Below are 1153433 nucleotides of genomic sequence, written 5' to 3'. Positions count from 1 at the left end.
ACTTGGCACTTCCTTAGCCTTTGTAAGCACAACACCCTCCCTTTTTCTTCACAGCCCCAGAGCCCAGTCCTTAAATATCCACGTCCGTCACCTAGCCATCTGGGAGACAGATTTGAGAGCTCTGCTTCCTGTCTCCTTGCGTGGCCGCCCTGCAATAAAGACTTTTTCTCCCTGCAAAAGACTGTTGTCTCCGTGTCTGGCATCAATGGCGGGGGGCAGGGAGGGTTGGGGGGGGCAATACAAACTCTGTTCGGTGTCCATCTTTAAGGCCCAGTACTTTCAGAATCCCAGTAGATGCCCCATTTTATAATACAAATATTTGTTTGTATATCTAGCTCTTCCTTTGTACTCTGAGATCCTTAAAAGCAGAAACTCTTGGTTGACTTTATAACTTCATATCCCTGCACAACACAGATGTTCAATATTAGTAGCGAGGATGATGATGATGATGAATAAATGAAAGGGTATACATCAATGGTAGGTAAGATGTTTGAAATCCCGCCAACCAGAAATCTACTCCGGAGCCTGGGGTGGCGCGTGCGCAAACCTCTGTCCTGTTTTCCTTCGCTGTGGATACATCTGGGTTGGCTGCTCCAACGCAGTCTGAAGCCCCGCCCTAACTGAAGTACGGGAAGACTGGAGGTTGCTTAGGGCACAGGAAAGCCTCACAGCGTCAGAAACTAGCAATCTTGGATTCTGCTTCTCAGAAGAATCCTGCCTTAAATTCTTAAGCAAAATTCTGCTTTAAATTAGCCTGTGATCTTGGGCAAGTCTCTGTAATTTTCCTGAGAAAATTCTGTTTCTTCATCCACAATGAGAATAGGAAGTCCAGTCTATTTATTTCCACGTTGTGGTGTTAAGGTGCTGGAGCCCGGGGCCTGGCCAGGAGAGGGCAGTGCGTCTGGAAACACGAAGAGCTGGAGCGAGCGCAAGGTGGCGGTAGAGGTGTCGGCGGGAGTAGACCCCAGCCGGGGATTCTGCGCAGCCTCGGGCGACAGACTGTGCTCTCTCCACCAAGCCTTCTGCAGGTCCTGCGGCCCTGAGCTTCCCCAAGCTAGGTGACAACATTTCCCGCTGCCACCATGGATTAGGTGTCTGTCGTGAAAGGTTGTTTCCACGAGCGCAGTGAATCCATCAAGACCTGGAGTGATGGCTTCTCGCTGGATGGAAGGAGTGCCGGAGCCTCCGACCAGACCCTGCCCCTCTCAACAACTTCTCTGTCGCAGAAAGTCCCTGATGAAGACCAGGAGACGGGGCCCAACACCATTGTCATACGCTGCCTGCAGTGGACCACAGTCATCCAGAGGACCATACACGTGGACTCTCCAGAGGGAGGTGAGTCTGGGCCTCCTCGAGGCCGCCCTTTGAGAGCTTCCAAGCCCAGTGTGAGAAGGGGCGCAGACGGACAGATTAGGAGTTTCCCGTCTCAGCCCTTTCGTGAGCTGGGAAGAGCAGGGCTTCTCAGTCCACTGACCCGGTTCTTCGTCCTCAGACTGGCGGGTTCGTGGGAATCCTGGGCGGAGCTTGTTGACAGTACTGAGGCGGGGCCTCAGCCTGTCTGGAGATCTGTGGAGGGTCAGGGGGGCCGCATTTTTAATGAGCATCTTCATTGATTTTGAGACAGGTTACCCAGAGAATCAGTTTTTTTAAAGATTAATATAATAATTAGAAGAGATGATGTAGAATCACTTAGGTCAAAACATATCGTATGAGGAGGTGTCTGGTGAAAGCTTTGCTCTCACTTCTGCCTCATATGCTCTCACCCCCAAGTTAACTGCTGTTCTGTGTCTGGGAAGAGCTTCTTCACACATGGACAGATCCATTCAGATCCTTTTGGGTTCTACTCTCCTTGTTTTTTCTTTTTACACAAAAGGTGGCATTATATGCAAACTGTTCTGAACTTGCTTTTTTCACTTAAGTTATCTAGAGGAATCTTTCTGCTTCCATATATAGAAAACTGCTGCTACATTTTTTTTTAATAGCTGTACATATATGTCCCTAAGTTTGTTTAGCAGTTCTTTATTAATGGTGACTGGGGTTGTTTCCAAACAATGCCACAGTGAAGTACTGGGTTGGCCAAAAAGTTCCTTTGGTTTTTAATTAAAAATTAAAGACACATTTTTCATTTTCACAAATTATTTTACTGAACAACATATTCACTGTTTTGTTCCACTACCTTCTGCCATTTTTCAGGCAACTTCATAATTCCATCTTCCCAAAATTTATCTTTTTGAGCAAAGAACTGTTCCAGGTGTCTTTTACAGTCTTCCAGGGAATTGAAATATTTTCCATTAAGAGAATTTTATAAAGAGCGAAATAAATAGAAATAGGTGTTATTTATTTATGTTAAATAGGTGTTATGTCTGGTGAATATGGTGGATGAATCAGAACTTCCCAGCCAAGCTGTAACAGTTTTTGCCTGATCATCAAAGAAACATGTGGTCTTGCGGTATCCTGATGAAAGATTATGCGTTTTCTGTTGACTCGTTCCAGACGCTTTTCTTCAAGTGCTGCTTTCAGTTGGTCTAATTGGGAGCAGTACTTGTTGGAATTAATCATTTGGTTTTCCAGAAGGAGCTCATAATAGAGGACTCCCTTTCAATCCCACCATATACATAACCACCTTCTTTGGATGAACACTGGCCTTTGGTGTGGTTGGTGGTGGTTCATTTTGCTTGCCCCATGATCTCTTCCGTTCTCACAGCTTGTTTTAAAAACAGAATGTTTTCATTACATTTCAGTAGAGAATAACGTGTGGAAATACGGTCGAGAAGGTTTTTTTCATTTAACTTATGTGGAACCCAAACATCAAAGTGATTAACATAACCAGGCTGGTGCAAATGATTTTCAGTGCCTGATTTGGATATTTTGAGTTTGTCGGCTATCTCCCGCGTGGTATGACTTTGATTGTTTTCAATTAGTGTCTCGATTTCATTGCTATCAACTTCAACTTGTCAACCCAACCTTGCTTGGAGCATCGTCCAGCAAAAAATCTCCAGTGCAAAACTTGGCAAACCACTTTTAACATGTTCTGTCAGTCACAGCACGTTCTCCATATGCTGCAAAAATCTTTTTTTGTGTTTTTACCTTTCTTGAAATAATAAAGCATGATATGCCAAAAATGTTGCTTTTTTCCTTCCATCTTCAATATTAAAATGGCCACACAAAAATTCACCAATTTTGATAAGTTTTTTTTTTTTAATGCATGCTGATGTGACAGCTGTCACAATACAATCTAACAAAATTGTTTCAAATGACATTAAAGACAACTAAGCACTACTAGAGCCATCTTATGGAAAAAACCAAATGAACTTTTTGCTCAACCCAATACCTGGTGCTTATTTCATTTGATATATGTGCAAGTAAATCTGTAAGATGAATTCTTAGATGTAGGATTTCTGGGCCACAGGGAATATGCATTTGTAATTTTGAGAAATGGCTCTATTAGGCCATGTCTAAGAGCATTCTCACAGCCTTGTTTTCAAATGTTGGATGTTTTACCAATCTGATTAGTGGGAAATGGAACCTCAGGGTAGTTTTGGCTTTTCTTTCTGTGGGTGAGTTTGAGTCTTTTCATAAGTTCAAGGGCCATGTCAGTTTCTATACTGTCTGTTCATATCCTTTGTCTATTTTTCTATTGAGTAGTTGGTCTTTTTCTTATTTATTTTTGAAAGCTCTTTATATATTAGGGAGCTTAACCCTTTGTTATGAGTGGTGAATATTTTTTCCCCATTTTGTCCCTTTGGACCTGACTTTGAGAAACACTCTTTAGCTAGTCTGTGAGATGAGGATTCAACTGACCTGCTGGAGAACCCTAAAACAGTGCCATCCAGGAGAACTTTCTACCATGATAGTAATGTTTAATATCCGTGGTGTCTAAAAGGGTAGCTACTAGTCACATGTGCTTGTGGAACATTTGAAATGTGGCCAGTATGACTGAGAAATGGAATTTTTATTTTATTTAATTAATTTACATTTAAACAGCCACATAAGGTTAGTGGCTGCCCTCTTGGACAATACATTTCTAGACCATATACAAAACAATATCACAAAATGTGTTGCCACAATCTATACTGTAATTATATTTACCTACCTTCCTAAGGTTGAAAATATACTCGCCCCACCAAGGGAAACATAATTACCATCTCAAGCCAGCTAGGTGTTACTCAGCTGAAAACTGGGGACCAAAACATGGACTGCCAGTGAAAGCAAACTGAGACCTGTAAGTGCATAGGACCTGGGTGTTGGGCTGAGTTTTGAATAGTGGGTGGGAGTTGACCACGGAGATAGGAAAGAGAAAGTGACTCCAGGAAAAGGGACCAGCATATTCAAAGCCCAAGAGTTGAGACAGCTCATCTTCCCGGGACCACAGAGGGTTCTGCATCACCAGTGAATGAAAGGGCCAGGAATATTGGAAGAGGGGAAGTGGAAGCCTTGAAACTGGAGAGCTCAGCCAGGGCCTGGACTCTAGATGGAGATCTCCACAGGGCTTGACAAACCATGAATCAACTGGGGTTCATCACAGGATTGCTAAAAGATTCAGGGGGGTAATAAACAGGAAATCCTTGATTCAGCAGTATCTGGCGCACAGCTTGCAAGCCTGGAAAAGGAGCAGTGGGGAGCCGGCAAAGCTTTTTAATTGGGACGAGACCTGCTCTGGTTTCCATTATAGTAAGATATCATGCCCTTCAGTGTGGAGAAGAATCCCTTTCCTAAGACTTGGGGGGTTAGGGGGTTAGGGCAACTCCTCTGCCACTGGAGAGAAATCTGCCCCTGGGTCTGATCTGAGACCAAACTCCAGATTTCTGACCTTTACCCAAGGGGAGGTGTGAGCCAGAAATCCAGCAAGAGAGAGGCCATTCTGCTCTCTTGGCTGTCCTCTCTGCCCTGCCCCACATAGTCCTGAGGCAGTAGGCTGCTCTTGAGCCTGGAGAGAGGTAGGGAGTCGGGGTGGGGATGGAGGACAGACAGAGGGCACACTGGTGATGGGTCCTTGCCTAGATGATGCAGCAGCCTGCTCACTGAGCTCCCAGTAGCCTCTCCTGCCTTCCCCAGATGGTGCTCCCCAGGGCAGCTAGAGAGATTCCTCCACCCCACCACCTTGTTTCAGACTACAGAAAAGTTGAAATAATAGCATAATAAATGAAGTCCAGATCCCCTGTACAGCAACTCAACATCTGCCATGTTTGCCTCATCTGGCTGTATTTTATGCTTACTCTTGAATTTCTGTTCATACTTTCAACACATTCCTCACTAACACTTCAGCAGCCATTTCCTAAGATAAGGATTTTCTCCTACAGAATCATGGTATCGTTATCACACCTGAGATGATTGTTTACACTCCAGATTTACCAATATCCTCTCCATATCCATGCCATACTTGAATGTACCCAGTTGTCCTCAAAATGTTATGTTTCAAACCAGGATTCATTCAAGATACATGCTGTCTCTTTGGCCTATTTTACTCTAACTCAGCCCTTTTGTCTTTTTTTTCCTTCCAGGACATTGATTTTTTTTTTTAATTTTTTTTTTTTTTTTTTTTAATGAGCCAGACTAGCTCTCTTAGAGAAAGTCACACACTCCTATTAGGTGCTTTTTACTTTGTTCCCATGAGCCTATATTTCCTGTAAACCCGAAATTAGGTCTGGAGCCAAGTTGGTAAACTCTGACCTGATCTCCTGTTTTTATAAATAAATTTTTATTGGAACACAGCCACGCCCATTTGTTTACAAATTGTCTGGCTGCTTTTGCCCTACTATGGCAGAGTTGAATAGTTGTGACACAGACTGTGTGGCCTGCAAGGCCTAAAATATTTACTGATTTATCCTTTACTGGAGAAGTCTGCAGACCCCTGATTTTGGCAGGTATATTTAAACAGTGCATCACATTAGTGTGATCTTTTAAATGTAAATCTTATCATGGAATTTCTCTGCTTAGAACTCTGACTAGCTTTTAATCTCACTTGGAGTAAAGTCCAAAACTTGTGTCATATCCTACAAAGTCTACATGATCTGGCCTCCTCTCCAGAATCATTTTCTACCACTAGTTCCCTCAGTTTAGCCACACTGGTCTCCTTGCTGTTCCTTAAACATGCCAAGGACACTTCTACCTCAGGACCTTTGCATTTGCTGTTACCTTTGCTTAGAACCCTCTTCCCCCAGACATCATGATGGTTCTGACCTTTACTTTGTGAGGTGTCTGCTCAAATGCCTCCTTCTCAGAGTGTCCTGCCCTGCTCCCCATGACTCTGTTACCCTTACCTCCTTTAAGTTTCTTCACAGCACCTATCTACCAGGTGTGACATTTTCTATGTATTTATTTGTGCTGGGAACATAAATAGCTGTTCAGTACATGTTTGTTGAATTAATAAAATAATAATTAAAACTAAAAAAAAAGAGAAGGTGCTGTATTTGAGAGGGCGTGTGAACAATGAAGCATGGTGCAGATTTAAAGGACTGTTATTAAATGTTGTTTCTCTTCTTATGTATGCAGTGCTGGGTTTTTCCTCTGGTCAGCTTTGTTTTGTTTTGTTTTTAACTTCAGCTGTAGCATGTCCGTCTCAGAATGCTGGGAGTTCCACAGGATGAGTTGAGGAGGAGGCACAGTGTGTTATGGAAAGAACATGGACATTTGATTCAGCAGATTTGTGTAGAAATCTCAGCTTCATTATTTACCCAACATTCTTGCTCCTCAGTTTTCTCATGGAAATGAGAAATACCAATGCCTTTCTTGTAGGTTTGATGTGAAAGTTAAATATGATAATCTAATGATATAACATATCAGCTCCTTGTACATACATAGGAGGTACTTGGTAGAGTGGAGCCCTGAATGGGGAGGAGATGTGAAAGGTTTCACACACCTAAATCCTAGTGGTGAAAACTCCAATTGCCTGAGTTAAAAAGTAATAATAATAATAGTAATAACAAATTAACCTTGACTCACTGCAGAAAATTAACTGGAATTTACTAAGAAATACAGGAAGGGTCAGTCCTACTCCTTGCATTTGAGAGCTGATTGTTTCCTAACATTCATGAATCACGTTGGTAATCTTTGCCATATCTGAGTATTGTCTGTACTGTTATTTTCTTAATTGAGTAAGTTGGTTGTTACTTAGCCTTATCATCCATGAAATCACAAGTTTGTTATGCTGGTTAAATTTACTCTAATACATATGAGTATAAATATTTTGTCTAAAACATAATAATAGAGAACGCCCCCCCCCAAAAAAAAGGTGTGTACCACCTAATGACTTAAAGAATTTTTGCATTGCAAGCTTCTTCCTGCAAATGTTTGTACCCTGAGGCCTTGCTCTCAATTCTCTCCTTAACTGCATTTAAAACAATGTAACATAACCTTACATCCTGAAGTGTATAATATCAATTTAAAAATCTCTATTATGCAAAGAGTAAGTTTTTGCGCCCTGAGAATTTCAAACTTCTTCTGTATAAGAATGTTTCTAGTTCAAACAAGGACTTGGCAGATAACTCAGATCTATAGGAATTTAATAGAGTAGATGCCTGGGGCTTAAAAATTTATCTCATGTGTATGTGCATTTAAAGCCACCAACAGGCTCTGCATGTTAATTTAATCACTAATTCATCTACTAGTTAATTAAACCGAAAGTTTCAATTCAATGTGGGAAGTGGAATAATAGAGGCTTGTGCAGAGTAGCCTGGGGCCCAAGCAAAGGTATTCTACCCATCTGACAAGGGGGGACCCTTGGTGAGAGGGAGGAACCTTATTTAATTTCCCCGTAGTCCATTTTATCTTTGTTATATCCATTTCCAGAACCTCAGTTCAGACCCTTAGTAATTAAGGAAATCAGTTTCCTAACTGGCTTCCCTACCTCTAGCTCAGTTTATTGCCTGCCAACCTCTATACAACTGCCATGTAGCCCTCCATCTATTCATTGGCTAGATATGTACTGAGCTCCGGCTACATGCAAGGCACTGTTCTAGAGCTCTGATCATGTTACTACCCCTCTTAAACTCTTCCCCATGGCCTTCCTGTTGGAGTTTACATCCCTTAGTATGGCTCTCAGGGCTCATGTTTATCTGGGCCATGCTCATCTCCTGACCAGTCCTTTTCTGGCATCTGGTACCCCAGCCCCACTGCACTGCTTGCTTTCTCCTGGGTATGCCCTGTGTTCACACTCCTCACAGCCTTTGATTGAATGCATATCTTTCTTGGCCTGGTTGTCTCCTCTTGGCCTGTTCGAAACTCACCTCTTCTGGGAAAAGGAGACTGTGGGATAGTTGGAATCTCCAAAGGGCATTGTTACTGATCCCCAAGGGGTAGGTGACCCCACAATGGGTCCTTTGCCCGAAGTTGCAAATGCCAGTCAAACAAAACTGGACTCTGTATGGCAGAGCAGAAACTTTACTCATTGAACATGGAATGGAGAACGGAAAGCTCTGCTCTAAAAACACCTTGTTCCCAAAGGGAGGGGAGAAAGGGAATTTTAAAGGGGTGGGACACAGCCTTGTCATCAGGGCTCTAGGAAAGGGGCCGAGATTTTCAGGAGCAGCCTGGGGCAGCTGGGGCAAGCGCAGTCTTCCAGCCTTCTTTGCACACAGCACGAATTGTGCCTAACAGAATATAAAAACCTACCTTGAGCGGAGATCTTAGCATGGTAGTCAGGCAAAGGTAACTTGCAGACACCTCCAGGCCTCATCTGACCAGGTGCATTCCTGTGGTCAAGCCAGAGCCAGGTCAGGGCGGTTGATCACTGCATATCTCTTAAATAACAGCTGCAAAACATCTCTGTCAAATACCAGGTGGTTTTGAAACAAACACAGAGATAAATCAAGGCAAAGATCCTTTAGCTCATAGAGGTTGATATGGGTGACAGCATCTACACTGATATTATTTAAAACATACAAACAAACAAAAAATAGTTTATATTACGTGTGTACACACACACACACACACACACACACACACACACACAAGGAAAGACACATTGCAAGCTTATCTTTAGTCATTTCTAAATAGTAAAAATGGGTATTTTTGAAATCTTTCCATATTCCCGTAATTTCAAAAATGTTCTTTGATGATTTAATTTCTTAATGGGAAAAATCAACATTTTTTTTAAATAAGGAAAAGTGGAAGACAGAGAGGAAGCAAGGAATGAAGAAGGACATAAAGGTAGATATAGAAGCATTGCATACATTTCAGAATGCTAAACAAGTTACTGAGCTTGCCTTTTTTCTTGTGTAATAAAAATTCACCCATACGTCTCCCATTTATAGACAAACTCAGTTAATTACAGCGTTGTTTGTGGTTGCTTCTGGGCAGGGTCAATATGGGTAATTAGATCTTTTACAATCTTTAGAAAGTTACTCTCATTCCTTGTAAAACATCAATATCAGAGGCAATGTGCATTAGGAAGGAGCTGTGGTGAGTAACGTGGATGAGTAACATGATCACAAGGTCAGTGGAGTGAAAAACTGAGGCATTTAGAAAGATAACTCAGTCACAGTTTCTTGTCCCTGAATAAACAGGAGCAATAATTTTTGTCAGAATTATTTAGAAAGATGTCTCAATTCTGAGGTATAACAAAGCCAGGTGCAGTAAAGAATAATACACTCTTAGAGCTCAATGGACCCTTAGGAGTTGTCAAACTTTGTTCTAGCATTGAAAGCCCTTTTTAAAATCAACTCTTAAATAGAAGCTTGATACTGTAACTTCTGGGTGGTATGCAGAAAGAGCAGGCGTTCGAAACTTAAACCGGGGCTTGAATTCCCGTTCCATCCGTGGGCCAAGGAACTTGACCTGAACTTCTGGTTGCTTGTGAATAAAATGAGGATAATTAACAGTGACTTCAAAGGCTGGACGTGAGAACAAATGAAATACAGCCTGGATATGCCAGGTGGTATTAGTCAGCGGGGGCTGTACTTTGTTAGTCCTCTCAAAACCAAATACGACAGAAACGAGTTTGCCCCTTGGAAATTAAAATTGGGGCTGACATATGCAACATCATTGAACAAGTCTGAATAATTTACAGTCCAGCAGAAGTGGTTGTGTCTGATTGAATTTATTAACATTTAAAGAAAGAACGTGAGGCTCAGAAGGGGGAGTTGAGAATCTCAGAGGCATTCCCCCTGTCAACATTTTCCAGAGGATTTTTGCATTTAGCCAGTAATCTCCACGTCCTGTTCATGAGGGGATCCCCAATGTGGAAAGGTTGGAGGGATTTTCCGCCAAGGAGTCTGAGATTCCTGTTTTCACAGGCACTGTCATCCTTACTTGCAGATGTGGGTATCAGGGTGTCTGAGACGCCTTTAGACCTTGGGTGCCTCTGGCTCACTTTGTCCTGATTCCGTGCCACTCATGCAACGTCTTATGCTTATTTGGAATCCCATATAGATCAGCCTCTGACGACAGTATGCAGTGCTCACTTGGAGGCTGAGTATTCCAGTCCCTGTGGCCATTATTTCTTAAGGTAAATTCATCAGTTGGTATTTAAGTTTTATCCCTCTGTTCTATAAGCTTACTCAACATGACCCTGCCCAAGAGATGAATCTGCTCTTTGTGCTGACAAGATCAGCAAGGCCTCAGATTGGGGAAAATTCACCAAGGCAATAAGTGTCCCCTAGTGAGAGAGGCTTTTAGAGGCTAGTTGACAGCCTTCTTTGATGGAACAACCCAACATCACTTTATGGCTAGGTTAGATATTTTTTTTTTTTTTGGTGGTACGCGGGCCTCTCACTGCTGTGGCCTCTCCCGTTGCGGAGCACAGGCTCCGGACGCGCAGGCTCAGCGGCCATGGCTCACGGGCCCAGCCGCTCCGCGGCATGTGGGATCTTCCCGGATCGGGGTACGAACCCGTGTCCCCTGCATCGGCAGGCGGATTCTCAACCACTGCGCCACCAGGGAAGCCCTAGGTTAGGTATTGAATATTTTTTAGTTTTAGTTTCCATATTAGTCACTCACGAACTATTCATTACCTCCCTTTTCTATCCCAAGGAGTTGTCTTTGGTTGGATACCCCCTGAAGTAGTCTCTGAGACAAATAATATATTGGGGAGGTGGTCCCAGGAAGCACCAGTAGAAAAGTGGGGACAGGAGCCAGGAAATGGAAGCCAGTAAAGTTTACAATATCAAGCAAGTAAATGTTGAGGGCACCTAGGGCTTAATCCCAGTGAGAACTCAGGGAGACAGTGAAGGGCATGGCACAGAGTTGTTCACCTCCCCGTCCCCATGGGCAAAGAAGAGGTACATTTATCCTCTCATTCCCATCTCTCTTTGGCTGAGGGCTATTCCCTGGTGCATTATCTCATGGCACTTCCGGCTATTAGGGTGTGGAACCTAGAGAATACTTTCAGGTGGGAATCACAAGGGTTTTCAGTAGAACTGTGTGGGCGTGTATTTGATAGGGGAGTGCCAGAGAGGGCTGAGGGTGATGAATGGGGCAACCAACTGCATTTGCTATAGGAGGTGGGTCATGAAAGAATAAAGCACAACTGATACTCTCACATGCTTATAATGACTAGACATCATTCTAAATGATAATCCAGTTCACCCAGAATGAGAAAAGCCATGCAAGACTCTTCTCTGTGGTTTTGGATCTAGCTCCCCAAAAGACACCAGAAAGAAGGAAGTAAAAGCAAATCTACTACTGATTTCCACTTCTCCGCATTGCGATATTTTTTTTTCACACCTAATGATGAAAAACTTTATTCTGTATTAGGTATCTAGAAAATGAAGCTGCATTTGGGGCACGTTACACATGAGGAATGATCCGTATGTAGTGAGTACGAAACTCAATTACGGAATTATTTCCTAGTTCTTACCAGATACTCCATTACCAATGCCTAATTGAAAGTAAAACATAATTTGCCACACTAAAAGCCTAAAAGTGAAATATGACAGAATTTAAACCAGCAGATATAAATGCAGCACCTATCTGTGAAAAACAAACATACAAAACAAAACAAAGATGGGAAAAATCAAATACTGAGGAAGAGCTCTGGCCTTAACCACATCTCACCTGAAGAGTGAAATGATGACTGTAGCAATTTATTCCCCCAAGCAATGCTAAATCACCAGCCTACAGCCTTGCTTTATATAACATTCAAGTTCAATGTCTGGCAGAAATCAAAGCATGGGGGTCTGCCAGCTGACCCCAGTATCATTCAGGCATACGTGATGGGTCTAGAAGTTTAGAAGTCCCAACTTCTCAGTATTCAAAGTGGAAGTAACATCATATTTGTTTAAATGTTTCTGTTTTATTTAAGATCTACTAAAGACTTCCCCATCTACCCAGATTCATAGGAAATCCAATATCAGTTATTTGGAGGACTGTTGGTGTGGGTCCCTTTCTCTCTTCCCTGGTATGATATAAGAACCCCGGCAGGGCAGGTGGGAGAGGGCTCGTACGGATCTGAAATGATGTCTACCAGGCATCACAATCTCGAGCAGGGAAAAGCAAGATCGCTGTATGCCTGTCTCTGCTGTCCTTGCCCCTTGCAGCTGTGTGATGCCTTGAAGGAGTACTGGACCCTCTGCTTCTTCGGATCCAGCAGTAGCCGAGTGTCCTTGTCCAGCTCTCTGCCCAGGAGGGCCACTCTTTGGGGACTCCGGGACCTCAAAGCTAAACTGAGCCCCAGTGCTTCTTCACACAATGGTCATAGGTCACAATGCCCAGAACTGACCTGCAATCCTCCAGCCCTTTTTCCAAGACCCTACTGGCTATGAGTTTCCCATCCCCACCCCCAATCCACAGACTCAAAGTCAAAAGTCCTCTTTACTCTCCTGTTTTTGGACAAGAAAGCCTAATTGCTTCACTGGAACTAGAGCAGCCTCTTCTTCCTTGGTTATTTTCAACTTTCCTTTTTTTGGCCTATCAGTAGGCATATATATCAACATAAACTCAGGAAGAGAGGCAAAGTAGGGAAAGTGAATTGGTGACAAGGGGGTTGGAAGGATAACACACAGCTCCAAAGTTACTCACCACTACTAAACAGCACCAGCAGGTATCAAAGGCATCAAGTGGGTTAAAAGCAACAAAAATAAAATTTCCATCCTAGAATTCCACAAGAAAGTTTCAGGAGTTATAATTGTTTACTCATTTGGGTTTCTGGTAAAATAGTCCTTGCCTTGATTTCACTGGCTGTCACTCTCATTTCACAGTCATCTGATTTCAGCCAGTCTTTCAGTCCTGAACTGGCCCCCTAACCACGCCTCTCATCAGCCAAGATTACTTTAGTCAGACTTTACTATTCATGTGATACTTAGAGACACAAAGAGTTCACAAAGGGTTTTCTTTTAAATGTTACTAACTTTGAAGTGTATATTGCATTCCCCCAAATCCTCTGTTGAGCTTGCTTTAATTCATCTGCAGTGCAGTGGGTGATACTTCTGTCGATGGTTCTAAAATCATTTCAAGATTCTCACTGGAGGCTTTTTGGCTCTCTGAGATAAATATATATGGCAAAAATATTTAACATTTTTTTAGTATGATTGTTTTCAAATCTCAGGAAAGAATTTCTAAAGGAGTTTGTTAAAAATGTAGATCACACCTGAGATTCTAATTCAATAGGTCTGGTATGGGCCTCAGGAATCTGTATGTATAATAATGACTTTCAGATGCAGGGAGTTACCAAAATGTACACTTCCTGTAAAACACTTATTTGATATCATCTATGTGTCAGACAATTTGCTAAAGGCTTTATAGGACTTATTTTATCAAACCATCACATCAATGCTATAACAGAAAATATTACTAGCCTCATTTTATAGATGAGTAAATGGGGCCTGAAAAAGAAATTAAAACTCAAGGTCACTAAACAAGTATGGTTAGATCAGAGATTCAAATTAAATTACACATCTATGTGGTTGCAAAACCCAAACTCTTTCAATTATATTACATTATAAAATAAATTCTAGTGTTGAGGATATTTCAGTTCTAGCAAAAATGGCGATTCCCTACAACTAATACTTCTTAAGTTAAAATTTAATCTGTTCTTTAGTCATAATTTATGAATTAATCGCCTGAGGTAGGTTATGCCATGATAGCGAACAACCCCTGGGGAGAAGTGACTTAATGCAGATTCCTGTTCACTTATGTTCCATGCTCATCTTGAGTTGTGCTGGGGGTTCTGTTCCATGTTGTCTTCACTCAGGGACACAAAGTGGCAGAGCCACTACCATGTGGAACGTCACTGCTCCCTGTGGCAGGAGAGGGAAGTAAAGCAAAAAGCCACCAGCTCTTCTCCCATTTCATTAGCCAAAGCAAGTGGCATGGGCAAGCCTAACATCAGGAGGGCAGGGAAGTCTCTTCTGCCTTGTGTTCAGAAGACAGAGAGCTGGAAATATTTGTGAACAGCACAAAGGGTCACAGGTAGACTGGTTGCAGGTAGACTTGGAGAAAGAAGATCTGAGTTGAAATTGTGACTTCAAGACGTACTAACACTGTGACTTGAACCAAGTGAATAAATTTCATCTCTTCATTTCCTAAATAGATAGACAAATACTTACACCCTATGGTTGTTGTGAAAATCAAATAAAACCAAATACGTACATTCAAACAGTTTAGTGCCTGAAGCATAATAGATGCTCTCACTAAAACTAGTAGAATTAAAAATAATCACATTGTTGACTACGGTTACATATCCACATACCAGAGATGTTTCAGATTCACGGAGTTATTTTACTTGCACATTTAAATTCAGAGATGGTGTCTAATGAAACTTGGAATTCACTGTGTACGGAGAATTGAAGGCAGTTAACTTGCTAGTGAGAGAGGCGGTCGTAGGCTGGGTTCCTCCATACACAGACTCTAGCGTAAAGACTTGTTTGTAAGAATGGCACCAGCAAAGGGATGAGGGAAGTTGGACTGGATAAGAAGAAAAGTTGACTTGTGTTGCAGCAGTAATAGAACGTCTGCCCGGGAGCTGGGGAGTTGCGATGGCTCTTCAGGGATATTCTGGATAGAGGCAAGGGAATCAGGCCTGACTTTGGGCCAGGTGGTACCCTTAGAGGGGAATTTCTGGAGAGGGACTTAAGTGAGCACCCTAACAAGGCAATACTAACTGCAGCTGGGGAAACTGGGGGACTGAGGACTTCAGGCCTGAATCGAGGGATCTAAGTAACAGACCACAGGATCCACCTTTAAAAGTAAACTGGAAGTGGAACAGGCTATAACACTGGAAAACCCCAAACTGACTTGTTATTATTGCTCATTAAATCTTGCTTCCACTTGAAAAGTAAGTTAGGTGAGGCAGTTAATGTTTAGTATTCTTGTATATAAACAATGAACTTCATAGAAAAATACATCATTGGCGTAGAACCTGAATTATTTTTCTCTTCTCTGTTGTCCTCATCCAGGAATAATTGGCCCCCCAGGGACTTTGTTCACTTTGTTCAATCTAATGCCAAAAAGGAACTTATGCTCATGACAATCACCTCAGAAATAGTTCCTAGAAGGCAAAAATTCTTATTTGGTTTATTTCTACCTTGGTTGAAATACTTTCTAAACTTGAACTTCTTAGACTGAATATCAAATTTCCCCTGAACTTCTTAGGGATGTTTCCATGAAGCATGAAGAGGCACAAGATAAAGATGACACATCTTGTGGAGCATGAATGTGATTAGATGACTTGAAAAGGTGACAGGGAGGGGAGCAGACTTAATAATTTTATGATTTTTTTTTCCATTAAAAAAGCATACATATTAAGGATGACAAAACTGTACTATTTTAAAGATAAAACAATACCCTTTAAATAAGATGTAAAGAAGCATTTAAATCTATATTAGAGCATTCAAACCACATAGAGATACAAGGTCATTCTGCCACGCCTTAAAGGGGACTTCACTGGAAAATTTTAAGAAGCCTGCTCTAAACCTCTACAGTTTTCCCATTATTGGCCAATCATTCTTTCAAATTTCACAATTTTTATACTGAAGAGACACACCTCTACCAATTGTTTCCTTGGGAAATAGAGCAAATAAAGAAGGCTTATTATTTCTGTAGAGCACTGAAAGTGAATGACAATATATCTTATCCTTCAAAGGGGCTGTGTGTTAGCAAGCCCAGTGACACTCCAAAATGATAGGAAGAACCCTCTATCTCAAAGTGTCTTCCAAAATAGGATCATGGTGGAATGTAAGTGAGAATAAGATGTGAAAAAGTATTTATCAAGCATTTTCCACAAGCCAAAAATCTTTTCACAAAGTTTATACCCTGTAATCCAGTTTTCAAGAAGTATTTATTATCCTGATCTGATGAATGAAGAAACTGAGGCTTAGAGAAGTTAAGAAAATGGGAAACAGTTTAAACTCAACTTTGCTGGTCTTCAAAGCTGCAGCTCATTTACCCATGTAAATAAGCTATTGGCCAAAATATTAAATTCTTTTGACTGATATAGAAGTCCTATAATATAGAGAAAGGTATCTGAGCTTTGGGATCAGACAGATGTTTAGATCCTTGTTCTATTGTGTACTAACTCTATGACATTTGGAAAGGACTTAATATTTTTGAACCTCAGATATTTTATCTGGAAAATTCAAAATACCAGTGCTGAGTTGTTAGGATAAGAATAAAATATAAATGCACAGCAGGAATTGAATAAGTAATAGTAATTTTGTTAAATATTGTATTTGAGATACATAAAGTAACCTTCTAGGAGATTCTAGATCTAGCTTTATATAATTCCTTCAATGATGAATTCAATGAATATGTCTAAATGAATGTGCACTCCTCCTTCCTTCCTTTCTTTCTAGGTTTCTTAGAAAGAAACCTAGTGGAGCCTTGGCAGTTACTCAGGGACCCTGGGCAGGGGAAGGAAACATTCTGACTCAGGGCCTCCTGTCTGTGTAATTCAGCCTGGCCTGAAATGACTATGCTTCTCTCAGGCAGTTGCTGAGAATCAGCTCATCAAATATCCTCCTTTAGTTGTTTTTTAAAGAAGCCTTGGTAATAATAGTCCCTGTATGCTACGACTGTTTCTTCCTTTTTTTTTTTTTTTTTTTTAAATCTTCCTCTTTTACCTGACCCATTTTTGCATGGCATATTTTCTCCACCAACTGAACTAGTTTTAATTAAAGCTGATAATTCCGGGGTGCTTTCCATGCTCCCTGATGAGTGTGATATAAATGGACACAATAAACAGACCATCTAATATTGATAGAATCTACAGCTGTATCTGCTAATTAGGGCCAATAAAGGCTTTTGGGGCAAGAGTTCCCAGGTGACATTTGTTTAATTAAAGCCTTTGTCTGCCCTACTCAGAAGGGTGAAAAATATTCCACTTAAAATGTACTGAAAACAAACATAGCCTTTAGAATGCAGAACATTCCATAATAGTCTCTCCCCGGCTCCCAGAAGGAAACTTTTAGGTCAAAATAATATTTTTTCTTGATAATACGTACAATGTTGTTGTTTTAATTAAACCAGATAATTTATTCTATTTCCCAGTCCACATGTATACATAGAAGTAGCTCTAAGGGGGGAACAGGTTCAGAGACAAGCCAGGAAGGATGGGGCAAGGATCATTGGGCCTATTGGCAAATTGGATGTCTCATGTGTTATCCTATGGATGATAAGCTGTTCTTGACCAACTGTATGAATGTCTGCTCTCAATAACAGGCTGAGTTATTTACTGTGGAGTTTTAGTCATCTATTACAGGTCAAGGAATAAGATGCACTGTGTTAGGATGACATAGGAAGTGTGAGATTAGGACATTAGGAGAGACAGGAAATGTGGATTTCAGGTCTGACTTTGCCATGAATGTAGAAAATTATTCTTGAAGTCTTAGTTGCTTTATCTTGAGAAATGGAAGTATGAATATTTAGGCAGAACTTTAACTGATTTCAAGACTTTCTTGCTTCAATTTCTTTGATTACCCTTTTTTTTTGAGGGGATTTTTCCAAATGTGGTTCTTATGAATTGTCAATTTTTAAGTAACTAAAATACAGAAGCTTATATTAACAGTAAATTGATAAATTGTTCTCTCAAGATATATCCCATAGGGTTTTTATTAGGTTGCTTTTAATTCACTATGAAGAATTTAGATGATCAGTGAATTATAGATACAGGGAATGAATAAATAGAAAGGATTGACTATTAGAACACTACGCTAAGGGGAAAAAAGTGTTTGTTTTTGCTGCATAGGCAGAAGACTCCAATCTATACAGCTGTGCCTAGTTTATAATTTAGTTCTATGTTTGGCTGAGAACAATAAATACCACAGTGTCTTGATTCTAAGATTCACCTTATTCCTTCTCCACATTTTAATGTTTCTGAAATCAAGACACTTTTCAAAATCAAAGCCAAAAGGGCTTAGCCTAAGTTGTAACATAGCTGTCCATGTCTATAGGTACACAGATCAAAATCTCCTGAAGAAACAAGATCTGAGTTGAAATTGTGACTTCTGAGTTGAAATGTGTATGACAGGAGATAACTTTTTATCTGACGCTCATTTAAGTTTAGTTACTTGCACTATACCATGGGTTAAATTTCAACTTTAAAATTTGGAACCCAATTGTTATTAAATATGCCTTCAAAAATATTACAGTAGGAAGCAGTACTGAAAAAAACAGTTATTATGAATGTTAACACTTTCCTGTCATACGCAGGTCAATAAATAAAAAGTAGTAGATTTTTCAACTCTTTCAGGGCAGGTAATGAAATAGTGAAAGCTAGGAGAGATAGATCTGATCAGGTCACATGTGTGAATGACTGTGACTTCAGGGCCAGAAACCTTTCTAAACTTTGTTTTCTTTTTCCTTTCCTTCCTTTCTTTTCTTTCCCTCCTTCCTTGCCTCCCTCTCTCCTTCCTTCCTTCTTCCTTTTTTAATAAGTGACTTTATTTTTAATATCTTCACATCATTAAAAATTTAATGCATACATAAAATTATAAAGAAGAAAGTAAAATAAAACACAACATCTTATCACTCAAAAATAATGATCAGTAATATTAGGAGTATACCATTCCAGAATTTTCTATATACATATGTACAGATAAAGGGATCAATAAAGATAAATATAAAATGCTAAGGTATGTGGGTTGAGTTATGCATATTTTCCTTAGTTTAATATATTAAATTTATTTTTACTTTAACAGAAAAAAATGAAATAAGGCAAAATGCTTAGTATACACACAAATATTTCCTTGTGCTGTCAGCTGAGAAGGCCTAGAAGCAAAGATGTTACAGTTGCAAAAAGCACACCTCATGTCCAGATCTTGGTTTCTAAAGCCATTCTCTAATAAAAGGAACCACGGCTCTTTAGAGAAATGACCAATTTTAGGTCCAGGACAGAAAATATCCAAGATGATCCAGGAGCATTTTGTAGTGCCAGAACGTAAGAAAGTGTTCCCCCCAAAAAACCCCACAATGATGGGATATATCAAAGGGATACATTAGCCAACTGAAAGAGTTCCAGTGGCCAAAGGTGAAATGATTTAAGCAACAGAATAAGTAAAGTTGTATTGGATTATAACCCAAACTGTAAAATAAATACCATTCACCATGCTGATTTACATAGAGAAATAGATGACTGATAGATAGATAGATAAGGAGAACAAACAAATCGCCTCTACAGAATTCTAAGTAATTCCAAAAGGTGAAACATAACTCCCAACTCTTATGTTTGCTCTCCCCTTTGAAGAGTAAAGTATGAGAAATGGTAAAAATAATAACTTTACAGTGGAGAAACCTGACAACCATGACCTCAGCCAGGTGATTAAAGTTAACAGTGATAAATCATGTTGACAGTATGGACCCTTGATATAATGTGATGAAAATGGAACTTTACCCTTGGGATCTTCCTCCCCAAAACCCATAACCCCAGTCCAACCATGAAAATACATTAAATAAATCCCAGCGGAGGGACATTCTATGAAATACCTGACCTGTACTCATCAAAACTGTCAAGGTCATCAAAAACAAGGGAAGTCTGAGAAACTGTCAGAGCCAAGGCGGGCCTAAGGAGACATGCTCACTAAATGTAACATGATATCCTGTAGTAAAATAAGACATTGGGTGAAAGTTAAGGAATTTTAACTCAGGAATCAAAGTATGAACTTTAGTTAATAACAATTATTAATATTGACAAATGAACCATACCAATATAAGATGATAATAATAGGGGAAATTGGCTGTGTGCGTAGATGAGAACCCTCTGCATTATCTTCACTCTTTTTCTGTAAATCTATAGCTATTCTAAAGGGAAAAGGTTATTTTTAAAAATGAAGTGCACCAAGGGAATTATTGTACTTCAAAAGTCTTTTTATATCATGAGAGATATTTCCTAAAATATATTTCTATTTATTACATGTACACTTAAAGTTGAGATGTTAGAGTCATGGTTTTTAAAGTATATTTTCAACTTCAGAATTTCTATTAATTGGCATCTGTGATAGGTGAGAAATTAGTACAATTATATATTATTCCTTCTTTCTTTCTTCTGCCCCATTTGATACCTATATCATTATATTTAAAATATTTTGTTTACAGTATATAAATTCTGTCCTATAACAATAGCTGCTACAGATGTTTAACTTTAGTTCTGTATTTAAATAATTCAGTGCTAGCCTTTTTACCCCATTTTTTTAAATTTCTGAGGTTTTTATTTAAAATACAGCTGTAGATACTCTAGATCTCATTATCAAGTAGATTCTTTTTTTTACAGTAATAACTCATAGATTTTATATTTCCTGAGATCTGAGATGCTTGAAAATATCTATGCATAGTTTTATGCATGAAGGAATTATAGCTAGGGATGAAATTGTTGTGTTGTACTTTTTATCTGTTTTTATCTATGTATTTTTAATGCAAACCATATATGTGTGTGCTGCATTAAAAAATAAGCTTACATTAAGTGTTTTCTTAACTGACTCTGTTAGCCTATTTGTATCTATATAACTAAATAACCTCACATTTTTCCATATCACAGAGTTTAAGAGTAAGACTTTTTACATTCATAATTCAAAACTCACATTGAATCAATTTTGTTTATTTGGAGTTTTATATATATATGCAAAGAAAAGAAAACTAGAAAAAGGGAAGAGATAAAATAAAACAGGTGACATGAGAGAAAAGGGAAAGGTCAAAAGAGCATGACTTCATTTTGAACCACCAACAATTATTGAAGAAACTAGTATCCAGTTTAGAGTATGACTTTCCATACAGAAGTGTAGATCTTGACTCTCGCTGACATAAAATTTGAGAATACTTTATATGGGACCAAGCAGAACAAGGGTTTATAATGGGAATTAGTGGATGAGGAATGTGAGTTTGGTAAATACGGACAGAACATTTACAGTTACAACACTCATTATCCCAGCCAACCTGGAGAATAGCCTCAGTGCCCTGGGTACCCTGGGCTTCTTCAAGCATTAGTATGATTCTCTCTGAGACCTTATCAGTTCTGTGTATTCATCTCAGCATTTATCTATCTCAACAGCATGTGGCCCACCTAATAAGCATGTGAATTAGTCATGGAGCAAAATATAACGGGGAGATAGAAATAAAACTTCATATCTAGAAATGGAGGCTACAAGTCCACTTGGAGTAAGTTTGCAATATTATGGGTAGAATTTTTTTCAGTAGCAACTGCTAGATGTGTAAATATAAAGTGATCAGACCTCTATCATCCATTGAATTAGTGATGAAAGATGAATAGGATCTATTGAGGTTCAAATAGGCTGTCCCTTTAAGTACCCTATGGTATGCAGAGCTGGCATCTTTCGCTTGTCTTCCCCACAACAAAACTAATTCCCTGTTCAAAGACCATCTGTCACACCAACTCTGAGACTTTAATCCTCTGAATTCGCCCATTCTAACTGCAGTAGCAGTTAGGACTTTGTAATTTACATGGAAAAAGTTACTTTAAACAAAGAGGGAATACATTACAAGGACACAGGGTAAATTAGGGGAAATTTTAGGGCTTCACGGCTTCCCTGGTGGCACAGTGGTTGAGAGTCCGCCTGCCGAGGCAGGGGACACGGGTTCGTGCCCTGTTCCGCGAAGATCCCACATGCCGCGCAGCAGCTGGGCCCGTGAGCCATGGCCGCTGAGCCTGCGCATCCGGAGCCTGTGCTCCGTAACGGGAGAGGCCACAACAGTGAGAGGCCTGCGTACCGCAAAAAAAAAAAAACCACCAAAGTCAGCAGAAGGAAAGAAATCATAAATATCAGATCAGAAATAAGTGAAAAAGAAATGAAGGAAACAATAGCAAAGATCAGTAAAACTAAAATCTGGTTCTTTGAGAAGATAAACAAAATTGATAAACCATTAGGCAGACTCATCAAGAAAAAAAGAGAGAAGACTCAAATCAATAGAATTAGAAATTAAAAAGAAGTAACAACTGAAACTGCAGAAATACAAAGGATCATGAGAGATTACTACAAGCAACTATATGCCAATAAAATGGGCAACCTGGAAGAAATGGACAAATTCTTAGAAAAGCACAACCCTCCTTGACTGAACCAGGAATAAATAGAAAATATAAATAGACCAATCAGAAGCACTGAAATTGACACTGTGATTAGAAATCTTCCAACAAACAAAAGTCCAGGACCAGATGGCTTCACAGGCGAATTCTTTCAAATATTTAGAGAGGAGCTAACACCTATTCTTCTCAAACTCTTCCAAAATATACCAGGGGGAGGAACACTCCACAATTCATTCTATCAGGCTACCATCACCTTGATACCAAAGCCAGACAAAGATGTCACAAAGAAAAAAAACTACAGGCCAATATCACTGATGAACATAGATGCAAAAATCCTCAACAAAATACTAGCAAACAGAATCCAACAGCACATTAAAAGGATCATACACCATGATCAAGTGGGGTTTATCCCAGGAATGCAAGGATTCTTCAATATACAGAAATCAATCAATGTGATACACCATAATAACAAATTGAAGAATAAAAACCATATGATCATCTCAATAGATGCAGAAAAAGCTTTTGACAAAATTCAACACCCATTTATGATAAAAACCCTCCAGAAAATAGTCATAGAGGGAACTTACCTCAACATAATAAAGGCCATATATGACAAATGCACAGCCAGCATCGTTCTCAATGGCGAAAAACTGAAAATATTTCCTCTAAGATCAGGAACAAGACAAGGTTGCCCACTCTCACCACTATTATTCAACATAATTTTGGAAGTTTTAGCCACAGCAAACAGAGAAGAAAAGAAATAAAAGGAATACATATCGGGAAAGAAGTAAAGCTGTCACTGTTTTTACCAATGACATGATAGAATACATAGAGAATCCAAAAGATGCTTCCAGAAAACTACTAGAGCTAATCAATGAATTTGGTAAAGTACAGGATACAAAATTAATGCACAAAATCTCTTGCATTCCTATCCACTAATGATGAAAAATATGAAAGAGAAATTAAGGAAACACTCCCATTTACCATTGCAACAAAAAGAACAAAATACCTAGAAGTAAACCTACCTCAGGAGACAAAAGACCTGTATGCAGAAAACTATAAGACACTGATGAAAGAAATTAAAGATAATACAAACAGATGGAGAGATATACCATGTTCTTGGATGGGAAGTATCAACTTTGGGAAAATGACTACACTACCCAAAGCAATCTACAGATTCAGTGCAATTCCCTATCTAACTACCAATGGCATTTTTCACAGACCTAGAGCAAAAAATTTCTCAATATGTGTGGAAACACAAAAGACCCCAAATAGCCAAAGCAATCTTGAGAAAGAAAAATGGAACTGGAGGAATCAGGCTCCCTGACTTCACACTATACTACAAAGCTACAGTAATCAAGACAGTATGGTACTGGCACAAAAAGAAATATGGATCAATGGAACAGGACAGAAAGCCCAGAGATAAACCCACGCACATATGGTCACCTTATTTTTGATAAAGGAGGCAAGAATATACAATGGAGAAAAGACAGCCTCTTCAATAAGTGGTGCTGGAAAAACGGGACAGCTACATGTAAAAGAATGAAATTAGAACACTTCCTAGCACCATGCACAAAAGTAAACTCAAAATGGATTAAAGACCTAAATATAAGGCCAGACACTATAAAACTCTTAGAGGAAATGATAGGCAGACACTCCCTGACATAAATCACAGCAAGATCCTTTTTAACCCACCTACTAGAGAAATGGAAGTAAAAACAAAAATAAACAAATGGGTCCTAACAAACATAAAATCTTTTGCACTGCAAAGGAAACCATAAACAAGATGAAAAGACAACCCTCAGAATGGGAGAAAATATTTGCAAATGAAGCAACCGACAAAGGATCAATCTCCAAAATATACAAGCAGCTCAATATCAAAAAAACAAACAACCCAATCCAAAAATGGCAGAAGACCTGAATAGACACTTTTCCAAAGAGGACATACAGATGGCCAAGAAGCACATGAAAAACTGCTCAACATCACTAATTATTAGAGAAATGCAAATAAAACTACAATGAGGTATCACCTCACACCAGTTAGAAAGGGAATCATCAGAAAATCTACAAACAATAAATGCTGAAGAGGGTGTGGAGAAAAGGGAACCCTCTTGCACTGATGGTGGGAATGTAAATTGATACATCCACTATGGAGAACAGTATGGAGGAGGTTCCTTAAAATCTAAGAATAGAACTACTATACGACCCAGCAATCCCACTCCTGGGCATATACCCTGAGAAAACCATAATTTAAAAAGTGTCACGTACCACAATGTTCATTGCAGCTCTGTTTACAATAGCCAGGATATGGAAGCAAACTAAGTGTCCATCAACAGATAAGTGGATAAAGAAGATGTGGCACGTATGTACAATGGAATATTACTCATCCATAAAAAGAAACGAAATTGAGTTCTTTGTGGTGAGGTGGATGGACCTAGAGTCTGTCATACAGAGTGAAGTAAGTCAGAAAGAGAAAAGCAAATACCATATGCTAACACATATATCTGGAATCTAAAAAAAAATGATTATGAAGAACCTAGGGTCAGGACAGGAATAAAGACGCAGATGTAGATAATGGACCTGAGGACACGGGGAGGGGGAAGGGTAAGCTGGGATGAAGTGAGAGAGTGGCATGGACTGATATATACTACCAAATGTGAAATAGGTAGCTAGGGGGAAGCAGCCGCATAGCACAGGGAGATCCGCTCCGTGCTTTGTGACCACCTATAAGGGTGGGACAGGGAGGGTGAGAGGGAGGTGTGGGAGGGAGGAGATATGGGGATATATGTATATGTATAGCTGATTCACTTTGTTATACAGCAGAAACTAACACACCATTGTAAAGCAATTATAGTCTGATAAAGATGTTTAAAAAACAAAGTAATAAATAAATAAAATGACCCAACTATATATTGTTTACAAGTAACACATAAAAACACAAACAAGTTAAATGAAAAATATATAAAATAATATATTCTTCAAACATAATGAAGTTGAATTGACTTGTGATGCAAAATGTTTGCCCACCTGATAACACGTTGCTATAAGAATCAATCAACCTTTCCCTTTTGACATATCTGTATCCCTGAATAAAACATCTTAAACCTCCTTTTCTCTGTTCATGCCATGCTTTATTTGCCACACTTTCTATTTTTCACTGAACAGTACCCATGTATTTTTCTGATTGTTTGTTATAAACGTAATGCTATGAAAATGTAAATGTAAAATGTAAATTCATCAAATACTTCACAGTTCACAACCTCATAATACAGAAACAGATAAGTGTTAGATGATTTGGTAAGGTACAGATATTTGGAAAAAGAAGACTGACAAAGATGAAAGTGAGGCAGATCATTATTTGAAGATATCCACGGCCCTCTAATTGGTCTCCTTGTTTCTAGTTTTTCCTTCCTCTCAAACTTTCCTTAACAACAGGTAAAAATATTACCAAAGTAAAGATCTAATTATATTCTTTCCCTGCTCAAAATCTTTTTCCCCACTGACCCTACCCTCACCAGCAGGTGGGTCTATTTAGTATTGTTAAGACCCAGCGTATGTGGAACGAAACCCAGGCCCAAAGCTGCAGGCTTTCTTCCTCTCCAGAACCTTGAACACTCTCCTGGGTTGTACTCCAACCCTTCCCTCCCCCACACTTCCTTCCTGGAGCTCTGGCTCATTTTCCTGGGTCCAGATATCCTGCTTATCTATTATTTTATTGGGTCCTGACACTGCGCCTATCTACTGTATCCAGGCACTAACTGGAAATCTTTTGCCAAAATTTAAACCATGTTACTGCTCCCATTTGTGCCCAGGAGGCTCCTGCCACCATGTTCCATCAACTGTTTAGGATGTCCCCTTAGATATCAATGCTGCCTAGATCACATCGCCATGTTTCATTGGAATTTATATATTGGACTCTTGCTTCCCTTCATTTCACACCAACCCACCTCTGAGGTCCTAGATTGCTTTACAAGCATAGGTTTATCACACCGTTCCCTTTGACTCTTCCCTCATTAACTTCTAATCTTCCTTCTCCAAGAAAAAGAATAGAGGGTGATAAGAAGCAATAGGCACGAGATAGAAATAAGCCAGAATTTCAATTATCAAATTGGAAGGCAGTGAATTAATGCTATTGGCTTTTTTTTTTTTTTTTTTTGCTGTACGCGGGCCTCTCACTGTTGTGGCCTCTCCCGTTGCGGAGCACAGGCTCCGGACGCGCAGGCTCAGCGGCCATGGCTCGCGGGCCTAGCCTCTCCGCAGCATGTGGGATCCTCCTGGACCGGGGCACGAACCCGTGTCTCCTGTATCGGCAGGCGGACTCCCAACCACTGCGCCACAAGGGAAGCCCTATTGGCTTTTTTTTTCTTTTCTTTTCCCAAACTCCCTAACTATCCCTTCCCTCCACCACCCTTCCCCCTCTGGTAACCATAAGCTCATTCTCTGAGTCCGTGAGTCTGTTACTGTTTTGTAAATATGTTCATTTGTATCATTTCTTTTTAGATTCCGCATATAAGAGATATCATGTGATATATCTCTTTCTCTTCTGTTGGCTTTTAATGTAGGGGAGACAGGCTATGTCCTTGTCTCATAACAAACACGCCATTTGGAGGTCTCAAAGCATTAAGTGATATGAGGCTATGGGTTAGAGGATGGTTAATTTACAGAGGCAGGGAATCCTGGTTAAAATAAATTTTCTAGGAAAAAAGAACATGGGTGATCCTAATTTTGGCAATAGGACATATTTGTTTATGGGCACGTTTGTAGACAACCAAGCCCACACTTGTTTTATAATAGTACATCAGTCACAGGTAGGATAATTACCTTCAAAAATAGCGTAAAAGTACTAACGCTAAGGAAAGCATAAATAATTCTCCGAGTCATTATTGACTAAGAGTGGTGTATAATTTTCTGTCAGGTACAGTTAAAGGAAGAATTACTAACTTAATGCCTGATACATTGCATTTCAGAAAATAAACATTGAAAAGAATGGCAAGATAGAGAGTAGGCTTAAGTCTAAAGCTATGGGCTCAAGTACTGGTTCTTACAAATACTGTGAGCCAGGCTTTTGGTATCACAGAACCTCAGTTTTATATCTGTAAAATGGACTGTTAAAACCTTTCCTACCTATCTCAGAGATTATTTGAAGAACAATGTAAACGTTTACTTCCATCCAAAAATAATTATTTTGTCTATTATTATGGCCACTTGGACAGGCACAGTGACTCATAATCAGGTCAACATGTTTCAGTTTTGACTTGTAAATGGTCATTAAGTATTTTAAACCCTTTTTAACACAGGAGAGTTGAAGATCAGCTTTTGAGACCAGAGTTTTGAGCAGAGACCAAGATAATTCAGTTGCCAGCTACAAAGTACTACAGCAAGTGCCAGAAACACTACTCATTTTTTCATGGGAAAATATTTCTGCCAAACCAAGCCTTTGGGGTTTGTATGGTTCTTTCCCATATGTCTCTATGAAAATGTTATTTTTCTTATCTCATTTTTGAATGGGGCTGTCAGGAATACAAGTATCAACTGTTTTCCAGGCCTGGGAAATTGATGCAGTTCAACTGAATTTAAGGTTGAGGAGTAATCCCATCAGTTATGTCTCGAGGATAGGGACAGCACAGATTACAATAAGCACAGGTGTTTGGCCTCCAGTTTATAGCTGGCACTTCAGGTCTGCTTCTGCATAGACAACTCCCAGGTAAACATTCCAGAACTGGCATCAGAGCCTCCTGGGGACAACAATTAGGAAAATATTTAACAACCAGTCATAACTAATTAGGAAATGCGATTTTCACTCTTAGTCATCCTAACTGCATGGCCAGAGTAGAAAAAGAGGGAGGTTTACTAAAAGCAGACAACAATATTGCTGAATTCCAACCAACTATAATTGAATATGGTCTGGGGAGGAATTAGACTTCTGATCTTGTATGTTCAGGTCCTTGCCTTTGCCAAGACTGTACAGGAACATTTTCCTGTTCTTATATTGTCATCCTGTGAGCTAGCAAAGACTCTGAGAGATTAAAATGTTGGAATAAATAGGTCTGAGTTTCTGAGAACTGTTATGAAACTTTTAATAAATGAAAATACCTGGTTGAACTTGTTGAACTTGTTCAACAAATATGGTTGAACTTTGTTATTTGATAGAAAATATCTTCAAGGAATTCTGGCTTCCAAAAAGATAACATTTTAAAGAAAAATTGATGGCAGTTACTACAGACAGATACAACTGTTTTGACCTTCCATCTCCCATATTTGATATACCACACTAAACCACTTGCATCCTACTTAGGAGTTTCAAATAGAAAACTATTTTCCTCATAATATTTGTCACTCAACTGTTGTGTATCCCTATCAGTGAAGAAGATTTTGCTGAGTTTAAATTTCTGTAATCTGCATTATGAAAACCACAGGTTTATTGAATGTCCATTTTTATGTTACTAGCCTGTCCACCTTAAAATATTCCTGAGCTATGGGAAGCCATTAAAGATTTTAAACAGAGATGTGACATCGTCAGCTTTGCTGTGGTGAGGATTGGAGAGAGCAAGGCTGGAAGTAGAAAGGTACATTAGGAGGATATACCAGTGACACAATTTACATATCATGATGGTTTACGGCAGATGTGTGGAGAGACAGATTTAACAGGTATTTAGAAATTAGAATTGGTAGGAGGTCATGACTAATTGAACATCATGGATGAGGAAGAGGAATAAATCAATGAAATACCTAGGTTTCTGATTTTGGAAACTGGGTGAATGAGGGTGCCAATAAGTAAAAGAATGGAAATGAGCTTGCTTCAGGGATGGGACAGTGATGATGTACTCAGCTTTGTGCATTTTGCACTGGCTAATGGGACTTGTAAATCTAGGTACAAGTAGGAAAGGAGATATCTGGTTTAAAGTTATGGTAGGCATCACTATCATAGCCCCAGTGATCTCCATCTCTTGGTATTCAGGCTTTCTGTAATACTCTGTCCTTGAGTAATTTGCTTCTGACCAATAGAATGTGGGAACATTGAGGAGATATCTCTTCCATGATTAGGTTACAAAGATTTGGAATCCTATCTTGTTAATACACTCCCTCTATTACTATTATAGCTTGCACAGTTAGATGAACAAGCTATCATATTGGAGAGGCCCATATGGCAAGGCATTGAGGGTAGCCTCTGGTCAGCAGCCAGCAAGAAACTGAGGCCTTTAATCCAAGAATCTGCAAGGAACTGAATACTGCCTACAATTTCTGGGTGAGCCTTCCCCAGGTGAACCTTCAGATGAGACTGAAGACCATAGGCTGACACCTTGATTGCAGCCTTGTGAGAGGCCCATGAAGCACCAGAATCGAGTGAAACTGCACCCGGATTCCAGACCCACAGCAATTATAAGATAACAAATGTGTGTTAGTTTAAACCACTGGGTCTTTGGGTATTGTGTTATGCCACAATTAGATAACTAATACATGAGCTCTGGAGATGGAGGCTACATTTGGGATTCACCAGCACATAGATAACATATACTGACCGTGAAAAAGCTCAACTTGAGATAATATATAATGATGGGGAAAGAGGATTGTATAGAAGCTGGAGGAATAGTAAAATTAGGGAATGGGTGGAGGACCAGGAGTCTGAAAAGGGAACTGCAAAGAAATAGAGATCTGAAAGCTGAGAGGTGCAAGGTTAAGGAAGGCATGACCAAATTTCAAATGCTGAGAAAAAGACTGAAAATTGCTTTTAGTAACAAGGTGTTTTTTTGCTTACCTTGATGTGAACAACTTCAGTGAAGTGACCTGGTGGAAGGCAGATTTCATGACATTAAGGAGAAAACACAAAGAGAGAAGGTAAAAAAAAGCTTCCTTGAAGAAGCTTAGCTATTGAAAGAAGGAAAATATAATGCGATATTTGCTGTAGGATGAAAAGTTGGTGGCCTTTTATGAGGGGAGAGAGGCTTGAGCATATTTATGTGATGAGGGCTTCTTGGCCATGCAAATTTTGATTACATTTTCTGTTATTTATAACATAGCTGTTATAACAAAACCAATAAAGGAAATAACTTTATCCATTCATAATCCTCCTGCCCTTTTGAAGGTGCTTACATGTCCATTTGCTTTTTATGTAACAAAACACAGTATCATTTTTCTATGTATTATAACATAAACATTTCTTAATGTTGTTATATTGGAGGCACAGTTATTTTTAATACTGTATAATATATTGTCAAGCTTGTGTACTATAAATGACATATTTCCTATTTCTTGGATCACTAGGTTGTTTCCAACTTCTTATAACTGTAAATAATGCTGTCATTAATTGTGCAAAGTTGCTACAAAACAAAAACAGAGAGGCTCCTCCTAAGAGGTGTTTTCTGGATGATTGCCAAAGCCAGCACTCTTCATGCTGAAGGACTCTGAGCTGAATTCAGTAAAATTTTATGCAAAAATTGCAGGAGCCAGTTCTTTTTTAATTTATTTTTTATTATCCCAAACTTTAAAATCCCAACAGGTAGGCAGTTCAAATATACAGAAAGAAATCCTTGAGTGCCCAGATTGACTTTAAACTTTCTGTGAACCCAGATGTGTTCTGTGAACCCATCCTGCATTGATACCTTTTCTACCAACATCCCGAGGTACATGGAATACAGCAGAGAAGGCCTCAGTCATCTTTTTTCTTTAATTAATTAATTAATTTTATATTGGAAAGAAGTTACTGTCCTTAATACCTTCCTTGCCATATCACTCCAAGTAAAAGAATCCACCCTCCCTTGGAGGGCTGGATGCACTGCCAGAAAATATCTTCCATTTGAGCTTAGAGTTATTGTTGCAAATCTGCTAAATAATAGGTTTGCCAAATCCTTCCTGAGAATAGCTATCACATTTCTGGTGAGACACTTGTTGAAAGAAAAGCTTTCCCTGCTTTTGCAGTGGTCAGCTGAAATGCAACATGTTTAAGATAGAGTATGTCATTCCTTTCTCACTGTTCCTCTCCTGACTTAACCTCTATCTCTGAGACCACCCTTCATTTATTCATCATGGTTTAAGATGAAGGCATCTCTCAGGGTTTGAGCAAGTATAATATTTACCTACAAAATGACAAAGAAGAATAAAACGGACCAGGAACCAGAAAATGAACACACCACAAGGAGAAACACAGGAAGGACATCTTGAGGGAGGACGTATAGAGTAGTTAAGAGCTATGGTTCTACAGCGTAGAGACCTGGGTTCAAATCCCAAGTAAATGCTCTTTGTAAGCAAAAATACTACAACCTCTCTTCTTTTTATCCTTATCTTGATCAAATGTTTGGTGGGTTGAGATGGTGTGTTCATCTTCTATGGCAGAATTTTCTCACACACGTGGGCCTCCAATTATGATCCTACCTTCCCATTTGCTGCTCTCCTCCTTTTTTAAAATAAGAATTCATCCAGGGCTTCCCTGGTGGTGCAGTGGTTAAGAATCTGCCTGCCAATGCAGGGGACATGGGTTTGAGTGCTGGTCCAGGAAGATCCCACATGCCACAGAGCAACTAAGCCCATGTCCCACAACTACTGAAGCCCACGTGCCTAGAGCCTGTGCTCTGCAACAAGAGAAGCCACAACAATGAGAGGCCCGCGCACCACAACAAAGAGTAGCCCCCACTCTCAGCAACTAGAGAAAACCTGCACGCAAGCAGAGACACAATGCAGCAGCAAAAAAAAAAAAAAAAAATTAAACAAAATGAATAAATAAATTTATTTTTAAAAACTTAAAAAGAATTCATCCAATTTCTGATCCATCAATGAGCCCCATTCTTATTTGGGTTAAGACTATATATTCAATAAGTTCCTATTGGAACTTATCACTGGGTTCCTATTGGGTGGGGCTACTACAGAATGGACTCAGCCTGTTGTCTTGAAACTGAGGGGCAGTGCTCTTATCTTGTCTCACAACTTCAATGTGCCCCCACTCCCTGGGCCATCCCTGCCTTTTACTACTCCTCTTGAATCTTCAAAGTTCAGCTCAAGTTCTGGAAGCTTCTGAGATACCCTCAGAATTCTCTCCCTCCTCCAAAGTCCATCACATTTATTTGGTGGTGGGGAAGAAAGCATAAAGGAGTTGGAATGTCGTAGTGCAGACTTTCTCCACCTTGGCACTGTTGACATTTGGCGCTGGATAATTCTTCATTGTGGAGTGCATCTCCTCCCCCAGTGTGACAACCCAAATGTCTACAAACGTTGCTGGATGTCCCATCAGGGACAAAAATCACTTCTGGTTCAGACCCACTGTTGAAGCATGATCCTCATGTATCAGGTAATGTGCTAGACTCTGTGCAGACTTTATTCATGGCCACATCCTATTTTTTTTACCTTTTTCTTCTTTTTGCTTCAGTTTGCTCACTTACTTCTAACTTATTTTGTACTGCACCTTTACCATTGTAAACCCTTTTTTACAAGGCAGGTTATATATAAATACTCACGGCTTCTTTGAAACTTTTTTTTTTTTTCCTTAAGGGTGAGGGAGCAGCAAGGAATGCTTAAATTCAGAGGTCACCCTCAGATGCTCAAAATCTGTAGACAGACCTCGGCCACCACTTGCCTCCCAACACGGGCACCCTGCTCTGGCCGTGTCCATGCCTCCAGCCCTGGCTTTGGCCACGCTGCCCTTGGCATCACCTTTTAACAAGTGAACACTGAAGACTAGAGATCTATGTTCAATAACTGGACTAAGGTCTAAATAACAAACACTGGAGGATCAAAAATATCTGAGTTCATGATATCTTCAGCGCTATTTTGTTTACTTTCTTTCCATAGATCCATCCTTGTTACTCCACTGAATTTTAGTCTGCAGAACTGGGATTGTGTCTCTTGGGAATACTGTGCATTTCTTATGGTGGCATAGGAGTAGTTATCTACAGGGAAAACAGGCTTTTCTTTTAGCTCTCCAGAAACCCCAAAAATGAGAGAATGGAGGGTATAAAAATCTGATACTTTAGTATTCATTTTCTATCATTTATCTTATACTTCACTTGAAACTCTTCAATACTTTAGAAGCTGCAGAAAATACATTACAAGAAAAAAACAGATCATCTCAATCATTATTTTAATGCACAGCCTTAGCTTCCTGCCATCTCCCTCATTTCCCCAGGGGAAGGCTATTTCTCCAAGTTATTTCTTTTCAATTGATTTGCTAGGATTTCAATCTCTTCAGACCTTTTGCATTAGAGGAAGAAACAAGTCTGCTTTTTTCACCTCAGCTTGGGGGGTTTGGAGTTTATCACAGTCTTTCCTTATTTAACTACCTATAGAATTGAATTTCAATTCTATAAATTGCCTTTTAGGACCAAAAGTTCAAAATCAAAGTGTATCAGCATCATATCCTCAAAATCGGAGGAGAGGTTAAATTTCTTCTGCTAGCTCTTCAAAGGCATGTGGGGAAAAGGGATCTTGATAAATGGACTTCTAAAAGGAGAAATGAAGACACCAACAAAGGCATTTGTTGCATGTTCTGTCCAAGGGCTAGTTTATCTCCTGCAATTTTGGTTTGCTCTCATCAAGAGGACATTGTGCAGGGCAGCCCTAATGTCTGCTGAGGATTCAATTATTTTACAGTCCAGGCGATTTTAGGCAAATCCACTTTCAATCAGAACTACAATTCAATGAAGTCAGTATTTTACAGCTAATGAAATTAAGGCGTAATGGCTAACTAACGCACAACCAACGTACAATTTCCAGTCCATGCACTTCCCATCAGAACTGAAGAATTGGTTATGTCTAAAGCTCTCCTGTCTTGGTCAGGAAGTTTCTACTTAACTTTAGGCCAAAAATAAATCTTTATTACAGTTAAGAAATGTAAATATTAACATTACTATATTTAGAGGAAAACTGTTAGATTAAACCTCCGAAACCACCACACATGGATATAGAGCTTAGAGCACTTGCCATCAAGAGTTCAGAATAGGATTTCTGAGAACTGGAAAGGATCTTAGAAATGATTTTACAGTACGAGGTCAGGTTGTCTCATAACATTTATATTTCTTTCTCCATTTTTCTTAATTGGGAGGCAGCAGGTACAGTAGAAAGTTCTTGATGCACTGGGGTCTAGATTTATCTTCATTAGCTGGAACCTTGGCATGTTATTTCACCTCACTGAACCCATTTTTATTTTAATGACAGAGGTGGACTAGATGACCTTCTAGCTCTATTGTTATGTGAATCTGCTATGCTTATCCTGATAGGAAAATCCTGATTAGGAAAATCAAATTGTTGCAACCTTAGCTTAACCTTTAGTCTTTTTTTCTTCAAAGTTACTTGCTCTCAGCTGGGGCTTGATTTTCATCTCTGCTGTAGCAATCTAAACCTGATCACCTCTCACACTTATTCTTTCCACACAGGCAGTAGCAGAGACAAGCAGAGGCAATGATGTGATGCGGGTTGTAAAAACCTCTGTACTAGAAGATCAAAATTATCTCCCTAATTCATAATGTTTTCGAAGATTTTTCTCCGTGGGTTTCTTTGCGCTATGTTCCTCTGTTGGTTTTTTCTCCCTTTAAAAAAAAAATCTCCAAAGCCCCTCCTGTACCTTCTCAGAGTAGAGCTTGTTTATTAATAGAATACATCTGAGCTGCTTCCTCATAGCAAAAGATTACAATTTGAATTGGGAAAAAGATGACTTGAACAGTAACTAATATTTATATACTCCTTACTACGTTCCAAGCACTGGTGTACCTACTCTTTTTATGAAGGCATTTAACTCTCAGAGCTCTGTGAAGTAGATACACATATCCCTTACTATCCAAATCTATTCCGTTCCTGAGGTCATGTTTAGAAGTCAGAGTTCAGTGAGCAAGTTTGAATGGCCAGGGAAACTTCATTATCTGAATTTACATTAGTTTACCCACTTGGGATAGGGTAAGGCCTGACCTTAAACCAAATAAATGTCATTCAAAAGTGTAAACTCTTTTGGTTCCTTTATTTGTATAGCAAGAGTTTAGGGAGAGTTCAGACAGTGATAGATATTTATCCCATTATCCCCAGTTTACAGATGAGGAAACGGAAGCACTGGTAGGTTAAGTAAACTGCCCAAGTTCTCATGGCTCGTGTGGCAGAGCAAGAAATCTTACCCAGGCACTAAGGCACCAGGGTCAGGACCATGCTTGTGCTAGATGGCCCAGCTAAACTTATTTTTTGCTTTGTGGACAATGGTGTCATCCACGCACATCACTGCTGTAGCTTTTCTGGGCATGTGTTTGGGGAGGTTAGCCAGAGTTCTCAACCCATTTTTCTCCAGAGCTCATTTGCTCAACAGACTTTGATGATACATTCTGTTAGCACCAATACAAGCAAGTTTCAGATAATGAAACTTGCTTTTTGTATAGCTTAACTGTTTAATTACATGGCTTAAGGAACCATGATGGAACCATGATTCAGTCAACGTCTTGAATGAATTCCACCACTGTGGATGAAACGGTGATCTTTCTCTTGTAGAGCAATAGGAAAAGCAGACCTCCCACAGCAGAAAATGCAAGTTGAAGGGCAGTGTAACTTGAGCTCTCTGGGCAATCCTGAGTGCACCTCTGAAAACTTAGGGCCTTTTCAAACCATTGCTTGTCCTCAACTAATCATGCTTGTGAGACCTGCTTCCCATTTTGCCAGTTAAGTTCACAACTATCATTTAGTCCTTCAATATTTCCTACAGTATTTAAAGAATGATACGAGCAACGATTTTCCTTCAGAGCTCAGCCAGGGCCTCCATGAAATTGTGCAAAAGCATGGGTGCTCTTCACCTTCAGGACTTGCTCTCACATGTGTCAACTGACTGCTGTCCAAGTAAAAACCAGAGGATGAGCTCACACTTAGTGGGTTAAAGAAACTCTTAGCTATTAAGCTGACAGGTAGTATATCTTTATAAATTTTAGTGAAAAATAAATTCCTGCTTGATTTCAAAGTCTAGTTACACTTTCATGTAGCTACAAGGCTAGGCATAAATTAGGATTATAATGATTACATTCTACCAGTAACAGTAACAAGGAAAATATATTTCCTTGGAGGCCTTCCAGATAATAAGGACTCTGCCTATGCCTGCCATTCAAAGTGTCTGCTTCTTTGTCATCATGTAGTAAAAAGGTCAAAGGTATGTGGCCATGTACCAGGAGGCCCAAGAAGCCACACTTTAAATACGAGGCAAACTCCTGGAATAACCCTTCAGTTTAAGAAGAGTAAAAATGTCATTGTAGTGAATTGCAATACAAAAAGTACATGAGGTTTAAGACAAAACTGAGACTTAACATGTCAATGTGAAATTTCCAACTATGCATCTAGTATCCCTGGTGATTTTGGATACTCTGGTGGAAAGCACAGAGATTCAGTGTCTAAGTCACTCAAGAACCAGACTTAGAAAATCTAAGTTCTAATCTAGACTCATCATTTACCAGCTGTGTGACCTTGGATGAGTCACTTGCCCTCTGTATAAGCCTCAGTGTCTTTTTCTGGTTAGAAGGAAGTTACACTGAACCATCTCCAGGGTTCCTTTCAGCTCTAAAAGCCTTGTAGTTCTATTTATGGTTTAGAGCTCTGACTAATTTGCCTAATTTTGCCTAATCTATTATTTCTAATGTTTCCTATCTGTTTACTCAGTGTGGAGATTTCATATCACTGTGAAATATCCCTTGGAGATCCCAAAGATCTGACCAAATATAAACTGTTAATATTCCACTAATTAGGCTATTACTGCTCAGCCAATGAAGGCTAACCAATACTTCCAAATGCAAGATACAGGATAAGAAGTTTTAACCAATAAACAGACTCTTATCAAAACTCCTGTATCTTTTCTTTATAATCTGTCTCATCAAATATCCAGGAGATAATTTCGGGTTCACTAGACATTAACTGAGTATACCCCCTATTGTAAATGTTCATAATTTTGTTTTTAGTTGAAATACCCAGATTTTCCTTTTTAAAGTATTTACATAAGCGAGAGAAGTAAATACAACTGAAGGAGTCAAGATTAAAAATTCTCTTAAGCACATACATAAATTTCATAATACATATCACCTGAATATTTACAAAAATTTTTAAAATAATCATTGACATATTTTCTCATGATTTATACAATTTAAAAATAAGCCTGTGCAGTCACATAGATTTTTAAAAATACAGCATCTGTTTCCATCAAAAATGATTAGCAAAATGTATTACTTCATAGTTCACCATCATCCATAAAAACCTCATTTCACTGAATACTTAGGAAAAAGCAGGCTGGTGTTCAATGGGAAAGTATATTACAGTCAAGGGCAGTTTTAATTTTAAAGGCACAAATCTTCATAGGAGTCTATTTGCAACCTTTTGACATTGCAGTAGCAATATGGTAAAAGTCTCTAGTCTGAATAAGTCAGCTTCCTTTCATGACTGATGGTGGTCAGTATGAAACGCTGAGAGGTACACCCTACAATTTAGGAATTGGTGTGGCCGCCAGTGCTATGCTTTCAATTGCACACTCATCGGTTCCTCTGCGGATCCGGAAGTAACCATCCTCACCCCAGCTAGGGCCCCAGCTGTTTTTAACAATCCAGTAATCCAGTCCAGAGGCCAAGTCAGTGCCATAGCCCACCAGCAGGACAGCATGATTGGTCAGCTCAAAGGGGTTGAAAGGGTCTCTCAGACCAGTGTGGTGGTAGATCCCCTTGTGGTAGTGGAAGAAGTCATCATAGACTTCAAAGGCAGCTGCCATGGGCCCATGATGGACCAGCTCAAGCTTCATCAGGGCTTCATTGCAGCCCCCATAGAAACCTCCCACATAGTGGTACTCGGAGGAGTAGTAATGGAAGCAGTCCTCTTTCAGTTTGCATGGAGAATCTGTGCCTGTGTAGGGGAAGCAGGCCTCTTCCACCAGCCCAAAATCTTGGGCGTACTTTCCTGCGATGAGGTATGGGAAGCCACCTTCACAGCCTGAGGATGAAGAACACACAGAGTTATTATTACCCTCTATTAGAAAGGGGTACAAAAGAAACTGTCCCATTTCATATTTTTTCTTTTCTACGCCATTAATTATTCTTTATGTCACCCCTAGAAGTTGTTTCTTAGCTTAAATACCATTTCATTCATCCATCCATCAGCCATCTATTTGACAGACATTTATTCGGCACCTGATATGGAAGGTAGCTTCGTGGTTAAGTAGGAGGCTCTGAAGCCTGACTATATAGGCTCAATCCAAAACTGGGTTAAGAATTGGTAATTTCTCTGTACCTCTGTTTACTTATCTATACAATATAGATAGCAATAGCACCTTCCTTGTAGGATTAAATTAATTACTTCATGTAAAAGCAATAAAAGTTCACTATTATTGTCATTATTAAATAGCCAGACACTTCCTCAAGGAAGTCTTCTCTGACCACCTCTTGCAGAAAAGTCGAAATTAGGTCCCCATATCCTTCCTCCAGTCCTGGCCCTATTACAAGCATATCTCAGAGACACTGCAGGTTCAGTTTCAGACTACCACAATAAAGCAAATATCACAATAAAGTCACACAAACGTTTTGGTTTCCTAGTGCATATAAAAGTTATGTTTACAGTCTACTGTAGTCTATTAAGTGTGCATATTGTCTAAAAAACAGTACACACAGCTTAATTTTAATCTTTTTTTTTTTTTTTTTTTTTTGCGGTGCGCAGGCCTCTCAATGTTGTGGCCTCTCCCGTTGTGGAGCACAGGCTCCGGACGTGCAGGCTCAGCAGCCATGGCTCACGGGCCCAGCCACCCGGTGGCATGTGGGATCTTCCCGGATGGGAGCACGAACCCGCATCCCCTGCATCGGCAGGTGGACCCTCAACCACTGCACCACCAGGGAAGCCCCACAGCTTAATTTTAAAATGCTTTATTGCTAAAAAAAAAAAAAAAAAAACTGCTAAACATCACCAGAGCATTCAATGAGTTACAATCTTTTTGCTGGGCAGAGGCTTGGAAGTATTTCAAGAATTACCAAAATGTGATAGAGACATGAAGTGAGCAAATCCTGTTGCAAAAGTGGCACTGACAGACTTGCTCGATGCAGGGTTGCCACAAACCTTCAATTTGTAAAAACAAAAAACAAAAAACAAAAAAACCATGCTGTATCTGAGAAGCACAATAAAATGAGGTATGCCTGTATACACATCCACAACCCTTTTTCTTCATTGTTCTTATAATTATTTAATTTCTATTTTCCTCACTTAACTGTAAGCTTCATGAGGGTAAGGACTCTCTTGATACTTCAGATTCCCCAGGGCCCAAAAATCACAACGTCAGAGTTTAATAAGTATTTCAGAAAGAAGGAAAGGCTCACTGACAATCATTCACCAGCAGTTTCACTGGTGAACTGAGAAACTCTCTAGTAGCCAAACCTGGGGTTGACAGCAGAAAACTTTAAAATGGGAATGTTTCTCCCTGAATCAACAGCAGCTGGGCTTTCTACACACCTTATGTATAGCCTGTTCTAGAAGCCTATGTACACAATTTTTAAATCCTTCTGGAGAGAAACCAGTTTCGTATGATTTTAATAAGAATTAGGTTTCAGAATGAGACCTTATTTGGGACTGAAATTCATGCTTAAAAGCTGAGTAGCCTTCAAAATACTGTAGAACAACTTCATGTCTGTTCCTTGTCTATAAATAGGATAGCAGCTACTCTTTCAGGGTTTGAGCACTGTTGGGTAATGCATGTAAGAGGCTCCTAAGAGCCAGTGCTTACTCAAAATATAGCAATTATTGACATCTTGCTGGATGGTGCAGTGAATTCCATAAGAAACCATTCGATAATAAGTGATAGGGCCAGAACTCACACCCAGGTTTGGTTTTTTTGAATTTTTGAATTTAATTTTATTTATTTTTGTATATAGCAGGTTCTTATTAGTCATCAATTTTATACACATCAGTGTACACATGCCAATCCCAATTGCTCAATTCATCACACTACCACCCCCACACCTCCCCCACCGCTTTCCCCGCTTGGTGTCCATACGTTTGTTCTCTACATCTGTGTCTCAATTTCTGCCCTGCAAACCAGTTCATCTGTAGCATTTTTCTAGGTTCCAAATATATGCATTAATATACAATATTTTTCTCTTTCTGACTTACTTCACTCTGTATGACAGTCTCTAGATCCACCCACGTCTCAACAAATGACCCAATTTCGTTCCTTTTTATGGCTGAGTAACATTCCATTGTATATATGTACCACAACTTCTTTATCCATTCGTCTGTCAATGAGCATTTAGGTTGCTGCCATGACCTGGCTATTGTAAATAGTGCTGCAAAGAACATTGGGGTACATGTATATTTTTGAATTACGGTTTTCTCTGGGTATATGCCCAGTAGTGGGATTGCTGATCATATGGTAGCTCTATTTTTAGTTTTTTAAGAAACCTCCATACTGTTCTCCATAGTGGCTATATCAATTTACATTCCCACCAACAGTGCAAGAGGGTTCCCTTTTCTCCACACCCTCTCCAGCATTTGTTGTTTGTAGATTTTCTGATGATGCCTATTCTAACTGGTGTGAGGTGATAGCTCATTGTAGTTTTGATTTGCACTTCTCTAATAATTAGTGAGCAGCTTTTCATGTGCCTCTTGGCCATCTACATGTCTTCTTTGGAGAAATGTCTATTTAGGTCTTCTGCCCATTTTTTGACTGGGTTATTTGGTTTTTTAATATTGAGCTACATGAGCTGTTTATATATTTTGGAGATTAATCCTTTGTCCATTGATTCATTTGCAAATATTTTCTCCCATTCTGAAGATTATCTTTTTGTCTCGTTCATGGTATCCTTTGCTGTGCAAAAGCTTTTAAGTTTCATTAGGTCCCATTTGTTTATTTTTGTTTTTATTTCTATTACTCTAGGAGGTGGATCAAAACAGATCTTGCTGTGATTTATGTCAAAGAGTGTTCTTCCTATGTTTTCCTCTAAGAGTTTTATAGTGTCCAGTCTTACATTTAGGTCCCTAATCCATATTGAGTTTATTTTTGTGTATGGTGTTAGGGAGTGTTCTAATTTCATTCTTTTACATGTAGCAGTCCACTTTTCCCAGCACCACTTATTGAAGAGACTGTATTTTCTCCCTTGTATATCCTTGCCTCCTTTGTCATAGATTAGTTAACCATAAGTGCGTGGGTTTATCTCTGGGCTTTCTATCTTGTTCCATTGATCTATATTTCTGTTTTTGTGGCAGTACCATATTGTCTTGATTACTGTAGCTTTGTAGTATAGTCTGAAGTCAGGGAGCCTGATTCCTCCAGCTCTGCTATTTTCCCTCAAGACTGCTTTGGGTATTCGGGGTCTTTTGTGTCTCCATAAAAATTTTAAGGTTTTTTGTTCTAGTTCTGTGAAAAATGCCATTGGTAATTTGATAGGGATTGCATTGAATCTGTACATTGCTTTGGGTAGTATAGTCATTTTTACAATATTGATTCTTCCAATCCAAGAACATGGTATCTCTCTCCGTCTCCTGGCATCATCTTTAATTTCTTTCATAAGTATTTTATAGTTTTCTGCTTACAGGTCTTTTCTCTCCCTAGGTAGGTTTATTCCTAGGTATTTTACTCTTTTTGTTGCAATGGTAAATGGGAGTGTTTCCTTAATTTCTCTTTCAGATTTTTCATCATTAGTATATAGGAATGCAACAGATTTCTGTGCATTAATATTGTATCCTGCAACTTTACCAAATTCATTCATTAGCTCTAGTAGTTTTCTGATGGCATCTTTAGGATTCTCTCTATATAATATCATGTCATCAGCAAACACTGACAGTTTTACTTCTTCTTTCCAGATTTGTATTCCTTTTATTTCTTTTTCTTCTCTGACTGCTGTGGCTAGGACTTCCAGAACTATGTTGAATAACAGTGGTGAGAGTGGACATCCTTGTCTTCTTCCTGATCCTAGAGGAAATGCTTTCAGTTTTTCACCATTGAGAATGATGTTTGCTGTGGGTTTGTCATATATGGCCTTTATTATGTTGAGGTAGGTTCCCTCTATGCCCACTTTTTGGAGAGTTTTTATCATAAATGGATATTGAATTTTTTCAAAAGCTTTTTCTGAATCTATTGAGATGATCATATGGTTTTTATTCTTCAATTTGTTAATATACTGTATCACATTGATTGAGTATATTGAAGAATCCTTGCATCCCTGGAATAAATCCCACTTGATCATGGTGTATGATTCTTTTAATGTTTTGTTGGATTCTGTTTGCTAGTATTTTGTTGAGGATTTTTGCATCTATATTCATCAGTGATATTGGTCAGTAATTTTCTTTTGTTGTAGCATCTTTGTCTGGTTTTGGTACTAGTGTGATGGTGGCCTCATAGAATGAGTTTGGGAGTTTTCCTTCCTGTTCAATATTTTGGAAGAGTTTGAGAAGGATAGGTGTTTGCTCTTCTCTAAAGGTTTGATAGAATTCACCTGTGAAGCCATCTAGTCCTGGACTTTTGTTTGTTGGAAGATTTTTAATCACAGTTTCAATTTCATTACTTGTGACTGGTCTGTTCATATTTTCTATTTCTTCCTGGTTCAGTCCTGGAAAGTTATACCTTTCTAAGAATTTGTCCATTTCTTCCAGTTTGTCCATTTTATTGGCATAGAGTTGCTTGTAGTAGTCTCTTAGGATGCTTTGTATTTCTACGGTGTCTGTTGCAACTTCTCCTTTTTCATTTCTAATTTTATTGATTTGAGTCCTCTCCCTCTTTTTCTTGATGAGTCTGGCTAATGGTTTATCAATATGGTTTATCTTCTCAAAGAACCAGCTTTTACTTTTATTGATCTTTGCTATTGTTATCTTTGTTTCTATTTCATTTAGTTCTGCTCTGATCTTTATGAATTTCTCTCCTTCTGCTAACTTTGGGTTTTGTTTGTTCTTTCTCTAATTCCTTTAGGTGTAAGGTAAGATTGTTTGAGATTTTACTTGTTTCTTGAGGTAGGCTTGTATAGCTATAAACTTCCCTGTTAGAACTGCTTTTGCTGCATCCCATAGGTTTTGGATAATCATTTCACTGTCATTTGTCTCTAGGTATTTTTTGATTTCCTCTTTGATTTCTTCAGTGATCTCTTTGTTATTTAGTAACGTACTGTTTAGCCTCCATGTGTTTGGTTTTTTTACTTTTTTTTCCCTGTAATTCATTTCTAATCTCATAGCATTGTGGTCAGAAAAGATGCTTGATATGATTTCAATTTTCTTAAATTTACTGAGGCTTGATTTGTGACCCAAGATGTGATCTATCCTGGAGAATGTTCCATGCGCACTTGAGAAGAAAGTGTAATCTGTTCTTTTTGGATGGAATGTTCTATAAATATCAATTAAATCTATCTGGTCTATTGTGTCATTTAAAGCTTCTGTTTCCTTATTAATTTTCTGTTTGGATGATCTGTCTATTGGTGTAAGTGAGGTGTTAAAGTCCCCTACTATTATTGTGTTACTGTCAATTTCCTCTTTTATAGCTCTTAGCAGTTGCCTATTTATTGTGGTGCTCCTATGTTGGGTGCATATATATTTATAATTGTTATATCTTCTTCTTGGATTGCTCCCTTGATCATTATGTAGTGTCCTTCCTTGTCTCTTGCAACATTCTTTAAAGTCTATTTTATCTGATATGAGTATTGCTTCTCCAGCTTTCTTTTGATTTCCATTTGTATGGAATATGTTTTTCCATCCCCTCACTTTCAGTCTGTATGTGTCCCTAGGTCTGATGTGGGTCACTTGTAGACAGAATATATATGGGTCTTGCTTCTGTATTCATTCAGCAAGCCTGTTTCTTTTGGTTGGAGCATTTAATCCATTCATGTTTAAGGTAATTATCAATATGTATGTTCCTATGACCATTCTTTTGTTTTGGGTTTGTTTTTGTAGGTCCTTATTTTCACTTGTGTTTCCCACTTAGAGAAGTTCCTTTAGCATTTGTTGTAGAGCTGGTTTGGTGGTGCTGAATTCTCATAGCTTTTGCTTGTCTGTAAAACTTTTGATTTCTCCATCGAGTCTGAATGAGATCCTTGCCACGCAGAGTAATCTTGGTTGTAGGTTCTTCCCTTTCATCACTTTAAGTATATCATGCCAATCCCTTCTGGCTTGTAGAGTTTCTGCTGAGAAATCAGCTGTTAACCTTATGGGAGTTCCCTTGTATGTTATTTGTCATTTTTCCCTTGCTGCTTTCAATAATTTTTCTTTGTCTTTAATTTTTGCCAATTTGATTACTATGTGTCTCAGTGTGTTTCTCCTTGGGTTTATCCTGTATGGGACTCTTTGTGCTTCCTGAACTTGAGTGGCTATTTCCTTTCCCACGTTTGGGAAGTTTCTGACTATAATCTCTTCAAATATTTTCTCAGGTCCTTTCTCTCTCTCTTCTCCTTCTGGGAGCCCTGTAATGCGAATGTTGTTGCATTTAATGTTGTCCCCGCAGTCTCTTAGGCTATCTTCATTTCTTTTCATTCTTTTTTCTTTATTCTATTCCTCAGCAGTGAATTCCACCATTCTGTTTTCCAGGTCACTTATCCGTTCTTCTGCCTCAGTTATTCTGCTATTGATTCCTTCTAGAGTAGTTTTCATTTCAGTTATTGTATTGTTCATCTCTGTTCATTTGTTCCTTAATTCTTCTAAGTGTTTTTTAAACATTTCTTGCATCTTCTCGATCTTTGTCTCCATTCTTTTTCCGAGGTCCTGTATCATTTTCACTCTCATTATTCTTAATTCTTTTTTCTGGAAGGTTGCCTATCTCCACTTCATTTTGTTGTTTTTCTGGGGTTTTATCTTGTTCCTTCATCTGGTACTTAGCCCCCTGCCTTTTCACGTTGTCTGTCTTTCTGTGAATCGCATCCAGGTTTTCTGACAGAAGACATTTTGATCTCTCTACTATCCCATCCTTATGGCTTTGCCAACAATGGCAAACTACACACAGGGAAACAGTGCCTGAAATACAACACATACCTTGAGCATACTGGCTGCAAGAAACAACCTCCTGAGGACTCAAGATTGGGGTCTGGGTATTGTTGGTTAGTATACGGATTCTTGCTTCCATCATCCCCATAGAAGCAAATGAGTAGCAGCTTCCACAAGACCCTGATGATAGAAAAGAAAGATATATAACCCAAGAGACCTTTGACGCACTCAAAAAGAATCATAGAAAACTCAAGTGCATGACATACATTAATATATTTATATTGAGTGTTGTGGTTTTTGTTCATAAGGATCAGCACAATAAAGAAGATTCAATCATAGAGTGCTACTGACCTTACAGGCAAACATTAAGATTTTCGTTTTTTCACCAAAAGGCAAACACTACTATACAGGGTTTTCCTTAAAAATATTTTGGGAGAAAAAAACCTCCTAACTTCTGCAAATCATTTGACAATATTCTTTTTCTTTTTTTAACCTCTTTATTGGCGTGTAATTGCTTTACAATTGTGTGTTAACAATGGTGTGTTTACAATGTGTAAATGTGTTTACAATGGTGTGCTTTAAAACAAAGTGAATCAGCTATACATATACACATATCCCCATATGTCCTCCCTCTTGCGTCTCCCTCCCACCCTCCCTATCCCACCCCTCTAGGTGGTCACAAAGCACCCAGCTGATCTCCCTGTGTTATGCCGCTGCTTCCCACCAGCTATCTATTTTACATTTGGTAGTGTATGTATGTCTGTGCCACTCTCTCACTTCGTCCCACCTTACCCTTCCCGCTCCCTGCGTTCTCAAGTCCATTCTCTACGTCAGCATCTTTATTCCTGTCCTGCCCCTAGGTTCTTCAGAACCTTTTTTAAAAATATTCTATATATATGCATTAGCATACATTATTTATTTTTCTCTTTCTGACTTACTTCACTTTGTATGACAGTCTCTAGGTCCATCCACCTCACTACAAATAACTCAATTTCGTTTCTTGTTATGGCTGAGTAATATTCCATTGTATATATGTGCCACATCTTCTTTATCCATTCATCTATCGATAGACACTTAGGTTGCTTCCATTTGGCAGTATTCTTAATAATGCAGAAATGATTTACATTTGCAAAATTCTGAGCCATCAACTTGAGAGAAAATAATGGAGGGATACATATAAGCTAAGCTTTTAAATATCTCCAGGGAGGCATTTTCTAAAGCCCTTGTTAGGTGGAATTAACCCTAATAATGGCTCAGGTATGGGTGTATTATAGTAGAGAGTTGGATTCAACCAGGGTCAAGGAGGCAAAATAGAACAAAGTCCAAGGAGGTAAGAGAGTAATTATAATGATGGATATGGTATTTAAGGTGGCCAATAAGAAAGTAAAGATATAAAGCAGATGGAGGTAGTAAAATGGAAAATAAATTGAAAAGTAGCTGTATGGAGGTAGGGGAGAAAAGAAAAGAAAACAGCTTTATTTAATATGTAAATGCTCTGGCAAGACAAAATAAATTTACTTAAGAAGCATATGCTAGGAATATAGTTGCTGCTTCAAGAGAAGAAAAAATATTGTATTATGAGGTAATTTATATAAAAAAATATTTTTATCTGTTTCTTCAATATGTGTGAGTAGAAGAAATAAATACATAGAATAAAATATGGAATGTATGTAAAAAAACTGGGATTTCCACTTGTTACAATTCTAGAAAGAAATGAGCATAACTTAATATCCCCATTATGATACAGCCTCTTTCACCTCTGCCACTGATACAAATTCTACATGGAGATAAGCTTGCACCAAACCCGAGACACTGGTATTAAATGAAGTTGACATGTTATTCAAGTTACTAATGTTAATTAGATACCATATTACTTGAATGGTAAGCACTCCCTTGTGCACGTAAAGTAAGACGAACAGACAACAGTACAATTCAAAACACTCATTCTACATAAAGAGAATGCTGCCTTTGTTCTCTTTAATAAGTCTGAATTTAGTTAGTGAATGTCTTCCTCTGAAAAGTATTAAGAAGAACACTGTCCATTAAAAATATGAGGTGCACTGTTTTTCTCTTCTCCAGGTAACTGTTCATTCGTGTCCCTCCCTGAGTACAAAGGAAAGCCAGGATACTCTATGCTCAGCCTCCAACATTCTTAAGCCTACTTGAATTACTTAATACTGTTTTCCTCAAACTAAATTGTGAATTTCTTTGAGTGTTTACAGGAAATCTGTTTTCTTCACCTTGATGCCTGATACAGTGAAGGAACTGAGTGCATCTTTGTAGAAAGAAAAGTCAAATTATGAATAAGTGGATACATATTTATATTCAGGAAACAAGGTTATTTCAGTGGAAATAGTTAATATTTACTTTTAGTCTATTAGAGCCCTATCACCCTGTAACTGCTACCGTTCTGATGGTCCCCCAAATTCTCCCTGTAAACATCTCAGATTTATCCATACTGCTTTTGCCACTGAGGGATCACCTAAATTATGAAGATTAGAAGAGAAACATCTGGAAAGGGGCCTTGGTATTCATCTAGTGTACAACCTACTCAATAATACATACACTGAGATTCAAAAAGAAGCACTGACCTGTCCAAAGTCACAAAACTAAAGGGTGGCAGGTGCTAGCATCTAAATGTCTCCTAATGCAGAGTACTGTCTTTTTCCATTTATAGATCAGTATCTACTTTAAAGAATTTTCAAATTTCCTTTCCCCGTCTTCTAGTTACTAGATAGAATGAAGTTAATGTGCACATTTTGTTTTCAAAACTATCCAAATAATACTATCCTTAGGACTCCTCTTTCAAATGGCAGAATGTCAAAGAACTAGATGAATGACAGTAAATGGCCAAGGCCAGTGTTCCTTTCTTGAGACATCAGGATCTTTCAATAAATAACATCACAAGAGTCTAGAAATGGCCCCAATTTGGCCATTTAGCATTCTTGGCCCAGGGCAGCCACAGAAATAATTTCTCTTGGTATTAACTATTAAACCCTCATCATCTGACCATCCAGCATTGTGGGAGGGACAGGCCACATGTACATTCAAGGGCTCAGAATGTGCTGTTAACAGAGAAATCACAGGAATGAGGAAAGGAGATAACCTTCCTCAAGCCCTAGATGTTCCCAGAAGGTCAGCTGCCAAGGTAATTAATGCCTCTTCAGAAGTCAGGGCCAGTGTCTAGATTCTGTAAATCAACTATACTTCAATAAACAAATAAGTAAATAAATAAATAAAAATAAATAAAAGGACCATTTTCTCTTAAGAAGACTACAGAGCAATAAAGAAGAAGAAGGGGAGCTGATCCAGACAGAGCTCTACAGTAATCATATTTCCACAATCTCAAATAGATATGTGATTGTCAGATGGTTTAACTATATTCAGCTATAATTTCTAACAGTGGAGAGAACACTGAACTGGGAGTAAGGAGCCAGGGTTCTTTTTTTGCCTTCCCTCCCACCCTGTCACTCAGCTGTGTGACTCTGGGCAAGTCACTTGACCTTTTTGGCAAGTGTGTAAAAGGAATAGGGTGGAGCAGATTAAGGCCCCTGCCTTCCAGCTTTAATTATAAACAGTAGTTAGAACAAGACTTAAACGAACTAGATTCTAAAGTTAGGAAAACCCTCTGCATTTCCTAATTAATGTGACCTGAAAGACACTCCCCTTCTCTCTTGAAGATGCAATAATAAATAAAGACAGCACAGCTGGGAGAAGAACAAAGGAAGTCCATCTCTTGCAACTTCCTAGCTCTCTTCCCTCTCACACATCAAAGTAAATCCTGGCTACATGGCTAGTGCTTAGAAATGTTAACACGTGTAAAGGTAAGAATTTGCCGCCCCTCCCCCCGCCATTTTTTTTTTTTTTCATTAAACTTGATTTGTTCTCCAAATAGAGAAAAGTTGTGAATTCCCTTAACTGTGTTTTGAATTCTAGGTTATATAGAACACTGGTGTATTTAAGTTAGTGGAAATTTCCAAGTAGCCCAGTTAGTGGGAACAAAAAATAATTTTTTCCCAACCTCAAGTACAGAAAACCAAAAAGAAATCCAAAGAGTAACAACTAAGTACATTATTTTCTCAGACACCTAACAAGATACTACAGATGAGGGATCAATTTTAAAGCAATTAATCTGTCAAAGCCCTCTGTTTTTAAATTGCCCATGTCTGTACAAACCATATTTATAACACTCAAAGAATATGGAATATTAGAGATGACAATACCTTTTACCAAGACACAAGAAAACCATTGTCAAAGGATCTAGCTTTAGAAAGTCTAATTTCCTTCCCCTGAATTATTATCTCATCAGTAGTCAATCATATATTTTGTGAAGTAACTGGAACTAAATATTTCTTTCAACCTTTTCCTAAAGAATTTTAAAAATGCCCTGTTAAAGCATTATCATATTGTATTTTAATGTTTTGCTTGCAGGTCTTGCTAAACTATAGTTTCTAGGATGAGGACCATGTCATATTGGTCTTTATATCCTCAGCCATTAAACAAAAATTCCTGGACTTCCCTGGTGGCTCAGAGGTTAAGAAGCAGGGGATACGGGTTCAATCCCTGGTCTGGGAAGATCCCACATGTGCAGAGCAACTATGCCCGTGCACCACAACTACTGAGCCCGCACGCTCTAGGGCCTGCGTGCCGCAACTACTGAGCCTGTGTGCTGCAACTACTGAAGCCCACGTGCCTAGAGCCGGTGCTTCACAACAAGACATGCCACTGCAATGAAAAGCCTGCGCACTGCAACGAAGAGTAGCCCCCGCTCATCACAACTAAAGAAAGTCCATGCACAGCAGCAAAGACCCAACACAGCCAAAAAAAAAATTCCTAACATATTAGATACTCTAAACACTGCAACACAGTAGAAACAACCATGTGCCAAGCTCTCAATAACTAACACTTGACATGCAGTATTTACTTAATCCTCTCCAATAAGGATAGGAAACCTGTTTGATGACAGAATAAATTTTAATCCTCTCTTAATATCAAACCTTTAATTGACTTTCCATTCATTTCTCAATTACCTTCAAATTTCTCTCATTTTCAATCCCTCCTTTCCAAGGAAGCTATCTCCAGAAAAGGTAGGAATGGATTTCAGGACCCACACTTTCTCTACAGCCAAAGAGTCCCAGAATAACTGGTACAAAGGAAAGACAAAAAGATGAGACCTCTGGTGTCAGATGAAGGACAGGAACAGTACTGCTGTAAGACCTGCTCAAAGCTCCATATATTCAGAACACTTTGCAAGAATTCAGTGAGGATGAACTGAAGGGTTGGTGGTGAATGTTGAGAAGTGGGAGAGGCTGATTAGCACTGATTTTTAGGAAAGGGGAAGGACAATTTATCTTTGGGTGTTATAAATTTATAGTCCTCTCTCAGGAGACACTAATCAGAATGTTTCCAGACAGTAAATACTACACCCATTTTATAGTAACAAAGCAGTCATGTGTACTGTAATTATCTTCAAAATGAGCTTAGAAGTAATAAACCTGAGTATTATATAAATGATTCTCCAATCATTGTTGGCTAAAATTTAGGATAAGATAATTTGCTTTCAAGTGCTATTAGAGGAAAAGTTATTAAATCTACTCATCCTGTATCCAATTTCCAAAAATAACTGATAAAATGCAATTACAGTGATAATTTTTGGTAAACCTGGGCTCTGCCTCCAGCCCACCATTCAGGAAACTGAGTTAATACTTAACCATTATATGTCTTATCCTGGGGTAAAGTTAATTGAAAGGTCTTTACACAGCTCAAAAAATCTACTTTACCAGAAAAAAATTTAAGGATTCATTTTCTGGGCTCCTATAGTAATTAAAGACTAAATGATGGGGGATGAAAAAGGGTAGAGTGGGCAGACAGGTAGTAAAGGATTCCAGCATAAAGAAGACGTGGTATTATATTGTACACACAATGGAATATTACTCAGCCATAAAAAAGATTGAAATAGTGCCATTTGCAGCAACATGATGGTCCTAGAGATTATCATACTACATAAATCAAAGACAAATATCATGTATCACTTACATGTAGAATCTAAAAAATGATACAAACGAACTTATTTACAAAACAGAAACAGACTCACAGACATAGAAAAAAAACTTGTGGTTACCAAAGGGGAAAGGGGGGGGATAAATTAGGAGTTTGGGATTAACAGATACACACTACTATATATAAAATAGATAAACAACAAGGACCTACTATATAGCACAGGGAACTATATTCAATGTCTTTTAATAAACTATAATGGAAAAGAATCTGAAAAGGAATATATATATATATATATATATATAAACTGAATCACTTTGCTGTACACCTGAAACTAATACAACATTGTAAATCTATTATACTGCAATTTTAAAAAAAAGGATTCCAGCAAACCACTTGCAGAAGGAAGAAAAGGAAGACCAATTTTGGCTGCATGCTATTCTTTGTTTCTACATAAGTCTCTGTGGCTAGGAGGGCAAATGAGTTTGGCTTACGTATCACTCTAATTTCATTAGCTACCTGGAACACACTGAGAAGGATACTGAAGAAATGCTGAGCTCTGCTGGAGAGATTATCTACTACCAAAGTCTGTCATGGACACAAAAAGAAGTGAGTATTCATTAGTTATATATTTTCCATTTCTTTACTAAAGTGGATCATAACCTATTCACCTCTGTATCCCCAAAATCTGAGAGCCTGGCACATAGTAAATGTTCAATAAATATTTCAGAATGAATTAATGAAAAAAATTGGACTTTTTTTTTTTACCTTGGTTTCGAACAGGACTAACAAAATTGGTACCATGAACATTTCTCCAGTCCCAGGATGCTGGCAAATGCAAAATTTTTTTCTGTATTTCAGCAGTTATTGGTGCAGGTTTGGGCCTAGGATGGAAACAGACATATGATGTCAATATATATTCTTTCCTTTGAGGATGATTCCATGATTTCAACCACCTGGCTGGCTAGAATGTAGATTCAGATCCAAAGAGCACTTGTCTATCAGTGTTTCAATGTGTCTATTATACAATGTGTCAATTGTACAACTAAGTTGTATAAATTACCCATTTCTTTTTCAGGATCTAGTAATTTTCCCCGGTGAAATAACTGGTTTCGTATATTGCCATTGCTAATTTTAGTATGCCTAAATAGCTGCATTCTCTTACTTTTAATAGATTTTGACCACGAAAGCAGATGTGAGAAATTGAAGATGGCCTACAGAGGATTTAGAGAAAAATAGAGGAATTACTGATGTTTGACTCTGGAGATGGTGGTGATGGTAGCTGTAAAAGAAGTGAAGGCATGGAAATAAAAGATCTAAGTAGAAGCAGGCAGACTAGCTCCATCAACAGATGAAAGTAAGACACAAAGATGGCCACAAATGGCTTTACCACCTACTAGCTGTGTAACATTCGTCAATGATCTTAACATCACAAAACTACGATCACCTCCTATTAACATGGGTATAATCATGCCTACCGCAAAGGATCGTTATGAAAATTCAATGTAATAATGATTAACAAGTGCTTAAAACATGGCCTTGTCTCTGATAAGTCCTTACTAAATTAAGCTATTATGATGATCACCACCACCATCGTCATCATCCATGTCATTAAGACTAAAAACGCTGCTGATACATTTAGGTGACTGTCTGGTGCAAAACAGGCAATTGTTAACTTCCTTCTTCCTAACTTCCTATAAGGCAGAGTGTTTACCCATCAACGCACACACAGATAAAACAAAAGCAATGTGACAACAAAGCTCAGTGGTGTGAAAATGAAGGCAGTGAAAGAGAAATTAGGGAGATGGAGAAGTGAGAATTACAAACGTCACAGGCACACTATACATTATTGGCTCTCAATCATTTGGGTCCAGATTCTTTGAAGAATCTGGAGAAAGCTCTGGACTCAGATGTCCACAAACAATACGTTTTTATACAAGAGTTCTTCAGAAAAATGGCACCTGACACATGGCAAAACAGTTGGGTCTGAGGCTCAATCTTCCAGACAGGAGTCCCAGTCTCCCTAGGCTCCAATGCTGACCCCACCTCCTCCGGGTGCTCCTTTAGCTTGTTACTGAACAGGTCTCAACTTCTTGTCTCACACAGATACAGGACGGCTCTTTCACTTCCGTGAATCTGAGAAGGAATACGATATGCTCCCATTCCCAATTTCGACTAACCAGAGCATCTCACAGACTAGTCATTCCTCAGAATACACTTTGAGAAACACTGCATAAGATTCTTTTCAGAGATGGGTAGAACTGTGAGAGAAACTACATAGTCTGCTAAATCCAGCTATAGTTTTGAGGGAATAAATCTACCAAATTCCTGACTATATAAATTCAAAGAATGATATCATTTTCCATAAGAAATACACCATGGGGTACATTAACTAAAGATGGGAAATGCCACTTCTGGCTGAAGGTAGCATAGGTATATTGATAAATATGGAATATTTTTTGCTGGACCTAAAAACAGAGAAAGGTGGCAAGTTTGCCAGTTTCTATAGGTAAGTTCAGGGGTATCTGAGGCAAAGGAAGTGTCATGAATGGAGGTACATGAAAGTTTTCAGTAATTTTCTGTCATATTATTTGAAAGCAGGTCAAGATAGTCAATACAGTTATGGGAAAATTTAGGTGGCTTTGATTACCAGGCTAAATTTATTCATTAGACAATAGGTAGTAACCCAATCATAGCTGGGTATAAGTAGATGTAACAGGCAGTATTTCATAGAATGGCTAAGAATGGGGACAGGGAGGGTTAGAAACCAAAGAGAGAGAAGGCAGGAAGCTGATCCATTATACAGGATAGAGATGACAAAGCCCTAAGCCAAAGTGTAGAAAATGGAAAGAGAGTAAATGTAATGGCAGATGCTGTGAAAGCAAAACCCATAAATAGGGCTTGGAGAACATCTGAGTATGTATGAATAGGAAAGGGAGATGGTCAGAGAAAAAATAACATAAAAAGTCTAAGTTAGGATGACCAATAAAATGATGAACAGCCCAGGGAGGAGGATATCAATTGATACAAATACCTTCATTAGTGATAAAGAGATGTGCTTGATTACCTTGGAATTCTCCGGCTGTGGCCACCACCTCTTCTAATCATCTCTTTCAGTGTAAGAGTCTCATATTCCATGTATGCGGTCGCAGTCCAAGACTTCTGAATGGCATTGATAGCTTTCACAAAGGTGTGGTTGTATTTGTAGAGCCTATTAGAATACCTGCCAGCAAAAGTAAGACAGCTTCAGATACACTCTTTACTGATTTAAATAGATCCCGTTAAAATGGCACTCTTATACTGTGGGCCTGAGTGGAAAAATCTTTCAGGAAGGCAACTGGATATGTCAATCTCTATATCTCTACATCTATATCTGTATCAATAGCCCAGAATTGGAATGTGCCCTATGAAAATAAAAGTTCAAGTGAACTAAGATGTATGTATAAGGATGTTCAGTGAAACATTTTTATACTAGTGATAGATTATAAACATAAATATTCTAAGATAAGGGATGGATTAAATAAATAATGGTACTTCATTTGCTATATAGTTTATTCAGTAAAAAGGTCTGGAAGATTATTTAGTGATATGGAAGACTTCACACTATATTAAACAAAAAAGCAGAATATCAAAGAAGTTTATACAACATTAATCAATTTTTGTGAAAGTGTATATTTATACCATAAATACATACAACCATGATCTCTGAGTGGTGACATAGGATCATCACCTTTCCCCCACCCTCTACAATTTCTACAATGTACCTCTTAAACTTTGTAATAATAAAAAAACAAAGGCAGGGGGGAGGACAGCAAAACTGCATACAATATATATATAGCATGGCAAGCATTATAACCACATGATGGAAAAAAAAATGGTTCCATAGGGACATTTGGTTTATATACTTGTTACTCAAATTTGGTTCTTGAGCCAGTATCAGCAGAAGCACCTGGAAGTTTGCTAGAAATGCAGACTCTAACCAACCCAGGCCAGCTGAATCAGAATCTACATTTTTAACAAGATCCCCAGGTGATTCACGGCAACATTAAAATCTGAAAGGCACTGGTTTACCTGATGCCAAATGCTTGGATACAGATGTAAACAAGTCTAACACACAAAGAGCATGTTTACAAAGCAAAAAAACGGAGGGAGTTGATTATTCATTTAACTTAAACATGTATCTCACGTATGTGCCAGGTGCTAGGAATTAACAGAATTCACCACTTATTTCTACTAAAAAAGATTCTGGCCATGGAGCAGCTAAACCCGTGAGCCACAACTACTGAGCCTGCTCTCTAGAGCCCGGGAGCCACAACTACTGAAGCCGGTGCGCCTAAGAGCCCATGCACCGCAACAAAGAGTAGCCCCCGCTCACCACAACTCGAGAAAGCCCGAGCACAGTAACAAAGACCCAATGCAGCCATAAATAAACAAACAAACAAATAAATAAATAAATAACATTCTGTAACTTAAGTGTGACTCACTACCCAAGACTTTCATTAACATTCAATTATGCAAAGCAAGATATACGTAACCTGAGTAACATGTTAGGCATATTTTGAACTTTTCTTTCTCTTTTTATTTAGATGTTCACAGAGAGAGTATTTTGATATAGTCAAAAAACCTGGGAGCACTGAAAATAATAAGAAAAATGTGCAACCACATTGATAATGTTTTAATGTTTTTATCAAAATCCTTTCCCATTTGTTGCAAAATGCGAAACCAGAGAGGTAGTACCTTTATTAAATAGATTATAAAACTGCCTGTATTGTATTTCTGACAACACTAACACACAACAAAAGCCAGTTACAGTTGTTGTTTCTTAAGACACAGGAATATATTTTAAATTGTAAATGTCTATCTTGAAATCAGACCATTAAGAGCTGAAAGAGACCTTGATGGTAATTTAGTCCTAAATGCTTACTTTACAAGTGAGGCAACATAGATTCTGAGCACTCCGGTTAGTAGCTTCTTCACTAAATGAGGCAATGTTTGAAATGTCAGAAAAGTACATAGTACACAGTATATCCTAAGTGGTAGGGTGAAAAGTGAACAGCTTCATAGGAAATGTATTGCTCAAGGATCAATCCAAAGCAATTTAAAAGCTAAGTTCAATATGGAGGTGATGAATTAGTCTAAATCTTGGGGAGTACATCCTCAGACAAGTGCAATTTGTCCTCTTTGAACTCATGTTCTCCCACCTTCTCTGCTGCAGTCATTCACTGCCAGTGTGGTCTGGCTGTGGATGATTTGTTCATGTACACTTTCAGTGGATTTCACAACCAAACAAAACAGAAACTTTGCTACTGCTAATATTTATCTTTTCCTTCCAAACTAATAAAAGTCTGAAATCTCTTGTGTGGTTCATAGTTACTTAAACTGGACCTAACTCAACAAAAACTTTAACTGAAAGTTATACACTGAATTGTGTCCTCAAATTCATGTGTTCAAGTTCCAACCTCCAGTACATCAGAATGTGACTGTATTCAGAGACAGGGCCTTTAAAGAGGACATTAAGGTTAAATGAGGTCATATAGGTGGGCCCTAATCCAATATGACTGGTGTACTTTTAAGAAATGGAGATTAGGACACAGACAGGATGACCATGTAGGACAATAGTGAGCAGCCATCTGCAAGTCAGGGACAGTGGCCTCAGAAGAAACTAAACCTGCTGACACCTTATCTTGGACTTACAGCCCCAGAATTGTGAGAAAATAAGTTTCTGTTGCTTAAACCATTCAGTCTGTGGTACTCTGTTATGGCAGCCCCAGGAAACTAATACACTACATAAATACTAAGAACTTTAATTTCAGTTATTTAGTTCCTTGTTTAAAACTTATGTTCAATTAGCATCACCTATATTTGTTGCAACATAAACATACGTATCTACAAGTATCATGCAACATATTATTACACGGCAATAATAAAATGACTTTTCTGTGTAAGTCATTGCAATTCTGTGGTCCTTTATATAAATATTCTTTAAGGCTATCATTGGTCCATTACTTTTGAAGTACTTTGAAAAACTACTTTTTTCTCTGTTATATCAATGTATTTTTCCAGGAAAGTTGTAGATAACATGGCTTATGTTTCTAAGTCAAATAAATTTTATATAATCAAATTAAATTTTCCAAGAATTAATACAGACACATACATATTATAAAAAACTAAATGTGTCTTTCATTTACGACAACTCACTTTTCCTGGAGATTCTCAAGGTGTGCTGTGTTCACGTTCACATTCTCAAAGGTATTTCCCTCCTTCTTTCCTGTGAAACAAGCCCAGTTCCTGCCCAGCACGTCATGCACCCAGCCAGTCATGGTTTCTTGGCAGTAACTAGTTACCTTGCCGCCCTCTTCTTTATACTGCAATCGAATAAGAAAAGGAAAAGCCAAGTGAATCTGTGTTCCTCTCTCAGGTCTGTTTCCTTGTCTCCCATTCACAGTAAAGATGCCCCTTTTTCGTTTCATCTTAGGGACCAGCCACTGCCAACCAAAACAAAAACTGAGAGGTTTCAGTTTGCGAACTATTCTAGAAAAGGAAGAGAAATAAACTTTTCTACGATTAGCATCACTGATTACCAAGCAAAATTTACACAACAAACACTTCTGGGGAAGGAAAGGCAGGGAAAGAAACTAACATTTTTAGAGCATCTGCCCCATTCCAGGCATTTTACAAAGTTACCTCATTAAGCCTATGAGGAGACAGGCACCAATAATCCCATTTTACCAGTGAGTAAGTGGAGGTTCAGCTCAGAGAGGGTAGGCAGCCCCTACCTAAGGTAACAGAGCTGTGAAGAGGCAGAAACAAAATTCTTCTCAGTTTGTCAGACTATACTTTTCCACTCAGAGAAGATATATTCCAGCAAAATACAAGAACATATGGTGAAAATTTTCCAAAATTTTTCTTCTGTTAACCTCCCAATTCATTAGCATATTCTAATCATGAGCGAGTTAAAGTAACGTGATTATTAAATATAATGGCCGTTGTCTTATGTCGATGTTAACACTGAAAAATAACTGCAGTTGACCCTTGAACAACGCAGGGGCACCGACCCTCCACAGTCAAAAATCCACATATTACTTTATAGTCAGCCATTCCTATCCTGGGCCCTGCTTCCAAGGAATCAACCAGCCTCGGCTCATGTAGTACTGAAGTACGTATTTAGGGGAAAAAAATCTGCATATAAGTGGACCCGTGTAGTTCAAACCCATGTTGTTCAAGGGTCAACTGTATATAGTGACAGATCTAGGATCTGAACTCAGATGCTTTGGCTCCAGAGCCTAAAAACCCTCATGTTACAACATGTCCTCATGGAGGAAGGATATATAATCCAGAATGAGAGTGGAGAGCATGGGAGGAAGAAAGGAAAACAATGCACGGCTAAATTTCTTTATGAAGGGACTTGGATACAGACAACTTCAGGCACTGACTTAATTTAATGGAACAGAAGCACAAAAGCAGTCAAAGGCAACACAAACGAATCAGCACGGCAAGCAGCTGTGTTTCAATGCTTTTCTTTACAAAAGTACACAGTTGGTTTTGGCCCTCAGGATGTAGTTTGTGGACTCAATCTAATATAGTGGATGCTACTTTACCTATGCTGAGGGGGTGGCAAACTTCTTTTTAAGGGCCAAACAGTAAATGCAGGTTATCAGTCCTCTGTCATCATCACTCAACTCTACCTCTGCAGTGTGAAAGGTACACAGGAAATGCATAAGTGAATGAACTACATTGTGTTCCAATAAAACTTCATTTACAAAAACAGACTGATAGTTTGCAAACCCCAAGTTTAACGGAATGTGTAGGCTAAACTACTCTTAAAGGTAAAACTACCTTACTGCATCTGACTCTGAATTCAAATCATATTGAGGCATAGAGTTAAAAATGTATGGCCTTAGAATTCAAAAGAGCTAGGTCTGAATCCTGGGATTCACTGCCACTAAGCTACACAAGATAACTTACTTTGGGCTATTCATATGTACATTTTGTTTCTTCCTCAGTGGTTCATAACACTGTGAAGCCAGTCTCCCTACCTCTGGCTAAGAATATCTCCACTAGCATGAGTTTGGCTCACCACTCATTTCCCTGCTAAAGCCCCAACTCGGGATACAGGAACACTGAAATAAAGGCCTAGGACATGACCAGGCTGCAACACTGGAGGGCATGTTGCATGAAAAGGTTAATAAAATTTATATTTATTATGCTGAACTATCTGTAACTACTATTTTTATAGATCAAAAACTGTTTGATATCGGCAACCTCGTATGATGCAGACAGGCCAGCCGGCGGTAGGCCACTGCTCCCCTACACCAGTGCTGTATTAGAAAGCAGTCTGACAAGGCTTTAAGAGTTTTAAAGAGCTACCTTGTAGAAATTGTCAAATACACATAAATGAAAAAAAAAAGGCTAAACACAGGAAGATGTTCATCACAGTAGAAGAGGCTAGGGAAGGCTGCTTGCTTTTATAAATACAGTGTTATTGGAACACAGCCAGACCCACTTGTTTATAGTATTGAATATCTTATCTCTGGCTGCTTTGGTGCTACAGCAGCAGGACTGAGGAGCTCCCACAGAGACCATTAGGCTCACAAAGCCTAAAACATTTACTATCTGACCCTGTTAAGAAAAAATTTGCTGACCTCTCTGTATAGAACAATAAGAAAAAAGAAAACATGGGAATTCCCTGGTGGTCCAGTCAGTGGTTAGGACTCCACGCTCTCACAGCCAAGGGCCCAAGTTTGATCCCTGTTTGGGGAACTAAAATCCCACAAGCTGTGTGGTGCAGCCAAAAAAAAAAAAAAGAAAGAAAAATAACCTATGATATATTAAGGGGAAAAAACTACAAGATAGTACTTAAGTGGAGTGCAAATAAATAAAATTTTTATGAAATATGATTTTTTAAAAATGAAAGGTGAAAATGGTCTTTGGGTGGGAAATGAAGATAGTTATATATATTTCATGAAATTCATCACTTTAAAAAATATTCCTATTTCCTAAGGATAAGAAACATAGCCTACAAAGCCCTAGAAGAGGACACCTACGAAGGATGGTCCAGATGTTGCTAGAGACTAACTCTGACCTGTCTAGGATTATGATTACACTTCCTGAAAAAAAACCATGATTTATATAACCTATTTTGTATTTTGCTAAGTTCTTTCACTTATTTATCAAATGCTTATTGGTCACATATTTCCCAGGCATCATGCTAGGTGCTAGGGCTAGGCACACATGCACATATGTATTGATGCAGCCCCAGAACTTAAGACGCTGGGAATTCAATGAAATAAACAAACATGTAAATAATGTGGTTATTTATTTGAACCCAAATCATGTGGTCCAGCAAGTTAACCATGCTTGAAAAAGCCTGGGAAATTTCCCCACCTAAGCAGAAAATTTAGATCACAGATGAAATGACTTTCCCAACGTACCAAAAGAGTCAGGGGCATTCAAGTTAGAAGAAATGGGCCCCATGTTTCTCATCAGTGTGGTTTTTGTTCACCTAGTTGGCACAACTTATCAGCTTATGATGGCTAACACCAAATGAACTTCCCCTGTGAGGGAAAGGCTGATTTGTTATTTTGATTGGAGGGGGTAAAATATCACTGAAGCATGACCGATTGTGCTAAAGATCCTTACCATTCATATTTGTTCAACAACTCTATACCCTTCACCATCAATATTACAGAACTACAGGACCTTAACATTTACCTATCACATCATACTTTATAAACATTCTACAGATTACTCAGAAATCTTAGAGGTTCAAGAGAACATAAAGATAATACAGCCTCGGGGGACAAAAAAAGAGACCTAAAAGAGATGGTTGAACTAGAATTTATAACCAAGCACTCTTCCCAAATACCATGCAGCATTTCTTCATATACTTTGTCTTCTCAAGAAGTGCTAGAGAAATAAACATACAGGTCAATTGCCAAAAACACGGGAAAGGAGATACCTAGAAACCATGCAGGAAAGGCTTAAGCAATTTGCAAAGGGTTTTCATCTATATCATGTAAGCCTCACAATGATCTTTTGGGATAATAGGCATTATGTTTTTCATGGGAAAAAAAAAGTGACTTTGCAAAGTTAGAGAAGAGAGAATTAAAATATGAGTTTAAAGTTTACAAGAATCATTGCTTTATTATTTCCTTTAAAAAAAAAAGCTGGAAATTAATTGGCTCTTATGAGTCAGATCCAAACTGTTGTCCAAGACCCTTTTTAGGGGTCATCTAAATTCTCCAGTAGCCCTAATGGTGATTTCCCACTATTCAGGTGTCTATGGCTAGTCCTGGCTAGTCCAGTCTTCTTACCCTTTCTGTCAAGGGTTTTTGATACAGGGCAGAGGTAAAGGACATGGTCTGCAGGCTCGACTACCTGGACTGGATCCAGCTCTGCCACTTACTGGCTGTGTGATCCTGAACAAGTTACTTACCCTCTCTGTACTTTCAATGTCCTCCTCTATAAAATCAGGATGATAACAGACTCAGCCTCATAGGTTGTATTTTATATATATTAACCCATTTAATTTTCCTAACAGCCTGTGAGTGTTGTTCTTTCCACATAACCACTGTGAGAAGAGGATTTTTTGTTTATTCATTAACTAGGACACTGGCACTAGAAAGCAATTAGTTATTGAATGAGTGAAAAAATAAATGAATAATAGAAAGAACAACAAATGCCACATCCTATTTAAACAATAACACAAGAAACTTAGAAAAATTTATAATTAAAAGAAGAGTGACACTTTTATAATTAAAAGAAATTTATAATTAAAAGAAGTGGGTCACAGAGACCCATGTTCTGACTTCTGGTATTACTTCAGAAATGTCAGTTTTCCTCCCCAGACCTCAGCTTCCCTACTTGTAAATTTAAGTTGACCTGAAAGTTCCAAAATATCCCTTCAAGTTTCCTAACTACACAGTCGTTACATCTGTGGATTTCTTATTTATTATTCACAAAGCCAGGTAAATAATTTAGACATACTCCTTACTTACATAGAATATTTATACATTCTAAGTAACCCTAAATAATCCTGAAACACTACAACTGTTTTTACTTAAGCAAATTACTAAGAGATGCTATCCATTTATGTACCACTTCTTATACATTAAATTGAAGGAATTATTTTCCATTAAAAATTTTTATTTTATTTTATTCTGTAGTTTCCCCAGTCTAAAATAATTTGGTCTTCTTTTAGAACCTGAAATTACCTTATGAAAGGTAGGACAGGACTGTGATACCACTGTGCAGGACAGCTACAACTTAGCAGAAAAGAGATATTTAACCCCCCCAGAAGCCAAGTACTCAGTACCTTAATTTGAGAGGACCACACACTGTGCCCCCGTTATTTTCTTGATTTGAATGTTCTCAATGTTTGTCATTTTTCCTGCTATTGTAAAATACACCTTTTGTGATTTCTGACATTATTACCGATTAAGAAGTTGAAGTTTTGGCCACACTATCCAGCTTGAAATTTAGCTTAATTTTTTTTCTAAGGGCTTTCATTTATTTTATTTATATAAACATCAGTCTCTGAATACTGCCTTGCACAGATGGCATAATTTAAGTTTCTATTCATTTATGCCAATTTCTATTACAACAAATAGATAATTGCATAAAATTTGAAGAAATTCCAAACCCTAGCACTTGAGTTTATAAAACTACTAGGATTCAGCAACTCTCCATTTGCTTCTTCAAGATTAACATTGGGTTGCCAAACATTCTTGAAACCACCTTTCTTCAATTTCCCATTCACTTTATCAATTCTCCAATTCCATCCAATTACCTACTAATGCTAACCAACTGAAAAAGAAAAGGTTGGGATATTTTAGAACTTAAGTTATTTATCCTGGATCTCTTTCTCAACTGCTTTTTGACACTAAAGGGGGAAAAATCACCTATACCTTTTGTTCCTCTGTTTTCCTGATTACATTTAGCAAATATTTGAATACTTCCTTTATGTAAAGCACTAGCTATGAGAAAAATGTACTTTAATGAAAACGGACTTTGCCCTTTAAATTCCTGTTCTGCCACTTATCATTTATGTTACATAAATGGTAACCTTGAGCAAGTCACAACTAAGGAGCCTGTTTCTTCACGCTAATAATGGGAATGATATCTACTTCACTGGATTCCTATCGAGGATAAGGATGACACTGAAGTTTGAAGAGTTTAAAAAGTTATAAAACACTAAACAAGTAACAATATAAACACTACCACCTGTTACCGCATGGGATACAAAGCCATTTAAGACTTTACTCATGCTGTCAAAGAACTTATACTCTAGCCCAAACTGTCAACTGAGCAGTTGATATGGGTTTTATCCTGTCAACCAGTGATCTTCCAAAATGAGAAGACAATCCATTAAAATATTAGAAAGAAAAATCTTATAATTTCTATTTCTATTTGTAGCATAGAAATAAAATTGAAAACCAACCTTCACTATTATTTAATATACAAAGCAACACTGATAACCCCACTCAGTTCCAATGTCAGATGTTCACCTGTTATATGCAGTATGCTGCCTAAAGATGGTTAGGACACAGCACATTCCCTTTTACATGTGCCTGCTTAAACTCACTTATGCACATCTGATGTAATTAAGCTAACTCACACAAAATGAACAAGTGGCTGAAAATAATACTTGCAAAGAAACCAGGATTTGCAAATACTAATGATGTAAATATAAGAAAACATAAGAAAATAACAAAGCTTACATTTGCCCTATTCAACATAAGAAAATAACAAAGCTTACATTTGCCCTATTCCTGGTATGAGGTTTTTTTTTTTTTTTTTTTTCCAGTACGCGGGCCTCTCACTGTTGTGGCCTCTCCCATTGCCTGTCCGGAGCACAGGCTCCGGACGCGCAGGCTCAGCAGCCATGGCTCACGGGCCCAGCCGCTGAGCAGCAGGTGGGATCCTCCCGGACCGGGGCACGAACCCGTGTCCCCTGCATTGGCAGGCGGACTCTCAACCACTGCGCCACCAGGGAATCCCCCTGGTATAAGTTTTTGAAAACATGTTTTGAAATGGTTCCTGTGTTGCGGTATTCACTTTTTAATCTGTTTTATCAATAAAGCAAACGTCTCCGTTTTAAAATTTGCCCATTAAATTGTCATCATTTAACACCAAACATCATTTAACATCATTTAAATACCAAACAGTAATTCTTCTAAACTCTACCAGTGACACTTTCATACTTTTAACAAAATGTGTCAAAATTAAAATTCTTTACTTGAAACATTTTAACTAGAAAATTGTTGCCAAATGTTGAAAATTGGAAGTAATAAAAATGATCGGAAACAGAAATCCTTACATTGCTTTTGGCAACAAAATCATGATAATGAAACATAGTTTTACATTGTTTCCAAAGAATATCATAATGAGATATATTTTGGCAGGACATATTTTTGTGACAATAAATCAAATATTTAATTATTTAATATTATTTCATGTTCGATAGCAAACATGTTAGTATAGTAGTGCATGTATATAATTTTTTAAATGTATGTATACATACTGTGGAATACCTATTAAAAATTTGGACATCTAGGTCTAATCCATCAATATCATTCAACATTTCAGAAAAGAACACCTTGCATGAAGTTAAATGGTTTGATGATACACCACACATATAGAGAGATCACATTCCAGCAATACTGAAGAACAAAGAGTGTTTATTCAATTTTTTGCCGTTTGTTTACTGTACATGTCTACGTAGGTGCAAATTAACTGCTTCCATCTGCTGTCAGGCCTGGAGTGTGAATGAAGCCATTAGATGGCAACAAAGGAGAACAAGGCATATTTTCCTAAATTGATATTTTTCCAACCCAACCAAGAGTGTCACATCTTACCTCAGAAACAAACTTCCCTGTCAGTTTCAAGGATTAGCTCTCCTTTTCTGCCCACTAACTAGACTTAACCATTTATTTAAAAAGTTGAATTTTAATGAATTGTGAAACTGCCAGGAAATTGCTGCAGTGGTTGCAACCAAATAACCTCGGGCATTTTACTGAAGTAACTGCCAATCAGATTTACATATGAAAATGGAGGATCATAAATTTATTTCCGGGGCAGAAAAGATGTTCCATTTAAACCAAAACATATGTTCCAGAACTAGTTAAGAAAACAGCAATTTGATACCCAGCAAGGTAGACAAAGTCCCTTGGCTCATTCCTCACTTACTTGCTCATAATCTCTTAAACTGTAAGGTTGGAAGAAATCTTAGAGTTCATCGACTCTAACCTTTAGCTGGTGCTTCTTAAGGGGGCAGGGGCACAGCCCACAGCACCCTAGGCTAGTTTGAGTCCTTGGTTATCCAGGCTTTGGGGAACCACAGCAGTCACAGATAAAGCTCACTATTTCCCCTGACAGCTAATTTACTTTTAAGTAATTCTGAAAGTTAGAACTTTACTATTTTTAACTCTGAGGTTTATCTTAACCTCTACAGTCTCACACAAAAATTAAAATATAATATATAAGCAGAATAAAATGTTAAAGTCTCATCTGTTTTCTACAAAGTCATTCAACAACTATGGCCTGAGGGTCCACCATAGCCTCTAAGGACACAAAGGTAAAAAATACTTTCAGAAACACAACAATAAAACAATGGAACAACACAATGGTATATTATTCAATTTTCTTTCTCTTACAAATATTTATTGAAGGCCTATTATTTATCACATATTGAACTACACATAAGGAATAAAATGGTCATTAATACAGTGTTGATCACTGCCCTCAAGGAGTTTAAAGGCCAGAGGAAAGGACAAACAGGCAATTACAACAGAGAATGCTAAACAGTAATCTATTATGGGGCCTACGAACACAAATACCTGCAGTTTTGTACCCAAGTTTTCTCTTCCATAATGAAAACAAACATTTAGATGCAAAGATACTCAAAGAAACAGGGGGAAAAAAACACGTTAGTAGGGGTGATTTTAGATGCCTTGCTAAATATATTCTTTTTTTTTTTTTTTTTTTTTTTTGCGGTACGCGGGCCTCTCCCGTTGCGGAGCACAGGCTCCGGACGCGCAGACTCAGCGGCCATGGCTCACGGGCCCAGCTGCTCCGCGGCATGTGGGATCTTCCCGGACCGGGGGCACGAACCCGTGTCCCCTGCATCGGCAGGCGGACTCTCAACCACTGCGCCACCAGGGAAGCCCGCTAAGTATATTCTTATACACACTGGTTGCTTTGTCATATTTACATCCAGACGATCAGTTTGAAAATACACAACTCTTACAGAACCCTGTAAGTATGTAACCTAATATTTTTTTTTTAGAACAGAGGACCAAAAATATAAACATAGCACCGTTCCTGATTTGGGCTTCTAGAACCCTATAGAATTAATTCTTTGTAAGCTGGCATTACTTCTGAAGTCTTTGAAAAGACAAGAGACATGTGGATAATTTTCCAAACTGAAGTTCCAAGATAAAGTTCTACATGCATTAGGTGCTGAAGATACACAGACCTTCAGTCTGGAAGAAGATGACACACTATCAAGTCATTCCATTTACAGCAGAATTAGTACTACCAGGGCAGAGATACCTGCAAAGTACAACTGGAACCAAAATAATGGCATTCCTCCCAGTAAAGGAGAAAGCTGGGGAATTTCACAGAGGTGGCATCGAGATCCTGAGTGATAAAGAATTATCAGGATAGAAGAAAGTAGCCAGGTGGCAGTTGGATGTACTCTTACTTAGTTTTTATAAGATATAACCTTCCCAGAACAGCAGACCAGTGCCTCTCAAATGATATAAATAATTATCTGAACCAATAAAGTAATGATGACAACCTACTATCTAGAGAAAGACTCCTCCACTCAAGAAGCAATTCAAGGGATGCAGAAAAGTCCTCCCAGACAATAAGAATTAGGTGTAGCCCCACATTTTGGTTTGCCAAGGCTGATATTTAATCAGCTCTAAAGAAATGAGGAGGAAACTAGTCCATTGTTTATTAGCAGGAAAGACCTGGAAGACAGCAATCAGTTTGAACAATAGTGTAATTAAAAGAAGTAAACTTAGCAAGCCTACTTAACTTGAAGTTTACAAAACTCTCCTTCAATTTGGAGAACCATAAAGAGAAGGAGAAAGTACATTTTTGTCTTGAATAAGGGACCTGGGCTTAGGAAAGAAAGTCAGTAGCCTCATTTGGTAAGGAAATCTAAGGTTCAAGACAATTCTTCTAAAATTTCAACAAGAGCCAATGCAGTGCACTGAACTAACATTTGTGATGCTTACAGACTAGGATTCACCAGAAAACCTGCCCAAATGTGACTTCAAGTACCAATACTTCTTTGTGAAACAAACTTGACAAATAGCCCATATCATTCTACAGTTAGAAGCTGTGTGAGTTTAAGCACTGTATGAGACTAATTTTCCCTATCTGAAAATTGAAGCTAGTAATATCTACTTAATGGGATTTTTGTAACATAAAGCATGTCAAGTTCTTAGCACAAGGCTGGCACCTAATTTTAAAAAACACCCCCCAAAATGTATTAATCATACCATCTTTCTGGACAGGGGTACTGCAGATATATGATCTATAAAAAGAGACCCTTCAGCAGTTTGGTTTATCTCAGAAAGCCTCCTCCCCCAAACATGTCCCCCTGGGACCATCTTCCCACCCATAATGTATCTGTGCATCTCAAGATATTCTGAAACCTAATTTTATTCTTATAACAGGTGTTGGGGCTCCTCAAGGTAAATAGAGAAAGAGAAGGCATTTGGGAAGTTCATTTAACTGTGAGTAAAATTTGCACTGTTAACAAAATAAAACAAGTAAGTCAAGTCCTAAAAGCAGTCTGAAAAAATCATTTCAACAGAACAGTTTTCAAAAGAGAAAATAAGAAAGAAATGTGTGTTGCATATTGTTCCTTTTATTCAAAGGCTGAATGGTGAAGCCACCTAAGACTTCCAGATTTTTTTTCTTTTTCCTGCTTGGTCTTTGGTTGTTCACATTCCAAAATGGCAGTTGCTGCTTTTCAAGGAAGTGTTCAGGAGGGCAGCTGCCTTGAGGTAGGTTACCAGGACTCCTCTGTATGTTACATGCACATAAAGACTCCAGAAGGGTCTGTAGCTGCTAGAGGCCTCTGCTAGCTGTTAGAGGTAGGTAGGTCCACTGCCGCATGCTGCTCTGCCTCTTGCCTCTTAGCCCCAAAGTCTGTTTTTGGCTGTGGTTTTAAAAGAGCCCCTCAACAGATGCTCTATTTAATAACTAAAAGACAATAAAAACTAGAGTTACAAGCCAACAAGGATCATAATGTCTCTTAAAAATTTAAACATAGTAATTTATTTAAGTGAAAAAAAAATACTAGTATTTAGTATTTCAGATGCTGGTATTTTTTAATGCTACTTAAGACAGTCACAAAAAGCCACCATTCTCAAAAGCTGAATGCTTAAGCAATACATATCGTGCATGCAGCCAACATGCTCAAGAAGCACATGCAGATTCATTTTAAATTAAATGCTACCAAATAAGCCTAATACAGTTTTGAAATGTAGTTAAGAAAGAGGCTAATCTAGCAACCGAGACATAATAACATATACACCTTACAAATTCTAAATGTAGACTGAATGCTACTTTGATCACTATTTCTAGGTACAAGGCTATTTATCCCATTTACTGAGCAAATACTAGGGTCAATCTCTTCTGCTGGTAAAAGCCTCTCCCTAATAAGGAGAAAGATTAAAGTTTTAAGACATAATTTTGTAAACTGCATTCCGAGAATACCTTAAATTTTTGTGAGGAAATAATGGTAAACTTATTTTAGAAAACCTTCTTATTATATCTCCCTCCTGAGCTTCCACCATACAATATATTAAAGATTCTGAGAAGTTCTGAAAGGAAACTATTTAAGGCAGTCTACACGTATTCAACTACCAGAAATAAATTCAGAAGAAAGAGCTTATTGGTTTCAGCTCTAATTTTCACTTTGATGTGTTGTTAGTGGCTGCCTAGAACAACCTTTAAAGCTTAACAAGATGAAGTGATACAACTTATGAGCAATTCCTTCCTGGCACATGGGTGGGCCACCGCTGGCCCATTAAACAGTTTGAAAAAACGCTGATACAGGATAAGGCTATGGTGCTTTCAACACTTGCCCCAGTTCCCTTTTCATATCTCACTTCCTTACTTAAGAGCTAAGTAAAAGAGGAAGGGAAAGGGAAAAACCTGTTATATGAAATGTAAGGGAGGGTAAGTCCCCATCAACGTTTTCTCTCTAACCACCCATTTTTCCATCAAAATTTTAGACATCTAAATTTATGGATTCAGAGAGAGCAATGATTAAAACATCTATTCTGAAAGTGTGAGGAGAATGTACAGAGTGAAAAAGATCCCCTTCTCCCTAGTCAATAGTCTGTTCTGAGAAGGAACCAGTTTTAAAAAAGATAGGTGATGTCTCAAAGGGATGACTGACAGGTATGTCAATTTCTCTGGAAGAGCCACCTTCTCTACTGGAAGACAACAAAAATGCCATGCTTCACATGGGTTCCTCTTGAGTGTTTTTAGAAAAGAATGAGCAACCTCAGGCAGCATAGCTACTTCAAGGATGTGAACTGAATTTGAGCCAACCTTTCCTTAACTGGGTCTTTACCTTTTTGGTTTCATGTCCACTTACGTTATGAGCATCATGCTTGAGAAAACTAATTTGATGTGTGCAGACAGAACATACTAACATGAAAATAAATAGTGCAGGCAGATAAGAAGTAGCAAATAAGCAGGCTCAAGCAGGAAATCTGTAAGAAAGCCATAATCTCTCTGTTCTCCATCTTCCTCTCCCTGATGAGTAAATCAACATTCATTTTCATAGGCCACCAAGGAGGAGGGAAGCTTGCTTTTAGTAAGAAAGTTAAAAATATTTCAATGGAGCTCACCCAGTTTGTTCCTCAGATGTGGCATATCATATATCCCCACAGTTCCCAGCTGCATGAAAAACTGACTGATAAAATCAGTGACATCCTACGAAGGGTTTACAATGGAAAACTGAGTCATTGCGTTGAGATAAAGCAACATCATAAAAGAAAACAAATAGCTAGACATGTGTTAAGTGCTTAACTTCTGATTCTTTTCCTCAATTTAAACACTTTTAAAAGTAAACATCAAGTTGTTTTTTTAAAAAAAGACAAACTCATCTTGGTGTGTTGAATCTATGTTCAAACAGGTAAATCTATCCCAATAACAAATATTCTGAAAGTTTGTTATATCTTAAAAATGAACCTAGAAGGCACAACAGAAAAATTGCACGAGACTCCCAAATCCTTTACTGTAGGAACACATGATTCACATTTCTAACTGTTGCAACAAGCTTGAAATCTGTAAGTCACTAGCACACAAAATGCGTAAATAAATCATCTGGTATGAATTTCCCAACATACTGTTCTTGTTTTGAGTACCAACCTGCTTTAGAAATACTCACGGTAGTGTTTTTTGCTTATAGTTCTACTAAGACTGGTAGGTTCCAAACAAAAACTCAATTAGAAATCAGTGAAGTCTGCTTAACTATCCCCAAATTCAGTTTTCAGCCTAATGAGTCTAGTTTCCCTTCTATGCATCTTCTTCAGCCCTTGAGTAGCTTAATGTTCAAAATAAAATCTGAGTTCATTTGCTACTGCCCCCTTTTACAGCCTCAGAGAAAGTAAAATGAGAAACAGTAAAAGGTTAGAAAGCTATTCAACTTGAGAGTATTCTTTGAAGCTGAGTTTGTTCCATACCACTTCCCTCCTTGGCACAGGTTCATGTCCCGGTCCGGGAAGATCCCACATGCCGCGGAGCAGCTGGGCTCATGAGCCATGGCCACTGAGCCTGCGTGTCCGGAGCCTGTGCTCCGCAACGGGAGAGGCCACAACAGTGAGAGGCCCGCATACCACAAAAAAAGAAAAAAAAAAATTCCACAGAAGTGTAAAGAAGAAAAAAACAATCGCTTACCCACCCATCACAAAGTCAGCCATAATCAAACATCCGTTACATTGTGTGTTTCTATATAAGAGGTTGGTTGTTTTTCATCTGCAGGTACGTTTAAAGGGTGCGAATTTTTTGGAGTGTGCCAATTATAATCAAATGGTAATGCTATTAAAATGTGATAGTCTTAGAAACTGGCTTGTGCAGATAGTCTTTTATTTTGGCCAGCGCATTATTTTAAAGGAAAACTGAATCTGAATGTCTCTAGGAAAGTTTCCATTTTGCCATAGGTTGAGTAACTCCTTATTGTTTTACAAAAGTTGTTTTAAATGCTTAGGTATTTGCCTGGGTGAGCCCTAAATTCATTTGAGTTTGTAACCCCGCCAAAGTTTTCTGATAACTGAATCTATGCTGGAAGTTGAATAGAAAAAAAGTGTCTTTCAAAAATATAAACCTAGTGCTTCCTGCCTAACTCAAACTATGTATAAATTTCCAGTGTCAAGATTTCCTTCCAAGCTTTCATCTAGCTTGAAGTCCTATGTAAAAAAAAAACAAACAAATCATCTCCACTCCACCCCCAATTTCTTAAGCAGTTAAAACCAAGGAAAAAAAGGTCGAAGAACCTCAATTCATGAAAAATTCTGCTTATTTTCCAGGTGAGGCCTGAATAAGTAGAACTTAATAAAAGCAAGTTCCTAGCAATAAAAGTGGTGTCACAACTGTTCCAAAGTTGGCATGCAGGGAGAATGATGTGGAAGCTGTCTGTTCTGTTGAGCTGCAGGCTGATCTGGGGGAACAGAAGGCGTAGAAGGAACCTAGCAGAATACCTTGCACGTAACACCCGCTCAGCAAACTAGCAGAAACAACCCTAAGAAACAACCTCATGAAAGCCTCTCTGAAGAGGGCAAAATGAAACAAGTGGTAGGGTCTGGTATGAGTTAAGGGAGACTCCTGGAAATCCAACTGATTTGTAGAGTAACAGTGGAGGGTATAAATGGCAAAAATTTGTCAGATATTTCTGTTATTGCAGTAGGTTGAGTGGATTATGGTTTAGTTTACATAAGGCACCTAAACTTGAATAGTAAAACACTGCTTATATTTTGATAATTTTTCTTTTTTAAAAATAAATTATTTTTCATTTAAAAGATACTTCTAAAATCTGTAGAAAAAAAATCTCACACGCTTTATTCATTAAATAGGTGAGCTTTCTTGAGTTACACACCCAGCATGGATTCCCCAGCACCACTGTAGGAAATACCCTGAGGCTTACGGTAAAACCCAGCAAGCCTTTTATGTTAACAAGTATCACTCCAAAAGTGTTTGACTGCCCTATTATGTAAAGTCAACTCCACTTTATCATTTTTCTTAAATTTGTTAAACTCTGCTACTCTCCATTACTTTTTCAGTTGGATTTGCTAAAAGAACATGCCATTTTATCACTGCAAAATAGGTTTATCTGGAACTACTTGATTGTGTTAAGAGAAATTTTAAAATCAAGTATCTTGTGTATGTTCTGCTCTGCTTATTGAAATTATGATCCTTATCACATGATCTAACTACTGACCAGAGTGGCTGATTTTTTAGGAGGAAAAGAAAACATGGTCCTGATAATGGTTCTGGTCAAATGGACACTCTAAAAAATACACCGAAATCAGTAGCAGAAGAACACTCTTCTACTTTTATTCCTAATAAGAGAATGCTGTCCAGAAGCATATGATCAGGTAGGGTTCTACCCTACAATGGTGTATACACTGACTCTTCCCACATATGGTTGAGAACACAACTTCATTTGGCTTTAAAAAGCCTTGGGGCTTCCCTGGTGGCGCAGTGGTTGAGAGTCCACCTGCCGATTCAGGGGACACGGGTTCGTGCCCCGGTCCAGGAGGATCCTATGTGCCGCGGAGCGGCTGGGCCCGTGAGCCATGGTTGCTGAGCCTGTGCGTCCGGAGCCTGTGCTCCACAACGGGAGAGGCCACAGCAGTGAGAGGCCGCCGTACCGCAAAAAAAAAAAAAAAAAAAAAAAAAAAAAAAAAAGCCTTTATTGATCTGCAACTAATGTTCTGAGGCTACAAAAAAATACCAGATTTGCTTATACTGTGATTTAAAGAGAAATAGAGTTGACCCTCGAACAAAGGAACAACGCAGGGTTTGGGGCACCAACCCTCCAAGTAGTTGAAAACCCACCTATAACTTATAGTCAGCCCTCAATATACGGGTTTCCACATCTAAGGAATCAACCAATCTTGGATCCCCATTTGCAGATTCAGCTAACCTCGGATTGTGTATATAAATACTATAGTATTTACTATTGAAAAAAAAATTTCTGTATAAGTGGACCTACACAGTTCAAACCTGTGTTGTTCAAGGGTCAACTGTAGAAAGAAGTGTTCCAATTCCTCATTCAGCTACCAACCATGTCCCCACCATCTCTGGACTCCTATTCAAGCCGAGAGCAGACAGACTGATGGGAAAATATTACCGGAGGGAAACTGCCCTTGCCTGTTTCTGATGTCTCAGGTAATTAATGGTGTCATTAGAAGTTCCACCACCAGTTTCTCCAATTCTACAGAAGTGAAGAATGAAAAGTCTTCTAAGCCAAATGGGTTAAAACTATTCACTCATCTATTTATATACTACACTCTATCTTGTACTTAAGTAATTTATGCAACCTATTTCTCAACTGAATTCTACTTCATTTTCATGTTTTAAATAAATATCGATTACCTATTTTGTATCAACAAAAGGCAAAGGGGAAGGGAGAGGTGGGAAAAAGGAGGGGCAAGAGGAAGAAGTGGAGGAAGGAGGAAGGTACATGGTAACAACTGTCTTGAATATTTCTTTCCTTGTGCCTCAATTCCATAGGCAATTCACTCCCCACCTGAAGGCAAAGAACTTTTGAAGGACTGTAACAGAGTACCTACAAGAGGTCTACAAAGCCCTAGGCTCATCAATATGTAGACCAAGAATTATATTCAGATGGAATCACATTTATTGCATACATACTACAATTTTTAAAACTCATACAGATACTGCTATGATTTTTAAAAATACATAGTATCTAGGGGTGATATTTAAAAATATTTAATAACTGATCAAGCATGGGCTTCAACTAATAAAGTAGACTGCTGGCCCTCAATGGCCAGCACGGATGGACTGGTTCCCACCAGCTGAATATCAGACAGTCAATCCAGGTGAGGGGAGACAACTTTTCCCATCTCTCTTTTCTTTTTTCAATTAAGAAGGGGTCCTCGTAGTTAAAAAAAAAAAAAAAAAAAAAGGTATTGGGCATTACTACTCTTAGAAATTTGGTTGGCTCAGGTGTTAACAACATATCCTAGTTAGTGATTAAGCCACAACCCACATGAGTAATCACAATAAATTTAGAAATTAGTCTTTTGCTGGTGCTTTGTCTTTCATCATCTTTAACAGAATCATTCCCTCACCTTCCCACAAATTCCTGTAATTGGCCAACTCTTTCCAGATGTTTTAAAGGCTATGGACACAACCCATGAAAAACTGTCTTTACTTATACTTTATTTAGAATAAGAAACAGCTAGTCTCAGGTTTGTGTATTCAATTTAGTTAAACCATTTAATACCCTGCTAATAGGAAATGTTCCAACTTCAGAAAGATATCTGGGATGGACTGCAATTTGTGCTCAACTATTTTACCCTAGAATGTGTCTGCAATTAGAAGCAATGTGTAAGACCATAAGAATGGACAAGAGTTCTTCCCTAGTGAGAGAAGAAAACAAGCTGGGCTGGCTAGGCTACCTTTTGCTTTAATTAGCCCAACGAGTAACTCCAAGGCTCTCCATCTCTGTCCCACTTTAGTCAAATAAATTATTCACATTAATATATGTAGTACATTATACTACTTCAATGAGTCATTTAGGTCAATTTCTCAAAGCTAACAAACGACAATAAGATGGACAGTATAATAACCTCAAGATAATAATAAAAACCCTATCTTTCCAACAGTTTCAGTACAAAGCCAAGTGACTAAGGCAACAATTAGCAATAAAGGTGTAGTAATAAAGAAAATAAAGAATTTAATCATACTTACCAAAATGTAAATTTAAATAGAGATGGATCATACATACTCAAATATAGATCATGTGTCTTTTTTTTAAACCTACTGAAGTTATAATTTTAAATAAAGTAGCAAAATTACACCATCTAATTTCTCTTCAGAAAATTGGTATCAATTCTGGTTATCTTCTTAATCTAAAATTAAAATACTAAGGGTCTCCTCATTAGAAGAAGCTTCAGTTATCAAATCATTGAAAATATGAATGTATATTCCAACAAAACTAACCTTAAAAAAGGCAAACCACTTGTAGTCATTCAACACAATCTCAAAGCCTTGATTGTAAACGATGGTGAAATGGCCAGAATTGCCAAAGTTATCATATGCCGTATCCAACTTCTTGAGGTGCACCACTACTTTTTTTTCTGGTGGTCCTAAAGAAAAGAAAATGCACAACAAAGGAAAATAATGTGGACTTCAATGGGAGGTAAAAGCTTCTCTACAATTTCCATTATTTTTAAGCTGCTTTCCTTTCATGCTACTGAATGTGGGTGGATCTGGCTTGTGAATATATTAGAGTCCCTGTTTTGTTGCCTCCCTCTCTGTATAATCCCAGAGGGGTCTCAGGCAAGAATGTGAAGCAAAGGCTCAAAAGATATGTCAAGTAGCCCAGCAGGCAGAGAGACCCCAAAAAGTACAGCCACTACCTTCCCAGAGCATCCAAACACTGAAGAAATTTTTCCACTGAAGAAAAGGAGAAATGGGGTATGTTGAAAATGACCAACAGAAATGAGAAGACAAAATGGTAATCAAAAAGTGGAAATATAAAAAGACTTGCTACCAGATCATAAGAACAAAGGAAATGATCTCTTCAGAGAAGAAATGGGATGGATATCTTTCTTCTAAATGGCTGTACAGTTCAGAACCTCGGAAACTGAATCCTTTCAAAGTATTCAGCAAACTCAAGGTTTTTATCCTATACAGCTAATTTGTGCCAAATGGAACTAAACTTTTAACCTTCAGAAAATGGGGACTCAGATCTGTGGGTGTCTTTAATTGATTAGATTAAGGTCAAAGGTATGGAACATAGGCAGAGGCTGCCTGAAAAGGGTTCTGCTGTGTCCAATCTGGAGGTTTCCACACTTTGGACAATTTTTCCATGTTTCAGATTAATGCTCAGAAATAGGAAATTCCATGTGACAGAACACTGCAAATCCTGATCTCCCTTAAGCTTTGGATCTCCAACTTCAACTTTAAAAGAGAAAATGGTTATAATGCCCAGTAAAATGCCACACAGTCATTTGGAGTTGGACAATTGAGTAAGTCTGTTTAGTGACAGATGACCTGGCAATCTCTGTTCTATTAACAAGGAAATTGCAGTTGAGAGCTTCACTCATTCTGCACAAGCCACAGTGTGGTAAAGGTTTGGGCAGAACGAGAGTGCGTCTCCTGACCCAAGATTGTGTGTTTTTTCTTCTCTCGTCACTAAATTCTTTGTCCTTGGGATAGCCATGTTATCTGAGGGCATATGGAATGTTCCAGAGTGTTCAAACACTAGATATTTATTGAGAGCCTTCCATGAGCTAGGCACTGTGCTTGGCTCTGGGCATTTCAAAATATAATTATTGGCCAAAGGTATTAAAAAAAAACAAACTTTTATATACTACTGAGACAGGCTGGGACCTGGGACCCTTTGCTGAAGTGCTGCAATGCTTGCACCTGGACAAACCTCCTCCAGCAACAAAATACAAAGAAACTATATGGGACTAAAAATAACTGCCTGAATGCACAGTTGGGCCCCATTATGGACAAAAAGATACAAAAAAGCAAAAAACTTAACTGACACTTCTGAAGAGCCCTGAGCAAAAATTGGGTGTCTGGAACAAACACTGGGTATTGCGCATGCCCCCTGTACTCAACACCCCCAGAGGGGTGGGCAAACCACCCAAGCTAGCCCTCCCCCCCACCACTGGACACACCCCCTACCCTCACCCATATAAGGAATAAGCTTGTTACTTGTTCTCACTAGCCCTGTTGCAGCAGCGGCCCAAAAAAGCCTTGCCTGAATTTCTTTTCCGGCCTGTAGTCAATTTCTGATTGGCAAAGGCCAAAAACCCTGGTGGGTATCACTACCCCCCATGCAATACATGAAACTGTGTAGTGGTACCAGAAGCTTTCTCAGGTCCACATCAAAATCTCTGGGCTTAAGGGCTCTTTCCCACAACCTAATAAAAGGAAACTTTAAAAGCTATATTCTCAAGAGTCTTTGAGCTCATTTTTCACTGGCACAATAAAATACTGCAGATGGGATGGGGAGATAAGATTGCACGGTCTCAACTCTCTTACAAACCAAACCCCAAAACAAGAAACGGAAATCAAGGGGGGAAAAAAATTCTTGCAAAAAGTGTTGGGGGCCCGGGAATAACCAAGACCGAGCGAAGTGAGACGTTCTCAGCTGCTCCACGTTGACGTCGCTGCCCTGGAGCGGGAGAGGGCACGCCCCCCATGGACCCCAAGTCCAGCCAAGACCTCCCGGCCTCCCCCCTAGCGGGGGCGCTGCGGGAAAAAGGGCTCAGGGACCGAAGGGAAGGAGCCCCGGGTAGGCACAGGGAGGAAGCGGGTCCAAGGGCGCCGGCGGCTTACCCATAACCGAGCAGTTGACCTCGCCCTGAGAACCGCTGCGGCCCACGTGGAAGACCCAAGTGCCCAGCAGGTCAGGGTAGGTGCAGTTGGCAGGAGTGTCGCAGTGCACGTTGACAGCGCGGAAGAGGAGCAGCAGGAGGGCGGCGAGCGGCGAGCCGGGCCAGGCACCCATGCTGGCAAGGCCCTTAGGAGAAGTGGGGAAGGGACGCGAGGCAAAGCACTGCAGGCGGGGACTGAAGCCACCGCTGCTGTGCTCGTGCCTTAAAATAGAGGGGCTGGAAACCGGCAACACGGCGGGGGGCGGGATCTCGGGCCGCGGGGGGCTGGGCGCCTGCCAGTGGCACCGCCCCTTAGATGGGGGCCTTTGGAGAGCGCGCCCGTCACCTGGCGGCCGTCGGACCTCAGGCTCAGAGAGCCCAGCACCAGGTTCAGTTGCCAAGGGACACCTCCAAAGAGGACTGCAGAGCCACAGCTGGTCCGTGCGCGCCCCAGACTGCGCTCCTTCGCTCCTTGAGAAATAACGGAGAGAGAGAGACTAAGAGAAAAAGAGGAAGAGAGAGACAGACAGGTGAGGGGGAGGGGAGGCTAAATGTCAGAGAGAGACCGAGAGAAGCGCGGTGAGGGAGGCGGGGGTGGGGGAAGGGGGACTGAAAGTGGGAAAAAGGCCCAGAGACAGAGCGACCTAACTAGTGGAGCTTTCTTTTACTTGCTTGTCTTTCCCACTTAGTCCTCACTCAGTTAACTTTTATCCTCAGAACTATTTCACGTGCGACCCCGAGCCATCCCAGCTGTTTGAGAACTGCTCTTCCTTCCGTTTTCTAAAACTTTCAGTTCCTTTTGTTTGCTGGGTTTTGTCGGTTTCCTGTTAATGTTGTTTGCCTGTTATCCACAGGGGAATTCAGTTGTAGTGCAAACTTGCAGTTTTTGTGTATTAGGATTTTTTTTTCCGCCCGCTAACGTTATAGGATTTAGTTGCGCGCACGCACGCACACAAACACGCACAGGCACTAAAGCCCTTGTTTTGCAGCTGGAAAGCAGGCGGCCCAGAGAGAGGAAGCAAGTCGCCCAGGGTGAGGAAGGGAGCTGGTGCGAGAATGCTGGTCTTATGCGCAGGTTCCAGGGTGCCAGTCTGCTCGCCAGTAATTATAAGGCAGCACTATTTACAGGTGCCTCGTCGTTCAGTTTAATTATCATCCTTTTCTGTGAGAGCTCCTCTGTCTTTCCTGGCTGTTGTTGGAAGCTGGGGCTCCTTTTGTGCACAGAACCTTTTAGGTGTCAGGCCCTATGCAACATCAAGGACAAGTGATGAACAAGACAGACTTTTGGGCACGTGCATTTTGCCCTCGAAACAGTGGTTACAAATAAATACTTGGATGTCCACCTTCTCCACCAGATTGTAAGCATTCGAAGGGAGCAAGTCGACATTATTCACCTTTGTCTTCCAAATTCTGGCTTGAAAATACTTAGGAAGTGTCCTGGGGTGTTAAAATAAATGTACTTAATAGCTTTATCTTGGTTTCTAGTCCCGAAAGCCAATTTTGATTTGGCAAAAGGAGTTTCCCTTGAAAGCTCATAAATGAAAATACTCTCTAATGTAGTCACAAACTGCAAAGGCAAGGGTGGAGCCAACACCCTACTTCTAGGTTTTATTCCCCGTTACTTAGGATGAAAAGCTGAAGCATGTAATTAAACTAGCACACTTACTGTTTAGAGATAAACTGACAGAGTAACATTGCCTTACTAATTTCTGGGAAAATGTGTCATTGGTTGTTAAAACTTTCACTAGATCATCAATTTTGAAGAGCTGAACAGCCAAGTTGGAAATTTCTTTGACGGCATGATCAAAGTAGCACAAACAATTGTGAAGAAAGCTGAAAACACATCTCTATTTAGTGAATAAATATAATCAAAAAGGATCTTGGAGGCCTCTTAACCTAATAGATTCATTTTACTATTGGGAAATGAAGATACAGAGATAATGTAATAACTTGATGAGCGTCACATTGCCAGTTACTGAGATTTAGGAATAAACCTCAGGTACTTTGAATTTCATTTTAGTTTATTTCCACTAATCTAATGATTCACAAACTATTACTAGCCCTCTCTCCATTAGCAGGGAGAAAAATTAGTGATTCTCAAATTGATCAGACCGAAAGTTTTATTTTTATAACATATTTTACAGAGAACTTTTGGTATTTTGAAATGAAATTCATATACAAGTTACTTGCTTAAAAATAAAAAGAAAATACCAAATAATACAAATACAAATAAAAAGATATTCAAAAAGAATAAAAACAGAAAAAAACCTCACTGATAAGATCATGAAAAGTAAGAAAAAAAGGTATTTTAGATAAAGTTCTAATACAAACACATGTATTTCATTATCTAAAATGTTTATGTATGAATGTACTGGAAAATAGAATGAGACATTCAGATACTTGCACTTTATGTCTCTATGTAAAATTGTAGAATCACAATAAAATTGACAGGTACCTTTTTTCTGAGAACAGAAATTCTTTCACTGAGTTATAACTTAAATACCCCTTAATCTAATGGATTCATTTTACTATTGGGAAATGAAGATCCAGAGATAATAATAATCTGATGGATGTCACATTTGCCTTATCAGATGGTCATTCAAATATCATACCTCCATTATTCATGCTAGAAAACTCTTGGTCAAGTTCCCAGCAGAACAAAATACCTTCCTGTTGATTTATCTAGAAGTTGCATTCCTAAAAATTTGATATATTTAAAATGATATAAAAGTCAGTTCATATGCAAACCAGATTTTGGTACTAGTCTCAGATCATTATAAGTAGGTTTATAGAGAAGCAGCATTGCTTAGCAGTCGTTCTCAGACTGTGGTCCCAGGACCAAAAGGACCAGCAACATATGCATCTCCTTGGAATTTGCTAGAAATGCAAATTCCTGACCCCCACCCCATACCTACTGAATCAGGTCCCTGCAATCTATGTTTTAACAATCCCCTTTCAGAGGATCCTGACACAGCTATAGCTTGAGAATCACTGGCTTGGAGATGAACAGCAAGGACTTGTATCACACTGCCTAAGTTTGAAGCATGGCTTTGCTACTCACCAGCTATTTGATCTGGAGGAAGTTATTTTACTTCTTTTTGTGCCTTGGTTTTCTCATCTAGAACATGTACATAATTGTTATAGACTTATGACTACCTCCTCCAGTTTTGAGAAGACTAAATGAGTTCATACAGATTCTACAGAGAACTGACTACATTTATTATTGTGTATCTTTCTACTAGAAAACTATCCTTATTAGACAGTAGATTCCAAATCCTATTCTCCTTTGTAATCCTAGCACCCTGAATAATTTCTGGCACACAGTAAGTTCTCATATATCCATTGAATGAATGAATAGTATCATGGACATAAATACTTCTGTATTTCATGGTGTTTGGCAAAGAGCATCATGATTCCCATATTCCCTGCCTTGTGAATAAGTTTGAAAGCCACTGTTCAGGAATGTATATCAAAACAAAGAAAGATAGAAGAAATAGACAAAAAATTTGACATATCAATGTAGAATGCCATTTGGTATTGTATACAACCTCTGTCATTGGTAGTCAGAATAACAACTATAATAATTTCATTTATTTAGGACTTTACGTTTTACCAAGGTAATTTACCTTGGTAATTTACGAATTACCAAGGTAATTCACATATATCATCTCATTTAATTATTACACAATTGTGGAGAGCACCACTTGTTCAGGTCTTGTGATGCCCCAAGTACTGTACTTTGTTTCTGTCTTTCTGATCTCCTAGGCAGATGTCAAAACTCTCTCTTCTGTGACCTCATGTTCCTGAGTTCACAATTCACTGTAATTATTTGATTGACTGCCTTTTCCACTAGAGTCCATGCTTCTTGACAGCAGGACTATATTATTTTTGTACCTCAAGGTTTTTGTCAGAGTTGGACAATAGCCAATATTTACTCATTCATCCTCTCAATAAAATTTATGAAAGAAAGGAAGGAAGGCGGGAAGATAAGTGGGAAGGAAGCTCATCGTCATTTGCACAGTAGATCACATATTATGTCCATTTGATAGTAATCTCCCAGATAGTATTACTCCCATTTTACAGATAAGAAAACTGGAGCTCAGAAAGGATAAGTGATTTTTCCATGGTCAAACTGCTAGTAAGTATAGATTGGATAACCAAAAAAGGCTTCTGTTTTTAAGTTAGATTGTTAGAATGGAATTAAGCAAGTGAAGCTTTGTCTGCTTCTTGATAGAGTCAGATATAAAATTAAGAGAAAGAAAAGTTCTACAGAAGATACATGTTGAGGCAGCTGTGAAACTAGGAATTACTGACATAATCTCTACTATTTGATCCCTTTCTCATTTCATTATTTCCTTCTGTTAAATGAACTATGAGGACTTCCCTGGTGGTGCAGCAGTTAAGAATCTGCCTGCCAATGCAGGGGACACGAGTTTGATCCCTGGTCTGGGAAGATCCCACATGCCACAGGGCAACTAAGCCCTTGTACCACAACTACTGAGCCTGTGCTCTGGAGCCCGTGCACCACAACTACTGAGCCTGCGTGCCACAACTACTGAAGCCTGCATGCCCTAGAGCCCACGCACTGCAACTACTATGCCCATATGCCGCAACTACTGAAGCCTGCGCGCTCTAGGGCCCACGTGCCACTACTACTGAGCCCATGTGTTGCAACTGCTGAAGCCCACGCACCTAGAGCCTGTGCTCCACAACAAGAGAAGCCCACGCACCACAACGAAGAGTAGCCCCCACTCTCCACAACTAGAGAAAGCCTGCGCGCAGTGGCGAAGACCCAGCGCAGCCAAAAATAAAAATAAATAAATAAAAGAAGAAATGTGTATTTAAAAATAAATAAAAAATAAATAAACCATGTTTTTGAAATGAAAATTTTGAGAAGCATTGCATTTAACTGATACACCAGGATTATCCTGTAGGTCACACAGAGTAAAAGCAACCCTAAAGAGCCAGTGAACTTAATGAATGTCTCTATTTTGCTCTTTTTTCACCAACAGCACGCTGGTCCAATAGGCTATCATTTCTTGCTAGTCAACCAAAATTACCTTCTAATTTCATCCACTTTTTCATGAATTCAATGTAAAAGCCAGGAACCTAAGTGTCATCCTTGACTCTTCCTTCCCCCAGGCCCCACCCCCACCCCAAGCTGATTAGCCAATGTATCATACTGAGTCTACTCTCACCATTGTTATTTTTATTTAAATGTAAACCATATCAAGGTACTTGCAATATTGACAAGTGGAATACTTCCCAATAGGTTACCTTTTGTATCATCTTTGAATAAAATTCTGCAAGACCCTGCCCAACTTATCCCTTCATCCTCCCAGTTGCCCCAGAAACCCTTGCCTTCTGTTGGTCCTCAAACCCTCTAGATTCCTTCTGTCTCCATTACCTTTGCACTTTGCTATTCTCTTTGCCTGAAATCATTTGCTGTTTTTCCCATGACTGCTCATTCTCACTGAAAAATATTTTATCTCCTCTAGCCATGCTATCTGAAGTGGACTTCTCTAGCTATTCATTTTATTAGTACTCTGTTTATTTCTATATAAAAATTATAAATGCCTATAATTATTTCACTTTGTTGTTTATTATGTATCTGCCACACTGGAGCAGAAGCTCCATGAGGTTTTGGCCTTGTCTGTCTTGTTCACCACTGTATTACCAGGACATAGTAGATGCTCAATAAATATTTATTAAACGTTGATTGAAACTCCTTACTCTCCAACTTTAGGAATCAGGTTTATTGGAAGCAAATTTTCACGGGGCAAATGTCAAGTCACTAGATAAATTTTATAATTCTCATCTCATACTGTTCACTTCAAGAAATATTCAACTAGTATAGGGACCAACTTTTCAGCCCCAGAAACATCTGGAATTTTAAGTTTATATGCCTGTGTGGATTAGTTTGTAAGTTGTAGAAGTTGACCTAAAACTACTTCGTATGCTATCAGGAAGTCAAGTTATAAACACATGTTGGACAATAGGAAAGCTAAACCATGTCTTATCATTTTAGTTTCAAAGTTTTGCAGTTCAATTTGACTTCCCTTCTTTCTCTAGGTTATTGCTGAAAGGGAAATATGAAGTCAAACAAGGTGAATTCTAAAATAGCAAACTGTAGAGAGTCTTGGCATGAAGAGAACAAAACCAGAACAGGGTGACTGATTTAAAGGTCAAGACTATCAGTTTCTCCAAGTTGAGAAAGGGCACTCCTTTTCCAAGAATCACATTACTTACCCAAGTAATGGTATGGGAATATTTAAAATATTTCATTTTAATAAGTTGAAAATAAGCTGACTTACTATTTATTATTACTTTTTACTTATTTGACAAGATCACACTGATTTATGCATTTCTCTCATTTTTTAAACAACCCTTAGAATTTAAAAATAGTTAATATATAAATAAATAACTTTAGTTCATATACAATTAAGGTAACAAACTGAGTAAAAAAGCCTTCAAATTTATCATCATTTTCATTTGTTCCTAGTTCTTTTTTTTTTTTTTTTTTTTTTTTTTTTTTTGCGGTACGCGGGCGTCTCGCTGTTGTGGCCTCTCCCGTTGCAGAGAACAGGCTCTGGGCGCGCAGGCTCAGCGGCCATGGCTCACGAACCTAGCCGCTCCGCGGCATGTGGGATCTTCCCGGACTGGGGCACGAACCCATATCCCTTGCATCGGCAGGCAGACTCTCAACCACTGCGCCACCATGGAAGCCCTCTAGTCCTTTTTTTAAAAGGACGTATTTATGTTTTTATTGTATGATGAGATAATAATATTCAAAAAATTACATTAAATATATTTTGCCATTGAGCTACAGATTTTTTCCCCTACCCCCCCCCCCTTTTTCTTTCCATCTATACTCTGCCAAGCAAGGCAACCTATGTTCCCTCCCTGGTGTGTATACTTACAAATTTTTTACTAAAATTACCCAGCCACTTAAAATATGCATAAGGAGCAGGGCACATAATGTCTAGATCTAGAATGCCATGGTTTGAATCCTGATACCACTTCTTACCGCCTGTGTGACTTTAGAAAAGCTATTTATTTTCTCTGACTCAGGTTTCTTGTTAGCAAAACTGGGATAATAATAGTACCTACCTCATAGGGTGGTAGTGAAGTTTTGACTGAGAATGTGAAATGCTTAGAACAATGCTGTCACCTAGTTTCTATTCTTTCATTCTTGTCAACCTTATTTCATTCTTAATGAAATTCATTCTTAAAAACACATAACAAAGGTTTCTTCACATCAAGAAATTGAATTCATTTTAAGGAGAATAGCTGCATGGTACTGCTAAAAAAAACCACCACAGGTCCGAAATGGCATCACATGTGCTAAAAGTCCATGGTACCAAAACCTAGATTTAATACCTAACTTAAATGCAGTTTTGATTTTCCCCCCAAATGTAATCTTAATCAACCAGTTTGGAATTTTCTGGTTAGAACCAATGAGGTAATCTCAGCCCTCTCCAGCCTACTCCTCAGAGGAGGAAGAGGCAATCTGCATGATAAAACCCTTGCCAGTCCCCGCCCTCCAAAAAAGATGTCCTGGCCCAAAAGAACCTTTTGTTTGTTTGTTTGTTTGTTTTGCTAGTGACTTTCTTGCCTCACCCTCCTTTCTATAAAAGCCTTGCATTTTGTGCCACTTCTCAGAGCTCTCTTCTATTTACTAGATGTGATGCTGCCAGATTCATGAATCCTTAAATAAAGCCAATCAGGTCTTCAAATTTACTCAGTTTATTGCAGGAAGCAGGGGGGACTGCTTCCAGAGCTCAAGAGTGGGCTCTTGTCTAACACTGGGAAATGAATTGTCCAAGGATACAAACGTGCTGACAAGGCAAGAGACTTTATTGGAAAGGGGCTCGTGGAGCAGCAGGATAAGGAAACCCAGGAGAACTGCTCTGCTACATGACGTAAAGTCAGATATTATAGTAATGGGGTTAGTTTCCGGGTTGTCTCTGGCCAGTCATCTTGCTTGGCCTATATTTGGCTTGACTCAGGGTCCTACCTTGTGGCGCGCACATCTCTCAGCCAAGACAGATTCCAGCGAGAAGGACTCTGGGAGGTCGGTCATCTCCTCCCTCTTTTGGCCCCTCCCAAATTCTCCCATTAGTTTTCAGCGGCAGCACTGTGTTCCTTATCCGGACCTCCTATCCTGAGACAGCTCAGGCAAGCAGTCCTGGCCAAGGCAGGTGGTTTCTGTCAACAGTTCCCTAACAGGTTGAATTTTGTTTTTAAGCAGTACTTAAGGCATGTAACAAATCTAAGTATTATTAAATGGGCATTTGGGTTGTTTCCAGGTATTTTAACATAATATATCCAATTTTGGAAATATTCATCCATCTGAATATCTTTATTGTTTATTGTTTAACTGATTTCATCTTTTATTTGGAAAAATTTTTTGTTCCTACTTTATCTGGTTCGTTTTATTTTTCTTTTCTTAATTTTGTTAGTATGAGTACTTAGCACCTAATTTTCAGTCCTTTAATAATAAATGTGTATTAGCCTCACAGTTTTCTTCTGAGGCAAGCTTCAACTGTATCCCACAAGTTATTACATGACATCCTTTTTTTGTCTTTGTAATTTAAAGAGTTTATAATTTAGGTTTGATTTCCAGTTGATTCCGTAGGTTATTTAGGAGTTCACTTCTTATTTTACCTAGTTATATTAGTTTGTTTTCTTCTTTTTATTAGATTACGTTTGAAGAATATGGCATGTATAGTATCAGCATTTAAACTTTTATTAATAATGTCTTTCTGGCTTAATGTATGGCTGAGTTTTATAAAAGAAACATTTAAAAATTACATTTTCTCTACTCAAAAGAACTTTGATATACACTCAAAGTGATTAAGTTGCTCTATGACCATGCTTAATTTTTTTTCTATTACATCTTTCAATTCTAAAAGATCAATTGAAATAGCTCAAGGTAACTTTATTCTAATAAATTTCTCATTTATCTCTTTTGTTCTTAATATTTTAATTGCATTGTTTTTTGGTACATTTCCATGTAAGCATTTATCTACTTTGAAACCTATGCTTTTTGTCTATTCTCAGGTGCCCCACAATAGCCCTCTCCTGTAGAAATTCTACTTAGGCCTGCAACCTCAAAAGTACCTTTTCCTACTTGCCTCTCTGGGTGTTGTCTTGTTCCAAGACCTAGTTAAGATTAAGTTTAGAGGGAGAGAATGCTTGAAATGCAAATTCACACTGCTATTAGGTGCTTTAGGCTTTTCATTTAATATGTTTTTTCCTCCCTGATTTTTATGATTTTAACAGGCCTTCTCAACAGTGTAGAATACAGAATACTGATGAGTATTAGTAGTGAACTAAGAAGAACAGATATATTGAATGAAAAATGAGGACATGGAGAGAGGCAAAATGTTCAGATGTAATTACTTATGATAACAGTTACCATTTACTGAATGTCTACTATGTGTAGACACTATGTACATGTACATACTATCTGTTCGCTACAGCTGCACATAAGGTAGGTATTATTCAATTCATTTTAGAAATGAAAAAGTATTTACTAAAGAGAGATTAAGTATCATGGTAAATGTCATACATTTTAAGTGGCTGAGCTGGAAAGCTTGGCTGATTCCCAAAGTATGTCTGACTCCCAGTACCCAGTTCTTCCCACTGTACCACACTGCCTTACTTATATGCAGACTTAAGGGGATATTCTGAATAAATGGTTGTCCATAAATAAAAACCATAATACTTCTTTAACTATAGAAACTGTATTTATTTAATAAATATATATTCAGCATGGTACTCGTGTTGTAGCCACTAAGAGGAAATGATGGTAGAGTAGGTGTTTGGGGAAGAAAGTAAAGACACATGGAGACGTGTATTTCAAGTACCTGTGGGATGTCAGAATGGAGATATCTAGTAATAAGCTGGAAATATTGCTTACTCTGAGAAGGGGTCATTCAGTCATTCAGATCAATAAAACATATTTATTGGGCATCTGCTCTATTCAGGGCATAGATGGGCAATGGGAATAGCTGCAAGGGTATTCAGACTACTTTAGGTATTGGATGAATACAGTTTTTATTAGTCCTCACCAGATAAATGAGAGTTGACGTGGGAGTAGAGGTCACCCAAAGCAAGCCCCGGTAGAACACAGGGGAAAGTGGAGGGAACAGGCTGAAGACAGCTTAACAATTAGCAAAAATGTAAGGGCTAAGCTAAAGAACAGGAGTTCATGAAAGGAAAATTAAGAGAATCAGAAGGAGGACCAAGGGCTTCCCTGGTGGTGCAGTGGTTGAGAGTCCGCCTGCCGATGCAGGGGACACGGGTTTGTGCCCCGGTCCGGGAAGATCCCACATGCCGCGGAGCGGCTGGGCCTGTGAGCCATGGCTGCTGAGCCTGCGCGTCCGGAGCCTGTGCTCCGCAACGGGAGAGGCCACAACAGTGAGAGGCCAGCATACAGCAAAAAAAAAAAAAAAAAAAGTTAAATAAAAAAGAAGGAGGACCAAGAAAGTTAATACTATGTAGAAAGTGAGGAAGAGGAAATTTTGAGTGCCTAAAATTTGACGAATGAGTTTTTGCTCCAGCCATCCCCAAGTCAGAACCAATTTTAGCTTCTGCTTCCAGGACCACTTGCCAAATTGGTGTTGTTTCTTGGGTTCAGGGCAGAGACCCCAGCTCTTTGCAAAACTGATCAGAAACCTGGAGTTGACAGTCCTGAAATCCTCTAAAGAATTGAGAGCTACCTGAGACTGCAGCATGGCCATTCCTGATGGACATTACTATAAGCATTGGCTCATATTTTGTGGTTCTAAGATATAGATTGAGTAGCATCTTGAACCTGTCCTGTTCCATTATACCAGTATACCACAATGTGGCACATGCTGAGAGTTGCCTTAAAAAATAAATTTCTCATATCATGCTATCATTTACATATCCTTATAAAAGGAAGCAGATGCATTACCACAGCTTGAACTTTCTAGTTGCTTAGAACCTGAATAAATAGGAATAAACAGGAATTATTGTACCATGTTTGAATTTCTTTATTGATTTTTCTTTGAAAAACTTAGGCTATAGACAGCAGACCTGTTGCATAATTGCGAGAGCTAATAAAAAAGAGGTCATTTGCACATGATTCACATGGCATGTCTCAAAGTCAAAAGAAAGTATAATTTCATTTCCTGTACAATGTTAAGTTCAACATTCTGGCTCCCTAGAAGACCAGGAAAACAATTGTTCCCTCTATATATAATTCCTGATTTGGTTCAGCTGAATCCATTAATAGGGAAATAATTGATTCAGAGGTATTATGATACATCTCTACAGAGACAGTAATATATTTAGAGAATCTCTATGATTATCTCTAATTAAGATCTCAACTTGCATGAGATATGTTATTTTTAATGATAAAAATATTCAAAAATTTCCTGAAGCATTGATTGTATTTCCTGTATCTGCCAGAAGCCAGGAAAGCTGGGTTATAATTATATCTGTGCCACTAACTCATGGGGTGATCTTTTTTTTTTTAAATAAATTTATTTATTTTATTTTTGGCTGCGTTGGGTCTTCGTTGCTGCATCCAGGCTTTCTCTAGTTGTGGCGAGTGGGGGCTACTCTTCGTTGCGGTGTGCAGCCTTCTCATTGTGGTGGCTTCTCTTGTTGCGGAGCACAGGCTCTAGGCACGTGGGCTTCAGTAATTGTGGCACATGGGCTCAGTAGTTGTGGCACACAGGCTCTGGAGCGCAGTCTCAGTAGTTGTGGCACACAGGCTTAGCTGCTCTGCAGCATGTGGGATCTTCCCGGACCAGGGCTCGAACCCATGTCCGCTGCATTGGCAGGCAGATTCTTAACCACTGCACCACAAGGGAAGCCCCTCACGTGGTGATCTTGAGGAGATCAATTCAAACTATCCCTGTGATTCTTCCCTTGAAACTTCACTGGGTTGTTATGAAGTTTGAAAAGATTGATTCAAGAAATATTTATTAAGTGCTTACCGTGTGTCAAGCTCTGTTCTAACACCAGGGCTTCAGTGGAGAACATGCCAAATGAGATTGCTGCTTTCCTGGAGCTTAAATTCAAGCCAAGAAAAAAAAAATTAAACAGCTACATGTGGCTACATATCACAAAGGGAAGTATCAGATGTAATGGTAGTACATGGTAGTTTGGGAATCAGGAAAGAATTCTCTGAGAAAATGACACATAAGCTGAGATATCCAGGGTAAGAGTTGTATATGTCAGCAACATTCTATGTAGTAGGGAAAACATACAGAAAGGCAGGAAGAATTTGAGGAAGTATAAAAAGTTCAGAATAGCTATCATGATGAGTGATGGGGAAGAAGTGAAAGATTAGTTATGAAAACACAGTGTAACATGGCTAGTGAGAATGTAAATTGATTCAAACATTTTGGAAAGTGTTTTGGTAACATGAAATAAGAATCTCAAAAAATGTTTCTAATGTTTGATTCAACAATTTCATATCTGGATATCTATCCTGCCAAAAATCTTACAAAACACAGAAAAAATTTAAGAGCAAAGATATTAAGGTGCATCTGTAACAGGAAAATCAGGGAAAAAAATGCCTATACAGAGATGAGCAGAAATATAGTGTGTGCTATTAGGAAATACATACAGCTAATAAAAGACTGTTTATGAAGAGTTTGTAATAATATTTTTAAAATTATTATCATTTATTTTATAGTACTAAAAGAAGCAGGGCCAGGGCAGGGGTGGGTCCAGGTAGATATTGCTCATGCCGTGGATCTGGATCACAGCTGAGGAACTCTCAGATGAAGCTATCCTGATCTTTTGTAGGGTTACTGGTAAATCAGCTTCACCTCTCCTCCAAAGAAAGATATTATCTTTATTGTCTGGAATGTCTCCAGGAAGAAGGGGGAATCATCTCATCTTTACTATCCTGGCCAGCAAACAAGTCTGTTCTTTGGCCTCTAGGGAGACAGTATTTCTAGCTTGCAAGGCTTTTTGCCAAGAGAACAATCTTGAAAAGGTAATCTATCACAAGATGTATAGAAATGCCATGGAGAATTGTCTCCTCAAAGCCGTTACTTTCATTATTTTGATCATTTTAACTGATAATAACTCTTAGTGTTGTTTCAGCAAAGATTATTATAACAAGCACATAATACTCATAGTAGTGTGAAAAATGGAAAGTTGGCTACATAGTGACCCATAAGTGTTAGCCAATCTAGGGAAGTTTCTGCCACTAATTAGTTGTAACAACTTCTCTGGGCTCCTGTTTCTATTAAATGACAGTTCAAGACTAGTCGTCTATCTAATCTCTAGTCTACTTTAAATTCTGTCATGTTATTATTCCATATGTGGGGAGGGACACCCATAACTAGTACTATACAGGCTTGGATTAGGTTTTAATAAAGGGTTATTGAATTGAACTCCCCCTGGTTAATATGCAAACATTTCTGAAAACGACAACAAAACATGCCTAAATCATAATCTCTCCACCAAAAAAATTTTTTAAATCACTTCTAATTTCACTGTTGACTAAGATTATTTTTCCTATACAACCCCTTAGTGATACTAGGAAAAGGGATGAAAAGGGGATTCAGAGTTGGGTAAAGTGCAGAGAGAGCATCATAGCAGGAGAGCCCTCAGGCGTGGTAGGTTTCCTGAGAGTAGACAGGAGGAAAGGGGAAATGGAGCAAAATAAACAACATCGACCTTCCTCATATTTCTTCCAAGAATCTGCCCTCTTTGCCTTCAACAACATGTTCTTTAAAAAAACAAAAAAACAAAAAAACAAAACTGTATTACCATAATTTCCAAATACAAATCATATGAATTTATTTGATGGGATGTAGGGAGCAAAATGCATCAATATGTATGTGAATAGGTAATATGTCACATATTCATATGCATGGCTCTTTTTCATATGTGTGTATTAATAGATCCCGTTGTAAATTAATAAGATACAAATTTGTGAGGCAATTTATAGAAATGTTTAGTCAAAATGGTTTTTTGTGTTCTTTTTTTTTTTTTTTTGGCTGCGTTGGATCTTCATTGCTGTGGGCTTTCTCTAGTTGCGGCAAGCAGGGGCTACTCTTCGTTGCGGTGCATGGGCTTTTCATTGCGGTGGCTTCTTTTGTTGCGGACCACAGGCTCTAGGTGCGTGGGCTTCAGCAGTTGCAGCATGAAGGCTCAGTAGTTGTGGCACATGGGCTTAGTTGCTTCATGGCATGTGGGATCTTCCTGGACCAGGGCTCGAACCTGCGTTCCCTGCACTGGAAGGCAGATTCTTAACCACTGCCACTGCACCACCAGAGAAGTCCCCAAATGTATGTTCTTTAGCAACTAACTCTAAAGGTACGGCTAATAAGATAGAGGTGAAATGGAGGTTGTCAGTGACGTTTTAAAAATTATTTAAAGTGGTTATTTTATATTTGAAAAGGTGGAAAGGACTATTGCATACCATCTTTGAGAAGCAGCTTTTGGTATTCTCTGCTCAGGAGCGAGGAAAACCAGATTTCAGGCCCAACTTAACTACTATCTAGCTGGCGATCTTGGCTAAGTCACCCTGCCTCACTGGGTCTGCCTTGACTTAACTGTTCTGTGTGAGTCAGATGTGGCTTAGGATAATCAGGAAAGAGTATTTTGTAATCATGAAAATCTCTGAATTAGATTTTAGGAATGATAATTCCCTGTATAAAGACTTAACAAAATTCCAGCCATTTGAAATTTTGTTATTTGAATCTCAGCACAAATAGGATAATACCTGCTAATTCAGATATTTTGTAATAATTTTTAAAAGATGCAGTCCTCATAAAAACCTGTAATAAGTGTAACAGTGTATACTTTACCACTTTACAGACAGCCCCCAGCTTGTAAATGGTGGTAAGCATTCAATCCAGGTCAGTGTCCAATTCTCATCTCTTTTCATTATACCACATGCCTTATGCACCCAAATTTTTATTGTATAAAAATGAAATTAAGCTTCCCTATTCTCCAAGACCTGAAAAAATCTAACATTATTGTGGGCTTCTATTTCCCTGTGCATATTATCCCTTGAGAATCTGTAACAGTTTAAGAAATATTTCTATTATTTAACAAGTAGCTCTTTCATAGGGAAAACTTCAAAATCAGTCTGGCAGTGCTCCCCAAACAGCAAGATCTCTCACCTTTTGGTGAGTGGAGTCATTTTTAACTTTCTTTGTTGTGAAATGAGAGCAAATACCACCCCAGTAGATCCCATAAGCTCACAGGGTTGTACTGTGGCTGTGAGAGGGGCTGAGCAGCTCTGGAAGGTGGGGTAGTGATCCAGGGGAAGAGTAAACTGACACTGGAGTGGCTTTAAGAAAAGAGGAAATGGTTTCTGTAGATGCTGACAAAGCTCTCCACATGCCCAATCAAAATATACATGCCACCCAAACCCTGTACGAATTTCCCTTTAACTTACTTGTTTTCTTTTGCTTCACCTTTCCTTGTACAAATGAAGGGTTTGAAAGAAAGAAGTAGGATGTTTTTATATGGGAAAAGATTTTAAATTTTTGTGTCTTGCTTTCTTCTCTCTAAAAGTAGAGAATTGGACTAAGTTTATTCTTTTAGTTTTGGTATGCTGAAATCACAGTTTTAAATTTAGAAATTTATCTTATGTTAGTAATTTATAAGACATTTTAAAACATTTTACATTTTTAGGGATAGACAGAAACAGGCTTATTTCTTCCAAGCATGGAAAGCACCAAGCATCTATTGTTTTTTTTCTGACAAATTAATACAACCACGTAGATTAATACTGTTTTAAGAGTTGTCTACTTCTTGAATGCAAACATCAGCATCTCTGGAATGGAGATGAGGAAAACATGGATGTTTAACCCAAAGAAAACGTAACCAGATACGAGAAAAACAATGCAGGAACTGTTTTCAGTTAACTTTGCTAAGTAATTAATAATTTAAAATAACTAGATAAAAGAACTATAGTTTAGGAACTATTTTACCATTGTTATGTTTGCTAATAACCCAGACATGTTCACCAGCTCTGCATCTTGTCTCTCCCCACTCTGACAAGTTTCCCCACATTTATCAGTCTGTATGTTTAGCCCTGTCCACCTTTGCTCTTCATTCATCCACCTGCCCTTATGCGCCAACCTCTACTGAAGAAAAGGAAAAAGGGAAAGAAGAATTCTAATTATCTTTCTCCCCAGCTTTTGAGGACTAAGTCACAGCTGTTTTGTCCTGTAGTATCCCTATTAACTAGAAATTACCTAATGAGTGGATGAACTGACGTCTCTTCAACCTGAAGTACCTGAAACATTGGTAGAAGCTTCCTTCCCCAGTAGAAAACTGAGAGCCCAGTCCAATCCTCAACTTTCTGCTTGTTTTCAAGCACAGTAGTGTTTCTCTGCTTTTAGGGAAGGAATAAGCGCAAAGCTAGCTCTTGCTATAATTGTCAAATTGAATCTCTTCTGCTCCCCTTTGGACTTTTCTTTACTCCCCAGCTGTAAATGATTTATTTCTCCCGGGAAAAGACATATTTAACAGGGCTCTTTAGTGATTTCATTTCGATCTTCCTTTTGAACAGATATATATTCTTCATTAATAATGAAAGAAAATCCAATAGAAAAATGAACCACGGATATGAATAAGCAGTTTAAGTGAAATAAAAATAGTTTAATTTTTACCAATTAATTCAAAATGCATATTAAAATGAGATATCAATTTTTGCTTATAAAGGTGATAAAATTGTAATAAAGAGACTGATCATATCCACTTCGGGTTAAGATGTTGGAAAATAGGTACCTTGCTGCATTATTGATGGGCACAACAATGGAAATAGCCTTTCTTAAGAGCAATTGACCATATTGATAAAAATTTAAAGTACATGTAGTGCTTTGACACTGCACTTCCATGGGTTATGGGTTCATTATAGCATTGCTTATGATAGTGAAATGGTGAGTAATAGAAGAGTGGTTAAGTAAATTAAGGAAAATGGGTACTATGGACATTTTTGGAGCTGTTCAAAAAAGAATAAGATAGAGCTTTACATATAGACATGGAAAGGTGGATATACTGCATGATATGAAAAGTTACCTGATAAAATAATATGTGTAATTTCAGGTTTGTATATACAAAGAAATAAATTATCTGTCTGAGATAACCAGAAAGCTCTTAACAATCGCTGCTTTAAGGTGGAGGGTAGGGGAAGCTGAGATGCATGCACCGCAATCTTCTAAATGAGGACTATCTCTAATATTCTATGAGGCAATGGGTTTTATCACCCAAATTTTTATATTGTAAGCTCAAAGAAAACATTTAAAGCAAAATTTCAACCTTAATGCATTTAAAGTAATTTTTAAAATTTCTCTATGTTTCTTTATTCCCCCCATGTATATTATTTGAATACTTTATCTATGCCATGAACTTTGCCAAACGACTACAGTATATATGCAAGTACACACATCTCTGCTTACACACACACACACACACACACACACACACACACACATCTCTGCTCTCATGGAGCTAACAGACTGTCTGTGTGCACACGTTTTTCTTCACTCTTACATAGAACTCATACCTACTATTATTTTTCCTAACATTTTATTACCTAATTTAATAATTATTATTTTGAATATTCCATCAAAAAGAAGTCCCCAAATGGACATAATTATTGCCCTATAGGTGAGCATTTAGGATATATGTACCCTTTCTCAGTGAATGGTCTACTCTAGAAGGGAATCAGTTACATGGATACCTTTTACTTCCTGTGTATCTCCTACTAACCAAGCACTTTGCATATACACCTACTTTCATTCTCACAATAACACTACAGTATTAGTATCCTTATATTACCAATGAGAAAGGTAAGTTCAGAGAGATTTTGTAAGGAGGATATGATTCACTATTACTTAAAAAAAAAACAAACTCTAAATTGCCTCTTTCAATTCAGGATCTTGATTAATGATTATATAATCATTATGTTAAAAACTCCAGCTAGATACATATCTCAAATTTATATTTGAGGAAATTCAGAGAAAATAAAGCCTTAGGGTTCACATACGGGACTCACTTGACAGGCTGTTAGTAAGGGTGGCAAGCAACACTAGTGAGTGATGCCATCTCACTGTGATAGCAGATGCATTCCCACCCAAGTACAGGAGTCAAGTGGGGATGAACTCTGTGTTGCAAGTTTTCCTTGATTGTTGTTGCCACAACCCTGGACATCCTCAGTTGGTTCTCCTTACGTAGGATCAAGTTATTCTTCTTCCCTCATATGTCCCCAAATTTCCCTTTACATTTTGGTGGAAACAAGAAGGATGTTTAAAAGAACACAGGACCAGGCACTGATGAGGTACTTGATGTGAGGGGAGCAAAGGCAAAGAGGAGGCATGAGTTTAATGGAGAGGCTGAGATCACCCCTAAATAGAAGCTTCCATTCTTTACACAAAGTGCCACACATTCTGCCTCTGAAAAACACCTAAATGAAGAACAGGTTTCTCCCCGCCAGAGGCCACAGCCTAGACTGTGTGGTCTTTCTCCTTTTCTTCTGCAGAACCCATGGGGTTTTTTTTTACGTCCACCAAAGAGGGTTCAAACTGCTTCCCAACAGCATCTGGAATCTTGGAGTTCAAACTGTGCATATTCACTTATTAAAGGACAGGCTTGTCACTCATTTCAGTTGTGCCTAAGGATATTAAGTTAATATTAAGTTATGCCAACCTACTTTACTCCTCCAGAGGCAGGAGAGTGGTGGTTATGGGCATAGAACTTCAAGTTAAAAGATTTTAATTACAATCACTGGTCTGCTCCTGATTAGATTTTGGCAGTGTATTACACCTCTGAGCTAGTTCTGTAAAATGACAAAGCTATTATATTTTTCATAAAGTTGTTGTGAATATTAAGTGTGTCTACCTAGCATAGGGGGCTGTCATCATCATCATTATCATCTTCACCATCATTATTATTTTACGGGTCTAAAAACCTTTATAGCTTCCATGTTGGGTTATACTGTCCATCCTTTCTGATCCCAGGCTTGAACTTTTCTTTTAAACTGTGACCCGTTTCTCATCTCCCCTGACTTCCTTGGGAGTGCCCCCAGTGCTTCTGGTGCTTTTCTAGCCTTCAGAACTAGAAGGCTCAGTTGCTCCTTGACATCCTGGATGGCAGTGCCTCTGTTGAGTGCTCTCAGGACCAATCAGAACAAGCCTCTGTTTCTTGCATGTTGGCCAAGATAAGATTCCAAGAAAGTCTTTTCTGTTTTCTGTAACTTAAATTTTCAACCTTCTAACTCTGCACTTTCAAGCTTTCCCCAAACTTTAATTGTTGTCTTTAGTCTGTTCTGGCTCAAGAGTGATTTATGTGAAATTCTTTGAAAATTATAAAGTGCTGTAGAAATGTTGAAATTGTTATTGTTTGTTTTCCACCCAGCTGTTAGTAACTCTTAACACAAAATTCTGATTATTAAAACTAAAGCATTGGTACCTAATGCCACAAAACTGTACATTTAAAAATGGTTAAAATAGTAAATTTTAGGGGCTTCCCTGGTGGCGCAGTGGTTGAGAATCCACCTGCCGATGCAGGGAACACGGGTTCGTGCCCCGGTCCGGGAAGATCCCATATGCCGCGGAGCAGCTGGGCCCATGAGCCATGGCCGCTGAGCCTGCGCGTCCAGGGCCTGTGCTCCGCAATGGGAGAGGCCACAACAGTGAGAGGCCAGCGTACCGAAAAAAAAAAAAGAAAAAAAGTATATGTCAAATTTGCAAATATTAACTTGACTATCCATGATAGTCTGTTGAATTAAAAAATAGTTAGATTGCTAAAAATATGCATGGTCTGGCAAACTTATTTCTCAAAGAAAATATGTGGGTATATCTGTCTATGCATAAAAAAATATGATAATACATTAAAGCAAGTGTCATGGGTACTTTTCAATGGCGAGTGGGGTAAGCAACTAACGGGTTGCTTGAATATTCTAAAAACATGTTTTCTTTTTTAAAAAGAAAAAAATCTAAGGAGAAAATATTAATTTTATGTGCTCAAATTATACAAAATTTGTATTCTATCTTTTAAGATTTTATAATTCTGTAGGGAATATAGACATGAAAACTAATACATTTATTAACAGTTGTGAACCTTGGAATACTGACTTCTTCAGTATAAGAAAGGGAGAGGATATATGACTGAATATTTACTCCTGATTTGTGGAGGTAGTATTCCTGAGGGTAGTTGTGATCTTTGTGCAGATATGTGAGTGAAAGATTAGTGTGGAATCAGCTATCTTTGAATGCCAAAATCATGTGATATTTATCCTGCATATAAACCCATGGTGGTTCCTAACCAATTCCAGCCTTTTTCTGATTGCAAGTCCATACTCTTTTTTTTTTAAATTTATTTTTACTATTTATTTATTTATTTTTGGCTGTGTTGGGTCTTCCTTGCTGTGCATGGGCTTGCTCTAGTTGCGGCGAGTGGGGGCTACTCTTCATTGTGGTGCACAGGCTTCTCATTGCGGTGGCTTCTCTTGTTGCGGAGCTGGGCCCTAGGTGCGTAGGCTCAGTAGTTGTGGCTCATGAGCTTAGTTGTTGCTCTGTGGTATGTGGGCTCTTCCCAGACCAGGGCTTGAACCTGTGTCCCCTGCATTGGCAGGCAGATTCTTAACCACTGCGCCACCAGGGAAGCCCTAAGTCCATACTCTTTAGCATCATAAGCTAAGACTTCCATAATCTGACCTCAATTTTATTTTTCCTTCTTTATCTTGTAATACTTCCCCATTCTCTTCCCTTTTGCAACAGACTACTCATTCATTCCTGAAATATGCCAACCACTCTCAAACCTTCATGCCTTTTTTCAGGCAACTTTTCTCAAAAATACCCTTAATTATACTCTGTCTTATCTACCCTCTGAACTCAAGGCCTAGCGTAATACCACCTCTTTGAATCTCTCCTTGTTCCTACCAGACAGAAGTAATCTCTCCCATGCTCTCTGTTTTCTAAAACTCACTGTAGTTAATTCTATCCTAAATTAGAGATAATGTTTACACATAAATTTAGAGATAATTATTTGCATTACCCATTACCATTTCTCCTCTCAATGATGTGTTCCTTAGGCTGGTATCATGTCTTATTCATCTCTGTATAAGGTAATGCATGGATAACCTGATAAGCAGTAAGCTCTTGATATATGGAATATTATTTTGTTTCTTATACTCTTAGTACTAGTACCTCCTCAAATGTATATTACAGATTTGGTGTTTAATTGATTTTGCTCAAATTAGTGAATTCCTTATAGCACGTAGTTTAAAGACTTATCTATCAGGTAAGCCGTGGCTGAAAACTGTACTATCACATTATATATACATATATATATATATATATATATATATATATACACACACCTATGCTTTTGTGAATCCTAAAAGTTTTTATCTTCTCTGCTTTTAGCTTATCACATTGCTTATTGTCTTTATATCTTCATTTAATTTGTTCACTTGTTACAGAACTATTTATTGAACCTCCATTAAGAACAAGACAGTTTACTAGGCCCTGGATATACAGAAATAAAACAAAAATTATTCCTGCCCTCATGAAGCTTTAGAATATAGCAGAAAAAATAAACATTAAGTAAAGATTATATAATTAAAATTTGATATCTGCTATGTAGAAGCAGGGTGTTATGACTTCTTACAAAAAGGGACTCTAACTTTATCAGATGAGCTAAGGAACATTTCCTTGAGGAAGTGATATTTAGACTGACACCCAAAGAATGGATGTGAATTAGGTAGAAAAAAATGGTCAGGGATATTGAGAGAGGTAGGCGAATAAGAATGTTGATGAAAATTTAATCAATAGCATCTAAGAAAGAAATGGAAAATTTTATTTGCACCAACCTGAGGATTATAACCTGGGAGGCAGTCTTTCATAAAGCAATGAGGACTGTTCCAAAGAGGTGAAGTGGGAGGCCAGTATATATGTGATTTTGGCAAAGGGGTACGTGCAGTCAAGCACTCATCTTGGTAGAAGGTTACCGCTATTCACGTGGAACAGATATCTTAATCAATGGTTTTAGTGCTTTTTCTAAATATGGGAAGATGCAAGAAACTGGGTTCATAAATTTTCTCCTGAAAACATCCAACTGTCTGAGGTCCAGCTCTGTCAGTTTCCCAGAGCACAAAGTGTCTCATCCTGAGTTCGCACTGAATTCCAGCGACTGCAGTGGCTAATGACTTGATTCTTGTAGAACTGGATGGTGGCAACATTCTTTATTTTATAATCCTCTCCCTTTCAGTCTTAATTTTGACCAAGATTTGGGAAGCATTTCATGACCAGTTTGTCCCCCGGTGCTAAGAATGCTCATCCCTAGGTCAGGAGGGGATTTCATTGATAGGCCACTCGACGTGCTATTATTTATTTATTTATTTTTTAAAAGAAGATGTTGAGGGAAGGAGTTTATTAATTAATTTATTTATTTTTGCTGTGTTTGTGTTCGGTCTTCATTTCTGTATGAGGGCTTTCTCTAGTTGTGGCAAGTGGGGGCCACTCTTCATCGCGGTCTCTCTCCGTCGCAGCCTCTCTTGTTGCGGAGCACAGCCTCCAGACACGCAGGCTCAGTAGTTGTGGCTCACGGGCCCAGTTGCTCCGCGGCATGTGGGATCCTCCCAGACCAGGGCTCGAACCCATGTCCCCTGAATTAGCAGGCAGATTCTCAACCACTGCGCCACCAGGGAAGCCCCTCAATGGGCTATTATTGGGCTAGGCCCTGAACAGTAATCAAAAGCCTCTGGACCGCCTGTCTAACTAGTCTGTTATGGTCCAGGAAATGGTTCCCTCTTGTTACTTCTTCCTGTATCTTAGAGTTACACTATTACAATTATTGATGTTATAGAACTATATATTTGATCAATCGTCTAAAGTACCCAATCATCTTTAATTTTATCCGAGGCTCAGTCACATATTTGGTAGTGCAAGAAACAATAATCTTATAAAATAGGCAGAGTACAAGTAATATATCTAGTAACATAAATAAGGTCATAAGTAAGTATTTAAGCTAAGATCTTTCATTAGGTGCAGCCTGGTATTTTCCCTGGTTGTCTGACCAGTCTGTTCCGCACCAGTTGCTATCTTCAAAGGAAGCAATCTATTGGCACTGTACAAAAAGTTCACCAAAGATATCTGCACATGCAAGATGAATGATGGATCATTGTGATCACTTACAGGATTGAGAAAGAAATGTTATCTTGTAAGGAATTACATGGCTGGTGCCAGGAGAAGAAAAACTGATCTTTATGGTTAAGCAGGTATTTCTGCCATTGAGGAGGTCTGGTTAATGCTTCATGCAGATGCACAATGTACCCTAGAGGAGAGGGAGGAGGTCCAGATAGGCAGATAAAACTTCATGTTTAAATTTTTCTTGTCTTACCTTAAAATATGATTTTTTATTTTATCAAAAAGATGGGGAAAATTTCAGACAAAGGGAATAAACTCAGAAAAATAGATCCTGAGTGAAAAGAAGACAGTATGTTTTATAGAGTCAAGTTGTTTTATATGAGCATAACTCCAGTTCTCACTGGTGGTGAAATTCCTGGCCTTTACTCAGTATTCTTGGACCCCAATCTTCCTTTCCAAACATGTCGCTGAATATTTTCTTTCAAATCTATGTCTCAGCCCCCAAGAACCATGCTGTTACTCATATTCTTTTCTCTATTCAGAATGTCCTATTCTCTCTCTCCATGTTCAAATCCTCCTGTCCTTCAAGAGCCAATTCAAATCCTAAGGTTCTTCCTTTTTCAGCTCCACTAGCAGCAATGATTTCTTCCTCTCCATCATTTCCTTTATCTGTATCTGTACCTGATACATATATATATACATACATGTATATATATACATATATATGTAACTTATCTCTATATTTCTCTCCCAAATGAGGTCTTGTATTAGTGCCTTGTACAAGGTACATATTTCATATATTTTTCTTGAATAAAATGACTTAATGTGATTTTTAATGAGCCATGCATGAGACTGATGAAATAATTGGAATGGGGCTTCAAAGGTCCACAGAGTTCTAAAGTGAAACTATTTAGTAAAACTTTACTTTAGTCAGGGGTTGGGTGTACATTTATCATGTTTATCACGTTTACTTGCAATCTTTCCAAACAAGGAATTGTGAAGAAATCAATATATTTCCTGTAACCACTCTTGGAGATGAAGAGAATAAACCTTATAGCCTAGTACTTCAGTATTTGCCTAACACTGTACATACATACATCATGACAGACATTTATTTCTATTAGTTTTTAAATTAAAATTCTAAAATTAGCTTTTAAGTTTTTCTCAGGTTGTGTCTTCAGAAGTCTGTTTTGTTGAAGCTATAACTCTAGTCTCTCCTTCTTGTACAAGCTTCACATAATTCTAAGTTATAAGTATGATCTTCTGCCTTTGGCTTTTAGGTCCAAGGAGGCATGGGTTATGAAACCTACCTATTTCTTCCGAGACTACTTGAAAGGAAGTCTTGAAAAAGATGATTCAATCATGGTCTTCCCCTTAAAATGTCAGTACCTTCCCTCTGACACAAAACTTTATTTTTCTTTGTGAAAATTGGGGGACTTACATCATTCCTGATTTCAAAGCTGTGGTGATAAAATAACTATGTAGTTCAGGGGTCTGGGCTAGTTAATTATGATCTTGTCCAGTAAAGACATGATGTTTTCAAGGTTTGGTGTCTGCAGAAGTTCCTTTGTTATGCAGAGAGAGAAAAACTAATCTGTGGTCACAGAATGAACTGCTAACCTTGGCTGGCCATCTCACATAAGAGTCACATAAATGTGAGTCTTTGGTCACAAGCATGCAAAATAGGGAAACCATTGATAGTGGATCAGTTGTCTCATCTTCATGAGGGAGGGATGTAGAATATTCAAAGTAAGGAAGAGCCTTCCTCCCTGACTTTTTCTGTCACCAATAGGAAATTATGTGCCAAGATATTTCCATCTCTCTTTGAGTACAGTGCAGCCAACAAACTGGGAATGAAAAGAGTGTGACTGGGTCAAGCATTATTGAAGTAATTCCACTGAATTCATTGAAATTACACTAACAGCCACTGCTTAAGGAATCCAGCTGATTGATGTCGATTCTTTAGGGATTCAGTCAGCAGAGTCATAGGAGTACCTAAAAAAAACAAAACAATAATCTCATCTCCACTAGGGAAGATACTTCATATAATCATGAGAACAGGAAATATGTTGGCTTTAGGTTCAGATTATATCAAATGGTTTATCTTGTCATCTAAACTGATTCTGAACCAGTCCGCTTTGCTCTCTCCTGCCTCCAAGTTCTGTCTCTTTTTCTGGAGGATTAGTCACATTTGCTTTTCCAGTTCTGTAGCTTTTTCCTGAAGCAGAACTAGTGCCAGATAAGAGAGAGATAATTTCACTGTAATGTCCTATTTTTTTTTAAAGGTCCAAGAAGTTTATACACTATATCAAATGTGACTGAAACATGAAGTTTGCTCATGTTTTACTGGTGGTGTTTGTTTAGAGATGGAAACGTGGAGGAAGAGGGGCCTGGAATCCATAGCACTCTGAAAGACTGTCTGTTCATTTGTCTGACTTCTCTCTAATCTGTACACTCCTCCAGATCAGGATATACACTTGCACTTGCTTCTGTATTCCCAACGCCTTTTTTAGCTCTGGTACAACAGTGAATGTTGCTAGAAAAAATAAACTGTACAGAAGAGGAAGATAGGCAATAGACTTTGAGATGTTTTGCAGGGCATAAAAGACCTAAAGGGGACAGGGATCCCATCTATTAGTTTCTTAAGAGTGGACAATTGGAATGGACTTAAGAGTGGTCTTCTCTGTATTAACCATAGATAGCAGAGTCCAGAGTCAGGACCAATAAGAGTTTGTTCATGAAAAAAGTTTTGTTTCGAGGGTCTAATGCTTTTTAAAACTATCATCAAGGCTTATATAGCAGCTCCATCTCCCAATGTGAGTGAAGCATTTTGAGAAGATTGAGAAGAAGTCAGCATTAGAATGTGATTATTATCATTCATTTCAAGTAGACAGATTAGGCCATGCATTTTCCAGCACTGCAGGCTCATTTGCCCTGTGTATCTTTCTGTAACCTTCTCCCCGGTTGGGAAGAAATAATTCCCCTGTGTTAGGATAGCCCTTTGTACATCTCTTGTCATAGCACTGCTACACTTATACATATTTCACTTGCACTAAATCAAGATCCTTGATGGAAGAGGAAATGGAAAGAAAACTAAGGGTTAATTGAGTTATTATTCTGTCAGACATAATACCAGATGTTTTAAATACTCTATTTTGTTTTAATCACTTAATTATATAGGTACTATTTCCCTATTTTTCAGATAAAAAAACTAAAGAGAGGTTAACAATGGAGAGATAGATATACCATGTTCTTGGATTGGAAGAATCAACATTGTAAAAATGACTCTACTACCCAAAGCAATCTACAGATTCAATGCAGTCCCTATCAAACTACCAGTGGCATTTTTCACAGAACTAGAACAAAAAAGTTCACAATTTGTATGGAAACACAAAAGACCCCAAATAGTCAAAGCAATCTTGAGAAAGAAAAATGGAGCTGGAGGAATCAGGCTCCCAGATTTCCAACTATACTACAAAGCTACAGTAATCAAGACAGTATGGTACTGGCACAAAACCAGATATATAGATCAATGGAACAGGATAGAAAGCCCAGAGATAAACCCATGCACATATGGTCACCGTATCTTCGATAAAGGAGGCAAGAATATACAGTGGAGAAAAGACAGCCTCTTCAATAAGTAGTGCTGGGAAAACTGGACAGCTACATGTAAAGGAATGAAATTAGAACACTCTCTAACACCATACACAAAAATAAACTCAAAATGGATTAAAGACCTAAATGTAAGGCCAGACACTCTAAAACTCTTAGAGGAAAACATAGGCAGAACACTCTCTAACATAAATCACAGCAAGATCCTTTTTGACCCACCTCCTAGAGAAATGGAAATAAAAACAAAAATAAACAAATGGGACCTAATGAAACTTAAAAGCTTTTGCACAGAAAAGGAAACCATAAACAAGATGAAAACACAACCCACAGAATGGGGGAAAATATTTGCAAATGAAGCAACTGACAAAGGATTAATCTCCAAAATTTACGAGCAGCTCATGCAGCTCAATATCAAAAAAACAACCCAATCCAAAAACGGGCAGAAGAGCTAAATAGACATTTCTCCAAAGAAGATATACAGATGGCCAACAAACACACGAAAGAATGCTCAACATCACTAATCATTAGAGAAATGCAAATCAAAACTACAATGAAGTATCACCTCACACCAGTCAGAATGGCCATCATCAAAAAATCTACAAACAATAAATGCTGGAGAGGGTGTGGAGAAAAGGAAACCCTCTTGCACTGATGGTGGGAATGTAAATTGATATAGCCACTATGGAGAACAGTATGGAGGTTCCTTAAAAAACTAAAAATAGAACTACCATACAACCCAGCAATCCCACTCCTGGGCATATACCCTGAGAAAACCATAATTCAAAAAGAGTCATGTACCACAGTGTTCACTACAGCTCCATTTACAATAGCCAGGACATGGAAGCAACCTAAGTGTCCATCGACAGACAAATGGATAAAGAAGATGTTGCACATATATACAATGGAATATTAGCCATAAAAAGAAACGAAACTGAGTTATTTGTAGTGAGGTCGATAGATTTAAAGTATGTCATACAGAGTGAAGTAAATCAGAAAGAGAAAAACAAATATCGTATGCTAACACATATATATGGAATCTAAATTTTAAAAAAAAGATAGTTCTGAAGAACCTAGGGGCAGGACAGGAATAAAGATGCCGACGTAGAGAATGGACTTGAGAACAAGGGGAGGGGGAAGGGTAAGCTGGGATGAAGTGAGAGAGTAGCATGGACATATATACACTACCAAATATAAAATAGATAGCTAGTGGGAAGCAGCCGCATAGCAAAGGGAGATCAGCTGGGTGCTTTGTGACCACCTAGAGGGGTGGGATAGGGAGGGTGGGAGGGAGACGCCAGAAGGAGGTTATATGGAGATATATGTATATGTATAGCTGATTCACTTTTGTTATAAAGCAGAAACTAACACACCATTGTAAAGCAATTATACTCCAATAAAGATGTTTTAAATTAATTAATTAATTAATTAAAGAGAGGTTAACAGAAACTGACCAGTAGTCAGTGGTGTTTCCAGGATTCCTAGATCTTACTGATAGCAGTCATTATTTTTTCTTCATAGTTCATATATCTCAGGAAACATAATGTGGGTGCCCTTCTTGTTACTCATTGACACTTGACAACCCTTTCCCTCTTGTTTTTTTCCCAAAACACAAGCTCTCAAATGTCAATTAATAAATGAGAAAGGGATGATGAAATCAGAAAATTTTGTGAACACAATAGTAGTAACAATTTCAGGCAAGAATCGTCAATTGATGCTAAAACTAGTGGATGAGGATTTCCAAGTCAGCTTAGGATGTAGAAAGTGGCAAGTAAATGTCACTACTGTCTTAATGAGAAAAAGTTAAGTAATTTATAAAATCATAAATTTTCTGGAAACCATAGGAGAGCTGAGACTACAAGATAAACCAGCTGAATTCCAATGAATGGCATACGGCTCTGAGAAGAGATGAATCTAAAGAACGATTTCATTTCTGACAGAACATTAGAGGAAGGTATTGCTGTCATCAAAGCAGGTAAAGAGGAAATCAACTACCAAATACTTAAAATCAGTGTGTAGGATAGCTTAGTTTAGAATGACTGTGAGAACCTAGACACAAGGAGAGTTCACCCTAAGTCACAAGTTCTATTCCACAGGTCTGCAGAGGTGTTCCTGTGTAAGACTGGTTGCAGGGCTGAAGGCAGCACAGAGACCCCTTGGTGAAACTAGTGTGCAGGTGTTCAATTAGTGATTGGTTGTCACTGGGGCAAAGTTGCAAATTTTGCACTCATTTCCTTGGAAACATGTCTCACATAAAACACAATTCTAACCCACCGGGGGAGGGGCAGTACCCCTTCCGACCCGTAGGGCCCAGGAAAAGGTCCTCTACTTACGTGAAAGTGATGATGTAAAAGCTCTTTGTTCTTGAGGAAAAATAGGAAATTCTCCCATCCCTGGAACCCAGGGGAAAAAAATCCTGTCCTTCTGGGAGAAGGGTATCTGCCTCTGAGAAAGGTGAAAGAAAAACTCCTGGATGCTGGTTTCTGGACTGATACAAAGCAGAGTTCAGCTACTACTGGGAGAAGGGTAGGAAACTCTTTCCTGTCCAAGAGCTGACACTGATAGAAAAAAAAAAAGAACCACGGAGGGGAGCAGGAATGCTGAAAAACTGTGGCTCCAAGGCCAGGCATGTAGGGCCTGCCTAAGACAGAGGCATGAAGTTTATTCACGATAATTATTCACAGTGATGACATTCTACGTTATGATCCTTTTCTAATCACTTAATTCACATGATGCTATATGGCCAAGGTGTAAGCCTTGATTGTGATTTTCAGAATCCATTAGGCATGCAGAAATGACATTCAGAGTCCATAATCACACTAACCCACCCTCAGTCATCTTATTTACATTCCACTCTACCCTATACAACACGAGCTCTAACAAGCCTTCTAGGTATTAAACATCACATCTTCTGTGAGGAGGTCTTTCCTTATCACTCTAGGCTGAATTAATTTTTCCCTCTATTCTAGAAAATGATAATGTTTATGACATTGCACTAGAATGACCTTAATTTTGCAAAGCTAAGGCTGATCCCAAGCCTATACATTTACAAGCTCTAGTATTCAAATGTAGTATTCAAATACTATCTCACCACAAAAACACTCAGTACCTTCTGCCTCTTGTAAAATTCTTATCCCCATTGAACTCTTCTGGAACCACAAGTAAGCTGAGAAATAAAGACAAAATAAATTTATGTTAGTGTTTTCACTTTGATTTCTTTGGGATCATAAAATAAGCTGGGCTTCCTTTTGTATCTGGTTTTCACTACTCTCGACAAACTGAAATGAAATTCCTTTGTCCAAATAAATAATGCTGCCAACTTACAAAATGAGTATATACTTTTTATACTGTTTGGATATTAATATCCCTATCCAGAAACCTGCCTACTATAGCATGACAACAAGATATATGGAAACAAAAAGTCTGAAAACAAATTGCCTGGAACAAATAGACTTGGAACAGAAGCAAAGGTTGTTGGCTCAGACTGCTGGGTATTTTATTTAGACCAATGTTTCACAAACACTGTCTGTGTTTCTCAGGCTGATAATAGGTTTCCCCTAAAATGAATAATTTCCTGGTGAAATGCATTGGGGAAATGATGCACAGTGTGATTTACAACACAAATTAACAATTTCAAAGTTTTTGAGAAGTTCTGTGGAAAAGAAATCAGTTATTCTTAAATGCCTATTTAAACATCTCTGGATCACTAACATTTTCAGATCAGTTTGGGAAATTTTGACTTCGACTATTTTCACAACTCTTCCTAGGCATGTTTTTCTTTTATAAATCAATACTGTGTCTTTTTGGTTGCATAGTACTGAATCCACTGTAGCTAATGCAAAGAGAAAGAAATTTACTAATGTGTGTTAAATGACTTACAGAAATCTGGGAATAAATTATGTAACAGACTTTAGGCTGAACTTTTAACAATGACTCCCAAAGCTTCAGCATAGAACTGTGCCTCAGGACTTCCCTGGTACTCCAGTGGTTAGGGCTCCACGCTTCCACTGCAGGGGGCATGGGTCCGATCGCTGGTTGGGGAACTAATATCCCACATGCAAAAAAACCCCAAAAAACTGTACCTCTACATGCTGCTGCTTCCATCATGATCAGGAATCTTCCTGTTGAATCAAGAAAATGCTGCTACAGCCAATTCTGTTACCTCTCTGCTCTGCTCTGAGTCACATCAGCAAAACAAATCCCTCACACCTGGCCTTTATTATATTACCCCAATTTATTTTTTACTTTTATTTTTTTAACATCTTTATTGGAGTATAATTGCTTTACAATGGTGTGTTAGTTGCTGCTGTATAACAAAGTGAATCAGCTATACGTATACATATATCCCTATATCCCCTCCCTCTTGCGTTTCCCTCCCACCCTCCCTATCCCACCCCTCTAGGTGGTCACAAAGCACCAAGCTGATCTCCCTGTGCTATGTAGCTGCTTCCCACTAGCTATCTGTATTACATTTGGTAGTGTATATATGTCCATGCCACTCTCTCACTTTGTCCCAGCTTACCCTTCCCCCTCCCTGTGTCCTCAAGTCCATTCTCTATGTCTGTGTCTTTATTCCTGTCCTGCCCCTAGGTTCTTCAGAACCAATTATTTTTTTTTTTTTTAGATTCCATATATATGTGTTTAAATGCTCCTTTCTTAAAGTTTTTTTTTCTAAGTCCCCAAAATAAATTAGACCTCACTGTTATTCTCTCTCATAGCATATGATATCTTTCTACCATAGCTCTTATTTTAGTACATAACTACTTAGGTATTTAGGTAACTATATTGTTACTATCTCTTCTACTAAAGTACTGTGGAAATAGGAACCATATCTGTTTTGCATCCCTTAAAGAAATGCCTAACTCACACTAAGTCAATGCATACTTTTGAATCATTTTGAATGCATGGAAGGATGGATGGATGGATAAGAGTGACTGAGTACCTAAAAGGGCAGATGAGCAGAGAGCCTTAAATCTTGGGACATGACCAAGAAAAACAGGGTGATAGATTTAGCTGGCCATATCTTTTCCCAAGATGACTGGTTCTAGAATTTCTTTTATGGAAGTGTCTGTGCTCTTGTGAGTGGTGGAGAGGGTGGGGTATTGCACTCTGGCCAATAGGTGTAATCGGCAAGGCAACTCTTACCATGCCTCACGTATAGTAGGTGCTTAATATATCGTTGTTATGGAAGGAATGCCAGTGCATACATGTAAAAGACTGAGCACTCTGCAGACGCATTTTGCCCTATAGGTGTTACTGTTAATTATCAGAATCTATTTTAATTTAATTAAGTTATATAAACATTTTTGATACCCTTGCATTTTGTTTAACTACAGAAGTCCCTAGAGTAGGCAGGAGACCTTGAAACCTGAAAAGGCTCTGTCTCCTCCAATCTTTATTTAATCAGAAGCAACCTAGATTCCATGTTAGTTTAACGCTGTACAGAATAAAATGACAATGATAGAAGTATTTTCAACTGGGGCCATAACATTAACTCATAAAAAAAAAAATCGCTTCAAAGCTTCAAAAAAATGAGGGCATGAAATATTTTTAGTTGTCTTTATTCTTTATTTGAGCCCCAGATTTTAATTCCATGTGCTAACTTGGTAACTTTTAGCTTCTTAGAAGCACATAAGGAGCAGCAACTTCAAAGCTGTAAATCCACTTCCTGAAAAGTGAATTTGGAAACAAGATCTATACAAAGATGAACATTACATACAATGCAAGAGTTCGGTATATTTATTTTTTTCAGCTTCATGTATGATGGAAAAAAATCTATGTATCTGAAATTCTCAAAACATGGTAAAGACCACTTATTTTGCTGTGGACCCTCAATTTCTGAATCTTTTGTCAAGTTTCTCTCCTGCTTACATGCATAATTGGTCACATGTTTTATTTGCTTAAACCAGATGCCCATGGGGCTTTCCTGCAGTATTTAGGAAAGAGGAACGCTTACAGAATTGTATTTGGCTCTATCAAGCAATTTTTTGGTGGAAAATGACCAACAAGTTTAATTTCTCTTAGCAGGGAATAATTCTGCCTCACTTCCTCGGAAGGAAAGCTATAAAAAAAAAAGAGTTATGAACTGGACTCTTAATGGTAACTGGAAAACACAGAAAATTTTAACTTCAATTTTATTCTACTTTGTAATAATAATCGTTTGTATTTGTGTAACATGATAGAGTTCATATAGTACTTCCATGTTTACTGAGATATATTTTGTGCTTGCTTATACAGGATTCTTTCTCGTTAAAAAAGAATTTCTGTGTGTTTCTACACATTAGCTTAAGTCTTTTCACCATCTCCTTTTGGGATGAGAATCTCAGAATTTTTCTGATGAGAACATATTTATTGGATCTGTGCCATGAATACATGTGCTCAGTACAATTAAGAATTCACACACACACACACACACACACATACACACACACACACACACTCTTAAGAAAAAACATCTGCTCATGATCCAGAGTTCAATACAAAGAGAGGACAAGTGCATAGACACCCACAATAAAAGGGATATGTGGTAATATGTGAAAGTATTGATAAAATAAAAATGCCAAAGAAGTCCTGAGCAGAATAGAAGTTATCATTTTAGGATTCTTGAGTATCTGTTATACATTAGATACTTTGTACTTTTATATACTAGGTTTGAATAGTTACCATTATTATGTAAAACAACTCTTATTTCCTTTTTGACAATGAATGAAAAAGGTCCTCAAAGTTCTTGAGTTCACAATCCAAGATTAAAATAAATAAATGGAAGATCTAGAATCAAAAAGCATGTCTACGGCCCAGGTATTTGGTTATTATGGAAAAACTTCCCAGAGAAGTTTCATTTGAACTAAGCTGAGCCTTGAAGAGTGAGTAGGATTTTGAATAGGCAAAGAAAAGTTCAGGGGAAACCAACTACCTGAGCACAAGTGTAAATAAGATCACAGGCAGCTAGAATGGATCTCTCTAGAGGGAGTGAACTCAGGCATAAAGGTGAGTTCTTGGCACAGAGCTGAGAGTTGATGGGGGAACCTGAACGCTAACGTACAACTGAGAATGATACCAAGAATAAGATAAAAAGGAAGACAGGACGCTAAGTGTGAAGGAAATTAAGAAGGTGGGGGCATGAACTGACTTTCAGGAGGAGAAATGAGAGATGTCATTATATGAACTGATCTTGAAAAATTCCCATGTCTCTGTTTTTATATTATATTGAAAAATATTCTGGTACCTGACTTTTGCCTTGTGTGTCAGAGACTGAAAATGGTCACCAGCAGCTTTATTATCCTCATCTCCAGGGCATACAACTTCTTTATTCGCTTCCCCTGGCAATTAGATTAAAACCAATGATAAAGTTCTGGCCAGTGAAGTTTGAGTGGAAGCGATGAGCAGTACTTCCAGGCCTGGCTCATTAAAGTCTTCCATGTCTAATCCTAGCATTTTTACTGCATCCATTGGATGAATGAAGAGAACTTCAAAGGCCTGCAGGAGAGACAAGATAAAAGGATCTTGGGGAGCAGAGAGCATCCATTGACCTACACTTCAATGTCAAGTGAGAAACAAACTCTATTTTGAGGTAAGTCACTGGAATTTGGGGATTGTTTCTTTCAGCAGTTATCCCACCCTGATATGCCGGGCTGTATAATTTGTGATGATCATTATCTCTGACTTGGATCCCGATTGTCCACTGCTATTCCCAACAGACTGAACAGTGTTGGAGAAATTGTGCAGCCTTGTTGAATAATGCCTCAACAGGTCTCCCACTGTTGCCATGGAATCCTTCTGTGTTCTACTGGTCATGAACTGTTCTCATTCCTTTCATGGCTTAATTTAAAGTTTCATCTTTCTCCTTAGGATTTTCCTGCTCCTACTCTCAGCAGATGAATTAACTGTCTCAGCTTTAGTTAAGTGCTTATTCAAGACTCATAACCATTTTTGTTTTTTTCATGTTAACTGAAGCAGTTCTTTATGTATGAGAGATATAAGACCATTATGGATATTAGGTATAAAATGGCTAAAATTTTAAAAGACCAACTAAACCAAAAGTTGGCAAAGATGTGGAAAAACTGGAACTCTCATATACTCTTCATGGGAATGTAGAATGGCACAATCACTTTGTAAAACGGTTTGGCAATGTTTTTAAAAGTCCGTCTATCATATAATCCAGACATTCTACTCCTGGGTAGTTTCCCAAAGGTCCAAGAGGAAATCTCCAGTAGTATTATGGCTAAAAAGAGGTCTTCCACTGTGGATTTTCTGTGGTTTGTGATGGGGAGTGACACGTAAACATTTTTCTCTATTTTTCCCTTGAAACCTTCAGTAAGGTCTATGTCAGTCACTAGTTATTGTGTGTAAGTTGTTTTTTTTTTTAAAAAAAGACTGCTGATAATTTGGTTAGAATAACAACATCTCTTGACTCCTTACCTTGGTTCAGGTACCACACTATGCACATTCACATATGTTATCTTTTTCAAATCTTACAGTCATCTTGAACAGTAATTATTATTCCCCTTTTAGAGATTAAAAAATATGCCCCACAGTAAAACCAAAATGAAACAGATAACAGAAAACTTGCTAAGAATAACATACTGGAAGATCCCAACACTTGCCTTCCACCCTCCAGTTAAAGGTAAAGCTGCTTATTTTTACCTCTGCTTGGAACTTTGACCATATTTTTATTTCTATTTTTGACCAGTCTCCAGTTAAGTATTAGTGAGAACTTACTGTGGGCTAGGCTTGAGGTAAGAAAAGGGGGTTGGGGGGGGAATAGACATGGTACTTACATTCAGTGCTTTAAAGAAGACAGGGACTAAAAAGATATTCGCTGGATGACTGTAGTGAAAGTCAAGACAGAGTCCAAAGAAACACAGACAAAGGGTGTTGGTGGTGTGATAGAAGCAAGTCTTTCCAGAGGAAGTGACACTTGAGCTGAGTCATAAATATATGCAGATGAAGAAGAAAGGTAAGGGAAAGGGGCATCGAGCCACTTCTACTGGAGGGACTAGATGATTCAAAGGCATTGAAATGAGGAATCACAAAATCATCAGAGAATAGTAGGTAGCTCAGAATGGCTGGAGCATGTAGCAGAGATCAATGCCTGGGGCCCAGGGATGAGCCTGGGGTGTAACAACAGAGGGTGCGACTTCCTGAGAAACTACTCTCGTGCCTAGCAACCAACTGAACCCCAAATTGGACTCAGTCTCCTGGACTCTACCCACAGGAATTTTCCAACCATTTTTTCCCCTCTATGATGTACAATTTGGAACTCAGTACTCTGTTTTTCATTTCTTTTTAATATGCTTATACTAATTTTAAACCAGAGGACAGATGATTTCATGGGACTTATGTGGAGTAATATAACTGATTTTGTCCACAATTCTGCAGGTTCTTTAATATGATTTGATCACCTTCTCCAGGGATGAGCAGGCCCTAGAGGCTCTAGAGGACAAACCTCACACGAAAAATACTTAAGTACTGAACTAACAAATTAAATGGCAGTTTATTCATTTATAGCATAGGAATGCCTCTCCGTTAGCCAGCATGCCAGATCTGGACATGCTGAGTAAAGTAAAGGAAAGTAAAATATCATTTAGTGAAGAACCACTCATTAATGGGCACTTCCTTGTATTATTTCAATTACTTGTCACTACAACTCTCTGATGTAGTTCTTACTTTATCCCAATTTTATAAATGAGGAATTTAAATGAGAAACATTAAATGATCTACCTTGATCTCAAAGCTAATAAATTTTGGAGCTTAGATTCAAATCTAATGCTTTGATTTCTACCCCATGCAGTGGGCAGGGTGTACCCACACTGCCTGGAAAAAAACATGATGATGATGATGACGATTTAACTAAAATGATTATAATTTATTGGATGTTTACTTTGTGCCGAATACTTTCACATGCATTATTTTATGTAACCTTAACAACTCTATTAAGTGAGAAACTATTTCCATTTTAGCAATGAGGAAACTGATGTTCAAAGGTTTAAATAACTTTTCTTTTTTTTTTTTTTTTTTTGCGGTACGCGGGCCTCTCACTGTTGTGGCCTCTCTCGTTGCGGAGCACAGGCTCCGGACGCGCAGGCCCAGTGGCCATGGCTCACGGGCTTAGTTGCTCCGCGGCATGTGGGATCCTCCCGGACCAGGGCACGAACCCGTGTCTCCTGCATCGGCAGGCGGACTCTTAACCACTGCGCCACCAGGGAAGCCCTTAAATAACTTTTCTAACCTTCAAACCTGGTTAATTGGTGGGGCAGATATTCAAACCAGGTCTCCCTGCCCACAAAGTCCTTTTTACTGACAGTCAAATACTGGTAAGACTATTTGGTGAATGAGAGTCAGATTGAAGAGAATTTGTTAATTAATAGAACATTCCATCTAGGGTATGGTAGATGATAGAAAACCACTGAAATTCTCCTAGTAGGGACTGATCATGTGTCTTCATAACTTGTTGCAATAGACATTGAATATTTATACTATTATTTTTTGGTTTTGCTAATAATTCTTATTAGTCACAAAAAACTTCTGTCACTATCCTTATTCATGATAGAGTATACATTATAATGTTCATTTTATATTGTCTCACGTTTTTCTGAGGATAAATTTTAGGAATTGAAAAAGAAATGAAAAGTGTCTCAAACCTGAGGAAAAACATAATTACTTTTTGATAACATACTTGAGCAATCTTTCATTACTAATTGGTAGTATGTATATCTGATTAATTCCCAGGTCAGTGAAATTAGAGGTTAGCCTACAAAAATGGACATACATATGATAGTTTTACAAATTTAAACCCTTTAAACAATCTTGGGACTAGATCAATAAACTTTTTTTAGAATTCCTTTCTAGCACCTAGACTAACAATCTCATCAAGACAGTGTTTTTGTTTTGTTTTATTTCTATCAATATAAAGATTCTCTTTGTGGAAGCAAGATTTGAACAGACTTTCTTTGAAGTTAGTACCCATGTGGCAAGTTTCAAATAAACCTAGACCTTTGCTCAAAATCAATGCATTTGAGAACTTTCCTTTAACATTCCTTTGTCTCTTGAACCTGGACTCCTTGAGGAAGGGTTTGTTTCTTTCCACTATAGCCCAGTCATCTAGTATGAGGTTAGATACAAAAGAACGTGCCATCTAAATGTCAGTTGAATAAATGAATATTTGAATGAATCTACCAACTGTGGACTTTATTTTTACATTGCTTACTTTTTTGGAAAGATATCCCAGGTGAGCTTTCCCATCCACTTATTTTTATTCCTTTGCAAAAAGTGTCCTTTGGGACCTCTTCACCAGATCTCGAAGGTGTGCCCTATCCCTTCTGACTTGGCGTTTTCTAGGCTCTGGTATTTCCTCACCAGTCTGGGACACTGTACCTCCCCCCACTGCCAACCCCACCCCCAAACAATTCACATCATTTTTGACAATAGAGTTTCCAAACCCCCTTCCACCATGCATGATTTTCTTTTCCCCTTAGACTTGAAAAGGATGGTGAAAATTTAAGCAACTTAGAGAATATTTAAAACAAAAGAGAAGAAGTGGAAGGTTGAGAAAAGGTCACTACAGTTAGCGAGAAGAGTGTGACTCATTAAAAAACAAAACTACATTAACTGACAATAAATCAGAAGAGAAATCATGAGAACATTTTGGATGGCTGACTGAGACAATACCAGAGATACAAGTAATGAGAATAGGAAATTAATCAGAAAAGACTACTTTTCAGGTAAAGAAATTTACATAGCTCCTGGAGGGAGGTCTGTGTCTCCTTTGCCCTGGCTGGCTCTGTGACTTCTGTGCACATGACCCTCATTTTTAATTTTATTTATTTATTTATTTTTGCGGTACGCGGGCCTCTCACTGTTGTGGCCTCTCCCGTTGCGGAGCACAGGCTCCGGATGCGCAGGCTCAGCGGCCATGGCTCACGGGCCCAGCCGCTCCGCTGTGGGATCTTCCCGGACAGGGGCACGAACCCGTGTCCCCTGCATCGGCAGGTGGACTCTCAACCACTGCGCCACCAGGAATGCCCTAATTTTTAAAATAAGGATATTGGAGCAAATGATATATAAGATCCTTTCCAATTATAACATTTTATTGAGGGCTAGAATTTTCTAGCAGATTAAATGGAGTCTTATGTTTTAAGTCCCCATGCATATTTAGTCTCACATAATTTGATTGTTCTTTGTATTTTCTTCCTCATTTAATCCACATTTATTGAGTGACTGCTTGATATTTGAACAGTGTTTTAGGCAGTGGGCATACAAGATGGGGAAGATAAAATTACTGCCACCTTCCACCTCATAGGCTGGGTGGCCACAGCTTTATAAACAGCAACAAGGCAATTGGAGCAGAAGCGATGGCTTGGGGAGGGAAGCCAGGATGGAGACAAAATGAAAAAGACAAGGGCAAGAGAAAAGATTTTACAATTTCCTGAGATACAAATAAGTCCACCACTTAAAAACAAAAAACAGTAAAGATCGGTTATGAGTTTTACTTTTACTCCTTCATTTTATGAGGATGGTTAGTGCTGACTGTATGACCGTGGCTACATAGAAGGTGAATGAGAGATTCACTGGACTTTCCACACCACCTATAAAGGGGATGGTTGATTTTTGTTTTATTGGTGTGGTCACTATCAAGCCCGGCCTATAGATTTGTGTTAACTGCACATTTGCTGCTTGAAAATCTTAAAGGTTGCTCAGTGATTCCTGATAGAGCTTGATGCTGACATGAGGATTAGAATTGCACATGGCAACCCTGAGAATAGAAGAGCCTAGAACTAGTTGGGGCCCTGCAAGTGGGCATAAGTGTGTGAAGCAGGTGGGCACATGCCACTAGCTAGTCATGTGATTAGCAATTAACCAGAAAGAGCATGCTTTATCCCAAAATCTTCAAATACTTCTTTCTCTTCCCACCTCCCCCCTTTGAACTGTATGCTTAAAAACAGCACAGGCAGTCTAAGTCTCCGTTTGAGACCTCTGATTGCCAAGAGACTTCTCCCCTGCACTGTGACTTTTGATCTCCTGTGCCTGGTCCAGTGCCTGGCACACTGTCGTATTTAATCAAAGAAGCCATTTTTGTTGTCATTGGTGGTGTTGCTTACTTGTGTTTATCCCTCCTTGTTGGACAAAGGCATTTAAGTTGGTCAAATGTTAAATATTATTAGGATGATTATTAGAAACAATGCTGGGGATTTAGAGCCAAATTTATGTAATTAGTCAAAGGGGTTTTTAAAGATTTTTGAATTAAAATAGTATATATAGAATACAGATATACATAAAAAATTCGTATAGAAAAATGCATGTAGCTGCACAAACTGAGCATCCTGACATCAAGAAATACAATGTCATCAGCATCATGGACTGAGAAGCTTAGAGCTCTTCTCTGAAGATGATTTTTAACACCAGTTGGCAGTGTTTGCCTTCTAGAATCATCTAGTGTATAGATATGAATTATGTTACTTATCTTCTCCATCAGACTGTGAAAAGCATTAGTCTGGGAATGGTCTCTTTCTCCTTGTATCCATGTTACTATATCAGCAGCTCATAGTAGGTTTCCATAGGAGTTTGCTGAGCTGTGAATCAACTGAAAGTACCCTGAGCCGAGACATCTAATGAGGAGCCCCAGAAAAAATCCCATTTCCAGGTCACTTCTCAGTTTCTGATTTTATTTCTCAAATTTAGCTCTTTAGATGTACTTAGAGCTCCCAGAAAAGAGGCATATTCTAAATTTAGTCTCTCTGGTTGAACATTAAAATATTGGAGTGGAAGAGTGATGGTAGCAAAAGGGGTTAGTTCACATTTTCTGTACATTACATAACACAGCTGCTTCCAGTTCAATGACCAACATCAGAAGTTCTCTAGAAATATGTTCCATGGAAATTCCCATTTCTGCTTGCTTAAGTGGGTTGTTGAGACTTAGGTAAGTAAGCAAGTTGCATCACTGGGGAAAAAAAGGAGACAAGTACCAGTGAAGAAATTACACTCAAGTGCTTGCTGTTTTGCCAAATAGCTCTGGGAAAAGCAGGGCAGGATCAGAGCTTTCTGGCAAGTAGCCCCTCTATTCATGTCCCTGTCTTCCTTTGACTGGATTATAGCACAGATTTTGGTACATAGCTGTTTCCTTTGCAGACGTCTGATAAGTGCAAATTATCCTTATGCTATAGTCCTGTGTTGAAATGCTCCTGAGCACCAACTGAAAGAGATCAGACTCTTTTACAAGATGGGGATCCAGCCAGCTGTGAAGAAAGGGTGCACTAGTCAGTCTGGAAACATCTGTAGGAGTAACCAGATATTTCAATAAGAGGAGAATCACAGGCTGAGTGAGTGACAGAAAAGGCTAAAAGAGTGGATGACTCACCTCTAAGCAGATGAGAACACAGATGCTTGTGGGTTTTCCCATTTTTTAAACACTGTGGTTGGATTAGGTGTCTGAAATCATCTCCCTCATGCCCTATATTTTTTGAAAGCTTTTTTCTGTGGGAGGGATTAAATTTCTTGATTCATGGGCCCTACTCAAGAATGACCATCTTTGCCTAGCAGATTTCTGGTGCCTGGATTGGAAGAATCAGAGCAAGGCCATCCCTCTATGTAGGCTGATGCTGTGGTGGTGTGATTTCAAGGATACCAGGAAAGCCCTCACTGACATTTCTCTCTCCCTGAAGTTCATAATCTCACCATGAAGGATTCCTTCTTTCATCAAAAATCAATCAATATCTTAAACTTGGTTTTGAAATGCAAATCCTGGTAAAGGATTAAAATTAAAATTCTGTCTGAATCTCTTAGGAAGCAAATAAAGGGCCTGGGGAAAAGCTGGAGTGATATGTGTCACTGTTTCTTGAGAATGCAGCCCACTGGGGTCTTCTCTGATCCCAGATTTTGAAATTCTAGCAGCGAGCAGAAAAAGAAAAGCATTTGAGGTAGATAGGAAGAAGTAAAAAGGACTCAGAAAGTGAAAGAGGTAAATAAAGAAGGTCAGCTTTGGATTTTGAACTGATGATTTGACCTTTTTGAGCCTCAGTTTCTTCATCTGTTAAATAGAACCAATAACATTTTTCAGAGAGTCTTGGTCAATGATCAGAACAGACTCCTTCTTTTGCCACACTAATTAGCTAACTAATTTGTTCTTTTTACAAAACAGTGTAAAATTTGGAATTTCAAGAGATGTATATCATCAAAGGAATCTTTTCAGATATCTCTTATGTTTGTTTCTTGGCCCTCCTCTGATGAGAATTCTTTATTTATTTTCAAAGGTGTATTGAAATTATATTCTTCTTATCTTAAGTTAGGGACTTGGGACTAAAGTCTGCCCAGTTGATAATTCATGGACATGATTTTCTTTCCTTGTTAATTATCTAAGTAATTTTGGGGCGATGGCTTTTTTGATACTGTACCCTAGATTACTCCCACTAATGACAATTGATCAAACCCAAATTTTTCCCCAAAAGGGAGGATGGTTTCATGTCAAGTGTCCATCAGTCTTGGCCCTACAGGCCTCTAGGAACAGCTCAGGGTCATGCACATTGCAGCTCCAGGTTGAGGAGAAGAGTGAGCATTATACTATATGTGAAGTGCCTAGCAGAGAGACTACATCCACTACATATTCAGAACAATTTATATAATAAACAATTTTGAGAGCTGCTTTCCTAGATTTTTTGGCACCGCTGTATTTTATGCTATGAAATTGATTGTCCCCCTTCACTGACTGAATAAATAAAACATGAGCTGACAGAAAATTCAAATTTCGAGACATTATATTTGCTTCTATGAGCACCCAGAAGTGCTGTTACTACTGAATTATTAGTAGTACATTGGATATTAATGTGTTAAGTCCCAGCTTAAAACAAAACAAAACTGAGTGATTCAATGACTGGGGACATTGGGATATCATAAATTTTGTCTCATTACTGGTTGGCATGGATTCAACTCCATGTACTAATTTAGACTTTTTCTGAAGCCATTTTTCAGTCTGTACCACCTCTTGAAGTAATGACTTTCAGAACCTTGCTTCCTAGTATGTGGAATACGTCTTCTCTTCTTCTTCCTCCTTCTCTTCTTCCTCTGCCCCCTCTTCCCCCTCCTTCTTTTTCTTCTTCTTATAGTAAAATTAACTCTCAAGCTTAAAGCAGCATTTCCTAGAGCTGATAGCTTAAAATTTCCAAATTATGTTTAGCCATGAATACAATCAGATTTGGGGAGAGTATCCTTTAGCATTTTGGTTGTCATCATCTCCAAGCTATTCACAAATATTTCATTGCTTGTCCTTTCTGTCATATAGAAAAATTATACTCCTAACCTACTTTAATATCGGGCATGGTCATGTGATTTACTTTTCCCAATGAAATCTGAGCGAAAGTGGCATATGGCCACTTCTGAGCAGAAATTTTAAGAGCCATGCTCAATTTTCCCCATCTTATTCCCTGCCAGAGTAATTGCTACAGATTAAACCCTCATCAGTGTGGGCCCCTGAGTAACTAGTAGGAGCAGTGCTGACAGGCACTGGAAATGTACAGTGAAAAGAGAAGTAAGTCAGCTGTTAAGCCATGGAGATTCAGAGTTCGGTTGTTACTGAAGCATAATCTAGCCGATTGTAATAAAATATAATCACATTATAGATTCCTGGTCTTCTGAAAAAGTTAGTTTCTAATGATAGTCTTCAAGTCAATGCAAACACATGCCATATGTTGATTATAAAATCTTCTTATACTCCTGGCTGGTGAAACCCTGGCGTGAATCTCTTTACTTTTTACCACCAGCATCAGAACCAGCATTACCAATGATATACTTAGCAGTAAATTACAGACTCTTAAAGTTAAGGGATAAAATGTTATCTTTCCAACAGTCTTATTTCAGAAATGAGAAAACTCAGATTTTCCAAAGGTAAGAGATTTATCTGGGAGGATCCAGGTAGGTTTCTTTTTCATTTTAACTTGGGAATATTTTTCTTGATCCTTGTACTCTGTAACTCACTCCATTCATTCAATGTTTAAAGTTAAATTTTAAAAAGTGAATATTTTCTGGTTATTGGAAGAATCAAGATTAACCTTAGTAGTTTTTGCTAGAGATCAGTACTATTTCTAAGTGTGTTACTTTTCTGGGGCTGCTATAACAAAATACCACGCAGACTGGGTGACTTAAGCAGAAATTCATTCTCTGATAGTTGTGGAAGCTGGAAGTCCTCAAGCTGTCGGCAGGATTGGTTTCTTCTGAAGCCCCTCTCCTTGGCGTGCAGATGGTTGTTTGTGTGTGTGTCCTCACATGGTCTCTCCTCTGTGCACGTGTGCCCCTGGTGTCTCTTTGGGTGTCCTGGTTTCTTTTCTTATAAGGACAACAGTCAGATGGATTATGACCCACCCTGAAAGGCTCTTTTTACCTTAATCAGTTCTTTAATGGTCCTATCTCCACATACAGTCACATTTTGAGGTACTGGGGGTAACAGCTTCAACATATCAGTTGGGGAGTGGGGACAAAGTTCAACCACTAACACTAAGATATGACAAATTGAAAGCATTTTAACAAAATAAAACTTAGGGTTAGAATCCCATTTTGGTCACCAGCAGCAGTGATGTTCATGGAGTACGATGTAGTAGAGTTTGGCATAAAATATCTACAAGACTTTGGGACTTCCCTGGCAGTCCACTGGTTAGGACTCCAAGCTTCCACGTCATGGGATGCGTGTTGGAACCCTGGTCGGGAAACTAAGATCCCACATGTCACGTGGCCAAAAAAATTTTTTTTAAATATCTACAAGACTTTAATATTATTTGCCCATCTTACAAAAGATATTTAATCCCAGTCCCTAGACTATAACCAGCTTGGGGTAGCTGACAACTGAGATCCTGGTACTAAGCCATCCACAAACTATAAGATTGACCACACCTCTGAAGGGAGATTTTCCCAGATGCCAAATCGAAGCAATTGTGTAGAATCTCCCTTCCACAAAGGATAGTCATAATAGCTTCTTTCCTCTCTCTCTCTCTCTCTTCCCTCCCCTCCCTTTTCTTCCATAAAGCTCCTGTGAGTACACTGCCAGTTTCAGTCTCCTATGCTAGGAACTGAGTTTTAGTAAAGCCTAACCCTGCCCTGCAGAGGTTCATGTCTAGGAGAGGAGACAGACAAGTAATTGCATGATTATAATATCGAGTAATATTTATAATGCTTCAGACTCTATAAAAACATTGCAGAGGATTTTCTAAGTCACAACTGGGGGTGGGGGAAGAATCTTAAACCTTCCATTTCTACAACTCTTTTTTCTTTTCAAAGGGTATTCCACCATTCTATCCGAGGAGATAGAGCGTGTATTACGAGGCACAACTGCAAAGCATGGAATTAATGTTCTAACTAATGAACTGGAAAATAGGCTACAAAAGAAGATTGTCCCTTTAAAGCCACCCCTTTGAGAGGGTTTGCACTAATTCCAAAGATGGTGCCTTTCATTAAAGCATTTTGGGATTTATATTTGGTCAGGCTGTGAACTCATCTAGAACAGAACAAAGATTAATTTAAAGTATGGTGCATGATTCAAGTTTATAGAACAAGTAAATTAATCCAGAGATAGAGGCACATTTTAAATATCATGACTGGTGGATAATACTTGTTCCTGGGTGTTTGGGGTGTTTAGAGAGTTAAGGCATCCAAATTCAACAAAATCATGATCTCACTATGTTTGGAGTTCATAGGTGAGGCATGGCTGTATGGTAACAGAACTGGATTTCTTGCAAACCAGTTCCAAAGAAAACCAGAACAAAAGTAAGAAGAAAAGAAAGCAGGGTTTGATGAATAGTAATGTCATCCTCAAATGTGAAGAGTTCTGGGTGTAATGTAGGAGGAGATTGCTATATAAAACTGTAAGTACCTTTTAAGAAAAGCAGATTGTATTTGAGGTGTAATTTCTCCTGAGAACAAAAGCACCATCCCAGGGTTACTCAGACCCTGTAGGATTTTGAATAAGCAAAAGTAACCTCGAGCTGAATTTTGGGAGTGGGACTGGAGAGTACCATATTATACTGAACAGTGTAAAAAGAATTTGCAGTTCCTAGGAGCAAGCCAGGAGGCCCACCTGGAAGGAGAAGAGAGTGGGAAAGGCGGATGGACACCACCAAGATGAAGAATAAGCAAGTGACACCACTGTGTCCTGGTGGCCAAAAGACAAAGGTGGACTGGTTCAAATGGGTCATGGGTTCTCACAGGGATTTGGTTCTTTGCTCCTTACACTGTTGTTACAAGTATGAGAACCCTACCAACATGATTTTGTTGGTGGTGCTTTTTAAGATCAAGGAAGAGATTTGAAATTCTATAACTGAGCCAAAGTGGTGTAAATCGGGGGCATTACGCAAGGAAGGGTGAAATAATGCTTAAATAGGGCTAATTTGTGAGAGCAGGAACTCAGAGCTAGAAGTGACAAGGGAAACCCAAGTCCTCCAGAGATTCATAGAACTCTTAGAAACGGCTTTGATTGTGGCATGGGAGTTCTGAGTAGTCTTAGTTCAGGGAGTAGGGTTACCCCAGTTGATGTGATGTGTGGGTATCAAGTAAAAGACAGCACTAGACAGGCTTTTTTTTTTTTTTTTTTTAAAGAAAAGGAGAATACTTGATTTGAATAAACAGAACTATATACCATCCCTTTAATTATTCTGTTTATTTTGTACAAATTTGTTTCTGAGGATTTGTGGTACAATTTGATCCTGTTCAGGACTGTGATGTCATCTGCAGAAAAAATGAGGCAAGTTAGATGTAATATCTGAGCACCTTAGTTTTTATTATAGAAAGGTGATCTTAAAGGTTTTTTTTTTCTAGAAATTTCCTCCTCTTCTTTATTTCTTTTGCTTTATTAAGAAAATTTCCCACCCAGCTACTGCCACCATTATACAGTTGATCACAGTGTTTGTTGATTGTTGGGATCCCATTGTACTGTCTAGAAATGTCCATTTTAGCACACATAAGATATTAGAGAATTTATATCTTTACACTTTTCTATCCCTTTAGGTTAAGAGCTACTTGAGGGCAGAGAATATGTCTTATTTATTTCTGTTTACTCTGAACCTATTGTTTATATCAAACATTCAGTAAATATCTATTGTATAAATGAACGAATTCATGGTTAAATGTATGTGTGTATAAATAAATAAATATCTATGTTCCTAGAATTTATAATCTAAATATAGGAAATTTTAAATAACAAAGTTCAAGTGAGGACTCATATCAAGCTGAAACTTTTCAATTGTCAAAAGGAGTTTTGCTGGACTTCTTTCTTAGAGACTGTTTCAGTTTGCTTGTTTTAAATATAATTCATTTCCATGTCTTTTTCCTAGAATTTCTGTAAGCTACCATCCATCACCTCTAACACCCATCCCCCCCAACCCCCCCAAAAAAAAACCCTTTTCTCTGAGAAACAAAAGAGGAAATATGTGAAGTTGGTTTGCATGCCTTCCTTAATGAATTTTTAGGATGAAAGAATAACCTGGAAAGACTTTCTGTTGCACTCAGCTGAACCATTTCTTTCAGTCTACATAACCCACTACCTAATTACAATCTTGAAATATGGTTAGGAATGGAACAGAATCCAAAGAACCAATTACATCCCCAGTCAGGGTTACTGGCAACTTGTTTAGCAGCTGGCGAGAATAAAGAGGAAGTTACTAAACCAGAAGATGCAATCAGTCTGTTGATCATGTGAGAGGAAGATCATAAGCTTTCTTACTGCTATTCTCACAGAGGCTCTGTATCACTCAAACAGAGACAAGGGACCTCTTTAAAGAGATCAAAGTTGATAACAGGAGTCGCTGTGTAAATCTGAACCCTGCGGAGGGATTGTTGGGAGAAAACTAGAAGCATCGATTTGTTCCTGGCTTTTTCTGAGACCTGTTTTGAAAGCTGGCCAGCAGGAGTCGAGTTATTGTTGCTTTGCGGTTGACCAGAACACAGCCTAGTACTGGAGAAAAAGCAGTACGAGTGGGAGGGAGCTCGGCACTCTTTTGTAGGCCTTGGATTGTTACCACACAACAGAGGACCCAGACAAAAGGAATCTAGCTTTTTTTTAAAAAGGAGAATGCTTGATTTGAACAAACAACTATGCAACCTCCCTTAAATCCTTCTGTTTATTTTGTACAGTTTGTTTTCAAGGATGTGTGGTAAAATTTGATCCTGGTGACAAGGTGATGTCATGTGAGCTAAAAAAAAAAAAAAAAAAAAAAGGAAAGGACATGGCTTAGTGGCAAGGAGAAAAGAAGATGTGTTAGGTGAAGGGCATGTGACGTGAAATCCTAGGAGCCAGAGGGTCTGTTTGGGGTGGGAAGGCAAGGCTGTTTGTGTGCAGAGCAAGGCCAGGAAACCACTCTGGGGGAGAGGAGAAATTACAACCCTGGGCAGGAGATGGTTGGAGCCTCTAAGATCTAAGGTCAGAACCACAGACATTGGTTTGGTTGTTTGTTTTGATAACTGGGGACGACTGTATCCATCTAAGCCTGGTGTAAGTAACATGGCACTTCTGACAAGTTCTCCATCCTGGCTATATATTGGAATTATTTTTAAATGGCCAAGGCCCTGGTATTATATAAAGCTCTCTAGGTGATTGTAATGTGCCACAGGATAGAGGAAGCACCCACCTCAATTTTGCAAAACCCCCGACAGTATTTCTCTACCTCTTTAGCTCTAATGACAGTTCGCAGCGTAGTCACCTGTTGGTACATCTGCCTCCCAAAACAGTGGTTTTCTAATTTAAGGTGCATTGGCATTTCTAGCGTATATTGTAAAAAGCATTTTAAAAAGACACATTTTGTCTTTGTAAATCTGGGGTGGGACTCGAACGTCAACGTTCTAACAGGTTCCCAGGTGCTGCCTCTTCCGGCCCTTTGAACACACTGCCAGGGGCAAGGCTTTAAACTCTACCTACTCAGAGCCTTGTTCTCGCTTCAATTTCAGTGTAGTTGTTCAGAGTCCAGGCTGTGGGTTCAGACCACATTGGCTTCTACCTTATATTAGCTGATTGAGCCTGGACAAACTTATTACCCTTCCTACCTAGTTTCTTCACCTATGACAAAAGAAATAAACACTAGGGAATTCCCTGGTGATCCAGTGGTTAGGACTCTGCAGTCTCACTGCCGAGGGCCCAGGTCCAATCCCTGGTGGGGGAACTAAGATGCCACAAGCCTCTCGATGCGGCCAAAAAAAAAAAAACCAGAGGAAAAAAACAATAAATCAAGCCATCAGCTAGTGTTTTCTGACTTCCATGGTATAAATACAACCACTATGGCCAATTTCAAGCTACCAATGTGACATCACTGAGCAGGGAGTTAGGAAGAGATTTGCACATCAATAAATAGTGTTTCCACCACAGAGACACAATGAAGATAACCTCAAGAGAAAAGATAAGAGTAAACAGGAGTACAATAAATAGGAAGTGATGAGTCTGATTATTCCCTTTTGAAAATAAAATTTATTTGATTACAAACTTTTGTTTCTTGATAATATCTACCTTTAACAGCCAGTTGCACAATGTCTGAATATTTACCGATAGGCACTTGTTAGTTGGTACAAGCTGGCTCCAACACATCACTGACTTGTGAAATAGATTGTCGCTGCCCTCATGAAGCTTACAGTCCAGAAATGAAATGGGCATGGGTCCTATAAGGACACTAAGACAAATTTGGAGTGATCAGTGGGGTAGGCAGAAATTTGACCACTATGACCTTCACCCTCTTTTGTTATGCCCGTGAATATGTTATGTTACATGGTAAAGGGACTTTGCAGATCTAATTGGGTTTATAAACGAGATGACCAGGAATTCCCTGGAGGTCCAGTTGTTAGGACTCAACACATTCACTGTTGGGGGCCCAGGTTCAGTCCCTGGTTGGGGAACTAAGATCCCACAGGCCACATGGCGCAGCCAAAATATATAAACAAAAATGAATTAGATGACCTTAAGATAGTGAGGTTAGCCTTGATTATCCAAGTGTGTGTATTGTAATCACATGAACCCTTAAAACAGAAGAGAGAGGCAGATGCAGAAACCAGAGAGGTTCAAAGCACCAGAAAGATCTGATGCACTGTTGTTGGTTTGTAGAGGAAGGGAACAAAGTAACAAGGAAATGGCAACCCCTGTTCTATAACTACCAGGAAATGAGCTCTGCCAGTAACCAGTAAGTTTGGAAGAGCAACCACAGTTGCAGAGGAGAACCCCAGCCCTGGCCAATACCTTGATTTTAGACCAGTGAGACCTTAAGAAAAGAACTCAGTCACACCATGCCACACATGTGACCCAGAGAAGCAGTGAGATTTGTATAAAGCCGCTCCCTGTGTGGTAATTTGCTACACATCAATAGAAAACTAATACAGTCAGTAAAGAAAGGATCAAAGTAATAGTTACTAACGAAGAGCAGGGGAAGAATGTGCCAGTACTTTCAGGGATTTAGAGGTGTTTGGAAAGAAGAAGAGAACAGAAGTGAGACATAAAGACAGGGATGCTGTGGGTCCAATCAGGAGGAGCCTTTTAAGCTAGGAGAATATTTTGCACATTTTCCAAGAGCAAAGGGAACCAGTAAATTTAACATAATCAGTTTGCGTTTATGGAGAATTATGAAAGTGGTGTAGACTGGAAGCAGGCATTTAGCATCTCCTGCTTTGTCAGATCAGGCAAGCCTGGTGAGGAGGAAGAAAAGTGGATTGAGAATGTCTAACCCCAGATACTGACCATCATCTGCTTGTTTGTTCTTTCTCACCCCTTCTCCTCAGTCAGTTCAAAAGTCACTTACTATTGTAAAACAGTTATACTCCAATAAAGATATTTTTAAAAAAATCACTTAGCACCAGCTAAGTGCCAGGCGCCACAACAGGTGGCAGGAACACAGCTCCCAGCTCCCAGCCCTCAGCAGGGATCTTGTTGTTCTTTCTTTTTCAGAAGTCATGTGGAGTGAGATAAATATAGTTTATGGATTCCCACAACCAGCTCTGCCACTTATTAAGAGCACAAGCTAGGGCAAGTCACTTAACCTTTCTGAATCTCCTTTTCCTGATTTGTAAATAACTATTATAGCTACTTCAGAAGGCTATTGTGGTAATCAACTATAAAGTATATAAAAACTTTAAAAGTCATAAACACCCTGCTCAAATGATTTCTGACTTTCTTCTCTTTGTCTCTCTACCTTCCATGTGGTCTAGTTCTTCTCATATTCTTTTTGCTCTCTCCTTTCATCATTTTCTTTATTAAATTAGTTCAACAAATAATCCTTGAGAGCCTATGCTATTCACTCATCTAAATGTCTCTCTGTATTTGTTTCATACACACACATTCCAATCCCTCATGGAGCTTACTCTCTGGACACTTAAGTATTTGTAACAAAGCTCATAATGTATTTTTAAGTGGAAAATAAAGGTGATTACAAAATATGTTAGATCGGCGAGTGGGTGTTTTTGTGTATATGTGTGGGCTGTGTGAGAAGGAACAAGAGAGAAGAAAATATGAATCTATGCCTAGAGCCAAAGATTGGAAAATACACCTCAAACCGTTAGTAGACTATCTCTAGATGCTTTCATTTGGCTTTCTTTTCATATTTTCCTGTATTTTCCAAATCGTCTGCAATGAATACATTTTATAAATATTGATAGTAAAGTAGCCCAACACATTTTAAGAAAAATACAGAGTGTCAAGTGCTATCACAGGATGTTATGCGAGTGGATGTTTCTGAATTAAATGATGCCTGGGTAGAATCTCTGTGCTTAGCTTAGAGGGATAAAAAGTTCTTTAGGAAAGAACTTAGGGAATGACATTCCAGGAGAAGGACCCAGGGTGTGTAGAGCATGGAGTGGTCAGGAAACAATATTATGTGTGCAGTTCCTGTCACCTGAAGTGTGCCTTGGGTTGGACCAGGAGATGGGAATTGAATGCCATGCTATGGATCTTAGCTTTTATCTTTTGGATCTTAGCTTTTATCTTTTAAGTAGGGAGGCATTTAAGCAGAGGATTCATTATAGTCAGACCTTCATTTTCTATAGATTACAGTGCTGGCAGTATGAAATGCATAGAATAAAGAGGCTAGAGACAGACAGGAAACATGGAGATTTCTCAGGATGCTAGTGTCCAAGTAAAAGATGATAAAGGTCTGGACCAGAACAACATAGTGAGAATGGAGAGAAATATTTTAGAGATAATTAAGAAATGTTTAAGGTTTATTTCCCATTCTGCCTATGTCATACTGTATTGCTAACTTAGTAACACTACAACTCATGTAAGAGAGTATACTTAGGTGTTTACATAATACACTTGCCTGATTTTCCAACTGGAAAAAAGAGTATCAAAGAGCATGGGAAGGCCAAGACCCAAAGACCTTGGAAGATTTCATAATTTGGCTTAGGCCTCACTTCTGCAAGCCCAGAGGAGGCAGTCGGGGTTAGAAAATGCTGCCCTCTGGCCCAGAATGAAGCTGCGGAGAGATGGAAAACAGCAGTGAGCCTGCGAGAGACTCCAGGGAAGGACCCACCCCGGCCTTAATGTCAGACAAGACCAGATGAGCAACTGTGGTCACATGGGTAATCAAAGAACAGGCTATGCAGAGCTGTGACTTGGAAAGGGAGAGAAGGAGTTGGGGTTTTTTGTTTTGCTTTTCTGTGGGTGTTTTTTTTGAGTCATGTTTAGTTTTTGTAACAGCAGAATCTCCAGCTGGCATAATGACAGTCAGGAATTAGAAAAGAGAAAGCAAAGAGCCTGAGTGTGTGAGAACAGGATGTCCGGACAAGTTTGCTTGGCAGTTAGAAACAGCTTGACTGTCCATGCTAAGGAGGCACATGGGTACAGGGAGGAATAAATTCCCAAACTTCGTTTGGCCCATGTTTTACCTCATCCAAGTTCTGCTTTATGTTTGCAGCAAGTGAGTAAATGCTTTCCTGGTGTGATTTTGAGGCTTTCTCTTAAACCCCTCTTTCTGATCATGTTCATGGGATGTGCCTAAAAATCCTCCAAGTAAGGGACAAATCTTCTTCCATAAACAGTGAATATTGGTATTGAAATTCAAACCAAATGGTAAGTGATCTCAGCCTTCCTGCTAGTGGGCTGGATGTGGGCAGGGTCAAGAGAAGCCCTAATACAAGGAGTCAGGAACACAGGGAGGCTTTGAGGTAGAATGCAAAGAGCCTGGGTACAGAGGTCTGAAGCACTGACATCTGCCCCCTGAAATCATGCCCAGAGAGGGTCACAGCATCTTTTCTCTGAAGGGCTTTCTGAGCTCTGCTGCTTGGGAAAATCAAACCTCTGGTTAGGTCTGAAGGGGTTGGACAACCTAAGGTAACCCCTAAGATTCTTTCCATTTGTACGTTTAGATTTCATAGACCAGGAGACCTGAAAATAACAATTATTTGGAACTTTTGCAGAAAATAGAGAAACCTACAAGAGTGAGTTTTGTGCAGTAGGGTAACAGAGGATTTAAACTGAACCAGCAGAGAAAGCCATAGGTAAAAATCAGAGGAATGCGTTTTTTTTTTTTCTGTGAGGCCTGTTCTGAATTTCAAAAGGATGTGCCACGCTCTAGCCCTACATTAAAGTATATTTGGGATTTGGGAGGGTGGTGTCTTCCTGTGTTTATTTCTTTTAACTTAAGTGAAAATTCTTTCTTAGTCAAAAAGCCCCAAAGAGGGACTTCCCTGGTGGTGCAGGGGTTAAGAATCCGCCTGCCAATGCAGAGGACACTGGTTCAAGCCCTGGTCCGGGAAGATCCCACATGCCACGGAGCAACTAAGCCCATGTGCCACAACTACTGAGCCTGAGCTCTAGAGCCCGAGGGCCACAACTCCTGAAGCCCCTGTGCCACAACTACTGAAGCCGGAGCACCTAGAGCCCATGCTCCGCAACAAGATAAGCCACTGCAATGAGAAGCCCGCGCACCACAACGAAGAGTAGCCCCCGCTCGCCGCAACTAGAGAAAGCCTGCATGCAGCAACAAAGACCCAACGCAGCCAAAAAATAAATATTTTTTTTTTTTAAAAAAGCCCCAAGCACAGGAAATATAACAAGGTGGCAGTGGGGGGGTGGAGGTGGGGTGACAGCTGTTTTTGGCCCCAGAGTCTTCAGATTGGACACCAGGAAATAACCTGTCACATGACCTCCAGGAACCTGAAGACTTAAGGGATCACTTTACTGAGAAGACTTGCCTGGCAAACACCTCGCCCACAGTTTCCTCTTGCCAGCAAGTGCTAAAGGAGTTCACTGTTAGCAAGGCAGGAGTATCTACCTTGATCTCCCTTGCCCCATCCTCCAAAGTGGCTCAGAGAAGCCAGCAATTTCCTTTACTCCTCAGCAGGCAACTCTCTCTTCTGTGAAACACTCCCTGGAGGACTTTTTTTTTCTTTCGGTTTATTACCGTTTTCCTAATCCCTTACCCTTAACAGATTTCCTTTTAAAAATAGAGTTGTTGGGCTTCCCTGGTGGCGCAGTGGTTGAGAGTCCGCCTGCTGATGCAGGGGATACGGGTTCGTGCCCCGGTACGGGAGGACTCCGCATGCCGCGGAGCGGCTGGGCCCGTGAGCCGTGGCCGCTGAGCCTGCGCGTCCGGAGCCTGTGCCCCGCAACGGGAGAGGCCACAACGGTGAGAGGCCCGCGTAACACACACACACACACACACAAAAATAGAGTTGTTGCCTATGAAATAGAATAAAGCTTACTTTAGAGTTTTAATTCTGGTTAGGTTCACAGGGATATACGATAACATTTCTCTTGCCTTTTCTTTCCTTCATTTTTTTCCAAAGTATTTGTTTGGGCTACACTTCTGTTAGCTAGGTCTTTTTCTGGGAGTAGCTGAAATTGCCTAAGGGAGGGTGGGTGGTAGAGTAAGAAAGCCAGTCAGAGTAGGATTCCTGCGCTGATGAGCAAGTAAAACTCTGTGTGGTGTGTGTGTGTGTGTGTGTGTGTGTGTGTGTGTGTGTGTGTGTGTGTGTGTGTGTGTGTGTGTGTGTGTGTGTGTGTGTGTGTGTGTGTGTGTGTATGTGTCTGTCTGTCTGTCTAACCCTGATGTAGGAAAAGTTAATTATCATATTTCCAATTGTTCAAAGCAGAGTGGGTGATTCACTGAACAATTTTGAAATTAAATTTTGATCCTCTATTTGAAATTTCCCTGGAACAAAGCCTTTGGGTCCAATTCCTACATTGCCTCTCAGGGTCCCAGTTTGTGAAATGCTAAGGGCTGGACAGACTAGAAATCCTCAGATTACCTCCCCTCCCCTCCTCCCCCCATTACCTCTTTCTTGTCATATTCTATACTGAAAGGTTAGAATATCATCCTAACTTTTTGAGAAAGACAGCTAGCTGGCAAAATGTACATCTTTACATCTCTGGGTTAGAAGCTAATTCTGGGAGATTTCTTTATGTCAGAAGATACCTATGTTTCAAAACACAGTCAACATACTTCCTTCATCATGAAGCCTACTCTAATTCTAACAAACCAAAAAATAAATTAAAAAAATATATATATTTCCCTCCCTAAACTTCCAAAGAGGATTTAAGAGTACATAGTCATGTTTCGTGAATCTATGATGAGAATTTAGTGTATGTCAGGTGCTAGGTTAAACATTTTACATGTATTAATGTTGTAGGTAAATGCAACTTTTATCCCCATTTTGTATCTGAGTAGAAATTAGGTGACCTGCCCAAGGCCTTTGGTAAATGGTAGAGCCATTTATTTGCTGTATAGATAGAGATAGTAATCCATCTTTTGCTGATGTTTTTACTATGTTTTACCTACCATTTTGCTTGCAACAATAATTAACATTTGTAAAAGGATTAACATTTTACCCATTCATCAGCTCATTAATGTCAAAAAGACTTTTGTGATGTTGTTATTACTATTTTCCTCATTTTATCAATGAGTTTGACTCCCCACATTCCATAGGAGGTATGTGGCAGAGCCAATATTGGGTCAGGTGATTTGATTATAGATTTCTCACTACCTGAGGCCACTGAATGCCCTTGCCCAATCTCATTCAAGGTCAGCTTGGGGTTTTCAGGGCCTTTGTAGGGCCAGACCTTTCCCTTCACCTCAGCTACCTAAAGGTCTAAGTTATGGCACCAGGGCAGGGGCATGGCCCATACTGGCCCAGGCTTAATCTAAGAGCTGCCTAAAGGAGAGAGTGCACAGATGTTTCTCAAGTTTTACAGGCGGCCATCTGTTTCTGCAGGTTTTACATCCACAGATACGGAGAGCTGACTGTCTTCATGGTAATACGCTATTATTTTTTTTTTACATCTTTATTGGAGTATAATTGCTTTACAATGGTATGTTAGTTTCTGCTTTATAACAAAGTGAATCAGCTATGCATATCCATATATCCCCATATCTCCTCCCTCTTGTGTCTCCCTCCCACCCTCCCTATTCCACCCCTCTGGGTGGTCACAAAGCACTGTGCTGCTCTCCATGTGCTATGTGGCTGCTTCCCACTAGCTATCTATTTTACATTTGGTAGTGTATATATGTCCATGCCACTTTCTCACTTCGTCCCAGCTTACCCTCCCCCCTCCTCATGTCCTTAAGTCCATGCTCTATATCTGTGTCTTTATTCCTGTCCTGCCCTTAGGTTCTTCAAAACCAATTTTTTTTTTTTAGATTCCATATATATGTGTTAGCATGTGGTATTTATTTTTCTATTTCTGATTTACTTCACACTGTATAACAGACTCTAGATCCATCCAGCCCACTACAAATAACTCAATTTCTTTTCCTTTTATGGCTGAGTAATATTCCATTGTATATATGTGCCACATCTTCTTTATCCATTCATCTGTCCATGGACACTTAGGTTGTTTCCATGTCCTGGCTATTGTAAATGGAGCTGCAATGAACATTGTGGTACATGACTCTTTGAATTATGATTTTCTCAGGGTATATGCCCAGTAGTGGGATTGATGGGTCGTATGGTAGTTCTATTTTTAGATTTATAAGGAACCTCCATACTATTCTCCATAGTGGCTGTATCAATTTACATTCCCACCAGCAGTGCAAGAGTGTTCCCTTTTCTCCACACCCTCTCCAGCATTTATTGTTCCTAGATTTTTTGATGATGGCCATTCTGACCGGTGTGAGATGATATCTCATTGTAGTTTTGATTTGCATTTCTCTAATGGTTAATGATGTTGAGCATTCTTTCATGTGTTTGTTGGCCATCTGTATGTCTTCTTTGGAGAGATGTCTATTTAGGTCTTCTGCCCATTTTTGGATTGGGTTGTTTGTTTTTTTGATATTGAGCTGCATGAGTTGCTTGTAAATTTTGGAGATTAATCCTTTGTCACTTGCTATGTTTGCAAATATTTTCTCCCATTCTGAAGGTTATCTTTTTGTCTTGTTTATGGTTTCCTCTGCTGTGCAAAAGCTTTTAAGTTTCATTAGGTCCTATTTGCTTATTTTTGTTTTTATTTCCATTTCTCTAGGAGGTGGGTCAAAAAGGATCTTGCTGTGATTTATGACATAGAGTGTTCTGTCTATGTTTTCCTCTAAGAGTTTTATAGTGTCTGGCCTTACATTTAGGTCTTTAATCCATTTTGAGTTTATTTTTGTGTGTGGTGTTAGGGAGTGTTCTAATTTCATTCTTTTACATATAGCCATCGAGTTTTCCCAGCACCACTTATTGAAGAGGCTGTCTTTTCCCCATTGTATATTCTTGCCTCCTTTATCAAAAATAAGGTGACCATATGTGCATGGGTTTATCTCTGGACTTTCTGTCCTGTTCCATTGATCTATATTTCTGTTTTTGTGCCAGTACCATAATGTCTTGATTACCGTTGCTTTGTAGTATAGTCTGAAGTACAGGTGCCTGATTCCTCCAGCTCTGTTTTCTTCTGCAAAATTGCTTTGGCTACTCAGGGCCCTTTGTGTTTCCATACAAATAGTGAAATTTTTTGTTCTAGTTCTGTAAAAAATGCCACTGGTAGTTTGATAGGGATTACACTGAATCTGTAGATTGCTTTGGGTAGTGTAGTCATTTTCACAATGTTGATCTTTCCAATCCAAGAACATGGTATATCTCTCCATCTGTTTATATCTTATTTAATTTCTTTCATCAGTGTCCTATAGTTTTGTGCATACAGGTCTTTTGTCTCCTTAGGTAGGTTTATTCCTAGGTATTTGATTCTTTTTGTTGCAGTGGTAAATGAGAGTGTTTCCTTAATTTCTCTGTCTGACTTTTCATCATTAGTGTATAGGAATGCAAAAGATTTCTGTGCATTAATTTTGTATCCTGCTACTTTACCAGATTCATTCATTAGTGCTAGTACTTTTCTGCTAGCATCTTTATTTTTTTGTTGCTGTTGTTGTTTTGTTTTCTGACTAACACAAGCAAGAAAGTTAAATTTATTAGATTACTAAGATAGCACACAGAAGTGCAAAACGTATTGAACCAGCATCCTGCCTTGACAAAGTCTGCAAACAAAGGCTGCCCTGGGTCTTCAGCATCAAAAACTGTTGAATCTTCTCTTGACTATTGATTTTAGCTATGGCAAACACTCGTAACCTTCATTCTCTATGTGGCCCTGTTCAAGTGTCATATTTCCAAGAAAACTGGATTTGCCCAACTTAGATCAGACATTTCCATCTTTGATAAATCAGCCAAGCAAGTGTTTGGGGGCAGAGGGTGGTGACATTGACTCAACCACAAGGTGAAAACTGAAAAATGAGCTACTGTCCCAATTTGTATCATTGCAATGGGTAATCCTCCTGGTCAGAACATGTTCTCTTGGGGTAGAAGTGGATGGTGATGCATGAAGAGTCCTCTCAGAATGTGGCTTGACCATAGCTGGGTTTGCTGTAAGACTAAACCAGGTAGATTTATATCTCTTAAATTGATTTGAATAAGCAGAATGTAGTTTGCCAAATCCTACAGCCCTGACCTATGACTCAGATTTAATATCAGCATTCCTCTCTCTTTCCGCTTCCTCCAGCTTCTGTTGATAGAAACAGTGGCCACGTTTTCTTTGTTTCATTTTTCTCAAGATTGCTTCATAAGAAATGAAAGCTGTTTTCTCATTGACTTATGCAGTTCTGTGTTAAGCTCATTAAATATGAAGGGACTACATCTTGTCAGCTCATTTCTAATGCTAGGAATTATTAGCCAATACTGTGGTATTGATTTCCTAAAAAATGCAGTATCATATCTACCTCTTTTAACCAAAAATGGTATATTTTGAACTTGAACATAGCCTAGCAGCTTATAATTCTCAATTTTTTCCTCTTTTAAGGTGAGATAGTCATAACAATATACTTATAAAACTTCCTTTAAATAGGAATATCAGAAAAGAGACATGGCCAGATGTTTTAGTTATCTATTAGTTCACAATGCATTATGCCAAAAGTTAGTAGTATAAAAAACACACATTTATTATCTCATTGTCTCTGTGGGTCAGGAATCCAAGTGCAGCTTAGTTGGGTGCCTCTGGGATCAACGATTTTCATAAGGTTGTAGTTAGGTTGGCAGCTAAGACTATGATCTCACTTGAAGGCTCAACCAGGACAGGATCTGCTTCCAAGCTCCCTCAGTATGGTCATTGACAGGATTTAGTTCCTCATGGGCCGTTGTTGGCCTCAGTTCTTTTTTTTTTTTTTAACATCTTTATTGGAGTATAACTGTTTTACAATAGTGTGTTAGTTTCGCCTTTACAACAAAGTGAATCAGTTATACACATACATATGTTCCCATATCTCTTCCCTCTTGCATCATCCTCCCTCCCACCCTCCCTATCCCACCCCTCTAGGTGGCCACAAAGCACAGAGGTGATCTCCCTGTGCTATGCGGCAGCTTCCCACTAGCTATCTAATTTACATTTGGTAGTGTGTATATGTCCCTGCCACTCTCTCACTTTGTCACAACTTCCCTTCCCCCTCCCCATATCCTCAAATCCATGCTCTAGTAGGTCTGTGTTTTATTCCCATCCTACCACTAATCTCTTCATGACAGTTTTTTTCTTAGATTCCATATATATGTGTTAGCATACGGTATTTGTTTTTCTCCTTCTGACTTACTTCACTCTGTATGACAGACTCCAGGTCTATCCACCTCATTACAAATAACTCAGTTTCACTTCTTTTTATGACTGAGTAATATACCATTGCATATATATGCCACATCTTCTTTATCCATTCATCTGTTGATGGACACTTAGGTTGCTTCCATGTCCTGGCTATCATAAATAGAGCTGCAGTGAACATTTTGGTACATGACTCTTTTTGAATTATGGTTTTCTCAGGGTATCTGCCCAGTAGTGGGGTTGTGGGGTCGTATGGTAGTTCTCTTTGTAGTTTTTTAAGGAACCTCCATACTGTTCTCCATAGTGGCTGTATCAATTTACATTCCCACCAGCAGTGCAAGAGTGTTCCCTTTTCTCCACATCCTCTCCAGCATTTATTGTTTCTAGAGTTTTTGATGATGGCCAATCTGACCAGTGTGAGATGATATCTCATTGTAGTTTTCATGTGCATTTCTCTAATGATTAATGATGTTGAGCATTCTTTCATGTGTTTGCTGGCCATCTGTATATCTTCTTTGGAGAGATGTCTATTTAGTTCTTCTGCCCATTTTTGGATTGGGTTGTTTGTTTTTTTGTTATTGAGCTATATGAGTTGCTTATATATTTTGGATATTAATCCTTTGTCAGTTGCTTCATTTGCAAATATTTTCTCCCATTCTGAGGGTTGTCTTTTGGTCTTGTTTATGGTAGCCTTTGCTATGCAAAAGCTTTTAAGTTTCATTAGGTCCCATTTGTTTATTTTTGTTTTTATTTCCATTTCTCTAGGAGATGGATCAAAAAGGATCTTGCTGTGATTTATGTCATAGAATGTTCTGCCTATGTTTTCCTCTAAGAGTTTGATAGTGTCTGACCTTACATTTAGATCTTTAACCCATTTTGAGTTTATTTTTGTGTGTGGTGTTAGGGAGTGTTCTAATTTCATACTTCTACAGGTAGCTGTCCAGTTTTCCCAGCACCACTTATTGAAGAGGCTGTCTTTTCTCCACTGTGTTTCCTTCCCTCCTTTATCAAAGATAAGGTGACCATATGTGTGTGGGTTTATCTCTGGGCTTTCTATCCTGTTCCATTGATCTATATTTCTGTTTTTGTGCCAGTACCATACTGTCTTGATTACTGTAGCCTTGTAGTATAGTTTGAAGTCAGGGAGCCTGATTCCCCCAGCTCCATTTTTCGTTCTCAAGATTGCTTTGGCTCTTCGGGGTCTTTTGTGTTTCCATACAAATTGTGAAATTTTTTGTTCTAGTTCTGTAAAAAATGCCAGTGATAATTTGATAGGGATTGCATTGAATCCGTAGACTGCTTTGGGTAGTAGAGTCATTTTCACAATGTTGATTCTTCCAATCCAAGAACATGGTATATTTCTCCACCTATTTGTATCATCTTTAATTTCTTTCATCAGTGTCTTATAGTTTTCTGCATACAAGTCTTTTGTCTCCTTAGGTAGGTTTATTCCTAGATATTTTATTCTTTTTGTTGCAAGGTAAATGGGAGTGTTTTCTTAATTTCACTCTCAGATTTTTCATCATTAGTGTGAAAGAATGCCAGAGATTTCTTTGCATTAATTTTGTATCCTGCTACTTTACCAAATCCATTGACTAGCTCCAGTAGTTTTCTGGTAGCATCCTTAGGATTCTCTGTGTATAGTATCATGTCATCTGCAAACAGTGACAGCTTTACTTCTTCTTTTCCAATTTGGATTCCTTTTATTTCTTTTTCTTCTCTCATTGCTGTGGCTAGAACTTCCAAAGCTATGTTGAATAATAATGGTGAGAATGGGCAACCTTGTCTTGTTCCTGATCTTACTGGAAATGGTTTCAGTTTTTCACCATTGAGAACAATGTTGGCTGTGGGTTTGTCAACATATGGCCTTTGTTATGTTGAGGAAAGTTCCCTCTCTGCCTACTTTCTGGAGGATTTTTATCATAAATCAGTGTTGAATTTTGTCAACAACTTTTTCTGCATCTATTGAGATGCTCATGTAGTGTTTATCCTTCAATTTCTTAATATGGTATATCACATGATTGATTTGCTTATATTGAAGAATTCTTGCATTCCTGGGATAAACGCCAGTTGATCATGGTGTATGGTCCTTTTAATGCGCAGTTGGATTCTGTTTGCTAGTATTTAGGATTTTTGCATCTATGTTCATTAGTGATATTGGCCTGTAGTTTTCTTTCTTTGTGACATCTTTGTCTGCTTTTGGTGTCAGGGTGATGGTGACCTCGTAGAATGAGTGTGGGAGTGTTCCTCCCTCTGCTGCATTTTGGAAGAGTATGAGACGGATGGGTGTTAGCTCTTCTCTAAATGTTTAATAGAATGCACCTGTGAAGCCATCTGGTTCTGAGCTTTTGTTTGTTGGAAGATTTTTAATCATAGTCTCAATTTCAGTACTTGTGATTGGTCTGTTTATATTTTCTATTTCTTCCTGGTTCAGTCTCAGAAAGTTGTGCTTTTCTAAGAATTTGTCCATTTCTTCCAAGTTGTCCATTTATTGGCATAGAGTTGCTTGTAGTAATCTCTCATGATCCTTTGTATTTCTGCAGTGTCATTTGTTACTTCTTTTTCATTTCTAATTCTGTTGATTTGAGTCTTCTCCCTTTTTTCTTGATGAGTCTGCCTAATGGTTTATCAATTTTGTTTATCTTCTCAAAGAACCAGATTTTAGTTTTATTGATCTTTGCTATTGTTTCCTTCATTTCTTTTTCATTTATTTCTGATCTGATCTTTATGATTTCTTTCCTTCTGGTAACTTCCGGTGGTTTTTTTTTTTTGTTCTTCTTTCTCTAATTGCTTTAGATGTAAGATTAGGTTGTTTATTTGAGATATTTGTTGTTTCTTGAGGTAGGATTTTATTGCTATAAACTTCCCTCTTAGAACTGCTTTTGCTGCATTCCATAGGTTTTGGGTTGTCGTGGTTTCATTGTCATTTGTTTCTAGGCATTTGTTGATTTCCTCTTTGATTTCTACAATGATCTATTGGTTATTAAGTAGTGTATTGTTCAGCCTCCATGTGTTTGTATTTTTTAAAGATTTCTCCCTGTAATTGATATCTAGTCTCATAGCATTTTGGTCAGAAAAGTTATTTGATACGATTTCAGTTTTCTTAAATTTACCAAGGCTTGATTTGTGACCCAAGATATGATGTATCCTGGAGAATGTTGCATGAGCTCTTGCGAAGAAAGTGTATTCTGTTGTTTTTGGATGGAATATCCTATAAATATCAATTAAGTCTGTCTTGTTTAATGTATCATTTAAAGCATGTGTTTCCTTATTTATTTTCATTTTGGATGATCTGTGCATTGGTGAAAGTGGGGTGTCAAAGTCCCCTACTATGATTGTGTTACTGTCTATTTCCCCTTTTATGGCTGCTAGCATCTGCCTTATGTATTGAGGTACTCCTATGTTGGGTGCAGATATATTTACAATTGTTATATCTTGTTCTTGGATTGATCCCTTGATCATTATGTAGTGTCCTTCTTTGTCTCTTGTAATAGTCTTTCTTTTAAAGTCTATTTTGTCTGATATGAGAATTGCTACTCCAGCTTTCTTTTGATTTCCATTATGCATGCAATATCCTTTTCAAGCCCCTTACTTTCCATCTTAATGTGCCCCTAGGTCTGAAGTGGGTCTCTTGTAGACAGCAAATATACAGGTCTTGTTTTTGTTTTGTATCCATTCAGCCAGTCTGTGTCTTTTGGTTGGAGCATTTAATCCATGTACATTTAAGGTAATTATCGATATGTGCCTATTACCATTTTCTTAATTGTTTTGGGTTTGTTATTGTAGGTGTTTTCCTTTTCTTGTGTTTCCTGCCTAATGAAGTTCCTTTAGCATTTGTTGTAAAGCTGGTTTGATGTTGCTGAATTCTCTTAGCTTTTGCTTGTCTGTAAAGGTTTTCATTTCTCTGTCAAATCTGAATGAGATCCTTGCTGGGTAGAGCAATCTTGTTTCTAGGTTCTACCCTTTCATCACTTTAAATATGTCCTGCCACTCCCTTCTGGCTTGCAGAGTTTCTGCTGAAAGATCAGCTGTTAACCTTATGGGGATTCCCTTGTATGTTATTTGTTGTTTTTCCCTTGCTGCTTTTATTATTTTTTCTTTGTATTTAATTTTTGATAGTTTGATTAATATGTGTCTTGGTGTGTTTTCCTTGGATTTATACTATATGGGACTCTGTACTTCCTGGACTTGATTAACTATTTCCTTTCCCATATTAGGGAAGTATTCAACTGTAATCTCTTCAAATATTTTCTCACTCCCTTTCTTTTTCTCTTCTTCTAGGACCCCTATATGTTGGTGCCTTTAATGTTGTCCCAGAGGTCTCTGAGACTGCCCTCAATTCTTTCCATTCTTTTTTCTTTATTCTGCTCTGTGGTAGTTATTTCCACTATTTTATATTCCAGGTCACTTATCCATTCTTCTGCCTTAGTTATTCTGCTACTGATTCCCTCTAGAGAATTTTAAATTTCATTTAATGCATTGTTCGTCATTGTTTGTTTACTCTTTAGTTCTTCTAGGTGCTTGTTAAACGTTTCTTTTATTGTCTCCATTGAATTTCCAAGATTTTGGAACATCTTTACTATCATTACTGTGAATTCTTTTTCAGGTGGACTGCCTATTTCCTTTTCATTTGTTTGGTCTGGTGGGGTTTGACCTTGCACCTTCATCTGCTGTGTTTTCCTCTGTGTCTCATTTTGCTTAACTTACTGTGTATGGGGTCTCCTTTTCACCACCTGCAGGTTCGTAGGTCCTGTTGGTTTTGGTGTCTGCCACCAGTGGCTAAGATTGGTTCAGTGGGATGTGTAGGCTTCCTGGTGGAGGGAACTGGTGTCTGTGTTCTGGTGAATGAATCTGGATCTTGTCTTTCTGGTGGGCAGGACCACATCCAGTGGTGTGTTTTGGGGTGTCTGGGACCTTATTATGATTTTAGGCAGGCTCTCTGCTAATGGTGGGGTTGTTTTCCTGTCTTGCTTGTTGTTTGGCATAGGGTGTCCAGCACTGTAGCTTGCTGGTTGTTGAGTAGAGCTGGGTCTTAGCTTTGAGATGGAGATCTCTGGGAGAGTTTTCGCTGTTTAATATTATATGTGGCCTGGTGGTCTCTAGTGGACCAGTGTCCCAAACTCGGCTCTCCCACCTCAGGCACAGGCCTGATACCCAATGGATCATGAAGACCCTGTCAGCCACACAGCCCAGAAGAAAAGGGAGAAAGAAAGAAAGAAAGAAAGAGAGGGAGGGAGGGAGGGAGGGAGGGAAAAAAGAAAGAAAGAAAAAATAAAATAAAGTTATTAAAATAAAATATATTTATTAAAAAAGAAAAAAAAATGAAAGAGGAGTGCAACCAAACCGAAGAACAAATCCACCAATGAAAACAAGCGCCAAAAAGTATACTAAAAAAATAAATAAATAAACAAAAAAACCGGACAGACAGAACCCTAGGACAAATGGTAAAAGCCAAGCTATACAGACAAAATCACACAAAGAAGTGGCTTCCCTGGTGGTGCAGTGGTGGAGAATCCGCCTGCTGATGCAGGGGACATGGGTTCGTGCCCCAGTCCAGGAAGATCCCACATGCCGTGGAGCGGCTAGGCCTGTGAGCCATGGCCACTGAGCCTGCACGTCCGGAGCCTGTGCTCTGCAATGCGAGAGGCCATGAGAGTGAGAGGCCCACGTACCACAAAAAAAAAACTGAAAAAACAAAAAACAACAAAAATCACACAAAGAAGCTTAAACATACACACTCACAAAAAGAGAAAAAGGAAAATAATTTATATATCATTGCTGCCAAAGTCCACCACCTCAATTCTGTGATGATCCGTTGTTGATTCAGGTATTCCACAGATGCATTGTTCATCAAGTTGATTATGGAGATTTAATCCACTGCTGCTGAGGCTGCTGGGAGGGATTTCCCTTTCTCTTCTTTGTTCGCACAGCTCCTGGGGTTCAGCTTTGGATTTGGCCCCGCCTCTGTGTGTAGGTCGCCTGAGGGCATCTGTTCTTTGCTCAGACAGGATGGGGTTAAAGTAGCAGCTGATTAGGGGCCTCTGGCTCACTCAGGCCAGGGGGAGGGAGGTGTACAGAATGCAGGGTGAGCCTGCGGTGGCAGAGACCAGCGTGACATTGCAACAGCCTGAGGCGTGCCGTGTGTACTCCCGGGGAAGTTGTCCCTGGATCTCGGGACCTTGGCAGTGGCGGGCTGCACATGTTCCCAGGAGGGGAGGTGTGGATAGTGACCTGTGCTTGCACACAGCCTTCTTGGTGGCTGCAGCAGCAGCCTTTAGCGTCTCAGGCCCGTCTCTGGTGTCTGCGCTGATAGCCATGGCTCGCACCCGTCTCTGGAGCTTGTTTAGGCAGCGCTCTGTATCCCCTCTCCTCCCGCACCCTGAAACACTTGTCTCTTTTCTCTTAGGCAAGTCCAGAGTTTTTCTCGGACTTCCTCCCAGCTAGATGTGGTTTCACTAGCCCCTTCAGGGTGTGTTCATGGAGCCAACCCCAGTCCTCTCCTTGGGATCTGATCTCTGAAGCCCAAGCCTCAGCTCCCAGTCCCTACCCGCCCCAGCAGGTGAGCAAACAAGCCTCTCAGGCTGGTGAGTGCTGGTTGGCACCGATCCTCTGTGCTGGAATCTCTCCGATTTGCCCTCTGCACACCTCTTGCTGCACTCTCCTCCCTGGCTCCAAAACTTCTCCCCACCACTCCCTGTCTCTGCCAGTCTGCAGTGAAGGGGCTTCCTAGTGTGTGGAAACTTTTCCTCCTTCACAGCTCCCTCCCAGAGGTGCAGGTCCCATCCCTATTCTTTTGTCTCTGTTTTTTTTTTTTTTCTTTTGCCCTACCCATGTACGTGGGGAGTTTCTTGCCTTTTGGGGAGTCTGAGGTCTTTTGCCAACGTTCAGTAGGTGTTCTGTAGGAGTTGTTCCACATGTGGTTGTATTTCTGATGTATTTGTGGGGAGGAAGGCAATCTCGATGTCTCACTCCTCTGCCATCTTGAGGATCTCTCTATGTTATTTTATGTAAGGCGCTGGAGCATCCATGAATTTTGGTATCAGTGGGGGTCCTGGGACCAATCCTTCCTAGGGATAATAAGGGGTGCCCTCATTACTTCCAACAAGATTGCTGGGTTTCCCTTTGTATTGGGCCATTACAGGGAGGTCACAGAATGTAAGGAGCCAGGTCAATATGACCAGTGGCTTTATATGACCAGATCAATCCATCCAGTGGCTTTTACCAGCCCACATCTTCATATTGGTTCACAGAATGGTTCCTGCTCATCTCTGAGAATGGAGTGAAGGTTCAGTTCCATTTGGACAACACATACTAAGAAAAACTATATTGGGGTAAGGAGTCACCTAACTGAATCCCTGCAGTAAAGGACATATTGTAGTTCATTAATCCTTTTAGTGAGTAAATAATAAGCACTTAGTATATACCAAATTTTATGTGCATGTTAGAGCTTTAATAGTATGACAATGAACAAGAATTTTTCCACACCTTTTAAGGATTTTGTCAATGAGAAATGAAGAGGTAAACTGGAGCAAGCTCAAATTACCAGAAATTGAGTTTATTTGAAAATAGCAGAGGAACTGCAATTCAGGAAACGTGTGCTGCAGCAACTTACAGGCGAGTCTATGAGGATTTGGAGCAGGCTGCATTTATGGGCAACAGTGTGAAGAGGGAGAAGTCCAGCCAGAGTCCAGGCAGTAAGTTCACTGGTTTGAGGGTGGGACAGATTCTTAGCAAATGATCATTGGTCAGGAGATGTCTTGGTTTTCAGTAAATCAGACATATACAGAAATGAGTCTCAGTTCTTAAGTTCCATTCTTCTGAGGGCACATGTATGAGATTCTCCATTTCATATCATCCGGCTCCATTTTGGATTGAAGTTCTTTCACAATTTCATAATCATATGAGAGATATGCAAAAAGGCATTTTTTCTGCAGTGTGCTGGTTACTCACAATGACGAAAGCAGGGGTCTGTGTGATCAGAAGAGGATCATTTATACTGTAGGGAGTTGGATAAAGAAGAAGGTCGTGATGGAAGGGAGAAACATAATGGAAGGAATGGGATACAGGGGAAAGTATTCTTGGTGAAAGGAATGGCGTGCACGTAGGACAGAGAGAAACAAGAACACAGCAGGGTTGGAGAGGTAGTGGGTGGGAGTTCAGCACTCCTGGAATGCTCTTGTACAGCAGCACTGGAATGCATTCCGCCTCTGGAATTAGTGCAACTGCTGGTCTTACACTGCTTCTCAGTGTACTCATCTAACAACATGTTAAAAATAATTTATGTTCAAAGTGCCTACCAGGTATCTTGCTTTAGAAATAAATGGATGGAGAAAAGTGTTCTGGTTACTATGCTATTTAAGAAACCGCCCCGAAGGTAGTGGCTTAAAATGACAATTATTTTATTTTGTTTAGAGATTGTGTAGGTCAAGAGCTCATACAGGAGTGATGAGGAAGCCTGTCACACATCTGTGGCCTAAGGCTATCTCCTATTGAGTGTAGATCTGTCTTGTGGTAGACCACTTGATCTGTGTAGTGTGTGGGGGGCAAGCCAGGGGCAAGAGTCTTCTTAGAGGCAGACTTCCTCCTCTCATTACCTTGGTCCAGCCCATTCAATTGGGCCTTGCATGACCTTCCAGTTGCAGAGCCCCTGTTTAGCACCAAGTGTCTCGTCTGGGCCTTTATTCTCACTCTAAACCAGATTTTATGAATGGACTTTTGTGAATGGACTGATCTCCTGAGGCCACAGTGGCCCCTCTTGACTACCTTTCTATCCTGTTTGCTCTCATCCTCTTTCCTTCAGCTCAGAACTAAGAGGGAGTTGAGATGCCCTGATATTTTCACAGGAACTAGAATCTGTATCCCTGTTAGATTCCTGAGAGTTCTCAAACTTCTCAGTTTTTTTCTTCTCTTCTACCACCCCAGCATAATTTGAAGAAGCTTCTCAAGGGTGAGAGTAGAACCATGTCTTATAGATTTCTTTTTAAATTTTTACTTAAAAGTGATTTACTTAATTTTTGAATATGCAATGCATTCACATAGATCAGAATTCTAAGATGAAAGTAGATAAATAATTAGGATACCTTCCACATTGTCATGTGCCTCATAAATCTCTCCAATTTTTCTAGTACAGGATCTCAAAATAGTCACTGAATTTTAACAGTCAAGTTCCTAGCAAAGTACACTTAGCACATGGCATGGATTTACTGTAAAGATAATGAACCTAAAATATCAGGGCCCCTCTCTTGAGCCCTGTCTTAGCCTGTTCAGGCTGCTATAACAAACTACCCTAGACTGGGTGACTTATAAACAACAGAAATGTCTAATAGTTCTAGACGCTAAAAAGTTGAGATTAAGGTGCCAGCAGGTTTGATGTCTGCTAAGATCCTGTCTCCTAGTTCACAGCTGTCTTTTCACTGTGTCCCTACATGTGGCAGGGGGAAGGGAACTCTCTGGGGTCTCTTTTATAAAGGCACTAGTCCCATTCATGCAGGCTCCACCTTAATGACCTAATTACCTTCCAAAAGCACCACCTCTTAACACAATTATATTGGGAGTTAGGATTTAAAATATGAATTTTGGGGAGACATAAACATTCAGTCTATAGCAGGCCCATTCCAGGTCATCTTCTAGGAGCAATATTAATATGTTGATATGCCTTGTAAAATTTGCAGTCATAATACATTTTAACCACATCAGTTAAGTCGATTATGTCATTTAACTCCAGAATCTGCAGGGCCAGAGTTATTGCGATATAAAAGTGCTCCATATATGACACAAGGAATTGGACATATATATGGGTTGGGGAACGATTATAGTGGTGGAAGAGACAGCCTGTTAATAAGAATATTATGTTATTTTTCTGTATTTTGTGATGGTTATAGTGTCTGTCAGCCCTTTTTTACATTGGTAATTTTCCCCATTACTTTTGCCATTTTCTAAACACTTTGTTACCCATTTTTTAATTTGTTATTTTGTGTCCTTTTTTCTTAGATGCCCCAAATTATAAGAGCTTCTGGTCCCACAAAATATTGATCCTTTCCTATATAAATAGCAGGCAGGTGTCTCACTACGTTGCTTTAGTTGTGGTTTGCCCATCTGTCCAGGATGAATGACCCAAACAACAGAGGGACAGTCTGTGTTTCTCACTGTAAAGTCTTGGCACTTTCTTGGCTCTTGTCCAACTTACCAGATCACAATCTCCATCATTACTGTTAACAGCAATAGATTAAAATGCAACCATTAAACCTCATCTTGGAGAGACCTTCAAGATGGCGGAGGAGTAACGTGGAGATCACCTTCCTCCCCACAGATACATCAGAAATACATCTACATGTGGAACAACTTCTACAGAACACCTACTGAATGCTGGGAGAAGACCTCAGACTTCCCAAAAGGCAAGAAACTCCCCACGTACATGGGTAGGGCAAGAGAAAAAAGAAAAAACAGAGACAAAAGAATAGGGACAGAACCTGCACCTCTGGAAGGGAGCTGTGAAGGAGGAAAAGTTTCCACACACTAGGAAGACCTTTCACTGGCAGAGACGGGGGGTGGTGGGGGAGAAGCCTCAGAGCCACAAGAGAAGAGCACAGCAAAAGGGGTGCAGAGGGCAAAGTAGAAAGATTTCAGCACAGAGGATCAGTGCTGACCAGTGCTCACCAGCCTGAGAGGCTTGTCTGCTTACCCTCCAGGGCAGGTGGGGGCTGGGAACTGAGGCTTGGACTTCGGAGGTCAGACCCAATGGAGAAAACTGGGGTTGGCTGTGTGAACACAGCCTGAAGCCTGAAGGGGGCTAGTGTGCCACAGCTAGCAGGGAGGGTGTCCGGGAAAAAGTCTGGACCTGCCTAAGAGGCAAGAGAAAATTGTTGCAGGGTGCGTGAGGAGAGGGGATTCAGAGCACCGCCTAAATGAGCTACAGAGATGGGCGTGAGCCACAGCTATCAGCACCAGATATCTGATAGCCACAGCTATCAGACACCAGAGATGGGCATGAAACACTAAGGCTGCTGCTGCAGCCACCAAGATGCCTATGTGCAAGCACAGGTCATTAACCACACATCCCCTCCCAGGAGCCTGTGCAGCCCACCACTGCCAGGGTCCCGTGATCCAGGGACAACTTCCCCAGGACAACACACAGTGTGCCTCAGGCTGTTGCAACGTCATGCAGGCCTCTGCAGCCGCAGGCTCGCCCCGCATCCCATACCCATCCCTCCCCCAAGCTTGAGTGAGCCAGAGCCCCCTAATCAGCTGCTACTTTAACCCCGTCCTGTCTGAGCAAAGAACAGACACCCTCAGGCAATCTACATGCAGAGGTGGGACCAAATCCAAAGCTGAACCCCAGGAGCTACGCGAACAAAGAAAAGAAAGGGAAGTCTCTCCCAGGAGCCTCAGGGGCAGTGCATTAAATCTCCACAATCAACATGATGTACCCTGCATCTGTGGAATACCTGAAAAGACAATGAATCAACCCAAAATTGAGGTGCTGGACTTTGGGAGCAACTGTAGACTTGGGGTTTGCTTTCTGTATCTAATTTGTTTCTGGTTTTATATTTACCTTAGTTTAGAGTTTATTATCATTTGTAGATTTGTTTATTGATTTGGTTGCTCTCTTCCTTTTTTTTATATATAGATATATTTTTTTTTTCCTTTTTATCTTTTTGAGAGTGTGTATGTGTATGCTTCTTTGTGTGATCTTGTCTGTATACCTTTGCTTTTACCATTTGTCCTGGGGTTCTGTCTGTCTGGTTTTTTGGTTTTTTCGGATAGTTTTTAGCACTTGTTATCATTGGTGGATGTGTTGTTTGGTTTTGTTGCTCTCTTTCTTTTATACTACTTTTTAATTTTTAATAATTTAAAAATGTTTGTTTTAATTATTTTTTTTTCCTCTCTCTTTCTTTCTTTTCTTCTCCCTTTTCTTTTGAGTCATGTGGCTGACAGGGTCTTGGTGCTCCGGCCAGGTGTCAGGCCTGTGCCTCTGAGGTGGGAGAGCACAGTTCAGGACATTGGTCCACAAGAGACCTCCCAGCTCCACGTAATATTAAATGGCGAAAGCTCTCCCGGAGATCTCCATCTCAGTGCTAAGATCCAACTCCACTCAACGACCAGCAAGCTACAGTGCTGGACACCCTATGCCAAACAACTAGCAAGACAGGAACACACCCCACCCATTAGCAGAGAGGCTGCCTAGAATCATAATAAGATCACAGACACACCAAAACACACCACCGGAAGTGGTCCTGCCCACCAGAAAGACAAGATCCAGCCTCAACCACCAGAACACAGGCACTAGTCCCCTCCACCAGGAAACCTACACAACTCGCTGAACCAACCTTAACCACTGGGGGCAGACACTAAAAACAGTTGGAACTATGAACCTGCACCTTGTGGAAAGGAGACCCCAAAGACAGTAAGTTAAACAAAATGAGAAGACAGAGAAACACACAGCAGATAAAGGAGCAAGGTAAAAACCCAGCAGACCAAAGAAATGAAGAGAAAATAGGCAGTCTACCTGAAAAAGAATTCAGAGTAATGATAGGAAAGATGATCCAAAATCTTGGAAATAGAATGGAGAAAATACAAGAAATGTTTAACAAGGACCTAGAAGAACTAAAGAGCAAAGAAACAATGAGGAACAACACAATAAATGAAATTTAAAATTCTCTTGAAGGATCAATAGCAGAATAACTGAGGCAGAAGAACGGATAAGTGACCTGGAAAATAAAATAGTGGAAATAACTACTGCAGAGCAGAATAAAGAAAAAAGAATGGAAAGAATTGAGGACAGTCTCAGAGATCTCTGGGACAATATTAAACGCACCAGCGTTCAAATTAAAGGGTTCCCAGAAGAAGAGAGAAAGGGAATGAGAAAATATTTGTAGAGCTTATACTTGAAAACTTCCCTAATATGGGAAAGGAAATTGTCAATCAAGTTAGGGAAGAGCAGAGAGTCCCATGTAGAATAAATCCAAGGAGAAACATGCCAATACACATATAATCAAAGTATCAAAAATTAAATACAAAGAAATAATATTAATAGCAGCAAGGAAAAAACAACAAATAACATACAAGGGAATCCCCATAAGGTTAACAGCTGATCTTTCAGCAGAAACTCTGCAAGCCAGAAGGGAGTGGCAGGACATATTTAAAGTGATGAAAGGGTAGAACCTAGAAACAAGATTACACAGTAAGGACCTCATGCAGATTCGACAGAAAACTTAAAACTTTGTAGACAAGCAAAAGCTAAGAGAATTCAGCACCACCAAACCAACTTTACAACAAATGCTGAAGGAACTTCTCTAAGCAGGAAACACAAGAGGAGGAAAAGACCTACAATAACAAACCCAAAACAATTAAGAAAATAAGAATAGGAACATACATATCAATAATTATCTTAAATGTAAATGGATTAAATGCTCCCACCAAAAGACACAGACTGCTGGAATGGATACTAAAGCAAGACCCATATATATGCTGTCTACAAAAGACCCACTTCAGACGTAGGGGCACATATAGACTGAAAATAAGGGGAAGGATAAAGATATTCCATGCAAATGGAAATCAAAAGAAAGCTGGAGTAGCAATTCTCATATCAGACAAAATAGACTTTAAAAGAAAGACTATTACAAGAGACAAAGAAGGACACTACATAATGATCAAGGGATCAATCCAAGAACAAGATATAACAATTGTAAATATATCTGCACCCAACATAGGAGTACCTCAATACATAAGGCAGATGCTAGCAGCCATAAAAGGGGAAATAGACAGTAACACAATCATAGTAGGGGACTTTGACACCCCACTTTCACCAATGCACAGATCATCCAAAATGAAAATAAATAAGGAAACACATGCTTTAAATGATACATTAAACAAGACAGACTTAATTGATATTTATAGGATATTCCATCCAAAAACAACAGAATACACTTTCTTCTCAAGAGCTCATGGAACATTCTCCAGGATACATCATATCTTGGGTCACAAATCAAGCCTTGGTAAATTTAAGAAAATTGAAATCATATCATATATCTTTTCTGACCACAATGCTATGAGACTAGATATCAATTACAGGGAGAAATCTTTAAAAAATACAAACACATGGAGGCTAAACAATACAGTACTTAATAACCAAGAGATCACTGAAGAAATCAAAGAGGAAATCAACAAATACCTAGAAACAAATGACAATGAAACCATGACAACCCAAAACCTATGGGATGAAGCAAAAGCAGTTCTAAGAGGGAAGTTTATTGCAATACAATCCTACCTCAAGAAACAACAAATATCTCAAATAAATAACATAACCTTACATCTAAAGCAATTAGAGAAAGAAGAACAAAAAAAAAACCTGGAAGTTTGCAGAAGGAAAGAAATCATAAAGATCAGATCAGAAATAAATGAAAAAGAAATGAAGGAAACAATAGCAAAGATCAATAAAACTAAAAGCTGGTTGTTTGAGAAGATAAACAAAACTGATAAAGCATTAGGCAGATTCATCAAGAAAAAAAGGGAGAAGACTCAAGTCAATAGAATTATAAATGAAAAAGGAGAAGTAACAACTGACACTGCAGAAATACAAAGGATCATGAGAGATTACTACAAGCAACTCTATGCCAATAAAATGGACAACCTGGAAGAAATGGACAAATTCTTAGAAAGATACAACCTTTCAAGACTGAACCAGGAAGAAATAGAAAATATAAGCAGAGCAATCACAAGCACTGAAATTGACTGTGATTAAAAATCTTCCAGCAAACAAAAGCCCAGGACAAGATGGTTTCACAGGTGAATTCTATCAAACATTTAGAGAATAGCTAACACCTATCCTTCTCAAACTCTTCCAAAATATAGCAGAGAGAGGAACACTCCCAAACTTATTCTACGAGGCCACCATCACCCAGATACCAAAAGCAGACAAAGATGTCACAAAGAAAGAAAACTACAGACCAATACCACTGATGAACATAGATGCAAAAATCCTCAACATAATAGTAGCAAAAAGAATCCAACTGCGCATTAAAAGGATCATACACCATGATCAAGTGGGATCTATCCCAGGAATGCAAGGATACTTCAATATATGCATATCAATCAGTGTGATAAACCATATTAACAAATTGAAGGATAAAAACCATATGGTCATCTCAATAGATGTAGAAAAGGCTTTAGACAAAATTCAACACACATTTATGATTAAAAAAAACCCTCCAGGGCTTCCCTGGTGGCACAGTGGTTGAGAATCCGCCTGCCGATGCAGGGGACACGGGTTCGTGCCCCGGTCCGGGAAGATCCCACATGCCGCGGAGCGGCTGGGCCCGTGAGCCATGGCCGCTGAGCCTGTGCGTCCGGAGCCTGTGCTCCGCAATGGGAGAGGCCACAACAGTGAGAGGCCTGCGTACCACAAAAAAAAAAAAAAAAAAAAAAAACCCTCCAGAAAGTAGGCATAGAGGGAACTTACCTCAACATAATAAAGGCCATATATAACAAACCCACAGCCAGCATCATTCTCAATTGGGAAAAATGAAATCATTTCCTCTAAGATCAGGAACAAGGCAAGGTTTTCCACTCTCACCACTATTATTCAACATAGTTTTGGAAGTTTTAGCCACAGCAATCAGAGAAGAGGAAGAAATAAAAGCAATCCAAATCAGAAAAGAAGAAATAAAGCTGTCACTGTTTGCATATGACATGATACTATACATAGAGAATCCTAAAGATGCTACAGAAAACTACTAGAGCTAATCAATGAATTTGATAAAGTTGCAGGATACAAAATGCACAGAAATCTCTTGCATTCCTATAGACTAATGATGAAAAATCTGAGAGAGAAAGTAGGGAAACACTCCCATTTACCACTGCAACAAAAAAAATAAAATACCTAGGAATAAAGCTATCAAAGGAGACAAAAGACCTCTATGCACATAACTGTAAGACACTGATGAAAGAAATTAAAGATGATACAAACAGATGGAGAGATATACCATGTTGTTGGATTGGAGGAATCAACATTGTGAAAATGACTATACTACCCAAAGCAATCTACAGATTCAATGCAATCCCTATCAAACTACCAATGGCATTTTTCACAGAACTAGAACAAAAAATTTTACAATTTGTATGGAAACACAAAAGACCCCGAATAGCCAAAGCAATCTTGAGAAAGAAAAACGGAGCTGGAGCAATCAGACTCCCTGACTTCAGACTATACTACAAAACTATAGTAATCAAGACATATGGTACTGGCAAAAAAACAGAAATATAGATCAATGGAACAGGATAGAAAGTCCAGAGATAAACCCACTTACATATGGTCACTTAATTTTTGATAAAGGAGGCAAGAATATATAATGGAGAAAAGACAGCCTCTTCAATAAGTGGTGCTGGGAAATCGGGACAGCTACATGTAAAAGAATGAAATTAGAACACTTCCTAGCACCATGCACAAAAGTAAACTCAAAATGGATTAAAGACCTAAATATAAGGCCAGACACTCTAAAACTCTTAGAGGAAAACATAGGCAGAACACTCTAAGACATAAATCACAGCAAGATCCTTTTTGACCCACCTCCCAGAGAAATAGAAATAAAAACAAAAATAAACAAATGGGTCCTAATTAAACTTAAAATCTTTTGCACAGTAAAGGAAACCATAAACAAGACGAAAAGACAACCCTCAGAATGGGAGAAAATATTTGCAAATGAAGCAACTGACAAAGGATTAATCTCCAAAATTTACAAGCAGCTCATGCAGCTCAATATCAAAAAAACAACCCAATCCAAAAATGGGCAGGAGACCTAAATAGACATTTCTCCAAAGAAGATACACAGACAGCCAACAAACACATGAAAGACTGCTCAACATCACTAATCATTAGACAAATGCAAATCAAAACTACAATGAGGTATCACCTCACACTGGTCAGAATGGCCCTCATCCAAAAATCTACAAACAATAAATGCTGGTTAGGCCGTGGAGAAAAGGGAATCCTCTTGCACTGATGGTGGGAATGAAAATTGATACAACCACTGTGGAGAACAGCATGGAGGTTCCTTAAAAAACTAAAAATAGAACTACCATATGACCCAGCAATCCCACTCCTGGGCATATACCCTGAGAAAACTATAAGTCAAAAAGAGTCATGTACCACAATGTTCATTACAGCTCCATTTACAATAGCCAGGACATGGAAGCAACCTAAGTTTCCATTGACAGATGAATGGATAAAGAAGATGTCGTATATATACAATGGAACATTACTCAGCCATAAAGGGAAACAAAATTGAGTTATTTTTAGTGATGTGGATGGACCTAGAATCTGTCATACAGAGTGATGTAAATCAGAAATAGAAAAATAAATACTGTATGCTAACACAAGTATATGGAATCTAAAAAAAAAACTGGTCTTGAAGAAACTAGGGGCAGGACAGAAATAAAGACACAGATGTAGAGAATGGACTTAAGGACACGAGGAGGGGGAAGGGTAAGCTGGGACGAAGTGAGAGAGTGGCATGGACATATATACACTACCAAATGTAAAATAGATAGCTAGTGGGAAGCAGCCACATAGCACAGGGAGATCAGTTTGTTGCTTTGTGACCATTAGAGGGGTGGGATAGGGAGGGTGGGAGGGAGACACAAGAGGGAGGGGATATTGGTATATATGCATGCATATAGCTGATTCACTTTGTTATTACGCAAAACTAACACACCATTGTAAAGCAATTATACTCCAATAAAGATGTTAAAAAATTTCATCTTGTCTATGCCAATGCCTGAGTTAATGAGCTGAGAGAAGGAAAGGACAAAAAGAGGAAACCTAAAGGCAATGTGAGTTGGGGGGGTGAGACAGCTTCTCCTTTTCAGCACTTTCTCTGAAAATTTCTGTAGTTTTATTTCTCATTTGCTCAGCCATGTGTGCTCACTCTCTCCTTTACCTTGAGAGGTGACTATTAGACATGAACAAGAGAAGAACATGAAGGCCTCCAGATAAAGTAGACACTGACAGGACACACAGAGTCCAAGTCATTTGTTTTCTTTGACAGGGCTTTACCAGGCTGGATGGAAGAAGAAAAGACCATCAGTAAAGCAAATGGCTCAAGTGGAGTTATAAATCAACTCTGTACTCTTCAGAGCATTTATTCAACTGAAGACATATCCAATTAAGGACCTTATAGCTTTTTCTTTCCTTTTTGCTTACATGGTGAAATAACAGTTAATATAGTTAACTATCCCAAGGCAGAAGAGTATTGTTAAAAAAGAATACAATGTTATTGATTTCTCAAGACACCATCAGATATTTTAAGATTTGGATTTAATAAAACATAATATGATTTCTTTTATGGGATTTTTATGTTTTACCAAACTTTATCACCCTTGTGTGTTTCATATTTCAAAGTGAAAGTATCCCAGTAAGATCAACTGAACAGATCCTGATCCAAGTTACAAAAACCCATGGCCTTTATAGCCACATTTTCATTTTCCCCCAGTTATCTCTTTCTGTAGGCAGATAGCGTAGGGGGGGTCCTTGGAGAAAGAGAACCAAGCATGGCTTTCTTGACATAAGAGAAGCCATTTTAGGCCTAAGCCATTTTGTGATCTAAGCCTGGCCATAATGCTTGACTTTGAACAGGTCTCAGTAATAAATGATCTTAAGGGGACAAAAGAATTCAGAAACAAAGGACTGTTATCAGGTGAGAGAAATAACAAGAGCAAAGATAATATATCAGTTGTAAAGACTCCCAGTTCTCTTTCAATGGTAAAGACTAACCTAAAGCTCTGTCTTGGCTGTTTTGCAGAATTTAAATCTCAACAACCAGATCAACTGGAATCTAAGGGATGATGACGGTGACTTTTTCTGACCCTCATGACTTCAATCAACTAAAGCTTGGACTCTATCATCCAAGCCCCTTCATGAATATGCATGTACCAATAGCTTAAACTTCCCCAGTTTCACTGTTCAGAGAGACACTTCTTTGGGAAAAATCCCTGGTATTCTCCTTACTTGCAGCCAGTTATAAGTCCTTCTCCAGCAATCTGGCTTGGTTGTGTCCTTTGGTGACACCACCAAGAGGCTAACCCAGTTTCCAGGTAACATTTCTACATGATTGAGCCTAATTTATATTTATTCATATTTTTCTATATACACAGCATTTATTATATATAAATAGTAAAATGTGATACATTGTATAAGAGGAAAGGTTGGAGTAGCAAGGATTCCTAAGCTTGTTTGGGGAGAGAGCGAAGAAAACTTAGGAATCATCTGAGCTGGACTTTAAAGCTTTTTAAAGAAGGACCATGTCTGTTCTCCACTCTCTATGCATAGGAATTATTCTGGTATGGCAAAAGGATGTGGAAGTGGAAAAAAGAAATTGTTTGGAGTAGAAATAATAGATAGACATCCTTAAAGGAGGAGGAAGGACAGATTAACATTTACTTTTCTTGAGGCCCTAAAATGTGCTAAAAATGCTCTATGAGTAGGATTGAAGATAAATTCGAGGAATGGTGGTTAGTTGGTAAGTATGTCCACACCTGGCAGCTTCACAGTTTTCAGTTACACTCAAAAAGAGGTCATTTACTTGGAAAGAACCAGGTAGCTGGCAACATAATTGGGCTACAGCTGAAGCCCTTAAACCTCTAAACTGCAATTTGTATGAGGAAATAAATTCCCTGTGTTATTTAAGCCAGTTTCTGTTATTTGCCACTGAAAGCAGCTGAGCTTTATGTCAGATAAGATACAGGTTAGAAGCAGAAGTGACAAAGTCTCCCTGTTCTGCTCTAATGTGGTCTAAAGAAAAAGGACAATAGTAGTACCACCCTGGAACTTGTTAGAAAAAGCAAATTCTTGGGCCTCATCCCAGACCTACTAAATCTCTGGGGTGCACCCAGGGATCCTTAACAAGCTTTCCAGGTGACTTTTCAGCATGCTGAAATTTGAGAACCGCTGCAGTCAGCTCCTTATTTGCATTTCTAACAAGCCACAGGTGTAGCTGATGGCCTTGGCAGGCAGACCAGCTTTTGAGTAGCACTTCTGAAATATTCTGTTCCCTGAGTGGACGTCGAGACAAACACGTCAGAGCTTTGAGGGGTGCCTACGAAGTTTTTCTCCTCATCAGAGGTAAGTTCTAACTAATTGTGAACTAATTCAAGCTGGTTTCTTTCCAAAAGAAGAGGTGAAGCAGTTGGGAGAATATTTCTTCTCCATATCAGCAGATCGGTGATAAAGAAAAGTGTATCCTATTGTTACCAAAAGGGGGGTCCGGACTGCTCGCTGCTCTAAAGCCAATGAAGAGGCAAGGGGCGGGGAGGGCGGATTCATGTCCAAAGGCCAACTCCTCCCCTGACGACCAGTGGGCAACAGCTTTTAAAGGGGAGTTTAGAGGTGTATAGGTGGACGGAAGCGGCTACATGCAGAAACAGCACGGTCAGCTCTGACAGTCATCTTGAAATTGCTCATGCGGTGGTCTGATCAGCGTTATCTTGATTGTTTTAAGTACAGTTAATCTTCAGTTCCAGGGTCAGTTTATTTCCATATTTTGAGGCCAGTTCTCGGAATTTTGGCAGCTTATGTCATGGCTACAGTCTGGCCATCATGTGGTTAACTTCTTCCACCTGGTATGGGTTTCAGTATCTACAAAACAGCTTAAGGATACAGCTCAGAATATCATCTATAACCTGTGAGGAGGAACTAAAGGTCCTTGACTTTGCTTAACGACCAAACTATTATTATTTTGTCTTGTTTGACTTCTTTCCTTTGTTTTTTGCATTTTCTCACCTCTCTGATTAAACTTATTTTTTGGCTCAAGTTTTTCTACAGACAAAAGGCAGGCTGAGGACATGGTAGGGGGTGGGGAGGACCATAGCATCCTGTTTTGTTTCACTGTAGGTTCTTTGGCTATTAGCAGCAGTGGGTCTCTAATGATTTTAAATTAGGAAAGGGTATTTAGTGGAAGGATTCTGAATAGTTCACAGATAGAGGAATCAGTTCAGCTTGTAACAGCAGCAATGTATGACACTCCTCTTTTTAGTGCTGCTACTGGATAAATCAATTACAACTATCTTGTACTCTTGTGTGTCTTCACACAAGTGTGTAAGTGTGTCATTCCCAGAAGAAAAAGACAGATTGGCCTAGCTGTGGGCCCCATGATCACCCATGTGTTCGGGAGAGCAGGGAACTACGTGAATGCCAGACTTGTAAAAATCACATAAATGAAGCAAGCGAGATACTGTTCTTCCAAAGGAAGAGTTGCTGGACATACAGAAACACAGATGTCCACAATCATTTTCTAATATAGACAGGTGAAGAAAAAGGGGCATGTATGGAATTAAGATTGTATAAGGAAGCCAAAAGCTGAGTTACAAGTGTGGACAAAAAAATGCCACCTGCCACATCAGTAAACAAAGGATGTTGAGGCCATCAAGCCATCAGCCGTGCAGCCACCCCCAGTTGTGCACCCTGAGGGGATTCAGGATGAAGAAAAACAGGATACTGGTCCCAGATGGTTAGGGTGCATATCAAAGGAATGATTTCAAGGAGCCAAGACTCTTGCATCTTCCCATACACAGAAAAGCACTAAATTCATTAACTTGAGATGTCTGGTTTTCTTAATTAGCAGTAATCTTTTGATGTTCAACTACCTGTTTTTTTTGTTTGTTTGTTTGAACTCCTGTGTATCCTGGCTCCTCCCTTACATCTTTGGAGCAGTCCCTCAATGCTGTCTGAGAGGCTGTCCTCTGGGCTTAAGTCCTCAGCAAGTTTGCTGAATAAAACAATCAGGTTGTGCATTTTGCTTCAGTTGACATGAGAATGAAATTTGAGAAGCTATAATACTGATCTAATGGGATGTATATACTTAATAAGCAACAAAAGTTGTTAAAGAGCATATGATAGTTATTGTGTATTCATGGCAGGTGTGAGGCTTCTTTTATATAGAGCAGAGTTTCTCAGTATCAGTACAATTTATATTCATTATCTGTGCATTGTAAGATGTTTACTCATGGCCTCTACTCATTAGATGCCAGTAGCATGCCTAGCTCCATTCGTGAAAATCACAGATGTCTCCAGACATTGCCAAATGTCCCCTGGTCCAAAATTGCACTTGGTTTAGAACCACTGACTTAGAGATTTCAGATCTTTTGGAAAAGACATGATCCAATAAGTATGATTTTCAGTCACTGCTGGGAGAAGGAGAGCTTGACATTGATCACAGGAGGCATGGATAAGTTGGCATGGCTGTTGGTAACTTTTTACTGACTCATTTAGATGCAGGTGAATGTAAACATCTTTATCATTTAGGAGATGTCTTGTTTTTTTCCAAAGCACATATCATATAAGGGAAGGATATGAAGGATAGCTTTAGCAAGATGGCTAACCATTTCTCACTCTTGCTGACTTATATCAGGATTAAAGACATCTGAAAATAGAATTCTTTCGGAAGTGTTGGGTAGGAAGTTAAAGGAAGTAAAGGGACTACAGATCCTAGGAGGTATTTTCAACGTATTTTTCTATCCCTAAGATTTTAGAAGAGAAAAACTGTCTTGAAGTTGAACATTTGGCTACACAGATGGTATTGGCAATCATTTGGATTTCTGGACAGTAGCTTAAGATACTGAAATAATGGCCTCTTGGAAAATGTAGGCTGTCTCACTAAAGGGGGAACATTTGTTTGTCTGGAATAGTACTTCTCAAAGGGTAGTCTGCATCAGAATTATTGCCTAGAATACCAATTCCTGGGCCCTACCATACATCTACTGAGCCCATTGGGAAAAGGGGATTGGAAGTCATTGAATTTGCAACTCTAAATTCATTCTACAGGCGGTTGTTATGTACTGTGAGCTTTGAGAATTTATGGTCTACTAGATAGTTTATCTGTCAATTAAACAGCACCAAGCCAGGAAAAGAGTGAGTGAAAATACATTGAGATAAAGTGAAGAAAGGAAAATATATCAAGTATCTGCTCATTTTAAAAAAAATGATAAACAGGATAAAACCTATATAAATTATGAAATGGAGATTATTACCTCAGATAATAAATATTAATCTTTTAAGGATTACTGAGACTTGCTGGGTTGAAACTCAAGTTTGGAATATGGTGACTTAAGTGTGAGCCTTTTATTATTTTTTTTTTTAATGCTGGGATTTGGAGTTCTGTGTATCAAGAGTGTATACACTGTGGAAATCTGCCCATTAGATTTTAGAGTCCATTTTCATGAGGATGGCAGCAGAGAAACAGAGGTGTATCACAGTGAATGCCCATTATAAGTATGAGGAACCAGCTATAGAAATGAACAACACATCTTGGCCAAGAAAGGACACAAAGCCAATGTGTGACATTTGTCAAAACACTCCTTTGGCTCGAAGAAGAGTTTCTGAAAAATTCTTTACTGTCTTTTAGATAATTTCATTCTGGAGAAGAAGATAAAGTGTCTCAGGGAACTGATATTTGGGGCCTCAACATATAGGGAAAAGAAAGAGATTGGCCTTTGGGTAGAAGCTGCCGGGTTTGTTAGTTGATCTCATAGCCAGAGAAAGGAAGACAGCAGTCTGAAGTTTGCTTCAAGAAGTAGATTTCAAGAGGTTCAGAGAAAAAAAGTCATGACACAGCATCATGAAACATCTGGAAGGGAAGTCTACTAGAAAGATTGCAAAGCTCTCCAAAGAAGCAATTCACATTGTACAGTTGCAAGTCGCCTCAGTGAAGAACAACAGGACATAATTTTAAAAATCAGTGACATTGTATAGAGTGCTGAAGTGACCAGATTTTTTTAAAGTAGTAGTGTGTGGCAGAATAATTTATCAAACTATTAATTTGTTCACTTCTTATTTTTGCATTTCCCATTTCAAATAAAATGGTCAAGCTAATTCATTTCCTCATAAATTTTTATCTAAATTGGGAAACAGCAGCTGTGGTTCTTCTTTGTTCTCATGGTCCATTGTCTCATGTCCAACTAATGACCACCCTCCAGGAAGTTCCCCAGATCACAGAGAGAATGCCTGTGTAGTGCACCTAAAGAGCATGGTTAACAACCATTGTCATTACCCAAATTAGAAAAGATGCCTATGCCCCAGGGAATCAGGAGGGTGGGATCATGGGTTTTAGGTCAAGGGGTATCTCAGAAGTCATCAGTATGGGCTGATAAAGAAAAACAAGAGGGACATTCCTAATACTGTGGTGCCCTACTTTGGAATCTTTGCACAAACTTTGATAGAAGAATAAAGAACTCCAATAAGACGTTATATTGATTTCCCAACATGTACTAGCTGTGTGACACTGGGAAACTTAATCAGCCTCTTTGTGTTCAGCTTCCTCTTCTATAAGATAAGGATAATGTATCTCGTAAGGTAGTAAAGAGGATTAAATGAGACAATGTAAATATAGTGGCAACACTGTCAGAGATGTAATAGGGACTGGGTTAATAATTGTATTCTTTTTCTTTCCCAAGTTAAAAAAAAATATTGAGATTTATGGCTGGGCTAACAACAAGAGGACTGTTTGGAAGCCTGCAAAAAAGAACTTAGTCCACCTAGGTCCCTTTCTCCACCAGTGAAGCACATTGGAGGTATATTTTCTTGAAAAATTAAAATAGAGAAGCAGTGGATTTGGGGACATTCAGCAAAGAGGTGAAGCTCTGAACTTAGAGTGATCAAGCTAAAGTCTACATACAGAAGGTAAACTTTCCCATCCTAGTCCCCTTTGTCCATCTAGCTTCAAAAGTAGCTAAGCTTATATATCCCTGATGGAAGACTGGAAGATTCTTCTCTAGAGAAAAAAAATGTTAACTGAAACAGAAAAAAGACCAACATATATTGAAATTTGGGGAAGCCAAACATAAAGGCTGGAATACTTTACAGTTAGTTTAGAGTGATATATATCAGTCAAGAAGCCCTGAATATGTACACAGTACTTCCAAAATAGGAGAAAGGAATCAAAACAAAAAATAAACAAGAGTGATGGATACTTAGAAGAAACAGACTATGAAAGGAGTAGAAGAAAATTTATAAGAGATTAAAATTAATACTTGCAGAGAGAAGGAAAGTCATTGTATCCATGAGAAGTGATCAGGCAGCTTTTTTTTTTTTTTTTTTTGCGGTATGCGGGCCTCTCACTGTTGTGGCCTCTCCCATTGCAGAGCACAGGCTCCGGACGCGCAGGCCTAGCGGCCATGGCTCACGGGCTTAGTTGCTCCGCGGCATGTGGGATCTTCCCGGACCAGGGCACGAACCCGTGTCTCCTGCATCGGCAGGCGGACTCTCAACCACTGCGCCACCAGGGAAGCCCGATCAGGCAGCTTTAAAACTGAACAATCGGAAAGTAAGAAAGAGTTCCTAGAAATTAAAATATAGTATTCAAAATAAAAGAAACATGTTTGGAAGATAAAGTTAATAAAATCACCCACAAGAAAGGCAAATAGATTAAAAATAGAATCAGTTGAACTTAAAATAGAGAGTTTATCCTGGATTTTCCAGGTGGACCCAACATAACCACATGAACCCTTAAAATGGAGCAAGGTCAGAAGACAAAGTCAGAGAGACAGGCTCTGCTTGTATGGAAGAAAGCAAACAACCATGTTGTGAATTGCCAGTGTAGAGGACTAGTCTTTAGCAGCCAAGAGTGATCTCTAGCTGATAGTCAGGAAAGAAGCGGGGATCTTAGTCCTATGGCTTCAAGGAACTGCATCTACCAACAATCTGAATGAACTTGGAAGTGGATTCTTCGCCAGGGCCTCCAGATAATACCCTGACTTACAGACACCTCAATTCTGTCTTATGGGACCCTAAACGGAGGAGTCATTCAAATTCATCCAGACTTTTGATCTACAGAACTCTAGTATAACAAATGGGTATTGTGTTAAGTCACTAAGTTTCTTATATTTTTTTATGGCAGGAAAGAAAACTAAGACATGGCGATAAAAATTCATTAAAAAAGAAACATCAATAAAATAATCACACCTCTGCAGTCCTATTACTGTACTTAACTCAGTATATTATGATTAATGTTATGTATATGTGTATTCCATCCTAGATTATGAGTTCTTTGAAAACAGGAACTTTGCTATCTTTCTTTTCCTAATGCTAAGCATAGGGTTTATGCTTAAAAAATGATCATTAATATTTGTTGAGATAATTTAATGTAAAACTGAGAGTCAATAACAAAAGACTACTGAGCCACTGAATATCTCAAAGAGTTTATAAAACATGGGATTTATAGTCCCACTATATAAACTTTTTAAAAGAGTATTAAGTTATCTAAGTGGGAATAAATTTACTATCTATAGAATAGTAAATAATATCTATTTAAATATTAGATATGTCTCATATCTCAAAATTATATAAGAATCTCTAACATTTTATCATGTATGAAAAACATATTTCTATAAGGTGAATACTTTTTTTTGCATCAAGAAGATTTGGGATACAATCATAAATTTTAAAAAGTGGAATAAAAAAAAAATCAATGTGCCTTTTCTTTTATCCTGCCCATCCATCTTGGGCAAAATAATCCAGACTTTTTCACTTCTAGCCAGTTCTATAGGCTAGAAGTCTGAAATCAAGGTAGCAAGGCCATGCTTCCTCTGAAACCTGTACAGGAATCCTTCCTAGCCTGCTCCTAACTTCTGATGATTTGTTGGCAACCTTTGGCTTTCCCTGCCTTGTAGATCATCACTCCAGTCCTTCGTCTTGACATGGTGTTCTCTCTGTGTTTGTTAACCACCTTTTCCCTCTGTGAATGTCCATCTCTGTGTCCAAATTTCCCCTTTTTATCAGGACACTAGTCATATTGTATTGGGGCCCACATTACTTTATCTCGACTACCTCTATTAAGACCCTATTTCCAAATAAGGTCACATTCTTAGGCACTGGGGAAGAGGTTTTTAGCATACCTTTTTGCAGGGACACAACCCACAACGCAACGGGACGATACGGTCCTTGTTAATGTCAATAGGTCATAGCATTAATCTTAGCACCACCTTTTCTCTTGATTTCTCTGTTGTGTGAGACGTTTTGTTACCATATGGTTTAAGCCACTTTTAGATAGGTAGTCTGTTACTTTCAGCTGGAATCACCTTAACTGATCCGCATACCTTAGTCTTTTAATTTTTCTTATAACACCAAAATATATTATACAGAATAATGGAAGACTTGACTTGTGAGCCCACATCTGTCTGGCTCCAAAGCGAAAGCATTTAATCATTCTTCTGTATTGCCTCATTCATTCATTCAAACATGACTCCATCTATCTTTTATAATTCCAACTTAGTACAGTAATTTTTATCCCAGTAGAAACCTAATAAATAGATGCAGAATTGAATTTACTTAAAGTGAATCCTTCTTGGGGCTTCCCTGGTGGTGCAGTGGTTAAGAATCCACCTGCCAATGCAGGAGACACGGGTTCGAGCCCTGGTCCGGAAAGATCCCACATGCCGCGGAGCAACTGAGCCCACAGGCCACAACTACTGTAAGCCTGCGTGCCTAGAGCCTGTGCTCCGCAACAAGAGAAGACACTGCAGTGAGAAACCTGCGCACCAACGAGGAGTGGCCCCCTCTCGCCGCAACTAGAGAAAGCCTGGGCTCAGCAAAAAGACCCAACACAGCCAAAAATAAATAAATATTTTAAAAATAATTTAAAAAGTAAAAAAAAAATTAAAATGAATCCTTCTTCACAGTGAATATTCTCCTCAACCCAGAAAGATAATAGAGCAATGAAAAAACCATCAATCTAAGATTTTTGATATTCATGTCTTTTGAGGTGCTTTCTCTCCTCAAATCCAGCTTTCTAGATATGTAGCCTCTCATCCCAAGGGAGGTATTATTGTGATATGAGCAGTACTAGATCCAACTCCAGCTCCCTTTACTATGTACTCACTCCCCACCCAAGGCAGGCTAAGTCATCTTTCTCTGTGAGGCAGTTTAAAACCATTTCTTTTTCTTTTTTTTTTTTTTGCGGTATGCTGTTGCGGAGCCGGACGCGCAGGCTCAGCGGCCATGGCTCACGGGCCCAGCCGCTCCGCGGCATGTGGGATCTTCCCAGACCGGGGCACGAACCCGTGTCCCCTGCATCGGCAGGCAGACTCTCAACCACTGCACCACCAGGGAAGCCCGATGCTAGGCATGTTTGCTAGCTTCTATGCACTTCCTTTTGTACATGACTCCTGTTCCCTCTCCCAAGAACATTTCTGAGAGTACTTCAGATAAGTACAACTCACAGTCCTTGCAGGCTTTGTGCTTAGCCCTGCCACTGGTGGCACTTCCTGGAGGCCACATCACAAAAGGCTTTGTGCAACGTGCTAAGGAGTTTGGATTTTGTTTTGAAGCTAATGGTGAACATTTTAAGATTTGCAAGCCAAAGAGTGACATGGAGAGATTTGCATTTTGGGGAATATCTCTCTGGTTATGTAACAGCCAAGAACAAACCTGACTCCATACTGGATCTATTCCTTTAGCTCTAACCCTTGTTCTCTTGCCTGTGTTTAGTCATGCTGGCTAAGAATTACTGAAAGGCTGTTGCCCGTAGCCAGAAAGGTACATGGTAGTCCATTCTCCAGGCTCTGACTTTTAAAGGTATAACACTTTTCCTTTCATATAGACATAAAAAGTTGCAGGACAGAGAGTAACATTTGTCTTGTTGGAGATTTACAGTAACATTGTGATCAGACCTCTGGTGGATAGCTGTAAGAATAAAGGACTCCTGCACCAAGAAGTTTTAAACAAACAGCCACCCCTTTCCTCCCCTTTTAGTAGAAAAGAAGCCTGAATTCTAACTCAAGTAAGATGGTTCTTTGGAACACTAGTCTGCCATCTTCTTGGTCTGCTGGCTTTCCCAATAAAGTCACTATTCCTTGCCCTAACACCTCATCTCTCAATTTATTGGCCTTTCGTGCAGCGAGCAGTATGAACTTGGACTCGGTAGCAGTTGCAGTATAGAAACAAATTGGAAGATGATAAGAATAGAGAGAGGCAGGAAAATCCATGGGGGAGTTTGTAATGGTTGAGACAATGAATAGTGATGGGTAGCTGATCAAAGGAGGCAGGGAGGCAGATTCAAGAGTCAGTCAGTAGGTACAATGTCATGTTATCACCAGCCACCATAATCAACTTAGGTCAATTTTCTCTTTTATTTCTTAAAAGGACCTCCCAATTCCTACATACTTACTCTTGTTTTATCCCTCAAATTCCTCTCCCCAACTAAAATAAACAAGCAATTATTAATCCACAGAAATAAACTTTTAGGGCTGACTTTGACATCATCTAAGGCAATTCTCTCATTAATAACAAAATGGAGGTCACATTGTGAGAGGCCACGAAAAGACTTGTTCCCGTGCTCTCTCATCCATTTTTCATGCTGGTACACATGGACTTGTGTTTTTCTTTCCACTCCTTATTTTCACTTATGTAAATTCTCAAACAGAAGTACATGTTGCTTCCATATTCTGCATTCTTCCTCCAGGGAGTAGGTAGAGTTGGAGAGGTATTGGAAGAGGGACACAAAATCCATCTACAAGCAGCAATGACACAACTTACCCACTGAGCCCCATCCCTAAGTCACTGGTCTGTAGAACTCTCTCCTGCACTGTCAGATTCTGCGCTGTAATCCTGCCTGTTTCCAGCCCAGTGGTGATGCTTCCCCTTGGAAAGCTCAAACTTTTGTCTGTTTGGGGATGGCATTAAAGGGAACGTCACCCCACTGCCACCTTTGTGGCTTTCCATCGGCATATTCCATGAAAAACAGCCAAGTGAATGTCTGAGAGACAGTGTGAAAGAGGCAGTTTCCCAATTACAAGGAACTTCAATGGTTTAACAGCCCCAAACCCTGTCATACACTTCTACTGAAGGAAGATACTGCTTTTCAGCTTGTCACAGATTGTGATTCCCTTGGTATAATAGCTTTCTGTACTTCAGTGTTTACCTTTAAAAGCCCACCTGCTACTTCCAAGTCACTGGCAGCTGTGGTTAAATTAAATTTCTAAGTAAAATAAACAATTCATCTTTGGGGGATCCAGGCCCAAAGAGTTTTGCAAATGTCAAATTACTTTTTCTGGGTTCACTCCAGGAAGCCTTCATTTCTTTTTATCCACTCTCTATAATTAATTCCAGAGTATGAAGACATCTCAAAGTTCTGGAGTTAATCTATATTGTCTACATTCCATTGTCCTTGATGCACTTTAGCATTTCTATAATCTCTCCCATAGAGAAAAAAATTCCCCCAGCCTTATTTTATTTTATTTTTTTGTGATATGCGGGCCTCTCACCGTTGTGGCCTCTCCCGTTGCGAAGCACAGGCTCCGGACGCGCAGGCTCAGCGGCCATGGCTCACAGGCCCAGCCGCTCCGCGGCGTGTGGGATCTTCCCGGACTGGGGCACAAACCCGTGTCCCCTGCATCGGCAGGCGGATTCTCAACCACTAGCGCCACCAGGGAAGCCCCCCCAGCCTTATTTTTTTCTTCCAGTGGGCTTTCTCCTTTGCCCAAAATGAAATGCACCTTCAGAACAGTCTCAGTAAATAGTATTTCTCTTTCACATCTCAATACATTTACAGTTTTTACAAAAAAGCAAAACTTGTCAGCTACCTCACATTACTAGGCTTTATGATCTGGAAGGGACTTTCAAGGATCCATTGATATTTTGCAAACCAAATCATACTGCAGACTTGGTGGTCACCATCCATCAAGTAGAATATAGAAGAGTATGTGTCAGGAAGAAGGGAAATCTGAGCCTCACTCCCACAGAGAAGAATGGTGAGAGGAATAGTCCCAAAGGGTAAACAATTTGCTGTACTGGTCAGTGGATCAGTGGGATGGAAAACAGACTTAATTTTCAGATGAGGAAAATGGGACACAGAGAGATTAACGACTTGCTCAAGGTTGCACAGCTAGCCATTGTCTATTTGTAGATGCAGCCCTAAGGCTATTGGTTATGCTTTTTGTACATTACACCATAGCTGCTATTTGGCCCATTATTTAGATCAAGTGAGACCTTGTCAGTAAAGAAAGATGGAACCTGCCTTTCTTTCCTTAAACAAAAACCAAACAAACAACTATTAGAGTCTAAGGGGGTCTCAGTTTGAATTCTTGTGTCTCCACTATGTGACTCAGGGTAATATGCTGTAGCTTTCTAAGCTTCAGTGGTAATCCTAACAGTACATATACACCATACCAGGTATACATAAATGTTAAATGATAAGTGCATGCAAACTTTTTTGCTGAAGGCTGACACCATGCTCAATAAAAGATGATTCATTATTATTAAGATTTAAAATAGTATATGTAATTTGCCTGTGACAGTGCGTCACAAATAGGTACTAAATGTCTGTGAGTCTTTTCCTCATTTTATCTGTCTTATAAGGTGGAAGACTTCCATTGCTTCTACTTCATTCTTAGGATCCTCAACAAACCCTCCTTTTCTGCTCTCACCTTGGGACTACCAAAAAAGCAATCTTAACTGCAGGCTCTTTGAAATTCCCTTGAGAGTCTCTGGTAATGAGGAGCCCCCATCATTTCCTACCAATCAACCATGGCATTTTCCTAGAATGTAATCAAACATCGTCACTCTAACAAAACATTGCCATTTGCCTACATTGTCTTCTAATAATGTAATCCATTGTCTTTATAATCACATTTCTGTCTCAGATAGAAACATAATATTTGAAATGCTTGGCAGGCATATTTTTCCTGATTTATCATCTTGAACTCATCCATCACCAAGTCTTATTGATCATGCCTTGTGTTCATTCCCTTCAGTGCCATTGTTACCGTGTTTTTTCAGTCACTGTTCATTTTTCCTTTACCCCCAATGGTTCTCCCTGGAAGGCAGGCCTTCACACTGGTACCAGAGTGGTCTTCCTTAAACACAGTTATGATCTCATCATTCCCTACTTCAAACTCTAGTGATACAGAATGGATAGTCCCACTCTCCACACCCAGTGATTCATTCACTTTAGGGTAAAAATCAAAACCCTGTATGAAGACAAACCCTTTATGTCTATAAGCTGGCCCATGGCCACCTCTACAGACAGCTTTGTTTCTTGTCACTTTTTCTGACATCCACATTCCCATCTATCCCCCCACATCTCCACACTGTTGCAAATCACATTTTATCCGTCTGAAATGCTCTTTTACAACTCTGTTTATACCTGTGCTCCCCTCCCTGTCACTTTTGTCTTCTTATTTCACTTCTTTCATTCTTCACATTTTAAAATCATCACTGTTGTAGGCACAATAATGGCCCTCCAAAGATTTTCAACTACTAATCCCTGAAACCTACTACTACGGGCATAACCTGGAGATACTGTGGATTCCATTCCAAACCAACACAGTAAAGTGAATATCCTACGAAAGTGAGTCATACAAATTTTTGGTTTCCCAGTGCATATAAAAGTTATGTTTACACTATACTGTAGTCTATTAAGTGTCTTACAGCATTACGTCTAGTAAAGGTACATACCTTAATTTAAACATTCTTTATTGCTAAAAAATGCTAAGCATCACCTGAAAAACGCAGGGTTGCCAGCCTTCATTTTGTAAGAAACACAGTGTCTGTGAAGTGCAATAAAGCAAAGTGCAATAAAATGAAGTTAGACTATATGTGTGTTGGATGCATCAACTAGGCCAGCTATTTGGTCAAATATTATTTTACATACATAAAGGTATATTTTTACATGAGATTGCCATTTAAATCGGTAGACTTTGATTATCCTCTATAATGTGAGTAGGTCTTAATAGAAAACAAAAGTGATGTTCACCAGCGAAGAAAGAAAAAAATATTTTATATATATATATATACACACACACACACACACACGCGCGCGCGTGTGTGTGTGTGTGTGTGTGTGTGTGTGTGTGTGTGTGTGTGTGTGTATCTTACTGGTTCTCTCTCTCTGGAGAACCCTCAATAATATACTATGTTACCTGAGGTGAGAAAGCAAAAGGAACTTGGTGATTAAGTTAAGGATCTTGTGATGGAAAGATTACCCTGGATCATCTAGTATGTCAGTATAATCACAAGGAAAGAAGGAGTGGCAGAGTTAGAGAGAAGTTGAAGATGCTACCTTGCTGACTTTGAAGATGGAGGAAGGGGTAATCAGCCAAGAGATTCAGGAGGCCCCTAGAATCTGTGAAAGGCAAAGATACAGATTCTCCCCTAGTCTCCAGGGGGATTCAGCCCTGCCAACACCATGATTTTAATCAAATGAAATCTATTTCAGATTTCTGACATCCAGAACTATAAGATAATAAATTTGTATTGTTTTAAGTCACTGTTTGTGACATTTTGTTATAGCAGCAATAGGAAGCTAACACAGATTTTGGTACCTGGAAGTGGGGTGCTGCTAGGTAAATACCTAAAAATGTGGAAGTAGTTTTGGAATTGGGCAGTAGGCAGCAGATGAAAGAATTTTGAGGCACATGATAGAAAAAGTCTACATTGCCTTGAATAGACTGTTAGTATAAATGTGGACATTACAACTCTTCTAGTGAGCACTCAGAATAAAGTGAAAATCATGGTAAAGGAAACCTATATTGTCTTAGTGAACACATAAATAAATACAAAGGGACTGTTGGTGGAAATATTAACATTAAAGATATTACTGATGAAGGATCAGGAGAAACTGAGGATCATGTTATTGGAAACTGGAGGAAAGAAGAGCCTTGTTATATAGTGGCAGAAAGCTTAGCTGAATTGTATCCTACAGCTATGCAGAAAGCAGAACCTGTAAACAATGAAATTGAATATTTACCCAGGTACCTTTCCAAGCAAAGGATTGATGGCATGAGCTGGTTCCTTCTTGCTGCTTAGTAAAATAAGAGAAGGAAGAACTGTTAAGCAAAAAAGGAACAAGGACTTCATGATTTGGAACATTCTCAACCTATCCAGATTGCAACCGATGCAATAATTAGAAGATTCGCTGTTAGGAATATTTAACAAAACCAAACTAAAATTTTTTTAATGAATAAAAAGAAAAACTTATGTAATGAACACAGAGTAAAATGCAGGGAATAAAACCAAGTGTATCACTTGTTACAGCAAATGTGAGATGACTCTTCTCTTATTGAAATATAGAGCAATGGGGAAAAGACATCTTTTTCAATAAATGCTTTGGATAATTGAGTATTCATAGGGAAATAAATAAAATTGGATGCTTCCCACACATGAAACAAAAATGTTTCCTTCAGATAATTTGTAGACCTAAATAAAAATGGAAAAACTATAATGCTTTCTGAAGATCACATGCAAAAATATCCCCACTTAGTATTAAGGAAAAATTGCTTCAGCAAAACAAAAAAGAAAAAAAATAACCATATGATAAAAGATTGTCATCTTAAGGAAAGTGAAAAAGAAAAAAGTTATGTGCAACACATATACCTGGCAAAGGGCTTGTCTGAGAGTATTTAAAACATCTGAAAAAACAGTATGAGTAAGACAGGAAACTCAACAGAATATTAAGCTGAAGACTTGAACTGTTATTTCCTTCTATAAGTAGGAAATCCAAATGGTCAATACACATTAAAAAAAACACAATTGTATCAGTACTCAGGAAAGAAAAATTAAACCACACCACTACACCAGAGTGGTAAACAAAAATAGAAAAGTCTGAGAATACTAAGTGTTATCAAGGATGTCAACCAAAAGATAATCTTATTCACTTATTCACAATAACATCTTATTGGTATTGTAAATTGACCCAATTGCACAAGAATGGTTTGGCATTATAATAGTAAAGGTGAAGATACACATGATCTATGATGCAGTCATTCCACTCATGGTATATATCCTAAAAGAATCCATGCTTATGTGCACCAGGATACATGTTTAAGAATATTTAGAGCAGCCTGGTTCACAATGGCCAAAACTAGAAAAAAAAAATAGAGGCCATCAACAGGAGGATGGACAAGTTGTACTGTATTCATAAAAGAAAATTCTATACAGTTAGGAAAATAAACTTGAGCTACGTGCAAGAACGTGAATGAATCTTACAAATATACTGCTGAAAAAGAAAGGAGCAATACATGAAATAATGCAGGTAGCATAATTCAAAACTAGGTATGCCATTTCCAACTTAAGGGTGGTAACAGTGCCCTGCCTTGGATAGTACACTATTCCTTGAAATTTTAGTATACCCTACTTGCACATTTGCAAATAGTCCCTTGTAAACTCTTCTCAAAATTTATAATTTATATATGCCATCTCTGCTGGATTCCTCTCTGATTCAACTCTTGAAATTATGGTGTATTTAGTTTAGAAATACTCTTGTTGCTGACTGTATTTTCCAAAATCAGCCACAAAAATCTTCCCATCATACATGCTCTTCCTACAATGTGACATTCCTCCCATAGGTAGGTGAGACTTATGTTCTCTCCTCTTGACACTGGCTGGGTTTGTGACAGCTGAGTGATGCTGTATGACCTCTGAAGCTAGGTCAAAAAACGTGACACAGCTTTTTCCTTATTCTCTTGGGACTTTCCCTCCTGGAACTCAGTCACCAGGCTGAGAAAGCCTAATCAGCCATACAGAGTGGTCACTTTAGGTGTTTGTATGTAAGTATGAGGTCCCAGCTGATAGCAAAATCCACTACCCATGTGAGTAATCATTCAGATGACTCCAGATCTCACTTGCTGAGTCAATCCTAGTCATTGAGCCTTCCCATCTGAGGCCCTAGACATATAGAGTCAAAACAACCTGTTCCTGCAGTAATATTTCTGAATTCCTGACCCACAGCATCAATGACTCTTATAAGATGGTAGCTGCTTTATGTCATTAGATTTGGGGTTGTTTTGCAGCAAAAGAGTAACTAGAAGAGATTTGGGTACCAGAAGTTGCATACTACTATAACAAAAACCTAAAACAGAGATCATTAACTTCGGAACTATGCAGTGAGTGAGAGAGGGACTCAAAAAGACTTTTAGGGCTTCCCTGGTGGCGCAGTGGTTGAGAGTCCTCCTGCCGATGCAGGGAACACGGGTTCGTGCCCCGGTTCGGGAAGATCCCACATGCCGCGGAGCGGCTGGGCCCGTGAGCCATGGCCGCTGAGCCTGCGCGTCCGGAGCCTGTGCTCCGCAATGAGAGAGGCCACAACAGTGAGAGGCCCGCGTACCACAAAAAAACAAAACAAAAAAACAAAACAAAAAAAACCTTTTAGTGAAGTCAAGAGTTTTGAGGAGGCCATCAGTGACGGCTTGAAGGAAAGTGAGTAACGTTTATTGGTAGTTGGAGGAAAGGTGACCCTTGTTACTTAGTAGTGGAGAGTTTGGCAACACTGTCACCTGCATCAATGTGGAAAATAAGATACATACCTAATGAACTCTACGATGTAGTCACAGAGGTTTCCAGGAAGAGTATTGAAAGTGCCCCCTGTTTTTCTCTCACTGCCATAATAAATGTGAGAGGAAACAGATAAGTTAAAGGAAAAAAAAAGTTAAATCTAAAGGAATCAGGACTTGCTGGGTTCAGAAATATAACTGCATCTCATTCCCAACTACTCCAGATGTTGAAAAATTCTGAATTTAAGAAATGGGTTCCAGTCAAAGATCAAAATTAGGGTAAGGCTGTGAGGTCCTTTGTTAAGACACCAAAAATATGTAAGGTGATGTTTTATAGAACCTTTCAGACAGACAAAAATTCATCTGAAAGAAGATGTTTTGAAGATTGTCTCCAATAGGGTTTGTAGACCACCTGTGGTTAAGAATTTTTCCGAAGTTTTTGTTTTTTGACTGCTTTATTATGTGAAACTGATTCATGTTCTTTTAAAGAAAATTTCCTCATTGATAATTGTACATATTCTTTATCTGAACCATAAATTTTAAACAGAACATGAGTGGCATCCTGAGAGAAATAATAAATGCTTAGCACTTTCAATTATTAATGATAAAACTTTTGAGTGTCATTTGTATCCAACCTTTATGTTACTAGCATTATAAGTCACTCATATTTTTGGTTAAAATAATAAATTAGTTTTTCTTCCCCCCAATACAAATTAATTTGTCTTTATTTTTTACTAACTTCCACATCATCAAAAGATATTCCAGGCTTTTCTAAGTTTTGCGCAATATCAGAAAAATGTCTAGACTAGTTCATTATTAATGTCATTTTTTTTCTCCTATACATTCAGAGGATTCATCTAAACTCAGAAGTATTATTCACAGCATAATACAAGGATAATGATGAGTTGGTGCTTCACTTAATGCACAAAGTGTTTCATAAATAATCTTTGGAGCAGCCTTGCAACTAATCATGATTTAGGCCAAATGGAAGGCAGTGTTGAGTATTTCACAGATTCCACTATGATGGGAATCCAATCCACAAGCAGTCTCTGGCATCCTAAGATAATCAGCATAAACCCATGAAGTCATAATGTTTATTATTAATTAACCTTGCTGTGTACCACAAGTACTATTACATTAGTTACCAAGTGATATGAACAACTTTCAATTAAAAACAAAACTAAACAGTGTGGCCATTTCAGTACTGAAATAGTAAAAGGAATTTTTGAGAACTTAAAAACAAAGACAGTATAAGGGTGGAAGTATAATAAGTGGCTATTTTAATTAAGAGTCCAGGTAAATAAGACAGGAAATACATGCTACATGAGATGACAGTAAGTGTTATAGAGAGAAAAGGAAGCAGGAGTTCTGGGAGACATTGAGTTTGGAGTTTCTTTTTCATATGGGATAGTCAGGGAAGGTTTCCAAAAAACAGTCAGTAACCATCATTCTTTTGTGATAATTTACAGAGCTATGAGCTCATAATGTATGCACTTCCCTACATGTGTTCATTATACTTTAGAAATGCTTTTAAAAATTTAGTCACCATCAACAGTATTTCATCTGTTTCACTTGTTTTAAAAATTTACTTAAAACATAAAATTCATAACTTTGAAGTGATTTTTTTTGGTTTATGTTAGTGCTGTGGACTGGAAAAGGACATATGAAATAATATATCTAATTTTATTATTTATGACAGAAAAATGAGATTATTGAGAACTTTGAAAACAGTATTAAATCTTTGTGCAGTATATGCTAAAGAGAGAGAGATGGGAGTTTCAGCCAAGATTCTGAAATTTTCCAGATGTTTTAGTTGGCACTGTCTCCAAATAAAAGTATCTCTAGATCACATAATAATTAGGTAAATCATTTCAATCATCTTTTTCAATAAACTTTATATTTATTCCTAGTCAAAACAAACATCAAGGAGGATTAAATAATATGTCTGAGGGTCTAGAAATTGGAAATTGGAAGAATATATATGTAAGCCAAATTGACAGCTACTTTTGCTGTAGCTGGAAAAGTGGTTTAGAAATGGTATCAGCCCTTGGATATTCAATTTGCTGAAAATTATGAAATGGAAGTCATTAAAATTTTGAAAAATAAATTTTAAGCTAAATTTGGCTTTTCTAAATGCTATTTTCACAAATGTGCTCGTTTTTTCTCTTTACCAAAAAGAGACATATCAGTAATAAACCTTAAAGATTAATTCAATAAACAGTTAAAATGATTGAATGTATAAATCAACACAAAGAATCCATGAAGGAGAAGTGAAATGCTAAAAATGAGGAAACATTACATATCATTTGAAACAAAGTAACGATTCCTAGAGGCTTATGTTTCTTAATATGAAAATGTGCTTATAAGATGAAATATGAAAGGCATAACAAAATTTTGTATTTCTTTTAATTTATTGAGTTCTGAAAGTTGGCTCAATGATATCTGTAAAATTCTGTATTAGTATGAAATATAATTTAATAAAATTGAGGCAACTAATTTAAATATGATATTCTAATAAATAATCCTCATCTCTTAACATAATCTACTAAATGATTTTTTTCACTTAGTCAAAAGTAAAGAGATTGAATGTATTAAAATCTCAGGTAGTCTGAAAGGTAGTAAAAAAAATTTTCTTTGAAAATGAGGATACCATATATAGAAATATTATGTGGAACTCTTTTGCCCAAAACTCAAACTTTCTAATCTAGAAGAAATATATAATTTCCAAATAATATATGTTACAAAAATGACTGCCTCATATGTCACTTGAATCAACCAGTTTCCAAGAAGAGATGTAACTAAGATGCATCATTTTAACAAACAATAGGACTAGATGGATTTGTAGCTAAGATCTAACTTTAAAATATACATAATTCCAGAGACCTTCAAGATGGCAGAAGAGTAAGAGGTGGAGATCACCTTCCTCCCCACAAATACATCAGAAACACATCTACATGTGGAACAACTCCTACAGAACACCTACTGAACACTGGCAGAAGACCTCAGACTTCCCAAAAGGCAAGATATTCCCCACATACCTGGGTAGGGCAAAACAAAAAACAGAGACAGAAAAATAGGCATTGGACCTGCACCTCTGGGAGGGAGCTGTGAAGGAGGAAAAGTTTGCACACACTAGGAAGTCTCTTCACTGGCAGAGAAGGGGGGGTGGAGGGGAGGAAGCTTCGGAGCCATGGAGGAGAGCGCAGCAACAGGGGTGCAGAGGGCAAAGTGAAGAGATTCCTGAACAGAGGAACGCTGCTGACCAGCAATCACCAGCCACAGAGGCTTGTCTGCTCACCTGCTGGGGCAGGTGGGGGCTGGGAGCTGAGGCTTGGGGTTCAAAGGTCAGATCCCAGGTAGAGGACTGGGATTGGCTGTGTGAACACAGACTGAAGGGGGCTAGTGCACCACAGCTAACTGGGTGGGAGTCCGGGAAAATGTCTGGACCTGCCTAAGAGGCAAGAGGCCATTGTTTCTGGGTGAACGAGGAGAGGGGATTCAGAGAACCGCCTCAACAAGCTCCAAAGTTGGGCACGAGCCACGGCTATCAGCGTGGATCCCAGAGATGGGAATAAAATGCTAAAGCTGCTGCTGCAGCCACCAAGAAGCCTGTGTGCAAGCACAGGTCATTATCTACACAGCTCCCCTCCCAGGAGCCTTTGCAGCCTGCCACTGCCAGGGTCCCGTGATCCAGGAACAACTTCCCCGGGTGAACACACGGGGCGCCTCAGGCTGTTGCAACATCACGTTGGCATCTGCCACTGCAGACTTGCCCTGCATTCTGTACCCCTCCTTCCCCCCAGCCTGAGACAGAGCCCCATAATCAGTTGCTCCTTTAACCCCATCCTGTCTGAGCGAAGAACAGACAACCTCAGGTGACCTACATGCAGAGCTGGGGCCAAATCCAAAGCTGAACCCTAGGAGCTGTGTGAACAAAGAAGAGAAAGGGAAATTTCTCTGAGCAGCCTCAGTAGCAATTTGATTAAATCTCCACAATCAACTTGCTGTACGCTGCATCTGTGGAATACCTGTATAGACAAGAATCATCCCAAAATTGAGGTGGTGGACTTTGGGAGCAACAATATATATATCTTTTAACTTTTTCACTTTTTGTGAGTGTGAATGCATATGCTTCTTTTTGTGATTTTGTCTGTATAGCTTTCTTTTACCATTTGTCCTATGGATCTGTCTCGCCACTTTTATTTTATTTTATTATTATTATTTTAGTATGGTTTTTAGTGCTTGTTATCATTGGTGGATTTCTTTTTTGGTTTGGTTGCTCTCTTCTTTCTTTCTTTTTTCTTCTCTTTCTTTTTTATTTTTAATTTTTAAAATTTTTAATAATTATTTATTTTTTTATTTTAATAACTATTTTATTTTTTCTTTCTTTCTTTTTCTCCCTTTTTTTCTCCCTTTTCTTCTGAGCCATATGGCTGACAGGGTTTTGGTGCTCTGGGCAGGTGTCAGGCCTGTGCCTCTGAGGTGGGAGAGCCAAGTTCAGGACATTGGTTCACCAGAGACCTTCCGATTCCACATAGTATCAAATGGCAAAAGCTCTCCCAGAGATCTCCATCTCAGCACTAAGACCCAGCTCCACTCAATGACCAGCAAGCTACAGTGCTGGACACCCTATGCCAAACAACTAGCAAAACAGGAACACAAACCCACCCATTAACACGGAGGCTGCCTAAAATCATAATAAGGTCACAGACACCCCAAAACACACCAAAGGACATGGTCCAGCCCACCAGAAAGACAAGATCCAGCTTCATCCACCAGAAGACAGGCACTAGTCCTCTCCACCAGGAGGCCGACACACCCCACTGAACCAACCTTAGCCACTGGGGACAGACACCAAAAACAATGGGAACTATGAACTTGTGGCCTGTGAAAAGGAGACCCCAAACACAGTAAGGTAAGCCAAATGAGAAGACAGAGAAACACACAGCAGATGAAGGAGCAGGGTAAAAACTCACCAGACCAAACAAATGAAGAGGAAATAGGCAATACACCTGAAAAAGAATTCAGAGTAATGATAGTAAAGGTGATCCAAAATCTTGGAAATAGAAAGGAGAATATACAACATTTAACAAGGACCTAGAAGAACTAAAGAGCAAACAAACAATGATGAACAACACAATAAATCAAATTAAAAATTCTCTAGAAGGAATCAATAGCAGAATAACTGAGGCAGAAGAACAGATAAGGGACCTGGAAGATAAAATAGTGGAAATAACTACCATAGAGTAGAAAAGAGAATGGAAAGAATTGAGGACAGTCTCAGAGACCTCTCAGACAACATTAAACGCACTGACATTCGAATTATAGGGGTCCCAGAAAAAGAAGAGAAAAAGAAAGGGACTGAGAAAATATTTGAAGACATTACAGTTGAAAACTTCCCTAATTTGGGAAAGGAAATATTTAATCAAGTCCAGGAAGGACAGAGAATCCCATACAGGATAAATCCAAGGAGAAACATGCCAAGTCACATATTAAACAAACTATCAAAAATTAAATAAAAAGAAAAAATTTAAAAGCAGTTGGGGAAAACCAACAAATAACATTCAAGGGAATCCCCATAAGGTTAACAGGTGATATTTCAGCAGAAACTCTGCAAGCCAGAAGGGAGTGGCAAGACATATTTAAAGTGATGAAAGGGAAAAACCTACAACCAAGATTAGTCTAACCAGCAAGGATCTCATTCAGTTTGACGGAGAAATTAAAATCTTTACAGACAAGCAAACCAGCTTTACAACAAATGCTAAAGGAACTTCTCTAGGAAGGAAACACAAGAGAAGGAAAAGAACTACAATAGCAAACCCAAAACAATTAAGAAAATGGTAATAGGAACATACATATCAATAATTACCTTAAATGTAAATGGATTAAATGCTCCAACCAAAAGACATAGACGGTCTGAATGGATACAAAAACAAGACCCATATATATGCTGTCTACAAGAGACCCATTTCAGACCTAGGAACACATTAAGATTGAAAGTAAGGGGCTTGAAAAGGATATTGCATGCATAATGGAAATCAAAAGAAAGCTGGAGTAGCAATTCTCATATCAGAAAAAGTAGACTTAAAAAAAAAGACTATTATGGGAGAGAAAGATGGACTCTACATAATGATCAAGGGATCAATCCAAGAATAAGATATAACAATTGTAAATATTTATGCACCCAACATAGGAGCACCTCAATACATAAGGCAAATGCTAACAGCCATAAAAGGGGAAATCGACAGTAACACAATCATAGTATGGGACTTTAACACCCCACTTTCACCAATGGGCAGATCATCCAAAATGAAAATAAACAAGGAAACACAAGCTTTAAGTGATACATTAAACAAGATGGACTTAATTTATATTTATAGGACATTCCATCCAAAAACAAGAGTGCTCATGGAACATTCTCCAGGTTACATCATATCTTGCATCACAAATCAAGCCTTGGTAAATTTAAGAAAATTGAAATCGTATCAAGTATCTTTCCAACCACAATGCTCTGAGACTAGATAACAATTACAGGGAAAAATCTGTAAAGAATACAAACACATGGAAGCTAAACAATACAGTAATTAATAGCCAACAGATCACTGAACAATCAAAGAGGAAAACAAAAAATACCTAGAAACAAATGACATTTAAAACACGATGACCCAAAACCTATGGGATGCAGCAAAAGCAGTTCTAAGAGGGAAGATTATAGCAATACAATCCTATCTCAACAAACAAGAAACATCTCAAATAAACAACCTAACCTTACACCTAAAGCAGTTAGAGAAAGAAGAACAAAAAAGCCCCAAAGTTAGCAGAAAGAAAGAAATCATAAAGATCAGATCAGAAATAAATGAAAAAGAAATGAAGGAAACAATAGCAAAGAACAAAAAAACTAAACGTTGGTTTTTTTGATACGTTAAACAAATTGATAAACCATTAGCCAGACTCATCAAGGAAAAAAAGGGAGAAGACTCAAATCAATAGAATTAGAAATGAAAAAGGAGAGGTAACAACTGACACTGAAGAAATTCAAGGGATCATGAGAGGTTATTACAAGCAACTATATGCCAATAAAATGGACAACCTGGAAGAAATGTACATATTCTTAGAAAAGCACAACCTTCTGAGACTAAACCAGGAAGAAATAGAAAATATAAATAGACCAATCAGAAGCACTGAAATTGAGACTGTGATTAAAAATCTTCCAACAAAAGCCCAGGATCAGATGACTTCACAGTTGAATTCTATCAAACATTTAGAGAAGAGCTATCACCTATACTTCTTGAACTCTTCCAAAATATAGCAGAAGGAAGAACACGCCCAAACTCCTTCATGAGGCCACCATCACCCTGATACCAAAAGCAGACAAAGATGTCACAAAGAAAGAAAACTACAGGCCAATATCACTGATGAACATAGATGAAAAATCCTCAACAAAATACTAGCAAACAGAATACAACAGCACACTAAAAGTATATACCATGATCAAGTGTGGTTTATCCCAGGAATGCAACGATTCTTCAATATATGCAAATCAATCAATGTGATACACCATATTAATAAATTGATGGATAAACACCACATGATCATCTCAATAGATGCAGAAGAAGGTTTCAAGAAAATTCAACACATATTTATGATAAAAACCCTCCAGAAAGTAGGCATATAGGGAACTTACCTCAAAATAATAAAGGCCATATATGCGAAACCCACAGCCAACATCATTCTAAATGGTGAATAATTGAAACCATTTCCACTAAGATCAGCAACAAGGCAAGGTTGCCCACTCTCACCACTCTTATTCAACAAAGTTTTGGGAAGTTTTAGCTACAGCAATCAGAGAAGAAAAAGAAAAGGAATCCAAATCGGAAAAGAAGAAGTAAAGCTGTCACTGTTTGCAGATGACATGATACTACACATAGAGAAGCCTAAAGATGCTACCAGAAAACTAATAGAGCTAATCAATGAATTTGGTAAAGTAGCAGGATACAAAATTAATGCACAGAAATCTCTTGTATTCCTATACTCTAATGATGAAAAATCTGAATGAGAAATTAAGGAATACTCCCATTTACCATTGCAACAAAAAGAATAAAATACCTAGCAATAAAACTACCTAAAGATTATGCACAAAATTATAAGACACTGATGAAATAAATGAAAGTTGATACAAACAGATGGAAAGGTATACCATGTTCTTGGATTGGAAGAATCAACGTTGTGACAACAACTCTACTACCCAAAGCAGTCTACAAATTCCATGCAATACCTATCAAACTACAAATGGCATTTTTCACAGAACTAGAACAAAAAATTTCACAATTTGTATGGAAACAGTAAAGACCCTGTATAGCCAAAGAAATCTTGAGAAAGAAAAACAGAGCTGGATGAATCAGGCTCCCTGACTTCAGACTATACTACAAAGCTACAGTAATCAAGACATTATGGTACTGGGACAAAAACAGAAATATAGATCAGTGGAACAGGATAGAAAACCCAGAGATAAACCCACGCACATATCGTCACCTTATATTTGATGAAGGAGGCAAGAATATACAGTGGAGAAAAGACGGTCTCTTCAATAAGTGGTGCTAGGAAAACTGGACAGCTACATGTAAAATAATGATATTAGAATGCTCCCTAACACCATACACAAAAATAAACTCAAAATCAATTTAAGACCTAAATGGAAAGCCAGACACTCTAAAACTCTTAGAGGAAAACATAGACAGAACACTCTATGTCATAAATCACAGCAAGATCCTTTTTGACCCACCTCCTAGAGAAATGGAAATAAAACCAAAAATAAACAAATTGGACCTAATTAAACTTAAAAGCTTTTGTACAGCAAAGGAAACCATGAACAAGACAAAAATACAGCCCTCAGAATGGGAGAAAATATTTGAATGAAGAAACTGACAAAGGATTAATCTCCAGAATTTACAAGCAATTCATGCAGCTCAATATCAAAAACACAAACAGCCCAATCTAAAAATGGGCAGAAGTCCTAAATAGATATTTCTCCAAAGAATATATAAAAATTGCCAACAAACACATGAAAGAATGGTCAACATCACAATCATTAGAGAAGTGCAAATCAAAACTATAATGAGGGATCACCTCACACCAGGCAGAATGGCCATCATCAAAAAATCTACAAACAATATATGCTAGAGAGGGTGTGGAGAAAAGGGAACTTTCTTGCACTATTGGTGGGAATGTAAATTGATACAGCCACTGTGGAGAACAGTATGGAGGTTCCTTAAAAAACTAAAAATAGAAGTACCATATGACTGAGCAATCCCACTACTGGGCATATACCCTGAGAAAACCATAATGCAAAAAAGAGTCATGTACCACAATGTTCATTGCAGCTCTGTTTACAATAGACAACACATGGAAAGTGTCCATGGACACACTAAGTGTCCATGGACAGATGAATGGATAAAGAAGATGTGGCACATATATACAATGGAATATTACTCAGCCATATGAAGAAAGGAATTTGACTTACTTGTAGTGAGGTGGATGGACCTACAATCTGTTCTACAGAGTGAAGTAAGTCAGAAAGAGTAAAACAAATACCATATGCTAACACATATACGTGGAACCTAGAAAAATGGTACAGATGAACTAGTGGTGCATGGGTTTATCTCTGGGCTTTGTATCTTGTTCCATTGATCTGTATTTCTGTTTTTGTGCCAATACCATATTGTCTTGATTACTGTAGCTTTGTAGTATAGTCTGAAGTCAGGGAGCCGGATTCCTCCAGCTCCGTTTTTTCCTCAAGACTTCTTTGGCTGTTTGGGGTCTTTTTTGTCTCCATACCAATTTTTAGAGTTTTTGTTCTAGTTCTGTAAAAAATGCCAGTGGTAATTTGATAGGGATTGCATTGAATCTGTAGATTGCTTGGGGAAGTATAGTCATTTTCACAATATTGATTCTTCCAATCCAGGAACATGGTATATCTCTCCATCTGTTTGTATCATCTTTAATTTCTTTCATCAGTGTCTTATAGTTTTCTGCGTACAGGTCTTTTGTCTCCCTAGGTAGGTTTATTCCTAGGTATTTTATTCTTTTTGTTGCAATGGTAAATGGAAGTGTTTCCTTAATTTCTCTTTCAGATTTTTCATCATTAGTGTGTAGGAATGCAAGAGATTTCTGTGCATTAATTTTGTATCCTGCTACTTTACCAACGTCATTGTTGAGCTCTACTAGTTTTCTGGTGGCACCTTTAGGCTTCTCTATGTATAGTATTATATCATCTGCAAATACTGACAGTTTTACTTCTTCTTTTCCAATTTGTATTCCTTTTATTTCTTTTTCGTCTCTACTTGCCATGGCTAGGACTTCCAAAACTATGTTGAATTATAGTGGTGAGAATGGACATCCTTGTCTTGTTCCTGACCTTAGAGGAAATGCTTTCAGTTTTTCACCATTGAGAATTATGTTTGCTGTGGGTTTGTCTTATATAGCCTCTATTATGTTGAGGTAAGTTCCCTCTATGCCCACTTTCTGGAGAGTTTTGATTATAAATGGGTATTAAATTTTGTCAACAGATTTTTCTGCATCTATTGAGATGGTCATATGGTTTTTATTCTTCAGTGTGTTAATATGGTATATCACATTGATTGATTTGCGTATATTGAAGAATCCTTGCATCCCTGGGATAAATCCCACTTGATCATGGTGTATGATCCTTTTAATGTGTTGTTGGATTCTGTTTGCTAGTATTTTGGTGAGGATTTTTGCATCTATATTCATCAGTGATATTGGTCTGTAAGTATCTTTTTTTGTAGTATCTTTGTCTGGTTCTGGCATCAGGGTGGTGGTGGCCTCATAGAATGAATTTGGGAGTGTTCCTTCCTCTGCAATTTTGTGGAGGAGTTTGAGAAGGATAGGTGTTAGCTCTTCTCTAAATTTTTGATAGAATTCACCTGTGAAGCCATCTGGTCCTGGGCTTTTGTTTGTTGGAAATTTTTAAATCACAGTTGCTATTTCATTACTTGTGATTGGTCTGTTCATATTTTCTATTTCTTCCTGGTTCAGTCTTGGAAGGTTATACCTTCCTAAGAATTTGTCCGTTTCTTCCAGGTTGTCCATTTATTGGGATAGAGTTGCTTGTAGTAGTCTCTTAGGATGCTTTGTATTTCTGCAGTGTCTGTTGTAAGTTCTCCTTTTTCATTTCTAATTTTATTGATTTGCATCCTCTCCCTCTTTTTCTTGATGAGTTTGGCTAATGGTTTATCAATTTTGTTTATCTTCTCAAAGAACCAGCTCTTAGTTTTATTGATCTTTGCTATTGTTTTCTTTGTTTCTATTTCATTTATCTCTGCTCTCATCTTTATGATTTCTTTCCTTCTGCTAACTTTGGGTTTTGTCTGTTCTTCTTTCTCTCATTCCTTTAGGTGTAAGTTTAGTTTTTTTGAGATTTTTCTTGTTTCTTGAGGTAGGCTTGTATTGCTATAGACTTCCCTGTTAGAACTGCTTTTGCCGCACCCATAGGTTTTGGATCATCGTGTTTTCGTTGTCATTTGTCTCTAGGTATTTTTCATTTCCTCTTTGATTTCTTCAGTGATCTCTTGGTTACTTAGTAATGTATTGTTTAGCCTCCATGTGTTTGTGGTTTTTTTACGTTTTTTTCCCTTGTAATTGGTTCCTAATCTCATAGCATTGTGGTCAGAAAACATGCTTGATATGATTTCAATTTTCTCAAATTTACTGAAGTTTGATTTGTGACCCAAGATGTGATCTATCGTGGAGAATGTTCTGTGTGCACTTGAGGAGAAAGTGTAATCTGCTGTTTTTGGTCAGATTGTCCTATAAATATCAATTAAATCTATCTGGTCTATTGTGTTATTTAAAGCCTGTGTTTCCTTATTAATTTTCTGTTTGGATGATCTGTCCATTGGTATCAGTGACGTGTCCCCACTATTATTGTGGGGACACAATATAGTCCCCACTATTATTGTGTTACTGTTGATTTCCTCTTTTATAGCTGTTAGCAGTTGCCTTATGTATTGAGGTGCTCCTATGTTGGGTGCATATATATTCATAATTGTTATATGTTCTTCTTGGATTGATCCCTGGATCATTATATAGTGTCCTTCCTTGTCTCTTGTAACATTATTTATTTTAAAGTCTATTTTTTCTGATATGAGTATTGCTACTCCATCTTTCTTTTGATTTCCATTTGCATGGAATATCTTTCTCCATCCCCTCACTTTCAGTCTGTATGTGTCCCTAGGTCTGAAGTGGATCTCTTTTAGACAGCATATATATGGGTCTTGTGTTTGTATCCATTCAGTGAGCCTGTGTCTTTTGTTTGGATCATTTAATCCATTCACTTTTAAGGTAATTATCGGTATGTATGTTCCTATGACCATTTTCTTAATTGTTTTGTGCTTGTTTTTGTAGGTCCTTTTCTTCTCTTGTGTTTCACACTTAGAGAAATTCCTTTAGCATTTGTTGTAGAGGTGGTTTGATGGTGCTGAATTCTCTTAGCTTTTGATTTTCTGTAAAGCTTTTGATTTCTCCATCGAGTCTGAATGAGTTCCTTGCCAGGTAGAGTAATCCTGGTTGTAGGTTCTTCTCTTTCATCACTTTAAATATGTCATGACACTCCTTTCTGGCTTGTAGAGTTTCTGCTGAGAAATCAGCTGTTAACCTTTTGGGAGTTCTCTTGTATGTTATTTGTCATTTTTCCCTGCTGCTTTCAATAATTTTTCTTTGTCTTTAATTTTTGCCATTTTGATTACTATGTGTCTTGGCATGTTTCTCCTTGGGTTTATCCTGCCTGGGACTCTCTGCATTCCCTGGACTTTGGTAGCTGTTTCCTTTCCCATGTTAGGGAAGTTTTTGATTATAATCTCTTCATATATTTTTGGCGGAAATTTCTCTCTCTCTTCTCCTTCTTGGACCCCTATAATGCAAATGTTGTTGTGCTTAATGTTGTCCCAGAGGACTCTTAGGCTGTCTTCACTTCTTTTCATTCTTTTGTCTTTATTCTTTATTCTGTTCCTATTCTGCAGCAGTGAATTCCACCATTCTGTCTTCCAGGTCACTTATCCGTTTTTCTGCCTCAGTTATTCTGCTATTGATTCCTTCTAGTGTATTTTTCGTTTCAGTTATTGTATTGTTTATCTCTGTTTGTTTATTCTTTAGTTCTTCTAGGTCTTTGTTAAACATTTCTTGCATCTTCTCGATTTTATCTTCCATTCCTTTCCTGAGGTCTTGGATCATCTTCACTATCATTATTCTGAATTATTTTTCTGGAAGGTTGCCTAGCTCCACTTCATTTAGTTGTTTTTCTGAGGTTTTATCTTGTTCCTTCATGTGGGACATATTCCTCTGCCTTTTCATTTTATATGCTTGCTGTGATTGTGGTTCTCATGATGCAGGCTGAAGGATTGTAGTACTTCTTGCTTCTGCTGTCTTTCCCCTGGTGGATGAGGCTATCTAATAAGCTTATGCAATCTTCCTGATGGGAGGAACTGGTGGTGGGTAGAGCTGGGTGTTGCTCTGGTGGGTAGAGCTCAGTAAAACTTTAATCCTCTTGTCTGCTGATGGGTGGGGCTGTGTTCCCTCCTTATTGCTTGTTTGGCCTGAAGTGACCTAACACTGGAGCCTACCCGTGCTCTTTGATGGGGATAATGGTGGACTCCAGGAGGGCTCACGCCATTGAATACTTCGCAGAACTACTGCTACCAGTGACCTTGTCCCCACAGTGAGCCACAGCCACACCCTGCCTCTGCAGGAGACCCTCCAACACTAGCAGGTAGGTGTGGTCAGTCGCCTATGAGTCATTGCTCCTTCCCCTGGGTCCCGATGAGTACAGTACTTTGTGTGTGCCCTCCGAGAGTGGTGTCTCTGTTTCCCCTAGTCCTGTTGACGTCCTGTAATCAAATCCCACTAGCCTTCATAGTCTGATTCTCTAGGAATCCTTCTCCCATTGCCAGACCCCCACGTTGGGAAGCCTAACATGGGGCTCAGGACCTTCACTCCAGTGGGTGGACTTCTGTGGTATAAGTGTTCTCCAGTTTGTGAGTCACCCACCCAGCAGTTATGGGATTTGATTTTATTGTGATTGCGCCCCTCCTACCATCTCACTGTGGCTTCTCCTTTGTCTTTGTATGTGGGGTATCTTTTTTGGTGAGTTCCAGTGTCTTCCTGTCAATTATTGTTCAGCAGTTAGCTGTGATTCCAGTGCTCTCACAAGAGGGAGTGAGAACATGTCCTTCTACTCCACCATCTTGTACCAATCTCGGCAGGCAGATTCTTATCAACTGTGCCACCAGGGAAGTTCCTGGAAATTAACTTCTAATTGATTTATCAAATTCATTTAATCATCACATTGCAGTTTTGTTTATTTTTTTCTCTGATGATAGTGCAATAGAATTCTCTGATGTGTCTATGGTTTGATTGCATTGAGGCCCATTAAGTAGAGAATTTGTTGTTGTTTTAAGCAGTCCAGTCAGAAAATCATCATTTGGAAATTACAGACTAGTCGAGTGTCATAAACACTGTATCATTCGTGTTTCTTGGAGGGTATAACAGACCATTTTAAGTTGCGTGTCAAATGGATCCTTGTTATTCAGGATCAATGTTAAAATTATATTCCAACCATGCACATCTTAGATACCTCTAATATATATTTATTGGATGTATGCATGCATTCTATCTCTTTACACATAGAACTTTGTACCGATCATATCCCAAGCTGAAAATCACTCCTAATGATACATGAAGCTTATGACTCCAAAATCTACACCTCTACTTGGTTTTCTGAGTCCCATAATCTGTTTCACGTCTCTAGCTGCATATTTCATGTGAATATCCTTTGCATACCTTAAAAATTCACCTACCGTGAATCAGGCATCATTCATGGTCTCCCTTTACAAACCTGGTTTCCCTTGTTCCTAGCGCGCTTTCTTTCTCAGTAACCTTAACTAGAAATGTTGGAGTCATCTTTACTTTCCTTATCTCATTGCATCAAAAATTTCCCCTAATGCCCCACCTACTCTATTTCTGAAATGTCTCTTTCTTTCTTCACTTATTTATGTGATTTCTGCCAAACACGTATAGTGCTTGCTATACATAAACATTTCCACATTTAATCCTCATGAGACTCTCATGAAGCTAGATGAAAGTATTATCCTTGTTTTTCAAAAGAAGCCACGCTCTTTTTTTTTTTTTTTTTTTTTTTTTTTTTTTTTGTGGTATGTGGGCCTCACTGTTGTGGCCTCTCCCATTGCGGAGAACAGGCTCCGGACGCTCAGGCTCAGCGGCCACGGCTCACGGGCCCAGCCACTCCGCGGCATGTGGGATCCTCCCAGACCGGGGCACGAACCCGCGTCCCCTGCATCGGCAGGCGGACTCTCAACCACTGCGCCACCAGGGAAGCCCCAAGCCACGCTCTTAAGGACTGACTGTGCTGTGGGGCACCTCTGCTGCCTGCCCATCCCAGCACTGTTAATACTATCAGGTTCTGCAGTCTCCCAACTGGTCTTTCTGCATCTAGTAACTCTCTTCTTCTGAACCACTTGAAAAAGATGAGGGAATGGGGGCAAGAGAAATTCTTTTGACCTTATTATTTTATCTTCCTCCCACTTAAAATCCTCAAAACTTTCATCACCTACCCCTCTCTTTCCCACTCTCACAATTCCCCGAATTTACAAATTTCCTCCATAAGATGATCCCAGCCTCCTCATTGTTACTTGCCTCTAAGTAGCCTTTACGTCAGTTTTACCAGTATGCTCTATCCTGCCTCGGTGCCCATATTTGTGCAGTTTCCTGCTTTTCAAATGCCTTTATCCACATCCTGCCACATGCTCAGTCCTACCAGTTCTCCAAAGTCATGGTATTTTTTAAAGCTCTCCATGGGAATCTCTTGCTTCCCAAATGAAGTTATCTCCCCACCTTCTCTTTCTGTCTCTTTCTCTCTGTCTCTCTCATTCTGGGAGGTGAGGGAAGATGGGGCACATAAAAGTGGAAAGAGAAATTCAAGGCATGATGTGCCAGAAGTGTGGAATATCAGCATTAGGTACGTCACTTACTTCACATTCCTTATTTTATGGGTAAAGACTTTAAAAAGGTATGAGAGAAAGGGACTTGTTATGAATTGATAGAAACTGTGGACTCTGATTTCAGCATATTTAATCAGTACTATTAATAAACCTCATCTATACATATAATGAAATGCTAAGCATACACTAAACATGATAATAAAAACTTGGAAAGATATCCATGGACACTTGCAAAGAAGGTCAATAAAATGTGTTACATGTGTTTAATTCCGTTTATATAGGATTATGTGTATATATGGCGTGTGTGTGAGAGCATGTGCGTGAGAGAGACAGAGAAGATACATGTGTGCAGAGGAATGTTCATCAAAATGCTAACAATGTTTATGTTTAGATGATGACATTTTTCTGTATAATCTTGGTATCACTTAAAATATTTACAGCAAGAATGCAGTATTGTTTATGAGCAGTATTGTTTATGAGCAGTATTGTTTATGATCAGTAAAAACACAAAAGGGCCAAAATGATATTTAGAAAAGAAAAGGAAATGACTTCCTCTAAAAGTTTGCTTGGAAGATACAACAAAGATTTTCCTAGAGAATCCCTATCATTTTGTTTCCTTTTTAAAGTTTCCATTTTATGGTATTTTCAGGAAGAACTGTTCAACCAGGTAGTATAGACAGAACTAGTAGTTTCTTTGCTCCTTTAAAATTCAACTTTAGCTAAATTAATGAAGCTACTTTGGTACCTTTACTCACAATTAAAAAAGAAAGAGTGGGCTTCCCTGGTGGCACAGTGGTTAAGAATCTGCCTGCCAATGCAGGGGACACAGGTTTGAGCCCTGGTCCAGGAAGATCCCACATGCCATGGAGCAACAAAGCTGGGGAGCTGCAACTACTGAGCTTGTGCTGTAGAGCCTGCGAGCCACAACTACTGAAGCCCGAATGACTAGAGCCTGTGCTCTGCAACAAGAGGAGTCACTGCAATGAGAAGCTGGCGTACCATAATGAAGAATAGCTCCCACTTGCCACAACTAGAGAAAGCCCACCTGCAGCAACAAAGACTCAAAGCAGCCAAAATAAATAAATAAATAAATTTTAAAATAAAAGAGTGCTATTTCCAATACAACAGCTTTTATTACTGAGTTATTCTGTGACTGTATTAGTCAGAGGGTTGAAAATCTCTTCCATGTTTCTTTTAAATAGTTGTATGACATTTTTACAGGCAATTTTAAAATGCTGGCAAAGGAGACATTAATGGACTGCACACCCACCTTGCACAGCCCATGCCAATCTTCTTACCATAATTCCACATAATTTTAATTTGGGCAGCATCTGTTATTTCACATTGCTGTAGTCGTGCCATGTGGTACAGAGAGCATGGGCCTTGGAGCCAGACAGACCTGGACTTGTGCCTTGGTCCTACTCATTGCCAAGTGGCCTTGGATAAGATGCTTAACTTCTTTGAGCCTCAATTTCTTCATGAGAAAATGGGAGAAATGCTAAATCCTGATTGTTGTGAGAATTAAGTGAATCAGTGAATGTTTTTATAAAGTTCTTAACAGCGACTGGCATACTGTAGATTCTCTATAATGTGTAGCTATTAAGAATCTAATTAAAACCACTGTGGCTTCTCCCCTAAGTATTGATGCCACAGTATTTCTCTGTAGTCTTTTCTATAGTAAAATGAATCATTTGGATTTTAAAAGCATTTTATTTTACAGAGGACCTCTGCATGCAAATATTACTACAATAAATCTGTGAGGTATATATGCAAGATATCCCCATTTAACAGATAATAATATAGAGGCTCAAAATGTTAAGCCTTAGGCAGGAAGAGGGGAAGTTAGTAATGAAACTCAGGTGTTCAGAAATGAAGACAAATTTTCTTTATAGCACATCCATATTGCCTCCCTGCTTTCAACTGGTAATTCATAATGATGGCCACAAGTGTTGAGTGAGGTTGACCAGACAAGCACAATTACCCAGTTATATTTGAAATATTGGGTTGACCAAAAAGTGCCTTCGGTTTTTAAGCAAAAATAAAAGACACATTTTTCATTTTCACCAATAACTTTATTGAACAACATGTTCACTCTTTTGTGCCACTACCTTCTGCCATTTTTCAGGCAACTTCATAATTCCATCTTCCCAAAACTTTTTATCTTTTTGAGCAAAGAACTGTTCCAGGTGCCCTTTACAGTCTTCAAGGCAATTGAAAATGTTCCCATTAAGAGCATTTTGTAAAGACCGAAATAAATGGAAATCTGAAGGTACAATGTTTGGTGAATACAGCGGATGAATCAGAACTTCCCAGCCATGCTGTAACAGTTTTTACCTGGTCATCAAAGAAACATGTGGTCTTGCATTATCCTGATGGAAGATTATGAGTTTTCTGTTGACTAATTCTGGACGATTTTCGTCGAGTGCTGCTTACAGTTGGTCTAATTGGGAGTAGTACTTGTTGGAATTAATCCTTTAGTTTTCCCAAAGGGGTTCATAATAGAGGACTCCCTTCCAATCCCACCATATACACAACATCACCTACTTTGGATGAAGACCAGCCTTTGGTGTGGTTGGTGGTGGTTCATTTCTCTTGCCTCACAATCTCTTCCATTTTAAAGTATCCACTTTTCATCACCCATCACAATTTGTTTTAAAACGGAAGTTTTTCATTACGTTTAAGTAGAGAATCGCATATACAAATACGGGCAAGAAGGCTTTTTTCACTTAACTTATGTGGAACCCAAACATCAAAGTGATAAACATAACCAAGCTGGTGCAAATGATTTTCAACTGTTGATTCAGATATTTTGAGTATGTCAGCTATCTCTCACATGGTATAACATTGATTGTTCTCAGTTAATGTCTCGATTTGATTGCTATCAACTTCAACTGGTCTACCCGACTGTGGAGCATCGTCCAGCAAGAAATTTCCAGCATGAAACTTTGCAAACCACTTTTGACATGTTTGATCAGTCACAACACCTTCTTCATACACTGAACAAATCTTGCTTTGCATTTCAGTTGTGTTTTAACCTTTCTTGAAATAAATAAATAAAGCATAATATGCCAAAAATGTTGCTTTTTTCCTTCCATCTTCAATATTAAAATGGCTACCAAAAATTCACTAATTTTGATGTCTTTTTTAAAATACATGCTGATATGACAGCTTTCACATAAAATCTAACAAAATTGTTTTGAATGAAGTTAAAGGCAGCCAAGTGCTACTAGAGCCATCTTATGGGAAAAAAAACGAATGAACATTTTGGCTAACTCAATATATATAAACTTGAGTCTCTACTATATGTCAAGCATACTACTTGGAATTTGCACAAACATCATAATTTGTAATATGGTTTGCAACTCTCTGGGATAGGAATCATCTCCACTTTATAGATAAGGTAAGTTGACTTGCCCACGGGCACACCATCACTAAGTGTTAGTTGGATGCAAAAATGTTTGAAAAATATTGGGTCCAATGGTCCATACATCCTAACAATCTCTAAACTTTTAGGCTTCTTTTCCCTTAAGATAATGTTCATGTGAGATTCTTCTAACCTTTTTCTTTTAATTTCAATATTTTTATTCACATGAAAAAATTGGAAATATTGTAAGTGTACTATATGGAAAACTGATCAAGAAATTAATTTTGTTGCAGTGGGAAATGGGCTTGTTTCCTTAATTTCTCCTTTGATCTTTCATTGTTAGTGTATAGGAATGCAAGAGATTTCTGTGTATTAAATTTGTAGCCTGCCACTTTACTAGAATCATTGATTAGCTCTAGTCATTTTCTGGTGGCACCTTTAGTATTTTCTATGTATAGTATCATGTCATCTGCAAACAGTGACAGTTTTACTTCTTTTTTAAAATTTGGATTCCTTTTATTTCTTTTTCTTTTCTGATTGCCATGGCTAGGACTTCCAAAACTATGTTGAATAATAGTGGTGAGAGTGGACATCTTTGTCTTGTTCCTGATCTTAGAGGAAATGCTTTCAGTTTTTCACCATTAAGAATGATGTTTGCTGTGGGTTTGGTGTAGATGGCCTTTATAATGTTGAGGTAGGTTCCCTCTATGCCCACTTTCTGGAGAGTTGACCATAAGTGGGTGTTGAATTTTGTCAAAAGCTTTTTCTGCATCTACTGAAATGATCATATGGTTCTTATTTTTAATTTGTTAATATGGTGTAGCACATTGGTTGATTTGCATATATTGAAGAATCCTTGCATCACTGGGATAAACCCCACTTGATCGTGTTGTATGATCCTTTAAATGTGTTCTTGGTTTCTGTATGCTAGTATTTTGTTGAGGATTTTTGCATCTATGTTCATCAGTGATATTGGTATGTAATTCTCTTTTTTTGTGACATCTTTGTCTGGTGTTGGTGTCACGGTGGTGGTGGCCTAGTTGAATGAGTTTGGGGTTGGGGTGTTCCTCCCTCAAATTTTTTGGAAGAGTTTAAGAAGGATAGGTGTTAGCTCTTCTCTAAATGTTTGATAGAATTCACCTGTGAAGCCATCTGGTCCTGAACTTCTGTTGGAAGATTTTTAATCACAGTCTCAATTTCAGTCTTGTGATTGGTCTGTTTATATTTTCTAATTCTTCCTGGTGAAAATGAGTATACTACCCAAAGCAATCTACAGATTCAGTGCAATTCCTATCAAATTACCAATGGCATTTTTCACAGAATTAGAACAAAAATTTTTACAATTTGTATGGAAACACAAAATACTCCAAATAGCCAAAACAATCTTGAGAAAAAAAAAAACGGAACTGGAGGAATCAGACTCCTGGACTTCAGACTATACTACAGAGCTACAGTAATCAAGACAGTATGGTACTGGAACAAAACCAGAAATATAGATCAATGGAACAGGATAAACCAGAGATAAACCCACACACTTTTTGGTCACCTAATCTATGACAAAGGAGGCAAGAATATACAATGGAGAAAAGACAACCTCCTCAATAAGTGGTGCTGGGAAAACTGGACAGCTACATGTGAAAGAATGAAATTAGAACACTCCCTAACACCATACACAAAAGTAAACTCAAAATCAATTAAAGACCTAAATGTAAGACTGGACACTATAAAACTCTTAGAAGAAAACATAGGCAGAACATTCTATGACATAAATCCCAGTAAGATCTTTTTTGAGCCACCTCCTAGAGTAATGAAAATTAAAACAAAAATAAACAAATGGGACGTAATTAAACTTAAAAGCTTTTGCCCAGCAAAGGAAACCATAAATAAGATGAAAACACAACGTGCAGAATGAGAGAAAATATTTGCAAACGAAGCAATGGACAAAGGATTAATCTCCAAAATATACAGATGGCACATGCAGCTCAATATCAAAAATACAAGCAACCCAATCAGAAAATGGGCAGAAGACCTAAATAGACATTTCTCCAAAGAAGACATACAGATTGCCAACAAACACATGAAAAGATGCTCAACACCACTAATTATTAGAGAAATGCAAATCAAAAGTACAATGAGTTATCACTTCACACTGGTCAGAATGTCCATCATCAAAAAATCTACAGACAATAAATGCTAGAGAGGGTGTGGAGAAAAGGGAACCCTCCTGCACTGTTAGTGGGAATGTAAACTGATACAGCCTCTGTGGAGAACAGTATGGAGGTTCCTTAAAAAACTAAAAATAGAACTACCGTATGACCCATCAATCCCACTACTGGGCATATACAGTGAGAAAACCATAATTCAAAAGCACATGTACTCCAATGTTCGTTGCAGCACTATTTACAGTAGCCAGGTCATGGAAACAACCTAAATGTCCATTGACAGATGGATGGGTAAAGAAGATGTGGTACATATATACAAAGGAATATTACTCGGCCATAAAAAGGAATGAAATTGGGTCATTCGAAGAGATGTGGATGGACCTAGAGTCTTTTATACAGAGTGAAGTAAGTCAAAAAGAGGAAAACAAATATCGTATATTAACACATATATGTGAAATCTAGAAAAATAGTACAGATGAACCTATTTTCAGGGCAGGAATAGAGACGCAGATGTAGAGAATGGACGTGTGAACACAAGGGGGGATGGAGAGGGTGGGATGAACTGGGAGATTAGTTTTGACATAAATACATTACCATGTGTAAAATATATAGCTAGTGGGAACATGCGGTATAGCACAGGGAGCTCAGCTCAGTGCTCTGTGATTACCTAGATGGGCAGGATGGGGGGGATGGGAGAGAGGTCCAATGGGGAGGGTATATATGTATACATATAGCTGATTCACTTCATTGTACAGCAGGAACTAACACAACATTGTAAAGCAATTATACTCCAATTAAAACAAATTAATTTGGGTTAATGGAATTATTAAAGTAATTTCTTATCAAGAATTTATTGGTACTTGTATAATTCTCATTTAAATGTTTGTACTCACTAACACAGAATCGAAGTGCTCTGAGGGACATAATAGGGAGGGCAAAATAACAAGATTATAATAGTGGGACAAAAATATTTACTATTTCTCCAGCACAGAGGAAGCTTTTGATTAATGATATTTGAACAAGCAAATGAATATTTAAACGTTATGATTTTATTAATCAATTTCTAACTGTATAGTCCACTAACCGAAAATGTGTGTGTGTATGTGTGTGTGTGTGTGTATGTGTGTGTATACAATGAAACATTCAGGCTTATAAAAGAAAGAAACCCTGCAACAACATTTGCAGCAACATGGATGAACCTGGAGGACATTATGCTAAGTGAGATAAGCAGACACAGAAAATTACATACTGTGCAATCTCACTTATATGTGGAATCTAAAAGAGTTGAACTCCTAAAAGGAGAAAGTAGAATGATGGTTGCCAGGGGTAGGGGTGTGAGAGATATCAGATGATGTTGATCCAAGGGCACAAAGGTTTAGTTTGAATAAGAGATGTGTAAGTTCTGGTTATCTAATGTACAGCATGATGACTATAGTTAATACCATCTTGCATACTTGAAATATGCCGAGAGATTTGATCTTAAGTGTTCTCACCACACACACACAAAATCATAACTATGTGAGGTGGTGGATATGTTAACTAGCTTGATTTTGGTAATCATTTCACAATGTTTTACGTATATCAAAACACCACATTGTATATCTTAAATATATACAGTTCTTATGTGTCAAGTATACCTCAATAAAGCTGGACCAAAAAGCAGTATAATTAAAAAATTAGAAAATCTAATTATGTATTAAATATTGCACATTTGATATATGGGATTCTTCTAACCTTTGGAAGTAAAGCATTTTCATCATTTCTAAGAGTAGAAAACTAAGCAAATCAAGAGAGTGCTAAACCAAAGAGCAATAAGAATGACCTACAAATGTTCCAACCACATGAATGAATATCACAGATACATTGTTAATTGACAGAAGCCAGACACAAATAGTATAAAGTGTATTATTCCATTTATATAAGTTACAGAAAGAGGAAATCTAGAATATGAGAAGTCAAGAGAGTGTTAACATTTAGGGGAGGCAGAGAATAAAAGGAAGCATGAAGTGGGCTTCTAGGGTGATGGTTACACATCAGTGTGTTCAGCCTACACTTCTGATATGTACTGTCTTATGTATTTATTATAAATACCTAAATATATCAGTACATAAATAATAAAAAAAATTCTAGAAACCCATGTTCTTGAAACCACAAAGCTGACACTCATTGGCTATTAATTTGTTTAAATATGGTCAGATGTGTTTTAGCTTGGGGCCTCCCTTGGGTTGGTCTTTGAAACAGCACAACCCTAGGAATCAAGTAAGGATGGACTCATTTGGGTCCTTGTGGGTACTGGTCAAAAAGAGAGAACCCTGAAACACCCACAGAGAGTGTGAATATAAAGGGGCCTTCTTCAGAGGCTCTTTGTTCCAGGAGCTGTCAGTGGGAAAGGGAATTCAGTGGTGAAGAGGATAGTGAGGATGCAGTCAGTGACTACAAGCACGGCCAGGTTAGAGAGTGAATTGGGCTGATCCCAGGCACAGGCTAATAAAAGTCAAAGAAACAGCATCAAAGAGAATGAGGGCTCAAGCTCTGGACAAATTGATTTTGAATCTTAGCTGTGATATCAGGAAAAATTACTCTAGCTCAACGAGCCTCATTTACATCTTTTCTAAAATGGGAATACTAGCATGGTGGTGTTGGGGGGATTACATGAGATAATTATATAAAGTACACAGCATAGTGTCTGACAGGTAGTTAATGACGATTCTCCCCCTTTCCCCCATCTCCACACTTTGGATTTTGAAATAAAGATTTGGTGTCAATATTTGGAATCAGACGCAAGTGTTTTCCAGGCAGCAGGAAGAACATGACAAGGAAGTGGAGAGAAGTGGTGAGACACAGCCTGTGTTGGGAAGACAGATGAAGAGTAAAGCTATGGGTTGGGCTGTGGAGGGCATCAAGTTGTAAAGTTCAGACTGTGTGTTTTGGCCTTTAGCAGCTCATCAGCTGCTAGCAGAGTTGCAGTTCATGGATGCACTCAAGATGGATTAAGATTGGGAAACACCTGAAGATGGAGAGACCGCAATGGATAGAGATACTTATCTCATTCTAAGAATGAGGTTGAATCTGAGTAAGGATTTACTGTAAAGTGAAACATACAATCATTCCCCCAGCTGCCCTGACCATATGGACTCAAAAGCTCACTTGAGAGACATGTTCCAAAAACTCGACATCAGCAGGATTGAATTGTCTCTATTTCAACCAGATTTATTTGGTGCCATCCACAGCCTAGCTGTCATGGTTTCCCAGTTCTGTTTGGGTTAAAATTATTCTGTTCAAAAACTGAAATTCTACTGACAGTGAACTTTGGGGGCTCCCAACACACAGCACTTGTTGTCCCCAGACACTGCCTCTGAGACAGAGTTTCTGGGTTAGGCTCTCTATGAAGATGCTTGACTTACTTTCTGGTGGAAAACAAGAGTTTTGCAATAGAGATCAGAAGGAACATGGCATGGCAGTCTTCTACTTTGGCCAAAGAAGGAGGCTTAAGAATTGGAAACATTTGGGGGCAAGAAAGGTCATATTTTGGCAGTTAGTAATACACTTTTAATTTTATTTTTTCTAGTAAGTTGGCTTAAATGAACTTTTCTGCTCTAATCTGGATATACATCCTTGGTGCTGTATTCTTGGAGCACACCTTACTCTGTGGGTGAGTAACAAACAAATGTTTCCTTTGAGGTGGGGTGAAGTAAGCCTGGCATTCATCCTAGGTAACTGGGCATTGTTCCCCATCCCTCTCACCTGCTCAGCCAAAGACATTAACTCAGTGTGATGGCCTCTGCTGAAATGAGCCAATGAAAGAACTGTGTGTTCTAGAGGAAACAGCCAGCTGTTCCACACCACATAGGAACACTTTTCAACTTGAGGACAGCCATCCTCTTCACAAGGACTTCTAAATGCAGTCTTGTCATTCACGAAAGATGTGAAGAAGCCTGATGTTAGACCTGTTTCTTTTCTCTGCATCCACTGGGAATCAGGTGCCAGAAATGAGTTAGGAAAAAGTAGAAAGGAACAAGAAAAGGAACACCCTGACTATGTCATTAACAGAGTTATAATTGGGGCTTTAAGTGTTTACTATTTTCTGTTAGTATTACATCACATTTAGGAAGATGCCCAAACACACCCTTCCTCCCAGTTCCTCAGTCTCTAACCTGTCTACCACCTCTAGTTATGGCAGGAAGACCTCAGAAGATCACTGATTTATCTTCTCCTGTCTTCTTCCTTTAGAATATCATTCATGTCAGTCTTTTCCTCTCTCTGTGCTCTGGACCAAGTTCTCAATAATTCATACCTAGTCTGTGGCCATATTCTTCTAGCTGGTTTCTCTACCTCCTGCGTGTACATCTAAGCTCAATTCATCTTCTTTAAGTGCCAATTTCATCCTGACATTTCTTAAGTTAGGCATCTTTAATAGGTTTCTGTTTCCTAAAAGTCCATTGCTTGGCTTTCAAGCCTCTCTATATTACTTGGCCTCATCTCAGATATGCATCTTCTACTTTCTCTAACATATCTCTCCAATTTATGCAGATTCTCCATCGATCCATTCATAAAGAATGTATGGAGCACCCTTTCACATCTGCACATCCCAGCACAGGATCTGCCTCATAAGAGAAGTTCAATGAATACCTGTTGCATAAATGAATCTACGAATCAAAGAAACCTCCCCTTTTCTACTCTTTCCTACATGGAATGGCCTTTTCATATCTCTTTCCAAACACAGCAGTCCTTCCAGGTCTAGGGCATGTCCAAGCTTCCCTAGGAAACCCTCTCCTACCACTCTGTTCATTTGGATTCATTTTCTCCAAATTTTTATGGCATCTGCTGTCTTTACTGCACCATAAAATGTTTCATAGTCATCAATTTCTCTTTGAATTCTGTTTTATTGTTTGTCTAGATACCCTGATCTTTCAAAAGAAAGCTCAAGTTTTGTGAAGAAAAATGATCTGCCTTGTGCTATCTTTCCACCTTTACATAAAGGCACGATTAGTCAGGGCTAGGGAATGGTGTTGGATAGTTTAGTGTGTTTCCCCAGCCACAACCTTTTCTACTAGAATATCCTTTGCCCACAGTTCTGGCCGAGCAAACACTGGGCACACCTTGAATATCCACTTGGGAAACAGCTGATTAGTCCAGGGTGAAAGCCTGGATCAAAGTTTGGCCATACAAACTGCTGCAAAAATATAGCTGTAGTTTAAATTTGGTTCATCCTTATTGATGAACTAAATTAGTTAAACACAGAAAAGAAAGGCAAATTGTGCCCACAATCACATTAGTGGTGGGCCTTCTGGTCAACACTCTTGCCCTTTCCTTGGAGCTCCAGCCCAGCTTCCAGGTGCCCAGTGGTCCCACAGGGCCTATACATCATTCTTTGAGCCCCCCTGTATCCTGACAACACCCTCGCCCTTTTCTCTTAATTTGGTAACTCTCCTGTAAATAAAAAGCGTCTTGATTAATCTTTTTCAAGAGAGCATGTTCCTTTGGGAAGTGGTAGAGATTCTCCTCACCTCCCTGGCTCCCTGCCATGGTCCTGCGGCTCTTTGCTCCTTGACTCAGTCACTGTTAGCATTGTTAGCATTTTTCTCATACTTTCCTTTTCTTTTGCCATGGGACCTTACTCTGTGACTAGAACTGAATGAGACGGAGGTCCCAAAACAGCAATAAATTATGCAAATTTTATGAGCCATGAAACTGAATGAACCCAAAATTTCTGATGGAGGCATCAAAATATTTATCACAAAAACCAAACACAATGTTTCCCGAAAGATTTCCATGGGATAATTTGAGCCAAAATTGAAAACATTTCTTTCCTACTACTACCAAAATAGGACAACACCAGTGTATGAAAAACTTGTATAAACAAAGATCCAAATGCTCAATCACATTTCATTTGTTTGATCCTCTGACCATAACACTGTTTTCTGGTATTAAAATGCGGTGCTTAAGAGTAACAACAATCTCTCATGTCTGAGTCGTGCTTTATATATTGCTAAGTGTTTTCATATCCATGATAGGAGTTGTTGAAACATGGCCTTAAAAGCTATATTCCATTGCTTATAACTGTATACCTGAGCAAGTTTTTCTTTTCTCTGTTTCTCAGTTTCTCCATTTTTGAAATGGGAATAAATCAGCCCCTATTTATAGGATTAATGAGAGAATTAAGTCAATAATATGTAAAGGACTTAAAATAGTGCTTATGTATGATAAGTACTTTACTTGCCTTGGCTATACTAGGAGGAGGAGGAGGAGGAGGAGTTATTCTATTTGGTCCTCACAATCACCCTGTGAGGTAGGCTGGGCAAGGATGATTATGGATACTTTATTTGTGAGGAAACGAAGACCCAGAGAGAATAAACAACTTGTTGTTAATGGCTCTTGTATAAAACAGATCTAAAATCAGACCTTTTAAATTTCAAGTCCAAGGATGTTTGATGATAGGAAATTTTAGAGCTGTCTATACAATTTACAGTGATTGTCAAGGAATAAAATGCCTCTTACACATAGAGAAGGTCCCTCAAGCAGCTGTGTTAGTAGCCCTCCCAGCCCCCAATGACTAAACCACAGTTGGGCATGTAATCATAGTTCAGTCAGAATTCTTTTGCTAGGAATTTGGAGCCTAGAAAGAGAGAGTAAAAATAAGAATAAAATTGAGAGAGAAAGAGCCAGAGACCCACTGTGGCTAAAACTCGGCCATGTAAACTTGGGAACTACGGGCAGGCATGTTCCTGCAGTATCACCATACTACACCAGGTGGCTATAAAGGATGAGTACCACTTTTTTGCCTGCAGTTTCCCATCTCTATTTTCAGCCCTTCCTGAGAGCTGGCAATATTCCTTCGGGGAAGGGGAGTATTCTGTGAGACAAAGATTAGCTGTGGCAAAGAAATGTTGACTAGTGATTAAGAGCACAGACTCTGGCCTGGGCTGTTTGGATTCAGATCTTACCTCTACGACTTACTGGCTATGTGACCTTGGTTAAAAGCTCTGGTGTCACTTTCCTCATCTGTAAAATGGGGATGAAGATCATCGCAACCCATCAATACTATTTTGGGAAGGAAATGAGATAACTAAAATGCTTTGAGAGTAGTGCCTGGCACTGTAAATGCTCTATAATTGATAGGTGTTACTCTGCTTATAATAAATTCCCCTTTGGAGCTTATGCCAGGTCAAAATGGCCAGCCACTGAAGTGGCTTCAGACATCATCATCTTCCAAACAATCCAACTTGAAAATCAGAATCATCTGCCTTCTCTTTTTCTTGGATTTTCCAAATCTAATCAGTCACTAAGTCCTACTGATTCTACCATTGTGATGCTTTGCTACTGTCCTCCTCCATATAGCCTCATTTCATCACAAGGCTTGTTAGACTGCAGATCTGTGTCTATCTGTCTTTTACACTGGTTCCAGAGCAGGTAACTGTAGGCACAGAACAGCTTTGTAGAATGGGGCTTATCTGCCATATCTGAGTAACAGGTGACCATTGCACTCTCCTATCCCCCAGAATCTCCAGGTAGAGAAGAGTGTCCAAGCTTATTAATCTAGAGTTGGAAATCCTTTATGATCAAGCCCCTATGCAGCATTCAGTTCTCATTTTCCAATGCATACTTGACATCATTGACACTCTACCTTCACTGGACTGATTATTTACTTTCCTTAAATCTGTGTCTTGATAGATCTTCTATATCTTGATAACTTGTTCCCTCTGGAATTTTTTCTGCCTGTAATAATCCTATTCATTCCCTATTTTCCAAGAAGCCTTTCAGAATGTCCCAGGCTGACTGATGATCCTTCTGCTGTGCATTCACCTCTCATAAACAAACCCTCATCATGTCCTTTCTTAATTCTGTTGGTACAGTAGTTACTTCCTTACACCTCTCTCCACCATTAAGCTATACTGTAAGTTTAATGAGATAACTAGGCCATCCTCTCCTTCAGGAATCCTTCCTTGACCCCTCACTTCTAGGTTATCTCCCCTCATCCACTCTCCCATAGTACATTGTGCATAGTTATAGCACAGGCTTTTTTGTGTGTGTTCTGGACAACATCTGTTCACATGTTCACTTCTCTAAATTATAATCTCCCTAAGGGCAGGAACTGTATTTTCACCTTAGTAAGCCTATACTTAGCTTAATACCTGGCACATAGTTACCTCTCTCTGTTTGCTGATGTAACTGAACTCGAGGGGAAAGATCCTCTCTAGGTCTACTTTGCTGCTCCCTCTCCAGCTACAATGAACATTTGTAAGGTCCTTAGAGTAGTGGTTCCCAAAATCTCCCAGTAAGCAGTATCAGTGTCACCTGATACATTACTGATTAGAGTTGTAAATTCTTAAACCTCATGCCAGACCTATTGAAACAGGAGCTCTGGGGACAAGATGTAACAATTAATGTTTTGACAAGTTCTCCAGGTGATTCTGATGCCCGCTCAAGTTTGAGAGCTACTGCTATAGTGTTTATAACAGCTGCCACAAACACTATTTCCATATATGACTTTGCCTGAGTCTAGCACCAATATCAGGTTAAGCTAACTTACCTGGGAGGGCAGAGTACAGAAATTAAGTGTCAGGGATTATTTTGATACAGGTAGTGGTTTCCAGAAAGCAATCTATACCATCACAAACCGAAGAGGGGAGAGTCAAAGTAGAATCCACAAGTACACCTTAGGTCAAAGGCTAGGAAAAATTAATCATTGAATTTAAAAAAATTAGATGGATGCAAAATCAGAAGACTCAGAAGCAAACACAGGGGAAAAAACTGAGGAAAAGGTGTGGGTAAGTAAAGTCAATTACCTAGAATGTACATAACTCGCAGGAAAAATTCTTTTTATAGCGACCCTAGTTGATCACAACTGACTGTGGGTAGATCCATGAGGTGTGCAAACTTTGTATGGTTATGACTGTTTTCCTACTTTATAGATAGTGAAACTGAGGTTCAGAGTGAATGCTAGAAGAAGGACCAAAATCACTGAGAGAGAGTGTTAAGTAGACCTAATAGGCCAAGTCTCACTATAAGACACAGATTCTTTCCTCTCTGTTCACTGCCTCTTGCTGGCCAATAAATAAATTTGGACTCAAATTGAACGACCTCCAGAAAAAAGAGCGTCCTTGTCCTCAGAGAGAGCTACTTTCTCAGAAGGCTAGACTGTGGGAAGTCTGCATTACATTCCTCAGCATGGGGTTCATCATGTGTCATCCTACCGTTTCCTATTTTTTTACGCATTTATGGCCTCATTTTCTTAACTTGCTGCAAGCTAAGTGTAATTGTACTCATCTGAATGTAAAATGTCATAAAAAGTCTTTCAATTAGGAAGTGACCTTTATTGCAGATAATATCAAAATAATCGTTCGACAAATATTTATTGTGTGCCAACTATGTGGGAGAGTCTAAAATTTCAGTGATAAAGTGACAGACAAATCAACACACAAACAACAAACTTTGACAGTGTTATAGGATGAAAGTAAGAGGATAGTAGAGGTCATGTGGTAGATTTTTAACTCCATTCTACTCTAAGTGCTTTGTCTTGAGGCAATAAGAAAATAACTATATAATCCCATTCCCATGCCAGTCAAGGTCTGAGGAACTGATATCAGAAAAATTCAAACCCATGAGCTATAAAGGAAGTCAGCTACGGGCTTTGGGAAAGGCTTATATGCTAGTAAGAGGGTGATCTAGGAAGACACATTCTCTTTCTTTCTCTGGGCATTGGCATATTTTGATGTCACACCTAGCACTGCTGAAACCATCTTACTACTTATCCAAGGATAAAATTCTCAGAGAGGAAGATGGCATCTCAGAGAGTCACAATCCTGGTACCAAGGTTCACTCTGGATATTTTGTTAAGATCATGCATTTCTTTCTAGTGTAAGCCATGTGGAGTTGACGTGCTAGTATTTGCATCTGGCAGTATCCTAATGGACAAATGGATGGAGAACTATGGCAGGGGGGTGAAGATATTGTATGGAAAGATGTGTAAGGATCTCATAGGCTTGATTAGTGTCTCACACCCATTCCTCAAGCCTTGACTGGCCTGGGAATGGGATTCCAGTCATTTCAATTATTGCCTCAAGACCAAGCATTTAGGGTAGAATGGGGTTAAACTCAGATCAACAAAAAGTCCAGTTGGGAGAGGTAAAAAGTGTGGAAGGCTGAGACCTAAGGTGACATTTTTCATATGCCAGATTCAGTAATATCTAAAGTGACAATCATTCAGAGAGAGAAAAACAGTCCCTAACACTTGTCATTCTTTTGCTGGCTTTTATATGCTCACTGATAAGCTGCAAAACTTGCAGACATTAGATTGGGTAGACTTCATCTCTCAGGTAATGTGAACCAACATGCTGCTGAAAGGCTACAACTGAGGAACTTGATATTTTTTAAATCCCAAAACAAATCACAGAAGAAGGTTGAAAAGAGATAAACACTGGACAGTTTAAACCATGTTATTTTCAACCGGATAAAAAGAGAAGGCCTTGTGCATGTGTCATCTTCAGGTCAAATGCTAGTTCTCTGGAAAGAAACCACATCCCAGACATGTTGAACAAAATAGTGATTTGAGGTGAAAATGCTTTCCCATAAGACATTAAGCATGTCATGTTTGAATGGTTATCCCTGCCCCTTTTCAAGAGTATGGGTCTCATTCCATTATTTAAGGCCAACAGACAGTTGGGAAACTGTCCTTGTTATGTCTTAGAGAGGAACTATTTTTTTATCTACCCTTTAGTTTGTGTCATGTAAACGTTATTCCTGAAATTTCAATTCTCACCACAGTCCTATGAGGAAAGTGGCCTCATTATTTCCATTTTGTAGTTGATGAAACTGAGTACTAGGGAGGTGAAGTCACCGGCCCAAGATTCCACTTTAACTAACTGTCTAACACATGGTACTACTACTAAGTGGAAGAGCAAGGATTAGAATGTAGATTTGTCTGGCTCCAAGTATGTCTCATAGAGGTCCACCAAATCATGCCCATTTTTGACATCTATAGTCTACTTATATCTAATATTTAAGTATATGTAGAGACCACATAATTATCAACTAAATTGGGATATTTTTGAGAGTGAAAGTGGATGCTGTCAAAGATATGTTGAGACAATAGGCATAAAATGGGACTGTCCCAAGGAAAAACAGGATGTGTCATCTTAATTTTGTGTCTCCTTGAGGAAACAGCATAGACTCAGGGATGAAATAGTCTTGTGATTCAATTTTTTTCTTTTTTTGGGGTATATGATTGATTGATTGATAATTGGGGTATAGCTGCTTTACAATGTTGTGCTAGTTCCTGCTGCACAGTGAAGTGAACCAGCCATATATATACACATATCCCTTTCTTTTTGGATTTCCTTCCCATTTAGGTCACCACAGAACACTGAGTAGAGTTCCCTATGCTCTAAAGCAGGTCCTCATTCGTTATCTATTTTACAACTAGTGGTGTATATATGTCAATCCCAATCTCCCAGTTCATCTCACCCCCCTTCTCCCGCCCCCCCCAGTGTCCACACATTTGTTCTCTACATCTGTGTTTATATTTCTGCTTTGCAAATAGGTTCATCTGTACCATTTTTCTAGATTCTGCATATATGTGTTAATATACAATATTTGTTTTTCTCTTTCTGACTTACTTCACTCTGTATGACAGTTTCTAGGTCCATCTACATCTCTACAAATGACCCAATTTTGTTCCTTTATATGGCTGAGTAATATTCCATTGTGTATATGTACCATATCTTCTTTACCCATTCATCTGTCAGTGGACACTTAGGTTGCTTCCATGTCCTGGCTATTGTAAATAGTGCTGCAGTGAACATTGTGGTGCATGTGTCTTTTTGAATTATAGTTTTCTCAAGGTATATGCCCAATAGTGGGATTGCTGCGTCATATGGTAGTTCTATTTTCAGTTTTCTAAGGAACCTCCATACTGTTCTCCATAGTGGCTGTATCAATTTACATTCCCACCAATAGTGCAGGAGGGTACCCTTTTCTCCACATCCTCTCCAGCATTTATTGCTTGTAAATTTTTTGATGATGGCAGTTCTGACTGGTGTGAGGTGATACCTCATTGTAGTTTTGATTTGCATTTCTCTAAAGATTAATGATGTTGAGCATTCTTTCAGGTGTTTGTTGGCTATCTGTATATCTTGTGTAGAGAAGTGTCTATTCAGGTCTTCTGCCCATTTTTGATTGGGTTGTTTGTTTTTTTGATATTGAGCTGCATGAGCTGCTTGTATATTTTGGAGGTTGATCCTTTGTCGGTTGCTTCATTTGCAAATATTTTCTCCCATTCTGAGTGTTGTCTTTTCATCTTGTTTATGGTCTCCTTTGCTGTGCAAAAGCTTTTAAGTTTCATTAGATCCCATTTGTTTATTTTTGTTTTTATTTCCATTTCTCTAAGAGGTGGGTCAAAAATGATCTTGCTGTGATTTATGTCATAGAGTGTTCTGCCTATGTTTTCCTCTAAGAGTTTGATAGTGTCTGGCCTTACATTTAGGTCTTTAATCCATTTTGAGTTTATTTTTGTGTATGGTGTTAGGGACTGTTCTAATTTCATTCTTTTACATGTAGTTGTCCAGTTTTCCCAGCACTACTTATTGAAGAGGCTATCTTTGCTCCATTGTATGTTCTAGCTTCCTTTGTCATAGGTGACCATAGGTGCGTGGGTTTATTGCTGGCTTTTCTATTCTGTTCCATTGATCTATATTTCTGTTTTTGTGCCAGTACCATACTATCTTGATTACTGTAGCTTTGTAGTATAGTCTGAAGTCCAGGAGCCTGATTCCTCCAGCTCCATTTTTCTTTCTCAAGATTGCTTTGGCTATTCGGGATCTTTTGTGTTTCCATTCAAACTTTGAAATTTTTTGTTCTAGTTCTGTGAAAAATGCCTTAGTAATTTGATAGAGATTGCATTGAACCTGTAGATTGCTTTAGGTAGTATAGTCATTTTCACAATATTGATTCTTCCCATCCAAGAACTTGGTATATCTCTCCATCTGTTTGTGTCGTCTTTGGTTTCTTTCATCAGTGTCTTATAGTTTTCTGCGTACAGGTCTTTTGCCTCCTTAGGTTTATCCCTAGGTATTTTATTCTTCTAGTTGCAGTGGTAAGTGGGATTGTTTCTATAATTTCTCTTTCTGATCTTTCATTTTTAGTGTATAGGAATGCAAGAGATTTCTGGTTATTAATTTTGTATCCTTCAACTTTACTAAATTCATTGATGAGTTCTAGTAGTTTTCTGCTAGCACCTTTAGGATTTTCTATATATAATATCATGTCATCTGCAAACAGTGACAGTTTTACTTCTTTTTTAAAATTTGGATTCCTTTTATTTCTTTTTCTTCTCTGATTGCCATGGCTAGCACTTCCAAAACTATGTTAAATAATAGTGATGAGAGTGGGCACCCTTGTCTTGTTTCTGATTTTAGAGGAAATGCTTTCAGTTTTTCACCATTGATAATGATGTTTGCTGTGGGTTTGTCATATATGGCCTTTACTATGTTGAGGTAGGTTCCCTCTATGCCCACTTTCTGGAGAGTTTTGATCATAAATGCATGTTGAATTTTGTCGAAAGTTGTTCTGTATCTTTTGAGATGATCATATGGTTTTTCTCCTTCAATTTGTTAATATGGTGTATCACATTGATTGATTTGCATGTATTGAAGAATACTTGCATCCCTGGGATAAATCCCATTTGATCATGGTGTATGATCTTTTTAATGTGTTTTTGGATTTAGTTTGCTAGTATTTTTTTGAGGATTTTAGCATCTATGTTTATCAGTGCTATTGGCCTGTAATTTTCTTTTTTTGTGATATCTCTGGTTTGGGTATCAGGGTGATGGTGGCCTTGCAGAATGAGTTTGGTTTGGGAGTGTCCCTCCCCCTGTAATTTTTTGGAAAAGTTTGAGAAGGATAGATGTTAGGTCTTCTCTAAATGTTTGATAGAATTCGTCTATGAAGCCATCTGGTCCTGGACTTTTGTTTGTTGGAAGATTTTTAATCACAATTTCAATTTCATTACTTGTGATTGGTCTGTTCATATTTTCTATTTCTTCCTGGTTCAGTCTTGAAAGGTTGTATCTTTCTAAGAATTTGTCCATTTCTTCCAGGTTGTCCATTTTATTGGCATAGAGTTGCTTGTAGTAGTCTCTTATGATCCTTTGTATTTCTGTGGTGTCAGTTGTAACTTCTCCTTTTTCATTTCTAATTCTATTGATTTGAGTCCTCTTCCTTTTCTTCTTTAAGAGTGGCTAAAGTTTTGTCAATTTTGTTTATCTTCTCAAAGAACCAGCTTTTAGTTTTATTGATCTTTGCTATTGTTTTCTTCATTTCAATTTCATTTATTTCTGCTCTGATCTTTATGATTAGTTCCTTCTGCTAACTTTGGTTTTGTTTGTTTGTTTTTCTTTCTCTAGTTGCTTTATTTGAGATTTGTCTTGTTTCTTGAGGTAGGGTTGTATTGCTATAAACTTCCCTCTTAGAACTGCTTTTGTTGCATTCCATAGGTTTTTGGTTGTTGTGTTTTGTTGTCATTTGTTTCTAGGTATTTTGGGGGGGAGGTAGGAGTTTATTAATTAATTTATTTTTGCTACACTGGATCTTCGTTTCTGTGCGAGGGATTTCCCTAGTTGTGGCAGGCAGGGGCCACTCTTCATCGCAGTTCGCAGGCCTCTCACTATCGCAGCCTCTCTTGTTGCAGAGCACAGGCTCCAGACGCGCAGGCTCAGTAGTTGTGGCTCACAGACCTAGTTGCTCTATGGCATGTGGGATCCTCCCATACCAGGACTCGAACCCGTGTCCCCTGCATTAACAGGCAGACTCTCAACCACTGCACCACTAGGGAAGCCCCTCTAGGTATTTTTAAAATTTCCTCTTTGATTTCTTCAGTGATCTCTTGGTTATTTAGTAGCATATTGTTTAGCCTCCATGTGTTTGTGTGGTTTTTTTTTTTTTTTTTTTTTTTTTGTGGTACACGGACCTCTCACTGTTGTGGCATCTCCTGTTGCAGAGCACAGACTCCGGACGCACAGGCTCAGCAGCCATGCCTCACGGGCCCAGCCACTCCGCGGCATGTGGGATCTTCACGGACCGAGGCACAAACCTGTGTCCCCTGCATCGGCAGGCAGACTCTCAACCACTGCGCCACCAGGGAAACACTCTACTTGTGTTTTTTACAGTTTTTTTTTTTCCTGTAATTGATATCTAACCTCATAGCATTGTGGTCAGAAAAGATGCTTGATACAATTTCAATTTTCTTAAATTTACGAGGCTTGATTTGTGACCCAAGGTGTGATCTATTGAAGAAGTTCCGTGTACACTTGAGAAGAAGGCATACTCTGTTGTTTTCGGATGGAATGTTCTATAAATATCAGTTAAGTCCTTCTGGTCTAATGTGTCATTTAAGGCTTTTGTTTTCTTATTAACTTTCTGTCTGGATGATCATGATCTGTCCATTGGTGTAAGTGGGGTGTAAGTCCCCATTACTATTATGTTACTGTTGATTTCTCGTTTTATTGCTGTTAACATTTGCCTTATGTATTGGGACGTTCCTATGTTGGGTGCATAAACATTTATAATCATTATATCTTCTTCTTGGATTTATCCCTTGATCATTATGTAGTGTCCTTCCGTGTCTCTTGTAACAGTCTTTATTTAAAGTCTATTTTGTCTGATATGAGTATTGCTATTCCAATTTTCTTTTGATTTCCATTTGCATGGAATATCTTTTTCCATCCCCTCACTTCAGTATGTATGTGTCCTAGGTCTGAAGTGTATCTCTTGTAGACAGCATATATATGGGTCTTGCTTTTGATTCCATTCAGCCAGTCTGTGTCCTTTGGTTGGAGCATTTAATCCATTTACATTGAAGTGATTATCAATATGTATGTCCCTATTACCATTTCCTTAATTTCTTAGGGTTTTTTTTTTTTTTTTTTTTTTAGGTCTTTTTCTTCTCTTGTGTTTCCCACCTAGAGAAGTTACTTTAGCATTTGTTGTAAAGCCAGTTTTGTGGTGCTGAATTCTCTTAGCTTCTGCTAGTCTGTAAAGCTTTTGATTTCTCTGTTGAATCTTGATGATGAATAATGATATCCTTGCTAGGTAGAGCAATCTTGGTTTTAGGTTTTTCCCTTTCATCACTTTAAATATATCCTGCCAATCCCTTCGGACCTGCTGAGTTTCTGCTGAAAAATCAGCTGATTACCTTATGGGAATTCTCTTGTATGTTATTTGTTGCTTTTTCCTTCTGCTTTTAATATTTTGTCTTTGTATTTAACTTTTGTTAGTTTGTTTAATATGTGTGTCTTGGCATGTTTCTCCTTGGGTTTATCCTGTATGGGACTCTCTGTGCTTCCTGGACTTGTGTGGCTGTTTCCTTTCCCATGTTAGGGAAATTTTCGACTATAATCTCTTCAAATATTTTCTCAGACAATTTCTTTCTCTTCTTCTTCTGGGACTGCTATAATTTGAATGTTAGTGCATTTAATATTGCTCCAGAGGTCTCTGAGACTGTCCTCATTTATTTTCATTCTTTTTTCTTTATTCTGCTCCATGACAGTTACTTCCACCATTCTATCTTCCAGCTCACTTATCTGTTCTTCTGCGTCAGTTATTCTGCTATTGATACCTTCTAGTGTAGTTTTCATTTCAGCTATTGTGTTGTTCATCACTATTTGTTTGTTCTTTAGTTCTTCTAGGTCCTTGTTAAACATTTCTTGTATTTTCTTGAGCCATGCCTCCATTCTGTTTTTGAGATCTTGGGTCATCTTTACTATCATTAATCTGAGTTGTTTTCCAGGTAGATTGCCTATTTCCTCTTCACTTGTTTGATCTGGTGGGTTTTTACCTTGCTCCTTCATGTGCAACATATTTCTCTGTCATCTCATTTTGTTTAACTTACTGTGTTTGAGATCTCCTTTCTGCAGGCTCTAGGTTTGTTGTTCCTCTTGCTTCTGGTGTCTGGCCCCTGGTGGGTGAGGTTGGCCTGGGGCTTTTGTAGGCTTCCTGGTGGGAGGGACTGGTGCCTGTGCTCTTGTATGTGGAGCTGAGTCTTGTCCCTCTGATGGGCAGGGTCGTATCAGGTGGTGTGTTTTGGGGTGTCTGCGAGCTTAGTAAAACTTTAGGCAGCCTGTCTGCTGATGGGTGGGGTTTTGTTCCTGTTTTGCTAGTTTGGAGTGAGGCTTCCAGCACTGGAGCCTGCAGTCAGTTGGGTGGAGCTGGGTCTTGGTGTCAAGATGGAGACTTCTGGGAGAGCTCTTGCCAATTAATATTTCCTGGGGCCAGGGTTTCTCTGGTGGTTCAGCATCCTGGATGTGGTGCTCCCATCCTGCAGGCTCAGGCCTGACCCTTGGCTGGGGAAGCAAGACCCCACAACCCATACAACATGGGAAAAAAATGGGGGGAATTAAACAGACAGAGAAAACCCAAGACAAAGAGCAAAGACAAAAGCAAACAAACAGCAACAACACAATTTAAAAAAGGAAAAGAAAACAAGCAGACAAGCAAAACCCAAGACAAATAGTAAAAGCAAAACCAAAAAACCAAAACCAAACAAAGAAACACACACAGAAAAAGAAAAGAAACAAAAACAGAGAAAACAAAAAACAACAGAACCAAAGCAACACAAGAACAGAAAAATAAAAACAAACAATAAAAACAAAACTAACTAAAACAAAATACCAAAACGAAAGCAGAAAGAAATTTTAAGCAGAAATGAGGACTTCTCTGGTGGTGCAGTGGTTGAGAGTCTGCCTGCTGATCCAGGGGACACGGGTTTGTGCCCCAGTCTGGGAAGATCCCACATGCCGTGGAGCGGCTGGGCCCGTGAGCCATGGCCACTGAGCCTGCGCATCCGGAGCCTGTGCTCCACAATGGGAGAGGCCACAACAGTGAGAGGCCCATGTACTGTAAAAAAAAAAAAAAAAAAATCAGAAACTACCCTGGTGGCACAGTGGTTTGGAATCCGCCTGCCAATACAGGGGACATGGGTTCGACCCCTGGTCTGGGAAGAGCTCACATGCCACAGAGCAACTAGGCCCCTTGCACCACAACTACTGAGCCTGTGCTCTAGAGCCTGTGATCTGCAACAAGAGAAGACACCACAATGAGAAGACTGTGTATCACAACAAAGAGTAGCCACCACTTGCTGCAACTAGAGAATGCCCACATGCAGCAGCAAATGAAGACCCAATGCAGCCAAAAATAAATTTGAAAAATAAAATGCATACTGGGTTTCAAAATTTAGTATTAAAATATGTAAAAAAAAATAAGAAAATAGAAAAAGGAAAGAAAACATAAAATGAACACACAAAAATGACCAAAAAGAAAAAAAAAAAAAGATACAAACAAAACAAGTGAAAAAAAAAAAAACTAAAGCCAGGAAAAAATCCCAAAACAATGAAAAAGTAAAGTAAAAATAGAAAAATTAAAAATATATTTAAAAAGATAAAAGCATAATGAAGAAGAAAAACCAAAACAAGGAAAAAACACAAAACAGTGAAAAAGTAAAGTAAAAATAGAAAGTATTTTAAAAATTAAAAAGTAAAAGAAAAAATTTTAAAAATTTAAAGAAAACAAAAAAAAACAGAACAAAATGAAACAAAAAGATAAGAGTAATAATAATATTTTCCTGGGGCCTCAGTTGTCAGTGTCCTTCTCCCCACAGTGAGCCACAGCCAACCCCCACCTCCCCAGAGGCCCTCCAATACCTCTAGGTAGGTCTCTGGACCTGCTTTGGGCACTGTGGGAGCAGATCAGACTCTGAGCTGGCCCAACTCCCATGTGTACTTGCCCCCAAAGTCCACAGCTTTTAAGGCTAGACTGGTCTCAGTTGTGGGAACATTCATGGTCCATTCAGATATTCCACAGGTGTAGTGTTTACCAGTCTGATTGCAGGGATTTAATCTGTGCCTTTAGCAGCTGCAAAGAGAGATTTCCATTCCTCTTCCTTAGTCATACTGTCCCTTGGGCTCAGCTTTGTTTTTTCCCCACCTCTGCATGTGGGCCATCCTCAGGTGTCTGTTCCCCACCCAGGCGAGAGGAGACAAAAGCAGAGGCTGATTGGGGTACATGTACTCGTTCAGGCCAGGGAGGGATAAGATGGGCACAACTGGGACATGCATGAAGTGCCTGTGGCTGCAGAGGCCAGCAGGAAGTTGCAGCAGACTGGGGTGTGCCATGTGTTCTCCCAGGGAAGTTAGCTGCGGATCGTGGGACCCTTGGATCTTGGGACCCTCAGCAGTGGCGGGCTGTGCAGGCTCCTGGGAAGGTGTGGGCAGTGACCTGAGCTTGCTCACAGGAACTTCTGTGGCAGCAGTGGCAGCAATAGTGGTCCATGCCCACCTCTGGGGTCCAAGATAGCAGCCGCAGCTCAAGTCCACCCCTGGAGGTCATGTAGGCAGTGCCCTGCTGCCTGTGACTGAACACAGACGCTCCTATGGTGAGCTCGCCCTTCTCCTTGTGTAGTCCCCAACAATGGTCCCTTTCCTCTCTTGTGGGCTCAGGCTCTTTCCGGACTCCCTCAGTTCTGCTGCACTACACCCTAGCCTCCTTAGGCTGTCTTCACACAGCCAACCCCATTCCTCTCACCAGGCTCTGGCCTCCAAAGCCCGAGCCTTAGCACCCAGACCCATCCATTCTAGCGGGCAAGCGTCTCAGGCTGGGGAGTGCTGGTCAGCACCAACCCTCTGTGTTGGTTACTCTTTGCTTTGCCCTCCACACACCTGCCACTGCCTTCTCCTTCAAGGCTCCAAGGCTCACCCCCACCCTGTCCCCACCAGTGAGGGGACTTCCCTGTGTGCAGGAAGTTTCCTCCTTCACAGCTCCCTCCCAGAGGTGCAGGTCCCATCCCAGTTTCTATCTCTCTCTCTCTTTCTTTCTTCTTTTTTCTTTTGCCCTACACAGTTATGTAGAGACTTTTCTTTTGCCCTTTTGGAAGTCAGAGGTCTTCTGCTAGCATTCAGTAGATGTTCTGTGAGAATTGTTCCACATGTAGATGTATTTTTGATATATCTGTGTGGAGAGGGTGAGTTCCATGTCCTACTCCTCCACCATCTTGATCTCAGTTCATTTTAAGAGCTCAGATTCCTCATCTCTAAAGTGATTATTATCAAATCCTTAAATGAGATATTTGTAGATTACTCAACATCATCAAAACCCAGAATTATACCTAATGCTCAAAGAATCTAAGACCTTTTCTACTGTCCCCCTTTCCCATCATATGTTATTTTCTCAGTCATGTATTTGCATAAGTATCCATATCCCTATTTAAATGCCCTCAGGATGTGCGGTACAAATATTATAAAATCAGATTTCCCACTCCCAGCATAGGCAGGTTCAGGAAACCTCATTGGCACTCAATATATACTTTATGACTTGATTATTGGGGAAATAAATGGCATGTGTAGTTTGACAATAACTATCTTTCTATTTTTGAAAAATGAGTTATATCTAGCCTTTCTTGTAGACAAATAGATTCCTTTCTATTTCTTTTTCTATACATTTCTGGCCATTCACATGGGGCACTCTTCTACCTTGTTACATCATTAGTGTCATATTTAATGGTATCCCATCAATTTCATCACAGTGCTAAGGTCAGTAAAAAAAATAAAATAAAATAAAAGGAGAGTAATACTCAGTAATCCTTAAACTCCCCAAAATGTTCCTTTACACAGCTTTCCAATGGACTGCATCAGAATCACCTAGGATCTGTAACAAATACAGACTTTTGAGTTCCATGCCTAGAGATCCTGGTTCCATATTTGTAGGAGTTAGTACACGTGGACACAGTTTCTTTTTTCTTTCTTTTTTAAGCCCACCAGCTAATTCTGACTAACAGACAGTGTTACAAGTCACTTTTTCAGAACATTCTTATGGCTCTTTTAAATCAGCCATCCCAATAGCTCATCAACAAAGAATCATGTATTACGTATATGGTAGGCACTAGGTGTAGAGGGAGGATACAGCTGTGAATAAGACAGATCCTGATTTCATGGCAATTAAAGACATTAGGTCCTTTAAAGCCTTAATTTCAAGACAACTCCAATCCTGGGAGAAATACTAGCTGTAGGATAGACCCTGTGATTCATAAGGGATGAATTCAGATATTTTCACAAATTTCCAAAGCCTTGAAGAGAGAACAGCAAAGCCACAGTGAGGAAGGCTCATTCATTAGCTAAATAACAGAGACCTTCAAGTGTGTCAGGGAATAGTTGAAATCAAGACCATCAAATTTGTGAATGTAAAGTTTCTATTACACTCATAACAAAATAAGAGTTTGTCATTGCCTCATTTCTCTAGTATCTGTTCTCTGAGTACCATGCAATTTCGTTGAAGACATGGACATCTCTACAGTTGCAGTTTTCCCATTAGTTTGTGTAATAATTTGATTAATTTATCTGTATCACTGCACTAGATGATACACAAGGGTGGCAACTGACATGTTTTCTGTTCACCATCACATCCATAGTGCCTAGCACCATACTTCATACATAGTAGATAATCAAAAACAATTAGTTGAATGGATGAGTGAATGAATGGGTGAGACTCTTGTGCTAGCCATCATACTAAAACATTCACATTCTAAAGGATTTATCCTGTAGATAAGTCCTTTCCCAAGGGGGCTACCTGGAACACTTCCAGGTAGCCCCCTTGGGAAACTTCCTGCTTCTTATGATAAATCTAGCATTACCATCATTTCTGGAAGTCTACAGAGCTTGTTGTGCATTTTGTTAGATAAATATCTTCAGTGGAAGTAAATATTTATAATTTAAGAGTGCTCTCTATTTAAAGAAAGAGTCCAAGTTCATATTTGATAAAATATTTGAAAACATGAAAATATTTATAATAGAAATTTTGGTCTGAATTCTTGGGTAAATAGTCAGTCATTGCCAAAATTCTTTTTACAGATGCTGTATATTTTATTTCCCCATCCTCAGTGGGACCTGTTTAATTATCTTTTGCCTAACATTAAGATTTATCTTTTGCCTAACATTAAGATTTATCATTTAAATGTGTTTGCTTAATGTGTTAGAAATTATTATTTATCACTGTAATATGCAATTTTTTTATTTCTCATAAAATTCAACTCTTTTTGATTTGTCATTTGTATTTCTTTTAATTTTTAAAAATAATCAAATATATTGATTTTCCCCCCTTTGTGATCTCTTCCTTGCTTCTAAGCTTAGAAAGTCCTTTTTTATCTCAAGCTTAATCATTATTTTCTTTTTTAAAATTTCACTTAATTAATTGTATTTACATTTAACACTTTAATTGTACTTAAATATAGAATTGTTTGGTTGTTTCATAATTCTCTAGTTTCAGTTTTTACTTGCTCTATTTTTATGTGGTATGTACACGTGTGTGTGTGTGTGTGTGTGTGTGTGTGTGTGTTGTGTGTGTGCATTTCTTCTTTATTTAACCTTGTAACATGAAGTTGTTGCTTTGGAGAAAGAGCCTTTCTCTTTCATTTTTCATCTCTTTTCTCTGGCAGGAGAGCTGTTTATTTCTATTATTTTTCATCCTCTTTCCACTGGGTCTTAAGGTTTTAATACCACTTCTGCAGTGTGAGAGTGACTTTGAAAGGAAAGCGAGGAAAAGAACAAGTTTGGCTTGTTTGACTCTCATGTATGAGTGTTTATCAAAGATGAAGAGATCATTTTCTCCTGTGGAGCTAGCTGCCTGACTTGGAGAAAATACTGGTTATAGATTGGCAAGTGTTCCCTGCTAGACTGTAGGAAAGGTCTTTGGTTTTGGTTCATAGAGATGAAATGAAGAGATAATTTAACTAAATCACTTAATTTTTAGATATAGAGAAAGCCAAGCTTAAAGGCAACTAAGATAATATATCTGCAATACCTAGCATAATGCCTGGTACACAAACAGTGTCAACAGATATTAGTTTGCTTCTTCTATACCAAACAAAAAAGCAAAATATCTTTTCTTTTTGGAGATCCTATAGCATAGATTCAAGAAAATTGGCCTTCGAAACATATTGCCAGATGAATAATTTCTGTTCAATACTCACTATCTGTGTAATGTCAGGTAAATTACATAACCTCTCTGTATCTGGTTTCCTAAATCTAAACTGAGAATCCAATTCCGTAGCACTTTGGATTATGTTTGGCAGCATAAAAAGAAAATCCAAAATTACAGTGGTTTATTTATTTCTTTTGTAAAAGAATTACAGAGGGAGATCATCCAGGGAATGTATAGTGTCTTCTAGTATCAGGAACTCAGGTTATTTCTGTTCTGAATCCTTAGCAAGTGGCTTCCATCCTTAAAGTCATCTTAGAGTCCAAGACAGCTGCCAGAGTTCCAGTCATTTTGTGTACATTCTATGCATCAAGAACCTGAAATCAAATTGGGGCTCTCTTTCTAAGTACAAAGGAGAGAATTGCTAAGGTGTAGGAATCTGGTGGTATATGCCACATAACTCTTTTGTAGGGTTGGTGGGATAATTAAATATCTGGGAGTTGAGTATATAAGTGGTACTTACTAGTGACCAATATTACAAAGCAAGTTGGTCACACAGAGTCAAGATCTGTATCTAGATTTCCAGATCTTTCCTATTATTCATTTCTCATGTATTAATTATATATTAATGAGTAAAGTGTGTTAGGGTACTTAGGGGTTTCCACCAGTTACTAATGTACTTTTAGCAGGTTCTTATTAGTTATCTATTTTATACAAATTAGTGTATATATGTCAATCTCAATCTCCCAATTCATCCCACCCTCCCCCACCCCTCCCAGCTTTCCCCTCTTGGTGTCAATATGTTTGTTCTCTACATCTGTGTCTCTATTTCTGCCTTGCAAACCAGTTCATCTGTACTGTTTTTCTAGATTCCACATATATGCATATATTTGCATATATATACAATATTTGTTTTTCTCTTTCTGACTTACTTCACTCTGTAGGACAGTCTCTAGGTCCATCCACATCTCTACAAATGACCCAATTTCATTCATTTTTATGGCTGAGTAATATTCCATTGTATATATGTACCACATCTTCTTTATCCATTCGTCTGTTTATGGGCATTTAGGTTGCTTCTGTTACCGGACTATTGTAAATAGTGCTGCAATGAACATTGGGGTGCATGTGTCGTTTTGAATTATGGTTTTCTCTGGGTATATGCCCAGCAGTGGGATTCCTGGGTCATATGGTAATTCTATTTTTAGTTTTTTAAGGAACCTCCATACTGTTCTCCATAGTGGCTATATTAATTTACATTCCCACCAACAGTGCAAGAGGGCTCCCTTTTCTCCACACCCTCTCCAGCATTTGTTGTTTGTAGATTTTCTGATGATTCCTATTCTAACCCGTGTGAGTTGATACCTCATTGTAGTTTTGATTTGCATTTCTCTAATAATTAGTGATGTCAAGCAGCTTTTCATGTGCCAATGTATGGGTTTTTAATGGGGTGAATCTCTGCCTGGTTCTCTTTTTCAAGGCCTGGAGGTTTGCAGATTCAGAAACCTAATTTTGTCTCTTAGAACAGACAGTAAACAATCCTACATAGACTAACCTATGGTTACTAGGTTGTCAATTTATTAATGTACACTGAGAAATATAACTTCCAAAGGAAAGAACACCATAATCTTTGGTCCACATGTTTATTCCCTGTGGTGACCTAAGCCTAAACCAAATTTTTCCGCACCTCCAAGACAAAGAAAATAAAATCAGCTTCAGTTGGAAAATTGCATCCTCTACCTAGGTCACCTTCTCTCTCGTGTCATGCTGAGTCACACTGATGACTTTCTATATTTACTTTTTCCTTTTATTTATTTTTCTTCTATCATTTATAGTCTTCCCTTTCCCTTAAAAATCTATTAAAATTCACCCCTAAATTAGTTATTGCCAAACTTTGCTGATCATTTGATGCTGAATATTATACCTAGGTCGTGGCTCAGGACCTTAATCTTAATTAACCTTAATCTTAATTTATACTTAATCTGAATTTCTAGGGACTTCTAGAGAAGTAGCTCAGGAATCCAGGTATTTAAAATTTACCCCAGATGATTCTTCTGGACAATTAACCCTGACCTGCTTTTGGAATTGCTGGTCTAGTCTACAGCCTTCAACATCCTAATCGAGTCAATAAATTGAAGAGAGACTTTTGGGGGGGAGAGGAGAGCAAAGATCTTTTTGAGAGGATATTTTACCCTGCAGGAAAGTGTGGTCTTCTCTCATCATCCTTTAATCCCCACTATGAAATTCTGAAGGAGCTTTTCCCTACTTGCCTTGAGAATTAATGTTATAATGAGCTACCGTTACTAATTTTGTCTTCAAGGAAGTGACAATCTATCAGTACTTAGCAGACTTACTCAATAGTTTAAGATGGGGAAAATTATTTATAAACTAACTGAGAAGGAGAAATTTTGATGGGGCAGAGGAAGGAACAACCACTCTTGACTGGATAGATTAGGTAAGGAACCAGGAAGGCAGTGTTATATAAGGTCAGCCTTGGCTAGTGGGTGGGATTTTGACAAGTGACGAACGAGAAATAGCAGTCCAGGCCAAGGGAACACCACACACCTAGACACAGAGGCCTGACATTGTAGTGTGATCTCTTTGGGGCTTGGACCAGAGGTCAACTCTTCTTTCCCTTGACTTGACTGTAAAGTGATTCCTCTGAGCTTTGGAGGATTCCATATGGGTGCCAGATGTTGCCTATGTTGAAAGGTTGGTTTCTAGGACTTTGAGAGCCTCCTGCAAAGCCACATCTTGTCAGTTAGCAAAGAAATAATGACAGATAGGAAACTGGTTTGAGATCTGTCCCAGCCCCATGGAAGGTTAAAGCTGGAGGTGAAAGGTTTCATTGCCTCTTAGTTAGTCTTCAGAGACCACAAATTGTGTTGACATATATGTTCTGATTCATTAGCAAGATAGCCTTAAAGGAATAAAAAGACCTTGAAGCCTATTATAGGTATTTCAGGTTCTATTCCCAGTAATATGGGAAGATCCAAGAAGGTTTTGAGCAATAGAGTGTTGTGACTTGTATTGAAAGGAATTGCTCTGGCTAGTGTACTGAAAAAATTGGGGTGGAGAGAGGGAAGGAAGGGGAGGAAGAGAGGCAAAGGTGGAAGCAGAGACCTGTCGGAATGCTACTGCTGAAATTCAGATGAGAGGTTATGGAAGTAGATTGGTGTGAAGTGTTCTGATTCTGTATGTATTTTGAATGTAGATCAAATGACAGTTATGAAGGTATGAAAAAGTTAAGAAGGAAGGAAGGAAGGAAAGAGAGGAGTCAAGAGTGCAGTTTTTGGCTGAGCAATTAGAAGAATGGAATTGACAGCAGATTGAGTAGAAACATTTTAGCATTTTAATGCCTACTATAACAACTAACGGCTAATCATTTTATAGTTCTTTATAATGACAAGGGCATTTGTATATATTATTATATTATTTTATCATCCAAGCAACCTTGAGATAGGCTTGGCGCTCTTATTTTTCCTATTTTACAGAAAATAAAACATGGCTCAGGGAAATTAAATTACTTGGCCTAAGATCTCACAGCTAGTTGGTGATGAGACTCGAAATTTAACCAAGGTTTGTTGGACCCTAATCCAGGTCACAGTGTGTCTATTTGCCTTTCAATTTGCTGTGTATCCAGTGTTTACTCCGACTAAAAGCACTTCTGCCTGCACACTGTTTTCTTATACTCCAACCTACGGAACCAAAGCAGGTGACAGCTAATGCCATTCTGGGGAGATGCAGACATAAGGGGAAAGGTGAGAGAGAGAAAGGCTTAACTGTGTGACTCTGCTTCTCTAAGAAATTGACACAGTTAGCTATGTACATCTGTGACCTGAAAGTGCAACTTCTTTTGCAAATTGCTGTGATATAGCAAGAGTTCAGTTAGAAAGAGGAGGGAATGGGTGTCACGGAGGTAGCCCTTATATCCAGACTGAAAGTTAGAAGACCTAGTTCAAGTTTTAGCATTTTAGCATATTAGCTGTCTGATCACATTCCTGTCAAAAAGCTGATACAAGTCTTATTTAGAATGGGATTGTATATTATTAAAATTAATAATAATAACTAACAACTCATGAATGACATTGATCGCAAACATTATTTTGCTTTAGCTGCCACTAATCCTGCAAAGGAGGATATCTTACTGATGAGAATTCTGAGACTGTTAGTAAACAATGTTAGTAAACAGAGCTGAGGACATGTTAAGTCCATTGCTCTTTGTAGAAATCTTGTCATACTTAGTCCTCTGAAAAACTTGGGCCAACCTTCTATTTCTGTCATTTGCAAGAATTTTGGCTACAATTCATGAACTCTTGATCTATTGAAAGCTCTAAAATAAAAATGTTAGCTAAAAACTTGCTAAGCTTTATCCTTTCCCTTTTCTTCCTCTCTTCCCATTCTTTGTCCAGACACAATTTGTCACTTCAGTCAGGGCCAAACACCTGGCAAGGTGAGTTTATATTGAGTTCTTTGCCTGGTTCAGATAGTTGCATGTTCCTCAGCACTCTGAATGTCTCTCTTGATGCTCTGCATGTCCTTCCTGAGCAGCAGTGTTGGCAAAACTGACTTAAATTAATCACAGTAGTCTTGGGAGGGCAAGATGGGGTATAATGGAATAATCTTGAAAGAGGACCATTTTCCCTTAGTGTACAGATGCTATCCCATGCAGCCTTGCCATCTGTTGGCAGAACAAATATTTAGCCTATTGTCCACAAATGGATGATGTTAACAGGTGCTACAATCCCTTGGCCAGGGCATCTGAGCCAGAAGTGTGTCAGACGCATCTCTGGAATATGCTGAGGGAAATACTGCTATACACCATGTCTCACCCCTTTGATGCTAGTGTTTTCCAAGTTAGCAATTGCATAAGCATATGATATTCTCTAGTTAAGAAAAGTAAGAAGTCATCTGGGACCATCCTAAATTATTCTCTCTAGGAAAGAACCTGGAAGAAGAAAGATTTTCAAATCTGATTCCAATATTCTAAAATCATTTGAATCTGAGTGCCTTTATGACCTTGGCCTGCCAGCTGCTCTGTTCTGCTTCTCCAGAATCCCATCCATTTATGATTTTCAAGCCACCTGTCACCATGGTAAGCAGGAGAGAGGCTGCAGTGAGAGGGCAAATTAGATGTGAATGTCTTTGTGGGCTTCTCTGTCATTGAAAATTAATGCAATTACATACTGAAAAAGTAGAGGATCCAAACCAAAGGGAATCAGCATGCTGGAGCAGAAAACCTCTGGAAAGGGAGCTAGGAAGTGGGTTCCAGTCTCATTCACAAGGGCATTTGTATGGATTAAATGCCATTAAGTGTGTTCTGTGTCCAGTTACAGTCACATAGCAGATGCTCAATCATTCCCTTTCTTGGTCTTCGTTAATGAATTAATTGTGGCATTGGACACATCAGCAACACTTTGCAACCACATTTCTAGTGGAAGAATTGCTGATAATGGAAAGAGCGCACATTTAGACACTATGTTGCCTAGCACTATGCTGGGTGTTTAACATAAATTATTTCATTTCATCCTTATACCAACACTTGTGTTTAGGTTATCATCATGAGACAAATGAGACATCCAAGGCTCTGAGAATTTTAATAATTTGCCCAAAGTCATGGAAACTTTAAATTGACAGAGTTGGATTTGTGGGCTCCAATATCAAGGCCAATGAGAAAAGTGGAAATAATGCTTCTCAAATTCTTCCTCGTGGAAGGGGAACATGAACACTTGAAATTGTTTCAAGTCTTCTCTTTTATCTTTAAAATTCATATGGATTTAGTTGCATTCTATCCTACAATGTATGTGTAATTGTTTTATTATAAAATGAATGCCTTATAGTTGTGTTTATTTTCTGGTTCTATGTATTCCCTTTACGTGTTAGTTCCTAGACAGCATGCACATCCAGAGATGTGGTAATAATAAACTTTAGCAGGTGGTCTCTATAGTCCCTTCTAATTTTAATGATTTAGAGGTTTAACTAATTGCACTGGTTATCAGGCAGTTAGGATTATATAGATGAACAGTTATCAGTGTTACTTGGAAATGTAATGCCATCTTAATGCAAGGACAATTGGTTCAAGTGTTGTTAATGGGCAGTCTACCTAGGCTGTTGCAAAGGACCAGCTATTAGAGTTGACTAACTACCCTCTCCTAAGTGTATGTCATACAGTCAACTGCCATAGTTCTAGGCAGCCCATCTGAGATGCGGGGGCAGTTTTAAATAGGGGGCATGTGGCATCGCCCAGATCCCAAAGACCACAGCGTCTTTCAGGTGAACCTCTCCTACAGCTGCAGGTCTTACCCATTCAGTAAACCCTTTCTCTGCTTACCCCCTCAGTCCTAGGGGTCATGGCCACTTCCTATTGTTACCAGTCCCTGCCAATCCCTAGTTAGTTGCCTAGCCCTGCTCATACCTTTGTAAATATTTCCTTTAGTAACACCTTTTCAATTACCTTTTTGCACTGGTCACCTGTTATTTGCTGAGATCCTAACTTTTTCTCTTTCCTGAGCTCTACCTGTATTGTACACTACTTACTGGACATGTTGACTGTAGTTTCACAGTCATCTCAACTCCCAAACAGAACTTCATCACAAACCTGCTCTTCTTGAGGTGTTGCCTGACTCAGTAATAGATGCTACTTTCTATTAATTACCACCCCAGACACCCAGGTGTCATCCTTGTCCTCTCCATCTCACTTCACCCAGCCAGTCAGTAATTTATATCAATTCTCCTTCATAAGATTTCCCACTTCTTCACCATCTGCACAGTTCCTGTTCTCATTATTTGTCAAGTAGATTGCCTCCCTATGGATCCACCTGTCTCTAGCTCTCCTTCCCCATTTATTTTCCATTGTTTTCTCTTCTCAGAATCATATATTACAAAAAAAAAAAAAAAAAACCCCACACTTGTCCATACCAACTAATCGATAAAACCTTCAATGGCTTATTATCACCTTAAAGCCTAAACTCCTTAACAAAGCATGTAAGCCCATCTTTCTTTGTCTCCCTCCCTCCCTCCCTCCCTTCTGTCCTTCCTCCCTCCTTCCCTCCCTTTCTTTATTTCTTCCTTTCTTTTTCTTTTTTTAAACCTTCTTAGCCATTTTCCTGATCCTTCCTCATGCACTCTATATTGAGTACTACCAAGTCCCTTCATGTTTATCATAGATGGTTGAACTTCACACTCATGCACTTGTATGTGCTCTTTCCTTTGCCAAGAATATCCTCTGCATAACAGTCCTTCGAGTCCTGCCTCCAGCATTACCTTCTCCAGGGAACTTTCCCAGATAACCACAACCTCTGCAACTTGTTTGGGAGTATCTTAAGGGTTCCAGTGGCTCCTACGCTTCAGGTGATGGCATATCCTAGGGCAAGGTGCACTGTTTTGTTGGATGAAATACCATCACTTTCACAGTGATATGTAATCTCACAACATCCCTTAGAATTAAAAAATCATAATTTTTAGGTGGTAAATGATTAAGAAGTAGCTTTAAGTTAGATAATTTAATCCTGATCTTTATGTATTATATAATAATTTTATATAAATAGTAGGATTTGCTCTTATCTTCATTTGCTTATTATCTTCAGTAATTAATATATGTTTTACAGCTCCAGTCTACACTTCTTCCTTGAGTTCTAAACTCTGATACCCAACTATCTTCCTTAAAAGACATCTCAGGCTCAATATGTCTTCATCCTTGCTCCAAAATCTGCTCTAACTGCATGCAGCCTTTTCTAACTCAGTTAAGGGCAACTCCATCCTGGCTGAAAAACCTTCACCATTCTCTACTTTTCTTTCTTTAAAGTCCCACATCCAGTCCATCAGCAAATCTTGATGAGTCTATCTTATACACATAGACAATTATGACCACTTCTCATGACCTTCACTGCTACCACCATGGTCTATAAGTCACTCTCATTTTGTCTGTTTATTGCAAGAGCTTCTTACCAGCCTCCCTGCCTCTAACTTTGCCTCCTAACAGTTTATTCCAGGGCTTCCAGACTGCTCCTCTGAAAATAAACCAGATGTTTTTCTTTTGCTCAAAACCTTCAGCATAAAGGCCAACTTCCTTATATTGTCTTCCAAGGCTCTGTATGAGTTGACTCTGCGCTTACTGAAATCGGCTCCTACTATCCTACTCAAGGCTCATTCTCTTTCAGCTATACTATACTCATTGCAGTTCCTAACATTTCTAGACTTACTCCTTCTTCAGGATCTTTGCATTTACTCTTTGCTCTGCCTGGCATATTCTTTCATGATATGTTCATGATTTGCTTCTGCACCTTCTTCAAGTCTTTGTTCAGATATCACTTAGAAGTAAAATCTTTCCTGATAAACATATTTAAAATTACTCCCCTTTCCTGAATTTATGTCTCCTTTATCCACCATATTTTTCTTCATAACACTTATCATTTTATAATATATACTAGAGTTTCCTTTTTAATTTTTGTGTTTTTTGTCTCTTCCACCAACACACACATATTCATGCACATAATAAAAAGTAAGGTCCATGTAAACATAATTTTTGTTTTGTTCATTGCTGGACCCCAGAATCTAGAAAAGTGCCCTGGCACATAGCAGACACCCATTAAGTATTTGTTGTTTGAATAACTTGTATATAAAGGCAAATTTCAATTCATTTCATTTATCAAAAAGCTTCTTAAAATTTACTGTAAATTATATTTGCAAGAAAAATCATGTTTTGGTGACAAAATAAGACTTGGGGTTATTTCATGTGTAGTTTAGATATTGAATGTAATTTAGAGGTAGGTTGAAATGACACTGCATATTATGGCAAAAACAACTTGCTTTCATGATCTGATGTTAGGAAGTATATTTGGAGTTTAAAAAATCAAATTGCTTATATTTATAATGTTCATGATTTGTTTCTAAATTAAGCCAGACACATTTATGTTTAAACCAATGTTAAGCTGAAAAATAGTCAAAAGCAACTCAATACCTAATAGTGTTTAGTAGCCTGAATGAAGGTGTAATGAAGCCACACATCTCATTCTTAGGTGCAAATCCCCTCCTAGCCTTTCTCTGTATCCTTGGCATTTTTGTGACTTCCCAACACTAGAGTAAGTTTTTCTGCCAAAACGAGTGAGGCTCTTGGTGCCCTCTGGACTTTCCCCACCTCCCAACATGGGAGAACTATGAAACTTTCCACAATAAAATTGCACCCCTGGTCCTTGCATCCTTCTCCTGGTGTCTGTTAATCTGGGTTTGACTCAGGCCCATGAGATGTTCTGTAAGGCCCCTGATAGGCTTACTCTATCTCCTGTCCAGCCTATTTTAGTTAGACTACATCATTGTGAGGTCACCAGCCCTTTCCTTTGAATTCTGTGACTCTCCCCCAGCCTACATTTGGGTGGAATCTAGACAGTACTGCTGCTCTCTGCATTGGTTGTTTTCTGTGAAAATGGCAGTAAACAGGTCCAGTTTTGAACTGGCCCTGAGGAAATGGGTTTGGAGTTTGCATGGGCAAGAGGGAGGGAGGAGAGCCATTTGGAGAACTGAGAATGAATTTTTTTCTTTTTTTGGTTTCAATGTTTTCTATTTTTTTTAAAAACATCTTTATTAGAGTATAATTGCTTTACAATGGTGTGTTAGTTGCAGCTTTACAACAAAGTGAATCAGTTATATATATACATGTGTTCCCATATCTCTTCCCTTTTGCGTTTCCCTCCCTCCCACCCTCCCTATCCCACCCCTCTAGGTGGTCACAAACCACCTAGCTGATCTCCCTGTGCCATGCGGCTGCTTCCCACTAGCTATCCACCCTACGTTTGGTAGTGTATATATGTCCATGCCACTCTCTCACTTCATCACAGCTTGCCCTTCCCCCTCCCCATATGCTCAAGGCCATGCTCTAGTAGGTCTGTGTTTTATTCCCGTCCTACTCCTAGTCTCTTCATGACATTGTTTTTTCTTAGATTCCATATATATGTGTTAGCATATGGTATTTGTTTTTCTCCTTCTGACTTACTTCACTCTGTATGACAGACTCCAGGTCCATCCACCTCACTACAAATAACTCAGTTTCGTTTCTTTTTATGGCTGAGTAATATTCCATTGTATATATGTGCCACATCTTCTTTATCCATTTATCTGTTGATGGACACTTAGGTTGCCTCCATGTCCTGGCTATTGTAAATAGAGCTGCAATGAACATTGTGGTACATGACTCTTTTTGAATCAATGTTTTCTTTACGTTACTAATAAATGCAGTGAAAACAAAAGAAAACAATCTTTCTGAACAACTGACGGGATGGTGGAGGTGGAGCAGAAGGAGGAGTGGACCTTCCTCAGGCTGACCTACATGGGAGGGACCTTGACCAGCTGCTGGACATGTCCTATCAGCAGCCAATGGTGGATGCTCAATGGAACCTGCAGGGGAGGTAGCACTTCCTGCCTACCGGCCTGCACAAGGCCCCCGTGGAGAAGCCAGAGGTGGTGAAGGTGTACCTGCAGGGCGTGATCATTCTGTGCAAGGCAGTGGGTGGCATGGTAGGTGTCCATAGCATGAGACATTCAACCAGCTGGAAATCAAGGCTGAGATGTTCCACTGCTACCTGAGCAAGTACTCCATCACCTACAGGCCCATGGACCACAGTTGGCTTGGCATCAGTGTCACCCACTCCTTCCCTTTCATCCCCTTCAAGTAAAGTCACAGACTTCCCTAAAAACAAACAATAAAAAAAGGTACTCTCTAGGAGGGTCTTGGGCAACATGGTTTTGAATATCTAATTCTTTTTTAGTTATTCACAATGGCCAAGATGTGGAAACAACCTACATGTCCATCAATGGATGAATGGAAAAAGAAAATGTGGTGGATAAATACAGTGGAACATTATTCAGCCTAAAAAATTAAGGAAATCCTGCCATATGCAACAAACTGGAAAACCTTGAAGACATTATGCTTAGTGAGATAAGCCAGTCACAGAAGGACAAATACTGCATGATTCCACTCATATGAGGTATCTCAAATAGTCTAGCTCATAGAAGCAGAGAGTAAAATGGTGATTGCCAGAGACAGGAGTTAGGGGTGAATGGGGAGTTGTTATTCAATGGTTATAAAGTTTCAGTTATACAACATGAATAAGTTCTAGAAACCTGTTGTACAAAGTTGTTGCCTACAGTTAACAATCTTGTATTGTACACTTAAAAGTTTTTTAAGAGGGTGGATCTGATGATACGTGTTATCACCACAGTAAAAAAAAAAAAGAGAGACAGAGAGATTAAACTGGATGATTATACTGCATGAAGGCCCTAGAATACCTTTGAAAATCTTGGAAAGATTGATCTAAGACAACTGTTTCAGCTTATAGAAGAAAAAGGAAGATCTAGAGAAGGGCATTTATCTGAGTGGACGAGGCTGCAGAACTAAAGGAGGCGCTTGACTAAAGTCATACACAATGTAGTTTATGTACTTCTAAAGTCCTTTCTTTTTTTTTCCTTTGCAGTATTAAATATCTTGATTCAAATGCCATGCCTTTGTTACATTCTCTGTATTTTTTGTTGTTATTTAGTATTATTTTTTTACTTTTATTAATTACGAAGCATAGGTGATTTACTAATTCACTTTTTCATTTCGTCTAATTTGATTGTAAATGTCGATATCAAGTTCTTTCTTACATTTAGTTCTGATATTTGCTACAGCAAACAATTGCATTGCACGTGTGTGATCATGAGAGATTAGGATCCTTCTGAGTTCTGAATGGTTGAATTTATTTGTGTTGTTAGAGGATGATGCATATATACTCAGGAATAAAAGTAGAATAACCAATTTTACATAGATGTGTGATTACATGTATTTTATATAGTATTCTATTAGATCTAAATATCTAGCACTGCCAGTACTGCTACTAAAGCAGGTATAGCATCAAAGGAACATACTTCATGTGCAAAACACTGTGCACATAATTAATGTACATTATCTTGTTTAAGCCTCCCGAAGAGCTCTAGTTATTAAACTAATGCTACTTCCCTGAACACTCCATGTACTATCTTGTGTCAGTGGATGGGCTGTTTCCTGTGCCTGAATGTTTTCCTCTCTTGTATCCATCTGGTCAGCATCTACTGACCCTTTAAAATTCTGTTCTTTGGAAATCTTTTAGAGAAGTGTTCCAAGATATTGCTCTCACCTACGTTCTTCCTCTTTGTTAAGCACACTTTACAGCATTTTTCACAATTAAAAAATTATTCTTTATATCTTTAACTTTTCCTGCTAGTTTAGCAGATTTTATGATGCTCTTGAGCAAGCCATGGCAAGAAATTGCTTGCCCAAAGTCATGTAGCGCATCTAGTTATTTTTGCCTATTCATATCATTATATTTAACATTTTATTTTTATCTTAATATTTTATTTTTTGATTGTTTTAGATTTTATAGGCTGATGAATCTGCTGATAGTAGATTTGTTTCTTCAAAATATTAATATTTACTTTCTTTTTCTTGACTTAGAGTTTTCTCTAGGACATCGAATACCATATTAAATAGTAGTGATTTAGAGTGGGCCTGTGTCCTGGTTTGCTCAGCACAGTGCAGGTATAAGCAGTTGCCCCAAGTAAATCCACTGTCTCAATACAACTGATGCTTGCACTTTATTTAACTCTCAGAAAATGTGTTGTCTGAGACAAAAATTTCATTGTCACTTTAGAATTGTGCATGTATGGAATACATCTTTCATTCCTGATGTAATAGGAACTCTTCTGATGTTTTTCTATTAGTATCATGTTGCCAATAGGTTTTTAATAGAATTTTTTTACCTTAAGAAATTTTCCTTTTATTTTTAGTTGTTAATTTGTTTTATTTTATTTTAATCAGGAATTGGTGTTTACTTTTATCCAATGTTTCTCTTATCTATTGTATAGATTACATTTTTCTTTTAATATATTAAAGTAGTAAACTACATTTTTGATTTCCTAATATTGAACAACATTTAAAATCCTATGGTAGACTTATTTAGTCATGAAGTATTATTAGTTTATTACATTCACAATTTGATGTGTGAATAGTTTATCTGGGATTTTAAAATCGAGGTTTATGGGAATAGCTTATAACTCTATTTATGTCCCTCCTTATCTGATTTGTGTACCAAAGTTATAAAAGCCTCATAAAATGAGCTATAGATATTTCCATGTACTTCCATGTTCTATACCATGATAAAATTCTCCTAAAATGTTTAGGCGTATGCCATTTAGAGTTAAATATTTTTAAATTCCCTTTCATGATATTCTATCATTATTGGTTTATCTGTGTTTTCAACTTGTATTTGTTTCAATTTGATGATTTATATTTTCCTAGAATATCATGTCATCTATATTTTCAAATTTATTAGTTCAAAGTTTTACCTAGTGCTTTCTTTTATATATCTTGTATATATGTAGCTATGACTCTTTTCTCACAATATTAATTGTGGTTTCTCTTTTACTTGACTAAGCTTGACAAACGTTTGTCAACGTGTTGGTCTTTTCAAATTAAAAGACTTTGGTTTTAATGATCACTTTAAATTTTTCAGTAGATTTTTTTTCTTGTATTAATTTTGATTTAATCAATGTTATTTATATTTTCTTTGTTTTTTATTGTTTATTTTTCAACATCTTCAACTGAAATTTTAGTTAATTTATTTTTAGTCTATTTTTTAATGTATACATTTAGAGTAAAACATTTTCTTTAGAGTACTGTATGCAGGGTTTTCACTAAGTTCATTTCTATGTAGGATATAATTTTAGTTAAGTTTTTCTCTTCAGTCCAAAAATGCTCTTAGATGAGAGATCCACAGGATTTCTTTTGGATATCATTTAAAAAAAAATTTCAAATATGACTTTAATCAGTGAATGTAGCCTGTATGATTTTTGCCTTTTGAAATGTGTTAAGGTCTCTTTCGTGGTCAAATTCAAGGTTAATGTTTATGAATGTTTCATGGATGATGAAAAGAATGTCTATTCTCTGTTTAATGTGAACAAAACTCTAAATAAATTTGATTATTCACGGTTTTGTTACTCGCTTCCTCTATTATTTTTTTGGCTTCTTGATGTATTTGCGATTTAAATATATTAAAGAGGTCTGTTGTGATTGTGGAATTTTGTTTTTTTTTTGTGTGTGTTTCTATTAATCTTTATTTTGTATGCTTTAAAGCCATATTTTAAAGCACATATTGGTTCATGACTGTTCTATCTTCTGAGTAGATGTTTATCAATTAAAAATATCCCTTTTGGCCCTTTTAATAAATTTAATTTTGAATTACTTCTTGCCAGACATTAATATTCCTATACCCACCTTTGTTTATTTTGCAGTTGCCTCTCTCAGTGTTTTGCATATACCAGGGCTGGGTTAACTGATGGTGCTGGTTCAGCAAATAACATCAAGTAACACAGTTGCATTATTCTTTTTTAGGGCCTCTCAGCTTCCTTTAATTTATTCAGACTTTTTAATCTGTTTATTAGCTTAGTCATTATTACTTGCATTTTTCTTGGGTTCCTGACCCCAACTTTGTCAGTTCGAAATGGTTGTATCTCAGGCTTCTCTTATATTTTAAAAATTGAATTGGGGCTTTTCGTTACCATGCAAAGAGCAAGAAAGCCTTCTTGCTCTCATACGGACAGAACAGAACTAGTGAGGATATTCCTCTGATTTTGTTGCTGATTTTTCCTGTATTATTAGAGTGGGTATTTGTATTCCCAGAATAAGACCTTTTCTCTCTGCATACATTTAGAGTGTTTCATGCCTCCTTGAAGAGTGGGCTAATGCACTAGGGCTAATGATGTGATTTGAGCTCTTTAGAGAGAGAAAGCATGTGACAGAGAGTACCACAACATACAGGGAGGTAAAAGGTGGAAATCATTATTTTGAACATGTAGGAGTAGAAATGCATTAGTATGGACATGTGTTAGATGTGGCCGTGTAATTTTGATTACTTAGGTAAATTAGAAAACACATGAAAAAAGTTTCTAAAATAACTTCTGGATGATACTCCAATAAACTTCTACTGCTCTTGGAATATAGTTCACTGGCTACTTAACATCTACTAATGCTACTATCTCATATATTGCTTCATCTGAGGCTGTTGGGAGTTAAGGAAACCATCCAACATGTTGATTGAAAAAAATTAAAAGAAAAAGAAAATCCTCAGCTTGACCCCTGGGAGTAAAGTTAATGTGCTGGTAGAGCTCTGAGAAATCAGAAAATAGGAGGAAAATGGATAATAAAATGTAGCAAGGCTTTCCGTGATTCAGTAGAATGGCTCTGAAATGATTGATGATATCAATCCATGTTTTCTTCTCCAAAATCCTTAGGAGATCATCATGGAAATAGCAATTAATTTTCAAGACTAAAGGAAAAAGTGTCTACAAATTATAAATTTTATACCATAGCATTTCCAAAACTCATACTATGAAGTTCTACTCTGAGGAGACTACTCATAAAAAAAAAAACAAAAAAACTTCCAGGGTTAATGCATATTAGCATATTTAAAGAAGAGTGGCAAGTTCTGAGGTGAAGGCAACCATCCAACCTGGAGTTATTATGATTTCCAAACTTTTAAAAACCTAAAACTTTTATTTTGTGAAACACTTACTACTGTTCAGCAGTTCAGAAAAGACAATTTACTATATTAAATTGCAATTTTCATGGACATATCAGTCATAAAATTTATTATATAACATTTATCCTGTTATAGAAACATGCTAGTTATGTAAGGCTTTGTTTTATGTCAATGAGTAAAAATACAAGTTATATATAAATAAGTCAAATGTGTCTGATATATATACCACATAACTAGCCTATTTGTGTAAATGTTCATACAAAAAGACTTATGTCATGACAAAACCAAATGTGTTGGGTCTGCAGTAAAAGCTAATTTAAAATATTTATTCTTGTGGAGGTTAAACTAAGTTTTCCTGTAAAACTGTTTGTTTAGGTGTCTAAACCTGGCCAGAGAAGCTGAGTCTAAAGGTTTTTTCTTAGAATTTATCTACTGAAATTATTCTTGAAAAATAATGTAGTAACTGATTCTGAATTTCAAAATACTTTGAGAAAAAAATATAATTACTATGTTTTTGTTTAAGGAGATTATTTCATTAATATAATTCTGTCTATTTACCTATCTACCTAGCTAGCTACCATAAAAAAGTAAATGTTTGAGAACTGTTTATTTTAAAAAACTGATCATTTGTGTAAAGTATAACCAAAAAACTGGCCAGCATTCAGCATAGGCTATAACAGAAGAAAAGCATTCTTTCTGTGGTGTTTAAGATCAATTTACTAACTCATCCTAGATGGACAGTTCCAAGGTTGTATGTGAGTTCAAACCTCAATAGGCTCTTCCCCCAATGATATATGCTTTAAGTTGGACAAGAATTTGTTACAGCTCCACAAGTAATATTGGACATAACATATCTAAGCTGCCTGCTGGATAGTAACTGTATAATAAATACTATGTTGCCACTAACAGCTATCACCTATTAAGCACTTACCGCATACCAGGAATGCTGGCAGTGAAATAAACTTCACAGCTTATTGTAACTCACGTCAGCATTTAAATAAAGAGGAACTGAGTTATAGAGAAGTCAAGGTAATTTATCCAAAATCATACGGGACAGGGCAATAGAGCCTGACTTTTATTTCTATTTAATGCTATTTCTATTGCATCGGCTGGTTTTATCTGGCCTCCATTGGTTCTATGGAGTCTTACAAAACTCTTTTGATCTTTAGGAGATAATGTATGTAGTCTAGATATCTTACCTCAACCTCAAGTTTATATAAACATATGCCCATTTGGATTACTTCAGAATAGAAGACACTGAATTAGAGAGTCTGATCAAAAAATGGCTTTCTTTTTTAAGTTCAAACATAGTTTGTATCAACTTATATAAGAATATATGTATATATATATATATATAAAATGTGTACAAATAATACAATGTAGGAAAGCAGAGAGAGGCTATATTTTAAAATTTACATTTTCTCTTCCATACATCGTTCATATAGTCTACATTATGCTTTAAGGTTTTAGCTAAGTTGTGTTCAGGGGGTGTAAATATGCTTAAGAATCTATGAAAGTAAAAAGTGATTTGACAAGTAATTTTTTTTTCTGGCAAAATTACATAGACACGCCCACACATACACACACAAACATACATACATACATACACATATAAACATATACAGATGGACTCAAAGTAAAATATCTATATTGATGTGTGTGTCTGTTTACATATACAGACACAGATATATATATATACACACACACATACACATATATATATACACACATGCACATAATCTATATTATTTTTGTGACGTTACATCTATCAACACAGATAATTGTGGAACTATACCTATAATTTGTATTGGTATTTCCAGACACAAGAAGAACTTATATTCCCTACTTGCTTCCTTGTTTTAATATAACTATTTATTTATGTCTTAAAAGGTATTTATAGATGCCTCTGGGGACAGCATCTCTGGTTGGTTTGTGGTTGGTTTATATTTTCATTTTAATCTATTGTCCACAGGCTGCTTTGTAAACCCCATAACTCGAATGTGTAGATCATTCAGAATTTAAGATGAATTAACAGTATGGCCCTTTGGGTCATAGAAAACGCTATTAAGACATCAATCTAAACATTTAAGGGGAAGAATCTTAAAGTCATATCATAGTTTCTTTTTTTAATATATTTCAAAAAGTAACTGACTTCACAAACACCAGCTCTAACATGATTTAGACAACTGAGAAACAGGCAAGTGTATTTTAAAATACTAAAATAAAACACATTTATACAAGTACAAAGCAAAACAATGCTGATAAAAATGTTAATCTTTATGAAAAAAATCATTTGCAATTCACATCAAAATAATTTAACATTCTCTATCATTTTAATAGCACAAGCTGCAACAACAGAAAAAAAGACAGATATGCGCACATCATTTTAAAACCAAATCAGTTAAAGTGCAGAAAAAAGTAAGTACAAGCACTTGTAGCCCACACAAATCTTTTAGGATTGGCACCATCTCTCTAAAACATCTATATTCTATATAGATTTCTAATTACAACACCACCAGCAGCTGCCATTGAATTCTAGAAATACACACAATATACATAGTATATTTGTTCACATTGCGAAGATCAGTGAAATTCAGCCAACTATTTTATACATGCCTCGTTCTTCAACAGATAGTCGAGTATCTGCCAGGCCTCAGACCCTCTTTAAAGTGAATTCCGACTTATCTTTATGCTTTTCACTGATCTGTATTTTTTCACAGTATAAAATTGTAAATGGTAACTATAGAGATTCTGACAGCTTGAGGGTTATTAATAAGCTGTGGCTAAATGTGAACTCAGGTAATACCTTTGAAGTCTCCAAAACATGTACATTTTACCGGGAGACTAGCACAGGCAATGTTTTTTTCCTTAAAAAGTGTTTAATTCCTGGTTTGGAAGTCACAGAACTGCAGCAGAGCCATTATACAATTCATGGACAGTCAGAAATAGCTCCTAGTCTTCCTGATCACATGCTGGTAACAGCAGAAACTTGGGAAGGACTGTTACTAACAAGGATTAGCACATTGGGGGGGTTTCTTTTTTTTCTTTGCTTCAATCAAATCTCATACCGTTTTCCTTTCCACACTCCCTTTCTGTTCCCCACCCCTACCCCAGACAGTTGGTTCTGGTTCTTCCCAATGCAGATACAGTCTTCTCAGGCTGCCACCACTCTTTCCCACAATAGAAGAAGGGTGGACTTCTTAGATAGTCCGTATAATTTGATCAAACCAGGTCTTCTTGTTTTCATTCTGGGACCAAACTGTCCTTTAGGGTCACTTTTCTGAAACTTAGCATTCCACTGTACTTTCCCCTTCCTTTTAGTCATGCTGGTCCTGACTGAATTATCACTGGGCACCAGGAACAGACTGTTTTCAAGGAAATTCAATGAAAATAGGTACTCAAATGAATTGTGAAGTTCATATCCTAGCCCTAGAATGAATATTCAGTTCTCTTTGTATTGTAGATTTATTACTTGGAACCTGGTATTAGAATTGGCAAAGAGACAGAGTTAGCATCATTCCAAAATAAAAGATCCCAAGAATGCATTACTACTAATATTATATATTATACAATGTATTGAATAAAGTGGCAAAGGGTTATATAAATACACAGAAAAATACATCTTGTTCTCTAATTGGATAAATTATTTTTCTTATTACAGTTGACTATTATTTCATATGGAATTATCAGATGGCAATTTATTTGCATTAAATTTTAATTTCTAGTGGATTTTCTCACAAGGTAGTGTACTTTTAAAAGAAATATGTTACTAAAAAATTAGAAAGGAATTTGATCATGGAGAAAGTTTTAAAGATGTTCTTCTATTGGTCAACACAGTGAAATTTGTACTTAAGAGTACAGTGGAAACCAACGTGTTTTATGAAACAAAATTTTAAAACTCAGATAGAGCATACTTAGGAAGGTTTCGATACCTAAGAAATCAAGACAGTAATCCCCAGGTGAATGCCACCCTTTTGATGAGAATCCAGGGATATTAATACTCAAAATATTTACATTTGTTTTTAAAGTAGAGGCAGACATTTGCTTTCAATGAAACCATAAAACTTAGCTAGATTCAGTTTCAAGAGTCATTATAATATTTGGGATCGAGAGGCTCTGATGATGCTATTTTAAAATTGTCACTGGAGGTCTGATTTAAAAAAATTTATATTTTAGTAAATTAACGTTGGCTTTTAATGTTTTATATTGGGAGATTTGATTTAATATAATTTAATATAAGAACAGTTAGTTATCAGGAAAGTAAAGTGGAGCAGTATATTTATCATAACTTTTAAAAGTGGGGAATGATAAATTATGTTAATGGATATATTTCCATTTCTCAATTCCTTTTTTTAAGTAGATGTGAGATAAAAAATACTTACCAAAATAAGGATATTGAGCTAAAGGAAAAAGGTTTGTATTTATCTTTCTCTCTGCTAAAAATATACTTCTGCCTCATAGCAAATCTTTTTCATAAGGCTATCTTTAGTATAAGGCTGGGTCAACTGAACTTTAAATTTATAGGACACCTCCTCCTTTTATTACTATCCTTATTTAAAAATCAAAAACATTTGGCACCTGAGGATAGCTGTAATGGGAGGAAGAAAGAGATGACAGTGGATGCAGGTCTTGAGCTATGAATTCTACCTGTATGAGCCTATCAAAGCACAGGTATTTCTATTATAACTTTAAATCTCTTTTCTGCAGTTTTTAAAAAGTGACAGTATGAAGTGCACAAAATTATATTAATAATTATTTTAAAAAGGAAAATATTAATAATTGCTTTGCCTCTTTTTGGAATGGCTAAGAAAGACTGTGTGGTTTATATTCGTTAAGGTTCCTCTGTTTTAGTTTTCTGTATTGCTTTGAAAAATCTACATTTGTCATAGTTCATAGCTGCCCTGTTTAAGCAGCCAAGAAAAGTTAAAATCACAGCTCACTGGCATAGCTAAATCTCTGCTACGCCGACTTGACACAGTTTAAAATTTCCAGTGTATTAAGATTGTGTTAATTTTTTGAACAGTCCCTCCAATCATGACAATGTCTTCATTGGGTCTATGGACCGTTCTTCCAGTGGTGGGACTTGAAAAGAACAGAGGAACTCTTTGTGCATCAGGTTTTCAAAAGAAAGGAATGAAGAAGCCCAAATGCGTACTTTAAATATTTTAGCTGGCAATGCATTCATAATGAGGAGTGGCCACATTTCATGAAAGAGATAGCCAAGCTGGAGCTCAAGAATTATTATTATTATAAAGAGAATTTCCAGCTACACAACGCACCCCAGTGAGGGAATTACAAAACAGTATTCCAGAAAATATTTTTTGCTACTCCAGTATTGATTGGCAACATGGTGAAATAGTCAAGAAATCTTCCACTGGTTTTCTTGGTTAATGGAGGTGAATTGAAATAACTAGGTGGAATCCAAGATGCAGGCTTTTGAAAGAGGATGTCACAACCAAATTGGAGAGGAAAGTCTGGTAAAAGCCCTACATACATCAGCGCAGCCGTCTTCATACAGTTGTGTGTTGTGTATTGGACACACTCACATCAAGGCCTCAGTAAATACCAGGCCCAAGTACTGCTTTCCAAGGTCTTTATAGGAAAGAAAAAACGAAAAAAAAAAAAAAAAAAAAGAGGAAGAGAAAAGTTGACGTTTTGGTCCCAGATTTTGAGTTTGTTAGAAAATGTACATTCATGTTTGGTGAATCAAAGAATCTTCTGGGAAAAGAATTAAAGTAAACAAAACATACTTTTTTACAGTTGCTTATTAACTATGCCTTTTCCCCTCCATTACGCTGTTTCACACTCATTGCTTCCCTAGAGCAAAGCACTTAGTATGTAACTGTTTCAACAGACTCCTTGTCAGCCCTCAAAAACAGAAGCAGTGTTTCGTAAAAGCCCATGTTTTCTAAGGCCACTAGAAGATCTGCCAAAAGATTTGTAGTTGGTGTCTTCGTCGGTTGATGTTAAATAGCACTATTAATCTCTTGTTTCCATTACAGGTGTACTTGGCGTCTTCCACCTCGGGTCTTAATCAGGCGACTGTGTCTGTCGGAACACCGGAGGTCTTGGCTCCGTTTGGGAACCCAGCGTGGTTTCCAAGGACATTCACAAGGACGAGGAGCTCTGAGTGTAATCTCTTATGATAAGTGTGTCGTATTTGGGAGACGATGGGATACAGAGGGCCGACTCGGACACTGGCGAGTTGGGAGTGGTACTCCCCGAGTCCACCGAGTCTCTGAAGGGGGACGGCGGGGTGAGAGCCACCAACTCCTCCAGGTCCGGCTTGCCGGCCGCAGCCTCGGGCCCGGCCGCCGGGGGCTCCAGGGCAGCGCCCCCAGCTGGCGGGGCCGCGGCCGCCGGCTGCGCGCCGCCGGTGATCTCAATGGCGGGCAGCGGCTGGATCTCGGCGAACGTGGTCATGGTGGCGGGCAGCTGGATCTCTTTGGGGATCAGGTAGGACGAGCAGAGCGGGGCGCCCGCGCCGGGGCCCGGAGCGGCGGTGGACAGCATCATGGAGTTGAGCTCGCTGATGTTGGCCGTGAAGCGGGTCACCACGCTGCTGATCTGCTCCATGAGCGAGCCCTGAGACGAGCTGCTGCGCGCCGCGGGCTCCGAGTGCAGCGACGGCAAGTCGTCGTCCGTGCGGCCGGCCGAGCCCGCGCGCTGGCTCAGCGTGCTGATGGGCGACGGCGAGCGCGGGCGCGCGGGCGCGGGGAAGTGCTCCTCGGCCTCCACCACGTCGTACAAAGCCTTGGGGCCGGCGTCCGGGGGCTCGGGCCCGCCGCCTCCCGCGCCTGCGCCGCCCGCGCCCGCGCCGCCGCCCGCGCCTCCCGCGCACAGGCCGCGGCTCTCCGTGCTCTTGGGGAAGGGCTTGATGACGGCTGTTTGGTTGGGGTTCTCTTTCTTGTTGATGTGGATGGACAGCCGCTGCCACAGGTGCTGCCCCCGGCTACTCTTCTCGTTCTGCGCCCACGTGACGGATTTTCCATTGGAGCTGCGGAGAGAAGGGAGACAAGAGGTGACTCCGCGAGGCCCCGGACGGGAGGGCTTCCCCGGTGGTGGTGGTGGGCGGCCGTGGGACTCGGACTGGGGAGGACTTTTCTTGTTTTCTCAGGAAATAGGGCATCAAAGGACACCAGGGAAAGAGATCTTGGACGTGGCTTTTGCTTGCTTGAGTGAAAGGCTGCTTTCTTGTATCTGGTCTTCCGTTCATCATGACCACGGAAGTGTGTTAAAGGGGATATTAGTGTGGATAAAGGGCTGTGTATGGGAATTCTGCAGTAGTTCTGAGACCGCCTGTGAGTGCAGCAGCTGGTTAGGCTGCAAACCTAGAAGCGAGGGCTTGCAGTATTGTGGTTGTGTGCAGACGTGCCGGGGACAGGGCACGGGCTTCCCAAAGTTGGCAGCCTCTGAAAGGAAACAGAACTAGGACCTCCTCTCAACCCAGTGATCAGAGGGCAGGGAAGGGGTAGGAGTCAGGGGTTACCAGGAAGTAGATAGTGGTTCCAATTCAGTTTTTATTCTGCACGCCCATGGTTGGTGCATTTAACTAGGGATTTCTGTAAGAACTCCTGGCTTTGAACATGTTTGTACTTAGTCTGGCTTATCTGGTGGAAGATACAAATTCAATGAACACATACACTAATTTGTAATTAATTAGACCATTTCTACTTGGTAGAAATCTCCTCACGCATTTATTTTAAGGCCTAAAACTTGAATAACAATTCTGTGAGGGAGCATGCAGTATTATTGCCTTTGGCACCTAGCGTATAGTTTCGAATTAGGGTCTCAATGAGTGTTGTCTGACTGACGTGGTTTCTTAGGACCTTTCTCCCTCTTCTTTTTCCCAAGTAGTCTTTTTCGTCTCCACTCTGGGAACTGAAATCTGCTGTGTGAAGAAAGCCTCTAATGAGACTGATGCCTCAGCCTCAGGCTGAGTGTGCCTTCCTTACCTGGAACTACAAACTATCGAGAGCCTCACCTATGGTCAGGTGATGTGCTCTGACCTTCAGGGATCTTATACTGAGAGATCCTGGTGTGATTTCCCACAAAGGAATATAAGATCTCTGTAACTAGGGGGTCTGCTACATCCAGACAGCTCTGTTCTAGGTGCTGTGACCAAGAGATAGCCTTGGGCAGTCTCTGAACAAAGGCTTTGACCACCCAATTGTATTATCTCAGCTGGTGGTTATTTAACTTAATTGTGCATAGGACTCACCTGGGGGTATTTGTCAAATACCTGCGTGAACCCCAGGAGATTCTGATTGTCCAGATTGGGTTCCTCGGATCTATGCATTTTACAAGCACTCTGCCCCCTGCTCCCTGAAGTGATTCTGCAGCAGGTGTTTCACAGACTGAGAAGTTCTAACAAGAAGTTATCCTTTCTCTCTGGGTTCCCATTGCTCCCTTGGCCTCCTTGCTGGAGGGCTGACCTGCCTTTATCAGACAAGGGACCGAATTGTGTTTGGAGCCCACCTGCCTTGGGACTGCCAACTGCAACTTCGAGATTCTCTTTTGCTTGAGATGTCCACTGCCTTGATAAGGGACCACTGTTTCTGCAGCCCCTATAATAACATGCTTCCTGCCTCTTTCCCACACCGCTCCCCATGTCTTCATCTGTCCCTTTCCACTTTGTGGTCTTCCTTTCTCTGCTCCTTGCACTGAAATCTCATTCCATTTAATATACCCAGTGTATTGCAACCTGGTGTCCTTCAAAATTCTTGAATGTGAAATGGCCTCCACCCTCACCCCTTTTCCTGCAGATAATGAACAAATTATTAACAGGTTTGGAGGTTGCTGTGCGTTCCCAGCACAACAGAAGGGACGCTGCCAACCTGTTAACTTCCTTTCCAGAGAGTTTCAGGGATTGTTTTTATGTTTTTGCATTAACCTGACCTGCCACCCTTTATGTTTTCAGTGCATTACTTTTCTTTTTCCCAAGTGTCCACTAACTTCTGGAACATGGCACAGAAGAAATGGGCCAGGTGATTTACGGGATTTGATTGGGAGAATGGTTGCCAGCAACCCCATTTCTCTCCTACTGGCAAGATAAGAAACAGACGTGTCCAGAGGGACAGTTAGTTTTTCAGGTAGCTGAGGCCACTTTTGACACAAAGCATGGGCTGGAAACTAGAAGTATAACTGGATTCATTCTACCAAGCTCTAGGAAAGTTTTTGCTCCCAGCACAGAGAGGTTTTGATGGAACATAACCTTAACAGTGACAGTCATTGGAATCACGTGTAGCCGGGCTCCAAAACATGATAGCAGATTGAAAAACCTTTGGGTTTTCAATGTGGGAGAAGGAAACTGTCCTAACCAAGCAATCTGTGCAAAGTACTGCCATCTTTCCTGGTGGCCATGTCTTTGCTCACAGTGTCACAGGGTCTGTGGCCGCTTGGGAGAGAGAGCACCAGACAATCTGAATAACAATGGAAATGGACACGGGATACACCAGAGACATGGAGTCCAAATCTGAGCACTTCATTTCATTTCTTGGGTCATGGAATATTTTTTTCTCCAAAGCAAATGGAGATTCTTAAGAAAAAACTGACCTACAACAGACATTAGTCTGTTTAGCAGTAGAATATAGTTTCTATGAAGACAGGGACCTTATCTACCTTGTTCACCGGCACACAGCAAGATCTTCATAAGCATTTGATGGATGAATAGGATTCTTAAGGCAACAGGGCTGTTGTGTGGTGTATGGAAAGTGCAGTGGATGAAGGATCCTAAAATCTGTATTCTAATTCTGGATCTGCCATTCTGGATGCTTGGAAAATAATAATCTCCTTAAGCCTCAGTAAAAAAAAGAAAAAAAAAAAAGCAGATAGTATATCATTTGGTGAAGATTGTTGTGAGGAGATTAAATGAGACAATTCAAAGTGAAAGGTTCTGGTAAGGAGGAGGTATCTAAGATGTTATTTTTTGCATTGTGTGTGAATACTAAGTTTCAAGAAACAAAAATAATATATTACAGTCGGTCCTCTGCGGTTTCGCATCTGCGGATGCAACTCAAAGCAGTCAGGTCTAATGTTGGTTGAATCTGCAGATGCGAAACCTGAGGATACTGAGGATCGACTGTATTCATTGTACTATGCCGTTTATGTAAGGGGTTTGAGCAGCTTGGGCTTTGGTCTCTGCTGGGGCTCCTGGAATTAATACCCAGGGGATACGAAGGGCCAACTGTACCCAATGCTGTTTTGAGCTCTGGTTGAGGAACAGAGAATTCAGTGCAAAGTAAATATTTATGGTAAGGCTATAACATACTTCTGGTTGTTCCTTCTTACCTTGACCGATTGTACCCAGCTTTGGAGTTACAGAGGGTTTTATCTGCGGCGTGTCTTTTGTCACCCTATGCTGTCACCTTGGGTGATCACCTCTCCTCCACTAAATTTAACATTATTCTGCTTCCAAAGTTTACTTCTTCCTGCTCTTTCATTGAGCTGCCTCCTCTGCCTTTTCCTTCTTTTTTACCTAAGTACTTCCTATTTTTTTTTTTTTTTTTTTTTGACTTTACCTTAATTGCTTTTTCTTGAAGGAAGCTTTCCTGACCTCGCTCCTGACTGGGTTAGATTCCCATTGTCCCTGCCATAGGCACTGAATAACTCTTTGTTGTATGTCCATCTCATCTGCTGGATGGAGTGTTTTGAAGGCAGAGACAGAAGGTTCTTCATTTCCTGTTATATCCACAATACCCAGTGCATTGCCTGCTCAATAATGTTTTTTGGCTAATAATTGAGTGGATAAATGCATTCCATTTTTAAAAATTCATACTAATTACTTTGTTAGAATTAAGTTTTAAAAATAATTCAATATTAATGAAATTTTTTTGTCTTGAGGATCCATCTACTTCTTATATAACTCAATGTAATCATTAGTACTCAGTGTGTACTGAAAAGGATGTATGAAAAGGTATTTCATAAACTAAGTACAACAAGACAGATCTTGATATCTATCATGAAAATCACAAAGGAAGTGTTGGTTTGTTTTTTGTAGTTTGTATATATCTGTTTTAGTGAAACTTCTCAGTGATGACTGTTTATTGAGGCAGTACCAGTAGGGGACCCAGAATGTGGCTCCAAGATCTGGCCTTGATTGATGTTGGGCAAGTCACTTAATACCTTTGACCCTCTTTGCTTATTGGTAAAAAATAGAAGTGAACCACCCTTCCTCACCTCACGTGATTTCTGGGAGGAACCAAAAGAGTAATATACATTAGGGTGCTTTATAAAGCATAGCACCTCTGCAAGGGGTTATCACCATCAGACTTTCCATTCAATGGAGGTAAAATGTTGTTTATTAGTATTTAGGCTGATAATTTTTCTTTTGTTTAAACATAAGGATTATACATTTGTCCTAGGGCCTGAGCTAAGAAAAAGGAACAAACTTTTCCTTACCTGTCTACAGCACTTCACCTTCCCCAGCTAATATTTTGGGCATTAGAAAAGGAGGAAGAGGAAAGAATATTGGAGGGAGAGACAGAACCAATGATCTGCTACATCTGGGAAGGAGGACAAACTGGCCAAACAAAAGAGAAGAAAACAACACAAAAACCACTGGTCTTTGCAGGCACCAATTAGCCCTTTTGCCATATATAATACTATGTATGTAGTCTAATGTTCTCATTTTTATGATGATTTGCTCTTTATTTCTGGAAAAACAAAAACAACAAAATTCAGCCTTTCAGTAAGAAAGAGGGTTATTAGAGGCTTAGGTTTTTTTGTTTGTTTGCTTTTTGTTTATATTTGGGGTTTGCCAAAATGACACCTTCTACCTTTATTCTCAGAAGTTTGTTCTCCCTCTTCTCTTCCATGTGGGACACTTAACTAACTTATTCATTTCAAGCAGGACTCCAAATATCAGCTCAATGACCTCTCCCAATTTCTCTACTCATCTGCCAAAACCTGCAGACATTAGAGCATACTACCATGGCACACCATCATTACGAAGCAAATGTTAATAAAGAGAGAGTTTGACTGTCAGAAAAGTCCAGGAATTTAGAATTTTTGTGTTCATTTTAAATGGCTGTTGAATGATCTGTGTGATTTTTTTCCCTCAGAACTCGTTTAGGGTTTTATTAATGGCATATAAGCAATTAAAATTCTCAGAATATTTCACTGAATTAAAAAAAAACTAGGCCCTTATCCTTTTTTTGTTACATTACATTGTTTATTAATACTTTCCTAAGTTGCATAGTTTCAGGGCATAAGAAAAAAAATCAGATGTGTCCTCTGAAAATCAAAAAATTATTTTTATGAAAAAATTATCTTCATTACTAAACCTCTCTTTTTTGTGATTTTGAGTTAAGGGGCAGCCAGGAGAGAGGTATAGTAAGGTTATGAGCTTCCTAATACAAAAACGTATTTAAACAATACAAAAACCTTGTAACATCATTAGCAAATATGTCTTTGGAATGACATCAGACAATATTAGGTCAATAAAATAATTTTAGGAATTAAGAATATTATAAGCAGAAAATTTACAATTGCAGTTCCATTTTCTTCACATTTTCTTAAACTTTTATTTTTTATTAAAAAATTTTTTTTTAACATCTTTATTGTAGTGTAATTGTTTTACAGGGGTGTGTTAGTTTCAGCTTTATCTTAAACTTTTATAAATCAATCTATTTTACTTTCAGTAATTTGTTTTGAACTACAAAATATGGCAATATAGTTTTAAAAAATACTGAGGAATCTGATATTGTTTATATTCAGACATTCTAAATTAGGTGGGAGAATTTCTTTCTGAGCCTTACCTAAAACCTGACATCTTGATTTTGACAATTACACTGAAAAACACACCGTAATATATAAGAAAATGGCAGAATCATCTATATAAATTTACCCAGTTATAGCATAAATGGATGTAAATAGCTATTTTGCTGTCAAAAACAATTTAAATGGCCAGGATGATGTATGCATTAGAGATGCACATGTAGAGGAAAACACTTGGGTAAATGGAAATGAAGTCAAGGACTAAATTACCTGATAGAGACATAATAATCAAAGCAATACCACCTGTTTTCATAGTGCTTTATAAAGCACTTTTAGGAGCACTGACTGTCAGAAGTTGATAGGATCAAAGTGTTTATCCTCCTTCCAAAAATGAGAAAACCGAGACTCAGAAAAGGGGATTTACCCAGGGTTACACAGAAAATGACAAAGCAGAGACTAATACCATGTTATAATTTTCCTTCCGTTTTCCATGACAGTACACTGTCCATATTTGTTTTTTGGAGTGAGCTCTCCTTATTCCATGGCAGAGAGCCTCAGATGTTACCTGTGATGGTATGTGTGTTTAAGTACATAAGTTAGTAGTAATTTGATTTATATTCTTTCTTACTCACCCTGTATTTCTTTACTTCTTAATCTTGACACGGCAGTATATTTTGCAGTCTCAAGAAAACACCCTGCATCTCTATTTGGTTGCTAACTCTAATAGCACAGGTTGATTGAGCACCTATATTTGTCAAGGATGACGATTGGATGCCTTGATGATGAAGGCACTTGAAGCTTATAGCCATATACATTAATATTATAAGGCAGTTTCAGCCTTTTTTTTCATGTTGTGATTCAACAGAAGACAGTTGTCCTGTGTATTGCACACTTATTTTCTCTCTGACTTAGTTTGGAATACCAGTAAGTGAGAGTGGTGTAATTTCAGGGATAATGTTAAATTGCACTATTTTGAAAATTTTGGTATTTCAACCAATATTGGTAGTAAGTGATTTGTGGTACCTTTGCCAATGATTTTGATTCATCAGTGCTTTTTGATATTGCTGCTGAGAGTTACTGATGTCAGAGACTTCCCTCAGAGGGTATAATTGATTTCAAGAGAAAATACTTACAGAAGAAGGCTAGCAATATGAATTACAGTATTCTGATAGAGGTTGTTTTTCTTTTACCTAGGACCTTGAAAAGAGGAAGCAGAGGGCCAGGAGGAAGGATGCTAAACATGAGGTGAGTGAGGGATGGTGGAGCATGGGAACAGGCAATCAGTTCTTAGAGGGGACAGACCACAAGGGATTCAAAACTTCACAAGAAGAAATCATTTCTAGTGGGAGGGGGTTGGCCAGGGAATGTTGCCTGCCTACAGGAGACAGATTGCACCTAGGCCTTGAATAATTCGTAGGTTATGGCAAAATCTAAAAAGAGAGTGCTAAGAATTTTTCTCCAGGAAGGATAGCAGTGACAGAAGTCCAGGAATCCACAAAGAATTTTCCAGGAAATAACCAGTAGTCCAGTTTGACTCTGTGGTTATAGAGTAAGAAGTTAAGGCATCAGAAGGTAGAGTTCAGACTTTTTTGTCTGCTGTAAAAATTCCTTCTGGCCACCCCTGACCTACAAGAATCTTCTTTCTTCTATTGGATTGGCCAAAAGTTCATTTGGGTGTTCTGTAACATCTTACAGAAAAATCCGAAAGAACTTTTGGGCCAACCCAATACTTTCTTTTGCTATTTTAATAACTCATTAGTAATCAGCCTTGGACTTCTTATTAGTGTCTGGAATTAATGGGTGGTCTAATATGTTAGACCAGAAAGATGGTCTGATTATTAGATGCATGTGTAATCTACATGCTTGATCAATCAATAAATGAATATATCAAGAAGTACCCATTGCTTTTCTGTGTTATTCTTCAACTGTAAGAATTCTCTGTTGTTATTTAATATTTTATGCATTTGATCTTCTTTCTCGAGTTCAACAAAAACACCTGAACGCAGGAACCATATATGCCATAATCTTCTTTAAACCTTCACCACAGCTTCATCCGTTGACCTTATTCCTTGTCTGGCCCCAGTCCTGGTCCTACTTCAGGAAGACGTTCAAGCCTAATTAATATTTAAGTTAATTAGTCCTCCAGGCAATGAGGAACCAAGAAGATTGACACAAGCAATAGTGGTACCCAGAGTAGATTTGAGAGCTTGTTTTAATAGTGCAGGGATACAGTGTAAGATGCTAACAATTGTGGCCAAAATTAGGATGGAAAGGAACATACTGATATGAAAACCATTGTGAAAAAAAGACATTTGTCCTTGCGCTTTGGGTTTTTCTTGTTGGTATTAGAGGAATTCAGAGAAAGGGTTGCTCACAGGGGAAAGAAGCTTCAAGGAAGGATTTGCAAATAAAGTGGAGCTTACCGAGGCCTTAAAGCCTGGGGAATATTAAAATAACATGTATAAACAAGGTCCAGTTAATATACATCTCATATATATGGCAAAGAAACTAATTCCATGTGTTTAACCTTGTGAAACCTTTCCAACAACCCCGTGGTGGACTTTCACCTCTCTTTTAAGTAGCTGGAGTGGGAGTAGTGGCTGCATGCTTCTAAGATAATTCCCTCAGAGGACATCTCTTAGTAGGCATTTAGTCCCTAATAAAATCCTAGCGGGAGGAGAACCATTCAGCCCTATTTTAACTTGTCTTTGGTCTAACAGCAGCGGAGGCCTTTTCAGAATGTTCCATGTCCAATCAGGGGGGGTTATTAAAGTGCCTGATGGTCTAGGATTGCTGCTACTTCCCCCAAGTTCTTATAAAGAGGAAGCATCTAACGAAGGGCATGCAGGAGTGTGTGCCAAGCAGAGGCAGTTTGTTGGATCATCACAGAGTTTTCTTTCTCAAATTAAGCTATTTCTTTTGATCCATAGTTCAGTAAGCCAGACTCACAGCTAAACTCCTCATACTGAGATATAAGTTCTAGGTTTAGTTGAGGTGCTTCAACTAAGATTAGAAGATTTTTTTTTCCAAAACAGGAAATGATTTTTTTCCCCCAGCAATCACTATAATGCCCAGATTGCAAGTGAGTAAAGAAAGAACAAAAGAAGACACAGCTGGGCTTCTCCGGTGGCGCAGTGGTTGAGAATCTGCCTGCCAATGCAGGGGACACTGGTTCGAGCCCTGGTCTGGGAAGATCCCACATGCTGTGGAGCAACTGGGCCCGTGAGCCACAACTACTGATCCTGCGCGTCTGGAGCCTGTGCTCCGCAACAAGAGAGGCTGCGATAGTGAGAGGCCCGCGCACCGCGATGAAGAGTGGCCCCACTTGCCACAACTAGAGAGAGCCCTCGCACAGAAACCAAGACCCAACACAGCCAAAAAAATAAAAATATACATTAAAAAAAAAAAAAGACACAGCTGTTTCGTGCATGTGGGCTGAAGCTGCCAGGAAGACTTTGTGGAAGAATCCAGCTTGATTTAAACCTTGAATAAAACATGGGATTGGGCTTGATGGCAAAGGAAAGTCTCGGAATGATAGTAGCTCCCGTTTGAATAGAACTTTCTACTTCACAAGGTGTTTTCACCTGTATTATTATATTTGACCTTCACAACAGCTGTTTGACATAGCACTTCCAATGACATATTTATAGGTCTATTCCTGCACAAAACTTGGAACACTCCAAGGGCAGCAACTACATGCATCTCCTGTGCTTAGTATGGTACCTGATGCAGAGTAGGTGGGCTGGGAGTGTCAAGCAAATGAAGTGAATTCTTTCACCTTGAGTGCTTGGTATAGACAGGTATTATTAACCTGTATTATAGATGCAAAAACTGAGGTTTATGGAACTTAACTAAGTTGTCTACCTCAAATAAAAGGCAGAACAGTGCCTCAAATATGACCCTAAATCCAGATCACTGTCACCACACAATATTGTCTCTGTGCTGAGGGCCAAGATACACACTGAACCAAAGGGCTGACAAGACATACCTTTGTGGAGCAGCAAAGGGAAATGGCAACACCCAAGTTTGTGTCCATAAAATGACCTGATAATAAATTCCAAAGCTCTGTGTCAACATTCTCCTGAACATTGCAGAGATGACTCCTGAGGGACTGTAGGATAAGAGAATGTCCCTGGAATTTTACAGTGGTTGCTGAAAAAATGATTTCTGTTTAGGCAAAATATTCCTTTTGACCTTAGTTAAAGCACCTCAGCTAATGCATGTATGTAACTTAAATCTGATGTATGAAGAGTACTCTGGTTTGGAGGCTTGAATCCTGTTTGGACATCTACCACTAGCATGCTTATTACATATTCAAAGCTCCTCATTTAAGAAAGCAATTTTTTGGATTATTTTTTCTTACTGCATAAAATGGGCGGTGCCACAGATGTGAGGCACTAAGTCAATTCCAGTTCCATTCCCTTTGGGTTGCTTCACGTGCTTCATGATGTATCTTTTCATTCCTTTCCTCCCTCCCTCCTTCCTTCCTTCCTTCCTTCCTTGTATTATGGTAAGGACACTTAAAATGAGACCTACCCTCTTAGATTTTTTAGTGTACATTACAGTATTATCACTTCATACCTGTTAGGATAACTATTAATCAAAAAAAACTCACAAAGGCTAACAAGTGTTGGTGAGGATGTGGAGAAATTGGAGCCCTTGTGCAAAATGCAAAATGTTGCAACATCTGTGGAAAACAGTATGGAAGTTCCTTAAAAAATTGAAAACAGACTGCCATGTGATCCAGCAATCCCACTGCTGGGTATATATCCAAAAAATTGAAATCAGGATCTCAAAAGAGGTATTAACACTCCCATGTTCATTGCAGCATTATTCATAGTAGCCTAACAACCTAAATGTCCATTGGTAGATAAATGGATAAAGAAAATGTGTCGCTTCTGAAGAGACATTTTTCCAAAGAAGACATACAGATGGCCATCAGGTATGTGAAAAGGTGCTCAACATCACTAATCATCAGGGAAATGTGCATCCAAACCCCAATGAGATATCACATCATACCTGTTATAATGGCTCTTATCAAAAAGAGAAGAAATAACAAGCGTTTGCAAGGATGTGGAGAAAAGGGGACCCTTGCACACTTTGGTGGGAATATAAATTGGTGCAGCCACTGTGGAAGACAGTTTGGAGGTTCCTCAGAAAGTTAAAAATCACACTGCCATATGAACCCAGCAATTCCAATGCTGGGTATTTATCCAAAGAAATTAAATCAATATCTTGAAAAGATATCTGTACCCTAATGTTCGTTGCAGCATTATTTACAATAGCCAAGATATGGAAGCAACCTGAGTCCATTGATGGACAAATGGATAAAGAAAATGTGGATAAAGAAAATATTACTCAACCTTGAAATAGAAGGAAATCTTGCTATTTCTGACAACGTGGATGAAACTTGAGGGCATTATATTAAGTTAAATAAGGTAGATAAAGACAAATACTGTATGATCTCATATATACCATGGAAAGGAAAAATATCTTGCTTGTAATGTTCTTGTGAGAACTTAATGTGTAACATTTGTGAAGGGACTACCCCAGTATCTGATGCATAGTAATTACAGTAATGGAAGCAATTGTTATTATTAGTCTTACTTGTTTTAGAACATCTCTTAATATAAGTTATAACATTAATTTGAAGTTGACTTTAGGGAGGAGTGAAGAGAAGACTACTGCAGCCATCCTAACCTATGGCTCAGCACCCAGCTGGCCTCTGCTGTGCTGCAAAGGCAGCCTCTTTCTCTTCTGTGGACTCTGAATTTTTATCATTATACAGTGTCCGTCTTTAGCTTTCTTTATGGCCTTTGTTTTAAGGTCTGTTTTGTCTGATACGAGTGTTGGGACCCTGCTTTTTTGTCATTTCTGTTTACATGAAATGTCTTTTTTCCATCCCTTTGCTTTCAATCTGTGTGTGTCCTTTGCCCTGAAGTAGGTCTCTTGTAGGCAGCATATTGTAGGCTCTTGTATTTTTATCCGATCTGCCACTCTGTATCTTTAGATTGAACATTTTATGGACTCTGAATTGTATATAACTGTGTGCCTAGCTGTTTCTGAACAGTCGATTCAGGTTTATTGTTATTTAGTTTCTATTACTCTTAATTCTGTTTACACTGGCATAGGTTATTGTTTATGATATTAAATGAGGAGTTAATATGATAAATAATTGTTCTATGGGAGAGGGGTTCCATATTGTACTGCAGTGATCTGTTTTTCTGACTCTGTTTCCCAATAGACAGTTGATTTTTCAAGGGCATTAGTCTTGACTTGGTCATCCATTTATCTCCAGTCTTGTCAGTGCTTGGCTCATAGTAGGTGCTTAGTAAATGATCATTACATGGAGGAAGAAATAATTAAAGGAATGAGAGGCAAAAACATCCTAACACAGATACCACATTTTGGGGATACTTTCAAATCTGAGTTCCTTTCTCATTTAATAATGACTGTTATTACATTGCTGTTACTAGATTCCCTAAGGTGTTACTGAACAATTATACCCACTAAAATTAGATGCTGCATCTACTAGGTGAAAATCAGTTACTCAACTGAGGAGGGGTTGATCTTTCACATAATTGATATCATGACGTAGCAATAGTAAAAATAACCCCCTACCACCCTGCTTCCTTCAAGCACTGAATGGGGGCTTTAGATCTGTATCATTTGATTAAGGGGGCCCTTTCTCAAAGAGAGACTGGGAGACTCAATGTCTGTGCCTCTCCTTCATGGGGTATAACATGAGCACATCAGAATGCAGATTCCGAGGAGCACTGGGGTGGAATCCCCCTGCTGAGACAGGCAATAGTAACGTTCATTGTTGAGGATTTAGCCAATCCCGAGAGCAGACCATCTCAGTATGAACTCCCATGAAACAGGGCTTAGAGAATTTCTGGTTCTTAGAGCACCTCCCTATTTAGGACTCTCTTTCACTTCTCCTGCAATCAGGAAGACTGTGCTCTGAAACACACTTAGACTGTCCGCTGTGAAAATATGAAAAGGTGACAAGTTATGCTATAGTCAGACGGAAAGAAAAAGAATGTTCACATAAAGGGAAAACGGCGACATAGTATTTCAGGAAGCTAGAGTGTTATGGATACATACAGTGTTCCTTTTCCTTTCCAAGTTGGGGTGGGGAGGGGGGAGATGTGAGGGGGTGTCTCTAAGGCCCTGCCAGTGTTGCAGATAAGGTCATGCTGTTCTGCTGTGCTATGACTGCATGCCTTGTAAAACTCCTTCTCTCCTGCCAGGCAATGTGGCTCTGCAAGAATCTCCCCAGGCATGACTTCATAGGGTCCGGTCCATTCTATAGTTTCATCATAGAAAACATAGGCAAATGAGATGCCGGGCGACACTCCTGGATATCTGTGGTTGTTGGAGCTTTCCTCAGCCCCTTCCTGGGACTGGTTGTTTGGTAATGGCCGCAGAATCAGCCCAGATGTTTGCAGAGTAAATAGGATGCTTGACTGTGACTCTGGGAAGCAACTGGGGGGAGGAGTGGGAATGGATAAGAAAGAGGACCTTATCAGCTGGTACTAGAAGTATCTATGAAAGTCTCATACAGTTATTCTTTTTCCAGCCCTTCCATTCTATTCCAGAGCAAGCACATTGGGATTAACTACTCTAACCCCTTATTTAGAAATAGTATACACTGCAGTTGTCTCCTCTCTGATATCTTAATATCTTTCTCTTAATATTCATTTTAAACTTAGTTCTTTTGGATAAGTATTTTGTGTGTGTATTCATATAAACAAATAGAAGAACTCCTCCCATATATGCTTTCTTTCTCTTTGTCAATTTTTACTTGACGTTAAAGAAATGGAAAGAAAAAGTAGGAAGGGAAGATCATTTGTTTCTACTTAACTATGCTTATCTGTGAGGCTGAGGTGTTTGCTCCATCAGAACTCTCTTAACTACAGCATACACTGTTCCCCTCTGCCTAGCAGTACATATCGGTGTAATAAGCCTTGCCATTACCTTGGCTATATTCAAACAAATGCTAAATGGTATCTTACTGTTGTAGGGAAACTTAGACCATTACAGTGTAGACACATTGAGTGGCTACCTTTGTAGATCTGGACCTCACCCAAGGAAGCTGGGGTCCCCTTACTGTCTTCTGTCTCCCTCCTCCCCCTCCCACCCCCATTCTCAAAGAAGACAGCCTTGAGCAAATCTAATCGCTAGGCTGATGAGATCTGAGAGTTCCAAGCACTAGCTAAACTCTCTCAATAATACTGCATGATGGAATTGAGACCTTATATTTTCCATGAATAGCTTCACGTCATCTCCTACACAAGTGGATTATTTTAGAATATCGGTAAATGGACTGACTAAATCTGAATGACCTTGGAAACTTGTTACACTACGGATTCCTAGGTGTGCTGCCCAAGATTTTGCCTTAGGATGTTTGATAGGCAGCCAAGTTTGCTACGTGTGGGAACTCCAGTCCGAGACAGTGCCTCAAATTACAAGTCACTTTGGACAGAGCCCCTGCGCTTATTTGATGCAGTCATTTTCACCTTGTCCTGTCAACTCTGATGCTGTCTGAATGATTTTCAAGTAGAGGAATTGTGCCACTTAGTCATATCTGAATGGAAGGAAACTAGGAGACCCAGTAGCAGTCTGTTGAGTTACCCGCCACAAAATGATCCACCTAGGCTTATCTTCTAGACACACTGAGATCCAAAGAAAGCCATATAAAGGGATTGTGGGCATAAGACTATCATATACACCAGTGTGCACACATATGTGCCTACACATGTGCACATGCTCTCACTGCCTTGTCTCTGGGAGCTGTGAACGAAGTCAGCCAAGCTCTTGACCAGGGCTGCTGTGAATGATGGCTCAGGCTGTACACTGAACAGTTCAGGGCATCATTTTCACAGACTGTGATGTGAACGGCCCCCAGAAGTTGTGCAGTGTCCTTGTAGAAAGTTAGACATTATTTTGAAAACCAGAAAGCACCCACTACTGCGGAATCAAACAACGTTTGGAGGTGAAAGTTCACGGGATTAGATTCTCTTCTTTCTCTGCAGTGGGATCTTAAGCTCTGCTCTCAGCACATGGGTACACATATGTACACACTGTACCTTCTGCACTTCCCCTTTCCTTCAATCCAGGCTGATTTGTGAGAGCTTCCCTCCCACACTTCAGTACCACAGATGGATTGGGAAATGCCACAACAAATTAGAGGTGGGGAGTTAGTTCACGGGGGACAATTTCCCAACTCAGGGCTCCTCCAGCCTTCCGGAACTGTTTAATGCCAATCTTGGCCGTCTTTTATCTCCAGAGCCCTTTTCTTGAAACCCAGTCCCATGCAATAAAGCACGTTTATTTCATGCAAACAAAGCTCAGTTGATGCTTATAGTTCCAGCTACCCCAGTTTCCTGGGCACAGCTTGGTTGGGAGGGCCTGGTATGACGGAACATGCACAGCGCAGCGACAGGGTGTGTGCACCACCAAACACAGAGAAGGAAGGGAGCTGCAAAGCTATGGTAGCTAGAGGAGGACTAGCTTTCCTGATTTCAGTTCACTAAAGGCCTCTGGCCTCTACAGTTCACTCATTTGGCCTGGCATTTGCCCTTGGCTGTGAGATGACATTTCATTCAAAGTAAGTCAGATGAATTCCCAGGCTTGTGGGATCAGGGCTGGAGTCTCCCCTCCATTGCAGTCCTTCCCTCAAAACCAGTCCTAGGCTTTTGCATTTGTTTTGGTTAAGCAATTGGATAGTCCTGAAATGTGAATTTCCTCCAATCTCTTCCACTTTGCAAACTCCACAGAAGCATGTAACCAGTAATTTAAAACCCACAGGGACACCAACTGTGAGCTAAGGCTTCAGACATGCAAAGCGGACAACCCTGTGGAACAGCAGCGTCCGGGACAGGAGGCTCCCATCACTTCACATGAGGGTGGCATGGGTTTTTGCAAATCAAACGCACGTAGAAACCCAGTGGTGGCCCAGGTTGGACACACTGAATGGGAGGCACAGTTGAGCGAGGACCCAGACCGGGGAGCCACCTGTTCCTGTAGCTTGCGTACATTTAGTTCACACCACCTCAGGCCACTCACAGTTTGCTTACCTGCTCATTGTTGCTCTCCCACCATTCCCCATACTCCCTTTGGGGGTGAAACACTCTATTTCCGACTTGTGCTGGGCCAGTCTCCTGTCTTTGTACCTGGTGAGCATGAACAAGGACAGGAGCAAACAGAAAGATGTGATTGTGTGCTTCGCTGGCCGGGCTGAGGAAGAGCTGGGGCTGCAAGAGGGTGGCCCCTCGCCCGAACAGGGCTGCTGCTTTCACTGCGATGGCTGACCTGTGATGCTATAGATGGTTGTGATGGTATATCTATAACACTGGGGGGAAATTTTGTTACTCCTTGGTTGAGCCACACGCGATCTACCCTTTTACATTGCCTATTGATCATATTTAATAGTCAGTGGTAAAAAGGATGTAATTCATAGCATCTAAGAAAAAGATGAATATCAGGAAATTAGAATTTATTTAGTGTTTACCATATGCCAGACCTGGTGCTGGAATTTGACCCAAAGGTAGTCCTGGCAACAACTTGTGGCAGAGCCTTTGCTATTATTATATCCATTTTACTGAAGCAGAAACCTAAGATTATAAGGATTAAGTAGATTGATCAAGGATTTTGGACACAGGAATCTAAGTTCAGAATGTACACTTTTAGCCATTATAATGTGTTTGCCTTCTAGTTTAAAAAGTCATTCTTATCATTAATGAACCTTCAATGAGTGGTACTATGTCTGAGCGTGATACTAGAGACTGGTGATGCCAAAAGAGAAAAGAGACGTTCCTTGGATGTGAAAGGTTTACATAACCATTAAGCTGAAGTGTGACAGTCAGTATTGGGCTGCTTGCATTGTGGTGAGTGGCTTAAACAGCTTTTATATCAGAGTTAGCAATTCACCACACCTGGAAGGTACTAGAAGTTTCATCTAAAATAAGTTATGAGGTTTCCAACATTTGTCTGCTACATGGTGCATCAAGATGAACCCTTATATTTGTATGATGGTTTTCAGCGCCAACATGCTTTCACAGAAATAATCTCTTTTTAAAATTCATCACTTCAAGCCTGTGGGGTAATTAAAGAGGCATTGCTATCCCCATTTGCCAAATGAGGAAACTGAGACTTACTTAACTGACTTGACCAAAATCACAAGCCTAGTGAGTAGAGAGTAATAGTCAGTAGAGCTTGCAAGTGTCCAAGGCTCTTAAGGTTTATTATCTTTATTACATTTTCCCTTCTAAATCTGGAGCCTGCTCTGGTGCCACTTCATCGACGTTCCTGGTATTCAGCAGGTAGTGATAAAGTGACTACCAGAAGACCTGTTTACCCTTGATATAGTCACTTTTTAAAAAAGTTTTCTTTTTCTGCTGTCTCAAAATTCATGTTAAATAAAACAAAAGGCAACAAAATTAAAATCATTATTTGTCCTGGGATAAAGGGCTTCCTCATAACTTTTCTCTCTTCTTAGATGTGAAAAGTATTTTGTATTTGAGTGAAAGTGAAATGGCTCATTAAATCAAGCAAAATGGATTACCTTCTTCAGTAAACATTAGTTGAGCATCTGTTAAATTCTAGGCAATGGGCTTTGTCCTAGGGATAGAGAGAGAAATAATCCTCAGGTCCTGCCTCATAGAGCTCACAGTCTCATGGGAGAAGGAAGAGGAGAAGACAGTGTGTACACAGTAACTTTAGGTCTAAGAAGAAAGGAAAAGAACTTAAAAGACTTGCTTTGAGAAGGTAAAGCATCGGACCAAACCAGATTGAGCAGCTTTTATTTCACCAAAGAAAACACCTTGGAAGAGGATCCCTTGTGAAGTACCAATCATCGAAGGACATTCCACATTTCAATAGAAAATATTTTGTATTTATTTGTGAATTGGGTTGCATAGCCAGAATGCTACTCTAGAGCTTAAATTAAAAGAATATTAATATTAATAGAATAATAGAAGTATTCATGGTTCCTTAAAAGTATTTTTGAATATCTTCTGTTAGGCTAATTTCCAGTTAATTTAAATTTTTTCATAGCTAATTTAGGACATCTACACTTTTCATGCCCCAAAGCTCTTCTTTCTGTCTCTATCTATGTCGCTCTGTCTCTCTCTCTCATGTACACACACACATACGCACACACTCTGCCAGGTGCCCCTGCTTATGAAACATCTTATTCTCTCATAGCCCACTCTCTTTTGGTAAAAGATTCTACAAAATAAAATAAAAAATACAAATCCCAACTTATTCCAATAAAGTAAGAGGTACATTAGACTTATTTAGAACTTTAAAATAGTTCTTGTATTCAAGGTGAAAATGTCATTTACAGATTGGGAATCTTAATCTTTGCTTTTGGATGGGACCCTTCTTCCTGTCTATAACTATAATTACAGCTTAACTATGTTTACCAGATACTTAAATAAGCCACATTTTCATTCATTCACTTATTCATTATTCCATTCACCATAATGTACTGTTTAAAGTAGCTAATAATGCTTTTATAGTCTCTGCTGCAGGTGTATAATTCTTTCCATTTGGGCTATTTCAGAACTATAGAACTGTCAATTAAAATAGTTAAAGCTTTTCAGAATTTATAGCTAATAAAATATCAGTGAAAATTACTTCTCTTATATAATAAATTCATATATCTTTTAGGCACTTACTAAAGCAGATATACACACAGTTATGCACACATGTACACACATACTTTTGAGGTAGTGTTTTACGTGCTTTACAAATATTAACTCAGTTTTCAAATAAAATACTCTGTGATTATATTCAAGGTCATAATAGAAATAATAATGATAACAGAATATTGAATGTTCAAGTTTCTTTTTGGTATATTATCTTCAATTCTTAAAGCTACCCTACAAAGTAGGTGCTATTTTCCTTACTCCAAAGAGGCAGGCATTGAGGATCAGGGTCCGTAAGCCCAAGCTTACAAGGTTTATGAATGGGGAACCCAGTATTAGAAAATGTGCCTCTGTGACTCCACAGTTCATCATATTTCCATTCATCTTCCATATAAGTAACAATGTCAGTAATTTTAGAAACAAAACTATGAAGACTTATTATTTACCTTTTCTCTTCTAGGCCCCATTTTGCAAATAAGTAGTAGAGTTAATAAGGATGGCCAGTGGAGGAGCTAGTGTAGGACTTTATATTGTGTTCCCTCATTTGGGTTCCTATAGATGCGCTACATATGTTTAATTTACAGCATTCAAACCATCTACTGAATACTCCATGTGCAAGGCACTGTGATAAGGAACACGTGCATAACTCAATGCCATTGATAAGTTCATAGCCTGGAGTGGGAGGATGAAATGTAAGCAGATAATTTTTAAACAACGTGAGAAGTTCTATTATAGAAACGAAGGCAAGAAGGACTCCTAACCCATACTAGAATGGCAGGAAAAACTTCAGTGAGATATGACACCAGGGTAAATCTTGAAAGATGAGTAGGAATGCAGTATGAAAAGATGGGTAGGCAGGCAGAAGAAAAATCAAGAGCAAACGGCATGGTGTACACAGGGAAACAGTGCTTGGTATTTTTTACTGTAACCTAGGGTAAATAACACAAGGTAAAATGCACAGTATGGATGGAGAGGCTAAGAAAAAAATGTGGTCAGAGTTGACATTTAGATAAAATACCATGGACTTGAGGGAATGGAACTAGAGATAGAGTGACTCATTCTATTGTAATAGTTCATGTGAGAGATGTTGAGATAATTCCTTGGGGTAGTGATAATATGGAGGAAAATTAGAGAACAGTTGCAAAAATATTTAGGAGGTAGAATGAGTAGGATTATCGATGAGTTTAAGAGAGAGAAGTGTAGAATGCTACCTCAGTTACTGCCTTGGGTGGTGTACTTAACTAAGTTAAGAAAATATAGGAGGAGTATATTTGGAGGAAGAAATAAAAAGCTTCATTTTGGAATATTGGTTTGAGATGCTGATGGAACATACAATTGGACAAATTTAGTAGGCACATGGGTTTAAGAATCCAGAAGTTAGGGGACTATTATGTACTTGGGAGCCACTAACATACAGATGACTGCAAATACCGCGAGAATGGTTGAAAGTGCCCACAGAGAGCAGGTAAACTATGGGGTGGTGGAGGGAAGGGTTACAGACTTGCTCATTCTACCTGTTCACAAACTCCTCTAACACTGTTAATGGAAGCATTCCCTCTAAATGTTTTCTGAGTACCTGCTATATTCTAGATACTGAGTTCAGGGTTCTTCAATCTGCTATTTTTTTTCCTTTAGTCTCCAGACTTGTAGATCTGTGCTCAATATAGCTTTGACACTTTGGTTTCTGGGCCATAATCTTAGTGTGAAAAACTGTCACAATAGGTTTAAGAGATTTAAGAATGATTTGTTCTGAAATTAGCTTTAGTTGCCATCTGTGAAGATTTTTTTTTTTTGGTTTCTTTTGTACCTCCTCTGTCCAGGAAGTTCTAGTTCCTCTTTACTCAGTTCTACAAGAGCCCATGTTCATCTGGTGAATTTAAAAGATATGGGAGTAATCACTCAGGATTGGATAGTAAATGTAATTTCTCCATAATGATTTGAATAAAAAATTCCATTTCTTTACTCCCTTTCCCCTGTCTCTCCCAATATCTACTAGACACTGGATTACTGAAATTTCTGTATAGGCTACATGGTCCAGAATGGATAAATGAGTCCAGAATGAGTGAAGTACCAGAATAAAATGAATAAATTCAAAGAAGAATGTGTATATTAGGTGAAATAGCAGGTATTTTGGGGATGATGCCTGAAGCTAGAAGGAAAAGAGAGAGTTTGATATTAGACATAAGGACTCCTTATGGGAGGGAGATTCAGGTAATATGTTTACCAGAGGTAGGATGGCTAAAATGATAATTCTAATTGCATTAGCATTTAATCATTACAATTGAGAAATGAGCCCATGGTGATGGTTTCCTCTTTATATAGGCACTAAAGTAACCCAGAACAGAGCTTGGGGTGGACAGAAATTCTTTACCCAGAAGTTGGTAGTAAATAGTAATTTTAAAGAAAGTTGAAAGATAGAGGGATAACTAGATGTCAAGAGCCTCAATGAAGGTGGTTTTTCGCTTTTACATTTCTGTATGACATGTGAAATATGTCTGGAAGTAGCATGGAGTTGCTGACCCGCAGCTCTGTGCCCTAAGGAATATGTGATGTGGAAGGATAAGTAACCTTCTATGAAAGGCCTACAGGGGAAGGAACGTCCTTAGGAGAGAACCAGGTTTTAAGGTAAAGAAAATACAGTAAATGGAGTGTTTAGTGAAGAGGTTGAAGTTGAAGGAGGGTCTTTATCAAGAAATAGGGATCACAGACAGAGCCTTCAAATGGTTTGGAAGGGAAAAGTCCAGTGGGTGAAACAAAGACCAATATGTGTAAATGGAATTTCCCAACACGATACTGTTTCTGAGATGCTAGGAAGGTTCCATGGTAAATTCTCTCACCTTCCCTTAATGTCAAGTGCAAAGATTTTGCATCATCCATGAGTGAGGAGGCTCATGGAGCAAGTGCTGTTGTGAGTAGATATCCCACGGCATATTTGGAGGGATGTTTTCTGATACATATTGCAGACTCTCTGAGTATTTGGTTGAGATGAGAGGGGAAAAACGGCATTGAGATCCTAGAGGTCTCAGTAGTAGAGGGGGAAAAAGGGACAGAAAAGGAGAAAGCTGAAGCTGCCAGAGGCACATTTCCCTGACTCCATAACTTAGTCAAGGCCTTGTCCTGCCCAAAGAGTTGTTCCTTCCAGTGGCTAAAATTATCTTGAGAAATAGTTTTCTTTTACCATCTTCTCTCCCACACGGACTCACACTATGCCTCATACTCCACTCTTTGAAGGAGCGTTCAGCTAATTCTTGTGAACTCTTAACAATGCCCAACTCATTTTCTGCTCCCACACTAGGTATCATTCAGTTTAGTGCAACCCACAGGGAGACATTTTCTTCTATGTGTAGAAACCACTGTACACATGTTTTACTTTATTCTATCATCCTTTAAAATATTTAGAGGAAAAAAAAAAAACCCAACAGTGGTCTCTCTTATTAGAGGTCAATGAAAGGAAGATGGAAAATGTTGGAAATTTCCTGTATGTTTTCTGTGTAAATTCAATATGGAATGGTCACCAGTAGGGCAGGAGAGAAGGATTGGGGAGTTAGTGTGTAGGAGGGTGTTTTTAAAGGAAATGTTTCATTTAAACCATTATAAATGCATCCCATTTACGCAGTAAATTTAAATCCTCTTTTTCCTCAACTGCATTCTGTTAATTCAGAATAGAAGTATGGTATGAGCAGAGGTAAATGATATGGAAGGAAAGAGTCTTTTCCTCAAAAATAAAAATTATTGAAGTAGTTATAGAACAAATCACTTTGTCACAGAAAACCCAATAAGTGATTTTCACACCAAAATTGCTGTCAAGAAGGCAGAGTTTTGAGGCTAAGGTTAAGCATAAACCTAGAAAACGAGAGAATTAAAAAAAGATGATGAGTGAATAAAACTTGTGAATGAATATGTGGATGAATAAATGAATAAAATGGAAAGGTAACTTGGGGGTTATCAAATCTCCAAAGGGCTTTGTTGTTATTGTTGTTTGTTTTGCTTGGTTTTGTTTTGTTTTTATGAAGTGGAAACTGAAGCAACTTTGTAGACTAAGGTCAAGAGACCAAGGAAGAGAGAAAAAAAATTAAAGATGTTTGGGGAAGGGGAATACCTAGTGTAGAGTTTTGAGATAAAACAATTACAGAAAAAAAGGAAAGAACACTCTTTGTTCACTTATACTTCATAATTAACCAGTTGGCATATACTGCAGGCTTCATCTTCACACCATACCCGGACCATTTCTTACCACCCCCTCTATTTACTACCCTGGTCCAAGCCGCTGTCATCTTTTCCTATGAAAATTATACTAGCTTCCCAAACTGGCCCTGCTTCTGTCCTTACGCAAACCCTCCCCACCACCCAACCCAGCCTAATCATATCCAGTCTCCAAACAGCAACCAAAATAATCCCATCAATACAAACATCTTTTTCATCACTTCTCTGCTCAACCCATCTCCCTGAGTAAATCTAAATTTCTTACAACGCTTTACAAAGTCCTGTATAATCTTCTCCCTCTATTATTTCTCTGATCCCATAACTTACTTTTTTCCCCCTTCCCCACTTTGTTCTGCTTGAAGACACCAGGCATCCTCCCACCAAAGTGCCGTTTGCTTTGGCCATTTCCTCTGCCTTCAGTGCTTCCCCACAAAATATCTTGAGCGATTACCTCCCTTAAGTCTTTTCTCAAATGTTCCCTTCTCAATATAGCCTGCCATGACCACCCTGTTTAAAAATGCAAGTGTGACCTCACTCTTCCTACCATTTCCTGCTTTTATCTTATTTACCATAATTTATATTTTACTTATTTGTTTTATTTACTGTCTTTCTTCCCAGTAGAATCTTCAAAAGAATGTGAGCTCTATGAAGCCATGATATTAGACTGCTTTCTTCACTGCCATCTTTCCAGTGCCTATGACATTGCCGAGCTTATTACAGGTGATGATATTTGTTGAATGAATATATGCATAAATGAGTGAATAAAAGGAGAACCATGTTATGGGAAAATATTCAGGTGGGGAGGAGGAAAGATGAGCAAGCTCATGATAAATGGCCTGAGATCTCTCAAAGTCGGACTAATAATCAGTGAGAGTAGAAGGGGTGGAATTTGAGGTTTGTGAAAGTATGGGTAGAAAAGTGAAATAGCCACTTTGGGCAGGAAGCTTATGGAGTAAGCAAAAAATATAAGGAAAATGATTGGCAGGTAAAACACAGAAGGTTGTACAAAAGATCCTCATTTAAAAAAAAGTATTTGCCTCTCTTTCATATAGCCCCATTCTTCATACCAAGCTGTCCCATTCTGACATTGAGGAGTTAGATGCTGATTAGACTAAGATGATAATGGCAACCCATTTTACTCATCAGTTTCAGCCAATGATCATGGGAGAGGGTATTCTGGACATTTCTAATGAATTTTTTAGTCTTACTAAGAAAACACTGGAAAACATGGTCCCTTTTTGCTGTGGACAGTTGTTTGGATGTGATACCTGACAATGTTAAAACCATGCAGCAGGCATGAGAGAAGTTAAGGCAACATTCCAAAAAATGGTGGCATGGAAGATTAAAAGAACATACGTCCTAGGCAATGTCTCTGAGCCACTGAATTAGCCTATTTAACCTCAGAACTTCTTTTTTATGTGAGATTGGTTTCTTTATAATGTAAGCCACTCTGAATTAGATTTTAGATTCTCTAATGCCAGCATCCTCCTACCTCTTACCTTGCTTCATTACTTTCTCTACCAAGGCTGAGTCCAAGAATTTCTAAGGTTGTTTATAACATTTACTTATGCTTAGGTATTTATAAGCGTGTGTGTGTGTGTGTGTGTGTGTGTGTGTGTGTGTGTGTGTTTATGAAAACCCTAAAGAAGCAAGTTACTACCATATACTTTATCTTACTTAACCATTTGTATTCTTTTAAATAGTGTTCCTTTTTTATACATATTATTGTATATAAAAAGTGTGAGAGTCTTCATAGAGTTAGATTTGTATAGAAAAAAAAGAGGGAGATAGACTGGGTAAAACAGAGTATTATGTTCTCAATAATCCACATTTAAAGAATGCCTAAACAGTTGTCCCTTATAACCATGGTACAAACACTACCGTTCACTTATCAGAAGCTATGCTAACTGTAGTCACAACTAGTGCAATATTGTGATTTATAAGATTTCAGATGACCAAAATATATTTTTCATATACATTTGGTCTTTCTCCACCGTTCCTGGCTCACAGCTCTAAAAACTCTTGAAATTTCCTAAGTATTGAAAGTGATAAATGTGTCTTCTGTGATATTAATGAGGTGACTTTTGGAACTCAGCTGGATGGGGCCTGGTTGCCAGTGGACCGAACCATGTGATTAGAGGGTTAGAACTTTCAATCCCACCCTTTTGACCTCCAGGGAAGGGAAAGGGGCTGGAGGTTGATTTCAATTGCCAATGGTCAATGATTTAATCAATCACTTATGTAAGGAAGCCTCCAAAAAAACCCAAAGGACAGGTTTGGAAACTTCCAGGTTGGTGACTTATAGAGATGTTCAGAGTGCAGTGCCCGGAGAGGGCCTGGAAGCTCTGTGTCTCTTCCTACATACTTTGCCCTATTCATCTCTTCCATCTTGTTTTGAGTTCTATCCTTTTACAAGAAATCGGTGATCTAGTAAGTACAGTGTTTCTCTGAGTTCTGCGAGCCACTATAGCAAATTTATCCAAGCTGATGAGGGGATTGTGGGAACCTCTGATTTATAGCCAGTCAGTCAGAAATACAACTTGGACTTGGGACTGGCTCTGACTTACAAGGTAGGGGTCATGGGAACCTCCAGTCTGTAGCTGGTTGGTGACAGCTGTAGGGGAGGGCAGACTTGTGGGACTGAACCCTTAACCTGTGGGATCTGATGTTATCTTCAGGTAGGTAGTGTCAGAATTGAGTTGAATTGTCAGACACCCAGTTGGTGTTCAAAGAATTGCTTGTTGGTGTGGGGAGAACCCGCCGATAATTGGAACTGAGTCCAGGAACCCCAAATAACCAGTTATTATCTGTTCAGTGTTGTGTTCTCAGTGGGAACTATCACAAGTTCAAGCACTTACAAGGACTTAGATAAAGTTTTTGGTTGCATATGTTTGCAGATTTGGTATTGGCTGGCATGGATTTACCAAATATTTCCCTCAATACCTTTCATGTCACTAGACTAGGAAAACATCCAGAAAAACAAAGAAGAGACAGATGAAGAAAACAAAGCTTAGTGTCCCTATGTACTTATCTGTTACCTAGTCAGTTATAGATCCACATAAAAGTGGTCCTAGCTTTACTCAGTGATGATTTTGCAGTTCTCTTCCAGGTGCCATCCTATTTGAGCCAATTATAGCAAATTTAGGAGCCAGTTTTTGTTTCTCAGTTCTCCCTGTCTCCTTGCCTCCCTGGCTTTGGACAGGATGTTTCTGCCTTTAGTTTTCAATCTTGACTTCGGTCCAGTCATTGTCCCCACTTTCCTTCTGTAGCAGTACAACCTTTATAACAGCTCTGGGCACATTCAACCTTGTTCCCGTGTTGGTTTACTCAAACACCAGGCTAGACCCTTGGTCTCCAGGCAAAGTTCGGATCGAACACCTACCCTAGGTGATATCTTTAGCGATCACCCAGAAACACAGTTTCTAATTTTAAGATGTATGAGGCAGAGTGCACACACTACATTTTATTTTTCAGATTTATTGACACATTACCCTTAGGATCATCCTACCTTTGGATCCTGACAGTGATAAAGTACGGAGAGAAACTATGAAATATATTTGAATAGCATTTAAAATATTGCAGAAAGCTTTTCTTATATCATTTAATTTTCTCAACAATCTAAGTAATGTAATTATTATTCAGGTAAGGAATCTATGGCTCAGAAAGCTTCCCAGTCTGGCCAAGGCCCCATAAGTGGTAAGTCACAGAAATGGGGCTAGAAACCAGATGTCTTACCTCCAGATATCATGCTCCTTATTAACGCCTCAGCTTTTTCTTCATTTTATGCTGGAAAAAACCCCTTATCTAAATAATCTGATAACCCACTTGAGAGACTGAAAAGGTCACACATGAAAGTAGCAGTGTGTACTTAGTAGAGTTAGGTTTTGAGCACAATATAAACTTATTTTTTCAAAGGTCAGATTTGACTACACAGTGGCCAAGTGGAATAAATCACCCTCCAGGCCCCCACCATTTCTCTGACAGGAGTTTGCATATACACTGGAATACACAAAAGTCTGAAGGCTGTGAAAGAGGCATCTCTGAGAAGAAGATCAGCGTTGATGTGTGGGAGACTGTGTGACAGCAGAAGACAGACAGGGTGAAGTGGCAGGGTATCTCAGCCACTCTAAGGTGTTACAAAGAGAGCTGAGGGAAAGCCCAAGTCATCCTTTCAAGTCAAACTGGTCAAAGGAGAATTCTAGATGTAAGCAGAAGGGAAATTCTCATGAGTGAGTCTTCAGAGAGGAAGGGTAAGGCCAAATCGAGTTCATTATCACAAAGTAATATTGCAAAGGAATTCCCCACTTCAGTCTCATCCTTCTACCTCTCTGTGCCCTTATACATAAGTAAACATTTCAGAGCGGTTTACTACATGTTCTGGCAGATCCTGTGGCCTCCATGTACAGAAAAACAGCATTTGCCCAGACTTGAAATGTCAATTTGATTCATTCAGAGATTTCAGATTAAAAACAAAAACTGAGCACGATCGATAGGCCCAGAAAATAATGTCGGAAATGAATATAAGTTGTAAAAGTATTTGAGAAGCTGCCAGGGAACATAGTACTCTGTCCTTTCTAAAATAAAAGGAAGGTAGAAGTCGACAGTGGGGGAAGCGATGCAGATAAGCAATTCAAATGTAAAGAATCAGCTATACTGACCCAATAATTCTATTCAGAGGAATAATTCAATAAGAAATAATTCAACAGAAGCTTGAAGGCTTCTTTGCAAATATTTTTCCCTTTGGTGATATATAAAATGGCAAAAACTATACAAAACAAGAAAAAAAAAAACCACTGGAGAATAGTTTAATAAATTATAGCATAGCAGTATTATGGAAATGTGTTAAATTTTGTATTGAGTAAAGCCTTTCATTTAGCTTCCAGAGAACTCCCAAAGGTTGTGTTTTCATCTCACTTAGGATAAGAACTTGTTTTCAGATATGAATCATCTTAAGTAATTGCCTTTTTATTGTGTACTTTCCTTCGACATAGCTATTTGTTTCACAATCAGTAGAAACTCAAGAAGATACAGATTTTAAAACTAATTCCAAGGTGCTTTACAAGCTTAAACAACATCCTCAATAGGGAAGACTTTTCAGGGGGGAGCAAAATGTTGACCAGAAGGAGGGTCTCCATGTGAGAACAGGATCAGCCGAAAGAAACATTGCAGTAGCATTAATTTAAAATTGCTGGTTGCTATCTTAGGGTTGAGGAGTTTTCAGACAAAATGATTTATCCTTCCTAAAGACTGATGAGTAGTTTTCCAGCAGGAATTTTTCCTAACATTATTGTGCATGGAAACTGGAAAAGCTTTGGAGTCAGACCAAGCTGGGTAATAATGACAGTGAGAGCCAATATTTACTGAGCCCTTGGAATAGACCAGACACATTCTATACCAAAGTTTACTGATTTAATCATTGCAACAGCCCTTTGAACTAGGTACTTCTATTATCCCTATTTATCCCTATTTTACAAATGAGGAAGAACTAGGACACAGGGAGATTAAGTAACTTGCCCAAGGTTACTGGATTGGCATATTATCACTAAAATGCTGGTTATAAACACTAACTGGGCTGTTTGTTGGGCTATTCTGTCTTTAAATTTTAAATGGCTTAAAGTACACAGGCAAGTGTGCTAGTTTTCAAATCTTTTCATCTTTTTCCTGATCTCCTGGCTTGAGCCGCTGCCTTTGCTTTTTTTTGACCCTTACTACCCTAGAAGATTGGAAGCCTGATCCCTCTTCAGTGTTGACCTCGATTACAATTTGCCCTTAGCAACTTGGTTTTCTCCTTCTGAGAGCCATTGGAGCCCACACCTCAGTGCTTCTCTATGGAAGCAGATTTGCTCTGAAGCTAATGGGGAATCAGGGCCCCTCATTCACAGCAGTCCCTTGCAAGGCCCTGTTCCCACTTTTGTATTCACATTTTTCAACCTTTCTCTTAAATAGAGCCCCCCCCCCCGCCCACCCCAACTGCATGAACTTTAAGTCTCACAAAACATTAGGAGACTTGCTGATGCTTTCTGAGTTACAATTTCCCTATCTGCAAAATGGAAATGTTGGGGTAATGAGGTAATTTATGAAAAATTCTTGATCTTAGTAGGTGCCTATTACTGTTATTTTCCTATCTGTCATTCTAATTACTTCTATGTCCTGGCAGGTTTTCCCCAGACAGTTCTGATACAAAATATTTTGTCCTGTTTTCTCTATATGTCTCCTAATACTTGTGAAACTGTGAGTCCTCCTATGGGATATGACCTGTATCTTCTCCATTAAATCTTGTGGGTTAATGAATCTTTGATTTTTAGCACCATCCAGACCTGGCTTACATGTTCCCACATGCCCTAACTTAGGCTGCTGTGATTTAGGCTGGATTTGAAAATTATCTGGAGACAGGTGATGTTCTCTTTATTTTATCTCAGCCTATCACCCCTGTTAATCTCAAATAGAACCCTATTCTCTTCCTTCATACCCTCATTTCAAATTATAACGAGATATTAGTTTGCTTACTAGTTTATGATCTGTCTTGCTCATTAGCCTGTAAACTTCATGGGAGCAGGGTCACGTCTGTTCTTTTCACAAACACCTAGCATGGGGCCTGGCACATAGTAGCAACTCAACAAATGCTTTTCTGCATGCGTGCAGCCATGAAGATGGTAAAAAGACGAACATTTATCAAAGGTGAGGCAGTAATATTTATCCAAACCTGACTCCAACTAAACCAGCTCTCCCCTTCTGTACACAGACGGTCATTCACCAGTTCTTCTTATCTCACCAGAGTTGTTTTGTTTGTCACCCTCCTCTCTTCTTCTAGTCCTCTTCCTTCACCTTGGTTGTTCCCATCTCACATCCACACACAAAACTTTTCCTTCTTTTTTCTATTCCTCTGTCTCTTAGGCTACTGAGGAACACACAAAGTGTTTCCAAATATTGCAGAAAATCTTAGCTCCCATATCTCTCAGCTTTTAAAATCACTTGATTTTGATAAGACCAAGATGAGATAGTGGTAGTCGAGGGAGGTGGGGGAGTTCCTGGTCCCTGTATGTATGGGAGGGGTTAGGGCTGGGCGAGGGCATGCTTCCTGGTACAGTTACAGTTGCCTAAGAGTGGGAATGGCACGCAAAGAGAGGGAAGCAATCTCAGCAAGTCCTAGGTCTGCCAGATTGTGCTCTTACATGAGCTTCAGGAGGACCATCTCCACTCCATTATACTGGACACAAGGTATGAATCACAGGTCTATGGCTAGGAACCGCCTGTCCACTTTCTTTCTATTCTTCATCCCATTGTTTTAATATTTCCTGGTCTTAGGATAATGTCTTGTGGTGTATTATAATCCCATATAATTACAACAGATGTATTTACTAATTTTGCCATTTCTAAGCAGATTCCTCATTGTTCAGTGTCCATCACAATAAATCTAAAGTGAGATTTAATTTCATAATGGTAGATAACCAAAGAAACATTACATAAAAATGATGCTATAAGGTCTTATCTTCAGTGTTTAGTCTGTTGTGTTTCTTAAGTACTTATTATGTACCAGATACTGAACTAGTAGTTGCATGGTGATCTAGAAATTCAGGAGTTTATAATGATAGAATGTAATAAAATAATGTATACAGTTATACAGCGTCATGTATATTACATGTATATACATATATACACATACTATACGTACACACACAAAATACCACACATATCTCTATATAATCATATACAAATACACATACAGATAGATATACAGTAATTCTCCAAGTTTTTCTAAATGTATTGGGCTTTAGTTTGCTTGAGATAGGCAGCACATCATGGTGATCGAGTGTACTGGCTTTGGAGTGAATCAACATGGGTTTGATTCCTAGCAATACCACTTACTGTGTGATTTTGGGTAACTTACATAACTTTTCTTCAATTTCATCTTTGAATAATGAGAGCAGTGCTACTTAACTCACAACGCTGATGTTTTACATGGATTTTAGCATTTATTTTCACAAAGACATTATGAGGTTGATACTGTTATCATCCCCATTTTACAGATAAAGAAACTGACTCACAGAGTGGCTAAACGACTTGCTCAAACTCACATGGTCAGAGGGGGCAAAGTCAGACACATACCTGGGCTGTTGAACTCTAACCCTTGTACTCTAGAACATTAGATTAAAGAAAATAACCGAAATTGCCAAAGGGATGACTGAAAGAGAAAATAAAATTCAATTTAAAAAAATCGAGGAGAAGCCAAAGAATAGGGAAAAGGAGAAAGAGGAAGCATATGTGCCAGGCATGGTTAGGAGTTTTTATACATTGTCTCAAAACATCGTTACAGCCCTGGGAAGGAGTAGAGATGACCTTTTTAAAACGAGATTTGTAGTTCACATAGCTGATGAACGTTGATGTTGCAGTTCAATCTCGGTCCTTCTGATTATAAATAATACACTCAGGCACATATTGTGCATCCAGATTTGTAGCATAGTGCTTGGTTCTGTAGTTGGCTTTAAGAAAAATATATTTCACAGCCTCTGAGCTCAGGGAGCTTAGAATCTAATGGGGATGACAAGCATGGGTGCTGTAAACAAGAAGAGAACACTACATTCGTGGTGAAGGTAACAACATCTATTGTGTGGGGGGCTAGAATGGAAAGATCCTAGGACTACAATGGAAAGTGTCATGGCGGACCTTGAGCCTCACCTGGCCTGCGAGACTGAAGCTTGGTACCTTGTGCACAGTTGCTATTTGTTGAATGCATAAGTGATAAGCAGAGTTAGTTAAGTGAAAAGACATAGTTCTTTTTCTGTTACCTTTCCTCCTCACACAGGACCTACTAGAACTGAAGGGCTTAGCTTTCCCTTTTTCATCCCTAGAGAGAGGGCAGGGTGCAGAGAGGGGAGGAGGGCAAAGCCAAGAGGGGCAAGCTTACTGCCTTGCCACTTAATGCCAGGTCAGAGACTACATCTGTGTCTCAATGCCCACAACAGTGACTGGAGCCTGGTAGGGCTCAATGAAGAAATGTGCTGAATGAAAGAATAACTGAATGAGAAAAAAGATGGATTATTTCAGGGAAGACCTACAGAAGAAAACATGCCAACCAGGATGCATACCATCATGTTATCCTTTCTTTGAGGCCTTTCCCTTCCCCTCTTATGTAACTATTTCCTTTTCTGTGCCCCTTCAGATCCCCCTACAAAGACTTAAACCTCCTGCAACTCTCTACTGACATTATTTCCTTACATCTCTGGCTCTACTAAAAGGAGGGGAGTTATCTAGGGGAAGGAAGGTATTGTATTCATCTTTATATCTCTAGTGCCTAAAATATCAGCTAGCTCAGCAGACAATATGATGAATAATAGATTCTCAGCTAAGAGTACCTAATTATTATTGTTGTTTGGATAATAAACATCACTGAGTAGAGAACCTTGCTTTCCTATGACTCACGTCTGCCCAACTTTCCTCTTTCTAACTTGTTTTTCTTGCCTATATACAGCTTACATCTTTCTACCTCTTGTATTACCGGACTCCCTTTCATTCACTAAGTTTAATTTTGATTCCATTCTCCATAAAAGTGTGTATTGCTCCCTTGTGTCTCCTTTAGTGAAACTGCCCCGGAACCCCTTTTTGGCATTTCTGCCCCCTCCTGCGGGTCTCTGCTGCCCTCTAGGGGGCCTTGTTCATCACATACTTCTCGGGACCCAGTTTGATCTGCATTTGGGAGCATAGACCTTGGTTGGGATTGCTGGGCTTATGGCAGGGCTGCCAACCCCCAAGGCTCCTATGCCTGCTCCTGCAGCCCCCAGTTCATAAGCTTGTGGCTGTCTAGTATAACGGGTTTAGGAATATGAACCTGGGGCATAAGCAAGCAAGGAGGCTGGCAAGAACTGAAACCCACCACAAGTGGAGGTTTTGAGGCGGTTGCCATGGGATCTCAGTGCTTTTGGTACCAAGAGGATCCTCAGTTGTGAGTATCCCACGTGCATTTTGCTAGTTTGCATATTATGTCAAAGTTTATTCTATGGAATCCAGCATCCGACTAATGAGAGTGTTCTACCTGATAAATGAATGATGATTTCCATCTTTGCTTGGGCCTCTGTGATATAACGAACTTCCTCAAAGAGTTAGGGCCTCGGACTTCTCTGGTGGCGCAGTGGTTAAGAATCTGCCTGCCAATGCAGGGGACACGGGTTCGAGCCCTGGTCTGGGAAAATCCCACATGCCACGGAGCAACTAAGCCCGTGCTCCACAACTACTGAGCCTGCGCTCTAGAGCCCGTGAGCCACAACTACTGAGCCTGTGTGCCACAACTACTGAAGCCCGCACGCCTAGAGCCTGTGCTCTGCAACAAGTGAAGGAACTGCGATGAGAAGCCCGCGCACCGCACTAAAGCATAGTCCCCGCTCGCTTCAACTAGAGAAAGCCTGTGTGCAGCAACGAAGACCCAATGCAGCCAAGTAAATAAATAAATAAATTTTTTTTAAAAAAAGAAGAGGGCTTCCCTGGTGGCGCAGTGGTTGAGAGTCCGCCTGCCGATGCAGGGGACACGGGTTCATGCCCCGGTCTGGGAAGATCCCACATGCCGTGGAGCGGCTGGGCCCGTGAGCCATGGCCGCTGAGCCTGAGCGTCCGGAGCTTGTGCTCCGCAACGGGAGAGGCCACAACAGTGAGAGGCCCGCGTACCACAAAAAAGAAAAAAAAGAAGAAGAGTTGGGGCCTCACTGTTTGTTTGTTTTTTTTTGTTAAAGCCCAAACCAGTATCTGGTTACCATGTCCAGTGGTGATGACTCTTAACTTTATCTAATTTGACTGCTCTGTAACATTGGAACTAATGATCACTCCTTCATGTATGGATCATTCTTTTTTCTTTTGTGTTATCACGTGTATCTAGGTCTCAGATGTACTTAATACTAATATTCAGGAATTCTTTGTCTGTTTATCAGACTTTCCTTTATCTAGTCCGTGGGCTCTGCCCTTTGCTCTTCCAAACTGTACCTCAACCACCAAACTGTTTTGATCTGCAGGCCAGTTTTTCTAGCAGCTTCTTGGATTTGTTCACTTAGATGTCTCTTAGGATTTTCATGTTTAACAATTCCAAAATGGAGCTCATTTTTCTTCAGACTTTCTCTCCTTTACCTTACCATCTTTGGTCCCAAATTTCAGCTCATTTAGTCTGATTATTGTCAAATGTGAATGGCTGCCCCAGCCCTTTTATTTTATTTTATTTTATATTTTTTGCGGTATGCGGGCCTCTCACTGTTGTGGCCTCTCCCGTTGCGGAGCACAGGCTCCGGACGCGCAGGCCCAGCGGCCATGGCTCACGGGCTTAGTTGCTCCGCGGCATGTGGGATCCTCCCGGACCAGGGCACGAACCCGTGTCTCCTGCATCGGCAGGCGGACTCTCAACCACTGCGCCACCAGGGAAGCCCCAGCCCTTTTATTTTAATGTCGCTCCTGGACTTCTTCACTGATTTCATGGGGCATAGTATTAACATCTCCAAAACTTCACACTTGATTTTATCCTTCAAGCTTCTCCTCCCCAAGTCTGAATTACACAGGTCCCAATTCTCCCATTTATACAGGCCAAAAACCTAGGGCTCATCTTTATCTTTAATTTTTCTCTTTCCTTCACATACAACATAACAATGGTTAAGTCCTATCGTTAAACTTTCTACTTGAAACCATCGTAATATCTTACTTAGCCCATCCCAGTGGTCTTCTAGCTGATTTCTCCCTTCTCTTCTTTCCACTCCATGTTCTATTCTATCTGTGTAAACCAGAGGGATCTCTTTAACATATTAATCTCATCATGTAACTTCTCGAAACTGCCAAAGCTTCCCATCATATTCAGGACAAAGTACAAAGTCTGTACCTCACCTCATCGGATCTCCAAGTGCCCATCTACAATTTTCTCTTACCATCCTCTCACCTTCTTATTTTATTCCATGCACAGTGGACTTCGCTTGTCCCCTAAAATGACAGTCTGATTCCCGCCTCAAAATCTTTTCACTTGCTGTTCCCTCTGCCTGGAACACTTACCCTCCACGTCTCTGCTCTTTATGTATCTTATTTTCTCTCTTCATTTTGCTCTCTGTTCAACTTCTTCAGAGAGGCTGTTATGACACCATAACTAAAAATGTCTAAAATCACTCCCTAACCAGCCCACTCTAGTTCTTCACCTTTCTTCGTTATTTTAATAGCAGTTATACCTATATGGAGTTGTATTATGCATTTGTTTACTTTTTATTGTCATTCTCTCTGACTGCAGTTGAAGTTCTGTGAGGGTTGAGATTTTGTTTTCATTACCACTTTATCCTCAAAGAGAGAACAGATCCTGGTACACAGCACATTCTCAGTGAATAATTGCTGGGTGTAGTGGTGAACAGAGTTAGGGTATTGAAATATATTCCAAGTCCTCTGTCACATAACTTTTGCTTTATCTTCAATGGGACCATATATATATATATTATATATATATTATATATATATACACATATATATATAATATGTATATATATACACACACACATATATATGAAATATATATATTATGTATTAGTACTTTTTTTATTGCAGAATAGTTAACATGATGCAGTTTGGTGGTAATTTGTCTAAATAAAACTCTCTTCCTTTTAGTAAGATGTCTGTATAAAAACTATAGCATTCAAAACGAAGACAATTTTTCTGTGTACTATGGAGAATTCATAAAGATTGAAGGTATGGAAGAAATTAAAAATTGTTATTACAGAGAGAAGAAATCACACACATTATAATAACTTAAAGGGTCTCTATCTCATATATATACACATATACACGCACAAACACATACATATCTCCATCTAAGTGAATGGTGAAGTCATTAATAATGGACTATACATGTTTAGAACTTCTGTGGACTAGATGGTGAATAATGGCTTTATAAATGGCATAAGGTGGATCAGGTAAGAAGAGTGAGGATGAATTAATTTCGTGGTCAGTAAATAATCTGTAGAAGCAGTAGTGTACAAGGAGTGTTTGGGGTCCATGCGTGAAGCAGCTTGATTTATGCAGAAGATTAAAGCTCAGGAGGAGAACGAAGTAAGGTTGAAAAGGTAAGAAAGATAACCTGAAGACATTCTGAAGAGCTTTGAATTGTCAGTAGTGTATTTTTCAGTGTGTGGGAACTGAGGAGGTGCTGACTGGTTTTGAGCTGGTCAGATGTATTGGGTTTATCACTATTGCAATAATTCAGGTGTACAGAGATAAGGTACTGGATTGTATAGCAGTCATGGAAATAAAAATGAGGATAAAAGTGTTTTAAAAAACATTTAAAATAGCTTGTAATGTCTAAATAGCGTCTAATCTCTAATTAAATATGTTCAAGTTAAGGACAAGGACAAATTCATCATGGCTAACTTTTTTTTTTTTTTTGCGGTACGCGGGCCTCTCACTGTTATGGCCTCTCCCGTTGCGGAGCACAGGCTCCGGACACACAGGCTCAGCGGCCACGGCTCACGGGCCCAGCTGCTCCGTGGCATGTGGGATCTTCCCGGACCGGGGCATGAACTCGTGTCCCCTGCCTCGGCAGGCAGACTCTCAACCACTGCGCCATGAGGGAAGCCCATGGCTAACTTTTTGTTGGTGGGAAGTAGCACTTGTTACATTTAACAGAAACACAGAAAAAACAAACCATTATAGAAGAATCTATAAAAGAGTGATTTTTGGATGTGTTGATGTTGAGATGATGCCAGGTGTGAAGATGGAACTATCCGATTGTCATTTGGATAGTCAAAACTAGAGCTCAAGGAAGAATATTTGAGACTTGAAAGTACAATGACAGCTGAGTTCCCCAAAGAAGAGAACACAAGGAGAAAGGAGCCAGAGACCATGGATTGACCTTAGTGAACACAGACAGCTAGGAGACAGGAAGTGGCCCCAAACAGCCCTGAACTCTAAACAGCCCTGAACTCTGAACCTCTGTGTCTGTTATTATCTCTTGCTGGAACTTCTTCCCCCACCTAAGCAACTCAAACACTCCTACTTATCTTTCTTTTCAATGTTACCTCCTTTGTGAGTTTCTTTAGTATATCACTGAGAGTTGAAATTCTATAAGTAATTCTCCCTTTGCAGACCGAAAGGAATTTTTTTCCAGTTAAGGAGTAATGGAGGATATAACAGGGCACAGTGCAGGGGTCATGAGGAGTCGCCTGGAGTCATGGGATCAGATCCACTCAGTCCCAAGCGAAGTATACAATCTTAGAAAAATTATTCCATCTCTCAGAATCTGTACAAATTAAATACCATATTACACGTAAGATCAAAGAGCACATTGAAGGAGCTTGTTCTTTTCTTGTGTGTGTGTATGTGTTAGGAGTTGTTGGGAGGAATGCCAGACAAATGGGGGCAGGGCAAATGACTCAGGAAAGGTAGAGAACTTATTTTAGCCAAGAAATTAGAGAAAAGGATTTTCCATCTTTACTAAGGGAAACTAGATTACTAGATTTGAGGGAGGAGAAGGAATTGTTAACTTACAGAATTATGCCTGAGCCATACTCTTTTCTGGTATGTTCTGCAAGAGATATGACTCACATGCCCCAGATATGATGTAGCTAGGCCAAGCAGGGCTAATGCAAATAAAAGGAACATTTCTGGAAACAGAACTTTGAAAAAAATGCTTAGTTTACCCCACCATCCAACAATTTCTATCAGTTAATCAAAAACAATTAAATTCAAGTAGTAACAAATGAGACCACTAACATCACATGCAAATTAAAATTCACTGTAATCGCAGCATTCAAGAATATCAATTTATTATACAAAGGGAGTGTTTTAGATGCAATTCATCAAAATCATCCAGACATAGCCTTTTATAGCTCCACAAATATACTTCAATTATTGCAGAGCCAAACCATTTAATTAATCATTTCAAAGCATTTCTCTTCCCCAAAATTAAACACCTGAAACATATCATTCACAATACTATATAACCCACCAGATCTAAATCTTCTTAGCATTTGCTTTCTACATGCTCAGTGAGAGACAGAAATACGTTTAAATGGTATATTGTTAGGCAGTGGTAGAGCAAGACTTGAAAAGTTGACTTATTCTCTTGGAGAATGATCTACCATTGAGTGCTGATTCACCATTAGGAAAGGGACTAGGTCTTCACCAGAGACTAGAGAAGTGAATTTTTGCTGCTCACGCAACACATATTTACTGGAGAGCTTGTTTAAAAAGGCACTGTGTTAGTTGCTGGTGATGGAGATATAGAAGGCAATGCCTACAAGAAACTTACAGTCTACCAGGGAGAAAGACACAAACTAACACTGTAATACAACTTGAAGAGTTCTACATGAGGAGATCCAGAAAGTCCAGGGGAAGTACGGTTTATAAAAGAGGTGTTATATTTGGGTTAGGAATTGGAGGGTAAGAAGGTGTTTTCTAGTTAAAAGGATGAGAGAGAAATGCAGATATTAAGAGAGGCAGAAAGAATAGAATATACACAGCAGGAGTATGACAAACAAAGAAATGGCTGAGGCATGGAATATTTGGGGAACTATGTGCAGGCTGGCATTGCTAGCATATGTAATATGTAATATGTGTTTAGAGGATCACTAGTCAGGGGGGAACATTGGCGGATTGGTGGAGCAGCTTGGTGGCTGGGCCTCAGGTTGAGAAGGTCAAGTCTTCAAGGGCCAGGTCTTAAAGGACTTTGTGAGCCATGTGAAAGAGTTTATGAATTTTATATTTTAAGGCATCTATAGCTACTAATTTGAAGGCTGGGTAGTGTGATCAAATTTGTACTTTAGGAAGATCACTCTGGCAGCTGTTGGGACAGGGTGTGCATCAATAATAGAGATTTAGGACATTTTGTCAGTAGTTCAGACAATAGGTGACAGGGTCCTGATCCAGGGTACTATCATTGAGAATGGAAAAGATAAGGTTAAATAAGTAGAGAAAATGGTTGAGGAAAGTGAAGAGTCAGGAATGACACAGGGTTGGGCAAGTAGGTTGAAGGTGTAGCTTTTATCCAGAGAGGAAATATCAGAGGAAGAAGAACCTTCAATGATAACTTTTTTTTTTTTTGGAGAAGTTTTCATTTTATTCAACGTTGATTTTTTTTTATGTGCAAGGTAATTCCAAACTTGCTGTTGGGGCAATAAGTATCAAGTATTAAAACTAGTACCAAGTCTTATGTTGTAGAAATATATACTCTGAGGTAGTGCAACAGACCCATTTTTAAGGCAATGAGAATTGTACATAGTTTCTGACAAGATCTTTCACTTAGCACTTCCACAAGTGATGATGAAATCATTATTTAATTTCTTGGTCAAAATAATAACTTTCCTCTGATGACTTCTGTCTCTTAGATGTTGTAATTATCCAGGATGTCAAATACATTTAATTCTAAAAATTTGACTTAAATATTTGCATAAAGTAGGTGCTTAAGACATGCCTGGTGAATTTTAACTGTATCTAATCACTTTTAAAAGAAACCTTCACCATCTCAAACAGTTTTAAATTGGCAACTTTAGAAATAGTCTTCATTTGAAGAAAGGGAATAAAAATAAATCATAACTGAGAAAAATGAACCATATACTCAATCTGAATCTGCCTTTAGGAGACATATCCCATTCCTGGAGCAGTTTACTTCAAGTCAGTGCTGTCTGCCTTATGTAGACATTTTAGCCAAGAAACTGAAATGTCCTTCTCATGTGTTCTTGCTCTGATGACCAAACCAGATTGGCTTTGAGCCATAACTGGATTATAACTCAGCGGGGTGTGCTAGACAGTGGCTCTAAGACTCACAGAAAGAGAAAGTAGTAAGGGAAGAGGTTAACAAAAGAAAATGGGGCAACGAATAATCATTTAGTTTGTCGAGGAAGTTAAACAGGAGGATATCCAGCCTAAATCAAATTACAGTGATGATGACACTTTCTCAAGTCTTTCTCAATCCTGACCTTTTGCTGATTCCTACATACAAACTTTTTACTGCCCTTTCAAACACAGTCTTAGTGCTTATAATTTCTGATAGTGAAGGCCATGGACTGCTTGGATTAGAATTCAAGGTCCAGATCGTTTCCAGGTATCTGTCCTTGGGCAATTGGCTTTGCCACACTGTCTCTCGATCCCCTCACTTATAAAATGATGCTGCTAATGTTACCTACTTTACAGCATTGTCTTAGGGATTCAATGAATGTTTATGAGGCACTGATAATAGTGCCTGAAGCATTGTAAATGTTCAATAAAAGTAAGCTGTCGTCATCAGCATCATCATTGAGGTTATCCTTTTCCTACATCCTGTATTTCACCTTCCCTTTTCTAGGTTCTGCCTGTTTAAACTTTCGGCGGGAGTGCCTACACGCTTGATTTTAAATCCAGAAGCAGTGACTGCCTGACCCCATCCTCTGTGTCCTTTCTCATCCCCCTCCCACCAGCAGACCCCAGCCCCACCTCACTTGCACTGAGCCCCAGATATAAAATGCTGCAGAATCTAACTCATTAATTTTCACTGAAGTGAAAGGCTACCTGCCCCTTTATCATGCTTTGTTCCTCTCCAGAAATGATGTGACTAAGCATGTGACAGGGCAGACTGGCTTCTGACTCCGAAGGTCAAGCTTTAGAGAAAGCCTTAAGTTTTAGTGTGTTTTAAGGCTAAAGTTCTTAACTGCAACAGTTGAGTTCAAACCCTGGGTTAGCCACTCACCACTTTGGGCAAGTGTCTTCATCTCTCTGATCTTCATCAGTATAATGGGCACAATGACACTTTTGAACTGCGTTGTTGGCAGAAATGAATTAAATAAATAGCACTCATGGACACGTGGTGCATCCTCAGTAAATGGAAGATCTTGATAGTAGTCAGTTTGATTCCTGAAGACTGAACACTGGGAACATGACCTGTCGGATTTGAAAGGCATTTCTGGTGGCAGAAGTGAGTGGTGGGAGAATATTTAGGCAAGGCTCCTCTATGATGTATGAGAATAATATGTATGTTATAAAAATCTAGCATCCATATTCTAGGGAATAATACTGCTTTTTCCCAGCTTTTATATGCCATACCATTTGTATAGGAGTGGAAATGTGATATCAACAATGACGAGAAAACCAACAAGTTTGTATTAGGAGTCTTCTTCAGTTGGTACAGCTGGGAATCAGTGCATCTCCTGTTAGCGCTGCTTCTGCAGAAGTTTACCTCCGGCTGCGTGCATCAAGTTCTGTACAAGCCCGCAGTGGCAGTTCTCTATCACTGCTACACAAGCTGAGGGCATCTAGAACCGAAACGCTGTCTACCACCGGAGATGCCTAGAGACCCCCGCCTGCCACCTGGTGGCAGGAGAGGGACCTAGTCTGCTGACTGCTGGTGGTGGTGGGGCGGCAGGGTGGGGGGGGACGAGGGTTGTGGGACAAGGAAAGGAGAAAAGAAGGGGAGAGTCTGGGCCTTCACTAGCATCACTGAGGATGGTTAGAAATGCCCTGGAGTTGAAAGGCTGTCTGCTCCTTTCAGCCCACAGGTCGCTCTCTGTCTGGCACCATTCTCCCCAGAGAAGCAGTCACAATGCAGTATCTGCACAGTGACTACAATTAAACAATAGCCTCTGGAAATATCCAAGGGGAAATTAGATAACATGTGCTTTGATGCAGGGATTTGGAGTTTGAAAGTGAAAGAGACAGGCAAGACATCAGAAGTCTGCATCTGCTGAGCTCCGGTTCGGCACATTAACATTCTGCTGATGTGTCTTTGCAAGTTCTTCACTGAAGTCAGTTTGCTCAGTTTTTCTCAAGTATCATCAGATATTTCCAACATCCTTTAGATTGAAACAAGTCCTAAAGTTAGACTCCTGTTGTGAGTGGAGGTTGAAATCGATTTTTTCTTATATTTTCATTAGTTAACTATCGAAAGAGAAAAGTGCTTGCCAGTCCATTTGGACTGGAGCATTCGGTTCTCGTTGTGCTGTGCTGGCAGCCACTAGCTCTGTGCCTGGAGGAGAAAAGCCTACTTTTGCCCTGGACCATTCATTCTTCAGCGACTGGCCGCACACTTGGCTGTACCCAGTGGCTGGATAGTCCCTGAGGGACGTGTCCGCAGTTCACTCTGATCTCAGATTCTCTCTCATTTCCCTCAGATGCAACTTCCTCCCCACCCCCGCCCCCCAACTCCCGCAGTGTCACAATGTGTCTGTCTGAGTCAGAATACGCTCTCCCGTGTGCCAGACTCTCACCAGTGAGTCAAGTGGGCCCTGCTTCCCTCAGTTTCTGACCAGGACTCTGGTGGCATCCAGAGTGAAGTCGACAGGACATAACCTAGGGAGAAGTTGAGATGGATGGTGTAGCACAGCGGGGCCCTTTTGTACTTTGAGGCGCGAAAGTAGGGCCTCAGTAGGGCTTGATCTCCTTTTTATCTCCTGTGCGACCACAGTGACAGTTTACTGAGTTCCTGCTCAGATCCAACCTTGGGATGAATAAAGAAGTGCTCTTGCCTCAGTGATCTCTGGTAGAGTGCGTGTGTGCGTGTGTGTGTGTGTGTGTGTGTGTGTGTGTGTGTGTGTGTGTGTGAGAGAGAGAGAGAGAGAGAGAGAGAGAGAGAGAGAGAGTCACATTTGACCAGAGTAAAACCTTGGAGAATGTCATGAATGTCATGGAACTTCACAGGAGTTTTGTGTGGAGAAGGCCACAATCTCCTCTCTTTCTGCCTGAGGCAAGATATCTTTTGGGGAGTGCTGTGGTCAGTATTTGTTTTCCAGATCTTACAGAGGAGGGTGTATGTTTTCCATTGCTCCTGTAATGAATGACCACAAACTTAGTGACTTAAAACAATACAAATGTATCATTTCACAGTTCTGTAGATCAGGAGTCCAAAATGGCTTTCACTGGGCTAAGATCATGGTGTTAGCAGGGCCTCATGCCTTCTGAAGCTCTAGGGGACAGTCCATTTCCTTTTCCTTTTCTAACTCCCAGCGGCTGCCTTGACCTCTAGACCCTCCCTCTATCTTCTCAGTCAGCAGAACAGCATCCTCAGATCTCTCTGACTGATATCCCTGCCTCCTTCTTATAAGGGCCCTTGTGATTGTGCTGGGCCCACTTGGATAATCCGGGATAATCTCTCCTCAAGATCCCTAACATAGGCTCATCCTCAAAGTCCCTTTGCCATGGAAGGGAACATCCTCATCGGTTCCAGCAAGTGGGATGTTACCATGCTGGGGAGTCATTATTTTGCCCACCACAGAGGACGTCCATGCTGATAATGTACTACTCCATTACCTCCTTTGTTCTATCCATGCCATCCAAGACTAAAGAAAGTGTCTTTGCTTGGTTGCTCTTGCTTTTGTTCTTATGGCAATTTTATGTGAGGACCACATACTGAAATTCTGGCCAATTCATATCCCAAGGCCTTTTCACATCTCCTGTGAGTTAACCATGTCCCCCCATTTGGCACGGATGCAGTTGTGTGTTTGGACCTGAGTGTAGAGGAATGGTGGCCGATCTCCTGATTGGATGTTGGCTTCAGGGAGGCAGATGTGCATGCCCCACAGCCAAAAGGGAAGAGGGTGGAAGAACATTTTAGAGTCATCTCCGACTCTAGATGAGCAGAGAGTGGAAAGTATGCTTAATAATCCAACCAACAGCAAGCCTCCTGTAATAGCAGTGTTATTATCTTATCCCTAGGTAAGATAATGGGCAGGCCATGCCCTAGAGTTCAATGAGTCCACAGAGCCGAAGGCCTAATATGGGGCAACCAGGAAGGAGGAACAATCACCCACTTGCTATATCCCCTTTAGAGCTTATCAGTCATGCTGTTATGGAAAAAACATGGTATTTAGACTCAGAGGACCTTGGGTTTGAATCCCACCTGTTTCCCTTAACAGCTGTGCAGTCTTGGACAAATCAGTTAACCTCTCTGTTCTTCAGTTTTCTCACTTTTGAAGCAGAGAAGAAGAATAATGTCTAATTCACATGGTTGTTGTGAGCTTAGAATATGGAAATTTGTGGTTCTCAAAGTGTGAGGCCTGTGTCGGCAGCACATTAATCAATATTACCTGTCACAGGTAGTTGGGACTGCTTAACAAATGTGGGTTGTAATTTTCCTTATCTTCCCTGGGAGCTTCATTAGGTTTACCATGCTTTGTTTTCAGTTATTGTTTGTCTCCCGGAAGAGCAAGTTCAGTGACAGATCTGTTTGTTTACCAAGTCATGGTCTCTCTTTTTCTCTCCAACTAAAAAACGCCACATGAATAACAAATTAGAGAAAATAGTGTTATTAGTTTGCATTTTCGGCTCTGCCATTTTAACTCAGCAGAGAGAGTCACGTTCTCTGGCGGCTCCCACCATCCCGGGTATCAGTTGTGTTGCCTCAGAGACAGGCGGGGCAGCAAGCTTGTGCATGTCAGGGATGTTGTGATTCTTTCCATCTATTCCTTTGGTTTTTTTTTTTGGTTAAACTTAAGTGAACAATGTGAGCACACACTTGCCTCACCAAAGAGAGCTTCATGTTATGTTATGTATAAAATATTACCACAGTGATTCGTCATCTCATTTCTATACCTTAGGTGAAATGGAGCCATATATTCTAGGTCAAGTTAACATTTCTTTTCGTGAAGAGATATAAATGCACTACCACAGCCACAAGGAGAATGAGAAAAATGGCTAAACCACAAATCACCTTTAAACTCTGAGGAAAGCCTAACCTGTTAAAAACTAGTTTAAGGGAAACTTCTTAACCCACCACCTAAGAATATGATGGAAATTTGGAAGGCAAGTGGCCCCAGGATAGAGCAGTGATTTACTAGTAATTTACTCGTAATTCAGGCCAGATTTCCAAGGTCAAATATTTCTATTTCAGTAATTTTCCTGAAGAATGATGTTATGGAACCTCCTCCTATTATGCCCCCAGAGCTGCGTATGGGGTCGACAGGAGCTGAGATGACCCCGTGATTAGGGCTCACAACTCGTGAACCTGGATTGTGGGACATACTCTGTGTTATGCTCTCAGTGACCCTGTGAGCACAATACAGAGAGTGATGTGTATTATTGTCCTCACCGGCCAGAGGCTCTGCGAGTTAAGTGCTTTGTCTAAGATCCCAGCTTGGACGTGGCAGAGCCAGGACTGGAATTCACGCCCTTGCCGCCCAGGCTCTCTTCCCCATACCGCGCTACTTCTGCTGACTTGGAACATGAGCGGCACCAACAGGCTACCTTGTTCTGTGATGTCACCTCGACTGGTCTGTCTGTGTGCCAAAAAAAAGGTCACCTTTGGGGTCATTTCCCTGGGTGTAAAATCAGAATCAAAATATGAATATTTTACGCGGCAGAAGTACATTCACAGTGACCTTATTTATGAACAGCAACTATAAAATGAGATACATGGTTGAGAAAATGAATCTGTAGGAAGGCAATATGAGAGTGAAAAAAAAGCTATGAAAACCGGTGGACGTTGGTTTGAGTCTGAAACGTACTCATTAAATATGCACTAAATTAAAGTAGCTTAACCTCTACATGTCTCACTTATTATTGTTTCTTACCTGTGGATGTGGGTAATGCTTTTTATTATACAATATTGTGTGAGGATCCAATGAGATGATCTATATCAAAGCACCTGGCACAGTCTCTGTAACAAGGTAGTTGTGCAATAAGTGTTTACTACATAAAGGATGAAGTCGGTCACTAATAATTGTTACTGTAAAAGCGCAAATGAATCTGTCTGTTCTCTAGCAGGGAGAAAGGGTTGAGGACACCTAAGTTTTGCTTGGGGATGGGTGGGGAGGCATCAAGTTGCTGTTGGGAAGTGGCTGTGAGTGTGAGGAAGTTAGATATCTAAAGTGGGTGTTAAACAAAGAGGTTATTGAAAGGGAATCGAGGGAGCTGGGAGCTAGTCAGCAGACAGCTCCTCAGGCTAAACCTCTTTCCTATCAGGTGCTCCAGCCCATTTCCTGTCGTCTGTTGACCCACATTTTACACACTCTAATTCCCTGCACACAGCAGTTGGATCACACCTCTGGGCTGTCATTCATATTCTTCCCCAGAACAGTGTACCCCTTGGTTTTTATGTGGCTCACTTATCTTCCAGCCTTTGGGATTCAACCCTGGTGTCACCCTTCCAGGAAGCCTTCCTGAAACCTCCAGATTGGACAGAGTGCCCTTTTTAGTGACCTCTGCCTCCTCTGTGCATTCTTTCCTTTATTACTTCATACACTATAAAAATTAATGATTTGTGTGTGAGTGGGTCTTCCCCACTCTTCTGTGAGCTGCTCCTAAGGGCAGGGTTTTTGTCTTATTTATCTTTCTATTCCTAGAATTCAGTAGTGCTCCCAGTGTAAAGTTATTACTTTAGAACCTCTGGTTGGAATTGAATTAAACTGGACTGGACCAAGGTGGGAAACATCAGGATTCCTTGCCTATTTCATGAGGTTGTATATGAGATTAGACAGGAAGAAGAACAAGAAGAAGGAGGAGGGAAGGAGGAGTGGGAGGAGAAGAATTATTATTATACAGGAAAGTAGTGTAAATCTTTATAATTCCCAGTTATAATAAGTAGTAAAAGTGGGTCAGTCAGATTTTTTTTTTTTCCTTACAAGCAACATCTATACAGATACTTAAATATCGCCACTCAAAGAAAAGATTTCAGGCAGCCCTTAAAGTTCAAGTTTTATCTCAGAGGCTTCTGTGTACATTATTCATATACAGTATAAAAGTAAGTCATATCAGGCTCAGCTGAAGGTAAGACCATGTCGAGAAAGTACAGTACAGTAAAGAACCAGGGAGAAGTTGTCAGGGAAACTCCTTGGAGGAGAGTCGGTCTCCACACTCATTCACTCTCAGTTTTTCTCAGTTCAGGCCACAATGTATGAGAGCTGGAATGGGGAACATCCGTTTAATGGTTACCCGCTTGGGCTCTGAAACCAGCCTGCCTTTCTTCTAACCCTGCGTCTTCTCCTTACTCTGTGTGGACTCGAGCAGAGTAAATTCTCCACTGCTTGCCTCAGTTTTCTCATCTATAAAATGAGGATTAAAAGAGTTAATACTTGTAAGGGGTTTAAGCAGTGCCTGGCCCATAGCAAGTGCTCAATAAATATAATTATTCACTATCTTTAGTCCTTCTTTGTTCATTGTCAAATGCCAGGGTATCAATTGCTCAAACGTCATTATTTGTATATCTATCCATCTGTCCATGCGTTCATTTAACAAGTATTTTTGAGTGCTGACTATGTGTCTGGTACTGTGCTGGATGCCAATGGTACAGAAAATGAGTAAGACATGGCCCTGTGCCTAGTAAATTCACGGTAGCGTGTGTGTGTATGTGTGTATACACGTGTGCGTACGTGCGTGGGTAAGGGAGACTTACAGTTAAGCAGGTAATTTTAACAAATTGATAAGTGCTCTACACGGAGAAGCACATGCTCATTTCGACCATGAAGAGAGGGACCTAATGCAGTTCCAGATGGTCAGGACAGGCTTTCCAGCAGAAGTGATATTGAAGATGGGTATGAGTTGGCCAAGTGAGAGTTGAAGGTGAGTGGGGCAGGTGTATTTTATACCAAAGTAGCCACCTTGATAGAGGCCTGAAAGCAAGAAAATTGTGAGTGGGTCAGTATGGAAGGTCAAGCAGGGAGTGACTAGATGCAAGTATAGCCAGGGAAGGAGTTGTTATACCACCAGGGGCCTTTCCTGCCAGGTAATGAGAGTTCGGCTGTATCCTGTGTTAGCCAGTAGAGAAACCTTGAAGACATCTTAGCAGAGATTAAAATGTTCAGATAGCTTCTATCATTTGAACTGGTTCCCTTGGAAAGTTTTGCTAATTCCCAGCATGTAGAATTTACTGCTGCTACTTTTAGGCCCCGCGGTTTCCCTGTAGACTCCTATCACGTTCCTGTAGCCCTTTATTGAACTTACCTGTTTTTAATTCTGTCTCAGGAGACTGAAAGCACCTCAAAGACTATGTTTTATTTATCTCTGTATCCACAGAATGTATAACAGTGCTTGGCACAGAGCAGGCACTTCACGGAAGCTTGATTAAAAAACAGGGTTTGATTTTAGGAAAATGTATTTCTTCTTATATTTCTAGAGCAGAGCATTATCACCTAAAATCTGGGCAATCAAGTCAGTGAACTGAGTGGTCTTTCTCACAGGGGCAGTGTGATCCCTAAGAGCTGATGCCCACCGGATTCATAATCCATCTATCTCTGAGCACTGTTGTGTGTCCGCACTATGCTCGGCATTGAGGGAGATGTTTTTTAAGTTGAAGTATAGTTGATTTACAATATCGTGTTAGTTTCAGGTGTACAGCACAGTGATCCAGTTGTGTGTGTTCCTTTTCATATCCTTTTCCCTTATAGGTTATTATGAAATATTGAGTAGAGTTACCTGTGCTATACAGTAGATCCTTGTTGGTTATCTATTTTATATATAGTAGTGTGTATATGTTAATCCAAATACTTTTAAGATCTCATTAGATAGTTGTGAAACTACTGCATACATACACAAAACAACCCTCACATCCCCAGGATGTGTCTGGGAATGCTCAGTTCTCAGTAAATGTTTGTGAATAAATAATAATTGAAGAATGTGAGGAATGTCTGCTAAATGTTCTGAGTCCAGTTGAGGGAAAGTCTGTGAGATAGTTTAATCTCATAGGGTTTCATTGAGGAACCTGGGCCTTGGAAGAGAAAAAAGATCTGGAGAGAGAAGAAAGAGGCAGAGGATTCTAAGGAGGGAGAAATAGCATGAACATCACTATATAAAAACTAATCACCACTTAATGAAATCTAAGCAGTTGGAAATCATGAAAGCTCTGATAATAGTTGGGTATATTGGAATTCACACAAGAGAGCCAATTCCAGGCAAATTGTAATTTGGGCAGTGTATGTGAAAGGACTAGCAGTTGCTTTAGCAAATAGCCTAAGTGGGCCTTCAGGACAAGTTAATTAAAGCCAAGTTAATTAGTTAGTTAAAACAAAAGTAGCAAATGATAGTTTCTAAAATTAAGGTGGAGACAATGCTAATGTTTTTGCCACCTGACTAGAAACCCTGGGGAGGGTTTCTGATAAAATTTATAATTTAGGGCTATAGGCCTCTGTCATTAATTTAGCCATGAAAGGCCCACTGCTTCTCAGAACCTCAGCTCCATGACCCTGGAAATTCTGAATGTTGTAGAGCCAGAACTTTAGACTCATCAAATTCAATGCTTTATTTAGGTCAGAACTGGTTTTGTGTTCATTTGTCAGTTTGCAGCTGAAGTGAAGGCCCTAAACGGAAGCATGGCATTATCTGCCTGACAGTGATTTGATGCTGCACCATGTCATGCTGGAAAATTAGTGTCTAGAACCAAAATGTTAATCACAGGGACCTCTATACATTGATGGCATAAATAGGATGTTTCTATATAAAAAAATCTATAGTGACTCACTCCCTTTTAAATAAAAATCTCCCCTTGCTATTTCGGTGAATTGAATGACTGACTCTGGGCACTTTTCTTTTTTGTGCTCTAGGGTGAGCCTACTTAACTTCTCAGAAAACTGCTCAGATCTGTTAGAATTAGCTCTATTCTTCCCTTAGGTGCTCAGAGAACAAAAGTGATTCTCTCTCTAAGATCGGAGGTGGAATTGGCTCTTTCTAGCCCCCTTCTCACTGAAGATATGAACTATTCTTCAGGCCCCCTGAAACCTTTCTTCTCTTTTGGCTATGATGATGGTTTCCAAAGAGAATCACCCTTGTAGTATCAATTCTCCAGAATGTTAAGGGAGTTACTTGAAAAAGTAGTGTTGTGTTCAGTAAGCTTGGGGAAAGATGGAAAAGAATTAACACATGAATGATTGGTTTATACACTGCAAGACTTTTCAGTGTTTATCTCCAGTAAAAGAATAGTCAAGAGTTTTTTCAAGCTTGTTTGACCAGATAACCTTTTTTCAAAACTAACAATTTTGTTTGACCAAATAACTTTTTTTCAAAAATAACAATTTTGTCAGACTAGCTTTCCAAAGAATACATTCTGGGAGATGCTCCACTCTGATGCCAAAAAGCTAAGGCCTGAGTTAAAAACTGCTCCATAACTTAATTAGTCATGAGACCATGGACAGGTGTTCTAACCATACTGGACCACAAACCCCTCATTTGAAAAATGGGAATGATTATTGCTTCTACTTTCAGTATTTTGTGACCACTAGACAATTCTGTTAATATTACTACTGCCACTAATACTACTAGGTACTTCACTTTCCATGGTAGACACTATTCACTGGTGTATCTAACAAGCACTTGACACCTTCCTCCCTTTCAGTCTCCATTTCAGAAGATGTAAAAGCTAAATGCATGCTTTTCAATACTCTCTTGCAGCTAGGGGTAGCTATATTGAGACATTTTGGGCCAATAAGACATAAAGGCAATTCGTAGGGGACTCTGAGAAGATTATTGTTTTCCCTCATAAAGGGGTACAATGCATGGAGCTCTTGTGCATTCATCAGTAAAAGGCCTAGAGAATAGCAGAGATGTTGGCTCTGGCATCACTGAGCCCTGGAGGAACGCCAGGAGCAGGCTATCTGCATATTTCTTGTGACACGAGGAAAATAAAATGCAAACAAGTCATGTAAATCTCTGAAAAGCAGGTTTACTTGCAGCTGAACACAATTCTAAAGATTTACCTACCATTTACTGAGTGCTTTCTATGTGCTGATAGAAAGCATTTAATACATATCAATTCAGTTACTCCTTACAACAGGGGTTATCATTTACCATTTCACAGGTGAGGAAACAGACTGAAGTACCTTGTTCAAATTCACACAGAGTGTACACTAACTTTTGGAAATATAGTTACTATAACCTCAGAAGTTATTATTATCTTTTTCACTCTAAATTAGGCAATTAGTGTCCTCTTTAAAATGGAGCCCTCACCGTCTGCCATGAGAGGTGGAAGGGACATATATAAACCTTTTTGGAAACAGGGCCCAAATCCAACCTGGATTTATAGCAGCCTACTTCACCATACACTAGATGGAAGAGGGCAGAACCAGGCTAGGCTGAGCAGAGCAGCTGCTTCTCCCCAAAGACCTACATCCAAAGATTTAGGTTACGTATTTAATGTCACTCTAGATCCCAACAGATAGGCTTATTGGCATATTACAGAATTCAAGCCTGAGAAGCACAACTAATGAAAGTAATTTAGACTAAAATGTGAAAATATTAGGAGCACCCAAGTTCACTTTTTCCCCATTAATTAAGCCCCAGTGTGAAAGGCAATGTGATACATACTGGCCTTTATAAAACTGTAAACTAAAAGGAGAGATAAATCCATACATAAGCAGTTATATCTACAATGTTCTGAACATCTTGATTTTGGATCACAGAGAAGGAATACTTAGTTTGAGAGCTCATGGGAGGTATAGAGGAATTTTAGTTTGGATCTAACTTTATTTCTTAGAATTATAGCTTCAAAGCAGGGAGCAGCTATGGGATGTATGTGATGCAAGGGTATTATAGCTTTCTCTGGCCTTTCTTCTTCTGTATATCAGAAGCAGGTTCCAGCGTGAATATCCTGGTTAATGGCAAAAAGAAGTCTCTACATAATCAAAGGATAGCCTGTCTCAGCTATAATCATATAGACAGGCCAGCATTTGCCAGGACCTCATACAGAAAAGCCAACAATTGTCAAAGGTCCCTCTGTATCTTCTTTCATATTCTAATTCCCAGATATACTGACTACAAAATCCAGTCATTAAGAACTACATGACCCTAGAGACGTGGATGGATCTAGAAACTGTCATACAGAGTGAAGTAAGTCAGAAAGAGAAAAACAAATATCGTATATTAACTCATATATGTGGAACCTAGAAAAATGGTACAGTTGAATTGGTTTGCAGGGCAGAAATAGAGACACAGATGTAGAGAACAAATGTATGGACACCAAGGGGGGAAAGTGGTGGCGGGGTGTGTGTGATGAATTGGGAGATTGGGATTGACATGTATACACTGATATGTATAAAATAGATGACTAATAAGAACCTGCTGTATAAAAAAAATAAATAAAGCCCTCTGTTTAAGAACTTACATTAAACAAACAAACAAAAAACAACTACATGACCCTGATGACCCTGTAGGGAAAACAAGTTAAAATAAGACCCCAGATCCTAATAATTCCTGTTTCAATTGGCATTATCAGTGAATTTTGTTGCTTATGCTGCCCTTTTATTTAATAAATTAGAAATGAAATAGTTGAAAATAGTAATCTAATGTTACTAGAGGAATGTTAGAATTATAGCAAAACATGAGATCAGTGGGTGGGAATCTTGAGCAGAAACTGATGACCACAGGAGTGCAGGGGATATTTGTAATACAGATCACAGCAGGCTTTGTTTATGGTTTCCTTTGCTGTGCAAAAGCTTGTAAGTTTAATTAGGTCCCATGTGTTTATTTTTGTTTTTATTTTCATTACTCTAGGTGGTGGATTGAAAAAGATCTTGCTGTGATTTATGTCAAAGAGTGTTCTGCCTATATTTTCCTCTAAGAGTTTTACAGTGTCCAGTCCTACATTTAGGTCTCTAATCCATTTTGAGTTTATTTTTGTGTATGGTGTTAGGGAGTGTTCTAATTTCATTCTCTTACATGTAGCTGTCCAGTTTTCCCATCACAGCTTACTGAAGAGACAGTCTTTTCTCCATTGTATATTCTTGCCTCCTTTGTCATAGATTAGGTGGCGATAGGTGTGTGGGTTTATCTCTAGACTTTCTATATGGTTCCTTTGATCTCTATTTCTGTTTTTGTGCCAGTTCCATACTGTCTTGATTACTGTAGGTTTGTAGCATCATCTGAAGTCAGGGAGCCTGATTCCTCCAGCTCTATTCTTCTTTCTCAAGATTGCTTTCGCTATTCGGGGTCTTTTGTGTTGCTATACAAAAGACAACCCTCAGGGGCTTCCCTGGTGGCGCAGTGGTTGAGAGTCTGCCTGCCGATGCAGGGGACACAGGTTCGTGCCCCGGTCTGGGAAGATCCCACATGCCGCGGAGCGGCTGGGCCCGTGAGCCATGGCCGCTGAGCCTGTGTGTCCGGAGCCTGTGCTCCACGACGGGAGAGGCCACAAAAGTGAGAGGCCCGTGTACCAAAAAAAAAAGACAACCCTCAGAATGGGAGAAAATATTTGCAGTTGAAGCAACTGACAAGGGATTAAACTCCCAGATATACAAACAGCTCATGCAGCTCAATATCATAAAAACAAACAACCCAATCAAAAAATGGGTAGAAGACCTAAATACACATTTCACCAAAGAAGACGTACATTTGGCCGACAAACACATGAAAAGATGCTCAACATCACTAATTATTAGAGACATGCAAATCAAAACTACAATGAGGTATCACCTCACATCAGTCAGATTGGCCGTTATCAAAAGATCTACAAACAATAAATGCTGAGGGTGTGGAGAAAAGGGAACCCTCCTACACTGTTGGTGGGAATGTAAATTGTTACAGCCACAGTGGAGAACAGTATGGAGGTTCCTTAAAAAACTAAAAATAGAGCTGCCATATGACCCAGCAATCCCACTCCTAGGCATATATCTGGAGAAAACCATAATTTGAAAGGATGCATGCATGCTGATGTTCATTGCAGCACTATTTATGATAGCTAGGAAACATGGAAGCAACCTAAATGTCCATCAGCAGAGGAATGGATAAAGAAGATGTGGTACATATATATATACAATGGAATATTACTCAGCCATAAAAAGGAACAAAATAGTGCCATTTGCAGAGACGAAGGTGGACCTAGAGATTGTCATACAGAGTGACGTAAGTCAGAAAGATAGAAACAAATGTTGTGTAATATCGCTTATATGTGGAATCTAGAAAAATGGTGAACTTATTTGCAAAGCAGAAATAGAGTTACCGATGTAGAGAACAAATTTATGGTTACCAAGTGGGGAAGGGGGGGTGAGATGAACTGGGATATTGGGACTAACATATATACACTACTATGTATGAAATAGATAACTAATGAGAACCTACTGTATAGCACAGGGAATTCTACTCAGTGGTCTGTGGTGACCTAAATGGGAAGGAAATCTAAAAAAGAGTGGATATATGTATACGTATAACTGATTCACTTTGCTGTACAGCAGAAAATAACACAACATTATAAAGCAACTAAACTCCACTAAACATTAATTAAAACAAAAAACAACTGATCATTGTAGGCTTAATCTTATGAAAGTTAGTAGAACCACTAGGGGGAAGTAGTGTGCACACTTGAAGACAAACAAAAAGTAGCTACCACATTACTGCATTCTCCAGTCCGTTCATTCAACAAACATACCAATGAATGATTATTGAGTGTCTTCTATGTGTCAAGCACCCTTCTCAGTACTTCTAGGCCCTGGAGGCACAGTGATGAACAAGGTAGACAAGGCCTCCACTCCCAAGCTTATCCTCCTTAGATTGGGACAAAAGGTATGTTCTACAGTCTGGCTAGAAGCTAGACAGTGTAAAAATGGAGATGTTCTAGAAAGCCCAGGCTATACAATCAATGTATGTATAGGTCTGTTCTGCCTTATATGATGCTGTCTTTGTTATGAAGATCATCCTCATTGCATACCTGACACACAGACATTCAGGTATGGACAAAGGCTGACAGCTGTTAACTTAGTTAATAATAATAACAAACACTTAAGTACTTATTGTGTGGCATACATTTACATGTATTTACTTATTTAGTCTTACAACCACTGTATGTAATATGTATTTCATTAACTCCATTCATCAGAGGAGGAAATAGAGGCATAGAGACGTTAAGTGATTTGCCTGTGGTTATACAGCTAGTAAGTGATGCTGCCCATCTAACTGGGATGTTTAATCCCAGTGCTACCCAGCTCTGCACTCTGCTACCTCTAGTAAAGTGTCTGTTGTGTGCTTGGCCTTTGCACACACTATTTCTTTCACTCTTGACAATCCTATGCGGTGGGTGATATGATCTCAATTTGGCAGATGAAGGAACCAAGGCTCAGAGACAAGAAATGGTAGTGCCAGTGTTCAAACTCAGGACAAGCTGGCTACAAGGCCAGTGCTCTTCACCATTGCTCCATGTTCTCTCCAAGGAGCCTGCCCTGGTGAGTTTTTGGGGTGTTTAGGCACAGTCTCACAATTCCGTCCCTCCAGCAACTGGTTTGTTTTATCTATCAGGATGCCCTGGAAGATTTTATTTGAAGAGAGAGTTTAAAGAAAGGCTGATAAAATAAAAGTTTGGAAAAAATAAATTTTCTTGGACAAAATAAAAGGCTTATCTTGCAGAAGTTGCAGAAAAAGAATGTTTTAGAAGTCAGGAAAGCAGATGGAAAATATGCCAGCAGTTAGATATATGGAAGGTCTTCTATGTATAGGCCATGACATACCCAGGATTTATTGAGGAAGTAGAAGAGGTTATTTTTCCCAAGGTTTACAGTTTAGTTGAATACCTTGCACAGTGTATGTGGAAAGAGATGAGAGGCATATAGGAATCAGAAAAGAACTGAGAGAGGCAAGGATACACGTTAATGCAAATGAATATGAATTGGGCCATGCGGATAAACTCCCAAGTATCCTTTGAGTCCTTTTTAGTCCTCAGCAGACACAGTACCTTTACCATCACCCATAATTCAGGCTTTGAAGAATCAGGGCTGATAGGAAAGTAGGATTTTTCAGGCAGGCTAAATGATGGTATAAGAGAATTGTTCAAGGATTAGTATTTAGCTATTTATCTTCCATTTGAAAAATGCTTATTTTCCACTTATTTGTCTATATTTTAGGAAAATTCTCAAATCTCTGGAGAGCTTGCAGACTGATGCTCTGCCTAGCTCTTTTGATGTGTTTTCTTAAATATTATTCCCAGTAACAATCTATGTAGCCTTTTTAATACCTCCAAATTTGATCTCAAGCCACTGATAAGATGATCTCATTGCCTTTTGATGTGCCTTAGGGGGCATTTATCACATAAGAAAGTCTTCCACATGGAGGGATATCATTGGCTGTTGGCTTCAGATTCTTTTCAGATGGCAATGGCTACTACTACCTGGGATGCTGGCCTTGGTGGATGGGATGGGACTATGGACAACAGAGAAAGTGGGAAACCGGCTGGTTGTTTAGGAAGGTTATATGCAAAGCCCCTTTGTTGTTTTGCCCCTTTCAGCTACTTAGACATGTCCCCAAAAGTTCAAGTTGCCCATTAAGAATGAAAGTATAAATTCTACATTTCTTGTGCCTCTGGGATGGGCAGTCAAGGGTTCTTCTGGGCTTGAGAGAGGTTCAGGCACGTGTAAGTGCAGTCAGATGTGTAAGGCTCTTGGCGCTCTGCTCTCAGCATAATCTTTGTTAACACTAATTTTCTCTGTTCTATGCGGGTGAATTAGAATTTAGTCCATGGACCCAGAGGTCCTTGCCTCCTTGCCTCTGTGATTTAGCTGTGCTCTCCCTGCCCTTCTGACCTCACTTCCCTTTTGTTGTAAGTCTTTGTTTTTTTTCCCTCTATCTCAACTTTTATGCTTCTGGCCTCAGGTTAAGTCACTAGGCCCATACCCAATTAACTCCATAAAAACCATTCAGTGCAAACGTCCAAAGCCCATTCCCAGCACCCTGCCTCCCCTAGTTTCAGTTATTCAGGTATTTTGCATCTAAAAGGCCTGCGAAACAAATGCCACTGCTTCCGCCCTAGGGGCCAGTGCTCCACGGCACCTGCAAAACTTTTACCTTAGGGTTTCCCCAGAGGAGCCCCTCCTCTTCCACAGGTTGACCAGGCTGCTGGATCTGCTGGCTGCCGAGGAGGACTTGCCATCCCCCACGTGCATGCGCACCACCGTGGACGTGGTGAAGGCGCTGCGCACGTTTCTCTCTGGTTTGGCCAGGATGATGTATACCTTCGGCACAAACATGCAGCCGAGCGCCACCGTGGCGCTGAGGCTGACTGAGAAACACATGGTGATGATTTTGTAGTTGCTGCCAAAGTAGATGGGCACAAAGGCCAGCCATATAATGCAGGTGGTGTACATTGTGAAGGCGATGTACTTGGCCTCGTTGAAGTTGGCTGGAACATTTCTGGTCTTGAAAGCATAGAAGGTACAGCTCAAAATCAGCAATCCATTGTATCCAAGAGGAGTGACAACTCCTAGGTTGGTGGTGTTACAAATCAGGTAGACTTCTCGAATGCTTGGGTAGTCGTGCATTATGTCGGGAGGCTCCATTATAAAGAGGGCGATGATGATGCCCAGCTGGATGCATATGAGAATGAAAGCAATCACTAGCTGGGCACAGGCACTCATGAATCTGGGCTTTTTGGTACAGATCTTCTTCTTGCTGCCAGCCAGGATCCTTGCAATACGATTGGTCTTGGTTACAAGGGCTGAATAGCTCATGGCTGGGGACAGACCGATGCCTATTCTCTGAAGGTAGCAGTAAATCTGTTTGGGCTTTGCAATGAGGCAGAAGGTACATAAGTAGCCCAGGCAGATGCCAGCAAGGATAATGTAGCAGAGTTCCCTGCTGGAGGACTTGACTACTGGTGTATCACGGTAAATGATGAAGACTGCGGTGACAAACAGGGTGGCTAGCAGGCCGAGGCAGGCAAACACCACAGCTGCAATGGGCTCAGGGTCACCCCAGCGAAGATACTGTACTGGGATCAAATCACAACCTGCAGAGACACAGACACATATTGAAAAAGAAGGAAGAAATATTGACTTGGGTCACTTGTGCCTAAGTTATAAGCAGGTGCCTATGATCCTTAGAGTTTGTCTCCAGTCTACCCTTCTAATCTCAGTATCCCGTACTACTCCTTTCTTCATATATTCAGTCATAAAATATTTATCTTTAGATTATCTAATACATACTCTGTGACAGGAGCTGTTCTAGGTTCTGAAAACAAAATGATGAAGAACATATTCCCTGCCCTCCAAAAAAAACACAAAAATTGGTGGGGGTTAGGGCAACTTTTATAGAATTACTTACAGGTGGGATAAGGACCATGAAGAAGTAGAGCATGGACCTTGACTCAGTCTGTGGGAGCAGTAAAATCTCCTTCAACAGGAATTAGCAAATGCAAGTGTTGTGGTTTGGCTGAATTTGTGGATTTGGTAGGTTTGGCAAATAGAAATTAATTGTAAGGAAAGAACTAGGGGGCATTGGAGGCATGAAAGGAGGTTCCGTACAGTAATGCGATGAGTGGCCTAAGATAAGTCTGGAACGTAGGCAGGAGGGGATCTTGCAGGGCAGAGAGTCTTAGATCAATGGGAAGTCATTGGAGGGATCTATGTAGAGTAAGAGGAATCCCATGGTCAGATTTGTGTGTGTGTGTTTTAAACATTATTTTGGTTGCCGTGTGGATTTTGGATGAGGTAAAGGTGTGGAGAGATTTGAGAAATATTGGAAGCAATATAGGTTGTTTAAATGCATGTGGGGATATGTGAAAGACAAAGGCATCAAGGATGACCAACATTGGTCCTTGAATCCACTGCAAAAAAACATGACAATTTGGTGTCCTTTGGGTTATGTGCCTTCTTTTTAAATTTCTTTAGGGCAGTGATTCTCAAACTTGGCTACACACTGGAATGACTTAGATATTTTTTAAAAAGTACTGTGGCCTGTGTTTCAGTGCCAGCGTTTCTGATTTCATTGGCCTGGGTTTTAAAAAGGATTTTAAAAAGGCACTCTAAGTGCTTCTAAACTTGCAGCCAGAGTTGAGAACCATTGCTCTAAAAGGATCATTCTTGTCAATTAGATTTTTAAAATAGAATTGAGATAGCTTTATTGAGTGAGTAGGAGAGGAGTTAGTAATCTGGAGCATTGGACACTTCAGCAATGTGGCAGAGATTATTAACTGCCTGCAAATATCCATTCTCCCCTTTATCCTCAGCAACAGATCTCTGTTTCATTTGGGGTGGTAAAGGATGCAGCTAAAATGCTACATTTGCCAGCAACCTTTGCAGTCAGGTGTGCCATGTGATAGGTCTTAGCCAGAAAGGTGTAAGCAGAGAACTCCTTCAAGGAAAATGACTCATCTTGGAAAGTAGCTTTTTTGCCCTTCCTGGCTTTCTCCTTCTGTTGACTGGACTATACACATGATGGCTAGAGCTCCAGCAGTTATCTTGGACTATAAGGTAACATTCACGTCAGAAAACATGTTCTGGGGTTTGGAAGAGAAAAAGGCAGGGAACCTGAGTCCCTGTTAACGGTGGAATCACTGACTAGCTCTGGACTGTGTATATCATATTTTCCTTGTTTAAACAACTTTTATTTCCCTTATATATGCAGCCAAACCAAACCCTAATTGATATAGCTGTAACTTCCTGTATCTCCTGGTCAAGGGTATTGTAGTAAGTGGCTTTGAATATCAATGGCTACTAGGAGGCAAGGGAAACAACAATAACAGTATGTCATGATGGCGTAGGGGAGCAGAATTTGCCATCCCCAAATATGTCTCTTTTTTTTTTTTTTTTTTTTTTTTTTTTTTTTTTTGCGGTATGCGGGCCTCTCACTGTTGTGGCCTCTCCCGTTGCGGAGCACAGGCTCCGGACGCGCAGGCTCAGCGGCCATGGCTCACGGGCTTAGTTGCTCCGCGGCATGTGGGATCTTTCCGGACCAGGGCACGAACCCGTGTCTCCTGCATCGGCAGGCGGATTCTCAACCACTGCGCCACCAGGGAAGCCCTAAATATGTCTCTTTTGAGATATTAATTACTTTCAGCTGGTTATTTTCTAAGAAACGGCAAACAGGGGGAAAAAACCTGAAAACCCCACTATAGGAGAGACACCCTTTTGTAAGAAACATTTGCATTCATAAGGGAAATCTCCATTTGGAAGGGTAGCACCCTCACTGTACAGAAGAGGAGGATGACCAAATCTCTAGAAATTCTTATCAGTGGAGAAGGCAAAGACTTGAATCTGCATAAAAACCTTTACCCTTATTGTGCTTTTCCTCCCCTAGCTGACTGTCCCCACCCTCAACATCCTCTATTGTCTTTAGCTGAGGATGGTACTTAAGATGAGGGCTTTGGCCATTTTGGTGAGTTAGTCATTTTTCCTGAGTTTCTCCCATGTCTGCAGGTTGTTAAACTCTTTGATTTCTCTTCTTAATGTCTCATGTCAATTTAATTCTCTTGATGTCTGCCAGAAGAACCTAGAAGGGTAGAGGGAAATTTCTTCCTCCCTGAATGACAAAGAAGCATGGGGTTCTTTCAAAATATGTCTAAGGCAGCTCTGTTGTAGAAAGAAACGAAAACATTCTTTCTTCTTTCTCTTATTTCTGCCTTGCCAGTCTTTTTCTTCAAGATCTTAGGTTTCAAATAGTACTATTAGTTTATAGTAAGATGCATTACGGGTTTTATAGGATTTGTGTGTTAGCCTAGGATCCTCAGCACACGTTACAAAATAGTTTCTGTGGGAAAATGTATGCTTAGTTTCAAAACCTGTGCTTTTAACTTTAGAAAATGTGTATGTGGATAGCCCAGACTAAATATGACAGTTATTTTATATAGTGTATAGGATTATAAATAAACACATATCTCATTCATTGCTAATGAATATACCTGTATCTATATTTTTAGGCACCTGTGTTCACATATGCTGCTTATTATGTAGGATATCAACTTCTGAGACTTTAGTATACCATAGGGTTTAGGTTCATATTTACAAATTTGTTTTTCATAGAGACTATTTTACGACAAGAAAATAGGGACTAATCATTCCTATCTTTAATCTTCCATAATAGCTTATTTATAACACTGATATGGCAAGGGAATTCATTATCTACTGTAGTTAATTCTATAGGGGTCTTTCCCCTGCTAGGTCATGAGCTACTAAATGTCCATAGTAATTTACTGATATAGGAAAGATGTTATGTAGTACATGAAGTAGGAATCCTTTCAACAGCTAAAGAGAATCACCTGAAAAAATATATAAATATTTAAGGGCTTTCACTTTACTCCTTTTTTTTTCCGCCTGATATTCTGCTAAATCTTAACTGCTTTCATCTAAACGTCATTAGCACCCTAATTACTGAATGTTTTCTCTATGATAACATTCACCACTGTTTTGTGTCATATATATTCTTGAACTCTTCACGTGCAACCTGTTAACATCATGTGTGAAACTTAAGACATCTCCATTGGATATATGTGCTGGAAGAAATGTGTATAAGAGATGCCTCTAATGTGTTGTGATTATTTTCTCAAAGTTGTCAGAATTTATATATTCAGATGAATGTTTTTTTCATTTAACGTGAACCACTGCAAAGACTTTAGTTTAATGATGCTGCCATTGCACAAAATACTTTTGAAACTATTCTCTTGGAATAGAAAATATTGGATTCTGATTTTAGTGTTATAATCATTGAATCTTATAAATTAGATAAGATCTTAGAGTTTCCAAGAACGGGTGTGCATCACAATCACTTGGAGAGTCTACAAAAATACAATTCTGGAGTCTAAACTCAGGAGATTTCGAATCAGTACACTTGGGGTGGGACAAAAGAATTTTGGTTTGAATCAGCAAGCTCAGTGACTATACAACTGGTCCTTGGTTGGCAGCCCAACCTTAGAGATTATCAGGCTGACTTCTCATCCAGTGTGTGAATGTCTTATATGATAATTACTAGATGCAATCACCCTAACCCTACCTAAGGCTTTCCATGAGCTATGTTGTCTCAAGGACAGGATTAATAGTGGGGGAAGATAGACTGGAAAGACAGGAGGTCTGGATGGCAGGTAGAGACTGGAGGTGAATAAAATGGTTAGAAGGCTATCACAATAGGACAGGCAAGGGATGTTAGGGCAATAATTAAAAGCCACTGTCCTGAGAACATTCAGCTGGTAAAGACATATCGGAGCTAGGACTGAAAGAAATGATGAGGTAGACAGACAGCAGAGTCAGGAGAGAGGCTTCTAACCAAGCTGATGGCAGTGCTGTTAACTAAGATGCAGGCTGTTGGAAGAAAAGCGCCACATTTTATAGGAATGATATCTAGTTCCAGGTTGGACATGTTGTGTTTGAAATGTTTATTACGAGTAGAGCAGATGGGAGCAGAAGCTTAGAAGAGATATCAGGGTAGAAGTCACAGCTTTAGGAATCATCTATTTATAGGTGGAAATAAGGGACATGGAAGTAAATGTAATCAATAAGGAAATTCATGGATAGATGAGAGCAGAGCCTGGAAGTCTGGTATGACACCACATTTAAGGAAGGGCAGAGGAAGAGGATATGTCAGGGAAGATATAAGCTAGATCAGCTAGAAGGAAGGAAGTGTGTCAGAAGCTAAAGGAAAGTGGTTAATTGGATGGCCCACCTTATCCTCCTCTCTCAATGTCACTTCAGTTTTTCTTTCTTTCTTTCTTTCTTGTTTTTTTAAATCCTTACCCAAAGAGCTTGCACAAAGCTTTGAGCTTCAGTTTTCCAGATATCTCTCCTTGGGGCATATCACTCTCCTATATTGCCCCCCTTTACTAGTTTTAGTTCTGTTTCCTCTGAACAGGGGGTGGTATCATGAACAAGTTCTGTCAAATCTCAGAATACTGAGATACTGCTAACCTTATTATGACATAAGTTTAGATGCTCATTAATTACTATGCCTACTTTGCATTGGTTTACAAACATTGAATACACTGTTATTCCTAAATCTCTTCCTTATTTTCTTCTGTGAATTAGGGCCTTTTCTGCATTAATGGTTTTCTTTCTTATCCCTGTTTCATTCTTAGTGTAATGGTAAGTACTCAGTATTGGAAGTACTCAGTGTACTGGTAAGTTATCACTGGAAGGGTATGTAGAAGTTAACTAAGAATCTGTAGAATATATATTTCATAGTTTTACTATAATCAGTTTAGCATATGCTTTTTATATTTTAGGTTAAAGGATCTTGATCATATCGGTGACGTTCCCTCCTAACAAGCATATTAGAGTTTCTTAGAAGATGCACAATATTATTACATTCCTTTCTAGAAATGCATATGAGGCATAAATTATAAAATCAAGACCTGTTTTCTGATGACATCTATTTAGGTGGCTATCCACTTCTCACTTTCCTCCCCTTTCATGCTTGATCCGTATTCTGTGATTCTCCAGTATAATTCATCCTTTCGTAGCTTGAGGTGACATATATTGAAAACAACAGTTTTTTTCTTTTCCATTATAGTTTATTACAAGGTATTGAATATAGTTCCCTGTGCTATATGTAGGACCTTCTTGTTTATCTATTTCATATATAGTAGTTTGTATCTGCTAATCCCAAACTCCTAATTTATCCCTCCCCCACCCCCTTCCCCCTTTGGTAGCTATAAGTTTGTCTGCGAACCTGTTTCTGTTTTGTAAATAAGTTCATTTGTATCGTTTTTTAGATTCCATATAAGTGATGTCATATGATATTTGTTTTTCTCTGTTTGACTTACTTCACTTAGTATGATAATCTCTAGGTCCATCAGTGTTGCTGCAAATGGCATTATTTTATTCTTTTTAATGGCTGAGTAATATTCCATTACACACGCACGCACATACACACACACATGTGTGTGTATATATATATCACATCTTCTTTTATCTATTTATCTGTCGATGGACATCTAGGTTACTTCCATGTCTTGGCTATTGTAAATAGTGCTGCTGTGAACACTGGGGTGCATGTATCTTTTTGAATTAGAGTTTTCTCTGGATGTATGCCCAGGAGTGGGATTGCTGCATCATATAGCAGTTCTACTTTTAGTTTTTTAAGGAACCTCCATATTGTTCTCCATAGTGGCTGCACCAGTTTATGGTCTCACCAATAATGTGGGAGGGTTCCCTTTTCTCCACACCCTCTCCTGCAGAGAATACAACAAATTTTTTTTAAGGGAAGGAGAGCTGCCAAAACTGTATTATCCACATTATCCTACAGTTCCACTACTGTGCTTCCCATACATCTAATGGGAGATGGATGGCTCACTGATTTCCTGGACACTTAAAAATGATATGACTGCTTAGCAATAACTGGTACTCATGCTTACTGTTTGGGTATTAGTCTTGCAGGAGTAATATTCCTGTAGTTAATAGTTCCTAGACTGTTGCATTCTCAAACCCTCTTCCAAGTGTCTGTTCAGGCAGAAGGAATGAGGAGTCAAAGATCCTGGGACAGTTGCCTGGTGTTCTGTAAGTTGACTAGGCAGGAACTCCTTAACAAGCTCCATATTTCCTGTATAATTTTGGAGGAGAGGAAGTTGCTGTTGAGAATCTTTGAGAGTCAGATGTATGTGTTGTCCGCTGTCGGTCATGTCATTTCAGGTATACGAAACTCATTCGGGGCTGTTGTGGAACTCTCCTCTCATACGTGAACAATAGATCTGCCCAGAGTACATGGTATTGACTGGGGACTAACAACATCATGCCTGCTTGCAATCTGTTCCATCAATAGACCATTTGTCTGCCTTTCTCCCTTCTTTACGTGTCTGGATTTGGATCGCTAGGGTGTTGGTTTGAGATAGAGTGGTGCAGACTCAGAATTCTTTCTGCCTTGTTCATAACCCTGCTCATTTAATATTTTCTCTTCACTTAGCCTAAGCTGAAGTTTTTCATTACTTCCATATTTCAGAAGAACTGGAAGTGATGTGTGTGTGTGCGTATTATATTTAGGTACCTTATTTTTCTTTGTAGCACTTACTATAATTTTAATCTATTTTGTGTGTGTATATATGCATGTGTGAGAGAGAGAGAGAGAGAGAGAGAGGTTGAGAGAGACGTCATATTGTTTAGGTCTATCCTCCCTACTTCACTAAAGCACCCTGATGTCAGCGACTTTGCCTCTTTTGCTCATGAATGGAACCATGGTACTGAGCCCGGTGCCTCACTCATATGGTTAGCACAGCAATTTACAAATTAATATATCTACTGTATAATCACAGTATAATCAAATTCTCATTCTGGTGTATGGATCAAGTCACTCTCAGCAAACCTTTTTGTTGCCTTTAGGAAGTCCAAGTTGCAGAACTGTTATGTACTGTTATAGATAGAAATCTAAATTCAGTGCATTACACCTGAATTTTAGAGTCAGGATTCTGAACCAGAGAGAGCAAAACTAAGTAAGCACCTCAAAGGCTTCCTTCTGCCTAGGGGTGTGACATGTCTCACATTAGAAATATTCCTGGTACTAACTTGGCAGTGATCAGTGTTTGTGATTGACTGATTAATCTAATTTTGAGTAATTCATTGGATCTGGGAATTATGAGTAGAAGAAAGAGGGAGGCAGTAACAGAAGTCATTCTTTAACAAGTGTCGTTTAGTACAAAGTTCAGATACACTGTTCCCAAAAAGGCTTCAGTAATTGTGGCACGCGGGCTCAGTTGCTCCACAGCATGTGGGATCTTCCCGGACCAGGCCTCAAACCCGTGTCCCCTGCATTGGCAGGCAGATTCTTAACCATTGCACCACAAGGGAAGCCTTTGTCCTTTGGTGTCCTTTGGTGGGTGCCCTCTAGGAACCAGTGGGTGGCTCTCACTCCAGTCGGCAGCACTAACTGGAAACCTCCAAAAGAGTTAGCAGCGAGGTCACTGTGAATCCCACCCATGACCTGCCAACAGTGTTGATCCAACTGGAGCTTTCTCCTTTCTGTGGCCCCCACCACTCAGCACTTACCCAGGACTTCTCACCACTTTTCCCAGACCCCTTCTCCCCAGCAGGGCCTCAGAAGGCCTGTTGCCTCCCTGCCCTTTCTCCTGGGCCATGGTGACTCTTTTCTCAGTGTGTCTTTTGCTAAATATGCCCTTTTTGTATAAATAAAAGATAATTTGGAGTTGTTATCTCTCTTGGAAAAAAAAGGCATTCCCAAAAAGGCATTTTCTAGAGTTGATTGGTCTTACCATTACCTTAGCATGAAATAAAACATAACCATGATTCCTCCCTCAAATGAAAATTTAGTCTCTCTCCAAAATGTTTGGTAGGTTTTATGGAAACTGCCTCAATGGGAAGCCACTTTATTCCTGTTTATGCCAGCATTTAAAAAAGGGCAGAAACTAACATTTATTGAATGCCTAGTAAATGTCAGGTGTTATCCTAGATATTTTAGGTAATCTTCATAATAAACAAGTGAGGTAGGTAATTCTGTTTTACAGAGGAAGGATATGAGGTTTAATCTGACGTGTTGGGGCTGAGATTAAAACTCTGTGAACATTTTGATTGATTGCTTAACTGATTGACTTATGTTACATCAGCAGAGACAAACTGATCAAAGTGTTCCTTTCAAAGGGGTCCTGAGGTTACTTAGTAGGAAGGAGAATCATGAATAATTGGCAATGACTGCCATGTGCAAGGAGGGGCTAGTGGTGGCATAAGTATTTGATATTTGACATAAATATTTGACACAGACCCATTCTCCCTTCTGAGAAATCTCATTGGTTCAAATGCTTCAGCTAGGTTCTCATCCTGGCTTATATGTCCTGAGGGTTGCTAGCCAGACATTGATTGGTAAATTTTTACTTTTGTGTTCCTGAAGTTTTCTACTGTGGAAATTTTTTTTCTGGGCACCAAGTACCCACAGCACACGAGAACAAGGATTGATTGTAGGACATTCCTAACATTGCCACGTAGAGGACTCACAGCCACCCATTAATCATTGGACCCAGCCTATTTCATACCCTTCAGGGTTTATTGCATATATATATATAATTTTTTTTTTTTTTTTTTTTGCGGTACGCGGGCCTCTCACTGTTGTGGCCTCTCCCGTTGCTGAGCACAGGCCCGGGACGCGCAGGCTCAGCGGCCATGGCTCACGGGCCCAGCCGCTCTGCGGCATGTGGGATCTTCCCGGACCGGGGCACGAACCCGTGTCCCCTGCATCGGCAGACGGACTCTCAACCACTGCGCCACCAGGGAAGCCCTATATTTTTTTATTGGTTACATTTTATAGGGGACTTTGAAATTGTATGCAAAGATTAATTTCATAATTAGGCATAAAGAATGATTTAATAGCTCTGCAGAGTGCTGAGGGGAAGGATTATCAGATGCACATTTGTAGGGACCAGCTTTGGAAAAATATGACTTCTGGTCATACTGCAGATGAATAAGAGAGTAAAAACGCAGCACATGAATTTAAATAATAAAATGTGCTGACTAGAATACTTTGCTCCATTTTTACCTTTCCCCTTTCCCCTCACTAGCTAACTCATTCTTCTTTCATTTTCCAGCTCTTCTTTGGGGATGGCTTTTCTGATTCCTGGAGTGACAGGTTCCTCCCATGTGCTCAAGCAGTTCCCTGTGCCAGTGTCTATCACAGCACTTGCACAACATTGTTTTGCACATAATAGCACAACTGTTATGCTCATAGTGAGCTTGCTTGTCTGTTTCATCTAGTAGAGAGCAAATTGAGAGCAGGGGACTGTTTGCCTTTTGCTCTGCTGTGCCAAGCCAATAGCCAGTACACAACATGCAGTTAAACAGGTTGAATGAATGAATGATTATGTTAATGGAGGAGAGAACAATTGAATCAGGAGACATGCATTTCATTTTCAGCTTGCACACAAATAATTCTGGTGAATACGAGACGCTTCCTCTATTTATTTGTTCTCCATTTGTTTTTACTTTTTTGGAATTTATTTATTAACAGTGAGCATTCAGAGATATTTTCATTGGATGGGGATCCTTCCACCTGAGTCTTTTTCCATTTTTATGAGAGAGGGCACATTTTACAACCAAGTAGCTTCTTCAGCCTGCTTTCTGCCCGTGGCTGACTGGATTACCAAGGATCTCTTTATATATGAACTGTCCTTGCATGTTTTAGTTGTGTCTCCATTTTTCTACACATAAAATGGAAATACAGAACTCCCTTCCCTACAGTGAGGGTTTTAGTCTGGAGGAACCCTTGTAGAAGAATTTGCATATGAGAAATTAAAGACCGATTACCTGAAAAATAGCAGTGAAGCAATTTTTCAGGACTGAGAAAATAAAATGCTTAAAACTATTTTTGTACTTTACTAGAATAAAACATTAAAGTCGTCACTTTAAAACCAATAGAGGATCAAGGGAATTTTACACACATGATTTGAGCTATAATGAGTGTTTTACAATTAATTTCCTGGTTTGCTAGACTGTTTTCAGGCTCCCTTTCCTCTGGTTTTAGTCAGTCATTTTTTTTTTTTTTTTGCAAATAATCTGTGTAGCAAAAAGCATTTTCCTCCTGTGGTTGGTCTTCCATCCAAATGTCCTTTCTGATTTTGTGACTCAGATATTTATTGAGTGTCTACTGTGTTCTAGGAGCTTGTTATTCCCAAGTGGACAAAACAAGCAGAAACCCCCTACCCTTTAGCTTGTGTTCCAGCTGGGGAGACTGACAGTGTATGATCAGCAAAAATAAGTTAATACATTAACAATATAATGGAATAAAAGGTTATATATGAAGTGGGGAAAGTGAGAGGTAGAAGAGAGGGTTAAGGGGGACAGTTTGTAGTACTAAACACGTTGGTCAAGGTAGACATTTGAGCAAGGACTTCAAGGAGGCAAGAATAACAGCAGTATGTGTATCTGGGGTGGAGCATTCCAGGCAGAGAGAACAGCTAGGGCAATGACCCTAGGAGAACAGCCTTCCAGATATCTTAACAGAAGAACAAAACGACCAATGTGTTGGGGGATAGAGGGAGATGTAATAAAGAGGAAAATAGTCCAGATACATAACAAAGGCCTAGGTCATATAGAACATAAATTTGACTTTGAATGAGAGGAAACTATTGTAGGTTCTTAGACAATGGAATAACATGATCTGGCTTACTTTTTAAAAAGGTATCTCTGCCTGGGCTATTGAGAAGGGGCTATAGGTAGTGGCAGGGGGAGAATCAGGAAGATTAATTAGGAGGTTATTTCACTAGTAAAGGTGATTAACAATGATTACCAGGACCAGGATCTTACAGTGGAGGTAATGGGAAGTGGTAGACTTCTGTATTTGAAGGAAGAGTCAGTGGAATTTCCTGACCAATTGACCAAAGGATATGAGAAAACAGAAGAGATGATTCCAAAGTTGTTGGCCTGAGCTACTGAAAGAATGGATTTGCCATCAGGTGAAATATAGAATGCTAAGGATAGAGCAGCCTGGGGGATCAGGAAGGTAAAGACCTGGATTTAAGTTATGGAAATGTAGAATTTGATACATCTATCGCACATTCAAATAAATATGTCAAGTAGGCAGTTGAATATTCAAGTCTGGAGATCGGATGAGAAGTCTGGGCTACATATTTAAATTCAGAAATCTTCAGTGTATAACTGAGAGCAAGAGACTGGTTAGGATCACCAATGAAGCAAATGTAGATAGAAAAGAGGATGAAGACTGAGCCCTGGGACACTCCAAAACTATTCTTACATTTATTTCAAACACAGAATTAGATATAAATGTAAAAACACTAAAAGCAATAGATGCTAGATTCCCTCTGAGAAGGTTAATTTTTTTCCTTGTCATTGAGGAAAACAGAAAAAGTGGATAATGATGCCATTATTATCCACTGAAACCAGAAAAACTTTTGATCGGGGAGAATGATTAAAAAAAAGATGGAAGGAAAAGAAAAAGAATTCAATTTCAAGCATAAGAGGAATAAAACATCAGTCTCAGTAATGGATTTCAATTTAGAATGGAAGACAAAAACAGGTGACTATTAAACTGTGTTAATTTTAGTGTTCACATAATATATTTTTAATGTACTTTGGCAAACTGGAAACAACCAACATTAACAGAAAATAACAAATGCGGTTAGTTTATGCGTCCAGTTGTTAATGTACAAGTAGTCATTATTGTACTTCTTGTCATGCATGCATTGATAACAAAATAGCAGCAAAATGTATTAATCTAAAGAAAAACAGTAAAGAGTGGGCACTGTAGTTGAATTTATCAGCACTCTAGAACCTAAAAGAAATAAATGGGAAACAAAAAAAAAAAGAAGAAAAGAAACATGCCAGATGCCCTTTTAGTATTGTTGTGGCTCATGACTATCCTTCTGGAGTTTCCAAATCACGTTAACCTTGTGTAACCCATTCATTTGGAATCAGAAACCTAAGAAGGTAATGTAAGTGACATTAAAAGAGATATTTATAATAGTAAGCTAGTTCAACAAATGCAAATTCATTGCCTATTCTGTGCCATTTACTGGGCTAGACAACCATTGACTTAGAGGATCTTACTTTCAAATGGGGAAGACTTTCAATAGAGGTTGGAACTTTCTCCAAATTTTCTCATTTATCTTTAAATCAATCAATCTATCTCTGTATTCATTTCTCATCACTATATTTTTTAAACTTAATTAACAGTAGAGTGATAATCATTAATATAACCAAACTGTTAACAGGTACCAAACTATTTGTGTGCTATTTAATCTCTCCAATAATTCTGTGGACTAGTTACTACTGTTACCTCCATTTTTATGTAAGAGGAAGTTGAAGCTCAGAGAAGGAAATTTATTTTTGCTTAAAGTCACACAGTGAGTCATTGGTGGATTGTGGATTTCAACATGGATGTGTCTAATTCCAACCCTTTTGAGATTTAAACCACTATGTTACTGGAAGATAATAAAGATGAATTGTTCTGGACATGTCTCACACGCAGCCAAAAATTTCAGCTGTATTTTTTAATACTACATTTGTCATAAATTTTACCTTCCTTAGATGGTATTGGTGAGTCTATGTAACAAATGTAAGGAAAATCTAGAAAATGCTTAGGGACCTGGGGGGGGGATTCTATTGTTAAGCAAAGTAGTCATTTCCATTTACAGCTGGTCACCATTATGATGCTTCGTCTTTAGAAAAGGATGGTTTCCATAAATAGGCTTTGATAGGAAAAGTGAATGTGAAATAGTGACTAACTTGCCTCAAAACAGCTAGGTTATGTTGGAAAAAATATTTTTGAATACACATTCCTTAGATATATTCGTTAGGGTTTTTCTTTCTCCTTGAAAATTCTTCTCCCTTTTACCTGGTTAACTTCTCATTTTCACATGCATTATTTCCATTTCCTCCCAGAAGGTAGCACTGAACTTCCAAGACCTGGTTAATTTTCTCTCCTCAGTGTAATTCGTTTTTACTCTCAGGCTAGCACTTTATTTTCTTCCACCTTCGTTCCTTCCCTTTCTTGGTCTGTTCATTCATTCATTCTTTCCCTTATTCCTTCTCTCTCTCTTATTATTTGTTGGACAAACATTAAATCAGTTTCTACTATATGCCTCGCATACTTAATGTATTGAAATTGCCCTTTGTTTGCGTGTGTGTCTGCCAGGCTCTGGGATACTCGAGGGTAGGAATTGTGGCTCCATGATCACTATGTGTCCGGTGCCCAGTGCTTTGTTTGAACCAAGTTGGAGCTATTTGCTAATGAGTACTTCTGTCTTGCATGCCACCAATGCACAATTCAGTTATCATATGTATCATATGTTATACTCTTAATGCAATTATGTAAGTCAGCCTTCTTCTGTGGATGTTTGATGGCATGAAAATGGAAGCTCAGACACCTTCCATTTGTATCTTTATCGATAGAACCTAGCACAGTGTTGAAAACAATGTAGAAACTTGATTAAAAAACAACTTCTGCTGAATGAATGAGTGATAGGGTAACCAGTCTGTAGAAAATGTTTTCCTATTCAGATTATTATGTAACCTAGATAAGCCAAGAAATTAGAGGTCGCCATTATGAAAACCTGTTCCTTTTAAAATATTAACAGGAACTATTTATTAACATTGTAATAATAAAAACCACATATTTCTCATCTAAATTCATAACAGATTTCCCCCTAAAGAATCAGAAACACATAATAAACGGAAAGGGTTTTTTTACCCTTTCCTCATCCAAATTGAATTGTAGTAATCAAATGGGCAGCACTTTTTACACACATTTGAAATGAAAAATATCATAGCAACCTGGAGATAATTAACGTGTTACCAGCTTGAAAGCTGAAGTTTTTCTCTTTCTGTAATTTCCTGGAAATATGGGGCTCCAAAACGTGATTGTGAAGAATGGCATGTGGTGTAGCAGAAAATGGTGGAATCACAGTGCCTGGGCTTGATTTTCCACTAGTTTTATGACCTTGAGCAACTTATAGAATCTTCCTGGGTCTTAATTAATTCAGCTGTAAAATAATAAAGTCTACCTCATAAGATTCAAAAGGATAATGCATAAGATAGTTAAAAATACTGGTGATGACACAACACAGGGAGATCAGCTCGGTGCTTTGTGTCCACCTAGAGGGGTGGGGTAGGGAGGATGGGACGGAGATGCAAGAGGGAGGGGATGGGGGATATATGTATATGTATAGCTGATTCACTTTGTTATAAGCAGAAACTAACACACCATTGTAAAGCAATTATATTCCAATAAAGATGTTAAAAAAATATTGGTGAGGAAAAGCACTTCTCCCCACGTTTTTATTTACTTATTTATTAAAAGGTAAAAAAAGTCTCAAGAAAAGCGGGACAAAGTGAGGAACACAAATGAAGGAAGTATTTATAGGAAGAGAGTAACTCAAGTGCTGGAGTTGTAAAACTTGTCGGTGGTTCTGCCTCCTTGGAGCTCATCCTCCACTCCCTCCCAGCTTCCCACCAACTCCCTTTTGTTTGACTCTGTTCTCTTTTGGCCCCTGAAGTGAAGATACAAAGGTTCCAACCTCCAAAGCAATTAGGTAACTTAGGGAACCAAAGGAACTTCCTGGAGAATGTTCCTATTGACATTAAAAGGTTGATAGGCACTGCCCTCCTTCCATTTTACAGCTTTGCACTTAAAATAAATAAGATACATTTCTTTGCCTGTGAGAAGCAGGAAATCATTCTAACTTTCTGTCATAAAGCTTCCCGCTGAGTTACTTTTTGAAAGCCGTGTTGTTTTTGCTTTTTCCTTTTACTTGGGTTTGTTGGAAGGTTGCCAGAGTTGGCAGACCCACCTGAAATGGTTTCCACGGCTTTAGCTTTGGACTGGGCAGCTAAAGATCTGCTACTTATAACCCATCCCAAATTCTTTGAGAGAAAATAAATTAAAGATTCTTTCTAGGACAGTTTTTGCATGTATCTGTTGGGGAATGGTGTGCAGTGAAATAGTTGTCTTGGCAGAAGCTTGTAAGGAATTCTCTGAGTGCCGAGACAAATTGTTGCCTTCCACTATTTTTTCCTCCTTCCTCTTTCAAACCAGACCACATTGCAGTTATGTTCTTCTCCCAGCAAAACAATGACTTCCTCCTGTTGATTTAAATTTCTGATCCCTTCATTGCCCTTCATTTCCACTACATCATCACAGTCCAAACCACCAACAGATTCACATTGTGACTTGCAAAATTTCCTTACTGTGGTTTTCTCTCTTCCTTCTTTTAAAGTCCCCACTTTTAGTCTTTATTTAAAAATTTTATCTTCTAGTATTCAGTATTTAAATAGCTCAAATCATATGAAGTATTTTAAATTATAAAAATTTTAAATATGCAGGGAAGTGCAGAACAAATGTAAAAATCCAGATTTAACAAATGTTGATATTTTGTCATATTTGTCTCAAATTGCATATACACACAGCTTACAGATATAATCGAAACCTCTCTTGTAAATCCTACCTGACTCCCTCCCATCTCTCTCCAGACGAAACCATCATTCTGAAATCAGTATCCTTTCTACTCATGTTTTTAAACAATATTTACACTTTGCATTTTGACAATGTGTATAATATTTATAAAGCAGTCCCTCATGATTGCATTTCCTTTCTTATTCAATTGTTGGATACTCCTGGAGATAATAATTGCCCTGTTTAAAACTGTTCTCTAGAATGTTAACATCATAAGGGCAGAGAATTTTATGTTTTGGTCAGAGAAATATTTTCAGCACTTAGAACATTGCCGGGAACAGAGGAAGTGCTAGTTATATATTTGTTGAGTGAATAACTAGATAGATAGCTGAATGAATAAATAATGTCTTTTAATTTCCCTTAGAATAAACTTTAAAATAGTTACCATGGCTTCCAAAGCCCTGCAAGAGTTGGCCTTTGCTTGGCTTGCCTGTCTCAGTCCTTCCCCCATGCCTCCATTCTCCCAGTTCCTCCTCAGTTTCTGTATTCTGTGTCCAAAACACTCTTTCATTTGAATCTGGCCAACTTCCATCTTTACTTTAATTCTTGCATGTACACAGTTCCTTGAAGAGGCAATGTTAAACCTCATCTAAGTAGCTTCCCCTGATACAGGCTCCTACACCATTCTAGTCTTCTCTGTTAACGCTCAGCATCTTATTATTACTTGTCAGTATTTAGGATGATAATCACTTTGAAGGCAGAGGTCCTGTTTATCCTATTCACTGCTAACATGGATGCCTGAAGATTGTTAGAGAAAGAATAACTACTTGCTGTACTTAATGAAAATAATGTGAATTAGAAATATTGTTAGGTTCTGCCCTCATCCTCCATTTAAAATCTTCTTTCTTTCTTTGCTTCCTGGTTTTCATGCCTGGTTTTCTTTCTTTCTCTTCTCAATTCCTGGTTCCTTGTTCCTGCCAATTTATGATGGCTATTAAAAATATGGCTAGCTTAAAATTTATTTTAGTGGATATATTGATGGAAATACATACTCTAATTCAATATTATACGCACATACGTGTGTGTGTGTATGTGTATGTGCAAAAAAGTAACCCACAATCTCATCACTCAAACATTTTTTCTTAAGGTAATGCTCATTTCAGACATCTTTCTATGAATATATAAAAGTAAGTGGCTAAATATAATAATATAGACATTAATGTCAGTTGATTGCCACTCCTAGTTGTTTTTCTAAACAATTATTCAATTCTAAAATTTCTAACTGTGCTAACAATCTTATAGAGCTGTGTTGGGATTAAATAAGTTAACATTTGTAAGATGCTTCAAAGAGTTCCTGGCACACAGGAAACATGTATGTGTTAGTTGCCATTATCACAATGGGGGCGCTGACCCAAAGTGACCTGAGCTGTCGTGTTATAGGCTGAAGTGGGGTAACTGTAAGCCGGGTGGGTAGAAGAAAGACTTACAGTATCCTCTGAAGCCAGCCCCAAGAATCTCTGTGGCAGGCTTTGGAATAGCTGAAGCCATCAGAGCAGTCTTCTGGCTTAGCTAGCAGTGCCAACTGCCAAGTTACTTTGAATCAGAGTCAATGAGATGGGCTGCAAACAGCTATAGGCTCTTTGGAAAAGTGCTGGAGATCTTAATGAAAGGTTAAATCTCACATAATATCAATGTGGAGACCTTTTCAGGTTTGGTATTTATTCTCCCTTCTCCCCTCCCACTTTCTTTCCCCTCCCACATATACACACACACACTCACATGTATGCATGTAGCCAGAGGAAAATCATTTCATTCTTCTGTTTGAAAAACTTCACTGGCCTCACACTTGTCTATAGGATAAAGTCCAAACTCCTTAGTTAAAGGCTGTCTCAGAGGATGGCCCTAATACTTACTTCCATCTTCATTTGTAACATTCCCCATCATTTACTGCAGATTGACATTCATTTACTGAGTGCCTACTCTGTGTCAGGCATTGTGTTAGATGCTAAGAATGCAAAGGTGATTGAGATATGGTTATGTCCTTGAGAAACTAATGATTCAGTAGGGGATGCAGATAAGTATATAGGCCATTAAAATCCAGTTTGAAAATGATGTAAAGAGGGAAGCAGAATTTGCTTAAGAAATAACAGAATAAAGGACTTACTAGTCTAAGTACCACAAAGAATGTATCATAGAGAAGGTGCCATCTGGGCTGAGTGAGAAAGGTGAGCAGGAGTAAACAAAGTGGAGTAAGTGCATTTCAGGCAAGGAAGGTAACACCTGTATGGACATGGAGGAGTCGAATAGCATTGTGTGTAGATGAGAATTATAAGCAGCCCTTGATACTAGAATGTAAAATGCGAATTATAAAGTGGTGGTGATTGAAATTAGAAAGATCATAGGAGGGTGAGGGAGAGAAGGAATTTTGTATGCCATGTTGAAAAACTTGGACATATCCCATAGAGATATGAAAACACTGGTCAGTGTTGAGCAATGAAATGAAAGAGACAAATCTGTGTTTTGGATACATTATCTAGTAGCAAGATGAAAAACAAACTTGGAAGCATGTGGCATAAATTTGGGAGTAGGGAAATAAACTGGGAAAGAACTGTAGTAGTCAAATGTGAGATGATAACTTAGTCAAGGGAAGAGTTGTACCAATAAATGGAGAGGAAGGAGGGAGAAAAATATTTAGCAATGCAAATAGGCAGACTTGCTAAGTGACTGGATATGGGTTGCCAAGAAGAGAGAAGAGTTCAGATGACTCACTTCTTTTTGTTTGGAGAAATTAGGAGGATGATGGTGCCATTTATAGCCTTAGTGCTGCACACTTTTCTCAATAGGATCTTATTCACTTTAAAAAAAATGAGCTTAAAGATTATGCCTCAAGACTAAACCTTCTCTAATTTCTCCAGGGTTAGGTGTGCCCGTCTCCATTTTTCCATAATACTTTGCTCATTTCTCACCTACAGCACTTGGTCTACTGCATGGTTACTTACTTATATGCTTTTCTCCCACTAGATTGTAAGTTTCTTGGAAACTTAGACTAAATTTTACATTTCCAGTTTCTGTTACATTTCTGGCACAGACTAAGGCCTTAATTTGTTAAATTAATTAATTCATACTTGAAAATCTCAAAGACATCTCAGGCTGATCTTGTCTATTGATCCTTATCAAATAATGCAAATTTTCCTCAAGGCAGAAAATTTGGTAGCCTTACTTAATATCTGTTGGCAACCAATTCATCTGTATGTCCTGTTGGTTCTACTCCAAAGTATATCTGAAATCTGCCAATGCACTGTTTAGCCCAAGATACCAAGAGCTCTTGGTACCTGCAGTGGCAACCTGCAGTAACCATCCTGCCTATCTGCCTCGTTCCACTTTCCATCCCTATCCAAATTATTCTCCCTCACAGCAACCAGAGTAATGTTTTAAAATTATACATCCAATCATGTTTTTTCTTCTACTACAGTCCCTGCAAAGGTTTCTCATTGAACTTGGTATTAAACACTCAAATCCTGAACCTGTTCTACAAGGCTATACAGTATATGATCTAACCCCTGCTACCTTTCTGATCTCTTCTGACATTGTTTTTCCATTGGCTTATCCATAAACTGACTTTTATATATGCTTTTTCCTCAGCAAGAAACGCCCTTCTCATCATGTTTTGATAGCTATTTCTGTATTTATCATTTAGGTCTCAGCTAATCTTCACTTCTTCAGAGATCTTTTATGACCCCAAATTTAAATTATATCTCCCCTAATATTTTCATTTTTTTTTTTTTTTACTCTTGTTCTTTTTTTTTTTTTTTGTAGTACGATGGCCTCTCACTGTTGTGGCCTCTCCTGTTGCGGAGCACAGGCTTTGGACGCGCAGGCTCAGCGGCCATGGCTTACGGGCCCAGCCGCTCTGCGGCATGTGGGATCTTCCCAGACCGGGAAGATCTGGGAAGACACAAACCCGTGTCCCCTGCATCGGCAGGTGGACTCTCAACCACTGCGCCACCAGGGAAGCCCTACTCTTGTTGTTTTACTTCATACTACTTAACACAATTTGTCCATGCCTGTCTGTATGTGTCTGAGTGTGTGTGTGTGTGTGTGTGTGTGTGTGTGTGTGTGTATGTGTGTGAGAGAGAGAGACAGAGAGAGAGAAAGAAATGTCTCTCTCCCAACAAGATGGTAAGTGATATAAGAACCATGTCTATTTTTAACCCCAATTTCTCCAGCATCTATTATTATAGTGCAAATAGTAATAATAAAATACTTTTCTGTTGAATGAATGAAAAAGCAGACCATGTTCATTGTGATAGTTTTACAGAACATAGGACAAAAAATTACATCTGCATATTCACGTTCAAGGTGCTTAGCCATGTGGATAGTTGAATCTGTGAAATAGTTTTCCAGTTTAATGATAATCCATATTGAAATTAGAAATTAGAAAAAAAGTAAACAAATAGTATAAAGGAAAAGATCACTAAAACTGCTCTTCATTTCCCTCACAAGAGAACCAATCATATTTTTTTCTTTCTTACATTTTTACTGTATGTGTGTGTGTACGTGCGTGTGTGTGTGTGTGTGTGCTTTAGTTTACCTGTAAACTAAATTTATTAAAGACTTTGTGTTCAGCACTGACTTGGCTCTGGGGATAGCAGGATGTATGAGTATCAGAAAGCTTATCATCTAACGGTGAAAGTAGGACACAAATGCTATCACAAGGTACTTCGGTGTTTTATTAAATCAGAATTTTTAAATTTTTTTTTTTAAGAAAAACAATGTCTTCTGCATAAATACCAATCACTGAAAACAAGTCTTAATGTGAGTTGGCTTCGAAAGGCCCAGAATCACAGGATTTTTAGAACCAGGTTTTTGGAATAAGCTAATACAACTACCATGGATAATCTCTTGTCCTATGAGGGGTCAAGTCTAACACTGATGACGTTATAATTCTCTAGCCTCTAGGAGTTTGTGCTTAATCCACCTTAACTGTAAAACCACTGGGTGACCTGACATACCACATGGTGGGCCCTCTGCCTGGAATGTCTTCTTCTCTTATTTCCCTGCAAAACTTAGTTTCACAGGTTCCCTCCTCATACTCCATGTCCACAAACCTGTGTCCTTTATTGTAATTACATTTTTACTGTTTATCTCCCTCATTAACTTCTTGACGATAGAGGGCATATCTTCATTTTTACATCTTTATATTGGTGGTAGGCAAATAGGCATCTAATATGCATTTGCTAAATGTTTATTGAAGGAATTGGAAGGAAAGATGGAAGGTATCCTGTTTTCATAATGTAAAGATTAGAAATGGCTATGAAATATCATATTGAGAACACAGGGACAATAATTCCTTCACATTTTTGGAGGAAAAAACTCATAAACCAAAACATCACAGAAACAACAAAAAAAGTAACCCCCCTCCCCAAACTCCCCCCAAACCAAGCAGAGATGAGCCTTACCCTGTGTTGACATTATTTGAAAACTCATTAGTTGGAAGTTTCTGGTTTAGATTAAGGAAAAGCAATAAGAGAAACAGTTTTAGACCAAATTCTACCTAATTCTGTGCTACCTTTTTGTTCTTGGATATGTCATGGTATAGTTTAGTCTCTTCCGGCTAATACTTCTCTCTCTACACCTCAAATCACAGTTAACTAGGGCCCTGCTTAGGAACTTCTGGGAATATCCTGAAGATGGACTGAAAATGCCCAGTAGAAAACCTAAAGATTCTGATCTAGTTTGGGGGTGAGGGCAGGAATATAGGCCGATTTCTCTGAGCGATCTAAAGATTTTCATGATTAGCCCAGGTGTTGGGAAGGCGTCTGTTCCTAAGGGAATTCTTTGTTGCATAAACAATTCCACCAAGATGAGAAATTCTTGGAGATGTTACCCCCCTCCTCCCATGTCTGTGTCCTTTTTGAGTTGATTTTGCGGGATGTACCTGTGCTGACATTGTGATACATGTACCTGTAAGGTCATCAGTGGGCCAGGACCCCAGCTGGCATGCCTTGCAGGTGTACTCATCAAAGACATACTCGTTCTCTTTACAAGGTGTGCAGGTCCAACAGCAGCTGACTTCTCCCTTCCGGATCACCTAAGGCAAATCGTTAAAATTTTGATTATTTTTTTCACATAGATAAAAATCTAGCAATCCTTTATTCAAATGTACTGCTTTACAAAGCAGAAGGAGGCTTTCATGTAAGTTATTTCAAATGTTTTTGGATAGGCAGTGTAAGTATTAATATTTTCATTTTATAATTAAAGAAACAGGCTGAGTTTAAGCAACCAGTCCAACATCATAAAATTTGTTGGTGACAGGGTCAAGAATGAAATTAAGTGCAAATCTTTGGTAATTACCTTTAGATACCTGTATTAAGCGTCCATGTTTGTGCTCACATGTAAATATATATACATTTCTGTATGTGTATATGTAACTGAATTTTTCCCAGAGTTTGTGCCTTTCTTTGCTTCAAATTAAGAACTTTTGCTCTCTGGATTTACCTTGGCTTCCCTCCACTAGTTGAATAATTGTTAGCCAAAAAACCCACATTGTATACCTGCTAAAGTTCAAAAATATATCCATATTGATAAAAAATAATTAGGAATTTATTTTGAATTAAGAGGCAGAAGATGAAGTTTTTTCTGGAGATCACCTCTTGGACTGTTTCTACTAAAAATCTGGTTCAATAATTCAGCCCATTCCTTCCTATTCTAGTAGTTTTGATTTGCTTAGGATAAAGATGGTTAAGGTCACTGAGACTATTATATACCTCTTCATGTGTTTAACTTTTTTAAGGCAATGGAAAATAATTGAAATAATTTAACAGTTGAAAGAGTCCTAGATATTATTCTTTAGAAATGGATGTCTTTTATTTTTTTTCCACCACTGGTGCATGAATAGCTTCTGTGGAATAGAGACAGCATTCATTAAACATTCCTATAAATAATTAAAACTCTGATTAATAACCAGACACAGGAGTGGTTACACTCCATATCCTTATCTTAGATGCTGACTCTATTTAATGACCTTTGATAATAATGTCTAGATATCTATAGCCAAATACAGTTGTAGGCTGGCACCCCTTCTGTTTTGTACTGTCCCTTGTACTGACTCTTGACATTGCAACAATACAAGTAGGAAATGACGACAAAAGAGGCTGAAACATCCTTTCCCTAAAATAACCAGATCAATTAGGTAAAATTGCTAATTTAGACCTGCTTAATCTATTGAAAGCATTCTTCATAAGAATGTTGACTGTTTGCTGGTGATTTAGTGCATGCCATGTTGTGTCATCTCATTGAAACATTGGAACAGCTCTGTATAAGGTGGTTGGTTTTATTTTATTCATTTTTTTAGGGACGAAAACTAAGGCGTAGTGATTTCACACAACACGTGGGTGAATGAGGGATCAAATAATGCCTGTTGGACTTCATGTTACTGCTTATAAATATTGAGCCTTATTGGCCTGTATAAATATAGAGTTCGTGATATTTTGAAAGATATGGAGGAAAGAATACTGGCTTGAGAATCAAGGGCCACCAAGGTTCTAGTCTTACTTATAGCCACTAAATAATATGCATCCTTGAGCAGTCTCCCAGCTGATCCTGTTTCATCCAACCAAGACTAATGCTTTTAAAATAATACCTGCCTTTATAGAGTTTCCTGAGGATTAAATAGAATATCACAATGATTTGGAAACTGTAGAACACTTAAAAAATATTAACTGTTTTATTAGTAATATACATATAAGTATCCATATAGAGACATGAATTTCATTTTCAGGGTGACTTCAACCACATTTGGTAAAACTATCATTGGACAGTTACTAGATTTTGTAATGCAAGGAGGCACATTTCAAATGCTGAAGGATTCTTTCTTAGTAGCCTGGCGAACAAAAGCAGTTGCATTTTTCCTCTTAGAAATGTGCTAACTTTCTGTGATTCAATTTGCATTGCTTTGTAAATTTCAGTTTTTTTACCAGAGTAAGCTCATGCCCTTTTCCAAGATTAATTCCAATATTACAGTCTTTTTTTGAATAAATAGTGACAACTTAGTGTCTTCTTCTGATCATTCAGAACTGATTTGTTTTACTTTTTTTCGTTTGTTATTTATGTCCTGTTTCACACTCATTTTGAATACAGGAGGTGGTGACAGTTCTCTTTCAGATTAATTTCCATTTTTTTCTACTGGTGGTGCAATGGTTAAGAATCTTCCTGCCAATGCAGGGGACACGGGTTTGAGCCCTGGTCTGGGAATATTCCACATGCCATGGAGCAGTAAGCCCGTGCGCCACAACTACTGAGCCTGTGCTCTAGAGCCCACGAGCCACAACTACTGAAGCCCACATGCCTACAGCCCGTGCTCTGCAACAGAGAAGCCACTGCAATGTGAAGCCTGCACACTGCAAAAAGAGTAGCCCATGTTCACTGCAGCCAGAGAAAGCCTGTGCGCAGCAACAAAGACCTAACGCAGCCAAAATTTAAAAAAAAAAAAGTGTAAAAAAGCACCCTGGAAATAGTGATGCTTTCTTTTTGAATAACAGTATGTTATATATTTGAACCTTTGAGACTAAGTGTCCTTTTGTGGGCACTGAGTTAACAAATCTGAACAATTCTATGATGTGTTGATATCACTAGTGAAGTTGTTCAGTGACCTTATTAAACCATATCAAGAAAATATAGTCAATTGTATATTTAATGGAGAGAAAATGAGATCTGGTTAGGAGAATAGAATTTGGGATTAAAAGATGACTTTATAACCATTATAATAAATTAACTAGTATTGAAAATATGATAATAGGGAGTCAGATTCTTCCACTGGGTAAGTTATTCCCAGGAGAAGGGGGTAGAAAAGTATATATAAAGAAATCTCTTGAAACAGACATTCAATATTTTGAAGTTACAGGTTCAAACTATATTGCTGTGAAGGGTAAAAACAGAGACAACTTCCATGTAGTAATTTATCAGACTAATCTTTCTCAGAGAAGAACTGGAAATTATGAACAATTGATATTCTAAGTGAGTCTAAAAAGAATTTCACATGAAGTGTTAAACACTGCAAGATGATTGGCCAAGATGCAGACCATCACTGAATATTAAGAGTCAGCAACCTTTTTCTGCAGAGGACCAGATAGGAAATATTTTAGGCTTTGTGGTTGATAGCCAGGGCTGATTGAGGCTACCTCTATAATGTTTATTTCAAATACCTCCCCTACCCCCTTTCCATTCTCACTGTTTCTTCCATAGTTCAGGGACCTTGTCACCACTATCACAGTGTCCTTCTAACTTGTCTCTTCTTTCTTTCTTTATGTTTCATAACTCTACCCATGCATCTTCACCTATTATATATCAGCATCTTGGTCAAAATTATTCTCAGACTCCTGGTTAATAAAAAATTAAGTTCAGCCTGTTTAGTATGGCATCCAAAACTCTCCGCAAATGTGGCTTCAATCTATCATTGCAACTTTCTCTTTTACAATAACCATTTAGAGTAACTCTCCCTAGATTATTCACTGTTATTCCAGAACAGTCTGACTACTTCTGTACCTTTCCTGTTATTATTCCCTGTACATAAACGATCATTTCCCTACATCTCTCTCTGAAGTAATATCCATTTTGCATGGTTCAGTGTCTGGCATTTTATTCAGAAGAAATCTGTCCCTTAAAAAAAATTTTTTTTTTATTGCACCTTTACTGCACCATGTACATGGCACTGTACTATTTGACGTATATTAACTCATTTTAAAAAATATATATTTATTTATTTAGTTGTACTGGGTCTTAGTTGCGGCAGGCAGGCTCCTTAGTTGTGACTTCTGGGCTCCTTAGTTGTGGCATGCAGGTTCCTTAGATGTGGCATGCAACTCTTAGTTGCGGCATGCATGTGGGATCTAGTTCTCTGACTAGGGATCAAACTTGGGGCCCCTGTATTGAGAGTGTGGAGTCTTATTAACCACTGCACCACCCCCTTTCTTTTGTATGAATTTATTTAGCTCCCTTTTTTTTTTTCTTAATGAAGTCATCACATTTTACATGACATTACTTATCTGTGCCCATGATATTTTTCCTCATCTATGCTATAAATCTTCTAAGAGTAAATGTGTCTGACTTATTTTTGTTCCATTAATGTAAACTATCACATTAGTAGGAGTTGGGTAAATATTTAAGTTAATTAGAAATTGATGTGGTTTCCAGCTGTGAACTATTTATTCCCAGGAAGCATGTCTTTAAAGGGTTACATGAGTAGAAAGGGTGTGGACATGACTTATCAATTGGTTCAGCCAGTCCAACTACTAAGACTATTGTGGGTTTTACTAGATATCATAAGGAATTAATGAGAAAAGAATTTAAAAAAAACTGCCTTCTAAAATTTTGAAGCTTACAGTGGAAAAGACAAAACAAATATCTAAACTTGTTAAAAACAGTCAATGCTAATGAATACTTCTGAATTTAAAACAAAAATTAAAGAAACACAGACTTCACTTTACCTTTATCTGGCCTTTCTCACATGGTTCACTGCACACAGATCTGATGATGTGGCTTTTCTTGGACCATACTTCATCATCGTCCATTTTTAATTCTCCATTGTCCCAGCTTCCAACATTGATATAATCAAAATAATCTTTTCCCATTTCCTTGAAATTCATTATTTCATACCTTAGGAACAAGAATATAATAATTATTCAGCTAAAAATATAAATATTCAGCTATGAAGAAGCAATAGATTTCTGTCCTCCAAAATGTACCTATTGTCATATTGGTGACACTGGAATTTTCCACGACAGTACACTTTAAAATAACAAAAAGCCTGTCTGTTTCACTTTCTCTTCAGAGACCTTTTTTTTAAAACTTTCAAGCTTATACCTGAAATAGAAAATAATCCCATGTGAGAAGGTGACTTGACCTCAGCATGATGAAAGACAGTTTTGGAATAACTTCAAGAAGTTTAAACAAGTACTACTTTTAGGCTTCTTAAAAAGATAGCAAGGTTTTCATCTCCACTCAAATAAAATAATAAATTTTCCTTTGCTAATAACCAAGGGAGAATTTTGATAAATCTTTAATCTTGTCTTCAGCTTTAGGGAATGAGGAGGTAATTTGGATATGACCTGATTTTTACCTTTCTCATTTTACCCTTTGTCAATGGCTAAACTCATTGTATAAAGATACTTTCAGGAATGATGTTTAAAATAATTCTGAAAATCGATAGCTTCTAAAGCACCTCATGCAATGTAAAAATGCTGGGAGACACTGGAACCTTGTGAATTCTTAGACTTTATATGGGGATAGAGATGTAAAGAGGGAAGGTTAATGTGATTATTTATAAGATTTTACACACACACACACACACACACACACACACACACACACACACACACACGCACACACATATTTCCAGAGAAGCATTTCTGAAATAATTTTCCAATCTGAGGAAACTGGGTGAGCAATACCTCGGTTCCTGTAGACATATCTGTAGGTATGTCTTAGGTATACAGTGTCTTCACATAGTACCCTGTGCTTTTATTTTCCAGGACTTTTAGGATTGGTAGACGGGCTCTTCTAAATGCTTCTTTCAACCTCCATGCTCAGCATGTTGAGCTATCTGAAAATTGATACATATGGAAGACTTTCTAGCTTTTGGGTTCAAGTGACCAGGTTACCAATGCTCAGTACAGAAATGCTAAGAGCAAAGCTGACATCAATCTGTTTGGACCTGCATTGAAAATGATGCTATTCTGTTTTCACTCCCAATCACATTTTTTTTTTTTTTTTTTTTTTTTAGTGGTACACGGGCCTCTCATTGTTGTGGTCTCTCCCGTTGCGGAGCACAGGCTCCGGACACACAGGCTCAGTGGCCATGGCTCATGGGCCCAGCCGCTCTGTGGCATGTGGGATCTTCCCGGACTGTGGCACGAACCCGTGTCGCCTGCATTGGCAGGCGGACTCTCAATCACTGCGCCACCAGGGAAGCCCTCAATCACGTTTTTTACTGTAGTGTTTTTTTCAGAATGTTAACTTATTCTTTTTTTTTTTTTTTTCGGTATGCGGGCCTCTCACTGTTGTGGCCTCTCCCGTTGCGGAGCACAGGCTCCGGACGCGCAGGCCCAGTGGCCATGGCTCACGGGCTTAGTTGCTCCGCGGCATGTGGGATCTTCCCGGACCAGGGCACGAACCCGTGTCTCCTGCATCGGCAGGCGGACTCTCAACCACTGCGCCACCAGGGAAGCCCTAACTTATTCTTAAGTTTGGTTAGCTGTTCAGTGTTATCCTATAGTGTTTTATTTGCAGTCAGTAACAATTTTGAGTAACTGTCTAAATTTCACTTCTAAAAGTACCAATCTATAGGGTACAGAGCTGAGTCTTACACATTTCCACTCTGTCACAGTTATGCAGTGGCTACTAAGCATGCAGTGAGTTGAGATATTCAAACACAGAGCACTGAGGTAAAAAGAACTCATACATTATGGCATTGGCTACTTCAAATTGGCTACATGGGCCTCTAAGGCTTCAAAAGGTGACTGGCTGCCTGTGAGCAAATGACCTTTGAACGTTCTAGGCTGGGAGAAAGAAATGTTAGTGTCAGGAAGATTTTTTTTCTTTGCTGCTACTGATTTGAAGAGATATGAAGAGAGTTTCATTGCTTACCCCCAAATGAGCCATCAGCCCATTTCTACCAGTTTTTAACTTTGACAAGGTCTAGTCCAAACTGTCAATTGTACAGATAATGGACCTGAAGCTTGGTGAGGTAATGAGTGATGCCAGATTGGAGAGAATGCAAGTCTATACTCACTCTTAATACTTCAAGTCTGCTGTTGGTTTCTTGTCTACTCCAAATAAACTCAATAGAGCTAAAAGATCAACTTCCATTGCTTAACTGTTGTAGAAATCTGTTTTATATTGGAGAAATGGTAAAAAGTCAAGGGATCCAATTTTTGAAAAATAAACATGATAACTCTATAGAATGGAAAATGTCATATTTGACAGGGAAGTGATTTTGAGATAAGTTAAACCTTAATTTTGGTTCAAAACAATCAACCTACTTTAAATTTATTACAGATACTGAATCCTCCCTCTGGAATTAGCCCTTAGATTTTTGGTAGTTATTTCTTACTTACCAGACAATCACAGAGATATTATCACTAGTGGTTGTAGCTGTGAAAATACAACATGATTGTAAAAATCTTTGGTAGCAGTACATGAAAAAAAGAAATAGCTGAGAATAATTCTCTGTAAAAGAAGACCCCTCCTCCCTTCTCTTGTCAATTAATATGAATTCTTTTAGTTTTCAGAGATAGGATATAGATTTTATTCTCCATCAAAAGTGAGAGTGAGCATTTGAAAAATACTCTTACTTAAATTTTAGATAAGAATTAAAGTACATAATGGCTTTCTACCGTTGTAACCCATTGTTTAATTCTCTCTCATTCTCACTCTTGCTCTCTCGCTCTCTCTCACTGGGCCCCTTGGTTCCTCCATCTCTGCTCCTGAACCTTCTCTCTCATCACTGAGTGTGGGTTTGTGTAATCTGTCTTCTTTAATACCTCTTCCTCCTTTCCCCTTTCTCTCTGCCTCCCCACGTCTGTCTCTTCCTTAAATGGCCACAGTTTAGTGTTGAAATATACTGAAAATCTGTTCGAATGAATTTCCTAAAGTGTTCAAAAAAAAAACCAGATAAAATGTATTGCAACCAAAAAGAAAAAAGTTCATTTAAAAGCACAAAATAATGATTAGTGATGTTGAGCATTCTTTCATGTGTTTGTTGGCTATCTGTATATCTTCTTTGGAAAAATGTCTATTTAGGTGACCACCTAGAGGGGTGGGATAGGGAGGGTGGGAGGGAGACGCAAGAGGGAGGAGATATGGGGATATATGTATATGTATAGCTGATTTCACTTTGTTATAGAGCAGAAACTAACACACCATTGTAAAGCAATTATACTCCAGTAAAGATGTTTAAAAAAAAAAAAAAGCACAAAATAGAAACTAGAGGAAGGCAGGGTTCAGTTGAACAGAAACAAAGAACTTTCTAAGTGGTAATAACCCTGAAAATTAGAGCAGGCTTCTTCAGAAGATAGCGAGGTTCTCTTTACCCAAGGGGCTGAAGCAAGGTTGTTGTCAGGGAAACTGAAACATCATTTGGGGGAAGGGACTATGGAGAGTACTAGATTTATATGACCCTTAAGGTCCTCTCAGTCCACAGTTCTGAGGCTAAGGTGATTTTTTAAGTCCTTCTGTGGACAGAGCCACATATTAAGAATCTGTGTGCAAACCAGGTCAGTATCTGCAAATTTCTAGTGTTCCAGCCTTATTTTCTACTTGTCATATCTGTTTTTGTCCATCTTTTCCTCTTTTCCGGCCTTATTTTGTATTAACCAATTTTTTAAAGTATTCTTCTCTTGGCTTTTTAGTTATTTCTCTTATATTAAAATTTTAACTGCCCAAGAGGTTTAATAGGCATTCTTTTTTTTTTTTTTTTTTTTTTTGCGGTACGCCGGCCTCTCTCTGTTGTGGCCTCTCCCGTTGCGGAGCACAGGCTCCGGACGCGCAGGCCCAGCGGCCATGGCTCACGGGCCCAGCCGCTCCGCGGCATGTGGGATCTTCCCGGACCGGGGCACGAACCCGTGTCCCCTGCATCAGCAGGCGGACTCTCCACCACTGCGCCACCAGGGAAGCCCTTAATAGGCATTCTTAATTTAACTTATTCTACTTAAAGTAATGTTGTGTCACTTAATGTAAAATATAAGAAACTTGCCCCTGTATAATTTTATACCCCATTCCGTTATGCCACATTGTCAAATGTTTTACATCCCCATACTTATAAACCCCACAATATAATGTTAACATTTTTGCCTTAAATAGTCAGTTGTACTTAGGCTGACGTTGACTCTCCATGTTTCCTCTGCCCATTTATGGTCAGTCCTAGGCAACAGCTAGGCTTGTTAAACCTTAGTTGTCAGTGGACTCTCTGTATATCTATTGGGGGTCAGAAAACTTTTGCTATAAGGGGACAGACAGTAAATATTTAAGGCCTGTGTTGAAACTACTCAACACTGTTAGTGTAGCATGAAATAGCTACAGATAGTCTCTAAATAAATGAGAAAGACTGTGTTCCTGTAAAACCTTATTTACCAAAACAGATAGCAGACCCAATTTGGCCTGTAGACCATAGCTTGCCAACCTGTGGTCTGTCCCCTTGATGGCAAACAGTAAAGGTCCATATTTCTTATCTATAATTCCTGAAATCCTTAAAGCTCTGAAAACCATAAGTTTTTTCATAACTCACTTGGCAGCAAAACATGACCCATTCTCAACTTATCTAGTGACAGAACTTGACCCACACCATCATGAGACTATTTATACTCTATTTATCACACTTCCTATGAATATTCATATGTTTTGTTGTAGAAATATTAATATGTTGTTTAAGAAATGTGCTCCACGGTATGCAGGAGGCATTATATGACTTCTGTAAGATCAAAAATTCAGAATTGCAGCTCTATTTACAATAGCCAGGACACAGAAGCCACCTAAGTGTCCATTGACAGATGAATGGATAAAGATGATGTGGCACATACATACAATGGAATATTACTCAGCCATAAAAAGAAACGAAATTGAGTTATTTGTAGTGAGGTAGATGGACCTAGAGTCTGTCATACAGAGTGAAGTAAGTCAGAAAGAGAAAAACAAATACCGTATGCTAACACTATATATATGGAATCTAAAAAAAAAAAAAAAGGTTCTGAAGAACCTAGGGGCAGGACACGAATAAAGATGCAGACGTAGAGAATGGACTTGAGGACATGGGGAGGGGGAAGGGTAAGCTGGGACAAAGTGAGAGAGTGGCATGGACATATATACACTACCAAATGTAAAATAAATAACTAGTGGGAAGCAGCTGCATAGCACAGGGTGATCAGCTTGGTGCTTTGTGACTATCTAGAGGGATGGGATAGGGAGGGTGGGGAGGGATATGCAAGAGGGAGGAGATATTGATATATATATATGCATGTAACTGATTCACTTTGTTATAAAGCAGAAACTAACACACCATTGTAAAGCAATTATACTCCAATAAAGATGTTAAAAAACAAAAAGCTCATTACAGTAAAAAAAAAAAAAAAAAAAAAAAAAAATTAAGAATTCTGTAACCCACTTGACCCAACTGTTTCGTTAAAGGTATGTGTACTGATACTAGTCTGATTATGTGAGGCTTAAAATCAGTGATTAAATTTGACTCTCTAACTGTCCATAGGTATGTGTGCCAGAGTGAGTTGTCACCTCTCCCAGCTTCCTCTGTTTAGGATCTTCCTCTTGTGACTCTGGCATTTTAAGGGATCCCTAATCACCCTAGTCTCCTCTGATTCATTGCCCAGGTTGGAATGTCTTTGATCCTGCTGAACTGCAACTTCTACTCCAGAGAAATAACAACATAGTGCCTACAAATACATTTCTAGGAGAATAGTGGTGTTTTGATTTTGATACTGTAATTGGCAGGCTGTTGTACAGGGTCAGGAATTGAAGCCCACAAGATTGAGTTAGAATCTTGACTCTTTCATGTATTAGACTGTCTTTGGACAAGTCATTTAATCTTTGTAATCCTCAGTTGTGAGCCTTTGTCTAGAAAAGAACATGATAATATTACTTACCTCATAGGATTAAAATATAGAGGATTTAGCTAAGTACTTGGCTCAGAACACATGGTAAATATTAGTTATAATTATTTTTTAACTATAACTGGATTAATTGGAAAAACAGAAAAGTTGCAAAGCACCTTTTCCTGAGTTTGGCTTATGCCCTCAGAGGCAGATTCTGATAATTTATTAGTGGGTTAATGTAATACCCAACCTTAGTTATGCATGAAAAGTCTAAACAACTATGAGTTTCCAGAAATTGTTTGCAGAATTTTATGGATATTATCCTTGAGAGAATATCTATAAATTTCATTAACTTAAAGAGATTCATGTTCCCCCAATGGCTAAGAACCAATGTCCTGAATGTACCCCATTCCAGCATATTTGGAGGATTGTGAATGAGATAGTGATGTTCTGATCTATTAAGGTTTCCCACTGGAATAGAGCTGAGTCATTTTTTCACTGTCTGGTTTGTGGAACTGACTTGGGTACATGACATGAAAACTGTTTGAACCAATGGAACTGCAGTCAACAAAGTCTATGAACAAATCCCAAGGTGATGTCAGTGATCTAGGGTGCACACAGGAATAGTAAATCCATGTGAAGATATCAGAGCCTAGGCTTTGACCTAAGCCTAAAGACTGAGCTCATTCATTGACCTGCCCTAAGAAGCCTTACAACAAATGTGAAGTTCCCTATGGCCCTGGGAAAATGCTTGCATTCCTGCCCCCATTCCCACGAATGTACTGAATAGCCAAAACGTAGAAAACAATATTTGAAAAATCTTATCTTGACAAACAGCTTGCTTGGAGCAATACTCTTCAACTCTCTAAAATAGAGAAAATATCCAGCTTTCCTCTTGGCTGCATGACTTGGAACTGCTGTCACTTAAAAAGTTTGGCTCATGAGACAGTAACAGCTGCATCAGGGACAAACTCCAGTTCACATCAGGAATATGGAAACAAACTAGACCAAGGTGGCTGATACAATGTGTGGGCACATGGCATGTGAGTCACGGAGGGACTCATGGGACCTTCTGTTGGCAGGATCAGCTGCAAAAAAGAGTGTAAACACACCCTCTCCAAGCACACCTGTCAAGCAAAAGCTGTTGCTGGAAAAATACCAGGGATTTTACAGCAGGCGACCAAAGGACCCTGATTGTCCTAATGCAGGGCAGATTAAAGACCCAGCCCTGCTACAAGTCAGAATATCATTTCAATGACATTATCCCTCATGGATTGAAAGTCTCATGTGAAGAGTCAGTTAGGAATTTAGTCTGGACTTTGATGTTGAACACATCACAGCTGTTGCCAAAGATGCAGTGACTTCCTCAGTCAAGATCCTTCCTCTCCAAAGCATCTATCTCCTTGGCCATCAAATGGGGACCAGGGCAGCACCTGCCTCAAGGATTTGTTGTGAGGATGATATGAGTTAATACTTTTAGACTAGCTGGAATAGGGTCTATCACATAAGCAATGTCAGACAAACATTAGCTCTTATTATTTGAAAGGACTGTGATAGGAAACATGTGCCGATAAAGAAACAAAGAAGGCAAAAAAAAAGAGAAGAATTTAGAGTCTGAGATAGTTTTGAATACTGGTAAGTTCTAGGTACTTAATGACTTCCCTGGAGGCTGACCTATAATTATGAGTAAGTTCATATTTCTCAGGTTCCGCTCTATAAATAATGAAAGGTAAAATTTCAGAGAGAAAGGCAATTTATTCCTGAAGAAGGGAGAAAGTGTTCCAGCTGGAGGATACTAAAATAAAATGACTTGTAACTTACTGTAGGTACAGCAAACAATATAATAACACCTCAGCCCTATTTCTGGATTACCAGAAATGGAATTGTTCCTGTTTCAGAATAGTTCTGTGGCCTAAGAAGAGATCAGAATACACGGAATAACCTGGCAAACATGTACAGGGAAACCATAGAGCTGGCTTTTAATTATCTATGATGATGTGAGGCTCCTGCCTCTAAGTTTGAGTCTCTGAAATGTGGTGATGATTCCAAGAGCACGTTTTAGACATCAGCATTAATATTTTTTCCTGGCCACAGGAAATGGGGCTTCCCCTCTCTGTCTTTACTTCGTGATGTCAGAACTAGCCAGACATGGCCAGGAAGCCTAGGTAACAACAAAGGAGAGAAACAGGCTCCTGAGGATCAAGAGATAGCTTGATCAGGCTCTATTGTCTAGAGGTGAATTGTAACAATACCTTCCTGGAGAGTCTCCATTCTCATCAAATAGGATCATGTCTCCAGAAACCCCAGTAAAATTGGTTTTCATCAGGGAGTCCAAAAGTTTCCGTCCATCGATTGGCTTCATGGCATCACAGAGGCCCGCATATCCTGGACAGAGGGACATCTGCATGTTGTGTAGCCCATAGGCCATGGAATAGATCGCATTGATCACAAATCCCATTTTGGAGTCTTGAACATGATGTGTTCTCAGAGTCAGAGAACCTGTTGGAAAACAAATTAGGGATTAACTTTGAGATTTATTTCTACTATAGCTATCTCTATGGATTCTGAATAACTTGAGAGTGCACTGGAACAATTTATCAGAGTTAAAACCATAGGAAATACTAAGAACAGGTGCCAAAATAGTATGCCTAATAATTGTCTTCTATACCCAGTTTTTTTCCCCAAGACCTAAAAGACAGAGCTGAATCCTCACCAGTACCAAGATTCACTTCCTCTATTATCACACTCTAGGGATAAATGCAGGATAGCACTCCATTTCTGTACCACAAGATTTATCTTAAGGACAGATTAATCTCCCAAGTATTCAGCTGTGATAATATACCTCCTTGGTTTAGATATCCTCCAAAAATCTCCAGTTTCCAAATTATTAAGTCTTAGTTGAGCAAAGTAGATCCTCTACCATCTTGCTTCAACTTACCTATTGGGATTTATCACCCATCATTTCCTACCTCAAAGCATATGTGCCCTATAAACTGACCTATTTGGAAATTCTGAAATATAATATTTAAGCCCTATTCATTCATTCATTAATTAAATAAAATTCATTGGAGTCTGAGTATACATAAAGCTCTGTGTATGATGATCTAGGGAAAATACAAAGATGAACTGGACATGGATTCTGCACTTAAGAGGAAACATGTTCAGTAATAGAAATTATTTAACTACATTAAAGGTTGAAGGTGATAAATCTGTAATAGATGTGGAGTTAAAATCTATAGAGGCCCAAAGAGGGAGTGATCCCTTTCAGTGGAGGCCCAAAGAGGAAGCCATTTCTTCCAATGAAGTGCTCTTGGGAATGTTTCATTAAAGAACTAACATTTGGTATGAGTTAATGATTAAACAAATATGGAATGAGTGCCTGTTAGTTCTGACTGCTCAGTACTTGCTGGAAGTGTGGGACATAATGTAGAATAAGATAGACATGACTATTGCTCTTGTTTACTTAGAGTCTAGAGGGCAGAAGAGCATCTAAGCAGGCTAAGTGCTAGGGCAGGACTAAATAGGGAAGGGCACTAGACCAGGAAACTCACTGAAGCTGAGCATTTTGGTTGAGTATCAGCTGGATGAAGAGTGGAGGAAAGCATGTTTGAAGGTTCATGGATGAGGTAGAGCACACTATGTTTGGGAAACCTTAAGAAGGTTGGAATGTTTGGAACATGGGGTAGGAGGCAGGAGAATGGGGAGAACTGAAGTCGTAGAGGAAGGCAGGATTGCATTGGCCAGATTACGATCACTGTACTTTATCATAAGCACTGGGATCCTTTGTAGTGCTTAAAATAGGAAGGAACACGATCAGATTTCTGTTTTAGGAAGATCAATCTGGGTACACTGGAGAAAGATTTAAAGGGCTATAGGAGTAGAATTATGAAGACCCATCAAGTGGTAATGCAATGATCCCAGTGATAGGTGAAAATGGCTTTGTTGAGGGTAGAGGTCAAGATTATGGACAGAAGTGTTTAGGATGTGGAATCTACTACCAACCCTAGTGATTGAGGAATGGAGAGGACTGAAACATACAGGAAGAGCATGGGTATAAGGTAAAGGTAACAGCTGAGCTAAGGACAGAGCATGCCATTTGGGGAGAAGTTTTTTAAAGAGAGATAAATAGGAACTCTCCAAAGATGACATGATTTTTATGACTTTCAATCTGTAGAGGCATAGAGGCTCCTAGGGAAACCGGCATAAGTTTAAGATGGGAAATCTTGTTTCCATCTCAGGACTAGACACTGACCCTAAGCCACTTTCCAACCAAATCTTACAATTTCCTTTTCTACACAGACTCTATTCACACTTCCACATTTCACCTCATACCACTAGAAACTCCATTCTTCCTGGTGTTAAGTCAAATACTTGGGAATCACTTTTGACATTTTTCTTTCCTTCATTCCTTGTTTACTCTTATTTGGTCTGTCTTCAGAATATCCAGAATTAAACTGTTTCACACAAATCTACTTCTACCAGGTTTAAGATATATCATCTTCTGTCTGATTACAGTGATAGTCTTTTAACTGGACTCTTTCTTTCTGCCTTAAACTATTCTCCACCCACTCCAGACAATTTTTAATTCAATAGCCATAAAAATTCTCTTAAAATAAGAGTTAGATTATGATACTCCTCTTATCAAACGTTCTAGTGGCTCCATTGTTACTGAAAGTAAAACCCAAATTCCCTGCCATGTAATTAACGGATACACAAAATTAAAAGATGTAAAATGTGACATCAGAAACATAAAATGGTGGGGGGGTAGTGGTGGTAACAACACACTAAGGTTGTTAGAATGCATTCAAACTTATGAGATCATCAACTTAAAATAGTCATCTATAAATATAGGTTGTTATATATGAACCTCATGGTAACCACAAACCAAAAACCTATAATAGATACACACCAAAAAAGAGAAAGGAATCCAAACATAACACTAACAACAGTCATCAAATTATAAGACAAGAGAGAAAAAAAGTAAAAAGGAACAAAAAAGAACTATAAAACAACTCCAAAACAAAGAACAAAAAGGCAATAAGTGAATACCTATCAATTACTTTAAATGTAAATGGACTAAATGCTCCAGTCAAAAGACATAGAGTGACTGAATGGATAGAAATCCAAGATCTATCTATACACTGCCTATAAGAGACTCACTTTAGATCTAAAGACACACATGGAGTGAAAGTGTGGGTATGGAAAAAGATATTCCATGAAAATGAAAACAAAAAGAAAGCTGGGGTAGCAATACTTATATCAGACAAAACAAAGTCTGGAACAAGAGACAAAGGAGGACATTACCTAATGATAAAGGGATCAATCCAAGAGGAAGATATAACAATTGTAAATATATATGCACATAAAATAGGAGGACCTAAATGTATGAAGCAAATACTAACAAACATAAAAGGAGAAATTGACAGTAATACAATAAATAGTAGAAGAGGGCTTTAACACTTAAATCAATGGACAGATCATCCAGACAGAAAATCTATAAGGAATTACTGGCCTTAGATGACATATTAGACCAGACGGATTTAATAGATAGATATATATGGATTATTCCACCCCAAAGCAACAGAATTCCTTTCAAGTGCACATAGAACATTCTCCAGGATAGAACACAGGCTAGGCCATAAAGTAAGCTGTAATAAATTTAATATTTATTAAATAAATAAATAAAATTCTGACTATATCAGTATGAGACTAGAAATTGACTACAAGAAAAAAACTATAAAAAATACAAACACTTGGGGCTTCCCTGGTGGCGCTGTGGTTGAGAATCCGCCTGCCAATGCAGGGGACACGAGTTCATGCCCCTGTCCGGGAAGATCCCACATGCCGCGGAGCGGCTGGGCCCGTGAGCCATGGCCACTGAGCTTGCGCGTCCGGAGCGTGTGCTCCACAACGGGAGAGGCCACAACAGTGAGAGGCCCGTGTACTGCAAAAACAAACAAACAAACAAACAAACAAACACTTGGAGACTAAAGATTATGATACTAAACAACCAATGGGTCACTGAAGAAGTCAAAAAAAATACTTGGAAATAAATGAAAATGTTAACACAATGATCCAAAATCTAAGGAACACAGTGAAAGCAGTTCTAAGAAGAAAGTTTATAGTGATACAGGCCTACCACAGGAAACAGGAAAAATATCAAATAAACAACCTAACCTTATACCTAAAGGAACTAGAAAATAAAAAGAAAAAATGAAACCCCAAATTAGTAGAAGATATTGAAGATAAGAATGAAAATAAATTAGAGACTAAAACAACAATAAGAAAGAGCAATGAAACTAAGAACTGGTTTTCGAAAAAAATAAACAAAATTGGTAAACCTTTAGCAAGACTTATCAAGAACAAAAGAGAAATGGCCCAAATAAATAAAATGTGAATGAGTAGAAGTTACGACTGACACCACAGAAATACAAAGGATCATAAGAGATTACTATGAACAATTATATGGCAATAAAATGGACAAACTAGAAGAAATGGATAAATTCCTAGAAACATACAGTCTCCCAAGACCAAATTAGAACTGAGTAGAAAATATGAACAGATCAATTACTAGTAATGAAATTAAGTCAGTCATTAAAAACAACAAAACAAAAACCTCCCAACAAACAAAAGTCCAGGATCAGATGACTTCACAGGTGAATTCTACAAAACATTTAAAGGAGAGTTAACACCTATCCTTCTCAGAGTATTCCAAAAAATTTAAGAAGGAGGAACACTTCTGAACTCATTCTACGACGCCAGCATCACCCTGATACCAAAGACAAAGACACCACACACAAAAAATTGCAGACCAATATCACTCATGAACATAGATGCAAAAATCCTCAACAAAACATTAGCAAGTTGAATTCAATAGTACATTAAAGGGATCATACACCATGATCCAGTGGGGTTTATCCTATGGATGCAAGGATGGTTCAGTATTCACAAAGCAATCAATGTGCTACACCACATTAACAAATTGAAGAATAAAAGTCATATGATCATCGCCATAGATGCAGAAAAAGCTTTTGACAAAAAACGACGTCCATTAAACCCTCCGCAAAGTGGTGTAGAGGGAATGTACCTCAACATAATAAAGGCTACATATGATAAACCCATAGCCAACATCATACTCAACAGTGAAAAGCTGAAAGCATTTCTTCTAAGATCAGGAAAAGGACAAGGATGCCCACTCTTGCCACTTTAATTCAATATCACGTTGCAAATCCTAGCCACAGCAATCAGATAAGAAAAAGAAATAAAAGGAATCCAAACTGGAAAGGGAAAAGTAAAACTTTCACTGTTTGCAGATGACATGATACTGTACATAGAAAACCCCAAAGACTCCACCAAAAAAAAAAAAATCTATTAGAAGTATTAAATGAATTCTTAAAGTTGTAGGATACAAAATTAGTATTCAAAAATCTGTTGCACTTGTATATATTAACAACAAATGATCAGAAATAGAAATTAAGAAAACAAGCCCATTTAAAATCACATCAAAAAGAATAAAATACTAGGAATAAATCTAACCAAAGTGGTAAAAGATTTGTACTCAGAAAACTATAAGACATTGATGAAAGAAACTGAAGATGACACAAACCAAAGGAAAGATATACCCTCCTCAGGGATTGGAAAAATTAATATTGTTAAAATGACCATACTACTGAAGGAAATCTACAAATTCAATGTAATCTCTATCAAAATACCAATGGTATTTTTCACACAACTAGAACAAATAATCCTAAAATTTGTATGGAACCACGAAAGATCCTAAATAGCTAAGGCAATCTCGAGAAAGAAGAACAAAGCTGGAGGTATCACACTTTCTGATTTCAAATGATCATACAAAGCTATAGTAATCAAAACAGTATGCTACTGGCACAAAAACAGACACATGGATCAATGAAACAGAATAGAGAGCTCAGAAATAAACCTACACTTACATGGGCAATCTATGACAAAGGAGGCAGGAATATACAATGGGGAAAGATACTCTCTTCAATGAATGGTGTTGAGAAAACTGGGCAGCTACTTGCAAAAAATTGAAACTGGATCACTTTCATATACAATATGCAAACATAAACTCAAAATGGATTAAGAGTTAAATGTAAGACCTGAAAATATAAAACCCCTAGAAGAAGACATAGGCAGTATGCTCTTTGACATCAGTCTTAGCAGTGTTTTTTGGATCTGTCACCTAAGACAAGGAAAACAAAAGCAAAAATAAATAAATGGGACTACATCAAACTAAAAAGCTTTTGCACAGAAAAGGAAAACTAACAAAATGAAAAAATGAATGGGAAAAGATATTTTCAAGCAATATATCTGATGAGTGGTTACTATCCAAAATATATAAAGAACTGATACAACTTAACATCAAGAAAACAAACAGTGAAATTTAAAAGTCAGTGGAGGACCTCAACAGACATTTTCCCAAAGAATACAGACAGAGTGCCAACAGACACATGAAAAAATAATCAACATCACTAATCATCAGGGAAATGTAAATCAAAACCACAATGAGATACCACCTCACACCTGTCAGAATGGCTAGCATCAAATAACAACTGGTGGCAAGGATGTGGAGAAAAGGGAACTCTTGTGCATTGTTGGTGGGCTTGTAAATTGGTGCATTCACTGTGGAAAACAGTATGGAGGGTCTTCAAAAAAGTAAAAATAAAACTATCATACATTCAGCAATTTCACTTCTGGGTTACTTACCCAAAGAAAACAAAAATGCTAACTTGAAAAGATATATGCACCCCAGTGTTCATCACAGCATTATTTATAATAGCCAAGACATGGAAGCAGCCTAAATGTCCATCAGTAGATAAATGGATAAAGAAGATGTGGTATATACATAGTGGAATATTACTGAATCATAAAAAAAAAGAAATCTTACTAATTGAGACAGCATGAATGGATGTAGAGGGTATCATGCTAAGTGAAATAAATTAGACAGAAAGACAAATGCCATATGATCTCACTTCTATGTAGAATCTAAAAACAAACAAACAAATGAACAAAACAAAACAAAATACATACAGAGAACAAATGGGTGGTTGCCAGAGGGAAGGGTAGAGGTGGGGGCATTGGGAAAAATAGGTAGAGGGGATTAAGAGGTACAGACCTCCAGTTATATAAAATAAATAAGCCACAAGGATATAATATACAGCATAAGGGATATGGCCAATAATATTGTAATAACTTTGTATAGGAATAGATGTTACTAAACTTATTGTGGTGATCATTTCCTGATGTACATAAATGTTGAATCACTAGGTAGTACACATGAAACTAACATAATATTGTATATCAGCTCTATTTTAATAAAAATGGATCATTAAATAAATAAACAAATAAATAATTCCTCTCTAGCTACACCAACCCCCTCCCTGATCCTCAAGCATTCCAGGCATGCTCCTGCCTCTGGGCCCTTGTACTTGCTGTTCCTTCTACCTGGACTATCTGCCTCAGAGATGTGCAGAGCTATTCCCTCACCAATTCAGGTCGTTCCCCTAATATCATCCTCTCTGTGAGATTTCTCTGATATCCTGTCTAAATCTCATCTCCATTCCACTCCCCCAATGCACTCCCTATTTCCTTTCCCGACATTATTTTTTTCCTTACCACCATCTAGAACAGTTCCTAGAACAATGCCTGGCACATAGTAGGTCCTCAATAAATATTTGTTGGATGAATTAAAGAACTGCCCCCTCTAATTTAGACTATCCCTTGTTTTTTTTTTCTCTCTCTAACCCTACAAACACTAATCCTATCCATGTTTCAGGGCCCCAAGAGCACTTCCTTCATGAAGTCCACCATGGTTGCAGATACTAAAATTAAGCTTTCTCTTGCAAACTCTCTATCACTTTCTCTATACAAGCATACCTTGTTTTATTGCTCTTTGTGAATATCGTGTTTTTCACACATTGAAAGTCTTTCACAACCCTGTGTTGAGCAAGTCTATAGACACCAGTTTCCCAATAGCATTCGCTCACTTCATGTCTCTGTGTCACATTTGGTAATCCTAATTAGGTAATCTTAATTTCATACTTTTTTCATTATTATTATATTTGGTATGGTGATCTGCGATCAGTGTTGTTTGCTGCTACTACTGTGACTCACTGAAAGATCAGATGATGGTTACCATGTTTTAGCAATACAGAATTTTTAAATTATGGTATGTACACCTTTTTAAAGACATAATGCTATTGTACACTTAATAAACTACAGTACTGTGTATAAACATAACCTTTATATGCACTGGGAAACCTAAAAGTTTGTGTGACTTGCTTTATTGCAGTATTTGCTTTATTGTGTTGGTCTGGAACCGAATTTGCAGTATCTCATAGGTCTGCCTGTACCTCTGTCAGGTACCCTACACACTATATTATAGAAATGTGGGCATACTTAGGGGAAGGAGAATTTGAAACATCCAGTTCCCAAGTCAGTCCATCTCTACCTTCCTCCATGAAACTCCCTAAATGGAGGCAGAGTTACTCTACCTGACTGATTCTATTTCCGGAAAACTCACTGGGCAGCAGTAGCCTTTGAGGCCATGCTTAGAGGTTTGACCTTGAGCCTAAGCCAGGTACTGCAACTCGGCCTCCCAGCCAACTATCAAGGTTCAGCAGTAGGTGCTTTCGTGGCTATTAAAAGATAGTAGATAGTTTGATTCTCATTCTTTTGTTTTTCCTCTAATGAGCAGAAGAGAGAGATCTAGGTTTAAATTCCTGCTTGATGTCTTCCTAGCTTTGTGACTTGGACAAGTTACTTAAATCTCTAAAATTCCAGTTTAATCACCTTTAAATGGTGACCCTTATCTTGCAAAGGGGATGTGAGAATGAAATGTTATAGAAAAGCCATCCATACCTTGCACAGAGCCTGGCACAAGGTAGATGCTTCATAAATAGTAAATGTACCAAAATGTGAATCATAATAACCCTTAGCCACTGTGTTTTGTGGTTAAGACTTTGGAGAATGAAAGCAAGCCAAAGGTCTCTCCTCATGTGACGCCCAGGAGAGCTCTCTGGCCGTCATCTTTCAGGCTCCCTTCCTGATTTTTCTCTATGCCTTGTGGACAGCAGACAGCAATTGGCACAAAGGCCAATTGAGCCTTATTCATTTGTAAATCAGATCACAGTGCTGGGGCCTGGTTACTGTACTGCTTGTTGAATTGGATGAGGGCAAGTCTGAAAATTTGCATTTGTATGACACTCTAAAAAATAATTTCTGCATATATCAGTTATGTGCATCAATACTCTGTCCATACTGTAGAGATAAAGAAGTGGAGTTGTAGACAGGTCAAGTATGTTTTCCAAGGTGACAGAGATAATAAAAATCAGAAGTAGACAAGAATTTCTAACACCAAGATCAATGTCCTTCTTGCTACTATATTGCTTTTTACTGGAAATATGCACTCCCTGAACAATTTAAAAAATACTCTGATTAAGACATAAAGTTAGGGAAAACAAACCAGTAACAAGATTAGATCTTTCCTGGAAAGTGCTGTGTTTTTGTTTCCTTAAATAATGCCCCCTAGCTCTGCTTAAGATCTGGGCCCAGAAGCTGACTGGGAGCAAGACCTTGAAAACCAAATGACACATGCGTTTGTGCACAGCTTTCTGAGTCCTTTGGTGTTGTTTGGGCATCTGGGAACAATTGGCCTCTTTGGGCAGCATTAGGGTCTTGAGGAAGTTCCTGGTGACTATTTTCCCTTGTCACCCAAACATTCCAAATGATTGCAAATTCAAAAACAAAAACAAAGAAAAAAGTCTGCCAGAAGAAAAGTGATGGGAGTTTAACCTTTGTAATTTCTCCTTAAGTCATTTTGATGCAGGTGGTTTTATCCCCCTTCACTGATTTTATCTATCTATCTATCTATCTATCTATTTTTATGAAGTATAGTTAATTTACAATATTATGTTAGTTTCAGGTGTGCAGCATAGTGATTCAGTATTTTTGCATGTGTTTTTAAAGAAAGGTATCTTAATCTGTTTTAGCATTCAGGATGCAACAGGGGTCAATTCAGTGAAATTCAGGTTTGAATTCTGCTTACATCATTTCATCTACTTTTCAGTCTTTTTCCTCCATTAGAAGAAGCAGCTCATGGATGGGCTGTGACCTTCAGGTAGCTAAGAGAGCTCTGTTAAAATGTGTGCTAACAAAATAAATAGCTTACGAAACACTTAAATATCATGAAACTCAATGAGATAGGAGCTATTTCCACTAAAGATGAAGAAACTAAGGAAATCAAGATGACTGTCAGTAACTGACAAGCTTATCTTTTTGTGGATGCGGGGTCTGGTACCCACATTTGAAAGCAATTTATGCAATAGACTCAATATTTGTAGCTATGCGGGAGATACTGGCTACTTAGGGAATTCTTGTGCCTCCTATCTCTTTAGACTTAGATCTCTGTCTGTCTCCACCCCCTCCCTAAATCACACATCTGAAGGGGGTGAATCTGCAAGATGCTGTCTTACTTTGTGTTAGAGGGTGCACGTCAACTACTAAGAGCAGCAGAGCAAAGAGGATAAGAGTACAGATTCTGGAACAAGGCAGCAGGTTAGAGTCACAGCTCTGCTACTTACCAGCTGTGTGACTTTGGCCAAGGTCGTTAGCCTCTCTGTGCCTGAAAAAATGGGTTTAATAATAGTAACTTACTAATAGATTTATACAAGGATTAAATGAGTTTATACCTATAAAGCATTTGATTAAATAAATTGATCTATGTTACTTGGTCCCTGACCCAAGTTCTGTTACTAATCGTATGGTTTGTTTCTTTCGGTTCAAAATATAAAGATCTGGAAGAAGTATGTTGCCAAGCAGAGACATTAACTACTGTGTTCTTTGAGGAGTAAAAGAAAGGGTGAAACAGTGAGTAAGGGGAACAGAAGCAGGATCTGAGGTAAGGCAACTAGACAGGGCTGTATGATGTAGGGCTTTGGAGTGTTTTTATCAGAGAAAGATCATGTTTTCATTTTAAAAATTTTACATTGAGGATGGAAAATAGAATGAGAGTGGGAGAACCTAGGGAATAATGAAATAGGATGCTAAGTCCAGGGTAGGAGTCTAATTATATATAGAAAGCGGGGAGAATAGGATATGTTAGTGGATTGGATGTGAGGTGTTAAGGAAAGAGAAGAATCAAGGATTAGTTCAAGTTTTCATTTTTAAGCAACTAGATAGATTAGAATGACATTGAGTGTGAGAAATAGGTTGGTGTGGGTGTGGAATCAGAAGTGCTGTTTGACATGTTAAACGGGGAGATCAGTCACCATCCAAAGCAGTTGACCAGGCAAGAGATATTGGTGGCTTATATTAGGGTGATAGCAGTCGACACTGTGAGAAGTGTTCAGATTCAGGACATGCTTGGAAAATAGAACTGACATGACCCGCTGACTGATTGGATCTATTGCAGATATCAGACTTCTTTTTGAGTTCCTGATCACTCTTTCAAAATATGTAGAGATGCTAGACTAATTTTACTGGCTGTATAGTGTTCCCTTGTATGGATATATATTTTTACTGGTTTCAGAGTGTCTCACAATTTCTTGCTTGGGTTACTACAACAGTCTCCTAACAGATCCGACTGCCTCCAATCTTGCCCTGCTCAAATCTTTGTATTTCCAGTGTAGATATACAGTGAGTGGTCTTTCTTAAGCACAGTACTGATTTAGTTAGTCTTCTATTAAAACCATTCAATTGATAACCAAATTATACCCTAAATACCTTTTCCTGACCTTCAAGACCTTTTCCTGTCTTGCCCTCCATTTGCCTCTCTGTTCTGATCCATCATACTCTATGCACCAGCTATTTGGAACTTCTGGCAGCCACGTAATAAACTCTTCTCTCCTGTATCTGGGCATCTGTGCATTTCCCGCCATACATCTGGAACATACTTTCTTGTAGATTTTCTACTTAATAATTTGTGTGTGTCTAGGACTCACCTCCACTCAGAAGTTGTTCATGACCCTCCTCCAGTTCAGAATTAAGGTTTTACTCTGTTCTCCTATAGCACTGGTGCTGATGTTTATCATAGACTAAGCACCCTATAAAGAAATTGCCTGTTTACACATCTGTCCCTAATCTAGACTTAAGGTTCTGCTATGTCCGCTTGTAGCACTGATGGCAACCCATGGCTGATTTCTAGTATACCGTGGGCTCCCTGAGGACAAAGATTCTGCCATTCACAGAGGTAGCCCTTGTGCCTTCCACAGCATCTGACACATAATTGGCACTGTTAATATATATTAGGAATATGAATGAGGGCTGACGCATGACAGGATGTCTCAAAGGGTGTCACCAAATACCAGGTCTGGTCTTCAGATTGTCAAATCAGTTTATTAGAGCAATCATTTCTTTGTAGAATGGCACTAAATAAAACTAAACAGCAATGCCAGTTTACAACAGAATCTGCCAGGTGGCCCATACAATCCCATTAAGCAATCCTCTATGCTTTCACCATCTAATCAAACTTCATGTGAAAAATTCTGGTCTAATCAAGATGAAGTAAGCACTCTCCACCATGTTTCTCCCATGGAATGCAGCTGAAAATCCCGAGTGGAATGTTTGGAACAGCTTTCTGAGGATTCTGAAAAGTAAGTGGTAACAAGTGGACTGGGGAAGGAAACCAGAATTGAAAATACCACTGAGCCATGCATGAGATTCTTGGATCTTTTCCTCCAGAGTCTCCAGGCCTAGACTCGAAGGCAGCCCAAAACTTGGAACTTGTGCACCAGACAGAAAGAGCTCTATGAGATGCTCTCCTTTCTGGTCTGAAGACTGGCAAGGGGCACCCTACAAGTCAGAGAGAGTGAGGGAAATTCCATTTTTGTTTTTTCTTTGTTCATTTTCCTATGCAAGCCCCCAGGGCAGCCCTGCAGAGTTGGTGTGGCAAAGACCATGGTGGCTGTGCAAGCACCTATAATTCAGGGTGGAAACCCTTGTCTGTGACCAAAGGAACTGTCCCAAAAGTATGGGGAAACTCCCTATTGCTTTTTTCCTCTCTCTAGCCTCCCCCCACTTGGCTCCCATGGCAGTCTAGTTGGGGAATAGGATGTGTGAGGCAGGGGTAGAAACTAAAGCCTAGATTTTTGCCCAGAGGACCAAGAAGGGATGGGAGAGGCTAGGAGCTGAAAAGTGTCAGGGAGACCATGGAGAGGGGGGAGCTCAAGAAAATGATCACACAAAATTGAGTATGAACTCCTGGGCTCCCCAGTGAGTTGTGCAGCCATGGATTTGACCCTACTTAGCACACCAGAGTTTTGAGAAGTGAACTACAGGATAGAACACTGCCTAAGTCCAAGACTTACCACTCAGTGGGGGGCACATGTGCAGTAAGCTCTGATAGAACTGCAGAGGCTTTGAAAACTACACTGACAGTGGAACCACAGCCCACAGAAGGCAGGTATGAACTTGTAGCCTAAAGCAAACCAGGCTGATTTCCCATTTTTTAAAGATCAATGCTCTCTATAAGATAACATTATATTTGAAATATCTAGAATCATAAGAGGACCCCTGGAGTAAAGGGACTGTCTTTGGTTACTTGGGGGTGCTGTAAGAGTCCCACCACCTTTTACTGATCTTCTGTCTACATTTCCAATCTGTCTGCTCTCCTTTGGTTGACACAGCCTTTCTTTAGCTGTCTTAATAGAACTCAGAATTATATTCAGTTCCTTTGTTCTTGCTGCTTAGGCCCTAGAGAGAAATTCTGGCTCATTAGGTAATTTATTTGTTGACTCATTCAGAGATTAATTAAGTTACTGATTAAACCGACATTTATTGAGTCCTTACTGTATGTTATACATTCTGCTGGATGCTGGTAATACCAACATGAGTAACATGGTATCTCTATCCTCAGAAACACTCAGCCTATAAGGGACTGGCTCAGTGATAGAAGTTTGTGATGGGCCCAAGGAGTTTCACCTTATTAGGCAAGTTTTAAAGTCCTGAGTGCACATATTGAAATGACTCATTTTATCCAGCCCTCTTTTCTCATCTACTAAGTGGTAGGAAAGAGAGGACATGTTAATCATTTGGCATGTTAATGCACAAAAGAACTAGACTTCATTTAGCAGTTATTTACTTTGTTCCAGGATTATTTTTTAGGGTCTACTAAAGGCCAGGCCCACTGTAGGCATGAGAATTTGTGCCAGGCCAAACTTGCCAGCTGCTCTCAGGCTGGATCTGCCCCACAGCAGCCTGGAGAGAGGAGATGGAAGCAGGGAAGGATGGCTGTTCCCTCTTTGTTTCTTTCCTCAAAACTGAATTCCCTGATTTAGAACACTTAACATTCAATCCTAATTTTACTATTGTTTAATCAAATCAGAAGGCTCCAAAGGGATAAGCAGAAACTGAAATCCTTCAATATGTGATTACAATTTAATTTTACAGCACTCAAAACATGTTCTTTAATTCATCTGGGGAGCTGGAACTTTGAAGTAGCTGTTAAACAAAGGGCAATCAGACTGTCTTAATGCAGAATCAGAGAATGTCTAAGATACAAGGGACTTTAGAAAGCATCTAGTTCTAGAAGCTGCAGAAAGCAATCTCTTGGCCTGAATTTGGCCTTAGTTATGTTTTGTTTGGCCTAAGTGCCATTTTATGGAAATTTCCAATAAAAATCTAGCTTTTTAGGCTCTCTTGGGAAGATCAGAAGATATCACAGTACTGGTTTCAGATTCTCACATGGCAAATGCTGACCTACTTCTGTCTTTTACATCATTTCTTTGGCTCTGTACTCATTGGAGATTGGGACCTCATAATCTGGTCCAGTAAACTCAATGGACGAAAATAAGGCCAAGAGAGGGAAAAGTACTTCCCTGAAGTCATACGTTTGGTTAGTGGCAGCTGGCCCCAGACATTTTGTGTCCAAACTCTTGGACTAGTGCTGTTTTCATATGGGAGGCAAAGGAAACCATGATTTAACATTGTTTTCAGCAAATGAACTTATGACCATAGAGCAATGAAACCAGCAACAATTTTATTAAAAGAAAAAATCCCAGGTTAGTTCTTTGTGTTAGCCCTTATACTAGATACTGAAATACTTTGGGGTTGTCTTCATTACTTCCTTTCTACCCACCAGTAGGGGAAAGATAGTAAAGGGAAGGAGGATGTAAGGGAAGAGATTCAAGGGAAGGAGATTATAAATCTACAAGAGTCCATTGGATAACATGTTGTAACATAGCAATGAAAAAAACTGCAGTGAAACAAATTCTCCCCGCTCTCATTTATTTTTCAAATCTACTCATTCCTTATGCATCTGGCAGACGGATTCCATTTATGCTCAGTGGATAAGACAATAATTTGTTTCCTGCTGTGACAGAAGGTCAGAGCATCCCCCAAGCCAGAATTAATCTTCTGCCATTACATGTGCTTATGCAGAAATGTGCTTATACCTCTGTTATGACACGTAATGCTTTCTGCCATGCATTAGAATTATCTATGTGCTTGTCTGTGCCCACCACAGAGTATGAGCACCCTAAAGACTAAAACTGTCTTGTTTATACTGTATCCTCCACAGTTCCTAACACAGTGGCACAGAGTGAGCAATCCATTCCTTCATTTAACATTGACTAAGCACCTCTTTTCTGCAAAAGCCTCTAAACATATCATGAGATTCAGGGATTAGTTCAGAATAGACCATCAGCTTCATGCAGATTGGGCCCACACTGATCTTGCATATATTGTATTTCCAGCACCCAGAACAATGGTCAATATTGTCACTAATATATTGGTGGGTCATATGAGTGATGGATGAATACGAATAGACTTACTGTATAGTGATCCAGACAGAGAAATGAATGTTATAATGAAGATGCAGATGCAGGTAGCTTCTTGGGAGCATAGGTTAAGATTAGTAAAATAAAAAACTGGTTAGGTGATGTAGGGCTTGGACAGAGACTAGTGATGTCAAGCTGGAAGGAACAGCTTACAAAAGGATTAAAGAAACTGATGACATCATATGTCATTCAACCTTTTCCCCAACACTGTATGTGGGCTTTTCTGTGTTAGGAAGCATGGCAACACTGGGAACCCAGAGCTGTAGCCATCAACCTAGAGAGACACCAGTTTGTAATATCCGTAGCTACTCCAATTTAAACTGTGCCTGAAATACAGGCAGTTGACCCCTAAATGCTCATATTGAAATGCAAATGAAGGCAGCATCTGCAGAAAGAAGACGTGTCTGCAGTCAGTTACAGCAACTCAACAGAGATTGTACACTTCTAAGTGCAGAACACCAAATTTTAAATTTAAATGATTCACCGTGAACAGCCGGTTGGCAGCCCTCTGATGGATATGTTATTTCAGATAGCATATCTCTTTCATTCACATTACAGTATTTTGAGGAACTTCCATATGGTATGTAAATGAAGGAAGAATTCCACAGGGATATGAAGGCTGGTGGTAATGATATTATTAAAAAAGAGTATATGGCAAAAATCCATAGCATTCCACTCTCCTTACTAAGACCAAACTCCTAGGCCAGACCTTTCTTATTTGGCTCTACCCATTGGTCCATCTTCACCACTATTCTTTTTCATTTTAATCGTGTTTCATAATATTTCCTGGAGACTTGGCTTTCCCATCTCTATATGATGAGCTTCCTATCATATTTTAAAACATGGTTTAATGGTCACTTTACTGTGAAGCCTTGCTAGAGTTTCTCAGGTAGAATTTAATAATTCTTTTTCCAGGGCTTTCTCATTTGGAAAATAAAGAAAATAATACCTTCTTGTGGAGTTGTGACAATTAGAGACAATACATGTAGAAGTCAAGATTCCATAACGGTACTACATAGGAAACTATTGCTGTTATTGTATACCTAGTACAATTTAATACAAGAAGTCACTAGATTAGTCTAAGATATTTGTAAAATTAGCACTTTGAAAATTTGAGAATTACTGTATGTTTTATTCACAAAATGTTCCAGAGTTTATGCTTCTGAAAATAAGTGATGCTAAAAATTTAAGTTCCATTAAAACTTTTACTTCTAATTAAAAATAACAAGTATGCTAAATGAAAACCCTATCTCATATAGTAAGCACTATAATTGAAGTGAAGTAGAAAATTGAAAAAAAGAATTACATTGTAGTATATAAACCTGCAAATAATTCAGCCACTAAATGCAGAGTTTGCAAATTGTACACATGGAAGATTAATTATCGTGTCTAATACAAGAGACTTGATTAGGGTAGAAGGATTTGTATAAAATGAGACATTGGATCATTTTAATCAAAAGGTATTTATAAGCACCTTCTTCTGACTGTGCTAGTTACTGTGCCACTTGTACTAGCTTCTTTATTATAGATGTTACTTTAGAATCACAATAATGTCACTTTCAACCATGACAATGATTATTTTCTATAAACCATTTTATTTTGAATTATTCAAAGGCAGTCATTAAAGGAGAAGAGATGGGAGAAGAAGGTATCCCACACATGCTAGATGCTATGTGCTTGACATTCATTACCTTATTTAACCCTCACAGCAAACATAAAAGCTAAGCATTAATTTCTGCCTTTGTTTAGATGAGAAAATTTGGGCTCAGAGAGTTAAAATAAAATGCCCAGTAACAGAAAGCTAAAACTGAGTAAAGCAGGATTTCAAACTCAGTTTGATCTGGCTCTACAGACTGACCTTTCTGCACCAGTATCTCCCGTTTTTATAAACACAACAAGGTTACTTTTGTAAATGTCAGTTTCCTTCCCTTGAAAATGAGAGTAATCATCCTTACTAACTTCTGAGAATAGCAGTTGAGCAAATAAATGAGAAGTTATATGTAAAAGATTCTGATTAATAGTAATGGGCAATATTTATTGAGAAATTACTGTTGTTCTAATTTAGCCATTACAAAAGCTCTGTTAAGTAGCTACTACTTGGATATGTTAACATTAGTTAACTAATGTTAACATTACTCTCTCTTTTTTTTTTTTAAGGAAACTTGAGGTTCACAGACATGAAACAATTTTTCTAAGGACTAATAGATTGAAAACACATCAAATTGTAAAGCACTGCTAGTATCTGGACTGAACATTTTTCACTTTAGCACTGTATTAACATAGAGAATCATGGAAGGGTATAATATAAGAAACCATTCTTTGAAGTATTAACTTTCTTATCTTCTAGACTCCGTCCCAACTTAACTCCATGCCTTCGTGTCACCAGACATGCCATCAGAGCACCAGACAGACACAACACACCCTAGGTCTTTTCCAGTGGATTGGAATCTAATACAGTGTGTTGAAGTCAAAACCCAAAAACATGGGAAGCACTAGACTAAATCTCCTTGAGAGTACTCAGTGAGAGACTGATTTTTCTTGTTTTCCATCATTCTGCAAAGTTCCATATTGGATTCAGTGGTGGCTCAATGTTAGCAACTGGACAACCACTTACTAATTACTATATTTGAATTCTAATTCAACTGTTCATTTTAATAATAATTAGTTGTTTGGCTCTATGTCCCATGGGTTTGTTTTGCATTTATAGAAGGCAGCACAATGTAATTAAAAGAACATAGATTCAGATTTTAGCTCTTTATTTGTCAGTTATATGTCCTTGCCTGGGCAAGCCAGGAAATCTCTTTGAGCCTTAGTTTGCTCATCTGTAAAATAACAACAACAATAATAATATCTGAGGATCAAGAGAGAGCAAGTGAATGAAAAAGCAAGAGGAAACCATGAACTGTTTTACAATTCTAATAAATTAGTATTATTATTTTATAATCTACAGATCTGAGAACAAGTTATACCAGTTCTCCAAAGAAATCTGTGAGCTGGCTCATTCTGGCCTGATAACTATCTACAGTGAAGCAGTTCAGAACTGAGACTTTATTGTCCTTTGAAAAGAAATCCTGCTTCTTAAGTCTAATTATTGCTGGAGGTCAAGGTGGGACCTGTCCTTGGATATGTTAACTGTGGCCCATCCATAGATGTCTCTGTGCAGTGTCTGAAATATTTTTCTCTGCTTAATCTCCAGGATTGATCCATTTTTAAAAAAGCAGAGTAGAAAACCATGGAGTTAAAACATTAAAGGATTCACAAAGACATTTCAACTGTACACAATCTCTTATCTAAAAAAGCCATTTTCTAAAATATTATCATGTATTAGAAGTAATAAAGATAAACAACTGCTTAAATACAGTTTACCTTACCATTATGAATATGCCTTGATTTCATTATAAGGACTTCAGTCCCTTTGGTTCATGGGATCACCAAGTCAGCACAAGGGTCAGAGCTGCATGCTGTCAGGGAACTATGGAAGGCAGGGGACACCTGTCTCTTAACACCTGGTCTTTTAGTAAACATGTAAAATACATTGCTTTATTCATTCAACAGGTATTTATTGAGCACCAGCTATATATCAGAATTGTTCTAGCTGAGTTTTCAGCAAGTATTTGTTAAGCACCTAGTGTATTTAATAATCTATAAAATTGCCTAGTGGCAGCAGGGAAGTCAATTCCATGTGTATGCACATGGTTTAGCTTATTTGAAGTTACACAGCCTAAAGTTTGAGACTGCTTTGCTACTTACTAGGTGTGTAATCTTGGGCAAGTCATTTAACCTCACTAAGTATTTTTTCTTCCATTTTCAATAAAAGGGCACTAAGCTGTCTCATAAGATTGTTGGGAGCATAAAATGAGATAGAGCCTAGCAAGCAAATAACTGCTTATTAAATGCTAATTATGATAATGATGATGGTAATGAGACCACTTATATCATTTCCTGTTATTGAATTAAGCTATAGTAATCTTCACGATTTGGCTGCCTAGAATCCAAATCCCTTCCTAATATTGATGAACTCCTCATTGTACTTAGATTCTAGAAGGCTGTATATTCCTTTCATTAGGGAAATTAAAGTAGCCTTATCCTCCTGCATTCTCCATGCCCTGGTTGCCAGGTAATAGGAATGTGACCCAGGCCTAGTGAATTGGAAGCTCCTTCCCAGGAATCTGGAGAAAGTGAAGTAAGTCAAAGGATGGCCAGTATTTATTTACAATGAAGTGAGCGGAGTGGGTCCAAGTGCAGTTATACTCTGGCCAAATTGCTAAAAGCTGAGCTTCTTGTTTCATGGCCCTTGGGAGCTGGTCCAAGTTTCCAAACAGTTCTCCAGCTACTGGTAGATCCTGGGAGGCCACAATATTCTTCCAAATAATAGTATTTTTTTATAATTATATTTATTTATTTTACTTAAGAGAGCCAAGCTAACATGGGTTTCCAGTGATTACAACCCAGATCCTGACATGAGTCAAATTCTTGTTTGGAAAGCAACCTGTTATCGGCTGGGCAGCTACTTACTAATTATTTGAATTCCCATTCTAGTGTTAATTTTTATGATAATTACTGGTTTAACTTTATCCAGTATTCTATGGGTTTATATGGGTGCCTACAGTCCAACAGAGGCAAATTATTTAATTTTATATTGAAGTAGAACCATGGACCAAAAGATTTCCAGAGCTGAATTATTTGACAAAGAGAATGCAGACATCAAATTTAATTCACAGTTCCTCACCAGGATAGCAGATGCCTTGCACTGTGGAAGCTGATTTCACAATGGAGAACGTTCTCCAGTTACCTGTGACCATTTGAACCAGCTAATTCAGTTTAGAGGAAGAATCACCAGATGAATTTTCTTCTCTCTCATCACTAATTGAGGTTTAATTAAATACTGCCTTAGAGCATAAAAGGAAACCCTGGTCCATGCCTGCTTCTTTACCTTATCCAAAGAAACCGAGAGAAATGGAAGGAAGGAAGAATAACAACAGAGAAAGTGCATTTGGAAACTGAAAATTTCAGGCATCAAGGGAACTCCTAGGAAAGAAAAAATTTGCCATGTGCTTTTGAGACAGTCAATTCAAACACCAATTTTGTTGTCCAAATCTCCCACATGGTATCCAATTACAGCTAGTTATCCAGGGTTTAAAAAACAGCCCCCCCCACCTTTGAAGCAATTTACTACATGTTAGTTAAAATGTCCTAACCATAAAGCACCCTTGAATATTGTTTTTATATTTTGCTAGAATTTCCCAGATGTAACATATGCCAATTCAAGCAGAATGTGGAAAACATTTTAACATTTGTGGAAGCAAGAGTTTGCACATGGTTTATAAATGCACAAACCTCTTGTGTTTCTCTCTACTGTGCCCTGTAGAGGTTTGTGACTTACAATTGTTTGAGTTGCATTTTTCATACAGTGTGAATTTTGGCTGAATTCTTTCTTAGAATCACATTCTTTTATTTATTCTGAAATGTTGAGATTCTTAGCTCTATAAAATTGCTAGAGAAAAATATTGTGCAGAAGAAAAATGCTAATAATGATATGATTTACTAAATTTTACTGAATGCTGGAGACTATGTGTGTTATGGACTGAATTGTGTCCCCTCAATATTTACATGTTGAAGTCCTAGCTGCCAGTGTATTGATATTTAGGATAGGGCCTTTGGGGCATATTTGGGGTAGGGCCTATGAGATGCGAGGGTGGGGCCCTCATCATGGGATTAGAGTCTTTATAAGAAGAGACACCAGAGAGCTTGCTCTCCTTCTCTCTGCCATGTGAAGAGGTGGCTGTCTGCAAGCCAGGAAGAGGTCCTCACCACAACCCAACCATACTGGCACCCTGATCTTGGTTGGGCTTAAATATCCCAATCTACTCGATTTTGTTATGGTAGCCTGAACTGACTTAAGACACTGTTAAGTGCTTCATTGGTACTAGTCAATGTTCTTCTCATAAGGCCTCTATCAAGTAGGCATTTAATATCACCCCAAACTTATATCCGAAGAAAGTGAGAAAGGAGAGTCTCAGCAACTTGTGTAGCAAAGCTATTAAGTGGCAGAGCCAGGATATAAATCTAGCCTGTCAAATGCCAAAGCTTGCCCCTCTACTGTGATGTCTTAACTTTCCATTTATGTAAATCCACCACTCAAGAGTCATTTTAAGCACATTTGTCATATTCATCAATATATAAATTTACCTCATATTTCTTTGTGAAACTTTTTTAGGTCTCTCATGGTTCCTGCTCTTCCTGCAGTTACTGTCTGAAACATAGATATTAAGGACAGTTGTCACTGGCTTCTAGCTTTGAGTTCTTCGTGCTTTCATCCAGGTTTCTAGTCTTCTACTGACTTAGTAATTTTGCTCCAGGGGTCTTCATTAGCACTGTATGTCACTAAGGTACCAGTTCCACTTCTCTTATTCGTCTTTACATATTTCTACCTGTGTAACTTCAAACTTGAAATATTTTGAGTGAAACTCATCTTCTTTACCCACTCTGTCCCCCTTTTCTATTTTCCCTATTAACGAAATTTCTCAATAACCTATAATTGAAATCTTGAAGTCACCCTTGACTTCTCTCCCTGCCCTCAACCCTGCAGAGGATCACCAAGGTTATGCCACTCTTCTGTCACCGACAGTAGATGGTGTTTCACCCTCAAATTCCCAGTAGCTTAATGCAATCAAAGTTTATTTCTTGTTCACATCCAATACTAACCTCTATTTCATCCAATAAACTCCAAATGATACTGTCAGATTAACCTTTCTAAACGTGATTTTTGATTATATAATTTTCTGGCTCAAAGTTTTTTGTAAATTACTTAATATGTAGAAGAAGATTCCCCATATCGTTGCCTAGCATATATGATCCTTAAGAAATCTTTCCTCACTTTCATTTCCAGGCTTATCTGTTGTGATATTATGACACTTCCACTCTGGTTGGACAAGTTTAACCTCCATCACTGGAACAGGCCTTGTATTTTCTTAACTCCATTCTCCAATTTTTCTAGTCTTCTAAGCTTGGAATACTCTGCCTCAAACTCTCCCTCTCACAGCCCAACCAAACTTCAGGACCCAACTCAAATGCTAACCATATCATTAAGCCCTAGTGTCCCCAGACACAAGCATTCTCTACCTTCTCTAATGCCTAGAGCTCTTAAGACCCATTTCACTCATTTTCTACTTAACATATATAACCTTATTTTAAAGGTATCCGCAGATAAATTATAATATACCTGAAGGAAGAGATCAACCACTAGCTAATCTTTGCATCCTCTCACCACCCTTGAACTAGCTCATTATCTTGCTTGATGTTCAAAAAAATGATAATTTAATAAAGAAGCTGTAATAGGAGTTTGATAAATACCCTGAATTTGTATCAATACTTTATTTCTTGAAAAGAAATCATGTGCCACTTAGGTCATATTTAATAACTGCTCTGATAGTCATGAAGCCTTGAATTAATCAGTAAATATTTTGGAAGCAACAGCTTAGTGGGAGTCACCATGGAAACAGATGCATCCTCTAATGACTCATTATTGTCCCTAAACAAGTAGAGGCCCTCTTCATAATGGACTCTTCTACTCCAGCACTGCTTTCTCGTTTGCTCAGGCTATTCTTTTGGCTTGACCCCTCCTCTCCACTTACCCATATCACATCCAAGTTGTCCCTTCCAGTTATCCTTGGATACCCTGATCTGCACTGATTTATCCTATCCATAGACTATCATGACTCTTGCTAATTGAGTCACACTTTCCCCCAATGCTTTAAACCTGAGAGGCCTTTTGGCAGAGTGAGCATAGTGTGGACTCTGGAGTCAGACTGAATTCAGTACTTGTGGTGCAAACTGTCTTGGAAAAACTAGTGAACCTCCCCAAGCTTTAGTTTCCTACTAAACAAAATAGCTATGCTACTACTACCCAAAAGGATTATATGAAGAATAAATGATAGAACTGTACTTGAATCGCCCTGCAGTTCAAGGGCCTGGCATAGAGAAGAACTCAGTAAATGGAGGTTCCCTCTGCTTGACTTTCACTAATTAAAAATACCCACTGCTTCCACTGCTACTGTGCGGATCCAAGGCATCATCTGTCATCTTATTACTGCGATAGCCTTCTTTTTTTTTTTTTAATTTATTTATTTTTGGCTGAGTTGGGTCTTCGTTGCTGTGTGCGGGCTTTCTCTAGTTGTGGCGAGTGGGGGCTACTCTTCTTTGCGGTGCGTGGGCTTCTCATTGCGGTGACTTCTCTCATTGCAGAGCACGGGCTCTAGGTTCACGGGCTTCAGTAGTTGTGGCACGTGGGCTCAGCAGTTGTGGCTTGTGGGCTCTAGAGCGCAGGCACAGTAGTTGTGGTGCATGGGCTTAGTTGCTCTGTGGCATGTGGATCTTCCCAGACCAGGGATCGAACCTGTGTTCCCTGCATTGGCAGGCGGATTCTTAATGACTATGCCACTAGAGACGTCCCAGATAGCCTTCTAATTGTCTCCTTGATTGCTTTTTTGCCCACACCTACCATCTATTCATGATAGCCAAAGTGATCTTTAAAAAAAGCCAGTACAAGTCCTTCCTTTGCCCAAATCCTCTAATGGTTTCATGTTTCACTAGAGTAAAAGCCATGGTCAATACAATGGCAATAAGACTCTACAAGATCTCACCCTCTGTTACCTCTGCCATCATCTACTAGTTTTCCCGAACTTACTCTGCTCCAGCCATACTGGCCTTCCAACTACTCTCTCAAATATGGCAGCTCATGACCCTCTCTGGACTTTGTACCTGTGGTTTCCTACTCCTGGAATCATCTTCCCCTGTGTCTACCTGTTGCCCCCATGTTACTCCCTCATCTCCTCCTGAGATTTATACAAGTCACTTTCTCAGTAAGATTGTCCCTGACGACCCTGTTTATTTATTTTTAAAATATTTATTTCTTTTTCTTTCTTTTGGCTGCGTCAGGTCTTAGTTGCGGCACGTGGGGTCTTCGTTGAGGCGTTCCGGATATTTCATTGCAGCGTGGTCTCTTCGTTGTGGCACGTGGGCTTCTCTCTAGTTGTGGTAAGTGTGTTTTCTCTCTCTAGTTATGGCGCGCAGGCTCCAGGGCGCGTGGGCTCTGTAATTTACAGCATGTGGGCTCTCTCATTGAGGCGCGCGAGCTCAGTAGTTGTGGTGCACGCGCTTAGTTGCCCCGTGGCATGTGGGATCTTAGTCCCCTGACCAGGGATCGAACCTGCCTCGCCCACATTGGAAGGCAGATTCTTTACCACTGGACCACCAGGGAAGTCCCTGACTACCCTATTTAAATTGTGCTCTCTCTAATGTTCTAAATCCTGCTTCCCTAATTTATCTTTCTCTTAGCAATTATCATCATCTAATATAGTGTAACTTACTTATTTTGTTTTACTCTATCTTCCTCTAACAGGAATGTAAGCTCCATTAAGGCAGGTATTTTTGTCTGTTTTGTTTACAGCTATAGCTCCAGCACCTAAAAAAAATAATGAGGGGCACATAATAGGCATTTAGTAAGTATTTGCTGAAGGCATAAATAAGTTATCTAGTTTTAATAGTACATCTTTTATTCTTTTATATTGATACCCTGAAGTCAAGTACCAGATCGTATGCTTCCTCTGGTTTCCACCCCAGCATGTTGTAAGGGTGCAACAGTAATTTGCTAATACACATCATCTTTTAATAGTCAAGCTCTTCACATCATTTTCTCAGTGACCATGTCTTTGACAGAAGCTCTCTTGTCACCTCAATGCCCGTCACAACTTTAGGGGACAATAGCTTCTTTATTTAGTAGCCATATGGCCTGGGTGGCAGTTGTCTACAATTTTTAAAGGTTGTGACACTGGCAAGTACTGAAATGTCAAAACTCCAGGCCAACCATGTGGGTTGTGGTGACAACCATCCCACACAGTTGCTGTGGTGATGTGGGTGAACTCTATGTAGCATCTGACACTGAGCCATAAGATTACAGTTAAGATTAGCTCTATATAGTGCCTCAGGGAATGACATTGGTTATAAGCCAGGTATACTAGACTAAAACACCTATATTAATATGAAGACTAGGGCCACCAAGAGGCAGGGAAAACATTTGTGGGTTTTATTTTATGTTATATTCTAATAATATGCTGTTAATCATCACTTCTAGCCATGAGATTATTGGAAAATATATTTACTAATACCACATAGTGCAGTTCTTTTTCACAGTAATGTAAATGCCAGTATTTTCTAAAGCACACTCTGTTGTGATAACTTTATAAGCATAAGGTACAATAGAACATTTCTAGAGATCCTTTTATAGAATCTTTACATATACCAACTTGTTTTATCTTCATAATTAATCTAAAGTATAACTATTATCTAAATTGTATAAATAAAGAAGGCAAGGCTAAGTAACTAGCCCAAGGTTACAGAGTGAGTGAGTGGTGGAGCTGAATTTAGCACAGGTCCTCACTCCAAAGCTCTTCTGTCACTCAGTACAGCTTCCTGAGTCAGCTCCAGGAGAGAATGCTGCACTGGGCAGCTCAAAAGGGATGAGCTTAGGGATTAAAAGCAAGGGGAAAAAATCCTTCTATAAAATAAATTTCTATTTCACTATGGGCATCAAAATTACAAGAGATATGAGAGGAAAAATTCAGTTATTTGCTAGAATTCTCTGAAGCCTGAGACTAAATCTATTAAAAAAATTTATATAATATATATTTTATACATATTCTAATATATATTATTATATAATTTGTATAAAATATATGATTATATCATTTATATACTATGTATATACTTAAATGCCTCTTAAAAGCTTTATTAAAATAAAATTGACATACAGTGAACTGCACATGTTGAAAGTGAGCAACTTGGTAAGTTTTCATTTATGTATCCTTTTGTGAAATCATTATGGCAAACAAGATATATCCATCACCTCCAAGATTTTCCTCATGGACTTCTTAATGCCTCCCATCCCCAGGCAACCACTGATGTGTGTTCTGTCATCATGGATTACTTTGTATTTTTATAAAGTTTCATAGAAATTGACTCATCCAGTGTTTATCTTCCTTTTCCTGGTTTCTTTCATTCAGCATAATTATTTTGAGATTTGCTACATTGCTAGGTGTATCCATGGTTTACTGCTTTCTGTTGATTTGAGTAATATTCCATTGGACTAATGGCCATCATCTCTCTGAATTGCTTGTATACCTTTGTTAAACCAGTTGTCCACATGCATGTGCGTCTTTTTCTGAATTCCCTATTCTGTTCTGTTGATCTATTTTTCTGTCTTCATGCTGGTACCACACCGTTCTGATTACTCTATTTTTAGACTGAGTCTTGAAGTCAGGTAGTGTTAATCCACCAACTTTCTTCTTTTTTTTCTGAGAGTTGTTTTCAGTATTCTAGTTCCTTTGCATTTCCATAAAATATATTTAATCAGTTTGTCAGTTAATGTTTAAAAAAGACTACTAAGAGTTTAATTGGAATTCTTCAAATCCATAGATAAATTTGGGAGAATTGACATCTTAACGTTATTGAGTCTCCTGATATGTACACACAGTGTATCTCTTTTTAAAAAAATTTATTTAAGTCATCTTCAATTTTCTGAGCGATGCTTTGTAGTATTCAGCATAAAGATTTGCATGTCTATTGCCAGATATACCCCTCAGTATTTTACATTTTTAATATTATTTTAAATAGTACTAACTTAAAAAAAATTTTATACAGCATGTTCTTATTAGTTACCTATTTTACACATATTAGTGTATACATGTCAATCCCAGTCTCCCAATTCATCACACCACCACCCACCCTGCCACCGCTTTCCCCCGATGGTGTCCATACATTTGTTCTCTACATGTGTCTCAATTTCTGCCCTGAAAACCGGTTCATCTTTACCATTTTTCTAGGTTCCACATATATGCATTAATATATGATATTTGTTTTTCTCTTTCTGACTTACTTCACTCGAAGACAGTCTCTAGATTCATCCACGTCTCTACAAATAACCCAATTTCGTTCCTTTTTATGGCTGAGTAATATTCCATTGTATATATGTGCCACATCTTCTTTATCCATTCATCTGTTGATGGACACTTGGGTTGCTTCCATGTCCTGGCTATGGTAAATAGAGCTGCAATGAACATTTTGGTGCATGACTCTTTTTGAATTATGGTTTTCTCAGGGTATATGCCCAGTAGTGGAATTGCTGGGTCGTATGGTAGTTCTATTTGTATTTTCTTTTTAAACATCTTTATTTGAGTATAACTGTTTTACAATGGTGTGTTAGTTTCTCCTTTACAACAAAGTGAATCAGTTATACATATACATATGTTCTCATATCTCTTCCCTCTTGCGTCACCCTCCCTCCCACCCTCCCTATCCCACCCCTCTAGGTGGTCACAAAGCACAGAGGTGAACTCCCTGTGCTATGCGGCAGCTTCCCATTAGCTATCTAATTTACATTGGGTAGTGTGTATATGTCCCTGCCACTCTCTCACATTATCACAGCTTACTCTTCTCCCTCCCCATATCCTCAAGTCCATGTTCTAGTAGGTCTGTGTTTTATTCCCATCCTACCACTAATCTCTTCATGACATTTTTTTTTCTTAGTTTCCATATATTTGTGTTAGCATACGGTATTTGTTTTTCTCCTTCTGACTTACTTCACTCTGTATGACAGACTCCATGTCTATCCCCCTCATTACAAATAACTCAGTTTCATTTCTTTTTATGGCTGAGTAATATTCCATTGTATGTATGTGCCACATCTTCTTTAGCCAGTCATCTGTTGATGGACACTTAGGTTGCTTCCATGTCCTGGCTATTGTAAATACAGCTGCAATAAACATTTTGGTACATGACTCTTTTTGAATTATGGTTTTCTCAGGGTATATGCCTAGTCGTGGGATTGCGGGGTCATATGGGAGTTCTATTTGTAGTTTTTTAAGGAACCTCGATACTGTTCTCCATAGTGCCTGTATCAAATTACATTCCCACCAGCAGTGCAAGAGTGTTCCCTTTTCTCCACACTCTCTCCAGCATTTATTGTTTCTAGATGTTTTGATGATGGCCATTCTGACTGGTTTGAGATGATACCTCATTGTAGTTTTGATTTGCATTTCTCTAATGATTAATGATGTTGAGCATTCTTTCATGTGTTTGTTGGCAATCTGTATATCTTCTTTGGAGAAATGTCTGTTTAGGTCTTCTGCCCATTTTTGGATTGGGTTGTTTGCTGTTTTGTTATTGAGCTGCATGAGTTACTTATAAATTTTGGATATTAATCCTTTGTCAGTTGCTTCATTTGCAAATATTTTCTCCCATTCTGAGGGTTGTCTTTTGGTCTTGTTTATGGTATCCTTTGCTGTGCAAAAGCTTTTAAGTTTCATTAGGTCCCATTTGTTTTTATTTCCATTTCTCTAGGAGGTGTGTCAAAAAGGATCTTCCTGTGATTTATGTCATAGAGTGTTCTACCTATGTTTTCCTCTAAGAGTTTGATGGTGTCTGGCCTTACATGTAGGTCTTTAACCCATTTTGAGTTTATTTTTGTGTATGGTGTTAGGGACTATTCTAATTTCATATTTTACATGTAACTGTCCAGTTTTCCCAGCACCACTTACTGAAGAGGCTGTCTATTCTCCTCTGTATATTCTTGCCTCCTTTATCAAAGATAAGGTGACCATATGTGTGTGGGTTTATGTCTGGGCTTTCTCTCCTGTTCCATTGATCTATATTTCTGTTTTTGTGCCAGTACCATACTGTCTTGATTACTGTAGGTTTGTAGTATAGTCTGAAGTCAGGAAGCCTGATTCCTCCATCTCCATTTTTCGTTCTCAAGATTGCTTTGGCTATTTGGGGTCTTCTGTGTTTCCATACAAATTGTGAAAGTTTTTGTTCTAGTTCTGTAAAAAATGCCAGTGGTAATCTGATAGGGATTGCATTGAATCTGTAGATTGCTTTGGGTAGTAGGGTCATTTTCACAACGTTGATTCTTCCAATCCAAGAACATGGTATATCTCTCCATCTGTTTCATCTTTAATTTCTTTCATCAGTGTCTTATAATTTTATGCATACAGGTCTTTTGTCTCCTTAGGTAGGTTTATTCCTAGATATTTTATTCTTTTTGTTGCAGTGGTAAATGGGAGTGTTTTCTTAATTTCCCTCTCAGATTTTTCACCATTCGTGTGTAAGAATGCCACAGATTTCTGTGCATTAATTTTGTATCCTGCTACTTTACCAAATTCATTGATTAGCTCTAGTAGTTTTCTGGTAGAATCCTTAGGATTCTCTATGTATAGTATCATATCATCTGCAAACAGTGACAGCTTTGCTTCTTCCTTTCTGATTTGGATTCCTTGTATTTCTTTTTCTTCTCTGATTGCTGTGGCTAGAACTTCCAAAACTATGTTGAATAAGAGTGGTGAGAGTGAGGAACCTTGTCTTGTTCCTGATCTTAATGGAAATGGTTTCAGTTTTTCACCATTAAGAATGATGCTGGCTGTGGGTTTGTCATATATGGCCTTTATTATGTTGAGGAAAGTTCCCTCTGTGCTTACTTTCTGCAGGGTTTTTATCATAAATGGGTGTTGAATTTTGTCAAAAGCTTTCTCTGCATCTATTGAGATGATTACATGGTTTTTCTCCTTCAGTTTGTTGATATGGTGTATCACGTTGATTGACTTGCGTATATTGAAGTATCCTTGCATTCCTGGAATAAACCCCACTTGATCATGGTGTATGATCCTTTTAATGTGCTGTTGGATTCTGTTTGCTAGTATTTTGTTGAGGATATTTGCATTTATGTTCATCAGTGATATTGGCCTGTAGTTTCTTTCTTTGTGACGTCTTTGTCTGGCTTGGTAACAGGGTTATGGTGGCCTCATAGAATGAGGTTGGGAGTGTTCCTCCCTCTGCTATCTTCTGGAAGAATTTGAGAAGGATAGGTGTTAGCTCTTCTCTAAATGTTTCGTAGAATGTGCCTGTGAAGCCATCTGGTCCTGGGCTTTTGTTTGTTGGAAGATTTTTAATCACAGTTTCAATTTCAGTGCTTGTGATTGGTCTGTTCATATTTTCTATTTCTTCCTGGTTCAGTCTCAGCACGTTGTGCATTGCTAAGAATTTGTCCATTTCTTCCAGTTTGTCCATTTTATTGACATACAGTTTCTTGTAGTAATCTCTAATAATCTTTTGTATTTCTGCAGAGTCAGTTGTTACATCTCCTTTTTCATTTCTAATTCTATTGATTTGAGTCTTCTCCCTTTTTTTCTTGATGAGTCTGGCTAATGGTTTATCAATTTTGTTTATCTTCTCAAAGAACCAGCTTTTAGTTTGATTGATCTTTGCTATCATTTCCTTCATTTCCTTTACATTTATTTCTGATCTGATCTTTATGATTTCTTTCCTTCAGCTAAATTTGGGGTTTTTTTGTTCTTCTTTCTCTAATTGCTTTAGGTGCAAAGTTAGGTTGTTTATTCGAGATGTTTCCTGTTTCTTAAGGTAAGATTGTATTGCTATAAACTTTCCTCTTAGAACTGCTTTTGCAGCATCCCAAAGGTTTTGGGTCGTCGTGTCTCCATTGTCATTTGTTTCTAAGTATTTTTTGATTTCCTCCTTGATTTCTTCAGTGACCACTTCGTTATTAAGTAGTGTATTGTTTAGCCTCCATGTGTTTGTATTTTTTACAGATCTTTTACTGTAATTGATATCTAGTCTCATAGTGTAGCAGTCAGAAAAGATACTTCATACGATTTCAATTTTCTTAAATTTACCGAGGCTTGATGTCTGACCCAAGATATGATCTATCCTGGAGAATGTTCCATGAGCACTTGAGAAAAATGTGTATTCTGTTGTTTTTGGATGGAATGTCTTATAAATATCAATTAAGTCCATCCTCTGTAATGTATCATTTAAAACTTGTGTCTCCTTATTTATTTTCATTTTGGATGATCTGTCCATTGGTGAAAGTGGGGTGTTAGAGTCCCCTACTAAGATTGTGTTACTGTCGATTTCCCCTTTTATGGCTGTTAGTATTTGCCTTATGTATTGAGGTGTTCCTAAGTTGAGTGCAGAAAGATTTACAATTGTTATATCTTGTTCATGGATCAATCCCTTGATCATTATGTAGTGTCCTTCTTTGTCTCTTGTAGTTGTTTTTATTTTAAAGTCTATTTTGTCTGATATGAGAATTGCTTCTCCAGCTTTCTTCTCATTTCCATTTGCATGGAATATCTTTTTCCATCCCCTTACTTTCAGTCTGTATGTTTCCCTAGGTCTGAAGTGGGTCTCTTGTAGACAGCATATTTATGGGTCTTGTTTTTGTATCCATCCAGCCAGTCTGTGTTTTTTGGTGGGAGCAATTAATCCATTTACATTTAAGGTAATTATCGACATGTATGTTCCTATTACCATTTACTTAATTGTTTCAGATTTGTTCTTGTAGGTCTTTTCCTTCTCTTGTGCTTCTTGCCTAGAGAAGTTCGTTTAGCATTTGTTGTAAAGCTGGTTTGGTGGTGCTGAACTCTCTCAGCTTTTGCTTGTCTGTAAAGGTTTTAATTTCTCCATCAAATCTGAATGAGATCCTTGCTGGGTAGAGTAATCTTGGTTGTAGGTTTTTCTCCTTCATCACTTTAAATATGTCCTGCCACTCCCTTCTGGCTTGCAGAGTTTCTGCTGAAAGATCAGCTGTTAACATTATGGGGATTCCCTTGTGTGTTATTTGTTGTTTTTCCCTTGCTGCTTTTAGTATGTTTTCTTTGTATTTAATTTTTGATAGTTTGATTAGTATGTGTCTTGGCGTGTTTCTCCTTGGATTTATCTTGTATGGGACTCTCTGTGCTTCCTGGACTTGATTGACTATTTCCTTTCCCATATTAGGGTAGTTTTCAACTATACTCTCTTCAAATATTTTCTTAGTCCCTTTCTTTTACTCTTCTTCTTCTGGGACCCCTATAATTTGAATGTTGGTGCGTTTAATGTTGTCCCAGAAGTCTCTGAGACTGTCCTCAGTTCTTTTCATTGTTTTTTCTTTATTCTTCTCTGCAGTAGTTATTTCCACTATTTTATCTTCCAGGTCACTTATCCGTTCTTCTGCCTCAGTTATTCTGCTATTTATCCTATCTAGAGTCTTTTTCATTTCATTTATTGTGTTGCTCATCGTTTCTTGCTTCCTCTTTATTTCTCCTAGGTCCTTGGTAAATGTTTCCTGCATTTTGTCTGTTCTATTTGCAGGATTTTGGATCATCTTTACTATCATTATTCTGAATTCTTTTTCAGGTAGACTGCCCATTTCCTCTTCATTTGTTAGGTCTGGTGGGTTTTTACCTTGCTCCTTCATCTGCTGTGTGTTTTTCTGTCTTTTTATTTTGCTTACTGTGTTTGGGGTCTCCTTTTTGCAGGCTGCAGGTTCGTTATTCCCATTGTTTTTGGTGTCTGTCCCCAGTGGCTAAGGTTGGTTCAGTGGGTTGAGTAGGTTTCCTGGTTGGGAGGACTACTGCCTGTGTTCTCGTGGATGAGTCAGGATCTTGTCTTTCTGGTGGGCAGGTCCACGTTTGGTGATGTATTCTGGGATGTCGGTAGCCTTATGATTTTAGGCAGCCTCTCTGCTAATGGATGGGGCTGTAGTCCTGTCTTGCTATTTGTTGGATATAGGGTGTCCAGCATTGTAGGTTGCTGGTCGTTGAGAGAATCTGGGTCTTGTTGTTGTGATGGAGATTTCTGGGAGATTTTTGCCGTTTGATATTGTGTGGAGCTGGGAGGTCTCTTGTGGACCAGTGTCCTGAATTTGGTTCTCCCACCTCAGAGACAGCCCTGACGCCTAGCTGGGGCACCAAGAGCCTTTAATCCAAATGGCTCAGAATAAAAGGGAGAAAAAATAGAAAGGAAATTAAGAAAGGAAGGAAGGACGAAATGAATGAAGGAAGGAAGAAAGCAAGAAAGGAAGAAAGGAAGGAAGGAAGAGAGGAAGAAAGGGAGGAAGGAAGGGAGGAAGAAAGGAAGAAAGGAAAGAAGGTAGGTAGGAAGGTAGTGAGGAAGGGAGGAAGGAAGGGAGGAAGAAAGGAAGAAAGGAAAGAAGGTAGGAAGGGAGGGAGGGAGGTAGTGAGGAAGGGAGGAAGGAAGACAGGAAGAAAGGAAGGAAGGAAGGAGGGAAGAAAGTAAGAAGGAAGAAAGAAAGAAAGAAGATAAAATTAAGTAGGATAAAATAAACGTATTAAAATAAAAGATAATTATTAAGAAGAAAAATTTTATAAAAAAAAACAACAGTTCGGTCAGAACCCTAGGGCAAATGGTAAAAGCAAAGCTATACAGACAAAATCTCAAATAGCAGTACACACATTACATACTCACAAAGAGAGAAAAAGGGGAAACTAATAATACATCTTGCTCCCAAAGTCCACCTCCTGAACTTGGGATGATTCGCTGTCTATTCAGGTATTCCATTTGTGCAGGGCACTTCAAGCTGATTGTGGAGCTTTAATCCGCTGCTTCTGAGGCTGCTGGGAGAGACTTCCCCCTCTCCTCTTTGTTTGCACAGCTCCTGGGGTTCAGCTTTGGACTTGGCCCCGCCTCTGTGCATAGGTCTTCCGAGGGCGTCTGCTCTTCGCTCAGACAGGACGGGGTTAAAGGAGCAGCTGATTTGGGGGCTCTGGCTCACTCAGGCCGCGGCAAGGGAGGGGCAGGGATGCTGGGCGGGTGAGCCCACGGCGTCAGAGGCCGGCGTGATGCTGCATCAGCCTGAGGCACGCTGCGCGTTCTCCCGGGGAAGCTGTCCCTGGATCCCGGGACCCCGGCAGTGGCGGGCTGCACAGGCTTCCGGTAGGGGCAGTGTGGAGAGTGACCTGTGCTCACACACGGGCTTCTTGGAGGCGGCAGCAGCCGCCTTAGTGTCTCATGCCCGTCTCTGGTGTCTGCGCTGATAGCCGTGGCTCGCGCCCGTTTCTGGAGCTCCTTTACGTGGCACGTTTAATCCCCTCTCCTCACGCCCCAGGAAGCAAAGAGGGAAGAAAAGGTCTCCTGCCTCTTCGGCAGCTCCAGACTTCTCCCGGACTCCCTCCCGGCTAGCGGTGGTGCAGTAACCCCTTCAGTCTGTGTTCACGCCACCAACCCCAGTCCTCTCCTGGCTTCCTACCAAAGCCCGAGCCTCAGCTCTCAGCCCCTGCCCTTCCTGGCGGGTGAGCAGACAAGCCTCTCGGGCTGGTGAGTGTTGGTCGGCACCCGTCTTCTGCGGGAATCTCTCTGCTTTGCCTTCCGCACACTGTTACTGCACTCTCCTCTGCGGCTCTGAAGCTTCCCCTGTCCACCACCCACAGTCTCCGCCCACGAAGGGGCTTCTGGTGTGTGGAAACCTTTCTTCCTTCACAGCTCCCTCCCACTGGTGCAGGTGCCGTCCCTATTCTTTTGTCTCTGTTTATTCTCTTTTCTTTTGCCCTACCCAGGTACGTGTGGTGTTTCTTGCCTTTTGGGAGGTCTGAGGTCTTCTGCCAGCGTTCAGTGGGTGTTCTATAGGAGCAGTTCTATGTGTAGATGTATTTCTGATGTATTTGTGGGGAGGAAGGTGATCTCCGCGTATTACTCTTCCATCATCTTCTCTCCGACCATGTGTCTTTTTGAATTCTGGTTTTCTCTGGGTATATGCCCTGTAGTGGGATTACTGGGTCATATGGTAATTCTATTTTTTGGTTTTTTAAGGAACCTCCATACTGTTCTCCATAGTGGCTGTATCAATTTACATTCCCACCAACAGTGCAAGAGAATTCCCTTTTCTCCACACCCTCTCTAGCATTTGTTTGTAGATTTTCTGATGATGCCCATTCTAACTGGTGTGAGGTGATACCTCATTGTAGTTTTGATTTGCATTTCTCTATTAATTAGTGATGTTGAGCAGCTTTTCATGTGCTTCTTGGCCGTCTGTATGTCTTCTTTGGAGAAATGTCTGTTTAGGTCTTCTTCCCATTTTTGAATTGGGTTGTTTGTTCTTTTAATATTGAGCTGCATGAGCTGTTTATATATTTTGGAGATTAATCCCTTGTCCACTGATTTATTGGCAAATATTTTCTCCCATTCTGAGGGTTGTCTTTTTTGTCTTGTTTGTAGTTTCCTTTGCTTTACAAAAGCAAAAAAAAGTATTTAAGTTTCATTAGGTCCCAATTGTTTATTTTTGTTTTTATTTCCATTACTCTAGGAGGTGGATCAAAAAAGATCTTGCCGTGATTTATGTTAGAGTGTTCTTCGTATGTTTTCCTCTAAGAGTTTTATAGTATCCAGTCGTACATTTAGGTCTCTAATCAATGTTGAGTTTATTTTTGTGAATGGTGTTAGGGAGTGTTCTAATTTCATTCTTTTACATGTAGCTGTCCAGTTTTCCCAGCACCACTTAATGAAGACACTGTCTTTTCTCCATTGTATATCCTTGCTTCCTTTGTCATAGATTAGTTGACCATAGGTGCATGGGTTTATCTCTGGGCTTTCTGTCTTCTTCCATTGAGCTGTGTTTCTGTTTTTGTGCCAGTACCATATTGTCTCGATTACTGTAGCTTTGTAGTATAGTCTGAAGTCAGGGAGTCTGATTCCTCCAGCTCTGTTATTTTCCCTCAAGATTGCTTTGACTATTTGGGGTTTTTGTGTCTCCATACAAATTTTAAGATTTTTTATTCTAGTTCTGTAAAAAATGCCATTGGTAATTTGATAGCAATTGCATTGAATCTGTAGATAGCTTTGGGTAATATAATCATTTTTACAATATTGATTCTTTCATTCCAAGAATATGGTATATCTCTCCATCTGTTAGTATCTTTAATTTCTTTCATCAGTGTCTTACAGTTTTCTGCATACAGGTCTTTTGTCTCCCTAGGTAGGTTAATTCCTGGGTATTTTATGCTTTTTGTTGCAATCCAAATGGGAGTGTTTCTCTACTTTTTCTTTCAGATTTTTCATCATTAGTGTATAGGAATGCAAGAGATTTCTTTGCATTAATTTTGTATCCTGCAACGTTACCAAATTCATTGATTAGCTCTAGTCATTTTCTGGTGGCATTTTTAGGATTCTCTATGTATAGTATCATGTCATCTGCAAAGAGTAACAGTTTTACTTCTTCTTTTCCAATTTGTATTCCTTTTATTTCTTTTCTTCTCTGATTGCTGTGGCTAGGACTTCCAAAACTGTGTTGAATAATAGTCGTGAGAGTGGACATCCTTCTCTCATTCCAGATCTTAGAGGAAATGCTTTCAGTTTTTCACCATTGAGAATGATGTTTGCTGTGAGTTTTCCGTATATGACCTTTATTATGTTGAGGTAGGTTCCCTTTGTGCCTGCTTTCTGGAGAGTATTGATCAGAAATGGGTGTTGAATTTTGTCAAAAGCTTTTTCTGCATCTATTGAGATGATCATATGGTTTTTATCCTTCATTGTGTTAATATGGTGTATCACATTGTTTGGTTTGCATATATTGAAGAAACATTGCATCCCTGGGATAAATCCCAATTGATTGTGGTGTATGATCCTTTTAATGTGTTGTTGGATTCTGTTTGCTAGTATTTTGTTGAGGATTTTTGCATCTATATTAATCAGTGACATTGGTCTGTATCTTTCATTTGTTATAGTATCTTTGTCTGGTTTTGTTATCAGGGTGATGGTGTCCTCATAGAATGATTTTGGGAGTGTTCCTTCCTCTGCAAGTGTTTAGAAGAGTTTGAGAAGGATGGGTGTTAGCTCTTCTCTAAATGTTAGATAGAATTCACTTGGGAAGTCATCTGGTCCTGGACCTTGGTTTGTTGGAAGATTTTTTTTTTTTGCAGTACGCGGGTCTCTCACTACCATGGCCTCTCCCTTTGCAGAGCACAGGCTCTGGACGCTCAGGCACAGCGGCCATGGCCCACAGGCCTAGCCGCTCCGTGGCACGTGGAATCTTCCCAGGTGGGGGCACGAACCCACATTCCCTGTATCGGCAGGCAGACTCTCAACCACTGTGCCACCAGGAAAGCCCTGTTGGAAGATTTTAAAGAACAGTTTCAATTTCATTACTTGTGATTGGTCTGTTCATATATATATATTTTGCAGTACGCTGCCCTCTCACTGTTGTGGCCTCTCCTGTTGCAGAGAGCAGGCTCCGGACGCGCAGGTTCAGTGGCCATGGCTCATGGGCCCAGCCGCTCCACGGCATGTGGGATCTTCCTGGAAAGGGGCATGAACCTGTGACCCTTGCATCAGCAGGCGTACTCAACCACTGCACCACCAGGGAAGCCCTGTTCATATTTTCTGTTTCTTCCTGTTTCAGTCTTGGAATGTTATACGTTTCTAAGAATTTGTCCATTTCTTCCAGGTTGTCCGTTTTATAGGCATAGATTTCTGTGTAGGAGTCTCTTAGGATGCTTTGTATTTCTGTGGTGTCTGTTGTAACGTCTCCTTTTTCATTTCTAATTTTATTGATTTGAGTCCTCTCCCTCTTTTTCTTGATGAGTTTGGCTAATGTTTTATCAATTTTGTTTACTTCTCAAAGAGCCAGCTTTTAGTTTTATTGATCTTTGCTATTGTTTTCTTTGTTTCTATTTCATTTACTTCTGCTCTGATCTTTATGATTTCTTTCCTTCTGCTAACTCTGGATTTTGTTTGTTCTTCTTTCTCTAGTTCCTTTAGGTGTAGGGTTAGATTGTATATTTGAGATTTTTCTTGTTTCTTGAGGTAGCCTTGTATAGCTATAAACTTCCCTCTTATAACTGCTTTTGCTGCATCCCATAGATTTTGAATCATTGTGTTTTCATTGTCATTTGTTTCTAGGTATTTTTTGATTTCCTCTTTGATTTCTTCAGTGATCTCTTGGTTATTTAGTAATGTATTGTTTAGCCTCCATATGTTTGTGTTTTTTTAATGGTTTTTTTCCCTGTAATTGATTTCTAATCTCATAGCATTGTGGTCAGAATAGATTCTTGATATTATTTCAGTTTTCTTAAATTTATTGAGGTTTGATATGTGACCCAAGATGTGATCTATCGTGGATAATGTTCTGTGTGCTCTTGAGAAGAAAGTGTAATCTGCTGTTTTTGGATGGAATGTCCTATAAATATCAATTAAATCTATCTGGTCTATTGTGTAATTGAAAGCTTCTGTTTCCTTATTAATTTTCTGTTTGGATGATCTGTCCATTGGTGTAAGTGAGGTGTTAAAGTCCCCCACTATTGTGTGTTACTGTCAGTTTCCTCTTTTATAGCTGTTAGCAGTTGCCTTATGTATTGAGGTTTTCCTATGTTGGGTGCATATATATTTATAATTGTTATATCTTCTTCTTGGATTGATCTCTTGAATATTACATTGTGTCCTTCCTTGTCTCTTGTAACATTCTTTATTTTAAAGTGTATTTTATCTGATATGAGTATCGCTACTCCAGCTTTCTTTTGATTTCCATTTGCATGGAATATCTTTTTCCATCCCCTCAGTTTCAGTCAGTATGTGTCCCTAGGTCTGAAGTGGGTCTCTTATAGACAGCATATATACGGGTTTTGTTTTTGTATCCATTCACTGAGCCTATTTCTTTTGGTTGGAGCATTTAATCCATTCACGTTTAAGGTAATTATCAATATATATGTTCCTGTTACCATTTTCTTAATTGTTTTGGGTTTGTTTTTGTAGGTCCTTTTCTTTTGTGTTTCCCACTTCGAGAAGTTCCTTTAACGTGTGTTGTAGAGCTGGTTTGGTGGTGTTTAATTCTCTTAGCTTTTGCTTGTCTGTAAAGCTTTTTATTTCTTCATAGAGTCTGAATGAGAAATTTGCCGGGTAGAGTAATCCTGGTTGTAGTTTCTTCCCTTTCATCACTTTAAATATGTCATGCCACTCCCTTCTGGCTTGCAGTGTGTCTGCTGAGAAATCAGCTGTTAACCTTATGGGAGTTCCCTTGTATGTTGTTTGTCGTTTTTTCCCTTGCTGCTTTCAATAATTTTTGTTTGTCTTTAATTTTTGCCAATTTGATTACTATGTGTCTCAGAGTGTTTCTCCTTACATTTATCCTGTATAGGACTTTCTGTGCTTCCTGGACTTGGGTGGCTATTTCCTTTCCCATGTTAGGGAAGTTTTCCCCTATAATCTCTTCAGATATTTTATCGGGTCCTTTCTCTCTCTCTTCTCCTTCTGGGGTCCCTGTAATGCAAATGTTACTGTGTTTAATGTCCCAGAAGTCTCTTAGGTTGTCTTCATTTCTTTTCATTCTTTTTTCTTTAATCTGTTCCATAGTAGTGAATTCCACTATTCTGTCTTCCAGGTCACTTATCCATTCTTCAGCCTCAGTTATTCTGCTGTTGATTCCTTCTAGTGTAGTTTTCATTTCAGTTTTTGTATTGTTTATCTCTGTTTGTTTGTTCTTTAATTCTTCTAGGTCTTTGTTAAACATTTCTTGCATCTTCTCGATCTTTGCCTCCATTCTTTTTCCAAGGTCCTGGATCATCTTCACTATCATTATTTTAAATTCTTTTTCTGGAAGGTTGCCTATCTTCACTTCATTTAGTTGTTTTTCTGGAGTTTTATCTTGTTCCCTCATCTGGTACATAGCCCTCTGCCTTTTCATATTGTCTGTCTTTCTGTGAATGTGGTTTTTATTCCATAGCCTTCAGGATTGTAGTTCTTCTTGCTTCTGCTGTCTGCCCTCTGGTGGATGAGGCTATCTAAGGGGCTTGTGCAAGTTTCCTGATGGGAGGGACTGGTTGTGGGTAGAGCTGGCTGTTGCTCTTGTGGGCCGAGCTCAGTGAAACTTTAATCCACTTGTCTGGTGATGGGTGGGGCTGGGTTCCCTCCCTGTTGGTTGTTTGGCCTGAGGCGACCCAACACTGGAGCCTTCCCGGGCTCTTTGGTGGGGCTAATGGCAGACTCTGGGAGGGCTTACACCAAGGAGTACTTCCCAGAACTGCTGCTGTCAGTGTCCTTGTCTTCACAGTGAGACACAGCCACTCCTGCCTCTGCAGGTGACCCTCCAACACTAGCATGTAGGTCTGGTTCAGTTCTATGGGGTAACTGATCCTTCCCCTGGGTCCCGATGCACACACTACTTTGTGTATGCCCTTCAAGAGTGGAGTCTCTGTTTCCCTCAGTCCTGTCGAAGTCCTGCAGTCAAATCCTGCTAGCCTTTAAAGTCTGATTCTCTAGGAATTTCTCCTCCCATTGCTGGACCCCCAGGTTGGGAAGCCTGACATGGGGCTCAGAACCTTCACTCCAGTGGGTGGACTTCTGTGGTATAAGTGTTTTCCCGTTTGTGAGTCACCCATCCAGCAGTTACGGGATTTGATTTCATTGTGATTGTGCCCCTCCTACCGTCTCATTGTGGCTTCTCCTTTGTCTTTGGATGTGGGGTATCATTTTTGGTGAGTTCCAGTGTCTACCTGTTGATGATTGTTCAGCAGTTAGTTGTGATTCTGGTCCTCTCGCAAGAGGGGGTGAGAGCACGTCCGTCTACTCCACCATCTTGAACCAATCTCCCTAAGTAGTACTAATTTTTAATTTCACTTTCTGTTTACTGTTATGGTATAGAACTTCTGTGTATTAATCTTGCATAATGCAAACTTAATAAACTCACTAGAAGTTTTTGCAGACACCATTGGATTTTCTAGGCAAGAAATCATGCAATTTGTTAATGAAGACAGTTTTATTTTTCAAATCTGGGTGCCTTTAATTTCTTTAGTTGTTGTATATTTCACTGACTATCATCTCTGGTGGTAAGAGCTAATCTCTTTGCCTGATCGTAGGGGAAAATCTTATTAGCTTGAGGAAGTTTCTGTCTACTCCTGGTTTGCTGAGAATTTTATCAGAAATCAATATTAGGTTTTGACACATTTAACAATTTTGTAGGTTTTTAATAAAATAAATTACATTTATCAATATTTGAATATTTAATGAACCTTACATTTAGGGATAAATCCTACTTGGTCATGATATAGTATACTTTTTACATTTGTTGGATATGATTTGCCTAAGTTTTGTTTGGAATATTTATACCAATGTTTATGAAGTATATTGGTTTTTAGGTTTTTTTTTCTTGTGTCCATCTTGGTCTGATTTTGGTATCAAGGTAACACTGACCTCATTAACTGAATTGGGAAGTATTCTTGCCTCCTTAATTTTCTGGTAGAGTTTATGTAGAATTTGTAGCAGTTCCTCAAATATTTGGTGGCAATTCACCTGTGAAACCATATAACCTAGAGGTTTTTTGTGTGTGTGGTAAAGTTTTAAGCTAGACATTTAATTTCTTTACTGGATATGAGACTATTCAGGCTGTCTTCTGTGAACTGTCATACGTAGTTTGTGAATTTCAAGGAATTTCTCTGTTTTTCTAAGTTGACGTTTATTGGATAAAGGTGTTTTAAAAAATATTTCCTTATTTTCCTTTTTGTATCTGTAGACTCTGTAGTGACGTTACCTTTCATTTCTGACGTTGGTAATTTGTGTTTTCTCTCCTTTCCTGATCAGTCTATTTTTTCAATTTTATTGATCTTTACAAAGAACCAAGCTTTAGTTCCATTGATTTGCTCTTGTATTTCTGTTTTAGATTCCATTGATTTTTCACTCTGATCTATTACTTTCATTCTTCTACTCCATCTGAGTTTAATTTGCTCTTCTTTTCCAAATTTCTTAAGGTGGATCTGTGGTCATTGAGTTGAAATATTTTTCTTTTCTAATATATTTAGTTAATGCTATACAGTTTCCCCTAAGTATTGTTTTAGCCCAAAGAGTTGTAAATTTTTCCAGTCTAACTTCTGGGGACAGACACTGTTCACTGTCCCATGTGGGTGCCAGGAGCACTGTTCTCTCTAATCCTTTGGGGTGGTTCTTTCCCGGGTCTCAAGTATTATCCTCCCATGCATGTAGTGATTAACACTCAGCTGAATACTCAAGAGGGAGCCTCTGCAGATCCCCAGAGTTCTCTTTTCATGTTGCTCTCTCCTCTTTGTTCCTGTGCTCTGCAAACTCTATCTTCCTTGGTCTCTCTGAACTCACAGTTCCATCTTCTCAGCTCAGAGGGCTCACCTCATTTATTTTCTGTCTCTTAAGAATAACTGTCCTTCACTGCTTGATGTCCAGTGTCTTGAAAACTATTGTTTTATATACTTTGTCTTATTTTGTTGTTATTTCAAGCAGGAGAATAAATCCAGTATCTATTAATTATTTCATCTTTGTTGGAAGCAGGCATTTTCTTCTGATATATCATCCTATATAAGCCTCTCTAGAGTCCTGTGAGTTAAGTGTTGTTTTTAATAATCATCCCCATCTCACACAGGAGAAGACTGAGATTCACAGAGACCTAGTATCAGCTACAGGTTAAGTTTTTTTTTTTGTTGGGGGGTACGCGGGCCTCTCACTGTTGTGGCGTCTCCTGTTGTGGAGCACAGGCTCTGGACGTGCAGGCTCAGTGGCCATGGCTCATGAGCCCAGCCGCCCCGCGGCATGTGGGATCTTCCCGGGCCCGAACCCAAGTCCCCTGCATCAGCAGGCAGACTCAACCACTGCACCACCAGGGAAGCCCCAGGTTAAGTTTTTTTATATAGATGTTCTGGGTCTAAATCCAGTGCCTCAAGTGACTGATTCAGCAAGCTTCTCAGGTCTTTCTTTGGTTTCTTTAAAATATTTTTAATACATCTTGGGTTTCAGTTCCAGTGTATTAAGAGTTTGGATGTCTTTGCAGTTTCTAATTCAAGAGGCTTTCTTCTGGGGATTTCTTTGAGTACTTTTTTTTTGGTTGCATTGGGTCTTCATTGTTGTGCATGGGTTTTTTTTCTCTAGTTGCGGAGAGCGGGGGCTACTCTTCTTTGCAGTGTGCAGACTTCTCATTGTAGTGGCTTATCTTGTTGTGGAGCATAGGCTCTAGGCATGCGGGCTTCAGCAGTTGTGGCTTGTGGGCTCTAGAGCGCAGGCTCAGTAGTCGTGGCGCAAGGGCTTAGTTGCTCCGCGGCATGTAGGATCTTCCCAGACCAGGGCTCGAACCTGTGTCCCCTGCATTGGCAGGTGGATTCTTAAACACTGTGCCACCAGGGAAGCCCTCTTTGAGTACTTTTTGATGGTGGAGTTTCATCATGGAAAATTACATGCACTATCACTTACTTGGATGGATAATTGCCCTCATTTCTTAAATTCTGGAATTGAAACAAGAAATGTTACAGCTTATGTTTCTCAAAGCTTTGATATGTTAGTATCTGAGGCCTTGATCTGGCTCTATGTTCCATTTCCTTAAAGCAGACTCCAAGATAGAGAAATTTTTATTTCCCCTGTCAATGAGAAGTATCAGAGTGTAAAAAATCCAAAAATTATATTAAGCCAAAACTGTCATGTCAAATTCTAACTTAATTCTTTGGCTAACAGAAAGACAGGGGCTTCTGTTCAGCAGTTTTCACCATATACACTAATATAATGTGATGAAATTTCTTCTTAAATATATGGTTATTAATATTGTTTTAGTGTAGTCTTTCCTGAAGTATGTGCTAATCAGCATTACATAAAAAGATGAGTTCATACATAGTAAAACAAAGAAAAGGAGAGATTAGATTAAAGAAAGATACTTAATTTTTTTTTACAATAAAATTTGTCCTTTTTCAACAGGTTGGTGTACATTATGACAAAAAACCTCTAATTTGGGGGTAGCTGTGACACTCAGTTTATTTTGTTTAGCCCTTGTGAAAGTTTTCCTAGAGTCCAGCTACTCTTACCAGACAATTCTTTCCTCTCAATACACTGTTTTGCCTTTTCCAGGCATGTTTTCATATGGAGAGATGCTGAAGTGTTTTGAGTAATGGCTAAACTACTAAAAAGCATTTTAAAAGCAAACAAGGTGGCAGGAAAAAAATTCTGATAAGGAGGTAACCTGTAACTAACCCCCTTCAGATCCCTCATGAGACATTTTTATTAGAGAAAATGTGGACACCTTCATCTGGAAACTTACTGCAACAGGAAGGGAAAAGAAACCCTGCCACGTTAGTGGAACCAGCCTTTTTAAATAAAGGAAATTGTTTTAATGTCAAAATATTCCATACACTCCATAAATGTTATTTGTACTTTTAGTATCTTTTGTTGTAGAAAACACATAGTAGAAAGAAATTACTATGATTTCAGTAATTTAACAATTAATTTATAATTTGTTAACTGCAGCAGCTTGTGCATAAAAATAAGGTGCATGTGTGTATAAACACACACATGTTCACACAGGGATATGCAAGACAAAGTTCGGTCTACTGATAGTGCTCAACCACCTAAGAATTCTAGACCCAGTCAACAAATCAACAGTGACCTCTGGGACTTGCAGCCCACAGATTGGGAACCACTGTTCTAGGTTCTATAGCCATTGTAACCCTACCTAGGTCTAAGAGAAATAAAGTCACATTTATTTAGCAATATTTATCAAATACTTGCCATATACAAGGCATTGTGCTAGGAATTTGGAAAGCAGAGATGAGTAAGACATTTTCTCTTCTCTAGAACTTTATAATTTGATGGAGAAAGAGGAACATAACATGTTTACGTGCTGTTGTAACAATGTGAAATTTCTGTTTGTATGTTGGTGTAATACAGTGGAAAAAATTACATTCCTGTAGCTGCTTTATCCCCTATGGGGATGGCATTGTTTTTTTCTCTGGAGTAAATGGCCTTCTGTGGGGCAAAGTAACTTATTTATTTTGGTATGTAGAAATATTGAGAAGAAAGGAAGTAAGGATTACAGAGAAAGAAAAGGAGAAGAATCAGTCAACATGGTGGCAGAAAGCTGGTGAGGGAGTGGGAGTGTGTGTGGGAGAGTACTGTGGTAGAATGTGGACTGGAAGAAATGTTAGACTGGATATAGTGGCCTGAGGACTTTTATCTGGATGGGGGTTGGTTAAGGTAAACTCTTATTAAATAAAACATTAACACAGAAAAGGGTAAAAAACATAACCATACATTAATTTTTCTCAAAACAAATACATCCTGGCTCAAGCAATAGAACATTATTAGAGCCCCAGAAATGCCCTCGGGGCCAAAGTACTTTTATGTTGCTCTGAACCCATTTATCTCATCCTCATTTTGTTGATAGTAGTTTGGCACACACATAGATGCCTGTGTGAGTGGTTACTTGATGGCATAAAACTAAAGGAAGTGGAAGATCTATGTTCAGTATCTGGATTGTATGTGACAAAAAGAAGACAAAAGGCACAGGAAGTGAAATGTGAGGGAAACAGAGTTTCTTTGAGAATGGGCAGCTGGAGTTATTAGAAACCAGGAGAATGTGAGCTCAGCGGAATTGACAAATAGCTTGAGGTTGGCTTTTCACTGAGCAAGACTTAGCATGTGCAAAAGCACAGGGACTTAAGTGGGCATGCCACTTAAAAATGGAGGAACAGAATCAGGAAGTGGCTGGAGCATAGAATCCATGGGTTTAAGAAATAAAAGATGAGATTTGAAAAATGCAAACGATGAATTTGAAGAGTTTTGATTGGAGCAAAGGAGTTGGGATTCCTTTTTGTAGACACTGGAGAACCAAAGATCTTTAAGAATGTGAGTAACATGATGAGACCTGTTCTTTAGATGGACAGTTTAGGGACTAGTTCTCAGCATAAAATGGAGCAGGAAGAAGCCGGTGTCAAAGAGAAGATTCAATATGGAGATTATTTTCATATCCGAGTTAAGAGATGATGATCTAAACCACAGCAGTAGTATAAAGGTTTGAATTCAGGCAGCAATGTAAAGGAGGGAACAGATGTGGAAGATGGTCAAACACTAGAATTAACGGTATTTGGTCACCAGTTGCCTGTGAGGATGAGAGAAGAGGATACAAGAGGATCCCTTAGTCCCACATCTTGGGAGACAGGGTGGATGAGTGTATCATTTACTTAAACTGGAGATGCAAAAAAGAAGGAACTCAAAGTTTGGGGCTGTGGTTGGAGCAGTTATAATGAGGTTAGTTTTAGATATATAAGTTTGAGGTGCCCTCAGGACATGGAGGTGAGAATAATTGTGTTAATGTCATAAATGACACCTCTAGAAGTTACTGGAGGTGACAGAGAGAAATCATAGAAAAGAGATGGTAAATGAATGTCAGTGGGTGACAGAGTATAACTGTAAAGGAAATGGGTCCCTAAATTGGTTCCAAAATAGAATAGCATACAGTTACTAGAAGATAGTTTTATTTTAATTCTCTGTAGCTTTTATTACTGGGTTATTTAAATGAACAATTAGAATAATTAAATTATATTCTTAATACTTTTATTATTATTCATTAATTTATAATGTAAGTCTAAAATAATTGTGCATTTCAAGTAAAATTTACTGAAATCAGGCTCACTGTTAATAGTAGATAAAATCTGTGTTCTAACGGTACCACATAGTTAAAACACTTAAGGGATATAGTTATATTTTGATTTAAGTTTTTAAATGCTTAAAAATAAAACAAAAATTAATAAAAGTCTAAACAGTTTAGACATTATAAATTGCAGGCTTTATCTATACATCAAAATTGGGATTGCACGGTTGTGGCAATTAAGAATAAAGAGTAAAGGAGGAACTTCTGGTGTTAGAATGGAGAAGAAAGCAAATGAAAATTCTTTTATTGCATAACTTTAAAACGTCAAAGAAATGCAAAAACCAAAAAATTTAAAGGCAATGCAGACGTGTGGAAGCAACAAAGACAAAATCAACTAACAGAGAGGAAACTTGAAAAAGTGGACAGGTATCACCAGTTGCTTTATTGTCTAAGAGTATCTGCAGATTAGGGACCCAGGCTGATGATCCAGCTTGGTCTAGATGAAGGGACGTTAGTTTCCTAGGGCTGCCATAACAAAGTACCACAAACTTGGTGGCTTAAGACAACAGAAATTTATTCTCTCCCGGTTCTGGATGCTAAAAGTTCTAAATCAGGTTGTCAGCACAGCCATACTCCGCCTGAGACACGGGGTAGAATCTTCCTTGCCTCTTCTAGCTTCTGGTAGTGGCTGTTAATCGTTGGCATTCCTTGGCTTTCTGCTGCATCACTCAAGCTCCTGCTGTGTCTTCCCATGCCATTTTCCCTCTGTGTCTCTCTGTCTTTGTGTCCCTTCTCTTCTTTTTATAAAGACACCTGTCATATTGGATTACGAGCCCATCCAACTTCAGTATGTCCTCATCTTAACTAATTACATCTGCAATGACACTATTTCTAAATGAAGTCACATTCTGAGGTTCTGGGAAAGGATACGAATTGGGGCTGTGGGAGGGGGAGACGTAATTCCACCTAGTATATGACACTGCTGGAAAAAAGAGAAACTGGAAAAACGTTTGGATATTGAAATGCTCTGGTATGTCAGTTTGTAAATTCCAGGAGCCCTAAATGTATGACTGCCATTTGACCTCATGCTTCACTTCCTGATTCTGGAAGCTTCATGAGAGGCCCATGATTTTGAAGAAGACTGAAATCTCCCATTGTTTCATAATATTTGGCAGAAAAGCACCACTTGAGGAATGAAAACTGCTCAAACTTCGATTAGTCAATTAGTTTTTTTCTCATGCCCAGTTTAGAAACAGTATGGTTCAAGAGGCTAGAGGACAAAACTCAAAAATGTAAAAATCTGATTGAGTCAGTATTCCAGGGCAGGGGATACACTAGCCAAGAATCTCAATTAAAATTCCATGCCAATTGTCCTGTAAAGATAGTCTTAACCGGAGATTGACTGCTTCTACCTTCTGCTGGAACCTACCCCATCTCATTTGCTTTGAATCTGGAAAAGGCAAACCACTGGGGGAAAAAATATAAAATTTAGTCCTTATGGTTACTTTATACTCAATGTCTGGCATAAAAGAAAATGTATTGCATATGTGTCAAGAAGCATAAAATGTGACTAGTAACTAAGAAAAATAAGTCAATAGAAGTAGACTGATGGAAGATCTTGGGTATTAGAATTTGAAAAAAAGGACCTTAAAATAACTATAATAAATATTTTCAAGCAAATGAAGGGTTGAAAAAATGGATGAGAAGGAGAACTTCAACAGAAAATTGGAAACTATAAAAAGAATTAAATGGGCATTCTAGGATTGTAAAATGCCATATCTGAAATTAAGAACTTTTTATTATGGTTAACAGCAGACTGGACATAGGGGAAGACACAATTAGTGAGATTGAAGAAAGAATAGTAGAAAAAAGTCAAACTGAAGCACAGAGAGAAAAAGAGATATGAAAGAAGGAAAGAAAGAAAAGAAAGAAAAAGAAAGAAAGAAAAAAGAAAAGAAAGAAAGGAAGAAAGTGAGCCTAGAGAAAACATCACGTGAGACATAGTCAAATGATGTAACACAGGTGTAACTGGGTACTGGAAGGAGCAGAGAGAGAAATGTGGCAGAAGGGCTGTTTCAGGAAATAACGTATGGAAAATTTTCAACACAGATCCAAGTCTTTAATTCACAGTTTTAAGAAGCTCTGGAAACCCTATAAAAGAAATATGCGGGGCTTCCCTGGTGGCGCAGTGGTTGAGAATCCGCCTGCCAATGCAGGAGACACGGGTTCGTGCCCTGGTCCGGGAAGATCCCACATGCCGCGGAGCAACTAAGCCCGTGAGCCATGGCCGCTAGGCCTGTGCGTCCGGAGCCTGTGCTCCGCAACGGGAGAGGCCACAACAGTGAGAGGCCCGCATACCGCAAAAAAAAAAAAAAAAAAAAAAAAAAAAATGCAGTGGAAATCACACCTACTTGCATCATAGTCAACAAAACTTAAAAAAAAAAAAAAGCTATCTTAAAAGCCTAGAAAAAAAGAATACATATTGCCAACAGTGGGACAACATTAAGAATTATGGCTAACTTCTCAATGAAATCATGGATTTCAGGAAAACAAATGGAATGTTGTTTTTAAAGGAAAAAAAAAACTGAGAAAAATACTAAACAAAAGAAAACCTGCCAGGGACTTCCCTAGTGGTCCAGTGGTTGAGAATCCGTCTTGCAGTGCAGGGGACGCCAGTTTGATCCCTGGTCAGGGAACTAAGATCCCACACGCCACAGGGCAACTAAGCCCGCACACCACAACCATGTGCTCTGGAGCCCGCATGCTCTGGAGCATGTGTGCCACAACTAGAGAGAAGCCCACACACCGCAACGAACAGTCTGCATGCCGCAATGAAAGATCCTGCGTGCCACAACTAAGACCCGACACAGCCAAAAAATAAATAAATAAATTATAAAGCTCATCATAATAAACTCTACAAAACTTAAAAAACAAAACAAAACAAAAGAAAACCTGCCAATATAGAATGCTATACTCAGTAAATATATCCTTCAAAAACAATACATTTCAAAATGTATAGAAATATCAAATCACTATGTTATGTGCCAGGAACTAACATAATGTTATAGGTCAATTATGCTTCAAAACAAACAAACTCATAGAAAAAGAGATCATATTTGTGGCTACCAGAGGTGGGAGGAGGGAGGAGAGGGGTTAAAATGAACATGGTCAAAAGATACAAACTTCCAGTTGTAAGATAAATAAGTACTAGAGATGTAATGTACAACATGATAAATATAACTAACATTGCTGTACATTATAAATGAAAGTTGCTGAGAGAGTAAATCCTAAGAGTTCTCATTACAAAGAAAAACTTTTTTTTTTCTATTTCTTTAATGTTGTATCTGTGTGACCTGATGGATGTTTGCTAAGCTATTGCGGTAACTGTATCATGATGTATGTTATTCAAATCATTATGTTGTACACCTTAAACTTATGCACTGCTGTATGTCAATCATATCTCAATAAAACTGAAAAAATAAATAAAGGGAAAATAAAAATAGTCTGAGAAAAAAAGCTGATATAATTTGTTGGCAGTAGCCTACATTATAAGAAACACAAAAGGAAATTCTTCAGCTTGAAAGAATCAGATGAAAGCAAGGAAGTAGCAGAAGGAATGAAGAACACTAGCGTGGGTAAATATAAGACTATTGACCATTCAGAGCAACAATTATAACAAATCAAATAAATCATAACAAAGTAGTGTATATAATACATATAAAAGTAATTTATAAGGCAATAGCAAAAAACAGTGAAAGGGGATAAATGGACTTAAATATTTGTAAGATTCTTGAATATAAACAAGAGCCAACTTAAAGTAGTTTGCATTAAATTAAGCATTAATTTAGGAATTTTTATTGAAAATGCTAAATGAATTATACTGAGATGAAACAAAAATGTTCATAGAGGTGACAACATAGGATAATAAAAAATATTGATTAATCCAGAAGAAGACAATAGGAAGGAAGAATTAAAAAATTAAAGAATAGGGATTTCCCTGGTGGTCCAGTGGTTAACACTCCATGCTCGCAATGCAGGGGGCCTGGGTTTCATCCCTGGTTAGGGAACTAGATTCCACATGCCGCAACTAAAAGATCCAGCATGCTTCAGTGAAGATTCTGCATGCAGCAACGAAGATCCCACGTGTCGCAGCTAAAGACCTGGTGCAGCCAAATAGATAGATAGATAGGTAGATAGATATTTTTAAAATAAAAAATAAATTAGACAAATAACAAGTAGCAAAAAAACAAGTAGCAAATGAGAGAAATAGGAAATAGTAATAAGCTATACTCCCAATTGGGTGATTTTCATGATACATATATCTAATAAAAAACTCATATCCATAGTATATGAGGAACCCTTAAAATAGATATTAAAAAGTAATCAAATGTGCAAAAGACTGGAACAGATACTTTACAAAAGAGGATGCCCAAATTTCCAGTAAGCATTTGAAAAGGAACTTAGCTTCATAATGTATGATGGAAAAGCCAATCAAAATCACAATATGATAACCCAACACTGACAGAATGTTTAAAGTAAAAAAGATAATACCAACTGTTGTCAAGGGTGCACAGCAACTTGAACTATCATGCATTTCATATGCTTAGCTTATGACCTCACAATTCCATTACCAGGTATACATCTAACAGGAATTAGGATATATGTTTGCCAGATGATACGTACAAGAGTGTTCATAAAAGCTTTATTTATAATACTTAAAACTGTGAATAATCCAAATTTCCATCTATAGGAGAACTGATAGATAAATTCTTGTGTATTCATACAAAGGAACACTACACAGCAATAAAGAATAAACTACTGATACACATAACAGTGGGGATGAATCCCACAACACTATTTTGAGGGGAAAAGGCCAGGCACAAAAAGGTAAATAATGTAAGATTCCATTTATATGATGTACAGGGTAGGTAAAACTGATGGGCCTTGAAAAAATTTATATTAATGGAGCATGATATTGATTGGGATTGGGTATGAGAGAGCTTTCTGATATTGTTGTTTTGGATGGTAGTTACAGAGATGTATATATATATATATGTAAAAATGTATAAAGCTTAAATTCACTTAAGATTTGTGTGTTTTATGTACATTATATATACATTATTCTACAACATATCACACACACACACCATACATATAAAGGAAAGTGCCTTCCTTAAAAATGTGTGTGGCGGGGGGGTGGAGAAAGCATCCTAAAATGATAATTTGAAAATGTTAATTTTTCTTTTGTTTTTGGATAAGAAATAACTTTTTCTTATTTTAGAATGTTTCAAAACTATAGAAGGATAAAAAAGAACATTTGTATTTTTATGACTAACAATGGGAGTGAATTTTTTCGTAGGTTTATTACTCATTTCTAATTGTTCTATGAAATACAATATATCCATTGTACATTTATCTGTTTTTTAATATTTATATTTTAAAGTTGGATGAGTTTTTCTTGTAAGAAAATCAATATTTAGACTGTCATATTGGTGTTTTTTCCCTTTTAACACAAGGACTTAAAAATTTTTAAAGCATATGAGCAATCTCATATGCTCTATCATTTGTTTTCTGAGTAAAACCTTCCACATCCCCCTACCGTAGCTTCTTTTGTCTCTAGTTTTCTTTTTCACACTTAACTATTTTACTCATCCGGTTATATGTGTATGTATAGTTAGCCATTTGCACCAACATCTGATTTCACAGGCGTTATGGCTATTTAGTCGAAGTCCTCCAGGCACTGGCATACTGATGGCTGACGTTATTAGTTAAGATTATTGTTACATGAGTTTTGTTTTGTTTTTGTTATTGGTGTATTCATCAATACTTTAGTGAGAAATTGGAAGAGGCTGTATGAAAGACTGCTGTCCAGGTGTTACAATAAGTCATTAGTCTAAAGAAAAATAAACTGTACTTGGAAAATTATACTAAGGTAGTATTAGTGGTTTTGCCATTAACACTGTGCTGTTATTAGTCACATTGGTTTAACATCCAGATTTTTTTTTTAACAAAATTAAAAAGACTTTATTGCAGAATACAAAATAGTTGCATTTAAGACGTGTGTAGATGCATGGCAATACTTCACAAATAACTGATTTTATTTTGTAGGTTGTACCTAAGCACTTGTCTTCCAAGTGTTTTGTTCATAGTATTTTTTTAACATCTTTATTGGAGTATAATTGCTTTACAATGGTATGTTAGTTTCTGCTTTATAACAAAGTGAATCAGCTATACATATACATGTATCCCCGTATCTCTTCCCTCTTGTGTCTCACTCTGTCCCATTTCTAGGAGTTGGTCCATTTCCAGGATGGCTCTGTTACTTATTCAATATTAAGTGTTTTACTTTAACTTTCTGGTTACTCAAAAGTTTTTCTATACCTCATTCTGTATAAGGCTACTGCTAATTCTGGACTACCAGATTCAGATACCTCTCCTAGCTTTTATACTTTGCCTTTCAAGAAGCTTCTAGGAAAAATAAGCAGTAATTCAGCTATGGGTATTTCCACTCCTTGTGTCAAGCCATTTTACTTACTGAACTATCTATTGCGTTTTAGGTAATGTAGACAATGAATAAGGTGAAGATTTCTTGCCTGCCATCAATGAATTATAAGCTCCAACTTACCACTCCAACTCAAAAATGGTTGTCTTATGCACACTTCTTGATGAAAGTACATTATATTTAGGAAAACACTACTCATATTCAGTAGTGTTACAGATAAGAATAAACTACCTGGGGTCTTTTTGAAGATATGGACTGGGATGCTGAAAGGACATTTGAGTAAATAAGGAAATATGATCAAAAGTAGCGAGTAGGAATATCAAGGTATCTATTAACGCATTCCATAGTTGTACCCAAATAATTTTAAGATTTATTTTTCTTTTCTGTATCTTTGACCTATATGTTAACTATTATAAAATGCAAATATGATAGTGATTTTTAAAACTATAATATTCTCTCTCTTTAGAATAGCATATTGGTTAAACTTTAGACAAATCTGAGCTCAGTTCTAAGTTCTAATGTTTTCCTGAGCAAGTTCTTTTGTCTCTCCAAATCTGTTTTGTTATTTTAAAGTAAGGATAATAATAGTATTTCCCTCATTGAGAAGAATAACAGAGGTATTACATATAACTGTTCATTTTTATGTACAAAATGACAGATAAGATTCCAAGGGGGCGGGACTAAAGAATGCTTTCCAGAACTAGAGTAAGGAACAGATCCTGTGCAGAGAAGTCACATCAGGGTGCTCATGTGAAAGACAGAGAGCTATAGCAACAAGTTTAAATGGAGAATTTTATAGAACAATTTCCATAGAAATAATGTTTCTATGGAAATCAGTCAAAGAGTTTTTCAAGACTATATCTCAATAAGACCTCCAATAGAAAAAAAAAAAGTAAGAGAAACAAAGAATTATTTCAAGGAGAAAACATTTCACACAAAAAGGAGTGGGGAAGGAAGAACATTAGTACAAAAGAGGGTGAAAGACCAACTGGAAAAATTCACTTAGTCACACTGGTTAGGGGTTGTCACTAACTCCTTAGTAAAGAGAAACTGGAAAGGAGACTGGGTCTACTGCTGACCCTCTAAAACTCCTCCAGTGTAGCTACATAGAGTAATCTCTACACACTCATAGAATCGGTACACAGAGACCACATACTCGCCAACTTTCAAGAGAATAAAGAAGTTTGTGTCCTTCAGAAACTGGATAGAACTGTGAAAAATATAAAATTGGCTATAAACGTTGAAATTGTGAAACACAAGTCACAATCCTGTGTATTCACACACATTTTTTCATGAAAGTAAAAAATAAAAACAAAGGAAATGAAGCATTTGAAGATTTTGGACAAGAGTTAGCAGTGTCTAAAACAAGAGAGAAGCAAATGTAGTCTCACACCAGGCTTCTATGATTTCTGGATTTCATTGGGCAGTACCAGGCCACACTCTAGCATCCCTCTCCTCCACCAGTGCCGAATTAGGAACTGACACAAGGTTGCCAAGTTCTCATTTTACTTGTACAGACATTTAAAGATAATTACAAATCACCACTTACTACCTCATTCATTTTCACAAAAGAACGAACTGATAGAAAAAACATAGTATGGATGTGAACTCAGGGAGGAAATGCATTATAAAAAATTCACTACATTGTTCCTATTTTCCTCATTTTGTTGAGTCCACTTCTCTGTGGACTGGAATTAGTTCGTGGGCCAGGATTTCAACCTCACTGCCCTGGTGCACTTTTCTGTTCCAGCATCATGATGATAAAGACATTATACCACCAACTAAAACATTTTACTCCTTGGCAAATGCATATGAGGTGCTTGTTACACAATGTGAGATGTCAGTCTCAACAAATCCCTTATTGGTTTTAACAAACCTTAACCTTTACACTTTGACTTATGAATCAGCATTGACCCTACCTGGTTCTTAGAGTCAAGATACCCTTTGGATGTGCTACAAATGAAACTAACCAAACCCTTTGTTTAAAACCCATGTTATGTTGCTTACAACACTGAATTACAATTTTTGTTTGCATGACGATCTCCCTAACTAGACACTAAACCCCTCGAGGGCAGGATCTAGTTTTCCTCTTCTTGATACCCTTACAAGTAAAGCGATGTTTGGCATATTGTGAATCCTTGTATTTGTTGAATAACTGAGTGAATGGCTCTGCTTAGGTTATGTCTCCTGAAACATCATAATTATACATAGCAAATCCTTGCTACTATTTTATAGTTTTTTGATGGAAGTAGGAATTGGCTCTGTCCTTCAACATTCACTCATTCATTCTTCAGACATATTACATGAAACCCTTGCTATGTGCCTTGCACTGTGCTAACTGCTAAAGATAATCAAAATGATCAGAATGTAGTTCTTGCCTTCAAAGATGTCAAGAAGAGTTCTTTCTGGAGCTCACATTATCTTTTAAGCACAGTACCAATTTCCTGAATGATATAAATATAAATAGTCTGAAATCTTAATAGAGTGAACATTTATCCTCATATATTTTTCTTACCACTCTAAGAAGCAATACCCACTTTATATGAGTCCTTCTCTCTAACAGATTACAGCCACTATCCCCATGACACAGTTTACTTAAATTGGAGCCTTAGCCATATCCACTTTAAGTGAAATAATAAATCTGCTTACTATTGCAAGTCTTGTTGTATTTGCTGTTCTCCTGTGCAAACCCTTCCAGCCGGCACTGAAAACGATGCTGCCAAAATTCTTGAAACCAGGGATTTCGGAGGTTTGTTTCTGGCCGGAGCTTCAGATAATAATCATCAAACCACTTGACATCAGGAGATTGGAGCTTGATTGTGATTCCACCAACAGCTTCTCGCTGATATCCATCTGTCACATCATATCTGTCAGCCCAGCCATCACTGTGGGGAAACAAAAAACCCCTCAGCTTAGAACAGTTATCTTCTAAGAAAATTATTCTACTTGCTGTCATTTTGAAAACATTAGTCATTAAATGGCACTCAGGCCACACTATGGTCTTACATTATACTACGTGATTCTTGAGATAGCAACTTTCTAGGATAAAAAGTGCAAAACACAATGGAAACTTTGGGTCTAAGAATGCTGGAAGGTACCAGTCTCACTTACCTTGAACTGCAGAGAATAACCTTATGCTTTTGGCAGAATTTTACTGGTTGTAGAATATAGTATATGCATGGAAGCTGCGTAATATCACCATTCACACTATTTACTGAATGTTTAATAGCTAGGTCAAGTTAACTTTAAATACATTCTTTTCCTTTACTTAACAATAATCATTATAGTTATCATAAAGTAAAAATGAAAAATATTTCTAAAATATACCTAATGTTAATTTAACCATCCTATGACAGGATATTCACTTGTTTCCATGTTTCCATGTGACGATAGAGAGGTTAAAAAAAACTTTCTGATTATGGTCATTCAATTAAATATTGATTCATCAGAGCCTCAAACTGAAGTACTTATAGTCCATATTCCTCTTTCCTATCCCATGGTACTTCTCTAACACATTTAAAATATGCATATGAAATCATGTTTTACATTAGAGTGATTGAAAGAACTTCTTAGCAATAGGCCATCAAAGATGGTGACAGCGATCATACTCCTCAATATGAATATCATTCTATGTACTGATCACTCAAAGTAATGTAGGAATTTTAAAATAAAAGAGTTTGAAATCAGAGAGTTCTTGAGTATAACAGAATAAGGAAAAATATTCTAAGCTTATTTGGAAAATACATGAGACACAACATTGGAAATAAAAAACAAGAAAAAGTGTTTATATCAAATCTGGACACACCTTGGGGCATTTAGGAAAGAAGTGTCTCTGACTTTTCCCACCCTCTCTGTCATTTGGAATATGCAACTTGTGCTATGCATCTGCTGGGACCCGGTGGTACTATCCTTCCTTTGAAGAAGTGCAAGTGCTCTTTCAGAAGTAAAGAAAGTCAAGGGAAATGTAACCATGAAAAAAAAAAAGTAACAACAAAGAGGGAAGAGAAGATACGGAGACAGTTGAAGGGAAGAACAGAATGGAGCCTCCTGAACACAAGGCAGGAAAGGTTTTGGAGATTAGCTGGGTGAAAGGGAGTGGGTACTGAGGAAAGTGTGAGTGAAAGGATTTACATTAACAATCATTGTTTATTTCATTAATGTTCAGATATTTCTATTTATTGGAATGTTAATTTATTTTTTCTTTAATTTCTTTTTATCTTCCTTCCAATGCATTTTTGTCCTTTATGCTTTTTTTCGGGGGGGAGGCAGAGAGCATGCTCCAATATTTTACATAAATCTGTGCCAGGGAAAGTATTATGTAAGGAATTAATTAGAATAAGTAAAAAAAAGCATGTACTTTCTTCAGTATGCTCTGACTTAAAAACTGATAATGAGAGTTGTTCCAAAGGTCATATATTATTCATTAAGATATCATAGGGGCTTGAGATATTCATTCCTAAGGCATCCATGGGTGGAGGAGGATAATAAAAGAAACAAAGGAAAAAAATAAACCATTTCTTCTTCCAAGTCCTCCTTGACAAGAAGAGATTTCATGGAAAATTATCCATGTTGAAATTTCAAAAACTTTTGTGGCAAATCAGGAAAAAAAAAAAAAAAACTGATGCAATACGTTTTGTCCCAATGTTGAATGTGGTTACTTCACACATTATCGTCCCTGAAGTTTCTCATTTCAGCTGCACAGATTTTATTTAAAGCTGACAAGTTGAAATGAAGTGGGCTTGTTTGCTTCATTTTCTTGCTCTGTTTTGGAGGGTTTATTATATCACTGATAGGAGAGTGTGGGTCTCATTGGCACTCGAGGAGATGCATGGGCGTGCTGCAAATGGGACCGGAAACCCTGTTTGTCAAGCAGAGCCCCGTTCTCCAAGGAAGTGGGAATTTAAATTGCTCCTTTTATTCATGCGAGTTTGCTCTTATGTAATGCTGTGATTATGAATATTACATAAGAAATGTAAGATCATAATGGGTCCAATTTACCCTCACAATTCATTCACTGCATTTAATGGGGATTGTAAAATACCTGTCTTGATAAACTTTTTTGGAGGTGATATTTCCATTAAAAAAAAAAAAAAGTAAGGACCGTAGTGTGTTAATTTACTCATCTCTCATCATGTTCTTTAGCTTTTGTTTTCCCATGTATAAATCTCTACATTTAATTTAGCAAAAGATGATGCTTTTTAGTAGTCTATAGGTTAGAGTGGTGATTTTTAAAACAGTTTTGTTCCAGATACTTCCATTCAACAGCAAAATAAAAACCATAAAAGAGTTCCTATATAAACAGAAAATTCCAGTGTCTGTGTGGCAAAAAATGGTTATTCTATTTAAGCTTATGGGGGAATATCTGCTGTGCAAGTCTCAAGAAAGTTCAATCCATATTGGCTAGGTTAGATGGTGCTATATTGACTTTAGCTTATTAAATATTAACATTTTCATAAAAATGTGCTTTTAAGATTTGCATTAAGATGATAGGGTATGTCTACGTAAGGAATAATAAATTCATAAGTGAATAGCCAAGAAAACTTGAGCTTACCTTTCTACTATTTAATGCTTTCCATTGCATTGTTAGAGTGGACTATCAAGATTCTGGCACTACTTGAATGCTTTTGGGTGACATATATTTTACCAAATCAGGAAAAAGGGGGAAGGAAGATAAGGAAAGAAACTGAAAATGTACCACATTTCAGTCAAGTTTCTAGATTTAGTATCTATCTATCTATCTCTTCATCCATCCATCCAATTTCTTCTCATTGATGGACATTTTACCTATCTCCTTATAATCCATTCATTATTTTCTTTCCAATTCTTTGATTTACAGTCTTTTCCCATTATTTGCAGAATCTGTATTTGTAAATTCACCTACTTGCTAAAATTTATTTGCAACCCCCATACTGATACTCATGGCACTTTTATGGTCATTTTCAGATATACAGAGAGTGGCAAAAAAGTTGATTCTTCTGATGTGCATATACCTGGCTGAGGCTGAACAAGGTGAACTTCTGCTTTCTTGTTTTATTTTTGATACTATAAAGAAGTGTCCTTTTCATGGTCTATTAAGTGCCAAGTTTTTGCATTTTTGTGTGTTTTTTAAAATTGATTTTGCTGTTTAAAATATCCCCAAGTATCGTACTGATACATTATTTAGAGTTCCCAAGTGCAAGAAGGCTGTGCTATACCTTACATAGAAAACCAGCTGCCCCTGGTGGTCCAGTGGTTAAGACCCTGTGCTCCCAATGCATGGGGCCCGGGTTTGATCCCTGGTCAGGGAACAAGATCCAGCATGCTGCAACTAAGATTCCGCATGTGGGGATGAAGATCCCGCGTGCTGCAACTAAGGCCCAGTGCAGCTAAATAAATAAATATATTTTTTAAAATGTAGGCTGATACCTAGAGGAGTGGGATCGGGACGGTGGGAGAGAGGGTGACGCAAGAGGGAAGAGATATGGGAACATATGTATATGTATAACTGATTCACTTTGTTGTAAAGGAAAAACTAACGCACTATTGTAAAACAGTTATACTCCAATAAAGATGTTTAAAAAAAAGGTAGGTTGATAATACATATACTCTTAAAAATTAAAAAAAATAGCTGCATTTAGGCATGAGTAAAGTGCTGTTTTCTGTGAATTCAATATTAATTCATCAACAATATTAGATATTAAATATTAAATAAAGTATCTTTAGACCAGAACACCATAAAGCAAGGTTATGTAATGACTAGTTGATGAAAATGTGACTAGAGGCCCACGACAATTTAAACCTATATTTCCCGTAGGAGTAATGGTCAGTATTCACTAATTCAGTGTTTGGTGCCTGTTTATAGAACATGCCTACTGTGAATAACAAGTAGGTATGTGTATACATATATATATATATATATATATATATATATATATATATATATATATATACACACACACACACACACACACACACACATATATATGTACATATATATTTGGATGTTGTTATGGTTAGGTTTCCAGTTTTTAAATTTTTAAAACAATTTTTTTCCTATAGAGACAGTACTTTAGACATTGAAATAAGAAAAAAAATTTAAATTTACTTAGGTTGACATAACTAAAAGAGAAATCTTAAATATGTACCCATTCTCAAAACACCTCCTCAATAGAAACCTCAGATTCCTTTAAATCTTGCCTGCAGACATCTTAAGGACGTGCTCATCTAGCAAGAATTTACTTTTCATTTTCTTCCCAATATCACATTACTAAAATATATACTCTTACTCTACCATCTACCCTTTTCTCTTTCTCCTCTCAACCCCCAATTTCCATTATTTCTCATAATTAGCAATTCATGAAAGTTTAATTTTTATCTTTTTTCAAAAGAAGGTTCCTGTTTCAAACAAAACTGACTCTGGAATTCCCCAGCCAAAATTCATCTTCTATGTCTCTATAACTTTCCTTCTTTTCTTCAACATTTATTAAATACCTACCTATCTTAGACTAAATTATTTTGTGGCAGTAAACAGTTCCTGTATCTCAGTGGTTTAGAACAAAAGTTTATTTCTTGCTCAGCCTTTAGGTTCACTGCAGATGGCCTATAACTCTGCACCTTCATTCTGAGACATTCCTCCTGGGACATGGCTTATCTTGCAGAAGGGAAAAACAGAGAATGTCTTGGACTCATGCAGTGGTTCTAGAGTGCACTGGACCCATGCAGTGGTTGTTAAGTATTCTGCTCAGAAGTGGCGCATGTCACTTCTGCTCACATTTCACGGACCAAAGGGAGTTATACGGCCAAACCTGATCTGAATGGGACAGGTGTGTACAGTTTTTCCTACAGAGAGGATCAATGTATATTGTGAAAGAAAATGCAATCTATCATTTACTGTGTGTTGAAATTGTACTTAAACTTAGAAAAACATATGTTAACTAGGTTTTTTTTTCTTTCCTTTTTTTAAACATCTTTATTGGAGTATAATTGCTTTACAATGATGTGTTAGTTTCTGCTTTATAACAAAGGGAATCAGCTATGCATACACATATATCCCCATATCTCCTCTCTCTTGTGTCTCCCTCCCACTCTCCCTATCCCACCCCTCTAGGTGGTCACAAAGCACCTAATACACTACCAAATGTAAAATAGATAGCTAGTGGGAAGCAACCACATAGCACAGGGAGATCAGCTCGGTGTTAACTAGGTTTTAGACACTACACTCCAGGTGTTCACAGTCTAGTGGAGGAATGGGAGAGGAGGAGAGACGTAAATAAATGACCACATACCAACGAATATTGTTATAGGTATGAAATGAACGCAACGAGAGAGAAGATCAGTAAATAATTGACCAACTCTTCGTAGAAAGGTAAGATTTGAATTGAGTTTGGAAAATATGGGTAATGGAGTGATAACTGTATTTTGAAATGTTATTTTTTAGATAACAAGTAGGTATTTGTAAATCAGGGAATAGTGAATATTAAGCATTGCAGCTATATAGAGTGTACTGGATAGTGACTAATGAAAAGTAAGCTGAGGAAGACCATTATGACTGGTCTTCTGGGCCATTCCAAAAGTTTTGAGTTTTATCATTCAGGTGAAGGGGATCCAGTGGTGGCTTTTAAATTGGGAAGTGATACAAAGAGACGATGAGTACTGGATGAACTGTGGTAGCAGTGCGAGTGACAGATAAGAAAGGTTGTGGATGAGTGTTAGAGGATCAAGTTAGAAAAGTTGTTACAGTGGTTAAGGGATCTAATCGATGTTTATATTAAAGGAGTGGGAATGAAGAGCCTATTTGTAAGGAATTCTCAGAGTCCCTAGGACTAGATACGTGGAGAATAGGGGGTAAAGGACGATGTTTTTGGTTTATGGGAGATATTAGTGATATTGTAAATGACATTGTAGTTCCATGTCCTAAGTTGTAAAATACAGGAAAATAGGTTTGGGGTGAAAAAGGAAGAAAATGAATACAAGTAGGGATCTACAATGATCAGATTTCCCTTTATATGCTCTCTAGCACTTTGTTTCTGCTGGATTTCTATCTGTTCTCTACATATAAAACTAATTTGAGTGTTAAAAAAAAATACAAGTGAACAATTTTCTTACCTGTGGTTCGGCACTATATTAACCCACCCTATTCTATTATGTTTAGGGTTTTGTATGCTGAGCAATAGCTGTTGGCACTCAAAAAAAAAGAGAGAGAAATAATGAAAATTATAGAACTCTAAAGATCTGATGCTCTATACAATTATATCCTTATAACATTTTAACTTTAGAATTATTATTTTTATTATTTTTGTATTAACATATAGATATTTGAAGCAGACCAATGGTTATGGTTATAATATGATTACTGCAGGGTTTACAATCAGTAGATTTAACGTCAGAATATATTTCTGGAATGTAGAAGCCCCTAAGGATGCATGGTCGCGGGCGTAAAAAATTCTTGGAAAATTCTGAAGAAAAAAGGCTTAGTAATTATCAAATGTTAGAATAGAGATGCTCAGTAATTTAAAAATGTGTCTCTTATCAAAATCTAAATCTGTACAATGCAGACAATATACTTTTTCCTTCCTGTCCTTGTTTTAAGTTATTGCTATGGAAAACAAAAAATTTTATGTCGCACAGAAAGTTGCATCGGGTGATCCCCTGTAACAGTCTCCATGTTCTTTTCATTCTAATGCATTAATACAGTAAGCATTTTGAATGCATATTCTGTGTAGGCAAACTGCACAGACACTGTGGTAGGTCCCAGCACATGTCCTCAGCAGTCCATTAGGTATGACCTGCCTGAACGCGCATTGCTGACTTCCAGCCCACTGGGAGTTTCCTCATTTATCCTCCAGACTGAACATCCTCTTTTCTTTTTATCAGTCTTTCCCTTAATAGTACAATTCATTAGGTTCCTAGTCACCGAATCATCACTTATGAAAATCATATTCCTGTCTTGCCTTCCTGAGATTATTCCCCCATCCCCTCAATTAGTATCCTGGGTGTTTCCATACTCTTAGTTCTTACATTTACAGTCCCTTGATTTATTTACATGGAACGCTAATCACATACAGTGGGTATGGGTTTCATTAGCTGAACTCTCAAATGGCAACATGATTACTTAGTATAACTATGCAGAGTTCTTGGGGAGGCGTCTGCTGGGGGCAAACAACATAAAAAAATGATCTCAGTCTGCTTCAAAAGGAGCAATGCCAGACCAAAAATGTAGGCATCAGAATGACTCTTCCTAGCAGTTAGCAGTCATTAAATTTGTGTCAGGAGGTGTGAGTTTATGCATTGGGGAGGTAGGAGCGGGGGACGTGGGTATGCCAGGCACATACAATTATTCTTTTTTTTTGCGGTACGCGGGCCTCTCACTGTCGTGGCCTCTCCCGTCGCGGAGCACAGGCTCCGGACGCGCAGGCCCAGCGGCCATGGCTCACGGGCCTAGCCGCTCCGCAGGATGTGGGATCTTCCCGGACTGGGGCACGAATCCGCGTCCCCTGCATCGGCAGGTAGACTCTCAACCACTGCGCCACCAGGGAAGCCCACAATTATTCTTTTTTTTTTTTTTTTCACAATTATTCTTGATCACTGAAATCTTTAGTCCCGCTTAGCGTGATGGTATTGGTACTGCTAAGACTATCACACGTATGTTGTGTACTGGAGACGTTGCACTTGATTCTCATTCCTCAAATACATGACATTTCTTTCTTATTCATTGAACAAGTATTGGGTAACTAATAACTAATAACTTGTTAGTTATGTGGGAGGAGAGTGGTGAACAAGAAGACAAAATTTCTGCTCTCATAGAGGTAACATTTTGATGCTTTTAGTTTTGCATTTGTCATCATATTAAAGTTAAGTACATTTATTTGTTTTCCCTAAATTGTCTGTAAATTTTATGTTTTGGACATCTCATCCTTATGTTTATTATAATGCCTTGAACATACTAAGGACTTAAATGTTTAATATAACTTATTAGAAAATTAGACTTTAAAAGGCAAATTTCAAATCTTAGAGAATTCTGATAACTGCATATATATATATATATATATATATATATATATTTTAATTTATTTTTGGGCTGTCTTGGGTTTTTGTTCCTGTGCGCAGCCTTTCTCTCGTTGCAGAGAGCAGGGGCTACTCTTCTTTGCCATGTGCAGGCTACTCATTGCGGCGGCTTCTCTTGTTGCGGCACGTGGGCTCAGTAATTGTGGTGCATGGGCTTAGGCAACTAAGCCTGCGGCCTGTGGGATCTTCCCGGACCAGGGCTCGAACCCGTGTCCCCTGAATTGGCAAGTGGATTCTTAACCACTGCGCCACCAGGGAAGTCATAACTGCATATATTCATTTTTAATTGAGAAAGCAGCACTCTTTGATGTGCCTTATAAAATGACTCTGAAAGGCTGAATTCATTCCCCCCTCCAAAATGGTCCTCTCCCTTCTCTACCTGATGCTATTAAGGTTAATGAGTACATTCATTAGGCTGCATCCCAGCATTTTTTTCTTTCAAAATCTGTTCACAACCCACACAATTATTATGGAAACTGCTGTTCTATGCACATGTAATCATAGTTATCACCCTGACAAATCTCTTACCAGTAGCATTCTAACAGGTATTTTGGGATTTTTCTTCCTAATAGTGGGAGTCTGTCTACTGACTGCTTGGCTGTCTTCATATAATATTCCTTTTTTTTCCTCCCCTGGGGGAGTAGAAGGTCTTAGAATCTCTAAAAAAATAGTGAAAACAAAGAAGGATATTGAGCTTTTAAATAAAAGTTCTTATGTATGTACACCAGTCAACACTAATGAATTAATTCCATAATGAAATACAATGTAGAATTTTTTAGAAAATTGTTAGATTATTTACTGAAAATCACTTTATCTCCAGGGCTTGTAAATCTGAATTTTTCCCATGTCTGAGGGTAAGTAGGTGTGAATTGGAGGAGCTATATCAGAACATTCAAAAGAAGGAAGAAAAGTCAGGAATCTAAAGTTTGCTGTCTTGTGTAAGTCAGGTGATTTCCATTATATTGCTTTCCTGATTCTCTACAGGCCTGAAAGATGATTATTATTAGCCCTAGTTTTTACCATTGAGGAAATTGAGGCTCTGAGGAATTAAATAACCTACTCAAAATCCCACAGCTAGCATAGAGGGGATTTCAACCCAGATCTTTCTAGCTCCAACACTCCAGTACTTTCCATACTTCATGGAGCCTCCAAAATAATGACATACAGTGATGACAGCAGTGAGAAATGTTTGTTAAGGGGATCTTATTTAAGAGGCGTGTGCTGGAGGACAGGGAGCAGTATGTCGGGCTGGGAATACATGGGCAAGATTCTCATGCTCTGGTATATTCACACCTTCTCCTACTTTTTCAACCAAACACTAATCTAGATCAGAACTGCTGGGAAGGGATTTTGAAACTATAATTAAGATCCCAAGGAAATTGATGTTGAAATAGGGAGATAATTCGTAAGGGTCTGACCTAATCAGGTGAGTCCCTGAAAAGTGACCACCTCTTCCTGACAAAAGAGATTCAAACGTGAGAAGGATTTGGCATGAGAAAGCTGGAGGAGATGCTCCATTGCTGGCTTTGAAGATGGAGGGAGCTGTATAGTAAGGAGTGCAGGTGGCCTTGAGGAGCTGAGTGTGCCCCTGGGCGATACCAGCAAGGAAATGGGGACTCAGGCCTACATCTAAAAGGAACTGAACCAAAGCTTGAATGAGCTTGGAAGTGGATTCTTCCACAAAGCCTCCAGAAAGGAATACACCTTGATTTCAGCCTGTTTAACCCTGAGTGGAGAAACCAATTATGCTATATACATGGACTCCTGACCTCCAGAAAGTATGAGATAATAAACGAATATTGTTTTAAGTTGCTAAATTTGTGGTAATTTGTTATGCAGCAATAGAAAGTTATTACTCACTCACCACCTCTTTTCTACATTTCCTCACTTGGAAGGCCAAAGCATGTTAATATCAGAAGAGAAGTGATATAATCTTAGGGGGTCTGACCTAATTCTGGGTTTGGTCAGAGCAGACAAACTTCCAAAGACTTTGGGATCACAGAAAATAACGGAGAGTATTACATATATTAGAATACTTGGAACGTCCATCCTGTCTCAATTTAGGCTTTAAATTGAGCTAGTCATTTCCCCCTCTGGTTTAAAGTCTTGTCCCTCCAGGGATGCTTCCTTACCAAACACATCCTTCACAGAGAAAGAAGCTGAGAAAAATCACTGTAAATAGATTATTATTTTTTAAATAAATCTATTTATTTATTTATTTATGGCTGTGTTGGGTCTTCGTTCCTGTGCGAGGGCTTTCTTTAGTTGCGGTGAGCGGGGTCCGCTCTTCATCGCGGTGCGCGGGCCTCTCACTATCGCGGCCTCTCTTGTTGTGGAGCCCAGGCTCCAGACGCGCAGGCTCAGTAGTTGTGGCTCACGGGCCTAGTTGCTCCGCCGCATGTGGGATCCTTCCAGACCAGGGCTCGAACCCGTGTCCCCTGCATTGGCAGGCAGATTCTCAACCACTGCGCCACCAGAGAAGCCCGTAAGTAGATTATTTTGAGAATTACACAATCTATTGTTTCTCTTGTCATATTATAGCCATTTGAAGAAATGCAGAAATTGTGGCAATTGTGTAAAATGTGCGATATATGATTCAGTTAAACAGAGAAAGCATGTTATGAGTAAGCTATTGTATCCACTGCTTTACATAACCTTTTTTATGTTTTCTCTGGAAGCTTCCTTACTTAGGATAACCTAATAGTTTTCAGTCTGCATACTCCTTCCCACTGAATTGCACTAATTTCTTCTTTTATGCTGTTAAACTAAGCACAATGTTCAGCCAAATAGTCAATAATTATTTATTATTTATTATAATCAATCCATAATTTATTTATTCTATTAAATTCCAAGCAGTAAGGCAGACTTTATGATAATGTTAGTGAATATAACTCCCAGCGTCCAATCTGTTTTCTTCCCTTAACCCCTTATAACAGGTCACCAAGGAGTTCATAATTTCAGATCTGTTATGTTTTTCTTACACTTTCCTAAACATCCTCCAGTATTTGATACTATTCTTTTCATTTAGCCAAATCCAGTGGCTGACACTGTACATGCCAATTTCCCTACAGAGTACTGCATATGAGCAATAAAGAGAAGAAAAACTGGCATTGCCTACCCACATTAGAGCCGGGCAAATGAAAACTTAGAGTAATAACAGTCATCATGTATTTAGGGTTTGCTGTCTGCCAGGCATTTTTCTAGGCACTGTGTGTGTATATACATACACACACACATACACACGCTTACTCTCTGCCGATATATATGTGTATATATATTTATATCCACATCTCTCTCTCTCTCTCTCTCTCTCTCTCTCTCTCTCTCTATATATATATATATATATATATATATATATATATATATATATATATTTTTTTTTTTTTTTTAACATTTTCACATTTCACTTTAGGAATCTTCAGCTTGAAAAGTAGGAAATAACCCTGAGTTAAACAGGGTTCAAACTCAGTCTACCTAAATCTAGAAACCAAAACTGAACCAGTGCAACCTATTGGTGTGGTCTTTGATCCAAATCTGTGTCCAAACTTATCTGACTTTGTCCTTGAAACTGCAGAGAGAAGATTTATTTTAATTTCTGTTACACACACACACACGCACACACCCCTTTGAATTATTTTCTTTTTTTTCCTTTCTGAAACTATAAACAAAGAATTGTCTTAAACCATTGCATTCATCTTCTGATAAATGCCCATCTTTGTAGTGTTAGAATATACTGGCAAAGTTATTAAGAGTCTCTCTACTGACAAGATAAAGAGCTATTAGAAGATGCTCAAGAGACATTGATATCTGTACATAAACACAGAATGAACTCTCTTCACATGTCACTTTGAGGCAACTTGTTCTTCCTTGACAAATTATCCCCATGACACCCACTGAAACCAAGTCTATTGTTAACTTCTCCCATCTATCAGATATGGTTTACAAATGAACACTTACAAGCTGTTAGAAGACCAATAAATAATCAAAAATTGTTCAGGGTGGGCTTCCCTGGTGGCGCAGTGGTTGAAAGTCCGCCTGCCGATTCAGGGGACACGGGTTTGTGCCCCGGTCCGGGAAGATCCCACATGCCGCAGAGCGGCTAGGCCTGTGACCCATGGCCGCTGAGCCTGTGCATCCAGAGCCTCTGCTCTGCAGCGGGAAAGGCCACAACAGTGAGAGACCCACATATCGCCAAAAAAAGAAAAAAAAATTGTTCAGGGTGTGAGATTAAGTTTTAGAAATAGTCATTATGTAAGAATCCAGACAAAAGTCAGAACCTGAAAGCCTGAAAAATTTAGTTGCAACATGCCCAATAATTAATCCAAATAGACTGAAACTGTAAATCACGTATTAGAAACTGAACAGCTACTTCCAGTTCTAGCTATGATAGATTAGACAAAACCTTCCTCTGAAGACAACTAGAAGGGCTGGATAAACTTCAAAAAAAAAATCTATTTAAGCTATCAGAATGCTATCTAGGCAGCTGGGACTCAAGCGGCCGAGGTCCTGGGGAGAAAAGAAAATATACTGAGGTAAGACTGTCCCTTGAGGTATGTGACAAATTCACTGAAAGTCAAGGATGCGAGGCTAAGAAGTTGGATCAAAAGCAGCACATGAGGCTCAAGAACTCATTCTTTCATAACTGAAACTTTGTACGCATTGAGCAGTAACTCCCCATTTTTCCCTTTCCTCAGCCCCTGGCAATTAACCATCTTACTTTCTACTTTTATGAATTTGACTGTTTTAGACACTTCATATAAATGGAATCATGCAGCATTTGTCCTTCTGTGATTGGTTTATTTCACTTAGCATAATGTCTTCAAAGTTCATCCATGTTGTCATATATTGCCATATATACCATTGAAACTAGCTCAGAGTTTCCTAAAATAATTAAAATATATTACCATATGATCCAGCAATCCCACTTCTGGGTATTTATCCAAAATAATTAAAATCATGTTGTCAGAGAGAGATATGTACCCCATATTCATTATAGTATTATTTACAAAAGCCACAATGTGAAAACAACATCCATTAATGTCCATCAATAGATGAATGGATAAAGAAAATATGAAGTTTAATATTCTAAAATCAACCAGTTTACCACATTATCAGAATAATGGAGGAAGATATGACAAATTCAACATCATTCTGATAAAAAATCCGCAGCAAACTAGCTAAGAAAGAGAACTTCCTTAATCTGTGCAAGAGTTTTATAGTAAAGATCATACACAACAATGAAATGTTGAAAGATTTCTTCCACAAGCAAAGGATATCTTCTCTTACCACTTTTCTTCAATATTTTATTGAATGTTCTAACCAATTCAATAAGGAAATAGAGTAAATTATCATTATTCAAGCACAATTTGATTGTTTACATAGAAAATCTGAAATTATATCTAAAATACAGATTATTACAATTAGTAGTAAATGAATTTAGTAAGTTTGGTGGACACTAGTTCAGCCTACATAAATAAATTAATTTCTGTATATCTGGAACAAACAATTAGAAAATAGTATTTTAAATATACTATTTAAAAACCACCTAATAGTTAGAAATAAATCTAAGGAAGATATGTAAGATTTCTCCATACATGTAAGAGGAATTATGGAAGACTTAAATTAATAAAGGAAGTGCCACACTCATAAACTGGAGGAGTCAATAATGTAAAGTTGTTAATTTTCCTGAAATAGATCTATAGATTCAAGGTAATCTGAATCAAAATTCCAGCAGGTTTTTTTTTTGGGGGGGTGGAGGTTGAGGTGTGGAGGATATTTATAAACAAATTATAAAATTTGTATGGAAATGTAAAGGACCAAGTATAGCCAAGATGATACTGGTAAAGAACAAAGCTGGGGAATACAGTATTAGATAGTAAGACATTATGAAGTTACAACGATATACAATTTGTAGAGATAAATAGACTAATGGAATGGAATCCTACATGTATATAGAGACTTGATTTTTGACAAAAGCGACACTGCAGAGAAGTAGGGTTAGTTCTATTAAATAAATTATTCTGAAAAAAAAATGATTCTGGGTAAATTTATATTTTTTGGAAAAATACATTGATACTTAATCCACAACACTCATAAAAATCAATTCTAGGTAGACTGTAGATCTAAATGTTGCTGATTATACAATAAAACTTTTAGATGATAACAAAATGCTTCTAGATATAACAGAAGGAGAATATCTTCATTATCTTATGATAAGAAAGATTTCTCAAACAGGACGTATAAAGGACTAATCATAAAAATCAAGATTGTTAAATGTATTTATAATAAAATTGATAACTTATTTTTATCAAAAGACACCACTACTTAGGAGATCTCTACATTGTGTGTGTGTTTGTGTGTGTGTGTGTGTGTGTGTGTGTGTGTGTGTGTGTGTAGGTGGATATACAGATGATAGATGGATAGGTAGGTAGGTAGATAGATAGATAATTTGGAAAGGAATCATATCTAGAATATATGAAGAATTTCTATGAATTAATATTAAAAAGAAGCCCTATAGAGAAAAAGGGTCAAGAAGTTTGAACACTACACTTTGCAAAATAGGATTGAAATGGCCAATAGATAAAAAAGAATGCTCAACTTTATTCATTACAGCAACACAAAGTAAAACCACTATGAATAGCGTTACACACAAACAAGAATGGCTAAAGTCAAAAAGACTGACACAGTATAGAATAAAAGCTGGAGCAACTGTAGTTCTCAAACATTGATAAACATGTATAGCCTGGTGTAACCTACTATTTGGCAGTGTCTATGACAAGTGAATATAAGCAGACACTATGATGGAGCAGTTCCACCCTTAGATATGTCCCCAGTAGAAATGCTATCACAGATACAGTAAAGCAGGGGTCCCTAACCCCAGGGCCGTGGACTGGTAGTGGTCCATGGCCTATTAAGAACTGGGCCGCACAGCAGGAGGTGAGTAAGCAAAGCTTCATCTGCCGCTTCCCATCGCTCGCATTATTGCCTGAACCATCCCCCACCCCCGTCTGTGGAAAAATTGTCTACCATGAAACCATTCCCCGGTGCCATAAAGGTTGGGGACCACTGCACTAAAGGCATGTAGAAGAATGTTTATGTTAGCCCTATCTGCAATAGGCCTATATTATAAACAACAAAAATGCTCATCACCAGCAAAAAGGATAATAAGTTGTGATTTATTCTTATAATGCAATACTACATAGCAGTGAAAATGTACAAACTACTTCTACGTGAAGTAAAACACATAATCATAAAATTGAGTGAAAAATATAAACAAAGGAGAAAAAGGTATTCCATTTATATAAAGTTAAAAGAGGACAATACTAACCTATAGTGTTAGAAGTTAAGATATTGGTTCCTTTGATGAATGTGTTCCAGCTTTCTTACTGTTATGGATTTCTTGTTTCATTTCATTGCCGTATGTGAAGATAACTGATATAACTTCTATTGTCTTGAATTTGTTGAGACATTTTGTGGCCTAACCTATGACCTATCCTAGAAAATGTTCTGTGTACACTAGAGAAAAATGTCTAATATGCAGCTGTTGAAAGGAATGTTCTATGTGTGTCTGTTAGGACCATTTGATCTATAGTGTTGTTCACATCCTGTTTCCTGATTGATTTTCTATCTGAATGACCTAGTCATTGTTAAGAGTGGGGTATTAAAGTCCCCAACTATTAATGTTTTGATGTGTATTTTTTCTTTGAGTTCAGTTAGTATTTCCTTTATCTATTTAGGTGCATAATACATGTTGGGTGCATAAATATTAAAAATTGTTATATCTTCCTGATTGATCTTTTAAAAAAAATTATATAAGGACCTTCTTTGTCCTTTTTAAACTTAGAGTCTATTTTGTCTGATATAACTACAGCTGTCCCCGCTTTCTTTTGGTTACCATTTGCTTGAAATACCTTTTTCCATTCCTTCACTCTCAGTTTATGCATGTTCTTAATACAAAAGTGAGTCCTTTATAGGCAGCATATCATTGGATCTCTGTTCCTTGCTTCTTCTCTTGCTATCTTCCTTTGTCATTTGATCACCTTTTGTAGTGATATGCTTTGACTCCTTTACCATAATCTTTTGTGTATCTACTCCAGGTTTTTGCTTGGTGGCTACCATGAAACTTACATAAAATATCTTACATTTGTAACACCCTATTTTAAGCTGATAACAACTTACCTTCAATAGCATACAGAAATTTTAGACTTTTATTTCTTCCCCTTCACATTTTAGGTTATTGATGTTACAATTTCCATATTTTTATATTATGTATCCAATGTCAAATCATTGTAGTTATGGTTTTTTTTCTGTTAAGTAGCAGTTCTTTATATTTTTATTAATTTTTTTCCACACACACACACTGTATTTTGTTTTTACAAGAGATAAATAAACTGTCACCAAGCATTGTAAATGGTTGACCACAACAAAAGCAACAATGATTGCAATTACCAAACATGAAACACACTCATACTATGTCATAATATGGACATTCAGTCCAATAATCCTCCACTGTAACAGCTCCTTTACTTTGCAGTGAAAATCGATTTATATATTTTTTGCCTTTGAGTCCTTGTGGGATTTTTTTTTTTTTTTATTCAGACAGAAAGTCACAAAATTATAATCGTCCTCATCAGTTCACTCAGTCCCATATAATTAATTTTTTTTCATCTTGATCTTTTGTTAGCACTTTTATGAATTCATCAGTTTTCCACTAGAGTTCTGAAAATGCTTATTCATTCAGTTCAGTAGTATAGTCAGTTACCAGAAACCTGAAGTTGTCAGAGTCTTTTCCATGAATTACTTGAAGATGAAACCCTTTTACAGGAACATTTTTTTTTTTTTGAGGTATGTGGGCCTCTCACTGTTATGGCCTCTCCCATTGCAGAGCACAGGCTCCAGATGCGCAGGCTCAGCGGCCATGGCTCACGGGCCTAGCCGCTCCACGGCATATGGGATCTTCCCGGACTGGGGCACAAACCCGTGTCCCCTGCATCAGCAGGCAGATTCTCAACCACTGCACCACCAGGGAAGCCCTTTAGGAACATTTTTGCAAAAGCATCAGAGTACACCCAGAACTGTCTGTAAATGACAAAAGACGTAAAAATGACCACGGTTAAAGATTTAATGAAAGTTTATAATAATGCAATTGACAAGGAAATTTAGTTATTTCTGAGATATACATTTTAAAGTAATAACTAGAATTATGACTTATAACATACCAGAACATATAAGATTTTTAGAAGTTTCATATAATGCCTGAAACATTTATATTAACATATTTCCATACAAATAACCCAATGAAAGTTTAGTATTAGTTGTTTTTCTGTTTGTTTTTTTTATACTGCAGGTTCTTATTACTCATCAATTGTATACATAACAGTGTATACATGTCAATACCAGTCTCCCAGTTCAGCACACCACCATCCTCAACCCACCGTGGTTTTCCCCCCTTGGTGTCCATATGTTTGTTCTCTACATCTGTGTCTCAATTTCTGCCCTGCAAACCGGTTCATCTGTACCATTTTTCCACATACATGTGTTAACATACGATATTTGTTCTTCTCTTTCTGACTTACTTCACTCTGTATGACAGTCTCTAGATCCATCCATGTCTCAACAAATGACTCAATTTCATTCCTTTTTATGGCTGAGTAATATTCCATTGTATGTATGTACCACAAATTCTTTATCCATTCATCTGTCGGTGGGCATTTAGGTTGCTTCCATGACCTGGCTATTGTAAATAGTGCTGTAATGAACATTGGGGTGCATGTGTCTTTTTAAATTATGATTTTCTCTGCGTATATGCCCAGTAGTGGGATTGCTGGATCATATAGTAATTCTATTTTTACTTTTTTAAGGTAACTCCATACTGTTCTCCATAGTGGTTGTATCAATTTACATTCCCACCAACAGTGCAAGAGGGTTCCCTTTTCTCCACACCCTCTCCAGCATTTGTTGTTTGTAGATTTTCTGATGATGCCCATTCTAACTGGTGTGAGGTGATACCTCATTGTAGTTTTGATTTGCATTTCTCCAATAATTAGTGACGTTGAGCAGCTTTTCATATGCTTCTTGGACATCTGTATGTCTTCTTTGGAGAAATGTCTATTTAGGTCTTCTGCCCATTTTTGGATTGGGTTGTTTGTTTCTTTAATATTGAGCTGCATGAGCTGTTTATATATGTTGGAGATTAATCCTTTGTCCATGGATTCGTTTGCAAATATTTTCTCCCATTCTGAGGGTTGTCTTTTTGTCTTGTTTATGGTTTCCTATGCTGTGCAAAAACTTTTAAGTTTCATTAGGCCCCATTTGTTTATTTTTGTTTTTATTTCCATTACTCTAGGAGGTGGATCAAAAAAGATCTTGCTGTGATTTATGTCAAAGAATGTTCTTCCTATGTTTTCCTCTAAGAGTTTTATAGTGTCCAGTCTTACATTTAGGTCTCAAATCCATTTTGAGTTTATTTTTGTGTATGGTGTTAGGGAGTGTTCTAATTTCATTCTTTTACATGTAGCAGTCCAGTTTTCCCAGCACCACTTATTGAAGAGACTGTCTTTTCTCCATTGTATACCTTTGCCTCCTTTGTCATAGATTAGTTGACCGTAGGTGCATGGGTTTATCTCTGGGCTTTCTATCTTGTTCCATTGAGCTGTGTTTCTGTTTTTGTGCCAGTACCATATTGTCTTGATTACTGTAGCTTTGTAGTATAGTCTGAAGTCAGGGAGTCTGATTCCTCCAGCTCCGTTTTTTTCCCTCAAGAATGCTTTGGCTTGGGCTTCCCTTGTGGCGCAGTGGTTGAGAGTCCGCCTGCCGATGCAGGGGATGCGGGTTCGTGCCCTGGTCCGGGAGGATCCCGCATGCCGCGGAGCAACTAAGCCCGTGAGCCATGGCCGCTAGGCCTGCGCGTCCGGAGCCTGTGCTCCGCAGCGGGAGAGGCCACAGCAGTGAGAGGCCCGCATACCGCAAAAAAAAAAAAAAAAAAAAAAAAGAATGCTTTGGCTATTTGAGGTCTTTTTTGTCTCCATACAAATTTTAAGATGATTTGTTTTAGTTCCGTAAAAAATGCCATTGGTAATTTGATAGGGATTGCATTGAATCTGTAGATTGCTTTGGGTAGTATAGTAATTTTCACAATATTGATTCTTCCAATCTAAGAACATGGTATATCTCTCCATCTGTTTGTATCATCTTTAATTTCTTTTATCAGTGTCTTATAGTTTTCTGCATACAGGTCTTTTGTCTCCCTAGGTAGGTAGGTTTATTCTTAGGTATTTTATTCTTTTTGTTGCAATGGTAAATGGGAGTGTTTCCATAATTTCTCTTCCAGATTTTTCATCATTAGTGTATAGGAATGCAAGAGATTTCTGTGCATTAATTTTGTATCCAGCAACTTTACCAAATTCATTGATTAGCTCTAGTAGTTTTCTGGCGGCATTTTTAGGATTCTCTATGTATAGTATCATGTCATCTGCAAACAGTGACTGTTTTACTTCTTCTTTTCCAGTTTGTATTCCTTTTATTTCTTTTTCTTCTCTGATTGCCATGACTAGGACTTCCAAAACTATGTTGAATAATAGTGGTGAGAGTGGACATCCTTGTCTCATTCCTGATCTTAGAGGAAATGCTTTCAGTTTTTCACCATTGAGAATTATGTTTGCTGTGGGTTTGTTGAATATGGCCTTTATTCTGTTGAGATAGGTTCCCTTTATGCCTACTTTCTGGAGAGTTTTTATCATAAATTGGTGTTGAATTTTGTCAAAAGCTTTTTCTGCACCTATTGAGATGATAATATGGTTTGTATTCTTCAATTTGTTAATATGGTGTATTACATTGATTGGTTTGCGTATATTTGAAGAATCCTTGCACCCTTGGGATAAATCCCACTTGATCGTGGTGTATGATCCTTTTAATGTGGTGTTGGATTCTTTCTGCTAGTATTTTGTTGAGGATTTTTGCATCTATATTCATCAGTGATATTGGTCTGTAATTTTCTTTTTTTGAAGTATCTTTGTCTGGTTTTGGTATCAGGGTGATGGTGGCCTCATAGAATGAGTTTGGGAGTGTTCCTTCCTCTGCAATTTTTGGAAGGGTTTGAGTAGGATGGGTGTTAGCTCTTCTCTAAATGTTTGATAGAATTCACCTGTGAAGCCATCTGGTCCTGGACTTTTGTTTGTTGGAGGGTTTTTAATCACAGTTTCAATTTCATTAGTTGTGATTGGTCTGTTCATATTTTCTGTTTCTTCCTGGTTCAGTCTTGGAAGGTTATACCTTTCTAAGAATTTGTCCATTTCTTCCAGGTTGTCCATTTTATTGGCATAGAGTTGCTTGTAGTCTCTTAGGACGCTTTGTATTTCTGCATATTTTTAATATTTTGTTTTTTAAAAAATCTTTTAACCTAGAGTTGTAAGTGAACTATGCACCATCATTACAATATTAGAGAATCTGACTATGTATTTGACATTACCAGTGAATTTTACACATTCATATGTTTTGAAATGTTAATTAGCATTCTTTTGCTTCCACTTGAAGAACACGCTTTAGAATTTCTTATAAGGCAAGTCTAGTGGTGAACTTCCTTAGTTTCTATTTGCTTTGGAAAGTCTTTATCTGTCCTTCATTTCTAAAGGACCGGTTTGCTTAGTATAGTATTCTTTGTTGACAGTTTCCACATCTGGTCAGGTGAGGTCTCTGGTTCTGTTCCCTGGCAGTGCAGTACCACTGGTTGGATTTCTAGATTGGGCAGGGCTGTGGGCTTGGCTCAACTATTGCTCCTGGTCGAGTAGAGTCTCATGCTGTGATCCTCAACTAGATGGTGCCACTGACTGGACTCTTTGAAGGCAGGGCTTCACATTGTTTTCCTGCTGGAGCAGGGCTGTAGAACAAGCTCCAAGGCCAGCACAGCTCCCTGGACCCAAGCCAGGCAGAACTGCTCACTGGACCCCTGATCAGACAGGGCAACTGGCTCAGCTCTGCAGATGGGCAGAGTCACTGGCTGGGGTCTCCACTGGGGCACAGATGCAAGGAGGAATGTGGTCTGCCATGATCTGAACACTAGTTGCTTCTCCATTGTCCTTCTCTGTTTCTGTCTGATCCTCAGTGGTCAAGTCCCACAGATTTCCCAATGATCTCTGTGAGGCAGGACCCAAGTGTACCTGCTGGAAAGTATCCTGTAACACTGGGGGAGCACTGTGTCCACTTTCAGCTCTTTTTTTCCCACTGGAGAAGCTATAGGCTTAGGGAAGCCCTCTCACTGTGGTACTGTGCCTGCCTGGGGAAGGGGTGATGCAGTCAGAGTGTAGCTGCTCCCTTTAACCTTCTGTTGGAGTCCTTCTCAGTCTCTGTGCTCTGGGAGAAGAGGGAGGGCTTTAGCCTCATTCCTAGGTTCTGAGATTTTCACACTGGTGTCTTATCTATGGATAGTTGCTAGTTGGATTTCTTGGAGCACAAGTCAAGTATGGAACTGCCTGTGTCTCCATCCTGATGGTGATACTCTGGCCAGCAGTTTAGTTTCTATAGAAATTTTAAACATGAACATGACATGTTCAATTTACATTTTTGCTAGATGGTTCTTCTATACAAATAAATTTGAACAAAGAAAGGCAGGTATACTTATTAGGAGGTTACTGCAGTAACTCAGGTGAGGACTGATGAGGGTTTGATAAAGAGAAGTCATCATAGGATGAAAAGTAATGAACTAAAGTAAGAAACACTATTTTTAGAGGTTCAAAGAGACAATGTTGTTGATCAATATTCTTTGGAGTGTGAGGTAGGAAAAGGAGTCTAGAATGACCAAATATTCTTGAGTGATCAGTACCATTTACTAATGAGAAATGTGTGTTAGGGGAGTTCAGTTTTAGATATGTTGACTTTGAAATATTTGTGAGACATTCAAGTGGATTATGTCAAGAATATAGTTACATATGTAATCTGAAACTTAGAGAAATATGATCTATTTAATTTAAATATCAACAAATCAATAATTGGTAGAACTATTAGAAGAAATATGATCACCCACTGACACTGTTTTGCATAATACGAGCAAGGGATAAATGTAGAAGTCCAGATAATACCAATACTTAAGGAATACATGGAGAAGAAGATATTGTTTTAGGAACTTGATAAAGAAAAGGTATAGAGGGAAGAGAATACCTATGGTGAGTAGTGATGAGGAGTGGAGTGCTACCACAAAGCCAAGAAAGGCAAGAGCTTCAAAAGGAACAATATAGCCGACAATGTCAGATCCAGCAGAGAGCACAGGACTTAAAACAGTTTTTAGGAGCCGGCAGCATGACTGAGGAGTTTTGGTGGACAGGTAAGGACAGAAGCCAGATTTTAGTGGAGGAAGGATTGAAGGAGAAGTGAGGAAGAAGACAGAGCTGATGTGGATCAAGACAGAATCATGCTGTATGTTTTACTCTAGTAAATGGTTTAGAAATAGGAGTGCAGAAGATGGATTATGGAATGGATTTTGCTAAATGATCAGGTTTATGAGAGATTTGAGGGTTTGGCTGAGAAAGTGGTTTGAATAATTAACTATGGTGTAGGATCACTAAGAAAGTCTGGCTGGCCTGGAAAGAGCTGAGATATTGGGGGGAAATGGAGAAATTATAAAACAAGGGCATTCTATGAGAGCAAGGGCATATGAAGGAGCAGTGAAAATGAGAGACAGTAAAAGCAAAAACTAAATGGTAAAAGTGAAATTAAGAGCTGATAAAAGGGTGCTTATTCAGAAAGAAGGATAGTGGATTTACGATTTCTAGGTGATGGAAGAATTGAGGATGTGCCATAATGCACATGACAGCATAGATTGGATATTTATTTTCCTTACCTATCAGGCAGCACTATTCTTTTCAATTAAATTTCATTTCAACAAATTATTTTTAAGCACCCATAGATTACCATGTTAGATTAAAGTAAAGAAATTTTACTTGAACAGGCATCAGTGAACAGCATTTTAATAATGAGGTAATTTTGTTTGTTATCATCGTTACTTGTGGTTTATTTGTTAGTTGTTTTAACACAGTGTAATGTTCATCTGATGGACAGAATATTTTTATCTAACCTGCTACATGACCCTCTTGTCTTTTCTGCTAACCAGAAAAGCACTGAATAGTATCTGTCCTATAGAGCAGTTGGGATTTTACACAAACAGTCACACACATGCACACACATCAATATACACACTAACACATGCAGACACACTTATATGCATGCACACACACAGATGCACATACATTTGCACAAGAAAAACAGAACCTGTTATTTTCACCTCATTTGAGACATCATTCCTTGTAGGATATTTTGGAAAGGGGCAGACAGAAAATCATTTGTTCCAAAGAGTTGGGACAATATGATGATCTGCAGTTTTAAAATTATTGGCAATGAGGAGTACAAGATTTTACTCAGAATTCAATACAGAAGGGTCAACAACAACAACAAAATAACACTGTGAATTGAGGCAGTTCAGTCATTCTTCTCTGGACCCATGTCTATTATTAAAGTCACCCTAGAGAAGCCTGGCAAGTTAAGAGTAATTTATTTCTGAGAAATAGACTCATTTCTTCCTCATCTTACCAAATTCATTTATTATAGATGTTTTTTAGGCTAATGAAATCATTTTTCTGGTTTGCTACTGTCCCTAAATGGTTTAAATGTACTAGCTGTGTGTGCCTGAATATCCAGTTAGAGCAAAAGTCATGTTTCAGAAGTAGAAAGGGAGAAAAAGGTATTAAGGGAAGTATATTTTATCTTTAGTAGAAAGTATGACCCAGACAATAAGAGAAGAAAAGAGAAGAGGTAGACAGGGCCAAATGGTTCATAGTTTAATATCTAATCTGAAATTTCAGACCAAGAAATACCACAGTATTAAAAAAAAGTGTAATTATCAAGCATCTATGTGGGACTGTGTCACAGCATTTGAAACAAGCAGATGTGAAGACAAGGCACATAGCCTTATAAAGAGGCATTGAGAAGATTCAGAGAAGTATGAGGGAAGAATCAGCGTATCATTTACATGGTGGATCTAAGAAGTATTAGAGTGTAGTGGAGACTCATTCTGTGCTACATTTGGCTGGAGAAGGGGTGTTGAGGGTCACTGACCTCTGCTGCATTTCAGATGTTTGATCACTTTCTCCTTGAAAATCTCTTATCCTGTGGCTTCTGTGGTACCATAATCTTCCTGGCACTCTTCTCACTGCCCCCTGCTTTCTCCATCCTCTGGGCGAGCCTCTCTTCTTACACCTGTACCTTAGGTATTAGTGTTCACTGGGGTTTTGTCTTTTTTATTTTTTAAATTGAGATATAATTGACATACAACATCATATTAGTTTCAGTTGTACAACATAATGCTTCAATATTTGTATACCTTGTGAAATCACCACAATAAGTCTAGTTATATCCATCACTATACATAGTTACAGAATTTTGTGTGTGTGTGATGGGAACTTTCAAGATCTACTCTCTTAGCAACTTTCAAATATGCAATACGGTATTATAACTATGGTCAACATGCTATACATTATATCCCCATGAATTATTTACTTTATAGCTGGAAGTTTGTACTTTTTGATTCCCTTTACCCATTTTGCTCCTCCATCCCCCCACCTCTCGTAACCAGCAGTCTGTTCTTTGTATCTATGAATTTTTTATTTTTTAGATTCCACATTTAAGTGAGGTCATATGGTATTTGTCTTTCTCTGTCTGACTTATTTCACTTAGCATAATGCCCTCAAGGTTCATCCATGTTGTTGCAAATGGCAAGATCTCATTCTTTTTTTATAGCTGAATAATATTCCATTGTGTATATATATACTGCATTTTCTTTTGTCTTTGTTATTTTTTACCTGTACTTTTATATACTCTCTCATTTAAATTTCATGCTATAACTTCAACTGCTATTGTTTTCTAATTACTTCTAAATATCTACATCCAGCCTTGTTATTCTTCCCAAGCTCTAAATCAGAGTATTCAACACCTACGAGACAGCTCAACCCAAGGGTACCTCCAATACAGTTTGTCCCAAACTACAGTCCTCATCATTTCCCCTGACAGAAATGGTTGCCTTTTCTGCTGAATCCTAGATGGATTCTACCATTATTCCACTAATTGTTTAAATTAGAGCCTTAGGGGAGGGAGGGGCAGTGTCACTCTTCCTTACCAGGGATCTTCTCCTTCCAGAAACAAAGTCATGGTGATTCCATGTCCTGTTATCTTGGGAACCTATTCCTTTTCCCATGATGAGTTTATTTAGAAATTCATCCTCTCTCACTTGGAATAGGTGTGCAGGTCTTCCGTTGTTGTTATTAGTGAGATTTATAAAACACAAACTTAATAATACTACATCTCTGTGTAAACATTTTCTTTGGCTCTCTTTGCCTTTAAATAAAGTCCATACTCCTTAACATCACATAAGATCTTTCATGATATTGTCCGTGCTCAATATTATGTCTCATCATTCTCCTGTTCTTTTGTTTGTTTGTTTTTGCGGTACGTGGGCCTCCCATCATCATCTAAATCTCTAGACTTAAACTCAAACTCATCTTCTTTCTTCCCTAGTCAGTTGCTTTGTCTAGACTTCTTTCAAGTCACCCAGATGTCAGAGCTTGGACTCATTCTCACACATCCCTCACACAGTCAAGTCATGGTTTTGGCACATAATAGGCATTCTATAAATGTTTGTAGCATCAACAGAAGAATTGGAAATCCAGTGTGAGCATGTGAAGGTTAAACACAGGGATGGATGGATTGAGTTTGGAAATGCAGAAAGAATAGCTGGTCATAACTGAGGGTCTGGACATCCTCACATGCAAGAGGATCAAACAGTGTTTGGAGAGAGAAACATCAGGTTCTGGGAACTGCAGTTCTGTTTTCATGAACCCTTGATTAAAGGCCTGAGGTTAATTATAACAAAGAACTTGGCAACTGGGATCGTTAGGAAAGTCAAAGTATGTTATCCTTTAGGGAATTTACCAGCATTCCATAAAACTTAATGTCTTGAATTTTATTTTTAACACTCTCATAAACTTCAGTCTGTTTAATTCAGTGTTTTATCCCCCTAATTCCTAATTGATTGGTTTTAGAATCATGATTGACTGGAGTTCCACTCTAATCCCTTCCAGAAGAAGTGAGTAAGTTGTAAAATTCTCCAAAGGACATTATTAATTCAGTCTTCAATGATTATAATGTAAACTTAACAAATGTTTATTAGGCACCTACTATATATCTATGCTATCATTTGAGTTACAATGACAAATAACATATTCTTTATCCACCTTCATCCCCATTCTACCCACACTTAAGTTCCTTGGGGACAGGTATTGTATCGTTGTTATATTTATATCCCAGTTCTTGGCAAATAGTAAACAGTGTATAAATATTTATTGAATTAATAGATGACATATTAAACATTATAAACTCTGTGATTGCATTTATATGCACAGGATGCTATAAGAAATATAAAAATAATGACTTCATTACTTTTGTATCAATATTACTTTATTGCTTATTACCTAGAATAGTGTATTTCAGAGAGCAGATTTTCAATTTAGTTGATAAATTTTAGAATAAGTAAGTGAATTAGACACAGTGAAATCCTCAACTCAAGTACTCCTTCACCATCAAGCTGCTAGATAATAAAATGATTATTTTTAAAGTGGAAATTCATTAATTTAATCAACACCTATTTCACTTATTTATTTATTTATTTATTTGCCGTACGTGGGCCTCTCACCGTGTGGCCTCTCCCATTGCGGAGCCCAGGCTCTGGACGCGCAGGCTCAGCGGCCATGGCTCACGGGCCCAGCCGCTCCGCGGCATGTGGGATCCTCCCGGTCCGGGGCACAAACCCGTGTCCCCTGCATCAGCAGGCGGACTCTCAACCACTGCGCCACCAGGGAAGCCCTCACCTATTTATTTATTTAGAACCTACTTGTGCTAGGCAAAGCACTTAATGTTTGTGGTCAAATGGTGGCCAAGACATGGTCATTTTTATTGAAAGAACTCAGTGACTATTCATCTGAAATTATATAAAAGCAATATATATTTGAGAAATGAAAATAATCTGATTACCTAACTGCTTTAAAACATACTTGAAATCTGTGGAAATGCGGTTAGAGTAACGAGATGATAACAAGTTGCTGTATAAATTAATGAATGTTTTAAAAGTATTTTATTTGTGGACAACCTGTAATTTCATATTTTTATTTATGATCATGTCCAATAAAGTTAATTTTACTATATGCATTTATGTGATTAGAAGGAGTGTGTGTATATGTTTTTTCTTTTTTTAATTGTACATTTGCAGCATTATCCAGAAGCCCTGATTATAGTAGGTAGTGTTTTCCTGTCAGTATTCACTCTTGTCCTCTCCTGTATTAAACACATGCTTTAACTCCAAAGCTGTGGGCTGATTGGTTTCAGTCAATCAGGGTAATCTCTCTTGTTGCCACAGTTATTGATTTAGATAACCTTAGTCAATATAAGTAGACTTCATATTTATCCTGACCTAGTAAGAACCTTTGCTGGGAATGTGGGATGCATATATTCTCTTTGTCCATTTGGACAATGTCACATGAGTTCGTAAAGCTGCTGAATGTTATTCTTCCACCACGAGAGAGAAACCGTCCTGAGTGTGGAGCTAAAACATGAAGAGTCACTAAGAAATGGAGTCAGAGTCCTGGTCACACCATACCAAACCCTGCCCTGACCACCTTGGACTTTTTAATTACACAAAATAATCAATCCTCTTTAACGCTGAAACCAGTCTATGTTGAATTATGTGCTATTGTATCAAAAACAAAAACATTAAACGTTATAAGTCGGTGTTAAATTGAAATGTGTTAAATTGATCATAAGGCTGTGTCTTTGTGCTTGATTTGCTACATTAAATGATTAACTGGAAAAAAGAGACTTTCATTTTATTGAATACTAAAAGTTGGCAAGTTTTTAGATTAATGTTGCATATTATCACTATACATGGAGTGTTATTACTACTTCCAGATAATCAGTTACTGACAATTATGCTGTTTATGTTTCAAAATATTGGAATTAATATGTAGTATTGATAATGAACTTGTGATCCTTACTAATTAAAAATCACAACACACAGAAGAATGTGGACTTAAGGTTACAAACATGATGGATTTTTAATTGGTCTAGCCCACTCTGAACCTCTCCTTACTTGTCCATTATCTGAACCACACCATCCAAATTGTTGCTTCTTTAGTCTGCTGGCCATCAGCACTCATTTTCAAGCTTTTAACATACTTCAGCAATTGGCTAATTCTTTCCTCTCTATAATTTTCTCATTTGTGTATTTATTCATTCATTTTACATATTTATTTAATAGCTTCTAAATGCTATGCAATGAACTTACGTACAGAACACCCAATATAACAAAAAAGGTATATTTGAGGCCATAACAGTAAACACAAGTATTAACATCAAGATCACATAATAGCGGCTTCCCTGGTGGCGCAGTGGTTGAGAACCTGCCTGCCAATGCAGGGGACACGGGTTCAAGCCCTGGTCTGGGAAGATCCCACATGCCGCGGAGCAACTAGGCCCGTGAGCCACAACTACTGAGCCCGCGCGTCTGGAGCCTGTGCTCTGCAACAAGAGAGGCCACGATAGTGAGAGGCCCGTGCACCGCGATGAAGAGTGGCCCCTATTTGCCCCAACTAGAGAAAGCCCTTGCACAGAAACGAAGACCCAACACAGCCAAAAATAAATATTTTTTTAAATCACATAATAATTTTTAATTACAAATTGATTACAACAAGGGAAAGAAGTACAATGAAGAAATATGAGAAGCTGACTTGACCTTGTCTGGGGACCAAGAAGACTTCTCTGAAGCCAGTGTTTAATCTGAGCTCAAAAGATGAGTGATAATTAACCAAGTAATGAAATATGCCAGTAATAATTAACCAGGTAAAGCAGTATCCTAGGAAGAAGTAGCCTATTTGAAGCCATTATTTGAAGTCCTTAAGATAGGAAGGAGCATGACTCATTTACAGAAATGAAAGATGGCCAGGGCAGAGAGTGAGAGGGAGAATGGCACAGCATACCAAAAGCCATATCATAGGAACCTCACAGGCCACTTTAAAGATTTTAGCCTTTGTCCTAAAGACAAGGAAAGTCACCGGAGAGTTTCAAGTAAGCAATGACACAATCAGATTTGCATATTAGAAGCACCACTCTATATACTAGTTAAAATATGAAAAAATTAGTGATGAGAGGCAAAAGTAGAAGATGCAGTTGCACTGATTCAGGAGACAGGTCACTGTAGCTTGGATGATGGTAGTGGAGATGGAAAATAGTGAAGAAATTTGAGAGAGAATGAAGCATGGAATCATGGGATTTTCAGACTTGTTGGCTATATGGAGAGAAACAGAAGATTATATGACTTTCAAATCTGCTTAAACAACTGGAGGGCTATTTGTAGCATTCGTTGAGAGAAGGTCCACAGAGAATATCAGTTTGGGGGAGAAGAATTCTGTTTTAAATATGGTGACTTTCTAATATACAAGGAGAGATGTTAGATATGCTAGTTTGGGATTCCAGAGATTTTGCATTGGAGACATGAATCCCAGAATGAGGATTCTAGACTTTCAGGTTATAAAAGAAACCAAATACAAACTAACTGTGTAAGTACATGTATGTATGTATGTATCCTAACTATTCTGTCTATCTGCCTGCCTGCCTGCCTAAGTATCTCTCTATCTATCTGAATTCTGTTGCCTTACATTACTGAGAAGTCCACTCATAGAGTTGGCTTCACATTATCACAATAACCTGGGGCTCAAAATATTTTATTAACTCCTTTAATTTAGAAGTTGGGAGGGAAGTTGGATTAAATTGGTTTGAAAACTATGTGGAAGGTTAGTCAAACAAGTGACATTATGCTGAGGAACAACTCTATTGATGCCACTTGACTTCACCATACTTGATTTGTATTAATTAAATTCAGTAAGACACAAGCTCGACCACAGGCTGGACAAACACATTTTAAGTAAGGCAGTTTTCTGCTTTTCAGTTCTTAAACTTGGAACTCAGTCCCTCAGCCCTATGTTTCATGGCACCTTCTTTACTCTTCACTTTTTTTTTCATCCATTTAATAGGAAACAAAAGCCCCAAAGTCCTGAGAATTGCTACAGTTTCAATGATTAAACCACTGATTTACTTACACAAACCAAGCCTATTACCTTTCTCCTGGCTTCTCTAGGTGCTGTGCTGGTGTTCTATGAACAGTCACTTCAGTGACACTCTCAGCATTAAACCAAAATTTCACACCTTCTTGATCTTTCATCATGTTTGCATCTCACTTCTGTCACATCACCCTCACCGTTTTCCTTCTTGAGCCTTCCTGATGTCCTGAAAAGCACTCAGAAAGAAGTGTGTATAAGAAAGATGGTGAAGGAGGAATGATAATATGGGTCCACTCCGTCAGGAGTACCTCATGATATAAATGTCCCACTTGACTCTTAGGAGGTCCTTGAAGAGGCTACTTCCTTTTAAAAAAACTTAATTAATTTTTATTTTTTTGGCTGTGTCGGGTCTTAGTTGCGGCAGGTGGGATCTTCATTGAGGCATGCAGGATCTTTTGTTGTGGCATGAGGGCTCATCGTTGCAGTGCGTGGGCTCTCTCTAGTTGTGGTGTGTGGGTTTTCTCTTCTCTAGTTGTGGCACTTGGCCTCCAGAGCGTGTGGTCTCTGTAGTTGTGGAGCGTGGGCTCCAGAGCACATGGCCTTTATAGTTTGCAGCCCGAGGGCTCTCTAGTTGAGGTGCATGGGCTCAGTAGTTGTGGCACATTGTCTTAGTTGCCCCGTGACATGTGGGATCTTAGTTCCCCAACCAGGGATCGAACCTGTGTCCCCTGTATTGGAAGGTGAATTCTTTACCACTGGACCGCCAGGAAAGTCCCAAAGAGGCTATTTCTTTACACATAAGATTTTTTTTTCCTAATCTAGAGCTGGATTGAGAGACCCCTTTAATGAAGAGGCCTACATCACTTAACAAAAGGAAGAGAGTATGTTGGAACAGAGTTGGAAATTGGAAATTCATCATGGTGTCAAATACTATGTGAAAAAGGTAGTTGAGAACTATAGATGAGATTACAACTAGAATTTTGCAAGATTCTGTGGCTTTTGTAAGATATCCTCATGACTAAGTCTCATATTCAGTATCCTTCATTGCATCTTAGACCCTCCTCTTCAAGATGCTTGAGTGGACTTGCTCTCAGAATCCTTGTCAGCATTTCAGTTTTTCTCTTTGTATCCCCTTCTTTCCTGGATCTTCAAATTTGCAGAGGTCTCAACATCTTAAAAAATATAACCTTCTTGATTTGCTCCTGTCCCTGCCCGTTACATCATATTTATTCCTTTTTTATTCACTTTCAAATATCCATTATGAAGCACAATGTATACTTCCACTTTTTCACCAATTCCTTACTTTTAAAAAGTCATCTTCCTTTCTACTCTTCTTCCAAAAACTGCTTTGTCAAAGTAAATAAATATTGACTTTTTTCTTTGCAATTTTTGTCCTTTTTCCCTTTGACTCTCTGGAGCCCTTTCTACTTGAAACTCCTTCCTCTCTTTGGTTTCACGATCCAGTGCTACTTGACCTGGAGTTACTTTTCTACTCCTTTTCTTCCTTTACATTTCTGGATTATATTTCCCCTCTTGTCCACACACTCTAGAGGTTGAGCACCTCTCTTCTTGTTAATCATATCACATGCTTCTTTCTCTTGAGAAGTCTTACCATTCTCATGATAATTGCTTGTCCTACTTATTGAATTATCCAAATTGTAGCCACCAACTGCCTGTCACATATTTACCCATGAAAAATCTAGTGTTCACATAGAACAAGGTTACCAATATTTTTAGTGCAATTTAAAATTTATGGTTACTGTATGATTTAAATCCAATAAACTGATTTGAAGTAAACTAGGAGTCAGGGCGCAGAATAGGTAACTTATTTCCCTGTGTATTGGTACACATCTATGGGGCTACTGGCAAGTTGGCTGGAGTAAAGAGGCAGAGCCTGAAAGATGCAAGCAGCATCATGCAACTTTCTTGTGAATATAATATAAAACTTTAGCAACTGTCTTTCCTTGGAGAATAATTATTTAAATAAAAATACTGAGTTTACAACTCAAATCAGTAAAAAGTAAACACTGATTATAATCAGGTATGACGTTATATATAATCATGTGTTGCAATAACATATAGGACTGTGGACTACCTCTCTATTTAGTTCTATGGAAACTACCACCATAATATCTATCAGTTATTCAAACACTAAAAATAAATGTTTGTGTACCATCTCTTTTTTCTCTTTAAATCCTACTTATTCTTCAAGGACACATTCTGGTATTAATTACTTCCTGACACTTTATCCAGTCCTCCCTTCCATCTGAATAATGAATCAGTTTTTCATACAACTGCTTGTGATGTTTTGTTTGTATGCCTATTAATGCAGTTACTTCTAATTAGAGTTGGGCAGGGTATAGTCAGGTGTTGACTTGTGTATACTATCACTAATTTGTGATCTCCATGAATTAAAGGAGGTTTCCTTCCTTCAATCTTTCCTTTTTTCTCTCCTCCTCTCCTTCCTTGCTCCCTTTCTCCCTCCCTTCAGTCTTCTTTCTTTCTTCGTATTTTCCCCATGTCTGGTTCATTGTAGCTGCTCAATAGCTTACTGGTATTTAAACTGAATAGTCTTATTAATCGGCTGACATACTGGGCAACCATTTGTGTCAAGCATTTTCAATGACGTCAGTTTCATTACTAACTTAAATAGTTAATTTCCCAACTCTGAAACAAAAGCAAAATACTTCTCTCCCAGGGCTTCCCTGGTGGTGCAGTGTTTGGGAGTTTGCCTGCCGATGCAGGGGACGCGGATTGGTGCCCCAGTCCGGGAGGATCCCACATGCCGCGGAGCAGCTGGGCCCGTGGGCCATGGCCGCTGGGCCTGCGCATCTGGAGCCTGTGCTCCGAGGTGGAGAGGCCGCGACAGTGAGAGGCCCGCGTACCGCAAAAAAAAACAAAAACATAAACAAAAAAACTTCTCTCCCAACTCATGTAAGCATTATGTTATTCATAAAGTTTTAGTCCAGTTTTCAAGGTTTTTTTCCTCCTAACAATTTCTGACAATGAGTCATAGCAAAGATGCCACCACAGGTGGGTCTCAGGGGATCATTGTTGCTGCAAGGCAGTGCATTAATTTCACACTGTGGTTTATTAATGGTATTGTCAATACCCTCATGAGGTATGAGTATTTGTGAATCCCTGATGTTTCCTGATTACTCGGCTTGCACTCTAGTCCTTTACCAAGAAGTCCTTCCCACTAAGCTGTCAATAGGAAAAACAGTGACTAATGGCAGATCATGTAGCTATGCACACAATCATCTTATATTACCTAAGCATTTTATATTGTGCCTGTTAATTTTATTTATTTACTTATTTATTTTTCTTCTGCTAGACTAAAACATGTTAATGATTTCCTAGTTATAATGTGATAAGCTATGCATGGAATTATCAGAATGGAGTCTGTCAGTTGGTATTGTCCTCAAATTCTTGAATACCCACTCAAAATATCTTAATAAGTTTTATTATTTGTAAATTAGTTTTCCATATAAATTAATTTATGATTGGTAGTTTAAAAAGAAGTCTTTGTACTCTCATGCAAGATTCAGTTAACTACTTTGGATAAGTGAAAACCGATTACATAAGAAAAAAATCATTCAACAGCTAAAAAAATATTTAATGAGCCCTATTATGTGCCAAGCACTGACCTAGGCACTGGCAAATCAGGGGAGTAAAGGGATAAGAAGGGTGGCTTCTCTTATGAAGTGCATTAAAGGGGGACTGGCAGAAAAAACAAATACAGACACACACACATATATAATAACTTTAGATAGCAATATTTGCTCTAATAATAGTCAAGTGCAGTGGATTAAATAATATCGTGGAGGGGATAGTGGTATTTCCATTAGAGGGATCAGGAAAGAGTGTTCTGAGTTTATGATATTTGAACTCAGACCTGACTAATGAAAAGGGAGCAGTCACACACAAGTCTGGGCAAAGGATATTCTGGGCAGAGAAAATGCAAGGGCTCTGATGCAGGAATAAGCATTCTTTTCTAAGAATAGAATGAAGAACAGTGTAGTTGAAGCATAATGAACAAAGGGAGAGTGGGTTAGAGATTTCTTTGAAGATGCAGCCAGGGATCCAATCACGTTGAACCTGTAGGCCATTTTTATTCTAAATGTGATGTGAAACCTTTTGGATGTTGTAAGCAGAGGAGTTACATGTCTGATTTATGTTTAAGGACTATTCCAGATACTCTGTGGAGACTGTACTACAGGGAATCAAGAACGTAATTGGGGAGTTCATTTGGGAACCTAATATAGGCAGTCCAGGTAAGGAATGATGATGACTTGGAACTGAGAGGTACAAATGTTGGTGATACCAATTATTGCACTGGATATATACTTTGAAGCTTAAACATAGTACAATTTGTTGTTGGATTGAATTTGAGGAGTGATAAATAGAGAGGAGTACAGGGGGAGCCCAACGGTTTGGGCTTGAACAATGCATGGTAGAAACAGAATTAAAGTGGAGATGTCTGGTGGTGGAGCAAGGTTTAGAGGCACAGATCAAGTTACCTATATTAACATGCTAAATATAAAATGCCTATTGGACATTCAAGTTAATTTGTTGAGAAAGCAGCTGAATAGACGAGTCTGGAGCTCAAAGGGAGAGTTCCAGCCTGGAGATGATAAATTTCAGAATCAGCAGCAAGAGAGATGGCCTTCAAAACCATAGGAAAAATGAGAATATGAAGCAAAGAGCATAGGACAGCTGTACTCTGCTTTTCACAAAGCCTCCCTCCTTCTTCCTTCCTCCCCTGCTTCTCCCCACCGCCCCCCATACCCGTACACCCTCCTCAATTGCTCAGCTGGAAGTGGTCCTTCTCTAAACTCCCTTCAAATTCCCATCTCAGGGCACTCTCACAGCACTGACTAGATTTTGCTTTCTATTACAGTTATGTTTTATCTTTACCTTCTTTACGAGACCCTCAGACAACGGTCCCACCTGGAAGCTTCTGGACTTTCTGATCAGTTTGCCTGGAAATGTTATTTCCTTTCCCAAGCCCTGCTCTTCCCCCAGCATTTTATCTAGCCGACATGTGTTCATTGGGCAGGGCCTTTCCTCCCCCAAACCTTCCCTAGCCTTCCAGTCTAAATGAGGCTCTGATATAACTCCAGACTTAGGTTCTCCCAGGAAAGGAAAGCCAAATCAGATGTCCATCATTAAAAAATATGTATTTCACACCTATCTACACATGATGGTGGAAAATGAATTATACATACTTTGCATCTAAATGTATTTCTATATAGTTTCACTAGGAAAAATAGGAATTTTCAATTCAATATGTATATCTATATGGTGCTTTATATTTAGAAAAGTCCCCTCACCAACATTATTTAATTAACTCATTAGAGTTCTCATGCTAATTAACTATTAGTATTATTATACTACTACGTATGAGAAAAGTAAATGTTAGGAGCCTTTAAAAATTTTATCTAAATTGCAAGATAGTGACAGTCCTGAGAGTCAGATCCAGAAGTCCCTATGACTGCAATCTTCCTTCCACTCTAACAGCTTATTCAGGAGCCCCAAATGTTTCATTTTAGCCTTGACTTAATTTTTAATCTTCCTTTCACTAGGTGTATTTACATACACACATTCACAGGCATTTGTATATACATACTCATTTACATTAAGTGGTCAAACAGGCTGGACCATCTGGAAAATTGTTGGATGAGAAGTGAGAAGGGCAGTATGACAGGTATGATTACAGACCTGTAAAGTGAAGCGCTATAAAGATCTACCTTCAGTACTGGACTCAAATACTAAAGACTTAAACTCTGAGGATCAGATCACTGGATATTTAAATAAATGTCCCAAAGGCACTAAATAGTGGATAAAATAAAGTTTACATCTTAACACCTCATTGTTACATAATCTCTTTCAATTTTCCTTAGTTGTATTTAATTTTAAATGATTGTATTCCCAGTAGCTATAATTAAGGTGCAGGTGGACAATGAACAAGTTATTTTCTGATGCTCAGACTATAGGAGGCCCAGAAAAGAACTAACTCAGAATTATATTCTCCAAATTTCAGTACAGACCTCAAAAGCATTCATAAAATATTGACCAAGAGTGGGATGTCTTATATTTTAACAAAGTTTATTTCATAATGAAATATTGCCTAGTGAAAGTCAATTTTTAAGGCACACAGAAATATCCACTTAGAAAACTTTTCAGTTATCCTGAGACTATTCTTTGTTATATAGACAAATGCTAAAGGAAAAAAAGATTACCCAAATATTTTATTCATTTGTCCCAAAGATATCAAAGAGAGACACAATCTCTATAATTTATCTGCTCACCAAATAAGGGAATTATATTAATTATAATAAATATTCATAGATGCGTAGTAGAAAAAGAATTGACTTTGAATCAGACAGAGCGGAGTTTGATTCCAGCCGCCTTCTCAACTTTTTAGATTAGATCTTGAGCAGTTAGTTAACTTCCATGAAACTCACTTTCATCATTTGCAAAATGTGAGACAAAAGCACCACCTCTACATAGTTATTGTTATAATTAGTGTTAAAATACAAAAAGCACCATACAAAACAGACACTACATGAAAGGGTCATTGTGTAGATAGGATAAAAATTCATACCATAATGTTCACAGTATCTAGTAGTACCTGGCCCTTAATAAGCACTTGGGAAATATTTGTTGAATGAATGAATACTAGAAACTGCTCACTGCCATACTGAAGAGACAACCCAGTGTTTCAACAGTTCCCCACATGTAAAAACAAAACATTCATCCTTATTTCATTCAACAAATATATATCAAATGCCTGCTCTGTATTAGGCACTGTGTTAGGCTCTGGGTATAGTGAATACATGCAACTTTCAGACAAGTTAGTAAAACAGATCCCTGAATAGGCAATTTCCATACACTGTGATGAGTTCAGTAGCACAAAGAATAATATGAACGTATAGGAAGCAGCCAACCTAGTTTTGAGGAATTTGTTAAGACTTCTCAGAGAATGACTGAGATTCATGAGCCTATACAAAAACAGGGGAAGAACTGGGGTGATGAAAGCATATTATAGGTGGAGGGAACAATGTAAACACTACAGAAAGCCTGCTCATTATGGGTCTGTATGGCTACAGCGAGGAAATTATACACTGCAAATACACTTGCTAATTTTCCTGAGTTTTTATCCCACTAACCTCTCTGGATCCCTCAGGCACTACTGTTCTCACTTGCATCTGGACTGAGCTTTAGCAGATCACTTTCTGATCCCCAGCTCTGTTTGTCTTCTACCTGCTCAGCTCTGAGTTTGTGTCTATTCCTGCTGGTGTCTGACGTCAGTTCATGACCCTTCTCTGGCTTTCTTCCTGTGCACTGCTCTTGGCATGAAGACAGCGGCTTGGCTGTGGAGCCTGGTGATATACTTGATCACCAGACACCATCCAAGACAAAGCTGGGGAGGAAAAAGTGGTCCTGATGTCCTTAATCTAGGAGCCTTTTTGTTTTTTTATTAATTGAGGAGATATGTTTGAAGTTCCTTTTTTTTAATTTTTTAGAAATATTTTGAAGTTTTATTAGGCTCGTGACAAGTGGGATGGCATTTATATAAAAAAAAAGAGATCATCATATATCTTGGCACCTCTCACTCTTAACCACGTGATCTCGATCCCATTTCTTTTTTTTTTAAACATCTTTATTGGAGTATAATTGCTTTACAATGGTGTGTTAGTTTCAGCTTTACAACAAAGTGAATCAGTTATACATATACATATGTTCCCATATCTCCTCCCTCTTGCGTCTCCCTCCCTCCCACCCTCCCTATCCAACCCCTCTAGGTGGTCACAAACCACCTAGCTGATTTCCCTGTGCCATGCGGCTGCTTCCCACTGGCTATCCACCCTACATTTGGTAGTGTATATATGTCCATGCCCTTCTTTATGCCAGACACCGTCATAGATGCTGGGGAATCAGAACAGCCTGTCCTTCAGGAGCTCGTTTTCCAGCTGGGTAAATGACATGAAAACAAATGGATAGCACAGCAAGAGAGGCAATGATGAAAATCTATGTGAAGGTCTAGTAACACAGAGATGATTCTTATCTAGCAGTCAGTTTACTAATGCAGATAAATAAGAGTCCTTTGAGTAAATGTAACACAAATGCATGTATCAGGCCTCACAGTATTGTTATTTTCTGTTTATTTATGGCTAAATCAACCCTTTTATATTACAGAAATAATTTTAGAATATAAGCAGTTTTCTTGACCCTGAATTTCAGATAAACGATTCAGAATATTTTATTCTAACTTAATAGCTCACATTTTATTTCTTTGAACAGAACTCAGTCTTTTTCTGGGTGGGGGGAGAAGAGAAACTCCATCATTCTGGGAAAGCATATTATAAACCTTGAACAAAGAAACTGACATAATGAAATAGATTCATTCATTAAAATAGGATATTGTATGCAATTCGCCAATGACAGTTTTATTCTCATTGATTTATCTTTTTAAAAAGATGAATTCTGGAATGAATTCCAATTTATGTAAAAGAAATAGTTCCTAATTCACATGACTTGTCACCATTTGGCATTGGTAGACGAATAACTAAATTCCTAGTTTGTATTTGATGCCCACAAGGTGCTTATGGAACTAAAATGGATGGATGGTCCCTGTCCTCAAGGAGCTGTCAGTCTAGTCACAGAGTTACAAGTTGTTCTGGTGTGGTATGGTAAGGGGCTCTTCTAAATCATGCTGGGGCTGGGAATGAGAGGAGTCATAGAAGGTTTTCTGGACCAGAGGACTAACCTGAATTGAGCCTTGAAAGCAAATTCTGCAGTCACTGAACCCACATTCAGTTTTGATCTCACATCTTTATTCATCTCTTTGTTCAGTGGTTTGGGTTAGCTTTGTAGATGGAACTTGCATATGTGGAGTTTGGAAGAGAACCATTTTTTTAATTGGGGTATAGTTGCTTTACAATGTTGTGTTAGTTTCCACTGTACAACAAAGTGAATCAGCTATATGCATACATATATCCCCTCGTTCTTGGACCTCCCTCCTCCCTCCCCATGCCACCCATCTAGGTCACCACAGAGCACTGAGCTGAGCTCCCTGCGTTATACAGCAGGTTCCCACTAGTTATCTGTTTTACACATGGTAGTGTATATATGTAAATCCCTGTTTTACACATGGTAGTGTATATATGTAAATATATATATGTAAATCTGTTTTACACATGGTAGTGTATATATGTAAATCCCAATCTCCCAGTTCATCCCACCCCACTTCCCCACCCCACGCCATGTCCACACATCCGTTCTCTACATCTGCATCTCTATTCCTGCCTTGCAGATAGGTTCATCTGTACAGTTTTTCTCAATTCCACATATATGCATTAATATACAATATTTTTTTTTCTCTTTCTTAGTTCACTCTGTATGACAGACTCTAGGTCCATCCACATCTCTACAAATGACCCAATTTTGTTCCTTTTTATGGCTGAGTAATATTCCAGTGTGTCTGTGTATACAACATCTTCTTTATCCGTTCATCTGTCGATGGACATTTAGGTTGCTTCCATGTCCTGGCTATTGTAAACAGTGCAACAATGAACATTGGGGTGCATGTGTCTTCTTGAATTATGGTTTTCTCAGGGTATATGCCCAGTAGTGGGATTGCTGGGTATATGGTAGTTCTCTTTTTAGTTTTTTAAGGAACCTCCATACTGTTCTCCATAGTGGCTGTATCAATTTACATTCCCATGAACAATGGGAGAGAGTTCCTTTTCTCCATACCCTCTCCAGAATTTATCGTTTGTAGATTTTTTGATGATGGCCATTGTGACCAGTGTGAGGTGATACCTCATTGTAGTTTTGATCTGCATTTCTATAATAATTAGTGATGTTGAGCATCGTTTAATGTGCCTCTTGGCAATCTGTATGTCTTCTTTGGAGAAATGCCTATTTAGGTCTTCTGCCCATATTTTGATTGGGTTGTTTGGTTTTTTTGATGTTGAGCTGCATGAGCTGTTTGTATATTTTGGAGATTAATCCTTTGTCAGTTGCTTTGTTTGCAAATATTTTCTCCCATTCTGAGGGTTGTCTTTTTGTCTTGTTTATGGTTTTCTTTGCTGTGCAAAAGAGAATCAATTTAAAACCAGCATATGAACAAGTTTACCTAACCTGATGTGTGAAGGTTGTGGAAAGCAAAGAGGCCCCTGCCCTTTTGGTTCTTCTTTAAATAAGTCGCCACTAACAATTGAAGAGAGGGCTACAACTGCAGTGCAGTTCTGCAAATTGCATAAGGTGATAGGATGCGACTGGAGAAGGATAAGGAGAGTGGCGAAAGAGTGGTGTCGGAGAGGATATTATATCTCTAATAAAGTCAAATAGGGGCTTGAGTCAAATACTTCTGCTATAACCATAGTTTTATTTTTTCTCTATTAGCAGAGAAAGGATCACATTTAACATCTTTTACTTATTGTCCTTATCGATGTAGTCATTTTTCTATATTCCTGTGAATAATGTGTAGATGTGTCATAATTCTGGTGTTTGGTTTTTCTAAAGAATAATAGTTACTTTGCTCAGCCATGTAGGAAGACCCAAGAGTGACCTGCTTATTATACTTTGAAAAGTAAGAAGCATTACCTATGCAGTCAAAGCAATTAGAGATATGGTGGCCCATAGAATAAATCCCCCCTACATCCATCCACTAGTCACCACTGTCTCTATATAGATGGCTATTTTATACTTGCTGACCACACTCCTCAGCTGCTGTCTACTGTCTGCCCACTGCATCTTGGCTATTTCACAGACACTGCAATCTCAACACCTGCACTTATCATTTGCTTTCCCAAACTGACTTGTCATCTTGTGTTTCATAATACTGTGAACAGATGTTACCACCCACCAAGGTATCTAAGCCAGAATTTTAGGAGTTATTCACAGTTCCCACCTCCTCTTCTATTGTCTTTCCTCTGACCTTTCCTATGAACTCCCAATAAAATAGGCATTTAATCAGAACCAAGTCCTGTCATTCTATCATACATGTCCCTCAGACAAGTCTCTTCTCCATCCTGCTGATTCCGATTAGACAGGAATACTACAGCACCCTACGATCTAGTCACATGGTTCTACAATGAAATTTTTATGATGTAATTGATGACATCCTCCTCCTGCTTAAGGCAGCTCCCTAGGAGCAGCAGGAAAAAGTCTAAATTACTGACTTAACATGTCCTTTGCTGCTCTTCCTAATCTGGCCCCATCTCTTACTCAGTCCTTATCTGCTCTAGCTCTTCTCAGAGGGATAATCTGCTCTGGAAACACTGGAACCTCTGCACCATTTTCTCCTGTGTCTGGAAAACTCCTGTGAAAACCCTCAGTGTTAGCTCAAACCTGATCTCCTTCAGGACATTTTCCTAGACCTCAGGCAGGTTAGAGACTCTCTTTCATCCTCTTTTAGCACCTTTATCTCATAGCCTGTGTGGTCAATACTTCCTTTTCTCCTCTGTCCTTCCCTAAGGGCTCCTTAAGGGCAGGAGTGGTGATTTGTTTTTCTTTGTCTTTAGCACCTCCTATTGGGTTTTGCATAGTACAAGTGCTCAGTAAGGGCTCTTTGTGTTAGGGCATGGACACATGAATGGATGAATGAGTGAGTAAATGAATGACCTAGATTATGATTAGTTGCAGAATGAACTTCAAGTAAAAAATAATGCTGAATGAACAGAATCCAACCTTCACACAAGGCCCTCATGACATTCTAAAGGCCCCTGTTACTGATGTTCTCTGTGACCTCTAACGAGTCACTTCGTCTCTCATCTGTAAAGCTTAATTAGTGCTTCAGCAGTAAGTGCAAGCCCTTAAAATGCTAGATGTTCAATTCATTGCTTCAGAAACACTGTCACACTCATATTCATTGAGAATAAAACTATAAGATAGGCAACTATACTCCATTTTCAATAAAAACTGCTAGGTTCCCTCTTGCCTGAAACAGACGTAATGGTAGCTGGTTCCCAGCTATGCCTGAAGATGCCTCAGCTTCAAACATGGGAATGTTACCACTTCTGAGACCCAAAGTCCCTTCTCTTAACTCCAGGACAACCTTCCATGATGGTTGCACCTGGGGCCGGTGCAGGATGAGTAATCAAAGTGAATGGGAGAAAGAGGCAAACAGGCAGTTCTCCTAATGGAAACAGTCTAGTGGCTCACTGTCAGTCAGCAGGCTGGCAGTTTTACAGTTTCTTTACTGGACCTGAATCACTGCAGTGAGTGGTCCAATGCAGAGGAGAGAAAATGGAGTTTGTATTTCTCACCGTTTTTAACCAACTAGGGAATTAAGGAAAGTGCACATTTTTAAAAACAGTTTAAAGCTGCATACAAAGATGACATGGCATTAAAAGCAATTCAGAGCTTCCTTGGTGGCGCAGTGGTTGGGAGTCCGCCTGCCGATGCAGGGGACACGGGTTCGTGCCCTGGTCCGGGAGGATCCCACATGCCGCGGAGCGGCTGGGCCCGTGAGCCATGGCTGCTGAGCCTGCGCATCCGGAGCCTGTGCTTCGCGGCGGGAGAGGCCACAGCAGTGAGAGGCCCGCGTAACACACACACACACACAAAAAAAAAAAAAAAAAAAAAAAAAAAAAGAAAAGAAAAGCAATTCAATCCAAACCAATTCAACAAACCTCTTTTTGAGGTCCTACTGTCTATATAGAACACTACATTCAGTGCTGTGGAAGGAACATCGATGAATGGATGGGAAATAGGTCCAAGCCTCTGCACTTTCACATAAGTAGTAGTAGAATGTGTCACTAATAGAAATGAACTTGTTATAAGGGCTATATGGAAATACAAAGTATTGTGGGAAGAGAAAAGGAATGGTGATTTCTGATTTGGGGTTTGGGAAAAGCTTTGCAGGGTGTATAGAATCTAGATGGGAGACTAGTCTAGTGAAGAGCCAAGTGGGGTTGGTGAAACTGTTTCCTGGAATTAGGCAGACTTACCTACCTACCATGGTAGTGCTGGACTGGGCACACCTCTCCACGTGGACAGGGTGCCAGGTAAGATTTAGGAACCCAGGACAGCCCTTGCCCCCCCCAAAAATATCACTCCCTATGAAGGAAGGTAAAGATGAGCTGATCCTAGTTATTCCTCCCAAACTTAGCAATCAGACAAGTCACTCTACCTCCTCAGAGAGAAGCCCAGAGCCACACTAATTAAGCTCCCTCTGAGGAAGAAGATCTTTGGAGTAGGGAAGAAACATTCCCAACATATGATAGGATCTGAGTGATGAAAGACTGGGGAGGGGAACAGCTGAACGTGAACTTTGTAAGCAAGCTCTGAGCAGGTGGGATAATGAAATGACTGATCCTAATTTGTTTCTTGATGCAAACAAGTCACCTACATTCTCTGACCCTTGGTTTCCTCATCTTCGAGTTGGAGATAATAGTACCCATTTCACTGAACTCAATAAATAGTAGCTGTGATTATGTCAACTGCCAGAGTGACTGGACTCTGGGGGCATGTTAAATAACTGGACAACTTGCTCCACAAAGTGACTTTGGGATTTTGAGTTTTATTAAATATCTGTTTCTTCCTGATTTATCTTGGTGAGATCAAATTCCTGTGTATTGGGTTTTCTCGAAGTGAATTGGACCTATTAAACACATTTAATCCACCATATGTCTGTAGCATATAGGAAGACTCTGGTTTGAATTTGTGCAGCAGGAGGGAAGAACATCACAAGCACAGCAGGTATGATGAATAGCACCAAAAAAGTGTAGAGGTAAGAGCAAGGATGAGACTCAGTTGAAGTGAAGTGGTGTGCATGAAAATGAAGACTGCCAAGGGGCACGAGGGTGGAAAGAACACTGGGCATAATTTCATTTTCAGTTCCACCCTTCTCAGAGCTTCTAACTTTTTCGATGGGACCAGGCTAATAAGCTTTAAACCAAACAAGCTTTAAACCAAACCAGCAAAGGGGATCTGCAATGCGTCAGGACCCTACATGCCTGTAAATGCATGATTGGACGTTCAGAAGACCATTATGACCACACAGCTGAAGGTTAGTCAGGAGTACACTTTCTTGGTCTTTTAGAAAGCAATGTTATGGGTATTTTTATTTTATTATATAAATATAAATGTTTATGGCTATAGAATCATCTTAGGCTATTGATTACCTGTGACTATTAGGGAAAGATGAACTATTTCTCTGGTATATGAATATGTTAGAATGCCAAAGGGCATCTGTCACACAGATTATTTTTAGAAGACTAAGTGACAAACTGAGATCTTCAAATGGAAATGATTTTACGCTTCCTGATGACGTACCTGCTCTTAAATGAGCTCTGAACTTAACCATGTAAACCTCAGCTTTGTGTCAGTTTAATGGCTGAGTTCAGAGAGATAAGTTATGTGTCTGGATCAATGGCTATAGAATAATCAGGAGGGATTATTTGCAGCCATCGAGGTGTGACATCTGATAAGGAGAAAGAAGATAACAGAGAGTTTGCATGCCTCTTAATTTCCATCAAATATAATTTTAGAAGGAGGCTGAAGGGACCTGTCTGATTGCAACTTAACAGCCTCTAGAAATGATTATGTAATGTGTAGGAATGAGTTTATCTTTTAAAAATGTACAGTTCTTAGTTCCAAAGATGTACTTCCATTACCTCTACAGTGCAGATGTCCCACTTGCTTTCTAAGACAAAATACTGAGATTCACTAAGAAGAAACTTTTCAAACAAGAGCTTATTTTGACTTTGTGTGATCATATTGCTACTTTGAAAGGCCCCAGGTCAGTATTTTTAGGAAATAACTGGGACTTCTTTTCTGAGGAATTCTAGATCCCAAGTAATTTTGCCTTTCCCATTCCCAAAGAAGCATTGCTAGGATTCTAACATAGTGACTTAGATTACAGTTGTTTTTAATACTTGAATGTTTCCTGGTGGGGTTTTTCTGTGTCCTTCAATTACAGTGGTCCTAAAGAAATACTTGTAATTTATTACAAATATCAAGGAATCAACACATATTTTTGGTAGTTGTGTTACAATAATGGTTAAGAATGACAGATGATTTGGATAGTAAACTATTCATCATTATTTCCCCTTAGGTGGGATGTGTGATTTAGGTGAAATGGTCATTTAGAAGACCATGCTTGGGCAGTCCAAGTCAGACACACCTGGATTTGATTATGCATTTGATATTTGATAATGGAGTCCCACTGGGAGAATTGTATAACATTCCTAAGCTTCAGTTTTTTCCTCGGTATAGTGGGTTTTATAATGGTACCTACCTCATAGAATGATTGTGAGGATTGAAAGGGATAATGTATGGCACAGTATTTGGCATGCAGTAAGCCCTCAATATGTATTTGGAGTTAATACCTTTGAAGGAGAGAAGTAGAAGAAATCTTTGAACTTCATCAAACTTATCCCTACACTCCAGAGAAGATTATGGTTAAATTTCACATCAGATGATTGTGTAATTTTAAAAGGTTTTCTGGACAAGGTGGTAGTGTACCTTGTGTGTGATTTTCCTTTAAAATGTTTTTCCTTCCAAGCCTGCCAGCTGCAATTTAAGCCCTTATTTTTTTCCCATTAGTTCTGGATTGGCACAGGAGCTGATTTAGCATATAATTTGTGTCTCGTGTGTATTCAGTATGTAGTGTATATAACTGTTATATATAGTATGTTTATAAAATGCTCATCATGGAATCAGATCCTAAGCCAGCAATTCTCTTTCACGTGCAGCTGCATCCAAATGAATCTTTCTCTGGGGAAGGAAATATTTTATCTTCCCTCCAAGGCCACAAGAAGCCAGGAACATGAAGAGGAGCTGACAGAAGGCAGTTTTTATCTCAGGGAGAGCTGCTTTTTCCTGACAGTGGTGCTAGAGTGACCCTGTATTTGGTTCTGTCATTAAGGATTGATGTACTTGTGTATGGGTTCCCAGAGAAGCATTTATGCTTTGTGATTCCCTGTGAGGATTAGAATAGCACTTTGCAAGTGCCCATTCAATACTCACTTGTTAAGCAATAGTAAAATACAATGGATGGATAACTGTAGCAGCCCTGCTGTGCAAAGCCAATGTTCCCTATCTTTCAACTTTGGGTGGTGCAGTGTACAAGTGACACAACAGGGCACATGTTATAAAGTAAAGAGTTAGTAGAGTATTTTTGGCCTCAGATTCATGGACTGCATAAATGGCACATGAAGTTATTTTACTTTATTTTTAAATTTTATTTATTTTTAAAAATTAATTAATTAAGTTTTTTGGGCTGTATTGGGTCTTCGTTGCTGTGCATGGGCTTTCTCTAGTTGCGGCGAGCGGGGGCTACTCTTCGTTGCGGTGCACAGGCTTCTCATTGCGGTATCTTCTCTTGTTGCGGAGCCTGAGCTCTAGGCGCGCGGGCTTCAGTAGTTGCTGCACACAGGCTCAGTAGTTGTGGCACACGGGCTTAGTTGCTCCGCGGCACATGGGATCTTCCTGGACCAGGAATTGAACCTGTGTCCCCTGCATTGGCAGGCAGATTCTTAACCACTGCACCACCAGGGAAGTCCCATGCCACGTGAATTTAAATCTACATGGATGAAGCTGACTACAACATAAGTGCAAAATTGTGAGTCAATGGGAAAGTGCTTTTGTCTGGACAGGATTCATAACTTTCATCAATTTCTTATAGAATCCACAATTCAAAAATTAAGGACCATATTCAAGACCAAGGCTCTAAATTCATAGAATTCTCTTTGCATGCAAGTCAACTCATTAAATATTTAATCACATGTTGCCTGATAATGTTTATATGTGTATATCTTGGCACTATTTCCAGTCAGTTATGATAACCAAAAACCTAGAAAGTCATTCTAGACATCATGTCTCCCGTACGTAATCTAGCATCAAGTGCCGTCAAGTTTACTAATTAAATACTTTTCAAACCCATTCACTTCTCCAGCTCTACCAGCTGAGCCTTGTCTATGCTACCATCATCTTTCGTCAGAACAGCTGCAATAGCCCCATTACTCTGTCATCATCCAGTCTTGTCCTCTGCCAATCCATTCTCCACAGGGCAGTTAGGGGACCTTTTAAACATGCAAATCTGATTACATCCTTCCCTGATTAAGATGATTTAGTAATAAGTTCTCTCAGGGAAAGATGAAAGTCCTGAACATGACCATGTATGGTGTGGCCCTTGCTTACCCCTGCAGTCATGCTATGCTGCACACTCCAGCCAGAATAACCTTCTTTTAATCCTTCATATGTGCCATGTCCTCTTTTGCCAAAGCGCCTCAGCACATATTGTTCCCTCTGCCTGAATACTCCTTTTTATTTTGTTCATCCAGTTAATTTTATTAATCCTTCATTTCTACATGCAGTAGACATTATCTTAGCAAAATCTTCCATGACCTCCATGATTAGGTCCATTCCACTATATACACATTCATGGAACCACACTTCTCTACTTCAGAGCACTTATCACAGTTGTAAGTTTTTATTTACTTTGTGATTTTTTTGATAAATGTGAATCCTTCCAATTAGACTCTAGGCTTCATGAAAGCAAGTACTCTTTATTGTTGAATTTCCATGGCTTGGCATTCTGCCTGGTACAGAGGAGGCATCGATAAATATTTGCTGAGTGAATGAATGGATGGTCTCTTCTATTGAACTATAAGGTTTTTAGAAGTACAAAATTATAGCTATGTAGTGGATTGAACAAATTGAAAGATTTCCAACCATCTTCCCTAAGATCAAATACCCTCTCCATTCACTTTCTAGCTGTGTGGTCTTGGGTCCCTCTCAGTCTCTGTGTTCTAGAAGTGGTTACAACCTATGAGTAGGAACTATTGTTATTTCAAGTTTACAGATGCAGAAAACTGAGGCTTAGTAACAGCAAACAGATAAACCATTACTCCTTTGTGTTAGTATCCTATTCTTACAAATAAAAGAGTTGGATTAGTTACTCTCTAAATATCATTCTTGATCATGTTGTCTAAAAGCTTTTGGGATGAAAGCTTTGTAGCTTGAAATAGTCTGTTATCTACATTCACTAGGTCATTTGGGATAGAGACTTAAACCTGTAGATAGAAACAGAAGAACAGAAGCTCTGGATCTCAGCACCACTTATTGAAGAGGCTGTCTTTTCTCCACTGTATATTCTTGCCTCCTTTATCAAAGATAAGGTGACCATATGTGCGTGGGTTTATCTCTGGGCTTTCTATCCTGTTCCATTGATCTATATTTCTGTTTTTGTGCCAGTACCATACTGTCTTGATTCCTGTAGCTTTGTAGAATAGTCTGAAGTCAGGGTGCCGGATTCATCCAGCTCCATTTTTTGTTCTCAAGATTGCTTTGGCTATTTGAGGTCTTTTGTGTTTCCATACAAATTGTGAAATTCTTTGTTCTTGTTCTGTGAAAAATGCCAGTGGTAGTTTGATGGGGATTGCATTGAATCTGTAGATTGCTTTGGGTAATAGAGTCATTTTCACAGTGTTGATTCTTCCAATCCAAGAACATGGTATATATCTCTCCATCTATTTATATCATCTTTAATTTCTTTCATCAGTGTCTTATAATTTTCTGCATTCAGGTCTTTTTTCTCCTTAGGTAGGTTTATTCCTAGATATTTTATTCTTTTTGTTGCAATGGTAAATGGGAGTGTTTTCTTAATTTCACTTTCAGATTTTTCATCATTAGTGTATAGGAATGCAAGAGATTTCTGTGAATTAATTATGTATCCTGCCTCTCTACCAAATTCATTGATTAGCTCTAGTAGTTTTCTGGTAGCATCTACATGTAAAAGAATGAAATTAGGACACTCCCTAACACCATACACAAAAATAAACTCAAAATGGATTAAAGACCTAATTGTAAGGCCAGATACCATCAAACGCTTAGAGGAAAACATAGGCAGAACAATCTATGACATAAATCACAGCAAGATCCTTTTTGACCCACCTCCTAGAGAAATGGAAATAAAAACAGAAATTAACAAATGGGACCTAATGAAACTTCAAAGCTATTGCACAGCAAAGGAAACCATAAACAAGACAAAAAGACAACCCTCAGAATGGGAGAAAATGTTTGCAAAGGAAGCAGCTGACAAAGGATTAATCTCCAAAACATACAAGCAACTCATGCAGCTCAATATCAAAAAAACAAACAACCCAATCCAAAAATGGGCAGAAGAACTAAATAGACATTTCTCCAAAGAAGATATACAGATTGCCAACAAACACATGAAAGGATGCTCAACATCATTAATCTTTAGAGAAATGCAAATCAAAACCACAATGAGGGATCACCTCACACCCTTCAGAATGGCCATCATCAAAAAATCTACAAACAGTAAATGCTGGAGATGGTGTGGAGAAAAGGGAACCCTCTTGCACTGTTGGTGGGAATGTAAATTGATACAGCCACTATGGAGAACAGTATGGAGGTTCCTTGAAAAACTAAAAATAGAACTACCATACGACACAGCAATCCCACCACTGGGCATATACCCTGAGAAAACCATAATTCAAAAAGAGTCATGTACCAAAATGTTCATTGCAGCTCTATTTACAATAGCCAGGACATGGAAGCAACCTAAGTGTCCATCAAGAGATGAATGGATAAAGAAGATGTGGCACATGTATACAATGGAATATTACTTACTGATAAAAAGGAAGAAAACTGAGTTACTTGTAGTGAGGTGGATGGACCTAGAGACTTGCTTTCATGACCTAGAAACTCATACAGAGTGAAGTAAGTGAGAAGGAGAAAAACAAATACCGTATGCTAACACATATATATGGAACCTAAGAAAAAAAAAAAAAAAAAGGAAAATGTTCAGAAGAACCTAGGGGCAAGATGGGAATAAAGATGCAGACCTGAACCAAGATGGTGGAGTAGAAGGACGTGCTCTCACTCCCTCTTGCGAGAACACCAGAATCACAGCTAGCTGCTGGACAGTCATCGACAGGAAGACACTGGAGCTCACCAAAAAAGATATCCCACATCCAAAGACAAAGGATAAGCCACAATGAGACAGTAGGAGGGGCACAATCACAGTAAAATCAAATCCCATAACTGGTGGGTGGGTGACTCACAGACTGGAGAACACTTATACCACACAAGTCCACCCACTGGAGTGAAGGTTGTGAGCCCCACGTCAGGCTTCCCAACCTGGGGGTCCGGCAACTGGAGGAGGAATTCCTAGAGAATCAGACATTGAAGCCTAGTGGGAATTGGTTGCAGGACTTCGACTGGACTGGGGGTGATAGAGACTTGACTCTTGGAGGGCACACACAAAGTAGTGTGTACATTGGGACCCAGGGAAGGAACAGAGACCCTAGGGGAGACTGAACCAGACCTACCGGCTACTGTTGGAGGGTCGCCTGCAGAGGCATTGGGGGGGGGGGACTGTGGCTCACCATGGGGAGAAGGACACTGGCAACAGAAGTTCTGGGAAGTACTCCTTGGCATGAGCCCTCCCAGAGTCTGTCATTAGCCCCACCAAAGAGCCCAGGTAGGCTCAAGTGTTGGGTTGCCTCAGGCCAAACAACCAACAGGGAGGGAACCCAGCCCCACCCATCACCAGACAGGTGGATTAAAGTTTCACTGAGCTCTGCCCACCAGAGCAACAGTCAGCTCTACCCACAACCAGTCCCTCCCATCAAGCCTCTTAGATAGCCTCATCCACCAGAAGGCACACAGCAGAAGCAAGAACTACAATCCTGCAGCCTGTGGAAAAAAAACCACATTCACAGAAAGATAGACAATATGAAAAGGCAGAGGGCTATGTACCAGATTAAGGAACAAGATAAAATCCCAGAAAAACAACTGAATTAAGTGGAGATAGGCAACCTTCCATAAAAAGAACTCAGAATAATGATAGTGAAGATGATCCAGGACCTCGGAAAAAGAATGGAGGCAAAGATTGAGAATTGCAAGAAATGTTTAACAAAGAACTAGAAGAATTAAAGAAAAAACAGTGATGAACAATACAATAACTAGAATGAAAACTACACTAGAAGGAATCAATAGCAGAATAACTGAGGCAGAAGAATGGTTAAGTGACCTGGAAGACAGAATGGTGGAATTCACTGCTGCAGAACAGACTAAAGAAAAAAAGAATGAAAAGAAATGAAGACAGCCTAAGAGACCTCTGGGACAACATTAAATGCAACAACATTTGCAGTATACGGGGCCCAGAAGAAGAAGAGAATGAGAAAGGACCAGAGAAAATATTTGAAGAGATTATAGTCGAAAACTTCCCTCACATGGGAAAGGAAATAGCCACCCAAGTCCAGGAAGCGCAGCGACTCCCATACAGGATAAGCCCAAGGAGAAACATGCTGAGACACATAGTAATCAAATTGGCAAAAATTAAAGACAAAAATTATTGAAAGAAGCAAGGGACAAACGACAAATAACATAAAAGGGAACTCCCATAAGGTTAACAGCTGATTTCTCAGCAGAAACTCTGCAAGCCAGAAGGGAGTGGCATGATATACTCAAAGTGGTGAAAGGGAAGAACCTACAACCAAGATTACTCTACCCGGCAAGGATCTCATTCAGTTTCGATGGAGAAATGAAAAGCTTGACAGTCAAGCAAAAGCTAAGAGAATTCAGCACCACCAAGCCAGCTCTACAACAAATGCTAAAGGAACTGCTCTAAGTGGGAAACATAAGAGAAGAAAAGGACCTACAAAAACAAACCTGAAACAATTAAGAAAATGGTCATAGGAACATACATATCAATAATTACCTTAAATGTGAATGGATTAAATGCTCCAACTTAAAGACACATGCTCACTGAACAGATACAAAAACAAGACCCATATATATGCTGTCTACAAGAGACCCACTTCAGACCTAGGGAAACATACAGACTGAAAGTGAGGGGATGGAAAAAGATATTCCACGTGAACGGAAAGCAAAAGAAAGCTGGAGTAGCTATACTCATATCAGGTAAAATAGACTTTAAAATAAAAAATGTTACAAGAGACAAGGAGGGACACTACATAATGTTCAAGGGATCAATCCAAGAAGAAGATATAACAATTATATATGCACCCAACATAGGAGCACCTCAATACATAAGGCAACTGCTAACAGCTCTAAAAGAGGAAATCGACAGTAACACAATAATAGTGGGGAAGTTTAACACCTCACTTACACCAATGGACAGATCATCCAAAATGAAAATAAATAAGAAAACAGAAGTTTAAATAATGCAATAGAACAGATAGATTTAATTGATATTTCAGTACATTCCATTCAAAAACAGCAGATTACACTTTCTTCTCAAGTGTGCACGGAACATTCTCCAGGATAGATCACATCTTGGGTTATAAATCAAGCCTCAGTAAATGTAAGAAAATTGAAATCATATCATGCATCTTTTCTGACCACAACGCTATGAGATTAGAAATGAATTACAGCTAAAAAAAGTAAAAAACACAAACAAATGGAGGCTAAACAATATGTAACTAAATAACCATGAGATCACTGAAGAAATCAAAGAGGAAATAAAAAAATACCTAGAGACAAATGACAATGAAAACACGATGATCCGGGCTTCCCTGGTGGTGCAGTGGTTGAGAATCCGCCTGCCGATACGGGGGACGCGGGTTCGTGCCCCGGTCCGGGAAGATCCCACATGCCGCGGAGCGGCTGGGCTCGTAAGCCATGGCCACTGAGCCTGCGCGTCCAGAGCCTGTGCTCCGCAACGGGAGAGGCCACAACAGTGAGAGGCCCGTGTACCACAAAAAAAAAAAAAAAAAAAAAAAAGAAAGAAAAAAGAAAACATGATGATCCAAAACCTCTGGGATGCAGCAAAAGCAATTCTAAGAGAGAAGTTTATAGCTATACAAGCCTACCTCAAGAAAGAAGAAAAATCTTAAGTAAACAATCTAACCTTACACCTAAAAGAAAGAGAAAGAAGAACAAACAAAACCCAAAGTTAGCAGAAGGAAAGAAATCATAAAGATCAGAGCACAAATAAATGAAATAGAAACAAAGAAAACAATAGCAAAGATCAATAAAACTAAAAGCTGGTTCTTTGAGAAGATAAACAAAATTGATAAACCATTAGCCAGACTCATCAAGAAAAAGAGGGAGAGGACTCAAATCAATAAAATTAGAAATGTAAAAGGAGAAGTTACAACAGACACCACAGAAATACAAAGCATCCTAAGAGACTACTACAAGCAACTCTATGCCAATAAAATGGACAACCTGGAAGAAATGGACAAATTCTTAGAAAGGTATAACATTCCAAGACTAAACCAGGAAGAAACAGAAAATATGAAGAGACCAATCACAAGTAATAAAATTGAAACTGTGATTAAAAATCTTCCCAAAAACAAAAGTCCAAGACCAGATGGCTTCACAGGTGAATTCTATCAAACATTGACAGAAGAGTTAACACCCATCCTTCTCAAACTCTTCTAAAAAACTGCAGAGGAAGGAACACTCCCAAACTCAATCTACAAGGCCACCATCATCCTGATACCAAAACCAGACAAAGATACTACAAAAAAAGAAAATTACAGACCAATATCACTGATGAATATAGATGCAAAAATCCTCAACAAAATACTAGCAGAAAGAATCCAAAAACACATTAAAAGGATCATACACCATGATCAAGTGGGATTTATCCCAGGGGTGCAAGGATTCTTCAATATATGCAAATCAATCAATGTGATACATCATATTAACAAATTGAAGAATAAAAACCATATGATCATCTCAATAGATGCAGAAAAAGCTTTTGACAAAATTCAACACCATTTATGATAAAAACTCTCCAGAAAGTAGGCATAGAGGGAACCTACCTCAACATAATAAAGGCATATATGACCAACCGACAGCAAACATCATTCTCAATGGTGAAAATCTGAAAGCATTTCCTCTAAGATCAGGAACGAAACAAGGATGTCCACTATCACCACTATTATTCAACATACTTTTGGCAGTCCTAGCCATGTCAGTCAGAGAAGAAAAAGAAATAAAAAGAATACAAATTGGAAAAGAAGAAGTAAAGCTGTCACTGTTTTCAGATGATATGATACCATACATAGAGAATCCTAAAAATGCCACCAGAAAATGACTAGAGCCAGTCAAGGAATTTGGTAAAGTTGCAGGATGCAAAATTAATGCACAGAAATCTCTTGCATTCCTATACACTAATGATGAAAAATCTGAAAGAGAAATTATGGAAACACTCCCATTTACCATTGCAACAAAAAGAATAAAATACCTAGGAATAAACCTACCTAGGGAGACAAAAGACCTGTATGCAGAAAAATGTAAGATACTGATGAAAGAAATTAAAGATGATACAAACAGATGGAGAGATGTACCATGTTCTTGGATTGGAAGAATCAATATGGTGAAATTGACTATACTACCCAAAGCAATCTACAGACTCAATGCAATCCCTATCATATTACCAATGGCATTTTTTATGGAACTAGAAGAAATCGCCTTAAAATTTGTATGGAGACACAAAAAACCCCGAATAGCCAAAGTATTCTTAAGGGAAAAAAAAACAGAGCTGGAGGAATCAGACTCCCTGACTTCAGACTATACTACAAAGCTACAGTAATTGAGACAATATGGCACTGGCACACAAACAGAAACATAGATCAATGGAACAAGATAGAAAGCCCAGAGATAAACCCATGCACCTACGGTCAACTAATCTATGACAAAGGAGGCAAAGGTATACAATGGAGAAGAGACACTCTCTTCAATAAGTGGTGCTGGGAAAACTGGACAGCTACACGTAAAAGAATGAAATTAGAACACTCCCTAACACCATACACAAAAATAAACTCAAAATGGATTCGAGACCTAAATGTAAGACTGGACACTATAAAACTCTTAGAGGAAAACATAGGAAGAACACTCTTTGACATAAATCGCAGCAAGATCTTTTTTGATCCACCTCCTAGAGTAATGGTAATAAAAACAAAAATAAACAAATGGGACCTAATGAAACTTCAAAGCTTTTGCACAGCAAAGAAACCATAAACAAGACAAAAAGACAACCCTGAGAATCGGAGAAAATATTTGCAAACGAATCAACGGACAAAGGATTAATCTCCAAAATATATAAACAGCTCATGCACCTGAATATTAAAGAAACAAACAACCTAATCCAAAAATGGGCAGAAGACCTAAATACACATTTCTCCAAAGAAGATATACAGATGGCCTTGAAGCACACGAAAAGCTGCTCAACATCACTAATTATTAGAGAAATGCAAATCAAAACCACAATGAAGTATCACCTCACATCAGTTAGAATGGGCATCATCAGTAAATCTACAAACAACAAATGCTGGAGAGGGTGTGGTGAAAAGGGAACCCTCTTGCACTGTTGGTGGGAATGTAAATTGATACAGCCACTATGGAGAACAGTTTGGAGGTTCCTTAAAAAACTAAAAATAGAATTACCATATGATCCAGCAATCCCACTACTGGGCATATACCCAAAGAAAACCATAATTCAAAAAGACACATGCACCCCAATGTTCATTGCAGCACTATTTACAATAGCCAGGTCATGGAAACAACCTAAATGCCCATTGACAGATGAATGGATTAAGAAGTTGTGGTGGCTACGGGAGAAGATGGCAGAAGAGTAAGACAGGGGATCACCTTCCTCCTCACAGATACATCAGAAATACATCTACACGTGGAACTTCTCCTATAGAACACCCACCGAACGCTGGCAGAAGACCTCAGACCTCCCACAAGGCAAGAAACTCCCCACGTACCTGGGTAGGGCAAAAGAAAAAAGAATAAACAGAGACAAAAGAATAGGGACGGGACCTGCACCAGTGGGAGGGAGCCGTGAAGGAGGAAAGGTTCCCACACACTAGAAGCCCCTTTGCGGGCGGAGACTGTGGGTGGCGGAGGGGCAAGCTTCAGAGCCGCAGAGGAGAGCGCAGCAACAGGGTGCGGAGGGCAAAGCTGAGAGATTCCGCAGAGGATCGGTGTGGATCAGCACTCACCAGCCCGAGAGGCTTGTCTGCTCACCGGCTGCGGCGGGCGGGGCTGGGAACTGAGCCTCGGGCGGATCCCAGGGAAAGGTCTGGAGTTGGCAGAGTGAAAACAGCCTGAAGGGGTTAGTGCACCACTGCTGGCTGGGAGGGAGTTCGGGAGAAGTCTAGAGCTGCCGAAGAGGCAAGAGACCTTTTCTTCCCTCTTTACCTCCTGCTGCGTGAGGAGAGGGGTTTAAGCGCGCCTCTTAAAGGAGCTCCAGAAACGGGTGTGGAGCTGCCGAAGAGACAAGAGACTTTTTCTTGCCTCTTCGCTTCCTGGGGTGCGAGGAAAGGGAATTAAGGGCACCACATAAAGGAGCTCCAGAAACGGGCTCGAGCTGCGGCTGTCGGCATGGACAACAGAGACGGGTGTGGGACGCTAGGGTTGCTACTGCCGCCACCAAGAGGCCTGTGTGCGAGCGCAGGTCACTCTCCACACTAGCCCTCCCTGGAGCCTGTGCAGCCCGCCACCGCCAGGGTCCCGGGATCCTGGGACTGCTTCCCGGGGAAAACGCGCGGTGTGCCTTGGGCCGGTGCAGCGTCACGCCAGCCTCTGCCGCTGCGGACTCGCCCCACATCCTTGCCCGCCCCCGCCTGAGTGAGCCAGAGACCACGAATCAGCTACTCCTTTAACGCTGCTCCTTTGACCCCGCCCTGTCAGAGCGAAGGGCAGATGCCCTCGGACGACCTGCGCGCAGAGGCGGGGCCAGGTCCAGGGCTGAGCCCCAGGAGCTGTGCGAACAAAGAGAGGGCGAGGTCCCTCCCAGAAGCCTCAGAAACAGCAGGTTAAAGCTCCACAGTCAGCTTGAAGTGCCCTACATCTGTGGAAAACCTGAATAGACAGCAAAATATCCCAGGTTGAGGAGGTGGACTTTGGGAGCAAGATATACTATTATTTTCCCCTTTTTTCTTTTTGTAAGTGTGTATGTGGGTGCTGCTGTGTGAGATTTTGTCCGTGTAGCTTTGTTTTCACCATTTGTCCTGGGGTTAGACCAACCCTTTCTTTTTTTTTTCTTTTCTTTCTTTAATAGAAATTTTTCTTCTTAATAATTATTTTGTTATTTTAATAACTGTATTTTACCCTACTTTATTTTGTCTTCTCCCCTTTCTTTCTTCCTTTCTTCCCTCCTTTCTTTCCTATTTCCCTCCTTCCTTCCTTCATTCCCTCCTTCCTTCCTCCCTTCGTTTCTTCCTCCCTCCCTTCCTTTCTTTATTCCCTCCTTCCTTCCTCCCTTCCTTTCTTCCTCCCTCCTTTCCTTTCTTCTTTCCTTCCCTCCCTTCCTCCTTCCTTCCTTCCTTTCTTGCCTTTCTATTTTTTTCTCCCTTTTGTTTTGAGCCGTGTGGATTAAAGGCTCTTGGCACTTCAGCCAGGTGTCAAGGCTGTGTCTCTGAGGTGGGAGAACTAACCTCAGGGCACTGGTCCACAAGAGACCTCTCAGCTCCATGTAATATCAAATGGCGAAAATCTCCCAGAGATCTCCATCTCATCACCAAGACCCAGCCTCACTCAAGGACCAGCAACGAACAGTTCTGGACACCCTATACCCAACAAAGAGTGAGACAGGTCTACAGCCCCATCCATTAGCAGAGAGGCTGCCTAGAATCATAGTAAGGCTACCAACATCCCCATACACGCCACCAGACGTGGACCTGCCCGCCAGGGAGACGGGATCCAGCCTCATCCACCAGAACAGGGGCACTGGTCCCCCCAACCAGGAAACCTGCTCAACCCACTGAACCAACCTCAGCCACTGGGGACAGCCACCAAAAATAAATAGAACTACGAAACTGCAGCCCGCAAAAGGGAGACCCCAAACACAGTAAGATAAGCAAAATGAGAAGACAGAAAAACACACAGCAGATGAAGGAGCAAGATAAAAACACACCAGACCTAACAAATGAAGAGGTAATAGCCAGTCTACCTGAAAGAGAATTCAGAATAATGATGGTGAAGATGATTCAAAATCTTGGAAATAGAATAGACAAATTGCAAGAAACAGTTAACAAGGACCTAGAAGAAATAAAGAGGAAGCAACTAACGATGAGCAACACAATAAATGAAATGAAAAATACTCTAGATGGGATCAGTAGCAGAATAACTGAGGCAGAAGGACGGATAAGTGACCTGGAAGATAAAATAGTGGAAATAACTACTTCAGAGCAGAAGAAAGAAAAAAGAATGGAGGACAGTCTCAGAGATCGCTGGGAAAACATTAAACGCACCAACATTCGAATCATAGGGGTCCCAGAAGGAGAAGAGAAAAAGAAAGGGACTGAGAAAATACTTGAAGAGATTATAGTTGAAAACTTCCCTAATATAGGAAAGGAAATAGTCAATCAAGTCCAGGAAGCACAGAGAGTCCCTTACAGGATAAACCCAAGGATAAACACGCCAAGACACATAATAATCAAACTGTCAAAAATTAAATACAAAGAAAACATATTAAAAGCAGCAAGGGAAAAACAACAAATAACACACAAGGGAATCCCCATAAGGTTAACATCTAATCTTTCAGCAGAAACTCTACAAGCCAGAAGGGAGTGGCAGGACATATTTAAAGTGATGAAGGAGAAAAACCTACAACCAAGATTACTCTACCCAGCAAGGATCTCATTCAGATTTGATGGAGAAATTAAAACCTTGACAGACAAGCAAAAGCTGAGAGAGTTCAGCACCACCAAACCAGCTCTACAACAAATGCTAAAGGAACTTCTCCAGGCAAGAAGCACAACAGAAGGAAAAGACCTACAAGAACAACCCGAAACAATTAAGTAAATGGTAATAGGAACATACATATCAATAATTACCTTAAATGTCAATGGATTAAATGCTCCCACCAAAAGACACAGACTGGCTGAATGGATACAAAAACAAGACCCATATATATGCTGTCCACAAGAGACCCACTTCAGACCTAGGGACACTTACAGACTGAAAGTAAGGGGATGGAAAAAGATATTCCATGCAAATGGAAATCAGAAGAAAGCTGGAGTAGCAATTCTCATATCCGACAAAATAGACTTTAAAATAAAAACTATTACAAGAGACAAAGAAGGACACTACATAATGATCAAGGGATCGATCCATGAAGAAGATATAACAATTGTAAATATTTATGCACCCAACATAGGCGCACCTCAATACATAAGGCAAATACTAACAGCCATAAAAGGGGAAATCAACAGTAACACAATCATAGTAGGGGACTTTAACACCCCACTGTCACCAATGGACAGATCATCCAAAATGAAAAGAAATAAGGAAACACAAGCTTTAAATGATACATTATACAAGATGGATTTACTTGATATTTATAGGACATTCCATCCAAAAACAACAGAATACACATTTTTCTCAAGTGCCCATGGAAGATTCTCCAGGATAGATCATATCTTGGGTCACAAATCTAGCCTTGGCAAATTTAAGAAAATTGAAATCGTATCAAGTATCTTTTCTAACCACAATGCTATGAGACTAGATATCAATTACAGGAAAAGATCGGTAAAAAATACAAACACATGGAGGCTAAACAATACACTACTTAATAATGAAGTGATCACTGAAGAAATCAAAGAGGAAATCAAAAAGTACTTAGAGACAAATGACAACGGAGACACGAAGACCCAAAACCTATGGGATACAGCAAAAGCAGTTCTAAGAGGGAAGTTTATAGCAATACAATCATACCTTAAGAAACAGGAAGCATCTCGAATAAACAACCTAACTTTGCACCTAAAGCAATTAGAGAAGGAAGAACAAAAAAACCCCAAATTTAGCTGAAGGAAAGAAATCATAAAGATCAGATCAGAAATAAATGAAAAAGAAATGAAGGAAACAATAGCAAAGATCAATCAAACTAAAAGCTGGTTCTTTGAGAAGATAAATAAAATTGATAAACCATTAGCCAGACTCATCAAGAAAAAAAGGGAGAAGACTCAAATCAATAGAATTAGAAATGAAAAAGGAGATGTAACAACTGACTCTGCAGAAATACAAAAGATTATTAGAGATTACTACAAGCAAGTCTATGCCAATAAAATGGACAACCTGGAAGAAATGGACAAATTCTTAGAAATGCACAACCTGCCGAGACTGAACCAGGAAGAAATAGAAAATATGAACAGACCAATCACAAGCACTGAAATTGAAACTGTGATTCAAAATCTTTCAACAAACAAAAGCCCAGGACCAGATGGCTTCACAGGCAAATTCTATCAAACATTTAGAGAAGAGCTAACACCTATCCTTCTCAAACTTCCAAAAGATAGCAGAGGGAGGAACACTCCCAAACTCATTCTATGAGACCACCATCACCCTGATACCAAAACCAGACAAAGACGTCACAAAGAAAGAAAACTATAGGCCAATATCACTGATGAACATAGATGCAAAAATCCTCAACAAAATACTAGCAAACAGAATCCAACAGCACATTAAAAGGATCATACACCATGATCAAGTGGGGTTTATTACAGGAATGCAAGGATTCTTCAATATATGCAAATCAATCAACGTGATACACCATATCAACAAACTGAAGGAGAAAAACCGTATGATCATCTCAATAGATGCAGAGAAAGCTTTTGACAAAATTCAACACCCATTTATAATAAAAACCCTGCAGAAAGTAGGCATAGAGGGAACTTTCCTCAATATAATAAAGGCAATATATGACAAACCCACAGCCAGCATTGTTCTCAATGGTGAAAAACTGAAACCATTTCCACTAAGATCAGGAACAAGACAAGGTTGCCCACTCTCACCACTCTTATTCAACCTAGTTTTGGAAGTTCTAGCCACAGCAATCAGAGAAAATAAAGAAATAAAAGGAATCCAAATAGGAAAAGAAGAAGTAAAGCTGTCACTGTTTGCAGATGACGTGATACTATACATAGAGAATACTAAGGATGCTACCAGAAAACTACTAGAACTAATCAATGAATTTGGTAAAGTAGCAGGATACAAAATGAATGCACAGAAATCTGTGGCATTCTTATACACTAATGATGAAAAATCTGAGAGGGAAATTAAGAAAACACTCCCATTTACCATTGCAACAAAAAGAATAAAATATCTAGGAATAAACCTACCTAAGGAGACAAAAGACTTGCATGCAGAAAACTATAAGACACTGATGAAAGAAATTAAAGATGTTACAAATACGTGGAGAAATATACCATGTTCTTGGATTGGAAGAATCAACATTGTGAAAATGACTCTATTACCCAAAGCAATCTACAGATTCAATGCAATCCCTATCAAATTACCACTGGCATTTTTTACAGAACTAGAACAAAGAATTTCACAATTTGTATGGAAACACAAAAGACCCCGAATAGCCAAAGCAATCTTGAGAACGAAAAATGGAGCTGGAGGAATCAGGCTCCCTAACTTCAGACTATACTACAAGGCCACAGTAATCAAGACAGTATGGTACTGGCACAAAAACAGAAATATAGATCAATGGAACAGGATAGAAAGCCCAGAGATAAACCCACACACATATGGTCACCTTATCTTTGATAAAGGAGGGAAGGAAACACAGTGGAGAAAAGACAGCCTCTTCAATAAGTGGTGCTGGGAAAACTGGACAGCTACCTGTAAAAGTATGAAATTAGAACACTCCCTAACACCATACACAAAAATAAACTCAAAATGGGTTAAAGACCTAAATGTAAGGCCAGACACTATCAAACTCTTAGAGGAAAACATAGGCAGAACACTCTATGACATCAATCACAGCAAGATCCTTTTTGACCCATCTCCTAGAGAAATGGAAATAAAACCAAAAATAAACAAATAGGATCTAATGAAACTTAAAAGCTTTTGCACAGCAAAGGATACCATAAACAAGACCAAAAGACAACCCTCAGAATGGGAGAAAATATTTGCAAATGAAGCAACTGACAAAGGATTAATATCCAAAATTTATAAGCAACTCATGCAGCTCAATAACAAAAAAACAAACAACCCAATCCAAAAATGGGCAGAAGAACTAAATAGACATTTCTCCAAAGAAGATATACAGATTGCCAACAAACACATGAAAGAATGCTCAACATCATTAATCATTAGAGAAATGCAAATCAAAACTACAATGAGATATCATCTCACACTGGTCAGATTGGCTATCATCTAAAACTCTAGAAACAATAAATGCTGGAGAGGATGTGGAGAAAAGGGAACACTCTTGCACTGTTGGTGGGAATGTAAAATGATACAGCCACTATGGAGAACAGTATGGAGGTTCCTTAAAAAACTACAAATAGAACTACCATATGACCCAGCAATCCCACTACTGGGCATATACCCTGAGAAAACCATAATTCAAAAAGAGTCATGTACCAAAATGTTTATTGCAGCTGTATTTACAATAGCCAGGACATGGAAGCAACCTAAGTGTCCATCAACAGATGAATGGATAAGGAAGATGTGGCACATATATACAATGGAATCTTACTCAGCCATAAAGAGAAATGAAACTGAGTTATTTGTAATGAGGTGGATAGACCTGGAGTCTGTCATACAGAGTGAAGTAAGTCAGAAGGAGAAAAACAAATACTGTATGCTAACATATATATGGAATCTAAAAAAAAAAACTGTCATGAAGAGATTAGTGGTAGGATGGGAGTAAACACAGACCTACTAGAGCTTGGACTTGAGGATAAGGCGAGGGGGAAGGGTAAGCTGTGACGATGTGAGAGAGTGGCAGGGACATATATACACTACCAAATGTAAATTAGATAGCTAGTGGGAAGCTGCAGCATAGCACAGGGAGTTCACCTCTGTGCTTTGTGACCACCTAGAGGGGTGGGATAGGGAGGGTGGGAGGGAGGGTGACACAAGAGGGAAGAGTTATGGGAACATATGTATATGTATAACTGATTCACTTTGTTGTAAAGGAGAAACTAACACACTATTGTAAAAGAGTTATACTCAAATAAAGATGTTAAAAAAAAAATAGAGAACAGTAAAAAAAAAAAAAAGAAGTTGTGGTACATATATACAATGGATTATTACTCAGCCATTAAAAAGAATGAAATTGAGTCACTTGTTGAGACATGGATGGATTTAGAGACTGTCATACAGAGTGAAGTAAGTCAGAAAGAGAAAAACAAATATCGTATATTAATGCATATATGTGGAAGCTAGAAAAATGGTACAGATTAACCGGTTTGCAGGGCAGAAGTTGAGACACAGATGTAGAGAACAAACATATGGACACCAAGGGGGGAAAACTGTGGCGGGATGGGGATGGTGGTGTGCTGAATTGGGCGATTGGGACTGACATGTATACACTGATGTGTATAAAATTGATGACTAATAAGAACCTGCAGCATAAACAAACAAACAAACAAACAGAACTAATACTAAACTTTCTTTGGGTTATTTGTATGGAAATATGTTAATATCAATGTTTCAAACATTACATGAAATTTCTAAAAATCTTACATGTTCTGGTATACTATTATAAGTCATAATTCTAGTTATTACTTTAAAATGTATATCTAAGAAATAACTAAATTTCCTTGTCAATTGCATTATTATAAACTTTCATCAAATCTTTAACTGTGGTCACTTTTAAGTCTTTTGTCATTTACAGACAATTCCGGTGATGCTTTTGCAAAAATGTTCCTATAAAAGGGTTTCATCTTCAAGGAATTCATGGAGAAGACTGACAAGTACAGGTTTCTGGTAACTGAGTATACTGCTGAACTGAATGAATAGCATTTTCAGAACTCTAATGGAAAAGTGATGAATTCATAAAAGTGCTAAGAAAAGATCAAGATGAAAAAAAAATTACATGGGACTGAGTGAACTGATGAGGATGATTGTAATGTTTGTGACTTTCTGTTTCAATACAAAAAAAATCTCACGAAGACTCAGAGGCAAAAAGTATACAAATCAATTTTCACTGCAAAGTAAAGGAGCTGTTACAGTGGAGGATAACTGGACTGAATGTCCATATTATGACATAGTATGAGTGTGTTTCGTGTTTGGTAATTGCAATCATTGTCACTTTTGTTGTGGCCATCCATTTACAATGCTTGGTGTCAGTTTATTTATCTCTTGTAAAAATAAAATACTGTGTGTGTGTGTAAAAAAAAAAAAAAAAAAGATGCAAACCTACTAGAGAATGGACTTGAGGATACAGGGAGGGGGAAGGGTAAGCTGGGACAAAGTGAGAGAGTGGCATGGACATATATACACTACCAAAATAGATAGCTAGTGGGAAGCAGCTGCATAGCACAGGGAGATCAGCTCGGTGCTTTGTGACCACCTAGAGGGGTGGGATAGGGAGGGTGGGAGGGAGGGAGATGCAAGAGGGAAGAGATATGGGGATGTATGTATATGTATAACTCATTCACTGTTATAAAGCAAAAACTGACACACTATTGTAAAGCAATTATTCTCTAATAAAGATGTTAAAAAAGAAAAAGAAGAAATAGAAAATTGAGCAAACAATTGGAATCAGTTCACTGAAAATAAATATGAAAGGCTTAAAAGCAAAAAAAAAAAAAAAAAAAAAAAAGCTCTGGATCTGACTTTTTACTGAAGCTTCTTGTTTTCAAGTATATAAATAAAAACCTGATCGTGGAATCAGACTCCATGCAAGGTTTAGAGTTACCAAACTTTCCCTCATTTTCTAGGCCTTATCTCTGTCAGTATTATCCTTTAAAATCTGTGCAGTGGTTGCGGTGTGGTGCCATGAAGATTGCTTTCCAGGATCAAGGGATTCATTCTCTCAGCTGCCAGGAGTGTTGACTGCTGACGACTCACAACTGAGCCCCTCTCCCACCAGTTACCTCAAGTCAAGGAGCTAGGAAGCTGCCTCACACCAGGCACTCAACATCCATGGGAGCACCCTCCTTCCAGTGACTGGTAAATGTGGAGGTACAAAGGCAGACCCTGTTACCAAATTGGGGACAACTCTGAGGGGTGAAGTAGCAATCCACTGTAAGATGAAAAAGTGGTACATTTTGGATCAGGCATGAGCAAGGCCAGCAAGCACTCATGTGCCAACTAAGTAGATATTCCAGATTCCATGTCATCCACTACTATTAAATCAGTAATTCTCCCAAAGCCAATACCTATGTCTGCATGGGGAGTCTCTCTTGACCCAATGACAGAAGAGAAAAAAGCTAACCTTGCTTGATGGATGAACTGGTGTATGGACACAAGGCAAAACTGGGCTGTTGCTACACCACAGACCTCCTTAGGGTGGCCCTGAAAAATGGTGGTGAGAGAAAATCCTCCCAATGGGCAGAAGTTTGATGGATATTCACTTATATGAAAAGTGGCCTAAAGTAGAATATATATGGATTATTGGACAGTGTTGAATGTCTGGTTAATCAGGGGCCTGCAAGGGAAAAAAAAAGGAAATCAGCAGCAAGGAGGTCTGGGGAAAAGACACGTGTATGGACCTAGGAGAGTGGCCAGAGTGTGAAGAGCTTTGTGTTGCATGTTAAAGTTCATCAGAGAGCATCCACCACAGAGGAGGCACCAAACAACCACTTGATAGAAGCCATTCTCTGTCACAGGGCACAAGGGGCTCAAAAGAAGGGTACGTACTGATTATGCATGTGTCTAACAGTATGGGCTCTCATCCTCCAAGATTGATTTAGCTACTGGCAGTGTCCAAGGTTTAACCTATAAGCAACAGAGACCACGTTCAAGTCCCCAATGTGGCAGTATCAGCTCAAGGAGACCCACCAGCCACTTGACGGCATGTTGTCTGTGTTGTACTTCTTCCATCTTGAAATGGGCCGTGATTTATTTTCACTGATAACCACACACAATCCATTTATGGATTTACCTTTCCTGCCCACAGGACCTCAGCCAGTATCACTAAATGACAGTTCACAAGATGTCTGATCCACCAACATGGGATCCTGCATAATTTTGCACTAGAACAAGGGATTCACTGATCAGCCAAAGAGGTGTGGCAGTGGTCAAATATCCATTAGATTCACTGGTCCTATCACATACTGCACCTCCCAGAAGCTACCCGCCTTATAGAGTAATGGGATAGCATCCTGAAGGTACAACTGAGGTATTAGCTTGGGTACAATGCCCTGCAAGGATGGGATATCATTCTCTAAGATTTAGTGAACATCTTTGATGTATGAAGTGGTGCTCTGCCTCTAGTAGGTAGAATACATTGGTTCATCAGCCAAGCATTGGAACTATGAGAGGTACCGCTTACCATCACTCCAAGTGTCTCGCTTCAGGTATTTGTATTTTGACACCCTAGACATCTAGGTTCTGTGACTCTAGAGGTCCTGGCTCCCCAAGAGGGATGCTTCCAGCCGGGGACAAGCAAGTATCCTAATAAACTTTTAGCTTTAGCTGCCACTTAGTCACTTTAGGCTTCTTGGGTGAAGAGATCCGCAAGCAAGGAAAGGAACCACCGTCCTGGCCTGGATAATCGACCCAATCACCAAGAAGAGGAAGGGCTGCCAATACACAATGGCCATAATGACAGGGAAGAGTATGATTGCCACTTGGGTGAATCACTGGAGTGTCTTCTGGTACCTCCCTGTTCCATCTTGACAGAAAATTATCAAGTGCATGGACTATGAAGGACATGATGCTCAGGAGCTCAGGTCCCTCAGGGATGAAGCTCTGGATCACCATCAGTAGGTAAGCCATGAAGAGAAGCATAGCCAAGGGTGCTTGCCAAGAGTGAGGGAAATCTAAAATGGGTAGTAGAAGGATAGAGGATTGAGGAAGGATTGAGTCAGTTAAGGATTTAAGGTCAGCATCAGAGGTGGGGCCTGTAATTTGTTCCACCAACCTCCCTTTGGTTTGTTTCCCCAGGACAGTAGACCAATCAAAATCTTGGCACAGCTATTTCTGGTCAGCTCAGTATTTGAAGCAACTAGATCCAAACGGTACAGGGAGTAGACTGGTGGATACAGGGAAGCTGCTTTGTCCAAGGTACACCTCATCCATAGGCGCAGTCATGCAATTCAGAGGTACAAAAGGAGACAACTTCCTTCAAAAGGGGAAAGGTTATCAAGCTCAAGAATACTAAAGGATCAGAAAAAGTGTTCTGTTCCACCTGCCTCACAGTTTAGCTTCTCTTTCTGTCCAGTTCTCCTTTGCTCATCCTTCATAGGTGTTGTTACCAAGAATACCCTACAGTAAAGCTCCTACAAAATCCTCAGATTTTTGGTGTCTGCATCCTGGAGACCCAGCCTGTGACATTGTGTTACGATCCCCAAAGGAAATTCAGCTAATCTTACATATTTGGTGTTTACTTGACTCTATGGGAAGGTGACGTGTACTTGAGGGTAACTTAAAAGGTGCTTTGGGACCATTTCTTAGGGTCAAAACTATATGATTCATTGAATTAAGACTCATTACTAAGGTGTTATTGGCTGAATTATGTCCCTTCCAAATTTATATGTTGATGTCTCAACCGCCAGTATCTTAGAATATAAACATATTTGGAGATAAGGTCTTTAAAGAGGTAATTAAGGTTAAATGAGGTCTTGGGGGGTGTTTAATCCAATTGGAGTCATGGCCTTATAAGAAGAAGAGATTAGGACACACAGAGAGACGCCTGGGGTGTGCATGCACAGAAGGATGACCATGTGAAGAGGCAACAAGAGGGTGGCCAGCTGCCAGCCAAGGAGAGAGGTTTCAGAGGAAACCAACCCTGTAGCATCTTGATCTTGGAATTCCAGTCTCCAGAACAATCCTTTCTGTTGTTTAAAGGCCCAGTTTGTGGTATTTTGTTATGGCCACTCTAGCAAACAAATACATGCAGGGATGTTTTAAATGAGAGGATTGCAGATCCTATTTGATTTAATAAGCAAATATTTTCTCAAGGTGGCCAACTCAAAATAGAGAATTCAATCTAAAATCTTGCTGTATATAAACTCTAAATCATTAGTAGATGTCAATATCCAGGAGAAAGGTCTGGGTCCCACCAGATAACCATTCCCTGAAATGTGTTGTGACCTCACTTAGAATAATCAAGATCCCTAAAGCAAATATTTAAAGAGAGAAAGAAGCCTCTTCTCTGTCCTAATATTCCCTACTTTTAAAAAATTATATTCTAAAGAATAAGAATTGCAATCTCTTTCCAAGAAACTTATCACTTTGTGTCTAGGATTGGACACCTGAAGAATGGGATAGGAACACCTAGTATTACCTTAAAATGCCTGATCCCCAATCTGTGATCACAGTGGGGCTACAGGCAGGCCAAACCAAGCCCAGTTAGGAGTTTTGAGTCCAAAGTAAAAGGCTGGGCTAAGGACAGTAAAGTTGAAGCTACCCCTATGAGCTCCTTGTAATAGCTGTAGTTTCTCACATCCTGGTTCTTTGCTTTCTTCTGTAAGAAGTAGGATAATAATTAATAATTATTATCATTAAAATAACAATACAACAATTAGAGTACAATAACATGACATTTAACATTTATGAACACTTACTATGTTCTGGCTAAGGTCCTAATAACTTTATATGCATTACCTCATTAACCTTTATAATAATCTGAGTATACCAGTCAGCCCCTTTGGGCTGCTATTCCAAAATACCATGGACTGAGTGGCTTAAACAACAAACATTTATTTCTCATGGCCCAGAGCCTGGGAAGTCCAAGATCAAGTCGCCAGCAGATTCTGTATCTGGTGAGGGGCTGTTTCCTGGTGTCTAGACAACTGTCTTCTTATGCACTTACAAGGCTGTTCCTTAGTGCATGCACAGAAAGAGAGGGAGGGGGAGAGGGGGGAGAGAGAGATGGGGGTGAGGGAGAGAAAGAGCGCTCCTGTCTCTTTCTCTTTTAGAAGGGCACTAATCCCATGATGAGGAATCTACCTTCATGATATCTAATTTTAAGTACTTCCCAAAGGCCCCACCTCCAAATACTACCATATCGGGGCCTCAACATACGAATTTGGGTTGTGGGTGTGTGTGGGGTGCAGGGCACACAAGCATTCAGCCCATAGAAATATCCATTTTAAGGAAACTGTTGGTAAAAGCACTTAAGGACCTGGCCTCTGGTCACATGATAAGCAAAGGCCCTGATTTTAAATTCAGAACTTAATTCTCTACTGAGCCTACACTTTTATACACAGAGCAAAAATAAATGTCTTCTCTACACAGAGCATCAGACCCAGGACAGGGACCATCGCATATTCCTCTCCCAAAGAAAGCTGCTTCTGGCAGAAAGAGAAGCCCAGAGTAAGAGTATAAGAGGAATTGAACATTTTGAAAATTATTTTCTCATCCCTGAGGCTGTTCGGAAAGATTTAATAGGCCTACAAGAAAAAAGTGAATGCGTGACTCTGCCTGACCCTTTTGTTCTCCTTCCATTCCTTCCTTTCTTCCACTTATTTTGTCCGTAGCAAAGGCATGGAACTAGTGTATTTGCAAAGTGCTGCTCTTGAAGCTGGAGATGCAAAAGTGAACAAGACAGACACAACCCCTTGCTTTCATAGGACTTTTTTTCTTCTTATCTCTGCTTTTTCTATTCTCTCCTAATCACTTTTTCTCAACCTACCGAAGGAAGAAACCAATTATGCATAACTTAGTAAACCCTGTATACCCTAGGTCAGTGGAATGCATATGTGGTCTCACTTCCTTTTGTTTACATAAATCTCTTCCTCTCTTTGTTTTCTTATTTTCACATTTTCTTTTCAGGCCTTATTTATTCTCCCAATTTCTAGCATCAGCATACATTTATTACAAAATATGATCCCATATCCAGTGTCCAAGAGGCGTTAATCTTGTTATAAATAACCAAGAAACTATATTTATATATTATAGGTAAGACAGGTAACACGATTGCCACCCACATCCTAAAGGAAGTCTGGGGCTCACTTTCCACATGTGTCCAGAGTGGGGTTTGGATGAGATCCGTGGTTGTTGTCTCTCCTGGCTGCCCATCACAATCACCTGGGAAGGTCTGAAGACACATCAGACCTTGAGCCCCACTCCCAGGGACCCTTCCTTAATTGATCAAGTGTGGGACCTGGGGATTGGTATTTTGTGAAATTTCCCCAAGGGATTTTAATGGTAGTCAGTGTAGACAACCACTGGACTGGAGGATTTCTTTTGGTCCTTTATGGTTTTAACATTCAGTCACCCCTAAATGTAACCTTTATAAAAAAAGGATGCTAAAAGTATTACTGTGTGACAGGCTCAAATTTCATCTCCACAGCCCTAATTTGGTTAATCAGCTTTTGTGGTGAGGATTTGCCCCCAATGTAGTGAAGGTTTCGACGTGGAGTTAGGTGATGCTGCCTAAATAGAGCAGGGGTATTTTTCTCCTTCTTGCTGCCACTCATCATCTACTGCAGTAGCTTTTCTCTCTGCCTCCTGCTAATCTCAGCTCCAATCCATCCTCTGTACACTGCCAAGAAAGATTAATCGTTCACAATCCAATCTGATCATATCACTCCTCTGTATGTCACTCCCCTTCAATAATTGCTGTTTTCCTCAGGATCAAGTGCAAACTCCTGGGGTATGTCACACAAGAAACTGCCTTCCTCTCCCAACTTATATTCACATGCATACATTCTACATATTTCAGTCTTATTAAACCAATAATAACCAGTCTTTCATAGCACTTACATGTCTAAACTATAGGTTTTTACATACATTAATTTATTAAAGATTCAAAACAACCCTATGAGTTAGTTAGATACCATTGTTCTCCATTTTATCCACGAAGAAACCAAGACTCAGAGAGGTTCAGTAACCTCCTAAAGTCATACAGCTTGAATTTCATGGACTTGGGATTCAAAATCTGACACTTTGATCCCAAATTCTGTGCTTCGTGACCACTATGTTATTACCTCTCTCACATATCAAAGTTCATTTGTTGTTCTGTTTTGAAAGTTCATCTTTCACCAGATCATCAGATATTGATTAATATCTTTGAACATTTAAGATTCAGCTAAAGTGTCTTCTCTTTTAGAAACAGTCTCTAAGGCCTCACACTTCGCTCTGCCTTCAATACCTCTCTGCTGCTATCCAGGCACCGGTCTCAACATCTCTATCCTGGCGTTTATTGTACTATAGTGTAATTTTCATGTATCTCCCTCAGAGTGGAGTGAAATACAATTTGTGAAATCCTGGAGGGCAGGGGAGGTGTCTTCCATCTGTGTATTGTTATCATCCAACACAATTGAGACTACAGTCCTGACAGGGGGTGTTTTTGTAGAGTAGCCATATAATTTATCATCCAACCCAGGACATTTTTGAGGGTGAAATGGGGCACTATTAACAGCTGTCCAGGGATTAGTAGGTATAAACCTGGATATATAGTTACCTTACTTTTAAAACTGCTAAGGTGATTTCCCCCATGTCTTAATATCAAATGCTCTCAGACAGAATACCAAAATTGATCTACCTTCAAGTAAATCCTTTAATTTTGCAAGAAAGGTTGTACCAACTCTCCAAGGTACAAATGCTTTTAATTCTACAACATCTATACTTTTTCTAATAGCTAAGTTTAAATCAAAAGTTAGTAGTCATTTATAGAATTGGTGTCTCATTAAAGGACATGGTATTTAGTTAGTGGTGACAAATCATTGGTGTTGTTAAGAGAAAGCTCATGAAATCGGTGATCTTACAGTAAAGATAATTGCTGATTGACTTGGTATACAGATTGCAGTGTTTGATGATTAATGAAGTTGAACCCTCTCTCTCTCTTATTCCTGCTAGATGACATCCAAGGAATAATTCTGCATCTCTCTGTGTACCTCTTTTCTGAGTCCCTCGAGGGGAACACCAATGGATAATCTGACTGGTCCTAGCTTAGTCATTCATAATATGGTCACTGGTACTTGAATGTCTGGGGTTGACTCCTAGTTCTGCTACCTGTTAGCTGTGTAATCTTGGGAAAATTATTTAATGTGCCTGAGTTTCCTCATCTATAAAATATTAGTGGTACCTAACTCATATAGTTATTATGTTAATATCTCAGAACACTTAGATCAATGCCTGCCATTTGGTAGGTTATATATAAGTATATGGTAGATAAATGGGCAGTGTCCTTGTGAATATAAAGGCCATGCACATGTGTGAGGCCCTGTTCATTTCTCTATCATATTAGAGGGTACTAGTTGGCTAATCCAACCAACCTGCCCACCCCCAACTACTTGGGTTCCCTCATATATGACACCTACCCATGTATTTCCCTCTGCATCTGGCTGAGAATGCTGGCTATTACTTCAAATTTCTATAGCGTGGGACCTCTGGTAGGTGATGCAATCATGAGGTTTTGATTCAAGCTGAGGAATAAGGAGGACATTTAGGTCTCAAACTCCAGCTGTACATCAGTCGTGCTATGGGCCATGACCCAATTAATATAACATGGTACTTTTCTTCTTTGTGTGTAAGTCTTCAGCATTCTTTGGAGAGGAAGAACATTTGTCAGTAGGGGATTTGAACATTCTTTGTGCCTTCAAACAATCTGCATATATATTTGAAACTGTACTCCTTTATTGAGTTGGTAAGAGGAGGCTGAAGAGCATTAAGCTATGGTGGATCAATGCAAAGGAAGTAGCCTAACTGGGCACAGCTGCTTACCCACATGTGGAGCAAAGTGAGAGCATCTCCTTGATATGATCTAAAAGATTGAATGAGAAAGGGAGTAACATGAGATTCAAACCTATTTAATGATTTTTCTTTGTATCAATCTCTTGTAGACATCTCACGTTTTGGGAAAGGTTGGATGGGGGAAGGAGGCAAAGAAATGGTTTAAACACTAAAGACTTTCAGATGTGAGTATTGGATTTTAACTCTGTCTCTGCTATTTAACATGTGATCTTTCCAATTGTTTTCCTTTTCTGAGCTTGTTTTCATCTGTAAATGTGTAAGACCATCTCCATCACAAGGATTAGTGACCATCACGTTAGACAATGTATGTGAAAGATCTTCCCACACATAGCCTTTCATATTGAGGATGTTCAGGGTTGAGTAAATGAATTATTCTTTCTAAAGTTATTTAAAGAGTTTCATGAGAAAAGTGACTTTAGCTCCCAAATTTTATGAGTGATAAAGGCTGGCTTTCCTGGCTCTACTGTGTATCACACCTGGACACTTTAGAGACATCACCTGGTTAACCACGCATAAAATCTCACTTGCTTATTAAAAAACAGAAAACATTTACCAAGATCCCAATATGAAAGAGATACAATAGTAGGAGCTTCTTTATGCAAATGAATGATAGAATAGTTGCCCTCAAAAGGTCTAATGGGAGAGGCAAGTAAACAGAAAATTATGGTACCATATTTTATCAATTCTAGTTTCCATGATTTTTTTTTACATTTTTGTGAAATGTGACTTACATTTGATAGCACCTTGTACATGATAAACATGCTAAATACTGTTTTGGAAATAAGTCTAGGCTGCTCTGGGAAGGGTAGGAGAGATTAGACATCAGAGAAAGCTTCCCAAAGGAGAAGATACTTAGTTATGTGGAGGGATAAGTGAGTGGACTAAGGAAGGAGAAAGCAAGGAAGAGAGTGGCATGTGCAAAGACACAATCAGATTAGTAATCATGTTCAGGGCCCCGTGAAGTGTTCTGTGTAGCAGTAGCATGGGGGAGGATGAAGAAGGAATTGATCATGAGGCTAATGGTTAGTTGGAGATCAGGTCTTATAGAGCCAGGTTAATTGATCTGGACTTTATCTGATGAGCAATAAGGAGTCTTTTAAGCAGGGTCTGACAAGCTTGGATTTGCAAATATTGATAGATTTCCCTGGACTGCTGGCATGAAAGAAAGTAGGCAATGGCAGTAAGGACCAGAATGGGAAAGGGCATTCTTGGAAATGGAATTCAAACCCAGTTGTCTGGAGTGAGGTTACCAAGGAAGTGTTCTGGAAAGGAAGCTACCTAAGTGTCATGCTGACTGGTCAGAGCAGAAACCAGCATGTGCTGGGTTATTTGCCTAACCAACCTAAGTCAACAGAGGCTGTATTTCCATGACCACTTCTAAGCAAGCGTGTGCTCCTGACAGCATTGCCATGTGCCCTGGGGGAAAATTTAAAGGGGCTTTGAATGTGTGAATGCCCCTTTATATCTGAGTGTCTGAAAATCTCTCTCTTCACAAACATGCACTGTACAAATGGCATCTGCTCTCAAATAGTAAACAACTGTGCCACTGGAGTTGGCACGACGAAGTTCGAAAGAAAGCAAGTAACAATTCTGCTGCCTACCAAGCTGCCTCTTCCAGCCTCTTGCTAAAGGCCCCTTCGGTTCTCTCTTCTCTACCAACTGGAGGCAAAGTGCTGCATACTCGCATTCACAACTCCAAACATTTCAAATTAAACTGCCACAGGAGTTGAATTACCTCAGCTAATGTTTCTCAGCATTGTGGCACTCCTCAATCAAGAGGTTTCAAACAAGATTCCCTAAAGACAGGCATTGTTCCTTCATCTGTTCAAAAATAAAGCACTTGCAAAGTGTTCACCACAGAAAGTGTTGTTTGGTTTCATAAAAATGGTGGGTGGGAAGAACATATTGGCAAAAAAATAGAAAAAAAAAGAAAGGTCTGGAGAAGAATAGTTTCCAGCACATCCCTAAGAAAATTTTATTGAAGCCCTTTTATTTTGTAGGGCCTGAAAGAAACTTTGCTGAGCAACTGACCATGTTGCTTGGGACTGGCTTCCTCAAGAGCCCAAGGAAGCAGTAATGGCAGGACATGAATTCCCAACAACCTGGGATCAAATCATGGCTCTGTCACTTACTACTTGTAGCATCCTAGACTAGTCACTAAAGATCCTCAGAACTCATTTTCTCTGCCCTCACAGAATAAGTGTGGATGAAAATATAGCATATTATTATAAATCACTTTGCAAAGTATAAAGAGCTATTTGACTCTAAAGGATCAAAGTTATTTGCTAAAAACTTGAAGAAAGCAGTCTTTTTTTGGCCCCTAGTCCATTAATTAATTCAAAAATATCATTGAACTTATATTTGCTGGACAGAGACTAGATGGCAGAGTAGAAGGATGTGAGTTCACACTCTTCTTACAAAAACACCAAAATCACAACTAACTAACTGCTGAACAACCATTGAAAAAAAAAAAAAGAAAAAACAGAACAAAACAAAATGCTGGAACCTACCAAAAAAGATATCCTACAACCAAAGATAAAGAAGAAACCACAACAGCTTGGTAGGAGGGGCACAATTGCAATAAAATCAAATCCCATAACAGCTGGGTGGATGAGCCACAAACCAGAAAATTTATACCACAGAAATTGTCCCATAGGATTGAAGTTCTGAGCCACAAATCAGTTTCCTCAGCCTGGGGGTCTGGCAATGCGAGGAGGAACTCCCAGAGAATCTGGCTTTGAAGGCCAGTGGGGTTTGACTACAGGAATTCCACGGGACTGGAGGAAACAGAAACTCCACTCTTGGAGGGTGCACATAAGGTCTCGTTGCATACCAGGACCCAGGGAGAAAAGCAGTGATCTCATAAGAGCCTCGGCCTGCTGGAAGGTATTGGAGGGTCTTCTGCAGAGGCAGGGGGAAGCTGTGGCTCACTGCAGGGACAAAGACACTGGCAGTGGTAGTTCTGGGGAGTTATCATTGGCATGAACCCTCTTGGAGGCCACCATTTTCTCACCAAGACCTAGCCCCACCCAACAGCCTATAGGCTCCAATGCTGGAAGCTTCAGGCCAAACAACCAACAGGGCAGAAACACAGCACCACCCATCAGCAGATAGGCCACTTAAAGTCTTCCTGAGCACACAGCTGCCTGGTAAACACAATGCTTGACATGGCCCTGCCCATCAGATGGAAAAGACCCAGCTCCACCCACTAGTGGGCAGGAACCAGTCCCTTCCACCAGGAAGCCTGCATAAGCCTCTTAGATAGCCTCATCCACCAGGGGGCAGACAGCAGAAGCAAGAAGAACTACAACCCTGCAGCTTATGGAATGGAAACCACTATCACAGAAAGTCAGACAAAATGAAATGGCAGAGGAATATGTCCTAGATGAGGGAACAAGATAAAACCCCAGAAGAACAACTAAGTGAAGTGGAAATAGGCAAACTACATGAAACAGAATTCACAGTAATGATAGTAAAGATGATCCAATATCTCAGAAAAAGAATGGAGGCACAGATTGAGAAGATACAAGAAATGTTTAACAAAGGCCTAGAAGAACTAAAGAACAAACAAACAGAGATGAACAATACAATAATTGAAATGAAAAATATACTAGAAGGAATCAATACCAGAATAACTGAGGCAGTAAAAGGGATAAGTGATCTGGAAGAATGGTGGAAATCACTACCATGGAACAGAATAAAGTAAAAAGAATGAAATGAGGACAGCCTAAGAGACCTCTGGGACAACATTAAGCACACCAACATTCACATTATAGGGGTCCAAGAAGGAGAAGAGAGAGAGAAAGGACCTGAGAGAGATAATAGCTGAAAACTTCCCTAACATGGGAAAGGAAACAGTCAGCCAAGTCCAGGAACTGCAGAGTCCCATACAGGATGAACCCAAGGAGGAACACTCTGAGACACATAGTAATCAAACTGACAAAAATTAAAGACAAAGAAAAGGTATTAAAAGCAACAAGAGAAAAGCAACAAATAACATACAATGGAATTCCCACAAGGTTATCAGCTGATTTCTCAGCAGAAATTCTCCAGGCCAGAAGGGAGTGGCATGATATATTTAAAGTGATGAAAGGGAAGAGCCTACAACCAAGAATACTCTGCCCAGCAAGGCTCTCATTCAGATGCAACAGATCAAAAGCTTTATAGACAAGCAAAAGCTAAGAGAATCCAGCACCACCAGGCTAACTTTGCAACAAATGCTAGAGGAACTTCTCTAGGTGGAAAAGAACAGGCCACAACTAGAAACAAGAAAATTACAAATGGAAAAGCTCACTGGTAAAGGCAAACATACAGTAAAGGTAGGAAATCATCCATACACAAATATGATATCAAACCCAGCAATTGTGAGAAGAGGAGAGTACAAATGCAGGATATTGGAAATGCACTTGAAATTAAAACACCAGCCACTTAAAATAATCTTGTTTATGCATAGACTGCTTTATCAAAACCTCATGGTAATGGCAAACCAAAAATCTACAATAGATACACACACGAAAAAGAAAACGCAGTCCAAACACAACACTGTTAGTCATCAAATAACAAGAGAACAAAAGAGGAAGGGAAGAAAAAAGACCTACAAAAACAAATCTGAAACAATTAACAATATGGCAGTAAGAACATACTTAATGATAATTACCTTAAACATAAATGGGTTAAATGCTCCAACCAAAAGACATAGGCTGAATGGATACAAAAACAAGACCTCTCTATATGCTGTCTACAGGAGACCCACTACAGATCTAGGGAAACATACAGACTGAATATGAGGGGGTGAAAAAAGGTATTTGATGCAAATGGAAATCAAAAGACAGCTAGAGTAGCAATACTCATATCAGAAAAAAAAATAGACTTTAAAATAAAGACTGTTACAAGAGACAAATAAGGACGCTAAATAATGATCAAGGGATCAAACCAAGGAGATATAGCAATTGTGAATATATATGCACCCAACATAGGAGCACCTCAGTGTATAAGGCAAATGCTAACAGCCATAAAAGGAGAAATAGACAGTAAAAAATAATAGTGAGGGATTCTAACACCCACTTTTATCAAGGGACAGATTATCCAGACAGAAAATTAGTAAGGAAACAAAGGCTTTAAATGACACATTAGATAAGATGAACTTAATTGATATTTATAGAGCATTCCATCCCAAAGTAGTAGAATATACATTCTTCTCATGTGCACATGGAACATTCTCCAGGATTGATCACATGCTGGGCCACAAAGCAAGCCTCAGTAAATTTAAGAGAATTGAAATCATATCAATCATCTTTTCCGACCACAACACTATGAGATTAGAAATAAACTACCAGAAAAAAAATGTAAAAAACACAAACACGTGGAGGCTAAACAGTATGCTACTAAACAACAAATGGATCACTGAAGAAATCAAAGAGGAAATCAAAAAATACCTAGAGACAAATGAAAATGAAAGTACAACAATCCAAAACTTATGGGATTTAGCAAAAGCAGTTCTAAAAGGGAAGTTTATAGCAATACAATCTTACCTCAGGAAACAAGAAAAATCAAATGAAACAACCTAACCTTATACCTAAAGCAACTAGAGAAAGAAGAACAAACAAAACCCAAAGTTAGTAGAAGGAAAGAAGTTATAAGATCAGAGCAGAAATAAATGAAATAGAGATGAAGAAAACAATAGAAAAGATCAATGATACTAAAAGCAGGTTCTTTAAAACAGAATCGATAAACGTTTAGGCAAACTCATCAAGAAAAAAGGGAGAGGGCTCAAATCAGTAAAATTAGAAATAGGAGAAGTTACAAATGACACCACAGAAATTACAAAGGATCATAAGAGACTACTACAAGCAACTATTTGCCAATAAAATGGACAACCTAGAAGAAATTTAGAAAGGTACAACCTTCCAAGACTGAACAAGGAAGAAATAGAATATATGCACAGGCCAATCACAAAGTACTGAGATTGAAACTGTGATTTAAAATCTTCCAACAAACAAAAGTCCAGGACCAGATGGCTTCACAGGCAAACTCTATCAAACATTTAGAGAAGAGTTAACACCTATCCTGTGAAACTATTCCAAAAAATTGCAGAGGAAGGAACCCTCCCAGTCTCTTCTATGAGGCCATCATCATCGTGATACAAAAACCAGACAAAGATACCACACACAAAAAATTACAGACCAATATCACTGATGAACATAGACACAAAAATACTCAACAAAATGCTAGCATACCAAATCCAACAATACATTAAAATGATCATATACCATGATCAAGTGGGATTTATCCCAGGGATAGAAGGATTTTTCAATATCCACAAATCAATCAGTGTGATACACCACATCAACGAATTGAAGAATAAAAACTATATGATCATCTCAATAAATGCAGAAAAATCTTTTGACAAAATCCAACACCAATTTATGATAAAAACTCTCCAGAAAGTGGGCATAGAGGGAACATACCTCAACATAATTAAGGACATATATGACAACCTACAGCTAGCATCATATTCAATGGGGAAAAGCTGAAAGCATGTCCTCTAAGATTAGGAACACAACCAGGATGTTCACTTTTGCCAATTTTATTCAACATAGTTTTGGAATTCCTAGCTTTGGCAATCAGAGAAAAAAAGAAATAAAAGGAATTCAAATTGGAAAAGAAGAAGTAAAACTGTCACTTTTTGCAGATGACATGATACTATACATAGAAAATCTTAAAGATGCTACCAGAAAACTAATAGTTCTCATCAGTGAATTTGGTAAAGTTGCAGGATAATACATAGAAATTGCTTGCATTCCTATACACTAACACGGAAAGATAGAGAAATTAAGGAAACAATCCCATTTACCGTTGTATCAAAAAGAATAAAATACCTAGGAATAAACCTACCTAAGGAGGCAAAAGACCTGTACTCAGAAAACTATATGATACTGATGAAAGAAATCAAACATGACATAAGCAGATTGAGAGATATACTATGTTTTTGGATTGAATGAATCAGTATTGTCAAAATGACTATACTACCCAAGGCAATCTACAGATTCAGTGCAATCCCTATGAAGTTACCAGTGGAATTTTTCACAGAACCAAAACAAAAAAAATTTAAAATTTTTATGGAGACACAAAAGACCTGGAACAGCCAAAGCAATCTTGATAAAGAAAAAAAGGAGCTGGAGGAATCAGGCTCCCTGACTCCAGACTATACTACAAAGCTACAGTTATCAAAACAGTATGGTATCAACACAAAAACAGAAATATAGATCAGTGGAACAGGATAGAAAGCCCAGAAATAAACCCACACACCTATGGTCAGTTAATCTATGACAAAGCAGGCAAGACTAAATGATGGAGAAAAGACAGTCTCTTCAATAAATGGTGCTGGGATAACTGTAAAAAAATGTAATTAGAACATTCTTTAACACTATACACAAAAATAAACTTAAAATGGATTAAAGACCTGAATGTAAGACTGGATACTATAAAACTCTTAGAGGAAAACGTAGGGGGAACACTCTTTGTCATAAATCACAGCAATATATTTTTCAATCTGTCTCCTAGCATAATGGAAATAAAAACAAAAATAAACAAATGGGACCTAATTAAACTCAAAAGCTTTCTCACAGCTGAGGAAACCATAAACAAAACAAAAAGACAACCTACAGAATGGGGGAAAATATTTGCAAATGATGCCACTGACAAGGGATTAATCTCCAAAATTTACAAACAGCTCATGCATCTCAATATTGGAAAAAAAAAAATCCAATCAAAAAATGGGCAGAAGACCTAAATAGACATTTCTACAAAGAAGATACACAGATGGCCAAGAGGCACATGAAAAGATGCTCAACATCACTAATTATTAGAGAAATGCAAATCAAAACTACAATGAGATATCACCTCACACCAGTCAGAATGGCTGTCATCAAAAAGTTTACCAACAATAGATGCTGAAGAGGGTGTGCAGAAAAGGGAACCCTCTTGCGCTGTTGGTGGGAATGTAAATTGGTACAGCCACTATGGAGAACAGTATGGAGGTTCCTTAAAAAACTAAAACTAGAACTACCATGTGATCTAGCAATCCCACTCCTGGGCATATACCTGGAGAAAAAATGCTTCAAAAGAATACATGCATCCCAGTGTTCACTGCAGTGCTGTTTATAATAGCCAAGACATGGAGGCAACCTAAATGTCCATCAACAGATGAATGGATAAAGAAGATGTGGTACATATATACAATGGAATATTATTCAGCCATTAAAAAGAAGGAAATAATGTCATTTGCAGCAACATGGATGGACCTGGAGATTATCAAACTGAGTGAAGGAAGTCAGACAGAGAAAGACAAATATCATATATCACTTATATGCAGAATCTAAAAAAATGTGATACAAATGAAATTATTTACAAAACAGAAACAGACTCACAGACTTAGAGAATGAACTTATGCTCACCAGGGGGAAGGGTGGTGGGGGGAGGATAGATTGGGAGTGTGGGATTGACATGTACACACTGCTATATTTTAAATCGATAACCAACGAAGACCTACTGTATAGTACAGGGAACTCTGCTCAATATTCTGTAATAACGTAAATGGGAAAAGAACTTGAAAAAGAATAGATACATGTATATGTATAACTGAATCACTCTGCTATACCCTGAAACTAACACAACATTGTTAATCAACTGTACTCCAATATAAAATAAATATTTTAAAAAAGGATATGACACTTCTTAACCACAATTCGTGGGGGAAAAAAAGAAATTCTATGTAACAGGTAGGCTTATGTAATTAGGTATGAGTGTGTGTGGCAGCGGGTTGGGGGAGGCGAGGGGGTAGTATTAAAAAGGGGGCATTCCACGTAGAGGGAGCAGGGTATGCAAAGTCCCTGCAAAAAGAAGGCCCAGGCAAGTTTGAGGATTTGAAAAGGCCCGTGTTACAGGAGCACTGAAAATTGAGATAGAAAAATTACACTGTTAAGAGTGAGTTGGGGCCAGAGATGCTGATCATTTAGTGCCTTATAAACCCAGTGTATTTGTCTGCATCTCAGGAGGGAACAGATGGGACACTCAGATTTGGATAATTGGGAAAGTTTGAGGAAGATTAATAAAGGTGCTGTTTATGAAGGTGTAGGCAGGGTGTGGTGAAATCATGAGGGACAGTGCAATACCCAGATCCTAGTAATAGTGGAGCCTAGTTACCAGCCCTCAAGCAAAGGAGTGGGGGGAGGGAGTTGTGACCTTACAGAGACCCAGGGATCGAGAGGTCTGAGTAAAGAGGGCCCCTGGCAGGAGATGTTGGGAAAGGATGCAGCCAGTTCAAAATAACTTCACAGGAAGAGAGTCCACCAGAGGCTCAAACAACCTGATCTCTTTCTCCTTTCCTCCAACTTCTTGCTGGTGCCTCCCACTGGCTGAATCCTTCTGCAACCGAAGGCAAAAAAAGCCCATGATGCAGTCGTGTGTTTCAACTTTCAGGGCATTGGGTGGGGCGGAAAAGAGGCATCTGTGAATCTGAGTGACAAACGGAAGGGGTGTTCCCGATAAAGGAATATGTTTTTAACAGCAATGGAAGCTTCTGGGCTTAGAAACCTTTGCCTTTTAGTTCCCAGGGTCCTCATGTTGGCATGCAGTCCTCTAGTACAGAGGCTTTGGATTCTGATTGCTTGGGTTCACAACCTGGACCTACCACTTGTTAGACCATGGCCAAGTTATTTAATCTCTCAGTTTCCTCATCTATAAAATAGAACTAATAATAGTAACTTTTGATTAGGACTAGTGAAAGGATTAAATTCAATAATACATTAAAGCATTTAGAGCAGTGTCTGGCAAATAGTAGGCATTACAAAAATGCTGACTCTCCTGATTCATATTATTGATATTTCAAAGAATGAAGAAGCGAAGTTTAGAGACTTTTCGAAAAATTACACAGCTAGTCAATGACAGAACCGAGGGGTAGAGATTCCACTACAACACGCCAACTCTAACAATGGTGATCTACACGTTTGCTTGTCACCCTCCCTTCCCACAAGATTGTCACTTCCTGAGGGCAAGGATTATTTTGCATTCAAGAACCCATGACAGTACACAATTTTTGCTCTGTAAACGTTTGATGGATGAGTATATAAAGCACTGTGACAGAAAGTCCAGAAGTAATTACTGGAGGAGAGGAGAGCATCTCTTGAAAGCCTAAATTCCTTTTCTCTTATCCTGTATAAATAATGCTATAAATAACAAAATATAACTTGGCTTCTTCAAGAAGGTACTGAGATTTAGTAATAAATTATAAACAACTGACATATTGTATGCCTGCTCTGAGGTCCATTACTTTGGTTGAAATATTTGAGTCACCATTTCTGAAGCCCCTCTCCTTCCCCTTCCCCATCCCATGTATATACAGGAAGTAGAGATGCTCTATAGCATGTAGGGAACTCACTAGAGTCAACATTCTCTGCAGTCTATAGGGTTTTTGTTATTGTTTGGTAGAGGAATGATGCATCATTCAAAGTATTTTTCAGTGGTCTCATTGGAGTTTTATTCATTTCATCTTGCATTGAGTGTGTAGACAGCCTGGAGCTTCTCTGGGAAATTGAAGGCTGCAAGAGTAGAACCAGAGTTGTGATTTAATGTCTTACTTGCATGGGAGTAAGATAGGCATCTTAAATGATAACAGAGGTTACTTAGTGATCCGATATCTTAGAATGGTCTTAGAATGAATCCTATTCATAGTTTGATGTCAATAAATCCATAAGGAAAAAATAGACGAGGAGTTAGAAGACTTTAGCCATATCACGGCTAAAGTTGGACAGGGCAATTTCACTAAATTATAAAGTGAAAATAATAACTTGCTTTGCCACCATCTCAGTAACGGCATTAGAATAAGATGCAATTTTATCTGTGAGCATGCTGTAAATAATATGAAGACCAATGCAAAACCCACACGTTGTTATCTTTCTGTTTCTAAAAACTTGACAGTTATACATTGTTTTTCCTATTTGGTGCCTTTGCTATTCATCTAGGTTTGTCTTTGGATCTAGAAAGGTCCCTAGTGTAGAGAAAGAAATGCCTGCCTAGATTTGGGCAGATCTTAGCAGATAGTAGCAAAATTTGAGAACACTCAGAGTTTGCAGTTGCATTCCAGAAAGCATAGTGCCACACTGTGCCTCTAATTCACTTTGAACATTTACTCAAAATAACATATATTTACTAAGCATATATTAAGAGCCACTTGCTGTTAGCCAGCTGAGCTCTAAATAAGTATTAATAAAAATGTCCTCTTTCCCAAGGGAATTCATGGTTTATTACATTCTAGTGCAGCAATTAAGAGTAAGACCTTTGAGTAAATAACCTGATCCTTTCTCTCCAAGCATCCATTTTTGTCATGCCATATCCCATGTCATGGGATAATAATTGTATCTACCCCTTAAGGTTGCTGTGAAGATGAAAAGAGGTTGATAATTATAAAGCTCGAGCACAGTGTCTGTCACATAATAAGTGCTCAAGTAATGATGGCTTTTAAAATTTTTATTAGGAAAGGCACATACAGAAACAGATCTTACCATGACATGTACTACATAGTGATAGAACAGAGGTGGTGTGGTCATCTAGAGAATTTTTACCCATCTTCTTTTTCTATCCTGGGGTACAGGCACGTTTTGCTGTGTACCAAAGCTTCCAATGTCAGAGTCATGAATGTGATGCTGTATATGTTCCACAGAAGGAAGAAGAACAGTTTTTTTCTCCAGTAGGAAGTATACAGCTTCGTCTCTGCAGGCGTGTGAAACTTGGCTCAGGCACTCAGGGCCATCTTTGGAGACTTTAATTGATTTGGGGGCCTAAATGTTTAAAATGCTATAGGTGACAAACACTCCCAGTTATTTCTAAAAATCCCCCAAATTGTTGATAGTTCTCCATAAAACTTTCACAAACAGTATTTTTTTCTTTCCACTGAAAACAGTAAATTTTCAAAGACACTATAAGAACAAGATTGACACTGTGAAATTTTAAGATTTATGAATCTTAAGGGCTATAATTAACTTATCAAAGATTTTTTTTTTTTAGATTTCAAATAGGTGCATTTTTTTGTGCAAAGAACATGGATTTTAGTTTTTACTTCTTTCAGTCACGGTTCCCTAATTTGATATAGATCTAGGGGTTTTGTTTTATAGCTCCAGTGAACTTGTGAAGGAGTAGCACAGAGAATAAATTTTGGAGACATTTAGAAGGTGAAGGAGCTATCATGGGTTGCAGGGGGCTGTGGAAGGTTTTCTAAAGGATGTAGGCCATGAACTAGGCTTTGGGGACAGTTAGAACAGTGGTGGGTAGGAGGGGAGGGGTACGAAGATATCTCAAAGAGTAGGAAAGGCATGCCTAATGTTAGACATGCATGGAGGTGCTGGAGTGCGAGTGTCAGCTAGCAAGTCAGCTTCAAAATACCGTATGCTAACATATATATGGAATCTAAGAAAAAAAAAATGTCATGAAGAACCTAGGGGTAAGACGGGAATAAAGACACAGACCTACTAGAGCATGGACTTGAGGATATGGGGAGGGTGAAGGGTAAGCTGTGAAAAAATGAGAGAGTGCCATGGATATATATACACTACCAAATGTAGGGTGGATAGCTAGTGGGAAGCAGCCGTATGGCACAGGGAGATCAGCTAGGTGCTTTGTGACCACCTAGAGGGGTGGGATAGGGAGGGTGGGAGGGAGGGAGACGCAAGAGGGAAGAGATATGGGAACATACGTATATGTATAACTGATTCACTTTGTTGTAAAGCAGAAACTAACACACCATTGTAAAGCAATTATACTCCAATAAAGATGTTTTTAAAAAAAGCGATGTAAACAACACTGACTTTAGAAGCATTGTATTCATTCAGGGTGAAAATGGAATAAAGTTATTTTGTTGGAGACATTCTGGGAAACAGTGATGGAAATCTAGAGCATGTCTTCTAGCTCACAGGTATGGCCATGTAACATTGAAGAGCCAGGCAATTTTACAAATCACTATGTTCCCTTCTTTGAGATGTATCGATAGTTGCAGCTTGATCAGTATCTCGATGGTAATCAGTTTGCCTCTGCTGTTTGCAAGTGCATCTGCGGTCACTTCATAAATTATCTTGTGAAATGGAGCTTCATGAGCACCAGAATGAGTCTGGATGCGTGTTTTCTGTTGACGTATATGAATGCATCACTTCTATAGTGAAGCTGCATTTAGAACTCCGTAAAGATGTGACTACTTGCTTGCTCTTCCCCTGGCACCAGTCAAGTTGAAAAATTCCAAACGTGGCTGTAAATTCCACTAGTTCTGCACGGAAGAAAGGGCCCACATACAGGTCAAGGGACTTTGTTTTTGGACTCCAGCCTGTCTGATTTCTCTTCAGAATTAGAAATTTTTTGGAAAAGGGATATTAGGGAGAATTATTTTCTCAGTGGTATTTTGAGGTGTGTGTATCACTGGAAGGGCATCAAAGGTGGGGAAGAGAATTAACATTAATAGAATACTTGTGAATATACAAAACCTTTATGTACATTTCGCCCTCATAATAATTCTCTGAAATACACATAATTATGTCTTATAGAATAAAAGCATCATGAGGGTACTGGTTGTTGTCTGTTTTGTCCCCCAAGTGCTTAATATAGTACCTCACGTACGAGATGCTCATTAAGTATTTGTGGGATAAAAATGATTTGAGTTAAATCTTATGTTTGAAGAAACAGTAGTAAAGAACAGTTAAATGTATTTCAGAGCTACCATGGGCTAGGCATGGTGCATAGAGGAAGATGTGAATGTAGGTTTATCTGACTGCATGGCACATGATTTTTCAACTATGTCATAATACCTCTCCATGATGACACTTTTCATGAAAGAAAAAATATATATACAATTCTCAGAAAGGTAGATGTTACTAATTGAGGATTAGAATTTATCTAGGAAGCAGAGCTGCTGATCCCTCCTGGATTATTCTACAATTGAATCCTTTCTTGATTCAGAATGGAGAGAGATTTTATATGAATATTTGTAAGCTGCCTTAAATCCTTTCTGAAACAAGATAAGTAAACACAATAAACAAATAAGTAATTCCGAGGATATGCTGTGGTTTCACATTCATTTTAACTGGTATTTTTTAGGTGCCAAGTCTGGATTTCTGCATTGGGTATGTGGTATTAGGGATCAGGGACATAATGGAGGAAAGATACTATTCCTGCCTGAATTAGCTTACAGCTTTATTTTAGGTGGGAATATGGATCAAATCAGTGTTTTCTAGACCTGGTTGTATATAAGAATAACCCATGGAGCATATTAAAAATACAGAATTAGGCTCTCTGGGATTGGGTCTGAGAATTTCTGTTTTGATCATAGCCCTAGATCATAATGATTCACAGCCATATTTAGGAAGCACTGAATTAGATGCACATTAAAAACCCTTCCAAGCTTTAGAAGTCTGTGATTTTCTGTTACTCCAAAAGCTTCTACAAAAATAGTCATAAAAAGATGTATGTTTCTGCCAGCAGAGCATTGCTCTAAGAAGGAACACTAGGGCAAAAAGGATGAGAATTGTTGGTAAGGAGGAGTTTGATTTGGAAAGTCATGGGCAACTTGGGCCAGCACCAGCCCAAATCTTGAGTGGCTGAGGCCAGAGGTAGATTCCCTAGACTGTTTGTTCAGGTTAGTCTAACTTGGAGTTGACTTAGACTAATTATGAAAACTAAGCCCGTCCAGTTGCTTGCATGTTTCCTATTCAGAAAAGTAGTAAATCATCACATGTGTCTGTGCCTTACTAGCAAAGCTACACAATGCAACTGCTTCCTTTCTTTAGAGAAAAAGAACTCAGTACAAAAACGGCCTTCTGTACCATAGACTAAGCCACTTAAATAGGAATCAGTTCTCTCTATCACAGAAAGCCAATATTAATGGCTATTGAGTATTTTTATATACTAATAAAAAACATCTGTTAGTCTTTGTGTATGTTAAGATTGCTTTATCGAAACAACATCAGGAAAACAGTTGTTAATATTTTATTACATATAATAATTACATTTGTTAATATTGTTAACCATGATAGTAGTTAACATGTATTTATTGAATGTTTACTATCTCCAGTCACTATGCTTGGAAACATTTTTCCACAGTTTATTCAATCTTCATAAGAAGACTATAAACTAGATCCCTTTGTGATCCCCATTTTATTGATGAGGAAATGGAGGTTTATAGAAATTGAGTTCCTTGAGACATCCAGTGGGCAAGTTCTTACGTGGAAAAATTGTCTCCCACGAAACCGGTCCCTGGTGCCAAAAAAGTGCTTGGGGACCGCTGCTCTAGTCATTAAATTGTGTTTTTGAAGACTATTTAAAGATGTGAGGAAATGTCCGTGGTACAGTAGTAAGTTCATATGACACATAGAAAAACATATATAAATATTTAGAAAAACATGTTTGAAGGAGATACATCATGTGTTAGCATTTTTGTCTGTGTGGTTGAATTACAGACGTATTTTGTGTTCTGCCCAATACTTCTCTGTGTTTTTCCAAAATTTCTATAATAACTATTTATAGTCAGAAGGATAATTATATGTTACTAATTAAAATAAAATCTATTAAAATATTAGAAAGATTATAAGGAAGTTTATCAAAATATTGAGAAGGATTTTATTTAGGCAAAAGAACAATGAACATGCAATAGTATCACTCTTTTACTTATAATTTCTAAAGGCTCCTCACAGAAAGTATTTTTAAAATCCAGATGCCTTAGATATCATACAAGATCCTTTATAACTTAGACCTTGGCTATCTACTCTCCAGATTTATAATCTAGCCCCTGGGTATCTTTCAAGACTTAATCCCTAAAACTTTCTCTGAGATGTATTCTACTCTCTGGTTTTATCTATTCTACTCTTTGGTTTTATCAAACCACTTGAGGGTGCCATATTTCTTCCTAAGTCAATGCCTGTACATGTGGTTCCATTTGCCTGGAATCACAAAAGCGTAACCATTTTGAGGGCAAGGGTCATGTTGTCTTAAGAATGGTGTTCAATTACCCAGCACAGTGCTTACTATGCAGTAAGGCTTCAATACATATTTTTGAGTAAATAAAAGGTCTTCTTTTACCTACTCCTCCCTCCATTTTCAGCATAACAAAGTGGTTAGGTCTGGAAGAGTGGTGTGTAGCTTTCACATTTACTCTCTGTGTTTCTGTTTGGAAGTTTTACAGTGGAAGTGTATTCATATACTACCTAGGTAATTTGAAATATAAAGATGAGAAAAGATGTTTTGTTGAAATTTTCTCTGACAGAAAGGAAAAGATTAGTTGTTGTTATTGGGTGTTATCTTTTAAGCCTCTGTTCAAATATCACCTCTTTCCTAAAGCCTTCTTGTATCCGTATTTCCCCTGGGCCCAGTTTGTTTCTCTACCTTCCTGTTTTCCATTTAGCTTTTTTTTTTTTTTTTTTTTTTTTTTTGCCTCTATCTCTACATATTTCAGTGCATTGCAATTATTTACTTATGACTGTTTTCCATGCTCTTATGTGAGGGAGAGCACAAGGTCTGCTTGACATTTTACTCTAAAGACCTAACTCACAGTGTACATTCTGTAATGACTGAACATGCACAGGACTCCTTTCTCAGGTAACTCCCGGACTCTGGAAAAGACCTCACCCAGAAGGTGACATTTGACTAAACTCCTCATTTGCTTCCAGTTGTTATTCCAGTGCCCCTACGCAGTAAAGCATGCCTGGCCATCTTGTTTAAAATAGCCTCATACCATCCTTTGTCCATCACTCTCTGTCCCTTCCCTGTTATATTTTTCTCCTTAGTACTTATTACTATCTAACCTAGTATACACATTACTTATCTCTTTATTGCTTGTCTCTCCTTACTAGGATATCAGCTGTATGAAGACAGAGATATGAGTCTGTTTTGTTCACTGCTATGTCCCTAGAGCCTACAACAGGCCCTGGTATACAGGAGGTATCCAGTTGATATTTGTGGAATGAATGCCATGTACAAAATTACAGAGAGATGCACAGGAGGTGGGAATATTTGGCTCTGCTGTACCAAATCTAAGCCTTTTTCTTGAACATTGTTTTGACAACCAATGAGTGGCAGTGAACTCAAGATACTACTCTGGAAAGAGGTTTGAGTGGGAGTATTTTATATTGACGGATGAGTGCAGACCTCATAGAATCTTAGCCGTCCCTAGAGGACAATGAAGTAAAGGGAAGGGTGAGCATCCTTTCATTAAATGTAGATGACCTACGAAGAGGCCACTCCCAGGCCTCTCATACAAGGTACTTGAGGGAATATCTGCCCAACAGCCTGCCATTCACCTTAAAAAATTGCTTAGACCCTGCCTCTCACACAATCAGCTGGGTGAAGAAGGCTGTAAAGTCATACCCCACGAATCCTGGCCTAAAGAGTTTTAGCTTGAAATATACTTAACACAGGGATAACCAGATACGCATCCTAGACAGGGTACGATCTCAACGAAGCCCCTTTTAGAGCACTAGCCTTCCTCCCTGCAGTCCACCAGGATAAAGGGAATGAGAAACAGACCCTGAGGTAACTAGCCGAGGTACCTTACTGACATGTTAGACAGCCTGGGCAACAGATTGGGAGCAAGAACAAAAGATACACTTGTTTTAGGGCTTCCCTGGTGGCGCAGTGGTTGAGAATCCGCCTGCCGATGCAGGGGTCACGGGTTCGTGCCCTGGTCCGGGAAGATCCCACATGCCGCGGAGCAACTAAGCCCGTGAGCCATGGCCGCTGAGCCTGCGCGTCCGGAGCCTGTGCTCCGCAACGGGAGAGGCCACAGCAGTGAGAGGCCCGCGTACCGAAGATACACTTGTTTTAGATCATTCGCTGACCCCCTTCTTTCCTTTTGGCAATATGAAGCTAACATGACCTATTGCTTGCTCAGACCTTTCCTGTTTTTAGTTAATAAAACCAGACTGGCTGCTATAAAAGACCACCGGGCATTCTTTTCTCTGTAATGAGACATATCTAGTGTATCCAAAAGGAAGTCAACACATTTTAGAAAAAGTTAAAAAGAATGTTGGAGAGCATCTTTCTGTTTAACCTCTCTGAAAAATTGTTTTGTGCCCTATCTGAAGACCATTCTATGGACTGAGACTCATGCAGTTTCTGTAGGACAATCATTACTAGGGTGTGTGTGTGTGTGTGTGTGTGTGTGTGTGGTTGGTGGTGGGATGTTCCATGTTGAGCTTAAAATCATTCTTGGCTCAAAACCAGTCCCTATCAAGAGTGACAAATTTTCAGTAATGTCTATGAAACGTCAGATGTGTTTTTCCATAAGGTAGAACAAACACACAGTGGTTAATATAGGATAGCCATGATGTAGCATTTTAATATGTGGGTTCAAATCCTGGCATTGCCATTTTACTTACTGCCTGACCTTAAGTTCGTTATTTAACCTTTTTGAAACTTTTTCTCCTCAGCTATAAATTTGGTAATAATAGAACTTTAATATAGGATTGTGGAAGGTTAAATGAGAGAATACATGTAAGACATTTAGCATCACGCCCTGCAACACAGAAGCGAACTCAGCAACAGTTAGCTATAACAGTATTTCTATCATGGAAAGAGCAACGAACTTTCCTTCTTTCTAGGAATTGAACAATTTTTGGTGTGAACATGGGGTTGAGACAGGTCCACGGACCTTTCTGATCATTACAGCAACCTCAGCAACATTTGGGAATCTGAACATAATAATGCATTGTTTCATATTTTCTTGATTTTATTAACTGAGGAATATAGAACTAGGAACTGTTCAAAACTAGGAGCTCTCCTCCTGACTCAGAAAAACATGTTTAGTGCAAATTAGCAGCTATAAGAACATAGTTTAACATAGCTGTGGCATTATCTTTCATTGTAATTGGCATTAATCATGTATACTTATACTTTTAAGATAAATATCAGCAATTATTCCAAACGAGAGTCATACTGTTACACATGCACATACCCAGCTTTATCATGGGCCATCTAAGTAACTGAACAGTTTGTGACTCACATCCAGCCGCTGATAGTTTGTTGGAAATGAATGCAGAGTACCTATGAAGTCTCTCTCTGTAATGAAAATTTTATGCTTTCGAGGTTAATGTAGACGAGACTGTCCTGTTGTACCAAGATTATCAAATATGTGAAAAGAAATTGACATAGGAAAAGACACCTTTTGTTCTCCACAACAGTAGATGCAAATTTGAAAGACTGTTCACTTTTATGAGGACACACCTCATTGCTTCCTAATTTCTTTCCAGAAAAACAGACTGGGGATGTAAGGTGTGACTGCGTGACTGGTGATACCTAATTATCACAAACTGAACACATGGCCTGTCACTGAGTATTGGGTCAACTCACATTTTTAGCAAAGCAATTAGAAGAAAACATCAAATAACTGAATATTCTCTTGGTCCACAGTTAGTCAAGATTATGTGGCATGCCTGAGAATCGCTAACAATTAGCACCTGTGCATTTAGCTTGTAACCATATTTGACATTGTGTTTATACCTTTCTCTGGTTCTGGCCTTTTTTGTCAGGGAGAGATATGGAATAGCAGAATGGTATTAATAAGCCGCTCCTGTAAAACTGTGATCATTTGAGTCGGTACTACCACGGAGGGCCTTGATGGCCTGATGTAGCCTCTACCTGCAACACTTATAGCTTTCTGGGGAACCTCCCGAGCTTTTTGACATTGCTCCATCCTGCTCCGGGCCCTTGCTGTGACCATCTTTTGGTCACATCTCTAAGTGTTGAGGAGAAGGAAAACCCAGAAGTGTCAGGAATCACTTCATGGTAGCTTTTGTATTTTTCAGAGACCATAACATGCAGAACTCTCAGTGCAGCTGCTTCTACTTCGTAAATCTCTCATATTTGTCCAGGAGGAACAGGCACAATGAATCTCTCTGCACTGAGACAAGGGAAATCCCTGGGCAAAAAGCCAGAAATTTCCCATTGTTTGCCGTATGACAAAATTGTTTAGTTTGGGCTTTCTAGAATTTTGTGGCTATGCCATTATTTATTTATATTTTTAAATTAATAGACATTTTTTAGAGTCATTTCAGGTCTATGGAAAAATTTATCAGAAATTACAGAGTTCCCATATATCCCCCTCCCTGCACCCCGGTTTCCCTTATTATTAACGTATTGCATTAGTGTAGTGTATTTGTTACAATTGATGAACCAGTACTGATACATTATCATTGACTAAAGTCCACTAAAGTTTACATTAAACTTCAGGCTTTGTATTGTAAATTCTGTGAGTTTTGACAAGTGTATAATCACATGTGTCCACCATTATAGTATCTTACCAGAATAGTTTCACTGCCCTAAACATCCTCCGTGCTCTACTCATTCACCTCTCTGCCCCTTCACTCCGTCTTCACCTGCTGAAATCATATTCATTCTTCAGGTCTCCACCAAACTGACCTTTTTCCCAGGAAACCTTCCCTGGCATTCTGCTCACATTAGGCTCTAAAGTTACTGGCTTCCTAATACCCCATACTTCCTCTTCACAGTATGTCTCATAATTGTTATTTCACAGTAATCTATTTGAATTTATCTTCTTCTCTAGACAGTATGTCTCAGAGGGTAGGATTGCACGTATTTTACTCCCTGCTTTATTCTCAGAAGCTGTCGCAGTGATTGGACATTGCAGGAAACCAATAAATATTTATTGAGTAAATGAATGGATAACAAACATATTGATATAAGTATTACACTTCCAGATAGTAACTATAAATTAAAAAGAAAATCTTTCTTTATCAGTGTACTAATGAAAACAGAAAAATCGCCATCTTTTAAATGGCTCCAGAAAGTCGACAAAGTCCTTTATCAGACACACGTAGCCACATGTACAAGGTTCTTCATGACCTCACTCATGCTACTTCTCCAGCCGCATCACCTGCCTTATATGTGATGATACAGTAATGCTGGACAGAACTGCTGGCTGTTCCTAAACAACAACTATGTTGTTTTGTAGCCTTGTGACATTGCTCAGTCTTCTTTTACTGCTTGAAAGAGCCTCCCTGCCTGGCAAATCACCTGTCATTCTTCTTGATACAACTTGGGAGTAATCTTCCCTAGGAAGCCTTCTATGAACTCCCAGCTGAGGCTAGGTGTATCTCTGTGCTGCCATATCACTCTGTGTAGCCCTATATCATGGTGCAAATGTTTGACAAATATTTAACAAATGAGATTGAATATCCTTCACCAAATTACACCAACATCACTGGAATAGTTTTCTTTATCTTCTTATCTTCCCTTGAGACTGGGAGTGACATCAGTGATGAAACTGTCTTGTTCATTGCTCTGTCTTCAGTGCCTGGCATGGAATAGCCACCTGACCTGAGTTTGCTGAGATTAACTGAATGATCAATGCCAAACAATATTAAGCAAGGTCAGATTTACTCAAGTTTTCTATTGAAATAATCATAGCCTCCTTTTTGTTCATCCTTGATAATTTTAGGGCTTATATTAGGAGTTTGGGATTAACATATATACACTACTATATATAAAATAGATAAACAACAAGGGCCTACTGTATAGCACAGGGAACTATATTCAATATCTTATAATCACATATAATGGAAAAGAATCTGAAAAAGAACATATATATGTATATCTGAATCACTTTGCTGTACACCTGAAACTAACAACACTGTAAATTAACTATACTTCAATGTAAATAAATAAATAATGTGTGTGTGTGTGTGTGTGTGTGTGTGTGTGTGTGTGACTTTGCTGACTTCTCCAACAGCTGCCAGCAATGTATATCTTCTAGACTGTAAACGGGGTGATATGTCCCATTATATCCCAGCTTCAGTCTAAACTGACCTAGGACCACTGAATCAAGGCCTCTGTCATTAGACATCTCACAAAAATGAGACCAGAAGTAAGATTTGTCCAGGTTCTCTTGGATAGCATCCTAGTTCTTCCTTCACTGACTGACACAATCAGTATTCATCCATTCACTCTTTGAAACATCCCTGCCTGCCACCAAATGTGAGCACTCCTTCCTCTGTGCTCTACCACACACTGTACACGCTGCCATACAGCACTTACTGAGTTGTATTTAAACCACTTGTTGAAACGTATGTCTCTCCTGTTTGACTGCAGGGTCGCTAAGGGCAGGGCTCTGTTCCATTAATCTCTAAATCCCAAGAATCTATTTCATGGACACATCAATCAATACTTTTCAAATGAATGAACCAATGACCATATGTACAATAAGAAGAAGTAGTTATGAATAGGTGTTATAAATATATAAAAAGAAAGAAATCCACACTATTTGCAAAATACAATATAATCTCCAACACTGGCTCTGGGGAAGAACTGACATTTACTGAATGTCTACTATGTACTATGCTGGGTTCTAAGCACTTTGTCAGTATTACCTTGTTTCATCTTTATAATAGTCTGTCAAAGTAGATACAATCATCTTATTTTTCAGATGAGGAAACATGAATTCAGAGAATGGGGTTATACATTTAAGAAATGTCTGACACCAAAGTTCCTTTTCTTGCTATTGAGAGATTATTATTTGAAGAGAAAAATATTAAAATGGGAGAGAATCCAGGGAGAAAGATGAAGGGATTTCCGATTAAGGGTCAGAAGTATTCCTCCCCATGCAAAACTTTGTTGGCCTCAGAACACAAAGTCTCATTCTATCCCCTTGACTGTCCCCGAACATCTCTCTGTATCTAAGCAGATAGAACTCACTCCACCCCAGAGAACCTGGAAGGCCTGTCCTGGTGATAGTTTTCTAGGACTGGGTGACATCAGAGATGCCTTAGATTAGGATCCTTGTCAAAGAATCCTTTCAAAGCTGTGATTACGTAAGTGCATTTTCTCTTTTTTTTTTCTGAATTGCCTGAACATTTTAATTTTAGTACAATTTACTGATCTTGCCAAATAGATTTCATAGGGATGGCCCAATAAAACTATTTAGCAATAACAGATGAAACATTTTTAGTTTCTATAGGATCAAGCAAACTTTGTATTATAGTGTGTCATTTCTCTGGGTATTTATACATTATTTTCCTCATTATATTGTAAGCTCTTTGAAAGCAGGAACCACATTCTTCTTAGCTGTGTATCCCCAGCATCTAGAACAATATCTTAAACATAATAGATGTAAATAAAAGTCTGTCATTGAATAATGAAAACATATATATGTCTCCCATCTGTTCCTGAAGGTTCTGGAAAGCCTCATAAAATTATACACTTTGAGATGAGGAATACTTTTTCCCATTACACACACACACACACACATATGTGTGTGTGTGTGTGTATGTGTAGAAACTGAGATTCCATATATTGTGAGGGTTGGAACCCACATTTTCTGACTCTCAGTCCTCTCTGTTTGCAATTTAAGCATCTTGGAGGCTAGGTGTTGTCATACATGGCATACCTTGAGAGCCCAGCAAATTTCTAACTGTGAGATCTTTCTCTTTTCAGAGAAATGAGTTATGCTGCCATCTATATACTGTGGTAGTTTTAGACACATTAACAAGTGAAAATTAAAAAGCTGGAAATAGCAAAGCTTTTGTGGTTAGATATTAAGATTTCTGGGAGTTGACCCCAAAGGACTGCAGATGTTTTCTCTGCTTGTCTGTGTTACATAATAGCAGAGAAGCCTCTCAGGAACCCGAGTAGATTTTACTATTGCAAATGTTCATGGTTCTGGAGAAGCTCAAGAGAATTAATAAGGTTTAGAGAAGGCAATTGGCTTCTGTAAGAACAAAATCCAGTAGTGAAGAAAAGTACAGAAAAAAGAGTGCCTATAACCAACTCTACCCCTACCTTCCAGGTTTCCTGCACATTCTAAATCAGCCAAGTCTCCTGATGCCTGTGTGCTCTGCATTTCTAAGACGGTGAGTGAGTAATGTTTACTAAAGTGTGGTGTGAAGACCACTGGGAGTATACAAGATGATTTTAGGTACTTACTGATGGATATTTTTATTTCAACAGCCATGCATTTTTTATGATTATGTTTATTAAAATTACTGCATTCTTCCATTTATAGAAGTAAAGCAAATTCTCCTTCTAAAAAACTTATTTCAATATAGAAGTGATTGATTCAGAAACAACAAAAACTTCTAGTATAGGTAGTTTTTCATGGATATGAAAAACTATTTCTGATGAATGAAATAATCGTGACTGACATTTAAGAAACACTAGGTTACAGAATAAGTTGACCAAAGTAGTCTTTATCTCCCAACTTCCTTTGTGAAATAAAAGGCTCCCACAGTTGCATTTCCTCAGCATGTGAACCTGATTTAAATTTGAGACTATCTGGATCATTTCTTTAAAGGCTACAAATGTAAAACAAAAGTTTTCTGTATTATTTTTCTTAAAAAAACCGACAGTACTTGGTATAGTAGGTGCTAAATAAAGGCAGCAAATTAGGCATTTTTAAAGAGCCTGTGACTGATGATGTGTACAGAAAATTGGAAACAGAGTCCAGAGTTGTAATTGATAGCGTTTGGGAACCAGATGGCTGTGCTGGATGATCAGAGAGTGACATCGTAGATGGAGTCTGAGTCTAGGTTCACTAAATTAACATTTAATAAGATAACAATATATGAAAATAAATGAATTCTATAATATAGAATCATAAACTGGTGTCATATTTTTGAGATTCTACATTCAATGTGCACATTCAAAGTAAACCTATCTTAATCTATCACTGCTTTTGTAACATGAGTTATTCACGCTAATGAAATCATCTCATTATATAACGCTAAGAAATATATTAAATTTAGTCGTATTTTTAAAAAATGTTGATGTTCACCACATTCTCACCCTTGTCTCATGGGCTTTTCCTGCATTTGCCTAAAAATAACTGTTACTTTAACAGTGAAATGAAATCTCTTAGCTTCCCTGGCTCTCTATGGGCAGTGGCAGTAAACAGCCTGAAAATGTAGTTTTGCCAGCATTTCATTTCGCCGGAAAATGAAATAAAACAAGTGCTCAGGATAAACATCTTCCATGTCCATTAACTTGTTTGATTTCACATAGGTAAAACTTTTATTTTGTTCCATGTCACTTCTTACCTGTCTCTATTCATCCCTGACAGCTTAGTTTCCACACAGCAGTCTGTAATAGTAGCCTGCCCAGAGGCCATTCTTAGTCCTGTCTTAGTTCTCTGGACCCTGAGCCAAGAAGAATCTGGAAATAGGTTGGCACCTCCTTCCCTTTGACAGGTAAACAGGGTCTGAAATGTGTCTGCTCTCCCCACGCCCAATATCCTGGGTACGGAGGCAGCCCCTGGGTATACACTGAGCTGCACCTTCACACTAGCACGAACACCCATCTGTGTGTGCTTCTGTCTTTCCCCTAGTTTATAGCTGGAAAACAGTTCATCATTTTTTCACCCTATTCTCAAATCTGCAAAGTCATAATGTCAAAATGTCAGACTGTGCAGGTGATATAGCCGCCTAGGGTAATGCCATTTTCCATCCTAGTGACACACGACACGCACATCCAGCCACAGGCTCTAACCCACAGTCCAGAGGGGGGTACACTTGCTAAACTGTTTGATAACCAAATTCAGAAGACACAATTATTAATTACTTTTACGCCTAGAGTGACCATGTGGCCTAGTTGTCCTGTGATACTTGCCTTCATGCCTGTTCTCCCAGAGTGATAATACGTTTGAGCGCTCTCAAAGTTGTACTGATTTAGACAATAAATTGTGGTCACTCTATTTATGTCCTTAAAAAAACCTCTTCACCTCTCTAAGCCACAATCAAAGGGACTGAACACTAGGATTTCTAAAGATCCTTACAGTTCTAACATTCTACAAGAAATAAAGCCCACCTCAAGTACACAGAAAAACAAACAAGGAATTTTGAAAACCAAAACCAAAACAAAACTTTCCTGAAATCCGCCCGTCCCGAGTAATAATATGAAATTGGCTTGAATTTTGGATTCATAGACTAACTTTTCCAGGGATTTTGTGTTTTTTCACATGCAGATTGATTTTATGTCTACCCGACCTTACACAGGTGAAAAAAGATAAGTTCTGATGGCCCTGGAGGCTTATTTTCTCTCTGTCTCTTGCTCAGCATCGCTTTGCAAGAAGCTAGATGTACAGGTCTGAGTCAGCTCAAAGACAGAACAAGCTGATTCCTGTAGCTTCACTCTGGAGGTCCCCTTTCTAACAAGGCTGTTTCCTCAACCAAGAAGCCTCTGTTATTACATGGTGGAGTTGATGTTCCCTGCTTTCCTTTCCAATTTTCTTACAAATATGTGAGTGTGAAGAAAGCAGGGTCCTGCTTTGCTAGCATTTTTTGTGGTGTCTTCAGTTGGCCCACTCAAGCATGTTTCTCTGCAGGATAACAGTGGATGGGGAAACTATAATTTTCTGATCCTCTGTCATTAAATCCCCTTGCATGGCAATGATATAATACACCATGGCAAAACTGGAGTGGTCCTTTCATGGTGTCAGTAGTCATTCCATCGGGATGCAAAATTATTTATCATCCATATACCGAGAATGAGGCAGCACAGTTTAACAAGAGTCCTGGAAAACCTCTGGCCCCTTTCCCAAGGCTTCCATGTTGAGGCTGTGCAGTCTCGTCGTGTAGCCTCCAAATCTGTCTGTTCATCTAGGAAATAAATGCACTGGAGAGATCAAACTAAATTCTGGCCCATTAAGCTACCTAAATAAATTGATTGTGGAATCCAGGATTTTAAAAAGAGAAAGCCACTAGAGAAGGAGAGAATATGAATCCCAGATATTATGTCTGGATATGAGCCTGCAATTTCAAGTTCAAGTTGTGAAAAAATTTCATGTCTGCTAAGAGAATAGTCGCTTCTATAAAATGCTGCTTCTTATGTTCAGATGCAGATTTCGTTATTGATGGCTCTTTCAGACAGTTCAATACCGTTAGGGTGCACATCTGGGTCTCAGCCTTGTCACAGGCAGAGTTAAGAGTTGAATAGACCCTGCAGGTCCAACCTCCAGAACTAAGTTGAAGTCAGGAATGGTGTCTTTCTCAGGAAGACCCAGTGCCTTACATCCAGGAGGTATTTAACAAATACTTAAATGTTGATGATACCTGATGAAATTTAGGGGCATGTAACATATAGAAGAGGTTTAATATATGTTAAGTTCTTTCACATCTTTTCTTTTTTCACAAAAAGACTGAGCCTCAGATATTTCACAGTGCCTATAACTGGTAAGGCAAGAATTACTGTTTTTTTAATTCCACGTGTAGTGATCTGTCTTCTATACTGATATGAGAGTATTGAGGCATATCATACGAGGCATGTCAACAAGAGGAGAGCTACATGAGAGACTTGTACAGAACATCTTGTGTTATTTTATTCCAGGTCTGGAAACTAAAAGCTGGGGGGCATCTTGTCATGATTTTAGTCTCTAATCTTCTTTAACATCAAGCTATACTACAGGATACGTGTTCCTTTTTAACAGATTTTAAAAGACTAAATGACATTCAGCTTGAAAGTATTTTTAATGTTATGAAGTTATATCTGGTAGCTTTATAAATGGGAGCAGCAGTTATGTAATTCCCAAATTGCACAGTTAGTTACTATGTCCACGAACCTTTCAAACAAAGGTAACTATACAAACGAGCTACTACCAGAGACACTGGTTTTAATTCACGGAGAATTTCTAGTGTTTGCTTTTGACACAGGAGTATTTTCACTGGAAACTTTTGTCTTCCTTCTACTAATAACAAACAATACAGAGCAGAAGTTCTAACCACTGTTGCATAATTAGTGTCGCCACAGTCTTGGTTTGCTCAGCATGACTGGATTTAAGCCTGTTGTCCTGGCATAATTATTAATAGCACTTTCAGAAGTGAAAGCGGTCGCCCTAAGGTATGCTGGTTGGCTCGTCTTGAGACATGGATCCTCTCAGCCTTGGGCAGAGCATGAGCCAGACACTTGCAGCCATCTGTGTGTGCATTATGCCGGGAAAACATCACCATTTTTCTCAATGCGCCACGGCAGTAACGTGGTTGGCACACCAGCTGGACAGTGCGGGGCTAGGCAAAGAAAAACTATGGCCCAATTGCAAAGGAAAGGGTACAGGAGAAACGTAATGGATTTGTTTCTTTCCCTGAGAAACTCTAAGGAATTAGGGACCTATACTTCTAAGTTTCTTTGGGGAGTTATCATACTCTAATCAACAATGCTAGTTTTCAAACCAAGCTCATAGGTACAGAGAACAGATTGGTAGTTGCCACAGGCAGAGGGTGGGGTTGGGAGAAATGGGTGAAGGGGGTGAAAAGGTACAAACTTGGAGTTATAAAATAAGCAAGTCATGGGGATATACTGCACAGTGTCATGGCTGTAGTTAACAATACTGTATTGCACATTTGAAAGTTGCTAAGAAAGCCGACCTTAAAAGTTCTCATCATAAGAAAAAACAAAAATCTATGTAAGGTGACAGGTGTTAACTAGAATTATTGTGGTGATCATTTTTCAATGTACACAAACATTGCATCATTATGTTATACATGTGAAACTAATATAATGTTATATGTCAATTAGACCTCAATTTTAAAAAATTACACAAGTCACAACACTGCTGGTTTTTCAATAATAAAAGAGAATTTGGAATCATGAGCTTAGGTTTGAATCTTGACTATTGACATGCCCTTTGGCAATTTACTTGCCCTTTCTAATTCTTGGTTTCCTTGTCTATTAGATGGGCCTAATTTTACTTATATCTTATAGGATTATTATGAGGATTAAAATCACACATCAAGAATCTAATATCAAACACTCAAATTGATATTAATAATTATTGTCAAATGATACCTGGGTATGTTATTCCAATAGAACTTACTACACTAACAATGAATGTTCTTGCTCATTTTCCACCATAGGCTGTAACCTTCTTGAGGGCAAAGATGGTCTTATTCATCCTAGTATCCAAGAGACAGCAATGATGATTTTTATCCATGGTATGCAGTTAAACAAATGTTTTGAAAGAAAGGTTAAACAAGAAGTAGAGGGCTTCCCTGGTGGCGCAGTGGTTGAGAGCCCACCTGCCGATGCAGGGGACACGGGTTCGTGCCCCGGTCCAGGAAGATCCCACATGCCGCGGAGCGGCTGGGCCCGTGAGCCATGGCCGCTGAGCCTGCGTGTCTGGAGCCTGTGCTCCACAACAGAAGAGGCCACAACAGTGAGAGGCCCGCATACCACCAAAAAAAACAAGAAGAAAAAAAGAAGTAGAAACCTTAGTTTACATTCCTATCTTTTGTGTGAATTTGCTGCATATCTTTGGAAGATTTCCTTCTCTGGACTTCAGAAAAAATGTATTCATTATTTTAATAATTTCCATCAAACTGAACAATATTAATTATAAATAATTAAATTACATGAATTAATCCAATTGCAAAAATGCCATATATTTTTTAATCAGTTAAATAAAACCATTTTACTTTTAGGAACTAGAACATACATCACTTTAGAAGTGGATACTTCTAAATACTTAATATTTTTTAATTTAGGAAAAAACTATTTACATGCACAAGGGTATTTGTTCTAGCACTGCTTATAACAATTAGTAAAAATAACCTATATCTCCAGTGACAGTAAAATGATTAAGGTAAATATGTTTAGCTACATGATGTAATATTTTGCTGTCACTGAAACCAATATATAAGAAAAACCATAACACACAGAAAAATCTTAAAAATGTTAAAGTGATAAAAAGTGGTATGCAGAATTCATAATTACAATATTTTTGAAACTTGCATATGAAAATGAATAAACTAGAATGAAGAAAGTTGGAAATTTTATCTAGTGAAAATGGATTTTTAAAAATTCAGTTATTCAGAGTAGTTTTGAAGCAAAACACTGTAAGCTATTACTAACATTTGAAATCACAGGGCATTTTTGAAATGTTTAAACTCATGTTTCTGTATTTTTATAGTATTATCGTTTTATTATTTGTATTTTAGCATAATTATAAAATCTCTTCTGAATATAAAATGTAAGAATAGAATATAAAAAGACTTATTATATCATGTAAAGCTGGTAACCTAAGTATTATGTTTCAACATTTGTGCAATAAATGGGTATTTAAGAAATGTTATAGAGAAATCAATGGTCAGAACCTCAGTAAAATGGTGTCCTCTGGTTCCTGAATTGCATTTCATGGGCTGCCTTCCTTAAATTTGCATTATAATAAAATATTCATCCACTTCCAAGCCTTTACTTAAAACTGCCCCATATATTGTTTGGGATAGCTGAGTAGCAAATGTATTAGTGATAGAGCTGCTCATAAGAGGACTCTTTTTCACTTCCACCATCTGCCTCTGCAAATGTGAAGATCTCTGAGTTCACAATTCTTGACTGGTCAATTTAAACATGAGCAGCTATTTCACAGTTAAGAAAGCAATGCTCATACCTGCAGACTACTTTTCCTTCTCTTAATGTTGTACCATATGATCCTGCAGTTCCACTCCTGGGCATATATCATGCACTCCCATGTTCATTGAAGCACTATTTATAATAGCCAGGACATGGAAGCAACCTAAATGTCCATTGACAGATGAATAGATAAAGAAGATGTGGTATTGATACATACATACATACAATGGAAAATTACTCAGCCATAAAAAGGAAAGAAGTAATGCCATTTGCAGCAACATGGATTGGACCTAGAGATTATCATACTAAGTGAAGTAAGTCAGACAGAGAAAGACAAATATCATATGATATCACTTATATGTGGAATCTAAAAACATGATACAAATGAACTTATTTACAAAACAGAAACAGACTCATAGACATAGAACACAAACTTATGGTTACCAAAGGGGAAAGGTGCGGGGTGGGGGGTGAGGGAAAAATTAGGAATTTGGGACTAACATATACATACTACTATATATTAACATAAAATAGATAAACAACAAGGACCTACTGTATAGCACAGGGAACTATACTCAATATTTTGTATACTCAATATTTTGTAAGGTGTAATCGCTTTGCGGTACACCTGAAACTAACACAAAGTTGTATTGATAAATCAACTATATTTCAATAAAAATAAATTTTTTAAATGCAAAATAAATAAATAACATAAAGTAGCCAGTGTTTTATGCCATGATCTTCACTTCCACCTCATAAAACAGTCGCCCTTGTACCTCTCTACTTAATGATCTTGACATCATATTGTCTAAAATCCTTTCATGGCTCCTTATTGACGACTGGATGAAATTACATTTTGTCACTGTTTTCAAGACCCTTTTCAATGAAACTTTAATACCCACCTCCCACTTATCTCCTACAAATTCCTCATGCTCCACAATGAACCTCTCACTGAAATTACCTGCTCTTGGCTCTTCGGTAATGCCATTGTTGCACCAAGACTTCCCTTCTTCCCCTAAATTTGTGTGTTTTGATTCCAGATATCATTCAAAGTGCAGCTAAAATGCTGCCTGTTCATGAAGTATTTTTATTCCCATTAGAAAAGATTTCTTGATTTCTAACCTTCACATAGAGTTAAACATTTCATAGCATTTAGCACTTTTTACATTGTCATTTTATATCTTTTACCAGACTATTCATTCCTGGAGTATAAACCCCTATGTTTGCTTTATGTAACTATGACAGAAGTAGAACTAGTACCCTTCTTGGCATATGGTAAATAAGTTCAGACTTAAAAAAATCCCCCTAGTAGTACAAATAATTCTCATGTAAACTTCACCCACATTCGCCAAGTGGTAACAGGTTATGTAAGCAAGTATAATTTTCAAGACCAGGGAATTGACTTCAATTCTAAACTGATAACTAGTCTACTGAGTTTTTTCAATGTTTTTCAATTTCTCCACTAAAGACCTTTCTCTGGACAAGGATCCAGTCTAGGATCATATACAGCATTTAGTTGTCATGTCACCTTAAGTTTCCTTTAAGACAGATCTTCAGTCTTCTTTTATTTTACTTTATTATTTTTTAATTTTTTTAGTAGGGAAGTTTATCTTATTAACATTTAATGTTATTGCTGATATATGTTCAATAATTTTTAACTTTACTTTGTCTTTTTATTTACCGTATCTTTTATTAAATCCAACTTATATTTTTCTTCCTACCTCCTATTAGATTTATCAATTTCTATTTATTCTTTTTTTTCTTCTTTCTTTTATTTTTGATGGCTGTCACTTTTGAAGAATACTGGCCAGTCATTTTGTAGAATATTGCTCAATTTGGGTTTGTCTACATTTCTTCCTGATTAAATTTAGATTGTATACGTTTGGTAAGAATACCACAGAAGTTATTTTGAGCCCTCCTAGGGAATCATATCAAGAGGCACATGATATTGATATGTCTCATTATTAATGATGTTCATTTTGATGTTCATCACTTGGTTAAGATGATTTTTGTCTGGCCTCTCTGATATCAAGTTACTGTTTTCTCCTTGGTAATAGCTAAGTACATTGTAGAGAGATGCTTTCAGAATATGAAAATATCCTATTTCTCATTATCTTAACACACAAATTTTAGCATCCACTGATGATACTTGTCTGAAACAATTATTACTATTATGTTTACCAGATGATTTTTTTTTTCTATTTTCATCACTCTTTCAACACTCACTAATTCAAATTCTACCGTGAGGAATATTTTTCCACCTCATCCCTCATTTACTCATATTCAATTATTTAATTCTACTATTTATTCATGAATATTTTCCACTTAATATTTTTAATAGAATTAAATGTATGTTGGAGCAGCACATATATTTTTAGAGACTATATGGTTAGGATTCAGATGGGTACTCTTCTGAATGTTCCATACATTTCAACTCATTAATCTTCAGAGTAACCCTATGAGGTAGGTAATATTTAAAGGTGAGGAAATTGAGGTACAGGAAACTTATATAACTTGCCCAAGTCATTCAGAGTTAGGATTAGAACCTCAGCAGTCTGGCTCCAGAGCCCATGCTTTTAACCAAAATACTACATTTCCTGTAATAAGGCTTGGTGAGAATCAGGAGGAGTTTTCTTTTTCTCTCTCTTGTCATTCACATGTCTGTAGCCAAGATCAGTAACTGCATAAGGACTTCTAGGATCTCAGTATCATGGGACCAAGAGGCAGAATTTGCTCACAAGGGTGAGGGACTTAGCAAGTTGGAGGATTAAAATCTAGCTGTACAGGCAGATCCTAGCAAGAATGGTAAAGCAATCAGAGATACAACAGGGGATGGTCTCATCATGTCCCAAATATGTTCTATTGGTAGTATATTCCTGCTGTGCTGTCTTAACCAGGCTCATTGCTGTAACTGATCAGGAGTGTGTACCTGGGTGTGGAGTGTGAGAACAGCTACACCTGTGGCAGTTAATGAGTCAAATCTAGAAGACAGACTGAGAATTGGGAAACTAGGCAGCAACCACTTACACTTAAGAGGAGTTCAGTGATAAGTAATTCAATGATATTTATGATGAAAAGACTTAATATCCAAGTCTAGAAATAGGGCTAGTCAAAACTAGGTGAGATCAATGGTCTGGAATATCAGGCAAGCAATTAGGCACACTAGAGAGTAGAGAATGAAAGCAAAATTTCAGTGCCACACCTGGGCCAGCACAGGAGGAGAAAAAGGAACACTGTAACTTGGAAACCACACAACCTTCAAGGCACCTGTTTCTGGTAGGTGTCATGGCACAGTAATTTCACTGCCAGAGTTTGGCTTGGGGTGATTAGACTTCACACTAAACTTCTTTTGGTGGGGCTGAGACTGCTGAGTTTCTTACTGAATCTGCCAGGAAATGACTCAAGAACTGGATATAGTTGAACCTATAGATGGGGCTCTTTCATTCATTTTTTCTTACATTCATGCATTCCCTCTATATCAAGCACCTACAGTGAGCCATGCATAAATGCAGGGAATAGACCATGATCAAGATGTGATCTACACCCTCAAAAATTCATATTCTAGTGAGGCAGTGCTCCAGTAATAAACACAGAGTACACATAGGAGGGAATAGAGACTCAAACTTGTGGTGGTGTGTCTGGGTAGGAGGGTTAAGAGAAGATTTCATGGAGGAAATAGATTCAGTTGTGAGGATAATCGAGGCTGAGAAATTGAGACAAGCACCCACAGAAGCACACACTTGTTATAAATGCAAAGACATTTAAAAAAAGGAAGTAGCCCAGCAAGCAAGATGACTACCTCAGTGAAAGAACATCATCAAGCCACCCCCACTGCCACCTCTGATGAGCATGTTCAGCTATGGTGAAGTGGAAAGAAGGTTAAGCTGTGCAGAGATATTTACAGACCCTTAAATAGCTGTAAAGCATGGCATTGAATGACATTTGTGTAACCCCTTCCCTAATAACGGGGATTAGAGCTACAAAAGATCTAGGTGGTCATGGAGTTCAATCTCTGGTCATTTCTAATTCTAGACAAGATATAATAATTTTTTACATTTGCATAATACTTTATAAAGCACTTTCATAACCATTATTATCTCTTTTGATCTTCACAACAATTTTGTGAGATAAGCAGAAATGATATCATTAAAATCCTTCTTTCCCAGAAGAGGAAACTAAAGGAGCCAGAAAATTTAATGGTTAGAGAAGAAAAGTTAGGAAGTAGAGCCAAGTCTGGCATAAAGGTTTCTATTGTCTCATCCAGCATTCTCTCCATATACCAAATCCTTCAATTTGCAAGGAGCAACTTATACTTTGAAATGGAGGGTCTGATATTCTCTTTTAGCAACTCCCTATCTATCTACCGTCTCCTCTCTATGGAAAGCTTATGAGGAGGGGGAGTAGTAGCATCATATAGAGAAAGTCTTTCAAAGTGTGACCCCTCTGGAACACCCATCTGAGCATCTCCTGAAGAATTTTTGAAAAAGATACATTCTTATCCTTACTTCAGGCTTTCTAACTGAGAATCTGGGGGTGTGAGGAATGCATTTTTAACAAGCCCATCTGGGAATTTTGATGCACACTGAAATTTGAGAACTGCTTCTACAAAGATTCAGAAGATCTGTCATCATAAAACCCCTCCCCCAATCAGAATAGATGAAGCAGAAGAAAGGTGAGGAGGAAGCACTCAGTTTCTACTGGAGAGGCCTTAGCTCTTCCACAAATTCCATCAACCCTTTTGTTTTGCCTCTTTCAAAAATTTTTGGTATGTAACTGGCATGTAACATTGTGTAAGTTTAAGGTGTATAACATGGTAATTTGATGCATTTATATACTGTAATATGATTACCATCATAGCATTAGCTAACACCTCTATCAAGTCACATAATTATCATTTTTTTGTTGTGAGCACATTTAATATTTAGTTTCTTAGAAATTTCAAAATATATAACTCATTATTGTTAACTATAATCACAATGCTGTACATTAGATCCCCAGAACTTATTTATCTTCTAACTTCAAGTGTGTACCCTTTGACCAACATCTCCCCAATTCCCTCATCTCCCAGCCCCCAGTAACCACCATTCTACTCTATTTCTAAGGGTTCAACTTTTTTTGATTCCACATGTAAGTGACATGATACAGTGTTTGTCTTTCTCTGTCTGACTTATCTCATTTAGCATAATTCCCTCAAGGTCCATCCATGTTGTCACAAATGGCAGGATTTTCTTCTTTCTTGTGGCTGAATAATATTCCATTTTGTGTGTGTGTGTGTGTATATATATATATTTATTTATATATATAACATCTTCTTTATCCATTCATCAGTTCACAGACACTTAGATTGTTTCCATAGCTTGGCTATTGTGAATAATGCTGCAATAAACATGGGAATACAGGTATCTTTTTGATATTCTGTTTTCAATGCTTCAGAAGACACATAAAAACAGGAAGCTTGCTATGCAAACGTTGCAAGAAAACTCTCCTTGGACAGGCTCTTGGTGCTCCAGCCAGGCTTCAGGGCTGTGCCACTGAGGTGGGAAAGCCAAGTTCAGGACAGAGGTCCACAAGAGACCTCCCAGCTCCACATAATATCAAATGGTGAAAATCTCCCAGAGATCTCCTTCTCAACGCCAAGACCCAGCTCCACTCAACGACCAGCAAGCCACAGTGCTGGACACCCTATGCCAAAAGCTAGCAAGACAGGAACACAACCCCATCCATTAGCACAGAGGCTGCCTAAAGTCATAATAAGGCCACAGACACCCCAAAACACACCACCAGACGTGGACCTGCCCACCAGAAGGACAAGATCCAGCCTCATCCACCAGAACACAGGCACTAGTCCCCTCTACCAGGAAGCCTACACAACCCACTGAAACAATCTTAGCCACTGGGGACAGACACCAAAAACAATGGGAACTATGAATCTGTAGCCTGCGAAAAGGAGACCCCCAAAACAGTAAGATAGCAAAATGAGAAGACAGAGAAACATACAGCAGATGAAGGAGTAAGGGAAAAACCCACCAGACCTAATAAGTGAAGAGGAAATAGGCAGTCTACCTGAAAAAGAATTCAGAATAATGATAGTAAAGATGATCCAAAATCTTAGAAATAGAATGGAGAAAATACAAGAAATGTTTAACAAGGACCTAGAAGAAATAAGGAGCAAACAAACAGTGATGAACAACACAATAAATGAAATTAAAAATTCTCTAGAAGGGATCAATAGCAGAATAACTGAGGCAGAAAAACGGATAAGTGACCTGGAATATAAAATAGTGGAAATAACTATTGCAGAGCAGAATAAAGAAAAAAGAATGAAAAGAATTGAGGACAGTCTCAGAGACCTCTACGACAACATTAATTGCACCAACATTCAAATTATAGGGGTCCCAGGAGAAGAAGAGAAAAAGAAAGGGACTGAGAAAATATTTGAAGAGATTATAGTTGAAAACTACCCTAATATGGGAAAGGAAATAGTCAATCAAGTCCAGGAAGCACAGAGTGTCCCATACAGGATAAATGAAAGGAGAAACACGCCAAGACACATATTAATCAAACTATAAAAAATTAAATACAAAGAAAAATATATTAAAAGCAGCAAGGGTAAAACAACAAATAACACATAAGGGAATCCCAATAAGATTAACAGCTGATCTTTCAGCAGAAACTCTGCAAGCCAGAAGGGAGTGGCAGGACATATTTAAAGTGATGAAGGAGAAAGACCTACAACCAAGATTACTCTACCCAGCAAGGATCTCATTCAGATTTGATGGAGAAATTAAAGCCTTTACAGACAAGCAAAAGCTGAGAGAGTTCAGCACCACCACACCAGCTTTACAACAAATGCTAAAGGAACTTCTCTAGGCAAGACACACAAGAGAAGGAAAAGACCTACAAGAACAAACTGGAAACAATTAAGTAAATGGTAATAGGAACATACATATCGATAATTACCTTAAATGTAAATGATTAAATGCTCCAACTAAAAGACATAGATTGGCTGAATGGATACCAAAACAAGACACGTATATATGCTGTCTACAAGAGACCCACTTCAGACCTAGGGACACATACAGACTGAAAGTGAGGGGATGGAAAAAGATATTCCATGCAAATGGAAATCAAAAGAAAGCTGAAGTAGCAATTCTCATATCAGACAAAATAGACTTTAAAACAAAGACTATTACAAGAGACAAAGAAGGACACTACATAATGACCAAGAAATCAATCTAAGAAGAAGATATAACAATTGTAAATCTTTCTGCACTCAACGTAGGAACACCTCAATACATAAGGCAAATGCTAACAGCCATAAAAGGGGAAATCATCAGTAACACAATCATAGTAGGGGACTTTAACATCCCAATTTCACCAATGGACAGATCATCCAACATGAAAATAAATAAGTAAACACAAGCTTTAAATGATACATTAAACAAGATAGGCTTAATTGATATTTATAGGACATTCCATCCAAAAACAACAGAATACAGATTCTTCTCAAGTGCTCATGGAACATTCTCCAGGATAGATCATATCTTGGGTCACAAATCAAACCTTGGTAAATTTAAGAAAACTGAAATCGTATCAAGTATCTTGTCTGACCACAACACTATGAGACTAGATATCAATTACAGGAAAAAATATGTAAGAAATATAAACACATGGAGGCTAAACAACACACTACTTAATAGCCAAGAGATCACTGAAGAAATCAAAAAATACCTAGACACAAATGACAATGAAAACACGACAACCTAAAATCTATGGGATGCAGCAAAAGCAGTTCTAAGAGGGAAGTTTATAGCAATACAATGCTACATTAAGAAACAAGAAATATCTCAAATAAACAACCTAACCTTACCCCTAAAGCAATTAGAGAAGGAAGAACAAAAAATACCAAAAGTTAGCAGAAGAAAATAAATCATAAAGATGAGATCAGAAATAAATGAAAAAGAAATGAAGGAAATGATAGCAAATATCAATAAAACTAAAAGTTGGTTCTTTGAGAAGATAAACAAAATTGATAAACCATTAGCCAGACTCATCAAGAAAAAAAGGGAGAAGACTCAAATCAATAGAATTAGAAATGAAAAAAGGAGAAGTAACAACTGACACTGCAGAAATACAAAGGATCATGAGAGATTACTACAAGCAACTATATGCCAATAAAATGGACAACCTGGAAGAAACAGACAAATTCTTAGAAATGCACAACCTTCTCAGACTGAACCAGGAAGAAACAGAAAATATGAAGAGACCAAAAAAAAAGCACTGAAATTGAAACTGTGATTAAAAATCTTCCAACAAACAAAAGCCCAGGACCAGATGGCTTCACAGGGGAATTCTATCAAATATTTAGAGAAGAGCTAACACCTATCCTTCTCAAAGTCCTCCAAAATATAGCAGAGGGAGGAACACTCCCAAACTCATTCTATGAGGCCACCATCACTCTGATACCAAAACCAGACAAAGATGTCACAAAGAAAGAAAACTACAGGCCAATATCACTGATGAACATACATGCAAAAATCCCCAACAAAATACTAACCAACAGAATCCAAGAGCGCATTAAAAGGATCATACATGATGATCAAGTGGGGTTTATCCCAGGAATGCAAGGATTCTTCAATATATGCAAATCAATCAACGTGATACACCATATTAATAAATTGAAGGAGACAATCCATATGATCATCTCAATAGATGCAGAGAAAGCTTTCGAAAAATTCAACACCCATTTATGATAAAAACCCTCCAGAAAGTAGGCATAGAGGGAACTTTCCTTAACATAATAAAGGCCATGTATGACAAAGCCACAGCCAACATCATCCTCAATAGTGAAAAACTGAAACCATTTCCACTAAGATCAGGAACAAGACAAGGTTGCCCACTCTTACCAGTATTATTCAACATAGCTTTGGAAGTTTTCACCACAGCAATCAGAGAAGAAAATGAAATAAAAGCAATCCAAATCAGAAAAGAAGAAGTAAAGCTGCCACTGTTTGCAGATGACATGATACTACATATAGAGAATCCTAAATGTGCTACCAGAAAACTACTAGAGCTAATCAATGAATTTGCTAAAGTAGCAGGATACAAAATTAATGCACAGAAATCTCTTGCATTCCTATACACTAATGATGAAAAATCTGAAAGTTAAATGAAGAAAACACTCCATTTACCACTGCAACGAAAAGAATAAAATATCTAACAAATAAACCTACCTAAGGAGACAAAAAACCTGTATGCAGAAAATTACAAGACACTGATGAGAGAAATTAAAGATGATAGAAATAGATGGGGAGATATACCATGTTCTTGGATTGGAAGAATCAACATTGTGAAAATGACTCTACTACCCAAAGCAATCTACAGATTCATTGCAATCCCTCTCAAACTACTGGCATTTTTCACAGAACTAGAACAAAAAATTTCACAATTTGTATGGAAACACAAAAGACCCCGAATAGCCAAAGCAATGCTGAGAACAAAAAACGGAGCTGGAGGAATCAGGCTCTGTGACTTCAGACTATACTACAAAGCTACAATAATCAAGACAGTATGATACTGGCACAGAAACAGAAATATAGATCAATGGAACAGGATAGAAAGCCCAGAGATAAACCCACACACATACGGTCATCTTATCTTTGATAAAGGAGGCAAGAATATACAGTGGATCAAAGACAGCCTCTTCAATAAGTAGTGCTGGGAAAACTGGACAGCTACATGTAAAAGAATGAAATTAGAACACTCCCTAACACCATACACAAAAATAAACTCACAATGGGTTAAAGACCTAAATGTAAGGCCAGACACCATCAAAGTCTTAGAGGAAAACATAGGCAGAACACTCTATGACATAAATCACAGAAAGATACTTTTTGACCCACCTCCTAGAGAAATGGAAATAAAAACAAAAATTAACAAATGGGATCTAATGAACCTTAAAAGCTTTTGCACAAAAAGGAAACCAAGACGAAACAAGATGAAAAGATAACCCTCAGAATGGGAGAAAATATTTGCAAATGAAGCAACTGACAGAGGCTTAATGTCAAAAATTTACAAGCAACTCATGCAGCTCAATAACAGAAAAACAAACAACCAACCCATGGGCAGAAGACCTAAATAGACATTTCTCCAAAGAAGATATACAGATTGCTAACAAACACATGAAAGGATGCTCAACATCCTTAATCGTTAGAGAAATGCAAATCAAAACCACAGTGAGGGATCACCTCACACCCATCAGAATGGCCATCATCAAAAAATCTACAAACAATAAATGCTGGAGAGGGTGTGGAGAAAAGGGAACCCTCTTGCACTGTTGGTGGGAATGTAAATTGATACAGCCACTATGGAGAAAAGTATGGAGGTTCTTTTAAATACTAAAAATAGAACTACCATACGACACAGAAATCCCACCACTGGGCATATACCCTGAGAAAACCATAATTCAAAAAGAGTCATGTACCAAAATGTTCATTGCAGCTCTATTTACAATAGCCAGGACATGGAAGCAAACTAAGTGTCCATCGACAGATGAAGGGATAAAGAAGATGTGGCACATATATACAATGGAATATTACTCAGCTATAAAAAAGCACGAAACTGAGTTATTTGTAGTCAGGTGGATGGACCTAGAGAGTCTCATACAGAGTGAAGTAAGTCAGAAAGAGAAAAACAAATACCATCTGCTAACAAATATATATGGAATCTAAAAAAAAAAATAGGTCATGAAGAACCTAGGGGCAAGATGGGAATAAAGATGCAGACCTACTAGAGAATGGACTTGCGGTTATGGGGAGGGGGAAGGGTAAGATGAGACGAAGTGAGAGAGTGGCATGGACATATATACACTACCAAACGTAAAATAGATAGCTAGTGGGAAGCAGCCACATAGCACAGGGAGATCAGTTCAGTGCTCTGTGACCACCTAGAGCGGTGGGATAGGGAGGGTGGGAGGGAGGGAGATGCAAGAGAGAAGAGATATGAGGACATATGTATATGTATAACTGATTCACCTTGTTATAAAGCAGAAACTAACACACCATTGTAAAGTAATTATATTCCAATAAAGATGTTAAAAAAAAAATAGAAAACTCTCCTTGGCTCTGCTTTAATGAGATTGCCACCCATTATACCATACTTTTATATAAACTCCATATCTGCCCTTGCATGGGCTATGACATCAGATTCAAGGTTTTCCGGGAAGAGGATGAGGAAACATCTCACCCTCCCCAAAGGACTCTGATAGGTAAGTAAATGTGCAAAGCTCGGAGGAAAACCCCAACAGAGAATAATCACCCAAGCTGTCACTGTTTGGCACAGAATTTGGGCACATAATCTGGGTACACAATAGAGGTCGTGATTAAAAAAACAGGATTTTTTTAGAGGCACACAGGATTCTGGGGGAGAATGGAGAGTAGTGGGCAGATGATAATTTGATAACCTGAGTTTGTTAGATCTTTACCCCACCTTCATTTTCAGACATCTGGGATCTGCACACTTTACCTCCTATTCCAGTTTGCCTCTCCACTGCTGGATACACTCAGGATGATTGGAAATGAAAAAGCCTGGGCCTTTCCCAAAATGACCCTCAATGGTGACCACTTTGAGGACATTGTCTCTTTCATTTTGGGGGCTCCCCCAGTCTGAGCAGGCTTGCAGGATTCAGTGCCAGTGGATATGACTGTAAAGCCTTAGTATAGGCTTTGGGCCATTTTGCCAGGATGCAAATTATCAGTAAACCAAACAGCCTGCCTGGAAGAGATGTAAGGCATGTAAAATCACATTGCATCATATCAGAAACCTAACAACAATTTTCCACAATTAATCACTAACCAAAAATGGCAGACTGTAGCCCCCAAAGCAGCAGATACTTCTAATTTGTTCTAGATGATTGACCACACACACTGATTTGACTATACATGCTGGAAGGAACTGCAGTTAATTGCCAATGGTAATGAAGCTTATATTGACTAGTTAGGCAAAAATCAAGAGCAAAATTCAAAGCTATTTCAAGAAAAGATTGAAATGATACTGAAAGCTGGTGAACAACGGAGCTATTTGCAGGTCTGTCAAATGAACATTAGTATGAGAAACATGATAGTAAAATTCTCATCTATATCATAATTACAAAAGGAGAATAATAATGCACCCTCCATTTACTAAGGTCTGAATTTATAAACCTAGGACCATAGTTAGATAAATAAATTTGCACCGCAGCCTAGTAGAAAGTGCAATGAAAGCAATTGGATTTACATTAAATATTCCCAACTGAATAATACTAATGAAAGGCTAGAGGGAAAAAAAAGGCAGGACAAGAAAAAAATGATACTGAGACTTAATAGCAATGCATTACAAACAGACAGAGAGACATTAACAGCCAGACATTCTGTGCAGCAAACCATTATTTATGACAAGGTCACCTTTGCTGTAAGTGGATATTTAGCAACCATGGAGTTATAGGCTGGTGGAGACCTTAAAAGTTACAAAATCCAACCCCTTCATTTTACAGCTTCTGCAACTGAAGCCCAGAAATAGGGAATGGAAGAGGAGGGAAGTAACGAACAATTATTAAGTATCTATCGTGGAAAAATACACATTGCTATGCTTTTCCCAGACCCCACTCATTCAATCTCCATATAAGCCTTGAAAGGCAGGTGTCACTGTCCCAGGACACGAGAGAAAACTAGGGCTTCAGAAAAGTGGCAGAGCTCATCCTGTCACTCCATGCTGTCCTGCAGGAATGGAATCATGGCTGGTCCATTTGATGAACCAGTGCCAGTTGCTAGGCCTAGACTCCAGTCTCAGGAATTTGTTTATTCTTGACCCAGAAATCAACCCATAACAATTCTATCAGAGATACTTTCTAAAATCTCAAAAATAATATGCAAGCATTTGATGACCGTTGGGTTTTAAGACAGGGTAAGTTCAAAATATCCCAGAATAGTCATATATCTACATGCCAATTTAGAACTAAGCAAGTCCACTAGAGTACAATGATTAATAATGCTGGCCCCCACTGACTGAACACCAACTATATGCTTGGCTCTATAATAATAGCAATTTACTTTTATTAATACCTGATAGTATAACCATTATCAGGCCTTGCAGATAAAAAACATCAATGCATTGCAGAGTGGTTAAATGACTTTCACAAGGTTACATGCTCAAGAAGTGGCAAAGCCAGATTTAATACCCAGGTCTATAGGCTCCAAAGCCCCTGTTTTTGCTTCTCTACTGCTGAGATCTCTTGACATTCCATAAATCTCCACTGAATTCCCATAACATTCTCAGTCTGCATAATTCATGTGGACCTTGACCTTGTTATATATCCTGTTATATAAACCTTTCCAAGGATTTTTCCTCTGTGCCAGCCCTGTGTCCCCAAGAAGATGGCAAGCTTGGATACCTCTTTATATTCTCCTCAACATCAAGGATGGTACTGCACATAGTGCTGACACAGCCCATATCAGTAGTGATATTGGTGGCAAAGGGCTGCTATAGGCAAGCTCTGGGCAAAGGGTTCCCAGCATCCACCCTCAACCCTGGCTTTTTTATTTAGTTAGTTTCTTCCCATGCTGAGAACCTCCTGAGGCCTTCAAGAGGGAAGCACACTTACAAGGTCTAGAGGAAGTGGTTCATGGATAAACCATAAGGGTCTGCTAATATCCAGTTGACCTGGGACCCAACTTTGTCTATAAACATCTCAACCTTTGTAGGATAGATGGGAACGGGAGCCAACTGACTTCAACTGACTGGATCTCCCAAATGATTCTGTTTAAAAAGTTTTGTAACCTTTATTTATCTCATTTACTCATCTCTCTCATACCACATTTCTCTCAACTGATTTTCTCCTTTGCAGGTACTGCACAACCCAGAACCAGTCCAGAGGAAGAGCCAGTGACAGTGAGCCTTGCTCCCTGGGGAAGGCAACAGAAATTAAGAAAATGCTTCAAAATATAGAAGCAGCAGATAGATCTTCCTCTGCTAATGAGACCAAAATGGAAAACTGTAAGTAGACAAGTACTTAATGACACCAGTCAGTGGTCCAAGGGCAAGAACTAATAAAATTTAGGTACAGATTTAAATTCAGAATAAAATCAAATTCATTTTGAGAAACAAGTTTGAAGGGAAACTTCCTTGAATTAAGTGATCTGAAATTTTAAGTTATCCTTATTTTGGTTTCCCACTGGGATTAGAAGCAGACTATTTGAAGGAAATAATATTTTTCAAAAATGTTCCTTTTCCTTTTTTTAGTCTTGCATATAAAAATTCTGTATAATTTGACCTTAAAAATATTCAAATATCATAAAAGTAATTGTATTTTTCTTGCCTTGATCAAAAATGGGTATTCTTAGCTACAAAGTTTGATATGCTTAATGAGTTTTAATATATGTTAAATAAGACTTCATTTCAAGTTACCTTGCTGAATTGAAATCTGTCGAACAGACACCTACTGTTTGAGATAAAATTACCCAACTCCATCACCAATAAGCATAAAATCTTGAAATGAAACCACTTTTCTTTTTAACCTTTTACTTATAGAAAGTTTCAGACATATACAAAAAGAGACAGTATCATATAATGAATCCCCATTTATCCATCACCGGCTTCATTACTCTTCAAAATGTTGCCAATCATCTTGTCTCACCTAAACTCTCCCTCTCTCTCGCTCTAGTATTTTAAAGCAAATCCTTTACATCAAGGCATTTTACCTGCAATACCTTAGTATTTATTTCTAATAGATATTTTAAAAATATATATTTTATAATATCATAATCACACCTTGTAAAGTATTAAGAATCATTTATTAATATTATTTAATACTTATTTGATATTTAAAAGTTGGTAAAACCAGTTTTCATTGTGAAGTGTAGTCAGGATGTCTCTGGTATGGTAAGATGAGGAATTATCACTAATGTCGCCAGGGTTAGCCAGACAGGGACGCTTCACTGAGAAGCTTCTTTGATTACTTATGTCTGGGACAGAAAACAGCTTCCTCACTTTGTTTCCTGGATGACCTATGATCACCCACCTCGCTTTATTCTCTGTTTTCTGAATTAATGTTCCAAAGTTCTAATTAACCATTGTGATTTGACTTTCTATTTTTGACATACACTCCTGTATGAACACTTGTTCTAGATTGCTTCCTTGGTTCTAGCATTTCAGTTAACCTTTGATCTTCATTTTCTGTGGAGACAAAATAATCAAATGGTAAGTCTCTGGCATTAGCTTAGGTTAAACAAGTTTTGGTTTCTCCATTTACTACCTATGTGACTTTGGGCAATTTTTCTAGCCTCTCTGTGTCTCAGTGCCTTCATTTGTAAAATGAATATAATAAGACTACTTATCTTGAAGAGTTGTTTGAGAATTAGAAGAAATGACCCCTTGCTGAGGGACTAAGTAAGCAATCAATAAATGTTGACCATTATGGACCCCCTTGCTTCCAGCTTTTGCAGTGAGTTTGCTAATCCTCAGATTCCCTCCACTCCTCTTTGTCCTCTTTAGCATGTCCCAACAAACACCTCAACTCAGGTGTTATTTCCTCTAATTTTTTAAAAACTCTTTGAGATAAGTAGTCTTATTATATGCACTTTACAGTAAGTTTCCAGAATTCCTGATCTCTTGTTATATGGCTAGAGTAACCATTTTCTGTACATTCACACATCAAAGCTAATTGTAAGCAGAGAAAATATATAGCATGTAAGCATTTGAGAATGAAGGAGAATTACAGTTGCTGTTGCCAATATAAAATTTTTTAAGTGATAATGAAGTCAAGAAATCTAGCCAGGAAAATGCAAACTTTGTTAATTGCACACTTTAGAACTTATATTTTCCCTGGAATTTTTGAGTACAGAGGTTATCCAATTGAAGCAGAATTTTTTAAAATGTTATACATTTTTTGAAATTTAGAGATTAAAGTGATGGTACATACTAAATATACCATCAGTGTAACACTGTGATTCTATAAGCAAGATACCCTCCTTAATATTTTTAATGAGAAAATCCCATCTGTATTCACATTCTGTTTCTCACTGAAACCATAGGCCTCTAAATTGGCATCCCATTTCTTGATAATGAAAAGTTAAGACATCAAAACTCTTTCCAAGAGTGTAGATACATGCTAGAGTACAGTGTCAAATGTTTCCCACACATATGTCCAAGAAGAAGTCTTAGGGAAATAAAAAAAATATTTTGAAAATGAAATATCAAAATTTGTAGGAGGCAGCAAAAGCAGACCTTAGAGTGAAATTAATAGCGCTGAATGCACACACTAGAAAGGAAGAAGTATCTAAAATCAATAGCCTAAACTTTTACCTTCAAAACCAAAGAAAGAAGAGAATTTAAATCTAAAGAAAGCAGAAGAAAAGAGGTAATAAAATTTCAGCGCACCTCAATGAAATTGAAAGCAAGACTCAATAGAGAAAATAAATGAAACTAAAAGCTGGTTCTTAGAAAAGACCATTAAACATTATAAACATCTATTCAAGCTAACCAATAAAAAATAGAGAAGACACAACTTGCTAATATAAGAAATGAAACAGGATGATAACTGCTGATACCATGATATTAAAAGATAATAAAGGAGTATTATGAACACCTCTATGCCCACAAATCTGATAACTTAGGTGAACTGGACCAATTACTTGAAAGATACAAACTACCAAAATTCACACAAGCTTATGCAATGAGAAATATTTCTGAATGGGTTTATGACTACTAAGGAAATGGAATAAATAATTAATAACCTTCCCCTGGAAAAGAAGTTACCCAGCCAGATGATTTTCATGTATGCAAGGTTGGTTCAACATTTGAAAATCAAGTGCTGTAATCCATCACATCAACAGGCTAAGGAAGAAAAATTATATCATCATATCAGTTGATGCAGAAAAACCACACATATAGTTGTTTTAAAGTATAACTGCTATGTCTTCCTGATTAACTGACCCTTTTATTATTACATGGTAACTTTCATTGTCTCTTGTGACAGCTTCTCACTTAAATTCTATTATATCTGACATAAGTGTAGCCAATCCTGCTCACTTTTGGTTACCATTTACATGGAATATTGTTTTCTGTCCCTTCAGTTTTAGCCTCTGTATGCAAGATATTTGTAGATATCAAAAATTTGCTACTAAATTTTGTATGGAAAAGCAAAAGACCCAGAAGAGCCAACACAATAGTGAAGAATAAGAAAAAAGTTGGAGAACAGACATTACCCATCTTCAAGACTTCTTATAAAGCTACAGTAATAAAAACAGCATAATATTGGTGAAAGAATAGACACACAGATAAATGAAGTAAAACAGAGAACCTGAAATAGACCCACACAAATAGAGACAACTTACTATGAAAAAGAACAAAGGAAATTCAGTGGAAAGAAGATTATCTTTTCAATAAATGATGCTGCAACAACTGGACACCCATTTAAAAAATGAATGTAGACACAGACCTTAACACTTTTCACAAAAATTAACTCACAATGGATCATAAACATAAATGTAAAATGCAAAAATATAAAACTTTTAGGGTTTCCCTGGTGGTGCAGTGGTTGAGAGTCCGCCTGCCGATGCAGGGAACAAGGATTTGTGCCCCGGTCTGGGAGGATCCCACATGCTGTGGAGCAGCTGGGCCCGTGAGCCATGGCCGCTGAACCTGCACGTCCGGAGCCTGTGCTCCGCAACGGGAGAGGCCACAGCGGTGAGAGGCCTGCATACCGCAAAAATAAATAAATAAATAAATAAAATAACAATAAAATCTAAAACTTTTAGAAGATAGTATAGGAGAAAATCTAGGTGATCTTGGGCTTGGCACTGAGTTTTTAGTTACAACGCCAAAAAAACATAATCCATAGACAAAAAAAAAGATAAATTCAACTTTATTAAATTTAAAACTCTGCTCTCTGAACAACACTCTTAAGAGCACGAAGAAACAAACCACGTACTGGGAGAAAATATTTGAAAGACATACCTGATAAAAAATTTGTATCCAAGATATACAAAGAACTCTTAAAACTCAACAATAAGAAAATAAACAATCCAAATTAAAAGCTGGACAAAAGACCTGAATAGACACTTCACCAAAGAATGTACACAGATGGCAAATAAATATATGAAAAGATATTCAACATCATTTGTCAGCAGGGAATTGTAAATTATAACGAGATACCCCTACGTACCTATTAGAATGGTTTAAATTAAAAACAAAAAACAAAAGACAGAAAAAAACCTGACAATACCAACTGCTTGTGAGGATGTAGAGCAACAGAAATTCTTATTCATTTCTGATGGGAATGTAAAACAGTAAACTTTGGAAGACTGGCAGTTTCTTACAATGCTACCATATGATCCCATGTATTCCTAGGTTTATTCCCAATTGAGTTGGGAACTTAATTCACATAAAACCTGGCAGCTAAATGTTTACAGCAACTTTATTCATAATTGCCCCAAATAGGAAGTGACTGTGATATTCTGCAATAGGAGAATGAATACACTGTGGTACATCCATACAATGGAGTATTATTCAGTGATAAACAGACATAAGCTATCAAGCCATGAAAAGACATGGAAGAACATTAAATGACTTGCCAATGAACAGAGCAGTCTTAAATGCTAAATACTATGTTATTTCAACTATATTACATTACGGAAAAGGCAAAACCATAGAGACACCCAAAAGTAAAGTGGTTGCTAAGGGTTTGGGAAGGAAGGAGGAATGAATATATAAAACACAAGGGATTATTAGGGCAGTGAAACTATTTTGTATGATCCTATATTGCAGCGGTCCCCAACCTTTTTGGCACCAAAGACTGGTTTCATGGAAGACAATTTTTCCACGGGTGGGGGGTGGGGGATGGTTCAGGTGGTAATGTGAGCGATGGGGAGCTATGGGGAGCGGCACACGAAGTTTCACTCACTCGCCTGCTGCTCACCTCTGGCTGTGCAATCTGGTTCCTAAACAGGGTGCGGACTGATACCAGTCTGTGGCCCAGGGCTTGGGGACCCCTGCTATATTGGTAGATATATGCCTTTACGCCTTTGTCAAAAATCTATAGAAATTGATATAACAAAAGTGAATCTTAATGCAAACAATTTAATAAAAAAACATTTAGGATTTGGGGGATACCAGGAAAGAATGCAGACTGTAACAAGAGTATCTAACTTTATTAAAAGCATATGAAACAACCTCACTGAAGAAGGTACTGGCCCAAGTATATTTGGGAATAAATGGAGCCTATAAGGCAAAAGGAATTGCACAGAAGTACTGTGCTGAAGTCAGTGAAGCTGTTTACTGTGGGAATATGACTTAAGTATGATGATACTGATATATAAGTATTCCTCAATTGAAGAATTAAGTACATGGATAGTAGATGATGGAAGCCTGGTTTCTCACTGTTGGGGTGGGATTTTATAGATCAGCAAGGTGAGGAGGCTATAATGATCCATATGTAATAGATTAGAACTGGAGACATCAATAAGAACTCATGTTTAATTTAATAGACATACAGATAATTACATATAGAAATGTCTATAGATATGTATATACACAGCTTAGTATACACACATACATTTCTTTGCTTTCGTGGCCGAAACAGCCTAGTAGTAATGAGCACACCTAGCATCCAGATCTTGATTTCTATTACCATTCTCTAACACAAGTAACAAGGGCTGCTTGGAGACATGGCTGATTCTAGGTGCAGAAAATATTTAAAGATGAGCCTGGAGCATATTGTAGTACCATGATAAAGTAAGGAAGTGCTCACAGACACACACACACACAGACACACACACACACACACACACACACAAATTGATGGGGGTATATCGAAGGGGCACAAGAGCCCACTGAAAGGACTCCCAATGGACAAAGCAGGACAATTTGAGCAACAAAAAAGTATTATTAGATTATAATGTAAAGTATAAAATAAATAGCCACAAGTTCGCACCGATACAGTGTAAATAAATAATTAATTAAATTAATAAATGAGAGAGAATCGACAAATCTCCTCTATGGAAGAATTCCAAATAAATTATGTAAGGATTCCACCATAAAGGAGGGGGAGCAAAACTCTATAATCTTAAAGTGAGAGAGTATGTGTAGTGACTTTCTTCCAAAGAGTAAAGTGTGGAAGTGGGAGGGGAGAGTTACTTTACAGTGGGGAAACCTGATAAACACTCCTTCAGCCAGGTGATCAAGATCAACATCAACAGTCATAAATCAAATCATGCTGACAGTTTGCATCCTTGATATGATGCGATTAAAATGGTACTTTTCCTCTATGCTCTACCTTCCAAAAATCTTTAACCCCAGTTAACCATGAGAAAAACATCAATCAAATCTCAATTTGGGAATATTTTACAAAAGACCTGACCAGTACTCATTAAAATTCTCAAAGTCATAGAAAACAAGGAAAGTATGAGAAACCATCACAGCCATCAGGAGCCAAAGGAGACATGATGATTAAATGCAATGTGGTATCTTGGATGGGATTTGAGCACAGGAAAAGGACATTAGGTAAAAACTAAGGAAATCTTAATATATGGACTTCCCTTAATAATGATGTATCAATGTTTTAATTAAACAAATGTACCATATTTCTTTACAATTAATGTATTATTTAAAGATGTTATGGGGAAATTGTTTATGTGTGTGTTTCAGAGGTAATAGGGAACCATTTGCTCAATTTTTCTATAAATCTAAAACTTCTAAGAAATAGTCTATTCATAAAGAAATATATGAAAAAAATTCCTTGCTTTTAACCTAATAGATGAAAATTCCAAATAGTTTGTTTTAACATGGAAATCACACATTGTGTTGGCTTGGTTATACATTTGTTTTATTACTTTATGATTGATAGTATGTGTCACTAAAACTGAGCAGAATGTTATCACATGAAAGGAGTAACAAGAATATGCTTCCAGCAAAGAATGTATTCTTGACAGAAATTGATAAGGGTTACAATTCTGGGGCATCTAATGATTTAAATCATTTACAACACATGTATTAGTAGAATTTGGTGGAGAGTTAATTTAAATATAATCATTTAATAATGTATTCAGTTCTAAAAAGAATAACAGAGGGACATTTGTCACTTAGCCTCAGAATGGATTCCTGGACAGCTATGACTATATTGCCACTCAGCAGTTGCTAAGCAATTTAAATGTCCTTTTCTCATTTTTAACTCAGTTAAATCAGAATTTCATCCCTCGCTCCATTGTAAAACCATGTGTTCATGAAAAATAACATTCAATAAAAAAAGAAAAACAAATGGCTACATATGTAGTTAATACTGTAGGGTGAGAGATTTTTAGAGATCATCTAGCCCTGAGCTGTTCAGTATGGTAGCCACTAGCCATTTGACATGTGACTGGTGGTCTGAATTAAGATGTGCTGAAAGTGTAAAACACACTCATGATTTTGAAGACTTAGTACCAAAAAAGAGAAAGAAAAATAGCTCAATAATTTTTATATTAGTTACATGTTGAAATGGTAATATTTTAGCTATATTAAATTAAATATAATATTAAAATTTTCACCTGCTCCTTTCACTTTTATAATGTTGCCATTAGAAAATTTAAAATTATACATGTGGCTCTGTTGGGCAGCTTGTTTGTTTTTTGTATAACTATGGCCGCAGAACTTATATGATCAATTCAAGGTCCTGTTCTTAGTTAATCTGTGTTTGGTTTTTTTTTTTTTTTGTGGTACGCAGGCCTCTCACTGTTGCGGCCTCTCCCGTCGCGGAGCACAGGCTCCAGACGCGCAGGCTCAGCGGCCATGGCTCACGGGCCCAGCCGCTCCGCGGCATGTGGGATCTTCCCGGAACGGGGCACGAACCCGTGTCCCCTGCATCGGCAGGCGGACTCTCAACCACTGCGCCAACAAGGGAAGCTCCAATCTGTATATTTTTAAGCAAAGATGTTTCTCTGTTAAAATGGGGAGAGGAGTTGTTTCAAATTCTGTGTCATTTAGGATAGTTTCAGTTAGGTTTCATGGAGTTTAAATATATTTTATGTAACACATTCACTGCTCCCTACTGAGGCAGGATCTTGCCTGCTGCCCTTCTGGGTTAAATAAAAGAAGCTACCATTTATTGAGTGCTTACTCTATCTAGACCAGGGCTGCGTTTTGTATAATAAATAACTTGCAGAATTTATGGAGTTTAATTCTCACCAAAATCCTTGATGGGTGAAGAATCTGATGCTCAGAGAGCCACTGAAGTAACCACATTAGTGAGAAAATGGTGGACAGGGTATTTAAACGGTGGGGTGTTCAGTCTCAAGTCGTGTTCTATCCACTGTTCTCAACTACCTCCTGGATACATGCAGAAGTGTCTAGCTAAGCTGCTGGAGCTATAAATAGGAGCCCTGAAAGGATAATTTAGCCTTTCACAGCTATTTGGGAGCAGCAGACAAGTTGAGATCCCTTCAATTCTTCATCTGGCTGAATCTAGCCAGGGTGGCATTTGCTCTGAAGAAAACAAGCGTACCATGTTTTGTTCTCCGGTGTCTTAAATTTATCGGGTTGTGCTGGGGTTAATAAAGGATCACACTGACACAGAGGCAGGCTAAGGAAACAGGAGAACACTGTTTTGAGTTTGGATGGGTGTTCAACCTTCCTGCTATTTAGAAAACCCCCAATTATCTGAAGGTTTCAATAATAGCATTTTGTTCTATGCTGTTTCAGGAGAAAGAGGAAATGACATCAGAGCTTTCTAATTTCAGAATTAAAGAAACTAATATCCTCACACACCCCCACATTCATGCCTGCCTAGACATACAGCTCTGGAAGAGGTTCTTCACCCTTGAAACTGCTCTTCCTCCTAACTTCTTTTTTTTTCTTTTTTTTTTTTTCGGTTTGCGGTACGCGGGCCTCTCACTGTCGCGGCCTCTCCCGTTGCGGAGCACAGGCTCCGGACGCGCAGGCTCAGCGGCCATGGCTCACGGGCCCAGCCGCTCCGCGGCATGTGGGATCTTCCCGGACCGGGGCATGAACCCGCGTCCCCTGCATCGGCAGACGGACTCTCAACCACCGCGTCACCAGGGAAGCCCTCTTCCTGCTAACTTCTATACTGCAACGAAAAGCTTTCCTTATTTGGGTTCTTAGTCACCAAAAAGCAAAGGCCACAGCTCATCTGCCACAGCTCATCGAAAGCCGCAGCTTCACCTCAACCCTCTTCACCACACAGGTCAACACTGCCCATGAATACCAACTCCGTGATGTCTCTTGCACCCTGTCCCTCTTGAGCATGAGGGCCACCCTAGTCGTGGCCCTCATCACCTCTTCCTGGACTAGTACTATTAATGCTTCTCCCTCCGGCTCTCCATGTTCTAGCCACTCTGGGTTTTTCATCCCTAGAAAATGAGATGCTACTCCCTATGCCTGGAATGTTCTCCCTGTACCTCCTTTCTCTAGCAAAATCTAACCCGTTCTCCAAGTTTCAATTCTTCTGCAGAATCCTTTCCTGCAGAAGTAAGGGAGATTAGGAAAGTCCTCTTTGAATTGGCTTTTATAGTATCCTGTGTGTTTTCCTTGTAGCACTTATAATGATAACAATTAATTGTGCAGTTATATTTTAGTACTTGCCTTCCCTGCTGGAATGTTCTTAAATATCATGCCAGGCTGCTTCTCCACTATACTGTGCTGCTTTTTCTAATCAAGGGTTTCCTCTATTACTTCCATCTTTGAAAATTTCCAAAATACTAGTAAAAGTACGAAGTGTATTTTTAAAAATTTTTTAAAATCCCACTACAGATGGTTGTGAGCATGGTTTAGACTAGTTATGGTTTTAGACTCCTTTTCTTAGCCTGTCTAGGTAGGGTTGACCAAGCTACTTTCCAGTCATATAATACTGGGAAAATGTCTTAACTGCTTTGTGGATCAGTTTGCTCATCTGGAAAATGGGGACAATAATACCACTGAATCTATTTTAGAGTGAAGAGAGTGAATTTAGGTAATATATTTGAGGGTACATACATAATGTCCATGAATGTTATCAAATATTAGTTTGAATTTTCAGACTATCTATATATTTAGGAGATATACAAATATATCTCAGATGAGTTCTTAGAAACAGAGAAAATATGACAACCTCTCAAAAATAAACTGCCACTACCAATGGGAGCAGATCTCAAGAGTGAGACACATTTGCATCATTCTTCGAGCTATTCACACACCTCATTTCTGTAGTCATTAAAACATGGAGATTTTTTTTCACTAGGAAATCTTAAAACTTCTTGAAAAATCACTTTAGGCTGATCCTAGTCTTTCTGAGAAGCTGTACATATGGCATTCAGAGCTGGAAAAACAATTTAATGGGACAGTAGAGAAGCAATCAAGCTATTGTGTTCTGTATTTTCTTTTGATGTAATCTTTTGTTGCAAGGCTTATTTTGAAGAGTATGTGGGGCGTAGGGGTAGCTAAGAAAGAAAGCATGAAGGGGAAGAGAAGATTCAACATTTTTAAGATCTGTCTCTCTGATTATCAGCACTCTTTACATCTGACTCCGAAAACTGAAAACACTACGTAAACAGAGATGGACCTCACAAGATATATATGAGTCCTTATTGTGTAGGCACGCATCTTTCATTTGTTCACAGATACATGCAGAACTCAAACCGCTCTATCCACACTTCTGCACACATATTATGTTGGACATAGAGTTAAGTGAGGCAAAGGTGTACAGCCCTTTGCTTGGAATTTCCAAGCAGGTTGGATTTTCCTGGTCGTGATTCCAGTCATCGTAACTAAGTTTGATTCTCACAGATGGTCCCCTGGTTGCTTCCAACCAGGCCCATTTGTCAGGCAAATAGTGAGCTTGTTCTGCTGCCCAGTGACTTTCAGAAGGGTCCTTGGATTCCTGCTAAGTGTGAACATAGAAAGGAACCTTCAAGGTGCTAACCATACAACAACCCAGGCATGGCATTCTGGCCTCACAGGGGAACTAGTGTCCTGGGTCTAATCACCTCTTAGCTCAGTGACACCTGTTGAAACTGACAGGCCAACAGAGCTGAGATCCCATGCTGTGCAGAGGAATCAGGGACACTTCTAGCTGCCAACAACGTGGCTGCAAGACAGCAGGAGCCTGAGAATCTCACTGACAAGGTACTGGATTTACACACATCATTTCCAAGGCTTCTTCATATGCTATCCCTCTTGGATAAAAGTTTTGCGTTTATGCACTGACAGAATATTGTGATTCACAAAATTATAATTTGTATTTATTTAGGTTTTAACAGATTTTTTTCTCCTTGTATCACATGATAATTATGAAAATATCTTAGGTCTAATTTTTACAAAAACTAAGAAAAATTGAATTTTTAATAAGAAAACATCAATTATACTTGTAGTAGTAGTAGTAATAGTAGTAGTAGCAGTAATAGCAATGGCTAACTTTTACTAAGTACATATTTTTTGCCAGACACTACCCTGTGATTTTACATGTATTGGCTCATTTAAGATTGTCCTTATTGTAAATGAGGCTATAGCTCTGTATGCTCTGGGTACTGGAAAATGTTAGTTTCACCGTGTTATGGGGGGGAAATTGTCTTTATTACCGTAATGCCCAAATAGTTAAAATGTCGATTCAAATGGTTCAAGACTGATCAATTGTGGTTCCAACAGGTTTCCAAGGAAACATCAGTAGTGATAATGGCAGCACACACTCATGGACCACTCATTAAGTATGCCAGGCAGAGTGCTGAGCCCTTTACAGACATTGTTGGCTTTTATCTTTGCAACAAATTTATTAGTTAAAAATTAATATTGTTTCCATTTTACAGATGACAACTGAGGTTTGAAGATTAAGCCATTTGCCTGGGATCACCATGCTAGACTGTGGTAGAGCCAGGACTGAAACTAAAATCTTCCTGACTCCAAAGGCTGGACACTAAATCCAGCTGACTCATACCCAAATTAATTATTTTCTAAACACTGTGTTTGTTTCCAAACTTTCCAAAATAGAGTGAAGGCATCTTTACATATAGCTAGAGATATGGATGCTGTCTCTTAGATTTAGTGAAGTTTAACCATCCTTTTACAGTAATTTGGAGCTATCTTCAGATTAAACTCAATGTGATAGACTTAGTTCAAGTGATTTCCTCATTAGAATCATCCCTGAGTCTTTAGGATCCTGTAAACAATCCAGTATTAAATATTGGGTCATTTCCTCATTGTCCATATACATTATGACTGAGTTTCCATTACACAATAATAGTTTGTCATCCCAGATGTTGTCTGTTTGTCAACACAAGTTGACTAATTAAAATTCTGCAGGCTCTAGAACACTGCAATAAGAAGAAAAAGAAAAGAATGCAGGTAGGTTGGTGTGTCTGAGCAGAAATCAGAGTAAAAGCAAAGACAAAGGAAGCAATGAAGCAGCGGTAGTAGTTTGAGCAGTGTGTGTATCCCAGAGTTAGGTCTACTACACAATAACCGTGACTTTACGGAAGCCTGACTTCTGATACTAATGTTTTTTTCTTTTCCTCTCTCTGGGTAAGGAGGACAACTCTACCCATATTCATCTTGAACGCTAGAACATCCTTATGACTGAGGCAGCAGCTGACATGACAGAATCGAAGGAACATTTCTAGTCCTTACTCTTTCATTTGCACTTAGAAAATGTCTTAACTTTCATTCTCTTATCTCTAAAATGTATAAAACATCCATTTTACAGGGTTTTGGGAGGATTAGTTGGGTTAGTGCTTGCAAAGCACCTTACATGCTGGCACATAGGAAACACTAGTGATTACTTTTACATTCCATCTTTTGATCCCATAAATCTGCTAGCAGTGAATCCTTCTATACACAAAAGAAAAAATAATTCCCCATAATCAGTGAAGTGCTGTGCCAGCCTCATACCAGTTTACAGGAACCCACTTTGATGCACATTTCATCCCAAGTTCTCATAATGTTACAAACCAAGCTCCCTCCATGTCACCTCCCCATTCCTTGTTTTTCTCCCAGAGATCCATCTGCTACACATTCACCAGTACAACACACAATTTACCTTCCATATTCTTCCATCTAGGAAATCTTACAGCAGTAGGCAGGGTGGAAAGCAACTACTGGAAAGCAAGTAAGCAGATATCCTGTTTGGGTTCACAGCAATCTCATGCCCTGCTTAAGTGTCAAAGATAAGGCAATGTCACCTAAACATACACCAATCCATTAGACATGATGCCCAACCACTTAAGTGTAAAAATCTGCTTGTTCCAGTTCATACAGCTCAATATCAAAAAACAAACCACCAGTCCAAAAATGGGTGGAAGACCTAAATAGACATTTCCCCCAAAAAGATACACAGATTGCCAACAAATACATGAAAGGATGCTCAGCATCACTAGTCATTAGAGAAATGCGAATCAAAACCACAATGAGGTATCACCTCACACCAGTCAGAATGGCCATCATCAGAAAATCTACAAACAGTAAATGCTGGAGAGGGTGTGGTGAAAAGGGAACCCTCCTGCACTGTTGGTGGGAATGTAAATTGATACAGCCACTATGGAGAACAGTATGGAGGTTCTTTAAAAAACTACAAATAGAACTACCATACGACCCTGCAATCCCACTACTGGGCATATACCCTGAGAAAACCATAACTCAAAAGGAGTCATGTACCACAATGTTCACTGCAGCTCCATTTACAATAGCCAGGACATGGAAGCAACCTAAGTGTCCATTGATAGATGAATGGATAAAGAAGATGTGGCACACACATACAATGGAATATTACTCAGCCATAACAAGAAATGAAATTGAGTTATTTGTAGTGAGGTGGATGGACCTAGAGTCTGTCATACAGAGTGAAGTCAGAAAGAGAAAAACAAATACTGTATGCTAACACATATATATGGAATCTAAAAAAAAAAAAAGGTTCAGATGAACTTAGGGGCAGGACAGTAATAAAGACACAGACATAGAGAATGGACTTGAGAGGACATGGAGTGGGGGGAGAGGGAAGTTGGGACGAGGTGAGAGAGTGGCATGGACATATATACACTACCAAATATAAAATAGATAGCTAGTGGGAAGCAGCCGCATAGCACAAGGAGATCAGCTCGGTGCTCTATGACCATCTAGAGGGGTGGGATCGGGAGGGTGGGAGGGAGGGGATATGGGGATATACGTAGGCATATAGCTGATTCACTCTGTTATACAGCAGAAACTAACACAACATTGTAAAACAATTATACTCCAATGAAGATGTAAAAAAAAAAAAGGACAAAAAAAATCTGCTTGTTCACAACCACCCATGGGAGCACACTTCTAGTCTCCATTCTTGTGCCCAGTGGAGGAGTACTTGATCATGCTCTCTTTCCACTGAGCCCACTCCTACTTAGTTGCCAGATTTTGTGCTGAGTGCTTTGAATGCGAATCACGTTTAATTATGACAGTAATTTTGTGTGGTAGATATTGCCCTCCACTAAATACAGAGGAGGAAAATGAAGTTCAGAGAGACTAAGTGAATAACCCAATATCACAGAACTTGACTGGCTAGAACACAGCTTGTTAGACTCCAGAGCTTGTGCTTTTTATCACTATATTATATCCTCTCCCATTCTGCTGAATCGAAACTGTGTTGACATGGGCAGATGTTACTCACCTTACGAGTGAAGATAACAGAGGCATTAGGAAATGAAAGTTTAAAAATGCAGAATGCATTTCTCCTTTCAGAATTATCCAAAATACAAGGCAAGTCCGTAAACCCGATTAGCAGATAAAGGTCACATGCTGCAAATATTTAACTGTTATCTCCATCATATAATCCCTTCTGGCAATTTTATCTTGAAATATTTGTACAGCTCCCTCTATGACATCTAATTCACGAGACCCAACCCAAGCTAACATGTTGAAACTATTCTCAAGAGATCTTCAGATGCAAAATTCTATATTCAACTTATCGCACTATGGTAACAAATGCACTAAAAAAGCAGAACATTTTGATTACTAGCATTAGACAGAGCTCTTAAAAGATTCCAAATATATTTTGCAGAGGATTGTCAATGGAGGTAGAGTGTATGGGATTATCTTTTTATCTCAACTGAAATGATTCCATGGTAAGCATTTGATTACTTAGTAACATTAAAATTGCAATTATGTTCCCTTATAATTAATGACCTTCAAATAAATAGTTCTGTGAACAAATTACATACTTCATCAGAATTTTATTCTTTCTGTATTGGTAGTTATTTCATTCAGTTTCTAAATGTAGAGAGCATGATCTCTAAATGCTTTTCTACATTCTGAAGAAGAAAGGTTATCTTATGCTAAAGCTCAATGTGGAGATGAATAGAGCAAAAGGAAATGGGCTAAATTTTTTTTAAGAAATGAATTGAGAAGGATGGAATGAAGATTTGTACTGTCATATTCCTTGTGACTTCAAAACATCTACACGTTAAGAAAAACCATTGGGCATTTAAGGCTGCTGAGCAATCATATCTAAGAATATCGTGTGTGTAGTTATGTTATTAAAAACACATTTTGGTAAATGATACATAATCCTCATACACACAATATTATGCAGTCAAAGCATTCGGTTGCTTGACCCAATCAGTCACTTTACTAAAGATATTTGCAAATAATAAATGTCTAGGAAAGGCTTGCTATAACTGATGAAGCCTCAAATTTTTATTGATAATTTTAGCGTTAAAGAAATTAGCAAGAAAAGAGTACAGTAAGTCCCCTATATATGAACGAGTTCCATTCCAAGAGTGCATTTGTAAGTCCAATTTGTTCGTGAGTCCAACAAAGTTAGGCTCGGTACCCAACTAACACAATCGGCTATATAGTACTGTACTGTAATAGGTTTATAATACTTTTCACACTAATAATACATAAAAAACAAACAAACACACAAAAAATAAAGAAAACATTTTTAATCTTACAGTACAGTACTTTGAAAAGCACAGTACTACCAGATACATCACCACTCCTTTTACGCTTGCTTCTGGACATCCTGGGCTTGAAATAAAGATACTGTACTACCGTATTCTATGCAGTACTGTAAAGTACACAAAAGCACAACCACTTGTAGACCACGCACACACGTGACAATGTACGCCAGACACGTGAACTAACACGTGATTGGACATGTGAACGCACATTCGCATCTTTGAAAGTTCACAACTTGAAGGTTCGTATGCAGGGGATTTACTGTATCTATATTTTGTCTTTTTTGACATGGCTAGCCACAGTGATAGTGACTGTGAACCATTTGGCTGCAGGCAGGGTGAAAAGTAACTACTAGAAAGAAAACAGGCTAATCCTGTGCTTTTATTGTCAGCACTCTCAGGCTCGCCTCAGGTTCAAAGATAATGCAATATCATCTAATCATATATTGAAACATCAAATCAGATGCCCAATCAATTACTTTGAAAACCTGCTAATTCAGGAGCACCAATAGGAAGCACACATTTTCTAATCTCCACTCTTATGCCTATTTGTCCGTGAGACATCAAGTGTTTGCCATGCACTGCGCCAGGTTTTGAATATGCAGACAGGAATGTGACTTGGTTCCTGGCACCAAGAAGCTCATGGCCTAGGAGAAACAGATTATAAACATGTGGCATAATGAAATGGAAGTATGCATAAGATAACAGTGGCAACATGAGGAGGCAACACTTGGGATGCATTTTGAATGATGGGTAGGAGTTTGATAGGTAAATGAAAGTCATCTCAGCTATCATTTCCTACAAGAATTCTTTGCTGACTCTGGCCTCCCTGTACCACCCAGAATGAATCGGAGGTGATACCTTTGAGCTCACAGAATGCTTAATGTATTGCACTGCCATGATGTGCTATAATTAGGTACCACCACACAATTCTCTAAGGGCTTCCCATGTTATGAAAAGTAAAAGCCGAAGTGGTCACAATTCTTTCATTATTCAGTCCACTCCCTTTGGGTTTTTGTACTTTTCTCTTTCAACTCTTCTGATCATTCATGCCGTGTCAGCCACCCTGGGCTTCTCACTGCTCCTGAAATATATGGACCATCGCTACTTCTGGGCCTTTGTTCTTGTGCCCTCAGCCTGGACAGCTCTTCCCACAGATACCAGCATAGCTCCCTCCCCACCTCCATTAAGTCTTCACAAATATCACCCTCTCAGTAAAGTCATTCCTGACCGCCTTATTAAAAATACCACCTTCACATGCACTTTCCAAATGTTCTTTTCCTGCTTCATTTTACTTACATTACATATTTTACTTTTTTGTGTGTATTGTCTATCTCCCCTCCCTACTGTTAGTTGGGGTGATGGAGAGGACTTTTATGGATAAGTATATCATATTTTTATCCAATAATTTTATTTACCATAAATTAGAATGTAAGCTCCATGAAGTCAGGGACTTTTCTTTGTTTTGCTCATTGCTGGATCTCCATGGGCCAAGAAGAGTTTCTGGGACATACTCTATAAATGTTTATAGGATAAGTTAAAACTAAAATCATGTATTTATTTTTTGAAAATGCATATTAAGCCCTTACAATATTTCACATGCCCATTAGAGATGAGCTTTAGATGGAAAAGACTGACAACATACAGAAGAATAAAAACATATTAATTACAGATGGTAATTAATATAATAAGGGAAATAAAGAGTTATTTACTTAAAAATATTGTGTGTGTGTGTGTTTTATTTAGGGCAGTCATCTCTCTTGGAGGAGATGATATTTTACCTGAGATCTAATGTCTAAGATGGAACACTAATTTATAGAGCTGGTGAGCAGGGATAGGTAGCAACCAAAACAAGGGATGGGGCAAGTCTAAGTGTCTAAGGAGGAAAGGGTTGGAAAATTTTTTTTACTTGGCAGGACAACTGAAAAGGAAAGGAATGGATGACAGTAGGATAAGTAAGGCTTTGGTAGAGGCTACATCAGGCAGGGCTTTAGGAGACATGATAAGGTATTGGGATTTATGTGAGGACTTTTTAGAAGGTGTTAATTGGTTTTGATTAAAGAAATGGTATAATCTCTAATTAATTTTAAAATAAGTCTTCTGGATTCTGTGTGGTGAGTAAATGGGACTGTTGCAAGGATGGAGCCAGGATAATAGTTAGAAGGCTCCTATAGCGGTCTAGGTGCGATCCAACGGTTAGAAGGATAACGGAAACAATGGTGAAAAGTAAGTATATTTAAGACCTACTTTAAAGATAAATTAACATATGTTGCTGGTGGATTGAATTTGAGAGCTGAAGAAAAGAGATAACTTTCCATTTTCTGGCCTTGTAATGTAATAATGTTATTTGCTGAAATGGGGAGTCTGACCTAATTATGGGGAAAGGGATGGAAATCTAGTTTCTTTTTTTGACGTTTTAAGTTTGAAAGACCTGTGTAATATCCACGTTAAGTAGGTAGGTGGATATATAGGTTCCAACTATGCCCGTCTTCACCATTAAGCTGTGCATTTCTCAAGGGGAGATAGTTTATTCATCTCTCTGGCAAAGTGGGTGTTTTATATGTTGCTGCAAATACTATTCTCTTTACATCCTGCTGCCTTAGTAGCTGAGGTTGCTGAACGTTAGGTGTGAAAGAAGCATCTCCTTACTCTTCTTGACTCCTTAGATCAGAATAACTTTTTTTTTTTTTTTTTGAGGTATGCGGGCCTCTCACTGCTGTGGCCTCTCCCGTTGCGGAGCACAGGCTCCAGACGCGCAGGCTCAGCGGCCATGGCTCACGGGCCCAGCCGCTCCGTGGCATGTGGGATCTTCCCGGACCGGGGCACGAACCCGTGTCCCCTGCATCGGCAGGCGGACTCTCAACCACTGCGCCACCAGGGAAGCCCCAGAATAACTTTTTAAAAAGATTTTTCTTTGTTTTTTAAAATAAACCTGATGGGCCCTTTGGATATGACAGATAAACCTGATGGTGAGTTTTTAGAAGAAAGCAAGCAGATCAAACATAGGGGTAAAATTGTATGTTAAGAAAATATACAGCCAAAATAAATAAATAAATATTTTTTAAAAAGAAAGAAAATACGAAGAATTTTAAATTGGAGGAGCAGAAAAGAGTAAGAATAGAGTGGGGAGAGGCCAGGTACAATGTGAGATGGTAAAGTATATGAAAACATTGGGGTGGTGGAAAGGACTTTTATGAATAAATAAATCATTTATCTAATAATTCCATTACCAAAAATACTGAAATTACGGTTTTATATTGTGTTCCACAGGATCTGTGTTTCACATGACATCTCTTCTAATTATGAACAAAGAGAGACATGGTCGTACTTGGCTGTAAAAGTAGTGAGAGCAAATTTTTAAAAATATGTTTAAATTATCTGAGATTTCAGAAAATGTGACTATGATAGAAACAGGTTATAATTTTTTCCCTAATTTCCAGTTCTGTTTAAAGCAACTATGTTGCTTTCCAGTTTGGTCAGTTGCTAGGGAAACTGGAAAAGGGGCTATTAAATTGTATACGGAAAGCTATATTACAAAATACAAGTGGAGATGTAAGCAGTTAGATATAACTTTTCAGAGACAATAAAATGCATAATAGCCTAAGGGGAGAATGAAAGCTCATATATAATTGAGGTAACACTGGCTTATAACATTATTAAGTTTCACGTGTACAACACTGTATTTTGACTTCTGTATACTCTACAGCATGCTCATCACCAAAAGTTTAGTTTCCATTTGTCAGACCCCTTTACCCATTTCGTCCTCCCACACCTCCACCCTCTGGTAATCCCTACTCCTCTCTCCGTATCTATGTGTTTGTTTTTGTTTGGTTTGGTTATTTTGTTTTTTTTGTCTTGTTTTATATTCCACATGAGTGAAATCATATAGTATTTGCCTTTCTCCATTTGACGTATTTCACTTACATAATACCTTCAAGTTCCCTCCATGTTGCCAAAAATGGCAAAATTTCCTTCTTTATTCATGGCTGAGTGTATTCCAGTGTGTGTGTGTTTGTGTGTGGGGTGTATATTCCACATCTTTATCCATTCATCCTTCGATGGGCACTTAGGTTGTTTCCTTATCTTATTGTAAATAATGCTGCCATGAATTTGGAGGCACATATATCTTTTTGCATTAGTGCTTTTGTATTCTTCGGAAAATACCCAGGTTGAATAGCTGCATCATCTGGTAGTTCTATTCTTAATATTTTGAGGAACCTCCATACTGTTCTCCATAGTGGCTGCACCAATTTACATTCCCGCCAACAGTGCACAAAGGTTTCCTTTTCTCCACACGCTCTCCAGCACTGGTTATTTCTTGCCTTTTTGATAACAGCCATTCTAACGGGTGTGAGATGATATCTCATTGTGGTTTTGACTTGAGTTTCCCTAACAGTTAGTGGTGCTGAACATTTTTTCATGTGCTTGTTGGCCAGCTGTTTGGCTTCTCTGGAAAAATGTCTATTCAGACACTCTGTCCATTTTTTGATTGGGTTGTTTGGTTTTTTGTTGTTGTTGAAAAATATCAAAATTGATATTTTGATGGAGATTCTATGGCACCTTTACCATAAATTATCAGTACTTGTGTGGGCATCCATCTTCTTATTGGCCTCTTAGGGAGTGTATTGATAAAGAGGGTGATTAACTTAGAAGAGAAGCCAGGGTCTTCTTGGATTAATAACATCATTAAAGGAAAGATCACTGGACCAAGAATTAGAACCATTCTCCAAACCAGGCCCAGAGGTGAAATTAGTAAAGTTAGTTCTCCTCTCTGGTTCTCAGTTACAACATCTGGATAAGGAGGAATACAGGACAAATAATTGTCAAAGTTCCTTCTAGCTATAATAATCTATGACTGACAGATGAATGGCAACCCAGGAAGTAAAGAAGGATAATATCCTTAATAAGAAGGAACTTGTGGGTAGTGAGATAAACTGTCAGGGTTTAGAGGCAATGTTAAATTTAAGTAGCACAGAAGCCAAAAACCAAAATCTTCTGTAAGTGAAAATTTAAGAATGAGTTATTTAGGTAAAGTCTATCTGTCAGTTAAAGCTATCTGCCGTATAGAATACTTTCCATTTTGTGTCATAAATTGAAACATTTATTATTCAAGTTTATTATATTTAGCCATTTTATAATATACAAGAGAATTTGTAAACATTTTAAAAATCTTATCATGAGTCCTATCTTTTGGAGTGACGGAAACCTCTTAACTACCTCCTTCTAGTACCATATTAAAAACTCAAGGGAAAACTTCTAAGTCTTCAAACCACATTCTGGCATTCCCTAGTCGACAGAATAGCTATTAGACAAAATTAAAAGTTCACCATTCCAGAGATCTTTATTCCACTTCTCCCTACAGTAAGTTCTGTGCTGTAGTGATGTCAAAGTACTTGCTGCTTCCCATGCTTTTTTTTATGCCCTCATGTTTTTGCACATACCACTCCTCTGGCCTACACCGTACTTCCTTTCCTTGTATTTCTACACAAACCTTACATATTCTTCAAGGTTTGATTAGTACTACATACCAAATAAAGTCTTCCTTGATGCTATTAAAATCACTAACTAATGTCTAAAACCTATTCATCTCACAATTATTTATTGATCATTTATTGTGTACCAGGCAACTTCTAGGTGTTCTTCCAGACCTTCTATGTAGTTTTTATACTATATTTTATTTTCCCATCTATCTACCCATTAATTCACTCATAATATATGATTCATATTATTTGTACACAATACCACACTGTACTGTACTTACCAATTTATGTAACTGTTTTTACCATCAAACTCTAAATTTGTTGAGTACCTAGATTCTGTCTTACTCATCTTTGTTGAATAAGTAAATAAACAAAAAACCTACGCATGAAATAATTTTATATATTACTATTGTGCAACAGCCACATTGGTCAGCAATATTCACTCCACATAAAACCTCACCCTATCAGATTTATAACTTTAGATGAAGCACAAACTTTCTCTTTTGAAATATAAAAAATCAGTGGGAGATAAGGGGTAGCAAGTCATTAAAAAATATATATATGGGTTTAAATGTCTATAACATGGAAATAGACTTTTAGGATAGTATGAGAGGACAGGATGCCTGAGATGGAAGATAGAGAAAAATCATGAAGTAAAAATGAAGAATAAAGATAAGGGGAAAGGTCATTTTAGGCAACAGACGTAATGATCTGGATGTAGGAAATAACGTGATATACTTTGAAAAAGTGAATCTGGAGCACGTAACAGCAAGAATGAACACAGCAAAAGATAGGTTTAGAGAAGATGGCAAGGGCTAGACTAAGAAGAGCTCTAAAGGCAGTGATAGATAATTTGAACTTTATCTTTTTGGCAGTGGGGGAGCCTCTGGAAATTGGAACAGTAGAATTAAATTTTAGAAAGATCACTCTGGCAGCAATAAAGAAGATGAATTGCAAGGATGGTGGAGGGAATGCAGGAAGAACAAATACGAAACAATAGCAATGGCCAGAGGTAATGAAGGTCTGAAAGCAGCGGTGGTGTAAATGCAGAGGAATGAACATACAGGAATGAATTAGACTTTAGGGTTAAGGTTTTTAAAAAAGTTTCTACAATGACTCTCATTTTTCAAGATTGAAACTTCCAAAGAAGAAGGCAGGTGGAGCTTTAGATATTAAGATAATAACTTTGCTTCATTCTAGCTAAGTTTGAGGTGCCTATGAAAAGTGAATTGAAAATTGCATATGTGGGTGAAGATCTCAGGAGAGAATTGTGGGTTGAAAACATAAATGTGGGGAAACATAATAAGATGCTTAATAAGAGTAACTTTGTCTAATTTTCTCTGTATGCTTTATTTAAAACCTAAAGCCTGGAACCTTCTTCAACAAATGCTAAGCTGCTTCCATTAATGTTGAGCTACCTCCAAGTTCTCTTGATTAGATAGGTAACAGATGTAAATCTCCTGTTACAAAGCAGCGGCTCAATAAATGGACATACCATAGATAAGTTGGACAGCTGGGTTTTTTCCTATTATCTCAGAATTATGAAATATTGATACATAATAAATCATCATCATTATATTATATACTGAAGTATATGGGGACACTACTATTAAATAAAGGAGGTTTAAGTTATTTTAAGGCATTATATGAATCTTTTAAAAGCTTACAATTTTGTGGCATAGTCAGAAATGGAGCTGACGCTAATTCATGTTTAATCTTTGGACAGAAGTTTGCATTCCTTCATTTAATTAGTGTTTACCTTGTGCTCTGTAAATTCATTTGTTTTTCTCTGGGGCTTTTATGTCACTTATTTCCTATTCAATTATTTGTAGCATCCCATTTTAGCTTAACTGAAAGAAGAGTAAAATGGATTTGAAGGCAGCCATTACCTGATCATATGCAAACTAGGCAGAAGGACATCTGTGGAAATCAAAGAAAGCTGGGAGATCAAGTGGGATAGAATGTAGAATCCCAGGAACAAGACAACATTTAGGCTGCTTCATCTCAGCACCCAATTTTATTACCCAAACTGTGATTTTTTTTCTCTTGTTTTTGTGGAGGCATTAGAGGGTTGAGTCCTACAATCAAACCAATAGCACTGTTTACTTAGTGGGGACCTGACAAATCTCACAGATATTTATGCTCCAGAAATAGTCCATCTCATGCTTAGATAGTCCATCTCATGCTTAGATGAGTCTTCATGTATGAATTTTACCTGGGCAAAATCAGTCATGGGGAACTTGAGATATTTGTTCCATTATTTTAATTTGAGCTATTTATGGGCCAGAATTAGCACAATTGTTGCCAAATCTCGAAGTAGAAGAGAACTAAACAAATGTGGTGGCCAGGGAAACTACTCTTTTTATGACTTGCCATTAACATACTGCATTCAAAAAAGCAAAACATGTCTATGAAAGGACTTCTATGATTTCTGGTACAGATGACAGTGACATTGAAAATAAGGGGAATTTTTAGATATAAGACTAATAAAACTCCAACTTACATCTGTGTTTTAAGAAGGAAATTTTAAAGTCAGGAATTTCTATCAACAACTCAATCACTATTTAGTTGGTAACCAATATTTAGCCTGTCCCACATGATATATTTTGGTACTTTAGGAAAGGTAAGAAAAGTATAAGACATGGCTTTGATCCTAAACTACTGCCATCTAACAGTATTGTCTTGAAAAACAGTTTCTTAGTGGTCTTATTAGGAATCATACCACTCCCTATTATCATAGAATTAAAAAAATTCTCATAGACTTAAGAATATATGCATGCATTTTAAAAATTCCTTAAAAATTACAAAGTGCCAAACATGATATGGAAATAAAAATTACAATGTATTTCTGAGTAAAGCTTAGGATTTCTTTCTATTTTATTATATAGTCATTGTCTAATATTGTAGAACTAGAGCCAGGACAAACCTACCAGGAGGGCCAAACATATTTGCTCACATTGGAATACAGACACGGTCAGGCACTGAGGCAAAAAGGAAGGGACTGAAGGCACCAGGAACAGGTGGGAAAGGACAGACAAGGAGGAATAATTAATGTTGGTCTTGGAATCCTCACCATGTCTGGAGCATGCCCATTTTTATGTATTCTCATCTGTGTTACCCTTCTTTAGGGCACAAGCATCTCTCACGTGGACTGATGCAACAACCTCCCAAATGGTTTATCTGACTCTCATATTACCTATTACCCATATTCAATCCATCCTTTGCACTGAAATTAAAGCAACCTTTCTAATAATGTTATTTCATTCCCTTTTGAAAAACTCTTCTGTAGGTACCTTTTGCTTTTATTAAGTCAAAATTATCTGCCATGGCTTAAAATTCTCTGGCAGATCTGGGATAGAGTGGTGAGTCTGGAGAATCGGGTTGGGGTCAGATCACAGACTTTTGGATGAATGATATTTTGAGAGGAATATTCTGCTAGAACTTTAGAAGATAAGCCAAGGTGAAGACACTATGAGCAAAGTGACCAGTGAAAAATTTATTACAATTGAGATAAGAACTTGAAGTAAAGGGAATCAGTGGGAATGGATGTGAGAAACGTCATGGAGGTAAACTCAACCAAACTTGAAAACAAAATATATGCATATTCCAGGAGATTCAAGGCTGAACAATGAAGAGGATGAAGGGACTATTAAGGGAGGGTATTAAGGTGAGGAGTCACATCCTGTCACTGTAGGGTCATTGTGCCCTGCCAAGTTGCATGAATAAATAGGCCCCAAAGTACATTCTTATCCTCATGGATCTGCCTCGTGGATGGACTACATGAAGGGTCCATATTCTCCATGAGTCTGGAGCCCAGTTGATATGAGAAATAGCTAAGACAACTGTGGATGTAAAGCCCAGAGAACTCTCATAGGGCCTCATTACCATCCTCCAAGGTGCATTACATGAGAACTAACTTTGGCTATGTGGCTATAATGACCAAAGACCAAACTGAAATGAGTAGAATTTACAAAAATTTCAGATTAGGATGAGCAAGAGTATTTGAATACTCAGAGCTGGAACATGTGGAAAGATGGGCCAACGTGCATACCATGGTGGGTCTCTTAGCCTGAGAAAACGAAATATTTCATAGTTACATATGTCCCTACTGCATACAAGGGCCCTAGAGAGACATTTCAGAAGCTTTCTTGGTAAAAAAGCAAAAACAATTAGCCAATCTTCTGGATTGTTACTTATTTAATGAAATGTATTAGTAATTTGAAATGGACTACAGTGAATTACTCAGAGAAAACGGGTTCAACTAATTGGTCCAGAAAATCATCTCAAGGATATAATTAAATTGCCTAGTGTACTATTACTGCTAGCATAAACACTATTACTGATCTTCAGGACTGCTTGCATTTCCAGCATAATTAAAAATAAGTGGTGGGAAAGGCAAGATCCATGAGCAAAATGTGGTTTAAGGAATCAGTCCTGTGGTTAGCTAATGAAAGCAAAGCAAGGTCAGTATTTGAACTGTTTCCAGCATTTGGGTTTCCTGCTATATATTTTAGTTCTTAGGAATCAGCCATTTAAAATAATCAACAAACTCTAAGGGTTTTTTTGGTTTTTTGTTTTGTTTTGTTTAGGGCAGCTACCATCTTTTGTCGTTGGACAAAAGATGTTTAATAAATATATGTCGAATAAATGAATTTGATTTTTACAAAAAATAATATTTTCTTCCAAATTTTATGGAAGACACAATTTAAAAGACATACATGACACTCGCTACATAATTTAGTGAATTAATGCTATTTCATGCAATAGAGAACTGGATCAGAAAATCACATATGGCTTCAATTCCATACTGTCACTTCTGTAGAAATTCATGATGATAAAAACAGTCAGGTAATAAATAGTAAGGAATGTAATTATTTTTTAAGTGCCAGGATGTTTTTCATGACTGACTTCCATTGTGCATGAGAGGTCACAAAAGAGGAATCAACTACATCTGCCATGGGTCCTGCATTATCCATGCCTGATTCATAGCCTAAAAAAATTTGAACCTGGTAGATGGAAAACAATATCCTTGAGATTTTAGTTAGGGTCATACATGTTTCTCCTGTGTCACAAGTTATCTCGTGTGAGGGCCATGAAGTACCATTGCTGTCTACGGAAGATGCAGAATAAACAGGTGCCTGCCTCTTTCTTCCTGATGACTTAGGTGGAAGGTATACATATTTATATTAGGAAAGGGGCATAATTTGATTACACTCTTAGAATCTGGATTATTTCTTGGTACACAGTAGGCAACCAAGAAATGCTTGCTACTGAATTGATGAATGCCAAATTAATTCCAGTGGCATGGGCACCATCTCTGCAAAACTTAGGTGTTCAACATGAGAAGATGGGGGTTTTCATTATCAAGTTAGTTTTCTTTAAAACAAATGCAGGGGCTTCCCTGGTGGCGCAGTGGTTGGGAGTCCGCCTGCCAATGCAGGGGACACAGGTTCGTGCCCCCGTCCGGGAGGATCCCACATGCCACGGAGCGGCTGGGCCCGTGAGCCATGGCCTCTGAGCCTGCGCGTCCGGAGCCTGTGCTCCGCAATGGGAGAGGCCACAACAGTGAGAGGCCCGCATACCGCAAAAAAGCAAACAGAAACCAAAACAACAAATGCAAATCAAAGAACTAATTCCTGAGAAATGCCAAGTATAATAAGCATGTCTTAAGTGATTTAAGCAACAGCCCAGAGGGTCTTACCATTAAATTCTTCTAAGATTTGCTTGAGACCGTGCCAAAAACTCTGTGGGCCACCAAATCTAAAACTTAGTAAATCAGGCAACACTAATTTCACAACACTGAGGCGCTTCCTTTTACGTTTTGAAGTACATTCTGAATTTTCTGGGTACTCCTGCTTGTCACAAAGTAGGAGCCTAGTGTGGTAGACTGGGTGTTGAGCTGCTTGAAGACATCTGTGAAGTCATTCGTGAAGTCAAAGGCGTTTGAGCTGGGTGTTGGGATACCTATATTCCTATATTGATTTTGAAAGTATAATTTACAGTATATACTTAAATGAGCAGTTTCATGAATTGCTGGTAACATTTACAGGCGTTCTCTCCCTCTCTCTCTCTCTCTCTCTTTCTATCTCTCCCCACTCCCTCCACTCCCCCCTCCCCCCCACCATGCCCCACTTATTTTTTAAGTGACAGGATGTTTTTCATGGGTCCTGCACTATACATGCCTGATTCATAGCATGTGAATTTAATTGGAGATATGACATAAGCATACAAAATAATAAACTTAATTGGAGATATGACATAAGCATACAAAATAATAAACCTAAAATACTGTGGTGTAGGATACAATACCATGCTGTTTTTTCCATCTATGCATTTTATAATACTTTTTTACCCTGTACTTTCCTCACTCGCTGAAATCCTATTACGTTTCTTGCCTGGTCTTTCCTCTCTCACTTAGCAAGTAACAAACTCCTATTCAGGCCTTAAGTCCCAGGTCAATATGAATTTCTGACGGAAATTTTTCTGACACTAAATGCTTTCCTCCCACCTAAATCAATGTTAGGTGGCATTCAACTCTGCTCTCGATCTTACCATTGAATATGACAACATCATTTAATTAACTTTCTTCCTTCTGTCCTCTCCATTTGTCTGAAATCATTTGAGGGTAGGTACTATGTCTTACTGTTTTTCATCCACTCATTCCAAAGACTTTATTGAACATTTATTATGTACGAGGCACTGTATTTGGAGCTAGGAATCTTGACTCTAAGTTTGGTATATTACATAGAAAATAGTTCTGTGGTATGAATGAGTGGGAACTTGCAATAAGCCAAGGACATTTTAAAATGTAGTTCACTTTGAAGAAAAATCTTAAATGGAAAGTTGGTCACTGTCGGGTGATTGGGCAGGACAGAGAACAACAGTCTTCATCTCACATCATTAAATTCATAATTCTCTGTTCAACAAAAGTGAACTTTTAATCTTTAAATGTCAGATCTTTTCTGCAGTTTTAACAACACTGGTATAGAAAATAAATGAGAATAAATATGGTAAGTTTTTGAAAAGCATATGGTGCTGTACAAAATTATTAAGATGGTCATAATTATTTTATAGATAGGGATGTTTGGGAAAGAGTTGGGATTTAAAATCCTGGCTTTTCAGTCAAAGTTGTGTTGCTGTGCTCTATTAATCTTCTAAAAGCATGAAAAAGTACAATGTGGAACCTAGTCTATATGAAAAACTAGAGAAGACTCAAGAGGAGTCAAAGGTGCAACCTTGACACTTGTTCTAAGATAGCATTACATGTATATTAAGTGAGAAAGGTATATATTGAAAAAAAAGTAGGCTTTTGTTTTCCTAAAATTAATTGCTACCTAGTATCCAGTGTTGACAAAGATATGAAAACAGAGACTCTCATGTCCCTTATTTGAGGGCAAATTGGTAATGTGCATAAGAGTTCTAAAAAGTGAGTAGCCTTTAATTCATTTTGCTGTTAGAAACTGGTCTTAAAGAATACTGTCTGCATCTTTTCATATGAGAATTTTCATTGCATTTCTGTTTATAATAGTATATATTTGATCCAACCTAAATCTTTATTATTGACTTTCTAAATTGCTTGTGAAGATTAAAAGTGAACATTTAAAACTAACCATTTAACATGGAAACTTATCAGCAATAATTAGGGACTACAGAGCAGTATATGTAGTATTATCTCATATTCATAAAAGCCTATGCAAATGTGTATTTCGAGAGAATTATACATCATTATATATGTGATAAATTATGATATCCATAGGTATGTACATGGAGAGTTTTGAAGGATAAGGTCCAAATTATTACTCCTATTTCTTTTGATGGAGTGAGGTTATAGATCATATGGATAAATAGACAATGAAGTGAATAATATAAATAATTAGAAGTGCATACCATAAAGACATTCCAAACATAAAATACGACCCTCAGCACCTTTAATGGAAAGCAGATACGATTTCAGTCTAGTTTTGCATATGGACATACATGGCCACCTGCCTTGGGTTTCTCAGGAGTAATGTTGGCTTTTTGTTTACCTATGGTCACAGCAGTTCTAGGATAATAGAAGTCAAAATATCTCTCAATTCACATTTTCTTTTTTTTTTTTTTGTGGTACATGGGCCTCTCACTGTTGTGGCATCTCCCGTTGCGGAGCACAGGCTCAGCGGCCATGGCTCACGGGCCCAGCCGCTCCGCGGCACGAACCCGCATCCCCTGCATCGGCAGGCGGATTCTCAACCACTGAGCCACCAGGGAAGCCCAATCCACATTTTCTTATCCTTTACCTACAGAAATGAGAATGGCAAGAATAATTTAGAAAATGTCTAGCTCAAACCAAATACTGAATAATGCAGTGAAGCACATATCAGTAATCCCAACTGAAACAGTCTGGGCTTTGGTCCCAGACTTCCTGGCAAACAACAGGCTCTGTGGGCCGATAGACAATGGGAATTAGAGCCAACCTCCCAGTGAAAAGAGACACTGACATCATGAATGAGTTTCTACTTGAAAAATATCTAAGAAGCAATTTCTGAAAACAGCCCTACAGGGGATTTATGCTCATCTGTGAGAAAAGCAAAAGAAATAAAATAAAGCCTTGGGGCAGGAAAGGAACTTACCTATCATTTAGCTTAATCCTTTCATTTCACAGATGAAGAAATTGAGGCCCAAAAGGGGAAAAAATTGCCAAAGTCACTCTGTAAATTAGTTCTTTAAAATCAAATCTCCTGATCCCGAAATTAGTACAGTTCTTATCTAGGACTCCTAAGCTAAAACACTGCTGTTTCTGTGGGCCATGTAATTCTCTGGACAAAAGGACATTATGTCATATCAAATCCTTTTTGGATCATCCCAGGCAGAGTTATGTAATATTTTGTGGTTATATGGTACTCTTTTTTAAACCTTTGTTAGATTACTTGCAAAACACAATCACTTTATTTATTTATGTATGTATTTATTTATCTCCCATAGCAAATTCTGTGTTCCTTGAGGATAAGAATCATATTTTATTCACCTCAAATCCCCAGTGCCAATTACAATTGTTCAGAATATAGCAGGCACTCAGTAAATATTTCATAAATGAATAAATGATTTCTTTTTCTATTATAGCTGGTGATGAGAGGAACTCCTGACGCATTAACCAAGGGATATCATGAAATGATGGAAAGAGTTGACTCTGATAGTTAAGAGCCCTGGATTTAAGTCTCATGTGTATCACTCCCTAAGTGCAAGATTTTAGGCAAGACTCTTAAGTGCCCTGAGCAACAAATTCCTCATCAATAAACCTGAAGAAATGATACCTGCTGTTTTACCTCCCACTTTGGCCATGAGGACCAAATGTGAAACATCTGAAATTAAAAATATTTTTATTAATAGCAAACTGTTACATGAATGGAAGGGATGTGGGTATAGGCAGAGGGTTTTTAAGCATGGTCTGGCTTTTACAGGGCATGCCATTATACAAAATGCAACATTAGAACTATTTCTACTGGTATATGACCTATGTCTCAAGTATGCCCTGCTGAGAAATCCAAAGTCATAGGTTATATAGACCTGAGAGAATGACAGTTCAGAGGCATATCAGTTAACCTCTGACATTTGAGAGTGATACATCCACAGATTTTGGGATTCCCATAAACATGAAAGGCTTTAAATTCCAGAATTTTTTTTTCCTAAAGTGCATAAATAATTGCAAATGGAGGATAAGAAAGGATGTTGCCATGCAGGTACTTGGCAATTGGCCAAAGGACTTGTTCCTATATAACTCTGGATTGGACATTCCTGTTTGTGTCTCAATACAGCAGTAAACTACTCCATATCACAGGCTTCTGGTTTCCCTTTTTCATAAGCGACATTGCAAAAGCTATATTCAAGAACATCAACATCCTGCTGTAACTATAGAGACCAATGTAGTTCTTTGGAGCAAATAAATCTATTGTAAATAATCATCCATCCAAGTCCTATTAGAAGAAAAATTAGGAGTCTCTAAGTATACCAACCAACCTAAATTCTGTGAATTGATCTCTAAAGCCTTACTAGTTTTCTCTCAAGCGCCAAAGGCAAGTAGCAAGAGGACAATGCAGGGAAAGTAAAGCATAGGCAAGAAACCCATATAATAGGAAAATTAGATTTCTTTCACATAGAGAGTAAGTGTAGTGAAATAGAAGGCACATTGGCTATGGAGACAGACCTTTCTAACTTTGGATTTAAATACAGGTCCTGCCATTTACTAGATATACAGTCTCAATTAAATTTCATAACCTGAATGAGGAGAAAAGCTCATATAGGCCATGCTGACAGAAGCCAGAGATTTTGGTATTTTGAGCAGAGGTTGAACTCTTCCTTGGTTGTTTCCGTATGCATGATTCAGTAAGGTCCAGGAATATTCCCAGGCTGCAGAAAACCTCTTCCCTTGGTTGGCCAAGCAGGGACAAGTGTGGGGAAAGGAAAAGTGGAAGGATGCTTGACGATAAATCTTCTAAGCTTCAGGGAGACAAATTCTCACCCTTTTCCTGGTTTCCTTGAATTTATGTGTTTGTTTGTTTTTCATCTCTTGCAAAGAGAGTGATAAGAGATCATGGATCAAGATTTAGGACTAAGGACATAGAGGACAAAGGACCAAGAATAACGTTTCTTCTGCATTTGGTCTAGGCTTTAAGGCTCTATGACTTCCAGCTCAGCTCATAAAAAACAGATATTCCAAATAGAAGTTGATGCCAAAAGCTCAAATGTAATAAATTCAGTGGTTTTTTTTGTCCGGGTGTCTTCCCTATAAATGCATGGAGTGGAGACCTAATGTGGACCGTTGCAACCATTAGTAGGTGGCTTATTAAGGAGCTGGAGCCTGAAATTCTCCTGTATTCCATAAGCTTTCACATGTATCAGCTCATGAGTGCTGGCATTTCTCTGTATAATGATAGAAAACAGAAAATGCTGCTGCTTAGTACACTCAGTGTTGGTTTCCAGAAAAATAGGGCAGGTTAACCATCTGCATAGCTTTACTCATGCAAAAGAGAGACTTCAAGGCAAATCGAACATTATTGATCTATGAATCTTCACCTTTCCAGTCAAAAATACTTTTATTTTTTCAAAAAAACTCTAAAACCCCAGAGAGTAAAGCCTAGGCTTCATCATTTGCCTTCTCCTTTCTCCTGTTCAATTAGCACATAATAAATGCTCAATATTTGTTCAATGAGGGACTTCATCTCTCCACCTTCTTTTATTCTAGTTAAGTGTTCTTAAAGGAGGAGTCTTTTCTCTTTGCTTTCCTGCTTCATTGACACAGCCATTTTAAATTTCTGATCAGGGTTTCTATTCTGTAATTAGCTTTGATTTGCTAGTTCTTCCCCATGTCTCTAGTGGTCAAGTCCTTCAGAGGCAGCTATGGAGTACTGCCAAGAGTACCGGAAAGGAAAATAACAATTCAAATCGCAGCTCTGTCATTTACTAGCTGTACGGGCTTGAACAATGTACTTAATCCCTCTGAACCTCAGTTTCCTCATCTGTGCAATATAAAGAATGAACTTTAACGGTGGTTCTTAACCAGGAAGGCACAGTGAAATTACCTGTGGGACTCTATTAACATACACAAGCCCAGGTCCTTCCAAGAGATTCTGATTCAGTAGGCCTGAGGAGAGGGAGGCAGGATAAACATCAGTATTTCTAAGATGATCCATAAATTTCTTTCAAACATAAGTTGGAAATCCTAGAACTTTCAGAATTCTCTATCATGTATTTGACAAGAATTCATTAAACAGGAATGGTGTACTCTGTATTATTCTAAATCCTCTGGAGGGAATGCATTGGCTGTTTCAACATTAATCTAACCATTAGTTTTAATGATCCTATTAATCATAAATTTTAATGGTCAATTTAATTATTAACACATGAGTTCTAACTCCTTTGGTCTCTGCCTCTTGCTAATCAAGTTCTGGAGCCAAGGAAGCAATATGCAAAGTACACTCTCCATTGCAGCTGGCTTCCACTGTGAACACAAACTACTTCTGAGAATTGACTAATGATGGAGAGACTATAGCTCTGTGGCTAGTACTACTCAGGTCACTTTAGATGGAGCTGGATTTATACCTACGTATGGTATGGATCAAATCCATCAACTTTGGTGTCGTTTCTTACCTTCAACACCCTTGTCCTGAGTTTCCACAAGGAAATGCAGTGTCTCGGGCTACCTTTTTGGCATCCTATGACGCTTACCCACAAATTTTTGTACCTGTATTGGTTTAATATGTTATAGTCCTAATAAATCAACTGTCCTGCAGGGTCATTAATGTCTAATACTGTTCCCTCTCCACCTCTTCATTTCCCTACCCTAAACTGTGCCCTAACTGTAAAGTTTAAAAGAACTTCAACACATCAATCCTCTTCCTTCAAGACTTTATTCAAATGTTACTTCAGTGAAGTCTTCCCTGACTTGGCTAAGCAAATCAAAGTTCTACTTCTCCTTAGCTGCCTCTGCATTTTATATGTTGCACTGATTATCTGCTGACATGGATTTCTCACTTAACTATAAGTCTCTCCATGGTAAAGACATTGCCTTTTTATCTCTGTATCTGCATTGCCAGTCATAATTCCTGAATAGAGTCGGCATTCAAAAATTGCTGGTTGAACAAATGAGTGAATGGATAAAATGAGACTTTCAGACAACTTTTACAAACTTTCATAATACTTCAGGCACCCTTTGAAAGGGAACTTTAAAAATCCCCTCACAATTGAACAAATTGGTAAATTTGTACTCTACATTTTCTGAAAGAAAAAAATTGTATCATCGAATGATTATAGGTTGTTTAGGTGAAGACAGGTAGCTTCTCCCCTCAAGTAATTTATGGTCTAGTGGGAAGGATAAAACACATAAATGAATAATAGTAATATAATGTTGTAATTCAGGTACAAAGAAAGTTCTACAATGATTTGGAGAAAGTGATCAAGAAAGGAATCACAGAAAGAATGAACTTTGAATTGGATCTTTAAATAATATAGTATTTGAATAAGCAGAGAGTTGGGAAGGGTATTCCAAGCAGAGAGGATACATATACAAAAGCAAGGAGGGGAGTAAAACATGTATGGGGTTCATACATATTTCCACTGGTGGGAGAAAACTTCGAAAAGGTATAGGATGGAGGCAGATCATGTACAGCTTTGAGGGTGTGCAACTGAGTTTGAACTCTGTCCTCTTGCATCAGTGGAAAACCACTTGATTTCTCATCAGGGGAAATGACATTACCAGAAAGAGAAAAGCCTCCCACATAAGACAAACCTAAATTCAAATAGCAGCTCTGCTACTTATTACAGTCAACCTGAAGCAAGTTACTTAAACACTCTGAGAGCCAGTTCATAACCTGTTTTCTTAGTTACAGTAAGGATTAAAGAAGCGATCCCTTTCAAGCATTGAACACTGCTTTAGGTCCTAATATTCGGACCTTTGGTCCTAATATTCTCTCAATAAAATCTTGTCATGGTATTTTATTTTAGAAAGATTGTCCTGTTTACAGTGAGGATTCTATTCTGAAATCTGAGAAGCCAGGAAAAGGAGACTGATTAGGGGACTTTTGCTCAAATGGGAGGCAATTAAGTCTGGGCTAGTGCTCTAGGACAGCAAGACGAGGACCTACATTTCCCAGGTACTTAGGATGATACTGTTCTGCTACTGTTATATGAAACACCGCCCTGCTGTGCTAAGGGCTAATGTGACATTTACCATCAATCACTCGCGACCAGAGAGTACCACCACTCTGGTAAGCGCTCACTGCTGGGCCCCCTGAGTCAGGAGTGACTGATGTCTGTCATCTTTTTGAGAAACCTACAAACCGTAAGTAATTATTGGCCATCAGGCTGTTAAGCAAGTCTGTTGCCCAGAGAGATCTGATATGCAAATTGCATTTAGTGCTTCCCAAAATAATTAGGAAGTTTCTCTTAAGTTTTATGAATTCGAAAGTTAGGAAATGTAACTTTCAAATAAGACCTTCTATATTATTTGAGTATACGGTGCTAAAAAGTTGAATTGTATCTACTATCCAATTTATAAGCCATATCTCACTTGCCATGCAGTTTTTCTAACACTTTAGAACATTTATTTCTTAGTATTTGTTATCATTTGTTGAGTGCTAATTTTAATCCAAAAAAAGGCACATTGGACATTTTGTATCATATTTTGGTAAAATATTTTAGTAAAATATTCAATTATGAATTTCTACTTGAGGGTTATTTATTCTATAATATGCATATATACAAATAACACTGAATAATATCTATTCTTTAATCATATTGGTTATTATGGTATATATACTGGCAATTATTTATAGCATAGACATATTTACATAGTATATATATAAACATGGAATGCACTTGTATATATGTATTAAAACCTTGTTACCTAATATATTTGAATTTTCTGCCAGAAAATAAATTTTGGAATGACATTATTTTCTAGCAACATATAAGAAAATCTGTTAGACACTGTATATATATATATATATATATATATATATATATATATATATATATATACTTTATAGTCATAGAATTTTAGATGCAATATGTAGAGTGTCTATTTACTACACAAACTGCTTTTTGAAAGAATATGCAGGCACACAAAGAACTGAACAGAAAACATACTAAAATTAAAAGCTGTATTTGCATTATTTTAATTTCTCCACATTAAAAGGGAGAGAAAAGCAGAGAATGGCATGGATCTTTAAAGTCAAATGGCTGGCATTGTGAAAAATAGGTTTTGTGAAGTAAAAAAGTTAGTCTCCCTAGATTTTATTAAGAAGTGACCAACTTCTCAAAACACATTCCAACACAGTGACTGTAGAAAATGACACTCCTAGGCGTCAGCATGATATGTTAGAATCTAAAATATCACTGAAGGAATAATACTAATAGTAATGGCATCACAATTAGCTATTTTAACAGCTCCTCTTCTCAATCTCTCAATCTTCCTAGATGAACTGCTGGCCTGGCATAAATCTCTGAATTCTGCTCATTCATGCCCTGTTCGTGAATACTAACCAAGTACCTTGAAATATGATCTTTGAACATGAATTCATTCTGCTCCCCAGGATATATATATATATAATATATATATATATATATTTATTTATTTATTATTATTATTATTATTTTTTCTGTACGCAGGCCTCTCACTGCTGTGGCCTCTCCCGTTGCGGAGCACAGGCTCCGGACACGCAGGCTCAGCGGCCATGGCTCATGGGCCCAGCCTCTCCACGGCATGTGGGATCCTCCCGGACCGGGGCACGAACCCGTGTCCCCTGCATCAGCAGGCGGACTCTCAACCACTGAGCCACCAGGGAAGCCCCAGGATATATTTTTATTTTTCACATTTCACAAAGACTTATGAGAGTTCTTTGCATTTGTTGGCATCAGTGTAACATTCTTGTGTATTACTGGAGGAGAATGGACAGATTTACAATCCACTTCCTTCACCTTTGAATAACCTGTTTGTTCCTGTGTAGAAATTGTCAATTAGTTAACCCAAGACTCCTTAAAAACATTTTTAAAAAAAATTTCTCAAGTCATTGAAAAGAAACTGTTTCAAATTAAGAACATTATTTCATATATTTCTTATAATTGAGAAATTAAGTGGAAAAATAGTCTCATCATGAAGATAGGGGAATATCCAAGGGAAGGAAGGAAGGTAATGAGTATGTGTATTTTCTTAACCTTCATGTCGGACTTTCTTACTCACTGTGGAGCATATTACAAAAAGTCTTTAACTGTAACCAGCTCACTCAAGTTTAAGCCCCAGCTTACCCATTTGTTGGCTCTGTGATCTTAAGTAAGCTAATTAGGGTGATGGCAGAGGAGTGTGGAGGTTATATAGGTTCATTTTATCATTTGTTTCCTCTTATCTGTCATGGAATTTGTTTTATGTATTTCATCCCATTTATTCTTTGTAACCATTCATCAAAGTAGGTGTAATTAACTCTGTGATATAACCTAGAAAATTAAAACCATGAGATATTAAGCAAGCAAGTTAATAAGTGGTAAAGGTAGTGACCATACACTTGGGCAACTCTGAGGAACAAATAAGTTAATAAATGTGCTTTGAAAACAATGCAACATTACTGAGATGTAAGGTACTGCATCACATAAGGTCACTAAATCAAGATTGATTGAGACCAGCTATCATGCAATTAATATGTCAAAAAAGTTGGGAGGATTCCTCAGGGATAGAGGTGCCAGATTTAGCAAATAAAAAATATAGAATTACCAGTTAAATTTGAATATCATTAAAGTAATGATTTTTTTAGCATAAGTGTTTCCCATGCACTATTTGGCATAGTTTATACTAAATAAATATTTCTTTTTTTAAAATCTGACATTCAAATTTAAGTGGGTATCATTTTATTTGACATCCCTATTCAAGGAACTTCACCTACAAGAAATAAATGTTAGAGAGGCCTTTGCTACTGAGGATAGAAACCACCGGAGAAGCTTATATAATAGGATTTCTATGTTTGGGTTAGATTTCTGATATGAAGACCCTCAGTCTTAGGGATGAGGCCCCATGTGTGCACAAGATTTCAGAGCAAAATAGTTGGATAAAACTATTTGGATATAACTGAAGTCTAGACTAGTAAGTGTGAGTTAATGGAAGAGTACTGTGGTAGTCTCATCAGGATCCAAGAAAGCCAGTAATTATGAGGTTCGGGTATTGAGAAAGACTTTGATGAAAAGAACTTGGGCAGAATCTTGAACAATGAGTAGGATTTAGGAATCTGAAGAGATATAAAGCAGGATCACTCTCTCCCTGACAGCATTAGCAAAAATCAAAATGAGACTGAGTTTAAACATCAGTGCTGTACTAACATCCTCTGTAGCTCTGTACTGTAGGAAGAAACAGCTAAGATGAGCATAAATGCCCATAAATAATAAGCAAGTTAGAGTGAGGCTTTTGGAAACCAGGGATTGAGTCAGTAAAGAAGATTCTGAAGATCAGCTTAGGGGGCTTGTTAGAGTCAGCATGCTGCAGCAGGCATCAACTGACAAAACGAATATTCCCTATTTCCTCAACAAAGAGACTAAATAGGAAGAAAAGAAACGACTTTCATTGAGAGCTTATATGTGTGTCAGTAATTTTATATGTTGTCAGATAGAATACTCATGATGAAATTCATTGTAAAATAGAGAGATAATCAGTGTTACCCAGGATTGTTGTATATGAGTTTTTCCTAATCTGTTTGTCACCGACCAGCCAACCATGTCCAAGAAGGAAGTCAATACTGGCAGATGGTCTCCTTGCCCTCGAAGAGTTTTCAAAATTATCTCAGTATTTGAGAGAAAAAGAACTAGAGTCTGGAAACCTGACTCTGCAACTAACATGTTAACAGAGTTTATTTACCTGTAAAATGGGAATAAGATTACTTCGAGAAAGATCATGAAGACTAAATTGGATACGGTTTGAGCAAAAATTATCTTAGCTCTAATATTCTAGGTTTCCTAACTTGAAAATGCCATTGATCTAGAAATGCCTCTACTGTTCTTCCCATACTATGATTCTCTGAGAGATTAGAAGGATAATTTAGAAGTTAGACACTTAGAAGGACAATAATTCAGTCATCCAAATGTGTCTCCAGCAGGACACGGACTAAACTGGTGTCATTAAGGACAAGCAATGAAAGATCTTTTCTGAAAAACATTCATAACTTTTAGTAGACTTTATGACAGACTGAAGAAAGAGGATAGAGAGAATAAGAGGCTTAAAATGAAATGTAAAATGTAAAGAAACAAGGACTTTGGTAAACTGAAAAAGGAATCATAAACTCAGTTATGAATATTTTATTAAAAAAAGAACTTTTATGGAATGCTCAGTATTCTCAAGTATTCTGTATGCATACAAAAACTCTTGAGTCTTGGTCCTTCCAGACACAGAGGGAAGATAGGATTCCTGGAGGCCTCCCTGAGAAGCAGAGAAGAAAATGGTTTTGTCTGACATCAGCCCTGGTGCACTTCTGCAGATTGAATGGGCCTACTCTGTCTTGAATAGTGAAAGTGGAATCGATTTTTCAGAATTAGAGACATTTACATCTGTAATGTAATACCTATAGAACAAAATACAGGTTTGACAAAATACAGGGGAAGTAATAACACTATATATATATATATATATATACTGTCTAATCATTAAGCGAGCTATCTTACACAAAGCATACCACAGGCACACAAAAAATGGTGATTTCCTCCCTTCTCCAATCAAATCATCAAATCTACCCTTTCAGGCCCAATGCCTGTCCCCTTCCAAGAGTACAACATACCCAAAAAATCAGCACCCGGTGGTACAAATTTACGACACTTTCAGAGATACTGGCCAGGAATGACATGATTCTTTCTCTGAAGACAGTCTTTTTTTTCCAGAGTATAGAGGGAGAATTAGGTCAGTTATATAAGACTCAACATGAAATAAGCACACTCTAAGCCACTTCTAGGCAATATCTAGGTGATACTGCTAAGTGGTAACAAGAGGAAGGTTAAGTTAATTTCCCTTGCTTCAGAAGTTATATGTTTTATAAGTCTGAACAGTGCAATATTATAATGATAACCTACATACAATATTAACTATTTTTCTGCCAAAAGAAACACTATATTTCAATAGTAATTCCATAAATATCCAAGAGAAATTGTCCCAGTATTCATATATATTGTAGTTAGCTCAGCAGGAAAAGCCATTTAAGTGATGAAGCTCTGAAGAGTCCCCACAAACTTGCGATAATTACATGTGATACATCAACTACCAAAAGCATACTGGTGAGAGCTGCTCAATTATAAATGAATAAGAATCTTAGAATTTTATTTTATTTTTTTTTTGCGGTACGCGGGCCTCTCACTGTTGTGGTCTCTCCCGTTGTGGAGCACAGGCTCCGGACGCACAGGCTCCGCGGGGCCATGGCTCACGGGCCCAGCCGCTCTGCGGCATGTGGGATCCTCGCGGACCGGGGCACGAACCCGCGTCCCCTGCATCGGTAGGCGGACTCTCAACCACTGCGCCACCAGGGAAGCCCAAGAATCTTAGAATTTTAGAATGCTCTAGTTGAAGAGGATCATTTCTAATGCGTTCTTTGGAGAGATAAGACAACTGATACCTGGACATTATTTCTTTAGGGTTGTCCAATAAGTGGAAGAGATGGTCCAGAACCAGCTCTTTTGACTTAAATTCTTTCCAGCAATAAACTATTATTATTAATACAAATACAGATGCTGTGTCTATACCTTGAAGATATTTATAAGAAGATGCAAAAAAAAAACCCTAAAAAACACTTTCAATAATAAAAGTCAAAATTCCATTTTTTCCCTCAAACCTAGGTTTTAACACAGAAGGCTTTGAACTCTAGAAATTAAAATACTCCTTTTGAAGCTAGAATAGAACAATACACACCCAGTTTTACATATGGGGAAATGGAAACACTAATATTTTAAATGTTTGGAGATGTTTTCACATCTAGAAATGACTTGAATCCAGGGTTTCTGAATCTCAGTCTATGCATTATATCCTTACTTACCTAAATGCTGGTAAAGCCCTGCTTTCCTGTCCCACATCCTTATCCTTATCCACAATTTAATATATTTATATTTGATTTTTGTTTTAACCCCAGTATAAGACTTTATGTTTATCTCACTTTAATATTATCTTTGTTTCTTTTTCTGGTACATTGCTTTAGCATTCTAATATCTTACAAAATCCTGAATTTCTTGCCCAAGAGATTGATTTTTAGCAGGTTTGCATCACTCACAAATGTGTTAAACGTTGTCTTTCAGTCCTCCAATAAGTCACTGACATTGTATTCATGTTTGTGTCTCCTGTGACTTGCAGATAGGGGCTACTACATACAGCCTGCTAAGTGCATGAATGATTAATGAGACAGCATGAAGGACAGCACCTCAGGCTGGGCTTTTTGAGTTTGCTATCTTTTAATCAGCGCACTTCAGGTACCACTTTACAACCAGCTCCAGTCTAATTGTTTTCAACTATCATCTACTTCACTTTAATTTTCTACAACTAATTCTTTTTTAATGTCAAAGAAAAGTCTGTCTTATACTAAAACCATTTTGATGCTCACATTGGTAGAATGTCTTCTAGTTTCCTCATCTCTTTCCAGTGCAAGTTTTCTGAATATATCTTGACAAGTCATGATTTTATAATATGACTGCTTCATGATAAAGTGAAATAGACTATGAACCTTTGGAATTAATTAATAGTGTCCATAGAAATTAAGCAAAGCAGATACACAAATTGTGCATACACATTTCCATATACAATACACGATTCATGTAAAATGTTCGATTATCCAGATAATTCCATGCTTGAGCAAGAATGTACAATGCTCAATAAAGTAGTTGAAAAATATTTAGTAAAGAAATATGCTGTATTCCATTGCAATTGACTCTCCCTCTATATCTCACATTGAATCTTTATAATAACATTTACTTTCTAATTTAACCATAATCCAAAAGATAAAGAAAAGCAAGATTTGGTTTTCTAAATTCAAGTTGCTTCTAGGATGAAATAGTATTTTTAACTAGTAAATTATCCAGAAATCAGTGCCGTTGGACTCTGGTTCTGACCAAGATCTAACAGAGATCAGATATACAATCCCATCTGAAATAGCAAAAAACTGGACAAAATATAAAAAAAAAAATTCAATAAACTGTGTATCAAACAATAAATGACAGTGATCCATGAGAGATGGGAAAGAAGCAAGATAGGCCCTATAATTTCCCCAGCCTACTGCCTAGAGGGAATTTTCAGGCCATTGCACAAGGAGTCTGGGGAGATAAAGGCTTCTCAGAATTACAAGACAGAGGACTGGAGAAGAGGACCCTGGAGATCTACAGAGGGTTGGTCTCAAGTATTTAGCAGGGTATTGATCAGTCCATGCAAATTAGCTATCTAGTAAAGGCTGTGGAATGTACCATCCAAAAGTATTAGATTGAACAGTACCCAGTGAACATACAGGGCCTGGAACAGTGACTGTTCCCATAAGCCAAATGGACAAACTCATAATTCACAGCCATTGAGAAGAATACTCAGAAAGTTCATGCCTCTGTAGTGGTGAATATTTACCTGCAGACTAAACGCAGCTATAGCCCTGCCTAACATATTTAAAAAACAAGACCAGTAAGGACCAAGCTGCTTCCAACTAACTGAACTTTATCCCTAAATAACAACAAATACAACAAATAAAATAGAACAAATAAAAAATACATATGCATATATATATGTGTGTGTATGTGTATATATATGGAGAGATAGGCTACAAGGATGTATTGTACAACAGGGGGAATATAGCCAATATTCTGTAATAACTGTAAATGGAGTGTAACCTTTAAAACTGTGTAAAAAATTTAAAAACTCAATAAATTAATTTTAAACAATTTAAGTCTTGCAAAGTATACACTTTTGACTAAAACTGTATTAAATTAGAAATCAATACAGAAAGATATTGGGAAAATCCCTCTTTATTTGAAAACTAAATAACACACTTAATATAAAACATCAGAGAAGAAATAATAGAAATTAGAAGATATTTTGAAATAAATGAAAATAAGAACACAGCATATCAAATTTGCAGATATCAATAGAGAACTACTGCTTAAGGGGAAATTTAGGGCATTATATGCCTGTATTAGAAAAGAGGAAAGGTCACAAATCAAAAGCCTTGTCTTCCACCTTAAGAAATTAGAAGAATGAATGAAATTAAAAGTAAACAAGAAAAAAGAAAATAATAAAAATCAAAGCAGAAATCAATAAAAGAGAACACAGAAAAACTCCTGAGAAAAATCAATGAAACAAAAGCTATTTATTAGAGATCAATAAAATTGATAAATCTTTAGCCAGATTAATCAAGGAAAAACAAGAGCAAGAAAAGACACAAATTACCAATATGAGTTATAAGAGAGGTGACATTGTTATGGATTCTACAGATATTAAAAGATAATAAAGGAGCATTATTAATAACTTTATTCTAATAATGTTAACAAAATAGATGAAATGGAAAAATTCCTTCACACTTATTCAAGAAGAAATAGATTAACTCAAGTAGATGTAGTGATTTAAAAAATGAATTTGTAATTTAAAACTTTTTGTGTAAACAAAAAACAGCTCATTGCTTCACTGCTGGAGTTTATTACAGTAACTTAAGATTGGTTTAACATACAAAAATCAACCCATTTAATAGTCTCTATTAACACACTGAAAAATAAAAATAATATAATTATTTAAATAGACACAATAAAGGCATTTGACAGAATCCAGCATCCATTCCCAATAAATTCTTTCAGTAAACTAGGAATAGAAGGGATCTTGATAAAGGGCATCTACAAGAAAATTAAAGCTAATATCTTATTTATTAGCAAAAGACTGAATGCTTTCCTCCTAAGATCAGGAAGAAGAAAAGGAAGTCTGCTGTCCACATACTGATTCAACATTATAGTAGAGGTTCTAGCCAATAAAATAAGATAAGAAAAAGAAATTAAGGGCACATAGACTGAATTACAGATATGCTCATTTGTATATTTTAAAATGTGCAGTTAATTCTATGCCAATTATACCTTAATAAAGCCATTAAGAAAATATTACCAGGAAACATATACATGTATGTACACAAAATAAATTAATGCCTATGAAATATAACAACAAACTGAACAACAAATTATCAAGACAAAATTTGGCTCTGTAATGCTCTGTAGTTGTGGTTCACATAGTTGATTAGTCTTAAAATGTCCTCGAACTGGGTTGGAAGTTTACAGTAGAAACACAGATGGGAATTTTCCACAAATAATTCAAATAATTTTGGATATGTTTGCTTAGTTCTGCCACTGAAGTGTAACCAATGTACAAAATATCCTTCTGATTTAAGAAAGTTTAATATTGGACAGTATTAAGCAATTTTTTCTTCCTTTTTAAACCATGTTCTTTCTTGCTGGATGGCCTTAAACTTGTGACCTACCCAGTTTTCAGCTGTACTTAAAACAATTCCCAAACGCTGAAGAATTAATTTCCAGTTTGGTATCATTATATTATATCAACGTTAAAAGTACTAATATTTTACCATATTTAAATTTTTACATTGTGTTCTAATTTCTCTAATGCTTTTAAAAAATAATATCAATTAAATTAAGGATATTTTTATCATCCACCTACCGACCAACCAACAAAAGCAAAAAATCACTCTGAATGTGTGAGGAAACAAACTGTAAGCTCCTTGAGGGAAAGATAATAATATTCAGTTATTTATCAATTTATTGAGTGTCCATTTTGTGGCAGGCCTTGTGTTAAGTTCTTCATGTTTTTTGTCTCTATTTACTACAAAAAATATGAAATTAACTGATAATCATCCTTAAACATGAGAAAAATGAGGTTCAGATAAATTAAATAACCTGCCTGAGAACTCACTAGTAATCCACGAGCTAAGAACTGAAATCAGCTTTGTTCTACTTTGAAGTCTGTGTTTTCAGCCAGCATGCTACAGCACTTCCCCAAGTCCATTTCTTTCATTTCTATAGTTTCACCTTTCATGGTAACTTAGAAGCAGTAAACATTCACAGAATACTTATTATAATAACAAACAAGTGGTACACTGACATTTCCACTATTTAAATAGATTAAAACCTCAATTCCTCTTCACTTTGAAAAGTAAGATAGGGACTTCCCTGGTGGTTCAGTGGCTAAGGCTCTGTGCTCCCAATGCAGGGGGCCCAGGTTTGATCCCCGGTCAGGGAACTAGATCCCACATGCATGCCACAATTAAGAGTTCACATGCCGCAACTAAAAAAAAGATCCCACATGCCTCAGCTAAGACCTGGCACAGCCAGATAGATAGATAAATAAATAGTTTTTTAAAAAAGAGAAGTAAGATAGCTTATGAAACATAAATATACAAAACAACAAAGCTACCTCCATTATAAAATATTTTAAAAATGAAAATGAACTAATAGTCTAAAGGATCTGTAATAGTCTCATCTTGATAATACTTTGGAAGACAGATAGAATCCTGCACATCTAAATTGGAATAGCATATTTAGTTTACCTGCCACCATTATCTCTGGCTTTATTCAGTAATAGGTTGTATTCAAGATATTGACAGGGAAAAAAAAAATCAGCCTTTGACATTCTATAAATGCCTCTATTCTGTGCTTAAGTATGGTCAACCTATATTTTTAAAGTATGTTCATGAATGATGAATGTGTCTTTCAAATGTGATTAAGTCATGCCCTTTTTGGTAACAAGAGTAGACTTATAAATGTATGGCTGCTTCGATATTCATACAGTTTTGTCATTGATGTTAAACGTTCATTACATAGGAATTATTGTTTCACGAATTGTAACAGAATGACATATTCAATTTGTATGTATGTAGTAGGCATTATTCAACCCTAAGTCATTGTACATCAAGTTCTCAAAGTAGCTATAATCATTCAGTTCACTGTCCTCCTCAAAGTAGCTATAATCAATCAGTTCATTTGCAGAACAAAGCTAATAATCATATAATATCTCTCTAAATCATGGTTTCCTATGTAAGTATTAAATAAAAGCAGCGCAGTATATATCAAAGGTAAATATAGATTTCAATTCTATAAAGTAGGAAAGAAAATAAAAAGAAAGCATTAAATATTTTGTGGACTCAAAAAATTCTTATAGTTGGACAGGACCTCCAAGGTGGCTGAATCCATTCATTGAACCTAATTGCTAGAGTTTATATTTATCTTTACTAAATTTCAGCTTTCTAGTTTAAGTTCAACTTTTCAGTCAGGAAGGTTTTCTTCCTTCAGATTTTGATTCTGTCATTAGTCACATTAGTTGAAATTTGCAGCTCTGTGTGAAGGACAAATCTGATAAGTAACACTTCCATGACTTCATACAAATCACTAATATAAATATTTCCAAGGAAAGAAAGACAGTCTAAGTAGAGAGGAAAGAACATAGATCTTGGAATCAAAATAACTAGGTTTGAGGCTTGATGCCATAATTTCTGAGCTTGTGATCTTGGGTAAAATGTATAACATTGTGAGTCATAGCTTTTTCCTCTGAAACAGAGATAATGTAAGAAAAATATGAAAATACCTCATCAACTGCAAATGACTATATAAATGTACAGATGGTGTTCATATCATAGAGTAGATATATCACTGAAGACACCTTTTAGTTGATATTAATGTATAAACATTATTTAAGTAATGAATTCATCTAAATTCACATTTATCTATCAACTCACCTAATATCTACAGATATTTACCAGATATCTTGCTAAATTCAGTGTCTCAATTGCCATTTTTTGAAAGAATGATTGAAAGAATACATGTTGTTAATGGCAATTAACATTTTACATTAAAAATGTAAAGAAAAAATCCATTACTTTTGCTTAAGTCATTCTTAGTGAATCCATGTGATTCCTGTGTATCCTATAATTCCCTTTTCAAGGGCCCAAAACCAAATTTTTGAAAATAAGCCAATATAAATATAATCAGCAAAATTAATGTTCCTATTAATTCTATCCTTCTCTCTCAACTACATACCTTTTGAAAATGAGGCATTCATTGGTCAATTGACTCATCTGCAGTTAGATATTAGGAAAAGAACTTTGGAGCTTGAAAAACTATGATTTGAACCTGGCTCTGACATTTATTATATTAATCATGCAAGTAGCCTGGCTTCTCTGAGAATTAGCTTGTTCATCCATAGAAATGCTGAAAATTTTTTTTTTTTTTTTTTGCGGTACGCGGGCCTCTCACTGCTGTGGCCTCTCCCGTTGCAGAGCACAGGCTCCGGACGCGCAGGCTCAGCGGCCATGGCTCACGGGCCCAGCCACTCCGCGGCATGTGGGATCTTCCCAGACCGGGGCACGAACCCGTGTCCCCTGCATCGGCAGGCGGACTCCCAACCACTGCGCCACCAGGGAAGCCCCAGAAAATTTTTAATTTGACTGTTTTGTATGAAAATTAAATGAAATAATATGTGCATTTTGTAAGTATTTAGTTAATGTCTGACCCACACCAAATGTTATTCCCCTTACATTCTCTCCCCTCCTCCTCCCCCTTTCTCATACAGGAAAGGCAAAATTCTCTTTATTCAGACATGTAGGATCTCATTTTAGAAATATATACAAATAGAGGGCACTGCCTGCAGACATGCATCATTGAAGTCAGGAAGTTTGTCAGCAAAGGTAATGATCTGATGGCCTCAGCTGAGTTCCCGAAAGGTCTCTATATCAGTGCTAAAATGGCCATAAATCACAAGATAATTAAGCATGTGTCCTGAGAATCCATTTGAAAAGGGCTGTTCTAAGTTTCTAAGAGTAAGTGAAAGGACAACAGAGAAAAGCATCAAAAAGAGAGAAGTGAAAGCACAGAGTTTGGGCTCCTTAAATTCACTGGCTTCCTGTTTCCTATTTTAAAAAAAAGATGCTCATAAATCCTTTGAGTTATTTGCATCTTTGGGAATTCTCCTGAGGAGCTAAAAAGAAAGGGAGGAATAAGGCAAGGGGAGGGTGGGCATAGGCCTAAAATGTTTACCACCTGAGCAGGTAGCCCTCAGTTCCCAGACCAGCCACAGACAGGCAGAAGCTCAGTTTTCACTGCCACCTTCCTCCATGCTGTACAGCCACGATCCTTAGTTTCTCTGCTCTTCCCTTATTACTACTATACCTCAGACCCTTAGCAGAACCTGAATTATTGCAATGGTATCCCAGCTGATTGTCCCCATCTGTAGTCTGGCTCTCCTTTTGATCCACTTCCATTTTACTGCTGGAATGATCCTTAAGAAACCAAATCTGCACCTGTATTTCCCCTGCTTAAAATGCTCCATAAGTCCATTGCCTTCAGGATAAAGTCTAACCTGGGAAAAAAATGAACTCTAATTTTGAACTTAGTATATGTTTCCAGAATCTTCTCCAGCCATAGTGAATTTGGACTTGAAAAGGCAGGCTCTTTAAAAACTGGTAGGTATTATGGAGAGGAGCAAAGGTGCTAGTGTTCCCAGTGAAAACAGTAATGGAAGCAAAAATGAGCAACAAAACCCCCTGTCTCAAGAGAGACAGTGGGCTTGACATGAGAAGATTTAGACCCTTAGGGTGACTAGAGAGGGACTAGATAAACCAAGATGACTGGTGAGAAACTTCCAGGACATGAAGGAAGTTCAGATATGACTCTGAAGGCAGTAGACAGAGAGGTGCAGTCTGCATGAAATGACCATAGAGTTTACCCACATACCTCACCCCTTTTCCACCATGAACTCATCTGTCCCTCTTGGACCTGACACATGGTAGATCTATAAGAAATAGATGGCCATCGACAGATGAATAGGTAAAAAAGATGTGTTATATATATACAATGGAATATTACTCATCCATAAAAAAGAATGAAATAATGCCATTTACGGCAACATGGATGGACCTAGAGATTATCACACTAAGTGAAGTAAACCAGAGAAAGACAGATATCATAGGATATCACTTATATGTAGAATCTTTTTAAAAAAAGATACAAATGAACTTATTTATAAAACAGAAACTGACCCACAGACATAGAAAACAAACTTATGGTTACCAAAGGGGAAGGAGGAGGGGGGAGGGATGAATTAGGAGGATGGGATTAACATATACACTACTATATATAAAATAGATAACCAATAAGGACCAATTACTGTGTAGCACAGGGAGCTATACTCAATATTTTGTAATAACCTATAAGGGGAAAAATTCTGAAAAAGAATACATATATATTCACTGTGCTGTACACCTGAAACTAACACAACATTGTTAAGTCAACTATAATTTTAAAAAAAGAAATGCTTGGTGCTGAATGAACTAGTGAATAATAGCTTCCCTTTATTTGATACACAAATTTTATTATGAAGCAGCTTGTGCCCAATGCTTTATGGAGAAGCTTGCCTTTTTGATGCCTTTTTCATGGGAAATAATTTCAGTGGAAGTTGTTACTCAAATATCTTTTGAATAATAGCTTCCCTTTATTTGATACACAAATTTTATTATGAAGCAGCTTGTGCCCAATGCTTTATGGAGAAGCTTGCCTTTTTGATGCCTTTTTCATGGGAAATAATTTCAGTGGAAGTTGTTACTCAAATATCTTTTGATAGTTTCTCTCTCAGACTTTTGTTTGGATCAAATATTTAAATGACTTCATATAACATATATTCTCTGAGCAAGAACTAAATGCCAGACACTGAGAATGCAACGGTAAACAAAACAGACATAATCGATGTCTCATGGAATTTGTGTCTTATTTGGAAAGAGGATTACAAGAATAGGTAATTTCAGCATAGGATGACTCATAATTTGATAGGGGACCATAATTTGATAGGTGATCCTAGCCATGGTTTAGGTTTAGTGGAGCTTATAATCTTGTAAATAAAATTGAAGATAAAAATGCCAATTCACATATAATTACAAATTATATAAATGCAATGATTAAAAACTACAGGATAATATGAGATCATGCAACAGGAGTGAAGTTATTCTAAGTAAAAATGTAAAAATCCATTGACAGAGTGACATCTGCACTGATATTTGATGGATAATTAGGAACTAGCTGAGCTAAAACTATGAGAGAGCATTCAAATTGAAAGAATAGCATATGCAAACACTCTGAGGCAGAGAAAGACCTGGTATATTTTAAGAACTCAAACAATTGTAGCTCAGCTGGTCCATGGTGAGAAAGTATGGCAGCAGACAGAGCTGGAGTAGAATTGCCATTCTAACAATATTGATTCTTCCAATCCCTGATTGTGGTATATCTTCTCATTTTTTCCAATGTTTCTCAGTGATTCCTAATTCGTAATTCTTTAAATTATTTCTCTCTCTCCCTCTCTCTCTCTCTTCTCTCCAACCCCCTCCACTCTCTCACCTTCTTTCTCTGGTAACTTGATATATCTTCTCATTTTTTCCAGTTATCTGAAATTTGACAAAAACATACCTCAATATCAGGAGAGGGGGGACAGATCTCCACCCATTGAGCTATTCATAGGGCCATTTCAATCTTGAGATTCATGTTCTTTGTTCTGGGAAATTTTCTTCAAATATAGTTTTAATGATGTATTCCCTTTTTCTCTGTTCTTTCTCAAACTCTTCTTATTTAAATGTTGGAGCATCCTGGGTCAGTTATCTAGTTTTCTTGTATTTTCTCTCATATTATCATTCATTTGCCCTTTTGTTTTACATTTTCATATATTTCTTCAATTTGTTTATTCATACCCTTCTATTAAATGTTTTATTTCTATTAGTACATATGCTTTTTATTTCTAGGTATTTTTCTTATTCTATTCCTTTGTGCAGTATTTTCCACTATTTTCGAGGATGTAATATCTTACCTGTCTTTGAGATACTATGGTCAGTTCTTTATTGGAACTTGTCATCTCCCTGAAAACTCCCTATTTCCTCCAGAAAACCTTTTGTGTTGATTGGGTTTGTGCTCTGTCTTCCACGTTAGAGGCTTTTCTCAGATATCCAGGGCTGTACAATGGTATTTTCATATTTAATGGTGGGACATTAAAAAAAAGGTTGGAGACACTGTGTCTGAGCCTGTCTAGGACTGCAGATAATAGAGTTTTTTAAAAAATTGAATTATAATTGGCATACAATATTATTTTAGTTTCAGATGTACAGCATAGTGATCTAATATTTGATGAAAGCATCAATAACTACCAGGCTAGATTATATGAAGGGATCCTTTCATCTCTACGAACCTCTATATGTATTGCCCTTCCTCCCATCAGCCCATAGACAAGCACTATGGTTTATTTGAAAGCTCTAAATCATTAACCAGCTTCTGCATGTATGTATGTATTACGTTGAACTGAACATCCTTAACTACCATTATCCTTCAGGAGTCGTATATATTTCTTGTGTCTCATTTTCAGTTACAGGTCTTGCATGCAGAACCATATGTGTAAACCTATGTTTTATATGTTTTCATCTTTGATATATAAACACATGAGTTAATACTTATGAGTTCATGTGAAAACTACCCCTTCTGACCATGAGTGCAATCTGAAACTTTGTATCCTACACAATTCTTAGTGCCTTAGTCTGATGTGTTCATTTGTTTTCTCCTTATATTTTCATCTGCAACTTTTAATTTTTTTACCTCTCTGTTGGTTATTCAACTTACCTTCAGGTAAGGATTATCCATACCTTCAATTAATAGGATAAAGATCAACTAAGCTGGATCTTTAATCCTTTGTTTAAGGTGTGTTCTTTTCTTAATTATTGCTGAGTTTCTTCTTCCTTTGTGCCAGTGATAATAAGGTGAATACCACCCAAATGAGGTCAAAAGATTTTCAACACTTCATCTATGTTATCAGTTGCCTTCAGTTTTTCCATCCAGTGGCATTACATTAGCATTAGCCCAATCAGTTAAGGGATACTAGAGGCAGTCTTATTTGCTTATTTACCACTCTGTCATCATAATTATGTTAATTTAGAAATAAGTTATGTCTTAAATCAGCAAATCAGCCTTTTCTATGACTTTTTTTCAAGATGAAGGACTAGATATCATTTGACATACAGCTGTGGGTCTCTCTCATTAATACCTCAATGATCCTTATAAAATGAGACTGACAACATAAATCACAAGCAGGATGCAATGAATGCTAGACATCTGAAAAAGCTGCTATGTGTTTTAATTATGAATAAATCACTTAAAATATGAACAAGGAAAGACAAGCTGGACTGGAATGATTAAAGCTTTTGGAATTAAAATTAATTAGGGCAAATACTAGCTCTAGTCATGAGAAAGATTATCACCATCTATATATATCTGAAGGAACACTAAAAGAAACTAAGGCAGCTTGGGTTTTAGTGCGAATGATACTACATGATTTCTTCGATATTTTCATTCATCCTAACTTGATTTCACCTTTAACACTGTATTACTGAAACCCTATTATAAATAGGGTTAACCATACTCTGCATTCTAATTTAGAACACAGATATATCATATTTTTAGATAGTTACTGGATTATTTAGGAAGAAGTAATTATATTTACATAAAAGAGAAGGACAATTCTCACTGTAGGTGTTAAGCTGGTTCTTAACTCATCATTCTCCCTCTGAAATAGTATCTTTAAAGGTACATGCACATCACTGGCAGCACTGAATGGTGGTTTACAAATACCATTATGGTTACAAATTCTTTTAGAGCCAACAGAACATTGGCAATTCAATTTCCTATTTTGAAAAAATTTTTAGCAAAACAAATTACCATTAATTATCATCATTACTTAATATAAAAAAGGATATTTTATTTCCAAAAATTAAAAAAAAAGATTTCTTCTCTGTATTTATTAAACTTTGTTTCTGCACAGCAAAAAAAAAAAAAAAATCAACGTATTGAAAAGGCATCATATGGAATGGGAGAAAATATCTGCAAGTCATCTATTTGATAAAGGGTTAATATCAAAAGTATATAAGGAACTCATACAACTCAGTAGCAAAAAATCCAAATTACCCAATTTAAACATGGGCAAAGGACTTGAATAGCCATTTCTCCAAAGAAAAATTACAAATAGATAACAGGTATATGATAAGGTCCTCAGCATCACTAATCATTAGGGAAATGAAGATCAAAACCAAAATTAGATATCACCTCACACCTGTTAGGATGGTTATTATAAAAAAACAAAGGATAATAAGTATTGGCGAGGTTGTGGAGGAACTGGAACCCTGTACATTTTTGGTAGGAATGTAAATTGATGCAGCCACAAGGGAAAACAGTATGGAGGTTTCTCAAAAAAATAAAAATAGAAGTACCATATAACCCAGCAACCCCACTTCTGAGTGTATGTCCAAGCTTATTGAAATCAGGATCTTGAAGAGATATCTGCACCCTCATGTTCACTGAAGCATTATTCACAATAATCAAGATATGGAAAAAACTCAATGTGCATTGACAGATGAATAGATAAAGAAAATGTGGTATATACATTCAATGCAATATTATTCAGCCTTAAAAAAGAAGGAAACTTTGCCATTTATGACAACATGGATGAACCTAGAGAACTTTATGCTGAGTGAAATAAGCCAGTCACCGAAGGACAGATACTACATAATTCCATTCAAAGTCGCAGATGGAGAGAATAAAATGGTGGTTGCCAGGGCCTAGGGTACAGAGAAATGGGGAATTATTTTTCAACGGGTATAAAGTTTCAGTTATGCAAGATGAGTAAGTTCTAGAGATCTGCTGTACAGCACAGTACCTACAGTTAACAATACAATATTGTGCACTTTAAAATATGTTAAAAGGGCAGTGTTCTTACTGAAACACACACACAAGAACAAAAAGAAATTCTTGCAGGTGATAGATGTTTAGTACCGTGGTTGTGGTGATGGTATCACAGGTTAGGTATATGTCCAAACTCATTAAGGTGTATATATTAAATTTGTGCAATTTTTTGTATATCAATTATACCTCGATAAAGCTAAAAACCATAGAATTAAAATTAAATATTTGGTTCCTATTTATTGTTTACTTAGACCTTAAGCTGCCAGAAGGACAGTGTTACATTGGTCATTTTTGCTATATTATATTCAGTGTATGATGCCTGTAATATAGTACCAAATAAATACTTGTTGAAGAAATAAATAAATGAAAAATACTTTTTAAAAAAATAAGGGCACACAGTAACTATACACACGTTCCCGGATGCATGTACGTATAATTGTTTATGTATTTATTTATTTATCTACTTATCTATTTATTTAATTTCATTTTGAACCTTTGAAACTTTCATTAAAGCTTTCTAAGGGCCTGTATTTGGTAGCCACTAGTCTAGTGTTTATTTGGGTGGCTGATGTCCATTTTCAGCCATCTGGACATATTTTTACTGATAACTATCCTGCATTTACTGGACAAGGAGGATTAAATGGCATAATGCATATAAAAGCAATTGTAATCTGTAGAGCACTACAGAAGTACAAGGCATTAGCACTGCTATGGTTATGGTATTGCCTCAAAATGCACAGTAGTAAATTCTAAGCTAAAAAAAATTCCTCCTTGTGTACTTAGAAATGAAGATTATGTAGCACTTTTAGAAATGAAATTTCCCCACAGGAGTTTTCACCACTGCCTTTTTCAATAGTTTTGCAACATAATCTAGCCTGCTATAGAAACTACAAAAATGTAAAAATGGAATTGTCAAGCTATAACCATCTCTTGAGACTACCATAGTAAATGTAAATACATCTTTAAAAGTTTTGGGGCGTGTCATCTGAACTAAGATTCTATTGTAGGGAACAAAGGTTTGTTTGTAATGGGTTTTTAAAAAAATAATGCTCTCTTCTCAGGCTAAGTGATTTGTACACATGACACATGTCATGTGTCATGTTTGAAATATGAGGACATCTGAACACTACAAACACAGAGACCCCTAGCAAATGCAACATTTAATGCAAATAACTTAATCAGTGACCTAACGGCAATATCTTTCACCTCTACATTAATTCAGTCACCCTCTCCTAGTGCCACCTCTTGGGCCATGACCTGGGCACTGCTCCACACCAGCACTGTTGCATTTTCATACCCTAATCTTTAAGGACATCTCATCTTTATAGGACTCACACGACTCATGCCCCCACACATCTTCATATTTCAGGGAGATCTCTAGACCTCTTAGCTTTTAATTTTCTCCTAATATATTAGCCCTCTCCTCCTATGCAAAGCTTGTCTGGGGACAAAGAAAGAGTCAGCTGGTCAAAGAGAGTTTGGGTGAGATGAGGCTGGTGAGAAAAAGAACTAGCTCAGCTGTTCTGAGATCATAAAACTACACACTTGTCTGGTGATATGAAACTTGCTTCTTCTCCCAACTCTACTATCTTTGATCTCAGCTCATTCAGGGTTTTAATCAGGAAATTCTGTTAAAAATTCTACCTGCCAAAAATATGGGTTAAGGGTTCTCCATCTTGTTTAAGATGATTTTATTAGGTGCTTATTATGTACCAGGTATTTTTCCAGGGACAGAGGATAGAGCAATGAACAAATCACATGAAAATCTCTGCCCTCCTGGAGCTTATCTTCTTAGCACAGACTACAGTGACAGTAAACTGAGTGAATAAGAAAATTACATAGCATATTAGAAGGTAGTAAGTGCCAGTGACAAATATAAAGTGGGTAGAGAATGGGAAGTGTGGGTAGGAGTGTATGATTCAAGTTTAAATACAGTGCTCAGGGAAGTTTCACTGAGAAGGTCACATGTGTGTGAAGACTTCAGATAAAGAATCCAGTGATGAGGTATCTGGAGGAAGATTGTTTCAGGCAAAGGGAATAGTAAATGCACAGGCCCTGAGGTGGAAATGGGACTAGGATTTTTTGAGGAACAGCAAGAAGACCATTGTGGTTAGATTGGAGTGAAAGAGGAGAAGGGCAATACGACATGGGTGGGGAGGGGGAAGATATATATTTGGGAGTCTAGTAGAATATTGTAAAGACTAACTTTTACTTTAAATGAAATGGCAAGTCAGTTCAATGGATTTTTGAAGCAGGAGCAAGGGTAAACTTGTGTGTTTAGGTTGCTATCTTAAACCAGAATCAAATATAATTTTTAAAAGTATTCCTTGTGATACAGCAAATTATAAATTCACCACTTAGCCTCCTAAGTTCCATCCAGTTTTATTTATTCTTGTTTGAGTTTGCGTGTGTGTGTGTGTGTGTGTGTTGTGTGTGTGTGTGTGTGTGTGTTTTCTTTAATTTGTGTATTCGTATCTGAAGATGTGAGCATCCAGGATGACTAAAACAACAATGTAAAAAGAAAAAAATAAGTAAATATGCTAAGGACAAAAATATAATATTTCATTCTAAATAGTAAAATAATAAACGAATCCCATTAAAATCAAGTACAGAAAAGGAGAGTTATCACTATAATTATATATATAATATATATAGTTATCACTATAATTATACACTAAAATTTTAGAGATTTTAGTGAATTCAGTAAGTTCAGGAAATTGCATAATTAGTATAAGTAATGAAGAAGAAGTGACTCAGTGAGTTTGCCTTGATAAAATTATTGCATATCTAGAAAATCCAAAACTTCTGGAAAAACCTACAAATAATAAAAAAGGAACTTGATTATACAAACATCAAGTTGCTTTTCTCTATACTAGCAATAACTAGCTTGAAATAAAAAAAAACATGCTTGGGGCTTCCCTGGTGGCGCAGTGGTTGAGAGTCCGCCTGCCGATGCAGGGGACACGGGTTCGTGCCCCGGTCGGGGAAGATCCCACGTGCTGCGGAGCGACTGGGCCCGTGAGCCATGGCCGCTGAGCCTGCGCGTCCGGAGCCTGTGCTCCGCAACGGGAGAGGCCACAACAGTGAAAGGCCCGCGTACCACACACACAAAAAAAAAGACAAATAAAACAATGGTACCAAAGAGAGAATCTAAAATTGTATACAGAAAATATATACTTCAAAAGATGTAAAATTTAATATATGAAATATTGTTATTTCAGTGTGAAAGGACTATTTATTTAATAAATCATGCAGGCACATCTATCTTAAAGAAAATAATGTTGGCTTTCTCACTCTATAGATTTAATTTAAAAACTGCTGGTTGGATTAAATGAATAAAGGTAAAAAACAAACAATACTCTCCTGGTTTCAGAGAAATCTTTTTTTTTTTTTTTCAGTACGTGGGCCTCTCACTGTTGTGGCCTCTACCGTTGTGGAACATAGGCTCCGGACGCACAGGCTCAGAGGCCATGGCTCACGGGCCCAGCCGCTCTGCGGCATGTGGGATCTTTCCGGACTGGAGCACGAACCCGTGTCCCCTGTATCGGCAGGCGGACTCTCAACCACTGCACCACCAGGAAAGCCCCAGAGAAATCGTTTTGATCAAAGAAGGAAATCCAGAAGCTATAAAAGAACCATATTTGATTACATACACAAAAAGATGACAAAACATAAGCATAGTCAAAACCCTCCAAAATTGGAAGGAAATATGTATGTCAATGATTATAAGACCAAGAAGAAATGTGAGAAGAAAAGAGCCAAGTTATTCATATTGGTTACTTGGGGAGAAGGAAAGGAAGGGAGAGAGAGAGAGTGAGAAGGAAGATGTAAGGAAAAAAAAAAAGAAATACTGGAAAAATGGGGAAATATACATTAACCTAATGTCTACTTATATTACTACTACACATTAGAACGATGAACGGGCATATTTCAAAGCCTTAAATTTGAAGAGGCAAATGAAATGAAAACAAGTATTTGATTTTGAGATTGGATTTTGGAAATATTCTTCTTGACTTTCTGTTACATCTATACAGTATCTGTAAAAACATATTAAAATAAACAAATACAAAATCTAGAAACTGACAAGACCCAATGCAAGACTGTGGAGCAACAGAAACTCTCACTTATTACAGATAGGAATACAAAATGTACAGTCACTTTGGAAGACAGTCTGGTAGTTTCTTATAAAACTAAATGTACTCTTACCATACAATCCAGCAATCATGCTCCCTGGTATTTACTCAAATAAACTGAAAACTTATGCACATGGATGTTTAGAGTAGCTTTGTTCGTAACTGTTGAAACTTGGAGGCAAGCAAGATGTCTTTTAGTAGGTGAATGGATACATAAATGGTAGTACATCCAGACAATGGAGTATTATTCAGCACTAAAAAAAAAAATGACCTATCAAGCCGCAAAAACAATGAGGAAACAAATGCATGCTACTAAGTGAAAGAAGACAATCTGAAAAGGCTGCCTACTATATGATTCCAACCATATGACATTCTGGAAAAGGCAAAACTATGGAGACAGTAAACCTATCATTGGTTGCTAAGGGTTAGTGGGGAGACGGGGATGAATAGGCAGAGCACATGGGATTTTTAGGGCAAAAACTACTCTGTATGACACTGTAATGGTTGATACAGGTTATACATTTGTCCACACCCATAGCATGTACAACACAAACAGTGAGCCCTATTGTAAACTATGGACTCTGGGTAATAATGATGTATCAATGTAGGTTTATCAACTGTAGCAAATGTACCACTTGGGTGGGGATGTTGATAATGATGCCCCCTCACCAATGTATGTGGGCAGAGAGAACATGGAAAATCTCTTCCTCTCAATTTTGCTATGAACTTAAAACTACTTTAAAAACAGTCTGTTAAAATAAATTTTAAAAAAAACATAAGAAAACAGATTTAGTGGCCTAAGAAGGTTAAACTGAGAGAATCTCTATAAATCATCTTGAAAAATAAAGATTTGAATTTATGTCTTGAAAGACAGTAGAAGACAATAAAGTTTTAAAATGTTCTGAACACAGAATTGAACCATTTCTACTCAACATTCACCTGCTTAGTTGGCTAGGCTAAACCAAGTACAACAGTACTGAAGGAACTAAAATTTTGTTTCCCTTTGAATGGAACTCAAACCTTGGAAGCCTTCCTTTGAAACAGTACAGACATGTGTTCAAACATGTTCATGGTATTCCTTGTCTCACCGTTTTACTAGTAATTTGACTTTTCCCACTGCAAGTGATTGATTGGTTATTGGTGTTTTAGACTCTTGGAAAGTCCCTCATTTTTCACTAATGTGTTTTGTGAAGGCCAGCAGCTCACCACTCTAGTACTAAAACCTCTGAAACAGAACTCTTTCATAAAATCATAGGGAGTGTGTCCTAGATATTTACCTCTGCCCTCTACCATGCACTTTCAGTTGGCTTCCTTGCAGAGCGGCATGCGTTCATTCTGCCTTCTTACTCTGTTAGAGCCCAAGAAACCTGCCTTTTACTTAGGCTGACTGGAGTTGGAGAGAACCTTTTCCTACCTCTACATAAGTGCTACACATGGTTGTCCTTTGCAGCCACAGCCATCCTCAAATATATATAATATATTAGGTACTAGAAGAACAAAGATCAATAAACCTTTGCTCATACTTCAAGGATCTCACATGCCAGTGGAGAAGAGGAGGAGGAAAACAGAGAACTAGAAATGAAAAGTCACAGGGATTTTCAGGGGTCAGTAGAAGTCCTAGTAGAGTTCAGGAAATCTTCAAAACTGCTGGGGAATGTCTTACATGATAAACTTGAGTTTCACTGGTAAAAGACAAGGGGGTCATTCCAGGGAGAAGACAGTGTAGGTGATACTGTCAGCCTGGTATGTTTGGGGAATTATAAGACTTTTGATGTAGGGGAGGTGAAGATTTGGTAGTGGTGGGAAGGATATATAGATCTGTATCAGTTTTGATACTTAGGTGACATGCATCGGCATGGATTTACCCACTACTCATGATTTTCACCTGTTCTAATTGGACCCATGTCTTACTGTTAAATATTTTAACATCATCTCTGAGTATAATGGGTAATAATTGGCAGATTGGGCCATATTTTAAAGGGCCATGGATGCCAGATTAGGGATTTGAATATGAAGGAAAAGGGGAGCCAACTAAGATGATTATGCCGGAGGATTACAGAATTAAATTTGTTTTTGAGAAAAATAACTCTTGGGAAAATGGGTAAGATGGATAGAGGTAGAGGGATGAATTTTTAATCCATGTCATCAGTCCATGTCAGCAAATGAGAGGAGTAAGAATAACTTTATTACAAAGACTAACATTTATACCTAAACAGTACATTCCTTATTAAATTTAGCACATTCTTTTATATTTAGATAAAATTAAATCACTCAGGATTGAACAGGTATTCAAAGGAGGTATATCCAATGCATTGTATGTTCCAATTGCTTTGGACATTATGTTTCAGGATGCTGAATCAAAAAAAGCTCCTTTGTTCGAGGTCTCTCCATTGTTAAACACAGCTCTCAGACCTGTACCCCTGACTCAACCAATACTCCTAGAATTATCTGATCCCATGACCCAGCAGGTGCCTTTATTTTTTTCTAATTTTAAAATTTTATTTATTTATTTATTTATTTATTTATTTATGGCCACACCGCGTGGCCTGCGGGGTCTTCGTTCCCCGACCAGGGATAGAACCCCTGACCCCTGCAGTGGAAGTGCAGAGTCGTAACCACTGGACGGCCAGGGAAGTCCCAGTAGGCACCTTTAAACCTCAAGAAGAATTGAAAAGAAAGTGGAAATTATGTGCACATCATGAGTACTGCTGAATAAATATTCAAAGCCTAAGTCCTGATGAGTTGTGTAACTAAGGAGAGCCAGATTCACAGATGAAAAAAAAAAAAACCTCTAGATCAAGGGTCAATAAACGTTTTTTGCAAAGGGCCAGACAGTAAATATTTTAGGCTTTACGGCACATACAGTCTCTGTTACAATTACTCAACTGTACTATTGTAGCCCCAAAACAGCCATGGACATTGCGTAAATGAGTGTGGTAGTTTTTCAATAAAACTTTATTTTCAAAAATATGAGGGGAGCTGGATTTGACCCATGGGCCTTAGTTTGCTAGCCACTGCTTTAGAATGATATATCACAGTGTCCTCCAATTAAAAGAAACATGTACACAAGACACTCTACCAAAGCAGATTAGTCTTCTGGAAACAGTGGAATAACAAATGAATTTCACCTGGTTTCACCACAGAATAACATTTTATGTTTGCCTTTGTTTCTTCACAGATGTTTGATCATTCTTATAAACAACTTTAAACTTTTCTCTTTCCTGAAAGCTAAATTTTACCAGAGTGTTTTCCTAATAAGTTGTGCATGGAAAAATAGTAATGCAGATTGACTAGTCCATCTAATCACAGAATTTTTCCAGTTTACAGAAGGTTGGACTGCTCCAGGCTTTATTTATCTTACTTAAAAAAAGAAATCTTTCTTTCAGAATCACCTTTAATTACTATTATTTCTTTAATAAAGATGGAGAAAAATAAAATATTTTATACCATACAGATCAAATTTATACTGATATTGAAGATTATAAAAGATTCAGATAGTTTACCACAGTGATTAAGGATACAGACTATCTAATTAGCTAAGATACACTAATCTCCATGACTCATTCCTGTTGGTTTTTAATTTGGAATCAAGGCTGTTGTTTTCATCAAACTTTAAAACCCTAACAGACAGAATTCATTACAATACTTGATGTGACAGTATGTGTACAAATGTTAAATTTGCTGTTATTTCAAGAACATTTCTTTATTACAGTATAGCCAAATCTTCTTCCTCTCCCCATTGTTTATAACAGATGGAGTGATATAAAATAACAGTATAGTTTTCCTGGTTCTCTAATCTCTACTGATAACTTTTAAGACCACTGGCACCCCCGTCAGCAACACCCCCCCACACACACACTCCCTTCTTGCCTCCAAATTTACAAAGAAAGGGGAGTTACTAAATGTATTTCCTATTTTCAAAATTGTAAACCCTACCTTTGCCCTGACACAATTTTTTATTTCTGTTCCAAGTCTGGAGTTGACCTTCTCAACTTGCTCCCTAGACCTACGCTTTAAATGTCACTCATTTTCACATTTTTAGGGATTTATACTATAAATTTCCCCCCCCTTCATTTATTAAATCCTCCTATTCTACCTGGATCCTAAAATTAAACAACCAATTAAACAAAAACCTCTGTGACTGGCCTCTGTATGCAATATACAAATCCCAAGAATCATAAAAGAAAAATGTAAAGAAAATAGCTAAAAAATTAAGTTTGGCATTGTCCAAAATGCAATAAATAAAGTAAAATTAAATGACAAGAGAGAAAATATTTGCTACAAATGTCAATTATCTACTTTCCTTAATTTATAAAAGCACTTCTATATAGATCAGTAGGGAAAAATATACAGAAACAAATTGATTAAGTGCATGATTAGCTTGCAGAAAATATATATCACTTATTGATTGAAATATGAAAGATGTACAATATCACTCATAATTAAAGAACTACAAATTAAACATTATGATGCCAATTTTCACCTATAACATTAGCAAACACCAAAAAATTGAATAGTAACCTGTGTTGATATAGATATGGAAATAAGTGCTTTTTACTGTATAGCTTTGTTCATGGTTTAAATTATTTTTCATGATCATAAATTACATTTTTAGAAAATAATTAAAATATTATGTTAAAAAACCTCTGTGTACCTCATTTTCTCTCAATATAGAGTTTTATCATTCTTCTTTCCTTATTAGTTTCACTTCCCAAAGCAGTGATAATATAATCCCCAAAGGGATTATAATGCTCTGGGTTCATTTTCTTACTTCCTACTCCTTAGCCACTTCATTCTGACTCTGTTTTTATTTCTCCATTCAGGCAACTCTTGCTAAATCATCAATTACTTCCACTGCAATAAATCCAAAAGGCCCTCTCAAAATTATTTGCACTTGATTTCCTAGAATCATTTGACACGGTAGTCTCTTATTCCTTCCTTTCTTCCTCTCTTCCTTCCTCCCTCCCTCCCTTCCTTCCTTTCACTGCATGGCTTGTGGAATCTTAGTTCCCAATCCAGGGACTGAACTTGGGGCCATGGCAGTGAAAGCACTGAGTCCTAACCACTGGATAGTGGTCTCTTCTTTATACATGCTCTTCTGTTGGTCACAGCACTCTCTGAGTTTTCCTCCCCAATCTCTGAATTTGCTTTTTCTCTACCTCCTTTGACAAGTTCATCTTTTTTCCAATCATTCAATTTTGAGGTCCCTCAAAGCTAAGTTCTTAGACTTCCTCTTTTAATTCAACCCAGCCATGTCTTCCATTAATAAAAGGTAAATTATTCAGATGATTTGCTCGTTTTTATTTACAGCCTATACTTCTCTTTTGAGCTCCAGACTTACATCTTTTCCTGCTTTCTTGGCTATTTTTATGTTCAAAATGCACCTTAGGTCAACTTACTTAAAACCAAACTCATGGTCTGCTCTCTACCTCATACCTGGTTCTTGTCCAATTGTCTTCATCTCAATAAAAGTACCATCATCTATTTTGTTATACAATGTAAGAATCTAGGTAATCACCCTTGATATCTTCCCTACACTCCTTAATATAAACACATCAGCAGCTCCTACAGATTTTTTTCAACTTTGTTGAGTTGTATGTAATGTACAAAAAGTTGCACATATTTAATGAATACATTTTAATGAGTTTGGACATACATATATACCCTGATACCATCATCACAAACAAGGTAATAACCGTATTTTAATTACTAAGTAGATCATGGTCTGCCCTCCATTTCATCATCCACACTGCCTTAGTCTATCACAGTATAATTTTTGTTAGGGACACTGGTTCCCCTATATCCATCTCACATCTTCTAATCCATAAGCCATATCCCAGGATTATCTTTTGGAAAATCACACCTGTTATATTCTCATACCCACAAAAAAGCTTTCTCCAATGATGAAACAAATATCAAAGTACTACAAGGCTGAAAATACTGTCTCCTAGGTTCCTCTCCAAATTTCTTCACACACACTTCCCTTATTCTCTGTGGTCAACCCATATGGTTTAGAGAGTTTTGCATATGGTCTGAGGCAGATGCATCTAAACAACAAACGGGCTCTTTATAGAGTGAACGTTATGCAATTAGTCTGGTCTTCCCAACTCAAATGAAGATAAGGAGTAAAACAACTCCAGGCAAAGTGGGACACAGTTTGGCTGGCTTTATTTACATTACAAATTTATCACAAAACTTCCAACAAATTTTAAGGCATTTTACTAGTTTTATTTAATTTTCAAAGGATAACCTAAAACAACAAAACCAAAACTGAATCAAAATTAAATTGGAAAAAAAAATTAAATTGATGTTATCATAAACATACAAACATTGATGTTGCTAAAAGACTTCTCTCTTTGTGATACTCAGAATGACCACTACGGTAAGAAACTAGTGTGATCTTGTCCAGTCATTTATCCACTTTGAGTCTCAATTTTATCCCCTATAAAATGGGGATATTATTAGCAAACTTAAAGGCATCTAAAACTTGACACATCCAATATTACTTAAAACATTTAATTTCCCCCTCTCTCTTTCCTCTCATCATCTCCTTTCCTCTCCTGCTCCCCTCCTCTCCTTCCCACTCTCCTTGTCCTCTAACACATAATGGGAACTCAATGAAAATTACTTTTTTTTAACCTAATAAAAGATGGACAAAAGATTTATATAGATGGTTTATTAAAAAGAAGTATATAATTGGACTTTAGCATCAGAAAACAAGGTATAACCTTGTGAATAACAAAATAAATACAAATTGTATTCCCCTGATATACCATTTTTCAAATATCAGATTCATAAATGAAAAGCTTGACACATATCCTGTCAGAAAAGCTGAAGGGAAAGAGCTACTTTCCACATATTACTGAAGGGAAAACAAAATTGTTCAACCCTTATGGTGGGGAATTTGACACTATCTAACAAAAGTACATCTGCATTTCTCTTTTGATCTAGCCAATCCCACTTCCAGGAATCTACCATGAAAATTCATCTCTATAAATATAAAAAAACACATGCCTGTGGTTATATATTACAACATAATTTATGGTAACAAAAGACTGGAAACAACCAAAAGGTCCATGGAGATGGGGGATGGCTAAATAAACTGTGATACATTTTGCAGTAAAGTGTTAGCCAAGTCCTTTAACCCTTCTGCATGGGTATTTAACTTCTGCCTAACTGTTCTGCACTGTAATCCTGGCAACTTGGTAAAAGTGGAATGCTGTTTCCCAGCATTACTGCCTTTGATAAAAATGACCCCTGACTGGTACACTGCATCTGGACTGGGGGGGATTGTAAATAAATTATAAATATCTTACAAAAAACAACTTTTTTTTTTCACATTACAATTAAATTACACTGAATGAGAGACCTTCAAGATGGTGGAGGAGTAAGATGTGGAGATCACCTTCGTCCCCACAAATACGTCAAAAATACACCTACATGTGGAACAACTTCTACAGAGCACCTACTGAATGCTGGCAGAAGACCTGAGACTTCCCAAAAGGCAAGGAAATCCCCACGTACCTGGGTAGGGCGAAAGAAAAAACAGAGACAAAAGAATAGGGATAGGAGGCTTCCCTGGTGGCACAGTGGTTAAGAATCCACCTCCCATTGCAGGGGACACAGGTCTGAGCCCTGGTCTGGGAAGATCCCACATGCCATGGAGCAACTAAGCCCATACACCACAACTACTGAGCCTGCACTCTACAGCCTGTGAGCCACAACTACTGAGCCCATGTGCCACAACTACTGAAGCCTGCACTCCTAGAGCCCATGCTCCACAGCAAGAGAAGCCTCTGCAATAAGAAGCCCACACACTGCAACGAAGAGTAGCCCCCACTCGTTGCAACTAGAGAAAGCCCTAGCACAGCAATGAAGACCCAACAACACAGCCAAAAATAAATAAATACTTTTTTTAAAAACCTCAAAACAAATGAACAAAAAAAGAATGGGGACGGGACCTATACCTCTGGGAGGGAGCTGTGAAGGAGGAAAAGTTTCCACACACTAGGGAGCCCCTTCGCTGGCAGGGATGGGGGGTGGGCAGGGGGGAAGCTTCAGAGCAATGGAGGAGAGCACAGCAACAGGGGTGCAGAGGGCAAAGCAGAGAGATTCCCACACAGAGGATCAGTGCCGACCAGCACTCACCAACCTGAGACATTTGTCTGCTCACCAGCCGGGGCAGGTGGGGACTGGGAGCTGAGACTTGGGCTTTGGAGGTCAAATCCCAGGGAGAGGACTGGGGTTGGCTGCGTGAACACAGCCTTAAAGGGGCTAGTGCACCACAGCTAGCCAGGAGGGAGTCCAGGAAAAAATCTGGACCTGACTAAGAGGCAAGAGACCATTGTTTCTGGGTGCACGAGGAGAGGGGATTCCTGCTCTGTGCACCCACAGAAGGCAGAGCACCACCTAAATGACCTCCAGAGATGGGTGTGAGCCTTGGCTATCAGCTCGGACCCCAGAGATGGGCATGTAATGCTAACGCTGCCACCGCTGCCACCAAGAATCCTGTGTGCAAGCACAGGTAACTACCCACAGCCCCCCAGGAGCCTGTGCACCCCACCACTGCCAGGGTCCCGAGATCCAGGAACAACTTCCCCAGAGAACACACAGTGGCCTCAGGCTGTTTCAACATCACATTGGCCTCTGCTGCCACAGGCTGGGCCTACATACCAATTATGACTACTGTACCCCAACCTCTCCCCAGCCTGAGTGAGCAAGAGAACCCTAATCAACCACCGCTTTAACCCCCTCCTGTTTGGGTGGGGAACAGACACCTGAGGGCGGCCTACATGCAAAGGCAGAGCCAAAACCAAAGCTGAACCCCAGGAACTCTGCGAAAAGAAAAGAGAAAGGGAAATTTCTCCATACAGCCTCAGGAGAAGCAGATTAAATCCCCACAATCAACTTGATGAACCCTGCATCTATGGAATACCTGAATAGACAACGAATAATCCCAAAATTGAGGCAGTGGACTTTGGGAGAAACTGTAGACTTGCAGTTTGCCTTCTGCATCTATTTGTTTCTGGCTTTTCTCTTTATTTTAGTTTAGTTTTTAGTGTTTGTTATCATTGGTGGATTTGTTTATTGGTTTGGTTTGTCTCTTTTTTTATTTTATTTTTTAAAGTTTTATTTATATATATATTTTTCTTTTTTCTCTTTTTGTGAGTGTGTATGTGTATGTTTCTTTCTGTGATCATTTTTTTGTTGCTGTTGTTGTTTGTTTGTTTGTTTCTTTCTTTCTTTCTTTATTTATTTTTTGCGGTACACGGGCTTCTCACTGTTGTGGCCTCTCCCGTTGTGGAGCACAGGCTCCAGATGCGCAGGCTCAGCGGCCATGGCTCACGGGCCCAGCCACTCCACGACACGTGGGATCCTCCCAGACCGGGGCACGAACCCTTGTCCCCTGCATCGGCAGATGGACTCTCAACCACCGCGCCACCAGAGAAGCCCTGTTTCTTTACTTTTTATGAGTGTATGAGTGTGTGTGTGTGTGTGTGTTTCTTTGTGTGCTTTTGTCTGTTTATATTTGCTTTTACCATTTGGTTTGGGGTTCTGTCTGTTTTTGTTTCCTTTTTTTTTTTTTTCTTTGCTTCTGAGTCGTGTGGCTTGCAGGCTCTTGGTGCTCCAGCCAGGTGTCAGGCCTGAGCCTCCAAGGTGGGAGAGCCAAGTCCAGGACTTTGGAAAACCAGCATAGACCTCTCAGTCCCACATAACGTCAATCAGCGAGAGCTCTCCCAGAGATCTCTGCCTCAACACTAAGACCCAGCTCCACCCAATGGCAAGAAGCTCCAGTACTGGATGCCCCATGCCAAACAACTAGCAAGACAGGAACACAACCACATCCATTAGCAAAGAGACTGCCTAAAATCATAATAAGGTCACAGACATCCCAAAACACACGACCGGACATGGCCCTGCCCATCAGAAGGACAAGATCCACCTCACCAACTAGAACACAGGCACCAGTCACCTCCACCAGGAAGCCTACACAAGCCACTGAATCAACCTCACCCACTGGGACCAGACTAAAAACAAAGGGAACTATTAACCTGCAACCTGCAAAAAGGAGACCCCAAACACAGTAAGTTAAACAAAATGAGAACACAGAGAAATATGCAGCAGATGAAGGAGCAAGGTAAAAGCCCACCAAACCAAATAAATGAAGAGGAAATAGGCAGTCTACCTGAAAAAGAATTAAGAGTAATGATAATAAAGATGACCCAAAATCTTGGAAATAGAATGGAGAAAAAACAAGAAACGTTTAAAAAGGACCTAGAACAACTAAAGAGGATACAAACAATGATGAACAACAAAAAAATTGAAATTAAAAATACTCTAGAAGGAATCAATAGTGGAATAACTGAGGCAGAAGAAAGGGTAAGTGACCTGGAAGATAAAATAGTGGAAATAACTGCTGCAGAGCAGAATAAAGAAAAAAGAATGAAAAGAACTGAGGACAGTCTCAGAGACCTCTGGTAAAACATTAAATGCACCAACATTTGAATTATAGGGGTCCCAGAAGGAGAAGAGAAAAAGAAAGGGACTGACAAAATATTTGAAGAGATTATAGTTGAAAACTTCCTTAGTATGGGAAAGGCAACAGTCAATCATATCCAGGAAGTGCAGAGAGTCCTATACAGGCTAAATCCAAGACAATATTACTCAAACTAGCAAAAATTAAACACAAAGAAAAAATATTAAAAGCAGCAAGGGAAAAACAACAAATAACATACAAGGGATTGCCCATAAGGTTAACAGCTGATCTTTCAGCAGAAACTCTACAAGCCAGAAGGGAGTGGCAGGACATACTTAAAGTGATGAAAGGGAAATGCCTACAACCACGATTGCTCTACATAGCACAGATCTCATTAAGATTTGATGGAGAAATTAAAACATTTACAGACCAGCAAAAGTTAAGAGAATTCAGCACCACCAAACCAGCTTTACACAAATGCTAAAGGAACTTCTCTAGGAGGAAACACAAGAGAAGGAAAAGACCTACAATAAAAAAACCCAAAACAATTAAGAAAATGTTAATAGGAACATACATATCAATAATTACCTTAAATGTAAATGGATTAAATGCCCCAACCAAAAGACACAGAATGGCTGAATGCATACAAAAACAAGACCCCTATATATGCTGTCTACAACAGACCCACTTCAGCCCTAGGGACACATACAGACTGAAAGTGAGGGAATGGAAAAAGATATTCCATGTAAATGGAATCAAAAGAAATCTGCAGTAGCAATACTCATATCAGACAAATAGACTTTAAAATAAAGACTACTACAAGAGACAAAGAAGGACATTATGTAATGATCAAGGGATCAATCCAACAAGAAGATATAACAGTTGTAAATATCTATGCACCTAACATAGGAGCACCTCAATACATAAAGTGAATGCTAACAGCCATAAAAGGGGAAATCAACAGTAACACAATCATAGTAGGGGACTTTAACACTCCCCTTTCACCAATGGACAGGTCATCAAAAATGAAAATAAATACGGAAACACAAGCTTTAAATGACACATTAGACCAGATGCACTTAACTGATATTTATAGGACATTCTATCCAAAAACAGGTGTATATACCTGTTTTGAATACACCTTCTTCTCAAGTGTTCCTGGAACATTCTCCAGGATAGATCATATCATGGGTCACAAAACAAGCTGGGGTAGATTTAAGAAAATTGAAATCATATCAAGTATCTTTTCCAACCACAATGCTATGAAACTAGATATTAATTACAGAAAAAAACTGTAAAATATACAAACACGTGGATGCTAAAGAATACACTACTAAGTAACCAAGAGATCACTGAAGAAATCAAAGAGGAAATCAAAAACTACCTAGAAACAAATGACAATGAAGACACGACGACCCAAAACCTATGGGACGCAGCAAAAGCAGTTCTAAGAGGGAAGTTTATAGCAATACAATCCTACCTTAAGAAACATCTCAAATAAACAACCTAACCTTGCACCTAAAGCAATTAGAGAAAGAAGAACAACAACAACAAAAAACCCCAAAGTTAGCAGAAGGAAAGGATTCATAAAGATCAGATCAGAAATAAATTTTTTAAAAATGAAGGAAACGATAGCAAAGATCACTAAAACTAAAAGCTGGTTCTTTGAGAAGATAAACAAAATTGACAAACCATTAGCCAGACTCATCAAGAAAAAAAGGGAGAAGACTCAAATCAACAGAATTACAAGTGAAAAAGTAGAAGTAACAACTGACACCACAGAAATATAAAGGATCATGAGAGACTACTACAAGCAACTATATGCCAATAAAATGGACAACCTGGAAGAAATGGACAAATTCTTAGAAAAGCACAACCTGCCAAGACTGAACCAGAAAGAAATAGAAAATATTAGCAGACCAATCACAAGCACTGAAATTGAAACTGTGATTAAAAATCTTGCAACAAACAAAAGTCCAGGGCCAGAAGACTTCACAGGCAAATTGTATCAAACATTTAGAGAAGACTAATACCTATCCTTCTCAAACTCTTCCAAATATAGCAGACAGAGATACACTCCCAAGCTCATTCTACAAAGCCACCATCACCCTGATACCAAAACCAGACAGAGATGTTACAAAAATAGAAAACTATGTGCCAATATCTGATGAACTGATGAACTGATGAACATAGATACAAAACTCCTCAACAAAATACTAGCAAACAGAATCCAAGAGCATATTAAAAGGATCATACACCATGATCAAATGGGTTTTATACCAGAAATGCAAGGATTCTTCAATATATGCAAATCAAACAATGTGATACACCTTATTAACAAATTGAAGGATTAAAAACCATACGATAATCTCAGTAGATGCAGAAAAAGCTTTTGAGAAAATACAACACCCATTTATGATAAAAACTCTCCAGAAAGTAGGCAGAGAGGGAACCTACCTCAACATAATAAAGGCCATATATGACAAGCCTATAGCCAACATCATTCTCAATGGTGAAAAACTGAAACCATTTCCTCTAAGATCAGAAACAAGACAAGGTTGTGCACTCTTACCACTATTATTCAACATAGTTTTGGAAGTTTTAGCCACAGCAATTAGAGAAGAAAAAGAAATAAAAGGAATCCAAATCGGAAAAGAAGCAGTAAAACTGTCACTGTTTGCAGCTGACAGGATACTATACATAGAGAATCCTAAAGATGCTACCAGAAAACTCCTAGAGCTAATCAATGAATTTGGTAAAGTAGCATGATACAAAATTAATTCCCAGAAATCTCTTGCATTCCTATATACTAACAATGAAAAATCTGAAAGAGAAATTGAGGAAACACTCCCATTTACCTTTGCAACAAAAAGAATAAAATACCTAGGAATAAACCTACCTAGGAGACAAAAGACCTGTATGCAGAAAACTATAAGACACTGCTGAAAGAAATTAAAGACGATACGAACAGATGGAGAGTTATACCATGTTCTTGGATTGGAAGAATCAACATTGTGAAAATGACTATACTACCCAAAGCAATCCACAGATTCAGTGCAATCCCTATCAAACTACCAATGACATTTTTCACAGAATTAGAACAAAAAATTTTACAATTTGTATGGAAACACAAAAGACCCCAAACAGCCAAAGCAATCTTGAGAAAATAAAATGGAGCTGGAGGAATCAGGTCCCTGATTTCAGACTATACTACAAAGCTACAGGAATGAAGACAGTATGGTACTGGCACAAAAACAGAAATATAGAGCAATGGAACAGGATCAAGAGCCCAGAGATAAACCTACGCACATATGGTCACATTATCATTGACAAAACATGCAAGAGTATACAATGGGAAAAGACGGCCTCTTCAGTAAGTGGTGCTGGGAAAACTGGACAGCTACATGTAAAATAATGAAATTAGAACACTTCGTAACACCATACACAGCATAAACTCAAAACGGATTAAAGACCTAAATGTAAGGCCAGACACTATAAAACTCTTAGAGGAAAACATAGGCAGAACACTCTATGACATAAATCACAGCAAGATCCTTTTTGACCCACCTCCAGAGAAATGGAAAAAAAAAACAAAAATTAACAAATGGGACCTAATGATACCTAAAAGCTTTTCCACAGCCAAGTAAACCATAAACAAGACGAAAAGACAACCTTCAGAATGGGAGATAATATTTGCAAATGGAGTAACTGACAAAAGATTAATCTCCAAAATATACAAGCAGCTCAATATCAAAAAAAAAAAAAAACAACCCAATCAAAAAATGGGCAGAAGACCTAAATAGACATTTCTCCAAAGAAGACATACAGATTGCCAAAAATCTCATGAAAGGATGCTCAACATCACTAATTATGATGCAAAATCAAGAGAAATGCAAATCAAAACCACAGTGAGGCATCACCTCACACCAGTCAGTATGGCCATCATCAAAAAATCTACAAACACTAGATGCTGGAGAGGGTGTGGAGAAAAGGGAACCCTCTTGCACTGTTGGTGGGAATGTAAATTGATACAGCCACTATGGAGAACAGTATAGGGGTTCTTTAAAAAACTAAAAATAGAACTACCATATGACCAAGCAATCCCACTACTGGGCATATACCCTGAGAAAACCATAATTCAAAAAGAGACAGGTACTACAATGTTCACTGCAGCTCTATTTACAATAGCCAGGACGTGGAAGCAACCTAAATGTCCATTGACAGATGTATGGATAAAGAAGATGAGGCCCATATATACAATGGTATATTACTCAGCCATAAATAGAAACAAAATTGAGTTATTTGTAGTGAGGTGGATGGACCTAGAGTCTGTCATACAGAGTGAAATAAGAAACAAAGAGTAAAACAAATACCATATGCTAACATATATGTATGGAATCTAAAAAAAAAAAAAAAGGTTCTAATGAACCTAGGGACAGGACAGGAATAAAGACGCAGACATAGAGAACAGACTTTAGGACACAGGGAGGGGTAAGGGTAAGCTGGGACGAAGTGAGAGAGTAGCACTGATATATATACACTACACTACAAAATGTAAAACAGATAGCTAATGGGAAGCAGCTGCATAGCACAGGGAGATCAGCTTGGTGCTTTGTGACCAACTAGAGGGGTGGAATAGTACAGCAACTATGGCAAACTGTATGGAGGTTCTTCAGAAAATTAAAAATAGAGTTGCCATATGATCCAGCAATCACACTCCTGGGCATATGTCCAGAGAAAACTATAATTCAAAAAGATACAGGCTTCCCTATGTTCATAGCAGTACTATTCATAATAGCCAAGACATGGAAACAACCTAAATGTCTATCAACAGATGAATGGTTAAAGAAGATGTGGTACATATATATATCAATACAATGGAATATTACTCAGCCATAAAAAATAATGAAATAATGCCATTTGCAGCAACATGGATGGACCTAGAGATTATCATACTAAGCAAAGTAAGTCAGAAAAAGAAAGATGAAAACCATATGATATCACTTACACGTGGAATCTAAAATATGACACAAATCAACTTATCCACAAAACATAAACAGACTCGCAGACATAGAGAACAGACTCATGGTTGTCAAGGGTAAGGCAGGGGGTGGGAGAGGGATGGAATTGGAGTTCGGGGTTAGCAGATGCAAACTAGTATATGTAGAATGAATAAACAACAACGTCTTACTTTGTACCAGAGGGAACTATATTCTATATCCTGAGATTAAACCATAAAGGAAAAGAATATGAAAAAAGTATATATATATATATAACTGAATAATTGCTGTACAGCAGAAATTAATGCAACATTGTAAATCAATGTAAATATACTTCAATTTAAGAAAACATTTTAAAAGTTAAAAAAAATGTAGCTTGAAATCAGTAATCTCTGGATAAAGAAAAGAAACACTGGTAATAATTCCCAATTAGTTTTGAAATTTAAGTACATTTTTTCTTGCGTCCTGGTAACTATCATAACATTGAAGGACAGAAATTCTTAATTCAAATAGCTAAATAGTTTTAGTTAATCATAGATAAGATAAAACGATCTTTACATTGTTAATTTGCTAAAAATTGGTCCTTGTTTCCACATTAATATTTAGGCTTACAACTTGTAAATAATACATCTCAAATAATATTTTCCCAAGTCAAGATCTAAAACACTGTATTCATTCTAGAAAAATAAACCCCTTTAGAAATGTCATTACCATTCAGATCATTGATCTCAACCTGCTGCCAGAGCTAAAGTGTTTAGCAAGACTATTTCCGGGACCTGGAGAGGACATTTTTATTGGCAGTAAGACAACAGATTAACCAGAGTTCAAATGAGAAGAGCCAGTGTCCAGGTCTATATCACTCTAACATTCTACATATGTGCAACACAGATGGTGAGATATGTTGATAGATGAGGTTGTCTTGGCAGCAGAGTTCTTAGACCTGCCTAACATTTTAGTTGAATGACCCATTAAACATGCCTGTCCCAAGGCAGCTGGATACATTTTTAAGTAACTATAGCTGTTAAATGTGGAAACCTCTAGGAAGTTCTGAATCTCTTAGCTTTGACTTCAAGTTTATAGTAACTATCCACTGAAGTTTGAGTTCGGGGTAGGGGAAGGAAGGAGCATAGAGATTGGGGGAGTATATGCAAACAAAATTATCTTAAAATTCTAGGCGGAGTATAGGGTGAGTTGAATAAGAGTTTTTAGGAGGGAACATTAATATAAAAATGCTAACTTCAATTGGAATTATCTAGGATAGTTTTTTTTTTTCTCCACCGAGGATCTATGAAGAACCAGGGATTTGCTGTCAGATTATAACTTCTCCCCTGTTTCTATTCTATAGGAGACAGGTTAGTAGAGAAAAGCACAAGATTCTGAGTCATGGTAATTGGGCTTTTGTGTGACCTTGACCATGTCATTCAAACGTTTGTGGTATCAGTTTCCTCATTTGTAAAATGAGAGTGAATAGATGTTCTAAATTCTCTTACAACTATTAAGTTCTGCTTTTCTGCTCAGTGTCCTAGACCACCACTTTTATGAACAGGAATATTTTAAACTTACTAAGAAGCAGCAGAACATAGTGCTAACTGCTCAGTCTCTAGACTTACATAGACATTTAAAATTTTGCCTTCGTGGCATACGTCTATATATCATATTATTTCTCAGCATTTATTGAGTCTTAAGAGTCCCTGTCTATAAAATGGAGATGATAATAGTACTCATCATGCAAGTTGTTCTTAGATTTTTTTTCACAGCACTTATTTCCTTCTATCTAACTTATCATCTGTAAGGTCCATAAGGGTAGTGATGACTGTCTATTTTGTTCACTGATGTATCCCAAGCATCTTAACAGATACTAGCCACTCAATATTTGTCAAATGAATAATTAAATAAAACAATGCATGTAAAGTGGTTAGTGCAGTAATTGGCACACAGCAGTTGATAAATGATCCTTAAATGGTCCTGATAAATGGTTTTATTAATACCCACAGTGCCTTTTCACTATGAAGAAGTAGGAATGGAAGAAGTGGGAATTTCATGAGAAGATGAAGGGGACTAAGGACCATAATGTTGTTTCCAAATATTGTAAAGAGTATCACATGTCACCTGCAAAGAAAATAATATGATCCAAGATGTGGAAACTACAGAGAGACATTTTTAAAATTCAGAGAAAGGAGGAGTTTTCTAACAACACTGCTCAAAGATGAACTGATGCTCAAGCAAATGCTGAATTATTATTGGCCAATAAATGAGATGAAATGATTTGAAAAGAACTTCTTATAAACAGCATATACAGAATAAAATTTTAAATATACAAAATATTGAAATTTGGCCTTGTAATACTGCTGGCAAAAAATGTAGATGGAAAATGGCAAATACAGTAAATACCAATCTATTTTTTTGGGGTACATGTGATCAAAAAAATTTGTGACATAACATATGGCTGAGAAACGAGTGTTGCTGATTTGTTTTATTAATGTTGGCAAAGCAGCAGATAAGAGCTACAGAATCCCTTATCCCCCATCCCCCCACCAAGGAAAAACAGGACTGTTTAAAGCCAGCGTCTTTCTTTCTTGTTCTTTTTATGCCACTGGTAACACTGCACTTCGGACTTTCAGAATATTGGCAGTGAGAATGTTCTTGGATTACATGAAATGAACTGATGCATCACTCCTGCCAACTAGGGATGATTTTAGACAAAATGTATGGCATTGATGAGAAAGGAATCTCAATATCATTTTTATGAAGGTTGGTTGGCCTCATATAAAACAGTCCCATCAATCTATTGCCGTCAGCTCAGACAGAAAAGAATTAGGTACTTAAACTGGCTGTCATAAAATGTAGCCGAGTAGAAGCGAAGTCTGATCACAGAAGGTCAGTAACATATTTCTGAAAATAAAGGAAGCATGTTTTCTATAATGAGCCATCAAAAGTTAATAACAAGTAAGTTGGCTTTTTATTTTGGACAGTAAGATGCAATAAGATGAGAAAGATGCAATGGTTCTGAAGGTTTTCTGTGTTCTTTAAGTTGGCTACCTATTGAGAAAAGATATGTGATAACATGATAAGTTTTTAAAGGTATGAAATGGTGAACTGCATTCACCTGTTAAAACTATGGTGTTGACTTGGACTGTGATGATAAATTTTATGTGACATCTTGATTGGGCCACAGGGTGCCAAAACATTTGGCCAAACGGTATTCTGTCTCTGAGGGTGTTTCTGGATGAGATTAACATTAGTATGGGTAGACTGAGTAATGACGTTTATTCTCCCTAAATTGGGTGGGCTCATCCAATCAATTGAAGACCTGAAAAAGGCTGAGTAAGTGGGAACTGCTTCATGACTTGCTTGTGTTGGGATATTAGTCTTTTCTGACCTTCAGACTTGAACTGAAACATTGGCTTTTCTTGGGTCTCAAGCCTGCCAGCTTTCAGATCAGAGCTGTAACACTGACACTCCTGGGTATCTCTCTCCATAGACATACATTATTGTTTCTATTTCTTTGCAGAATCCTAATACACTGATTCAACAGGATCAGGAGGAAATGAGCTGAGCTGTGCCAATCAAGTGCATTACTCAGATAATGAAAGTCAGTCCCTGCAGAAGTTAATCTTTTAGAAACTGGTCTGGTAACAATGTGAGTGATCAGGCCATGTGATAACGCTTTTGCAATATAAAATAATGAGCCAAATTACGAATGCTTTTACAATTAGTTCTAGAAGCAATTCCTCACGTTCCAGCCCCAAATTCTAAGATTTTATCTTATAAAACAAGCTTACGTAGCCATTCTCAGAATCAATTTCAGAAGCAACAGCATAAAGTTTGAAACGTGTTTACCTCCAAGGGGATTATGCAAGAATTTAAAAATCCTTCTCATTTCCTTACAATTAGTTTTTGAGGACTGAAGGACTCACCATTTTCATACGTTGATTCTTGTCATTATCAGTAATCAGCACATGGCATACCTACTTATTTTCCACGATTATTTTCAGGCTCTGGTGTTTTATGATTTTTAAGCTCTACTTCCACTACACAGATTAAGCTTCCAAAGCATCTGTCTTTAGGCACCAAAAGATACCCTTTGATTTTCCCAAATGCCTGACTTTACTTCCATGTGAATTTTCTCCTTGTCACTTACCTGCCCAGAAGTAGAAATTCTCCGGCCAGCCCCAGGCGCCTCATGGCCATCAGCAGACCTCTCACTGTCATGCCCTCGCAGAAGCAGGCCACCACCCGGGCCTTGGGCAGGTGACTCCTGAGCTTCTTCAGCAGTTTATCGAAGCTCTGCTCCCCCGCGTTGCTATAGATTTTGTAAGAGTGAGCGATGCAGATCCCTTCCTTGGCTGACATATCTTTGAACGCTTCCATCCCACTTTCTCCATAGTTGCCTGTGTGGAAACAGATAAGCAGAGGGGAGAACGTTGGATTCATTGGGTAGAGTTGGAATGGAGAAGTGCTGGCAGCATGAAGGTCACCTGGTAGTGTTGGATTTATCTGCTATCTTTTCATTCTGTCTCACTTCCTTTTGTTTCTCATTATATGATCTTCTTGCCTCACCAATTCAGATTTTTGTGTTTAAAGACGTTATACACAGATGCAATACATATATAGTATAGATGTACAAATATCTTAGAGTATTTTATTTTATAGAATCTTATCCATATATTTTATAAGTAATCATAAGAGTTGGTGGTTTTGTCCCAAGTGAAAATTCCAGATCCTTGATTGAGATTTTAGTCTTGTCACAGATAAATGTATTAGCTCACTTAAAACATTTAAAGTTTTGTTATATATAACCATTGAAAAATTACCGAAATATGGGGGAATGATTCCAAAGTATTTCGTAACGTTTTGGGGTTAAGGACTGATGGTGGTCTTAAAAAATTATGGAGGGCTTCCCTGGTGGTGCAGTGGTTGAGGGTCCGCCTGCCGATGCAGGGGACACGGGTTCGTGCCCCGGTCCGGGAAGATCCCACATGCCGCAGAGCGGCTGGGCCCGTGAGCCATGGCCACTGAGCCTGCGCGTCCGGAGCCTGCGCGTCCGGAGCCTGCGCTCTGCAATGGGAGAGGCCACAACAGTGAGAGGCCCACGTACCACAAAAAAAAAAAAAAAAAATTATGGAACATAGGGATCAATATTGGCAATCACTTATAGGCCAGGAAGTGTATCAAGATTATTATATATGTGACCTCATTTAACTCTCAGAATACTATATTGAGAAATATATTATGACCTCCTTCTACAGATAAGAAAACAGATGAGGTAGTTAGGTTTACAGTTGCCCAGAGTTAATATCCCCAGTAGGTGAAAAGTTGTGAGATGGAAGTGGCCTAGCAATCAACTAGACCTAGGAAATGGCATTTCATCAGGAGGAGTGAATCTCAAATGAATAAGGAAGTACAAGTCATTCTATTGCATACATTTCACTGTATGATGATAATGGAGATAATTTATAAATAACTATACTCAGGTAACATTTTGATGTTTGGAAAGTTAGTTCATATATATGAGCTCACACTCCTTACACCAACTCTGTGATAAAGGTACTATTATCTTCCCTTCGCAGCTGATAAAACTGAAGTTCGCATTTAACAAGTAGATGGCAGAGTATTGGTTTGAAAATCTATCCTCTCCCTCCTGGCCCTGTGTGTGCTCCATCTTAGCAGGGGTGCTTGTTGTAAATGAGAGCCTCAGACTTTGAGGGTGGATTTTTGTGTAGGTTGATCCTCATGAACAAACTGTAAAGGGCAAAGCAGAGCAGGCCAGCTTGAGTCCCAGCCAAAAACACTAGTAGGCCCAGCTGCATCTTTCCTTCTTCTCCAGAATTAAAGCAACAAGAAACCTCTATGATGATGGCAGGTAGGCGATGTAGTTATTTTGCAATTAACAAAGGTTAAAGGGCTCTTCCTGAAAAATGTGCAAAGGGGCCTAAATTATTAGTCTTACACTAACCTGAGTAATCTATTATTTTCTGATTACTTTTAGCCAACTCTATTGTTCAATTGACTACTCTGCACTTTATGCTTTAATTAACGCTGGGGGGGCTTCCCTGGTGGCGTAGTGGTTGAGAATCCTCCTGCCCATGCAGGGGACACGGGTTCGTGCCCAGGTCCGGGAAGATCCCACATGCCGCCAGAACGGCTGGGCCCGTGAGCCATGGCCGCTGAGCCTGCCTGTCCGGAGCCTGTGCTCCGCAACGGGAGAGACCACAACAGTGAGAGGCCCGTGTACTGCAAAAAAAAAAAAAAAAAGAACTCTGGGGCATTTGGATAAATAATTTGATATTAGGTGCATAGTGATTGTGATGGCAATAATGAAAATTCTCAATATATTCATAGTTAAACAACAAAAAATACCTGACAGATTTATAATCTTTAGCACCTCCCCAACAGCCTTGTTTTAACATTTTTTTGTTGTTTATACAGTAAGTTATATATAGAAGCAGCTTGCAATAGAGAACTTTGTTATTAGAGAGATCTGAGTTCTAATTTAGCTTGGGTTGTTCTAAATCTCAGCTTTATCACATGAAAATCACAGATAACACTGCCTAATATATGGGTATTTTCTATATTATATTTTATGTATGTAAAATATCTTATAGATAGCCTGAACCTAATTAATTGCACATATTGGGGTTATAAAGAATATTCTAAACAAAGTTAAGATGCCCTCTCTTGGAACAACTAAAACAAATCATGGAGCAAATGGCATTAATACTGAACATTAGACTAAAAAATAAGCTTAAACTAGTGGGGGAAATATGATTTTGTTAGAGCAAAGCCCAAGAATTATTCTTTAAAATAGGAAACAGTTGCAATATATGTGTAACATAAAAATTTCTGCAGAATACTAATTTTGAGTTAATAAAAGAAACCCATTCTAAGTTGGGAATTTAAAATGGGAATATGTATTCCAATAAAATTGGGAAGCTTGAAGTGTTTAGATTTTCAGTAGTTGATATAATGACTACATTTTAGAATTGTATATTTAAAAATAAAGGAGAAACTATAAAAATTTCATAGGCTTCTTGAAGAAAATGAAATAGATTTCAAGCACTGTATAGAATGAGAAAAAAAGGTGAGGAAGCAAAGATTTATTTTTCCAACAAGGAAACAAAGGTGATAGAGAAAGGAATATGAAACTAGTCTGTGGCTTTAATTAAGCATCTGGCAAAAGAAAGAAGGAATCTATTAGACATTCTTCTTTAAGTAGCAGAGGGTCTGTGGCTTGGAATTATGAGATTTAAATATAATCGTAGTCCGACTTGACTCTTAGCTCACACTATAATTGTAATGATGCAAATGTCAATTATTAATTTTCAATTGTATAAGTCCACATATAGGCAAGGTAGAAAACTTATTATGCAATAGAAAATATATGTTACCAATCTTTCCAATGAAAATTACAACAGAGGAAGATTTTAGGTTGAGATGTGGAAGCAGGGAGAGTTGATGAGAAAGGGAAGGATATTAAAATACTCCACTCACTATTTGGAAGTCAAGATATATAGAAAACAAAAGAGGGATGACTAACAGAATTAGTTGAATCTGAAAAAAATGAGATTAATCTAGTAATACAATTATATTGAGAAGAAATAAGAATATATGTGAATTAAGAGATGTCTACTTTCCATAAATTAAAAAGTAGGCATTAAAAAAGTAAGCATATATTCATACTACTTAGAAATATGAAGGTGAAAACCAGAAAAGAAAAATGTAAAGTGCTCTTTCTTACTTTAAGCCATTCTGCATGACATGATTTTGAAAAATATTAAAGTACAAGTTTGATGAAAACAATTTAAATAACAGACTTAAAAGTTACTGAAATTAGAGAGAGATATGGAAAATTTTAAATGGAATGCCAAGTGAACATTACTGAATAAAGAAATTCAGCATGTTGATAGTGAGGATAAAATTTTCCTATAATTTCCTTAAGTCAAATGTAAGAGTAAATATTAATTTATAACTATCTTTAGATATCCTTGTATATTTCTGGTGAGATATACTCATGCAATTATTAAAATACAATCTCTATAGTGAAAATAACTTGAGAACTTGGGGGTAGCTAATTTTGTAAAGAGCATTATTATAGAGCAAAATTGATCAGAATCAAATTTTATCTCAAACAATTGCTTATATATCACTTTGTTTTGGTTCTGTGTTTCTATCACATCAGTTAGATTTGGCTACATTGTACGCATTTTTTTTCCATTTCAACCACAGAATGAGAGCCTAATGGATAAAAATGTAAAATAGGATCAAGGTTTATTTTTTTTCTTATATCATGAAAGATACCAATCCTGAAACCATGGCAGAATGCTTAATTCACATTTATTCTAAGAGCAGATGCTCTACTTAAAATCATATTAGTCATTTCTCGTATGCCAGAAAGACTTTACAATTGAGATGGTTTTCAACAAGATGTGACATCTAAATTAAAATAGAATAGTCCAGTTAATTTTCCTTCCTCCTGTCAAATCACCTTCTACTTACTGTTCCTTTAATATCACGCTCAAGGAATTCCTCTGCAAAGTCTGCCCAATCTATGTATCCCTTCCTACGTTTCTCATTTGATCTTACAATAGAAAATTGTCTTTACTTGTGTCTGCTCCTTTAAGACTTTATACCTTTGGGACATAAATATGATTCTCTTGTGTATTCTTAAGTCCCCAAAGGGGCCTAGAAGATAATTAACACAAGTTGAGTAAAAAAATAAGTGAATGAATGAGTGGTACAAAGTAATCAGCACCAAGTGGGAATTTGCAAGATGAAAATATTTGTGCAATTAATTATTCTACCTGTCATCAGAACTGCAACATTTGTGTATAGAATGTATCACTCTATTGAGTGATTATGTAACATTATTCCACTTAAAATCTGAAGGACAGAATTGTACAATAGTCAAAACAGTCAGAACATCTAGATTTTTTTCCAATGGCTTCAATGTTCCCCTGGATAATAAGGGATTCCAATATTTTAACCTCAAATGCTATTTAAAGCTAGTTGCTTTCACTAGTACTATTTGACCTGTATTATGTCAGCTGGGATCTGGAAGCATCTGACTCCATTTGTGCCTACAAAGTACACAATGCAAACAAGACTTGCTAAAGAATAACTTTAAATCTTTCTTCTAACCTAAGAGAGAATCTTTGCACTTTATGTTTAAAGGTACAGGCATGGAACAATCCTTTAGTATGCAATGCATAATCATAGACCACTGCTATTTCAGGTGGCAACAATTCACTTTCAGTAAATACTGTGCTACTGTGGCTTAAACATACTTCTGGATAAAGATAATAAAGAATGGCAACATAGATAGGCTACATCTGGTAAATGAGGTATTTTTCTTGCAAAATATCTATTGGAGATATGGCTCAAATTTATAAATATGTGTGTTGAAGAAACTTGATTGTAAGAATAAAAATTAAATTAACAGAATCATACTAAAAAGATAACAAATAATTTTCCTTTCTCTGACATTCATTTCCTTTCTTCCATTGTACTCTTACTTCCCCCACCATAATCAGACCCTCATTATTCCCTTCATAGAAACTTACTTGGGAACATACCTCTTATCATCTCCAATGTCTCATTTGGTGTGGGGGGGTCTTCTTATTATGCTCTTTCATGTGTAGCTCAGATGGCTCACATGTTCCCACTTATTTACTTTTATTCATGATGTTCCTTCTACTTGGAATACCCTTTTCCCATTTCTTTATGTTGAAATCTTACCCATTCTTTCTGGTTCAACTCAACTGCCCTGACTGTAACTTACTTAGGATATAGACCACATCTTCTCCATAGCGCCACCTAGCGATGCTTGTGGAACTAAACTGACATACTCCACCATGCTTTTCAAGGATTAATTAATTAAGTACAGGTATGATACTAGGCACGTTGTAGACTCTAGATATTTACACATTTTAGCCTGGTGATCTATTTTATAATACTGAAGAGCATAATTTTTGTTACTTATAATTGCTAGAAAAGTTTATAATTGTAGTTCCTTCACTTTTTTTTTTTTTTTTTTAAACCATGTGGGATCTTAGTTCCTCCACCAGGGGTCAAACCCGCGTCCCCTCCAGTGGAAGCGCAGAGTCTTAACCTCTAACCACCGGACGGACCGCCAGGGAAGTCCCTCATTCACCTTTATGACAAGGTTGATCATACTAATGATTTATTTGATACTGAGAATTTGATTAAAACTATAACCCATGACATTATTTTTTTTTTCCTTAGGAAAATATAATCCACTTCATATAATGTGTTTCATTAGGGGACTTCTAAGGAGATTTCCCAGAGTCAGATAATGAGTTATGGTGCTAAGTATTATAATGTATTAGACTTAATTTGAAATATAAATTCTGTATTCTATATTGTGTACATATATTTATGTACTTGCTTTATATATTTATTTATATTTATTTATTTGTTATATTTCAGATATATTTGTATATTCTATTTTCCAAAACGGTAAGCCCCTTGAGAGTACTAAATGCACTTATTTAACTATGTATCATCACATAATAGTTATTCAGGGATTTCTTGAGCAGAAAATATGGTACAGAAAGATAAGAGTAAAATTTTGGAAGAGTTACTTTATTTGTTCAAATACAATCATCAAGTGGATGCTAAAAAAATGTAAAAACTACTCTTTCAGAAAGTATTCACTTTAGGAAATTTAATGCACTTAAAAAATACTATTGAGCTTGGCCTTCCACATTAGAGCTTTTTTCTCTTTTATTTGACCCAAATTGTCTTTTTTTTCAAAAAGGAAATTAAGATTCTCAATATAAATAATAATTTATAAATACATTCCAAATGGCTTTTACTCCTAATATCCTGTTGCTATTATAAACAGTATATCTTGTTGACAACTACTAGTGAAGGAAAATGCTGCCATTTCTCATTGGAGTTACTGCCTGTTATGATACCATCCACCTAAAATATGTGTGGGCAGGATTAATCAGTCAGTGTAATCACCACTTCCCATCCTTTCATGGGGCCATAAACGTTCATCAAGGGATCTTAGCCAAAACTGCCCATATTGAGTGTGCTGTGTCTTAGTTAAGCTAGTGGTTAGTTAAACAGCCAGGAGGGAGAAAAGCCAGAGAGATAAACACCTCTTCTTATTTTATCACTATCTCTTTATAAAGATGTTTCTCTTTTCAAAAATGTATGTCTTTTCCCATTATAGCCACATGTAAAATGAGCATGGCAATTTCAAACTCTATATTGCATTCATTTGTTTATGTTTACTTCCTGGCACTAAACAACAAAGTTCTTCAAGGTAGGTGCTTCTATCCTCACAACAAAACTATATATAAATATATCATATACTCTCATCAAGACTCCACAAATTATGGCAAATACCTTTGCCATGAAAATCTTTGCTAACAAACAGATTTCCAAGTTTGGTTCCTTTTTTTTTTTTTTTTTTTTTTCAAATCTTACCCTCAAGTTTTTCTATGACAAGACCCACATAGCAGAGTACTCAGTGTGAGGCAGGACATTACTGAATCTCATCCAGGGTGTTTTATTATTGGAAGTACTAGAAGGATTTCATTTAACGAATTCACTTTAGGCATTACACCAGGCATGGAGTATGTAAGCAACTTTCGAGCAACACTCCAATAGTGAATTCAGAAAAATAAAGCTAGTAGAGCATAACTTAGTAACTTAGATTTTGAACTACATATAAAAATATTATTTATGGGAATACTAACTGGGGATATTAGATATTGTCAGAAAAGTAAGTGCCAAGTGCATTACGGAGTGGTATACTATGTTGCTGAATTTTTCTTTTGGCTACCAGGAATGGGGCTAGAAAAAGAAGTTTGATCTTCAGAGCAAAGGTGCAAGTTGACCATTCAAATTCATACATGGCAGATAACATGAAATCAAATCAATGAAATAAAAATATATGAGAGTTATAACTGTCACACATGTCGATTACAGCAAGTATGAGTGTCATCTTTGGTTCTGTAATGTAGGTTGCTGAACCTTGGAATCAAAAGTTGTGATATCTAGTCCCTCCAATAACTCTAGTTCATACAGTTGGGTTGAACTGAGATAGACAAAACTGAAAGAGAATCAAGTTTTGAGGAAAAAATCAAGTTTTAGAATTTATTTTTAATTTACTTTTAAATTTCTGCCAAGAAGAAATGCCAAATCGGAAATTGAATAAGGACATTCTGGCTCAGAAAATAGAAGTTAAAATTGGAACTATTTGGGATCATCAGAATATGGATAGCAACAGTAATAGATGAAAGTGTAGGATGTGAAAGAAGAGAGCTCTGATTATACCCTAAAGAATTCAAATATTTATGCATTAATTGAGAAGGCAAAGCTGACAAAGACAATGGAGAAGAAACCAAGAGAACGTATTGTTATGGGAACGAAAATAACAATGTGCTTTTACTTTCTTTTGGACATTAACAGTGTGACTATTAAAGTGAGATGCATAGTGGAAAAAATCCACTGATTTTTGGCAACACAGTCAAGCCATAAAGGAGTAGGCTGTGTGTAATAGGAGTCAGAGAGTGAAGACTGTATATTTGTACAATTCTTTTGAGAGATGTTTGGCAGTGAAGAAGAGCAAAGAAGTAGGATGGTAATTGGAAGAGAATGTGGAAATCAAAGGAGGGATTTTGTTTGCTTATTTCTAGACAGGGGTACCTTAGGGAAAGTGCTTAGACCAGAACATGGGACAGAGTAAGCACTCACAGTACATGATAGTTTTAATCACCATCATCATCATCAAGAACATTTATCTAGATCTTGTGGAATTAACTGGTAAAAGGTTAATATGTACCAAGTACTGTACTAGTCACTTCAAATAAAAATAGTCATAATAGTAACTCTTACTATTATTATTTAAACCAACCAATCCTGTGAGGTAGCTATTATTTTCCACATTTATAAACAGTTTATGCTGAGAGAATTTGCCAAATAATTGATAGCTAGGGAGCAGACGAGCTGGAATTTCATCTTTCATCAGTTAAATTTCAAAGCCCATGCTCTTTTCCTACAGTAAATTATTACCCGTGAAGCACTGAGAGAGAATTGCTCAATTTAGTTCTGTGGCTCTTCCAAAGGTGCTCACCCACCACTAAGTATTTCATTTGAATCCAATGCCAGATACTACTACCAAATGGAATTCGTCTAAGCAAACATAGTATTTAACAAACACGTTTTTTGCCCAATTACTAGAAATATTATAGACATGTAGGATTTAGCTCTAAATGATCCAATCCATATCATTACTGAGAATTGATATTTAAATATCAGAGTCTTCCTACAAAATATACAATGCTGAACTGTAGCTTATCTATAGACAAAGACCTGTAAAATAAGAGGCGGCTTTCGGAAACAGACATGCCATACACCTGTTACTAATTAATTACCTAAATCTTCGCTGTGGAGGGAGAAAGGACTTCAGAGGGACAATGGGAATGGAAACACTTGATTTTTTATATTTAAAATTATACAATATTTTAATTATTAAAATACTTGTTACTATAGCTTAAATTGAGATTTGCAAAGTGAAAACATATCACTTTATTAATCTTCTTAAAAAAATGGTGTTTTTGCCTTGATTCTTTTCTGGCTATTCTTCCTAGAGGAAAATTAAAGGTTGAGACAGAAGCTATGACCCAAATTCCCATTCTAACCTTCCAGGATTGAACTTCCTCTGCTTTCTTTGTAAGCTGTCAACTTCAGAGCTGAAACCTGCTGCAGTGCATGTCGCATTAAGAGAGATTCCATTTCCACAGAAAGGACAAACCTCTGTACGGAACTGTGTGTCAACGGGTCGGGTAGGTTGGTGAGTTTTTCACTGTGCCTCTGTTTTATCTCACTAGTCACCTCTGATCCTCGATTCTAACTGGATCTAATGACAGCACAGAAATTCACTCATCACCAGCTGAAAGCAGAAAATCCTTTGCCGCACAGCGAAGACCGCTCACGCTTGACAGCCTTTGCTCAAAAGAAGTAACTTCGTTGACAGCAGCTCGCGGCCGCTGCCACAACCTTCTCCAGTTTAGATCTGCACTGTGTGGGTTCTGTGGTTGCTAGAATCCCTCTGGAAGAACTCAGTGACTACCACAGTACGGAGAGGAGGAACTCATTTTGGAAATATCTGTCTGGACCATCCTTCACTGGAGGATTCAGAAATGAGTAGCAGGAACTGGAGTGTAGTGTAATGGCTGTACTGTTGTTACTGTTGCCAAATTCTGAGCTCCATTCAGGAGGGGGTCAACCATGCTGTGTTCTAGGATTATGGCCTTAGTGACTGTCTTCTGTAGATAAGACCTCTGCTGTCCAGTATGGCAGCCATTGGCCATGTGTGGCAAATAAGCATTTGACATGTAGCTAATTCAAACTGAGACACTGTCAGCATAAAAACAAAAATAGATTTCAAAGACAGTATGAAACAAACAATGTAAAATATCCCATTAATATTTTATAATATTGATTACATATTGAAATGACAAAGTTTTGGATGTATTGGGGTAAATAAAATGTGGTTTAAAAATTAATTTCACTTTTTTTTTACCCTTTCTTAAAATCACACACATGGCTAGAATTATATCTTTATTAGAGAGTACTGAATTATACATATAAAGAGAAGCTTTATATCCTATACATTTCAGGGTAGACTGTAAAGTTCTTAGGACACTCTACTGACATCCAGGACTTTTATTATGTATCATCTAGGCTTTTTCTCCAGCCTCACTGCTTGCCTTTTCTTTATGTATTGAATATATGGCACATTCTTCAGCCATACCAAAGAATATATAGACCACCAAATACACCATGCTTTTTCACATCTCTAAATTTCACAACACTTCTTATTCTTGAGATGTTCTTCTGTTTAATGCCTGCTCATACTTCAAGACTCAGCTCAAAGAGACAGAATTCTCTAGCACCCTAATTCAAAGTAGATATCCTCTACTGTGCTCTCATTGCTAACCCTCACTTCAATGTCACAAGGTTTTTCATGTTTTATTGTAATTATTTATTAGTTTGACTTTCTAAGAGGCTGTGAGCTAATCAACAAAAGGAATCACATCTTAATTAATTACCCTTTTTTCTCCAGAGCCTTGGTGGCCTAAGTATTTGTTGAATAAAAGCATTTTAGAAGATGAGTACTGACTTTTTCACCAGCTTTATAAAGATATAATTGTCATATAACATTGTATAAATTTAAGGTGCAAATGTGATGATTTGATATACATATTTATTGTGAAATTATTACCACAGTGAGGTTAGCAAACCTATCCATCACTTCACATAGTTACCTGTTTATTTTTGGTGAGAATATTTATGATCTACTCTCTTAGCAACTTTCATGTGTACATTACAGTATTGTTAACTATAGTCATTGTGTTGTATATGATATTCTTAGAACTTATTAATCTTATAAGATGAAGTTTGTATGTTTTGACCAACATCTCTCCATTTTCCCTACATTCCCAGCCCTGGGCAGCCACCCAATTTACTATTTGTGTCTATAAGCTTGGTTTTTTTATTCCACAAATAAGTGACATCATACGGTATTTGTGTTTTTCTGCTTGACTTACTTCACTTAGCATAGCCCTCAAGGTTCATTGACTTGTCATTCATAAATTATTATTGAGCAGCGCCTATGAATAGCTGTGCAAAGGAGCTCTGGTATTGAAGCTACTCTGCATTCATTGTGACCCAAAAGGGCTAGAACTGGACTTAGATAAGACCTATGAGGAAGGGCAGCACAGTTTAGTAACCTGTGCCTTGGACAGAGTGAGGAGATAGTGTTTGAAATCTTGTTCTTCAACTTATCACCTGCATGGTCTCTGTGAATTTGTCTCTTTATCTATAATATAATATACACAGGATCCACAAAGTGGGATTTTAGATCTGCCTCCTACATTTTTTATGAAGTTGTAATAATTATAAAGAGAATTTTAGCTATTTTATTCATTTTTCTTACACGTGCTTGCTCAAATTTCAATTTTCTGTTTCTCAATATATACTCCATTTCAAATTCCATTTTCCATTTCTCAATATACATTCCATTCCAAATTTCATCACTGAATCTTGTGGATAATTCCCAGCTAAGTTTGCTTTGTAAGATTAAATATGTTTCAAGAGTCAGAAATTCTACTTAATGCAGAGTTACTGGAAAGGTGTTAGGTAACATTATGAAAACTAGTCTTCACTAAAGTGGGAAATTCTGCTACTTATGTAACTACTCCTCATTCCGTCATCTGTTCCACCTAATTTCTCAGACATTATATTAAGTATCAGCTGGTCTTTTGAGATATTCCACCCTTTGTAAGATCTGCTTATTCTGATCAAGATTTTATTTTCCTCCTCCAGTTACTCATGTCCATTTGTTAAAAGATTGCAATAATGGCAATAACTTTCCACCAGACACAAGACATGCATTTTGACCATATGTATCAAGCCAAAGAGAACAAAACTCACTAAATATATTTCTAAAAGAATTATAATTTTTACTGATAATAACTGGAACCCTGTGGGGAAGAAATGTTAATGTTAATCAGAGTCACCAACTATTGTTTTGTTTTGTTTGTTTGCTTTTTTTTTTTTTTTAATACTGAAAATTCCCAAGGAGTATCTGTTCTAAAGCAAGGGCAAAAATCTCCTGGCCTGGGTTCATAAGGGTTGTGATTTTAGCTCTCTTCTAGAAAGAAGCCCAATTTCAAGCATTTGTATGTTGACTCCAGGGTTTTATTTACTGATAAATGCTACTAAAACTCTTGCTTAATCTGAGGGAAAAAAGGGGATAGTTGGAGGAAGATTGACCAGTTTACTAGTTTCCTAATCTTAGGCAGTTTCCATTGATCCCAGATTCAATACCTTTAAGAGGAATCCCACTCAATGTCCAAGAATTTATTGAAATGAATAAAAAATTAAAAACTATATAAGGCTGGGGGAGGGGGCAGGTACATAAATAAATATGTCTGTTAATACAATATTAATAAGCATATGGGGGCTGACATAAGAGTATCTATATATAATGATAGGCATTTTTATATATGTTTGTATATGTATGACAGATATTCATATCCATATATGATATATACACACATACATATGTATACATATATATGTATATAACATAATAAAGGTACAAAGTACTGGTTGGACATAGGTGTTAGAGTTCAAAGGAAGGAAAAGTTACTTCTAATTGGACACAGGTGATGAGACCTATATACTACACATTCTTTTACAGCTTCTGTTTCCCTCTTCAATGATGTCTGGGTAATTTTAATTTTTATATTTGAATGGCAAATAGCTTAGATATGCCCTATTTCAAAGGACTAGTTTAGTCAAGTGAAGTAGATGTTATCAAGCTTTTCTCCACCTGCCCCACATGATTATGAGAAGTATCTTAGCCTCAGTCCTCCATAATGCAAGGCTGAGGGAAACAAAGAGTGAGAGGGAAGGAGAGGAAGCTAATACAAGAGTGGGTTTCTGAGGCTGTTTGACTGCTCATTTCATAGGACCATCTTTCAGAAGTCATAAAGACTGATTCTCAAGGCTGTGTTCAGGAGGAAGGGAGAAGAATATGTCTTCAGTCTCTTACTTGCCAATGGTTAAATATTGCCTTCACAGGGCATTATTTCCCATATTCTTTCTTATCATGAATTGGCTCCATGCTGCCTTAGCAAGGTAGCTCCTCAGGAGATAGTCAGAGGTGGGTATAGCAGACAGGAGGCAAGGCAATACTGAGCTGCAACCATGTGCAATTATTTCAAGTCCATGTAAAGTTGGTCACTGCATCATTGGCTGAGAATAAAACAAAGAACAAAGACCTAGAAATAGGTGAAGTCAAGATGTGATGTGATATCTTAAGTGATATCTGATACAGGAGAGGGAAAACACTGGCGTTATTTAAACTATTTGCAAATGCCTCTGTTTCTTAGCTTTTGACAAGGAGTTTACTTGACTCCCACAATGTGAAGGACATCTGGTGGTAAATGTTTAACGACTACCTCTCTGGAGGGTGTGTGTGTGTGTGTGTGTGTGTGTGTGTGTGTGTGTGTGTGTGTGTGTGTGTGTGTGTGTGTGTGTGTGTGTGTGTGTGTTTTACAAAATTTACTGATTATAAAATAAATGTAGCTTACAATTTAGAAATGATAAAATATACAATCCTCTTTATTATAAAATGCCTTCACTGAATTTTGCCAAAATCTTCTGTCAATAGCCAATGTATGGTTACAATCGACTAATCAGCGTATTTCTGACATGAATGAATCAGTGTATTTCTGACATGAATGGTGACTGAAATTTTTATATATGTTAAGATGTTTGATGAAAGTGAAACCAAATAAGTTGTATGTCAGAACTTGGCTCACCAATCCATGATACAAGTAACTCCTTTGCTAAATTGGAAAACAGTTTCAAAAACTAGAATATTCCTTTATATTTTTATATTGTGCTATTCCCAAGATGGTGGTTACAGACATGACACACTTCTACGTTTAATCTGAATTAACATTTTCTTCAACAATTTCTTAAGTCTAGACAATAAAAATCAAGTCTTGATTTTTAGCGTGCCCATTTCCATGGTGTAAATATTCCCACTATGACTAATTTCAAGCTACCAATGGTAGGTGACTGAACATGGAGCTGGAAAAAGATGCATAGTGGCCTACCAATATATAGTATATTGACCATATAAATACTATGGCTGTAAATAGCTTAAAGAATACAGAAAACAGTAAAATGTGGTCAAATCATTAGTAATAATGTTTTTAATTACAATTTTCTGATATTTTACTTATTTAAAATAAATTATGTAATATAACTTAATGTTTAATTAAGTTATATGCTTAACAAAAGGCTATTGCAAATTTAACAATTCTCTTGTGCATATTTCCATGAGTTATTGCCAGCACCAACACTGGACTATGCCAATAGAATCTCCTAAGATTCTGCTAGCTAATATCTGTCATATTTTCAGTTACTCCAGGGCTTTTAAAGGGTAACTGTGCTTACAGTGGCAATAATAGAGACTTCCTTTGTAAAAAGATCCAGTACAATAAAGGTGAAAGTCTGATGGTGGAGAGAAGAAGATTATATCACTTCTGACTGCATATGTCAGGAAAATGCCTGTGCATAAAGTAGAATTTAAGTTTGGCCTTGCAGAAGAAGTGGATTTTGGCAGTCAGGAGATGGCATTCCAGATGGAGCATACAGAATGACACAGGCAGGCTGAGGTGGGTAAGTATGTGGTGAAGATCCAGTCTTCCCACTGCAGAGCCTATAAGAAGGGAGGACCAGAAGTAGGCTAGGATCACAATGGGGAGACCCTATTTTATTAGATAAAGAGGTACAATAGAAGGGGTTTGAGACAGCAGTGACATTATGTGAACTGCACTTAAGAAAGAGTATTCTAGCAATAATAAGACAAGAGAGTGAAGTGATGGTCCAGAGAGAAACAACAGAGTTTTATAATTACAAATTTAGTAGTAATAAGGGACTGAATTAGGATGGGGACAATGGAAGCAAAGACATGATAGTATGCAGGGCCACTTGGTAATATTGCTCAGAGAGTATTGACATTCACATGGAACACAAAGTGAATGATGGTCTTTGGAATTATGATTTGTGGTCTTTAAGACAAAACACTGACACATTATTACTTCATGTGAGATTAGATAAGAGAGAAAGCAGGAAGCTTAGTTTGGAGGTTAATGAGGTAGTCCAGGTGAGAAACGATGGTAACTTGAAAGTGGTGGCAGTGGACATTACATCCTACACGACTGTTCAGTTTTGGTCATGATCCCGGAGAACTGTTTGCCCTTGTTATGGGTCCAATTGTGTGTTCCCAAAGTTTATATGTTGAAATCCTAACCCCCAGTGCCTCAGAATGTTACTGCATTTGGAGATAGGACCTTTGAAGAGGCAATTAAGGTAAAATGAGGTCATATGGATGGATGGTCCCAAATCCATTATGACCAGCATTCTTTTAAGAAGAGGAGATCAGGACATAGACATGCACAGAGGGAAGAACATGTGAGGACACGGGGAGAAGACAGGCATCCACAAGCCAAGGAGTAAGGTCCTAAGAAGGAACCAACCCTGCTAACACATTGATCTTAGATTTCTAGTCTCCAGAACCCTGAGGAAATAAATTTCTGTTGTTTAAGCCACCCAGTTTATGGTTCTTTGTTGTGGTTGTCCTAGCAAATTAATACAGCCCTCTGAAGCTTACCAAAACTTCCAGTCACGAAAGGTACCCAAATTCTTAAGCAAGATTAAAATGACTATAATTTTGTTGTCAGAGGCATCGTAGTATCTGGAAAAGACCCTGGCCTTTGCAATATAGATGGAATTTGAATCTTGCATCTGCAGATTCCTAAATAGATGAGCTCACAGCATATGAGCTCAGAGCATAGAAAAGATTTCCTTCTTTTTCTATGCTCTGGAATAATTAAAGTAACATTGAGGTTTTCTGATCTTTAAAAGTTGGTTAGCATTCCCCTGTGAAATCATCTGGCCTGGTGCTTTTTTGTAGTGGAACTTTTAAACTTCTTTATTTCCTCTATGACCCTTGTTCTATTTAGACTTGCTGCTTCTCTGAGCTTCAGTTTTTAAAATCACATCATCATCACATCAGATATGGTAGGACAACCACCAGCTCAACGTCTGGCACAAAAATAGATACTCAACAAAAGTTACTTCCTGTCCTAGCTCTTTCTTAGTTTTTTTGTTTTTGTTTGTTTTTTGTTCCTAATAGGCAGTCACAAAACAGGCCTTAAGAAAATGGCTCTAAAGTTAGATTAAGTTTAAGTCCCATTTGAATTAATCAAACCTGGCTCAAATCCTGGCTCCGTCTCTCATTTATTTCAGTACTTGGGCAAGTTGCTTAGTCTTTCTAAGTCTTTGTTAACTTATCTATAAAATTCTTATAAAGTGGTTATAAGGATTAAATGTGATTTTGCATGTGAAATTCTAAGAACAAAGTCTGGCACATAAAAAAGCCTCAACAAGTATTGCTATTATTAATCATACACAGTTTTATAAGTTCTTTTTCTTTAAGTTCTGTTTTTTTACATGCTAGTATTTGCCATCACTGTCTATGACCAGCTCCTCAATAGAAACTCTCCCTGTGTTGTTGCCTCTATTCTCAATTCTTCAGCTAACACTTACGGCTCCCAATTTATACCTCCAGTTAGATACCTGGAAAACGTTCATTCAACTATTGCCAAGCATTCTTCCAAGAAATGTAAACTAAAGCTGCTCCTTTAGATAGGGTGGTACACTGAGTGTTCAGTATTACGGCTACAAAGTAACAACATTTTAATGTTTCTTAAAAACATAATTCCTATTACCCATGTAGGCACCTCAAAGAGCAAATTAGAACAGTCAACAGGGAACTTAGTAGCTAAAGCATCTTGATTGGATTTACCCAGTGTTTTAATAAAATCACTCATGGTCCAATTCTCTTGTCCTCATTTTGCTGCTAATGAAATCCCAGGATAGTACCAAAGTGTTGGCTTTTTTCACTCAGTTGCACTAATGTCTGTTCTTTTCCCCACACTCTAATCCTTTAATCATACCTTTGGGATACTACAGTGTAGTAAACCATTTGGGATTACCTAACACACAGGAATAGCAAATTACTCTCTGAAGCATATGGAGGCTGCCAGCGTTGCTTATTTCCTCTCTGTCCCTCAAGATAACTTTGAAACTTCCCAGGCCTCCAGGTGGCATTTCTGGCTGAGAAAAATCTCTGATATGGGAGTCCTTTCTATTCCTAACTTTGCATTGAAAAAGTGAATCAGTTTTAGAAATAATCGTAGGATTCAAGTCTATGTTGGGTCATGAACTCATAGAATTGTAGGCCAGCTATGAAAAAAAGGAAATGACCATGGTCATGTTTTAAGTTTAATAAGAACCTAATCTTGTTGCTACAAACATGGTATCTGTCCAGCTTCCAAGAAGTGCCTTAGTGCCATGTCTGTGCATAGTCCCTTTTCCTGGCAATAGATTCCCCTGCCTCTCTGTTTATTTGAGATGAGTATACAGTCTACTTTACACTTACAGATCTTCAGCCCCCTGGCCTGGGTGATTAGCCTAAAGGGGTGAAATGTTACCTAAACTGGATTTTTGTTTGGTTGTATTTTATTTTTTTTAAATTCAAGCTAATATAGGGAATCTCTTTATTCTCTACAAAAAAGTGAGCCAAGAGTAGTCAGCAGCTATGGTTCTAGACTCATGAAGAAATGAAAAGAAAGAACGATGCCCCCGTGAAAAGGAGAGGAATTAAGAGGTGAAGGAAGTAGATCTGTCTATATTGGGCTCCTGGTTATATTTGTTAGTTTCTCCTACTACATTCCTGGCTTTCACCATTACTTAAATAAATTCCCGTTATTGGTTAAGCTAGTTTGACTTAAATTCCAATCTGTTTAGAATGATAGTGTCCTAACTGGTATTCTAATCAAAGTAAGAAACAAGTGTAAGATAAAGGAATAAATGATTTCACAGAGGTATTAGAATGTTAGTTAAGCCACAAAGGAAGGGTAGAGACAGTAAATAGTTTAGTAGATTATAGAGAATTCCACCTATGAAACAGAACCTTATGTGGAGTTGAAGGGAGGGATAATGGAGATGAATAATGTTTGTAGTTGTCAACAGGTTTTTCTGAATCACAGGGGTCTGTAGGGGTTAACAATGGGATAAAGCCTTAAAATACAGAAAGCTTTCAAAGCCAGGTAGAGAGTTTCAAGCCAATGCAGCAGACAGCAAAACCATTTTACATATCAAGCAGGAAAGTTCCAGAATAAAAATTGTATTAAATTTTCTTTTTGTCCTGGAAGAGGTTTGTAGTGATGATTGGAGGTGAGAATAGTGAGAGATCTCATAAGAAGTTACTGAAGAAATCAACTGTGAGATGACAAGCGCCTGAAATAGGACACGGGCAGCAGAAATGGAGAAGAACAAGGCACTTCTAAGAAGAAAACAGTGTTTGGCATCATAGAGGGTGGTGGAGCACAGATCAGACTCCAGAGTACAAAAGTAAGATGAGGAATAGGAGGTACACAGAGCCTTTATAAACTGAAAATTCTATTATATGGGGTTGAAGTAAGGAGGTAACCAATCTAAATTAGGTAAATCAACACTAGCATATTAGGGAAGCTTTCATCCATGTGATATTTTCATTCATCAGAGTAATATAAAATGCTATTTACTAAAAAAGAATTTACAGAGATTAAACCAATGGTTATAATTTTAAACTAAACGACTTCACCTACATTTTACTGGCAGTTAAACATACTGTAACTCCATAATAACCATGGGAGAATGAGGATGATTACATCCAATATACACATAAACTGAAGTTCAGAAGACTGCAATAACTTGCTGAATATCACAAAACTAATAAATATTAGGAATTGAAATTAGGATTCTGGAATCTATCTACACTATTTCCATTTTACCACACAGAAACTTATAAACCCAATTATCATTTTGCTATTAGGAATACCTACATTATCACTTAGAAGAAAAATGAGAAGGACAGAAAGGAAGAAATTAACTTTATTTAGCATTGTCAGGGTATTCCTGGAAATCTTTGTGAGACTAATGAGTGCTATATGTTCTAGAAGATAGTGTATTATCATAAATGCAATGAATAATGAGAAATAAAATTAATAGCCAAGTAAGAAAAGCATGTCAAGATACAGGAAACAATGCACAAACAATATGATGAGATAAATTCAGTCATCCAAGAATTATAATACAGAGAAATTATAGAAATAATGGATAATTTAAAATTTGCATTTTATCAAACTGAGTCTTCTAAATGGTAAATTCATGATAACTTAAGGTGAAGCTGCAATGTTTTTCTCCTTCAAAACCTCTATATTTTAGGACTTCTCTGGTGGTCCAGTGGGTAAGACTTCATGCTTCCAATGCAAGGGGTGCAGGTTCAATCCCTCATTGGGGAACTAAGATCCCACATGCTATGCAGTGTGACCAAAAAAATAATAATAATAATTAAAAAATAATAAAACCTCTGTATTTTATAAGACCAGAAACCATAAAACTCCTAGAAGAAAACACAGGCAGTATGCTCTTAGACACTAGTCTTAGCAATACTTTTTTTTGGATCTGCTTCCTCACACAAGGAAAACAGAAGCAAAAATAAACAAATGAAACTTCATCAAACTAAACAGATTTTGCACAGTGATGGAAACTATCTACAAAACAAAAAGGCTGCCTACTGAATGGGAGAATTTATTTGCAAATCATATATCCAGTAAGGGGTTAATATCTAAATTAAATAAAGAACTCACATAATTCAATATAAAAAAAGTCAATCAGATTAAAAAATGGGCAAAAGACCAGAATAGACATTTTTCTAAGGAAGATATATAGATGGCCAACAGACACATGAAAAGATGCTCAGCATCACTCATCATCAGGGAAATGAAAATCAAAACCATAATGAGATATCACCTCACACCCATCAGAATGGCTATTATCAAAAAGACAACAAATAACAAGTGTTGGCAAGGGTGTGGAGACAAGGGAACCCTCGTGCACTGCTGGTGGGACTGTAAATTCCTACAGCCACTATGGAAAGCCATATGGAGGTTCCTCAGAAAATTAAAAACAGAACTACCAGATCATCTAGAAATTCCACTTCTAAGTATTTACCTGAAGAAAACAACAACAAAAAAATTCAAAAAGATACATGCACCTCTATATTTTTTGCAGCATTCTTTACAATAGCCAAGATATGGAAGCAATCTAAGTGTTCATCTATAGATGAATGGATAAAGAAGAAGATATACCCCCCCCACACACACACTCACATACATGCATGCATACATGCTGACATACTACTTGCCATAAAAAAGAATGAAAAATTGCCATTTGCAAGAATATGGATAGACCTAGAGGTCTAAGTGAAATAAATCAGGCAGAGAAAGACAAACACCATATGATTTCATGTACATGTGGAATCTAAAAAGCAAAACAAATGAATAAATAAAACAAGGGAGAAACAGACTAATAGATATAGAGAAAAACTAGTGGTTGCCAGAGGGGAGGCAGTGGAATGTTGGGCAAAATAGGTGAAGGAGATTAAGAAGTACAGACTTCCAGTTATAAAATAAATAAGTCATGGGGATATAAGGTATAGTATAGGGAATACAATCAGTAATATTGTAATAACTTTCTATGGTGACAGATGGTTACTAGACTTATTGTGGTGATCAAGTTGTAATGTTAAGTCACTATGTTATATACCTGACACATATTTTTATATCAACTATATTTCAATTTAAAATGAAAGAAAAAAGCACTTCTATATTTTAAATGGGAAATCTTTTAGAATAGATCAAAATAATTTCATATGTTAATTATATGCTGAATACTAATGAAAGCAAAATAGACCATATAAAATATTTTAAGATAACCATATCTATCTTTATAGGACAAGGCATGCTATTACAGTGCTTTAATCTTAAAACCTTCCATTAAATGACAATAAGCTGAAAGATCAGAAATTAAACAGTAAGTATTTATTGAGCATTTATATTGGGAAGCCCTGGGTACTGAATGCATATATAGAAAGTTGAGACATCCCATGACTATGAGAAGTCTACATTAAAGTAAAAAAAGAAAGAAAGAAAAGCTCACTTATAAATGGAAATAAAAGGGAGGTAGGAGAAGATGGCAGAAGAGTAAGATGCGGAGATCACCTTCCTCCCCACAGATACATCAGAAATACACCTACACGTGGAACTACTCCAATAGAACACCTACAGAATGCTGGCAGAAGACCTCAGACCTCCCCAAAGGCAAGAAACTCCCCACGTACCTGGGTAGGGCAAAAGAAAAAAGAAAAAAAACAGAGACAAAACAGTAGGGACGGGACCTGCACCAGTGGGAGGGAGCTGTGAAGGATGAAATGTTTCCACACACTAGGAAGGCCCTTCGTGGGCAGAGACTGCGGGTGGTGGAGGGGGGAAGCTTCAGAGCCACGGAGGAGAGTGCAGCAACAAGGTGCGGAGGGCAAAGCAGAGAGATTCCCGCACGGAGGATCGGTGCCGACCAACACTCACCAGCCCGAGAGGCTTGTCTGCTCACCTGCAAGGGCGGGTGGGGGCTAGGAGCTGAGGCTCCGGCTTCGGAGGTCAGATCCCAGGGAGAGGACTGGGGTAGGCAGTGTGATCACAGCCTGAAGGGGGCTAGTGCACCACAGCTAGCCGGGAGGGAGTCCAGGAGAAATCTGGAGCTGCCTAAGAAGCAAGAGACTTCTTCTTCCCTCTTTGCTTCCTGGTGCGTGAGGAGAGGAGATTAAGAGCACTGCATAAAGGAGCTCCAGAGACGGGCACGAGCTGCGGCTATCAGCCTGGACCCTAGAGACGGGCATGAGAAGCTAAGGCTGCTGCTGCCGCCATCAAGGAGCCAGTGTGCGAGCACAGGTCACTATCCACACTTCCCCTCCCGGGAGCCTGTGAAGCCCGCCACTGCCAGGGTCCCGTGATCCAGGGACAACTTCCCCGGGAGAACACACGGCATGCTTCAGGCTGCTGCAACGTCATGCCGACCTCTGCCGCTGCAAGCTCGCCCCGGATCCGTATCCCTGCCTCCCCCAAGGCCTGAATGAGCCAGAGCCCCCGAAGCAGCTGCTTGTTTAACCCTGTCCTGTCTGAGGGAAGAACAGATGCCCTCAGGCGACCTGCATGCAGAGACGTGGCCAAATCCAAAGCTGAACCACAGGAGCTGTGTGAACAAAGAAGAGAAAGGGAAATCCCTCCCAGCAGCCTCAAGAGCAGCAGATTATATCTCCACAATCAACTCGCTGTACCCTGTATCTGTGGAATACCTGAATAGGCAACGAATCATCCCAAATTGAGGAGGTCAACTTTGGGAGCAAGATATATTATTTTTTCCCCTTTTCCTCTTTTTGTGAGTGTGCATGTGTATGCATCTGTGTGAGATTTTGTCTGTATAGCTTTGCTTTCACTACTTGTCCTAGGATTCTGTCCGTCTGTTCTTTTTTTTTTCTTTTAAAATTTTTTTTCATAAAATTATTTTTTACTTTAATAATTTTATTTTTACTTTTTCTTACTTTATTTTTTAAAAATTTTATCCTCTTTCATTCTTTCTTTCCATTTTTTCTCCCTTTTATTCTGAGATGTGTGGAGGACAGGCTCTTGGTGCTCCATCCAGGCGTCAGGGCTGTGCCACTGAGGTGGGAGCAAGTTTAGGATATTGGCCCACCAGAGACCTCCCAGCTCCACCTATTATCAAACGGTGAAAATCTCCCAGAGATCTTCATCTCAACACCAAGATCCAGCTTCACTCAATGACCAGCAAGCTACAGTGCCAGACACCCTATGCCAGACAACTAGCAAGACAGGAACACAACACCATCCATTAGCAGAGAGGTTGCCTAAAATCATAATAACGTCACAGACACCCCAAAACACACCACCAAACGTGGTCTGCCCACCAGAAAGACAAGATCCAGCCTCATCCAACAGAACACAGGCACTAGTCACCTCCACCAGGAAGCCTGCACAACCCACTGAACCAACCTAAGCCACTGGGGATGGACACCAAACACAACAGGAACTATGAACCTGCAGCCTGAGAAAAGCAGAAGCCAAACACAGTAAGATAAGCAAAATGAAAAGACAGAAAAACACACAGCAGATGAAGGAGCAAGGGAAAAACCCACCAGACCTCACAAATGAAGAGGAAGTAGGCAGTCTATCTGCAAAAGAATTCACAATAATGATAGTAAAGATGATCCAAAGTCTTGGAAATAGAATAGAGAAAATGTAAGAAACATTTAACAAGGACCTAGAAGAACTAAAGAGGAAACAAATAATGATGAACAACACAATAAATGAAATTAAAAATGCTCTAGAAGGGATCAATAGCAGAATAACTGAGGCAGAAGAATGGATAAATGACCTGGAAGATAAAATAGTGGAAATAACTACTGCAGAGCAGAAGAAAGAAAAAAGAATGAAAAGAATGGAGGACAGTCTCAGAGACCTCTGGGACAACATTAAATGCACCAACATTTGAATTATAGGGGTCACAGAAGAAGAAGAGAAAAAGAAAGGGACTGAGAAAATATTTGAGGAGATTATAGTTCAAAACTTCCCTAATATGGGAAAGGAAATAGTTAATCAAGTCCCAAAGCACAGATAGTCCCATACAGGATAAATCCAAGGAGAAACACGCCAAGACACATATTAATCAAACTATCAAAACTTAAATACAAAGAAAACATATTAAAGGCATCAAGGGAAAAACAACAAATAACATACAAAGGAATCCCCACAAGGTTAACAGCTGATCTTTCAGCAGAAACTCTGCAAGCCAGAAGGGAGTGGCAGGACATATTTAAAGTGATGAAGGAGAAAAACCTACAACCAAGATTACTCTACCCAGCAAGGATCTCATTCAGATTTGATGGAAAAATTAAAACCTTTACAGACAAGCAAAAGGTGAGAGAGTTCAGTATCACCAAACTAGCTTTACAACAAATGCTAAAGGAACTTCTCCAGGCAAGAGACACAAGAGAAGGAAAAGACCTACAGTAACAAACCCAAAACAATTAAGAAAATGGGAATAGGAACATACATATCAATAATTACCTTAAATATAAATGGATTAAATGCTCCCACCAAAAGACACAGATTGGCTGAATGGACACAAAAACAAGACCTGTATGTATCCTGTCTACAAGAGACCCACTTCAGACCTAAGGACACATACAGACTGAAAGTGAGGGGATGGAAAAAGATATTCCATGCAAATGTAAATCAAAAGAAAGCTAGAGTAGCAATTCTCCTATCAGATAAAATAGGCTTAAAAATAAAGATTATTACAAGAGACAAAGAAGGATACTACATAATGATCAAGAAATCAATCCAAGAAGAAGATATAACAATTGTAAATATTTCTGCATCCAACATAGGAGCACCTCAATACATAAGGCAAATACTAAGAGCCATAACAGGGGAAATGGACAGAAACACAATCATAGTAGCGGACTTTAACACCTCACTTTCACCAATGGACAGATGATCCAAAATGCAAATAAATAAGGAAACACAAGCTTTAAATGATACATTAAACAAGATGGACTTAATTGATATTTATAGGACATTCCATCCAAAAACAACAGAATACACATTTTTCTCAAGTGCTCATGGAACATTCTCCAGGATAGATCATATCTTGGGCCACAAATCAAGCCTTGGTAAATTTAAGAAAATTGAAATCATATCAAGTATCTTTTCCGACCACAACGCTATAAGACTAGATATCAATTACAGGAAAAGATCTGTAAAAACTAAAAACACATGGAGGCTAAACAATACACTATTTAATAACCAAGAGATCACTGAGGAAATAAAAAAATACCTAGACACAAATGACAATGAAAACACGATGACCCTAAACCTATGGGATGCAGTAAAAGCAGTTCTAAGAGGGAAGTTTATAGCAATACAATCCTACCTTTAGAAACAGGAAACATCTAAATAAACAACCTAACCTTATACCTAAAGCAATTAGAGGAAGAAGAATTTTTAAAAAAACCCAAAGTTAGCAGAATGAAAAAAATCATAACGATCAGATCAGAAATAAATGAAAAAGAAATGAAGGAAACGATAGCAAAGATCAATAAAACTAAAAGCTGGTTCTTTGACAAGATAAACAAAATTGATAAACCATAAGGCAGACTCATCAAGAAAAAAAGGGAGAAGACTCAAATCAACAGAATTAGAAATGAAAAAGGAGAAGTAACAACTGACACTGCAGAAATACAAAGGATCATGAGAAATTACTACAAGCAACTATATGCCAATAAAAGGGACAACCTGGAAGAAATGGACAAATTCTTAGAAATGCACAACCTTCCGAGACCGAACCAGGAAGAAATAGAAAATATGAACAGACCAATCACAAACATGGAAATTGAAACTGTGATTAAAAATCTTCCAACAAACAAAAGCCCAGGGCCAGATGGCTTCACAGGAGAATTCTATCAAACATTTAGAGAAGAGCTAAGACCTATCCTTCTCAAACTCTTCCAAAATATAGCAGAGGGAGGATCACTCCCAAACTCATTCTACAAGGCCACCATCAATCTGATACCAAAACCAGAATAAGATGTCACAAAGAAAGAAAACTACAGGCCAATATCACTGATGAACATAGATGCAAAAATCCTCAACAAAATACTAGCAAACAGAATCCAAGAGCACATTAAAAGGACCATACACCATGATCAAATGGAGTTTATTACAGGAATGCAAGGATTTTTCAATATATGCAAATCAATCAACGTGATACACCATATTAACAAATTGAAGGAGCAAAACCATATGATCATCTCAATAGATGCAGAGAAAGCTTTTGACAAAATTCAACACCCATTTATGATAAAAACCCTCCAGAAAGTAAGCATAGAGAGAAAACTTTCCTCAACATAATAAAGGCCATATATGACAAACCCACAACCAACATCATCCTCAATGGTGAAAAACTGAAACCATTTCCACTAAGATCAGGAACAAGACAAGGTTGCCCACTCTCACCACTATTATTCAGCATAGTTTTGAAAGTTTTCACCACAGCAATCAGAGAAGAAAAAGAAATAAAAGTAATCCAAATCGGAAAAGAAGTAAAGCTATCACTGTTTTGCAGATGACATGATATTATACATAGAGAATCCCAAAGATGCTACCAGAAAACTACTAGAGCTAATCAAAGAATTTGGTAAAGTAGCAGGATACAAAATTAATGCACAGAAATCTCTGGCATTCCTATACACTAATGATGAAAAATCAGAAAGTGAAATTAAGAAAACACTCCCATTTACCACTGCAACAAAAAGAATAAAATATCTAGGAATAAACCTACCTAAGGAGACAAAAGACCTGTATGCAGAAAATTATAAGACACTGATGAAAGAAATTGAAGATGATACAAATAGATGGAGAGATATACCATGTTCTTGGATTGGAAGAATCAACATTTTGAAAATGACTCTATGACCCAAAGCAATCTAGAGATTCAATGCAATCCCTATGAAACTACCAATCGTGTTTTTCACAGAACTAGAACAGAAAAGTTCACAATTTGTATGGAAACAGAGAAGACCCCGAATAGCTAAAGTAATCTTGAGAACGAAAAATGGAGCTGGAGGAATCAGGCTCCCTGACTTCAGACTATACTACAAGTCTACAGCAATCAAGATAGTATGGTACTGGCACAAAAACAGAAATATAGATCAATAGAACAGGATAGAAAGCCCAGAGATAAACTCACGCACATATGGTCACCTTATCTTTGATAAAGGAGGCAAGAATATACAGTGGAAAAAAGATAGCCTCTTCAACAAGTGGTGCTGCGAAAATTGGACAGGGACATGTAAAAGTATGAAATTAGAACACTCCTTAACACCATACACAAAAATTAACTCAAAATGGATAAAAGACTTAAATGGAAGGCCAGATACTATCAAACTCTTAGAGGAAAACATAAGCAGAACACTCTATGACATAAATCACAGCAAGATCCTTTTTGACCCACTTCCTAGAGAAATGGAAAAAAAACAAAAATAAACAAATGGGACTTAATGAAACTTAAAAGCTTTTGCACAGCAAAGGGTACCATAAACAAGACCAAAAGACACCCCTCAGAATGGGAGAAAATATTTGCAAATGAAGCAACTGACAAAGGATTAATCTCCAAAATTTACAAGCAGCTCATGCAGCTCAATAACAAATAAACAAGCAACCCAATCCAAAAAATGGGCAGAAGACCTAAATAGACATTTCTCCAAAGAACATATACAGATTGCCAACAAACACACGAAAGAATGCTCAACATCATTAATCATTAGAGAAATGCTAATCAAAACTACAATGAGATATCATCTCACACTGGTCAGAATGGCCATCATCAAAAAATCTAGAAACAATAAATGCAGGAGAGGGTGTGGAGAAAAGGGAACACTCTTGCACTGTTGGTGGGAATGTAAATTGATACAGCCACTATGGAGAACCATATGGAGGTTCCTTAAAAAACACAAAATAGAATTACCATATGACCCAGCAATCCCACTACTGGGCATATACCCCGAGAAAAGCATAATTCAAAGAGTCATGTACCAAAATGTTCATTGCAGCTCTATTTACAATAGCCAGGACATGGAAGCAATCTACGGGTCCATCAATAGATGATTGGATAAAGAAGATGTGGCACATATATACAATGGGATATTACTCAGTCATAAAAAGAAATGAAATTCAGTTATTTGTAGTGAGGTGGATAGACCTAGAGTCTGTCATACAGAGTGAGTTAAGTCAGAAAGAGAAAAACTAATACCATATGCTAACATATATATATGGAATCTAAGAAAAAAAAAAAAAAAGGTCATGAAGGACCTAGGGGTAAGACGGGAATAAAGACACAGATCTACTTGAGAATGGACTTGAGGATATGGGGAGGGTGAAGGGTAAGCTGTGAAAAAATGAGAGAGTGCCATGGATATATATACACTACCAAGTGTAAAATAGATAGCCAGTGGGAAGCAGCCACATAGCACAGGGAAATCAGCTAGGTGCTTTGTGACCACCTAGAGGGGTGGGATATGGAGGGTGGGAGGGAGGGAGATGCAGGAGGGAACAGATATGGGAACATTTGTATATGTATAACTGATTCACTTTGTTATAAAGCAGAAACTAACACACCATTATAAAGCAATTATACACCAATAAAAATGTTTTTTAAAAATGGAAAGAATAATTCAATACAATATATGGTTAAAGAAGCAGACTGGAATTTGGCTACTATTTCTTAAAATTTAAAGTTCAAAAAGGAAGGCAGGGTAGATTTAAGATGGCAGAGGAGTAGGTGGATGTGGAGTTCATCTCTCGACACAGATGCATCAGGAATACATCTATAGATGCAGCATTCTCACAGAACATGGGCTGAAAACTAGCAGAAGACCTTGAACACCAGATAGGAATACAAAGATCCCTGCATAACTGGGTAGGATGGAAAAAAGAAGGGAGAGGTGGAGGGGAGGAAGTTGGACGGGACCTGCACCCTGGGGCCAGGAAGCTGAAGCAGAGGAGAGATTCCCGAATTTGGGGAAACCCCCTCTCTGACGGGGAATTCAATTGGGACAGAAGGGAAGCATCTGAGGCTGTCAGAAGAGGGTGAAGTGGTTGATCTACAGCAGACGGGACAGAGTGAGAAATACACAGACGGTCTGTACTGTGGCCCTATGTGCCCCAGGCCATGACATGTGTTCACAAGTGTGCAAGGGGGCTGGGAGCTGGTGCGTGGGGATTGGAGAACAGGCCCAGAGAGAGAAATGCTGCTTGCTGTGGGGAGACGGACTGAGGGGATGGGAGAGAGGAAATCTGCAGCAGGGAATGTCTATGGAGGAAGACAGGACTGCCATGGAAGCAGGGTGCTACTGCTGAGTCACACACCGGGGGTGGAGCCACTACTGTAACCATTCTTTCCCCACACTCCAGCGCCTGCCAACAACAATAAAAGAAGCCTGCTCAGGGCTGGTTCTCTTGCACACTGGCTGTTGAGCAATAAGAAAAGCTCCCTCATGCACCTTATGCCAGGTGCCAGAAAAGGCCGTCACTAGGGCCATATCTCTTGCACCTGTGGCCGCTGGCTTCCCTGTGCATTTGGCACCGCTGGGGCTCCTGCGACCCAAGCAGTCATACCACTCTGCACCCGGTTCTCACAGGGGCAGACCCAAGAGCTCCAAGGCAGCCTCAGGACCAGAATCCTGTGGGTGGACCACACGCAAAGGTGGGGATAAAACCAAAGCTGAACCCCAGGGATGGTGTGACTAAGGAAGAAGATAGAAAATCTTTCCATCAGCTGTACAAGCTGCAGATTAATTCCCACAATCAGGTAGGTAGACACTGCAACTATGGAATATCTGAGCAGACAATGAGTGTTCCCACAAATGAAAACCATCTAGTTCTGGCAGCTGTGGACTTTGGGGACAAGCACACGCAGGAACTTGGCCAGATCAGAGACTGAGTGGTCCAAACAGAGCCCACAACAGGTCCAGAGACCAGCCCAGAGGCAGAGAGGAGCTTCTTGGTGGGGTGGAGGAGGGCTGTGGCTTACAGCATGTGCAAGGACACTTATAGTGGAGACCCCAGGGAAACATAATTATTACTATTAATTTTATTGTGTTTTGATTCATTTTGTTGTTGGTTCTAACTTTTTTTTCCTTTCTTTTATTTGCTTGTTTGTTGTTGTTTTAGTGTTTTTTATTTTTTTTAGTCTTTTGGGATCTCTGTGTTTTATAACATAGTTTCTACTTTTTCTTTTTTTTATATATTTCTATTTTTACTTTGCTTTTCTGTTGTTCTGTGTTCTTTTCCCTTACTTTTCTTCTTTCTCTTTAATATATTTTTCTTTCTTTTAATATTTTCATTTCTACTTTGCTTTTCTATTGTCCTGTATTTTCCCTTTTTATTTTATTTTATTATTTTTAAAATCATTTTTATTTGTTCTGTTTCCTTGCTTTATTCTTCAGTTGGCACACTGCTTTGGTTTTGTTTTTAGGGTATGTGTTTTTGTTAGTTCTAATCCTAATTGTTTGATTTCATTTTTGAGTTCTTCTATTTGTCTGGTTGTTCTCTAGCTTTTTGTTTTATTTGGCTGTGTTTTTGTTTCTTTTACATATGTGTGTTTCCTTGTTTCTGTTTTTGTTTGTTTGATTTTGTTTCTACCATTTCTCTGGGGGTTTGTCTTTTATTTTTCTTTAATATATTTTCTATTTTTTTTTCTATTTCTATGTTGCTGTTCTGTTGTCTGTCTTCTTTCACCTTTCTCCTTTTCTTTTTTTAATCATTTTTGTCGGTTTGTTTTGTCTCTTTCATTATTCAGGTGGCACTCTGCTTTAGTTTTATTTTTTTGTTTTTGTCAGCTTTCTTTTTAATTGTTTGATTTTTTTAACATCTTTATTGGAGTATAATTGCTTGACAGTGGTGTGTTAGTTTCTGCTTTATAACAAAGTGAATCAGTTATACATATCATTCTTGGGTTCTTTGGTTGTTCTCCTGCTTTTTGATTTATTTGGTTCTGTTTTTGTTTCTTTTGTGTGAGTGTTTCCTTATTACTGTTTCCGTTTGCTTGATTTTACTTTTTATCATTTATCTGGGGTTTTATAGTCTTTTTTTTCTTTAATCTCCTTTATTGCTGACACAAGTAACTTGCGGGGTCTTGGTCCCTTGACCAGAAGTCGGGCCTGAGGCTCTGGGGTAGGAGCACAGAGTCCAGGACGCTGGACCACGAGAGAATACCCAGCCCCATGGAAGGTTAATTGCCAAAAGCTCTCATGCAGGCCTCTATCTGAATCCAAGACCTGGCTCCACCCAATTGCCAGCAGCTCCCAGAGCTGGACGCTTCACACCAAACAACAAACAAGACAGGAACACAAACCCACCCATCAGCACACAGAATACCTAAAGTCATACTGAGCTCAAAGACACCCCAAAACACCACATGACATGGCCCTGCTCATCAGACGGAAAAGACTCAGCTCCAGCCACCAGAATGAAGGCACCAGTCCCCCCCATCAGTAAGCCTACACAAGCCACTAGACCAACCTCACCCACTGGAGGCAGAGACAAGACGCAAAAGGAAGTACGACCCTGCAGCCTGCAGAAAGGAGACCTCAAACACTGTAAACTAGACAAAATGAGAAGACAGAGAAATATCTTGCAGGCAAAGGAGCAAGATAAAAACCTACAAGGGCAAATGAATGAAGAGGAAATAGGCAAACTACCTGAAAAAGAATTACGAGTAACGACAGTAAAGATGATCCAAAATCTTGGAAATAGAATAGAGAAAATACAAGGATCCAGAAGAATTAAAGAGCAAACAAACAGTAATGAACAACACAATAACTGAAATAAAAATTCAGGAGGAATCAATAGCAGAATAACTGAGTAGAAGAACGGATAAGTGAGCTGGAAGATAGAATGGTGGAAATAACTGCTGCAGAACAGAATAAAAAAAAAAAGAATGAAAAGAATGGAGGTCAGTCTCAGAGACCACTGGGACAACATTAAACACACCAACGTTCGAATTATAGGTGTCCCAGAAGAAGAAGAAAAAAAAGAAAGTGTCTGAGAAAATATTTGAAAAGATTATAGTTGAAAAGTTCCCCAACATGGGAAAGGATTTAGTTTGTCAAGTTCAGGAAACACAGATAGTCCCAAAAGGGATAAACCCAAGGAGAAACACAAAAAGACATATTAATCAAACTAACAAAAAATTAAACACAAAGAAAAAATATTAAAAGCAGCTAGGGAAAAGCAGCAACTATCATAAAAGGGAATGCCCATAAGGTTAACAGCTGCTCTTTCAGCAGAAACTTCGCAGGTCAGAAGGGAGTGGCAAGACATATTTAAAGTGATGAAAGGGAAAAACCCACAACCGAGATTACTCTATCCAGCAAGGATCTCATTTAGATTCGATGGAGAATTCAAAAGCTTTACATACAAGCAAAAGTTCAGAGAATTCAGCACCACCAAACCAGCTTTACAACAAATGCTAAAGGAATTTCTCTAGGCAGGAAACACAAGAGAAGGAAAAGACCTCCAAAAACAAACTGAAAACAATTAAGAAAATGGTAATAGGAACATACATATCAATAATTACTTTAAATGTAAATGGATTAAATGCCTTAACCAAAAGACACAGACTGGCTGAATGTATACAAAAACAAGACCCCTATATATGCTGTCTACAAGAGACCCACTTCAGACCTAGGGACACATAAAGACTGAAAGTGAGGGAATGGAAAAAGATATTGCATGCAAATGCAAATCAAAAGAAAGCTGGAGTAGCAATACACATATCAGACAAAATAGACTTTAAAATAAAGACTATTACAAGAAACCGGGAAGGACACTACATAATGATCAAGGAATCAACCCAAGAAGAAGACATAACAATTGTAAATATCTATGCACCCAACATAGGAGCACCTCAAAACATAAGGCAAATGCTAACAGCCATAAAAGGGGCAATCGACAGTAACACAGTAATAGTAGGCAACTTTAGCACTCCACTTACACCAATTGACAGATCATCTAAACAAAATTAATAAGAAAACAGAAGCTTTAAATGACACATTAGACTAGGTGGACTTAATCAATATTTATAGGACATTCCATCCAAACACAACAGAATAACTTTCTTCTCAAGTGCACACGGAACATTCTCCAGGATAGATCACATCTTGGGTCACAAATCAAGATTCTGTAAAGTTAAGTAAATTGAAATCATATCAAGCATCTTTTCCTACCACAAAACTATGAGACTAGATATCAATTACAGGAAAAAAATATTAAAAATACAAACACGTGGAAGCTAAACAATATGCTACTAAACACCCAACAGATCACTGAAGAAATCAAATAATACCTAGAAACAAATGACAATGAAAACACGAAGACCCAAAACCTATGGGATGCAGTAAAAGCAGTTCTAAGAGGGAAGTTTATAGCAATACAATGCTATCCCAAGAAACAAGAAATATCTCAAATAAACAACCTAACCTTACACCTAAAGCAATTAGAGAAAGAAGAACAATAAAAACCCAAAGTTAACAGAAGGAAAGAAAACACAAAGAGCAGATCAGAAATAAATGAAAAAGAAATGAAGGAAACAAAAGCAAAGGTCAATAAAACTAAAAGCTGGTTCTTTGAGAAGATAAACAAAATTGATAAACCATTAGCCAGACTCATCAGGAGAAAAAGGGAGAAGACTCAAATCAACAGAATTAGAAATTTAAAAGGAGAAGTAGCAACTGACATTGCAGAAATACAATGGATCATGAGAGACTCCTACAAGCAACTATATGCCAATAAAATGGACAACCTGGAAGAAATGGAAAAATATTTAAGAAATGTAAAACCTTCCAAGACAGAACCAGGAAGAAATACAAAATATGAACAGACCAATCACAAGCACTAAAATTGAAACTGTGATTAAAAATCTTCCAACAAACAAAAGCCCAGGGCCAGATGGCTTCACAGGAGAATTCTATCAAACATTTAGAGAAGAGCTAACACCTATCCTTCTCAAAGTCCTTCAAAATACAGCAGAGGGAGGAACACTCCCAAACTCATTCTAAGAGGCCACCATCAACCTGATACCAAAAACAGAAAAAGATGTCACAAGAAAAGAAAATTATAGGCCAATATCACTGATGAACACAGACACAAAAATCCTCAACAAAATGCGAGCAAACAGAATCCAACAGAACATTAAACGGATCATACAAGTGCAGTTTATCCCAGGAATGCAAGGATTCTTCAATATACACAAATCAATTAATGTGATACACCATCTAAACAAACTGAAGGATAAAAACAATATGATAATCTCACTAGATGCAGAAAAAGCTTTTGATATAATTCCATACCAATTTATGATAAAAACTCTCCAGAAAGTGGGCATAGAGGGAACCTACCTCAACATAGTAAAGGCTATATATGACAAACCCACAGCAAACATCATTATCAATGGTGAAAAACTGAAAGCATTTCCTCTAAAATCAGAAACAAGACAAGGGTGCCCACTCTCATCACTATTATTTAACATAGTTTTGGAAGTGCTAGCCATGGCAATCATAGAAGAAAAAGAAATAAAAGGAATCCAAATTTTAAAAAAGAAGTAAAACTGTCATTGTTTGTCAATGACACAATACTATACATAGAAAATCCTAAAGATGCCACCAGAAAACTACTAGAGCTAATCAAAGAATTTGGTAAAGTAGCAGGATACAAAATTAATGCACAGAAGTCTCTTGCATTCCTATACACTAACAGTGAAAAATCAGAAACAGAAATTAAGGGAACACTCCCATTTACCACTGCAACAAAAAGAATAAAACACCTAGGAACAAACCTACCTAAGAAGACGAAAGACCTGTATGCAGAAAACTATAAGACACTGATGAAAGAAATCAAAGACTATATAAACAGATGGAAAGATATACTGTGATCTTGGATTGGAAGAATCAACATTGTGAAAACGACTATACTACCCAAAGCAATCTACAGATTCAATGCAATCCTTATCAAATTACCAATGGCATTTTTCACAGAATTAGAACAAAAAATTTCACAATTTGTATGGAAATGCAAAAGACCTCGAATGGCAAAAGCAATCTTGAGAAAGAAAAACAGAGCTGGAGGAATCCGGTATCCTGACTTCAGACTATACTATAAAGCTACAGCAATCAAGACAGTATGGTACTGGCACAAAAACAGAAATATAGATCAATGGAACAGGATAGAAAGCCCAGAGATAAATCCACACACAAATGGTTACCTTATTTTTGATAAAGGAGCCACGAATATACAATGGACAAAAGAAAGTCTCTTAAATAAGTGGTGCTGGGAAAACTGGACCGCTACATATAAAAGAATGAAGTTAGAACACTTCCTAACACCGTACACAAAAATAAACTCAAAATGGATTAAAGACCTAAGTGAAAGGCCAGACACTCTAAAACTCTTAGAGGAAAACATAGGCAGAACACTCTATGACATAAATCACAGTAAGATACTTTTTGACCCACCTCCTAGAGTAATGGAAGTAAAGTAAAAAATAAACAAATGGGACTTAATGAAACTTAAAAGCTTTTGCATAGCAAAGAAAACCATAAACAATATGAAAAGACACCCCTCATAATGGGAGAAAATATTTGCAAATGAAGCAACTGAAAAAGGATTAATCTCCAAAATTTACAAACAGCTCATGCAGCTCAATATCAAAAAACAAACAACCCAATCCAAAAATGGGTGGAAAACTTAAGTAGACATTTCTCCAAAGTAGACATACAGATTGCCAACAAACATGAAAAGATGCTCAACATCACTAATCATTAGAGAAATGCAAATCAAAACTACAGTGAGATATCACCTCACACTGGTCAGAATGGCCATCATCAATAAATCTACAAACAGTAAATGCTGGAGGGGGTGTGGAGGAAAGGGAACCCTCTTGCACTGTTGGTGGGAATGTAAATTGATACAGCCACTGTGGACAACAGTATGGAGGTTCCTTAAAAAACTAAAAATAGAACTACCATGTAACCCAGCAATCCCACTACTGGACATATACCCTGAGAGAACCATAATTCAAAAAGGGACATGTACCACAATGTTCACTGCAGCACTATTTACAATAGCCAGGACATGGAACCAACCTAAATGTCCACTGACAGATGAATGGATAAAGAAGATGTGGCACATATATATGATGGAATAGTACTCAGGCATAAAAGGAACGAAACTGAGTTATTTTTAATGAGGTAGATGGACCTAGAGTCTGTCATACAGAGTGAAGTAAGTCAGAAAGAGAAAACAAATACCATACGCTAATGCACATATAAGGAATCCTAAAAAAAACAGTACTGATGAACCTAGTGGCAGGGCAGGAATATAGACTCAGACATAGAGAATGGACTTTAGGACCAGTAGTGGAACGAGAAGCTGGGACGAAACGAGAGAGTAGCACTGACATATATACACTACTGAATGTAAAATGGATGGCTAGTGGGAACCTGCTGCATAGCACAGGGAGATCAGCTCTATACTTTGTGACGACCTAGAGGGGTGAGTTAGGGAAGGTGGGAGGGAGGCTTATGAGGGAGGGGATATGGGGATATATGTATACATATAGCTGATGCACTTTGTTGTACAGCAGAAACTAACACAACATTGTAAAGCAATGATACTCCAATAAAGATATTTTAAAAAAATAAAGAGAATGTGGAAGAGTGAGAGCAAATATAATTAATTGTTAAAAATTGGTGAATCTGGTGAAGGGTACATGAGAATTCTTTGTACTGTTCTTGCAACTCTTTTGTAAGTTTAAAATTATTTCAAAATAAAAAGTTTTAAAAAAATTTTAAAAAGGAAGGCATTTTATTTATTTTTTTAAAATTTTATTTTATTTATTTATTTATTTTTGTGGTACGCGGGCCTCTCACTGTTGTGGCCTCTCCCTTTGCGGAGCACAGGCTCCGGATGCGCAGGCCCAGCGGCCATGGCTCACGGGCCCAACCACTCCGCGGCATGTGGGATCCTCCCAGACCGGGGCACGAACCCGTGTCCCCTGCAACGGCAGGCAGACTCTCAACCACTATGCCACCAGGGAAGCCCCCCAAAAAGGAAGGCATTTTAAATGAAGGGAGAGAGAGAGACGCAAGATGAGAGGGTATAAGATCATTTTTAGTCAATATTGTATAATCTAGTTTGGCTTAAAGTGGAATAATCCCATAGTATAAGAGAAGTTCACTGGGCTGAAAACAGAACTTAAAGGCAAATATAGCGGATTCTGAGTGCGTTTTGAGTAAATTAGCCCAAAATCAATTGGTCTGAGAAACTTTTGCCCTGATAGCCAATTGTCATTTATTTTTACATAGGCCATTCAGAGGAGAAGAGATGTTTTATTTGCATTTCTTGGTCTACTCCACATTTACATGGTTTCTCACCTTGTCTCCATGGTCTCAAAGGGTCTACAGGTAGAATTCATTGTTTTCATGAATATGGTTAGGCAAAAATGATATGGAACATACCAAAATTGTGGAATGCAGTAAGCCAACGCTTAGAAGGAAATTGACAGTATTAAATGCTTAAATTTGAAATGAAAAGAAATCTTAAATCAATAACCTAAGCTTCAACCTTAATAAACTAGAAAAAGAAAGAGCAAATTAAACGCAAAGCAAACAGATGGAAGCAAATAGTATATATAAGAACTGATATTGATAAAATCTAAAACAGAAGAACAAATGAAAAAATTAATGAAACCTAAAGCTGAACCACTAGCCATACTGACCATGATTAAAAGGGAGATGACGCAAATAATCAGGAATGAAACAAGGACATTACTACATATCGTACATGTATTAAAAGTATACTTAAGGATACTACTAACAACTGAACAAAAATTTGACAACTTTGTGGAAATGGAACAGTTCTTTCAAAGACACACCTACCTACCAATACTCTCACAAGAAAAAAAAATGGATAATTGGAATAGTTCTATATCTGGTAAAATATTAAGTTAATATTTAAAATTCTCCTAAAAAGAAAGCTCCAGGCTCAGACCATTTCACTACTGAAACCTTCCAAATATTTAAGGGGGATATAATACAATTTTTACACAATATCTTCCAGAAAATAGGATAAGAGCAAGCAATTCCCAATTCATTTTATAAAGCCAGAATTGTTCTAAACCAAAGTCTGAAAAAGATATTACAAGAAAACTATAGACCTATCCTCTTAATGAACATGGAAAAGAAAAATTCTCAAAAAACTGTTAATGAATAAACTCCAGCAATATATAAAAGAGACAATATATCTCAATAGAGTGTGGCTTATTCTAGGAATGCAAGACTAGCTCAACATTCAAAAATCAAATAATATAATTCACCATATTCATAGAATAAAGAAGAAAAGTAATACGATCCTCTCAATATTTGCAGAAAAAAACTTTAGATAAGATTCAACATCCACTCATAAAAAAGCCTCTCAGCATATCAGGAATAGAATGGAACTTCATCAACATGATAAAGGACATTTACCAAAAACATGCAGATAATACCATGTTTCATGTAAAAGACTGAATACATTCCCTCTAGATCAAGAACAGTGAAAATATATCCCTTCTTATCATTATGATTCAACATTATACTGGAAAGTCCTAACCAGTCCAATAAGGCAGGAAAATAAATATGATAAATGTAGATTAGAAATTAAAAATAAAAATATCTCCTTTCACAGACATTGTTTCACATAATTGTCTAGGTAAAACATCCTAGGGAGTCTACAAAGAAGCTCCTAAATTAATAAGTGAGTTTAGCAAGGTCACAGGATACAAGATCAGTATACAAAAGAAATCATATTTCTAAGTATTAGCAATGAATAACTAGAATTCACAGTTTAAAGAAAATAGCATTTACAATAGCATCCCACATAAATTAAATACTTAGATATAAATTATATCTGAACAAAATAGTGTAGGATCTGCATACTGAAACTACAAAACATGGATGAAAAGATTACTAGATTTAAACAAATGGAGATACACATAGAGAGATACATGTTTATGAATTGGAAAACTCAATATTGTTAAGATGTCATTTTCTCCCAACTTTATCCATAGATTCAACACAGTTCCCATCGAAATTCCAGCAGAAGTTTTTTTTGTAGATGGTGACAAGTTCATTTTTAAATTTATATGGCAAAGCAAAGGACCTGGAATAGCCCAAACATCTTTTTTTTAATGGAGTACTCACACTGCCTGATATCAAGGCTTACTATAAAGTCACACTGATCAAATAGTACTGGTAAAAGTATAGACACACAGATCAATGGAATAGAAAAGAGAGTCTAGAAATAGACCCTAAGATATATGGTAAATTGGTGTTTGACTTAGCTACAAAGGCATAAAGGAGAAAGGACAGTCTTTTAACAAATGGTGCTGGAATAATTGGGCATCCATATGTAAAGAAATGGACCTCTACTCCAAATTTATACCTTATTAAAAATTAACTCGGGCTTTCCTGGTGGCACAGTGGTTGAGAGTCCGCCTGCCGATGCAGGGGACACAGGTTCGTGCCCCGGTCCGGGAAGATCCCACATGCCCCGGAGCGGCTAGGCCCGTGAGCCGTGGCCGCTGAGCCTGCACATCCGGAGCCTGCGCTCCGCAACGGGAGAGGCCACAACAGTGAGAAAAAAAAAAAAATTAACTCAAACAGGTCATAGACATAAATATAAAACCTAAAACTATAAATCTTCTTAAAGAGAATAGGAGAGTATCTTTGTGACCACAAGTAGGTAAGTAATTCTTACATATCATATCAGGATGTGATTCATAAAATTAAAGCAACATTGATATATTGGACTTCATCAAAAGGAAATACCTTTGATCTATGAAAGATATTCTCAGAATTTTAAGACAAGCCACTGATGGAAATAAATTATTTGCTAACCAGAAGTCTGACAGAGGACTTGTATTGAAATACGGAAAATACTCTCAAGACTCAACAATAAGAAAACAAATAATTCCATTTTTTAAATTAGGCAAAATAATTTAATTTATAATTTATCAAAGAAGATATATGAATGGTAAATTAAAACATGAAAAGGTGTTCAACATCATTACTCATTAGAGAAATTCAATTAGGAACAGAGATAATTTCACACAAATATTAGAAAAGCTAAAGTCAAACAAAATAACAATAATAAGTGCTGACAAAAATGTGAAGCAACAAGAACTCTCATACATTGCTGGTGGGAATGCAAAATGGTATGGCCACTCTGGACAGAGGTTTGTCAGTTTATCATTAAGAAACATATCATACAACCCAGCAATCCCACTCTGTCCAAGATAATTGCTAATTTATGTTCAAGTGAAAAAAATCAGATTCAAAAGTGTTCATAATATATGATTCCATTTATGACTTTCTGGAAAAGGTAAAACTATGAGGATAGAAATCAGATCAGTGCTTGTGAGAGACAAGGAAAGCAGATGGTCACGAGTCACATGAGGCAATTTTTTTTTTTTTTTTTTTTTTTTTGAGATATGCGGGCCTCTCACCGTTGTGGCCTCTCCCGTTGGGAAGCACAGGCTCCGGACGCGCAGGCTCAGCGGCCATGGCTCACGGGCCCAGCCACTCCGCGGCATGTGGGATCTTCCCGGACCGGGGCACGAACCCGTGTCCCCTGCATCGGCAGGCGGATTCTCAACCACTGCGCCACCAGGGAAGCCCATGAGGCAATTTTTAATGAGTGAAGAAACTTTTCTGTGCTTTGATTCTGGTGATAAATCTGTGTATTTGTCAAAACTTATAAAGAAAGATTTTAGCAAAATGAATACATTTTACTGGGTATAAATTTAGAAGCCAGTAATGGGATAAGGAGTACAATGTAAAATACAAATAAAAACATGAAAAGTGAGGGAATTTTCCCCTAAATATTTAACCGAGGTCTCTAAATATAAGCACAATAAAAAGGATCATGAATAAATTTAAATGGATCAAAATGTTAAAAGTTCCCATGTTACAAATAACATAGACTTGGAGAAAGTAGCTGAATAACTATAAATGTGACAAAAGACTTGTATCCAGGATATAGAAAGTACTCTCCAAAGCAACAATAAGAAAACAAACAAATCAATTTTTTTAATTGGCAAAAATTTTGAATAGACATACCAAAAAGAGTTTAATTCTTTAACTTAGAAATGGATACATTAATTCATAAGAAAAACATGGCCATAGCACTAGAAAAGTGGAAATGGAAAATAACAAATTACAAAAGATACGTTGGGAGTAATGAGTAAATGTAAGAAAAATACAGTTTTATTGAATATCTAACAAATATAAAATTAAAGCAATACTGAGACTTTTTTTCCTTTTCAAATTGGTCAAGACTTTAATAAATTTGGAAATATTTTGCAAGATTTTTAATATATTTTATATCTCTGTACTAGTAATTCCACTTCAAAAATTAGTGTTAGTTTTATCTGTATTTATAGGCATGTAATAGATTTCTTTCTCACAGCTGAATAACATTTTGTGTGTGTGTGTGGGGGGTGTATATATATCACATCTTTATCCATTCACCCATTGAAGTACACTTAGATTCTTTCAATATCTTGGCTATTGTAAATAATGCTGCAATAAACATAGGAATACTATATCTCTTTGATATCCTGTCTTCATTTCCTTTGGGTATATACCCAGAAGTGAAACTGCTGGATCACATGGTAGTTCTATTTTAATTTTTTGAAAAACCTCCATACTGTTTTTCATAGTGGCTACACCAATTTACATTCCCACCAACAGTGCAAAAGGGTTCAATTTTCTCTACATCCTTGCCAACATTTGTTATCTCTTGTTATCTCAAGCAGAGCACACTTTCTGAAGGAACGGATCTAATCTTATATTTTTATTCCCCCAGATGTATGCACAGGACTTGGCAGAGTTCCTTGCATGTAATGTTGTTCAGTAAAAAATGTATGGTTGAACAGGGGCTAAAGTATTTTTTTTTTAAAGTACAACTTTGGTATTTAAAAAAGGAAAGGAGAAATGGTCATTAAAGACTTCTGTGTTGTCAGAGAATTTAAGTTCTTCAAGAACAAATGTTAGGCTTTATTATTCACTTTTGAATAATAAGATTTGGGGTACATTAATGTAATGCATAGCATTTTCAGGAATATAAAAGATGTGAATGCAAACATGCAGAGGCAAATGTATGTATCTGTAAATGGGCAATTACCCCAAGCAGAGTACCATATTTTTTTAAAGTCAGATTAAATTTGTCATGGAGGAAAACTCATCATTAAAGAATTATATTTGACTGAAAGGAAATTATCAAACTTTGCTACCTATACAATTAAAAAACTGGTTTGGGACATCTAAAGGTAAAATATTACAATGTAACTGAAACAAAATCTGCATATTAAAAAAATTCAGATGACATTCTTCCAATATTTCTTGGATAAAAAGCAAATTCATTACATTTTGAGATTACATTATCACACCTATGTAAGACAATTTTTTAATATATAGGCAAAAATGAGACCCTTAAAATAAACATTTAGTATAAATATGGATGAACCAAAATCTTAGAATTTGTGGATGTCAGTAATGATGAATAATCAAGTTTATTGGAGTTTATTCTGATAAAAAATTTATTTAAAAAAAGATTTGGGATACTTGGTAGATCTTCACTGAATGTAGATTGACTGAAGTTTATACAACTCTTTCCTTGCCATGGCTCTGGTCAAAGCAGAAGCAGGGTCACCTACTGTTGAGATTTGTATGCTTTTTAAAATGTGAGCTTCCCAGGCCCAGCAAAACTCCTCCAAAGGACTGTTCATCAAATTACTTATTAATCAACCTAATTTAATCTGCTGAGCTAGCCTATATGTTTCCCTTTTACTTGCTTAGAAATTAAAGAGTGCATTTGAACACATTGTGGAAAACGTTTGTAGATTAAGAATAATTCAGAAAGCTGTGTGTAACTCAGTGAATTAGAATATGTATTGTATTTATGATACAGGCAAATTGTAATGTACTGTCTGCTGCAGGACACACAAAAACTCATTTAGTTTGTAAAGTGGGTACAAAAAGGCATTTGTTATATGTCAGCTTCTCTAGGTGAAGAAATAAATGGCAACCACTTATCCAGGCAACTTTTTCGTGGGCTCTGGAGTGGAAGAAAAATCACTGGGCTGACTCTGCAGTATCTGACATGGGTGCTGTCTTTTGATATACTGCTGTCAGGAACTGGGAGTGTCTGCTTTTATAAAAATCAGTCAGGTCACTGGTACTGGGAAAGAAAGTCTTGGTCCCAGCTGGTAGGACAAAGATGCTGTGAAATTCAGCTCTCATCTGTATCTTCATTTTTATGTATTCCAGTTACCACTGTAATTCTTGTCACAGGCCTTTAAGAACAAAACCTCTTTCTGTATTTCAACAAATTAATAGAATTGTATGATGTTTTTCTTTAATGAACTGTCCATAAATTCAGTCTCTCAACCTTGACACTATTGATATTTTGGGCCAGATAACTTTTTTGTTGTTATGGGGTCTCTCCTGTGCATTGTAGCATGTTTAACATCATCCCTGACTTCAACCCAATAGATGTCAGTAGCACCCCTTTCAGCTACGACAAATGTCTTCAGTTGACAAATATCCATAGGAGAGCAAGGACTCCCCATTGAGAACCACTGCCATAAAGCAATAGTTGATGTTCACTTGGTAACAGTATTGCCAGAAAACTTTATTTCATCTGTCATCTTACCTGATAAGTATTAGTTGCCTGACATATGGTACTAAAAAGGATTATTAGACTTTTTACAGACTAGTGGGGAAAGATTTTATTATCAGTTAATCATATCTGCTATGGGTCCAGGAGGGAAAGTCATGGGCCTTCCTGTTAAGTACTGACTTCCAGCTAGAAATTCTAGGTGGAAGAAAAGGACTGAAAACCCTTTGTTTTAAAATTTTAAACATTTTTAAATGTTTATTTGTTAAACTACATATTTTTTTCTTGCCTGTATTTAGGAGAAGTTTGAAGTTCCTTATGCAGCTCCTCAACTTTGTCATTTTGGTAAGGCTGCTTCCTTCCAGACATGAAGGTAATCACTAAGGAAGAACTGTTTAGCTTTAGCCATCATGATTGAACTGATGTCGGCATCTTAGATTTCAGTAGCACTAGTTGGTTAGTTCAGTTGATTGGAGCATGGTGCACTGGAACTCAGAGTCTCCATCATGTGATGCCTTTTTCCTTTTAGAATGTTCGGGGAGGTTTAAAATACTTCTTTGAGAATTGCCTTTTTCCTGTAGGTATGTCGGTGGTTCAATGTACACATGTTGGAGATGGGCAAGCTTAGATTTTAACCTTGGCTCACCATCTACTAGCTGCAGGTACCTGACCAAATTCCTTAAACTCTCTGAATTCTTGTTTCTTCATCTATGAAAATTGGAGTAGTCATTGTCTAAGTCATATATTATGTACAATACTCCCAGTACATTGTAGGTACTCTCTAATAGGCAGCTGGTAATATATTTTAGAATGCCTTTGCTTATTCCAATTCATCCTTCAAGTCAAATTCTAATGCTATCCTAATATTCTGCAATTTTAGTGCTGTTTCCTTCACAAGGCTATGGAGAGAGGCATACCATTTTTACTTCTACATCCTCAGAATCTAGCATAGTGCCTGACACATAGCAGATGCAAAAAATATTGTTGAATTACATCTGATCACGCAGACCTCCTACACATGGTTTCTATAATAGATGTGAGATATATATTGCTGTGTTGTACATGCCATTGAGCAGTAAATATTTTCACAGCAGAGACAATTTATAATAGTTCAGAATTCTGACATTGTTATTAATTAAAGATTAGCACAGATGCCAAGAAACCAAGTAATAACTATACGTTGGTTCCTCAGATTTGTCTCTGTCCATTTTTGCCTGAATAATAGGCAAAGTAGCCTGTGGAAAAATAATAATGGTGAATAGCAATATTCATACTCTTTATAGCTCAAAAATGTTTTTACAACCCAATTATGACAGTCAAAATGTATTGTTATCTGTGCAAAATTCTTTAATGTATTATTTTATTTAATCCTCATGGTATAAATAAGAGATGGTTATTATCCCCTCTTTACAATGAAAGAAACAGCGTCCTGAAGTTAAATGATAAGTTCAAGGTCACAAAGCTGCAGATTGGGATTCAAAATACCAGTCTGCCTATTGCCAAAGCTCATTCAAGTTCATCACCCCTGCAACCTAGCTGAGAAGTGGTTTTCAGGATTATCTCCACTTTACAGATGATGAAAGTACATCACAGAGTTTGTTATGTAAGTCTGTGATATAAATTTCCCCAATCGAAAATCATTGTCATCTAAAAAGAATAAATCAACTCAGTTTTCCTTTATTTTCTGTGAGTTTTGTTTGTTTGTTTGTTCTTTAGTGGTTCCTGTAAGACTTACAATATACACCTTAACACGTTAAAATCGACTTCAGATTTATATTAACTTAATTCCCATAAGACATTGAAATTTTCCTCTCAAGTTAACATTATTGTCCTCATTTATTTGCCTTTCAAATAAATATTACTTCATTTCAACTTTTGTTTGTTGTTTGAGGTTTCACAACTCAAATCTTGAGAAATTATAACATGCTTCTTTCACCTCTGTATTTGAGTTGGCATTTAAACTTGTTTTCTGCCTGTGAAAAGCAGAATAATGGCCCTCAAATATGTCCATGCCCTAATCCTCAGATCCAAGAACTATGTTACCTTACTTGAGGAAAGAGACTTTGCAGATGTGATTAAGGTTAAGGACCTTTAGATGGGGGATTTTCCTGGACTATTCAGGTCACCTCAGTCAAATCACATGAGTCCTTAAAAGTGGAGAACCTTTGCAATGGTTTCAGAGAACCAAAGAGATGATAGAAAGAAAAAAAATAAAAATGTATGTTCTAATTGGTCATATTGCTATTGTAATAACCAGAAAAAGCTGTGAAACATCTTATTAAATGGTCAAAAATGTAATAAAGATTATTATTAAAAATTGTTATTTTTTTGTATAGAATAGAAAGAAAATATAAAGATAAAATTTTAGTGTATTTTCCAAATATTGATGAAAACTAAATATAATTAAGATGTCTTTTTTTTTTCCTGCAGCTTAATATATTAAGAAATATTTTGCCATCTTAAAAGAACAATACCCGCTAGGGTAGTAAGAGTAGAGTCTGTGATAATTTCCTCATTTATAAATTTATTTCTATGTTAATTAAGCATGAATATTGCTAAATATTTGCATTTTAAAGAAAGATTAAAAAAAATCAAAATACCAAAAGCATATGTGTTTTGGTATTTTGTTTTTTATGTAAAGCATATTATTAGTACAATGGGAATCCTAAAATTGTGCTTATATATTTTTATACATAATTATCGTATATTTCCTTCACGTGGTCTCACAGAAGTTTTTCAAAGTCTTCATATACGATTTTAAAATTTCTTCTATTTTTGGATTATAAAGCTGAGTAGAAGCATTTGGCTTTATCAATTATCAGTAGGAATAAAGGGGAAGAAATTATCAATCAATTATCAATAGGGATAAAGGGGAAGAAATTCTTCCCTTCCTCAGAACTATGAATCCTATACATATTTCAGGACACTGAACACAGGTGCACTGATGATACAAATTTGCTAGACTAGTTGTCACGTGATCAACCTGGGTTTTAAATTTCACTAGTTGGACTCTGAATAGGAAAATGAAATATATAAGTACAGTCGTGGAAACATTTGATAGGTGCTCAGTAAAACATGGATAGGAAGCCAGATACATCCATTTTCAGAAGAGTTACAAGGTAGGATGCTGTTGTCAAAACTGTGGCATTTAGACAGTAAGTACTCGAGTGCTGAGGGTCAGGTAGCTATCTATGATTGCCTGGAATGGTCACAAAATATCTTGTTTTTAAGCTTTACCATCCTACATACCAGTCAACTGAGTCCCTATCTTCATACATTTGAAAACAAAAACAAAACAACATGACAACTCTAGGGACTAACAGCCATGTTAACAACTTGTTCAAATTAAACTGAGATCTTCAAAGACTCCTTAAGACAGAACTGATTTCATAGTTGGGTCATTCTTCAAGGCCTTTAGATTTAGCCTGAACTCACAGAGTTTTCTAATAAAGGAAAGCACTTTCTTTACTTTTCCATCTTAAACTCATCCTTAAAGATTTGGGTAGAGATCACTTCCTCTGTGCAGGAGGAAACATGTTGGCTTTGGAGCCAGTGAGGGATGACTGTGAGTCATTACTTGCTAGCCTTATGTTTTTTGCCCAACTTTATTAGTTTCCTAGGTTGCCATAACAAAGTGTCACAAACTGAGCAGCTTAGTACAACAGAAAGTGATTGTCTCACAATAGACCAGAAGTCCAAAATGTCAGGGCCATGATCTGCTGAAATCTGCAGGAAAATCCTTCCTTGTCTATTTCTAGCTTCTGGTGGTTTCACAGCAATCTTTGGCATTTCCTTTTCTTATAAATGTTTTACTCCAATCCTCCACCTTACATGTATGTCTTCACATTGTCTTCCTTCTGTGCATGCTTGTCTCTGTATCCAAACCTCTCCCATTTATAAGAGTATCAGTCATATTGAAGTAGGGCCCACCCTAAAAGCCTACGTTTAACTTGATTACCGCTGTAAAGACTATTTCCTTAAGGTCACATTCTGAGACTCTTGGGGTTAGGACTTCAACACATCTTTCGGAAAGGACACAATTCAACCCACAAACATCAACTTAGTTAATTTCCCTAAGCTTCAGTTTCTTCATCTGTAAAATGCAAATAGTACTGTCTGCAGTATTATTGAGAAGAGTGAAAGAAATAAGCTATAGAAAACCAACTAGCATAGCAGTTGGTGTATCACAGGTGCTCAAATATATATAATTTTCCCTTTCATTTACATTTCTCCCAGATATTTATATCTCCTTGATGTTCACATTTATTTCCATGTATTACATTATACTGAAGCTGCATATCTATTTGTCTGTCTAGCTTGCTACTATTTTTGAGCTGAGAGACTGTCAGAGTAATTTTTAGATACCCAATACAAGATTTAGTCTACTCACTAAGGATTTATTGATTAAATAGAAGGAGGAATGAACAAATGGATGGATAGAAGAAACATGCCTATGCTTTACCAAAATTATCTCCTTTCAACCTCAATTTCTCTTGGTGGATCTAAGTTTAGGTAGTATGAAAGTAATCTTAGGAATATACATATTTTCCTTTGTTATTTCTTTGTTTATATCTCTTCTCTTCACGACTTAGTTTCCTAGTTAACTGATTGAGATCTTCAGATCTTTTCACTATTCTATGAGCTTGGATTTTTAAAATCCTAATAGTATCCACTGCAGCTTCCCAGAAGTTTCATTTTAGAATATTTACCAAAATAATTCATTGTTCTCTCAGGTTAATTCATCTTCAAAGACATCAACACTCTGTGCGGGAGGGTGTATGGGGAGAAATCTTATCAGTAATGTTGCTGGTTTTAATTCAGACATCTATCAATCACAGTTAAATGCTATCTCACACTCTCTGAGATGGCGGAGATATGAAACCAATTTACATTTTGCAATAAAAATTATTTCTTTCCCATTTACTATATTTGGAAGAAAAATCTATTAGGTTCATTGATTATTTATGAGTAAAAGGACTGAGAACAGTATTGTAATAGAATTTTAAAACACACCCATATTCTTTTTTTTTTTTTTTTCGGTATGTGGGCCTCTCACCGTTGTGGCCTCTCCCGTTGAGGAGCACAGGCTCTCGATGCGCAGGCTCAGCAGCCATGGCTCATGGGCCCAGCTGCTCCGTGGCATGTGGGATCTTCCCGGACCGGGACACGAACTCATGTCCCCTGCATCGACAGGCAGACTCTCAACCACTGCGCCAACAGGGAAGCCCAACACCCATATTCTTGAAGTAACGACAGAGGAAATGGACTGATTTTTCACTAAAGATTGCTTTATAATAATGACCTGCAGTTCAAAATCCAGGCTTCATTTAGGGACATGAATCAATTATTCATAATACTGGAATAGCCTGAAATAGTCTTGTATTATTCTGCTTACAAATCTGAAGTTAAGGGAGGAAATCCTCACCCCTTTCCTATGGAAAGGAGTGTAAAACAATCTCAGTTTTATATTTTCCAAAAAAAATCCAAAAAACCATCTTAACTCCACATTTTTTGGTCCAAATAAACAAGGCCAAGAAAAGGTTCGGTCAGCTAATTAAATTTATCTGCACTTTTAGCAATATCACTGTTTTCTAGTTCCACAAAGATTTTTTTGTCCAGTTCACTGAACTTTGAATTTGATCCACTCACAAAGCTGATCCTCCCGAATGCTATTTAATAAACCTAAGAGACTTTAAAAGATATATTAGGAAACGAGCAAGGTAATACGGAGACTGTTTCCATATTAATTCATTGTTTATTTTATGGGCGCCTGCTATATATGCAAACAATTCTGCTGGGAATTATTTACGGGCATCTAGGTGGTATAAAGAATGAGGTGGAGCCAGAAAACTAGACATAGCTTTTACCTTAGATAGATAAAATGTTACACACAAAACTACACAAATTATAGTGGATTAAGAATCTTATATACAGTGATATTATGGTAAATGTACAACAACCTGCTCTCTGGAAAATAAAAGGCCCTGATATGAAGCATCTGTTGATTTCCATGGCATAAAATATTCCCACCAATGCCAATTTCAAGCTGTCAACATGAAATCACTGAACATGGAATTGGGAAGAGAAGAACAATTGGACCTTGTGAGTTGGGGTGAACAAACTTCAATGCACCACTGCTTAGATATAAATGTGTAGAGGGAATGATTATTTTGCCAGATATAATATTAAGGAGTCTATGTAGAAAATTCTATACATCCAAAAGAATGGTGGTCAAAATTATCATTTTGAATATCTACATTTGCATAGTCATCCTTGTAATACTGATGATATTAAAACACAGTAATGACTTCTCTTTGGAGCTCATAATAATTGCAACAAAGTACATATTAGGTAATATTAAATTACATAGAACACATACTATGTATTTGACACAGTGCTATGAACAGGCGATTCAGAGATGAGTTGGGCATTGCATCTGCCTTGACATACGAGAGAGGGTCACTAGTGAAATAGTAATCCCAGTAGGTAATGGAACAAACAGTAACATGGAGGTAAGCACCTGTCCTGCAGTACAGAGAAGGGATATTTAGCTTAGTCTGGTTCAGGATGGCTTTCTGGGAAAAATAGTGCTGCCAGAGCCACTTTATGAAACAGATTCTGTTACTTTAGAATCATTCTAGTATTGCCAACCACACCTGGTCCTCAAATTTGAAGTGATCTCTGAAGACTTACTTGAAGATGAAGCAAGTCCATGATTTTGTGAGCATGATAAACATAGGCTGAAAATCAAATAGAAATGTAGATCATATATAAGATCCTTAATGAACCTAAAGCCATTTGGGGTGATGGTGAGATGGAGAGGTTGGTGGACCAGGTAATTAATGAGTTCCATGTGTGAACTTAGTGAGATTTTAGTCAAGTCATTTTTCCCTTATCTGTTTCCTTATCAGTGAAATAAATGGTTTGGGGTGGATAATAACAAAATAACAGCTATTTTTATTGTGTGATTTCAATGTTGTTAAGTCCTTCACATACATTAATTCACTTCTCTCATCAAACCTATAAAGTGGATGTCTTTCTCTTTTTATATTCAAGAAATTTGAGATGACTGTAAGCTACATAAAATCCCCAAATTCAGAATGGACAGAAGTAGAATTCCAATCTAGTTCTTCCTGACTCAAATCTCTTAGACATCTCCTGAGGTAGTTCCTAGCCTTAATGTTTTTTTGATCTCTGAGCCATCCCGGAATGTTCTCTTAATTACTGTATTGGCAATACAGCAAAGCCAGTGGTAAACAAGGATCCAGGCTGAGCCCTGTCAGGTCCATGCATCCTTGTGAACGAGCTCTGGAAATGGCAGGGAATTTTGCCATCAAGTCTTTGCATTAACTTTTCAGCAATATTCCCCAGTTTACTAATTAGGAGGGAGGTCCATCTTCTCCTTGGCCTTTGAAAAGTGATCATCAGCTTGATTGCTCTCATCAGAGATCTTCCCATAGCTTTTGATATTTTATTTTTATCTCTTCTGGGTTATTTATTTTTAATTACTTAACATTTTTGAAACCTCCTCTTCTGAATGCATCTTAAATCTAGGGCTAAACAAGCTGAATGCTTCAATTTGTTACCCCACCTTCTATGCAGACAGCCAAAATGTATTCTACAAATGAGCCATGTTTTCCCACAACTCTGGAATTTCACAGGCTCTGCCCACTTCTGGGAGTGGTCCCATCCTTTTGCTCATTTTTTACATGACTAAATTCTCTTTGTTCTGTGTGATTCAGATGATCCTCTGAGAAGCTCCCAAAGGGTCCCCATGTTAACTCTGTTGTAACTCTCATCCTATTACATTACATGCTGCTTTCTCTTTCTCTCGTAAAGCTATAGGCTGTCTAAAAGCAGAGAAGAGTTTTTATTAACCAGATTAGCTCCTGCACCTGATACAATTATGCACCTGGTAGAAGGAGGGTGATGGGAGGGAAGTGTAGGTGGGGTATTCTAGAAGGAGAGGGTGAGCATGATAGTGTGACAGACCTTTCGGGCTTGTTGGCCAGGTAAGAACTACGGATTTCATTCTGACTGAGATGGATAGCCATTTCGGAGTCTGGAATAAGATTATGACATGAACTGATGATGCTTCAGTTGAGAATAAAATAAATAATTGGGAAGAAGGGTAGCTTCAGACAGACAATCAAGTGCCTGGTAGCCAGCTGATAAAAAGGATGCATTGAAAGAGATGAACTTCAGGAAAGGTTGATGAATTGATGAATGAAATATTAGTAGTAAAACTAGACTGAATTTGTGTAAAGGAAAATTAAGACAAAGTCACTGTGATCAGTGCAAGATTGTGAGTGTATGTATGCATGTCTGGATTTAGATATCAAGCCTGCCCCACCTAGAGAACCTTTGACCATTTATTTTATCTTCCTCTTGGAGCCCATACTTTAAAACATTTTATTCACCAAAAAGAATTTATAATTAATTCATGCTACCATATTTTATTCACCAAAGCCGTAAGTAACCATCAACCTGAACTTCTGATTGTTGGGAGCAAACAAATGTCACCCCATTCCAGAATCACCATTCTAGCCAAGAGCAAATCCAAGCAAGAGCAAATGAATCTCCGATTGTCATCAACCTGTGGTACCTAATCGCAAGTATCATATGCTATCTCATGGGTTCTTTTAAATATTGAAAAAAACTTTACACTCCCTTTACTTCTTCGGTGGAATCCTAGGAATCTATGAACCATAGGTTTGAGACTCAATATGCATGTAAGCCTGCAAATATATATATACCTGTGTCTTGTGTATATATCTTATTAAATCACATGTGTGTAGTATGTATATAATACATTGTATCTCTAGAACATATGTGCATATAATGCTTCCAAATAAGGTAACATTCACAGGTTCTGTGGGGTTAGGATGTGGATATATCTTTTGGGGACCACCACTCAACTCCTACAGATATATATATATATAGATAGATAGATAGATAGATAGATAGATAGATGTATCTATATATAGATCTAATATATATATATATATTTCCCAATATATATATTAGGAAAGTGGATTGCAAAGGAGAGCTACCAGGCTGCATTACCTGTTAGGCATCTAGGATTATTATATTAATAATGTTGTCATCTTTTATTGGTATATGATTATGTGACTGAAACATGGGTTCCACTGGGACAATGAATGTATCATACACCTGCATCCAATCAGAAGATTCAGGCCTGTTGTGTTTATATGTCTTATCTGTTGATCTGACAAAAACTCTGTGAGGAAAAGAAAATGTTACCCTGGCAGATAAACCATTCTCAGCTGGAGGAAGATTAGAAGGTAGGAAAGAGTAGAAAAAGTATGCCTGGGTATATATACCCAACGATAGGGCAATATTTATGTATAAGGGGCCTGAGAGCAGAGGTTGCCAGAGAGCAGAAGACATACCAAAGAACCATGAAGATAATGTATCTGTATTAGAGGCGTCGGGATCTCTTGTTAGGTTGGTTCTCCTGGAGGATTGTCTTAGTGATATCTGTCTTTGAGTGCAGGGCTCTTTTGCTGTCTCTCAAAAGCTCATTCTGAAAGGCTTTTATTAGACACCTACTAAATGCCAGATACTGAGATGAACAAATGAACACAACAGAGTCCTTGTCTCCAAGGGAACATAATAAAGCATGGAGTGGGCAGGGCTGAAGGCGGTGGTGGGGTCTCGGTGAGAAACATACACATTCACTACATTCAAATCTTAGTATGTTGTAATTTTTTCAGAAAATCAAAAATAAAAAGAAGGTAAGGTAGAAACAAAGATCATTATCTAAAGACTGCTAAGGAACTTTAAAAATACATTCAAAATTCTGAAGTACCCTTAAATCTACTTAATATATAAAAGTAGATATTGAATTATATTGGCTCTCCACATTTGCTAAACATGAATTAATTTGAAAGCACCTCTGTAAAGCAGATAAAATAACGGATATTTATGGACAATCAAATCAAAGACAGTTAAGATTACTAGCTTGTTAATTTCAGCTACTCTTGACTCTGACACGAGTTTCCAGCATTTACACTGGGCCATTTTGATGAAAGACACAACAGATAGGGCTGTTGAAACTTGTGTGTCTCTCAAGTGATTTTTCTAGCAGGTGAGACATACTTTATTACTTTATTTGCTATCTCCAAATTTTGAGGATATTTATACATAAATCCAAGAGTTATTGTCAAGAGATTATCTCACTAGATATCTCGCTGGGATATAAGTAGCATTATAGAAACAATGCTTTCCATTTGGGAGAAAAACCTTTGTAAAAGCTCTTTTTGTCTGTTTTCATTTCACCTTCTAGGCAGAGGCAAACCCACATTCCTATGAAAAACAGATGTCAGTAAGTTTTTGAAAAATAAATATATGCCAAATACTGGAAATTACCTTTGTTAAAAATGACCACAATCAGGGTATAATGATTATAATATCTGACTTGGAGTTGGGAAATGTGGCATAAATTTTGAGCTTTGTCACATATTAGCTATGTGACCTTGTGCAAATCACTTAATCCTGCTTAAACATCATCTTCCTCTGCTCAAAACTGGGTGAATTAGCATGGCACAGTTAGACTGATTAAAACACACTGTCACATTTGCAAGTTGAAAGGAATCGCGTGCCAGATGAGGTTAGGGTAGGAGATTATCAGTTACTTATTATTCATAAAAAGAAGCAGTAAGTAATTCCAGGTGCCCATTACTATTTTGAACACTTATAACTGCCAGTTAGAACCTTTATTTTGTCTGGCTGTTCTAGTAATTTAAGAATTACTTTGAGGTGTGGAGGTAGTTTGGCAAATGGGTGGAGAATGCTGGCTTGGAAGCAGATGCCAGAGTTCACGTACTGGCTGTTCCATCTTTCCAGCTGTGAGACCTTGCACAGGTTATTTGGCTTCTCTGTACTACGGTGTCCTCATCTGTATAACGGGGATGTTTACGAGAATTAAGCAACTACACATAACATGCTTAGAGGCTTGTATGGCATACAGTGACAGCCCCATTAATGTCAGCTAGTAGTAGTCATGGTAGAATCAGGCTGAAACCCTGCTAACCACTGGGACGTCACAGCTGATCACAGTGCAGCCTCCCACAAAAGCCCCACAGGGACCTCCTCTGGCCTTCTGGGCTCCAATTCTGTCCAGGCCTGCTGCTCTCATGCCATGCATGGACATAGAGAGAGACCAGGAGAGAGAAGACTGAGAGAGAGAGAGAGAGACAATGGTGGAAATAGAAAAAATGCTATTTCATCACCATAGAAGGCAGAGTGCCAGCCCACAGCTCAAGACCTGGCCTCTAGTGCTCTACCTTATCACTAAATGTTTGTATGACTTGAAAATGTCACAACTTCCCTGCAGCTGTTTTCATTCCTCCATATATTTGACATCATTATAATTACATGGAGTGTTTGTATTAGGTTTTACCATTTAGGTTTTACTAGAGCTCTGGAATCAAGCAGATATGGATTAAATCCTAGTTCTGCCATTTACTCTCTGTGTAATCTGGGCAATTTCGCTTAACTTCTCTATGCCCCAGTGTCTTCATTTGGAGAGTAGTAATTATGAAGTGTCCTTTGTGGAACTTTAAAGATATAAAGAAATTTGTATGGGTACATATACATAGTTATAGAATCTGATAGCAGAAAATTTGTTTGTGGTGGTCCTCACAGCTTCAGAAGTATTTCACATGCTCTGCCTGTTGTGATTGGTACCATTTACACATGATCCCACCACGACTAGAAACAATATTATCTGAGGTAAAAGCGAAATAAGACCACTACTGGTAAAACTGTATCACAAAACAATCCCTCTCCACCCACACACACAAAATAGAATATGCCCTAAAATACTAACTGTGGTTATAAAAATGAGACAAAACTTGGGGCAATGTTTCTTATTTATACTTTTTCATGTTTTCTCATCTTTCTACAGATACCGTATCTTCAGTATTTGAGCAAATGGCATATGCAATACAAATAATTGTGAATAGACTCCCATGTGAACACTGCCCATTTTGCAGTGCTATTCAGAGTCGAGTAAACTTGCTGCTCCCTGCCTTCTGTCTGGCAGCTGCAACAGGAGGGATTTCTCCTGAAAAGCCTAGGACTGCATGATAGGTTTTTGAAAATAATGATCATGATTCACCATCTCTTCTTACATGATGAAAGAGAAAGCAAATTATTAGACTCTTTCCTAGTCATATGAATAACAGTGATCCTTTCAGGTCTGGTCAATAGTGACGGCATCTTTACTACCCTTCCTGTCGTAGTCTTCTTCCTCTGCAATCCCTCTTTCACATATAACCCCCAGGTCAGATAACTATTTTCCTCTGAACTTGAAAATGATTGCCCAAAGCATAAAGATAAGGAGCCTAAATTTTTGGCCTATTTTTCAAAAGTAATATGGATTTAAATCCCATTTTCAGCTTCTTATCTTATTATACTTTCTTTTACCACCATATTTTATTTTCTAGATATATATCTCCAAACCTTTGGTCATTTTCTCCCTCTGACTGGTATGTATTATCCTTCTCCTTTTATTTGCCAGTGAAAATCCTTTTCATATCTCAGATTAACCTAACATGCCATCGAAGAGTAGATTCTAAACTCATAGGTTAGATTTCAGGATACCCACCGAATGGGTCACATCAACAAAGAGTCAGGTCACCCCAAAGCATGCGGTTCTTGCTTCTCTCCACTCCCCAAGGAAGCCCATCACCCTAGCTCTCTTTGCCTTTTCTCACGACCTTGGGGCTCAGGAACTCTAACCACTTTGAACTTGGCAGCCAGATTTGGTTTGGTAAGATTTGGACTTTGAGGTAGGAAGCTTAGCTTGGGAATATTGAGACCAGTTAATGTACTCCAATCCAGCTTTTTCAACAAATTTAATTGGCAGTTATATGCACTAGCTTAAGTAAAATTAAAGTGGAACTTTGACTTCTCATTCGTCATTGTTCGTGGAGTATATAATTGCCTTGGAAGCCTCAAGGGAAATAGATTATTTATAAGACATGGTTCTAGCGATCCTGGGTTCCTCTGGCCAAATACTACTTAATGGAAATCTAAATCTCGTCTTACACTTACACTTAACATATTACTGAAGCTGGCATCTTGATCTTGCTCACCTACCTCCTCCCTCAATGTGGCTGATGTGTGAGGTACATGGGGTCCCAAGGTCAGTTCCTATTATTCTTTCATTTTACCTGCCACTACCATGTGGCTGAATGGCTATACTGACTTGCCTTTCCTATTTCCTCTGACTTTGTGTTTTCTCTGATTTTTCATTTCACTCTGAATCCTATGTTTCTTTAAAAAGAGACTCCTCCTCTACCCCCAGCCCCACCAGAACACACATATATGCACATACATGCTCTATTTCAGTCCCCCACTTCTTTCCTTCATGGCAATTACTGCAACTTAACATTTTTCTCTTTTTGTGTCTGTTTGCTTGATGTTTCTCAGCTTTCCCCACTGGTACATAAGTTCCAAGAGGGCAGAAGGTGTGTCTCATTCACCTCTGTATCCAGAGTCCCAATGAGCAATGCCTCACATAGATAAGGAACACAAATAAGTACATTTTCATGTGATATCAGGCACCCAGAGCTCTGCAGTGAGCAGCCCCAGATATTTCAATCATAGTCATTTTGAGGGCAAATAAGATTTCCCTTGGTGTTTTTCTTTTTTCGCTCTAGAGATTGTGGGTGTACTTCAATCTTTCTTTTAAATTGTGGTATTTTTAAGTGTAAAATTCAGTGGCATTAATTACATCCACAGTGTTGTACAGCCATCATCACTAACTCCAAAATCTTTTTACCCCAAACAGATACTCTTTACTCATTAAGCAATAATTTCCTATTCCCCCTTCCCCTGTCCCTGGTAACCACTAATCTACTTTCTCTCTCTATCAATATACCTATTCTAGATATTTCATATAGAATCACACAAGATTTGATTTTTTTGTGTCTAGCTTATTTCTCTTAATATAATGATTTCAAGGTTCATTCATGTTGTAGCATGTATCAAAACTCCATTTTTATGGCTGAATAATATTCCATTGGATGGAATACCACATTTTGTTTCTCCACTCATTTGCTGATAGACACTTGAGTTATGTACACCTTTTAGCTGTTGTAAAATAATGCTTTTACAAATATTGGTGTACAAGTATCATTTTGAGTCCCTTCTTTACTTTTGGATACATACCTAAAAGTGGAATATTTGGGTCATATGGAAACTCTACGTTTAACTTTTTGAGGTACCACCAAACTGTTTTCCACAGCAGCTGCACCATTTTACATTGTGGTGGGTGTAATTTAGATTGGCTTTTCCTTTCACTGAGATTGTGAGGTGGGGATGAATTACACAAAAGCTTGAAGCAATCCCTCATATATATGTCTAAAATTGTCAAGCAGTTAGACAAAGTGAAATATTGCCACCTGTGACATTTGAGTCAGTGGTAGTTATAAGCAAAGACATGACAAACCAGCAGAGGTATTCAAGACCTATTTTAAGCAGGAACCCAGTAGCTGAAATACCCATGCACAGAAGTGTGTATACAGATATAGATAGATACAGTTATAGATATAAATATAGATACAGATATGTGGCAGAACATATTTTATTTCAGTTTCAAATAAAAGTCCTAAATCCCATGCAACCTGAAATCTAAGAAATGCTTTGGAATTCCTGGTTTCTGTCCTTTTTGATGGCTAGGGAATGGTGAGGGAAAGACAAATTCAAAGTCCTCCTGACTCTTAAGGATTAAATATTCTACCAGAATGAGCACATACCCTAAACAAGTAAATACCTCATGTAATATTTGGAACAAAACGGTTTCCTTATAAATAGGAACACATTTTTTCCCCAGCCACTTGATTTTTCCATGTGACACACCTGCTGCCAAAGAGATGAAAAAAGATTAAAATCCACAATATAGAGTCTAATAACAATGAAAAGGGACTGGTCCCCATTGTGTGCACAACTCAATTTCAGGTACAGTGATAAGTGGATGAACTCCCTGGGGACTCATAAAAAAAGATTCATTTTTAACAAGTCCTTCACCTACTCAGTACTGTAACTGCATAGTTTGTGTGGGTGTCTGTATCTTTATTTATTTATCTATCCTGTTGCTGCTCATGTCCAACTGAAAAAAAGAATAATGAAATAAGCCAAGTGAAATTAACACAAGCAAATTAGAAGGCATGTAGATTTTTTTTCACTTTAAGGTGAAGCTTTCCCTCACTGTTGAAACACTCTAAACTTTTCTATCTGTTTGATTGACAGCGTGAGTAGTTCATTCATGTACCGTCAGGACTTTAGCCCAGGTGGCATACTGTACTCAGAAAAGCACTGAGGTTCACAGCCTTGGTTTTTATCCTGGTTATGTTTCTAATTAGCTGTGTGATGCTGAATGAGCCACCAAAATCTCTCTGGGCTGTGTTTCCTTATTTGTAAATTGAGGAGCTTGAACTAGATTGTTGGTTTAAACGTTGGGTTATCTCAGAAGTTGAAATTAGATGTGAGGGGTTGGTAAATTGGTGGGGGCTGTGGGCTCCTTATTTTACTTTAGACACAGTGGTTTTACTTTTATTTATCCTGTGCTTTTGGAGTATGGGCACAATTTTGTTTGAGGGTTACTGGAGGTAGTAGAGGAGAACCTATAAATATGAACGATTTAGCAATAATAAGTTATTTGTTATCCAAGTATAAACTTCTTTTATTCACTTAATATAAACCAGCTAAACTGACAGCATCTACCAGTCGGGGGTGCTGATGAGCAGTGATAAGTAAGTGCTGCGCTGTAACCGTGCAAAGTGAGGTTCAGAGGATCATGTGTCTACGTAACTTCCTAAAAGGACAAAAACGAAGAGTTGTAGAGTGCTCAAAAGTTGAGATTGTGGAGTACAAGTTACAAGTCTGTTCTTCAACAGTTTTGTTTGTTTTTTGCAACAAGGTAACACATTAAATTATAAATTTACTTTAGTATAACTAAAGTAATGATAATGCTATATGGACAATTTACTGTCATCAAACAAATCCATGTTTATTATTTTCAAAAGGGGTCTGGCTTATCCTGAGGAACTTCTTTGCTCCTTTATATTTTGTGGAAATAACTTTAGGCTGGAAATCAAGATCCTCTGATTCTGGTATTGGGTCCCTAAACTAACTTTACAGTCAAAGGCTGGCATTCCCCCTCTAAGCATTTATCCTATATTTCTGTACATTGTCACTTTTTGCCATGGCTTAATTATATGAATATAATAAATTAGAACAACAATAATGTGACAGCAAATGTCTAAAATGTTGGCATCATGACTATATAAGAAAAAGACCTACAAGACCTCTCCATAGGAATAAGACCACAAAAGCATACTTCACTGCTGATATCTATCTATCTATCTATCTATCTATCTATCTATCTATCTATCTATAACAATCTCAAGTTAGTCTGTCTCTAATTAGGATGACACACCATCTCCTGATAATATTTTCATCACGTGAATATGTTAGATTTATAATCCTTAGAGTTGGAAACATCCATGTTGTTCATTATATACAACACCTTGCTTAACACAAAATCCTTTCCATAGCACCCCTGACAGATCACAGCTAAATTCAGAACAGACAATTCTAGCTTATAGGAAGGATATTTTTCTGTTAAACAGATCAACTTGTTTTTTAAAAAAGAAAAACAACAACAACAACAAGCAAACAAAGAATGTTTGATAAAATGCCCCTCCTTGGATCTGGGTCATACCATCTTAAGATACACACTAAGCTTTACCCATTGACCCCATCATCCACATGCCAATCCTTCAAATGTCTGATGGAGGCTAACATGTTCCCAGGGCCGCCTACATGGGCATACAATCTGGGAGTGTGACTTAGACTGGCAATATGCTTGGTTTAATTCTCTGCTGTCACTGTCCTGATAGTCTTAATGATTTCTGAACAATGATCCTACAACTTCATTTTGCAGTGGGCCTTGCAAATTACATAGCCAGTTCTGTATATTCTCTTAAATTATGTATTCTCAAACTCAATAACCCCAGTTACTACATTCACAATGACTTGAACTAAATAGCTTGTGTTTGTTTGTCAATGACCATGAAGGAAAGTGGTGCTCAAAATTAAGCAGAGTGTCCCAGGTGTGGTTTGATCAGTGAGAAAATTAGAAGCAGAATTATGTTCCATGGTGGCTATCCGCTGGGTCTCCCTGTCCCTCCACTCCAGGTCCAGTCTCTATACCCCTGCTCTGTGACCAAGAAGGCTGACCCCTGAAGGGGGCAGCGACTGGGATCCCTTCTTGCTTGGCTTCTAGTTGGGTTTGGCTAACGGGAGGCAATAGGGGACAGGGGTGTAGAAGAGAGAGTGTAGGATATTTCTTTCTCCTCCTTTCCCATTTCAGAGCTGCACCTGTAATAGAAGCTGCATCCCTTCTTGAGTAGACTTCCCACTGGTTGGTCCCTCTTCCACAGCTCTATATCTCACTAGGCTTGTATAACTAGCCCTCACCTTGTCCCATCAGCTCTAGTGAGTGGTAGTGGTTTCCAGTTGTTGCTGGTCCCTCAACCCTGATCACACATCACTATGTAGTCCCCTCATTAAGGTATTTTCATTTCAACCTTATGAGGTAAATTCTGCCAGGACCCAAAATGATAAACCATATGGCATGTAGAGACCATGCATCAATTAATGTAACCAGTTCGCATGTTTTTGGAAATTTCTCTGGAAGGCTAAAGTTGACTTTCTCTGATTCACTCAGTAGCTCATCTGTCTCCGTCCATGTTTTCAATCACTATCTGTAGGCTGATAATACTCAAATCTCTATCTTTGGAACAAATTCTTTCCAGAATTCATTCATTTAAACAAATATGAAGAAACAGTTATTATATGCCAAGCATTCTTCCAAAAGATGGGGATATAGTAATGACCAAGCACATAAAATTCACTTATCCTAATGGAGCTTATAATCTTGTGAGGAGTGACATAATAAACCAGAGGCCTCTGAGCAGCTAAATGATATGACTGACACAATTTAGAAGACTCATTCGGGCTGCTGTATTGAGAACAGACTGCCAGAAGCCAGGGGCAGAAGCAAGAAGAACAGTTAGAAAAATCCAGGTGAAAGGTCATGGTAGCAGGGTTGCTAAGGCTAGTTCTGGGCCTCAGCACCCATCTTACCGACTCTGTTGCCTTGTTCCACTCAATCCTAAGGTAGGGTCTATACCCCATCTGCACTTTACTTGTTTACTTCAAACAAGGTATGAATAGTTTGATTAAATGTCAACAATGCCCACTTCAGAAAGACAAGGAAAATAATTTTCCTTTTGCTTAGCAATATTTATTACTTTTTCTCTTCCCAAACATAAGAAAATGAAAATATAACTGGCTGCCTAGGGGCCATGACAAAATTAAAAATACAAGGCAAGTGAAAAATCTTTTATTGAATTAGTCATTGAAAATTGTCTAAAATGAAATAAAAAGATTATCATCTTTAATTGGTCTCCATGTTCAGGTAAGAGTAAGAAAATATTCAGATAAGCAAAGTTTCCTCAATAAGATTTATAATGGCTTTTCAAAAAGCAACTTTTAAGAAAAAGAGAATGTCCACATTTTTCAGAGGATATAAAATAATTGATAACACCTCCTTTTGATAGAATAAAAAAATCTTAGTCTCAAATTATGTTGAGAGCAAAAGAAATGTAAAAGAAGAAGCAGCAGCAGGAGGAGGAGGAAGAAAAAGAAGAAATATCAACAACTATTCTCTGAAGCAATTCTCCAAACTGCCCTGGAAAGCTTTTCTAAAATAACCTCAGGTTGTGGGTGTGCACACACATCATAGAGCAATCCACTCCTTATAGGAACTCAATCTTGAACCCACAAAAACATAAGCTCCATGAGGGCAGCTCCATGGTCTGTTCACTATTGATCCCAAGCCTAGAATGGTTCTTCACCTCAGCAAATATTGTACAATGAATAAGTAAATCTGGCCTCTCTGCTTGAAATAATTAGATATTTAGCACTTATATTTCAACTATTTAATATTTAATTAACAGTTAAATATAATGATGGAACTGTTTACGTATTTAAACCATTTACACTAAAATGCTATGAACGATGTCTTTCCTATTTCCTGTAGCCTTTCTTTGAGCCTTTCTTTTCAGAAGGCTAGAACCTTAAGGCATACCATATTAATTCGTTTTCAGGCTCATGATGTCTTGAATAAAGAAAGCCCTCTTTATCCCTCAGTGGTTTGGAAGAGCTTAGCTGAGTCCACCAGGACAGAGGAAGTACCAAAAGGAAGGAAGTCAGTATAGTGGTCCTGGAAGCTCTGTCCTCCTCTTGGCCCTCCCCCAGTTCTACTAGTTCTTTGCACAAAGCCAAATACCCCAGCATTGAAAATTCAAGCTTTCAGAATTTTTGGCAGTAGGAATGTATTCTAGAAGTAAGACCTCAGTGTTAGGTTGTTTTGACTATCTGGGAGAAGGCATCATTATTTAGAATTTGCAATGTGAATGCTAACCCAAAAAAAGACAGATAAAAGGAAAAAAACCCTCAGTTTGAAAGCTGCCCATATCTGTCATCATTTAGAAAGATTATATTTTAAAAGGCCTAAATGTTTTAAATAGAAATTTTTCTACCACAAAAGACTTAGCATTTTATCATAAATCTGTCATTTTTCAGGCCATTGAACTTAATTTAAATGGGCAAAACTTTGTCTCTTGGCAACCAGAATCCACATGAATTGGTAGGCACTGTCTCTGGAAGAATATCATGCTCCTCAATATTTACAAGCTACAGTGTTAACTCCTCCATCTTTCTTACAGCTAAAGACTGGCGTTATTATCGGAAACACCACAAAGTTAAGCCACCAACATAGTCAGGAAGGATTTTCACTATTTTCTCTTGTTTTCTTTGTTGATTTTGTTTGCGTGTATGTGTTCAATTGACTTTAATGAAATGAGAGTGAGATTTAAATTTCTTAAAAACATTCTCCAAGACACTACTTATAGTTCAAATGAAGTCTCTAATAAATGCATATTATATCAAGTGCTTCCTGCTAAAATCGAGGGAAAAATATACTTTAAAATACGATCTAAAAACTTCCCTCAGTCATTGGGATTTCATTTCAGACCCAGGTTCTAGGAGCCCACTCTCACTCTGCCTCCCAGACTACTTGGTTTTTGACTCAGAAATGAAGATGCAGTTTTGATGAGGGTTACTACCTGGGCTTGCTACTGTCTTCTAAGAGGTTTGTGACTTCTCGCAGGATTACGTGCAGCACTTCATGTGGATGAGCACATGTACATTTTCCTGGGCTAACAGACCATCAAACTCTTAAAAGGGCCATGAGCAAAAATGATGAGATCAAACATTTAACTAAATATTCCAAATGTAAGACCTATAATTTGGGGTTTTAAATTTAAAGTTTCTGTTTAACATACATTGATATGATTCTAAATTTTAGACCATTTGCTAACATGTGCTTTTGTTGATTGCAGTAAAAGGATATTAGGAGTTGTAGATGGAAATTTTTTTTCCCTTAATTTTATCTAGAGGTGTGTAACTATGTTATATAGTTCAAGAGTTTATTTCTTAGGTACTTTGGTTGCTGAATATAAGATTGAGTGTCAGACAAACTAAGTTTACACCCTAGCTCTTTTCCTAGCCAAAAAAATGACTAAGTAAATAAACATTTCTAATTTCAATTTCATCATGTGAAACTGAGATGATAATAACCAAATCATGGCATAGTAGTTGCTCAAAAATTAGACTCTACAGCCTACCTCTAATAGGTCCTTTGTTCTGGATTATTGGTTCAATCTCTACTTCAATGGATATATGTACCCAACTAAAACACAAGTAAGTTCTTATACTCATTTATCCTTTTAAAATGAAATTGTAACTAGTTATTTCCTCATATTAATAAAACCCAATAATGAAAAAGATGATTTCTAAAGCAAGACTTAAAGAAAACAAACAATCATGTACAATTTCCTTTACCACTCATCTTTAACCATTGTTAAACATGAACTAAATACTGGTATTACACCAAATGTAAAATAGATAGCTAGTGGGAAGCAGCTGCATCGCACACGGAGATCAGCTCGGTGCTGTGTGACCACCTAGAGGGGTGGGATAGGGAGGGTGGGAAGGAGATGCAAGAGGGAGGGAATATGGAGATATATGTATAGGTATAGCTCATTCACTTTGTTATACAGCAGAAACTAACACAGCATTGTAAAGCAATTATACTACAATAAAGATGTTTAAAAAATACTGGTATTACACAAATTTAATTAGGAAATTCATTTATTCAGACTCAAATTTTCCTATGTATACCAAAAGCAAGATCAAAATTTTGAAGTCATTCTAATTTATCATGAAAAATTTTTGTTCAGGCTAATGGTCTACTTAAAGCTACTAAAGAGCCTGGCAACAAAATTTGGGTTAATAAATGTTTCTTTTTGTGACATTGACATCTTGTCTCTTTATCAGTAAGTATTTTATGACCTGGTAAAGTCAGCCTATATTTATCAACGAGATTTCACAGCTTCTTATTTTTAAATAGGTTACAAATGATAACAAATTAAATGTACTTATCATTTGCTAGTGCTATAAATGTCTTCTAATTAAATATAAATAATCTGATCAAGAGAATAAAAAAGAATAAAAAATGAGAACAAATTTCCCCCGTTCATCTGGTCTGATTCATTATATGTATAAGTGATACATGCATTATTCTCACCCACTTCTGTTATGTTTAAACACACTCAGAATCTTAGTTTGTTTTATTACATGAGTTTTCCTTAAAATAAGATAATTGGGTCAGACTTATTTTTCAAATAAATAAATTATATATAAATAGTTGAGTAAAGTTGTTAGCCACAAAGAAGAGACTATCATCTCTCCAAACTTTACTGCTGTCCCTGTTTGTCAAGACCCCCTCAAATAAGACATGCCAAAGAAGGACTGGCTGTGTTAACTCAGGGAAAGAGAAATGATGATTAAATTATAATCTGGCACAGTACACAAAGGAAAAGAAACACAACTTGGATTATTTGGCCCTCAAGTATGATTTCATGTCATATTCCTAACTCTTTGAAGGCAGAGAACAAAAGAAAGTACACAAGTAGATATAAAAGCCATTTCAATTATAGATGAAATGAAATGGTGGTAGGTATTTTAAAAAAAAGGTTAAGGAGTGGGATTTCTGATTTAATTATTTCTAGCTGTGAAAATTTAGGTCAAGTACATTTAGGATATTGTTCTAATGACAGAATGAGAAAAATGCTATTATATACACAACAGATGCATAGATGTGCTATAATACTACAGATGTACTCTTCTTTGAAAATAGTCAAAGAACAAATTGAAAACTTTTCCTGAAAATAATTCAGTTAAGAAAAATCCAAGAACTTTAGAATATTATAGGCACTGTAAAAATAAGCATTATAAATAAATGCGATGGAATATATTTTATTCATTTAATAACTCTTTTAAAATTTATTTTATGGAAGTATGGTTGATTTACAATGTTGTGTTAATTTCTACTGTACAGCAAAGTGATCCAGTTATACATATATACACATTCTTTTTCATATTCTTTTCCATTATGGTTTACCACAGGATATTGAATCTAGTTATGTCTTGTTTATCCATTCTAAAAATAATAATTTGCATCTGCTAATCCCAACCTCCCAATCCATTCCTCCCCCATCACTCCTCTCCCTTGTCAACCACAAGTCTGTTCTCTATGTCTGTGAGTCTGTTTCTGTTTCTTATATAAGTTCATCATTAAACAAATATTTTAAAGTGTGTGCTTTGCCAGGCAAAGTTCTGGTTATACTGCAAAGGTGAATGAGATAGATCCTATTTCAAGGAATTTTCATCGAAGTAGGAGAAATGACCTTGTTAACAATAACCATACAAAATTAAAACTAAAGCAAACAGAGAGAAAAATATTATCAGTAAATCAAAAGGGAAAAAAACAGTGCTAATTAGGAAGATGAAGAAAGCACCAAAGCAGACACTGGTATTTAATCTAGGTCCCCTTGATAAGTAGAATGTAAATAGACAAGGAAGGAACCTAGACCAGGCCTGGAAAACCAAGGTGAGGAAACAGCGTGAGCAAAGACAGAAAGGTGCACATTCTTAGCCCTCATCTGGGCTCTTGAAGACATAAGTTGCAGTTGTCATTGCTGTTGTTTTTTTCCCCTGTACTAGCTCTATATTATAACCTGAGAATTGTATTGTGTATAACATCATACCCCATCTGAGGAATGAATACCCTTATATTTTACTTCTATTGTCATTTGTTATTTGTGTTTATACAAAAAGTATGCTGAAATATTCTTGAGCCTTTTTTCATGGTTCACATTTGTACTAAATTGGTAATACTGTTTAAATCTTCCCTTCTGTCTCCAGATACACAACACTGTGTATGCTGTGAGGGCCCACTACTTCATCCATTTATGAAAATGTCCTAATATATACACCCACCTATTAGGAGAAAGAGTAATAATTCAGTGCCTCCAAAACATATCCACCTGGATGGGCTTCAAGGCTGACCAGCCTCACCAAAGATTGAAACACATGATAATACCAGTGTCAGCAAGGCTGTAGGGAAAGAACTGTCATGAACTACTAAGGGGGGTGTAAACTGGCATGAGATTATTGGATGATAATTCATCAATCATATCAAAACCTCAATATTTTTATACCTTTCTGACACAACAATAAAATAATGATGTTTCAATGGAATATGTAAGTGTTTTGATTCAGTTATGCTTCTAACAACTTATCCCAAGTAATGATTTAAGATGCATGAAAGATTTGACTGCAAAAAAATCATCTTATGTACATATATATACCACAGAATATTTAGAAATAAAATAAATGCCTAAATAAATAGTTGTGTTAAGGTCATCTGTACCATACTGACATACTACTATGCAGATAATAAATTACAATGTATATACCTATAATTAGTGACATGGAAATGTTCATGATATGTGTAAGTGATGCTTATCAGAGTTCCTTGCATAGTGACCATTTGATCTGCTTAGCTATCGTTATCATTCTATTAGTAGCAAAATGTAAAATATATAAATAATAAGAAGCAAGTTTTATATCTGTATGTACAGGATGACAATAGAGAGATAAATAGCCATATAAATAACGACATGTTAGGTGTCGTTATATTTATGTCGTGATATTACAATGATTTAAAAATCATTCTTCGTTTTATAAATAGCTGGCACTCTCTAGATATTTTCTAAGGTTACCGATATTTTAAAATCACGTTGGCTCAGTTCAAATTGAAATCCACTCTAGAAAAAGCAGTGTTTCATCGAAGTTTCAGTGCCCTGTTAATTCTTTAGATAAAAAGTCTTTTAAAACCTGATGTTGCCAAAATGCTTCTCTTAAAGACTGCCTAAACTGTTAACATTTAATTTGCAATTACTTACCTACTTGCCTTGACTCATGTGTCTCTAAATCGTGTAGATGACCTTTTTACAAATCAATTTTATTTGGAAAAACATACTCTTTGAGATTCCTTTAAGTTGTCTCAGATACAAGCCTCCCAAATGGGCAATTCAGAAAGGTCATTCATAGGTAATTAACATTTAAATTTTACATATTACTTCCTATCTTTTAATAAACTAGAAAAATTGAGAGGTTTTCAGAAAATACCTCACCTCTGAAATTCAAATGTTTTGGGCCATTCTTTTTGCTAAGCACATGCTTCGATTTGCCAGTGGAAAAGAAATGTGTCTTTTTTTTCCCTCAACTAACATCTAACGAAATGCGGGGCTCAACAATAAAAAATTAAATAACAGCAATGAATGGTGAAGTGAAAGTCCACAAGCTGGTGTTTTTCTATTTGTCAAATGTCTTTGCTACCTTATCTGTGACTCTCCTGTCTCACTGTTCATTGCCAAACTTCCTTTTCAACTGTTTGTACTTTCTCATTTCTCAAAATCCATGAACATGCTATTCTTTGGACATTTCCCCTCACTTTTTTTTTTTTTTTCCCCCTCACTTTTAAAGTTTTAAATACTTTCATTAATGTTCTCATTTATCATCCCATGTCATATATTCTGCTCAGTTTCACTTGTTGGATCTATTTAGTTTGAGTCTTAAAATCAGTCTAACACCACACAATGGCCTCGGTCAAATTTGACATTATTCCTAATCCTATTCATTACTTACTCTTGCATTAGATACAAATCACAAAACCTAGAAATCATACATGTGTAAAAACATTATTTAATTCATTCATTTCCTTATACATAGGCTGCCTAAACTGCTCCAGGGAGATAAGAATAAAGCCTCTTTTAAAATATTCTTCAGAGATTAAAATCACTACTTCTTTCAGTAAGTGGTTTGGAACATCTATTACATGTGTTAGGCATTAAAGGGAATATAAAAGTGCACCAGACCTGGACCTATTAAAATAAAAATATACCCTGAGATACTAGCAAAAAAGGAAAGGGCTTTTTAGGTCTAGGGTAATAAGATTGGTTTTTATTTTACTGATAATTTTCTTTGTCTTCTTTTAAAAAGGGGCTAAACATAATAAAAGTCATGTTTCCTTTAGCATGACTAAAAAAAAAAAAAAAATAAACCAAAAGAAAACAAACAAAAAGCCCTTCACTTTACACTGCCCCACAACTTGCTGCTTGTCTAGTTTTTCCTATCTTATCAAAACAATTACGAGAGGCTTTATTTTTTATTCTTGCATTGGTCTTTGAATAAGGAGGGATTTTCAAACAGTGATCTGCTATTCTATGCTAATAGGGATCACAATAAAGTCTACAAATTTGTCATACTAGGACCTAATGCCCAAATGAAGAATTTGGATAATTAAAGAAAAGTAACAGGAGACTCAAGTTATCACATAAAACAATAAGACAGAATCATGCTAAAAGCAAAATTATATCCAGTATTATACTCATGTAGCACACCATGACTTAATTTCAGAAAAATAGCATCATCAATCACAATAAATGATTTTATTTAAATTTTATTGGCTGTTAATCTCATTTAAGCTTTATTTGAAAGTCTGCTCTACTTATAATTGAATAGGCATTATAAACATTAGTATTTAATTCATAATGGACTGCTTTTATATTTTAAATATTATTATAAGTTTTAAAAATTTAAGTCAGTAGTAAGGTCCCAGGTGAATGCTTTTCCTTTTAAAGGAGGTGAACATTAAGTCTGAAAAACACTGAGTTACAGAAACAGACCACCAATATGCAAGATGCTTTGCCAAACTCTACAATTTAAAGCTCTGGTGAAGGGAAGGGAAGAGGCAAATTAACATATGTCAACTGCTTACTACAGGCCTACTATGTGCCAAACACTGTGCTAACTTCTACTGTAATTAACAACTTCATTTAACGTTCAACACCATAAATCTGAAACTATTAATATTCCCATATGACAAAAGAGGAAATTGAAGTATAGAAAGATTAAGTGACTTCACCAAGGTCCCAACCTAGGAAAAGACAGAGCTGAGATTCAAACTTTGATTTTATGTTTCTACAAGCCCATGTTTTACTCCAAAGGAACTATGCTGGCTGTCAATTTTCAGGTTGGAGGGTGCCAAAAATAAAATAAGTGTATAAGATAACAAGTGTGAATAGAATAGTGGAGAGAGAAGATGACATGGATGATGATAAGAAACTACATATATATATATATAAAATGATCACTCATCCAATCCTTGTAATGACTTGCCATTTTGCAAATAAGGAAACAAGCCTGAAAAAGCTATATGGTTCTAAGACGTAGAGTAGAAATTATTAATCATGCTGATCTAGCTCTAAAGTGGCACTCTAGTTATTATGAGCAAACATGCTTCCAGATAAATAGGAAGGGATTCCTGCAAGCTGTCAATGGGGTTTAGGTGTTAAGTTCTCCCATTACTAAAGTGTGATGGGCAGATGCCCCTCCCCAAGAGCAAAAAGTAGATGGGTCTCATTTCAAGTCTCACTCTTTCACTGGATTAATGGAAAGGGATTAATTAGATTAGATTAGATTTAATTAGATTAGCATTAGATTAATGCTCTAATCAAAAACATTCAAGGAAATAGAAATTGTATAGGATGAATAACCTTTATATGTAAACTATATATTTCATGTTTCTCATATGCTATTTTCTGTTATACTTTTTCTAAAAAGTTTTTTTAAAAACATACATTCTGTAAATTGATACAGCCACTATGCAGAACAGTATGGAGTTTCCTTAAAAAACTAAAAATAGAACTACCATACGACCCAGCAATTCCACTACTGGGCATATACCCTGAGAAAACCATAATTCAATAAGAGTCATGTACCACAATGTTCTTTGCGGCTCCATTTACAATAGCCAGGACATGGAAGCAACCTAAGAGTCCATCGATAGATGAATGGATAAAGAACATGTGGCAGATATATACAATGGAACATTACTCAGCCATAAAAAGAAACAAAATTCAGTTATTTGTAGTGAGGTGGATGGACATAGAGTCTGTCATACAGAGTGAAGCAAGTCAGAAAGAGATAAACAAATACCATATGCTAACACATATATGTGGAATCAAAAAAAAAGTCATAAAGAAGCTAGGGGTAACATGGGAATAAAGATGCAGACCTACTAGAGAATGGACTTGAGGACACGGGGAGGGGGAAGGGTAAGCTGGGACAAAGTGAGAGAGTGGTAGTGTATATATGGACATATATACACTACCAAATGTAAAATAGATAGCTAGTGGGAAGCAGTTGCATAGCACAGGGAGATCAGCTCGGTGCTTTGTCACCAGCTAGAAGGGTGGGATAGGGAGGTTGGGAGGGAGGGAGATGCAAGAGGGAAGAGATATGGGGATATACGTATATGTGTAACTGATTCACTTTGTTATAAAGCAGAAACTAACACACCACTGTAAAGCAATTATACTTCAATTAAAAAGTTAAGAAAAAAATAAAATAAAAGAGAAGAGCCTGACATACAAAAAAAAAAAAAAGCATACATTCTATGATTCCTGGAAAGACAGGGTTGGCTGATTAGTATAACATATATTTGGGATAGGGATAATTAAAAATAAACTCCAACTAATCCTGATCTCTTTTGGCAATATTTAGATGACATAATGATTACATCTATTTTAAGGTTTTGTTACATCTTCCTCCTCAAAGTAAATCCCACAGTTCCTTTTTCTGACTACTGGCAGTTAGGAGGAACTGCTGATTATTCATGGATACAAGCAGCAAGACTGTAGGCAGTTGTGGAAACGGTCAGAAAGACAAGTGTTCAAATCCCATCTCAGCTACCCAGTAGCTCTGTGACTTGATTAGGTTATTTAAACTCCCTAAGACCTAAGTTCCTCAACCAGATAGCACCATCCTTGCAAGGTGATTGCAGAAATTAAATATGACATATATGCAAAGTATTTAACCAAGTGCCTGGGATTGGCAGGAAGTCAATATATAGTGACTATTGTTATTTTTCAGGAGACCATTATTTTAAGCATAAGTCAAAACTTAATGAATAAAAGCCCTTGTGGAAGGCAATAGAAGCTTGGCTATCAAGGCTAGTAGCAGTAAGACACATCTGAGTCATCCAGCTCTTTCTCATTATCGTCTCTCACACTTTCTTCTGTTTACTATCATGTCAAAGAAAGAAATGACAGTTGTGAAAACATGAAAAATAATGTGAAATAAAATGGTGTTTAACATACAACCAAGGAAAACTGACATAACTAGATGAGACATGTGGTAAGAACAAGTACTTTACAAAAAGGATGAAAAAATATATTTTTAGCTTTTATGGATATTAAAGCCAGCAGTAAAGATCCCTACCTGTAATATTTTAACTCACTAATTTTAAATCATACTTATGAATGGTAATAGAAATATCATTAATCCATTTGTTCACAAACAATTAACAAGCCACAGGCACCTAAAGAGCTCAATCACTTCATTCAGTCAGCTCATTTTCTTTGAAGCAACTGGACTATTAAAATTTAAACCTACCATTGAGAGAAGGAGGTAGCTCAGTCACAATTTATTAAATATTAGTCAGTTTGAGCATTAATGGTATACTTAACTCTTCTAGAATTTGAAGTACAAGTAGGGGGAGTTGGAAAAGTTTGAATCAGGAAGATTACTAAAGAAAGAAAGAGTAGTTCCAATCTTGGCCATACTATAATTTCTAATTTATTGTAGAAGATAATAAATAAATGACATTGGTATGAGGGGTTAAACACATACAAACACACACACACACACCCAATACTCAAAGTCATCTAAAAAGAAGAATGTTTATTTGGACACGAAATCTCTAAGAAAGAAGGTAAGTAGTGAGCTTAATTTGAGCACAGAGGAACCAAGTTGCTTCAACCTTCATGCATGGAGATGTCCTCATGATTTCTTGTACCAAACATGGTACTTATCATATATGCTTGCCTTTAAGGTGCTTAATATCAAACAGTAAATGACATTATAATATTCTCTGAGTAGAACAAAGATGAAAGTAATCTGAGTATCTGATAAAGCAATATTTATACTTGCTGTTCCTAACAATTCTTTCAACATTTACAATGACTTGGAAATCTAATCGATAGATCTCTCATGTTCAAAACAAACAATGACAGCAGAGCTTTCTTTATTTCTGATATGAATTTGTATATCACCATTTATCAATATATAATAAAAGAACAGTAATATAATAAATGAACCAATTGAAAATATTCATAGTAATGCTTCTTTTACCTAGCACCAGTATGTCTCAAACACTAAATTAAAGGAAATAGACTCTCAGTAGCTAAAAGAAAAAAATATTTCTAAACAAATTCTGTGCCACAAAATCCTTCAACTCTGCACATCTCTTTTGAGAGAACTCTCCAGACTCACATTAAGTATATGTCCTCTTATTTTAAAAACAGATTTTAAAGCAAATCCAGTCCAAGCATACTGTGGGATAGAAGCAGAAAATTAGAAGGGATGGTTGTTAAGAGTCACAGACTATATTTATAAGCAAAGGAAATGAATATGTGGGCCAAATGGGGAGTAATGAATAAATCTATATGACATACAATCAGTGTTATTTACAAAAGGGGCAAACAGCTGCAATGACTCGAAAAATTTACACAGCATAGTTGTAATAAAAAAAACATAATTTGTAACTGGGAGGGCAAAAGAAAAAAGAGAAAAACAGAGACAAAAGAATAAGGACTAGACCAGCACCTCTGGGAGGGAGCTGTGAAGGAGGAAAAGTTTCCACACACTGGGAAGCTCCTTCACTGGCGGAGATGGGGGGTGGGTGAGGGGGAAGCTTCAGAGCCAAAGAGGAGAGCGCAGCAATGGGGGTGCAGAGGGCAAAGTGAAGAGATGCCTGCACAGAGGATGGGTGCCAACCAGCACTCACCAGCCCAAGAGGCTTGTCTGCTCACCCACCGGGGCAGGAGGGGGCTGGGAGCTGATGCTCGGGCTTCAGAGGTCGGATCCCAGGGAGAGAACTAGGGTTGGCTGAGTGAACACAGCCTGAAGGGGGCTAGTGCACCACAGCTAGCCGGGAGGGAGTCTGGGAAAAGGTCTGGAACTGCCGAAGAGGCAAGAGACAACTGTTACCTGGTGCGCGAGGAGAGGGGATTCAGAGCACCACCTACATGAGCTCCAGAGATGGGCATGAGCCACGGCTATCAGCACACACCAGAGACAGGCATGAGACGCTAAGGCTGCTGCTGCCGCCACCAAGGAGCCTGTGTGCAAGCACAGGTCACTATCCACACCTCCTCTCCCAGGAGCCTGTGCAGCCCACCACTGCCAGGGTCCCGTGATCCAGGGACAACTTCCCCGGGAGAACGTGCACGGCGCGCTTCAGGCTGGTGCAATGTCATGGTGGTCTCTGCCATCGCAGGCTCGCCCTGCAACCATACCCCTCCCTCCCCCCGGCCTGAGTGAGCCAGAGTCCCCTAATCAGCCGCTCCTTTAACCCCGTCCTGTCTGAGCAAAGAACCAACACCCTCAGGCGACCTACACGCAGAGGTACGGCTAAATCCAAAGCTGAACCACAGGAGCTGTGCGAACAAAGAAGAGAAAGGGAAGTCTCTCCCATCAGCTTCAGAAGCAGCAGAGTAAATCTCCATAATCAACGTGATGTACCCTGCATCTCTGGAATAACTGAAAAGACAATGAATCATCCCAAAATTGAGGCAATGGACTTTGTGTGATTTTGTCTGTGTAGCTTTGCTTGTACCATTTGTCCTAGGGTTCTGTCTGTTTTGTTTTGGTTTTAGGTATAATTTTTTAGTGCTTGTTATCATTGATAGATTTGTTTTTTTGTTTGGTTGTGCTCTTCTTTCTTTCTTTCTTTTTTTACTTTTCAATCTTTTTAAATTTTAAATATTTTTTTATTTTGCATTTTAATAACTTTATTTTTCTTTCTCTCTCTTTCCCCCTCCCTCCATCCCTCCCTCCCTCTCTCACTCTGCCTCTTTGTTTCTTACTTTCTTTCTTTCTCCCTTTTCTTCTGAGCAATGTGGCTGACAGGGTCTTGGTGCTCCAGCCAGGTGTCAGGCCTGTGCCTCTGAGGTGGGAAAGCTGAGTTCAGAACATTGGTCCACCAGAGACCTCCTGGCTCCACGTAATATCAAACGGTGAAAGCCCTCATAGAGATCTCCATCTCAATGCCAAGACCCAGCTCCACTCAAGGACCAGCAAGCTACAGTGTTTGACACCCTACGCCAAACAACTCCCAAGACAGGAACACAACCCCACCCATTAGCAGAGAGGCTGCCTAAAATCATAAGGTCACAGACACCCCAAAACACACCACCAGACGTGGTCCTGCCCAACAGAAAGACAAGATTCAGCCTCCAGAACACTGGTACCAGTCCCCTTCACCAGGAAGCCTAAACAACCCACTGAACGAACTTTACCCACTAGTAGCAGACACCAAAAAAAAAAAAAAAAAAAACAAAACCAGAAACTATCTACCTGTAGTCTGCGAAAAGGAGACCTAAAACACAGTAAGTTAAGCATAATGAGGAGACAGAGAAACACACTGCAGATAAACAAGCAAGGTCAAAAACCACCAGACCAAACAAATGAAGAGGAAATAGGTAATCTCCCTGAAAAAGAATTCAGAGCAATGATATTAAGGATGATCCAAAATCTTGGAAATAGAATGGAGAAAATACAAGAAACACTTAACAGGGACCTAGAAGAACAAAAGAGCAAAAAAAACAATGATAAACAACACAATAAATGAAATTAAAAATTCTCTAGAAGGAATCAATAGCAGAATAACTGAGGCAGAAGAATGGATAAGTGACCTGGAAGATAAAATAGTGGAAATCACTATGGCAGAGCAGAATAAAGAAAAAAGAATGAAAAGAATGGAGGACAGTCTCAGAGACCTGGGGGACAACATTAAATGCACCAACATTCGAATTATAGGAGTCCTAGAAGAAGAGAAGAAAAAAGGGACTGAGAAAATATTTGAAGAGATAATAGTTGAAAACTTCCCTAATACAGGAAAGGAAATAGTCAATCAAGTCCAGGAAGCACATAGAGTCCCATACAGGATAAATCCAAGGAGAAACACACCAAGACACATGTTAATCAAACTATCAAAAATTAAATACAAAGAAAAAATATTAAAAGCAGCAAGGGAAAAACAACAAATAACATACAAGGGAATCCCCATAAGGTTAAGAGCTGATCTTTCAACAGAAACTCTACAAGCCAGAGGGAGTGACACGACATAATGAAAGTGATGAAAGGGAAAAACCTACAAGCAAGATTACTCTATACAGCAAGGATCTCATTCAGATTCGACAGAGAAACTAAAACATTTACAGACAAGCAAAAGCTAAGAGAATTCAGCACCACCAAACCAGCTTTACAACAAATGCTAAAGGAACTTCTCTGGTAGGAAACACAAGAGAAGGAAAAGACCTACAATAACAAACCCAAAACAGTTAAGAATAGTAATAGGAACATACATATTGACAACTACCTTAAATGTAAATGGATTAAATGCTCCAACCAAAAGACACAGATTGGCTGAATGAATAAGAAAACAAGACCTGTATATATGCTGTCTACCAGAGACCCGCTTCAGACACATACAGACTGAAAGGGGATGGAAAAAGATATTCCATGCAAATGGAAATCAAAAGAAAAATCAAAATCAATATTCCATGCAAATGGAAATCAAATTCTCATATCAGACAAAATAGACTATAAAACAAAGACTATTACAAGAGACAAAGGAAACTACATGATGATTAAGGGATCAGTCCAAGAAGAAAATATAACAATTGTAAATATTTATGCACCCAACTTATGAGCACCTCAAACATAAGGCAAATGCTAACAGCCACAAAATGGGAAATCGACAATAACACAATAATAGTAGGGGACTTTAACACCCCACTTTCACCAATGGAAGGATCTTCCAAAATGAAAATAAACAAGGAAACACAAGCTTTAAATGATACATTAAACAAGATGGACTTAAGTGATATTTACAGGGCATTCCATCCAAAAACAACAAAATACACTTTCCTCACAAGTGCTCATGGAACATTCTCCAGGGTAGGTCATATCTTGGGTCACAAATCAAGTCTTGGTAAATTTTTAAAAATCAAGTATCTTTACCAACCATGCTATGAGACTAGACATCAATTACAGGAAAAAAAATGTAAAAAATACAAACACATGGAGGCTAAATAATACACTACTTAATAACCAAGAGATCACTGAAGAAACAAAGAGGAAATCAAAAAATACCTAGAAACAAATGACAATGAAAAAACAACGACCCAATACCTATGGGATGCAGCAAAAAAGTTCTAAGAGGGAAGTTTATAGCAATACAATCCTACCTCAAGAATCAAGAAACGTCTCAAATAAAAAAACCTAACCTTACACCTAAAGAAATTAGAGAAAGAAGAAGAAAAAAAAACCCAAAGTTAGCAGAAGGAAAGAAATCATAAAGATCAGATCAGAAATAAATGAAAAACAAATGAAGGAAACAATAGCAATGATCAGTAACAATAAGAGCTGGTTCTTTGAGAAGATAAACAAAATTGATAAATCATTAGCCAGACTCATCAAGAATAAAAGGAAGAAGACTCAAATCAACAGAATTAGAAATGAAAAAGAAAAAGTAACAACTGACACTGCAGAAATACAAAGGATCATGAGAGATTACTACAAGCAACCCTATGACAATAAAAGGGACAACCTGGAAGAAATGGACAAATTCTTAGAAATGCACAACCTGCCGAGACTGAACCAGGAAGAAATAGAAAATATGAACAGACCAATCACAAGCACTGAAATTGAAACTGTGATTAAAAATCTTCCAACAAACAGAAGCCCAGGACCAGATGGCTTCACAGGGGAATTCTGTCAAACATTTAGAGAAGAGCTAACACCTATCCTTCTCAAACTCTTCCAAAATATAGCAGAGGGAGGATCACTCCCAAACTCATTCTATGAGGCCACCATCACCCTGATACCAAAACCAGAATAAGATGTCACAAAGAAAGAAAACAACAGGCCAATGTCACTGATGAACACAGATGCAAAAATCCTCAACAAAATACTAGCAAACTGAATCCAACTGCACATTAAAAGGATCATACACCGTGATCAAGTGGGGTTTATCCCAGGAATGCAAGGATTCTTCAATGCACTCAAATCAATCAATGTGATAAACCATATTAACAAATTGAAGGATAAAAACCATAAGATAATAGATGCAGAATAAGCTTTCGGGAAAATTCAACACCTATTTATGATAAAAAACCCTCCAGAAAGTAGGCATAGAGGGAATTTACCTCAACGTAATAAAGGCCATATATGATGAAACCATAGCCAACATCGTCCTCAATGGTGAAAAATGAAGATTTCCACTAAGATCAGGAACAACACAAGGTTGGCCACTCTCACTACTATTATTCAACATAGTTTTGGAAGTTTTAGCCATAGCAATCAGTGAAGAAAAAGAAATAAAAGGAATCCAAATTGGAAAAGAAGAAGTAAAGCTGTCACTGTTTGCAGATGACATGATATTATACATAGAGATCCTAAAGATGCTACCAGAAAACTACTACCGCTAATCAACGAATTTGGTAAAGTAGTAGGATACAAATTAATGTACAGAAATCTGGTGCATTCCTATACATTAATGATGAAAAATCTGAAAGAAAAATTAAGGAAACACTCCCATTTACCACTGCAACAAAAAGAAGAAAATACCTAGGAATAAACCTACCTAAGGAGACAAAAGACCTGTACATGAAAACTATAAGACACTGATGAAAGAAATTAAAGAAGATACAGACAGATGGAGAGATATACCATGCTATTGGATTGGAAGAATCAACATTGTGAAAATGACTATACTACCCAAAGCAATCTACAAATTAATTGCAATCCCTATCAAATTACCAATGGCATTTTTCACAGAATTAGAATAAAAAATTTCACAAGTTGTACAGAAACACAAAATACCACGAATAGCCAAAACAATCTTGAGAAATAAAAATGGAGCTGGAAGAATCAGGCTCCCGGACTTCAGACTATACTACAAAGCTACAGGAATCAAGACAGTATGGTACTGGCACAAAAACAGAAATATAGATCAATGGAACAGGATAGAAATCCCAGAGATAAACCCACGCACATATGGTCACCTTATCTTTGATAAAGAAGTCAACAATATACAATGGAGAAAAGACAGCCTCTTCAATAAGTGGTGCTGGGAAAACTGGACAGCTACATGTAAAAGAATGAAATTAGAATACTCCCTAACACCATATACAAAAATAAATTCAAAATGTATTAGAGACCTAAATGTAAGTCCAGACACTATAAAACTCTTAGAGGAAAACAGAGGCAGAATGCTCTATGATATAAATCACAGCAAGATCCTTTTTGACCCACCTCCTAGAGAAATGGAATTAAAAAGAAAAATACACAAATGGGACCTAATGAAACTTAAAAGCTTTTGCTCAGCAAAGGAAATCATAAACAAGATGAACAGACAACCCTCAGAATGGGAGAAATTATTTGCAAATGAAGCAACTGACAAAGAATTAATCTCTAAAATTTACAAGCAGCTCATGCAGCTCAATATCAAAAAATCAAACAACCCAATCCAAATATGGTCAGAAGACCTAAACAGACATTTCTCCAAAGAAGATATACAGATTGCCAACAAACACATGAAAGGATGCTCAACATCATCAATCATTAGAGAAATGCAAATCAAAACTACAATGAGGGATCACCTCACACCAGTCAGAATGGCCATCATCAAAAAATCTACAAACAATAAATGCTGGAGAGGGTGTGAAGATAAGGGAATCCTCTTGCACTGTTGGTGGGAATATAAATTGATACAGCCACTATAGAGAACAGTATGGAGGTTCCTTAAAAACCTAAAAATAGAACTACCATACTCCTCAGCAATCCCACTCCTGTGCATATACCCTGAGAAAACCATAATTCAAAAAGAGTCATGTACCACAGTGTTCATTGCAGCACTATTTACAATAGCCGGGGCATGGAAGCAACATAAGTATTCATTGACAGATGAATCGATAAAGATGATTTGGTACATATATACAATGGAATATTACTCAGCCATAAAAAGAAATGAAATTGAGTTATTTGTAGTGAGGTGGATGGACCTAGAGTCTGTCATACAGAGTGAAGTAATTCAGAAAGAGAAAAACAAATACTGTATGTTAACATATATATATGTAATCTATAAAAAAAAAAAGGGTCTGAAAAACCTAGGGGCAGGACAGGAATAAAGATGCAGAAGTAGAGAATGGACTTGAGGACACGGGGAGGGGGAAGGGTAAGCTGGGACAAAGTGAGAGAGTGGCATGGACATATATACACTACCAAATGTAAAATAGATAGCTAGCAGGAAGCAGCCACATAGCACAGGGAGATCAGCTCCGTGCTTTGTGACTATTTAGAAGGGTGGGATAGGGAGGGTGGGAGGGAGACGGAAGAGGGAGGAGATAGGTGATATATGTATATGTATAGCTGATTCAGTTTGTTATAAAGCAGAAATAAGACAGCATTTTAAAGCAATTATACTCCAATAAAGATGTTTAAAAAAAGTGATTCCAAATAATCATAGCAAGGAGCCTTATGAAGATGATTTTAGCCTTTGTTCTTTTTTACTCATTTTAGGAAGACAGGCAAGTTTGCAATATGTTATTTTGCATTTAAAAAAATAGATTATTATTTAAATGGTGAAATATATTTTTGATCTTTGAAGGCTTGAACATCCTTTATTTAGAAAATTTACCTAAAATAGAGAGCCTGATCTTCAACAAGAAAATAAAATGATCATTACTGGGCATGTATTAGGTATTACAAGTCTTATACAAATGTTTTTCACAAATTTTCTAATTTAATTCATACAATAATCTTGTGAGAGAATTTTTATCATTCTTTTTTTTTAATGAAAAAACTATGCCTCAGAGAAGTAATTTGTCTAATTCAATAAGTGGTAGAACCAAATCCAGTCTTTCTGATTCTCAAATACCTCTGTACAAAACATTCAGTATTTACTGTTTCTTATCCCACCTGCAACAAAACAGTGTGGTCATGTGAATGGGATTTATTAACCAACATTTAACTTGGTTATATTTTTACATGTGCATGTTGGCATCAAATATATAGTTTAAATTTGTTTTAGATTTCTTAAGTTACAGTAGCTTTGCATCTTGAAAACAAACCATCCCCATCAACACTTTCCAGCATGGATTCTAGTCCATATTCTCTTTTATCCCCATAACTGTGAATTTGTGCTGTGTTTGCTACCCTACTGATATTTGCTTAAAAAGTGCTTGATTGCATTATATTTTAAATTCACAATTGCTCTAGTTTTCATCTTCTGCAATAATTTTCCTTGCATATTCTGTATTTTTAGTTGATGACTAATTCATCTGTGGATGACTCAAGAATTCTTTTTATTCTGGCACATCTGAAATAATTTCTCTTCTCTTGAGATCACCACAACATATATTCCAGTTTCATTCCCCAAATACCACTGCTAAGGTCTGAAGTGTTTACACAGTTGTATTTGGTTTTGTTTTGTTTTGTTTTGAATCATCAGAACTTTGGTGCCAGGTGCACCTACTTGAAAATAGTATCTTTAGAATACAAAACAATTAATTTTCACATCAAATAGCCAACTTTGCCCACATTGATTGTATTTTCATGAAGCTCAAACAAACCAGATTATACCAATATTATACTATAATTGCTTATGGGGATAGTACTAGAGGAAAAAAAAGGCCAAAAATGTTCAAAGGACAATTGAAGCTAAGGACTTTTGAAACTTGTAATTTGTGTATTTTATCTCCACATGCAGGATCCAAAGGAAGAAATCATGATCATTTCTCTTTGGTAAATTTCACTTGGTCTTTTAACAAATATTTATTGGACACCCCCATGTGTTAGGCATTATGCTAGGCCCTTAAGGCCTGCCCTCAAGGAGTTCATAGTTTAGGACAGATAAACAAACACAAAACCAAATTACAGGGACTTCCCTGGTGGTCCAGTGAGTAAGACTCTGTGCTCCCAATGCAGGGGTGCCAGGTCTGATCCCTGGTCAGGGAACTAGATCCTGCATGCATGCTGCAACTAAAGATCCCGTGTGCTGCAACTAAGACCCAGCACAGCCAAAATAAACAAATAAATAAATAAAAATTAAAAAAACAAATGACAGTAATTGTGAGTATGTGTGTGTTTGCTGAAATAAAATGAACACACCTGTCATTTAGTAGCCACTGGGTAAACACATGTTGAGAGATAGGAAGGAAACAAAATATCTGATGTCTAAATTAATACTTGAACTTAAAAGTAGTAGCCTCCCAGTTGAAAATATAAGTAAGAGGAAGGGCATTCTAAGCAATGGATAGAAGCAGAGAAATGAGAAATAAAAGAGTGTGTGCAAGGACCAGAACATAAGTTGGAGTGGCTTAGTGGAAAGAGCAGTAAGATAACATGAATAGTTGAAATGCAGAAATAGAAGGAGCCAGATTGTAGAAGGTGGTATATTTTGTGTTGACTTGGTCAAACACCATTCAGTGAGGTTTAATAATTTCTCTCAGACCTGGGTGCCTTAGTTGTAAACTTGGAACTTCTTAACACAAAATTTAAAAAGCCCGTGTGGATATACCAGAACAGGCCCTGTTAGTGGCTCAGGCCTTAGCTGACACACTCCAAAATTCTCCAAAATAAACTGATTGTAATTTTCTTTCTTCTTGTGCTTTAGCTTCAATATGCAGCATAATTTGAGTGGCCCTTTTTTTCCTGATCTGAAATCACCCCATATACTGTGATCTCATCCCAGGTTTCTGTCTTTTTGGAAGAACTTTTAAAAGCATTTCAGCCTCCAGGGCTCTCTCCAGGGAGAGTCAGGAATTATTTTTTACTTCATTTTCTTGGGAAAAAGGAGATGTTTTGATTGGAACAAGGATGGGAAAAAGAGTTCCCTGAGTTTATCATTTTACATAGTTGTAACTTTTGAACAATGGAAATGGCTTAATTGTTCAAAAATACAGTAAATATAAAATGAAAAAAAACAAACTCCAAAAGTGAATAAAAATAGAAATAGGTAATTCTAATTCCATGCAAAATTGATGAAATATTCACACAGGAAAAAATTAATTTAAGTAACTTATGATCACAGTATTTTGACTATGAAACCTATGTGAAATATAACATAAGAAAAAAACAACTGAAAAACAATCTTTTAAACTTTATTTAGATAATTCATTGTACTGGTCTTGGTGGTCTAATTTTGAACCTATTTTGGGCACATCGTGGGATTAAAAATATGACTAGATATGGATATTTGGGGGAGCGATAGTATTAGCTGTAGGGGAGAAACACAAACATCAAATGGAGGCAGGAGAAAAGGAACCCTGTGGTATTGGATTTCAGCATGAACTATCAGTATAAACACATTCATGTGTGTGCTCACATGCACACATGTGTGCATACACATGTGTTCCCTAACTAAACCCTTGCAAGGGCCAAAAAGCAATGACACACCAGAGGAAATAAACATCCAGAACTTAGATCTTTGTTTCTAATCAGGATTTTCTAATAATAAAACAAGAGCTTCTCAGATAAATGGCTGATCCCACTCTGGGGCAGGAAAAGTATAATATGAGCCTGGAACACCTTGTTGTGCCAGAAAATTAGGAGCTGCTCAAAGTCTAATCGGGACATTACAGAGGACATGGAAGCCCGTTTAAAGGAGATTCCACTAACAAAACTGGAACAAACTGAATGTCAAAAAGAATAATGATGACAATGGAGTATAACATATTTGAATGAAAAAAGAAAGAAATCATGTACATAGCAATGAGTGAGAGACAGGCAGACAGAGAGAGAGAAGAGAAAAGAGATGGGAAGGGAAGAGAAGAGAAGAGAATGAAGTTCCTTTACAGAAACATGCCAACTATAAATGCGGAACCAATGTAGTAATAATTACTTTAGACAAGATCACTAAACCACAGGCTGAAATATTGCGTGGGAACACAATATCAATTTTAATTCTACAAAGTGGAAAAACACCTTTGCAATGGAGACACCTAATGGTCTTCATCTTAACCAAATAGCAGTGCATCTTGGGCACGCTGTGAGAGACATGCAACATCACCATTAGTGTTCTTGCCTGAAACGTCTGCCTTAAGTTTACTCATGAGGAGACAGTCAGACGTATCTAGACTACAAGATATTTGGCAGGACCACTGGCCTGGACTTTTTCAGTAATTCAATGATATGAGAAACGATGCAAATGAAGGAGACTGTTGCTTAAGAGAGACTGATGAGAAATAATGTGAATATATGAAACTTGATGGGATAGTATAAATAAAAACAAAAATAAAAACCAAGAATATAAGAACAAAACCAAATATAGCCATAAAGAACATTGTTTTAGATGGTTGGGGAAATTTGTATGGCCTGTGTACTGGTGATGTTATTGAATTAATGTTGACTTTCTCAGGTGTCATAGGGTGCTGAGTTTGGCTGAAGTTGCTCATTCTTGAAATATGCATACTGAAGTACTTATGGGTGAAATGTTACGACATCTGTAGATATTTTCAAATGATTTGGCAAAAGGGAATTGCAGGGCAAGATGTTAACAGACGGTGAATTTGGTGAGAGATATGTGAGTATACATTGTACCATTCTTTCAACTTTTTTTAGTTTGATATTTTTCAAAAGGAAAAAAATAACAAGTTAGAGACCATATTTGGGCAATCACAGTCCATCCTAAATCCCAGAGTATATGTTCGTCATCTATTTCCTTCTCGAATGAGAACTGCACTAGGGGCTGGTTGCTTGTCTCCCCCATCACCAGTTTCTTATGTCCCTCAAAGTTTCTCTCAGACTTATATATTCATAAATTAAATCTGAACATGTCACTGACCTATTTAAAACACTTTCAGGACTTCTGTTGTCCCATTGGACAACTTTTAAGCTTAACACAGCATACAAGATCTTCCGTTTGAAGATCTGATGACCTAGATATCTCATTTTTCCTTTAAAATGACAGTACTGAAATTCAAAAACATAACATGACACTGCTGAACTTTGAAAGTACTTTGATGTTTTGAGTTTAATTGATTTTCATAATATGCCATTCGCTTGTTTAGTATCTCAACAAATAGGTTTCAACATCATTGTCATCCCAGGTCTCTCATTTTTTGTTCTAATAAATTTCAGGATGCAAAGTAGAGGCCTAAGTCAAAAATTTTAGATTAATACATGTATCAGGTAAGCAACTCCAATTGCCCTATTAAATGACACCATTTCTTGAATTCTTACAACCTCCTAGGAAGCAAGGGGCAAGTGGTATGATGTGAGTTCATTGTGTCTGTTGTTATTAACTGTTATTACTTTAAGGTTTAGAGAGATTAAGTAGTCTGACACAGCTTCTCATAGGTGTCATTAGTAAAGGACTCGAACTCTATGACCAATATGATCTCTCCTCTCATATATTAGGTAATAACTTTGATTCTGTACAGTTTTAAAATTTATAGTAGTCATTTGATCCAACCTAACTTTCATTTGTGAAAATTCCATATGGTGAAAATTTATCCAGACAGCTAGAAATCATCACAAAATGGATCTGGGTCTCTATTCTCTACATTACCCTCAGAGTTAGCAGCAATCGGACAATCTCAGGCATTTCTTCCACCACATAAATGCATAAAGGCTACTAATTCTGAAATTTGAAAGCTGATGTCTGACTGGATATGGCCAATTTTCTATTGTCTGTATCCATCTCGACAATAGTATGTAATATTGCTATTACTCGCTGAAAACATTTCAAAATAAACACAAAGATTATTTTCTTCCCATGGAAATGCTCTTCGTTCTGTGATTTCTTCGTCAGTGAATGATGTTTCACCAGGATTCCAAGTGAGAACTCTTGATGCCCTCTCTTTCCCTCTCATCCATTATGGGAAGAAGCTTAGTGTAGAGGAAATAGCAAAACAGTAGGTATTGATAGATCTAGAATCATGTCAATAGATATGCATTCAAATTCTGGCTGCATCTTGAACTGAGCCCACACCCTTACTTGTTTTGGGCCTCAGATTTCTCTTTTCTAAAATGGACATGAAAAACCTTACCTCAAGATGTTGTTGTGAATCATAACTATGAAAAATAAGTGTCAAATGCTTGGCACTTTGAGAGTGTTGGGCAGAGAACAGATGTTCCTAAAGTTGTGTGACCTGAAGCAAGATACATGTGAAGGTTAAATTGATCATTGCTGTGACCTCATGAAAAGGCTCTTTAGGAGGGGAGTGTTCCATCCTTACAGACTTATATTGTGACAGGGTGAGCAACGAGTTTACTTTGATAGGTGCAAAGGAGGCAGGGACACAGAGGCTAAACTTGAAGCTGGAAAGATAGGGAGAGGCCAGGTTATAAAGGATCTTCTATGACAAACTCAGGATTTTGGATGACAGAGAACCATTGAAGGTTTACACGTGGGAAAGGAGCATGGTCAAATTGTGTACATCTGTGTGTGTGCGCGTGTCTGTGTGTCTGTGTATGTGTACGTGTGTTGGATCAGTGTGGGAGAACAAATTAATTGTTTAATTATCCCTTTACTTTCTAAAAGAAGACAGCTGTGTGTGGCTTGTAGCTACATTTCTACTCTAACAATTTTATAATTCTTGTTAGCCATTTTGACTCAAATTCCAGACAGAAGATGCACTGGATTATAAAGAGCCAGAAAACAAAGACTGCAATTCATGAGTATGCTTAGAATTTGTAAATTATCAGTTAACTAAATACAAACACCAAATATATGTGCAATGGCTTCCTTAAATTTTCTATGTCATCTATTCTGGTTTTGTACATGCAAACAAAGTAATCAATTATCTTAGAGACCAATCTGTCGTGACCTTTTAAAAAAATACTATTATCATTGTTTTGGGTTACTTATTCAATCTGGCTCCTCTACAGGGTTCCCGGAGCAGATGAGAGCAGGATGGCATTCACACTGCTGATGGAATGCCAATCAATGAAATGTTATCACCTGGAGCATTCTTAATCTAACTGCTTTATTACTTCTTGTGTTTTAATAGGAGAGAGAATGTTTACCTATGGGAAAAGTCTCTGCACAGGTAGACTCACTGAAAAATCTTACAACTCCATCAGTAAAATGCTCTTTGGCTTTAAAAATGTATTGAACGTACTGAATTTTTTAAGCAAAGAAATAGAAAGCATTATTACAAGATTTTAATAGGATGACTAAATGAGAGATTATAACTAGAATTCTGAAAAGTGATTCCCTTTGATTGTATCACTTGTGAAGCCTCATGTGTGACTTAAATATACAGCTTTTCCATTTCATCCTACCTCCTGCGTTAATATTTTGATGTTCTTGCAAGTGAAAGTTGATAGAAATCTCTATTTTGAGCATGTCTGTTCTTTTTGTAGAAAATGTTAGCTGAGTTAACATTCAGCAATGTTCTCCAAAAAATCATATTTACTCACATGCCAGTGCCTCCCATACAGAGATAAATGCAAGCTTATCATTAGGACAGTAAAGTCACTCACAGGCCTTACCTCCGGACTGAACTCATGTACTTACCAACGCACATGCACACCACGGAGTTTTAGCCACATATAATGTGTTATTTTTACCTTTGTGCCCTTGCTACTGGTACTCCCTTTTCCTAGTATCTCTTCCACAATCTTCACTGGGTGAAATCATCATTTAAGTCTCTGCTTTAACTTTCAGACATCATCTCTTGTTTTTAAGTTGACTACCCATTCTGTTGTTGGTGTCGTTCTGGTGGGTTGACAGATCAATATAATCCATCAGTAACACAGGAGAAGACCTGCTTTTACTGCGTGAGGGGAGTGGGGTGGGGACACCAGGGCTCATCTCCTCTTTCTTAACAACCTTGTTCAGAGCTAAGGAAAAAGCAGTAAATAAATAGTCTACTATTACAAATCACCCCACTTCTATCCAAAAACTACCAATGATAATATCAATAATTTGCGTGAGTGTGAAAATGTCTCTTGGAAATGACTATAATTTTAAGGGCTAAACTCTGGAGTCAGAACCAAAAAATTAGATCGTGCAGCCCTTGGCTTTCAGATGTGATCATAAGAAACCCTGATTCCATGGAAATGCTCAGAGGTGACTGGGAGAATGGAAGGAGGAACGAGGCCGAAAAGGATGGGTAGAGGACAAAGGAGGGGGCCTTGGGCCAACCCAATTCCGTCTCAGCAGAGAAGTCCCACTTTTATCTGTTTTACATATTGACATTCTGTGTAAGATTCCCTTTCTAAAAAGAAAGAAAAGGAAAAAAAACTGCTGATTTTTTTTTTAATTACTGGTATTAACATTCTGACTTCCCACACGAGTGGTTCAAAGCATGAGGAACTTCATTCCCCAATTAATGAATCAGGAATTGGTATTCAAAGCAGTTTGAGTCAGGTGCAGGTTGCTTTAATTAAGCTCCCAGTGTGGTTCACAAGAGACAGATGGCTACAGTTTCAGAGCCTCAGTTAAGGATGACATGCTGCTTCCAGTTTACACAATTCTCCAATGACAAGAAACAAAATTTTACCCATGACAGTAAAAAAAAATGAAACCTTAGTAATTCTTTCCTTCTTTTACACATTAATGAAAGTCACCTGACAGAGGGAAAGCATTATTTTTCTTGGTTAACTTAGGTATAACCTGGCTGGACTCAGAATCCAAGTCTCAAAGATCTCACAAAGTTCCCAGAAGTTTTGAGTCTCTATTACGTGGAGCAAACATTTTTTTCAAGACTATTATTCACCCCTATGCCCTGTCCACTAATATGAACACACTCCCTTTTTATTATCATTACGAACAGGCTCATTTCCAAAAGACAACATGAATTCAAGAAATACTTATTGGTCTCCTATTATGTGCAAAATAACACATCTCAAAGAGATGGGAGTTAATCAGGTAAATCATTCAAAGAGCAGAATGAAAGGGGAAATAAGATTTAACCTAAGTAAAATAATACAAAAAAGAAAGAAGAGCAATAAAGGCAAAGTGCAAATAAAGTGAAAACGGAGTAAAAAAGAATGACTACTTTCCATTGGGGCAAGTGATGTGAAATGAAACATGGCTGCCTTCCCATTTTATAGCTGGAATGACATTACGTTGTGCCCAACTAAATATCAAGCCCAGAATCAGCTTTCTTTGCCCCTTCATTACCGTGTGGATGAAGACTGATGTGCAGATACTTGATTTCGTGGCTGTCCCTTGAAGCTACCCTCCTAAGATGTATGAGCAATCTCTGGCCACTATGTTTTATAATAAAAATACAATGGATAAGACATCAGAACCCAATTTAAATCTGAGTGCTATTCAGAGTGAACTTGCCTTCTTTCATGTATGAGCTCACACTCTTCCAATTGTTTTCCCTTCACTGTTGTCCTTTTCTACCTGTGTGCTCCTTCAGCTTTGAACTTCTTCCATCAATACAATCATCACACTGTTGTAACTGCTGGTTTACTATGTCTCTTCCATTACCATAAAAATCTATGAGGGAAATATTTTGTTCTAGTTGATTTTCATTACACCTCCAGTGTGTATCCCAGTTTTTGAACTGTAGTAGGTACACTGAATAAACATTTGTTAGATGAACAAATTTTACCGTAGGAAGTATAATCATGAAATATTATTCTATTTGAAGAACTATTTTGAGCAATTAATCAGATCAATGGTTGAGCCTGAGGCCCTGTAACATGGGCAATTCATGAAGTACCAGTTAGTTATTATAAGATACTAGATATAAAAATAACAGGGCACAGACTTTTAGTTTAAAGAAACTTAAGGCTAACCTTAAGGAAACCTTTGAAATATATTATTTTTAAAATAATTGTGGATATGCTAAAGAGTTATCTATAAGGATATTCATTGCAACATTTAAAAAATAGCTATATATATATATATATATACATATATATATATCCAACGCATATACCCATACAATGATAGTACATAATCATCAGAAGCAATATTTTAGAAGCCTAAAATGATATATGTATCACTTATGATTCAGTATGTCTTCTGTTTGTTATCTACTGAACTCCATTAGAATGACTACTTTTTCTCAATTACAATTCTATAACTGTTCAGCAAAATTCCTGGCACATAGTTGTAGCTTACTTAAATCTATGTAGTGTTGTCGATTGAAAAATATAGATAAAAATATTTATAAAAAGAGTTATCAAAAGACATATGTATGTGATATATGCATGTGTGTGCATACAGAGCTATGTATGTATGAGAGATGTGTGTGTGTGTATATAATATGCATGGAGAGACAGAGAGACAGAGACAGACAGAGAGAGGGAGAGAGAGAGAGAGAAAGTCAAAAAGAAAGACACAGTAGCAAAATTATCCCTGGGGAAATTTTATTTTGTTTTATTATTTTAATAAGATATACCTTCTAAATTTTCTGCAATGAATACATTAATTTTAAGGAAAAAATAAAGACTCAGAAAATGAGTTACAACCCTTGAAAACAACACTACTGTTTATAAGGTGCTATCCTTTGACATGGGACAGTCTTTTGTTAGAATGGCAAATAGAAGAGCAAGACTGAGATATTAGAAAAATACTAAGAAAAGCTATTGCAGATTTCACAATATAGTCCAAAATACCATCCTGTCCTATTACAAGAAAACTCTTCTTTTGGCATTATTTTTAGAGTACCTAGCTAGAAAGCTATTTTGTAGCAAACCCAGTTCTATTGTGATCACTGAGGAGAATTTTCACCTCACAGGTCTAACTCACATTCAATTCACAGGTTATTGTTAGGATCAAAGGAGATGTTACTTGTGAGAGAAGTTGGAAATGTCTAAGTGTACAAATGCACCCACGAATGATATTCCAGCTATTTGATAACATCATTGTTGACAAAGGGCCAGGACTGAAACCAGAAAATGAATTTCTTTACTATAGAAAATTGGTCTAGGGATTTCTGCTTCACAATTTCTCTTCCTCAAATGGCAGGCGTGTGTGTGTGTGTGTGTGTGTGTGTGTGTGTGTGTGTGTGTGTGTGTGTGAGAGAGAGAGAGAGAGAGAGAAAGAGAGACAGAGAGAGAGAATGAGAGACAGAGAATGAGTTTGCCTCATTTTTTAAACCAGTGAATAGAGATTCATATCTATCTCTTTTCTCCTTTGCAGGCAAACTGTGTTGAATCCAAACCAGAAAGAGAGTGGTTAACATTTCCAGGATCAATTCCATTTCCAGAACTGCCTCAGGTTTCAAGAACTGTGAGGTAAGAGCTAAGGTTGGAATATAAGGAAATTATCTTTGGACTAATCAGGGTATTGAAAAATCAGATTTTGAGAAGCCTGAGAAGTTAAAGGGAAAGAACTTTTACCTTCCTCAGAAGCTCAGGCCTCCCTGGATTGGATAGCATGTCTCTGTCCCTTAGCTGGTTGATCCCTCTCTTTACTTGAATGTTGTGTTTGTTTTTCCAATCTATCAAATCTCAACAGTGGTTCATATTGGTTCTCTTGGGTCAACACTTAAATAGAGAAGGACCATGGTATGGTTGACACAATATGCGTTTTTGTGTCATTCATTTAATAGAGAGGCCCAGGCAAGAGGCCCACTGAGCTTCAGTTTTCTTTGAATTATAAACAGTGATATCTATACTGCAGGGATTTGGAGAGGCCAAAGGTATTCTATTTGTATTTGTTGGTACACATATTAAATGCTCAATAACTAAGTGCCATTATGATTACTGATTCTGACCTAGATCTATGTCTGCATTGTATGTGTATGTATTTATGCATCATTAAAGAGACTATGTATTACCTCATCTTCCAAACATGGCGGCTTCATTCAGTCTATTCAGATTTGATTGCTCTGTATTAACTTTTCCTATCACTGTCTAGAAATAACAGAAGACACTTCTGGCAAAATGATCTTTCTAAAATGCAATTCTCTTCCTGCCACTCCCCTCCTTGTAACTCACTAAACTTTCCCAACTTCCTTTGCATGCTTTTTTAATAAGGTGATAGAGCTTCATGGGAGGGCCTTTGGGTTATGCCCTGCCAGTGTCTCCAGTGTTAGCTCTCAGCAAAGTCTACCTCTCCAACACACATACACACACACACACACACACACACACACACACACACACACACACACATATACACCAGTATAATGCACCATGCTCTCTGCTTTTCCTTAGAGCTCACTTACACTATCTTCTCTTCCTGGAATACCAATCTCTGCTTCTTCTCTGAAAATGTGTTATTCAATTTTCAGGTTTCTTCGCTGAAGGCTTTTTTGACCTCCTAAATTCCTTAAGGGGCCAATATAGCTCCTGGACTTCTATTGTCTCTGCAGTAGCATTGGTTGCACTGGATTGTAATTGCCTGTTCAATTGTACGTATCATACACAAGACTGGAGGCTACAAAAGCGCAGAGATTTTTCTCCTTCTCCCACCATCTTATTGCCAGTGAAACGTACTGGTAAATAGTATGTGGTATGCACTCAATGAATATTGGTTGAATGGCTGAACAAATAAATTAACATTCTAATGCACAATTTCTGTTCCAGAACATGGAGAAAAACTTCTATCATCAACTTCTCAGTCAACTACTTCCTCTAAATTCCATAGTAAGTGGGAAAAGGACCACTGGGGAAAGAGAGCTCTTTTCACCAGCAGTTCTAACCTGGAAAGTCATGGTGGCTCAGGTGCTGTAAGAATTTCTCTATCTTATCAATACATGTGTCTAGAGGAAAATCAGATAATAGGTATCTCTTCAAAAAAAATAAATCAGAAAAATTCCTCGTCAGCCTTGGGCACCTGTTTCCATTTCTTACATGAGAATAAAAACAAAACAGAGGAATAGATATCTATTTCCATCTGTTATCCCATGATTGTTTTTATCTGTAAAATATCTCCTAACATGAATAGAGAGAAGATGGAAAGAAAAGTAAAATTGTAATGGTCACTGTATTTGAGTGTTAGGACTATGGATGATCTTTTTACCTTATGTTCTCCTAACTTCTTATAATCTTCTAATGTCTTTATAGTAACAGATGAAATGAATAGAAAGTACAGAAAGCACCCAGGTTTCTGAATTACCATTTCCACTGCTACAAAGACAATGAAATAAAACCCCTGGTTGTTATATTTAGATAAAATTCGTTGTAGCCCATTATAGCACCTTGTAGTTTGTAAGAGTCCCATGTTTACTGATTGAAGGCTATGAGAAGAGAGGAAGGATCAAGACATGACCATCAACACTCCAGTTTCTAAACTTATTTTATTCATTCACTGTGATGTATACACACACACAGGTGTGCATGACCTCACACATCTCTGCAAGTGGATCAAAAGCTCCTAGCTTAAAATTGCGCAGGAAATAAGTTCTCGGACTGACAACTTAAGAAGAACTAACCTGTTTTTTAAATTGCAAAAGCCTATTGTATCATATTTTCATATTTTTTCATATTTTCATTTTTCATATTTTCTATCATTAATAGAGTATTTTAAAGGATTACAAGAAGGTGTGCTAAGCAGAAATATAACCTGAATATATATAGTCTGATGGTTCCTTAAAGTCACATATCCTGATCCCTTATAAGCCGTAAGACCATATGAGCCTGCACCCTCACTTGCTTCCCTTCCCCACCTTGTTATAGGCATTACTACAGGGCTCCATGGGATGCTCTAGCCCCTGAATAAACACTGTCAGCAAGCCTGACAGGCAAGCACAATATCCACAGAATTCTCAGTATCCACAGTATCAACGTTGCCTAACTTGGCAATTTGATCCCAAATCTACGCTGTTTAATCATATCACTTATGGGAAAAAAAATACAAAATGTCATTTTATGGAGAAAGAAAAAGGTATGAATTCACAGCGAGGCAGAAAATTATAAAATTGGACGTTTCAGGCTACTAAAGGTATTTCAGAGACCATTTGCATACGACCTTTGTAAAGTGGCATCCTGCCTTGCAAGATTTCAAGAGTGTTGCACCTAAATACGCATGCCATAGAGCAAAGCCTTCTGTAAATACCACTGAAAGAAACACATTCTGTTTCATGTTAATTCAGTCCTTGTGGTCATAAATGGTGTACACAAAGTTACTATTCAAAGAATGATTATCAACATGCTGTTCAACTTTGTTAGGGTAGGCTCACATTTCAGCCATTTCCCAGCAGTTTTATTCAAAGTTAAATATGAATCCGTAGTTTAGCTAAAATGCTTTCCCTTCCCAGTTGAAGAGTGAAGAAAGCACAATAGTAAATCGTGTTGGTACCTTTCATATTACCTGTACCAAAAATGTTCCATTTAAGATGTAATGATGCAGAGCTGAAAGGAAATCAGTGCAGGACTCAAAAACCACCATCAAACTCATGAGTCCCCCCCAAATGATGCAGTGATACCTAACACTTTATAGTGATTTTTAATATAATGTTTAAAAGGGTTTTTAGCTAATACTTCTTTGTATTCTCCCTCAGGTAAGTAAAGCCAGTGTTATTATTTTATCATAATTTTATATAAAGAGAAATTATGCCCAGAGAGAATAATTGATGAATGCTTATTTAACAACTTAGTACTGCAGGCAGGCCCAATGTTAGAGTCTAACACTGTCCAACAGAACTTTCTACAATGATGGAAATGTCCTATAAATCTGAGCTGTCCAATATCAGTGGCTTTTGAGCGCTTGAAGTAAAATTGTATGCCTTTTCCATTCACCAAGTTTCTGAAAAATGATGTGGACAAATTTTGTAATGATTTATGGCCTTCCCCACACTTTAATTGTACATTAACAACAACAACAGTAACAAAAGAGCCAGCAAACAAGCAACTTTGTATTGTTTTCCTGCAGATGTAAACTAAAGCTAAGATAAGAGAACTTGTTCAGGGACATAACCACAAGGGGTGCAATATCATAATTCTTGAAGAATGGGAGGGATGGAGAAAAATCTTTAAAAATCGGCTCTACAAAATATTTGGAACAGTGCAACTTAAGTTTTAGAGTTGTACATTGACCACTGCTGTGCATAAATGATGATACTGGAAAATCTCATGCCAAGTATTATTCAGGTTTAACAGGAACGGTATGTATGTTTAATTATTCTATCTTGAAAATCAGTAAATTTTGTATGTCACATATATTACCTCTTGATAACTAAAACTCTCTCTCTCTCTCTCTCTCTATATATATATATATATATATATATATAAAATATGTAATTATAAAATTTTAGAATATCTGCATTTTCCCAGCACATAAAAAATAATTTGCTACCCTTCTTCCTCTACCTTCAACTTCTTCATTAGTTTAAAAGTTTCTATGCTTTCTATCAAATTTCTACACATTTCACCTACTCTCTAATCACACCTTATTCCTCTCCATGTTCCAAATTTATCCTGAACTCTCTTGCTTTTCTGCCATTATATATGGAGTTCTCTTCCCACCTGTGCTCCACCTACTAAATCTTACATTTTTCAGCACCTAGATCAGATGCCTCCCACGAAGAGAAAGTCTTTTCCTTCATCAGAATTCATCACTCCCTCTTCAGTGTTTCCTTAGCAATTCTGACCTTGACATCATGTTTTACGCAATAAATATATGTCTGAATGCACTTGTTACTAGTTAGTAGTCGAAAAGCACCTTGAGGTGAGGACCATTTAAATCCTTCCAAAATTCCTGCCTATAAAATTGATTCTTTTACAGCACCAGTTGTAAGGAATTTTTTTTTAATCCAGATGTGGGGATTTCCCTGGTGGCGCAGTGGTTAAGAATCCGCCTGCCAATGCAGGGGACATGGGTTCAAGCCCTGGTCCAGGAAGATCTCACATGCTGCGGAGCAACTAAGCCCATGTGTTACAACTACTGAGGCTGTGCTCTAGAGCCCACAAGCCACAACTACTGAGCCCGCGTGCCACAATTACTGAAGTCCACGTGCCTAGGGCCCGTGCTCCACTACAAGAGAAGCCACCGCAGTGAGAAGCCCATGCACACCCCGAAGAGTAGCCCCCGCTCGCCGCAACTAGAGAAAGTCCGCGCACAGCAACGAAGACCCAACACAACCAAAAATAATTATTAATTTAAAAATATTTTAAAAAATCAAGATGTGAAAACAGCACTTGCGTTTCACTTGTTTTTGTCTTACTGACCCTAGACCATCAGTTTCACAAAACAGCATCAAAAGAAGTTCAAACCTCTACTCAAGCATTTGATACTACTCCTAAGTGAGAATGTGAAAGTGCAACGCTTCGAGTAGCAGGATCCCTTCCCTCAGCTTGATAATTCTGTCGGCATAAATAATTACCTAACATTTTGCCTTAACAATCTTTGCACGTAAAAACTAAAGTGTTCAGGATGCAACACTCTTAAACAGAATTGTTAAGAAAAGCAGTCAAAGAATAAAATAAATCTTAGTGAGAGGTGACATTTATCATAATAAACTTATTCTAATTAGGTGAATTACTTGATTGCTCAGTTATTATTCTAAGAAACATATTTACCATGACTTTCTTCATTTCTTTCATAAACATTTTCTTCATTTATTCCACAAATGTTCATTAAGCATGCATCCATATGGTAGGCACTCTGCTAGGCTAGAGACTGATTACAAATATTACATTGTACCATTCTCAAGAACTCAAAATCTGGTAGGGGAGGCAGAATCACATAATCGTTCAAAACACAACTTTAAGTACACTGACTTCCATTTCTTTCCTGGCTTGATCAACGAATCATTTAATTTTGGGCAACTCCCTTCGCTTCTCTTGAGCCTATTTCTTCATCTATTAGAATGAGGGATAGTAAAAGAGTAACCCTCATTGGGTTATCGTGAGGATTAAATAAGCCAAAGTACATAAATACATACAATACATAGTCCATTGTTTGGAATTTAACAAGTTCTCTGTAATTATTAGTAATAAGAATTCCAATTCAAGGTGAAAAGTGCTATGACCAAGGAATACAGAGTCTGCTGTGCAAAAGTGAAAGCACAAGGACCTCATTCTGTCAGACTGAGTGGAAGAATCCTTCTCAGAGGGAGTAATGTTGATATTAAGACTTGAAAGATGAGTAGGAATTTTCCAGGTGACATCACTGGGCAAGGGATGGCTGTTTTCCATTAAGGAAACATACACAGGAGAATATATTCAGAGATCCGTAAACAGCACAGGAGAGCTGGCGTGGAAGACATATGGAGAAGGAACTGTAGAACGTGGTAAAGGGATCCAAGAAACATTCAGAAGAGGAGGGCTGTGAACAGATTTCCATTTTACAAAGATCAGTATGGCTACAGTTTACAAAATACACTTTAGAGAGCTGAAGTTTTAAATGCAAAAATGTTAGGAGCTTACTTCAATGACGCCAGGCCATTTATGATACAACTTCAAATTTAGTTATAGATTACATGGTTGGAGATGAGGGAGGGGTGAGGAAGAGTCAAATGATGGAATCATGGCGACAGCGGTTGAGACATCACCATAATAACACATGGGAAGAAAGTATATTCCTCAAATGAGCTATTTTTCACCCATTTATTATAATGAAAATGGACATACAAGTGCTTGAATGGCAATTACTAATGATAAATAGTATATTTCAATCATTGCTTGGGACCTAACTAGATCATGTTAGAAACAGTGGGGAGAACTTACTGCAATAAGATGGGTTAGGTTACTATGTATGCTGCTGCATGAGAATTTTCTCAAGTAGTATACACAAAAAATAAGACATATTTTCTGGGTTACCAGGACTTAAATATTGAAAGTAACAAAATACTAAGATTACTCAAAATAAAAAGCAATATCATCCCCATGGGGGAAATCTTTTAAAGCATTATCTAATCCTGTAATACTCTTCGGTTTTCTGATAAGCACTTATTTAGAATCTATTTAAGAATTGAGAGAGTTTGGTCTAGTGGAAAGAGCATGATTTGGAGACTTGAATATGTTAGTGATTACATGACCTTTGAGGAGGTCACCTACCCTTCCTGTTCATTCATATAGAAATTGAGGATAATAATACTGACACACTTAGATGGCTAAGAGGCCAAAGTAACCTGCAAATTTAAAGTAACTGGTATAGTCCAGCCATGCATTAGGTGCTATATAAATGTAAGTCCCTTTTCTACCATCGTCCATTATATAGAGAACACTATCCCAGTTTCCCCAAAACTGTCCCAGTACATACTTGTTACCCTGGTGTTCTTGGTTTAGTATTTCCTTTGGATTTTTCAGTTTTTAATAAAGTATTATTTTAATGATTGCATTAAACCTCAAGGAAAATATTATAGGGGCCCTTGTGCATAGTTATACATAAAGTAAGATATTTAATTTAATATGGTTCTGAGGCCTGATTGGTGAGAATTCTCCTTCCTTCCTTTCGATAACGTAGTTCATTTAATTAGCAAAGTCTTGGTTTCAAGTAGTAAGTTTGTGGTATTTTCCCCATAACGTTTCCCAGCCTATATTTCTTAATCTTACTTGCAACTACAGGGGTCCATGACCATATTCTTTCAGATGGAATGGAAGCAGAAAAGAGGTGCAGAGCTTCAGTATTACCTCCTTAGGAGGAAATTGCTCGTCCTGCACTTTCTTTCTTTTCCCTTCCTGCAGGCTCAAATGTGGATGGTGATCATCAGCCAGCTTCAACTGTGAGATAAAAGCAACACCCTAAGAGACTGGAGGGCATCCAGACAGATGCAACCTATGCCCCCAGTAATCTCACAGGGCAGAGACACCTACTTGCTCCAAACTGCCTGTCAACTTTTGAATATCTTTCTTATCTGCATGAGAAAAAACAAAACATCTTTCTCGTTTGAAAACAAAGAAACAAACCTATATTAAAGGAGTTGGGATGGTTTTGACAGATCTCTATTTTGTACTTCTACCTTTGTCCATGATCTCATCTAGTAAAGCATTTAAAAAACATGCAGTTAACAGTTTCCACTTTAACAGGTAGTTAAATAGGAAAGAAAACAGTTCCTCTCTCCTCTGCTGACTTTTCAAACTCAATATAACTAATTAACTTTTCTTTCAAGGGTAGCATGCAGGACCCTGGCTGACAACACACAGCATATTTTGACACGAGTGGCTAGGGATAGATAACTTTTTATGGTGTGGGGTGGCTGTAGGGGATATGTTTGATGCTGTCTGATATCTGTTGTGCCAGTCAGCTGCATTGGGGAAAAGTAGAAAATGAATAAGTGTATGTGGAATATGTTCAGTAAACAGAGGTCAAGCAGACTTGCTGATGAGTGAGACAGTAATTTGAACTCTTTTTCTGCAGTGGTTTGATCATTTGTGAATGGGATCAATGTATAACTATACATGCATTTATTTATATTGTAATGCTTTTTTTATTTTGTAAATAAACTGTTTCAGCAGCAATGACCTAAACAAATAGAAGGGCATGTTTACTGAAAAGTTACTGGGTTTCCATCTCTATAGAAACTGGTGTATAATATAAACTTAAACAAACTTTTTTTGAACATTTACCACCTGACATGACGGTCAGTCATTATCACTGACCAGATGAAAACCTGATGTCCCAAACCTTCTGAAGAAGCCAGCACCCACTTCCCAAGTTAGTCATTAATTTAAGAACACTATGCCTCAGCTAATAATGCAACCTACATATAGATGCAGAAGGTGCATGACTTTTCATTTAGATCAAATAACCGTGTTCAGTATTAATTTTGCCCATTTTCATTTCAAGTTGTCTTGTGTAGATAAGAAAAATAAAATGGAAGTGGTAAATAGGTTAACTGCAAATAGTTAAATGATGCAGTTCACAGAAGAATCATCAGAGGCTTCTTATTTCTTTCTTCCACTTCATGGAATCAACTTTTCCTGTTTTTTTTTCTGTTTTTTTTTTTTTTTTTTTGCGGTACGCGGGCCTGTCACTTCTGTGGTCTCTCCCATTGCAGAGCACAGGTTCTGGACGCACAGGCTCAGCGGCCATGGCTCATGGGCCTAGTCGCTCCGTGGCATGTGGGATCCTTCCAGACCGGGACGCGAACCCGTGTCCCCTGCATCGGCAGGCGGACCCTCAACCACTGTACCACCAGGGAAGCCCGGAATAAACTTTTCAAAGTTCTTTCCGCTGAAGGTGAAATATCTGGCAGTACTGTGAGTGATATAAATTCATTTTAAAAGATAAGCATTTGAAGATAAAATGGCTTGTTTCTATGATGCTAATGAAAATATAAAGTTTGATGGAGCACAGTACCATGGAAAAACAATATTCTTGCTATATAAAGAAAAGTAAGGATCAGTAATATACCTGCAAGTTGTTGTGATATACACATAAATTATTCGAGCATGAAAACAAGCTACTATACTCTACCAATTCAATACAATCTACAGTGGTCACTAGCACAACCACATATTCAAAGGGTAACCGCACTTCAAAATATTTGTAATTGTAGCTGATATTGAATTCTAAAAATTTCAACATAGAGAAGAATGTCCTTTGTCTTTTTGCTGCCCATCATCAATCAGATTTGGAAATATTTCAACTTTTAAAGAACTAATTTTACATAAATCTCCATTTCCTTCCTGGATACTGAATGAATTTTATAAATGAGTTATATAAATTTTGGTTACATTTTGTTCAATGCCAGCTTAGAATGTGTGATTCAATTACTGGAGAACCAAAAATATTGACTTTTAAAATTTTTAGGAGAACTGCAAATGACAATAAAGCTTACCATAAAAGTATTTAAATTTATCCTACCAAAGTAAAAAAGATGAGAAAGAAAGCTCAAACTATACATAATGTTCTAATTTTTAAATTCTATAATTGTGTTTTATCCTATATCAAATTGTGGGGAGAATATTTTTAAGGATTCCTATTTTAATTTCAGAAATTTATATCTTATTAACACGAAGGATTGAAATTGAGAAGATACAGAGTTTTTCAGAATCTAAAATTGCTAAAAGAATTAAAAGAATCATAGAAAGAACTTGTTTGATGAGTTTGTCTTATAAAAATATTTTTTAGGGGCTTCCCTGGTGGCCCAGTGGTTGAGAGTCCGCCTGCCGATGCAGGGGACACGGGTTCGTGCCCTGATCCGGGATGATACCACATGCCGCGGAGCGGCTGGGCCCGTGAGCCATGACCGCTGAGCCTGCGGGTCCGGAGCCTGTGCTCCTCAACGGGAGAGGCCACAACAGTGAGAGGCCCGCATACCGCAAAGAAAAAAAAATTTTTTTTAAAGAAAATATTCTTAAGAAAGGGAAAAGACCATACCTCTAAGACTATTTGGGCTTAATTATGTACACATTTCAATATAATATAACTGAACATGTCCTTCATTTAGCAGAATTTGTTCTGATGTCTACCAGAACCACTATTGAGTACCAAGAATGACTTTTGTTTATTAGGGTGATATGTATTGATATTTACCAAATTAGAAATTTAAACAAAATATTTACTTATTAGCTTACTTAAAATAATAATAAAACCATTACATGTTACCATAAATATTGTGATAAAGATTGGCATATTTGTATAGAAGACTTTTTAGTAAGAAGAGTGGCTTTTGTTTACATTTTTCTATTTTTGTAATATATCTGATTTACAGAAGATAGTTGGATTCTCATATTTGTTTCTGATTCAGTCTATTGTGATACCATGTCAAGAAGCCTGTAGAAAACTCTACCATGTATTCATGAGGGAATGAAAACAAAAAAGGTGATGATATATATATATATGGGTGTGTATGTGTGTGGTTTGATCTCATGGACCCTGTGAAAGGATTGTTGAGGTTCCCCAGAAGTTTTTGGACCATATTTTGGTAATTGTTGCTCTTCATGGAAAAGTCAATTGAAGGTATCAACAATTTAAACGTTAGTAACCGAAAATGCAATTTTGAGATGATTGTAGCAATTTTACAGAAAAATTTAAAACAGTGACATCACACTGAAATAAATAAATATACTCAGAAAAATATCAGTGACTCTATTAAAGACAGATATGACTAAAACCGATAAAATTATATAAAATTTTACCAGTAATAGTTATTCAGCTTATATAATTTTTAATGTTCAGATACTCAATATAACATTTTAAATTACCTTTAATGTACATGAATACATGTAATTTTTAGAAATAATTTTATATTTCACATGCATTTTAAATTTCAATTTTAAAATGTTAAGTCCCAGAGAAAACACAGTTTTACAGGTATGAATTTAAAAACAGACACATTTCAAAACTGCAGTTCTTTTACAGCAGTTTTGAGATATTCTTATTTTGGGAATGGATCAAGAAGCTACACTCCTCCCATACATGCACACACAGAAACACATACACACACACAAGTTTTTACCTCTTATCTGGGATAGTGTTGAGGTATTGACCTTGGTTGAGTCAGCCAGAGACATAGAGCTCTGGGTTAGAACCACTGCCCAGCCAAGAAGAAGGAAATGTGATAAGAGGTCAGTGGATTGCTATTAATCATAGTACTGACTTCTATGCCTAGAAGAGATGTGGTGGAATAAATCATAAAAGCAAATGAAGTCTTCCTGACCAGAAAAAAAAAAATACAGTTGGAACTTGGAAAGATTTTATTTTCCATAGAACATCTTCAACTCAACTTAAAATACGGAGTTCAACAAAGGCTTTCATTGATGACATGTGAGTAAACATCTGGAGGAGGGAAGAGAGGAAGCCAAGCAGACTATTTGGAAGAAAGCATGTTGTAGGCAGAGGAAACTTCACTTGCAAAGGACCTGAGGCAGACCTGTGCTTGGAGTTTTTCAGGAAGACCAAGTAGACTAATCTGACTAAATGGGTGAATGAGTGGAGTGAGGGCATGAGGTCAGAGAAGTAGAAGGGATCAGAATGTGGGTTGATTTACATTTACTAAGAATAAGTTTGGGAAATACCGCAAGATTATAAACAGAGCATAGATATTATCAATAATTAACACATATAACAATTACTATGTGTCAGGCACTATTCCAAGCACTTTATATAAGCTTATCTAATTCTTATAACAACCCTAGGAAGTAGGCACAATAACAATATTGATAAATAACTGCAACTTTGTTTGGTAAGAGAGTAGAGTTCAGGTGCTCCTATTACAATAAAAGAGGTAACTATGTGAGGAGATTTGTTAATTACCTGGACTTTAGTAATCATTTATATATATATATACACACAGAAAAGCATCTTGTACATCTTAAATATATACAATTTTTGTTAAAAAAGAACATTGTTAAATATTAAAAAGAGCTTTATAGGGTTCTCAAGATTGCCTTTCTAAACCACCTTTAGACAGTTAGATGAAGTTTTCTAGGAAGGAATATCCACTGCTAACTAAAGTTGATTTCTGGTTAATGTTTCAATGCAACAGAACTAATTTCTAATATAAAAGGAACACACTGTATGTTGAGACTAGACAATAGCAGAACAAATGTGGAAGCAGAAAGAAAATTTGGTAAACAATATCCAAGAATTTTGGGATAATTGGGGAACTGTGAGAGTTATTTATCCTGGATTCTTTATCATTGCTGGTGATCTAATAGAGTTATTTGCATTTGATAGATGGCACAGGACAAAAACAGCAGTAAAGGAATCCAGGAGAATTAGAGCCCAGATCTAAAACCAAGTGAGCCTACAGACTGTAGTTAGTATAAATGATAAACCCAGAGTGGATTCAGGTAGTCACCCTTTACTTCTGATTCCATTAGTGTATGAAAAAAAATATTCTAGACCCATCAGGGTAAGTGAGTCAACAGATACTGGCATTTCTGTGATACTTATAAGGATACTAATAAGGCTCAGAGAGCTTAGGCAGTATATACTAAAGGACACACAGGTAACAACTTATAGAGTTTGGATTTGAACCCATCTGGGTTAGACTTCAGGGCCTAAAATAACTGCTCAATTAGATCACTAACCCTTTGATTTATAGTTGTTCAGGAGCCTCAGGATCTCTGGGTGAGAAATTTTTCAGGAATAACCTAAGTAAATAAATTAAGTCAAGTTAATCTAGGAGGCTTAACCAGAACCAGGTGGAATAAAAGGAGAACACTGAAACTAGGTAGCATATCTGAATTCACTGTTTTAGAATATTGTTCTTAGCATCTAGACAGGTAGGTAAACAAATGGGTACAATGTATAAGCACCTCAGCTGTTCTCAGTGATTTACTTTTTTTAAGTCAAAACAATTCAGCCAAGTTGTCCTCTGAGAAATGTTACAGCATTAAAAAAATATTTTGCTTATTTTAAGAAAACTGGCAAATCCAAAGAGACACAGCAGCCAAGAATTGAGGCTGCCATTTGCAACTGTGCCAGAGTCAAAGTCACTGTCTGTCCTTGGGCTATTCATTCAACTGTTTTGAGACCACAATATTTTTCACAGTTAAATGAAACTCCTGCTACTTATTCATTTTTACTCTTAGATTCTTGAGATAATTTGCAATATAATGAGAAATATGAGCAAGATATTATCATCTGCTCCCTGTTAATTTAATCCTCCTTCTCTCTACCTTCCAAACTCCAACATAACATCCCAAGACTTGCTTGACTTTTTATGATCTTTCTCTTTTTTCAGTTCCTCATAAATCTGTCATCTGGCATTGAGCATTCCCTTCATTTTAATGGTGGTTATCCTTTAATGCATATGTCCTGTCTACCCAAAGTAACTGGGAGATCCTAGAAGGCAGAGCCAAGATTACATACACATGTCCATATATGTCCAGGGATCAGTCAAATGTTGTGTGGGAAACAAGAGTTAGTTAAGTATTTGATGATGATAATGATGACTGCAATAGCAATTACTGTTTATGGAACATATGCTTTGTACCAATCACATTATATAATGCCTTATTTTCCCTTCACAAAAAACTCTCAAGGTATCTATTATAATTTGATTTTAGAGATGAAGAGATTAAGATGCATAAGTTTAAGTAACTTGGGAAAATCAGAGAGAAAGTGGCAGAGGTGTGATCAAAATCCAGCCAGATTTTTCTATCTCCTAAACTGATCCAACATGGCAGAAGTGTCAATTTAGATATATGTATAGCTGTAGCTACAACTATAGCTATGATTCATTCACCATTCACTCACCAATACACTTATGTGTCCATTTATCCATCAATTTAATGATTCATCCATTCACCCACCTTCCCTTCTATCCATAGATTCATCCATTCATCTATTCATGCATCCACTCACCCTGTCATCCATTCACTCACCCATCCATTCATCTAACCCATCCTTTCATCTAACCATTTATGCAAACACTAAACAATCCATTAATTCATTGATCTACTCACCCCTCTAATTATTCCCCAACTCACTCATTAATTCCACCACTCATCTGTATATTGAACCTCTTGCAAATCTGTCCATTTATTCAATCACCCATTCATGTATTAATTTACCTGTTTCTAATCTGTCTATTCATTCACTCACATGATACACTCACATATTCATCTATTAATTAAAAAAACATTCATGCATTACCATTATTAAGCTCTTTATTTGTAGCATATCTTTGCTAGACATGTAGAATGCCAGAATGAGTAAGACATAGTCTCTGCTCTAATTTAAAGAATCTAGAAAATGTACTGGGTGGCAGAGGAGAAAAACAACTATGTTGTATGGAGAGAAGAGGTGGTTTAATAAAACATTTCTCAAAGTAGGTGATATACAAATGCAGTTTCAAAAGAAATATGAGTTGACAAATTTGAAAACAAGGGAAACGATCATTTCAGGCAATGGGAAATATGAAAGCTATGCAAATAGTTACATAAAATCAAATTTACACTTTCTAGCCTCTCTTGCAGTTAAATACTGTCACTTATATAAATTTTGATAATTGAGTGTGAACAGAAGTGATGTATGCAATATCTATATTACATTTTAAATGGAGAGAATCATATCCTTCTCTTTTGTATTCCTTTTGGCTGGAATACCATTGTACTACTGAACCATCCTGGATCAAGCAGATAAAAGCAATCTGCTAGAGGTGACAGAGTAATAGGATAGAAAACTCCAGGGCCCCTGATAACTTTGTGCTTTTGAACATCTTCTAGCTTGGGCTTTTGCCTTATGCTGCTTGTAATTTACAACTACAAAATCTTTACATTATTTACATTACAAAATCTTGTAATGCATATTTTTTAAAGGTATGTGAAGTTATAGTCTAAATAATTTATACTTTGGTATCCTATAATGAGATGGTTCTCTAACAGAATATAAAATGTGTGGCACTGTCTTTGAGGTAGTCCAACAGGCTGTGAAGGCACAGATAATACATTCTGGAAAGCTGATAACTGTCAGCATGTTGTGGTAAAATATTTGGTGAAACTTGCCCCAGTACCTAGAAAGAAGACTACTATCTTAAGAGAGAGTGGGATGGACAGGACTTATAGAGGATTAAAAAAAGACCAAACAGGAGAGTACATATTGTTCAAAGGTACACACAGAGCTTTCACCAACATAGACTATAAATTCAATAAACCTTAAATTTACAAAATGAAAAGTCATATAAAGTATGTTCTTGGACCATAATTGAATTTAATTAGAAATAAATAGCAGAGATATATGGGGACTCTCCAAATATTTGAAAATTAAACAATACACTTCTAAATAACAAACTTTGACAAAGGCCAAAGAGGAAGTCTCAAGGAAAAAAAAAATAACTGAATGAATATGTAAATAAGACATATCAATTTGCAAGATGAGGCTAAACAAATTCTTAGAGAGATAGTTATAGCATTAAATGCTTACCTTATAAAAGAATAAAGATTTTAAATCAGTAATCTAAGTTGCAACTTGAGAAACTAGAGTAATAAGAGACAATTAAACTCAAGATAAGAAGAAAGAAGGAAATAATAAAGTTATAAGCAGAAATCACTGAACTTGAAACCAGAAAAGCAACAGAAAAATAATCAATTTAACCAAAGCAGAATATTTGAAAAAAATTTTTAAGTTGATAAAAGTGTAGTCAGACTGGTAAACAAAAAAGAGAAAGGACACATATTAGGAATAAAATAAGGGATATTATTATATACCCTCAGACATTAAAAGTATAATAAGGGAAAACTGAGCAACTTAGCATCCATAAATTTGACGTTAGATCAGAGTTTGTGGCTATTCTGTTCCTACTCCAGTGTTGCATTTTGGGTATGTTACAGGTCACTGGATCATGAAGAACCACAGCTAGACCTGTTATAGGTGAGCACTCATAACCTAGAGATCATAAACTTTAAGCCAGGTGCAATAACTGGAAGAGACTTTGAGGCTGTCTCTCCTGGATGTGAGATGGATATGTTCTCTAAGTGGGAGGAAGTGTGCACAAATACATTTGGGTAAGCAAGGAGCACACCATGTCAGGTAATGCTTGTTGTCCTTAAATTTTCAGTGTCTTCTTCTCTCAGAATAAGATCCATGATTTTTTTTTTTTTTTTTTTTTCGTTATGCGGGCTTCTCACTGTTGTGGTCTCTCCCGTTGCGGAGCGCAGGCTCCAGACGCGCAGGCGCAGCCGCCGTGGCTCACAGGCCCAGCCGCTCCGCGGCATGTGGGATCTTCCCGGACCGGGGCACGAACCCGTGTCCCCTGCATCGGCAGGTGGGTTCTCAACCACTGCGCCATCAGGGAAGCCCAAGATCCATGATTTTTAGTTGTATACATGGCCATCCAAAATAAAAACTGTATTCCCCACCATCTTTTAAAGCTAGCTGTGGCCATGCAGCTAAGCCAACAGAAGTGCAAAACTGATGTATAGAAATCAATGTCATGCTATCAGGGATAGCTCAGCTATTAAAACAGAGACCAGTCTATGTGTTTCAATCAGAAAGTATTTTGTAGAATGAATTTGTTACACAGCGACAGAAGACCTGTGAAGCCAAACACAAGTGATTCCTTAAAAATCACAAACTATCCAAACTCGCTAAAGGAGATACAGATAAGCTGAATAGTCCTATTTCTATTAAATATTATCCATAAACGGACACCACTACAACTCATAGGGATAAAGAGATAACTGGAGAAGTCCAGAAACTAAACCTCCCTGTTGATGGCTGCTTGGAAACTGAGAGAACCAAGAGAAATGGGAGTGAGCACTGAGTTATGGGGTCTGGGCCATCAGTCTGAGACCAGGGACAAGAGGAAGTGCAGCAGTATGAATGCCGCTCAAGGCAGGCAGGGAGGGGAGAACTACCCTATCTGCCAAGGTCATCTACCAGATTACATAGCAGAACAGGGAAAAAAGGAATGCAGCTTAAAGCATTAAATGAATGACCAACAAATATACATGAAAGGGATATTTGGGTCTTGCCTTTCCTTTGAGTTGGAATTTGGATGTGATGGGAAGCCACCTTTGACGGTAGAGCAACAGGATAGAAAGAACCTGGGTCCCTGACAATTTAATGGAGGCTTTTATGTGAAAAAGCTCAGCCCAGTCTTTTATGAGCAAAGGAAATACACATATGCCTTGTTAAAACCATTGTTAATTTTGAATGTCTTACCCAGTACTTAACCTAAATTAATATGGTGTGTTACAATTAGAATTGCATAGACGGAAAGAAGGGTATGAGAGATGGGGCATGAAAGAAAGGGAGTTTAAAAGCAGGCAGGGACATACTGTATGGAATCCTATGCAATGTCCAGAATTGATAAATCAGGGAAAGAAAGTAGACTAGTGGCTTCCAGGGGCCAGGAGGGCTGACTGCTAATGGGTTCACGGTTTCTTCTTGGAGTGATGGAAATGTTCTGGAAGTAGATAGTGGTAATGGTTGCACAGCTTTGTGAATAAACCAAAACCCACTGAATTATACACTTAAAAAATAAATAAAAAAATAAGTAGGCAAGAGGCATGTAATCAAAGGGCTTATATGCTATGCCTAGAAATACTGAATTTCTTCTATAGGGTATGGGTAGCCACTGTAGGGGTTTTTAGAGGTAGGACCAGTCAGATTGGAATTTTAAAAAGAAAACTCTAGCATCCGTGTAGAGAGCGTAAGACAATTGGATAGGCAAGATAGTTGGTTAGTCCAAGTGGGAGACAATGAGGACCTAAATTAGGGCAGCCAACATACCCTGTGGGGAAGGCAGTGAGCCCAAGACCAAGCTTTCTGCTGTCATGGTGAGGAGTCAGGTAACATAGAAATAGGACTGAACAAAGGAGTAAATCCATTAAGGATAATGGAAGACAAGTTGCTCACTATTGAAAATGGGGTTTATGAATATGGAAAAGAGATGATGTTGGAAAGCAACTGGAATTATCAATGTGAAATATGATCCAATATGGTATAGCCCTAGTTAAAATTAAGGTAAGGTATAGAAACATACAGATATATGCATACACACATATAACTTACATACAGTGTTTTCCTATCTCACTCTGTTGAAAAGGCATGAATACAATGACATCCCAGTCACAAAGACTATACACAGAGTCCAAGTATTTGTTTCTAAATGCCAAGGATGAGGAGCTTCCTGAAGATATATAACTGACCCCAGGGGTGAAGCCGGAAAAATACAAGATAATCTGAGAACATCTTATTATGCCGGAAATACTCAAGGGGCATGTCAAAAGCACACAGGGACCAACTTGTCATGACTCTCAGTGGCCAAGTCTGGGACAATTTGAACATCAAATAAATAATGATGATGATAGGTTGCAATCTTTTGAGTAAAATAAGAATCCATGAAACGAGATTAATATAAAAACATAAATGGGTACACATATAAATGGGAGAGAATGGAATGCTTCTATGCCAACTAATAAATACAAATGAATTATGGAATTAGAAGATCACCATTTAACAATCATCATAGTGATAACTGATTTGGACAAATATTATCAATGGATGCTAAATCTGGTGTGTGAAAGACTGATATGAGAGGACATTCATGTAGTAACTCTTATATGATACATTTGGGTTATTTATTAATTAATAAATATCACAAACTTATTAATGAATTTCCTAGTGAGAAAACTTGACAGACACCATTAATCATGTGATAAATGTTAACATCATCAATAATGGCACATATCAACATTGTGTGCCTCCTGATAAGATACACTGAGAAGAGCTCAGCATCACTTTTGTGGTAATCTCACCCAGAATATACAAATTCTTTCATCATAACAAACATCAGACAAACCCAAATGGGAGGACATCCTACACAGTAACTGGGCTATATGCTTCAAAAATGTTAAGAACATGAAAGACAAGAAAAGACCAAGGAACTATTCCAAACTGAAGGACATTAAAGAGATATGACAATAAATGGAATGCTTGACTCTGGATTGGGTAATAGACCTAAAAAAACATATATTTGGTATTATCATAAAAATCTGGAGGGCATACCTTCAAGATGGAAGAGGAGTAAGATGTAGAGATCACCTTCCTCCCCACAAATACATCAAAACTACATCTACACGTGGAACAACTCCTACAGAACATTTAATGAACGCTGGCAGAAGATCTCAGAATTCCCAAAAGGCAAGAAACTCCCCACATACCTGGGTAGGGTAACAGAAAGAGGAAAAAGAGACGAAAGAATAGGGATGGGACCTGCACCAGTGGGAGGGAGCTGTGAAGGAGGAAAGGTTTCAACACACTAGGAAGGCCCTTCACTGGTGTAGACAGGGGATGGGGGGGCGGGGAAGCTTTGGAGCCATGGAGGAGATCACAGCAAGAGGGGTACAGAGGGCAAAGCAGAGAGATTCCCACACAGAGGATCAGTGCCAACCAGCACTCACCAGCCTGAGAGGCTTCTCTGCTCACCCGCTGGGGCGAGTGGGGGCTGGGAGCTGAGGCTCGGGCTTGGGCTTCGGAGGTCAGATCCCAGAGAGAGGACTGCGGTTGGCTGCGCGAACACAGCCTGAATGGGGCTACTGCACCACAGCTAGCCGGGAGGGAGTCTGCGAAAAAGTCTGGACCTGCCTAAGAGGCAAGAGACCATTGCTTCAGGATGCGTGAGGAGAGGGGATTCAGTGCGCCTCCTAAACGAGCTCCAGAGATGGGCACGAGCCACGGCTATCAACACAGACACCAGAGACGGGCATGAGATGCTAAGGTTGCTGCTGCAGCCACCAAGAAGCCTGTGTGCAAGCACAGGTCACTAGCCACACTTCCCTTCCTGGGATCCTGTGCAGCCCACCACTGCCAGGGTCCCGTGATCCAGGGACAACTTCCCTGGGAAAACATACGGCACACCTCAGGCTGTTGCAACATCATGCTGGCCTCTGCCGCCGAAGACTCGCCCCGCATTCTGTACCCCTCCCTCCCCCCGGCCTGAGTGAGCTAGAGCCCCCCAATCAGCTGCTCCTTTAACTCCGTCCTGTCTGGCCCAGAACTGATACCCTCAGGCGACCTACACTCAGAGGTGGGGCCAAATCCAAAGCTGAACCCAAGGAGCTGTGTGAACAAAGAAGAGAAAGGGAAATCTCTCCGTGCAGCCTCAGGAGAAGCTGATTAAATCTTCACAGTCAACTTGATGTGCCCTGCATCTGTGAAATACCTGAGTAGACAACAAATCATCCCCAAATTGAGGCAGTGGACTTCGGGAGCAACTGTAGACTTGGGGTTTGCTTTCTGCCTCTAATTTGTTTCTGGTTTTATGTTTATCTTAGTTTAGTATTTAGAACTAATTATCATTGGTAGATTTGTTTGGATTATTGATTAGGTTGCTCTCTTCCTTTATATATATATATATATTTTCTTTTTCTCTTTTTTCATTGTGTATGTGTATGGTTCTTTGTGTGATTTTTCTCTGTATACCTTTGCTTTTGCCATCTGTCCTAGGGTTCTGATTGTCTGTGTTTTTTTTTCCCTTTTTTCTAGTATAGTTCTTAGCGCTTGTTATCACTGGTGGATTTGTTTACTGGTTTGGTTGCTCTCTTCTTTCTTTCTCTCTCTCTTGTTAATGACTTTTTAATTTTTAAATTGTTAATATTTTTTTCCATTTTAATAAATTTATATTATTATTATTATTTTCTTCCTTCTTTCTCCTTTTTCCTCCCTTTTCTTCTGAGCCGGGTAGCTGACATGGTCTTGATGCTCTGGCCGGCTGTCAGGCCTGAGCCTCTGAGGTGGGAGAGCCAAGATCAGGACATGGGTCCACCAGAGACCTCCCGGCTCCTTGTAATATCAAACAGCAAAAGATCTGCCAGAGATCTCCATCTCAATGCTAACACCCAGCTCCACTCAATGACCAGCAACCTACAGTGTTGGATGCCCCATGCCAAACAACCAGCAAGACAAGAACAAAACCTCACCCATTAGCAGAGAGGCAGCCTAAAATCATAATAAGGTCACAGACACCCCAAAACACACCACTGGATGTGGTCCTGTGCACCAGAAAGACAAGATCCAGCCTCATCCACCAGAACACAGGTACCAGTCCCCTCCACCTGGAAGCCTACACAACCCAATGAATCAACATTACCCACTAGGAGCAGACACCATAAACAACAGGAACTATCTACCTGCAGCCTCTGAGAAGGAGAACCCAGACACAGTAAGTTAAGCAAAATGAGAAGACAGAGAAATACACAGCAGACGAAGGAGCAAGGTAAAAACCCACCAGACCAAACAAATGAAGAGGAAATAGGCAGTCTACCTGAAAAAGAATTCAGAGTACTGACAGTAGAGATGATCTAGAATCTTGGAAGTAGAATGGAGAAAATACAAGAAATGTTTAACAAGGACCTAGAAGAACTAAACAGCAAACAAACAATGATGAACAACACAATAAATGAAATTAAAAATTCTTTAGAAAGAATCAATAGCAGAATAACTGAGGCAGAAGAATGGATAAGTGACCAGGGAGATAAAATAGTGGAAATAACTACCACAGAGCAGAATAAAGAGGAAAGAATGAAACTAATTGAGGACAATTCCAGAGACTTCTGGGACAACATTAAATGCACAAACATCTGAATTATACGGTTCCCAGAGGAAGAGCAAAAAAAAAAGGGACTGAGAAAATATTTGAAATGACAATGAAAACACAACAACTCATAACCTATGGGATGCAGCAAAAGCACTTCTAAGAGGGAAGTTTATAGCAATACAATCCTACCTCAAAAACAAGATATAGGGCTTCCCTGGTGGCGCAGTGGTTGAGAATCCACCTGCCAATGCAGGGGGCATGGGTTTGTGCCCCTGTCCGGGGGGATCCCGCATGCCGCGGAGCGGCTGGGCCCTTGAGCCATGGCCGCTGAGCCTGCACGTCCAGAGCCTGTGTTCCACAACAGGAGAGGCCACGGCAGTGAGAGGCCTGCGTACCACAAAAAAACAAAAAACAAAAGAAACAAGATACAACTCAAATAAACAACCTAACCTTACACCTAAAGAAATTAGAAAGGAAGAACAAAAAAACCCCAAAGTTAGCAGAAGGAAAGAAATCATAAAGATCAGATCAGATCAGAAATAAATGAAAAAGAAATGAAGGAAACGATAGTAAAGATCAATAAAACTAAAAGCTGGTTCTTTGAGAAGATAAACAAAATTGATAAACCATTAGCCAGACTCATCACAAAAAAAGCGAGAAATCTCAAATCAATAGAATTAGAAATGAAAAAGGAGAAGTAACAAGTGACACTGCAGAAATACAAAACATCATGAGAGATTACTACAAGCAACTATATGCCAATAAAATGGACAACCTGGAAGAAATGGACAAATTCTTAGAAATGCACAAGCTGCCAAGACTGAACCAGGAAGAAATAGAAAATATGAACAGACCAATCACAAACATGGAAATTGAAACTGTGATTAAAAATCTTCCAACAAACAAAAGCCCAGGGCCAGATGGCTTCACAGGAGAATTCTATCAAACATTTAGAGAAGAGCTAACACCTATCCTTCTCAAAGTCTTCCAAAATATAGCAGAGGGAGAAACACTCTCAAACTCTTTTAATGATGCCACCATCACCCTGATACAAAACCAGACAAAGATGTCACAAATAAACAAAACTACAGGCCAATACCTTTGATGAACATAGATGCAAAAAGCCTCAACAAAATATTAGCAAACAGAATCCAACAGCACATTAGAAGGATCATACACCATGATCACTGGGGTCTCAGGAATGCAAGGATTCTTCAATGTATGCAAATCAATCAATGTGATAAACCACATTAACAAATTAACAAATTGAAGGAGAAAAATCATATGTTCATCTCAATAGACACAGAAAAAGCTTTCGACAGAACTCAACACCAATTTATAATAAAAACCCTCCAGAAAGTAGGCATAGAGGGAACTTTCCTCAACATACTAAAGGTGATATATAACAAACCCACAGCCATCATTCTCAATGGTGAAAAACTGTTTAGCCACAGCAATCAGAGAAGAAAAAGAAATAAAAGAAATCTAAATGGGAAAAGAAGTAAAGCTGTCACTCTTTGCAGATGACATGATACTACACACATAGAGAATCCTAAAGACGCTACCAGAAAACTACTAGAGCTAATCAATGAATTTGGTAAAGTAGCAGGATACAAAATTAATGCACAGAAATCTCTTGCATTCCTATACACTAATGATGAAAAATATGAAAGTGAAATTAAGGAAACTCTCTCATTTACCACTGCAATGAAAAGAATAAAATTACCTAGGAATGAACCTACCTAAGGAGACAGAAGACCTGTATGCAGAAAATTATGACACTGATGAAAGAAATTAAAAATGATACAAACATTTTTCACAGAAGTAGAACAATAAATTTCACAATTTGTATAGAAACACAAAAGACCCAGAATAGCCTAAGCGATCTTGAGAAAGAGAAACAGAGCTGGAGGAATCAGGTCTCTAACTTCAGACTATACTACAAAGATACAGGAATCAAGAGAGTATGGTACTGGCACAAAAACAGAAATATAGATCAATGGAACAGGATAGAAAGCCCAGAGATAAACCCAAGCACATATGGTCACCTTGTCTTTGATAAAGGAGGCAACAATATACAGTGGAGAAAAGACAGCCTTTTCAATAAGTGGTGCTGGGAAAACTGGACAGCTACACGTAAAAGAATGAAGCTAGAACACTTCCTAACACCATAGACAAAAATAAACTCAAAATGGATTAAAGAGCTAAATGTAAGGCCAAATACTATAAAACTATTAGAGGAAAACATAGGCAGAACACTGCATGACATAAATCACAGCAAGATCCTTTTTGACCCACCTCCTATAGAAATGGAAGTGAAACCAAAAATAAACAAATGGGACCTAATGAAACTTAAAAGCTTTTGCACAGCAAAAGAAACCATAAACAAGATGAAAAGACAACCCTCAGAATGGGAGGAAATATTTGCAAATGAAGCAACTGACAAAGGATTAATCTCCAAAATATACAAACAGCTCATGCAGCTCAATATCAAAACAACAAACAACCCAATCCAAAAATGGGCAGAAGACTTAAATAGACATTTCTCCAAAGAAGATATACAGATTGCCAAAAAACACTTGAAAGGATGCTCAACATCACTAATCATTAGTGAAATGCAAATCAAAACTACAATGAAGTATCACCTCACACTGGTCAGAATGTCCAATATCAAAATCTACAAACAGTAAATGCTGGAGAGGGTGTAGAGAAAAGGGAATCCTCTTGCACTCTTGGTGGGAATATAAATTTATACAGCCACTATCGAGAACAGTATGGAGGTTCCTCAAAAGACTAAAAACAGAACTACCGTAAAACCCAGCAATCCCACAGCTGGGCAAATACCCTGAGAAAACCATAATTCAAAATGAGTCATGCTCTAAAAAAAAAAAAAAAAAAAAAAAAAAAAAAAAAAAAAAAAGAGTCATGTACCACAATGTTCACTGCAGCTCCATTTACAATAACCAGGAAATGGAAGCAACCTAAGTGTCCACTGACAGATGAATGGATAAAGAAGATGTGGTAAATTTATACAATGGAATATTACTCAGCCAAGAAAAGAAACATAATTGAGTTATTTGTAGTGATGTGGATGGACCTAGAGACTGTCATAAAGAGTTAAGCAAGAAAGAGAAATAATAAATACCACATGCTAACACATATATATGATATCTAAAAAAAAAAATGGTTCTGAAGAACCTAGGGGCAGGACAGGAGCAAAGACGCAGATATAGAGAATGGACTTGAGGACACGGGGAGGGTGAAGGGTAAACTGGGACGAAGTGAGAGAGTGGCATGGACATATATACACTATCAAATGTAAAATAGATATCTAGTGGGAAGCAGCCACACAGAACAGGAAGATCAGCTCGGTGCTGTGTGACCACCTAGAGGGGTGGGATAGGAAAGGTGGGAGGGAAATGCAAGAGGGAAGGGATATGGAGATATATGTAGAGCTGATTCACTTTGTTATACAGCAGAAACTAACACTCCGTTGTAAAGCATTTATACTCCAATAAAGATGTTAAAAGAATAAAATTTAATAATAAAATTTAAAAATAATATAAAAATATGAACAGGGTCTGTGGACTAAATAATAATATTGAGTCAATGTATATTTCCTCATTTTTATGGATATTTTGTGCCTACATGAGAAAACGTTCTTATACATAGGAAACATATAATAGAGAATCAAAGGGTATGGTAGACAGAATAATGAACTTCTACAGGAGTTAGGTCCTAATACCTACAACCTGTAAGTATCACATTATAACAGAAAGGGGTTTTGCAGATGTGAGTAAATTAATTATCTTGAGATGGGGAGATTATTTTGGATTATCCAGGTGAGCCCAAAAATGACATTACAAGTTTTCTTATAAGAGAGAGGAAGGGAAAATGTTGACATAGACAGAAGAGGATAAGACAATGTGAAGACAGAGACATTTATTGGACCAGTGTGGACACAAGCCAAGGGAAGCTGGCATCCACAGTAGCTGGAAGAAGCAAGGAACAGATCTCCCCTAGAGCCTCTGAAGCAGCCGCTATTCTGCTAACATGTTGATGTCAGCACAGTAATGCTAATTTTGGACTTCTGGCCTCCAGAACTGTGAAAGAATAAATTTCTGTTGTTTTAAGCCACCAAGTTTGTGGTGATTTGTTATGGCACCCACAGGCAACCACCCCACAAGCAGTAACAGGCATTGTATCTGAAACTTGTTCTCAACTTTTTCAGAGTAAGAGAAATATTAACAAACATACCTGGGTAAAAGATACACAAGACCTCTGTATATCTTTACAACGTTTTAATAAATTTCCAATGCTTTAAAATAAAAAAACTTTTAAAATTAGAAGATTAAATTGGTGAACGTTAAGAGCTATTACTCAAGTAATATGAAAATTGAGGAAGATAAAAAAAAATCTAGAGAGATTCAGACTCCTAAATTTCTACTGTTTCATCCTTGGAATCTTGGCCTTTATCCAAAAGCTCTTTACTTCCTCTTTATAAGGTGGCTGTAATACCTGCAGATATCATATCGGTCTTCAAGATCAGCAGTGTGGCGAAAGAGGAAAAGGCATCATCCTAGTTGAGTCTATTCTTTTGATCAGAAAAGCAGAAGTTTTCTAGCTATCCCCAGAAAATTTCTGTTTCAATCTCAGTAGCTAGAACTGTATCTAGCTGAAGAGAGTCTGTGGAGGTGAGCATTCACTTTCCCAGCTTTTGAGTGGATATCAAAATGGAGAAAAACATTGAAAATGTCTGTTGACATGTATCTTACATGTAGTTGCCTATCTCCCCTTCTAGATTGTTAGCTCCTTGAAAATATTTATATCTGTATTTAAAGACCCTGCCACATGCTTTAAATATGTGCTCAGTAAATGCTTACAGAATTAGTTCATGCATGTATGAAAGAGTATGTGAATGAATAGATTAATGAATCTAATACTCTGAGATCATGTTAACCATGTAAACAAATATCAGCTTTATTAGAACATAGTTCCCAATGCAGAATCATTTTAAAAGCACTGATATTTCAGAATACTTTTACACCTATGCTATCATGTGCCTTTTGTTATGTTAAGTTTTATATTGTCTCATGACAGTTTGTCTATGGATTCACTTTTTGTGCCCACTGTTATGGTACAGATTAAAACCACCTTAAATTATTTCCTGAATTGTTTAAATACTGTCTTAGCTCTCACTTCTTCAATGTCTTGTCTCTCACCCCATTAAATGAGGCAAGTAAGTAGGCACATAAAGGAGAGGGAAAATGGGAAAGGCAAATCCTGGTAAATAGTTAAGTATAAGAAGTGATTAATAAGGTACTCACTAAATATTCTGAAGATCCTGTCCTTGATAACTAAATGGATGGGAATACCAAACACAGGAAAAGAGGTTAATTGATAAGAAACAGATTATGTAAAATTGATGAGTGATGTTTAGGCAGAAGAAGTTTGATTTGCTTGTGGGACATCCTTCTACAAACAGATAGTTAAGAATTAGACATTTGGGTCTTAAACTAACAGAAGTTTGAACATGAGATATAAATTTGCCATTCTTCTGCATGTAAGTGATAGTTGATGCTTGTGAAGAGAGAAGATAAAGAAACCATGAAAAGTGTGAAGAAAAAAATTTTGAATAAAAACCTGAAGATTCACAAACCCTAACAGCATGTAGAGAACTGAAAGAGAAATTATAAGGAAATAATAACAAGAGCCTCCATTACTACTATATGGAAAGCACCATGATGGTAGATTTTGGTACAGATCTTTTATATACTCTACAAGATTACTGTCACTGTCTCAGTTTTACAAGTAAGGAAAAAGAAGCCAGAAAATGTAAATTATTTGTCCTTGGTTAAAGATAGAGTTGAGAGTCCACCAGGCATTGTCACTTGACCAAAGGAAGGAACACTGAAACAGAAGGAGGCCATGAATGCCACAAGAAGAAAGAGCTTAGGGATTCTTAACCACTCAAATGGTACAAAGATGTTGGAGGTTGAGGATCACAAAGAGGCCTTGGATCTGAAATTTGGAAACCATTGATGATATTTGCCCATGAAATGTCAGTTGGAAATATGTGAAGGAGTTATATAAACTCTAAAAAGGAATTTACATGATTTTACGTTTGAATGGGAGGATAAGATGTAACGTATGGTCACAGATTTGATTATGAAATACATTAGTTGGAACAATGGTGCATGATATGAGAAAAAAAAAGAGAAAGGGCGATATTTTGTGGGAGCGGAAATGAGGAGATGCCTTGGGAAGAGAAAGGGCATATGTGCCAAAATTCAGTTTAGCATGTTTGCTCAAGTATATCCTCTTGCAAACTAACTTAAAAATCTCCAAATCAAATAAAACTCATCACTGGAAATAAATCTGTGGGTTCCGCTGAATGTGAACTTTTATTTCTGGGTACCTGACTATATTAAATGATGACACAGCAGAATAATGCCACGGTGAAATTTGCAGGGTCAGAATGTAATGCAGGGAAAGACTTAGCTTGTAATGCATGAGTTTTCCTTATCATGACCAGTAAGAGAAGTGAGGGTTCTGAAAGTTGAAAAGAGATATATATCCCAGATAAATAGTTCAGATAAGAATAGCTAGAATTGGGCTTCCCTGGTGGCACAGTGGTTGAGAGCCCGCCTGCCTTTGCAGGGAACACGGGTTCGGGCCCCGGTCCGGGAAGATCCCACATGCCGCGGAGCGGCTGGGCCTGCGCGTCCGGGGCCTGTGCCCAGCAGCGGGAGAGGCCACAACAGTGAGAGGCCCGCGTACCGAAAAAAAAAAAAAAAAAAGAATAGCTAGAATTTATTAAAAGTTTACCATGTGTCACACTTTGTTAAATCCCTCCTATGGCTTATTTTATATGGCCTTCAGAGCATCCTTTGACTCAGGTGCTATTCTCACACCTATGAACAGATGAGGAAATTGATGCCGACAGGTATATAACTTGCCCATGTTACATAGCTTGTTAAGTGGCAGAGCTTTGATTCTAACTCTGGCCTGACTGGCTCTTGATAATGTACTCTTAATTACTCAACAATACAACCTGCTATTTGTATTGGGACCTCATTAATAACTCTCAGAAGACAATAATTATAGATCAAAATATGCACTTCCCTGAATATGACAGGAAAGAGCATAAACAGGAGAAAGAAGTGCACATGCTATAAATTAGAATTTCAGGGACCTTGGAAATCATCTATTTTAAACTTTCTCTCAAAGTAAAATATGGTAGAGGTAGAGAATGTATACAGTAGAGGTACTGTATACATTCTCAGGGCATCTAACTTCAGCTTAAAGAACACCCCACTTGACAGGTGAACCCAGTTAATTTTTGGTCAGTCATCTCTCATTTTTGTTTCAATTACTCTCTGAATCACAATCTGCCTCCATTCAACTTGGCCCCAATTTTATATCAGTTTTTAAATATTCATTACCTTTAATCAGCCAGCATCTGCACACACTCAATGTATGTATTTTAAGTTGTAATTACCTAGGAATCAATTTATTTTCCTCTTCTTGAGGTTCAAGTCAATAATCATTAACTGGAATCATTTCACTTAAAGCATCATTAAATTTACCAAATTAACTAATCAAATAGGTGGAACCAACATAACAAACAAGCAATTTCACAAACAGTTCTGTGATAGCTGCATCCTGAATATTCATGTAAAACTGAATGTCAGACTGTTTAAATGGAAGCTAGGCACATTACAGTCATAGGGTTACTTAATTATTTACCGTAACCAAGAGAGGATGCTATTATAAATCCCCATTTTATCCATGTGGAAACTAAGGCTAGTCGAAGATCAATTCACTCCTACATGTCTGGCTTCAAGTCCTAATTTTTCACCCCACAGTAGATTGGATTCAAAATAAAATCAATACTGCCACTTTAACAGATGATAAAAGTGAGGTCCTGATATGCTGAGCCCTATCTTCTAGACCGAAGTGCTTGTCAAACTTTAATGCCCATATGAATCACCTGGGGATAATGTTAAACTGCTGTTTCTGATTCAGTAGATCTGGGCTAGGGTCTAAGATTTTACATTTCCAACCAGCTATCAGGTAATGCTGATGTTGCTGGTGCATGGGCCACATTTTGAGGAAGCTAGTTCATTAGAGTCTTGATATATAAAGTTGGTCCCAGAATGGCAGCATCAGTGTGATCTGAGACCTTCTTAGAAATCCAAACTCTCCGGCCTTACTTAAGACCCACTGAATTAGAATATCTGGGCATGGGACCTGGAAATGCATGTTTTACCAATGCTTCAAGGTAATTCGTGTTCACAATAAAATTCGAGAAGGATTAACTTAGATTGCACACTGAATTAATATCAGAACAAGAAACTATGTTCTGAGCAGTGCTTTTTCCTATATACCAGACTGTTTCTCCCAAAGCTGGAATTAGCTGTCCTGACTAAGCCATATTGGTCTACAAAAGTTTCTCCCCAAAGATGTCCATGTGATGGTTTAAAATATTTCAACAAATTCTTTGAGACTCCTCCCTTCAATAAATAGAGCTTAGTTACCCTCTGCTTGAATGTTGACTGACTCATAACTAACAAGTTGAATGCAACAGAAGTGATGTTCTGTCACTTCCATTATTAAGATATAAAAAGACTGAAGCTTCCATCTTGGGCACATTATGTCTCCCAGGAACTAGCTGACAATTGTGAGGATACTCAGGAAGCCTATGGAGAGGCCCATGTGGTAGGGAACTGAAATCTCCAGACATCAGTCATTGAGGAGCTGAGACCTTCCAAGAAACACATGGGTGAGCTTGGGAGCAACTGCTCCCCTGACCAAGCCTTCATATGAGACTCATGAGAGACCCCTGGGCCAGAATCAGCCAACTGAGCTGCTCCCAGACTCCTGACCTAGAGAAACTGTGAGAAAATATTTTTTTTCTTTGTTTTAAGTTGCAAAATCTGGGGTCATTTGTTACACAGCAATAGAAAACTAATACAAACCCTCAACAATTGGTTTTCTTTGAAGTGATCATGATAATTGATCTCTTAAAACTTTTTATATTTTGACTGTTTCTTGGAGAAGCAATCCATAGGACTTTCCCCCTCCTGATGCTTTTAGTCTTCACTTTTTACATCAATTGCCTCAAAAAAACAACCATATTTTAAGAACAATTTAATATCTGGAAATAACACTACAACACTTGATATAGAGTAGGGGTTTAGGAAATTCTTGTTGGCTCACAAATCACAGAGTAATTGAATCAATCAGTATTTTTAAATAATGGCATCCAAGCCCCAAATAGCACATTCACTCCTCAATAAATGTGCAAGTCCTTCCAAGACTTAAGAGATGGGATTTCACCAGTTAAAATGGATTTCAGGAAATAGGACATACAAGTATTCAATTAATTTCAGAAGACTACAGATTTAAATTTAATATTTAATTTTAAAAATTGCTTTCCAATCCTGCTTCTGCAGTCTGACTTTGAGCTTCTCTGTGTTCAGTTTCCTAACCCTAAATGAAGGCACTGGGCTGTGATGAACTCCATAGTCCCCCACATCTCTAACATACCATCTATTTCTATAGAAATGGACCCTTTAATTTACACAGTGAAAAACAAGTGCAATAACATCTCAATCTTAGCTCTAGTCAGTCCCCTAAAGGTATACTTTGAACCTCTTATCCCTGAGGAATTAGTCAAATAAGGTTACAAGCTTTTTGCCTACTACTATCATCAAAGCAAAACTTCTTATTATGCAAAACACCCCACCAAAGTTAAACAACTCTCTGCTACATTAATTAACACATTTATGGCACTGAATACATTACCAGGATAGATCAGCACATTGCCAGGGCAATGATAAGAGAACTGCCTATTGAGTCACCCACCCTGACTTCCTGTTGTCTAATAAGGAACAGTCAGAGAGGAATACAGTTGGATTGGGCTTAGAAGGAATGGTACTGCTGGAAACATCATGCTATTTTGGCCTTATAAAATTGAAAGAGAATTTTTAGATTGTCTCATTTTCTACTTTATTCTTGTCAGATGATCATTCAGATTCTGCTTAAATACTTCAAGTGTTATTACCCTAAAGGTATCTTATTCCATGTTTTGTCATTTTTACCTGCTCAAAGATCCTGATGGTTTATATCTAAATACTGTTTCTCTGAAGGTTCCCATAATTGGGTAAAAAACACAAAAGATGACCACAGGCTGAGTTAAAGATAGTAAAAGGACAGGGTCTAGGACAAGCTCTGCCCTAGTAGTCTGAAAGACTGTGTAGCAGAAGCCAAAATGGGAGGCCAGCTAAGGAATATAGTTCTGATGATGATCCCAAGTGTAATCCTGCAAGGGGGTCACATCAGAAAAAGCACCCAAGATCTGGGAGATCTGGGTCATTCTAGATCTCATGGGTTGACAAGCTTCAGGGTCTCATGAGGTAAGGGAGTTAGTAAAAGTGCTAGAAGGAAAGTTAAGCAAAGCTGACGCTAACTCAGTGGTTGTTTGCCTTCACTTGCCCCCTCAAATTTTATATTGCTTGAAGGAACCATGGATATAGATAATATTACAAAAATGCTCAAGTGCCTGATAGGTGAAGTCTGCCATCGCTTAAGGCAGGGGCAGATTACAAGATTAGTGATGATCTCTCTGAAGAACAATTTATTGAGTCAATACTGTTAGACTCAAGGGTATTACACTCATCAAATTAAATCTAGGAGGTTTCCTAAAATTATTTCTGTGTTTTACAAGGTTCAGTCACAGCCACTGCCTATAGTATGCATTGTCTCTTTTGTTCCAGTGATAAATGCATTCACGCTCTTTAATAACTTGTATGTAAACTTCACAGTATTAGATTATCATTGTGGCAGCTGAAGTTTTGAAATGATATAGGAGGTTTACCAGGAATTCAAAGTGAATTATCTTTTAGTTTTAAAGATATAGAAGGTACTGCTGTGCAAAATTTACATTTTAATAATTCACTGCTTTCCTCCATGGCCTTAAGCTGGTCAAACAGTATAATTTTATTCTATACATACTTCTAGTATGTGTGTGTGTACATGTATGAGTATACATGTGTGTAATGTAAATACTGTATATAAATGTGTATAAATTTTCAGAGAGAAAGTAACATGAAGTAGGGCCATCTCTCCAATGTTTATTTACTCTCAACCTTCTCATATTTTTGATAGCTATCTAATATCTGCTTGAATGTTTCCAGAATGAGACAGTATATTCCAATTCCATAAATTTTCTTTCTAATCTTAAACTGAAGTTAGCCTACTGATGTTTGGGAGTCACTCTCTCTTATAGCTCTATCTTGACACCCATTAACCAACTCTTCTTTAAGCCAAATATCTCTAGTTTCTTCAACCTTAATTAAGTGGCATAGTATTGAAACCTGTCCAGTTACTCTTCTCTGAGACATTACCAATTTGTTTGGGTCCTTCTTAAATAAGAGCCCCTGAACTCAAAACGAAATACAACTACACTGGCTGCTCAGTGTAAAGAACCATCATCATGATTATCATCATCACCACCACTTATTGTCTCCCATGAACCCAGGCCTAAGGTAGACAGATCCTTTACAGAGTACATCTTTTATCATTCCTAGAGCCTTCTGTGGTTATCATGAAATTACCACCATATTATTGATTCAGGTTTAATTTACAGTAAATTAAAGTCTTTATGATTTTTTAATGAGAACTTTAGGAAGCACAGATAACTTATTCTATTCATATTCAAGCATAGTAAGTTTTAACCTAAAATAAATTTTTAAAATTTATATCTATAAAATGTCTTCTCATCGGGGCAGCAGAATGTAACAGAAAGATCTGAGCTTTGGTGTAAAATAGACCTGGGCCTTTATTCCCCAGGACTGCTATGAACTGGCTGTGTGACTGGAGGTCAGTTCCTTGACCTCTCTGTGCCTCAAGTCCTTCATATATAAAAGGAGGACAATAATGTTTACCCTTCTGGGTTATTGTGATGATTACAGGTAATATATAAGAAGTATGTGACATATAATTGGGGTTCAACAAATGATATTATACTTTCATTGTTGTTATTATACGTCTAATAGAACATTTAGAAATACAACATTATGAGTATCTGTAGGCAAAATATACCTGGATTTTGGCGGGGCATTTAACAAGATATAATATTCTCACATCTAAGATGTCAAAATGTGAGATGGAAGAATCAGGTAAATTCATAAGTTGTTTGCTAGTGGTAATAAACATCGAGAGTCTGTAGTGGTTATGAGTTGGGTTCCATATCCAGAATCATAACTGCCCTCCTTACTATGCCTCAGTTTCTTTGTAAAATCATTATGGTACCTCCCTCCCTTATTGAACAGTTGTAACACATTTGTCCTGGATTTTACTAAGAATCAATACATGTGAGATACTATTTTAGATTAAATAATCTAGGACAAATTGTAAGTTATCTTGTTGTACACCATGAACTCTAATCTCAGCCATGTCCTGCTGGACATTTGCGTTATTGATTTGGATACTAGCAGAGACAGAATACAGATGAAATTTGAAAAGATCCAAATCTTTGAGATCTTAGACATTTTAGATGTAATAACAACAATAACAATGAAAGTATAATATCATTTGTTGAGCCCCAATTATATGTCACATACTTCTTATATATAACCTGTAATGATCACAATAACCTCTAAATAAGCTCTAAATTCTTACTGAAATGTAATTCAGTCTTGTGAATCTACTATTACCTCTCCTTTTTTAAACTCTAATCTCTTAAATAGGACTTTGGTAGCCTGAATTTTATTTTCCAAAGACTTGGTTTCTTTATCTAATAAGTGGGGATAATAACATCTAATGAATTGGGTTGTTATAAGAAATACACTTAAAAATCCAAGTGCTGAACACAGGGCTTGGCACAAAAGGAATCAATAATAGCTGTTATTATGTAAATTTCACCCACAATAGATCTGTGAAGAAATTGATGATGCTAAGTTTTTCAACACTACATTCTTTATTAGTACCACTCTATTATACATAGAAGCAACACAATAATTGTTTGCTGAATCTTAATTCAGAGAAAGTTTTTATATTGCACCAGTGCAATTTAGCAGTAAACCCAAACATAAATTTCTCTTTTTTCAGAGATAAAAATGGAAGTTCTTTTAGTGAACTGCTAGTGAAGACTTATTCCCACTAAAGAGTTCCTATAAATTCACTAAAAATTCTTAGGTATGCTGATTTTTTCCTCTAGGCTTAGCATATTAGCCCTAAATAATCCTGCTTGGAAAGAGTAAATGAATAATTTTATCTCTAGTAAACTAGTCAGTATTGGAGCACTCTGTTTTATAATTTTCTTATAGATTGAATGAAATATTATTTCTGGTGTGCCTAGAATGAGAGTCCAGCAAAACTGTATTTTCAAACAATAGATACCTTTGAAAATATTAAAAAGTCCCTTTGCTAAATGAAGGAGGGTTTTAAATGAACTGGAGAAATTCACCCCAGATGCTTTAAATATAAGTAAGACACCTTTAAATATCTGATAATTATTGAGAGCTAAAGTCTTTAAAAATCTGGGCTCAATTTTTAAAAAATAAGTTCCACTCAGAATGCACAAGTTTCAATTTCAAGGGTATTATCTACTTGCTATTAGATATGAAGATCTTGCATATCTGAAGTAGTGTCATATGCTAGGTTGAGACTAGCTCTAGTAAATGACCACAGCAGGAAAGAACCACACTTTCTGCAGTTACAAGATTGAGATTTTAATTTAAACTATCACACTGTGTCACTTTCAGAGTTTAAGGAGGGGTCATTTGCTATGGAGTGAAATCTTGCTTAGGAAGACATTTAATATGCATAGAATTCCCTCAAAACTCTTAGGCTCTGTATCAGCATTTGATGGGAGTGTTATTTGACTTCAAAATGCCCTGTAAGAGACAGAAGATTTGCTTTCTCTCGCCCATCAACATAACTCCACTGCCAAGACATTCAATCTCATAGAAATCTTGCACAGAGTTTGTAATTTCCTGACATTTATTATTTCTGTTTATAAATTCTTAGATTTATAATAATTTAGATCATCTGCTTTATTTACCACTGTATAGAAAATTCTGCACATTTTCATTTGTAGTAGTTAAGTTCCTTCACTTGTAGCAGATCAATCTTCCTCACAATTAGTCTACTCTAAAAGCTTGATGGTGCAGAGAAGGAAGAGGATAGCTAATGCTTTGAGTTCATTATATGTGTCAGTCACCATACAAGGAGCTGCAGATCTTTTATGTCTTAGAATCCTCACATTCTCTATTAGGAGTATATTATCTCCATTTTACTGATGAGGAAACTGAGGCTCAGAGAGAGTAAGAAACTTGTCGAAAGACGCCAACCCAGTGAGTGGAAGAGCTGAGATTCAATGAGTGATTCCTAACTTCAACTTATAGGTCTTTAAAATTGCAAGCTTTTTATTGTGTTAGAGAAGGCATCACCACAATAGGGTGTCTCAAGCTCCTTCATGTACCTCCTACGTTCTCTAATAAAACAGTCCCAGTTCTAATAAATATCCATTTCACAAAAACCCGAAAGAAATTCTTTTTCTTGTTCAGCAGTGCAATTTCATTCCTGATGCTGCTAGGAACTCTTAAGCAATCTAAATCTAACGAATGACTTTCAGTGGAGGCAGGAATCATGGGCAGGTGACAAGAGAATAAGGGCCCTGGAATTCTGTGATGACTGATTTTTCTCACCCTGAGAGCAAGCAGTCTGTTAAAGCAACAGAAGCCTCTGACATCATGGAGGGTCAAACTAGTCTCACCATCATGCTTTCATAGCACCTGGAGGATCTAACTCTTGATTCCAAAAAAATAAACCAAATGATTTTTTGAGACACAGGGACCAACTATGTACTGGAATAAGGAGCTAAATATTTATTCTTTAACTTAAATATAAATACACATACCAAACATAAATGTTCTGTGATTCTGATATAAATTTCCAAATCATTTCCTTACAGATATTTGGAAAAACAATAATCCTTGCTAGGATAAAGTTTTCTTTGGGTTGACATTCATTTTTATACATATCTGATTATTTCCCGTCATCTCTTGAGGTCCCCAGGCCATTTCTACTGTCTCAGGGACTTGCCTACTATTTTCAGAAAGGCCTTCAGCTTTGCTCAAAGTTGTCTTTTAGTTCATCTGTTAAACACTCTGCTTCTGACATTCTTTGTGCTCAACTCCGATGGTTCTGGTGTATTCCCTTCTGTTGCTCTCCTGCACTACAGTATAGAGGAGCCATTTTAAACTTCTTTTGTGGGAAAACTCACTTCCTGATAGGGGTTTGGGCTGAAACTGATGGGTAACTAAGAAGACACATGGAGATCTGTAACACACATGAACGTATTTTCCAATCTAACCGCTTACTATGGAGCCACACTGGCCTAACCATGGCAAAAAGCTCAGAAATCAAAGGCATTCTACTGTATAGCTTATTTGGTTGATAAAGGACTATGAAATTTTAAATGTTGGGTAAAGAGATTTGGGAGATTCTGGAGATATGAACGTGGGAAGTGAAAAGAGGAGGCTTTTCCTGTGCAGAAGTATGAATCCTGCACACTTACTATTCTATCCACTGACTAAATCTTCTGTGCACATTTGATAATTACCTCCTAGCTTTATATTTAAAAAAACACTAAAGACATTGGAAACATTAATGACAAATATAATATCTCAATTGCTCACTCAACTGAAATAGTTAATTTAAAAGCAAGAATTTAAATTTAGATAAATATTGCCTGATTAACTAACAAGACTTAAATTATATTTAGACAATTTTTAATGTAATTAAGAGGATTCTTACTGAATTTGCTTTCTGACCATTGAGCGGGGAAGAAGAGTCCTGACATGCTCAGCTGAAATGGCCACCCAATGTTGGAGAAAAATGAAGGTCTAAGAAACACATCCCAAAAGAGTTATGTTGATAAAAGTAAAGGATTCTTGCCTTTCCTAGTAGTTCCTACATTATAAAAATGATATGACCAGGAGTAGTTTAGTCAATAGTATTGTACCATGTTATTTCATTGTTTTGTCAAATGTAAGATGTTGATATTAGGGGAAAATGGGTGAAAGGTATACCAGAACTGTATGCACTACCTTTGCAACTTTTCTATAAATCTAAAATTATTCCCAAATAAATGAGTTTTATTTTTTTTTAATCTATGAGTAGGAACTATTCCTTACCCATTATGTCTACTCAAAGATAAAGCCTTTTGTTTAGGACTACAGGGTACTCTGAGATCGAGCTTCTGCTGCCTTTTCAGCCCCATCTCCCATCAGTGTGTGATTGCCCTTGTCTCCTTGTCAATACATGCAGGTGCGGATTCTATGCCCTTCACTTTGTTGACATTTTAGATATGTCATCTCATTAAAAAATTTATATGAGCCTTATTGTTAGCTACATTTTACAGATAAGGAAACTAAGGCTCAGAGAGATTAGGTAACTTGCTCAGTGCCTCATATATTCAATAAAGCATTAACATATGCAAGTCTGTGTGACTTCAAATCCTAGATTCGAAACTGTCCATCTTGAAATGGTAATGAACCAGTACACCTTAAAGTTGAATTTTTTAAATGGCATATATTTTGTATGAAAGATTATTCTAGATAATAGTGATCTTTTACCATTTACACATATAACACTGGAATGAACTATCAAAGGACTGCTATTCAAACAATGAACCAAGACAGTCATTTGTTCTGGATGATTTAGACATTTATTATTCTCAAATAGTATGAAGAACCAAAAGCTTTCTCAAGTCACTGTGCCACCATATACTCATCGGTTTCTTATTTTCAGATTATAGAATTGAAAGTGGTAACTGGCAACACGTTTAAGTGAAAAGAGCTGAGTTCAAACCTGGGCTCTGCCCTTAATTTGTGACAATCAGTTACTTTCTGTAGGCCTCACTCTCTTCATTTGTAGAATTAGGGTAAGATCTTGTATCTTAAATGGATATGAGGGTTAAATGAGAACAGACAGGTGAAATGTTTAGGGAGAAATTGGCATCTGGGAGGCTGAATTAAGTTTGCACCTGAGCTAGATTCTGATATTGATCAGTCATGCTAGTTTCTTCTTCCCCTTAGTATTCCTACAATGCAAGATACATAGCATTTTCTTTCCTAAATTTACCATGATGTATTGCCCCAAGGTGTAAAGACCTTGGGGAAAGCAAAACGGCATTTCAAAATCATGGCATTGGTGTCGGAGAACCAATATTTTTGCAACTCAAATGGATTACAATTCTCTGCTTTTATCAAAACTGAAGAAGGATTTTTCAGATCAGCTGGCCATTAAAACTACTTTCTTATGTTCACCACGTGGTTTTTGGAAAATAATTCAGAATGAGTTCAAAGAATTTACTGTCATTGTAATAACAGAACTTCTAGCCCATCTCTTTATTTATGTAAACAGTGTTTCATAGTCCTTATATTCATAAAATTTAAAAATAGGAAAAAAAGTGATACATAAATATTTGGCTAACGTAAATCTCAATCCTAACATTAAGTAATATTTAGCCTCGGGCTCATGAATAATAAGGGGAAAAAAATCTTCATCCATCTTACAAAAAATTAACATTTCCAATAAATTAGTCTTTTATATGTATAATAATTATTTTTCATAACTTATAATATATTTATGATGTTCTGATAAATTTAGTACTAAAATATTTATAAGAATAACCCAAACCTGGATAATTTTTAATCACAGAAAAACAGACACACAATCTGCATTTTTTGTTGTATTAGAGACATAAAATAGATTAAAAATAAAAATATACTACATTAAGATAAAATTTTGTGAAAGATGTAAAATGGAAATACAAACTCAAGAAGAAATGGTGCAATGTTAATTTTATTGATATTAATAAAAATTTGTACTTGTATTTTTAAATGGCTCAACGCTGTATATCAAATCACTATAGTTTTTAGATTTCACTGCTTACATTTAAATCAAGGATGTTCTGGTTTATTTTAAAATATAAATAAAATATAACAGAAATTACATCCTTTGTAACTATTCAAACTTATAATTAAATATTTCAGAGAACAACATAAAATTGTTCAAAGATGTGCATGTATGTATTGTGTGTGTGTGTGAGTGTATGTAATTATTTTAGGGTATATGTGACCAAGAGTTTGAAGACAAATGAGATAGTGTTAGGTTGGCGCAATATGTTGGTTTCAAGTAAACTAATTCTGGGGCAATTTGGAAGAGTAAAGATTCATGAACCAATAGGAGAAGGACCCTGAGGCTAGAAACTGAATCCAACTTACTTGCTTTTATATCCCTCGAATAATGCCTAGCACATAGTAGGTACTCAATAAATAAGTCTTGAATGAATGAACAATTTATAGTAGAGTCCAAGTTAATCCACACTGTTTTAGCTTGAGTCAAAGGACATAGTTCTCCTACATCTTTCTCTGCTGATTTTCTTCTTCCAAAGAAATTAAAACTCTAGCTAACCTTCACAACCATGGTATAGCCTGCTTTTTCAATTCTTCTTTTGCAAGGCATTCACATTTACATTTTTAAGTGTATGCTATAATAGTAACAGATGAGTCTTACACTGTGAGCATAATAACTTTTGGATTAATTCACTATAAACTTTTCTTCTTGAAAGCAATTCTCTGCCTGCTTTAAACTGACACACAATTAAAACTCTACTTCCTCCTTGGTGGTTTTCTCAATTTATCTTCACTAGCACCTAAAGTTTCCAGGTGCATAGCAACTATATGTATATTATGCAACAAATTAGCAATATCTTTGTTCTCTTAACTGTAAGAGAGTTACTTCCCTAAACTTAAACAGAGTTCATAAAACCCGACTAAATGAAGTTCACTTTACACCTGTAAGAGAGACTTTTTTTTAATGTAAAGGGTTTAAAATCTATGTAATACCAAGACTGTTTATTGAAAGCACTAAGAGAGGAAGGCTAAGATCTGAATTGCAGTACCACAGGGAAAACCTAAAGACAGCCTCTAGGCACTTTAGGGCATAACATCTCAAAGAAACATTCCATTTTATTTCTTTAAATCAGGCACTTGCCTGATGATACATGAAAAGAAAATTTTTTATTTATATCTAAGATTTTCTGTCAAACTGCCATTTTAACAATTTGACTCATTTTCTTTCTGATTGCATGATTATTTGTAACATAACATCTGGTATTCAATTTGACTCAATTCAACTTATTATTGAGTGCTTTTGACACTAGGCCCTGTCTAAGGATTAAGTACACAAAGAGTCAAATGCTTCCCTCCAGGAAGAAGATCTACCATCCCACTCTCACCCTCAATTCTCTTAGCCTCACATGTTTTTAAGACGTGGTTGCAGTGTCATCATTTTTCTGGAAATTACTTTCTGACTATTCACATGCCCACAGCTTCCAGTTAAGTGCCCCATCTCATGTCACCACAGCAAGACAGGACTCATTTTATTTATTTGTGTATCCCCAGAGTCTGGCAAATTGTAAGTACATAATAAACATCCTCGAAATTATTTCTTTTTTTTTTTTTTTTTTTTTTTTTTTTGCGGTATGCGGGCCTCTCACTGTTGTGGCGTCTCCCGTTGCAGAGCACAGGCTCCGGACGCACAGGCTCAGCGGCCATGGCTCACGGGCTTAGTTGCTCCGCGGCATGTGGGATCTTCCCGGACCAGGGCACGAACCCGTGTCTCCTGCATCGGCAGGCGGATTCTCAACCACTGCGCCACCAGGGAAGCCCGAAATTATTTCATTTTAATAATGATTGTGTGAGTAGGTAAAATAATAGGTGAATGTCCAAAGCATAAACTAAGGCAGTTCTCTAAGATAATTAAGATAATTAAAGCTATAACTCATTTTATCAGGGGAGCTTTATAGCTCTCAGTCAAACCCTACCTCACCAGCCCTTGGATCTGGATCTCAAGGAAACTAATGCACACTTGGGACAATGGTTTTAATAAACAAAGCCATCTGATACAAAGTAAATTCAAATTCTAATCTTAATCAAATTCTAATCATACTAAGAACACCAACAGAGTGTTCTCCTGTTTTATATAGTGCTTTAATTCAGCAGTTTTCAAAGAATGGCCATGGACCCCTGGGGGGTCCTGAAGACTCTTTCAGAGGATCCACAATACTGAAATTATTTTCATAATATTACTAAGTGTTTTTCTACTATATGGACACTTGCATTGATGGTACAAAAGCAGTGGTTGGTAAAACTGCTAGGGCATTAATATGAATCAAGACAGTAGAAGAAACTGGAAAAGTCTGGTTTTTCTGCCACCATATACTTGTAATAAAAATTTTTAAGAAAATTCCAATTTTATTCATATCAACCCTCCGTTTCAAAACACATCTTTTAAATATTCTGTATAATGAAATGGCAGGTACTCATAAGGCACTTTGCTGCATACTAGAGTAGGTAGTTATCTCTAGGAACAGCACCTATGAGATTGAATTGTGAGATGAACTAGCCACTTTTTTCATGGCAGTACAACTTTATTTGAAAGCATGACCAATATACAAATGATGGTTATTCAGACTTGGATATTTAGTTGGTATTTTCTCCAAGTTTAACAAAGTGACTCTATCATTTCAAAGAAAAAAACTGACCATATTTTATGCCAATAATAAAACTTGAGATTAAAAGAAAAAAATAAATTTGGAAAACTTTTATCCACTGCTAAGAACTTAACAATTTCTCAATACTTAAATACTATTCTAATGAGATCAATGGTGATATTAACAAATGAGATATTTGAACATATATAACAAAATATGTCAACACTTGGAAAATCTCCACAACTCAGTGAACAAATATTTTCCAAATGATGAATGGATGGAGTTACAAAGGCATGCAAGGATAAATATTCATTCAAAGTACAAAACTGGCCAATGGATTTAATGTCAAAGAGCACAAAACTTTCATTGCTATGCCTATCAGATGCTATATTGCAACTAACCTTTTAGAAGCTGCCGTTTGTATCCTTTCATTATAGAAAACTTGTTGTCTAATTTCAGATTTATAGAGTACTAAAAATCATTTGCCTTTGGTGTGAATTCATAATACACAATGAAGAATATAAAGATAGTCTTTGCTTTATCTCTTTAAAAATCTATGGCTAATGATATTAAGATCTACTCTTTATCTACAGTAGTAAGCAAGACAGAGTGGTATTGGTGGAGGGATAGACGCATAGGTCAATGAAACAGAACACTCAGAAACAGAGCTACACAAATACGTGCAACAAATTTTTGACAGAAGTGCAAAGGCAATTCAATGGAGGAAGGACGGTCTTTTTGACAAATGATGCTGGAGTAAGTAGACATCCATAAGCATAAAAATGAGCCTCAACCTAAACCTCATTCCTTACTCAGAAACTAATTCAATAGATAAGAGGCTTACACGCAAAACACAAAACTATAAAACTTTTAGGCAACAAACCACAAACATAGGAGGAAACCTTCATTATCTAGGGCTAGACAAAGAGCTCTTAGACTTGACACCACACAAATGATCCATAAAATGAAAATTGATAAATAGGATTTCATCAAAATGAAAAGCTTTTGTTTTGTAAAAGCCCATGTGAAGGAAATAAAGAGAAAATTTATAGACCGGGAGAAAGTATTTGCAAACCATACCTGACAAAGGACTAGTATCTATAATACATACGGAATTTTCAAAACTGAATGGTAAAAAATAATAATAATAATGCAATTAGAAAATCAGCAAAGGAATTTCACTGAAGAGCCTATGCATGTGAAAAGCTGTTCAGTACCATTAGTTACAGGGAAATGTAAATTCAAACCATAATGTGTTATCACTACACAACTATCAGGATGTCTAAAATAAAAAATAACCCCAATCATTCATACATTCCTAGTGGGAATTTGAAACGATAGCTTTGCAAGATGTTACCATTGGTGGAAACAGGGGAAAGGATACAGGATTTTTGTTTGTATTATTTTTTACAATGGCATGTGAATTAATATTTATCACAAAATAAAGAGTTTAATTTTTTAAATCTATGGGGAAGTAATACTCTTCAAAAATATGGCAAGGTCATAAAATCAAGGAAATACTGAGAAACATCAAACACAGGAAGTATCAACACTCCTAAACCCTAGTAAATGTAACATAATATCCTGAACTGGATCCTCAAATGGGGAAAAGAAAGGGCATTTGTGGAAAAACAGTTGCAATCCAAATAAAGACCGTCATTTAGTTAACAATATTAAACCCAAGTAAATTTCTTACTTTTGACAAATGTACCAGGAATATGTAAAATGTTAACATTAGGGGAGGCTGGGAAAAGGGTATGTGGGAACCATATTTGAATCTGTCTACAAAATTAAAATTATCCCCCAAAAAGATTTTAACACAAATCTATGGTTAAAAGTTGTCCCCTATTTGAGGTCTTCTGTGTTTCCATACAAATTGTAAATTTTTAAATTCTAATTCTGTGAAAAATGCTGATGGTAATATGATAGGGATTGCATTGAATCTGTAGATTGCTTCAGGTAGTACAGTCATTTTGACAATATTGATTCTTCCAATCCAAGAACATTGTATATCTCTCCATCTGTTTGTGTCACCTTTGATTTCTTTCATCAGTATCTTATAGTTTTCTGAGTACAGGACTTTTGCTACCTTAGGTAGGTTTATTCCTAGATATTTTATTCTTTTTGATATGGTGGTAAATGAGATTGTTTCCTTAATTTCTCTTTCTGATCTTTCACTGTTAGTGTATGGGAATGCAAGAGATTTCTGTGTATTAATTTTATATCCTGCAACTTTACCAAATTCATTGATGAGCTCTATTAGTTTTCTGGTAGCATCTTTAGGATTTTCTATATATAATATCATGTCATCTGCAACCAGTGACAGTTTTACTTCTTAATTTCCAATGTGGATTCCATTTATTTTTCTTCTCTGATTACCATGGCTAGGACTTCCAAAACTATGTTGAATAAAAGTGAAGAAAGTAGACATCCTTGTCTTGTTCCTGATCTTAGAGGAAATGCTTTCAGATTTTCACCACTGGGAATGATGTTTGCTGTGGGTTTGTCATATACAACCTTTATTATACTGAGGTATGTTCCCTCTATGCCCATTTTCTGGAGAGTTTTTTTAATCACAATTATCCAAAGCAATCTTGAGAAAGAAAAATGGAGCTGGAGGAATCAGGTGCCCTCCAGACTATACTACAAAGCTACAGTAATCAAAACAGTGTGGTACTGGCACAAAAACAAATATAGATCAATGGAGCAGGATAGAAAGTCCAGAGATAAACCCACAGACCTATGGTCACCTAGTCTATGACAAAGGAGGCAAGAATATACAATGGAGAAAAAACAGTTTCTTCAATAAGTGGTACTGGGAAAATTGGACAGCTACATGCAAAAGAATGAAATCAGAACATAAAAGTAAACTCAAAATGGATTAAAGACCTAAATGTAAGACTGGACACTGTAAAACACTTAGAAGAAAACATAGGCAGAAAACTCTTTGACATAAATCACAGAAAGTTCTTTTTTGATTCACCTCCTAGAGTAATGAGAATAAAAACAAACATAAACAAGTGGGGCCTAATTAAACTTAAAAGCTTTTGCACAGCAATGGAAACCATAAACAAAATGAAAAGACAACCCACAGAATGGGGAAAATATTTGCAAATGAAGCAACCAACAAGGGCTTAATCTCCAAAATATACAAACAGCTCATGCAGCTTAATAGCAAAAAAACAAACAACCCAATCCAAAAATGGGCAGAAGACCTAAATAAACATTTCTACAAAGAAGACATACAGATGGTCAAGAAACACATGAAAAGATGCTCAATGTCACTAATTATTAGAGAAATGCAAATCAAAAGTGCAATGAGGCATCACCTCACACTGGTCAGAATGGCCATCATCAAAAAATCTACAAACAATAAATGCTGGAGAGGGCGTGGAGAAAAGGGAACCCTCTTACACTGTTGGTGGGAATGTAAATTGGTACAGCCACTATGGAGAACAGTATGGAGGTTCCTTAAAAAACTAAAAATAGAGCTACTATATGATCCAGCAATCCCACTCCTGGGTAAATATTCAGAGAAAACCATAATTTGAAAAGATACATGTACCCCAATGTTCACTACAGCACTATTTACAATAGCCAAGACATGGAAGCAACATAAAGTCCATCAATGGAGGAATGGATAAAGAAGATGTGGTACATATATACAATGGAATATTACTCAGCCATAAAAAAGGAATGAAATAATTCCATTTGCAGTGACATGGATGGACCTAGAGATTATCATACCAAGTGAAGTACGTCAGACACAGAAAGACAAATATCATATGACATTGCTTATATGTGGAGTCTAAAAAAAATGGTACAAATGAACCTATTTCCAAAAGAGAAATAGAGTCATAGATTTAGAAAACAAACTTATGGTTACCAAGGAGGAAAGAAGGGGAGGGATAAATTGGCAGATTGGGATTGACATATATAAACTACTACACATAAAATAGATAACTAGTAAGAACCTACTGTATAGCACAGGGAACTCTATAATGACCTATATGGGAAAAGAATCTAAAAAAGAGTGTATATATGTATATATATATATATAACCAATTCACTTTGCTGTACAGCAGAAATTAGCACAACATTGTAAATCAACTATACACCAATAAAAATTAATTAAAAATAAAAAAGAGTTGTCCCCTACCCATTGTTTCTAGTCAAATACTAAGTAATTTATCTAGGCATACAAGGTACTCTGTGATTTAGCACCTGTCTCCCTTCCAAACTCATCTCCAGCAGTTAGTTCGCTGTCCTTGAAACTTTATCAGTACAGAATGTCTTGCAGTTCCTCAAATGTGTTTTGCTGGGTCAACGCTTTTATGCCTTTATACAGACTAGTCACTCCGTCAAGAGTGATCTTCTGTTCTTCCTGTTGTTTACACTTGATAAAACCTAGTTACCTTTAAACACCCAGCTCAGACAAAATCTTTTTCATAAATTAGTCCTTGACCATGTTCACAGCAGTGCTGATGACTCTTTAGCTTCTTTACCTTACACAGAAACAATACTATACTCTTACATGACTAATGATTTGTTACCATGGTTTACTTCTCTACAAAACTGTGATGAAGCAGTTAAGTAGTATAGGGGGAAAAGCATAGGCTTTGGATTAAAATTCACCTGGATTTGAGTTTCTCCTTCACACATATTTTAACTCTGTCACCTGAGGTATGACACTTGACTCTGAGCAGCCATTTCTTCTTCTATTAGAAAAAAGGACTATTATCCTTACTTTATAGATTTGCTGCGAAATTAAATGAGAGAAAATACTTAAAGCACCTGTAAGATGCCTGACACAAAAATTTAATTATATTACTATTAATTTCTATTGTTACTTTTAAATTATTGTCACTATTATATATTTTTATAATGTCTAAGTGTTGCTAGAAAAATAATTTTGACATTGTACATCCTCTGAAAGGGTCATCAGGACCCCTCCAGGTGTCCATGACCATTATATAAAATAGGAAATTATATAAAACAAGAAAGCACTCTGATGGTGTTCTTGGTGTGATTAGGATTTGATCAGGATTAGAATTTAAATTTACTTTACATCATAAGGCTTTGTTTATTACTCCAGTGTCCCAGGTGTACATTAGGTTCCATAGGAGCAAGATAAAAGGATTGTCAAGGTAGTGTTCAACTGAGAGCCATGAAGCTCCCCAGCTGCAATGCGTTATAACTTATCTTAATTATCCTGGGAAATGCTTCACCAATAACTTGCCTCTTAATAATACTCAGAACATTGACTTATTTTTTCATTTATTCCCATAAACATTATTAAAATTAAATCATTTAAATGATGTTTATTATGTATCTATAATTTGCCAGACTATGGACATACAGAAATGAACAAAACGAATCCTGTCTAGCTGTAGAGCATCTAAACTTTGAGATTTGTGGGTATGAGGATAGTCAAAATTTCCCAGAAAAATGATGACACTACAGTCAAGATTTTAAAAACTTGGAGAGATTTGAGAGTGAGAGTGGAATGACAGGCCTTTAAGCAGAGAGAATAGGAAACAACTGACACCTACATGAGAAAGGACCCAAAACAGAAGAACCAAGAAATGGTTGTACAGAGCAAAGGCTATGTGTGAACATGTGACTTAAAATAAGGTCAGGGAAGTATATAGTGCAAAGTATGGAAGGTGTGCGTAGGCTACATGTTGTAAAAGATGTTTAATTCATTACTGTTGTAGGACATAGTTCAGACAGAGACGATTTAACCTCAGGACAGGCTTGGTTTAAAACTATGATGGGGCTTCCCTGGTGGCGCAGTGGTTGAGAGTCCGCCTGCTGATGCAAGGGACACGGGTTCGTGCCCCGGTCTGGGAAGATCCCACATGCCGCGGAGCAGCTGGGCCCGTGAGCCATGGCCGCTGAGTCTGCGCATCCGGAGCCTGTGCTCCGCAACGGGAGAGGCCACAACGGTGAGAGGCCCGCGTACCGCAAAAAAAAAAAAAAAAAAAAAAAAAAAAAAAAAAAAAAAAACCATGATGGCTACCGAAATATCAAGATAAACAGGGTGCAAATCATTTGGCAAATCATTTGCAAATCATTCTCATTTCTAATAATATAATTGAAAAATAGTTTATAAGCTGTACCAATATGGGAAGCGTACCCAGCAAGTCCTAGATCTTCAAATTCCAAATGATAAAACGTACAAATGCACGAGTGATCATAAACTGGAGCCTTGGGCATGGAATTGGGAGAAAATATATGATTGCTTTCTTCTTTGTCTCTGAAGTCCAAGAGAAAAGCTATCTCCATCTGGAAAAAATACTCCATCTTCAAAAACAAAAAGAAAAATGCTGATGAACTTCCAAAGGACTCCTTTGAGCCCCTCTGAAGAGACAAAATGATGGTACTTGGTACACCTGGCCTTCATAAACCATTCAGGATAGCTCAAGTTGAAACGACACACCCTTAACACACACAAACACACATAGACACATACGCTCAAACATTGTGCATGACTGGAACTAATTATTGAACAAATATGAATGGTAATGGATTCAAAATGCCATAAACGGGTGCTAGCTACTTCTCTTTGCACTTGAAGACAAAAATAATAAAAGGAAACCTCTACCTTTTTCAAAAGTCTGAATCTTCCCCCTTATCTTTCCTCACTTGCTCTATTTGTCTATTTCAAGCTATCTGAGGTGTGTCTGACACGTAACAGAAGCTGTATCAGGACAGGGGCTATATTGGGATATGTCGAATGTCAAAAACTGAGAGAGTGGTCACAGGCTACACAAGAAAGTAACGATGCTAGAAGCCAGGAAAGACACCACATGGTATCAAACCAAAGGGTGCCAGAGACAGATATTAAAGCTGGGGTCTGAAGCCAAGAGTCAGGGCCAGGATGAAGGAAACAAATGCTATTGAGATGGAAGCACAGGACAAGGGGAAGAAGGGTAAGTGTTAGAATCTAGTGAAACTGTCCAATAGAGTTGCTATGGTTTAAACACTGCATTTATGAATGAGTGGTGTATGGCTTAAAGCTGTGACTTGCAACTTCATTGACCCATGTAAGAAACATATTTTACATCATGTTCATGGTGTGTGTGTGTGTGTGTGTGTGTTTAGAACAAAAAATTATGAAATATATTTATTTTTACTACATTTAATGAACTCTGATATTTCTATGCTGTTCTGTTCTATACTTTTCTGGTTCATTAAAAAATTCTGGTTTTGTTCACAAAATAGTTTCCAAACCCACTAATGGGCTTCACCTAGCATATCCACTGGCTAAAAGAAATAAAAGCAAATTGAACATCCAAATGTAGGAAAGAAACGTGGTTTTCTAAAGGAAAAAGAGGAAATATAGTAGATGAAGCATATATTATTATATTTGTATATTCTTTTAGAATGTAAAATTTAAAATTGGCCTTAGGGATTTTCTAATTACAGCCTTGATTTGACAGATGAAAAAAAAGTTGCCAAATGAAGTCAATTGTCCAAGTTCTCATGGACAGAACTGTATGGCAGAGCTGTATTTAAAACTCAAACTGACTGTCTTCTGGGACTCTTTCCACTTTAGGTATATTTGCATGTTTGTCTAAGAAGTTTCAAAGAGAAGCAAGGAAGGATGAATTGGAATTACATTTAAAAGGCCACAGAATTCCAAGTTAAAACATGCTGAACTCAATCTTGTGGGTAATAGCAAGGCATTAAACAGTTATTTTCAGAGATATCATATGAAAATTTTTGTGTTTATAAGATACATGTGGCAATTTCATGTGGGTGGACTGATAGAGCAATGAGACGGAAAGACCCATTAGGCAATTATAGTATTCCAGGAACAAAAGATTAGGGACCTGGGTTACACTGATTGACAGAAGTAGAATGGTAAGGGAAAACAATGATGACAGAGCATCATGAAGAAAGAATTTGCAAAACTTGGTTGGTAATGAGGTACAAAGGCTGAGGGAGAGTGTAGAATTAGTTCTGACTGATATTTCAAGTTTTGATGGCAGGGATAAAGTGGTATCATTGACATTAAAGTTGGAATCAGGAAAAGAAACATGTTTTTAATAAAGAAATGATTGGTTAAGCTTAAGATGTGCAGATTTAGGGGTGATGATAGATATCTAGTGTATATGCCATTTTAACAGCTTTCTTGAGTGGAGTTACAATTGATAGAAAAGTACTTAAAAGTATATAATATTTTATATACTTTTACAATAAAAGTGTAAAATAGTAAAGTGTAAAATATTTAAAGTGTATAATTTGATGAGTTTGGGCATATGCAAAACCTGTGATACCATTGCCACAGTCAATGTAATGGACATACCCAATACCTCCCAGAGTTTCCTTATGTCCCTTTTGTTTTTGTTTGTCTGTTTATTGCAGTAAGAGCACTTAACATGAGACCTACCCTTTTAACAAAATTTGAAGTACACAATATAGTATTGTTAGCTACAGGTATCATGTTGTACAGCAGATTGCAGAATTTATTCATCTTGCATAACTGAAACTTTATACCCACTGAACAACAACTCCCCATTTCTTCCAACCCCAAGCCCCTGGAAACCACTCACAGAAGCAGAGAATTTCTGCTTCTGTGAGTCTGACTATTTTAGGTACATCATATAAGTAGAATTATGCAGTATTCGTCCTTCTGTGACTTAGATGATGTCCTCCAGGTTTATCCATGTTTTCATAATGTATATGTCTTTTAAGTGAAAGCCTAGAAATGGCATGGGTTTGAACACTTGAGAGGCATTAAAATGGATAAGATCTCTTTGAGAATAAATGTTTTGAAACAAACCAAGCACAACAACTGAACCAGGGCAAACACTTGCAACCAGAGTTGAAAGGCAGGGTCTATATGATCAGAGAAGTTCAGATTATTTAATTACCTTTTTTTAAGCACCTAATATATTCTAGAGATTATACTAAATACTAGGGCCAAAAAAATAGTGAAAGATGAAGTAGAGTATCAGAAATAACAGAATAATGTTTCATAGCCACTACATAAAGGAAGAGTTTCAAGAAGAGAATTAGCACACAAATTTAAAAGTTTCAGATGGTGCCTTCCCATATATCATATAATCTATTGTCTTACCAGTTATGAGAACACAAACCTCAGTTCTTAATTTCACCCATTTTTATCTTCCCAGTCAAATGAGATTCTTCACTTTACACATGAACTTGTATAGCGTTATAAAGATTTATATTTTCCTAAATGATTCAAACTGTCAAAATTTTCAAAACCAAGTCCCAACTTTTGCTTCTGGAAAGATGGAATAGATGCACTTTTTCTTACTTATCTCACTAGGTAAAACTAAAACCTTAGGAATCATATAAAAAACAAATATAAAAAAGCACCTTAAAAGTAGAGAGTGGAAGAAAGATTTGCTGTGGACATCAAGACTTAACAAAGAACATGGTGGTGAGTTCCCTGGGTTTTCTTTTTGCCTCATGTATCCCAGATTTGGATCTGAAGAAGGTGGAAACCTAGAAATTCCAGTGGGCACAGTCAAAAAAGCCTTAACAAAAGCCTTCTCTCTCTAGCCCTTGGACCAGAAAAGGGGTAGCCTGACAAAACAGAAAAATTTTAGATGATAATCACTCTATTCCATGCAAAAATCTACAGCAAAAACTGCTCCCCACTCCCCCATCTACACTAGCAAAGGCCATGTGAAAGACTACACCTCCACCCTTGCCAAGCTGTAAGGAGGGACCTAATCCCCCTGTCATTCATGTCATTGGAGTGGAGTCCTGGCAAGAGACAAAAAAGAGAGTGGATCAGAAAAAGTATTGAAATAAATAATGGTTTAAAACTTCCCAAATTTGGCAAGAAACTAAGTGTACAGATTCAAGAAGCCTGCATGTCAAAAAGAGATTCATGGTCTCCATTAACAGGAAACCTCATTGGAGCAAACTCCAAACATTATAAAGCCAATGACATTCATTTCAATGAAACCTGGAAAATAAAGACAAAAACTCTTAAAAGCTAAAAGGGCAGGGCTTCCCTGGTGGCGCAGTGGTTGAGAATCCGCCTGCCAATGCAGGAGACACGGGTTCGTGCCCTGGTCCGGGAAGATCCCACATGCCGCGGAGCAACTAGGCCCGTGAGCCATGGCCGCTGAGCCTGCGCGTCTGGAGCCTGTGCTCCGCAACGGGAGAGGCCACAACAGTGAGAGGCCCGCATACCGCAAAAAAAAAAAAAAAAAAAAAAAAAAAAGGGCAACTCACCTAAGAAGAAAAAGTAATCTGATCAGTAGATTTCTTATCAGAAACCAAGGAGGCCAGAAAGAAGTAAAAAAATATTTTCAAGGGCTGAAAGAAAAGAACTCTGAACCCAAAACAAAGAAAATTATGAGAGAGAGGGCAGGACATTATATAATAATAAAGAGGGCAATCCAATCCTAAATATATACGCAACAAACAGTAAAGCTACTAATTATGTAAAGTAAGAACTGACAGAATTGAAAGGAGAGTTTGACATATCCACAATTTTAGTAGGAGACTTCAACACCCCTCTCTGAGCAATTGATAAAGCAACCAGACAGGAAAGCAGTAAGGATAGAGAAGAAATTAACAACACCATCAGTGAACATATCAAGCATCTAATGAACATTTATAAAACATTCCACTCAACAACAGCAGAATAAACTTTTCTTTTTTCAAGTGCCCTTGGAACATATACCAGGATAGACCTTATTCTGGTCCATAAAACAAACCTCAACAAACATAAAGGACTTGAAATCATGCACAGTTTATTATTTGATTATAAAGAAATCAAGCTAGAAATCAATAACAGAAAGAAAACAAGAAAATCTTCAAACACTTAGACACCAAATAACACACTTGTAAATAATCTAAGGGCCAAAAAGCAGTCTGAAGAGAAATTAAAAATACATTGAAAAATCAAATAGAAAATACAGCAAATCAAAATTTGTGGGACACAGCTAATGGAGTGCTGAGAAATATATGGCACTTAAATGCTTACATTAGAAAAGCAGAAAAGGCTCAAATCAATCATGTAAACCCCTACGTTAAGAAGAAAAAGAAGTATAAAGTAAATCCAAAGCAAGCAAAAGGAAGAAAATAATAAAATAATAGCAAAAATCAATGAAATTGAAAACAGAAAAATTGAGACAATCAGTGCAACAAAGAACTAGTTCTTTTAAAATAATCAAGGGCTTCCCTGGTGGCACAGTGGTTGAGAGTCCACCTGCCGATGCAGGGGACATGGGTTCATGCCCCGGTTTGGGGGGATCCCACATGCCGTGGAGCAGCTGGGCCCATGAGCCATGGCTGCTAAGCTTGCGTGTCCGGAGCCTGTGCTCCACAACAGGAGAGGCCACAATGGTGAGAGGCCCACATACCACAAAAATAATAATAATAATAATAATAATAATAATAATCAATAAAATTGACAAATCTCTAAGAAGGCTGATAAAAAGAGATGATGCAAATTATCAATACCATAAATGACATGTGGGATATCAACACAAAACCTGAATACATCAAAAGGGTCATAAAGAATACTATGAACAACTTTATAAACATAAATTTAACAACTTAGATGGGATGAATCAATTCCTCAAAAAAACACAAATAAAACATATCCAAACGGAGGTAGATAATTTGAATACTCTATTAAAAGACATTGAAGACATAATTTAAAATTTCAAAAAAAGAAATCTCCAGGTTCAGATGGTTTCATTAAAGAATTCTACCAAACATTTAAGGAAGAATTAAAACACAGTCTACACAATTTCTTCCAGAAAAGAGATGAGGAGGAAACCTTTCTCAATTTGCTTTATGAATCTGGTAATCTATGAATCTGTGATACCCAAGCCAGAGACAGTATTCCTCTGATACCAAAACCAGTGCCAAAATTAAAAAGAAAAGAAAAAAAAAACCCACTAAAGACTAATATCCCTCATAAATATATATAAAAAATGTTTAAACAAAATATTAGCATATAGAGTTCAGCAATATATAAAAAGAATTAAAGACCATGATCAAATGGTGTTTATTCCAGGGATGCAAAGCTGGTACAGTATTTGAAAATCAATCAATGTAATATGCCATATGACAAGATCATATCAACCAATGCAGAAAGATCATTTGGCAAAATTCAACATCAATTCATTAAAAAAAAAATCTCTCTGGAATAGAGGAATACAGAGGAATTTCCTCATCTTGATAAAGAGCATCTACAAAAAAAACCCAGCTAATGTTATACTTAATGGTGAAAGACTGAATGCTTTTCTCTAAGATTGGGCACAAAGCAAAATGTCCAATCTTCCCATTCTTACTCCACATAGAGTTAGATTGCTCTAACCAATGCAATAGGCAATAAAAAGTAAATAAAAGGTAGAAAGATTGAAAATAAATAAATAAAATTATTCCTATTTGAAGATGACACCGTTGTCTAAATAGAAAATACCAAGGAATCTAAAAGCATACGCCTAAACTATTCAGTGCGTTTAGCAAGGCTACAGGATATAAGATAAACATAAAAAATCAATTGGATTTTTATATACTAGCAATGAACATGTGGATACAAAAAGTAAAGATGCTATATCATTTATGATCACTCTAACAATGATGTACTTAGGTATATATCTAAGAAAACGTACACATTTTTGTAGATGCAGGCAAGATAATTCTAAAATGTATATTGAAAAGTAAAGGAACTAGACTAGCTAAAACAATTTTGGAGAGGAAGAATAAAGTCAGTCTACTTGGTTTCAAGATCTATTATACAGTTACAGTAATCAACAACGTTTGGTACTGGTAGAGGGACAAACCCATAGATCAATGGAACAGAAAAGAGAACTCAGAAATAAACCCACACAAACACAAATATGCCAGCTGATTTGTGAGAAAGGGGTAGAGCAATTAAATGAAGGAAACAGAGCTTTTTCAACAAATGATGCTGGAGTAAGTCATCACCCATAGGCAAAAAAGGAGGAGGAGGAGGTGGGGGAAGAGGAAGAACTTCCACCTAAACCTCACACCTCGCACAAAAATAATTCAAGATGGATCATGAAGTTAAAGTAAAACCTGAAACTACAAACATTTTAGAAAAAACATAGGAAAAAATTTTCATGCCTAGTATTAGGCAAAAAGTGCTTAAATTTGAAATGGAAAGCATTAAAAGAAACATTGCTAAATGGGACTTCATCAAATTAAAAACTCTTCTCTTCACAAGACCCTTTTAAAAGGGCTTTTTAAAAAGGACAGCTATAGGCTGGAGAAAATATTTGTAAACCACACAGCCAACAATACTATACTTTATATATTCTAGAATACTATCTAGAATGTATAAAGAACTCTCAAAACTCAACAGTCTAAATAAATAACTAAATATTCCAGTTAGAATATGGGTAAAAGTCTTGCTGAGGCATTTCACTGAAGAGGATATACTGATAATAAGCATATGAAAAGATGTGCAACATCAACAACCATCAGGGAAATGCTTATTAAACATTAAGACATTACTACACACTTCACAGAGTGGCTAAAATGGAAAAAATGAATAATGACACAATTAATATTTATATGTTACTAGTGGGAATGTAAAATGGTACAGCCACTCTGGAAAACAGTTTGGAGGTTTCTTGGGGGAAAAAAAAGACTAAACTAAACTTTCCATTACCATACAAACCAGGAATTGTACCTCTGGGCATTTATCCTAGAGAAATGAAAACTTATGTTGACACAAAAACCTGTACTGGAATGTTTGTAGCAGTTTTACTAGTCATGGCCAAAAACTGGAATCAGATCAGATATCCTTCAATGGGTGAACAGTTAAAGGAACTTGATATACCTATACCATGGAATCCTGCCATCAATAGAAAGGAACACTCTATGACACATCCAACAACCTATGTAAATCCCCAGAGAATTATGCTAAGTGAAAAAAAAGCCAATCCCAAAGGATCACATACTGTATGGTTCTATTTATATAACATTCTTGAAAGGACAAAATTACAGAAATGGAGAATGGATTAGCGGTTGCCAGGGGCCAGGAGTTGAAAGTGGGAAAGTAGATGCTGCTAGAAAAAAAAAACATGAGAGATTTTTGTGGTGGTGGAACTTCACTGTATCTTGACTGCATTAATATCACTATTCTGGTGATATTTGCAAAACATCACCGTTGGAGGAAACCGCGTAAAGAGTACGGGAGACCTGTTTATTTCTCACAACTGCATGCGAGTCTGCAATTATCCCCAAATTAAAAGTTTATATTACAAAGCCCCTAACATCAGCATCTGCTTTATTAAAAATAAATCATGCAAAGACTTTAAATAACAACACATTAATCATAATAATGTCAACAAAACACAGTATATATTTTAGGAAGACTATCGTTATTAAAACAAAAATGCCACATCTATTTGTTTTTCATGTTCTCACTTCAGTGAGACTTTTACTTATATTAAAACAAGAAGCACCTACATTTCTTGGAACTGGAGCTATATTCTCCCCCAGGAGAGTTCTGGAAATATGGTGATAATATTTTAAAAGTTATATGGACGTAAAGCAAGTGCCTGGCATGCATACTGTCTTTAAAACCTCTTGGCTTCAATGCATTGACTTCTATTTCAAATTTATCTACTTTTGGCTTGTTTTTTTTAAAAAAACTGGATTTAGGTTAAGAAAAATGTAAGATGCCAAAGTAGGGACAATTAAGAATTCCAAAAGATTATACTTTATATAAAGTCATAACAATGAGCTGAGGGATTTTATGAAAATGTGTAAGTTATTTGCATCAAGGAAAGAGCTGGTGGATATATTTAGCCAACTGGATGTGCATTGATCTTGCCACTTAAGAACATTAGGTAAAGCATGCAGAAAATCCTGCTCTGGAGTCCTTACTTCCTGAAAAATACTGAAAAATGAGAAGCTCCTAATGTTAATAACAAGATTTGTTGCCTTTGATTCTTACATAAAGACAGAACTCTTTTGCAATGAATCCTGGTAGACCATCCCTTTGACAGCCTCTCACTCAAGTTCATTAGCTCCTTTATTCATCAATTATATGATGAATGTATTTGGTGAATGTATTCACCAAATATATTATTTGCAACAAGAGCAACCTTGTTTTGCATGTGTCCAGCATCAGTAAAATACACAGAAGCAACAGAAATTGGTATTTAATAAAATCAACCACTGTACATTTTTATAATCATGTACTTTCCTTTTCTTCTGTATTTTCATTTATACATATGTATATATATAAATGTATATATGTATAAATATGTATTTTAGCATAAATTGGATAATCTCAGTCTTCTGTTTAAAACCCTCCAAAGGCTTCCCATCTCTACCAAGGATTCTACACTTTTCCTCACTTTTCAGAATGCTTTTCCCCAGATAGCCACATACCTCACTCCCTCTCCTCCTTGAACTAAACTCCAAAGCCCTCTTCCCAGCGAGGCCTACCCTGGGAACCTTGTCTAACATTTGATCTGACCTATCCCACGCTAATATAATTCAGCGTTCATATATTACCTTTATTGTCCATCTTCACCACTAGCATATAAGCTCCAAAAAGCAGGCATTTTTATATGTTTTTGTTCACTGCTCTATCTTCAGTAGTTTTTTCATAACTAGGAACAGATCACGTCCTTGAAAAAACGTGTTAAATGGAAGAACTTATGTTTTTCTTGCCTTGCTTGCCTTGCTATATTTCCACAAATATTTGCTTAGTACTTATTATGTTCCTGGCTTCATACTAGCCTTGGAAGCAACTACATGCTTGACACAGACTTTGCCCTCATGGTTCTTATGGTGGAAGAGTAGCTGGAGTTGGGTGAGGGGAGGGTATTGAAAGCAGACAGACAGCTGCAGTACGTCAGTCCAACATGTGCTATAGTGCCAAACTTCATCTTGCTAAAATCTGGGATATAAACACAAACAGAACACAACATAGCCCTTAAAACCCTTACCCTTAGGGATCAAACTGTCTACTGTGTAATGGTATAGAGAGAGAGAGAGAGAGAGAGAGAGAGAGAGAGAGAGAGAGAGAGAGAGAGAGAGAGAGAGAGGAAAAATTGAAAAAAAACACAAGACAACATTGCGTGCATTAATAGGAATGCAAAAAAAATGGGGATTCTTGGAGTATGGAGGAAGGACTGTCTAGATGGCATGGGCAGCTCTAGGAGTAACACTTGAACTGGGCCTTAAAGGATTAATGACACATTTTTACCAGTGCTCTGCAAACTGTAAAGCTAGAATGAGCTGCAAAGGGAAGCTGCTGAGACACTCTCCTTGAACATTTAAACACCTTGTTATTTGAATGGATTAGTCAGGGCAGCACAAGTCTAAGTGGTGCCATCATATTGAAATCTATGTGAAAGCCTCTTTCCACACTCTCCACCTGATTAGTGCAGGGCACAGCCCATGCAGCTGACCTTGGAGCTCTCGTTCTGACAAAGCAGTACTACTTTTCATGCCTATATTTTCCATAATTTACAAAATACATTCACGCTTGTTATTTCATTAAATCTTATAATATGGGCAATAGATATCACTGCCTCTTTCTTAAAAGATCAGGAACTGAGGTTTAAAGGATTTACTTTTACCTACTTCCAAAGTTACATAGCTAGTTGATGATAGATGTACAATTTCTGCCCAACTTTTCTGACATCAAGTCATGTACAGTCATCTGTTTAATACCTACAATCCCCATTAGCTGGTACATTCCATGAGGAGAGGACTCCTACCTCTAGGAACATAATCCTTAGGACCTTATGCACTGGTCATCTATCATAACAGAAGGGAAAGCAAAATCCATGGGTAGAATTCCAGAGGGCCTGATGGATGTGTTGGTGAGTGAATTAAGATTTCTCCTGATTTTCTCCACTTCCTCAGTGAAATAAGAATCAAGGTCACTATTGAGAATAAGGAGTAAGAGAAATAGTACAGATTCCAGAAGAGAGGAACAGGTGCGAAATGGTAACCCAGGACGGTGGGAGAGTGAATCGACTAACAAAATGTAGCTGCAGGATTGACACGCAGTAAATAGAGGCCACATAAGGTTTATGATAATAAGTTAAAGTGTAACCAGTCAGTATCATTGTGTGTTTTCTGCAGCCCTGTTCAGAGGTTCAGGTGCAGGTGTTAAACGGGAGAAATCAGGATTAGCCAAGGCTGGAGTCATGCCAGTCAAGTATGGTGGTAGGAATAATGTACAAGGGAAAATAAAGATCTGCCAATGAGTGATTATAAAGTTGAACTTGAAATATAGGTAAAATAAGATGGAAATGAGGACTTGAGAAAAATAAGGGACATTAAAAGGTAAGTAAGGTTGGGCTTCCCTGGTGGCGCAGTGGTTGAGAGTCCGCCTGCCGATGCAGGGGACACGGGTTCGTGCCCCAGTCCGGGAGGATCCCACATGCCGCGGAGCGGCTAGGCCCGTGAGCCATGGCCGCTGAGCCTGCGCGTCCGGAGCCTGTGCTCCACAATGGGAGAGGCCACAGCAGTGAAAGGCCTGCATACCGCAAAAAAAAAAAAAAATTAAAAAAAGGTAAGTAAGGTCATGAGTTGTAGGTCCTCATGGAACCAAAGAATTATTGGAGTTGGGAGTACTAGAGGAATACAACTAGAAAGACAGAAGGTATCAGAGGTCCTGACAAATTAGTAGGTGCTCAATGCTATTTTTTATGAATGAATATACCACAATTTTCTCCTAAATGCCAGAGGCTGGACCAAATGATCTATTACCCTTCATGCTAAATTGCAAGAGAGATTTCTAAGGCAGATTTCTCACTTCACTCAGGAAGAAAATATGATTTGCAATATTTTGATATACGATTTTATCAGGGATAGATTATTAAATGCAAAGAAGCCTGAAAAAAATCTCTAATATTGACATTTACACTCTGTAATTTAAATAAAATTGGATTTCTCACATTATTTTATATTTATAGTTTTGATTGTTTCTCTTAAAAATCTCTGCACTCAGGTTGGAGGGCTATCGTTTTTCCCCCCACTTAGTTAACCAGGATTGGGGACCACTGGTGAGGACAGAATAAAGACACATCAGGTAAGAAAAACTGATAGGATATGGCAATATTTAACCTGAAACCAAAAGGGAAAATATCATAGTCCTAAGATATTGAAGGAAAAAGAACATATAGGACAAAGTCTTAATGTTTAAAAGCTTAGGTTCTGGAATCATTCAGACCTACATTTGAAATCCAGTTTTGCAACTTGGGCAAGTTACTTATCTTTCTAGGAATCATTTTCCTCCTCTATAAAACATGACCAAGAAAGCCGTTTATAAGGTTGCTGAAAAAAGGAGTTTGATAATGTGAATTTTAAGATCCACTCCAAAACTACAATGCCTTGATACACTGGGTGCAAAATTCATGTTTTGAGACTAGAAGCCTGTTCCCTTTCGTAGAACGATGCTGTCTTTCAAACAGAGCTCTGCCTGGTTCCTCAGTCCCATCAGAAAGCTCTTAATCCAGGAGAGAGAATATGTGGGTTACATGCAATTGAGAACTCAATGATTCCACCTCTGAAACTGAAACACACTCTGGCAGACTAGACTGCTTCTGGGTTTAGGACACTGTACTCCTTCTATGACTGCAGGATTTCATGTGCTGGGAGCAGGGCCAACATTTAGCAAAACTTTTACATAGGTGAAATCAATCTTTAGACTTATGCTGACAAGTAAGATTCCACAATTGATTTTTAAAATATTTTACTATGTCTTATATTTTTAAATGCATTTTAAAAAGGCAGAGATTTATAACAGCTGTTGCCCAGAGCTTATTGAAAGATTTCCCATCATTTCAGCAGAAGTTGAATGCGTGTCATTGTATACCAAAAGCAGGCTATCCATTCCAAAAGTGGAAGGAGCTGGAAAGAGCAGAAATGACAGGGGTCAGAAAGAACCCTGTGTTTCTATCAGGTTTGTTTGGCATGAAGAAGATATGTAATTCATGAGACTAAGGTCAGGGAAGTCAAGGTGTTATATCCCATCTAGCACTGGATAGCTAAAAAAGACCATATAAGTATAATAGGAATGGATGCATTGTAATCTAGGTCAAGGATCTTTTAATTCAGAGCCATTTAAGTTTGAATTCTGGAGATGGTGACCTTAGATAAGTTACTCGGTTTCCTTATCTGTAACATGGATGTAATCATAGCTAGTATTTCATAAAGACTTTGTATTAAATATAATGTACTAAGTGTCTAGTTTTGTGCTTGAGACTTAGAAAGTGCTGAATAATGTATTATCAAGGGTAGTGGCAGATGTCTATAGTGCCCATTTGGCAGGAATGCTGTACAGAGGATCCACCAGGTGTTTAAGTGCTTGATCTAGGATGATTATCATGAGCATTCCTTTAATTTAAATGTTTTTGCTCACCTACTATACACGTGGCATCTCGCTAGGCATTAGGGCTATAAAAATAAAAGCTCTACTCCCTGTCTTTAGGAGCTTATAAACTATTAGGGAAAGAAATAAGGAAACAGCAGGGAAAGAAAACGTGCTGTGAAATCATGAAGGACAGATACTAACAGAGACTGGGAGTATGAAGTAGCAAGTGGTTGGAGAAGACTTCCAGGAATTCATTAAAAGGAAGGGCATTACAATTTGAGAAAACAGCAAATTAGGAGTTACAGCAATGTGAGAAGCCCAGCACGGCAAAATATGGGAAAAGAACGGCATGGTTGAAAAACAATATGATTTAGAATTAAGAGACCCGGTTTCTGTGCCCTGACTATGCCACACATCCCTATGGGACTAAAGTAAATTTATATAACACCTTTAAGCCTCAACTGACCTGTAAAATGGGCTTTATAAGATCTACTTCATAGCATTGTTGTGAGGCTTAAATGAGATTGTATATTTTACTCCAGAAACATGTTTCTTTTTACACTCATCATTTCCAAATTAGCATAAGTATAAGCTGACATCCTCTCTGTTGGACTCTAGCCATTATCTCTAAGTCTCTCCTGCCTCCAACCCGACCCCTGCTTCTCACCTATTCACCACACAGGCAGAGGGGTCTTTCAAAATAAATACCAGATAAAGTTGCACTTCCATTTAAAAGCCCCAAATGACCTCCCATTGCCCCCTGAACCAAATTATTAATGAGGGGGTTACTGGCTCTGCATGATTTGTCCCCTGTCTCCCTAAAGTCACTTTCATGTCCCACCTTTCCCCATTCTCCATGTTCTAGCCACTCTGGCCTTCTTTCAGTTCACACATATCTATTCCCTCCCCTACTCTGTATTTTGCATATTACCTCTACACTGCACTCCTGTACCTCCCACTCTGCCTACATAATTTCTAGTCATTCTTCAACTTTTGTATCAAATGTATCTTCCCCATCCTTTCTGATTAGTCACATGCCCCATCATTGAATCTCCCAGGACTTGCACCCAACAGAAATGAAACTTTGCATTTGCTTGTGTGATAACATTCTCTCGCTGACCCCACCCCCTCAGACTGCAACTCCAGGAGGGCAGGGAATGTACATGCTGTTTCTTGACCTGTATAACTAGTGTTCCTTGCTTGCCAATGGATCTGTGCTAAGTATAAGGCCAAGTATATGATAGGCATTCAGGAAGTATTTTTTGATTGGATGAATAAATGAAAACTCCAAATCCAGTGATTGATCACACTGTTGGTAATGAATCAATGGGTGTAAGTTTTGTTACTATTATTTTTCTGCTGTTATTTCATGTTTAGGTTTTCTATAAATAAAGCACAGATGCGAGTCAATGAAGGAGGAAAAATAATGCTTGGGGAAGTAGGAAGGGAACAGATAATGGAGCATCTTGTATGCCTTGCTAAGTAATATGAGTTTTATCCAGGGGTATAAGAAGAAGCAGTTAAGGGGTTAAAGCAGAAGAGTGTTGTAAGCAGATCAGTGTTTAAGAACTTCCTGGTTTCAGAGTGCAAAACTGGTTGGAAGGACAAAGGGAAGGAAGGGAGGCAAGTTAGAAGTCTATTACGGAATCAAAGTGAGAAGTAAAAGAAGGTGCTGAACTAGGGCTGTGGGTCCTGAGTTTTTCAATTCTCCAATCAACCTGGATTAACTGCTGTGTCATTAATAACTACACTTGGATGGTTAAAGTGGCAATCTTTCATTCATTAATTGTGCTACTACTTACAATATGAAAGCATCTATAACTTCAAATAAGGAAAAGCAGTTCCAGGACCATTCAGAAGACAGAATTCCAAACTTTAGTATGATTACTATATACTCAGAAAATACCTATCTTTGCTATTAGATATGGAATAAAATTGTATTTTTCTTTTTGTTGAGTCTTGATTAAAAAGGAATCTGTAGAAAAATAGTACTGCATGAAGAAGAGGAAATCTCTTTGGATCAAAATTTATTCTTTGAGATCCTATGTTGCAAAAAACCCTTATCCAGTGCTAAGAAGTAAGCAAATATTTACTACTTAAACTGCTGATTTTACTAACTAAAATAAGAGTTATGGTTAGCTGGATAATTATGCAAATGTTTCAAGTAAAATTAAATTTGACTATGCTAGGATTTCTATCATGAGTAACACATTTTCTGTCTTGTTATTTCTCTCCATTATATGTGAATAAACAAGAACTGTTTTCTTATAAAACTGTTTTACTACACAGTCTGTATTCAAACATCTAAATGCTATTCTTCATGGCTATGACTGTATAGACATCAGGTTGTAAAAGATTTGTTTTTGATAATAGCATATACTCAAAACTACAGCTGGAGTAGACATGATAATTCACCAATTGTTAGTCATTTCAGTAGTAACTGAAGTCAAAAAACAGTAGTTTTGTGGTTGTTATTGTTTTCATTCTAAACTCAAGTTCTCTTGTTTCAGGCAGTATAAAATTTCATTGTAACTTCTGACATTGGAGAAAACTAGTTTGATGTACTCTACTCTCTTATATTTCCTGGTTTAAGTTTAAAGATGTCTCACTTTATTTCTGATTCAAACTCAAGACAAATTTTGTTTCTTCACGTTAAAGTTATGATTTCCACCTGGTCATACATAAGTAAGGGTTTCAATAAAAGCAATCAAGAGAAAGTACATTTAGAGGATAGAAGGAATAAATGTGCACAGGTTAAAACCCCTACACTTTCATTTGCCTCTGTTATTTCTTTAGTTTGTTTCCCAATTAAAGGCACTTGCATAATTTTTTATAAGTAACTGACAAAGGATACCTCTGTACTTATCAGTAACGAAGAGTCTAAATTGTCTTTAGCCCTATCATTTTAAACACCATATTAAAGACACTGTCTATGTCTAATCCCTCTTATGTATCTCTTCCTTTTTTGCATCCCCCAACCAAAAACAAAATACGAACAAAGCTAAAATTTATAGGATACTCTCAGTGTTAATAAGTTGATTTCAAGCTTCTAAAATGAATTAATTCATCAAGAGAAAGGTAAACTGACATGTTAGCATACACAGATGGAAGACACTAAATTGTAAATCAAATAATTACAGGCTCTTTTCTTAACTCTTTTCCTTCTTTGATATTTGACTTTTCAAGTTGAATGAACTAATTTTAATTTTGCAAAAAAACTGAAGAGTCAAGAATTAGATCATTATATTCAGCTTCATTTTAATCACTAATTAACCTAAGCTTCCTTGAATGACAAAGAGCAGCCATTAAGAAAACTAAAGCTCAGAGAAATGCAAGAATTTACCCAAGATCAACTAACTTAATAGATAAACAAAACTAGGACTCAAACCATAGTCATTGTATGTGAGGTAATGTATTTGTTAATTAACTAGATCAAAGGAATCCTTTCACATCGTATATGTATATCAAATCATCATGATGTACACTTCAAATCTCTTATAATTTAAATTGTCAATTATACTTCAATAAAGCTGGAAAAAAACATAGCCATTGTATCCATTGGGTAACAATAAAACACATATAAAATTGTAGAGACTACTAAAAGTGCATAAGACCTAAACAAAAACAACTATCGTCTCTAAGCGATAAAATAAAAATGTGAAAGCAAAAGCTTATGATTTTCATGAAATATCTGCAAACTGAAACATACACCAAGTAATTGGCTACAACTCTCTCTCTGCACAAACACACACAAATTACATATATCTGTATACACTTATATGCATGCACATATTAAGCCAACAAAAAATAAATTTTTAAAACTCAAACCTCAGAATTATAAAATATAAAAATACTTCCACATTTTTAGAAACAGAAAAATTTTTAAAATGTGGACTGTAAATGTATTATACTATGAATATTATTTTGAAAAAAGCAGTTCTACACGTAAGGATGCCCAAGGCTTACAAATGTCTTAAGATGGCTTTGATGTGTATTATTACTCCTATCTAAAAATTCAGAGCTACTGCAAGCACACCATATCACAGTCTACACCTTGATCCAAAATAGAAAGTGATCCGGGAATTCCCTGGCAGTCCAGTGGTTAGGACTCCGCACTTCTACTGCTGAGGGCCCAGGTTTGATCCCTGGTCAGGGCCCAGGTTCAATCCCTGGTCAGGGAATTAAGATTCACAAGCCGAGAGGCCAAAAACCCCCCCAAAACAAAAAACAAAATAGAAGGTGGTGACTTGAGGATGACTTGTGATGAGTTGAGAGAGGACTGCGATTAGAGATGCAAAGAAAGAGGAGGAAAAGCAGATGCACGGCTAACTATTGTAAGTACCTTCTTAGATTTGAGAGGGAATCAGTTGCAAGGGATTGAGAAAATATTGGGCAAATAGTTTTTAAGTGAGAATTTTTTTAATCCTCAAGACCACAAACTATTAGACAGATTTATATACAGTGAAAACATGCCCACAGAGTACTCTCCCTTAAAGCTGCAGAGTGAATATGTGAAGGAACCAGAATTTGGACTGAGATCTGTCTGATTCTGAAGTCCAAGATTTTTCCACAACTATATTATCCTATGAAGACAACTCAGAGAAACTGCGTAACTTGCCCAAATCTCACAGTAAATCCAAAGCTAGAGGAAGTACAAAATAGACATACCCAAGTCTCAAAATTCTCCGCTGGAGCCTTTTTACAAACTTTTTTCCACCAGACCCTAAAGAGCATAAGTTATTTGAGGGAAAAAATTTAAATGCCCAATGATCACAGAATTATGAAGTTATGATGGACAACAGCAATCACCTAGAGTAAGGGTTCTTAGCCCAAGGTCCATGCAGTTGTAGCAGCTTTAGGGTGGCACAGAACTATTGAAACTCTATATAGATATATTTTGTAAAATTTCTACATTTTTGGCATGAAAATTCATAGATTCTGTGGTACTCTCAAAGGGGGTTTTCTTTGAAAATGTTTAAGAACTAGTGATTAAAAAACAAATAACTTTTATAGATGAAAAATTGGAAGCAGAGAGAACTAAAGTGACTATGGGGGGGCTGAACATCTGGACAGTGGAAGAACAGTACTAGAACACAGGTCTTTTCCTTCCTATTCCAATACTCTTTCCCATATCATAGAGTCACATGTAATACCCCACAACACGTTTGCAAAATTTAAGGTGGTACCTGCAGAGGATGGCACGCAGATATGAGAAAGTGAGAAGACTCAGTGGTATTAAGGATCCTGGAGGGACTCTTGGTCCCTCCTTCCTTTGCTTTTCAAGAGACTAATAAGAAAATCTGTGTTCAGTTTCACATGGTTCAATTTGTAGAGAGAAACAATATCTTCTGCTTTATAAATTATGGTGCAAGGCTAACTGTGGCCATTTTCTAAGAAATCTCAATGACTTAGAACCTGCTAACCTCAGTAAACAAAACCTCAGTGAGCTGTAATTAATGTTCACAGTGTCTCTGCTTAATTTTCCTAATGGATTAGTCTTCTTTTCCCACTTTACAGCTCCTGTAATCCTTCATTAGCTTTACTTTCAGTAATTCACAGTCAGGTTTCTTATCTTATTTTATAGTGCAGTGTTAATTTGGATGTTGGTTTTTGATGGTAGATGATGGAAAAAGCAATTTTTTAAAAATGGAGATATTCATTAAGGTTTTCAGGCTAACACAGTTATAGATTTTACAGGAATAACTTAAAGATGAGATGACATCTCCATTATCAGCTCAGTGGTGTCTAGTTGAGTATTTCTAAATTGCAAAGAAACTGGCAGGAGCTGCTGGAGAATGCTTCAGCTTGTCCACATGTAAAAATTAATCCTAACTCATCTTTTCAGTCATGATGGCATCCCAATGCTGATGACTTAAACTCTGCAACATACTTTCAAAGGGTACTAGGTATGATACACTTGAAATAGCACAATTTGCCATCTTTGCCATCGTTACCACCACCACTACTACCAAAGCAGCAATAGTAGTCACAGCATCTTAACCACTGAGATTTTACTGTGAGCCACTCTGCTAAATGTATTGCATACCTTATTCCATATCTTACTCATGACATTGCTATTACATATATGCTACCACTCCTATTAACATGTACATAATAGCACTATCATTTCATAGATCCTTTCATAGGTGAAGAAACTTGCATTTAGTGAGGTTAAATGATTACATAACTAGTAATCCTTTAACCTTCTTACATAACTAGTAAGGAATAGAGTCTGGATTAGACTCCAAATTACTTTGATTCCAAAGTTAGTTCTATTAATCACCAAGTTATTTTGTCTTCCACATTACTTATCTGATAGCAATAATGCATAGTTTAACTAATGTATTTTCCATATTGATTAAAAAAGATGGATGGATGGATGGAAGGAAGAAAGGGAGAGAGGGAGGGAGGCAGGAAGGGAGGGAGGGAGGAAGGAAGGAAGGAAGGGGGATAGATTATCATAAATTTAAAGTAAGTAAAGTGGGAAATCTATGATCAAAGGAGAAGAAATTGCAGATAAAGACCCGAGTTAGACTTTTGTTGCAATGGAGTTTTGGGCAAAAGAAGGCAAATATGCCTGCAAATAATATTTGCAAGTGAATAACTGTAGGGGTAGCAGGAATTTAACAAACCGGCTTACATTCTCTGGGTCAGAGCTTTCAGATCCAATCCAATAAGCTCTGTCATCAAATTACCATGAGCAGAGTCTGGACCATTTAACCTAGCATGCTAAGAGAATTTGGTTATCCGGCTCATTGCAAATTGGGGCCTATTTGGTACAATCCATGGTAAGTGGAAAGATATAAGTTCCTTACAATTCTACCTTGAGTGCATACAGAATTCTATCTCCAGTAGGGCCAAGTCTACTAGAAAAAGCAAGAACTACTGCTGCACAGAAGCTTCTGACAACCCACACCCTAATATTAAAAGGAAGGAAATGTGCAGGAGACATGCACTCAAAGCATACACAATATTGAACAAAATCTGAAGACCCTACATAGACCAAACATTAAAATTTTTAAAAGTTTTCAGTGCATCAGCACTCCAGCCAGCCCAAATGGTTGAAGAGCTAGAAAGCAATGCTCAAGAACAACTTAAAGAAATCATTCCATACTGTTTGAATAATTTCATAAATTCACTTGGTGCTCTATCTATTATTAGCCAAAGCACTGAGAACTTGTTTGCCATTACAGATGGTGGAGAATTTCTAGTTTGCATAAAATCAACATCTCTTGAAGTCCTGAAAAAAAAAAAAAAAACATATGTTTGCAGATGATTACCCAAAGATAGCATCAGAACATTCATTATTCATTAGCTGCATCATTACAAATGTAAAATATGATCTATTTCCATATTTCACTGACTCTAAGTGCCTATGGACCAAGTTGATACATGCAGTTTTATTTCCCTTTTCATTTCAGATTAGATTACTCTTTAGGATGACATGTCAGCTCGCCTTATGTGAGAGTTTTGTAAATGTGGAAAGATAAATGAAAAACATAAGAAGTAAAACAGCCACTTATTATTTTTCTATATTTGTCAATAGCTTTTTTAGGGAAAAATATTTAGGTTCTCCTCACCCAGGTTCCTGCCTTGGCCCAAGGGGAACAAAACGTCCACAAATACTTCTGTCTTCTAGGGGATATTAGAAGGAAATATCTATATTTGTCTCTAATTCATCTTTTATTTTTTTAAATAGCACCAGAGTGGGGAGGGTAGAACCCTCCATGTGACGTTTGAATAAAGCTGATTTATGGATCTCTGCATTGAACTTTATGGGCATCATATTTTGGTCAGGATACTAGTGGAGAAGAGAAGAATAAAAATCAGGTACCAAAACACCACCCTAATCCCCCAACAACTCAAAATATTTGGAAATGTTGGCGAATCTTTGCTCTATGAGGGCAGAATTAGCCCCACGCTACTTTCAGGCAGGACTCCTTCGGCTTCTGGTTGCAATCGCTGTAAACTGGGAAGGCGGCTCATCATCCCATGTCAACATCTTTCTCACAATTAAGGTTTAGCCAAATGTCATTTCTACTGAGAAATGGTTTTTACACCCAAGTCTAAATCTAATGCCCTTCTTCTCTGATCCTTTGGCAATTGTAACCCTTCTATAGCACTTATAACAACCTGTCAGACGATTATTGAAATTATCTGAGTTTGTGCTTTGGTCAGTAACTAGAATGAGTATGTCTAGTCAGGAGAGGTGATGTGATAGATATCTGAGGGATCTCTCAGTCCTTACAAAGTACATTATATGTGAAAGGTATGAACTGATTTGAATTTGTAGGCTATATATATATTTATTCCAGTTCAGGAAAGATACAGTGGCCAACGTTAATAAATCAGGCTTTCTACTGGAGACAACTGCTAGCATAGTCACTCATACCACGTGCATATACATGCACATGCGTGCATATGTATGCGTGCATCACACTCACACACATATAGCCACACACAGCACCGCAGACATCTTTCCTTATCATTTCACAACAGCTGCTAGTACCTCAACCTCTATTTTTTAATCAAAAGTTTAGCCTGCTTAAGGAAATAAAACTGTGAAGGTCATGGACCATTTCTTTGATGTAGTATCACTGCACCTGGTATAGAAAACGATTTGTACCCCTGGCCAACAATGATGGCACATCATAAGAGCACAAAGAAAGTTTGCTAAGCTGATACGAACGTGGCTTAGAAGTTGTTGCGTAAATTAATTTCTCCTGGAAATGGGGCTGCTTCTTCCTCTTTGTTTCAGTTACTCTTGAATATCTGGTTCTGGTGCTGCTAACTTTTTGTGAGCAGAATACCCACTGCGGGTGCTCACTCAGGTAACCTGCACCCATTCATCTTTCACCAAGGCTGGTTCACAGCATGGCCAGTACTTTGTTAAGAACCATAGCTTGTTGCTCATGTCAATTAACTGAATCACACAAAACATAATATAACATGGTTCAGTGAGGATGTGGAGACAAGAGAACCCTCCTACGCTGTTGGTGGGATTGTAAATTGGTGCAGCCACTGTGGAAAACGGTATGGAAGTTCCTCAAAAAACTGAAAATAGAACTACCATATGATCCAGCAATTCCACTCCTGGGTATATATCAGAAAAAAACGAAAACACGAATTCGAAAAGATACGTGCACCCCAATGTTCATAGCGGCATTATTTACAATGGCCAAGATACAGAAGCAACCTAAGTGTCCATTGGCAGATGCATGTATAAAGAAGATGTGGTGTGTGTGTGTGTGTGTGTGTGTGTGTGTGTGTGTGTGTATATACAAAGGAATGCTACTCAGCCATAGAAAAGAATGAACTTTGCCATTTGCAGCAATATGGATGGACTTGAAGGGCATTATGCTAAGTGAAATAAGTTGGACAGGGAAAGACAAACACTATGTAATATCACTTATAAGTGGAATCTAAAAACTACAACAAACTAGTGAATATAACAGAAAAGGCGACTCACAGATCTAGAGAACAAATTAGTGGTTACCAGTGAGGGAGGGAGGGGCAATATAGGGGTGGGGGAGTGTGAGAAACTATTGGCTGTAAGAGAGGCTACAAGGATATACTGTACAATATGGGGAATATAAACCAATATTTTGTAATAACTGTAAATGGAGTATACCTTTAAAAATTCTATAAAAATAGAAAATAAAGATTACTATAATTTTTAAAAAAATGAGCTAATAGCAAAACAAAAAAGAAAAAAAAAAGAAAAGAAAGCACAGAACGAGGTGTCAAAAGATCTGGGTTTTAATAACATTCCATAACTTAATATTTATTTGAACTTGGATTGGCCACTTAGCTTGTCTAAACCTCAAATTCCTTACTGGTTAAATGAACACCTTTCTAAAATTCCATAAATCCACTTCATGAGATTGCTACATTATATAATTTTGTAAACTTCATTATACAAAAGTCAGTGATATCAGATCATACAATTTAAAATTTATAGATAAGAGACAAATATCATATGCTATCACTTACGAAACAAAACCAGACTCACAGATACAGAGAACAGATATGTGATTGCCAAGGGGGAGAGGGAGTGGAGGGAAGGAATGAGAGTTTGGGATTAGCAGATGTAAACTATTATATACAGGATGGGTATACAACAGGGTCTTACTGTATAGCACGGGGAACTGTATTCAATATCGTGTGACAAAGCATAATGGAAAAGAATACGAAAAATAATATATATGTATGTATAACTGAGTCACTTTGCTGTACAGCAGAAATTAACACAACATTGTAAATCAACTATACTTCAATAAAATTTTTTAAAAAAGAATAGATACTTCAGAAAACTAAGCTAACAGCACTGATGATAAGCCTGGGGAAATAATTCATAATGAAGAGCACAAGATAAAATTTATAGACAGATATCTCATTACTTTTGTTTCCCTTCACTGTGAGATAACTCATGCATCACTTTGGTGCCAGCTCTGAGGGAATGTGTTGGCTGTTTATTTTATTGTGCTTCTTCCTACCACTCAGTGCTCATGACTGAAAAGGAATCAATGGGGGTCCACTGGCAGGATTCCGAGGCATATACTATAGGTGATATTTAGAGGTAGCCACTCATGGGCAAACAGAAATTTTTCTGGATATGAGTCTGCCCTCATGTGGATATCTCAGAGCCTAATTCTGCATCAGGCAACTGTCAGTTCCTTTCTTTTCTTTTTTCTGAAGCTATTAAATAGAACATAGGCAAATACTTTCTTCTGCGTATTTTTTAAAAGCACAGATAGCACTAACTGCCATTTCCTAGTATATGCGTTAAGTACGTTGGAGGATGTTCATTGAACTTTCCATTAGAATAGCTTCCTGACTGGATAAAAGTTATTTGATTGAAAATAGCTTCATGAGCTTTCATTAAAACTTTTGAGTGTGACTACACAGACTAGTTTGGAAGAACACCAGGCAGCACCTGGCTATTCTCACCTTGAATCCACCATTAGCTAACAATGTGATTTAAGAAGCATGTCATTTAACCTCACTGCTTTCATCTTTTACCTTGAAATATAAGGTATGACGTATTTGCAGCTGAGGTCTTCCTGCTTCTAAAAATGATCAAATGTGATTTATAATAAAAGGAGCAGATTGCTGAAATTGAACAATCAAAATTCAGCAAGAAGGAAAAAGAATTAAAGGCATCAATCATCTAAGGGAAAAATAATAGTGTGTTTAAAAATTTATTTTAGCACTGAGTTCCCTGCAAGTTTAGGTAAAAAGAAAAAAAATCTCTCTTTAACTCTCTGTCACCATTATTTATAGGTTATATGGTATATTTATATACTTATATATAACATATACCATATATATAGAATATAATAATAGATAACATATATGTTGCATTTATTATATATATTTGTTATACATATATTTATATGTTATGTGCTTGGAAAACTATTGGTTTTTCCACATAGACATATTTTCATAAAATTTGTTCCAGTCAAAATTTTTTCATACTGATGTTCCTTTATATGAAACTTTGAATGACAAGATTTATATTGTATTTAAATATAGTCTTATAGGAAGAAATTATTAACAAAAATTTCAATACTTTGAGGGCATGGCATTTGCTGGCCAATGTATAGTCCTTAACATATACTCTATAGTCATTTAAATAGCTCTGAAAAATAGATATTGTCTTCTCCACTTCTAGAAAGAAAGAAACCAGCATTTAGCTTATAGTCAATGAGCTGGTGGAATATAAAGCCATTATCATGTGGCTGTTTCCATATATCTGGACATAATTCAGTAAACATGCTTCTTTTGAGAGGCCAAGCCAGTGAGGAACATATAGAGATTTGGTACATGGATACCACGTTCTACCAGAGGGATAGAAGGATAAAATAGTCTTGAACATACCATCCTAAAGTAAGTATTGCTTCCACTCAGTTTTTCACAGGCAAACAGGAACCGGATAATAGCCATCTGCAGATAAACTTTCTGATGAGATTATAAAATTAGGGTATTTAAAATTGCTGGTAGAAAGCAAAGCTACATATTTTTACTACCAGATATAAGTAGCAAGACTGGCACTATCAATGAACACCAAGACGTAATTCATATTCTCATATGGATGACAACACAGAGGTGGATATAAGGAGAATGAACTTGATGAGCAATCAGATCCCTTCCACCTTTAATATTCCATCACTACAGAACAGACTATATGTAAGAGTAAGCCTGTGTTTGACTCTATTGACAATAAAGAATTCATCAGTACATCCTGGTTCTAGTATGACCCTCAGATCATCTATGCTGAACTACTGGACTTCTGGACATGACCATAGCTCTCATCGGCAAACAATGTACAGTGTATAAAAGATAAGTTGGCATGTCTGTTAATACTACTTTCTCCCTACAAAATAAACTCTATTGAGAATGTTGTTCATGGGGCAGGCTCATTTAATAAAATTAAAATTCAAACAAGGCCTAGCAAAATATATGGAAATTGAAAGTTGGCTTTCAGCACAACTCCTCCTCCCACCAGCCACTGTGCTTGTCTTATCTCCCTATGTTTAATAAAAATCCATTTTACCATTTATTAAATACCTACCATACACCCAGTGTTTGACATATATCTCTAATCCTCCCAATAACCTTGCAAGAGAAGAATGAGAATTTCCACTTACAAAGAGGAGGTGGAAGCTGACTGGCCAAGGTAACAAAGTTATTAATTGCAGACTCTGGATACTAGTCTGATGATCTAACTCTAGCTTGAACCCTGTAAATAAAAACAAGCTTTGTCTTGCAAGCATTGTCAGATGCATAGTTGTTACTTGGTATTTGTTGAGTATTTAATACTGAATTTCTATTGAAGAAGGAAAAGAAAAGCTTGAGAAGAAAATCTACAGAAGGTCTGGTTTCTCAGTTCCTTCAAAGAAAGGGCATAAGTGATCCAAATCTTCAGGTGAAAGTCCAGGTCAGTATGTCTATCAGTAGCACTTTGTTTCTGCTTCTTACCACCCCTTTCCCATTGCCTCCCTCCCACTCTTCCAGTTGTATATCCAGTGCTTGGAACATAGTAGACTCTTCATATGTACCCTGAGACAAAGTTATTTATCTTCTCTGCCTTGATATCCTCATGTATAAAATAGGATTAATAGTATTAATCTATATTCCAAAGTTGTTACATGGATAAAATCAGCTCTTCCACTACAACAACTAACACCGTATATGGCTGTACATATTTATATAGTAAGTATTCAGTAAATGCTAGTTAGTAGTGTTGTCTTTGTCATTACACATATGTTGAATGAATGTGTGAATTAATGAATGAAGCCCATAGGCAGGACACACAGAGTGTGTATAGATGAAACATCTGTGCTTAATATCCACAGGCATCTGTGTACCATTTGCAATCCCTAGACTGAAGCCTTGCCCCTCAGAAATGAACCACTTGTTAGTAATGACAGTATCACTGATACAATAATATGTGAAATGTGCTGTGACCAGGACTGTCAGTCACTGTCCTTCTCCAACACCAACTCAGCACATCACGGTTCATGGCATCTACTGGCTGTACCATCGCTGCCCCTTCAGTTTTTCATTCACTTAAAAAACTCATCTATTTATTTTAACACTGATTTGTTTAATTTTTTTCATCTATTCTACCACTTACTAAGCATTTACCTATCATGTATCCCAAATACTGTGGAAAGCACTAGAATATGGAGATAAAAGACCAAATTCCTGTCTTTAAGGAGCATTTAGTCCTGTGAAACAATTATAATACAATGTAATATGGAATAGACAGGAGAGGCTCATAAAACCATGGTGGTAAGGGAGAGGGGGAAGATGTGAGATTATAGGATTATTTAAAAGGAGGGTTTCCTAAAGGAGTGACCTGAATTTTGAAGGATAAGTTAGAATAATGATTTTTAGAATAGTTTTAGATTTACAGAATTATTGTGAAGATGGTACAGAGAAACCCCATATGTCCCATAGCCAGTTTCTCCTATTGTTAACATCTTTAGTATAGTTCATTTGTCACAAATTTGATACATTATTATTAACCGAAGTCCATACTTTCCTCAGATTTCCTTTGTTTTTATCTAGTTTCCTTTTTGTTTTCTAAGATCCCACCCAGGATACCACATTATTTTTAGTTGCTATGTCTTCTTAGGCTCCTCATGACTGATTGATTCTCAGGTTTTTCTTTGTTTTATTACCTTGGCATATTTGAGGGGTACTAATCAGGTATTTTGTAGAATGCCTTTCAATTGAGATTCTTCTACTGTTTCTCTAATGATTAGACTGGGGTTATGTGTTTTGGGAAGACCACAGAATAAACTGCCATTCTCATTGCATCATATCAAGGGAACATATTATCAATATGATTTATGACTTTTTATGTTAAACTTGGTCACCTGGCTGAAGTAGTGTTTGTTAGGTTTACCCACTGTAAAGTTACTCTCTTCCACCATTTCTTACTATATGGGCTTAGTACAGAGGAAAATGCCATCTTAAAAACATTTCCTGATACTTCCCAAATTTCCAAGTGGGAGATTTATCTGATGCTGGAATCTGCAGAAATTTTTCTGCCATAAAATAGAGTGATGAATTGGTGACCTTTGGTTTAACTATTCATATGATTTAATGGAAGATGGTGCATTGCCTAAAGAAGTGACGTGACTCTGGAAGCCCCTCTTATTACAATTTTCTTCACACAGACACAGAGCTCTGTATTATGGGCTGCAGCTGCAGCATCCTTAGGATGTGCCTCATAATCAGTGCAAAATCTGTGCATAGAGAGGGTGGTGTGCAGCTATCCATGGTTTGTGGAAGGAGATAAGCAAGAGCATTAAGTTGTTAATTTCTCACTTTCAAGGTGATGAATATACATTATCTTATTTAATTTAACGTACTTAATAACCTTGTGGAGTAGGCATTACTGGACTTATTTTATAGCAAAGTAGTGCAAGTCTCAGATCATACCAGATGGCAGGTGGCAGAACCCAGGTGTTTGGAGTCCCAGTCCCATGTTTTTAGCACCAAAACATATTTTAAGCTAAGACCCAACTTTAATAATAATAATATATTTATTCCATTCTTTTTACCACCATAGAAATTGTGCAGCATGCTCACTTGTAAAAAACATTCTTAAGCTAATCCTTCACCTTTCCTGTGAGTGGAGGAAAATAATAGAGGTTCATATTGAGAATGCAAACCAGAGCACAATTTAGCAATAGACTCTTGGAATTACGAAAGATTAGTGGATGTTAACAGTTAGAAAAATCCAATTATCTAGAGAACTAAAACCAAACCAAAGTATGGCCATGATGATCCTCATTCAATTAGACTAGTAGGTAGCCTTTTTAAGGACCTGAAGGTAACTTGGTCTACATGACCTTGACACAGAACTGCACATAGCATCAATTCCAGCTCTGGGCCCCAGTCTAGGTTTGAAGGATTACCTATCCGTTATACCTGGGAGCTCATTCATTACATACTATCCTATGTTAAAATAAGAAATCCAACACACCTTTATGCCATAATTACTATGCATCAAGCATGGTCCTAAGGGCCTTCACAATCATTATTTCACTTAATTCTAAATATCCCTGCCATATAATCATGATGAATCTCATTTGACAGAAAAACTAAGGCTTAGTGAGGATAACCGCTTTCCAATGGTGGCAGAACTAGGATTCAAATCCAGGACATCTTCCTATTAAGCCTATTCCCTGCCCAAAGCACTGTGAGAGTCCCATGAAGAAGGAATTGCCTCATTTCACCACCTGACTTCCCTGTTGTAGATATCTTTACACAACCCCATCAGTTTATAATCAGTGAATCTGTTATTACAACAACCTGATACTCAATATTTTGCAGCTATGGAGAAAAAGGTCAGGTTGAAAGCCTATACTATAGGGACTTCCCTGGTGGTGCAGTGGTTAAGAATCTGCCTGCCGATGCAGGTGACATGGTTCGAGCCCTCGTCTGGGAAGATCCCACATGCCGAGGAGCAACTAAGCCCATGCGCCACAACCACTGAGCCTGCACTCTGGAGCCCACACGCCACAACTACTGAAGCCCTTGCGCTCTAGGGCCCACGTGCTGCAACTACTGAGGCCCACATGCCTAGAGCCCATCCTCTGCAACAAGAGAAGCCACCGTAATGAGAAGCCCACGTACTGCAATGAAGAGTAGCCTCCGCTCGCCACAACTACAGAGAGCCCGCGCGTAGCAACGAAGATCCAATGCAGCCAAAAAAATTAATTAAATTAAAAAAATAAAGCCTATATTATAAAAGGACAAAAATGAATGATAGTCAATGGATATTTGAAGTCCTAATTTTAAAAAAAATTCCTAAAGTTCTTCATGAGCCTTCTTTTCTCAATACCATGAACAGAAAGCAAGCTATTCAGAAAAGGGGAAAAAATTATCACCACCAAGAAGGTCACCCCATCACCCGCACAGGCCTCTTTAAAAACAACCCCATATCCAAGGTTCCTGCTGTCAGTTCACTGGACTGGCAATATGCTGGATAGCTGATTCCTTAATCCCATCTTTCTGCTTCCTTGATTCAGTTCAAGGAAGCTTCCACAAGCTGGGACTGCAGATATACCAAAACTACTGGAAGAACTGATTCTATGCAAGGTCGTGGCATTCCTAGGTAGTACTTTAATTCATAGAAATGCTTACTTGCAAAGATCTCTAACATTTTGAGCAGAGAGTTTTCAAGCATAGGCAACCAGTAATGAGAACCACAGCTCAAATTCCTGTGCACCCTTGAAAAAAGAGAGACAGACACTAAAGGAGAAAATCATGTGGAGACAGACGGTGCGAGTAAGGAATATAAGCTTTTGAATCAGAAACAATTTAACTTGAATTCTAGGCTCTACATCATTTAAATTCTTGAAGCCTCAGCTTCCTTAACTGTGATGGGAGTTATGATGTCTTCCTCACAATTTTGTTCACCCTGGAAGCCATTCATCCATTCAAAAATATTTAATGAATGGCTATTATGGACCAGGTCCTCTTTTAGGCATTGGGGATACAGCTGTGAATATACCGGGCAAAGTCTCTACTCTGATGAAGTTGGTAGAGGGATAGACAATAAATAAAAGAACAACGACAAAAACCACACGAAATTTTGAGATAATGATAAATGTTCTTAAGAAAATAAAACAAGGTTAGGTGGTAGATAGTGATTAGATTGGGTGTGGCCTGGCATGGATGGATGGAGTGGTATTCAGAAAGCTACATGAGAGCTATAGGTAAAGACAGGCTGTATGTTTCTTAAGGGCAGATGCCATATTGTAATTTTCCCCAGTATGTTACATGAGGCCTAGTTTGTAGCAGTTATTCAGTATAAATTTTAAATGAATTTGTGCCTGGCTCCCAATAGCGGCTCACTTCATGAATTTTCTTTCTATAGTTGTGAAAGCTGGTTTCCTGTATAGCACACTATACAGGCTAACTGAAAATTCAAGCATTCTGGTATTACAGAGCCTTGACTCCATAATCACCATTCATCAACTGTTTAAATATGATCCATCACAAGCCAGGAGCTATGCAAGATTAAAAAAAACACAGTAAGATAAAGTTGCACTCATTAGTCTGGCTAGGGATATGAAATATGTGCAAACAGAACTCTAATACAAGACAGTGCCTTATAAGGTCTTTTAGTGTGGTATGAAATGCTCTCAGTATATCAAGAGGAAGAAGAGCTCTTCCTGTAATGGGGTTCCAGGAAGGTTGAAGGAAGAAGTGAGTTTTGAACTGGGTCTGGAAAGATTTAAAAATGAAAATATAGGAGCAAATTCTTCTCAAGAATTATGTTTAAAATGAAATTCCCAAAGTATTTAGTGGCGTTAAATAAACACGCAACATAATGTCAGGTGTTAAAGAGAAAAAAGTGCCCTGATACATCTCTAATGGAGTTTTTTCTGTTCAAAACATTATAGAATTTATAACAGGAATAAATCGAAGAAGTTAATGAGGAAAAGAGAGCTAATAATTATTTGGTAAAAGCACTATTAAAGGACTTCCCTGGTGGTGCAGTGGTTAAGAATCCATCTGCCAATGCAGGGGACATGGGTTCGAGCCCTGGTCTGGGAAGATCCCACATGCTGAGAAGCAACTGTGCCAGAACTACTGAGCCTGCACTCTAGAGCCCATGAGCCACAACTACTGAGCCCGCATGCTGCAACTACTGAAGCCCGCATGCCTAGAGCCCATGCTCTTCAACGAGAGAAGCCACCACAATGAGAAGCCCGCGCACCGCAACGAAGAGTAGCCCCCGCTCGCCGCAACTAGAGAAAACCCATGTGCAGCAACAAAGACCTAAGGCAGCCAAAAAAATAAATAAATTACTTAAAAAAAAGTACTACTAAAATATTTTTGGATTATTCTGTCAGTAGAGTATTTTTTGAGGAATAATAAAATACAACAAGAAGGAAACAATGTGGAAAGAATTAGTGACATATAAGAAAGTTAGATATATTAACTCACCTCTAATAAGTAGGAAAGTTAATAGAAAACTTAGGTTTCCTTAATAATTAGTGATTTATTCCTAAGAGTCTGATACCATTTGATGACAGGTAACATTCAATTTTTCATGCATTTTTTAATAAAGGGATATTTTGTTTCATGTGAGCTATGCCTTTGTCTTAGCTTTCTTATGACTAGATGGTTCTTATTTAGAATATTATATGCAGATATGCAAACTGCTTTTCCAATAATAAATATGCCTTATAGATGAGTGAGATTTGGGATTCCATTTTCTGAAGATGAATCCAAGTTCTAATTTTACAAGGATTTTTTTTCAGGTATATAACACAGTAATTCAATATTTCTATAGATTATGCTCCATTTAGAGTTATTACAAAACAATGGTTGTATTTCCCTGTGCATATATATATATATATATATATATATATATATATATGCAACAAGGATGTGTGTGGGTGTGTATATATATATATATATATATACACATATATATATACAGCACTAATATATACATATATTAGTTTGTATCTCAATCCCATGCCCTTGTCTTGCCCATTCCCTTTTCCTCTCTCCACTGGTAACCACTAGTTTGTTCTCTATATCTGTGGGTCTGTTTCTGATTTGTTATTTACAATCATTTTTTTTTTAGCTTCTACATATAAGTGATAACATACAGTATTTCTCTTTCCCTACCTGACTTATTTCAATGAGTATAATACTCTCTAGGTTCAGCCATGTTGTTGCAAATGGCAGAATTCCATTCTTTTTTATCGCTGAATAATATCCTTGTGTGTGTGTGAGTATACATATATCACATCTTCTTTATTCATTCATCTGTTGATAGACACTTAGGCTGCTTCCATATCTTGGTTATTGTAAATAATGCTGCTATGAACATTGGGGTGCATGTATCTTTCTCAATTACTGTTTTCCTTTCCTTTGCATATATACCCAGGAGTGGAATTGCTGGATCTTATGGTAATCCTACTTTTAGTTTTTTGAGGAACCTCCATACCTTTTTCCACAGTGGCTGCACCAGTTTACATTTCCACCAACAATGTACAAGGGTTCCCTTTTTTCCATATCCCCATCAACATTTATTATATGTGTTCATTTTGATGATAGCACTCTGACAGGTGTGAGGTGATATCTAGTTGTGGTTTCAATTCACATTTTTCTGACGATTAGCAACGTTGAGCAACTTTTATGAGCCTGTTGGCCATCTGAATGTCTTCTTTGGAAAAATGTTTATTCAAGTCTTCTGCCCATTTTTGTAATTTGGTTGTTTGTCTATTTGATATTGAGTTGTACGAACTGTTTATATAGTTTGAATATTAATCCCTTACTGATCATATCATTTGCAAATATTTTCTCTCATTCAGTAGCTTGTCTTTTCATTTTGTAAATAGTTTCCTTTGCTGTGCAAAAGCCTTTAACTTTAATTAGGTCTCATTTGTTTATTTTTGCTTTTATATCTTTTGCCATAGGAGACAGAACCAAAAGAAATTGCTATAATTTATTTCAAAGAGTCTTTTGCCTATGTTTTCTTCTAGGAGTTTTAATAATATGTATGTGTATGGTTAAGAGTGGGACTTATGAAGGAAGATTAAAGGATGACTTACCATAGAGGTAAGGTCTCTATGATAGCTTAATAACAATCTCACACTTGGTGCATGAACACTTTATATATTTAATTCTTCAAAATTTATTTTACAGTACCAAAAACTTTATTTTGAATGCAACTTTGATAGGGTTATACATGGTCAGGGAGAAATGCAATGTTTTGCTTCCTAAGCAAGCTAGTGGTTAGTTAAATATACTTATATTACCTGAACTTTTATGCCAGCAATTATTTATTTAAAAAATTTATACTCTTGCTGTATTATACATTTAAAGAGTCATAAATATTGAATCTTAAAAATTGTTCATACCCTTTCAAGTTAATACAGGAATTTAATCTTCCTTCTTATTTGTGGTCTTTGTAGTTGTTGTTAATTTAGCTAAGAAAATTTTTTTTAACACAAAGGTAAATACCACATAAAATGTTCATTTATATGCTTTTTATAATGTAAAAAATAATAACAGTCTAAGGGCCCCCAAATCTGTAATTTGTGGAAAAAAGGATATTAGATAGCCATGGTTAATAATGTTCATAAAGGACATGGAAAATATGGGAAAATGTTCTCTTTGCAATGCTAAGTTTAAACATGTGAACAAAAAATACAAAATTATGTATAACTAGCTTTAAAATTGGTTATAACTAGTTATTAACATTGTGCATAAGCAAGATAAAAAGAAATAAAAATGTTTTATTTCTGTTGCATTATTACTGATCTTTAAAATTATTTGTTTCTTTTCCAAATGTTAAATAATATCTATGTATTACTTTTGTATTTGGAAATAATGTATGTTTTTAAATATATCATTTGTGCCCTCCTTATTTTCACTTAGTATCATTTAGGTTGTTTTTAGACACTTCAAAGTGCAAATGTAACCCAAGGAGTTACATATGAACCAATCATTAGGCCAAAAAAAATCATAATTATAATAAGCAAATTAGTATTAACAGATGATATTTACTGACTGCATACTATGAACTACACATCATAAATAAGTGTTTTATATATTTTAAAAGGCTCATATAATTTGCACAATAGATAGTTGATGTCGGTCAACCATTATTCTCATTTTCTGTGACTCAGTTTCCTCATCTATATAACTGAGATAATAATGGTACTACCTCATAAGATTGATGTATCAAATGAATCCATGTATGTACAAATACTCAAAAAAGTGCCTGGACACCTGGTGAATGCCCTGCAACTGTTCTCTACCATCATTATCACCATCAATATCGGCAATCATTGAACAACTGATGAAGCTGTGATTTACAGAGGTTAAGTAACTTGCTCAAATTTTGGTCCCTTTAACCACAGAGTCTAAGCCCTTAAAATCAATCAATAAATAAAGCTTTCAATTATAATGAAAAGACAGGTGCTTGTAAAACTGAGTGTCTTTAAAATAAAAATTCTCTGAATATTAAGCTTACTTTCCAATTGGTGTCCTGGCATGAGAAGCTCTGAGACCTTAGACGAGTTATTTAAATTTCTAAAACCTGAGTTTCTCTTTTCAAAAACTGCCATTGAAAAAAGAACACAAAATAACAATAGCCAAGATTTTTTGAACTGTTATTGTTACTGTTTTTATCGTGGTGAAAATATCATTAATGAACTCTTTGATTAGCATCTAATTTTCACAGTACTGTACTCAATATTTTGTAAAAGCATAGTTCGAGCATACAGATCTTGGCACATGGTGAGTGTTCATTTTATATTTAATTAATTAATATATCAGGCAGCTTTAGATTAACAAAGTACATTAACTGATTATTCAATTGACCATCATAACAAAACATGAGTACAGAAAGTGCAGATATAGCCTTCTGACATCTTGTAAATGAGGATCCGTGTATTCAGAAAGGTTCAATGAACCACCCAAGGTCATCCCAAAGTGGGAAATCAAATATGGTCTCTGGAATAATTCCAAGATTAATGCTCTTTCCACTGATCTCAAAACCAATACTTTGATGCGCTACCTGGATCAAAAGTCAAGTTTTCCATATTCAAATTCAGTCACTTCAGCATGAGTTTCTGCTCTTCTTCAGGAATGGGTAAGTCTTATTTCAGTTGCCTTTCATCAGAAATTTGTACAACTTCTGAAAGTATATTCATGGCCACTTTATTGTATATTAAAAACTTGACAGCTTATTTTTCTTCTTCATGTTTCTAAATGATATTCTTTCTTTCTACTGATGGAACAAGTGTTACACTCTCCCCAACCTCTTTAAACCTTCTAATGCAATAATTTGCTGTCTTCTGACAGAGTGAAGGTAAAACAAAGGCACGTGATAGACTTTGAGGCTAGGAGAGAAATTTCCTGACAAGTAAACCCAAATCATTATTCCCTATAGTCATAAAGTAACACAGCCTCCTTCAAGGAAGGCATTTTTCAAGTAAGTGAAACCAATTCAGTACAATCATTAATTCTACTGATTACTCAAAAGAACTTGAAACATTTTAGAAGAGTTTAAGACTCAGAAAAGACTCAGAGAAGAGGGAGAGCTTTGAGAATTTCAAGAAAGAAGCAGATACCAAGTAACACCAAAATCAGAGATAGGTTTGAGATTATGAATAATTTCAATCAAAGAATGTTAAGTTTGTACCAAGAAAAATGTAGTATGATTAAAAGGGAGGAAAAAGTGTTTAAGTTTTCCTAGGGTTCCACATAAATAATTAGGTAATTTTCAGAAGTCTAAAATTCAAAAACAGGAATTATCTCAATTTTGTTAAACAAGCCAGAGAATGTCTTAATTACTTGTGACAATGTATTTTATAATTTATTGTTTGTGGTTGCCTGCTATATCCATTAGTGAGCGAGATTAAAATCTTTCCTTTTCATAAAAAAAATATTTTATTGGCACCTAAATCAGGCTTCCTATCTTGAATGGAACAAAAACTTCATACTAGACCAGGGGGCATTAAACAGTATAAACAAAAGTATAACTAGGTCACCTGTGATGCTTCACATGGCTCCCCTCAATTCCAGAATATTAAGCACAAGGCAAGTATAAAATCATATTGTGTTAAACAAAAGGATGACACACTGCTTTTTTCTTTTTCTTGTTTTTTTTTTCTTCCAACAGAGATATCCATCCCTATTCACCTTAGTCATGTAAATATCCTGCTTCTAGGAGCACATATCTCACTTGTATTATTTGGTAAGGACTGGTAAGTGGAGATTGTTTTGAGAAAAAAAAGTCTTTAAACTCTCTATAATTTTCCAAATTACACTTAATAAAGACTTCTTTCGGGCTTCCCTGGTGGCGCAGTGGTTGAGAGTCCGCCTGCCGATGCGGGGGACACGGGTTCGTGCCCCGGTCCGGGAAGATCCCAAATGCCGCGGAACGGCTGGGCCCGTGAGCCATGGCCGCTGAGCCTGTGCGTCTGGAGCCTGTGCTCCACAATGGGAGAGGCCACAGCAGTGAGAGGCCTGCGTACGCAAAAAAAAAAAAAAAAAAAAAAAGACTTCTTTCTTTCAATCTAGTTGCTTAATACACTCATCCCTTGCCATACAAGTGTCACTTTATGGGTTTCTGCTTACACATAACCCAATTCTTTCTATAAAGGTACATTTTATATTAGTATGAGACCAGGGCTTGGTATGCATCTGAGAAAAGCCATGTGCTGACAAGTGCTTCCATCTTACTTTTTTCATAGTGTGTACAACAGAATCTAGCACATAACATATTCCCAATAAATATGTTTAAACTAATGAGTAAATTAATTTACTTGTTGTAGCTTCACATGGACCTCAAGCTCTATTAGGTATGCTTTTATATACTACATAGTTGTATTGAAACATATTGCACTTTGTCAAAAATTTATAATATATTTTGTGTAAAATTTTCTCTCAAATCATCAAAAATTTTGCTACCAGTTTTCAATTATTTTTATAATTTCATGCAATTCAGCAAATGAAAGTACTTCCAAACTGCCAAATAATTTGGAATTTTCCCACTTTATTAGTTATCAATAACAGTTTACTGTTATCAATTATATATAAATACAAATTTATGTAATTAATATTGCCAGCTTGATTCTTCAGCATATATTTTTTAATAAAACCTAAAGTTTCAACATTAAATGTAAGGAAAATTAATTATTGTTTATATTCTCACTCTGAATAAAAAGTGAGAATTAATTATACTCATGTAATAAGGGATGAGTATACTAACTTGGTAACTGAAAACAATCAAATTAAATTTGATTACAAATAATATAGCCAGATAGCTTAATTTTTTTCAGTGTCTTGATATAGTTTTTCCTCTCTTTTCTCAATTTACTTCAATAAAACATATTATCAGATTCATTTTTAATTTAAATATTTTCAAATTCCATGAAATTGAAATTAAACTAACACGATACTTCAATATGTCTCACTTATATATTTCTCCAGCTTCTCTAAGGGATAAAAAGCCACCATATGACAATGCAATAATACAATTTTCCTTAATAATAAATGGCTCTCTACTCTCATAAAGGAGAATGAAGGCTTGAAATCCTAACCCACATCTGGTGAAAAGCAGATATAGAACTTTGGAAAAGAAGTTATATAACCAAAGAAATATGAAGAAGGTTTATGAAGAAATTGTCAAAGACACAAATACTTATGTTTTTAGAGTCCTTGAGAAAAGGAACAAAGACATACCCTTTTTACTCTATTTATATTCTATCTACTTTTCATCATAGCTATGGGTAGGGCTGACTTTCAGATAAGACTAATAATAATATACTAATGATAGCATAAACATCTATATCTTGATACCACTTCATAGATTATAAAAAACAGATAATTTCTGATAACACATTAAATAATTGATGAATAAGTTATTATTACTCTCATTGTTATATCTGAGCTATAATGATGTGTAAGAGAGCATCAGTTTTGTTTTCAAACTAGTATAGCTATTAAATATAGTCTGTTTTATTTCCAAGGTCCATATCATATCCTTTTGTCTTTAAACTCAAGCCTATGGCATACCTCAATGTGCTACAACTTAGCTTTCATTAACAAAGTTGCAGTTACTGACTAGTGAAGGGGCTGGAGCATGTCCAATTTGAAATTTACAAAGAAGTTATATAACCATTGGGCAAAATTATTTTTTTACTACAAAAGATATTCATGCTTTTTATAAAAGTGACAATTCAGAAGTGCTTAAAGTACAGCATTAATTTTCCATCTTCAACCTCCTGTTTCCATGCCCCCTTCCCCTCCCCACACACACTGAAGATTATGGTCTTAACAGTCTAGCAGCTCTGGGACTTTCCAGACCTTGTTCATTTTACTACACCATAATGCATCTCAGCAATTGGAGGAGAGGTGGTAGGATGTAGTTATAATTGTTCCAAAGCACTAAGCATCCTATGTTGTAATATATGATTACAGACTCAATTTCCAAAAGGAAACTTGGGAAGAATCTAAAACTCACTACATTTACTGGTCACTTTCCTGGCTAATTTTGCATTTCATTCAATAATCAATTTTAACTAAGCAAAGCCAAACTGAAACATTATTGATGGGTTTTTCTTCATGTCCAAGATAAGGCAAGGCAAGTCCTTGGCAGGCTAATTTAGAAGGTACTTATTGAACTCTCTGTGCCAAACTTAACAATAACTGCTTTGTATTTACTTTTCACAACCGTCTTATGGGGCAGGTATTATTATCTCAGTTTAATAATGATGAAATTAAATTAACTTACTTGTGCAAAGTCCCTCTAACTAGCAAGAATATTAATCAGGATTTTCATTCAAACCTGCCTGTGTTCATACTACTGCTTAAAGTGATTCCAAAGGGTTAAGAAACTAAATCCCTGAGATGTCCATGTCTTTGCAACAAACTGAATTTAAGGTCATGACTCCACTGTAGCTTGCCTATTTCATGAAACAACTTTTACTTCTAAAAGCGCTGTCTCACATCTTACCTCACTTTATTTTACTAATGGTATTTGGCCTGATCTTCATGTTTTAAAGAGACCTTAAATTTAGACTTGACTATATTATCAAATGAAAAGACATATAATCATTGGAAACTCAGAAAACTGAAATAAGACTGTCACTTTATATGTTTAAACTTGTGCTTTATTACACACCACATCACATGGTGCATCATGACTTATTCTATATAAGCAAGGAATCACCTTATAAATAGTGTAACTACATCACATTGTATTTTATGTGTTTATGTGTATGCATGTGTTGGAGAGGGTTAGATGTGTTATATATAAACTTTTAATACCCAAATTATATAATACCTTTTGGCATTTATTTCTTAATATACTGGATTGGGATACTCAAAAAATAAAATGTTCCTATGCTTGTCTTGATCTCTGGTAAAAACTAGGACTGGGAACTTGCCTTCAACCTCCTGTACTAGTATCCTCGACACTGTCCTATATTGATGCTTATGCCATTTATCATTAACCATATATGAATTATTTTTATTTTGCTCAAAGTCTCTACCACTTCCCACCATGGATACTTTGGAATTCTTGCTTGTTCTTAATAATAAGGCTTAAGATCCACCCATCTAGGAGAGACAAACCAAATGACATTGTCACAGAAGAATAAACCTTTGTATGTGACTTGCATTTCTCTAGCAAATAAAAAAATTAGCAATGTTAAAGAGAAAAGTAGAGTAAGTTGCTTTTAAGCTTTTTTTAGCTGTAAGACATAGTAAGAAAAACACTATAAATGGTAACCATAGTACACATATGGCTATGTGCAACTAAAATAAAAATTTACAGAGCAATATCTACTCTTACTATCACGTAATATACTGATATTTATATTCTACTCTATCCTATTTTATTCTACTGTATACTAACTGCTGGTCTCAGGCCACCAAGTTGGTTTCACAATTAATTCATGGGTTGTGATGTACTTTTTGAAACAACACTGACTAGATATTCTCTCTTTTTAAAAAATCCTTTGTGTATGTGTGAAAAATGATGCATAAAATGCATCACTGGGGCACGATCTCTGGTTTTAAAGTTCCCTAAGATAAACATATCTGACTATCACATCTCTTGCCAAAAAGTATCCCCAATTCAACATTTGGTTAAATTGAGAAGTCTTTCTGGAGTATTTGCAAATGTGCCAAGATAAGATTTTATAACTCCTAGTTCTGATGAATTCCAAAGAAGTTTTTTATACATAAGGCTACAGCATTTAACAATATGTCTTCCTGCTCTTAAAAACTTCGTACCATACGGCTTCCTCCCATAATTAGCATCTGAAGGACGGATTGTGGCGTCTGCAATGGAGATGAGAATAGAAACAACCTACAGTCTGTATTTATCATCAGGCTCACAAAAAGGTCTTCTGTGAGGTTAACTTGTTGCCACATGCCTCCTCCTTAATTTATTTTCTTTGTACTGTAATTAAATCCTTCCATGGGAACAAGGAATGGTGTTGCTTTCAAAGCCAGATAAAAAGACACATGAAATATGCTCAAAAGATTTTCTCAGAAGGGAAACGAATAGTGTCTTCTTATTTCCTATGGAGGGAAGAGAATCAATAGATGTGCATTCTACTTTTCCTTGAAGCCACAACTACCCCAGTATACAGGGAGGGAGTTTGGACTTAATTAAAAAGAGTTGGCCTTGGGTTCAACTTTTGCTCTGTCACTAAGTAGCTACAGTATTATGTGAAAAAAATCACTTTCTCTTTCCATACCTATTCTCTAACTTAAAAAATGGTAACTTTATCAGACTGTGTTATGGGATAAATGAATCAAGTAGAAAATTAATGACATATAGTATAAATGACCATGTTTTAACACAAAGAATAATAGAATCTCAATTAAACAATATTTGGTTGTCAAGAAAGGGAGTTACCAAAAGGACAAATCATCCAACTCCCTCATCTCCCAACTGTGGTTTCAGTTCATTTTTCCAGATCCCCTCCATGTGGTTATGTATTCCAGCCTTGTGCACAGGAGTTACCAAGAATTTAACTCACTACCTCCAAAGAGAGGCAATTCTTTCACTGAACGTGGAAACAAAATTTTGGACAGGAATCTTGAGTTGTGAGACCCAACTTTGTTAACAATCATGTACAAGTAAGGCCAAATTACTTGTCCCTACTGTTTCCTCAAATGTAAGATAAAGGGGTTATTAAATGCTTACCTAAGACACTTCACACTGTTAACACAGTGTAAACATTCTATAGAGCTAACAGTAGTTTTTGTGTCTGAATTATCATCATGACCATCTGAAAAGTCATCTCAACTCTCAACACTATTCAACCCCTGAAGAAACAAAATTAAATCCCCTTAAAAAGTACTCAGTAGGGCCCATACTGACGTTTCTCATCTTTCCAAACTAAATTTTTATCTTGATATAATCACAGTTAATAGAAAAGGTGTGATGGAAAAAGTGTGTTCCCACTTTTTAGAAGGTAAACTAAACACATAGACTATGAATCACATTCAAGGTCTTTCAACCAAAGCTGGATTATCAACTTTTAAAATAATTGATGGAAAAGCCGTATCATAACCTGAAAGTTAGACAATGTTTTAATGATGTCACATTACCAGTACCACTTACTGGTTGGTACATTTTTCCCCCAGAGCATCACTGAGATGTTTTCTTTTTTTTCTTTTTTTCTTTTCGTTACACGGGCCTCTCACTGTTGTGGCCTCTCCCGTTGTGGAGCACAGGCTCCGGACGCACAGGCTCAGTGGCCATGGCTCACGGGCCCAGCCGCTCCGCGGCGTGTGGGATCTTCCCGGACCGGGGCACGAACCCGTATCCCCTGCATCGGCAGGCGGACTCTCAACCACTACGCCACCAGGAAAGCCCTGAGATGTTTTTTTGGCTAGAAAAACTTAGCATTCCTTTATCATTAGATGGAAGTAACAAATTCAAGAACCAGTGCAAAGAAAAAAGGGAGTTGGGTGTGAATAGCATTTTACAATTAATCAAGGGAGGCATTTTGGCACCTCATTTTTATAAAGAAGCAAAACTGTGAAAACTTACAAATGCCTTCTATTTGTCCACATTCTAGATATTCATTAAGTGTGAGCTGGATACTACTTTAACACAATTACACTCATTCACCAAATAGTCTTTGAGCACCTATTGTGTGCTAGGCACTCTGACAGGCCCTGGGCAGGTACGGTGGAGTTTCAACTAAAGTCAGCGAAAACTGTGAAGTGTGAAAATCCTGTAAGTCACCCATAAAGTACAGTATGTATGGTGTGTGGCAATTTGTAATTACTTTCCTCAATGAAACTGAGCTATATCAAGGGGAAGCATGTAATAATGGAATATATGCAAGTGTCTGACTACTTAAAGCATCCAAACTTTAAGGAAGTTATCAAACCTCTAGCTCTGAACCAGAAGTATGGGTGAAGCATTTTAAATGTTCTTTCTTGCCCACAGCAATTATTCCATTGAAATCTCAAAAATATTAATGCATGTTAATACATTTATTTTGTTTTGATTTTGAAGTTTAAACATTGCCGTAGTATCCTATTTGGGAGGGGGGGGTCATGTTTAGTCATTGGGATGAAAATGCTTATACTGGACTCTACCTTGAAGGTATTTATTATTGCACATGAATTTATGGTTAGGTAGGTAATGTTTATAGTTTCAGTTAGGATATATTATATGATTGAAATTGACTGTGGGTCAGGAAGGCAACTGTGTGGCTCTTCACTGGGTGCTCTCACATAGTTGAGGTCAAGTGGTCTAAGACGGCCTCATCTGGAAAACCTGGCAGCACTCATCCTTCACAAGGTGATGACAGGGTTCTAAGACAGACAGACTAGGAAAAAAGTCTTCATTTCCACCAAATTCTATTGACCAAAGCAGTCACATGGCTAGTGCTGCATGAGAGTGGAAGGGAACTATTAAGTTACAAAGCAAAGGGGTCATCGGTGGAAATCATCAGAGCCAAAGCAAAGGATCTCCCACACCCCTAAACAGGCAAGCACCATAGACTCTGTACTATCATGGGCACATGTACCAAGGTTTCCCAATGTATGAAGGCAAAGGACCCCTTAAATTCTCTTAGAGCAGAGAGACAGTGGCAACTGGACTGTCTCCTTTACAAAGAATACAATTTTTTTTCTTCTCAGTTACTGCATGCTCCTTTCACAGCTGCAGAGCTAGAGTGGTTTGTATTTTTTTTTCTCTTTTTGTTTTCATACATTTAATCTCCTTGCCTTGAAGGCCTAGACAATAAGTGTGCATAATAGAACAAGCCACCGTAAATAGACAGTCCTGTAGCCATAAGCAAGGAAATGCAAGTGGAGGAGATTAACCTTGAAGTTGAAACCCAAGGCTCCTGCGCTTGTGCTCTCCTCTGAAATTCTGCGACGCCACACACGTTCTCAAAGGAACATCTTGTGTTAGCTGCCAAGAGGACTGAGAGACAGAGTGCCGCACGTTTAGGTATAAAGTAAATGGGCAACGTGGGGGAACAAAGAGCTTTGTTGAAATTAAGACAATGTCTTTTTATAGACCTCAATGCCTGGGTGAAAGCATTTGGAAATTGCCACACTCTTCAAGAGAGAAGAATATCAACTGAGTGAAAAAAAGGTAATTATACAGACATGGGCCTAAGTATGAGATGCTGAGGTTGGGTGATCTAGGGCTAAAGAGAACTGTCCCAATCCAGCCATGGAAAGAGGCTCAAGTAAGAACTGGTATTGTCATTTCATGGGAAGTCCCGCAGGGGGCTTCCTGAAGGGCCAGACAACAGAAACCCAGGCATCACCTTGAGGACTTCCACAGTACCCAGCAGAGCTGTATCTTGTTACTCAAGCACTTTTCTGATCCTGGAGGTAAATTTTACCTTGTAAAACTTCCTACTCCACTGCTCCTATGCCGATAAATTTTAAGACATAATACCACGTAACCTCACTAGCCACTTACTTGCTGAGGATTCAAGCAATATAAATACCTCTTGATTAAACCACATAAAACAGTAAACCAAAAAGCAGTTCTTCCAGTCTTCAATGTTTGTATTCAAAGTTTGTTCTCTCCTAAATTCTGGTGGTATCTTCCAAATATTTTGCCCAAATTTGTCAACAAAATTTCTATTGGTCTACTTTTGAAAAAATAATTTAATTTGCCTGAATTTGGCAATAAGTTTTTATTGACATTTTTTGCCCACAAATAGAATATTTTCTTTTAATTATTATGTTGCAATAGGTAGTCTATGTTTGTAATATACAACTTCAAATGTTTGCATGTAGAAATTATATATAAGAAAGTCTCTTCCATTCCACCCTATTCCTTAACTCCTTAGAATTCCTACCCAGAGAGCAACTGTTATCAGTTTTGCTCTTCTCTGAGAACAATTCCATGAATATTCAATCAAATGATTTTTACAAACTCCATTTTATACATATGACATACCATTTACATAGAACTGTGCTTTGTTTTTTTCACTTAAAATGATCTTGGAGATCATTATGATCTCATTACCTATAGAGCGTCTCATTCATTTTAATAGCTACCTAATAATATACTTTATGGATGCATTATAATTTATTTTATTGTATCACTCAGTACAGCAATATAATTAGGTTGAAAAAAACAGATTAAATTAGTTAAGAGTCAAAGGTCATGATGATGAGTTTCTCTTTGAACACAATCTTGGATTAGCATCTCCTACAGACTGACCAAGGCCTACTCTTCTGAAGCTAGATGGAAGTTCCTAATGAAATTTATGATTGATCTGAGGTAAACCAAACATAGCTTCATCCTTGATCTCTTGCAAACATATTTTTTTTACTATCTCACCTTCTCATATTTCCTCATGCCCTTTACTGGAAACCCATGCCTTCTTAATTTTCACCAGTTGTCAGTATTCTTCCTATTAAAATTCCACTGTCAAATTCATTTCCTTCTCTCAGACTTCCACTATGGCCTCCATCACCATAGAACAGGATGTGATTTTTTTCTCCTTCAATTTACTTGAGAAACATTTGTAACTCCGTGTCCTCTTGAATTATGGTTATAGAAGCATTAGTGCATGTTCCATCTCCTTTGCCAGACTGCATGCCCACTGAGGGTTGTAATATATAAAACATAGGGCTGTCCTTCACAGGACTATTAGAGCCTTTTGTATATTTTGACTTAATAAATATGTGCTGCATAAATATATATCCTCTGGGTGTGATTCTATTGGATTCTGCTGAATTATAATAGGGCACTGAATTAGCAGTTATTAGCTATGAGCCCTCCTCCTGCCTCTGAAGTTGCTATCAGGTAGTTATTGGATGAACTATATAAACTCTTAAAACATTCGTATTTTAAAAATAGAATAAAATATATGGATTATCTAGATCACTGCTTGTTGTGAGAATCAAATGAAATAGTGGTTTTATAAGAAAAATCTCAGTATTAGGAAAAAAAATCAAAGGTCTCCTAGTCCAATGACCTATCCATTGATCAAAATCTCTATATATCAACATCTTTGTACGTAAACTATAAACTTATGTATGAAAATTTCCAGAGGCATAGAAGTCTCAATCCAGTATAGAAGGCCATTTTATGTTTGTGCAGCTCTGAGTATTGTTAAGAGTGGCCATACAGTGAAATCCATGTTATGTCACTTGATAATGAAAAGTTTGCTATATCTAGTTGGTGACAGGCTCCCAATCTCTGAACTAGTCTTACTCTGGTCATTTCATTAATTTCCCAATAACTCAATCCCACATTTACAAGAGTAGATTGTTTGGAACACACTGACAGTATTATTGCAGAATTTTAAAATTTCAACTGAGATTTGAACCTCACAAACATTCGAATCTCAGCTCTTTCACTTAATTCTTGACATTAGGCATGTGGTTTACATTTTCTATGCTTCAGTTCCCTCATTTGTAAAGTGGGGATCAAAATGTAATCTATCTCATAGGTTTGTTTGTTTGAGTACTATCAATAAATATCTTTATAGAATATATATATGAAAAAACCCTTTTCATAGTGCCTCAGTAGTTGATAACTAAAATTAACTTTCAATGTTATTCTCAGGTCAATTGATCCAACTGAAATGACTTTGTATAATGTATCAATGTGTCCATATTGGCTATATTGGATGAAATATACTTACACAAGAGATTAAATGATATTAATATATTATTATTTGATTTTATTTTAAGGAATAAAAAATTTTAAAAACAGAAAAAAATAAATTGATTTTTTTAAAAAAGTAAAAATCTCAACTAATCCTAACAATGATCTAATGAGCTATACAAAGTCTTGTGTACCTTCTTTGGTATACTGTAGGGTTTAGCATAGGCAGTATGCTGTCCTAGAAAGAGTGTTACATAATGAGTAAGCCTCACGATTTGGGTATCTTAACCTCTGTAGGTCAAATCAAACCTATCCCAAAGAGCGTTGGTTGAGAACTAACAAATAATGTATACAAACGCATTTGAAAAGCACCATCAACGATAATAAGGGCTAATACTATTATTATCTGGTATAGAACCTCAGTCATATTTTCCTTCCTCACTATGATTTCCACATAAAGAAGCAATAAATTTCAAAGCAAACTAATGCTGAATTATTAAAACTTATACTTCCTGAGAATGTCCTATACAAGGATAGAACTAATTCATACACATCTCCATTTCAGATTTAACTATACACTCTATTGAAAAATAGTTGTAAGACTAAACTGGTAATTTTCTATTACAACATACCTGGGCCAGAACTGGCTGCCTTCAGGCCTTATGTGTATTTATGTGCACCTCCGTTTACCTATCAGAAACTCTCAGGTACTCAGAGCAACCTTACAGTGTTAAAATGTAAGGAGTTCAAAGAAGATCTAGAAATCTTAAGAATCCCTATTATCATTACAGAAGATGTACAAATAATGTAATACGTAAACCAAAAAAAAGTATCCATTTTGTCAACTGATGGTCACATAATCACTAATATTAGCTTATATCTATGTTGCTCTAGGCATCTGCCATCCCGTCCCTTCTTATATAACTGGTATAACTGAGCCACTCAAAAGATCTCAAATAATTAGGACAATTTTAGCCCTCCAAACCTTGAAAGTTTAACTGGGAAGCTATCAGGTCCACAAGACATACTTGATGTAAAGAAAACTTACCTTCTGTGTGCACCGCTGACACATAGGTCCAGTTGTACCTCTTCACTATGTCCACCATGGCCCGTGCCTGCTGGGCATCTGAAGGCACGACCCTCATGAAGTACTTGAACAGAGTTTTGTCGCTCAGATCCATGCTTGTTGCCGAGTAAGCAATTTGAGGTATGTTGAAAAGCTGGAGCAAGTTCTGGACCTGAATGGCCACAGAACTGGAGCCAGGCCCGATGACCCCTACTATGGGCTTCTTGGAGCGGAAGGAAGAGGAAGAGCCATCTACACAGCGTACCAAGCCTTCTTCTTCTTCTGAAGAAATGAGGGAATCCCTTATAAACTCAATGCTCTGCTCTAGGGCCACGGCCGAATGCCAGCAGGAGTCCCTGATCTCGCAGCCCAGGGTGATGTTGGGCAAGAGCGTGGGGTCTGAGTTGATCCTTTCCAGGGTGTGCAGCATGGCCTCCACCCTCTGAATGCCATACTGTTCACGAACTGCCCCACACTTCCGCTCATGAACTTTGTCCACAGTGGGCTGGTGGTGGACAGAAAAGAGAGCCCCGATAATGATGTCACCAGGCATGTGAGCCACCACCCTCCTCTCGCTGGACTGTGCGCTCCCACGGACATCTTCTTTCAAAAGCAGGACTGACAGGATCAACAGAAGGGCCATTTTAGGAAAGGAGTTCAAGCTAATAAAGACAGCATGGTGGGGAAAATTTAGGAGAGTTCTGAGAGATAGAATCCAGTGATGTCCTATGGTGAGCGGCAAACCAAACAACCGCCAGTGGTTTAGATGTGCTCTCTAAAGGACCACCATGTCCCCAGGGACCATTTAGTTAGATGCATCCATGTGACCATGATCTTCAAAACCTGGGGGGAGAAAATAGAATGGGGATTTAACAACCTAAGTGCAACCGGTTTGGGAAGCTCGAACAGTCTACACTAATAGAGAAAGAGAGGTCTTTCTGATGTAGAGAACTTGAAAAAAAGAATCCAAAAATCTTTCTGACTCTTCTTTGCCTGTCTCCGTTGTGATTCTGTGATTTGATAAAAACAGCGGATACAGCTTCTTGATCCTACCTGGCTTAGGTTAATATTTTTTTCATTTGTTCATCTGGAGTACACAAAACCAAATCTCATGTGTGGGAGGCCCAACTGTACTCTGACACGAAGGTGAGGGAAAGCACCTAAAAGAAGTATGCCACGAACAAAAATCTTCAAAAAACCCCCAAATATTAGACATTGGTGATCCCAATAATAATGACGGTATTTTTGTTTGCTTGCTTTAGAAATGCTCTTTGTGTCCTTCCAAATTTTCGGCATTAAGCATGTACTGATTATGCAATTAAAAAATAAAGTTACTTTAAAAAAAGCCTACAAACCCCATCTTCAAATGCAATGTAAAGCAAGTTGAATAACCTTCCCAACAAGTATTGAGCTTAGTTTCCATACAATATAGACCAATGACAAATGAGGTCAGATCAGTATTTTCACATTAAATGAACTATAGGATAGAAGAGGGTTGGAAGATTACAAAGTAAAATGCCCCCAAATACAAAGGCATAGTGCAATGGTACCAATTTTTGCAGAAAAGAATATTCAGGTTCAAATTCAAGTTCTGCTACAAAGAACTATTACTAAATTGTTTTACCTCTCAGTACCAGAATTTTGTCATCTGAAAAATGGGGATCATATGTGCTAGGCTGCCCTTATGGGAATCAATATAAGATACCAACTATGCAAATGTTTTGTATATTGAAAACGGCTATATATATTCAAGACATGACTTTTTTCTGTTATTAAATTTCCAAGGGCCTTCTGTGGCTAGGTGGTGAGGACAGAATATTCTCTGGCAACACACTCAGTTCCCCAGAGTCTTCAAAGTAATTACAGAGTCTTGTAATAAAATTGACAGTAATCAGTCCTTTACCCCTGATCCAGGAAAAATTTCCACATCATGAAGATTCAAAGGGCTGGAGCTATGCATATTTGGAACTATACTTACAAGTAGAAACTTAGTATAGCTATGAATATAGTCATCTATTTCTGTTTAAGCTCCTGGGGAAGAAGAAAATTTTGTCCCAGGTTGCCTACAGCAAATTCTAGCATGATTTGTAAAAGAGAACTGACAAATTAGTGATCTGGGTTATTTAAAGGATTGTTTAAGAGACTTATTTTGTAAGTTATCAGCTCTGCCAGCCAAAGATCTCAAATTGTTTTAAAGTGACTCCCTAAGCATCACCTTGCAAAGACAGGTGATGTTGCTTCAGGAATTTATGCAATTATGATGTTTCTTCAAGAATATCAATGGTTTTCAAAACTCATCAGATCTGCAAAAATTCTAGTCCAGACACATAATGAATATAACCTGAATCACATTTCTAATCACTCTCACCCTCATTTTCACCATTTTCTTCCACTGTTTCCAATGGCAACAGAGAAATGCTCCCTCTGTACAGTGCCAAACACTAAAACGTGCACACACACACACACACACACACACACACACACACACACCCTCATCAAATAGCTACATGCTCCAGAATAACTAGATTTTTAGCAATATTTAGGGGAAAAATCAGCTTTGGTATGGAAGTTGGCATTGTAGACAAGGGGGAAGGAAACAAAGACATATTAATTTTCTCATTGGGAAATTATCTGAATATTCTCAAGCTTTCCCTTCACTTTACTTAGACCAAAGACTCGGGAACCAATGCTTATTATCATGGTCGTGTGAATTCTACTTCAGACAAAAAAAAAAAATCTGAAGTAAAAGGAATCACAATTTTTCATTAAATCCAGAATGTTAGTAAGAAACTCCAGTAACAAAACAGGACTCATTTTTATTATGTAAGAGCATCAAAGCGACATGAGAGACTAGAAGTGGCCCATCAAACTGATGAACCTAAAATATAGATCTCATGCATTTTATTTGTTAGAGTCATTTCCAGCAAGCCCCATGTATTGAGAATATATATAGATACACACACATACACACACACACATATATGTAACTTCCTATGATAGGCTAAATTAATTACTTAACTCATTCAACAAATATCTATTAACTACAGAGTGGGAGAGACCAATATAACAAAGAAGTACAGTGATGTACATTGATAATTACCATCATTATCTTTCATTGAGCACCCATCATATGCCAGGTGTTTATTCACTAACTCATTAAGCATATATTTATGGCCTGCCTATGCTATGACTCTCTCCTGGGAATCAAATATTCAAGAGAAAACAGGGTGTACCTGCTCCCTATACTCATGGGGCTTACAAATCAGTACTCTAAAACAGCAGTCCCCAGCCTTTTTGGTACCAGGCATCGGTTTCCTGGAAGACAATTTTTCCACGGAAGTGGGGGGGAAGGGGAGGGTATGATGATTCAGGCGGTAACGCGAACAATGGAGAGCAATGGGGAGCGGCAGTGAAGTTGCACTTGCTCGCCGCTCACCTCTTGCTGTGAGACCTGGTTCCTAACAGGACGGTCTGGTACCAGTCCAAGGCCCAGGGGTTGGGGACCCCCACTCTAAAAGATGACTTGAACTGGAACCTGATGAATGCAAAGAACAATAAAATGAAGAATGAAGTCAGTCATGTGAAAAGTGTGGCTAGAGCAGAAATAATGAGTGCAATTATGGTACAAAATGAGGTTGGAAAGATATGGAAGGGCCAGACCATGTAGGATCTTGTAGGCTCTTAAGGAATTTGGAGCTTAAGTGCAACAGAAAGCCACTGAGGAAGTGTAAACAAATGACTGGCACAATCCAATCTTAGAAAAGATTCTCCTAGCTGCTCATTGTTCTGCATAATGGACTTGAGAAATCTGAGACTCTTATAATACTCTAGGTAAGAGATGACAGTGGCTTGGCTATGATTGGTGACAGTGGATATGGAGAGAAGTGGACACAGTCAGATATCTTTTGCAAGTAGAATCAACTGGACTTGCTGACGAACTGGATGTGGGTAAGGTAGAGGGGAATCAGTGTCTACTCCTAGGTTTTGAGTCTAAGAAACTAGTATATTCTGGTATCATTAAAAGGGATAGAATTGACTGGAACAGAAACAGATGGGCTCAGGGGAAAACAATGATTTTCTTTGAACATGTTAAATTTGAGTTGCTTTGGAAGCATCCAGGTATAGCTGTCAAAGAGGAAGGAAGATATGTAAGCATGGACCGAGAGGAGTTTTTTGGCTTAAAGATGTAAACTGAGGGTCACCAATATACAAACCCTTTGAAATGAATAAAATTACCTAGAGAGCAAGTATAAAGAAAGAAAAGGTGGTGCTGAAAAGTAAGCCCCACAGAGAGGTAAGGCTGTGGGAAAGCCAGCTAAGGAAACAGAGGCAGCTCAGAAAGTAAGGAGAGAAAGCAAGAACACGTGATGTCAGAGATGTCAAAAGAGAATGTCCTGGGCACTTTGTAGTTGCAGACATATGCAAGGCTTTCATGCTTCTCATTCCCCCAGAAGATATTATATTCTATGTGCATTGTGTATCTGCGTCTGTATGTGGGTATGTCTGTATGTGTGATATGTGTGTGTCGATAATCCTTATAACAACCCTGAGATGTAGGTATTATTTTATTCTCTCTATTTTCCTAATGATGTAATGGTTTTAATAACTTCAAAACAAGCCAATCATGGAATGATGGAGCTAGAATTCATGTCTATGCCTAGTGACTCCATAACATACTCTTATTATCATCTTTTGTCACCTTACCACCCCTTCTGTCAAGAGAGGTATTTCCAAAGTCCATGAAAAGTGAGAGGGGCCACCCAAACACAGTTTGAACTTCCAAGGGAGCTAGAATCTAACAGGAGTTTGCTTAAAAAATAGAGAGTGATGAACATTTCAGGAAAAGAGATGATTCATACACAGAAGGTACAAATGTGTATGACTACCTGGCACAAATGTATTTTTATTGCCCTGGCATCCCCTACTAGATTATGACCTGCCAGATTATAAATCAATGATTGTTTCATAATCTGCCTTAAATGCACACAGTGACTATATTTTATTGATACTAGCTATGAAGCTCAGATACCTGGAAAATATATTCTGAAATAAATTATGACTTAGAAATTTGATAGAATTGTGCTACAACTCAGATTATTATAAGGTTAAACAACAAGTCATCCTGCCGTGCTCCCAAAATACAAGAAATCAATACAGCATAAATTCTAAATAGACCGACAGAGTATACCCTAGCTCTATCAGCGTCACTCATTTGTTCAGTAAGTCTTTATTAAGTAACTGTTCTGTACTAAGCACTCTTCTAGTCCCTGAGGATTCAATTATGGGCAAGGCAGACACAAATTCATGCCCTCATGGAGCCTGTAATCCAGGGTGGTTTGTCAGACAATAAACAAGATAAGGAAGTAAAATATTGTATGCTATACAGTAATAAGGGTTAAAGAGAAACAATAAGCCAGGCAAGGAAGATAGAAAGTATCAGAGATATAGAAAAAATTTTTAATAATGTAGCCAAAGAAGTTTAAACTGTAAAAGTAAAATTGGGTAAATAACTAAAAGAAGTAAGAGAATGGGTCATGCAAATAACAAGGAAATGAACATTCCAGGTTAAAAAAAAAAAGTAAATGCTAAGTCCCTGAGGCAGATTTATGCTTAGTGTGTTGAGAAACAGCAAGGAGGCCAGTGTGACTGCAGTGAAGTAAAAGTGGGGAGAGAGGAAGAAGGGAGATTTGAGAACTAGTATGATGATCAAAGTCTTTTTGGACTTTGAAAGACTTTGGCTTTAACACTGTGTGAGAGTGATTTTCTGGAAGAGTTTTCAATAGGGGAGGGATACACAATGACCAACTTTTCAACAAGAATAAGGGCACAAAGGCAGAACCAAGAAAGCAATTAGGAAACTACTGCAATAATTCAGGTGAGAGAGATGTCAGTGGCCTGGATCAGGAAGATGGTAGTGAAAACTGGTAGAATTCTAAATGTATCTTGAAGATAGAGTGAAAGGGTTTGCTGTCTGATCTGATTTGGGCTGTGAAGGAAAGAGGATCAATGAGGACACTGTTTTCAGTCTAAGCAAATGAAAGATGGTGTCATGTTGACTGAGGCGGAGAAAACTGTGGAGGAACAGATCTGGGTGGGGAGAACCGAAATTCAGTTTTGATACACCAATTTTTAATATTTGTTAGAAATTCAAGAAGAGATATTTAATAAGCATCTGATTTAAGAGGTTGAAATTCTGGAGAGAGGTCTGCATAGGAGATATAAATGGAGGAGGCATTAGTATGTAGATGTTCTGTTTTGTAAAACATAAAACCGGATGAAATCAACTAGGAATTGGAAAGAGAAAAACTAGTTCTGAGACTGAGGCCCGGGGAATTTCAATGTTTAAACTCCCAAAGACCCAGAGATAAGGAAAAACCAGCAAAGGAGACTGAAAAGATTTTTGAACAGAAACCTTATCTTGTAAAGTGTATGTGTGGTGGGGAGGGGGATGAAATGTGAAGTATTCAAGTTCTATTAAAGCAAAAATAAAACTAGATACGGCTGTGTTTTCACAAGAAATATTATGAGTGTGTGTGTATGCACACAGTCGGGAAACATACACACTGACATTAATGAGATGTCCTCTGGGTGGTGGGAATATGCATAATTTTTAATTTCTTCTTTGCTTTTATCTGTGTTTTCTAAGTTTCTGAATTTCTACTATCAAAGCTATTTGTTATTTGTGATATTTTTTTAAATGTGGTACTGAGAGATCTACTTTCTAAATTTCTGCCCCCGTCTCTCTGATGGTCTTATCTCCTCTCAATCTGCCCCTCCTTGGAAGTCTGCTAGTTAACTTAAATTTGGGTCTCCTTTAGGTATTCTGAATATATCTTGAACCCCTTTGCCCCAGTGGTTCTGGGCACGCTGCTTTTTAGCCTTGCTATGCTCTTGTTTCATGGCCTTAAGGCAGAGCTTTTAAGAGCATGGGCTTGGAGTCAATTAGACCCGGGTTTGAATCCTGGCACTGCCATCTGTTGGCTGTGTGCCCTTGGTCACTTAGCTTCTCTGGAGCCTAACTGGAATGAGAATAGTATCTACCTCAAAGAGTTTTAATGAGGATTGAATGAAGTAATATTTTTCAATAGTCCCTTTATAAAAATCTTCCCAGGTCCCTCACCTTGCAGTATGTGCTGTATTCTAAATGCAATTGGCATTTTCATCCGTAACTTTTTATGTTATTTATTAAGCTAATATCATAGCTATTTATACATGTTTTGTCTTCCAATAGACTTCAAACTCTTTAAAGATTAAATCTGTGCCATACACAACACCTAGTATTAACAACTATTCAACAAATCCTGCTGAATGCACGAATAAGTAAAGTGAGTTGCCTGCACTTCGCTTTCTGGTCAGTTACTTGATTGAGATGTGAAGATAGTGCCCCCTGCCCCACTGTGGAAAACTGGAAAATGGATACTGAAACTCAAATGGGTCCCGGCAACAGGGGACATCAAAAAGAGAAGTACAGACTAACAAAGTAGGAGGGAGAAACCTTTGGTGTTCCCCATGGCTTTTCAATATATTAAGGAAAATAGCATCATAGAACTAGAAAGAGTCCTATAGATGATTCAGTTTAACTGAGACCCATGGAGAATAAATGATTTTTAGCAGGTCTAGGACCAGAACCGAGAAAATATCATCTCAAAACCCAGATTTAATCACATCCTGCAACTTGGTGTCTGTTCTTCTACAATTTTCTAAGCATATAACCTTTAATACATAGATTTTTTATTTAAATGGAATATTAGTATGAAATCTATATTGCAATACATTTTTATTCTTCTCTATATAATGTATTATAAATACCTTATGAGATTAGTTCATTTTGATGATGGGGATAATGATAAAAATAATTAAAATTCACAGAGAGCTTACTATGTTCTAGTGCTTAGAACGGTGCTTAGCGTTTCACATGAAACGTCATTTAACTATCATTTTAAAAAACTGTAAGATAGATCATTTTATGTATATTTTATGTTTGAAGTATCTGGGACTCAGAGAGAGAGAACAGTTTGGCTAAGATTCTAAAGCAAGTGAGTAGCACAGCCAAGATTCACACTTAGAGCTTCTATTTCTTTTTAACAGTTGCATAGTATTCAATTATATGAGTGCACAAAAATTTATTTAATTACTCCCTATTTTTGGATATTTAGATTGTTTATAGATTTTACTACTATCATAAACAATGTTGCACTTAAATTACTTTACAAACTATTTCTGTAGGACAAATGCATGATATTGCTGGCATGAATCTTTCCACATTTTACAATCTATTAATTTAGATTGTAAAAGGTGGCATTAACTTCACTCTCAGTCCCTTCTCCTTAAGCTTGTCAATTCTGGGCACCACACGATGTTCTCTCCATAAGAACCTGCTTTCTCTGGCTTGTATACAAGTTTGTGAGTGAGGCCATTTCTCCTTAGATATCTCACCAGGAGGTTCATTCATTCATTTAACAAAAGTCCGGTAGAAAAAAAAAAAAAGGAGGGGGAATAGTAAAACCATATTATTTTATTTTCAGTGTACGGAGCCTTTTCCCTTTTACTCCCATTTCAAACTAAAACAAAATTACCACTAAGAAAGTCTGATTATCCCCATTTCATATATCAGAAAATAGAGTCTCCAAGATAATAAATTATTTGCTTTAGGTTATAACTCTGACATGGTAGGTGTTAGAGATTGGTAGCTATGTTTTTTAATTCATCATATATAGGTAAATATATATATTCTCTACATGTATATCCTTGTATAGATAATGGGAAGAAATTAATACAATAATTTTTAAAAGCTTTCAAAATGTTATAGATCTATGATCTAAAAATATGGAGTACTTTAATTCAATCAAAAGTAGTAAATGATAGGAGTTTATATACATAGTATAACTTATATGATATTTTGATTCAAGATGCTATTTTCAGAAGCACTAGGCTACTTTATTCAATGTTCTATATCATATACTTTGGGTTCATAGCATAATAAAATTAATCACTACCCCATTATAAAAAATAATATATATTTAATATGCATGAAAGTACTTTGCCTCAGGTAATCATACGGTCCCATATTGTATCCTAAATGAATATGAAGAAGAAGTATTGGTGGGTAGAATTTACCATAAACGACAACTTACATAGTAATCAGATTCACAGCTTGCATTGTCTTTTATTTTCAACAATCTTCTCAAGCTGACCATCTTTCTGGCACAAATTTCTCTTATATAACTTAATCCCCACACAAGCAAATAATACAGCTCAGGACATCAACACTAAAATGATTCCTTCTGCCTGAGCAATAGCCTCATCACATATAAGGGTGTCAATGTTGCATATGCCATGGATGGCTTTGATACATTTTCCTGAAAACCAGTGCATCCAATAGATAAGAGACACTCTGAGGTATAATGATACGGAGAGCGTTACAGTCCGAGGAAAGCTCCACTGTTGTAGCTATCTCAAGCACACATCTGCGACCTTGTAAACAAGAAAGTCCAGCACCCCCTCCATTTAGCCCAGCACAAAAAATATGCCATATTTTAACTGAAACCCCCTTAAAGCAAAAAAGGGCCATAAAATAACATTGTACAAAAGTGAAATCTGTAATTTTCTGCATTAATTTAAAGGTGCTGGCAGTAGAATAAAGCTCACTAAATCATTGTAAATCATTACACGATTCGTTTAGTAGTCCATGAAGACCTAAAACAGCCTTCTACAGCAAAGCGATAAAAATGATGTAATCCACCGTTAGCTAGTCTCAATTTAATTATCATGCAGGGTTTCTAAATTTCTTCCCATTTTGCAGCCTTCAGCTGCTTTCTTTTTATTTATGGCACACCTCTCAAGACTGTAAAGCATTATGGTGCATATTATATTGCCTATCATCAGGTGCTTGAAAATGTGGTTTTGCATTTTTAACTCAATCTCTAGTTACTTATTAATAGCTAATATTTATTGAGTGCCTACTTTGTGCTAAATAATATATAAGCATAATTTAATGTAAGTTTCACAACAACCCTGAGGGGTAGGTATGATTACTACCTACATTAAATATCTCTCGAAATTGAGGTTTAGAGGTGAAGAATCTTGCCAGAAGTCTCATACATATAATAAATGGCAGAGTCAGGACATGAATCCAATTCTCTCTGGCTCCAAAGCTCACACTCAACATAATCAGATGATACTGTTTCCCATCCGACCAAATGCGTTGGTTAGTTAAACCTTATGAACTGGCTGCAAAACATTCTGGAGACTCTGCTTTCCACTAAATTCTTATGTAATGTCAATCAGCTTCATTCAGAAGCTGTACAAACAAACCAAATAAATATAGGCAACTCTGCCTCATGGAATCATTTAGATCAGGGCTTCTCAAGCTTAGACCTGTTAACATTTTGGACTAGACACTTTTTTGGTTTGGGGGGGCTGCCATCTTGTGTATTGCAGGATGTTTAGCAGCATCCCTGGTCTGCAGATGCCAACAGCACATACCTCCTCTAGTTGTGATGAATAAAAATATCCCCAGATGCTGTCAAATGTTCCTTGCAGGTCAAAGTCATTCCCAATTGAAAACTGCTGATTTACTTAAAACTCATCTTTGTCAAGGTCTATGTAATCATCAATAAAGAAGACAACTAAGAGTCATCTGGATGTGTCAGTCCCACAAAGCGTTTTTTGAAATGTCCTAATAATTCTAAGGAGAGTAGTTTGGAGATTAGTAGGCAAGTAGATTTGCCTTACTCCTTCTTTACATTGCCACTTGTTTCTGGCTGCATTATCTTGTTTTGGAGCTTGGAATTTCAACGTGAGAAATACAGATTAAACTGTCAAAGAAGATATTGCCTTACATTAACTAAGCATAGTTCTGAATATTCACAAATTACAAAAAATAAATGTGAGAAGAGTATCCTATGGTACACATCACATTTCAAAGTCTATGTGAAATACAAAGTTCATTATAACTTTTTAAAGATAAAGAATAATAACTTTATATAGTAATTTTCATGTTGGTTGTTCAAAATCTTATTTTTATTTTTTAAAAAGTAATATAATATTATTTACCTTTCTTCTGGATCTTTAAAGGATTCTACTACATTACCTGTATTGTGTAATACTTTGTATTAAAACAAATTGATTTTTAAAAATATTTTAAAATTATTCTTCTGCAAAATATTATGATGCAACAGGGTACATTATTATTACAGGGCCCATTAGTGCCATTATGACTATGAACTTTTAATTTTCCTCAGAACATTTATGCTCAGAAGTTTAGTCAGTGGCCTATACCTAGAGTTGTAAAAACTAATCATTAGGGAATTACTCTTAGGTCTTTATAAGACCAACAGAATCACATCAACATAAAATACATTTTCTTGCATCTCACTTTTTCCTTTAAATTTCCTGAGTAGTTTGACTAAAATAAAAGAAGCTATTTGAAACAGCAATTATGTATCAACCATATGGTTGTTGAGAAGATTAAACTCAATAACATAGGAAGCCTAGGAAACATCTGATATTCAAAGGCCTAGATGTGATTAATAGTCGTAATGACCAGTTCCGTACTTTTCACTCTGGGTCTGGCACTTTACTTATATTTGTGTAACTTATTCACCATAATCACTCAATGAGGCTAATAGTGTTACAACCTGTTCCCCATTTTAAAAATGAGGAAGAGAGGCAGAGAAACGTTAAGGAACTTGCCCAAGGTTACATAGCTAATAAGCCACAAAGCTGGGATTCAAACTCAGGCAATCTTGTGCAAGGGTCTGTACTCCCAACCATATCACAAGTCACTGGAAACCACAATGAAACAATTCCATGGTGTTTATCTAATAAAATGGAAAAGTTATCTAATATAATGGAAAAAGGATAAGTCTGAGTTCCAAACAAATCAGACATATGTATGTGTGTATATACACACACACACGTGTGTGTGTGTGTATGTATATAAAATTATATATACATATAATTTTATTTTTCCATTTCCCTGTTACATGACAGTGGAAGGAAACAACCCTCAATTTTAACAACAGAAAAATCACTGCCCTGTATGATTGTTATGAGTATTAAATAAGATATATAATGCTTGGCACGGTGCCTGATGTGCTTAATAAATGATAGTTATTAGAGCAGAGATGAGCCTGCACAACACCTTTGCTTGTTTCCCAAGCAAAGGTATATACAAGACTAAAGGTACATACAATTCAAATGAGATCAGAACTGATAAAATCTCAATATTTTTTCTCTTGTTTGAGAATTTAAAGGAAATGGAAGCAAGCTTATGGCATAATGTTTTTTAGAACTACGTTTTAACCAACTGAGAGAAAGGAATAACAAGAAAATATTTTCTCAGTTACAGATCGTTGAAATGCAAACTAAAAATTTAAATTTTCCTGGGTTATACAAGCACATCATAAACTAAAAAATATTCCTTTTGAGGCTCCTATATTCTTATATTCTCCAAACTCCACGCAATGAAAGTGATGACTAAATGATGCCTCAGGACTAGGATTAACATTTCTGTGAATATTAAAAAGAACACATATTTCTCAATTGTAGAATGTTCCTGCTTTGTAGTAATACACCTTCAGTTTATCCAAATGCCAAACTGATCAGCTTTAGCATATATCAACATATATCAAAAGGTAGTCTTCACTATTTTATGAAGTTAGTTTAAACTCTATCTACCAAAATAACACAGCAAAAAGTATAAGGAGGAATAGTTGGATGTGTCTCTTCATCTCATGAGGATAGAAATCCTGGGAGAAAATGGTACACAAATAAGTGCAATATTTTTCATGATTAACTTTATCCCATATTTTTCTACCTGTAATTTCACCTACCTTTCATTGGCACTTAATTTAGTTTTTCTATATAAAATGTTCTGACAATTCCGTAAGAGACAATATAATACGACTCCTATAAAATCTTCAACATGTTTTGAAGAAATGTAAAAAAACTTAGAATTAGTAAAATCTTTTAGTCATGAAAGTAAACATGTTTAATGACATAAATTATTGAATAGGGAACAAAACAATGTCAACAGCAGAGTCTAACCTGAAGATATTATGTAGCTACTTAAATATTCTCAAAGTCTGTATATTTTGTACTGGTTGGACATACTACCTATGAGTGGATTTTTCAGTTTTCACCTTGGCATTTGTCATCATGTCCATAATGTGTACCATGATGTGATGGCAGAGGCTTATGTCTACCTATGAAAGTAAAGTGAAGAACTGGGCAAGTACTTGAATATTCAAATACCACTCCTCTCCTCCAAATAATCTCAATATGCCCTTTAATAAATGAACATTAAAGAGTTTGGTTTCTTGGATGAATTGGGAGATTGGGATTGACATATATACACTAATGTGTATAAAACAGATAACTAATAAGAACCTGCTGTATTAAAAAAATAAAATAAAATTCAAAAAAAAAAATAAAAACAAAAGCAAATCACAGGTCCTGTGCACACCGAAGGTGAAGGGGATAATGCAAGGGCAAGGATATCAGGAGGTGGTAACCGTGGAGACTACCTTGGAATCTGTCCATCATAGACTTCCAGTACAATATTGAATAAAAAGTTCAAGGACAAACAAACAAACAAACAGAGTTTGGTTTGTTTTTGAATGTAGCCTACAGCCAAAATATTACCGTGGGATAGCAAAGATCTAGGGGGTGCAGTGAAAATACCTAAATTATATATTTGTCAAGCAGATTCTAAATGACCAGGGAAAGCTTTTGTCTTAAAGAAGCAGTAAAGCAATTACGTAGAAAGTACTCTATTCTATTCACATTCTTCAAAAACAAACAAAAACCCCAAACCTTGTAGGATCTGTCCGGAGTGCTGAAAAGGTTTCCACTGGAGAAGGCTGGAGGCTGGGCTGTGCATTAACCTGATGAGTTCACAAAGCAGTATTTTCAAGTCCCAACCAAAGATCCTTTGAAACAGAAATTGACATCCATAAAGGACAAAAATAGTCACAACTGATTCTTAAATGTGTAACTGCATGGATACAAGAGATAACTTAAAGGAGGAAATGTCCTGTGCTCCATGAGAGGAATAGGAGCACAAAGCACACCTAACAAGAGGTAGCATACCTGAACACTCCAAAACTCAAAAGGATGTCTAGAATGTTGTATAACTACGAGGATTCTACAGAAAACCTAAGCTTCGCCCCACGCCAGCTAGGGTGGGGGGCTGCACATAGCACAAGGCAGTGCTGCCTTGGCTGCCTCAAAAGGCCAGCAGTTAGCATTAAGGATACAGATTAGCTCTAGATCAGTCTCAAGGGACGTAGAACAATGAAACAATACGTAGAGAATGAAGAAAGTGGAAGGAAGCCACTGCCTTCCCACTGACCTGTATCAGTTTCTTAGCGGAAAGTAAAGTGTGGGAGAATCTACCTGCTTGGCCACTCAAGCTTTCGATTCAGCTGAGGCAGCACCAAGATAGTGCCTAAATAAGCACAAGCACTTGTTAACCTCTCCTCCATTTCCCTTTCCCACAGCGCCCGCTCCGGAGGGAAATGGGGGCAGGTGGAAATCCAGCACCAGTTCCAGAGCCCCCCAGGCAGATTCCTCACTTCGCTCTTCGAAGTCCCAAGTGCAGGGTAGGCTCTGGTCACCCGGCTAGCTCGTGGGCCTGCCCCGGGTTCTTTCCCCAAGTCGCTGTAGTCAGGGCTCTCTCCTTGGCATTCCGCTTATGTTGCCACCCGGGGTAACTAGCAGGCTTTGTGTCCGAAGGGAAAGCTACATCCACGGGAGAGGAAAGAGAGGCGGGCGCAGACTGGGGTTCAGAAAGAAGCACGCTAGCCTGAGTGAAAGCGCTGTGCTTTCAGCACCATCCGCTGTCCCCCCTCTTCCTGCAGCAGGCGCCTGGTCACCGCAGCTAACCCATCTACTGGGAAGCGATTCTCCTTCCTCTTCCTCTCCACCTCGCTTCTCTGAAAGCTGAGCCCTCGGGTGGTCTGGAGGAGCCCTGTCTGAATTCTAAAAGCACGCACCTGGCCCTCAGGGAGCGGGACCTCGCATCCGAAGGCATGCAGGATCCCCTTCTTAACCCTTGCGGCCATTCCCTCATTTACCCCATTGCTCTCGCCCTTTCTCCCCAACAGGTTTAACTGAAGCCATCCGCGAATGAAGCAGACTTCATCCTCGAGGTTCTGGCCACCCCCGCTGCTCCACCCTCGTACCCCTCCCCCAAACCAAACTGTAAGCTCCCAGCAAGCGTATAGCTCATACATCCTTCTCGGGCCCGGGGACACTTGGGTAAACAGACACTTAGCAAGCTTACCCCCCTGTTGGCGGCGCAGCAGGCAGTGAGGCGCGGTCTAGCTAGCCCCCCATAAAGTTGGGCCGCGCGGATCAGCGGGGCAGAGCCAGCCTCTGCAGTCCCGGGCTCCCCCCGCCCCAGATGATCTTAAGCTCATCGCCTGCGCTCCGTGCGCGCAGAACAGCAGAGCTGAGGGCGGCGTGTGCAGCAATTCTCCCTGCTACTGAGAAAGGGGAGAAGGGGGGAAGGGGAGAGCGCGGAGGAGGGAGGGGTGGTAGTTTGTATTTATAGAGAACAGAGTTCTCAGCGCAACTTTTTGGTGCCACCAAGTGGCACAGTGAGCTCCTTTAGGAACACAGACTTCGGGTCGAATCTGGATGGGTAAGCCAGCTCCACAGCCAGATGCTCACATGGTGGGAGGGTTGGGGGACATCCCCTCGGACTTGAGTCTCCCCGTGTGAACTTTCTCATCTCAATGGCTGCGATTCAGATCCGTAAATTTTAAGAATGAGCTTGTATTGAGGGGGAAGGTGTACCTGTGCCTCCTTCAGACAAGTGGCAGAGGTGTCAAGGACACTGGGCAGATGCCAGTAGCCTCCTAGGAGTCTAGGAACCCTTGTCTCAGGAAGAATACGTTTCCTTCTCTCTCCTAACCCTTCTATCCAGATTACAGTATTCTCAAATATCACTCTTAAGCTGTCCTGCCATCCTGAGTGCCCAACCTTTAAAGTACAATGCCATTCATTTTCCTTGTGCTAGAATCAATTCCAGATTCTTTACCAAACCCTCATTCAAAGAACATCACCGCTTGCCACCAAACCTCTTTCTTTAATTGCTCCCTTTAAAAAAGCATGTGACTTGAGACTCTGTGGATCCAAACCTCTCCAGGCAGCACTCAGGACTCTAGGTTCTCCTGGCTACAAGCTAGGTATCTAACTGTCCTTCTCACCCATTTCTACAGACCTCTTAGCATGCATTACACCAACAGCAAAGCCAAGAGCTTGCAAATGCCTTTGATACTTTGAGGGAAAATACCTTAAAGCTTCCTTTATCCAGATTTTCTGGGCACTCTTCCTTCCTTGTATGCAGATCCTCAAACCCATAAAATCATAGACACTGCTACTGCATGGGACCTTAGTGACCCAAAACACAGAAGAGCCTCTACATTTTGCAGATTGAGAAACAGAGGTTACGGGACTTGTTCAAGGTCACACACTTTCCTAGAGACAGCCCAGAGACTACCCCGAGGTGATACTAAACGAACACAATTATGCCAAACCTGCCTTCCAGGCTCCTGCTCCTTCTACCAACTTACACAGCCCATTCCGTCATATTTAGCTCTCTTCTCTTCCCTCTCCCTCCATATCCCTCTCTCTGACCCCATCCTTTGCCAATGTCCCATAAAGGAACCTAGGGTAAGGACATCTTCCTAGCCGCAACTGGAGTACATAAACTTGAGCTTAAAGGTGCAGAGTTGCAGGTGTACCCCCTTAAAATGGCCCCTGTTCTTAAAAACCTCTCCTCGGTAGTGTAGTCATGGAAGTGTCATTTTAGAAATGGAACACTGGCATTTACACCCAACCAGGTCCCTCTTTTGCTGTCTCTTTTCAGGGTGAAGAACCAGCAAATGCTCTTATTAGCCTCCTACCAACACCTAATGGCTTCAGAAATAGAGAAGCCCTCCTCCTTTGATAAATGCACCCCTTTGTGCACATGTATCAGTATGCAAGAAAAGAGAGAGAAAGGGAGAGAGGTGTCCAAACGCTCCCTCTGGCTCAGAGCTCTATTTTTTCTCCTCTGATTTTTTTTTTTTTTTAGTTCATTTTCTATGGAAACGAGCCCACTTAAATTCCTCACTTATGCAAATACAAGCAAAATGATATTCATAAACCTCTCATTGGAGCGACGCCGCGGTAGCCTGGGCTCCCGACTAGAGATTCATGTCTGATTCACACAGCACACGTCCTTGTGGGGTGACTTTCCTAAACTTGCAGGACCTCGTAGCGTCCCTGGCTCCACCACTTCTCCACCTGCCCTCCCGGGTCCCTTCGCCCAAGCTCCCGCCCCTTTTGCCTGACTGCTCTCCATCCCTGCGCTGGGGGAGGGGCTCCGGAGGGCTCCTACGGCCGCGGCGACCCAAGAGCCGAAAGAAAGAAAAACGCGCGGTGCTTACCAGGTGCGCGCCCGGAGGCTGGCGCCCCGAGCCAGCCGCTCCTCACGGGCTCCCCGCGCTCGCGGAGCGGCCTGGGCTGCAGCTAGGGCGCTAGTGGCGACGATGGAGGCAGCGGCGGCAGCAGGCGGAGCGGCTCCGTCCGCGGCCCGCGGCGTTGGCGCTCGCGCTCTCGCGCTAGCGCGGGGAGCGCGTGTTGTGCTTAAGCAGACGCAGCTGGAAGCGCAGCGCCGGGCCGGCTCCTACTCCTGCAGCGCGCGGCGGGGGCGGGAGAGAGACCAGGCGCGCACACACTGGGTGACAAGGGTCTTGAAGGCTCGTAGTCTTGGGGTTCGGGCGAGGGTAGCCTCGGGCTCCGGCTGCAGCTCCTCGGCTTCCCTCCGGGAGCCGCGGAAGGAGAGGAGCTGTGCGGAAAGGCGTGGGTAGCGTGTCACTCATAGAGAAGCTGGGGGAGCAGGTAGATAATAAGCTTCTCTCTGACGGTGGCACTTAAACCCCTGACAGGGATTGGGAGAAGGGGCGTCACTGCTGGAGGGTAGAGAGAACCAGGAAGTCAGGGAACCCCAAGATGATTCAGAGGTGTGAGTGGTTAGAAAGAACGATCTCTTTATGTCATTACTTATTAATAATGCCATTTTGCACTTATCTCCATTTCTTACAAACGAGTCCTTCTACGCCTATTAAAATTTCTTCCTCCGTGGCAATTAACTATCTTTTTACTTCCTTAAATGGCTTTGCTTCTCTTCCCCTACTACACCTGTAACTGACCAAGATTATTGAAAATGCTGAGGTTATCTTTAAATTCCAAAATCAGACTTCATTTCTGCCTTTGAAAAAATAGATTGGTATAAATTAATCGCATGACTTAATTTAAAGAAAAGAGAGATATTGCACAATATAATTATTATTATTTCTCATTATATTTCCCTAGCCATGTGCTTGCAGCAGTTGGGTGAAAGGTTAAAAGAGGAGGACACTGAAGTCAGGAGGTTGGTTATAATGTATTCATTGCTAATGTAGGTTTCCCACAAGACCCTTGAAAGCAAGGCAAGTTGTTCTTTGATAGCTTCAGGATTCAAGAAGAAAAAGACATGCATCTGTCACAGCTCGTTGATCTTTACAATGGCATCTTTCTTCTCCCCATTTTCATGTGTACTCTGATGGTGGCGTTTTTCATTTTTGATATTCTTTGATTGCAATCTGCAAAGCAAGCTTTAGTACTTTGTAGAGGGGCCAGTAAAACTCTGGTTGACCTTCCTGAATAAGAAAGATAAGAAAGATGGTATAGATGAGAAAATACAAAAATAGGAATGTAAAGGGGAACTAATGACTAGATGATTCTGGAAATGTGATTAAGTCTGATGTGTAAAATGATTTGTTAGCCCAATTGACTGAGGCATTGGCGATAAAGACATGATCATAGATTTGATCCTTGGGTGGACCACTTAGCTTTGAATGAGCATGGAACACAATAAGTTCCCCATCTTTTTTCATCATTTGGAACTAGCTCAAAGTACACAAGTGAGTGGGCTGAGCCTATGTAAGAAGGGGTTCTCATGGTGGCTACTCAAGTCACTTAAATCCTTCAATTTCCTACACATATTTCCGGCCCGGCTGTCTCCCAGGGTTATGGAGAGGATGGGATGCAATAAGATATTTCAAAGCAGGTCAGAAATGATAAAGCACTCCATAAATGTATTATATAGTTTATCAAGACATATCCATGTCCTATGCTCTAAAAGCTAGAATGCAAAGAATATTCCCCATGTTGAACAACAGTGATATTTTCAGGTGAGAAGGAAAACAATATTATATAATCTTAAATTGTTCAGTGACATTTTACTATACAGCTTTATCTCATAATTGTAAAGTGCTGAATTAGGTAAAAATTAAAATTAAAAGGAGCATTGTTTTCAGTCCCAAAAGCAAATTCTGATTATAAATTGCTCAAGGGTAAGACTTTTGCCTTAGGATGAGCTATTAGTAATCAAAACATTTTAATTCTGATGTAGAATAGTAAAAAAGAATGAAAAAGCTATTTATACTTAGAATTAAGTTCAAAACTTGGAGTCTCCATTGATTCCTTTCATTTTCTCAGACATGACAATCTGTCAGGAAATCCTGTTGGCTCTACCTTCAAACTATATCCAGAATCCTTCAACTTCTAACCACCTTCACAGATACCACGTTGAATCAAGCCACCATCATCTTTTAGCTGGGTACAGCAGCAGCTTCCAAACTGGTCTTTCAGCTTCTTCACTTTTTCTCTACAGGCTAATATTCAACACAGCAGCCAGAGTGTTCTTTTTAAGAAGTTAGCTTAACTCAAAATCCTCCAGTAACTTTCCATGTCTCTCAGCATCAAAGCCCAAGTCTTTACTATTACTCTACAGAATCTGTCCCCACTCCAGTACCTTTCTGACCTCATTTCCTAGTTATCATCCTCTTTGCTCATTCTACTCTAGCCACCAGGACTCCCTGGCTATTTCTTAAAACAAGCCTGATATGCTCCAACGTAGTGGTCTTTGCATTTAGCTGTTTCTTCTGCATGAAACGCTCTTTCTCAAGTAATCATTGTGCTAACTCCTCTCCTTCAAATCTTTGCTAAAATCTTACTTTCCTAATGAAGCCTTCCCAGACTAGGATATTTAATACAGTAAACTATTTTCCCTTACAATCTCAGGGCTTCTGATCCCTTTTACCCAGCTCTATTTCCCCCCATTATCTCTTAATACAGTCCAATGTACTATATAATGTACTCAATGTTATGATTATTGTCTGTTGTCTGTGTCTTCCCTTCCCTTCCATTAGAATATAGACTCAAGGAAGGAATCTTTGTTTGTCTGTTTGACTGATGTATTCCAAACACTCAGAAGGGAATTCTAGCACCTAGAAACCACCCAATAAGTATGTTTAAATGAATATTTATGAAAATAGAGGTATACACGTTACATGCTGCCCTTCATTTTTCCAGCTGACATCACTGACAGTAAATCATGTTTGTAGGAGGTCTGCAATACTACTAAGCGACAGCACTTTTTTCCAACCTGGGCACACTTAACCCACCTTTTGCATTCCGTTTTGGCGTTTGTGCTTCCTCGACATAACCAGCTCATGTTCTAGACTCCAAAGGGGTTATTGCAATTCTAAAAGTCTTGCAACTATATGTTTATCTGCAGCCACCAAATAACAGACTGTAAGTGGCTTCCTAAAATAATTTATTTGAGGGAATTTTATTTTCATTCATTTAATGAATTCGTATCAAGACTTTTTCATTTCTTTTTCTTGCTAGTTACTATACAAGGGACTGTGATAGAATGATGAACCAAATAAGTAAATACTATCTTAACTTTAGAAAACCTATAGTTATTAGGTATGTGCATATGAGCATTTACATGTTTATTGATTTGTTCATGCCATTGATTAGGTATTTATTAAACTACGATGTGCCAGTCATAGCTAGATATTGGGGATGCAATGATGCTTGAAATAGAATTAGTCCCTGTCCTCATGGAGCTTAAAGTCAAGTTAGGAACACACAAACTAAGTAATTTGTCTTGCAACTTGTGGGTGGAAGGCAATGAAGAATTGGACAAGGTAAGTTATAAAGAATAGTATGGCATGATGAGGGGCCTGGGTGTCTTGTTTGTATAGAACATTTAAAAAAATTCTCTCTGAGGCCTTAATAACAGGTAAAGTTCCATTAGAGGCAACTATGCAGAGAATGTTGTGTGTGTGCTTGTGTTTATGTGGGTTGGTGGTGGGGAGGTATGGTTGACCAGAGCGAAGGAAGAAAGGAAGGGCATTTACAGGCATAGGGAATGACAATTAGAACTTCTGAGGCAAGAGAACACTTGCCATGTTTTGAAAACCGAAAAGACATTGGTGTCAATGAAGTAGAGCTTGGACAATCTTCAATATATCTCAGTTTGCTCAACTGCAAATGGAGCTTGTTATTTTATCTGATTTTATTCAATACCTTTAATCTGCCTACTTTCTAAATGTGAAACAACTATATATAAAAGTCATTAGAAATATAAAATGAAAACCATGCAGAAAGAGGAGCTGACAAACACCCAAGTGGTTTTGACTAATGTAGTTATCTGTGGTCTACGGAAAATATTTAGTGATGAGTTCACTAGCAAACAAAAAGAAAAGGGAAAATGTCTTAACGAATTATCATTATCTAATATAAGAAAACGTGTCCATTATTAGAAAAAGAATTGTGTTGTTCTTGCTGTCTCTAAATGCTAATATTATTACATGGACCCTTACATAAATGACCCTTAAAAACTCAATGTCTTCAGTGAAGATTTTACAGCAAAAAGAAAAACCTTTCTCATGTTACATTATCTTATGTAAAACTTCAATCTAAACTAAATTCCAGGCATAACATGGAAATTTCACTCAAAGAAGTTGTTACCCATAGGTCCAGTGTCACTTATGTCTCTATTCTCCAGGCAGGACAAATTTAGAATATCACCCTGGGAATTTTTTAGTTTGTCTTGATACTGGGTTAAAATACAATAATAAAAGAGCTTTTTTTCTCTCACTACTTGGGAAACTACTTCAGTCAGTTTTCCAGGATAAAGCCCTTGTCCATCCAGTGCATATGCATGGCAAACAGAGATCCTCATTTTCACTCTGTGATCCTTGGCCATGCTTAACTGTCATTACAATAGGCAAAGCACTTCCCTGATAGTTCAGAATGAATAGCCAGATCCACTTAGATTTTGAGCCCCAACCCAAAGGGGTATCATAGTGCCTACTGGATTTCAAGCCTAACAGATGGGCATTTGAAAACTAGTTCTGGCTCTTACTTGACTAGGGGACTTGGCCAATTAATTGAGTCTCAAAACCTAATTTCCTTATCTGAAAATGGGAAAATGGAAAGCATAATTTTAAAAATGCCTATTTCCCTTGGTTATATAGAAAGTCACTTTGTCAACTAAAACAGTGTTATAGAGATCTCAGGTGAATCATGTTTCTTTTTTCTCACATTCCCTCACAATCTGGCTCTGTTGTTCCTGTACAATACTATGTGGAGGCAAGAATTTTGATAATGGTGTTGGATTATTAGAATCATAAATAACAAAAGGAAATTCCTCTCAATTTTGTTTTCAAATTGGCCAGAAATGTCTTATTTTCTGTCTCTAAAACATAAATAATAGTATCTATGTAGTCGGTTTGCTGCTAAGATAAGCAATAATGGATGTGAAGCAATTGTCTAGCCCCTGAAATGTGGTAGGTGCATGATATTTGGTGATGATAATGATGGGAATGAGGGTTAATTTATTTAAATTTCCAGCTATTTACATCAATACATTAGAATGGACAAGGCACTCGACATGTAGCTTGGGACTTGAGGTCTATTCTTTGAGACACTTGGGAATTTGAAAAGCACATTCGAGTCTACTAGAGTTCATCTCTTTGTTAATGCATATAAATTGCAGGGCAAAGTCTTGTGGTATTCTTAGTCAATACTTTTGGCAAAGGCAGTGATTTTTTTCACCTACAATTAAAAATAGATTAAACTTAATGGCAGCAACATTGTTTTGCATTTAAATGACCAAGTGAGATTACACAGAGGATTTTATTCTTCAAAACAGAGCCTTGGAATCATTGCTTAATAGAATCCTTGGAAACTTCACACTGTATACATGAGACAATTGTGCTTTTAATGGTATACATACAGCTGTTGCATCTATTCATACGTTTAATTATAAAGAATCTTAACCACCTGAAATCCACACTATATCTAACATTCACTGTAGTGATTTAGGAGATTTCTGTTGTTTTCAATGTTTCATTTTCTCAGAAGTAGCTTATTGAGCTAAAGTAAATGATTTAAAGTTATGTAGTAATCAGCGCAATGATAGAAACTTGATAATTGATGTTTACTATGAAATTAAATTATGTTACTAAAAATTTGTTTAGTAATATTACAAAATTTAAATTATGTTACTAAATATTCATTTTTTACATTTCTTTAAGATTTAGCAGGGATGTTGAGCTATGCTAGACACATGGATCCATCAAGAATCCTGACTGATGGACCAAGAGCATGTGCTACAGTTGAAGTAATACAGCATTCAATTCTGTTCCTTAACCTAATTATCTGTAAAATGGGGAAAATCCTAGTTCCATAAGTTAATTGTGAAGACTAAATAAGTTATACTTGTAAAGCACAGAGCTTGGTACACAGTAAGCATTTGAAACATTGTTAGTTATAATTATTATAGATGAGAAGCAGGATACTACATAAGAGCATGCTCTCTGAAGCCAATCTACGCGGATTTGACTCTTGCTTGTGTTGCTTACCAGGTGTGTGTGAACCAATTAGTTAACCTTTCTGTGCCTTAGTTTCCTTATTTATAAGTAAACAGAGGGCAATGGCAACTACTTCATAAGGTCTTTGTTAGTATTAAAGGAGTTAACTACTGTTAAGTCTTCAGAGCAGTGCTTTGCACACAGTTATCATGCAATATTAGCTATTATTAGCATATAATAATTTAGTAAGTACTTTAGATCCAGTCATCATTCAACTGAAAAAGCTTCCTATAATTATATTGCAATTTGTAATCCAAGGAACTATGAAACACTGGGCTTTCTAAATTTTGTATTAGAATGGGTATCTTCAGGACACTCAGAAAGAATAGAAGGTCTTACTAATCCAATTTTTTAAAAAATAAACTGCTGTTAACACTCATTTCTACAATGCCCATGGGATAGAGTTCAAATTCTGAAGCACAGCACCTGGGTCTCCTCCTTGTTCGGCCCCATCCTCTTTTTATAATCTCTTCATAACTGGCTTGTTGTTCCCTAGCACAGTATGTATTTTTATCATGACTTTGTAAAAAATATTTTTGAAAGGCTCTTATTTTTATCCTCATCTTTTCCTAATGAATGCATACCAATGCTTCAAAATCAGCTCGAATGAAACACTGCCTGATCCTCTTGAAGGACTACCCACCATTTCTTTGTGCTACCATACAACTTTGCTTTAAAGCCCTAGAATAACATATATAATATTAAATCATAATTACTCATTTAGGTCCCCACCTTCTCTGATAAAATGCAAACATCTTGGGGGTAGGCACCATATATTTAAATATTCCCTATACCTAGATTGTGCCTGGCATGCAGTGGTTACCAGACATATAGTTAATGAATAAATTAATGAATACATTCTATCAATCAATCCAGATTCTCATAAGCTAGATTCTAAAGTAAGTTAAAATGAGTTCAGATCTGTAGACTTTCTAGTTTAGGGATTCTGAACTTTGGATAAACATTAGAATCATCTATAGCTTTTAAAAATCACTGACTTAATTGGTATCAGGTGGAGAGCCAGGGAATTAGATTTTTCGAGAGCTTCACAGATGATTCTAATGTGCAGCTAATATTCAGAACAACTGCCAGTCTAGTTAAACCCTTTGTGTTTATTTTAAACTAACTTGGCATAAATTATATCAAATAAGAGTGTAGGTGCCATGTTATTAAGCAAAGCATAATTTGACCCCAAGAAAATAAAATGATTTTTATGAGATCAATGCTCTTTTAGCTTCTTTGGAGTATTGGAATCTTTTAAAATGAACTCCCACATTTCACATTTATAAACACTTTAAAGGCATACTTTCAATCAGAAACACACATATCATCTCCAAATATTCTTCATATCAATCATGGGAAGTAGGTGGTAAAACCCAGAGAGGTGAAGTAGTTTTGCCCTATCACACAAGTTTAAAATAGCAACTCTAAAAAGTAAAATAACATCTTGAAACCCAAAACATGCTATTTCCATTATCTTATGCTGCCTTGTATCCCTGTAAACACCCATACCTTTTGACACGTAAATTGTATAAATTTTAAATATTGCCATACTAGGTTCATGCATTCTAGAATGAAATAGGTTTAGTATAAAATCTCAACTAAATAGGTATCATTTCATTTCTGGGAAAGTGAAAGAAAACAAAATAAATTCATATTAACAATACATTTTATGAAAATATGTTCAGGAATAACAGTGTTCAAAATATTGCAGGATCATTGATTCAATGTCCTAAGTTAAAACAAAAAAATGAAGAAAAATATTCTTATTGTCCAGTAACTTGAAATAAAGTAGCTTTTATTTTTTTTGTTTGCATTTTATTTTCAACTTCTTAAAATTATACATGTTTGTGTGTGTGTGTGTGTATTCTGATGTATCTGTAGACTTCTTAAGCAAATATTAACTGAGCAGCTGTTACATATCAGTTTTTACATTAAGTACAGAGGTTACAAAGTGCAATAACCTCAACATTCTGAAAATCTAGTTACATTTATATTGTACATGTATGTAAATTGTATTTTGATTGTATTTTTATTTTGTATTTGATTACTTGAGATTGTTTTCTAAACAATTTCCTGTATTTATAAATATGCTGACTGACAATTATTTTTCACTACACATTATTTTTTATTCATATGTAATTATATAAGAAGATCCTCAAAAAAAAAAGTTCAACATTTTAAAAAAAATTACGAGTTCACTCTGAGCTAGCTAGAATATTCACTAGGTCAGAATATTTAAGTGATATATTTTCCAAGTATTTCTCTCATTTTAGATTTTAATATGTTGTACTATTTTCCACAGTTTTCTCCTCATCTTCTTTCTTTTCACATGTCCCACCATAGGTCATTCATCAAAAAATGAAGAAGATGAAGAAGAAAAGAAGAAACAGATGGAGGAGGAGGAGAGGAGAGAATAGCAAAAAGAATGAATGAAGAAAGAAAGAAAAGAAAGAAAGAAAGGAAGAAGAGGAGGGAGGAAGAAAGGAAGAAGGGGAGGGAGGAAGGGAGGAAGAGTGATATAGGGAGAGAAGAAAAAAGGAAGGGAGAAAGAGAGAGGGAAGGAGAAATAAAAAGAGAAAGGAAATAGCACAGAGTAGAATTTCACACACACACACACAAATCAAATTCCAAGACTGTGTAATCTAAAATAAATCACAGTTTATGAAGAAGTTATCCTCAAATGAGGGTTAAAACCTATGTCAGCATTCCAAATTTAAGACTCAGAGTCTCAGCTCAAGACCTCTCTTCTGATCTCTTGATGTTCCATGGACTCATGTCTGGTTTCCATGGTGACTATTTTCATGAGTCTTTTAAACAATAAGAAAAATCTATCTTCTCTCATCACTTATTTTCAGAATCTTAGAATTAAAATCTTTCTTCCCTTCTTGGCATCCCAAAGAAGACTGTCTTTAGCTTAAATGCCCTTAACTTAGGTAATACATTATCATCTCATTTTTTAAAAAGTGTGAGAAAGGGAAGTAAACAAGAGGTAAGGAGCTCTACAAGTTAAATTTTTAGTCAAATAGACAGTAGACAGATAGAGCAGAGTAGCCTTGTGTTTCTTTCTCTCATGAAATGCATTTAAACTTAGATGTCCTTCTTCCACAGAAACATAGGAACTACAGTAAAGAGCCAGTGAGGAAACAGAACTATATTGAGGGCATAAGCTGTGCTTCAGGAGGATGAAGTTAATAACCTATAATCAACTTTTTAATTTAAAACATTCTGAATATGGCTCACCTGCATCAAACAATATGCAAAATACAATTAAGAAAGTTCCCTAAAAACTTTGGTATTTTCTACTATAAACATGTTGTATCTAAGTTTAAGATCTCATATTTTTTGGATTCATAATAGTTCAATATTTTAATCTGATTTTTAAAATTTAACAATTCTGTATATTTTATTATAAAGAATCAATTACCAATTGAAAACTGGTAAATAATACATTGAATTTAGATGTGAATAATAGGAAAAACTAAAGGCTTTCTTATGTAACCTTGGTATCCCCACCTCACTCATATCACTTGACCACTTTCCTACTCTGAAGTACTTAGTGGACCTCCTATTTTGTTCCCAAAGTTTCACAAATTTTTATAATCACAGAATTCCACAATATAGGTATTAACTGTTTATTGTTTGGATCATCTGATGTTATTTCTATGAACATATGGCTAATTTTATTTCTATGAATGCTCATTTTCTTCTCACTGTTATGCCACCAAGTGTGGTTAGGACGTTGCTTAGGTTAGGACTGGAACATTTTAGCAGCTTAACAAATCTTTACTGAAATGAATACATGTATTGATTTTCATTGACTTTGATAAATGATGAATTCATGAAGAAACTGAAATTAATACCTATTAATACTATGGTTAAAAAACAGACCCTGTAATATAAAATCTATAGCTATATGAAAGAAAATTTTGGTACTGTGTTTTTTCAGTGAATGGACTTAAACCCAATGTGTGTTACATCTTGAATTGTTTAACAGACCCATAACATTAGTGTTTCTACAGGCTACTTTGTGGTACACTAAGCCCAGTGTTCTAAAAGCCAATGTATGTGAAAGCCTATCTGTCTGCCTGTAAAGACTTGTTCCCATGTTTTATATACTTATATGTCCCAGGATACAGTATTCAATAATAGGATTCATGTAATTTAAAAAAGTCCCATTGTTACTGATTAAATCATGTCCTTTATTATTAAATAATATTTAAAACAGAATAATAGGCTCTTCAGATTTTGACATTTTAAAAAGTAGAGTTGCTAAACAAAATACAGGAAGCTGAGTTAAATTTGAATTTCAGATTAATAAATCATTTTTTTCATCTAAGTATATCCCAAATATTTCATGGGACACATGATACATTTTTTTTCTGAAATTCAAATTTAATCAGGTGTCCTATATTTTTATTTAATAAATCTGGCAATTTTAATTTTAAGCCATATATTCAAACTACCCTTTGTTCTGGGAATCTCACAGTCTAGTAGGCAACATAAGGGAGAGAACAGAGACAATATGGTCAGATGAGTGCCAGGATAGAACAATGTAAAGCTGCTACCCAAAGGCATCCAGGAGAACACATTTAAGATGTTGTGATCAAATGTCAGAAATCTACTGTTACACATAATTACTTATACTAAAAGTCAAATACATAAAACTGGGAAGCAAAAGCAGTATCACAAAAGAGGATCATGACAAAATCCTTTCAGGGGTTTTGAAACAGCCCATTCTCTTCCTTAAAGTGCCTCATGGACCTTTGGTTCATGATATCAAAGTAATCCTGCAGAAATTACTTACAGTGGATATCAAAGAGGCACCACCAAATAGCAACACCTAGACTAATACAACATAGCCATTGAGGAGTTTTTTAAAATGCATGAAAGCATCAGTTATGAAGCCTCTGACACTTTCTATGAAAATTTGGAAACAATTTTGATGAAAGTTGCTTTAATAATATCTGAGTGCTTGAGAACAGCAACCAGGCTTTATTCTTCTCAATGTTTCTAACATAGTACAGACTTACACTGAGCAATCAAAAAATATTTTTAGAATAAATTAATGAGTAAATTAATTTAGAATAAATTAATGAATACCTCTTCTAGTTATTCTGCTTATCCTCTCTTTCTTTCTTGGTTCCTTTCTTATGCTAACTGGGATTCTCAGCCAAGATGCAAACCCATGGATACTATGGAAAATGACCACATTGTAGATCTTGCTTCAAGGAGTAAATATAACTAGACTCTCTGTCCACAATGACCAAAGAAGGGTGGCAAAGCTGGGTCTGGGTGTGCATCACCATCTAGAGGAAACAGTCTGATATATACACAAGGACGTGGAAGTGGCTGATGATCCTTGAAGTCAGGTAGATGGACACATTTTAGTTCCAGTTGATCTGCTGGGGCTCTAAGAGAAGCAAACATCCTGTATGCCTCCAGTGGAAACTGTCAGGCCAAGGTCATGCAATTTTCATTGTAAGACAAGTGTACTGAGGTTCATAAGATTCAACCCTAGGAAGAAACTTCAGTGTGGATACTATATGGTTAATACAACATAAAGGTGGAGGGAAAGAGTGCCATCCAGGGATACTGGACACTGGGAGAGATTTATTCTAGGATGAATTAAGAGGCCTCCAAAGAATCAAATGATTAATGTACACACTCATATAATACTCAAAATAAAACAAGTAACTATCTGTTAAAACAGGGCAAAAATTCCTACATTGTTCTTATTTATCCCCATGATGTCTGTCTCAATATTTATTTTCAAATAGCAAGTATAAAACATAAAATCATTTTATACTACAAAGTTACTGTAATCAAAACAGCATGGTATTGGCATAAAAACAGACATATAGATCAATGGAACAGAATAGAGAGCCCAGAAATAAACACACACACCTACAGTCAATTAATCTTCAACAAAGGAGGCAAGAATATACAATGGAGAAAAGACAGTCTCTTCAGCAAGTAGTATTGGGAAAGCTGGACAGCTGCATGTAAATCAATGAAGTTAGAACACACCCTCATACCATACACAAAAATAAACTCAAAATGGCTAAAAGAGCACCACACTAAGTAAAGTAAGTCAGACAGAGAAAGACAAATATTATATGATGTTATTTACATGTGGAAACTAAAATAGAGTACAAATGAATTTATTTACAAAGCAGAAACAGACTTGCAGACATAGAAGACAAACTTATGGTTACCAAAGGGAAGGGCAGGGGAGGGATAAATTAGGAGTATGGGATTAACAGATACACACTACCATTTATAAATCAAATAAACAACAAGGCTTTACTGTATAGCACAGGGAACTATATTCAATATCTTGTAATAATCTATAATAGAAATGAATATAAAAAATTATATATGTATATATCTGAATCACTTTGCTGTATACCTGAAACTAACACAATTTTGAAAATCAAATATACTTCACTGACATAAATAAATAAAATATAAAATTTACTTTCTTTTAATTTTTATGTGAAATGGGAATCTTACTTTCATTATATTTTCTTAATGTACTTTGTTTTAAACTAATTGGTTTTTGTAAATTAACTTTCAGTTTAATACATTCTCTTATCCTTTGTAAATACCTTTATTTGACTTTAAAAATTTCTGGAAAAATTATTTTCTTTTATAGTAAACAATTATATGATCTATAGAGAATAAGATTTTACATCCTTTCTAATTTGCATGACTCTTTTTCCTTCCTTTGTCCAACCGCATTGTCCAACAACTCACAAATGATGCTACAAAATAGTGGCAGTAAAGGGTAGCCTTATTTTGTTTCTGGTTTTAATGAGAAAACTGTTTTCTAATAAACATGGTACATCTCTATCTATTGCTACTTTATCAAAAACAGACGGTTAATTCTGATAATTTTTATAACATTTTTGGAGATTATTTGTGATTTGTCACTCTTGGTAAAATTAGGTAACAGGTTACCCAACAATAAAACATTCTTAGCTGCCGCATAGCACAGGGAGATCACCTCTGTGCTTTGTGACCACCTAGAGGGGTGGGATAGGGAGGGTGGGAGAGAGGGTGATGCAAGAGGGAAGAGATATGGGAACATATGTATATGTATAACTGATTCACTTTTTTGTAAAGGAGAAACTAACACTATTGTAAAATAGTTATACTCCAATAAAGATGTTAAAAATAAATAAATAAATAAAATAAAACATTCTTTCCTTCTGGACTAGGTTTCATTTGGTAATGATTTATTATACTTTAATTATTCTGTTAGATTCTATTTACTAATCTTTTATTTAAAATTTTTATCAATACCATATTGTATTTGATCAAACACTTTAAACTATTATACTATCAACTCTATAATCATTTTTATATTGTGATAAATGCACATAAAATGTATTATTTTAACCACTTTCAAATTCATTGGCATTAAGTATATTCCCATTTTTGTGCTACATAATCACTTTAATCCTGCTATTCCTAATTTTGATGTAATCCTTGAAATTATCTATTGCTAATTTTTAAAAAATTTATGTAGATGTTTTTCTTCTTTCCTTTTTGTTTCCTTTCTTTTCTTCTCATTAACTTTGATCCTTTAAACTTATGAATCAATCCTAAATTCTCATGTTTCTACATTGAAATAACCAGAGGAGTGGAAAAAAATGTCACAAATATAGCATATGTCCTTTGCCTGGTATTTTATCCTTTTCATATCTCTTTCACATTTATTTTCTTATTTGAATCTCAAAACAGTCCCTGTAGTACATGTAGGATGCCTGTTGTAAACAGTGGTTCATTGTTGTACATGTGATGTAACTGATTGCAGTGCATATGGTCATATTTGGATAACGTGCAATAAAAACAAACCTTTTCTTAACTAGTTGCTTAAAAAAAAACTGAATTTATTGACTTAACTTGAAGACAAACATAGCACAGCCATAAGTGCTGCACTAATATGGACATTGTTACGTTCCTAAAATTCCTTTATATTCACTAGAAATAGACTAAATATATAATTATATGTAGTCTTTCATTGAAAGTTCTTTGGAAAGAATCAGGAATTTAGAATTCTTACGTTATGTTTCTGCACAGCATTCTACTTTTCATCCTTGAGTCACCTTTTTAATTTAAAAACTATCTGATGTCCCAGATAGGTTTACCCAATAAAAACAATGTAAATGACAGTAAATAATTAAAATAATATTGAGGGATTTGGTGAATAATATTGAAGTCAGGCAAAATAATTACTGACTCAGGCCTATTCATCCTTCAGGTCTCAGCTTAAAGTACTACTTCAACAGGGAAACCATTCATATCTCTTCAGGCCAGGCGAGGCCTACGTGTTATGTACTCCTGTATACTCTATTCATTACTTTTAAAACTCTTTTTACAATAGAAACCAAATAAGCTTTTGTATTGTTATTTATTTATTTGTGATTCATACAAATAGTGTGATTCTGGTTAATACATGATGATATATATTATATATTATTATATAGTATACTATTAGTGTTACATATTATTAGTATATCATTAGTATTCCAGAATCTAGTACAGAAATTAAGTGAAGTATCCATAATCCATAAAGTCCTGGACTGAGGCAATGGTAAGAGACAAGTTACACAGACACAGTTTTTACCTTGTAGTATTCGTGATCAGGGATGCAGGGGACATTCCTGTGAAGTTGATTCAATAACCACTCAATAAACTTTCATTACACATTTACTCTGAACAACACTTCCATCTCAGGACTGTGAAACATGCAGAGGCATCCAGATGGTACGGAGATATAAATTACAGATCCAATTAGTACACCAGAGTGAGATGATATTTTTCGGAAAATACTTTTACCTTCTGAAGGAGCAAGGAAATGTGACTTGGAAAGGACATAGTGATAATGGTATGTGTGCAAGCAAGGAAATAACAGGTTCTTTGAGGCAGATGGAAAGGATATTGGTTTGGCTGGCTCAGTCTCCCCAGTAGGGAAAATGAGAAATGGGGCTAGCCAGATTTGTTCCTTCAACAATACATTTGTATATATTATATACATAATATATATCAGATATAATAACACAAACACACATAAACTGTCTTAAAATCTGGGGAATGAGCATATTATATAATCTCTCAAGGGTTCCTTTGTTCCTCAGAACCTTCGAGTAATGGGAAACCTAGACTTGAGAAGCTATCATCAAAGTTTTCAGGCTTTGCCTAGCTTTACCAGATCAATCAATTATAACTATAAGCATAATTCCTGGAAGCAGGGTTTTTTTTAATAATCTAAAACGTGACCATGGGGAGCAATGATAGGCCCCACAGCTGACAGAGGATGTGTAATGGGGGCTTCCTATAGCCTCATGCTTTAAACTCTAGCAGGTGATGCTTTGTAGTGTTGTCCACAAGTATGCTTGTCAGGCTAGCTAAAATATAAAACAGACCTTTATTTTTTTTATTTTTATTTTTTGTGATACGCGGGCCTCTCACCATTGTGGCCTCTCCCTTTGCGGGGCACAGGCTCCGTATGCACAGGCCCAGCCGCCATGGCTCACGGGCTTATCCGCTCCGTGGCATGTGGGATCCTCCCAGACTGGGGCACGAACCCACGTCCCCTGCATCGGCAGGCAGACTCACAACCAGTGCGCCACCAGGGAAGCCCTAAAACAGACCTTTAAATGGCTCAAACAACAATAACAAAGTGTCCAGAAAAATAAACCCACAACTATATAATACAAAACTATTATATACATGACTCCATGCTGACCAGTGTGTTTGTGGGTTAGAGAAAGATCGGTTGGCATACAGGGTATAAAAAAAAAAGAGAGAGAAAAAGGAAAAAAAGAAAAGAAAAGTTTCTGTCTTCTAGAATCTCCTAATCTAAGGCCCAGGAAAACCTTTCTTATGTCTCAAGAATTCCTATCTCAAAGTGACTTTTGCAAAACTAAGGAATTAGAGAATAGTAGCAAGGGAGAAAAAGGAAGCTCTCTAAACTTGCTGAGAAAAATACTGTTTTCATTGTACTATGTAGGAATGTTACAGTGATGGTGTCATATGTTACTAGCATCATAACTCCTACCCTATGAGATTTGAACTGTAACTTTTCCTATCTAACAATGTCATTGATCTGAAAAAAAGCAAGAATCCATAGACCAGTTAATTATCATTAGCATGACTAAGCCCAGCTCCTGTAACAGATAAATCCTTAAACCTCAAAAAGACTTATTGGTTGCTCATGTTAGCAGGGATAGCAAGGCAGTTGGGGATTGAGGTGCAGGAAATGGTGTCTTTTCTGCTGAATATTAATATAGGACCCAAGTAAATTCCATCTTGTAACACTTATTTTCAATACATAATTCCCAAATATCTAGGGAGTGGAGTGATATCAATTCTACCCACATTCTGGTCACCAGAGTTAAGTCAAATGGACCAACTTAATTATAAGGGAAGTTGGAGGAACATAATCTTCCTTTATACCCAGGAGGAAAATGAAATGAGTGGTAGAAAACCTGGCAGGGAAAATTATCATCTAACCCACAAGAGAAGTGAAGGATCTGAGAGGCAATAACTAAACAAAAAAATAACAACAACAACAACAAATAAGGTACATACCTTAACTTCTTTCCTATGTCCGTTCTTGATATATTTTTCAAAATACTGTCTTGACCCCATTTTGACGTCCTGAGGAGTGGCCAGTCAGTTTAGCTTTAGTAGACAGTTAAGTCCACACTCTCAACCTGCTCCCATGTCGAGTTCTTATAATCCTGGCCACTATACACTTGTCCTAATTGTCCCAAGACCAGATACCAGTCAAACAGGGGCAGCTCCTGTGTCCTAAAGCCTGCTGAAATTATTCAAAGTAACTAATCCTAAACTTGCTTACCCATGCAAACCACAACAAAGACACTATCCACAACTCCCCTCTTTCCTTTTGCCTCATGACCAACTCTGGTCATGAAAAATGGGGCTAGCCAGCTTTGTTCCTTCAACAATACATGTCATTTCTAACAAGTATGGAGAAGGAGCTCTAGAGAACTTAAATATAAACGAAGAAAACTGATTTTATTATATACATAATATATATCAGATACAACACAAACACACATAAACTGTCTTAAAATCTGGGGAATGGGCATATTATATAATCTCTCAAGGGTTCCTTTGCTCCTCAGAACCTTCGAGTAATGGGAAACCTAGACTTGAGAAGCTATCATCAAAGTTTTCAGGCTTTGCCTAGCTTTACCAGATCAATCAATTATAACTATAAGCATAGTTCCTGGAAGCAGGGGTTTTTTTTTATAATCTAAAACGTGACCATGAGGAGCAATGATAGGCCTGAATGGCACTGCATGTCATGCTGTGTTCTTCCCAGGGAACTGTAACAAAATGGTAAAACTCTTTCCGGTTTCTCTCTCTTGATCTGTGGCTAACCTCACCATACCGCACCCAAGGTAATATGGTTAAAACACTATTAAAAGGGTATATAAATGTTTGATCCATTTTCAGCAAAAGCATATTCAGTTTCAGAGCCCAATGCACCAACACCTCTCAGAGCATCTTATTTCGCAATATAGCACTAATAGTATGGAAGGGAAACAAACATTTTCATCTATTATCCAAGGGAGAGAGCTGGAAAAGTTGAACCAGTTGAATGTCTCTGTCCAAGCCAGTCCTTAAATGAAAACACGTGCAATTTCATCAGCCTATAGCAGGATTGCACTCATCTCTGGAAAACATAGAGGAAAATGTGTTTTTAACTGACGAGAACACTTATGTTTTGATAGTTTGAAAAATACATCAAGAAGACTTCCCTGAAGTTTGTTGTAAGCTATTCCCTCTAAAATATGTGAGTATAAGTGTATCAAAGTAAGAAAACCTGATGCAAACTAAATGAAATAATTTTGCAGTTTATGAAACTAGCTGAAGGCTGGGTGCCAGTTCATTGAATAGCTTCATTCATGTCTTATTTCAGCGCATTCTTTTCTGAGTTTTATTTTTGAAGTGACTTAAGATGAGGGAAGAAAACAGGGGACAGGATATGGTTCTGTGCCAGTTTGCCATGAACCTATTCTGTAGCAATTGTGTTTCTGAGGCATCAGTATGACCCCAGGGAGGTTTCAGGTTTGAAATAATAACACCATGAATTACTGTGAAATATACTTATCATTTTATTATTAACCTAGCTCTAAAGAAAGATCTCTGTGGGAAAGTACTACCAAAATAATTTATAATTTTGATTTGTGTACTACTCACAGCCTGGAGTATTAGGTAGTACTGACTCCTCAGTCTACTAGATAAGCTATACCTGATATGTCTAGCGCCTTTTTCTCAAATATTATTTAGCTACTTTTGCTTTTACGGAAATGCCACACCAATTTCCCTGGGGAAAGGAGAAAGTAAAGGACCTCTACATTAATGTGCAGATGGACATCAAGGAGCTGACCTGAGTTTGAATTCTGGAGCCTAGACTTCAACAGCTCTTGCAAGCTTGATCTGATCACTTAAAATCTTTGAGCATCTGTTTCATACCTTTAAAGTATTAACAATGATATCTTTCTTCTCTAGGGGTGTCAGAATTTAAAAAGTTAATGCATACAAAATACTTCATATAAAGCCTTCTAGACAGGAGGTGCTAAATAGTTGGAGGAATTGGGGTGAAATTCATCCAGACTGCACATTTCTACATCTTAATATCAATTTAGGTCAACAAAGGACAGATTTGTCTATCCCAGTTTATCAATGTCTTACCATCATTGATGTCATAGTCCAGAATATACCATCTCCGGCACACTCCAGAACACGTTCCTGGATACGGTAAATGCTTGAGTGCTTGCCTAAGTTTTTGACACAGAAATAATTGTTTTTAGTTTAACAAAATAAAAAGATAATAATGTTACCATTTACTGGGCATGTACTAAGTGAATAGCACCATGAAGAGCATTTTGTTTTAAATTTCAAAACAACCCCATGGGTATTCATTAGTAAATTCTCCCTCCTTCCCTCCCTCCTTGCCTCTTTCCTTCTTTTCTTCCATTCTTCCTTCTGTCCTAACACCCTGCCCCATTTTTATCTGCCATGTAGAGTTTACACAAAAAAGTATATCTGGCCCTCCTCGTGCACAAGTTAGAACTTGGTCAGAGTCTAGTTGCCTAATTTAACAATCCATGCATGTTAAAGCATTTGGTTTATAGAGTGTTCCTTTAATAAGTGAACACATTAAAATAGTAAATAGTAAATTTTACCATTTAAGACACCTTGAGAGGAAAACTATGTATGTTCCATGAAATTGTTGCCTAGGAAACGATGATTTCATCTTATTTTTGGCATAGAACTGTAGGTGTCTAAAAGCTCTGAATCAGTGCACACACAGCATGAACGCTGATATTTATGAAGCCAACAAGACAGCAAGGTCGCTTCTACCTTGTGGTCTCCAGAGAGGAAATTTTGTCTACGAACTTCTTTTTTTTAACATCTTTATTGAAGTATAATTGCTTTACAATGTTGTGTTAGTTTCTGCTGTATAACAAAGTGAATCAGTTATATGCATACATATATCCCGATAACCCCTCCCTCTTGCATCTCCCTCCCACCCTCCCTATACCACCCCTCTAGGTGGTCACAAAGCACGGAGCTGATCTCTCTGTGCTATGTGGCTGTTTCGACTAGCTAGCTATTTTACATCTGGTAGTGTATATATGTCAATGCCACTCTCTCACTTTGTCCCAACTTACCCTTCCCCCTCCCCGTGTCCTCAAGTCCATTCTCTGCCTCTGTGTCTTTATACCTGTCCTGCCCCTAAGTTCATCAGAACCATTTTTCTTTTAGATTCCATACATATGTGTTAGCACATGGCATGTGTTTTTCTCTTTCTGACTTACTTCACACTGTATGACAGACTCTAGGTCCATAGACCTCACTACAAATAACTCAATTTCGTTTCTTTTTATGGCTAAGTAATATTCCATTGTATATATGTGCCACATCTTCTTTATCTATTCATCTGTTGATGAACACTTAGGTTGCTTCCATTTCCTAGATATTGTAAATAGTGCTGCAATGAACATTGTGGTACATGACTTTTTTGAATTATGGTTTTCTCAGGGTATATGCCCAGTAGTGGGATTGCTGGGTCATATGGTAGTTCTATTTTTAGTTTTTTAAAGAACCTCCATACTGTTCTCCATAGTGGCTGTAACAATTTACATTCCCACAAACAGTGCAAGAGGTTTCCCTTTTCTCCACACCCTCTCCAGCATTTGTTTGTAGATTTTTTGATGACGGACATTCGGACCTGTGTGGGGTTATATCTCATTGTAGGTTTCATTAGCATTTCTCTAATGATTAGTGATGTTGAGCATCTTTTAATGTGTTTGTTACAATCTGTATATCATCTTTGGAGAAATGTCTATTTAGGTCTTCTGCCCATTTCTGGATTCAGTTGTTTGTGTTTTGATATTGAGCTGCATGAACTCCTTGTAAATTTTGGAGATTAATCCTTTCTCAGTTGCTTCATTTGCAAATATTTTCTCCCATTCTGAGGGTTGTCTTTTCATCTTGTTTATGGTTTCCTTTGCTGTGCAAAAGCTTTTAAGTTTCATTAGGTCCCATTTGTTTATTTTTGTTTTTAATTTCATTTCTCTAGGAGGTGGGTCAAATAGGATCTTGCTGTGATTTATGTCATAGAGTGTTCTGCCTATGTTTTCCTCTAAGAGTTTTAGAGTGTCTGGCCTTACATTTAGATATTTAATCCACTTTGAGTTAATTTTTGTGTATGCTGTTAGGAAGTGTTCTAATTTCATTATTTTACATGTAGCTGTCCAGTTTTCCCAGCACCACTTACTGAAGAGGCTGTCTTTTCCCATTATATACTCTTGCCTGTTTTGTCAATGATAATGTGACCATATGTGCGTGGATTTATCTCTGGGCTCTTGATCCTGTTCCATTGATCTATATTTCTGTTTTTGTGCCAGTACCATACTGTCTTCATTTCTGTAGCTTTGTAGTATAGTCTGAAGCCAGGGACCTGATTCTTCCACTTCCATTTTTCTTTCTAAAGATTGTTTTGGATATTTGGTGTCTTTTGTGTTTCCATACAAATTGTGAAATTTTTTGTTCTAGTTCTGTACAAAATGCCATTGGTAGTTTGATAGGGATTGCACTGAATCTGAAGATTGCTTTGGGTAGTAAAGTCATTTTCCCAAAGTTGATTTTCCAATCCAAGAACATGGTATATCTCTCCATCTGTTCCTATCATCTTCAATTTCTTTCATCGGTACCTTACAGTTTTTTGCATACAGGTCTTTTGTCTCCTTAGGTAGGTTTATTCCTAGGTATTTTATTCTTTTTGTTGCAATGGTAAATGGGAGTGTTTCCTTAATTTGTCTTTCAGATGTTTCATCATTAGTGTATAGGAATGTAAGAGATTTCTGTGCACTAATTTTGTATCCTGCTACTTTACCAAATTCATTGATTAGCTCTAGTAATTATCTGGTAGAGTCTTTAGGATTCTCTATGTATAGTATCATGTCATTGGTAAACAGTGACAGTTTTACTTCTTTTCTGATTTGGACTCCCTTTATTTCTATTTCTTCTCGATTGCTGTGGCTAAAGCTTCTGAAAGTATGTTAAGTAATATTGATGAGAGTGGGCAACCTTGTTTTTTTCCTGATCTTGGAGGAAATGGTTTCAGTTTTTCACCAATTGAGAATGATGTTAGCTGTGGGTTTGTCATATGTGGCCTTTATTATGTTGAGGTAGGTTCCCTCTATGCCTACTTTCTGGAGAGTTTTTTTTTTTTTATCATAAATGGGTGTTGAATTTTGTCTAAAGCTTTTTCTGCATGTATTGAGATTATCAAATGGTTTTTATCCTTCAATTTGTTAATATGGTTTATCACATTGATTGATTTGTGTATCTTGAAGAATCCTTGCATTCCTGGGATAAACCCCACTTGACCATGGTGTATGATCCTTTTAATGTGCTGTTGGTTCTGTTTGCTAGTATTTTGTTGAGGATTTTTGCATCTATGTTCATCAGAGGTATTGGCCTGTAGTTTTGTTTTTTGTGACATCTTTGTCTGGTTTTGTATCAGGGTGATGGTGGCCTCGTAGAATGAGTTTGGGAGAGTTCTTCCCTCTGTTATATTTTGGAAGAGTTTGAGAAGGATAGGTGTTAGCTCTTCTCTAAATGCTTGGTAGAATTCGCCTGTGAATTCATCTGGTCCTGGGCGTTTGTTAGTTGGAAGATTTTAAATCACAGTTTCAATTTCAGTGCTTGTGATTGGTCTGTTTATATTTTCTATTTCTTCCTGGTTCAGCCTTGGAAGGTTGTGCTTTTCTAAGAATTTGTCCATTTCTTCCAGGTTGTCCATTTTATTGGCATATAGTTGCTTGTAGTAATCTCTCATGATCTTTTGTATTTCTGCAGTGTCAGTTGTTACTTCTCCTTTTCATTTCTAAATCTGTTGATTTGAGTCTTCTCCCTTTTTTTCTTGATGAGTCTGACTAATGGTTTATGAATTTTGTTTATCTTCTCAAAGAACCAGATTTTAGTTTTATTGATCTTTGCTATTGTTTCCTTCATTTCTTTTTCATTTATTTCTGATCTGATATTTATGATTTCTTTCCTTCTGCTAACTTTGGTGTTTTTTTATTCTTTTTCCTCTAATTGCTTTAGATGTAAGGTTAGGTTGTTTATTTGAGATGTTTCTTGTTTATTGAGGTAGGATTGTATTGCTATAAACTTCCCTCTTAGAACTGCTTTTGCTGCATCCCATAGGTTTGAGTTGTTGTGTTTTCATTGTCATTTGTTTCTGGGTATTTTTTTATTTCCTCAGTGATCTCTTGGTTATTTAGTAGTGTATTGTTTAGCCTCTATGTGTTTGTAGTTTGAACAGGTTTTTTTTTTCCTGTAATTGATATCTAGTCTCATAGCATTGTGGTCAGAAAAGATACTTGATATAATTTCAATTTTCAAGGCTTGAGTTGTGACCAAGATATGATCTATCCTGGAGAATGTTCCATGAGCACTTGAGAAGAAAGTGTATTCTGTTGTTTTTGGATGGAATGTCCTATAAACATCAATTAAGTCCATCTTGTTTAATGTGTCATTTAAAGCTTGTGTTTCCTTATTTATTTGCATTTTGGATCATCTGTCCATTGGTGAAAGTGGGGTGTTAAAGTCCCCTACTATGATTGTGTTACTGTCAATTTCCCCTTTTATGGCTGTTAGCATTTGCCTTATGTATTGAGGTGCTCCTATGTTGAATGCATAAATACTTACAATTGCTATATCTTCTTCTTGGATTGATCCCTTGATCATTATGTAGTGTACTTCTTTGTCTCGTCTTTATTTGAAAGTTTATTCTGTCTGATATGAGAATTGCTATACCAGTGTTCTTTTGATTTCCATTTACAATGAATATCTTTTTTCAGCCTTCCACTTTCAGTCTGTATGTGTCTCTAGGTCTGAAGTGGGTCTCTTGTAGACAGCATAAGTACAAGTCTTGTTTTTGTATCCATTCAGCCAGTCTATGTCTTTTGGTTGGAGCATTTAATCCATTTACATTTAAGGGAATTATTGATATGTATGTTCATATTACCATTTTCTTAATTGTTTAGGGTTTGTTTTTGTAGGTCTTTTCCTTCTCTTGTGTTTCCTACCTAAAGAAGTTCCTTTAGCATTTGTTGTAAAACTTGTTTTGTGGTGCTGATCTCTTAACTCTTGCTTATCTGTAAAGGTTTTGATTTCTCCTTCGATTCTAAATGATATCCTTGCTGGGTAGAATAATCTTGGTTGTAGGCTTTTTCCATTTCCTCACTTTAAATATTTCCTGACACTTCCTTCTGGCTTGCAGAGTTTCTGCTGAAAAAGCAGCTGTTAACCTTATGGGGATTCCCTTGTATGTTATTTGTTGTTTTTCCCTTGCTGCTTACATTTTTTCTTTGTATTTAATTTTTGATATTTTGATATGTGTCTCAGTGTGTTTCTCTTTGGGTTTATCCTGTATGGGACTCTCTGTGCTTCCTGGACTTGATTGACTATTTCCTTTCCCATGTTAGGGAAGTTTTCGTCTATAATCTCTTCAAATATTTTCTCAGGCCCATTCTTTATCTCTTCTTCTGGGACCCCTATAATTTGAATGTTGGTGTGTTTAATGTTGTCCCTGACATCTCTGAGACTGTCCTCAATTCTTTTCATTCTTTTTTCTTTATTCTTCCCCCTGGCAGTTATTTCCACCATTTTTCTTCCAGTTCACTTATCCATTCTTCTGCTTCAGTTATTCTGCTATTGATTCCATCTAGAGTATTTTTAATTTCAGTAATTGTGTTGTTCATCATTGTTTGCTCTTTAGTTCTTCTAGATCCTTGTGAAATGTTTCTTGTATTTTCTCCATTCTGTTTCCAAGATTTTGGATCATCTTTACTATCATTATTCTGAATACTTTTTCAGGTAGGTTGCTTATTTCATCTTCATTTATTTGGTCTTGTAGGTTTTTACCTTGCTCCTTCATCTGTAATGTATTTTTTTTGTCGTTTCTTTTTTTTTTGATGGGTGTTGCTGTATTCCTGACTTACTGGTTGTTTGGCCTGATCAAGCACTGGAGTTTTCAGGCAGTTCGAGAGAGCTCTCTTGGTGCTGAGATGAGGACCTCTGGGAGGCCTGACTCTGATTGATATTCCCTGGTGTCTGAGGTTCTCTGTTAGTCCAGCAATTTGGATTTGGAGCTCCCACCATAGCAGTTCAGGCCCGACCTCTGGCCTGGGAACCAAGATCCTGCAAGCTTTGTGGTGCAGTTAAAAAAAGAAAAACAGGAAGAAAGAAAGAGAAAAATGAGCAGTACAATATCAAAGAACAGGAGACAAAGTAAAATTAGAAAGATAAAAAATATATTAGGAACAATAAAACTATAATTGAAACAATAGCAACAAGCTAAAATAAAATCACAACAGTAATAGAAAAAAAAAAATAGAGGGGATGGGGAACAAGCCAAAAGGAGAAATCACTAACAAAGTATAAAGAATAAAATAAAATCAGAAAAATAAAAGATGTATTAGGAAAAATAAATATATAAAAAAATCAACAGCAATGAATCAACAAGGTAAAACAGAACCTAATGTAAAAGAGGGAGAAAAAAAGAAAAACAGCTCTGGCTATGGGGGTGGAGTTTAGGTGGGGGTGGAACTTAGGCAGGAGCAGGGTTTAGGGTGGGGCAGGTCCTAGGTGGGGGGGGTGACGTTTGAGCATGGGGCAGGGCCTAGGCTCAGGACCCACATAGCTGGATAAGGCCCTTGGGGTGGGGCCTAGGTGGGGCGACATTCAAGCATGGGGCGGGGCCTCTGCTTAGGACCTGTGCAGGAGGGGAGAGGCAGCACGTGGAAAGGAGGGCCTCCAGAGTGTGGAGTTCTGGAGTTTGGAGGTAGGGCCCTGGGTGAGGGTGTGTGGGTGGGGTTTATTCCCAGCGCATTGGAAGGGGTCTCCGAGTGTAGAGGTAGGGCCCTGGGTGAGGGGTGTAGGGGCGGGGCTTGGGCTCTGTGCGGCAGGAGGGAGTCTCTGAGGGCAGAGGATTAGGCCCGGGAGCCCAGCAGGCTCCCTGGTGCCTAAGTGGACAGGGAAAGCACTGGCCACGTTCCTTTTCATTCCTCCTCCCCCCCCCACACCATCTCCTCCAGGGTCTCCCCCCTCCCCACTGGAAACCTAACTGTGCGTGGGTCCTGCTGGGTGCCCGAACTCCTCCCCTCCCCCAGCGCCCCTTAGGGGTGCTGGTCCCGGAGATCTGGTCTTTACTTTGCTCTCTCTTCCCTCCCTCCCACTCCCTCAGGACCCACACGGCTGGAGGGGGCCTCGGTGGGCAGAGGATCAGGCCTGGGATCTCAGCAGGCTCCCTGGGGGCCTGAGTGGGCCAGGGAAACCTGGCCACGCTCCCCTTTGATCCTCTGTCCTCCCAATGGTCTCCCAATTTCCCCCTTCGGGTGTGGGATCCCTTCCCCTCCCCCAGCTGCCTCTCAGGGGCGCCTGTCCCATCCCGCTTCCACTTCTCCTCCCCCTAACTCCCCCCAGGCCCCACATCCTACCGGTCGCTGGCGGTTCCTCCTGTCCCCTTAGGTGTCTGTGGTCCCCCCGTAAGAATTTTTTGAGAGATCAGCTGGATAAGAACAACCCTAGGAGAAAGTAAGAAGGATTTAAGTAGATATTTTTCCAAAGAAGTTATAAAAATGTCCATTAAATACATTAAAGGTGCCGGGAGGAGCTGGGGCGGGGGCAGCCACAGAGGTGGCACCAGAGTCAGGGATTTGGTCTGAGGTGCTAAAAGAGTGCTGGACCCCCAGTGGGACAAAAGACATTAAAATCATTTGTTTTAATGCTCAACACCACTAATCATCAGAGAAATGCAAATCAAGATCCTAGTGAGGGTACCACCTCATGCCAGTTTGGATGGCCACTATCAAAAGAACAAAATAATAAGTACTGGTGAGGATGTGGAGAAACCGGAACCCTTGTTGATGGGAATGTAAAATGGTGCAGCTGCTTTGGGAACCAGTATGGAGATTTCTTTAAAAGTTAAAAATAGAATAACCATATAATCCAGCAATCCCACTTCTGGGTATTTATCCAAAAGAATAATAAAAAAAAAACCCTCAAAGAGATATTTGCATATCCATGTACATTACAGCATTATTTAAAATAGCCAAGCATGGAAACAACCTAAGTGTCCATCAAGGAATGAATGGATAAAGAAAATACATGTTGGGTTGGCCGAATGTTCTTTCAGTTTTTTCCGTTAGGTGGCTCTAGTAGCACTTAGTTGTCTTTAACTTCATTCAAAACAATTTTGTTAGATTGTATTGTGACAGCTGTCATATCAGCATGCATTTTTTTAAAAACATCAAAATTGGTGAGTTTTTATGTAGCCATTTTAATATTGGAGATGGAAGAAAAACATTTTCAGCATATTTTATTTTATTTTTTCAAGAAAGGTAAAAATGCAACTGAAATGCAAGAAAAGATTTGTGCAGTGTGAGGAGAAGGTGCTATGACTGGTCGAACGTGTCAAAAGTGGTTTGCGAAGTTTCATGCTGTAGATTTCTCACTGGAAGATGCTCCACAGTCAGGTAGACCAGTTGAAGTTGATAGCAATCAAATTGAGATATTAACTGAGAATAGTCAACATTTTACCACACTGGAAGTAGCTGACATACTCAAACTATCCAAATCAAGCACTGAAAATCATTTGCAACAGCTTGGTTATGTTCATTGCTTTGATGTTTGGGTTCCACAAAAGTTTAGCGAAAAAAACGTCTTGACCTTATTTCTGCATGCTATTTTCTACTTAAATGGAATGAAAATGTTCCATTTTAAAACAAATTGTGATGGGCATTGAAAAGTGGATACTGTAGGATACTGTGGAATGGAAGAGATCGTGGGGCAAGCAAAATGAACCACCACCAACCACACCAAAGGCCAGTCTTCATCCAGAGAAGGTGATGTTGTGTATATGATAGGATTGGAAGAGAGTCCTCTGTTATGAGTTCCTTCTGGAAAACCAAATGATTAATTCCAACAAGTACTGCTCCCAGTTAGACCAACTGAAAGCAGCACTTGATGAAAAGCGTCTGGAATTAATCAATAGAAAATGCATAATCTTCCATCAGGATAACGCAAGACTGCATGTTTCTTTGATGACCAGGCAAAAACTGTTACAGCTTGGCAGGGAAGTTCTGATTCATCTGCCATATTCACCAGACATTGAACCTTTGGATTTCCATTTATTTTGGTGTTTACCAAATTCTCTTAATGGAAGAAACTTCAAGTCCCTGGAAGACTGTAAAAGTCACCTGGAACAATTCTGTGCTCAAAAAGATAAAAAGTTTTGGGAAGATGGAATTATGAAGTTGCCTAAAAAATGGCAGAAGGTAGTGGAACAAAATGGTGAATACGTTGTTCAATAAAGGTCTTGGTGAAAATGAAAAATGTTTCTCCCCCTCCCTCTTTAAAACCAAAGGAACTTTTTGGCCAACCTAATATTTTATATACATTATATATATAGTGTGTGTATATATATACATATATATGACTATTATTCAGGCTTCAAAAAGGAAATCCTGTCATATACTACAACATGGATGAACCTTAAGGACATTATGGTGAGTGAAATAATCCCATAGCTAAAAGACAAAAATTGCAAGATTCCGCTTATATGAAGTATCTAAATTAGTCATAGAAACAGAAAATAGAAATGTGGTTGCCAGTGAGGGAAGAAGGGAATAATTGCAAAATGTCACCAGGGAACGTTTTGGGATGTAGTAAGATTCTATATCTTGATTGTGGCAGGGTTTACACAACTACATACAGTTGGCCAAATTATAAAAATACTACAAGATGATCTCTGTGAATACTAGATAAACCTAACAGCAGTTGAAGGATCATAGACAGTGAATTCAGGAATTCCTTCATCTGAGTCAAAGCTCACCTCTTTCCAATCAGTGTGACCTCAAGGGTCTTATATAGTGTGTGGTTCTCATTTTTCTCATCTGTAAAATAATGGTCATAAAATTTACCTCTGTGTAGAGCTCTTTTGGCACAGTGTTTGACATCTGCACATAATAGATTTTTTTTCTAATTTCCCTTCCCTTCCCTTTAAGCCAGTATTTTTCAAAGTATGACTTTTAGACTTCTAGCATCAAAATCACCTGTTGTATATTAAAATGCAACCCCTGAGAATAAGGTTGCAGAAAATACATTTTAACAAGTGCCGAAATTGAGCTTACAGTGTTACTGTGATACCCTCAGGCCCCACTTGTTCCCAGCCTCTGCAACCCTTCTTTTCCACAAGCAAAATTCCAACCTGAAGAATCTTCCTCAATCTCTAAGAATGATTTTAACCTTGAATCATGAAGGACTTGTTTTTATGTTTTTTTTTCTCTAAGTGTCATTAGTAGACTTCCTGTATTAGAATATCTTGGGGGTGCTTGTTTAAAATCCAGATGTTTGAACCACAATCCATTCCCTCCAAATTATAATTTCTGGGGGTAGGAATTCAGAAATCTGCATTTAAACAAGCTTCCTAGGTAATTCTTATAAACTTTGAGAACTATAGCCAAACCCAGCAATCACACTTACCAAAAGCGAGACTAATCTTGGGCCCAGTTTTGCTAATTCAATTCATATCTACTGTCCTATGCCTGGTTCTCACTTCTAAGCAGCAGGAATGGAGGACTTCATTGTATTTGTAATGGAAGATTCTGGCCCCAAACTACAGTCCAGTGAACAGATTCTGATTCCTACTGATATTTCTTTATTCTGAAAGTGCTTATGGAGCAACTAATCTAAGTGTTAGGGATACAGCAATGACAACAGAAAAAGAAAAAGCCATGCTTTCCTGGTTTTCTAATAGCATACACAGACAATTAACAAAATTAACCAATTAAATGTAGCCTGTTAGATGACTAAACGTTATGGAGAAAAATGAAACACTAAAAGAAATAGAAGTGGGAAGATTATAATTTTAAATAGGATGATGGGGAAAGGTGTAATGAGAAGGTGTTGATCGACCTGCTACCTTAGCTCCCTAATGTGGTCTAATGAAAAATAATACTTTTGTTACTAATGTCCTGCCTACACTTTTTGGGGGAGCATGCCAATAATTGAATGGGTCACCGCCTGATATGGACTGTTGGTCTAAGCCCACCACCTGAAGTCTCTCACCATAGCCTTCAGATGTCAAATTCTGGGATGGGACTTACTTTCCTAAAGCCTGGAGCTGGGTCTGGCTATGAGGTCTGCCCCATGTCATTTTTCTCAGTTTGGTCATTACCAACCCTACCTAGAGATAGTCGCCTGGATTTGATGGGCTAATTGCAGTGATAGACTCCTACCAGAAGAGGGTAGCAGAGGGTTGCAGAGTAAAAGCTGCTGCCGGCCTAGATCTTCCCCCACAGCTCTTGTTTAAGCAAAGCACTAAGGTAGTCAAAGTCAAGAGGTGAGTTCACTGGGGAAAGCATTGGCCTCAGCAACATCTTTTACAAGAGCTGGGACTGGTATGGAATTGCACACGCACTGGAAAAAAAGAGAGAGCACAGTATATGAAAGTGACATTTTTGATACACTTTTCTAACAAGCTCTCTTACCTACTAACAAATATTCAATTTCTTGCTAAGTAACATAGATTCCATGACATAAATGTCTATCCCTACTGTGGCCCCTCTTTACTCCTTCCCTGTTAAATTCCACTCCATTAACAACACAATGGCTTCTAAGTGTTCTGAGAGAGCTTAAGACTCGGTAAACATTTATTCATCTCGAGTCCCAGCTTAAGTTGAGCCTATACAGAATTAAAAGTGGAGTCTCAGAGCCTCCCCTTATTTGAGAATAACGTGAAGGCAGGAATGAGACCACTGTGTGGGGTTCTTCTCTGCAATCCCAGCAACTAGCCCAGTGCCTGGTACCTTAGAGACACTCATTGCTGTTTATTGCAAGACTTCATATTATTACAAAAGGCAATTAGCCCAGATGGCAATTTTTAAAGTTCTTCTTTCTAAAAAGGGAATGAGGCATGACAAATTTCATTTCTACTTTATGCTCAGCAGAAACCAGACATAAAGCCTCCTTTGTCAGCAGTACCAAGCAGGAAGCCACTCACGTACTGATCTCTTTGGGCAGCAACCTGACAGTGACACTGAACAAATGAAGATTCAGTTGAATTAGAGGAAAGCAGAATGTCCTTAAAATGATCATCCCCCTGACCCTTGGTCCAAACAAGGCCAAAAGTCAGTAGTATCCTCTGTGCTCCTGATCGCTAGGATACTGCCGCCTGTCAGCTACAGCAGATTTACCAACATCTCTCCCAGGACAAGAACGAACAGAATTCTGGGCAAGAAGCAAGATAATATTCTTGACTCCCAGGGCCAAATATATGAGAAAGGCAAAGGAATAGAATTCATTGAGTTTTTTTCTTTCCATGCTTTCCATGCTTAGTTTTTATAACACATCTGTAGAAAGATATTATTATTTTCCTCATTCTTAGGGGGCAGTAAAGAGAGATAAAAAGACTCATTCAAGGTCACTTACCAGGTCTATTGATGTTAGGGTCCATGTTTTTTTCTATTCCTCCATGCTTCAGTACAAAGTAACCCACGAGTCATGTTTTAAAACTTACAAAATACATTAATATTGATTTTCTAATTTATTCATCACAAGCTCTATATTGGACAGATAAAATATTAGTTCTCTCTTCGGACAGATGAGGATACTAAGGCCAGAATGGGAGCATATGAATTTTGACTATAAATCCTATCTTCTTTAAACAGATGGCCTGCCCTTGTAGAGTAGGTCAGGCTGCTCAACTTATAACTAAGAACAGGCCAACAGGTCTTTACAAGATAAGATCTGTCCTTTTAGTCTTAGATGGGTGCTTAATAGCAACTCAACCTGCCCATACGTAAGGTGATTAAAAACATACAAAATTGCCTTTCCTTTACTCAAAATGCTGAAAAGACATCAAAAATAATCACGGTCCTTGCTGCTTTCTAACATGTGTGGAGGGGATGGGGAGGGAGGTGGTGGTGACATTATTATCAGATAAGGAGGTAACAGAAACCAAGTGGTGGGGCAGTCCAGTTGTTTGGTGGAGTACATTAATGAATTTTTAATGGTAAGTTTATACAAACCTGAAATTTAGGGATCAGTTTAGCAGTAGGGTCTAATAAGAGCTAAATTTGTTACAGAAGAAAATCACAGGATGTGCTTTGTTTTGCTTGAATTAACACTAAACAGCAACAAAGGGAAAATCCTGAAATTCACACAGAGAGCTATATTGAATAGACATGAAGTCCAAGGTGAAATGTGACTATAACAATTGACCTCCCTCAGAATTTCAGAAATACTGGAGAAGAAATTTGGTATGCAATGGGAGGCGGGGCGGGGGGCTTGTCAAGTTAATTCAATCCAGGTATTAAGAAGAAAGGAGAGCCTAACTGATGTCTAGATTATACCTGGAGTCCACAGTATGATGTCCCAGTGTTTATTGAGCAATTACTTTGTGTCAGCTTTGTTTAATGTATTTTCCGTACATGGTTTTATCCAATTCTCATAACTCTATTAAGTGAATAAAAGGATCATCAACGTTTTACAAATGAACAAGGAGACTTAGAGATATTATGTAATTCCTCTCAAAATCCCATGGGAAATAATCAGAATCAGGATAGGATCAGATAGGTCTACTTGATCCCGGTGACTGTGACCTTAAAAAATGTTTTTCTCCATAATTTCAAGAACTTGAAAATATAATTATAGTTAGAGCAGAAACTTTTTATCTCTAAGTTATTCATCAATTTAGATTCAACTCTGTCACAAAGAGTTAACATGACTTCCAAGAAATATGCTAATAGAGCCATTAGTTAGAATGCTTCCTTATTATCACCATTTAAAATATAATCAAAACAAGTTATTCTAATGAAATTCTCTCACAGTTTGCAAACTTCTCTTCATTATACCCAGGAAGTAAATGTATATGTCAAGGAAAAGCTTAGGTTCCTATTTAACTTTTAGAAATTTTAACTTCCAAGGATAAATTAGTATGATAGAATTATTTAACAAAAAACTCTCAGGTTTTTTGCATTTATATCGTGGAAGCAGCCTCAAATATGTAAAGGGATAGTGATGCTTTTATACCTAAAGGTAATTTGGAAATATGCAATTCAATAAGCTGGCCTTTGAGCTGGGCTCTGACTGGTTGGCAGGTGGGATTGGTGATAAGAGAAAGGGATCAAAAATAAATAGAGGGACTTCCCTGGTGGTACAGTGGTAAAGAATCCTCCTGCCAGTGCAGGGGACACGGGTTTGATCCCTGGTCCAGGAAGATCCCACATGCCACAGAGCAGCTAAGCCTCTGCGCCACAACTACTGAGCCTGCGCTCTAGAGCCCGCAAGCCACACCTACTGAGCCCGTGTGCCGCAACTACTGAAGCCCACACCCCTAGAGGTGTGCTCCGCAATGAGAAGCCACTGCAACGAGAAGTCCACACACAGCAACAAAGAGTAGCCCCCGCTCTCGGCAACTAGAGAAAGCCCGTGTGCAGCAACAAAGGCCCAATACAGCCAATAAATAAATAAATAAATAAATACAAATAAAAATAAATAAATAAATAGATAGAATATTTGGGTCCTCTCCAGGAGGAATTTATACTTCAAATAAGAAGCCTAGTTGCTTACATATTAAATAACTGGGGAATTTTTCAAGAAAATCCACTAGGAAATGATAATATGATGCTAAAATAACACAAATAACTAAAAATTAATGAGTGATTTCTATTGCCAGGCACTAAGGAAGAAAATTTCCTTATATTATTGTATGACAGCTTTATAAAGTCTTTATTATTTATTTCCATTTTACCAGTGAAGAAAGAGATTCTGTCATGGGCATGGAGATAAGGGGAAGGGGAGGGAAGGGCTTGCAGTCTGAATCCAGGAGCCAATAGTCCCCTTTACTCCCAACCTGGAATCTAGTGAGTCTTTGTATTAGTATTATCTTCTAGAGTGAATGGGGCTACTTTCACCTACCAAAATCATCCTGCCATGTAGCGTCTCCTATATCTTAATCATTCTAGAAGGGCTTTGTTGGATGGTTAATAGATCAGCCATGAGTGTTTTGGGATGCAAGTAACTAAAATTTGTTAACTACTGACTTAATATACATGAATTATGACTCTCATATAACAAGCATCTTTGCTGATGGTATGGTTCAAAGACTCAATGAAAACAGAGTGAACATCTCTGTCATTGTATCATTCTCCTGGCTTTTTCTCACCTTCACATGGAGGCTGCCTCCACTTCAGGCACCATATTAGCATCCATAACAGTATGAATGAGTAAAGGGATAAGTTCATCTTTGTGGGTCTCCAGGTAGCTATAAGAGTAATAATATTAATATGAATAACTATAATAAGAGCAGTAATAATAACTTTGATGTATTTGTAGCTGCACATATGGTAGGTTGTATAATATTTTTCCACAGATTTTCTTACATAATCCTTCTGACAATTCTAGGAACAAATATTATTATCTTCATTTTACATATGATGAGGCTGAGACCCAGAAAGGTAACATCATATCTTCAAGGTCATATAGTTAGTAAGAAGGAAAAGCACAGTTCCAGATCTGTTCTTTCTGGCTCTCACTGTGATGCTTTTAATCCTATGCTGTACTGATTTTTATAAGCATTGAATGAGTGATTGAATATATTGGTGTGTAACTATACTTCAAAACCTCTTTCAAATGCCACATTCTCCATCATGCCCTTCATGATCACTATTCTTTTAAGATTCCTCTTTCGGGCTTCCCTGGTGGCGCAGTGGTTGAGAGTCCGCCTGCCGATGCAGAGGACGCGGGTTCGTGCCCCGGTCCGCGAAGATCCCACATGTCGCGGAGCGGCTGGGCCCGTGAGCCATGGCCGCTGAGCCTGCGCGTCCGGAGCCTGTGCTCCGCAAGGGGAGAGGCCACGGCAGTGAGAGGCCTGCGAAAAAAAAGATTCCTCTTTCCCTCTTTTCAACTTCTGTTTATTTGTTACATCTCTATGGCATCTTACCCATCATTCTGTTCAGGGTCATTTGCCACTTTTCCTTATTTCTTATATTCTATCGTAAGAACCTGTTGAACAGTGTCCACACCCATTATTAAGCTCAAGCTTGTGGTAGGTGCTTAGTAAATATGTGCTGAGAAGTCAACTGAAACTCTCTGCCTGGCCTTGCTGCCTGCTGTTTTATGAAGTGTGCTGGAATCTGGGATTCAATTTGGCTGAGTCCAATTGCTTGGCGTCTCTTTTGCCATTGCTAGATGTGCCGGTCATGAAACATAATTGATAATCTCTGGAAATAAATATGGGATTCAGCAACTTTATAATATTCAACTAGCCCAACCAATAATCTCCAGAGTGGAAAATACAGCTTTTCTTTTTCTGCACAAATAAAAATTCAGTCCCAGAAAGCCCTCACGCAGAAACGAAGACCCAACACAGCCATAAATAAAAATAAATAAATAAAAATTCAGTCCCATATATTAAATCAAGGGGTCTTTTTTGGTGATATATTAAATATTTGTATTTTAAGGTAACAGTACATTTAGAAACAGTATCATAAAAATTGTCACTTTCTAGTTGCATGTTACATCTCTTTATTCTAGAACTTAAGTTTATTAAGTGTTTATTGTATATTTCCTATTCATTAGATATCCTGAGAGTGCTGTCTCATCTGTTCATTCTTTCCTTAACCCAGAAAATATTTAATGATAACACCTATTCCATACATGACACTATAGGAAGAACTGGAAATAAAGAGATATTGTAGTATTACAGATATCAGGAAGAATTATATTCAAGGTACATTAGTAGGCAAAGGAATGAGCCAATTTTCTTGAAAACATTATAGCAGCCATTATAGAAGACGAAATATTTGAAGAAGGATGAGAAGGAATTTGTTAGCTGAACAAGAAGATAATAGGATAAAGGAAAAATCATATATAAGCATATCAAAAATATGACACATTGGGGAAATATGAGTAATTCTATGTGGGTAAAGTATGCATTGCAACATGAGAGTGATGGAAGCAGAGTTGACTTAGCAGGTGGGCAATAAATCACAGTACATCTCACTTACCCAGTTAAGGTTCCTGTAGTCCTGTAAGGAATAACTGAGTGCAAATCAAACAGCAAAAGCCATGTTTAGTTGCTACTGTTGTTCAATGGTTATAATGGATTCTCCCATCTCCTGCATTGTTTTTTATCTGGTGAAGCAATAAGACAGGGTGATGCTCAGACCAGCTATACCACACACCATTATTTTGCATAAGTAGTGTACTAATTATCTATTTTTGGCTAATAAAGTACTCCCAAACTTATCAACTTAAATCAGCATTTTTTTCCCACACAGTTTCTGACAATCAGAGATCCTGGAGCAGATTAAGTGAATATTTTGGATTCAAGGGCTGTCATGAGGTTTCGGTCAAGCTGTCAGGTAGGGCTGTAGTCATCTGGAGGCTTGACATGGGCTAGAGAATCTCATTCAAATATCAGTTCCATAGCATCGCCCATGACATAGTAGGTGGTTTCCCCTAGTGGAAAAAGAGAAAGAGGGGGAGAGAGAAAAAAAGAAGAATATTCAATGTCTTTTATAACTTACAGTTTCCAAAGTTTCACAATGTCTCTTCTGTTTTGTTCTGTTGTACACACAGAGCATCTGTGATATAATGTAATTAGGGAATATACAGGGACATGAGTACTAGGAGGTGGGGATCAGTAGAGGCTATCTAACAAGTTGGTTACCACAGTCTGCTCTCTGGATCCAATGATCCACATCACTCTTACATGAAAAATACACAAAACACATTCAAGGCCCCCCAAAGCTTCATTCAATTATAGCATCTGCTTGAAGTACATAATCTTGTCATCTAACTAAAGCCCAATAAGGATCCTTGGATTTAATTTCATATGTTAAAATCCTAAAGTTATTTCCTTTCAATTTGAGGTCTTATAAATTAATGAAACTAGTTATCTGCCCTCATGCATCCAACATAAGCATAGAACAATTTCTACATACATTTACATCCCTTTTCACAAAAGGGAGACATGAGTGGCACATAGGAGTCATATTTCCTGGAAGCTCTGAGATCGAGCTGGGAAAATGTTGAAAGTTTTTTTTAATTATAAATCAGTCCTACTCCTGTTCAGGAGTTATTCTCCATAGCCCTTGGGTGTGCCTTCTAGGCTCTTGTTTACACTGAGCCCTTCTTCCTTTTCTATGAGACTTACTGTGTATTTACAGGTAAGCAGTCTTATAAGCCTATTTCCTACTCGTAGAGTTTGGGAGTCCAAAGGCCTTTCATTTTGTCCTCTTTCTGTCCCTTTTGCTCCAAGCTGACATTGTTTCTACTGATATAATCCTCTTAAAAACTTCTTGGATCCCCTGTGAATCTTCCTAGAGTTCACTCCACTAGACAAAAGCTACAATCGCAAATCCCCTTGGGATAAGCCTTTCTCTACTGTGGGTCCCTGTACAATGCTGGGTAATGCTGAGGGACAACTCCCTTAATTTTCCTAGAAGCCCCAATCTCTCTGGAGGGTCTTCTGCCTGACTTAAAGGTACATGGAGACACCACCTTCAATCTTTCTGAAACCTTATCAGAATATTTGTCACTTACCATATTTGTTGTATCTTTGGCTTTCCTGGAAGTTCCCTGGACTGCTTTATTTTTAAAGTTAAGAAATCATTTTATTAATTTTAACATCCTTTGCTATCTTCAGAAGCTTAAAAATTTCAAAACAATCAAATCCCAACTTTTTCATGTGTAACAGTCTTTGCTTTTGTTTTCTTTCTCATTTAGTACAAGCAACAGGGAGAAAAACATTTTGTCCAGGAATCTCCCTAACTGGGTCATTCAGTTCAACAAACATATTTTCTACTTTCCACATTACTGTAGACAAAAATTTTGCTAAAATTTTAGCTACCACACAACTGGTATCTTCCTTCCTGTTTTCCAGTATTATCCTCACATCCCTTTATGCCATCACAAGAAGCCTTCTCAAAGTCCATCATGTTTGGCAGACAGTTTCCTCACTAATAATCTTCTTAATATCATTCTAGCTTCTACCCACTGCCTGGTTCCAGAGCCACTCCCAATATTTTAGATATTTGTTACAGCACTCCCACATCCAAATACCAAAATCAGCATTAGTTATCCAGTCTGTATAAAAAAATTACTCCAAAACTTGGTGATTTAAAACATTAAACATTAAATATCTAACACAGTTTCTGAAGATCAAGAGAAGGCTACCTGGGTGTCTCTAGTTTAGGAACAGTTGTGAAGTTGCAGTCAAGTCTATACTGAAGTTGCAGTCATCTGGAAGCTTGACTGGGACAGAAGGATCCACTTCCAAGTCACTCATATGGCTGTTGGCAGGAGACTTCAGTTCCTTGGGACATGGACCTCTCCATATGACTTCTCAAACAATTGCAGCTGGCTTTCCCCCAGAGTGAATGATTTGAGAAAGAGAGAGAGAAAGAATAAGCAAGCAGGAAGCTTTAGTGTCTTTTATGACCTATGGTCTCCGGAGTCAGAAGTTGTTTCTTTATTTCTGCTTTATTCTATTGGACATACTACCAAACCTATTATATCCTAGGAGGCAGATAAACAAGGTTCTGAGAATCAGGAGGGAGGATCCTTGAGGTCCATCTTAGAGGCTGGCTGCTACATAGTCATAGACTGCTTTCAATACCTTTATATGTGAAGGCAGCCCACTTACCTGTGATGTATAGAGCACGGATAAGCAATTAACCACTTTCATTCTGTTTAATTTCTGTGCAATTTGGGGAGAAGGGTGGAAGCTGTGAGTCTAATCCAGCAAAGCATAGTGGAAAGTATATCTTGCTGCTATACTTTTAAGACAGAGCTTTTAAGCAGGTGAATTGTCCTCTAGTTCTTCCTTCTAAAAATAATGTTACCCTACAGGCTAAAGTGCATACTCAATCTATCCTCATTTATTCTTGAGTAAGGAGAAAGCATAGAGGACAGGAACGAACATTTGGTAAACCCTTGGTAGGTAGGGACATCATACCTTATCTATATCATGGTCAATCTCATTTGATCATCACAACAACCCAGTAAGGTAATGATACACCTTACCTTCATTTTACACTTGAAGATGCAATTTGGGGGGCAGGTACCAGAGCAAAGAAAGCTGCCCAAAGTAAAAAACTACATACAGAGCAATAAAAACCTCTGCAGAGGGTTTCCTCAGAATCTTCAGCTTAGTACAAAGCTGTGCATGGGTGTGAGGAATTATTCAGGGACAGGGAAAGGGCTGCCATACAGGAGCAGGTGGAAGAATCTGGTGATCACAAACGGCCAGAAATAGTTTGTCTTCCCACTAGCCAGAATGGAAAACATTATACTTTATGAGGCATCGGGTAGAGGGCTCAGGAGGGTATTAACTGAATAGTATGGAAAAAGTTGGCCTTGCTCTAGACCAGCCTCACAAAACTAAAAAGCAAGCCTCAAAGGTTGAAACTGATCCTAAGAAAATTAACTGCACCACAGAATAAAAGTCAGGAATATTTAAAGAATATATTTTCTAGTGTGCAAAGAGATAAAATCCACTATGTCTGCCATCTAATAAAAAATATGAAAGAAGCAGGAAAATATGACCACTAATATGAAGAAAAATTGATTGATAGAAATGAAAAAGGCACAGATAATAGCATAAGTAAACAAGGATATAACAAAGAGTACATCTCATATGTTCAAGAAAGTAGGCAAAACCATGACCATGTTAAGGAGAGACACAGAAAACAGAAATATGCAAAACTGAATTTCTAGAGACAAAAAATATACTGTCTGAGATGAAAACTATATTAGATTGGGTTAAGAGAAGAGTATACACTCTGGGGGAAAATATTAGTGACTTGATGCATAGAAAAGAAACAATAAAAAATGAAACCGAGAGGCGAATTGGAGTGCTCTGGTGTTATCACTTTACATACTTACACGACTAAAATAGTTCAGGAAAGCTAAAGAAGCATAATATCAACCCTAAAAGAACAACTGAATATACAAATAAAGAGGTAAAACAAATATTTTAGCAAAGAAGATAAAGTGAAATTATGACAAAATTATTCAGTTAATCTGAAATGAGGAAGAAACTGAGGGAAATTGTGATAAACAAAAAGAGGACCAATTGAAACAAATAACAAGATGGGATATTTAAACCAAACCATATCAACAATCATGTTGAATGTAAATGATGTAAACAAGCAATCAAAAAGTATAAAAGGCATATTAAATTTTATAAAGAGGTCCAGTTCTATGTTGACTAAAAGAAAATCCACTTTAACTGTAAGAACACAAATCAGATGAAAGGATGGAAAAAGATATGTCATGTTAACACTATCAAAATGAAGGTAGAATGGCAAACTAAATATCAGAAAAAGTATATTTCAGAGTAAAGATTATAACCATGAATAAAAGGATCATTTTATAATGATAAAGGAGTTAATTTACCCTGAAGATATAACAGTTTTAAATGCTTCTGCACTGAATAATAGAACTTCAAAACACTTGAAGCATAAACTTATATAAGTAAAGAGAGAAACAAGTCCACAAATGTCTCTCAATATTTTATAGAACAAGGAGACAGGAAATCAGTAGAGATATGGGAGACTTTCACGTCATTATCAACTAACATGACCTGTTTGACATTTATATAACATTCCACTCAACAGCATCAGTATACACATATTTTATAAATGCACACGAAACATTACTAAGATAGACCATATTCTGGTCTATAAAATAAGTCTTATAAATATGTGTTTTGACTACGATAAAAATTTCAGTAAAAATCAGCAATGGAAAGATATCTAGAAAATCACCAAATATTTGCAAACTAAATACCACACTTAAAAATGATCATGGTTCAAAGACATCAAAATAGAAATTAGAAAGCATTTTAAACTGAATGGAAGTGAAAACATGATATATTAAAAATTTTGGATGCAGCTAAAGCAGTAATTGGGGTAAAATTAGAGCATAAAGGCCTGTGTTAGATAAGAAGGAAGGTCTCAGATAATGACTTCAACTTTCACCTTAAGACATTTAGAAAGGTTGAGCAAATTAAATCCATAATAATTAGAGGAAAGGAAATAATAAATAAATGGTTGTTCGATTTACATTTCTATCAGCAGTGTCCTAGAGTTGTGGTTGTTTACCCACACTTCTCATGGCTCATCTTTAAAGTTGTAAGCTTTTGAGCAGCTGTGTAGTGTTAACTCATTGTGCTCTTAATTTACATTTTCCTGATGACTGATATTAAGTGTCTTTTTATGCATTTATTTTCCATCTGTATATCTTTTATGGAGTGTCTGTTCAAATCTTTTGCCTATTTTAAAATTGGCTTGTTTATTATTAATTGAAGTGTTCTTTTTATATTCTAGCTGTAAATTTCTTTGTCAAATGCATGTTTTGCAAATATTTTCTCCCAGCCCATGGTTTAATTTTTCTTCCTTTTGTCAATGAGTCTTCTAAATAGTTAAACTTCTAAATTTTGATAAAGTCGAATTTATTCTTTGATATCTCATGTTTCCTTTTGTCCTATTAAAATATCTTTGATGAATCCAAGATCTTCTAGGTTTTCCTCTAGCTATTAGTTTTTAGCTCTTAAATTTTAGGTCTATAATCCATTTTGACTTAATTTTTGCAAGTGGCATGAAGAAAGTATCTTTATTATGTGTTGCAAGCATTTTCTCCCATTTTGTTTTATAAACAGACTTTTAACTTTGTTTATGATGTATTTTTTGGTCATGAACAATTTTTTTTAATTGTGTGCAGTGAAATTTATCTACTTTTTTGTATTCGGATTTGATTCATAGTTATAATGCATTTCTCTGCACCTAGGTTAAAGAGGAATGCATTTTAAATTTTAAAATTTTAAATTAAGGGTGAATAAAACATTTTAAAATGATTTATTCTTCTAATACTTGCTTTCCTTGATGTTTGCTATTATACTGCTAATTCATTTAGACAGTTTTGTTTATGGGGTGAAGGACTGATTGAAATTTATAATTTTTTTCAAATGGTTAACCACTTGTTCCAGCACCATTTATTAAAAAACCCATTTGGGGACTTCCCTGGTGGCACAGTGGCTAAGAATCTGCCTGCCAATGCCAGGGACACGAGTTCAAGCCCTGGTCTGGGAAGATCCCACATGCCGTGGAGCAACTAAACCTATATGCCACAACTACTGAGCCTGCGCTCTAGAGCCCACGAGCCACAACTACTGAGCCTGCGTGCCTACAGCCCGTGCTCTGCAGCAAGAGAAGCCACTGCAATAAGAAGCCAGCACACCGCAATGAAGAGCAGCCCCCGCTCGCCTCAACTAAAGAAAGCCCGGGTGCAGCAATGAAGACCCAACGCATCCGAAAATTAATTAATTAATTAATAATAATTTTTAAAAAGCCCATTTTTGAAGCAGTGGTTTGAGATGCCACTTTTATCATGTACTAGGGTTCCACATTATTCGGGCTCTACTTTTAATTTTATTCTATTTCACAGTCCTCTCTATTCTTGTTCCAGTACCACACATTCTGTCAATTTACATTAACACATGATTTTATGCCTCATATACGAAAGATTTTACCTTTTTTCACTGACCTATGAAAATGTCTTTACTGAGTTTACTGCTATAAAATTATATCCAAAATTTAACATTTTACTTGTTTTCTTCCTTTGCTTTTCCAGGTGAGTCACTGAGATAGTAAAACATAGCAATCCTGTAATTTAATTACTTTACAGTAAAACCAGTTAACCATGGAAGGAATTCTTTTCTCAGGTGAAGTGGCCTTGTCAGTATTTAAATGTCTCCTGTATACTTTTCTCTTCTCAACATCATTGCATAGCTCTCAGCGGTTCAGCCTTTATCCAGCAAGGATTTCTAACACATAAAATTCAGGACTAGTGCTTTGATGCTGAAATAAAATTTGAAGTGGTGACCCCACAGATTTTCTCTTTTGGGTTGTACAGATGTAAAGGGTCTGAAAATCTGGACACATGACTCAAAATGACTTTTGTTCATTTATTCTTTGATAGGTGATGCAATTGTTTCTTTAGTTGTAGCAAGCAAAAAGGGAGTGGTCAATTTAGCAAGATATTAAGCAGCAAAGATAGTCTAGGCTGTGGCGTTTCCCTTCCAAATGGTTGGCCTCACAAGTGTCATGGAAGAAATACAGGTTGTTTAGATAAGGTGTAAGGTATTTTCTATTTTGTTGTTCAGTGTCAAAGAACGCATGCATTAAATTCTTTTTGATATTCAATGTCAGGAAAAAATATTTGCTCTTTCCAGGACCAGATGTATTGTATATAAAGATTACCTCAGAGGCTATATCAAAAATTTTTGGAGGGGTGGGGAGCAGGGGGCATGGAATATGAAACAAGCAACCAAATAAATAAATATACATGTGTATGCTAACTGGAAATAGGAAAATATTCCTTTTTTAACAATAATCACTGAGAGGAGCGGAATGGTAGCAGATTAAGGAAAGAAATCTTCCAAAAGAAAATTAAATGGACCATGAAAGGTAAAATTAAGCAAATTGATTATTCTGACATGACAGAGTCAACACACCTAAAGGCCAACGTCACTGTATAAAAAAACTTTCTCATAAGACAAAATTGCTCTAGGTTTTGAATCCACTGGAAAAGAATTAGTCAAACTGTTAAATGATAAGTGTATTAATCTTCTTCTCTGTGCTCCCCACATGGCAGAGGACAGATTTTCAAATTGTTGCATACAGACTGAAAATTAGTAAAAGCACATGAAGCCAAATGAGTGATTATGCAGACTTGCTTCTTTAGGACTAGACATGTCACTTGATAATTAAAGTGTCAATGAAATCAATATTTCTAAGTCTTTTGTGGTGAAATTATTATCTGAGAGTTGTTGATTTTCCATGTAAATGGTGTCTTAAAATGACATGTGCAATTGCCGCATATAGCTACGTTCACGTTTACACACCCAGTATTCTAAACGACTTCAGGATCAAACCTTTAAAACAGAGAGGATAAAGCTTATCCACTTAATATTACTTCTATCCCATCTTCCAAATTGATATCTTTAGGCTTCACATTTTTGTGAGCTATTATCAACTTTTAGTTGTTTGATGGATAGCTTCACTTGTGCACAAAGCAAAACCATCACATTTCACTAAGGAAACTTCCAGTTTCTGGTCTGGCATGTAAGGAGCTTAGAAATTGTCATTTTATCCTAACAACATATAAAAACCTGAACAAACTGAAAAACCAACAACTCCTTTTACCTCCATCAGAAAAGTGAGGTCCCAGGGAAAACTGTTGTCCCCAAACCTGGAGAGACAGACAGGCAGATGTAGAGAATCACAACTTATCAGAGCAGAAATGCATGAGCAGAAACCTCTGAGGGAACAAGCACTGGGATAGGAAAAACTAAACTGTAATTGATGAATTACTGGAGTCTCAGTGTGGATAAGTTTGGGTAGAAAACTCCAGGAGCCCCAGTCATGGAGAAGGGAGGGCCCTACACTTTTATAAGTTTTAACTCAGAAACTCAACCAGGTTTTCACAGTAAATATGGGAGAAAAATTCCCTCCCGCTTTCTGGAGAGGAAGGGGAAAAGTTACCGTTTTGAAAGATGAAAGAGCACTCTGTTTTTCTTAAGACATTCTGCCTCAGGAGAACCTATTTAACCACAGGCTAATGTGCTGGGGTTTTTATTACAGCCTAACTGACCTGGGAAAAGGGAAATACACAGCTCTACCCAGCTCTAGCTTCCACAGGAAGGAAGGGAAATACCTACCCCCATACCCTTCTCACCTTCCACATGGGAGACAGGAAATACCCACCTCCAGCCCATTCGAGCCATCCTTTCCCACCTGAGGTCAGGGGGAACTGAGAAGTACTTGTGAAATACACAGTCCAGAGGCACAGACTCATTAAAAGATCAAGACCTAATCATAGGACCCTAGAATGTTTTCCATCCCCTGTTACCTCACTACCGCATTACTAAAGGCCTATTTATAGGAGTTCCTTAACCCAATGCATTGTGAAAAGGTACCAAGAAAAAATTACAAAACATAAAAAAGGGCAAAAAAGTGTTACAGTTTTAAGAGACAGAGCAAGCAACACAACCAGACTCCGATACAGCTGGCATGTTAGAATTATCAGACCGTGAATTAAAAACAACTATGATTAATATGTTAAGAACTCTAATTGATAAAGTAGACAGTGAGCAAGAATAGATGGGGTAATGTAAGCTGAGAGATGGAAATTCTAAGAAATAATAAAAGAGACATGCTAGAGATTTTACAAAAGCTGAAGAATATCTTTAATGGGCTTATTAATAGAGTGGACCCCTGAGGAAAGAATCTCTGAGTTTGAGAACATCTAAATAAAAATTGCCAAAATTGAAAAGCAAAGAGAAAAAAAGATTGAAAAAAAAAAACCCCAGAATATCCAAAAACTGTGGGACAATTATAAAATTTGCAACATACTTGTAGTGGGAATACCAGAAGGAGAAGAAAATGAGAAAGGAACATTAAAAATATTTGAAGCAATAATGACTGAGAATTTCCCCAATTTAATGTCAGATATCAAATCACAGATCCAGGAATTCAGAGAACAACATCAAACAGGATAAAAGCCCAAAATTTTCACCTAGGCATATCATATTTAAATTGGAGAAAATCACACATAAAGAAAAACTCCTGAAAGAAGCCAGAGGAAAAAGACAATTACATCCAACTTCTCCTCAGAAACCAGGCACGTAAGAAGAGAGAATAGTGAATAAAGTGTTGAGAGACAAAAACTATTAATGTGGAACTCTTTACTCTGGAAAACGATCCTTCAAAAATGAATGAAAAATAAAGACTTGTTTATTTTGGCATTATGTACAAGGCAGAGAATGGTGAGAGACAATGCTAAAGAGGTAGATAAAATCCAGATTAAAGGCTGTTAGGTGAGTCAGGTGAAAAATTAACTTAATCCTGTAGTCAACAGTAATAGCCAGTACTTATCGAATGTTTACCATTTTCTAAACACTGGTATTTTTTACATACTTGATCTTACTTAAATCCTCACAACAACCCATGTAAGAAAACTGGGACACAGAGAAATTAATTTCTTAACTACAATGCTATACTGCAATGGGGAGTCACTGAAAGATTTTAAGCAAGAAAATAATGTTACTGTGTATATATTGTTTGTCTTCTATTAACTCCTTAATGGGTTCAAGGGATATTAAAGCTGAAATGGACCTTAGAGACCACCTAGCTCAACTATTTTAATTTACACAGTAAGGAACTGAAGCCCAGAGAGGACCATTAACATGATCAGACCATACAGATTTGGTGGTAGAGTATGATTAGAATCTTGGACTCCAGACTTAGTCCACATGTTCATGCTGCATTCCTTTCATTAACAGTCTCTTCCTGGGTTTTTAAAGATCATCAGTTCAAGCCAGTAGCAATGACTGTAACCCTAACCCTAATGACATCACCTTTTGCCCTTCTTTTTCCACACTTATCATATCTGACATGTAGTGTGAGACAGAAAAGCAGCAGACATTGGTTTTCCATTATGTGGAATTAGAATAGTTGGCATTCTTTAATGCTCACTTAGCCGTTTCAAACAAAATTGCTTTCATCCTATTAGACCTTTTAGACTAAGCTCTTGAAAATCACCTCATTAAATTTCACTCTTCCAACAAGCCCCTTCGCATATTATTGAGAAGTCATCTCTGAGGTGATATTGGGAAAAGATTGAGGGCTTATGGTCTTGATCCACTACTTATAGGTCAAGTGATCTTGGACTAATTACTTAAATATTTTGGTGAATTAGTGACACATTAATACCAACCTTGCCAAATTGTCATGAGGATTAATCTTCTATCATGATAAATAGGCATATTTTTGATGTTCAACAAATGTAAAGGAAACTAAGTTTTAATTTTTTTGTTGTTCATTAACGTGTTGAAAGAGAAGTGATAATATATGTAGATACCAAGAAAGTTTAAGGCCTTGGTTGTTTATAATAATTAGCATATAGTTGGGTGAATGGTGATGTAAAGTTTTTAAAAATTATTTTTAAGTGAATTTACCATTTTAAAGATTGATTTCCTTCCAAAGGCTATTATTTATGCAGCATGTAACTTTAGAGTAATTAAGATAAAATTATTCAAAATGTGGAAATAACACAAAAAGGTTATTTCATATTTTTTAATGTCATGCTCAGGTACTAACAGACCCATCCAAGAATTCAAAGAGTATTTGAGAAATAAAGACATATAGTCAGTATGGAAAAGAATGCAAAAATAAGTTTGCTAAATTAGACACAAAACCCAGGATTTACTTATTTCCTAGGTGAAGGTATATTTGACTTACTATTTACTATTGATTAGGGCCCTGTTCATAGATTCTGTAAAAGACAGTTGTAAACTTTTTAAACTATCAGAAATTTCCTAAATTGAAAATATTTTTTGTTCATAAAAGATAAAATAATTGTTGTCCAGTAGAAAAGATAACTCCAAAGGTTATAGTACTATTGACATGTAAGATATTAGCCAGTTTTATATCTAACTTAGCAAATGTATTTACACATTTCTCTTCTAGCTGAATAAATAAATATGTTCTACAAATGTTCTTTGGTTTTTTGGGGGAAGATGTTTTAAGAATAAGTGTCAGTTCAATGAATTTTCAAAAATTGAACTCACCCAATGTAGCCAGCACTCAAATCAGGATGCAGACCATGGCAAATATCCTAGAAGCCCCTCCAATCATACTTAGACACAAAAGGATAACCTCTACCTGACTTCTAGTCATGTTGATTAGTTTTGCATTATATATATAATATATATAGATATATATATATACGTTTATATATACATACACATACATATGTATATAATGAATGTGTATATATATATAAAGTACAAATAATATGTAATATAAAACTTGTCTATATCATATGTATTATATATTATTATTATATATATAGTCTTAAAGGATGTGCTTTTTCCTATCTGACTGCTTTACTTCAACATTAAATTTGTGAGATTCATCCAAGTTATGTATATAACCATAGTTTGTTTATTATTGTATGAATCCTTTTTATTGATGTATAATTGACATATAACATTATATTAGTTTCATATGTACAACATAATGATTCAATATTTGTATATATTGTGAAATGATCACCACAATAATGTATCCATCACCATACACAGTTACAATTTTTTTTCTTGTGATGAGAACTTTTAAGAACTATTCTCTTAGCAATATTCAGATATGCAATACAGTATTATTAACTATAGTCAGTCACCATGCTGTAGGTTATATCTCTATGACAGATTTTTTATAACTGGGAGTTTGTACATTTTGATCCCCTTCACCCATTTTGCTCACCCTGCACCCCTTGCCTCTGGCAACAACCAGTCTCTTCTCTGTATCTATGAGATTTAAAGAACAAACGTTCTTTGAACCGGCTTTACCACCCTGCTGGCTCGCTCAAAGAATTAAATTTTTGAAATGTGTTTGATATATATTTGTACAAGAATCACCATTTTTTAACATTTAAAAAATTTTATTTTGACAGAGTGGACCTTTTTGATGTCATTGTTGTTCTAGGAATAATCTCTGGAATGCTCTCCTCCAGCTAAGGTCACAAAAGGAAAGGGGGCCCTTTCAAAAATCACTCTAGCAAAAAAAAGTGGACTAAACCATTATTGGTAAGTTGTGGTGGTTAACTGTTAACATCTATCTATTTCATATCACTGGTAAGTGGGTCAAAAAATATCTACATAGAGGCAAGGAGCCTCAGAGAGAAAAACATAAGCTAGAGCCTGTATTCAATCCCTCTCCTCTTAGGCTCAATTTTATTAAAATCTCTCTGGTCCCATGGCTTGAAATCAACCAGGGGAGGAATGCTGGCAGAAAGGAAATCAAGGTCATCCAAGGGCTACTCACTTGGAATTGTCCAGGCAAGTGAATCAGGCTCACTTCCAAAACTGAATGTTGATGGAGAAAAGGAGTGTCACAAAGAAAAAAAAAATGTGTAGATAAGGCTGAAAACCTTCTACTCCCACCCCTGACAGCCCAATTACTTTGGTCCAGAGGGAGTACTCTGGGAATAGTCACAAAGCATATAAGGCCAAATAAAAAAGAGTAATTCTGGAGATCCAAAGTCAGAGTGCTTCTGGCTATTCTCCAGCTAAGAGTCACTATAGACTGTGCAGGGATCTACATCCACATGGGTTGTTCAAGGACAGTCAGCATGACAGCCCAAACTGTCCATATGTCCACGACTGCCAAGCATAAAACTTTGTAGAAACATTTTCTTTCCCATCTTATAACTTTAGAAACTCCTGTCTGACCAGTGGAGGAGCCACTGTAGTAGTGGGTGATGAGAACATCCTTACTATCCGGGGTATCCTTACAACAGTGACACTGTGTGCCAGTGAAACAACAAATGTCAGCAGGGAAAAAAGGTCACCTACTAGACTGATCAAAATCATTGAGTTTCTTGTTCTGAGTATTCTCCAGCAGACAGACCCCTGGCACTGAATAAACTGTGGGATTCTTAAACTATGCAACTTAAGGGAGGAATCTAGGCTAAATGAAATAGTATGTTTTTCTAACATAGGAAAGGTAGAGAGAAAAGTGAATTACTAAAAAGATGTGAAGTTTATATAACTGTAACTAAAGTTTAAATGTGGACCTATTCTAGTTGTTATGGGTTGAACTGTGTCCCTCAAAAAGTCATATGTTGGGCTTCCCTGGTGGCGCAGTGGTTGAGAGTCCGCCTGCCGATGCAGGGGACACGGGTTCGTGCCCCGGTCTGGGAAGATCCCACATGCCGCGGAGTGGCTGGGCCCGTGAGCCATGGCCGCTGAGCCTGCGCGTCCGGAGCCTGTGCTCCGCAATGGGAGAGGCCACAACAGTGAGAGGCCCGAGTACCGAAAAAAAAAAAAAAAAAAAAAAAAAAAAAAAGTCATATGTTGAAGCCTTAACCCCCAATACCTCAATGCCTTTTTTGGAGATACGATCTTTACACAGGCAATCAAGTTAGAATTAGATCATTTGGTTGAAACTTTATCCAATATAACTGGTGTTATAAAAAGGAAAAATTGGGACACAAACATGAATACGGAGAGAATTCCATGTGAATATGAAGATGGCCATCAACAAGTCAAGGCATCTAATACTTTTCCTTCTTCTCTGGTTATAGACCAAGACTCTACTGCAAGCACAAAGCTTGACCTGTGCCCAAGGCTTAGCAATCATATCATCACCTGATCCTAGTCAATATGATTCATCTGGTCATGAAAGTGTTCAAAGATAAATGTCTCCATTGCCTTCCAAGAAATCCCTCTTCCACCTATTTTATTAATTTATTTAAAACTGTGTTTCTGTTACTAGCAACTAAAATTTCAAAGTTTTCATCAATACATTCTTTAAAAAATTTTCCCTTAAAATTAATACTTCTAATGGTTAAATGTAGATTATAAATCTTAGATTTTAGAGGTGGCCTTAAAGAATTGGAAATTTGGATGATTTATCCATGATCACACAGTTAGGAGTGGAATTAGAATTAGAATCTAGGACTTGTAATTGATAAAATAACAAATTAATGAGTTTTTGGAGCTGAAAGGATCAATAAAACTCACCCATTCTGATTCCCAATATAACACTTAAATGCTTTTGATAAAATCTCTAACAAATACCAAATTAATGTGCCGTGTTTATTATAATGTTTTTCATAGTGATTGGGAATAATAAATTATATTTAATTCTAAGTATACTAAATAAGGGAAATAGTAATGATATTTGATGCCAAACGTGGTATGTTTGTAAAGTAATGGATCTGATTTCTCATGGGGCTTAGAAATAGATTTTATGACATTCAGAATCTTCAAAGATGTGCCATCTTCTCGATTAGATGGCTAATTTCTTCCTCATGAAGAAACAATATCAATAATGATAATTGTAATAATAATACTTATATAAAAATAATTTCCTAAGAGAGTTTAGAAATAGTGACATATAATACCTCATATCTCTACTTTGAGATATACAAAGCTGTATTTCTTTGGTCTGAGAAATTTTTTAAAAAATGTTAAGAACCCTGCTTCTTGCATTAAATAGAACAATGTGGGTGGCATAAAAATAATCGCTGAAGAATAATGATTTCTTTAGTTCAAATCTAGAATATCTGTTCCCATGTAGTAGAGAAAAAATAATATCTAGGGCTGAAGTCTCATACCAGGCAGAATGCTTTTCAGTGATCACAGACTAAAGTTAGCACTCTGGAATTGTGTCAACTAGCAAGTCCTTTATTGCATCCCTAGCACTGTGGGAGAAACAGCTATGGATCCCATTCTATTAGATAATTCTTATCAAGGCAGAATTCAAACAAATTATATATGAGACAGAGAAGGCAATTCTTTGTGGAGTAATTTATAAATCATATTATCTTGGCTCCTCTGCTTCTACCACTTTCCTTCCAGCCTTTATAAGGTAGATCTCTTTAAAAGAATCCATGGTTAAAAGCTAATATTTATTTATTATACATTTATTATGTACCAAGTATTGTTCTAAGCACTTTACAATGTATATTTGTGGCAGAGACTATTGATTCTCCCAAATATCCATTTTTTTCTTCCTGTAAGGTAATAGAACACTTGATAGTTGGGTAGATACATGGTAACCCAGAATGAGGACTTTAAGTTTTAATTAATAGGGTGTTCATTGAAAGCATGGTATAATTTTCATGTTTGCCTTTAAAGGGAAGTGGTCTCTTTATTGGCTGAAACATTGATCTATTTATGAACTGTCTGGAAATAAATATCATAGAATGGTGGAACAAAAAGATGAAAGGATCCTGTGTCTGTGACCATTTCAGGATGAAGTCACCATATTAGCCTGGAATTTCAAGTGAGGAAGAGATAAATTTCCGTCATGTTAAGATTTCAAAGTGTTGGTTTTCTCTCATATTTACCTTTATATATATTCTATGAACCAGTATAATCCAGCATGGTCTATGGAGTTACAGATCCTCTCTACAGAAAAGTACATATCCATATGAATTTTGCTCAAATTTTAGTTATCCCTGGATGAGCTGAAGACTGTCCATCTGCACTTGGATCTCAGGCTATGAATTATTGGTATAATGGATGGCTTTCCCATTAACAAATATTTCCTTTAAAAAAACCTAATCCTGACTACGCTTATCTTTCAAGACTTGAGAGTTGATACTGCAAGAAATTGGTCATTAAAACTTACACTGTTTTTGAATAAATAAGTCAAATTGCTTGGTTAGTGATAGTGCCAAAAAATAGTTGTGGAGGGCCTTAGCACCCACGCCTAAATAATCTCCAAGAACATCCACATCACAACACCAAATACTAATTTATACAGACAATGGACATTTTCTCAACTTTATGTAAAAACTGAAAAAAGCCATTTTTAGAAAGTGTACTTTCCTTTTTTGGTGTATTTGTATTATATAATCTAAATTATAATTATAATAATTATAAATTATAACAATTATAATTATAATGTGTGCATTCTATGCACATGCAGACTTAAGACCACCTTTGTCCATCCTTCCATTGTACTGCTGCTCCAAAGACCAAGCTGTATGGGAATTCTGAGCTGCTGCTAGGAATGACCTGGTAAAATTTATCAAAGCAAAGACAAGTTGGTAGGGGTAATCTGAGTGCTTGGCATCACAGCTAAACACATGGGAGTCTGAATTCTATTTCTCTTCCTTTTCTTTCTGTTTTCTTAATGCAGAATATAGAGAAAGTAACAGTTCTCTGAGGGCAGTGGGCCAGAAAAACGAATTAAAACCTTCCCCGTGATTAGGTCAGACAACACAGGCTGGGTGGACAGAGCCTGTGGCCAAGTCAGAGAATACCTGAATGCTTCAAAGACAAGTGGCTCTAGTCCTTTGATGTTCAGCAAGGCCTTCCAGCTCTGAAATTCTATAATTCTTTCATAAAACCAAAGATTAAAGTCAAACCAATCAAAAAGACTCCAACCTAAGACTCAGAGTGAGAAGATAAATAAAAAGTGAAAATTGATGAGAATAACATAAACTTTTAAAATATTCAGCACTATTCCTGAAAAAAAAATGTGCTCTTATGACGAAGGTTGATTTATGTAAGGTATACTATATGATTACATATGTTTCATAATAAATTATCATGTAATAAGATAAGAAATATAATATACATTATCTGTATATAATACCTGAAAAGAAAAATGTTATATATATGTACATATACATACACACACACACACACACACACACACACACACACTCTCTCTCTCTCTCTCTCTCTCTCTCTCTCTCTCTCTCTATCAATTAGTTTTGAGTTGAGAGCTATGCATAAAGACCTTAAATAGCGTATGATTTATAGTGTAAACCATTTCCCAAACTATAATCTGATATATTAATTGTATATATGTATATATATAGAGAGAGACAGACAGACAGACAGAGAGACAGACAGAGAGACAGAGAGACAGAGAGTGTCTCCTGCAAGTTAGAGATACTGCTGTCAGTAATTACTAACAATTCAAACCCTAAGCATGATCTATTTAAGGTCTTTGTACATATTCTCAACTCAAACCTAATTGAGTAAATGTGCATGTGTGTGTTTGTGTTTACATATGTCTATGTATGTATATCATAATTTCAGGTATTATATATTACATAATTATATATTTTAATATAATTTTTATATATAAAGTTTTAATAGAATTAAGTGCACAACAAAAATTTTTTAAATGTCACAGCATGGCTATACAAAATTGATCAATTAATCAAGGCTAGAAAATTAGAACAAAAGAAGAGGCCAAAGCAAGACAAACATGAATTTGGAGAGAATTGTCAGATGAAGATATTCTGAAAAAAGGACATTTGAACAGAGAACAGAATGAAGACAAGAGTAAGCCAAGTAATATCTAGGACACAAGCACTTCAGACAGAGGGAACAAAAGCCTGTCTTGAGCCCTCCTCTTATCCAAGTTGCAAATAATAGAAACAATAAACACAGAGGCAGTCTAAATGGAGATCAAAGAATAAACTGATTAACAGAGAAGTTAATGCTCAGTTATCCTCAAATGCAGGATTTCTGGAATACTGGATCAGAGTGTATGGATTTAAATTGGTATTATAGTGGGCCAGCTTACTCCCTCCTTGAATCTAAACCTTGGGGCACAGTGATGCAGATCAGGTATCTGTAGCACAAGCTTTATCCACTTTGTCAGGTATGTGCTCTTGTGCCAAATTTAGTGCAAAATGGAGAGTTCAAGATGGCTGGCCAAATTCTAAGGGGGAGATAGTAAAGTCAGGAGATGGCTCTGTCCTTGTCATATGGTATGTTTATTGCATGGAAAAAATGCATATTTGAGAAGAAAAGAGAATATGAGTACCCACTGTGCTTGAGAACAAGTATAATCTAAGTAAGAGACCATCTCCTACATGAGCAGTGAGTTTGGATACAGAACACCAACTTGTAGAGGAGAATACAGTTTGTTGAATGAATGACAAATTCTCACCAGTCCAATTACTTGTTCTTATTGATACAGGTAAGAATGAATGAGAAGGAAAAGTGGGGTTATAAGACAGAAGTTTCTCAACAGCACTTCTCCAGAGGGGATGAAGTGAGAATATCAGAAAAAAGCGTTTCCTTTCACATTCTTCAGATTTTGTTCTTTCTTCCTAATAGTCAATAGCGACATCTATGGTCAACCAGGGGTATTCGTAAGTCCATCAAGGAAAAAGACTAGCAACGAGAATCATGCTCGGTCTGCACTCACCTTCATCATGTTGTTCCCTAATCTCTACTCTTGTAGATCGAGTTGCCTGTAGTTCAGTGTTTATATTTAGATGAATCTAAAATGGATGAGAAAAGGATATTAATTACATTTTATTCCAACTTAATTTTCAACCTTAAATTTTCCTTGTCATGTAGTCAAATGGGTCTCACAGGTCATGTAGGACAGCGACTGCTGTGAGGCAGCATAAGATTATTTGAAATAACACAGTTTTTACAACATAAAAAATTCATGTTTAAACATTATTCTCTCCTCTCAGTAAGAAAGTTTAAGTCCAAAAAATAAAATTGCCCACTCTTTCTGGCTTAAAAAAATTCAAATCAGAGCTTTTCAACAACTTAATATCTTAATATGTTCAGTTTCAACTCAAAGAATTTCTCTCAAATAATATCTGGGCTCCTCAGCATAGCTATAAATCCTTCAGCATCTTCAGAGTTATATTAATCCTACTCTAAGACTTGTAAGTTCCACTTTTATAAAGAGTCTAAAAAGTCAGTAGGACTCAAAGAATATCCATAATCAGCTCTACAACTAGACATGCATTTTCTCTCTAAAAAATTGCAAAAACAATATAGTACTTAAAAAAATTATGCTGAGCAAAATTCTGCTTCTAGCAACTAGTATTAGGAACAGTTCAGACTGTCATTACAAAAAAAATAACAAAGATATATAGGTGATATTTGGGGAGATGGGAATTAAAAAGGAAAACCATATGCAGAATCTCAAAGGCTCTTGTATTCTTTCAAAACAAAAATTTGCAATAGTGTCATATTTAGACACCAGATCTTACTGAGTCTGCCCCATGGTGTCTTCCTCCATCAAGCCCAAATGTCTTCCAACATCAATATCTTAGTTTTCCTAGTCTCATCCAAGGCAGTCTCATCCATTTAAAGGGAACATGGTTTCCTTTATAATAGTTGCCTCCTGAAGACTCAAGCTTTCTTATTTATTCTGCATTTCCAAAGAATCAGAATCAATATAACCAAAATAGGGCTACTGCCATCCTCTTTCCCATCAATATACCAACGTGCTGGAGACCAAGTTGGGACGGTTCTCTACAAGTTCTATCAGGGAAATTGAAACAATACTCATGAAAATAAAAACAAAGTAAAAACCTTTTAATCAGCCAAGCAAAGTCCCCAATAGCCCCAAAGAACAAGTTTCTCAAGGTAAAATTATACTGAAGATGGTGGCTTAGGTATAAGTCAAATAGAGTCCTTTTATAACCTACCCATATTTACAGCCTGGAACCTATGGGAGGACTTGACTTCACCAGCTGCAAATAATTCAGTACTTCCACACTTACCAGTTACAGGGAAAAGAGGGAGGAAGACGTAGAGACAGAGAATACACAAACATGCAAGGAGGAAGAGGAGGCAAAGAGAATCTCACACACACACACACACACACACACACACACACACACAGGTAGACAGAGAAAAAGAAAGACAGACAGAGACAAAGAGAAGTTGAGATTACTACTTTTGGAAGGCAGTTTTAGAACGTTGACCCAAGATTCTTACTACATGGAGGAAACAGAGAAGAGTTCTTCTACTGATCTTCCTTCTCATCTATGAAGAGATGAGAAAAATGAATAGTGTCTTTTCTAATATTTAGGCAAAGTCATCCTAAGTGCTAGTAGAGCAGTGTTGCTCATTACATGCCAGAGTCTCACAAATTAGATTAACTACTCTTTCCCTTCTGAGTTGGGACAAGTAGAGCCATTCACAATTGATGGAAGCTGCCTTCTCACCATGATGCTGGAGGACACCCAGTCTACAGAAGTACTCTCCTCTAAAAGCCCAGATGAGAATGTGGGGAAGGGGAAAAAAATATCTCCTACTGTTAAGGAACTGATGACCTAAACCACCCACCTCAGCCAGGCAGGATAATAACTGCTTGGATGAGTTGTCTCACAACAGGAGGTCCGGATAAGGAACACAGTGCTACTGCCGAAAACTAACACAGAGAATTCTGGAGGGGCCAAAAGGAAGGAGGAGATACCAGCCCATAATATGTCCTGCCAACCTCTCAGAAACCCTCACGCCAGAATCCATCTTGGCTGAGAGATGTACACACCACTAGGAAGGACCCTGAGTCAGACCAAATATGGGCACTAGCAAGATGATTGGCCAGAGCCAACCTGGAAACTAACCCCATCACCATAAAACCTGACTTTGAGCCACGCAGCAGAGCAGTTCTCCTGGGTTCCCTTACCCTGCTGCTCTCTGCTCTAGTGCCCCTTCCCAGTAAAGTCGTTTGCTTTGTCAGCACATGTGTCTCCTCAGACAATTCATTTCTGAGTGTTAGACAAGAGTCCACTCTTGGGCCCAGGAAAGGGTTCCCCTTCTGACACCACTACCATACCCACCATTCATTATAATTCCAAGCGGATTGCTGCCATGAGTGGTATGAGTCTGAAGCCATGAGCAGAAAGAAGTGACTGATAGGTAGCAATGTTGGGGAATTTTTTGCAGAGGAGGTGACACTTGACATTTGTAAGATGTTTTGAAAGTTAGGTAGGAATTTTATTAGGCAGTCAAGTTGAAAAAGATATTCCAAGTCACAAGAGCAAAAACTTAAGAGATATAGAGTATATGTCAGTTGACAAATAGTAAAAATTCAGTCAGAAAAGGCTCATGTTACTGGAATTGACAGAGAAATGGAGAGAGTATGTGTGTGTGAGTGTATGTGTGTGGAAAAGGCAAATTTTTCACATATTATTGTTCTTTTTAAAATGTCACACTAAGGATCTAGATTTTAATCTTTAGCAAAGGGAAACCAATAAAGTATTTTTTAGTAGAGGAATGACATAATCTGATTAGTGATTTAGGAAAAAAATATCTCTGGTGGACATGTGGAAGTTGAGGATGGAAGGCTAAAGTTGATATGATCGCAACTCAATTGTGACCTGGCCCAGGTAATCCCATCTGCATCGTTGGTGAAATGCTCCCCATCAGCTATGAAGATTTGTGATCTTTTCATAGGGTAAAAACCCCTCTGAGAAGTTTGAGCCTCTATAGCTCTTGGAAATGCTCTGAGGGTTCAACAAATCTATATAAGGCACTAGCAGGGATCAATATTTTACATAATGGGCAAACAAAGACAACAAGAAAGATATAGACCAATGTTAACAAGACCAGAGATTTGCAGTGAGAATTATTCCCAACTGGTAGACTTAATCTCTCCTATTCTTTGTGCCTAATGACCAACTAACTATAAGATAGCTCTCAAGCTGGGGTAATACCACCTCCCTGAGAGTGTTTAGTAATTTATCAGGATATTTTAAATTACCAAAATCACTAAGGAGTGCTGCTGACTTTTAGTGAACAAGAATCAGGGAGGCAAAACTTCCTGAAAAGTGTGGGACAGGCCTTTAATAATAACTGCCATTATAACTATACCACCCAAAATACCAGTAGTTCTCTGTGAGAAACATTGCTATATCAATATTTGCTAAAGTATATTCTGGGGAACATTTTAGTCTGAGGAAACTCTATGAAAAACAAACCAACAATTCAAAAAACAAAATAATAGTAATATGTGATAAGTGAGTTTGTTCAGTTCTGAATACCATACCAGTGCTTAGAGAGGCATTTCATACATCTGCATATTAAAAGCACTAAACAGTTCTGTTTAACTCTGTATAATTCAATACTCCTTAAATATATTTCTCTGTAACATCCCTTGGACTACTTTCAGAAATTGCTTCAGAAATACAGAATCATGGACCACGTTCCAGATTTTGCAATTCTAACTAGCTCTGAGAGTAATACTGTTACAGAAACCAAGCAGGACCCTATGGGGCTCTCCTGGGTACAAATCCTATCCATGTCCCAATTTCTTGTTTGTAGGAAATAGGCTTCAGTCAGCCTCCTAGACATTCCCTGAGTTCCAAAGGGCAGATTCCAATAGTCGCTAATCAAGGAAGTGAGGGAATGCAGACACAAAAGTCGAGCAGTCAAGTGTAGCAATGGGGCAAGGTCCTGGTTCTTCCTGACAAAATATACATAGCAATATCTTTGAGTTCTTCTGCAGAACAAAGGGCCCCATGCAGGTGGAGGATGGTAAGTTCAGGCTGAGCACAAGATTCTTGGAGCACCACCCTGTTACCTTACCACCAACCAATCAGAAGAAAGCCATACACCCTGCAGCCCTCACCCCAAATTTTGCCTATAAAAATCTCTCCCAAAAAACCATTGGGGAGTCTGAGTTTTTTTAGTACAAGTCACACATTCTCCTTGCTTGGCCCAGCAATAAACCTTTCTCTGCTCCAAACTCTGACATTTTGGTTTGTTTGGCCTCACTTGCATGGGTAACATTACTACTGGTGAGAGAATCACACTTTAACTAGCAAGGGAGACTGCTGAATTCTCAACCTTGCCTGTGATTAAAATCAACTGGGAATCTTTAAAAAAGTGTGTGTGTGTGTGTGTGTGTGTGTGTGTGTGTGTGTGTGTCAGAGACCCTCCTCTGGAGATTCTGGTGAAGCTTATGGATCAACATTAAAAAAACAAGCAAACTCCCTAGGTGATTTTAATATCCAGCCAGATGGACAGCAACTGTTTTGAATTATGCCTGCTGCTTCTTATTTAATGAGTACCCATGTATCAGGACAGATGCCAATGGGATTTACTTATTTTTTGTTTGTTTATTTACTTACTTAGAAGCAGTCTGAGTTTGAATAAGTGTAACTAATCAGCATGTTAAACAAAAAAACAATGAAATCTGGATTTTAATCATATTTTCTTATCTATTTGCAGATCTGAGAGCAAACACAGGCTTATATCTCTCAAGTTTCATTTTTCCGATTGGAGAAATGACAAAATAAGCAGGCATTCATTTATCACATGATAATAATAATTTGAAGGAGAAATACATCTTACATTTGTTTAGTGGAGCACGCTTTGAAGAGCCACTGCAAAAAGCTCTACAAGCAAATGAAAGACAGGTTTAAGCCTATTTTTAGAAAGACTACTCTAGCAAAGTATCTGTTAGAGAAACAGATGCAGGGATGAGAAAGTAAAGGTGTGGAGAACAGTTAAGTGACTGTTTCACATGTCCAGACAAGAGATTATGACTTTTTAAAGAGGAAGCAATGCACTCAGGATGAAGGAAATGAATCAAGGAGGAGTATTTTTTTAAATTATTTTATTGGCGTATACTTGATTTACAATGTTGTATTAGTTTCAGGTGTACAGCGAAGTGAATCAGTTATACATATACATACATCCACTCTTTTCTAGATTCCTTTCCCACATAAGCTATTTCAGAGTATTGAGTAAAGTTCCCTGTGCTATACAGTAGGTCTTTATTAGTTACCTATTTTATGTATATTAGTGTGTATATGTCAATCCCAAGGAGTATTTTTGAGCTAGAGTCTTGATTAGATGTTGTAGAGGAGGAAAAATACCTCCCCCTTCTAGATTCTTGGCTAAGACCCTCTCTCCCCCATAATAAAAAGACAGACTGGGACTCCCATGGTGGTGCAATGGTTAAGAATCCACCTGCCAATGCAGGGGACATGGGTTCGAGCCCTGGTCCAGGAAGATACCACATGCCACAGAGCAACTAAGTCCGTGCACCACAACTACTGAGCCTCTGCTCTAGAGCCCGTGAGCCACAACTACCGAGCCCACGTGGCTAGAGCCTATGCTCTGCAACAAGAGAAGCCCATACACCGCAATGAAGAGTAGCCCTAGCTCACGGTAACTAGAGGAAGCCTGTGTGCAGCAACCAAAACACAACGCAGACAAATTAATTAATTAATTAATTTAAAAAATATGTATAACTGATTCACTTTGTTATAAAGCAGAAAGTAACACACCATTGTAAAGCAATTATGCTCCAATAAAGATGTTAAAAAACAAAAACAGACAGACTTACAGGAGAAAAATGAGCAGCAGTTTATTAACATGTATACCTCCTGTATACATGAGAGATAGCCAGGAATACTGAGTAAATGAAAGGGCCCAAGCCACCACCTTAAATACAATCTCCAGTTAAAGATAAAAGAAGATATTGAGGGGTGGGAAGAGCCAGTTATGGAGGGCTATCAGGAAAATCCAGTTAACAAGGGCATGGTTATTACATAGGTTTAAGTCCTAGCCTTCGTTATCGATAAGAGTTTCTAAAGGATTTGTCATTTTCCTCTCCCCATTATAGAGGCAGTCGCCCTTACAAATGGAGATTTCCATTTGTAAAGGAAACTTTTAAAATAAGTTTCCTTTACAAAAAGATAAATTCTACTTGGTTTTCAGAGCTATTCTGTGTCTCCTGTTTCCAAAAAAATAGCCAGCTTAAGATAATCTTTATGCACAGAGACACATTTTGTGGTGGCAAGTTCTGCTCCCTTTCAATGTTGATTGTTCTAAATGGAAAGAATGAGAGAGTGGAAAGTTTTACAACTTGCTTCTAGATTTTTTTGCTTAGGAAGCTAAAATACAAGAGAAACAATTTAGGATATATAGATTTGGAAATATCTTGTACAGAATAGGTGCTTAAAACTATAAAAGTTTAGATATCCTCCCAGGGAGAGAAAATAAGTAGATTAAAGGAAAAAGCTGAGACTAGAACCTTGAGAAACCTCCCCATAAGTGATGATAAGAGGAAGAAAAGAAAGTGAAGGAGTGAGTGGAATAATCAGAGAGGGAAGAAACTATGGAAAACCAAAGTGGGGAGATTTTCAATAGAGAGGAGGAAGATAACAGATCAGTGTGCAGAGAGATGTCAAAGAATGAGAACTAGGGGAAACTCATAGGGATCTACCGCTGACCTGTGAGAGATGTGTTTACTACCTTGAAGGAAACAATAGTCAGATTAGAGAATGAAGGAAAGTGAGCTGTGAAATGAAGACAAGGAAAAGTCATTTTGAGAGAGTCAAGAGAAAGTTTTTCTTTGAAGCTCATCAGTTTCTCCTACAACTGAAGAAAGAAAGATTTGATGAGTTTCAGGGTGGAATGCAAAGACTGCCCCATAGGGTACAATATGGGAATGGGGGCAGGGCTTGGGAGGAGGTACAAAAGAGCAAAAGTGCAAGTTGCAAGAAGGAATGGGAAGAAGGGTACAAAGTCTTCTTCCTCTGACAAAAAGGAGGACTTTTCTAGCTAAAGTAAAAGAGCAAGTCCTCTGCCAAGAAGAAGCATTTAAAAAAAAAAAAAAAAAAAAAAAAAAAAGGTTTGGAGTATTTGTAGGAAAAATGAATAGGAATACTGAAGGTCCAGCTGAACAAATTTAACTTGTATTTGACTACAGGGTCTCAGGCCTATGGATTTTTTTCCCTAGTGATGTCACTCTGGGAATCTAAGAGAGAAATATTATTAATGAATCTCACTGGATTTTGAGTAGAAAAGGATAGGGAGGGATTACTTAGGAGACTAATAAGAATGCTTTCTCTGTATATTAAAAGATATGAAAAAAAAATCCCAATATCAGTACTTTCAGCAGTCCACCTTCTTCATGACCACAAATCAGATGACAAGAAATATCATAAGTATTTGATGGGGAATGGATCTTTCATTCAGTAACCATTCTAAAATTGGTGTGAGTGCGAAAGTTCCTGCTGTCTGAGGGAAAAATAATCCCTGTCGTCAACTTGCTATAAAAGTGATTTTAACACCTCCTCAAACACAGTAAGAATTTCGAGTGATTTATTATCTGTCATAGCAGGTTCAGCCTCAAACTCTGAATACACCTTACTCAGTGTCAATCTTATCTGTAGAAGATAAGTGGGTGCTCTTGAGGTTTCATGGTCAGGGAGGGAGAAAATCAGGAAAGGGGGAGTTAACTATAAATATTGCAAAATTTATTTTTTGTTGCTCCAGGGTCTACTGCTGTAGCATGCTTGAAAGAAGTTCAGAAAGTAGTGTGGCCAAGAGCATCACAGTAAATGAAAAAAACAAAAAACCAAAAAAACACAGGGGCCTCTATGACAGATTTGGGGCATATCAATCTTTAAACTCTCAGAGATTTCATTCTGAAGTCTTCAGAAGCCTCCATTCCAATGCTCAGTTCTTTCACCTGATGAGGTTTTACTAAAAATAAGATGAAGAATTCAAGTTGATTTAATAATAATATTGATGCCTATAGTGAGCATATAGTGGTTACAGAATTAATCGCTTGTTTTTTCCACTAACTAGTAACCAAGAGTGTTTCTGTTACAAGTACCCACTCCATCCCTTTCCATTTTAGTAGATACAGCCTTTTTGAAGGGAAGGGGACATCCTGAGATGGAAAAATAATCTAGAAAGAAATAGAAGTCATTTTCCTGGCAGATCTTAGGAATTTTTCTTGATAAATGGCCTTGCCAAGACCAAGCCTAATTGAGAAAGAGTAGATTGAAATAGCTAAATAATACCACAGGGATCCCCTCTCTCCAATTCTTTCATCTCATTATGATGGAAATCCATATAATGCAAAGGATTAAGAGAAAAGATTTGTTTTTGTTTTTTAAATTTATTTATTTTATTTACTTTTGGCTGAGTTGGGTCTTTGCTGCTGCACGTGGGCTTTCTCTAGTTGCAGAGAGCGGGGGCTACTCTTTATTGTGATGCGCGGGCTTCTCATTGTGGTGGCTTCTCTTGTTGTGGAGCACGGGCTCTAGGCAAGCGGGCTTCAGTAGTTGTGGCTTGCAGGCTCTAGAGCGCAAGCTCAGTAGCTGTTGCGCACGGGCTTAGTTGCTCTGCGTTATGAGGGATCTTCCCAGACCAGGGCTTGAACCTGTGTCCCCTGCATTGGCAGGTGGATTCTTAACCACGGCACCACCAGGGAAGCCCAAGAGCAAAGATTTGTAACCCTAACTCATCTTTCCAAGACTTACTCCTTTACCAAAACTGTAGGCACTGGGCTTTGAAGATCAAAGAACTATGTTTTACTTCTTTGATGGGTTGATTCCTGTGGAAGGGTGAGGGCTAACAATGCAACAATGGTGTTCTAAAGCAATTTTTTTAAAAAAACAGAAAGAATTTAGGAATATCCAGATAAACTATAGTTCCAGTAGAGATATTCACTTCTATCCCTTGAAGAGCCATGGAAAAATTGGGAGAGGGCAGTTAGCATTGATTCAGAACATGTTTCTTTAATACTCTTTAAAATGTATTTGGAAAACATGGAGAAAACACAAAAGGTGAAAATCTGTTTTAATTCCAACATTCATATTTTAGTTCTATAAAGATGTTAAGGTGATCCCTTCTAATACACTATACCCAGCAGCAGTCACAATTAACAAGCTCAGTGTATATTCTCAAAGTTTTCTTGAACTCATAGAGGTATATTTATATATATAATGTATTGGGTCTGCCAAAAAGTGCCTTCAGTTTTTAAGTAAAAATAAAAGACACATTTTTCATTTTCACCAAGAACTTTATTGAACAACATATTCATCACCCTTTTGTTCTACTACCTTCTGCCATTTTTCAGGCAACTTCATGATTCTATCTTCCCAAAACTCTTTATCTTTTTGAGCAGAGAACTGTTCCAGGTACCTTTTACAGTCTTCCAAGGACTTGAAGTTTCTTCCATTAAGAGAATTTGGTAAACACCAAAACAGATGGAAATCCAAAGGTGCAATGCCTGGTAAATACAGCAGATGAATCAGAACTTCCCAGCCAAGCTGTAACAGTTTTTGCCTGGTCATAAAAGAAACATGAGGTCTTACATTATCCTGATCGAAGATTATGCATTTTCTGTTGACTAATTCTGGATGCTTTTCATCGAGTGCTGCTTGCAGTTGGTCTATTTGGAAGCAGTACTTGTTGGAATTAATCATTTGGTTTTCTGGAAGGATCTCATAATAGAGGACTCCCTTCCAATCCCAACATATACACAACATCACCCTCTTTGGATGAAGACCGGCCTTTGGTGTGGTTGGTGGTGGTTCATTTCACTTCCCCCCCGATCTCTTCCATTCCACATTATTGTATAGTATCCTCTTTTCATCACCCATCACAATTTGTTTTAAAAGGGAATGTTTTCATTACGTTTAAGTAGAGAATCGCTTGCAGAAATATGGTTAAGAAGGATGTTTTCGCTTAACTTACGTGGAACCCAAACATCAAAGTGATGAACATAACCAAGCTGATGCAAATGATTTTCAGCGCTTGATTTGGACATTTTGATCATGTTGGCTATCTCCTGCGTGGTATAATGTTGACTTTTCTCAACTGATGTCTCGATTTGATCACTGTCAACTTCAACTTGTCTACCCAAGACCGTGGAGCATCGTCCAGTGAGAAATCTCCAGCACTAAACTTCGCAAACCACTTTTGACATGTTCTCCACATACTGCACAAATCTTCTTTTTGCATTTTGGTTGCATTTTTACCTTTCTTGAAATAATAAAGCATAATATGCTGAAAATGTTGCTTTTTTTTCTTTAATATTAAAATGCCTACACAAAAATTCACCAATTTTGATGTCTTTATTTTTTTTTGGCTGCTTTGGGTCTTTGTTGCTGCACGTGGGTGAGGCAAGTGAGGGCTACTCTTTGTTGTGGTGCATGAGCTTCTCATTACGGTGGCTTCTTTTTGTTGCGGAGCACGGGCTCTAGGAGTGCAGGCTTCAGTACCACTGAAGCTACTGTGGCTCAGCAGCGCATGGGCTCAGTAGTTGTGGATCACCGGCCCTAGAGTGCAGGCTCAGTAGTTTTGGAGCATGGGCTTAGTTGCTCCGAGGCATGTGGGATCTTCCTGGACCAGGGCTTGAACCCCTGCCCCCTACGTTGGCAGGCAGATTCTTAAGCACTGTGCCACCAGTGAAGTCCGGATAAATCTTTGTTTAAGCGCACACTGACGTGACAGCTGTCACATGTGATCTAACAAAATTGTTTTGAATGAAGTTAAAGACAACTAAGTGCTACTAGAACCATCTTAATGGGAAAAAATGAACGAACCTTTTGGCCAACACAATATTCACAGTTGCTTATCTTCCTTCAAGATAGTCTATTTCTCTCTTCACTTGAATCAGTGAGGCCTTATGACTTCTTTTGCAAATAGATTATAAGTCAAATAATGCTATTCTAGTTACAGGCTCAGCCCTTTATTAGACTGGCAACTACTACTTTCTCTTTTTGGGACACACTTCAGAAAGCTCTCTCTCTGTGAACCCAGTTTCTAGGCTGGGAGAAGCACATGCCCTGTGGAGAGGTTATGTGTAGGTAGTCTATTCCATAGTCCCAGCTAACATCTCATCCAACAGTCAGGATCATCTGCCATCCATGTGAGTGCGGCAGCTGGGACATCCATCCCAGGGATGCCCTAGAATTACTATATTTTTAAGTATCACTTGAACGCAATTGTTTGAGAAAACTCAAGAGAGGATGCCTCAGTTGAGTCCAGTCAATGCACAGAACCATAAAATCTACTAATGAATTTTTTTATTAAGTCGCTAAATTTGGGAGTGGATCATTACACAGCAATAAATAACTGAAGTAGCCTTTTTCATATTATAAAATTTCTACTCTTGGGATCATAATGAATGTGATAAAGAGGCATCATTTCATAGCGTAATTTGCAATAATACATTTCTCTCATAGTAGTGCATAAAATAGTGGTGCTACTGATAAGGCATATGATAACCAGTAGCGTCTTAGATTCAATGAAATATAACTTTTAAGGAGCTATGAATGAAAGGTTTAATAGTTGAGACGGTTGCGATGTGTTGTGATGTGTGAGGAGGATTTGATAAATAGATTATGGATACCCTAAATAGCTAGGTGTTCAGGACTGAACATGGGTAGGAAAAAAGAGAAAGGTACAGAGTATGGTGGCCAGAAGCATAATAATAAACAATTTACACCAACGTATCTGGTTAAACTTATAAGCCAAAGTGTTTGTAAGAAGGTAAGATGTTAAAAACACTGACTCAAAGTTAGAAATGTTGTATTCCAAAAATAATAGCTATAGTAAAGTGCAATCTACTAATTACTAATAAAGTCAATAAACTGTGAGAACTTGAGCAGATAACTTCATCTTCTCAAATTTCAGTTGTTTTATCTGAAAAATGAGAAAAAGAATATTTCTCCACAGAGCTACTGTGGCTATCTTATGAAATAATGCTTATGAAAGAAATTTTAAAGTGTAAAAGGATGATAAAAGCAAGGGATTTATATTAATATTGTTAAGATGAGCAGTGATGGCTTAGAATGAATCATATCTCATAATCTTAAGCCAGAATTTAGCCTAGAACTTAATATTTTTCTTATTTTATAACATTTAACCTATGAACTCTACTATCATTTATATAACAGGGATGCAAAAATTCCTAGGAAAATATAAGTTTATTGGGCTTCCCTGGTGGCTCAGTGGTTGAGAGTCCTCCTGCCGATGCAGGGGACACGGGTTCGTGCCCCGGTCCAGGAAGATCCCACATGCCGTGGAGCGGCTGGGCCTGTGAGCCATGGCCACTGGGCCTGCGCATCCGGAGCCTTTGCTCCGCAACAGGAGAGGCCACAACAGTGAGAGACCCACGTACTGCAAAAAAAAAAAAAAAAAAAAAAAAAAAAAAGTATATATATATATATATATATATATATATATAAGCATATCAAATACAGTAACTTATAAATAGTAAAATACATCAAGTGGAGTTTATCCCAGGAATATAAGGTTTAATTGTACAGCAAGTGAAAGAGATAAAAACATATGGATTGGAAAGGAAGGCATAAAATCTGCTGTTTTTTCCACAAATGACATGATTAAATATACAGAAAATCTCAAAGATGCATGAAAAATATTTGTTTAATATTTATACAATAGCAATGAGCATTTGAAAAAAATGAAATTAAATAAACAGTACCATTTACAACTGTATCAAAATGTATGAACTTCTTATGGATAAATCTAACAGAATATGTGCAAGAAGGATGTGCAAAATTAGTATGCCCAAACTGTAAAATATTGTTGAGAGAAATCAAATCTGGCTTCATATCAGCATCATCTGGGAAATTTTTCAAAAATAAAGTTTCCTGACTTCTCTCTGGTTCTCCTGAATGAGAACCTTTAAAAATGGAGCTTGGGAATCTTCATTTTGCAGTAATTTGCAGGTGATTCTCCTGCAGTCATGTCTGCATTCGGGTACAAGTGTTGTACATCACCGAACTAAAGTGGGGTTATTTTTTGTATTAGTGTAAAAAGAGGCTTCTACTCCCTCTTTCTTCGTATTAAGTACCTCTTGAATATTTCTTTAGCAGATACCTTTATCCAATAAATAAATGTTGACTTGAACAGAATGTTTTCACAGTAAGCACCAGTGAAAGGGTAGGAACTAAGAAGGAAGAGGGTTATTTGGAAGGTCGTGGTTTTCAGTAGGGCTCTATTTTTTATCACTCTAAAATTATTCTTTGGATGGAATCTAGAATCTCACAAACTTGTTGGGAGTGGTGATGCAATAGCCACTGCACATGGAATCAGATTGTTGCCAGACCAACATCTGGTGGTGAGCAGAGAGGTCTCTGGGAAGAAGTGAAAAACTGCAGGCATAGCAGTAACACAGTTAATCATCATTAATGGGTTAGAGGGAGGAATAAATGGGGGTGGGAGAAAAATCTCACAATGGAATGGGCTCTGGAGGTGCCTCATAAGAAAACACGCATGGGAAATTTTCCATTGGTTTATAGATATGGGAGACCGGCAATTTTTGAAGCCTTCGTATCTTGAATTATTTCACGTTTCTAACAACAAACGGGGGATAAAGAGTTTAAAGAGCATTAAATAAGGGTCAGGAAGACTGGGTTCTCTTGCTTGCTCTGCTCCTATCTGACTGTAATTTTGGTTATTTTATTATACCTCTTTTGTCCTCATTTTCCTGCTCTATGTGAGTGAATGGAACTAAATCATCTTTTAAAAAAAATTATTTATTTATTTTTGGCCGTGTTGGGTCTTCGTTTCTGTGCGAGGGCTTTCTCTAGTTGCGGTGAGCGGGGTCCACTCCTCATCGCGGTGCATGGGCCTCTCACTATCGCGGCCTCACTTGTTGCGGAGCACAGGCTCCAGACACGCAGGCTCCGTAGTCGTGGCTCACGGGTCTAGTTGCTCCGCAGCACGTGGGATCTTCCAAGACCAGGGCTCGAAGCCGTGTCCCCTGCATTGGCAGGAGGATTCTCAACCACTGCGCCACCAGGGAAGCCCACTAAATCATCTCTAAGATCCTTTACTGTTCCCCAAAAAAATCTGTGCTTCAAAAATGTTTGGTATTTATACCAAATGTGAGGTACATGAAACTGAGATTAAGGTGAATAAGAAATGTGTCACTAAGCTTTAGAAAATGGACACCAAAATCTTAAGGAATTCTGTTAACCTCAGTAAGTATAAACATTTCCGAGAGAGAGAGAAAGAGAGGGAATACAGAGAGACAAAGAAGGGCACAGAGGGGGTGAGGGGAGATAATAGATATTTGGTTTGTTTCCACTGTTTTGGCTCTTTTGAATAATGCTGCTATAAACATTCATGTAAACATTTTGTTCGGAACATATGTTTTCATTTCTCTTGTGTTTATACCTAGGATTAAAATTGCTGGGTCATATGGTAACTCTATGTTTAATGGAAACATTATGCTAAGTGGAAGAAGCCAATCACAAAGACTACATACTATATGATTTCACTCATTTGAAAGTACAAAACAAGGAAATTTATAGACAGAAAGTATATTAATGATTGCATAAGGCTGAAAATGGAGGGGAGAGTACAGGGGATTAATGGCTAAAGAGTATGGGGTTTCTTTTTGAAGTGATGAAAATGTTCTAAGATTGACTGTGCTGATGGTTACACATGTCTTTGAATATATTAAAAACCAATACATTGTATACTTTAGGTGAACTGTATGGTATATGAATTATATCTCAATTAAGGTGTTAAAAATTATGGGGAAACATATTTTCATCACACTAAAAAAAAAAGAAAGGAGTATGTGGGAGCCTTCGGTCCTACTCAGAACCTTCTATCCATGCTTGGCCCTGGTTATTCTTTCCAAGAAATCCTCTCTGATTCCCTAGGTTGGGGTATGTGAAGCTACTCTGTGCTGACCACTATTATAGCTCCTTCCATTTGTATTGGATTTAATCTGCTCCATGGCTGTCTTCACATTAGATTGTTATCCCTTTGGGACGTGATGTACACCATATTATTAATGATTTCCCTAGGGCCAAACACAGTCTGGGACACAGTGATAAAAAATAAATATGTTATATGGATGAATACTTCAAATCATTTTCTTCCACTGGAGAGTTAGAGAGTTCTAGTAAGGAAGATAAATGTTCAATTTAGAATGTTTAATTTGAACTGCCAATTCTATTAAACAACGATTTAGACTTCTCCTTTAAAGTGGCACTAGACTAGCAAGCTCCAGACATAGCCTCTTAAACTTACCACCAAAGTACTTATAGGGACATGGACAAAGACAAATATTCATACCATCATTTAATGGGCTCTGACAGTTTAAGAGCTAAGAATTTCCACTAATTATAAGACTGATAGCATTGGGTAAGATAAACCAATACACAAACTAATATCATTGTGTCCTGTTCCTGAATCACCTCTTGAAGTAGGTAGTCCTATCCATCTGAAGCAGCTAGGGAGGTAATTTCTCTCTCCTGTTGATTTAAAATTCTCCTATTTAGAGTCCCAGGTTTTTGTCAGAGAAGACAATGAGTTGCCGTCTCTTGTTAGAGGCTATATTCGACAAGCAAGATTACCATTCCACTCTCCATGCCCCCAAATATGAAAATAACCATAAAGATAAAACAATTCCAAGGAAACATTAAAAAAATTATTGGTTTATTACTGCACCTGTTACCCAAATATAACTGGGACACTTTGTGAACAGTCTTAGAGACATAGTATTCCATCAAAAAGAACTAAGCATTGATGTCAAAATCTCAAAAAATTATATATCTTTATAGAAGTATTTTAAAGAGGCAGAAAAAGGAAAATCACATTGCAAGACTTCATAATAACCTTTACCAAAAATTTCCTGAAAGACCTTTTAGCAAATACTCAATGATATTTATTTTTTTCCTCTCTTATAAAGTGTTTATAAAATTCTGATCCTTCCTATGAAGATAAAAAGAATCTTGTAAGACTCCAAACAGATAAAATAAGTTATCTGTAAAGAAATAAAAGTGAGGTTGCCCTCACATTTCTCTGTAAAAGCTAATGTCTGAAGTTCATGGATATTCATCTTTATATTCTGATGGGGAAATCTTCTGACATTGAGAGTTTCTGGAAGATAGAATCTTGTATCAGTTAGTTTAGGTTCACAGTTACTGTCACTTCTTTGCTTTGTCTCTTTCACATTAAAGAGTTCTTTGGGTATTGTGTGATATTTGCTCACACTTCAATTTGAATTTTTAAAAAAAAGCAATTGGAAAACATGAGCCCCTGGCAGGGGCTTGTAGCCTGTAAGATTAATCACAGGGAGTCTGAAGGAGATTTTCATTTGGAAACGCTGAGTTGTTTTCTAGGGCTGGTCAGATTTTTCAGAGAATATATCTAATCTCTTCTCTAAAAGAAGAAAAAAAAAGCTGTTCAAAATCTATGAGCCAAGGAGAGGATGGGAGTTTACATTTGGGGGCTCGTCTTTCAATAAGTAGCTGGGCTTTTCCCATTTCTTCTGTTTTCAATACAATACTCCACTCTCAACTGTGCACTTCCTGCCTCAAGGCAGAAGCTGCTTGACTCCCTTCTCAGAGAAGAATCATCGGGCTTCTGCTGGCACCACAGTGGAGCACAGAGGAGACAAGTCTCTCAGAACTGGGGTTAAAGATCTTGGAATTAAACTGCATCTTCAAAAGACTTTCACATAATCACGCTGTTTTCAGGTTACCCTCCGCACCCACTTCCAGAGATGCATTGTGTTGTCAATTCTTGAAACTTTCAGAACTTCTACAGTCCATATTCCATAGCTTTGTTGATTTCCTTTCTTCTGGCTTAGATTCAACTTGGTGGGTCTGCTGTCTTTACCGTTCATCCTTTACATCCCCGCTTCCCAGATGTGTCACTGTCTCTTCTTTTAGTCATGTTCTTGTGAATTTATTCATTTAAGAATCCCTTTTATCATTTATTTGTGTTTAATTTTAGCAGTAAGTGAAATTAAGTATGCTTTAGCCAAATCTAGTAATGACTGTATAATTTGAAATTATCTTCTAATTACTAAGATAATTTGAAATTGTCTTCTAATTACTAGTGTTGTTTTTTAATTACAATTACTTTGCTAATTTTCTTTGCTAAAATTGCAATTTTTGCATGATTTCCATAGGTGATACTCCTCTATGGTCTTCCTGTCTCATATTGTCTTGGTTTGGTTTTGAAATAAACTGAACTAGACTTATAAAATAAGTTATAGCATTGTTTCCCATTTTTATATTATCTGTAATGTAATATAGGGGATATGTGTTCCTGGATGTTTTAACAAAACAATTATAAAACCATCTGGGCATGTTGCTTTTTTCAACTACATAAATATTTTATTACTGACTAAATTTAATGGTTTTAGAGTTTATTTAGATTTTCTATTTCTTATAAAGTCAGTTTTGTTTATTGTATTTTCCCCTAAATGTATACACTTCATCTATAACTTAAAATTTTTGATCACAAATGTTTATATAATTCTTTTTGTGAATTTGCTTAATGCCCTCTGCATTTAAGTTATACTTCCTTTATAATTTAATAGAGTTAACTTGTGATTTCACTTGAGTTTCTTATCAATCTTAGAAATTTCACTACCTTACTAGTTCTCAAACAAACAAAAAGGAACCTCTTTATTGTTTCATTGTCTTCAAAATCACTAATGTAATCTTATTTATTTTGTTCTACTTTCTTCGGCTTCCTTTTTTTCCTCTAACTAACTTCTTCAACTGAACACTTAAATCTCAATAATTCCCAGTGTTACCTGTACTGTAATATATACATTTTGAACTATAAATTTCTTTCTAAGAAACATTTTTTCCTGCACCTCTGTGGTGCAGGAAAAAATGGAAAAAATTTTTCCATTTTTTCCTCTAGATTTTGTTACATAAAGCTTGTGTGTTCAATTCTAAATATAAGGTAAGGTCTATTTTGATTTCTTCTATAATTTGCACATTTATAAATATATGTTATGTAGTTTTGGCATTTTGTATCTAATTACTTTTATTGCAATATGGTCAGAAAAGACTTCTGTATGATTTTGTTTACTCAATATTTGTTGAGATTTAATTTTGGGCCTGGTTGATGGTCAATTATTAAAATGTTTCATATTTTACTAAAATGGTGAACTTTGGTGTCATTGTTTCTGAGAGATCCCTGCTATGATTTTTGGACACTTCAATGTCAATGTTCAATTTGTCAGTGCTCACTCTATAAATTTGGGGGAGTATAAAAGTACAGAGAATTTGTGTGTTGCTGTTACAAAACTATAAAATATTTAAAATTATACAACAAAAACACTACAATTAAAATTTATATTATACAAATAAGATGCTACTAAATATAAATAATAATCCTGAATTTATATGGTAAGAAATTGTTCCTTTTATTGTCAACAACAGCTTTCTTTATCCTTAATAAATCTTTTTGGCTTAAACTCTACTTTATCTGATAATAATAAAGTTACAACAGATTTATTTTGGTTAATAATTCCCTGGTTTTCTTCTTTTCTCTGTATTTCAACCTTTTGGTAACTTTGCTTTTGGGATTTTGGTTTGAGCAATAAATAGGTGTATTTAAATTGAGAAAATTTTTAGCTTCCTGGTAAATGAATTGACTCTTCCATCTTTAAAAAATGACTATCCTTAATAAAGCTTTTAGCTTAAAGTTCATGTTGTTTGTTATATAATATTATAGTTCTACCTCATTTTTAAACCACTCAAATTATTCAGTATTGTAATTAATTTTATGGTCAGTGCATTTATAATTCCCCACATCTTTTACCCAGTTGGCCACCACTGCATCTTTCTGGGTTTTTCCCTCTAAGTGACATACATACATAACAAATGTGCTTTTATAGAACTTTGGAACCAGAAGTCTTATTAATCTCCTTATAGACCTAGCATTATTGATTGATTTTTTCACATATGTAATATTTTAATGAGTTTATGTCTGTCAGCCACATTAATAGCACAAATTATTATAATCTGGGTATTAATAAGAATTATAAATTTTATCATGATGAAGCTTCTAGAAACTGATGGCCTTGTCCTTGAGGGTGATGAATTGAGGAATGGTGAAAGAACTGGGTTTCAGTAATGAGGAAGCATGCTGTGTCATTATTTGTGATGATCTTTCTATATATCTCCTTTTCTTTTATTTTCATGGAAAATAATCCTGTTCATCTGTCCATATCAACCCCACTGTCTATACACAATGAGGTAATAGCATCCAGTCTTTAACTCACCTAAAAGACCCTAAATCCTATCAATTTTTCACACTGCTTGTATAGAAGTCATATTTTCTCATTATTTCTGCTTTGTCTGTTTCAACCATAATCAATTAATTGCATCTGTCATCTCTGCATTTTGCCGCTACTTCTACCTGCACTGCACTTTCTTCCCTTCTTCTGTTTACTTATACCAGTCTTCCTTCAAAGCTCAGTTCAGGCATCATCTTTCCCCAGGAAGCCTTTCCTGAGAATCTTGTCTTCACAGGCCTTTTCACAAGATAGTATGGGTTATGTGTTTCCACTGTATTCCCATGATTCCCTGCACATAAATACCAACATATAGATCTGGTGAAAAGAACAGAGACAGTGTAAGCACACTGGTGTGTTCCAGCCCTGGATCTATCAGTTATTAGTTGCATGCCCTTGGATCCATCCTCTATAATTTCTGAACCTCATTTTTTTAATCTGCAGGATTAGAACAACCACTTAATGCAGGTTTGTTGTAAAAATGAATGACATTATGTGAAAAGCACAGAATAGGAATTTGTGCTGAATATCATTCCTTTGGCTTCCCAGGCCCATTCTTTGCCTTGGGGCCAAGTAGCTGATTTATAAGCTACTGATTTATAAGATCTGTATTAATAGGCTCCTTGCTCCTCTGGCTTGAGCTTGGCTTCATCCACAGAAGTGCAGAGACAGAAAGATCAGAAGGCAGAAGGCAAGTGGAGTCAGGGGTCAGGGTATTTAATCTCCCAATTCTTCTTTGCCACGTAGCCAGGGGTTGCCTGCATCTTTCTACAAGGCCGCAGCTCCCGCCAGCTGGCTCAGTCAATACAGTGACTTTCTCTGTCCTCCAGAAATTGTTCCCTCCATTTGCCCTTGATGTCCAGGGTGCTGCATTATCCTACATTCACTTCCTTTAACCCTGCTGCCAACATTGTAAATAGTTCCTTTATTAAACCCTCCTCAAAAAGTCAACTTGAGTCAACTTGAGTGTGTCAGCTGTTTCCTGCCAGGGCCCTGACAGACACCACATTCAACATTATTAACAATATGCACTTAACAAACTGTTCTGTAATTGTCTCTTGATTTCTTTGAATCCCTTGCCAAACTGTGAACTACTTCGGAGCAGGGACTGTGGCTCATTTGTCACTGTTATCCTCCATTGCCACATACATTGCTTGGCAAAATATAAACACTTAATAAATGTTTGTTGGTTGATTAAATGACAAATGTAAGGAATGCGTGTTATTCTGACCCCTTAAAAGTAGGCACTGCCCTTTATTCTTCTGAGTACAAAGCTTCACACTGCATAATATAAATAAATGTTTGCTGCAATGAATGTGAGTTTGTCCAGAAATAAGAGCATAAGATGATTCAAAGGATGTTTCTGGGCAAATTAATCTTGGGAGCAGTCAAAGGGCTATCAGGTTACGTGTCATATAAAATTAGTTTAAAAGGATAGTCAGCGGTTTCCCTGGTTGCACAATGGTTAAGAATCTGCTTGCCAATGCAGGGGACATGGGTTCGATCTCTGGTGCAGGAAGAGCCCACATGCTGTGGAGCAACTAAGCCCGTACGTCACAGCTACTGAGCTTGCACTGTAGAGCCTGTGAGCCACAACTACTGAGCCCATGTGCCACAACTACTGAAGCCTGTGCGCCTAGAGCCCGTGCTCTGCAACAAGAGAAGTCACCTCAATGAGAAGCCCGCACACAGCAACGAAGACCCAACACAGCCAAACATAAAAACAAATAAATAAATTTATTTTTTAAAAAAAGGATAGTCAGGACTCATTGAACCCTAAAGAGAGGGCACAAAATTTGAGATTAGGTGAATATGTTCATAAACCCATACTTAGTTTAGTAATCTATGCAACTATTTGGAGAAAAGTGAATTGAGAAGGAAAGCATTCTATAGATCATTTAGGTAAACATTTTTTCAACCATTGTCTTGCATAGAACATTAGTCTGGTGTATCCATTTGGAAAGATATCACTTGAAGCATAATCACTAGGTTACTTTTTTCTCTTTACCATAAGAGATATGCTAATTATATTAATTTGGTGGGGTAAGACTAACCTTGGGAATTACATTCTTTACTTATCACAGGGATCATGGGATACCCAGGAGCTGCTCAGCAAAAGACAATGGGTTTAAAATGGCCAATCAGAAATTGTGGCTGTGATGAGGGCTCAGGTTTTGGGTGAAATAGTTTAAGAGACAATGAGATTGAGTTTTTGTTATCTAAAGCTATACAAAAGCAACAGCATATTAACAACCTTTGGAAGTAGATAGGCAGGCACTATCACTTTCAACTGTGGAAGGTTAAAATCAGAGAGGTTAAGTGCTTTGCCCAAAGTCACACAGAACGTGGCAGCACCATAATTAATTTGAACTAATCTGTGGCCCAGGGCTTTCCACTTTACCAGAATGAACCTTCTAATCCAGTGCTGAGTGTGATGAGTACAATGACAAAGGTGAACCCATGGCAAAAGGAGAGAATAGAGGAAAGTTCCCCAACCTACCCTTGAAGGAGGCCTGTACGTCAGCAAAGCCTTCCTTAACAGCTGAGCTGAATCTTACAGTGTAACTAGATTATGGAAGTGAATTTAAAAAGGAAGCTTTTTTTTTTTTTTTTTGCGGTATGCGGGCCTCTCACTGTTGTGGTCTCTCCCGTTGCGGAGCACAGGCTCCGGACGCGCAGGCCTAGCAGCCATGGCTCACGGGCTTAGTTGCTCCGCGGCATGTGGGATCTTCCCGGACCAGGGCACGAACCCGTGTCTCCTGCATCGGCAGGCGGATTCTCAACCACTGCGCCACCAGGGAAGCCCCAGGAAGCATTTTTTATTAGGGGAAAGAGCATGTGCTAAGCTCAGAATCCTAAGGAAGCATGACATCTCAGTATAATGGCAAAAGTTCAGTATCTTAGAACATAAGGTTTTAATTGGAGGAAAAGAGCAAGGGAGGTTACTGGGTAGAGAAGAAGGGGCCAATTTATAATAATGATATTTAATTATATCTAATAAAACAGCTATTTTCTAGCTCTTTACATTGAAAAGACATAGAAGTAAGACCTATAGCAATGAACATAATCCATACCCAATTTGTGGTCTTTAATAATAACCGTTTCAACATTTACTGAGTACTTAATAGGTGTCAGACCTTGTACTGAGTGTTTAACATGTATTATATCATTTAAAACTCAAGAGCCCTATGTGGTATGACTGAGTACACAGATGCTGTGATAAGTGGAATTACTGAACAAGTTTTAAGTATATGCTTATTATTTTCCCCCTTTTCTCTTACTGTGAGTCCTAAGAACTAATAATTCATAGACCTTAGATAAAAATTTAGAGTCTGACTCCAGGGCATCAAATCCAAGGGCAGTTGAGGCCTGTGACTTATACACCTTTGCATCCCTCAGGTATTTAGTGCAAGGTCTTGTGCATGGTAGATGCTCAATATTTACTGCATAAATTTAATGAGTTTAAACTTAAACTGTAGAGAGTTAGTGACTGCATTTTTCTGCCTTCAACTCCACACGAGCACACACCTAAACACAATCATAGTAATCATTGCTCAACATATCATAACAATCATTGCTCAACATATCATAATGTAGCTTGGCTAATGGTCACTAATCAGCTGACTACTGCATTAATTTTAACCTCTAAAAGAAACACACCAAATACATAAAATTCCAAAAGTCTTCATGATAGTTAAAATATATACATAGGTTCTGTTTAGAGGTTGATAGGGCATCAAATCGTCATTTTGAAAATTGATAAATAAAGGGTAAGAACTGAACATTTATCCCACCTTTCTTGTACAGAATGTATTTCAGAGTAGCCAAATAGTTGATGAGGAAAAGTTATTCTTTACGAAAGAACTGCAGTTGATAAATGCAAATAGAATGCTAGAATTACAAAATTCACTATTCTTGTAATCTTTCATTGAAATGCTGGATGTAAGAAACAATTATCAGTGAATGATAAAACCATGAGGTAAAAGTTTGTTCGAGAACTATGTAATAGACAAGATGGTCTGACATCACCTCAAACCACTGATCAATTTAAAAACTAATAGTGCAAAAACCAGACAATATGTTCTTCTGATGTCTTTGAATAAGTAGTACACAGAAACAACTATGAAGTCATTCTTAACAAAAACAAAAGCAAAATTGACCTGAATCTAATAATCTCCTATATTTAATTCCCTAATTATAGAAAATATGAGATTATTATTGAATATTCATGAAGTGATAGGAAATATAGGATAAAGAAGCATGCTAAATTATGCCACAAGGATAAAATTAGTCAATCCTAAAACGTGGGGAATTCTGTAGGACACAATCTGGTTTGTTCCTTAAGTATATTACATTAAAAAAGAAAACAAGAAGAGAAACATTGATTTTAAAAAATCAAACCTCAGAAATATATGAACCAAAAACAATGTATAGACCTTGTTTGGATCTTGAAAAAAACACTTTTAAGATAATTAAATTAAGCATAAACTTGAAATCAGATGACATAAAGGAATTATTTTTCTCTCTTTTTGTCTGAGGTGTTGTACTGCTACTGTGGTTGTATTTTTAAGTCCTTAATTGTTAACAATTTACATGAGATATTACAGACAAGATATGTTATCTGAGATTTGTTTTAAAACAATAAAGCATTTTTTGCTTTTTTTTATGGGTGGGACTGAAGAAACAGTGCCTAGAAAAAGGTGATGGTTGAAGAAGCTTGATGATGTGTACAAGTTAATTCCTTATATTATTTTTCCTAGTTTGAGTATATTTAACTCTTTTTTTAAACATCTTTATTGGAGTATAATTGCTTTACAATGGTGTGTTAGTTTCTGCTTTATAACAAAGTGAATCAGCTATACATATACATATATATATATCTCCATATCTCCTCCCTCTTGCGTCTCCCTCCCACCCTCCCTATCCCACCCCTCTAGGTGGTCACAAAGCACCAAGCTGATCTCCCTGTGCCATGCAGCTGCTTCCCACTAGCTATCTATTTTACATTTTTGCATAGTTACATTTATTTAAAAATGGTAGCTACTCAAACTGAGCTAATTATGTTACTTATACACAATAAATGGTAGCTACTGTTAAAATTGAGAGAATGGGGGGCTAAAAAAGCTGGAGAAGAAGGTTCAAACCATCATCAAATAAAAAAGCAAAGGCACGGGCTTCCCTGGTGGCGCAGTGGTTGAGCGTCCGCCTGCCGATGCAGAGAATATGGGTTTGTGCCCCGGTCTGGGAGGATCCCACATGCCGCGGAGCGGCTGGGCCCGTGAGCCATGGCCGCTGAGCCTGCGCGTCCGGAGCCCGTGCTCTGCAACGGGAGAGGCCACGACAGTGAGAGGCCCGCGTACCACCAAAAAAAAAAAAAAAGCAAAGGCAGAAGAACAAGGTTGACTAGATTAAAACCTGTGAGTAGGTGAATTATCAGCGCAAACAGCAGAAAAGAGAGGACAATTGTTTGTGGCTAGACTATAACTTAAACTCTAGAATTCAATGTGTCAAAAATTGAACCCATATTCAATTCCCACAAACATTTTACCCTCTATTGTTTCTTATTTTAGTTATTGGCACAAACCAGAAACCTAGAAGTCAACCCCAAATCTCCTTCTTTTCACCTCTCACTCCTCTTGAATTCATCACTTATCTATCTCTTAAATTCCTTCACTTATATTCATCACAGGGATCATTACTCTGGTCCAAGCCACATAATTGATTGCCTGGGTTACTCCAATAATCTCTTAGGAATTATTTCTACATTTACGCTTGCTCCCACCCCATATCTGTTCTTATCTCATCAGCTTGAGTGAAATGTTTTAAATGTGCATATGATTACATCAAAACTCTGCTTCAAGGACTATGATGTCATCCATATATACACTTCTATACTTATATCGCATGTCCGTAGCTTCGGAGGTTATAGCCACTTTAACTCCTTAGGATCCTTGAACATGCCATGCTGCTTCCAAGTTGGAACCTCTGCATATTGTGTTCCCTGGGCCTGGAATGCTCACTTTCCTACTGTTCTCCTCACCAAACAGACTTCTACTAATCTTTCGGCTGCCACTTGAAATGTAACTTCTGCCAGAAAGCATTCCTCAACTATGCCTCATGAGACGAAATAGGCCCCTTTGCTATCTTTCCTAATAGGTTTAAAAACATTTTTTATATCAATTTAAGAAGTATATTTTCCTACTTGCTAAAATTGGAAAACTTCAAATCAATATTTACAACATTTTTACACTCATTCACAGATATATGCAGAGCCACAAAGAATTTGGAGTCACTCAATGTGCATGAGGTCTGCAAAGTGATGCACTGTCTTCACATTTCAGCTCTCATACTAGAAACAAATGTTCTTCCCATGATCTATTTAGTGTCATGTATGTGCTTTTTGTTGGTAATTTTATGGCCCCAAATTGACTCCAAGCATGGTGCTTATGTGCTGTCTAGTGTTTCTAAGCACAAGGAATGTGCCTTAAAGAAAATACATGTTAGGTAAGCATTGTTCAGGCATGAGTCATAGTGCTGTTGGCCAGGAATTCAATATCAATGAATCAACAATATATAGTAAATTTAATCAAGTAAAAAGTTATTAAAAATATGCATAGTTATAAATATTATTAAAATTACTAAAATTAAGACATTATTTTAATAGGCTATATGTTGCATGAGGGTAGAAACCTCTCTGTTGTGCTTACCATAGCATCCTTACCTCTCGTATGCTTGATAATTGATGCTCCACCAATAATTGCAGAATATTTACAGAGGCCCTAATTCTGGTTAATAGACTCTCACATTAGCTCAGGTGTTAACTCGTACAATAATCTCCCAGGATAGGACAGAACACTTTCAAATTCTGAAAACTAGAGGCACCTAGTTAGTGAATGTACATCTAGAGTTCAGGGAGGAAGCAATCTAAATGCAGTTTGACATTTTAAAAGTTTGTGCTTTTTTTTTAAACTGAAATAGAGTTTATTTATAACATTGTGTTAGTTTCAGGTATACAGCAAAGTGATTCAGATATAGATAGATAATTCTTCCTTTTTCCTTATAGGTTATTATAAAATATAATATATAATTTTTCAGATCCTTTTCCCTTATAGGTTATTGCTAATTATTGAATATAGTTCTCTGTGCTATACAGCAGGTCCTTGTTGTTTATCTATTTTAGATATAGTAGTATGTATATGTTAAGCCCAAGCTCCTAATTTATCCCTCCACCCCCTTTCCTCTTTGATAACCATTAGTTTGTTTTCTATGTCTGTGGGTTTATTTCTGTTTTGTATATAAGTTCCTTTGTATCATTTTTTAATTTTTAGATTCCACATATAATTGATATCATATAATATTTGTCTTTGTCCAACTTACTCTGCTTAGTATGATAATCTCTAGGTCCATCCATGTTGCTGTAAAAGGCATTATATCATTCTTTTTTATGGCTGAGTAATACTCCAGTGTTTTTTTTTTTTTTTTTTTTGTGTGTGTGTGTGTGTGTGTGTGTGTGTGTACCACATCTTCTTTCTTTATCCACTCGTCTGTTGATGGACATTTAAGTTGCTTCCATGTCTTGGCTATTGTAAATAGTGCTGCAATGAACACTGGGGTGCATGTATTTTTTGAATTACGGTTTTCTCCAAATATATGCCCAGGAGGGGAATTGCTGGATCATGTGGTAGCTCTATTTTCAGTTTTTTAAGCAACCTACATGCTGTTATCCATAGCGGCTGTACCAATAGACATTTCTCTAAAGAAGTTTATATTAACAATAAGCCAGTTTTACAAATAGGCCAGAGGAGATAGTGTCCTATATTTGAGAGTAATAAGGAGGTCTGTTGATGTCAGGATATCAACTTTGTGAAGGAAACGAAGAGGACAAAGTACATTTTAGCCATTCCTCTAAGCATGCTCTGAAGATTATGAAAAATAGACTTGGGAGAGTAGACACAGAAGCCTAGTGGTATGATGGAGGCTTTCTAAGTTATTCACTGGGAAGCCTGATGGGAGGCAAATATAAAGCAATCTTCTTAATTAAACTGAACATGAGAAGTTAAATTCTGTCTGCAAGTAGATGCAACCGAATTATAAAAGGCCACATGTGGTTACAAGTAACACAGAACCAAGACTCCCCAGGGACAAGAGGCCTTGTGTTAATCTCTCTGTGGCTCTGAAAGAAGGAAGAAAAAAGATTAAGCCTCCTTGTGGAGATCATGTGATGACTTCCTGATCCCAGCCAGAGGCGGCATTTCCATGGAAACTTCTCTTCTCTTCTTCTTCTCACACACACTGCTCCTTCTACCTAAAAAGGCTGCTTTGAGTCTCAAGAGAGTTGTAGGGAGGAGACTTGATGTTTCTTCTAAGTAATGAGAAAAATTCCAGCAGAATGGGTAGAGAGCAGAAAGGCTGACATGCCAGCATCACATGTAATGATGACCTTCCCTGGATCCCTATAGCTAAGACTCCAGACACTGCTGCTTTCCTCAGAGCTTTCACTTTCTTTCACTTGTTCCTCAAGTTCAGGGAACCACCAGCTTTAAGTATGGAGCAGGATAAGGAAGGAAGTCTCACAGGGGCAAATTTGACTTGACTACTCTCATCCTGTAACTCTTCAACTCACCTTAGTACAAACCACTTGATTTTTAAGTCCCTCCATGGATTGGGCCCAGGTTTAATTCCCTATAGCATGGGGGCGTATCTGAAGCCAATTCTCCAACTCAGCAGATGAAGTACAGCTCTCACCTCTCTACAGTTTCCCCTGCCTGAAGTATTGTCTCCATTCTCATTTGTCTTTCCAACTTATGTCTATCCTTCAAAGTTTGGCTCAAAGGGTACTCCCATAATAAAATTTGCATACTATTATCCAAAACTATGCAATCCTTTTGCATATCCTCAGTATCCTCAGTTCACAAATATGTCCCTCCATTAAAAGTCTGATGTTCTTATTTTCTATACTACTCATTTGAAAACTAGTGTAGTGGTAAAATAATATTTTTATCCATGCATTTCAATTTATCTAGCTCACTATATACACAGAGAAAAAATTCTTGAAAAAATTTGCATGATCAATAAATATTTGTTGAATAAATATATCAGTCCTTATTCACTCACTCACTACACTGAGAACTCCTTTGCAAGACCATATTGCAAACAAAATTTCAAATGAATTCCTGATTTCCAGAACTTATGGGCTAAACAAGATCGTTGTAGCATTAAAATAAGAAAAATACAAACTACTATATATAAAACAAATAAACCAGAAAGATATATTGTACAGCACAGATAATATAGCCACTATTTTATAATAACTTTACGTGGAGTATAATCTATAAAAATATTGAATCACTATGTTGTACACCTGAAACTAATATAATATTGACAAGCAACTATACTTCAATTTTAAAAAAAGAGTTTCCTTTGGAATATTCACTAGTAAAAGTTTCCAAAATAAAGCAGACCACCCAGCTATTAAAGTGACCTCTCATTAATAATAGTCAGAAAATGAGCGATTAGACAGCAAGCAAGCAGGCAGCATCAAGATAATCAGGAAGTGTATAAGAAAAAAATTTTTCTTCTGATACTTTGTATAAAATAAATAACCTTCAGATATAAGAAATAATCTCTAGGCTCTGAAAGTGTCTCTTTCTGAAAAGACAAATTCTACCAATGCTGTGGCCTATTTATAGTCTTTGAGAAACAAACCATCTTGCACCCAAAATCTCTAACACTGCCTGACTCTTCTTAATAAAAGAAGCTCTATTTATTCCTGACATGGTTTCTCATTTGCAAATTTAAATCATCACTAATTTTATAGTCAATTAACTGGGTTTATTTAGATCAGGTGGTATTATTATTCTAAACATAAGAATTAAACTATTAATGGTGAATAGTGTTTCTCACTTTAATGTAGGCCTATCCCACTGGTGGGATACACGCCAACTCCAAGGAAAAGTCAGTCATGTGGTTTTCAGAAGATGAAAGCTTAAGATAAAGACTGAGAGTGTTTGATGCTGAGGTGGGAGTGGTATTATATAGGTCTTAGCCAAAACATGTGATAGTCACTGAAGGGGTAGCTGGAAAGAGAAGTGTGTGGCTCAATTAACCAGCTCAGGCAGACCTTGTGAGAACTAGAGGAAGAATGCTCCTGGCTGCTTTGTACTGCCTGCTGTGGACTTTCCAGACCTCTGCTGGCCATTTCCCTCGAGCCTGTGCCTCCTCTAAGCACTTGATGGAGAAGGAATGCTGCCCACCATGGGAGGGTGACGGGAGTCCCTGTGGACAGCTTTCAGGCCGGGGTTCCTGTCAGGACATCATTCTGTCCAAGGCACCACTTGGACCACAGTTCCCCTTCGCAGGGGTGGACGACCGGGAGTCGTGGCCCTCTGTCTTTTATAATCGGACCTGCCAGTGCTATGGCAACTTCATGGGATTCAATTGTGGAAACTGTAAGTTTGGCTTTTGGGGACCCACCTGCACAGAGAGGCGACTTTTGGTGAGAAGAAACATCTTTGATTTGAGTGTTCCAGAGAAGGACAAATTTCTTGCCTACCTCACTTTAGCGAAACATACTACCAGCCCAGACTATGTCATCCCCACAGGCACCTATGGCCAAATGAATAATGGATCAACACCTCTGTTTAATGACATCAACGTTTATGACCTCTTTGTCTGGATGCATTATTATGTGTCAAGGGATGCACTACTTGGGGGCTCTGAAATCTGGAGAGACATTGATTTTGCTCATGAAGCACCAGGTTTCCTGCCTTGGCATAGACTCTTCTTGCTGCTGTGGGAAAAAGAAATCCAGAAGCTCACAGGGGATGAGAACTTCACTATTCCATACTGGGATTGGCGAGATGCAGAAAATTGTGACATTTGCACAGATGAGTACATGGGAGGGCGCAACCCTGCAAACCCTAATCTACTCAGCCCAGCGTCCTTCTTCTCCTCTTGGCAGGTAAGATGTTCTGGACATACAATATCAGAGCATAAAAGAACCGTAACAATCACTTCTTCTGGAAGGTCTTCATAAACACCTTTCCCGTCTCTCCATCTCCTGCCAAGCCTAGAAAATTTTCCCTGTCAAGAGCTCTCAACATACCTTGTATTTTTCCCTTTATAGCACACTTCACAATTGTAGTTCCAAAGGGATTTGTGTGGTTATTTGCCTAACATCCTCTACTTGGTTCCTAAAATCTAATGAATAAAAAGTACTTGGTTCATCACTGTATCTCCTAGCACCTGGGATGGTGCCTGGCAAATGGTAAGAGCTCATGAAGTATCTGTTGAACCAATGGATGAATGAATACTTAGATGATTAGGAAAATAAATGATTTAGGTCAATGTTTCTGAAATTTTCTTCACAAGAAAATTTATACATTGCACAAATTAAAAATACAAATTCCTATCCTTATCCCAGGAATCCCATTGATAAGAATCTTCAAAGGAGGGTCCTGGGAAGACCTCATTTACTAAATGTCTATGGTGATTATCACCATCAGCAAAATTTGGGGAATATTACTTAGATTAAATTTTCTTTTAAAAAATATATGAAGACCCTGAGGCTCAAACAGGTAAATAATGAAAATAGCTAATAATCATCGATCAATTAGCATGTATGAGTACCTGTTGTGTTTATGTGCCTTAATTCATTTAATACTCTTACTAATCATTCCCCATCTCAAAGATTTAAAAAAAACAACCTGAGGTATAAAGATATTAGGTAACTTGTACAAGATCGCAGAACTAGTAAGTAGCAGAGACAAGATTTGTTCTCAAATAGCCTGGCTGCATGACAACCTCATAATATTGGGTTGGTCAAAGAGTTCATTTGGGTTTTTCTGTAACAACTTATGGAACAACCTGAACAAACTTTTTGGCCAACCCAATATTTCCAAGGACATGTCTGCTATGATATCTAAAGGATCTGGCCATCCTACTTCACTTTTTTCAATAAGATGCAGAAGAAATTATAATTTTTTCCAAAATATGTGCAAACTTTTGGGGTACAAGATAAGGGATTGTTATTTTGAAGTTTAATTTCTGTTTCTCCTATTCTGATTTTTTTCACTCTGGATTAGGGGCAAAAGGTAGCCAAAGAAATATGCTTTTAATTATTTATCATTTTAAAACCATAGGTGGAAGGAATGTTTTTCTGCCTGTATTCTAAACATTTCTAATACAGCACTTTTGACTAGCAGTACTTTATGGAACTAAACCCCAATATTTAAATGAGATGGGAAGAATTTTGCATTCTTACCCGGCACTCTGCAATTCTGAAATGTGGATGGCTTCCCACCCGCCCCCCTGCACTAAGTTCACACACCTTCCAAATGGAGCCTATTGAAGCTCATTGAAAATGACCACTGTAATGTCTTGTGTCACTAATGTCAGCTATTTACCAAGAGAAAGGAGTGTATTTGTGCAGGAAAGGCTGGAAAAATTGTGCTTCAAAAAAAAAAATCTGTTTCAATAAGCTTTCAGACCTCCTACCTTAATCTATAAAGTGCAAAACTCTCATCTAACTCTCACATCCTCCGTTACTGCTTAAAACACGGTTAAGCTTGGATGCGGGATTTTCAGTCAGTTATAATGCTTTCCTTAACTGCTTTTCTTGACCCAGAAAAACTGGAGGATTATCTAAATTACCAAAAAGTTACAACATCCACACTGAAGCTTAATAGGCAAATACTAATTGATATTAATTACATTAGATGTAGGCTTCTTGGAAGTACCTAAATTATGTTTCTAATTTTTTCTATTCATTTATTGATTATTGAGTGGAAATTTTTTCTGTTTTTTTCTCCTTTACAATTGTGTCCAGTTTTACTTCTAAATAAAACTTTTTGGGTCTAGTAGGTAAACACTAAGTTGAAATTGTTACAACATTAGATTCGATATTGTTCTATGATTAAACTACTGTGTAGTAACTGTTGTTAAAAATAAGATTAGGATGGGGCTTCCCTGGTGGAGCAGTGGTTGAGAATCTGCCTGCTAATGCAGGGGACACGGGTTAGAGCCCTGGTCTGGGAGGATCCCACAAGCCGCGGAGCAACTAGGCCTGTGAGCCACAATTACTGAGCCTGCGCGTCTGGAGCCTGCGCTCCGCAACAAGAGAGGCCGCGAGAGTGAGAGGCCCGCGCACCACCATGAAGAGTGGCCCCCGCTTGCCACAACTAGAGAAAGCCCTCGCACAGAAACAAAGACCCAACACAGCAAACATAAATAAATTAATTAATAAACTCCTACCCCCAACATCTTCTTAAAAAAAAAATAAGATTAGGAAATACAGAGGACAAAGACCACTGAAGAAAAATGAGCAAACGACGATTTAAATAAAGAAGGTGAAATGAGGGAACATTTATGTTCACCTACCGTGAGTGGTGTCATTGTGTGAGGTGACAGTCAAACCCAATTCTAGTTGGCTGTTCGCATTCCTTTGCAGAGCGTCTCTGGTTATAGTCCTTTAAAAATGAAGATCAGTTGTTTATATTGACTTAATTCAGCAGTTCTCAGTATCTTCTAAATCACTTAGGAGCTTAAAAAATTGCATGTGCTCCACCCATCTACCTTCTGCCAGAAGATCATAGGGGGTCCACTGTGAAGTCCAAGCGTCTGTTTTGTTTTGTTTTTCTTTGCGGTACGCGGGCCTCTCACCGCTGCGGCCTCTCCCGCTGTGGAGCACAGGCTCCAGATGCGCAGGCTCAGTAATTGTGCTTCACGGGCCTAGTTTCTCCGCGGCGTGTGGGATCCTCCCGGAACGGGGCACAAACCCACGCCCCCTGCATCGGCAGGCAGACCCTCAACCACTGCGCCACCAGGGAAGCCACAAGCGTATGTATTTCTAAAACCTTCTACTGTAATTCTATGCACAGCCAGCACTAAGAATCACTGATTTAATTAATATGGAAATTGCTTTGGTATCTCTTTCAGTTTACAAACTCAGGTTCTATACTAAACCCACCAGTAGTTTAAATGCTTTTGCCTGAATTGAACACTCAAATCAAGAACTAGATTGTTGGGCTTCCCTGGTGGCGCAGTGGTTGAGAGTCCGCCTGCCAATGCGGGCGACGCGGATTCGTGCCCCAGTCCGGGAAGATTCCACATGCCGCGCAGCGGCTGCGCCCGTGAGCCATGGCCGCTGAGCCTGCGCATCCAGAGCCTGTGCTCCGCAATGGGAGGGGCCACAACAGTGAGAGGCCAACTTACCACAAAAAAAAAAAGAACGAGACTGTTTTATGTGAGATGATGAGACCAAATATCTTCCAGACTTGGTGAGTTCATTAATATCTTCCTAATTAGTTAGACTCAGCCCCTTTGGTACAAAGCCTCCTGCTTTTTCTTGATTTCAGATATCTTTTACTTGACACACACAAAAATAGAGTTTTTAGATTTATTAACTCATAGGATTTATTAACTCTGAGCTAAGAGACCTACAGTGGTGTGTAGTGTACTGCCTACATTTTGTAAAAGAAGATAGTGAGACCCTGAAAGCTAGGATGATTTGTCTAAGGTCACACAGCTGAGGACTCAAACCCAGTACCTTTCACTCCAATGCTATTTCAAGTTAACCATGTTGTTTCCTATTTTTAAGGAGCCATTTAGGCTTGGAAGGGATAAAACAAGCCACTAATTTATGGATGTAAGTTCTAACTTGTAGTCTCTTTAACTCCCTTAAAATTCAGTTGCACAGACAACTGGGGCAGATATTCTGATGTAGTCCTTTTCATTCATGTTAGAGTGAAATTATTCCATTAGATGTTTATTTATCCACATCCCTTACTCAGGTAGAATTGACCTTCACCCTTTTGCACTATCGTTATACTTTGTACAGATTTGTATCATAGTACCTATAATTCTTCAATACATGTAATTGTTTTCAAACATATCTTTGTCTAACAGACTACCATCTGCTCCAATGTAGAAACCATTTCTAATTTCTTTATGTCCACAGAGTCAGGAACATAATATATACATGGAATGGGCTTTGTCAATATTTGTTGAATTGAACAAAATTGAAAATCATAGAAATGTTAGCTCTAGTGCTAACACACATAAAAAATTAAACTCTGCATAGACATAGTTAGATTTCTAGAACATTGAGCCATAATTTATAGCACTGGATCCCCAAGGCCAAGGACACAATTATACCAAAATAAGCAGTAACTTATTGTCTGGAATAAAACATTTTGTGTAGCTCTTTCTAGGCTTGTGTGTGTGTGTATGCAAAAAATGAAAGCACACTTAGAGAAGATCAGGCAAGTTACAACCCGAGTGTTACTTAAGTGAGATTAATAATATTTACTGATAAGGTTTTTTATTCAATAAAATAATATATTAAAAATTATGTACTTAATGTTAGTTTTCATAGGAAGGCTATATTCAGAATTCACATGCTTTTTTTTTGTATATTTGTTCCTTTATTTTTTAGTTTGTTTAATGCCAAGAGCTTTAAAACTAGAAGCATGTTTGTCGTCAGTTAAAGCAGTCCATTATTTTTGGAGGTGGGGGGTGAACATTAAAGTACAAATACCTATGCTCAACAGTTAGATCCAATGTTATGCAAGCAACAGATAAGCTAGCTATAAGAAGGAAAGGGTAGCTGTCATGATGGATCAAAATAAAGAGAAAAAATTTTTCCAAGATGATGGGTATGAGTGAAGTGTGACCAGGGAATTCACTCATCAGGTGAAAAGCATATCACGTGGAAGCAAACAGTAGGAAGAAAAAAAAAGTTACATTTCAGCAGAGTCATGGGTTTAGGTAACCATGGCAACGGCTCAGTGAATTAACAGCTTCTCTTTTTTCTTTATGAAAAAGATTCTGTGGAATGTCATAGGGTTTACATTTTTATTTAGATAAACCTCTAATGTCATGATAGAATTTTTGCTCCTAAAGCTTTTAATTACTGGTTGTTTGTTGCTATTTCTTTATGTTTCAGAGAACACTAAGTTCACTTTCTCCATTAATACATCTGTTTCTTCTTTCTATATCTCTATATATTGACTTGGGACAGCTTGATCTGTTTGCCCCAAATCGTATGTTATAAGTCACCTGTGTTGAAACAGAAAAAGAACAAATTCCTCATCAGAAGACTTCTGCTACTTACCAGATGTTATTGGACAAGTTATTTGGAATCTTTGACCTTTGTTTTTTATTCTCAACAGAAAAAAAATGGGGTGCAATTATCATATATGTGTGTTTTCTGTGTTGATGAAAATACTAAATGGAATGAAAAGTAGAATAATGCAGTGGAAAGGGTATAGTCTTTTGAGTCATAAAAACATGACTTTTGTAACTTACTTAGCTACAAAATCCTGGACAAGTTACTTAATTATTCTGAGACCTTTTTTTCTTTAAAATTAGAATAACATATCTTAAAGCATTATAGTAAAGGGATTCAAGGAAATCTGTTAATGTAAAATTACTAGCTTAGTATCTGACATATTCCTTTAATTCCAGGTATGGAAATTATCATAATATATCTTTATATGATATATTGATGATAGTTATTATAATAATGACTATTCATCCAGTGTTACAGAGTCAGGGTTAACAATTTGGTGGCCTGCCCAATGGTCTTGTATTCAATAATAATACAATAGCTGCCATTATTAAGCACTCTGTACTTGGCACTATATACTAAATGCTTTACTTAGGTAAAATTATTTGATCCTTCATAAAAAGTTGTTGTAGTCCCCATTTACAGACGAAAAACCTTGATATTCAGAGAGCTTGAGTCATTTGCTCAATTTGGAAACCGTGTCTGACTGCAATCTCCATGATGATAACCATAGTGATAACACTTTCTCCTACCCTGCCTCTCCTTCTGTATCAAATATAAAAACAATAATTTGAGATTAAGTTTTTGAAATTATTTCTGGAAATGGGGTAGATTTCTTCCTTGTTACTAATACATTGTCATCTGAACATTTAGCCACTTGGCTGTTGGCATTTCAGCAAAAATAGTTTCATTCAAACCTCTAATTTAACTGAGTCTGCTGGAGGAGTCTTTTAGGCAGTAGGATCTTTTGAAAATATCCTGATATGGCTTATTATTCAAACAGGAACGAAAATGATTTCATCTATATACCTGCTGTGATGTCTAGTTAATGGACATTTTAAAGGAATCTAATATATTACACTCATCTCAAAAGTTAAGTTAGCTTTATTCAACCATCCCTAAGCCATTTACAGGCAGTCATAAATCTACTGGATATAGCTTTGGAATCAGGAGGACTGTGGATTAATGTTCTAGTCCTGGATCTGAACATCATATGACCTTAGACAAGTCACCCAACAATTCAAGTCCTCAATTATGCATGGATAAAGGATTGAGGAATGTGAATGGAGTATGAAGAAAACTAGAAACTGACATCTGTTGAGCCAGAACTGCATTTTATTATTTTATTAATAGAATGATATACATATAATAAATTATACATTAAAATGTAATATTTATTATTTCATATTACAGTTGAAGAAATTGAGACTCAGCAAGCCTAAATAACATACTCATTGCCCCATTGCTAGTAAGTAGCTGAGCCAGAGTTGAAGCCCACACCTACGTGAATTTGGAAACTAATTCTTTTCCAGCACACAATCCTTCAATTCATAAATTTTATCTTAGTGACCAGAAATTAAAAGCTTCTCTAAGTGTCTGTTGTATAACACAGTAGCAACCATTCCCAGGGGGACAAGGCTCATTCAGTTCCATCTGATGGTGATTTAATTTGCTTTTACATTCTTAAAGATTGCCAACTCACTGGAGCAGGAGACTGATAGGATTGTTTTGATTATTCCTAACTGTGGTGCAAGCAGTTGACCAAGAAGACTTCACTTTTAAAATTTTGTTCCATGTGCCTTGCCTGTTGCCCATAAAATTATTAATCATAATACAGGGCTTTAGATCCTACTAGCCTTTTATACTCTTCCACACTCAGTTTCCTCATCCTTAAAATAGGGATAAAATCATATAAACCTACATGGTCATTTGTGAATTTTTAAAAATGTACACAGAGATGCCTTTCCTATTGAGAGTGGGGCCTCAGTATATATTTAATACAAACGATATATTTTTGGAAATATCTTCTAGGGAAAATGTTGGTATTAGTAACAGGACTAGCTAAAAATGATGTGCAACACATGTTGGTAGTTGAAGATTCACTGGTTCATCCATTGACTTGTTTATTCTCCCATCAAATTGTTATAGAGCCTCTATTATAGATTCTGGGAATAAACAGTTATCCTCATGGAGATTACTTTTTTTTTTTTAAAGGAAGTGATACTGACTGTTTATCAAGGGAGATTAAAGTGAGTCAAGTTTGAGTTTGACAGACAACCACGACGTTATCTACTCAGTGGGCACAGGCCTCCTACAGACTAAGTGCCCATTGTGCACAGTCACTGATGGCAGTGTGGACTCTCCTGGGTTTTATGCTTTTGTTTAAGTCTGATATCTTGCTACCTGCTTAATAGCCATCATGGAACCTAAGGCATCAATGATTTTAAGATGAATAATTAACTTATAAACCACTGCGAAAAAATCTGCCAGTTAAATTATAATGTTTTTTTAAATCACTTAGCATTTTTATTTTATATTTATTGAAAGAGCTCCTTTTGACTTATTTAGTCAAATAATTTTATCATAGTTCAGTCTTCTGCCTACATATAAGTGAAACTGTAAGCAAAATAATTTGGTGAAGGATTTCTAAGATTTCTTCATATTTTAGAGTTGGACCCTTTTGATTTACTTTTAAAGTCAGAGTTGACAATGTCTGGTTTTTTCAAAATACTGGTTTGGCCTTGAAGATTAGGTAGAATATCAGATAAATGGCAAGGAGTGAACACGCTCAGGCAAGAACAAAGATGTGGGATGGAGAAGCATGAGTGATGCCCAGAGAAGAGTAGCCAGTCTGACTTCAGCAGTTGGATCACAGAATTTGTAAACAAATAAAGATTCAAGATGTATTCTGGAGGCAGAATTGACAAGATTGGCTCATGGTTTTAATCTGAAAGATAAAGGGGAACAAAATATAAATGATAACAGTCTCTGGCTTAAAAATGAAGATTCATGGGCTTCTGCTTTAAGCTGCAGGATAGTTGATGTGATAGGAAATAGAGGGAGAGGAACAATTTTTTAATATCTTTTTATTTTAAGTTTTTTATTTTAAAACTTCTTTTTAAATTTAATTTTTAAAATTAAAGTATAGTTGATTTACAAAGTTGTGTTAGTTTCAGGTGTACAGCAAAGCGATTCAGTTATACATACCTATATATCTTTTTTTATTCAGATTCTTTTCCCTTATAGGCTATTACAAAGGAACAAATTTTTGATTTTTAAGTGTTCCATTTGAGAAGCCTGTGAGATAACATTGAAATATGAAGTTGGAGATGGATATACGGGGTTAAAGTTCAGAGGAGTGCTTTTGGACTTCAAATAGGAATTAGGAAGTTCTTATCATTTAGAGGCCTGTAAGCCGTGAAACTGGTCGTCAGAGCCAAACAAGAATATACAGAGAGAAAGAAAAGAAGAGGGTACAGACCTAAACTCTGGGCCATGGCTAGCTTCAAGGGCATATGAAAGTCACACAATAGATATTTAACAGATGATTGTCAAATTAATTTCCCCACCAAATAAATATTTGACAACAATTATATGAAGTAGTTATTATTATCCCCATTTGCTAGCTGAGACCTATGGTATTTAATTTATTTTCTCAAATGGTAGATTCAAGACTAGAACTCTGTTCTGAATTTTAACATTCATGGGTTATTCTGCAACCCTCAGAAAGCTGCTTCCTTCAACAATTTACTTGAAAACATTAATCTCCTGATAATTAGAAGTCCAAATATGGTAATCAGGAACCTCAACCTCCCTACCTTCCCCCTTTGACTTAGAGGTGGAGACAATACCCCTTTAACATAAAGGCGTTTTGTGCAGGTCATCTGCAGCCAATTGGAGGAGTACAACAGCCGTCACTCTTTATGCAACGGGACGTCCGAGGGACCGATACTGCGCAATCCTGGAAACCACGACAAAGCCAGGACCCCAAGGCTCCCCTCCTCAGCTGATGTGGAATTTTGCCTGAGTCTGACCCAGTATGAATCGGGTTCCATGGATAAAGCTGCCAACTTCAGCTTTAGAAATACACTGGAAGGTAACCCCCTTTTTTCCACTCATTTACATTTTCTTTTCTTCTGAATTCATGTTTATAATCTCTTATCCAAAATCCTGGGTCCAAAAGTGTTTGAGAATTCAGAATTTTCTGAGTTGCGTAAGGGCATGTGGCATGTGTACATATATGGCCAATAACCCTAGGAGAGTGTGGGGGGCACACATAATCTGAAACATGAATAACTCTTCAGCAAAATGTATGAAGGTACCCACCAGGTCAATACATTGAGACAAGAGGCAGCCTAATGGAGAATAAAGTCAGGTTTTCCACTAAAAAAATATTGACGCCGAACAAAATAATACATTTTTTGACCTTTTTGTATTTTGGAATTATAGATATAGGACTGTGGACCTATCATATTTTTCTAACTTTTAGTATTTTTATCTAGTTTAAAATATTCTGTAGCTTGCACCTTGCCCTCTGCATCTCTTTCATCTGGCTGTTCCTGAGTTACATCCTTTTACAGTAAACAGGTGAGCTAGTAAAAAAAGAAAGAAAGAAAAGAAAAGAAAAAATAAATATTCTGAATGCTAGCCTTTTTGAGACGAGTCTGTTCTTTTAACTATAATAAGGGTAAAATCCCCATCCCGTTATCCCTCAAGGTTTCTGTGTTTCGTCAGAGATTCCTTCTCATAGTCTCTTCTAAGACCTACCTACTTCTCCTGAAAAGCTCTCAACTTTGCTTGCATCTTCCCTTCAGCACCTATTCATTCTTCCCTGCTCAGCGCTGACCCAGTCATGAAACTCATCTCTGCCATCTCAATTTTCATTATGGAAACAAACCTAAAAACAAAAATAAAATAGGAACATTCACTCAAGTTACAGATTTAATCTGAGTTCCAGGGAGACATAGGGGACCAATTCTGGCAAGGCAGATAACTCAAAATTTAACACTAGACATTCCACCTCCTAAAAACTCTTTGGCACCCTACTATGGAGACAAAACTTTCTCTTTTCCGATTTCTTCCTCCTTAACTTCTTTTGTTTGTTTCTTGTCATTGTGATTGTTGCTTTGTCCTCTAATTTCTGTTGCTCAGCTGTGCAGAATAGTGTCTCTGTCTCTTTCATTTCCTTGTATTTTTCTAATCCAGAAGGTTTTAGGGCCTTGCTCTACCTCAGAAGCAATTTAAACAAGGAGAGTATCACCCTAAAGAGGAACCTTGGTGCAGTTATTAGAATAAAAATTGTGTTTATTTTCCTTAAATAACATCAGTAATTAACATTTTCCAAATAATCTCTATGTGCAAGGCACCATGCCAAAGATTCTGTATAGTACCATCTCACTTAATTCTTACAACCATCCTCTGAGGAAGATAGCATCATTATTTCCAATTTAAAGAGAGAAAACAGGATCAGAGATATCAGTAATTTGACTACCACCCATTCGGTAAGTGACAGAGCTAAATCTGTTCCTAGATTTGGTACATGCCAAAATGCAAGAGTCCTTTCCATTGTACTCTGATGACCCTGAGTGAGTTGAGCGTTTCTTGAAGGTTGAAAATATCAAGCTAATCCTTCAATAATATAACACGAGAAGGCAATGCCTGGTGCCCAGGAGTCTCTGAGCCTACAGACTAAGACGAAGGCACACAGACAAGTTCACCACGTGGGTGCATTGGGCATCCTGTTGGACTGTGCGGGCGTTAATAGGAGGATTCCAGATGCTGACTTAATGACATTATAAAGTGGGGCTCCATCCTTAAAGGAATTATAGTACATTATAGGTTATACAGGCAGATTTTCTAACAGTGAGAAAGCATAAACTTTGTTATTAAGGAATATGGGCTGATCACGGAAAGAAGGTGGGGAGCCTCACTTCTCTGGGCCTCAAATCAAAGAAGAAAACTGGCTTGAGCCATGTCAGCTCAGCCAGTGGCTTTCAAATGAGTTTCTAATGCGCAGAGTCAGTAGAGGACATCACATTTATTGTCGATAATTTGCCAATACTAATAAGTTATATCTGTGAATTACTTTTTTTCCAATAAACTGTTCTTATTTACTCATAGTCTAGTATGCTTTCTTGAGAAAGAGAGAAAAGACATTATAGCACATTATCTGGCACATAATAGGTGTTCAATATGTGTTTGATAAATGAAAACATAAATAATATCTAGGGCTCTTCCAGTTGCACCTAACCCATCACTTACTTTGTCTATACTTGTTGTATGAAACCTGTTTACTGGTAGCAAAATGTTAGAAAACATTGATCTGAGCCACCAACAAGAGCTTTTCCTGATCAGGGACAGATTTATTTACTCTTTTATTTAGAAATAATTTTAAGCTTACAGAAAAATTACCAACAATAAAAACTGTACAAAACCACACATAGGGCTTCCCTGGTTGCGAGTCCGCCTGCTGATGCAGGGGACACGGGTTCATGCCCTGGTCCGGGAGGATCCCACATGCGCCATGGTCACTGAGCCTGCGTGTCTGGAGCCTGTGCTCCGCAACAGGAGAGGCCACAACCGTGAGAGGCCCGCGTACTGCAAAAAAAAAAAAAAAAAAAAAAAAAAAAACCCACACATATACCTTCTACTGAGATTCACTTACCATTTACACTTGTTTTTTTTCTTTCTCTCTCTCTCAATCTGAACCATCTGAGGGTAAATTGCGTAGATCAGAACCCTTTACCCTTGGATATTTCAGTGTATTTTTCCCAAGAACAAGAATATTCTCTTACATAACCACAGAACAGTTATCAACTTCAGTAAGTTCTATATAGGTGTAATGCTTTAATCTAATTTACTGTTTATATTGCATTTTTTTCATTACACTAATAATATCCTTTACAGCATTTTCTTCTCTGTAAAAGAGTCCAGTCTAGGGTCAGATGACATTTAGTTGCCATTTCTCTTTAGCCTTCTTTTAATGTGAAATATTTCCACAGCCTTTTTTTTTCTGACGAGATTCACATTTTTGGAGAATACAGTTCCCCCATTTTTAACAGAATGCTCCTGTTTTTAAATAGAATTTTTAGTAGAATGGATCCAGGTAATGTATTCTTAGCCAGAATTTTACAGAAGTGGTTTTGTGTCTTTCTAGGAGCATATAACATCTGAAAGCACATGATGACCCTCTGTCTCACTTTGGTGATGCTAATTTGATCTCCTGTTTTACATGTGGACCAGATTCCCTCCTGTACAAAAACGGTCCCAGATTTCACCATTGGGCACACCTTCAAGTCAATTCTTAAGTATCTGTTTCATGACCCTATCATTTTTTTAGCTCTTTCTTTTTTTCTGGTACAACAAAATATTCTAGAGTCCCCTTGTACCTACACTGCCCAAAGCCTGGAATCAGCCATATCTCCAAGAAACTTTCATTCCTTTCAGTGGGGAAGGACAAAGACAAAGATAGAGAGAACACTTTGCTCACTTGAGAGACACATTTGATCTAAAAACCAGGGTGGGAGGTGAGGACATGGGATGTCTGGTCTACCAGGAGTGCTCAAGTGAGTTCAGCTGCCAGGAAAGCAGGACTGGAGAAGCAGAAGTAGTGGCAAACACTACACTCTCCTCTCTCAATAAATGCAGTTGGAATTGAATTGTCAGGTGGTTTTTTTTGTTGTTGGTTTTTTTTTTTTTTTTTTTTTTGTGTGTGTGTGTGTGTTACGCGGGCCTCTCCCATCACGGAGCATATAGGCTCCGGACACGCAGGCTCAGCGGCCATGGCTCACGGGCCCAGCCGCTCCGCGGCATGTGGGATCTTCCCGGACCTGGGCACGAACCTGTGTCCCCTACATCGGCAGGCGGACTCTCAACCACTGCGCCACCAGGGAACCCCGAATTATCAGTTTTGATTGAACCTCACAGTTATTGCTGCCCTTTTCTCTTTTGGGTCTCATGAGAAGTATGTGATGTATTTCCCATACAACAGATTCCCACAGCCAGTCCTGGGATGGAGGAACTGTTGCATTTTGTCTACTGAAGTTATTTATGTAACCTCAGCTTTCCTCTTGTATTTAAATGCTGAAGTAAAGATTGAAAATGTGTGATTTATGAACTGTATAAAAGAGACACATAAAGCAAAGAAGAATTAGTATGCATTATAAAAGGTAGTCTTCTGATTAGGTGGTCCCTGTGGAGTATGGGCTATTCGATTCAAAGAAGAATCTTCTCATGTGCAAATCTCTGACTACCCATGGTGTCCCGTATTTCACACTTTATAATAATGATAATGCAAAAATTGTACTGCTGTGGGTATTGGGGAATGGGGTGCGCTGGTAGTTTAGGGAAGTGGTTAAAGGCAATCAAACTGACTGGGATTTGATCTAAACTCTACCACTTCCTAGATCTGTTACCTTCAGTAAGCTATTTAACTCTCAGGGCCTTAATTTCATCATCTGGAAAATGTAGATAAGAATAATAACTTAGAGGGTTAATGTAAGGATTAAATAATATAATACATGTAAGGAACATATAACATTTCTTCAAAAAATAGCAGCTATTATTATGTTAAACTGGAATTAGTTTTTGACAACTCAGTTATCAGTCATTAATTTTTCTGACAATTAGCTTACAAACTAAGTATAGACTGCATCCTGAGGAAATAAATCATGATGTGCTAGGTGCAGAGAAAAAAATAGGGAGGAGGAAAGATAGAAGAGGAACTTTTTTAAGACAGACCCAGGGAGGGAGCATTTCTGAAGGTAAAAGCTACTGCTTTTGAGTGAATTCCCAGAAGCAAGGAGTCAAGAGCAAAGGCAGCTCCTGTTACCTAAAATAGAAAAAGGTGCAGGAACAAGGAACAACTCTAATTTAATGGTATGTTCTCAGCCTCAAGCACAGTGCAACTTAGAACCATGGAACATATAGTTGGAAGACACTTCTCAATGTATTCAGTTCAACATCTCTCATTTTGCTGAGATGCCCACTATAATATCTCTACGTGGTCTTTCAAGAACAGAGATCAACCTACCTCATAAGGGAGAACAGGATGTTCTTTAGGTTAAGACAAAATCTAATTCCATTCAACTTAAAGAGTCCTCCAGAAACCTGGTACTCTGTGAAATTATAAAAGTCCAAAGACATGAAAAGATGACTATTACACAGTTTCTGACCTTGAGGAGCTCACCAGCTAGTGAGAAAACATCACACAAACCCATAAGGAAAACACAATATGATGCTCAATATAAAATGAGGTAGGAACCCATAACTAAACCAGAAACATCTCCCAACCTGGAGAAATTGGAACCGGATCTTGAAATATCAATAATTTCTCACCAAGAAGAGCAGAGAAGGAAAGGCACTTCTAGCTGTGGGAACAACATATGCAGTGGAATAGAAGTATTGAAAGCATAAGATTGGATACAACAAAATGAGAAAATGTATATGGCTAGAATATTAAGCTTGTAGTGGGAAATAACAAAGATGTTTAGAATATGCCGTGAATACCCATGTTTCTAAATCTTGTCCAGAGAGGGAAAAAATAGGCTCCTAAGAATATGTCCACAGATCCCTAGAGAATTAAGAAACTAACATTTATTCTTTGTAAATATCATTGATATCTTCCCTGTAGAAGAGATATGTTTGAAAACCCAAAGTTTAAAAGTCATGATATAATGTTAATATCTTCCAAAACTTGTATAAATACCTTGTGTGAAACACTGCTATAGACAATGGGAGTCAAGAGAGGTTTTTAAGCAGGAACTTGATATGATTCTATCTATGTTTCAGAAAGATGTGAATCTAGTGCCCTCAGCAGAATGCAGAAAGACTAATTAATGAGCTGTGGGAGGATGATGAATGGTGAGGGCTTTATCCAAGGCAGGGAGAATGAGATGAAGATGAGTTGGTTAGAGTACAGAAACTCTTCTAGACTCTAGAGTATGGAGTATCAGAAACTCTTGATGACTAAATAGGAGGTAGAAAGGTAAGCATCACATTGAGGAGGATTATGAAATGTCTGCCACTGACTTCTAATAATTGGTCCTTGTTTTGTCCTCTTAAGTGTACACCACTAAAAAAATCTAGTTTATCTAACAGCTCTTCTAAAAAAATCCATCTATTATGAGTCTCTAGAACGTTTTTTCATGCAGCCCTTCACCCTTTCTATTTTATTGTGACTACCTAGGAAGTATCTTACCTCCTCATTTGCCAGAATTTCTTGAGGAGCAGTCTAGGAAATGGTAAATGAGCTCTGGGCTTTCATGAAAGTTAATTGGGGTTTTGAAATTTTGAATGAAATATTAAGGTAACAGTATGCATACTTGAAAAGAAAGGCCAGTGGCCAGGCACAATGAAGTCTCAAAGGATGATCTAGTCTCCAGTCTTCCTGCCTAAGAAATGGACTTTCTTAGCATATCCAGAAATGGTCACACAAACTCAAAGATAAATTACATTGACAACTGTTGTATAAACCAGAATGCTAAGGAGATTGTTTAAGTGAGGTGAGACATTCTAGTGATGGGAAGGCTCAAGCCCTCCCTACACACCTTCTTTACCAATTCTAAGAGAATCAGAAAGCTGAGTAGCTTTGTATAGTTTGGTGTACTCTGATTCAGAATGAGGTGGAGGGTTTTGAGAAAGAGTTCATCCAGATCAGGAGATCCTTTCTGAGCCTGGATTACTTAACTCCCCAGAATTATCACCTTGCCGACCTTGTTGATATTCTGAACAGGCAATGATCCTGATCATAATAATAATAAAAACCTCTACATGCTAGACATTCTCATTTCCCATGTGTTTTATTACTTAATCCTCACAGCAGTCTTGAGATATTTGATATTCACTGATTAAACTGATGCACCATCTTCAGTGAAGTAGTTATTCTAATGAGTTTAGGAGACAACCTGTCTTCTTCTAGTTGAATGAACTGATTCAACTCATTTGACTTGAAGAATAACATTTTCTCTCTTTACTCCAAGTTCGTAGGGCAAATAGGACCCTTCCAATTACATGTAAGAAATTCAAACAAGTGTCCTGCATATTATTTTCCAAGTGGGTTTGCTTTGAATTGTGATTCTTTTATTAGGAGATAATGTTACCTTTTTTAAAAGCCTGAAATAATACGTAGTGCTATATTATGGAGAAGGCTTTGTAGATATGCAAGCATGTTTTTAAGATTTCTAGGAAAGAAGCTGCTCTCAGGGATGAGTTAATACTTATGTGTTAAGTTCACAAAAAACAAGTCAAGCTTAATTCCTATATATACAAATGCCTTTTAAATTCTTAATCAGTGCTTTGCTTCCCAAAGCTGAAGGGTGGCAAGACCAGAATATATTCATTTTATCTGGCCATTAGAAGCTCTCTAGTCAGGGTGCAGTGAGAGCCTGCTAGAAACTATGACTGTTTGAGCATTAGGGAGCATTTTAATTTTTTGCAGAAACAATTTTTTTAGACCCATTGACATTGTTCAGACATCTGTGTGGTAGAAACTCACAGTTGCAGATTTTTTTCAGAAAAAGAAAAAAACCCTTAAAAACAGAATAAGTAGTTTAAAGTTTGGGGATATTATTGCTTGATACTCAGTAAACTTTTGCCAACAAATGTGTTAGTAATATACCCTGGAGCTCTCTCTGTAAAAAAAAAAAAAAAGGTCAGTCCCCATGTATTTATACATTTTTAAATGACTCTTCCAATTCTTCCCGCTTCTACCAGTTGTACTGGCATGCAAATTGTTCTTGCCAAAATGTGAATGTTGAGAAAGTAAAGTAATTTATTTAAGACACATGTCAACTGCGCTATGAATTAAAAGGTGCTGGTATTATGTACTGGCAAACACCACTTTAGAAAGCAACACTAGAGAAAGAGAGAGGAAAAACATCCCATATTGGGACATGGCCCTTTAAAGTGGATTGAAATACTAATTTTGAAGGCATATAGCAATATATTTGAGCATCAATTCTAACATTATGAGTATCTTCTCCTTCATTTAAAAAATGTATTTAATAATTACATATTTAGGCTATTGTGAGGATGTACGCATACCTAGCTCCTACTATATACGCAAGATATATTTCCCTTTATCCCCACTCCTGTCTTCTCTGCAATCTTCAATAGTCATCCCAACTTTCCTTATAATTTGGCATAGGTTACTAGTCTTCATGATATGTATTTACTCATAATAGACAGCTTTCATTCACTTTTTCATCATCTGAATTCACTGCTGTGGAAAATGGCTGTTTGCTAAAGGATAATATCATTTTCCAATAATTCAACTTAAGGTCCTAGAAGATCTTTAAGGAGCAAATTAATAATGTACCTCTTCTAAATATAGAGTCAGGCATTTGGTCTTTGGAGATTTCACTTCGTTGGGACAAATCTTGGTGAAAATGCTACCACTCACTAGCAATAAACACTGCAAAGAAAAAGCAGAATTCTATTTTATGCATTTATTCACTTAACAAATATGAGTTGAGAGACTTCAGGAACCAAAGACAAATTGGCCATGTCTCATGTATATGTAGGACTGCTTTATAATCTTCTACAGCAATTGATCTGTTCAATAAGATATTTTGGTTTCAGTATCTATTTACAACTCTTAGAATATATGGAGAACTCTACAAAACTTTTGTTTATGTGAGTTATATTGATGGCTAATTAGCATTTTAAAAACTAAAACTGAGAAGATTTGAAAATATTTACTGATTCATTAAAATTATAAATATTAATCATTACATGCTAGTATAGATAAAATAATTACAATATATTTTCAAAAAATAGTAAATGGCATGGCACTGGTTTATATATTTGCAAAAAGAAGAGATCTGGATTCTATGTCTGCTTCTATACTCAACATATTATGATATGGTGTTTGATTGAAGAACTTGAAGAAAATACATCTTCACACATATAAAATTGGAATAGGAGCAGTGTTTTTAAAAATATCTTCTGATAATTCTGGATCTTCTTTTACTTTCTCTACCAAAACTTAACTAGTGGTAATTTCTTTTTTTAAATTTCAACTCCCATTTATTGAGGTATATTTAGATGTCAGACACTGTGCTAAGAGCAATACATATATTATTCTAATTATTCTAATTATTCTAATCTTTGTAAAGATGCCACAAGGTAGGTATTATTATTATTGCCATGATTATATTTTAACAGGAAAGGAAATTGAGACTTGGAGACAATAAGTTATTTTTCATGACCTATGGCTGCTAAATAAAGAGCTGAGTTTCAAGGCTACTTGACACCAGAACCCAGGCTCTTAACATGCATTTCAGAGCATAAATTCATTAAAACAATGTTTTTCACCTTGTTAAGAATAACTAATATATAGTCTATGGATTCTACGTAACTCTCGGAGGATTTTTAAAATACTTTTTGTGTTAAAATAATTATACAGGAAGTTGCAGAAGTACAGAAAGTTCCTAGGTACCCTTCACCCAGTTTCCTCCAATGGGTATATTTTACATGATTATAGTACAATATCAAAACCAGGAAGTTAATATTGATACATATGTCTGGAAATTCTATGTCATTGATTTTTTAACTTGTGAGTTTTTTTGTTTGTTTGTTTTGCTTTCTCCCCTTTTCTTTCATTTATTTATTTATTTTTGGCTGCACCAGGGCTCAGTTGCAGTACACAGAATCTTTAGTTGTAGCATGCAGACTCTTAGTTGCAGCATGAGGGATCTAGTTCCCCCACCAGAGATTGAAGCTGGGCCCCCTGCATTGGGAGCGTGGAGTCTTACTCACCAGACCGCCAGGCAAGTCCCAAATTCTATGTCATTTTATCACATCTGTAGATTCAGGTAACCATCACGACAATCAAGACACAGAACTATTCCATCACCGGGAAGATTTCTCTTGTGCTACCTCTTTAGAGTCACATCTGCCCCCATTCTCCTACCATCCCTAACCCCTAGCAAGCACTATTATTTATCTCTATAATTCTGTCATTTTGAAAATGTTAAACAGAATCATAGAGTATAGGACCTTAGGGGACTGGCTTTTTTCAGGGGCATAATGGCTTGAGACCTATCCCAGTTGTTGCCTGTGTCAACAGTCTACTCCTTTCTATTGCCTAGTAGTATTCCATGTTCGATATACCACGGTTTGTTTAACTATCACCTATTGAAGGATCTTTTGGTTGTTTCCAGTTTGGGGCTATTACAAATAAAGCAGATACAAACAATCATGTACAGATTTTTGTGTGGACACAAGTTTTTATTTCTCCAACACAAATGTCCCGAAGAGCTATGGCTGGCTTGTATGGTAAATATATGTTTAGTTTTTTAAGAAACTGCTAAACTATTTCCCAGAGTGGCTGTACAATCTTACATTCCTATCAACAATGTATGAGAAACCCAGTTCCTCAGCATCTTCAACAGCATTTGATATTCTCACTACTTTGTATTTTAGCTGTTCTAATAGGTATACAGTGATATCTCAGGATGGACTTAATCTGATTTTCCCTAATAGCTAGTGATGTTAAACATCTTTTCATTTGCTTAGTTGCCATGCTATCTGTATATCTTTTTTGATGAAATGCCTCTTCCTATCTTTTGCCCATTTTCTAATTGGATTTAGTTTTTTTTACTGTTGAGTTTTGAGAGTTCTTTACATATTTTAGATACAAATTCTTTAGTCAGATATATAATTTATAAATATTTTCTCCCAGTCTGTAGCTTGTCTTTTCATTCTCCTAACAGAGTCCTTCACAGAGCAGAAGTTTTTAATTGCATATATATGCACATATATATGTGCAATTAATTTAAAGTAATAATTAAATAATTTAAAATAATATATACATATATTAAACATATACATGTTATATATATGTATACATATGTCTATATATTAAACATATACATATTACATATACAATATGTATATATAACTTTATCTATAAAACTGCAAAGATATCAACTTGGAAGTCTTTCCAAATGACACTGTCATTTGCATCAAAAATTCTGCTAGTGTTTACAAGTCGTGTCTTGGCAATAGCACATAAAACAGCAAATATCATGACTTATTCTATATCAGGCACTTTACAAAAATATGCATCCAAAACACAGACAAGCATGTGGGCAAGTTGCTACTAATCCAAGTAAATTGTACATTAAGACAGCTTATACTTTATAAGATTTTCAAAACACTTTCATTCAGGATAGTAACTGTTTCATAAGCAGCATGGGAGGAATTTTCAGAGTCTAAGATTAAGAAAATTGGAAGGGGGCATTCAGGAAGACAGAAATTATACAATGTAATTTAATACAATTTTTTTAGGTAGCAAAATTTGTAGGAAATAGCTGTATAATATTTCACAGTTGATTAATCTAAATATATATAGTAGAAAGAAAAATCTAAACTTTCAAAGATTAGATTCTATGATGTACATTTGAGAAATAGGCTTTGAAAGAGTAACACTATGGGGTGACTAGGTTTATTGAAGTAGTAAAGTGAAAATGGAGACAATCGTCCAGCTTTTCAAATGGTCTAGACTTTATTTTTCTGGATTGGTTTAGATCTCTTTAGAAGTATTAACATAAAACAAAAGGATGAGTATCTTTCCTTCTAAGTATTAGGTTCAGTGTTATTAATTCTAGGTTTTAACCAATAGATGAAATGTATATTATAACTATAAATGGTATTGTTTTAATTGTTGTTGGGCTAGAGAAGCAGGTAATTTAAGTCTATGAATGTCTAATCTCTTAAACTGTATTAGCTGAGGGGCAAGAGTTTTCCGTGGCATTTCTTTTTATATAATGACAAAGACTAATTCCAGAAATAACAAAATATTCTAAATTCTAAAATAAGTTTGTCTCCATAATATAACTTCAATTGTTTTTTTAATTCTTTGTTGGGGGTGTGGGTTTGTCCTGTGCATTGCAGTTTGTTTAGCAACATCCCTGGCCTCTACCAGTGGGTCAGTAGCATAACCTCTTGCTTAGCTTTTCTTTTTTAAAAAATTTTTGAATTTAGAAAAATATTTTTATACAGCAGGTTCTTAGTAGTCATCAATTTTATACACACCAGTGTATACATGTCAATCCCAATCGCCCAATTCATCACACCACCAACCCCACCACCCTGCTGCTTTCCCCGCTTGGTGTCCATATGTTTGTTCTCTACATCGGTGTCTCTATTTCTGCCCTGCAAACCGGTTCATCTGTACCATTTTTCTAGGTTCCACATATATGCGATAATATACGATATTTGTTTTTCTCTTTCTGACTTACTTCACACTGTATGACAGTCTCTAGATCCATCCACATCTCAACAAATGACCCAATTTCATTGCTTTTTATGGCTGAGTAATATTCCAGTGTATATATGTACCACATCTTCTTTATCCATTCATCTGTCGATGGGCATTTAGGTTGCTTCCATGACCTGGCTATTGTAAACAGTGCTGCATTGAACATTGGGTTGCATGTGTCTTTTTGAATTATGGTTTTCTCTGGGTATATGCCCAGTAGTGGGATTGCTGGATCATACGGTAATTCTATTTTTGGTTTTTGTTTGTTTGTTTGTTTGTTTGTTTGTTTTCGGTATGTGGGCCTCTCACTGCTGTGGCCTCTCCCGTTGCAGAGGACAGGCTCCAGATGCGCAGGCTCAGCGGCCACGGCTCACGGGCCCAGCCGCTCTGCAGCATGTGGGATCTTCCCGAACTGGGGCACAAACCCGTGTCCCCTGCATCGGCAGGCGGACTCTCAACCACTGCGCCACCAGGGAAGCCCTATTTTTAGTTTTTTAAGGAACCACCATACTGTTCTCCATAGTGGCTGTATCAATTTACATTCCCACCAATAGTGCAAGAGGGTTCCCTTTTCTCCACACCCTTTCCAGCATTTGTTGTTTGTAGATTTTCTGATGATGCCCATTCTAACTGGTGTGAGGTGATACCTCACTGCAGTTTTGATTTGCATTTCTCTAATAATTAGTGTTGTTGAGCAGCTTTTCATGTGCTTCTTGGCCATCTGTATGTCTTCTTTGGAGAAATGTATATTTAGGTCTTCTGCCCATTTTTGGATTGGGTTTTTTGTTTCTTTAATATTGAGCTGCGTGAGCTGTTTATATATTTTGGAGATTAATCCCTTGTACGTTGATTCATTTGCAAATATCTTCTCCCATTCTGAGGGTTGTCTTTTTGTCTTGTTTATGGTTTCCTTTGCTGTGCAAAAGCTTTGAAGTTTCATTAGGTCCCATTTGTTTATTTTTGTTTTTATTTCCATGACTCTAGGAGGTGGATCAAAAAAGATCTTGCTGTGATTTATGTCAAAGGATGTTCTTCCTATGTTTTCCTCTAAGAGTTTTATAGTGTCTGGTCTTAATTTAGATCTCTAATCCATACTGAGCTTATTTTTGTGTATGGTGTTAGGGAGTGTTCTAGTTTCATTCTTTTACATGTAGCTGTCCAGTTTTCCCAGGACCACTTATTGAAGAGGCTGTCTTTTCTCCATTGTATATCCTTGCCTCTTTTGTCATAGATTAGTTGACCATAGGTGCATGGGTTTATCTCTGGGCTTTCTATCTTGTTCTATAGATCTATGTTTCTGTTTTTGTGCCAGTACCATGTTGTCTTGATTACTGTAGCTTTACAGTATAGTCTAAAGTCAGGGAGTCTGATTCCTCCAGCTCTGTTTTTTCCCTCAAGACTGCTTTGGTTATTTGGGGTCTTTTGTGTCTCCATACAAATTTTAAGATTTTTTGTTCTAGTTCCATAAAAAAATGCCACTGGTAATTTGATAGGGATTGCATTGAATCTATAGATTGCTTTGGGTAGTATAGTCATTTTCACAATATTGATTCTTCCAATCCAAGAACATGGTTTATCTCTCCATCTGTTTGTGTCATCTTTGATTTTTTTCATCAATGTCTTATAGTTTTCTGAGTACAGGTCTTTTACCTCCTTAGGTAGGTTTATTCCTAGGTATTTAATTCTTTTTGTTGCAGTGGTGAATGGGATTGTTTCCTTAATTTCTTTTTCTGATCTTTCATCGTGAGTGTATAGGAATGCAAGAGAGTTCTGTGCATTAATTTTGTAACCTGCAGCTTTACCAAATTCATTGATTAGCTCTAGTAGTTTTCTTTTGGCATCTTTAGGATTCTCTATGTATAGTATCATGTCACCTGCAAACAGTGACAGTTTTACTTCTTCTTTTCCAATCTGTATTCCTTTTATTTCTTTTTCTTCTCTGATTGCCATGGCCAGGACTTCCAAAACTATGTTGAATAATAGTGGTGAGAGTAGACATCTTTGTCTTGTTCCTGATCTTAGAGGAAATGCTTTCAGTTCTTCATCATTTAGAATGATGTTTGCTGTGGGTATGTGGTATATGGCCTTTATTATGTTGAGATAGGTTCCCTCTATGCCCACTTTCTGGAGAGTTTTTTTCATAAATGAGTGTTGAATTTTGTCAAAAGTTTTTTCTGCATCTATTGAGATGATCATATGGTTTTTATTTTTCAATTTGTTAATATGGTGTATCAAATTGATTGACTTGCATATATTGAAGAATCCCTGCATCCCTGGGACAACTCCAACTTGATCATGGTGTACAATCCTTTTAATGTGTTGTTGGATTCTGTTTGCTAGTATTTTGTTGAGGATTTTTGCATCTATATTCATCAGTGATATTGGTCTGTAATTTTCTTTTTTTTGTAGTATCTTTGTTTGGCTTTGGTATCAGGGTGATGGTGGCCTCATAGAATGTGTTTGAGAGTATTCCTTCCTCTGAAATTTTTTGGAAGATCTTGAGAAGGATGGGTGTTAGCTCTTCTCTAAATGTTTGAGAGAATTCACCTGTGAAGCCATCTGGTCCTGGGCTTTTGTTTGTTGGAACATTTAAAATCACAGTTTCAATTTCATTACTTGTGTTTGCTCTGTTCATATTTTCTATTTCTTCCTGGTTCAGTCTTGGAAGGTTATACCTTTCTAAGAATTTGTCCATTTCTTTCAGGTTGTCCATTTTATTGTCATAGAGTTGATTGTAGTAGTGTCTTAGGATGCTTTGTATTTCTGTAATGTCTGTTGCAACTTCTTCTTTTTCATTTCTAATTTTATTGATTTGAGTCCTCTCCCTCTTTTCCTTGATGAATCTTGCTAATAATGTTTTATCAATTTTGTTTATCTTCTCAAATAAACAGCTTTTAGTTTTATTGATCTTTGCTATTGTTTTCTTAGTTTCTAATTCATTTATTTCTGCTCTGATCTTTATGATTTCTTTCCTTCTGCTAACTTTGGGTTTTGTTTGTTCTTCTTTCTGTAGTTACTTTAGGTATAAGGTTAGATTGTTTATTTGAGATTTTTCTTGTTTTTTGAGGTAGGCTTCTATAGCTATAAACTTCCCTCTTAGAACTGCTTTTGCTGCATCCCATAGGTTTTGGATCATCGTGTTTTCATTGTCATTTGTCTCTAGGTATTTTTTGGTTTCCTCTTTGATTTCTTCAGTGATCTCTTGGTTATTTAGTAACGTATTGTTTAGCCACCATGTGTTTTTTTAAATGATTTTTCTCTGTAATTCATTTCTAATCTCATAGCATTGTTGTCAGAAAAGATGCTTGATATGATTTCAGTTTTCTTAAATTTACTGAGGCTTGATTTGTGACCCAAGATGTGATCTATCCTGGCAAATGTTCCATGAGTACTTGAGAAGAAAGTGTAATCTGCTGTTTTTGGTTGGAATGTCCTATAAATATCAATGAAGTCTATCTGGTCTGTTGTGTCATTTAAAGCTTCTGTTTCCTTATTTATTTTCAATTTGGATGATCTGTCCATTGGTGCAAGTAAGGAGTTAAAGTCCCCCACAATTATTGTGTTCCTGTCGATTTCCTCTTTTAGAGCTATTAGCAGTTGCCTTATGTATTGAGGTGCTCCTATGTTGTGTGCATATATATTTATAATTGTTATATCTTCATGGATTGATCCCTTGATGATTATGTGGTGTCCTTCCTTGTCTCTTGTAATAATCTTTATGTTAAAGTCTATTTTATCTGATATGAGTATTGCTACTCCAGCTTTCTTTTGATTTTCATTTGTATGGAATATCTTTTTCCATCCCCTCACTTTCAGTCTGAGTGTGTCCCTAGGTCTGAAGTGGGTCTCTTGTAGATAGCATATATATGGGTCTTGTTTTTGTATCCATTCAGCAAGCCTGTGTCTTTTGGTTGAAGCATTTAATCCATTCACGTTTAAGGTAATTATTGCTATGTATGTTCCTTTGACCATTTTCTTAATTGTTTTGGGTTTGTTTTTGTAGGTCCTTTTCTTCTCTTGTGTTTCCCACTTAGAGAAGTTCCTTTAACATTTGTTGTAGAGCTGGTTTGGTGGTGCTGAATTCTCTTAGCTTCTACTTGTGTGGAAAGCTTTTGATGTCTCCATCGAATGTGAATGAGATCCTTGCCGGGTAGAGTAATCTTGGTTGTACATTATTCCCTTTCATCAATTTAAGTATATCATGCCACTCCCTTCTGGCTTGTAGAATTTCTGCTGAGAAATCAGCTGTTAACCTTATGGGAGTTCCTTTGTATGTTATTTGTCATTCTTCCCTTGCTGATTTTAATAATTTTTCTTTGTTTTTAATTTTTGCCAATTTGATTACTATGTGTCTCGGCATGTTTTTCCTTGGTTTTATTCTGTATGGGACTCTCAGAGCTTCCTGGACTTGCGTGGCTATTTCCTTTCCCATGTTAGGGAAGTTTTCGACTATAATCTCTTCAAATATTTTCTCAAGTCCTTTCTCTCTCTCTTCTCCTTCTGGGACCACTATAATGCGAGTGTTTATTGGTTTAATATTGTCCCAGAGGTCTCTTAGACTGTCTTCATTTCTTTTCACTCTTTTTTCTTTATTCTGTTCCACAGCAGTGAATTCCACCATTCTGTCTTCCAGGTCACTTATCCATTCTTCTGCCTCAGTTATTCTGCTATTGATTCCTTCTAGTGTAGTTTTCATTCCAGTTATTTTATTGTTCATCTCTGTTTATTTTTTCTTTAATTCTTCTAGGTCTTTGTTAAACATTTCTTGCATCTTCTCGATCTTTGCCTCCATTCTTTTTCTGAGGTCCTGGATCATCTTCACTATCATTATTCTGAATTCTTTTTCTGGAAGGTTGCCTATCTCCACTTCATTTAGTTGTTTATCTGGGGTTTTATCTTGTTCCTTTATCTGGTACATAGCCCTCTGCCTTTTCATCTTGTCTGTCTCTCTGTCAATGTGGTTTTTGTTCCACAGGCTGCAGGATTGTAGTTCTTCTTGCTTCTGCTGTCTGACCTCTCTAACTTCAATATTTTATTTGAAATATCTTCTTAATATGCATCAGTAATGAGTCTAGTTTGTGTCCTTCAAGAGAAGATACATCCTCTTTTCAAATACCTGCTAGTGTTGGAGGTTCTCCTACAGAGGTGGGGGGTGGCTGTGTCTCACTGTGGGGACAAGCACACTGGCAGCAGAAGTTCTGGGAAGTACTACTTGGTGTGAGCCCTCCTGCAGTCCACCATTAGCCCCACCAAAGAATCTTTAGGCTCCATTCCTGGGTCACCTCAGGCCAAAAAACCCAGTGGTAATTTCTTAAATGTTTAGTTGCACTGTCAAAGCTGAAAGCATATCAATAAACTTTTTGTATTTGTTACATTAAATTTCATTGATCTATCTACATTATGAATAAATTTTTTCCCTATAATTAGTTTGTAATATCAAGCATGGATCATTTACAAAATACTGGTTCACTGAGATATGCCTACTTTCAAATGTTGTAATATCTCATTATACAATATTAAAAAGTCACATTTATTAATATCACCAACAATCTCATCAGAAATGTCTTTAAGTACTGAGAATCTGGCAAACTTACAGTGATTGAATAAAATTTTCCAGAATTCTAATTTTTTCTTGAAAGCTCAAATTTTCTATAGGTGAAAATATTATCAGTTGTTTTATTTTAAGTGACATACTTACTTTCAAGAAATTGTCTGCCAACTGCTTAAATCTGAATAACGATAGTTTACCTCTCAATTGTGCATTCAGGTAAAAATGGCATTCCATGAAAAGTATGGTTATTTCAGCTCTCAACAGAAACACAAGTGCTTTTTCTTTAAGTAACAATCATACTTCAAAATGCAGCAGAAATATTATGTTTTTGTGTCCCATTCTGGCTTCCTTGGGTTGGCAGAACAGAACTTAGATCTCTGATACACTTCCAATCCTGCATTTGTTATAACAGCCAGCACTAATCACTCTGTGTGGGAATCTTAGAAGTAATATTTGTGTGAAAACAATGGTTGTTTTAGATGTCCAAAAAGCAGAAGAATCATAGTCAATATACTAATAAATGTACACAGTTTTCCACTTCTGGGAAAGTAGATTAGATATACTTTTCCTTATTCCTCTCTACTTTTTGACATCAGCCTTAGCAAGATCTTTCTGGATATGTTGCTTCAGTTAAAGGAAACAAAAGCAAAAATAAAAAATGAGACTATCTCAAGCTAAAAAGCTTCTGCACAGCAAAAAAAAAAAAAAAAAAAAACAGTCAACAAAATGAAAAGACAACCTACTGAATGGGAGAAGATATTTGCAAATCATATATCTGATAAGGGGTTAATGTCCAAAATATGCAAAAACTCATACAAGTCAAAAATAACAAAAAACAGAGAACCTAATTTTAAAAGGGACAGAGGAGCTGAATAGACACTTTTTCAGAGATGATCTACAGCACATGAAAAGATGTTCAACATCAGTAATTATTAGTAAAATACAAACCAAAACCACAGTAAGATGTCACCTCACACCCGTTATAATGGCTGTTATCAAAAAAGCAAGAAATTAAAGGTGTTGGAGAAGATGGGGAGAAAAGAGAACCCTCTACAACTGCTGGTGGGAATGTAAACTGGTGCAGCCACTATGGAAAACAGTATGGAGAGGCCTCAAAAATTAAGAATAGAAATACTGTATGAACCAGCTATTCCATTTCTGAGTATTTATCTGAAGAATATGAGAACACTAATTTGAAAAGATATATGGACCCCTATGTTCATATGTTCATTGTAGCATTATTTACAAGATATGGAAACAAAATAAGTGTCCATCAGAGGTTGAGGAATAAAGATGAGATAAACACACATACACACACATGCACACAAACACACATACACACAAAATGGTATACTGCTCAGCCATAAAAAATATAAAATTTTGCCATCTACAAAAACATGGATGGACCTTGAGGATATTATGCTAAATGAAATAAGTCAGACAGAGAAAGACAAATACTCTGTGATTTTATACTAAAAACAAAAAACAAAATAAATGAACAAACAAAACCAAAGGAAAACAAACAGGTAGATAGAGAGAATAGAGTATTGGTTACCAGAGGGGAAGGGGTTGGAGGAGGGCAGAATGGGTAAATGGGGTCAACTTATGGTGATAGATGGTACTAAACTTTTGCTATAGTGTCTACGGAATTTGAATATAATGCTGTACATGTGAAACTTATATAACATTATAAACCAATGTTACCTCAATGAATTTTAAAAAATAAAATAAACTTTTGATTTATAAATCTCAAGAAACTTACTTAGGAAAATCTGCTCTTAAAAGATCACAGTTGCAAATACCAGCGTTTAACTCTAGTCTCCATCTTTTTAGAGCCAATCAATTTCATGCCAGAGACTATGAATAATTATCCTTTCCTTCTTTACAGTTAAATTTAGGAGGATAAAAGTGATTCCTTATTTATGTAGTATCAGTTTCAGCAGAAATTTCTGTTACAGCTTTAGCTGGATCCAAGGGAAAACATGTGAAATAGAAGCTTGAGTGTGTTGAGATACCACTTTCAATAAGATAAAAGCCATTCCATTGTTAAAAAAAAATTCATTAAGTTTACTGCATTGTACAGCTCTAGGAACACCATCCAAATTTTATTGTATTGTGCTCTAGGGAATGAAATTATCATAAAATATAATGTAAATGGTACTCCCTAGGGGTGTGTTTTTTACTGTACTATAAATCTATTCTCTCTTAAAAATTAAAATTAAAAAAAAAACTAATAGCTAACATTTATTGAGAGGTTACTAAACGTTAGTTATTTCAGTATCCAATTTATCTACCTTGCATCAACCTTACCCTAAGTGGTGAGTTCTATATATTACCCCCACTTATAGATGAAAAAAATATGTCAAAAGGCAAAGTCATCTGCTTATAGCACATAGATCATAAGAGCTGAAATCCAAACATAGATCGTAAAAGCTGGAGTCCAAAATCAATACCAAATTCTGAGCTCATAATCTCATCAGGAAATGCTTAGAAATATGATAAGGATACTTAGATACTTGAAGAGCGACTGTTACCAACTGCCAAGTCCATGTGCCCGATGCACAGTGAAGCCAAACGGTACCGAAACGTCGGACTTTGGAGCAGAGAGAGGTTTATTGCAGGAGATGGGTGGCTCATGCCTTAAAATAACCCCGAACTCCCCAAAGGCTTTCAGCAAAGCCCTTTTAAAGGCAAGGTGAGGGAGGGCCTTGGTTAGTTGTTGCAAACTTCTTGGTGTTGGATCCTTTATTCTTGCAGCTGTCCACATAGGTCAGGTCACGGTCAGGTTATGATGTTCCTGGAAACCTCCAACAAAACAAATATTATTCTCTGTTCTGCAAATTTTTATCTAATAGTGTAATGCTCTTAGAGGTTAACAGCCAGAGAAGGGCCTCACAGAGCAACCCTTGGATGTCAGACCAGGCTCATGTCGCATCTGCTGGACGGCTGGTGTGGGGCGAGGCCTGAGGTCACCTCCACCATCGTCATCTCTCCTCAAAGTAGCCCACAGGCCGCTGCTCCCCATCGAGGCTGCCCACCAGCTGTCTCTGAGGGCACTGCTGTCTGGGAGATTTTACAAGCCAAGTTAGCTACCTCACAGGCAGTTACCCTGTCCCTATTGCACGCTCTCTGCTCTCTTGAACTCAAGACTTGAGACCCTGTGTATGTCATTTAACTTCACATAGCACATCTTTTTCATCTATAAAATGGAGATAATATTTCTGTACTATCTCTTAGTGTTCATGTGAGTATCAAATAATATAATGTTTGTTAAAAGTGGGAAACTGCTGTTATATTACAATGAAGAAAGTACTTCTTAGGATTTATTCAAAGTAGTAGAATTTTGTTATCTTTTGTCAATAATTTTACCCCAAACTGTATTTATTTTTCTTTTTCATCCTAGAGTAAGTTCAGAATCTTGTGACAGTGACCTCACAGTAGGTGACTTGACAATAAAAGCTTTGAAAGGTTGTGAACTTTGGAATTATAAATTTAGTGCTTAATAAGTAGAAGAGAGTGTATTAATAAAAGGGACCAGTTTTTTGTTTTGTTTTGTTTTGTTTTGCGGTACGCGGGCCTCTCACTGCTGTGGCCTCTCCCGTTGAGGAGCACAGGCTCCGGACATGCAGGCTCAGTGGCCATGGCTCACGGGCCCAGCCTCTCTGTGGCATGTGGGATCCTCCCGGACCGGGGCACGAACCCACGCTCCCTGCATCGGCAGGCGGACTCTCAACCACTGCGCCACCAGGGAAGCCCAAAGGGATCAGTTTTAATAAATACTTGAAATATGGTAATTAATCAGGATAAGAAGCATCACTTGTATATACACCAAAAGAAACTATGGTTCTAAGTATTCCTTCCGAGATTCCACATGCCATTAGTTTCACAGGACGTTGTTGAATTAGTCTATTTCTCCTGTTAAAATAGTGTGAGAAAGAAAACCCAAATAATGTGGCTTTTAAAAAGGAGATATTTATTTTACTCTCATGAAACAATGAAGAGATAGATGACCCAGAACTGGTGGTACAATTCTATGGTCCTCAACTCCCAACTTCCATTTCTAGATTTTCATTCTAATGTCTTCATCCTAATCAGTAGGAAGAACACAAAATGGAGAAAGGAGTACATGCCCATTTCTCTTTAAAGACCTAAGTTGGAAGTGTCTCTCATCAATTCTATTTTATCCCTATGGTCACACAGACATGGCCACATTTAGCTCTAAAGGGAAACTGGAAAATGTGGTCTCCATCTAGTGGCCATGTGCCCTACATTTAGTATATTTATTGTTTGGAAAAAGAGGAGAATTAGTATTGGTGAAAAAAGTAGCCGTTTCTGTCACAATCCCTTTTCCTAGTGTTCACTGAAATGCGTAAAATTAAAATCATATACCTTTACCACAGTATTATGTCTACTAGGTTTCATATAAAATAACATTAATTCTGTAGTTGTAAATGAAGTGTCAAAATATTCTTTTACTCCAGACTTCTCAAGTTATTAAACTTATGAGTACTTTTTTTATAAGAAATTAGAATGTATCCGAGTAACATGCTAGGATGTTATAGACTAAATGTTTGTGTTCCCTCCAAATTCATATGTTGAAACCTACCTCTGCCCCAATGTGATGGTAGGATTAGATGAGATCACAAGGGTGGAGCCCTCATGAATTGGACTAGTGCTATTATAAGAGTCACAACAGAGCTTGCTTCCCTTCTCTGATCTCTACCAGGTGAGGATACAACCAGAATTCAGCAGTTTGCAACCTGCAAGAGGACCCTTACTGGAATCTGACCATGTTACCACCCTTTTCTCAGACTTCCAGCCTCCAGAACTGTGAGAAATAGATTTCTGTTGTTTATAAGCCACTCAATCTATGATACTTTTTAATAGTAGTCCATACTGACAAGATATAGACACTGTAACAAGCAAACCCCCAAATCTAGTGGCCTAACCTAATAAAAATTTGTTGATTTCTTGCTCACACCAAGTCCAGTTTGGATGTTAATGGTTGGTGAGTGGCCTCTCACATGGTATTTTTAGTGACTCCACTATCCCCCAGCTCTCTGATGGATCTTCTGCATCTTCTGGGAGACAAGAGAAGAGAGTGTTTGGAGGGTCCTACAGGAGGAACATACAGGTCAAGCCTGGAGGTGGACCGTCTACCTCTGCCCACATTGCACTGTCTACGATTCATTAACAGGGCCACATCTAAATATGAGTTTGGTTATGCATAAAGGAGTTTGAGGAAATGGGTTTTGTGAACATATTAAATGGGAGTGTGTTAGGTCTTTCTGTTTGAGCCTTTTCAATTTTTTTTTCCCCTCTAGGATCCAGTGATTGCTGGGAGTTTTAGTTTTTGGCTAGGATGCTTCACTTACATTGAAGCCTCTACTGTTGGCTAAGAAAAATTATTGATTTTCTCTCACTTGCCATTGTTTTCTTTCCTATAATGTTTTCCTTGTTTATCTCATTTTCCACCAAGTATGAAAAAGCAAAGAAATTCTGTTTTCCTTAGCCATTCCATATTCTTCTTTCCAATGACACCTCCCAAAATATATTTTTTGATTCATGGGTGAATAATTATTTCCATTAGCATGCTTTGTTTGAATGAAGAATTGCCTATCTCTTCTCTCCTAACATCTATTATCATCTCCTTTATGCTGAGCAACACCATAACTATTTTTCATACAAGCTGTTCATGGCTTTCTCTATATGTAATTAATTACTCCATCAGGAGAATATTGAGAGAATCACCTATTAAATAAAAACATAAGAATGAGATTCAGGGCCATGATCCATTTTACTCAGTCATAAACCTTGGAACATTAAGGGCATGTTCCAAAAAATTTTAGCTTAATTGATTTTTAAATTACGCTAGCAACTAGAGTTACATGTCTTAGAAAGAGAAATAAATATTTCATAATTATTTATTGAACAAACTTTTATAAAGCATCTGTGTGCAGGCACTTTGCAATATACTAGGAATAACTAGTGAATATGATGCAGATCTTTCTCTCTTGGAATTTACAGTCTAATTAAGAACTGGACCATGAACAAGTAATTAATATCTAAAGGAAATAAATGATTAAAAAGAGGGAATTATAAGTAGTATTAAATAGAGGGACCTAACCGAGTGTTTATTGTCAGAGAAACTCTGAGGATCTGATATCCACAAGAATGAGTTGGAATAGGTCAGGCAAAGTCAAGAGAAAAAAAAGGGAAAAGCACAAATTCTTTCCAATTTCCGGATAAAATAGTCTTGCAAATTCCCAGAGAGTCCCTGTAATTAAAAACAACTGCTGACATCAATATAGTCCTACTTTTTCAGTTCCTAAAAACTTGCCACATCCATTATCTTAATTACTCCTCTCTTTGATATTGAGCTGCATGAGCTGCTTGTATATTTTGGAGATTAATCCTTTGTCAGTTGCTTATTAGCAAATATTTTCTCCCATTCTGTGGGTTGTCTTTTCATCTTGTTTATGGTTTCCTTTGCTGTGCAAAGCTTTTATGTTTCATTAGGTCCCATTTGTTTATTTTTGTTTCTATTTCCATTTCTCTAGGAGGTGGGTCAAAAAGGATCCTGCTGTGATTTATGTTGTAGCGTGTTCTGCCTATGTTTTCCTGTAAGAGTTTGATAGTGTCTGGCCTTACATTTAGGTCTTTAATCCATTTTGAGTTTATTTTTGTATATGGTGTTGGGAGTGTTCTAATTTCATTCTTTTACATGTAGCTGTCCAGTTTTCCCAGCACCGCTTATTGAAGAGGCTGTCTTTTCTCCATTGTATATCCTTGCCTCCTTTATCAAAAATAAGGTGACCATATGTGTGTGGGTTTATCTCTGGGCTTTCTATCCTGTTCCATTGATCTGTATTTCTATTTTTGTGCCATTACCATACTGTCTTGATTCCTGTAGCTTTGTAGTATAGTCTGAAGCCTGGGAGCCTGATTCCTCCAGCTCCATTTTTCATTCTCAAAATTGCTTTGGCTATGTGGGGTCTTTTGTGTTTCCAAACAAATTGTGAAATTTTTTCTAGTTCTGTGAAAAATGCCATTGGTAGATTGATAGGGATTGCATTGAATCTGTAGATTACTTTGGGTACTAGAGTCATTTTGAAATGTTGATTTTTCCAATCCAAGAACATGGTATATCTCTCCATCTGTTTGTATTGTCTTTAATTTCTTTCATCAGTGTCTTATAGTTTTCTGCATACAGATCTTTTGTCTCCTTATGTAGGTTTATCCCTAGGTATTTTATTCTTTTTGTTGCAATGGTAGATGGGAGTGTTTCCTTAATTTCTCTTTCAGATTTTTCATTGTTAGTGTATAGGAATGCAAGAGATTTCTGTGCATTAGTTTTGTATCCTGCTACTTTACCAAATTCATTGATTAGCTCTAGTAGTTTTCTGGTGGCATCTTCAGGATTCTCTATGTATAGTATCATGTCACTTGCAAACAGTGACAGTCTTACTTCTTCTTTTCCAATTTGGAAAACTTTTATTTCTTTTTCTTCTCTGATTCCTGTGGCTAAAACTTCCAAAACTATGTTGAATAATAGTGTTGAGAGTGGGCAACCTTGTCTTGTTCCTGCTCTTAGAGGAAATAGTTTCAGTTTTTCACCATTGAGCACAATGTTGGCTGTGGGTTTGTCATATATCCCAATCCAAAAATGGGCAGAAGACCTAAATAGACATTTCTCCAAAGAAGATATACAGACTGCCAATAAACATGAAAGGATGCTCAACATCACTAATCATTAGGGAAATGCAAATCAAAACCACAATGTGGTATCACCTCACACCGGTCAGAATGGCCATCATCAAAAAAATCTACACACAATAAATGATGGAGAGGGTATGGAGAAAAGGGAACCCTCTTGCACTGTTGGTGGGAATGTAAATTGATATAACCACTATGGAGAACAGTATGGATGTTCCTTAAAAAACTAAAAAGAGAACTACCATACAACCCAGCAATCCCACTCTTTGGCATATTCCCTGAGAAAACCACCATTCAAAAAGAGTCATGTACCACAATGTTCATTGTAGCTCTATTTACAGTAGCCAGGACATGGAAGCAACCTAAGTGTTCATCGACAGATGAATGGATGAAGATGTGGCACATATATGCAATGGAATATTACTCAGCCATAGAAAGAAAGGAAATTGAGTTATTTGTAGTGAGGTGAATGGACCTAGAGCCTGTCATACAGAGTGAAGTAAGTCAGAAAGAGAAAAACAAATACTGTATGCTAATACATATATATGCAATCTAAAAAAAAAAAAAAGTTCTGAAGAACCTAGGGGCATAAAGACACAGATGTAGAGAATGGTCTTGAAGACACAGGGAGGAGGAAGGGTAAGCTGGGACAAAGTGAGAGAGTGGCATTGACATATATACATTACCAAATGTGAAATAGCTAGCTAGTGGGAAGCAGCTGCATAGCACAGGGAGATCAGCTCAGTGCTTTGTGACCACCTAGATGGGTGGGATAAGGAAGGTGGGAAGGAGAAGCAAGAGGGAGGAGATATGGGGATATATGTATATGTATAGCTGATTCACTTTGTTATACAGCAGAAACTAACACACCATTGTAAAGCAATTATACTTCAATAAAGATGTTTAAAAAATTACTCCTCTCAAATATCTTATAACATATTTATTCTTATACCCTTGGATGAAGGAACTGAGATTCAAAGAATTTAAATAACTTGACGAGGTCACACAGCTCATAGGTAGAAAAATTAGATCACCAGGGTCCGTCATGTCCTCAAGTCTTCTAAATAGAGAAAGTTTCAGAGGAAACAGAGAGTAGTGGTTAACAGTCAGATTACCTGGGTTAAAATCCTGATACTATCACTTACTAACTGGGTGACTTTTGGTCACTTTAACCTATCTTGAAATCCTTCATTTACAAAGTGAGCATAATCACAATACCTACCTCATGTGTTGTTATAAAGATTACATGATCTTTACAGATGTTTGTAAATAACTTAGAACAGTCTTTGTAATGGAAAATTTTCATTAAGTAATAAAGTCACTGTCTTGCATATCAATGCATAGTCTAATTTTCTAGCTCCATATAGAAACCAAATTCTAAACAATGGAGTAGACAGTATTTGAGACCTCCAGTGGATAAATATTTCAGAAAAGCATTAGTCCTAAATTGAGCTGATATCCAAAGTGTAACAAAAGGATAATACTTTCTACTTAGAAGACTCATAAAAGTAAACTTTGAGATGCAATTATATCTATATTCGACAAACTTTTGACATTCAGTAAGGGAACTTGACAGAGAGAAACATTGGGTAAACCTCTGGCCTTATATATTGGTGGCATTACCAAAGAATTTCAACCTTCTCTGTGTTTTATGCAGGAATCTGATTGATCCTGCTGACTTCGTGCATTTGAAGTCCTGTGATAGGAAGTTTATAAGGTACTCATCCAAAAGAAGATGGAGAGTGGGAACCTCCATAATATTAAGGACCTTCTCTACCCTGAAAGAGTATATTATAGAAAGCTGGGCTGGATAAGATGCCTCAGTATTTCTTCATATCTTTTAATAAAAACAATTAAGGGAAACAAGGATGTTGTTGTAGCTAGAAAAGAAGATCTGTTGTCATCTTAATTATTTTATATTTTAGTACAATTAATAGCTCTACACCAGCTAAGAGAGTGTAACAGAATGATTGGGAGCAGAAATTGGTAGATAATTAGCCCAAATCTTGGCTTCACCACCTACCAGTTCGATGACCTTGGATAAACTGCCTAGCCTTTCTGAGCATTAGTTTCACCAGCTGAAAATTGCTTTAATTGTATCCTCTTTACAGAGTTACTATGAGGATTAAGTTCTGTAAGGATGTAATAAAACAGCCTAATGCCTACTACACAGGCGTTGAGAGTGTAGTAATAGCAGTAATCTTTGTTGCCAAGTGATAATTAAGTTGTAACAAAGAGAAATAAGAAAATGTATGAATCATATTTCCATTTATAATTAAACTGTGAAGTTGAAGCTTTGTAACCTGTTAGCATAGGGAATACCATATTTGAAATTGAAGGTTGATGAATGAAAACACACCTGTGAAAAATTCAAACATATTTTCAAGTGATTTTAATCAAAGCATTTAAAAAATAATTACCCTTAATTTAATATAAGTAGAATCTTTATTAATTATGCTTCCCTGTAGCTAACTTTATTTGATGTTAATTTTTTTAATCCATGCATATGTGTGCTCTTATACATTCACAGCAATAACCACTATATACAAATTTATAGACATGAGAGATAAGAAAAACAGAATGGCAAAAGGGGAAAAACATGGGATTTGGAATGAGATGATTGATACAGTTTTGGAATTAGCCACTCAGAAGACATGTGACTTTTAATGTCATCTAGATTCCCAATTTCAGTATCTTTATTTGTAGTATAAGCAAGTTGATATTTACTCTATCTCCTTTATGTGAGGAACATCCAAAGGTGTGCTGACTCATAGCTGCTCTGAGAGTTGACAGTGTCTTTTCCCAACCCTTTACTCAACGACAACAAGTTGGCACTTTGAAATTAATAATCATGGGAATATTTACACTGTGGAAATTGACAGATGCTACAAATCAACATATTCTCCACCACCAACCCCATTTTCCCTCTGAGATCTGGTTAATATTTTGCTAGTACACTACTGGGAATGTCAAATGAAAAAATGTGCCAGAAAGTGCTTTGTGAAATATAACATGTAATGCAAATATGTTATAATATTCATTATGGAAAATTATGGATATAGAGACAATCTGTGACTTGCATATGAAAATATCATTAAATGATCTTGTCTAATTAAAAAGCAAAGACATGAATGAGCTTGTAGGACACATTTAAATGATTTAATAGACTTGTGTATGATAGAAATGCCCTATCAAATCAAGCCAGTGAAGGGATGTTATATAGAATTTTTGCAGGGTGACTAACCATCTTTGTTTGCCCAGGACTATGGAGTTTCCCAGAACTAGGATGAACTATATAATTTACAGTGTCTAGCACAAAATGAAAACATGAAACAGCTTGTTCAAAAATTATTAAAAATTTCAAGATAGGAACAGCAAAGCACTAAACCACGTATGGGCAGGTCTGGGTGGGGAACACTCAGCTGCATGCTTATGAAGCTGGCTCTACCTAGGACCCATGGCTTTCAGTGCTAAAATCAGAACAGTCTGGGGCAAACAGGGACTAAGATGGTTGGTGACCTTACTTTTGCTTCAAAAATAGTTAGCATTAATATTAACATATTATCAAAGATTTAGCACACCTAGTGAAATATACCAACTGTAGCAAGTACTATCAATTCAGTCATAAGTAAGAGCAGGGAAGATAATATAGCTTGAATAACACTTTGTCTTTAAAGGTCTTTGCTTGGTTCAGTCTGTGCAATTTAGTGAACTAAATGACTCTGCTTTGACTCCTGACTCTTCCCAAATGCACAAATCTAATCTTAGAATATAGAAAGCCATGATAAAGTTTTACCTTAAAACAAGTTTCAGACAAATTTTAAATGAAGAATGGACCATTATTCTGAATGTGTAAGATCACTTTACAGATGTGTTTATAAACTGGAAATAAGATTTAAGAAATGTTGAAAAAATCACTGGATGGTGTAAATCATGTATATACTGTGTATTTATCATGTAATTACACATCATGTTCTTTATACACACAAACACACAAACATTGATGTTACCAAGAGGAGAAATTAGCCTGATGATTAAAATAATAAACAATTTCAAGTGATAACACATGAAGTAATTCTGTTCTTTTTCATAGAGTTTATGGAGGTGACTATAATTTTGACTAATTCACCATTGCCTTTGGACAAACAATGAAAATAGTTAGAGCAGTGATTCTCTAATGCAAACTTTAGTGTGTGTTAGAATCACCTGGAAGACTTGTTAACACAAATGATGAATCTCAGTGACTTTCTGATTCAGTAGTTTTTAGTAGGGCTAGAGTATTTGCATTTCTAACAAATTTACAGGCTCTGGGACCACACTTTTGAAAACCAAATAATTTGTGGAGCATTTGTGATTATATGTCATCTAATAATTATATGATAAGAAATGATCACCCACCACAGTATTTGCTTCATTGCTTTGTTCCCAGTAGTTGAGGGAATTTCCTGAGTCAAATTAAAAGTATTTTATAATAAACATAAATGCTAGTTAATTACATCTATGGCTGTAGAGCTAGCACTTTATTTGAGAGACCTTGAAGGTGGAGTGAAATTTAAGGCTTCCATTACACCTAGGGACTTGCTTAGATCCAAGGATCTTTTTTGATCTGCAATATTATATTTCTGCTGCAAGTAGCTTAAATTACAAGCTTTTAAAAAGTACTCAGCCATTAAATGCAACCTCATAAAATCATTGTGTGTAACCTTGTGAGGATATGCACTTCATAGTTCCAGAATAAAGTTGCACATTAAGAGAGTGAATTAGAGGGAATATAGCCAGGGGGCCTAACTGTCCCTTCTCTTCAATCTTTAGATGCATCGATGTACATTTTTCTATCTTCTTTTAGGTTTCTTTTCTCCAATTAAGTCCCTGGAACTCTATGAAATGTTAAAATAAGTTAGAGTTGCACTTAAAATTAAATCAAATAAATGAACTGTACTCTGTTCTGATGATTTAACCATGTACTTTTTCACATTTCAAACTCCAACAGGCATGATAAAGTGCAACAACTATATAGCCCAGTTTCCAAAAAGGAGTATTCTGAATTTAAAAAGATGATATATGTGAAAATGCCTACCCAGTGCCTGCCATGTAGTAGTTGCTCAATGTTTTTAAACATCATTTTCAAGGGTACACGTTGGAACAGTTATCAATAGGAAAATATTTCAAGGCAGAAGTTCATGATGTGGAATTTTAAAGAAAGAAGCAGTTTTAGACTGTCAGAATATAGGAGGAGAACATTTCAGGTGAAGGAAATAATATATTCAGAGGTAAAGTTTTTAAAGTGCAAGTTCAAGTTTAGAGATAGCAGTTTTGCCTACATCAGTGAATTTCAACCCTGGTTGCACATTAGAATCACCTGAGGTGTTTTTAAAATTCCAAGTGCCTGAGCCCCACTCTGTACCAATTAAATCTGAATCTCCAGGGGTCAGAGATAGGCATCAATATTAAAAACAAACAAACAAATACAAAACGTCTCCAGAGTGGTATTGGTAAGAAATGAAAGAGAAAAAGAAATGGAGGGACAAGTTGAAGTTTCCTATTTTTATCATCAGCCTGAAACTATGTTTATTAATTTCCCATAGGAATGTAGCACACAGACTTGAAGGCATAACACAGGGTAATTTGGGCAACTGTCACTGCCCTTCACAAAGAACTCTGAGCCATTTTGGCATCTGTGACTGCTAACAAGGTCCCTGCTGGCTTATTAGACTTTCCATCTGTGGGGAATCCTTGGACAAGAGAGACCCAATAATGCATTCTGTGCCTTGCTGATATTCAATGGATGAAAATAGCAAGTCACTAAATTCATTTCATAGTGCATAATAAAAGGAGGTTTCCAAGATGTGTCAGCAAGTCAGTATAAACACTACCCCATTCTAGTGTACAGAAAAGAGTATGGGATTTGAAATCGATCAGAGCCATGGTCAATTCCTTGATTGCCTCAGTTTGTAGCTTGAATTTAGGTGTGTTTTCTAACTTCGATAAACTTAAGTCTTCTCACTGTAAAATTAGGACAATGATAATATTCATATCACAAGTAGCCCTGGGATTCAAATGAGGTCATGTCCATGAAAGACATTTGAAAAGTTTGATGTGTAAATTATTATTATTTGTGCCTAGAATTTCCTTTTTGACTTGTGCTTCCAAAAGGGAATAAAATCTCAGCAAGAGAAACTACTGATGTTGGTGTAATCATTTCTATTTTTTCAAGGTGATTTACCAGCCAAAAAATGAATTGTGTGAAGAAGTAAAATAGAAAATAACGTATTCATATTTTTATATTATTCACATCCATGACATTTTCTTTATTTTGTCACTTAACAAGCAGCAGAGTAGAGCTCTTTAAAGGTCCTTTGTAGATTTTATGGAAAGAAATGTTATCTTTCCTACTTGCAATCTTTATAGCATGGTATTAGTGAAGGATTGAGAAGTATTTATTTCAATCCTTTTTTAAAAATTGAAGTATATTTTCTGTACCATATTATATAAGTTACAAGTGTACAATATAATGATTCACAACTTTTAAAGGTTATCCTCCATTTATAGTTATTATAAAATATTGGCTTTATTCCCCATGTTGTAAAATATATCCTTGTAACTTATTTTATACCTAATAGTTTGTACCACTTATTCCACTACCCCTATGTTGCCCCTCCCTCCTCCCCTCTCTCCACTGGTAACCACTAGTTTGTTCTCTATATCTGTGTCTGCTTCTTCTTTGTTATATTCACTAGCTTGTATTTTTTTTTAGATTCCATATATAAGTGATATCATACAGTATTTGGCTTTCTCTGTCTAACTTATTTCACTTAGCATTATGCCCTCCAAGTACATCCATGTTGCTGCAAATGGCAAAATTTCATTCTTTTTTTATGGCTGGATAGTATTCCATTGTATGTAATGTATATATATATATACATAGCACATTGGGAAATATTTTTTATTTACTTTTCTCTTAAATACAAAGATATGCAAGGCTCTGTTTTTGACTATGGAAAATCATAGCAAAGTCTTTGGTCTCTGCTTCTGAGGCATTTCCAGGCTATTTTAAGAGACAAGATATACATAGCTCATTAAAAATTGTTAATATAATCAGATTGTCTATATTAACAATCTTGTACATCACAAAGAGGTCGGCTATTTGTCCAACGTGTACCTTTGAACTATTTCTGAGCACATAACACAATGTGTTCTGACAAACCCCATGCCCTTTTTTTTTTAACATCTTTATTGAAGTATAATTGCTTTACAATGGTGTGTTAGTTTCTGCTGTATAACAGAGTAAATCAGCTATACATATACATATATCCCCATATCTCCGCCCTCTAGTGTCTCCCTCCCACCCTCCCTATCCCACCCTCTAGGTGGTCGCAAAGCAACAAGATGATCTCCCTTTGCTATGTGGCTGCTTCCCTCTAGCTATCTATTTTACATTTGGTAGTGTATATATGTCCATGACACTCTCTCACCTAGTCCCAGTTACCCTTCCCCCTCCCTGTGTCCTCAAGTCCATTCTCTATATCTGCATCTTTATTCCTGTCCTGCCCCTAGGTTCTTCATAATCAAAAATTTTTTTAAGATTCCATATATATCTCTTAGCATATGGTATTTGTTTTTCTCTTTCTGACTTAATCACTCTGTATGACAGACTCTAGGTCCATCCATCTCACTACAAATAACTGTTTCGTTTCTTTTTATGGCTGAGAAATATCCCATTGTATATATGCGCGACATCTTCTTTATCCAAACATCTGTCAATGGACACTTAGGTTGCTTCCATGTCCTGGCTATTGTAAATAGAGCTGCAATGAACATTGTGGTACATGACTCTTTTTGAATTGTGGTTTTCTCAGGGTATATGCCCAGTAGTGGGATTGCTGGGTCGTATGGTAGCTCTATTTTTAGTTTTTTAAGGAACCTCCGTACTGTTCTCCATGGTGGCTATATCAATTTACATTCCCACCAACAGTGCAAGAGGGTTCCCTTTTCTCCAAACCCTCTCCAACATTTATTGTGTGTAGATTTTTTTATGATGGCCATTCTGACTGGTATGAGGTGATACCTCATTTTGGTTTTGATTTGCATTTCCCTAATGATTAGTGATGTTGAGCATCCTTTCATGTGTTTGTTGGCAGTCTGTATATCTTCTTTGGAGAAATGTCTATTTAGGTCTTCTGCCCATTTTTGGTTTGGTTGTTTGTTATTTTGATATTGAGCTGCATGAGCTGCTTGTATATTTTGGAGATTAATCCTTTGTTGGTTGTTTCATTTGCAAATATTTCCTCCCATTCTGAGGGTTGTCTTTTTGTCCTGTTTATGGTTTCCTTTGCTGTGGAAAAGCTTTTAAGTTTCATTAGGTCCCATTTGTTTATTTTTGTTTTTATTTCCATTTCTCTAGGAGATGGGTCAAAAAGGATCCTGCTGTGATTTATGTTGTAGCGTGTTCTGCCTATGTTTTCCTCTAAGAGTTTTATAGTGTCTGGCCTTACATTTAGGTCTTTAATCCACTTTGAGTTTATTCTTGTGTATGGTGTTAGGCAGTGTTCTAATTTCATTCTTTTACATGTAGCTGTCCAGTTTTCCCAGCACCACTTATTGAAGAGGCTGTCTTTTCTCCATTGTATATCCTTGCCTCCTTTATCAAAAATAAGGTGACCATATGTGTGTGGGTTTATCTCTGTGCTTTCTATGATGTTCCATTGATCTATATTTCTGTTTCTGTGCCAGTACCATACTGTCTTGATTCCTGTAGCTTTGTAGTATATAGTCTGACGTCCAGGAGCCTAATTCCTCCAGTTCTGTTTTTTCTCAAGATTGCTTTGGCTATTCGGGGTCTTTTGTGCTTCCATAGAAATTGTGAAATGTTTTGTTCCAGTTTTGTGAAAAATGCTATTGGTAGTTTGAGAGGGATTGCATTGAATCTGTATATTGCTTTGGGTAGTATAGTCATTTTCACAATGTTGATTCTTCCAATTCAGGAACATGGTATATCTCTCCATCTGTTCCTATCATCTTCAATTTCTTTCATTGGTACCTTACAGTTTTTTGCATACAGGTCTTTTGTCTCCTTAGGTAGGTTTATTCCTAGGTATTTTATTCTTTTTGTTGCAATGGTAAATGGGAGTGTTTCCTTAATTTCTCTTTCAGATTTTTCATCATTAGTGTATAGGAATGCAAGAGATTTCTGTGCATTAATTTTGTATCTTGCTACTTTACCAAATTCACTGATTAGCTCTAGTAGTTTTCTGGTAGCGTATTTAGGATTCTCTCCATATAGTATCATGTCATCTGCAAACAGTGACAGCTTTATATCTTCTTTTCTGATTTGGATTCCTTTTATTTTTTTTCTTCTCTGATTGCTGTGGCTAAAATTTCCAAAACTATGTTGAATAATAGTGGTGAGAGTGGGAAATCTTGTCTTGTCCTGATCTTAATGGAAATGGTTTCAGTTTTCCACGATTGAAAATGATGTTGGCTGTGGGTTTGTCATACATGGCCTTTCTTATGTTGAAGTAAGTTCCCTCTATGCCTACTTTCTGGAGGGTTTTTATCATAAATGGATGTTGAATTTTGTCAAAAGCTTTTTCTGCATCTATGGTTTTTAATATGGTTTTTAATCCTTCAGTTGTTAATATGGTGTATCACATTGATTGATTTGCATATATTGAAGAATCCTTGCATTCCTGGGAAAAACTCCACTTGATCACAGTGTATGATCCTTTTAGTGTGCTGTTGGATTCTGTTTGATAATATTTTGTTCAGGATTTTTGCATCTATGTTCATCAGTGATATTGGCCTATAGTTTTCTTTCTTTGTGACACCTTTGTCTGGTTTGGGTATCATGGAGATGGTGGCCTCGCAGAATTAGTTTGGGAGTGTTCCTCCATCTGCTAAATTCTGGAAGAGTTTGAGAAGGATAGTTGTTAGCTCTTCTCTAAATGTTTGATACAATTCACCTGTGAAGCCATCTGGCCCTGGGCTTTTGTTTGTTGGAAGATTTTTAATCACAGTCTTAATTGCAGGGCTTGTGATTGCTCTGCTTATATTTTCTATTTCTTCCTCGTTCGGTCTTGGAAGGTTGTGCTTTTCTAAGAATTTGTCCATTTCTTCCAGGTTGTCCATTTTATTGGCATAGAGTTGCTTGTAGTAATCTCTCATGATCCTTAGTATTTCTGCAGTGTCAGTTGTTACTTCTCCTTTTTCATTTCTAATTCTATTGATTTGAGTTTTCTCCCTTTTTTTCTTCATGAGTCTGGCTAATGGTTTATCAGTTTTGATTATCTTCTCAAAGAACCAGGTTTTAGTTTTACTGATCTTTGTTATTGTTTCCTTCATTTCTTTTTATTTATTTCTTTTCTAATCATTATGATTTCTTTCCTTCTGCTAACTTTGGGGTATTTTTGTTCTCCTTTCTCTAATTGCTTTAGGCATAAGTTTAGGTTGTTTACTTGAAATGTTTCTTGTTTCTTGAGATAGGATTGTGTTGCTATAAACTTCCCTCTTAGAACTGCTTTTGCTGCATCCCATAGGTTTTGGGTCATTGTGTTTTCATTGTCATTTGTTTCTAGGTATTTTTTTGATTAGCTCTGATTTCTTCAGTGATCTCTTGGTTAGTAAGTAGTGTATTGTTTAGCCTCCATGTATTTGTATTTTTTACAGATTTTTTTTCCTGTAATTGATATCTAGTCTCATAGCGTTGTGGTCAGGAAAGATACTTGATACAATTTCAATTTTCTTAAATTTACCAAGGCTTGTTTTGTTACCCAATATATGATCTATCCTGGAGAATGTTCCATGAGCACTTGAGAAGAAAGTGTATTCTGTTGTTTTTGGTTGCAAAGTCCTATAAATATCAATTAAGTCCATCTTGTTTAATGTATCATTTAAAGCTTGTGTTTCCTTATTTATTTTCAATTTGGTTGGTCTGTCCATTGGTGAAAGTGGGGTGTTAAAGTCTCCTACTATGATTGTGTTACTGTCGATTTCCCCTTTTATGGCTGTTAGCATTTACCTTATGTATTGAGGTGCCCCTATGTTGGGAGCATAAATATATACAATTGCTATATCTTCTTCTTAGATTGCTCCCTTGGTCAATATGTAGTGTCCTTATTTGTCTCTTGTTGTAGTGTTTATTTTGAAGTCTATTTTTCCTGAGAATTGCTACTCCAGCTTTGTTTTGATTTCCATTTGCATGGAATATCTTTTTCCATCCCCTCACTTTCAGTCTGTATGTGTCCCTAGGTCTGAAGTGGGTCTCTTGTAGACAGCATATATATGGCTCTTGTTTTTGTATCCATTCAACCAGTCTATGTCTTTTGGTTGGAGCATTTAATCCATTTACATTTAAGGTAATTATTGATACGTATGTTCCTATTACCATTTTCTTAATTGTTTTAAGTTTGTTATTGTAAGTCTTTTCCTTCTCTTGTGTTTCCTACCTAGAGAAGTTCCTTTAGCATTTGTTGTAAACCTGGTTTGGTGATGCTGAATTCTCTTAGCTTTTGCTTGTCTGTAAAGGTTTTAATTTCTCCATCAAATCTGAATGAGAACCTTGCTGGGTAGAGGAATCTTGGTTGTAGGTTTTTCCCTTTCATAACTTTAAATATGTCCTGCCACTCCCTTCTGGCTTGCAGAGTTTCTGCTGAAAGATCACCTGTTAACCTAATGGGGATTCCCTTGTATGTTATTTGTTCTTTCTCCTTTACTGCTTTTAATATTTTTTCTTTGTATTTAATTTCTGATAGTTTGATTAATATGTGTTTTGGTATGTTTCTCCTTGAGTTTACCCTGTATGGGACTCTCTGCACTTCCTGGACTTGATTAACTGTTTCCTTTCCCATATTAGGGAAGGTTTCATCTATAATCTCTTCAAATATTTTCTCAGTCCCTTTCTTTTTCTCTTCTGCTTCTGGGACCCCAATAATTTGAATGTTGGTGCATTTAATATTTTCCCTGTGGTCTCTGAGACTGTCCTTAATTCTTTTCATTCTCTTTTTCTTTATTCTGCTCTGCAGTAGTTATTTCCACTAATTTATCTTCCAGGTCACTTATCCGTTCTTCTGCCTCATTTATTCTGCTATTGATTCCTTCTGGAGAGTTTTAAATTTCATTTATTGTGTTGTTCATCATTGTTTGTTTGCTCTTTAGTTCTTCTAGGTCCTTGTTAAACGTTTCTTGTATTTTCTCCATTCTATTTCCAAGATTTTGGATCATCTTTACAATCATTACTCTGAATTCTTTTTCAGGTAGACTGCCTATTTCCTCTTCATTTGTTTTGTCTGGTGGGGTTTTACCTTGCTCTTTCATCTGCTGTGTATTTCTCTGTCTTCTCATTTTGCTTAACTTACTGTATTTGGGTTCTCCGTTTCACAGGCTGCAGGTTTGTACCTTCTGTTGTTTTTGGTGTCTGCCCTCAGTGGTTAAGGTTTGTTCAGTGGGTTGTGTAGGCTTCCTGGTCGAGGGGACTAGTGCCTGTGTTCTGGAGGATGAGGCTGGATGTTGTGTTTCTGGTGGGCAGGACCACATCTGGTGGTGTGTTTTGGGGTGTCTGTGACCTTATTATTTTAGGCAGCCTCTCTGCTAATAGGTGAGTTTGTGTTCCTGTCTGGCTAATTGTTTGGCATAGGGTGTCCAGCACTGTAGCTTGCTTGTCATTGAGTGGAGCTGGGTCTTAGCGTTGAGTTGGAGATCTCTGGGAGAGCTTTCACTGTTTAATATTACATGGAGCTGGGAGATCTCTGGTTGACCAATGTCCTAAAGTTGGCTCTTCCACCTCAGAGGCACAGGCCTGATACCTGGCTGAAGCACCAAGGCCCTGTCAGCCACATGGCTCAGAAGAAAAGGGAGAGAGAGAGAGAGAGAGAGAGAGAGAGGGAGGGAGGGAGGGAGGGAGGGAGGGAGGGAGGGAGGGAGGGAGGGAGGGAGGGAGGGAGGGAGGGAGGGAGGGAGGGAGGGAGGGAGGGAGGGAGGGAGGGAGGGAGGGAGGGAGGGAGGGAGGGAGGGAGGGAGGGAGGGAGGGAGGGAGGAGAGAGAGAGAGAGAGAGAGAGAGAGAGAGAGAGAGAGAGAGAGAAAGAAAGAAAGGAAGAAAGAAAGGAAAGAATTATTAAAAATAAAAAATTAAAATGTAATTTTAAAAGAATAAAAAAAGAAAGAAGGAAAGAAAGAAGAGAGCAACCAAACCAAAACACAAATACATGAATGATAAAAAGAACTAAAAACGATACCTAAAAAAAAAGAGAACGGACAGACAGAACCGTAGGAAAAATGGTAAAACCAAAGCTATACAGACAAAATCACACAAAGAAACATACACACAACAAGGGAAAAAGGGGAAAAAAAGTATATATTGTTGCTCTCAAAGTCTACCTCCTCAATTTGGGGTGATTCTCTGTCTATTCAGGTACTCCACCGATGCAGGGTACATCAAGTTGATTGTGGAGCTTTAATCCACTGCTCCTGAGGCTGCTGGGAGAGATTTCCCTTTCTCTTCTTTGTTCTCACAGCTCCTGCGGCTCAGCTTTGGATCTGGCCCCGCCTTTGCATGTAGGTCACCCAAGGGCATCTGTTCTTTGCTCAGACAGGACGGGGTTAAAGGAGCAGCTGCTTCAGGGGCTCTGGCTCACTCAGGCCGGGGGGAGGGAGGGGTACGGATGAGGGGCGAGCCTGCAGTGGCAGAGGCCGGCATGATGTTGCAGCAGCCTGAGGCGCGCCATGTGTTCTCTCAGGGAAGTTGTCCCTGGATCCTGGGACCCTGGCAGTGGCGGGCTGCACAGCCTCCCAGGAAGGGAGGTGTGGATAGTGACCTGTGCTCTCACGCAGGCTCCTTGGTGGTGGCAGCAGCAGCCTTGGCTTCTCATGCCCGTCTCTGGGGTCCGCGCTGATAGCCGTGGCTCATGCCCCTCTCTGGAGCTCCTTTAAGCAGCGCTGTTAATCCCCTCTCCTCACGCACCAGGAAACAAAGAGGAAAGAAAAAGTCTCTTGCCTCTTCGGCAGCACCAGGCTTTTTCCCGGACTCCATCTCGGCTAGCTGTGGTGCACTAGCCCCCTTCAGGCTGTGTTCACGCTGCCAACCCCTGTCCTCTCTCCGGGATCCGACCTCTGAAGCCCGAGCCTCAGCTCCCACCCGCCTCCCGCCCTGGCGGGTGAGCAGACAAGCCTTTCGGGCTGGTGAGTGCCGGTCGGCACAGACTCTCTGTGCGGGAATCTCTCCGCTTTGCCCTCCACAGCCCTGTTACTGCGCTCTCCTCCTTGGCTCTGAAGCTTCCCCCCACCCCGCCCCGTCTCCTTCAGTGAAGGGGCTTCTTATGTGTATGGTGAAGGGGCTTCTTATGTGTATGGCGAAGGGGCTTCTTATGTGTGTGGAAACCATTCCTCTTTCACAGCTTCCTCCCACTGGTGCAGATCCCATCCCTATTCTTTTGTCTCTGTTTATTCTTTTTTCGTTTGCCCTACCCAGGTACGTGGGGAGTTTCTTGCCTTTGGGGAAGTCTGATATCTTCTGCCAGCGTTCAGTAGGTGTTCTGTAGGTGTTGTTTCACATGTAGATGTATTTCTGATGTATTTGTGGGGAGGAAGGCGATCTCCACGTTTTACTCCTCTGACATCCTGAAGGTCTCTCCCCCATGTGCTTCTTATTCACATATCCTTCATAATAACATTGGAGACTTTCCTAGGTGCAACATCTGGAAAGTTAGCAAAAGAAGTGAGTAAAGAAACACTAGCCCTGCTGAAAACACTCTTAGAATAGCAATTCTAGTTTCCAGAATCACCCCGAAGCATCTATTGTTGGCTGAGGGCAAGCAGCAGGCAGGTTTCTGCAGAGAAATGGAGTTCAGGAGGAGAGAAGTGTCCTAGTACTAGGATGGACCCTGGTGGTGGAGATTTGTGGCAACAGAGGCTTTTCTGCAGTGGAAGTGTCCCATCTTCTTGGCTAGCAGCTCTCATGATAGGCACCCATTTATCAAATGCAACAAGCTTAGAGAAATGATAGCTATTACTCAGGAAGCACTTATTTTGTGCCAGATTCTATACTAGATACATCACACCTGTTATCAAAAAAATCCTCATCAGAATACAAGAGATGGGCATTAATTATTCCCTCTCTTACCAATGAAGAAACCGAGGCTCACAAAATATAACTTGACAAAGGTAATACTTTCACTGAGTAACACAGAATTTAAACCCAGGTTGCTTAGCTCTAAAAATCTTTTCTGTACAGCAATATCTTCAAATTGGAATAGGCACTACTATATGTTCACGAAGAGTCTCTAAAGGGTACGTGGCACAGAGAGTTTTAAAGAAATTTATTTCCAGATATTCCTCCCATCTATTGTTTTCTAAAATGAATCTGAATGAGAAGCCTCCTGAATGTTCTTCTTTACCACCTCCCCTTTCACAATCTCCCTTCGACTTTTCAGAAGAAAGTCATACCTCTCACCTAAACTGGATCCATTCTCATCACTATGCACTCACGGAAGGGGTAAAAACTTACAAGGTACCAAAGCAGTGGAGAACTCAAAATATTGGTGCCATTGTCGCTCAAGTGAATGACTTTAATGACTAGGTAGCAAATGTCTTGAAATTTGGGTCCTTTGTAAATAGATCCCTAAATTATCAGGTTGCTTTCATCAAAGAATTCTTGATTGTGTTGTCACTGATGGATCAGATTATTTTGATGCTGAATCAGTTATGTCATTTTTGGCATATATAACTAAAAAAGAAGTTCAAGTAATTAAGTGAAATTCCTACAAAAATCTTTTCATTACCATCTAGATTTTTATAAGAATAAAGTTTCTCAGGACTGTGATTTATTTTTTTTAAATTTAGAATGGAAAATATGCTGAATCTTATCCTTTCTATCAATGAGTAATATTCATCCATGGATACATGCAATAATTTTTAATTAACAATCTTTCACAAATATTATTAAGAAATAAATTCTCAATAAAATCTTACTTTTTATATTTAATAGCTTATTTTGTAAAATATTTAATGTTAGTGTCATTCTAATAAATTGTGTATTACTAAAAAACATAATGATAACAATCCAGATTATATTAATGGTCCCATGAAATTTTTAAAAAGTAATTTTAATTTTTTTACCTATTTTGTTATAGAAAAGTATGATAGGCTGATTAGTTTTTTTAAAAAAAGATTTCAATAATAACGTATAACATTTGGGTATAATTTTGTAAGAAAATAGAATAAAAACATGAGATCAAGTGAAAAAGGAAATCCTATAAAATTTTAGAGTATAATAGAAGAGTTTGTTTAGGTACTTTAGATATGGATGGTGGTAAATATCAAATCATTTAATGTGCATATAGTTTTATAAAGTGATAATAAATTTTTATTTTAAAACTTATACTATTTGCAACATCTATCCCTGAACTTTTATCCTCTGAAACTATATACAATTATGATTAAAGTAACTTAGAATCTACTTAAAAATATGTGAGAGCATACATAAAACTTGGTTTTAAAACTTTCATTTGGTGCTGCTCAAGGATGAAAGCTTAAAGACCATTGTTCTACAGACCTTTTCCCTCCATGATATGACTTATTGCTAATAAGAAAGACAGTACACCAGTTCATTCAAGAGCTTAAGCTCTGGAATAAAACACACTGGTGTTCCAGCCTTCTCTTATTTTTAATCTTAATCTTTTTAATCTTAGACAAGTTACTTAAGCTCTCTAAACTGCTTTATCCAAATCTGTATAATGGAGATTATGAAGATAAGCTGTAGAATCATTTTGAAGATTACATGAAATTAATCATGTTAAGCTTTTTGAAAAATTCCTGCACATAGTAAGTGCCATGTATATACAATCATAAATGTTTTCATAGACAAGAGATTTCAGAGGGGAGATAAGTGTATGTTCTTGGCCTATGGTTCTAGAGGGAATGGGGCTTGGTATGGTTTCAGAGAATGAGTACATAAAGCTCAAAATAGGGAAAAAAATCATCAGCTGAGGCGGCAGAAATACTATGAGCCACAATGGTGGGAGAGTACAAAGCTTCAAATGCAAAAGTGAAGAGCTGCACTTTAAAAATGAAGTTGACAACAAAATAATCCTAATTGTATGAAATGAAGCTAGATTTCCTCTGCCCAAGCCCTAATGCCTGCACTGTTTCTATCCAACCTTTTTTTAAAAAATTATAATCTTACAGTTTCTGTTTTCTTATATTTCTAAATTTTGAAATTCAGCATGTCCTTGGTCATAGTCCCTCAACTTGGCTCCTCCTTACACTTTAACTCTGTTACTCCTACTTCTTTGTCTGGCTCTGAATCTGAGTTCTACTTATGTTTTGTGTTTTCTCTGAATGGACTCTGAAATGATATCATACTCTACCTCTTCCCTGGGAGTATGTGGGAGAGAACACAAAATATCAAGAGCTCAGATGTTGAAGTCTAATTGATATGGGTTAAAATCCCAACTCAACCACAACCTGTGTAGGCTTGGGAAACTCAGAAGTTGTCTGAGCCTCAGTTTTCTCTTTTTTTCAATGGGGATAATTTCTAATCAACAGAGTTGCTATAAAGGCTGAAGGACTTATGTCACAAAAAGCAATAGCTCAATTAACATTCAGAAAATAATAATTCTTATTATAATTACTATTCATTTTGCAATGAATAGAGCCATTTAATGGAGTCCTGCTTAACTCTGAAATACATATTTTGCAAAATAAAACACATTACCTGGTATCTTCTAGACAGTTGAAGATGAATTGTAATGTCAAAAGTCACAAATTTCATGTTTTCTCTGGAACCAGAAAAAAAATTAAAAGTAACCACCAGAACTGGAAAGCAAGGGGAGACATAAAGGCTGGAAAGATCTGTTTCTACGTACTGTTACAGACTGAAGTGAGAGTGATTGTGTTGATTATTATAAAAAGGTTTTACTACTTTTCAGGATCTAAATGAGGAATAATAGGCAGAAGCAACAGAATGGAACACAGACTGGCTCAGCCTATTCCATTGGTTAATCAGTCCATTGTGACCAGATTGACACCATTCAACTCTACAAAGATTTATTAAATACTCACTGGGCATCTAGAATGTACAGAATCCCAATACAGAATGAATTTTATGGTTGATTTTATTACTTTGAATCAGGCTTTCAATTGTAGTTGTAAACCAAATGAGAAAACCATTTAGATTTTCAATCGTTAAGACAAACTAATTTTTTTTTTCCATTTTCTTTTTGCCAACAGGATTTGCTAGTCCACTTACTGGGATAGCAGATGCCTCACAAAGCAGTATGCACAATGCCCTGCACATCTACATGAATGGAACGATGTCCCAAGTACCAGGATCTGCCAATGATCCCATTTTCCTTCTTCATCATGCATTTGTTGACAGGTTGGTTGGCACTTCTTCATAAATTATATGCTTAATTTGTTTTAAATGTAATGGATGGCACGAAGATATACAAAAAGCCAACAGGCACATAAACATATGCACACCATCACTAGTCATTAGGGAAACACAAGTTAAAACCAAAATGAGATAGTACCTCATGCTTGTTAGAATGGCCATCATCAAAATGACAAGAGATAAATGCTGTCCTGGATGTGCAGAAAAGGGAATCCTTGTGCGCTATTGGTGAAATTGTAAACTGGTATAGCCACTATGGAAAACAACATGGAGGATTCTCAAAAAATTAAAAATAAAACTGCCAAATGATCTGGCAATTCCAATTCTGGGAATATATCCAAAGGAAACAAAACTGCTAACTTGAAAAGAGCACCCCCATTTTCATAGCAGCATTATCTACAATAACCAAGATATGGAAACAACATAAGGGTCCAACAATGGATGAATGGCTGAAGAAGTTTTCACCATCTCCACCTCACTCATGTTTCAGAAACATGGATGTAATATCAAATAACTAAGTGACTATTAGCCTGGAAGATTATTAGGCAGGTTTTTATTGCCTTCTTGGCAACTCTAATATTATAAGAATTAAATAATATCCCAAGTCAAGTTTTATTTAGAAATTAGTTTTTAAGAAAGTATATAAGCACCAAAATTATGATAACAATATAACATCAAAACCACCAAAACTATACATCAAGGAGGGAGGAAGATTGTGAGGGAAAACATCTTACCAAAACAGATAGACTGAACTCTGTTTACTGATTCATTTATATCATATTGTCTTTATGAAATTTTTGCATTTCTTTTATCTTTAGTGCCATCCCATGAACTTTAAAGAAGCTAGATTTCCTAGATACCTTGATGCCCCAGACAAGGAATATGTAAACTATGGCTTATAGGCCAAATCTGTCTCCTACCTTATTTGTAAATAAAATTTTACTAGAACACAACCACAATCATTCAACTACATATTGTCTATGGCTGCTTTCACACTACAATGGCCAAGTTGAACCAAGACCATATAGTGCACAAAACAGAAAATCTTTAGTTCCTGGCCCTTTACAGAGAAAGTTTCCTGACCCCTGCCAAACCAGAGAATTCCATATTTATATGCCAGGTAAGAGAAAAAGGTTGATCTTTATCTAGCCCACCTATATCTATATTTATAGAAAATGCTATAATTTAATTCAATGTCTGGAGACATTTTTTTAAATAGAGATAAAGCTATTGTGAAGATATACAGCTTTTAGAAGCCACTCTCCCACCTTTGAAAATTAAAATTTTCTCTTTCTTAGAATTCTCTGTTAATCCTATCTTACTATTAGATACCTGCATGATTATTAAAATAACTCAAAACTAATAAGCAAATGTCAAAGTAGTTTCTCATTCAGCCCTTGTAGGCAAGCTGATGAAGATTCTGGGGATGGAGAGGGAGGAAAAAGCATCATTATAAAGAAGGATAGAGACCTGTGGATTGCCACAAGGTACTGTGGCATCTGAGCTTTCCTCTCAAGTCTCTTCTTATAGAGATGCATTTCTTCAATCAGATGGTCTTTTCACTGCTGTTCAGTTATTCACAAATATATTTATTGAGCACCTACTATGTGCTGAGTACATTTGCCTGAATATTCCACATTCATTGTTACTTGTATGCATTGCATTTACCAGACTCCAAATCTGGAACATATTTTCCTTGACTTATTTAATTTCTATACAATCTTCAAGACTAGTTTCAATTTTTAGCTCTTTCATGAAGAATGACCATGCCTATATAAAACCATTTCTCTCATCCAAGGGTGTGTTGGAGCCAGCCCAAATTGGCTGGCAAGATTGAATTATGTACATATTTTACCAACTTTGCATTCAGTGACCTCAGGCTGTAGCTTGAAACCAGTATTGGTAGGAGTATTTACATCAGGAAACTGGCAAGTGCTACAAATCAGGGCTTTCACTCTGAGAGAGCTGGTTGTTAAAATAATGGCCGGCATACAGCTGCTCCCATCTGTTAACTCACATCACTTTCTCTCTCTACTTCTTATTTTGGACACATCATTTATCTTGTTCTTATTGATTATGCGCTTTCCTTACTGATTATTTGTGCTTTGTCTCTATGACTAATCTCTGAGCTACTTAATGGTGGGACCCACGCCTTGAATTCTATTTGCTTTTCTCACAATGTTTTCTTTAGCTTGTAATTAGTAGGTATGTAATACATTTCTATCAAATGAATAAATGATTGAAAGCAACCTTAGCAAGTTACATTTATCATAGCTACAAAGGAAACTGCAGAGAAATCATTTTAACTAAAAAAACTTTTTGCAAGTCTTATAAAACACAAATCATTCAATGCTATAAACACGTTTTAAGATTTAGCATGTTTTAGATTTAGCAAGGTCTAGACTATTATACCTTATTTTAGGCACTGATTAAACAGAATAATGAGATAAGATCACTGGCTTGAAAAAGCTTAGTCTAGTGGGAAATACAAGCAAGTAAACAAGTATAGTACATTATAATTCACGCATTAGTCATAGGAGACACTCTTGCAAAGCTACATAGAAAGGATGATATATGAACTGAGCCCTGAACAGCAGCAGGCCTACAAGACAAGAATGGATATTCAAGGATTGGGAACATAACTCTTACCTCATTGAAACCAAGCACAAGCTCAAAATATGAACTGAAGAAGAAAATGAAGCTTAGGGTCCAAAATAAGGAAATATGCCTCAAGTCTCATATGCAGAGAAAGTGATGATTCTAGTGGGCAGTTAGCTCACCACCAAAATATGCCATTGTTGGGCAAATAAAGACATAAAGTAATTTCCGTTATCTCTACCACTTTTAAGTAAAAAAAAAGGAAAAATCAGAGAATGGATCTAATACAATGATTTTAAAATATAATATGTATTTAGTTTTTACTATGTGCTAGGCACTGTTATAAACTTTTTACAAGTTTTATTTCATTTAATCCACACCAACAAGTCTGTAATGTTCTAGATTAAAAAAGAGAGATGGAGAAGTTCAGTAACTGTTCCAAGATTACACAGCTAGTAAAGGGTGGAGTTGAGAGTTAAACAATGCAGTCTTACTACAGAGCCATGTTCTTAACCACTGTGGAGAATTCCTTGGAAAATGCAAAGATGAGTTTTCCTTCTGACTGCTCTTAGACTGAGGATAAATCATTTTCATTAAAAATTCATTCATTCATCAAACATTTTTAATTTCTTCTATTTTCTAGATCCCATGCCAGGTACCATGTCTTTTTAATTTATTGGTATGAATGACCTCCAGATGCTTATAGTCCTTCAAAAAAGACAGAAAAGGAAAAAACAAAACAAAACATAGCAATGTAGCACTGTCTATAAAAGAAGTATAAGAGGTATATGAATCCAGAGAAGGAAGAGCTTAAATTATAAAAGAATGACCAAAACTGGAAGCATTTGACAACATCAAATGCTGGTGAAGATGTGGAGCTACAAGAACTCTCATTCATTGCTGGTGGAAATGCAAAATGGTGCAACCAATTTGGAAGACAGTTTGGCAGCTTCTTATAAAACTAAGCATATTCTTACCATACGATCCAGTAATCATGCTCCTTGGTATTTACACAAAGGAGCTGAAAACCTATGTCCACACAAAACCCTGCACATGGGTGTATATAACAACTTTATAATTTCCAAAACTTGGAGGCAAGCAAAACTTCCTTCAGTATGTAAGTGGATAAATAAATGGTGGTATATCCAGACAATGGGATATTATTCAGTACTAAAAATAAATGAGCTATCAAGCGGTGAAAAAACATGGAAAAAACTTAAATATATATTACTAAGTAAGAGAAGCCAATCTGAAAATGTTATATATTGCATGATTCCAACTATGTAACATTCTGGTAAAAGCAAAACTGTAGAGATTATAAAATGATCAGTTGTCGGGGTTGAGGGCATGAGGAATGAATAGGCAGAACACAAAGAAATTTTAGGGCAGTGAAAAAACTGTATGATAGCATAATGATGGATATGTCATTATACATTTGTCCAAACGCATAGAATGTATAATACCAGGAGTGAACCCTAAGGTAACCTATGGATTTTAAGTGACTATGATATGACATTGTAGGTTCATCAGTTATAACAAATTCACCATTCTGCTGGGGGATTATGATAAGGGGGAGGTTATGCATATGGTGGGGGAAGGGGGTATTAGGAAATCTCTGTATCTTCCTTTAATTTTGTTGTAAGCCTAAAACATCTCTTTTAAAAAAGTCTTAAAAGGAGAGATAAGTATGGTTGTGACCTACTTAACATTTTTAAATAACTGAAATTATGACTGGTAACACTATACTGTTGTTGCCTAATACCAGATAGTGCACCACCAGGACTCTGATAAATAGAAATGTAATATGGACAGTGAAGGCATTGATGAATCTCTAAGACCTTGTCATAAAGCATACAATTTAGAAAAAAATTAACAACATTTACTTATACAAATTTAACCTAGGGAAGGCTGAGTAGCTCTTCTTATTTGAGTACTCTCCCGATGTTACTCATCAATAGTAACTAATAAATGAACCTAAGTATTTCTAGCATCTCTCTCTTTGTAAGGTGAAATAACAAACCTTTGTAATTTTCCAGAAATCACAAATGTAATTTAAAAGATATTCTACAAGATTTATGTCACTTTTTTTATACTTAGGATCTGATTTGGGCAAGGCAAAATCAAAGAAGTTGTCAGAAGAAACTTGGACACGATTAAGTAGGATTATGAGTGCTGGAGAAATAATATTTCATTATATTTTTAATGAAAGTGTCAAATAAAACATTTTAAAGTTAAAAGAAAAGAAGGTAACAGGATTGTAAAGAACCTTAGTTCTTTTATAAGTGAGGCACAAGAAACCTTTGCTCTTTTTTTCTTTCTTAAACAGTCAAGAGTATAATACAGGCAATGAAAAGCTCAGGAAATTATTCTAGTTAGAAAATATCTGCTATCTAAAAAAGTTTAAAAAAAAACCTCCTTTATATTGTAGGCAAGGGCCATAAGCAATATATCAGTCAGTAAGTCAGTAAGTAAATAAATAAATAAATAAATAAATAAATAAATCAGTAAGTAAGTAAACCAAGTCAGTAAGGCCATCAAAATTGAGAATATTTTAAGGTTTTTAACAAATTTTATAACTTATTTTTCAAACTTAGGTATTATAAACCAGGTCAAATAAAATTCACTTTCCAAATTTCATCCTTCATTGGCTCCTTCATATCCTGGAACATACTGGCACTTTAAGACAGGTTTTAGGGGCTCCACCAGATGAGCACTAATTTCATTATAACATTAAGATGTTATTAACATGCAGTGTTAATAAAGATAGTCATTGTTTATCTTTAAATGAGTCAATAAAGATTTTTTTAAAAAAGAATTCCATTGTATGAATGCACCATTCTTTAGTAATCACTTAGTCACTTATTAATAGGCATTTTGATTGTTTCTTTTTTCTATCTTTTCTTTTTTAAACTATGTATATATATGTATATGTTTGTGTGTGTTTATATTATGTATATATATATATATATAATTGTGAACATTTGTGAGTATAGCTAAAGAATAGTTTTTTCACATTGGAATTGAAAGGTGAGAGGTTAAATACATTTAAAATTTGTTGCTATTTCCAAACTGCCTTCCAAAAGTGATTGTGCTTGCTACATTTCCACAAATAGAGAATGAAAGTGTGTTGCCACGCTGTACCCTCATTTGCACTAGATGTCATCAAATTTATTAATCTTTTTAACTCTGAAAAGTAGAAAAATATTTATTTGTATTTTTCTGTTTCCTAGGCATGTTATAGATTAATTATACTTTTTTCTAAAATGTCTATTTACATTCTTTGCTATTTTATATTAGGTTAATTGGTCTTTTTATTATTGAATTGTATAGGTTCCTCATAAATTTTTAGTTGACGTTTTTTGTCATAAACATTACAAGTATTTTCTGCAGTTTTAATTATCATTTAAATATTATGGTATGTTTCTTGGTATTCAGAAATTGACATATGATCTTTTATATAATCTTTTATATTCAATCTCTATTCACAGCTTCAGAGTCTTTAACTCTTTGTTCCTCAGCATTCTCATCTGTAAAAAGAGTGGATTGATCTAAAGCTCCATGGTTCTTTCTGGACTTTACAATCCTCTGGATAATGTGTTTTAGAAGAAATGACAGTAGAATGCATTAGTACAATTACAGGGCTTTAGCAGGTTTCTTAGTGACAGCTTAATCATGCTTTTAGTTATGATTAATAGGTAACAGACATATAGATAAATCCAGTTCATAGTATAAATTATTTTTCTGACAGGACTCTAAGCTTTTCTCAGATTTGTAAAATAGTTTCTGGCAAGAAGAGAGGATTGAAGAGTGGGAACCCTAAAAGAATGAATATGTTGGAATGTTTATTCTTTTTCTCCAAGAAGATCAGATTTGGGGCATGCTAAAGACAGAGACTTTTGAAACTTTAAACCAACCTAACACTACAACACCCATCAAGCAAAGCTGATGTTTTAGCCATGGAATCAGGAACTTTTATGCTTATAAATTCCTTAGGAAGGAAGATGAACATTGGTGCTGGATGGTACACTATGGATAAATGTCAGAGCAACAGAAAGAGGGCTTTAGAAATACTTCGTTTTCCTTAATACTTCATTGCTCAAGGAGGGCTCACGTGGACAAAAGCAAGCACATCTCTGCGTGCATGCATTCATAGCTGTTAATTCAACAAACATTAAGTCCCCTCTATGCTTTGTGTGCTATATTAGGCCATGGGGATTCAGCAGTCACTAACACTATTCCTCCCCACCTAATACTTCCTGGTCCAGATATGTAAAAATCTAAGTAACATAAAACAAAATGTAACTTCTGCAATAGTAGTGGTTTAATAGGCCAGAGTATGCGGGAGTGAAGAAAAGAGCATCAAGGAAGTAGGGACCATAAGAATGGTCCTCCTCATCCCCTGGATCTGTAGCACCTAGCAGCCTGCCTGGCACAGAGTGGATATTCAATGAATAGCTGTTAGATTCCAGTGTTTGGAATTCTCTTATGACCGGTGGCTTTATGAAGAATGAGTAGGATATTGACTCGTGAAGTTTGGTAGTAACAACATTCGATTCATGTGGAACAAAACAAGAAAACCTCAGAAGTGTGAGGTTAATAGAAACTTCAGGAAATAGGTCATAATTAAAACCCAACTAAAATACTGAAAGCACAGCTAATATTTGAGAGCTTACTGTGCACCAAAAGCTAGGGGCATCAATGGACTGACCCATTTAATAGTTAACAACAATCCTACCAGTTAAGTGGCATTATCATCCCCACCTTAGGGACAAATAGACTAAAGCACAGAGAGGTTAAATAACTGTCAGAAATGAACCCACGTTTTTAACCTGTACTATATGCTGCTTCATAAAGTGTTTGGAGAGTAGAAGAAATGCATGTCTGTATATAGAGAGAATATACTCTTACCCCAACACAAGAGCAAGAGCTAACAGGGTAGGTGGTTATTTTGAACACTAGTCACCAGCATGGTTACTGCAGCAGGAGGCCAGTTGACCAAGCAGAACAGGTTGGTGAAAAATTTAGCAAGCTCAAATTAGGTGGGGTGTGTGGAGGGGGGAGGAGGAGTGCAGGGGGCAAGCAGGGGCTAGGCAGTGAGGGGTGGGGAATGTGAAGGGAAACAAAAACTGGGCCAATATTTGGAGTAAGTGTTATGGTTTAGAGTGCCCAGAAGCTTAAGCCTGCAGTTTTAACTGATTTTTAAATTTTTATTGAAATATAGTTGATTGACAGTACTGTGTTAGTTTCAGGTGTACAGCAAACAGATGTAGTTCCCTGTGCTCTACAGTAGGTCATTGTTGTTTATGTATTTTATATAGTGTGTATATTTTAATCCCAAACTCCTAATTTATCCCTCCCCTCCTTTCCCCTTTGGTAACCGTAGGTTTGATTTCTCTGTCTGTGAGTCTATTTTGTCAGTAAGTTCATTTGTATCACTGTTTTTAGATTCCACATATGAGCTATATCATATGATATTTATCTTTCTCTGTCTGACTTACTTCACTTAGTATGATAACCTCTAGTTGCATCCATGAAACTGCAAATGGCATTATCTCATTCTTTTATGGCTGAGTAATATTCCATTGTGGGTGTGTATATATATACACACAGAAGTTTGCAACCACATTAGTTCTTGCTCAAAATAGAACAACTGATCCTTAACTTTGCAAAGGTTTCCAGTGTCATTTCCAAATTCTTCAAACATCCTTTGGACATATCCTGTGGCATATCATTATGTAATATATTTTGATGCTAGGTTTCTATGCATTCCATGTATCTAAGATGTCATTTTCATGAATATATATATATATATTATATATATATTTTGTTTGTTTGTTTGCGGTACGTGGGCCTCTCACTGTTGTGGCCTCTCACATTGCAGAGCGCAGGCTCTGGATGCGCAGGCTCAGTGGCCATGGCTCATGGGCCCAGCCGCTCCGCGGCATGTGGGATCCTACCAGACCAGGGCACGAATCCGTGTCCCCTGCATCAGCAGGTGGACTCCCAACCACTGCGCCACCAGGGAAGCCCTATATATCTATATTATTTGTATATATTTCACATCTTCTTTATCCATTCATGTTAAACCCTCCTCTGATGTGGGCTGGGCTCACCTTGGCTGAGCAGGCACTGACTCAGGAACTAAGTGAGGCTGAGGTAGAGAAGGCAGGAAGGGACACCTCTAGAAGCTCACAGTCTAGTTCTTAGATTCCAAGTGTGGATAAGAAGTCCTCTGGTGGAAGAACCATGAGACCTGGGGTCAGAGTGCCTGTGAACACGTCCTGGCTCTGTTTTGAGATACTTATTTGGCCCTGGGCAGGTTGCTGAATTCCTCCCAGCCTCAGTTTCCTCACTGACCAAATGATGGTAATGTTGCTACTTTTCTCATAGGAAAGTGACTTTACAGTTTATAACTCATAATATGACAACTGCTTCTTGTAAAGAAAGTAGAGTATAGGGATTTTATAAAGCATATGCGATACTTTTGTTCTGTACTCACTATTTGCAAGCACCCTCCAGGATCAACAATACTTCCTTGGTTCTCCTGTAACCTGTCTCTTGAGTGCATGGAAATCCCAGCTAGGTATAAACCTGAAGCAAAACATTCCATGGATGGCAGGTCTGCCTCACTCCTCAGCTACAGATTAATTACATCTTTGGAGTGACTTCTTGGCTGTCATTGCTGATGAGGCTTAATTTCCATTCTATTCCCCAAGCCTCCCCTGGGCCATCTTGCTAAGAAGGCTGCCCTGACCCACATGTCTGCAAACGAAATGCCTTGCCAACTAGGCAGCTCAGACATAGTCCAGGCAGAAGGCAGCTCCCTGGAGCTTCAAGAATGAACAGCAGATTGCCTGGCTGCTGGTGATAGCAAGGCCGAAGTTTGCTCAGAAAGACAGAAGTCCCAGGGTTAGGGAAGGAGGTGAACTCAGAAACCAGAGAAATGTCTTAAAGTCTGCTCTGGGAATCAGATGGGATGGCAGAGGAGGACCCCTTTGTTTCTTGGTTTCTTTTCATACTGTTGAATTCTGACCAGCTTTAAAAATGCTCCCTAGACTTAACTCCCTAGAACAAGTAGGAGTTATACCATTATAGTTGTACTTATCCATATATCCACAGCTGATTTTGTTGTTGTCATCAGTAGATTTAGCTCTGATGCCAGTCCGCTTTGGCTAGATGTATTTGTAGGTTTGACTGTCTCTCTCACTCAATCTTGAGCTCCTTTAAGGTTGTGTTTGTGTATTGATCATCTGTAGCACCTAAACACAGATCCAAGCACCTAACAAAGACCCTGGCACATAGGAGACATCATTAAACACTTATTAGACTAAAGTGCTGCTGCACTTGATTAATTGATGAAGAGACCATGTACTATAACTAATAACCTAAAGAATAGTCCTCTACAATGTGGGGAATCTCCCAACTTTTTGCGGGATTAATATGTTTTAGTACGAGGGAAATTAAATTGCTTAAATTAAAATCTTGATAACTTAAAAATCCCAAATGAAAGAGGATAAAGAAACATGAGTTGTCATTATTTTTGCTGAAATTTTAAATCTGAAAGAAAATTTTAAGATCATAATCTAACCCCCCATTTAACAAATAAGGAAATTGAGGCCCAGAAAAGGTGACCTACCCAAGGACACAGTCTTCTGCAAAGCAAAGGGAAGAGTGTTTCAAGGCCTTGTGGGGCAGGTGGGAGCTTTCACATACAGAATGGAATATTTAACATGACAGAGGATATTTAACTAAGGAAGGCAGAAGCAGTGGGACTTATAGGAAGGTCCTTACCATCATCATTTAGAGATCCAGAGTTCAGATCTGCTGAAATAGCACCAAATATCAGATTCAAGGGATGAACAGGACTTTAAAATTAATCAAAAGGCCAGAAATCAGGAGACTAGGAGGCAGTAAATCATGTGATTAAGATCACAGATTTTAGCATCAGACATGCTTCATTTTGAATCTCAAGGCTGCCACATCTAGCTAAATGATCTCTGGCAAGCTGCTTATTCTCCCCTAAGCCTTCCTTTTCTCAGCCATAAAATTCTGCTAATACTAGTACCTATCTGAAGTTGTAGCTTTAATAATTAATATGATATTTTTATAAATATGTATTAAAGTTCTTAGCATACAGTTACACAACAGAAAAGGTCCTTGCCGTTAAGATACTTACTTTCTACTTTTCTCACATTTCTGGAAGCTAGAAGTTTGAGATCACAATATCGGTAGAATTAGCTTCTCTCTCCTTGGCTTGCATACGGCTGTCTTCTCCCAGTATTTTCACATGGTCTTCCCTCTGTACATGTCCATGTCCTAATTCCCTCTTTTTATAAAGACACCAGACTGGATAAAGGACCACTCTTATGACCTCATTTTAACCTAATTACTTCTTCAAAGACCCTATCTCCAAACAGTTACATTCTAAGGTCTTGTGGATTAGAACTTCGGCATATGAATTTGGGGTGGGAGGGGCATAATTCAACTCATAACAAGTGGTGAGGATGAAAGTCAAACTGTAGTAGAATGAAAACAGAATCGGAATTGAAAATGTCAAATTAGACCAACGTCTTAAAAATGTGATGACAAACTAAAATAGAAAGGACAGCAAATTGTTTGAGGAGAAGAATTAAGAAAAAAGAGCTTTTTGGAGAGGCTTTTTTTCCCCTTTAACAATAAGAGATACATGCTTGAATTTATAATTTAAGAGAATTATTGCTAAGGAAATGAGAAAAAAAAAGCATTAAAGTGAAGAACATTGAAATGCTCTAAAAAGTAAACTAAGAAAAAATATATATGGTTTCAATTCTAAAAGATCATTATCTAGGGGAAATTATCCCATATTTTCCCCAGAGGAAAAATTAAAGAATGATAACTGATGTACAAGATATCCATAGGAAATGCTATATTCAGAACCTCATTTGTCAAAACATTCATAAAATGTATTTTTATCATATGACTTTGTTTTATTAAGGTAATTTAGATAATATGAGGGTTTCTGGAAATATCAAAACAACATTTCTGCATATAGAATCGGCAAAGCAGAGAACAGAGAAAACCAAGCATGTACAACACAAATGCTATTTCCATCCTGGAGTCAACAAGGCCCAAGATAGCTATTGTCAAGTACAAAATGTCACAATAATCTAGAAATAACAATGGAGATGCGAATCTGTTGGAATCTCAGGAAAGACACATTACTATATTCACGATGTCAAACGGCCATAATGAAAAGAGTTTTCTTTAGCTGTGTCCTTATACAAAGCAAACTATCTGGAGAAAGATAAATATTTACCAAAAGAAAAACAGTTTTTTAAGAAAAGTTCTTTTCCCTCAAAAAAAGGAGTAGAAGCACCAGAGCCCCTTTAATTTCAGGGATAAAAAAGATAGCAGAACAAGCTTCCAGATTCATATTGTGGGGCTGTGCTAGTGTCAGTACAGCATGGAGTGTTGTGGCAGAATTCTTTGCTCTCTTCCAGAGACAGCTAATTTTTGTCTAGCAACAAGGCAGAGACGAGGTAGGGCGGTGGAGGTGAAATGTTTCCCCCTGGTCAAGGTCATCGAGAAGATATGACTGCTGTGGTTTGACCTTTGAGCTGAATCCGGGCAATCAGAGGCTCCGAACCTACTCCCCTGTCTTAGGAATATACAGTCTGCCTACTGTTCATTCCCACAGTGGGAATTATTCCAAAGATCTAGCCTTGAGAGAGTGAGGTGCTACTGAGACCATCTGGACAGCATATGCGACTGAATCCAGTTATACTACTATATATAAAATAGATAACTACTAAGGACCTACTGTATAGCATAGGGAACTCTACTCAGTACATTGCAATAGCCTATATGGGAAAGGAATCTAAAAAAAAGGTGGATGTATGTATATGAATAACTGTTTCACTTTGCTCTACACCTGAAAGTAACACAACATTGTAAATCAGCTGTACTCCAATAAAAATATTGGGTTGGCCAAAAAGTTCATTCAGTTTTTTCCATTAGATAGCTCTAGAAGCACTTAGTTGTCTTTAATGTCATTAGAACCAATTTTGTTAGATTGTATTGTGACATCTGACATATAAGCACGCATTTTACAAAAAACTTATCAAAATTGGTGAATTTTTATGTAGCCATTTTAATACTGAAGATGGAAGAGAAAACCCAACATTTTTGGCATATTATGCTTTATTATTTCAAGAGAGGTAGAAATGCAACAGAAACGAAAGAAAAGATTTGTGCAGTGTATGGAGAAAGTGCTGTGACTGATTGAATGTATCAAAAGTGATTTGCGAAGTTTCGTGCTGGAGATTTCTTGCAGGACGATGCTCCACAGTTGGGTAGACCAGTTGAAGTTGACAGCGATCAAATTGAGACATTAATTGAGAACAATCGACATTATACCACGCTGGAGATAGCCGACATACTCAAAATATCCAAACCAAGCACTGAAAATCATTTGCACCACCTTGGTTATGTTAATTGCTTTGATGTTTGGGTTCCACATAAGTTAAGAGGTAAAAAACCTTCTTGACCGTATTTCCGAATGCAATTCTCTACTTAAACGTAAAAAAATGTTCCGTTTTTAAAACAAATTGTGACAGATGATGAAAAGTGGATACTGTACAATCATGTGGAACAGAAGAGATCGTGGGGAAAATGAAATGAACCACCACCAACCACACCAGAGGCCTGTCTTAATCCAAAGAAGGTGATGTTGTGTATATGGTGGGATTGGAAGGGAGTCCTCTCTTATGAGTTCCTTCCGGAAAACCAAACAATTAATTCCAACAAGTACTGCTCCCAGTTAGACCAATTGAAAGCAGCACTCGATGAAAAGCATGCAGAATTAGTCAATAGAAAACACACAACCTTCCATCAGGATAATGCAAGACCACATGTTTGATGACCAGGCAAAAACTGTTACACCTTGGCTGGGAAGTTCTGATTCATCCACCATATTTCACCAGACACTGAACCTTTGGATTTCCATTTACAAAATTCTCTTAATGGAAAAAACTTCAATTCCCTGGAAGACTGTAAAAGGAACCTGGAACAGTTCTTTGCTCAAAAAGACAAAAATTTGGGGAATATGGAATTATGAAGTTGCCTGAAAAATGGCAGAAAGTAGTGGAAAAAATGGTGAATACGTTGTTCAATAAAGCTGTTGGTGAAAATGAAAAATGTGTCTTTTATTTTTACTTAAAAACAGAAGGAACTTTTTGGCCAGCCCAGTAATAATTTTTTTTTTTTTTTTAAAGCCTCTCTATAGGGCTTCCGTGGTGGCGCAGTGGTTGAGAGTCTGCCTGCCGATGCAGGGGACACGGGTTCGTGCCCCGGTCCGCAAAGATCCCACATGCTGCGGGGCGGCTGGGCCTGTGAGCCATGGCCGCTGAGCCTGCGCGTCCGGAGCCTGTGCTCCGCAGCGGGAGAGGCCACAGCAGTGAGAGGCCCGCGTACCGTAAAAAAAAAAAAAAAAAAAAGCCTCTCTATAAACTTTTAAGATTCTGGTGGGCAGATGCAGAGATCTACTCATCTTGCAGCCACCCAAGACAAGCCTCCAATGTAAGTTCCCTTGCTTATTCAACTTGCCACTTACCAATCAGAAGTGGTCTGCCTCTTTCTTCTGTCTCTCCCCCTGCTCTCTACTAAGGGAGCTGGTTTCAGATTACAGCTGGGAAGTTCCCATGGTGGTTTGTGAACCAACGTTTTCCTTTTCCCAGTAGCTGACATCTTTTCTTCATGTGAAAGAAAGATCTGCACCTGCGGTCTGAACAGGTTTTCTGCCCGTCTCTCACTAGCAATCAACGAACACCCTATGCTCAGGGGAACAATGGGCCTCTCCAGGTACACCTCCTTCACCTTCAGACTGAGGCAAGCCTCCCAGTCTTTCCATGGGTGTCCAGTAGAGGTCTGGGTAAAAGAGCTGGGAAGTGCTTGTGTATTCCTCTGTGTCTTGGATTCTCAGGAATCCTAAACTCTTCCATAGCTCACATGTAGCTTAATCAACTTGTTACAATTTCAGTGGTTTCCTTCTTACCCAGTTTTGTGGCTTTTACCCTTTCCTCTCATCTTTTGCCAAAGTTGAAACAGTTCACACATCCTGTCCCTCCTCAACATGTTTTGTCACCCATTGGAATCAGTTTGCCTGGTTTCATTGTGAATCTAGCTCTTGGATGAGGCAAAAATATTTGTTTTTAAAAGTATCACTTTTTCTTATTGTTAAATTAGGAATGACATTCTCTTGCAACATTTTTACCTCTTAAGCAGAAACAGAACTGATTGCTGGCAAGTATTAATTTTCTCCTCTCTTCCCAGTCACAAAGTGAAAGCAATACTAGTGTCAGTGTTAAGTGTCAAGATGGAAGTAATCAAGAAAAAACCTTGGGGCAAAAATAGGGAGTGAGGAATGGATGCTGAGAGAGCAGCGAATAATAGCTAAGACATAAAAGTTTGTTCAGATGCTGAGAGAGAATTGATGTCAGAGGAACTGCTGAAGCGGAGTGCTGTAAACCTAGGAATCAAAGTTCATGAGTTAAGTATCAGAGCTCAGAAATAAATAAAGAAAAAAAAGGCTCAAGTACTGCTGTGGTCCCATTTTCTATCCAGAATAATTCTCGTGGAGCACTGTTATTACTGTGACATTGACGTGGGAGAGCTGTGCTTCCCTCCTCAGTCTGTCTTGTGGGCACATGAAAAACCAGAACAAAGATGAAAAATGGAAATATCATTGAATAGTGAGATTTAATTTGTATTCTGATCCTTAGCATCATGCAACTGCCACATAGGGCTCCAATTTTATATTCATAGGTTGTTATATCATCATAGTTTAATATGAGTAAGAAAGCTAATGACCTAGTCTGCATATGTGGCTATTGAGCACTCGAAATTTCGCTTGTGCAACTCAGGCTGTAATTTTTAATTTAAATTTTAAAATGGATGTGTGCGTTGGTTATTGAAAAACTTGTATGTCTGAAACAATTTGAGTATGTGAATATATGTTTTCATCTGTAAAATATATGATATCTTAATATATCTCAAGTATTTCTGGTACTGTCCTATGTCTTATGCCCTCAAAGTATACTCTATAATAACTGACTGGATTTTTCTTAACTTTCTATGAAAAACAATTAACTAATTAGCCGAGAAGAACTTTACCTTCTGTAGTTTATTATTAAAAATGATAGAGGGCTTCCCTGGTGGCGCAGTGGTTGAGAATCCGCCTGCCGATGCAGGAGACACGTGTTCGTGCCCTGGTCCGGGAAGATCCCACATGCCGCGGAGCGGGTGGGCCCGTGAGCCATGGCCGCTGAGCCTGCGCGTCCGGAGCCTGTGCTTCGCAACGGAAGAGGCCACAACAGTGAGAGGCCCGCATATCACAAAAAAAAAATGATAGAGATTAGTGTGTGTGTATGTGTGTTTCATATCAGCTGTCAAGATTCAGTGACAGAAATTGGAAACAATGCCAGTTATCTTAAAGGAAGTGATTTAATGCAAATAATAGGTTAAATAGATTAGAGAATTTAAAAGTGAAAAAAGAAAGTGAAAGAATATATACAGGGATAGGAACTGGAGGAAGCCGTACCCCCTCTAAGGCTGGGGAGAGATAAGGAATGGTTAGAGATGAGTGACATTTGTAGGGCCTTCACAGAAGCAGATTCAGACTTCTGATGGGGAGATAATGTTCAGTTAGTATAAATACCCCTTGGTATTTTGACATTGGAAGAGGGGTCTCATAGAGCAGGAATTCAAACCTCTGAGTGGGGGGCTCTAGTCAGCTGGTCCTGATAACTTCAAATGTTCAGCAGCATTTTACAGAACTGGGTATCAGACAGACTTCCATGGGGGAGGGAGGTTAGAGCCCAACTATGTTGAAACTTCTTAGAGGGAATGATGATGATTCTGGGAGTTTAGATACAAAAAAAACTGGAGGCTGAACTCTACTGCCCTTCTGAAGGTAACGAGAAGTTGCTGAAATAAACAAGAGGGAGCAAGTCCCTTTTTCTTCTTTCCAGTCTACTGCTAGTATCTGTCAGAGATCCAGCTAGCAAAGGAGATGTGCAGCTTACAGAGTCTCAGCCTGAGTACCACAAAGTGTAGTAAGACATCTTTGGGACTGAGGAACACCAACTAATAACTAGCAGAGTCCACCCATTGGCTATTTAGCATCAAACTTTTATTCCTAGAGGATCTGAATTTTAAGTTATTTTGCTTTTCTTTGCTTGCTAAGGTCTCCCATTAAATTTTACTATTGAATATAGAAACACTAAAAACTCTCCAGAGAATTCCCTGAATTTCTTACATAGTATTTCCTGCACTACAGTGTGGCAGAAACCCAAATACACCTTGATAATCAGGATCATTCAGCACCGAATCATTAACCAAGAGAGTATCCCTCTTTCATATATATATGCTCAGTGGCATGAAACATCTAAAATATTCTTCAGTTAAATTTCCAATTCAATGCAATATTTCTGTGTACCCATGTCGAAGCAGTCCTTCTACTTTGGAAGTTAATACCTAAAAACCAGACAATTTCAAAACTATGGTGACAGGAAAAAACTTTGTAAGTGGGTTATAAGATGTTATTGTGAAAAGAACCATTCCCATTTCTACTCTTATTTCTAGCTCCTGTAGAGAATGTACACAGGAGAAATAATTGGTCAATATTTCAAAGTATATACAGTCTTTGTAAGGCAAGACCTCAGCCCTTTAGAATATTTTGTCCTAATTGGTACCCTAACTAAATCTTCAGTGGCCAATTCATTATTTTATTAGGTTAGTTGCTTTTAGGTAGGAGTGCATGGTAAAACTAGTGAATTCCATAGGAAATAGCTGTGTTGCACTGCTTTTGCTGTGAGATGAGTTCTGTAGTCAGAAGCAATGTTGAGTGGAGAATGTGACAATAAAGAAACATTTCATGAGTCCATGCGTGGTGGTACTGGCAGAAGTACACAGAAAGCAAATCCATATGCAGATTTTCATCTATTCTGGTGAAAGCAATTGTGCCATGCTTTATGATGATAGGAGTCCAATGTAACCAATGTACCAGGTGAGTGAATTATCCTCTTCTTCAAAGGGATGTTACTTTATCAGAACCTCATAGCTGATCTCTGGTATTAGCAGATTTGGCACTCAGTGGTGGTAGCTAGGTCAGCCTTAGGGAGAAGGCAAGCTATACTGTTGAACCCATGCCAGGCCTCCATCTCTTTCACTATGGCTACTTTGTACATGGATTTATTGAGCAAACATTGTTGCAACTTGGGAAAGAGGCTGAATGACATCAATAGAATGTATCAATTTGTCCACGTTATTACTGATAACGGTAGGATGTATTTGGGTCTATAAAGCAATAGCTTAATAACAATCACAGGTTCTAAATATAAAATTCCATTATTCTATAGCATTGTTTCCACCACCACCCCCAAATATAAATTCTCTCAGAGACTCCTCCCTTGAGAATTATTTCTATGGAGAAAGGCAAGTAAAATATTTCTCAAAGTGTGTTTCACTCCCTCTTAGAATGACAGACCCCAGAAATTTTGGTAAGTCATGATGAATCATGATGCTCCTTCTTATTTGCCTACAGGCCTCTAAATGCAGAGAAGGGCAGTATACAACCTTTGAGGACAGAGTGAAAAGTAGATAACTTAACTCAAGGCACTGAGAGTTGAAAGCAAAGTATATGCACCTACCTCTCAATTATGGAGAATCAAGATATCCCTAAGTGGAATAATCACAGATATGCTCTACTCCAGGGCACCTTTGTGTAAAATGTTATCTCTTCCTTGAAATTCTCTACCAGCTTCTCTCTCTGTCTTCATTCACCACCTGGGCTTCTAGCAAACTTTTGAGCTCTAGCTCAAACATTGTCTTCTCTTTTTCCTTCCCTACAATTATAGCTGATCACACCCTCTTTTTTTTTTTTTTTTTTTTTTTTTTTACTATCTTTTACTTATCTCTGTCCTAGTGTGCATTAAAATTGCATATTCATGTATCTGTCCTCCTCTCCAGACTGTGGTGCTTTTAAGTGCAGGGACAATGTTATGTGAGGTCTTTATGTGCAAGAATCACAGTAGCCGCTCAGACGTATTTGCTGAATTTTCAGTGGGGACTTTGAGTTTGGGGATTAACAAACACTGACCCTTAATTTCAGAAGGAGACTGTGTCGAATATAAGGCTTCTATTCTACGCAGGGGATGGCCAGATACCATACTGTTAGCTACAGTTGAAAGGGACAGTCTGTTTGGAAATGAAATTTGCTTACCCAAACAGGTTTAATTTGGGGCAAGACACCCAACTGTCAAGAGAAGTTTTATTTTGATACGTAGAGACTCAATTCTAGAAGAATTTCACAAGTTAATAAGATAGTAACCAGATCAAGGAAACATGGCAGAAAAGAAGAAGCACAGTTACTGGAATGGATATAAATGGTCAGGGTCAGTCCATGATAGGACTTAAGGACTACTGTGGTGATCTACCAGTTCTTCCTACTGAGATCAGTTCTGCCTCAAAACTGGGACAACCTTGAACCCAGGGTGGAAATGACACAAGAAGTGGGTGAAAGGGGCTTGTTGAGTCTCTACTTAAAAACACTCTGTCTTTCTTCAATCCATCCAATATCCACCCACTTATGTTTTGCTTTTATTGATTGATTGATTGATTGATTCAGTATCCCAATCATAATTTCATGAGATCCCCCCAATATAGTCTGTGATGCACATCATCAAAGGTGCTAAAGGAGGTGACACTTAAGTCCTCATTTTTTTCTAGTCTAATATCTAAATTTAAAATCTTCATTTTTCACACTAAAAAAGTAACACCTCCAGCTTATTTTACTGTTTTTCCATTTTGCACATTTTCTTTGGCCAGATGTTGACATATAGGTGATGGAAAATTTTCCATATTTTCTTCTTTAAAACAGATTACTATATCCATCAGACTTTTAGCAAATAAATTAATTTTCTTTTTATTCTTGTTTGATTTGATCCAGACAACTAATATGAAAGCAAAATTTTTCCTCTTTATTGACTTCAAGATATAAGGTGTCATAATTCCTCAAGTTATAAATAGTAAAATGAACAAAGATGAAAAACCCCATTTTTCATCTGTTTTCAGGTAGAGTCCATCCAAGGAGATTTTTTATTTTTCACCACAGCAATCAATCTGCACCCAATTGTCACAATGCCACACCCTCAAAATGAATTAAAAGGCATAAAAATAAATACTGTGGAAGCAATTAGAGCAGTGTCTTGGGATTTTGTTTTCACCAAAACACAATTACACATTTTTAATGTTTTGAGAACCATGAATGGCTTATTTTTTAAATAGCAATTAGCCAATAATTTTTCCAGCCCTGCTCAGCTTGAGATATTTAATACGTTCTGCTCAGTGTCTATCTCATTCATTTCTTAAATCAGACCTGATAGAATAGGTAATCTACTATGAAAGTGGTTCTCAATCCTTGCTGCATAAATCCATGGGATGCTTTTTAAAAATACCTAGGTGCAGGCCCCAGACACAGAACTTCTTATTTAATAAATATGGAGGCTTGGGCATCAGCATTTTAATGGGTTGAGAACCACTATGTTCATACCCATAATGAGTGGGTTAGAATTAGCAACATTTACATAACCACAGACATGCCAAAAGTGAATTTTAAGAACAGATATCCACAAACATACAATATTCTATTAACCTCTTCTCTATACAGCTGGACTTCTTTCTTTCAAGCTTAGCACTCTTCATATTGAGAATCAAATTCTTCCCTGTTTTGAAGGATATTTGGCCAGTACACTAGTATCTTGCCTAACTCTTCCTAGCCTCTTTTTCCAAGAAGGTTGACACTATTTAAAACCTCTATCACTGATAAAGAAATGTCAAGCAGACAGACTATCTAAAACTATAAACTTTAGCACCCATCTGTCCCTGACCCACAGATCTCACACTAAATTTGGTCCTTCTGAAAAAAGAAAAAAACTGTAAATAGCACCAAATATGACTTTACTGAAGTATCTAATACAGCTAGGTTTGGGAAAAAATGTCATTCATATGAAGAGCTGGAAGAAATAGGACCAAGGTCTAAGACCTGTGAATTTGGGTAGGTCAAAGTCAAACCAGAGTCCATCACATACATTTGAATGCTCATGTTTAGATCCCTGGATTCACAGTTTAGGGGTTTACTTACCTAAATCCAGGGCAATGTCCAAGCTTTCTTTACTTGTGACTCAACATTCTTTTCTTCCAAGCTGAAATTCTATCAATTTTCCCAACATATCTGCTGATCTAACCTCAGTGAGTAATGATAGAAACATTTGGAACTTCTTAAAACATATTCCACTATTGTTATACTGAATTTATTCCACTATTGTTATAAATTACTCTCATTATTTAATCCTATTATTCTCTTTGGTTAGGAGATCATGGGTGAATTCCATTAATAGATTTTGGGATGTTAAACCAACCTTGAATTCCTAGGATAAATTCCACTTGGTTACTGTCTATAATTCTTTTTATATGTTTCTGGATTTGGTTTGGTAGTATTTTGATGAGTATTTTAAAATTATATTCATAATGAATGAAAAGAAAAAAAGGAAGTGTATCCCATACACAAGAGAGAAGAAACAATCAATGGAAACTGTGACTAAGGGAACGTAGACATTAGATTTTCTAGGCAGATACTTTAATAAACTATTTTAAATATGTGCAGTGAGCTAAAGGAGACCATATATAAAGAAATAAAGGAAAGTAAGTGAATGGTATCTTACCAAAGAGAGAATATTAATAAAGAGAAATTTATTAAAAGGAAATTTTGAAGTTGAAAAGTGATAGAGACACAATATATACAGATGTTAGTTTGGGACAAAACAGCATAAAGATGAGGAAGTGCTCCATAGGAGAAAATATTTTGCATAATATTTCAATTAAGTTGGTACTAATTTGAAGTAGATTGTCAAGTCAATTGTAATCCCCAGGACAATCACTGAGAAAATAATTCAAGATAATATAGTAAAAGAAATAACAAGGGATTAAAAAGGTAACTAGAAATATGTATTTAACTCAAGAGACATTAGTAATGGAAGAATTAAAGAATAAAAAAAGACGTGAGACATCTTATAGAAAACAAATAGCACAGTAATTAAATGTAAATGGATTAAATTGTCTAATATAAAGGCATAAATTGACTAAATGGTTAAAATAACAAAATGTCCCCAAAATATGTTCTTTTCAAAAGACTCACTTTAGATGCAGACACAAATAGGTTGAAAATAGGAAGAAAAAGAAATATTTCATGTGAACAGTGCTTAAAAGAGATATAAAAAAGCTATATTAACATCAGACAAAATTGACTTTAAAAATTGTTACCAGATACAAAAGAAGACATACAGATGGTCCCCAACTTATGATGCTTTGACTAATGATGTTTCAACTTTACAATGGTGCAAAAGCCATACACATTCAGTAGAAACTGTACTTTGAATTATAAATTTTGATCCTTTCCCAGGTTAGTGACATGTAGTATGATACTCTCCTGATGCTCTGCAGTGGCAGTGAACCACAGCTCCCACACAATCACAAAGGTAAACAACTGATACACTTACAACCATTCTGTACCCACAAAACCATTCTGTTTTTCACTTTCAGCACAGTATTCAATAAATTACATAAATATTCAACACTTTATCATAAAATAGACTTTGTGATTTTGCACAGCTAGAAGCTAATGTGAGAGTTCTGGGCATGTTTAAGTTAGGTTAGGTTAAGCTATGATAGTTGATAATTTAAATGTATTAAATGCATTTTCAACTTATGATGTTTCAATGTACAATGGATTTATCAGGACATAACCCCATGTAAGTTGAGGAAGAGCTATAATTTAATGATAAAAGGATTAATCAATCAAGAATATATATAAACATATATACAACTACCAACAGAGTAACAAACACATGAAGCAAAAACTGACAGAATTGAAGGTAGAAATACACAATTTAACTATAATGCAGACTTTCAGTACTTATTCATCATTGAAAAATAATGGATAAAATAAGTAGACCAAACATTATCAAGGAAAAAAATATTTCAACAATACTATATACCAGTGAGAGCTGATAAACATATATAGATCATTCCACCCAACAGTAGAAAACAGACATTCTTCTCAAGTACATATGGAATGTTCTTCAGCATCAATCATATGTTAGACCAGAGAATAAGTCTCAAAACTTTTAACAGATTGTATGTAAAATGTATATCTTCCAGCCACAATAGAAAGAAATAAGATAATAACAAATTTGGAAAATTTATGAATATGTGGAGATTAAGCAGCACACTACTAAATAACCATTGGATCAAAGAAGAAATTACAAGGAAAATTAATAAATACTTTGTGGTAAACAAAAACAAAACACACAAAAACATGGGATGTAGCAAAAGCAGTACTTAGAGGGAGATTTATAGTTGACATTAAAAAAAAAGAATAAATACTTCAAATTCATAACCTAACTGCCAAGGTTAGAAATTAGAAAAGGAAGAGCAATCTAAATCCAAACAAGAATGAAAAAATAATAAAAATTAGAGTAGAAATAAACAAAATAGAGACTAGGAAAATAAAAGAGAAAATCAATAAAACCAAAAATTGATTCTTTGAAAAATCAACAAAAATGACAATCCTTTAGTTAGTTTGGCCAAGAAAAAAAAGAAAGAAGACTCAAGTTACTAGAATCAGGAATGAAAGAGAACATTGCTACTAACTCTACAGGGAGAAAAACAGATTATAAGGGAATACTGTGAACAATTGTATAGCAACAAATTAGAAACTTACATGAAATGAAGAAATTCCTAGAAACACACATATTGCCAAAACTGACCCAAGGAGAAACAGAAAATTTGAACATACCTATGGAAAATAAAGATATTGAGCTAGTAATAAAAAAACAATCGGCAAAGAAAATCCCAGGGTCAAATGGCTTAACTGATGAATTCTACCAATCATTTAAAGAAAAACTAACATCAATCAAAGTCTTTAAATAAATAGAAAGGAGGCAACATTTCCTAATTCATTCTTTGAGGCCAGTATTATCCTAAAGAGAAAACCATAGAATGGTATCCCTTACAAATATAAATGAAAAAATCCTCAACAAAATGCTGGAAGATAGAGTCCAACAATATATAAAAAGATTTACACCATGATCAAGTGGGATTTATTTCAGGGATGCAAGGCCTGTTCAACATATTAAAATCAATCAATGTAGTAAGTCCTATTTATAATATAACAAATGGAAAAAAAGCCCCATGATTATCTCAATAAATCTAGAAAAAGCCAACATCCTTTAATGATTAAAAATAAAAACATTTATGAAACAAGGAATAAAAGGGACTTTTCTCAATCTGATGAAGAACATCTATGAAAAAGCCACAGCTAACAACACAATTAATGGTTAAAAACTGAAATAATTTTCCCTAAGTTCCAGAATAAGACATATCTGTTTTTTTTGTGCTGCTTCTTTTTAACACTGTACTGGAGGTTTTAGTGAGGGTGATTAGGCAAGAAAAAGAATAAAAGTTGTCCAAACTGGAAAGGAAGAAGTAAAACTATCTCTATGTACATAAGGTATGAACTTATATATAGAAAATCCTAATAAATCTTTAAAAAGTAGAGTTACTGAAGGAGTTCTGCAAAGTGGCACAATATAAAATATATAGAAATCAATTTCATTTCTGTAAACTAGCAATAAACAATCTGAAATTGAGAAAACAATTCCATTTGCATTAGCAACAGAAAGGATATGACACTTAGAAATAAATTTAACTGAAGAAGTTTGACTTGTACACTGAAAACTACAAAACATTGTTGAATGAAACTTAAGATCTGTATAAATGGAAAGACATTCCTTGTTCATGATTTGGAAGACTTCTTATTGTTAAAATGTCAACACTCCAAATTAACCTACAGATTCAAAACACTCTCTGTCAAGTGAGGAGTGAGAGGGTCATGACTCAAATGCCACACACTCTCGCTGTTCTTATCAGTTTAGAAGATTTTCTTGCATAAGTGTTATGCTGTGCTTTTAGAAAAATTTCCAGAAACTTTAAATGGTTGGGACTGTTTTTCATAATTTTCACCAGTTATGTTTGTTTTGCTGGGGAACAGCACCACAGAACTCCTCCCATTGTCCTTCCAAAAGCAGAAGTCAAGAACCCTTTTAAAAATTAAATGGCATTTCAGTTATTATAACATATTAAAATGGCATTTCTATATGTAAAACAATATACAAGTGGAACTGCTCTAATTGTAATTGAGCCCATTTGGATGGCAAGACTTCAAACATTGCAATGACTAAGCTACTCATTTATCAACTCCTGAGTTAGATCACAACATTCTTTCAAGTCTTAATATGTATCATATTAACATGGGGATAACATGTGATTTCTACATCTGTGAAACCTTCTCTCTCCTTTCTAAGGAAAATCACTTTTCCTAAAGTGCCATTTTATTGCCACTGCTTCAAGAAATCAGCTAAATACCTTTTTCTTCCCTTCTCACTCATATGAGTCTTCAGTAAATGATATCTATGTGTTTAGTGTATGTTATTTTTCTTCAAACTTCCTTTACCCTTATATTATTAGTTTTGAGTACGGATCCATTAGGTAATCAGGTCTCAGAAATTTTTAAATTTTTTGAATGATTATATCTAGTTATATATATACATATATATATATATATATTTTTTTTTTTTTTTGCGTTGCACGGGCTTCTCACTGTTGTGGCCTCTCCCGTTGCGGAGCACAGGCTCGGGACGCGCAGGCTCAGCGGCCATGGCTCACGGGCCCAGCCGCTCCGCGGCATGTGGGATCTTCCCGGACCAGGGCACGAACCCGTGTCCCCTACATCGGCAGGCGGACTCTCAACCACTGCGCCACCAGGGAAGCCCCTATATCTAGTAATATTTTCTTAATAGCTAGAGATTCTCACATGTTTTGTTCATCACAAAGAGAAAGTGATAAACCCTCACACAGGAAAGCCCAACTTTCAGAAGGAAACAAGGAAATCATAAGAACTCAGGGACACGAGGGACAAATGGAATGATTAACCCTCACTGTCTAGCAGTGTATAAGTAGTATGGGGAAAGGCTTCAAACAGGAAGTTCATTCCTTTAAACTTTGAAAAAAAGAGAGGGATTGTCAACTGGGCCCAAGGAAGAGTTTGCAAATATGGTTGTCATATTCGTTCCATCCTGCAGAATTATTCTCTCTTTGCTACTTGACTGTGAAGTAGAATGTATCTCCAGAGCTCCTATTTCCCTGATGTTCCCAAATAGGGTCCCTCTCATTTCATGAATTTTACTGTAAATAGGTAATAAGTGATAACTTGGGACATTTATAGAGATTCCTAAGTTTTACAGCCATAGACCCTTTGGTTTATACTCCTGACTCTTCCTGAAATTGTCTACATTTGCTCCTTTGGTCTTTTACACTCTGTTATCCATTGTTTTCAGAAGGGGTTTCAATAATATCTCACCTTTTTGTAGATCATTGCTTAGCACAGAAGATAGGGATTATTTTTTTGTATTAGCTCCCTCCCCATAGTGAAGATCCAAGATCCAACAGATTTCTCCTTTGCCTGAAGTGGCGGTTTACATTGTGGGTGACAGTTTACAGTTTGGGTGATTCCAGATTGGGTGATACTCAGATCACTGATCTTTGTTAAGAAATACATTTGTCAATTTTTCTCAAATGGAATAGAAGATTAGAGGAGTAAAGGACAGAGATTTGGAAATACTCATAGATGAAGATTTCAGCTACAGAAAAAAAAGTGAGTAGGTGGGTATATAACTATTATTTTAGAGAAAGTAACACAGAAAATAATCTCTTTTTCAGTTCTTGAACTATCTTTTCCTGGGCTCTTACCTTCCAAGAGTCAGAATCATTTGCTGTGATTAAGATGTCAGGTTGTCAGCTCCAGATGAATTTGCTTTCTGAAGGATGTTTTACATTATCTACTTTGTTCATTAGGCTAGACTTGAACACATTATATTTTTTCTCATCTAAATGTCTAATGATATTAGTATTATTACTTCATAAATTATTTATGTATTTGTGTTCCATATGTTTCTATAATTGTACATCATAAATATTCTTAGGCGTGCATGGAATATTTGCTGTTCATTGAAAAGAAGCATTTAAGCTCATACTGAATTTTCCTTCTGCCAGATGGCATCCCTGGTGTTCAAACATTTGTGACCTTCTTTGCTGTCTTATTTCACTTACAGACATTATCTTTGATTTTTCTTACCTTTTTAGTAGAGGCTCTAGGTACTTAACTACCCATAAGTATGTGTTAGTCCTTTGCCTCCAAACTCTCCAAAAAAAAATCCTCTAATTTCTCCAACTAAAAAAAAAGTGCAACACTTTCATATAAATCCTTCTATGCACAAGGTTTTTTTCCTGTAATTCACCTTCTCAAATGGCAACAGAGACTCTCGTTACATATGGAATAAATGCATACACCTTAGGCTGACGCCCATAGATTTTTGCTATTTTGTTCCCATCTGCTCCCTGTCCTCACTACTCGTTTTTTTAATCCATATGTACCAAAGTAACCTATTCATTTTTCTCATCATATGTTCTGGAGAAGAGATGGAGACCAGGAGATATGCAGGCCAGGTATGGGTATTGATAAATTGACAAATGTCCTATTAGTGATCCAAGATGAAGAATGAGGTTCTTAGTTATTTCTATTAACAGGGACTCTTAAAGCCAGCAAGGGAAAGAAAGTTGATTAATGGAATTATAGCCTTTGTGTAACTGTGAATGCAGGTATCTCTAGGTTGTGATGTAGGCTGTTAGGTGAAGGAATAATTCCATAACTTCTCTGAGTTCCCATCAAATGAATACCAGTTTCTTGAGAGGCTGAAAATGTAGGACCTGTGTCTGAAGGGCAATATGCCAAAATGGTAGTAATATCCTTTTGTCTAGAGGGAAGAGTTATCATTCCAAATAAAGGAGTTCTCCATCCGTACAGGTAATAGAAGTATGAAGGACTTTCCACTGTAACTGTCAGAATCAGGGGAATCCTATCACGGTTGGGGGAAAGCAGTAAAGCTGCTAACTTCATTTTGAAAGGTGATGCTTGTGGCAAAAAGATATGGTATTAAAAGCATAATTTACAGAGGATGTTGGAAACCACAGAGTATTGTCTGGTGCTCATGATAGGACTGTTGGGTCAGTGAAGTTGTATTTATACTAATTATGCCCACCTTGAACTTACTGTTATTACCATGAATGATGACTTTTACTCTAAAGTACCTAAAAACGCCTTTCCACATCAGATACAGGTCCTAGCGCCTTGGCTAAAGTAAAGATACTCTCTCTCTCTCTCTCTCTCTCTCTCTCTCTCTCTATATATATATATATATATATATATATATATATATATATATATATATAAGTGGTATAAATCCTCCCTAAACATTGCTTATAGGAAGGGCTCTGCCTTTTGCAACCTTTTATCTCCCATTTTACCATATATACTGTCTGTATTTGCCTGCACAGGGAGATACTCAATAACTATTCACTGAATATGTATAATATATATTCTCCTTGTCCCCAGAAGACAGATTCTAGAATCCTTCTGGGATAGTTACTTATCAAATATCTATTGAGTACCAACTGTATACAGGTGCTATTCTAGGTTTTATGAATATAGCAGTGAACAGATTGAGCTTTCATTTCTAATACATAATGCCACAGGTTTTTCCACTCAAAAGCTCTTTTCCAACATTCTTTTTCTTTTCCTGACTAAATTGGAAAATGTGCAAGTCACACAGGTTTCCTCTGTGTGTGTGTGTGTTGGAAGCACTTATGAAAAGCACTGAGTGCAGCAAATCTGAGTTTGATTCCTGCTGCTGCATTTATTAACTGCATGAACTAAAGAAACTTATTTAAATTCCTGCTTTTTGGTTGCTTGTTTTTTGTGTGTTTTAATGTGAATACTGTCATGAGGCCATACTTTGCTAGGGCTAAGAGCAGGTACTGAGATTAGACTGCCTGGTTTTGAATCCTGCCACTTATTAGCTGTGTAACCTTGGGTAAGTATCATAATCATTTTGTGCTTCAGTTTTCTCATCTGTAAAATAGGGATAACAGCAGAACATTCCTCATAGAATTATTCTGAGGATTAAATGAGTTCCTATATAGTAGTACTAAGAATGGTACCTGACATATAGTGAGTGTTATATGAGCAAACTCTCACTACTGCTACTATTACTAGTACCTTTAATGCAGTACTGGTGGAGAAATAATATGATGATATATGTCAAAATCCCCAGCCTAGTACCAGATACATAGCTACCTAATAAATGGGAATCATTACTGAATTGATTAGTTGTTTTTCATCGCTTTATGAACCTCAGAAACATCACTCTAATGATGAATAGTAGGAAGTGATGGAAAATTTTGAACTAAAGGAAGAGAAATTTTGAATGGAAGAGAGGCCGCATAGCTATCTGGAGAAAAGTAATAACTGTCTGCATATGTTTCACTGTTGGTCCAGTGATACACTGTGATCTCCAACAGATGGAAGTACTAGATGTTGACTTATTATTATTTATTTTCATATACATACCCACTATAATTGTATTTCTACAATTCAAATTCAATCATGGTCACTCCTTATCTAATGTACTTAGATGGCAAATTTACTCTGAGGATCAAGTTCAAACTACCTCCTCTTCCCCCAGCCCTCCATCTCCTTGGTGGAGAGATGATCTTTCACAATCTGACCCTTCTCACCTTTCTGATCTCACTTCCTATTGATCCTTCACTAATCTACATTCCATTCCGACACACCAAGCCACTTTCATTTGTCAGTTGCATCAGTGCCTAGGCTCCCTGGGTCTGTGCTTTGAGTGCAATGCCTTCCTCATAATCTACTCATCCAGTTTAAATACCATCTCTGCTGTGAAGTCTTCCTCGACTCCAACAGTTAACTGCTTCCACTGTAATCCTATAGGTTTTAAACACAAGCCCCCAAGAGCATTGTTTACCTTGCTTTGAAATTGTATGTATTTCTTTATCATGACATGGGGTGAGATCCACGAGGGTAGGAACCATTCTTATCCATCCTTGGAGCTTGACATGTAGTGGGTTCAAGATGGAATATTTAATGCAGTAATTAAATGGGCAACATAGTGAAGGGAACAAGGTAAGTCTTCTTATCATCACTTCACAGGTAAGAACACTGAGAATTTGAAGGTCAGTCAGTAACATCAACTGAGAACCTCATGAATAGGCTGCCTCCCAGTTACACTGAACTTCATATGGGAGGGCTGGCCCTTTAAGATACCTTTTCACAAATTCACTCTGACTAGCTGTGGTCTGTGAGTGCAACCTGGCTCATTTGATTTGAGTCCATTTCTGCCTAATGCAGTGGCTCTCAATCCTGGGTGTACCTTATGTTTGCATGGGAAGCACTATAGCTTGCTTTTGATCCTCTCTCAAAATAGTTCCTAGTAGGGTGCCTGGCCACTCAATGATACACATAAGTATGGGAAAAGAAAAAATAACTTCTGAAACTGCCTTTCTTTCTTAGACTTCTAGTTCATTGGTTCTTTTTGGTTCATTATCATTGATATTTTGGTTTGTACACTTAGTTCTTTCAAGTTTCATCACTAGCTTAAATAGTTTCAATCGGTTTTTGCTCCCTTACCCATTCCCCAAAGACCTGTTTGTCCTTTCCTCAACTAAGCTAAGAAGTTGTAAAGTATATATTTGGAATTATAGTCAATCGAGGTTGAATTACTTAGCTGTATAACTGGCTTTTCATTTGCAGCTACTCATTCCGGACAATTAATGCTCTTAAAGTATCCATTTCTTATAAAAGTGTTGGTTTTTAGTAAAAATTTCCAAATATTCCTTAAATGCTTTCTATCATTAGCCAGGAACATGAAGAAAAGGAATTACTGGGACACTGTTATTACAAACCCAGAGAAAGTCCCCAAGTTTTTCCAGTGGTCTCAGCACAAGTAGGTCATATAACTATTACCTGGCTACTTCCTTTGAGATCCCAAGTTGGCTGTTGTTGACAATTATAATATGGGTTGAATTATGTCCCCCCTAAAATTCTTATGTTGAAGTTCTCAGAAATTGGTTTTGTATTCGGAGATAGGGTCTTTCAAGAATTAATTAAGTCAAAATGAGATCCTTGGGGTGGGTTCTAATCCAATATGACTGGTGTCCTTATAAGAAGAAGAAATTTGGACACAGGCAGGTACAGAGGGAAGACCCTGTAAAGACACAGGGAGAAGAGGGTCATGAAGAAATCATGGAGAGAGGCCTCAAAAGGCACCAACTCTGCCCACACCCACCTTGATCTTGAATTTCTAGTCTTCAGGATTACAAGGAAATTTCTGTTGTTTAAGCCACCTAGTCTCTGGTACTATGTCATGGTAGCCCTAGAAGACTAATACATAATAGTACTTATCTTAAGGGATCCTTGTAAGTATTAAGTGAATTAATATATGTAAAACCATTTAGAGTAATGTATAGAATAAAATACAGAATACTGTTATTAATATTGATATTAAAATGATACTTCCTGGGCTTCCCTGGTGGCGCAGTGGTTGAGAATCCGCCTGCCGACGCAGGAGACACGTGTTCGTGCCCTGGTCCGGGAAGATCCCACATGCCGCGGAGCAACTAAGCCCGTGAGCCATGGCCGCTGGGCCTGCGCGTCCGGAGCCTGTGCTCCGCAACGGGAGAGGCCACAACAGTGAGAGGCCCGCATACCACAAAAAAAAAAAAAAAAAAAAAAAAAAAGATACTTCCTTTGTTTTTGAGTTTTTCTTCCTTAGGATTATTAAACTTATTCTCTACTACATTTTTTTTGCTTCCTCAAGGCTTAGGTCAAATGCTACCTCCATGAAAACATCAATCAGATTTACTATTTCCCTCCTTTGATCATTACATTTGTCATGCTGTATTGTAATTATTTGATTATGTGTCGTTCTCCAAAAGTATATGGGTTTAGCCACATGTAGCTACATATATTCTTCCTTCCAGCCCTTTTGAAGCACTTGCAAGACCCCCAAAGCATACCTCTGTTTCCTCATGCTTCCTAGAACATTCCTGTTCTTTCCCTTCTATCACTTTGCCCATACTTCTGCTATTCGTTTTTTCAAAACTTAGGTTCAAGTGTCACTTAAGGTGAAGGGCCTTACCTGATACCGTCTGTGATGGTTAAGTTTAATGTGTCGACTTGACTAGGTCATTGTACCCAGCCATTTGATCAAACATTATTCTAGATGTTTCCATGAAGGTATTTTTTAGATGATATTAACATTTAAATTGGTAGATTTTGAGTAAAGTAGATTATTCTCCATAATGTGGGTAGGCCTCATTCAATCCATTGAAGGCCTCAATAGGAAAAAACTGACCTCCGCAAGTAAGAAGGAATTTTGCCAGCAGATTGCCTTTGGACTTTAACTGCAACTCTTACCTGGGTTTCCAGCCTGCTTGTCTACCTACCCTGTAGATTTTTGACTTCCCAAGTTTCCACAAATGTTTGAGCCTCTCTCTGTCTCTTTCTGTTTCTCTCTGTGTCTTTCTCTCTCTGTTTTTTTTTCTTTCTCTCCCTTAATCTGTAAACACAATCACACACACACACACACACACACACACACACACACACACACACACATCCTGTTGGTTCTGTTTTCCTGGAGAACTCTGAGCGATACACCGCCCATCCCCTACCTAATCAGATGCTATCTCCTCTCTCGCTCTTTCTCGGTTCTACCAAGATGCAAGTCAGTAATGCCTCTGCTTCTCCCATGGCACTCACACTATACTGTGCTGTGTGATTGACCAGACTGCAATTCTCTTGAGAACTGGGACAAGTCTTCATACGATTTTGTATTTCCAGCTCCTGGCAAAATGCTTATTATTAATATATGCTAGACACTGTGCTAATTGGTGTGGGTCAGAGAGTAATACCACCTATAGATATATCCAACTCAAAATCATCAGCATCTCTTGGATTTCTCCTTCTCTTCGTTCTAATAGCTAAACACTAAGTAAATGATTCTTTAATATTTAATTCACATTCTCTTTGAGAATTTGATAAAAATGTGGGCTCTCTCCCAAGAAGACTACACAATTCTCATAAATTTTACATATTTTTGAGCTACCCAAATCTAGCCCTCTCGTTAGTGTGTAGGCATTGTGATGGACATTTGGTTTGCAGTGATCAATAAGACAACATCATTGTTCTCAATAGGTTCCCCATATACTGTTGGAGAATGACACATAATCAAATAATTGCAATACAGCATGACAAATGTAATGATCAAAGGAGGGAAACAGTAAATCTGATTGATGTTTTCATGGACATAGCATCTGACCTAACTTAATTAACTTAATTAACTCTTTAAAGACCCTGTCTCTGAATACAAAACCAATTTCTGAGAACTTCAACATATGAACTTTGTGGGGGGATATAATTCAACCCAGATTATAATTGCCATTTTACTGATAAGGAAACTGAAGCACAAAAAGGTTAAGTAGTTTGCCCAAGTTTGCACAGCTACTGAGTATCACAACCAAAATTTGAATCCAAGCAATCTAGCTTCAGAATCTGTGTAGCTAACCTCTACAATTTATTCACTCTCTGTTTATATAATTTCTTTAAAAATGAGAAATAAGATTCATTGACCTATTAAGACAATTCCATCCTGCTTGTGGTACACTGAAATTCCCAAGGAGTAGAAATCTAAAACCTCTGCTCTAAGGGAATTAAAGTGGGCTCCTCATATTAAACTGCAGAAATGATGGTTTCTGATGTGTACAAGAATAACAGCAACAGTTAACCACTGTTGGGTGCTTACTGTGTGTTGGCACTGTCCTGGGTGTATTGTACACTTAATCTCAGTTATATCTCATGGCACTTTGAAGCTTGTTATTATCCCCATTTTGCAGATGAATAAACTGAGGATCACACAGATTATCCTCTCACCCCTCACAAACCAATAAGAGAAATTTATCCAACTTTCTCAAGAAGTTTTATGTTTCTGGCTTCTTTTTGTGCCCTCAAATCCCAGGGCGAAAATTAGGACTTGTTATTAAACCTTTGCTTATAACAGTTTGAAGGTGGTTTTTGCCATTTTGTCTGCATATCCTGCAGGGCTGTCCTATGTTCACAGCATGTACTGTACCTCTTCCCTCAGCTCCTCTCTCTCCCACACACCTGCTGTGAATGTCAGCTGCCTAGATAAGACTCAGAACTTTCAGAGTCACTTCATGAGTGCTCACTGGCCTCCTTCAGGAGGAATTCTAAGCTGGTCCTCATGCGTAGGTCAAGGCCTAGGCCCAGAATCCCATGTAGAGGCCATTCTCTGGTCCCCTTCTCTGTTGCCACTTGTTACCTACTAAGCTTGTGCTGGTCTATGGGTCCTCATGGCCTCTGGAGGGAAGTAAAAAGGGTTTCAGTTCCAGAAAGAAAAATCACAAGTCTTTAGACTAGCGATGTTATTTCACAGCGCTGCATTTACCTCTTCTCTGCACTTGAGAGATTTTATAATCAAATGTTCATTTCTCAGGTAAAGTAAAATGACAAAGGATGCCTAGTTCCCACTTATGTGCATGGCTCTAAAATGCTTGGAAAAAAAACATTAATGCTTTGTCCATCTTTCTGCTTTAAGTACTAATTGCTAACGTTTTGCTTATTGGTGGAAGAGTATTTAACTTGGAATAGAACACCTGGGCTCTGGCCCTAGCTCTGCAAGCTGAGTATAATGGTAAAACTCACAGAAATCTGACATGAAATGCCAGATTTTCTACTACATTCTAGTTGAGTGAGCATTGGCAAACTTTCAGCTCTTTGACTCAATATTCTCTTCTGTAAAATGGGATCAATAAAATAGTTACCTCCTTGATTTGCTGAGGCTTAAATCAATAAGCAAGATATATCAAGAGGTTGTGTTACAGAAATTGCTTTATTATGAACACTTTCTCCTGGGTTAGATTATTAACTCAAAAGAGCAGCACCAATTATCATGTAAATATTGCAACTATGTGCTATGCACAGAGAAAAGGAAGATAAAAAAGATGTGGTTTCTCAGCTAGTTGGTAGCACTGATATTCTCCAATGTACTTGTGCCTGCTCTGAAAACAATGTCTCTGCCTCAGTTTGGATTTGTTCCTCCCACAGTGAAAGAAAAGAGGATGATGTGAGATAATTTCTGAAGTAAGTGGAGTGTTTAATTGATATTCTAGCATCTGTTTCTCTGTACCTTTCCAGCCCTGTTGACAAACGCTGCCCTCAGATACAAGGCTTAGTCAGAAAGTAACAGAAGTGTTCAGGACCCACTCAGGGAGAATAAAGAAGGAGAAAACAGAATCACAGGCAGGGACAACTGCAGTGTCAGAGGAAGAAGGCCAGGTACATCAGCCAGAATTTCTAGGTTCTCATCTACCTTAAGCGCCTTACCAACTTTGTTCACTGTTTCCTTTTTTCTGTTATTATTATTAGTATTTTTATTATTCCACTTTAACCAGAAAATGTGGGGTCTTCTGTGACATCTCACCACTGAGCTGTACTACTTGGATAGCCACACATCATCTTTTACCTGGATATAATTTTCTCGCTGATTTCTTCATCCCTTGTTCCCTGCACATCAATTCTGACTGTCCTTCAGTCCCTTCTCCATAGTGCAATGTGCGTACTCTTTAAAAAAGTTATCTGTTCATGTTATCTCTTGCAATCACAGATATAAACAGTGACTTCCTATTGCTCTTAGGAAAAATTTAAAATATTTCTCACATGTTCTCAACTGCCCTCCTTGATTTGGCCCCCATTTCCTCTCTAGCTTGGTCTCAAACTGTTCTCTCCATAGATATATCAGTCATTTTTTTACATTTTCTGGCTGGACAGATATTTTTATTCCAAAGACATAGATCAGTGGAGAAGTGTAGCATGAGGAAGGGATGTTAATATCATGATTTTTGAAGATACTGTGTGCTGTGCTTGAAGATGTTTTTAAGGCATTTCAATGGGGATGCCACTTAGGCAGCTGGGTATTTGGACTGAGATTTCAGAGCAAGATTTACTCTGTAACTATAAGTTGAGGAGCCATCAGCCTGTAGATAATAAGTGAAGCTATGAGAGTAGTGAAACAGATGAGAGAATCTGACCTCTCATCAAGGCCCTTGTAAATTCTATTATTTTTTCAGAAACACTCTTATACCACTTCTCTAAATACTCCTTCAACACCATCAAAGACTTTCCCAAAGGCTGCAGAATCACTGAGGCCTTCTCACTAAATTGTATTACCATGTTGCGTCCTTCTATAGTATTTGCCAGTCTGTAATTACAGATGCATTTCTGAAATTACTGGTTAGTATCTATCTCCATCAATAGATCTAAGTACCACAAGGACAGAGAAATTCATCAATACCTGGCAGAGAGCCAGTTTATTATAGGTGCTCATAATATGTGTATTTAACTATTTATGAAATGGTTGAAAAAATGAATGAAAAAGAATTCTATAGTATTTGTGCATTTTTTACTGTAGCAGTGAATGTACTAAACCAAATCAGTTCCCTAATATCCAACTACATTAGGCTTCTTTGTTAGTTGTTCTGTTTTTAAAAAGAAACTTTAAGAATAATTTTTTATTTACATAAATGTTGTAGCATTTGCATATACTGCACATCCAGTTTCCCCTATTCTTAACAATTTACTTCAGTATGGAAGGTTTGTCACAATTAATGAAACAATATTGATACATTATTATTAACCACAATCTATACTTTAAGATTACTTCATAGCTATCTAATATCTTTTTGTGTTTCAAGATCCCATCCAGGATGTCATATTACATTTAGCTATCATGTCTCCTTAGGCTCCTTCTTGGCTGTGGCAATTTTTCAAACTTTTCTTGTTTTTGATGACCTTGACAGTTTTGAGGAGTACTGCTCAGGTATTTAATAGAATTCCCCTCTATTCGAATTTGTCTGATGTTTTTCTCTTGCAGACTGAAATTACATGTTTTTGGGAGGAAGACAAGAGAGGTAAAGCACTATTCTCCTCACATAATATCAAGGCAACATGCGATCAACATGGCTTACCATTGTTGATGTTAACCTTGATCACTTGGCAGTTGTCATATTTCTCAGGTTTCTCAAACTCCTAAGTGATTCTACCACCCTTCCATATTGTGCTCTTTGGAGGAAAGTTACTATGCACAGCCCACACAAAAGGAGTAGGGAGTTGTGTATTGATGTTTTATGTACTCAGTGTGTCTACCTAATTATACTAGAGCTCTGTTGGTATCATGGTAAAGTATAGGGGAAGAAAGTGTTCTACAATATTCTGATTAAATTTCAGTCTTTTAGTTGGCCAGTGTCTTGGGGCTGTGACCTTCATGAGTGTTTCTCCAATGGTAAACCTTTTTGGTTTCTTTTCCCTCTCTGTCCTCTACTCCTTTTTCCAGTTGTAGCATTCCCAATCTATTTCCTTGAAGCCCTAACCCATGACCTATGTTTTATTTCCCCTTAGGTGAGACAGGAAGGCTGAAAGGGACTGGACTGAGAGGAATTCCCTTCCTCCTACCGGGATAAGTCTCTGGTAGTTATTTCCTCTGGATTAAAGGGCTTTGGTGTGGAGAAGGCTCTGGGCATATTTCACAATGGTCACTCTCTCCCTCCCCCTACAGAGCCAGGAGAGGACCTTTCTCGGGTCTTCATTGTGAAACTCTGGCAGAGTTCTTGGAGGTAAAACCCCCAAATGTGTGGGAATATCCCCCAAAGACTATGGCTCCCAGGAGTTTCTCACATCACAAGTTGTCCGTACTCAACCTCCAGCCATTCATCAAAGTGTTTAAGTTTATGGATCCAGCTGTTTCTCCTCTTGGTTAGCAAATTTCAGTTGAGTTCCTCTGGTTGCATTTATCTCTACAGTTTGGAGGGAAGCAGTTTGCCCAGTTCTCTCATGGGTCCAAGAAAAGTTGTTGATTTTCTACTTGTCCAGCTTTGTCTTGTTGTAAGGATGGGTGTGACCAGACGTCCATGTTACTTTCATACATAAAACACATCCCTTCTTGTTTCCATCTGTGATCATCTTAACTTTTTCCTAAATCCTCTGTTGTGCATTTCACTGTTGCTCAGACTTCTAGAAAAACATCTAAATACAGTTTAAATGAATCTTTCGTAAGAAGATAATTTTCTTCCCAAAATGTCAGTGTGATTATCCAAGTTAAACATTAGTATTCTGACGTGAGCCATTCTAGACATGGTTTGATGAAATTAACTGAAGATGAGACCCACTGATGAAGAATTTAAGCAAGATTAATACCTTCATTTTAAAAGGTTGGTAAGGTGGGTAAGCACCTTAATGGTTTCATCCATTACATCTTTTGGTGCTGAGAATTGATGTCCTTGTCCTACCTAGGTAAAGAATTTTTACTTCTTGGCAGAAATAAGATGATTTATAAATTGAACTATAGGGGTAATTTTTCTCAATTAACAAAATGCACAATGTTTGCATCAAACTCTTATCTAGTAGCTTATTGTATATTGGGCTGTTTCTAAGTCAGTCAAAGTTTAATAGGGATGGGGAAGAGATTAATTATCAGAGGGTCTCCTTCTCATTAAAAAATAGGTTTACCACTTGAAAACTGGTGAACAGTGTTTAAACATGTTTAAATATCATTTAAACATTGTTTAGTACAAATAAAATGTCATAAAATATTGTCTATAATAAAATTCTCTTTTATTAAAATATGTATTTAATGTTATACTTGTATATTTTTAAAACTGCAACAAAAATGTGGAGCAAGTACATATGATTTTTTGTCTTTTCTCCTTTTTGCTTGTTTATATTTTCTGAATTGTATGTAATGAACAAGTAATGCTTTCATAAAAAGAAGAAAACTGTAGATGTTAAAATAAAAAGAATAATTCATAAAATTATAGGACTTGAATAGACTTAAGCCAGTTCTTAATTTCTTCAGCTGAGGAAATGGAGGTACACACAGGAAAAACAATCTTCTTGAATCCTCTGTTTCCCCATTTCTGCTTAAAGAATAATAACCATTTTTAAAGAACAAGCTCAAATATACATGGCTTCGGCATTTCTATGCATGTCTCATGTCTCTCACCAATTGTAGAGTTCTTCCAGTATAACATGAATCATGAGTAGAAGGAAGAAGATGAAGAAACACTATGGGGATGAGGATGGCTTCTGTTTACCATCTGTCCAACACTTAACCATATATCTTACTTATGTTATTTCAATTAATCAGTTTTTAATTTTTTTACTTACAATTTTTCCAGTGTAAAGTGATTCACTTATACGTATATACGTATATACATACATATATACATATTCTTTTTCAGATTTTTTTCTATTATAGGTTATTATAAGACATTGAATATAGTCCCCTGTGCTATATACAGTAGGTGCTTGTTGTTTATCTCTTTTATATATAGTAGTGTATATCTGTTAATCCCCAATTCCCATTTTATCCCTCCCCTCCCTTTCCCTTTGGTAAACACAAGTTTTTTTCTGTCTCTGAGTCTATTTCTGTTTTGTTTTGTTTTGGTTTCTTTTGGCGGTACACGGGTCTCTCTCACTGTTGTGGCCTCTCCCGTTGCGGAGCACAGGCCCCGGAAGCGCATGCTCAGAGGCCATGGCTCGCGGGCCTAGCCGCTCTGCAGCATGTGGGATTTTCCCGGACTGGGGCACAAACCCGTGTCCCCTGCATCGGCAGGTGAACTCTCAACCACTGTGCCACCAGGGAAGCCCTTATTTCTGTTTTATAAATAAGTTCATTTGTGTTGTATTTAAGGTTCCACATGTAAGTGATATCATATATTTGTTGTCTGACTTACTTCACTTAATATGATAATCTGTAGGTCCATCCATGTTGCTGCAAATGGCATTATTTTGTTCCTTTTATGGCTAAATAATATTCCACTGTATATACATACAATATCTTCTTTATCTATTCATCTGTCAAAGGACATGTAGGTTGCTTAATTAATCCTTACAATACCTTCAAGACATAAATACTACTCTCATTTTGCAGATGAATAAAAGGAAAATTAAACAGGTTAAGACCTTTTACAAGTTTCCATTATCACAATCCACAGAATTCAGATTTTTGCACAGGTTCAAGCTGCTCCAAAACTTAACATATAGTAAGTACTCAGTAAACATATTTAATAATTGAGTTATTTAGGGACCATTTGATATTCATGGACCAGATTTGCAGTGTTTATCAGCAGCCTGCTGATCTCTCAGTTAATTCACAATTAAAAACAACTTTGAGCACAACTAGTATTTGAAGTCCAGATTCTCTAAGCAAATAGAATTGCTTTTCATCACAGAAAAATTGATCACCACTGCTGCCATCTGGCTTCCTTGTTCTCTTCTTTATTGTACTTCAAAATGTTTTCTAAAAAAAATTATTTGTTTGCTTGAAGTATTATCACTTTCTTTTTTAGACCCATCCTCTCAACCATGCACTAACCTTTTATCTCTGAGCTTAAATTCTAGAGCTAAACAACAGTAGCTTATATATCTAGCACTTTCATAAAAATTATCACATTGGATAATTCAGAAACAGATAGGACAGATATTATTACTTTCATTTTAAGGATGAGAAGGCTAAGTCTTCAAGTGGTTCAGTGATTTGCTTATGAGCTTATACAACTTATACAGCTCTTAAACCACAGATCTAGGACTCAAGGAGAGTTCTCTGACTCCAAATATAGTGTTCTTCCCTCTATGTTATACAGTCTGATAACACAAAGCCATTCTCTTTATCACACCTTTAATGATCCACTATAAATTCTGCTGTAGCTTGGTTTTGCTTCCATTCTTACTAGACCTTTTTGATACCATAGTTTTTTAGCTTTTGTTCCAGTTAGAGTTTTTAATTGCATGCAGCAGAAACTCACTCTGGCTGACTCAACAGGAAACAAATTTGCTGGAAGGATATTGGATAGGTAAGGACATCATGGAGAAGCAGGTTGAGAAACAGATGGGAACAAGGGAGGAGGGAAGCAGTCAATCATCTGCCAAAACCATGCTCTAGAACAGGGGTCCCCAACCCCCAGTTGGAACTGGGCCACACAGCAGCAGGTGAGTGGCGGGCAAGCGAGCAAAGCTTCATCTGCGGCTCTGCATTGCTCCCCATGGCTCACATTACTGCTTGAACCATCCATCCCCCCCCCTCGCCCTCTTCCCCCCACCCCATCCATGGAAAAATTGTCGTTCACGAAACCGATCCCTGGTACCAAAAAGTTTGGGGACCACTGCTCTAGAACACAGGGTACCCCTGGACACCTTTACTAATACCTCTGGCCTCGCTGCCTTTAAAAACAGGATGTTGGTTTTCCATTGTCCTTACTTCTTTGTGTCAGTGTCTCCTGTTTCAGAGTCTTGGATGGGTATGTCTGATTGGCTGAGTATTGATCATGTGGTCATACTCTAGCTTCCAGGGACGTTTGGAAACCACAAGTTTCCAAGTAAGTATTTTTAGGTGAGCTCTTTCTCCCAACAAGATTCATTAAGCATACACTGCACCAAACATAACAAGGAGGTTGAAATAATTGAAAGTCCCCTACCATGACCAAAAAATGGCCAAATTCTAGTACTGATTCCAATTTAGTTTTGCATGTTCTTTCTTTAGGTGAGCTTTCTTTGAGATAAGATACATATTTAATTTACAACTATGTCTCAGTTGTCACTCAACCAATAATTACAGTTGCTCTGCAGCATTCTGAAGGATCTAAACTTGTCATGTAAGTTTCATTTATCTTCTAAGAAATTTCTCTTTCAAAGTTATCCTCTAATATTTCTCTCAAATGGATGAGTTTCATCAGGGCCTGACAGCATGAACTGGTGACTTACAAAATATTTTCAAAGCGTGAAAACTATATTTGGCATCTTTTCACGGCCTTAGGTTTTAAGATATGCCTTGTTATTTTACTTTAAGAATTCCAAATATTTCTTTTACTAACATACGTTTCTGACATTGAATAATCCTTTCCTCTGCAGTATTTTTGAACAGTGGCTTCGAAGGCACCATCCTCTTCAAGAAGTTTATCCAGAAGCCAATGCACCCATTGGGCACAACCGGGAATCCTACATGGTTCCTTTTATACCTCTCTACAGAAATGGTGATTTCTTTATTTCATCCAGAGATCTGGGTTATGACTATAGCTACCTACAAGATTCAGGTAAAGCTCAGTTTCTTTCATGTGAATTGCTGAGTCTGGTGTGACCAATTTCTTTTGAGAGAGTGCAAAACCTTATGTTTTTACATTGTTATCCCCAAATTATTTAAATTGGGAAAATGCATTATGATCCATAACTCATCACTGATTTATTATTACATGGACCAAGTTGCAAGAATCTGTAAATATCTGTCCTTTCTGCTTAATATAGAGCATTTTGCATATGGCAACCATGGGAAGAGCACTAAAATTAAAATCAGAAAAAAAAATGGGTGTGAGACTTGACACTATAAACTGACTTTTGTGTGACCTAGGGAAATTTGACTTCAGTTCTCTGAATCTCAGTTTCTTAACCTAAAATATTGGGAATAGAATACCTCAAAGAGATATTTGATAATTAAATGCATTAAGAGCCTAGGGCAGTCAGCACAAGTTAAACATCTAGCAGTTTTGAAATCATCTTTGGGAACTTCCTGCTAGGGTTACCAAGAAAATTTGTGAACATTTTGATGTTAAACACAGTTAATAATAATAATGATAATAGCTATTATAATAATAATTGCTCTGACTATGATTAAGTCTATGATTATAATTAGATCTAGACTTTAAATAATCTTTCTTAGTAGTAGTATGTCAGTATCTTTTTGATAAATAAGGAACAGGTAGTAATGTCTCCTCCTACCTGTGAGCCTGCTACATACCATACATGCATTATTAATCAACCATATATTAGGGGAAGTATTATTATCCCTAGAATGAGGTAAGTACACTGATGCTAAAATAATTTAAATGACTTTCCCAATAGCAAACACCAGTATGTGGAAAGCCAGATTTCAACACTACAGGGTCCTCTCCACTGCAACACAAGATGGTCAACAGCTAAAAAATGGTTAAACGACACAGAGTTTGTGGATATGAGGTATTTGACAAGCACTTATGTTTCATTATATTCATTGATAATTCATGGAAACATAAACATATTAGTAAAATAAAATGAACAAATGAATGACATTTACCAATTTCCTACCTCTTGTTAAACTTTAGTGACACATAAATGATTGACATATCTCCAGACCTCAAGGAGCATTAAATTCAGTATGGAAGTCAGACAGATGTGCAAAAAAGAGTGAAACATCAGACTGTGTTAAGTGCAATAAAGGAGTCATAAACCGAATCTTATAAGAGCACATAGGAGAAAGTAATGACTTAAGAGTAGTTCAACCTAAAAAGACAAGACAAGGCCTTGAAGGATGAGCAGGCAGATAGCAGATAGAAAAGGGCAGGGAATATTCTAAACTAATAGAATAACAAAAATAGAGGTGTAAAGTGTACTATGTATTTCTGAGATGCTAAATTCTCCTATTTGAGTAGTATGAGCAATGAAAAATTACACTGAGGAGATAAATTGACTTATTTCATAATAGCTAATATATTATGGATATTTTCATGTGCCAGGAACTCTTCTGGGTATGCTGTGTGCATTATTTTCTTTAATTTTCATAATTACCCTGTGAAGTAGGCACTATTATTTCTTTTTCCTGATCATAGATGAGAAAACAGAGGCTTAAAGAATATAAATAACTTGTCCTGGGCCATCTAGCTAATATGTAGCATAGCAGAACCACATTTTAAGGCCAACAGGAGAAACTGTATTTTATCAACCTTTTCCTGCCCTTTGGGGAACCATTAGTTGGACAGATTTGGGTTCGATACCTGTTTTGCTTTATCTGAAGACCATAGCCCGTGAAAGGAATACTAAAATGGCTGGTAGAGGAGATGAGTTCTTTGAAAACCTGGAGATCACTAAGAACAGAGGATTTTGCAGAGGGTGGAGGTATGGTAAGGGGAGGGGCTCCCAGTGAGTCAAAAAGAGGGGCAGTCTCAAGTAGAGTGTTTTTCCCTCCTAAAAACACCCACAGTACATAAAGAAAGGAGAATATTGGTAATGGTTTTTCAAAGATTCACCACCAGGATTTTATAATTTCCATTTTCAGAACATAACAAACTCTTTCACAGGCTCATGCTGTTATTACACTATTCTCTTGGGCTAAATTCTGATCCATATCCATTTGTCACACTCTCAGATATGAAATCATTGTACACATATACATAGTCATGTTTAATCACTCCTTTATTAGAGTTACATGGTAATTTTTCTACATATGAATCTTTCCCCCCTCTACCTTGGCTGTGAGCCCTACAAAATCAGAACTGATACCTTGCAAGCTTCTCCAGTCTTCTCCAAATGGTATCTGGTATGGGGCTAAACCAATGAATTAACTTGAATGCAAGTGATATTTATCATGAAGGATGGTGTCTCTTAACCAATACATATAAGTAAAGCTTGCTAGCAAAATGTCACACTTCTTAATACTCAGGTCATTTTTAGATTTAAAAAAATTTTTTTAACATCTTTATTGGAGTATAATTGCTTTACAGTGGTGTGTTAGTTTCTGCTTTATAAGAAAGTGAATCAGATATACATATACATATATCCCCATATCTCCTCCCTCTTGCGTCTCCCTCCCACCCTCCCTATCCCACCCCACTGGATGTTCACAAAGCATGGAGTTGATCTCCCTATGCTATGCGGCTGCTACCCACCAGCTATCTATTTTATGTTTGGTAGTGTATATATATAAGTCCATGCCACTCTCTCACTTCATCCCAGCCTACCCTTCCCTCTCCCCGTGTCCTCAAGTCCACTCTCTACAACTGCGTCTTTATTCTTGTCCTGCCCCTAGGTTCTTCAGAACCTTTTTTTTTTTTAAGATTCCATATATATGTGTTAGCATACAGTATTTATTTTTCTCTTTCTGACTTACTTCACTCTGTATGACAGTCTCTAGGTCCATCCACCTCACTACAAATAACTCAATTTCGTTTCTCTTTATGGCTGAGAAATATTCCATTATATATATGTGCCACATCTTCTTTATCCATTCATCTGTCAATGGACAGATGTCTGGGCTATTGTAAATAGTGCTGCAATGAACACTGGGGTGCATGTGTCTTTTTGAATTATGGTTTTCTCAGGGTGTATGCCCAGTGGTGGGATTGCTGGGTCATATGGTAGTTCTATTTGTAGTTTTTTAAGGAACCTCCATACTGTTCTCCATAGTGGCTGTATCAGTTTACATTCCCACCAACAGTGCAAGAGGGTTCCCTTTTCTCCACACCCTCTCCAGCATTTATTGTTTGTAGATTTTTTGGAGATGGTCATTCTGACTGATGTGAGGTGGTACCTCGTTGTAGTTTTGATTTGCATTTTTAGATATTTTTAATGTATTTCAAGCGTTCTATTGCACTAGATATTTTCTAGGTGATTTTATTAATTTATTTATTCTTTCTGCATACATATGTTTAGTAACTACCTTGTTCAAGGCATTCTTTTAAATACTATGGATACAGTGGTAAACAATGTAGTCTCCTTCTTCACAGTGCTTACATCCTAATGAAAGAGAAAGACCTTAAACCACTACTTACCTAATGAATCATTTGTTTAGAGATGTGCATATCTCTAGGGGTCAATGAAGTGACATTTCAGAGAGTATCAGTAACAGGAAGAATTAATTATTTGAAAAGCAGGTCTTGATTATGAATTTAGGCCATATTGCTAGGATAACAGAGCGATTAATGAATTTTAAACAAATCAGGATCAAATTTGAGTTTTCATAAGAGTACGGTTGCTGCAGCTTGTAGGAAGTTCTTTTTTTTCAATTTTATTTTATTGAAGTATAGTTGATTTACAATGTTGTGTTTATTTCTGCTGTACAGCAAAGTGATTCAGTTATACATATATACATTCTTTTTCATATTCTTTTCCATTATTGTTTATCACAGGATATTGAATAGAGTTCCCTGTGCTATACAGCAGGACCTTGTGTTTTATCCATTCTATATCTAATAGTTTGCGTCTGCTTATCCCAAACTCCCAATCCATCCCTCCCCCACCTCCCCCGCTTCCCCCTTGGCAAACACAAGTCTGTCCTCTATGTTAAAGACATAATGTTGAGCCAAAGAAACCAGAAATCATAGAATATATACTGATGATTATATTCATATAAAATCCAAAAAGGTGCAAGTTTTGTGTAAGTTGAAAAGCACATTCGGGGAGGCCAGTGAAAATGCTGTTACGAGTATCCAGGGGAGAGGCAAAGGAAGTTGGAATTGCAGTGGTGGTAAGAGGCAAGGCAGAAAGGACAAAAACATTTGATATTATTTTGAAAACAAAATTTATGGAACTTGGGAAATGATTACATATAATAGGTGAGAAAGAAGGATATATTAAAGTTGCCCTTAAGCTTTCTGGCCTGTGCAAATGATGAATGGTGATTGAATTCATTCAATAGGAGCAGGGCCAGACATGGGGTGAATCTCATGGTGGTATCTGTTACACAGTGAAATGGTGTGAATGGCACATCAAGGGTAAATATATCTCTGAGGCAGCTGGATAGCCTTGAGCCTCAGAAAAGATTCTGCCTGCAGATACTAATGTGAGAGACATCAGCATATAAATTGTTATCTTTGCCAATCTTTACAATCTTGCGTAGTAGTGATTTTATTCTGTTTTATAGGTAAGTAGATTGAGAACAGAAAGGTAAAGTGACAAATTCTAAGTCACAAAGCTTGTAAGTGGCATACATAGAATCCCAAATGAATTCTCTCTCCATGACTCCACAGAAGAGAGGGTTATCTTTATACTTGCCTTGTACACATATGTTCCACCTCATTGTCCCTTCCCTAGTGTCCCAAATGGGTACTTTTTACTGAAAAGGCAACAAAAACCACTGGAGGAGAAAAGGGAAAGAAGGCTCAAAGAGTCACATTAGGGGATTAAAGGTACTTATTATTTATTTATAGTTAAATTTTTAAAAATAAAATTGATTCAAAATGTTTTATCTATTTAGAGTCCTTTTCATATAGCTGTGAGCTTACGCCACTAATTTTAGAGAAGTTTTGTTTTAAAATAAGCAACAGCAATTGCTTATTTTCTATTTTATGAATCATTCTATTGCTCCTTCTGTTGTACTTTCAAGGAGTTTAAAATTTTCTTTCATTCTTCTATTCATTCATTTATTCATTCATACAGCAATGTTTACTAAGGCACAATAATACTGAGACACAATACCAGAATAGAGAAGCTAAACTTTAATCTTACTAAAAAAATTCTTTTAAATTTCTTGATATAATTTAGTTCAGGCAGTTAATTATTCATCATTTAGGCACTCACGTTTATAATTACTTAATTATTTTCCGTAAAAGGCAGCTGATGTCTTCTTTCTTTAGTCAAACATTTTCTCTTATAATTGAATTTAGTGATGTTTTTCAAAATTGAGTAGCAGGTGATTTTGTTGCATGCATAACTGATTGAAAGGTGAGACCAAAAACCTTTGGCAATGAAGTGTTGAGTCCTTGATGCTGTTGGCAAATGTAATCCTGCTTTCTGTCCGGTGTTACTTTAAGAGCTTCCTTCTTCCAATATATTCTGAAAGACTTGGACATTTGATTTTAAAAATGAGAGGAGGATGCATGTTCACAGGAACTGGAGGGTCTCATTCTGCACATGGGGTTTGATGAGGACTTGTTCACTAGTGCTTCCATATGTGTATACACAGGTGCATATTGTTCCTTCTGCCTGGGATGGCTTACCATCAGCATCCCACACTCAAGTCCTAATTTATTCTTCTACTCAGTGATAGTCTCCTGGGATGCCTCCTCTGACTCCCCAGGCAGTTATAGGAGGTCTTTTCCCCATTATCCCATTGTATCTTTTATATACTTGCATTGGAACGGCATTGTTGTTAAAATAATTTGTTTACTTGTCAGTCTCCTCTCCCAGGTATTATTTCCTTCAGGCCAGGGGCTCTGCTTACTCAGCCTTTCACATGCAGTTCCTGGACCACCACCTGACATTTATTGTGTCTCAGTAAACATTGCTGTATGAATGGGTAAATGAATGAATAGAAGAATGAAAGATAAATAAGACATGCTGCTTGCTCTCAAGGGTTCATGATGAAGCCTGAAAAGTAAGACATACATATAAATAATTACAACATGTAGACAATTGTGCCAAGTGTCACAAAGGAGCAATGAAAGAAAGAGACTGGGAATCCAGAAGAGAGAGTTGAGCAGAATCAGTGATCAAAGCAGGTGTGAGAGAGAAAAACTCTTACTGGAAGCTGGTTCAGTTGAAATATTGATGGAATTACTATGGAGTAAGAAGAATCGATAACAGTTATAAATTACTTTTTATGTGAAAGACATCATTCCAAAGGTTATACATACATTATAGTGTTTAAATATTACAGGTAAACTTTCTAAGTTACAGATTTTGAATTGGTTAAATTAGGATAATGATTTCTAACTACCTCATGTGTTTGTTGTGTGGATAAATGGGCATATGAATGCACTTTGGAAATGACAGAGCACCAAACAAATAGAAGACTATATGATTATTCTGAAGAGAATGGGTAACAAGAAAAATGGAATTTTAAGTAGGTAAAAAAAATAGAAAACTTTTGATATTAAGAAATAATTTAAAGATACACTATTGAGGCTTGAAAGCAAATAACTGAGGAAGACAAGTCTAAATTTTAGGTTGAAGCCATTGAGAAATACAGAGTGTTTCAAAGACAGTCCATTGGTGACAGTAAAATTTAAGACAAGTTGAAATGAACTGAAGTAGAGAAATAATAAGAGAAGCTGGAGAACAGAAGGACAGACAAAGAAATAGTGTTTTAAAATTGTGAAAGAATTTGAGCTGAGCCTTAAGCAATAAAGAAATCATACTTATTATGTAACCTCTATGTAATGTGCAGTTTTTGAGACATTTAAAATGCACTATATATTGAAGTGACTAATAGCAATGCAAACTAAGCATTTGTAATTTCATTTTCAAAATAACTTTTAAATGTGTTAGAATGGTAACCTTTATGTTTGATGAAAATAATTTTCACATTTTTAATTTCTTTATTTTAGCTTTGTTAGCTTTCATTTCTTAGATTTAAATTAATATTAACCCAAAGTTATAAATCATTTTAATTATAATTTATTTTATAATGTTCTTTGCAACTTATTGTCCCCTCTTGATGAAGAGAAACACAAATCTGCTCTATTGTTTCAAATTATGTTTAATGGATTCTAAGAATTTTAGAGGTATCTTAGTGACGGCTGACAAAAGGACAGTACTAAGGACAAAAAAAGGAGAAAGTAACAGGAGAAATGGGGATTGAGCCCTGTAGCCCCAGTTAAGCCAAGGAAGCACCATTCTTCTTTGAATGAAGATTGGAATTTAATATAAAATTAATTTTTGACAAATTCTCCTGCTTTAACTGTTTTGAGTGCTTGAGTTTATGGTGATCAATGAGACTCCCACTTTACATTTCACTTCATGTTGCTACCCATTCTTTCCAAGATATTTTATTAAATAAATATTAATTTTCTTTTTATATTGTTGATCTAATTTTTATGATATATGAAGCTTACATATAACTGTAATTTCAGAATATCCTAAGGTACTTTATCTTTTATTGTTGTAGGAATCTAATTAACTTTAAAAATAATTAGGACTTTTTGAAGTGCAAAAGGCTGAGACTGAGGGACAGTAGGAACCAGGAAATTAAGCTCCCTAAGGATTCATTCTTCCCCTCTATCTCTTTCCCCCTCCCTACCCCATCTCTAGCTCTAAGACTGCTATCAGCACCTGAGTCATCTGACTCTTAATTCCAGCACAGTGAATTCTGAGTAATGATTCTGACTGGTCCAACTTGAGTCAGTGGTTCACTATGAACTAATCAACAGTAGCCAAGAAAATAAGTCATAAAAAAATGTTGTAGTTCCCTCATCAGCAACGAGGGGAAGGTAAGGATGGGGAGCAGATATAGGCTCAAATATCCATGGCCTAAATAAGTTAGTTTATTTATTGCTCAAATGGCAGTCTTGGTATGTTGTCAAACACAAGCTCCATAATTTCAGGGGCCAGAGCTGCTTGTTTCTTGTAGTTCTATAAGACCTAGGGTTTACCCTTGATCACATGATCTATGGTGGCTCACCAACATACTATCTGCATTAGTTGAAAGGGGAAAAGGGAAAAAGACAAGGCATACCTTTTCTTTTTAAGGGAACTGCCCCGAAGTTACATGTATTACTTTTGCTCAAGACTTAAGTCACATAACCATAATTTGCTACGAGGTAAGCCCAAGATGCACTCTCTTCTTTCTTTTGTATCACAAAATGGATATAGAGTATCTTAGAGTGTCTTGTAAATAGTGATGGGAACTTTAAAATCAAGCAAATAGATGTAATAAATTATTAACTCCAAGTGGAAAATAATGTAAGAAAGGAAATGTAATCATAGAATAATATTTGGTTCAATTGTGAATAATATTTAAATACTAAAAATAATGAAAATCCTAGATGTGGATTTGACCCCAGATCATGGTATTAATATGCTGAAAATATGGAGGAATGAAAAGGGAAACTGTAAGAGCTCAAATCATTGTTTATACCTGAGGAACTCCAGAGATAAACTTGACAAATTAAGAAGCAGTAATATTTGCCTATTATTTAGAAATATGGAGTCAAATAACAGAATAAATAACTAAAAGAGTAACAGTAGCTGACTTGGGGGCAGGCACTGTACAATTTACAGATCAGATAATATCTATGAAATTTAAAATATCCCAACAAGGTGGTCTTGTTTTCCTATTTTCCTAATGAAGAACCTGAAGCTTAGGAGTATTAGGCGTAACTTTCCCAAGATCTTATAGCTAGTAAGTAGCAGAGCTGGCATTCAAATCCAAGCATCTGACTCCAAAGTACTATGCAAGGATGATGATGATAATGATGATGATGATGATGACGATAGTAAAAACATTGGGATGTCTTTCTATTTCAGGACCAGACAGTTTTCAAGATTACATTAAACCCTACTTAGAACAAGCAAGTCAGATCTGGCCATGGCTCATTGGGGCAGCTGTGGTAGGGTCTGTCCTCACTGCTCTGCTGGGAGGACTCACTAGCCTGTTTTGTCATCGAAAGAGAAAGCAGCTTCCTGAAGAAAAGCAGCCACTCCTTATGGACAAGGAAGACTACCACAGCTTGTTGTATCAGAGCCATTTATAAAAGGCTTAAGCAATAGAGTTGGGCAAAAAAACCTGACCTCACTCTAAATTAAATGATATTAAAGTCCCTAGGGGTTGTCTCAGCAGAAATCCTTGGCGTGTGTCTATGAAGATCATTATAGAATTGTTATCTTAATACAAAATATACCCCTCCTCCAACTCAGGTAGAAGCCACCTGTGCTTGCTTTGCTGTATTTTGATCATTCCCTTAATAGTTTTCCTCAAGCCCATATTTCCAAGGAAAGGATGCCATTTGGTAATGGAGGTGCTAGTCTGCTAGTCATATCTGAATGAAAGTGCTCTTATAAAGTATGAGAACAGTTGTGATTATTTTCCTCCTGATTGCTTAATGACATGTTTCTTTTATTATCCCCTTTCTTTGATTTTAATAAAATAGTAACAAATTTACACTAATTGACTCCTTTGAGCTCGAGAAATACATTTTAATTTTCCTAAGAAAGCATAATGTTTCCCTTATATTTTACATTCCTGCTCCAAAATATGTTATGGACTTCAAGTAGAAAACAATCTTCAACTCTTTCCTGCCATAGTTCTGACTGTACATTTTAAGGCCACTGAAATCAAGGGCCCTTCGCCTGAAAAGAATCTGGCGAAGTACCTATCTCAAGATATGCTCATTAATTATGTTGATGAAGATGATAATAATCTTATTATAGAGCTTTTTTTTTTATCTTCTAAGAAGAACTTTATTAGAGAATGTTTAAAATGCTATGAAACATTTCATGGTAGAGAACAATTATGTGAATATCAGCCTGTCTGCAGTTCTAGTAAAATAACTTATTTCTATTTTTCCTGGCTATTAAGACCTTAAATTAGAATGTCTAGATAATCTTGCTACTTGAAATTTTAGGTCCAGTTGAATTTCTAAAAATAGTCCAATTGCTATTCCATTTGTATTATCACTATGTAGAGCATAAAAGACTAGCGCCAGTGGGTGGAATTTATAGAGGACCTATATTGGTGTAATAAAAGGAAAAAACTGTCCAATATTCAGAGCTTTCCAAAACCAAAATGGACATTCTTGGAAAATAATAAGTGGTTGACTCTAAAATTCTTCACATAGAGGTTGGATGGCTAATTTGACTTGAATTCTATAAAGAGAATTTAAGTATTGAGTCTATAGTCATTCTTGGCTCAGGGCTCAGAACAACTCCCCATTCAGAAACGAGGCCGAACATGCTCTGTAAAAAGTTCCTGTGATTCTGCCACAGTATTTAAGGATGTTTCACCAGATTCCAACTTTCATTCTCTCATCCAAACTCAATCACTCTGTCCTGGTATCCCCAGTCTCTTTAGTTCCCTTATGTTTAGTTTGTATGTATCTGCTCAGTATTTTCAAATATGTATCTCAGTTTGACTACTTGAATTATATTTCCAGCCTCATCCCTAAACACTGTCTTTTCACTTTCTCAAGATGGCTATGCTTTTAAGACAGACTTGTCCAATTCTAGCTCCCAGAAACCTGCCTGGGTCTGACACCTAAACCTCTCCATCTCTGGGATGATATTTAAAAGGAGACCCACTGACCTGTATGGTACTTTTTAATTAAAATATCTTACAATTCCTATAAGGCCTGCAGTGTAGGATTCAGACTGTTTATGAATACATTTAAAAATTAAGAGGAAAGCAAAACTCATCGTATTATAAACATTGGTCAAATGATTTGGGATAATTTTCATCTAGAACAAATAAAAATTTACAATTCTTGTTGAAGTAACATCATCAACTCTCAGAGATTACTAATAGTTAAGAAATTCAGTTACAGAGCAATTTTCATTTTCTAACTCTTCTTTAGTTGTCAGTCAACATTCGCTGGATTATCTAATTTCTGATGCCTAGAGGAGAAAAGTCAGGCAAGGGATGGGGAGCAGCATATTTATTGACATAGAGGAGATCTGTGGGATTAGAGGGCAAATACTAGGGTTTATATCCTCCACTTGGTACATAACCAGAAATACAAGATTTAAAATACATTAACAATGACATTTGAAAACTGGATTCAATTTAGTTGAGAATAGGAGCTAGTAAAACTGAGAGCAAGGAGTAGGAAAAGAAATCTGGATAAGGCCTGAAGAAGATTCTGGAGAAGCAGTAACAGTGATTGTGGTTACCTTCAGTCTGACCTCAGAACACAAAATAATTACTTAGCTAGGTTTGATCTGAAGGCGAAATTTCAGACCAGGTGGTATTTAAATCATTTTTTACAAAGAATCTAGAATAAAAGTCTACCCAGGGAATTTTCATTGTTACTGACAGGGATCTGTATAGTCATTCTCTTCCTTACCACAAGGCAATTCCCTCCTTTATCACTGAGCTTCAATGTAGAATATCATTTTGTTTCTCTAGAGGCTCAAGTTATCTACTTGAGTAGCAGCAACATCTGTGATAAAACCACCACCACATTCATTCTGTGGTTTTCTCAATAAGGTACCAAAATGACATGACATATTTCAAGATACTTGAAGTTTCATTAAATTCTAATCAACATTATATTCTGTGGTATTGTTTTACAGTGTGCATTTTATGAATTAATTCGTTTCGGCTCTGCTCTTTTTCCATTGCTACATTATATGTCACATTTTGTTACAGAGAAAGAAAGAAATAAGCAGCTGCCACTCTTTTTGTTCCTCTTTCTGTGTTTTACTTTTTTAAAAAAAAGAGTATTGGGCTTCCCTGGTGGCGCAGTGGTTGAGAGTCTGCCTGCCGATGCAGGGGACACGGGTTCGTGCCCTGGTCCGGGAAGATCCCACATGCCGCGGAGTGGCTGGGTCCGTGAGCCATGGCCGCTGAGCCTGCGCGTCCAGAGCCTGTGCTCCGCAACGGGAGAGGCCACAGCAGTGAGAGGCTGGCGTACCGCAAAAAAAAAAAAAAAAAAAAAAGTATTTTTAGTACCCAGCCTTCCCAACAAGTCAAATATATAATTCTTCATCTTTAGAAATAAATATGTGATGGGTACAAGTCATTTCAACCAGTGTCTCTAGCAGGCTGACAACTGGCGTTGATTGTGAATGTTTTTAAATAGGCGTTTCCTTGTTTATATGGACTTTGATTTGTAGGAACAGTTTTCTTTGTCATCAAAAGAAAAAGACCTCATTGGGGTCACCTATAGTAAACTTGTGCTATCTGGGGGGCATGTCAGTAGAACAAAGGCCCACTCACCTTCTGATTAGACTCCTTCTGAAAGCTTCTAAAATGCAAGTAAAATGAGCTTTTTTTTTTTTTTTTTTAACTTTGTGTTGCTTATTTTCAAAAGCATTTGCCAGTTTGTACAATATAAGGAATATAAAATTGTCTTTGGCATCCACTGGAGGCCTTAAGTGCTTTCAAATCCTTCAGCTATTTAAAACTATATAGAAATATTTTAAGTATGTTCTTTTAAATAAAAGCCTTATTAAAACTCTATATAGCTCATGTTTATCTAATTGTTTTATGAGTTCTTTTCTTAATAGCAGTGTAAGAAATTATTCTTGTAACTTCATGTTAATCTACCAAGTCTTGTATGCATTATTATGGCGATTTCTAATTTCTTATTTAAAAATAAATAACAAAGATGTTAAATGCAGTGAGTGGTTATGATGTTCCAAGAACTGTGCTATGTTAATTCATTTCATCTTCATGTTATCAATATGAGAGTAAGTATTATTCATGTTTTCAAATGAGGAGACTGTGGCTTAAATAGGAGATGCACCTTCCCTGTTTACATGTCTGTTCAGGTAATTTAGCTGGGATTTGAAACCAGTTCTTCTTCATGATTATAAATTTTATTGTTTGTTGTTTAATTATGTTGATATGTCATAATTTACCAATTCCCTGTTACTGAATGTTCAGGTTTCATCTACTTTTAAAATTATGGTTAGTACTGTAATGAAAATCCCGGTGCATTTGGCATCTGACTTTACTTAAATTATTTTCTAGGAGTAGAATATCTGGTCAAAGCATATGAAGACTTTCATGGCTTTTGTAATGAACTGCCATGGTGCTTTTGAAAAGGGTTGCATAGTTTAAAGAATGCAAAGAGATGGAGCCTAACAATAAGAGATCAAAAGGAATGAAGAAGAAAATGAAAAGGTGAAGAACTTAGAAGAAGGAAGAGGAGTTGCAAGTCTCTTTGAGAGGAACTGAAGACCCTACTTGCCACTTCACGTATTGCTTCTTTTCGTAAATCTACCTTTTTCAAATTATAACATCTATTTAATGAGCATTTTCTCTTATTAAAATTAGAAGAAAATACAGACTGAAGCCATTTCAGAAAGACAGGGAATAACACACATGTAACTTGGTTCTCAAATAAGATATGTGTACATCTTGCCTAGGTAGAAGCGTGCAAATACCTTTCAGAATCATACAGGAATAAAAACAGCAAAACCAGAAATCCACACTTGGAAAAATAAGCACAAGGCATCAAAATAGTCTGAATCAAAGCAGAGTCAGTGTCAGATATTAGGACAGACAGGAGATCATGAGGCAGGGGTAGGGAAGCCTGGAAAGGCCCTGAAGACCAAGCCCGAGTCAAGTTTGCACCATTTATTTTTAGTGCTTTTTGAGAAAGTACTGCATTCTGCCTGGGATTTGGTCAGTTTTCATTATTGGACCATGTCATTTTTAAATACTCTTGCCAGAGGAATTATGAACAGTAGATGTGTCTGTGTGAGTGAGTATGTGTGTGGAGGGAGAGAAAGGGAGACAGTGAGAAAATACAGAAAGAATGAAAATTTTTCTCTTCTCTCTGATACTGGAGAGAACTTTGTTGCTGACTATATAGAATTTCTCTTGCTACTGCAATAAGTTACCACAAACACAATGGCTTAAATCACTACAAACCATTATCTTGTAATTCAGTAGACCAGAAATCTGATACGGGTCTCAAATGGCTGAAATCAAAGTGGCAGTGAGGCTATGTTCTTTGTGGAGACTCCAGGAAATAATTCATTTCCTTGCCTTTTTCAGCTTCTAGAAGCTACCTACATTCCTTGTCACATGGCCTTCTTCCATCTTCAAAGCCAGATAAGGTTGTATCACTCTGATCATTAGTGTGTTGTCATATCTCTCTCTGACTGACTGCAGCCAGGAAGTTTTCTGCTTTTAAACATTCATGTAATTAGTTTGGGCCTACCTGGTACTCCTAGAGCCTCCATCGCAAGGTTCTTACCTTTAATCATATCCGAAAAGCCTCTTTTGCCATATACATATTACAACATATTCTCAGGTTCTGGAGACGAGGGTAGGGATATTTGGAGGGGAGATGGGAAAGAGCATCATTCTGTATATAGTACTGACCTAAAAAGCAGTAAGAATTGGCCAGCTGATAAATTGCTCTTCCTGTGTGATTAACATGCCACAGACTGTGATATTCAGTACATTAAAGATACGAGAACACCTTTAGCATATGTGGGATCTGAAGTCGGACTCTATGAATTTGATTCCTGGCTCAATCTCTCATTAACTGTATGACCTTGTGTGAATTATCTTACCTCTCTGTTCATCAGTTTTTGCTTCTTTAAAATGTAGGTAATGGTATTTTCCTCAACATAGTTGGAGGAATAAACAAAGCATTTACAATAGTATGTAAGTATTCAGCAAGTGTGATTTAATAAACTCGCATAGAGCACATTAACTTAGCACAACTGCCTTAAAAAGAGAGAGATGAAATATAATCATACATTTTGTTTGCATAAACAAAATTGTTTTGCATACTCATGAATATTAATATAACATACCTATTTAATGAAATGACATCACGATAAATACAAGTGCATATCAATACATTTAAGACAGAGAAACACTTGCGACATAGAAATACAAATCATGCCAGTAACAGGCTCACAGTTCACAAACAAAAGCTGGCTATTAAACCACCTGTGAATGTGGTACTGGACTTGAATCTAATAAACATGTTAGGCCAACTTCCCTAGCAGGAAAGACTTCTCTTTGAGTTGGACAGTAATGATTCATACTTTGTTTGTTCATTTATTCAATGAGCAAATAGTTATAGGACTTCTGCTCTATGTTGGTACTGTTCTGGGGATATGAAGGTTAATAAGATTTGATTTCCATTCTCAGTGAAATCAGAGTAAAATACCTAAACAAATTATTGGATAACAAGTATTATCACAAAGGAATATTGTAGTTACTTCAGGAATTCTATAATAATACCATAGAGGTACAGCTAATATAATAGTGGGAGGTATAGGAGTATAGAAGTATAGAGGTATAGAAGTTTCGAAGATAAACTGATCATTGATTTGAATTCATCAATGAGTTCACCCATGAGATGAGGTGATTGATAGTCTCAACAAAATCATGGCATGGATAAAAGCAAGTGTGGACAAATGATGGCCCATGGCCTAAATCCTGCCTGCAACCTGTTTTTGTATGTGAAGTATTATTGGAACACAGCTGCACTCATTCATTTATGTTACATGCTGTCTATGGCTGTTTTTATGATATAATGGTAAAATTGAGTAGTTGCAACAGAAACCATATGGCCCACAAAACCTACAATATTTACTATCTGGCCCTTTATTGAAAAGGTTTGCTGCCCCCTGGTCTTAAACTAAATCAGGAAATTCAGAGTAGCTGAAGAGAGATAAAGGTAATTATAAAACCAAGAAAGAATTCCACTTTAACAATTGTGACAACAATAGTTCATTAGTGTTCTTTTTATTCCACTGTTTTGCCAGTTTATTAAGGTATAAAGTCCTTTGGTACAGATAGAAATATAGATATAGCTATAGATAAAGCTATAGTTACAGATGCAGATATATATAATATATATATGCAGGTGCAGCTATATGTATATAAACATATACCTACATATGTGGATTAGGAACTATTGATAAGGTTGTAATATTGAATTTTGTGAATAATGTCTATGAAACTACAAAATAGGAAATCTATTTTTCTGCCAGAGACTCTATAAAAGTCCTATAATCTTGGCATCCCAACCCTTCTGAACTTCCTGGGGCCTTTACTTCATTAGTTTTCCTCATCCTTTCCTGTATCTTCAGCTCTTCTCACTCTGTAGTATCCTTACCACTTCAGCATTTAGACATCCTCATCTTAAAAAGAAAATTGTTCCCCACCGATATCATTTCCACACAGCTTTTGCCCTATTTCTTCTTTATAGTCAAGCCTCTTAACTGTTTTAAATTTGTGTTTGTTATCTCTTTGTCTCCTACATACTACTCAACCTACCCCAATCTGTTTTCTGTCCCCACCTCTCTATGAAACTTTTCTTACGAAGATCACTAATCGTCTCTATGTTGCCAAATCAGAGGACATTTTGTGACGCATTTACTTGATCCTTGGGCATCATCATAAACTTCTTACTGCTTTCTTCATTAACACTTTTCTTGTGGTTTCTGGGAGATAATTCCCTTGTGATTTTCCTTCTTCCCCACCCCAGCTTTTCCTTCTCAGCATCTCTTACAGGTTCAACTCTTCTACCTCTGAATATTGGAGGATTCTTAGTTGGGGTTCTCTGAGAAACAGACTAGGCAGAAATTTTCATGCAGGAGATTTGCTAGGAAGTACTTGCAGGATTAACACTGCTAAAGGAGTAAGAGAAGCAGGGTGTGGAAGTAAGAGAAAATGTGATACAATAGAGTCCTCAGCCAACTCTACAGGGAGCTCTACACCTAAGATGAATATCTATATCTATGTCTATATTTATACCTATACCTATATCTATCATCTATCTATCTATCTATCATCTGTCATATTTCTACGTATCTACTTGTTTATTATAAGGAATTGTCTTACACAACTATGGGAGGCTGATGAAATAAACCTGAAGTCCTTAGGGCAAGCAGTTAGGAAGGGAAGATAAACAAACTGGAACCCCAAGAGCATGAAGTGAAACTTGTTTACAAGGGGGAGTTTCTTTACTCATCAAAGGCCAAAACCCTGTTTAAAAAGCTTTACAACTGATTGTCAGGTCCACTGAGAATAATCTCCTTTTTGATTAACACAAAATTAACTGATTAGAAACTTTAATCATACCTGCAAAATCCCTTCACAGCAGCACTTAGATTAATGTTTGACTAAATAACTGGAGAAAATGTATGTATGCTACAAAATGTTTCCTCCAATTCTTGTGAGAGAACATTCCTTTGGTCCATACTAGAAAAGAGATTCTGGGAACTATAGTTTATCATAGTCATGTTGACACAGCAAAAGACATCATACATGGTAAGACCGAGCCCTCCATACTCTGAACAATTCTCAAGCCACAGCTGCCATTCTTGTTAATTTATCATCAAATGGACAAACCAGCAGCTTCTTAGTGGTGGACCATTGGATTCCATGGTCATGTTCCCACTGTCCCATACTCTTTGCCATATAGTGTTAGTATACAATGATCCCCACTGGAATCAGTGATCCTAGTTCTAAAACTATATCTCCTACAACTAGCCCTGACTTAGAGAAAGACACCACTGAGCTTCTCAGAAATACTGGTGTCCTTCTCATCAGCAATTCCTTACCACTTTTGTAAATAGAGGTTTCTTGAAACCTTACCATGCAACATAATCAGCAGGTGGTTTTCCAAGCCTTATCTATGATATCCTTTCTGACCTGCTCCTTGATCCTTCCTTCACCATCAGCCATGGACATTCTGACATTGTTCCTTCATTTAGCATGGGCCATAAATTTCTCAAATATCCAAGAGTGATCCTAGCAGTACGTAAGCACCATCTTCTGGGATTCTTTCAAAGATGTTAAATTCTGTGTCATAGGAGATGTTCCCATTTCAATGAATTCTTCCTTATCCAACTTTACGGTTCTTCCCATCTTTCCAGTTCCCTCAAGATCCAGACCCATATATATTATTCCAGATCTCCCTGGGTATATATTAGTGACACCCTGTATCTTTTCCCCCTTTTAAATGACCTAGTGACTTCCCCCAAGTAGTTTATGTTGTCCCTTGACCCTATTTATTGGTCTGATGTCCATGAAGAGAATTGGGGGCAATATTGAAAGAGGTGTGTGTAGTCTTGCAAAGCAAATTTGGCATCATTTTCAAGCAAGAGGGGAGGACTATCCCTTAAGAGGGATGAGTAGGTCACTTCTGCACCCAGAGGGTTAAAGGGAAGCTGATGGTTCAAGATTTCCAAGTGCATCAATCGTAATGTCTCCCTCTTGACTCAGGATCCCACTTTATTCCAACCAGAACCCTGATCTTCAGGTATCAGAATTGATAAGTTTGAAGATGCAAACTTTGTAGCAACTCAGCTCCCCATATAATTAAGTCCTGGACTGATCATCAGGTGTTTCTCTCCTGTGGTTGTAGGAGATGAGATTCTCTTTATTCTGTCGAGGAGGATCTCTGGCTTTCACATTTCAGCTTAAATTGTAAGGTCATTGGCTCTCAGAAATCACCTTAAAATAACTATCTCCAGACTTTCATTGTCTTCTTTCAAAGTATCAACAGTACTTAACAAGAGCCATTTGCCTTGAACTTCTCAAACTCCTAAGTTATGCTTCAGTTACAAGTACATTCCATTCTACTGGCAGCCCGTTCCAGTAAAGACTGGTGAAGTTTGTAACAACTGCCCACTGCAGCATGCTAGGACCTATGCACACTTCAACCACTACTAGTGATGGAGTCTTCATTGACAATTAATTGGTAGGTTATCCAGCAGCAAGATCCTATTTCAGAGGCTGCTTCCTAAGATCATGTCTGGCACCAACAGTCTTCATCTGATTTCCTCTCAGATCTTAGCTGATCAGACAGCTGTCTGGAGCTGGGATAGTCCTTTGTGGCGAGCATTGCCCTCTGAGGAAGGCGCCATTAAGACCCTCATAAGCCTCAGGGCCCGATTGTACTCTCCTTGGTATGCATCCTGGACTTTATGGTATGAACGTAAAAAAGGAGATGGCCTTTGGCCAAATCGCTCCAGGGACCTGCTCAGTTACTGGGAGTCCCTGGTTGTTCCCTAAAGCTAGGAAAAGCAACCCTGGAGGGGAAATTGGTGCTTTTGAGGGAGAAGCCGAGAAGCCAATCAACCAGCTGATGCCGATAAGGCGTGACTAAGCCGAGAAGCCAATCAACCAGCTGATGCCGATAAGGCGTGACTAAGCAAATTCCCTGCTTTAGGGGGATACAGATGGCTATGCTTTGTTATTAAACTTGCCTTGCAACCATCAGTTGCTTGTGCCCTTCTGATCCCATACCTTGGTACATTCAGTTCCCTACCCCCTCTCGTCGATTGTTGCTGCACTTTGAGGACCCGCCGCGGCTGGCGGCAAGTGGCGCCCGAACAGGGACCGGACGAGAGGGACATCTGAATCTCGGTAAGTGAATCCCCGGAGTTAAGAGTTAAAGTGCGGCCACATAGTAAAGTTGATAGTAACTCGGGGCAATAGTCAGAAGTAAAAAAATATGGGACAAGAAGTATCCAAGGAGCGACCTGAGATCACTGATCAAGAGAAGGAGTTGTCCACCAGTGTTTTCCAGGCTTTCACAGCTGGAAAGTATGATGTCTGTCTGCAACATCTTGCCTGCCTACAAGATATAAACAAAGACGATTATAAAATAATTTTGAATACGGCAGTAGCTGAGTTTTTCAAAAGTAACCAGATAACAACAGATAGTTTAAGACAGACACTTAACCAATTGAAGAATCGGGTGCACTCGGCTGTTGAAGAAATGGATGGACTAGATGATCTTGAAAACAGTATGTTGTATTACAATCAAGCAGTCATCCTGTATCATGTCCGACAGTATACAGAAGCCATATCCGTTGGTGAAAAACTTTATCAGTTCATAGAACCTTTTGAAGAAAAATTTGCCCAAGCAGTGTGTTTTTTGCTCGTAGACCTGTATATATTAACCTACCAAGCTGAGAAAGCTTTACATCTTGCTGTTCTAGAAAAAATGATTTCACAGGGCAACAATAACAAAAATGGAAAGAATGAGACTGGTAATTACAGCAACAAAGATGGGTCTAATCATAAAGCTGAAAGTGGAGCTCTAATAGAAGCTGCAAAGTCAAAGATACTATTTTTGTGTTGAAATATATGTAGGAGGACAAGGGACTTTACTGGCCGGCCAAAGTTTAAAGCTAGTTAAAGCTGTTACAAGTTTGAAGTTTCCCTCCTTTTTTCCTTCTGATTTTCCCCAATCTGATTTTGAATTCTCAAATCTGGTGCACCTTAAATTTATAATAATGGTACCATTTTAATTTCTTCAGTTTCTGTTACTAATAATTGTTTGGTTTTTTATAAGCATTGGGATTTTGGGAAGTTTGCATTGTCTTATTCTTATCAACCAGTTATTACTTGTGTTACACCCTCATATGCCTTGCTAATAGGAGATTTACAGATTGAGTTTACTTCTGGTTCCTTAGGATATAATATAACTTGTCAGCATTGTATTTTTAGAACTTGCATTCTGCCTATGAAAGGAACTTTTTCTGTTATGATGTTAAAACAACCTTCCTATGTAATGCTGCCTGTAAATATTTCTGAACCATGGTATCATAGTACTAGCATGCAAGCTTGGCTAGAATTATCTGAAGCTTTAAAAAGACCTAAACGATTCATTGGAATATTAATATGTAGCATATTAGCCTTAGCCGCTTTAACAGCCACAGCCGCTACCGCCTGTTTAGCATTAAGTAAAACTGTACAACAAGCACATTATGTTAATCAATTGTCTAAAAATACCAGTATTGCATTAGCATTACAAAGTCATATTGATACTCAATTAAAAACTGAGGTTGATGAGTTAAAAAATGCTCTCATAGGTTTAGGAGACCAAATTATGGCTTTAAAATTGAAAATGCGTTTGATTTGCCATGCTAAATATACTTGGATTTGTGTGACTCAACACGCTTATAAAGAAACTGACTGGGATTGGAACAAAGTAAAAATGCACTTTTTAAGTGTATGGACTGATGGACACATTAGTATGGACATACAAAAACTTAATGTGGAAATACAAGCAATTCAAGAAGCTCATCTACAAGAAGACGGGCCCCAACAATTAATTCAAGGACTCTTGGATCAGCTTCAATGGTTAAACCCAATGCATTGGTTTCAAAATGGACTCACAGGATTGATTACCGTGGGGTCATGTGTATTGTTGATGTTAATTGCCTTACCTTGTTTATTACGCTTTATTGTTGGCCGTCTCGCTGCTCTTCGTCAGGAGGTGTATGGGTTGAAATTGCATTATCAAGCTTTAAAAAATAAGAGGGGGAAATGTGGCGAGCATTGCCCTCTGAGGAAGGCGCCATTAAGACCCTCATAAGCCTCAGGGCCCGATTGTACTCTCCTTGGTATGCATCCTGGACTTTATGGTATGAACGTAAAAAAGGAGATGGCCTTTGGCCAAATCGCTCCAGGGACCTGCTCAGTTACTGGGAGTCCCTGGTTGTTCCCTAAAGCTAGGAAAAGCAACCCTGGAGGGGAAATTGGTGCTTTTGAGGGAGAAGCCGAGAAGCCAATCAACCAGCTGATGCCGATAAGGCATGACTAAGCAAATTCCCTGCTTTAGGGGGATACAGATGGCTATGCTTTGTTATTAAACTTGCCTTGCAACCATCAGTTGCTTGTGCCCTTCTGATCCCATACCTTGGTGCATTGAGTTCCCTACCCCCTCTTGTCGATTGTTGCTGCACTTTGAGGACCCGCCGCGGCTAGCGGCAGTCCTTCAAAGGGGCTTCAGCTTTTGTTTTTCTCCACATTGCATGTGAGCTGTCCCAAGGAAAGAGATGTAAACTGGAACAAAGGATTCCTTTCTGTGAGCACAATTCCTGAGGAAGAACTCAGCTCTGAGCAATTCATAGCCAACACTGACAGTAGCTGGGGAAATCAGTGCCTCAGTCCTGAAGGAGCAATCTGTTCACAGTATCTACTACACATTGATTCTCTTATCTTCCCATTCTACTCTTTTTTTGGAGTCTTCTTTTGCAAAATTTTCATAATTGTTGATGATTCTCAAGTTTTCACCTCTAGGTCAAATTTCTTTTCAGAGTTCCGGAATGATATATCTAGCTGCTTATTTTATTTTTATTTTTATTTATTTATTTATTTTTTGTGGTATGCGGGCCTCTCACTGTTGTGGCCTCTCCCGTTGCGGAGCATAGGCTCCGGACGCGCAGGCTTAGCGGCCATGGCTCACGGGCCCAGCCGCTCAGCGGCATGTGGGATCTTCCCGGACCGGGGCACGAACCCGTGTCCCCTGCATCGGCAGGTGGACTCTCAACCACTGCTCCACTAGGGAAGCCCCCTAGCTGCTTATTTTTAAATTTACTCAAATATCCTAGAAGAACTAAAGTTTACATCTAAAAGTGAAGTCTTAATGTTCTTCTAAAGATTAATTCCTCCTCCAGATTTCCACAAGTCAATAAAAGTCACCTATACCCAAGCTGTTTCTCATGCGAGAAACTTGAAATCCCTTCTAATACTGCATGCTCCTTTACAATCCACATCTAATCTATGAGTGGTACTCTTGATTCTACCTTCAAAATACAGTAAGTATGTAATGCCTCCAATGCATTCTAACCTGCCCTTGGTATTACAGTAATCTCTCTATTTTAGTTCTGGTCTAAGCCATCATCGTCTGTTGCTGAAACTACTACAATAACCTCTTGTCTGGATTCTACTTGCTTCAACTGCGTTTTTCTAATCCACATAGCAACTGAAGTGGCTGTTTTTAAGCATGTTTGTAACCGTTTAGAAGGCAAACAAAAACATAAAATAGAAGATCTGTTGTTGCTACAGCCATGTAAAGATGTGTACACATATGGATGTAGGTTGGAAGTTGATCATGGAGAAATAAATATGTGGTTTTCTTAAGGGAAAAAAAAAAAGAAGGTTAACTTTCCTCTCCAGTTAAATTGCAAATCCTCAATCAAGGCCTCCCATTTTGGTCCCTGCCAGGTTTTCCAGTCTATCTCATGCCACTTTGCATCTTACCAGAAGTGCTCTAGCCATATAACACATTTTTAGCTCATTAAAAGCATGATTCTTTCTGCCATTTTAGGACCTTCCTCTGACTTCACTCCAAGCTTGCCCCAAATTTTCACTCATATTTTTAGATCTCTTCTTAAGCGCCACTTTCTCCAAACAGCCTTCCTAATCTAACTCAGATCTTTCTTTTATAACCTCTCATCACGTATTTTATTTTTCTTTCATAGAATTTACCACACTTTTCATTATATAGCTATTTGTGTGCATAAAGTTTAATGTATTTTCTTCCACTAAACTATAAGCTTCATGAAGACAAGTCCTGCAGTGATTTTCAGACATGATATTTCTAGTGCCTGACCCCTAGGAAGCATGTGATGAATAGTAAATGGAAGAATGAAAGTGCAACTCACAAAAATTAGGCTTCAGCAAATAGATAAAAATAAAAAAATATTATATTTTTTTATTAATACTTAGAAAATAATAAGATCAGCTCCACCTCAGCATATCAAGGACTTTCAAAAAGTAAGGACTGTTTATAGTACTGGAAAAAGTCACACTTGCATAAAACTAGGGAATACTCCTAATAAAAGAAGATGGAGAGCTGAAGCTAGTGAAAAGAGTGACGCTGAGAAGAGAGAAATTGCTCATAGAAAGAAATCCTTGATAGGAGATGAAAGCATAACAATGTGATAAATCTGCTAGTGGCTCTAGAAGACAATGTTCTTAGATGCAGATGGTGAAGATTCCCATTAGAGCTTCCATAGCATGATAAATCATTATGAAAAGGCCATTAATGATAGACAGTAGTGGAATAATTTATTAAAAAACAAAAAGTTTAGTTCAGAACCATTCTTGGTAGAAAGCAATGGTTGAAAGCTTGAGCTGGAATTAGGCATCCCAAGGCTTGGATTTAAGGGGATACAGAAGTGAATAGACAGAAGTTCTGTTCTTCAGATGCTTAGAGTCCAGGAAGAAATGTAAGAAGTACACGTACAAGCAGATTTGGCTTACGGTCAAAGGAGAAGAATTATAAAAGTTGAAAGTTTTTATTTAGGTAGAGTTTTATCTTATGACATGCCAGAATCTGGTGTTTAATGCATTTGATCTCATTCCACTGTCACTAAAATTCTGAGTTTAGTGTTATCCTCACTTTCCTTGAAAGATAAGGAAGCTAGAATGCCAAGAGGCCATGCCCAAGGTCATACTGCTGGTATGAAGTTGGGATCCAAACCTACATCTGACTCCAAAGTTCATGTACTTTTCTAATATACCATGTTTATAGCTATTGCCATATGTGTGTTTTGTGTGTTGTGTATGTGTGTGCATCTGGTGGTAGCATCAGGAAAAGTTCAAGGAAGAAAATACATTTAAGGTAATCTTTCTGGTTATTTATATGACTAGTATGTCTTGAATCAATGTTTGAAGACAAGACAGAAAAGAGTGTGTTTGAGAATGTTAAATTTGTTTCCTTTGACAATAAGAGATATTTTCAAGCAAAGCAAAGAGAAACAATGCTCTCCTGCTCCTCAAATGACTACAGATCATTGGGATGAGCATCCTGGAAACTTTTCTTTGAGATGCATCCCAGTTGCTGCCTAAAATAATTTTGAGTGTAGCCATTGGTAGTAAGTCAAAAAGAAAGCCAAGAGCTAGTGATATTGATTTTTTTTTTTTTTTTTTTTTTTTTTTTTTTTTTTTTGCGGTACGCGGGCCTCTCACTGTTGTGGCTTCTTCCGTTGCGGAGCACAGGCTCCAGACGCGCAGGCTCAGTGGCCATGGCTCACGGGCCCAGCCGCTCCGCGGCATGTGGGATCTTCCCGAACCGGGGCATGAACCCATGTCCCCTGCATCGTCAGGTGGACTCTCAACCACCGCGCCACCAGGGAAGCCCGTGATATTGATTTTTTAATAAAAATGTTTTCAAATACACATGGAAAAATCATTTCTATTATGTAATGTGAGCAGTCTCAAATTAAATCTGTTCTATATTTTGGCCAATGAATCAATGAGCTGGTGTTGAGGTTGTATCTACAACTAAGATGGTGGATATGGGAAGAGAAAAGGACAGATGCAAGAAATTCCAAAAAGGAAAAATTAAGAGGATTTGCTGGCATAAGTAACAGAGAAAACTAATTAATATTCAAGTTTTTAAGTCTGATATTACCTTTTCCCTAGCTAGTCAAGTAATTAATGTGTAAGTGCTAAAAAATAATCTTTTGATCGTATAAATTCTTAACTGATTCCTTCTAGCTTTTCTTTAAAATAGTTTTCTTTCCTGAGGACAATAATTTTAAGATTCTTTCTATGCTTATAAGTACCTATAACAGTACCCAATATTTCCTATTAGTTATGTTCCTTAGTTGTAATAGCACAATGAGAACTAGATTTAATTTAGCAGTTACTGAGAACCTACTGAGAATCGGACATCTTGCTAAGAACCAGAATATAAAGATTAAGACCCTAAGACTGTGCACTTCATTGAAGAAATGAACAATTAGTGGAGGTTACAGGCAAGCAAATAACTACAAAATTGTAATAGAAATATAATCACCTCAGAGCAATATTTTAAAACACACTTTCATAAATAAGATCATAATACAGAAAAAGTAATGAATTATCTATGGTCTACTACTTGATTTCTTTAGGTTGGCCTAATTTCTCCCATAATAATTGTAAAAGTTACCTCTTTATCTATTATATGTTAGACATAATTCTAAACACTATTATTTTATAATTGTTAGTTCTCATATACCCTGAAAATGGATATATTATCTTAATTTTAATAAGGAAAAAACTTGGAGAACATAAATCTGCCCAAAGTTCACAAAACTAGTAAAAGTGTAGGACTAGGACTTTTAATTCATACCTGCCTGCTGTACCATACCGTTTCCAGACTTTCATACTTATTTTTCTGTATTTATTAAAATTATCATTGCTATTAATAGCAATGATAATAGCAATACTTACTTTATGTCCCTAAATGCTTCATATCTATTAACTCATGTAACCCTCATTCTACAGATAAGAAAACTAAAGTTTATAAAAGTTTGTTTAAAAAAATGGCACATATAACAGAGCTCACATTAGTGGAGGCAAGATTTTAACTTAAGCAGTAAGAATCTAAAATCCAGAGGGTTTGCCTCAAAAGGAATTCTAACTATTGCATTATATGGCCAATGCTGGAATTCTGTAGGTCCAGAAAGACACTGATCTATGAAGTCAGCTGAAACAAATCATCAGCCTTCCTCTTGACAGAAACCTAAAGGCTCCTTGATAAAGTATAATACTAAAATTATAACACCCGATAAGCAATCAAATCATTATCACTGTGTTGTGTATTGACTCTAAAACTACTGTCTCAGGTATAGTGATTCTTCTGTGTTGAAATAAACCAAATATTGGTGGGAAAACTGGTAAGTGGTAGTTTTCAGAAGTGTAATAAAGAACGACTGATGGAGTAAAATTTGTTTTTCTTGGGAATATAACCTGTTTTGTAGGTTATGATTGGAATTGTGAGATTTGATGAAACGTGATGGGCTGGAGAATGCAGGGAAGATAACAAAGAGAAAAAGGAATATCTTAGAGAACAGTCAATTCTACCAACACAGACCACATTCACCATGATCCTCTCAAGGGAAAGATGGGAACAGATAGTTTGAAGAAGAGTAGCAAAAAGAGAGAAAAAGATGAGGCATATTAGGGTTTGGGGTAGTATTTTAATGGTATTTTAAAAAGGGAATCAAAGAATGTTTGAATCCTGCCCTGCCCCTGTTTTGTGTCAGGTACCCCTTACTTTTGTGTGTCTGATATTATATAAGAGGTATATACAATACAGCATTAGAAGAGGAGATAAAGTGGTATTATTAACTAGGCCAGTGCCTAACCCCAATCTGGGGTTCTCTGGTAAACCTAGGCTGGTGCATGAGGCTTAAGAAATACTTCCAAATGGAACTTTCAGCTGTTAGTAAAGGATGAGTCCAGATCAGGGCTCTTACTGCCCTTAGTCTGTCAAATGGAGAAAAGAAATCAAAGAGAGAAAAGAGACATAACAAAGAAGACAGCAACCTGCTTTAAGGGCTCAGCCATATGAATGCAATACAAGAAATGAAAGGGAGAGTTGAAAGTATGGGATAAGGTCCTGCATCCACTTCCCTCCCAGGCACATAAAAGAACAGTGAGAGAACAGGTACAGTGGTCTCTCAGTTTGCCTGGGAGATTAGTTCCACGAGCCCCCATGGATACCAAAATCTGCAGATGCTCAAGTGCCTTATGTATAATAACACAAAACAATGGACACAGTCAGCCTTCCAAACCTGTGGGATATGCATTCACAGTTTCAGCCAACCTCGAGTTTAAGCCAACCTTGGTTCAACCTTGGTTGAATCCTCAGATGCAAAACCTGTGGATAGAGGGCCAACTGTACTAAAAGTCATGCAGATTGTGTCAGGGGAGCCCAGTATGACTTAGGTTTGGTGATTCTTATGGAGGACTCACAAGACTCAGCATATAATTTCACTCACAGCTAAGATTTATTACAGCAAAAGGATACCAAGCAAAATCAGCAAAGGGAAAAGGTGTGTGGGATGAAGTCCAGAGGAAACCAGGCACAAGCTTCCAAGAACTTTCTCCCAGCAGAATCATATAAAACATACATAATTCCTCCAGCAATAAGTTGTGACAAACTTTGTGAAATGTTATGAACCAAGGAAGCTCATTAGAGACTTGGTGTCCAAGGTTTTATTGGGGGTTGATCATATAGACACCCTCTGCCTAGCACTCATCAAAATTCAAGACTATCAGAAGGAAAGCAGGTGTTCAGTATAAACTTCATTGTTTGCACGGAAGTTTAGGTACACTGAGCCACTCTTAGCTGTTAGGGTGGTGGGAATGCTCCTGAATCTATGTTCCCAGATGGCCAATCCTGCAAGAAGAACTTCCTAAGAAAAATAGCAGTCTCAGGCCTGGTATTCTAACATTTTCTGAACACAAGTGTATGGCACATTTTTTTTTTACACATAATGACTGTATCTACTATTAATAAATGCTAGTCACTAAAAATTTCACACTCTACCCATGATGTGCCTTCTGGAGAATATACATGTGTTAGACAAGCTTCATTCAGGCATGAGTTATAATGGTGTTGGCTGTGAATTCAACATTAACGAATCAACCATATATATTAAATAAGGTATCTTCAATCAGAAACACACATAAACAAGGTCATGTATTGATTGTTTGATAAAATATTGTGATCAGAGGCTCACAAGAACCTAATTGGGAACAATGGTTCAATATTCACTAATTCAGTGTGTGTGTGTGTGTGTGTGTGTGTGTGTGTGTGTGTGTGTGTGTGTGGTCTTCATAGAACAGAACTACCAGAAAAAAGACAGGACTCAATTGTACCTGCAGGCATCACTTCCTATGTAATTTAACTACCAAAAAGCCTGCCATAAAGACTCCTGTTTCTTTAGTACATTGGTATGTGATGGGCAGCTACAACAACCAGGGGCACAGAAGGGCTGTGACCGAACAGAGCCAGTGCATGGATGATTTGCCTAAGCCCTGAGGCAAAGGAAACCTCGGAACCAAGGATAATATATTAATTCAGGAGCTGACTGGGAAACAGACAGAAACAGAGCCTGGGTTCACCTAAGGACCCACACAAATAGGCTATGCTGAGTATAGCATAGGACCTCAAGGTTCTATGGTCTATAGCTGAGCTAAGGAACCAACAGGAAAAAATATATATACAGGATTCCTGATACATGTTCCAGGTTAAAGCTGAGTTCAAGGAAACAGGTGAGGGACTTCCCTCATGGTCCAGTGGTTAAGACTCTATGCTTCCATTGCAGAGGGTGCAGGTTCGATCCCTGGTTGGTGAACTAAAATCCCACATGCCGTGAGGCACAGTCAAAAATAAAAAAAATTAAAAAAAAGAAAAGAAAAGAAACAGGTGAGGAAACAAGTTATACTGGACAACTGAGGAGAGAAATTGTAGTCACAGTACAACTTTGGAGTATGGCTGTGGCTCCCATGGCTCATCTGCCAGCTAATCTAACTTGGGACACACTTCCTGTTACTAACAGATAAGGGTTAAAGGGTACAGGCAACTACTCCAAAGGCAAAGCTTAACAGAGCCTACACAGTTGTAGCACATTACTAGACATATTATTTCCATCTACTTTGGGAGACCAAATGTATTTTTCCCCAAGTATCCTGCTAGAGATTTAAATAAATAATTAACCATTTCTCACCACCACCATAAAGGAAACCCAAGGCAAATAGAGAGCTATTCTAAAAACTTGAAGTCTCAATTTGTTTACTAAACAAAACCTCCCACCAAAGTCTTTTGTCAGAACAAACCTGGAATTTAATTTCAGAAATCACCCTGTCAAAATGCATAAAAGGTAACTTGGAAATCTGTCACAATTAACAGTCACTCTAAGTCAAAAATTATTTTTTACATAATACCTTAGGGTCCATATGTGATATGCAAAACCAGGTTTGGATATTTGCTTATATCTCCCTGTTGATGACATATTTATCACCAAGTTGCAAACAGGGCCTCTGCAACACAAGCCACTTAAAAAGATTTCTTATATATTTCATTGCCTAATAAAACGTCTGATGAGAAACTTTTACTGTCACACATTTTCATATTTTTGAGCTCTGGCAAACACATTCCTGACAAGAAGGTAATCAATATGAATAAGGGAAGGCATTTTAGAGGAACTTTTAATCTTCAGAATTGAGGTTTTCATCAAAGTCTCCTTGATTTGCACATACCCCAAATATTTTTTCCCGATTATCTTTTGTGTTCTTTCCCCACTGGTCACTGCTGATGAGTAATTTTACAACACTAATGCTATTAAAACATGCACTCATGACCCCATTGTGACACAAAGCAAATAATGCACATGGGGAATGCAAGCACATACCTGCTAATTTTGCTTTTTAAATGCATTTGAACTTGACTTATTGGAATGTCCATTACAGTACGCGTGACAGCTTGGTGAAATACAGGAGGCAAGACCCCACCTCAGGAAAGCAGATTACCTGAAAATAAATCACTTGAAGGATTGTAACATGGTAGGAATTGACTGAGAAAAATGCAGTACCACGTAGTGAAGTAACCTGCTTAAACCCTACAAGCAAGTCACGACTCCTAAAAGCTCTATAAATTAGAGCACTGTGGCATCTTATGTGATCCATGAATGACTTTTAAAGAAGACAATGAAAAATAATTTAATATCAAGAGCATACATTTAGAGATGCAGATAGCATAATATCTTTTACTCTGAAGCAAATATCTTTTCATCCTGCTGATGCAAGAAGTTTTTCCAATTATGCATACCTTAGGATCTAAATGTGACCATGATCATGTATATGGAAGCATTTTTACTCATTCTGTAAACTCTAAAATGGAATAAATTCTGTGTTCACAGACAACACAGAAACACAAAATGGAATAAATCTTAGAGAAAATTCTGGTGTGCATTTTTCTGATGGGGAAGTCACACAGCTAGTTTTCAGATGGTACTGGAACACAGGTGTAAAAGATAAGACAGAGCAAACTGCACATATTCCACCTATGTAAATGTCAGACATACCTGTGAGTTATTATCTTATTATTCTTTATTTTGTGTAATGCACAAATTTCAAAAAAGGGAGATGGTGATATATTGGAAAAAATAAAATCCTTTATGCAGAAGTTTCTATATAGGTATAAATATTTACACTATAGTCAATGTTTAGGTAAAATAGAAATCCTCAATGATCAACTATGAAAACTCAACATTTAGAATTCATAATGTACATATTATATTTTATTAATTTTTATGAAGAGAAATATGTATAGTTTTGACATATTAAAATTGTATAAATATTTCACTGTTTTAATAAGAACAATTATGAGCTTTTCGAATAATACCAAAAAACCAAAGATAAAATCCAAATCCCAAACCCAGCATAGTAAATTTAGAGATTAGAATTACATAATTCCCAATTATATATCCTGCTGAACTGAAAGTTACAAGAGTGTTGACAAGCTTGTAACTACACCACGTTCAAAAATTTTCAAAGCGACATTTCTTAAATATCACTTGTTTAATATCTTCCCGAGTAAGACTAGTGTGATCATTTGGTCTTTCATTAGGATGAAAACAATACTAACACACTCAAAATCCTGGAAAAATTCTTGATTATTACTGCCAAAGGTGAGCAATTAGTTTAAAATCAAAGGAATTTTAAGAATATTTATCCAACCTTTATTTTTTTAGCAAAACAATGAAGGTTTTCTACAAACGTACCATAACTTTACAACAATACAATTACATATAAAAGTAAGTGTATTTTTTCCAGTTCTTTACAAATATTGAATCTGAGTTAGTGCTTCTTCCCCAGCACCACGTAAACTCACACTTCCATTTAGCCCAACAAGAATCAAATGCACCTAGAATGCCGAGTGTCTCATATTGTGATGAGTGGACTATGCGTCCTCCAATTGTGAACCTGCCACCACTGAATGCTTATTAATGAGGATGGAAAGTATCATTACACATTATTGCAGAATGTAATTTTCATATAGGCAATTTTCCTTCGATCCATCATAAAAATATTCTCTCTCACATACACATGCACATTCATAATTTAAATACAAATATCTATAAAATAGTGTAAGCTTTGATGAAAATATATGATACAAAGTATCTTTGCTAAGAGTAAGAAAAAGATAAAATTTATTTCCATCTAGGAAAAAATAGCTATGATGTAGTGCTTTTTTCTTTTTAGAATTATTTCTAGTTCTAAGATAAAGGCCTTGGTTTTAATCCAGTAGGAGGTCTCAAAAACACCTGCTTTTTTCTCCATCAAACCTTAAATAAGCAAGTAACTTATAGCACCCTCCAGCAATTCCTAGCTCAACTGTCATAGATCAATACAGCTATCTCCAGCCACATTGGGCCTGACCAAAAATAATCAAGAGGAATTCAGAGGGCAGTTATACTGGACAAACAGGTGACTTTGTTTATGGAAATCTCAGAAGAACAAAGAGAGATAGTGGTGCCGGTTTGCTTGTGAGTACTTCTTTACTTGCCCTGAAAATACAAATACTAATTCTTTCAGTTACAATGGAGTGTGACTCAGAAAAGCCTGTGTTTTCACTCTCTTGGAATAGTGCTTTATTTTGACTGTGCTATCAAAAAACCTATTAAGAAATATTTGCTCAGGAAGTGTATCCTTCTTCATCACCCTTTCCTCCTCTCTCCCACATTCTTGCCCTACTGCATCCCTGTAAGTTTAGCAGAGGTAAATATTATTCCTATTTTTATGCACATGGTCTAATACTTTCCAGGGGTAAAGGCTACAAGTCTTCTGATTTCTAACCCAGGATCCTGTTCACTCCACATATTGGAGGTAGCTGAATAAAATGATAAAACTGGCACACTCTCGAGAACTGCCGCCAATTATTTCTACTTTTTAAAGTGCTTTCTATGTTTCCCAACTCTGAAGTTATTAAATTTTAATGAAACGAGAAGAACATAAAGGCAGTTTCCTGCTAAAACCATTTGGCAAGCAGATAATCGCCATCTTTAAATATGGATGTAATTGTACCTAGTGGGTACCCAGAGATGCCAAGCTGACTCAAGAGCTGGTATTTTCCTGATCTGGATAGTCCCTGGGAGTTTCTAGAATAAACTGTGTAGCACATCTAATCATGGAGAATGGAGTGCAACCCAGGTCACATTCCAACACACGTGTGGTAAGATATTTTGCATTCCTTAAGGCGCAGCTGGAGAGGATACCCTGGAATATTTAACTGCTTTCTCCCTAGCCAGTGGAGCAAGCAAGGCTCCCATTTTATGCCTTGTGGATATTTCTCACCAGTAAAATGAATTATATAGTCATCCTAAAATGATAACTAGGTTCAGATGAATGTGCTGATATAGCTGAACAGATACACTGTTATGCTACAGCAGAGAGCATATCTTTCTCAGCATCTGTGTTATTAGGAAGATTTCATTCCCTGGGTGGATGGATAAGCACTGAGAAATATGACCTTGCAATGACAGAACATCAATGTGCAGTGTATGTAGCTGCAGCAGTGCATGGCAGCCTCCGCTTCTTTATTGCCACATATACTAGAGCATTTATGTGGTGCTGATTCTCACCTAAATATTGGGGTTGTCTCCAGGTCCACCAGTAGCTCATCAAACTTTAATTCTTATAGAAGCCAAATATAATTCTGATCAAAAGTAAAGCTTCTGCTAAAATTCTAGTAGCAATGAAAATGTGAAAGGATTCCTAAAAACAAACCAAACACTACATTCTTCACATTTTCCCAAACCAGAGTAATAGCTAGTTTTGCCCACACTTAAGCATCTACGTTATGAAAAAAAGCATAATTGTGTCCTGATCTGTTAAACAATTTCTCTTTCTCTGACTCCCTTTTTTTCTCTATTTTTGCTCCTATGAGGCATTTCCTGTCCTTACCGATTCTTAAATTGCAGTATTAAGATACTGCATTAACATTATTGGGGATTTTGCAACAGTGTAAAATAAAAAAAAAAATCTATTTTCAGATTCTATAAGCAAGAATATCAAACTTTTGTATAGGAGAAAATAAAAATTCTGTGTATTTGCTTCAAAAGAATTACTGGTGTGTGTTCTAAAACAACATTGCTTCACTCTGTTAATTTTAAGTGATTCACACAGCCTTTTTTCTCTTTTCCCTTAATGGACCTTTCTTTGCTAAGTATTAGAAGTCTGCTTCTTTTCTTTGCAAAACCTCATCTAGCTAGCTTTTGCAACTCTATCCTTTGAGAATACTACAGAATGAAATAAAGAAGTTGGGGTAATGGAGGGGAGATTTAGACAGAAGGAAATGGTGAGTTCTCATTGTTCTGTGGTAGCTGAAGTAAATGTCCATCTCATTATGCTTGATTTCATTTATTTCTTGTCTCAAGAGTTTACAAAAGTTGACTTTCTTCTCCTGAACAAGAAGCATGTTATGGTCATGTGAATAGCGAACAACAGTCATTTGTTTTAATATCAACATTTCCCTGGATGGTTAGAAAGCTGGTGAGGTTATGACTTCTATCTATCAATCAATTTAAAATTACAATATTAGCATTTCCTAGAAACTATACTATTACATATTTCTCCACTACAAACTTCTGGAGAATATAATCCCTTTATCACAATTGTCATATTTTAAAAGTGATTATCTAGAAATAGGTTCTAATAAGCAAAACATATAAGACTAACAAATTATAATCAGAAGATATATAGGGGAAAAGACTTATTTTCTGTATCTGAATCTGGAATTAACACTCATACTTTATTTTCCACGTAGCACTAAATAGAGTTTATAGGAGGTTCAAACTAACAGCTGTGACTTATAGATGTTTATGTCACAGGGAGGTAGGTGTAAAGTCCTTTTCAGTAGCAGAGATTAGAAAAGCTGGACTCCAGTTTCCACAGTGTGAAAACCTCAGTGGATGACTTGAAGCAATCTTCCATCTCCCTTTGGGTCTTGGATTCCTCAACTGCAAAATAAGAGTACTCCCAACTTCAGCATTTTATGTTTCTATAATATAACCGGATATGAAAGTATCCTGGACAGCACAAGAAAAAGAATCTGTTTATCATGAGTAGCACTTTAAAATGTATCTCACGGTTTGTTTAGAAAAATCACTGTTCAGCTGAGTTTACCATCCTTAAGGAAAAAAGAAACTAATTTTTTTTTTTACTTAAAATGTTTTCTCCTTAATATAATGAACATTCTTTAGCACTAACATTATCTATTGATGACAACCATGGTCTGCTTACTTCTAGCAAGGCTCTTTAACAATGACTTATAATTTAAATCCATTACCTGCTGTGAAGGCTCCAAGTAAACACTGATTTGGGGGGTTACAAGTAACATGGACATATGGATTAAGTCAGTTCAGCCTATGCTTTGTCTACATTGTTTTTATTTTTTGGTTTTAAGTGCTTGCACTATCACAATCACCCTACTGGCATTTAAAGTAACTAAATAAAAGAAACTATCGGTCATTTTACTTTTAACTTGAATTTAAAAAAAAAAAAAAAAGTAAAAAAAAAAAAAAAAACCCAACAACTCCAGAAAACAAGCCCTAAATGTATGTCTGGGGTGTGTGTGTGTGTGAATCTGAGTTTAGTATTATTATTATGTAAAAACCACAGCATTCCCTTACATAAAACAGGAGACCCAAAAAAGATTAAAAACTGCATGGAAGATTCCATTGGATTCTTTGTTTTGGGGCATATAAATGGAATTTCCTTTCCTTTGTCCATATAGTTCATGTCTTAGTATAATCCTATAAAAAAAGGATAGTTTCATCCAAAAAATCAGAGAACAGAAAAGCATAGGATAAAAAAAAAAACCTATAATGATGATTATTTGTTCAGAGTTTCTTAAAAAGGAATCCTTGCTTTTGGAGATTGTGGGCCCCCCCAAATTTTATGTAATACTTTGTAGGTGTGTCACAGTATGCATTTTAATCAGGTTCTCAAAAATATACATTACTGGGCTTCCCTGGTGGCGCAGTGGTTGAGAGTCCACCTGCCGATGCAGGGGACACGGGTTCGTGCCCCGGTCCAGGAAGATCCCGCATGCCTCAGAGCGGCTGGGCCCGTGAGCCATGGCCGCTGAGCCTGCGCGTCCGGAGCCTGTGCTCCGCGATGGGAGAGGCCACAACAGTGAGAGGCCCATGTACCGAAACAAAACAAAACAAACAAAACAAAAAACAAAAACACCAAAAATATACATTACTTAAAAGACTGGTAACTACTGACCTAGTCCAAATGAGAAGTCTTCATCCCAGAGTGAGGAGCAATTGCCACAGTTACACCATAGCCAGTGTCACTGACAGCCCCAGAACTGAGATCCTTAAGGCCACTCACGCTAGTGCACACTCAAATTATGTTTCTTAAACTTGTGTCACCTTGTGAAGAAACTCTGCCTGCTTTATTTGTTGCAAATGTAAAGTCAGCTTATAGAGATTTCAAGGATACCTTTTCAATGTTAACATTTATTGCCATTAAAATTATTGTTTTAAGATTGGTCCGACAAGAATTAGTCCCAGAGAAAGAATCGCTCCAAACAAAACAAAGCTCTCTTGTACATGCATGACGAAGTCTTAGTTTCATTCCTACTTACAGAAGCAAAAATTACCTATGTTTAACACTCAACATTGGAACATCCACTAGAATTTAAAATAAGCAAAGAAGCTCATCTAGTATAGCAGACCTACTTGGAAAGATCATTCTTCTTGAAAAGTTTTCCACCAGTTTTACTAAAATGAGGTGTATTAATATAATCACATAAATAAATTATAATTAGTAAAGAGTGTTGCATATCAAGCCTGTACTAACTCAAGTTTCTTTTTACCAGTTTTTCCTGTTATGTGTTTTTATGAAGATTATTTTTATTTTAGGAAGTGTTGCCAAGATGTACTGGTTATTAAATATGCCTTCAGAGCTAAATCTGCAGGAACATTGCACATTTCCCATATCTTTTTCTGACTCACTTTCCTTCCGGAGAAGGAGAAGAAAGAGTTCCAAGGAGAGGAAGAAATAGCTGTAAGTAATATGTTCATGGGCATTTAATGCTAGATGGTTTAACATGCTTGATTGCTACTGGTGAATCAGAGCTAAAAAATGACAGTAGCATCTATCATGTTATGTTATATCATGCAAAATTTTAACAAAGGCACGACAAGCTACACTGCTGATTTCTGCAATGTGCTATATTTGATAGCAATTGATAGATGTCTACAAAAGAAAATCACTAAATTGTAAAAATGCCTTAATTTTTAAGGTAGTGAATTATATTCTCTGAGCCGAGAATATAACGGCCGGGGAGCATAAACTGATAGGATCACACAGCACAGTCCTAACAGTGACTTTAAACTCAGTAATTCTTTATCAGGACCCAGAATACCTGACAGTGCAACAATAATATTCTTGATTCTGCACTTAAATTTCAATAAGCAAATAAAGTATTCCCTCCTGTATAAAGAGTAAAATATAGGTTTCCTATTCAGGTTTGTGACTACACTTTCAATGTCTCCAGCATAAACCAATGTGTGACAAAAGAGAGAGAAATTATATCTCAGTGACCTTGGCAGACATAACACCCTTTGGTCTTCAAAGTGCAAACTAAACAAAGCCCCTTAAGAGGCTATGATAAACTGCACTGGGAAAAAAAGTAAATAAAAATAATAGAGGCCAAAATGCTGAAAAGGGAAAAAAGTTATTAGTCTATATATCCCTTTATAATTTATAGTAATGATATTTTCCTCATTAAAATGCTATAGTAATAGATTAAATAAATTGGGGATAGAAAGGACCGATTAAATCATTGTGTCTAACACATGCCAAGGGAGGGCAGATTTCCCTAGACTAAGGAACAAAGAAGAAAGAAAAATATAAAAATAGGTATTATATCAACATCTGCAAAAGGTTCATTGAGCATAAAGTCTACTCATATTAAGTAGAGGTATTAGCATCAGTAGTGGGCAAGATTAGATACTGACACAAAGTACCCGTATCAATGGTGTCCTGTGCTGTATTTTCAGACTTCTAGTATATTTACCTGGAGCTTTTCTAAATCAAAGCTTCTCTGTTTATACTCATGTAGAAAATGTAATCTGAGTTTCAATGAATTTTTAATTTTGTTCAATTTTGCATTTGTTCAACCAAAAACAATTTAAAGAGGACCAAAGCTATCAGCCTCTCAGTGAGCAACACCTTACTAGGGAGTTCTTGAATCTGCCATAAAAATCAACAGTGTGCATCTAATAGTTTTCTTTTAATTTGAGCAGTGAAAAGTGAATAATCATATCAAATATTCTTCAGAGCCTCTTTGGTTTCCAGATTAAACTTGTAATGTGACCTGTCATCTTGCCACATTCTCTGCATTTCCATTTTAAATAATCATAAATAAGAAAACCTTGCTACTCTTTGGCATGACACAGTTGTTTGATCCAGCTGCATTTCAAAGTCTTAGAAATTGCACTCATTCCTTCTTTAGAGTCTTTGTTCATCTCAAAGGTTTTCAGCTGAAAGATTCTTTATTGTATTCAAATCTTGTCCCATATGAATTGTTTTGATTACTCAGTTTATGAAGAGTCTTAGAAATTGAATTAGGTCCACAGCAAAAAACACCAACTGTTTTCCTGGAGAGACAAAGGGAGAAAATGGAAAATCAGGTGGAAAATTAGGCAGAACATGACAAGAAGTATCTTTTAGTAGCATGTTAAAGATGTTAACAAAGTTAATTTCTTGCTGCTTTGCATACAAATAATTTTCCAATTATTACCAAATATAAGTGACCACCGGGAAGATATTTTATTTACCTCATGCTTTTCATGATAGAGATCAAGATCATTCAAAGAATATAACTATGAGCACAAATTTGTTTGTTATCAGAGTGAACAGTCTGCATGTCATTGATGAAGGCAGAAACGAAGTCAAGAGCAGCAATTGATAGATGTCAAGTGCTCCACATTTGACATATGAATAGATTTCTATCCACCCTGGACCATATCAGTTCTTCTCATGCTAAATCTTTTACAGACCTTTTTTCCCCCCTAAAGATCCCATGGATTTTCATGGGAAGTGGTGAATAAGCGTAAAGAAAGGAAAGCTATTACCAATTTGAAAGGATAATTTTGTGACTAATTTATATCTACATTAAAACAAAAAGCATACTAATCTGGATACATTTTCTTTTTTATTTATGTGCCATAATAATTGTAACAAATACCAAGCAGGTTTTATTATTTGCTATATTTGCTAACATAAAATTTTGGTAGATAAATTATACATATCCCTAACAAATAGAATAAATAAATCCCACAAAATGATTACTATTTCACATTGATCTCCTGCAAAGTTTGTTGATTTGCATTGAATTCTTCCAATGATATCAACATGATTGACAATTCTTATCATATCTTGGACAAATCCAGTATGTATTCATTATCTGAGAATAACTGTTGCTGAACAAAAGACAGTGAATCCATTTAAATGGGTACCAAAATTTATAATAAATACTGAAAAAAGTTTTATTAAAACTTTTCACCTTGATAAATGAAACAAAGAACTACAAAATAAACTTGCACTTGCAGCCATGATGGAGAAATAGGGACTAGATTTACCCTCTTGCATTAAAAAAATAGGACAAAACAAATAACATATGAAACAATTATTTTCAGATACTGGACAACAGGCAGCACAGAACTGTGATCCCTGAGAAAAAAAAGAGAAAACAAGGTGAGCCTGACATCTGTCTCTTCTTGTTGCCTGAAGGCAATTTAGAAGCTGTAGCACAGAAGAGGGAAACTCATGCAGAGACTGGTGGTCTTACTGAGTTAAAGAGAAAAAGATTGGAGTTCACGAAGGCCAAAGCAGCTAGAACTTGATATCAGAAGAAAGAAGCTCTGGAGATCTGCAGAGGGGTATCCTCAAGTCCTTGGCTGAGTACTAATCTCCTCATGTGTTAGAGGAAACCATGTGAAACTGGGTAGATAACTACCAAGGAGCAGTAGGCCAAACAACTCGGAGATTACGCAAGGCTGTCAACAATTCATATTCCCACAAGCCAAAATGGAAAGCTCTATATATAATACATTGGCAATGGATAGTGTACTCAAAAAGTTATTACCTTATTTGCAAAGGGTAGGGAGGATGTTGGTAAAATTAGCCCAGATTAAAGGTTGCTCTGGACTCATACTAACAAAGCTTAAAATCAAGCCTTGAAAAGATCAAACTGACGGACTTCCCTGGTGGCGCAGTGGTTGAGAATCCACCTGCCAATGCAGGGGACACGGGTTTGAGCCTTGGTCTGGGAAGATCCCACATGCTGCGGAGCAACAAAGCCCGTGCACCACAACTACTGAGCCTGTGCTCTAGAGCCCGTGAGCCACAACTACTGAGCCTGCATGCCACAACTACTGAAGCCCATGTGCCTAGAGCCCATGCTCCACAACAAGAGAAGCCACTGCAACGAGAAGCCTGCACACTGCAATGAAGAGTAGCCCCTACTTGCCACAACTACAGAAAGCCTGTACGCAGCAACGAAGACACAATGCAGCCAAAATAAATAAAAAATAAACAAATTAAAAAAGAAAAATGATCAAACTGACCCAAGTAACAAAACTGTATGCCAAAAACAATTCCAGCAATATTGAAAAGAATAAATAAAAATTTGGAGTTTGATATCTAAACTTCAAAGTGTACACCATTTAATAAAAAATTACCAGGAATGTGTATAGCAAGAAATTATGAACTATAACTAGAAGTGTTATGGGTTGAATTTTGTCCCCTTCCCCAAATTCATAGGTTGAAACTCTAACTCTCAGTATCCCAGAATGAGGCTGTATTTGGATAGGACCTTTAAAGATGTAATTAAGATAGAGCGATGTTGTTACGGTGGACCCTATTGCAATCTGACTAGTGTCTTTGTAAGAGGAGGAAATTAAAGAGACACTAGAGACGCACATGCACAGATAAAAGACTGACCATGTGAAGAGGCAGCAAGAGGGTAGTCATCTGAAAGCCAAGGAGAGGTCTCAGAGGAAATCACCCTGCTGCCATCGTAATCTTAGACTTCTAGCCTTCAGAATAGTGAGAATATAAACTTCTATTGTTTAATCCATCAAGCCTGTAGGATTTTATCATGGAAGTCCTAGCAAACTAATACAAGAAGAAAGATAAGTCAATAGAAACGAGATGAGAATGACAGAAATGATGGAATTATTAGATAAGGTCACTGAAACAGTGATGAGAAACATGTTTCATATGCTCAAAGAAAAACATTGACATGATGAGAAAGGAAAAAAGATTTTTTAAAGGCCTAAGTGGTAATGCTAGAGATTAAATGCAATATTTAAAATGATAAATATACTGATGGGTTAACAGAAGAATAGGCACTGAAGAAGAAAAGATAAGTAAACTTGAAAATATAGCAGTAGAATATATACAAATGGAAGCACACAGAGAACAAAAATTGGGCAGAAAAGTGAAAAGAGCCCCAAGGTCCTGTGGGACAATACCAACCAGTCTTTCATATACGTAGTCTCAACATAAGACAGAGGGAAAGAAAAAAATATTTGAAGAAATAATTACCAAAATTTTTACAAATTTGATGAAAACAAACAGATCCAACTATCTAATGAACTCCAAGGAGAATATACATACGCGCGCGCGTGAGCGCGCGCACACACACACACACACACACACACACACAAGGCAAGTTATAATAAAACTCTGGAAACCAGTTACAAAGAGAATAACACAAAAGCAGCTGACAGAGGGTGGGGACACACTACAGATAATAGAAGATGAAGGATACACTTCTTGTCACAAACTATTTAAGTCTGAAGGCAATGAAGTGAAATCTTCAAAGTGCTGAAAGGCAAAAAAAAAAAAAAGCAACTATCCTAATCAAGCAAATTCTATACCAAACAAAAATAACTTTCAAAACTGAAGATAGAATGTAAACTTTTCTAACAAAAGGTGAGGGAATTCATCACTAGCAAACTAGCACTATAAGGTATATAAAGGGAATTCGTCGGGAAGGAGAATGAAATGAAATAGAAATGTGAATCTTCCCAAAGCTATGAAGGACACCAAAATGGTGAATCTGTGAATAAATAAACTGTATATTTTGTCTAATTTTTAATCTCTTTAAAATATAATTGATATTTAAAACAAAGTAATAACAATACATTATGGAGTTTATAGTATATGCAGAAGAAAGATGAATAAGAATAACAGCCAAAGAGATGCAGGGTGAATGGAAGTACATGAGGTAGTATAATATTATTTGAAGTACACTGTGATAAGCTAATGGTGTACACAGTAAACCTAGAGCAATGCTTCTCCAATTTCAGCTTCATCAGCATCACCTAAGGCACTTCACAGACCACAGATAGCAATGCCCCATTACTAGATCCTCTGATTCAGCAGATCTTGGATATGGCTCCAAGAATTTGGTTTTCCAAAAAGTTGCCAGGTGATGCTAGTCCAAGGATTGCAACTTGGGATCCAATTCCTTAAAGAAATAACTAAAGTCAAACAGAGAGGTATGGCTAATATGTCACTTTAGGAGAAAAAGATGGAATCATAAAATAACACTAATTGAAAAGAAAGTACATAAAGAAAGAAAAAAGGAAAGAACAAATGAGATAAATAGAAAGCAACAGTAAACTGTTGGGCTGTAACTTAATCCATAGGAGCCAAGAAAACTCAATGAGGAAAAGATACTCTCTCCAATTCATGATGTTGGGAAAACTGGATATTCACATGCAAAAGAATGGAATTGCACTCTATCTCACTCTACTCCCAAAAATTAACTCTAAAGGAAATAAAGACTTGAATATAAGACCTTAAACCATCAAATCTTAGAGGAAAACACAGAGGAAAAAACTCTTTGACAGTGGTCTTGGCAATAATTTCATGAAACTGACACCAAAAATACAAGCAACAAAAGCAAAAATAAATAAGTGGGACTACATCAAATTAAGAAGCTTCTGCATAGCAAAAGAAATGGTCGACAAAATGAAAAGGCAAGCTAGGGAATGGGAGAATATAATTGCAAACTACATATCTGATAAGGGGTTAATATGTAAAGTATATAAGAAATTCATATAACTCGCTAGCAAAAAAAAAAAAATCCAATAAGAGGAAACTCAGCTTTTCACCATTGCGTAAGATATTAGCTGTGGGCTTATTATATAGGACCTTTATTATGTTGAGGTATGTTCCCTCTATACCCACTTTTTGGAAAGTTTTTATCATAAATGGATGCTGAATTTTGTCAAAAGCTTTTTCTGCATCTATTGAGATGATCATATAATTTTTATTCTTCAATCTGTTAATGTAGTGTATCACATTGGTTGATATAAAGATACTGAACCATCCTTGCAATGCCTTGGATAAATACCACTTGATGATGGTGTATGCTCCTTTTAATGTATTGTTGAATTTGGTTTGTGGTGCTGGGAAAACTGTACATTACATGTAAAAAGAATGAAATTAGAGGCTTTTCTCACACCGCATACAAAAAGAATCTCAAATTAGATTAAAGACCTAAATATAAGACCAGAAACCATAAAACTCCTAGAAGGAAAAATAGGCAGAACATTCTTTGATGTAAATCATAGCAATATGCTTTAGGATCTATATCCTAAGGCAAAGGAAACAAAAGTAAAAATAAACAGGACCTAATTAAAGTGAAAAGCTTTCGCACAGCAAAGGATACCATCCACAAAATGAAAAGACAGCCTATTGAATGGCAGAAAATAATTGCAAATGATATGACTGATAAGGGTTAATATTCAAAATATATAAACAGCTCATAAAACTCAATATCAAAAGAAAAACAAACAACACAGTTAAAAAATAGGCAACTGTGAGAGGCCCACGTACCGCAAAAAATAAATAAATAAAAAATAGGCAGAACAACTGAATAGACATTTTTACAATGTCTATTCAATTCATTTTTACATTTTAAATGTTGACGAGGTTGTGGAGAAAAGGAAATCCTTGTATGCTACTGGTGGGAATGTAAATTGGTATAACCAGTATGGGAAATAGTACGGAGGTATCTCAAAAAATTAAAAATAATACTATCATATGATACAACAATCCCTCTACTGTGTATATATCCATAGGAAATGAAATCACTCTCTTGAAGAGTTATCTGCATCCCTATGTTTATTGCAGCATTATCTAGAATAGTCAAGACATGGAAACAACCTTAGTGTCCATAGATGGATGAATGGACAAAGAAAATGTGATGTGATGTGATACACACACACTGAAATATTATTCAGCCATAAAAAAGAAGAAAATCCTGTTATTTGCAACAACACAGATGAACCTTGAGGGCATGATGATTAGCACAATAAATCAGACAAAGAAAGACAAATGTTGTATGATCTCACACATTTGTGGAATCTAAAAAACCCAAACTCATAGAAACACAGAGCAGATTGGAGGGTGCCAGAGGCAGATGGGGGAGGTAGGGGATGACTGAAGACTGACAAAGGGTTACAAACTTATAGTTACAAGAGGAATAAGTTCTAGGATGTAAAGGGCAGCATGGTGACTATAGTTAACAATACTTATTGTATATTTGAAAGTTGGGAAGACAGTAGATCTTAAAAGTTCTCATCACACAAACACAAAATTTGTAATTATTTGAGGTGATAGATATGTTAACTTTATTGTGGTAGTCATTTTGCAACATATACATATCAAATTGTTATACTGTATACAATATTATATGTCATTTTTCAACAAAGCTGGAAAAATGAAGAATATTTTTAATCTATATAATGATAAAATATAATTTATTTTGTAATGAATGCAGTATAATAGTAAGATGTAAATAGTTTAAACACTACAACTAGACCCTAGAACTAAAAAACTTCAAAATACATGTATCAAAAACTGATAGAACTACCAAAAAAAAAAAAAAAAAAACTGATAGAACTGTAAAGGCAGACAAATCTAGAATTATAGTTAATGACTTCAACACTCTTCTTTTGGAAATTGATAGAACAAGTAGACAGAAAATCAGTAAGTGTAGTGAAGACTTAAATACCACTATCAACCAACTGGAATGGATTGATATTTATAAGGTATTCTACCCCAAAACAATGGAATACAAACTTGTTTTTAGTGCCCATGAAACATTCACCAAGACAGACCATATTCTGGGCAGTAAAACAGGTCTCAATAAATTTTAAAGGATTGAAATAACAAGGAGTATGTTTCCTTAAAACCCATTTGAACCAGAAATCAAGAACAAATACCCCTATATTTGGAAATTAAACAACATACTTCTACATAACCAACGTGTCAAAAAAGAATTCACATGGTAATTGTAAAAATATTTTGACCTATATAAAAATGAAAATAAAACATATCAAAATTTGTGGTATGTAGCTAAAGTGGTGTTTAGAGGAAAATGTATAGTTTTAAACACTTTTATTATAAAAGAACAAAGATCTAAAATTAGTGACCTAAGGTTCCACCTGAAGTAACTAGTAAAAGAAGAGCTAATGAAACCCAAAGTGAGCAGAAGAAAGAAAATAATAAAAAAGTATGAAAATAAATTCTTACACTTAATAAAATTTAGGTTACTATCAAAACCAGAGCTAGACACAATGGATTACTTAAAATGAATAAAACTGAACTACTGAATTTATACCACCAAAAATAAAAAAAGCATAGTGCAGTTTTCATTAAGATGAAAAGGGAATGAGACATTTTGGTTGTCTGTATACTGTCTCTGTCAACACTGCATTATGACAATAAGATACCATTATTTTCTTTTTTGGCTTTCATAGGGCAAATAAAGAGTTAGATTTTCAAATTTTGCAAATTTCCTAAAGGCTTATCTTAAATTCTTCATAATAATATCATTATTTTTAAAGCACCGTATATGATCATTTTCTTTTTTATATTTTGTTTTCCAATTATTAACTAGTTTAACTCTAGGAGATCTTTGTGTAATTTGAGGAGTTCCCCAATGTCACTTTCACTAACAATGAAATCCTACAACTTTTAATTTTAACGTTTGTAATTAATTTGCACTAATTTTCATTAGGTTGTTGCAATCCAACAATCATCTAGAGATTTATCTACAAAAATTCTGTAGAGATGGGTAGAGATAGACTTAGTTGCTAGCAGAGAATGTTGTTTGGGGGAAGATGTTGGGAACTAGTTCCATAAATGTTCAACATATTGGTGAATATTTTCCTATTATACCGATACTCATTTTTCCATTCATTTTTAAAGTGTGTGATCTTATATCATGAAAGCTTATTCACGCCTTAGGGATTATTCACTCCTTGTATTACAGATACAGAGGGTCGAGTGACTTGACCCAGGGACACAGGAGCAAATGTAAGAGACCAAACCTAGGTATCCTTAATCTGCTTTGTTTTTAAAACACCATGTGGCAGTAAAATATAGATATATCTCAGACATCAATCCCAGAAGAGTTTTCCCTACTCCAAAAGCCATGTAAAGTTCTTTCTTTCTCCCTTTCCATGATGCATACATTCAACTAAGTTAAGGCATGATACGTATTTTTACTATAAATAACAGGAAACTGGATCTCAGGTATAATAAATAATTTTTAAAAAGACATACAAGGAAGAGACAACTCTCATACATGTGTGCAAATTAATATGCCTCTCTTCTCTATTTTTATCTCTTTATATTCTCTCAGCAATATATGTACATGAAGTTAACCAAAATTTTACATCTAAAATGAAGTCTTCTATTTAAATAGTGCCTTTTTCCAGTTAACAAACCTTAAAACGTTGATCCATTCTTTTCCTAGCTACGCTACATAAAAATGCTTCAAAAAATAATGCATTTGGGGTGCCTGCCCAGAGCAAATACACAAAATGAAAGTATACAAAATGTCAACCGTAGATGGTGCACACTTGCTCTTCTTAAATAAGCTTTGCTGTTTAAAGAAAATGAACAAACAACCAAATAAACATACAAAATCCCTCTCAATATGAACAGTATAACAAATGAGAACTCTTGAGAACTAACCAAAGAAACCAAAAATCCCAGTGTAATTTCTTGCAAATGATCCTCTACTGTTTGGGGGTTTGGTTTCAGAACTGAGCAAAAACAAACAAGCAAAACAAAGAAACAAACTATCAAAGTTTTCAGCACTATACTATGAAAACTAATAAAAGAACACTTGTCAGAAGTCAGTTAAATGTCATTAGGGAGGAAGGAGTCTGTGGTGCATAGCAAGACCCAGGTGAGTATGACAAGACGGTCACATCTAAGGTGGATGATTTTGGAGAAAGAAGGGAAAGAAATATAACAAAAACTGGGTTGACTTTTTTCTTTATTCTATAGTTCACCTTTAACTAGGGCCCTGAATATTACAAAGGACCTCTGCTTTCCAAATAATGCTTTCCTCTTTAACCCAAGTTACTTCATCAAGGGAAGGAAATCTAGGAGTGCTTTCAAACATGGTTGTAACCTGAATTACATGGGTCACTGTATTCCTTTTTAGATTTTGCTTCTGGGGCTTCACACCATGATTCCTAAAACAAAATCTCTGAAGATGAAGACAAAAGCCAGGATGAATCCATGATTATTTCAGTAGATCATATTCATCCATAAATTTATAAATCGGGGCTTTAAATAAACTGTCCATCTAATAAGCTGCCTCATTCATTTACAATCAAATACACTTTTTATATTTATCAAAATGTATTTTTTAAATTATGAAGTAATCAAATATATGCTAATAATTGTAGCATAATTCAATCTAGAAGAAAACGATGATCACTGGTGCCTTAGAGTCACAGGAAATTTAAAAAATTAAATCTTCTATTTATATACATTCTTATTGCAGGTGTGTTTAGTTTAGCAACAAAACTATGATTAGTTCAAGTGTCAAATTTTATTGAATTTTAATAAAATTCTGCAGGATAAACAGGATAGAAATACAAGTTCAACTGACAAAAGTGTGATGTAAAGTTTCTAACTGATAGTGAAAGCTACAAAACATACAAATATACGAGGTTGGTATCAAGAAACTATGATATTTAGATTCCAGTAGATATGTTTAAAAGAGTTACATTAATTTTAAAATGTCAATATCTGCAGTATGTTAGAAATTATAGCCTTTGGAACTATTTAAACTTATGATGAAACTTTTTTGATGCCAACTTTAAAATGTATGAGTGGGTATATGGTTTTCAAAATGCTTTTAAAATTCTTATAGACCATTGCCCTGCACTATGATAATTTTACAGAAGACAAACAGGCTCCCTAGTCTGTGCCCAAAATGAATGCTTTCCTTCAATTGTTATCGCTTCAGATCATGGACATATAGACATATAGCCCATAATGCTAGAATTCTTTATAGAATTATAGCTTCAAAGAAAAAAATATGTTTGGAAATAGGGAGATTTTTACATCTAAAATGAAGTCTTCTATTTAAATAGTGCCTTTTTCCAGTTAACAAGCCTTAAGTTTTTGGTTTAGAGACTGCATATTAAAGAGTTTTGAAAACTAACAGTTTTAAAAAATGTATTCATTCTGGTAAAAAGGTACCAAAAATCTGATTTTTAAGTGCATTCACTGTTAGAACTACTTGAAGAGCTCCCTCACTTGCTACCGTGATTTTAAAAAACTTTCCCAATGATTACCTGATTTATGCTATTGGAATGAACACCCTTTATAATATGGATCTATGTAAATTGAAAAGTAGGTAGGAGAGTCTAGTTCATAAATAGACTATTTTTAAGCCAAATTTTAAGTATTTGGCATTACAGATGCTTGAGGTGGTTCTTGCCTTGCTTCCTCTTTTGGTAGTGATAATTGAGTGTTTAAGTGACTCTGTAATTTGTAAACCCATTACTAAGTAATCTTTAAAAACTTCATGTGATGACTTGGGAATATTTTAATTTGATCATTAGCCACATAAATTTTTTGAGGAATAGTACTTACCCTCTGTTATATTTTGCTATTTCATTAAACAGAAGTTTCCACCGAGGACGTCCAATAAAAAGTCTTGAATTCAGTGCTTGATATTTTTCTCCAATTATCTTCTGCCAAAAAGAAAGCACTATATTTTATATGACACAGAGTTGGACAAATAACCCACTTTTCTAACATCATCTTTGCTGGTGCTGTGGCTTCCTAACAAATTGCTGTGATATAAAGAATATAAGTATCATATGGCAACCTATTAGGTAAAGTCATTTAGAAGCATCATTTCCTCCCTCTTTCCCTTTAAAATCCATTACCTTCTTGAATGCCATTATTACAAATGGCTGATTTTCTTAGACTTCAGTTAGTTGCATCATTTTTTTTTTTTTTTTTTTGGTGATACGTGGGCCTCTCACTGTTGTGGCCTTTCCCGTTGTGGAGCGAAGGCTCCGGACGCACAGGCCCAGCGGCCATGGCTCACGGGCCCAGCCGCTCCGCGGCATGTGGGATCTTCCCGGACCGGGGCACGAACCCGTATCCCCTGCATCGGCAGGCGGACTCTCAACCACTGCGCCACCAGGGAAGCCCAGTTGCATCATTTTTAAGCAACTGCAGCCTTAAAGAATGAATTCTAATTGCCTACTCTCAAGGTGTAGCACATAAGCTTGATTGAAACGTTTTTGTACTGCAAAGTTATCATATTTGGCTCATTATATGAGTAAAATACTATAAATTGTCACCATAAATTTGGGGAAATGATCCTGGACATGATAGCCTAAAACAGAAGAACTCCAAATTTGGGATCTAGCAAGAAACAACGTCTAAGGTACTGGTGCTTGCAATTAACAGACTATTAGATCTGAATTGGTGATAAAGAGAGTGAAGTGAGAAGAGAGGAGAAAGTGTCTGAGTCCCACGCAGATAAACTGAGAACCAGATGTAATATATGCTCTGTACCTTAATTACAGCGAAACCATGAGGGATAATGATACTAACTTGCTTCATGAGAGTATAAAATAAAATGTTTTCACGTACCAAGTAGGGTAGAAATCTGACTAAAAAATAGGCTTAGATTAGTTTCAAAGTAACTGACAAGCATTCATATTTTGTATTCAAACTATTATAGAAAATGTATGATGGAAAATACTACAATAAAACTTGTGAAAGCATTCATGCTCAGGTTTATACGGCCATATAATGTTTATAAACAGTTTCTTCATCTATGATATGGGGATTGCAAAATCATTTACCTCTTGAATATGTTGGAATTACATGAGAAAACGTATATGAAATGCTCAGCACAGCATCTAGCAGTGAAGTAAATAATGCGTGATGACTGTTACTTTATTTAGTTTCCCTTGAAGAGAAGCAAGCTTAATTGTGTAGGATCTTATCTTCTCTAGCCACATAAAACCTCCCCTCGATGAACATAATCACAAGACTATTCGCTTATGTCCTCATCTCTAGATGAGGCAACTGTGGAGAGAAGAGAGATGAACTCAAAGGTCTGTTCCAGCACCCTGTGAAAGGGAGAATACGGTTGACTTCAAGGACAAGCCATGAGTTTGCTGGACACATTCCAAAACAGGCTTTCCTCTGGGAAACATCTCTTCTCTTCAAACCACCTGCAGAAATCTTCTTCCACACAGCCCCTACAGTAAATCTTCTCAAGAGGCTTGTTTAATTTACAATAACATCCAATCACATACCTGTAACCCATCTGTCTGACTGAGATACAGCTGGATGTTGACATAGTCAGGTCTGTTCTCTTGCCAAAACTGACAGGACATAAAAGTAAATAGACATTAAAATTTGTTCTGTATACACAGACTCTCTCCTATCCTAGCATATGTGATTCTACGATTTGTTAAGATGTATCGTGTCTTATCACAGCCAACATCTATGAGCAAATGTACATATATACATACATATATATGTACCACAGACATGGCAGATTCTAACATTAATAACCTGTCACCTACTGGTTTAATTAGTTATGATGGCGGTAGTGGACAGGATTAGTTCTCTGTTATCTTCACAAATACAAAATCAAACACGCTAAATGTTACACTAATATTCCCCTAAATCCTCCCCAATTATTTCTTATTTTATTCCCTAAGAGCCTCTAAATTTTACTAAAAAGTTCACTCAGAAAGAATATGATTTTTTAAAAGTAAAAAGTGATATTTAATAGGCATGCTAGAAATCACAAAAAACAAAACAAACAAAACCTGGTTCCAGTTCCTACCTTCTTCCTATTCAGCACTGGTTTCCCTTGTATAAAAATGTATGAGGCAGCAAATATACCTGCCAAAATAAAATAGTCTGGAAAAGCTCTCAAACATTTTGAAATCTTGAAAAATAAACTGACAAAGAAAATTATCTAAAGAAAAATGAATTCAACAAAGGGGGTAAAAGGGTTTTGTCCCCACAGGCTTCCTTTTACCAGAAGGCAAAAATGAATCTGCTAATGACTCTGGCCTTGCTCTGACTGAATCCTGACTTCTGAAATCTACATTTAAAAAAATATTCTTCTTCTTAAGGCCTCCTTTCACCACCCTGAAATAAGGAGATGCTGAAAGATAAGGAAAAGGAGTCAAAAAGTAAAAAAAAAAAACAAACAAAAAAAACCAACAAAAAGTAGAAGAGAAGGAAGGAACAAAATAACCATGGTGTGCTCTGGGGAACAGAGATGAGTATCTGATGTGTAGAACCTGAGGAAAGGCTTAGAAGAGACCAGCACTTCTTCAACAGCCAAACTATTTCTTGAGCATCAGTGGGCGTAGTAGGTTTGCTGGAGATGGTATGGCTTTGCTGAACCTTGTTGCAGCCAAAGCATCAACTGATTTCAAGTACTGTTTTTACAGAGTGTGAAAGTAATGATTTTTTAATGAATATATATTGGGGCTCAAGATAGAAGGTTCAGGAATGCAAAAGAAGTCATTTTGCAAATAGGGAGTAATTAAGTGAGGTTACATCACTCCTCTGGCACCCTTTATAATAGTAAGGGCACCTGCCAGGTGGCTAGAGACTTGTTTCTACTGCCATCACTGTCTAACCTTGAGATTTCTAGGGAGTTACTCAACTTATAAAGGCCTCAGTTTCTTCATCAGGACGATGATAGAGCTGAATGACATTATCCTACAGGTTTCTTCCAGATCGAAAACTATACATTTTCTGCAGGTGGCAACTCTAAGTTATAAAATCCCAATAAAAACACATTTTACTTTTAAAGTGATAAGTGATGATTCTCAGCACCCATAATAGTCTTAAAATATAATCATTACATTCCATACCACAGCTGCCTCAAGTTATACCCAAACACTAAAGTCATTTTAAGGCCCTTCAGGAATTGAATCTGGGTTTATGAATTTTAATTGTGAGGAAACAGGAATTTCCAGGTGCCAGTAATGGATAGCACCCCACAAAACACATGACTTGCATTGATTTTTGTCTTAAATGTCTACCAGGATGCTTCTCTGAGATCACCCCAATGACTCCTGCATCAATAACTGCTGTTTGGAAGTAAGATCATCTATACCGTTTTTCTAGATTCTACATATATGCGTTAATATACGATATTTGTTTTTCTCTTAACTAATGAGAACATACTGTAAAGCACAGGGAACTCTACTTAATGCACTGTGGTGACCTAAATGGGAAGGAAATCCAAAAACGAGAGGATATATGTATATGTATAGCCGATTCATTTTGCTGTGCAGTAGAAACTAACACAACATTGTAAATCAACTATACTCCAATAAAAATTAATTTAAACAAAAAGAAAAAAAATAACGTGTTTGGTGCCCACAGCCTCCAGAGAGAAGTATGCGGACTTAAATAATGTATTTAATGATTTCAATGTCTCCATTTTAACTTATCCCTCATTGAAAACAAGCAATAGTATCTACTAAAGAAACACACACACACACAAACACACTGAACTTGGTAACTCAGGTGCAAACACAGAAAATAAAAAAAGACTTATTTTTAACATCTTCCTCAGAGGCACAATTGCAGGACCAGTGTTCATCCTCTTGATGTGAAAAATCAAAACAAGTATACAAAGGTGTGTGTAGAGATAATCATCACCACATTATTTACACTATTTTAAGCTTTTATATTATTTACTCCATGGAATCCTAAGGGTAAAGCATATCCACCAAAAAGTTTGAGAAGAAATCTTAAGATTGAACTACTTCGAATGTCCAGCCATTTATATTTTTTTTCTTTCCTTTATTCCTTCCCTGCCCTGATACTTGCCTTATAAAGCATCTATTATTCAAATGTGCCTTTCCACATCTTGGATCCAATTATAGCCTTTTATTTAAAAAAGTATAGGCTCTCTATCAGTTCAAAACAATTTTTTTAAACTAGAAAAACAGGCAAAGGTAGAATTAGGAAATCCGAGAAGTAATACAAGTGGTTGATAAGCATAGGAAGAGAAGTTCAGTCTCACTAGCATTCAGGGAAAAATACAGAGATGCCACTGTTTAACAGATGGATAGAAATTTGAAAGATTGGTAATATAATGTTTGGAATAAATTTCTCTTATATTCTTTGGTGGAAATGTAAATTGTTTTAGCCTCCTTGGGGGACATTGTTTTAGTATATATTAAAAATTTAAATTCACTCCCAAAGTCCTCAGAGCCTCCAACTCAGGAACTCCAGCCTCAGGCATTAACCTAGAAAAAATACCCACACATTTGAGAGTGGTGATGATGGTCTTCTTGAAAGATTTTTCTCCCTTACCTCAGGACAGAACTACCTCTTGGCTTCCTACTACCTCACTGGCCACTCTGACCAATCTTCTTTACTGACTTATCACTCGTCTTCTGCCCCTCTAGAAACTGCAGTACTCCGAGGCTTGGTATATTCACACACACTCTCAAGATGATCTACAATCATATAAGTATGCTCAGATCCATTCAGTGGCTTCTCATCTCTCCTTTTTTTTTTTTTCTCCTGATTTAGCAGGTCCTTGGTGAGCCCCAGAAATCTGTACTTTTTTTTTTAGTGTGGTAAAATATACATAGCATAAGACTGATCATTTTAACTGTTTTTTAAGTATACAGTTGATTAGCATTAAATACATTCACATTGTTGTGCAACCATCACCACCAATCCATTTTCAGAACTTCTTCATCTTCCCAATCTGAAACTCTGTGTCCATTAAACAGTAACTACCCACTTGTCCTTCCTGGAAACCTGGCAACACCACTCTACTTTTTGTCTTTAGGAATTAGACTACTCTAGGTGCCTTATGTAAGAGGATTCACACAACAGTTGTCCTTTTGTGTCTGGTTAGATAGTAATAAGTTTATAGAAAGCAATGTGAAGAACTATACAAATAGTATGGTAGAATGTATAGAATGCTCGTGAGTTACATCTGGTTACAAAAATTGGGTGGGGATTTTGCTTCATGTGGATTATTAGAAAAATTTGTAGCAATGTGTATTACTTGAATAGCTTAAAAAATAAAGATACATTAATAGATAAGTAACAGGTTACATGTAGGATAGACGAAAATGCCTGTTTTCATCTCTGTAAGGAATAAAACTTAGAATTTGGGATTTTTGAAATTCTGTATACTGTGCCAGAAGTCTGCTGATGATCCAACTTGGAATATCAAAGGTGGAGATAAGAGATAAGAGCTACTAGAACAAAGGAGGAAAGGTGTATTAGTAGTTGCCTGTTGATGTTTTCCTCTATCTGTCCCTGTCACAATCTCATATGCATTCACATTTGCATGCATATGTATCCTATACGCATACATCACCAATCATTTGCATACATTTCTATGTTAAAACATTCCATGTTAAAACATGTTCTAGACACATACACAAATTCACAGATCCCAATATCTGAAAAGATGTGTACCAAATTATTAACAGATATTACCTCTTTTTTAAGTTTAAGGGATTTTTTTTTCCTCCTCACTACTTATCTGCATATTTTCTGGTTTATTCTATAGTGAGCACTTATTACTTTTACAATTTGAAATAAGATAATTTATTTTAAATTTAGAAAGCTGCAAAAGTAAAAACAAACCTAATTTTACCTTGTTATACAACACACATAGTAAGTCTGCAAACCAACGGAAGGATTGGATGTCTCTGCACACCCAAATAAAATACAGTCTTCTAAGCCTGTATGGTTTCCAGTCATCCCTTTAAAATTAAAATAACATGATAATGATTATGATGGCAAAAAAATTAAGAATCCCTATATACTTGAAATTTTGTTTCTCATTAGTAAGCAACCTATAGAAAAAAGTCATTTACATTCTAGCATCTGACATACCACTTACTTTAACTCCCAAATTTATTTAAAATGCAATATACTGACTCAAAGATATGATATACTCCATGAATTTAAGTGTTCTTGCTTATGGATATTATATGCATATCACCCATTTCCATTTGAAGGAAATAAACTAAACTCCTGGATTAGAATAATATCAGCTCTGCATCTCAGGCAAAAAAAGTTCTCTATTTTCAGTGAATTCTATCACTCAACAGGGCTCCAATGGTCATCTTGCCCTGGCTTCCAGGCAAAATGAGCCAAAACCATTCCAGAAAGTTGGTTGTTTACCCCCTTCTTAATAATTGTTAAAGAAAGAGATTTCACAACCACCTACTATGTAATGCATTCTAGCAACTCACAATTCCAAGTCTGGATTCCTCCTTATAATTACGAAGTAGGCTTGAGGTTAAGAAAATATTCTTCCTTTTTTTAAACTTTAGGTGTCCAAATAACTTGCAAAACGTTTTCAGAAACAATTTCTGGTTTGGAATATAGTTATTTTTCTAAGAACTTCCAAAAAGTCCCAAATTTATATCAAGTATTTAAAATTGAAATAAAATATCATTCAAACACATCACTTCAACTTATTATTTCTTTTTTAGTACTTCATAAAACAAACTTTTAATTTAAATTGTGTTTTCTTGAAAAGGGAACAGAATAGATTTTGTTTGTGGGTTTCATGACAATTACTGTCCATTAATTTTTGCTTATAATCCTAGAACTAAAATAACTGAATAAGTATATCCTAGTTAAGCAATCTTACCTTTGAAATTTTTATTCTTCAGTCTGTTATAAATTTGGTGAGTAACAGACCAAGGAATGATGTGCTCTTTTGTCACCTCCTCAGAAAGGCTTTCCCTGACCATACTTCTAAAATAACCTGGGCCCTTTATTTCTATATCCCATTAATCTCTCTTCTCTTCATCATAGTTCTAATATTTTCTGAAATCATGTTATTTATGAATGTTTCACTGGTTTATTTTTTTCCTGCCCCATTTGAATGTAAACTTTTTAAGGGCAGAGACTCTCTTTAGTCATTGCTCTATTACCAGAAACTATAAGATCAATCGGCACATAGGTGCTCAAAAATATTTGTTGACTAAATGCATTAATAATGCCACTTGCCCCTGATGAGAAAGTAAAGAAACAGAGGCTGGTGGAATGACTTTAACAGAGGAAAAGGACAGAGGAATGCATAATTGTGATACTGACATTATTCTACAAGAGAACAAGCTGAAAGCCATAGACTACGTATTGACAATCACTCAGTTATTCCCCTTATCTATCAGTAAATGGAGTTCCTTGAACAATAAGTAAAAGAATTCTGGAAGGAATTACTTCTTACTGAAAGAGAGCTGTCTGAAATATTGACAGTTCTCTACTTGGACTAACATAATGGATCAAAATGACATACAGCAGAGTGTTGAGTATTGATGCAAAAGGAGTTACTCCAATGCCTCCAGCCACGCAGAGGCTAACCTCATAGTTCAGTGAGTCTTCAAATGGACTTCCAAAGGGACCATCAATGTAGAGCCTGTGGACAAGGCAGACAAAGGTAGAAAAAATGAAAATGAGTTAAATTAAATTTCTATAATATGTGGCAAACATGATAAATCTAGTGTCTAGGCTTTGTGATGGCTCGGGCCTCATTTCATCGTTTCTCATAGTGATAAGCTTAAAGGAACGAGAAGTGTTGTTTATGAACTGTCAATATTAGCACAAGTACATCTGTTTCAAAGCATATGTATTTTGAGGGAAACATTCATTTAAAGTGTAGGGAAATGTATATAGGACCATGATAGTTAGCTAAGGACTAGTTAAAGCTTTGATCAATTTTATTACTATATTGGACTAAATTAAAATATCTTGTTTTATTGTGTCTAAATTCAATAATATTATTCTCCATGGTAAAGACAGCAGCAGAAATATTTCCTGAAACTTTTACCATGTGAACAGAAAAGAAACTAACCCTGTTCCTCTTCTTGCCCTGGTTAGGTTTATTAGTATAGAAATAGCCAGAGCACAATCTCAAAGGAATCTCTGATTACTCTACTTGTGATTGTATATTCAAATGTATGTGTGTATGTGTGTGTATGTGTGTGAAATCCTTCTGCACTACAATGAAACTTGAAAATCGTTCACTCAATATTCATCCTCCCATTCTTTCTTGCTTTTGTTTTTGATTGAAGTATAGTTGATTTACAAGGTTGTGTTAGTTTCCAGTGATTCAGTTTTACATATACATATATCTATTCTTTTTTCAGATTATTTTCCCTTATAGGTTATTACAAAATACTGAGTATAGTTCCCTGGGTTATACAGTAAGTCCTTGTTGGTTATCTACTTTATATATAGTAGTGTGTATATGTTAATCCTAAGCTCCTAATTTATCACTTCCCCCCTTCCCCTTTGGTAACCATAAGTTTGTTTTCTATGTCTGTGGGTCTATTTCTGTTTTGTAAATAAGTTCATTTGTATCATTTTTTTAGACTCCACATATAAGCAGTATCATATGATATTTGTCTTTGTCTTACTTCACTTAGTATGATAATCTCTAGGTCCACCCATGTTGTTATAAATGGCATTATTTCATTCAGAGCCATTATTCATGGCTGAGTAATATTCCATTGTATATATATACCACATCTTCTTTATCCATTCATCTGTCAATGGACATTTAGGTCTCATTCTTGCTTAGTAACAAAACATTAACGTTATTCAGGGAAGCAAAGTGCCCAGCCAAAATACGACATTTCCCAGATTGTCTTGCATCTATTTCGGTTGTGTGACTATGTTCTGCCTAATGTGATATAAATGGAAGTATAGTTAGGAAAACTGGAAGGTTCCTTGAAGGAAGCTGTCTCAGTTGAAAGTTGCATCTCTATCCCTGTCCCCTTCTTTCCTCCTTCCTGGTGCCTGAAATGTTGACCTGATGGTCTAAACACTTATCTTTGATGACTATAAAATTGCCATACCCTCTATAAACTGCCTAGTTCCAGATATCGTTATGTTAAAAAAAAGACCTATATATATAAAACACTGCCATTTAAAAACTTTTTTCCTATTACAAAAAAACACTTTCTTAAAAAATAGTAACTGTCCAGGGCGTCCCTGGTGGCACAGTGGTTAAGAACCTGCCAGCCAATGCAAGGGACATGGGTTCGAGCCCTGGTCCGGGAAGATCTGGAGCAACTAAGCCCATGCACCACAACTACTGAGCCTGCGCTCTACAGCCCACGAGCCACAACTACTGAGCCCATGCGCCTAGAGCCCATGCTCTGCAACGAGAAGCCACCTCAATGAGAAGCCCACGCACCGCAACGAAGAGTAGCCCCTGATCGCCGCAACCAGAGAAATGCTTGTGTGCAGCAACAAACACCCAACACAGCCAAAAATAAAATAAATAAAAAATAAAAATTAAAAAATAAAATAAAAATTTTAAAAACCTAGCAATTTAATTTAAAAAACAGTATATAAAGGTAAAAAAAATAAATATTTTTTCTTAGTTGGCATTAAGGGGATAATAAAACTGAACAACTTTATAGTGTTTTAAAGTTTACAAAACACATCCCTATAAAGTTCTGATTTGATCTCAGATCAATCCTGTGTTTGGCAAAAATGGACATTCCTCTACATATTCTATCTGGGTTGTCAAAGGAAATGTTATTTTTAATGAAATTTCAGAATATAACAAGCCTCTGGGGTAGTGAGATTTTTAAAAGAGAATAGCTATATTTGAACTAAATTAGACAGCCCAAGGATTATTTTTCTAACCAAAATAAATTTATAGGCCTAATCGTTCTGTTTATGTAAAGATACTACAACGTAAAACCAACAGCTTTTTCCTTGACTATTCTGACGTCAGTAGAGCTATGTGACTGGTACAGTGTTACATGCTTTAGATGAATTATTTGTCATTATTAAACAAGAGTTAAGTGGTATTATTCTACCACTTCAGTTAGGAAGTTGAGGTTCTAGAAGTTTAAATATTTCAAGGTCACATATCTAAGAAGTGGTTTATATTGACCACCAGAATGAACTCCATTTCTGTTTATGAAACCAAACAAATCAAAACTGTCTTCTTAAAAAAGGAGTTCATTCTAATTCTTTCAACCAGAGAAATAATGAATTGAACTCTTTTTTCACCGAATATTAACTCTCTTTATGTCTGAAAATATTTTTACCTTAAAGTCTATTTTATCTGAAACAATATTTCTTTGTTAGAATTTCTCTGCTGTATTCTTCACCGTCTTTAACTTTTCAGCCTATCTTTACCTTTATGTTCTGAGCAAATCTCTTGAAAACAGCTTATTGCCCTATTTCATTTTCTTATTCCAGGCTGACAGCCTTTTCCTTTGATCTGTAGAATTTAGTTCAGTGATGTTGAATTATGTACCACAATGTCACCTGTACTGTTTGTCCAACTTTTTGTTTCTTCCCCTCCCCCCTTTTTTTGACTACTTTTATGTTAAGTGTTGGTCTTTGCTTTTACCTTTCTGTAAGTAAATTATGATTTTTCCTAGGGTGAATTTATTTTTATTATGTTGCTTGAGATTCATTGATATCCCTGAATTTGAGCCATTATTTCTTCAAATATTACATCTCCTTCACTCTCTCTTTTTCTCTTTTTGAACCTCTAATGTAAAGGAATGCATGAACTTCTCACTCCACCCACCATACCTCAACCTTTCTTTCATATTTTCCATACCTTTGTCTCTGTGTGTCGCATTCTGGATAATTAGTTCAGTTCTACTTGACAATTCATTATTCTCTCCATGGCTGTGCTAAACTGCTCAAGTTTATGATATTGTATCTCTCACTTCTAGAAGATCTATTGGCTCTTTTTCAAAAGTGTTTTGAGAAATTTGTCCTTTGTCTCTTAATCATTATTTTAATATTCTCTTTTATTTCTTTTGACATATTAAACATTTGCTTTATACTTTTTAAATACACAATTTTACTAACATGTGATTTGTTTCATTTTTTAAAAAATACGAATTCTTTGGTGCCTCATGTATAGGAATACTTTGAGGATTAAAATGTGTCCCTCCAAAAGAGCATTTTCATTTTCCTCTTCCAGGCCACAAGAGGATGCCATGCATCTGGAATCACTTTAAATTAGATTTTTGTCTCTGTGTTTAGTGGGCTATATACATATAGTGAATTCACTGTTTCAACTCAAGTGAGAGGGAGCTTGTGGTTACTAAATATCAGGGGAGATTTCTTTTCTAATTCCCCTCAGAACCAAGGACAAAATAAGTCAATTATCTCTACCACCTCCTTCTGCAGAGCTGACTATTTAATATCTAGTTTATCCACTGGGCCATTTGCAGCAGTCTCTGATCTGCTCTCCAACCCTCTTCAGAGCCCAGGACTTATCTCTTGTCCACCACCCATATGGCCTGTTAAAACCAGCTCTAACTTTTGGGGATAAATATATATGATGTTAGAAGCAAATAGAAGCTTTAGCACTCACTTCACTTATTCATCTAGGTAGGACATTCCTTATGGTTTATGACCCCAAGCAATTATTTTTATCTCCTACCATATCAAACATGTATTAAAATTACTAGTGTTTGTGTGCTTAGATTTTTAGGCTTTCTACACTAGTAAGATTATTATTGAGCATCTAATAATCTATATTATGTTTATTTTTCACTCTTAAATACACACATACACCTACATAAACATATAGGTGGATCCCCACTATTGTAATTAGTTCCTATAGAAAGTTAAGAATTTGTTTTTGCCCTTTGATTTTGTTTTTTTTTTAATTGTGCTGGCTAACTTAGGCTTGATCTGCTAATATGTGACTTGAAATATTTATTAATATGCAAAAACTAGTTCAAATAATATAAAAGAAAAGCTACCAAGCTCTTCAAACTGTGCACACACTAGGTAGTTAACTGGAAACATGAATTATAAGCTGACCAACCCCTAGTGAATCTTCAGAAAACACCTAGCCAAATTTCACACCCCATTCCAACATATATTTAAACTCAGCTGCAAGCCACACTAAAATAAAATTACCTCTGAAAGCTTTTAGAGGGAATATATTCAGTTGAAATAAACACTTTAAGATTGAGTTTAGATCTTTAGTTTAGACTTTTATACTACATCAGCCTTTCCAACAAAGAGTGTTTTTTTTAAAATTGTATTTAATTTGAAATGTTATTTATTAAGATGATAACCAAATCTTTTTATCTTCTGTCCACTTATCTGCACTTAGGTGCAAATATTTTACAATTTCTTTTTCTCAAACAAATCATTCCATGCCTTTCCTAGCTTTCCTCTTTTTTCCACATGGCAACTTATCCTCCTGCTGAAAGCAAGGTGTATAGCTTGCTGGCTTAGTTGCTGGCTAATTTTAGTGTGAATAAATACATAAACCTCAAATTTATTTATGCTATATTTTGTTTTGTCATTTCTTTTCCATTAGTGTAGAAAGCTCAATTCAATTAAGAAATAGAAGTAAAATGTCATTATTATGCATCTTGTCTTCACAGGCAAAAAAAAAAAAAGAGAGAGGGTAGGGGAAGAAACAGAAAACGTGGGACAAATAATGAGTACAATGTAATTCAACGTAAATGAATTAACATCTTCAGCTCAACGGGAAAGACTGTCAGACTAAAATAAGACAATAAAATTGAGTCATGGGTTTTTTCAAGAGACTAACCTAAAAAATAGGGTACAAAAAAGTTGAAAGTTGGGGCTTCCCTGGTGGCGCAGTGGTTGAGAATCCGCCTGCCGATGCAGGAGACACGGGTTCGTGCCCTGGTCCGGGAAGATCCCACATGCCGCGGAGCAACTAAGCCCGTGAGCCATGGCCGCTGAGCCTGTGCGTCCGGAGCCTGTGCTCCGCAACGGGAGAGGCCACAACAGTGAGAGGCCCGCATACCGCAAAAAATTAAAAAAAAAAAAAAAAAAAAAGTTGAAAGTTAAAGATATAGGAGGAAAATTATTCGAAAGCAAAATATTTGTAGTCAACACCTAGTTCAGATAAAATAGACTTCAAGGAAAAGACATTGTTACAGATACGCTGTTACTAATCATTGGTAATTCAGCTCGGTGGGGTGTGCTTTTAGATTTTCCTTTGTTATCAAAGATAGGTGACCATGAGGAGAGAGACTTCTTTACTCTACTCTCTTCTTTTCTGTTCAGCATGCTTGAGCACTCCTCTCTTCCCTGGTCACAGATGTGATAAAATTTGACCTTGAAAGGAATGAAAAGCCTTTCATTAGGCTTTGACTAATATGTGGTATGTTTCCATCCAAAGTGTGGTTCTTGGACCAATAGCATTAATTTTATATGAGACCTTGTTAGAATACAGAATTTTAAATCCAACCTCAGACTTACTGAATCAGAATCTATGTTTTATTAAGGCCTCTGGGTGGTTTGTAAACACACTAAAGTCTGAGAAGCACTGCTCTAATGTGTCTTTCCAGAGAATTCCGTTAATGTTGATAATAAAGTGAGATTTTTCCCTGTATTTTTCTTTTGTATTCTGTGAATATTATCTTCTTTGAGCCTTTATAGAAAGTGATGATTTAGTTATTTCAAGAGCTGGAAGGTAATGTCTGCTACCTGAATGTGAATCTTCCCCCAAATTGTACGATCAATAAGGAATGCAAATAAAATCACACATAATTCATATCAGCATTACCAGGAGACAGAGAATAACTATTGTAGAAAAATGATCACTAAATACTGACAGAAAAAAAAAAGTGTTTGAAAAAGAAGACAGGCAAGTAATGTCATATACATATATGTAACTGTAGACTCTGAAATCAAAACCAAAACAATGACACAGAACTATATTTAAAAATATAATCCAAGAAAGTAAGAGTTCAGAAATACCATCAACAAAATCTCAACCTATAAAGTTAGACAGCCTTTGGGAATTAAGTGTAACATTACAAAATTTTGTGAGTATATGGATTTTAATGTTTTGTCTCATCTTCCTCTGCCATCATTTTTCTCCTCCCTAGGTGCTTCTGGAATAACAGAACCCCAAAATGATGGATTTCAGCTGTGACACAACTTACCAGATGCAACATTTTTCAGACAGAAAGAAATAATCAATCTACTGCTATAAGTTTCTATCATTCTAGCTTCTATGTTTACTCTTTAATTGATTAGAGGCTTTTAATAAACAAGAGGTAAATTATATAAGTAAGATAAACTCATAGAATAAATGGGTGTAACAAACAAAATACTACACATGAAAGTGCTCTGAAAACAATAAAATGCCATAAAAATAAAACATATTTTTATAAATACAGCTAGCCCTATTGTCTAGGAATCACCAGATTTCCTCCTTGGGTTTTACTACTAACTCAAAAACCCAGGAAAACCAGGATACTGTTAAAATAGTTTAGCTCAGTTGTTATCTCCAGTTGCTGGCATACAATAGGCACTAAAAAATTTTGGTTGAAAGAAGTACTAAACAATAAAATATGCTTGACACATTCATTTGCCTTTAATTTAGAGACAATACGCTTGCAACCTCATTCACTAGTCGGGAGAATGCTCACAGTAGGGTAAAATTTTCTGTTCTCAAAACTTTCACAGCAATTACGTTCAGTACAGATTTTAACAGCAAAAAATACCCTTTTAAAATCCAAGTAGGAGGGAAAATTGCAACTTAAAAGAGTTATTAAAGAAAATTTAAGGAAGATGAATAAAACTATGTGTTTACTATATAGTAACATAGTAAATTAGAATGTAGGCTCTAAATCGAGTTTAAATCATGGCTTCACCAGCTAGTAGCTATGTAACCTTGAGCAAGTTACCTATCACTTTGTACCTCAATTGCACTCTTTGTAAACAGAAGGTGATGTAAATAATATACACCTCACTGGTTATTGTAATGATTAAAAGATAATTCAGGCAAGGTAAAGACCACTGGTTGTCTACCCTTTATCTGTTTTCTCTCCCTTATTCCCAATTGGTGGTGGCGTTACAGTAATGTATCTACTTAAGAAAAAAAAAATGACCATATTTCCCACCCTTTCTTACAAAAACATAAGACCCACTTTAGGGTAATAAGATGTAAGACTTCTGGGGTTGGGGTTCTGAGCATCTCCTTGTAAAGGAGGACTCTGACTCAGCTTGCCTGCACCTTTTATGCCCTCTGTTCTTCTTTCTTCTGTCTGGAAAGAGAATACGATGGCTGAAGCTGAAAGAGGCATCTTGCAATTGAGAGAAGGAAAGGGGAGTTGCAGACACCTCAGATGTAATATGCTGACCCTGAATTAATATAATCACCACTTACCTTGGTACTTCTTGTCACATGAGAAAAAGAAGCCCTCATCACTTTTAGCTATGTTTCTGTTTTATGTAGCTGAATGCAAATATAATTGATAAAACTTTTAACATGGTCCCTGGATATAGTAAGCATGTGATAAATGTTAGATTTTATTATTAATAATAAAGAGTTATAATTTACATACATTTAATGCTGGTGCAAATATACATTTCTGGAAAATTATTTGCCTTTGTTATCTTCATCTGATTAACTTTTACTTTAAAAGTGATTCTAATGTAAAAAAAATCAAAAACTATCTGAGACCCTTACCTCCCAAAACCTAAAATAAGGTATCATAATAATAGATACTCCTCATTGAACATTTAATTTAACCCAGGACCTACCAAAATGTTCTATATACACCTTCACTCCTAATCTACACACCAACCTTCACAGGAAGGTATAATCTCCTTTTTGCTGGGGTGGGAACCAAAACTCAAAATGTTAAGTAATTTCCTCAAGGCCACGTTTCTATTAAGAAGCGTTATTAAATTTCTTGTAAGACTGACTCCAAAGCTCATCTTCTTAATGATCACATATTAATGATTACAGTCAATTAGAAATTATTTTGGTTAGGGATAATACATAAAGGCAAAACAAAATATGAAAAGGGCACATTGTGTCAAGGAACTACTGGAAATTCCTGCTTTGCGGGATGGAAGGGTTCAGAGTCATCTTTTACATAACAATTGTTTCTGGGAAAAAGGTGAATGTGATTAACTGTTTCCCTGGAAAGGATAGTTGCAGTTTTAGACTATTCCATTCCCAGGAAGTAATCATATCAATAAAAACAACAAGGAGTGGGAGGGAGTTAAAAAGCTTGAGAAAGTCTTTGAAATCTTTCTATCTTTCTCTAATGGTCCTCAAATGTTAGTGTGCCTCAGAATTGTTTGCTAAAACACAGAGTGCTGACCTCTACCCCCAGATTTTCTGGGTCAGTAAGTCTGGGGTAAAGTCTGAGAACTTGTGTTTCTAATATCCCATGTGACATTGATGGTGCTAGAAGAGCAGGTAGGAGGATAGAGAGTGAGCTGGTGCAGGTGGGGATTTTAAATATGGTGACCCAGGCAAGCCCTTAACATTTAAGTTAAGACTTGGTGGGAGGTGGTGGGTAGTGGTCCACACTGCTTAGACTTTAGGAACAACTTAAGGAAGAAAACTTCACCAGCAGGGGGCTAAGAAATCTCCGTAATTAATGAGTGATTAAAACATAATACAATCTCATGCATAAATAAAAGCAACATTGTTCGAAAAACTGCTTTGACTGATGTCTGTTTCTTGGAGTTCTGAATCATTTAATCAAGATTTTCCGACAGAAACCATGAATTAATTTAGGGGCTGCAAGGAGAAAAATTCTTTGGCAAGAAGTTCCCATAAAACAAGTATATTATCAAAATTATACTACCATAACCATACCATTATGAATAGATTAATTTTAACTGCTTTTTAAATATTCATTTTTATTATAGGTTCATAAGCTGTTTCTAAAATCATGGCTTAACTTTGAAAATATCTCACTCTTCTAGAGCTGAGAATATTGTTGAGGAGCTATATATCACCTTATGCAAAAAGGAGGTTGTTTCTATCCAAGAATGTTAAGATAGGATTTTAAGATTTTTAACAAAGGAGGAACTTCAGGCCACTTTCTCTCTCAACTGATAGACAATTTCTAAGTCAAAGACAAATAAAAAATTAAAAAACTAAAAACAGCTGATGTCTGAGAAGATGTATGACAGCTGAGAATGCAGGATGAGGCAGAACAAAGAAAGTAAATAGCTCTCAAAGGCACTAGATGGAGAATCCAATATGCTTAACTTAATCTCCTAGAAAGTGTTTACTTCCTCAACTTGTTCTAAGATTTCAGCTTCCTGACCTCCCAGCTACAGGTTCATCTTGGCCCCATCCTTGAACCAGTTCTTATTTGAGTCCAGAACCAGTTATTCTCTCACTGAGCACGGAGGCATCCTTATTCCTTGTCCATTAGTCTTGCACTAACAGAGTTCTTTGACTTATCATATGTCTGAGCAGAATCTTCAGTTTTAGCAATGCCTCAGTTTTTGTAGAATTGCTCGGTGTTTTTTTTTTTTTTTTTTTTGGTGGTCCACCTTGCTTTTGCAATCCTGATGGCAGGGTTTTTACTTGTGAATCCCAGCCCAGGGGCTGGGACCCACTATCTATGGATAGATCAGCTTAATTTTGACATTATGCTTGCCTAGATTCGAAAAATTCAAGAATTAAGAATCCTAAAAATATCAATTTTTTTATATCTCCTGCCAGCCAGGTGTTGGAATATCATCTACTAAATAAAAGAAAACCTAAGTTTAGGGATGAGAAAATGAGAGACAGTAATCCTTTAATATTATGTACATTATGAAGAATGTTATGACTAGCTGTGATTGTGGAAACTACTAGAACAGCAGTGCATCCATCATAAGCAGGCCCACAATAGAAATAGTCCCTTCTTGATTAATCACTGTGCAATCAGATCCCATCACCCAGAGCCCTCACTGTTGGGCAGAACATGTCTATTCTGGCAGGATCTAGACTGGAATGAAGACACTAAAGCAGACCATGGGGTAGAACCTCACCACCCTAACCTGAGGTGAGGCATAGCTTTGGGAAAAGGTAGAATAGAGCTGGGAGTGGGGATACTAATGAGAATTCATCTTTGCAAAAGGTCAGGTACTTTACATCATTTTATTTAACAATCACAAAGCTTTACGAGGTAGAATTATGCCAGGCACTGTGTGTTCCTCAAAGCAACACTAGAGGGAAGGTAGTACTTATCTGTCTAACTACCCACCCATCCCTAGTTCCTGACACAGAGCTATTAAACTCTTGTACATATGGGTACTAGGAAAATCTCTTATTCTAGTATTTAGTCTTTGACTCTTATTCCTGACACAGAGCTCCTAAGACCTTTGTAATTTCCTCAATGATAGGAGCATCTTACAAAGAGTTCCTATATTCTTGGAGTTTCCTGATTCTAGGAATGTCTCTTGTTCTGATGAGACAATTCTTGGTGGGCTCCAGGATGCGGCTGGTCACCAGAAATGCCAGGCCATGATTAGAAGCTTGGAAGTTTTATCTCCACCCCCCTATTCTATGGAGAGGGGAGAGGATCTGGAAATGAAGTTAATAACTGACCATGCCTCTGTGACGAAGCCTCCATAAAAAGGGGTTTAGAGAGCTCCCAGGTTGATGAACACATCTACATGCCAAGGGGGTGGTGCATGCCAACTCTATGGGGACAGAATCTCCTGCACTTGGGACACTTCCAGACTTCACCTTATGTATCTCTCCATCTGGCTGTTCATCTGTATGCTTTTTCATATCCTTTATTGTATAATAAATCCGTACGTGTTTCCCTGATTTCTGTGAGTGAAGGACAGAATCCAAGGAGAGGGTCATGGGAACCCTGATTTGTAGCTAATTTGGGCAGAAGCTGTAAGTAACTTGGGAACCTACTACTTGTGATTGGCATCTGAAGTGGGAGTGAGCAATCTTATGGGACTGAACCCTTAAGCTGTAGGGTCTGCAACTAACTCTGGTTAGTGTCAGAATTGAACTGAATTGCCAGACACCCATCTGGTATCAAAGAACTGGTTGGTGCGGGAAAAACTCCCACGTACCTGGTGTTAGAAGTATTGTATGTGAGAGTAAAGGAGAAACAGGGAGCTTTTCCTGTAGTGCTAATATTGTATTTGAAATAGAGGGAAAAAAATCATGCTCAGAAAGACCTTCCACTTGTCCTCAATCATGGGGACAGTAAGCCAGCAGGCGATACAAATGAAACTGCTTGAATTCCTTCCTTGAAGTGTTTCCTCTTCCCTCCCCTTACCCTTTCATGCTCTCCCCCCTCTTCTTTTTGTCCAATAGTCATCCCGTTCTGCTGATTGTGCCTCCTAACATTCTCAGACATCTATCTGATTTTCCCTATTACTATTACGACAGAATTGATCCTTTATCACTTCCCTCCTGAATATGAAGTATGATCTCTCAATGAACCACCCACTTTCACGGTTCCATATGCTGTTATGCTCTTTGTTCCATCTATAAAAAGCCTCTTCATCTGGTTCCATAGCACTTGTCAAGATTTTCCCCAAAGGGAAAATTAAACTTTACATGAATTGCCTAGACAGGAAGGCACTTTATCTTCTCTTCTCTGATTGAATTTAGTACTTCTCTATAATTTATAGGACTTATCATATTGCTATAATTAATTTCTCCATTAAACTCTGATTCTACTTTTCCCCCACGGGACTCTAGGTCCCTCAAAGCCATATACTATGTCCTAATCATTTTTCTATTTTCAGTAATTATGACTGCTTCTGGTGCATGTAGTTTTTCAATAAATATTTGAAGAATGGAAAAATGGACAGATGAATAAATGAGAGGCAGTATAGCACAATTAGGTATAATTTGGGGGCCAAACAGACCTGGGTTTGAGACCCAGCTCTGCCATGTGACTTTGGATAAGTCACTTAACCCCTTTAAATTTTAGTCCCTTAATCTATAAAATCTGTAAAATTGGGAAAATGGTCCTACCTAACCTATAGGGGATGGTAAAGATTAAATGAAATAATGCGTATAAAGCACATAACACAATCCTGGCATGTAAAAATTGTTAAATGTTGCTATTTTTTTATTATGAATCAGAACAACTTTGCTCAGGTAACAAATATATTACAAATGTGCAGATTGAACAAAAATTACTGAAGTGGGAGGGAGGGTCTCTGGAAGAAGAGGAACTCAAATCTTTCTTTGGGAAGAGAAAGGAAGACAATTTGGAGAATAGATGACATCTGGAAAGGTCATCTGAGGCTCTGCAATTTAAGTGTATTACTCAATATCACTGTTTTAAGCCCTTTTTAAACAGCCCATTGGAAATGACGTTGAGTTGAGACATTGCTTTTATTGTCTAAATAATCAAGGTTGTCCTCTGGTGGCAAACCAAGCCAAAAAGAAAGAGCTCTGAATTTTGTCATAAATAGTATTCCCCTCTCTAAACAGCTCTGACATTAAGCATTCCAGAGAATTTGATCTTTATGAGAACCAAAGAGAGATATGTGACATTTTATTCCTGTTTTCCACAATATTTTTATACATATTATGATTAAACTTTCAGAGCCATTGGAATATGTTTTGCTGGCCTAATTGCCGACATGGTTGCAAGTCATTTGTGAGTAAAATTATGCCAAATGTCTTCAACCATTTTACATCCCGAAGCTGCATTTACAAGGATAAGAATATTTATAGCTACCCTCTATTCTAAATACATTATAAACCTAAAGCCTTCACAGTTAATAATGATGATGACAGCTAAGAAATGAGCAACAAAACTTAAGCTCATTATCTCCATTTCTTTCCTCTAACCTATGAGTCAATATTTACTTTATATTAAGTATGCATTCATTTCCTGATTTTCACTCATCTGTCTATTTCTGACACATCTATTCCTGCTCTGAGAATTTTCATGGTGCAATGTCTTCTATGACATTCTGATGAGAATGGATGTGCCTGGTTTTGGCAATGGGTCAACTTTGAATTCAGGAATGTCAGAATGTGACTAATTAGCATTATTATATTTTAGAACAATGTTCCCCAGCATTGTCGCAGGTAATGCTTTTTTAAAAATGGCTTTCCCGGGCTTCCCTGGTGGCGCAGTGGTTGAGAATCCGCCTGCCGATGCAGGGGACACGGGTTCGTGCCCCGGTCCGGGAAGATCCCACATGCCGCTGAGCGGCTGGGCCCGTGAGCCATGGCCGCTGAGCCTGTGCGTCCAGAGCCTGTGCTCCGCAACGGGAGAGGCCACAACAGTGAGGGGCCCGCGTACCACAAAAACCAAAAAAAAAAAAAAAAAAAAAAAAAATGGCTTTCCCTTAAAAAACACATGTACATACACATTTCAAGAACTAGTCAGTTCTCTTCATGAATTTTTTCCCTAAATAAAAGACTCCCTTTTCCATGTTTCATTATCTGTTAGGTGTCTCTATAAGATGCTCAAGATTATAGGGACACTATGCTCACTAGAGAACCCAGCGCCAATCCAAATTACCACAGTCCATTCATCAGCCTATATTAACCAGTGTAGAGTGAGTCTCACTTAAAGAAGGTCAGCTACATTATCCTCTGTAAATATCACTCTGTGACACCACATAATATAGGGCAAATAAGTCACTTCTTAACCCATATTTTAGCTCTTAAAATGTATTTCTCACAAATGGAGTCTATATTCAATGAGTAAGTAAAAGAATCAGAATAATCTTAATGTAGTGCGAATGTAAATTGATATAGCCACTATGGAGAAGAGTAAGGAGGTTCCTTAAAAAACTAAAAATAGAACTACCATATGACCCAGCAATCCAACTGCTGGGCATATACCCTGAGAAAAACCATAATTCAAAAAGAGTCATGTACCACAATGTTCACTGCAGCTCTATTTACAATAGCCAGGACATGGGAGCAACCTAAGTGTCCATCAACAGATGAATGGATAAAGAAGATGTGGCACATTTATACAATGGAATATTACTCAGCCATAAAAAAAATGTAATTGAGTTATTTGTAGTAAGGTGGATGGAACTAGAGTCTGTCATAGTGAAGTAAGTCAGAAAGAGAAAAACAAATATCATATACGAACACATATATATGGAATCTAAAAAAAAAAAAAAAAAAAAAAAGGTTCTGAAGAACCTAGGGGCAGGACAGGAATAAAGACACAGAGGTAGAGAATGGAACTGAGGACACGGGGAGTGGAAACAGTAAGCTGGGACAAAGTGAGAGAGTAGCACTGACATATATACACTACCAAATGTAAAATAGATAGCTAGTGGGAAGCAGCTGCATAGAACAGGGAGATCAGTTCGGTGGTTTGTGACCACTTAGAGGGGTGGGACAGGGAGAGTGGGAGGGAGACACAAGAGGGAGGGGATATGGGGATATATGTATACATATAGCTGATTCACTTTGTTATACAGCAGAAACTAACACAACATTGTAAAGCAATTATACTCCAATAAAGATGTTAAAAAAAATAATATGGTTATATCTGTAAGTGCCAAAAACTTATCTGGTAGAATTCGGCAGCTATTTCTATGTTTATTAATATAAAAACATAATGTCATTTACTATAAAGCAGATCTAGCTGCTGAAATTTTAATGAGATACACATAAATTAAACTCTCAATTACTAAAAAAATCTTAATATAAATAGGTATACTGCATTGTGAATAAAAGCAACAAATACTAATGGTTTGATTAAACTTTCAGCTTTCTAGAAATCTTTGTGTGTCACAAAATTACAAATTCCTTGACTTTTAGTTATCTTCAATAATGAATAAATGAGAATATATCTGAGAGTGAATATAAATGAGAGAAAAAATGATAGTATTAAAAACCATGAATAATACAAAATTAGTTTAAATTAGGTATAGACACACAGATTCCCTGCCCACTTGTATTTACTAATTGGCCCTTACCACAACTTTCTCTTCTACTGCAACATTCTTTAAGTGGGCATTGTTTACACGTACAGAGTTTTTGCTCCTATGTTCTTCCTTGGACCAACTCAACACTGCTTAGGCACAGCACAAACAGAATTATATTATCCCTTCTATGTCTCCCAGCAACTCCTAAAATTCTGCCAAACTAGACATTAAATCAGCTTTGGGAAGATGAAAATGCTTAATATTCTGTAACTTAAATAAACTAATTGTATTTAATCCAGAATTTTATGGAAATATTTTCAGCCCCAGAAACCTTTAATTAGCATATTTTCATTTGATAGTTGAGAAAACTGAAGCTCATAAAGATGTCAAGTGGTCACCTAAGTGGTGCCTCACATCAGCATCTTGCGGTAATTTAGAAATATTGAATAAATAGTACTTCCCTAAATATTAATAAGGGCGGGTTGCCGAAAGTATCTTGACATAAAAGCTATCCTGCAAGATAAATGAACAACCTATTTCCTACGGTGTTTGGAAACATGCAAATCTAGTTAATTCTAGATGCAATTTTAAATGAATAGCAATAAATAACATCTGCAGCTGAAATGCACTATTTACTATGTGTCAAGCTCAGTTCAAAATATATTTTTATTACTTCATTTAATCTTTGTATCATGCTTGAATGGTAAGTATTATTAACTTCCTCCTTTCACACAGGTGCAACTGAGGCACAGAGGGTTAGGTCACCCAGGTCACCAAGTCAGCAGGGAAGGCAATCTGCTTCAGAGTCTGCACACTTAACTGCCATAATACGGTGTGGCATCAATGGATGATTTTTATTTCTTTAATCTGCAGATGTCAAAAAGTATATCTACTCCAAGGGTTAGACACTGACAAAGGATTGTCACATGATGTCTGTTAAATATTAGAATGGATCACATCACTATCAGAAAAGAAATCTAAGAACATGAAGGATACTTGTAAAATTATACAGCTAAGGAAACCTAGGGAAACGACTGCAGACAGATTACCAGTTGAGAAACCATTGTAAGTCTCCTTTAAACAATGGTGTCAGTCAGACAGTAAGCCTAAGAGGCAGAAAAGCAAGTATCACTGGCCCCTGCAAATAGCAGCTGTGGGCAAAAACACCGATAGACATGCATGGATCTCTTCAGGAACCTCCATGCTCCCTGCCGACATGAACATGAGTAATGTACCTATGCAAGGCTTGTCCAGGCACATGTATGTCCCTGTGAGTACTGGGAGGAGATTGTAAAATTATTGCTAGAGATTAAACCTGGATTAATATCTGAAACAATGAACAGAGAATTCAGATTATATATCTATTTTGTGACCAGAATTAAGTAAATATTATCATAGCTATGTAATCAGTGAAAAACTAACTCAGGGGAAGTTCAGTAAATACTTGAATAAACTGTCAAACTGATCAAAGAATGAATCATTTAGCATCATGATGAGTTTTGATTAAATATTTGTAAACCAAGCTCTAATTCTTTAATTTGGTGACTGGTTTTTCTATTTCAGATAATAGTTTATTCATTCTTTAGCCTATTGCATACTAGCTAGTAAAGAGAGATTACTCAAAAAGTAGAGGGTACTCCAAACTTCCACAGGAAGGATCAAGATACCATCATACATCAGATTTTAAGGAAGAAAATACCTAATAAAAACCTCACACTTCCTTATTCTCTGGAAAGATGAGGCACATTGCTTCAACCAATTAATACACTTGTGGCATCTAAGAAAAAGTCTATTCCATTTAAGAAAGAGTTATCAAGATGCTAAAGAAGAATAAATTCCTAAAATCATATCTAGCATGTGGTTATTTTGAAAACCACTTATTAACATAGACAGAACACTCTATGACATAAATCACAGCAAGATCTTTTTTGACCCACCTCCTAGAGAAACGGAAATAAAAGCAAAAATAAACAAATGGGACCTAATGAAACTTAAAAGCTTTTGCACAGCAAAGGAAACCATAAACAAGACCAAAAGACAACCCTCAGAATGGGAGAAAATATTTGCAAATGAAGCAACTGACAAAGGATTAATCTCCAAAATTTACAAGCAGCTCATGCAGCTCAATATCAAAAAAACAAACAACCCAATCCAAAAATGGGCAGAAGACCTAAATAGACATTTCTCCAAAGAAGGTATACAGATTGACAACAAACACATGAAAGAATGCTCAACATCATTAATCATTAGAGAAATGCAAATCAAAACTACAATGAGATATCATGTCACACCAGTCAGAATGGCCATCATCAAAAAATCTATAAACAATAAATGCTGGAGAGGGTGTGGAGAAAAGGGAACCCTCTTGCACTGTTGGTGGCAATGTAAATTGATACAGCCACTATGGGGAACAGTATGGAGGTTCCTTAAAAACCTAAAAATAGAACTACCATATGACCCAGTAATCCCACTACTGGGCATATACCCTGAGAAACCCATAATTCAAAGAGTCATGTACCACAATGTTCATTGCAGTTCTATTTACAATAGCCAGGACATGGAAACAGCCTAAGTGGCCATCAACAGATGAATGGATAAAGAAGATGTGGCACATATATACAATGGAATATTAGCCATAAAAAGAAACAAAATTGAGTTATTTGTAGTGAGGTGGATGGACTTAGAGTCTGTCATACAGAGTGAAGTAAGTCAGAAAGAGAAAAACGAATACCGTACGCTAACACATATACATGGAATCTAAAAAAAAAAAAAAGGCTCTGATGAACCTTGGGGCAGGACAGGAATAAAGACACAGACGTAGAGAATGGACTTGAGGATATGGGGAGGGGGAAGGGTAAGCGGTGACGATGTGAGAGAGTGGCATGGACATATACACACTATCAAATGTAAATTAGATAGCTAGTGGGAAGCTGCTGCATAGCACAGGGAGTTCACCTCTGTGCTTTGTGACCACCTAGAGGGGTGGGATAGGGAGGGTGGGAGGGAGGGAGATGCAAGAGGGAAGAGATATGGGGATATATGTATATGTATATATGCATAACTGATTCACTTTGTTATAAAGCAGAAACTAACACATCATTGTAAAGCAATTATACTCCAATAAAGATGTTAAAAAAAAAAAAATATATATATATATATATATATATATATATATATATATATATATATATCTTTAGATTTAATGGATAGAAAACAGGAAACCAGATGAGGGATTAGCTGTGAAGAGCCTGAGACATTATAGTGCAGGAGATGCTCTAGTTAGTTAGGTTAGGTTTTTCAGGCCTTTTCAGGAATCCTAAAAAGGAAACATTTTTTCTTTGCCCTCCCAAAGCTCGCCCATCATTATGCCCATTCCCTTCACAATACCTAGGGAACTCCTATTGCTTACTTGGGATAATTTCTAGATTGAATGAAGGGCAGAATCTCGGAGTCTTGACTAGATGGAGGAAGTAGTAAATCTCGAAATCGTTCTGTCAAAAGAAAAATAAACAACAGGTTATGAAAAAAGTCATATAATAATTTCAAAATAGAATTATTTCCTATTCTTTTAATTTTTTAACTATTTTGACTGCATATGTTGTAATAGAAATTTACCCACCATTTTATGTACTACCAAAATAGGTTTTTATTTAACTTTAATGACTATGGATATTTTTCTAATTAAGATGTCATAATAACTGCATATATAAAAATAGCAAGTATTCACCAGTATAAACTAATACTAAAATCTTATAATTGAAAGGTTAGAGGAAACAAATATGACCAATAAATATACCAGGAGATGCACAAACTCATTAGTAACTTGGGAAATGAGAATTAAAACCACACACCATAAAAGAGCATTCACATTATGTGGCATTCAATTGACAGAAATTAATCTCACAAGACCAAGTGTTAGGATTGTATCAACATAAACTCTTGTAAAATTCTGGTGGAAATGCAAGTTGGTGCAATCACTTTGGAAAACAATTCAGTATAATTTTTTAAGTTTAGCTTTTGCATACCCTATGAGCCAATATTTCCTTCCTTAGGTATATACTCTGCAGAAACTTTCAAATATGTCTCAGGCAGAAGAAGAAGAATATTCATAGCAGCACTGGTCAGAACAACATAAATGGAAACAACTCAATTGCCTAGGAACAGGAGAATGGATAATTTGTGGTATATTCACAGAATAGAATATTCCATTGAAGTGAAACAATGAATTCAGTTACAAATAAAAACACAATGAATCATATTAGTATGATGTTGAGTGAAAAATATACAAGCAGATTACATATAGAAGAATATTATTTTTTGTTGAGTTAAAAACTAACTAAGCAATGTGTTATCTGGGTATGTTATATATGAAAGAAAAAAGGGATGATATACATAATTCAGGACAATGGTTACCTTTTAGAAGGAGTGAGGGGATGAAGTAGGAGAAAAGCAAAAAGGCGGGTGAAAGAAATTGTTAATAAAGTCATATGTACTCATTTTAGCATCATAAATCAGTGAATGAATGAATGAATGAGAGCCAGAAACTGTCCAATGATGACAGTGGGTCATGAACCAAGAATCTGATTAATACAATTCTGTATTCATGAATTCATAATGAAGGAAAGAGGGAGAAAGGGAGGAAAAGAAAGAGGAAGAGAAAGAGACAGGGAGGGAAGAAGCGAGATAGGAAACAGAAAAGAAGAGAAGGAAAAAAAGGAGTGTGGAGAAAGGAAGAATCCTCAGTTCTGCCTTAGAAATAGTTATAATGAAAAGCTATCTGCACTGATAGAGTAATCTATCACTTTAATACTGATCCCACATTTCTAGGATTAGATAGTCACTATCTCTAGAGTCATCCCTAGGGAAGGCTTCCTTGATCCCTCCTTTTTCTTTCTTTCTTCCTGCCAAATCTGGAATAGATGGCCCTGCTGGGTACTCCTGGTACACTCTGTGCTACACTCTCATGGAATCTATCATATTACATTTTTACTGTTATATACATTTGTCTATCCACCCCTCCCCCTCCTCCTAGTAGATGGGTATTGTGCCACCAGGATGCAGAACACTATCTGATACATGTTAAGGTCTGAGATAAATATTTGTTGAAAGACTATTTTCAATTTCCATTTTTACTGGATACAGAAAACTGTTTGCCAAGGTTAATCTTAATGCTTTTAGAAGAGCCCCACTGGTCATCGATCAACCATAAAAAGCCAGGGGACCTGTACTCTAGCCTTGACAGAGTCACACCATCAGGCTGAGAACAGAGTAAAAAGCTGAAATGCTGCACTGCAATAAATCCATCACTAACAAAAGGTGAGCAATTTCCACAAAATACTGAAAATCTACACTTGATGATGACTCACCCTTTCCAGGCTACTGAATAGCCAGACGTTAAACATTTGTGAGTACAGTGGTTACCAAGTATGGCTGAGAAGCAGGATGTGGATTTTATCCTCATATTTATTAAAGTAGATCAAATCAGATGCTTAGCTGACCTCTACTCTGCATTTTGTTTTCACCTCTCTTGACAGTTCTTACAATACACTTGGAGAGGAACTAAGAAAATTCAGAGGTGGCTGTACCCTACAGTCCACAAATCCAAGAAAGCATACTTTATTTTTTTCTCCTTTAGGCACACTTACTCTTTAATTTGAGTTCATATTTCTTAAAATTAAATTCTATTATTAACTGATATGCTGCTATTTTTCATCAACAAAATTAATGATTATTTCAATGAATGACTAGTAAATTTTTCTGATGACATGACCCATGCTTTTCAGTCTACTTCCCAATTTATGTAGCAACCCATTAAATGAGTGATTTGAAGTGTTTCTCTTTTTCCTTCTTTTGCCCCCCATTTATGACTTTCCTAAAATGGGTCTTGAAAAATAAAACCAAAACCCAACAGCAAATATGAACTTTACACATCAAGTAAAGAACTGTTCAAACAGCTATATTAAATATGCTATATCCTTGGGTGCTGAAAATTAGTATAAGTTAAAGTTTTACTGAATGTTTCCCAAACTGATTTAGATGCAAAGAAAAAGAGAATTATTAATAAAAATAACCATAATATAATACTGTTATAGATTATCCTTGTTTATATAATCATAAAACTCATTTGATTGTAAATCTGGAAGAAAATCTCTGGAGATGACATTATACTGATAGGACTAAAAAACAAACAAAAACCCACCCCCTACACACACAGCAAAAGTAGCATATAAGAGATCATTTATTAAGCTACCCAAACTATGAAATCTATAATTAGTATTCCTATATCTGGAGCATCCTTTAATCTGAATACCATAAATGCAAGGAATACCAAGTGAACCTGAAGACTCTTGAGTAGCTAGCGCGACTGTCAAAAAAAAAGTTCACATATACACAAACAGAAAATATACACAGTACCTTAAAAGTGTCCTTTTTAAATTTTCCATTTTTATACCATATGTATAAATTCCAAAATGAGAATAATTAACATTTTCCTGTAAAAGTATAATGACTGCTTATTTTTTCTTTATGAGAATAAAAATAAATGATAAAAATTATCCTTAGAAAAGTCCAAGTAAATGAAAAATTGTTTCAAATGCTTACATTAATCCTTTAGTCTCCTAAATTTCAGCTATTTAATTAGTATCCCATTCTTTATCTGATGCTAAAGAAAAGACCAAAATAAATTGATGTTTCCTTTGTTAAATAACAAAAATTTTTAAATAATTCTTCTTTTCTTAGAGTAAAATGTCACACCAGCTGATCTTCTTTCTTGGTAGGCTCAAAGTCTGTTTCTTAAGAAAATGGCAGTTATCCAAAAACTAGAGCTCAGTCCTTTCACAGGGCTTCTTAGAACAATTTTATTAAAGCCACTGAAAAGAACCAGAGGATTTTCTACAAAGTGATATTTTGATGAGCTGACTAATGATGTGATAATGTCTGACCATAATTTTCTACCAGTAGGGGATATATCTTAATTAACACAAGCCTTTCACCCACTGTTTCCTTCTCTCATTCAATCAACAAAAGGATTCTCAGGCAACCAGACCTGGATGACGTGCTGCACACAATTACATTAATTTGGGTTCCCTGGACAACCAATTGTGAGACAATATACTTATTTATTTGAAAACAAAGATGAGAAAACTAAAATACTCTTTCCAATTTTAACAAACTTTTTTGTACATTTACTGTGACTCAAATTCTTCATTTTCCTTTTAATGGAAAATAGGCAATCTGCAATCCTCCCCAACATGCAGAATGTAACAAAAGCAATAAAAATTTGCATAACAATAAAAAACAGTATGCATATATATTCTTGGAATGAGAAAAAATAAAGTCTTCTCTCTACCACTATAATAATAAGGGAGAAAAAAAGCAAAAAGCACAGTCAGCAGGTAGCCTCCAGCTGTCAGTTACATCAGAGTCTGCCTTAAGGGCAGGGGAAATGCCTTTCCCAGAACAGCTCAAATCCAGTGACTGAACAAGGCAGGGGTAGTTTAGCTGTACACAGGCAACTCTGATGGGCAAAATTTGCTCCAAAGCTTCCTGCCACTTTGGCTGAGGCTTCATAGAGACTGCATGGTGGTTCAAGTTCTTCCTCTACCCAATTTCACTGCCTTCCTCTTCCCTTCACAGGTGTTGATCTCTAATAAGCATTTTACATTCACAGATTACTTCTCAGAATCAGTTTCTGGTGAACCCAACCTGTAACAGGTGGGCTTGACAGACCTCCACTTTGTACTTAGAGCTTCTGCAGTGTTCTTGGTTACTACTGGGTGAGATGCATGAATGTGTAGTTAAGTCAGAATAAGTCATTTCCTTTCCAGCTCTTTCCAGAGGTAACATAACTAACATCTTCACTGCAATACAGATGCTCATTGTTAAGAAGAATTGCTCTCAGAAATGCCCTCAGACACACATACCCTGGGACAAGTAATACCATCTAATCTGGGCTGATGATGGGAAAAATAAACAAGTGGCCTTTCAGGGCACATAGTATACTGGCCAGTTGCACCATGCCCCATGCTGAAGTCCATAAGATGCACACAGCCATCAAGCTTTCAGGTGACAATGTCAGTGGAAATGTAGAAAATTATAATTTAAGTTGGTATGAAAAATGTATAGGAAATAGAGGTTAAACAGTCTAATGTATAGAGTAGCCTAAACACTCTTATTATAGTGGTTTTGTCCCTTATCATGAAATGTAGTAACTTATTTCAACAGTAATAAGTTAAGAAAAGATAATGATTAATTTAGAAGTAAATATTGGGACTTCCCTGGTGGTCCAGTGGATAAGACTCCACTCCAATGCAGAGGGCCCAGGTTCAATCCCTGGTCAGGGAACTAGATCCTGCGTGCATGTCGCAACTAAGAGTTTGCATGCTGCGACTAAGAAGTCCGCATGCCACAACTAAGAAGTCCGCATGCCACAACTAAAGATCCTGCATGCCGCAACTAAGACCTGGCACAGCCAAAATAAGTAAACAAAATAATTTATAAATAAATAAACATTTAAAAAAATAAAAGTAAATATTAAATTTATTTGTCTTTTTCAAGAAAGTTGGTGATGAACATGCAACTTGAACAAAATGTTTGTATTTTGCCATCCACCCTGGAAGCCATAACAATTTCACTGAACACATGAAAACACTCAAATCTGTTGATAATGAATCAGCATCTACTTCAAAAGTTATTCATTATTTTATGAAAAGACTGGTCCAATGATGATAATTTAACACATAAATATGTAGAAGGTGCAGTAGGTGATCAATGTCATGAAAAAAAAGTAACTTGATAATAACTGGGATCCAGGTGGCTTGGTCTTTGTGCCTAGCATCAAGTTATTCATCAAAAGATAATAAAGCTATTCTAATTTTATAGAATTGCTCAAAAACTGACCATTAATACCTGGGAAGGTGAGTTGGAGTGAGAAGAGATTATATTCAAAGTGTCCACAAACATCTTAAACTCTCTTACCCTCCTTCCACTGATTGTCTATCTCAACATTCTTTACTGAAAGGCAGAGTTTATCCCCCAAGGGTCTCTAGCTTGTATTTTCATGTTAGGAAAAACAGGTACTTGTTTCATTTTTCTTTTTCTCTCCTAACTTTCCTTTCTACACTCAACTTCCTGTTCTTTCTTCTTCTTGCTCTTTTTTTTAAAAAATGAAACTTAATCCCTTCCAATGAAAATTATTTTCTCTCACTTCTCTAGTCATTTGTTACCCACTCCATCTACTGTATCACAAAAACCCAATATCAATAGTTCCCAAAGACACCCTTTTCTTTGGAAAGGAAATTATGCAGAAGAAAGTAAGCTGGTCAAGTCAATGTTCTGGTTAATGAGGTAGGGACTGGAGGACAGCTCTTCAAACACATACACTTTGACAACTTTTATACAAATACAAAAGAACGGGGTCTACCTATTGGAGTTAAAGAAGAAACAATGGCATGGATGAAGAGGTAAATTTAGGACTAACAATAAGACAAGAGAAATGTTCCATTTTACCTAGAAGTACAAAACACCAAGAGTAAATTATGAAAAAAAATAGAAAAGAGAAGAAAAGGAGATTATATTGATAAGGGGATTCTGACAGTGGCTAAGTGTATTTATTCAATTCATGTATTCTGGAATTAAGGTGGATTCAAAGACCCACTGGGCCTATGGTGATACAGACTAAAGCCAAAGCTATTAACTTCCTATAAGACCTTACTGGTCTACTGTAGTAAGGTTTTGGTTCCTAAGAAAATGGTGTCACCTTAGAGTCAATGTTTAGTTCCCCCAAAGTTGAATATTTCTTTCACCCATGCACAGTCACCCTGCCAAATGGCTACAGGGTAAGAGGATCATTTAATAGTTTAATTTTTGACATGTAGCAGGGTTTTTTCTCAAAGGGACTTAACCATCCCTTTATTAAAGGTGTTCAGAATCTATGAACTGACTCAGATCTAGGAATTGGATGAAGGGCTGTGACTCTCTACTGAGATGATTCAGGTTATGCCTCTGTTTGCCAGTCTTTGAGTTTTCTTTTCATTTGTACAAATCAAGTAAGATTTTACTAGGCTGTCCATCTACTTGAGTCCTAAGGACACCATGGTCAGTCAACACCAAAGATCTCAACAGGTCAATCCATTCTGATCACTGCTCTGCACATGCTGCCCATAATGGTAACCACACCCAGCTTGACTTTATCAGTTTGCTGCCTCGTAACCCCTGCCTCTCAGGGACCTCATCATCTCCACTGAGTTCAAGCAGCCCAATGATAGCCTCTCTCGTTTGTCATTCTCAGTCTGCAAACGGTCACCATAGAGCTTTTCAAGGGTTCTAGAATGCCTATCACCAATGTATTTCTCAAAGTTGTAGCGAAAGAATCATTCATGGGCATTTAGTTAAGGGGTTGATAGCCATCATATATAATAAGTTCTCTTCAGCTTTCCAATCTCTCTAAGGTATTGGATAACTTCATCTACAATATATCTAAGAAGTCTATAAGTATATATACCAAAGAGTTAAGAATAAATATGGTTAAGGATTTGAGATGGAAGTTTAAGAGGCATTAATTTTTATTTTATCTGTATCTTGTTTATATTTTAAAGAGAACTTATATAAGAGTAATCATTTTTAAAAAGATAGATGTGTATACTATCACACACACACACACACACACACACACACACACACACACACCTTCAAGGGTACTTGTCATTTACACTCCCTACAGTACAGCTTTTGTAACACTAGCCACTCCTCTACCTCCTGAGGAAGACATAACACTGATGCAGAAACAGCATGCATGCATGCACACACACATACACACATGCTGCTTAAAAGAGAAGGTACAAGTTAATATTTCCCATAATATTTAGGAAGTACTACTTAAATATACAAACAAAATTTGCACATTTGAAAATTTTTTTTTCAGCCAACATTTATGATCATGTACTAAAAATAAGGCACCAAGTTAAGTCCTCAATAAACTAAAAGTCTAGTAAGGAAGACAATATGTGTTATCAAAAGAGATGTACACTGCAAATAAATAAGTGAGAAACGCGTACTCTAACAGTCCAGAAGAATAGAACTGCCAACTTTGCCTGGATACATCCGTAATAAAAAGCAAAAGAGGCAGAGAGGTTTTATAAAAAAGTGAAATAAACAAAAAAGAAGTCCTTATCTATGATGTTAGATGAAATGAATAATTTTGCTAGCATTTTTGCTGTCTTCTATCAGTTAAAGCATCCTTTATTCATTTATTCACTCACTCAACGAACTTCCATTAAGTACCTATTATTTGTCACACTCTATGAACAAAACAAATTGTAATTCAAGCGCAGCCCTGTTTATCACAAGGAAATGCCAGGACAACAAAAGAACTGCAATGCAATTACAGCCATGATGGGGCTCAGGCAGGCTGCCCCAGAATGTGCCACTTTGGCATGTGGATTATGCCAAGCTAAAGACAATCAAGGCCCAACAGATGCAAGAAGAGCTTCTTACCTCCCCCTTAACTACCTAAAAGAATTTAGATAACGGGCATTACCAGGAAGAGAGGTATTACCAGCCATAACTTTTTACATCAGAAAGACTTGTCTGCATGGCATGGGAAACATTTATTTACCAAACATTTGCTCTTCCCATCTTCCTGTGAATTGTCTTCCTCCCCTTTGAAGACCCCTACCTGCTTCTCCTTAGCTCAGCATGGCATATAAGCTTCAATTGCCTAACTGACAAGAAGCCTCATCTCTTTGGGGTTCCCATACATATGAAATTCATTTTTTTTTCTTGTTAATCTGGCTAAGGTCAATTTAATTATTAGGCCAGCCAAAGAATCTAGAAGGGAAGAAGGAAAAGTTTTCCTCCCCCTATCTACTTGAGAAAGAATTTAGAATGTAATTACATTACTTAAAGAGGGAAAGAAAAGCTGTTCTCCTAGGGATTCAAAGAAATTAATGGTTTGTCAAAATTTGGTGTTTCATTTTCCTCAGGAAAAGAAATATGCACACTAATCTTAGAAGAAACAAATTACTTCAAAAAATGAGAATTAAAGGGCAAACTTAGAGAGAAGTACATCCAAACCAACTAGAAAGATACGGAGTATAAATTTTCCTTTTCTGAAAAGTTTAAATCAAGTAAATGTTCTTTATTACCATGGCAACTCAGTATTGAATAACAATAGTTGCTATTTAAAATATTGCTTTCAAAGCATCAAAGGCATTCAAATTAATACTATTTTAGATAAATCAGAAAATCTAGCTGCAAGAAGAGCTAGAAATCTAGCTAAAGCTAGAATTCTAAGAGCAAGAATATTTTCCTATTAAAGATATAGACAAATCTTCTGTTGATAAAATTCAAATGGAAATGGACTGCGATTTTAGAAGAAAAAAACAATCAGCTGCATGCTCTGGTTATATAAAACTACCTTCTCCACAAATATTAAGGCCAATATCAAAGGAATACAAAAAAATAATCTTATACTTGTCTTATCCAAGGGGGGAAAAACAAATCCATACTTGTAACTCAGAAGATAAGAACATAGAGCACAATATATACAACCAGAGCTAATAAATGAATACGAACACTAATAGGTGCTAGAAAGAAAACAAACATAAAAATCCCATATTTGGCATTTATCCTCCACAATATTCCCTGTGAGATTTTCTCAACTATCCCTCAATTAATCTGTTATCATTCCTACCCTATGTGGAATTAAATTATCCACATTTTAGGATCTATTTCTCTGAAAAGAATTATACAGCCTTACATCAGCAATGAGCTGGTAAATGAGAAAATTATATCAATGCAACAGGTTGTAGGTGAGGAAACTAAAAACCACACTGCCTGACTGACTGGCCCAGGGCCATATGGCTAGCAAGAGGTAAAGAGATTTAAAAAGAAAACAAAAACAGAAACAAAAACAAACCCCCAAAGCTCACAGTCAAATGTTCTTTCCACTGCATTATATTGCTTCATTCTTGGGAGAGAAAATACTGTACTCCCTTTCCTGGCCTCCCCCCTCTCTTATTTTCTTCTTGCCTAAGGATTACATAATACGAGAAAAACCCAGCAAGGTCATATAAAATCTGTGTGCCTCCACACCTGGTACTTTTAACAGTGTAAGGTCTGAAGGTAGGCCATGCAGTATTACACAAAGAAAAACTATTTAATGGATGCTTTTATTTTCAGAGCAAGCCCAGTGTTAAAAGTCTATTCCTTTAATTTTCATTATTCTAGTTCCTACTTGTTAAACACACTATTTTTTAAAAAATCAAAAAAATCAGCTTTTGAAAGAACCACAAACAGACTTGTTGGCCTCTAAATACATCAATGAATCAATGTCTGTAACTGGTTTTCTTATAAAATATGAGTTCTATTGCCACTGAAGCTAAATACAAAAACTGACAGGGTGAAAAAAAAAGAACAGAGGTTTAAGGAAGGTGAAAGTAAGTAACAGAGGCATTTTCAGTTGCACACATTATTGCTACTAAGCTTTCCACAATCTACCTCTTAAGGAGAATGTTTTCTTTTCATTTGTCACAGCAAATGCACTTTTTTGACAATGTTGGCATTCAACAAAAGAAACACCTCAAAGTGATCAAGGCTCAGCTTGATACTAATTCAGTCCCTGTTTTCTGCGCAAACTCAATACCCCCTGGGTGCATATTCAAGGAGGAGTAGGCAATTTTATCCAAATAAACTGGAGGGGTTTTTTTTAATGTTTTTATGAAGTTCTAACCTAAAACCCTGGGCAAACAAAATTACTGGCATGAAATACATGGTCCTTTGAAACCTATCAAAACCAACCTTGCAGTGGGAATCTTCTCTGTTCTTAAATACAGGACCTCCTGGTCAAAGACCAAGCCTATGAAATGATGGATTAGGCAAGAGCAACAAGCAAATATATGAATTCACTTGTTTCATTAGGTTGTTTCATTGGATAAACTTGAGTTTCCCCCATCTCTCTGGTTTTTTTTTATTGCATGTGCATTCCTGATGCCAGGACTGCTTGTCCTTCTTTTAACCAAATCCTGTCCAAGATTTCAAGACCAACTAAGATTCCCATTCCTTGAAGAGGCCTTCACAAACTATGCCTACCAGTGATAACCTTTGTTTTTATTTTCAGCATAATAAGGTTAGGTACTGGAGCAGAGATTCTTAATCTCTTGTGGACTATACAGTGAAGTCTAATTTATTTGGCTGGGTGTTGAATATTCTTTAAACAACTGGCTCCTACATATCTCTGCAGCCTTATCTCCTAATATTTCTAAGCTCAGCTGCATTAACATCTTATTGTTTGCTATGACATCATGCCTTTTATGGCAATGTGTTCTTTCTTCCAACAGTGCCCTTTTCTGCATAGAAAGCTCCTACTTTAACCTGTGTTCCAGCTCAAATGGACCTCATCATGCCTACATAAATTTTCTGATTTCCTAAGGCAGAATAAGTTAAATCCTCTTAAAGAACCCTAATTATATATCCATGAGAGACAATGTCAATATTTTGCATCCTCACCAGCAATAGATACTATTAATAAAGAAAATCTTTGTTAACTGATAGGTGAAATATGGTATTACAGTTATTCTAATTAACATTTATTTGAATATTATTATGATCTACTCTGTTCACATAGTTTATCCATTTCTTTTTGCAGCTTATTTCTTATTGAACTAAACAAGCTCTTTATACATTGAAGGTTTTAGTGTGTATTTACTATAAATTTTTTTTTCGTTCAATTTCCTTTTATTTTTTGGCATGATTTTAAAATTTTTATGTAGTTAAATCTACTTACTTTTCTCTGTGAATTCTTCCACAATAGAATGATCTTTCATATGGAGAGTTTAATTTCTATATTTTCTTCTGATGCCTTTACAGATTAACATTTTTATGTTAAAGTACTTAACCTATCTGGAAGTAATTTTTGGTCGTCTGAAGTAAAGATTTAATTTTTTTAAATAGTTAAGTGCCAAATGCTTTAACTATTTACAAACTAACACTTCATATTGATAAACAGAGCTTCCTTTATCATATGATATATATTTTCATGTAACAAAGGGTCTGCTTCTAGACTTTTTTCCTTTGTTAATATATTTCTTGTCACTTTTGCTCTAGTGCCACAGTGCTTAAACTTCTTGAACTTTATAGGAGGCAGTGTAGTAACTTATAAATTAGCACATCCTTTAGCATAATATGAGCCTGAGTTCAAATCTCAGCTCATCCACTTAATAGCTTCATGTTCCTAGGCGTATTATTTAGCCTTGTAAATTCTTAGCTTCTTTGTAAAATTCATTTTACTTTATAACATGTTTATATAGAGCCAGTCCTATCTTGTTATTCAAATTTTTCTAGATTTTCTTGTTACTAATTTTTAATTGTTTTCTTATGCAGTTTATTTATGTAAAACTTCAAGTGCTGTCAAAACTTGAGCTGAGATCAAGGTATCAATTATCTTGTGTTTAAGGTTAAATTTATTTTAATAAAAGTTGCAAATCAGTGGCTTAATCTTAAAAAAAAAAATAGTCCTTCCAGTGGTTGATATATTTGGCTATTTATTGACCTCTTTCACATTATAAATTTATTTCCCCCTTCTGAATATTTATAGTAGTTTGTTTTTTAAGAACTAGGGGAAATTGTGCCAAGGAGACAAAAAGGGAAGACAGATGGATTTGTTTTCAGATATTCATGTGAGCCAGTAAACGTGGTTGAAAAAGTAAAAAAAAATATATTTTTCTTCAAATAATATTTGAAGATGTCTTCAAATAATATTATTTTTGATCTTGAGTTCTGATTTTAATTGAAATTATATTAAGTCTGTAAATTATTTGGGGAAGAATTAAGAGTTTTAAATATTTTGTGTTTATATCTAGAAAAACTGCATGTCCCTTTCAACTTTTCTATTCTTTAAAAAAAATCTTTAATTTTCTTTACATCACTTGATTCTCAGTTCTCACTGAAGTTATATCATTTCTTTTTCCTCTGTGACTTCCTCTTAATATGGAAAACTAGTGAACACCAAATGGATGCCTTTGATAGGCTTAGGAAATTTTTTGTTAGAAGTTTACATCATATAGGCCAAGACTGCAAATACATAAATAAATAAATAAATAATACAATTAAGAACTTCTTTTTAAAGGATGCTTTGAAAAATATTGCCTCTGTTTCTGCTCTGTGGAAGAAACAAGAATAGGAATATTTATTTATGTAAATTGATTCCCAGGCCTAAAAAAAAAGAAAAAGATAGATTCTCATTTCTATTGAGTTTGCATCTTAACCTTGGTCGTCTTTTCCACTATGTTCGCTGCAAACTCTGGAAGTCTGTATGGTTGAGTACTATATCTCAACCAGCAAGGACACGATATTCCAAACCACCACTGAACAGTCTACCGTGCTAGTAGCAACAAAAGGTTTTTTCACTGTTATTGTGCAATTGTAGTGTCAGAGGAATACATCACAAATAAGAAGAAGGGGCTGGGCGAAGAAAGGATGACAAATCACTTGACTATTCCTGAAGGACAGTCTAACTCTTAAAATGTATTTTCTTATTTGCTCCAGTCAGAGGCATAACTTTCTGCTAGATATTGTCATGAAAATGTTGGGATATGCAAAGTTTTCTATGTGGACCTTCTTGGCTTTCCCTTCCTTCTAACTATGTGGGTAGCCACATCCCAAGACATTTTACTAGTTTCTCAATACAGTGCCAACAAAAAATAAGATTGCCTTCTATTTTTAAGCTCTTCATCACTCTACGACAGACCATTTTACCTTTTCACTTTATTATCTATCCAAAGTACATTTCTTGGTGTTCCCTAGCATTCCATGTCCACAATTTGTCACCTGCAAATTTTCTCAAAATCTCATTTCATGGAAGAGTTTAGTTTTTCCATTCTATTTATATTTTTTATGAAATCCCACCCTTCTCCTCTGTTAAAGTTCAAAAATCATAATAAGAGCAATAGCATTTTTACTAGACTCTATTCCCAAAGTTCCCTTACTTGATCCCCTTTGAATCTGTGGAAGATAAGTATATTCCTTTGGGATTAACATTCTTAATGTCTTAGGTGTGTTCATTTGGATGACCCTAAAGAACACTGTCTGTGTGATTATAATCCATTAAGTTACAATTTTGCTTTAAAAATTACAATTTGTTTATAATACAGGAACTATATTCATTTATCTTCCTTTATAAAGTGCTTAGCAATTGCATCAAACAAATGAGTACTTAAAAATGTTCCTCATGATAATGATAATGGCACAGAATCCTTGTCTTTTTGGCTTTGGAATTATTTAGTCCATTACCACCAGATTAGCTTGGCAAAATGACCTATTCTTTCTTGACCACCCAGCACATTATTGTCATATTTTTGACATTGCTTAAGAAATTGTTACCAAGAAAATTCCTCACTATTCTTTTTATTTTTTTGGCTGCACGGCATGTGGGATCTTAGTTCCCTGATCAGGGATTGAACCTGTGCCCCCTGCAGTGGAAGCACGGAGTCTTAATCACTGGACCACCAGGGAAGTCCATCACTATTCTTATTTTCCTTAATATTATATAGTAAATCAAGCAGAAAATAGTAGGTAACAGAGAATCCAAACTTAGGAACAAACAGTTCATAAGAAAAACGTAACAATCCATGCAAAAAAACCACTTTGCTATAATAACTCTATTTTCAGGTCCAGAAATTATATAATTTGCTTATTTTCAAAAATAAGAAGTATTGAGCTTCCCTGGTGGCGCAGTGGTTGAGAGTCCACCTGCCGATGCAGGGGACACGGGTTCGTGCCCTGGTCCGGGAAGATCCCACATGTCGCGGAGCGGCTGGGCCCGTGAGCCATGGCCGCTGAGCCTGCGCGTCCAGAGCCTGTGCTCCGCAACGGGAGAGGCCACTACAGTGACAGGCCCGTGTACCGCAAAAATAAATAAACAAATAAATAAGAAGTAAAACTTTTTATTGGTTAAAAATCCCCAAATTTTGTATTTTCCCTATCTTTGGTGTTGTAAGATAACTGAATTAGAATAAAACTTAATGAGTAGTGAATTCCAATCACTTACTAAGCAATCTCTATATTATCTGTGGCATTATAAGTGAACTACTAAAAAATGACAGCATAGATTTCATGTTCATAAACCAAGAAACCAAGGGGAAAACAATTTATCCTCTCTCCTGAGAAAAGATGGGCATTTATATGGTAATACAAATTTCTCATTTCCCTGATAGAAAAATTTCCTTGAATTCTGAGACTATGAAATATGCAATTTAACCACAGCTCATATTTATTGAATGATTTATTATATTATGATAGCAAATGAGTTATGTTAAATTCCATTATAGTAGCTAATTAATGGTCCTCAATGATTTCCACATAGACTTACATGGCGCTAGAGTTATAATGTTTTATTATACAAATAATACATACTTTAGGACATAATATGTTAATCCTCACCCTGCCCTAGGTAAATAGTTATCTATCTATTTACCTAGATAGATACACAAGTAATTGCATATGTATTTGCTACTCATCACCCCTCGCTAATAAAAGGACAGATCAATATAAATTCAATCCCTATCAGAGTTCTGGGGCAATTTAGAAATAGGAAGAATTTAGAAATAGGCCCATTTGCTATGTGCTTCTCTTTGTACACTAACTCTCTCTACTTACTGGTCTCCACTTTACTCAGTAATTCACAGCAACCTCTACCATCCTCAAACCTCTTCTCTGCATTTTCCCCAAAAGGTGGTTTTTATCAAGTTAGCAGTGATGCCCTCCTACAGTTATTGTTCAGTCTTACTTCTTTGGTCACCATAGATCATTCCCTGCACAGAACTTTTTGTCTCCTCAGCTTCCTTGATGCTATGACAGTCCTTGAATTTGGTGTCTCTGTTTCTAACCTGGTCTTTCTCCTTTCCAATCTGTATAAAAAACCAGCAGGGGGACCCATATAAAGTACAAATTTGATTTCAGTTCTTGTTTTAAACCCTTCGATTTTTCACCAACATCTTTAGGAAAAAAGACCAAGCTTCTTAGTAATTCAGACAAGCTCCTCCATAACATGACCTCTGGACACCATCCCAGCCTGCCTTCCAACAGCATGACATTTTCCGGACTTTCCATGATAAATTCACCCCTCTGTGCTATTATTCAAGCTATTTTACTCCCTGGAAAAATCTCCCACTCTAGACAAGTCCTATTTTTACACTACACTCACTTTGGCACAGAAAGCCTCCCAAATCTCCCTCCCAATGCATCTGCATCCTCCATTTTGGTGAACACAGCATGACGTTATGTATCTGACCCCTGCCCCACTTACTGGTGATTTTTTCACAAAGCAGAGGATATAACTTCTTGCTTGCCTACCTGCCTTCTCCCCTCCCTTCCTTCCTTCCTTCCTTCCTTCCTTCCTTCCTCTCTCCCTTCCTTACTCTCTTCACTTAACAAATATTTACATTTATTAGGAACAACCATTTTAATGGACCCTTGAGTACAAGCGGTGAGCAAAAACAGATACAGGTCTCTATCATGATAACGCTTATAGTGTATCGAAGAAAACTTGTTACACCAATGATCACAATTTAAATACATAGTTACCAATGGAGATAAGTGCTCTCAAAACCAGAAATACAGTGACGGCAGCATATAAGAAACAACACCCCAAATTGAGATGTCTAGAAGGCCTCTCAGATAAAGTGCTCCTGGGCTATGATTTAAAGATGCTAGGTACCTACGTAGGAAGGGGTGGGAAGAAGTGGTGGAGAGTATTACTGGTATATGGATCATGATATATATATGGTGGGAGGTAACAAGGGAAACAAAAGGAACAGAAAAGCCAAGGTGCTCTTGTGCAGAGAAGAAAAAACTGAATCAAGATAAGAGTAGGTCAGGGTCCAAGCAGGGATGCCTGTCTAGACCACTGTAAGGATTTTTTGCTTTATCCAAGGAGCAATGGAAAGCTATTAATGTGTTTGAGGCAAAAGCAGTGATTTAATTGGATTCATGCTTTGAAGTTTCTATGGTTACAGTGCAGAGAATAGATTGGAAGTGACAAGTATAGTGAATTTAATCAGGAGTGGACCAATGCTGGTTAAATCCAACTCCCCACCTGCTCAATAGCTAATTTGAAGAAGTGGACCATGCCAGGAAAAAACTCACAATTATTCTGACTTCTCTCACTTTAAATTTTGGACCACATATCTCAGTCGGACTCTTGGCACAACTCAGAAAGGCCATCATGCTTCACTCATGAATTTACTATTTAAAATGATATTTTACTATTTATTTATTACTATTTATTTCACTAAGAACACAGAAAGAGGGACTTCCCTGATGGCACAGTGGTTAAGAATCCACCTGCCAAAACAGGGGACACGGGTTCGAGCCCTGGTCCAAGAAGATCCCACATGCCGCGGAACAGCTAAGCCCATGCACCACAACTTCTGAGTCCGTGTGCCACAACTACTGAAGCCTGCGCGCCGAGAGCCCGTGCTCTGCAACAAGAGAAGCCATCGCAATGAGAAGCCTGTGCACTGCAACGAAGAGTAGCCCCTGCTCGCCTCAATAAGAGAAAGCCTGCACACAGCAACTAAGACCCAACGCAGCCAAAACTAACTAAATAAAATTTAAAAACAAACAAACAAAAAACAGAAGGAATCAGAAGAGAAATCCCATTCCTCTCACTCCAAGTCCACCAACCAATCGGTAGCCATGCTCTATAACCATCTTCTCTTGTCTTCCTATAAAGCATGAACTGCCCAGCTGCCTTACCTGAGGTCAACTCCTCCACTTGTACATTGTAATCTAGTCCTTCTGAAACCCATTAGGAGACCCTCATGCACTTTGCTCCTATAATTATAACCTCTATCTCTCCAGCATTATCAATGTTTCCATCTCTACTTTAATCTTATTATTCATATTGTCCATAGACATATATAAACATAATAGTTCACATTACATATATAAGTGTATATATAAAACTATATAAAATACATATATATATATTTATTTTATATGTACTCTAAACTCATATTTGCCTTGTCCCTATATCCTCCGCCCCTTCAACTACTGCCCTATTTCTTTACTTCATTTTATATCCCAACTCCTTAGAATTTGTCCAGAGGTATTTTGGCAAATATTTAATAGGTCTTTAAAAAATGTTTTTAATCCCTACCTTATGGTGTTTGTCAATTTCTGTGGAATGAATACTCACATTGTGGATGATTTAAAGCTAGCAAACTTGACTTCACTGAACGCAGAGTTGGAAAATAAGCACCCTATAACCCAGTGAGCTCATAGGAGCTGGCCCCAATGCACTGGATTTGTCTATACTTACCATCTCCATCTCCAGTTCTTCTCTTACTATTATTATCTCTTGAACCCACCTCAATCAGGCTTCTGTTCCCACCACTCCACTAAAAACACGATTCCTAAGGTCATTAATTCAGCCTTCATTTTACTCTGATTTTCAGCAGCATTTGTCTCAACTGGTCCATTCCTCATTTTTGAAACACTGTCCTGTGGTGTCCAGGACTCAGACTTGCCTGGTTCTTCTTTTACCTCAGTGGTCACTCCTTCTTAGTCACCTTTGCTGAGCTATATGTGTTGAAATGCCTCAGGACTCAGTCCTCTGTTAGATTTCTTCTCTATCTATATACATTTCTTAAACTAGTTACTCTTGATGGAAGAATACCACCTCTTAGGGGAACTTTTGAGAGCTGGTGGAGGCAATTTGGTTCTCATAATGATGATGAGAAGTTACTGATGGTTAGAGAGTAGGGGTCAGAGACAGCAGACATCCTGCAATTTGTGGAGAATACTGTGCAACAAGAAATTGTCTCACTCCCCGTATGCTTTTCAAATGACTTTCTGGACATTCATGTATATGAAAAACTCATTTATAATTATAAAAAATGCAAAGTTTTTGCATGATTTAAATATGCACTGGAATTTCTGGGATTGCAACTACCCTGTAAACTAAATATTTTTGTACTCTATTGTGTCTAGAACTTAACCAAAAGATGTTCACCATTTTGGAAAAGCACATCATAAAAGAACTGGGGCTCACAGTATTTGACTTGCATTGGGAACCTGCATTTAGAACTGTTTTATTCATGATGATTCTGTATGTGGGTACAAGTCACCTATATCTTATGACTTCTAGTGTAGTCATGCTTAAGAATTTAAATATTGAATGTAAATCATTTACTATAAATTATTTACATAGCTCCTTTATACTAAGGTATATTGATTTTTTATAAATCATTTGTGTGTATAATACCTGTAAATTGAATTTTAAGAATGTAAAGTGGACATATAAAATGTTATAAAACAAGGCATTGGATCTTACATGATTGAGAATTACTTCCCTAGGTGATCCTGTCCAACTCAAGGATTTAAATCTATGAAGATACTAATGATTCCCAAGTTTAGATCTCTAGTTTAGACCTCTCAAATTTAAAATGTACAAAACTGAACTTTGAATGTCTACTCTTGTCCCCCCAGTATGCCACAGTATTCTATATCTCAAAGCAGCAACACTGTCCACTTACTTACTGAAACTAAAAACCTTGGAGTTATCTTTGATTCTTAACTTTTTTACACTCCACCTCCAACGCATCCACAAAACCTGTCAGATACACCTTCAAAATACATCCACTTCTCAAGACCTAGTCTCTATCACCCTATGCGTAACTAGCATTTCCTCTTGTCTAGACATCAGCATGAGATTCTCAACTTATCTCCTGATATCCACTCTTGACGCCCCCAACATATTCTATACATAGCTGCCAGAATTAACATTTAAAAATATGAGTCATCCCCTAATCAAAATCCTCCAATGGTTCTCCATAACATTTATAATAAAACTGAAGTCTGCAAATGCCTATCATATCTGGTCCATGGGTATTTCTCAGACTTTATTCCCTATAACATTTCCACTTACTAAGTTCCAGCAACACTGCACTTCTTACTGGTCCTTGAACATAAACATTTGACTGCTTCAGGACTTTTACACTTTCTCTTATCTTTCCCATATATCACTCCTCTCAGTGATTCAATGATCTGTTCAGAGAGGATTTGCTGACCTTCTAAGTCTGGGTCCAGCCAAAACCAGGAAGGGCTCTATATGATTTAATTGAAAGGAATTTGATATAAGGAACTCAGGTGAGGTAAGATTTGGGAAGCTATATTAAAGATAGGGGAGAAATCCAAAGAGTAGCAGGAAGCTACTACCATCCATACAAGCTAGTGGGATATAGGGTGTAGGTGAGGCTACCAGAACCCATAAACCAGGCCCATATGGCAGAAGATAGAACCACCACTGAGGCGAGGCATCTCAAAATGGTGATACACCTCCCCCTTCACCAAAAAAGTTTGACGTGTTTTTTTTTTTATCTGTTTTCTACAGTGCTCAGAAGTATCCCATTTTCTTCCTTCTCCCTAAACTCAGTACTTTTTGTGGAAACAACAAAGCAAACAAACAAAACACACACACACACACACACACACACACACACACACACACACACACACCCCTTGGGTTGGCAAACACTAGGTAGTATATATTAGAACAAAATGGCTAATCATTCAAATGCAGACTTCAAAATCATGCCTTTTATCTCAATCAGATTAAAATCCAAGTCCTCCTGTAACCCACAGAGTCTGATCCCCAACTCCCCTCTCTGATCTCATTTCCCACTACTATCCCCCTTCACTGACTGTATTCCAGCCCCACTGGGATCCTTGCAGTTCCCTGACTATCCAAAGTTACCCCCACCTCAGGAACTTTGCACTTACTGTTTCCTTTGCCTAAACACATCTCTTCCTGAAATCCACCTGATTTATTCCCTCATCTACTTACATGTCTGTTCAGAAAGTCCATAACTAAATACCTTATCTAAATAGCACTACCACCCTTCATCATTCTTACTCCCTTATCTTTCTTTATTTTTCTTCATAGCACTCATCACTATCTAACACACTATGTATTGATTTGCTTTTTTGTTTCTTGGAGGTCTCTACTGGCTAGAACACAGCATTGGTCAGCACTGTATCTCCAGAGACTAGTGCAGTGTCTGGCATAGAGTAAGTGCTTAATAAATATTTGATTATTACCCCAAATTACACATAGTTTAAATGTTATCTTCCACAAATATGACCATTATAATTTGCTAGTCATAGAAACAACAACAACAACAACAACAAGTGTATTTCAGGTCACTATAGGTCTCTTCTTTTGGCTGCTTCATTTGTTTCTTGGGTACTCTACAGCTCAGTGTAGCTGATTAGTCTTACATTAGACCCATGAGGTGGTATTAAGCCAGTTCTTTAGACGTGCCCAGGAAGAACAAACATATTTCAGGGAAGAAATAGTCACTGTAAAATATCTCTCAGTCAGTTTAGAGAAGTAAACCTTTGATACTCAACTTCTTAAGCATCTCTTTGGTATTTTCTATACTTATTACTCTTAATACTGAGTAATACTTAATAAGCAATTCTTTTAGAATAAAAACCCAGTAATCCTTGATTTCAGCAATGATATTGCCAATTTTCCTTTCATAATTATAATTCCATTTTTTTAAGACAGCTAAAATGTCTTTTGAAATAAAGTGCCAGATAGTGGCAGAACTATTTAGTGGTTCTCTGCATGAATGACTGACATTTTTTTTCAAATCAACAAATATTTAAAGTCAACAACCAAGAAAGTCTATTAATTGAAAAGCATCTAACTGGAACTGAACTCTCTGAAGAGAATGATCTTGTTTCTCCCTCAATGGCACTTTATATTAAAAAAGAGGATAAAATTAAAACTATTAAGTATTCCTAATAGAGAAGGTTGAAATAAATGATGAGATAATCAGATAATCATTTATTTTAATGAGCCACTGACAATAGAAAATAACTTTATGAAGAAACTCAGTAACAATAGCTAGTAATAAGCTATGATGGGGTCCTGGGTCCCCATCGCTGTGCAGCTGCCAGGTGGTGCCAGGGATTTGGATGTCCATATCTTTGGGGGACCTTTACTTAGCCTGCCACACGTTTTAACTTCTTTAGTGTACTTGAAAATTGCCAGTAATTGGAAGATTACTAAGAAGATGTCCATGTAGCTCAAACTTCAGACAAGCATGTAGGTGAAGCCAGTGACTAACATTTATAAGTGCATGTGTGGCTGAGAACGCTAGTGGTTGCATTGGGAGGATTATAGATCTTGTGTATGTGTAGGCTTCTTTGTGTGAGTTTGTCTGTATATCTATACTTTTACCATTTTACCTAGTGTTCTGTTTGTCCATTTTTTGTTGTTTTTTTTTTAGTACAGTTTTTAGTGCTTGTTATCATTGGTGGATTTGTTTTTTGGTTTGGTTGCTCTCTTCTTTCTTACTTACTTTTTAAATTAATTTTAAAATTTTATTTTTAATAATTTTTAATTTTAATAACTTTTTATTTTATTTTATTTTCTTCTTCTTTCTTTCTTTTTTTCTCCCTTATCTTCTAAGCTGGGTCTCTGACAGTGTCTTGGTGCTCTGGCCGGGTGTCAGACCTGTGTATCTGAGGTGGGAGAGCCAAGTTCAGGACATTGGTCCACCAGAGACCTCCTGGCTCCATGTACTATCAAATGGTAAGAGATCTCACAGAGGTCTCCATCTCAACGCTAAGACCCAGCTCCATTCAACGACCAGCAAGCTACACTGCTGAACACCCTATGCCAAACAATTAGCAAGACAGGAACACAACCCCACCTATTAGCAGAGAGGCTGCCTAAAATCATAATAAGGTCACAGACACCCCTTTAGCAAAATGAAAAGACAGAGACACACAGCAGATGAAGGAGCAAGGCAAAAACCCACCAGACCAAACAAATGAAGAGGAAATAGGCAGTCTACCTGAAAAAGAATTTAGAGTAATGATAGTAAAGATGATCCAAAATCTTGAAAATAGAATGGAAAAAATACAAGAAACATTTAACAAGGACCTAGAAGAATTAAGAGCAAACATACAATGACGAACAACACAATAAATGAAATGAAAAACTCTCTAGAAGGAATCAATAGCAGAATAACTGAGGCAGAAGAATGGATAAGGAACCTGGAAGATAAAATAGTGGAAATAACTACCGAAGAGCAGAATAAAGAAAAAAGAATGAAAAGAACTGACGACAGTATAAAAGACCTTTGGAAAAACATTAAATGCACCAACATTTGAATTATAGGGATCACAGAAGAAGAAGAGAAAAAGAAAGGGACTGAGAAAATATTTGAAGAGATTATAGTTGAAAACTTCCCTGATATGGGAAAGGAAATAGTCAGTCAAGTCCAGGAAGGACAGAGAGTCCCATATAGGATAAATCCAAGGAGAAACACACCATGACACATATTAATCAAACTATCAAAAATTAAATACAAAGAAAAAATATTAAAAGCAGTAAGGGAAAAGCAACAAATAACATACAAGGGAATCCCCATAAGGTTAACAGCTGATCTTTCGGCAGAAACTCTGCAAGCCAGAAGGGAGTGGCAGGACATATTTAAAGTGATGAAGGAGAAAAACCTACAACTGAGACTACTCTACCCAGCAAGATCTCTTTCAGATTTGATGGAGAAATTAAAGCCTTTACAGACAAACAAAAGCTAAGAGAATTCAGCACCACCAAACCAGCCTTACAACAAATGCTAAAGGAACTTCTCTAGGCAGAAAACACAAGAGAAGGGAAAGACTTACAATAACAAACCCAAAACAATTAAGAAAATGGTAATAGGAACATACATATCAATAACTATCTTACATGTAAATGGATTAAGTGTTCCAACCAAGATGAATACACTGGCTGAAAGGATAAAAAAACAAGACCCATATTTTTTTTTTTTTTTTTTTTTTTTAACATCTTTATTGGAGTATAATTGTTTTACAATAGTGTGTTAGTTTTCCCTCTACAACAAACTAAATCAGTTATACATACACACATGCTCCCACATCTCCTCCCTCTTGCATCACCCTCTCTCCCACCCTCCCTATCCCACCCCCCCAGGCGGTCACACAGCACAGAGGTGATCTCCCTGTTCTATGCAGCAGCTTCCCACCAGCTATCTAATTTACATTTGATAGTGTATATATGTCCCTGCCACTCCCCCACTTCGTCACAGCCCACCCCTCCCCCTCCCCATATCCTCAAGTCCATGCTCAAGTAAGTCTGTGTTTTATTCCCATCCTACCACTAACCTCTTCATGACATTTTTTTCCCTTAGAGTCCATATATATGTGTTAGCATACGGTATTTGTTTTTCTCCTTCTGACTTACTTCACTCTGTATGACAGACTCCAGGTCCATCCACCTCATTATAAATAACTCAGTTTCATTTCTTTTTATGGCTGAGTAATATTCCATTGTATATATGTGCCACATCTTCTTTATCCATTCATCTGTTGATGGACACTTAGGTTGCTTCCATGTCCTGGCTATTGTAAATAGAGCTGCAATGAACATTTTGGTACATGAGTCTTTCTGAATTATAGTTTTCTCAGGGTATATGCCCAGTAGTGGGATTGCTGGGTCGTATGGTAGTTCTATTTGTAGTTTTTTAAGGAACCTCCATACTGTTCTCCATAGCGGCTGTATCAATTTACATTCCCACCAGCAGTGCAAGAGGGTTCCCTTTTCTCCACACCCTCTCCAGCATTTATTGTTTCTAGAGTTTTTGATGATGGCCAATCTGACCGGTGTGAGATGATATCTCATTGTAGTTTTGATTTGCATTTCTCTAATGATTAATGAGGTTGAGCATTCTTTCATGTGTTTGTTAGCAATCTGTATATCTTCTTTGGAGAAATGTCTATTTAGTTCTTCTGCCCATTTTTGTATTGGGTTGTTTGTTTTTTTGTTATTGAGCTGCATGAGTTGCTTATAAATTTTGGAAATTAATCCTTTGTCAGTTGCTTCATTTGCAAATATTTTCTCCCATTCTGAGGGTTGTCTTTTGGTCTTGTTTATGGTATCCTTTGCTGTGCAAAAGCTTTTAAGTTTCATTAGGTCCCATTTGTTTATTTGTGTTTTTATTTCCATTTCTCTAGGAGATGGGTCAAAAAGGATCTTGCTGTGATTTATCAAGACCCATATTTATGCTGTCTACAAGAGACCCACTTCAGGCATAGGGACACATAAAGACTGAATGTGAGGGGATGGAAAAAGATATTCCATGCAAATGGAAATCAAAAGAAAGCTGGAGTAGCAATTCTCATATTAGACAAAATAGACTTTAAAATAAATTCTATTACAAGAGACAAAGAAGGACACTACATAATGATCAAGGCCTCAAACCAAGAAGAAGATATAACAATTGTAAATATTTATGCACCCAACATAGGAGCACCTCAATACATAAGGCAAATGCTAACAGCCATAAAAGGGGAAATCGACAGTAACACAATCATAGTAGGGGACTTTAACACACCACTTTCACCAATGGACAGATCATCTAAAATGAAAATAAAGAAGGAAACACAAGTTTTAAATGATATATTAAAGAAGATGGACTTAATTGATATTTATAGGACATTCCATCCAAAAACAACAAAATACACTTTCTTCTCAAGTGCACATGGAACATTCTCAAGGATAGATCATATCTGGGGTCACAAATCAAGCATTGGTAAATTTAAGATAATTGAAATCATATCAAGTATCTTTTCCAACCACTACGCTATGAGACTAGATATCAATTACAAGAAAAAAACTGTAAAAAATACAAATGCATGGAGGCTAAACAATACACTACTAAATAACCAAGAGATCACTGAAGAAATCAAAGAGGAAAACAAAAAATACTAGGAAACAAATGACAATGAAAACATGACAACCCAAAACCTATTGGATGCAGCAAAAGCATTTCTAAAAGGGAAATTTATAGCAATACAGTCCCACCTCAAGAAACAAGAAACATCTCAAATAAACGACCTAACCTTACACCTAAAGCAATTAGAGAAAGAAGAACAAAAAAACCCCAAAGTTAGCAGAAGGAAATAAATCATAAAGATTAGATCAGAAATAAATGAAAAAGAAATGAAAGGAACAATAGCAAAGATCAATAAAACTAAAAGCTGGTTCTTTGAGAAGATAAACAATTAGCCAGACTCATCAAGAAGAAAAGGGAGAAGACTCAAATCAATAGAATTAGAAATAAAAAAGGACAAGTAACAATTGACACCACAGAAATACAAAGGATCATGAGAGATTACTACAAGCAACCATATGCCAATATGGACAACCTGGAAGAAATGGAAAAATTCTTAGAAAAGCACAACTTTCCAAGACTGAACCAGGAAGAAATAGGAAATATAAACAGACCAATCACAGCACTGAAATTGAAATTGTGATTAAAAATCTTCCAATAAACAAAAGTCCAGGACCAGATGGCTTCACATCAGATATAGAATTCACAGGAAAATTCTATCAAACATTTAGAGAAGAGTTAACACCTATCCTTGTCAAACTCTTCCAAAATATACCAGAGGGAGGAACACTCCCAAACTCATTCTACGAGGCCACAATCACCCTGATACCAAAACCAGACAAAGATGTCACATAGAAAGAAAACTACAGTCCAATAACATTGATGAACACAGATGCGAAAATCCTCAACAAAATACTAGCAAACAGAATCCAAAAGCACATTAAAAGGATCATACACCATGATCAAGTGGGGCTTATCCCAGGAATGCAAGGATTCTTCAATATACACAAATCAATCAATGTAATACACCATACTAACAAACTGAAGGATAAAAACGATATGATCATCTGAATAGATGCAGAAAAAGCTTTTTACAAAATTCAACACCCATTTATGATAAAAACCCACCAGAAAGTAGTGGAGGGAACTTACTTCAACATAATAAATGCCATATATGACAAACCCACAGCCAACATTGTTCTCAAAGGTGAAAAACTGAAACCACTTCCTCTAAGATCAGGAATAAGACAAGGTTGTCTACACTCACCACTATTATTCAACATAGTTTTGGAAGTTTTAACCACAGCAATCAGAGAAGAAAAAGAAATAAAAGGAATCCAAACTGACAAAGAAGTAAAGCTGTCACTATTTGCAGATGACATGATACTATACACAGAGAATCTTAAAGATGCTACTAGAAAACTACTAGAGTTAATCAATGAATTTGGTAAAGTAGCAGGATACAAAATTAATGCACAGAAATCTCTTGCATTCCTATACACTAAGGATGAAAAACCTGAAAGAGAAATTAAGGAAACACTCCCACTTACCATTGCAAAAAAAAGAATAAAATATCTAGGAATAAACCTACCTAAGGAGACAAAAGAGCTGTATGCAGAAAACTATAAGACACTGATGACAGAAATTAAAGATGATACAAACAGATGGAGAGATATGCCATGTTATTGGACTGGAAGAACCAATATTGTGAAAATGACTATACTACCCACAGCAATCTACAGATTCAATGCAATCCCTATCAAATTACCAATGGCATTTTTCACAGAACTAGAAAAAACTTCACAATTTGTTTGTAAACACAAAAGACCCCGAATAGCCCAAGCAATCTTGAGAAAGAAAAAGAGAGCTGGAGGAATCAGTCTCCCAGACTTCAGGCTATACTACAAAGCTATAGTAATCAAGCGAGTATACTACTGGCACAAAAACAGAAATATAGATCAATAGGACAGGATAGAAGGCCCAGAGATAAACCCATGCACATATGGTCACCTTAATTTTGATAAAGGAGTTAAGAATATATAATGGAGAAAAGACAGCCTCTTCAATAAATGGTGCTGAGAAAACTGGAGAGCTACATGTAAAAGAATGAAATTAGAACACTTCCTAACACCATACACAAAAATAAACTCACAATGGATTAAAGACCTAAATGCAAGTCCAGACACTATAAAATTCTTAGAGGAAAACATATGCAGAACACTCTATGACATACATCACTGCAAGATCCTTTTGACCCACCTCCTAGAGAAATGCAAATAAAAACAAAAATAAACAAATGGGACCTAATGAAACTTAAAAGCTTTTGCATAGAAAAGGAAATCATAAACAAGACGAAAATACAACTCTTAGAATTGGAGAAAATATTTGCAAGTGAAGCAACTGACAAAGGATTAATCTCCAAAATTTACAAGCAGCTCATGCAGCTCAATATCAAAAAAACAAACAACCCAATCCAAAAATGGGCAGAAGACCTAAATAGACATTTCTCCAAACAGGATATACAGATTGACAACAAACACATGAAAGGGTGCTCAATATCACTAATCATTAGAGAAATGCAAATCAAAACTACAATGAGATATCAGCTCACACCATTCAGAATGGCCATCATCAAAAAATCTACAAACAATAAATGCTGGAGGGGGTGTGGAGAAAAGGGAACCCTCTTGCACTTTTGGTGGGAATGTAAATTCATACAGCCACTATGCAGAACAGTATGGAGGTTCCTTAGAAAACTAAAAGTAGAACTACCATATTACCCAGCAATCCCACTACTGGGCATATACCCTGAGAAAACCATAATTCAAAAAGAGTCATATACCACAATGTTCACTGCAGCACTATTTACAATAGCCCAGACATCTGTCCATTGACAGATGAATGGATAAAGAAGATGTGGCACATATATACAATGGAATATTACTCAGCCATAAAAAGACACTAAATTGAGTTATTTGTAGTGAGGTGGATGGACCTAGAGTCTGTCATACAGAGTGAAGTACGTCAGAAAGAGAAAAACAAATACCATATGTTAACACATATATATGGAATCTAAAAAAAATAAAAATGTTTATGAAGAGCCTAGGGGCAGGACAGGAATAAAGACATAGAGAATGTACTTGAGAACACGGAGAGGGGGAAGTGTAAGCTGGGACGAAGTGAAAGAGAGGCATCGACATATATACACTGCCAAATATAAAATTGATAGCTAGTGGGAAGCAGCCACATAGCACAGGGAGATCAGCTTGGTGCTTTGTGACCACAAAGGGGTGGGATAGGGAGGATGGGAGGAAGATGCCAGAGTGAGGAGATATGGGGATATATGTATATGTGTCGCTGATTAACTTTGTTATATAGCAGAAACTAACACACAATTGTAGAGCAATTATACTCCAATAAAGATGCTTAAAAAATAAAAATAAAAATAATATGCCCTGATGAACTTTCTGCTTACCCTGATGAATTAAATTATGACTTCATTATGCTTGTTACCCTTCAGATATAGAATTCTATCAATTACCATTCATATTGAAGTTAATTCTTACTATATTGGGATTCTTACCAGAGAAGAATTTCAGCTCATTCTTTATTTGCCAAATAGTGCAAAACAATTTTTATTATATCAACTAGTTCTGGGCTTATGAGAATTACTATTTGTATACTACACCAGTATTCTTCTAACAATGGACTACAATGATCTCTTTCGGAAGCTATCAAATTAATAATATGAATTTAAGTTTGATTTTTCATGTTTCCAAATAGGTCATCACTGCTCAAAGATCTTTGGATTAGTTTCTTTGTTTACCCATTAAATCCTATGTTGCATATTTTCCCCATTTTCTTCTTATCTCCATTTCCAAGCTGACTGCTCTTTCTAGAGACAAAGGATTTTATACACACTATTATTATTTAATTGTATAATATAAGCTCTTTCAACTGTCCTTTCTAAAATATCTCTTCCCTGTTACATAACATCTTGTCCTTTCCTAATTTTTACAATAGTTAGTCCCCCCTTTCCAATACTAACTTCTTAAGCTGCATTTGCAAATACATTTCTTCTAGTCCTCAGTTTCCATCTTCACTCCTTTATTGACTCGTTCTCCTCTGCCTTCCAGTACCAATAAGTCTTCCCTTGATCCTAATCTAATCAACTAGCAAGTTATCAATACCATTTACATTACGATGTTCCAAATCCTTCAAAGATTCCCTAATATCTCTAAGTTGTTCTAACATCTTGTCAAGGCATTCAAGATCTTTACCATGCTGACCCTAAATGGTTTTTCCATACTACTCCCCAGAAAAATATCTTTGCTTCTGCTAGGCTGACTGACTCACACTTCTCAAATAAGGTTTAATCATTACCTTCCTTGATTTTTGACAGTGTTGTGGATTTCACTTAAATGACCTTCTTCTTTCTTCATTTGTCTGATTTTCAATGTTCAGCTCAAATTTTATCTTCTCTGTGAAGCTTCTCTTATTGCCTGAGATTACACTGAATCTGCCTTTTTCTGATTCTGTATAGTTTTCACAAAACAACTCCTGGTTTAGCATTCAATTAAAAATTATTTTTTATTTACATTTGCATCCTTGCCTTTGAATAGCCAAAATAAACAACAAGCTAACTCAGTCACTCTGTTGGACAAAGGGAATATGAGAATGAATAGTGTTTATTTACTCAGAACTCTTAATACAATGCACCTTTCAGATAATAAAAGAAAATTGTTATCAATAAAAGAGTAAAACATCACCAACAGACCTGCTGTTATAAATGACCACTATTCAAAAGATGTTGTAGAGTTTCTATATATACAGATAATACCATGCAGACAGTCATGCAAGAACTGGAAGATTTGTGTGATCTCAATCCCAGGTGTCGATTATTTTGAAAGTAAAACCAACCACTAATTTTAAAATGATGTTTTCTAAAAGACATTTCAGTGTTCTCACTATTTCCAGTACATCTGACAAGCAGGTAGAAATCTATGATTTACAATCACATGAACAACACACTATTAACAATTACTGATAACCACTGTATTCCAATTCCAAAAATGCATCTTACAGAAGAAAAAAAAAAACACATGAATGTTACAACTGTACAAGCAAAGAAGGAAAACAAAACAACAGCTTGAGAACACATACACATTTCTATACGTGCTGGTCATTCCACTACTTAGACATCAAAATTATTGTATGACCCATTATTTTCAAAGCGTATATTTTAAAACTCTATGTTCTACATACCTGTCCAGTCTCCTACTATTTTAAGGTGGACCCCAAATGTTGCTTTGGTTTCAGTAGGACACTAAAAAAATAAATAAATACTGGAATCAATTCTGAATAATAATTATGTAGTACCAGAGTATGATTCAATTACTACTTTTATTCTCATAGCAAATCTCCAAAATCAATAAGAAATAGAAAGGAATGGACTAAAAAAAATCTATACAGATCCTCATTAGTGGGAGAAAAAAAGCAATGCCAACCAGTCAATAAGACACTATATGTTTCTCGAAAAGCCCATATGTATTATATAAAACAAAAAATACACATAGTCTAAAACGGCTAGTATATTACATCTAACCATAAATCTTGCTTAAATATATTTTGAGTTAAAATATTTAAGAGGACACAGCTTTTAACCACGAAGGAAGAAATGGAGACTAATGATTTTAGTGTCTTTTTCTTTGCAGATATTCTTATACGCTTCACATCCTAACAAATTCCGGGGAAATGAAAAAAATAATTATCAATGTGACCTGAATTTTCTGTGTCCAGTGAAGAAACTCCTACTGAAAGAGTTTTATTTCATTCCCTCCCATAATTCTCAGAAGAAATCTGGAGTAAAGTGGAAAGGGTACCTGAGGAGAGGGGAGTGAGCTGTGGTACTGGAGGTAAGAAAAAGTACCTGTGGTCCCATGTTTAGCAAATATAGGAAACAGCCACATAGCAAAAATGAGAGAATAATTTTTAGTTCACAATAAGAAAATGCAGTGTCTCCCTTTATTTTACAGAATCCCAATCCCTTTCCACAATTCTAAAATTCAGAAATGTTCAAAAATGAGTTTTTTCATAACACATTTGGTGGCACTATCAGACCTGAAATGATGGGAAGGTAATGATGGGAGGTTAATACTTCTGTATAAAAGTTCATACAGAACTATTTTCCTACAGAAATACCCATTTGTTTAAGAATGCTGCCTCATATCCTACTAGTGATCATAGGTAATATATTAATTATGCATATCTTTTACAACCCTCAAAATTCTGAATTCTGAAAATACATCTAGCATAAGGGTTATGGGTAAGGGATCATCTGCATTTTACTAGCCAGTGTTTATTGAATATCATGTACCAAGGGCAGGGCTAAGTGTCTCATTCCTAAAAGCTCACAATAACCCTGGTGATTTGTCTTTTATAGTTAAGGAAATTGAGTAACTAAGACTTAAAATCAACTTGTAACAATCTTTATGGGAAAAGAATTTTAAAAAGAGTGGATATACATATATAGCTGATTCACTTTGCTATACAGCAGAAACTAACATAACATTTTAAATCAACTATACTCCAATAAAATTTTTTTTAAATTAAAAAAAAAAATTTTTAAGGAAAAAAAAAATCAACTTGCCCAAGACAGAGTTTGGGTCCGGGTTTGTCTGGCTACACAGTTTGTAACTATGGCAGGCCACTGTCTCCACTAAAGCAAAGATATGGCAAATGGCTAAGGACTGCATGAGAAGTCAAATGGAGTAGGGGGAAAAAAAGGATTTGCTGAAAATTAGTGGAATCAATGTACAACAATATGAATTAAGGAGAAATATGGGCTGAAGTTAAAGCACAGATGAAAGAATATGCCAGTGGCTCTGAGGGCCTTGTGATAGAGAATGGGTTACATGAAGTAAGTTGAAGATCCTCGAGCTCACTATGTTGACTAATTAACGTAGGTCACATAGGGATGCTCTAAGGAAAAGAAATAAAGGAAAGTGAAGATACCATGGAGATATGTAAACAACTCATCAAAGAAGATAAGTAGCTTGGAGGTCAGTGAAAACACTAAATAAAAAGTTAGGTATTAATCATTTCTTCATGACAAATCATAAACAAACTAAAAGGCACATGTTCAGGGTTGAGATTTATTGTAACATGCAATTTCCAAACCACTATTCCACAATCAGTGTTTCTAATAGGATTATTACTACTAACTGTAGTTTAAAATATTGAAATAAATGAAAAGTATCAAAATCATATTACTTAAATATTATTTATACTATGAAAATATTACTTCATTTATAATTCTGACTCTGTTTAAATATTTAATTTACATTCTAATTTTTAATAAATTCAAGAGCAATGTTTTGTCATTAGTAAATCTCCAAATAAGACGATGTGATCTGTAAAAACCCACCACCACTTTTACTTCGTACTATCAATACTTAACACTGGCCAGAGCCTCTATGCTGTAAAAGTTGTAGCTGCCAGAAAGCAAGAATCCCAACAGAGTTCCAAGCTACCAATCTGATTGTTCCCATGTCTCTTGATGTTTCCCTTATTGTGAACTAAATCTTAGGTTATGAAAAGAAGATCTAAGCCAAAAGATAGAATAGGGAGCAACAAAGTTAGTCTTTGTATACCTTTGTATGCATCTGGCTTGATTTAATCTTATAATGTATTCTAAAGGAAAATGTACATTTTGCCAAATATTCATATCTCTGTTCTATTCTTTCAGTGCAGACATTGTAAAAGATAATAACATATGATGTTTAACATTCCCTCAGGCCTTGTAGGAGCCTATAAACCTCCTTCTAAGTGTTGGCCAAATGTATCAGGATAACTTTTAAGGCTGATCTGGTTGTGAACAGGTAGAACACAATATTGTTCCTCTCAAACTCTTGGGAATGATGCCTTTATAAATTACTGATATTTCCTCAAACTAGCTAGGAATTAAGAAGACAGATTTTAACAGAGTTTTTGCCCAATCATATCACCCCAGATTTGAAGGGGGCCTGCACAGAATAGCACACAGAATGACTTCAGCATGTGTGGTTTGAAACAATGACTGAAAATCTTAGAATCACATTTTAGTACCTTTGCACAAATAATGTTCAGATTCATTAATGTTGTCTAAATCACAGTGTAGTGATTCCTTAATGTTGTTTCACTATCTTTTTAAAATTGTTTAGAAAACTTCTCAAAGGGAAGAAATAATAAAGTATTCATATCTTTGGCTATCTTGTTTCTCTTAGAACATTAAAAATAAATATGCTAATGACAAATTTTCAGTTAAAAAATGTTGTAGGACATGTAGTAAAGTTCACATTATTAAAATTAAAACAGATATTAGGGGACTTCCCTGGTTGCACAGTGGTTAAGAATCCACCTGCCAATGCAGGGGACACAAGTTCGTGCCCTGGTCCGGGAAGATCCCACATGCCATGAAGCAACTAAGCCCGTGCACCACAACTACTGAGTCTGTGCTCTAGAACCTGAGAGCCACAACTACTGAGCCCACGTGCCACAACTACTGAGGCCCACACGCCTAGAGCTTGTGCTCCGCCACAAGAGAAGCCACTGCAATGAGAAGCCTGCACACCACAATGAAGAGTAGCCTCCACTCTCCGCAACCAGAGAAAGCCCACGTGCAGCAATGAAGACCTAAAGCAGCCATAAATAAATAAATAAATAATAAATTAATTAATTAAATAAAATAAACAGATATTAGTGTTTTTCCTCTATACATAGAAATACATTGATGAGACTATATGATACATTGTTAAGAATATTAATTTCTGGGAAGTAAAATTGAAGACAGAGAAAATAACTCATTTCATACACATCTATTTTTTAAATTTATTATGAAGCTTTTTAATGTTTATAATTTTAAATACTTTAAAAGTTTAATTTAAAATATAAACATTAAAACATTCCTGAGTCTTACTTTAGTCTCACTTAAGTTTCCTAGATGAAGAGAATGGAGTTTGGCTGATGTTGACCTTAATATAAGTAGCAGAATACTCATCACCTAGTTTAAGGCGAAGAAAATAAAATGACAGAATTTGCAAGAGACCTGGAGGAATGTGTACTTGGATATCCTGGAGAAAAACAACCTTTTCTTGAAAATTATTTGTTCAAAATGGCATTGGGTTTTTAATGTGCTCAAATGACTAATGATTTTTTAAGTCCCACAAAAATATAAACAGATATTACACAATCATCTTACATTTGAGAACAAAATGTAAAAATGATGTCACTGCACAAGAATTTATTAAACACGGAAAATGAATTTAAAAGCCACAATGTGTTTATTTGAAATCAAGAGCTTTGCAACAATAAATAATTCTAAAATGGATGTTACTATGGTAAATATTAAATTTTCAATGTAACAAATTTCTTAAACCAGAGAAAATGATCACTGAATATGATGTTCTTTAATCATTATTGTCAGGTCTTTATTTTTAACCCTCTTTTCCAAAGCTCTAGTTTCACATTTTCTATGCCTTCTAGATAATTTCTACTTGAAATTCGTTCTAAATGTAATATATCTAAAATTGCTGTTATCTTCTTTCCCAAATTATCTTCTCCTTCTAATTCCCCTAGGTATGGACATGGAAACCTACATCCCACCAGAACAGAGGTTCAAATCTCAGAGTAATACCAGGTATTTCTCTTCCTGCCAACATTTTTCAAGTCCTTTCAAATAATATTACCAAAGAAAACGTCTGATCACAGCAATCTCCTATTGATTAACCTTTCGTATCCTCTTATGGGAAAACACGCACATTCTTTCTTTCCTACAGTCTCTGACCAACCACATTTGTTCCAAATTCTTTCTAATTTTTTTTTTTTTTTTTTTTTTTTTTTTTGCGTTACGCGGGCCTCTCACTGCTGTGGCCTCTCCCATTGCGGAGCACAGGCTCCGGATACGCAGGCTCAGCGGCCATGGCTCACAGGCCCAGCCGCTCCGCGGCATGTGGGATCTTCCCGGACCGGGGCACGAACCCGTGTCTCCTGCATCGGCAGGCGGACTCTCAACCACTGCGCCACCAGGGAAGCCCTCTTTCCAATTTTATATTCCATTTTTCCTCTTTGATTCACTCTAATCCAGCTAAGCCAACATGGATCAACTAATATATTTTCTTGTCTCTTAATTTTCCCACTTACTAGTATACTCATTTAGAATGACTTCATTCCCATTTCTCATATTGGACACTGGTAATTCTTTAAGGCCCATCTCAAATGCTACCACTTTCATTAAGAAATCTTGATTTCCCATGCTACAAAAATCCCTCTCTTCTCTGAAATTCCAAATTACTTGACTTTTATGCCCTTTATTACAGTTTACCTCTTTAATTTTGTGTAATTTTTCCAATATTAATACACTATAAGTGTCTTGAGATCAAGAACTATTTCTAAATCATTATCCTATATTCCATAGCATCTTACCCTTATTGGGTATGCATTCAAATATCAGTTAATAAAATATTGGAGAATTAACCTGAGAATGAATAAGGACTTCAACAATGGGCAATTCTTCTACAATTTATTCAAACATTCACCAAACATGTATTGAGTATTAAAAAGTTTCACAGACTATACTAGGAGCTCATGTAACTTCACAAATGAGGATTGTTCTAAAAGTAAGAGAGGAGATAATGAGTCAGGAGAGCAAAATCCATCACAATTAGTGCAACACCGTGACTCTAAACGTTTCAACAAATATAACATTTCAATATTTACTGGTTTACTTGACAGAAAAAGTTCGTGTTTACTTGTATAGTTTCATGAAAAAAATGCTAAATATTAAACAGAAAGATCCTGGAAAAGTATGTAAGTGAGATTTTTGCTAACTTCAATGGAATATGTGCATTTATCTCAGCTCCCTCAAAAGGAAAAAAACAAAACACTGAAATAACAATTTATGAATATAAAAATACACATGACAATATCAAAGGTAACACAGGGAATGAGAACAACAATAGAGAGGTGTCAACACATTTTGAAAGACGAAATGTGGGTGACATGGTGGCTTGGGAACTGACTGAAAAAAATTCCAAAGCTGAAATCGCACAACCTTCTAAAAGGGGATCACCTTGAGAAGCAAACCCATCTTGCTCACACCTCATTGGGAAAACTTAGGTCTCAGAGACCTCACAGACAATAGAAGAAAGCTGAGGTTGGACTTACAATTTTAAACAAGAGAAGAAATGTGTTCATGTCTGTATATGGGATAACTTGACCCCCAAATTACCTCACCCCAAGCACAAGCCAGGCAGCTACGCTCCCACAAATCCAAACACAAGTAGGACAACTAGAGATGGGACAAAGAGGCCTCAAGATACAGGAATAACCTGTACAGTGGAAAGTAGGGCTGAGATGTCATTCATTTGCTCAGGAAATATTTGATAAAAGTAGACTAAGTGCCATATCACATTTACATATCTCAAACGGAGCTCTGCACATTCTCCTCAGAATGAGAGTTTTTGTAGATGAGAATTTGGTAGGGAGGGCCCTCCCTATCTCAGATAATGTAGCTCCAGTTGCTCAGACCAAAAAACAAAACTAAACAATAAATAAATAAAATAAAATAAAATAAAAACTTTAACTCTTGTATTTCCTTCACATTCCATACCAGGTCTATCAAGAAATCCTGCTAACTCTTTCAAATATATTAAGAACCTGATACTCCTCACCAGCTTCACTGTCACCATCCTGGTCCAAGCAGCATCGTACCCCAGGTGGACGACCACAATGGCCTCCTAACTGGTCTCTCTGCTCTGCCCTTCATCTAACCTTAACATAGCATCCAGAGTGCTCCTATTAAAAACTAAGCCAGGTCATGTCCTTCCTCTACCCAGAGCCATCCAATGGCTCCTTCCTCACTCAAAGTAAAAACCAAAGCCCTTGCAGTGTCATATAAACCCTACATAATCTGACACCTCATGACTTCTCTGACATTATTTCCTACCATCCTTCCTTTTCCTTCATCTATTCCAGACACTCTGACCTCTGACCTCCCTTCTCCACTCACATCTCTCCCCCCACATACACACACTCACACAGATACAAGTCAACAGATATCAAGTATAGCTCAAGGTGAAAACTGCCTGTTTTTTTAACAGAAAGATGACATAATCTGATTTTCATTTCAAAATAATCACCTTGGCAGCTTGTTAAGATTAAATGGTAGCTCAGTAAGGGCAGACAGATGCAGAACAGTCAGGAGGCTATCCAATGGTAGTAGATTGGACCAGGGTGGCAATGGTGGAATGGTGGACATATTTTGAAGGTAGAGACAAGAAAATCTGTGGATGGATTTTTGCCTATATTTTTAAAAACTGATAAAAGTCAAGAATGATGTTCAGGTTTTCAGCCCGAGCAACATGGACAATTGAGTTGGCATTAACTGAAGTGGGAGAAGATGGTGGGTGGAATAGGTTGGAAGGCCAAAGGTTAGTTCAATTTTGACATGTTAATTTAAGATGTCTATTAGACATCCAAGTGGAAGTTCCTGGTAGATGATTGGATACAGGATCCTGAATTTCAGAGATGGGGCCTGGGCCGGAAATATAAATTTGGGAGATGATAGCATACAGATACATCAATAGGAAAGATCACCAGAGAAATGAATTTAGCTGGAGAGGAAAAGTAGTTCAAGGAATGGACACTGGAGTGTTCTGATATTTAGAGGTCATGGGATGACAAGGAATAGCAAAAAAAGAAAGACCAAGTAAAAGTACCCAGAAACCTAGGAGACAAACCAGGTGAGTGGATGTCCTGGAAATGAAATGAAATGAAATGAAATGAAATGAAAGCAGGGTGTCGATAAAGCAAGTGATCAGCTGTGCCAAATGGAGATGAGAGGTCAGTCCAACTGAGGACTGGGAAATGACCCTTGGACCTAGCAATAATATGGTCACTGTTGACCTCGGAACTGTTTAAGTAGAGTGGTATGGGCAAAGTTGGTGGATTTAACAGAGAATAAGATGAAAGAAAGAACTAAGAAATGGGGCAGTAGCAGAAAGGAGATGTTAAGTCAAGAAAGGAGCTTTTATTGATCATCTTCTCTTTGGTATCTAGGTAAAAGGAGGCATCCAAAAAAATACCAATTGAATAAACCAAGTTTAATATTAAACAACAGGTTTGCTCTGAATACATTGACCTATTTAAGTTCATCTTTATCATGCAGGATCATATTAGGCACCGAAGGAATATTTTCTTTTCTCCTGGAAAAAAGTCAAACTAGAGCAGTTAGAGAATGTCTAATTTTCAGAGAATTCAGATGCCCTGTTAAGTTTCCTGAACATTAGTGACCTTCTGGAGCAATTTCCACCACTGTGCCTGCTCTATGGTTAAGACACATTGTTGCTTTGCTAATCTATCATACATCCCAGCTGAGTTTCTAAATTGTCCAAGCAAAAGATTTGTGAAACCCTAGAGAAAAGTAATTTTTAAGAGTTAAATAGATGAGATCAAGACCCAAGATCAAAACAACTGATGCAGACTTCCTGGTTATATGTAAACCCATGGAATTAAACGAATAATAACAAAAATAGTTTGCCAGTCTTGAGAAATCCATGGCCATTCTTTTCTGGTTTTCACTGAAAACTGGAAGGACTATTCCCAAAGTGACTGGTTGAGAGATGAAAAACAAAAATCAGAAACATGATGGCAAGTACAGGCATGCTATGCAAAAGTACAGACAATAACAAATTAACAACTAGACTTTCCTGTGACTCATGGAAAAATATGTGAGATCAGGTTATCCAAGTTTAAAAATAATGAATCATACAACTTAGAATACAGATGTCAGGAAAGCACATGTGTGTTTCTGAATAAAAATAATAATGAAAGGATACAGAGATATTTATGCAAACTTCAATCAATTACTGCTATACAAAAGCAGATTCTGCATTCTTTACTTGAGAATCCATAAAAAATATTAAGAAACATAAATAATATCTACCTCAGTTAAATACAAAGAGATGTTACATTCTGTAGTAAGCAGTAGGTTTCATGCTTTCTTAAGTGTGGCTTTTTAAAATCATCTCTGACTTACATATCAAATTAGATGAGAGCATACCTTAATACATTTGTTTTGGCAGAAAATCCAAAGTTTGGTAATTACAGAGCACAGCTAGAAAACACTTTAAGAGACCAACTACATAGTCAAAAAGAAAAGAAAAGAAAAGAAAAATCTACCCAGGTTTTAAGTCAATAAAGGTTTAAAGAAGGAAAAGAATCAGAAAACTTGAATTTTGGTTCCAACTTTGTCATCACTTGTGTTACTTTGGTATTTTTGATCCTTTAAACAATTTATGCTTTAGATACCTCCTTCCCTCACAGCAAAGAAACAAGTAAATCTGCTGTTTGGACTACAAATTTTTAAAGTTCAATAACTTTAGATAAACTATTAGAATTTATGTGTCTCAAGTTTAAGTTTTAAAAATAGAATTATCTCACAAAAGCTATATTTTAATACACCTTTTATATATTTATAGGTATATAAATGTATATAAATATATAAATTTACATACATCTATCTAAGTGTTGTGTGTAGTGGAAACTGTGGTGCACTGTTCAGGTCTTCTTCCCTTCTCCCTTTTCCCAATTTTCAGTATTAAAACACTCATTTCCCCAATCTCCCAGCTGCTGAAAGTGCTGCCTGCTGAGAGCTACTTCTGAGACCATCCCCAGGAATTGCCATCCACAGACAAACGCTTCCCCACCCATGGCTAAGCATCAAATCCAATTACTGTAATTTGGGAGTACAAAGATTGGTCCTCCTGACTTCAAGACAGGACAACTCTGAACTATCATTTTACCTGCAGATCTCCTGTGTGAGCTGCTGAGGCCTCTGTGGAGACTATATCACAGTGCAACTTCTGCCTTGCCTCCTTAGTCCCTCACTCCTTACCAGGTGTTGATCTGAGCACCCCAACCAACAAACCTCTGGCACGCAAATCTCTACTCCCAGTCTGTTTCCCTGGAAACCCAGCCTGAAACATCCTGCATCCCATGGGCTAGTAAACCACAAGAGGCAAATCATCAGTCCCCCAAATGACTCTTTCTAAACCCGTCTATGGCCAGAACTTAGTCAGTTATTGCATGCTGGAGAAAGAAGCCAAAAAAAAAAAAAAAAATCAGTTTAATCCTCTTTTGACTGTCCACTCATTACTGGAAATAAAAATATCATACGACAATGCTTATATGTGGAATCTAAAAAATAAGGTACAAAAGAATTTAGTTACAAAACAGAAATAGAGTCACAGATGTAGAAAACAAACTTGTGGTTACCAGGGGAGAAGCGGGGGGAGGGATAAATTGGGAGATTGGGATTGACATATATACACTAATATATATAACATAGATAACTAATAGAGACCTACTGTATAGCACAGGGGACTCCTCTGTAATGGTCTATATGGGAAAAGAAACTAAAAAAGAAGTAGATATATGTATATGTATAACTGATTCACTTTGCTGTACACCTGAGACTAATACAACATTGTAAATCAACTATACTCCAATAAAAATTTTTTTTTTAATTGTGGGATTGGAGTGAGAAAAACAACAACAAAAACAACTTCTAACTGACTGAGAACCTACTGTGTGCCAAGCACCATGCTTAGCACTTGATTATATCTTTTTAATTCATATTCAAAGCTTCATAGAGAAGTTACTATTATTATCCATGTTTTATAAAGAAGTAAACCAAAGGTAAGTGTGTTATCTTGTCCAAGGTCACAGTACTAATAAGTGGGGTATTCAGGTCTCCAATCCCAGCTGTCCAGGATTCCAAAATCTATGGTCTAATACTGTACAGTGCCCTCTGATCTCCAACAATCTTTGTCAGCAAACGTTCTTGCTGGTTACACCCTGAGAGAATGCAAGTGCTATCGCAGAAAACAATCACAACTTCTGGCAACAGCATGGCTTCCATGTAGCAAAGTCAATGTCAAGTATAAGAAATGTTGAAGCACCTTAAGTAATGAAAAGTCCAACCTTTGAGTTCCTAATTAAATCAGTAGTCAAAACTTAGCTTTACTTTGACTGAAATTATGAAAAATATTATAGTGCTTCTGTACCTTATCTTTGCACCAACTTTTTTTGTTATTTTCAGTTGTAAAAGCTTCATCTCTGTTTAAAAAATGAGTTGAAATTCAAGCTACTGAATCTGGGATCAATGTATATTTTATAGATTTGATTTTTCCTTATACTGACACAATATATTAAAGTAAATATTAGACTTTTCTAGCAGAGGAATTTGACTTTCAACTCCCCACAATATTTGAAGAGCTTAGTAGTGTGGGCAATATAAAACTTTCAGCTTCATATTTCTCTTGAAAATACATTTTTATAGTTTCAGTAAATTTCTCTTTTAAATGGTAAATCTTTTTTGTTGACTCCAACAAGTATGTCTAACAGCAATAGGAGTTTTAGAAATATGAATGCCCTGAACATGGCTAGGTGGTGAGGCATGAGAGAGACAGGACAGAATAGCTGACAATACACCTTTCAGCCAGGCAGTCTGTGTTTCTATCTCACCTGTGCCACTAATTAGTTGTGTGTTATCTAATATTTCTGAGTCACATTATTTTCTGCATCATAGAGAGTTAACAATACACATCTCATAGATAGAAATATAGTAGAACTAAATAATATAGTATTTTCAAAGTTTGTTTAGGCATTTAATTAGTAGGTACTATTATCCTTGACAAAGATGGGGTGTGTATACAATTTTAGTGGGAATTGGCATATGGGAAGTCACTTTGTTTTGCTTTGTTTTATTTCAAAGGAACCCTTAAAACTATCCAGTGAAAATGCTTGAAAAGCATGTATTTTACATGTAAGTGCCAAACAGAAGTAATTGGACAAAAAGAAGGAAATGGCAGGAAAAGACAGTAAATTAGCATAATGCAAAATTTAGCTTAGAAACGTTTTTGCTTTACTCAAATTCATTTCCAGTCAGCAGTACTGTTCACCTCTTTTCCCTCTTACAAAAACAAAGACTCCCTTGGGGCATGGTGTGAGTGAGAGAGCTAGCAATCCCCCCAAATGTGGGAGGGCTATATAAACCATTTCCTAAGCCTACACAAAGTACATGATACACAGATGGTCTGGTGAAAAGAATCTTCCTTTGCCTTAAAATTTCTTTTGGAAGCCAACTATCGCTGCAATTTAAAATACCTATGAGAAATAATTCTTTCGAAAACAATTAAAACTTTATTTGAGGTTTAATAGGGCATAATCAAAACATACAAAAAATGATGTTTAAAATAAGGATAAATGTGAATACAAAACCTAAACTTGCAAAGTCAAGATCCATTTTGACCTGAAAGTTGCTAGGCAAGCCTAAGCTATATTGAGAACATTTGTCAAATAAGCAACAGAAATTAGGAGCAAGTAATTTTCCATTGATAGCCCTGACAATGAGGCAGTGGAGGTGAAAAATTGACCTGTTGTCTCTAACCAGATGTTCTCAGTAAATTGTTACCCTTTGTCTTTGGTAGTTCTTCCCAAACTACCTCTGCCATAAGTACATTTCCCGTTCCTCTTATCAGCTAAAGAGAAATAGTCATCATGACCTTAAAGATTAGGCTCAGGGGCTTCCCTGGTGGCGCAGTGGTTGAGAGTCCGCCTGCCAGTGAAGGGGACACGGGTTCGTGCCCCGGTCCGGGAAGATCCCACGTGCTGAGGAGCGGCTGGGCCCGTGAGCCATGGCCGCTGAGCCTGCGCGTCCGGAGCCTGTGCTCCGCAACGGGAGAGGCCACAACAGTGAGAGGCCCGCGTACAGCCATAAGCATTTTCTCTTTCTCCTTAAATCCTCTAGCTTTTCCTTTTCTCTGGCTTCACCTTCCAAGTGAGAGATGGGAGGAAAAGACAATCCATCTATGAAGTTATTTCTCAAGGTAAGTCCCAAACACTAATTATATATTAAGTGTTTTTCACTCTTTCAACAGATATACATTGGGTTACTCTGTGTACCAGATGCTGTGCTATGAATGTAACTTTGAAAGGGTTCCTGGAGCTTATGGTCTAGGAGGAAGACAGGTATTAAACAGGTAATTTAATGGCACTAATTGTTGAAGAGAATATACAGGGTCTTATAAAAGGAAAAGGTCAAGAGAATGTATGGTATTTGGAGAATGAATAAGTGGAAGAAGCAGTGGCTGGTTTCTAGGGCAAACAGATTAGTCTAGACGAAGATCTAAAAGTGAGAAAGTAGGGCTTCCCTGGTGGCACAGTGGTTGAGAATCCGCCTGCCGATGCAGGGGACACGGGTTCGTGCCCCGGTCCGGGAAGATCCCACATGCCGTGGAGCGGCTAGACCCGTGAGCCTGCGCGTCCGGAGCCTGTGCTCCGCAACGGGAGAGGCCACAACAGTAAGAGGCCTGCGTACCACAAAAAAAAAAAAAAAAAAATCCTAAAAGTGAGAAAGTAGAAAAGGGTTAAATAAATGGGTGAATAAAATTTAATTGGATTATTTATTAAAGAACATCTTAAAACCATTAATATGGTAAGAGAAACTATGAATTTTTAAAAGTGATATACACCAAGCACTATTTCCCAAACTATTTTAGGTCTTTTCTTTCTTGTTTTTCTTAGAGAATTTTCAGAGAACCATGTGCCTTTAAGAGAACTGAAGACTGGCCTGGAAGAAGCAGAAGGAAAAAGGAAAAATCTTTTCTTAATTGAAGAAAGTAAGAAAGAAGAAAAACTATGATGGATACAGAATCCCAGGCATCCAACCTCTTTGCCTCCATCCAACACACTCTGACCCTGAATCTTCTGAAACAAGCCTGTACTGCACACAGAGCCCTTGTGCTGAGGACTTACCAGACCTCCCTTAGAGTCAGGGTGATGGTCCTTTGCTGTAGGAAGCTGCTCATAAGGAGACTCAGGAGGACTGTATACCTAACAGCACTTCACTGAGGTGAGAAGAAGCTCTTCTGTCTCCCCACCCAGCCAAGTACCTCCTATTTCTCAAAGTAGTCACTAAACCAATATTCTTTCTCCAAGAATAATGTATTGTTATTCCTATTCTTACACCTTAGGATTCCATGGGGTGGGGGGTGGCAGGGAGCAGAAATATAAATAGTCTTTCATTCACACAACAAAATGTGAAGTACCTGAGAAAATTCTTATATCATTTTAGCTTGTTTTATTTTTAGACTGCTATCCCTATCTTTTCTTTTGGTTCATATCCACACTACTATTTGGGAGTTGATGAGAGGAGAGATCCACTCACAGACAGAACTAATAAGTGACAGAGTTGGGACTGAATTCTAAAGTTCCTGCCATTTGTGTGAATATTTACTACCTTTTACCTCACACATAATTTGTTCTCCCTTTCTTAGCTCTCTCTCCTATTTCCAGTTGCTGCTCTTCTGTCTGTCCCCTATGTTCCCTTCTCCTCTTCTCTTTTCCTCCCATCTTTGCCTCAAGCCAGCTACAGGGTAATCACAGCTCTTCCCCAATCAGCTTTCAGGAAGCAGACCAGGCCACATAAAGCATTTGCTTAAAGCCCTTCAGATTCTATACAACACTTTATTTTATTTCTCCTTTGCCCTGTAAAAAAAGTTCTAGGCCAGCTGAAAGAGACTAGATCTAGAAGCATCTACTCAGTGTGTAACACAGATGAAAAGTTCCTGGATTTTCTGTTTTGAGAGAACCTAAAAGTTTTCAGTGACAGAATATATACTAAAAAGTAAACAATCTTCTTTTTTTGTTGTTGAAGCTGGATGATGGGAATGTGGGAGTTCAGTATACTATTCTCTCTACTTTTGTGTATGTTGAAAACATTTTTATAAAAAATCCCTCTCTTCTCTGTAGTTGACATTCAGCAACTGCCTTCTTTTCTTATTCTATATTCTCTACTTAATGCTATGATGAAGAAACGATTTTCAAAATAAGGTCTCATGTTGTACACCTTAAATATATACAATTTTCATTTTTCAATTATACCTCAATAAACCTGGAAAAAAGTTTCAAACACAAAGAAAGGTTAATTTCTGAAGTAAATTTCATATGACCCCAAGATTGGGCCAAACTTCCTAAACTACTCTATCAAGACAAACTTACTTGTGTATTTCTCCCTTTTTCATTCTCCCCCTTCTTTTTATGTTACCAACTTTATGCCTACAGGATGTAGGGATACAGAGAGATAGAAACATGTCTCACACAACTATCAGAACTAAAGCACAGTGCTTCTGACTGTAATGGATTCAATCACATGAAAATGGCTTCATGACTGAGCTGAAATATCACAACTGAATGTTTGTTGATCAGATTTACTCCTCAAGCTCCCTGCTGTCCTAATAGAATGTGGGCAATCTTATTCAGCCAACCTGTAGGGTGTGCATATGCTACAGGAGTGAAGGGTGTGACATGGCTACTTGGCTCCTGATGACCTCAGGACTCCTAGGTCTCTGTTGGTTTTATATCTCATGAGGGCAACTAAGTTTCCACTATTAGTCATGGTGACACATTTCCCCTTTCACTGTCACCTGCAGCCCACACAGCACCAGAAGAAAGGGTGTCTGTCATCACTATTGGAGAAACTACTATAACTACTGTATATACACTACTATATGTATACTATCTATCTATCTATCTATATATATACTATAGCTACTGTAAACTACTATAACTATAAACTACTATACTATACCTGTCTCCAAGGTAGGCCAATGTTGTCATCTTTCTTGATAAAATGGAATGTTATTTCACTAGATACCAAACTACATTTCCTCAATAATTAATAATCTAGGAAATACAGTCAATAACTATGTCATATCTTAGTATGATGACAGACGGTAACTGGACTTATCATGGTGATCGTTTAGAAACATAGAGAAATATCGAATCACTATGTTGGGTAACAAGAACTAACATAGTGCTGTAGGTCAATTATACTTCAAAAGTAAATAAAGACACAAACAAACTCAAAGAAAAAGAGATGAGATTTATGGTTACCAGGGGAAGGTGGGTGGGTCATGGGGAGGGGGAACTGGATGAAGGCCATCAAAAGGTACATACTTTCAGTTATAAGATAAATATGTACTAGGGATATAATATACATGATAAATATAATTAACACTGTGGTGTGATACATATGAAAACTGTTAACAGAGTAAATCCTAAGAGTTCTCATCACAAGGAAAATATATTTATTTCCTACTTTTTAAATTTTGAATCTATATGAGATGACGATTGTGCTAATCACTTCATGATGTATGTAAGCTAAATCATTATGCTACATACCTTAAACTTATTCAGTGGTATATGTCAGTCATATCTCAATAAAACTGGTAGACAAATTAAAAATAAATAAATAGATAAATAAATTTGCTACATACAAACGGAATGCAAAATGTGGAGCAAATGAAGCAAAAAATTCTCTTTCTTTTTAAAGAATTGCTATTGGATAAATAAATTCTGTTTTTTCTCTAACTGTCTGACACTTCCTTTCTGCTTGTTTTATCCTTTAAATACAAAATTTTCTGGCCTAGCCATCTTCACAGGCACATGTTCTCAAGGGGCAAGTTCACACTGAAAATAAAAATCATAATACTTGCTAACATGTATTGACATGTACCTGACACTTCATGTTCCAGGCTATGTTCTACATACTTTATTTGTAGTAGTTCATTTAAACTCATAAATGTGTGAACAGCTGTTGCTTTTATCACAATATTCCACTGAGAAATGAATGTACAAAAAGATGAAGTAACTTAGCCAAGGTTTCCAAGTTTTCAATTTGACTAATACACCAAATTTAACAGCAGTTCCAATCCCAGCACAGCCTCATCCCTAAACCTTAGCACTATGACACCAGTTATTTTTCTGGCCTCTCCCCCATAATTTGTTCAATTTTATTTGCATATCTTAGCATATATTTTAAACACGTGGTCCCCGTCTCAGTTACCTCTGTTAGAAACTGAATAAAATCTTAACCTCTATCATCAATGGGGAATATTAAATAAATTACAGTATGTTCCTACTGTGAAATATTATATAGTGATCAAAAAGAACGAGGCATATACAAATACAGTAACATGGAAAGTTGTCCATAACATGTTGTTGTGTGAAAAGAGAAAATGATAAAACAAAGGATCCAGCAAACAAATGCCAGACACCTATATATGCCAAAGTATACAGAAAAAATATCTGGAAGACTATAGGTCAAACTCAAGAAAAGGACTGGGGAGTGGGGAAATGAGGAAAAGTTATAATGTGATCTTACATGCTTGTGAATTGTTTACCTTTTTATAATGGGCTCATGCCATTCGTATAATGGAAAAAAATAACGTTAAACAATGGGCTAACAATATTTGATAATTCTGTTATTTAGCTAGATTTCCCTTCATTATTATTCCATTTTATTTTTCTGACATTATTTTCCTTTCCTTTCTCCATACACAATCTGGGTGCCAATTATACTGGGCTTTTTCTTTTCTAAACATTTTCTTATGCTTCCACCTTAACCCAGAGTACTTTCTTTTTCTATAATTTTAATCTCTCTAAAGAAAATCATGCACATATTATATTTTGGTACATACTTCATAAAAGGAAGAGTCCAAATATTCAGGAAATTTTCTGCATTTTGAATCAACAAGGTTTAATAAATTAAATATACTATTTCCTGAAGTTTAAAGTTGTAGAAAATAATAGATAGTTTAAAAGTTTCTGAATAATTATATTTCTTTGTAAACAGATGGCTTACTTAAACATTAAGGATATTGTGACAGGTTTGAATGATCTTTAGAATGAGGTGGAGTGTACACACTCGAAAAGAAAAAGACACATTTCATTCTAAAAATTAAAAAATCAAAAAACAAGTTACTTACCATTGTGAGAGTAAATGGATGGTTTTCCAATGCAGACACACTGGGACAATGTAGAATAATATACTAAAAAGCAACAAACAATTTTTAAATGACCAAAAAATAAATTCAAATAGTCTAATGATGCTAATTTTCAAAAAATATGTAAAGATAAAGGGTATTTTAAAAGTTTCTGGACACTGACTTACCTGGCCAGGTCTTGCTTTAAAATTTTCTTTGACCATTCGGATTTCCATGACATCTGAGGGATGACTTATGACTGAGATGATGGTGACTGGCTTATTGCTCCGGATACGCCTGTAAAGCCTTTCAGCACAATACAGGCACAAAGGTCCAGAAATCCAAAGCCAGGTCTAAAGGAGAATTTTTGAAATACACTTTAAGAAACACTTGTATTACAAGAATCTTCATATCTTGCCCAACTGCTTATTTGACACATTACAGTAATAATACAGTAATAATATATATTTTTTAGCATTCAATAATAAGCATTTATTTCTTGGTAACACATCTGTAGGACAACTGGGGTGTTTGTTCCATGTGTCACATCATAGGACCAAAGCTTGAGGAGCAGTGGCTACCCCAGGTATGCTCTCGCCATGGTGCTGGTAGAAGGACAAGAGGACAAGCCCAATCAGACAAGCACACACATCATATCCTCTGCTCACATCACATCCACTAGCATCCCATTGACCAAAGCAAGTTACATGGCCAAAAATATGGAACGCTTCATGAGTTTGCCTGTCACCCTTGCACAGGGGCCATGTTAATCTTCTCTGTATCATTCCAATTTTAGTACATGTGCTGCTGAAGCGAGAACAGTAATAATATTTTAATCTGTATTTTAAATAACAAAGTGAAAAGAAAAATGCATAAAAAACAACAGATGCTCACTGCAACTTAAACAAGAGTAAAGTATAAAATAAAAGGGGAAGTAATATCAAGACCCTACCCTCTAGCCATTGGTAAGAGTATAACTACCATTAACAGGTAAGCATACATTGTTTCATATATCCTTCTGTGCACACCAGAAATATATAATGTAGATATATACAATATCTTTATCTAACGAGAGAAGAAAGGGAAGTAAAAGCTCAAATAAATCTGAAGATGATTTTAACAAAAATGTACCAGTTCAATGTTTGTTTAAAAAATGAGAACCCTAGATATTGTTAATGCACACAATGTATATGCATAATGTACATATACAAAATGTATACCCAATGTAAAATACGTATATGCACATATTTTAAAATATGGATGTACCACATATGTTGTTCACAACTTACTTTTACGTAATATGAATAGCAGATAATATTTAGAATTTGGAAACCATGACAATTTTGCATGTGTGCTGGAGGGATAGCCCTGATCCCAGGATAACTGCATAACCTGTATAGCCAACCTTTCTCCTACAGCTGCATACTTTACCTCCCTGAACACCTGGAGGCCTCCAACCCAAACTTATTTTCATGGTCACTTTTTTAAACCTTATTTACAGAGTTATTCCAGAACTATATTCTTCCACACAAATCATGCCTCTTCCTCACATTTGGTTAGAAACTGTGTGAAGAGTAAGCATCACAGGACAAGCTCTGCAACTTTGGGACAGTCACCACTCGAGCATCAGGTCACACACAAATAAAATGGGAGTCCCAATACCTGCCCTCCCTAACATACAGCATTGTGTGAAGCCCAGAAAAGCAATGAAGGTTGTAAAGTCTAATAGAAATCTAGAGGGTTATTATTAATAATAAACACAAGACTAACACTCACTCACTCTAAAGTCATCTACAAACTCGACCTTTTGACCCCCCTTTCTTCTTCTTAAAACAGACATTCAACATCCCTATTCCCTGATTTTCACTTGCTACAGCCAAAGAATACAGGGCATAATACCCATGTGGGCAGCTCCAATGGCCACAAGAGAAGATTAGGACCTTTATCAAACTACTGGCTGGGTATTTGGGAAAGAAGTTTTCTAAGAGCAAATCAACAACCTGGTTTTACACTCTTTCTCCCACGTGTTAGTCTGTAGAGTTTGGTCAAGGTATTTTATGTATTTAAGCCACAATTTCCTCATCAGAAAATTGAGGATGATAGTAATTACTTCAAAAAGTTGTGAATATTGAAAAAATTATGCATATAATATATTTTAGCATAGTTCCTAGCAGATGATATTAAGCATTCAGTAAATTGATTTTACAGCTTAGTATTTATAATATTATATATAATATTGTACCATAATATTATAATATACCATAATAAATTAACACTAGTTCTTTCACTACTGTTTTCCTTATTCAACTTATTTTTCTCAATGCATAAGGAAAATATTTTTGCTACCTTTCTTGTGGCAAGTACCAGTGCCACAGTATGCAAAGATCATATGATCAGTTAAGCAGGGATTTTCTATATTCTGTAATATCATAGGTCTTGAGCTGTCGGCTGCCTGTAATGAAACAATAGGTGCTAACTTGCTATTGAAACATCCTGAAACATTCTCTTCTGCAAGAATAATTGCTTCATTACCTTCAAAAACATGTCTAAATACAATGTTGATCAATTGTTATGGAAACATGGACTTTGAAGAGACCGGTAAAGACATAGAATTAATCTGACCTGTGGAAAATTAGCTCGGAACCGGGGCTCTTCCATGCAAATCTTCACAAATGTGTTCTGGGTAAGCTCATCTGGTTTTGAAAATCCTCCAGGGAAAGATTCATGAAAATGTTCTGAGAGATACTCTGGTAAGTGAATATTCTGGTAGCGGGTTCCATTGAGATTGATGCAGCCAGGAGGGTGCGTCTCTAAATTAGTTTGATACTTAAGCAGCCCTCTAAAGTTAAGAAAAAAATAAAAACAAGGAGATGAAAAAGAGATTGAAATCAGAGAACACAGTGTAAGAAAATAACCTTATTTTCTTGTTAACTTTACATAGCATTTATCCAAAACAATGCTTCTCATATATCTTACTTAAGAGCAATTGAGAAATCTTAAAATTTTTAATAAATTCTTTACTATGGAACTAAATCAAAAAATTTAGACCCCCTAAATGTCACAAATACGTGATAGAGAAGACACATGCAACTTAAACAAGAGTAAAGTATAAATGCCACAAATACATGGTAGAGAAGACACATGCAATCTTTCCAAATATTCTTGAATTTGACAGCCTTTACTTCAAGTCTATTAGGCATTCATACAATCACATACAAGTTTTCACTTCAATAAACACTATAATGATGTGTTTATTGTAATTTCAAACACAAATGGAAAAGTATGGGGATCATATTTGATTTGGCTATGACTAGATAAAACAAACCTTGTTGATTTACAGAGAAATGTTAAACAAACATAATAACAGAAACTAGAGGCATGCATCTCCTGTGATCTGAAAATAATACATAGCAATCAGGCCCTAAACCTGCTTACTTTTCAATTTCTCCATAAACAGGACCACATAAAAGGCTCAAAATAATGAATCAGGAAGGAGAACTTAAAACCCTAAAATACCATTTTTATTATTTCATATTTTGTGACATTTAAGATAACCCTTCAACTTTCTGTGCTCTTTATTTCTTATAAGGAGCTAAGTAAGAGCTACCTCACAGGGATAGTGCATGAAATCATAGATTATATTTAAAAAAATTGTTTTTTGCATAAGCAAATCTTGAAGAAAAAAGTAAGACTTTGAAAAGCATTGAAAATGTTTCTTTTAATTTTGAGATATTAAAATTTTGGTTTCCAAAATTATTTTTCCTCGTTGTCTGAGTGTTTTAAAATTACCCTTCATGCTCCCAAATAATCAATTTTAGTACATTAAAAAGGTACATCTGGGGCTTCCCTGGTGGCGCAGTGGTTGAGAATCCGCCTGCCGATGCAGGAGACACGGGTTCGTGCCCTGGTCCGGGAAGATCCCACATGCCGCGGAGCAACTAAGCCCGTGAGCCATGGCCGCTAGGCCTGTGCGTCCGGAGCCTGTGCTCCGCAACGGGAGAGGCCACAACAGTGAGAGGCCCGCATACCGCAAAAAAAAAAAAAAAAAAAAACACAAAAAAGGTACATCTGTAAGTTCACCACAGCTATCATTTTACAAATGATATTACAAGGATGATATTTTCAAACAACAAAAACTATAACAAGAAAAATGATACTAAATAGGTCAATGACTTAGCAATGACTAAGGTAGTCTTTGGTGGAATGTACCATCTACTCAGCCTGTTCATTCTCCCTTTTACCCCTTTTGCTTCTGTTCAATTCCCTTTCTCTCTTCACTTTATTTTACTTTCTTCCCTAAAACCAGTCATTATGAAGTTACTGGAGAGCACAGAGAACACGTCAGGAGCATCTAAGTAGTGGCTGTATTACATAACATCCATGGTAGACCACACACACATTTTTTTTTTCAGTAATGCAGTAGATATGGCCTAGGTATGGAATAAATGAATGCATATTATATAAATGTGAGCCAAGTACATAATCTTTTATAGAGTTCTAGTCATATAATACAATTGTACCATTTTAATATTTGAAAAATCCGTTAATTTGATGCAGCTTTTTTTTTTTTTTTTTTTGGTATGCGGGCTTCTCCCGCTGTGGAGCACAGGCTCCAGACGCGCAGGCTCAGCAGCCATGGCTCACAGGCCTAGCCGCTCTGCAGCATGTGGGATCTTCCCGGACCGGGGCACGAACCCGCGTCCCCTGCATCGGCAGGCGGACTCTCAACCACTGCGCCACCAGGGAAGCCCTGATGCAGCTTTTATTACAAGTAATGTGTTACCCAAACCTGTTGCTGTTATTAACTATCCCAAGGGTAGTGGCTGATGGGTGGGCAGGCCAAAAATCTCGAGCATTTTTTTCTGTGGGTTGTTAAGTTGAACAAACATTGGCATAATGCAACTGGCACTATCCTAGGTGGTGCTACAGATAGTCAGATCTGGCCCCTAACCCTCCAAAAACTTAAAATCCAGTTTAGAAGATATCTTTAGAGAAGCTGAACATAACTCAGGCCACAAATAATAATTTGAGTAGAGTGATTTAGTAAGAGTTCAGTAATGTATAGAAGACATGAGGTCCAGTCCAGAGCAATTTGTATACATTTCACATTACCCTCACCACAGCTACATGAAATACAAATTATTATTCCCATTTTACAAATTAAGAAACTATTTTAATAAATTAATACCCTAGGGTCACACTGCTAATAAGTGGCAGAGCCAAGATTTGAACACAGGTCTGACTCAAATTCTAAGCTCTGCACCTCTTACTATACAGCATGTTAGTTCATTGGATCATTGGATCCTCACAATATACCTTTGAAAAGGTAAGGGAGGGGAAGGTCAATATTTATTAACAAAGTATGTCAGGAATTTTGTAAACATCTATTTCCCACTTAAAATTCAAAACAAAATAACATACCAGGTGTTTTTATTCCCATTACACAGATGAGAAACACAGGCTATTGTTTAGGTGAGAGATTAATTAAGTAGTAGTCAAAGCATGGGATTCAGAAACCTGAGCTCCATCACTCCAAAAACCTACATCGTGCATAGCAAATCAGTTGGTTAAAGAAGTAGACATCAAGGGAAGGGGTTCAAAACGAACAAAACCCTGGAAATTAGGTCAGAGAGAGAGAGAGAGAGAGAGAGAGAGAGAGAGAGAGAGAGTGTGTGTGTGTGTGTGTGTGTGTGTGTGTGTGTATGAAGGGGCTGCTTCACATCAGGCAAAGAAATGTTATTTATTCCTTCTCCTAAGTCATCACAGCATTCAGGTGGACATCACCCTATGTGCTAATGGTCCTTAGAATGACAAATGTTTTTACTATGCAGTACAAATCTTCAGGACAGCCCAATCAAATAAACAATGTTGCTGTCCTTAGAATGACAAATGTTTTTACTATGCAGTACAAATCTTCAGGACAGCCCAATCAAATAAACAATGTTGCTGTTCTTGGTATATAAAGTAGCATATACTATTCTAAAATGCCTATTTTTTTTTTTTTTTTGTGGTACGCGGGCCTCTCACTGTTGTGGCCTCTCCCGTTGCAGAGCACAGGCTCCGGACGCGTAGGCTCAGCAGCCACGGCTCACGGGCCCAGCCGCTCCGCGGCATATGGGATCTTCCCAGACCGGGGCACGAACCTGGGTCCCCTACATCGGCAGGCGGATTCTCAACCACTGCGCCACCAGGGAAGCCCTAAAATGCCCTTTAATTTTGAGAGTTTTATGTTATTTTAAGCTATTATCAAGCATAATGGCATAGGTTACCTCTGTCTATGCCCATTAAAATGGTCTTTTCTTTGTCTCAGATTGTAATTGTTGCCATTGAAGAAACATGGATAAGAGAGAAAAGATCTACGGGCAAACAATGATAAGAAACAAAAAATATCATTCATCAGAAAAAAATCAAGCATGGGATCTCTGGGTTTTTTGGCTAAATTAGGTGGTAAAGATACTGACGGGTTCAAAAGGAAGGACACTGGCAGGTATTGAACTTCGTATTGGAAGGATAGGTAGTACATGCCGGACAGGTGCTTGATGCTTCAATACCTATTTCCACAAACTTCATAATACCTTTGTGTGGTAAAGGTCAGTAGCCCCATCTCAGAATGAGTGAAAACATTCAGAACTGTTAAGTAATCTGCCCAAGACAACACTGTCAGTCAGCAGCCAAGTAAGAGTACAAAGGCCATACACCTTCCCATGTACTAGACCTGCTCCCCCTGAAGAATCCCCATTCTACCTAAGAACAATATTCTGAAATTGAAGGCCAATGTGTGCAATGAATAAACTTTATGGCTCTACATGGTTATATATCTGGAAAAGGAGGTAGTATATTTCTACCAAACCAATAGTTTTATGTTATTTTTTAAGTTCAAATAAATTCAGTAACTTACTTTTTCATTGTACTAATAAAAAATAAAACTTTTTTAGTACTGGTACAGAACTTTTTAGAAATTTTAGAAATTTCTTTGGTACTACTGAAGAAATTCTTAGAATTTGCAACCCTAGAATATAATATTTCTTTAAAAATTATATTTCAAGTCCATAAAATAATTTCACTCTGAAGAATTTTGAATAGGAATGCACATTAGATATTATAGATACTAGATTGATAGATAAAAATCAGATATCATCTTTTTAATCCAATTACTTCACTGTGACCACATTTGTTAAAACTGAGTTCGATATTACATGTGGTCTTTGTGATTTCTTTGAATCTCTAGTACCTATATTTATTTCATCAAACATAATAGACTTGTCTTTCTTTAGAGTTTAATGCAATATTTTCAAATACAACAGCCCACTTTAACACTTTAAATAATGCACAGCTGTATCTATCTGACGAATAATCCTGATCTTCTTCCTTGCCCCACATCACCACTGAGATATACCTATTTCATATTTATTATTATTTAAGTTTTGAAACTTATTAATTTAAATGATATTCTTAAATGTCTTTAAGGAGCTTAGAATTTAGTGCATTTCTATCCAACAGAACTTTTTGTGGTTGTGGAAATGGACTAAATCTGTGCTGTCCAGCCATGGGCCACATGTGGCTATTGAGCAATTGAAACGTGGTAGTGCAGGCAAAAAATTGAATTTTTCATATTATTTCATTGTAATTAATCTAAATTGAATAGCACAACTTTAATGGGTATAATTAGGCATGAAAGCAAAAACAACGAAAAACCAAAATGAGTAATGCTATATAGGTGTATAGTGACCCCTGGAGAGTACATAGAGATGATGAACTCTGACTATGACATTCTGGAAAAGGCTTCGCAGGGAAGCAACTGAAAGATGTGGAGATTCCAATGTTAGAGACTAGGGAAATGGCATTCCAATATGAGGGAGTAGTATGAACAAAAGCACATTGTTTATTCCCAAATTAGTAGAAGGGATGATATCTTGTGCATTTATATATCCCCCTTATAACTACACTCACTGCCAAATCTCATTGGCCCTCCAGCAAGTTTCTTGCATGTAGTAAGTCTTCAGTGCATTTCTAGTGAATTGATTTTAAAAGCAAATAATAACTACATAATTTGTTTGAATACAGCAAGTGCATCTAAAAGTTAAAGGGAACATTCTTATATTGTTGTACCTTTCATAATTAAATGAAAACTCATTTGAAAGTGAAAAAAAAAGAAAAAGATGTTAGTGAATGGTAAGCAGAGAATATTGCCAAGTTAAGACAGTGATGTGGCAGGGAGTTGGGGAAGGAGGCACATGGCCTATGTGGGAATAGGAACACTTATTACTAAATTTTTTTAGGTATATTGCATTATGTTCTAAAAGAGAGATTTTGAAGTATCTCTGGAATGTCTAGTGTTCTTCAATCATGAGAGATCAAGGATCTTATGGTGTATCAAAACACATGGTTGTGGACACTATTGTTTTTGCACTCATAAGGATTTCAAGATGTGCTTTCAACACTCAACAGTGTTTCCACAAAGTAGGTTTCTTTCTTTCTTTTCTTTTTTCCTCACTAGGCATTATAGTTATACCACTATTTTTTAATGCCTGGCTATGACAAAGTCACAGAAAATAATATAGTACACAGAATAAATCCTACCAGGTTAAAACATAGAAATCATAAGAACTTTTTACAGCAAAAGTTAAATAGTACAAAACACTATGCCTGCCAAAAACAGAATCACAAAATCATCTCTACTTTAACTGCAAGTTACAAATTTCTAACAAATGCAGTGCCGCCTATGAGACCTTTATGTTTGTGCTGATTTTAATCCTTTTTTAAAGTGGAGAAAAAAATCCTTGTCCCATGAGGAATCTATTTTTTACCTTGTATTCTATAACATACAAAATATTTTTTTTCTTTACAGAAAAAATATACAACTTGTTTCTGATCATTCTTTTTACTTTGCTTCAAGTACAAAAAAAGAGCTTAAGAAAATACATCCAAATTCAATATTGCAAAAACCACTGGAATTCACTGGATTCTGAGGAATCCACTAGAATATATACTACTTAAGGTCAAAGATTTGTCCTGTGCCTCTATTTTTCTCGAGGCACTGTGTCTAGAACAGTGCCTATAATCTGTAACAAGTGTTCGATAAATATTCACTGAATGGATTAATAAATGGCTAGAAGTATATAAACAATTTTTTGTTGTGGTTATTTTTGAAACATGTGATTGAGGAGTCACCCAGTTTTAACACAGAAGTTAGTTTGAACTCATTCTAATTTCAATAAAGATGTCTAGACTTTAGCAAATGGCATTTAGTAAAATAAACCATGTGTGTTCATTCAACTTTGCAGGTAATAGCATTAAATAGGTCTGAAACTTACAGTATCCCTCTTCACCCTTGAGTACTGCAAAGTCCAACCTGAGATCTCAGCCCTGCCCTGAACCTGAGCCCATCCTAACCTAGGTAGGCAAGCCATCAAGAGAGTCAAGCCTATCTGTTAGCAGCATCTAGAAATAGAGTGCTTTCCTAAACTAAGGATCCAGCGTGCCTCAGGGAAACCCTAAGCATCAGATACCCATCCAACCAAAGCTTCTACTCTCACCCCCACTTTGTCAGGTCTAGCCATATTCTTGCCAGATACTTGCCTCTGCATTCTTTGCTGGGCTCTTGCTACAGATACCCGAGTGTACTCGCAACCTGCAGCTTGACTGGAGCACGTATTGTGTCTAGCTCTTGCTGGTGGTGATGCCCAAGGTACGAGACTGGGCAACACAGACAGGGCCAGCATCATGGGTGTGTGACCTGTGTGCTCTCACGGGACCCTGATCTTAGAAAGGCACTGTAATTGGTTCAATGTTCTGTTGCCATCATCTTGAAATGCTTAATAATTTTCTATCAAAGGGCCCTGCATTTTCATTTTGCAGTGAGCCCTGCAATTAAGCACCCTGCCACAGACACTATGCAGCTGGCAAAACAAAGCCTTGGAGTCTAAGGACATAGGATCAAGATCCCAACCCTCCCTAAGTGTGTGAAGTAAAATAGGTCATTTTAATACGTTTTCTCAGCTGAAAGAGAGAGACAATGCCTGTTACCCTCTACTTCACAGGTATATAAAGGAAAGGACTTTGATCTCTTGGGAAGAAAAAATATGTAAGCATCTAATATTTGTTACTATTTCCTCTGCTTTCAGGCTTTACCACAAGGACAGTGGGAGAGAAAAGGATTATTCCACATTTCAGAAAAAACATTAATGTACTGGAATATTTCTTACAATAAATTTAGCCCTAGTTCCTTCTCCTTCCTCCCCAATTTTCTCACCCTGTACCTTTAGCCAGAACCACTTGTTATTATAAATAAGGTCCCAGGAGAAAAACTGAGGTTAAAATTATGTGAGAAAGTATTTGGGCTGAAGCTCACTACTTCTATCCTCAAACTGGGGAGAAAGTTAACTCACAGTTTAGAAGATTAAAAATTCATTAATAAGTATAGCTTATAGCATAAATTAATTCATTTACTTGAAAATGCTTCAAATATACTACACATCTCTATCTATACAAATGGCATCCTTATGGGAGAAAATACCCCATGATCTCAATTCCCACCCCTACCTGGCTTTCAGGATAAAATATCAGCAAAAGTAAATAAATCATAAGACTTTAGTCAGGAATTATTACATAGAAAAATAATTTTTTACACAAGAAGGAAAATTAATCCGATGAATGGGAAATTAGAAATGGGAAAAAACACATACATGTCTAAAGATCATAGTTTTATTAACATATGGAAAATATGTAAATATTATGGGAGTGGGATTTGAATTCCACATAACAAAGACTTAATTCCTCAGGAACTTTATTCACCCAATATATTTTAAGTAAAAAATGTAAAAAACCAAAAAAGTGAAAGAAGACAAATAAAAAGAGATGAAAAATTTTCCTCCATGATCCAAAGAATTTTTAGCCACAGAAGCACACAAAAATCTCCAGCAAAAATGTGCCAGTCTACAACACAACGAAAATAGTTAAGACTTAAAAGTTAATTCTTCAGGTACAAGAATTGATATTCCCAGGCTTCCCCGGTGGCGCAGTGGTTGAGAATCAGCCTGCCAATGCAGGGGACATGGGTTCGAGCCCTGGTCTGGGAAGATCCCACATGCCACGGAGCAACTGGGCCCGTGAGCCACAACTACTGAGCCTGCGCGTCCAGAGCCTGTGCTCCGCAACAAGAGAGGCCGCGATAGTGAGAGGCCCGCACACAGCGATGAAGAGTGGCCCCCACTCGCCGCAACTAGAGAAAGCCCTCGCTCAGAAACTAAGACCCAACACAGCCATAAATAAATAAAATTAGAAAAAAAAAAAAAAGAATTGATATTCCAGTTGCCGTAATAACTTATTACCTAGATAACACTAACTATAAGTGACAGGCCCAAAATGGTAATCCAAGTTACATTTAAATAAATCTACAGATTATTTTTATTGCTATCTGCAATAGTTTAATATTTGAGGAAAATTGGGAGGGCCTAGAAGAATAACACATTCCTAGCTAAAAGCCAATTAATACAGTTCCACGTAATTCAGCAAACACTGAGTGAATGATGACTTAGGATTGATGATGAAAGGGATTCCACTGATGAAGACAAGTAAGAAACAGTCCTACCCTCAAAAACACTATAATTTACCTAGGATACATCACTCTGCTATATGTTCTTTTCTCTTTCATACTGTAACTCGCAGATGCATAGTGGGGGTAGGCTGCAGAGAACGAGAACACTGGAATTTTCTACTATTCAATTACAACTGCAGCTATAACCTGACTTTCTCCCTTTTACCTAAGGTTTTATATAGTGTTTAATATTCTGTACTTTTGTCTTAACATACAGCTTCTGGGCCTTCCTTTCCCTTGGCTTCACCAAGTTTCCATTTGACATTCTAAGAAGAGCTGGTGCCTCTCTCCAGTAGGAAAATCCCACAAGCCTCTCCTCCTTCCACATCAGTGTGGGTGTAAGGAGTCCTCAGTACAAGTGCTTCTAAAAGAGAAGATTCTTGGGAATCGGCAACTTCTAACACTTAACTATATTTCATAAATACCTCCATCCCCCAAGAGTATATTCTTAATTTTTTCCTCCTAAGGGCATAGTAGAGGGAAGATAAACTAAAACAATAAGCCTAATCTCATAAGTATTTGTCTATCCCGGATTAATTTCTTGAGTTTCAATACCTATGAAGCTGACAGTGCCTCTGGTTCATTGTCATTGTTAACAAAGGCTGCTCACTGTGTTCCTTGGGTTTAAAGAACAAATGTTTTTAGAAACATGCACCTAAAAAACCATTCCTTTTAAATTCTCTGAAAAAAAATGATTCAGGCAGAATATAAATCATGCTCTACAACGAACTCTTGTCAGCGGTAGTCCCAAATGGCAGAAAGCTCTGTTTAAAAGAATAATCCATATCTCATTTTTGTAATAAAATATAGTCTGGGAAGTCCAGCTGGCTTAGTTATTCACTATTGTTTGGCTCTCACTGCCATCTACACATTTGAGAAGGACCTTCCCCCTTTCTTTCCCAGAATTCTCACATATTTCCTCTCTTATGTAAATAAAAAATAAAATACAATTACTACCCATGCAACACTTCCGAGAGCTAAAACCAGTGGGAGTGTTGACTGTCATAAAATTGAAAGGCTAGGGTGTCCAATCTCATTTACGATGCTTTCCCTCTACATGCCTTTCAAAGGAGTGGGGTTAGGCTCTGGGCTGAGACTCTGTGACATTCATAATTGCTTTTCCCTCCAATACCCTTTTGTCAGTAAGTGAGAATGGCAGTATACCTCGCCTCCTGATGAGTTTTTCAAATGAAAATGAAGAAACAAACGTCCAGTTACATTCATGTCTGGAAAGAGGAAACATTTTTGGCTTTTACAATTTTTTTCTGAATGTCTTCTGAATTGAAATATCTTTAGTACAGTGTACAAATGGCAACCTCCTAGAAAGGTGTATTAAGAATCAGAAAAGGGCTTCCCTGGTGGCGCAGTGGTTGAGAATCCGCCTGCCGATGCAGGAGACACGGGTTCGTGCCCTGGTCCGGGAAGATCCCACATGCCGCGGAGCAACTAAGCCCGTGAGCCATGGCCGCTGAGCCTGTGTGTCCGGAGCCTGTGCTCCGCAACGGGAGAGACCACAACAGTGAGAGGCCCGCATACCGCAAAAAAAAAAAAAAAAAGAATCAGAAAAAAGATTCCTCAGGAGAAGGCTTGTCTTGCAAATCCCAAAATAAACCTTTATCATTAAAATCAGTTGAACCTTTGAAATCTAGCAACATTATACAAACTGTTGCCTTTTAGGATTATTCTTTTGATCTGCTAAGCAGTTTTCGTTATATGTTTATCAAATTACTTTGCTGATAGGAAAATCTGGGCTCTTCAAAAGTGCAGTGTTTTTATCAATACAAAAATGATTCTTCAACAAATTAAATGTGGCGTTTCTTCCTTACACAGTTATTAGTATCAGTACCAGTATAATTTTTTATCCTGCTAACATTTATTGAGTATATCTATATTCTGCCTACATTGCTGCATTCACTTATTTAAACATGAGACAACGTATTATATAGATATTTTATTATTATCCCATAAAATAGATGAAAAAGAAAGGGCAAATTATCTGGCAAGGTCATACAGCTATTAAGTGATGTAGCTCTTAATTGCCATGTTATACTGACTCCCTAGGAAAAAAAAAATAATGTATTTTAAAGATCTATTTGAACACTAATAAAACATCTGAATTTAGTGTATATGAAATGTGGGGTTTTTAGGGTGCCATGCAATAGAATTGCTTATACTAATGAAAAAAATCTAAAACATAGGTAATAGGAATGAAAACTAGGTTAAGCTAAAGGCATGCATAATCGTGGAACATGATAATTGGATCCTAAATAATATTGAGTTGTAATATTTTGAGCAAAGAAGGTAAGACTTCCACTTTGCCAATATAGATTGCATACCCCAAGAACACCATATTTAATTTTGGTTTCCAGGTTTGAAAGGGATACAGGGAAGCCATGCCAAACTGTAGCCAGTTTGATTTACTGGCTAGGAATGTGGGCTCTGGAATCTGATACCTGGGTTCAAACCCAAGCTCTTCTATTTACTAGCCATGACTTTCAGCAAGTTTCTTCACCTCTCAGTGCCCCTGTTCTCTCACCTGGACAGTGGGCATGATAATAATGATAATGATAAAGATAATAATAATAACAGCAAATTTTACCGGAGTTGTTGGGAGGACTTAATGAAATCAACCATTAGTAAGATAAGTACTCAATGAATATTAACTATTAATTTATTCAAAGAAGAAAGTAACAGAGGAACAGAATTTAAAGAAGGAGAAGAACTCAATTTCCATGGCCTCCAGAGTCACAGACTTTTAAATCATTGGGTAGAAATTGAAGTAAAATAGATCCTATTTCGAAAGAGAAATGACTTTGTGAAAGTGAGAGCTTTCCAAAAACAGAATGGGCTTTTCACAATTATGTATTTACTTAGACATATTGTAGGGAGACTCAAAGATTCTTGGTCAAAATCATCTTTTGAGCTTCCTTCAAAGTTTGAGATTCTATAAAAATAAAATTGACTTTAGAAAATCATATGAAGCAATTGTTCCTCCTTACTACAGAAGTCTGCTTATATAAGGAAACCAGTTGACAATTTCAAACTGCTTCATGGTTGAAGTCAAAAATTTTCTAAAATTTCTAACCCACATTGATCCTTCAATTCTCTAGGCTACCAGAATTCTTGAAAATAAAATATGTTTACACTTGGAAAATATGCAGTTTAAAATTGGCTTCAGCTCTTTCAACTCTCTTTTTTTTAATGTCAAACCAATTACTAATTCTGGGAGAGTAAGTATCATATATTATATCATTCTTTCATACCTTATTATAGTACTTACCACATTGATAGAGAAAGAAGCAAATGCCCAACAAATAGTGCTTTTCTGTTGAAACCTAAAGCTACCATTTAACAGAAAGCTCAATATAAATTCAAGAAGCTTGTTTTGAAGAGCTGCACTTTACCTGTATAACCAAAAGCTAGAGAATGACATTATCAAGGTATTTCATAAATAAAGATATGTCTAAGTCTTCAACATTGGCACAAATAATAGTTTCAATAGATTTACTTGTAGATAGATCCTTTAAAGATAAAAAAGAACACTTTGAGAAATTTTCCATCTTAAGAAAGCTGTAAGATTTATCAGTAATAATTTTTCCTACACCAGAAGCATAATCTATGTAGCTTTATTAAAAATTAAACTTCATAGAATTACAAACTTTTAGTTATAAGATGAATTAAGTTCTAAGGATTTAGTGTACAGCATGGTGACTACAGTTAATAATACTGTATTGTATACTTGAAATTTTCTAAGACAGTAGATCTCAAAAGTTTACACCAGAAAAAAAAAAAAGAGGAAACTATGTGAAATGATAGATGTGTTAATTCACTTGCACACTTTAAATATATGCAATTTCATTTGCCAATTATACTTCAATTTAAAAAATTAAACTATAAAAAATGTGCACTATAGAATGCTTAGAGTATTGTATATTTGTTGCACAACAGTTATTTCAGTATTTCAATGATTGTTTTCTTCTTTTTTTTGCGGTACGCGGGTGTCTCACTGTTGTGGCCTCTCCCATTGCGGAGCACAGGCTCCGGACGCGCAGGCTCAGCGGCCATGGCTCACGGGCCCAGCCGCTCCACGGCACGTGGGATCTTCGAGGACCAGGGCACGAACCCGTGTCCCCTGCATTGGCAGGCGGACTCTCAACCACTGCGCCACCAGGAAAGCCCCTGTTTTCTTCATGTTTATCAATCATATGTAAAGAACTATTAATTCAGTTGGTATAATAGAGTGATTATATTTAACTCATTCTGTTGATGTCTTCGGTTATTTCTTTACATAAATTAAAGTTACTTTCTGTTTATGACCCCTGTTCTACAGAAGTAAAATCAAATTTTAAATATACCTTATTTTACTTCAAAAAAAATGGAGAAAGGACTCCTAATACTCTCTTTAACTTCAGAAGCCTGTTAGAACTCCTGAAACTTTGAAAAATAACTCTACTTTGAATTACAAAGAAACAGATTTTCTCAGTTTTAATTTAATACAACATAAAGGCAAAAGAATGTATAACTAATTATACTAACAAATTATTATATTTTTCACTCATCTGTTATAGCTAGAGAGAGAGGGAGGAAGAGAGAACAATTCCAGATAAATCAAGATATTAACCTCTTTAAAAAAACTTATGACCAAATTCTTAGAAACACTGAACTCTCCAAAAAAAAAAGTATAACAATATAAGTTTTGGAGTCAGAATGCCTGGATTTGAATCCAGGATACATCAGTTAAGCAAACTTTAGCAAATTATGTACTCTCTATAAATCTGTTCTCCCACCCATAAAAAGGGTTTAACAATATTATTTATCCTTATAAAACTATAATCCTTTAATAATATAAATCATCTAAGTCATTTTGAATTTATGCTTGGCATATAGGAAGCACTTTGCAAATGTTTTAAATTAGTGTCATCATTAGTAGCACATCTGTTTACTCATAATCCATTTTTATGATAATAGCCCTGGACAGACATGCAAGCCATTTAAAGAACAGAATATAAAGCAGATTTTCTCTGCCAAGGGCTTTCTCAGTGTCCTAATGCTCTACAGAATGTGTTGGCCCCACAATGGGAAAAGAACAGAACCCAGAGGTTCCACTGACTATGGCCCTCTTCCCTGTGTGGCAGCCATGGCCAGCTGGAAGTTGGGATTATGTGTGGCCATGTGTCTAATGCTCTACAACTGTATGTTCTAGAGCCATGATACAGAACAAATTGAACCGGGACGTAGGAGACAGAGATCCACATAATACTGATGTCTAAATCAATGGCCTCCAAAACTGGGGGAACAACATTTTGAACATGTGCCTTGAAATAAATATATCATTTATGGATAAGATTTACTGAACCGAGAAAGTACATTATAAAACACTGAAGAAAAAATTAACAGCAGGTCTGAACTTTTCTCCAAATACTGTTTCCCTGGAAACATTCTGAGTTAAGATAAACAGGGTGGGGCTTCCCTGGTGGCGCAGTGGTTGAGAATCCACCTGCCAATGCAGGGGACACGGGTTCATGCCCCGGTCCGGGAAGATCCCACATGCCACGGAGTGGCTGGGCCCATGAGCCATGGTCACTGAGCCTGTGCGTCCGGACTCTATGCTCCGCAACGGGAGAGGCCACAACAGTGAGAGGTCCGCGTACCACAAAAAAAATAAAAATAAAAAAAATAAACAGGGAGTGCCCGCTGTGTTACCAGCCAGCATTGATTATTATTGATGTGAAAGCATCTGGACCTGGAGGATGCTGAGTGAGCTCAGCTTCCTGATGCAGTGTGTTCTAGCAACTGAGGGCATCCCTTGAGGAGACTTGGACTGTTACCAAGAGACTGGTTCCTGTGGAGCATAAGCCTTCCCAAGGCAAGGTAGTCCTTGTGTATCCATATGGTCTCCTCATCTTAAAACTGAGTTACTACATGCAAGGTAAGGGAGAGAAGGTGGAAAATGGTTACTGTGCATCTAGAGGGAGCCCTACTGAAGAGGCACCTGACATTATCCTGTTGACATTCCGTGTTTCCTGTCCTGTATCCTTCTACTAAACCAAGTGAACCTGATGCCAGACAATAGCCTATTGTGTCATATTAGTGTGAGTGTCAAGACAAAACCACAGGTCCACTCTGTAATCATGCAGACATACACAAAATATATTATTTATTTACATCCTCTGACCTAGTGAATTATTTTAAGCACCATACATTTGAGTATACTGCTTGGGTCCACATACTTTTCAGAGTATTTGGGGTAAATGCTTTGTAAAAGCTTGGGATGCTATCTCTCTTCCCTTTGTGATGTTCTGGTGTTTTTGACAGATCCTTGTCTTTGGGTCTTATAAATCTTTGGTTGTCTCTGCAAATATTAGTAAACTAGTAACTCCACTGTTACAAACTCTGCAGCAGCAAGACATAATAAATTCCTGAAAATTCAAACACTAAATATCTTCTTGAAGTTCTTCAGTTCCTACTCACTTTCTTTTAGAGCTTATCAGGATATAACTATAGAGGGCTTTAAAAACTACAACGTTGTGGGAGAAGTAACTCTGTCTTTCCATTTTAATATACTTTTATGCTAGTTTTGTTAAAACATGCTATGTCAAAAATAGAACTATTTATTCCACTCTTGATACTACCCTCAATTCCAAGTAACCAAATAATTTTACAATTTCCTATGAAAATTTCGATATATTTCTTTTATTACCCCATTTTTAGGCACACATAGCTTTAAAAACATTTTTTTAAACTTACCCTGATACATGTAACATCAGCAGCATGTAGAATACCAAGAAGAGATTATGAGTGTACCAGAAGATGTCATAGTTAGAAACTCTGAAAAAACAAATAACTTAATTTCAATTCTACTTTACACTCCATCTCACTAAAAAAATCGTGCATCCTTTCAAATACATGTCACAATTGAAAGTTAAAATATGAGTTCATCTGAGATTTATCTATTAATAACAAAGTATTAACATACCACTGCAGAGAGAACTGACAAAAATTATAAGTAACGCTTTATCATTATGAAGGTTCTTTGTATTTCAAATAAAGATACATAGAAATAATTAAAGTCAGCTGTTTATATTAAAGTTATTATGATGTAAGGTGAAGGTGCAGGCAATAGTCTGCTAATACGTACTTCTGCTGTGCTTTTTATCAATATTCTCAATTTGCAAATGACTTCTAAGACAACCAATGTTTGTATCCCAATATATATTTTGAGAGTAGTTCAAAGGAAACTCAGATGGAGATAAACTGAATAAGTGTTCATTAAAATTTTCTCTTATCTTCCTGGACAGTGTATAACTTTAAAGTAACACCTTATGTTATTGTCCTGGGGGAGGACAAAGAGTCTGAAGAGGAATGGGTATAATAAACACAACCTAGAATGTTTGAGAGAAGTAAAAAGACTAACAGTTATTTTATTTCATATATCTCGGTAGACATTCATGTATTAGAATCTTGGAGGTGGCGGGCAGGTATTCGTAAAAGCTTAGATGATTCTGATACAACCCCTAGAAACTTTAGAACCCCCAATTTAGGCAAGAGCCAATAGAGTCACATTTACATGGGTCAAAGTTTTTGCTATCATAAACAAGATCATTAGCATCCTTGTAACACATGCCTTTTTGCACAGATATGATTCTTTTTGAATCTAAATTTCTAGAAGTGGAATTATGACATCAGAGGATACACATTTTGTAAGGCTTTTGATACACATTACCTATCGCTCTCTGAAACATGTTTATAAATTACGAACCCAATCATAGTGCAGGAGGGCCTGTTTCCCCAAACCCAGACTCCACTTCATACATCTTCAGTATTTTGTATAAGTGGAATTAGGTATTATTTCATTTTTGTGTTACTCACTTTGTATTCTTCTGTGACTTATCTGCTCATAATAATTACCCATTTCTATAGCATATTTCTCAATTGTTGTGGGTTAAACTATTCAAATTTAAGAATGTACTACTTCCATATGAGTGTAATAATTTTTGCAATAGCATGTTTATTTTTCAATTTTTATAATTATATTGACATTCAGGAGTTCTAGTTTTCATATTTTTAGGTAGCCAAATATTTCCTATATTTTTCCTTGTCCATTATGAAGAGCTGATAAATATCCACTTAAAGTTTCTTCTAAATCTTTGGTGGTATAATTTTTTACAGTAAACTCTGTAATTTATCTAGAACTTAATTCACTTAAGCCTTACTTTCCTCATAAGTTTATAATGGCACCTTTATTATTTAGCAGCTTCTTACCTATAGCGAAGTCTTTTACAGTGCTTTCTGTCTACTATCATTTAGTTCAACGTCTTGGTCATTTTTGCAAGTAAGTCCTATTCTGGCTGTCTTTTTTTCAATGAAATATGGTTGACTTACAATATTATATTAGTTTTAGGTGTACAATATAGTAATTCCCTATCCTGTTTTAAGTTACTGAAGCATAATCATTTTAATATTTAGCAAGCCATACCCCGCCCCCTTTTATTCCACTTTGGAACATGTATTTGGAAAGTTTCCAAACACAATTCCTTACAACCCAGAATATTTGACTGAAAGAAAGAGATTTTTCAAAAACAGGAAATGATATATAGAAATGCCTCTCTATCTCCCTCTTAGTTACACAGAACAGTCCAGTAACCAGAATACTGCATTGGCTAAACATTCAGGTTAATCAAGACATTTTCTACATATGAAAATGAAGATAATCTTAAGGAAGTCTAAATAATCTGACCAAGAAACATCAAAATAATGGCTCTGACACTCACCGTATTGCATATGTTGAAGCTGTAATCATCAGGAATAGCACCAATACCATGCAGGCCCCTGTCAGGCCAGGAACTATAAAAATGTACATAAGTATGTTTAACTTAAGTCATGCTGAGAAAAAATGTACAAAAAGTTATTACCTTAAAATTCAAAGTACTAGGCTGATCTGTGGGAAGCCCAATTCAAATTGTATGTCTCCTTGTATGTTCCCTCTTAAAAAAGCCTTTTTTGAATTAGCATAAGTTTCAAGGTATTTAGGAAAAAGCAGAGTCTCTTCCACCTTTAACAGAAGAGTCCAATTTGGTATTTTCAAATATTCTACTCAGAATGGTGAATATGTGCATACTTTTATAGGTACATATTATAACAAAAGTCAATAAATAATACAACAGGACAGTGTTGACATTCAACTCCCTTGTTGTTTTGGTTTTCTCCACCATAGTACTAAACCCTCTTTACTCTCACCTTCCCACTTTTATGGAACTAGTGGCTCCTTCAGTTTCAATGTCAAATAATTTCTTTTGGGCTTCACTATCTAGAATAATTTTTAAGAAAAAATAAAACCTGAACCTTTCTAAAAACTGCAACTTCAAGTGCAGAACAAAAAATGGTGAATTTGAAGAAAAAAGTTACAGTGTTGATGTTTTAAGAACACTTGCAGACCTACTTCCCCTCGGAATGGAAAACATTTTGAAATCAGTGCTTCTGATAGTACGTAACATTTTTTAAAGTGTGTAAACATGTCAATTTTCAAAATTAATACTGACATAATAGATTGCTACAAATCTAGTGTTAGCTCATACAGCACGTCCAAGATGAATAGGTGATATGCTTTATCAAAGAGGGAAAATCACAATAGCCTCATTTCTTATTATCTTATTACTACCAAATAAAATATTCTGTCTATAAGTCACCTTTATTTACTCTTATAATCATACAAGCAACAATAAGTACTAAATGACCTAGCTGAGAGATTCCATCTTAAATCTTTGTAGAAAAGGTATTGAAACAATTCTGCCTCCAAAAGTATAGACATCCCCCCACTCTTCTTCTTGACAAGGAACCACCTATGAAACAGAAGGACCATCAGGGACTGTAAGCCACCAGCAGAAGCAAACAAGCTGGGGACAATATAAGAGCAACAGTGATGTGTACCATTAGGATCACAGAGGGTTTAGAATCATTGGAAAATAACATTAGAAATCTCAGTACAATAGAAACAAGTTTCCACTTGTAAAGGGACACATGAGAAATAAGGGAGTTGGTCTTTGGAACTTAATACTGGAGTATGCTCTCCTTTTACTCTTCCCAATACGCAGATTTGGAAGCCTAACAATCCTTGACTTTCCCAGATGTGCCTAATCGAAATCATCTCTTCTCTACACTTCTTTCATAGGGTACTCCCTTTCCCATTGTCTTTCCCATTGCCTCAGGTGAGTACTTACTTCCTAGGGGGTAAGAGAAGAGCAAGATAACTACACTAGTTCACAGGAAAGGACGAATAGCACAGAAAAATACTGTTTAAAAAGAACAGCATGCCTACAAAATGACCAAGCTTTTCCACTCCCAAGAATTTACCCCCCTAAAACACAAACATATATTCACCCCAAACTTGTTCAAAAATGTGCATAACCACTTTATTTTTAATACTCAAGGCCTGTAAACAATTCAAATTTCCATCAACAGATGAATGGATAAATAATTGTTTATCTGTACCTGGAAAATTAACTCGCAGTTTACAAAGAAAGAACTGCTGATACATACCTATGCATATATGAAAACACAGATGAATCACAAAATTTATTAGACTTAGTGAAAAAAGCCAGAATGCCCTCCCCCACCAAAACAACCTGAAAAAACATAAGATCTATGATTTCTTTTATACAACATTCTAGAAAATTCAGAGCATTCTTTAGTGATAGAAAGCAGATCTGGTTAGGAGGGGTAGAGAGCAGGACAGAATGATGGACATATTTGTTATCTTGATTTTGATCATGGTTTCACATGTGTATACATATATCAAAACCAATCAAGTAGCATGCTTTACATATGTATAATTCAAGAGTGCTTCAATTGTAACTGAATAAATTTAAAGAAAAAAAAAGGAGGTCTGTCTCTCTGGCTTCAACTAATTTCGCTTAAAATGTAAAATTTGTGGTTGGAGAGGCCTTTCCAGTAATTTTATTGAGGCTTCATGAATTTCTACTGTGTCTACACACAAGGTTTCCTATGTGGTCCTGAACATGCCAAGATTAGTTACAGAATGTCTGCAAATCGCTTCATCAGGGCACCTGAAAAAATGGAGTATGTTTAGAACAAAGTTATAATTTCCAAAGGGTATTATTTAAACATTAATTCCTTGAGGTATTAATTTATGTTACTCAAAAATGTTATAACCATTCCTTGAAGAATCACAGGGCACATTAATGTAAAGCTTCTGAGAAGTACTAAAGTCAAGAAACCAGTGTAAAATTGAATAGATACTTCCTCAAACATTTAATTAGAGAACACCTTTTAGAGCAGAACATGGAAAACATACTGGAAAGACTTAGAGAGGGTGAAATAGTTGACCTCAGTCATTTGAATTCAACATGAAGTAGAGGCCCCAGACAGCCTGGGGTATGTATGTATATTCTGGGATTGCGGTCCTGTTACTGTCCCCTAGGCCGAACCCCTAGCTCACTGAATCTCATCTGTAAACTGAGGATCAATTCAATGCTTCTTAAGGTTCTTTCAGATTTATGAAGTTAACTTTTTTATCTAAAGAATTCATTTTTCCTTTCTGTCTCCCAGAGGTACAAAAGGAACAGAGCTTGTAATTTATAGAGTAATAGACTTCAGAGCAATGAAGAAGAAAAACTGACATAATTAGCAATGAAAAAAAAAATTGCAATTACGGTGGTCAGAAAAAAACGGTGGGGTTGGTAACTTAAAAACCAAAGGGGCAGGGCTTCCCAGGTGGCGCAGTGGTTGAGAGTCCACCTGCCAATGCAGGGGACACGCGTTCGTGCCCCGGTCTGGGAAGATCCCACATGTCGCGGAGCGGCTGGGCCCGTGAGCCTGCACGTCTGGAGCCTGTGCTCCGCAACGGGAGAGGCCACAACAGTGAGAGGCCCACGTACTGCAAAAAAAAAAACCAAAGGGCATTCTGGGGGGGAGATAAATTAGGGGTTTGGGATCAACATATACACACTACTATATATATTGAATAAAACAGGTAAACAATAAGGACCTATTGTAGAACACAAAGAACTATACTCAATATCTTGTAATAACCTATAATGGAAAAGAATCTGAAAAAGAATATACGTGTATACATATGTATAACTGAATCACTTCGTTGTCTACTTGAAACTAACATAACATTGTAAATTAATTATACTTCAGTAAAAAAAAGACAAAGAAGCTATGGTTTTCTTTACTGGAATTAAACAAACAGGTTCGCCAACCAATTATCTGGAATGTTGTAGAGAATATCTATGCAACAAGTAGTAGAGTTTAAAAATAAATGACTTATCCATTCAGTGAATATTTTCTAGGCATCTGTACTGTACTGTTAAGTGCTAGAGGAAAAAATGAATCCTGCTCTAAAAGAAATCCCAGTCCAGTGTGGGAGACAGGGTAAGCGGACAATTGCAACATAGGGTATTAAGTGCTGAAAGAATGCTAAGCATTGAGTGTTTTCGAGGTACATCAAAGGGCATCCTAACCTAGCGCTGGACGACAGCACAGCCAAGTCCCACTAAATTAGCCTCTATTACCACACATATTCCAAGAGTCAGGAAGCACAGGTTAGAAATTATTGCGCTAGTCTAAGCTCACTGGGGAAAGTTACTTGCCAAAGTGAAGTACACTGTGAACTCTCAGTCTTCAAGTTATAAAGCAAAACCTATATTTGTTTCCTTAGGAAAAAAGATGCTTGTTATGTTTACTCTTATTACTCTTTTATCTATGCATATTAGGTTAATTAATTAGTAGCCCTTCAAATGAATAATTGCACTATATTGCCATTTCTAGATGAAACTGAAAGATCATTTTCATCCATACCCAGATATAGTCAGAAATATACCACCTTGTATTCATTATCCTGTTTTTACGAACATAATTGGAGACATAATTGTATTTGTTTGTGAGGGTTTTTCTAATTAAAATTAGATACTGTGCATTTTATTCTCATCATACAAGTACTACCAAATTTGGAGATATGTAGTAAGCATTATAAAATGTTTGAATAATTCAATCTATTAAACTTATTTTATTCTATAAATTCTTAATTGAAATGTCTTTAACATTTCTTATTTAGTGAGTCTAAATCCCATATTTTATGTCACTTGTGCTGCCACAGACTTTATTTTCTACAAGACAACCTTATTTCTTAGGCCTAGGTTACACGGAACATCTTTTAAAGATAGAGAGAGAGAAGACTCTATGTAACATTAAACAAATTAAAATTCAAGAACTATAGAAAATATGCTTTATCATCAGAACATCTAAAACCATGCATGCATTTTTCATCAGGAACTTTATTCTTCCTAGGTATTGTGCCTGACAATATTCAAAGATAGCTGTGAAATAGACTCAGTCAGAGATGTATTTATAACACAAAGTTGGACTAAGTGAACAGTGTCACTCATCCCATTACCATCCTTAGATTCTGCTTTGCTCTCTCACTTGCTACTATTTGGTGGGGTCAACCAGATGCCTGAGGAGCTCTAGCCTCATACTTAAGGGGGGTGGTGGTCTGTGTCCCTGTGAAGTAGATGGCACCTGATGGCAAGCACAGTACTTCTTTCATGAATTTTTTTGGAACTAGGCCACTAAAGTGATGCTGACATGCTGATTTTGGATAATTCAAGTTGTTTGTATTGACAGAAATGCCACACAAAATATTTTCTCTGCATGCCCTAGGGGCATCCCTTTTCCACCCTGGAGAAGCTCACCTTTGAGTGGAAAACACAGTATATGCAAGGTAATAATTATTCTACAGTATATGCAAGGAAATAAATTATTCATAGTATTTTCACTATGTATCTTTAGGGACCCAGAGCAAGAAGAGACCAGCTCTACTTAGTGAAATTTGGCAGAAATCTGTGCATGATAGGCATGTCAACTGAGACTTAAAAGATAGGCAAGAGTTGACCAGGTGGAAAAAAGAGAGTAAGAGAGTAGGTAAAAGGTAAGTAGTGATGAGAAGTTATGCTCAAGAGTATGAGACGCTCACTAAAGGGTGAAACAGTGGTGGAAAGGTTAATAAAACATATTGGTAGGTCCCAACCTGGACTCTCTCTAGGCTGGAATCAGGAATTTGTGTTTTTAAGTATCATCTTTACCTAGCCCAATACACTCATGGAAACTTCTGGGAAAGAACATAGGATGATGGTGTTTCAAGCTAGGTGGAGAGATCACCTACTTATAAAGAAGTATTAATTTTACTAAGTTTCTTAATGTAATATCTTTGTCATATAAGAAATCTTCTTATATCTTTGTAAACTAAACTTTTTCAAGCATTTCAAATGTTCCAAGTCTTCAACTATACTCTGTGCTGTACAAGATAATATTAAAACAAAATTCTTATTTCTCTTAAAGTGATTCATATGAACCAAAAAATACATTGATTCATATATTAAGTTTTGTTTTTCTGCTTTTTCTCCCTTCTACTTTTCACCCAATTCTTAAGGCTTAAATAAAAACATGTTTTCAATGAGCAAATCTGTAAACAAAACTAAATTGTGTTCCTAAAGAGAAAACTGAAATGAGTACTTTGCAAATGGCAAGCATCATACATTGATAGGCAGAAAATATATATATATTATCAATCTAAATATGTAGTTGTGAGATGGAGGGGGAAAACACCCCAATTATTCTTATTTTCACCATAAAATTGATTCAAAAGGAAAACAATGCATTTGACAGAGCCATGCCTCAGTCCCATATGCAATTCTGATCCTTAAAAAGGGAGTACAGCCAAGCCTTTATGATAGACCATCTCTGCTACACAATCGTCCTTGTCCCTGAAATACAAGTTAAAAATCCCTCCAATACAGTTTCCTTTTCATTATTATAAGTGTAAGGTTGAGAAAAAGAAGAAAATAGTAAGAACTGTACTAACATCAGGGCAAAATTCAAATGTGCTTTAACAAATGAATAGTCTATACTGAGATTTCATGGACAATATGTTTGAGAAGGAAAAGTAAATTAGAAATGAGAAAGAAGACATTTCAAGAAAGATAACTTATTTTAATGACTGTTTCTCCTCTTTTTCCATGGGTTTTAAGATCACAAAATATCCCACTAAATTACTGAATTAGAAGAACTACACTGACACTCAGAGTGCTTGGTGTTTCTTTCTAACCCTTGAGGACAGAGAACTGGTCCATATGTATTATCTCCAATAGTACTTGCCAAAGCAGTGGGCACATAGCAGGCCCTCAATTAGCATAAGGCATTATGTTACTTTCTTTGAAAGAATATATGAAAGGCGAATGCATTTGCTTACTTTTACTCTTCATTCATCTGAACCCTCACTGTTTGCCCTGTCCCTCTGTTTTCATTGCAACTGTATGCTTGAACTCCTAATCATTTGTTCTCATATGCAAATTTTCCATGTTATATTTTAGCATATATCTAAATGCTGTGTAATTTGATGATGCTTATTTTCCAAGATTTCCCTGAATCTTCAGAAGCAGAAATGAGTAACAACTTACCAGTTGTGAAGAGAAGTTTTCTAGGATCCTGAGAAAAAGGAAAACAAAATTGACTGAAAAATAAAACACTGGTAACATAAAATTCTGCAATAAGTCTGAGAGAGATAAGAGCCATGCATTAGGTATGTAAGAGACTGTTCTCCCAATGGAAATAAGACGCAATTGAATTTCATAATGTTTTTACGATGTCACAGGAGATTATAATACATACAAAACCCAGTTCCAAGAAGTTTAGCTATCTGAAAAAGGAAGAATATTGTATGAAGAGTCAGAAAGCCTAGGCTTTCATCTTCATGGCCAGTTATAAGCTATTATAAGCTAGTGGAAGTGGCCTGAAGTCCACCCTTTGACCATTTTGGGGCTCAATACCTTACCTATATTGTGGAAACGTTAATATATACCCTATCTACCACAATTGCCAAACTGCACCTAATGAGTGTCAAGACAGTGAGAATCGGGCTTCCCTGGTGGCGCAGTGGTTGAGAATCTGCCTGCCAATGCAGGGGACACAGGTTCGAGCCCTGGTCTGGTAAGATCCCACATGCCGCGGAGCAACTAGGTCCGTGAGCCACAACTGCTGAGCCTGCGCGTCTGGAGCTTGTGCTCTGCAACAAGAAAGGCTGCGATAGTGAGAGGCCTGCACACCGCGATGAAGAATGCCCCCACTTGCTGTAACTAGAGAAAGCCCTTGCACAGAAACGAAGACCCAACACAGCCAAAAATTAATTAATTAATTAATTAATTTTTGAAAAAGACAAAGTGAAATAAATTTAATAACTAGAAATCTTAAAATGACTAAAATATTGGAATATTAAGCAAAAGTATATTGTAATAAAATGATAAGATTATTGTAGTTACTGAAGACATGAATTTAGAAAGCAAAAGAGAGAAGCGAAGAAGGAAAAGTAAAAAAGGAAACTTCATGGCGGGAGCAAGACACAAGTAACCCCATGTGATTTGGGCAGAGAAGGATAGAGGAATGAGAGAAGTGACGGGAGACAGAGAGAGATGAAAGCTCTGCTCTGAAATCATTACATGTGAAGCACTTCTACCGGCATGCTAAGGAGCTAGACTTTTCCATGATTCTTAATGTTAGGTGCACTCTACAATCACTAGTGAGCTTTTTAAAAATATTAGTGCCTGGCCCTAACCCAGATCAATGAAATTACATTGGTGTTTTAAAAAATACTGGTATAGTTATGGGATTTATCCAGGTCTGCTTGTTAGTTTGGTTTCGTGATTTATGTCTATGCCTGTTTGTTGTTACTTTGACCTTTGCTTTGTTTTGGGAGGGGGTGCAAGCACATGGTCACAGCAGTATTAATCTAGAGAACTCTGGTGATATGTAAGGGGAAGATGGAGAACAATCCATTAAGTCACTACCACACTTAGCAGAACGGGGTGGGGTTCTGATCACAGGGTACCCTGAACATTTCAGTGTTCATGCAGTCTTGGCTTTGGGAATCAGAGGCAGCCTGAGGACACGATGAAAATGCCTAGCAACACACACCTAACTAGGGCTGTGCGTGTGTTGTTCATTGGTCCAGCCCAGCACCCTGTACATATAATTTCATTTCATGGGCAGCTTCACATGGAGAAAAGCACCCCTAAGTTAGATACTGCCCACTACAGAATTCAGCTCAAGGTCACCTACTGTAAGGATTAAAAACAAAATAAAACAGAGTAAAGCATTAAAACTCAATAATATTTTTAAGACAAATCAACTGATGGTCCAGGATCCTCAAATAGTCAACCTTCTTTTCTGCCTTTTTCCCCCCAAAGCATTGTATGAGTTACTGAAGGATTTTTACCCTGTAATGGCACTGTCAACAGTCTCCACTGAGCGACAGGAATTAGACAAAAGCTGTTGGGAGGCAGAAGGCAGGCCTGAGTGGCAACCTGAACACTGCAGAATATAAAAAGTAGACACTCTCTGAACTTTCGTTTTCGGTGGGAGAGACTGTGAAATAGTAATTACCTATAGTTTCTACTGAAAAGAACAAAACTCAACTTGACAAGTGCATTTTAAAACCACTCAAAAGGAGCAGCAAGGTACAAATTTTCTGTGAAAATCACAGACCCTCATTAGTCATCTCACGATGAGTGAAAGGAAAATGAGAAGACAGAGACCACCCACCTCATTTCGGTATCTTGCTGCGTTCAGTTCAACGAAATCCTCACAGTAGTTCACTGAGAAGTTGAGGGCATTCACCAGGTGGGCGGCCACGTGCACACCTATAGAATCACACCAATCGCTGGGATTTTCACATATGCTCTATAAGAGGGAGTCAGTTCCTCTCCTTAGGTAAACACAGGGTCACAATTTGACAGCTATGTGCGCGATAAAATGTTCAATTAAAAGGGAAGGTTTAAAAGCACAAAGAATCTTAATTATAGACAGTCTTAGTATGAGAAATCATGTAAAGAAACAGAATTTTCAAAGGCTGGAATAAAATAACCCTAGTAAGTCAAGAGTTAGAAACACACATACACACACTGGCACACATGCACACATGGATGTGTATAATAATATGGAAATTATTTATTCATTTAAGCAGCTCCTGAATACAATAATCCCCCCTTCTTCACTGTTTCACTTTCTGCAGCTTGAGTGACCTGTGGTCAACTATGGTCTGAAAACATTAAGTGGAAAATTCCAGAAATAAACAGTTTATGAGTTTTAAATTGCATGCTGTTCTGAGTGTAATGAAATCTCCACCCATCCCATTCCATACCCCCCGGGATGTGAATCATCTGTCTGTTCAGCACATCCTACCTGTTGGTCACTCAGTAACTGGCTTGGCTATCAGATCAACTTTCCGGGGTACTGCAGTGCTTATGATCAAGTCGTCCTTGTTGTACTTAATAATGGCCCCAAACTGCAACAGTAGTGATACTGGCAATTCATTTATGCCAAAGGAAGACGTAAAGTGCTTCCTTTAAATGAAGAGGTGAAAGTTCTCGACTTAATAAGGAAAGGACAAAATTTCCTATGTTGAGGTTGCTAAGATCCTTGGTAAGAATGAATCGTCTATCCGGGAAAGTGGAAGGAAAAAAGAAATTCGTGCTCACTTTGCTGTCACACCTCAAACGGCAACTCATGTTCAGTTAAGATGGAAAGGGCATTAAATTTGTACAATAAGATACTTTGAGAGAGAAGAGGGACCAGGTTCATGTAACTTTTATTACAATTGTTATATGTTATCATTAGTCATTGTTGTTCATCTCGAAGTGTGCCTAATTTATAAATTAAACTTTATCACAGGTATGTTTGTATAGGAAAAAACAGTATATAGGATTCAGTACTGTCCTCGGTTTTAAGCATCCACTCGGAGTCTTAGAAAGCATCCCCCCATGGATAAGGGGGAACAACTGCATTTTAGATTTTCCACATCTTTCACTTCTCCCATAGCTCCAAACCTGTTATATATCTTGTATACTTCACTGACACTCAACCTAAAATATAGGCCCATGAAAAGGCTTTTAACCAGTTAACATTTTTCACAATCCACAGATTCAAGTCATAGTGTTTAAACCCAATAGCAAAAGTATTGGTAACCACTTCATGGGACAAAAACTCAGGAAGATGATGATCAGAATTTAATAACCTACCTGCAATGGCACAGTAATGAGTAGTCAACTGACTTAGAGATAAAAGTGTTAGGGAATTATTAGAGAGTTGAAGACAAATTCATTTCGGCATGGTCAGGGAAGAGAAAATTATCTTGAGAAGCCTGCACAAGAAAGAAGCTAATGACATTTCGCACAGAAATGTAATACCCTCCTCCCTTCCCAACCTTTCCTTGTAGGTGAAATAAAGTTAACATTAACAGCACATTGTAATGTATGGGAAAGAATAAAATTTAATTAGTTAGAAAACCTGTTTTCTTGGCCACATTGCTTGCCTACTAATGCCTCAGTTTACTTCTCTGTAAAATGGTGATGACAGAAGTAAGAGACTTAATGAGATAAGGGAAACTAAATTGCTTAGGAAACTATGACAATTTACACTGATATATGGAGTGTTGAGATTCAAAAGAAGACATGGCCTGGAAACTAGAAACTTCTATGACCCCTCCAACCTAACATACGAGACGTACATAGGCAAGCCAAGAGTTCCAAATTACACACAAAGGCAAATGAAAGTGAGAGAGAAGGGCTAGAATGCTAAATAACCTCAAAGTTATTTAAAGGATTAAACTCCTGCCAGTGACCAAACTAGAGGAAGGAAAAGGGTCCCATAAAAAAATGGACAGGGCTAGTGGGAAGCAGCTACATAGCACAGGGAGATCAGCTGGGTGCTTTGTGACCACCTAGAGGGGTGGGATAGGGAGGGTGGGAGGGAGACGCAAGAGGGAGGGGATATGGGGATATATGCATATGTATAGCTGATTCACATTGTTATGCAGCAGAAACTAACACAACATTGTAAAGCAGTTATACTCCAATAAAGATGTTAAAAAAAAATGGACAGGAAACAAAGTGGGTTAACTAACAAGCAAGGACAGGGTTCCAAAGAAATAAACAAAAGGGTGTCTAGGTGAGACTCAACTGTGGCACAGATATAAAACATTATAGAAGCAAAACTGTCTGTGCCCTATAGCTTCAGCACTTCTAAAATCTATAGGAAAAAAACTCCTTCATTTTAAATGAAAGGTTTATATGTTCATTACATATTATATGGCTCAAAAGTGCAAGGGCATCCTTAGAGGAATTACCATCCTTTCTGAATTCTCCTGAAAAAAAGTCCTAGGTAACAGCGGTATGAGATACAGCCTTAAGGGATACATTCACCTTCCTTAAAAGGCTTTTTAGGTTAAAAGACTTCAGGGCTTCTAATTTTAGGTAAGAGAGAGAGAAAGCATTGCACTTTGCATGGATTTCCCCATTTAATTCTCATAACAAAACAATGAGATAGGTAGGATCATCTCTATTTTTTTTTTTTTTTTTTGGCTGTGCCTCTCCGCTTGCAGGAACCCAGTTCCCCAACCAGGGTTCGAACCCGGGGCCCCTGCAGTGGAAGCATGGACTCCTAACCACTGGACTGCCGGGGAATTCCCTCATCCCTATTTTACAGATAAGAAAACTAAGGTTAGGAAAGGTGACTTACCTAAAGTCAGACCCCTAGTAAGTGGCAGAAGGCAAACCCTCTGGAATACCTACTCATTCATTGCAATACTCCACACTATCTGAGTCTTTCAGCTGTTCTCCAGCTGAACATAATATTTGGACACAACTACCATTTAGAACAAATCAAGTTATGAATGTGCCAGAAACACTTCTGATTCAAACTGGCCATACACAAATATCCAGATAAAATGTCCCAAGTATCAAAACACCTATGTCCTATCAAATAATAAACAGATGAAAATGTCAGGTGCTATGCCACTGAGATAATTTACCCCTGAGGTTGTAAATTATAATAACTAATTCTATCCTAAGAACTTCATAGGCATGTTCTTACTTTAGTCTTAAAACCATGAGATAGGTGCTACTGTCGATCCATTTTACAGTTAACAACAAACTGAAGATCAGAGAGATTATGTCACTCGGTAAGGCAGAAGGGCAGCTGGGGATAGATCCTACAAAATCTGTCTCCAGAGTACCTGTACTTAATACGTTAATTAATTTCTGTTTCAAAAATTTGAAAAGTATCATATAAATCCTCAGGATAAAAATTTATTTTAAAATGACTCTTAAAAACCACAAGATTGGGCTTCCCTGGTGGCGCAGTGGTTGAGAATCCGCCTGCCGATGTAGGAGACACGGGTTCGTGCCCCGGTCCGGGAAGATCCCACATGCCGCGGAGCAACTAAGCCCGTGAGCCATGGCCGCTGGGCCTGCGCGTCCGGAGCCTGTGCTCCGCAACGGGAGAGGCCACAGCAGTGAGAGGCCCGCATACCGCAAAAAAAAAAAAAAAAAACCACAAGATTCTCACTTTATATTTTAACTTGGAATTGAGCAGGATAAATTTCCACAAATTTTGACATTTGCTTTTCTGCCCAAGTGTTAATATCAAAGAAACACTTAAATATAATTTTGATAGAATCATATTTTGTGTATGCACATTTCACATTCTAATTTTCACACATTTAAGTTTCTATCATATCATTACTTTTAGAGGTTAAAAACTTTTAATCACTTTCTTCCAATCTTTCTAAATGAAATTACTTACTTTTAGAAAATAATCATTACCAGCTTGGGGACCAAACTTTGCACATTTATATATATATATAACACACCCATTTTCTGTAGCACCACTAGATACATCTCTTTAAATACACAGAAGAGAAAATTAAGTTATATAATAAGAAAACCATAAACATAAAAATACCATTCATAAAATGTGCTATTCTAACATAATATTTAACATCTTTTGGTTTTCTCACCTGAGAAAATACAGATAGTCACACCACAGGTTGTATGGAATGTTCTGCTTTTATCCAACAATCTTCTGGTTCTCCTGCTTGGAACCTAAATAAAAATCATTGAATATGATAAAAATGATACAGCAAATAAGATATATGCATGAGTCTTTGTAAATATGGCAGAGGCTTATCAATTAAAAATTGGTGAGATAAAGTATGCTATATCTAGTCAATGGAACACTCAAATCATTAAAGAGAATGTGAGAAGTCTTATTATTGATATGGAAACATACGCAAGAAATATTGTTAGGTAAAAAAAATTACAACACATAAACTAAACTATGATCCTGTATTATTTAAAATTAATGACATTATGTATGTTAACATATTTGTAGGCATTTATCTCAAATGGTGGTTGTTCTGGCAGAGTAACATTTAGGGGAACCATCACTGATTACTTTGCATATTTCTGGAATGTATTAATTTTATAATATATACAATTTCCTTTTGTGGTCAAAAAATAAGATTATTTTTAAATGAAGCAATTTTATCTACAGGTTTAAATGCCTGCTTGATTTTACACAAAAATAAAATGTCAAGCATCTTTGAGTACCTATGTTTCACACTGGGGGATAATTCTTTAAGACATTAAATACTGAGAGACTTATGTGGGCACTTTTCATTTCCTGACATTTATCTTCTCTTTCTTCACACCAAGCCAATGGCCAGCCACAGGAATCAAAACCTAGCATTTCACAATAGTTGGCAACCTACAGAAAGAGTTATTTCCACAAATGACTGCATTAAAAGCAAAGAGTTTCTAAATATAATTATGTGAAAAGGTTGAGAAGTTTTACCACAGTAAATCCACTCACATGAACTTCACAGAACATCAAAATGACCTCATGTTAACAACTCCTTTTAAAATATCAGTATCGATCCAGCAGTGCCTAACTGTCTTACTGGAGAAAGGAATAAACACACATATATCGCACAAACACACACACACACACACACACACACACACACATATGTGAGGATAAGAGAAAACAAAAAACAATTTCAGATGAATTTTAACTTTCAAGGGGCTTTTTTGTTTTCTTAAATCCTTTGTTTTATACTAAATATCATATATGACATCACATCTTAATCAAGAAATCTATTTCAAGCCTTTTACATAGCTCAAAACAAGTATGTGTTTTAAGAAACTGACACCAATACCAGCAGTCATCCTGTATATTAATCAAAGTCCACACAGCTCTAGTTTGCTCACTTGAATTTAATTAAATGAAACTACAAGGTCTCAGTGAAGAATGAGAAGGAGCTCAGAACTGGGGCTGATCTCAGCTCTACCGTTCACTAGTCTCAAGGTCATGGTCAAGTTATTTAAACTCCCTAGGCTTCAGTTTCTTCATCTGCAGTACCCACAGAATCATGTGAGGATTCACAAGTATTCAATATATGTGAATTTTATATATGTTAGCACAGTGCCTGATACTCTGTTATCCTCTGCCCTTATCTACTGTTGTAGAATAGCTCACTGATCACCTTGACATGCGATGTGGTCTCTACTGTCATCTTTGAAGAAATCACTCCAGCAGAAAGTCAGACCATGCAAACTAAGTAGGACTAACATGCCACTTTTACACTTGATTTCTATGCTAAAATCAGTGACGGATTTTTTTCTTACCTTCTGGGATCCTCGAAGGTAAGCCAGGAGCATCCGGCACATGGGTAAGAGGATAAGGCTGCAGTTGAGGTTCAGAACTGATGCAGAGGCTCTGCTTAGACACAATCCTAGCTGAACAAATAAGGCAAGGGGCAAAACACAGTCAAGGACAAAAGTAAACTACAAGCATGTTGCAGACCTCACCCTGAAGGACTGTGGCAAGTGCCAACTCCTTCAAGAGACCTGAATAACCCTCCACTTCCTCTCACCAAAAGAGAAACCAGTCTCTTTCTGCTCTGCACTGCCATAAAACTTAGCCTCCTCTCATTTCTACTAGTGTTCCAATCACCTCACTACATTGTTTCAGTGCAAGGTCAATTTCTTATTGTACCCACCCTGGACTGTTCTGGGTGTTAAAAGCCCGAGAGAGCTTCAGTATATTCTGTACCTCCACACAGGTGCAGTATTGAATCCTTTGTTCACTGGTAGGGTACCACCAAGAATTTAAAACAAAGGTTTTTCATTTGTGTTCTCTCTAGAACACTCTGAGTCTCCCCACAACTCCCTTCCACACCAGCACACGCCTTTAAGCTCTTAACTTTACTGACTCTACCCATCTTTCAGGGTTCATCTTAAGCACTCCTCCTCTAAAGTTCTCCCCTGACCCATAAAGGTGTGGTACATATATACAATGGAATATTACTCAGCCATAAAAAATGAAATCATGCCATTTGTATCAATATGGATGGACCTAGATATTATCACACTAAGTGAAGTAAGTCAGAAGGAGAAAGACAAATACCCTACAATATCACTTATATGTGGAATCAAAAATATGACACAAATTAAATTATCTATGAAACAGAAATGGACTCACAGACAGAAAACAGACTTGTGGTTGCCAAGGCAGAGAGGAGTGGGCGAGGGATGGATTGGGAGTTTGGGACTTGCAGATGCAAACTCAAATATAGAATGGATAAACAACAAGGTCCTACTGTATAGCACAGGGAACTATATTCAGTATCCTGTAATAAAAAATAATGGAAAGGAAGATGAAAAAGAATACATATATATGTATAACATATATGCATAATGGAATCACTTTGCTGTACAGAAGAAATTAACACAACATTGTAAATCAACTAACAAAATAAATTAAAAAGAAAAAGTTCTTCCCCAACCCAAAACCAAGAGAGATCACAGATCAGCAGTGCCTCATACATAGCTGATCATAATCACATTGTACAACATATTTTTCAAAGAATCAGTCCCCTTGGTATGATCCAATACTTCTGGCAACTAATTTTAAATCAAATTCTTGCTAGATTGACATCTGCTGTTGTCTGGTACTAGGCACATTCTTCATATGATGAATGTATCACACAAAAACAAGAGATGGGGTCATATCTGTGCACTTGTCCTGAAATAAACACAAAACTACTTTATGTTAAGGATATCAACTAAGAAACAGGTGTAAGTCAGATGCTTTTCTAATCTTGAAATTGTTCACGCCCCAGAGATTCCCAGATTAACTCTTGGCAAAATAGCAACTCTGTTACACAGTGTTTATTGTCAGCATATGAACTATTATTCCTGAAAGGGAGACAGAGTAATAACTCATGTCAGGAAAGCCATAATTTTCATTGAGTTATATAAAAAGTAATTGATATTTGCAGTTAGACTATTTCTACATCACGAATCTGAACACCTCAGAGATACAGTTCAATGAGTATACCAGTCAGTGGACAAGTAGAAATAATCCTCACTGGACTATCTAAAAAAATGTAAAGCATAATTTTCTCTCCTCAATGAGCAAAATTAATATCATTTCAAAGTGATAGGTTTTGTTGTTTAGGCCTCCAGAGAAGGAATAATTATATCTTTTTGATATGGCATCTGCATGTCACAAGAAAATTTTAGCTCCAGAGATTTTGGATAATAATTTTATCTGCAATTTTAATGTACTAGGACAATAACTCACTTAAAATATATCAGCTAAATTCTACCATATACGTTCAGGACTTAAGAGCTACAAATAAATTATCCAAATTATCTTTGCAGTTTAGTGCTTTAAAGAGCATTCCTATATTTTTGCATTTTTTAACCATTTATTGCATGTCTGGAAGTGTTTTATTGCTGTTTACATTAACTCATACAGTAATTTAATTCAAAGTGGCTTTTAGTGTCCTGTTAGGATGAATGGAGTTTATTTTGGCATTCCACTTCTTCCTTATGATGCTGCAAAATCTAACTGGAAATTTTACCAAGGACTCATTTCCTCATATATATTTATTCCTGAATATATTTAGCTCTTTAAACCAAGATGAAAAATTCTTTTTATTAGGTTATCAGAGTACAAAACTCCCTCATTCAGAAGCAGTCAAGAGGGTAAGGAAATGGAGACAGATCTCAGTTAAGTGACACAATCATAGGAAAGAAACTATTTTATCTACTTACTAGATGGGTAATAGTCTACAGCTAAGATTTGTTTTATTTAGTCATTATTAATTCATGATCTTCATAAGAATCAGCTACTTCAAATGTTCACTAAAAAGAAATGACTGCCTATGTTATATGCCCAGCCCATTCTATGTGGATGACATGTTCTACCATTCCTAGAGAGCTCAACCTGCTACTCTAGTTTTCAAATATCATTCAGGTTAGTTATCACTAGATGGCAGCGTTACTTTCACATCTTACCTGTGAAGGTCTCAAACATAATTAACTGAAAATTCCAAGCGTAATTTTTTAAACTACAAGTCTATTTTAGATGAATATGTATAAATAATACACAGTTTGGTCCTTGCTATGGACTGAATGTTTGCGTTCCCCCAAATTCATATGTTGAAACCCTAACGTGATGGTATTTGGAGGTGGAGCCTTTGGGAGGTAATTAGGTTAAGGTAAGATCATAAGAGTAGAGCCCCATGATGGGATTAGCACCCTTATTAAGAAGAGTAAGAGACCAGAGCTTGCTCTCTCTCCTCCATGTGAGGATACAGCAAGAAGGCAGCCATCTGTAAACCAGGAAAAGGGCTCTCAACAGACACCAACTCTGCTGGCCCCTTGATTTTGGACTTCCCAGCCTCCAAAACCGAAAGAAATAAATGTTTGTTGTTTCAGCCACCCAGTCTATGGTATTTTGTTGTAGCAGCCTGAACTAAGACAGTCCTATAAGAAAGTATGCCATTTAAAGCAAGTTATAAAAGAATGTAATATCTGGGTATAACAAGTGCATGGTCATTTTCTTAAAATCTCAAACACTTTTTTTTTTGTAATCTTAAATCTGTTACCTAATAACTATTCTTCTTGTGCTAGTTAACTGTCCTTATCCGCAAAGTTGAGAGGAATAAAATTTTCTTATCCATAAAATTAATATAATATAATATGATATGGTATAATAATCCTAGCTTGCAAGACTTTTATGAAAAGTAAAACTGGTCTAAAAAATGCAAGCAGTATATAAAATTAATTTATTGATTAGGGTCACTGTATCATATCCTTTCTCTAAATGGTCTCTTCTGTGCTTCCATAGTAAGTGTCCACTTACATTATTCATTCAAGATATATTTATTATGATATGCACATATCACAAGGCGCCAAGAGTTCAATAGTGAACTAAAAACCAAAAATGCCTTCTTCCTTAGGATGTTATATTTTAGTAGGGGAAACAGATATTAATCAAATAGCTACATAATCAAATGTAAATTGTAACCAATACACAGTGACCAATGCTGTGAATGAGAAATACAGAGTATAAGCATGCCTAACAGGAAATGCAATCTAAATAGGAAGGTCAGGAAGGCTTCCTTGATAAGTGAAAAGTGAACTGAGATCTGGAGGGTGAGCCAAAGTCATCTGGGAATGAGAAGGATATTTGTGTAGAAAAAACCAGCATGAGAATGGATGTGTGGCAAATGGGAGCATGGTGCATACACGAGAAATTAATAGTAGGCCAATGTAACCAGAAAAGCAGGTAGGGCTAGACCTTGATGGACTTTGTAGGTCATATTAAGAATGTGCATCTTTGGGCTTCCCTGGTGGCGCAGTGGTTGAGAGTCCGCCTGCCGATGCAGGGGTCACGGGTTCGTGCCCTGGTCCGGGAAGATCCCACATGCCGCGGAGCGGCTAGGCCCGTGAGCCATGGCCGCTGGGCCTGCGCGTCCGGAGCCTGTGCTCCGCAACGGGAGAGGCCACAGCAGTGAGAGGCCCGCATACCACAAAAAAAAAAAAAAAAAAAAAAAAAAAAAGAATATCAAAAGAATGTGCATCTTTATCCTAAAGTCAACGCAGAGCATTGTGTTTTGAGTAGGGAGGTGGTTAGAAGCAATTAGTATTTGGTAATGATAACTCTGAAATGAAGTGTGGAGAACAAATTGGAAGGACATAATTTGGGCAATGACAGTACTTTATGTAGTTAATCATCACAGAAGTGAAATTTTGTTTGAGACGGGGACTACATTTTATGGTAATTATATCTGAGCCTTATATATAGAAGGGATTCCGTTTCAACTAAATATTTATCAGTAAATTTATTTTGCTAAATAATTTCCTAAAACATATACATCTAAGATTGGAGAACTAAAAGGGTCTAACCCACATCCCACCATCCACCCAGTGACTAACCTCCTCTATGACACCTGACCAAAAGTAACCCACCCTCTGCTGAATGTGTCCAGAGACAGCAGACTGTTCTACTGTGAAGAACTTCTATTTTGTTTTCTTACACTTACATGAAATCTGTGTCTCTATAACTTCTACCCACCAGGCTACGATGGATAACAATATTCCTAAATAGACATTAAATAACTGAGGGTAAAAGTAGGATGGTTCCTAGCTCAATCTTGTTTTCTTAAGGCTAAACACAATTCTTTAGGCCTCTAAAATTCTTAATATACATTCAAGACTTTTGTAACAAAATTTTGTAACAAAATTCCGTTGAAATAGTTGACTCTAGAGAGGACTTGAAAACTACCTTTTCTGGTAAATTAACTTTCAAATGAACATTTTGCTCTCAACTGGGAATTTTCTCAGCAATTTTAGGGAAATATAAAGTGACATTCTACATGTAAATATCTATGCAAAACTGGTATTCAAAGGGATTTGAAAAGGCCAGAGTAGTATAATAGTAAGCTTTAATAATTGGTCCATTTTCTAGCTACCTCTTGGTGGGTCAACAATTAGTCATTTCTGGGAAAAAATAAAAATAAATATTATCATAGAGGTTTATTGAAGATTTTATATTCTTATTTAGCATTTTGTGTTTGTCAAAAAGTATGTAAATCTGTATTCATTAAGGTCAATTTTATTGACTCTTTTCCTCCAAGGAAATATTTTTAATCAAACCAAATGAAGCCAATACAACACCTAATTCTTACATATTTTATAATCATAGAACTTAGCTCTTTCATGGGGCCTTACATATCATCCAGGCCAACATTTTTGCCTCTGTTTGCACTGTTAGTTTGTAAAGACACAAAGGACTAGAACCCAGGCCTGCATTTATACTCGCTGTTACTTGCCTGAGAACAGAACAGGACAGATCACCTCCAGAAAAGAGATGTGAATTCAGATGCCTTGTATAACTCTTTCCAAACCATAATACTTTGTTACTCTTTCAATCGCTTAGCCTCTTATCCAACCAGTAGGTTTTCCTGTCATTTTATGTAAATCTTTATCTAAGATTTCCATAATCTAACTATACATTGAAATCACTTGATGGACTATTTAAAAATAAACATATCTCTGTTGTACTTCCTGAAATTCTGATTCCTTAGATCTGGAGTGGGGCCCTCAGGAGGTACAAGCAGGCTTGGCAATCACTGTTTTAGAATCCACTTTGAAGTCAGACAAACCTGAGTTTCAAGCACTTTTATTAGTTGTGCGGCCTTAGGTAATTTTCTTACCCTTTCTGTCTCATTTTCCTCATCTATAAAATGAAAATAATCACCCCCAAAGAGTAATGGTATTCAATGAACATATATATACTAAGTGTAGTACCCAGCATATAGTAAGAAGTAAATAGAAGCTGTCATCGTGGTCCCTGGCCAACCACAAATTAGGTCTAGTTACAGAATTTAAATGCTCTTATGGCATATTTTCCTGAAAATCACTCTTTCCAAGCCTGTCTTTTCATCCTCAGCTCTAGTTATAGTTGGAGCTATGGGAGCCGAGCTTTATTCCACTCAACTGTATCTAAAGAAGTCAAAGAGAGTTCTAGGTAACTAGTAGGTGTGCAATAACTATATGGCGGATGATGAATGAATGAGCCTCTGAGAGGATCCTTCAATGCCCTCATTTTGGAAATAAAGGAAAAAAGAATCAAAACCAAAAGCGATTACCCAAGAGATCTGATTAGCATCCAGGACCAGAGCACAGGACCTGCTCTTTCCTGCACACCACATCTCCCAGGATACCAACTCTACCTCCACTCCCCCAGCACCCACCTTTCTAGAGACTGGGATCAACAGTATGGAACTGAGTAACACCCAGTTCGAAGGAAACCCTCAGGGCCACTGTAGCTCTCTGATAAGACTGGATAAGTCATCTAGTCCAAACTTCTTTTCCATCCAACTTGTATTAGAAGCCTGTAAATAAGCCAAATTAATGATACCATAAGGCCAGCCAGCTATATTTTCTATTATATAACTCAGTTCAGCTCCTGGATGCATTATCCAGACCAGCTATTCCAAGCTTTCCCTGAGTATCTCAGTTGCCTACCCACAGCTCGTGCTGTGGCCATTCCTTCGCTTTGTGATGGCTTTCCACCGCTTCCACCTACTTCTGTGCTAACTACTAGATGAACTCTTTATTATCCTTCAAGTCTCAGCCCAGGGTCATTTTCTCTCTTAGGCCTTGCTAGGGCCACATCCCCAACAGTATCCTCATTTACACCTCCAAATTTTTCCCTTTTTCAAATACCCTGAAAAATATGGAGCATCCTTCTCAAAGCTTCTCTTCTGCCTTTCACCATACCTCCTCTGGAACACTTAACCAACTATATTGTAATGGTTTACCTATTTATCATATCCTTATCTCCCCCACAAAGCTAGCAAGTGGCAGCATAGTAAGTGGACAAGCCCAAACTGCCTCTTACCCTTGGGAACCTCAAAAACACATGGTCAATACTAAAGAAAATTATTTCAAAAAAATACTCCTTGGGGAAAATATTCCTTTAGCAGTGAAAGCCAAAGAATGTGGTCATGAGGCAAATACAGGAGCAAGAAGAGACAACCCCATAAAGTAGTCTATATGATTTCCAAGGCAATGGTAGGAATTTTTAAATTGTCTTTATAGTAACCAAAAGGGTTTATGGCAGAAAATCAGAAGAACTTATTTCTCCTCTATCTATAAATCAAAACTGCGGTTCTAATCTAAATGTTTAGTCTGTATCATTAATATATTATGATAAGGATATGAATTTAGAATATGTTTGCTAATGACTAGAAGTTTCCAGTAACTAAGAGAAGTGTTAATGCCTAATTTTGTGCAATGTATAAATTCTGAAGTATCTAAAAAGATAGTTTGCAAATTACAGTATATATTTTTTCTTCATTATGGTTTCAGAAATGTTTAGGCTCACAATTAATTGCTTTTCAATTGGCAGTAGTTTTCAAATTTTAGCTCCAAATTTCTTGGCCTTTTTTAAACTTTCCATCAAGCAAACCAAAGATTGAGGTTCACATGAAGAGGACAAATTTTATAGGACACTAGCAGTGAATCCTCTCTGTAAAAACAAAGGAGTTAGAAAACTATGTTTCTGATGTTAGGTACACAGTGTTTAAACATGCCCCATTCCATGGGGGCAAGATTGCACTTAAGAATAAAAAAATGACATTTCAATGAAGGGCTACTTCAAAAGTGGATTACCTAACTATTTTGATAAAGTTTCATACAGAAACAATAATGAATAACATGTCATGAGCAACCAGAAAGTCGTTAGTAATAATTGGAGTAATTATTTCTTAACATAATCCCATATAGACTACCAATTCAGTGCTGTTGGGGTATATCCAAAAGCTCATGAATGTCCCTTCATGCCATAATAAAAAACTGTAATTCATTCCAAATGATCCTAGCTGGCTTCTGTCAACTAACTGCCCTGGAGACTTTTAAATATGATGTAATTTTTGACTCAAGTTGACCTTTCTTCCCATCTATAAACTGGTTTTTTTAAAAAAAAACAGTGCCTCTAAAAGAAGCTATCAGTTCCAAAGAAGGAAGACTGGGGGAAAATTTTTTTCCGTATAGCTCAAGGGACCACCAAAAGTAGAGTGTCCATCCTGACACTTTATCCAGATATGCTTATGCTTAACTCAAATCTTCCCTTTTACATGTCATTATCCTTCATTCTACCTTTTCTAGAAATGAACTTTCTTCCATTTTCAGTGGGAATGTGCTCTTTTCTTAGAAATCTATTATGAATTGGAAGGAAATGTAGCTATTACAGAGAGAGATGAAAGCAAGATGGATACATGATATAGTTCTGTCCTGATTTTGTCTACCTTGTCTTTCCTGTACCAAAAGCCCAGAGAGCAGAAGAGATTCACTTCTACACTATGTGTCTGTCTGGAAAAGTTAAACTTCAACATAAATGGCAGTCAGAATTGCTTATGAACACGTTCATGGGTTTCTAAAGGCAATGCTGTCTAGTGAACAGTCACCAGATTAAAAGGTATGAAATTCTTACCACAGCTAACACCTGTGACCTCTACCAAGGTCACTTGTCTCCAAAACCTAGCACTGAAGAATTTACAGAACAGTAATAAAAATGTCCTCTACTTTCCCTCATGGAATTGTTCTAAAAGGTAAAAACATATAAAGTAAAAATTATCTGACCTCTTTAGCTGACAAACATTATTAAAATGGAGTTTTTAAAATTCATCTATGACATCCCTGTGGATATTCACACCTATCCCTTTTCCTCTACTCCTTTCTAAGGCCCAACAACAAGGGCCTCAAGAGTTACAGAGCATTTGATTGTACGCCATTGTTACATTTTCCTCCTCCTGCAGAAATGAACCATGCACAGGGGAAAGCACTGAGGAGTGAAATGTATTTTGCAGAGATTCTCTGGCTAAAAAGCTGAGAAAGGCCTTGTTTCTCCTACATCACAGGTCCAGCATATCTGATCACAATTACTGAGCACCTCTAAGCTACTCTTCATCAGAAACAATCATTCTTGTATCTTTCTTATTCATCTTCACACCACTTTCAATTTCTCAATATTCCTCCTAAAATTTGGAAGCCAAAACAGATATACTAGTAACCTGAGCATATGGAGTAATTTTTGGAAGGAAACAATACTCATAGCAATGGTACCCATTCACTTGGTTAGAATTTTAATCAGAATATCCATAATGACGTATTAAAACTCATATAGTGAATATAGGATATTCAAATTAAGATTTTTCTTGCACGTCTGTCAAGCATAACCTACTTCTAAACATATCTATTTTGAGCTTCCCTGCTGGCGCAGTGGTTGAGAGTCCACCTGTCGATGCAGGGGACGCGGGTTCGTGCCCCGGTCCGGGAAAATCCCACATGCCACGGAGCGGCTGGGCCCGTGAGCCTTGGCCACTGAGCCTGCGCGTCCGGAGCCTGTGCTTCACAACGGGAGAGGCCACAACAGTGAGAGGCCCACGTACCACACACACAAAAAAAACCATATCTATTTTATAACTGCCAAACTCAATCCTGTTAGTTAATAACATTTTTAATTGAAACTATAAAAGTGTCTTTAAGTTCTTTGTCTTTGAAATACTAGCACTGTTAGCTAACTCAGCATCGTTTAACCATAACTTCCAAGTTTGAATCAAGTTCACTTTCTTCCGGTCTTTCTTTGAAGAAAAAAAAATATATATATATAAATATAAAATTAAAGATAGATATATAGATATATAGATATAGAGATATATACACTATCTCCAAGAAGTTATCAATTCTAAGAGTAAGAACTCTGGATGCATTAAAATGGCCCAAATACCTAAGAGAGTAGGTAAAGTAAAGATGGACTGGATGGATGGATCATTCGTTACAGACCATTTACTTAAACTTCCGGATACACACATATTTAAGCATTAGACTCTTCTGACAAAGTCTTCAGGGTTTAATTGGTCAACTTACAGTGGCCACACTAGTTCATCTGCTGGTAGAACAATACATTAAATCAAATACAAGATGATATATTGGTATAAAAGAGAAGATGTAAATAAAGTTTAACCTTTTTTCCCTAAAAAACTAACATTAAATAAGACCAAAATATCACATCTTGGACTTTCTTAAAAAAGGGAAATAGCAAACCAAGGATAAATTTTTAAGATACTCACTGCAGTACAATCTGTGATACAAAGAATAGAACTGAAAAGGCAACAGTGGAGAAATATAAAACAAATGATCATACACATTATGGGATACTATGTAGCCATTAAAAATAAGATAAATTAAACTTGTGTAATGGAAATGAAATAATAATATCTGTGACATATTTTTGAATTAATAATATACATGCATATAAATGTTTATCTACATATACAGGTATAAATATAGATAGAGAAATTGACATAGATTTTATATATACAGTTGGTTATCTCTTAGAAGTGAGGTTTCTAATTCTGTGTCATCAGCATTCACTATAGAATGATACATGCCTTCACTTTATTAAAAAATTTGCCAAATAAATGGTGAAGAAAGCAAACAGGGGCCTTGCAGAGACCCATGAAGACAGTGTGCTGTGAACTGAGGTACATGTTTAAACACTCTGTACCTAACATCAGAAACATAGTTTTCTAACTCCTTTGTTTTTACAGAGAGGATTCACTGCTAGTGTCCTATAAAATTTGTCCTCTTCATGTGAACCTCAATCTTTGGTTTGCTTGATGGAAAGTTTAAAAAGGCCAAGAAATTTGGAGCTAAAATTTGAAAACTACTGCCAATTGAAAAGCAATTAATTGTGAGCCTAAACATTTCTGAAACCATAATGAAGAAAAAATGTATACTGTAATTTGCAAACTATCTTTTTAGATACTTCAGAATTTATACATTGCACAAAATTAGGCATTAACACTTCTCTTAGTTACTGGAAACTTCTAGTCATTAGCAAACATTTACAAGGAGATTGCAATATTAAAACATTCTTAACTTCAACAGTGTTTCCTGAAAGAAATGAGTCTAGCGTTGTCACGAATTTGTCTACTATAACTTGCCATTAGAAAGAAGGGAAGTAATGCAATCTGTGGTCTTCACACTCATTTCTTTTTCATCTTACTTAATCCTCTCCTCAAAATAATAATAATAATAATAATAATAATCCTAAAAGAGAGAAATGAGGTTAAACTATGCCAAATTGCCATTTTTGTTAGTCAAAATGTTTCAATATTGAAATTTTCATGTAGTTCAATCTAATAATAGAATTCTCAATTTAAAATTGAGGAAACTAGGTTTTGAAGATTTCAATAAAGATACAGTTATTGAGAGGTAAAGTCAAGATTTCAACTTAGGTCAATTTGTCCACAAAATCCATGTTCTTTTCACTACATTATACTTTTGCCATTGATAATATGAAATTTTTACAGATATTACTTTTTATTTGAAATTTAAGCTAATAGTTGCTCTGTGCTAGGAAAAAGCAATAGCAGGCACTTGGTTTTGATAAGAATTAGAATGAATGTCACATAAGACTTTAACAAATTAAATTTCATATATATAAAATTTGTGGGTTGAACAAACTATATTTTCTTCTTTAAGCATGACACACTCAAGCTTTAAAACCAGTACAAGTCTAAGACTAGTTTTCTTCAGTCAAACCAAAATTAAGGAAACCTTGTAGATACATTATGATCCAGGAAACTAAACTTTTCCAAGATTTTCATTTGACTCATTTATCACTCTCTTAAGTTTTAAAAAATGTACAAACAAGATCAAAATAACTGAACAGTTCAATGATGGGTTCTACATAGTCCAAACTAAGGCCCAAACCCCAGAAAATTCTATTGTAGGTAACAAACATAATACAGAGAATGCCCAACAACAAATGCCATTTCTCAGGTGGGAGAAGAACTTTCTTACTGAAGCTCTACATTTTGTGGTTTAATATGAGTCATTTTTTTTTCCAGTTGGAATTCATTAGTATAGACCACTGATGATATTTGCTTGGTTTTCCCTTTAGATATTCTGAGCTATGGAAAAAGAAGAAAAGAAAAATGTATCTTCATCTATGTTTGCATAACTCTAAGCACTTTACAAATGTGCTTTGGAGCCTGTGCTTTTCAAACCGAGAGAATTAACAAAGCTCAAAGGCTCAAAGTAACTTAACAAAAGTAACTTGGCCAAGGAAAATCAGTGAGAACTAAAAACTCTCTCATCACCCTATCTCATCAGTATTTTCAATAGACAGTTCTTATTTTCTTGCTCCACAACTGTCTCTTCTTAGGTCATCCTTGAAATCCATGTTCCTATATGAGGTGGGGTGACAGGGAGTTCACTCAGTATAAAATGTTAATTGAAAGGCGCATAACAGAGGGTATACTGGGGGAATGGAAGTCAACAAAGAGAACCAAAAGTATAGCCTGGGGAGGAGTGGGGGGAGAAACTTGTTTAGATCATTACCACTTCAGATCCTTCCAGTGGACCTGAGCATTCTAAGATTATGTTAAAGAAAATTACTTGAAATTTGAAATCGGCTATTTGATAACACTATGATAGGAAAAATGACTATAGTCAGAAAGGCATTCACCATAGATCATTTCTTAAATTTATCTTGGTGTTGATGTACCTATTTTTTAAAAATCTCAGGTGTATAAGATGCTTTCACTTTGTGTACATCATTCATCTCTTGCCTTAAACTATATCAGACCTCTGGTATTCCTGATATGTGTCTGGAGACTTTAACAATTTCCAAATCCATGAAAATCATCAAAGCATGCAATTTTCCCTATAAAATATGTGTTGGATTCATCTATCCATAGATAGGAGTCATTGTCAAATTCAACTTTCCAGCTTCTAAAAATGTAAACAAATTCTACTGATCATGGAAAAACCATCTTCTTATCTACTTTTTCTTTAATCCCATTGCCAGAACTGAAAAGAAACTACATTTCACAAGACTATTTATTACATCGACATTTATCACATCACAAAGCTGCATTAAGACATGGATACTAAGAAGTAAGGTAGGCTCACTCCACCTGTAGGTAATTTACTCTTATGCTAAAGTCTCATTCTTAGTTCATGCCTTGGCAATTATTAATTACAACATGTCACAGCCTTTTAAGATCCCACTTCAATAATCAATACTGGAGGAAAGCATATTAGATGTTAAGGGCCACTTGTTGCTTTTCTGTCATGAAAATGAAATCTTCTCATTTATTTGTCCAAACTGTCCTTTACAACTCCCAAAGGAGCTCTGTTACAGTACCAATGGCTGGAGCCTTAAAAGCTGGGAGGAATGAATAGGAGACAGAAACAATATGTAATAATAACCATTATTTTTTACATCTGTGATGCTTTCAATTCTTCAAAGTATTGCCTGTTAAGTCATACCTAATCCTCAATACAACACTCTGAGATAAGTGGGATCATTTCATCATGTTTTAATGGGAGTACAGAACAGTTAAGTGAATTTCTGTATATGAATAAGAAGGATGAGAGAAAAAGGAAGGAAAGAGGAAAGCTGGCATTTTTGGAACTCATTACATAATAGGCTTTGTGCAAGGTACTTTAATCCATGAGCAAATTATTTATAATTTCTGTGCTTTAGCTTCCTCTTTTGTAATAGAACCTACCTTGTAGACTAGTCAAGACTCTGACACTGAATGTATAAAGAATTTATCAAGGACTTCCCTGGTGGCGCAGTGGTTGAGAGTCCGCCTGCCAATGCAGGAGACACGGGTTCGTGCCCTGGTCCGGTAAGATCCCACATGCCGCGGAGCAGCTGGGCCCGTGAGCCATGGCCGCTGAGCCTGCGCGTGCGGAGCCTGTGCTCCGCAACGGGAGAGGCCACAGCAGTGAGAGGCCCACGTACCGCAAAAAAAAAAAAAAAAAAAAAAAGAATTTATCAAGTCTGGCCCATGAGAACATTTCAGTGAATGTTGGCTCTAGCTATTATTGAGGTTATTTCTTTTAATTTTCTTTACGGTTCACAATAATCTTGTGAAATAGGCATTATTTCCCTGTTTATCTGCTGAAGACTCCAAAATTCAATGAAGATTAATACAAGCTTTTCTGAATAAAATGCGTTCTACCTCAAGATAAAATTCCACTCAGCAATCATAACCAAGTTGCTACAAATTTTGTGCCAATTACAAACAGCAACTGATAGGCTTCCTTTGTCCACAAGGATCAGGCAGGCAGCCAGAGGTCAATCAAAGGAAAGGAAAAGTCTCTCTGTCTTAATGCCATCTGCATATGCTCAGAAAATTCCTTCCATCTTTATATTTCTCTGAATTCCTTTTAATATTTTTATTGATAAGCATAAATAATTTCTATTACTATTTACTATTAATAGTATTGATACCATTAATGCTAAATAATATTACTTAATATTTATAGTAATGCTATCTTTTGCTAAGCACATATTTACCAAGTGCTAAACATTTCACTTGCATTTTCTCAGGGAATCTTCACAACTAACCTAAGAGGAAGATGAGTTAAACTTAGTCTCAGAGAAGTAATTTGCCAAAATCATAAAGGGAGATAAATGCCTGAGCCAGGGTTCAAACTCATATCCATATAGCTCCAAAGCTTATGATATTGTCAATAAGGAATTAAGGATGATTGATTTTCCTCCACAGAATTACCTAGGCATTTTTAAAGTCAATTTTATGATCAACACAATGCTTAGCATGATGAACTAGAAACACTGACTAGAGTTTAAAGGCCTACTGTCCACATTCAACTTTGCACTGAGTCCATAAAGAAGGCATTTCCCAAAACTAAATTTGTCTATCGAATGAGATAAATGAACTAGAACAATACCTAATGTGCCTACAACATTCTGCAGTTCTACAAGCTTCATTCCCTCAGGCTGGGTGATCCCTAGGAAAAAGCATACAGCCTCCCGGATTATGAGGAAATAAATTTCTGTTGTTTAAGTCACCCAGTCTGTGGTCCTTTGTTATAGAAGCCTGAGCAAATTAATGCAGTAGGAATCAGTTAGGATGAGGTATATAAGTCTGCTTCAGGTTTAAGAATAATCTATACACTATATTCTTACCTTTACTTATTAATACAAAAACACACAAACATACATACAGTCTTATCCAGAGCCACTGTGGTGGGATGCATAAGAACCTTGGATAAGAGTAGAAAATTCCAGGCTCTAACCCTCTGTGTCTCAGAACCTCCCTGGAGGAGCAGCGTGATTGAGGGTGTGGTCTTAATATGAGACAAACGTGGGCTCTAATTGGGCTTCTCCAGTTGTTAACCTGGGGGTTATGCGACCTGGGGGAAGTTACCTAACCACTCAGAATCTGTTTCTCAGTTCTGTAAAGTGATCATTCTTATCCTCCAGGGTTATTATAAGGATTAAATTAAATATATAAGGATTAAATGAGATTATACAAGAGCAAAGAACTAACTGTGTCTGGTACATAATATGTGATTAACAAATGGTTATAGTTGTTATTAGGTTGAATCACATCAATGGCTGATATTAGGTTATTTTTGTTCTATCAAAATGACAATTCCATATGGTTCAGCCTACAGTAATACTAATGTTGCCTAGAGGCAGAAGAGCCCAATAGTTAAGAGTACAAATTCTAGAATCAGGATGTTTGGGCTAGAGATCTGGCTCTGTCACTCACTAGCAAGTTACAGAGCTTCTTTAATTCAATTTCTTAATTAAGAAATTAAGAATTAAAAATATCTACTCCATAGGATGGATGAAAAGATTAAATAAATTAATCCAAGCAAAGCTCTTAGACTAATACCTGGTACTTAGTCTTCAGTGAATGTAATCTGCTATTGATACTATTAAAAATGAAATGAAGGAAGTAGATTTGAAAATCTCAGAAATTAATTCCAAATTCTAATTCTATGCTATTTTCGATGGTATTGATAAAAGAGAATTATACAGTGGGTATTTAGGTGAATATAACAAAGAGGTTAATCATTGTGCTAAAATTCTGCCAAACATCATGGAATAAGAAAAAATTTAAATAAAAATAAATCTCATAATCCTTAACAATTTGTCAAAAACAACTGTAATACTGGAAATATATATTATCTTGGGTATAAATCTATAATTTTTCATAAATTCTTAAATTGCTAAACATCTTTAAATATCATTTCACATAAGATGAAAAACTAGTGGTCTACAGAGTATGACGTTTAATGTGTCTTGCATATAACTATAGAGTTGTTAATTATAACAGGCTGAATATTGGACTGAGGGGAGCAATGAACCAGGATAGTGACCAAGCCACTAATTGAGTGAGTAATAATGAGCAAATCACTTCAACCTCATTTTTCTATTTGGGAAAATGAGGAAGAAATCTAAGTAAAGATTACTAACCTCTCTTTCAAGTCTAAAATTATATGAGTCTCTATTGTAAATGGATTAAGTACATAATGACTGCATCAATGTAATGTAACTCATTTCACCTGTCAATAAACAAGAAGTAAATTGTTTTCAATAGCAGAATGTTAAGAATAAACACAAATAAACAAACAAAACCAACTTATTTAAAAGCATCCTCTGAATTGAAACCACAATATTCTGTGCAATAGAAGGAAAGAGTTAATGACCAAGCCTTTTCTGAAAATGACAGGAGGCATATATTCCTTCTCAGCAGAATTAAAGCTGCCTAGGCCAGCTGTAAAACCAACAGTGACTTAAAATCCTAGGTCTGTTTGTCCAGAGACTCCAATCTCCAGCCTTAAGAAACTCACATGACATCAGACTTCTGTCTCTGAAAAACGTTAATTATGATACAACTCTTAGGACTCTTGAGAGGGTAAATTGTTAATGTTTCTAAATCACTTGAAGCATAATGATTGACCAAAGAAAGATCATCATTGTAAGATTAGAAAAAAACCTCAATGCTCACAACTTTCTTCTTCACAGCTTCTTATTGAGATACCTATCAACAAAGGTATCTCAATAAGAGTTTAAAGACAAGAAAGAAAAGATCTTCATGACCATGTAACAGATCTAAAATAATAATTGTGAGATGAAACAAAAAAAAAAATTAAATTCTCATCATGGCACCGTGAGAAAAACTAGGTTTTTTTCCCCAAATGTTAGCTTTGGGGTTAGCTTTGGGGAAAAATATATAAAACAAAGACTAATTGAATCTGGTACCATAAAATGCATTCTCTTTGCAAATTAAAATGTTTATATCAATTAAATTATATCTTCTAATTGTTAAAATGTCAGAAATAGAATTCAGAAATAGGTGAACATGAATATGAAGGCTTCTATAGATAGTATTCCGAGTTAAATTGCCCCAACATTTCAAAAAATTTAGGAAACTGAATTTCTCAGAGTCTGTCACAACACATTAGTATTTTCTATTAAAGTACTAAATACATTTTCCATTCTTTGAAAATAAATAAATCAAAGACAGATTTCAACTTAAGTAGTCAATGGAGTCCTTTGTTTAAAACATCCTTATGGGAAGGTGAGGAAAGTTATTGTTTGGTTTGTTTGTTTGGGTGTTTGTTTTGGCTTTCCTCAAAAGACTTTTTTTTCCCTCTTAGCTAATTTTAAGATTCCAATATTCACAGCATGTCATAATTAAACATCTCCTAGGAAGTGCACAGTCTGATTAGCACATTAACTCAGGCATAAACCAGCCGTGACCATGTTGCCTCCAGGCCTGGGTCAGCCTAGTCTGGGAAAAAACAATTCTGATGAAAACTCCTACTAAGACATATTAAATCCCAACATTATTTTATCTTCCATCATTTAAGATCTTCTTTTCCCTTAACCCTTAATTTTGGTCTGAGAACAGTCACCAAGGCTACTAGTAATAACAATGGATACTCCAGTTCTGAATTTTATCTTCATTCTCAAAGTCTCCCACCCCAGAAAGCTAGGAAGATTAGGGGGAAGTCAGAGATATTTTTATAGTTATATGCCAATAACTAGAGTGCACAACTTCCTACCCAATATTAACTCCTGTTCAGGAGAGAGGGAACAAGAGGACTACCCATATGCTGATTTCCTTTTATTGGGCTGATTGGTGACTAGTTGCTTGCCTTAAAGCAAAACAATAAATGCATTTGGCCATGAAGGCAGGAAAATCTCTCCCCACCACAGCCAACACATATACTGTCCAAAATGGTAGCCATTAACCACACTTGGTTATTAAGCATGTGAAATGTATCTAGGGCCACAAAAGAACTGAATTTTTAGGTTCATTGATTTCATTAATTTAAATTTCTTTCGTAGATTTTTTTCACATGGACGATTTTTCAAGTCTTTATTGAATTTGTTATAATATTGCTTCTGTTTTATGCTTTGGTGTTTTGGCTGCCAGGCATGTGGGATCTTAGCTCCTTGATCAGGGATTGAACCTGCACCCCCTGTATTGGAAGACAAAGTCTTAATCACTGGACTGCCAGGTAAGTCCCTTAATTCAAATTTAAAAGCTGATATTCATTTGTGTTATAGGAAAATCTTTAAATATGTTTGGAATAACTTGGGTATGTGAATCCACTTTTTCATCTGTAAAATTTAATGAAATTTAAACACAGGTCAAGTATTTCTGATGAAAATTTAGTGACTGAATTGTGATGTACATAGTGTAAAATATACACTATATTTCAAAGAGCAGGCAAAAATAATGTAAAATATCTGAGTAATACTTTTCAAAAATACTAACCACATGTTGAATGCTACAATCTATTACAGTACTTTGGATATATTATTTTAAATAAAATATATTGTTAAAAGTTAAATGCCACTGGCTTCTTACTTTTTTGAATTACTACTGGAAAATTTTAAATTATATATGACTCACATTATATATCTATTGGGCAGCACTGATAAAGAGTAATACTAACCAGTGACATAAATATCTGAGATGGGCCAGTGAAGTGGTTTAGAAAATCTGTGTAGTATGAGGAAAAGGCAAAAGGCCAGACAGCACTGCATTCAAATCCTAGCTTTGACAATGACCATCCAAAGGAACCTGAGCAAATCATTCATTCAGACTGCTCAGCCTATACTTCCCCAGGTGCAAATGGGAAGAATAGTTTCCTAGCTCAAACACAGCATTTGTAAAGTGACTAGTATATTATCAGTATAAATAAACAGTTGAATAAATCACCTTTCAATAGAAAGCAGAGATTTCAGACCACTACAAAGAATTTACTGCTTCTGAATGTCTATGTCGTCCTGCAAATTAGCTATATCCTGTGGACCCTTTATTCCTATCATACTAGTCCAACTTTGTTATTACCTTACATTTTACAGATGAATAACAGCAACCTTAGACTAAAAGCTATTATCAAAATGTTCAACAAATGGAAGTACTGTTTCCATTTGTTTTAAAGTGGTAGCAATCAAATTCATTTCCAGAAATACCATCATAATTTTTATGAACTTAAAATTTACCTAATAGGGACTTACAATATCAGAGTACCTATGTCCTTTTCAGGATTTCTACAGTTCTATCATGGTGGGACCACGCTCTTGTGAGTGTTTGGTAGGCTCTAAGAAAAACTGCTCTAAGGCATTAAGTTCATAATATATAGCTATTAAACATGTAAAACATGGGAGCCTGCAATATTTACTTTAAAATTAATTATACTTCATCGTTATACTGTATTTCTTTGCAATTTGAAAAATGCCTGCAAATTCTTATACTATGCAACAATGCCACAATCATCAAAAGATTCGAAAAGATAAGCCAAGGACAAATAAAATTAAATACTCCTTCATTAAACAAATAGTCAAACTATAGATAGAGTTCTTTTTTCAGTAAAAGTATAGATGATATCTATTCCAAATGGTGTAGATAAATTAATGACTAGAAAGTTCAGATAGGTGATTACTGAAAAGTGAGACGTTTGTAAGTCATCTTTCTTCCTTCACCATGATGCCAAGAAGAAAAGCTATCCCTTTCCACTATGACTCTTCATAAAATGTTGACTCCTGACTTGATGGGTGAAGGGTCAACTCACTATGATCATTCTTATGTTTCCATGAAAACTAATTTACAATGACCATTCTCTCCTTCAGTCTGCCTCTTGCATTTTTTACTCATAGTCTTCCATTGAGTCCTTTTATCATTTTTTTCTTCATTCAACTGATTAAGATTTATTGAGCCCCTACTATGTGCCAGCTATTCTGTAGGCCTCACCGTTGAACCTCACTAGCCTGTCATATTATTCAAACAAAACCGCTGAAGTGGGATGAGGTAGAGAGAGGTGAAACATATATTTTTTTGATTAGTTGGGTTATATATGTGTGTGTGTGTGTATTCTTCATATCTGACTTGTCACCAAAATAAATTTGAAGCTGTTACACAGCATCCAAACTCATAAAAAATTAACTTGTTGGTTTCCAACATAATTAATTTTTAAATAAGTTATCATTTTAGCTTATACAATGTCATAGAGCTGAAATCCAAAGTTCAATTATGACGTTCCAAGTTGTCTAGGCTTAGATTTTATATTATTACAACTATGTCCTGATCAAGACTTACCATTTTTTGAAGGCATATTTTACCATCGTAACTCTCTAGAGTTTTCTCCAAGTTGTTCATAAGTTATATAATAGGTCAGATATAGCTCCCACTGAAAAACCTCATGTTTGCTAATTTATACCTAAGGGGGAATTTTTAGGAAACAAAGTAACATGATAGGCCAGTGAACCTTCCTGTGTTCCTTAGAGAAAATTTTTTCTTAACTTGTTTATTGAATTAGTTGTTGGAGTTTCCATTAGATTGTAAGCAACCTGAGGGCAAAGGGGAGATGTTACTCTCTATGTGCCCATTTGAAAAGTAAAGTTTTCTGGATGTCTGGATGTCAGGTTGGTTGGACAAAAGAGAGAAATGTTCAGATTTTGGAATCTGCAATAAAATGAGTTTAATCTTTGAGACTATTTTTATCAATCCATCCATTGAAAATACAGATGTTGGGTGATTATGATGTGTCAATGTAGGTCATCAAATTGTAACAAATGTATCACTCTGGTGTGGGAGGTTGATAATGGGAGAGGTTATGCATGTGTGGGGATAGGAGAACATATGGGAAATCTCTGTGCCTTCCCCTCAAATTTACTGTGAACTTTAAACAGCTCTAAAAAAAATTCTTTAAAAAAAGTTGTTAAACTTTACAAATATCAACTGTGTGAACAACAGATAATGAAGATAGTACCTTACTGTATAAAATGAAATATAAATCAATTAATTCAGCCTCAATTTATTTTAATCTTAATATGTGCCAAGCACTACTATAGGAGTTGAGGTTTAAAGATAAATGAGATCTATACTGTAAAGCAGGAAATGGAAGGCTAGTTCCATTAAATTCATCTGAACTAATCAGAATTTTAAATAGTCATTAAACCATGAAAAATGACAAAATCTGCTTTTTCAGATGCCCTAAGATTCTTCAATATGTTTTATATTTTTTGCTTTTGCTTAGAAAAAGCTGTCTCCTTGTATTGTACAAAGTAAGATGTCCTCAGTGCCACTACCTTTTGTTCAGGAGACAAGTAGGAAGGGGAAGGAGAGGAAGAATAAGAACAGAAACATCATGGAATGGAAAAAAGAAAAATATCGACCTGAGATAAATCAGAGCAAAGTTTTGCACAATATCGTTCTCCTATTAGACCAGAGCACTGAAATCACAAGCAGCCATTAACCTAGGGCGAGCAGCTGAGAAATGCCCAGAAGTGAATAACCGCCTTAGACACATACTTTGTGAGACCCGACAGTAAAAGGAAACAGTGCAGAAATTCTCTGTAAGTTGATGCGCGGGCTGAAGTCTTGATTAGTAAAACCTAAAATCCTGTCATGGGTTGGTCCTCCAAGTGAAGGAGACCTCAGGACACTTTGCAGCTGGCAAGGAGTAGCACTTTTCTCGGATACTACTAGCCCAACAGTTCACTTTAGAAGATACTATCTTTGGTTCTTAAAAGAGTCAATCGTTTTAACTTGGACCCCTGTAAATGATAAATCATGAAAACTTGACCACTTTAGAGAGTAACAAATGTTTCTGAAATGAACAACCCACCCAGTGTTTCTTTACTGAATGTAAAAACTGACCAAGCTTTGTAGCTTCGTCTGCCCACGTTAAAGCCATTCCACAGGTCAACCAAGTCGCACTTACCCCCAACATCTGGTGGAGGTAGTGATACTCTGGCCCTTGGTTATACAGCAGGAAGGTTTTCCAGAAAAGCAGGACATTCAGGGACAGCCAGATAAGCTAAATCAAACGAAGGGTGAGAAAAAAAAATTAAAAATAAACATTACCTGATGAATGGAAACCTCAAGTACATTCATTGGACACAGTACTTTCAATGGAACCTCAATTAGTCATTGCAAAAAAGCATTATTGGAAGAGAAGTTGGGAAATTTATTCTCCTCCGGGCTTTCATTTCTTTCCCTCAAAATAATTACTGAGAACCTACTCATGTTTCAAGCCCAGGGAAATAAGAATGAGTAAAAACAGAAATGTACCTGCCTTTGGGGAGTTCACATTTTATGAGAGAGATAGACATTAATCAAATAAACTCATGAAAAAATATATAAATACAGGCTATCAGGCTGTGCAATGGCCCAGGGGTGTGAGTTGATGGGGGAGGCTGGTGAGCTCAAAGGGCTGAGAAAAGGGTTTCAATCTCTAACAAATTAAATGGAAGTTATAATGCTCTCCAAAGCCTTTCCTATTCTGATGTTTTTTATGACTCTAAAACTCATATTATTTCACACGGATTGCAATAGTTACGGCTTAAGATTTTTATGATATGTTTAGAAAGTGAAGTGAGACTAGGAATGAAGTCCAATCTTATTTCCTTAGCATTTCAAAGCTGTTTGAGGGTGCAACCAGAAACATGCAAGCAGGTGTTAAGATAATTTTTTTGGCCTCCTGGGACACTTCTATTTAAAACTTTAGGAACAATAAAATAACACAAACATCCAGGAATTATTCTGTTAATGGCTGCATTCAGAAAAGCCACACAATAAAAAGACAAATAATATAAGTAATAGACAAGCCCGTCTTTTGAGAACGTGTACTGTCTTAGCAGCACATTGGTAAGTTCCTACACACCTTAGACTGTTGGGGGAGTTGCCAACCATGGCTCCATTTGGGGTCTAAAGTTTTACAGCTCAGAGCAGGGAAATTCTAGTTCAACAATGACTACATGGTGTAGAGGAGGGCATGGATATTGGCTTCTGGGAATCTACTACTTAATGCCTCCGAGACCTTGGGCAAATTTGTTACTGTCCATGTGCTTCAAATTCCTCGTGTATAAAATTAGGATGAAGTCAAGAATGGGCCTACCTATCTTACAGAATAGATCTGAGGATAAAATAATGAAAAATAATCAGAGAGGGGAGTGAGAGAGAGGGAGAGAGAGAGGGGGGAGGAAATGTAATGAGTTTCTGTAGAAGCTGAAAGTAATCAGTATTTCTTAGTTATTTTTGTGTTAAAAGTAAATTTTCTTTAATGAGCACAGCACTGGTACTTTTGTCTATTTGTTTGTTTTTCATTTAAAAAATTGTCCTTACTTGCAGCAAAATTTGCATAGTCTGTGTTGGTTTCCATTTAGTTTTTGCTTTTTGAAATTTTATTTGTCTATGATATTCAGAAGTTTGGAAAAGGGTTCTAGGTAGGGCAATTCCGCACAAAAGTTCATTATCATTCAGTTTTATTCAACAAACTTTTATTGAGCCTCTTCAGTCTGGCATTCTTAAATTGCCTTCACATTAGCAAACCTTATTTTCCAACAAAGTATCTGATCCTTGAGGGCTTCAGCTTCCTCAGTATTTCTCAGGGAACTGACCCAGCTGTGTGAGTGCATGGTAAACATTCCTAAAGGCCTGAATTAGAAGATGGTCTTTCCCAGTCTCACTTCACTTTCTAAACATATAAAAATCTTAAGCCATAACTATTGCAATCCATGTTAAATAATATGAGTTTTAAAGTCATAAAAAACATCAGAATAGGAAAGGCTTTGGAGAGCATTCTCAATTGACCAGCAAGCTGAAAACCACTCAGAGGAAAACCTATCTGACCTCACTCAGCCCCTGCACACCTGAGATTAAGTATTTGGGATGCAAACAGGTCTCCTAAAGATCGCAGATATCCCCTTGCGGGACAAAATGAGACTAAGAAATGAGCGACATCACCACGTCCCGGGCGTTGCATGTTGTTAAACTTCAAAAATATCAATTGTATGAACAATAGATAATGAAAAATAGGCCTTTGCCGTATAAAATAAAACCAACAGAAGCAATCTGGAAAAAGAGCAAAGGCGGGGGGTCGGGGGGAGATGTTTAAATGGTTAAGGAAGAAGTTGTGTTCACTAACAGCGATCTCTTCTCCCTTCCTCCACATCCGCTCTCCCATCAAAGTGTAGGAAAGTTGCCCAGCACTTGGAGGAAGGGAGGAAGCGGATAGTTATTATCTCCAGGTACTCCCGGCAGAAAGTTTTTGTTAGTTGAGAATGTTTGCGTTAGAGGCAAAACTTCCAGCTTCCCACCCGCACTCGCTCAGAGAATGAATCAAAATCGCTGTCCCAGAGACAAAACGCCGGGAGAGCCTCGCCCGCCATCCTACCAGGCAGAGGTGTTTAACCCCTTCGTTGGCCAGCCAGCTCCTCCAGGACACAGCCATGCCGCCGGCCCCGCCGCGCCGCGCTCTCCGCCCGCCAGCCCGACAAGCGGCGGCGGCCGCCGGGGCAGCGGTTAGAGTGGTGCGGCCTGCGGGAGGGGCAGGGTGGGGACGGAGGGTCAAAGACTGAATGGAAGTCCGGGGCCGGCGCCGAGCCAGGCCGGGCGGGGTATGCGCCCCGGTGCCGGGTCTCTCGAGCGCCGCGGACTCGGCCCTCGCAGGTCAGCGCGGCGCCCTCCGGCAGCCAGGACCGTCTGCGCCGAGCGCGCGCTCCCCGGCTGCGTAAGTCCGCGCCGCGCCGGGCCGGCCCCTTTGTCTGGGGGCGAGCCTGTTGCTGTGGCTGCCGCAGTGCAGGATGTCCTGGGTTAGGATCTAGGAGGCGTCCCCCAGCAGCCTCAGCCCGGCCTGCCCGGCTCCGAAAGACCCACCACGATGTGGAGACTGGTACTCAGACATAGAGTGGACACCCTCGCTGCCCCCTTGGACACACACACACACACACACACACACACAGCACACACCTAGTCCTTTTGGACTGGTCGTCCCCCCCCCCGCAAAGGTTCCTCTCAGAGAGCCTTGGTAAGGAAATTTGAGCCGGAAATTGTCTTTTGTGTACTAGCGTCCCCCTTCTCCCGCCCATCCTCAGCAACTCATCCCACCCCCAAACAAACGCCCCCGTCACAACCCTTACGTAAAGCCTCTCTGTAGCTCCCCCTTCCTACCCCCTATCCCTAACACCGATGCAAAGCTTTTAAGAAACTTCTGAATAAAGAGTCCTGGGGAGAATTAGACAGTGGTAATGATTGCACAACTTTGTGAATGTACTATACACCACTAAATTGTACACTTTAAACATGTGAATTTTCTGGTATGTGAATTACATCTCATAAACCCATTATTTTAGAAAAAAATAATAAGAAAAAGAAAATAAAGAGTCCAGGGGAGTTAATGGTTAAAACTGACGAAATTCTCAGGGGCTCTAGGGAAGCTCAGATTCACTCTATTTAGAAATGTGCGTTTTACTACCTAGTATCAGAGTCTGTTAAGTAATAAGAATCCTCTCAAACTTGTACCAGAGGCCCGGGGAAGGGTGATTAAAGGGTGGAATTTTCACAGGCTACCTAGCCTACACTGCAACATATCAGTATTAGGGAAAAAACAAAAAATCATGCATGTGAAAGAATGTCCAATGCAAAGTAAGTGTTGGATAAATATTTGTTAAATCAGGAAATTTCTCAACTCTAGCAACTAATAAGTGGCAGTAAAAGTAAACCACTAGTAGCCTAATCACATGGCTTTCAAGCTCTTTTTTATTTTAGTGAAATACATTTTACAACACGTGCTGTGATATATAATTATATGAAATTATAATATACAAGGTATAATTTCATAAAAATCATACTTCCTTTACTACATGCAATGTACTTATCTCAATTAATTTCGTGAACTGATTAATGACTGCAACCCCCAGTTCAAAATACAAATAAATCAGTATCAAATCCCAGTTAGAATTCACAAAGTGCTCTAATAGTCCTGCCATCTCTTTGACATATGACTTTCCTGTTTCATGCATGATCTAAACCTGAAAACTGCCTCAGATCTTTCTGGGGCTAGGGAGTGTATCATTTATGAGCAACACCCTGTTCTTATTGACCATGTGATACCTGAGGACAAGAAACAGAGCACAGGGAGAACCCAGGGGTGTCACCACTGGAGGCAGGTCAAATTCTGGGACACGCTGGTATTCCTCAAATTCCCCCCTAAGAAACCATCCTCCAGCCACAATTTCAATCGACGGGAGGTGGGGAGATTCTGGCACAATGGTCTGGTTCTTCTCATGAGTTGAGAGGAGGGAAGCAACTGAAGAACAGTAGAATAAAAGACAAATTTTTTTTTAAAGTTTAACTACTTCCAAAAAAAAAAAAAAGACAAAAATAATGGATCCAGCTCTTACTATGTACTTACTGTGTCAGCCACTGTCCTGGGTACTTCATATACAAAATCTCACTTCATTCTCATAACAGCTCTACACATGGATGTCAGTTACTTACTCCAGATTTGAGGAAACCGAAGCTAAAAGAGATTAAGAAACTTGCCTGAGCAGGTGGGGAGAATGGGCAGACGTTGGTTAAAAGGTACAAACTTCCAGTTATAAGATGGATAGTTTGGGGGGAATCTAATACACAGCATGGTGTTTATAGTTAACCATATTGTATTATATACTTGAAAGTAGCTTAGTGAATAGATCTTAAATGTTCTCTACACACACACACACACA

The 1153433-nt window shown here is 37.4% G+C and overlaps 4 protein-coding genes, 1 long non-coding RNA gene and 1 other non-coding gene across 18 annotated transcripts; 1 reads left to right on the top strand and 5 right to left on the bottom strand.

Annotated features, from left to right (window-relative positions):
- Positions 1-35315: 35315 nt before the first annotated feature.
- CTSC (cathepsin C) lies at positions 35316-78362 on the bottom strand. 2 transcript variants are annotated; one of them, XM_059070423.2, is made up of 7 exons: positions 77831-78362; positions 75476-75621; positions 57452-57618; positions 54321-54476; positions 52022-52137; positions 45305-45436; positions 35316-38311 (listed from the first exon to the last, which is right to left on the bottom strand). In XM_059070423.2, the coding sequence occupies exons 1-7, from the start codon at positions 78000-78002 to the stop codon at positions 37809-37811; spliced, it is 1392 nt and encodes a 463-aa protein (XP_058926406.1). In that variant the 5' UTR covers positions 78003-78362; the 3' UTR covers positions 35316-37808. The 2 variants fall into 2 exon arrangements, with proteins under 2 accessions (XP_058926406.1, XP_058926407.1); XM_059070424.2 differs by lacking the exons at positions 35316-38311; positions 45305-45436; positions 52022-52137; positions 54321-54476; positions 57452-57618 and adding exons at positions 68116-68473; positions 70135-70219 and having other exon boundaries at positions 77831-78344.
- A 157818-nt stretch (positions 78363-236180) lies between these two features.
- On the bottom strand, positions 236181-788545 carry GRM5 (glutamate metabotropic receptor 5). 6 transcript variants are annotated; one of them, XM_067038305.1, is made up of 11 exons: positions 788161-788534; positions 784538-784653; positions 770702-771562; positions 583477-583726; positions 388588-388823; positions 332693-332939; positions 324330-324498; positions 319810-319936; positions 297091-298030; positions 256669-256764; positions 236181-240866 (listed from the first exon to the last, which is right to left on the bottom strand). In XM_067038305.1, the coding sequence occupies exons 3-11, from the start codon at positions 771360-771362 to the stop codon at positions 239978-239980; spliced, it is 3615 nt and encodes a 1204-aa protein (XP_066894406.1). In that variant the 5' UTR covers positions 771363-771562; positions 784538-784653; positions 788161-788534; the 3' UTR covers positions 236181-239977. The 6 variants fall into 6 exon arrangements, with proteins under 6 accessions (XP_066894406.1, XP_066894404.1, XP_066894405.1 ...); XM_067038303.1 differs by lacking the exon at positions 788161-788534 and adding an exon at positions 786009-786212; XM_067038304.1 differs by lacking the exon at positions 788161-788534 and adding an exon at positions 785719-785882.
- Positions 788546-814566: 26021 nt separating this feature from the next.
- On the bottom strand, positions 814567-824240 carry LOC136794580 (uncharacterized). The gene is made up of 3 exons (XR_010841565.1): positions 824124-824240; positions 822281-822379; positions 814567-814637 (listed from the first exon to the last, which is right to left on the bottom strand). It is a non-coding gene; the product is annotated as an uncharacterized lncRNA (long non-coding RNA).
- Positions 824241-872403: 48163 nt separating this feature from the next.
- On the top strand, positions 872404-978003 carry TYR (tyrosinase). The gene is made up of 5 exons (XM_059068979.2): positions 872404-873222; positions 882208-882424; positions 926077-926224; positions 967890-968071; positions 976968-978003. Exons 1-5 carry the CDS (start codon positions 872404-872406, stop codon positions 977192-977194), a joined length of 1593 nt encoding a protein of 530 aa, XP_058924962.1. The 3' UTR covers positions 977195-978003.
- A 26163-nt stretch (positions 978004-1004166) lies between these two features.
- On the bottom strand, positions 1004167-1151736 carry NOX4 (NADPH oxidase 4). Of its 7 annotated transcripts, none has more exons than XM_067038302.1 (19): positions 1151677-1151725; positions 1148648-1148743; positions 1127247-1127394; positions 1126391-1126501; positions 1124722-1124806; positions 1120470-1120567; positions 1118333-1118360; positions 1111628-1111700; positions 1109604-1109684; positions 1093883-1094099; positions 1091449-1091613; positions 1091264-1091326; positions 1073661-1073721; positions 1043099-1043180; positions 1024367-1024486; positions 1022708-1022816; positions 1018356-1018424; positions 1016665-1016765; positions 1004167-1006334 (listed from the first exon to the last, which is right to left on the bottom strand). In XM_067038302.1, the coding sequence occupies exons 4-19, from the start codon at positions 1126430-1126432 to the stop codon at positions 1006214-1006216; spliced, it is 1515 nt and encodes a 504-aa protein (XP_066894403.1). In that variant the 5' UTR covers positions 1126433-1126501; positions 1127247-1127394; positions 1148648-1148743; positions 1151677-1151725; the 3' UTR covers positions 1004167-1006213. The 7 variants fall into 7 exon arrangements, with proteins under 7 accessions (XP_066894403.1, XP_066894401.1, XP_058924538.1 ...); XM_067038300.1 differs by lacking the exon at positions 1151677-1151725 and adding an exon at positions 1151102-1151647; XM_059068555.2 differs by lacking the exon at positions 1127247-1127394 and having other exon boundaries at positions 1151102-1151736.
- On the bottom strand, positions 1091974-1092080 carry LOC131760708 (U6 spliceosomal RNA). The gene has a single exon (XR_009336807.1). It is a non-coding gene; the product is annotated as a U6 spliceosomal RNA (small nuclear RNA).
- Positions 1151737-1153433: the final 1697 nt, after the last annotated feature.

This window comes from Kogia breviceps, chromosome 7 (assembly GCF_026419965.1).
Source record: "Kogia breviceps isolate mKogBre1 chromosome 7, mKogBre1 haplotype 1, whole genome shotgun sequence".
NCBI lineage: Eukaryota > Metazoa > Chordata > Mammalia > Artiodactyla > Physeteridae > Kogia > Kogia breviceps.
The sequence above is the reverse complement of the archived record's forward strand: the minus strand, read 5'-3'. Positions and strand labels throughout refer to the sequence as shown.

What these genes read in the sequence shown, in the direction of transcription:
- CTSC (XM_059070423.2), bottom strand. Translation starts at nt 78,002, where the DNA reads ATGGGTGCCTGGCCCGGCTCGCCGCTCGCCGCCCTCCTGCTGCTCCTC. An exon ending in CTTGAGAATCTCCAGGAAAA is followed by an intron (nt 54,477 to 57,451) that starts GTGAGTTGTCGT and finishes TTTTGCTGGCAG; the next exon opens with GTATTCTAATAGGCTCTACA. An exon ending in TAGTCCTGTTCGAAACCAAG is followed by an intron (nt 45,437 to 52,021) that starts GTAAAAAAAAAA and finishes TTCTATCATCAG; the next exon opens with GGTCTTGTGGAAGCTGCTAC.
- GRM5 (XM_059070417.2), bottom strand. Translation starts at nt 771,362, where the DNA reads ATGGCCCTTCTGTTGATCCTGTCAGTCCTGCTTTTGAAAGAAGATGTC. An exon ending in GAATTTCTACTTCTGGGCAG is followed by an intron (nt 388,824 to 583,476) that starts GTAAGTGACAAG and finishes GTTTCCCCACAG; the next exon opens with TGATGGCTGGGCTGACAGAT. An exon ending in GTGAGAAAGGCCAGATAAAG is followed by an intron (nt 319,937 to 324,329) that starts GTAAAGTGAAGT and finishes GATTTGCCTTAG; the next exon opens with GTGATCCGGAAGGGAGAAGT.
- TYR (XM_059068979.2), top strand. Translation starts at nt 872,404, where the DNA reads ATGCTCCTGGCTGCTTTGTACTGCCTGCTGTGGACTTTCCAGACCTCT. An exon ending in CTTTAGAAATACACTGGAAG is followed by an intron (nt 882,425 to 926,076) that starts GTAACCCCCTTT and finishes TTTTGCCAACAG; the next exon opens with GATTTGCTAGTCCACTTACT. An exon ending in TAGCTACCTACAAGATTCAG is followed by an intron (nt 968,072 to 976,967) that starts GTAAAGCTCAGT and finishes TTTCTATTTCAG; the next exon opens with GACCAGACAGTTTTCAAGAT.
- NOX4 (XM_059068555.2), bottom strand. Translation starts at nt 1,151,158, where the DNA reads ATGGCTGTGTCCTGGAGGAGCTGGCTGGCCAACGAAGGGGTTAAACAC. An exon ending in TCCGAGCTAATTTTCCACAG is followed by an intron (nt 1,091,614 to 1,093,882) that starts GTCAGATTAATT and finishes ATTCTCCTTTAG; the next exon opens with ACCTGGCTTTGGATTTCTGG. An exon ending in ATAGCAAAATATAACAGAGG is followed by an intron (nt 1,006,335 to 1,016,664) that starts GTAAGTACTATT and finishes TTGTCTCTCCAG; the next exon opens with GAAAACAGTTGGTGTTTTTT.